General features: G+C 47.7%; 1 protein-coding gene across 6 annotated transcripts; it reads left to right on the top strand.

Annotated features, from left to right (window-relative positions):
* The first annotated feature begins 87,716 nt into the window (after window positions 1-87,716).
* On the top strand, window positions 87,717-855,917 carry RNF111 (ring finger protein 111). Of its 6 annotated transcripts, XM_069624376.1 has the most exons (16): window positions 87,718-87,895; window positions 115,448-115,533; window positions 127,658-127,805; window positions 269,931-270,822; window positions 308,329-308,455; window positions 372,608-372,771; window positions 404,522-404,707; window positions 448,657-448,973; window positions 548,962-549,208; window positions 622,479-622,836; window positions 649,489-649,614; window positions 666,498-666,624; window positions 725,936-726,028; window positions 806,164-806,259; window positions 842,609-842,745; window positions 854,815-855,917. In XM_069624376.1, exons 4-16 carry the CDS (start codon window positions 270,000-270,002, stop codon window positions 854,930-854,932), a joined length of 2,919 nt encoding a protein of 972 aa, XP_069480477.1. In that variant the 5' UTR covers window positions 87,718-87,895; window positions 115,448-115,533; window positions 127,658-127,805; window positions 269,931-269,999; the 3' UTR covers window positions 854,933-855,917. The 6 variants fall into 6 exon arrangements, with proteins under 6 accessions (XP_069480479.1, XP_069480481.1, XP_069480480.1 ...); XM_069624378.1 differs by lacking the exon at window positions 115,448-115,533 and having other exon boundaries at window positions 87,717-87,895; window positions 842,633-842,745; XM_069624375.1 differs by lacking the exon at window positions 115,448-115,533.
* Window positions 855,918-1,062,311: the final 206,394 nt, after the last annotated feature.

Here is a 1,062,311-nt window from a genome sequence, read left to right as displayed (position 1 = left end):
TTCGTGGGTCACATTTACATCCAACTCCCAAGTCGGTGAGACCTAGTGTTGTCTTTCTATTGAATTTTGGCATTTTTAATCATGAAGGTTTGGCCTAAGATTTCCTAATTCGGTACATATGTGTGCAATCACATCTAGAACATGGGTACATAATATCAGATTTGCAGCATTAATAGTTTCTGCGCAATTAGTCTTTTTGCATAACTTTTGTTCCTTACACAGTAAGAACTCCTACCAAGTCTTCAAATGTCTATCATAAATTCAGATTTCAATATATGTACTTTTCATTCATTTACTTATTTTTGCTGCCAAGTGAAATGTCATGAAGTTCTGTGGCAAAATAAGCAATTTAAACCCAAAATCACAGGTCAGTTTTTTTTCTTACTTCCCAAGTGTGAGCAAATGGCCAGTCCTTTGAAGTTCAATGAGTAGCCTCTCCCAGCATCCTGCCCCTCCCCTGGAAGGATGTGTGTCCAAGCCTTCTATTGTCTAATGAAGCGCATTGTCATCAGCATGTGAGGCCTCCCAGCAGCAATTAAACATTCCTGCCAACAGTGAAGTGTCAACCTTTCCCAGGCTGAGGACTGTCAATGCAGAATTGTAATTAACTCCAAGCTGGGTTACTTTAAGTTCCACCTACATCTTTCATTTAAACATATAAAATGAACACAGTTTATAGGTGGATTCTTACATTAGCAATCCTTTGACATTCCTTAAAGAATTAGGCCTTTCAACAAAAACATGCTTTCAAAATAGGCGATTTTGCATTTTCTTCATGGAAAAACACATTAACTGAGTTCCTTTAAATCTGTTTTTCCTATGCAGCACATACACATTTGATTCAGCATTATTTCTTCCCTTGAGTGCTGGGATTGTTTGCAGTCTGGATACATGTATCCAGCCTTTGTTTGGAGTTTCTATCTGCACAGCTGATTCTGTTACATGTTGCAATTTTAGCCACGTTTTTCCCATGGAAATTACAACAAAGGTTCCTGGGATGGTTTTTCCTTAGATACATTTCATAGAGCTGCCAGTCAATAAGGTCTGGTTCCCCTGAGCCACACTGGAGGATCCTGGCATTTCAGTACCCTTTTAATCTCAATGATTCAATGGAAATAAATGGATCTAGTGCCAAAAACAGCACTTTTGAAGGTTGCAAGGCTAACATTTTCTTAAAAAGGCATTTTTGGTTTTCAGCACAATTCTGCTGCTTTGCTCCGTGTTGAATGTGGCAAAGCCCACTGACATGCTCCTGTATTGAGCACTCTGTTTTTCACCCCCCTGACTGTGTGTGGCAGGATGTGCAGCCTTTTCCTGGTTGTGACCCAAACGCAGAAGATTTTGGCGGGCCCTGGAGTCAGCGCATCCATTTTGTGCTGTTTCTTTCATCATTTGTAAAGTGATTCCGTAGGGCACATTGGAATGGGTCAAAATATCCCACAGAAGCCCCCCGCCGACTTCGGCTTGACTTCCAGTCGTTGGGAAGTCAGGCACATGGGATTTTTCTTTCTGTTCGTGAAGAACACAGGTTTCTTTAGGTGTAAGTTCCTCTTTCCTCAGCGAATGATGTGACACGCGCTCCTCGCTGGCTCTTGTTGGAATAGGAACAATACCCCCGTCTTCTCTCATGCTTTTTTTCAGGGGTGGAACAACACTCCCGATCTCTTTGGTTTTTCCTCCCGGGTCCCCGAGAAGGTCCTCCTTGGTTGTTAGGTGCACTCAGTGTCAATACTAGAAAACAGAACACAGCCCAGTTATGAACATTTTCCTACTACTGCCCTCCAATAGGGATGACAGCCGTAGGATATACATATGCATTCAGTAACAATTTACAATATTCCCTGCATGTATTCAATGACAATTTAAATATTCCTATGTTTCCTCATTCTCTCCCTCTGGGTTTTCTGTAGGATCTTCTATTTGCCACAAAGCATGCCTGGGGTGGCAACTCTTAAGCTGGTTGATGTGGACCCACTTTTCTTCTTCTGTCAAGTCGCCCTTGGGGATGCAGATTCTGTAGGCGACTGGTGAAATTTTGTCCACAATTTCAAAAGGTCCCCGTCAGCTGGGCAAAAATGTGCGCTCCTTGGCTTGGTTCCTTTGGAAATTGTACAAGTAGACCCTGTCTCCTACTTGATATTCCTTTTTGGTTGTCTTGAGGTCATAGTGGGTCTTCATACTGTCTGCAGATCTTTCTAGATTCCGCTGAAGATACGCAAAAGCATGTTGAAGGTGTTTTTTCAGATTCTCAACATACTCATGAGTTGTGGAGGCATTTATAAATGTCTGCTCTTGGGTTCTATAGAGCAGATGCTGGGGTAGCACCATCCTTTGTCCAGTCATCAGCTCAAATGGAGACATTTTAGTTACAGAAGAAGGGTGAAAGGATACGCGGAAGCAGGTAAACGTAAGTTTTAGTTTTAATCAAAGCGGGCCCCCCTCTGCTAAGCTCTGCCAACCGTTACATATTGGAACCCAGCATTCCAGTTCCACGAGCCACGCATAGCAAGTCACGCAACTTGTGCAACTGGAATGCGGGGAGTTCCTCACATATCTTCCCCCTTATAAAAAATAATTGAAAACACAATAATGCAATACGAACCCCAAAAGTAGTAAATGGCAAGGGAGAGAACAACACATAAATGCATCTAAAATAAAAACTACACTAGGAAAAATTTAGATAAACAACAAAGGTAGAACAAAAGAAACTATATAGTAGAAAATTCAGAGATTTTCACTGAACAAAGTCCTTCAACCAGTTAGGTTTACGTGTAAGTCTCTTGTTGTCATAACAATCGTTGCCTGATTGGATAGGCATAGTTGCAGGATCATCACTTTCCCTTTGTTCTCTTGTCAAATGCTCCTCACTCTCATTCTGCATTTTCTCACCCACTCCATCTCCAAAATTCCCAGCTTTAGCCAAACTGCCCTGCGACCAGACCCCCCCCCTCCCTCCATGATGACAACACTCCCACACACTGAGGCAATTCTCTTAGGACCCAAAAATGTACTGTCCACACACTTTTGTGTAGCCTTGGGATTTTGTACCCACATCCAATCTCCAACATTCTACTCTCTACTCTTGGCACACTCCCTCCTGTCAAACGACTCCTTGTTCTTGGTTTGACTTCTGGCAATCAACCTCATAATGGCATCCCTGTCCACTGCCACTGTCCCTGCCAAACCTAACCAACCAGGACATAATTTGGTTCCAGGCTCTCTTCCCTTAAGTGAAACAAAAGCAGATACATTTGTAGTGGAGTGAGGGGTGGTCAGATAACTCTACATCATATGATTCAATACCTCCCTCCAAGGTTGTCCATTGCGCATCACAAGCTAAATCTCTCCTTTGATATATCTATTTACTCTTTCGACCAACCCATTCGCTCTTGGGTGATATAGAGCTGTCCTGACATGTTTGATGTCATAGTCCTCCAAAAATGTTCTCATAAAATGAGAGACAAATTGCAGACCATTGTCTGAAACTAATTTAGCAGGGCAACCTTCCCTAAGAAACACCCTTTCCAAAAAGGAAACTAATTCTATTGCCGTCACTTCTCTTACCACTTCTCACTCCACCCATTTAGAATGGAAATCCACTAGAACAAAAATGTACTTAAACTCATCCCCTAAACCAGTCACAGGTCCCAGAATATCTACTGCTAGCTTCTGCCATGGTTGACTTGGTACACAGTTGGGTATCAAAGGTACTTCCCGCACTACCTTGTTTTTGTCACTTAGTTGACAAGCATTGCACTGTTTTACAAGATCCTCTGCCATTCTGTCTATTCTGGGCCACCAGTAACAATGTCTCACTCTCCTTTTTGTAGCCCCTTCACCCAGATGACCTTGGTGTTCTAGCTTCTCCTCACTCCCTCAGGAGGTACTAGGCAACTCCCCCTCCTTAACCTGTCGCCCACTAGACTCAGCTCATCTCGTATTTCCCAACATATCTCACATTTGTTTTTCTCAAGCAACTCTTTATCAGGCCACCCTTCAATCGTCCACTACTTTATAAGACAGAGATCTTGATCCACCAGCTCTGCGTGTTCCCACTCCTCCCGGTCCACACTCACCAATTCAGCAACAACATACTCTTCCTCCTCATCCTGTACCTGGACTGTCTGACCTTGAACTACTGGTAGCCTCGATAGACAATCCGCCACTAAATTCTTTTTCCCAGGCTAATAGCAAACTTCAAAATTGTACAGTTGAAAGCCGAGACCCCATCTGCTTATTCTTGGTGATGCTGTAGCCCACCTGCCACTATTAAATAGCTGCACTAAAGGTTTGTGATCTGACCATACTGTGAACTTCCTTCCCCACAGAAAATATTTGAAATGGTTAACTGCCCAGAACATGGCCAACGCCTCCCGCTCTATTACAGAATACCTCCCTTCAGCCCCTCTGAGAGCTCTAGAGGCAAACACCATCACCCTATCTACTTTGTTAACATCATACTGCAGTAACGTAGCTCCCAGACCTAAAGTACTGGCATCAACCACCAGCACTGTATTGTCATTAGCATAACATTTCCCTATAGAGGGAGCTTGTACAATCTCCTGTTTAATTAATCCAAAAGCCTCTTCACACTGTGTGGACCACTGGAATCTTACTCCTTTCTTCAATAGAGCCTTTAATGGTGTCGAAATACAGGCAAAGTCTCTCACAAACTTGTGATAATATTCCGCCAACCCTAAGAAAGACCTGACTTGATCTTTATCGCTGGGACACGGTGCTTTCTGAATGGCATCCACTAGACTTGACTTGGGTTTAATACCTTGTTTGGACACCACGTGACCTAAATATTCAACACTATTCACAGATAATCTGCATTTACTCCTTTTCACCGTAAGACCAGCTTCCCCCAACTTTGTCAACACAACTCTCAACAGCCTGACATGCTCTTCACTCGACACTGCATAAACAAATATGTCATCCTAGAAAATTATCACATTCTGTAGACCCTCCATCACCATCTCCATCACCCTCTGAAAAACAGAAGCTGCTGAAGCCAATCCAAACGGCATCCTGCACTACTTGAATGTTCCTTCAGTGGTGATAAAACAAGTTAGGTGTTGACAATCCTCCGAAAGTGGAATTTGATGATATGCTTGTGATAAGTCAATTACTGAGAAACGTTTTGCTTTGCTCAAAGTGGGCAATTCCTCACTGATGATGGGTAGAAGGTGACGATCCACCAAAATATTCTTATTAAGGTCCCTTGAGCCAACACAAAGTCTTATGTCTCTGTTGGTCTTAGTAGCTACAGCGACTGGCGACAACCACTCTGATCCCTCTATTCTCTCTATAATGTCCTTTTGAAGTAATACTTCAATCTCCTCCTTCACCTTTTGTTTGAGATTTTGTGGGACTAGTCTAACCTTGTATACTTTAGGAACAGCTCCCTTCTTTAGTCTAATTCGATGTTCGTAACCTTCCAATCGTCCCATATCCTCAGTGAACACATTAGAAAACTCTCTTTCCCACTGGTCTCTCACTTCAGCAACAGGTACTGGGCTCTCGGCATTAGCCTGAATTCTTATGCCAAGTTTTTTCTGTTCAGACCAGCCTAACAATGAAGATCCTTCTTTGGTGACAAGCACATCAGTTTCACAGTTTCTTCCTTTAAATTTTATGGTGGCTGGAAACTTCCCTAGCAATTCTATTTTGACATTGCCATACGTGTAGGGTTCTATACCCGGAAGCTTCAATTGTTTAATGTCACCATTAGCGCACTTCTCAAAAGTTTGTCTAGACATTATTGTCAATGGAGAACAGCTGTCCACTTTCATGGTGACTACCCTACCATTGACCATGAAAACATCTTTCGGCCCCTTATCCTCATTGGACAATTCTCTAATTTCCAACACATGTTTAACCTGTTTATACTCTCCAACATTTTCTTCCTGTTCCGGACACCTAGCATTGACATTGGCTTCTCTATTCGTCACCGAAGAATTCTCCTTGCAAACTCTGGCAAAATGCCCTTTCTTTTTGCACTTGAGGCAACTTGCATTCTGTGCCGGACAAAATGGATTAGATGAAACATGTCTATTACTGCCACACTTAAAACATTTTACATTTCTTGTGTAGTTAGGCTTCTTGTTGTTCCGAATCGCTGCCACTTCATTTATCTGTTTGTCTGTCCTCATGCTAGCCATGTATTTGGACGTCTCCTCCATACCTCTAGCCACCTGTCATGATCTCTGCTTCCAAAAGGTCAGGGTTTTCCCAACTCCCTTGGAAGCAGATCCATAACCCAGGTTCCGAGTGCCAACCAGTCCCAATTGGGACCTTTTGGACCCAGTCCTGGCGCCAGTGGCACAGGCTCATAAATATGCCCAGTCCCAGCGCTGGAAGCGCCGGGCTCGTAATGCTTGGGTGGACTTACCTGCAGCAGACCATGCTGCTTACTTGCCTGCCAGTTGAGCCTCTGATCCTCTTCTGTTTGGAACTACTTTTCCTGTTGGGTGGGGCAGGAGCCACTCCCTAGATTCAGAACACTGGAACTCTTCTGGAAAGCAGGAACTCTTTTCTTACCTAGGCGTGGCTGTGGAAGGAGACACCTAAGCACTACAGGAGGCTATTTAAACCACACCCGATGGATGAATCTTACTTTGCGTTATTCTGCATCCTCTGCAGCAGAACGCTCATCGTGTCTTCTGCATCTGATCCTGGGCCTAAGGAAAAAGGCTTACCATCCTGAATCCAGTCTTCAGCAACACCTATAAAGACAAGAAAGAACAGGTTAGCATTACGGTCTTCAGTGACAGCTCTTCACTTACCTGGTCCATCGGCTGTCACCAATGCCTCGCGCTGCATTCCGGCATCTGAAAGACAAAGGCTTACCTACTCTTTGTGCGCTCCGGAGGTCTTCACACTGCATTCCGGCATCTGAAAGACAAAAGCTTACCAACTCTTCGCACGCTCCGGAGGCCTTCGGCGCTGCATCCCGCATCTGAAAGACAAAACAAGGTGCGTTTAAAGACATTGGGGAACTTTAATACTCACGTGCCATTACTCCTTTCCACATCTAACCCAGTGGGTATTCCGGCACCCTGCAGCCGCTCCGAACTTGTACCTGCAAAATAAAAAAGACAGTTAGAGCGCATCGTGAAGCAGGCAACAAGCGCTTACTTACGTGCTTCCAGGCGCTTCTATTCATCACACGGGCTCCATCTTCAACTCACTTCAGCCCGTCATCCGCCATCGCCGGAACCCTGCAAAACAAGAAACATCATTACTAAAGACTTTAAAGACATTAGAATTACTCGAAATTTACCGTTCGTGCAGTAAACGACGGACAGCAGTCCTCTGAAGTCAAGAGGCCTGCTCCCCTTATCCAGTGAAGAAACTGGTTACAGCACCCGGCCCCGAGGCAGATGGAGAGCACGGCGTTCACTTACCTAAGGTGAGAGCGTTAACCTTTGGGGTTCTACAGGAGAAGAGAAAGGGAAGAAGAAAGAGACATTCAATAACCCAGTTCCTTAATCCCATATTTTCTATCTGCAGACATCTTACCCTTCAAGTCAGACATACAGTGCACAGAGGTCCAGCCCAAAGAGCCAGCCGTGTGTTACACATCACCTTTGAAGATACGGTATACGCCCAGTCAAGACCGGCGCCTCTACGGGAATCAGGTGAGCGTTACAGAACGCAAAGCCTACCACAAAACTCCCGTCCAGGCGCTATGGAAACCTCGGATACCGACCAGCTAGCCCAGTTACTTGGGGAACTAAGGGCAGAAGTGCATGCAGCCCGTCAGGAAACGAACGCTCTAAGAAGGGAACTGATTATTTCCAAGGAGCGAACAGATGATCTCGCTAGACAATTGCTACAGTCACAAGCCGGACAGACCCCGTTACCCGCATCTGGGGGAAATCTTCCTTCTACATCCTCTATGAATCCAGTGCAGATCAACCTACCTGGGAATGTACCTCTGGCTCCGCCCGAACGATTTTCTGGTGACCCAAAGAGGTTTGCAGTATTTATCAATCAGTGCCGGTTGCATTTCTTATGCCGGCCAGCAGCCTTTCCAACTGATCAAGCTAAAGTAGCTTTTGTGCTTTCGTACCTTAGTGGCAATGCGGCAGACTGGTCGATCCCTCTAGTAAATCAAGATGATCCGGTCCTCCATGATTTTCAAGCTTTTCAGCTCAGTATGGAAAAACTGTTCGCGAGACATTCACAGGGGCAGGCCTTGGACAATGAGCTTCTTTCTTTGCGACAAGGTAATCAAGACCTTTTGGCTTATATTGCGTCTTTCAACAGACTGATAGTGGAAACTCAATGGCCTGAGGACAAAAGGATTACGCTGTTTTATAGAGGTCTATGTGGAGAGCTCAAAGATGTGTTAGCCCAAGTAGTGAATCCCCCACAAGATTGTTCGGACTATATAGACTTAGTCGTTCAAATAGATCACAGACTGCAGAACAGGAAGCCCGATCGTTCCAAATTTGATGCTCGAGTATTTTCCAAACCGCCAACTCCTTCCAAAGGAGTAGACTCCGGGGAACCCATGCAAATAGGGGGTCTGAAAGGTCCTCTAACACAAAAGGAGCGGGAAAGGAGAAAACAGTTGCAATTATGCCTCTATTGCGGAAACTCAGGGCACTTTCTTCGAGACTGTCCGGTGAAACCTGCCAAGAAGGCAGTAGGAGCTGCAGTTACCAAAGTTACAAACTCTGAGCAGGGAAACGACCTCGCCCGACAAGAATAGAGGTCCTCTTGCCGAGCGTGAAAACCAGTTCCGTGACCTCGCATTTCGTGATACCTATGGTCCTCATTAGCCCTGATAATCCGGATCGATTACATGCAATTGAAGCTTACGTCGACAGCGGTGCCATCGGCAATTATGTGGATCATGAAATGATTTTGAGGATGAATCTAACTCTTTGTCCCAAGGCTGTAAAGGACGTCATTACTACGGTGGATGGTACGGAGATAGCCTCTGGGCCAGTAACGCATACCACTCAAGAGGTGACGCTAGTAAGTCAAGATGGACACCATGAGAAGATCGTGTTCGATGTGATCAAGGCCCCTCAGTTTCAGATTATTCTAGGAATACCTTGGTTAGAGAAACACAATCCTCTGATCGATTGGCGAGCAAGAACGGTCCAGTTTCCAGAATGTGTCTCTACTTGTCACCCTCCACCTGGTGTTGCACTGGCAGCAATTTCTTCAGAGACTCCCCAGTTACCTCCCGAATACCTAGAATACCAAGATGTTTTCCGGAAGGATCAGGCTAACTCTCTACCTCCTCATAGGTCTTATGACTGCCAGATAGACCTGATACCTGGATCTACTCCTCCTTGTAGTAGAATTTATGCCCTCACCGAGCCTGAGAACCTTCACCTTCGACAATACCTGGATCAATACCTGGCAAATGGGTTTATTCGTCCTTCCAAGTCCCCTGCTTCTTCAGCTTTGTTCTTCGTTCCAAAAAAGGAAGGAGACCTTAGAACTTGTATAGATTATCGCTCCCTGAACCAGATCACCGTTAAGAATAGATATCCGTTACCTTTGATCCCTGAACTCCTGGACCAAGTCAGAAAAGCATGCATATATACAAAGCTGGATCTTAGAGGAGCTTACCACTTGGTACGAGTAAAAAAGGGCGATGAATGGAAGACGGCCTTCCGCACCAAGTATGGGCTATTTGAATATCAGGTCATGCCCTTCGGACTTTGCAATGCCCCGGCCGCCTTTCAATATTTTATGAACGATGTCCTCAGAGAGCTCATAGATGTGTGTGTTGTTGTTTACATTGACAACATCCTCGTTTATTCTTCATCGGAATCTGAACATCGGAAACACGTGAAAATGGTCCTCGAAAGATTGCGTCAACACAAACTTTTCGCTAAGTTGGAAAAATGTGTTTTCAACGTGACTGAAGTTGAATTCTTGGGATTCATATTATCACCTGGCGGAGTGCGTATGGATTCAAAGAAGGTCGATGCAGTTCTCAAATGGCCATCACCATCCTCCGTAAAAGGTGTGCAAAGCATGTTAGGCTTCGCTAATTTTTACCGCAGGTTTATCCCCGAATTCTCTCGAATAGTCCAGCCCATCACCGCCTTGTTAAAGAAAAACAAACGTTTTGAATGGTCTACCGAGGCGGAACAAGCTTTCCAGGATTTGAAGACTAAATTTATCTCTGCACCAATCTTAAAACACCCTCGCCCCGAACTCCCCTACATCGTGGAAACTGATGCTTCAAGCCTTGCCATGGGGGCAGTTCTATCACAAAAGGACCCGGTAACCAATCAGTTGCATCCCGTGGCATTTTGGTCCCGCAAATTCTCGCCTCCTGAAATCAATTACACGATTACTGACAAGGAACTTCTGGCTATCAAGTCTGCCTTTAAGGCTTGGCGGCATTATCTGCTGGGGGCCCGACACACCGTTACTGTGATTATGGATCACCGAAACCTGCAATATTTGAAAACCGCAAAAGCCCAATCCTCTAGACAACTCTGTTGGGCATTATTCTTTGCTGAGTTTGACTTCATAACTACCTATCGACCTGGTACAAAGAACGGTAAAGCTGATGCCCTTTCTCGGATGGGAGTGGAAGAACACTTGATCAACCCTAAACCTGTACAAATCATTCCCGAACAAAGAATTCTGGGTGTAATCGCCACAGAATCCATAGAGGAAGTTAAGGATAAAGCCAGGCAACTTGTAACTCCAGCAGACATACAGAATTGGCATCTGCAGGGAAAGGACTTTGCAGTAAAGGACAACTTATTGTATTTCCAAGAACGATTATACCTACCCAGCACAGATTTACAGAAAAAAGTAATCTCTTGTTATCACGATTCTTTAATGGAAGGACATCCCGGTATGGCCAAGACCTCAGAAAAGATCAAGCGCTACTTCTGGTGGCCGTCTTGGAAAAAAGATATCAGAGACTTTATAATGTCCTGTGGAGTATGCGCCCAAAACAAGAGTCAAAAGGAAAGACCAGCAGGCCTCTTACGCCCTATTGACATCCCACCTCGCCCTTGGCATACGCTTTCTATGGACTTCATCACCGATCTACCTCCATGCTCCGGATACAATACGATTCTAGTAATCGTGGACTTATTCTCCAAGATGGCGCATTTCATTCCGCTCAAAGGCTTGCCAACAGCAGCAACTCTGGCCCGAGAATTTCTCGAAAACATCGTCCGACTGCACGGTTTTCCTTCGGTTCTAATTTCGGATCGAGGTAGTCAATTTATTTCTAATTTTTGGCGAAGTTGCTGTCGGTCGGCTCAAATTGATGTGAGACTATCGACCAGTCACCACCCTCAGACCGACGGACAAACCGAGAGGACCAATCAAACTCTGGAACAGTATTTACGCTGCATGCTGCAACAAACTGAAAAAACTTGGAAAGACATCCTTTGGATAGCCGAATATGCCTACAATAACTCTGTCCATTCGGGAACTGGGAAAACCCCGTTTTTTCTTTTGTACGGCAGTCACCCTCGAACCTCGGAGTTGGATCCCCTCCAAAATCTTGAAACACCAGCAGTAGACTACCTGCATTCTACAATCACCCAAGCCTTTAAGGAAGCTGTTTCTCACCTTCAAAGGGCTAAAGAACAATACAAGAAAGGAGCAGATCAACATCGGAAGGAAGCCCCTCAATATCAAGTAGGAGAACAAGTCTGGTTATCCACCAAATATCTACCTCTAAAAGGGCCACGCACATTCAACCCAAGATACCTTGGTCCCTATTCCATCACTACCATAGTAAACCCAGTAGCGGTCAAGTTGGACTTGCCCCCGCACATGAAGATACATCCGGTCTTCCACGTCTCTATTAAAACCCGTGCAACCTCAAACCCGACTAACTAAATCTCCAAAACCTATCCTAGTTGATGGAGAACTCGAGTTTGAAGTCAAAAGCATTCTGGACTCCAAGATCTCCAAATCTAAACTATTTTACCTAATTGACTGGAAAGGCTACGGCCCCCAAGAGAGATCCTGGGAACCTGCTGAATATGTCCACGCTCGTCGCCTAATCAAAAGATTTCACCGAACATTTCCTGACAAGCCAAAACCCCCGGAGAAGCCCGGTTTGGGAGGGGCCTTGAGGGGGGGTACTGTCATGATCTCTGCTTCCAAAAGGTCAGGGTTTTCCCAACTCCCTTGGAAGCAGATCCATAACCCAGGTTCCGAGTGCCAACCAGTCCCAATTGGGACCTTTTGGACCCAGTCCTGGCGCCAGTGGCACCAGGCTCATAAATATGCCCAGTCCCAGCGCTGGAAGCGCCGGGCTCATAATGCTTGGGTGGACTTACCTGCAGCAGACCATGCTGCTTACTTGCCTGCCAGTTGAGCCTCTGATCCTCTTCTGTTTGGAACTACTTTTCCTGTTGGGTGGGGCAGGAGCCACTCCCTAGATTCAGAACACTGGAACTCTTCTGGAAAGCAGGAACTCTTTTCTTACCTAGGCGTGGCTGTGGAAGGAGACACCTAAGCACTACAGGAGGCTATTTAAACCACACCCGATGGATGAATCTTGCTTTGCGTTATTCTGCATCCTCTGCAGCAGAACGCTCATCGTGTCTTCTGCATCTGATCCTGGGCCTAAGGAAAAAGGCTTACCATCCTGAATCCAGTCTTCAGCAACACCTATAAAGACAAGAAAGAACAGGTTAGCATTACGGTCTTCAGTGACAGCTCTTCACTTACCTGGTCCATCGGCTGTCACCAATGCCTCGCGCTGCATTCCGGCATCTGAAAGACAAAGGCTTACCTACTCTTCGTGCGCTCCGGAGGTCTTCACACTGCATTCCGGCATCTGAAAGACAAAAGCTTACCAACTCTTCGCACGCTCCGGAGGCCTTCGGCGCTGCATCCCGCATCTGAAAGACAAAACAAGGTGCGTTTAAAGACATTGGGGAACTTTAATACTCACGTGCCATTACTCCTTTCCACATCTAACCCAGTGGGTATTCCGGCACCCTGCAGCCGCTCCGAACTTGTACCTGCAAAATAAAAAAGACAGTTAGAGCGCATCGTGAAGCAGGCAACAAGCGCTGACTTACGTGCTTCCAGGCGCTTCTATTCATCACACGGGCTCCATCTTCAACTCACTTCAGCCCGTCATCCGCCATCGCCGGAACCCTGCAAAACAAGAAACATCATTACTAAAGACTTTAAAGACATTAGAATTACTCGAAACTTACCGTTCGTGCAGTAAACGACGGACAGCAGTCCTCTGAAGTCAAGAGGCCTGCTCCCCTTATCCAGTGAAGAAACTGGTTACAGCACCCTGCCCCGAGGCAGATGGAGAGCACGGCGTTCACTTACCTAAGGTGAGAGCGTTAACCTTTGGGGTTCTACAGGAGAAGAGAAAGGGAAGAAGAGAGAGACATTCAATAACCCAGTTCCTTAATCCCATATTTTCTATCTGCAGACATCTTACCCTTCAAGTCAGACATACAGTGCACAGAGGTCCAGCCCAAAGAGCCAGCCGTGTGTTACACATCACCTTTGAAGATACGGTATACGCCCAGTCAAGACCGGCGCCTCTACGGGAATCAGGTGAGCGTTACACCACCTCCACCGCTTGCTCAAGGGGTAGGTCCTTTGACAGCAGCTTTTCTTGCACTCTGCTATTGTTAGTACAGTGCACCAATTGGTCGCGAATGAGTGACTCTGCCAAATGTCCAAATTCACACGAATGACTGAGAGTCCGAAGTGCTGCAATAAAGGTTTCTACAGGTTCATGAAGTTCTTGGCTCCTTGAAAAAAACGTGTGTCTCTCGAAAGTGACATTCTTCCTTGGTTCAAAATGCAACTGTAACTTCCTGATTGCAACAGAAAACTGATCCTCCTCCCCTTGACCCATCTCTGTGGGCTCTGCCAGACCGTCGAAGACACTGCATCCTTCTGTTCCCATATTGTGCAGCAAAACAACTTCCTTCCTGGCCGGAGCAAATTTATCTTCCCCAATGGCAACTAGGTAGGTTTCGAACAATTTCTTCCATCTGTCCCATCTGATGGGTGGAGTACCTGGTTCAGACAGGAAAGGTGGGGGAGGAGGCATACTGGCAGCTGCCATGTTCACTGCAAGAACTCAGATAGGAGCTAAAGTCTTTATCCTTTGTGCCAACTCAATTTACAATTTTGCACCTGTACTGTTCTTCCCTAGGCGGTACACTCACTGCTGCTACCTGTTTAATGTATGGGGAGACAATTAAACAGCTCCAGACACTGGGCCTCATCACGACCTCGGCGGTAACCCTTAAATCCGGCGATAGCGCTATTGCCGCTGGATTTAAGGGTCCGCCGTATCAGGGCCTCAGCGGATTTCAACCCAGCTCTGAGCTGGTGTGAAATCCGCCGAGAATTCGCGCTCATACCGCCGGCGGGAAATCCGCCGGCGGTATGAGCGTGACATTTCCCCATTGAGCCCAATGGGGAATGGGCTCAATGGGGAATGGGGACTTCCAAGTCCGCCCAACTCGTGATCCCACGCTATTAGCGCCGGGGGCTATGGCGGTCGCGCTAATAGCCCCCGCGCTAATACCGCCGGCGTTACCGCCGAGGTCGTGATGAGGCCCACTGTGTTGTAGGCTTATTTTCCAAATGTGCTTGCCACTCTTTTACAGTATGTACAGCACTTGGAGGTTGTATAGTGCTCGCAGCTTAGTTACATTCACTATAGTCTGAGCCAACTGCTGCACTATTACAGTTAATACTGTAATTGGTAAGATAACTTCCAAATAAATGGGCGGGGCAAGGCGAGGACACGTTACCATGTCACGTTGGCCGCATCAATGCTTGGGAAGAAGCAGAGCGGCTTGTATGGGGACAGCGCGCAGCTGTCCCAGGTCCGGCCTGTGGCAACCTCCATTGGCCGCTTCCGTTGGCCGCTTCTACACCCAGGGATAGGGTGGAGCGGCTTACACCGTTACGGTAGTCATGGCTGCTCCTGGTCTGGCTCCCTGATGAGTCCCGGGCTGATGGCGCAGGAACTCCTCCACACGCAGCAATGAGCTGCTCACCGGCACAGCCCAGCTCCCCCGGACCTCCCGTAGCAGTCAGCGTGTGGCGGGCCGGCTGTAATCCTCATCGCCACTAAAAGGATACGCAGAAGCAGGTAAACGTAAGTTTTAGTTTTAATCAAAGCAGGCCCACCTCCGCTAAGCTCCGACAACTGTTACATATTCGAACCCCGCATTCCAGTTCCACGAGCTACGCATAGCAAGTCACGCAGCTTGTGCAACTGGAGCGCGGGGAGTTCCTTACAAAGGGGTAGATCTGATGGCCATTAGGACAAAGGGTAATCGAATATCCCAACTTGGCCAAGAGTCTGCCAGAAACTTTTTTAATATGCTCACAATGGTTTTATTGTACCTCTCAACTCAACCACTAGAGGACAGCGGTATGCAATGTGTAGTTTCCTTTTTACCCCAAGTATCTCCCACATCTTTGTCATTACTTTGCTGGTGAAGTGACTACCTTGGTCTGACTCAATCCTTTGGGGTAGTCCAAAACGTGAGAAGATGTGATTGATCATCAGGCATCTGCTGTTTCTGCCTTGCAATTTGGGTCCGGGAGACATTCCACCCACTTAGTAAACAAGCATGTTACGGTTAACATGTACTTGTTCCCCCTAGAGGAGCGAATCACGGGCCCAATGAAATCTACTTGTAAATCTGACCAAGGCAGTGTCATCCCCCTCTTTTGGAGGGGAACACAGTTTGTGAGTGATGTTGGCTGAAATTGTGCACACACAAGACACCCCTCAAGTATTGGTTGAGGTCCTGTCCCATGTGTGGCCAGTATGCAACCTCTCGCAAGATTTCTAATGTAGTATGAAACCCCTGATGACCAGCTGTGGCCGCATCAGGGGCGTGACTTAGTATCAGGCTTCGGAAGGAGGTAGGGACCGTCCACTGGTCACAGCCAGATATGGATCTCCTCACCAACAAACCATCTTGGATTCGGAACATTTTTGGACATTTCATCAACCCTCTGAGGTCCACCTTCCCAATGCAATCTGTATCCGTCAGGGGAAAGTTCTCAGGGTCCTCAATGTGTTGATAAAACTTACCAATGATTGGATCCCCTTTTTGAGCCGTGATTAAATCAGCATCTGGTGTCTCCTTACTCCACTTGGCAGTTGAGAGTTCATTGTGAGCATTTGTCTGGGAGCTAGTGATAGCAGTGACCTGGATTTCCCCCAACAGGGACTCAATCTCAAGGAGATCCCCTTGGAAGGCTGTGGTTTTGGCCAGCTGCTCAGCTAGGTCATTTCCAGTTTTGTCTGGTCCCTCTACTTTGGAATTACCCTTGATCTTTTTCCAGTGACCAGATCATCAATATTTTGTATTAGCTTGCCATGTTTGAGTGGTTTGTTGTTAGCACATAGCATGACTCTGGTTTTTCCAATTTACCAGGTGCTCCACAAACCCGTTACAGACATAATCTGAATCAGTGATTATGACCAGTTCGTGGAGTTGGTGTTGGACAGCAGTGAGGATGGCTTGATGCACTGCTATCAGCTCTGCCACCTGACTATTACACGGACCAATTTTGTACCCAGCAGAGGGTTCCGTGGCATCATTCACCCAGGCATTCCCCACGCTGGCAACTAGTTCCTTTTCCCCGTTGTTGTCAACATGGTAGGAGCACCCATCCACATAGACAGTGGGCATTCCTTTGCATTTGTCTTCTTCATAGACTTTCTGCAGGGAATTCAGGTACGCCTCCATGTTGTCCTGGATTTTAAGACTTTCGTCCTCGAGACAGTTTTCTCTGGCACAATCGTGCAAGTCAGCCAGACCTTGCGCGAGGGGTCTCTTCTTGTTTTGGCCATATGTGACCTCCACAGGAAAGCCTTGCATTGACAGAATCCAGGAAGTAATTCTGGAATTACTCACATTTCCGGGCCGGATTCTGTCACTTTGAAGACATTGCAGAGACTGGTGTGGAGTCTCCACTATGATGTGTTCCACCTGAATGAACGGGCGGTAATTTTTCAATGCCCACACCGTTGCCAGGAGTGCCTTCTCAGAATCGTTGAACTTTTCCTCCACAGAGGAGAAAGTCTTGCTTGCATAGGAGATGACTTTATTGACCTTGTCATGCTTTTGGTATAATACTGTGGTCAAGCATGTATTTGAGAACCCTGTCTCCAAGAAGAACTCCTTGTTTTTGACAGGGTAAGCTAGACATGGTGCTTGTGAAAGTCTTCTTTTGAGTTGCTTTAATGCCTCAGCTTGTTCTGGATCCCACTCCAACTTGACCTCCCCTTCAACAGATGGATTAGGGGTCTTGTGATCTCTGCGTAATCCTCAATGAACATTCCACTGTAATTAGTCAGTCCAAGGAGGCTGCTTAGCTCATGCAGAGTTGTGGGGTCTTTTAGTTTCAGGAGTGCTTCCACTTTCTTTTCCTGGGGACAGAGACACTCAGGAGTTATCTCATGCCCCAAGAAATTGACACGGGTCCTGCACCACTGTGCCTTTTGGAAAGATAGTTTTGCTCCGGCAGCCCTCAACTGTGGCAGAACATAACGGATTTCCGCTGTATGTTCCCCCACAGTTGAGCTTTTCATCAGAACAGCATCTACATAGGCCAGGTTACCCCTTTCACCCAAGTCGGGCATGGCCTTGTGTAAGAAGATATTAAATTAATTGCCGGAGTTGATGTATCCAAAGGCAGTCTGGGTCCATGTGTACTGCTGCCCCCCGAAGGTAAAGGCTAGCTTGTATTGGTCCTCCCTACTGACAGGTACGGTCCAGTACCCATTGGTCAGGTCAATGGCACTATATACCTTTGACCCCTGGATCTGAGCCAGCCCCTGGTCAATGTAGGTGAGAGGCCATTGGGACATGTGGACCCATTTGTTTAGCTCCCTTAGGTCAGTACAGAGTCTCCACTGGCCGTTCGGTTTTAAAATCCCCAGCACCAGATTATTAAAGGTGCCGTGGACTGGACGAATTATCCCACGGGACTTGAGGTTTTTAATTATAACTGTGAGGGACTCCATGGATGCGAGAGGCAAGCGATATTGCTTCACAAACACTGGAGTCATACCAGGGTCTGTAGGAATTGTTGTTGTATGGATTTTGGTGCACAGTCATATGAGTCCACCGCAAAGGGATCCTGAAAATCAAAGAAAATTTGTTTCAACTTTTGTTTTTGCTCCAGAGTCTCACAGACATCAGCTAGGTTCACTCTCTCTTCAACCATCTGCCTGAAGCCCGGCAAGACTTCTGGTTTGGCTATCTCAGCGGCCTCCTCCAGCTGGGTGGAGAAGTCCCTGGTTAAAGTATTGACCTGGACTGAGGGTTTCAGGTAGGGAAGGCAGTCCTGGTGGACTTGGAAGATCACCTCATCCCTCCTGAAGTCACAGGTCACCTCTTCCTTACCATAAGGGCAGGAAGAGTACACCAGGAAATTCCCCCCATGCCGGGTGAAGATCCTGTCTGTTGTTGTGTCATTGTCGCTATCACTGTCAAAACAGTCATTGGAGATTGGGCCTATCAGTTCATTACCTAAATCCATGGAAAAATGTCGTTCATCAACCGCCATTCCAATAATGGTGCCTGCGCCCAGAGTGATACTCCTAAGGTCGAAGTTATCCACCAATATTGGAATGGTGTTGTGTTCTATATTGACTAATTGTGTTGGGTTTAACCCCAACCCTTGCTGTTGGAGATGGGCTTCGAGGTGAACATATGCGTCAGGATTTTGCAGTTTCTGTCCTCTTTTAATTTTTACTTGAAGTGGGACTAGTCGTGTCCATCCTGGGATGGTGACTTCCTTTCCAATTTGAACTTCTACTGCATACGGCACCAATTGAGCTGACCGAAATGCTTTCTCTGAATCATCAAAGACCATCGGATTACCCCCTAATTGGGACCAGCCTTTGAAGTTTTTCAGGTCCAAATTAATGGCAAAGCGATTGAGAATGTCACTGCCTAAATAGAATGCAGCAGGGACATCTCGCACAACACAACAGTTATGTACTATGCTTTTGTCGCCTATAGAAATTTTGATCATACACCTCAGGAGATGTTTGGAATTGGGAATTTCCAGGTCCATTTCCCATTTGTCTATCAAGCTAAATGTGGGAATGGCTGGATCTTTTGGGGGTTTTCAGAACATGGCTTCGCTGATGAAGCTCTTACCGTTGTCCACACACACTCTGGCGAGAACAGATTCCTTCCACTCATTTAACCGAATGGGGATATATAACTGTTCTCTAATCTTCTGAATGTCAGCTAAGCTTTGAGCTGGTTTCTTATCATTTTGAACTATTGAAGTGGGATTTTCTGATTGTGAATTAGTATAGAATTTCAGAGTATTTCTTCCAGTGTGGAATGCCACTTGAAACTGGAAGGAAGGTTGATTTTCAGAAACAGAGAGGAATTCCCATCACCAGTTTGTTGTCCTACTGCAATTACTGTCACGTCAGGGATTTGGTTGTTTTGAAAATGGAACTCAATATGATCCTGTTTTTGTTCAACCATCTGGCATGTGCCATTTAAACTAACATGGTTGATACTATGTTTTAATTTTATTGTCCGGTTAGTCTGGGTCCAGAGGACCTTGTTTACACAGTCTATTAGGGGAGACAATCTGCACAGGATGTCATTCCCCAGTAAACATGGTGTGCCCTCTGGAGTCACGACTATGACTCAGTGTTTCACCTTGTGTCACCCAATCTTAATTTCCAAATCTGCAGTCCCCTCGATAGGAATTTCATTCCCATCGAAGTTCTGAAGTTGTCCAGGAAAAGGGGTGAGAGGGATTTGTTATCTCTCCCCCCGTCCTGAATTCAGCTGATCAAATGCTCTCTTTGACAGAAGAGTGGCTCGGGATCCAGTGTCTCCCAGTGCCGAAAATGTACATTGCCCTTGTACTTGGACCGGGGCATAAAATCTTCCCTCCTTCTCCTCAAGGGGGCAAAGATAATGTGCATTTGGGCCAGTTGGTGGGTTAGATTCTTGATTCTTGATTCCAACACAGGGGTAGTTTGGGCAGGATTCTGTGTGGGAGCTTGGGGATCTGTAAGAAAAATGTGGCATTTGGATATTGGCGGAGTTTTGGGCTCTCCTGGTTCTGATTCTGGGCCGCCCCCCCCCCCCCCTCTTTTTGGAGGCAGTCCCCAGAATATGTTTGGGCAAGGTGGTTTTCTGGATTATTATTCTGGAGTTCAATGGTGGGCGATCCTAAATCAGTCCCCACATTCACCTAGTCTTCATTAGGATCTCTCAGGAATAATTTTTCTTTGAGAGGAGTTCCCCTATCCCTGAAGGAGAAGATCTTTTTCCCAGAGTCCTATGAGGACCCCTCTCCTTCAAATTGGAGGACACTAACCTCCTCCCCAAAATGGGTATTTTTAGGTCCTTTATTTCTCCTACCCGCCCGCTGTTCCTTGGGTTGCAGACTTTCAGGGGCAGGAGATTTTGGTTCTGGTTCCTGGGTTTCCAGGGGCTTTTCCCAAGTGGGGAAGGAAGCTTCCTCTAAGGCTTTACACCCCCTTTACCTCCGTGCCTCCTCCTTTGGATCCGGTGAGTTGTCGGGGTTCTCTCCCCGTCATTGTTCTGGAGAACCAGACCCTTGGTTTGTGGAGTTCTGAGCCGCCATGTTCATCTGAGGGTTCTGCTGAGCCCTCAACATGTGACCCAGATCCTGGGACAAGTTCTGGACCTGGCGCTCCAGTTGGGACACCCGCTCTGGCTTGTACCGGAATCTCGGGTCCATCCTAGGTGGATCACGGGAAGGGTAGCTATCCCGTCTCCCATAATACCCTGGGTGTGGATAGTTTGGGTAACCCTCCCCCCTTGGCCTCCCCTCTCCCAGATTGGGCTGTCTGTGCTCAGGATAGTGGGGAAAGAAAGGAGGGTTGTTTTGTGGGTTGAGGTTTTGCGGGTACTGGGGAAAGAAGCTCAACCCTGCATTTGGGGTATTACTGCCCTCCTGGGGAAAGTTAGGAGGGAAGTTTCCTGGGTTGGTACCTACCTGGTTGGATCACCCCCATGGCCTGGTGGAGTCCACACATACCCCAGGATGGGTTTGTTGCCCTTGTTTCGGGGGCTAATGTAATTAGGGGAGTTAGGGTTCCCATTTGTGGGATTACCTCCCTGACTACCTGTCTGGGATTGGCCCGAGGGCCTTCTGGTTCTTTGACTGATTGATTCTGCGCAGGTATCATTTTAGGCCCCCCATCTCCAGATCTAAAATGGGGGCAACCTTCACCTCCACCACCTTAGAAGCAGCAGGGGTGTTGGCTGGTTTGGGGTTTTTATTGGTGTTCCTGTTCTCAACAGGTTTCTGCACCTCATAAATGCGGGTTGCCGGTTCTATGACCCAGTCCAGTGATCTCTTCTCGTGAAAGTCCCTCACCAGCCGAGTCATGATGTATTTGGGGAGTGCATGGAAAAAGGTGTTAATGAACTCCCTACTATCTGTGCGCACCCTCCTGGTGGTCTACGCAAAGGCACGTTTGAGTTCCTGCACAAATTCTTGTGGGATCTGATCTTCCCCACATTGCAGATTGTAGGTCACCTTGCGGGCCTCTTGGGGGTTTCTATGACAGAGAAGTGTTTTAAGATGGCCGCCCTGTAGGTGGACCATCTTGAGTGGTTCTGATCCTCCAACCCCACAAAGAAGCTGTAGTACTCAGGGGCGAATGTCCATTTCACATATTGGATGCAATTCTGACTATCTTTCAGATGAAAAGTATCCATCATCTGTTTGTATAATTCAAGGTGTTTCCAGACTGAATACTTGCCATTTTTATGGTAGGGCGTTATAACACTCCTAATGGCCTTGATCTGTTTCAGATGATCTTTTTGCATAGCCCTCTTGATTTTGTTTGCCTTTTTGGTCTTAGTCACCCGAGTCCACTCATCCTCTGACTCAGAAGCACTACTACTGGAGGTGGCTATCTGATCCTCTAGGCACTCCCTGATTCTGCGAGCTTGAGAAGGGCTTACAGAATGTGGGGGCCCAGTTTCCTGATGCTTGTGGCACTCAGAAGAGTTTTCTGATTCTCCCCTGCTCCCAGGATTGGCGGAGTACCCCCCCCCCCCACTGCCCTACCTAGTAGGAAGAGGTCTTTAGGATACTCTTTTTGGGCTTTATTTCCTGGAGTTTCCCACCAAATTTAACAAACTGATCTCTTGGAAGGTGGTAGGTTGGTGGATCCAGTTCCCTGACTCTCCCCTCATAGGAGTCTTCCTGATCTGAGATGTTAGCCCTAACATTTGGGGATCTGTACAGAGATGCCCGTCCATCAATTTCTGGCAGGCGCTGATCTGTCAGTCCCATCTTACCAATTCTGTTGAAGTCTACCATCCCCATGGCCCTTGGTTCATATGAGCCAGTGGACATGAAGGTGGCAGAGTTCATTGCATTAAAGGGGTTAGAGTCCCTGAGTACAGGGCTCCTGATGTTAGGATCAGGGGTTTCTCTATCCCTCTCTACCATTTCTCTTTCAGCCCCCATTCCCTGGTGATATGCCAAAGTCTGAGCCTTTTTTTCCTCTATCAGGGCCTTACTGGTCTCAATAATTCGCTCTTGCATTGCTATCTGTTGGTGGAGCACATCATTCTTTTCACAGAGAGCCTCATTGTCTCTCTGTGCTTCCTGCCTGGTCTGAAAATACTGGGGCAATTTCTGCTGCAGGAGACTCACCTCCTGAGTTTTAGCATCATTGGTCTGGGTGTACTTTTCCAGAGCATCCACCACCCGCCTGCCTAGTGTGCTCTAGTAGCTTCTCATATTCTGTTTTTACTTCATTGAGCTGCTGGAGGGCCAGCTTTCTTTCTTCTAGCTTGGTTTTTAATTGGCTTACTTCCTGGCCTAAGGGGTCCCTCTCCTGACTTAGAGTGCCCCTCTGTTCAGCAAGGTTGTCCCTTTGTTTTTTAAATGCACTGGATTTCTGGCGCCCCTCATCAAATTCCATTTGAGAGTGGAGGTCTTTAATAATTAATTTATTATTTTTCTCTTTCAAGGATTCTATGTGGTTTTGTAAGGTGACTATCTGTTCTGTGCAGACTCTATTTCAATTTAATTGATGCGCCAGTTTCTGTTGACTCTGTTGTAAAGAGCCCACCCTTTCCTGACACTGTAATGGGTGTCTTGTTCTACATTCTTTTGCTGTAGGAGAGCCAGATCTTCTTTTAATGTTGTCCTGCAGAGTCTAGATCAGTCTGGATTCTTTCTAGTGTTTCCAATAGATTCTTTGCCAGAATTGTGTGATCAACATGCTTTTTCTCTATTACTCCAATGTGGAGGTATAGGTAGGCTTCTATAATGGCAATTTTACTCTGCTCCTCTTTCGCTTTTGGGGCCATGTACAGTTCACTAAGAGCTTGGGGTAATGGGCCCTTGTCTTGCCATGTATCCAGGTCCATGGCAGTGACCTGTTCTTTGATTTCCTGTAGCAAAACCTGTTCATTCTGTTCTGGCCACTCACCCCTGACAAACAGTTTGTGCATGAGGTATTCCATAGCCATATTGATTTCTACTGGGATCGCCATTTTGGAACTATCAATTTCTTTATGAATTATTTTAGGGTTAATTTACTTTTACTTTTACCAACAGGCCTGGTTTTGGAGTATTTATTTTGAGAAGTGCTTGTACAGTGTAGCACAGGTCACCAACCACACAAGGTGTCTGTACCCTGCAGGTTAGTCTGCTGTGTTAGACTGTCATGGGTGGTAACTCAAACTCAAAATCACGGCATGAGCCCCCAAATCTGTTAAGGATTTCAATCAAGCAATACACCCGGGTCTCAGCCTAGCATGCAATGCACAAATGAAATAATTTATTGTGTCTATAGGTTCAATATTGTGATTGATATACCACTCATATCACACCCCTTCTCAAAATACCCCCAGGTCACCATGGACCAGGAATCAGGCTGGTTGGTAAAGGTAATAGTTATTTATTTATTTAAAATTCAAATCAAATCCAAGTTTTAATATATGGGGCAGCAATCACCAATGTGGTGACAATACAAATCAGAAAGTAGGTAATGCAGTTGAATTCACTTATAGTAACACTGAATATTAAACACAGGGAAAAGAACAGTTTTTGCTTGTTGAAAAGATAGCGCTTAAGTTAAGATTTCCCTCTGCAAATTTCTCAACTCACAAAGAAACAATTCTACACAGATGCAAGTAAGCAGCAGGTATTCGGGAATAAAGAACAGTGTACAGTATTTGACTGCATTCTTCCCTCCCCAAAAAAGAGAGAAAAACGTTTGGAAATGTTACACTTTTTAAAATGACATTCGAAAAATGGCTTAGAAAAACAATGAACAATGTGCAAAAATCCTTAAATTGCTATAAATCTCTATGGGAGCAACACTGAAAAGATCCTAACAAACATAAGCTACAAGATGAGCAACAGTATACACTTTGAATCAGAATGGAAGTGTGGAAATACTCTGAATTGAAATTTACACGTGTAAAACGTTTGCAAAAATGTGAATTCCTGCCTAAATTCCACCATGCTATTTTTAAGAAAAACGGGTCAAATACACTGTTTCTTGATGCGGTTTTTAGGTGTGGCTAAAGGTCTTAGGTTTAAGTCAGAGTTGAAATTAAGTCTATAGCTATTAAATTGAGGAAGTTATGCAAGTTTGAATGAGAGGTGTTTTTAGAAAAATAGAACAGAGAAAGGCAGAAAAACCGTTTTTAAAATGACAGGTTGATTTTACTTAAACTATTTTAATGGCTAAGAAAAAGAGAATGCCACCCGTGAATCTCCACAGTTACACACGGCCGCTTGTAACCCTTCACGTGGTGGATACCCTGTTCTTTATGGGAATTATTTTAGTTACTCAAAATCACTAATGGCTTATGGTCTAGTAAAACAAAAACGAAATAAGGTCGGTGCTAACACTAGGAATTACAGACAGAGTTGCAAGAATGGTTGCGACAATATTATAGGTTCTTAAGTTAAAGATGGGATAGGTTATAGATTGGGATGTAACAATATAAAGCAAGATATGCTATGATTCTAATTGATACTTACAGTCCACTTTATTTTAAGATTTGGACCGTCAGGTTCTGGTCATCACGGATCGGGTCTAAAAACAGCAGGGCACTTCTGGCGGGATAGGTCAGCTGGGCCGTTCTCATCACCGGACTGCACACTGGACTGAATTGGATTAGATTGGCCCTTCTGGTTGCTGGACGCTGTAGATCAGTGGGATGGTGAGTTTCAGCCGGCAAGCCTTAATGGTAGCAAGCCAAACTGGATCAATTTACTTCCCTTTGGTTTTGGGATGGTTTCAGAATTTGGGCCTAGCTGAAAAAGAGTTCAGCAATGCTGAGGCCTTGGCTTTGTAAAGAAATCTGGAATCAGGAACAAGATGAAGAATTCAGGAACAGGGCACCACGCGGAAATCAGGATGGAGTCAGGAATCAGTGTGTGTCTATGTGTTGTGAGGTTCCCTTATTTATCCTGCCAAATGACATCACTAAGTTTATGGTAGGGGCAGACTTACAACCCATACCCACAAGGCTATGATTGGTCAAAGGCACAGTTTCTGCCTTGCTTTCTGCTGGTTGGATGACAGAAAGGGTTGTCAGGTTTTATGATGTGACTTGGGAACCTCCCATAGTTATTGGGTCCAAAATGTAACTTTCATACAACTACACATTTATATACTTATGCCCTCTAATAAAATCAGACACATAAATTACATATTTTGTGGGTCACATTTATATCCAACTCCCAAGTCGGTGAGACCTGGTGTTGTCTTTCTATTGAATTTTGGCAATTTCAATCATAAAGATTTGGCCTAACATTTCCTAATTCGGTACATATGTGTGCAATCACCTCTAGAACATGGGTACATAATATTAGATTTGCAGCATTAATAGTTTCTGTGCAATTAGTCTTTTTGCATAACTTTTGTTCCTTACACAGTATGAACTCCTACCAAGTCTTCAAAAGTCTATCATAAATTCATATTTCAATGTATGTATTTTTCATTCGTTTACTTATTTTTGCTGCCAAGTGAAATGTCATGAAGTTCTGTGGCAAAATAAGCAATTTAAACCCAAAATCACAGGTCAGTTTTTTTTCTTACTTCCCAAGTGTGAGCAAATGGCCATTCCTTTGAAGTTCAGTGAGAAGCCTCTCCCAGCATCCTGCCCTTCCCTGGATGGATGAGTGTCCTGAGGCAAAGACGAATGTCTAATGAAGCGCATTGTCATGAGTATGCGAGGCCTCCCAGCAGCAATTAAACCTTCCTGCCAGCAGTGAAGCGTCAACCTTTCCCAGGCTGAGGACTCCCAATGCAGAATTTTTTTTAAAATAGTTAATTAACTCCAAGCTGGGTTACTTTAAGTTCCACCTACATCTTTCATTTAAACATGTAAAATGAACATAGGTTATAGGTGGATTCTTACATTAGCAATCCTTTGACATTTCTTAAACAATTAGGTCTTTCAACAAAAACATGCTTTCAAAATAGGCGATTTTGCACTTTCTTCATGAAAAAACACATTAACTGAGTTCTTTTAAATATGATTTTTCCTATGCAGCACATACACTTTTGATTCAGCATTATTTCTTCCCTTGAGTGCCTGGATTTTTTGCAGTCTGATGTATCCAGCCTTTGTTAGGAGTTTCTGTCTGCAACGCTGATTCAGTTACATGTTGGGGGTAGATCTCTCTCCGCAGCAGGGGCCTCCCTCTGGAACAGCCTTCCTGCCTCCCTGAAACTTGAGGAGAACCATCTCCGGTTCTGGAAGCACCTCGAAACCTTCCTCTTTGCCTCTGCTTTCTCTCCCTCTCTCCCCTGCTAAAATCACTGAACCTGCACTGAATCTGCAACTGGGCCACTCACCGATCTCGGTCCTTGGCCCAGCCACTCTTCCCTGCACTGCCTACCTGCACTACGGGACTGTTTCTGTACCCTACAGCCCCTTCTCCCGGCACTTACCTTGAACTTGCCACCAGCTAGCCCTATTATTTATCTTGTATTCTACTAACCATGTACTGCACTTTCCCCTCTCCCCTTCCCCTTGCACTTTTCCCAGACCCCTACCCTTGCACTTGCGCGATCTGAATGACACCTGGCCTAGTAGGATCGTTGTCTGTCTCCCCTTGTTCCCCTCCGCCTCGTCGTGCCTTGAAACACTTGTGTATAGGCACGTTACAAATGCCATATCATTTCATGTTGCAATTTTAGCCATGTTTTTCCTGTGGAAATGACAACAAAGGTTCCTAGGCTGCTTTTTCCTTAGATACATTTCATAGAGCTGCCAGTCAATGAGGCTCGGTTCCTCTGAGCCACACTGGAGGATCCTGGCATTTCAGTACCCTTTTAATCTCAATGATTCAATGGAAATAAATGGACCTAGCGCCAAACACAGCACTTTTGAAGGTTGCAAAGCTAACATTTTGTTATAAGCAATTTTCGGTTTTCAGCACAATTCTGCTGCTTTGCTCCATGTTGAATGTGACAAAGCCCACCGGCATGCTCCTGCAGTGAGAACTATGTTTTTCACCCCCCCCCCGACTGTATGTGGCAGGGTGTGCAGCCTTTTCCTGGTTGTGACCCAAACACAGTTTTGAAGATTTTAATGCGCCCTGGAGTCAGCGCATCCATTTTGGACTTTTTCTTTCATCATTTGTAAAGTGATGCCGTGGGGCACATTGGAATGGGTCAAAATATCCCACATGTCAATTTATGAGCCGATTCAGCACAGCGGGATTGCCGTCGCTGACGATGTGTGGGCAGTTGTGTGGAGGCAGGAAGAGGCAGCCCTGTGGGAATCACCAGCCGCCCATGTAGGAGGAGTACACGCTGTGGAAATCACATGCATGGGAGGAGGACGCGTAGTGCGAATCACCCGCGGTATGGATGCTGGCTCGCAGGAGAAGACCTCGTCGCCGGATTGGGCCTACGTAATAAGGAGGACGCAGAGCCAGCGGAGCATTGAACATGTAACCTTACTTTATTGGAATACAACAGGAACTAGTGCCCCAGTGCCAACACACCTCCCCCAGCTCCTCATCACTAACCACACCCCCATATGTCCATATGTGGCAGGCAAGTGCCTTAATGGCACACTAACCAGTAAACGACAACTTACTGTTGTTTACTTGCACTACATTGGGTGCAGAGGATTCAGTGTCCAGTAGTCCAGACAGTGTGTCCACATGACAGCATGTGGTGAGTGGCGGCCTGGCCGCCCTGGTACTATACCATGCATGCATGATGTTTTTTACGAGTCGTTGCCAAGCTTGAGCAAGATGAGCAATTATTGATTTTGGGATGAGGACAGGGGGGGAGAGCATGAGGCACTTGAAAAGCGTTCTGTTTTGTAACAGTGCGCTTTGTGACTTGCTGCACAGATTTATAGAAATGTCAATGCATTTTTCAGCTATGAGAGACACACAGCATTTTTCATTAAATAAACTGTGAACAACACCAGTTTGCAGGAAGTAAAGAATGACCATACTTTAGAGTAGGACATGTTCAAGAAAGGTCACACAGGACACAAAAGAACCTTTTTTTTCAGTTAGCAAACACTTCGTTGGTATTTCTTCTTCTCAGTGCAGTGGCGCTTGCAGGCTGCACCCTTCAGACAATGCCAGCCATATTATGGCACAGCACACCTGCGTGATGTTCTCCTCCCCCCTCCAGGTCAGTATCAACTCTTGCCTGCATGGTTAATGATACCATTACCATCCTGTCTGTTTTGCAATTGCAATGCAAAAATGCAAAGGGAAGAAGGGAAGAGAGGGAGGGATTCGAGCGAGGCTGGCTGGCAGACAAGGCGGTAAGGGTAGGTACCGTATTGGAGTCAGCGACTCAGCCGAGCCGAGTGGAATGAACTGAACACTTCAAGGCTGCCGGCCCGGTCCCTTGGCGCCGGGCGCAGAGTCGCCGTTGAATGTTATTCTAGTCAGAGACAGTGTCATTGTGTGAGTGTGTGCAGCAGTCATTGGCACACATTTGGCCTTTCCAAGGTTTAGCTGCTGCCTGCTGCCCAAAACAGCAACGACGACCAGTCGGAGTCACCGGACCTCCCGCTCCAAAAGTATGCTGAAAAATTGATTGAAAACCTGGCATAACCTTAATAATGTGTACAGTGTGTAGGCTAAGGCCTGGCTGGCGCTAGTCCCGCTATGTCGATGGTGGACTTAATTGAAATATGTCAGACTTGTCAGTCAGACTTGACTGACATATTTTTTCAATTAAAAATGATGGCAGTCAGAGGGAGTAAGGGTGGGTGCACCCGGCACCATGGGTGTTCCAGGGCCAGCAATCGCCCCCCATTGCCCCGCTGGCTCGTCCACTGCCACTGCTGCTTTTCTTTATTACTTTAAAGGGTAAAATCCATTCTACTCTCTAGCTATGCTCTTATTTTCAGGAGGGGAAAGGGGAGCCAAAGGCGTTTAGCCTCCCCTTTATGCTGATGGAGCATCCACTCCCTCTCGGCTGGATCTTCTTTCTCACTGTGGTACATCTTCCATAATTCTAAAATGGCCAGCCTTTTCTGTTACTTTTTTCCCTTATATGTGGTATGCAAATAAGTTGTCATATGCTGCAATATGGTTTTTGACAGCAAACCCTCCTGAGGCCACTGCATGAGTGTCTTAATAGACGTGCCTCGGACCCATTCCGAATGATATTTGCTTATCTTTGCTGTGTATCTCAGCAATGTCCTACACAGGTGTAAAAGAGGAATGTCCCCCATGATGACGAGTCGATTTCAACCATCAATACTTACCCGTACTTTTATTTGATTCTTTATTTTATCAAATATACCACACCGATCAATTGGCACATGCACCATCAATCACTGTTTATAATCCCCCCAAAAATGTGTTTTAAGGCTTACTTTTTTATTTAAAAAATATATGCAATCATATTATGTTCACTCCTTCAGTTACACTTTTTATTAAGTTTCAGTATCTCGTTCTTTTATTTTTTAGTATTTTATGAGTCTCTTCTTTAGTTACATATTAATTTCCTTCAATTTATACCCTCCTGATTGATGTCAATCTCTTGGTCCAAATGCTCACCAATCGCCTTCATTTTTTTACTATAGTTTTATATTTATTAGTCCCAACAAAAGCTTTATATATTGACATTTTTATAACCCCACAAATGTGCTCTTTTTCAATTTTATTGAGTACGCCTTCCTTTACTATTTTAGTAAATGTATCCCTTCTCCATTTCACTCCATTTTGGAGTTTGATATGCAGTTTTCTGCTGGCCTTGCCTCAGAAATCCTTAACACCCCTTTTTGGAATCTTTACTTTCAGTGCATATCCTTGTGCCCCCCCTTGGAACCAGGAATCGAGGTATCTACTTCTTTTCTTTATAATCTCCCCAAAAAATTCCGTAACTTTCTATACGCATTATCTACAACACAATCCCTCCCCCTATTTTTGCCACCTTCATTGTTCTACTTACATCCGTGACTCTGCCTGGGCAGCCACCTCTGGGATTGGGCAGCCTCACAAGGAGCCTATCCTGATAGCCGGCAGGCGAAGGGCCCTCAGTAAGGCTCCTGTGTGGACCTGTCTGGGCCTGGTGGGCTCAGAGGGCCCCCTCCTCCTTCCTACTTTCAACCCGGCAGCACAACATGGAACAATCTCCTGGGCTCATGAAGGCAGACTCTGATCCCACGATCCTGGGACTGAAAATTTTGCACCTCCGCAAAACACTTGTGAGTCATGGCTGATCACCTAAATCGAATTTAGGTGACTTTACTTCTGTGCAGCAATTTTCATTTCATCTGCTTTAGCGTGCCTTTTGCAAAAAACACATTTAGGTGACTTTACATCTGTGCAGCCTTTTACGTTTTTGTGCTTTAGAGTGCCTTTAGAGGTGTGGCTTTTCTAGTCTGTGTAATCGTACCTATTTGACTCATATGCTGCTTGATGTAGTCTCCTGTAACATGAGGTGTGGCTTTGCCAGTCTGTGCAATCATACCTATTTTACTCATATGCTGCCTGATGTAGCCCCCTGTGACACAAGGTGAGGCTTTGCCAGTCTGTGTAAGTGTACCTATCTGACACATATGCTGTTTGATTTAGCCCCCTATAACATGAGGTGTGGATTTTCCAGTCTGTGTAATCGTGCCTATTTGACTCATATGCTGCCTGATGTAGCCCCCTGTAACATGACCTGAGGCTTTGCCAGTCCATGTAATTGTACCTATCTGACTCATATGCTGCCTGATGTAGACCCCTGTAACACAAGGTGAGGCTTTGCCAGTCTGTATACACACACCTTTTTATGTCTGTAACCATATGTTTACTCGTGCACTTCACCAATGTACCATGCACTTTTTGTAACTAGCACTTAGATGCCTTGGTGCTTTGTGCGCTGAAATAAATAAAAAAATAATAAATAAAAGACTCTGCTGGAGTCCCTCGGCATCGACTTTTCCTCAACTGACCAGTTCACCTTCCGTCCACGGGGCACCTGCGGCGACTGGACAGGAATTTCATCAAAGGGGCACCTGCCACCCGAATCTTCTTGCACGTGACTCTATGTGCAGATCTCCACAGGAAGCTCTGTTGTCTTCTGGCTAATGGTGGGAGCAGCCAAGCATCGGTGGGACTGGATCTGGCCTAGGTTGATTAGACCATAACCATCCGCACTGCTACCAAAATGTGCTCTAGCACCTTGAAGCGTCTTTTGTGCTAGATGAAATTACAAATAATGATCTCAGACCAAATAATCAGATAGACTACTCAAGGAACATGGCAAAATACTACTTTATTCTCATTTAATAAAGCAGGGAGAACTGACAGGCATCGGACTGATGCATGAACACTCACATAGTAGCTTGATTACATAGAGGTCTTATATCACAATATGCATCATCTATGATGTCATTCTACATGGCAAATTATAAAACCTATTGAGGGAAGGGATTGGTTAAGGGAACATATCTACACATAAAACATATACGATTAGTATATCATTGGCTACACCTTATCTGTAGGGCACGCCTTAAACTACCTCTAAATACGTATAGTATTGATTATAGCAGACAAAATGGCAGTGGATTGGTCTATGCAATATTGTATGTTAGGTTATCCCTTAGACCCACCGATTGGTTGGCATGCCATCCCAACTTTGGACTTTCGACTTTTTAGCAGCATGTATGTGAAACAAAGCTTAGGTGTATGAATCCCATCAGACTACTCCCCGTTTTCCCAATTCGTCAATCATCTCTCATCTGTTAGCCATAAGCCAAAGTCTTCCTTCTGTAGTTGATCTTGCAGCCTGCTCACTGTACAGTACTGTCATGGAACATTCAAGGGAGTGTGAGCACACCACCATCTTCGTCTGAGGCTCAACTGAATAGTCCTTGTCTTCGACTTCTGAGTCACATGTGAAGAGACCACAAATGTGTCCTTTTCAGCCTCTTATTTACTGTTTTTGATTCAATTATGCAGGATGCTTTCACTCCTCTTGGCCTCTAGAGACTTGCTCACTCTACCTTACATAGACTTCAAACACTCTAAATTATCCAATAGTTGGCTCTTACAGATGTTTACTTCTTTTTTAATCTATGAGAAATGTGCCCTTCAGTCATAGCTTATCTTGGTTAACTCTCCTTGTGCTTTGCAATTATTCCTTAAAATAGCATCCTTGATCCTGGGCCAACATAGCCTCCCTGTTGCTCTGCACACAGAGATGTCCAGCCTCTCCTGATTCTGCAACCTTGGTCTGTCGCTGAGGTAGCTTGGCTGCGAGTACCAGAGGCAATGGAGGCAGCTCATACCCTAAAGCAGCCCAAACGTCAACTGACACCTGAACACATAATGCCCGATGTAAGCAGCCCTACCATGTGAAGGAAGGTGTGTCCCAACCATGACACAACCATCTGCAAGTGCACTGTACCGAATCGGACCACATCGACCTCAACGAAATGCACCTACATGCAATGACTTCAGCCAATACACGGCACCAAACACCATCAACTGAAAGGCCAGTCCCCCATAACTGCGCACAAAGGAGGCACATGACGGACATAAACATCAATACACCACTACACAGACACCGAGGCCCCAAAAATATTGCCTAGCAACATTAGTAGTGCTCAGTGGGGTCATCATGAGGCTGACAGCAATGTTGCCATGATGAGAGCATTGATATCACTGGACACCTGCCAGGTCAACAAAACAAACGCCATGGACTAACACAGTGGATGGGCACTCACAAGGCACTGGACCCCCCTGCATACACTGGTTGATGGCATGCAAAACAGTCCATGAGAGGAATACACATATACCGGTCACATAGTGTGACTCCATTTGTGCATGTAAATGTGGTACTAAGTAAGAGATGAATGCATGCCATGGTGGCACGTCATGATTTGAGATTTGATGTCATGACTGACACATACATTGTTGCCCACATACATTTGAGAGTGGAGGTCTTTAATAATTAATTTATTATTTTTCTCTTTCAAGGATTCTATGTGGTTTTGTAAGGTGACTATCTGTTCTGTGCAGACTCTATTTCAATTTAATTGATGCGCCAGTTTCTGTTGACTCTGTTGTAAAGAGCCCACCCTTTCCTGACACTGTAATGGGTGTCTTGTTCTACATTCTTTTGCTGTAGGAGAGCCAGATCTTCTTTTAATGTTGTCCTGCAGAGTCTAGATCAGTCTGGATTCTTTCTAGTGTTTCCAATAGATTCTTTGCCAGAATTGTGTGATCAACATGCTTTTTCTCTATTACTCCAATGTGGAGGTATAGGTAGGCTTCTATAATGGCAATTTTACTCTGCTCCTCTTTCGCTTTTGGGGCCATGTACAGTTCACTAAGAGCTTGGGGTAATGGGCCCTTGTCTTGCCATGTATCCAGGTCCATGGCAGTGACCTGTTCTTTGATTTCCTGTAGCAAAACCTGTTTGATTTAGCCCCCTATAACATGAGGTGTGGATTTTCCAGTCTGTGTAATCGTGCCTATTTGACTCATATGCTGCCTGATGTAGCCCCCTGTAACATGACCTGAGGCTTTGCCAGTCCATGTAATTGTACCTATCTGACTCATATGCTGCCTGATGTAGACCCCTGTAACACAAGGTGAGGCTTTGCCAGTCTGTATACACACACCTTTTTATGTCTGTAACCATATGTTTACTCGTGCACTTCACCAATGTACCATGCACTTTTTGTAACTAGCACTTAGATGCCTTGGTGCTTTGTGCGCTGAAATAAATAAAAAAATAATAAATAAAAGACTCTGCTGGAGTCCCTCGGCATCGACTTTTCCTCAACTGACCAGTTCACCTTCCGTCCACGGGGCACCTGCGGCGACTGGACAGGAATTTCATCAAAGGGGCACCTGCCAACCGAATCTTCTTGCACGTGACTCTATGTGCAGATCTCCACAGGAAGCTCTGTTGTCTTCTGGCTAATGGTGGGAGCAGCCAAGCATCGGTGGGACTGGATCTGGCCTAGGTTGATTAGACCATAACCATCCGCACTGCTACCAAAATGTGCTCTAGCACCTTGAAGCGTCTTTTGTGCTAGATGAAATTACAAATAATGATCTCAGACCAAATAATCAGATAGACTACTCAAGGAACATGGCAAAATACTACTTTATTCTCATTTAATAAAGCAGGGAGAACTGACAGGCATCGGACTGATGCATGAACACTCACATAGTAGCTTGATTACATAGAGGTCTTATATCACAATATGCATCATCTATGATGTCATTCTACATGGCAAATTATAAAACCTATTGAGGGAAGGGATTGGTTAAGGGAACATATCTACACATAAAACATATACGATTAGTATATCATTGGCTACACCTTATCTGTAGGGCACGCCTTAAACTACCTCTAAATACGTATAGTATTGATTATAGCAGACAAAATGGCAGTGGATTGGTCTATGCAATATTGTATGTTAGGTTATCCCTTAGACCCACCGATTGGTTGGCATGCCATCCCAACTTTGGACTTTCGACTTTTTAGCAGCATGTATGTGAAACAAAGCTTAGGTGTATGAATCCCATCAGACTACTCCCCGTTTTCCCAATTCGTCAATCATCTCTCATCTGTTAGCCATAAGCCAAAGTCTTCCTTCTGTAGTTGATCTTGCAGCCTGCTCACTGTACAGTACTGTCATGGAACATTCAAGGGAGTGTGAGCACACCACCATCTTCGTCTGAGGCTCAACTGAATAGTCCTTGTCTTCGACTTCTGAGTCACATGTGAAGAGACCACAAATGTGTCCTTTTCAGCCTCTTATTTACTGTTTTTGATTCAATTATGCAGGATGCTTTCACTCCTCTTGGCCTCTAGAGACTTGCTCACTCTACCTTACATAGACTTCAAACACTCTAAATTATCCAATAGTTGGCTCTTACAGATGTTTACTTCTTTTTTAATCTATGAGAAATGTGCCCTTCAGTCATAGCTTATCTTGGTTAACTCTCCTTGTGCTTTGCAATTATTCCTTAAAATAGCATCCTTGATCCTGGGCCAACATAGCCTCCCTGTTGCTCTGCACACAGAGATGTCCAGCCTCTCCTGATTCTGCAACCTTGGTCTGTCGCTGAGGTAGCTTGGCTGCGAGTACCAGAGGCAATGGAGGCAGCTCATACCCTAAAGCAGCCCAAACGTCAACTGACACCTGAACACATAATGCCCGATGTAAGCAGCCCTACCATGTGAAGGAAGGTGTGTCCCAACCATGACACAACCATCTGCAAGTGCACTGTACCGAATCGGACCACATCGACCTCAACGAAATGCACCTACATGCAATGACTTCAGCCAATACACGGCACCAAACACCATCAACTGAAAGGCCAGTCCCCCATAACTGCGCACAAAGGAGGCACATGACGGACATAAACATCAATACACCACTACACAGACACCGAGGCCCCAAAAATATTGCCTAGCAACATTAGTAGTGCTCAGTGGGGTCATCATGAGGCTGACAGCAATGTTGCCATGATGAGAGCATTGATATCACTGGACACCTGCCAGGTCAACAAAACAAACGCCATGGACTAACACAGTGGATGGGCACTCACAAGGCACTGGACCCCCCTGCATACACTGGTTGATGGCATGCAAAACAGTCCATGAGAGGAATACACATATACCGGTCACATAGTGTGACTCCATTTGTGCATGTAAATGTGGTACTAAGTAAGAGATGAATGCATGCCATGGTGGCACGTCATGATTTGAGATTTGATGTCATGACTGACACATACATTGTTGCCCACATACATGTGATGCAGGCTACCCCCTGAAGAGGTGGCTCCTTACCCCAGTCCGGAACCCACAGACCCAGCACGATGAGGACTTCAATCGTGCACATACACGAACCCGTGTGGTGATTGAGCAGACATTTGGCCTATTGAAGGCACGGTTTCGCTGCCTCAGCAGGTCTGGTGGGGCACTCCTGTACCGCCATGAGAAGGTGGCAAAGATCGTCATGGCATGTGTCATGCTCCACAATATGTGCATCAGACGGAATGTGCCCCTGCCCCCTGACGCTGAACTGCAACCACCTGACGATGAGGAGGGTGGGGATGGGGCAGCACCTCAGGGAGGCAGCGATGCACAGGAGGGACGTGACATGCGTCGGACTCTGATCAACCAATGTTTCTAGCACACACGGATGGGGGTGTCACATGGAGATGGCAATTGGGGCACTGTGTGTGTCTGGGATATGCACACTGTGGACTGTTCACCAATAAAGCACACATACGCAATGAGCAATGTCCACACATGTGATTTGTGCTCAAGCAAAAATTGTATTTTAAATGGGAATTCAATTAACACACCCACTCCCCCCTCCCCCCTCAACCCCCCAACACACCCACACCCCCCTCAACCCCCCAACACACCCACTCCCCCCGCCCCCTCAACCCCCAACACACCCACTACCCCCTCAACTCCCCGCAAAAGTGCGTGGATGCCTGTGATGAAGTGCCTAATGTGGGATTGTTCACTGGGCGGCCTCTATTGGCAGCCCCCTCTACCGGCCCCTGGGGCACCCCTGCCTGTACTGTGCAGGTTCCTGGCCGAACTGCGGACGGGGCTGCTTGGGGCAGAACTGGCAGCGGAGGAGGTACTCGGCTGCTCACTAGGACGCATGTCCCTCATTGTCTGTACAAGCTCCGAGAGCACGTGCCGCACCGTGGCAAGTTCGGCACAGATATCCTTGGTGGAGGATTGTATGGCTACCTTCACAGTCTTGGCACATTTTTGCATTTCCGCACTTGCAACTCCACATTCGGCCACATGCTGAGTCAGGAGTGAGGACAGTTGGTGTTGGCGTGTTAAGATTTGGTCCAGCGACTCTTGGTTTTTTTGGGCATTGGACAATGCCAGTGGCGTGTTCATTGGGCTGCTCACCTCCTCCACACCTTTCACTGGGCATGGAGTGGCTGGCCAGGAGTCATCAGGGGATTGCCCCTGTGTGCCACCATCATGCAGGCTACATGGGGACAGGTAGGGGGAATGAAGGTGGGCAGTGGGGGGGACATTCTACGACATCATCATCATTCCCCACATCACTATCCGAGCAAGCTGCAATGGCAGCAGTCTCCCCAATCGTGCTGCTTCCTGCAGACACAGTCCCTTCAGTGGCCACCAGTTGTTGGATGTCTGTTGCTGGTGGTACCGTGCTGCTTGCCTTGGTGCTTATCGGTGCCCTGGCCTGTGTTGTGGCTGTCGATTTTGGTTGCTGTGAGGTTTTGTTTGGTCCAGCAGAGGTGGAGGGTTGGTGTGGTGTCACTTCGGGCCTGGCCTTCTTGGCAGGTGTGGTGCCAGTGTCTTCCTCACCAAGGTCCGAATGGGAGCCTGTGGTGGAGCAAAGGAGGGAAAGTGTTATTGATGGGTCTGCGGACAAGCAGGCATTGCGATGACTGCCATCATTTTGATAACTAGATGGTGCACATTGGAGGCAGTGACCTTCAGGTTGTCTCCCTTTTGGGTGGGAGAAGCATGCAGGAATGTGGGTGCCTACAGTGAGAGTGTGCATACTGCATGTGTACAGGGTGTAGGTCAATAATTCCTGTAGGCAGTCTTCCGCTGATGTGTCGCGTTAACCCTATTAGGCAACATTGTGCTTCCTATGAAACTGGACTTCAGAGAGTTTTGCATGGCTTGATTTGAGGCACCTATCCGCGTCACCTGATGAGGGGGCTCCTCTCTCCATTTCTCCGACCCCCTCGATGCTCTCGATGCCAATGGTTGTGGCACATATCTCCTCCCACGGCTGCAATTTTATCGGTGAGTCTGCTCCTCCACCAGTTGCCATGCCCAGGTTTCTGTTGGCAGACAGTATATTCCTTACACGGAGCCGGAGGTCATCCCACCTTTTCCGGCACTGTCTTGTGGTGCGGGGTGTTGTCCCAACTGCACTGACCCGCTGTGCGACTTGGTCCCATATGGCCTTCTTCCGTGCTATTGCCGGTCTGGTCATTTCACTTGAGAATACAACGTCCGCGTTTTCCTGTAGGGTTTCCGCCAACATGGTTTGCTCTTCCCTAGTGAAGCGCTCCTGCCGCAGCCGATCGCAACTTTTTTTTTACAACTTTCGGCATTCTGACGATGGGTGGATGTGGGTGAAGGTTTGTGGCGGGTCTTGGGGTCAGATGTGCAATGGTTGTGGAGTATGGCAATGGATTGTGTTTTTAAAGATGGCCGCTGTGCTCTTTCCCGTTCCGGTGCGATGGCACAACTTCCGGATGCGCTTCTTTACGGTCACCGCTAATAGCGGTCACCGCTATTTGCGGTGATCGCTAATATTGGTGGGTAGGGTGGCGGTAGTGCACCTTGCATGGCATACGATGCCGGTAGGTGCCGTTTTTGGGACGTTACCGGCATGGCACAGATTACATTACCGGCATGGCGCAATGCTCGTGCCCAAGAGGTCGTAATGTACCGCTTTTAACGGTTTCTGGACAGCACGGACATGTTAGTTGCGCCATGCCGGTAATGTCCATTATTTACCGCCTGGGTCGTAATGAGGCCCAAGTTGTCTTTTTGGGTTGAAGTCTAGTATAAAAGGAGCAACTGATGGAGAAAACTACTGATAACTAAATACCTGAATAAAAATAATGCAAAATAAATTCCATATTTCATCATTAGACATTACCCTTATGCTTTTTCTTTAGCTGACCTTCTAGATATTCCCCAATCCACTTAGCTTTTCCACTGCTTGTTTCTCTATGGACTTGCTTAAGCAGGTGCCCTGGGGAGAGAACTGGAAAACTCTGACGAGGCAGGTTAGTGAGCCAAGGGCGGAGGCACCCACATGGCGGATATAACCAGATTAAATTGGTAAAGAGAATGAGTCTGCTCGCAAGCGGCCGAAAGTCGTCGTGGACGTACAAGGCCCCTCGGCGGGAATAAGCACACCTGAAGTCGTCATATGATGTCATAATGGGAAAGGCAAACGAACAAAACACTATGTGAGGATGAAAGAGTTCATTGTTTTGGTGGGAAATGGGATAAGTGTGCCAGAAGGCCTATTAATATGTTCTCAAATGTTCTTAAGTTTTGATTCTGTCAGCTGACCAGTGACTTATATTGGTAAGGGTTCTTGTGGGTGGGTCATGTTCATGTGGTTAGTATCCGTTAGGCTTAGGTTGCTGTTTTCCTTGGCTTGCAAGACAACAAATATGTCGTGATGGGTAATAAGTCGGATCAAATATGGCAGGAATATAATGGGATGCAATGAAGCACAGAGACAATTGTGTAGCATGTAACTTCTTTTAATATCAGGTGCGAACTGGCGCAACGGGCGCAAACTCCACCCATAAGTAACACGTGGGTCGCAGCCCACAATGATGACAAAAGAAAGGAGACAGGGTCTCCTTTCCCTTAGAAATAATAGAAACAGAACATTACATCTCCCCTTGCTTAGCGCAAAGCATGGCATCTTAATTAGTTAATTTCTTCAATGTATTCGGAGTCCACGTCAGAGGAGTCCTCTCCTCCAGTGATTCCACTGCTTTCCTGACACCAATCACCTTCAAAAGTCTGAAAGAAGGACGAGTTCTGAGTAACTGTGCCCGTGAGGCTGGGCACGGTTATCTTGGACCCCTGTATGTGTGTCACAGTCATGGGTTAGGCTTAAAGGCTGGGATGTCTTTGGCTTCTTGAGTCTGTCTTACCAGCACCTGGTCTCCTATTTGGAAGTTGCTGGATTTCTCTTTTCTCTGCAGGTCGGCATAATCTCTTTCATTTAAGTTTTGCTCTCCTTGTCTTTTGTCCTTGCGGTGTCAGCATATGTGGTAGGGAGGGACGGGTTTGGATTGTGTGGTAGTGTGGTTTTTAATACTTGTCCAAACATCAGCGCCGAGGGACACATGCCTGTTGAGCTATGCAGAGTGTTTCTGAAGTCCTTCAAATAAGTGCAAATTGCCTGCATAAATGAGCCTTTGGTGATTGAGCAGACATTTTGTCAATGATCATGAGTACGTACTTGCCGCTGGCCAGCGGGCCGAACATGTCGATGGCAACCTCATCCCATACCTGCAACGGCATCGATGACATCTTGAGAGGCTCATGAAATGTGTGTGGGGCGACCGCCCTGCAGGCAATGCATTTGCCGAGCAGCTGTTCCACTCTTTCGTTCATGTGGGGGAACCATACCTTGCTTCTGAGCTGTCATTTTGTAGATACGATTCCCCTATTCCCAGAGTGTGCGAGTGCCAGCACTTGCTACTGCAGACTTGCAGGGATGATGATCCTGTTCTCTTTCAGTAAGAGTCCTTCTGGAGACGTGGACAACGTGTCTCATGAGTCTGAATGTGTGGAAGTGTCTTTCTTCAGATGAGGATAGAGGTTGCCCATGGTCGTTCTTTACGTGCCACTGGCCTGACCTCAGGCATTCCTGTATTTTCTGGAGTAGGTGGTCTTTCCTCAGGGCATCTATCAGTTGGCCACTCGTAATGAACTTGGGGAGGTCATTGCTTATCAGGTAGTGGTTTGCTTTAATGTACTGCCGCTCATGGTGAGCCCGAAGGGGATATCTGGATAAGAAGTTCACCAGGTAGTTGTCTTTCCCTTGGGTGGTTGTGAGGAGGAAACACCCAGGACTCAGGGGCCAGCTCAGTCTGACCTCACAGATACAACATTTTTGTCCTCTACCATGAGGATAGACTGCGTTGTACACCGGCAGTGCTGGCCATAACAAAAGGACGCCAGGCCCGCCAGGAAATGCTACTTGGAAACACGGAACCTTACACCTCCATACCCAAAACGTTTCAAACAAAGGATGTGGAGGCAGTGGAACCGCCGGACATAGGGACTACAGTTCCCAGCAGACACTGCGTGATTCCAGATAGAAAGCTTCCTAACCGAAAATGCGAATACATCCTTAGAACGCAGCGTACATTTAAAAACAGCTCACCTTATGTTCATAGAAATCCACGGTACCCCAAGTTAACAAGTTGGGGAAATTTACAGTCAGAGATGGAGACATGGCGGGTGAACCACTGTGGCCAGGTGCAGAGAAGAGGCCGGTCTGTGCAAATAGGACCCTAGTGACAGGGGAGAGCACTAATTGGATGGGCGGAGCAGAGGTGATGTTAAAAACCACATCCCCAGACTGCTAGGGGGCGCGGACCATGTCGGGTGCGTGAAGCTCACGCTCCATCTGCACCGCAAGGGCTAGAGAGCTTTCTGTCCACCCCCGGCCGGGAAAAAGCACAGGAGAATAATCGAGCCACCGCAGCCGGCCCCACCAGGCACAAAAGGTCGCCTGCACACTGCCTCAGGAGGAGACCCCACAACGGAGTGTCTCAAGGGGCACATGAATCAGAGGAGTGCTGCACAGACCCCCGACGCCAGAGGCAGTACGCCCCGTTGTGACATCGAGCACAGAGGGGACCCCAGAGGAGGCCGGAACGTTGACGGGACCCGCCCCGCACCCTAAGATTGGGCCCACAAGTGAGATGCTGTTGACTGGAGCCAGGAGCTGAAGTGCCGGCCCACACCCTCGACGAGAGACCAGTCGGGTGCCAATCCGGGTTCCCCAGCGGTGGCCACGAGCTGGAACTGGAGAGGCGCGGAGGCGCACACCCTGTGGGACACAGAGCTTGTGTCACCCGCGCGGCAGCAGGCACGTCCCAACATGTCCGAAAAAGCGAGAGGCCCGGACCGCCTAGGGAGACCGCACACTGTACACCACAGTGAAAAGGTGAGGAGGTCCGGGGGGCAGGTGGGACACAGAGGATACCACGCGAGGGCCTGCCCCCCCCACCGCCACCGGACACCCATAGACCCCAGAGGGGGCGCTGGCAGGGGGGAGACACTCCCCCACAGGACCACGCCAGAACAGGCCCCACACCAGAGACTTATCCGGGGCTGAAGAGGAATCGAATACACGTGCGCAGGGCATGGACGCTCTCCATGTGGCACGCAGTGGCGCCTGACCCCCAGCGAGTCCTAACTTACGGGGGCTCCCCCCAGACCACACACAGCAGATAAGGGTAACAATGAGTATAGATGCCCAGAAGGGAGGTCAAACACTAGAGGCCCTGCCTGAACCGCTGGCCCCTGACCCTAACGGAGGAACCTCCAAAGAGACCAGGGCTGGCACAAGTGCCCACACACAGAGAAGCCAGACCCCCTAGCTTCAGAGACCCTAGAGCCTACCAAGAGGACCAGAGAGGGACACAGAGACTTACTCAGCAGAGGCCTGGCAACCGGACCACTCCACAGTGATCCCAAGAAGCGAGACCCTGGAGCAGGGCCAGGGGGGTGCCCCGTGGAAATGTGCAACCACCCACGCAATCCTCTCTCTCCAACGTTTCTGCAGGCTGCAAACACCTCTGTGTGAAGTGCACAGAGCCATCATGCCCGCAGGAAGTGACCCTCCCCCCGCATTGCTCACAAAGGATGACTTCAAAGATATTCTTCAAGAAATTAAAGCAATCCGCACAGACATCCAGGCCTCAATAGTGGACCGTAGAGGCAGAGTGGACACTCTTGAAGAGAAAATGGAAGGGATGGAGAACAACCACCTCCAGGCAGACCTGCTGGACATGAAATATGAGGCGAGGCTTACAGACCTGGAAACTAGGGAGGAGGACATAATTCTGAAGATGGATGACCTCGAAAATAGGGAACGTCAAAATAACCTGCACATCCTGGGGGTGACCCAACAAAGGGGCTAAACAGCATGGAGGTTCTGGAGAAGGCAAAGAGGCTGGGAATCTTCATCTACGAGGGAGATACAATCAGGATATACCAAGACCTGTCAATCCTCACGCTCACCCGCAGAAGAGAGTGCTGTTCGCTTACCCAGTGGCTCACCAGTCAAGATATATGATACAGGTGGTCCTTCCCATTCGCCCTTTCCTTCGAAAGAGCAGGGGTGGACTCCCAAGTCACGTGCAGTAAGGAGGTGTCACAAGTACTGCAGGTACTTAAGGGGGCGCCCCCGGCGGAGGAAAGCGAGGGGGGCACACATGCATCACCAGAGCCCTGGAGAGAACCGGATGGTCCCTGGACCACAAAAAAGAAGACGAAGGGCAGGCGCAAATTCAAGAAACTAAACACCCCGACAACCAACAAAGAGGAGGACTAGAGGAACCAAGATGTTCCATAGGGGTGCGAGGGGACCTTAACTGAATAAACCCGGCCGGGGGTGCAGGGGTAATCTGGGGGAGTGGCAGGAGACAGACGGATCACTTCCCCTGGTGGCTTGCCCGTTGGCAGGCATCCCGGACCTGGGATGGTGGGGGGAGGAGGAGGGAGGGGAGGAGGAGGAAGGGGAGGAAGTGGAGGACATAGGTTCTTGGGCACAACACGGATCTGGTTACATAAGGGAACGGAGCAGCCCCTACACGACCAGGTGGATAATGAGTACAATGTCTGGACTCATTGACTGACGGTGAGAAGAAGGGCCGGGTTGAGACCCTTAGAATTGGCTCTCTCAACATGAAGGGCCTTAACTCCCCGGCAAAGCGCTCCCTTCTGGGGAGGGAAATGAAGAATGCGTGAGTGGATGTTCTCTTGGTGCAATAAACTAGAACAGTGAAGGGGGAAGAGAGTGCCATCCCAGGATCACATGTGGGTCAGACCTTCTGGGCATCTGGCCTCACCAAGAGGGGCGGAGTGGGGATTATAATCAGTAGGAGCCACAAGCTCACTGAATCAACGGTATGGGGCCGGGCGGACGGAAGGGCCATAGTGGTGTCTGGCAACCTTCACAACTCCAGAGTCACCATAGCAGCCATATATTGCCCCAATGTGGGACAGATGGAATTCATCCAGGAAGCAATGGGGAGATAATGGCTAAAGCAGAAGGACTCCTCTTCCTGGGTGGGGACTTTAACATGTGGGCGGACTGGGAGTATGACCACAGTGGGAGATCCATCCCATCAGGTAGCAGAGGGGGACGGCCACATGGGGGTGTCCAAGACACAATGTGGGACCATGGGCTGGTGGATGTATGGAGAGAAATGCACCCGGTCAGGAAAGTATATATACGTTCTACTCAGCGGTCCATGGCACTAGGACAAGGATAGACTACATCTTCCTGGAACACCAGTATATGAGTAGAATAGATACAAGCGACCTCCGCCCGGTCAGCTGGTCGGACCATGACCTCGTCTGGGCGGACATTAGTATATCAGGATTAAAACCTAGAGAATCCTTGTGGAAATGTAATGACTTCTTACTTAGGGGAGATCCTCCCCTTTCCAACAATACCCTTTGTGACAGCATTGCTGGACGCGGAGCGGGTGCAGGGCGCTCGATCCGCGCCTAGCAATGCCCACTAGACACCAGGGATGTATTTGAATGCGGGGGGGGTGGGGGCTGCTTACAGTAAGCAGCCCTCGCCCCCCCCAGCCCCCAAAGCATGGGGGCACATATGTGTACAACCCTGGGGGCAGATGGCTTATCATCTGCCCACAGGGAAGGGGGCAAAATAAAAAAAATAAAAAATAAGGGAATTTTGGGTGGGAGTGGGGGGGGGCACTAGCCACCAGGGATAGATTTTACTGAAATGGGGGGTGGCCCTCTCCCCCGCACCCCAGGGGAAATAGGGGCACCTCTTGTAGCCCTCCCTGGGGGCAGATATCTGCTCCTAGGAAGGGGCATCTGACCCCAGGGAGGGCTGCATGAGATGCCCCCCTCTTATCAGCCCCCAGGGAGGGCTAAATGAGATGCCCCCACTGCATTTGGTGTGGGGGGTAGAGGGTCACCCCCCATTATATTAGAAAATTACCTGGCGATTTAGGGTGCCCCTCAGTCCGCCCTAAAGTGTAGTGTACCATTTTCCATTTTTTTCTTTGTTACGAAACTTGCCTTGGCGCAGGGTAACCCACTGGTAACCCCAAGCCTTTCGCCACTGACCATTTTGTTCATGTGGGCAACCTACAGATTTGGGCCTAGGGTGTCGAAGCCAGCAAGGAAAATGGGGAACCCCATGCATTTCCCAAAAGAAGACACCCGTGGGAATGCACAGAGGTCTGACTTGCGCGAAGTGGCCCAGAATTTATTACCCAGAACCTCAGACAAAATGAACATTATGTTTTTTCCCCACCAAATATCACACTTTGTCAGGGATTGTGGCAAATAAAAACTGGGGCAATTTGCGCAAGGCAGACCTCTGTGGATTCCCACGGGTGTCCTCTTTTGGGAAATGCATGGGGTTCCCCGTTTTCCTTGCTGGCTTCGATACCCTAGGCCCAAATCTGTAGGTTGCCCACATGAACAAAATGGTCAGTGGCGAAAGGCTTGGGGTTACCAGTGGTTTACCCTTTTCCTTATGCGCCCCCGGTAGGTGCACCCACACATGTGAAGTGCCGTTTTCATCAGGATACGTGTGGGGACGCGAGAAGGTAGGCCATGTGTTGTTGGCGGTGTGTTTCGGTGGGTGGCCAGAGCGAAATGTCTGAGAATTGTCTTCATTTCCGGCCAATTTCAGAGACATTTCCCTGTGTCCACTCACCGAAACACGTCGTCAACAGCAGATGTCATACCTTCTCGTGTTCCCACAGGAGTCCCGACGAAAAAAGGTACCTTGCATGTGTGGGTGCACCTACCGGGGGTGCAAAAGGAAAAGGGTAACCTGCTGGTTACCCCAAGCCTTTCGCCAAAGCACAATTTGTTCATGTGGGCAACCTACAGATTTGGGCCAAGGGTGTCGAAGCCAGCAAGGAAAACAGTGAACCCCATGCATTTCCCAAAAGAGGACACCCGTGGGAATGCACAGAGGTCTGACTTGCGTGAAGCGACCCAGAATCTACTACCCAGAAACCCCGGCAATGTCCAAATTTGGGGGTAAAAAACACAATTTCCAGACATTTCACTCTGCTCAACCACCGAAACATGCCGCCAACAACAGATGTCATACCTTCCCGCATTCCCACAGGTGTCCCAACGAAAACGGTACCTCACATGTGTGGGTTCACCCATCTAGCCGCAAAGGGAAAAGGCTAACCCACTGGTAACCACAAAAGGGTTTGGGGGAGATAACCTACAGATTTGGGCATAGGGTGTCCAAGCCACCAAGGAAAACTGGGATCCCATGCATTTCTGAAAAGAGGGCACCAGTAGGAATGCACAGAGGTCCAACTTGCGCGAAGGGGACCAGAATGTTTTACCCAGAACCCCCGACAAAGTGAAAAATGGGGGTTTTTCCCCACATTTCAGACTTTGCGGGGGTGTCTGGGTAATAAATTCTGGGGCGATTTGGGCAAATCATACCTCTGCGGATTCCCACGGGTGTCCTCTTTTCAGAAATGCATGGAGTTCCCCGTTTTTCTTGGTGGCTTGGACACCCGCAGCCCATATCTGTATGTTGTGCCGGTCGGCAGAGCGTCTCAAATTCCGGTCTGAAAACAGACTTGGGGTTACTTGTGTTTTAGGCTTTCCCCTTGGCGGCCAGGTAGGTGCAACCACACATGTGAGGTACCATTTTCATTGGGACACCTGTGGGAACGCGGGACGGTAGGCCATGTGTTGTTGGGGGCGTGTTTCAATGGGTGAGCCGAGCGAAATGTGCGGAAAATGCTTTTTTTTTCTTACATTTCGGACTTTGCGGGGGTGTCTGGGTAATAAATTCTGGGGCGATTTGGGCATATCATACCTCTGCGGATTCCCACAGGTGTCCTCTTTTCGGAAATGCATGGGGTTCCCTGTTTTCCTTGGTGGCTTGGACACCCGAGGCCCATATCTGTATGTTGTGCCGGTCGGCAGAGTGTCTCAAATTCCGGTCTCAAAACAGACTTGGGGTTACTTTTGTTTTAGGCTTTCCCCTTGGCGGCCAGGTAGGTGAGGTACTGTTTTCATCGGGACACCTGTGGGAACGCAGGACGGTTGGCCATGTGTTGTGTTTGTGTGGTTTTCATAACGTTTTGACCCATTTGCTGGTGGCCTTTGTCACACCACCCTTTCATTTCCCAAATGTGAACTACATTTAGTCGCTGCTTTAAGCACCTTACACTTTTGTAACCTGCACAAGTCACCTACCTTTGAAAAGGTCTGCCTGTGCTCTTTCAGAAAATGTATGCTTGCCGTTCCTCAGCACATTGGTTTTCCCGATTTACACATGCTAAGTGCGTCTGTTCAGGCCGTGAGCGTAAAACTCCTGTGTACCATGGCTCAGTGTTTGGCTTGTGGTAATGCTTGTTTTGTAAAACACTACAAAAATGTGTGCTCTCCTAACTGCAAGAGTCGTGGGAATGTAGCAGAGCATTGCTTTTCTCCAAATTCATAGAAGCCATTGCCGTGCCAAGCCAACCATGTCCAACACATACCTTTTTTTCAGTCATTTTCCCGCTTTTCCCACAATCTATGGCAGTTTCCCCTACCTAGTTGTTGCCTGACCTACGCAAATCACCCCTTCTGAAACTTGGAATTTTGTCTACTTTTAAGAAATACTTACCTTTCTGCACTCCAATTCGGCTTTCCTACCCTTTTCTTCCATTCCGTCCATGCATGTCGAATTGGCAAAAATGGTCAAAATCGCCTACCTCTCACAAAACGGTTGATAACCACATCAAAATAATTGTTTTTCGTTTCCACTCAACCTGTTCTTGAAGGCCAGGAAATTGGGGAATTCAGCACAGCAAACCATTGGTTCCTAGCTCTTACAAGGAAAAAAACACAGCCTTCTTTGTACATCATTTTATTGGCAATTTTTGAAAAAACCCAAAGTTTTCGCCCTTTTTGCTTATTTTCTCTCACCCCCTTACAGCAACCTAGAATTCCTGGGTGGCGTTACGACCGCCTACATGTGGGAAAAAAGGAGCCACATTTGGCCGAGATATCTCATGTAACAAAAAAGTTACAAGCCATTGAATGGCCACATACCGAAATCACCAAAAAAGGCCCTGCAACTGGGGAGAAATACCCATGGCACTTTAGGGGTTAAGGAAGAGATGGTAACGGCGATCAGAGACTACTTTGAGCTGAATGATACGGGGAGGTCAACCGGGCGATAGTATGGGAGGCGGCAAAGGTGACCTGGAGGGGTAAACTGATTAGCGAGGGGGCTTCTAAAAAAAGGATCAGGACCCTCCTCGCTCACAGACTGAGATCAGAAATACGCATACTGGAGAGGTCTGAGGGGAATTGGGAAGGAGAGAGGGAGAGGGACCTGGGCATTGCAAGAGGTAAGAGACAAGAACTGAGAGAAGTGGAAATGGGGAAAATTGTAGCTGGCCTCCAACATCTAAGACAAAAATACTACGAAAAAGGGGACAAGGCCGACGCCATGCTTGCAGCCAAACTCCGGGGTCAGCGGGTGGATAGATGGGTGACAAAGATCAACAGTGGGGGTGAAGGGGAAAGATCAGACCCAGAGGGGATAGCGGGAGAATTTGCCAGTTTCTACGAGACCCTATACGGGAAAGAAGGGGAGGAAATAGGCAAATTGTTAGAGACCTACCTCAGTGGAGTGACCCTCCCCACCATCGGACCCGGAGAAGCTTCCACCTTAGAAGCTCTGATAACAGAGGAAGAGGTCCTCCGGGCAATCTCGGGATTGAAGCTGGGAAGGGCTCCGCGAGAAGACGGGTTCACAGCAGGCTTTTACCAGGCCTTTGCGGGCCAGCTTGCGGGATTCCTAGCAGGCCTATTCTCGAATATAATGACAACTGGAAGAGCCCCTCCATCTTTCGGTAAGGAATGAATCACTGTGATCCCGAAGGAGGGGAAGGATCCGGCTGATTGCTGGTCGTACAGGCCAATCTCCCTTTTGAATGTGGATGCAAAGCTATTCACCAGAATCCTTGCAATGAGACTAGACGGCCATATGCCGGGACTCATCCACTCTGAACCGGTTGGCCTTGATACAGTCGAAGCAGGGGGCAGACACTCTTCGTAAAACCTTGCACGTCATGAGGGAGGCAGCGCCTAGTGGGGACAGCCCGGTCTTAGTGGCCATCAATGCTGAAAAGGCGTTTGACCGGGTGGACTGGGGATTCCTGCATGGGGTGGTGAAAGAAATAGGCTTTGGCGGGGGGATTCGACGAGCTATTAAGTTTCTGTACACAGCTCCATCAGCTAGAGTCAGGGTAAATGGACGGCTGTCACGCACCTTTGTCCTCCAGAGAGGGACCAGACAGGGCTGCCTCCTCTCCCCGCTCCTGTTCGCAATGACCATGGAGATACCGGCAGAATACCTTAGAGGCTCTCCCGAGGTACTGGGCATCGACGTGGGAGGCCAAACCTTTAAACTTGGCCTCTATACCGATGACATTCTGTTACATCTGAGGTAGCCGACCAGATCGGTCCTAGCGGCCATACAGCTGATAGAAAAATTCAGACAGTTCTCAGGCTTCAGGGTAAATGTGGGTAAATCTGTGATCTTCCCCTTCGCACCAGACACAGATAGGAATTTGGCCAAACTGGCCCCCTTGGGCCTTCAAATTCAGGTAGAGGGGATAAAATACCAATGTTTACTCCCAGTCCATTTCTCATGGACTGGGAATAAACATTGTTAGACCCAACGAGGACTTGAGCCAGGCAAATTACCCCCCCGTTCAATAAATTATTCGCGGAAATGGAGGGATGGGGGAAGGGACAAATATCGTGGATGGGAAGGGTAAACGCGATAAAGATGAATCTTCTCCCTAGAGTGTTATACTTCTTTCAGATGCTCCCTCTAGAGGCACCAGAGACCTACATCAGGGAAGCCAAAAAGCACATAACGAGATCTCTATGGCAGGGCCGAAAACCCAGAATAGGATACGAGACCCTAATCCTCCCCAAAGAAAAGGGGGGGTCACCCTCCCAGACCTGCAGACCTACCACAGAGCCGCTCAATTAAGGGCTCTGGCCCCACACCTTAGAGAGGACCCAAACAAACAATGGGTTTACCTCGAGAACTTTTATCTGCGCCCAGTCACTGTAGGGGAATGGCTGTGGGTTCCACTGAAAAAGCTCCCAAAGAGGATCAGAGATCACCTGATACTTGGGACAATGTGGAAAGCTTCAGTGGGAAAGGGAAACAGAGGACAGGTAACCACATGGCCCTCACGCTGAGCCACCTTTGGTCACCGCCAGTGAGAGAAGAAATCCCAGGCCATGAATACTACCAGTCCTGGTTCGAGGATGGGCTCTGTAGGGTGGGTCAGCTGGTAAGGGAGGACACCTTTATAAGTATCCGGGAATTAGAGGAGTCATTGGGAATAGGCAGGCTCTCACCACTCCTATACCTAAGGCTTAAGGGGGTTTTAATGGCATTGAAACTAAAGCCGAGTATACAAAGTAAGCTCACCCCGTTGAAAAGATCCTAGACACCCATGTAAATATGAAAGGGCTCATCTCTCTCGTCTACGGGGTGCTCATAATCTCCAGCAAAGGAGCTACTGGGGGCCTTAGAAGGATATGGCAAAGGGACTTGGGCGGTGAAATTGGGGGCAATCTGTGGGGACAACTCTGCAGCAGGGCATTTAAGACCTCAATCTCATGCCAATATAAGATGCACGCCATAAAACTCCTTCACAGGTGGCAGTATGACCTGGTCACTCTCTCAAGGATGTTCCCATATGTCGTTCCCCTGTGCTGGCATGGATGCAGGGAGAGAGCCGACTACTGGGACATGTGGTGCTCATGCCACAAGGTCCAGGCATATTGGGCTGAGGTACTGAGTTGGCTTAAAGAGGAGGGCGAGAGTTCTTACCCACTGGACCCAATCCTGGTTCTGTTTAGGTTAGTGAAAAGGAACAAACACTGGGAAAAGCTCCTGGATTTGACACATTCCTAACTCCTAGCTGCCAGGGCTTGTCGGGCTAGAACTTGGGAGAGGGCTCCCCTCCCCACGAGGAGAGAATGGGTGGCGGTGGCCAAGGACATTTTTTTTGTAGAAAGAATCATGGCAGCACTACAGGGGTCCAGCGCACAGGTAGAAACTGAATGGCTACAATTCATGAACGCATTTGCCAACCCCGAAGACGCGGCATGAAGGCCACTGGGGCCCGCGACCCGGCCCTAAAATCGTCTCAGTAGAAGAACACTTGAACTCTGAGTCCTGGGAGTCGGTTTGTCACTGACGGCTCAGAGCCCAGTCGAAGCTGCCGATAGAGGACTACCAGGGGCATACAGATCCTGTAACCCGAGACAATGGGTTTGGGGGGCGGGTGGGAGGGTGTTTGAACGCATTGGGGAAATACTGTCTCTTATGGGATTGTCAGGGTCACATGCCCTATGTTGTGTACTGAAAAATGTTCACTGTTCTATAAAATCAATAAAATCCAATTTAAAAACAAAAATAAAAAACACATCCCAAGGCTCATGGGGGTTGTCTTCTTTTTTCAGCAAACCCTGCACGGAGACAGCGAGGAGCAGAGTGAAGATCCAGGAGGCTTCCATTGGGCGTATTAGGAAGCAGAAGAGAGATGATCGAGGGAGCCCATATTCAAGGTGCACGCCGGGCTGACACCTACAAGCTTGGCGCACCTGACACGGGAGTAGCGTCTTCTGAGAGAAAGAAGGATATTTCTCATGGACTAAAACAGCAAACGTTCTGGTGCATGAACACTGATAATCATGTGAACTGAACTGTGCTGCCCTCGGTGCCTGTGTTGCTGCTACAATTTTTTGTTGCTTCTCCTTTTTACCCGAAACATTTGAAAGCACAACCCTGAATAAATGGTACATTTGTTTCATACCAATATCTACCTCTCGCCTGCTGATTGACAGTGGTGGCAGTGGTGGGATAGCAACAACAAATATCATGGAGGCTATAGTGAAACACTGGCTGAGGGGCAGCAACAGCTGCAGCAACTCCTACAAGTCCAAGGACATCAGCCCCAGGCGGACTGCCAAGCCCTGCAACAGGCTATTTAGGTACAGAGCACAGCTCAAGAGCAAGGAAGAAAAGCTCTACGAATATTAGGGGAAGCAGTGGTGACCAATTGGGCTCAACCAGCAATACCCCCTACAATTCTGCAGAAGTAACAAGCCGGGGATGACCAGAGTTTTTTCTTTGTTAATTTTGAGAGAGCAAGAGCAGCAAAATAGCCACAGGAGAGATGGGCCTTCTTCTTAGCCCCACTGCTTACCAGGGTAATGCAAGGGGCATATCAAGCAGAAAATCCTACTGGGGACACCCGTACCTAGAAGTCAAGAAGACGATTCTAGAAAGATTAGGAATCGACGAGGAGTCATACCGGATAAAGTATCGAGAAACCTGTCTCAAACCAGGGGATAGCCCTAGACAATTGTTCTATGGCATACAGGACTTGGCAGAAAAATGGTTGCAACCAAGTACCGCCACCATAGGACAGATAAAGGACAAAATCCTGCTTGAACAATTCATTGAAGCCCTTCCCAGTCCTATCCAGAGGTAGGTTAGGCAACACCATCATGGTTACCAGTCAACTGGTCGAAAAAAAATGGTCGAATAACAAACTGATCGAATGAAAATGATCGAAAACCAAATGGTCGACAAGAAATAGAAATAATGTAAACAGGTCAATAGGTCGAAAACAAATGATCGAAAGTGAAATGGTCGACAGACGAGTGGCTAATGTGACACGCATAGCCGCAAGATATAGATGGCATTAACATAGAAAAGGGTCACAGGAAAAAAAATAAACACACGAGTAAAGAACCTCATATGACACCGGTGATCACAGATGACGGTTAAAAACAAACTGTCATTACTTCATGAACGTGACAGAGAGCACAGCTGATGAAAACATTCGCTGGTACAACGTATACGTACATAAAACAACGGTGAGTTACACACGTTAAATAAACAAATAGCATAGTGGTTCACACAATTTCATATTGCTAATGGGGGGGTACCCCCCCCAACCCCCTGGTTTTTTTACATTTTTTTTTATAGAAATACGAACATTCCGAACAATTGAATAAGTAATCACACATTTTTTTTCAGCACATATATACGTTCGATTTTGCATTTTTGACGTAACAAACCTATAAATACAGACTCATGTACCGAAAAACAAGTGAATTATTTAGAATCATTTTATTATTTTGCTATTTCAGATACTACTTGAGAGAGAAAAATGGAATTCATAAAATCACAAAGAGGCGCCGATCAGTTAACGCATGAAGGCTACATATACAATAAAGAAAGCACAAAGCAGGAAAGAAACTACTGGAAATGTAAAGAGTACACCAAAAATAAATGCAAAGGAAGGGCGATTACGGTTGGTGAAAACATACATTTAACGTGCGAGCATAACCACATGCCGGACAATACGGAGGTTTTCATAAAGAAAACACTGAACATATTAAAGGAAAATGTCGAGAAAAATACGAATGAAGCATCGACTTCTCAGGTTAACAAGGCGTATGAAAGTTTGCCACTACATATAACGGCACAGATGCCAAACACGACAACTGTAAAACGCAATATAAATCGCCAAAAGCAACAGAAAGAAAACTTACCCATGGCACCAGTAAATTACGAAAATATGGTTATACCAGAGGTATTACAGATAACTGAAAAGGGAGAGCATTTTCTATGGAAAACTTTGGAAATTAAAAAGGAAAAAATGTTAGTTTTTACTACTTTTCAAAACTTAACACATTTAGGCAATTCGAAGACTTGGCATGGGGACGCAACATTCAAAACCTGCCCAACTCCATTTCAACAATTTTATAGCGTTCACGGCACAGTAAATGAAACCGTAACACCTCTGATCTACGTTTTAATGCCAGGAAAAACCGAAGAAATGTACAGCTGTTTATCTAAAATAATACAAGAAGCAATGCCTGAAAAATACCCAGAGACTATGATCATGGACTATGAACAGGGACAAATGAACGCTTTTGCTAAAATATATCATGAGACACATATTCAAGGGTGCTTTTTTCATTTTAGTCAATCACTGTGGAAAAGAATTCAAAAATTAGGGTTAAGAACATTGTACATAAGTGATACCGAATTTCAGCACCAAATCAAACGATTGTACGCATTAGCATTTGTAAGAGAGGACATGGTTACTACGTATTATGACACTTTAATTGCTTCTAGTTACTATACTAATCATGACGAACATTTAAGCACATTACTAGACTACATGGAAAACACATGGATTGGACAACTTACGCGACATGGAACAAGACGAAAAGGAAAATATGAAATTAAAATTTGGAATTGCTACACATCAGTATTTAAAAAAAACCAAGAACTAACAACGTACAGGAGGGATGGCACAGCAGGATAAATAAAGAATTCAATTCACACAACCCAACATTATGGCACTTCCTTAAAAGTCTAAAAAAAGAACAAAATTTCCAAGAAATAAAAGTGTCCCAGACAATGTCACTGGAAAACCGACAAATGGCAAAAAGAAAATACAGAGACCATGAAGAGAGGATATCGAGCATAGTCCATAATTTTGAACAAACTGAGCCAATACAATATCTTGAAATAGTAGCATATAATCTAAAATGTTAAAGAAAAATAGAATAAACTCACCAAACGAAGAACTCCGGTTCAGTGCAGGAAAACGTGCATCCAGAAAGCAAAAAATCCATGAAAAATCCACCGAATCCACTGATGCATCGCTCCACCGAAAATAAATCCCTGAAAAAATGCAAGAGGAAAGCAAAAATCCAATGTAAAATCCACCAAGTCCATTTGAACATCCATCACGGAAACGAAACGAAAAGATCCATTCAGAAAGCAAAAAATCCATGTAAAGTCCACCAAATCCACTAATGCATCGGTCCACCAAAAAAAAAAAACATCCGTTGGTGAAAAAAGCAGATCCGTTAAAAAAACCCATCAAAAAGACGATCCGACGCAATAAAATCCAAACAGGAGAAAAAAAACCATTGAAAATCCATCTACAAAAAAAAACCATTGAAAAAATCCATCTAAAAAAAAACCAGGAAAAAAAAATAATAATATTCCATGAGCAGGTCCGGCGCGCGAGCAACAGGCATCCTACAGGAACGAAGGAACTTCTAAAATGGCGTCTACGTCGCATACGTACGACGTAATGCGTTACAAAGTTTGTTAAAGTTGGATTTACAATAGCATTGAATAATAGTGCAATAGCACCATCTAGCGGTAAAAGGTGAAAACACAATTATAACTTGTTCAGTTTAAAATTGCATTGCAAATATTTATTTATTTATCAAATATCACTAAAGAACTGTATTAAGAAATAAAAATAAATCAAAAAATTTACAAAGCAAAAGTATTAGTGTATAATGTTTTAATTACAAATACAAACTTTAATGCTGTATAATGTTTAAAGCAATTACAAAAGAACAATACATATTTATAATTACACATGTAGTTTAGTTTACTACATTTCGACCAAAAAAAATACTAACGACCAAAATGCATTTTGAGATAATTGTAATTCGACCATATTTATTCGACCAAATTAATTTCGACCAGTTTTTTTTCGACCAGTTGACTGGACACCCACCATCATCTCTCCTTACCAGAAGCAATAGACGTGGCAACTGCATACCAAAAAGCTGGAACACCCCGAACCTTTTCGGTGACACCAACAAGACAAAGCAATGAGGCTCCAACCGGGCGTAATGGAACCTTTAGGATAACCCCATCAGAACCACGTATGAGGGCGGAACCTCATCCGGCCAACGGCGGCAGTGTAACAAAAATTCAACCACCCCAATGTTTTGAGTGCAGCAAATGAGGTCACATAGCAAGGTTCTGTTCCAGGAAACAAAAAACAGAACCTGTGGAAATCGGAACCATCCAAACACAAGAATTTAGAAGAAAGCGGCTGCCACATGTTATCGAGGTGACAGTAGATGGACGACCGGCCCATGCTATGATGGACAGCGGCAGCAGACAGACGGCTATACAGCTGCACGTGGGGGATCAAGACTCTGACAAGCTGAGGAAAATAGCTGTGAAATGTGTGCATGGGGATATTAAAGAGTATCCCACCCAGGATATTACCTTAGGGGTTAATGGAGTGGTGGTTCCAGTAAAGGCAGCGGTTATATCCACACTTCCTACGCCTGTCCTGATAAGTACTGACCTCCAGGTGTTTGATAGATGGTTACAGGAAGCACCATTTGCCCAAGCAGAACTGGTGGGTGAGCCAGTTAGATCTCACTTATCCCGAACAGACTAGAAGACTACAGGAACATACACCTAATAGATTGGAGGGTGGGAGACCATTTACCTCCCTTCCGTACGGAAACAGGGTTGGATGACACTTTAAAAAGAGCAAGAGAACAAGCTCAAAATCAGACAAATCCAGCACCAACCACACCGTATTTCAAAGAAGGTCAAGGCCTACTCTACCGGGTAACCCATTGTTAAGATCACCTCGTCTCTGCTGAGGCGTTGGGGCACGGTTGCAGCCCTCACTGGAGTTAGATCTCCCCCTTTTGGTTTCATCCCCTGCGGATCAGCTATGGGCAGCGACAATTGGTGGCACTGCTCCTGCGTGGATATGGGAAAACGCGAATGCGCAGATAGGTGACTGTGGTATCTTCCAACCCCTTTGACACAAGGTGCGAGTTCTGTGGGCACGTACCGGCCCATAAGGCTCACCTGGTAAATGTGAATGATGAGCTCTCCGTCCTTCTACTTCTGGCAGGGGCGCTTGTTGATGGAATCTAGTTCCTTCACTGATTCCTGAGTAATAGTCCAGTCTGGCTGCGACTAAGTCCTCTTTCTGCTTTCTTTCAATGTCTCTTGTCTTTTTCTTCTTTCCTTTCCCTCTCAAAGTCTTGATGTTATTGCTCTCAATGTTGTTGTTTTGCACTGAATAACGTTCCTCTCTGTTTTCTCCCAAATAGGTGGAAATGCAGGCTAACAACGGCTGTGGAGGCGCGGAACGCAGCTGAGCGGAAGATGGAGGCGACCGTGATGTCCGGCAGCAGGTGAGTGATGGCTTTAGGAAAGGCACATGGTTTTAATGGCAGTGTGCTCTTAACGAAATGTCTGTTAAGTGTCTAACCTTGTCTTTTGCAGGTGCTGCAAGTTCGGATGGAGTGCGTCGTGTCGCAGTGCCTAGATGATGCTGTATGCGTTCCGAGGTGTTTGCCCGTGAGCCGAGTTGCCAGGAAGAATATGTCTGCACTCTGGGATGTTTGCAGGTGAGCCGCGGTGCCAGGAAGAAGATGTCTGCTCTCCGCGATTGGTTTCAGGTGAGCCGCGGTGCCTGGAGGAAGCCTACAGGTGAGAACAGGATTCTCCAATGGTAATTACGGATGAAGATGGCAGGATCTCTCCAGGTAAAATGAATCCCAGGTGACGGTGAGCGTTATGCTGCATGGTGCAGAATAACTCGAAGAGTGTGCCTGGGGGTTCTGCTGGCTTTTATAGCTGACACTCCTAGAAGTTGCATGTGCAGATACAGATGGAGACCACACCCGGACTAGTTACACACAAATGAGAGTTCTTGAGAGTATTCTTGCCCATAATAAAAGAGTTCCTGTTCCATTCTAAGCACTTCTGCCCATAATGGAAATGTCTTGTTTAAGTTCTTCCATGAGCCTGGCACCAAAGGCGCCAGGACTGTGTCCAACCAGGCCCCCCATGTATAAACGTCCCAAAGGGACGTGCATGACCCATGATACCCCCTGTTCCCTCCACTTGATGGTGCCACTCCTGTGATCCTGGGCAAGTGGCCATGACACCCGTGGCCCAGGTAATAATGAGAAAGAACAATTGTTGGTCCCTAAATCATATAGAAAAGATGTAATCATACTGGCACACAATCACAACACGGGAGGACACTTGGCTGAAAACATGACACTTAAGAGACTGTTACAAAACTTTGACACTTGGCTGAAAACATGACACTTAAGAGACTGTTACAAAACTTTTACTGCCCAGGAGTATACGCTGAGGTAACTAAACATTGCCAGGAATGTTCTATATGCCGAACGTCCAGCTCACACATACCCCCCGGACCACCTAAAGCGAATGCTGTTAATTAAAGAACCATTTCAAAGAATAGGTATAGACATTGTGGGGCCGCTGGAGCCAAGCAGCCGGGGTTATAAGTACTTACAGGGTGGTGGTGGACTATGCCACTCGGTATTCAGAAGCCTTCCCTTTAATAGGAACCTCAGCCAAAAGAGTGTGCAATGTCCTTCTCCCATACTTTTCCTGAGTAGGGATACCCCAGGACATAATTACGGACCAGGCAAGTAATTGTATGTCTGTTGTAATGAAGGAGGTTTGTAAAACCTTGGGTAGCAACATTCGAAAACATCAGTCTACCACCCACAAACAGATGGGCTTGTGGAACGGTATAACAAAACAATTAAACAAATGATACAACGAGGCACGAATCCAACAGCATTAGGATGGGACCGAGTCCTACATTGGGTTTTGATGGTGTTACAGGATACCCCATAATCCTCTACGGGTTACTCAGTGTTAGGGACAATTCTCATAAATGGTTAATTTCCCTTACCTGCTGAGTCCCTCAGCAGCTTTGCTGGATTTCTAGGATTTATTTTTTTCACCTGGTAAGAGTTTGAGCCTTTTTCCCACTCTTACATGTGTTTTGCTGTGTGTGTTCTCAGTTTTTCAGTTTTTGTGTGATCTTGAGCACTGGAGCCTCCCCTACTCCATGGTCTCATATTTTCATGTGTATTACACAACACCTTCAGTGCAGTAACACAGGGTTGTCTTTTAGACTTCCCACTGACTCCATTTTTGTCTGTGTCTCTTGGAGCCTTGTTTTGCTCCCTTTACATCAAGACTTGGCTGGTGGCAGTGGTATCTACCCTAACATTTCTACTGCGATTATCTTATATAAACGTGTTAATGTTTTAGGCTATTATATTAACCTCGAACATAAACCCGCTCGACCAAATACATTTTATTTTGGCTCCAGCTGGGTTTATTCGCCATTTCTTTTTGTTAAATTCTTTCTCATGTTTTTCTCTGCGCGCCAAACTGGGATTATTCCTTTGTTTGCTGTCTTTTCGCGGGCTTCTGCACAGAAGCCCTCCTTAAGGCGTCTGAAAGTCTAGGTAGGCAGGATGTGAGGGAGGGATCTTTGGACCCCTGCCATGGGTTCCCTTGGTAACCCAAGTTGCACTCTTGTCTGATTGGCTAAGGGGACTGGCCTTGCCAGGCCAGCCACCCTGCTGTGTGATTGACAGCCACGCTGTATGAATGGGGAAAAACTGCATAAAAAGCAGGTCTCTGGGACTGGAAAGACAGAGTCGCCACTGGAATGAAAGAACCAACGAGGAACTAGCTGAAGAGGACCCCTACAATGACTGAACCACCCGGTGAAGCCCTGCTGCAGGTCCGAATCTCCAGAATCCGACGACAGAGAAGATCCTCCAGGAAACTTCTTCCCTTGAGCTGGTGGGATAAACCAGTTCGCCCAAACTGCAAGCCAGGAACCCTCGTCTTGTCGAATTCGCTGTACAGAGCTACAGTGGGCCGGATAGCCAGGAAGGTCGGACCCTGCTTGGGTTTTAAGGAGCGCACCTTTTATTTGTTTTGCTCTGCTGCTGGTTTCTTCCCTGGGTGGCGGAAGCCCCCACCATGTTTCCTACTTTGTGTCTGAGTACTTACCTGTTGGTTTGCCTAATTACAGCAGCCTGCACGGCGTGAGGGTGGGGGAACAGTTGAGCCCAACCCAAATAACCCAACAGTTTGACAGCTTGGAAGAAGTTTCCACAGTATTTTCAGGACTGCCAGGCCGAACTAATATGGCCACTCATTCCATACCAACAGAAGCCGGAAAAATAATACGCCTCCGACCATACCGGATTCCTGAAGCCAAAAGGGATGACATTGCATGGGAAATAGCTGACATGTTGAAACTGGGTACTATTATTCCATCTCGAAGTGCCTGGTGTTCACCAGTGGTACTAGTACCAAAACTCGATCGTACCACGAGATTCTGCATGGATTTTAGACACCTCAATGCAATCTCACATTATGAAGCATACACCATGCCACGAATAGACAAGCTGCTTGAGAAACTAGGCTCTGCTACATATCTGAGTACCCTAGATCTAACCAAAGGATATTGGCAAATACCCTTGGATCCAAAGGATCAAGAAAAGACGGCCTTCGCTACCACACAAGGGCTATTCCAATTTACGGTGTTACCTTTTGGGTTACATGGCGCCCCGGCAATGTTTCAAGCTCTGATGGATAAGATATTGAAACCCCATGGCCAATATGCAGCAGCCTATCCGGATGTCATAATCATATTCAGTCCCACCTGGGATGAAAATTTGACACATCTAAAAGGGGTAATCAAAACTCTAAGGAATGCAGGTTTGCACATAAGCCCCCCAAAAAACAAAATTGGAAGTTACTACAACAAGGTATTTAGGGTATTCAGTAGGAGGTGGTAGGATAACACCCCTCCTAGACAAAGTGCAAGCCCTACAAAGACTCCACATGCTAACATCCAGGAAAGAGATTTGAGCCTTCCTAGGTTTTGTGGGATATTACAGGAGATTCTTGACACATTTTTCCACGATAGCTGCACCCTTGACAGATGCCCTAAAATCGAACCGACCGCTGGTCATCTCTACTTAAGCTAAGCAAGCCTTCCATTCTTTAATCAATATGATATCCAGCCAACCAGTCCTGCATTGCCCAGACTTCACCAAATACTTTTATTTGCAAGCGGATGCTTCAGGTTGTGGGTTAGGGCAGTATTGTCTCAGAGAAAGGAACAAGATCTCTGTCCCATTGCCTTTATCAGCCCAAAGCTACTGCCTCATGAACTCCAATACTCCACTCTGGAAAAAGAATCTCTAGCGATCAAATGGGCAGTGGAATTTCTCAGATACTACCTATTGGGAAGACGTTTACCATATTCACGGATCATGCCGCTCTGCGCTGGTTAGCAACTCAGAAGGACTCCAACCACCGAGTCCTTCGATAGTTCCTCACCTTGAAGGGGCACCTGAGGGACTCTCGGATGTGGAAACAAGGCACAATCACCACACACAAACTGATACGCCAGACACGAGGTTGTATTCCCAAAGAATCTAGGGTTTATTGCAAAACAAATAGTCCCAGTTGGCCAAATGGTCTCACGCCCCGCGTGTCTAACAGACCTCGGCGGATGCAAGCAATGAAAATTGTACATCAGTTACATATATACAAAATTAGCATCTTACAATCAGTAATGACACATTTGAGGCCGCCCCTTATTCATTCCCTGTGAATTGGAAGCGATGATTGACCATTTTGACGAATATGACACCTTAGACCACCATAATTAGTAACAGTTTGCAATCTCAAATTTACAGACACTATTGTTTATTTGAGAGAACACAGCGCTTCTGTTTTCATGGACAAGCTGCTTGTAGGGGACTGGCACATTCCAGGCCTCACTATCTCCTGGTTTCGATTCATGCTCTAGAGGTCAGCTTGCTCTCTGGGCCTCACAGTGCTCACAGAGAAGGGGGGCCGTAAAGAAGAACATAATTCAAACCCTTTAATATTCGTTTTGTACATTGCTATTCTTTCTAGGAGACTCGCTGGCATCCGTGTACTGATTAAAATGTCTTGCTCCCTGCCTTCAAGGACATGTGAGGGAGGGAATCTGGCATTTCTGTCTGGCTCTCCAGTGTAATGTTTCAACATGTCTTTTAGCCTTGGACCAGGACCATTGAAGCGAAATAATATCTACAGCAAAGCAGTTTTACATGAGGCAAAGTGGCAACGTTAGAGAGAGCAGAGAGAAAACAAAATGGCGATTCTGATCATCTTAAAATGGCCGCACTCTAGTTGAGCTAATAGCTACGTAATAACTAATGTGCATATATTCTTAACACTTTGAATGAGGCGGTTGGTCTTCGGCCAACCAATTATCATGCAAAACTTACCGCTCTAGGGGTGTTTAGGTTTTTTTTAGACTGACGAACCCTCCTCTTGGCCGTATGCCAAACGCCTCATCCATACTTTGCATCCTCCCCCGACTCAGTGTTTTGACTGGATTCGGAATCTGATTCAAACTCTGACTCATATACACTCTCAGATTCCGCCTTTTCATCATCAATATTGATCGTCATGAATTCTTTAATTATTTTGGATTCATTATTATTGTGGATATTTGGTGTAGTCATAGGTTTTTTCTCTACCATTTGGACACACTCCTCACTAATTTCTGTGTATACTATGGGGAGACAGTGTACGCAACAACAACATGTCATGGATATTCCCAGGATTGCCACTAAGATTGCGAATAGCTTCCATCCCCAAGACAGTAACATTTCCCAGAACCAGGAGCTTAAGTTTAATTCCCAACCACTCTCAGGAGGGTGAAAGTCAGAGCTTAATACATGCAATTTTCTTATCGCTTCGAAAAATCATAGGGAAGGAGTCACTTACAAATACGCAACACGCTGATCCCACGATTTTGCAAACACCGCCGCGATCAACTAAGATTATATCAAGGGCCATTCTGTTTTGCAGTGTCATCAATCTAATTCCTTTTTCCTCAAGGGTCATATTATATAATATGTCGGTGGTTCCATTTATTGTTTCTTCCAATATTCTAGACAGTCATCTTACGTTATAAGAGTTTATCGCCTGGCCCCAAAATGGTATGAATGATTTTGCTATGTCTTCTGCAATCAACCCTCCTTCAACATTCCGGCGAGGTCGTGACCTTGTTAATTTGGCTATGTCTGCAGTTTCCGAAAGAAACACCCCAAGAAACAGAAAGCCTAAATAACACGTGCCTCCCCAGTTCCTAGGTAACCAAGGATATGCTTTTTCTCCACATATAAAGTACACAGGATCTCCCACATATATTGGTTCCACTTCTTTATCAAGGAGTGCTATGTTCCTCCATCTAGTAAATGTTCCTACCTGGAAGGGACCCTTTTTCTTTAAACAAAATGGAACAGAATGAGGGTTATAATTCACTGTATATGAAGGGGGTTCTGCATCCTTATTCCCCTCTGGGCTCATGTGGAACGTGATCACAGAAGATTTATAAGGTACAGATAATCTATCCTGTGGCATTATTGCTGGTGTAATTAATCGTGTTCTATGGAATATAGAGCAACCCACCGGTTTCACAATCACTTCTTCAAACTCATTCATGTTTGTCTTGTCTAATTGACCGGTTTCACTTTCGTTCCATTTCCCATAATATAGGGCACTCAGAGAAGCATAACATGCAGAAGTCAATGGCAGGGGCTGTACATACCATCCTATTCCCTCACCACCATGCTGGGGCAAGTGGGCACAAACCCAACAGTTGTTCTTTCTTAGTATTGAGTGTGTCATGTTCATTATCAATAATAGTGTTGTTCCTGTATCCTTCCCTATGTCTCTCTTCCATTGGGGACAAGGTATAGGAAATCATATGAACCGAGGAGTTGCGTTTGTTGAGCTGTCTGGCTTGCACAACTCTCACGCCATTCTCCTCTAGGCCTCCGGTGCCTACTTCATCCGAGAACAGGAAACAGAAGCAATACAATCACAAAAAGATGAAGATGTGATCACTCCTTTTTTCTGCTCCGCAGGTTATACCGATTTGCTCCCGGTATCGTGTGGTCGACAAATAGTGTGGATGCACTTCCGGTCTCAAGTTTGGAGTCAGCCTGGGGCACAATGGCAGATGATGATGAGTGCCCAGGCGACGATGCAGGCTGCGGCGCAACAGAAGATGGTGGGCGCCACAGAGGTATACGCTTGATATCGGCCAGCAGTGATGCAGAATCTGCTGGACAACGTTGGGGCACTCTTTGCCCTTCCTCTTTTATGGCAATCTCATCAGGCTTTGTTTCAGGATCAGGCAGTTTCTGTGGCAAAGAACTGGCAATTGCATTTTTCGTTTCTGGAGCCGCTGCTATCTCTTTCTGGTCTTTGTCCCGATCAGTCGAAGTGTCAAATGGCGGTGGGACTTTCTTGGCGTGTGTGGCGTGGATCCACGCTTTCCGCGCATCCACTTGTATCGATGTCTGCTTGGTCAAAAGGATTTGGTAGGGCCCAGGCCACCTCGGTGCCAGCGATGTTTTCCGCTCATAATTTCTAATCAGCACCCAGGTTCCTGGCTCCAATGCATGTCCTGGGCCAGTGTACCGCACCGGTAATGCCTCCTGCACCTGCTGATGAATCAAACACAGTTTTTTAACTAACAGATTACAGTAAATGCTGAGTACAGGGTATTCTACCTCTCTCATTCTTTTCGGCTGGGGTGCACACCACACATTTGCCGGTCTCCCCATTATGATTTCGTATGGGGGAGAGCCCAGTTCTGGCTTGCACTGATGTTAACATACACAGTAACACTATTGGCAATGCATCTACCCAACTTAGCTTGCTGCCTGCACAAATCTTACTTATTTTGGATTTCAGGATGCCATTATGACGTTCAATAAGTCCGGCACTCATGGGATGCCTGGATTAATGGAATCGCTTATCGATTTGGAGACCTGCACAAATCTGCAATATTACTGCACCTACAAAATGCAGACCATTGTCCGACCATATGACACGGGGCAGACCGACGCAAGAGAAATACTCTTTTAGCATTACTTTCGCCATGCTCATGGCTGTGCAGTCTTTCAATGGATACGCTTCCACCCATTTGCTGAATGCACATATGATCACCAGAACATACTTCAGGTTTTGAAATCTCTCCATTTCTATGAAGTCAAAGCGGATCACTTCGAGTGGCATAGAGGGAGGTCCGAAACTTCCTGTTGGAGTCACCGTTCCCCTTCCCCACATTGTGCTGTAGTTATGCAATTCTGTACTAGCCTTTCGGCATTCTTTTTTATGAGAGGATTTTCCCAGACTGTGGCTAAATGTTGGACTATTTTCTTCGCACAGATGTGGGTGAGACTGTGAGCCATTGTTACCATCGCATTTACATAAGCATTCGGAAACATCCAATTCCCGCTCTTCTTGTCCACCCAACAACCCTCCAAGTCCAGTTCTGCAGAGCCCTTGGCCCATCCCTGTATTTCATCGGCGGTAGCTTCCGCCTGCATCTCTCTAACACAGAGGTCTTCAAACTGCGAGGCGCGCCCCCCTAGGGGGGCGCGGCCGCATCCCAGGGGGGGCGCAAGAGCCCAGCAGCATGAAATGTAAAATAAATAAATAAATAAAAAATAAAATAGAAAATCTTTTTTTTTTTAGTTTGGAGGAAATGGCCAGGGGCGGGCTCACATGGTCGGACTGGACCATAAAACTGACTCAGACACCAATGAAAAAGTGGGCCACAATTGCAAATGGATATTCTTTCCTTTTGTCACAGACCATTTGAATAGTACCTAAGGGGGTGTTTTGTGTCAAAATGTAAGCAAATGGTGATATTTAAAGAATATTTATTCAGTAACAATGGTCAAAACTACTAGCTGCATAGTGAAGTAACTCATCAAAATGGCCCAGATTGGCCAAATAAGTTGGCCATTTTGATTGGCCTACACTAGCATTTTGCATTTTTAGTACGGGCATTGTCCTATTGCCCTATAGGCCAGTCTGAGCCTAGCGGCTCATCCATAATGGCAGAGGGGGTATCCACCCAGTGGCCCCCTCACCCATTATGGAGGATCCGAGGAGCCAGCCCAGTGAAACACTGAGCACTCCCTCAGCTGCTTTTTCCAGCTGAGGGAGTGCTCCTGGGCTGGCTAAACTGTGTGTGTGTTTGTTACGGTCTGAAGAGCTGATTTTGAGGATTGGGGGTAGAGTGGGGAAGGAGGGTTGTACAACAAAGGCATTTTAAAAATGCCTTTGATGCACAATCCCCCTACCCACCTGCCAAAATCAGCTCGGTCGCTATGGCATTTGTATGGGAAATATTTATGGCCCTCCACTTAAAAAAAACCCAGATCCCACTGGCCCTCGGACTGTGTTGGGAATGTGGGGGGGGGGAAGAGCTGTGGTGGGAGCAGGATGGGCAGGAGCACTGGGATAGTGGTGGTAGGGTAGCAGGGTGGAAAGAGCCTAGGGACTTGGTAGGAGTGGGATGAGGGAGCCCATCGACCGTGATGGGAGCATTTGGGGGAGCCCAGGGACTATACTGGGAGTAGGGTGCAGTGACAGCACGCAATATTTCATAGCGATTTGTACATACTGTCCATTTGACATTTTGGGGGGGGGGGGCCCGGCCTGCCCAAACTTTGCACAGGGGGGGCCCAGGCCAAAAAAGTTTGAAGACCACTGCTCTAACAGTTACAATTCCATTTTCTATCATACAGGGTACTTCCTCCGATTGTACAGTTAACATTTTTGTATTCAAATCATTGGCAGTTTGTTTCGCAATTCTGTCTGCAAATGCGTTTCCTTCTCCCACTTTTCATGTCACCTTTTTATGCGCCTCGCATTTCACTATCGCCAGGTGCTTTGGACACGTAAGTTTAGACAGTAATCGTACAATCAAATGGCCATGTTGAATTCTAGCCCCATGTGATGTTAGGAAACCTCTCCCGGCCCATAGTCGGCCGAAGTTATGAACCACGCCAAAGGCGTACTGGCTATCAGTGTAGATATTTATGCTCAAGTTCTCTGAAATTTCACAAGCCCTTGTTAAGGCAATTATCTCTGCTGCTTGGGCAGAGTTCTATGGGATTATTTTACTCTCCACAATGCTTTTTAACGTGGTGATAGCGTATGCGGCGGTTGATGCGCAGTCAGGTAATTTAAAGCAAGAACCATCACAAAACAGTTCTCCATCTGGTTCTTTCAATGGCGTATCATGTAGATCAATTCTCCCTTTTGTTTCTTCCTCAGTAACCATTAAGCAATCATGGGGAGGTGATTCAGTCTCATCAATGTTTTCCCCGGGCATTGGCATTAATTCTGCTGGATTCAAAGCGCTACACCTCAGAATTTGGACGTGGGGGGCGAACAATACAATTTCATATCTAGTCAATCTAGCAGAGGCAAGGTGTTGCGTCTGCGTTCTATTGAGTAGAACATCTATGGCATGTGGCACCATTAAAATTAAAGTGTGCCCCAATACCATCCCTTCAGTTTGTTTCACTGATGCAGCAGCCGCTGCAACAGCTCGCAAACATTGTGGTAGTGCGCGCGCTACAGTGTCCAGCGCGGAAGAAAAATAACGGCACGGCCTATTTCTTCCACCTTGTTCCTGTGTTAGGACAGACAACGCACATCCTTCGCTCTCATGCACAAACAGCTTAAAAACCTTTTCATAATTCGGTGTGCCCAAAACTGGAGCAGAACTCAAAATGATTTTTAGCGAATCAAATGCTTTCTGACATTCTTCATTCCACTGCAAAGACATCACAGCATCCTTTTTTGTCAATTCCACCATTGGTTTTACAATTAAGGCGAAGTTCACAATCCATTGACGGCAATATGAAGCCATCCCAATTATAGCTCTCACTCCTTTCTGCGTCTTTGGAATAGGCATACCAGAAATGCTCTCTATCCTCTCTGGCGTTAATCTTCTCCCTTCCTTTGAAAGTAGATAACCCAAATAAGCTACTTCCTTCTGACAGTACTGGAATTTCTTTAAGCTTGCTTTATGGCCATGCACAGCTAGGTGAGTCAATAATAAAACAGTACCTTTTTTACAAATCTCTTCCGTGTCAGCAGCGATTTGTAAATCATCAATGTATTGTAGAAACACACAGTCTGCCGGTAATTCTAACATGTCTAGCTGTTCTTTCAATGCTCTGCTGTATATGCTCGGACTTTCAGTATAGCCTTGTGGAATGCGTGTGAATGTGAATGATCGTCCTCCTAAAGTGAAAACGAATAAATACCTGCTTTCTTTGTGTACTGGAATGCTGAAGAAAGCATTCTTCAGATCGATAACACTAAAGTATTCTGCCGAAGCAGGGATCATTGTCAAAATTGTAGTGAAATCTGGCACTAACGGGAATTGGGGATCTACTACTTTGTTTAGTGCACGGAGATCCATTATGTAACGGTACGGTACCTCATCACCCCCTTTCTTATACACTGGAAGAATGGGGCTGTTACATATACTTCCTGTAATCTCTTCAATCACTCCCAATTTCACCAAATCAGAAACAATACTTTTCAATCCTTTCTCCCCTTCTGCTGAAATTTTATACTGCGGAATACGCAGTAGCGTTACTCCTTTTCACTCGCTCTATTTTCAAGCATCCCACATCATTGTCATTCACGGCCCAAATACAAGTTGGCACCTCATTCAATTCCCTTATTAAAGATTTCGTCACAAATTCAGAAGTCGGCCCACTCTGAGGAGAAATAGTCAAAAATACCCCATCTGGTGTGCAGTGGATAACCGCGCTTAGCTTTTTCAATATATTCAATCCTAGGAGATTTTCCCCACAATTCTCTGTCAAAAGAAATGGACAATGTTCAGTAAAAGGCTCTATTGACACTGCTATTGGTTTGGACTCGGGATTTATTATTGGGGTACCTGCGAACCCTACTGAGATATTTTGTCGCCCTAACAGAGGTATACCTGGAACCAAGTGATGATCCATCGAGCACTTCTGTGCCCCCGTGTCTACGAGGAATCTATGCTCTTCATTCCCAACTTTCATTTCTACGTAGGGTACTTTCTGATTCATGGGAATGGATACTGGTTCCGACCCCTGTCCTGGGCTGTCCTATTGGGGTAACAACACATCATCCGAGGTGTAATCACTACTGTTACTATAGTATGCTCCTCTCTGAGTTTCAAAAATATTCCCACCTCTTCCTCTGTTTCCATTTTGTCCGGCCTGATGATTTTGGCGCCTGGCCCTGATTCTGTGCACCATTCCCTTGACTACTCTGGTGCTGCTGCATATGGTTTCTATTATGGCCATTTGTTCCTAGATGCCCTCTATGTTGTCTTCTCTGACCATATCCGCCTCTGTTTTGCAAGTGCGGACATTGTGCCCGCCAGTGTCCTTCGTCTCTACAATATGCACATTGATTTAACCCCAGAGGCCCTCCATGCATATTCAAATTGACCCTGCTCTGCACATTTCCCCTTCCCCTGTTATGTCCTGCTACCTGCTGAAGTAAGACCCCCACTATTGTTCGCAGGGCTTCTATTCTTATTTGCAAAGGGTACTCATTACATATCTCATTTATTTCACCCACAGAAATCCTTGGGCTTGACATCCATCTCATTGTTTCCCGCATACACACTCGCAGTCTTTGCCTATCACCTAACTGTCCCGGTGGTGGCAAGGATTTCTGCATATAAAACCCTGTCGCTTTCTTCCTACCTCTCTCAATAGCCTTTCTCCTATACCCCGGTGTGGCGAGTATCTCAGAATATTCTTCATCAAGTTCATTCTTCAATTCAAACAGTCGCTTCACATGCTCTTCTATTTCTTCATCTCTCCCTCTACAACGGGCCAATGCATTTAAATCTAACAATCGCTGAAGTGGTAACTTCCCAACTAACTTTTTCCATTGTGCCGACAAATATTCTCCCATGCCTACCAACAATACCTGTTTTTCATTGCTCCTCCTGAAGTCATGTATTGACGCTAATGTGGCCGTCCCATCGTTCACGTCTATATACATTTCCGCTTGCTCTTGCAGCTCACGCTTTCTCTCCTTACTGATCGCGCTGCGGGTCACTCTCACACACTCGCTTTGTTCTAATTCGCTTATGGGGGGCAGTCGGAACAGGATTACCCCCTTGAGCGGAAGGTGTGGAAGGGGCAGTGGGCACGGGAGAGATCTGCTGGGGTTGCAATGGTTGCGAAACACTCGGGGCTGGCTGACTAAAGGGCGGTGCTATCACTAACGCTGCCTGTGGCTGTATTGGAGTTGGGACAGGCTGAGCAATAGGAGGGGTTTGGGTGGCGACTACTGACGTGGTCTTCTTAGTTTCACTCCTCGGGCCTTGTTTTGTCTCGGTTAGTATTTTGTTTATTAATTCATCTGATGAATGTAACTCTTTCTGTGGATATATTTTTTCAATATTCAAGTGGTCGCGTCTATTTACCTTTCTCAAACTATTGCTCCACTCCTCCTCCTCCTTTTCCTCCACTCTCTCTGCTTTTGACTTATGCCTGCACGCATGTTTCTCTCTACTTCTAAATCGGAGCATTGCTTGCCTCCTCCAATCCCTAAGGATATCAAGTGCCGCAGGACGCGCTTTCTTACTTATCAAAACCTTTTCCAGGTTATCTATCCGGTCCATCTCAAAACTACCATTCCACGGCCATTGAAGGTCTTCCTGCTTTCTGGTTTGCTTATGCCAAATTTCAGAAAACATTACGGCTCCCACACCATACTTCACATACATATCATAAGCCATCGTTCCCCCCGGAGGCGCGACCTGGCCAGTTTCCAAAGATTGTTCGCCGCAGCGGAAAAATCCTGCTAAGGGGGACAATACCCCAGGCATGTTTTAACCTTACCCTTGGCTAATCAAACTTACTCTGGGTGTTTGATTTTGCAAAATCAACTCTCAACCAATATCAGGATTACTTACGAATCAGGGCACGACTCACCTGATTAGTCAATTTGTCTTTTCAAGACACAATTCGTCCGTATACTGACGCAACCAATGACGTTGTGTCGGTGTATCTCGGCTCTGCCTCGTTTCGGGACCCTCGCCCCCTTGTTCGCTGGCCAGGCACGTCAATCAGGGATCAGCTGTGTGCAGATCTGCAAAGGAGTCTTATCACTTTCGCAGGGCGCCCCGGACACCTCTTGATCCCGGTTCGATCGCTCCCGTCCTCGCCGTTCTTGCCGCCTTCATCAATTTGCAACGTACACGATGGAACAAGTGGGGGAGGGTCCCTGTTCGGGCGCCATCTTGAAGGGCCCCTGAGGCACCCTCGGATGTGGAAACAAGGCACAATCACCACGCACAAACTGATACGCCAGACACGAGGTTGTATTCCCAAAGAATCTAGGGTTTATTGCAAAACAAATAGTCCCAGTTGGCCAAATGGTCTCACGCCCCGCGACGTGTGTCTAACAGACTTCGGTGGACGCAAGCAACGAAAATTGTACATCAGTTACATATACACAAAATGAGCATCTTACAATCAGTAATGACACATTTGATGCCGCCCCTAATTCATTCCCTTTGAATTGGAAGAGATGATTGACCATTGTGACGAATATGACACCTTACACCACCATATTTAGTAACAGTCTGCAATCTCAAATTTACAGACACTATTCTTTATTTGAGAGAACACAGCGCTTCTGTTTTCATGGACAAGCTGCGCGTAGGGGACTGGCACATTCCAGGCCTCACAATCTCCTGGTTTCGATTCATGCTCTAGAGGTCAGCTTGCTCTCTGGGCCTCACAGTTCTCACAGAGAAGGGGGGCCATAAAGAAGAACATAATTCAAACCCTTTAATATTAGTTTTGTACATTGCTATTCTTTCTAGGAGACTCGCTGGCATCCGTGTACTGATTAAAATGTCTTGCTCCCTGCCTTCAAGAACATGTGAGGGAGGGAATCAGACATTTCTAACAAACAATTACCCTACAACACAGCAGCCTGCACGGCGTGAGGGTGGGGGAACAGTTGAGCCCAACCCAAATAACCCAACTGTTTGACAGCTTGGAAGAAGTCTCCACAGTATTTTCAGGACTGCCAGGCCGAACTAATATGGCCACTCATTCCATACCAACAGAAACCGGAAAAATAATACGCCTCCGACCATACCGGATTCCTGAAGCCAAAAGGATGACATTGCACGGGAAATAGCTGACATGTTGAAACTGAGTACTATTATTCCATCTCGAAGTGCCTGGTGTTTGCCAGTGGTCTAGTACCAAAGCTCGTTCGTACCACGAGATTCTGCATGGATTTTAGACAACTCAATGCAATCTCACATTATGAAGCATACCCCATGCCACGAATAGACAAGCTGCTTGAGAAACTAGGCTCCGTTACATATCTGAGTACCCTAGATCTAACCAAAGGATATTGGCAAATACCCTTGGATCCAAAGGATCAAGAAAAGGCAGCCTTCGCTACCACACAAGGGCTATTCCAATTCACGGTGTTACCTTTTGGGTTACATGGCGCCCCGACAACGTTTCAAGCTCTGATGGATAAGATATTGAAACCCCATGGCCAATATGCAGCAGCCTATCTGGATGTCATAATCATATTCAGTCCCACCTGGGCTGAACATTTGACACATCTAAAAGGGGTAATCAAAACTCTAAGGGATGCAGGTTTGCACATAAACCCCCCAAAAAACAAAATTGGAAGTTACTACAACAAGGTATTTAGGGTATTCAGTAGGAGGTGGTAGGACAACACCCCTCCTAGACAAAGTGCAAGCCCTACAAAGACTCCACATGCCAACATCCAGGAAAGAGATTCGAGCCTTCCTAGGTTTTATGGGATATTACAGGAGATTCTTGACACATTTTTCCACGATAGCTGCACCCTTGACAGATGCCCTAAAATCGAACCGACCACTGGTCACCTCTACTTAAGCTAAGCAAGCCTTCCATTCTTTAATCAATATGATATCCAGCCAACCAGTCCTGCATTGCCCAGACTTCACCAAATACTTTTTTTTTGCAAGCGGTGCTTCAGGTTGTGGGTTAGGGGCAGTATTGGTTCAGGGAATGGAACAAGATCTCTGTCCCATTGCCTTTATCAGCCCAAAGCTACTGCCTCATGAACTCCAATACTCCACTCTGGAAAAAGAATGTCTAGCGATCAAATGGGCAGTGGATACTACCTATTGGGAAGAAGTTTACCATATTAACGGATCATGCCCCTCTGCGCTGGTTAGCAACTCAGAAGGACTCCAACCACCGAGTTCTTCGACGGTTCCTCACCTTACAACCATACAACTTCATAACGATACACATACCGGGAAAATATCAGTTGGTGGCCGATTATCTGTCCAGAGCAATGGACCGGCCCGAATGGCCTGGTCCCTTGAGGGGCGTCTGTGAGGTCGAAATACCCGGGACTAAGGGGCCGGCTCAGACGGACCTCGCAAATACAACATTCTCGTCCTCTACCACCAAGGAGAGACGGCGTTGTACACCGACAGTGCTGGCAATAACAAAAGGATGCCAGGCACACCAGGAAATACTACCTGGAAACACGGAACCTTCCATTTTCATATCCACAATGTTTCAAACAAAGGACGTGGAGGCAGTGGAACCACCGGACATAGGGACTACAGTTCTCAGAGATTCCGCATGATGCCGGATAGAAAGCTTCCTAACCGAAAATGCAAATACATCCTTAGAACGCAGAGTACATTTAAATACAGCTCACCTTATGTCTGTAGAAATCTGCGGTACCCCAAGTTAACATTTTGGTGAAAGTTATAGTCAGAGCCGGAGACATGGCAGGTGGCGGAAGAACCACTGGGGCCAGGTGCAGGAAAGGGGGCAGTCCATGCAACTAGGACCCTAGTGAGAGGGGAGAGCACTAACTGGATGGACGGAGCAGAGGGGATGTTAAAAACCACATCCCAAGGCTCATGGGGGTTGTCTTCTTTTTTCAGCAAACTCCGCACACAGACAACGAGGAGCAGAGCGAAGATCCAGGAGGCTTCAATTGGGCGTATTAGGAAGCAGAAGCGAGCTGATCAAGGGAGCCCGTATTCAAGGTGCACGCCGGGCTGACACCTACACACTTGGCGCACCTGACACAGGAGTAGCGTCTTCTGAGAGAAAGAAGGATATTTCTCACGGACTAAAACAGAGAACTTTCCGGTGCATGAACGCTGATAATCATATGAACTGAACCAGCTGACGGTCTTGTGCCCGATCACAGGGTAACCATTTGAACTGCATTTTCAGACCAGATTGTGTAAGACGATGTGCTCTCTTCAGTGCCTGTGTTGCTTCTACAATTTTTAGTTGCTTCTCCTTTTTACCCAAAGAATTTGAAAGCACAATCCTGAATAAAAGGTACATTTGTTTTATACCAATGTCTGCCTTCCGCCTGATGACTAACAGTAGTGTACGATGTTGAATGAGTAATTTTTGCCGCCTGTGTCCCCACCTTGTAATTCATGGTGGCATCTTGGCTGTTGGTTTGCTGTATATGGTGGTGAGAGCCTGTTGATCAGTGATGATGGTAAAGGGGCAGCCACATAAGAACAGATGGTAGTGTTCACATGCCCACACAACCGCTAGGCTCTCCTTCTCCGGTTGGGAGTATGCACATTCTGTTGCTGAGAGGCTGTGGCTTGCATACGTCACTATGCATCTTGGTGAATCGGGCAGCGCTCCTGGTTTTGTTTGGGCTAATATCACCCCCAGACCGACCGGGCTGGCATCAACTGTCACCTCCGTATTGAGGTCCGGATAGTAATATGCCACGCAGGATGCAGAAGCAATGTGTTTCTTGATCTCCTGGAAGGCTTCTTTGCACGCGTTGGACCAGTAGATTGCTTGTCCCTTTCCTGCGAGTAGCCGGAGGGGCGTGCTCACTGACGGAAAGTCCTGAATGTATCTCGTACAGTAGCTCGCCATTCCTAGAAACGATCTGACTGCAGACACGGAGGTGAGTGTTGGGGCTTCTGCTAGTGCTTGCACTTTTTCCGGGTCCGGTTGTAAACCGTTGCTTGAGAATATGCGGCCAAAGAATTTTAGAGTCGATTTGCTGATCTCACACTTTTCGGCATTCAGTGTCAAATGCACGTCTTCTATTGCCATACACCCTCTCCTTAGTGTGTCAAATGCACCTCCTGCGTGGTGCCGAAAATCAGAATGTCATCGCTGTAATACAAGCAATTTGGGATGTACTTGATGACATGATGGATTTCGCTTTTAAATATTTCAGCAGCTGACAATACTCCAAAACTGAGTCTTTTGTCCATGAAAAGTCCCAGTTGTGTGGAAAAAGTTGTGATGTATATGGAGGACAGGTGCAATTTCAGTTAGTGATAACCCTTATTTATGTCCAGTTCCGAGAATATTTTTGTCCCGTGTAGTAGATGCATCATATCCGTCATCCTTGGTGCTAGGTGTCGTTCCCTTTCTATTGCTACATTTGGAGCCCTCATGTCTACACAGATGGGGGTGTTGTTCTCCTTTTTTGGCACGAGCACTTTGGGGGACACCCATGGTGTGGGTCCTGATGAAGGTTCAATTATGTCTTGTTCTAATAATGACTGTAGTTTGTCTTCTACATGTCTCTGAATGTTGAGAGGAATGCCCCTGTAGTGTTGAGGGTTCATAGTGATAATATCGAAAACCAAAATCTCGAAAACCAAAATCTCGAATACAAAAGGCCGAAAAATAAAATATCGAATTTTTTTTTCAATGTGTTTTTTTTTTAAATGGGGGGGTTCCCCCCCAACCCCCCTTTTTTTCATTTTTTTTTTATTTTACCCCTTTTTTTTACTTACCTGACCCCAAAAACATATATAAATAAATAAATAAAAAATTCGATATTTTTTTTTTCGATATTTTTTTTTTCGGTCTTTTTGTATTCGATATTTTGGTTTCGAGATTTTGACTGACTACCAGTGTTGAGTTGTGGGTTGTATCTGTGTGTTTATGTGTAGCAACATTTTCTTTACCATTTACTTCGGGCTAGTAGTATATGCAGACATGATCTGGTATATTATATGTATAAGACACATCTGAATTGCAGATCAAAAACTGAGGATGCTTCCCCCTGTTACTTCTCCTTTTATGACATAGATTTTAACTTTTAGGCTTTTGTCTTTGTATTGATACATGGCAGTGAACATGCCTTGGCAGTGAAGGGGTGTATTTGAGCCATATTGATGTATTTCAGTGTCTGCTTTGCATAGTTCTTTCTTTTCCGTCAATGACTCGTATGTGTTTTCGTTGATGACGTTTACTGTAGCTCTGGTGTCAATTAGGAATTCACAGCACTGCCCATTTATCTGTAGCAATAAAGTCGGACTTTATTCTGCAGCAGTGTTAGTCCCAATGGCATGAATGTATCCTCTCTTGCGATCTCCGCTGGACGAAGAGGAGTTCGACTCACGCCGGCGTCATGGGGACTTTTCGAGGTATCTAATTTTCTGTCACGGTGGCTGTCTTTGCCAGTCTTGTCTGCTCCTGTATCGACTGGAGTGATCTCTCCTGTCCTCAGGCTGTCTGCCTTTGCGTGATGATTCTTGTGATCCGCTGTGTGTCCTGCGTCTGCTGATGGAAGGAGAGCGCCACATGTTTGGTCGTGGACTTTCCCGCCTTGAGCGACGGCCATCTTGTTTCCTGGCGTCTCTGCTGACTGGAAGAATTTAATGTTCTTGAAGACTGATTGGAAGTGATTTTCACCCCCACATTTATCACAATGATGGCCTACAGCTGGGCAGGGGCCGGCATGTGGGAACTTGTATTTGCATCTAAAGCACTCCTTTTGCTCAACAGTACCCTCTGACGTGCGAATGGGGCATAAGGCAGCTGGTGATGCTGATTGTGTTATTTTAATGTTGCTGAGTGACTGTTTGCAAAGACAGACCGGAATCTGCTCTCGCTAGCTGTAGAATTTCATCCAGTGTTCTGATCTTTTCCAGCAATTTCTTTCGGAATTCAGGGGACTCACAGCACGCAATGGCTTGCGATTTAAGAGCTTTTTCCGTCGAATATCAGTCGAAATCACAGTACTTGGCTAGTTTTCGCAGTCGTATTACGAAATTGTCCATATTCTCACCTGTATCCTGCGTGGTTGTGTGGACAATATGTCTCTCGTAATCCACATTTCTTAGTTGTGCAAAATAATAATTCAGCGAGTAAATTACGCCTTGAAATGTGTGCGTATTGTTCTCTGGCATCTCAAATATGATGTCTCTTACTACTGGGCCTAGCGAATGGATTAGAATCCCTCTCAGACGGCGTTCTTCCCGGAAGCCTGTGGCATCGATATATATATATATATATATATATATATATATATATATATATATATATATATATATATATGTAGCTCCTTAAGCCACCTGGCCCATCTGGGTGCCAGACTACTGGTGTCTGAAATGTCAAAATGTGGCAAGGCCTGTAATTGCAATGAGACATGACTTCCTTCTTCCCTGAGCACAGGAGAGCGGGGAGTGGAGCTGGATTGAGGACTCTGTAAGCTGCTGTTAGCCTCATTGCCTGACATGGTGGCGGGGCCTCATTAAATTGTGACTTCTCACCTTAAATTGTGCAGTAATGCAGTAGTGGATAAATTCATAGAACGGATGAGTGTGTAGAACGGATGAGTGGGGGGAGCGGATGAATGTGTGGAGCAGATGTGTGTATGGAACAGACGAATACGTAGAGCGGTCGAGTAATATATCAAGGGGACGAGTAGTATGTTGTGCCGATGAGTGGATAGACCAGATGAGTGTGTGGACCGGATGAGCGTGCGGATTGGACGAGTGTATGGAGCAGACGAGTGTGTGGAACGGACGGGTGTGTGGAGCGGACGAGTGTGTGGAGCGGACGAGCGTATGTGGAACGGACGACTGCATGTAGCGGATGAATGTATGTAGAGCGGACGAGAATATGTGGTGCGGAAGGGGGTGTAGAGCAGACGAAGGTGTGGAGCAGACAAGTGTGTGGAGCGGAAGCTTGTGTGAGCGGATGCCTGTGCGGAGCGGATGCGTGTGTGGAGCGGATGAGTGTATGTTGAGCAGTTGAGTGTGTGGACCGGATGAGTATGTGGACCGGATGAGAGTGCGGACCCGATGAGAGTGCGGACCCGATGAGCGTACAGAGCAGATGAGCGAACAGAACGGATGAGTATACAGAGCAGAAGAGTATACAGAGCGGATGAGTGCATAGGCAGGCAGGAGTACATGCGCGGGGTAGACTGGGGTGCATGCGCGGGGAGGGCAGGAGTGCATGCGTATGGAATACATGAGAGCATGCGTGAAGCACACTGGAAAATGAGGGATAGACTAGAGCACGCAAGGTGAACTAGAATGCGTGAGTGTGTCGAGCAGGCAGGAGTGTGTAGGACAATCTTGAACGCCTGAAATGAATAAAATGCATAGAACGGACCTGATCGCATAAATTGCGTGACGTACATAATATGCATTGGTATGTGGGAACATTTGAAAGAACGTATATCATACCACACCCCACGCCTACTCTCTCCTTTACACCACCACTCAAATAGAACACAGGGATACTATGACACCATTCGGTATAACTGTTCTCATATCAACATCTCCCGCTCACTCCCCATCACCCTAAGTAAACACTGCTGGTTTAACACCCCCAGCCAGGTGTTTCTCCTCAGGCCTAACGCAGCCACACTCGAGCTGGATAAATTCTGCCAGAGCGAACCCATTCTCCTGACCTCTCAACCACCACACCTACCGCTAAGAAGCAGCTACCACATGAACTCTGCACCAGCTGCACACATACCAGGTGCGCACACGCACCTTTTGACTCTCTTCACTCTCTCTACTGACCCGAACTTCGGTTCCCAAGGGCGTTCAACCTACCAGGCCCTTCAGACCATACCAATGGTATATAAGGTGCTACATAAATGCAAAATAACAATAACAAGTAATATGTCTCTGAGGATTTTCTTATTGATGTTGTCTAGAAGGTGCAAGGTGAGTGACTGGTGGCAGTGTGTGCAACTTTTCTGGAGACTTGCTGCTTGATAACACAGAGTTTATGACCTCTGAACTGGGTGCTGGGCTTCTGGGGCGCCGTGGAACGTTGGGCTGTTAGAATGTCTTCTGAACAGCGCTCGTGGGCATTCGCACGTGTCATACGCGCTGGGTTTGAATGCCTATAATCATCCATTCACATCATCATTTCCTCCGTAGTGGTGGATCTGACTTTCCATCATGCGGCAGCTTCACCGTCTGTGAAGTGGGAAGCATTATGTCAATGCTGCATGGGCCGAAGCAGAGCGCGGGCGTGCTCAGCTACGCACGTGGTGGTTCTGGACAGCTGGAGGTTTCACTTTCCTCTGGTTGCTGCTTTCGAATGATTCCGCTCATTCGAAGAATTACCTTGTCGCCATTGTTATACGTCGGGATGGGTAATAAGTCAGATGAAATACGGCAGTAATATAACGGGCTGCAATGAAGCATGGAGACAATCACGTAGCATGTAACTTCTTTAAATATCAGGCGCGAACTGGCGCACGGACGGAAACTCCCATATGTAACACGTGGGTCGCAGCCCACAATGATAAAAATAGAAAGGAGACAAGGTCTCCTTTCCCTTAATAATGATAGTAACAGGACATTAAATGCTAGAGCCTGGTTTCTTCAACACCACATAAAGTGCTGTTGGTTTGGAGCTTGAAGGAACTGTGGATCTCTGCGCTATCTTGTGAATCTACGTTCATGCCTAAAGTTGATTGTACTTGTTATCTCCTGCTGCCTGCACTTTGGTTTCCAAAAGGACAGAGCTCCTGCAGTCCTAGTTTTGAGTCTATGTTTGTTGCTTGGATTGGAACCCTTTCATATGTTGGCGCTGAATAGGGTAATAACCTGTTGTCTTATGTCAGTGCAGTTTTTTCTTCTTCAATAATGTAGGACACTTTTAGTGTTTTGTACAGATGTTGGTTTTTAAAAGTGGTCACCAAATTAGTTTGAGGTCACCATGCAAACTTGGGAACCCATCGAGTGACAACAGTAAGGTAAAAAGGGTTACAACTGTGCAGGTTCTTATGTCTGTACAAAATTATAATGTGCGTAGAGATTGGCGGCGTGCAAGACATAGATACTTCTGTTCATCTCCACTCCCGCTCTTACAAGTTTTGCTTGAGGCGGCAATGCCCACACATTGCAATTTCTGTTTGCGGTGCACAGCTGCATCTCGAGCATGCCTAGATCTCTGCTGTTTTTTATTGTGAATTGATTTTTGAGAGTGGACATTTCTAATGTTACTATTGGAGTGCCTGGAGAACATGCAAATGGTAGCAGTACATGGTATAAATGAACATAACATAACATTGTAAAATGTTTGTTGAAAATTGTTTAGAAATCTGCAGCGGTTTTAGACAGGACTTTTTTTTAATTTATTTTTATTTTATTTAAAATATTTGTTTTTGGTGTAACACACCTTTACAAATAACTTCATTAAAAATACATTTTTTGATGACATAAAAAAGCATAAATAAAATCATTAGTGAACATCCGATAGAACATTCTTCGAAATCACATTTTCACTTCACAATTCATCACTTTTGTTTTTGATCTAAATCACAAAACAATCTTTTTCCATTTCAATTCTAATATGATTTATCACACGGACCGTTGCTATTATGGCCGTATTACTCGCTCCCCACATTCAATGCTTCCATATGCAGTTTCTTGCGAAAGTCGTATTAGCATTTGTAAATTCTTTCAGCATGATTACACGTATTTTTTCAAAGTAGGAACAATATAAAAATAAATGTTTTAAAGATTCTAATGCTTCTTTACAGAATCTACAAGACTGCTCGCCTAACGTATATTGATCTTTATTCCAATGTCTTGTTCTTACTTTGGTATGAATCAGATCCATTCGAAATAGCATGTATATTCTCTGAATCATTTTATCTGGACACAGCAGTAAATATTTCAATCGAGGACTTTGTCGATGAATAAATCCTGCATATTCGTCAAAAGATGCATACGATCGAACTTGTGTTGTGCATTCTACCCAGTCATGTTCAAACAGTTTTTTTTTTCATTTTATCTATGTTCACATTTAGCTCATCTGCTCGCATATTGATCTTCACTAGGAGTTTATCCATTCTTTCCTTAAATTTTATTACAGATACGGGATGATTCTGAGTTAACATTTTTGCAAATTCTGTATAGATCGAATTTCGCAGGGGGTCCAGCATCTTAAAATAAAGTGACAGTAGACGCCAATGATAATGTGCTGCTAAGGATGTTAGACCTAATTCATGTCTTAGAATAGCTTTTGGAAGACTCTGCGGCAAACTTAGGGCATTCTTCCATAAGATTCCTTGTATGCGGTTGAGACAGGGTCCCAAATCTTCTAGATGTAATTCGACCCATTATAATAAAATCGCTTCAAATTTCTTACCATAATATTCATACAATGGAATAAGGGAGAAAGTACAGAATTTATGGTATATCATTTTCATTTGCCCTTTAAGGAGTCGCATTTTCTCCATCAGTTGTTCCTTAGCTTTTTTTAGGGAGGTGTTGTTTGAAACCTTATAACCCAGGTAGAGCATTTCTGGTACCACGTTTATCTGTGTTGTCTCTATGTTCCATGTAAAGTGGCGTATTTTCTTTCGATTTGAAAAGATCATGATGTTAGATTTTTGAGGATTGACTTTGAGCTTGTTATTACTGCAGTAGAACAGGAAACTCTCCAGATTTGCCTGTAATCCAGCGTGGGTTCTGTCAAATAGGAGTATATCATCTGCATAGGCTAGCCACGATAACTTAAGGTTTCCTAATCGCACTGCAAATGATTCTTTTTCACTCCAAGTCATGTCCAAATCAGCCATATATAGATTAAAAAGAATAGCTGCCAAGTTGCATCCTTGCTTCCCCCCAATCCAACTAGGGATGGCTTCTGTTAGGGTTCCTTCCCGGGTTATTCTTACTCTAAAGTTTGTTTTATGGTGAAGCATGGAAATCAGTGTAACTAAGTCTGTTGGAAAATTAACACTTAACATTTTTTTCCATAGGATCTCTCTGATAACACAATCAAAGGCAGCTTTAAGGTCAAGAGAAGCAACAAAGATGGGACTTTTGTCGGGTGCTTTTTACAGGATGCAATCAAATCAGCAAGAATGCTCGGGTTTAATGTTGTCCCCATTGCTTTCCGAAAGCCTACTTGGGCTATACTTAAGCAATCAGTGTTACGTATCACCATCTCTATTTCTTGCAACTGTATGGGAAATACTTTGGCAGACACATCCATTAAGGCTATGGGCCTAGAGTTATTAGGGTTATCAATGGGTCCCTTTTTATGTATTGGTATAATGATTGATGTGCACCGTGATGATGGAATTTTTTTGATTCGAAATATCGATTTAAAGTTTTGTAATAAAACTTGAGCCCAGAATAGAGGATCATCTTTAATAACACATGGGGGTAAGCCATCAGGCCCCGCGCACCTAGACGCTTTTAGCTTGTTTATAGCATACAAAATATCTTTCATGTCCCAAGGACAGATGTCTGGAATGTTCTCACTTTTTGGAGCTCTTTCTAGATGAGAGAATTCAGCCGGAATTCTGTATTTAAGTAGGAAAAAGGAGGTCCATGTTGCTCCATCGATTGCTGAATCGAATTCTGAATGTAGATCTTTGCTACTGACTCTAAGATGTTTCCATATATCTCTGCTGTTACGTTTACATAACAATCTAACCATATTTTGGTTTTGTTTCAGTAACGTGTGTGCTTGAATTCGTGATAAGTCATTTTTGAATTGCATAATTATTTATTTTTTTGCAGTTGTTGAGCAAATTGCTTCGTGGAGCACAAGGGACTTCCTTATTTTCCTTAATTCCATGTTTTTTTTGCATTTAAGCTCCAAGATATCCATAGAGCCATGGGCACTTGCATATTTATTAGGCTCTTGTGATGTTTGCTTGCTGGCTATGGAACTTATATGAAATGCTGTCATCTTTAGATTCCATTGCATAATAGCTTCCATCTCCTTTGGTGACTGATTCTTACATGTCCATAGGTCTTGATTAACAAGGAAAGATATTTTTCTACAAGTGCTTAAATTCCAGTTAATTGAGAGCCTTGTTCTATTACTCTGAATCATTGATAGCGTGGGATTGCATGCATGTTTGCATGTTTAGCAATACTGCATCTCATTAAAGAGGTAATATATCGTGCTTGAGGGAGACATCCACCCAGACAAAATTTTGGAGCCTACCAAATAATCAATCCACAAAGAATATGGACCTCTTTTCCATGTGTATGCCTCATGACTAACATCAGGTTCAAAAGGATACAGGTCATAACTTTCAAAATGTTGAACCCACTTGTCACCTTTTTCATAAATACGTCTAGTGTACAATTTCAATTTGTGATTAGTGTTAAGTTCCAAGGCAGATAGAAACGTAGCGTTAAAATCTCCTCCAATCAGGATTTCTGCTTGGGGAGATTTTTCATATGCCTCCTGAAGTGCTACATCAAATTTTTCACAAGCTTGTAAAAGTGACATACAAGACGGATTCCAATAAAGTGTAATCAGGAAAACATTAGAGTTGTGGAGCGAGTCTATTGTCACATCTACCAAAAGAAACAGATCTGAATGGTAAATATGGTTCACCTTAAAAGAAAATACATTATTAATGAGGATAGCCAATCCCCCTGCTGGTCTGCCGCCACCATCACCATCTGCTTGGTGTACAATAGAAGTATAGCCATCAAAATGCAGTTCAAACATGGACATGGTTTCTTGAACCAGAAATATATGTGGCAACATATCAACCTGAGTATGTCGCAACCATTTCCTAAGGTTGTTCAAACTACAGAAGTTCCACATAATAATTTTTAACTCTTTCAATTATGAAGGTGCTTGCATTGAGCTTATTATAGATGCAGCTTTTATCAAAGGTTCCAACCAGGATAAGCCGTTGAGTATTGTAGTAAGCAAGGCTAATTGTTCCATCATTTGTTTTGACATATCTATGTTGGAAATAACTTGATTTGCGTTATTGCCAGGAGTTGGAATAATTGGTGGTTGAAAATCAAGAAAATCCATCGCCTCTTCCACTAAATAAAATGCATATAGTTCTAAACCCAACATCATTAAATCAGATTTGTGTTCCCAAAGTAATTTTGCAATGATGGGAGAAAGCAAGGTCGAGAGCATGCGGTCATTATTTATGTTTGTTAACCGGATGCTTTCAATATCATTGGAAACTAAATTTCTTAGTGAAGGAATTTTGTAAAGGGATTTCATTAGGAAGGAGCGGTTGATCCATTCCTTTCCATTGATCATTGGAACACTTTTACAACCAATGGTTGTTTTCATGTCGACCGGGATATTGTTGAATGCTAAAAGGGTTGAATCAATGATGGTCAAAGGTTGAGAGTTTACATCATTACCTGCAACCCCAGGTACTATATCAGTTGACAATGACCTAATTTCATGCATGTGACAATTATTTGAAGTGGTACGTGCATCTTGTAGGACTACTGGTATTGTGGAACTGTTTTTAATTTCAAGTTGAGTAGATGTAGATTTAATTTCCAAGTTATTAACATCACTGATTTGAGAAAAATGTATTACATTTGGTGGAGCTTGAGTATTTGACACTACTTCTGTTACGTTAAGTACTTGTTGTTCAGTCAGACTAACATGAATTTCAGCACATGATTGTACCAGAGTTAAAGCTGTCAAAGCTTATTTAAGCGCGATAGTTGGTGCTGCTTCAATGTTCAAAGTGTTCATATTATCATTTTTGGAAGGTGATTTTACACTTTCTACATGGCATTCTGTTTTTTTTGTGTTACATTTTTTTTTGTTTGTGTTTCAGGAAAGTATGCTTTCATTTTTGTTTGTATTGCTTGTAACACCTGGAGATCTTCGTGGGCAATAGATTGATCTTTTTTCTCCACCGTGAATTTCTCCTTATCATCTTGTGGGAGGTATTTGCAATACTATTTTGCTTTCTTTGTTTAATTGACTTAAATTCAGGGCATGATCATCAGAATTTAATGTCGGAAGTTGTTTCTGTATTTTGCCTTTCTTAGCAACTACCTGGAGTTTTTTCGCTCCTTGCTGAGTTCCAGTCACCTCAGCCTTTTTCTTATGCCTTCTTTTTAACACTCTTTGATAGTTTTTTTTTTTGCTCTTCTTGATATGTGATAAATCCCTTCAGCTGATGTAATTGTGTTCTCTACTTCCTCAGCAGTTTTCACCAACTCTCAATAATTTCTAATATAGCTGAGGGGTTATCAGGAGAAGGAATCTGTATTTCATGCTCTGATATTAATGGTATCTCCATTTGAGGCGTTTCTTCATGATGCAGTTGAGGATTAGTATGATACAAAAAATGTTCAATCTGCAACAGTCGCTCATGTTGTGATTTGGCAACTTCAATGAAATCTATCTGCTCTCCATTGCCATCCATGGTTGTGATTTTAGACTGCTTTGTTGGCATTTATGCGAAGGATTTAGGAGATCCATGGTGCAGTAAGGGATCATTACTCGTTTGTGTCACAATAGAGTTATGTGCAAATGTATTAGATGCAAAACCTTCTTGTTTAACTATCATGGCAGTTCTTGTAGAGCATTCTAAATGAAATTTATGGCAAGCTTCTTGCGCAAGGATGTATCCTTCTACTTTGCTAAATTTTTCAGAGTTCAACGAGATGTTATTTTGTATGTCCTTCAATAAAGTGTGTGTTAGTTTGTGTACCTTGTCTAACAGGTTAAGGATTCTGGTTATAATCGGTAAGTCATGCGTTTCTTTCTCAAATGCTTCTGAGAGCTTTCTTTCTACTTGCACCGGTACCTCTAATGAGGGACTGTTGCTGAAAATGGGGATCAAAGTTTGTATGTAACTTGGTGGGTACCTCTCTGATGAAGCTATGTGTTTATTTTCCAATGTTGTAGTTGGAGAGCTAGTAGATTGATATGGCACTTTAACAATAAATTCCTCTCCCTTTTGGAAGAAACAGTGTGAAAAGGTTACTATGTTCTTGCATATTTAATTTATGAAAGTGGACATGTTCTCGAAATTGTCCAAAAGTGGACACTGGCGTTGAAGGGCCTAATGAAAGGCGTACCCTTTTGTCTAAATCAGCCACGATAACTGGGGCTAGCATGGATATACCCGCAGCAGGAAAGAAACTATTATCTTGCGTGTCTACATTGTGTGTATTATTTTTTTTAATGGTTTCTTTTTCAGCAAATGGATCATGAGTGATATCTTCGTTTGCATCTTTCAGGGAGCATACTGCTATGTTTTCTTGGGTCTCGGCATTTTAATTCATTTCAGCCGAGTTATCAGCAAATTGAATTGACATTGAGAGAAATGAGCGTTTTTGTTTAGGAAGGATAGGCAAACTTTCAGTTTGTTTTTTTGTGTTTTTAATACTGTCAGGGGGTTTATGCCTAAAGACTCTTTTAAAAGAGAGTCCTTCATTTTTTTCCCATTGCGCAGTGTAATCTCCATCTACTGTTAACAAGTTGCTGTATTGCTAAGTATGGTTTTTGCGAGTTAAAGTATAGACCCTCTAAACCACGCCCCAATTTAGCAACACACAACCCTGCTCTTCTCGCTTTTACAAATCATAGCCAAGTATTCACTCAATGGGGGGGGGGGCTCACCGTAATTCCCGTTCTCAAACATAATTGCCCTTTAACATCAGTATGTAGTGGTGAGGCTGGGACAATAGACACTGCTTTAAAGAAGTAATTAGACAGCACCACGAACAGGTAACAGTACTTAGGGTGTAGACATTTAAAGTGGAGGGATGGGCGTCACTCAGCAGGAAAAGGCGGAGCTACCCTCCTTGTAATACACCTCAGGGTCAGGCAAGATGGGTGTTCTTATTAAAGACGTCCTCCAGGGTTGAAGCGATATCACGGCACTAGAGCTGATCCTGGCTTTGTAAGATTGCCGTGTACTGCCACAGTGCAGCGCTGGGCTAACGTTCAAGCGGCAGATGTTCTGGCAACAGCTAACAGTATTTATCCTTACTTCGTAGTGACTTTTTCTTTCACGATATTTTCTTAGGCTTAAAACCTAGGGCACTATAACCAATATAGATAAAGATTGCATATATGCTTTGATAAAACCACTAGGTATTTAATGTAAGTAGCCACTTGTGTTCCCTGACAAGCAAGCGCTTAGGTTTACATTCAATGGCAACTAGTGTTTCTCATATAGATAGGCAGGCAATAATTACCACTGCACGCTATCTTTTTGTTCAAATTTTAGTTGCACTACATTGAAATGTGATGAACTTTTTCTGTTTTATGTGTACTGCGTTGAAATATGAAACTGGTAGTAGCTGTGCTCGAGGAGGAGGGACGCTAAGAGGCGACAGCTTGAAAACTGACTGCCGTACGTTTCTTCTAAACCTCTGACATATGCTTGAAAAAACCATGGGCGCCCATTGCTTCATCTCCATCACGTGACATGTTTTCTCTTTGAATTGGGCTATACGCCTCAATGTTCCCCCAACCTAACGGCCATATTGAATTGAGAAAGTTTTCACTTAATCATGAAGAGCAAGTTAGGAACTTCAAACGTTTTTAGAATACAGTTTTCATTACCATAAAAATCAGTTTAAAATGAATACATTTTTAATAACCTTCGCGCGATTCACAAGTAATTACCAATTCGAAAATTATGTTGAGTCAGACATTTTAGTACAGTATGGAAAAAAGAATAAGTACATTTCTTCTAACAACCAGATTAAGTACAATTCGCCAAAGTGTGCCAAGGCGTTACTTTACTGAAAATACAAATAGAAGCAAAACGTATCCCTCAAACCAAGTACAGTCTCCCTGGCGTAATTGCAACATAGTCCTATGTCTCTGTCAATGAATACAGCCCTCCCCCGCTCCGCCGTACTTTCCCGCAGAAGCTGCTTGGCCCAGAGTGTCGTTCCGAAGGCAGGCCCTGGAGCCAGACTAGGGGCGGAGAGTAGGGGTCGGGGGGAGAGAGAGGCTTGGCGGCGTAATACACCACGGTGTACGAGACGGAAGTCGCGGTGGTCGCTGCAGGTAAGCACTGACTGTCCGCGGTTCGTTATCATTGTTGTAATAGGACAGCGGGGTGTTTTGTGTCTGAGGAAAACCGGGGTGACGATATGAGGGGCGTACAATTTGGGGAGGGGCCTTTCTGTACCTACCGGGCAGGTCACACTGCCTCTTTACTAGGGCAGGCGCCGCCCCACTGTTTCCTGTTGCTGCTTTTGTGTAATTGTCTACGGTATAAACAGTACCGTTTTAGTTCTGGTTAGACCGTGTGACAACAATGTTACACATAACCTGCGTGATGACGCCCCAGCCCCTTGGGTGAGATTCCCCTTTCAGTGAGATTTCCCCCTCATCCTGCTCCCTTGTTAAGTGATATTTACCCCTCATTCTGCTCTGTGCTGTTCTCCCCCATCCGCCTCTCCTCTCATTGAGATTCCCCTCGCCTTCTCCACCTGTGCTGTGTGACTCGGTCTATTAACCTGTGAGTGGGATTCTTCCCTCCATGTGATTTTGTAGAAGCTGACCTGCTCAGCTGTACTATTACTTCCTGCACTCCCCCAGTGATTGTGGGATTGCATTCTCCTTAACTGTTGTAGTGGTGTTTCACTGCTACTTTGATCGTGGGTTTCCACATTGCCTGTAATTGAGCCATCTTTTCAGTGTCGTTACAGATCCTTACCACAACAATGCATCCAAAATTACATTTTTTTGTAATACTATGGCTAGTCTGCAAACCTTCACAAGGAAGCAAGGCAATCCGAGGAAAATAACTGTAAAACTATTTTAATGGTTACAAAATGTTGCGGTAAAGTACATTTGAGCAAGGATCACTGCTGGGAGCGGTCGTATGCAGAAACTCTGCTTATTTTGCTTACCTCGCTGGGAAATTAGCATTGATGTGAGGCAGACACTCAGGATAGGATGCTGCTACCAGGAAGTTGCAAGGAGGTCCTTAAAATCTCTGCTCTGTGGTGAGGAGCAGTTGAGCTGATAACGCAGAGACGCATTCTTATTTGATTAAGGATTGCAGGTGTCAACCAAAATAACCCAATTCTTTGAATCAGTACTTACAGAGAAAGCGGTCAATGACAGTGATGTGTGGGGGTGACAACTGAGCCTATGAATGAGACTGTCTATACTAGATACTGACCTATTGGATATAAATACAAGCCAGATCACCGGTCAAGAGAGTGAATGTTATATAAACCCTCCCCCGCCCCCCACTCCAATATTTAAAGAAATGGACAGTGACTGTTCATCTGTCTCATCATCCAGGTCCCATCGTAGAGGGAGCTTAACATCTACGCTTAGGCAGTCCCAGTGCAGAGATCGTATTTCCTCCCCTAGACCACCTGGCACCAGCAAAACCATTCAAAACCACAGGGAAAAAATGGACAGCAAAATGGTTCACAGAAGAACTTGGGGGGGGGGGGAAGCAAAATGGAGAGAACATTACAACCGACAAAAAAAATATCAAAGACAGCTCAGACTATACAAATCGACAGCCCTCAAAGCAAAAAAATACTATTACGCCACAAGAATAGAATGGGCAAATGATCCACAGAAAGAACTCTTCAAAATCATTGGAGATAAAAATAAATGAATGAAACAAAATCTCACCCTGCAGCAAGAATTCCATCATCACGACACAAGCACTTTGTGACATCACCAACCACCTGAGATCAAAAATGGATGCAATCCATCTGAGCATCAACCCAACCCGGGCTAATCTAACCACAACCGCCAAACCAGACACTGGGTGAAACACAGACTACAACCACTACCCTACCCAGAACTAATTACAGAAGAACCCTTTGCCTCTCTGATCAATTACACCAACCTTGCAGAATCTCCAAGGGACCCCTGACACCTTCAAAGGAATCCTCAACCACAGAACCCCAGCAACATACTCCCGGATCCTATCACTCAACAGAGGAATCGTACAGTCCACCTTTAAATTAGAATACATCAAACCACTGATTTAAAAAAAAAAAAAAAAAAAAAAAAAAAAAAAAAGCAATCAAAGCACAGAAGATCCGAGCAACTACAGACCAATATCTAACCTGCCCTACCTAGCAATGTATTCTAATGACTTCAACGCACCTATATTTGATTTTAATAGACATTTGTGTGTCACTAAAAAGGCATTCAAGTTTCAAAAATAAACCCAGTTTATAATGGCAATAAATCCAGTCTTAAAGACATGATGTAGTAAAACTAACAGACTCTATCGCTGTAAGAATGTCTCTTGACATGGAATACACCATCTACCTCACCTAAAGCTCATACAATGCTTTCATACAGACACACCAGATTTTCTACACACAGTCCATAGAATCACCATAAGTGCAAATAATAATTGGAAAACCATGGCAATTGATTTATCCCAGATACCAAACAGCAATTTGAGGCTGATGTTAGATGAACAAGTGCCTTTTAAAATCATAAATCCAAAGTTTTTTTAATCTTGTCTGTCGAATCTAGTTTCGGCTTTAGACGGTGTCAAGAAAAATAGGGACCAGCCATCTTCAGGACAGTGCAGTTTGAGTCAAAGGGATATGTTTCATAGTGTGCAAATGGAACATACACATGAGTGTCATGCAAATGACCCTGTGATTTCCTCATGGCGAAAAACATATTAATTGGACACAAACACCTTGATTAAAGTGAATATAATCCTTCAATGGTGATGCGTTGTATCCCCCTAGAATCCCATACTCCGTATGTCTAAGACTGAACAATCAGTCTACCCCATTCACGCATTCAGAGGTGCCGAAACCTGGGCTGCAAAGGTTGCCATCTGCTCTGTTGATCACACACATCAGGAAGCCTGCCAAGAGGTGTGTGTACCATGTGACGAGCGCTTCAGAAAATATACACTGGCAGGGACTTCAAAAGAGTACTCTGCCACCACTGGTAACCTAAATATTTCCAAAATACCAAACCATACCCGATATGGATCTCACAATTGGTGAAGGGGACCAAGGTGATATGTCGCGATAACTAACATTACTCAAGTTGTTTTGGTAACGGTGCATACGTCTTCTGTCTAAAAGCTGAAGTTCGCAATCGTAACGCAGTGGAATGGTGCTGAGATGCATGAGCGCATTGAACTCCCAGCAACCATCTTGTGAGGCTCAATGCCCTTGCATAGAGATGTGATTCAGGGGCAGGAAGTTTTTGTATGGATCCCGGAAAGGAATTCCAGAGCCGTGCCCACACAAAAATACAATTCATGCAAAGTCATTGGAAAAATGGTCACAGGTGCCCTGTATGTGACACTATAATACAATGTTTATGTAAGCTGTGCAAACCACTGGAGATCATCATTTAGACCATGCAGATGGGTGCGCAACAAATGATCCGTTACTTACCTATTGGTTGTAGAGATATCCTCCTTGGTTTTTTAAGTTGATGTATAGCTGCCCACCTCAAATCATCTGCTGAGTGGTTCACTTCAAGGTAGTGCGGTACACACAGTGCTGTACACGTTTTGTTGCATATCTCTGAGCAATGTTCATTGATGCGTATCCCTACCTTGCTGGTGGTCATGCCAATGTAAAGAAGATCACAGGGACATTTGAGGGTGTAGATCACGTTTTTTTTTTTTATTTTTATAAAGTGCAAATTGGTTAATTAAAACATTATACACTAAAACATATCAAAATACAATTACAAATTCCAATTCTATTATAGAAATGCATTACAAAATTTCACAGATTAAGCCATCATTACCATAATAATAATAATAATAATAATAATTCAGTCTTCACAAATAAACTCATGATCATAAAATTCGTATGTACTATTCAGCTTACATGCAGGGGTTATGCATAGATTCTTTCTTATAGTTGGTTAATATATCAAAAGGAGTAATAGTAGCACCCAAATATATATGAAAATAGTCTCAATTTAAAATTACTCTCTTCCATGTATAAAAAGATGCCCCAGTATTTACCACAATTTCAGCTTTATAAATAATCGACCAAAACTGATCAGTTATCATATTAAAATCACTCACCAAATTACCATATCCCTTAGCAGACATTCATATCATTTTGTACACTTAGTATCTGTCTGGTGGTTTCTACTCGGTGTTACAATGTCGACACAGCCTTTCTCCATAAGGCATATTTGTCCAAATCACTATGTATTCTTTACATGGAAGGATACTAAAACAGTGTTGTATAATAAATCTCTCTATTTACCGTTTTTAGCAGGTAGCCTCTAGGTGTAGGTTTTAACCCCTGTAAGGCATATCTTTTCTTTGTGTAGAGATATGATACATTTTTACTCGAGTCCCAAATAATTTTTTACTTGAGAGATTTAAATATCGTAGTAACCTCATCTTCCGTGGTGGGAACATTCAGACCTAGTACATGACATTTTTAGATTTGCAGTTGGTTCATTGCCACACAAAGCTTCATATGTGAAGACTTGTTTTTTGGGTAAATTGACCCACACAGCAAGACACCACATGGAAAATGTCCCATGACAGGTGTAAACTCATGGGCCCATAAGGCATGCAACTGTTCTGAACTGGGTTGGTAGGTAATGCAGACATGCAGGAATGAACAAGATTATCCTTAATGTTTTTACCCCTTCTAAGTGCAAATAAGGCCCTTAGTGCAGCCAGTGCTGACAGCAAGATTCCAATGTTTGCGAATGATTGCTTAATGCGAGTGGTATATTTAGAGAAGGTGGTGACGCAGACAATGCATGTATCCCTATTTGTAGAACGTGCCCTTTTGGCAGACTTGATCAATTTCTGTGGGTAGCCCCTAGCCGATGGTGATGCCAGGGGTGGGCACATGATGTTCAGAGTCCATCACCAATGTACTATTTTGTCTAATGCTTAAAAATTGTGTGTAGGGCACATTATCTTGTAGAGATTTGGGATGTTAACTTGACTGTAGCAACAGAGTGTTACAATCTGTCTCTCCGATCTAGGGAGACATGTAAGCTCCGCCTTCCGATGACAAATCGGGATATCCGGAAAGGACAAACTATCGCAATGATTTGAAAAAGTTAAATTAGGATTACATATATTGAGCCAAACAAAAAATTCATCCAATTACCCTTATATGGAAAGCCTATCGATTATACCCAGTGAAGATCCTGGAGAATGGCTTGTAGATCCTACTTAAAAACGTCAAAACGCACCGTATACTCAACAGGTCACAAGTTGGCTTCAGACCAATGAGAGCCCCTGAATCAGCGCGCTCATATCGATCTGGGACCACCTGAAAATAACCTCTGATGCTGACACCAATTCGGCCCTCATACTATTGGACATATCAGCGGTCTTCGACACAATCAGCCAGGCAAAACTAATAAAAAAAGACTGGTTGAACTTGGCATACAGGAATCCACATTAAAGTGGCTTACCGAACCTACCTACCGCCGTTAAACACCAAAAATATGTCCTGCAAGTCCCATAGGGATCCAGCCTCTTTCCTCTACTTTTCAAAATCTACATTTGCCCACTGATGAAAATCATTCAAACCCACAGACTAACCGCCTACAGCTACACAGACGACGCACAACTGATTGTGAAAACCAACACAATCCAGGAACAAAACTGCCTCACACATCTACAATTGGATGACAACGAACAACCTTAAACTGCACCTGGCAAAAACAGAAATCATGCTCTCACCCACAGAAATCGATGCATGCAACATACAACTGAACTGGTTGGCCAGCATGGGAATGCAACCAGAGACTACCGACTTAGTGCATCTAGGAATACTCGTGGACAACCGACTCACTGCAACCGCAAGTCAATGCAATCACCATAAAATACTACTTGATCCTAAGACTACTCAGAGGATTACTCCTCTACCTCTTCTTCCCTCACAATTATATCCCTGATAGTCACAAGAATTGACTACGCAAACAGCCTCTACCTAGAAGTGCCAGAAAGACTCAACAAGAAACTCCAAGGGTGCTAAATGTAGTAGCCAGGAATAAGATTAAACTGAAGAGACCACATCACTCCAGCAATGAAAAGCCTACATTGGTTACTACCAGTAAAAAAAACAAATTAAATTCAAAGCACCCTGCATCGCCCACAAAGCCTTGCACAGACAAGGAGCTGAATTCCTCCAAGATAAGATCAGCCGGTACCGCGCAAGAAGGGACCTAAGATCCAGCAACGACCTACAAATGGAGACTAAACATTACGAAAAAAGGAAATTCAGGGGGAACCACATTCTCGTGTCTAATTGCAAACCTCTGGAACACTAGGCCCAAAGAAATTGGAACCACAGAAAAGCACATCACCTTCAGGAAACCTACTCCAAAGCCTGATTAATCAACAGACCATAACAACCGCAAATGAACATTGGCAGCAATAACCTCACAGACAAACTGGAGAGGAGGCGAGATGGGCCGATGAACTGCAACCTAGAATGTGGGTAGATGCCATTGAGCAGCAACCAGAGTCACACCAGGGGCTCCACCAAACCGACCGACTTACTAACTCACTTCCCCTTCCTGCTCCTCCACCATAACAAATGCCACCCCCCTAGACCTTCAGTTAGCCACACTACACACAGACACACCAATAATAATGTCCATGTTCACACCCACCATCTCTCTGATAGTCTGAAAGCACACCTAGAGTGAACCACCAGCCACAAAGTCCTTTAAAACCGCCAACGACACAAGTACACACCAAGACACCAGATAGTCACACAGCAACAGCCATCCGCGACTCTAGGTCCCTTATGGACACAATCTAACCAGTGCGCGTACCATAAGGTTACAACACATGGGGCCTCCCGCACCAACTCCCACATGCAAAACACTGGTGGGCTCCAGTTCCTCCTGGTTCTGAACCCATCCTCTCCTCACAACGTCCACAACCCCCTCCCCCTCTTAACATTTTAAAGAAGTAAAGCCCAATTGGGGCAGTCTTTGGAAAATTGGAGAGTGGGTCAAAGCAAGCATGACAGTGATACTAGTCAGGATTTTAACATGTGCCGATTAGTAGCGATTTGAATACAGGTACGTCTAAGCCTCAACCTGTTCTGTTAGGATGGATACTATTATTCACATAGCTGGAAATCAAACTTTCTCTAGGCCATCTATAATTGATTCTATAATTGATATTACGACCCCTCGGAAGGGAGGGGGGGAGGGAGAGGGATATATATATAGTTGCAATCTGAGCTCCCCCTGATGCTGCAGAGTCAATATGATCGACAAAAGTCACTTTTAACTCAATCACTGCAAAATGCGTGTATCTGTAAAAGTGATTCTGTGAAAAAGGGTGCGCCAGTCTCAGACTTAAGGATCTGTTACGTAATACGACAGCACCAATAGTAGTGAGTGATTCAGTCCCGGATAATTTAAATGAGAAAGGTGTGTCCTGAGTCTCCCTAATTTGTGTGTTCATGATGTTGAAGATTTTCTATTATTTAAGATGGGTAGACCATACAGCATATTACAGCGGTCTCTATCCTGTACTTCGAAAATATGTAAAGTGCCAGGAATTGGGTATTCCCCTTCAATTGTGCAGGGAAACAATCTTGTAAATAAACAGACTCAAGTGGCAGCATTACCAAAACGCCTGGATAGATTTTTATTGGATAATATATCACAGGATACTTGTCCAGTACCGCCTGACCCAAAATAATTTATTGTCCCTCTTCCCAAATCTAGATCTACTAGGTATATTGCAAGGTTCGAATTTATTGATGATGCATCAATTGTAACCATGGTTATAGCCTCTGGGATAGTGTATGGTGTGATCCTAAGGGAGTCAGGAGTCAATCCCATTAAGACAGTTGGGATATAATATTACCCCTATGTATTGCATGTGAATGGTCTTGTGGAATATTTTGCAAACCGTAGAAAGATGAATTGTTTTCAGGATGTGAAGACTTCAGTAAATGATCATGCTGATTCAGGGTGTGAAATCCAGTTGACCTCCTCATTCAAAACGAATACAATATGCCTTTGAAGATTGGTCCTGGATCTCTAGAACCTTGTATAGTATTGCTGTACATTCATCACCAAAGTAACCTCCTCTTTAGTGAAGGTTTAGATTTGATTTCATGTGGTAATTCACACTGGTTTTCTAATGTTGATTTGGTCCCCATGCTAATGAGTCATAATATGATATTACAGGAAACCTGGTTACTGAATCGTCCTATGTTGGATGGCTGTACTGAAGTGCTATACCTTGAGGTGGTGGTCCAACCCTGTAGGTAACTGTCGCCGCCAAAGTTAAGGGCCCAAGCGCAGTGAGGGTCTCTTAAGGAGGGTGGCGGTGCCATTACCGAAAGGGTCGGCATACCACCCTTCGCACCCATGTAATTCCCTACACGGGTGCTAATGGTGTCTTTAAAAAAAAAAAAAAAAAAAAAAAAAAAAATATATATATATTAGGTATTTTAAATAAACTTGCCTGTCTTGTGCTGCCTGGCGCTGCAGCAGTGCTACTGACAGGTAGTCCGTTTTCCATGTTGATGATAGTGATGTAATCGACATGGAAACAGACTACATGAGTGCTGAGGCGTGCAAGAAACGCATATTTTATTTTTGTTCTTTTTTATTTTTTTCCTTACAAAATAGTCCACATTAGCACCCGTGTAGTTTCCTACACGGGTGCTAGGTGGTGAAGAGGGAACAGGGAAGTTAAGGGCTGGGGCCCTGCCCAACAAGGCTACTTGGAACGCAGGCTTGTACTATAGAATACAACCCACGTTCCGGGCATCCTGATTGGACAGCGCCCCCTCCCAGGGTGCTAATGTCTTTTCCTAAGTGGCTCTACAAGGTATGGGGGGGCCAAGTGACCCTCTGAGTTTTGTGACCATGCTATAATCTCAATTTGTTGGGAAGGACAGCAGAGAATTAAACATCCAGAGATGTACTATGGGAGCACTTTTACAGCTTCCTGTTCATAATAAATACGTTGGACTCTTAATCATTTATATGTATTGGCAGTGGCACATGGGAATTTGCAATGTGTAGTAGTTTCTAGTTAGGCTAGAGGCTTTTTTTTTTACATAATTGGATTGACAATAATCCAAACAGTTTTACTATGATAGCTGTTGATTTTAATTCCACATGGCCTGACTTTGAAAATGTTTTAATTGACTAATGATTAATTTATTTTGAATGAGACCACACTAAAGGAAATGAATGGTAAACAGTGGTACTTAAAATGAACCTGCTATAGGTTTAATGTTAAACGGGAATGTAAGCAGTGATATTCCTGCACAGAGTACCTGGAAGTGTGGGGAATCTAAATCTATTTTGGACTAGGTTTTCGTGGGTCATGGCTTATTGTCCTGCTGCTTACAGTTTGACATTTTAAAATCAACTTTAAGTGATCATAATATGCTGACGGGAAAGTTTATGATTTAAGTGAAGTGTGTTTTTTTTTTTTTTTTTTTTTTTTTTTTTTACGGGAATGGTCCACTGATGGTCAATAATGGTAGACAAAGGGTTAAGCTATCGAATCGACTGGTTTTTAATGAAATGGTATGTCGATGTTGGAACACAAGTAAGTATGATTGGAAATTGCATACTTTTTAATGACAAATTTCATTCTTATGTTAGGGAGACTTTTAATCATTTGCTTCGAAGAAGCCTTTACCCCTGGTAAACTTTCACCGCAATTTGATCCTCTAGTGGTAGAGCGAGGGGGGGGGGGACACTGAGGTGTTCAAGAGATAGAGGTATCATGGATATCCAGGCGAAATTGGTGGGTGGAAATATTGAGCAATACAATTATAAAAGTTGGATAATTAGTCACTACTGCATTTTGTTGCAAAATGCTGGGGAACAAATGCTGGTAATTTTACGTGAAAGGAATTCTTACATTTCTAGCAACTTATTAATGCGTTAAGGAATTGCCAGGCTATGGTTCTGATAAATCCTGAATCGGATTGGATCCAACATTTTGAGTTAATTTATAAAAAGGGAATTCATCCTCAAATAATATAGCGCTACAAACCCTCGGGAATTTGAGCTCGGGTGTCTGGTGCTCATTTATAGACCTCCGAAGGATGAAAGGCTGAGTTTGGCTGTGCCGGGATTCGAACCTGCATTGGCAGGCTCTGCACAGATGTCAAAGCAAGCGCTCTACTATCTGACCGGCTTATGACTTGCCCATACCACACAGACTGTTTCGGTGGTGTTTAAGTATCACCCATGAAGTGGTAGATGATTTGATTTTTAGCAGCTAGTTCAACAAGAGTTGCTGTACCTAATAATAATTTCACAAATCCAATCTTTAGAGCACGGCCAGACCAATGGGCTGATATTTTAGTTTTTTTTTCTCAATTGCTTCCATCTAATGTACTACCTTTTTATCCTGGCAAACTTCTTTTGTACTCGCACATTTATAAACTAGGTGGCCGCACTTATCTGACCAATTACAGACAAGATTATGGACACTGATGGAAAGATTTTTGTCATTGCTGCCCCAACATCCAGAACTTTGGCCAACGGAAACTGGCAGATTATAGAAACAACCTGTGGGATTCAGGAAAAATCGAGGCACCACGATTAATGGTTTTATCTTAAGTTGCCTGCAGGATATTGCCTCGAAATTATAGGACCAATGTATACGTAGCTTCCATTGACTTATCAGCAGTGTTTGAGTAAATTGGCATAATGGAGAATCCCAGCTGGACGTTATCCTCCTGAATGATAACTCGAATATGCAGGTTTAGGCTGGACAATCGATGCTCATTATCTAAAAAAAAATATATACAGATCTAGATGTGAGACAGGATTTTGGTACCTTGTCTCTTTAACCCATATATGTCTGATGTTGAGTTATCTGCTGCATTTACATCCCCCAAGATATCTTTTAAATACTATTGGATTGCTTATGCAAATTATTTTATTTGAATGCACCTAGCGCTGTCTCCAAAATGTAATGTGTGCATTTGCACTTACTCTGGTAAAAACATTTTGAACATTCTGGGAAAACCAAGATAATGCATTTTACTTCTACGAGGCGCTTGATGAGTTACACCTGGATTTTAAATAATGATAAAGTTTCTGCAGAGAGCTTTTGCTGCCTGATGCCTGGATCGCTGCATTATAAACTTGAGACTGAAAATTCTGCAAAAGGTATGCTATCTTTGGATATTTACCTCAGACACTGGTAACGGCCCAAAACGAACGTGCATACTTTTACTCTTGCTGGGACGTAATGGTAATTGAATTTACTCTGTATTTCTTTGTAGAAAGTGAGGCCATGCACCCCTTCCCAAAAAGCAGCATAAATTGTGTGGATGTGCGCCTCTGCAGAGTGCTTCTGCAAAGTGCTGTTCGGTGGGGCTGCTGGTAAGACCTGGCCCTCTTTTTTTCATATTCATGACAGTTATGCGCATATATTTCTGCTGCATCACACACTCTTGTGTGGACACGCTATTTGCTCTATTTTATATTCGCTCTACTGATAACCGCGTGATAAAAATCCATCCTTTACGGGCTAGTACTGTGCCCATTAGTATTACTGTGGTCACTAACCCTTCATTTCGGAACAGCCGGCTTGCAAAATTCCCAGTTTTGCCAATTTACTTGCTACGGTGTGCCCCTCGCCCCCCTCTTCCTAACAGTACCTCTGTAGCCTCCTGCAGTCTCCCTCCTTGGGGAATTCCAACCCTTCCGCTGCACTCCCTTGTTCCAACTATGGGACCCAAGCTCCATTTGCAATTCAACAAAAGGAAGCTCTGTGATTGTTTTATCACACTCCTGGAATTACCCCCTCCTTCGGGAGCTCAAAAGAAAAGGAGGGGCTTGGGGTTTCGGAAACTGGATAACGCACAACCAAAAATGTCTAGTTTCATAACAGTGGGTGTCACCAGAACACGAGAGGAGCTGGGAATGAGCTCAAATGAGGGGGATAATTCAGGGGGTGCGGAGATTGTGGATCCATGTGAAGGCCTGAATTAAGGTATTCCGACCCTGCCAACTAATAGCTCCCTGATTGACAATTCCCTATTGAATTTGTGGCATGAATTTCGGCGACCATCTATGATGGTGAAAGATGTTTCCGCACAAGGATTATTGAACAGAAGTGCGGAACCAGCAGCAAATATGGATAACGTTACTGGAAGTAACCTCTCCGGGACTCCCCATCTAGAGCTGTTAGCACAAGAGGAGCCTGATATTGAGAATGAAAGTAACTGTTGGGACGTGAGTCTGGAAATCTGTGAAGGATCGATGAACACAGCCAGTAAGCTGGCGGTCATAGCGGCTACTTTGGGTGCAGTGTTTGCCTTATGCTCTAATATTATGAGATGGCAGTGGGGACTTGATGCCCTCGTGATAGGACTCACAGAGAATAATAATAATAAAGATGGCAGAAAAGAGGTGGAACAGATTGTAGGAGATGTGGGTAAACCGTGGGATCTGGAAAATGACCTGAGTGACCTATGCCAAGCAATAATTGAAGATGACTGTGGAAATATGATTACAATAGGTGAAAGTCGTGAACAATCTGCTGATAGTGTGAATGTGATCACCATTTCAGAGGGTGAACGAAGTATAACAGATGGAAGCAAAAAACGCACCATCACGGAAACGTAATTATAAAGCAGAGGTGTAAGATGGGTACAAATAGAAGGAAAGTTGTAAATGGAGTGAATGGTGTTTTGCTAGCAGAGACAGGCAAAAATGTTGTTATATGTGAGCTCAAGGGCGATAGATATAATTTAAGAGGTAAATAAGACCAAGAAAGTATCTAAGGTGCCTGTAAACAATGACCAAGGACTGTTGGATAACTAGTTGAATGTGGCAACGAGTGAGACCCATGTGAATGTAGCAGAAACTGAAATAGCACCAGAGGTAAGCTCGAAGGTTGAGACAGGGTGAAGGGTGTGTGTAAAAATGTGAATCTAACTAATTACGATGGTGGACACTCTCATCTAAGGATAGGGAGACCTATATGGGAGAGATGGAGAGACTAGCTATGCAGATTGTCAAAGATTATACAGTGAGATGTGGGCAGGAACGTGAGGATTACGGAAAGAACATGGGCAAATACCTGAAAATTATTGAAATTAATACTCATGAGGAAAGCCCCTATCTGAATCTGAAGTGGATACTGGTATAACTGCACAAGGATCCCCCAACTATGTGGAATTACATCTACTGACATAGTGAAGGTGATACTCCCTGAATGATTGTGGAACTTATTTGCATCCATGCTGCGCAACGGGTATAAAATAGTGATATGCAATAAAGTTGTGGAAAAATTCACCAAAAAGGTGGGATTTGCAAATATCGGGCGGAAGAGTTGGCTCGGGAGGTATGTGTAGCTGTGACATGTGGGTACCAGAGGCGGCACACTTGGAGAAGAATTGAGAATTTGGGTTGTCAGACAAACCAGTAATTATATCTTGGAACACCAGAGGCTTTTGCTCCTTCATGTATGGTGCTGGTAAATCTTTTCTGGCTAACTGTAATGTGTTTGCTTTTCAAGAGACTTGGATGAGTGGCACAATTTTGATCAGTGGGTTTAATGTCCTGGTTAAACCGCGGCTTGTAGTGAGGTGGGATGCCCGGTGGGGGAGGGTCTATGTATCAGTGTTAGGAGTCCGATCACCATTAGCGAGTATAACAAAATAGGCAATTCTCCCTTTGTTCTCTGTGGAATTGTTAAACATCTCGGTACTTTCAAGGAGATATTGGTGATCAATGTGTATTCCCATTCTGACGGGGGGATATGTGGATGTCATTACTAGTATGATCACGGACACCATTGAGAGATGGTTGATGGAGGCTCCTAATGCTGGTCTAATGGTTGTAGGAGATTTTAATTCCCATTGTGATAAAGCACAAACAGCCATGAACGAATGGGAAGATCTATGTGGTGAGTTCCATGTGATAATCCCTCCTATTTTGGGTAGGGATGTTAAACCTCACCTCACAGGCAAAAAGAGGCAATTGAATTGTATGGTTAGAATTGCTTAAACATTGGGGACGTTCCTATCCAAATATCAATAATTTATACATACATAAATCTACATGGACAAATGGTTTAGTTGGGTATTGCTGAGACTACATGTTTGTCTCTGTCTCTAAGGGATTAAGGGCACAATTGAACATATTCCTATGACCCAAAGCGATCATTCAGTACTTAGATGCACGTTTAAAGCGGTAAAGTGCCTTAAAACGCACACCACTGGTAAAGAGGTGAATATCCAAACTAGAGCGCGAGGGAATGGAATTAACTGGACAGGAAAAATCTCATAATTATGTTTAACTGCCTCCCCGATGATAGTGAGGATATAGCTGTGATCGGAATGACGGGGCTGAGTGCCGTGATTGATATGATCCTAATGACCACTAAAAGTGCTTGTATTACTCAGTTTTTGGGGAAGAAACCTGTACCATTAGACAATCCACAACAAAAAGAAGAAACTGAATGGGGAAATTGGGGGCATTAATTTGGCCAGGGACTTGAATGCTGAACGGAAAATGGAAGGCATCCTCCGTATGAGATACAAAAAAAACTATGAAAGCCTACTGACACCATACTACAAAATGCCAATTATGTAAAACGTCGGATTTTAAGAAGTTTGTTATCCCTGTAGACCACATCTGATGGAAAATGATGATCAAGACAAAATTAACATTCCTAAAAGAATAGGATGCTGGGAAAATGGAATGTCATTAAATGATATATGGGTAAACAAGGGGGGATACTACTTGGAGGGTTTCCTCAAACTCCATAAAAGTAGCATTGTTCCAGGCGTTCTTTATGCTCCAGTAACTTTAGAAGCTAAATACTTGTCTTGGTTCGATAGATTAGAAGGCAAAATATGGCGCCCAGTTCTTAGTCTGTAATCGAAGCAATAAGATGCAAATTAATCCTGGTCTCTCAGGGTACATTATGGAAAATGCAGTGTTGTAAATTGTATATAAGAATAACATGTCAGAACGGAACCAAGAGAGTGAGTATTATAGCTATGAATAGGGATGGGAATATCAATGTAAATGAGTTTATGGCAAATCTACAAAAGAATGTGATGACCTTTTTTATATGATGTTGGTATCCCTATGCCTGGGGATGATGTGGAGGTTACCACCTTTCAAAAGCTTCTCAAAAAGAGGGCCATGGAGTGGGATATGTGTAATAATGTATTAAAACTTTCCAGGAAGAAATGGTATATACAGTATACTCTGAAAGGGATATGAAATTGCGAAACCAAAAAGATATATTACAAAAGTTTGCAACCAGGGGTTATTGTGTTTCTTTATATCGCTCTGGTTTAATACATTACCCTGTTAAGACTATATGGGGATCTGGTCTGTTGTCCCGCACCAAGAGACTGTCGCTTGTGCAAGAATGAGGTGGAAACTAGCAGACACCTATTGGCAGATTGCACGAATTGCAAAGAAAATTATAATAAAGGTTATAGGGATCTGGTGAGCGATCCTAGAATGGTATTGACCAATTTTTGTCGGCTATATATACAGCAAATACTCTAGTGTGTGGGGGAGCGGCATATTGCATCTGGAATTAAATGGAAAAAAGTTAACCACAATAAGCCATTAATGCAATGCACTTTAGAATTTATCTTGGACACTATTTCTGTTATATAGTCGCATTGGTATTTTAGTGATGTGTATATACTGTATTTTAATAATGTAGGAAGCTGATGTTTATTACTTTCTTCTTAAACTTCTAATTTTAATGTTTAGGTTGATTTTTGTTTTGCTGCTAATTTTATGATTTGATTTGACACGCAAATGATCAATGGAGTGATATACCTGTATGGTTTGTAATGGATTTTATGTATGTTTTATGTGAAAAGTGTGTAACGTTTTAATTAACCAATTGCACTATAAATTAAATTAAAAAAGTAAGTACTTTTTTTATTTTATTTGGGGCTTACCATTTTTAGTAAGCCAGGTAAAAAGTGTATGTTAATTTTTAAAGTATAAAGCTGAATGCTGCGAGGGGTGGGGGTGCAGGATTTAAAATTGGCATTAAACAATATATTTGGCAAATGTTCAATTTTGCCTTCAATTCGTTTTTATAAGTGTAAAGTGGTGCCCACATTCTTATGGAGTAGATGTCAGGCAGTTTTGGGAGATTTTGAATATATGTAAGCTCTGATAAGGAGGCAAGCCCTGGGCTTACCTATTGCAGCAATTAGACATGAGCTGGGTTTAAGGTCTTTAGTGGCCAGGGCTACTTGGAAATACATGAAGCAGTTGATCTGAGATAAAGTGGAAAACAAGTGTGTTCCTGATATACTAAGTAATCTGGAATTTGCTTTGGCAGATTTCCCTGGGAACTTAATGAATATTAAGCGTGCACTTTGTTCAAGATCGGAGGTTAGCAATGGATGATTGTCATATTTAAATAAGAACCACAAGGAGATTGTCTGTTTACCTGCAAGTTTGAATTTATTTCCATGAGTGGCCGAGCTGATTTCATAATTTGAGGACCACTCGCAAAACCTTTGTCCAAAGAAATATTCGGTTCAGTGATGAAGCCAGCTGTAGGTTTTGCAAAGATACAATAATTTTGGAAACTTTAAAACATTTAATTATATACTGCCCTGTTTTTCAAGTAAAATATAAGCAATTATTCAAGTTGTATTCTTGCCCAACGCCTGCTGCCACCTAAGCGTACTTTTTATTTTGTTTAAAGGTTTATTACATTCATTTGATATAAGACAATTTTATTTTGAATCTAGGTGCATTTTAATACTGTGATCATGCCTAGCCAGAGGTGCTCTATGGTGCACCAGAACCCAGCCGTCCTCCACACCCCCACTACTCCTCCATCCCTTCAATCCCCTGCAACTCCTCCACTGCCCCACTACTCCCCATTACCCCTTCACTCTCCACCTCCTCCCAAGCTTCTCCCTCACCAAGCCTTCCCATTTCTAAGTGCAGCTTGCACAGCCCTAGCAAAGACTCCCCAATCAGCAGCCTGCCAACTCTCACACATGCACCCTCACACTACTCAAAACCCAGAAGCCACGCTCCCTGAAGCTCTCATCCCACCAATCGTCCCCTATATCCCTCAAAGATCTCATGCCGCTCTGATCTCCTATACCATGATGACCCCATTCCTTTTATCCATCCACTCTTCTCCCCTGCCAACTCCCCAACCCCTGCCTGTGCCCTCCTCTGAACTCCAAATCCCCTACCTTCTTGTGCACCCCTGTGCCAGTCCACCTCAGAATCTACCCCCCCACACTCCAAGAAACACTCATCCCCTTCTAGCCCTCTTCCTACCCCAAATCACCCCTCCACTTCCCCATGCACGCCCCTCGCCCAAATGTCCTCTCCCTTGAATCCACTCTTAGAAGCTCGCCTCCCCAGCATGCTGACCTACCACCCACCTCCGCCACCGCTCTCCCCACCCCCTCTCATGCATATTTGTCAATGCCAAAACCAAACGCATTATATCCTCTTCATTACTGAAACATGGTTCTCTGACGACTTGCTACCCAGCGCCAACAATGCCTTCCCCTCTGGATACTCCCTGGTTGTACACAATAGATCCAGCAGAGCAGAAGGGCTACCCATCCTCCACAAAATAGTCCTCGCAGTCCTACGCACTGGTAGTCAACCCTGCAACACAGACTGTGATTCTCAGCTAGTTAAATTCCTGCTACTCCTTTACAGACCCCCTGGCTATAATAGAAACTTCAGACTCCCTTTGTGACTTCGTAGTGGCCATCCCGATCTCTCACCCTTAGCTTACCCTGCTGGGAGACCTCAACATCTTATTTTTATTTATTGTGCATTTGTAAGGTTTGACACGCCCTCCAACCCCATGGCCTGTCTGCTCATTGACCACTTGGAAGCACTCAACATGAACCAACTTGTATCAGGACCCAGATGGCAGGGCACACCCATGACTCTGTATTGAGCTCCACCAACGATTTTGATCACTCTACCTGCCCCCTAGTATGGACCGATCACTCTGCCATCTTCTGACTTATAACCCTCCACCTCCTACCCTGCAGGTATCCCTTTTGAACAAAGTCACTGTTTCCCCAGGCCTGGCTAATTCCCTCATTCCTCCCTTCCCACTCTCCTTCCCCAAGGAGGAATACCATCCATCAACCTCTTCAACTGATGGCTCTCTGATGCCCTCACTCGGACCCATTTCAGATCTTCCTCTCACAGAGCAGGCCCTTCTCCAGTGGTTCACACCCTCCCTCAAAACTCTCAATCACCACCTTGAACATAAATGGTGGGCTGATCTGCCCCCACTCAGCCCCCTCCCCTAACAAAGCCAACCTTTTATTAGGCAGATCGGGCCTATGGAGCCAAAGTAAGAAAAGCCAAAAGATCTTTCTATGGTTCCCAAATCGCCAATGCCCTCAACCCCAAGCAGGTAACTTCACAAGATCATTGCGGAATTCAAGGGCCCCCTCTGCTATTCCCACTCCACCCCTCACTCACAAGCACTCTGCGATGCTCTGTCAGATCACTTTTATAACCTCGCCATTGAAAACAAGCTCATTAGCACTAGATTAGCAACAATCCCCTGGTCGCCACTCCCTCTCCCCCCCCCCCCATTGCTTCTCCTTCTCCGTCTCCCATGCTGAATGCCTGAAGCTACTCTTGTAGTTGCTCCTCTGGATCCCCCTGGAGATCCTTGCCCCCTAAACTCTAAATCCTCTCCTCCACTTGCCCAGATCAATAATGAACAGTTCTTGAACATCCAGTGTTTTCCCAACAGCCTTCAAAACCTCTCATGTCAAACCTTTACTTCTACTCCCTCCCACCCCCCACCCCTGCCTACCATCTAACTACTGCCCAATCTCCAATAACTGCTTCCTTGGCAAACTCTTAGATCGTACGGCATACTCCCAACTCTGCCTCTTCACAGAATCCCAAGGCCACCTCGACCCTGCCCAATCTGGCTTCAGACCGGGATTATATGAAAAGAACAGCAGAATCCGAAGCATGTGCTGCCCTCATCCTCCTTGAACTCTCGGCAGTATTTGACACAGTTGAACACCCTCACAGACGCACTCCGCTCCCTAGGCATCAGGGACTCTGCTTTTAAGTTGGATCTACTCTTTATCCTTTAACCACTCGCAAACCACCATCCCCCTCCCCACACGCCTCCTGCCCCAGTCTCTCAGGGGGTCCATCAAGGAGCTTCCCTCTTTCCCCTATTCTTCAACCTCTACTTAAGCGCTCTCCCGCTGCGCTCATCCGCTCCCACAACCTTGCCCGCTATAACTACGCCGACGACACTTGGATCATTTTCAAGATTCCCAATTCCCAGGCGTCTCTCCACCCTGACCTCGCCTCCAGTGTCACGGTTATTGACCACTGGATGACGGCCAACCACCTCCTCCATCTTGGTAAAACCAAAATTCTGATGTGCGTTAGGCGAATCTTCGCTTATTTCTCCCACCCTCACAGGTGCTCTGCAATCTTGGCCATCGTCCTCTTGGCTAGATTACACCAACTCCCGCCACCTAGGCGCCCCTGCTTTTCAGCACAGAAAGCCCCAATGGATTCAAAACTCTGCAGCGTCCGATTTGTCCCCTTTCTCTTAGTACTTCTGTTTGAGGTATCTCAACTTCCACATGGTTTTCCCCCATTCCTAGTGCTTTCAGTTACTCTCTTTTGGAGTGCATCAGCTCTGATTTCCTCTGTGTTCCCTTCCGTTGCGTGCAACCTCCCCTCTTCTTCCACAATCTCTCTCCTCAACTTCTCCATGAGGTTCCTCGCTCTTTTTCGTCTTGCCCCCCCCTTTCTGATAAGTCCCCTCCAAGTTGCCTTCTCTGCAGCCCAGAGCACCCCACTATTCACTTCCCATTATCATTTAGAGAAGAGGAGGTCATTCCAAAGGGTTTTGTTGCAACGCCAGGTGCTGTATGGCCTATAAAGCCCGGTGACCTTGAGGGTCATGAGGACCATATCGTGATCGGTGTAGCCCACTGGCCTGATTTCGCTATGGGTCATTCTTGTCCCTTGGTCTCTGTAAATGATGAGGTGGTCTATGTGTGGTGTGGGACCGAATAGAAGGTATATCCCTCATCCACTGGGTGTTGCTCCCTCCAAACATCAATTAGGCCACAGGCTGCTAGTGTGCGTCCTAGATGTCCGGGTTTGGCACCATTTCCCTCTGCGCTGTGGCTCCCACAGACTTTCTATTTTCAACTTCGTCTGCCCACGCGTTGAAGTCCCCCCACCCGCTATTATGTAGATTCTGCTTCCTGTTCCTGTATTGCATTAAGCGCGCTTGATGTGAACTGTGCCTGCCCCTGGTTAGGGGCGTATAGTGCTGCCAGGAGTACCCTTGCCCCATCTAAGATCCCCCTGAGTATCAATAATCTTCCATCCAGGAGGCGGGTAGTGGTGCAGTCTCGTAGTTGACATTGTTTGTGGATCATTATGCCGACTCCCCCTTTGACAGTCCCTGATGCCCAATAAATTTGACCAATACCTGCCCCTCTTATCGTTCGTTCCTCTCTATGTATCGTTCCTCTCCATGTATTAGGTGCGTATCTTGCAGGAAGAGTACTTCACAACGTGCTTTACGGAATTCCCTTGCGACTAATGATCTCTTGGTTGGGGAGTTGAGCCCTTTCACGTTCAGCATCCCCACCAACAGACCTCATGCAACCTCACCTCTTTTCATTGCCAGTGCCTATCGTTAACCTGTCCAGTGACTCCATTCTCTGGTTTTCCTCTTCCACATGGGAGTTGTCTCTTCTACCTTGTCCCTGTCCGAATAGCTGTAACGTTTGTGCAAACACCCCAACAACTTCAACTAAAAACAACTGTTGCTTGAGTTTGAGTTTGATCTTGGAGATACCCTCCTCCGCACAGAGGGTCACCTTGGAGCGGAGAATTCTGCCTCCCTCCGGCTGGTCCTTAGCTTTCTTGCGAGTGTTCGCCCGCTGTCTCTCAGTTCCTTTCCAATCTTCATGCAGTTCATTCTCTGGGTTCTTGTTCAGTCCTGTTGTCCTGCAGAGCTGGCTGCTTGCGTGGCGATAGTCCATTGAGTCTCATGTATTTTCTCCCTGTTTGTCCTCTTTTATTTATTTGGGCCTGGAGCTGGTCTCGACCCCTCGCTCCCCGGTTCAGCCCCTAGGTGTGCTGTCAGGTGACCCAGGGCCTGCTCAGCCTCCTCTGCTGAGGTTAGGCGGTATTCCAGTGTCTCCACTTCGAATTTCAATGAGAACGGGTAGCCCCATTGATATCTGATCCCTTTATCTCGCAGCCATGTCGTGAGGGGTCTACACGCTCTGCGCCTGGCCACGGTGAGATTTGAGAGGTCCTGGTATCAGCTGTTTGGCTCTATTTCAGAACTTCAGATCTGCCTGTATATCTGAGCAATTTGACTACTATCGAGCGGGGAACATTCCCATAGGGTCTGCCACCTCTATGCGCTCTTTCAATCTGTACGGTCTTTTCCCCCTTCTGCCTCGAAGAGCTGATTCACTAACGCCTGGACTTTTTCCTCTACCTACCTCAGGGTCTCACTGCGCCTCTCCCTGTTCTCCAAATCGTCCATTCTGAGCATAAACGCCTCTTCACGCAGCTCTATTTCTGACATTCTTGCATCCAATTTTATTTCAACCATGTCAGCATTTAGTTGGTTGTGCTCCAGATTCTCAACTTTATTTTCAACTGTGGTCATCCTCCCTGTCAAATCCTTTTAGTGATGCCTGTATGTAACACTCCCCCCCCCCCCCCCCCCACCCCCCTTCCCCCTGAGGGCTTTGATTTCTGCCAGTATGTGACCAATGTCGTCTTTAATGGAGAACTAGACATGTCCATGCAGCCTTTGTTTCCTTCACTGTCGCCAGCTTTTTTTCGCCATGGTCCCTTGCCCTCTTGCGGGGCTCTATCACCAGGTTGTAGTGTCATAGTGCGTATGTTCATCCCCCCCGCCCCCCGTGGTCACGCCTACTTCTAGGTTCTATTCCCCCTGGGTGGTGGTTCTCACACTTGTTGCCTCACCACTGTATCACTGCAGGCAGCAGGGCATGGCCTGGTTTATTCTTTGGTTGGCGCTCCAGTGAGGGCAGTCTGCCTCTATGATCCCTGTGGGTAGTTTTTCCCTCCACTTCGCCTTCCCTGCCCCTTCCCTCTCGGTGTGGTCGTAGCATCTGCCAGCAGTGCTCTTGAGAGGGCCCCTTGCTTTTCCTCACATGTCCGGTGTTGCAGGGGACTGTATCTCGCCCGTTGTGTCCTCCTGTTTGTGCAGTTCTGCCCTCAGAGTTGGGGTTGGGGGGGTTCAGCAGTCTATGTGGCCGTGTACCCCAGCTGCCCCTTTATGGTGCTTATCACTTCACCTTATTCAGATGGGTGGACCCTGGGGAGGTGTGGACGCACTCTGGTTGCTGTGGTGACTTTTGGGCTGGCCAAGTCAAACGGAACTCTTGAGTGTTCTGTTTCCCGGCCTCTTCCCTCTGTGGCCTTGCAAGCACTTGCGTGTTGAAGTTTGCTGCCTCTTCTGAACTGCAGGCTTGTCTTGTCCCTGCCGTCTGAGTCGCCACCCAATGTTTGGCAGAGGGCGGCTGAGGGGCTCTGCAGGCCCCCCCTGTGGCTATGCAGGATTTCCTCTGGCACTCTTTCCACACCCAGGTAGCGTGTTGTGCCCTGTGGCACCAACTTTCTGTCCCTGGCTCGGGTGTTCTCCTGATTCGGGCTTTCCGTGCTCCTTGGGCTTGCCGGCCCCCTTGGTGTGTGTATGACCACTCTCGGCTGCTCTGGGGAGCTTGCCTTCGGCCCCCGTACTCCCTCTCAGGCGCCTCTCCTCTCTGTCCTGTCTAGTGCTTCGGCTTGCTCTGTTCACATCTCTGAGCCAGGGGGGAGGGGTGGCAGAGAGCAGTCGTAGCTGTCTCTGCAGCCCCGGGCCGGATGTTCTTCTCTCTAGCCGGCCTCCTTACGCAGTGTGCTCCATTCACTCTCTGCCTTCAAGCGGCTCACTTCGCTTCCGGCCCGGGGTGTAATTCTCTGCACCTCCCGGGTTCTGCTGGTGGGCCACCCGTGTCCTCGCCGTCCTGGACTGGCTCCACCGCAACCTCACATGGTCTCTGCTCCTCTGGGCAGGTGTTCCGGGTTGGCTCTTCGCTTGAAGTCGGGCGGGGGATCCGGGCTCCGATAGTCCCAATGCAAACCTCCAGAGCTTCTGGTCAGCTCTCCTGCCAAGATTCGCTCAAGTCTCCACCTGAGTAGCTCCGGGGTACGGGCGGAGGGAGCGGGAACTGTGAAATTAAGCAGCCATTGTGTCCCGCTCCCATTGCTGGTCTCCCCCTGTAACTCCTTTTGTCCAGCATTGGTGTCTTCCCTAGATTCACGTGCAACTGTCTGCTTACCCTGCATAAGCCTCATCTTTGCATGATTACGTGCGCTATACAAAACTGAAGATGGCCTCCATGGGTGGCGCCACGGAAGGCACTGCCTATTTTCTAAAGGGAAAGGCACTCAAAAAACACTAAGCCCTAAGGTGAATGCAGTTTCTTGTATTTCTTTGAAACTACTTATTGTTACTGAGGATTCCCAACTTGATGGGGAGTATTCAACAGTTTGTGAATCTATGAAAGATATCAATGCTGGAGAACAGTAGTTATTGGTAAGTAACGTGTTACTTCCTGGTGTCACATTTTTGTTCTTGACTATTTAACTGGAACACCCCACATCTATTTTGTGTGTCCCACCCCAGGTGTCCTATTTGGATTTATCATAGCTGCTTCTGCCATGAATGTTCGCATGTATTTTACTTGGACCTGTTTGTGGGATGCTATGTCTGCCTGTGTTTGGAAGTATTGATTTATTAGGTTTACACTGTATCCCTTCCGTCTTAAGGTTACTGAGTGAAGAGGAGAGAACATTCATAGCGAAGAGTGGATTATTTTATGGGTAGATGTTGTTGAACTTGGCTATCCATCCCCATTAAGTGTGGTGGACCAGATTTCAAAGGGTGGCAAAAGTAAATGCCCTGTTTTATTTTTAAAATCTGAAAGTATTGTAAATGATTATTAAATCACGTTTAGTGGTTGCTTTACAGCCTGCCATACCAACGAGTTGTTTATGGCAACCACCTAGAGTGCAGTGTAGCATTAAAGTGATGGTGACAGTGTTTTTGTATTCTTTTTTTGTATTCCACATTTTGTATGCAGCATGTTTAGTTTAACACGATGCTAAGATTTGGCATGGGTATTTCATCTGTTTTAAAATCCTTCTGGCAAAGGTAAATCCTCTAAAAATCTAGGTGCGACTCCCAATTATCATGTAGAGGTGGCCAAAGATAGGCCTATACCTTCACATAGCACTGCTAGAGAAGCACATTTGATGTACCCAGGAGTTTGTGCTGTTTAGTGCAGAGATCATGTTCTTGTAGTGCCATCAGTTGAAAGCTGTACCTGCGAATGACCTGCTGGAATACTTGATGCAATGACCATTTATTTTTTAACAAAGTCTGGGTTCCTGGCTTTTGTCCTAGTTTCTTTTTTGGGGTGGTGGTACACATGCATATAATTTGGAATAGTAATTAGTGCTGTTCACATGGTATTCTGTCCCCTTTCCTGTACACTATTTCAGGATTAACTTTTTTTCTGGCTGCTTCCTCTTATAGTGTGTGGTCTGCAGATATCAAAGATTCCGGATCCTCTCGTCCTCTATTGGTAGAATTTCTATGAAATATGTTCTAATAATGCTCAACGCATTCATCCAGCTTTGTATCGTATAGTGGTCACTGGTTGATGCTTACAGAGCTGTAATTGCCCAGGAGAGTTTGTTGGCACTGTTTACAAGAGAAAAGTACGGAGTCTTTCCAGTTTCACATTGCCCCCTTTGACTGCAGGATCCTCATGGCCCATTCTGCTTCTGGGCCCAAGGTCAAGTTATTGAGTTCTTACATGTCTCGGGAGGATACCTTAGGCAAAATGTGCTTGCCTTGTAAGCAAGAGGGAACAGAGTAACACAGGTTTGATCCTCAAGCCCACGCTTAAAAACCTCTGGGTATTACGCACGTTATAAATAACCTATCATATCAGACATTGGGTTAACAAAGGCCATCAGGTAATGACTAGAAAGGTTGATAGTTCAGCTATGTGATTTTTGTATTTTGCCCGGTATCTCCTTCCTGTTTGTCACCTTCCATGTGATGATTCCCTTGGCCTGCTCCTCACAAGTCTTCAGCATCAACCATGAGGAAAATAGCATATCTGCCTTATGCTTTAACATTAATTGAAGTGGGTTGCACGATCACAGATTACAATGCACTTTAAACTAGAACCTATACAAAGTTATTCATCTAACTTTTCTTCTCCTATGCGTAGGTGCACCAAATTTGGCATGCAAGTGATCTTGCCAGTTGAAACCCTTGTACCAAATTTGTAAAGATGTATTGACCTTTTCATGCTCAAAACGATTGCTGAAAAACTTGTTTTTTCTTTGCACTTCCCAAGGAGGCTGAAAAACTTTAACCCACCATATCTCGAAATGTTCTCTTGTAACCGTTGACTCGTACATAACCCTTAACCTGAAGAGGTGTTTTAGTAGGCATAAACTCAAATATTCGTATTAGCTCGAGATATAATTTTTTTTTATTGTGGGCTTAAAAAGTGAATCTTTCTGTAAATATGCAGTAGGCGTAGAGGCTTGAAAGCAATGAAAAATGCAGATAAACACTGCAGCCCAAATCAAAAATATCCCGCTAAATGAACTAGGGGGTCAGCAGCTCTCGGCATGCGGTAGGCGCAGCGGTACAAAACAGAATGAATAATATACTACAAAATTAAAAATATTCAACTAACCACAAGATCTGCCCGAAGTGCAAATCTGTCAAAAGCAATTTGCAACGGTTTCTCAAATTATGTGGGGGTCAATTCTTTTTTTAAAAAAATGTATTTCGTTTTATTAAGTGTTTTTGAAAATGCTACACACATGAGAAAAACATTGCTTCAAATACAATATCAACTTTTTACCACCCTCACCCCAGCCAGAACCCTCATTTTCATTGTCACATCCCTCTTCCCCCTGTGGAACAGAGTCTTCTTTCAGGATTTATCGCTATCCATCAATCTCGTGGTCGTGGTGTGTGTGTACCGATTGTTCTTTTGATATCGATTGGTTGTTTAGGGCACTTAATTGGGGGGGGGGGAGTTTTAGATGTACTGTTGGCCTACGTGGGTGAAACTCATCTCGGGTGTGGGTTGGCATTCTCTTGGCGTGTTCAACAGGCTACTGAAGCCCGGGTCCTTGCTCATTATATCTTGCAATCTCCTATGTGTTAGTCATGTATTTATTCACAAGTTCTCCCCATAGCAGTTCGTACGGAGCAGAATTCCCATGAAGAGCTGTAGTTATCTTTTCCATTGTACAAATAATAGTGCCAACATTAATCCATTCCTTTTTTCCCAGTACCTTATCCCCTTTCCATTGCATCACAAGGCAAGCATGTGCAGCCACTAGGAGTGGTGCTGCCCCTCCCGTCAACCTGAGTTCCCCCTCAGCTTCTTCCATCCTGAATGGTAGGAGGAAAGGTTCATTAGAATGTGGAATCCCATCCAGTTCCCCAATCCATCCCAATACCTCATCCCAGAAAACCTTAATACGGGGGCACCCCCACCACATATGCCAGTAATCCACCCTCTCACCACATTGATGCCAACACAGGGGGCTAGTTGACTGGAATATCTTGGACAATCTATGTGGGTCATATTGCCACCTGTGTAGGAGCTTAATGGCATGCAATTTCTACTGACTCGCTATCAATATTTGTGAAGCTCCTTTGCATATTTTACCCCACATGACAAGATCTATTTCTGATCCGAGATCCTTTTCCCATCTGAGCCTCAGAGTTTCAGTTGACCCCCTTCCCTGCATCTATGAAAGCCCTGTACATAGCGGAGATTAGACCCTTTGAGTCTCCTTTTGTCCAGAAGCTCTTTGAAGGGGGTGTGGTCCCTCTGGATCTTCTCCTTCTATTATTTTATTTAAAAAAAAAAACATGTTTATTGAATATTTAAACAACCAATACAAACCACACCTGCACAGCAAGGTCCGTCGAGTCTGGCACAGACCCAAATAGTTCTGCTATCGGCAGTCTTCCCCTATTTGTCCCTCGTAAAGATCCCTTTAAGCTGAAGGAAGGAAGGGAAAGACCGGTTGGGGGCCTATCCCCAACGCCTCATCGAGTTCTGTGATCATAACAAGTGTCCGCCTTCGAGAGTTGACCCACTCTCTCCAGACCTGCCTCAAACCAAGATTGAAATCTTTCATGATTACGGATGTCTTCTCTGACCCTGGGTGCCCAGATATGACTAAGAAGTCCATGAAGTGATCCCCGCATGTTAACTCCTTCCCGCCAGATTTCTCATATGGTACTCGATATTGGATGGTCTCCAATTCTACGTATGAGCTTGCATCTTGGAAAACACAGCCATTCTGTGGCTGGGGACAAACTCGGGTTATCTAGGTCTAACCATTGAACTCCTTTCTGGCCACTAAGAAAGGGGGGGAAGGGATAAGAATCCTCAACTGTGCAGCCTCGTAATACGTCTGTAGATTTGGAAGTCCCACGCCTCCTTTGTCTTTGGGCAATGTTAGGACATCGTATGATACTCTTGCTTTTTTTCCATGCCACAGAAACTGCAAGATTGCCATCTTTACCTCATGAAAGAAGCGTTTCGGGAGGCGAATCGGGAGCATTTGGAATGGGTACAAAAATCTAGGTAAGCACACAATCTTCACCGCGTTAAGTCTCCCAAGCCAGGATATAGTGCGTATTTCCCATTTTTGTAGGTCAGCTCGGGAGTTCGAGAGAAGCGAAGGGAATTTGGCATTGTATAGTGTCTAGGCTTCTTGTTAGATTTATCTCCGAATAGTGAAGGGTGTCACCTCCAATCATTAGAACCAGTGGAGCAAGTCTACCAGTCTCCTCCCGGTCATGCTTCTGAAGCAGAAATAAAATTGACTTGGCCTTCTTGATCTTCAATCCAGCCAGTGCTCCGTACTGTTCAATCCTGCGGATTGCCCTAGGTATGGATGTCGGGGGGGGTTCTGTACGTGTAACAGCAGGTCGTCGGCGTACAGGGCTACTTTGTATTCCTGCCCATCTTAAATCCCTCCACCTGTTGGTCTTCTCTAAGTCTCTGAGCTTAGGGGCTCAAGGGAGAGAGCAAACAACATTGCTGAGGGGGCAACCTTTTTGTGTTTCTCTACTTGGGTCAAACCATCAGGAGTAGTTACCTTTAACTGCTACCGACGCCTTGGGGGAGGTATAGACTGCCTTCACTCCCTTTCTAAACCTAGCACCCAGTCCCACTTTGCCCAGGACCTCCTCGAGGAAACCCCATTCCACCCTATCGAACGCCTTTTCCACGTCCACCGAGAGGAGGACCGGGTCTCCTTCCATGTTTCGTGACTCGTGGATTAGGTGCAATGTCTTCCGCATTGTATCTGCGCCCTGTCGCCCCATTATAAACATGACCTGGTCTGAGTGTATTAGACGAAGGTATGTATATTTCAAGCCTTGCTGAGAGTACCCTTGTATATATCTTGGCGTCTACGTTTAATAACGATATGGGGCGGTAGGATCCACATTTTTTGGGGTCCCTGCCCTCCTTGGGGATCACTGTAATGAGCGCTCGCGAGCGAGTCGGGGCCCACACCCATCTCAAGAATTTCATTAAACCGCTCCACCATGAAGGGGAGGAGAGGAAAGACTTATAGAAACCCGCCGTGTAACCACCCTCTCCCGTGGCCTTCCCTTGCGGCAGCCTCTTCACTGCCCTCTTGATCTCCTCTGCAGTTATTGGGGCATCAAGTTTGTTGGTTTCTTCATGGAAGAGTTTTGGCATCTGCACATTCTATGTATTGATCTATTTTTGACTGCACTTGGCCAGCCACAGATTTATATAGGGTCTTGTAGAACAACGCTAATGCCTCCGGGATTTCCTCAGCCCCTGAGTTCTGAGTAACCTTTTTCCCCTCTATGGATGCCACCGATCTCTCGGCGGCATGTCCTTGGAGTCTGGCAGTCAACAGTGCATCCGCCTTAGCTCCCTTCTCGTAAAACCTCTGTTGAAGAAGCTGTAGTTTCCGGACTATCTGACCTTCTAGAGTTCCAAGCTCCTCTCTTACGTTTGGCCTCCTAGACCGTACTCTCCCTCTCCTGCATGGCGTTCTGTGCTGCTTTATCGAGGCGGGCTATCTTCTCCTTCAGTCTGCTTTCTATTTGCGCCCTCTTTTTACTGGCACCTTCCCTGATCAGGAACCCCTGCCATTTTGCCTTTCCCGCCTCACACAGTCGTCCTTGGTATCTCTCATGTATTAGTTTGAAGTATTCCCTTATTTCCTCCTCCATCTCAGTTCGGAAGACTGGATCCTTCCACAGTGACTCATTTCCACTTTGATCCCTTGTGTGGGAGACCTGCCCAGTCGAAGTCTATTGTGACCATATGATCGGACCACATGATCGGCAAGATCTCCGAGCGTGTTGCCACAGGCCACCCGTGATATACAAATAGTCGATCCTGGTGAAGGTTCCATGGGATGACAAATAGGTGTACCCTTTTTCGTGCAGGTGGATGCTCTGCCACGCATCTCTTAGCCCATAGACATCTAGCATCTCCATGACCCCGGCCCTCCCCCACCCCTCCCTGCTCTTCCCTCCTCATCTATTGAGTCTTGTGTTTCGGGATTACCCACCTGCCTGTTAAGTGTGTCTGCCCAGAGGTTGAAATCCCCACCCAAGATTACATGTCCAGAGTACTCTAACATTATTTTAGGGAGCGTTTTCTGCAGAAATCAGTATTGCCCCATATTAGGGGAGTATGCAGTCACCAGCTCTACCTTCCACATCTGCCCACACCTTGGTCACCTCCAAATTCAGACCCCTTCTGACCAGAATCCCCACTCCCGCCTTTCTCGGGGGGGGGGGGGGGGGGCTGAGCCCCATTGTTCCACACCCAACCTTGGACCCAGGATCCTGCGTTCCTCCCTATGTGCTTATTTAGTTTCTTGCAGAAACGTCACGTCAGGTCTCGCTCTTCGAAACTCCCTGGCCACTAGGGACCTTTTCGTGGGTGAGTTCAATCCCTTGACGTTTAGTGTTCCCACTCTGAGGAGGCATCCCTTTTTGAGGGCCTATGTCAACCGCCATTTCTTCCTTAGTGTATCTGCTGAGCCTGTATGGAGCCCAGTGGCCAAACCCCCTGATTCAGTGCACACGTCGCCTTTCGTAGTTTGCTCGAAGATCCCGCTCCCACCCCTACCCCCCCTTCCCTTACCTCTACCCTCACAGGTGCCCGAAACTGCCAGGTTAACATCACCAGGCTGAGTTTGGACCACCAACGGGAACCGGCAACCCCTTGGTCCTGTCTTCAAACAACCTTGTTAACATTGAGCACCCTCTGTCCCCTCATCCCCCACAACCCCCAACAAAAACCAATCACAGAGATCAACAAGTCCCCAACATTTCTCCCACTGGTCACGTCCCCTTTGCTGCTAGATCGCCCGGGTCACTAACGTCCGGGATTCTCACGATTCCCCATTTCTGACCATCTAGAATCTCAAACCTGTTTAGCCCAAAGTTACCGTAACAACTTTAGGTCCGGGCGTTAACATGGTGTATGTGCAGCCGCATTTCCTTGGAACCAATGAGTCTCTCCGGAGCGCCCTAAGGCCTGGGGTATACCCATGCACTCCGGCACATGCACGTCTCCCCTTGCCTTCTCTGTGTATCTCTTCCTTTTCAAATAGTTCAACCCTCCACGGTACGGTGAACCAGCCAGTGGACTGTGTTTTCTTGTATGCAGTGTTCGAACCACAGTCCCTGTGGCGGGCACATGCCCCTATATCGCAGGCCCACACAACAGGGGGCTGTCGGGGTAGGGGGGGTAGACAGTTTCTCCCTCCCTAGGGTGTATTTGCAGTCGCTTCAGTTGTTAACTGCACCAAAAGTCTGCAATGGGTCGCACGCCCCAAGACTGGGGGCCCAAACGTGGTTATTAGACTGTGCTCTCTTACCATACACCTTGTGTTGGCACCTATGCAATATCTTCTGCACTCCCCGTTCAATTCTACCACTGTGTGATTGACTTTGAAGCCCTCAGTGCAGCCAATCCTCCGGTGGTGCGATTCCTCCTTGGCCTCGGAGTCAGTTCTAGTACCACTTTCAGTTCAGATGCCCTGTATTGGGGGCCCACACCACAAGGAAGCAGCCACATTGAGGGGGGGGTGGGCAGGATTTCTCACTTCCGAACACTCCATCACGTCTTGGCCCGCTTGTCTCGTGAGCACCGGTATCAATACGGCTGGGCTCGTGGTGTGCGTACGTACTTGTGCTAGGAGCCCTCCCCACACGGGGGCGGCTGAGAAAATGGGCGGGTAGCCCGGCTCCAATATTCACCAGCAGGTTCTATCCCCTTGCGCACAGGACCTCCCACGGTTGAACTTCTCTTCGGAAACTTCTTCCTTGCAGCATAACTCTTGTGGCTCCTTTTGTTTCGTAGTTGGAGTTCTGTGCGCTTCAGGAATCCTTTGTCCATTGTCTGGAAGGAATCCTTTGCCCAATACTGGGGGCCCAACCCTTCCACTAATCTGCCCCGAGCGTGTCTGGATCACTGGGACTCCTTGTACTTCTTGGCAGGTTGTATAGGGGGCACTTTTCTGCTCAGGCCGGTTCGTGGTCAGTGGGGCCGCTGATCCTGTGCTCCCTCTAGAGTCCACTAGGGGCTGGTTATTTGTGAGTGAGTAGTTTCACAATGATTGTAATCTGTTTTTGGCCTGCTTTATGCACTCTTTGCTGTGTGGTGTGAGTGGTTATTTCAAATTATTTTTTCCCCTAATTTTATTATTTATTTACTTAATCATTTATGTATTTATATTTTTTTGGTGAGCACTGTGTGCTAATCTGGTGTCTGCCTAGTGTTTGTTTTGGCTTCTGAACCCGTTTTTCTGTGCTGGGCTGCATCCAAAAGGTGCAGTCTGTGGGGTGTAGTCCTTTGTTTGCGTCTGGCCTTTTCCCAGTCCCACCCTGCCCCCACCCCCACCCGCACACCTCCCCTGATTGGTACATTCACTTGGCCATAACTGACCTTCCCAGGGCAGCCCCTGCGCTAAGGACCCCAAGGCAAAGGGCGGCACCTACATTGGTGGCTCCAAGAGGTGTCAGCAGGTGTCAGCAGGTGTCAGCAGGTGTCAGCAGGTGAAGCCAATGAAGCCAGCAGTCAACAGACGCAACAAACTAAGTTTGGCATGGGTGGGGTATAGAGCAATTACTCTACTCCAGAAAGCCCCTGGCACTCTACCTTACCTTTTACCGTAGACTTACACCATGTATACTTGGAGATTTGTGACCACCAGCTTAAATCTATTCATGGCTGGACTGTAAATGTTGCATTGCATTACACACTAACTTACTTGCCAATGTTGGCTAGTCCCACACCCAGAGAGAACTGTGAAGATTGGCCTGCGTCGCATCTAGATAGAAATGTGAATGTTGGCATGCTCCACACTTAGATGGATTCGTGATCACTAGCCTGCCTCACATCTAGATAGGATATTGAAGATTAGCAAGTACCACACTCAGTTGGAATAGTGAATGATAGAAAGCATCACACCTAGACAGATTTGTAAGGACAGCAATGCCAATTAACCGATCCACTAACAATTTCACCCCTCTGCATACACCTCTCAAACTCTAACCAAACACAACAATCTGCACAAACTTCACTAAGCTGCAACAACAAAACAAACCACACATAGACTCGCACAACAACACACGACGACTACCGACCGTAAAATACCACAAGAGCCCAGTCAACGGACACACCGGGCTGAGGCTGCTAACAGCACATCACTGCTCTCTTGCACATCTCTTCGCTCTTGCACTTTTCCAGTTTATTCCCACTAACTCACCCCCCCCCCCCTTTTCAGAGCCTCCAGAGCGCCAGGGGACCACTCCAGTGGTGATAGTGCGCGCCGCAAATGTCCTTTAACATTAACATAACCTTAATCCAGAACTGTGAATGATAGCATCTCCCACACTTAGTCAGAATTGTAAATGGCTAACCTTTGCTGCAGTCCTGGTGGCACCATGTCTGGCTACTGATCTTGGGGAAAACCCTTGTTGGTGCTTTGCACAATGTAGTCGTTGAGTCGTTAGAACAACCATTCTCTGTGTCTTGGTGCCCTAACATGTGGAGTCTTCGGAAATGTTCTAGGACCATCCAGTGGAATGACCAACTCAAATTTGGGCTATTGCGATTGATGCGTTGCCATTCTGCGCTTTGACTCTGAACTTCAGGGGTCTTCAGCTTGTGCTGTATGTAGCCTTCCTGCAAAACTTCAGCATCCCAGCTTCCAAGGGTTCCGAGATGTAAGGCTTTCTTCGACTGCTGGAACGCCTGCTGTTGCTCTGCATCGGTGACCACGGAAACCGGCTTTCCTGCATCTGGTTGAGTGCCTAAAGGAGGCCTGAGTCAGTGTTTGATGCATTCACCCACAGGAACAGATTGCACCAGCTCCTGGACCCGACTAGAACTTCGAATGGATTGTGTCCTCCAACGTATTCCACATCTTTGACATGCAATGTCCACAGCTGTGTACTTCAGAAACCTTTTCGGCAGAGGGCGTCCTGCGTTGATGGCGTCGGGTCGTTGTCCCTCGAAGGCCTCCGTCGAGGGTGACGTGACTGGATGTTATAAATAGGGCGCCCGTGGCCTCAGTTCACGTTTGCGGAAAAAAGTTTGCTTCAGAGAATCGGCGCGCGTCTTTGTGAATATGTCTTCGTCAACCCCTCCGACTCCGCGGTCTGGCTTCAAGACTTGTCGGGACTGCAAGTCGAAAATGTCGTTTACCGACAGGATATCGATGTCTAAGCTTTGTCTTCGTTCTAGCCCTCGGCGGCGTTGTCAATGCTGAAGCAGTCGGCGTTCTCAATACTTTTGGGGCTTTTTTTGCCCGAAATTTACCGTTGGAGATCCCTGATACTGTGGAACCTCTTAGGAAGGCTACTTCTAAGTCTGTGAGGCCTGTGGTGGACTCCAGACCATCTTCTGTCATGAGGCAGAGCTTTTACATGCCTCTGGATGACATATATGAGGAGGAGAAAAGCTCAGACTTTGATATGGACCCTGTTGAGCCTGATGTGGCTACTGTCTTTTCTGGAGACAGTCAATTGGAAGAGTTGAGGCAAACTCTTCATGATGCCAGTGGGTTGGACACTTCTCCGGAAGTGGAATTTGGCAGGCCTGAGTCTGGGGCTCATGCAGAGTCGTCCTACAGGCGGCTCATGTCTAGGGTCACAGAGTATCTGGGCTGGTCCAGTCCTCCTGAAGTTTTTTTGCAAGATGATTTAACAGACATACATTTTATATCAAGGTCTGTCCTCTGACCCGGGGTTACCTTTTTATCTGACTTTACAAAAAAGGATGGCGGCTGCTTGGCAGTCACCAGAATCTCTTCCGGCTGTTAAATTGTTGACCAAAAAATACCACCCTTCCGGTAGCGACCCCAGTTACCTTTCGTCTCGCTCCACTCCTGAGAGTTTGGTGGTTCAGGCAGCTATAGGCACCTTGAGGCAGGTGGCGTACCCTACCATACCTCCTGATGGGGACGACAAACGCTTTGATGGTTGGGCACGCAAGGTGTTTTCTGTGGGGAATATGGCGTTTAAGTCTGCCAACTCCACTTGTGCCTTGGCAAGGTTTTCACACACTCTGTGGAACAGTTTCTCTTGCGGTTGAGCATATTCCCGAGGGGGAAGATGGGTTCCTTGCTCTCATACAAGATGGCAAGGATGCCATGTGTGAATCCCTTCAGTTGGGTTTGGACACGGCCGACGGTGTTAGTCAGACCCTGGCTGCTAGCACCGTTATACGTAGATTTGTGTGGTTGCGTCTGGTTTTGCTCCTGATGTGCAAGCCTGTCTTTTGAACATGCCCTTTGATGGTGCATATTTGTTTGGCAACGAGGCTGACGAGAGCCATGAGAGGTTGCAGACCTAAAAAGCTGCGGCAAAATCTTTAAGCACAGTCGTGCGCCAACCTCCGCCTTTTCGTCCTGGGGAACAGCAGTGGAGGGGAGGTTCTTTTCGTTACTATCCCTCTTTTGGTAGAACGAGAGGAGCTGCCAGTCAAACGGGTCAGCGTAAAAGTACCCGTGGTGGTCTGGGAAATGGAGGTGCCAAATCTGCTCAGGCAGCTGCTGCAACGGCTCAAACAGTCATGAGGCCATGGTTCGCCGTTTGGGGGCAGACTGTCTCAGCATCTCGAAGAGTGGCGAGCCATTACTTTGGATGCGTGGGTTCTGGATACAATTTCCCATGGCTACTGCCTTCCCTTCTTAAATCGGCCTCATGACAATCCACTGGGGAATCTCTTTGAAGCGTCCGGATCCACTCCTTGTGCAGGAGATCTTGTCCCTGCTAGAGAAAGGCGCTATAGAACTGGTGCCTGTAGCGGAGAGGAAAAGGAGATGGTATTACCCTTATTTTTTTGATCCCAAAGAAAGATTGGGGATTTAGACCCATCCTGGACTTGCGTTGGTTGAACAAACTTCTCAGGAAGGACAAGTTCAAGATGGTCACTCTTTCTCAAGTCCTCCAGGCCATTCAACTTCAGAATTGGTTGTTGTCTCTGGATCTACAGGATGCTTACTTTCATGTGCCGATTCATCCCATGCACAGAAAGTACCTGAGGTTTGCGGCTAGTGACTTGCCCTTTCAGTTTCGGGTCCTGCCATTCGGGTTGACCTCCGTCCGAGGGTCTTCACCAAGTTAATGGTGGTGGTGGCAGCGTATCTCAGGCGTGGGGGGGAGGGAGGGGGATCATGTCTGCCCCTACCTGGACGACTGGCTGATCGTGCGCGCTCTTCCGAGCAAGCATTGGCTCACCTCAGTCTCAGCTGCCGCTCCCTCCACAAGCTGGGCTTCTCTCTCAATTTCAAGAAGTCTCATCTGACACCTTCCCAACAGCTCCAGTATATCGGGGCTGTGTTGGAAATGTCCTTGGGAGTGTTCCGCCTCCCAAGGTGAGGGCTCATCACATTGTGCAAATGGTGGATGGCATACTGCATTTGTCTGGTGCCAGAGGCCAGGCTGAGGATGAGAGGCCTGCAATGGGTCCTTAGGATACAGTGCTCGCAGTTCAGATTCCACTCTCCGTCTCCAAGGATCCTATGTGGTGGGCCAACGAAGGGAACTTGATGAAGGGGAACCGTTTTGGTAACCATGGCCGGAGGTGACTGTAATGACGAATGCTTCCCTCACAGGATGGGGCGCTCATGCCGACGACTTGCCCGCCAGCGGTCGTTGGTCTCCGTCAGAGTCCAAACTCCACATCAACCTGTTAAAGCTGAGGGTCATCAGGCTAGCTGTGATGTCTTTTCTGCCGTCTGTGTGGGGAACGAGTGTCCTGATCAGTGACGGACAACACAGTGGCCATGCATTACCTCAACAAAAAAAGGGGGGGTAGAGGGGTCACTCCCGTTGTGCAGAGAGGTAGTGCAGCTCTGGTTCTGGGCCATCCAGCAGGGAATTTCGCTCTCGTCAGTTCATCTGGCCGGAGATGAAAATGCAGAGGCGGACGCTCTGAGCAGGCAGAGCACTCTGTCTCTCACGAGTGGGAGTTGGCTTAGGAAGTCCTTCTGGAGATCATCGCCCTTTGGGAAACCCCACAAGTGGATCTCTTCGCCACCAGTGCCAATCGGAAGTGCAACAGATTCTGCTCAAAGGAATTTCCTCAGAGAGGAGCCTTAGGATGCATTTGTAGTGGATTGGTCATTTCCACTTGTGTACGCGTTTCCTACAGTCCCTGTCATTCCTCCAGTGTTACGAAGGTTCAGATCCCACATGATCCTCAATGCTCCTGATTGTGCCAGGAGAGCGTGGTACCTGGACCTTCTAGCAATGTCCATCTCACCTCCACGCCGTCTTCTACCGAGAGGATCTGTTCTCCATCCAGAGGTCAGGACTCTCAACCTTCACGCTTGGTATCTAAAAGGTTGAGATATAAGGAGTGGAACCTCCCGGATGATGTGCTGGAGGTGTTGCTTTCGGCCAGAAGGCCAGCAACAAAAAATCCCTGTACTGTTGGCATAAGTTTTGCTTCGGGTGCAGAGGACAGAATGTTGATCCTTTTCAGTGTTCCATTTTTATGGTTTTGTCTTTCTTACTTTCTTTAGCCCACGGGGGCCTTCAAGTTGGTACCATTAAGGGTTACCTGGCGATGCTGTCTATATTTAAGCGCTCGTCTGAAGAATGTTCTTACTTTAAGATTCCTTTGATTTCTCAATTTCTTAAAGGACTGACTAATGTGTCACCACTGTCCCCTTTCCAGGTGCCGGTTTAGGATTTGAATTTGGTTTTGAAATTTCAGATGGCCGAGCTACTAATCTAAGCTAAGATCTAGAGGTTTGGCCACATTTTAGGGACATTGTCTACATTTCTGTGCTTTGATTGCTTGGGTTTCGAATTGGTCTGAAAACGTTGGTGTTTTTCTGGGCAAATGTAGGCGCTCCTTGGAGAAATGGGACTGCATGTTACATCATGGGCACGTTGCCCAGCAGAAGTCACTAAGCACGTTTTCTCACATTTTTTTCCTGTTTAAAAAAACCTCAGCAATATATATTTCAATTTCCCTCCCCCGAAGGACTTTCATGTTTAGAAGAATGAAAAAGTTGAAAATGCTGGGGAATATAGGTGCATGAGAGGGCCCTTGGATAAAAGACTGTAGAATTTTCAATGGGGACAACCAAGTGGAATCTGCCCGGCATGGCTTGACGACATTCTCCACTAAGGGGTCCACACACCTTGTGTACTGTAAGTCCCATGTAAATGACTTGATTGACATCGGAGGTGAAGAGTTCTGGTTAAGATGTGTTTTGTGGCAGAGTTTATCATTAACCGTGGCAGTACGAAAGTATGTAATGTGATGGAAGCTAAATGAATGTTCAATGGATAATGCACAGGTTGATGACCGTGATCGGTTATGTTAAATTGGTTGAGTGCTTGCTTGAATGTTTGCATTAATGTGTTTGAATGTTTACGTACTTAATGATTTTATGATTTAATGTTATGGGTTTAATAGATAGTATTAATCCTATTTTAGGGCCCGAATTTGATTTTGATTTGTACAAAACCTATTGTATATATGTGAAAATAATTGATTAGAATGGAATTGGAATTAAAGTATTGTGTATATTTTACTGATTTGTGTGTAAAGTTAAACTGTATAACTGGCACACTAAATATCTGACAATACAGGTGTGTAGGGAAGACGCACATTTCCTAGAGAACAACTTGGACCCAATAATCCATAACATAAAGGAAGATGCCAAACATTGGCCTACGCTACCAATAACGTTAGGGTCAACTTGCTGGCTCTCCCTAGATTGTTGCATGTTTTACAGAACACTACGGTGAAAATACCTAGGTCACGGTTCTCGGAGATTGAGGCTCTCATTAGGGGAATCCTATGGAGCAACAGGAACCCAATGAAAATGCTTATGAGATCAGTGTTTGGCTAGGGTGGTAGTACTACCTGACATTAATAAATCCTATCTGGCGGCCCAACTACTAGTTGCTGGCGAATGGTGGTTTGGAGATAGGAACCTCTCCTTCACCATATTGGAGCTGGCATATATGGCTGGGAAAGACCCCATCCTGGACTCCCATATATCTGCATCGGTTCACCTGCCTTCCCAGGGCAAAGTGTGATGAAGGGAAGAGGTCACAAGGAGCATGGAATGGAAAGGGACGATTACCAGTCAACGTCCAATATGGGATAACCCAGGTGTTAGAGAAGTAAGCAAATTAGGGAATCGACAGGGAAAGGAGTAGGAGATGTGATGGAGGACAGTAGGTTGCTAACGTATTAGGCTCTGAGACAAACGTGAACTGTCACAAGAAGACTTAGATGTGTATACGACTGGCTCATTTAATAGGGGCCCAATTTGATCCCTCCCCCGGCCCAATTGAAAGAGAAATGGGTGTATTGGAGAGCGAGGAATGGGTGGAGACAATGGTGGCAGCAGGGGAGGTGAACATTTTCTCCAGAATGAGATTGATACACTATAAAATCCTGCATATAGGGTCTGTTATGCGAGAGAAGGATTGCATATGATGGGGAGATCAGAAAATTATACATTTCTGAAGTGCAGAGTAGAGGCGGGTACCTACTTTCAACTGATCTGGGAGTGTCTGAAAGCTTTGGTACTGTGGGAAAGGGTTCTACGCAAACCTACGAGGACAGTGGGCCACACAGTTCCCAAGGATCCCAAAATGTTGGGTGGTTGAGGGAAGAGGAGAATGATTTTAGTTTGCGAAACATAATACATTATTTATTTTTTTTAAAGGCCATGCCTTTGCTTTCTATGCTCTCTCTCGACTAGCCAAGAGCTCTTTCTCTTCTGTTCATATGAGCACGGGTTACTACAACTGATTGCCATCTAGCAAAATTGCCCTAGAAACATTTTGTATTCCAATGTGTATCGTTCAGTAACTTTGGAAGTCTTGATAATTTATTCTAGGCAAGTAGGAAATGGTGAGCTGTGTGAATATGTAGATTTGAGGTGGAGTAGCTTAAATTTTGTTCCTATTTGCTGTATTACACCTTTTAAACTATTTTGAATATATGATCAGTATTGTGCACAAAGTTCTTTTTAGAATTAATTGACTTACAAACTACACAGGTTGTCAAACATTCAAGCCAACACTGAAGAGGTAAACCTCCACCCCCACCCCTTCACTTGCTTGGTGAATGGATGCATGCATCGCCAGTTCAGAGTTTACAATGGTAAATTATGATTTGATTGTCCACTGTTAAGGTAAACTGCTGCTGTTCCTTTCAGATGTAGAGATGAGTTTTAAAGCAGAATCCTCGTTTGTGCCAAGGAAGCTGTTCTGGAAGGTCATCAGTATGGGGAAGAAAGGATGAGCATATGCGTTTTATTGAAAGTTGAATTCTTTGGCGTAAGGACTTCCCCTGTGCTTGGATCTGTGAGTAGTTCTCCTTTCCCATTCTCTCATGTTTCTAGTTCTGTTTCTCTCCAGTTCTGGTTTAGTCAATCAAGGGGTATCTTATCTTTAACCAGTTTTTATGGTTGGATGAAAAAAGCTCTTCATATTCCCAATAAATTATAAAAGGTCATGACCAATAATAAACCTTTTCCTGCCTTTTGGTGTGAGCATGCCGAGCATCTTTCACTTCCATGTCTACCCACGCTGAGGCTATGCCTTACAGCACCTGGGAAGTCAAGGTAGAATATGGGAGACACAGTGACAGAGGGAGGTTTAAAGAAGTATGAATGTTACACAAACTGAAGGAAAAAACAACATATCGATTTGTCAGATTTCACTTGTATATAGTATCCTTGCAGGGACCCTCTTGTTCAGTAGTGGAATGTTAAGAGGTAGTTGTAAAGTGGTGGTTTCCATTTGCCTGCTTTTTTATAGAACCTATTCAAAATATATTCCCCACTTATTTCTTTTAAACTATTTATACTAATATGAGTATGCAAATAATCTGCAGTTGCATTAAAAAAATATATATATACAGGGATGGAAATTGGGTTTGTTGACCAGGAGCAATAAGCAGCTCCTGGGTATCGGGCATAACCAGTTGTCCAGGAACCTACTCTGCAAAACCAGGAGTTAGTACACAATGTGCAGCAAATCTAACTTTGTGCAAGATGCAAATTCTAACGTTTTGTCCATTTCATGTGATCCAATATGCTCTAAATGTCCCAGAAGTGTTCTTTATCATCCTGTATATACAACCCCAAACTTACATAGTTAATATGACATGGCTAGGTTTGTATGGCACCACTTGCCCCAGGTGTCCAAAGTAGCTCATGGTAGCTGTTTGTTTCAAAAATAATTCCTTTTAATTCATTCAAAAGTGTGCATCACATATAAGATAAAAAAAATACATCTTGATAAAATGCAGACCATATATTGCACAAAAACTCACCCAATCGGGTGGATGTCGCCACGCGTTCTGCACATCTCAATTAGATTCATATCTCAGTCTCAGACTATCAGCATGTGTTTCAATGTTGTGGAAGTTGATTGCTACTGTATCACTTAGCTTGTTTTCCTCCAGACCAATGTTTCATTCATTTTGGCTTACAAGAAACATTAACCATATAACATAACTTCCCCCTCCCCACCAGAGGTTTTATTTCGCTCCTCCCGTTCCTTGTTCAATAGGGTTCATAAAATATCCAGTATTCTTAACTTGTGTGGACACCATTGTGCCATGTAGATAGGACAGAACTGGGCCCCATTTCTTCTTGAATCTCCCTTGGTCTCCTTGAATTTTGTATGTTATCAAGCGCCACTAAGTTCCATGTTTTATACAACCAGTCCTGTTGTTTTTTTGGGGGGGGTGGGAGTTGTTTCCAATTTTGTGCAATCACTAGCCATGCTGCTATCAGCAGGGTAATCCTGCCCCACTTTTGCGACTTATTTGGTGACTTTGCTTTCAGGTCCCACATGCCGCACCACCAGAAATTGTCCCCCAGTTGGTCGAGGCCCTGGAATATTTCCCTCATTTGTTTCCTAACCTCTCCCCAGAATTCTTGTAGCCTTGGACAGTTTCTCCAGATATGCTGCCAATCCCCTAGAGTTTTGCATCCTCTCCAGCATTGATCGTACATCTTTTGGATTCTTTCCGGAGTATAGTGCCATTGCAACATTACTTTTATCCACATTTCCCTGAGTTGGACCGATCTTGTTAATTTGGGAATGATATCCCACAGGTGTTGCCATTGGTTTCCATGAATGGGCTCCCCTGTTACCTCCCATTTCCTCATGTAATTCCACTGAACGTGCCCTTCTTGGTCATTCAAGTGTTTGTATAGATTAGATACCAACTTTTTTGATCCCTTGTTAGTTGTGATACATCGTTCAAAGGGCATTGTCTTGTGGTTGCAGCTTTTATCGGTGGGGTGCTTAGCCATTGTTTCAGTTGGTTACATTTGAATGTCTTTCCCCTAGCCCAATGGCTTGGGCGCAGTGTTCTTAGACTTTGCCCTTGATACAAGTCCCTTAATAGGTTTGATATATTTAACACTAAAAAATGCTGTGCTACGTATTCCTCATATTTGATATCCAGCTTCAGCTGCTTTTGGAAACCTTTTTCGGCAGAGGGCGCTGTGCGTCGATGCAGTCGACTCGATGGCCCTCGAAGACCACTGTTTCGAGGGTGATGTCATTGAAGGTCTGTATAGCACGCGCAGTGCCTGTCTGCTTCAGTTCCGTTTTTCTGAGTAAGCTCACGCTTTGAGAGAACTAGGCGTGCTTCTATTGTTTATTTGCAAAAATGTCTTCATCTTCGACACTTACTACCCCGAAGACCGGGTTTAAGAAGTGTCAGGACTGCGGTTCTAAAATGTCGATACTCTACCCACATCGAGTATGCTTGTGGTCTCTCCGAATGGAACACAAGACCATGGCCTGCTCGAAATGCAGGTCGATGACCGGAAAAGCTCTGAAGGAGCGAAAGGGAAAATCGGCGGTAGGTAGAAACCCCAAGAAATCCCCATAGACTACCCCGTCGAAGAAACCTTTTTCTTCAAACGATGCAAGAGGTGACACTCCTCGATGGAAGAAGACGCAAAGGTCCAGGTCAGCTCCCACCACTCCGCATCAAGGAATCGAAGAAATGGCACCACAGGTCGAAATCGACTTCAGTAAAAATATGAACTACTCCTTGAGCGCAGTGTTCAACATTTTTGAAGCCTTCGATGCCCATCCTAGATAAGATTTAGACTCCTTTACCTAGAAAGGATTATTTAAAATCCCTAACCTCGATTTATGAGGAAAATAAACCATTGGATAACAATGTGCCATTTGGGCTACAATATGGTATAGTCCAGGCTAAAAATCTTTGACAACCTGCAAACAGCCAGTGGAGTGGACCCTTCACCAGAGCTAGAATTTGGTAAACTTGAATCTGGTGAACATGCAGCTGCATCATAGAGACAGTTGATGTCTAAGGTTGTAGATTACTTGGGATCGAGAAGACCTCCCCTACGAGCAGGATGATCTACAGACATCCTTGATAAGGGGCCGCAAATGGATCCTATTTTACTTTCTATATTGCACTTCAAAAAAAGGGTGTCTGCCAAATAGGAGACGCCACAGTCTAGTTCGGTAGTTATCAAAAACTTCACAAGAAATTGCTGCCCATCTAGTAGTGACCCTAACTACTTGTCAAAACACCCCACCCCAGAAAGTCTGGTGTTGCAGGCAGCTACGACAACCTCAAAGCAGGCAGCCTACCCAACTGTCCCTCCAGATGGGGATGACAAAGAGAGTAGATGCATGGGCAAGGAAAGTATTTTCTGCAGGGAGCATGGCTTTTTAAATTGGCCAACTCGACATGTGCCTAAGCTAAGTTTTCAGTCACTCTATGGGACTGTATTTCCATGGCGGCTGAGACCCGTTTTGTGGCTATTGTTAGAGACCGTAAAGAAGCCATGTGCGAGTCTCTTCAGCTGGGTCTGGATTCTGCTGACGGCATCAGCAGAGCCATGGCAACAAGCACCGCAATGAGCAGATCTGCGTGGTTGAAGTCTGGAATTGCGCAGTATGTGCAATCCAGACTCCTTAAAGTGCCTTTTGACGGGTCTCACCTTTTTGGCAGCAAGACCGACGAAAGCCTTGAAGTTGCAGACCTCGAAGGCGACAGCCAAATATTTAGGTGCTGCTATTAGGCAGCCTCTGCCCTTTCGCCCCAGTGGACAGCCTTGGAGGAGGGGTAGATCTTTTCGCTACTGCTCAGTTGGATGAGCGAGGAGGAGGGCTGGTCAAAGAGGCCAAAGAAGAGTCCCTCGGAATGGATGAGGGAGAGGTGCTAAGCCCACTCAAGCAGGGGCATCCTTACCAATCTCCACTGCTTCAGCTGCCTCAAAACCTCTGAGGTCTGGAGTCATGAAACACCAGTGGGAGGCAGACTGCCTCAGCATCTGAAGGAACAGCGAGACATTACTTCGGATGCTTGGCATTGGAAACCATAGCCCAAGGTTACTGCCTTCCCTTCAGAGACCTCAGAACCATCCACCGGGGAGCCATTCTTTGAGGGTTCCATCTGCTCCTTGTGCAGGAAATGTTGACCCTGTTAGAGAAGGTGCTATAGAACCAGTTCCTGTAGCGGAGAGGAACAAAGGATGGTACTCTCCCATATTTACTAATACCAATGAAGGACAGAGGACTGAGACCCATCTTGGACTTACTTGAACAAGTTCCTCAGGGAAGGACAAGTTGAAGATGGCCACACTTCTCAGTTCCTTCAGGCCCTCCAACTCCAGGATTTGATGGTGTCATTGGACCTTCACGATGCTTTATTTTCGTGTCAATCCATTTCAAGCACAAAGTATCTGAAGTCCGCCACTGGCGGTTCTCATCAGTTTCGAGTTCTGCCTTTCGGGCTGACCTCCGCCCCAAGGGTTTTCACCAAACTGATTGCGGTGGTGGCAACGAGTCTCGGGAGAGGGGGGATTCAAGTCTACCCCGACCTGGACGATTGGTTGATCAGGGCGCATTCTCCCGAACAAGCACTGGATCATCTCAACGCCACCTGCCACTCTCTTCAAAGACTGGGCTCCTCCCTCAATTGCAAGAAGTCGCACATGAAACCGTCTCAAAAGCACCAATTCCTCAGGCTGTACTGGATACATCTTTGGGGATGAGCTCGCCACCCAAGGTGAGGGCTCAAAACATTTTGCAGATGGTCTCCCAAGTTTCAGAGTGCCCTGCATCTTCCGGCCTTTGACTTTTTGAGGTTGCTCTGCCTATTGGCATCCTGCATTTTTCTGGTGCCAAAGGCTCACCTGAGTGTCAAATCCCTTCAGTGGTCTCTCGGAACTCAATGGTCTCAATTCTCAGGCAACATGTCGGACCTACTTCAGGTTCCAAGCAGTGTCGCACAGAATCTCCTGTGGTGGGCCTGCGAGGATAACATTCTGAAAGGAGAACCATTTTGGCAACCATGGCCGCAGGTAACAGTAGTTACAGACACCTCAAAGGGAGTGGAGCCCACACCAACAATCTGACAATCGTTGGTCTCCATTGGAGTCCAAACTACACATCAATCTTTTGGAGCAGAGGGCAGTCAGACTTGTACTGAAGGCTTTTTTACCATCTGTACGGGGAAAGAATGTCATGATAATGACTGACAACGCAGTGGCCATGTACTACCTCAACAAGAGAGGTGGTGTAGGGTCACTACCTCTGTGCAGAGAGGCAATGCAGCTTTGGTACTGGGCAATTCAAGAAGGAATTTCCCCATCACCAGTTCTTAGCCGGAAAGGAGAACACAGCGGCAGACGCTCTTGAGCAGGCAGAGCACAGTCTCCCACGAGTGGGGAACTAGCTCAGGAAGTCCTTCAAGAGATCTTCACCCTTTGGGGAAACACTCGTGGATCTGGTTGCGACCAGTGTCAACCGGAAGTGCGAAATGTATTGCTCCATGGAATTTCCTCCAAGAGAAGCTCTAGGAGACGTGCACGTGGTGAACTGGGAGTTTCCACTCCTGTATGCGTTTTCTCCAGTATCGGTATTCCTCATATGATCAGGGGGTTGAGAAAGTTTGAGAAACTCATTATTCTAGTTGCCCCGGATTGGGCCTGGAGGATGTGGTACCCAGACCTTCTAGACATGTCCATCTGCCCACCAATATGTCTTCCACAAAGAGAGGACATTCTCTCACAAGAGGAGAGTCAGGTTCTCCATACAGAGGTCAAGACTCTGAGCCTTCAGACATGGTTTCTGAGAGGCTGAGATAAAAGGATTGGGACCTCCCGGATAACTTAATGGAGATATTGCTTTCGGCCAGAAGGACAGCAACTAAGTCCTTGTGCCGTTGGAACAAATTCTGCAGCTGGTGCAAGGACAAGAATATAGACCCTTTACTATGCAAAATACCAGAGGTGTTTTTTACTGTACCTAGCCAATCTGGGGAGCCAGGTTGGGACAATTAAAGGCTATTTGGCAGCGCTATCCATCTTTAAGCGCTCGTCTGAGGAATCTTCATATTTTAAGATCCCACTGGTAACACAATTTCTGAAGGAACTCGCCAATGTGCGACTCCCCCCATCTCCTTTCCAGGTTCCAGTTTGGGATCTTAAAATGGTGTTAGAATGTCTTGTGTGCACCATTTGAACCTCTACCTGAGGGTTAAGCCTTCATTTATGCCTAGGATCATTTTAGATTTTTATGTAGGACAGAATATTGTTTTAACCACTTTTTACCCTCCACCTTATTTGGCAAGGAGGAAGAGAACTCTAAGCGTCTACATCTCTAGATTGTCTAAAATTTGTGTAGATGATCAGCATTTTATAGGCTATACAGTTCACACACTGGGACCGGCTGTGACAAAGCATACCTTATCCAAATGGATCATTCTGGCAACTTCAGAATGCTACAGGCTGGCGGGCAAAGATCCTCCAGAAGGCTTGAGTTCACATTCCACAAAGGGCATGGGCTCTGCAAACAGGTGTTCCTATCAAAAACATTTGTGAGGCAGCTAGGTTGTCTACTATACACACGTTCACAAAGCATTACTGCCTTGATTCTTCCCCCAGTCAGGATGGATGCTTTGGAAAAGCTGTCCTCCATTCAGTTCATGGTAACCATTGAGAACATTCTTACTCCCTCCACCAAAACAAACACTGCTTTGGGATTCTATCAAAGATGAGGATTACGTGGGAGGACACAATCCATGCGAAGAATAAGTTAGTTCCCCTGGTAACGTTCTTTCAACTGGCTGTTCCTCCCAGCCTACCCCACAGTTGAATTTCCCATGCTATGATAGCTTTCGCTCCTTCAAAGCCTAGTACGGGTAATGCGGGTAGTTCTACAAAAAGAAAAAAAACAGAAATTACGCCAACAGGTGCTGTGCGTGCTATAGGGAGGATGGCTGCGGCAGAATAAATGGGAAGTGATGAAGCCCTAGACAAACGGAAGGCTAACAACCCAAGTTGGCTTAATCTATATGTCTGCCACCTCCCTGGCATATGCTCCTGGCTTTACCCCCAATGGCCTGTCCATCCTATTCTCAATGGCCTGCAATGATCTTGTACCGGAGTTCACTTCCCCTGCAACTCTTGTTCTCTTCCTGGCGCCTGCTTTCTGCGCCCCCTCGATGCTCCACCCCAAGCTTGTACTTGCTTCCTTCCCTCCCAGGCTCACCATGTTTTGGTTTTTGGTTTACCTCCCTGTAGGATTGATAGAGGAGCAGACTCCAGGGTTATTCAAAAACCTAAACCAATTTTATTTTTTTTAAACTCTAGTGCAGGGTTACTTCACCCCCTTCAATTCAGAAGATCTGCTCTGGGTCAAGTAGAATCTGCAAGCCGCATTCTCTGTAGCTACTTAACGTAACTACATGCCCTGTAAACTGTGCCCATGTAACTACCCTGCGCACTGTCTATACACAATGCACTCGCCATGTTATCCTGGCGCTGTGACCATCAACACTACTCACGGTACCCGGCAGTACTGATAACTACCGATACGGCCGGCGACCTCACATTTATTGTGCATAGCTCCTTACGGACTAACCGCAAACGCCTCTAAATATTTCCAGCACGCCAGGTATGGCTAATCCCTTGCCATCATATGATTCATGTAAAAAGTATATTATATCCACTTGCTGCAAAACCACTTATACTTGTGACTAATGACTTCTACAGAGTCATCGCCAACCACCCTCTTCATCTATCAGCAGCTTTATAAACTCTTGATCTGGAAATGCTATTCCTCGACAAATTGCACCTTGCTTACACAGAGGCAATGAAATGAACCACCATACTACCAAACTGTATTTGCATACTTTGAAATAGCCTATTGCAAACTGTCTCGCTGCATATTGAATCCGTCTACTCATGCTTGAATTGCCTTCCCACATTCATCAACTAACCTTACTCACATTAGTGCTGTATCTCGAACCAGCCTACCTTGTTATAACTGTTGTTCTGCATTTTTGAATTGGCCCATTCCACCCTAGTGTCACAGATTCTCGAACTAGTCTACTCCATATAACTGCTTTTCTCTTGCTTTTTGTACTAGCCCACTCCGCTTCTGGGATGTAGCCTCTCTTCTATTAGCCTATTCTGTTTAAACTGCTTTCCTCGATTTTTGGATAAGCTTACCCCACCAGAGTATCACAGCACCTTAATCTGCTTTACTTACCACGTTAACTGTCCCCGGTACATTGAATCTGCTGATTCCACTGTAGTGCTTTCTCTGCCTGCTCTGGCACTCTGTACACCCATTAACGGTACTTTGGTACCTGTAGCCCTGAGCGTATTATCCAATCCGCTTACTGTTCCCTTGTTATTATACATACGCCGAGACTGCTTTTGTTCATGTGAGTCCCAGCTCCCTCAACTGACTTGCATGCACTGTTGGACTGTGTGCCCTACTAATTCATGCATGCCTCAATTGTATTTATTGCTCAAAGAGCTCTCAATATATGCCCTATGCTTTTGTGCGTTTAGATATATTCTATGACCAAGTGCTGCACCTACATGTCAATAGCTTACTAAAGTGCAATACCCTAGACGCATCGAGTATCTAACCCATGCGCCTTACTATTTACCGACAAATATGCAATCCTAGGTTAAAACACACACCGACACGAGATGACCTTACAATTAACCTTATTCCTAGGCTTCCTTAGTGCCCTTAACTACTCAACCCTATTTAATTTTACTTTTGGGATGTGTAGCTTCCACCCAAATAACATGCACTCCCATCCTCAACCAGGATTACCTAGCATTACATTCTAAAACTGTGTCTCACGTTCTAAAGATCGAAGCATATACTACAATACACCCAGATCTCACTACCACTTGGCACTTAGCACCTAGATGCTCCCCTGCAAATATCGCAACAGCACCATGCCCTACTCTATTGAGAAATTCTAGACTTGGCTCTAGATCGGTATGACTCCAGAGCTTAAGACCCACAATTAATAATACAACTACTACTGCAAAAAACCCTGCTATTGTAAAACCTATCAAATTTGTCAACAATTGTAAAACACAAATACCCTCACCTAGGATTACTACTAAAACTATTAAAGTAGGGCTCATCAATGCCAGATCCCTTCAAGCACACAACCTGAACATAGTGGACATCCTGACCCTCCAGGACCTCGATGTCATTGCTATCACTGAAACTTGGCTAAATCCCATCTCGGGTCCTTCCTTAGCATTAGCCTTACCAGACAGTTACACCATCCTATGTTCCGACAGAGAGGCCAACTGTGCCAAAGTCGGCGGAATCGTGTTCATCTATAAAAGTGTTACAGCTAAGAATGATCAACAAACATTATTTACCATTTGCTGAACTACTCTGTTAAACTATGTAGATCTGCCACATCCACTATTACTTTGGATCTGATTTACCGACCTCCCGGTAATACCACCACTTTCGAAGACGATATATCACAGCTTTTGTCCACCAATACGAAATGTAATTCTCAAGTTATAATCCTAGGAGATTTTAACTTGGGCCTCAACGACACTAAAGGGTCTGTCCTTAAGGACACCATCTCTGAGCTTTGGTTCACACATCGCATAACCAGCCCGACTCATAATAAAGGTTGTACGCTTGACTGGCTAGTGGACCTTAACTGCATTATCAAGGTATTGGCCAACACACCGTGTATGGACTGACATCACCTGATCACATTCACCATTGACCAGGTATCACCCATCACATCACTCACACAAGCCCCAGCCTTGATGACAAGAAGTAAACAAAACTTGCTACCACTACTACGCCCAATCGCTCATCCTACTACCTCCTATTCAGACCCTTCCAATCTACTGAATCTATACAATGCAACTATCCTCATATTAACAAATGGTTCACGCCACATCTAAGGACTCTTAGGAAAGAGAAACGTACAGCGGAAACTGTTTGTTTTGTTCTGATGGGGAATTTTTCCAAAGACATCTTCATTTCGGCCTCACTGAACTATAAAATGGCCGTTGTTCAGGCAAAGAAAAGATGATTTAAATGACCGTATAGTTAAAGCTAACTCCAGTACTATGCAATTGTTCAATATTCTGAAAGAACTTGAATCTCCTGCTCTCATACCTGATTCATGTACGAAGGACACCCTATGGTGCACTAACATACAGAACTCTCCACAAGATAAAATGACCTTGCTACTAAATAAAATATCCACCAAAAAAAACCTAATTGACAATGCTGTATCACAGGACTTGCCATCAGCCCCCACACCCAATATGCCACAATTCAATTTCAAACCTCCATCAACTAAAGAAGTAGAGATGATCATACTTGAACTCGAACCCGAACCCTCCAACCCAAGGGCGATGTCTGCCCGGCTACGCTTATTAAGTAAGCTGCCGCTGTACTCACTCCTTTCATCACCACATTCATTAATGCAACATTTGACACTAGTATTGGATCCACTAACTTGAAAGATGCATGGTTACTCCCATTATTTAAAAAACATACTCTGGACCCCAACAACCCATCTACAGACCCATTACCACCGTTCCTTTCCTGTTAAAAATTCTGGATCGTGCAGCATACCTCCAGATTCAGCAGTATCTAGAAACCAACAACCTGCTGGGACTAAGACAGTCGGGCTTTAGGCCTAGACATGGGACTGAAATGGCACTTATTGACCTAAAGACGCACATTCAGATACTAAAAGATGAAGGGAAATCTGCCCTACTCCTCGACTTATCAGCGGCATTTGACTTGGTGAACCATGAAATTCTATGTAAACATTTGTCATCTGCCGCTCACTTCTCTGACCAAGCTAACTCCTGGATTAAATCTTTCCTTGGCAACAGATCTATGAGGGTCTTTGCACCGTCCACATCAGCCGCACCTACGCCAGTTTCCTGTGGAGTCCCGCAAGGTTCCTGAGTCCTCCAACTCTCTACAACGTATTCACCAAGCCGTTATTTGATATACTCGGCTATCTGGGTGTCGCGTATACGAACTATGCAGACGACACCCAGATACTCATACCCAGTGACTACGTTGTAGACAGCATAAGACTGAATGAAATCTATAGCACCATTCAATTATGGATGACCAAGCATAGTTTGTCTAAATGATGACAAAACCGAACTACTCCTACTTGGCTCTCCAACTAAATTGAATAAATTGGGATCCTCATTCAAAGCCTCCAATATTGATGGCAATAGTATTAAAGTAGCTAATAATGTGAAAACATTAGGTATCTACATTGACTCTGCACGATCACTCACAAGACAAACCAATGCCCTAGCCTCAGCCAAAGCATATACTTGTAAGCTCATCACAGCTTGCCGTCCTTGCCTAACTACAACTAACTGCATATCAGTAGCAAGAACTCTAGTATTATCCAAGCTAGACTATTGTAATACGCTCTACTTAGGAACTTCCCAATACAATATCAATAAAATGCAAGTCATACAAAATAATGCAGTTAGATCAGCATGTAACATTCCAAGGAAACACCATATTACTGAAATAAGTCAGAATTTAAATTGGCTTAATATCAAGCCAAGCATAGAATAGACCTCAAATTGCTCTCACTAACCCAGAAGTGCCTCTATAACAAGGCGCCCATATAACTGACACTTTTTCACGACCTACATCATCGCGACCGAGTAGAGCAGCGCAATCGCACTGTCGTCATACCATGGTTTAACCAACAACGGATGGGCGGAGTCAGCTTCCCAGTCCTTGCAACGAAAAAATGGAATGCGCTTCCTATTCCCATAAGAGCAGAACCCCCCCCCCCCCACCCCTTCTCGCTCTTCTGCAACAAGGTTAAAGTTTGGCTCCTGGATCAGGACCATAACCTACCCACTTCATAAAATATGCTCTTTAACACGTAGGACCCCTTACTACTGCCATTACTGTATATATGCCATTAAATTGTATATTGTATGCCACTGTCTGTATATCTGACTTTCTTTCTGTATCACCATACCACTTACTGCTACGGTCATCATTTGTAGCGTTATCATTTGTACATACATGTCTGTAAACTGTAAGACTGTAAAATATGTAAGTTCAGCGCCCAGATGCCCCAGGGTTTTGGATGCACTATACAAATAAATAAATTCAAATACAAATATATATATACACCATTTATGACTTCACCCTCGAGACTCAGGTCCTCGAGGGACATGGAGTCGAATGCATCGACGCACATCGCTCTCTGCCAAAATCTTTTTCCAAAGCAGCTGAAACTGGATATCGGATGTAAAAGTTGAGGAATACGTGGGAGGAACATCCAGTCGAAAGAACGTTACCATGGTTAAGTAACTTGTTCTTATTCACATGAACATTTAGCTTAGTTGGGTACTGACAACTTGAAGGTGAAGCCCCCCCTTCACCCCTCATGAAATTACTTGAATTTTTGCTGTATTTTGTTAAAAGCGCACCAGCGCCTCGTATCCCTCTACCTCTCTTCTGTGTTCTCTCCCCGCCATGTGTCCTACCCTGTCCCTTGATTGGCTCATAGGATCAAATTAATAATGTAGCCCTAGGGCAGCCCTCTACCTGTAGCAGCCCTGTGGCAAAGGTCAACTCCATACTGTCTGCATGGGGAAGCAGTCACCCGCTAAAATCAAATGAGCCTATAGTAGCAACTAGCCCCAATGGATCAATGACACTTATAACCAAACTGACCCACTGTACCCCATCACCTAGCTCGTTCACCATACTGAGCTCAAGGGAAAGGACCAGCGGCACTCCCACCAGAGCCTGTGTACAGTATCAAACCCTACCGTTCCCTCCAACAGCGATCCCACCCCCACTGCAACCGCATTCAACGAGGTGGTTGCAATGGCATAATTCCACTTTCCAACTAGCAGCACCAACCGGCTGCAGTACCCAGACACATCAAACAAAGGACAGATTGCCATCATCCAGCACCAACGGATAAGGTAGGCCAATTTGTCACACAATCGTACTAGTACCAATTACCACTTTTGCATTCTCACCACCATACAACACTACCAGCAGATTGTGTGCACCAACCACTCACCCATCACCCACAACAGGGAATCCACTGTAAAGACAAATTATTTTAAAACCGATTGTATTGTGAAATTCAGGCCTCTCCCCCACAGGACTCTCTAATCTAGGTGCTATATTACTGCCTGCCTTTCTGTGAAAACTAGGCCCTTCTCCCATTATCTAGGTGTACTCCACCCATCCTCCATGGCTGACTTTCCAAACCTGACAGATACGACAACCAGGACCACGTATTGGCCCCAACTCCCCTGCCACCCCACCCAGCTCTAGTCTTCCGTACTAGCGCCTTCTTTCATTAACCCCCCCACCCCCCTACGTGCCACTTCTCCCCACCATCTCCAACCTCTGAACTCAACCACCCAAACACACTAACCTCCCTTGCTCTCACCACCCAACCCCCTCTAACGCTATGTTCAGAGGAGCACTGTGGCATGTTGAATACCTCCCGCCCACCCCGTCCCCACCTCTTATTCCCTGAGCTTCCACTGACATCAATATCCCCCCCCCCCCCTCCGACACCCTACGCAATTTCCAACTCACAAGCCAGCGGAGCTCTCAGGCACTCGAAACATTAGCCACCCACTTCTCCTACGCCCCCGGGCTTCCACTGAGATCAGTCACCTAACCCCATTCCTGCACCCGACACAATTTCCAACTCACAAGCCAGAGGAGCTTTCTGCCACTCCAAACCAAATGAGCCACCCACCACTATCCCCCTGCCGCAACTGCAGCATTGGTGGGGTCTGGCAAGAACACCCTCACCCCCCAGACATGTCCCCCTCCCATCCTCCCCACCCTGCCAAAGCTCAATCTACCCCAGAGCTACCATTCACCCACTCATCTAGAGCTCCACTTTGCACCATCCTCGCCACCCAACAGCCAATATGCATCCCATCATCCCCTCCTCCTCAATCCCACACATCCTCACCAGAAGCGCCACTCCTCCACTATCCCAAATTCTGACAACACAGCCCCTCTCAACCTATGCACCTCCCCGAACTCCACACAGCTCGCCCAATCCCTTGCCTCATCTGCAGAACACTCTAGCCCTTGCCTACTCCTCCTCTATTCCTCCACAGACCTCCCTCCCACCCCAACCCCTTTCCCGTCTCTCAAAGTAGCTTGTCTTGCCCTATCTGAAACCATTGCTTCATCCCTTTCCTCCTCTGGCCACCCTGACTCCCCTTGCAGCCGAACGCACAATACACCTGAAGGGTGACAGGCCCTCTCGCTCGAATCTCCATACCTCGCCACTACTTCATGAGTCCAACCTACCATTCTTTCCCAACCCTGCCGTAAGGACCACCCCACCTACCACTCCCTGTCTGCACCTCTTGATACACGACCTCTCCCCACTTCATCCAGACACAAGCCACTCTCAACAACTCACCTAACCCCACGCACCACACATGCACCACTCGCCCCCTCCCGATCCATCCCACAAGTGCCCACCATGACCCGCCTACTCTTCCTGCTCCCCATCAACCTAGACCCCCCACCCCCCACTTCAAAGAACACCTATGTCCCAAACCCCTGCTACCACCGCCCGGCCAGCCTCAGCCACCCTGACTGTTCTGACCACACCTTACATGCAACGAAGAACATCTTGCCTATCTGCCTCTCAATCCACTCGAGCCATCCCTGCCATGAGCGTTGGGCTATTTCACCAGGCGTGGCTGTTTTCCGGTCTCCTTTTCAATGCCTGCTCCGTGGCAAGAAACTGACGGAGCATGTTTGACCTCCTATCCTCTTGACAACCCTGATTTCATCTTAATCACTGAAACCTGGTTCTCAAACTATTTTGCACCAATCGCACACAAGGCCTTCCCTCTAATCTACTTGCTTATCTCCCACAACAGACCGTCCAGAGGTGGTGGAGTAGCGACCCTCTGTAAGTCTCACTTCTCAATCTCATTCACCGAATGCCAACTTTGCAATGCTAACTGTGATCCCTTCTAGTAAAATTCTCTCTACTGCCATCAGGCACTCACGGCTTCCTACTCGTATATAGAGCCCCAGGATATGACACACTTTTCCAGCAATCTGACTCACTAGTTACCATTCAGGTACTCCACCCAACACTCGCACTACTGGGCTTCAATATCTGGTTTGACATACCAAACAACTCCATGACCCAACCACTGGTCGACGGTCTAGAAGCACACGTCCTTCTCCCGACACCGCACAGGTCAACTCAATCTGGAGGTCATACCCTTGACCGACCCTGCCTACACACGCTATCACAACGGTTGGAACAGTCAGGGTACTCCCTGATCTAGCTGAAAGTTCTAGCTGAAAACCTGCTGCAGTCTCCCAGCACTGCTGACCTCAGATGGACCATTAACTACCGAATACTTTGACTTCTGGCTCAACAAATCGCTAATTTGCTCACCCCTTCAGCCTCACGCAAAGGACCCCCCCCCCCCCCCCCCACCCCCCACCAAAATGGTTCACGCCCTACCTGAAGACCTTCAAAAGCAAAAACAACTCACTAGAAAGCAAATGGAGAACATCTAAAACCCCTCCGAGCAGATCTATATTCGCTCACCACTGCAATTATAAATCCGAAATCCAAAAGGCCTACTATAATAAACAAATCATGAATTGTCGCAACAGTAGTAAAGGGGTTCACTGGATCATCTCTGAATTCGTGAAACCCTCCTGCACGTCTACCCCGACCACGCAAACGCTCGAACACCCTCTCCCTTCATTTCTACAACACAGCTCTGGACAGGATGGCAACCATTAATACCAAACTTTCCACCCTCACTCCCTGCCCAACACCACCTCCTCCCAACTCCACTGCTCCGACTGCCATAATACGATTCTTTGACTCTTTCAACCCCATCTCGAGTGACAAGTTCCTTGATCTACTATCGGCAGCAGACGGATCACTGCTTAACCCCTGTCCAGCCTCTTCTGAAAAAAATATTCTCCTCCACATGTGCGGGAGATCAAGCAGAGTCCATAATAAATGACTCCCTCACCTCTGATATCGTTCCTGAGGCCTTTAAAATAGTGCATGTGCAATCACTTCTGAAAAAGCTTGCCTCAGAGACATTGACCAATGGATGACAAGAAACCACCTCCTTCTGAACCTTGATAAAACTGAGATCATGGTGAGCGGCAACTCTGCCCTTCTCCTGCAACCACTCCCTGTGCCCCCGTCCCTTGGTACCCTGCCCCCTACTTCCGAAGTAGTCAAAAACCTTGGCTGCCCTATGGACTCGGGCCTAACCCTCTCCCATCAGATCAATAATGCATCAAAATCGTGTCACTACCACCTCAAGCTCCTAAGGCACATTTCGCTGTACTGCACCTACCCCAACAGCCTGGCTGCTATTATGTCCACTATTCTGTCGAGACTGGACTATGCCAACTCCTTATCTCGTTTAATAAACGCCAAAGAGCGCAGAAGGCTGCCACCAGACACCAGGGACACAAGGATCACATCTCCCCTGCTCTCTGCACCCTTTACTGGCTGCCTGTTGGACGAAGGGCACGTTCAAAATTCTATGCATTAACCACCGAGCAGTGGACAAAACCAGCCCAGAATACCTACAAGAGGAGAATATACCCTACCGTACATCACGCAGGGTCAAGCACTGCCCTTACAGTGATTTCAGCGTCCAATTCAACCACAATTGCAGGGTCCGCCTACTCCTCCCCAACTCTGTGGAACTCGCTCCCTCCTCAAATTCAACACACTCCAACCTGTGAATCTACCTTTACCAAGTAAAACATGAACGATCATAGCCAGCCCATCCTGACCCACAAAGTAACTAGGACCACTGGGCTCCAGAGTACACCATCCACTCCTGACACCACTTCTACCACTATGCTCACTCTCCACTTTACACCAACAAACAATAGAATGCAGCTATACCCCTCAATCAATTTCGGCCTAGCTGCACACACACCATTCTCCACGAACACCCCACAAAGAAATCGCCCTAGCTGCACATACAAACTTCCTACACAGGCCTAATGCCACCAGAATGCTGTCTGAGACCAAGTGCCTGATTGCACACATTCGACTGATCTCTCACTACCTCCACACCTAGTGTTAGGATGCCTCCACCATCACGCAAATCTCACCGCCTGCACGTATATGGAGTGCACCCAAGCACTGTATTCTACCCTACTCTCTCGACTGACCTGGACTGTGGTCCGCAAGGGCGTTCAACCTACAAGCGCTTTTAGATCATACCAATGCTATATTACGCGCCAAATAACAATAACAATACATCAGATTCATAGGCCTTAAAGGTGCACCCGCCACTTGCCTTTGGCATATGGTAACCGTTTTAGCGAGTAAGAAATGGTGTGCTCTTTGCATGTGGAGCACTTTGGGGAAATGAGTGACTTTATTGATATTTTTACCGCAGGCATAATTGCTCTTGGGTATGACTTGTACAACGCGTGTTTTGACTTACAACAGTCTATATATAATAATAATTTGCAGAGTGTATCAGGGAATTGCCTCCCTTGTCTCAATCGGTGGCCCAAGACTACTGCCCAAGTAGAGTGGAGTTTGTTTGTAAATTGGAGCAGATCCTTAACAAGTTTTCTATTGATCTTGTATTCTGTTGATAAACTATCAGCCAACATCATTAGAGAAGGAAATGAACAAGCTAACAGCAGAAATAAAAACCCTAACTAGCGCAGAAACATTTTCTGAAATATTAAGCTATTAACCCCTTAACTCCTTAACTGCCATGTGCCCCCCCCCCCCCCCCACCCGCCCAGTGGCAAGGAGTTTTTGTGGTATGTCGCCATTCAATGCCTTTTAACTTTTGTTACACGAGATTTCACACCCAAATTTGCCCCCTTCCATCCCCCCCTCCCCACACCCACATGTAGGTGGTTGTAACGCCACGAAGGGATCATAGTTTGCTGTAGGGGGTTGAGAGAAAATGACCTAAAAGGGGGAACATTTGTTTTTCTTTCCTTCAGAAAATGCCAATAAAATGATGTACAAAGAAGCCTGTGGTTTCTTTCCTTGGAAGTGCTAGGAACGAGTGGTTTGCTGTGCTGAATTCCTGATTTGCAAGGCTTTCAGGAACAGGTTGAGTGGAGGAAAACAAAAAAAACATTTTGATATGGTTACAAACCGTTTTGTGGGATTTAGGCGATTTTGGCCCCCCGACCACCCTATCCCAAATAGGACATGTGGACGGAATGGCAGAAAAGGGTAGGAAAGCTGAATGGGAGGACAGAAAGGCATACATTTCTGAAAAGTAGACAAAATTCCAAGATTAGGAAAAGGTGATTTGCGCAGATAATGCAGCAACTATGTAGGGAAAAGACTCTGGGCGACACCTGGTGCGGGGTGAAGGGTGCTCCGGGTGGCTGGCCATCAGAGGACACTGAGGGCGAGGTGCGTAGAGGCGCTGGGAGGATCACCCATGGCCCCCTGCCGTTATAACGAATACATGAGGTGTAGAGACCGAGGGCTGGACAGGCGATCCCAGGTGGTGACCCGCGGGACCTGAGAAAGACCACGAAGGAGCTGGCACAAGGAGAGTTTCGACCGCAACCCTGAACAAGAGGAAGTGAGAGCAGGTGGTCGCTGCAAGGACCGGAGCTGGGCCCCGAGTGTAGGTGGTTGGCCTACAACAGAGCGCAACCTTCCATGCTAGAGGCCGGCATGCACAGTGTGGACCACCTGGACAAAGGACACGCAAACAAGAGGACGGACCTGCATGTCCGTTGTACCGGACGGTGGCAGTGGCTAAGGTGCCCCGTCTTGGGAAATACAGAGTGGAATAAAAAATGAAGACAGAACCGTCGGGTCCTCAGGCAAAAGACAGGGAAAAGATCTTGAAATTTTCAAGAGAGGGTGGGGTCATAACAAGGAATGTGGCCAGAGTAACTATGTTTCTGATGCTTGTTAATCTGCTTAGAATCACATTCTGTGCATAGGTCCGACATCCAGTGGTCACTGCGGAGTATTGCATTTTGTTTTTCGTAGTCGAAAAGGGACGTCGACAGGGCGTGTCTGAAATACTATCCCTATAGTGACGTGTGTTGTACCCACAATCCCTCACGCGTCGAGGTCCCTCAGATTGTTTTTTTCGCCCAGCTACTGGTCGCCTTTACGCTGAGCTCCTCGAGAGACATTGCAGATTCCATCTCCTCGACCTTTGGTGGTTTTTTCCTGTTTAAAGATTTAATATATCGATCCCTCCCTCGACGCGGTTGTGAAGCTGTCTCCGCCGAGCAAGATCTTCGACGGAGGGGACGAGCGGAGGAGATCCTTCGGCGTTGCCGAACACGTGGCCTGGCCTCGCAGGCCAAATACAGTAGGGAGAGTGGGGTCGTGGGACATCTCTGATTCTTTTTCTGAGAATGCCTTTCCTTTTCCCCTTCCTTTCCCTTGGGGTAGTTATCACGGTTTATTTCCTCGGCTATGGAGAGGACACCCTTTAGGTTTTGCCCACTTTGTAAGGGCAAGTTTACTTGGAAGGACAAGCATTCACGGTGTAACTGCTGCTTGCCCCTCGATCACAAAGAGGAGGGTTGCTCAGCTCGTCGGCTTCTAAAGCCAAAGACTCTAAAAGACCGTAGGGTCAAGAGGTGGGCGGCCTACGCTATGTCGAAGGCCGGGTCTTCACCCGCCGCTGCTACCGCCGACAGTGACGAGGAACGTGATAACACGACCTCCGCTACGGAAGTCGTACACCCCTCTAAAGAGCGCTCGCGCTCTTCGTCGTCTGTCCCCAGCCCCGACGGGCTCGGCTCACGCCCTGCTTATGGGGATGAACACCCCGGCGACACTAACGCACACGATACAACACATAAACACACAACCCATAGCTCTTCTTCGTCGAAGACGAAGAAAGCATCAGCGCCCAAGGAGGCGCAGGTTACACCGGCGGCCTCCTCGGACCGTTCGGGTTCGAAGCCCCTCTCGCAGCCGCGAATAGCGACTGGGCTTTCGGCAAATAAGGGCGCTGCCCCCAAACCATCGGCCGGCGCGCACCAGCAGAGAGCGCACGCCGCCGTAGAACGTTCGACACCCGTAACGTCGAAACCACAGCCCTCCGCTGACAAACGAGTCACAGGCGAGGATCGTTGTAGCCGACGCCCAGAAGCGTACGCCGAAAGACACGTCGAGCGCTACACAAAGGTCGAAAGACACGCCGAAAAAGCCTGAAGAAAAACAGGGACTAGCCCCTTCAGTCGGGGGGGGGACCCCCAGCACACCGGAAGGATTTTCGGAAGGCGACGGGACACTTTCCTCGACGTTGTGGGAGAGGTCGAGCCGTTTTCAGCAAGATAACACTAATTTTCCCCCGCTAGACCGCTCAGGGGTACCCCATGAAACCATGGAAAGGCTCCATCTCCGCATGGAGAGAATGGAGAGGTTTATGAACACCCAGAACCCTCCCACTCCCAAGAGAAGGGCCTCAGGAGGACCCCAGGGCCAAATACCCGAGGCAGGACACAGCCTTAGACTTCCATAATGTGTATGACCTCACTGGTGAGGAACAATACTTAGAAGAGGAGGATGATTTTGTGGACAATGAAGAAGGACAGAACCAAGAGGAAGGTCTGGAAGACAGCCCAGACATGGTAGGAGAAGGCTTTGGAGAAAATCCAGAAGAAGGACCTTCTCATCCCTGGCAATCCCCATCAGTATATTCGGACACTGATGTCCTGAACCTAAATCCTCCTGACAATTCACCTGTTAGAAACACGTCTCCCATTGACGATCAGCCCACATTCAATGCCCTGTTGCGCAGAGCAGCAGCACATTTCGAACTGGACACTGGGGAGATCTCTCCGGAAATAGACTTTGTGGAAAGAGTAATTAAGGAGAAACCCCCAGTCAGCCAGACCATTCCCCTCCTCGCTTCAGTGAAGAGAAGAATCATCCCTTCGCTATCCACACCCGCACTAATCAGAGGAGTTAATCCAAGGATTGAAAAACTTTTCACTCCTTCACCCTCAGACCCGCTGTACATCAGGGGACATTCCATTCCGGATTCCCTGGTAGTAACTAATACAAGGAAGAGGGCAGGGGTGCCGCTGTCCACCAGGGAGGCACCACCTGACAAGGAGGGCAAGAGGTTATATGCCCTTGCTAAAAGAGTCACATACTCGGCTGCCTTTTCGGCAAGAATTACGAACAACAATTCTTTGCTAGCTAGCTACGCGGACGCGCAGTGGGCCAAACTGCGCAAGGACGCCGAAGAAGCCTCGGAACCACTACGTACACGCCTGCGATCAACTATTGGCGAAGGAACCCAGGTCAACCAGATTATTGTAAAGAACTCTCTGGATGCTGCTGAGACAGCGGGACGTTCCCTGGTTCAGGGAATACTCCTAAAACGCCATGTATGGCTGCGCAACTCAGGGTTCAAACCGGAGACACAGGCGTCTTTAATAAATAAACCTGTTGAAGACTCAAACCTCTTCGGGAAAGCGGTGGATGAGGCTCTGGAAATGGCTAAAAAAGAGTTTGATACTATCAAAACTCTTGACCAGATCTCTAAGCCCACTACCAGACGCGGCTATGGCAACAAACGCTTTTTTCGTGGCCAGCGCCAACAGCAGAATCAGCAGCAACAGTACCCTGCCACCAGTTACCAGACCAATACTGGGCAGTACAGCCAAAGAGGCCAGCGCAGGGGCAAAGGGAGAGGTCGGGGGTCCACCCCCAGAGGCTCCCAAGCCCCCAACAACACCAAGTGACGCGAAGATTTGCGTCCCCTCCCATGCAACACCGGTCGGGGGCCGGATAACATCCTTTCTTCCAGCATGGGAGGGAATAACGTCAGACCGCTGGGTACTTTCCACCGTAGCCCACGGATACTGCATCGAATTCAACAGTTCCCCAACATACAGACCCCCGAGGGGACGACGCATGACACCGGAACACCTTGCCATCCTTCTCCAAGAAGTACAACTACTGCTGGAAAAAGGAGCCATAGAGGTTGTGCCTCTATCCCAGGTAATGGAAGGTATTCATTCAGTGTACTTCCTTGTACCCAAAAAGGATCTAACCATGCGCCCTGTATTAGATCTGCGCCCAGCGAACAAGTTTATCAAACCCCAGACGTTTCGTATGGTGACCTTACAGGAAGTGATCCCACTGCTATCACAGGGAGAATACATGACAACATTGGACATGAAAGATGCATACTTTCATATTTTAATGTTGCCAGCGCACAGAAGATACCTCAGGTTTATGATAGAGGGCAAACACTACCAGTTCAAAATGCTACCCTTCGGCATAGCATCAGCACCAAGGGTATTCACGAAGGTACTGGCAGTGGCAGCGGCCCACCTGCGCAGGTTGTCCATCCCAGTTTACCCTTACCTCGACGACTGGCTCATAACAGGGGATTCTTACGAAACATGCTTCTCCAATACCCTAAAGACTGTAGACCTTTTGTTCCAGTTGGTCTTCTCCATCAACGAAAAGAAGTCCAGCCTAGACCCCAGCCAAATCAAACAATTCCTAGGGGCTCTAATTCAAACAAAGGACTGCCTCGTCTTCCCCTCCAACGAGAGGGTCCAAAACATGCTGTTTCAGATCCCTCAATATGGTACCGGTCGAGAGGTGACGATACGCAAAGCAATGCGCTTGCTAGGCATGATGGCGTCGTGTATTTATTTGGTACCTCACGCGCGCCTGCGCCCTAAGCAAGAGTGGCTCAACAGCCAGTGGTGTCAGGCCAGCAGATTATGGGACGATCCAGTGGTGGTCTTGCAGGCCTTGGCTCTCTCGCTACGATGGTGGACAAAGGAAAACCTGGAAAAAGGGAAACCCTTTGCCACACCCGCGGCGGAAGCCACTCTAACCACAGACGCATCCCTAACAGGATGGGGGGCTCAACTATCCCATCAGACTGCTCACGGAGTGTGGACTCCGAACGTAGCATCCAAACACATAAATCTACTGGAGCTACTAGCTGTGTTCAAGGCGCTAAAAGCCTTCCAGGAACACCTACAAGGCAAAACTGTGTTGGTCCTTACAGACAGCACCACAGCCATGTACTACATCAACAAGCAGGGGGGCACCCACTCTCCAGGACTGTCCAAACTGGCCCAAAATATATGGAAGTGGGCTCTCAAACAAAACCTGTTCCTACTGTCAGAACATGTACCAGGGGAACTCAATCTGCTGGCAGACAAACTCAGCAGAGATTTCCCCCTGCCCGAAGAGTACGAATGGCGACTGCACGAAGACATAGTCTTCGATGTCTTCACACAATGGGGATTCCCAGAAATAGACCTATTCGCAACCCTGGAGAAATCACAATGCCTAAGTTACGCCTCCAGGTACCCCCAGAACCAATCCAAGGGGAACGGTCTGTCGATGCAATGGTCAGGGAAATTTGTTTACGCTTTTCCCCCCCCGACTCCCCTTCTCAACAAGGTGGTGCACAAGATGCACCAGGAACAAGTAACCATGATACTGGTGGCCCCAATGTGGGCCCGACAGCCATGGTTCGCTCACTTGATGGAGATGTCTCTATCTCCCCCAGTGAAACTCCCCTGCCCGTACAACATGCTGTCACAAGACAAGGGCAGGACTCTGCATCCATGCCCCCAGAACATGAACTTAGCAGCTTGGCTCCTGAGATCATAGAATTCGGACATCTACTGCTCCCGCAGAGATGTATGGACATTCTCAGGGAAGCCAGAAAACCTACCACTCGCCACTGCTACTCTAGCAAGTGGAGGAGATTTGTCATCTGGTGCAGAGGGGAAGGCATCAACCCAATTGACTGCTCTCCCACACATATTGTTCTATACCTGACCCACTTGTTGGATTCAGGTCTAGTGTTCAATTCCATTAAAGTCCACCTAGCGGCACTTTCTGCATACACCACTTCCCAACTCAAGGTGTCGTGGTGGAAGATCCCTGTTATAAAGGCCTTCATGGAGGGAATAAAGAGAATACACCCCCCGATAGCTGACCCAGCTCCTGGATGGGACCTTAACGTGGTACTTACCAGACTCATGGGCTCACCTTTCGAACCCATGCACAAAGCATCTCTTAAAGACCTCACTCTTAAGACTGCTTTTTTAATAGCTATCACCTCCATCAGGAGGGTAAGTGAACTACAGGCTCTTTCTGTTCTAGACCCCTTCGTTACAGTTCACAGAGATAAGGTGGTTCTACGCACGCACCCAAGGTTTGCTCCGAAGTTCATATCGAAATTCCACGTAAACCAGTCTATAGAACTGCCAACGTTCTTTCAAAATCCTTCCAACTTCGGAGAAAAAACTCTGCACACACTAGATGTGCGCAGAGCGGTCATGTTCTACATGGAAAGAACCAGACCACTGAGGAAGACTAATCAGTTCTTCGTCTCGGTGGCAGCAGGAAGAGAAGGGGATGCAGTTTCAAAGTCCACTATTTCTAGATGGATTGTTCAAAGCATCACTCTCTGCTATACTCTTGCTAAGAGAGAACTGCCCTTTAAGCCTAGAGCACACTCTACTCGAGGCACGGGGGCGTCCATAGCAGTCATTGCAAATGTTCCCCTTGAGTCCATCTGCAAAGCGGCTACCTGGAGTTTTGTGCACACCTTTACAAAACACTACTGTCTAGATGCACACTCGAGATCTGACTCCCAGGTGGGTCAGGCAGTACTAAGACATCTTTTCTCTACTGTTCATTCTCATAACCCACCGCCAACTCCGGGGACTGCTCGCTAGTCTATGCACAGCATGTGATTCTAAGCAGATTAGCAAGCATCAGAAGACAATGCATTACTTACCGTCAAAGCATTTCTGATGATTGTATCTGCTTAGATTCACATGCGCCAACCCTTCCTCCCCGCTCGGATGGAAGGAACATAGACTTCCTTTCTCTTTTCTGTACTCACTCACGTCTAGAAGGCTCCCTCGGGGCAGAAAAATACAAACAGAGGGACCTCGACGCGTGAGGGATTGTGGGTACAACACACGTCACTATACGGATAGTATTTCAGACACGCCCTGTCGACGTCCCTTTTCGACTACGAAAAACAAAATGCAATACTCCGCAGTGACCACTGGATGTCGGACAAATGCACAGCATGTGAATCTAAGCAGATACAATCATCAGAAATGCTTTTACGGTAAGTAATGCATTGTCATCCAGATTACACGGTGCAAGTGCAACAGCGCAGAGCACAATTTTGGCAAACAACGTAAGGCCTCAGGGTCGCCAAGGTATGATTCATGCTGCTTTACCCGGTCAAATTGAAAGTGCTATACAATGGCAGGCCGTACCTCTTCGAGACCACGACAGAAGCCCAAGCATGGATGGACCAACAAGGGATCCCCCAACTGAGAGACGGGGATGAGCGGGACAACAGGAGTGCCCCTCGATGACCCACGAAGAAGCACATCGGACAGATGAGTGACAATTCGGAGACTTGAACCAGCAGTTTGTAAGACGCGGGAGCCCGCAGTCTCCGAGAACAGGCTGCCAAGATCCACAGATGCGACCCCGCAGAAGAATAGCATTTGTGATTCCAGTTTTAAGGCACCATGCCGCAATGAGTGCACCCACAGGAGGGAAGTGAGCACCTCGAAAGCGGCAGAGCCTGAGCGGGGAGGAGGCGGGGGGAGTCTGGGCGTTTGTTTATAGTTGTAGCAGTTGTAAGGTTAGTTTGGTTAGGCAAAGGCATGAGTGGAATAGAAACATACGACAACGACACGGACACGGCAGAGGGGGAAAAAAGAGTGCTATCAGAGCTAAGTCCACACACAGAACCAGAGGTACACACCGGGGATGTGGGCCCGTGCAGAACGGATGCAGCAGGAGACAACCAGGGCGGAAAAGGCCCAGCACCACCCCAAAGAGCTGGGGATAGTGAGGGCAGACCCGGAAGCAGCAAACATTAGGAAAACGGCATACAAGCCCATGGGAATGAGTGGACCCAGCGAACAGAAGGGCCCGGAAGTATTAAACGTAGTCACATGGAATGTGTCACATGGAATGTCAGGGGATTAAATGCCTATGTCAAGAGGCTAAGGATCTACGCCTGGGTGAATAGGGCGAAGGTCCACATTGCAATGCTGCAGGAGATGCACCTGACGGCCGAGAAGCAAGCAAGGGTAGCAAAGAAGTGGGAAGGCCAGATGTACGGTTCCACATACTCCATGCAAGGGGAGTGCTGACGCGGTTTGCTCCGGGGACCCAGTTCCAACTCAAAACAAGAAAGGGATGTGGAGGGCAGAGTACTGATTATACAAGGAATGCTAGGGAACCGGCAGGTGTGCCTGGTGAATACGTATGCTCCCAACCACAACGCAGCACAGTTCTTCAGGACACTCATGCCCCGGCTGGCCCCATATATACGGACGCAGCGATCTGGGCTGGTGACTTCAACTGTACACTAGACCCCCGACTGGCTAGGTCGGACACCAAGCATAAGAGGTCGAAAGGGTGGAAGTACGAGCTGGGGAGATGGGAGAAGAATGGGAGGGGTCTCACTATCCTGAGGGCAGCAGTGTATGGCAATCTAAGAGAGCATGGGGAAGCTGGATTACGGGAAGTATATACAGAGGCTACATGCAGAGGGAGACAAACCCTGCAGGCTCCTAGCCTGGCTAACGACACCGGAGGGTAGGCGGGAACTGCTAAATGTAATTCAAGACTAGCAGGGGGAGATGATTAGGACCCAGGAAGGCATTTATACAGTCTTCTCAAGATTCTACGAGAAACTATATTCCTGGGTACACAAAGTGGAGGCGGGAGATATCGCTGATGCTCTGGCGGAAATCAAACTTCCCCAGCTAACAGAGGAGCAAACTCAAATGTTAGACGTGCCCCTCACAGTGGAAGAACTGCCGGCGGTTATAGCCCAACTTCCGACAAAGTTCCGGGGCCCGATGGGTTACCAGGCAAATTCTACAAGAAATGCAGGGATAGCCTGGCTCGAGATTATTGGAGACACTGGAGGAGGCATACGAGAGGGTACCAATATTAAAGCCAGGGAAACGGCCTCTAGAGTGCAGTTCCTATAGACCAATTTCCCTGATAAATCAAGATTCCAAGATCCTCACAGCGGCACTGGCCAACCGGCTCAAAAGGGTCATACCAACGCTGGTGCACCCAGATCAAACTGGGTATGTGACAGCAAGGAATACGACGTGGAATCTCCGCAGACTCCACTACGTCATAGATACAGCTGCGCTTTCCCTCTCTTCCTGATTAGTGTCATCACTGAATGCTATAAAGGCATTTGACTCGGTGAACTGGGACTGGCTCTTGGGAATGCTCGCCCACTTTGGCATAGGTGAAGGGTTCATACGCTGGATCAAGTTCTTAAACAAGGATCCAAGGGCGAGGGTGAAGACTGGCAGGCACGTCTGGGAGGAGTGGAGCATAGCACGGGGTACAGAGCAGGGATGCCCATTGTCCCTGATGTTGTATACCCTGGCCCTAGAACCATTTGCAGCGTTTCGGAGGGCTGAGTACAGGGACACTGGAATAGTGATAGATGGGTAAGTACAACAGATATCAATCTACGCAGATGACATGCTGCTTTATGTCCGGAACCCACGGACCCACTTGCCGGATCTACTCGAAGCCCTGTGAGCATTCGGCAGGCTGTCAGGAATTATCATCAATAAGGAAAAATCCTTGCTGTTCCCCTTGGCGGGCCCGAGAAGCACGATCCCAGACCAGTTGCCGGATCTAGGCCTCACATGGACCCGACTCAGTTTCAGATATCTAGGAGTGGATGTATATCATGACACGAGACGCATAAGGCAAACACCCATGCAGTCTCGATAAAATAGGGAAGGCCATGCAGTTTTGGAGGACACTACCGTTGGGGATGATGGGGAGGACGGCCCTGTTGAAGTTGACTGTCCTACCTCGCCTCCTGTATTTCACCAACATTCCTTACAACATCCCTGGGTCATTGTTTAAACTACTACATGCCAAGGCAAGGGAGTTCATGTGGGGAGAAGGAAGAAACAGGGTAGCATTGAACACACTACAGAGGGACTACATATGGGGGGGCATCAGGCTCCCGGACTTCGAACAATATTACTTGGCAGCCCAACTTCAATTCGTGGTGCAGTGGCTGGGCGAGGATACATCCATAGATTCTTCTCCGACCGTCAGCGCAGGGATATTACCTGAGATCTCCTGTGGATACACTGCCTCAGCCAAAATGCTCCCCAATATGGTCCAGCTGGGCCGAGCCCTATGGAAAAGAGCATGGAAAATCCAAGGCATAAGGGACCCCTGCTCCAGGCAAAATTCCTCTGGCGGAATTAGTTGGTGCCCACATCGCAAACCTGGCAATGTTCAGAGCACAGTGTGAGGATAAGGGAGTGGCTCAAATAGATCTTTGGCAAGATGGGCTCTGGGTGGAATTCCGGACCCTGGTAGAAGAGCAGGGCATACACAGGGGCCAACTCATATTGTACAATAACCTGGTCCGAACGACAAGGAAGAGATGGGAGACCTTGCATAGGCGGAAGACGCAGCGGGAGGGCACTAGATGCATGGTATGATGTCTCGGAAGAGGGGGAGGGACACAGCCTCCAGGCTTTACGAACAACTTCTAGGTGTCAACAACACGAGGGAATTGCAAGCACGAGTCAAATGGGAGGAAGAGCTTCAGAAACCTCTCACGGACGAGGAATGGAACAGAGCCCTCCGATATACATAAGGTCTCCAGGAATGCAAGATTCAGACAGATGCAACTCTATCTCATACATAGGGCATATCTAACACCAAAAAGGATGTCGAGCATGGGGAGTAGACGGACCCAGAGCTGCCTGCGCTGCTTTGAGGAGCTGGCAGATATGTTGCACATGTTCTGGACATGCCTGAGAATAACGTACTTTTGGGACACTATCGAGGAAAGCGCGTCAAAGGGGGGTTATCCAAATGCAAGCGTGGACGCCAGAATCGTACCTGCTGGGCCTGTTGCCGCAAGGGGACAAGCAGAGAACGCACCTGGCAAAAATGAAAGACTTGATGACAATATTGGCGAAACGCTGCATAGCAATGACATGGAATAAAAGCACGGTACCCTCAATAGAGGGGTGGTGGGCTGACCTGCAAAAATGGACGATAGCAGTGTGGACAAGAGCTACGCAAAGGGGAGAAGGTGATAGTGGGGCTAAGGTGTTGGCATGGAACACCCTGGTACAAGACCTGTTCGGCAATGGTGAAAGAGACAGCACAAGTGAGCTAGGAGGCCTGGATGAGGACTAAGCAGATGACAGAGGAAGCTCGTAGAGCACGAGTCGAAATGAATCAAGGAGGGGATGGCCGGCCCATTGGCACCTGGTGACATACACAGCATAGTGTAAGAACATCATGGACAGAGGAAGGGGGGACCTTGCCGTGAAACGAGCAAATAAGAAGAATATGTACTCCAACTTGAAAGTGCCAGTAGAGATGTGATGTGTGTAGTTAAGGTGTTATTTTTTGTGTTGTAAATGCAAATAAAAGGTTTATTAAAAAAAAAAGAAGTAGGGAAAAATTCCATAGTTTGGGGAAAAATCCAGAACATGACAGAAAATAAATGTATGTGGTGGACATGGTGGACCCGGTAAGGCAATGGCTTCTGTGACTTTTGAGAAAAAACAATGCTCCACTACATTCCCCGACTCTTCCAGTTTGGAAATCACACATTTTTTGTAATGTTTCACAAAACAAGCCAAAAACAGAGCTATGGTACACAGGAGTTTTATGCTTACGGCCTAAACGGACCTACTTAGCATGTGTAAATTAAGGAAAACCAACGTGGTGAGGAAGGGCAAGCATACATTTTTTGAAGAGCACAGGCAGACCTTATGACTGGTAGGTGACTTGTGCAGGTTACAAAAGTGTACAGTGCCTAAAGCAGTGACTAAATGTAGGTCACATTTCGGAAATGAAAGGGTTGTGTGACAAAGGGCAGCAGCAAATGGGTTGAAACTTTATGAAAACCACGCAAACACAAAAAATGTCATACCTTCCCGCGTTCCCCCGGTGTCCGAGGAAAACAGTACCTCACATGTGTGGGTGCACCTACCTTGGCGCAAAGGGAAAAGGCTAAAACACGGGTAACCCCAAGTCTTTCGGCAGAGCAGATTTTCAGGAATTTTGCTCATGTGGACAACCTACAGATTTGGGCCTAAGGTGTCGAAGCCACCAAGGAAAACCGAGAACCCCATGCATTTCCGAAAAGAGACGCCCATGGGAATCCGGAGGTCTGACTTGCGTGAATTGCCACCGACTATATTATCCACACTCACTGACAAAGTGAATTTTGTTTTGCCCCTTTTCTTGGGCAGATGGGCACATTAGTGTGCCCATCTGGCCCTGGGGGTGGGCATGTACTGCCCCAGGCTTGGGGGGGGGGGGGGGCCTTTCCAATATTTCTGGTGGTCTCTCCCCGCCCCAAATGGATGGGGGAGGGTATCTCGTGTACCCCTTCCTAGGGAGGGCTACATGATTTCCCCCCATCCACTTAGGGTGGGGGGGGCCCTTTGAAGGCACAAAAACTCCTGATGGTCTAGTGGGCCCCCTGGGCACCCCCGCCCAAAAAAAAAATGTATATATTTCTGAGGCTTTTGGAATCTGCTTAGATCACATGCTGTGCATAGGCCGACGTTTAGTGGAAGCTGCAGAGCATTCGTTTGTTTTTTCGAAACTCGAAAATGGGCGTCGACCTAGGGCATGCCGGTAATATCCCTAGTGTGACATCCACTGTACCTATGATCCCTCGCGCGTGTAGGACCATCAGATTGTTTTTTTCCGACATACTTGTCAGAAGCATAGTTGTGGAGTTCCCTGGCTTTCAGCCATTTGTCATGAATTATTCAAAATGTCCCCGTTTCTCTTATCCCACGTCGAAACTCCGAAGATAGACGCTGGTACTGAAGAGCGAACAGCCGTCAAGACTACACAACAGACTTTGGACCCTGGAAGGCCTCTGTCCTCGACCAGGGCCTCGGAAGGCCTCTGGCTTCAGCCCTGCAAGGAGGGAGAGTTGGGGGTGGACATACTCGCTCGTTTATTTCCCACATACACTCACTCGCCCGCTACCATATATTAACATATGGAGAGAAATTCTGCCCAAGTGCAACCGTAAGTTCCCTTGGGTAGATGAGCATAACACCTGTAATCTGTTTGCCTAGGGACCACCCCGAAGCCAATTGCAGAGCGTGTACGCTCTTTAAAGCAAACAAAAATAAGGACCGCTCCACCAAATGTTGGGCTCATTACGCCAGGCAATTTGAGGCCATGGACGCTGTGGGTTCCTTCAGTGATGGCAGCAACGCTGCCGTTTCGGACGGCGAGGGCACTGGAGTGTCATTAGACACCCAAGCGTGAGCCCCCGACCTCGGAGGACTGTCCGGCGGGGCAGTTATGGGGACCACACCCGGCGGCATGAGCGCTACCCATACACCTACATCTAAATACACTAACCCCTCCCGAGACTCGACACGTGTGTCGAGCGATCGGCAGAAAAAGGCACAAAGGGAGTGGTCCGCAGAATCGGTGTCCTCTATGCGTTCCAGGTCTCGATTGCCTCATGACACACAGCAACCGTCTACGATTGCTAAGGGTGCCACGCTTCGTAAAGTCACAGAGGTATGGTCGTCGGAAGACGAATCCGACCTCCACCCCCAAGCAGCACGTTCAAAGTCGACTCCGGCAATTCGTTCCACGTCTGCCTCCGAGTCTCGATGTCCCCCCTCTAAATCCCTACACCCTATGGAATCCACCTCCCTGAATCTTTGGACGCCTGGCGTCGAGATTCGGAAGACCAAGGAGTCAGGGAAACATGCCTCCACACATGGTAAAAAACAATCTGAACACCAGGTTCAGAAGGACAAACATAGATGTTCTGAAAAAACCAAGACCCCTGACCCTGTCACTAGGCCTAAGGTTGTCCCTCCCACTCCAGAGGATATGGGAATGGAAGATGAACCTCAACAAGAGGTGGTCATTCCCAGTTCCAAGGAATGGAGCTCTGAAGACATCGACAGAGTGATGAGAAGAATGTCTTTTTTGGCTAACTTTTACGAGAAGAATCCTGATAACTTTTTTAGCTATCAGAATTCCCCTACTACCTCTACTCCCTCTGGATCCAAAGATCCTCAACCTCCTAGTAAGATACCTCGCACTGAGACTCCAGCTCGGGCCTGATTTCAGACCCATTCACTATTCAACCTTATCTTCAGTATAATGAAGATCCAGACATAGATGCTGGACGACCAGGCAGGGGTCGAAATATTATGGGGATGATGAGGACCAGGATGATGAGGATGAGGCCTATAGTCTCGACTCCCCTATTCCCAAGGACCCACCGGTGAATGACTCACCTGTGGATAATCGGCCATTATTGAATGAGGTCTTGGCTAAAGCTGCAGAGCGCTTTCAGAGATACTCAAGGGGCTCAAGAATAGAGGGACTTTGCAGAGGAAATGATGGGGGGATAGGAAATCGTTGCCCAAGCCATACCAATTCTGAAATCCATCCAACGCAGAATTGACCCCTCCCTCCTCGTCCCTAACCTTACCCGGGCAGTCAACCCAAGAATAGAGAAATTATTCAGGGCCGCCCCCTCCGACCCACTTTATATAAGGGGTCAATTTAAACCAGACTCATTGTTGGTCACAACCACCAGACAAAGGGCGGGTACACCTCTAGCATCCTCGGAAGCTCCCCCAGACAAGGAGAGAAAAAGGATATATGGGGTAGGAAGGAAAGTGGCTTCCGCTTACCAGGCAAGAATTGCTAATACCACAACTCTGTTGGCAAGTTACAATTGTCACCAATGGGAGCAGGTAGATGCCCTCATTGCCTCTGCACCTGAACCTCTAAAGGGCCAGCTGGCCCAGATTGCATCAGAAGGGAGATCAGTGTCTGGATACATTCTCAAGACGACTTTTGACGCGGCGGACAATGCAGGCCGGCTCATCGCAGAGAGCACAGTCCTCAAGAGACACGCTTGGCTAAGGCAGTCGGGGTTCAAATCAGAGACACAAGCCACTCTACTCGACTTGCAGGTGGAACCAAATGTCTTGTTTGGGAAAGCGGTGGAAGAGGCACTCAAAACAGCCAAAGACGAATGAGACCCTTAAGTCCCTTGTACAGCTAACCAATAAACCCACGAAACAACAAGGGAATAATAATTTTTGTCGCTCCCGCGGCCAGAATTCCCAGAGAGGGTCAAATTGCTCTCAAGGGCAAGGAACATCGTGGCGAGGTAACCAACAGGCTACCCAGAATTTCACCAGAGGTCAGAAAAGGGGCCGTGGTAGAGGGACAGGCAGCCCAGGTAGAGGCGATACGCCTCCCAACAAACGGTGACGCTCCGCTCAGGGTCCCTTCCCATACATCCCCCAGTAGGGGGGTGTATTTCCAGCTTCACCCACGCATGGGAAGGGTTACCATTGGACAGATCGGTGCTGTCCACAGTGTCCGCGGGATACTGCATCGAACTGTTGGAGTGCCCCCGCGACCGTCCGCCAAGACAGAAAATACACTTCTTGGAGCACCAAAGAATCCTCCTCGAGGAGATAGTCATTCTTCTAGCGAAGGATACGATAGAACTCTTCCTGGGCAACCAGGTAAACAAGGGTATTTATTCAACTTACTTCCTTGTGCCAAAAAAAAATCTAACAATGCGCCCAGTACTAGACTTACGCCTTGCAAACAAGTATGTCAAGCCTCAAAAATTTCACATGACTACCCTCCAAGAAGTAATTCCCCTACTAAGAAAAGGAGATTACATGGCAACATTGGACATGAAAGATGCCTGCTTTCATATTTCCATGTTCCAAGTGCACAGAAGATTCTTGCGCTTCAAGGTGGACAGTCGGCACTACCAGTTCAAGGTGCTGCCCTTCGGTATAGCCTCTGCTCCAAGGGTATTCACCAAGGTACTGGCGGTGGTGGCGACGTTCCTACGCAGGGAGGCAATCCCAGTATACCCTTACCTGGATGACTGGCTCATCACGGGGGAGACCCAGCAATTTGCAGATCCAACATCCAAAGAACGATCGTCGTCCTCTTCGAATTGGGCTTCTCAATCAATGGGAAGAAATCAAGCCTTGTTCCAAGCACCTCCAAACAGTTCTGAGGAGCTATCCTGAACACTCGAGAGCGGTTGACCTTTCCATCAGAGGAAAGAATTCGGAACCTATTACTGCAAATTCCTCAAGATCAGTCTGGTCGTCAGATAAGGGTTCGCAAAGCGATGTGTTTGCTAGACATGATGGCGTCATGTATTTACCTGGTTCCCCACGTGCCCCTGTGCATGTGTCCCATGCAGGAATGGTTGGCAAAATAGTGCTCTCAGGCACGTGGTCAGTGGGACGATCTAGTGGTCGTTTCCCCAACACTAGTACAGAGTCTTCGCTGGTGGACAAGAGAGAATCTTTCCATGGGGAAACCCTTTTATGATCCAGAAATACAGGCTGTAGTCCCTGCAGATGTGTCCCTGTCGGGATGGGGAGCACACCTCCTTCACCACACGGCTCCGGGCCTCTGGTCTCTTACAGTGGCCAAGAATCACATCAACCTGCTAGAGCTTCTGGCAGTCTTCTGAGCGCTTCGAGCGCTCAAACCCCACCTATCGAACCTGTCAGTTCAGATCCTAACGGACAGCACGACCGCAATGTTTTACATAAACAAACAGGGGGGCACTCGTTCACCAAATCTGTCCAGGCTTGCCCAGAAAATTTGGATATGGGCACTCAGACGGAACATTTACCTGTCATCTCAACATGTTCCAGGGGATCTCAATTCACTAGCGGACGCTTTGAGCAGAGACCCCCCTACCAGAAGAACACTAATGGCGTCTACACAAAGAAGTCGTAGGAGATCTCTTCTCACAGTGGGGTTTCTCCAGCATGGGGTCTGGCATGGATTCACATGCTCATGAATATTCCCCGTCGTCAGGCTGGGAATCCTCGGTAAAGAAAAAATCAGTATCCGTTTCGTTTCTGATCTCTTTCCTAGTAGTAACCAATCATTGGTCTCTGGGTCATACTGCCCTCTCCCTAAGCCCCGCCTCTGGCAGCCATCCTCAGATTTTTACCGCACGTTCAAGTGATGGGAGTCCTCATGCTATAGCTCTCAAGCATTTTCTGCGTTTCGCGCTTTTTCAAAGAGGTTTATCTATTTTTTCGGTTAAATAAAGCCTCAAGTTCCACCGCCTCTACTTCCGACAACGGGGGCCCCTTTCTGAATCTTCTACGCCCCTCAAGGGTGAAGTTTTCATCGAGCTACGCTTCTTGGAGGATTCCAGAAGTTTCTGAGGCCTACCTCGTGGACATGGCCCAGGAGAAAGGAAGCTCGACACCGGCAAGCTGTTCCGGAACTGCCCTGGATGCAGGGACAGAACCTGTTCTAGGAGTACGAGCACTCGAAGTGCCTCTACTGCCTTCATGAAGACAAATCGCACGTGGAGAAGGACTGCGTTTTGCATGAACATGTCGGAACGGACCATCGGACCAGTCTCGCCAACTGGTTGGAAAGCAAGAGCCCAGCAGGTGAGAAGAAGAAACCCGAGCGGTCTTCTAAGTCCTGTGAGGGCGCCCCAGCGACAGGGGCCCAACAGAAGGCAAAGCACCGCGAGTCCACGGGCACCAGGAGCGCCGAACGGTCGGGCTCCTCGGCTGCCAGGCAGGGCGCACTTTCACCGACGCCATCAACTGAGAGCCAACGCTCTGGCTCGTGGAAGAGAAAGTCCGAGAACCCGGCTAAGCTTCTGTAGAGGCCCCGGTCGATCTCAAGGAACGGGTCGAAGGGGTACGAGGCAGTGACCCTCCCCCTAAGGTGAAGGCCTCAAGCACGCTCAAGGTGGTGAAGGCCTTGATTCACCCGGCCAAGGCCTCTATTGAGGGTGTCGCTACAGCCCTGGGGAAGCCTGTGGAGGCTCCCCCAGTGGAGGCGACCTCGGGACCCAGTCTCCCTGCCCCCGCGGGGGAAAGCCTCTTTTAAGCCCATCGAGATGACCCCCCGTGAAGACCCTGGTGGAAAAAGGGGGGGGGGAGAGTCCGGGGCCTTAACGGACAGACACGACCTCCGAGGAGGAACTGGTCGAAGTCATAGAGGAGGCCCGTCCCCATAGGAGGGATGACGAGAGCGAGGTTGATGACGACGAGGCTCTGGTGGTGGAGGAGCAACCGTCGCGTCCGTCGCAGCCCGGGCCACAAGATAACTCGGCGGCCATTTTGACAGCAATCCAGGTCTTATGCACGAAGATAAGGACCAGGCTGCCCTTGTCTCTGACGGACGACCTGACGGAGCCGAGTCCGTCGGGAAGCCCCCCCTAACAAGAGAAGGATCCATCCAACCCCACCTTCTCGGCCTTTGTCCCCTTTCCCGACCCTGAGGGAGGACACTGGGATGGATACGGCCACGACGGGGACGGATGACGACGGCGGTGACGACAGGACTGATCTCCGGTCGCCGATTCCTCGGGCGTCTCCTCCTGATGAAATTGGCTCGTTTCACGTCATGATCGCTAGGCGAAGAGAAGAAGAAAAAAGGCTTCCTTTACAAATGGCGTGAGGCCAAAATGAAAACTATCCTCGCGGTGCCGTTTTTGGATGACATCTTGGACGAGGGACTTGCCCTCCTCAAGAACCCGTCCACGACTCCTGCTAAGAGGGACCGGTACGTGAAGAACGCCCCCGACGCCGCCCCTTTGTGCCTCAGAGCGCAACCGATCCCGGATTCGATCGTTTCAGCGGCAGCCAAGAAGAAAGCGGGGGGCGACCTCTACTTCCCCGCCGGACGGCAAGGGAAAGAAGCTGGATACCATTGGACGACGAGTCATCTCGGCGGCGACAACGATTAAGGCGGCCAACGCCCTAGCGATGTGGCCTGCTGCGACAGGTAGTTGTGGTACAAGATTGCCCCCCTGTTGGACTTCCTCCCGGACGATAAGAGGGCAGGGGCCCTGGCAATCCTGCAGGAGGGTGAGGTGGCCTCTGACCACGCCATAACGGTGCCCACCGACATTGCCGACACCGGTTTCCGCCAATTGGGCAACAGTGTTTGCCTTCGACGTCGGGGGTGGCTCAAGGTGACGGATTTCCGCCAGGATGTACAGGCCAAGGTTTTGGACATGTCCTTTGACGTGAACAACCTGTTTGGAATGATAGTGGATGAGTCCCTTCAGGCCATCAAGACCGACATGGAGACAGCTGTGGCCTTGGGACTTCTACAAGGACGACATCCGCCCTTTCGGAACTCCGAAGGCAAGCCAGTTGCCTCCAAGGGATTTAGCGGCTTCTCAACGTACCATCAAGCGGCCTGCTCCTCGTCGCAAGAAGCCTACAGGGGATGAGGCAAGTGAGGAGGACCTCGCCGTCGTCGCCAAGGAGGCAAGGCGGCGGCCAAGCAAGACTGAACCGGCCATGATGTCGGGGCCCCCACCGAAGCACCCCGGTGGGAGGCCGGCTGACGAGGTTCGTCAGCGTGTGGAAATCCATCTCCACCGACCGTTGGGTGCTTGATGCCGTGGCCCAGGGGCACACATTCGAATTCCTAACGACGTGTCCCTGCATTCCACCCGTGGCCAGGAAGGAAAACCACGTCCCTCAACTACTGTTGGAAGTAAAGGCGATGCTCAAAAAGGTGCCATCGAGCTCGTCCCAAAGAGACTTCGGGGCTCCGGAGTTTACTCAAGGTACTTCCTCGTCAGAAAAAAGACGGGCGGATGGCGCCCCATCCTGGACCTGCGTCAACTGAACAAGTACATCAAGGCACAGATGTTCCGGATGGCCGCCCTTCAGCACGTGCTGGGACAGCTGGAGAAAGTCGACTTCCTATCATCGTTGGATTTGGAGGATGCGTACTTTCATATCCCCATTCTAAAAAGGCACCGAAGTTCCTCAGGTTCGTGGTCCAAGGGTAGCACTACCAGTTCAAGGCCCTCCCCTTTGGACTGAAGTTGGCCCTCAGGGTGTTCACCAAGTGCCTAGCACCGGTGGCGGCGCGGCTGCGCCTGCAGGGGATCCACATTTACCCCTACCTCGACAATTGGCTCATCCGGGCAACAATAAGGGAGCTCACAGTCGAACACACGTTGAAGACCGTCCAGCTGCTCAGGGACCTGGGATTCTCCATCACTTTCCCCAAATCCCACCTGGTCCCGTCGCAGGTCGCACTGTTTCTGGGAGCCAAGCTCGATACAGTGGCGCGATTAGCCTCGCCGTCGGAAGAAAGAACGAAGGCCATCCTGGGCAAGGTACAGCGTCTACTGGCCACGGACGTGGCCCGAGTGCGGTCCATCAAATCCCTTCTCGGGTTGATGTCGTCCTGCATCTATCTGGTGCGCCTGTGCATGCTTCGGATGCGTCCTTTGCAGGAGTTTCTCGACGCCTGTTGGATGCGAGCGACGGCAGCTTCGAGGACAAGATCTCGCTCAACGAAGTATTCCGCCAAGCTGTTCGATGGTGGGGCACCCGCGCTCATCTTGTGGCAGACAGACTTTCAGACCCCAGCATATCGGGTGACAGTGATGACGGATGCCTCCCTGGAAGGATGGGGAGCGCACACCAGGGACCTTCACGCGAGAGGCCTATGGCTCCCGGAGGAGAGGCCGCTCCACATCAACATACTGGAGCTCCGGGCGGAGTTCTGGGCTCTCAAGTCTTTCCTCCCTTCCCTCAAGGGCAAAGTGGTGAGGATCTTCACCGACAACACCACCACAATGTTCTACATCAGGATGCAGGGAGGAACCAGATCCCCAGCCTTGTCCAAAGAAGCACAGGATCTGTGGCACTGGGCCGTTGCCCACGGGATGTTCCTGGTACCCTTTCATCTAGCAGAGATAAAAAAACACAATCGCCGACTCAGCAGGGAGCTGCGCTCGTGCCACGAGTGGGAAATACGCCAGGATCAAGTGGATCAACCCTTCCGGCAATGTGGCAAACCCCAAATAGACCTGTTCGCGACAGCGGCGAACTCAAGTGCCAGAGGTTTGCCAGCAGGTTCCCCCAGCCGAGGAGCATGGGCGATGCTTTCTCGTTCCCTTGGGACGGCCTGTTCCTTTATGCGTTCCCTCCGTTGCCGTTGCTGCTCAGGCTCATCAACCAACCTAAGAGGTCCCGGTGCAGGATGATCCTCGTTGCACCGAAGTAGCCGAGACAGATGTCCCCACCAGTCAAACTGCCGACGGACGCGGATCTTCTCTCCAGAGAACGAGGCGCCATTCTTCATCACGACCCGGAGTCGCTGAACTTGCAGGCCTGGCTCCTGCAGCACTAGAGTTTGGAGGATATGATATCCCTGCTGACTGCAGAGAGGTCCTTGCAAAGGCCAGGGCGTCCTCAACTCTCAAGTGCTACGGACACAAGTGGAAGAGGTTCTCTGTCTGGTGCCGTGCACATAAGATTAACCCTCTCAGGATTACAGCCCCTCAAGTGCTGGCATACCTACTGTCGCTAGCCAAAGCTGGACTATCTCATGCTTCAATCAAGATGCATCTGGCAGCAATTTCCCGATACACCAGAACTACAGGGCGGTCATCTCTGTGGTCTCATCGCCTGGTGAAGGAATTTATGAAAGGACTGTTTCGTTCATTCCCGCCGGTGAAGGCGCCAGCCCCGGCGTGGGAGCTCAACGTGGTCCTGACGAGGCTCATGGGTCCGCCATTCGAGCCGTTGCATTCAGCCACGTTGAAGTTTCTGTCGTGGAAGACAGCGTTCCTGTGGCCATCACCTCCGCCTGACGCGTGGGAGAGATTCAGGCCCTATCCTGCAAGCCTCAATACCTGACCTTTCACGATATTCATGCCCAAGGTGCCGTCTGACTTCCATCTCAACGAGCCCTTGGTGTTACCGCTTTTCTTCCCGTCGCCTTCGTCGCCGGCCAAGAGGACATAGCACTCGCTGGATGTAGCTAGAGCGGTGCAGTTCTACGTGGACCGAACGAAGAGTTTTCGGAAGACATCACAGCCGTTTGTGAACTTTGGACATGTGAACCAAGGGAAGGCTCTCTCGAAGGCTTCCATTTCCAGATGGCTCTCCGGCTGCATCATGCACTGTCATCGGTTGGCAAACCGACCGTTGCCTGGCCGTCCGAGAACCCATTCGACCAGAGCGATCGCTGCTACCATGGCGTTCTTGTCTGGTGTGCCCCTGCTGGACATCTGCACTGCTGCTACGTGGAGGTCGACACACACCTTCATGAGATTCTACTGCGTCGACTGGCATTCCATGGAGGAGTCCAGAGTCGGCCAAGCAGTGCTGCGCAACCTGTTCGCTTAAGGTGAGCCTGGTGAGGAGGTAAGAAATGCTTGATGTTGAGATTTGATGTAATGCTTAATGTTGAGCCTTTGCCACCTCCGGTGGTTGTGCATGTGTGTACTGCTTTGCATTCTTATATTCATGAGCATGTGAATCCATGCCAGACCCCATGCTGGAGAAGGAACAAGTTACTTACCTGTAATTGTTGTTCTCCAGCATGGGTCTGGCATGGATTAACATGCGAACCCTCCCTCCTGCCCCTCTGCGGCTCTTCACTTGGTCATACTGCCACTTTATGTGCTACCAAATCTGAGGATGGCTGCCAGAGGCGGGGCTTAGGGAGAGGGCAGTCATTGGCTGGGGGCAGTATGACCCAGAGACCAGTGATTGGTTACTACTAGGAAAGACAGATCAGAAATTAAACTGATGCTGATTTTTTTTCTTTACCGAGGATTCCCAGCCTGACGGGGGGGGGGGGAATATTCATGAGCATGTGAATCCATGCCAGACCCATGCTGGAGATCAACAGTTACAGGTTAGTAACTTGTTCATTTCCCCACTAAATACCTATTCGCCACAAGCGAAAACAGACCATGCCCAGGATTTGCATCCAGGTTCCCCCAGCCAGGCTCCATGGGGAACGCTGTATGGATGAACTGGTCGGGATGTTTGCCTGCGCTTTTCCACCAACCCCTCTGATGAGGAAGGTGGTCAACAAGATGCGCAGGGAATCGATGACACTCATCCTAGTTGCACCCATGTGGGCGAGACAACCGTGGTTCCCGCACCTGCGCAAACTGGCAGTGTGAAAACCCATCAGACTCCAGTGCTGGCACAACCTACTATCCCAGCACGAAAGACAAACCGTGCATCCTCAACCCAGCTCGATGAACTTGGCAGCATGGCTCCTGAAGTCATAGAGTTCGCCCATCTCGGTCTACCACAGAGATGCATGGCTATCCTAAAAGAATCAAGGAAACCAAACACAAGACACTGTTACTTTGATAAGTGGAAACGATTTGTTATTCGGTGCCAGAATAAACAAATCAACCCAGTTGTTTGCATTCCTTCCAATATTGTTACCTACATGCTCCAGCTGCTGGATGCAGGATTGGTATTTAATTCACTCAAAGTACACCTCGCGGCACTGTCAGCATACACCACCTCCCATAACAAGGTGTCATGGTGGAAGGTGCCAGTTGTCAAAGCCTTTATGGAAGGGGTGAAGAGACTCCACCTTCCAATTTCCAACCCACCACCAGGGTGGGACCTTAATGTGGCGCTTGCTAAACTCATGGGCCCCCCACTTTGAACCCATGCATGAAGCCAGTCTCAAACACCTGACCTATAAGACTGCCTTCTTAGCAGCCCTTACATCCATAAGAAGGGTCAGTGAAATTGAGGCCCCGTCAGTGCAGGATCCTTTCTTTGCTGTTCATAAGGATAAACTGGTTCTACGAACTCACTCTAGGTTCTCACCTAAGATCATTTAAAAATTCCATGTTAACCAGTCCATTGAGCTGCCCGCCTTCTTCCAAGAACCCAAAAGCTCTGCTGAGGTGAAACTACACACACTAGATGTGCGAAGAATGGTCCTCTACTACGCAGACAAGACCAGACCGCTAAGAAAGGCAGATACACTGTTTGTCTCTGTAGCTACAGGCAGAGAAGGAGATCGCGTCGCTAAAGGTGCCATCTCTAAATGGTTGGTCCAATGTATCCAGCTGTTATATTCCCTTTCAGAAATAACACTGCCTTTTTTACGCCAGGGGCCCACTCTGGCTTTCATTGCAAATGTACCCCTTGACACCATTTGCAAAGCAGCTACTTGGAGCTCTATTCACACTTTTACTCAGCATTACTGCATTGACACCCATTCCAAGGCAGATACACAAGTGGGACAAGCGGTTCTAGGACACTTATTTGCTCATGACCCTTCTCACATCCCACCTCCTTCTTTAGGTACTGCTTGCTAATCTATGCACAGCATGTGATCTAAGCAGATTCCACAAGCCTCAGAAGGGATTCATTACTCACCGTAATCGAATTTCTGATCCTTGTATCTGCATAGATTCACATGCGACCCACCCTTCCTCCCCTCTGAGAGAAGGCGCATGGTTGCTTGTAGTCTTACCTTTCTATCTATCTACTTGGATTATCTGTACTTGCGCTACTCCTCATGCTACCTCATGTCAGAAAAAATACAATGAGGATCCTAGACGCGTGAGGGATCTTGGGTACAGTGGACGTCACACTAGGGATAGCATTACTGGCACGCCCTGTGTCGAAGCCCATTTTCGAGTTTCGAAAAACAAACTGTAATAGTCCGCAGCTTCCACTAGATGTCGGCCTATGCACAGCATCTGAATCTAAGCAGATACAAGCATCAGAAATACGATTACAGTGAGTAATGTATCATATATAAATATTTTTGTGGAATCTGCTTAGATCACATGCTGTGCATAGGCCGACATTAATGGAAGCTGCAGAGTATTAGTTTGTTTTTCAAAACTCGAACAGGGCGTGCCAGTAATACTAACCCTAGTGTGACGTCCCTTGTACCATGATCCCTCACGCATGTAGGACCCTCAGATTGTTATTTTCCGCCCTATTAGTCGGACGCATGTTGCAGAGTTCCTTTTGGCTCTTAGCCGTTTATAGTCATCATTTACCGTTAAATACTTCCCCTTCTACCGTATGCCGAAGATCGAACCCGGTGAAGATTGAGTAAGCCAGCCGTCGAGAACTACCACAACGGACTTTGGGCATTGGAAGGCCTCTGGCCTCGGCCCTGTACTGTAGGGAGAGTGGGGGTGGTCATACAGGCTTCTTTACCAACTTTTCGTACATATACCCGCCCGCTGCCATTTTGTAACATATGGAGAGTACTCCATTCAAATTCTGCCCAAAGTGTGGACAAGCACAATACATGCAATCTATGTCTCTCACGAGACCATCCGAGGCTACCTGTCGAGCTTGCAAGCTCTTCAAGCCGAAAACCCTTAAGGACCGCTCAACTAAACCCTGGGCCCACTACGCCAGACAGCTAGAGGCCATGGAAGTGGAGGGGACATTCAGCGATGAAAGCAACGCTGCGTGAGGACAGAGGGGTGACTTTGGATACCCATGCGCAGGCCCCTGACCCTGAAGGACTGGCCAGCGGCCACGTTGTGGGGACAACACCCGGCGGCAAAAGCGCTACATTAACTACCGCCACTAAGCACATCAGCCCCGGCTGTGACTCAACACTTGTGTCGAGCAATCTGCAACGGAAGATGCCAAGAGAGCGGTCCAACAAATCTGTGTCCTCTGGTGGTCTACTGTTCCCTGGCCCATACGCCTGTTCCTGAGCCTTCTGCATTTCCTGCCAAAAAGGCCTGATTTTCGGACAGTTCCACCAAATATGTTGCGCTGTACCCTCAACCCACATCCCCTCCAGCAACTCCCCGAAATGTTAGGATGGATCTCCCGAAGGCGGGCTGGCGTACAGTGCCACCCGAACAAGATCTTGTATCACATTTCTTGTAGCTGGGATGCTTTAACCAATTTGGGAACTTTTCTCCATAACCTCTCCCACTCTTGCTCAATTGCCCTTCCTAGAATCTGATCCCACCTCCGCTTATATTGCCAGTGACCCCTGATGTTTGCCTCATCCAGGATTCTATATAAATTGGCTATTAACCCCCTGGACCCTTCATTAGACAGGAGGAATTTCTCGAACCGCGTCTTTTCTCTTGTTGCTGCCTGCTTGTTCACAGGGTTCAAGACCCAATGTCGTGATTGCTCATATCTGAGCTTTTCCCCCTCCTTTATCCCGTACTCCCTCTTGCAATCCTCGAATATGAGAATTCCCCCCCTGAAACAAATGACCCAGCCACTACAGCCTCCCTCCTGCCACTGCCTAAATGCCCCCGCTTCCAGCCCAGGAGTAAAGTCCCCGTTGCCGAACAAGGGTGTAAAGGGGGAAGGAAAAGTCGTAATACCCTTAGTTCCCACCAGTTTATCCCAGTTCTCCGCCATCAATTTCGTTATGGTGCTCTCTTATAGGTGCTTGGGTCTATGCTGTTATGGGAGCCACAATACCTCTGCCAAACTGCGGTGCACTACTGCTCTGTCCATTTTCACCCACTATTTGTCTTGTGTAACTTCCCCTTCCCAGAGCCTATCTGATTTCTCGTAGCTGCGTAGCTTCATAATACTGTTGAAAATTCAGTAGTGCTAGTCCCCCCCCCTCCTGTCTGGGTGCCATCAGCAGCTGTCTACCGACCCATGCCGCCTTCCCTTACCACAGAAATTCTCTGGTCAAGGTTCCCAATTCCTTGAAGCCCGCAGGTATTGCCTGAAAGAGAAGCAACAAGCGCGGAAGGGTCACCATTTTAACCGCTGCCACCCTGCCCAGCCACGATATGCGAAGGCCCCTCCACCTATGGTAGTCCCACTTAATGTCTTTTAGCAATGGCGGGTAATTAGCTAATTACCAATCTGCCAGGGTTGGTGTCATTTTCACTTCTAGGTACCTGATGCCTCACAGGCTCCATATAAATGGGGTGGCTGCCCTCAGACTCCCGATTCCCTGCCTTTAAGGTCAAATGCAGAAGTTCTGATTTGCCAACATTAATCTTCAGACCAGAAGCTTCCCCAAATTCCTCCAGCAGAGCTCTGCTTGCTTGGATAGACTCCCTCGGTGCCGTCTGAGTAAGTAACATGTCGTCGGCAAATGCCACCACCTTTTGTTCTCTTCCCCTGAATGGAATGCCCTGTATCTTCTCCGCCTCCCTAATTGCCTGCAAAAGAGGTTCCAGGTAGATTGCATAAAGCATCGGGGACAGGGGGCATCCCTGCTTGGTGCCCCTACTCAATCTGAAGCCCCCTTCACTGCTATCCTCATGGTTGGCGTCTGATAATTGGCCTGGACCATTCGTAAAAACTGCCCGCCGATGCCCATCTTCTGCATGGTCCTAAACAGGAAGGACCACTCCACGCGGTCAAATGCTTTTTCTGCGTCCAGAGATAAAACCACTGCGGGAGTGTCTGTCCTTTGAGCTTTTTCCACCAAAGGGGCCACCCTTCTGCCGTCTGTTGGCCTCTTATAAAGCCCGCCTGATCTGGGTGGATCAGATCCGGGAGAAAGCCCTCCAACCTGTTAGCCAGAATTTTTGAAAATATCTTGGCGTCAATATCTTGACGTCAATATTAATCAATGCTATGGGCCTATAGGATGTCCTATCTTCAGGGTCCTTATTTGGTTTCAGAATGAGGGTCAGCCTAGCCTCCTCCATCGACAGGGTTATTTTCCCTGTTGACCTAAAGGTGTTGAAGAGGTGCGTCAGGTGTGGGATTAGTTCAGTTGCGAAAGTTTTGTAAAAAGCTGCAGTATAGCCATCCGGACTTGGGGCTTTATTCAGTGGTAAGCTACCAATAGCCCTTCTCACTTCCCCCTATGTAATCTCCCTACTAAGTGATAAAAGTGCCTCCTTCCTGATCTCCACCCTTTCTAAAAACTCTACCTGTGTGCAGACCCGAGGCTCCTGTGACGCGTAAAGAGATTCATAGAATTCTATTAACGTTTCCTGTATCTCCCCTGTCCGTGTTGCCCGTTCCCCTGAACCTGTTTTCAGGGCCGTGATTGCATTCCTAGATTGGGCTCCCCTTAATAGGCGTGCAAGGACTAGTCAGGGTTGTCCCCGCCTTCTGTCTCGCTTTCTCAACTTCCTCCTCCAACTGCGTTTCCAACGCCTTCAATTGCTTCTCCCTCTGCGCCGCTGCCAATATTAGTTCCCCCCTCAACATAGCTTTGAAAGCGTCCCATCTCGTCTCCTCACTTGTGTCCCCCCTTTTATGGAGCGCAAAGAAGTCCTTGATCTTTTCTTCCATTTCTTGCCTGATTATTGCGTCTCTAATAAGATACCTTGGGTACTTCCAAGTCCACACCCCTCTTTCCCTATGACCTAGGTCCATCCTCATGGAGACCACTTTGTGGTCTGCTATACCGATGGGGGCTGTCACCATCTCTCGAATCTGGCCCACCAGGCTTGATGTGACCCAAATACAGTCAATCCTAGATTGAGATCTGTGGACCCGGATAGAAAAGTGTAACCTTCTTCGTCCCCTTTCAAGTTCCCGCCACACATCCCTCAGCCTTTCACCACCTATTCTTTAAGGTCTGCCGACATCACTGGCCCCCCCCCCCCCTCTTAAGGGATCCCCCGACTTGTCTCATCCCCTCCCACGCTATTTTAAAGTCACCCAGCAGAATTATTTGCCCTCAAGCCTTGTCTTCGAATATCCCCAGAACCCGCTTCAGAAACTGCTCCTTGCCTGAATTTGGAGCATATACCACCTCCACGGTACATGGGCTGTCCTGGCGCATCCCCTTGACTATAATATACCTAACCTCCTTTACTCCGACGTCCCGTCCCCTTTCCTCCATACTTATGGGACATCTCTCCGTCCTGTGGGACGGGACCGGGCCACTTTTGTAAAAAGCGCACATTTTTTTCAAAAATGTGTCCCTCCTCTATCCTGCGTGGGGCCCAGCACGCGGCCGTAACCCCGCCCACCTTGGCTCCGCATCGCCCATCAGTCCTTTTCTCTGCACTATCGGGGCCGGACGCACTTGCATCCTCGGAAGATTTCTTCCCGTTTTTCCCTCTCTGGCTCTCGCTAGCGTTCGTTTACTAGTCTGTCTGTGTCTTTTAAACTAGATTTTCCAGACTGTTCATCGTGTCACTGTTGCTTCGCGAGGGCGGATCCCCATCCTCTTTAGAGTGTTTGGGTCCGGAACACCGTTGGGACTCCTGTTTTTACTGTGACTCCCTTTCGGTCCGGGCTCTTCAACGTCGGTTGGAGCGGTGTGAGGAGGTGTAAGGACAGACTCCTCCTTCGCATTTACAGGCGTTCATCGACGAGAAGAAAAAACGCCCGGTAAATTCTTTGATTTTTAGAGCACCCCGGCCGGGGGATACCTTCCCGGGTTCCTCTCGAACCGGGAGCGGCGTTGATCGCTCTGTTACCGGGGTTCGCCTTGAGGTGCCTGTTGGGCCTAATAATTCTAACAGAGTTTTCTCCGAGGGTCTCCGTAAGGGGCCTGTGATCACCGGAGTACACTCCGAGGCCCCTCCTGTGGGGGCTTTGTGTCTACTGAGTCGTGGGGTACCGGAGCTTGCTCTGAGGCCGTTCTTTCGGCTTCCCTCAAAAACAAAACCGGGGTACGTCCAGAGGTCTTGGCTGGGCTTGAGGTTACCGATAAGGCTTCTACCGGGCCTAGGTCCGAGGTCCCTCGTGTAGAGGCTAAGGCTACCAACAGTTCTGAGGGGCCGGGCAAGGCCCCGTTGGTGACAGTGCACCGTTTCCGCTCTTGTGGTGACACCAGATCTGTTGAGGGGGCAAAGAAGAAAGTTTCTTCTTTCACCGGCAGTGTCGATGGTCTTCCTTCGAAAGCTCGGTTGGTATGTCGCAGAAACATTCCAGGCCTCATAGTACCGGCTCTGCCGAGGTGCCTTACGCTAAGGCTAAAATTAAGACCCCTGATCCATCAACGGGGACCCCTGCCTCACTTCCTCACGTGCCGCAGTTCCCCACAGATGAGGACAAAATGGCGCCTGTTCCCGCCACGACCATGGCGGCCATTTTAGGTACTACCCCTACAACTGCGCCATCGGCCCCTGGTGTAGGGTTCGGTCATTCGGGTGAACCTAAGGTCCCTTGTGCGCATCCTTACCGGCCGGTTTATGATTGGAACGCTCGGATGCCTCTTCCACACAATGTTTCATTGCCCGCGGGGGCGGCTCCCTTGATTTATGTGGATACGTCGGCGGAGGGGCCTGTGGGCACCCTTCCCCGTTGCGTCACTGGATTTGTCCACCTCATGAGAGGTCGCCTCAGGTTCCGAAACAATCTCCTGAGGACGCCTTTTTCGGTAAATTTCAAGTGCTTATGCGCACCGACCCCATGAGGGAATATTTCAAGGGGCTTTTCAAGGAGATATGTCCACCCGCGCCTCCGGCTCCACCCGTCCCGTCGGTGGTTCCACCGGCGCCTCCCTTGTCCGTGGTGCCTCCCCCTGCGCTTCCGCCTGTGCCACCATTGTCCCCAGTGGATAAGGCAGTGCCTGACTCGGCTCAGCAGGAGCCGGACCTGTTGGATGACCCTCAAGGCGATCAGGACAACGAAGACCTGCTCCGCTCTACCAGAGCTTTCCATGACCGGGTACTGGACATGATGAGCTTCTTAGATGTTCCGGTGCCCGAGGCACCTGCTCCGCAGGAGGGCATGCTTTCGGGGGCGTTCACCTTGTCTCCTTTGGAGCGTACTGGCCTGTTCTTGCAGAAGGACGTCCTGGCCGAGGTCCGAAGAGTGTGGGAAAAGCCACACTCGGGACTTTTTGTAAATAAAAGATTGACGCGAAGTACAGGCTACATTCCTCGGAAGTGGCCTTGTCTTCTTGTCCGCCTCACTCCTCCACAGTGGTGGCTGCGCCATGTTGCAATCCAGACCTGCAGCTTCCTCCTCCGCAACGGCGACTCAGGTCTTGGGAAAGGAGGACAAGCTCCTGGACTCCCTAGGGAGGAAAATCTTTGCCAATTCGGCCTTGCAGCTCAGGCAGGCCAATGCAGAATTGATTTTGGCGGGAGCTAACATGCGGATGTGGAGAGGTCTGTCGGAGTTTGAGGAGCACATTCCGGTTGAGAAGCTGGAGGATTTCAGAGGAGGCCTTTCCGATGCCAGGGCCCTGGGACAGGATCTCCTGGAGGCTGCGGCTCATCACGTAGACGCCTCAGCTTGGGGTCTGATGCTAGGGGTTGATACCTTGCGGCAAGCATGGCTACATGCCACTAAGTTCTCGAAGGAGGTGCAAGACAAGGTTCTGGACCTTCCATTTGATGGTAAGGAGCTTTTTCACTCTTCTACTGATGTAGAGCTCACCAAAACCAAAGACCGCACTCAGACGGCCAAATCTTTGTCTGTTCTGGTTAAACCTCCCTTCAAGACTCAAAGGCCGTTGTTGCAAGGTCGACCTTCCTCTGGTTTTAGGGGCTTCCTCGACCGAAAAAAATCGCAGAGTGGATACTCCTGTGGGGAATAACCACCGTAGACCACAGCGTACGCGGTATTTCTCCCGCTCCTCAGCCTCCTCATCCGGATCAGGTAGCACCGCCACCGATAAACCTGCCAAATGAGGGTTTTCCGTGCTCGCACGAGACCCCGGTGGGAGGACGCATTGCGTCTCATTGGGAGGCGTGGCAGACCATCACAGAAGACAGATGGGTCTTGTCAGTCGCTCGAGCGGGCTTCCGCTTACCTTTACCCCCTACCCCACCCTTCAACCCTCCTTTTCAGCTGTCGGGCTCACCCTCCCTCAAGGCCGAGGTTCAGAAACTTCTGCTCCTCAGAGCCGTGGAACCCGTTCCCCTTGGGGAAAGAGGGGAAGGCTTCTACTCCCGGCTGTTTACAGTGCCCAAACCCAACCGGGCTGGCCTGCGCACCATCCAAGACCTTTCCCAGTTCAATCTTTCCCTACCCCAAGAGAAATTCAAGATGATCACGCCCGGCCAGATTCGCTCCTCGTTGCAGGCGGGCGATTGGCTCAGCGTGGTGGATCTTCAGGATGCGTACATGCATATCCTGATTTGGAACCCACACAGGATATACCTCTGTTTCTCTTTGGGAGAGGAGCACTTCCAGTTTCGGGTGCTTCCTTTTGGCCTGAGTTCGGCGCCGCGTGTCTTCACGAAGATGTCGGTGATTGCGGCCCATCTTCGCCTCCAGGGTATCCATATGTATCCCTATTTGGACGACTGGCTCCTACGCAGCCTTTGCCCGTTGACAGCAGCGGGCAACCTCCAGTCTCTCCTTTAGCTCCTGTTCCATCTTGGGCTGTCGGTGAACTGGCGGAAATCCTCCATGACGGTCTCACAGGACCTCACTTTCCTGGTTTTTCGTTGGAACACGATAGACTGCCGGGTGTATCTGACCGGGGACAGAATGGTGGATCTGTTGGCCACGTTTCAGATGTTTACGCAGTCGGAGAGCATGTCGGCCTGGTGGTTCTAGAGGCTTCTGGGCATCATGGCCTCATGTGTGCTGGCTCCTCCTCTTGCTCGTCTCAAGATGAGACGGACCCAGATGGCTCTTCGGAGTTCCTGGCGTCGGGCTGTGGACCCGGATTCCAAACGGATAATGATTCCGGATTCCATGAGAGTGGACCTGGACTGGTGGTCGTCTCTCAGCAACCTGTCAGTGGGTGTCCGGTCACAGGACCCAAGCCCCATGGTGACGATCACGACAGACTCCTCCCTTTTCGGGTGGGGTGCGACGTTAGATCTTCTTCAGGTCTCGGACCTCTGGTCACCTCAGGACAAGCTCCTGCACATAAATCAATTGGAACTTCTGGCGATTGTTCTGGCGCTCAAGGCGTTCAGATCTCTCATTGTCAACAAGGTGGTCTGCATAAGAACCGACAATGCGGTGTCAATGTACTGCATAAATAAGCAAGGGGGAACAAAGTCTCCCCCTCTTGTGGATCTGTACATCCAGATTTGGGAGCGGGCCGTGCTTCATGGGGTCTGGCTGCTTGCAGTGCACATCCCGGGCCGGCTGAATGTCACTGCGGATGCCCTCAGCCGGCGGACAGTGCTCAGCTACGAGTGGGAGTTGAAGGCGGAGATCCTATCATGGATTTTCTCGCGTTGGGGCACACCAGAGGTGGACCTCTTCGCCACGGCGGTAAACAAGAAGCTTCCTCAGTACGCCTTCAGAGGGGGGCTGGGAGCCTCCTCTCTGGGGGACGCACTCGAGATCCCAAGGCACAACATGAGATCTTACGCCTTCCCGCCTCTTCTTCTGGTTCATCGAGCAATTTGGAAGTTGAAGAGTTCTGTCAACTGTTCTCTTCTACTGATAGCTCCGTGGTGGCTGGCCAGGTTTTGGTTCTCAGAACTTCAACACCTGTTGGTGTGTCCGCCAATCAGGTTACCAGTAACTCCCGATCTTCAAGTGGAACAGCAGATGTGGCACCCCTCCCCACAATCGCTCAACTTGGCGGCATGGTGCCTGAGTTCACGGCTCTAGAGCCTTTGGGTTTGTCTGCGGATAACATGCGCATTAGCCAGGCAGCCAGGAAACCCTCGACCAGATCCCAATACAAGAGTAAATGGCTCAGGTTCTGTCATTGGTGTTTGGAGAAAGAATTGGACCCGAGGGTGGCGACGATTGACACGGTGCTGTCCTTTGTCTCCTCCTTAGCAGAGTCAGGGGTTCATGTCTTGTCCTGCAGGACTTATCTCTCAGCGATTTCCGCCTACCTCTCTACAGACCGGTGTTCTTATTCGTTAACTAACCCGGTGGTGAAGAGACTTTTTGCTGGTCTGACACGACTCTACCCTCCGGTTCGTAGTCTGCACCCGCCTTGGGACCTAAATGTAGTCCCGACGGCGCTGTGCCATAAACCTTTTGAGCCAATGGCTACGGTTGACCTCAAGTACGTGTCCTGGAAAGTTTCCTTTCTGGTCGCCGTTACGTCAGCGAGGAGAGTGAGTGAGCATCCTTTCTTGGTCTTTCACAAGGCCAAGGTAGTCCTTCGGACGAACCCAGCTTTCCTACCAAAGGTAGTGACCGAATTCCATCTGAATCAGTCGATTTCCTTTCCGGTCTTTTTTCCGAACCCTGCCTCGGAGGCGGAAAGGGTTCTACGCTGCCCGGTTGTCCGAAGAGCTCTTAAGTTCTACCTGGACAGGACTGCCGAGCTTGGGGGTTCTTCCCAACTGTTTGTAACCTTCGGTAAACCCCAGGGCAGGCTGGCGTCTAAAGCATCCATTTCCAGGTGGATTGCTGCCTGTATCACAGAATCTTTCACCGTCCAAAAGCTGATACCTCCTAAGGATATCCATGCACATCAGGTGCGAGGCAAGGCAGCTGCGGTTGCTTTTCAGAAGTATGTTCCCTGGGAGTCCATCGCTAGAGCGGCTACTTGGGCCTCCCCATCGGCTTTCTGTAAGCATTACTGCCTCAATATGAGCTCTAGGGTTGACGCTCAGTTCGGCCAGGCTGTGCTAAAGAACCTGTTTCAGTAAGGGGTATTTCCATCCACCCATAGTTCCTGTAAGGAGTGCTTGGCAATCTCCCATAAGTATGGAGGAAAGGGGACGGGACGTAGGAGTATTACCAGGTTACTCACCGTAGTGACCACCTTACTCCTAGTCCATAGCCCCTTTCCTCCATACGCCCGCCCGCCGTCCCCTCTAATGAGGTTCCTCTGTTATTGCTAATGGGTCTTGGTCCCTGCGATAGAAAAGGACTGATGGGTGATGCGTGGGGCAGAGCCAAGGTGGGCGGGGTTACGGCCGCGTGCCGGGCCCCGCGCAGGAAAGAGGAGGGACACATTTTTGAAACAAATTTGGATGCTTTTTACAAAAGTGCTCCGTTCCCGTCCCACAGGACGGAGAGATGTCCAAGTATGGAGGAAAGGGGACTATGGACTAGGAGTAAGGTGGTCACTACGGTGAGTAATCTGGTAAATCCCTGATCGGTTCCGTGACTCTGAAATCTACTGTTTTTGATGGCTAGAGCTACCCCACCCTCCCCCGATTTACTCCTCCCCAACGCGTGTAGGATCTGGCCAAACCCCCTTAGCTTTAGACACCCCTGGTCTTTTTGCTTAAGATGCGTTTCCTGTAGTCTCAATGTCTGGGCCCTCTTTCCCTGTGAATTACCCTAAATTCTTTCTCTTAAGGGGGGTGTTCAGTCCCCTCACGTTATGTGTTAGCCACTTGAATGTGGATTAACCTGTCACTGCTCCCAAATTGCCTTTCACCCCCCCCCCCCCTGCCTTCTTCCTCTTGTAGAGGTATCCAACAGGCGGAAAACTCTGGGTGCCCCCCTTGGACCCTTCCTTCTCCCCCTCACATTGGGGTGTTTCTCTACTTCCCATGTCCTGGCCCCTCCGCTGCCCTCCCCACCCCCCATAAATGTGCCCCTCCTCCACAACCCCCATCTAGAAGGGCATGACCTTTCCCCTTCCCTCTCCCCCCACTCCACGCGCATACCCAACCTTTCCGATTCGTAGAAGGTTACTCCCCAACCCCCCCTGACATTTGCATCCTTTAGTGGACCACCACCCTTATATCAGTGTTTTGGCTTAGGTCTCCTCCTGTGCATTCCCTCCCGTTCCCCCAGAGCTATTCGTTTTCCTTTCCTTGTATGGTTTTCCGCTCAGTTTCGACCCCTCCTTCTCTTTTTTCCCACTGTTGTTCAGGCATATTTGGTAAACGCCGCCAGAACATCTCTAGGTCTCGACAGTGATCCTTTGCCCCCTGTGCCCAGTCTGTGTATGCGATCTAGCTCCACCTTATGCTTAGGGTGACACTCCTAGTATCTTGGCAAAAATAGTTTGGACCACTCCTTTTAATTCTTTGTCCTGGACAGTTCCGGCAAAATTTTGATCCTTATATTGATCCTACGAGACCTGTTTTCTATGTCCTCCATCTGGATCTCCAGGTTTTGCGTAACCACGTCGAGCCTATCAATTGCTTCACTGTTGGCGGTCACTTTTTTTTATCCATTTCCTGCATGCCTCTCTCCAAGAGATCCGTCCGCTCACCCTGCTGCCGCAATTCCTGCTTTATTTCCCCCAGGGCCAAATTGAGGTCCGCTCGCAGGAGTTGGAATTGTTCCTGGAATGTCTTAGTTAAACTGGTCTGCAGGGTGAGCATCTCTCTACCGATTTCCCCCCCCCCCCCCCCCCCCCCCCCCAAGTCCTGTCTCGAAATCATGGCTGAGTTCTCCCCTTCGGATGGTGTCAGCATCTTCATTACAGTTGCTCGTGCTTTTGGCCAGCTCCCTCATCTCCTGCATTGGCCAAATAGTGGGGAGAGTACCTGGGGCGTCCCCTGGGGTTTGCGGCGCTCTCCCGCCCTTTCATTTGTTTTTCGCCTCCATCTCAGCGTGGACCTTGCACGTGTGATATTGGCCCTTAGATACGTTTCCTCTCCTTGAGGCTCAAAGTGACTGCTCCGGAGGTCTTTTAGGATCTTTTCCCCTGTTGTGCCACTTCCAGCGCTTCCTTTCCCCGAGAACCTAATCCGGTGTCTCCCGCACCTTCCTCACTATCATGCGGTCCCTTGGGCAGTCCAGCTTGTTGACAGGTGTGCCTTTTGCCCGCTCCTCTTAAATAGGCACTCTCCCAGGGGAGCTGGAACTCCCTCGCACTTCGCCTCTCTTCCCCGTGCGCTGCTTGAGGCCCTGGTGGTCTAGGGGGGGCTCTCCCTGTGGAAGCTGTGGCTAAGCAGCTTGAAAATCATCCCCTCACAAGTTCCCTGGCTGCCTCCTTTCACAGTTGCCTCTCGGGCCTCTCCCCCACCTCCTGGTCCGGTGCTCCACCCGCCTCTTCACCGCTGTCACTCCCCACCCTGTGTCTTCAGGCTACAGGGTGTCTCCCACACCGGAGACCAAAGCTTCTCCAGCGCCACTGTCAGCCACGTCCAGTGACCTCCGACGAGGCCGTCCTCAGTCCTCTCCAGAGCCGGCCCCTCCAGACCTCTCCACAGCCAGCCCCCTGATTCACACACCAGATGGTGCTCTCTTCTGTGCTGCCCCTGGAAGGGCGCCCCTCCACCTCCTGCAGCAGGAGCCTCTTGGAGGCCGTAAGGCCTCATCGCGTGGGCGCCCGCCGCCGAAACGGCCCCTCGCAGCCCTGCCTCCTCCTCCTCCTCCTCCTCTTCCTCCTCTTCTGGGAGCGGACTCCCTCACCGCAGCCCCACAGTACCTCGAACGGCCGCCACACACCCCCCACTGGCCAGGTGCTGTGCCGTCCCTGCCACAGCTCCTCCTCCTCCGACACGGGCGAGTCGTGGGCCCACTCGCCAGGGCCGCGACAGCCCCCGCTCACTCCAACACCTGGGCAGCCACCACAGAACAGCCCTGCTAGGGCAGCCACAGGACAGAACGGCCGCCACACACTCCCCGCTGGCCAGGTGCTGTGCCGTCCCCGCCGCTGCTCCTCCTCCAACACGGTCGGGTCGTGGGTCTGCTCTCCAGGGCCGCAACGGCCCCCTCGCCCTCGGGCTCTGGCCCACTCCAACACCAGGGCGACCGCGAGAGGCGGCCCTCTGCCCTGTTCTTTGCCTCGCTGGGTGCACCAGCACCGATCCGCAATGCCTGCCGCCGCTAGTCCGAGCCCAGTTAACGGGTGGTGGGCAATTCCCAGATCCAGGAGGCGGGAGCTCTGTCGGCACGTCTACCCCCTGCATGTGGCCATCTTGGAATCCTCAAGTACCTCACTTTAAATGTATAAGCATGTCCAATCCACCGGGCTGCCCTATTGTGCCTGCCATAGGAGGTATCCTTCAACCATTGGGCACACATGTAGTTTACTTTCTTCAGCATTTAATCAAGAAGACATCTACATACATTAGACAGTACCCACTTTCTACAAATATTAGACAAAAATGCTCTCACTGTGGAAGATCTTTACACTAGTATTCCACACAGACTAGGGCAAGAAGCTGTAGTGGTTATTGCTACAGGAAGATTCAATTGGTGCAATAAAGGATTTCATTATGAGCCTAATTAACTTTAAATGTTAAACCGCACAATTGTACACTGAACCGCAAGTTTTGGGCGGCTGACAGGAAGTGGAGGGCACCAGGCGCACCCTGACAAACTGGCCTACCGCCTGCTCCAATGCAGTAGAGAGACTCTGTCCGGTTTATGAAGAGAGCCTACATGCAAACCTGCGTCTCTGCAGCATCTTAACAACTCGGCCGAACCATTCTAAATCTGCAAGGAGCTGGTCATTCCTGTGGCAGTTTCTACTTCTCCTGTTCCCTCCCAGGCCCTCTGTATGGCCTTGGCTTCCCATTCCACCACTAAAGTTCAGGGCATCCTGCCCACTCTCACTTACTCTACCTCCTCTTACTCTACGACCCTTGGCCCGTCTTTCCCCTGTTCACCCCCATCAATGTTTCTAGACAAGTCCGATCTATCAAAGTCTTGTCAAAGCAGGTTCTCCCTGCTCATCAAGGACCACATCGACACCCTTGCTCCAGCCTTGGCCAATTTCTGCAATCACTCCTTTGCCACTGGAACCTATCCGTCCCCCTTATGCACTCGATTGTGCATCCCCTTCTAAAGAAGGCCTCTGCTGATCCTTCCTCTCCGGCTATCACCCGATCTCCATCACTCCTTTCCTGGGCAAACTCCTGGAAAAGCTGGACATCTGTCAGCTTAATTTGCATACTAAATCTGTTGGTTGTCTCCACGACCACCAATCTGGCTTCAGAGCTCCCAGAAGCACAGAAACTGCTCTCCTGAACACCTGTGAAGACCTGCTTTCTAATCTTGACTCTAATGTTCCTTCTTTCCTCCTTCTTTTTCTATCCTCTGATTTTGACAGTCAACCATGCCATCGTGTTCAATCGCCTCTGTCACAACCTGGGTATGTAACCCCGGGGCTAGCCTTTCTCCCTGGCTTTTCAAATACTACCTGCCACCTGTGGCCCACTGCATCGCTACATTCTGCTCCAATTTTCAGTGTTTTGCGAATGACGCCAGCGCTCTTTCAGGCTCCCCTCAGCCACCTCTGCTCCTTCTCTGTCTGGCTGCAATTCAGGAATGGTGTGCCGTCAATGATCTCTGCCTTGATGCCAGTAAGACTGAGATCCTCCTCATTGGGACACCAGCTCCCTCCTTGTTCCCCTCTGGCTGCCCATCCTGGGCCCACTTCCTGCTCCTTCCTGTGAGGCTAAGAACATTGGTGCCATCTTCGACTCCATCCTCTCCTTCTCTCCTCACATCTGACGTCTCTAAGAAGTCACACTATCAGCTGCACCTACCTCCTCAGAGGTATTCTGGCTTGTCTCACTTTGCCCCAGAAGATCACTGTCTCCAGAGCTCTGGTCCTCTCTAGACTGGACTATTGCAAAAGCCTCCATCTAAATCTTCCTGCTTCTACTCTTAAACCTTTACAACATATCCTGAACAGGACTGCAAGACTTGTCCTTGGACTCAAGCCCATGGATTGTATCTTTCCAGCTCTGAAATCTGTCCACTGGCTCCCTGTGACTGCAAGGATCAAGTACAAGACCTTTTGCATCGTCCACAAGGCTTTCTGGAACTGCACTACCTCCAACTTTTTCTTCCTTAGCATCTTCCTGAGGGTCAGACTCTTCAAGCAAAGAGTGGGGGCGGGGGGAGGTCTCTCTCCTCGGCTGGGGCCTCTCTCTGGAACATCCTCCCTAAAACTTGAGCAGAACCACCCACGTTTCCGGAAGCAACTCAAGACCTTGCTTTTCGCTTCTGTGTTCCCTTGTGTACAAGCTAGTTATAAATGACTTATCATATATCACTCCAATTCCTATTTCAAACATAATAGGTTCTATTTTCAAACATCAGGGACAGCAATTGGAGACCCCATGGCCCTGACATATGCCAATAGTTTTAGTTTGATTTTCAAATTCAAGAGCACACATACTACAGCACCCAGTATCGCATTAATAAATACCTAAAAACATGGGTCTGCTACATTGACGATATATTTGCTGTTTGGCATGTCCCCTTGACTATACTGCATGATTTTCTAGTCTACACCTACTCGATCAACCCCAGAATCCAGTTTACCGCTGACATAGGCACCCCTAGTATCCATTTTCTTGGTGTACAGATCCTAGACCGAGACTTTGAGATCGACCACATTATATGTGAAGGAAACGGACAGAAATAATCTGCTCCACTGGTTAACTTTTCATCCCCAAACACCTTAAACTTACTTGTAAAGCGCATAGTAAGCGACCCACTAGATTGAGAGTCTGATTTAACATACAATGCACCAAATTCAGAGGCAGGGTGTAGAGATATGGCAACATCCCTAGTAAAAGACGTGCACATGTGACACATGCACTTGAAGCACCACCACTAGTATTTGTATCAGTTTTCTGCACAGTCACAACATTAAAAAAAATGCATTTCAAAACATTGGAATGATGAGCGCACCAACACGTTTAAAAAATAAATAAATAAATAAATGTTTAAGTCACCATGTGTTTGCCCATCAGAGAAGCGAAGCAGCGAGACTAAACCAAAGAAAGACAGAAACCAAGGAAGTTAACTGTGCTTAAGTTACGGGACTTGCAACATTGTTATTAAAGGGACATTTGTTTTTCACCCCAGGACAGGGGAAAAGATTGCTCTAAGAAACTTTGCTACCTGTGCAACTGAGCATGCTTTATACAGTATAAGGTGCACATGTGGCATCTATGTTGACTTAACAGCCCGCAAAATAAACGAATGAATGAACTAAATATTACATAAGGAACAAAAACTTCACCTCAGCAGTTACCAGATATTTTCAAGAAAAAGGACATCGCACAAATGAAGTTCCAGTTTCTGGAGCTGATCAGTCCCAGACTTCAGAGGAGATATGAAGAATAGAAGAGCCCAAAGCAAGGTCTTCTGGATCGACAGATGTGAAGCATTGACACCCAATGGGATGAACTAAGAATGGGACCAAAATTATTTATCATCCACCGTTCCATACTCGGACACATTAATTAAACTGTATCTTCACTTAACCACAAATCCTTTCCTTTCTTGTACAAAAAAATAGTATTTAGTGTGCGTCATAACCAAAATGGCCCGTGTGACTATGCACAAAGGAAACACTTAAAATAAAAATAGAAACATCTTTTCACCTTGAGCATGTTGTGTTGAAGATTGACTGTTCCTATAAAGTCAGCATTGCCCAATAGTTGAAGGTGGCCAGCATTAATGAAGACTCTTAAAGGAACGAAGCGGTCCATTTTTAAAACTTGCAATAAGACGTTTCAGATCTCCCCCCTCCCCCTCCCGCACCCCCTTTTGTCTTCAGGGATGCACTAGCACTCCAACCCTGGACGCACGCCTGCACTCAAACGTACATTGCTGTACCTGGTCACTGTCTATTCTACATCATAGTACTTGTAACCATAAGTTCTGTTATGGCCGCGAATTTCCTTATCCCCCAGGTGTGAAATTCACATCGTCTTGCTAGCAACTTCAATTTTGGCGAGACTGCATTTGACATCACAGGACTTTTGAGTAATACTACGTGTCCTCATTATGAACAGTAATCTCTGCATTCCCCAACCGGTCAAGTTGCGGTCGCTTGACTAGTTTCTAAATTCTTTAATTCCCCCTGCACAGGCGTTGCACAGTATGCTCATTACACTCCCTTTGATGTTCCATTCAACTCTCATGCACGCATTCCATTTTCATTGGCCTATATGCTCTGTGCATCAACGTATTCACCATGTGACCCATATCACATGATCGTTATTTCGACTGCGTGTTCACCTTTTGGTTCCTTGTGAGCCATCCATTTCTGATTTCTCGTCGGTGGCAAGAGACTGAATGTCGGGAAGTCTATCCAGATCACAAGACAAGTGTGAGCAGGGTCCAGACTGGACTCCATACCGGCCCAACTACTTAGCTTTTTTTTGTTGTTACTCTGTCCTTGCTTCTGTAAGGCTCCTGAATTCTATTTGTTATGGTGCTCCATGTACAGCAGCCTGACAACTCATATTGACATATCGGACGTCCTAGAACAGATGGGTTTTTTTTTCCTTCAATAGATCAGTCATTATTCAGACCGTTTAAACCAGTAGCTGACCTTATGTCTGTGTTTGCAGCTTTGTTAAATGCGCCAAACTAGTCGTCCGTGATAATTTAAGTGACAAGTTTGCTGTAGGTTAAGTCTTTTTAACTCAAATTTCTTCCGCAATCTGTACATCAACAATAACTAATTGGGACCAAGCCTATATGCACCTCTTCATTGACACTACAGATGTTCACGAACGTTTCCTTTTTCCATTACGTGCACAAGAAGCTCAAATGTGTAAGTTAATTGGCTGTACAAACGAGAGGCACTGCATGTCAATTGTCCACTGAAGAGCAACTCGGTAACACAAATTCATAATTACTACATATGCGTTGTTGCATCCTATCTTTTTATTTTGAATTAATTCTGTGTAACATACACATTTCGCCAGGGTTTGGAGACCAGTGAAAGACCTCTCTAATACCGCTTATTAACAATGTCCATATTTATATTCTGTTTTGTTTGTGTCTGTGACCCAACTATGTTTTTTCATTATGGTTTTTCATTATTGTGCCTTTTTACCTTCATGATCTTTTCAAAATTATGCTTTTTTTCAACATTATTTTGGTTTGTAGGCTCGCATGGTTTTAATACTATTTTGCTTTTCTTGATTTGTTTTGTCTTTACTTTCATTATAATGACCTGCTCCACCTTATATGTTGGTCTAAATGTACATGGTGTTAACCATGGTTTATACAAATTGCAACTTATGTGAACCTTTGACAATTCAACTGATTTGGTCTATCTGGTCGATTATTGACTGGATCAATGTTAAAAAAATGTTCCCCCTAATTGGAGGACCCAAAGGTTCCGAATGTTTTGGCCAAATTGCAGCTGCGAACTAAACAAACCGATCATGCAACATTCCTTGACCAAAGTACTTTGTATATTTTTAGATCTACACCAGAATGGTAACTAAACAATGTTCTAACCACTTGGCGGTCTTTAGGGTGTACAGCCCTCACTGACTGCTATCCAGCCTTGGTCCCTTTTTTCTTTTTCTAGTTCAATGCCCGGTGCAGAGACAATATTTAGAGGGTGTGCACCCCACTAACCTCCTTTAAAAGACTCCTAATAACAAATTAATCCTTTATATGCCGACCTGTGCCCACTCACCAATAACATAACAGGAGCCATCTCCATCTCCCTCATCAGTAATTCATCAAATATCACTGTTAAAACGTAAGTCCTCCTTCGTTGATGTGGCTTACAGGAATTGGAAAGCCTGAGGGCTTTGGGAAACAATTGTCTCATTACTATATAGAAACCAGTAGAGAGATACAAGAAAGAAACAGAAAACCCCGGAGAAGATGTCCATCATCCGAGTGTTAGAAAAACATAGCCTTTTGGCTTCCATCTATTTCCTGGAAGGTGTTAGACTAATCCAAGTTTTCTGCAAGAGTGCTTAAAGACCACTGTGCAGAAAAGGACCAGGAGTCGCCATTCCTCCTGGTCCCTTGTGAGGGGGACCTTGAAGGAGTTGCTTCTACTAGAAGACTGAAGCAGCCAAGAGGAGGGGGGGGGGGGTCCTACTCCTTGTGAAGGAAACGCAAAATACACTTTAGTTAAATAGTTATATTTATAGTGTTAGGGATAGGTTAGTTAGTTTCTGACAGATGTTTAATTTTGATGGACAGTCTGATGGCTCACTAAAGTGTTCCTAATCTGAGGCCGGGCAAATCCCCTTAGAATTAGGGAGAGAGATGTTTCTTTATTTAATAACTGTATAGCCCACAACATGAACCCTCTTTGTCAGTTTCCTTCTACACACTCACATAGGCCACTCAAATAAAAGTCGCTTAGTGTCTATTCTCCTGGTGGAAATATCTAGTCTTCCTTCTACAGTCTCGTTTACATGCACCTTGTTCAGACCTTTGCCTGGTCTCCTATTTGATCCCCACATCCTTTAAAACATATTTGTGAAGTATTGTAGAACTGTTGTGACAAACCTTTTTACTCCTACGTCCCATCCTCATTCCTCCATACTTATGATATATTTCGTCCATTGGGGGACGGGACGGGACTGGATAATTTTGTTTTTCTAACTTCAGCAATCCTTGTCCTTTAGTTTTCAACGAGGGCCAAATCATTTATGGCTTTAGCCCTGCATTCCTGTGCCCCTGCTCCTCGACACAAGTTAGCATAAGTGGGTGATGTTGCCCCTGCGCCAGTTGACTCCTTTCCATCATCCTCTAGATCAGATAGAGGTCGTATTGACTGTAGCACCACCAGCGTTTGCCCCAGTTATTCCTCATGGGATCTAAACTAGATATCGGAGGTCCCTCTTCCAGGGGCTAAACATAATGTGGACATTACCAATATTTGTACAAAAAGGGGCTAAGAAGATTACTGGCAAGGGCAAGTATCCCCCTCCCTGGGGCTAAAAGTACTGGATTAAAATTAGAGGAACCCAAAAAGGGGCTAAATGCACCGCCCATCCCGAGTGGGGCTAAGAGGTCAGAGGTTTGTCCAAAGACTGACGTCGTTGAGGATCCCTCAAAAGAAGGCTAAAGAAGCATCAAAGCATTATGCAAAAGCCTCCAGCCAAAATCTGTTGCTGCAGAACAATCTGTGACTATCTCCCCAGACATTCTCAAAATGGCAGCAGACCAAAATCGATGCCTGGTGCTTCTTTGTGGAGAGACCCTTTTGGGCCTACTGGTAAATGGACACCACACAAGAGAATGTGCTTACCATCAACCGTTTCCGCTCCCTCTTCTCCATTACAGTATGTTTACCTGTGGTTGGGAAGCCCTTCTTGACGACTTGTTTTGACAAAAACCATGGCGACAAAAATCCGTTCAGTTGGCCGAAACCAACTCCTCAACCGAGACAGTCCTCTGAAGAAGTGGTTTATTCACCTCTCTCTCTTTTTCTCTCTTTTTCTCTCTCTCTTTCTCTCTCTCTTTCTCTCTCTCTTTCTCTCTCTCTTTCTCTCTCTCTTTCTCTCTCTCTTTCTCTCTCGGAACCAATGAGAAACAACTTTAAGGACTTCCTTTAGGGACCTTTTTTCCATAGCCCCAAGAAAAACCAAGGGCGTTGGAAGCCCCTCCTCCCCTGCTTCTTAATCTGTTGGAATGGCTACAAGAACCAAAGGAGCCTGATAACGCCCCCCCCCACCTCAAATTGTGCTGCTGGTCCTAGTAGAGACTCCCTCTAAAAGTGATACCAACACACAGGAGGAAGGGTAGGACCCATTCTCCAATTTGGGCTTTTCATGACTGAGATTTGGTTTTAATGTGAAAACGCTCGGCTTTTACCTTGATGCCAACTCCAACCTCACCAAACAAACTAACATGATCGCCCCAGCCTCTGCCTACACCGGCAAGCTTATGAGGGCCAGTAGACCCTTCCTATCACCCAATCGCTGCCTCACCCTTGGCAGAGCCCTCATACAGTCCAAACTGGACTATTGCAATAGCCTGTACCTAGGTGCTAACCAATCTGTCATTAACAAATTACAGGTACTACTTCAAAACAATGCACTACGTGCAGCACTGAACATCCCCAGGCGAGAGCACATCTCCACTCTTAGGAAATCGTGCAAATGGCTTTCCATGCGTCAAAAATTGATCTGAAAACCATCTGCCTCACATACAAGGCATTAAAACATAGCAGTCCTGCTAAGAAATGTGGGCATGATGCAATCGGCCCTGTTGTGAATATTTATCATTGTGCAATGGATGACATGCGTAGGGTATAGCAGCTGTGTTGATAAATTAGGATACTGTGACAGAATATATAGCAATCCTGTTGAGGTACATGTATAATCTGTGCCACTGAAAATATATACAGCACTGCTTCTACCTGTATCCATTATACCTGCTTGTAGTGGGTGGTCAGAGTTCAGACCAGATGCCTAGCTATGCAATTGGTGTGCTGCTGTGGTTTAAAGAAAACTAAGCATGAAATGCCCATGCTGCTGCAACTGCCCTGCCTCTATTAAAGCCAATTAAGCAGAAATGTAGCCCTTGTTAAAGACCATTTTCATTTTTCACAATATTACGTGTGTCCTAAAGCAAAGTGAAAAGCATGTGCATGACTCAAGATGCTTTAATAACACTGTAACCTACAAAATGCAGGCAGTTGAACAAAGTGAACAAAACACAAATTCCCTTTTACATTACTCAGAGTATTATCTTGATGGAATCATTAACAGAGGAGTGTTTAAAAAAAAAAAATTACAGACCAGGACTCATCCCAGTTGCTGCTTTTTTTTTTCCTTGAAACAAGTCTTTTTATTAGCCTTTAACAACCATATTTGCTTCATACGGTTACCATGTCGTCATATAGAGGGTAGCAAACTTAAATTCAAACAACCTCAGTGGAGGTGCACTTGTCCAGGGGAGGGGGTGAGGGGGGGTGTTTCCAGTGGGTGCCCCGGGGAGGGGCCGCTGCAGACTTGGGTTACTGATATGGGGAACACATTTCTAGTGCTGGCTGTGGGTCGGATTGCTGCCGCTTAGGTCTGGCGGGGGTCTAGTCAAATTTTTCCAGCCAGCGTAGGGTTGGCGGCTGTCTGGCAATCCCGGTGAATTTTTGCACGTTGTTTAGGAATGGGGACCAAATGCTATAGTACTTGTCCTATTGCCAAAACGCAGGTCTGTGATCTTCTCCGCTGCTGCAATGTCCCACACTTTGCCCACCACATTGCGATCGCTGGGCCCTCCGGTAGCTTCCACAGCCTAGCAATTGAAGATTTTGGCTGCTGTAAGCAGGTGCGTGCAGCGGTCCGCTAGCCTCCCTGTCATCGGGGAATTGTCCCTCGCCAGTGTCCCCCAGTAAGACAATTCCCGGGTCCCATGGGATCGTTAGGCCAGTGATGAGTCGGATCTGCTCCAAGACTTCCTTCAAAAAATCTGACTTGGCACAGCCTCTCCAGCAGCCTGGTGGTATGCCGGGGTTGCTTTTGTGTAGAGTCTTCGGTGTTAAGAACCACCTGTAACAGACCTTTATTGCCCCCTCTTTATTTGTCACGCATTTGGAGGCTCTGTGGGTTCTCGTCCAGATACGGTTCTAGCTAGCCTTGTCCATTTATCTGCCTATATCGCGCACCATGTACGTTTCTTTAGAGTCAGCGGGTCCTCTGTCCAGCAGCTTGTATAGGGTTGAGATTTTCACTTTAGGCTGGGTTGTCGTTGGTGTGCGTTCTAGCGCTGTGAGCTCCCTAATACTGTTCGTCCTCGTTGAGTCATGTGACAGCCAATGTCGGAGCTGGGCGTAGTGGAACTTCTCGCTTTCCGGGATCTGGAATTTTCCTTTGCAGTCCTCAAAGGTTAGCAGGGAGCCTGCCATAAACATTTCAGTCTGCCAGCCATCCATTTGGAGAAGGCGTGCTGTCCCAGCCCTGGGGTGAATTCAGGGTTCTCCCAGATCGATGTGAGGGGGCCCACTGTGCTCCTGCAGTTCCATTTCTTGGCTGCACTCTTCCAACTGTCCACCGTGTATTCTGGTCGACATTAGGGGACCCACATTTGTGGGGTTCCCCGGACAGAAGATGTGTGGGAGGGATTCCAGAGGGTACCTACTCCAGTCCTCCTCCAGCTTCACCCATCAGGGTTTGTTTGCCCCAGGCTGCCACATAAAGGCTGCTGGAAGCTGGGCTTCTAGGCAGTACCTTTCAATTTCAGGGACACCCATGCCGCTGGATCAGGGCTTCTGAGCAGGACTCTTCGGGTGATGCAAGGTTGCTTACCCCATCCATATGAATTTCAGGATGTTTGCCTGTAGTTTCCGGCAGTCCTTCTTGGGGATTGTGACCGGGAGAGCCACGCAGTGGAAGAGTAGTCTGGGGATCGGGTTCATTTTTAGAGCTGCAATTCTCCCAAACCATATTTCCTGACTTTGCCAGCGGGACATGTCCGATTGCAGGTCTTTGAGCAGTGGTGGGAAGTTTAACTTGTAAGCGCGCTCTGCCAGCTTCGGGAGGCGGATGCCCATGTAGCTGAGGTGAGATCTGCCCCATGGGATGGGGAGGCTTGCCACCAGACTGTCCTCCGCTGCTCTGGGGATGTTGATGCCCTTCACCATGGATTTTGCTGGGTTGATCGAGAACCCTGAGGCCGCTTTGAAGCTGTTTAGCTCCTCCCATAGAGCAGCGAGAGACGTTTTCAGGTGGGATACTGTTAGCAGCACATCGTCCGCGTATAAGGCCACCTTATCGGTTTCGCTTTTGAGCTTGAAGCCCTGGATCAGCAGGTACTGGTGAATCCTGGCGGCAAAGGGTTCCATAGACAGTGCTAAAACGAGGGGGGCATGGGGGGGGGGCAGCCTTGGCGGGTGCCCCTGGTGATCGTGATTTTTGGGGATTTAATACCGTTTATTGTGAGATGTGGTGGGGTGCTGGTAGTTTGCCATTGTCCATTTTAGGAATCTCGGGCCCACGCCATAATGCTGCAGTGTCCCAATTGAGCATATCAAAGGCCTTATGCGCGTCCAGTGATAGCATTGCTAGTTTCGAAGGGATTGTGTCCTCCGACGTATTCCTCATCTTAGATATCTCCTTCCAGCTCTGCTGGCCTCGGAAATTTTTTTTCTCTAGAGGGCGCTGCGCGTCGATGTCCCTCGACAGCCGCCGTGTCGACGTCATCCTGCCTATAAAGGCCGCGCGCAGCGTTCGTTGCTCTGTTCCGTTTTTCCACGCTTACTCAGTGCCTCGGAATACCGTTGCTCAGTTTTGTCAGGTTAAACCCATTTACCTCGAGTTATTCGATCCGTACTCGATGGCTTCTTCGACGGAACCGACAACTCCTCGATCCGGCTTCTAAAAATGCCGAGATTGTGGGAAAAATGTCGCTGACTGACCCTCAGAGTTTCTGTGGTGTTTGGGAGCTGAACACCATTGTTCGGAGTGCGAGGACTGTATGTCCATGACAGCTAAGGCCCTGAAGGAGCGTAGGGGGAAGCTGGAGAAAGGTAAGACGTTTAAAGCTGCTTCTTCGTCGACGAAGTCGAGACATTCGTCTCCTCGTCACCATTCGCGCTCCAGGTCTCGGGGTGGGTCCCATCACTCCTCGAGATCGAAGCACTCGAATAGGAGACGTCGAAGATCCCCTTCTCCGTCTTCCTCTTCCTCTGTTTCGCCAAAGAGAATCCCTTGCCCCACGAAACATAGTTCCCGGGCTGACTGGGAGGAATTCCGCAAAAATATGATCGTCTTCGAGAAAGCGGCCTCGACCCCCTCGAAGACTGCCGAGAGCGATGCTCTGGTCGAAAGACCCGAAGGTAAAAAACGCTGCGAGTCGCAGTACCCGGCGAAGGAAACCTCTCAAGCGCGTCTCGAACCCTCGAGTAGGACTATGACCTCCAAACCTTCCTCGAAGGTTCCGTCGACGCTGTCGACGAAGGTTCCGTCGGTGTCGACGCCGTTGTCGAAGGGACCTTCGACACACGGGTCTGTCGACTCGACGCCAGCTTCGACACCGGCGTCGACGCCAAGAAAAGTCACGGTTACGACACCCCCAGTGACTATCCCTAGGTCCTCGATGACGATGGCTTCGAGATTGTCGAGCAGAATCACAATTCTGTCAAGGTCATCGAGGCCTCCGCCTTTGTTTTCGACGCCACGCTCGAAGCCTTCGGCGTCGACATCGACGTTTTCGAGGCCGATTATGACAAGTTCGGCACCCTCTGCCTTGGAAATGGGGTTTACACCCTTTGAGTTCAGAACAATTGAGAACTATGTCCTCAATTATGGAAGAGGGTGAATTGTCTGAACAGGAAGACACATTTGAGTTGCAGGGACCTGTAACCCCAATTAGAGAGGAATTTTCCTCTGAAGAACGCAGGTAAAAGGATCTTCATGTTTCGTTACATGAGGCAAGTGGGTTAGACACTTCCCCTGAGGTGGAGTTTGCTAGGCCAGACCCGGGGGAGCATGCTGAAACCCCCTATAGAGCCTTAATGGCCAGGATCAGAGTGTATGGGGTGGTCTGCACCTTCACAATCTTTCCAACAAGATGACCTCACGGATATTCTTGACAAAGGCCCACAGGAGGATCCTGTAGTTCCCTTTCATAAAGCTCTTCAGAGGAAGATTATGACGAACTGGGAAACCCCAGATGTCGTCCCGGCAGTAAATAAAAAACTGTCTACAAAATACAGGGTATCCTCTACAGACCCGGAGTTTTTGTCAAAACACCCATCCCCAGAAAGTCTGGTGGTACAGGCAGCATCTTCTACCGATGTCAAGACGGCTTATCCTACCGTCCCACAAGACAGGGACGATAAAAAATATGATGCTATGGCAAAGAAAGTTTTTTTCGGCATGTAGCATGGCGTTAAAATCTGTTAATGCTACTTGCACCCTTGCTAGATTCAGCCATACACTTTGGGAGTGTGCTTCTACAGCGGCTGACTGCATCACGGAGCGAGAAGAAAGGGATGGCAAGTACAACAACCAGGAGATTCGCGTGGTTGAGAAAGTCTGGTTTTGCCCCAGATGTGCAAGCCAGGCTCTTGAACATGCCATTCGATGGCTCTTCTTTGTTCGGGAAAAAGGCGGATGACAGTTTAGAGAAACTGCAAACTTCAAAAGCAGCAGCAAAATCCCTAGCTGCTGCAATCCGTCAGACACCTTTTCGTCCCACAGGAACCTCTGCGAGGGGCAAGTCTTTTCGCTTCTACACCGCATTCGGAAGAGGTAGAGGACGACCGGCTCAAAGGGGACAAAGAAGAACTACCCGAGGTGGACGGGGTAGATATTCAAAAGCCGCAGCAACAGGAGGTGCCTCTTTACCATCTGCATCAGCCGCCCCAAAACCACTCTGAGGACTTCCCTCACAGGATACCTGTAGGAGGCAGGTTGACTCAACATCTGGCGGTATGGCAGGCTATCACGTCAGATGCTTGGGCATTGGAAACAGTTGCCCAAGGTTACTGCCTGCCTTTCCTAAGCATACCTCAGTCATCCACCGGGGATCAGCTCTCAGAAAGCTCCAGATCCGCTCCTCTTGCAGGAAATTTTGGACCTGCTAGAGAAAGGTGCCATAGAACCTGTACCTGTAGCGGAGAGGAACAAGGGCTGGTACTCCCCTTACTTTCTCATTCCAAAGAAAGACAGAGGACTGAGACCCATCTTGGACTTGCGAGAATTGAACAAATTCCTCAGGAAAGACAAATTCAAGATGGTCACTCTTTCTCAGATCCTCCAGGCCCTTCAGTTCCAGGACTGGTTGGTATCTCTGGACCTTTAGGACGCTTATTTCCATGTGCCTATCCATCTCAAACACAGGAAATACCTGAGGTTCGCAATTGGCAACTCACTATCAATTTCGAGTGCTGCCATTTGGGCTGACCTCAGCCCCGATGGTCTTCACCAAGTTAATGTCGGTAGTGGCGGCAAGTCTAAGGAGGGAAGGGATTCACGTCTACCCCTACCTGGACGATTGGTTGATCAGGGCTGTCTCTTCGGAACAAGCTCAGATCCAGCTAAATCACGTGTGCCACTCCCTTCACAAACTGGGCTTCTCCCTCAATTTAAAGAAGTCACAAATGATACCATCGCAGAGACTCCAGTTCATAGGAGCGATCCTGGACACTTCCCTGGGAAAAGCCTCTCCACCAGAGGTGAGGGCTCAAGATATTCTGCAGATGGTTACCAAGTTCCAAGATGCCCAACGTCTCCCAACCTTCGACTTTTTGAGGTTGCTAGGCCTCATGGCATCCTGCATTTTCCTAGTGCCAGAGGCTCGCCTGAGAATGAGATCCCTCCAGTGGGCACTGAGGACTCAGTGGTCACAATTCTCAGGGAGAATGACAGATCTTCAGGTTCCCGACAGGGTGGCTCGAGACCTTCAGTGGTGGGCCTGTCAGGAGAACATTCTGAAAGGAGAACATTTTTGGCAACCCTGGCCGGAGATAACGGTAGTCACGGATGCCTCACTCACGGGGTGGGGAGCCCACGCCAACGACTTGACCATCAGCGGTCGTTGGTCTCCATTGGAGTCCAGACTACATATCAACCTGTTAGAGCTGAGAGCCATCAGACTTGCGCTGAAGGCGTTCCTGCCACCTGTACAAGGGAAAAACGTCCTGATAATGACAGACAACACGGTGGCCATGCATTACCTCAACAAAAGAGGAGGCGTAGGATCACTACCCCTGTGCAGAGAGGCGATGCAGCTCTGGTTTTGGGCAATCCAAGAAGGAATCTCTCTATTGGCAGTTCACCTAGCCGGAGAGAAGAACTTGACAGCGGACGCTCTGAGCAGGCAGAGCACAGTCTCCCACGAGTGGGAGCTATCTCAGGAAGTCCTTCAAGAGATCTTCGCCCTTTGGGGAACCCCTCAGGTGGATCTGTTCGCCACCAGCCTCAACAGGAAATGCGATCTGTTCTGCTCAAGGGAATTTCCCCCCGAGAGGAGCTCTGGGAGACGCGTTCATAGTGGACTGGGAGTGTCCGCTTCTGTACGCGTTCCCACCGGTCCCTGTCATTCCTCAAATGATCAGGAGGTTGAGAAGATTCCGGAGAACCATGATCCTAAATGCCCCGGATTGGGCCAGGAGAACGTGGTACCCGGACCTTCTAGACTTGTCCATCTGTCCTCCAATTCGACTTCCACTCAGAGAGAACCTACTCTCACAGAAGGGAGGTCAGGTTCTCCATCCAGACATCAAAACCCTCAATCTTCACGCTTGGCTTCTGAAAGGCTGAGGTACAAGGATTGGGACCTCCCTGATGATGTTATGGAGGTGTTGCTTTCGGCAAGGAGGCAGCAACAAAGTCTTTATACCGCTGCCGTTGGAACAGATTTTGCAGCTGGTGTAGAGAACAGAATATCAACCCTTTTTCATGTGGTACACCAATGGTTTTGTCCTTCCTACTATATTTGGCGAATTCAGGCCTTCAAGTTGGCACCATTAAGGGCTATCTCGCAGTGCTATCCATCTTTAAGCGCACTGCGGAAGAACCATCCTATTTCAAGTTACCCTTGGTAAATACAGTTTCTAAAGGGGTTAACCAATGTTTATCCCCCAAGACCATTCCAAGTTCCCCTATGGGATTTAAACTTAGTCCTACCTTTCCTGATGGGCACACCTTTCGAACCACTCCATTCTTGTTCATTAAGATTCCTTACCCTTAAAACTGTTTTATTAATAGCACTTACATCTGCTAGAAGGGTGAGCGAATTACAATCTTTCTTGTAAACCCCCTCACACAATCTTTCACAAAGACAAAGTTGTCCTGCAAGTGAAGCCTAATTTCCTTCCAAAGGTGGTTTCTGAATTCCATATCACTCAGAAGATTACCCTACCATCTTTCTATCCTCCTCCTCATCCGGGGAAAGAGGAAGAGAGGTTACACAGGCTAGACCCTAGAAGGGCTTTAAGTTTTTACATCAGTACACTAGCCAGGATAAGACAGGCAGACCAGCTGTTTGTAGGTTACACAGGTCACAAGCTGGGGTTACCAATAACTAAGCAGACCATTTCCAGATGGATCATTCTAGCCATTCTGGAATGTTATAAACTGGCAGGGAAAGAGCCCCCTCAAAACCTTAGGGCTCATTCGACCAGAGGTATTGCAGCTTCATCGGCCCTCAAAAGAGGTGTGCCGGTTAAAGACTTCTGTGCGGCCGCTACATGGTCGTCTGTCCATACCTTTACACGATTTTACAACTTGGATTCCTCCTCCAGTCAAGAGACTAGGTTTGGAAGAGCTGTACTGCATTCTATTCATCAATAGAAGACCGTGTGAAGTCAGTACTCCCTCCTCCAATAATAGAATACTGCTATGGGAGCCTATCTAAGATGAGGAATACGTCGGAGGACACAATCCCTTCGAAGAACAAGTTACTTCTTACCTTGTAACGTTCTTTCGACGGGATGTTCCTCCGACGTATTCCTCATCGATCCTCCCATCCATCCCCGCAGTTCTACTTCCCTTGTGGTTGCAGCTTACGCCCCTTTAGGGTAATTAGTCTAGTCCAGAAAGAATTATTGTGGGCTACAAAACGGAACTGAGCAACGGACGCTGCGCGCGGCCTTTATAGGCAGGATGACGTTGACGTCGATACGGCGGCTGTCGAGGGACATCGACTCGGAGGACGTCGACGCGCAGCGCCCTCTAGAGAAAAATGTTTCCGAGGCCAGCAGAGCTGGAAGGAGATATCTAAGATGAGGAACATCCCGTCGAAAGAACGTTACAAGGTAAGAAGTAACTTGTTCTTCTCTCTGGATCTGTTGGCCGATTCTATGATATCTAGAGTGCGTCTGGTGGTGTTTAGGGTATTGTGGCCTGGGATGAATCCCGTTTGGTCTGGGTGGATGAGATCCAGGAGGATTCCAGCCAGTCTGCACGCCAGAAGCTTCAAGAAGATTTTGGAGTCAACGTTCATCAGTGCTATGGGTTGATACGATGTGCAGAGTTCTGTTCTCTTCCCCCCCCCCCACCCCCCCCCCCCCCCCAGGCTTCGGTATCGGGATCGTGACCGAGTCCTCCACGCGGCCTGTTTGTAGGAAGGTGTTGAAGAGGGAGGCCAACTGGGCCGCCAGGATGTGGGCGTACTTCTTTAAAAGGGATTAGTCCGGCCATCAGGACCTGGGGCTGTGTTCTTCATTGTGTGAATGACTTCAGTTACCGTCCCGGCGGCGATGGGACCTTCCAGGGAGTCCAGTTGTGGGTGTTGAGGCAGCGCTGGGGTCGACTGCAGGTAGCGGATGTGTGCTTCCTCATCCATGGTGTTCCCCTACATCATACTCCTGTGGTGTTCGATCATAATGGCTAGCTTGTCTGTGTCTGCAACAAGGCTTTCCTTGTCGGTCCCGCGGGTCTAGGATATTGTTTCTCTTGTGTATTTTCTTGAGTTTATGCACCAGCAGACGATTGGCTTTGTTGTTGTTCAGGTAATAATACTGCTTTGTGTATGTCAGGGTTCGGGCCGCTCGGTCTGCAAGGTGCATCTCCAGCGCTGCTTTAGCTTTGCGGAAATCTCTCCACGTCTTTGCCGATTGGTGCCCTTTGTAGCTAGCCTCTTTGTCACCTCCGTTTCCAGCTCTGCCAGTTTGAGTTGGTGCCTTCGTCTTTGTGCTGCTGTGCAGGCCATGGCTACACCTCGGATCACCGGTTTCATGGCGTCCCACACTGTTGCCTCCGTGGTTCCCTTGCCTTTATTTTCTGCAAAGTAGTTGGTCAGGGCTTCTGATAGTTCTTGGTTAGCTGCTACGTCAAGCAGGATGTGGTCCTGCAGCTTCCAGGCCCTCTGTGGTGGTGTCGGTATGCTGACTGTAGCTCCATTATCCCCGGGGCGTGGTCCGAGATTACTCTCAGGTCAATGCGGATGCCCGAGATGCAGGGGGAACAGGGTGCTTGAGATAAGCAGGAGGTCTATCCTCGAGAAGCCTCTATTGGCGTGTGAGAAGGTGTAGTCCCGGGCTCTGTCGTTTGTTAGTCTCCATGCGTCAATTGTTTCTGTCCCTCTGAGGAATTCCGCAAACCCCAGAGCCTTGGGAAAGTTTGATTTGGTGGGTGGCAGAGGCTTGTCGATGTTAGTCTGGGGAGAGGTTGAAGTCTCCCCCCGATAACCACATTCGCCAAAGGCAAACTGCTTATTGTTATCAGTATCTTGCGCAGAAAGCTGCCCTGGGTGTCATTTGGGCAGTATATCACTGTTATGGTGATTGGGAGCTCCAACAGAAGGCTTTTAAGCAACAGGAACATGCTGCCTGGGTCTCGTTTGACTGTGATGTTCGATAGTCCTATCTATTGGCTGAGCAGGATTGCTACCCCTCCCTTCTGCCCCGATGATGCGAAGTATTTCCTTCGGTACCGACTGTACCTGATTCGTTTCTCATCCGGGGTTAGTAGGTGGGTCTCTTCAAGACATGCAATGTACACTTCGAGTTGGGCCAGGCGGTGCTCCACAGACTTGCATTTCCTGGGAGAGTTTAAACCTTAAACGTTCCAAGTGATCATGGTGATGTCCTTAGTAGGCGCTGTCATCCCGTTGAGTCAGGCTTACGAGTTGTGGGTGCTGCTCCCACCCGTTGAATGCCGCACCACCAGTGTGCTTGGTGCCTCAGCTGTTCCCTGGGCTCGTCCCATGTAGAAAAAAAACAAAACAAAACTTGGTCATCTGGGCCAGCGTACGACCAACGCTGCCAGCTGAAATGGAGACCTTCGGCCTCTGCTGTGGAGTGGTGAAGGTTGGGTGTCTTATCTGGAGAATTGATCCACTTTGCGGCACGCCCTGCGCGATCAGAGGCCATGGCTGTCTGGATTCCCAACTGGGGATTCTAGGGATTCCCAACTGGGGATTCTAGGTTCTGAGGGGCCGGTTCCACCGAGTGAGTGTCTTGGTCCTAGCTGACTTTGTTAGGCTGCTTACTCTTGAGTGCTGGGCCTCTGATTCTTCGACGCTGCCTCTCTACACGAGACCAGGACCGGTGGGAATCCTGCCGTTGCTCCCGCTCTGAAGGCTTGCCCCCATCGGAGGTCCCCCTCCACCCGCTGGGTGCAGTGGTTTCTCGGCTTCATGCACCGTGCGTACATGTCGGAGGCTGCCCTCCAAATGGAAGGTCAGAGATGTGGGGAACCCCCAGCGATATGTGATGCCTCTTTCCCTTAGCCATTCCGGGACTGGCCTCAAGTTCTTCCTCTTTAGGAGTGTGATGGCAGAACGGTCCTGGTATAAGGAGATGGATGCATCCCTGAAGAGTATGCAGGTGGAGCTTCTTGCTTCCTGCATGATTTCCTCCTTGACTTCAAAGTAATGCAATCTTGCAAGGACATCCAGTGGGGTGTTGGTGTTAGATCTTGTTCAGGTTCTGTGGACTCTGCCGAGCACCAGGGGAGAGTCATCCGGGAGGGTTAGGATGAAGCAAAAGAGGTCACTCGCATAAGGTTCTAAGTGCGCGTCCGGGATGGAGGTTGGGACTCCTCTCGAGCGTTTGTTGCATCGGGAGCTGTTCTGTGCCGCCTCCTGCTTGAGTTCTAGTGCTGGCTTCCAGTGCGGTCAGTCTTCTCAATCTCATAATTGTGCTCACATAGGGTATTCTCCACTTCTGCCGTCCTCATCTCCAGTTCCCCCACTCTCTCATCCAAGACTGTTATTTTGCTTTTCACATCTTTGGTGCCCTTCTGGAACCCTTTGGTGAGCGCTGACAGCAGATCCTGCAGGTCAGCTTTCATGACCGCCTGAGCTGTGGTCACTCGGGGTGGCTCTGTGCGGGTATCTTCAGTGTTTGCCTCTGCATTTTCTAGGCAGTCGCCTCTTCTGGTACTTTCTGGTGCCGGGGTTGACAGCAGGGCTGCAATGTCCGTTTGTTTGGACAGTTTCTTTGCCATTGTGTGGGCCAACTTGTACCTAGGCCGGAGCTCACAGCCCTCCTTGTACTCTCTCAAAGGCTGGGATTCAGGCTGGGATCCGGACACTGGTTGAGGTGTCTCCCCCGTTCCGGGCACATTGCTGGCTCCTTGGGGTTGATTGTTGGAGTCTTGCCTTGGCTCAAGGGAGCTGCTTCTGGGGGTGTCTGGCATGAGCGTTTGGTTGCCCGTGTGGTGGTGGGGGGGGGGGGGGGGGTTATTTGAGTGGTCTGTTGGCCGGTATGTTGTGCAGCTAGCTTGGCTGTTGCAGCAGTGGGGCTGGGTTGCTGTGGTTTGTCCCGCCGCTGGGGCCGGTGACCCCAGGCTATGTTTGGGTGAGTGGCCTTGTTCCCTTGGTTGTAGCTGCTCTGCTGCACAGGGGGGGGAATCGGAGGGGCCCCCGACACGGCTGAGAGTGCACCGCTGCTTGGAGTGGCCTGCCAGGAGGAGCCGTCGGTGTTATTTCACCTGTGCCGCTTCGCCTTGCCTCCCGGAACTGTGCTGCATGGTGCCCCTCAGTGGGTGTTGAGGCTACTTGTGGGGTCCAGGTGTTGGGTGGGGGGGGGGGGGTCTCCTGGTCCCCAGTAGCTGAAGGAGGGAGCAGGGATCTCCACCAGGGTGTTGGACTGTTCTGTGACTTCAAGTCATTTTGTGAGGTCTTGTCTGGGACTGGCCCTGGATGGCGCTCCCACTCCCCTCCGTGGGTTCGTTCGCGGCTGCTCCGGTCTGTTCCCTCCGGATGTTGGCCAGCTCCAGTCACGCTTGTGTGTCAGTGGTCTGCCGGTGTGCGATATGTCAGCCCCTTTGGCCTCCTTCAGCCTTGATGTAGGCTTGTAGCCCCCCCTCTCGGGGCTGGGTAGGCTGCCCTTGCTGTTGCGCTCCTCAGAGGTCCAGGGTTCCGTGGGCCTCCGCTCCACTCCGCATTCTCCCCCGGGGGGAGGTGGACCCTCCGTCTGCTTCTTCACGCCACTCCGATCCTGTTGCCACTACTGGGTCGGTCCGTGTCCCGCTCCAGCCCCCAGTTGCTGTGCCGCCCGGATGGTGTGGTGCACGGCAAAGCTTCTTGTGGGGCGGCCGGTCTGCTAGTGCTGCCGGTGCTAGGTCGTGCTGGGTGGGCCGGAGCCTACCTTTTGGGGGCGGTGTGGCCTGGGTGATTTGCCCTTGCTTCAGTGGCCTTCACACGTCCAGGGCTACCTGGGATGCAGCTGGCGTCTTCCCTCCGCGCTCTCCCCACTGGAGACGTTTGCTGTTCTGACCTCTGCGCCTTCCTCACTGCTGCTCAGCTACGGACTCCGGCGTTGCCGCTCATTGGGGATCGATTTGTCCCACCCTGATGCAGAGCCTCCGTTGCTTTTGCGCCGCCTTGTCGGTGTGTGGCGGAGCTCGTACGCCTTGGCTCCACGGACTCTGGTCCTGCAGGGTGTTGGGCTGCTCCGGTCATGTGTGGGGTGGGCATCCTGCTACGACTGACGGTGCTGAGTGCCATTTTGTCACCCCCTTCCTTGCTGCTCTGCCTCGCGGCACGGGTTTCACCCCGAACCCGACGATGGTGCCAGCTAGGAGTTGGCCCGTATGTGCAGCATGATATCCGGTATGGGCTGCGCCGGATGAGAGACTTCAGACGACGGTCTCACCCAAGCACTGTGATTTGGCGCGTGGCACCGGCCGAGAGTTCTCAGAAACTCTCCATCCGCCATGGCTCCAAGCCACGCCCCCTCAGTGCCCCCAGTTGCTTCTTTAAAGGAACTGTTGATTACTAAAGTAGAGTGGATTTGCAAGCTGCTTCTAGCCAGGCTGTCACCAGCGAGCTCCATGATTTGAGGGTGCTGCCATAAATAGCCTGTGTAAGTTGTACACAAGAATTAAAAGGGCCGTATTGACAAGATTTCTGTGTGTAAAAATGTCTGATGCGCACCTAATCTCGAGGGCTGCTCCCATCTTCCAAATTATTGGATGTTTTCAAGATGCCAGTGAACAGCCATCGGGTATTTAGCTTTATTTTTATTGACCGTAAGGGTTCATAAATCCTAATCCAGAATTGGTGTTCTGTGCTGCCAATATATATGTCGCCACATATGGATCGAATGGCATAAACTACAAAAGTTTAAAATCATTGACAGTATTGTTGTAGTTGTCGGAGAACATGCCACAGTTGTCTGCAAATTTAAAATAATTGCAATCCCCACATTTGAAAAAACCTTTTGGTTTAGATGTTAACCATTTTTTTTAAAAAAAAACTATTTTATTAACTTTTCTAACAACCAAGCATCAAAAACAAACCCAGCAGTACATGTCATATAGCGTCAAACATTATATGCAATTTCGAAAAGTATCTACTGCTTTCCCATTACCCTCCCTCTAACTCGAGCCTACCCCACTTCGTTCTCCACCGCTGTTACCTCCAGGGTTACAACCCCCCCCCGCTCCGCCATTACCCGCCCACCCCTATATTCCCAGACGTTTCATGTTCGCTTGGATCAGCCTGGGCAGACCCAGACAGGGTGGCTGCTAAGTGTCTCCAGGCTACCAGAGTCTCTGCCCCCCTCCCACCTCCCCCCCTCACCCCTCCTATTGGCTGCTTCATTCCAAACTGCCATTTCCGCCTCTGCCCATTTCTGGAGATCATACCACCATACCTCCACGTTTGGTCTGTTGTGTTCTTTCCAACCCATGGTAATCCTGCGCTTGGCAAGTATATAGGCCAAGTCCTGAAGTTTGCTCACGTGTTTCAGTTTACGCGGTCTAGGAAAACCCCCTACCATGCATGCCTATATGGATTCCACATCTAGCGTGTTCCCCCGTCTCGGTTAGTCGGTGGGCTACGTCTCCGCAGAATTTTCAGATTTCCCGGTATGCCCAGAACATGTGTACCATTTCTGCTTTCACTGCCCCACTTTTGGGACATGTTTGTATGTCTGCGTTTTTTTAATGGAGCAATCCTCTGGGGGGGTCATGTACGCTCTGTGGGTTACATATAGCTGGATTTGTTGCAGCCACACATTCCTAGACACTTTATTGTATGATACATTTGCACCCTCTCCCATAGCCCGTCATTCATGGGCTTCCTCTTCCCAATTCCGTCTCGACTCAGTCACCTCCCTTCCCACCCTAGACATCAGCAGTTAGTAGCTCTGGGAGACCTTGTGCCCCCCCCCCCTCCCCACAAAATGTCAGATTGTTTCTATAGCCGTGTCGGGCTAATCTTCCAGCACTATTTCAGACCATGTCCTCCTCACCCTCCATACCAATCTAGTATAAGTGATGTATTGCCCTGGGTGTAAGCCAGTATCTTCTACCAGTACGTTAAATTCCATTATTTTCCCATCTTGCCATACATCCCCTAGTGTTACAATGCCCATCGGTTCCCAGTGCTTGTAAATCGTCTTTCTTGCTCGTCCCCTCTTGTCAATGCCACTAGCGGCACCTGCGGCGAGCACGGGGTCGGGTTCTCCATGGCCTGACCAGCATTGCGCCACATTTCCCATCCCAGTTCTAACATCCTAGTGCGCCCTTTTAGCTCAGGTTTAGGCAGCCATATCCATTCTTTTAGGAAAAACTGGGACATTCGGGCCCAAACAATCTGGTCTCCGATGTCGAGTCCTCCTTTAACCACTTGGCCACATATTGTAGTTGGCTGGCCAAGTAATAGACCTCAAAGTTAGGCAGTTTAATGCCCCCTTTGTCATACATATTCTGTAGTTTCCACAGGGCTATTCTATTTCTGGTATTGTGCCAAATGAAACCTCTACATATGCTCTGAGTTTAACAAAGAATCACCTAGGTATCATGTGTGGTATATTCCCAGAAAAGTGCAACAACCTCAGCAATACAACCCCATCTTCAGCAGTGCCACCCTTCCCATCATGGCTAAGGGGAGTTTAGCCCAAAATCTCATGCTATTCTCAATGTTTGCCACCGCCTTCTCCGTGTTGTGTTTATGCTCCGTTTCCACTGTGTGGTAGATATCTATTCCCAGGTATCTGATGGTTCTAGTCTCCCAGGGTATTTGGAGTACTGGTAGGTTTTCTCGCGGGATCACTTTATATCTCCCCAGAGGGAAAATGCATGACTTCTTCGGGTTAACTGCAGTACCGGAGAGCAACGCGAATCGCTCCATTTCTTCTAAAATGTATTGCATGTTTTCTTCCGGATACCTCAAGTATAGCAGCATATCCTCGGCATACAACGATATGAAGTGTGGCCCTCCTTTTATGTCGATCCCCACCTCCTCATACTGTTGCTTCAAGTATATCGCTAAGGGTTCCAGTGCAAGGATGTACAGCATCGGAGGCCAGGGGCAACCCTGTCTGGTTCCCCTCTCTGAAGTAACTGTTCCTGTCTTTACCCTGGCTAGTGGCGAGCTGTATAGTAGTTTCACCCATTTCAAGGAACCGGGCCCTATTCCATATACTTTTAGGGCTGCCATCAGCCAGGGCCATTTGACAGTCAAAGGCCTTCACCGAATCTAATGAAACTATAGCAACTTTGTGCAAATCCCTTTCCGTTTGCTCTCTGACACGGTGGAGCCTCCGAAGATTGTCGGCTATACTTCGGAACATATCCGGTATCGTCAGGATGTATGAGTTTGCTTATGACCGGTCTTAATCTATTCGCCAGCACAGCCGTGAGTATTTTGCGGTCCTGGTTCAGCATGGATAACGGTCTATACGACCCGTAGTCCATGCTTGGCTTATTAGGATTTAGGAGTGGAATGATCGCCTTTCAGGGATTCTGGCAGTGTCCCTGTTTATAACGCTTCGTTTAACATTGCCAGTAGCGGGGAGTCCATCAGCTCCCGGGGCCTTACTAGTAGGTAATTGCTTAATCGCTGCTTCTAGCACCTCCAACATGGTTGGGGCATCCAGGCTCTTTCTTCTGTACTCAATTTCCAATATCTCTTTCCATTCTCCCCCCTCTACGTCCCCATACAATTGTTGATAGAACTTGAGGAACCCTTCGTTCACGCCCTCTTGGGTATCAAGTATTTGTCAATTTTCCCTCTATATTGCTCTGATCATTGACCTGGGGGTCATTTCTATACAGCCCTGCCAGCGTGCTGCCTCTCTATATGTATTTCTTGTAATTAAAGTTGCATAATCTTTCCCAGTGCCCTTCACATTCTTGTAATTGGCTTATGGGCTCGGCCTCCTCCAGAGTGTTGTCGCCTCTACGCATTACTGCTTCTAATTTCGCCTCTGCCTTTCGGAGTTCTTGCATTATGCCTCCTTGTATTTTTTTGGATTTAAATATAGCTGCTCCTCTCGCCACCACCTTAAATACCTCCTATAGAGTACCTGCCGATTCTACGCTTTCGGTATTATTTTCAAAGTATTCTATTATTTCTGCCCTCAAGTCCCCTCTGAACACTGTCTTTCAGTGCTTCGGCTCTGTGCCGCCAGATTGGGATCCTAGCTCTAGGAGGCAAGTATTGCCATGTTAAGATCAATGGCGAGTGATGTCTATCATATGGGGGATGTCGCCTCCATATATCTTCCAGCTGAAAGTCACCCAACAGGGTCTTAAAGGTCTTAGCTGCGGGGTTAGGTTTTGTCTAATTTCTTGTCTGACCTGGCCACCCTGGGATCTAGTGTGCAGTTAGTCGCCTCCCCATATGACTGCAGGCCCCAGGTATGGGCTAACTGTGCTATATAAGGTCTTAAAATACACTACAGTATCTTGGTTCGGGGCATAAGTGTTAATGATACACAGCTCTTTATTTTCTATCAAGCTCCGTATTGCCACCCTCCTCCCATCTGGCTCCAAAGTGGACTGTAGTAGCTGAAAGGGGACATGCAAGGCTATCCAGGTGATTACCCCTTTAGCATATGCCGAATATGTTGCCCCTATGGTGGTCCCCTTCCATTTCTTCTTTATTACCTCCTGCTTTTCTTTTGAGGTGGGTCTCCTGCAATAAAGCATTATCTATTTTCTGCCTTTTTATGTACATCATGATCTTATTCCTCTTCAGATAGCTGTTAAGCCCCCTAACATTCCAGGTTACTAACTTGAGGTCTCCCATTTCTCATCCATATCCAGTCCCACCCCTGTCCTCCCTTATCCTCTGCATCATGCGCAGCAGCACGTGGATGTAAGCTTGTTCCCTTACGAATACGACTACAAAACCCCCACCTCCCCTCCCGCCCTTTCCCTCCAACAACCCTTCAAACTTCCCCACCCTCTTCTGTCCCCCCCCATCCTGCCCCACCCCGAATGTTGCCCTCCTCCCCCGCCCTCCCCCTTCAACTCCCCAAAACTGTTGCCCAGCTCCTTCCCTGGATCCCCGGCTACCCTGCATCTAGCCCCTTTCTCAGTATGACTGGTACTCAGCAGGGGGATACCGTCCTAAAGGTATCCCAACTTAACTACCTCAGGGCGGTTGGTAGCGTATCCTTGGTACTGCCTCCTGCTCTGCATAAAGTTGTAATGTAGGTGATACGGTCTGATCCACCAGTCCCATATACACTTCACTATGGTATAGTCCCAATGTCATTATGTATGCTGTACTTATCACTTTTTGGATCGTATTCCTTCGTCTCGGCGCAGCGCTTGCAAGGTTCCCGCTCATTTCTGTCGCTCTCTCCTCCTGATCTGTGGTGCCCGTCAAACAGTTCCTAGAATCCAGCCATGTAGTCGCATCCTCTGGTGATTCGAAGAACAGAGCTTTATTCTTTAGGAGCACCTTCATTTTTGCCGGGTGTAGCAGCATATACCTATAGCCCGCCTCTCGTAACCTCTGCTTCACGGCACCATATCTCAGTCGTTGCCCTTGCACCATGAGTGTAGTCCGGGTATGCAGTGATAGTTGCTGACGCCATGCTGATTGTATCTTCCTTCCGGAAGTGCTCCAGGACCTTCTCTGTCTTTATAGTTCAGGATCTTTGCGATGATAGGCCGTGGTGGGACACCCGGCGGCATCTCCTTGTCAGGGCCCTGTGCGCTCGTTCCACTGTGAACCTTTGGCTCAATGCTCTGTCCGTTAACTCCTGCAGCAGCATATTTTCAACATGGTTCTTCAGGTCGGATCCCTCTTCCCCTTCCGGAAGCCCTACTATGCGCACGTTGTTTCTACGGGCCTGCCCTTCTGCTTCTTCAGCTCTATTTTCAAGATTGCGCACCTGTTGTAGCACATGGACGTCTGTTGCGTTAGTCTTGCATGAGCTTGTGTTGTCTTTCACTACCTTTTCCAGGGTCGCTATGCGTTCAGCCAGGGCTCGTACATCTTGCTGCAGTAAATTCACATCTAAACTAACAGCATCAATTTTGAATTCTGGCGCAGTCCTCCAGCCCGAGATGGCTGTGTCCATCCTGCTTCCCATTGATATTTTCAGTTCCGCTTTAGCATCCAGTATCTGCTGATTGTTGAGCACTATCTTTTAATTTTCTCTAGTGCTCTGTCCCCTTCCGCTGGCCCCCTCCACCTGCAGTGATTTGGTAAACCCCTCGATGGTGGATTGTTTCCCTTTGCTCTTGGGCAATTTGCTGGACATTTTCACTCGTATGTGGCCTATGAGCCCGAACCCGCCCTCGTCCTTGGCGTTCTGATGTATAGGGCCCTTCTTCTCTGGGCTCGGGATGTCTCTCGCAGCCCGTCCCCTTCTTGTTCTACCAGAGCCCCTCGAGTTTGTGTGCATTCTTAGTTCAGGCTGTTCGGGTCATGCCTTGAGTGATTCCCAACTGGCAGCTCTCACCCTACTCCCCTCCCCCCCTTTCCTGTTCATTTGTTTCAGCCTCGCTGCCAGTCAATGGTTGTGAGCATACATTCTGGACCACACTGTAGCGCTGTCTTATGGCCGTGCCGCACCTCTCAGTTAGATCAGTCCAGCCTCTGGGACTTTCAGGTCATGTCTCTCGTGCTGCCTTCTATGTTCGTTGGTATCGTGCGAACACGGCTAGACATGCGCTCGCCACATATGGGGCTCTGTTACTGTGCATTGCGTTCAGGCTCCCTGTTTCCTACTTCCAAACCCACTCATGTGCTCTCTGGGCCTCTCCCCAGCGTCCGCGGAGGCACAGTCGGGTCGTCTCCCACCACACTCTGGTACACATTGGTCGAGGTGCACTGCAGCTCCACGGCTGTTCCTCTCACTGTGCCTTGCTCCTGTGGGCCGGCCCTTCGCCCATGCGCCGCAACCCTCTGATTTTTATGGCTGTCTATAAATGTTTACCGTGGCCGTCCAGTGCTCACAGCTGACCGTTAACACTTATTCTGGACAATAAGCAACACTGTGTCACTTCAGGCTTTATCCGTGCACCCACGGCTCACTGCACCCTTCTTCCACTGCTCGATCGGGCAGATCTTTGGAGCTCTCAGGCTGGGTGTACTGTGCCCCTCATGAAGCCTCTCGTGTTCATGGATTAGTGCGCCCGCAGCATGGGGCGCACATCAGGGTCCCCTGCATCCAGGGCTTCCTTTCTCAGTTACTCGTGCCTGGTTTTGTTCCCAATGGGGGTTCCTCCACTGCGTTCCTGGTCCGCCGTGCACCGCACACCAACACACGGTAGTCGGAATGTTCCCAAGCCGCCTCGGCTCCTCCTCACGCCGCGCTTTGTTCCATCAGTCCGGTCCTTTGTCCTGGTGCCACGGCCATCTTACTTTTACACGGTAGCGCTCCGCTCTGTCACTTTGGCTCGCTTCTCACGTTCCGTTCATCTTTTCATTGCGATTTTGCTCCCCATCAGCTCCAGGTTAGTTCAGACGGCTATGGGTCAAAATAGAGCCTTGGTGGTCAGCATATACCGCCTTTACTCATCCAGATCATTAAGGATCTGCAGGAGCGTCCAAGACTTGCGTCCTACTCCATGGCTCCCTAGCCACGCCCCCCGATGTTAACCATTGTGTCCCTGACGGTTTGTCTCCTTTTTAAGAAGTTTGATGCCACTCTGTTACCAGTTGTCGGAAGCTTCCTATATATAATTTTCGGGGTAATGTCAATGAATTGACTTAGTTTTTATCCAGCATAAGAACATTCCACTGTCTTTATTTTACCATATTCTAGATTTGGTGGCTCTCAGTAGAATATTGAGTGAACCTGCACTTGTCCCAGGTTTCTCTCTTCTACCTTCGTGACTAGCAATGCCTGTCTAGGTCTGTTATTTTCTTTGGTATTAGCTTGAGAGAGAACTCCCTGGTTGTAACCTCTTTGCTTGATCTCAATTTCCCATTGTTGTTGAAAAGCTGGTTTAGAACCGAAATTTCTCTTAGCCCTAATGAATTCCCCATATCAGAGATTTTTGGTGATGGTTTTTAAGTGACAGCTGTCTGCACGTTCCCTTCTGTGGCGTTTGTTTGCTCCTCAATTGCATTATTGTGTATGGAGCAGGATAAAATAACCGAACAAGTTATTGTGAACCTGAATCGAGTTAAAGAACCAATGATTGGAATTCCCTGGGAGAAGGGCAAAGTATGTGGAGTGAATCTAGATTTGTACAACAAGAGTGAGCACATCAGTGAAAACTTGAACTGTAAAACTGAGGAGCAATGCGAATAATAGCCGGGTGGACTGCAGAAAAAGTGCAACAGATGTTATGTCGGAGAGACCGAAGTAACTTGTACAACAATAATCTAAGATGGGTAACTACCCCAAGCCACAGGGACTCCTTGAATACACTGAGAAATCCCCACAAGAGGGGATATGCAATAGGAAAGGTAATATTTGGAGAAAAGAATATCCAGAAGCTCTATTGAAGAATTACAGACCCTAAATAAAAGACACAAGGGGATATTTAAAAAGCCCATACTTAGTCATGGACAAGGGAGTCCTTCTGATTTAAATTCGTTCTCATTGTGAACATAGGTCGGTTAGATTTGGACAGTGGACTTTATTTGGACTTTCACGACTGATAAGTACATTAGTAAGATGGACAGGCACGACCCATAGTGATGGGGAAAGTTAGGCCATACACTTAACTGTCCTGAAAGATGTCGCATAGTAGCCTGTTTCTTCTGACCCGCCACACTGGGTTTGTAAAGATTCTGTACTGGTGGCAGCTTTGGTTAATAATTGGTTGTAGAGATTTTGTGGTTGCCCAGTTGATGGGTGGCAGTGCAGCTTCAGTGCGTGTGATGTGCTTGGGTAATGCCCAGAAGAAAGGCCTGTAAATGCCTCCTAGGCCACAATTGGACAGGTTCTGAAGGCAGGATGGCTGAGAAGGCAACTTTTTAATCTGTGGCTATGCTGTGAACAATGCTCGAGGCCTGGCTGCCTGGAATTTCTAAAGGCCTGCTAGGGCATTATGTGAATGGCAATAGTGCTGTGGGTGCTGGACGTCTCTTGCTGTATAATTCAGTTTTTTTCATTCTCCTTTACCTGGACCACAGTTACGTCTCCTAGTCGGAGACAGTGTCCCACAGGTGTGTCTAGTCTTTTCGACAGAAGAGATGAGCTTGGAGGAAGTTCTACTATATTTTGATGAAACTGTTAAAAAGGTGGACATGTACACATTCCCAATGAAGGTTCTTATGTATATAAGGCAGCAGTGATCAGGACATAATGGTGCATGGAGTAACAGTGATAACTGTGAGTGGTGGAGGTAAGAGCATAAACCATTGTTTGTAAGAAATTGTTTTTCGAGGTTAGATGGACAGTTATGTCCAAATGGAGGAGTGAAAAACCACAGTAGAAATGGTGAACTCTCAGCACCCATTTTATTTATGATGATCTGGTATGATATGATGGGCTATTTATAACTCGCTTATACCCAGAGGTTTCTAAGCGCGGGCCCGGGGATCAAACCTATGCTGCTCTGTGTCGTCTTGCTTCCAAGACGAGCACGTTGCGCCAGAGCTATCCTCCCTCCCTCCCTCCCTCCCTCCCTCCCTCCCTCCCAAGACAGATTCATTTTATTGTTTGCTTGTTAGGTGCTTATACAATAAGAAAATACAGTCTCAAAGTGCCCACAGGGCAGGGAGGGAGCAAGGGTCGGGAAATAAATTAAAAATTCAATATTTAAGAGCAGAGGGGGGAGGGGGAAAGGTAGAAAGTTCGAACCTACTACACCACACACCGTGGGTAATAATAAGCAGCGCTCAGATACCTGAGGGTTCGTAGCGCTATATAAATGCAAAATTATTATTATTACTATGCCTTGTGAGTATTCAGAACATGCAAGTGCAGAGAGAAATGGCAATCTGATGATTCCTGCACATTTGAACATGTAAGGCTATGTTACAACTGCTCACTGCATACATTAGCCACCTGTTAAGTGGAGCCTAGCGTTCCTCTTTGAAAGGACGACTTATAAGGAGCCAACCTATAGTTTCTAAAGCTGACGAAATTCATGTTCTGCCATGCAGATGTCCCCAGAATTAATTCTATCTTCATTGAATTTCTAAAGAGCAGCTGTTGTTGCACCAGACTGAAGGAATAACGCTGTGGCTTACACTGGGAAGATTTTATCCCTCTAAGACTAACATTTTGTTTCCCCTCGCTCCTTTATGATTAGTTTTGAAAGGAATTTAATGATCTTAATGGCCCCCTAGATTTGTCTGGTCCCCGTAGCTTTTCATTCCTGGTACAGTAATAATTACACTGGTCCTTTATGGACTCTTAATAGCCATCGAGATTTTCTTTGTGCATAGAAGCAATTCTTTTGTTCATAATCAAAGATTCCGAAGTGAAAGTTCATGAACTTCGTGGTATTGCTTTTCCTTATTATAATCTCTTCTTTACCCTTGATGTGCTTTTCCCCCCTCCCAAAGTCCGTTAGCTACTGCAGTCAAGAATTTGTTCCTCTTTTGAAAAAATAAATTGCAGTTTTTTGTGAAAATGTTTTTACTGTGGAATTTTTCACAAGCGATCGTTTAAACCAATGTATATTGTCAGTACCCACCAGAAGAGTCTTCCATAGATACGATGATGTTTGCCAAGCATTGCTACAAAACCTTAGCTTACTTTATCCATGAATACATTCAATTCCCATTCTGGGACTGACAATTATCTCAATGTTTAAACAGTAAAACAACTCTGAATTTCCTCTCTGCTCCCCCCCCTCTCTGCTCTCCCCCTCTGTCTCTCCCCATCTCAGTGAGTGGGTTGAAGCGATGTTTCGGGAAATAGGTAGGTGTCTACCAGTGCAGTCGTGTGAGTCAGACATCTTCTGTTTCAGGGCATTGGGGCATGATTTGAGGTCAAAGGGCCACTATTTGGCCCTCATTCTTCTTGTGTAGTCTGTAATAATCCAGGAAAGGTGTCCATGTTATGTTTGTGGGCATGTGATTCATGCAAATAGTCTGTGAGACTCTCCATGATCTATATTTTGTGTGCCCTGGATAGCCGCGCCTGACGCAGTGGGGTATTGCATGGAAAGCCACTCTGGGTATTTCATCTTTTCCAATAAAGGGTGACACGTGCTAATAGGAGATTTCTCTGGAGATGGGCATATATTCCCCCTTTTTTCCTCATATCCCAAATGGGACCAGAAGTGAGGTTGGCCCGCTGGCTGTTGCATCTATTTCCCCGATTCACCCCAGCACTTCCCCAGAACTGCAATATTATTTGGTATCCCCACCACATATGCCTGTCTGTGCTTATAACACAGCAGTTTCTCCAGCATTGGGTATTGACGTCTCAATTCATTTTGGAAACCCTTTATGGGGTTAGGTGACCTCTATGAAGGAGCCTGCTGTTGTGCTTTTTGTATTGCATTGTGATGGTGGAAGACCCTACCACTATGTAAATGGTGGGCCATATATCTGTCTTCTGGTAAGGACAGGTCGGTAGACTAGAGCTTTTGTGTGTTTGGGGTGGGCAGGTGGCCTCCGGTCAGTAGAACCCTATATATATTGCAAAGTGTAGGCCTCTTGTACTTGTAGACGAGTTAAGGGTTTGCTCAAATGGAGTCAGCGGGTGACTTAGGTTATTAGCCCAGTTCTGTTCTAGTAATGCCCCTTTTAACTTGATCAATATCAAGGGGGGGGATTGCAATCCCTGTGGCTTCTTCGAGTTCTATCTTAGGAAGGTTTTAGTCTTTCCATAACTGGCCTGCTCCTGCCTCGTAGTATGGCTGAAGCCTTAACGGTTCTACAATCTGATCTCTTATTGGGGGAGACCCATATGCAAATAAGTGGGGACTGCCAGGGCGTGACCCTTCTCATATCTTTGCTGGCTTTCCAGAGATACCAAAGGACCAAGAGGACTGGGTGTAACCAAATTCTTAATAATAGAGCATTTATATAGCGCTACGAACCTTCAGGCATCTGAGCGCAGCTTATTATTACCCACAGTGTGTGGTGCTCATTTATCGAACTAGGAACAGTGAAAGGTTGAGTTTGGCCCTGCCGGGGATTCGGACCTGCGTCACCAGGCTCTGCACAGATGTCAAAGCGAGCGCTCTACTCGCTGTTCTATCAGACTGGACCTTGTCAGCAATTTCCTATATTTCTTTGGTTTGTTAATTTTTTATATTGCGCACCCCGCTAATTTCCCTTTGTCCTTCAGGTCATCGATCTGGATCTTTAGATCGATCAGGGCAGTTTCTGTCCCATGTTGGGGCATGAATCCGGATTGTCGGAGTCCAAGTAGCTTATGGGTCTCGAGGTAAGTTTGAATTTGGTTATAGGTAGCCTTGTCAATGATTTTAAGGAGAAAAAGTACCATGGCGATAGGGCAGAAATTAGTGGGGATGCTAGGGTCGAGTGTAGGTTTTTTTTAGTAGCGGGAGTACCCATGATTTCTTCAGATTAGTTGGGATGGTGCCTGTGCGAAAGGAAGCATTGATGAGGGTAGTCATAAAGGGTGCCAATTCTTTGGCTGTGTCTCATGACCGAAGCTGGACATGTCACCTTAGCAATTCGAGGGTTTCAATGAGGCGGTTCCTATTGATTATTTCGAATGCCAAATTTTCGAATGGCAAAGTTTCTAAATAAAATGCAACGGAAAAATTGATTTAAAAAAAAAAATAATTAATAGAGGTGTGGGGGGGTTCCCCCTGAACCTGTTTTTTTACCCCTTCCATTTAAAAAAAAAAGAAAAAAAAACTTTACATACACATTTTTTTTTTTTTCCGATGCATTTCTTTTCGAAACTTTGGCATTTGAAACTATATATTCGAAACAATGCCTGGATACCAATGAGGCAATAATGTTAATTACTACTTGGGTGGATACTGAGGCAAATTAGAATCGTTTTGGTGGTTTCGGCAAGATGGGAGTAAGTTTGAGGGTTGTCTGCTGTGGAATCGGAGACTGTTTTTTTTTTATAGCTGCTATTTTCTTTTGAAGCAGAGTGATTTTATTAAAGGCTTCTTGAATTTTGGTGCACCAGGTCTCGTCCTTGATGCAGTTATCAGTTGGGGGGGATGGGAGATTCAAGCTCTCTTAAGATAGTAAATAATTCTCTGGAACTTGAGCTAGCCTTTTCAATCCTGTTATCATAGATTTCTCGTTTAGCTATCAGAATGTCTTCTTTATATCTGGCTGAGATTTTGAGCATGATGTCTTAGACTGTGGAAGAGTTATTTCTCCAGGAGGTTTCGCATTTTCTTTTTAGTTTCTTAGGGCTTTCAGTTGCGGGCTGACCCATAAATTGAGGTGTGCTTTAGGTTTGCTTTTGCACATTTTTAAAGGGGCAATGTTGTCTAGCGCCATATTAAAGGTCCGCCAAATCTGATGGGTCGGAGGAGGCAAAGGGAGACTCAAGTAGGGGTTGGCAGAGAGGCAAAAGTTTGTACAGTAATATTTTTTTGGTTCTGGTAGGCATGGGTGGGGCAATGAGGTGGTCAGGTCCGTATTAGGAAGGATGCAATCTTGAAGGTTAAATGAGGAGGGAGCGGTCCGTCCAAGGTTAAGGCTCAATGTTTGGTTATTTATAAAGCGCACCACACCCTGCGGTATCTTGGCGCATTTACAAGACAGCTTAGGGGGTGAAAGATGCATGAATACATCATAATGAGACCCAAATACATCATAATGCGAAGGCAGGCAGTGAATACAGTGTATACTTTTTTTGAGCATACAGAGACGCATGATTTACATCAATTCAAAGTTAGCAGCGGAGCAAATAATAAGTGCCAGTTAGTTGAGCGAGGAGTATCTAGGTTGAGGTACTCTAGCAATTAGACGGTGGTGTCATTCGTGAGGAGCCACTTTTTGCTGTTGGACCTGAAGCTATGGAAAGTTTGCGTAGTGCGTAGATTGAGCGGGAGCGCATTCCAGGCTAAGGCCGCTTGTACAGGGAAGCTGGTGCCCCCAGGTCTTTTCAGGTTAAAGCGTGGGGTAGTAATGCAAAAGGAATTTGCTGATCTTGTATGTCTTAGCACAGTTTTTGGGATGATTTTGTCTTTAAAGTACTTTGGAGCGGCATTGTTAAGACATTTGTGGGTAATGGAGACTAGTTTAAAGTAGATTCTGTCCTGAATTGAGAGCCATTGTTGGTTCCTTCTTGTTTCAGAAATGTAGTCTCTCCTTGGAATACTCGAGGCATTATTTTTTAAGGTTTGGAGTTTACTTATTTGCTCCTGTGTAGAGTGCGTTGCAATAATCAAGTTTAGACCGCATTAGTACTCTCGCTAGTATGATACAGCTGTTTGTGGAAAGGTAGGCTTTACAGGCATGAATGAGTTTGCATGTGTAGGCATTAGCTGATGCAGTTGCATTGACTTGTTTCCTAAGGTTCAAGGTAGAAGCCTAGGGTTTTTGTTTCCTTGGCAGTTTTGACAATGTTACCATCTATGTTGAAGGATATGTATTTTGGGTTCAGTTTATTAATGTTGGTGGGGGCACCTAGACAAATAATTTCGGTCTTCTTGTCGTTCAGACAAAGGCTATGGGTTGCCATCCAGGCCTGAATGATGAGGTAGATTGTGTTTACTACGGCATTGTCAGGGTCATAGTTACCAGATATCAGTATCTGGGTGTCATCTGCGTAGTTGGTGTAGATGACACAGAGGCGGTCCAATTTGTTAAATAGAGGTTTGGTAAATACATTATACAATGTTAGACACAAGAGCCTTGCAGCACTCAACATGTAATGGGTGTGGGGTCAGCAGCATCAGGAGGAGGAAAAAACTGATCTTTCTGTTGTGCAAAAAGGACTTTATCCAATTTGCAATCTCTTGTGAAAAGTTGGCTGCTAGAGTGAGATGTTCACAAAGTATACTGTGGTCCACCAGGTGGAAGGCGGCCGAAAGGTCTAACGTAAGGAAGTAGTGCGCATTGTCGATTATCGTTCATTTGGGTTTTCAAATCAATTGGGGCCGTTTCTGGTCCTTGAAGAGGCCTAACGCCTGATTGTATAAGCCCTAAGAGGTTATTAGTCTCGAGTTAAGTCTGGATTTGGATGTAGGCTGCCTTGTCGATGATTGAGGAAAAGGGGGACCTTTGTTATGGGTCTATAGTTTGTAGGGAGGGTGGGGTCAGGGTTGTTTTTTTTTAGGAAAGTAAGTCCCCAGGCGTCTTTAAGATTTGTAGGTACCCGGCATGATTTGAAGGAAGTGTGTATTCATTTAGTAATAAATGGGGCAAGGTCTCTGGCTGCGGCTTTAATTTGTGCAGGGCAGATATCGCCTTTGCACCGCTAAGGGTTCAGAGAGGCTGATTTTTTTTTAATTATCTCGGGTGCAGTAACTTGGGTGAATTTGAATTTTTGTAGAGTATTAAGAGCAAGGATTTTTTTCAGGTTTCTGCGATGTCTCAGTACTATTGATACAGTGTTTGGCGATTTTTGTTTTGTAGGGTGGCAATTTTGCTGGCCGGAGCATTTTGGATGCCTGTGCACCAAACTTTGTTTTTGGGGTGAGAGTCGTCCGGGGCTATAGGTGATTCTAATTCCCTCAGGATTCCAAATGGTTCCTTGATGCTAGAACCAGCCTTCTGAATCCTGTCGCAAGTTTCACGTTTGGTTCTAATGATATTGGCTTTGTATCGAGAGGAGATTTCAGTTACTTTATCTTTCTCATCGAAAAGGCAGATCCTTCCACATGGTTTCCCATTTCCTTTTTTCAAGCCTAAGCGCTTTCAGGTGTGGGGTGAACCAAGTGTTGAGATGAGCTTTGGGCTTGCTCTTGCGAAGTTTCAGTGGGGCGATAGTGTCTAAGGCCTTGGTCATGGAGTTATTGAATATGTTAAGTAAGTCTTCACAGCTAGTGGAATTAAGTATTGGGATGAGGATAGGAGTCAGCTTCTCAGCTGTGATGTTGCGCTTATTTCTAGTGAGTAGGGGAGGCACGATCATTTTAGTTTTAGTGGAAGGTCGATTAGTAGCAATGATAAAAAAGATAAGTGAGTGGTCGGTCCATGACTGAGGTTCAATGGCGGTTATTGCCGTGGCACAGTTGTGGTCAGCCAGCCAGTCTAGTGCTCTTCTTTCACATGAGTGGGTTGGTTAATTCTTTGCGTGAAGTAGGTGTCACTTAATGCTTCCGCCAGTGATTTAGCAGCCTGGTCTTTGGGGTCAGCGAAGCCTAGGTTAAGGTTGCCTAGTACTAGGATTTGTGACGATGATTTGGTGTTGTCTGAGAGTAGCGTAATGAGGTCTTCCTCAAAGTCCTCAATAGGGCCAGGGGGTCTATATATGAGGTGGATAGTAAGAGTGCTTGAATGAGAGGTCAACCCCTCTGCCTTTTTGAAGTTTCCCTATCCGCTCGAATGATAGTATAGGAGTCGGGAATGGCTAGCAGTAGCGATGGCCCTGCAGCAGCATGGAGCCACGTTTCTGATATTGCTAGAAAGTCAAGTTTGTTGTCATTGTCTGTCTGTTGCATGTGCAACGATGTATCTTGCATTTATTAATGCACCTTTCATGAGGGGGGGGGGTTCTTGGTCTGTGATGGGGAATGGGTAGGCTTAACCTGTGGGGATGGAGGTCAGTCTAGCTTTTGCTTGGGTTTTTTAGGTAGTGGACTGGTGGTGGTCAGGCACAGTAGACTGAGTAGAAAGATGCAGAGTATTCGGATAGGAGGTTGAAGATGTTTTCTCATGGTATAGTCTGATCATTTTTCTGGTTTAACATTAGTTTAGGTAAGAATGGGGTGGGATTGATGGTCGGCAAGTTAGGAATTTCTTTTAGTGGTGGGAGGAAACTCGTGGGTTTAACCTCCTGGAAGGGGAGCATTTTTTTTTCTTCAGGTTGGAGATCAATCGGTGCTGCCGACAGGCGTAAGCATGAGATTAGGAGAGAACAGAAATATGGAGCTTAGTACCTGCTATGTTAAGTGGGATGGTGGTTGAAGCTAATTCGTGCTACCACAGTGGCACACACAAGTGCAAGATGGTATATTAAGGCAATCGTTTAGTAGTGCTGGTCAGAGCAAAGCTACAGTTGTCTCGGTTAGGAATGAGGGTTCTCTACGGATGTGCTAAGCTGATCACACAAGGCATCAGGTATGGCTGATTTTGTAGGAGTACTGGATGCTACAAGTGAGCCGGCACAGGCCACTAAGGAGGGGTCACTAGGATAGGTAGCAGAAGCCTGGTAGGCCAATAGGGCAAGAGATAACTGGTGCAATCAATGGGCAAGTGGCAACACAGCGCTATTATAGATATGGCCTAGGATCTCGTAACATTGCAGTCTAGTAATCGGCAAGTATCAAGTGGGCCTCTAGATGAACGGAGAGCAGGTATCATGTGCAATATCATAGAAGGGACAGGAGCACAGCATTACGTCGCTCGATCACAATACAGATGCACAATCTTGGGGGAGGCAATCGATGCAATCAAACAATACAGCACAGTAAAAACTAGATTCTCAAATCAAATGCAGTATTTTAGCGAGGGCAGGAGCACAGCATTGCAACACAGACTAAATTCTCCAGAAAGATGCAAAATCTTAGGGAAGGCATGATCGCACCTATTCAATACAGGAGAGGCTAGATTTAAAGTACAGATGCAAGTCAGTTGTTGGGGCGGCAATTGCATAGAACGTTACATGTAAGGGTAACTGCTACAAAACTAGTTATAACAAAGGACTGGCAGTTACGGTCTGAAGTAACGCTCGGTTTTCGGCAGGCATCAGCAAGCTGAGCATGAATTGTAGGCATGAGATAGGGGCAGAAGCATAGGTGCAGAGATCAGAAGGCGAGGGTTGGGACATGTGAAGGGTCCGCAGTACAGACCGTTGACAATAAGTTGCAGGCCAGATGTGGCCGTCAAATGAACAGATAACACAGTTCAGGGCAAATCTGGCAAAATACTGTCGGGAGCAATGGGTCCCTGATTAGTGATTGCCAGGTTTCAAATAAATCACACCAATACAAGATGACATTATCAGCATTAAGCTTGCGCAGTGCAAGGCGTAAGTAACATGGCCGATACTAATGGTTACACAAATGTCCGAACGTAAATCGTCGGTATGCAAACCAAGTAATGCAGGAGCAAGCAAGTTAGTGCAGGCTAGTATTGGCAGGGTTGCATATAAATCATGACGCCATACCAGCGTGACTAACCAAGTACAGAACACGCCGTGCAAGGGCAAGACGGGCAAGATCGAGCCTAGAAGTTGCACATAATTTGTAGACAAAATATAAGCCAGGTACAAATCGGACAATGCAGCAGTAACTAGCACGTGAATCACACTGTTCAAGTATAGCAGGAATAGGTAGGGAATTACCATACAGTACTAGGTGGGACTAACAGCATGAGATTTGGTGGAATTAGTCGGTTTGAGTGGCGCAGAATGAGCTGCAATACTAGTGAATCAGATGATAATGTCAGTGCGGGTTCAGACAGTCTGCAGAGCTGGATACTGGCTGGAGGGTGCTCAATGGAATACTGCAAATTGTATTTCTATGCGTAACTGGGCCTTGGAAAGGCAAACGTTTGGCTCTTGTGCAAGGTAGTTTTCCTCGTAGCGTTGGCAAAGTACAAATTGGCATAGGCTTGTGTGAACATTAGGCAGGTAGGCGAGGATGCCGTAGAGGGGGTAATGTTTGTTGCAGCAATTACCAAAGGCCAAACATGCGTGTAAAGCCAAGTGGCGATGTTAGCTTACCTAATTTGGGGGGAGTAGTCTAAGTGTTTACCGACAGCGTGGTTGGCCCCTCTGCGCCGTAACGGCCCGGAAAGGTCCAGACAGGAGTTGCCCTTAAGTAGCAGCCCTTGGGATAGTGGGCCCGGCTAGCACCACCCAGTGACACGCTTCTGTGAAAGTAGGGAGTCGGAGCTTATCTGCGTCCGTGCATGTTGCATAGCAACATGTAAACAAAGCGGAGGCCGCTATTTTGGGACGATTCCCTCGTGCAAAACAAAGGTGAGCAAAGACTGGCCAGAACAAAGGGGTGCGCAGGAGGCACGTTAAGGCATCAGAGACCACCAGCTTGACTGGTTTCTTTCTGCTTACCCAAAGAAGTTAGGACAGATGCAATGGTGAAGCCGCGTGGTCGAGGTGCGCTTCTCCAGAAGCCGACGGTGAGGCAGCGGGGAGGGCTCCTGCCCTTCAGAGGCGGCTGCTGCTGCTGTGGTGGCTAGTGTGCAGGTCCAGATAGGAGTTGCCCTTAAGTAGCGGCCCTTAGGATAGTGGGCCCGGCTAGCGCCATCCGGGGACCTGCTTCTGTGAATGGAGGTGATGGTTGTGCTGCAGTTAATGTTTGCTATCCAATCGAGGAGTCTACCTTTGTTATGGGTGGGGAAAAGGACTCTTTGAGTGAGGCTCAGCTCCACTAAGGTGTTGGCAATGGATGTAGCCTGAATGTCCGTCGGGTCATTGAAACCTAGATTAAGCTCGCCTAGGGCGAGGATTTGTGTTGGTGCCCAAAGCCAATCCCCTAGTTACTGGCACAATTCGATTGTTCTCCATTGCAATCCACTGTTCGTCCCTATTTTCTTGCAGGTGGTCAACCGCCACCCGGAGCTTGGCTGCTGTATAGTACTCGTACATATCTGGAAAACCTGTCCCTCCTTTCTCCTTGGGTAGTACCAGGGTACTGTAGGCGATCTGAGGTTTTTCCCTGCCCACAAAAACGTCAGTTGCTTTTTGTATTTCTTCCAGGAATTGAGCTGGTACCACCGCTGGAAGCACTTCAAATTAAGTCTTGGCAGGGCATTAATTTCTATGGAGGAGTGACGTGCTTCCCAAAATAATATTTTTGACAATTTTCCCAGCTCTTGTTTTATCTTGTCCCAGCAGGGCTGTGGGGGTAGTGTACAGCCTATGTTGGATGTGATGTGGATCCCTAAATATTTTATACTGACGTCCAGGACTTTTATGTCCTGGTTCAGGAGGACGCTTGCTGCAAGGTGTCAGGGGATGCCAGAGGGAGTGCCAGTGTTTTGGTCATGTTGACCTTGAACCCTGACAGGTGGCTGTAGTCTGCCAGAATCTTAATTTCTAAACGGGTACTGATCCAGGGCGCGAAATGAACGCCGGTACATTGTCTGTGTACATGAACAGTTTATATTCCACCGACCCCAAGCAGATACTCGCACTTGGCCCTCTGCTCGAATCGCAACTGCCAAGGGCTCCAATGAGTGCGAAAATCAGTGGGGACAGTGGGCACCCCTGTTGTGCCCCACGTGTCAATCGAAATTCTGGAGAGGCTATTCCGTTTACCTCAACTTAAGCTTTGATATTATGATAAAGTGCCATTGATCCTGTGAGCAATCTATGGGCAATAGCCTTTTTCTGTAGGACTTGTTTCATGAAATGCCACTCTTATCCTGTCGAAAGTCTTCTATGCGCCAACTAGCAGAATGGGGTCCTCCATTACTTCTGCTATACCCACTATGATGTTCAGTGTTTTGCAAATGTCTGCCCCCACTGCCCCTTCTGCCCCTTATGAACCCTACCTGGTCAGAATGTATAGCTTCGCCGAGGACCGGGCTCAGCCTACCCACTAGTACACTGGCATCGTTTTTAGTGTACCCATTTATGAACGAAATGGGTCTATAAGAACCAAGTCCAGTTTGTCCCTCCCCTCTTAAGGGAATACAATATACGCGCTTGAGTGAAGGATTCAGGGGCCGGTCCAACTTCCATTATACTGTGTCAAGAATGGGGCCAAGAGGGTACTGTGGCATTTATAGAACGCTGGAGTATATCAGTGTTGTCCCGGGGCAGAACCTACTTTTAGTTTCGCAGTGGCGTTCAGCACTTCCTCATTGTTTATTGGAGATTCGAAAGCTGCTCTGTTCTCTGTGCTTGGCAGTGGCAGTTTGTCAAGATATTCCCCAGTATCACTCGCTGGCCCTGCCTTCTCGGTTGTATAGAGCTGGGTGTAGTATTCCCCAAACTGTTGAACAATGGCTACGGGATCTGTTTGCAGTTTACCCTTACCTTTAATCTTAGATGGCCCTCTCGGCTCTCTGCCCCCTTGGGTGCGCCACCAAGAGTGTGTGCACTGGTCTAATTTTTCATGGTACCTCTGATTTGCGTAACACAGTTGTATAATGGCCTTCTCCCTCCACACAGCCCCAGTTCTTTCATAAAACCCTTTATCAGTCACCCTCTCCTCCGTATCTCCGGTCTTCTCAGTCTCTTTCCCTTTTGATTTTTTTTTTTTTTCCTTCAGGTTCGTTTCAAGGAGTGTCCCTTTTTTTGCGGCACCTTCTGACATCAGGAGGCTGCTTCTCAGATTGCGTGTGGAGGCGTGTCTTTCTCAGTGTTAAATTGAAAACATTCTATGATCCCCTTACAAAGTGCTTCCCTGAAGACACCATCCTTGTATAGGTGTCATTACAGACCTAGCGTGAGTCGGGCTCAGTGCGGGGCCCAATATCTACTGCCAATCTACACATTGTCATCTGACCAGTCGACTATTTGTATACTAGCATCAATTATGGGATGTTCCTGAGAGGCCTCAATGAGTATGTAATCTATCCTGGTGTACGTCATGTTGGGGCTGGGGGGGTGTAAGTAAAATGTGAATGCTTGTGTTTGTGGGCAGTGTAACCACCAAGTGTCCATCAGGTGGTGTTTCTGCAGGAGGGCCTGAAGCTCGTCAACTTCATGTAGTGCAGGGGAGTTCGCATTGGGCCTCATGGACTTTCAGTGCAGGGAGAGTCCAAGATATGGTTCAGATTCCCGCCACATAAAAGGCGTACTGTTTTCCAGTTGCTCAAGGTCTCCAGTGCAGTTATACCAAATTGAATTTGTCGATAATTAGGGGCATAAAGGGAGGCCAACATGACCGCCACATGTTCTATGTTCCCGTTCAGAGCTAGTAATCTCACTTTCTTTATTTGATTTATTTCTACCCCAAGTGATTTTATGATCAACATTCCCACCCCTGCTTTTTTAACTGGTTCTGATGCTCAGAGTGCCTGTCCGGCCCCTTTCAGAGCATATTCCCCTTCCTCTTTTTAAACTTAGTTTCGAGGGGATTGGGTCCTCTGACATATTCCATATCTATGACAGTAATCACCACAGCTGTACTGCTTCAGAAAATCTTCCTGCGTCGATACGCTGTCCTTGAGGGCCTCCGATGTCACCGGATGTTAGAAGTAGGACGCACAACGCCCGTAGCCTCGGTTCCATTTTTTCCACGAACGTGTTCGCTTCGGAGATCTCGGCGTGCCTCGATTCTACTGAATACTGTTCTTTCGGTGCTTTGAACCTGTTTCTTCGTTGCTACTTGTAAGCATGATGTCCTCGGCTTTTTCCACCCCGTGGTCCGGGTTTAAGAAGTGTCGGGTGTGCGGGTCCAAGATGTCACTAACTGATACGCACAACGCTTGCCTCTGGTGCCTCGGGGAGGGCCATGATACGGATGACTGTGTCGACTGCCAATCGCTCACATCGAAGGCGTAAGAAGAAACTGTCGGTCGGTAAGGTGGCCAAGCCCCGGAAGTCGCGTTCCACTGGTCTTTCGACGATTCGAGGAGCGACTCTCCGCATCGTCGTGAGTCCGGGGGTTCTCGTTCTGGGAGTCGGTCCCGCCATTCCTCTGCCTCGTCGAGGCACTCCAAGAAACGCCGTCACAGGTCGCCTTCCCTGTCCTCTTCCGAGGACTCCGCCCATTGGCGGGTTGCTTGTCCCAATGAGCATTCCACTCCTGAGGAATGGGATTCCTTCCGAAAGGAGATGTTGGCGATTTTTCAATCGCAGGGCTTCGGTTTGTCTGAGGATGCCAGCCGTGCAAGAGACGCTGCTCGTCCGCCTTCGGGCTCGAGCAGTCGTTGCGACCAACGGGGGCCTTCGAGGTCCCGGTCAGACAAGGATGGTCGCTCTAGGCATGCCCGTTCCAGGTCCCAGTCCTCGACGCCCTCGAGACCGCGAGAACCTGTGTAGTCTTCGAGGAAGACTTCGACGCTGAGGTCGTTAACGGGCTCTCTCGAGGCCCCGCCTCCAAGGAAGTCGTCGGCGCCCAGGCTGTCGAGACACGCTCAGGGCTCCGCCCTCGAGGCTTGTGTCGACGGCGTCGAAGCTGTTGGCGCCGCGTTCGACACAGATTCCTTGCCCTCAACGCCTTTCGAGGCGGCTTTGTCATGGATGCCTCGTGGTACAGGGGAACCCCCCAGAAAGGCTCTGGCTAAGGCAAAACATGTCTTTGTTCCCTTTTCAGTTCCCTTTTTCCAGCCTGTGGACTATATTTCTGAGGTGGATGAGGGGGTCTGAGGAAGGTGAGGTTCCTGCAGAGGTTCCTGATGGCCTCCTTTCTGGTCATAGCCAGCTTGAGGACCTGCGCCAGTCATTGCATGACGCCAGTGGGCTCGACACCTCTCCGGAGGTGGAATTTGGTAGGCCTGAGCCTGGCCCGCATGCTGACTCCTCTTATCAGCGCCTGATGTCAAGGGTCACGGATTACCTGGGGTGGTCTGTCCCCCACGCCCCCACTGGGGATTTTCAGCAGGATGATCTGACTGATATCCTCGACCAAGGTCCCCCAACTGACCTGGTACTGCCATTCAATATGGCCTTGCAGAGAAGGTGGCTGCGGCTTGGACTTCTCCAGAGAGTCTCCCGGCAGTGAGCAAGTCCTTGGCGAAGAAATATCGCCCAGCAAGTGGCGACCCCTGCTACTTGACCTAGCACCCTACTCCGGAGAGTTTGGTGGTGCAGGCGGCTACGGCCCCAGCAAAGCAGGCGTCGTACCCTACCATCCCTCCTGATAAGGACGACAAATGTTTTGACGGCTGGGCGAAGAAGGTATTTTCTTCTGGGGGTATGGCGCTTCAGGCTGCCAACTCCGTTTGTGCCTTGTCTCGTTTCACGCTCACACTGTGGAACTGTATTTCCCTAGCGGCTGATCATATTCCCGAAGGGGAGGAACGGGATGGTTTCCTTGCTATTGTGCAGGATGGCAAGGATGCCATGTGCGAGTCTGTTCAGTCGGGTCTGGACATGGTTGATTGAGTCAGCCGGTCCATAGCGGTGAGCACCATAATACGCAGGTTTGCATGGTTGCGAAAGTCTGGGTGTGCTCCTGATGTGCAAGCCCGGCTCCTCAACATGCCCTTTGATGGTGACCATGTTTTTGGCAGCAAGGCTGACGAGAGCCTTGAGAGGTTGCAGACCTCCAAAGCTGCAGCAAAGTCGTTGGGTGCTGCAGTTCGCCAACCTCTGCCTTTTCCTCCCAGGGGACAGCAATGGAGGGGGATGTTCCTTTCGATGTTACTCCTTTAGTAAATTGAGAGGAGCTGCAAGTCAAAGGGGCAACCGTAGGAGTGGCAGAGGTGGAAAGCAAGGTACTCAAGGTGCCAAGGCCATGCGAGCAGTTGCCTCTTTTCCCTCAGGCACTGCCGCAGCCGCTTCAGCTCAGTCATGAGCCCATGCTTCTCCGGTTGTGGGAAGGCTGGCGCAGCATCTTGTGGAATGGTGTGCCATTACTTCAGATGTGTGGGTTCTGGAGATCATAGCCCACGGCTACTGTCTTCCTTTCCGGCAGAGGCCTCACGACAATCCACCAGGTAATCTCTCTTTGAAGAGTCTGAATCTGCTCCTTGCGCAGGAAATTCAATCCCTGCTGGAGAAAGGCGCCATATAACTGGTGCCTGTATTGGAGAGGAACAAGGGATGGTATTCCCCTTATTTTTTGATTTCGAAGAAAGACTGGGGTGATTGAGACCCATCATGGACTTGTGCGGTTTGAACAAGCTCCTCAGGAAGGACAAGTTCAAGATGGTTACTCTTTCTCAAGTCCTCCAGGCCCTTCAACTTCAGGTCTGGTTGGGTCTCTCAACCTCGAGGACGCTTATTTTCATGTGCCAATCCATCCAAAGCACAAGAAGTACCTGAGGTTCGTGGTTGGCGACTCACACTTTCAGTTTCGAGTCCTGTCGTTCGGATTGACATCCGCCCCGAGGGTCTTCACCAAGCTCATGGTGGTGGTGGCAGCGCATCTCAGGATAGTGGGGATTCACGTCTACCCCTACCTGGACGATTGGTTGATCAGGGCGCACTCTCCCGAGCAGTCCTGGATCATCTGTCCGTGACCTGCCACTCCCTCCACAAGCTGGGCTTCTCCCTCAACTTAAAGAAGTTCCACTTGACGCCAACACAGCAGCTCCAGTACATCGGAGTGGTGCTCGACACATCCCTGGGGCAGTGTTTCCCTCCCCAGGTAAGGGCTCTTCAGATTCAGCAGATGGTGCACAAGTTTCAACTTGCTCAGACGCTCCCGGCGTTCGAGTTCTTGAGGTTGCTCGGCCTCATGGCACCCTGCATTCTTCTGGTGCCAGAGGCCAGGTTGCAGATGAGATCTCTGCAAGGGCCCTCAAGCTTCAGTGGTCACAGTCCTCCGGCAGGTTGTCGGACCCCGTTCAGGTGCCGCCCTTGGTGACCCAGGACCTTCTGTGGTGGGGCGTCGAAGGAAATCTGATGGGGGGAGCGGGGGGCTCCATTTTGGCTGCTTTGGCCGGAGGTGACGATCGTGACGGACGCATCCCTCACTGGATGTGGAGCTCATGCCAACGAGTTGACAGTCAGCGGTTGTTGGTCTCCGTCTGAGTCCAGACTCCATATCAATCTGTTGGAGCTGAGGGCCGTCAGGCTTGCCCTGAAGGCTTTTCTGCCAACTGTGCGAGGAAAGAATGTCCTGATTCTGACGGACAACACAGTGGCCATGCACTACCTCAACAAAAAGGGGGGGGGCAGGGTCACTTCCTCTGGGCAGGGAGGCGATGCAGCTCTGGTTCTGGGCCATCCAGCAGGAAATTTCGATCTCGGCAGTTCATCTAGCCAGTGACTAAAACGAGACGGCGGACGCTCTGGGCAGGCAGAGCGCGATCTCTCACGAGTGGGAGTTGGCTCAGGAGATTCTCCTGGAAATCTTCGCCCTTTGGGGGACCCCTCAAGTGGATCTCTTCGCCTCCAGTGTCAACCGGAAGTGCAAAAGATTCTGCTCGTGGGAATTTCCTCCAAGAGGAGCCTTGGGAGATGCGTTCGTAGTGGATTGGTCCTTCCCACTGCTGTATGAGTTTCCTCCAGTCCCCGTCATCCCGCAAGTGCTACGGAGGTTCGGTTCCCGGATGATCCTCATTGCTCTGGCATGGGCCCAGAGTACGTGGTATCCGGACCTTCTCGACTTGTACATCTGCCCTCTACGCCGTCTTCCCTACCGAGACGATCTGCTCTCACGGGAGGGGGGGGGGTAAGGGGTGCCTGGTTCTCCATCCAGAGGTCAGATCCCTCAACCTTCACGCTTGGCTTCTGAAAGGTTGAGGTATAAGGATTGGGACCTCCCTGAAGACGTGATGGAGGCGTTGCTTTTGACCAGACGGCCGGCAACAAAGTCTCTGTACCGTAGCCGTTGGCGTAAGTTCTGCGACTGGTGCAGGGTTAAGAATGCGAATCCTTTCATGTGACATTCCTGTGGTTCTGTCTTTTTTGCTTTCTTTAGCCCACAGGGGCTTGCAAGTGGGTACATTCAAAGGTTACCTGGCGGCGCTGTCCATATTTAAGCGCTCGTCTGAGGAGTGTTCTTATTTTAAAATCCCTTTAATTTCTCAGTTTCTGAACGGGCTCACTAATGTGTTCCCTCCATCACTCTGAGCCTTTACATTCTTGTCCTTTGAGACTGTTGACCCTGAAAACTGTATTTTTAGTTGCGGTCACTTCCGCTCGCAGAGTGATTGAGTTACAGGCACTTTCAGTTAAGCCACCCTTCACTGTGTTTCATAAGGACAGGGTTGTCCTTCGAATTCGTCCTTCTTTTCTTCCGAAGGTGGTGTCGGAATTTCATTTAAGCCAGGCTATTCTTCCGGGATTTTATCCTCCTCTGCATCCTGGTAAGGAAGAGGAGAGGCTCCATAGGCTGGATCCTAGGAGAGCTTTGAGTTTCTACATTTCACGCATGTCCCGGGTCAGAGTGGACGATCAGCTCTTTATTGGTTACTCTGGAAGGCGTTTGGGACAAGCTGTGACTAAGCAGACTTTGTCTAGATGGATTATCTTGGCAATTTCTGAATGTTACTGTCTGGCGGGTAAGGACCCTCCAGTGGGCTTATGGGCCCATTCTACTAGGGGTATGGTTGCCTCTACCGCTCTGCAGAGGTGCGTTCCTATTCGTAACATCTGTGATGCAGCCACATGGGCTTCGGTCCATACTTTTGTACGTCACTGCTCCCTGGATACTATCCATGGGCAGCATCTGGCCTTTGGCAAGGGGGGGGCCTTTACTCTGCAATTTGGTACTGCTTTGGGAGTCTGTCATAGATATGGAATACGTCGGAGGGCCCAATCCCCTCGAAGAACAATTTACTCTTACCTGGTAACGTTCTTTCGATGGGATGGTCTGACATATTCCATATCGCTCCCTCCCTACCTGCCCCGCTACAGAATTTGTGATTGCAGCTTACGTTTCTACAAGGCTTTCTGTGGTCATACTGGCAATGGTTTGGTGCCACACGTTCTGGGGGAAAAAACTACAACTGAGGCTACGGGTGTCGTGCCTCTTACTTAGAACATCCTGTGACGTCGGCTCGACGGAGGCCCTCGAGGACAGCGTATCGACGTAGACGCCGAAAGATTTTCCGAAGCAGCACAGCTGTGTTGATTACTGTCATAGATATGGAATATGTCGTCGGACCATCCCATCGAAAGAACGTTACAGGGTAAGAGTAGTTTGTTTTTCTTGCAGAAAAAGTATGTCCAGGCGGCTGGAGCAGGAGGGGTGGCTGGAGCAGGAGGGGTGGCTGGAGCGTGGGAACAGATGGCGCAGAGGGAACAGATGGCGCAGAGGGAACAGATGGCGCAGAGGGAACAGATGGCGCAGAGGGAACGGGTACTTTATGTAGATGAAGGATCGAATGATGGAATGAATTGGAAAGACTAGTAAACTAAAAGATGAACGAGACATAACATGAACAGACGGAGCTGAATGAACGAACTGAGTGAACAAAACGGATACAGTAGATGGTACAGATGAGCACTCAATCTCAAGCGCCTTACTGAAAACCACCATGTCACACCACCACGCTTACTCTCTCCTATACACCACCGCTCCACTAGAACACAGCGATACTATGACACATTCGGTATAGCTGTTCTCATACTAACACCTGCCACATACTCATCATCCTGATTAAACACAGATAGCTGAGCACACACCGCTAGCCTAAGTGTCCCCTCAGGCCTAACATAGCCAAAAAACAGTCTGGGTATCAACCAACCAGAATTAACTAATATTCCTGACCTCCCAACCACCACACCTACCGCTAAGAAGCAGATATCATACAAGTGCCACACCAGCTGCACACACATCCGGTGCACCAATGCACCTTATGACTCTCTCTACTGACTTGAACTACGGTCCCGAGGGCGCTCAACCTACCAGCGCTTTGAGATCATACCAATGATACATAAGGCGCTATATAAATGCAAAGTAACATAACATATGGAGCGATGTTTTTGTGGCGAAGATGCTCTGAGAAAAAGAGGGCTAGTAAGTGTGGACCTTCCGCAGTTCAGTCTTATTAACAAAGCAATTTTAAACCATGTTTGGTACAATATCCATGCAATCCGGAGGCTTCTGCCAGGCTGTGCAACCAGTTGTCCCCCTGATTAGGGCTTTATACCTTTTTAGGTAAGGTATTGGTGACTTTTTGCACAGTACCTTTGCTTCTGTTGTGGGTTCGCAATCCTGGAGTGTTACGTTTTCGATAATTCCTTGAGCCAGGTTTCCAAAGTCTCCTTGAGCATGTGTCCCAGGGCCCTTGTTCCCTGGCCACGTCATTAGCCGAGCTTGCTTGTTCACTGCTGTTACCCTCTGACTTTTATAGGCTCAGGACCCCGCCTCCCTTGTGGTGACCCTGTAATCCCGTTGCTCAAACATCAAGGTGAACAGGAATCCCTAGCAATACCATACATGATTTTTCTTGCAGCTACTATGTCAGGGGCGACATTCACAACTCTTGGCTAGTGTCATTGATGACACATCTTGATCGATACAGACTCAGGACTGCCAAAGAGGTGCTCCCCCTTGTTTCTTGCTCACTGTAGGATCTCTACTTTTTGTTTGTAATCTTGACATTTTGCCCAGACTGACCTGGGGCCATTGGGAGGGGCCTCCTCCTCTGTGCACTCTTTCGAAGGAGATCTATGGGGATGCCAGAGTTTCAAAGAGTACATTGACCAGTAACTTAACGCGATGCTCCAGTGCTGTAGTGGATTCTCCTTGTAACTCCTTCCGGCCCAGGATTTTTATGTGTGACCTCAGAGCTCCTGCATGCAACCTTTTCTCATTTCTATCAGGTCTATTGACTGCTGGTAGTTTACAGTTGTTTCGATTTTTCTCTTCCACTTTTTCTATTCGCCCTTCCAGGTCTGTTATTGTGCCAGTGAGGCCTGTCTTAATTGAGCGGATCTCCACTAACAGTATGCAAATTGCCCCCCTTTCATGGGGGTCTCTGCGTTGTCTCCTGTCTTGGGTTGTCCCTCCATCATGACTTCGGGTGTTAATCTCCGAAAGCTGTTCAGGAGTGCACTTGTTCTTGGGCTCAGAGCATGTCAGCATCCCCCCCAAATCCCAAACCCCCAACACACCCCCCCCCCCACCCTGAACCCACCCACCCCCCCAGTATCCCAGCGTGTTTCCGGCCGACGACTCCACTTTTTCCAGTGTTGCTCACAACCCGCTCAAACACTCAGGGATTGGGGCAAGGTATGCAATGATTACCCCCCGTCTCTTTACAAGGCTGCTGACGCCTTCTTCAGTGAACCCAGTAGTCTTCCCTTCGCCGTTCACTTCTTGCAGTTCCCCGGTGGTGAGCAGCATTAGTGTGGGCCTGGTTGACCCCTCGTCGTTACTCTGTAATTTGCTGCTTCCCCATGGAGGGTCGTGTTGCCTATCCAACTTGCTGCTCTGTGAACTTTTTACTGTTTGCCATTTTCCCTATGCAGCATCTTTGTGCCTCTCCACTTGGCTACGTGATCTTCTGCCTCTTGTCCCTGCGTGGACTTTCCGCCTATGTTCCCATCCGTGCCTGGGCCTCACCGGTACCCGATTTCCTTGATCTGCTGCGGGGGGCCCTAGGCTTATTATTTTGGCCCGATTTCACCTGTATTCACTCACCACTTTATGTAATGCAGGGCGGGCTCTGGGGCCTTCATATTCACTTAACCCAGCGGCTTCTGGTGTGCAGAGAGCCACTGTTGGGTGCCGGCTTCTCCACCTGTCTTCCAGCGCCCCGGCTCCACTCAGGTTTCACCTTTCGGTTGTTTGGCTGGGGGCGTTTTACTCTCCGTTCCCGGGAGGTCTGGGCACCCTCGATCTGCAGGTCAGGGGCTGCCGTTGTTGCATCTCCTTTAACACCAGAGGTTCCGCGGTGCAGTCTCTCCGTCCCCTTGGGCCTCTGCGCTGCTGCTAAGCGTGGGGCTCCGTTGCTCTGATCTTCCGGGCTGCTGGGTCTGAACTCGTCCAGCTCAGTACACCATTTATACATGCCTTACAAGGGCCTCCGGTGCATTTGTTTCCCCAAATTACATTGCTTTATTCGCTTTTCTTTTTATCTGCCGTCAGATGACGAGACAGTATCCATCTTGTATGTGCCCCCCTTGCTGGTCTCCCAATTGCAGTTTTTCGAAAGGCAAACAATGCCTTCAGTAAATCGAAGCAACCCTATTCAGATGGTTTAAGAGCATTTAAGTTGAAACTCAATGGATTTCTCATGGTGTTGCTCTTCTAGACCTCCCTTCCAGACACTGCTGTAACCAATTTCAGATCTCTCGCCCATTGCTTGCAAATCATAAGACTTCTTGGGTTTAGGAAAATGATTGAAATCATAGTTGTATTATGATATGGCATTTATAACGCGCCTATACACAAGTGTTTCAAGGCGCGACGAGGCAAGGGAGGGGAAACGGGGAAGACCGATGGCGATCCCACTAGGCCAGGTGACATTAAGATCGTCCAAGTGCAGGTGCGGGGGGTGGGGGGGAGAAGGCAGGGGGGCAGTGCAGTATATAGAATAAAAGTAAAATAAAGACAATAAATTAAAGCGCGGCCAGCTGGTGGCAAGTGCAGGGGGTTAAGTGTAGACATCAGATGTCAAGTGCTAGTGGGGGCTGTAGGGATACAGAAATAGTCCTCGAGTGCAATGGTTGTCAGGGGGGCAGTGCAGGTGTGCAACTGGTGGGGGGGGGGGGAACCTGAGCCCGAGATCAGAGAGTAGCCAGGTAACCAGTGCAGTTTCAGATTCAGCCAGGAGATTAGCCGGGGAGAGGAGGTGAGAAAGCAGAAGCAAAGTGAAAGGTCTTGAGGTGCTTCTGGAACCGGAGATGGTTCTCCTCAAGGTTCAGGGAGGCTGTTCCAGAGGGGGTCCCCAGCAGAAGGAAGTGATCTACCACCAACTCGCTGCTTGGGGACGCGACTAACCCAGAGGGAGTTGGAGGCGAAGAGCTTGAGAAGGAAGATCATTAGGAAGAGAATTGAAGGTATTGAGGCCCCAAGCCCCAGAAGGCCTTGTGGACAATGGCAAGTGTTTTGAAGTTAATCCTAATCGCCACTGGGAACCAGTGCAGAGATTTTAGTCCTGGAGAGATACGATCCCTGGGCTTGAGGTCAAGGACAAGTCTTGCAGTCCTGTTTTGGATGAGTTGCAGAGGGCGGAGAGTAGAGGCAGGAAGATTTAGGAGGATGTTGCAGTAGTTCAGCCTAGAGAAACAGAGCTCTGGAGACGGTGAGCTTCTGGGGGAAGACGAGGAAAGGAAGAATACCTCCTGAGGTGCAGCTTGTAGTTTCTTCTTAGACGTCAGAGATATGAGAGAAGGAAAGGGTGGAGTCGAAGATGACCCTGAGGTTTTTAGCCACACAGGTGGGAGCAGGAAGAGGGCCAAGAGAGGCTGGCCAGAGTGACAGGAAAGGAGGGAGCAGGTGTGCTGAGGAGAATCTGTTTTACTGGCATCAAGGCAGAGCTCATTGGCAGCACACCACTCCTGGATGGCGGACAGATAGTCTGAGATGAGAGAAGAGCCTGAAAATGAGTTGTCATCTGCATAGCACTGAACGTTGGGGCAGATAGTGAAATGCAGTGTGCAGGAAGTGCCAGATATTGGTTGAACAACCAGGGAGAGAGGTTAGACCCCTGGGGAATACCACAGGTGGAGATGGAAATGGAGGAGAGGAAGGACCCTAGTTAGACCTGGGAGGGACGATCGGAGAGGAAGGTGGTCAGCCAAGTCTGGCCCTGATCAGTGATAGTAAGGTTATCATGGAGACGGTTGAGCAGGATGGCATGGTTGGCTGTGTCAAAGTGAGATCAAGTAAGATGAGGACACGGGGGGGGGGGGGGGGGTTGGAATCAAGGTTGGAGAGCAGGTCTTCACGGATGTTCAGGAGAGCAGTTGCCGTGCTTCTGGCAGCTCTGAAACCAGACTTATGGTCATGGAGCCAACTTACAGATTCAGAGTGAAGAATGAGCTGGAAGATGGCTAGCTTTTCCATGAGTTTGCCTAGGAAAGGAGTGAGAAGCCAGGGCCGTGCAGAGGTCCCGGGAGGGGACAGGAGAGGTAGAGACTGCAGCAGGATTGGCCTGCTCCTTGCAGATTTTAAAGAATTTGGCAGAGTTGTTAGATGCCACAGAGACACGGGCTTGCATGTGGGCTCTTTTTGGTGCGAACAAAGCCGGTTTTGTCTTTGGAGCAGGCGGCAGGCCAGTTTGTCAGGGGATTTTCCCAGAAGCACATCATTGCCTCTCAGCCACCCTGCACTTGCATTTAACGGTGACTAGATCTGAGTCGTACCAAGAGTTGCACTTGGCTTTGGGCTTCAAGCGGATTCTCATGAAGGGGGCAAGAACATAGAGCATATCAGATAGCAGAGTGGAGCAAGGAAAGGGCTGCGAGTCAGCCAAGTGGGGAGGAGGGGGTGAGGAGCTGGTGGCGAAAGCCTCCACTGACGCAAGCTTCATGGGTGGGATGACCGAGAAGGTAGGTGGCCGTGCTGGAGTTGGCTTGGCCTGAGGGGTAGAGGGGGTGAGATGGGAGGAAAGGAGAAATTGATAACTCCAGGAGAGAAGAGTGGTGAGAGGGATCAAAAGGGGAATTTCTGAAGGGATCAGAACATCCAGAGTGTGCTCTGCAGAGTGAGTCAGGCCGGAGGGGAGAATAGAGGGAGAGAGTCGCAGAGGTCACGAAAGAGTCCAAAGGAAGGACAGGAAGCATCCAGCGGATGTTGAAGTCTCCAAGGAGGAGGAGTTGAGTGGTTGTGCTCAGGAGGGAAGAGGAGAGGTCTGCCCACTCAGAGGAAGCAGGAGATCTGACCAGGTGACCGATAGATGGTAACCACACTGAAGGAATGCCCAGGAGAGGGAGAGCGATCCTGCAGACGAGGCATTCGAAAGAGAAGGCCTGCGTAGGAATGACAGAGGCAGGAATCCACTGGGGGAAGGTCAGGCTCCCCCTCTGGAACTGTTGGATCTAGGCGCAAAGAGGATCTTGTAGCCATCAGGGAGGAGAGTGTCAAAGCTCGTGACACAGCTGGCTGTGACCCATGTCTCGGTGAGACCGAGGACATTGAGGTCTTCCAGGAGGCAGCAGATGTCAGAGGAGTGTTTGACAGCTGAGCAAGAGTATAGAGTGGCAATATTGAGAAGGTTGCCATCCTTGAAAGAATTCCTGGGAGGGGTACAAACCGAAGGTACGCCCTGCGGAGGTGTAGAAGCAGCCAGGGGGAGGGGGGGCAGAAGAGTAAGGAGGAGAGGGCAAGGTAGCCAAGGGCGAGACAGCAGGGGTAGGGATTGGAGACAGGGGACAGCAGGAGAAGAAACAAACTTAATGAGGCGCGAGAAGGGTCTATGATATGGTATTTATAACGCACCTATACACAAGTGTTTCAAAGAGAAGGTTGGCTTGAGGGCCTTGGACCAAGATGGTACCATTCATGTAAACATTGATGACCTTAGAGTGGAAAGAGGCCAAGAGGGTCTCCCACCTGGTGCCAGCATTAATGGGAGAGGAGGAGAAGGGAGAGAGCACAGAGACCATATGTAGAGTGCATAGGTCCGGCTAGGTATAGGTGTCAGCGATGGGGAGGACTGGCTTGGAGACCAGGATGTCCTTTTTTAAACTTCTTACTACCAGATTAAGTGAGCAGAGCAGGATAGTCGACAGAGAAGCAGTTACAGTAGGTAGGGTAGAACACTATGGAAGGACACAGGGCAGGGAGCAAACAGACGAACTAGATGAGACAAGTTGACAATTGGACGACAGGTGCTTAGATAGTGGTAGAAAGGTTTGCTAGATGAGTGCTCTGCTAGAACGGCACTACTTTGACAATGCAAATTTATAAACGGGAGAAAAATGCACCTGCTAGATGGATAGGTGTGCAGGGTGGGGTGAGGTTCTATACTTAACCCTGGCCACTCTAACCTTACTTAGGTGCTGCTGGTTGACTGCTGGCAACTGGCTTCCCCTGCGGACACCTGCAGAAACGAGCTGGAGCCACCACTAGAAGAGCTGCCCTTTGCCTAGGGGCCCTTAGCCGCAGAGGGCTGCACTAGGAAAGTTAGTAATGACCATTGATCAAGCCAATCGTGGGAGGGCTATGAGGCGGGAGGAGGGTGGGGGAGGGAATTAAGGAGAGGGTCTGGGAAGAAACGGAACTGAATGCGGCCCTGGGGGGACCTCAAAGTTGAATTTAGGGCAAACTGAGGGCCCAAGAGGGTCACACAAACACAGCACTGACCTGGGTCGCGAAGGGTGAAAAGTCTAATGGTAACAGAGTGTTGTAGAGTTTATTGGTATATATTATACCTGTTGATGATTGATTTGTGTTTCATGTGCTGTGATTTCTATATGCCCACATTGACTGTTTTTACCACTGAATTCCTTGTCATGCTTTCATAAGCAATATTAAATACAAGGTAAAATGATGGTTACTCAAAGCACTGTTAAGGATGCATGTAACTTTAGATGTAGGTGATCCTGAAAAAGGCAAACCTAGTTCATTATCATTAGAATAGGGCATGCACCACGCATAGATGGTATAGACCAACCTGCACAGCAAGAACTGAGTGAGTTTAAGATGGAACTGAAACCTCATCACACTGAATAAGGAGTCCTCTCCAAATTAAGCAAGTTTTGATGAATGCAAGGTGACCAATTTACTCCTATGTCCCGTCCCCTTTCCTCCATACTTGTGGGACATTCAGTCCATCGGGAAGGGACCAGAGCACTTTTAAAGCATCAACAAATTAACCTTTTTTGTCCTATTTTTACACAGGGTCACAGCATGTGACCACAGCCCTGCCTTCCAGAGCACCGCACATCGCCCTTCAGTCCTTTTCTCCATGTGGTCGGATGCATTTGCTTCTTGGGGAATATTTTTCTATTTGTTCCTTTGTCCTTCAGTTTTATGCTCCGGTTCCACAGTCGTATTTCATCCGTCTATGCCGGAGCGTCTGGGATTCGTGTCCTGTCAGTTCTTGGTGCGAAAGTTGTTTCGTGAGGGCGGATCTCCACTCTGTATGCCTGGAGTGCTTGGTCCCGGAACACGGGTGGGAATTGTACTTCTACTGTGACTCCCTCTCCGCCCGGCACTTCAGCGCTGGCTTGTCAGATGGGAGAAGATGTTTCAGCTGATTCCTCCTACAACATTTACAGCAGTTCATTGAAGGAAAAAAAGGGAAGTGTCCGATAAATTGGTTACTTTTTAGGGCACCCCGGCCAGAGGACTCCTTCCTGGGGTCTTCTGGGTCTGGAAGGGGCGGTCTTCTGGGTCTGGAAGGGGCTCAAGTGCCTCTGGTACCAGGGATCTCCCCGAGTTGTCCCTGAAAGGGATCTAACCAGCACTCCGGAGTTTCCTCCAAGGTTCCCTGCAAAGGGGCTGCCAGGACCGGATCTTCATCTGAGGTTCCCCTTCTGGGGGCTTAAGTTAAGCCCCCAGAAGGTACTTCTGGGGCTGTTGTCACTGGGGTCACTTCCAAGGTTTCCATAAATGTACCGAGTCTCTTCTCGAGGTACCTGTTAAGGTGACTTACGAGGATCACCGTCTTGGGGCTTTATCTAAGACCAGCAAGATTAACGGGCCTCCTTTGAGGGCTCTGGCTTCAGGGGGTGACCATAAGCCTTCCCACACTCAGACCTGTGTTCGAACCGGTCTTGCTGAGGGGGCAAAGAAACTGGTTTAACACCTTAAGTCTTCGAGTACCGGTTCCACTGAGGTACCCTCACTGGGGGCTAATTCATCAGCAGTCTCTAAGGGGTTGCAAAAGCACTCTAGATCTGCTAGCAACGGCTCTGCCGAGGTTCCTTGTCACAAGGCTAAAATGGAACAGAAGTACCCTGATAACCATGTGGTGACCACGGCCTCACTTACACCTTTGACTCAGTTCACCTCAGGCGTTAACAAAATGGCGGTCCAACCGCCCGCGTTCTATGGCAGCCATTTAGACTACCTCTCACACCAACGTTCACAATGGCTGGTGCCGAGGGGCTGGTTTTCGGGGGGTGAGTCGTCTTTTCCACATTTTGTGGATAATTAGACCCTGTTCTGCCCTCCAATGGATTGGCGTGCTCGGTCTCCGCTGCCGCACACTCTCGTTCCCTCCTACATCCGCTCCCTTGATTTACGTGGATCCAGTTGGTGGAGGACCATCCTGCCAACCATCCCCTTTGCGATCCTGGATGTATACCCCTTCAGAGCTGCTTCTACCCACTCCAGCGCCTAGGCTTTCTTCTAAGGATGAGTTTTTATTTTTTTTTTTTTTTTGTTGGCAAGTTTCAGACGCATATGCACTCTGATCCAATGAAGGCATACTTTAAGGATTTGTTAAAGGAAATTTACCCTAAACCACCTGAACCGCACCCTGCTCTGACAACCTCTTCAAGTCCCGGTAGTGCCACCTCATCCACCACTTCCAGTGGGGCCTCCTCCACTGCCTCCTCTCCCTCCACTTTCACCTGTGCTATTGACTCCCGTAGTGAAGTCAATTCTGCCCTTGGGGCCGGAGGTGCCATGTGCTGTAGATAAGGATTCTGTTCCTGCTGCACTGATGATCAAACCGACCGGACTGCGACGTCTCGTCCCCGCTCTATTAGAGCCTACCACGATTGGGTTGTGGATATGATGGCGGTGCTAGACATCCCAGTACCCGAGCCCCTGTGTCCTCAGGCAGGTGTACTCTCTGGAGCATTTACTCTGTCGACACAGGAGCGCACTGGTCTCTTCCTTCAAATGGATGTTCTGGCCGAAGCTTGCACGGTCTGGGAAAAACCTCATTCCGGGCAACACCTAAACAAGAAAATGGACGCTCGCTCCAAGCTGCACAAGTCTGAAGACCTATCCTTAACTGAATGTCCACTCCCATCATCGGCTGTGGTGGCAGCAGCTACTCTCCAGTCTAAGTCCTCCTCTACATCCTCCACTGCAACGTCTCAAATCCTTTCCAAGGCGGACAAGCTTTTTGACGCCATTGGGGGAATAAGTATTTTCCAACTTGGCTCTTCATCTGTGTCAAGCTAATACCAAGCTTATTCTGGCGGCTGCTAATGTCAAGCTGTCGAAGTAGAGTGACGAGTCCTGACCAGCTCAAAGAGTTAAAGGGCAGCTTATCCAATGCCAGAGTTCTGCCTCAGGGCCTGCTGGAGCCCGCGGCTCATGTAGACCCTTCCTTCCACTCTGGGCCTTATTGTTGGAGTAGACCTCTCCTGCCAAGCTTGGCTGCATGCTATGAAGCTTTCGAAAGGAGGTTCAGGAAAAAGTGCTTGGTCTTCCCTTCGAAGGTAAGGAACTATTATACTCCTACACTGATGAACTCGCCAAAACCAAGGGAAGCACGCAAACTGCGAAGTCATGTTGGTCCTTGCCAAAACCCTAGCTAAGGCAGCTTATTCTTGGAGGTCGGGGTCTCAAACAAGATCTGTCTCTTGTTTCACAGGTTTTCAGGACTGCCGGACAGATGCTCCCCCTGGTGGCCGTCGCTGCAAGCAGCAAAGGCAAGGTGGCCGGTTTTTTCTCTGTCAACCGCCTCCTCTTAGCAACGGGTGGTCTCCCCGCTGATAAACCATCTAAATTATGTTTTTCATCAGTCGCACGAGACTCCGGTGGGAGGACGAATTTCGTCTCATCTGGAGGCGTGGCAAACCATCACAGAAGACTGATGTGTTTTGTCCATCGCCCGGGTGGGCTTTTGCTTGGCCCTCCTCTGCCCCCTCACGTTCCTCTTCAGCAAACTGGGTCGCCCTCCGTCAGAGCCGAGGTACAGAAATTTCTAGACCTCAGAGCAGTGTAGCTCGTTCCCTGGCAGTAGCAAGGGGAGGGCTATTACTGTAGTCTTTTTACAGTGCACAAACCCAATCAGGTTGGCCTGCGCAATGTCCTCAACCTCACCAATTTCAATTACCCCAAACGAAATTCGAGATGATTACAACCTGCCAGATAAAGTCCTCTCTCCAGAAGGACAATTTTGTGGCAATTTTCTATATCAACAAACCGGGGGGCACCAAGTCTACTCATCTGGTGGACCTAGCTATCCAAATTTGGAATTGGGCTATCCAACCCAATGTCTGGTTTCAAGCTGTGCACATTCCAGGTCACAATGTGGCCGCAGACTCCCTCAGTCGCCAATCTTCGATGAGTTACGAGTGGGAGATGAACACTGATGTTCTCACCAAGATCTTCCAGCAATGGGCTTCTCCAGCGGTGGACATCTTTGCAACCTCCACCAACCAGAAACTTCCTCTTTATGCTTCCAGGTACGGGCTCGGGGTGTCTTCCTTGGGGGACGCTCTCAAGATCCCTTGTTGCAACATGAAGGCTTATGCGTTTTCCTGCGTTTTCCTCCTTTTGCCCCTGATTCATCGGTTGCTCTGGAAACTCAGGAGTCCCAACTGTAACCTCCCTCCACGGCTTCCTTGCCTCCCCCTGCTGTCTCCTCGTTGGCTACCTTGCCCTCTCCTCCTTCCCTCCCTCAGGCTTCTCCTACACCTCCTCCTCCTTAGGGTGTACCTCTGATTTGTACCCCTCGCCGGAAGTCTTTCTTGGACAGCAACCTTCTCAATGTTGCCACTCTTAATTCTCGCTCAGCTGTCAAATACTCCTGACATCTGCCGCCTCCTTGACTAACTAGACCTCAATGTCCTCTGTCTCACGAGACCTGGTTCACTGCCAGCTGTTTTGCAAGCTTTGACACCCTCCTTCCTGGGGGATACAAGATCCTTTCCGCGCACAGGTCCAACTGTCCGAAGGGGTTGTAGCCCTGATCTTCCCTGAGTCGATTCCTGCCTCTGTCATTCCTACTCTTTCAAATGCCTCGTCTGCAGTCTCCCTCTCCCTTACTGTGGCTACTATCTATCTGGCACCTGGTAAGATCTCCTTCCTCTTGACTGGGTGGGCCTCTCCCCTTCCCTCCTGATCTTAACCACTCAACTCCTTCTCCTTGGAGACTTTAACATCCACCTGGATGCTTTCTGCCCTTCCTCTGGACTTTCGTGACCTCTGTGACTCTCTCGCTATCCTCCCCTCTGGCCCAACTCATTCTGCAGGGCACACTGGATGTTCTGATCTTTACAGACCTTCCCCTTTTTGTCCCTCTAACCACTCTCTCCTGGAGTGATCACTTTCTATCCCCCCCACCCCCCGCCTCCTCATCTCACTCTCTCCACCCTTCAGGCCAAGCCAACTCCAGCACTGCCACCTACCTTCTCGGTTATCCCACCCATGAAGCGTGTGTCAGTTGATGCTTTGGCTGCCACTTTCTCATCCCTCCTGTGTCAGGGTGCGTGTCAGCTGACAAGCACCCTGACACAGCCCTCTCCATGCTCCACTCTGCTATATCTGATGCACTTGATGTTCTTGCCCCTGTCATGAAGATCTGCTTGAAGCCCAAAGCCAAGTGCAACTTCTGGTACGACTCAGACCTCGCCACCCACCCTTAAACGCAAGTGTAGGGTGGCTGAGAGGAAATGGCGTGCTTCTGTTATATCCTCTGACAAACTGCCATGCCACGTGCTCCAAAGGCAATACCGGCTCTCTTCGTATCAAGAAGAGAGCCCACATCCAAGTCCACGTCTCTGCGGCATCGAACCACTCGGATGAACTCTTTAAAATCTGCAAGAAGCTGGCCAACCCTGCTGCAGTCTCTACCTCTTCTGTTCCCTCCCAGGCCCTCTGCACGGCCCTGGCTTCTCATTTAATCTACGCCATCCTGTCCTCTCTCTTCCTCTCCGCCTACGCCATCTACTCTCTGCTCTTCCTCTGGCTCTTCTTCGGCCACCTTTCCTCCCACCTTCTCTGCCTTTCCCCTTGTTCTCCCCAGACAAGGTTTCTAGACCAGTCTGATCTATGAAAGTATCGTGGAAACAGGTTCACCCCTGTTCCTCTCAAACCATCAAGGACCACATTGTCACCTTGGCCCTTGCTCTGGCTGACTTCTGCAACCACTCCTTCGCTCGTCATTGGAGTCACCCCCCTCTCCCCCAAACCCTCCCGCGAAGCACTCCATTGACATTGGTGTCTAGCTAAACCGCTTGATCTCAGACAAGCTTTTGACTGTCTTGTCTTTTGTATCTGACCTTGCAGCCTCTGGCATCCATGTCTTCTCATGCAGGACATACCTATCCACTATTGCGGCTTATCAGTCCACTCTTTTTCACTGGCAAACCCAGTCATCGAGACATTTTGCAGGTCTTCATCTTTTTCTGCTGGTTCCGAAACCCTCAATCCCAAATGGGATCTGAATGTGGTCCTCACCGCCTTATGTCTGATGCCTTTTGAACCTTTGGCTACTAGCAAGCTAAAGTACCTTTCTCGGAAGGAGGCCTTTTTGATTGCAGTAACATCTTCAAGACGAATAAGTGAGCTTCAAGCTTTCGGTCGAACATCCGTTCCTAACTTTCATCAAGGATAATGTTGTGCTTCACACTCACCCTTCTTTCCTTCCCAAAGTTGTTTCCGAATTCCATGTAAACCCAGTCAGTATCTTTACTGGTTTTCTTCCCGAATCCGGTCTCCGATGTCGAGAGGGTTTTACACAACCTAGACATCGGACATGCTCCAAACTTTTACCTCGACGGAATGAGCGAACTTGGAAGTTCTTCACAACTCTGTTATGTTTGTTGACCCAAAAGGGAAACCATCCTCGAAAGCGTCCCATCTCTTGTTGGATAGCTTCATGTATTTGCGATGCCTACCAAAACTCAAGGCCTTCTTCCCCCAAAGGGCATTCATGCACATCTGGTCCGTGGCAGAGCAACTGCTGTTAACTTCCAAAAATACGTCCCTTGGCTTTCCATAGCCAAGGCTGCTACGTGGGCTACCTTGTATTGACCTGAGCTCCCAGGCTAATGCCCAATTTGGCCAGGCAGTTCTTAAGAATGTGTTTCAATAAGGGACATTTCCATCCACACGTATTTCCTTTGGCCAGTGCTTGGGAATCTCCCATTAGTATGGAGCAAAGGGGATGGGGCGTGGGAGTATGACAAAGTTACTCACTGTAGTGATTACCTTACTCCTAGTCCATAGTCCCCTTTCCTCCATATGCCTGCCCGCTGTCCCCTCCAATTATCCTTTTGTTGCTAAATGGTCCTGGCGATAGAAAAAAACTGAAGGGTGATGTGCGGGGCAGAGCTCAGGAAGGCGTTTCTGCAGTCACATGCAGTGGCCCACGTAAAATAGCGTTTTGATGACAAGGCAGAGAAATTGAAATTTAAGTTGGGAGTGAAAAGGAAGCCTGCCAAGGTAGGAGAGAGAGGAAGAGATGGAATCACGGAAGGTAAGGAGACAGAGGGTGCGAACAGCAGAGTGGTAGATGGATTTAAGAGGGGCAAAGTGGGAAGTAGGAAGTCGAAAGAGTAAGGAAGAGCAGTAGAAGATGCGGGAGAAGATGAGGGAGGCGATTAAGAGTTTAGTAGCGTGGAAAGTGAGAGCGGGCGGATTTTGCGAATGTTGAAGAGGTGGAAGCGGCAGGAGCGAGAAGTGAGGGAGATGTGTTGGGAAAAGGAGAGAGGAGTCAAAGAGAAAGCCGGCATAGAAGTGGTGGGAGATGTCAAATGAGGAGATACCAGGAGCAATGAGGGAGGTGTATAGAGAGAAGAGGAAAGGGCCTAGCACAGAGCCTTGGGGTACACCATATTCAAGAGGATAGTTAGGAGAGGACCGGCCACCCCAGGAGACTGTAAGGGAGCGGTAAGAGGATAACCAGTTGAGTACAGAGCTCTTGAAGCCAAAGGAGGAGAGTGTGTGAAGGAGGAGGGGGTGATCGACAGTGTCAAAGGCTGCAGAGAGCTCAAGGAGAATAAGGATAGAGGATTGTTTGGCATGGCGGGCAGTAAGAAGGGAGTTCAGAATAGAGGTGAGAGCAGTTTCAGTGGAGTGTTTAGGACGAAAGCCTGATTGGAAGGGTGGTAGGAGAGAGGAATTGGTGACAAAGGATGAAAGTTGAGGAGGCAAGGCGTTTGAGAAGCCTGGAGAGGAAAGGGGGAAGAGAGATGGTCTGAAATTCGAGGTGAGACGTGGGTCAGCAGAAGGTTTCTTTAGTATGTGGATGATAGTGGCATGTTGAAAGGCAGAGGGAAAGGTAGCTGAGGAGAGACAGATGTTGAAGGAGGTGAGGTAGGGGACAAGAAAAGGGTAAATCTTAATGAGGCGAAGGGAAGGGAGAGGGTCAATGGGGGCAGATGTGGGGTGGGCTTTGGATAGGAGGGTGGAGACTTCCGAAGGGGAGACGGGCGAGAAGGACATGCAGGAGGGAGGAGGGGGGAGAAGGGAAATCAGAGGTGGGGGTGAATTTTTTGCCGAAGGGAAACAATCTTAGAAGAGAAGAAGTTAGCAAAGTCTGAAGGAGAGAGTGAAGAATTGTAGGAGGGATCAGGAGTGGGGGGAGAGAGGAGTCGAGAGAGAGTTTGGAAGATACGGCGGGTGAGTTGCTCGAGATTGGAATAGGTTAGAGAAGTAAGAGGATTTGGCTGAGGTCAGACAAGAGTTGTAGATGGAGTGATAAGAGAAGTAAGAGGTTTGGTTCGATGGCGAAGGAGTTTGAGCCATAGTCTCTCGAGACGTCTGAGAAGGCGTCTCATAGAGAGGAAATGAGTGAGCCAAGGTTGAGAGGATTTCCGGGTTGGGCGGAAGGAAGAAAGAGGGTAGAGATGATCAAGGGAGGATGAAATAGCAGAGGAAAGGGAGGAAAGAGCAATCATTTGCCAATGAGTAGTCCTGGAGATGGGAGAAGAGAAGTGCAAGTGTCAGTGAAGACGGAGGGATCAAAGTTGCGGAAGTCACGCCGCAAGTAGACTGGAGGGGAAGGGTAAGGAGAGGAGGAGGAGGAGGAGGAGTGAGTGAGGGAGAGAGAGGAGAAAGGGAAAGAGTAATGCATGGTCAGAGAGATAGACCGGAAGGGTAGAGACAGGTGAAGGGGGGGGGTAGGAAGAGTTGAAGATGAGGGCATCTCTTATTTACTTAGATTTAGCTCTTTCTCTGTTCAATATAATTGTAGGTAGGTCAAAGCTTGCTGGAGAGCAATGGTGGTATGATCAAACAAGACCATGTCGTCTGCGTTTGAGACAATATATTCTAAAATGACCTATTCTTGGAGGAAAATAACCAGTGGAAAAAGCTAGGTTCAGGTTTGAAAAATACAGGTCGAAAAGGCAGGGGGCAAGACCCTGCCTTAACCCTCCTGAAGCTAGGCATTCGCTGTCTGATCACCATTGGGATTCAATCTAATTTATTATTATTATTATTGGGGTATTACCATGTAGATTGTATAGCAGTCCACTAGCTAAGCCAGCTTGCTCCACAAGCGAACGTTTTACGTAATCGAACACAGCAGTTCAGTCAATAGTAGTTGCAAATGCAAAGATGTTTGGAGAATCCTTGGACCAGGCTTGGCTCTGGTGGCAGTCGAGTAGATGGCTGTTTAATTGGGTTACCACCTGCTACCTAAAGCCAGTCTGGAATTTGTGGAATCTACTTGATTCTTCCCAATTTTCCAGTTCTCTCAAAATGAGGAATGCGAAGATCCTACTATTGTCGTCCAGGAAGGCAATGGGCCGATAATTTGTAGGAGAAAGTCAGTTGAAAATGGGTCTGATCTTGGCCGCTGACCAAGAAGAGGAAAAGGTACAAGTAATAACTATTTGGTTAAAGGGCCTGTAGAGAATCTCAACCCAGACATTCAGCGCCAGGTACGTGCACTTTCTTGGGTTTCTTAGTTGTTAGATGTCTCCTCTTCATCAATAGGTAATATTGAAAGTGTTAACTTCTCAAATTTAACTAAGGATGGAAAGTTGTTCATAGAAAGCCATACAGTGAAGAACGCATGTAGAATCAGGGTGGGATTGAGCGTTAACCGCTGGTTGTGAGCTGCCAAAAGGTAGAAGAATTTTTGGACAGTATTGTTACCATAGTTTATCTGTCTTTTTTATGAAGCATTGTGGCTTTTGATGAAGGTTTTATATTGTTTCAAATGTATAATCTCAGCTGTATAGTTAGTTCTGTGCTGGAAGGTTTCCACGTTTAAGCATATTTATGCTAGAACAAAGCTTTCTTTTTCGTGCAACCTTCTCATTGCAACAGTGATTTCTTCTTTTTTTTTTTATTAAAAGGTCTGATACCTGCAGATAACATGACTTTTAATGAAGGTATGGAGTTCTGACACTGTTAAAAAGGTAAAAGTTAAACTGTGCAGTAATCTGTTTGTTCCAGTAAATTCCCCTTCGTGGAAACAATGTCTTTATTGCATTTATGTAACGCCCAGACCCTGGGGTATCTCAGCGTTTGAACAGAAGTAGGCCAACAAGTACAGCAGGCCAAGAATTAGTCATATTTGTGGAACAACGTTTTCACAAGTCTTTTGAAAGATAGGTAGCAGCGTTTGTTATATTGGCTGGTAGTGAGTTCCAGAGGGAGGGCTCTGTCGCACAAATGCACCCCTCCTGCTATGTTGCTTTTATAGCGTGGTGTGATCAGAGCGAGGCTGGCGGAAGCCCCCAAAGGGAGCATATATTGTTTCAAAGTATTACTTTTATTGTGATCGTGGAGGACCTCTAGATTCAACGGTGTGCAATAGTCTGTTTTGAATTTGAAGGCAGCTTTGATGGGCTACCAAATGGGCCTCTTGCATGGTTGCTGAGATGTCATCTAAGCGATGTAAACCCAATGCTGCACAAAGGGCTTTTTGAAGAAGTTGTTGGCAAGGTTTGTTGCAGAGGAGTCCATGAGGAGCACATTGCAGTTATCTAGTTTAGTTATGAGAGCTGTGCGAGTATGAGGAAATTGATCGGTCGGAGAAATTGTCTACTCAATGAGATGAGTTTAGCAGTGTGGGCTGATGAGGCCTGGGCCTTTGTGTTTTGGATCTGGACAGGTTTTCATCTAGATTAACACCCAGGGTTTTGACATGCTTTACAATGGGAATTTTCATGCCATCTATGGAAAAGGAAGAGTAGTAGGCTGCATTAAGGTTTCTGTGGCGTTAGGGAGAGCCAACAATGAGAAGCTCAGTTTTGTCATTAAGGCAGAGATTGTGGGTAGCCATCCAGTTTTGGATGATGCTGCACACCATGTTAATGGCTACTGTATCGCTGATATGATTTCCTGTAATGGGAATGATTTGGCAGTGAAATTTGATATAGATAATACCAAGGGAATCAGGAATGCCAAATAGTGGTTTAGTGTAAGTGTTGTAGAGGGTTGGTGAGCGGCAAGAGCCGTGGGGGCAGAGGAGTGGGGGTACCCCAAGGCGGACCACGATGGGTTCAGCTGCTGAGTCACCAATGAAGACTGTGTTTGCTTGGAAAGGATTTGACTGAGGTGGCAGCCTCGGAAGAGAAGTAGGCATGGGAGCAGAGATGTTGGCATAGTGTCGTGGACCAAAAGGTTGAATGCTGCTGAGAGGTCTTCAGGGAGAACAGCCAGGTTATCCAAGTCATTATCAAGTTGAATTTTGAGGTCTAGCGGGGCTGTTTCAGTGCTGTCTGGGGCGCAAGCCAGATTGTCTTTCTCCTAGTAGATGGTGCTTTTTCTAAGAATAGTTGTACTTGGGAGTACGCAATACGATCCAGTATTTTGATCAGGAAAGGGACAGTGGTGATTGGACAGTAGTTGGTGGGGAGGGTCTGGTCAAGCAATGGTTTCTTGTGGAGCAGGGTGAGCCAGGTGGCTTTGATGCTGACGGTGCCCACATTGGACGAAAAAGAGGCATTAACGCAATCTGTAATAATGGGAGACAGAGTTTAACTATGAGCGATGCGTGCGTCTCCTTTGGAGTTGGAGAGTTTCAGCAATTGGATGGTTTAGAGAGCCGTTATTTAGGATGCGCTAAATGGAGGTGGTTGGGGGGGGGGGTGATCGTGAGGTGATGGGATCACCTGCTCGATAGATGGTTATGGACGTTCGGAAAGTGTTGTATTTTTTCGCATTGCTTTTGTGGCTTAGGGTGTCAATTTTGTTGGTGAGCGGTTTGGATGGTGGCGCATCAGACTTTATCAGACAGGGTGCTGGAGGGGACTGGGCTTTCTAGCTCTTAACATCAAAGAGTTCTTTGGTGTTAGAGTTAGCATTGGAACTTCTGGAGTTGTCTTTGTAGGTAATTGCAGTTTTTTTGTAGTGGCGTTGGAAAGCTTTTTACAGTTGGAGGGGGTGGGATGTTTCTTAGTACATTTATTGGCATTTGTATGGCGCCTATACACAAGTTTTCCAAGGTGCCACAACACAAAGTGGGGTGGGACAGGGGAGAAACAGCAAACTGGTCCTACTAGGCCTCGTGACATTCGGACCATGCAAGTGTGGAGACAAGAAGTGCAGGGGGGAGGGTGCAGGACAGGGAGGAAGACTGGGGATAGGGGAGAAGTGAAGGAGGGATGTGGTTCCCAGGGGCAGGGGAAAAGTGCTGAATGGGAGCCCAAGAGACAAGTGCCAGGGGAAACCGGAAGGGGGGGGGGGTCAACTAGTGCAAAGACGGGGGGGGGGGTGCGAGGGATCAGATTTTGGCTAGTCGGGGCAGGGTGCTGAGGGGGAAGGGGAGTGCTGGATAGGGGGTTCTGAGTGAAGACTGGTAGGGGGTTGGGAGGAGGAGGAGGAGGAGGAGGTGTTGAAGTTTCCGGAATTTAAGGAGATCTGGCTCAAGCCTCCAGAGGGCATGAATGCCGTTCCAGAGAGAGGCTCATGCCGAAGAAAGATCCCCACCCCATTGTCTACTTGGGTAAACATCAGATCGCCAGAGAGTTGGAGCTAGAGGACTGAAGGACTCTAGCAGGGAGTTATTTAGGGAGAGTAAGTTGGATGTAGTGGGGTCCGGGCCACAGAAAGCCTTGTGGATGGTGCAGTGTCTTGAATTTGATCCTTGCAGCCCCCAGGAGCCAGTGTACAGACAGATTTTAGGGCTGGGGTTGCAGTCCCTGTGCTTTAGGTCATGGATAAATCTTGCAACCCTATTATGGATTAGTCAAAGATGGCGCAGGAAGGAGAGGGGCAGATTATGATACGATATGGCTGTTGTAGTAGTGGAGCATAGATAGAACCAGAGCTCTGGAGGCGTTGCGCTTCTGGGGAAAGGTGACAAAAAGAATGCTTCTGAGGTGGTGGAGCTGAAAGTTGGAATTCTTTGCGAGGTCTGTAATGTGAAGGGGGGGGGGGAGAGTGAGGAGTCGAAGATTACCCCACAGTTTTTTTTGCTTCACAAGAGGGTTAGGGGAGAAGACCCAAGGAGGGCAGCCAGAGAGTGGGAGGGAAGCTGGGAGCTGGCGTCCTAATGAGAAGGATCTGTCTTCCTGGCTTTGTTGGCAGAGCACCAGGTCTGTATAGCAGTCAGGCAGTCTGGTATGAGGGAGGGAGAGGATGTGATCGAGGATGTGATCGAGGAGGGAAGCTTAAAGGAGAGCTGTGTGTCACTGGAAATGAGGAGAGAAGGTGGCGATCAAGTGGGCTTGAGAGGGGCAAGGTAGATGGTGAGGAGCCACAGCAATAGGATAGAGCCCTGAGAGACATCCCAGGTAGAGAGTGAGGGGTTGCAGAGGAAAGGGCCCAATTGCACTTGGGAAGGTCGGTTTGACAGGGAGGTCAGCCAAGCCAGTGCCTGGTCCATGATGCCAAGGGTACCACAGACCATTTATGAGGATGGCATAATGATTGACTGTGTCAAAGGCAGAGGAAAGATCGAGAAAGATCAGACTGGAAGGAGAGTTGGGATCCAGATTAGAGAGCGGGTGTTCAGCAAAGCAGTTTTCGTGCTCTGGCTGCTCTGAATCAAGACTGTTGGTCGCAGAGACGGCCAGCAGATTCGGTGGGGGGGGGTCAGTTGGGGGATGACCAGCTTCTCCAGAAGTTTGCCCAGGAAAGGGGTGATTGAGATAGGGCAATAGTTAGAAAGGCAGATGGGTCTGCAGATATGGTGCACAAGGAGTGCTTGATTGCTTTTGGGAAAGAGCTAGTGGCGAAGGAATGGTTACAGAAATCAGCCGAGATAGGCTCGTGCAAGTAGATATTGCCCTTGATAGTTCTGGAAGAGCAGGGGAGCACCTGCTTGGAAGAGACCTTCATACAGCAAACTACTCTAGAGACCCCGTCCAGTGCACTGGGGAGAAGAGGAGAGAATGGGGTTGTGGGGGCAGGGGGCGAGGGAGGTATGAGCAGGGGGGGGGTAGGGGAGGGCAGAAAAGGAGAGTGAAGACAGGATATCCTGAGATTTGGTGGAGAAGTGGGTGGGAGGCCAGTGCAGAGCAGAGGCCTGGGAGGAAAGGGGTGTGGGGAAGAGGAGACTGCAGAAGGATTGGCCAGTTCCTTGCAGATTTTGAAAAGTTAAGCCGTGTTATTGGTGGCCCGAGAAATACAGGCTTGGACATGAGCCCTCTTCTTGGAGCGGATGGAGAGATGGCAGGCCAGTTTGTCAGAGGGTGGGCTTGAGGCCTGCTACTTGCACTCAGCAACTCTGCACTTGCGTTTCAGAGCAGCCAAGTGGGAGTCCTATCAAGAGTTGCACTTGGAAGCAGGCTTAATGCGTATCCTCCTGACCGGGGGCAAGGACGTCTTGAGTGTTGGAGTGATTTGTAGATTAGCAAGTTCTAATTCAGAATGAGTCAATAATAGGGGTGGGGGCGGAATGAAGGTGGCGCAAATGCAGCAACTGACGCACACTTAATCGGTTGAATGTCGAGTAGCCTTGTGCCACACCCCACGAGCAGTGCGCCCAGCACCTTTACCCATGCAACACTTCAGAAATATTTGACCCGTTGGTACAAATAGATGAGTGCCACAGGTAGTTCGACTGGGACTACTCTCTTTAATATGAGTTGTTTATTTGTATTTGTCTTGTATAGTTAACACAAGTCAACTTTTAATACATCCAGCGACAATTGTGAATGTAAAGACATAATAAAACAATAAGGTATAACCACGTAAAACATTGAATTAAAACAGAAATATCATGCCAAAACATCCAGAATCACTCTACCTTTCTCCAAAACGTGGTAAAATGTGTGCCTCGTGGCTTACATTCAAGAATGTAGACCAAAGTTCCTCCCGCAATATTGTGACTTCGATTCCCGCAGACCTTGAAGCGGTCCACCGGGGATTCATGAGTGAAAGACCTTCAGTCAGCAGATGCATTGCGGTTTCCAAAGATGCATTGCGGTTTCCAAAGATGCATCAGTTTCCAAAGATGCATCGCCACAGAGACAACAGTCTTGTTTTCTGTAGGTATGTTCAACCAAGCTCCAGTTACCTCAAGGGACTTTACAGCATTACATTTTATTTTGATGTAGTCCCATACCAGCGAGTTTCCCACAAAATTGTCAGTTTAGCTGGGTGGGAACCACCTAATCCAGAATGTCAACAAATGCTGCAGAGTTACTTAGTGGCCAGGTCAACAATAAACATTTTTTTTTTTTAAAATAGTCTTTGAATGGCAGGCTAATAACATGCTCCAGGCCAGTGCAAGCCATTTGTCAACTATTGACTTGATTTTCACAATGGATCTTGGGGCACAAAATCAATTTTGTACATGATCACAACATAGATCAACCCAAACAAGTTAATACCAGAACCATTTTTTTACTTCGAATACGTGTTTAGGCAAGAGGGGCAGAATTTAACATGCATCGGATAAATGGCATATTCTAGGTATACCAATTTGGAGGCTGTGCGGGGAGGAAGTTGCGTGAGTCTCTTTAGTATATGGCGCTCTAGATTAGTCCCCTCTAACAAGTTTTCAAAGGCCCAGATCTCGGCACCATACCATATTGTGGGGAGGATCCTAGCTTGATAAAGTTGAATCAAAACAACTCCCACAAAATAGCACCCCACCCTTATTTGCAAATGGCTGATGTCCCTAGAAATCTGGGCAGTTTAAATCTGCGTGCCCATTCAGAGTCTAGATGAATGCCTGGTTTGTTTTTTTTTTTTACTCCAAAACCACTTAAAGTGCCTCCCCGCCCATGTGCCAACTCGCCCTTCTCAAACCACAATGCTTTTTGTTATGTTCACTACCAGCGCATTTAATTCTGTGTATGCTTTCAAGCAGTCCAAAGAGGACTGCAAGCCTCCAGGTGTAAGGTCAAGCAAGGCAAGGTCGTCTGCGTAGCCCATCTATTGCAGAGTGGTGTCCCAATTTCGTGGGAATGAACTGTTGATAGCTTCACCTAGGTCTGAGAAATAGATAAAATAAAATCAGAGCAAAAATGCAGCCTTGTTTTAATCCAGCCTGTTGTCCTATGTTGGTCCAAACGGACCTTGACCCTAGTGTGCTCATGGAATTGCATGATCATCTTTAGTAGACCGGGGGATGTTACAATTCTTCTGCTTATTCCATAGCCTACCGCAGTCTACAGTATCAAATGCTGCACTAAGATAAACACTGCATATACCAAGTTTCTTTTGTGTAGGCCATGTTTGTTGGATAATAGTAACCAGGGCCAAGTCATTAACAGTTGTTTAAGCTTTTCCGAAACAGTTTGGTTAATGGGGATGACTGTCTGTGAATCAACCCATGCCCCAAGCACGTTCAGTAATACACAAGCAAAGCTCTTAGCTGGGGCATCTAACGTTGCCACTAGGTGATAGTTGCAGGGGTCGCCGTTGTGCCCCTTTTGTAAACACAGGGACGATTATGCTGTCCCTCCAAGAAAGAGGGATTGCCTGAGTCAGTTCGATCCAGTGAAAAAGCCAAAACCATCTTCGAGAACTGCACATTCCATTGGCTCTAGGGGCCCTGGATGACTTTCTAGTACATATTAAACTACGTACATCAAGGGGGCTATTCGTGAAGACCCAGCTCGCAGTAGGGTCTATAATTGATACAGACCCCCAAAATCCCACCCAAAAGTCCTCTCCACATGCGTGACCTGTGCCTGCTCTGTGACACCATTTGTAATGCTTGCTGGAGATTTGTTGTAATTATCTTCCAGAACCTAGCAGAATTGTTGTAATTGAAGTATGTACCTTTTGATGTAAACTCAGCCAAGTTGCTGTCACTTTTAGCCATGGCACGCAATTCTCTGTGTAGCTCCGTCTTTATCTTTAATATGGCCGTCAAATAGGTGCTGTAGGTTTTTTGTGCAAGAGCCAAACTTAACAAAGGTCAATCCTAATCCTTAACGTTGGTTGTTGGTTTCAAAGTACAGTTTACAAAACAATGTTTTAGAGTTAAAATATATTTTCATTCACCTAAAGAAATATTTTACCTTCGTTGTGACTGTTTACTCCCTATAAAAACATTGTCTGCTTAAAAAAAATACAGTATAAAAAGTTCCCACTCCCAAATCTTAACATGAGGCCCGAGTAGCCTTCTCGGACGCAGTAGGAGTGTTTAACAAGGCTTATGGTTCCATGACACTTGGTATTTCATTTAGTGATCATTAGGCGATTATACAACAAATAAATCGTGATTCCAAGCAACACAAGGCAAATTGGGAGCGAGCAAGGGGAGTACATGTAATGCAAAAGAACAAAGTATGAAACCATGGTCCTGTTAGGCCTTGTGGCATTCGGACGTGCAGTGCGAAGTGCAGGAGGTAGGGAGAGGAGGGGGTTGGGAGGTCAGGGGGGTGGAATTGGGGCCCGACAAGAGCTGGTTAGTCATTGGAGATAGTGTGGACCCAGGCCCCAGAAAGCCTTGTGGATGATGCGGAGGGTCTTAAATTTGATCCTTGCTGCCACTGGGAGCCAGTGGAGAGCTCTTAGGGCTGGACCGATATGGTCCCTGGGCTTGAGGCCAAGGATAAGTCAGCCCTATTCTGGATTAGCTGAAGGGTGCGTAGTGAGTAAAGGAGATTGAGGAAGAGGCTGTTGCAGTAGACCAGCCTAGAGAGGACTAGAGCTCTGGAGACATTGAGCTTTTTGGTAAAGGTGAGGAAAGAGAGAATGCCGCTAAGTAGGTAAAGCTAGAAATGGGCCGCCTTGGCAAGGTCCAAGATGTGAGGAGTTAAAACGAGAGAGAGGACTCAAAGATGACCCTGTGGTTTTTGGCCTCAAGGGATGGTGCATGTAGAGGGCCCAAGAAGAGCGCTGGAGTCCTGATAGGAAGGCTCTCCGTCTTACTGGCATTAAGACGGAGGTCATTAGCCACACACCATGCCTGGATAGCTGACAGACAATCTGGAATGAGCAGAGGAAGTGGTAGAGGGAAGTATGAAGGAAAGCTGCGTGTTGTCAGCATAACTCTGTAAATGAGGAGACCAGGTGAGCGAGATAGATCTTGAAGAGCCATGACGATAAGATAGAGCCATGGGTAGAGTGAAGTGATTTAGGAGTTGGATTTGGGAGGGATGGTTAGCAAGAAAAGAGGTCAGCAAATCCAGTGCCCGGTCTGTGATGCCTTGGGTATCTCGGAGCCGTTTTATGAGGATATAGTGGTGGACCTTGGTAAAGGCAGAGGTGAGATTGCGGGGAATCAGAACGACATGCAAATTAGTCAAGATTTGCAAGCACAGGTGTTCAGGAGAGCAGTTTTTGTGCCCCTGGAATCCTCAATTCCCCCACCCTCACCTGCCACCCCCTTCCATCCCTCATGCCCCCTCCCAGTGGTGCCACTCCACCTGTGTCCCACCTTGCAAATCATTTAAAGAGGGCAACCAGCTTCACTTAGCTACCCTCAAATCTCGCTCTATCAAACACTTCTGTGACTTCTGTCGCCTCCTTGAAGACGTTGATATCCTTGCTCTCAACGAGACATGGTTCAAGGCCAGCTTTGTCGCTGCTTTTGACACTCTTCTCCCTGAAGGCTGCAAGATCTTGTCCAATCCCAAGCCCTCCTGGCCTGGTGGTGAAGTGGCACTGATCTTCCCTGAGTGGGTTCTTGTCTTCATCATGACCACTCAAACCTATTCATCCTTTGAAAGCCTAGACTGCTGGCCATCTGTCTCGCCTAGCAGATGACTGAGGACAGATGTAGCAAGTTTTGGAGGAGAAGAAGGCGGCCAGTGCAGAGCAAAGGGCGTGGGAGGGAAGAGACTGCAGCAGGATTCAAACCTATTCATCCTTTGAAAGCCTAGACTGCTGGCCATCTCTCGCCTAGCAGATGGCCAGCAGCTCTACCTACCATCTGCAGGCCCCCTTGCAACAAATCTCCCCCTCCGCCCTTGCTCTCAGAATGGGTGGACCCGTCGTCCTCTCTTCTTGCCTCCTCCCTGAAACTTATCTTCCTTGGACTTTAACATCCATCTCGACTCTCCAGATGTGACTACTGCACTATTTTGCAACCTCTGCAACTCTTTCCCTCTGGCCAAACCCACTCTGCTGGACACACTTCAGATGCTCTCATCTCAACAGACCTCCCACTCCCCAACCCTCTTACTACCCCTCTTTCCTTGTCTGACCACTCTCCTCTCTTCCCACCTTCACCCCCCCTGTCCCCTGATGATGCCCCTGCCCGCACTGCCAGTCTGTCATTCAACCGATGAAGCATGTGTCAGTCGCTGCATTTACCTCTTCCTTCATCCCTCCTCCGCCCCTTCATTTGACTCTCCTGAGTATTCTAGCTAACCTCCATTTCTTTATCGCTAACACCCTGGACAGCCTTGCCCCTGTTATGAGGCTCCGCATGATGCCTGCCTCTCAATGCAACTTTGTATTACTCCGACCTGGCAGATTTCAAACGCAAGTGCAAAGCGGAAGCGGAAGTGGCAAGCATCTAGCTCATCCTCTGACAAACTGGCCTGCCACCTACTCCAAAGGCAATATCGTATCGCCATCTGCTCCAAGAAGAGTGCTCACGTACAAGCCTGCATCTGTCGAGCCACCAATAACACAGGTAAAATCTGCAAGGAACTTGCCAATCCTGCTGCAGTCGCCTCCCTCCCACGCCCTTTGCTCCGCACTGGCCGCCTACTTCTCCTCCAAAACCTGCTACATCTGTCCTCAGTCATCTGCTCCCACACTCCCCTACTCTGGTCTCTCTTGGCCCCTTCTCCTAAAAAAGCCATCTGCTGAGCCTTCCTGCCCGGTAAACTATCGCCCTGTCTCTATCACCCATTTTTTGTGCAAACTCATGGAGAAGCTGGTCATCCCCCCCTACTGACCCTCCACACCGAAATGGCTCGTTGTACATGACCACCAGTCCAGTTTCAGGGCACCCAGAGGCACTGAAACGGCTTTCCTGAACACTCGTGAAGACCTGCTTTCTAACTTGGACTCAAACGCACCCCCAGTTTTGATCCTCAAGGATCTTTCTCCTGCCTTTCACACAGTCAACCACTCATCCTCCTAAACAGTCTCCATGATAACCTAGTCATCGCAGACCCGGGCTCTTGCGTGGCTGACCTCCTTCCTTTTGAAACACTCTCCCAAGTGCAAATGGGTCATTCTCTCTAATCCACCTCACTCTCTACCTGTGGCATCCCTCAGGGCTCTATCCTGTCGCCATGGCTCTTCAAAATCTACCTGGCTGCTCTCAAATTCTCCCCTCATTTCCAATGTTATGCAGATGACACATAGCTCTCATTAAAGCTGCCATCCTCTACCTCCTTTCTCATACCCGACTGCTACTCGGGCGTGGTGCTCAGCCAATGATTTGTGCCTTAATGCCAGTAAGACGGGGGTCCTTCTCATTGGGACACCTGCTCCTTGCGCCACCCCCACAGCCCCAACCTACCCTACTCTCTGGCCATCCTCCTTGGGTCCACTCCCTTCACCCACTTGTGAGGCAAAACACCTTGGGATCATCTGACTCCTCTTTCTCTCCACACATCGCACTTGGCAAGAAGTCCAACTTTCAGCTCCTCCTCCTGGGGGGCATTCTACCTTTCCTCACCTTCCCCCGAGAAGCTAATTTCCAGAGCCTTGGTACCCTCTAGGTTGGACTACTGCAATAGCCTCTTCCTCAATCCTCCTCTTTCCTCCCTTCGTGCCCTTCAACTAATCCAGAATAGGACTGCAAGACTTGTCCTTGGCCTCAAGCCCAGGGACTGCATCTCTCCAGCCCTAAAATCTCTCCACCGTTTCAGGCTCAAATTCAAGACCCTTTGCATCATCCGCAAGGCTGTCTGGAGCCTTGGCACTCTCTGCCTCCTTAAATACCTCCCTACCAGAGTCCTCAGGTCCCCTAGCTCCAACACTCTGCAGGTCAAATGTTTCTCCAAACAGAGAGTGAGAGGTAGATACCTTTCTTTGGCTGGTTCCTCCTTATGGAATGGCCTCCCTGCCCCCCACCCCCCGCTTCAGACTTGAGCCGATTATTCTTACATTCCAGAAACTTCTCAAGACTTTGCTTTCCTCCCCGCTTCCCTTCCCGTGCCAATGTTCCCTGTGCCGCAGCCACTGCAGCCTGATCCCTTCCGAGTCATACAGGGGCTAGACCACCCCACCAGCATTTCTTGCCAGCACTTGCCCTTCGGCTCCCTGCCCTAACCTGGTCCACCCTGTCCACTGCACTCTCTCTCTCCCCTGGCACTTGCTCACCCCCCTGCACTTACCACAGTGCATGCACTTGCACGGTAGGATTGTCACAATGCCATTATAACCGTTTTTGTTCTACAATCTTTCCTGTGAAACCCCACCCCACCTCTGACCACCACCACAATTCATCTTGTGGCACCAGGTAACAGTTGTATATAGCTGCCATACAACTATCCGAAACTTTAAAAAAAATGGAGGCAACCAACAAGTTCGATATGGAGTGTCAGTTGGGTGGAGGGTCCAATTTCTTCAGAATTTTACCCAGGAAGGGGGTGTTGGAGCTGGGGCATAATTAGCCAGGTAAGAAGGGTCAGGAGACTGCTTTTTTTTTTTTTATTGTTTTTAGTTGAGATTAATCAACTTTACAATTTATTTATCAATACAAAAATGAAAAACATGATTATGACAATAAAAGATCATTTAAAAATGAGTTTAGACATCAAAAGGGGAGCCAGTTCATAACAATAAGGTCAAGTGTGTTCAATTAATCGCATTTGTGTAGCATTTACTTTACATAAAACATTTGCATAAAAGTTCACTTCATTATCTTTTTCAGCATCAGAAGCTATTTGATTTTTGTCTGGATTCGTTGTTTTATTCCTTATTTTTATCTTGTGTTCTCAGCTCTTCTAAGCTATTTAAAAAAATTAAGGCTCCCATTCTTAACCGAATAGAAAGTCCACCAACTATCATTTTCCATAGAGTGTTATGTGACAGGTTTATATGATCTTTTACCGCTGGTTTTAAGAATTTAACCCTTTGGTTACAAAGTTCACTGCAATCAACCAGTAGGTGGCGTAAGGTTTCCGTTTGTGATGTAATTTTGCAGAACCTGCAATCTTTTTCTGTTAAAATTTTTTTCCTTTTTGCTAGAACCTCTTGTGTTAGCCACAGATTGAATCTTAATCTCATAAACTCTTTTCTATGTTGCACAGATGGGCTTTTTAGTAAATATGGTTCAGCCAGTGTGTATTTCTTGTGTATGAACACCGTTCCATCGAAATCATTATATCTTAAGCACGTGTTTCTGTTTCTACCCCAGTCCCACTGGAATAGTTTGGTTTTGACTGCATTCGGGTTTTCAATTAATAGCTTCAGTGTAACATCGGCATAAGCCATTGCATTTATGACCTCCTTACGCCAGCGTTGCGCAAAGGTGTCATCTGAGCAGAGTATGTGCTGTGCCAAAACTCCTATAAGCATATTTGAGTCCTGCTTAAAGATATTAGGTACCACAAATAGCGAGCGTAAATAGAAATCCGTCCCAATTCATTTCTGATTAATGCTATCGGAGTGCAATTTGGTAAATTTTAAAACTCTTCCAGAATTTTGATTCGAATTTAGTCCATAAGCTTTCATGTAAGATTGGTAGAGTTTCAGCTCCATACAATAGTATCGGTGTTACCTTTTGTTTGAAATATTAGGATTGGTGAGATGGAAAACTTCCCATATTTTGCTTGAATTATTTTGGCCTGCGAAATCAGCATGTCAAGTTTATTGGACCATTTTGATATTTGTGCTTCATGAGTAGCTCCTGTGATTATCATCCCCAGGTACGTATATTGTTGAACTTTTTCCAATTTTTGTTTCTGTATTGTCCATATGTAGTTCCTATTTTTTTGCAGTGATGGCTTATATATCATGACCTTGGATTTCTCCAGATTGACCACTAATAAATTTTCTGTTACATATGTAGATAATGCGTCCAGCAGTTTCTGTAGTCCCACGGGTGTTTTTGACAAAAGTATCAAATCATCGGCATATAACAAGGCCGGAATGCATTTGTTGGCTATTTTAGGTGCATCCGCAAATTCAGCAGTAAATATTCTTCGTAAATCTGCTATAAAAAAGCTAAATAAAGCAGAAGCAAGAATACATCCCTGCCGAAGTCCTCTATATGTTTGAATAGGAGGGGACAAAAGACCCTCTTGGTTTATCCTTATTTGGATACTTGTGTCCGAATATAAAGCTTTTATTAAAGTAATTATGTGCAACGGGCAATTTTCTTGAATTAGCTTTTGAAGCAACATTTCTCGTGAAATTGAATCATAGGCAGCACGAAAATCTACAAATGTCATGTACAGGCGTTGTCTTGTTTGTTTATGATGTTGAATTATTGAAGTTAGGGTTAGTAGGTTGATTGAGGTGCCAAGGCCTGCTATAAAGCCTGTCTGGCATGGGTCTCTTTTGTCGTTGTTTGTTGCCCATTTGTTGAAGTCTCTCAAGATAAACCTAGCAAAGATTTTCCCTGGTACATCCAAAAGCGCAATCAGTCTGTAGTTGGAAGGACATGTCCGATTGCCCTTTTTGAAGATGGGTACTATTATTGACTTCCGCCATGATGCCGGGACTATACCTGTGGTTATAATCAAGGAGAAAATGTTGAAGAGAATTTTTGTCCACTGCTCAGGATGTTCTTTGAGCATATAGTTACTCAACCCATCAGGGCCCGGTGCTCGTGATCTACTAGATTTTTTTATAAAGCTTAAAATGTCTTCTTCTGAAATAAGTAAATCTTGAAAGTTGTCCTGATTTTTTAAACTTTCTGGGTTTATTAACTCTGTTCCAGCGTATAGCTCTTGATAGTGTCTAACCCAATCCGATTCTAATACACCATTTATTTGTACTGACAGTTGGGTAAATTGGTTTGCGTTATTTAACAATGTCCACATTTCTGAAATATTTTTAGATTCCAATGCAGTTAACATTTCTTCTCCTTGGTTTTGGTAGAGCCATGCTTTATGTGTTCTTAACCAGTTCTTATATTTGTTTTTTAAGGTTTTAATGATTCCACCTCTAGCTTCCGTTGATAAGGTCTTTGCCAATTTTATTTCCTTTCTCAAGTTATTTTTATGCTGTTGAATTTTTTCATCAAACTTAAATTTGGAAGCATAAGAATTTTGATTACCCCTACTTGGGGTTACTTTGTACACTTGTAAACACGAAATATAAGAATCTTTTATAGCTTCATTTTTCTTGGTTCCTAGTGTAATATCGTAATTTAGTTTTTCTAAATTACTTGGGTTCCACCTAAAACGAGTTCTTGAGTTGTTAATCGTTAACACTGGAATATATCCTTTATTTTTAGTCATTTCATTTAGTTGTGTATTCTTCCAAGTAGCAGACAACATTTCATGGTCGCTGTGTTTATGGTGCAGCACCTCAAAATTAGTTATTTGACTGAAAGTTTTAGTATCAACATACATATAGTCAATTATTGACTTAGACGTACCTCTTGTCCACGTGTTTTTGGGTGGTATATCATTTTTTTGAGACCCATTTAGCATGATGAAATTTCGGGTTTTCATCAAGCTTTCCCATCTAAGACACACTGCATTTCTCTTATGAGTTTCGGTGGATAGGCAGTGAAGATTTAGATCACCCGCAATCAGAGTATTTGTTATTTCTTTCGTCATTAGAATAATGTTTAGTAAATCTTCTATGTCTTTGAAGAATTTTGAGTCTGTGATTCCCATCGGATTTCTATATATGTTAAGTGCTGCTATTGTGCCATGTTTGTAGATAATTTTAACCAATTGTAGATATGGGTTAGGCGTACTCCAGGGTTCCAATGTGAAACCTCTTCCATTTTTTTAGTGCCACTAACATGCCCGAAGCTGGTCTACCGTTTGTTTTAATTGCAGGAGATAAAATTATCTCATAGCCATTCCATAATGGTGTTGTGAGCAACCAGGTTTCCTGTAACATTACTATTGTGTGTGGTAAAAGGCTTGAGCAGTCATTAAGTAAGTGTACATGACCACATGTGTTCCAACTAACTATGGAAAGGTGTCTTACATCGCCCTCCTTCAATAGTTATGATGAGTTTCTTTGTAGTTGAGATACAGATGTAGATGTTTGATATATTTCATTCATTTGGCTTTGTGGTTGATGTCGCTTATCCAATTTGTACACATTCAGCTCTTTGGTTCTGTTTCTAGTTGTGTTTATATCCCACTCAATTTCATCATCATAATTAGTCGGGTCAATAGCAAGTAAAAATCCCAGTGCAAACAGTTCAAGTCGAGATTGCCAGATCACATTTCGAACCACGTTTGAAGCGATCCACAATCTGACCACCGCCAAGTTGTCATCGTTTAAGAATTCAACTTGTGCTATGTCACCAGACGTAATATCACTCAGACTCGGTAGGTCACTAAAAATGGCCATTATGCTTGTTCGGCACATATCATATTGCGGGAATGGTTCTGCCCGGCATTTGAGGATAAATCTATGATGTATATTAGGATTAAGCTTGTGTTTAGAATCTCTTGGTGATTTTATTTTTGATTCTGCAAGCCTCCCTTTATTATTTGTTTTGCTCAAGTCTGACTTTTTCCACTTTTCCTCCTTGTGTTTCAATTTTGTTTTTTGGTTATCTTTTAGTTCCTCTTCTTTGTTCAGTCCCCGATAGTTCAATTGAAAGTATTCGTCCATTGCTTTATGAATTATGGTGTGGAAGTTTTTTTCCATACTACTATCTGCTAAGGATTGAGCTTTGCTATCAGATGTTAGCTTACTGGAGTTAGTTTCTGAAATCTTAACAGCAATTTTTTGTGCTTCATGAATTAATGGTGTTTCTGTACTATACTCCAGATTTTTCTCTGCAGATATCAAGGTTTTTTCATATCCAGAATTAGGGATTTCAATTTCTGTCGTCGTAATCTCTTTTAGATTAGAAAATCCCTCCTTAACTTTCATATAATCATCAAGAGATCTTTTTATTTCTGCTCTTATATCTTTTAAAATATCATCTGAGTAGAGAGTTTTGTTATCTATTTTTTTGGGATTTTCTTTCAGTAATGGTTGTGCAGAAAATGGACTTATATCAGTTTTCGGTGTTTCTTCTTGTGTTGTCTGTTCCATACTCACTAAAGATAATTTCTTTTTGTCTGGTTTTTCAAGCAGAGAAATTATGTCATTTAGGGGCGCATAATCCTTATTGTTGTCTGCTTTTTTTATAGAGGCTTCTTGTCTTAATTTTGTTAGATGATTATGTCGTAGTAATGCCCGACTGTCCGTTCTGGTTGCAAGTTTAAAGCTTTTCAACCGTTGAATGAAATTTTTAATATTTGGTTTTTTTTTCTGATTTTTGGTTCTGTTTTGTATCTTAGTCTTGAAATTTGATTTTTCTGAACTTGGGTTATTATTATTGCCCAAGTTCTCATTTGTTTGTCTTCCAAATATGTTATATGTTAGTCCTATTTTAGGTGTTACACTTGTTTGAGCTGGCGATTCATTACTTGGTCCATATACATCTTCTTTTTGATCTTCTGATGTGACTGGGCGAATGATATCTTTGAAGAAGGGGAGAGGTTTAATGGCCGGAGTAGGAGTTAGGTTTATTAGTGTGTCTACATCTTTTGGTATTTTATCGATGGTTTGTATTTCAGTAGATGTATCCATGGTCAAGAACGTCTTTTCTGCCTTCTGTTTTACCTCCCAATCTTTCATCCATCTTCTGATTGCGTCAATTTTTTTTTCTTGATTTCCTATTTTTGTTTCTAGTGTGTTAAATAGTTTGGACATAGTCATTATTGTTGTATTCATAGCCTGCAAAGTGATATCTAGTAAGGCAACCCTTTTTTCAGCAACTTTTCGAGGTGTAGAAGTAATAGAAGGGCTGCAAGGAGCAACAGACTTTCGCGGAGTTATTCGTGCAAAAGATCTAGATTGTTGCATTGATTCACTACTTAAATGTTCAAACAGGCTCGGTGACTGGTAAAGACTAATTTCAGCTTCCGCCATAGTTATTTTATTTACCGGCGTGGTTATTTTACTTTTATTTTGAGATTCTGATATGTTTATAGTAGAAATCTCATTACTTTGTGCGTCGGCCTCCACCTTGTCTAATTCCAATACTACATTTTCCATACTTTCTGGGTCACTTATCTGTTTCTGCAGATCTATCACTTCTTCAGCGATTTCGGATAGTTTTGTCACATCATTTTGTTTAGCTGCATTCGCCGTCATCTCTGTAATTTCAGACATGATTTGTGTATCAGATATTGTAATATTCGTTATTGGAATTAGATTCGTGTCGTCACACAGGTCAGGAAACTGACCATTACTAAGATTAGGGCTTTTGGAGGGTAGACCATATGTGTGTAAAGTACAGAACTCACGGATGTCACCTAGAACCATACGTTTGTCTGGTATTACAATTGGGCATCCGCTAATTTTCCTCTTCATCGCAATTGTTGGAGAAGGTTTTGCTGGGGATGGTTGTAGCGTGACTGATGCTCGTGTTACCATGACACTGAGAGGCATTCCAGTTTTCAATGTTAAAAGTTTACTTTTTCCCGTCATGCTTCTGTATCACTCAAGTTTATCTTTCGGTAAATATTTAGTCAGCTCCCAGTCACCGGATAAGGAACGCCCGACAGCTTAAGGAGCTGCCAGAGTCCGACTCTCCCCCCTTACCTCAGTGACGTATGGGAAATCAGGGCCAACGTTAATATGAAGAAACTTCAAATCTGTAATACTCACTGAACAGGCACAGGTCACAGCCAAACAGCTTAACAGCGTTTCTCTCCAGCCCTTACTGCCTCCAGGGCTTAACGCCGCAAGGGTGGATATACCGGCAATTTATGCTGGGCTGGAATCACGTGACCACTCACGTGTGCGCGATAGGCCCCGCCTCCTCCAGGAAGCAGGGGAAGCAGCAAGAGCTCGGCTCGCAGTGCTGCAGGGCACAAGTTAGACTTGCAAGCAATTCCAAAACGCTCCGTTCATGAAACGCACCTTCCAAATGTTCAGAAACACACCTGACTCCTTTTTTAAGACAGGGTGCACAAAGTAGTACTTGAGAGAAAGAGGGAAGGGGTCAGTGGTGAAAGTGATTACAGAAGTCGGCAAGGGCTGGGGCGTGAGAGACAATGTTGTGCTTAATGGCTCTAGAAGAGCAGGGGAGCACATGTTTGGATGAGACCTTCATAGCATGGTCAACTTTAGCGACCTTATTGGGAGTTATGGGCAGGAGGAAGGAGAGTGCAGGGGTGGACGGGAGGGAGGTGTGGGGGAAGGGGCAAGGGAGGCACGACTGCAGGAGTGGGAATGGAAGTGGACAGTGAAGACAGGATGTCCTGAGTTTTAGAGATGAAATGGGAGGCCAAGTGATGAAAGTGGAAGCAAAAGCAGCGACTGTCACTCGCTTCATCGGTTGAATGATTGCTCTTTGTAGTTCAGCCTCTGTTGTAAACTACGAATGTGATTCCTTTTCTCTCCATCTTGAAGGGTGCTGGCTCTGGAAAGACTGTTTCCTTCAATGCTGAGCCCCGGCACTTTCTGTAGCCTGGCTCGCCCAGGCCTGTTCTACTGGTCTTTCTAAGCAGTTTAAGTTGCCCTTCTATTATTGTACATAACTTTCTAATTGTGTTTAAAAAAAAAAAAACCTCTATTGGTTTTACAACATGAAAATGCAAAAAGAACAACCCCCCCCCCTCCTTTGGGGCATTCTCCTCTCCTTTTCTGTGCTGCTCTCACTCTTTCGTAGTTTGTGGGATTATTGCAAGTCCAGTAGCTTGAGTCGTTGGGGGCACCAGAATATCCTATAATCGTCTTTTAGGAAGGTCAATGTTTCTCCCCAGTCTTTTGCAAATTTAGGCACCTCCCCACTCATGGCATATGTTGCCCATTGCAGGGCCACTATGTCCCATATTTTCCGCAGCCAGTATTGGTATGACTGTATGTCCACACTCTTCCACCTTTGTGCAGTTAGTGTCATTGTCTCCAGGGTTAACACTACCCTTGCTTTCTCTCTGGTTCTGGGTTCCGCCTCAGCCCCCTCGGCCCTTAATCCCACTAGGATCTGTTCCAGTGGTCTACTCCCACCTTTCCCAAATGTCTGCTCCTGCGCCAGTTGCACCCCCTCCCAGAAGAGAGTTCTTTTCGGACACCTCCACCATGTGTGTTTGGCAGATCCCTCTTCCCCTCCAACATTCCCCTGATGCTGCTGGGTAGATTCTATGTAGTCGTGCTGACTTATAGTGCCACCCGTATAATATTTTATACCAGTCTTCCTGGAGCTGGGTTGCCTTGGCCAGTTTGGGATTTTCCTCCACAACTTTGCCCACACCTCCTTGTCCATTTCCCTCCCCATCTGTTCCCATCTCGTCATATATGGCCATTGCTGCTGGGGGATGGCATCTAGTATTCTATATAAGTTGATCAGGCCTCTGGAGCCATCATTCGATAGCAAGAATTTCTCAAATGGAGTGGCCTCCCTGGTGGCTGCTTTATTTGACGGGTGAAGCAGCCAATGGTGCAACTGGGGGTATCTGATCCGCTCCCCTTCCCCTATCCGAAATAGGCCTTGTCCGTAAAGGACAAAATCTCACCATTTTGGAACATGTCCTGCATTCTCTTGCATCCCGCCATTCACTGAATGCTCCCTTCTCAACCCCGGGTGTGAATTCCCCATTATTGAAGATGGGTGTAAATGGGGATGGGGATGGGAAGGATGTGATCCCCTTTTTCCTGACCAGCCTATCCCAGTGATCTGCCATTATACCCGTAATGGAGCTCTCATACGTTTGCTTGGGTCTATATTCTTTTCGTAGTCACAATACCTCTCCTAGACTGTTTCACTACTTTTCTAATTGTTTTGATAACCTGCTTGCTCACTTTGCCCCACCTGCTGCGGATCTGTGGTTTGAGATTAAGGCTCAGATGTTTTCACTCCAGGTTGAGACTCTGCCCCTTTCCATTGGGTCCACCCTGCCTTGCCTTCGCTGCAGCTCTGGGAGATTTTTGTTTGCTGGGTCTGTTGCTGTTGGGAAGGAATTGTGATTAGTTTGCAGAGTTGCCTGATGGAATACAAGACCCTGCAGCACTATCTCACTGTCCCCTCCCTCATAGTAGTCTTCTTGAACAATGTCTGCCTTTGAATATTAGGTAACTGAATCAAGCCCCCCTCTGACTCTCTGGTCTTTGTTTTTGGCTCTGTCCCGAAGATATGAGTGGTCAATTTTCCCTCGATGGTGTAACGATTGTATTTGCCTTACCCAAGGTGCATCTAAAAGTTAAGTATAGAACTTTGAAGAGGTGTCGGTTGTATGTCATGCATTCAACCATCCTAATGCAGGGGTGTGGCGTCTCCTAGATCAGGGTCGGGAATGGATTTTAATGTTAAGGGGTGTCTCTGCAGTTCCCACACTCTACCTCCTCGTGGTAGCTTATTACTTGCCGCACTGAATTTATATGGTGCCATGTCTTAAAAATCGTGGCAAAAATCACTGTGAATACAAAATATTGCGGCAAAAATGCAGTGGTTTTGCCGCCACAATCATGTAAAGGATGCGTGGGACACCCCCGCAACCCCGGACCCATTATACCATTTAAGGGGAGAGGGGGAGACCGCTCCCCATAAATGGTATAATGGGGGTACACCTTTGGCAGGCTGTGATTTTTTTTTTTTTTTTTTTTTTTCTGGAGATATTTTTGCCGTGATTTTATTACCCGATACCATTTATATTTACTCAGTGTTGTAAAATGTCAATACTAAATGTACTAATTGCGTTGAAAGAACCTGTATTGCACAGAAATTGATATAACTGATTCCAATTGTTTCAATTTGGCTGTATTTTCTTTTTTGCATTGTCTTTAGCCTCTTTAACATTTAGCTTTTTTAAAATAATTTGGGGCTTTTAAAAATCCCCCTCCCTCAACTTCCATCACCCCATCCCTGCCACTAGGGAAGGGGGGGATGGGGTGGGTCGGGCGAGTCGCGCAACAAGTTGATTTACATTTTCTTTTTTAAATGCTTGTTCTGTGCAATACAGAATCTGTCAATATTGAAAGGTTACCCATTTGTATTTTGCACTGACACATGTTAACATTTATTTTGTTTCAGGCCATGCTGGAAGTTTTCCATTGGTCTTTAGACTCTTAGATGCCCCAGTTTTAAACAAAAAAAGCGGATATGAAGAGTGAAGTTCGTTCTGATGCACCAGAGACACAGGAGAGCCTGAAGGGTGTCCTCTTGAACCCTGGACCTATTGGGGCAGTCAAAAGCTTCCCTGAAGAAGTGGAAATGATTGCCAGCAAGGGGACAAATGAATTTGCTCACCTGTGCAAGGACTCTCAAAAGCAGCCGAAGGAGACGAATGGCACCAGAGAAGAGAAAGAAAAAGGCATTGTGATGCGGAAGAAACGAAAGAGCCAGCAGGCTGGCCCTTCATATGCCCAAAATTGTGCTGTCAAAGAGAACCAGGGCATTTTAGAAATAAGACAGCACCTTGAGACTCCAAGTGATGACAATGACTCTTCATTCAGTGACTGTGTATCATCGCCATCATCTAGCTTGCACTTTGGGGACTCGGACACAGTAACGTCTGAGGGGGACAAGGAAGCTATACGGCATCCACAGGCAGTATTGAGTAGCACCAGTAGAACAAACGGCTCAAGATCACAAAAATGGCCTCGCACTGAAGCCGAACCTGTTCCTGGCTTGCTAATGAAGAGGGCCTGCTTTCACAATGGCGCTCTTAGGAAACCTTCGCATAGGAAGCGATTTGTGAAAAACCATTCCTCCCAGCGGACACAAAAGCAAAAAGACAGAATATTGCAGCAAAGGAAGAAGCGTGAGGTGGTAGCTCGCCGCAAGTATGCGCTGCTCCCCAGCTCTAGTAGCTCTAGTGACAATGACCTCAGTAGTGACACGTCCTCCAGTTCAACAGAGGGAGACGAAGATTTGTTTGTTTCTCCTAGTGAAAATCTCCCTGCAACTGTGACTGTTCCCTCGGGTAAGACAAGCTTTCACATTTTTTAACCATACCTGTTAATTTTTTTTTTCTTTTTTTGATGGGCGTTTCCTCACTACCTAAACTTGGCTATTTCATGGTGTACAGAAATGAATGTGATCACCCAATGGCTACTAACGTCTGTTACTTCCACGGTGTAATAAATGCTCTATTGCTTACCTAACTGAAATATTTGGTCATCTTGACACCTGCAATCATCCTATTGAATAGGGTCTGTGTTCAGTAGGTGGTCCTAATTTGTTCTCCCTGGTATTGCCTGTACTAAAAGCTCTACGGGGGTAACTGAGTATCTGCAAACAACCTGCAGAGTTTTTAAAAGGTAGTGCTGCTCCATACAAAAAAGGCAGCAACTTAAAACAATAACTGAGTCTGTACTGGTTATCCAACTGCCTTCTTGGATGAACAGCACTGTATACACATACCTTGCTTTCTTTTTGTAAAACCACAGCCTCATCACACATCACTGGCTTCCAGCAGTAATGATTAAAATCCCACTTTATCTTGTATTCAGCAGAATTTCGGAAAAAGCCCAGGTAAAGTGAACATGTGAACCTGGTTAGCAGCAGGTGTCTGTATTGCAATTTGTTTTCCAGGAGATTCAAGACCTGGATCAAACTGGCCTATAGCATATGCTTTTCGTGGAACATGTATTGCTGGAAAGAGATTAGTTGGATAATATCCTTTTCACTTTTCTGTGCAAGGCATTTTAGGGCCTAGTTGGTGCTTTTTGGAGGGATGTGGGCGTGCTTTACTTTGATTTACTATCTGTATTTTGGGCTGGTCTTCTAGAGTGTCCTCTCTTTGTGTTGCCTTTTGTTTCTGGCTTTCTCCCTTTCCCTACCCAACCCCTTAGTAATTGGCTAAGGTAGTCGGGTTTCCTTTTGTCCAGGCAGCCTTCTTCGTCTGTTTCCCTCTGCCTTCTCCCATCCACCTTCATCCTTTCCCTGACACACCCTCCCCACTGCTTCCCCATTCAGTTCTCATTGGTGCCTCCCCCACGACATGATGAACAGCTGCATTTCAAAGGCCCTCCCAGGGCAGCTTTGCCTGGGCCGCCTGCTGGTTTTGGGCTAGAGGCAAAGAACAGCTCCCATCCCCCGTTTGCCCTGGATGCCTGACGAAACACCCCACAGGTACAACCTGGTAAGGTGGCAAGGATTGGCAGCACAGCCATCACTGTGCCCTAAAAACCCTGCCACTTCTACATTACCAACTGCTCTTAATATTGTGTTGAATTCCATTGTATTCTAAAATTGCCATCACTGTTTAATTTAGGTGACCACTATAACATAGCTGCAGTTGTATCTAGGTGAACATTCAGATGTATGATGAATAATTGTTGACTAACCAATCTGATGCAACTGGGATTAGATCTTTCAATTTAGCCAGTGTGTCCGCCACTGCTTTAAAATTACTGCAATCTGCAGATAGCCACCGCGTTCAGCCTAGTCGTCTTTAAAATCTGTGAAACTTGCCACTGCCCAAAGTATCTAGGGAATCTTTCCAATATAGCTGCTGTTGAATCTAGTTGAATTATTAGAGTACAACCACCGTTTAACTCATGTGAATTTTACAATATAACCACTGTTAAAACTAGGTGAAGTCTACAATCTAGCCACTTTTGCATCTAGGGGAAATATTTTGCGTATAGCACTGTTGAACCTGGGAGAACTAATCGAGCACAACCACTGTGGAATTCAGATTAATTCACTATATAGCCACTGCTGATGTTAGAACTATTTTTGAAACAATGTGATTCTTGCACTATATTCACTGCAGTATCTAGCCTAACTACCAGAATATAGCCTCTATTGAATCATTCCTGGTTAAGTATTTCAGTATGTTCAATCTAGGTGAATACCACAGTACACACTGACCACAACAACCCTTATATCTGACTAATGTACAGCTGACACTAGTAGCGGGAGGCTACACCACATTGAAGTGCATTTCCTTCCACGATACAGTTCGGATGTAAGATTGGCAACCTCTGGTAACGATCAAGATTCTTGCCACCACAGGAAGGCCACTGCCTTTGTGAACCAGATGCAACTAAAAAGCTGCAGGAACCCATAAGGAGAGGCAGGCACACAGGACCTCACAAGGGAAGAACTAACAGGTCATTGCATGGAGGCTTTTCCCCCTGATTGAATCCGATAACTGTGTTTGGCAAGAATTGCTGTAGTAACACTGTGAGACTACACAACACTTGTTCTCTTGGTAACCCACCTTTTGGTATAGGCCTGTACTACACAAGTTGGTAGTGTGACTGAGCAGCCAGGCTTATCTCAAGAGGGGTAAATGTGAGCTGTAGCAATGAAATTCACAAATAACAGTAGCCAAGTTAAACTTGCACTATAGGTTTTAGTTATGCATAGTTATTTATTTAACATCAGTTTTAAATAAGCATTCTTTAAAACGGCAATATATGTAACAATCAAATATACTTTCAAATACTTTTCCAGATTCGGCTTAATTATACTCTTTTGACATGATTTTTACATACTTCCTACACCCAAAGGTGACTTCATTCACAAGGACAGTAATGGCATTTATATATCACTAGTACACTTTGCAGATTCTGAGGTTGCAGAAAGGAAAGGTTAAAGGAAGGAACAAGGTTAAACAGGTTCTCTGGCATGTGAGTATACTTGAATTTTCCAATGAAGGCTAGACAAAACCTTTACAAGCAATAACAGTCTAAAACCAAGTTATCACCTCTGAGGGACAAACGATATCTAAGTCAATGGGCTAGAAGAGTCTGCAGGGAGCCAGGGCAGCCAAAGTCAATTGGAGCACAGTCTATGGAGCTGATGCACTTTGTGGTTAATAAAAGTCTTGCACAAAGTTAGTTTTTGTACAAAATCACTGTAGGGTCACAAGCTGTTACACTTGTGGGGGGGTGTAGAGCTGAAATTGACTGTAACTAAAGTAGCTTCTGCAAGTCTCAACTGAGAAGAGCAAAGCAAAAGACAGTTTATTACCCCAAGTCTGAAATGTACCTCTGGTTTGAAGAAGTTTGGTCCGGCTGGCTTCCGTCCTGTTACAGCGTTGCAGATCCTGGGTTCCTGAGCCTCAGTTGTGGGGACAAGAGGGAGGACGTCTGGAGAACTCCTACCGCAGCAGTTTGGAGATCAGTGGCAGCTACAGGCTTTTTGGATCAGCGGCACTTTGTGGTTTTAGCTTGCGGTAAACGGCACCACTGCGGATCTTGGATACTGGTTGGCCTTCCTTCACTATTTTGGGTCCCGCACTCTGGTGAGGGTACTCGAGCTCTGGTTGTCCTGCTTCTGGAGGGTCCTTGGACTGCTGGAGCTTCTGGCCGGATTGTAGACTTTGCACTAGACTGTGGATTTCTCGACCCCTGGCACTCGGTTCCTGCAGCAGCAAAGAAGTACAGCCAGTCGGGGAAGATGGTCCAGTGGAGTTCATCTCAGGGTTGGTCCCAGTAACCCAAGGGAAGAAGTCCTTTCCGGAGCTTCTCTTGTCGATCAGATTTCAGCACAGCAGCAGGGCTTCACCGGGCAATTCAAAGGTCCAGGAGGATGTAGCAAGCTTTGTTCACGGTTTCTTCGTTGGGTGTTCTTCCCAGTGGTCAACTCTGCCTCTAGTCCCAAAGCCCTTGCCTTTTAAGCAGTTTCCCCCATTCATGCACAGCCTAGGCTGTCACTCCAACAGCAGGGGGGCTGTCCTGAAAGGACAGCCAGCCAATTATGACTGGGTGCATTCGGGCATCCCTAGAGACAAAGGACAGGGGTGTTTCGGGAACCTCCCTCATTACCTGCCCTTTTAGACACACTGTAGCTAGAGGCGGGTTTCAGAATTGAAGCCCGCCAAAGCTGAAACGAACAAAGGGCTCCAACCTGGCTTGGCGCCCAGAGTAAAACCCCAGAAAGACCTTCCAAACAAGAGATTGCCTAAAAAGACAGGGCCATTTTGATAAAAAGGTCACCAGTGGGGTGCTATACTGCAGAGGAGGATTCAGCCTGCGGTAGAAAAGCACAATGGTAGAAAAAAATTAAACCACTGCCACCAGCCATTTAAAGTAATGAGGGTACTATAAAGATTTTTTCGAGGGGATTGTGTCTTCTGGTGTATTCCACATATGACAGGTAATGTACACAGCTGTGCTGCTTCGGAAAATTTTCAACAGAGGGTGTCCTGTGTCGATCCGTTGTCCCTCGAGGGCTTACGTTGAGGGTCGACATCACAGAATGTTATAGGACGCACGGTGCCCGTAGCCTCAGTTCCTTTTTTTTCGCAAATGTGTTTACTTCGGAATCTCAGCGTGCTCGATTCTTTCTTCGTGTACGATGTCTTCATCTTCTACTACCCCAAAGTTGGGCTTTAAAAAATGTTGGGACTGCGGTTCGAAGATGCCCATCACGGACCCGCACGACATCTGCCTCTGGTGCCTCGGCAAAAGCCACGCCACTGACTACTGCGAGGATTGCCCGTCCTTGATGTCTAAGGCCTTGCAGGAACGTAAGGGGAAATTGAAGGTAGGTAGGGTGTCTAAGCCCCGTAAATTGAAGTCCGCTGGACTTTCGACCGATGACTCGAGGGGTGACTCTCCGCGTCGGCGTAAATCCAGGGGTTCTCGGTAAAGGAGTGGTTCCCGCCATGCCTCTGCCTCGTCGAGGCATTCTAGGAAGTGCCGTCACCGGTCGCCTTATCCATCCTTGTCGGAGCAGGACTCCGCTAGACGGTTGACTTGTCCCACAAAGTCTTCATCGCCGGCCGAATAGGATGCATTCTGCCAGCAGGTGATATCGATTTTGGAGTCGCAAGGCACAGTTCCAGCCGCGCCTTCGAAAGGATCCGGCGGGGAACAGGCTCGGTCCACCACTCGCACACCTTTGGGCTCCGGTGGTCAGCGCGATCATCGGTAGCCGCAGAGGTCCCACTCAGACAAGGGAGATCGCCATAGCCGTGCCAGATCCAGGTCCCGTCGGAACCTGTGAAGCTTTCCAAGAAGGCGGCAACACCATCGGCTCCGTGTCTGTCGAGGGATACTCTGGGCTCCGTCTTCAAAGAAGTCTTTGACGCCGTCGGTACCTCGGTCGACACACAGCCCTACAGATAAGGTGCGCATCTTGGCTTTATACGCATGTAATTAAAGCCGTTATGGAGCATTTAATTTTATTCTGCGTACCGTTTACGCTGTATTTATTTTCATTAAAAAGCATACTTTCCTCCACTAGATGGCAGTAGAGGGCAATAATCTCCATATCTGAGTATATTACACAACTTATTTTATTAAATCACTGAAAGTACAGTGGGGTTAACTAGATTTTTGGGACTTCTAGTTTACTATTCTGGCTTAACATGTTGATGTAAGGATTTACATGTTGCCATGTGGTGGTGTTATGCAATTTGTGTTTTTGGAAGTAAACGCCATCATTACTGTAGGCCTTGAAATCCAAACTATTTGTACTGAGTAACGCTTGGAAGGTATGTGGTCAAATTTGCAGAGCAGATTAAAATCCCTGCTTCACTGTTCAGCCAAGGTTTGTGATCCCCTGTCCCCATACTCCACCCTGCCTCCCACCCCATCTGTCCGGCCGTCCTACTCCCTCCTTTTTGGATGCAACCAGAGGACCACTATTTCCTTTTTTCCACTTTCATCACTGATGTGATTAGCGGTCATGGGCTGAATTTGCTGTGATGTGTTTTATGTCCGAGATGCAGATTCTTGGCTATCTCGGAGGAAACTTATCAGGCAATCAAGACTGCTCTCCTAGGATGGAAGTAAAAGATGGGGGAAGGAACAGACAAGTCTTTAATACGCAGAGTTCATGTCAAGTTATATTGAACAAGCAGCAAGGAGTAAGCCAAGAGACATAAACTTTGTCATGTGCATTATATACATGGTCACTACTATTAACGCTGCAGGTCGAACAGTGGAACAGAGGCCAGTCAGGCTTTTTTTAGTAGTAGTAACTAGTTGGAAATAAATCACTTGTAGTAGCAATTTCTATTTTTGTTAAAAAGGCACCATGGCAAAAGTATTTGTCCAGGATCACACACTTTAGTGTTGAAGTAGGGCTTTGGGACCAGTCTTCAATTTATGCACTTGCCTGCATTTCTTCTTAACTGTAATTGCCAGAATTATGGTTTTTGGCTTAGTACACAAACAATAAACCAGTAAAACTATAAATATGCCTACCATAATGCAATTCAGCTTGCATGCACTTTTTGGTTATTTGAAGTGATATTGCGAACTAATGTCTGGCAATCCACATTAATTTCCTGCAGCAGACAGTGGGAAAGGTAGATTAGCAGTTAGTGACTTTTGATAAGATTATGTGTGCAAGTTCCTGTAAGTAAATCATGTGCCAACAATTGCTCACTCACACTCCCTCTGCAGGCAATACATCAGTCTCAATCTATAGTAGTTCTTAACAGAGTTTCTAGGCACTAGAATTTTGAAAATGAAGCTGTGTAAGTACCAGGTACTTGTAAGTTATTTTATGGCAGAATATTTTCCAAAAGTGTAATAAAATGGTTAAAGCCAAGCCAGACAACTTTGATCTACAACTCTTTTGGGCTACGGGTCTGATTTTATGTATGCTTTGGGTGTATGTTGGAGAAAACTCATTTTTACTCTCTTGAAATTGCATCCCATCGAAAGAACATTACCAGATATGGTAAGTAACTTGTTCTACATGAGTAGGTAGCATAAGGGGCTACTAGGTAACCCCCCGCCCCCACTCCAAGCTGTCCACATAAGTTGTAATGTGCTGGACCTACAAATAGACAAGGTAAGTAAAGTCAATTTCACTTTACTAATCTTGGTAACAGTAGTACACACAAGAAAAGGTAATTAAACCTTATGAAAAATCTAAAGGATTTCTCTGTGACACTGCACTGAAAGTGCTGTCACCATATAAAAAGTAGATACATATCCAACTCAGCTCAAAACACGAGTGAGCAAAATGTCTCTCTGCAGTGTTAACATTAAAAAGTCCTAAAATCCTCAAAAGAGCTGGGGTTCTCCAGAAAGGAATTAGTATAAGAATTCGAAGAGATTGTGTCCTCCGACCTATTCCTTATCTTTGATAATACGTTTCCAGCTTGCTGGCCTTGGAAATTTTTACTGTAGTGGGTGCTGCGCGTCGATGTCCCTTGACGGCCACTGTATCGACGTCACCAGGCCCATAAATAGCCACGCGCTGCGTCCGTTGCTCAGTTCCGTCTTTCCGCGCTTCGTGGGGCCTCGGAACGTCATTGCTCAGTTCAGTCAGGATAACTATCTACTCGAATAATACCTACTCGTTCTCGATGGCTTCTTCATCGGAACCGACGACGCCGCGATCCGGCTTCAAGAGATGTCGAGACTGCGGTAAAAAAATGTCGATAACGGATCCACACAGGATCTGCTTGTGGTGCTTGGGAGCCAAGCACCATTATTCGGAGTGTGAGGACTGCATGTCCATGACGGCAAAAGCCTTGAAGGAGCGCAAGGGGAAGCTCGAGAGAGGTAACTCAGTCAAAACTTCCTCGAAGGTTTCTTCGGCTGAGTCGAGGCATTCGTCTCCTCGCCGTCGAAAACATTCCCATTCTAGATCTCGAAGTAGCTCCCACCATTCGTCGAGATCAAGACACTCAAAAAAGAGACGTTGAAGATCCCCTTCCTCGTAGTCTTCTCTTTCCCCAGAAAGGGTCTCCTGTCCCACAAAACAGCTCTCAGGCTGTGTGGGAGGAATTCAGAAAGAAAATGTTAAGCGTCTTCGAGAAAGCGGCCTCGACCCCCTCGGAGACAGCTGAGGGTGATACCCCGGGTGAAAACCCAAAAAACCAAAACGCCGCGAGTCGCAGCACCCGGCGAAACATTCCACCAGAGAGCGCCACAAGCCATCGGGTAAGAAGGCATCATCTTCGCAGTTGTCGAAGGGTTCCTCGACGCATCGGTCGATCGACTCGACGCCATCGTCAACGCCGATGAAAGAGAAGACCAAGGCTACTCCACAGCCAACGGTGAGTCCAAGGGGCTCCGGCACGACGCCGAGACCGTCATCGATGTCCTTGAGTAGGATCCCGATCCTCTCGAGTTCGAGACACCTTCCAGTTTTTTCGGCGCCTTCGAAGCCTGTCACATCAGCATCGACGTTTTCTCCCCCAATAATGACGAGTTTGGCTCCTTCTGCCTTAGAGATGGGTTTTACACCATTTCAGAGGTCAGTACCCTGGACTATCTTCAATTTATGAAGAGGGGGGAAGATTCTGACCAGGAAACATTTGGGTTACAGAGGACCACACTGCCTATAGAACTCTTATGGCAAGAATAATTGAATTTATGGGTTGGTCTGCACCTTCCCCTGTTTTTCAACAGGATGACCTAACAGACATATTAGACAAAGGTCCACAGGAGGACCCTGTGGCCCCCTTCCATGCAGCCTTACAAAGGAAAATTACATCTAATTGGGAAACTCCTGAAGTTATCCCTGCGGTCAATAAAAGATTGTCAGGCAAGTATAGGGTAGCGGCTGCTGACCCTGAATACTTACCAAAACACCCGACTCCAGAGAGCCTGGTGGTTCAAGCGGCAACTTCATCTAGCAGTAGGACCGCTTACCCTACTGTCCCACAGGATAGAGATGACAAGAGGTATGATTCTATGGCGAAGAAAGTCTTCTCTGCTTATAGTCTGTGTCATGATGCCCGCTCCCGGGGAGCCGGTTCAAGCCCGGCGTCCCCGAAAGCGGACATCCAGTCCCCAAGGAAGGACCCAGCAACCCCATATAGGGGCCCTTTGGACAGTGGCCTGGCGCCTATGGCGCCAGGCTCATAAAAGACATCAGTCCTGGCGCCATAGGCGCCAGGTGTCATGATCACTGCTTCCAAGGAGTCAGGACCAGCCCAACGTCCTTGGAAGCAGGCCCCTAACCCTGATCCTAGGCACCAGCCGGTCCCCACAGGGACCTTTTGGACCTTGTCCTGGCGCCGGTGGCACCAGGCTCATCAGAAGCATCGGTCCCGGCACTGGAAGCGCCGGGCTCATCATTGGTGTGAAGGTGCTTGGGTGGACATACCTGTGGCAGACCATGCTGCTTACGTACCAGACTCTTAGAAGTCCTCGGTGAACTGGGACTACTTTCTTACCTGGGTGGGGCAGCTCCACTCCCTGGATACCGCACTGGAACTCTTCTGGAAGCAGGAACTCTTTTCTTACCTAGGCGGGGCCGTGGAAGGAGATGCCTCATCACTCCTAGGCTATTTAAACCACACCCGATTGATGAAATGTGCTTCGCGTTATTCTGCATCTGCAGCAGAACGCTCACCGAGTCTGTTCCAGCCTTTCTTCTTTGGATCCTGAACCTGCAAGAATTATACTTACCATTCCTGTACCCGATCAACATCAGCACCTGCAAAAGACCAGAAACAACAGGTTAGCAGAACGAACTTTAACACGCAGTGTTTACTTACCTGATCCATCGGCAGCGGCCGTGTCTCACGCTGCATCTTCATCTGCAAAGATAAACAGCATTATTCTACTTACCGGCACGCTGTGCATTCCGGATTCTTCACGCTGCATCTTCATAGACCACAGCAGTGTTACACTTACCGGCACGCGGCGAATTCCGGATTTCTTCATTCTGCATCGTCGCCTGCAAAGACAAAGAAAGACAGTAAGAGCGCTTGCCATACTTACGTAATTCCAGGCGCTTCACCGCCACGCATAAAAAGACTATAAAGAGTAAAGGTGTCCAGAAACTTACCGGTCGTGCAGACAACGACGGTACCCATCCTCTGAAGTCAAGAGGCCAACGTTTCACCAGTGAAGTAACTGGCAACGGCACCCTGCACTAGACGCAGATGGAGAGCCCAGCATTCACCTATCTAAGGTGAGCACGTTGACCTGGGGGGGGGGGCTCAACAGTCAGGCTGAGAGGAGAGAGATGGGCACATTCACAACCCAGACCTTTAACCCCCATATTATTTCACCTGCAGAAACCTCACCCTTCGAGTCCGACACACAGTGCGGAGAGGTTCGACCCCAGAAGCCAACCGAATCCTGCACATCACGTTTCGTGTTAGACACCTTCCTGCCAAGACCCGCGCCTCCGTGGGAATCAGGTGAGCGTTACACCAGGCTCATTATGGGAATGCTTGGGTGCACTTAGCTGATGCAGACCATGCTGCAGGATCCCGGCCTCCTTGAGGCCTGAAAGGAACTACTTTACCTGTGGGACTAATTTACCATCCGGGCGTGGTCGGGGAAGGATACATACCTGATTGGAGGAAGGATACATACCTGGAACTTCTTCCAAGGCTATTTAAACCCCACCCGAACAGCCACACGTGCTTCGCGTTGTTCTGCATCTAGCAGCTGGACGCTCACCGTGTCTGCTCCTGCATCCTGACTTCTGCCACGCCTGCCAGCATCCTGGATCACCTGCAAAGGAAGAGAAGAAGAGAACAGAAGAAGGAAAAGTCCTTACCTGCTAAATCCGCATCCCGGAGACATCTCGCCGACAATCCTGAAAAGGAAGACTTTAATTTAAAAGCTCATTGCGTCGATCGCTGCAGCGCCGCAATCCACTCAACTTTACAGGGCGCCTCCATGTTCAGCAGCGATCATCCGGATTCGCAGTCACGCCCCAGCGACTAGGGAGAAAAACACCAGAACAAAAGGTGAGCGAGAGAAGGGAATAAGGAAAGCTAAATCTCCATGTTAAGACTTACCTGTTGATTCATTCCCTCTTCATTTCGGGTCCGCGCCGCATCCCGGCATTTCCGGACCCCGGCCCCTAAGGGGAAAAAGAGACAGCGTTAATGAGCGAATGAAAAGACATTACCAAAAAACGCTCATTAAAGACTTACCTGATTTCTACAAGGATTTCATTGCTCATCTCGGTACCTGTTCTCTGGCATTCCGTACCCCGGCCCCTATGGGGAAAAAGACACTAGCATTAGTACATTAATGCATGGACACAAGGGGAACCTCTTATCAAAAAACTTACCTGGAAGCCAAGCAAGTTTGGTTCTCACCAATCCGAAAATCCAGTGAAGTAACTGGATACCAATGCGCCCCTGCATCAGAAGCAGGATGGAGAGCTCGTCCTTCCAGACCCTAAGGTGAGACGCTACGAGAAATCACAGAAGGGTTTCAAGGAGGGTGAGAGGGGAAAGTGGGAGGTCAATTGCATTTCCCCGCAGACAGTTAATCCCCTATTTTCGCCTACAGAAGGATACTTCTGCGAGCCAGACAAGCCAGATTTGGGGGCCCGGTCCAGTCCATCTTCCGAACCCTGCGCATCACCTTAGAAGAGGTCACAGCAGCGCGAACCAGGCCAGCGCCTCCGTGGGAGTCAGGTGAGCGTAACAGTATGGCGTTGAAGTCCATCAACGCCACCTGTGCGCTCGCCAGGTTCAGTCGCACACTGTGGGAGTGTGCTTCATCAATGGCTGACTGCATACCCGAAGGAGAGGAAAAGGAAGCCTTCCTTAACATTATTAAAGATGGCAAAGATGCCATGTGCGAATCACTTCAAACTGGCATTGATTCCGCTGACAGTATCAGCAGGGCCATGGCGGCAAGTACAACAATCCGCAGGCATGCGTGGTTGCTGAAGTCTGGCTTTGCTCCAGATGTACAGGCCAGACTTTTGAATATGACCTTTGACGGCTCTTCACTATTCGGAAAAAAGGCCTATTCGGAAAAAAGGCTGATGACAGTCTGGAAAAGTTGCAGACTTCTAAAGCAGCAGCAAAATCTTTAGGCGCTGCTATCTGCCAAACTCCTTTTCACCCCTCAGGAACCTCTGGGAGAGGAAAGTCCTTACGCTATTATTCCGGATTCGGGAAAGGCAGAGGACAGGCTTCTCAAAGAGGCCAAAGGAGATCCACCCGAAGTGGACGGGTCAAAGGTACTAAGGCCGCAGCAGCAGCAGCTGCCTCTTAACCCTCGGCATCTGCATCAGCCGCCCCAAACCACTCTGAGGCCTTTCCACACAATACACCTGTAGGGGGCAGGTTAATTCACCATCTGACGGAATGGCAGGCTATAACGTCAGATGCTTGGGCATTGGAGACAGTTGCCCAGGGTTACTGCCTACCCTTTCTACACATCCCTCAGAGTCATCCACAGGGGAACAGCTCTCTAAAAGTTCCAGATCTGCTCCTCTTGCAGGAAATTATAGACCTGCTAGAGAAAGGTGCCATAGAACCGGTACCTGTAGCGGACAGGAACAAGGGCTGGTACTCCCCCCCCCCCCCCCCCCCCCCCCCTACTTTCTCATACCAAAGGTAGACGGAGGACTGAGACCCATCCTAGACTTACGTGAATTGAACAAGTTCCTCAGGAAGGACAAGTTCAAGATGGTAGCTCTCTCTCAGATCCTTCAGGCCCTCCAGCTCCAGGACTGGCTGTTATCTCTGGACCTTCAGGATGCTTATTCCCATGTGCCAATCCATCTCAAACACAGGAAATACCTGAGGTTCGCAATTGGCGACTCTCATTATCAATTTCGAGTTCTGCCATTTGGGCTGACCTCCACCCCGAGGGTCTTCACCAAGCTGATGTCGGTAGTGGCGGCGAGTCTAAGGAGGGAAGGGATCCACGTCTATCCCTACCTGGACGATTGGCTGATCAGGGCTGTATCTTCGAAACAAGCCCAGGACCAGCTAGATTATGTCTGCCACTTCCTTCACAAACTGGGCTTCTCCCTCAATTTAAAGAAGTCACAGATGATACCATCAGAGACTCCAGTTCATTGGAGCGGTCCTGGACACTTCCCTGGGAAAAGCCTCGCCACAAGAGGTGAGGGCTCAAGATATTCTACAGATGGTCACCAAGTTTCAAAATGCCCAACGTCTCCCAGCCTTCGACTTTTTGAGGTTGCTAGGCCTCATGGCATCCTGCATCTTCCTTGTGCCAGAGGCTCGCCTGAGAATGAGATCTCTTCAGTGGGCACTGAGAAGTCAGTGGTCGCAATTCTCAGGGAGAATGACAGATCTCCTACGGATTCCGGACAAGGTAGCCCGCGACCTTCAATGGTGGGCCTATCCAGAGAACATCTTGAAAGCAGAACTGTTTTGGCAACCATGGCCGGAGATAACAGTAGTCACAGACGCCTCACTCACGGGGTGGGGAGCCCATGCCAACAACTTGACCATCAGCGGTCGTTGGTCTCCATCGGAGTCCAGACTACACATCAACCTATTGGAGCTGAGAGCAATCCGACTAGCGCTGAAAGCTTTCCTGCCATCAATACAGGGGAGAAATGTCCTGATAATGACGGACAACACGGTGGCCATGCACTACCTCAACAAAAGAGGAGGCGTAGGGTCACTGCCACTGTGCAGAGAGGCAATGCAGCTCTGGTTTTGGGCAATTCAGGAAGGAATCTCTCTATCAGCAGTCCACTTAGCCAGAGAGAAGAACTTGACAGCGGACGCTCTGAGCAGGCAGAGCACAGTCTTCGAGTGGGAGCTAGCTCAGGAAGTCCTTCAAGAGATCTTCGCCCTTTAGGGAACCCCTCAGGTGGATCTGTTCGCCACAAGCACCAACAGGAAGTGCGATCTGTTCTGTACAAGGGAATTTCCCCCGAGAGGAGCTCTAGGAGACGCGTTCGTAGTGGACTGGGAGTTTCCACTCCTTTATGCATTCCCACCAGTCCCTGTTATTCCTCAAATGATCAGGAGGTTGAGAAGATTCCGGAAAACCATGATCCAAATGCCGCGGATTGGGCCAGGAGAACGTGGTACCCGGACTTTCTAGATATGTCCATCTGTCCTCCAATCCGTCTTCCATTCAAAGAAAATCTTCTCTCGCAGAAGGGAGGTCAGGTTCTCCATCCAGTCACCAGAACCCTCAACCTTCGTGCTTGGCTTCTGAAAGGGTGAGGTACAAGGATTGGGATCTCCCTGATGACGTCATGGAGGTGTTGCTTTCGGCCAGAAGGCCAGCAGCGACGTTTTTATACCGCTGCCGTTGGAACAAATTTTGCAGCTGGTGTAGAGCAGAGAATATCAACCCTTTTTCATGTGGTACACCAACAGTGTTATCGTTTCTACTCTACTTGGCAAACTCAGGCCTTCAAGTTGGCACTGTAAAAGGCTATCTCGCAGCGCTTTCTATCTTCAAGCGCAATGCAGAGGAACCATCGTGTTTCAAACTTCCTCTAGTGATACAATTTCTCAAGGGATTAACTGTTTATCCTCCAAAACCGTTCCAGGTTCCCTTATGGCAGTTAAATTTAGTCTTAAACTTCCTAATGGGCACTCCATTCGAACCACTTCACTCTTGTTCGCTGAGATTTCTCACGCTTAAAACTGTCCTATTGGTAGCACTAACATCTGCTAGGAGGGTGAGCGAGCTACAAGCTCTCTCCTGTAAACCCCCACATACAATTTTCCACAAGGACAAAGTTGTCCTACAGGTGAAGCCTAATATCCTCCCAAAGGTGGTTTCTGAATTTCATATTATTCAGAAAATTACCTTACCTTCGTTCTACCCTCCTCCCCATCCGGGGAAAGAGGAAGAAAGGCTACATAGGCTGGACCCAAGGCAAGCTCTCGGCTTTTACATCAGCAGAATGGCTAGGATCAGGCAAGCAGACCAACTGTTTGTAGGATACTCAGGTCACAAGTTGGGACTACCCATAACAAAACAAACCATCTCCAGGTGGATTATTTTGGCCATTCTGGAATGTTACAAACTGGCAGGGAAAGAGCCACCCCAAAATCTCAGGGCTCATTCAACCAGGGGTATTGCAGCCTCTTCGGCTCTCCAAAGAGGGGTACAGGTCCTAGACATATGTGCGGCTGCCACATGGTCGTCCGCACATACATTCACAAAATTTTACAATCTGGATTCCTCCACTAGTCAAGAGACCAGATTTGGCAAGGCTGTATTACATTCGGTCCATCCCTAAATGGATACATAACATTCTCACTCCCACCTCCAATTACATGCCACTGCTATGGGAGTCTATCAAAGATGAGGAATACCTCAGAGGACACAATCCCTTCGAAGAGCAAGTTACTTCTTGCCTTATAACGTTCTTTCGACGGGATGTTCCTCCGACATATTCCTTATCGCCCCTCCCATCCATTCCCGCAGTGATACTTCCCTTGTGGTTGCAGCTTACGCTCCTTCAAGGTCAATAACCAATTCATGCATGACTTTTCTTACGCTACAAAACAGAACTGAGCAACGGACGCAGCGCGTGGCTATTTATGGGCCTGGTGACGTCGGCGCCGATACGGTAACCGTCGAGGGACATCGACTTGGCGGACTTCGACGCGCAGCGCCCTCTACAGAAAAAATTTCCGAGGCCAACAAGCTGGAAACGTATTATCAAAGATCAGGAATACGTCGGAGGAACATCCGTAGAAAGAACGTTACAAGGTAAGAAGTAACTTGTTCTCCCTAACAAACTGCAAAACTCCAAGAACCCACTGAGGGAGACCACTTTACATGGAAGATCTAACCACAACCAACCACAGGAAGGCCACTACCTATGTGAACCGGATGCAACTAAAAATCTACGGGACTCCATGAGGAGAGACAGCCACACAGTGGAAGAAATAATCACAGCACACCACTGGTAGTACATTGCCACTGTTGAACCTGATACAACTATAAGAGCCCTTCAACTATAAGAGCCCACTAGGGGAGACAGCCATAAAGGACCCCACAAGGGAACAACTAACCACAGGCCACCAAAAGGAAGGCCCTTTCCAATTATCTTTTTAGCACACAGCAACACTTTTAGGAACAAGCATTTCTTCGAATAATATTTCTTTATACAATGAATGTGTAACCTATCGGAATCCCTAAGTGGAAGAACACCCTTTCCGTAAGTGTGGGGTGCCTGTCCCTAGGTAGGAGGTGAAGAACCGCCTAACAGGGAAAGAAAGTAGAGCTGTCCCTATATCTACAATGTACGCTCTGCAAGTATGTTTATAGACAAACGGGCTATAGTGAAATGCAAAAAATGGCTCAACCATGTCTATTTTTATTCCAAAAACATTTAGTGGAGGAACTGTTTCCTCAGGGAAAAGCCCAGTGTTTAATTTGACCTTCAAGGAAGTGGGTAAACGGTATTTCTATAGATCTAATGTTGGATATGATGGTGAGTCCAGCTTATCTAAAATCTGGTCTAAAACTAAATAAAATGGATTAGTTAGATTGTAAAAACTGGTTGTCTTGCAATCTTCTAGGCGATAGCTCAAATAATTATTTTCGACTGTCAAACGAATTTGGGGACAGGAGAGAGACTGTTATCCACTCCAGTAAAGTCAGTTCTTTATCCCATGGCTTCTCAGGGATATCGTTCATCTTGGTTGGTCGACCGGTTTCAATGTCTTTCTCTTGTTCGTCATCTTTATCAGGACCGTTAGTTTACAACGTCTGTTCAGATAGTCATTACCATGTGATGCAACGGTGGTCACCACATATACCTTTACCCCAGACATCCTTCGCTCATGTCTGGGTGTTTTATGTTTTGTGTACTGGTCTCCGTTGTTTATTGGAGATCCCGGATGCGTCGCTTAGTGGCTGCATCCCCGAAGGTGTAGAGTCAGCATTCTCAGGAGCCGCATTCGTAGTTGCGCTTACGAGCTGTCAATAAAAACCAATGATCACCACACAAACCTCTCCAAACAAATCATGACAGCGTCTTACACTGATAAGGATGAAAAATATAAAACTCTTCTCGTTTATGGAAGTAACTGAGTCCAAAGTAGTGGACGTTGTACGGAAAATCGGACCATCCAATTGCAAAGGCGATGCCTGCCCAGCCAAGCTGGTCTAAGAATGTGCAGAAATCTTAGCCCCTTCCTTTAAACATTCATCAATGCCTCATTCAACTCTAATACAGTCCCTGCTTCTTAAGAGACATGGGTCCGCCCGCTTCTGAAAAAACCTTCTCTCGACCCTGAGATGGCCATCAACTACAGACCCATCACCACCATCCCGTTCCTGCTCAAAATCCTGGACAAAGTTGCCTATACCCAAATTCTGCACTTTCTGGAAGATAACGGCATCCTAGGCAAGGGGCAATCAGGATTCCGCCCAGGCCATGGGACACTCCGCCCTACTTGATCTCAAGATACAACTCGACAACATTATGGACAAAGGCAAGCTGGCACTTCTCCTCCTGCTAGATCTATCGGCTGTCTTTGATCTCGTCAACCATGACACCCTCTGTAAGCAACTCAAAGAGGCTGCCCACTTCTCCCCTGAAGCTATAGCATGGATCGTGTCCTTGCTCAAAGGGAGACTCATGAGAATCTTCTCACTCTGCTTGTGCTGCACCCACTACCATACACTGTGGAGTCTCGCAGGGCTCATGCATTGCACCCACTCTATATAACATCTTCACCCTACCACTCTTCAATGACTTGGATCATCACGGCATAACGTATACAAACTATGCTGATGACACCCAAGTCTTGCAACATCACACATCCTACACTTATCGCTAGAGCCTCAAACAAACCTAACGTTTATAACAGCCTACAGGCCACCGACCTTCGTAGACACCAATTGTGGATGCCATCACACAACATGGCCATTAAACTTGATCACCACCATTTGTGAAGACTTCAACATCTGGTTCGAAGAAGAGAATGTCAACTCACCGAAAACACTAATGAACTAGCGACTATGCACCCTTGACAGCTGGTGAAAGGAGCGGCGCACACAGCAGGCCGCCCCCGAGATGCAATCTTTGGCAACATAAACCTGGTTATAACTGTACCTCCAACGCAAATCCTCTAGAGCCACCACCTCATGATCCAATTTCCAGCAAGGATACCTGGCAACCTCACTATAAACCCTCCCATAGTGAAAAGAAATTGGAGTGCAATTAAGTGGGCACCTAAATGCAAAACTGGAAGCCACAAAACCATCATTTAGCATCCTGGAAGCCACAAAACCATAATTCACCATCCTAGACTCAGCCAGCATAGAGTAAACAAATGACATCCTAACATGGGTTGCGAAAACACTAACAACATTGCACCAGAAAAACCTTTTATCCCCTCACTAAAGAGAACAATGGTAAGATGGTACATGCCCCATCTCAAAAGCACTGAAAGAAATAAACCGAAGCCTAGAGCAAGAAAGGAGGAAAAACTATAACCTATACAAAAAACAAATGCTTAAAACAGATTAGATTATACAAAGCCAAATTCTCAAAGCAAAAAACCTCCTAAAATGAATGTATCGCAAAATCGAGCAACACCCAGAAAGGAATATTCAACATTGTAAACAAGATGAGAAACCATCCATGTGCACCAACTCCTATGCAAATACATTGCGACAACCCTGCAGACCACTTCAATAACAAAATGACTAGCATCCAGCAAGTCATACAAAACCGTCAAAAAGCACATTCATTGATCACCTTGTAGGGTAACCCCAAAAACCAATTGAATAAAAAATCACTCCAAAGGGGGTCAATAATAAGTACATGGTTTGCAAGGATCATAGTTTTATTATACTTCAAAGTAATTGCAGCGGTCCTGCTTAGGGACAACTGCATCCCTCTAAATACACAGTGCACATCAACCATCTATTGTCTGTAAACTACCGATATGTCCACAAGGAAATTGGATGTATGAAAGAATCCACTGACATTGTGCACAATCCTGGCCTCCTCTGCACCCTTGTTCATGCCTGGCCCCTTACTAGGCTTATTGTAGCACAGCCAGCCCGCCTCACTGCCCATCTCGGCCTAAGCTCGCACTCATTCTAAACCTTAAGACTTCCTTCCCTTAGGTTGAACCCGGTATTAGGGAAACATTCGCCTTGTACTGAAACAATGCTCAAAACAAACATGTGTGGGGGTGTGGGGTTCAGCATTCTCCTGTATAGCAGTGAAACTATGGAACTCGCTCCCAAAGGAAATAAGAACAGAAGGTCACCTAAAATTCAGGAAACTGGTAAAGTATGGCTTTTTAATGCACCATGCTGAAGAAAACATTGGCGCGTCAAATCCTGCCACCTCAACGCAAGAGAACTCTACGAGACTATACAACCGAAAGAGAAATCAACCCTGAACCCAATAGGAATACGACTAAGCCAACGGGTGAACTGTAGCAGAATCCCAGACAGCCCTGACTAACTGTACTAAAATCTTAAAAACACTGCATACCCATCACCCAACCCAGAAGTAAAATGACACAGACCTTCGACACAAAACACCCAAACTACAGGCACTCTCCTAACTTTCCACAACACCAACACGCACATGGAACACCCACATGCTACCACCCACAAAACATCGCACAAACGCCAATCTACCAAAATCATACCAGAGTGTGACCCGGTTTTTCCGAACTGAAGCCACCAACAGCACATCAAAGCTCGCGCTCTTTTCCCCTCTTAACCCTAATTCACCATCAGAACCCCCCCTTCTTTTTGAAATCCGCTAGAGCTGCTGGAGACCATAGAAAATGGCAGTGGTGCACGGTACAAGTCATAATATATCGTAACATAATGCAACTCTAAAGGCATAGCAAAGTGTGTTTTTGCCATTACTGAATTGTTCATAGATTGACAGCTTTTCAATGCTTCTCATTCCTCATCTTGGGAATCATCCGTACCTGTAATGCAATAGCAAAAACCTTAAGTGCATAGTTTATCCACCTCATGGTGGCTCTTTCATGTCCTAAACATTGAGGGGATAAGAGGCATGCAGGCTCTGGCACCAATCTTGACGTTCATAACTTCTGGCATGTGTACGGGTGTACACTTAAGTTAGACTGATAATTTGAATTTCCTTCAAACTTCAACTTAATAATTTCAAACATTGCATATGAGTAAAAGGCACAGAGTACTGCCTTTCTCTTCTGTCTTGGTGAGAGCTAGCTGTTTTCATTAAGTGAACCCAGCCCTCACACCTTTGCTGTAATGTTAGCGATCCTCATTCAAAAAAATTAAGAACACGTGCCAGGGAATATGCATTCTTGAAAGACCCACACAGAAGAATTTAGTGTATTTATCTACCCTGTGTGTTTGTACTTGATAGCCATTGCTGTAGACACCCTCCACCAAATCTACCATACATGTGCCTACCATCAGTATGCTTACGAAAGATTGGTAGCCTTATTTCTGATGCTTGTTAATCTGCTTAGAATCACATGCTGTGCATATGGTCCGACATCCAGTGGTAACCGCAGAGTATTGCATCTTGTCTTTCGGGGACCGAAAGGGGACATCGGCATAGGCGTGTCTGAAACACTATCCCTATCATGACGTGTGTAGTACCCAAAATCCCTCACGCGCTGAGGTCCCTCAGATAGTTTTTTTCCACCCAGACAACTGGTCGCCCTATAGCAGAGCTCTTCATGAGACATTGTTTATCTTTCCGAATTGTCGTTTTAATCCCCGTTAAGTCACTTCGCCCATCAAGAACATCTTCGACGAAGACTACGGGGGAATCGTCTACGGCTGTGGGTTCCGGCGCCTAAGATACGGCGTTCGGACTTCCACGTGGTCGGGCCTTCTGGCCGGCCTACACAGTAGAGAGAGTGGGCTTGGGGTTTGCCATAACTGTTATGTCTTTCCTCTTTTCCACTGCTTTCCTTTTTGGTCTGGTCACCCTTCCCTTCTGCTATGGAAAGGACTCCATTTAGATTCTGCCCTGTGTGTAGGGTCAGATATCCGTGGAAAGACGAGCACACGTCGTGTAACGCTTGTTTCCCCCCCCCCCCAATAGCACGACGAAAAGCGGTGTTCGGCGTGTAAACTCCTTAAACCTAACACCCTTAAGGAGTGCCGATTGAAGCGGTGGGGCGCGTACGAAATGTCACGCGTGGAGCCTCCCTACCCTGCCGCGACACCAGCCGAAAGTGACGGGGGGGTACATCGGATGACCAAACGTCCAACGCAGACGTTATAGACCTTGAGGCGGACTATTCTAGAGCCGCCACGCCCGTCCCTGACCCTTCCAGGCTCGACTCCGGTCTTGCTACAGGGACCACACCCGGTGACAGGGGCGAACAATCGCACCGCACAAAGCACACAACCCAAGTGCTCTCAATGACGACTTCGTCGAAAAAGGCGAAAGCACCAACGGGTCCGCCGGAAAACTTCGGCGGCGCCCACTGATCGGTCTGATCCGAAGCCTTCCCCGCATCCGCAGCAGCGCATGACTGGGCATAACAAACATAACAAGGGCGCTACTCCCCAAACTACATGCACTGAAGTTTCAGAACAAGAAACTTCGACGGATTTCAAGGTTTCCAAGGCCCGTACAGGCCCGAAAACTACTACCCGAGAAGCCATCTGCTGGCCCTTCTGGAGCCGCGGAAGACATTTTCACTGCCGACACATCATCGGAGGCGTTGTCTCCCGAAGATTCAGTGACTATCCGTAAGAGCATCAATAGGATTGCTACGGCGGTGGGCCTAGTACCGGTTCCGCCCACAGTTATGCGCCAATCCGCTGAAAAGTTTTCCACGGATTTGGAAGACGATCCCGAAGACTCTTACGAAGAAAGCCAGGTACCCCTCTCAAGCACCCTAAGGAGATCCTCTTAATGCCTTATGGTGGAGAACACGCTTCCTACGCAGCTAGGTCCATTTGCGTCATCCAAGTGGACCACGGAGCAATTCGAGGGGTGTATGGATCGGCTGGAACAGTTTTTCAGGGCTTCTGATCAACCTCCGCCGAAAAAAGCTCGGGTAGACCCTAACCCTCAAACACAAGATGTCCAACACCAAGTTGACTATCAAGAAGATGTCCAGATGGAAACTTATAGAGACATCTATACAGAAGAAGAGTCGTCTTCTTTTCTGGACAACTATGGGGAAGATCAAGGGGCAACGGACAACTGGGAGGACACCCAGCAACACGATCACAACTCTGATATTGTTTGCCTCGACTCTCCCCCATCCGACAAGCTTCCCCGGTGGACGATCAAATGGCTTTCAACAACATGTTGAAAAAAGCAGCGGAATTCTTTAAAATTGCCACGCTTGAAGCCTTGCCCGAACAAGATTTCGCAGAGGACATTATTAATGAAAAGCCTCCTGCAAGTCAGTCTATCCCTCTCTTGAGCTCTGTAAAGAGACGGCTGGCCCCTTCCTTACTCACTCCTGCTCAGACTAGGGCTGTGAACCCAAGGGTCGAAAAACGTTTCCGACCCTCCCCCACCGACCCGCTTTATATCAAAGAACACGCAATCCCAGACTCGCTGGTGGTGACCAACACTCGCAAGAGAGCAGGGGTTCCCTTTGCCACGGGAGAGTCACCCCCGGACAAGGAGTCCAAAAGGTTGTATGCCTTAGGCAAACGGGTTACGTCGGCGTCAGCCTATACCGTCCGGATTGCCAATAACACGACGTTAATGGCAAGCTACGTCGACGCCCAATGGAACCTACTACAGGAAGGCCTTCAAGAGGTTCCGGAACCAACCAGAGCCAAGCTTCTCGCCATTGTCTCGGAGGGTAAACTTGCCAATCAGAATGTTGTAAAAAAAATACCCTGGACACAGCAGAAACAGCAGGCAGGTCTCTCACACAGGGTACTCTCCTAATGAGGTACGTGTGGCTGCGCACGTCGGGCTTCAGGCCTGAGACCCAGGCATCCATTATCAACAAACCCATCGAAGAGGCCAACCTCTTCGGGAAGGCGGTAGACTATGCGTTGGAGACAGCCAAGAAGGAGCACAAGACTATTAAGTCGCTGCACCAAATTTCCCAAAAACCCTCTTCACAGAGGGGCAGTAATACTCGGCGGTCCTTTCGAGGACAAGCCGCGCTGCTCAAAACAATTTCGGCACGGGCAATTTAACTCAAGTCAACCTGCTGCAAGCCCCACTTACTACCCCCAGAGGGGTCAGAAGTGCGGTAAGAATAGAGGCAGAGGCTCCAATTCCAGAAGGAGCGTCAACTTCGGGTCAGAAATGACCACCAAGTCCAGGTCCCCTCCCATGTCTCCCCGGTCGGGGGGCGATTAACATCTTTCCTCAAGGCATGGGAGGGGATAACTTCAGACAAGTGTGTCTTAAAGACGGACGCCCACCGTTACCGCGTGGAATTCGCCCGACCTCCACAGTTCAGACCGCCGAAACATCGACGCCTTTCACCGGAACATCTACAGATCCTGATCTAAGAGGTGGAAGCGCTGCTGGGAAAGGACGCCATAGAAGCCGTCCCGATTCTTCAGGTAAACGAGGGTATGTATTCAGTGTACTTCCTTGTACCCAAAAAGGATCTCACCATGCGTCCTGTTCTAGACCTGCGCCCAGCGAACAAGTTCACAAAGTCCCAGAAGTTTCGCATGGTAATACTGCAAGAGGTGATCCCATTGCTAAAACGGGGGGACTTCATGACAACGTTGGATATGAAAGATGCATACTTTCATATTTCAATGCTGCCAGCGCACAGAAAATTCCTAAGGTTCGTGATTCAGGACAAACACTACCAGTTCAAGGTACTCTCCTTCGGCATAGCCTCGGCACCAAGGGTGTTTACCAAGGTCCTGGCAGTGGCAGCGGCACACCTGCGCAGACCTTCAGTTCCAGTTTACTCTTACCTCGAGATTGGCTCATCACGGAGGACTCGTTCGTTTGTTTTTCGAACACCCAAAAAACAGTAGACCTACTGTTCAGCCTGGGAATGAAAAGAAATCCAGCTTAGTCCCCAGCCAAGTGAAACAGTTCCTAGGTGCTCTAATTCGTATGGAAGACGGTCTAGCCTTCCCTTCCAGCGAGAGGGTTCAGAACATGCTCTCTCAGGTTCCGCCAGTATGTAGCCAGTCGAGAGGTGACGGTACGCAAAGCTATGCGTTTGCTAGGGATGATGGTATCATGCATATACCTGGTTCCCCACGCGCGGCTGCGCATGTCCCATGCAAGAGTGGCTCAACAGCCAGTGGTGTCAGGCCAGCGGACAATGGGAAGATCTGTTAGTTGTCTCGCCAGCCCTCGTTCTCTCTCTGGAAGGGTGGTCGAGGGTGAACCTCTTGAAGGGGAAAACCTTCACCACCTCTGCAGTGGAAACCACTCTCGCGTCACTCATCTCTCACGGGGTGGGGGGGCTCACCTGCTTCAATAGACGGCGCACAGAGTGTGGTCCCCTCAGGTAGCGTCCAACCATATAAACCTACTGGAGCTACTAGCAGTGTTCAAAGCATTGAAAGCCTTTCAGGAGCAACTACAAGGGAAGACAGTGTTGGTCCTAACCGACAGCACAACAGCAATGTATTACCTGAACAAACAGGGGGGCACTCACTCTCCAGGGCTATCCAAGCTGTCCCAAAACATCTGATATCTGCTCTCAAACACAGGATGTTCCTGATATCCCAACATGTTCCAGGGGAACTCAATCTTCTGGCAGACGTACTCAGCAGAGATTTTCCTCTGCCAGAAGAGTACGAATGGTGACTGCACGAAGACCTTGTATCCAATGCCTACGCAGAATGGGGGTTTCCAGAGATCGACCTGTTCGCTACTCAGGAGAACGCCCAATGCCAAGATTACGCCTCCAGGTACCCCCAGAACCGATCCAAGGGGAACGGTCTCTGGATAACTTGGTCGGGGAAATTTGTCTACGCTTTTCCCCCGTCTCCCCTTCTGAACAAGATAGTATACAAGATGCACCAGGAACCAGTCACCATGATTCTGGTGGCTCCCATGTGGGCCCGCCAACCTTGGTTCGAGCACCTAATAGAAATGTCCCTCTCCCCACCAGTCAAGCTGCCCTGCCCGTACAACATGTTGTCTCAGGACGGGGGGGGAGACTCTGCACCCATGCCCACAAACTCTGAACTTAGCAGCCTGGCTCCTTAGGTCATAGAGTTTGGACATCTGCAACTCCCTCAAAGATGCATGGACATACTGAGGGAGGCAAGAAAGCCTAACACACGTTATTGCTATGCCAGCAAATGGAAACGGTTTGTCATCTGGTGCAGTTCCAAAGGCGTCAATCCCACCGATTGCTCGCCTTCACACATTGTGTTATATCTAACCCATCTGTTGGACACTGGGTTAGTCTTCAATTCCTTAAAGGTTCACCTAGCGGCGTTGTCAGCCTATACCACCTCACAGCAGGTGGTGTCGTGGTGGAAAATACCTGTGATTAAAGCCTTTATGGAAGGGGTTAAAAGAATGTATCCCCCCATCACTCACCCAGCCCTTTGGTGGGATCTAAATGTGGTTTTAACTAGGCTCATGGGACCCCCTTTTGAGCCTATGCATAAAGCTAGTCTGAAAGACCGGACTTACAAGACAGCCTTTCTGGTAGCTATCACTTCTATCAGAAGAGTTGGCGAACTACAGGCCCTCTCGGTTTTGGACCCCTTTGTTACAGTCCACAAAGATAAGGTAGTTCTGCGCACACATTCCAGATTTGCGCCGAAATTTATTTCCAAGTTCCATGTGAACCAGTCAATCGAACTACCCACGTTCTTCCAGAGACCTACCATCCTGGCCGAAAGAAGCCTTCACACACTAGATGTGCGCAGGGCAGTCCTGTTCTACATGGATAGAACTAAACCACTGAGGAAGACTAAACAATTCTTTGTTTCAGTGGCAGCTGGTAGTGAAGGGGATCCTGTCTCTAAATCGGCAATATCAAGGTGTATTGTCAAATGGATCACACTCTGTTTCTCTCTTGCAAAGAGAGAACTGCCCTTCAACCCTAGAGCACATTCTACTCGAGGCACTGGGGCATCCATAGCATTAATTGCAAATGTTCCCCTAGAGTCCATTTGCAAAGTGGCAACCTGGAATTCTGTACACACCTTTACAAAACACTATTGCCTAGACACTCATTCTAGGTCTGATTCTCATGTGGGATAAGCAGTACTAAGAGAGCTTTTTTCTACTGTTCCTTCTCACAACCCACCTCCAACTCCGGGTACTGCTCGCTAGTCTATGCACAGCATGTGATTCTAAGCAGATTAACAAGCATCAGAAGACATGCATTACTTACCGTAAAAGCATTTCTGATGATTGTATCTGCTTAGATTCACATGCGCCCTCCCTGCCTCCCCGCTCGGCGTGGAAGGAACATATACTTCTTACTACTTTCTCTCTTCATGTACTCACTATAGCCTTGGGCTCCCCCATGGCAGAAAAAATACAATCGGAGGGACCTCGGCGCGTGAGGGATTTTGGGTACTACACACGTCACGCTAGGCATAGTGTTCCAGACACGCCTATTCCGACGTCCCCTTTCGGTCCCCGAAAGACAAGATGCAATACTCTGCGGTTACCACAGGATGTCAGACCATATGCACAGCATGTGAATCTAGGCAGATACAATCATCAGAAATGCTTTTACGGTAAGTAATGCATGTCATATCCTGAGTCTTTTGTGTAGATCAGCGCATGGGTATCTTAGAGAAACCCCACGCCCCTGCTTGACTGCTCCTTGCCTCTGGTTAGAAACTGTAGATGTTGGTAAGGGAGCTCCCAGTGTCCTCACTGTCATGTTGGAAATGCAGGGTTTGCTGGCTTTCCAAGCGATGGCTGACTCAATGAAAAGGAGGGGTAAAAAAGTGAACTGCGACAGCAGTGATGCCGGAAGCAAAGGGCCACAATATTTGGGGATTCCTTTGCAAGCAGCAATCTTCAGTTTTGGAAAAATGTCACTGGATTTAAGTTGTATAATATTTGAAAACCCCTGATGCTGCCCAAGGTGTACTTTTAATATGAATACATTCTCAGTTGCCTGAAAAAAATACATGCATTTTTCATCTGTCAACCTTAGCCTTTGAGTTAGGGAAATCATTGCATGGGAAATGTTTTACTGTCGTTTTGAACAATTGAATGTATCCTTTTCGGTGATTCTTACCCAGACTTTCCGTGTCATGCCTGTTTATTAGCCGCAGGTATTTTTCATGAAAGCACCCAAGTTTATAGTTGTTTTGCAAACAAAATTGATTTCTTCAATTGCAGTGTCCATTTTGTCACAGCCTCATATGAAAGTCTATTTTGGAAATGGTTTGATGTCCTGCATTAGATCTTAACTGTCTATTGGAAAGATGGCTAGTAAAATGATGTGAGCAATGTTGGGTTTTGTCAGAAAACTGGTGTGCTGAACGAGGCACGTTGCCTTAAACAACACTGTTTTCTTGACTGGTGACCAGTGTAGGGAGGGCAGTCGAGAGGATACTTGGCCCTGTTACTTGATTAGGGCTCCACCACATTTTTTTACCCTCTGCATCCGACTTAGTTTCTCTAGTAGGACTGAAAATGTGCTAGATTTCCAGTTGTGACCAGCTGGGGAGTTAAAGCGCAGCAAGTGCCTCCTCTTCCTCAGCTGGAAGAAGCACAGTTTGACGGCTTGGCACCAGAGGCTCTATTGTAAGTGGGAATCCATAAGGATACATAGATTCTCACCACAAGGGAATGTTCAGAGCAGATACCAAAGAATGCGGGCCAAAATTGTTTACTCCATGTATTGATGGCTTCATTGACAGCCAGCAATTCGTTTTTGAGGCTTGCTCTTTAAATGGTTGGCATCCATCAAATGTATTTCTTGCTATTAAATAGTCCCTCAATATGAGTGAGACTAATCTCAATAGTTTCAGCAACATTTGTGTCTGCATAATTTATAAAGTGAAAGCTGCAGTGTCTTATGACTTTATCTGTTGTCCAATACTTGGCGTTTTACATAAGTGTAGTGGTGCCATCTGGGCAAGACTAATGGATTAGCTTTCAGGATTGGTGGCATTAATAACTTTCTTTTTGCGATTGGTTACATCAAGCCTTCATATAGCGAAAGACCAGATTACGGGAAGCAAAACCCTTTTCAAGCATAGTGACCTCCACTCTTTTCTGGTGACGAGCCTACAAGATCAGGACATCTTTAAGCCCTAATTGTAAATCAACATATCCCCTGGATTGTAACCTTTCTTTTGCTGGATATTTGCAACTTCTGTGAGGTGACCAAAAAGTCCCTAAAAAATAAAAATAATTTGGTCATCATCGCACATATATAATGGCTATGGCTAGTGGTCCTCATGGATTGAACCTCTTAATAAAATGCTGTTTCCCGAATGGAGGATACATCACCCTCTAGTCCTTTAGAAGGAATGATAATCAAATACTCTTATGCGAGTAGTTTAACCCCTTGCCATTAAAGGTTTCCTTTAGTGAATTTCACTATTGAGATACTTACAAGTTAAAAATGTTGGTAATGAGAATTGAAACTCAGAAGCCAAGCTAGAAGCTGAACGTCAATCATACCATGTCCCTTACTCTCTATAATCAGTGTGAATAATGATCGCCACATGTGACATTATTTGGCCAGATGAGTGCAAGACTTGTAAAAGCTTGTTTCACTATGGATCCTCACCACCTTCAGGAAAGAGAATGGATTTCATCTTTTAATCCACCCGCCACACCACGACTTCACATGGCTGCCCAAATTGGAGTATTTTTAGCAAATTTAATCTAACACTAGATGTCTATAACCGAGGGGATAATCCACCACCGGACAAACTGGAGGAACAGGATGTATTCTCTGCAATGGCCCTTTAGAGGCTGCTCCTGCTCAAGGTAAGTGTCAGAGAATACCTCAGGAAATGAAAGTGCAAAAGTGAAGAGGTGTCTCAAAAGACCACTAGGGCAGAGTATGATTCGGTTCAAGGTGGTAAAAACTACTCTGCGCCTACTTAAAATGTTCATATAGTTTTTGTTTTGAAAAGTTAATTTAAATAGTTATTTTGGATTGAATTTGCTTCGTGTGGCTTTGTAATGGATACCTTTTTTTATCTAGTACTCAGTTATGTAATAAACCATTTAAGAAAAGTGTTCCACGCAAAGTTGTAAATCTACACCAATCTTCATGAATTGTTATGACCTGTTATTGCACAATCACACTAGATGTTTTTGTCGGCAAACAATTAATAAAATGAACATTGTTACACAATCAAGTTTCTTTTATTTTTTCAGACTATTGTTTTATGTTTAAGTGATCAACACTTTTGCACATGCTGTGTTTTGCCTCAATGTTTTTTCAAGGCTGAACAATTTCTCAAAACAAATTAATATGCTTGCCATTCCTTGTTTGATAATTTCACTGAATATCATTGACAGATTTTACAGAATATATACTATAACAGTATTTTCAATTTATTTTTCCTTTAGTCCATAACTGGTGGTTGCACACATGTAGTTTGATAACTTCAATATGTATATGGAACGGTTGTATTCCATATACATATTGAAATTATCAAAATACATGTGGGCAACCACCACAGTTGTGGACGAAAGGAAATATACTGTAAAATCTGTTTTCATCTTACTATTTTTAAGAATATTTTCATCAAATGATAGGGAAATTATGTAAATGTACCATTCAACTTACTAGAATTGAGTTTACATAATAACTGTTTTAGAAGGTTTCTTATTGTATTGTGGGTACCAAATATATATGGTTTCATTTGGCTGAAACCGGTTGCTTTAGATTATATTGTCGAAGCCAGACATTTTTTGTGTTTTGTTGTTCTCATTCTTACACAATGCCCTTCATATAATTGATTCCGGAAAAGTCTTCTTACCTATTGTGAGTGGCTATATAGGATTTAGGTTACTTTCCATATTTTACTTTAAATTTAAAACCAGATTTAAACTTTTTTTTTTAGTTGTAAAGTTTAATTACTGAAATGTAGGTGGTTGCTTTCAAATAATACCATGGTTAATAGTTGTCTTTTGCCATACGCTTACGTCCAGTCCCCTTTCCTCTATACTGCATGGGCGTCCCTCGCTCGGGACGGGAGACTGAACCTTCTTCCCCTTTAAATTTAGACTCGTGTCCCTGGGAGCATGTGCTCCCTTGACTCGGCCCACCGGCACCACTCCTCAGTTTCCTTTTCCACGTCGATGGGAACAGGCTGATTTCACCAGCGCTCTTGGGTTTGGCTTTGGCCATGTAATAACACGCGCTCTTCTCTGGATTCTTCTGTCTTTTTTGTCTTTTAATCAATCAGGTACTCAGTCCTCTGGCGCCACGCTCCTCCCCGTTGCATGTGGACTTCAGCTGGCTTCAGCAGGTGTCCAGCCTGCGAGGGGCTCTTCCCCATGCCTGATCCCCATGCTCTTTGCCTCAGTTACCTTTGCCCTGACCTTGGCTGGGAGGGTTATACCGCGTGCAATGCTCTTACACCGCGTGCTCTGAATAACAGGCTAGCTAGGTGGAGGGAGCTCTTCGAGAAGTTGCCTGCAGAGCACTTGAAGGCCCAAGGTTGAGCCCTTATTTTCCAGAATACCCAGCAAGGGCGACTCCTTTCCAAGGAAATGCCCGAATGGGAGGAACCCCTCAGGTTCTCACACCAGCATGGGTACCGAGGCTAGTTTAGCTACCGTCCCCCAGTCCAAAGGGGGGGTGGGTGTAGATCCTTCTGGAGACGGTGCTCAGGGAGTGCAAGGTTCTTATACTGGGTGTACACCAAGGGGCTGCGCCCTAGTACCAGCCAACAGTCGGAGGGTGTGCCTGCACGCAGCACTACCTGCGATACTGCTGAGTTCAATACACCTACCAGGCCCAGTCCTGCGGTGCAGGGTATGTCTCATGCTCCACCGCAAAGGGTCCTGGAGGAGGCCAGGCCCAGTGAGCCAATTGCCAGGACTTTGGCACGCTGCTCGACAACATGGCTGCCGTGCCAGACAAGAAGGCCGCTCGTCCAATACTGCGCCTTGGAACGGAGCAGGTGGGAGAACGAGGTACAAGATGGGACTAGTGTCAACCAGGTATGTGGCCTACAGCTTATCCATCAGCACCGCAGCGCAGGTTTACCCTGAAGCCAACTAGAGTGTATGCACCGATCGCAGCAGCCTCCCGCTACCGTTTCAACATCACCTGCCACTCCACCGGCCTGTGAGGACAGGTTCTTTAAAAAGTTCCTCACGCTCATGAGATCTCCTCAGATGGGAGCCTTCCTCTGGGATGTGATCAGGGACATGCTCCCTCTGTTCCCTCTGCCAAGTCATTCCTCCTATGGCTCCAGCGTCATAGGTCCGGTGCAGCCCCATCTGCCCTTATCTGCTCCTTCGATTCTGGCTCCCCTGACTCCCACAGTTCAGGCGGTTCCACACCAGCCTCCGGCTCAGGTCCTCACATTGCAGCCCTTGGCGGCCAACACTCCACTCGCTCCGGACCAGCCTGATAACTTGGTGGATCTAGACGAGGAAGAACACCCTGACACGCCGCCGTTAGCCAAGGCCGTGCATGAACGGCTTGCAGGTTTGGCAGAGTACTTGGGGCTTCCTCAACTTGGGGTCAAATATACAGAGGCGGGGGTCCTAGCCGAGGTCCTCACTCTACGCCCCAGGACTAGAACGGGGATCCTGATGCAGAAAGATGTTGACTTGAACAAAAAAGGGTGGCTTAAGCCTCACTCGGCCCAGCCTGTCAGTTGGTGTCTCAACGCCAAGTATAGGCAAATGGAGGGGGATCCACTCTTGCTTTCGGCACACCCTTAACCGCACTCTTCAGTGATCGCTGCAGCGTTACTCTACTCAAAGCCTCATTTGTCCTCAGCCACCCCGTCCTTTGCGTTGTTGGGCAAGGGGAAGATCTTGGAGGCCTATGGAAAGAAGCTTTATTCAAACGCCTTGCTGCACCTTCGTAAATTCAACAAAGATGCCATGCTAGCAGCCGTTAACCAGAGGCTTTGGCAGGAAATAGCTGACGTCCTTCCGGCCAGAGCCAGGCACGTTTCAGGAGGGACTGGCAGAGGATAAACTGGTGGCACAGGACATCATGGAGTCCAATGTGGGCCACATTGACACCTCTGGCTGGACCATATGCATCGCCACTAACATGAGGACTGCCTGGCTTTGTGCTACTAAATTCAACCCAGACGTCCAGGAACGCATATTGGACCTTCCATTCAAGGGTGGTGACCTCTTTCACCCCACCACCAATGAGGAATTAGATTTGAAAAAAATGGTTCGCAAACTGCAAAGTCCTTATCCTTAAGAAGGCCACGCCCAAGGCGTACACCCAGTCGCATCAACGCTCCGACAAGGGGCCGGCTTTCGGCGAGTCCCAGGGTTTCCAAGAACAGAGGTCCTGACAGCCTGACCGTTCTGAGTCTGCACTGGCGCAAACAGGGGGAGAGTAGGGGCTTTTTTCAGTCCCTCTCTCTGCAACAGCCTCAGAGTGAAAGGCGTCATGACGTGCCCCTTTGGGTCCACGTGTCTCTGCTGAGGGGCATGCTTGCCCTTCACACAGTTTTGGTGTCAGGATCCAGTGGTCCGCAAACTTCTATCTGTAGTATCCACGGGGTACCGCCTACCGTTTCCTTCCTCTCCTTCCTCCCCTTCCTCCTCTGCTGAACTCCCACAGATTGAGACAGCAACTCTGTTGGCGGATATTCGGTTGCTCGTCGAGAGCCAGGCAGTGGAAGAAGTTCCAGCCTCCCAGTGGGTATTGGGCGTCTACTCTAGGATTTTTGCCATGCGAAAGAAGAACCAGGCTCGCCTGAGAGTTGTGTTGGACCTCGCCACTCTCACCCTCTCCCTTCAAAAAGTAAAGATGGTTACGCCAGCGCTCATTGCAGAGACTAGACTGGATATGCTCCCTGGATGTGAAGGACGCCTATCTACATGTCCCGATTTGGCAGCTGCATCGCTCCTTTCTGCGATTCAGGATCATGAGCTGCCATTTCCAATCCAGTTGCTACCCTTCGGCCTCAATTCAGCGCCCAGGCTCATGAATGCAGTGTCAGCCCTCCTCAGGGCCCAGGGCCACGACGTCTACCTGTACCTGGATGACTGGCTCGTTCGAGTGAGATATCTGGAGGCGGTTCATCACACTTCCTCCGCCCTTATGGTCACACTCGACGAGCTGGGATTTTCAATCAATCTCAAGAAGTCTCACCTGCTGCCTACGCATGTGTGTACTGCTATGTATTCTTTATTCATGAGCATTTGAATCCATGCCAGAACCCATGCTGGAGAAGGAACAAGTTACTTACCTGTAACTGTTGTTCTCCAGCATGGGTCTGGCATGGATTCACATGCGAACCCTCCTGCCTACCCCTCTGCGGCTCTTCACTTGGTCATACTGCCACTTCACGTGCTACCAAATCTGAAGATGGCTGCCAGAGGCGGGGCTTAGGTAGAGGGCAGTCATTGGCTGTGGTCAGTATGACGCAGAGATCAGTGATTGGTTACTACTACGAAAGACAGATCCGAAACGAAACTGATACTGGTTTTTTCTTTACCGAGGATTCCCAGCCTGACGACGGGGAATATTCATGAGCATGTGAATCCATGCCAGACCCATGCTGGAGAACAACAGTTACAGGTAAGTAACTTGTTCCTTTGGGCCCGGCCTTCGAAATCTTCATTCTTGGCATCTTTTGCCTTAAGTTGGCCTTCGAACGCAGTAACTCTGCTCACCAAGGACTCTGTAATATCCTTCACTCGGGACACATTTTCCACCACATCCAGGCGATCATTATGCTTGTCTAGGCGATGCTGCAACAGATCAACTTTTGTTGACTGACGTAGTCCATTTTAGCATCCAGACCCCCCTGTCCCGGACCTCCCAGTTGAAGAAGAATCTCTTAAATATTGCAGTCTGCCTCCTGCGCACCCTCCTGAGACACCTCCTCCACCACCTAACGCAAACATGAATTGTTTTGAGGATCGATTAGCAGAATTGTCTTTTGATGTTTGATAAAACTCCTCATTTCATTGTTAATACCTAATGGTATGCCAATGTTATACAACACTGCCGAGAGGCAAGCACTCCATGCTAAATTCAGTAGCTAATCTAATGGTCAAATGGTTATTTATATAGCACTTTTGGCAAAGCACCGTACATAGAACATATTTACTGCAATTATCACCAAACCAAAGTCGGTGCTCCTTTATCGATCTCGAAAGGCTGAGTTGGCCTTGCCGGGATTTGAACCTGCAACCCTCAGATCACGCACAGATTGCAGCAACGAGTGCTCAACCACCTGAGCTATCTTACTGGCTAACATCCTCCGGAGGTTGGTTAACTGAGTATCGACTGAAGTATAATGATCACAGTACCTAGATGTTGGACGAACCATTTATAAAGTTATATACCTATCTGGATTATCACAGGGACAGGTTTTGCCGAGTTTCTATTTCAATTACCAATGTAATTGTTTCTTTTTGAACAGTGCTTGCACTTCTGGAGAGTCAGGTTTTGGATGTTTTGATTGTAGCCTTGAAGGTATGAGATTCTAGAACACCTGTGATTGGTGAAATGACAATCACTTACCCCTGAGCAAAGACTCTGCTGCCACTGACCATTTATATTATATCCCATTGACTGCAAGGTTGAATTCATGTAAGATGCTGCATAGTCATCATTTTACACAGATTTTATAATTAGAGCGTAAATTAAATTATGTAAAAATGACAGAACCGGAACTCTGAAAAATACAATTGTGCAATACTGGTTTGCTTTCATTGGAAAAAAAGAATTTGTTACAAAATATTAGTTTTCAATTTCAACTTAGTTTTCCATCCTATTCATTGTACAATCCTAAAATTATAGGAAAATAAGTGCTTCTGTTTGCTCCATGAGCATCAACACAGCAGAGGTTGAATGGAAAGAAACCATTCCTTTTATCACAGCGTGCAGTTTTTTTTTAAAAGGCTTCAGAGAAATGTTCTGTTTCAGAGGTGCCTTGCTATTACATCCATGTAGATAAAAATCGAAAGAAGCCTTCTAGTTTCTGTTAAGTAACCTCACCTTTGCACTGCCCTCTGAACCTGTGTGTAAAATGTACACAGGAAAATAAAGCTGTCGTATATACAAGATTTTCATGCGTAAACAGGCCTGCTACGCACCTTATCTGGAAGCCTGGCCGGGAGAGCCTGTAGATGCCAAAGGTGGGGAAATCGTGAGTAGTGTTAGACTGTTGTATTTCCCCATAGTGGTACATAGGGATTTTCAGTGTAACAAGTGGAAATGCTGAGGCCTTGCTATCCGCTTCTTGCCCCTGCTTAAGGTGTCATCCTGTTACGATGTTGGGGGTTGAGGTTGCTTTTGGAGTGAGATTCCCTGGTAATTAACTGGAGGTTTAGTTTCTACCACAGACTAAGACAACCACATGTCTATCACTTTAAGAGAACATATGGAAGCTGAAAACAATAATGACATTTTAAAGGAGTTAAAGGTATGGTACCTGGGCTTATTGTATAATGTTTAGGCTGCCGCAAACATTTTCAAATAGTTGAAGAGCAGGGAGGAATTTGAGTGTCTGTAGCTTGGAAGGTAAATGGTCTGGTTGTGGGGCTGAGGACAGTGGCTGGAAAAGGAGCCCATCGGTTGGATGCCCTGGCGGACAGCTAGGAGAGCCTTGGCACAATAGTTCATGGCAAGCATTTCAGTGCACATCCTCTCACGACTTCAAGCTGTAATCTGATGAATAGCAGAATGGATCTGCAGAGCTCTGAACTGAAGCAAGAGTAGGAGGCAGCTTGTGTCGGAGGATTTAGTTTACTCTCCAGGTGCACCTGCTCACCCCCTGCTCAATTTCTGTGTCCATGGTCATCTCGTCTCTGCAGTGCGATTGTTCATACTTGACACTTGAATAGCATGTGATTGTCCAGCGCAGGTTTTCAGAGCTCAAAGCCTCATCCTAGGTTGCTTTTGTGGCTGTTCTGGGGATGCCCTACTGGCCTTGGCCTAGCACAGGCAGTACCAACTAGGGAGTAGGCCTTGTTGGTGAGCGGGACACATATGGACATCTCCAGTTTTGCTTATTCCCATTTATTTGGGTGGCAAGCCCATCATAGCAGCAGTTGGTTTTCATATAGATTGGGTTCAAGCCATATGCAAGTGGATGCAGGAACTGGAGAGTATTACCAAACCTCTATCTGGAGGGTTGGTGGTATAGTAGTAGGAAACATCAGAGTAACTGACTTTGAGATGCCATGCAGATAGTGACCCACCCGCGACTGCACACACAGGTAGCATGGCTAGAGAAATTCTCCCACCAGTTTGTGTTCTCAACCTCTGCACTCCTAATATTCCTGGACCTGGCATCAACTAAACATTTTCCTGTCTGCAAAGTGGCAGACAATTCCACGGGTTGCACTTGCAAACAAGTCATTCATAAGTTATGTGGTGGATAAACATATCAAACTCTTGGTTTAGTAACTCGTGATTGGAGTGAAGTGTTTCTATCAATCCTCTTTAGCCACAACTAAGCTTACTGTCTTTGTGGAACAGTAGACTGGCTGTATGGACACCAGTAGAGATTATTTAGCTATCGGGATACCTCAAAATACACTTGTTTTAAAAGGGCTAATGTTATTGGACTGACTAAAGTAGCACAAAAAAGTGACAAGACATGAGCTTTTGAGCCAACAAGTGTTCCTTTGTCGGATTGGTTACATTTGTACTAATGCTCATCCTACCAAAGACATCCTAGCCTAATGTGTACCAATCCAAAATGGGTCAGTGGGGACCCCCTTCTTTAGTGACTGACTTAATACACTTACATGCCTTCTTTAGATGCAGCGCAATTGCATATGTTGTAAGAATTGAGTCCTCTTCGTCTGAACTCTGCAGTCATTCCTGATCAGATTTTGAGAATTTGGCTTATGAGTGACTACCCAATAGGAGGAATACTTGAATGCATTAGTCGGTGTTATTTAAACCAGCAGAAATCACAGGACTGATTGGGTATTTTCCTGCTGTAGGCCTTAGCTGCAAATACTAACCTGCTTTATTTTGTTTGCGTTTGAACTGATTGTCCCTGCTGAAGGGAGTTGATTGGTACTATTGGAGCAAGACTCTGAGGAGGGATGGCTGTTTAGAATGTACTAGCCAATTTTGTAATGTTTTAGCCATCTATAAAGGTTCCACTCCAGAGTTCGAAATAGATTTGTCTAGCAGGAGCCGAAAGCAGCTCCTGGGTATTTGGCATGACTCAGTAAGTAGGAGCTACCTGTGGGGAACCAGGAGCAGATAGTGTTCCACAAATGTAACTTTCATATAAATTGTAATCGTATCAATTATATATGTTCAATTATATTTTAAATGCATTCTAGATATGCTTGAATGCCAGATGAAATATCACATAGATATGTTTACATAGCACCAGTTAGCGTCAGGAGCCAAAAGTAGCTCCTGGTAGCTGTTGCCAAGCCATCCAAGATATCCTACCTGGAGCTAAATGGAGCTGAGCTCCCTGCAATTTCAAACCCTGCACGCCCAGGCAGCAGTGATCTTTCGATTCTAAAATGTAACTTAATGGTAAGCACTGCTTCTTGTTATCATGGGTTAACCCAGTTAGTGTCTTACTCATAAGGAAGTTATAAGCATCTAAATATTGATTCCATTTGCTTTCCTAGTATTCTCCTCAGAAATTTGCCAAAAACCTTGCAGACTGAAAATAATGTTCAAAGTGTTTGGACTACAGTTCAACAGGAGGCAACATAATTATATATTTAAGGGCATACCTAAGTTGAGAACTAAAATTGGAGATTATGACCAATTTGTAACAATTGGTTTCTCCAGCAGTATATCTGTGACAGACTTTAATCTAGCGTAATGTTGCTCTTTTCCTTACAGTAAATATCGATGAAGATGTTGTGGTGATAGAAGCCTCCTCCACGCCTCAGGTAACAGCCAATGAAGAAATCAATGTTACCTCAACAGACAGCGAAGTGGAGATTGTGACGGTTGGGGATGCGTTCAGGTACGTTTTATTGGTCTCACACTAGGTAGTATGCTGCTACAGGCCCCATTTTCCGGGTGCTTTACTCCCTATATTATCTGGAGTCATGAAGTAAAGGGTCATCGGAAAACTCGCTGTGAATGAATCTTCATTTTCTTGTGGTGTGATTATGAAACCTTCCCTGACCATGGACAGACACCACGTGTGTGGGGTGGGAGGGGGGGCGGAGAAAATGTACATAGTCAGGAAGTGGACCTTGATGCCTGTAAGAGAGTGTACTGGGCAGGTTACACATTCTTTTAGAACCATCGTTTGTTGAAGCTTCTAGTTGGCGTGTACAAAAGTAAGATTACATATGCCCAGTACCTATTCCAAAGTAGTCTGCAACTGCAAGAGGTACTTGGGTTATTATTTACACAAGTACTAAATAAAAGCTGTATCTGGCTAAAGATTGATCAACATTAATTTTCACTTTTGCCCATTGTTGGTAGGCAACCATATTGTGTGTACCAGTGTCTTCAAGTTGAAGTAATATGGCCCTTTTGGCAATATCCCTTTTCTCCAGTTGCCAGTACTATTGGTATGGCTTTACTTGGAATGAAAAGCGCGACTGTTGGGGGGGGGGGGGTGGGGGGGGGAAGCGGGGGCGGGGTAGGATGTGTGGATGTTCACTCAAAGGAACATGGCCACAGGACAGAAGGCAGAAGGGCTGTCTCTGAAAAGCCCTGACCTAATTTTTCACCCCAATCTGACTTTGAGTAGGCATTGATTGGTGGTCGGCCGGGGGAGTGCATGATTGCTTCCCTGGATTTACCCCCCCCCCCCCCCGCCTAGATTCCACACAGTTCATTTTAATATTTGGACATGGAATGTGGGCTGAGAAAGGGGATTGTCAGTGGAACAACAGACTTGCGCGCTATCTTGTCCAGAAACCCCCTACCCCTGGATGTTGTTGGCAGGCCGACCGCACAGGCAACATACTTCTGCCCTGCTACCTAAGCAAACCGCCTTGCTTCCCCCTTCTCCCTCGGTCTATGCCAAAGGGACTGCTGAGGTGCACCTCCTAATGGGTACAGCAGGGAATGTGATCTATGACGGTCTTGGGCCTCTTGAACTGAGCAGCTTTCAGACTTGAAGTACAGCAGACTTGTACCACTCTTCTGAAAGCAACTGTGCTAGAACTGATTTTCTATTGGCCCAGTGGACAGATGTATAGAAGACCAACATAGCATTGTGGCAGGGATAACTCTAGGAGCTGTAGCCAAACCAGTTCAAGGTAGCAGGGCGAGTGGTCTAGGCTAAGCCTCAAGAGGTGGTGAGTTTGTAAGGGTTCCACAATGAACGCACACAGTGAAACGGTCAAGGAACACACTTGGACAATAAAACTACTTCGAAGGGATTGTGTCCTCTGACGTATTCCACTTCTTTGATAGTAATGACCACAGCAGTGCTGCTTCGGAAAACATTTTCGGCTTAGGCGTCCTGCGTCGATACGCTGTCCCTCGAGGGCCTCCGTCGATGGTCGACGTCACTGGATGTTGTATCTAGGACGCACAACGCCCGTAGCCTCAGTTCAGTTTTTTCAGCGAACGTGTTCGCTTCAGAATCTCGGCGAGCCTCGGTTCTTTTACTTTGAATCATGTCGTCTTCTTCTACCCCGAAGTCAGGCTTAAAAAGTGTCGGGTTCTGCGGTTCCAAAATGTCCAACACGAACCCGCACAACGTCTGCCTCTGATGCCTTGGCGAAAGTCACGCCACCAACTGCCATGACTGCCAGTCCCTGACATCAAAGGCCTTGCGGGAGTGGAAGAAGAAATTGTCGGTCGGTAGGTAGGGTTTCTAAAACCCATAAGACGAAATCTGCTGGTCTTTCGACCAACGACTCGGGGCGACTCTCCATGTCGGCGTAAGTCCAGGGGGGTCTTGGTCTCGGAGTGGGTCCCGCCATTCCTCTGCCTCTTCTATGAATTCACGGAAGCGCTGTCACCGGTCGCCTTCGGCGTCCTCGTCGGAGGACTCCGCCAGACGGCGGGTGACTTGTCCCACCAAGTATTCATCGCCGGCCAAATGGGATGCATTCTGCCAGCAGATGGCGATTTTCGAATCGCAGGGCACTTTTCTGTCCCTGCCTTCAAGAGAAGCAGACGAGGAACGAGCTAGAGCCACCACTCGCACGCCTTCGGGCTCAGGCGGTTGGCGCGATCATCGGGAGCCGTCAAGGTCCCGATCGGACAAGGTTGATCGCCGTGCCAGGTCCAGGTCCCGGTCCTCAACGCTGTTGAGACTGTCTGAGCCTGTGAGGCCTTCTAAGAAGGCATTGACGCAGTCGGCACTGTGTCCGTCGAGGGACTCTCTCGAGGCTCCGGCTTCGAAGAAGTCGTCGACGCCATTGGCGCCGAGGCGGTCAAAGGACACTCTCGGAGCTCCGGCCTCGAAGCAGTTGTCAGTCGTCTGCGCCTCGGTCGATGCAGATTCCATCGGCACCCTCAATCCCTTTTGAGGAGAATTTACCGGAGGTGCCCCAGAGGTCTGTGGAAGCTCTGAGAAAGGCTCTGAGTAAATCTGTGAGGCCTGTTTATGAGCCCTACTCTGTTCCTCCTCCCAGGGTGGATATGTTCCAACCCTTGGAGTATATTTCAGAGGTGGAGGAAGGGTTTGATGAGGAGAGGGTTGTGCCTCCTGAGGTTCCTGATGACCTGTTGTCTGGTCATAATCAAATGGAAGACCTCTGTCAATCTTTACATGACGCCAGTGCTCTTGACACCTCCCTTGAGGTTGAGTTTGGCAGGGGTGAGCCTGGTATGCATGCCGAATCCTCGTATAGGCGTCTCATGTCGAGGGTGACTGAGTACTTGGGGTGGTCTGCTCCATCTGTTTTTCTTCAGGATGATCGGACAGACATCCTGGACCAAGGTCCACCCACTGGCCCGTTGTTGCCATTTCATTTGGCGTTGCAAAGAAGGGTGGCGGCGGCTTGGAATGCTCCGGAGAGTCTCCCAGCAGTGAATAAGTCGCTTCTGAAAAAATACCGCCTGTCCAGTGGTGACCCCTGCTACTTGTCAACGCACCTTACTCCGGAGAATTTGGTGGTGCAGGTGGCTACGGCCCCAGCAAAGCAGGCTGCGTACCCTACCATCCCTCCTGATAGGGACGACCAGTGCTTTGATGATTGGGCGAAGAAGGAATTTTCTTCTAGGGGTATGGCTTTAAAGGCAGCCAACTCCATTAGTCCCTTGGCAAGACTCACTCACACTCTGTGGAATTGTGCATCTTTGGCGGCTGAGCATATTCCCGAAGGGGAGGAACCGGATTGTTTTCTAGCCCTCGTGCAAGACTGCAAGGATGCCATGTGTGAATCCGTTCGGGTCTGGACATGACAGACTGTGTCAGCCGGTCCACGGCGGCGAGCACCGTGATACGCAGGTTTGCGTGGTTGCGGAAGTCCGGGTTTGCTCCTGATGTACAATCCCAGCTTCTCAACAGGCCCTTTGATGCCGTCAGTCTTTTTGGCAGCTAGGCTGACGAGAGCCTTGAGAGGTTGCAGACCTCCAAAGCTGCAGCAAAGTCTTTGAGCGCTGCAGTACGTCAACCTCTGCCTTTTCGTCCTTGGACAGCGATGGAGGGGAGGTTCCTTTCGGTACTACTCTTCCTTTGGTAGATCGAGAGGAGCTGCCAGTCAAAGGGGCCACCGTAGGAGTACCAGAGGTGGAAAGCAACGTACTTGAGGTGCCAAAGCCGCTCTGCAGTTTCCTCTTTGCCCTCAGGCACTGCCGCAGCCGCTCAGTCATGAGGCCATGTCCCGTGGTTCGCCGGTTGGGGGCAGACTGGCACAGCATCTTGGATAATGGCGTGCCATTACTTCAGATGTGTGGGTTCTGGATATCATAACCCACGGCTACTTTCTCCCGTTTCGGCAGAGGCCTCACGACAATCCACCGGGGAAGCTCTTTGAAGCGTCCAGATCTGCAGGAAATCCTATCCCTGCTGGAGAAAGACTCCATAGAACTGGTGCCTGTAGCGGAGAGTAACAAGGGATGGTATTCCCCTTATTTTTCGACCCCGAAAAAGGACGAGGGATTGAGACCCATCATGGACTTGCGTGGGCTGAACAAGCTCCTTAGGAAGGACAAGTTCAAGATGGTTACTCTTTCTCAAGTCCTCCAGGCCATTTAACTGCGAGATTGGTTGGTGTCTCTAGACCTCAAGGATGCTTACTTTCATGTGCTGATTAAATCAAAGCACAGGAAGTACCTGAGGTTCGCATTTGGCGACTCACATTTTCAGTTTTGGGTCCTGTCGTTTGGATTTACCTCCGCCCCAAGGGTCTTCATCAAGCTGATGGTGGCGGTGCTGGTGGTGGTGGTAGCGTATCTCAGGAAAGGGGGGGATTCACATCTACCCCTACCTGGACGATTGGTTGATCAGGGCGCGTTCTCCCGAGCAAGCACTGGATCATCTGTCAGTCACCTGCTACTCCCTTCACAAGCTGGGTTTATCCCTCAATTTAAAGAAGTCCCATTTGACACCTACCCAGCAGCTCCAGTACATCTGAGCAGTGCTCGACACATCCCTGGGGCTCTGTTCGCCTCCCCAGGTGAGGGCTCATCACATTCTGCAGATGGTGGACAAGTTTCAACGTGCCCAGAGTCTCCCGGCGTTCGAGTTCTTGAGGTTGCTCGGCCTCATGGCATCCTGCATTTTTCTGGTGCCAGAGGCCAGGCTGCAGATGAGAGATCTGCAGTGTGCTCTCAAGATGCAGTGGTCACAGTTCTCCGGTAGGATGTCGGATCCCGTTCAAATTCTGCCCTCGGTCGCACAGGATCTTCTGTGGTGCGCAGTCGAAGGCAATCTGATGAAGGGGGCTCCATTTTGGTAACCGTGGCCGGAGGTGACTAGCATGACGGACGCATCCCTCACGGGTTGGGGAGCTCATGCCAACGAGTCGGTGGCCAGCGGTCGTTGGTCTCCGTCGGAGTCCAGACACTACATCAATCTGTTAGAGCTGCGGGATGTCAGGCTAGCCCTGAAGGCTTTTCTGCCGCCTGTGCGGGGCAAGAATGTCCCGATTATGACGGACAATACAGTGGCCATGTACTACCTCAACAAAAAAGGCGGGGGCAGGGTCACTCCCTTTGTGCAGGGGGCGAGGCAGCTCTGGTTCTGGGCCATTCAGCAGGAAATTTCGAACTCGGCAGTTCATCTGGCCGGAGACGAAAACGTGGTGGCGGAAGCTCTGAGCAGGTAGAGCACCGTCTCTCGAGAGTGGGAGTTGGCTCAGGAAGTTTTGTTGGAGATCTTCGCCCTTTGGGGAACCCCGCAAGTGGATCTCTTCGCCACCAATGTTAAGCGGAAGTGGGAAAGGTTCTGCTCGCGGGAATTTCCTCCAGGAGGGATCCTTAGGGGACTCGTTCGTAGTGGAGTGGTCCTTCCCACTGCTGTACGCGTTTCCTCCAGTCCCCGTCATTCGGCAGGTGTTACGGAGGTTCGGTTCCCAGATGATGATCATTGCTCCGGCATGGGCCAGGAAAGCGTGGTACCCAGACCTTCTCGACATGTCCATCTGCCCTCCACACCGTCTTCCCTACCGAGACGATCTGCTCTCAAGGGGGGGGGGGTCGGTTTCTCCATCCAGGGGTCAAGTCCCTCAGCCTTCACGCTTGGTATCTGAAAGGTTGAGGTATAAGGATTGGGACCTCCCCGAAGACGTGATGGAGGTGTTGCTTTCGGCCAGGAGGCCTGCAACGAAAACTCTGTATCGTTGCAGTGAGAGAAAGTTCTGCGACTGGTGCAGGGTACAGAACGTGGATCGTTTGAAATGTTCCAATCCTTTGGTTTTGTCTTTTTTGCTTTCCTTAGCCCACAAGGGCCTGCAAGTAGGTACCATTAAGTGTTACCTAGCGGCGCTGTCTATATTTAAGCGCTCATCCGAGGAATGTTCTTATTTTAAGATCCCTTTGATCTGTCAGTTTCTAAAAGGGCTAACTAATGTGTTTCAGCCGTCACCTTTCCAGGTGCTGGGATGGGATTTGAACATGATTTCAAAGTTCCTAATGGGAGCTCCGTTTGAGCCCTTACATTCTTGTCTGTTGCAACTTAAAACTGTGTTTTTAGTTGAGGTTACTTCCGCAGGCAGAGTGAGTGAGTGGCAGGCACTTTCCACCAAACCACCCTTCACTGTTTTCCATGAGGACCGGGTTGTCCTTAGGGTGCGGCCTTCTTTTCTTCTGAAGGTTGTGTCGGCATTCCATCTGAGCCAGAAGGTAATTCTTCCAGCGTTCTATCCTCCTCCACATCCCGGTAAGGAAGAGGAGAGGCTCCATAGGTTGGATCCTAGGAGAGCTTTGAGTTTCTTTCTCTCACTGATGTCCCGGGTCAGAGTGGACAATCAGCTCTTTATTGGTTATGCTGGAAGGCGTTTAGGTCGGGCTGCTTCCAAACAGACCTTATCCAGATGGATCATGTTGACGATCTGAGTGTTACCGTTTGGCGGGAAAGGACCCTCCATTAGGCTTACGGCCTCATTCTACTAGGGTATGGCTGCCTCCACTGCCCTACAGAGGGGTGTTCCAATTCGCAATATTTGCAAAGCAGCCCCATGAGCCTCTGTCCATACTTTTGTGAAACATTATTCCTAGGACTCTATCCATGGGCAGGATTTGGCCTTTGGTATGGCAGTCCTCTATTCTTCAATTTGATTGGGCCTTCTAAATTGATGCAATTGTAAATTCTTTTCCCACCTCCATACGTTGGTACTGCTTTGGGAGTCTGTCAAAGATGTGGAATACGTTGGAGGACACAATCCCTTCGAAGAACAAGTTACTTATCTTACCTGGTAACGTTCTTTCGATGGGTTGTTCCTCCGATGTATTCCACATTGTACCTTCCCTGCCTGCCACTTTACAGAATTTCTTATGTGATTGCAGCTTACGTTTCCGCAAGGCTTTCTGTAGTCCTACTGGCAGGAAATTGGTGCCACACGTTCTGGGGAAAAAACTACAACTGAGGCTATGGGCGTCGTGCGTCCTAGATATAACATCCGGTGACTTCGACCATCGCCGGAGGCCTTCGACACCCTCGGACAAACTGGCCTGCCGCCTACTTCAAAGTCAATACTGTCTCGCTGTCCGCTCTAAGAAGAGAGGCCACATTCAATCCGGCAATCTAACAACTCAGCCAAACTCTTTAAAATCTGCAAGGGGCTGGCCAAACCTGCGGCAATCTCCACTCCTCCTCCCACGTCCCAGGCTCTTTGCAACTTCCTTGCCTCTCTTTAATTCCAAAGCTCAGGACATCTTGTCCTATCTCACCCCCAGCCAACTGAACCTCACTCTGACCCCCCCCCCCCCTTTTCTTTCTCCTCCTTTCCTTTTTTTCTTCCTGGAAGAGGTTGCTAGACATGTCCGATCTATGAAAGCCACATCAAAACAGGTTCATCCCTGTTCCTCTAAAGCCATTAAGGACCACATCGATACACTCACTCTGGCCCTTGCCGATTTCTGTTAACATTCCTTTGCCTCTTGATCTTCCCCTCCTTTCTCAAACACTTGCTTGTGCATCCTCTCCTCAAACCTACAGCTAATCCTTCGTGTCCAGCTAACTACCACCCAATTTCCATTACTCCCTTTTTGGGGAAGCTCCTGTCAGCTCTCTCCACCACCACCAATCTGGGTTCAGAGCTGCCAGAAGCACAGAAACTGCTCTCCTGAACATCTGTGAAGACCTGCTCTCCAACCTTGCCTCTAACCTTCGCTCTGTCCTCATCCTACTTGATCTCTCCTCTGCTTTCGACACGCTCAACCATACCATCCTGCTCAATAGTCTGTGACAACCTGGGTATCACCGATCAGGCTCTGGCCTGGCTGACCTCTTTCCTTTCTGATCAAACCTCCCAGGTACAACTTGGGTCCTTCCGTTCCTCCATCTCCCTCTACCTGCGGTGTCCCTCTGGGGTCTAACCTCTCTCCCTGGCTTTTCAACCAATACCTAGCTACTCTTGCTTACTGCATTTCCATTTTCTGCTGAAACATCCAGTGCTATGCTGATGACATCCAACTCATTTTCAGGCTTCCCTCAGACACTTCCTCTCCTTCCCTCATCTCCGATTGCCTAACCGCCATTCAACACTGGTGTGCCGCCAACGATCTTTGTCTAAATGCCAACAAGACTGAGATCCTCCTCATCGGTACACCTTTACCATCCTTTCCCCTCACCCTCTAGCCGGCCTCCCTTGGCCCTCCTCCTACTCCAACCTGTGTGGCTAAGAATCTCGGGGTCATCTTTGATTCCACTCTTTCTCCGCACACATCTCCGACATCTCAGTCAAACTTCCTACTGCACCTCCTTAGAGGCACTCTTCCTTTCCTCTCCTTCCCTCAGAAGCTCACCGTCTCCCAAGCTCTGGTTCTCTCTAGTTCTCTCTAGGTTGGACTACTGTAACAGCCTCTTTCTAAATCTTCCGTCCTCCACTCTACGCCCTTTACAACTAATCTTAAACAGGACTGCAAGACTTGTCCTTGGCCTTAAGCTCTGTGATCAGCTCTGAAATCCCTTCATTGGCTACCAGTGGACGCAAGGATTACATTTAAAACCCTCTGCGTTATCCAGAAGGCTTTCTGGGGCCTGTGTCCAAAATACCTTCAGCTATCCCTCCGTAAATACCTCCCCTCTCGAGCCCTTCACTCCTCTACTTCTATCTCCTTCAAGGTCAGTCATTTTTCAAAGAAACCAGCTGGGGGCCGATCTTTCTTCGGTGGGGGCCTCCCTTTGGAACAGCCTCCTGGTGTCCTTGAAACTTGAGGACAACCATCTCCGGTTCCAGAAGCACCTCAATACCGTCTTCTTTGCTTCTGCCTTTGCCCCTCTTCTCCCCTGCTGATCTGTTCTATCTCACAGCACCATGCGCCTGGCCACCCTTTGTCTTTCTGGCTCAGGTACCTGCTCACCCTCCTGCACTGCCTCCAAGCCACCCTGCTAGGCCCTGAAGACCCTCACATATGGAAACAAGGCACAATCACTATATACTTAGTGATACGACGGACACAAGGTTCGATTTTCCAAGTACTATGGTTTATTACAAAGGGAATATGCTCAGTCAGCCGACTGGGTCTAACGTCTCGCAACGTGCGTCACCCAGACCTCGTGAGACGCAAGTGAGCAAGCATAATTCTGACAGTTACGTATATACAAACCAACAACCTTCAAAGCACCTCAGAACCGCCCATCATGCATCTTCTAGAGCTAGGGTTCGGTGATTGACAATTATGACATATGACAAGTTTCTTATATTTCGTAAAAGCTGCAGACATAGTTCTTTGTTATTAGGAACACAAAGCACTTGTTCATCTAGGATATCGTGTTCGCGAGGGAGACGCATTATAAAGCACGTTATGTACCAGTTTCTATTTGTGAACTAGGGGTCAGCCGGTTCCGCTAGAAAAGTATCATTCATGCTTTAACTGCCTACTGCTACATCTTTAGTGAGACAGGCTGGCACCTGGTCTGTTGATTAAATGCCGTTTCTGCTTGCTCTCAAGGACTTATTGAGGGAGGAAAACCATGTATTTCTGCGCTGCTTGGCATTCCTGTCTGGGTCGATCTATCAACAAGCAAGCTGTGGCCTCGTACCGTGCATGAGCTTTCAGAGCATTACACATTTTGCAAAAGCGTTTAGACAGAAAGAAAAAAGCAAGATGGCTAATGTTACACAAAATGGCCGCCTCATGGTTATACAGACAAATCTGTATTCGTGGTGTTGGTTAGGTGATGCGATTACTTTACGGCCCATACATTATACCTTCTATACTTCGTTAGGGTCATTTTCTAGATTTACAACCCCTTGCACTGGCATTCTGTATCTGTACCCATACAGTCCCCCATTCTTCTCTTGCACTTGTAAGATATACCCTACTTGACAAATCACGCACTTGCCTTTGTCTGAATTTATTGTTTATTGCATTTATTGATTTTTATTGCACTTATTATTTAGTCTGTTCTCTCCTTTGTGCCGCACTTTCCATTTCTACTGCTTCCTCGCTCTCCCCCCCCTTTTCTTTTCCATGCACTTGCACATTCTTAATGTCAATGGCCTAGTAAGATTTTGTTTTTATTATCCCTTGTTCCCCTCCCTTTGCTTGGTCGCGGTCTGAAACACTTGTGTATGGGCACGATTTAAATAAAATATCATCATAATTGATATATTAAAAATAAAAATCGATGTATAAATACTACATACTTTCCATCAACAAAAAAGTATAAAACAATACTCTTAGGATTTTGTTCCTCTTTACCCAGTCAGTATAGACAAATCTTGCGACAGCATAAACTGAGACATCTGTCATTTTACAGAAGGAAATGGTATCTGTTGTTGCTCTTCTACCATACAGTAAATACCTCTTCCAAATACAGCCTTTGATCAACATCATATAGTGGACAGGCTAAAAGAAAGTGTTCCAAATTGTCAAACTAGGGTTGAGTCATTGGTGTTGGGGAAAATTCTCAAAACTGCTAATTCCCCTCACCTTAGAGACGCCCAGCAACTTTGCTGGATTTTGAAGACTTTTTTTACCCGGAGAGTATGAGCCTTTTTTCCACTCATGTATTTTGATATGCTTTTTACCTCTGTGTTTTCTTTGGTTATGGAGTCTAAACAACTCCATAGGCATATTTTCATTTGTGTCACAAAGCACCCTCATTGCAGTGGCACAGGTAAGCCTTTCAGGCTTTCCGAAGGTTTAAATATCTTCTCTGGGATAAACTGTTTCCCAGAGCAAGTAAAGTGCAATTGACTTTACTAGTCTCTTAAATTCCTAGACCCAGCACACACTATCTTACCATAGCGTGCTGGAGGGTTACTTAGTATCCCCTGTGTCTAGTTATATAGCAGTCAGATGCTACCCTTTCCTCCCAGAATAGCTGGTAGCAGTGGTTTTACAACTAACTACCATGTTTCTTCCTGACTGCAAACTATTCATAGCTCTGGTAACTTTAAATCGCGGGAACCATGTTTTTCAAGATGGCGTCTGAACCCCCTTTGTTTAAACGGGTCCCGCTCTTCTTTTTTTCCTTTGTTCTTTTGCCTTTGGCGGGTTTCAGGAGTGAAGACTGCCACTGGCGCCCGAGTGTCTGGGGTGGACAGGAAGTGAGGGAGGTGCCCGAAACTCCCTGTGCTTAGTCTCCTAGGAGACCAAATGCACTCTATGGTGATTGGCTGGCTCACTGTCCGGGAGGGACAGCCACCCTGCTCAGTGAGTGACAGCTAGGCTGGAATGAATGGGAGAGAACTGAAAAAAAGGCGAGTCTATTGGCTTGGAAGGCAGAGTCGACCACTGGAACGAAAGAACCGAAGACGAGCTTGAAAAGGACAGCTGCTGCAACTCCTGGACTGTTGGTTTGCCCGGTGAAGCCCTGCTGCAGGTCCAAATCGCCAAGTTCACCCCGACAGAGAAGCCCTGCAAGGACGCCTTCTCCCTTTTGAGTTGGTGGGACCAATCCACTCGATAGTAAGCCACCTGGGTACCTATCTCGGAGCTGGTTGCATTTTCCTCAGTGCTGCAAGAAACCGTATAACCAGGGAGAGGGACACCAGCTTGTGTGCGTTACTTACAGCCACCGGAATTGAAGTATTACCAGTTGCCAGCTTTCAGACCAGTCCCAGTGCAGGAGTCCTCTGACGTCCTCCCTCTTGTCCCCACAACTGAGGCACAGGAACAACGAAATCTGCAGGAACTGCCAGGAACAGAAGTCATAAACTGCATCTTCTTCACTGTAAGGTACTGTGAAACGAGACAGAGCATTTACCTCTCGCATTGAAAGTGCTTGAAACTTTTGCAACTCGCAGGCCTAATCAGCTTGTGACCCAACATATGATTCTTCTTTTTACAAACGTCTTCTGAGAACTTGTGCAGAGACTTTTGCGTTGAACCACCAGAAACGCTTTGTCCTATCTAAGACTTTAGCCCATTGACTTTGGCCTAGCCTATTGAATGGACTCTTCTGGTGAACTCAAAATATCGAACTTAGAATAATTGTAACCTTTGCTTTTTACTCCTCTTGAAAAGAATTCTGAAATAGGATTGAAGTATGTTATATAATTGCCTCCTTATGAATTTTGTAGAACTGACAGATACATTAATAAGTATTTATCAAAGAAGCCTTGAGTGTAAGGGTTTAGACCTCTGTGTAACATCTTTACTGCTCACATTTCCCCTCTTGAGATAAGCCTGGCTGCTCAACACGCTACCAAAACTGTGCAGTACAGACTTACACCAAAGGTTGGTTTGCTTACAGCTGTAGTGAGTTGCTTGTAGTGTTCCCAGAGGGTACTGCATTCAAACTTTGCCTAACAATTGGAAGTTCAATAACTTGACCCTAGTTTGACAGGTCATTTGTTTGAAGTGCCATTTACAACTCAATGACTGGTAATGTCCCAAACCTTATTTTGATGTAAAGAGAACACAACAATTTCAATTTCATTTTGTCTAAGTACTTTTCATATCCTGGGTTCAGTTTGAGCCCAGTAGGTACACGGAGGCGGTGATTTTACCAATCGTGTCCATTTTACACTTGGCACATGAGTTTTAAATCTTATTAAGGCTCTATCCATATTGTTAAAATGGGTCCAAAGATCAGCACATCTTATGACAGACCTGTGTTTTGCATCTGAAAACCAGGGTAATCAACCACCTTCTTGATGAAGCACTTCAAGGGTTGAGTCGCTGAACATAGTCCGTTCTGGGGTACTTCACCAAGTACGCTACTGGTCCAAGTGCCGCAATATTTTACTGGAGGCCAAGTTCCTCATGAAGTGTCGGTTTGCTATCGGGTAAATCAAGTAATCTCTTTAAAAATGTTTTAATAACATACATCTGCGTAGATTTATTGTAACCCTATTTCTGATGCTTGTGAATCTGCTTAAAATCATATACTGTGCATGTATTCCGACATCTAGTGGTAACCGCAGAGTATTATATTTGTCTTTCAAGGTCAAAGTGGACGTTGACCTGGGCATGCCTGTAACACTATCTCTAACGTGACGTGTAGTGTACCCAAAATCCCTCACTCGGCGAGGTCCCTCAAATTGTTTTTCCGCCCAGCTAGCTGGTCACCTTATGCAGAGCTCTTACAAATTGTAAAATTATATTCTTTTCACGACCTCCGGTTGTGTGTGTGTATATGTGTGTATATATATATATATATATATATATATATATATATATAATTTATTAGAAAAAGGCCAGGCGCGCACTCTGGTTCCAAGTAATTTAATCCTGATGTAAGTAATAACAGGGTTGAATCCCAACACAGTTCAAAAAATAACAGGGCTGAATCCCAGATGCAAATAGTCCCAACAATGTTCAAAAATTACCAGGGTTAAATCCCAACTGCTACAGTTCCAAAGCACAATAGTTAGTTCTACTCCTCCAAGTACTTTCAAGTCTCAAACTCTCATCAGGGAGGCTGTGTTAGCTGTGTTCCTTTTCAGGTGTTGCTAATTACTTTTTTCAATTTCATTCAATTTCAGTCTCAAAGGATTCTGGTTATTGTAGTGATGGCACAAGTGTTTCATTCAGGAGACCAGGAACCAACTCCCCTCCAAACACAAATCTTACCCACAATTGGGGGAGGGGGGAAAACCATGAATATGGCTCTCCAAAGTGGGGGCATAATAGCCCCGGTGCTGCTGCCTCTGGAGCCCGGGTCTCCTGTAACATTAAGTAGAAAAAGAAGGTCAGGCGCGCACTCTGGTTCCAAGTCATTTAATCCTGATGTAAGTAATAACAGGGTTGAATCCCAACACAGTTAAAAAAATAACAGGGCTGAATCCCAGATGCAAATAGTCCCAACATCCACACTGTTGGTTTTCCACCCTCCCCCCCAACTGGGGTTTTACAATTTGTAATTGGAGGTTGAGTTGCTTCCTGGCTACTTGAATGACTACAGCAACCAGAATCCCCTGAGGCCATCACTGGTAGTAACCATCAACACCTGAATAAACACCTGAACAGACTGCCTCCCTGATGATTGCAAGAGGCAAGAAAGCGCGCTAGGAGGAGAACATCTACTGGACTGTGGAAAGGTACATCTAGCTGGGACCCAGAGTGTGCCCCTCGCACCCTTCTTTGTCAAATCTTTTAGGAGTCCCGGGCTCCAGAGGCGGCGGCACCGGGGTGACACATGCCCCTACTCAGGAGAGCCACACTGTTGGTTTTCCACCCTCCCCCAACTGGGGTTTTACACTTTGTAATTGGAGGTTGAGTTGCTTCCTGGCTACTTGAATGACTACAGTAACCAGAATCCCCTGAGACCATCACTGGTAGTAACCATCAACACCTGAATAAACACCTGAACAGACTGCCTCCCTGATGATTGCAAGAGGCAAGAAAGCGCGCTAGGAGGAGAACATCTACTGGACTGTGGAAAGGTACATCTAGCTGGGACCCAGAGTGCGCCCCTCGCACCCTTCTTTGTCAAATATATATATATATATATCCCCTCTTCGATTACTTCTTGACCACGTGGCTGGGCCTTCAGGCTGGCCTATACAGTAGGAAGAGTGGGGTCTGGGAGTCTTTCTTTTTCAAGACTGTCTTTTCTCCCCTTTCTTTGCCCCTTTAGTTTTGCTGTCACTTTAATACACCTGAGCTGTGGACAGGACACAATGACAGTGTTGGCCTTCCTGTAAATGCAAATACCCCTGGAAGGACACACACCAGTGGTGCAAAGTGTCTCCCTCGTGATCACCACAAGGAGTCTGTCGGTCTCGTCAGCGCTTGCGTCCTTAGATGATCAAGGAGCGTCGGGTTAAACGGTGGGCGGCCTACGCCATGATGCATGCCGAGGGTATCTCCCCCTGCCGCCACAGGCGCCGAGAGTGACTAGGAGTTGCGCGACGGCCGTGGCTCCGATACAGATGCCATTGACTTTCATTGGAACGGTCACGCTCCGAACCGTCTGTCCCCCGCCCCACCAGGCAGGATGTTCGTTCTGCTATGGGGAATGTACATCCTGGCAACAGGGACACACCTGCTACCCATAAGGCCAAGCACACAACCCCCCGGTACCGCCTCAACGGATTCGTCTAAACGGTCAAAGGCACCAATGGGTACGTCGAGCTCCTCGATGGCACCCGCCGATCTGCGCACTTGGCAGCCCTCCCCACAACCGTGTAAGCGGCATACGTCCAGGCACTCCACAGGCAAGGGTGCCAGCACCAAAAGTCGCAAGACTGTCGAGACGCCGCATAAGAGCGCACTGATGCAGAAGGTGTCGGCAATGACGAAATCATTGAAAAGCCTAACCGCCATCCCCCCCCCGCTCCCCGGGCACGCTGAACATCTGCGAGAGTCTTGCAAAGATTGTTTTGGTGGCCAGTGAGCCGAAAGACACGTCCACATGCCGGGAAGGGCAGGAAGACTATTCTGAGAGTCTTCAGGCCCTTCTCTAAAACTCTCTCAGATAATTCTCAGCATTTTAAGCAGGTAGATCCTGAGGAGGAGCCTCTCCCCCGCCCCCCTGGGCCACTCTGGCTCCTCTTTATGGACGAGGGTGTATGAGTAGGCTGTCAAAGTTTGTGGACTTCTCAGAAAAGTTCACCACAACCAAAAGGCCTAGTGAAGGAGACCTTTACCCCACAGTGACCAAATTCCAGAGAACCTCTTGCCCACTTCATGAGGAGGTCTTTGACCTGACGGATCAAGAGTCCCGCTGGGACTCGTGTTTCTTCTGCGACCCCCTTTTGGTCCCGGCACTTCAACGTAGTCTTCGTAGGTGGGAGGAAATCTTCCAGAAGTTTCCTCAATCGCATTTCCAACTCTTCATTGACGGAAAGAAGAGACACCAGTTAAGTTCTTTACTTTTCAGGGCACCCTGGCCGGGGAACTCCTTCCTGGGGTCCTCCAGGTTCGGGAGGGGCTTCATAAACTCTGCTACTGGGGTTATCCCTGAGGTGCCTTGCAGGCCTAATGTGCATACCAGGGTTTTCTCGGGGCTTCCGGAAGGGGTCTGCCTTTACCGGATCACTATCCAAGGTTCGCGGATCAGGTGCTAATAGCCAGCATAGTCGTGCTGAGACATTGGGTACCGGAGTTCGCTCCGAGCTCTCGTCGTTGGGAGCTTCCCGCGCAGACACCGGGGTGCACCCTGAGGCCTCTGTTGAGGTTTTCTGTACCGAACCACAGTTTGAGGCTCCCCTCTCAGGGGAGCTATTAAGACCGGACTCCGTTCTGAGATTCCTCTTAACCATGCTAAGGCTTGTACCAACAGAACTGAGAGGCCTGTAAAGGTCTTGTCTCTGAGGTGAATTCCTCAACTTTCCCGCGCTCACTGAGGTACCGGTTCTGTTGAGGGGGCAAAGGGAGAGGTCATCGACCGTAACTCCTGTGACCTGCGTTGCCGAGGTTCCTCCTTTGGAAGCTAATTCAAGGGACAGGATGTTCAGTAAACATCCAAGGCCCCATAGTACCGGCTCTGCCGAGGTTCCTTGTGTCAAGGCTAAAATTTCAGTCAAGTCCCCTGACCAGTCTGTGGAGTCAAATGCCTCATCACATGTGACGCAGTTCTATTCAGATGGTCACAAAATTGTGGGCGTTCCTGCGTGGTCTACGGCTGCCATTTTGGATTCTTCCCTCACACCCACGCTATCGTTGGGGGGTGCTGGGAACCTTTTTTTCGGTGGACAGCCTTTTTCACGCAATAGTGTGAATCCATTCCGCCCTTCTATGACTGGCATGCTCGGATGCCACTAACACATTCGGTCTCGCTTCCTCCTACATCTGCCCCTTTGGTCTATGTAGACCCGGTGGGTGGGGGCCTTCCTGGCAGCACTCTTCACTGTGTTTGTGGGGTTATGCCCCTCATTAGGCCTCTGCCAACTCCAGCACCTAAGGTTTCGGCAGAGGATGCCTTTTTTTGGGAAATTTCAGTGTCTAATTGACTGACCCCTTGAGGGAATACTTTAAGGGCCGCTTTAGAGAAATCAGCCTTCAGACTCCATTGCCTGCCCCGACAGTTCCCATCACGTCGCCTGACGGTAGCTCCTCCTCTACCCCCCATCCTTCCTCCGGCTCTTCCGCCTCTGCCTCCCTTTTCACTGGTGGACAAGTCCCCAGCAGAGTGTGATGTCAATCTGACGCCTGTTGCGTCGCAGTCAGGGGATCCGTATACTCCAGACGACCCCTTGGCAGATCAGGATAGTGAAGACCAGCCCCGCTCTGTTAGAGCATTTCATGACCGGGTACTGGACATGTCACTCCTGGACATACCAGTTACTGAGGCACCCGCTCCACAGGAAGGTGTGCTATCGGGGGCGTTAACCTCGTCTCCACAGGAGCGCACTAGCCTGTTCCTCCAGAGGGACGTCCTGGCCGAGGCCCGCAAGGTATGGGATAAGCCCCACACCGGGCTAGACATAAATGAAAGGGTTGATACCCGTTAGAGGCGTCCCACCTCCGAGGAAGTAGCCTTGGCGTCATGTCTGCTCCATCCTCGACGGCGGTAGCAGCCTCCACTCTGCAATCCAAGTCAGCTTCTGTGACTTCAGCAGCTGCGGCCCAGGTTCTGTCCAAGGAGGACAAATTACTTGATTCATTGGGGAAAAAGATCTTTGCCAACTCGGCGCTGCAGTTGCGTCAGGCTAACAGAGAGCTTATTTTAGTGGCAGCGAACATGAAACTGTGGAGGGATTTGGCTGACTTTCAAGAGTTCATTCCGGCTAAGAAGGGCAGTCTGTCAGACGCCAGGGTGTTGGCGCAGGATATGCTGGAGGCTGCTGCGCACCATGTTGAAACCTCGGCTCGAGGCCCCATGCTGGGGGTGGACACCTCTCGTCAAGCTTGGCTTCATGCAATGAAGTTTTCGAACGAGGTCCAAGATAAAGTTCTGGACCTGCCTTTTGATGGCAAAGAGCTGTTTCATTCTTCGACAGATGACAAGCTCACCAAGACTAAGGCCAGCACGCAAACTGCCAAGTCTGTCGGTGCTAGTGAAAGCCCCAGTCCACGCTCAGAGATCTGGAAACCAGTCTCAGCCTCCCTCAGGCTTCAGTGTTCCAGGACCGCAGGTCTCGTAGGACTGACCCTCCGAGAGGTAACTCCCATCGGAGACAGCAACAAAGATGTCAGTCATTGGGACTTTTTTCAGGCTAGACGGTATTCATGTGTATCCATATTTGGATGACTGGCTCTGCACAGTCCCTGTCGGGTGAAAGCCTCAAGCAATCTTCAGTCTCTCCTTCAGCTCCTGTTTAGTCTTGGGCTGTTGGTGAACTGGCGGAAAATCCTCCATGACAATCTCTCAGGATCTGATATTCCTGGGTTTCCGTTGGAACATGATCGACTGCAGCGTGAACTTGACGCTGGACAGGATGGCGGGTCTGTTAACCACGTGTAAAGTCTTCTTCATTCAGTCAGAGAGCATGTTTGTCTGGTGGTTCCAGAGGCTTTTGGGCCTCATGGCCTCGTGCGTGCTTGCTCTTCCCCTGGCGCGTCTCAAGATGCGACTTACGCAGTTGGCTCTTCGGAGCTCCTGGCTCCAGGCGGGGGGACCTGGACATCAAAATAATCCCAGTTCTACCCTACATGTCCGATCTCCTTTGGTGGTCTTCTTCCAGCAGTCTGTCGGTGGGTGCGCCCTTTCAGGATCCCTTCCCCCAGGTGACCATTATGACCGACTCCTCCCTTTTTGGATGGGACTCGACAATGGATCATCTTCGGGTTTTCGACCTGTGGTCGCCGCAGAACAGACAATTTCACATGAATTATCTGGAACTTCTGCTGATTTTTCTGGCGCTCAAAGCGTTTAAGCCAGGGATTGTGAACAAGGTGGTCCGCATCCGCACGGAAAATGCAGTATTCTTGTTTTAACCAAGCAGGGGGTTACCAGGGTCACCTCCCCTGTCAGATTTGGGAATGGGCCGTCCAGCACAGTGTTTGGCTGTTGGTGGTGCACATTCCGGGCCAGCTGAATGTAACAGCAGACTCTCAGCCGGCGAGCGGTGGTCGGCTACGAGTAGGAGCTAAACGCAGAGATCCTCTCTGAACTTTTTCGCCATTGGGGTACTCCAGAAGTGGACTTCTTTGTGACGTCATTGGACAGGAAACTTCCTCTTTATACTTCCAGGAACGGGCTTGGAGCCCCTTCCCTGGGGGATGCTCTTGAGATTCTGTGGCACAACATGAGGGCCTACGCCTTCCCGCCTCTTCCTCTGATTAACAGGGTGCTATGCAAGCTCAGGAACATGTGGAACTGCACTCTCCTGTTCATAGCCCTGTGGTGGCCGGCCAGATTCTGGTTTTCGGAGCTTCAGCATCTGTCAGTCTGCTCACCGGTCAGGCTTCTGCTGATTCCTGACCAGCTTCCCCAGAGTAATCAGCAGTTGTGGCACCCCTCCCCTCAATCATTCAGCTTGGCGGCCTGGTGCCTGAATTCAGATCTTTAGAGACTATTAATTTGTCCGCAGATAAAATGCGCATTATCCAAGCGGCGTGAAAACTTTCAACCAGGTCTCGGTATAGGAACAAATGGCTCTGTTTCTGTCACTGGTGTTTAGCAAAAAAAAATAAAGCTGGGCCCCAGAGAGGCTATCGACAGTGCTCTTTCATTTCTCATCTAGCAGCTTCAGGCATGCATTTTTGTCTTGTAGGACCTATTTGTCGGCTATTGCAGCCTATCTGTCCACGTACTCTTGCTCTTTTTCTTTGACAAACCCTTTCATTAAAAAGCATTTTGCAGGTCTATTGCATCTGTATCCACTGGTGCGCAGCCTGCATCCGAAGTGGGATCTGAATGTGGTCCTTACTGCTTTGTCGTAAACCCTTTGAACCAATGGCCCTTCTGATTGTGGTAACTTCGGCAAGGCATGTAAGCAAGCTTCAAACCTTGTCGGTAGAACATCCATTCCTCACCTTTCACAAGGATAAGGTTGTCCTCCGGACCAATCCTTTTTTGCTTCCAAAGGTGGTATCTGATTTTCATCTGAACCAGCCTTTTTCCTTGCTTGTCTTCCTCCCACTACCGGCTTCAGATGCCGAGAGGGTTCTACATAATTTGGATGTAAGGCGATCTCTTTAGTTTTTATTTGGACAGAACATCTAATCTTCAGAGCTCTTCCTAGCTCTTGGGGACCTTCGGAGACCCGAAAGGAAAGTCGGCCTCGAAAGTAACTATCTCCCAATGGATTTCTTCCTGTATCTCTGAAGCTTATACCGTGCAGGGCCTTCAGTTTTCGAAGGGAATTTATGCCCATCTTGTGCGGGGCAAGGCAGCTGCCATTGCCTTCCAAAATATGTTCCCTGGGAAACCATTGTCAAAGCAGCTACATGGGCTTCCCCATCAACCTTTGTGAAACATTACTGCTTAGATCTCGCTCCAGGGCTGATGCTCAGTTCGAGCAGGCTGTTCCTAAAAACCTCTTTAAATAAAGGAGTTCCATCCACCCATTATTGTGTAAGGAGTACTTGGTAATCTCCCAAAAGTATGGAGGAAAGGGGACGGAACGTAGGAGTATAATTAAGTTGCTCACCGTAGTGACTACCCTACTCCTTGTCCATAGCCCCCTTTCCTCCATACGCCCGCCACCTACTCTAAGTATCCTCTATTGCTTAAATGGTCTCAGACCTGGCGATAGGATTGAAGGGCGATGCGCGGGCGGAGCCGAGGAGGGCAGGGTTACGGCCGTGTGCGGTACCCTGTGTAAAAAGAGGACACATTTTCAATTTGATGCTTTTTCACAAAAGTGCTCCGGTCCCGTCCTACTGGATGGAATGTCCCAAAAGTATGGAGTTAAGGGCACTAATGGACTAGGTGTAAGGTAGTCACTATGGTGAGTAACTCAATTAGTTTACCGCACGATCAAGTGTTGGGAGTCCTCATGCTTAGCTCTTGAGCTTTTACTGCGTTTTTTTGTTTTTTGGAAGAGTTTTTACTCTATTTTCCAGTCAATCGAGCCTTGTGCTCCAATGATCATCCTTCCGATTAACGGGGACCCGATTTTCGGATTCTTCAGCACCCTTCAAGGGCGGTTTTCGTTGAGTTTCTTCGTGGAGGCTTCCAGAAGATGCTACAGGCCTACGCCGCGTGGACCATGTCGGAGGAAGATTCAGGCCCCCCCCCACCCTTTTCAAGCTTTGATCTGACTGCGGCTTACGGAATCCCTTCTCGGATGACCAGCATTCCAGTGTCTTTACTGCCTGTACCCGACGCACAAGGAGGAAGATTGTACTTTTTGCCAGGAGATGACGGCTTGCATGCTGAAGGATCGGCATAGGCGGCTGAAAAAGTGACTACAGGCCAAGGCCTCTGCTGTGGGTGGGTCCCAGGAGCATGCCTCTCCCAGATACAAGAAAGCTGAGTGGGCTTCTAAGACCTTTGAGGGCGCGCCTACCCCGGGGGTGCATGTTACGCTCACCTGGCTCCCACAGAGGCGTTGATCTGAACTGGACAGCTGCGGTCTCCACCAATGTGACGCGTAGGGCCGAGATGACGGACTGGACTGACCCACCTAGCTTCGTTTGCTTGGCCCGTAGAAATATTCTTCTGTAAATGGAGAAAGGGAATTAACCACCCGTGGGGTTGAACGTAAATCCCCCCACCCCCGCTGTTCTCCCCACAGATCACCTTTGATGTCCCCTCTTATTGTCTCACCTGATGGTTTGAAAAGATGAGCTCTCCATCCTGCATTGAGCGCAGGGGCGCGTTGATAACCAGTTGCTTCACTGGCTCGAAGGAATTGGTGAGTTCCAGAACAATATTGACTCTGAGATTCCCGGCAAGACGCCGCAAGTATGTAGTTCGTAAGAGTTCAAATGCCTGACTTTCACTCTTGTCCGATTCCTTGCAGGTTGCAGCTTGACCCTAGTGAAGAGTTCCTTGTGGCAACCGGTAATATTCTGATAAGGATTTGTATTTTCCAACACAGTTCGATAAAATAATGTCAATATGTAACCTGTTGCTTTCTCCCTTATTCAGACGCTGAGAGAAAGTATGAAGTCTCGGGGATTAATACCTCTGGCGGTAAAATCGGTTAAGTCTATTGTGGTGAGGAGGCTTCCCCTGGTTAGTCCCTTTGTTTCACCTTGCTGTCCTTTTGTTTCCCCTTAGGGGCCAGGGTTCGGCGAAGATGTAGTGGAAGCTGCGCCGACCCGTGAAGAGGAATAGTACCCCCAGTGGTAAAATCAGGTAAGTGTATGGGGGGTAACTTATATTCCTCTGTGTATTCCCTTGGCTCACCTTGCAGTTGTCTTCTCCTTAGGTGCCAGAGTGCGGCGGGAACATGCAGGAGGATGCGGTGGAATGTGAAGATGCTGCGAAGGCCGGTGAGCGCGGCGCTGCAGCAGGCGAGGCGATGCGCATAAAATAACTTCTTTCTTCCAGCTCGAAGGCGCGATGGATCGGGAATTCAGGTAAGGATCAAAGGTATTGCTCTTGTTAAAACCTTTTCTCCTTCTTTCTCCCTTTTTCTAGGAGCTCCAAACTCGAGGTGGGCGTGGCAGAAGACTGGATGCAGACTTGCAGACACGGTGAGCGTTACGGTGCTGGATGCGGAATAACGCGAAGCGTGTGCTGCTCTTCGGGCGTGGTTTAAATAGCCTCCAAAGTAGTCCCAGTTAAGTATTCCTCCCCAGCCCCACCCGAGTAAAAAAAAAAGTCCCTGGGTAAAGTAGTCCCTCCCAAGCCTCTTTTGGCTTGGAGCTCTTGCAGCATGGTCTGCCTCAGGTACGTTTGCAGCATGGTCTGCATCAGGTAAGTGTTAATCTATGAGCCTGGCGCCTATGGCGCCAGGACTGACTCTGCATATGAGCCTGGCGCCATAGACGCCAGGACTGCACCCAAATAGCCCCTAGCAGGGGTTGTTGGGCTTGCTTGGGATGACTTGATGCCTGCTTCCGGGGTTGCTGGACTTGGTATGGGTCCCCGGGGGTAGGCATCATGACAGTGCAACAAAAGGCTAAGCACCGCAAGTCCACTGCCACCGGGATCGCCTTTGCGGTGGGCTCCTCGGCTGCCAGGCTGTGTTCATCTCCAGCAACTTCAGTCAACGCTTATGATCTTCGTCCAAGAGGAAGTCGACCATCCGGGCAAACTCAAGGTGGCTCCGGAGGCTGCCAAGGAGAAGTCAAAGTCCAGCCTGCCCTTGCCGGACAAGCCAAAAGGGGACTGTGGCCTTCTCCATAGAGGGCTGGTCGGAGCCTAAAAGGACAAGCCGTCCGGATCGGCTACGAAGACCAAGCAGGACAAGGGACCGGTCCTGAGACTCGAGGCCCAGGTACACCCGACGAAGGCCCTGCCTTCCATTGAGGTAGTTGTGGTGTCCCTTTCGAAGGCTACGGAGGCAGAACCACAGGGCGCATTTCCGAAGGCTAGAGTATTGCTTCCTCCCAGGAGGGAGGCTATGTACCAGCCCATCCAGATGACCCCGGAGAAGATGCCTGTCATCTCCCCAAGACCGTCCCCTCTGGACGTGGAGGAACTGGGTTCGGGGGGGTAGACACAGATGTTCTCCAGGGCACTGATATCTCCTAAGATGAGCTCACCTACCTTCAGACCATCCAGGAGGTCAATGACATGGGAAAGGTCTGGGTCGCACCCTTCGAGGGCGCCGACAAGGGGGACGAAGGCGACGCCGAGGATACAGTCGAAGGCGACAGAGCCCTAGGACGATGGGGGCATTGGCCCTCTCCTTACGCCCCGGCCTCCTACATGCCCACTGCCTCAACTACCCCCCCCCCCTAGAGACCTCTTGGCAGACATTCTTTGTACTCTGCACACTCTAGTATCCGAGATTCAGAGGATGCTGGTTACCCCTCCTATGGCTCCACCCGCGGCTCTGGCTGGAGATGGGGGGGGGGGGGGGATCCACTGGCTAAGAAGAGTAAGAGGCACCCTTTGCCTCCTTGTCATCCTTCACCCTCTCCCCCTCTGAGAGATGAGACAGACTGATACAGCTACAACTACAGGCACGGACTACAGCGGGATGTGGGAACCTCCTGTCGCCTCCGCCCAGTTCATCCCCTCCCGACTAGATTGGATCTTTCCATGCCATGATCTTCAGGGAGTCATCTGGTCCAACTCACGCCAGAGGAGGAGGGATTCCTATACCAACCACGCAGAGCGGAAGACCATCCTTTAAGTCCCCATCTTGGATGACATTTGGGGCGAAGATTTGGCGCTCATGAAGAACCCTTCTACGGCCCCAGCGAAGAGGGACCGCCTGGAGAAAAAGTACAGGGTGCCAGACTATGCACCTAATTGCGGGCCCAACCGTCACCGGACTCGGTGGTCTCGGCTGCAGCCAGGAAGAAGTCTTCGGGCTCTACGTCTTCGGCTGCCTCCACCCCTCCTGACAACAAGGGTAAGAAGTTGGATGAGATGGGTAGGCGAGTGATCTACTCTGCTGCGACGACTATCAAGGCTGCCAATGCCCTCGCTATCGTGGCGCATTATGACCGGGAGCTGTGGTTCAAGCTCGCCCCTTTGGATATTTTCCCGGACGATAAGAGGGCAGAGGTGTTGGAGATTCTTCACGAAGGTGAAGTGTCGTCAGACCACGCCATCACGGCGGCCAGACATCGCAGATGCAGTATTCCGCAATATGGGCAACGGTGTTTGTCCTCGCTGCCGTGGTTGGTTAAGGCCACCAATTTTCGTCAGGTGGTCTAGACCAGGGTTTTGGACATGCCCTTTGTTGGCAACAACCTCTTCGGGAAAGCTGTGGATGAGTGCCTAAAGGCCATCAAGGCACACAGACAGCACGTGCCCTAGGCACGCTACAGCAACGACGGCCGTCCTTTTGGTCGTCATGAGGCAAGTTTACCCGCTCCTCAAACCACTTTGACAGAGGATCATCTGCTTACCGTCAACCTTCTCATTCCTCGGCCCAGTAGAAAAACAGGCGCTCGAAGAACTTCGAGGAGGGCGCGTCGTCCGGGACAGCAAGGCGGCCCATTGACCTCCAAGCAGGACTGAACCAGCTGTGACATTGGGTCCCCACCTTCCCCCCCTCTGGGAGGCCAGCTGTCAAACTTCGTCAGCGTGTGGAAGTGAATCTCCACCGACTGATGGGTGCTATATGCTCTCGCCCATGGACACACTCTAGAAATCCATTTGTGCACAGATCAACCCCCTACGAGTCACGGCTCCGCAGGTGCTGCCATATTTGCTATCGTTGGCCAAAGCAGGACTGGCCGATGCTTCCAAGGTTCATCTGGCGGCTATCTCTCGCTACACCAGATCTCTGGGACAGTGTTTGTTCTCGCCGGTGAAGGCTCCAGCCCCAGCATGGGAACTCATTGTGGTACGGACTAGGCTCATAGGTTCTCCATTCGAACCTATGCAGACTGTTCCACTGAGGTTTGTTGTGTAAAACAGCATTTCTTGTGGTAATCACCTCTCCAGGACTGGTGGGTGAGATACAGGCCCTGTCCTGTAACCCACCTTTCTGATGCTTCTTAATCTGCTTAGAATCACATGCTGTGCATATGGTCCGACATCCAATGGTAACCGCAGAGTATTGCATCTCATCTTTTGGGGACCGAAAGGGGATGTTGGCATAGGCGTGTCTGAAACACTATCCCTATCGTGACGTCTGTAGTACCCAAAATCCCTCACGCGCCGAGGTCCCTCAGATTGTTTTTTTTCAGCCCAGATCACTGGTCGCCCTATAGCAGAGCTCTTCATGAGACATTGTTTATCTTACCGAATTGTCGGTTTATCCCCGTTAAGTCACTTCGCCCATCAAGAAAATCATCGACGAAGACTACGGGGGGGAATCGTCTACGGCTGTGGGTTCCGGCGCCTAAGACTCGGCATTCAGACTACCACGTGGTCGGCCTTCCGGCCGACCTACACAGTAGGGAGAGTGGGCTCAGGGTTTGCCGTAACTGTTATGTCTTTTCTCTTTTCCACTGCTTTCCCTTTTGGTCTGGTCAACCTTCCCTTCTGCTATGGAAAGGACTCCATTTAGATTCTGCCATCTGTGCAGGGTTAGATATCCGTGGAAAGACGAGCACACCTCGTGTAACGCTTGTCTCCCCCTAGAGCACGACGAAAGGCGGTGTTCGGCGTGTAAACTCCTTAAACCTAAGACCCTTAGGGAGCACCGGTTAAAGTGGTGGGCCGCGTACGTCATGTCACGCGTGGAGCCTGTTTCCCCTGCCGCGATACCAGGCAAAAGTGACGGGGGCATGTCGGATGACCAAACGTCCAATGCGGACGTTATAGACCTTGAGGCGGACACTTCTAGGGCCGACACGCCCGTCCCTTACCCTTCCAGGCTCGACTCTGGTCTTGCTACAGGGAACACACCTGGCGACAGGGGCATACAATTGCACCGCACCAAGCACACAACCCAAACGCCGTCCTCGACATCGTCGAAGAAGGCGAAAGCACCAACGGGCCCGCCGGAAATTTCGGTGGTGCCCACGGATCGGTCCGGTCCGAAGCCTTCCCAGCATCCGCAGCAGCGCATGACTGGGCATAACAAACATAACAAGGGTGCTGCTCCCCAAACTACACGCGCCAAAGTTTCTGAACAAGAAACTTCGACGGATTCCAAGGTTTCCAAGGCCCGTACAGGCCTGAAAACTACAAGTAGGCCTCTGCCCGAGAAGCCATCCGCTGGCCCTTCTGGAGCCACGGAAGACATTTCCACTGCCGACACATCATCGGAGGCGTTGTCTCCCGCAGATTCAGTGACTATCCGTAAGAGCATCAATAGGATTGCTACGGCGGTGGGCCTGGTACCGGTTCCGCCCACAGTTATGGGCCAATCCGCCAAAAAGTTTTCCACGGATTTGGAAGACGATCCCGAAGACTCTTACGAAGAAAGCCAGGTACCCCTCTCAAGCACCCTGAGGAGATCCTCTCAACCCCTTAGGGTGGAGAACACTGTTCCTACTCAGCTAGGTCCATTTGGGTCATCCAAGTGGACCACAGAGCAATTCGAGGGGTGTATGGATCGGCTGGAGCAGTTTTTCAGGGCTTCTGATCCACTTCCGCCGAAAAAAGCTCGGGTAGACCCTAACCCTCAAACACAAGATGTCCAACACCAAGTTGACTATCAAGAAGATGTCCAGATGGAAACTTATAGAGACATCTATACAGAAGAAGAGTCCCCTTTTCTGGACAACTATGGGGAAGATCAAGGGGCAACGGACAACTGGGAGGACACCCAGCAGGACGATCACAACTCTGATATTGTTTGCCTCGACTCTCCCCCATCCACCCCGATTTGACAAGCTTCCCCGGTGGATGATCAAATGGCTTTCAACAACATGTTGAAAAAAGCAGCAGAATTCTTTAAAATTGCCACGCTTGAAGCCTTGCCCGAACAAGATTTTGCGGAGGACATTATTAATGAAAAGCCTCCGGCAAGCCAGTCTATCCCTCTCTTGAGCTCTGTAAAGAGACGACTGGCCCCTTCCTTACTCACACCCGCTCAGACTATGGTTGTGAACCCAAGGGTCAAAACTTTTCCGACCCTCCCCCATCGACCGGCTTTATATCAAAGGACACGCAATCCCAGACTCGCTGGTGGTGAACAACACTCGCAAGAGAGCAGGGGTTCCCCTTGCCATGGGAGAGCCACCCCCGGACAAGGAGTCCAAAAGGTTGTATGCCTTAGGCAAACGGGTTACGTCGGCAGCGGCCTATAACGTCCGGATTGCCAATAACACAACGTTACTAGCAAGCTACGTCGACGTCCAATGGAACCTACTCCAGGAAGCCCTTCAAGAGGTTCCGGAACCAACCAGAGCCAAGCTTCTCGCCATTGTCTCGGAGGGCAAACTTGCCAATCAGAATGTGGTAAATACCCTGGACACCTCAGACAGCAGGCAGGTTTCTCGCACAGGGTACTCTCCTAAAGAGGCACGCGTGGAATCCATTATCAACAAACCCATCGAAGAGGCCAAACTCTTTGGGAAGGCGGTAGATGATGTGTTGGAGACAGCCAAGAAAAAGCACGAGACTAAGTTGCTGCACCAAATCTCCCAGAAACCCTCTTCACAGAGGGGCAGTAATTCTCGGCGGTCCTTTTGATGACAAGCCCGCGCCGCTCAAAACAATTTCGGCATGGGCAACTTCAACGCAAGTCAACCTGCTGCAAGCCCCACTTACTTCCCCCAGAGGGGTCAGAAGCATAGAAAGAATAGAGGCAGAGGCTCCAATTCCAGAGGAGCGTCAACTTCGGGTCAGAAATGACCACCAAGTCCAGGTCCCCTCCCATGTCTCCCCGGTCGGGGGGCGATTAACATCTTTCCTCAAGGCGTGGGAGGGGATAACTTCAGACCAGTGGGTCTTAAAGACGGTTGCCCACGGTTACTGCGTGTAATTCACCCGACCTCCACAGTTCTGACTGCCGAAACATTGACGCCTTTCACCGGAACATCTGCAGATCCTGATCCAAGAGGTGGAAGCGCTGCTGGGAAAGGACTCCATAGAAGCTGTCCCGATTCTTCAGGTAGACAAGGGTATCTATTCAGTGTACTTCCTTGTACCCAAAAAGGATCGCACCACGCGTCCTGTTCTAGACCTGCGCCCAGTGAACAAGTTCATAAACCCCCAGAAGTTTTGCATGGTAACACTGCAAGAGGTGATACCATTGCTAAAACAGGGGGACTTCATGACAACATTGGATATGAAAGATGCATACTTTCATATTTCAATGCTGCCAGCGCACAGAAAATTCCTAAGGTTCGTGATTCAGGACAAACCCTACCACTTCAAGGTACTCCCCTTCGGCATAGCCTCGGCGCCAATGGTGTTTACCAAGGTCCTGGCAGTGGCAGCGGCACACCTGCGCAGACTTTCAGTTCCAGTTTACCCTTACCTCGACGATTGGCTCATCACGGGGGACTCGTTCGATGTTTTGTTTTTCGAACACCCAAAAAACAGTAGACCTACTGTTCAGCCTGGGATTTTCTATCAACGAAAAGAAATCCAGCTTAGTCCCCAGCCAAGTAAAACAGTTCCTGGGGGCTCTAATTCGTACGGAAGACGGTCTAGCCTTTCCTTCCAGCGAGAGGGTTCAGAACATGCTCTCTCAAGTTCCTCAGTATATAGCCAGTCGAGAGGTGACGGTACGCAAAGCTATACGTTTGCTAGGGATGATGGCGTTGTGCATATACTTGGTTCCCCACGCGCGGCTGCGCATGCGTCCCATGCAAGAGTGGCTCAACAGCCAGTGGTATTAGGCCAGCGGACCATGGGAAGATCTGTTAGTTGTCTCGCCACCCCTCGTTCTCTCTCTGCAGTGGTGGGCAAGGGAGAACCTCTTGAAGGGGAAAACCTTCACCACCCCTGCAGTGGAAGCCACTCACGACAGACGCATCTCACAGGGTGGGGGGCTCACCTGCTTCAACAGACAGCGCACGGTGTGTGGTCCCATCAGGTAGCGTCCAACCATATAAACCTACTGGAGCTACTAGCAGTGTTCAAAGCATTGAAAGCCTTTTAGGAGCAACTGCAAGGGAAGACAGTGCTGATCCTAACCGACAGCACAACAGCAATGTATTATCTGAACAAACAGGGGGACATTCACTCTCCAGGGCTATCCAAGCTGTCCCAAAACATCTGGATATCAGCTCTCAAACACAAGATGTTCCTTATATTCCAACATGTTCCGGGGGGGGGTACTCAATCTTCTGGCAGACATACTCAGCAGAGATTTTCCTCTGCCAGAAGAGTACGAATGGCGACTGCACAAAGACCTTGTATCCAACTTCTTCGCAGAATTGGGGTTTCCAGAGATCGACCTGTTTGCTACTCAGGAGAACGCCCAATGCCAAGATTACGCCTCCAGGTACCCCCAGAACCGATCCAAGGGGAACGGTCTCTGGATAACTTGGTCGGGGAAATTTGTCTACGCTCCCCCCGCCCCGCTCCCCCGACTCCCCTTCTCAACAAGATAGTACACAAGATGCACCAGGAACCAGTCACCATGATTCTGGTGGCTCCCATGTGGGCCCGCCAACCCTGGTTCACGCACCTGATGGAAATGTCCCTCTCCCCACCGGTCAAGCAGCCCTGCCCATACAACATGTTGTCTCAGGACAGGGGGGAGACTCTGCGCCCATGCCCACAAACTCTGAACTTGGCAGCCTGGCTCCTGAAGTCATAGAGTTTGGACATCTGCAACTCCCTCAAAGATGCATGGACATACTGAGGGAGGCAAAAAAACCTAAAACACGTTATTGCTATGCCAGCAAATGGAAACGTTTTGTCATCTGGTGCAGTTCCAAAGGCGTCAATCCCACCGATTGCTCGCCTTCACACATTGCGTTATATCTAACCCATCTGTTGGACTCTGGGTTAGTCTTCAGTTCCTTAAATGTTCACCTAGCGGCGTTGTTAGCCTACACCACGTCACAGCAGAAGGTGTTGTGGTGGAAAATACCTGTGATTAAAGCCTTTATGGAAGTGGTTAAAAGAATGTATTCCCCCCATCACTCACCCAGCCCCTGGGTGTGGGATCTAAATGTGGTTTTAACTAGGCTCATGGGACCCCCTTTTGAGCCTATGCATAAAGCTAGTCTGAAAGACCTGACTTACAAGACAGCCTTTCTGGTAGCTATCACTTCTATCAGAAGTGTTGGCGAACTACAGGCCATCTCGGTTTTGGACCCCTTTGTTACAGTCCACAAAGATAAGGTAGTTCTGCGCACACATCCCAGATTTGCGCCGAAATTTATTTCAAAGTTCCATGTGAACCAGTCAATTGAACTACCCACGTTCTTCCAGAGACCTACTAACATGGCCGAAAGAAGCCTTCACACACTAGATGTGCGCAGGGCAGTCATGTTCTACATGGATAGAACTAAACCACTGATGAAAACTAAACAATTCTTTGTTTCAGTGGCAGCTGGTAGAGAAGGGGATCCTGTCTCTAAAATCAGCAATATCAAGGTGGATTATCAAATGCATCACACTGTTAAACTCTTGCAAGGAGAGAACTGCCCTTCAGCCTAGAGCACATTCTACTCGAGGCACTGGGGCATCCATAGCATTCATTGCAAATGTTCCCCTAGAGTCCATTTGCAAAGCGGCAACCTGGAGTTCTGTACACACCTTTACAAAACGCTATTGCCTAGACAATCATTCTAGGTCTGATTCTCAGGTGGGACAAGCAGTACTAAGACATCTTTTTTCTACTGTTCCTTCTCACAACCCACCTCCAACTCCGGGTACTGCTCGCTAGTCTATGTACAGCATGTGATTCTAAGCAGATTAACAAGCATCAGAAGACATGCATTACATACCGTAAAAGCATTTCTGATGATTGTATCTGCTTAGATTCACATGCGCCCTCCCTGCCTCCCCGCTCGGGGAGAAAGGAACATGGACTTCTTACTACTTTCTCTCTTCATGTACTCACTCACTAGAGCCTCTGGCTCCCTCATGGCAGAAGAAATACAATCGGAGGGACCTCGGTGCGTGAGGGATTTTGGGTACTACACACATCACGATAGGGATAGTGTTTCAGACACGCCTATGCTGACGTCCCCTTTCGGTCCCCGAAAGACGAGATGCTAAACTCTGTGGTTACCACTGGATGTCGGACCATATGCATAGCATGTGAATCTAAGCTGATACAATCATCAGAAATGCTTTTACGGTAAGTAATGCATGTCTTCTAACTTTTCAAGACACAAGGGTGGTGCTGCAGATGCACCCCTCTTTCATGCCTAAGGTGCCATCAGACTTTCATCTAAACGAGTCCTTGATGTTATCTGTGTTTTTTCCGACGCCTTTGTCGCTGCCTGACAGGACTTGTCCTCGCTGGATGGGCTAGTGCGCTGAAGTTCTGTGTGGACTGCACAAAGTTTCTGCAACTTTGTGACGTTTGGCCCTGTGAATCATGGGAAGGCCTTGTCCAAGGCTTCCATTTCCAGGTGGCTCTCCGGCTGCATCACTCATTGTCACTGGTTGGCAAACTGACTGTTGCCTGGCCGTCCAAGAGCCCATTCAACTAGAGCGATAGCTGCTACTATGGCGTTTGTCTGGTTTACCCCTGCTTGACATCTGCAGGGCTACTACGTGGCGGTCGACGCACACCTCTTCAAATTGGACTGCGTCGACAGGGATTCCAGGGAGGAGTCAAGAGTCGGCCAAGCAGTGCTGCGCAACCTGTTCGCTTGAACTTGAGCCTGGTGAGGCGGTAAGAGATGCTTATGTTGAGCCTTGCCACCTCCTGTGGTTGTGCATGTGTATACTGCTATGTATTCTTTATTCATGAGCATGTGAATCCATGCCAGACCCCATGCTGTTGAAGGAACAAGTTACTTACCTGTAACTGTTATCCAGCATGGGTCTGGCATGGATTCACATGCGAACACTCCCGCCTACCCCTCTGCGGCTCTTCTCTTGGTCCTACTGCCACTTTATGCGCTACCAAATCTGAAGATGTCTGCCAGAGGAGGGGTGTAGGCAGAGGGCAGTCATTGGCTAGGGGCAGTATGACCCAGAGCTCATTGATTGGTTGTTAGGAAATACAGTTCAAAACTGAACTGAAACTGATTTTTTTCTGTTACCGAGGATTCCCAGCCTGACTAGGAATATTCATGAGCATATCAATCCATGGCAGACCCATGTTGGAGAACAGTTACAGGTAAGTAACTTGTTCCTTTCAACCCGAGCGATCCCCTTCATTGCATCAAATTATGAATATATGTCTGCATACTCTGAAACCAATGCCTCAACCTTTTCCACTTTCTTTTCCACTTTCTTGCCATCAAACGCTTTTCAGTATAGCCACACCAGACAATCCACCAATCACCACCACAATCCACCAATCACCACCACTTCTCAATTGAGAGTTCGACTCCTGCACAAACATCTTGCCTGACAACTCTGACATGTCTGTTTGATAGTCTGTGACTAGTGCAGTGGGTTGTTGCATCAAATCCTTATTCTTTGCTCCAGAATCGGCAAGCTCTGAACACCCAAGTCTTCTAATTTTCCATTCATGCCTTTTGGCCTCCACTCAGACTTTGTTGCAACCCATTGTTTAACCTTCTGAAAAAATAAAGGAAGATATGGTGGAATATGTTCAACCTTAGCCGGGAGGATAGCTTGGGGGCAACATGCTCTCCTTGGAAGCAAGACTACGCGGAGCAACACAGGTTTGATCACTGGGTCCGCGCTTAGGAGCCTCTGAGTATTAAGCGCAATATAAATAGCAAATTGCAAAATTAAAATTACAACCTTGTCATTTTCAAAAGGTCCACTTGACATGAAGATTTCTGATTTTGTGAACTGCTTCAACATAATCTAGACACATCCACACTCTGCTTCATACAGCCATTTGTTCAGGTTAAGTGCAGGATGTTAGGAAAGATTTATTGTAGGCAATTTGCCCTCCATATTCTGTGTCCCTAAATGTTTTGCTTTGGTTTTACAGCTTGTCCTGACTTTTTGGAGAGAAGTCACTTCCTCTGCTTTTTGCTAATTTGATATGGGGAAGCCGACCAGTCCTTCACACTCAGTACTGGGAAACTGTTTCATGATTTTGTAACTTTTTCATGTTGCACAAAGCAGCATCTGTCTATGCAGTAAAATGGGGATACTTTTGTATCATCCTAGAGACTCACCAGTGGGATGTTTGGTTACTTTTAAATGTGCATGAAGACAAGCTGGTGGCAGCAGTTAAATTATTAGAATGTTTGCAGTATTTTTAGCTGGCTCATTCGTGCTTACCGCGTTTGGCTTCTAACTGTGGCTAGTGTCCTAAAATGGCCATGTACAAGATTTTTCGCTTGCCCATTGGCCATTTTGTTGTTTGGACTTCTTGCTGCCTTCCCAAGTCAGGAATACCTTTTATGGTCATGCATTTGCCTGTGAAAGCTGCTATTTTTCCACAGGCTTTTGCATGCCATGTGTATATGGGCACAGGAAGTGGTGCTGTCTCTACCCAATCATCATACCTGCTCCAGTATGTCTACTGTCAATGCATGAGTCAGCCCCACAGTGGTCCTGATTGGACCACCACTGCTGGTGTGCATGTGTGGGGCAGATCTTCCTATTGGTGGGCTGAGTTTGGTCTCTCACCTGAATTTTGACTAAGAGGAGTCCTGCAGATAGAGGAGCCAAGTATCCTATGTAGCTGTGCAGACAAAGGAAGGCCTGAGGACGAATCCTGAATAGGCCTGGCAACCTTTCTTGCTGCTGTCCCGGTGAAGCCCTGCTGGACTACGGATTTCAAAAGGCCCTTGCTGGTGCTTTCACCATTTGGCTTGGTGCGACCAACCACTCTTGATGCCTTCCTGCAGCCTTCCGAAGGGTCCCTGGACCACCTGGGGGACTGACAAGCTCTGTTTTGTGCTACTGTGCTAGAAGCATTGCTGTTCTGCGTTTTGGCCCGGAACTTTGGGATCTCCTTCTACTCCTGCAAGTCTGCTTCCTGCCAAGTTTTTGTTCCAGCAAACACTGTTGCTGTTCTGGAGGGCTTACTTTGTTTGTGACTACTGAGATGCCTGCTGTCGCCCATGTGCAGTGACAGTCGCTGGTGCCTGCTGAATTTCTCCACTGGAAAGGGTTGCACTCAGCTCCTGGACACGACTGGAACCTTGCTTGCAAAAGCAGCCCCTGGGCATCTTCTACTCGATCCAAGAGTAGTAAAGCCTACCTCCATCGACCCCTGTACATCCCTTTGAGAGACTTCTGGATCAATCTTCACACCAACAGTAACATTTCTTAACTTTATCCCAACTTTTAAAGATACTTTGAACTTTTGGGCACAAGGCCCCATTCATTTTAGGATTGGACTTCTAAAATTAAGGCTCACTTTCCTGTGGACTGTTAATACAATTGCCTTACTACTTAACTTTCCTTTCTGGATTTGGGGGTGATTTTTATTGACTGTCACTGTATGTATGTTTTATATTTACAGTTATGTATGTTTTATATTTACAGTGTTGTGTGATAACATTACCCGTTTGATTCATTTTTGTTGTGTTTTTGGTCCTGTAATATAGTATTTTTGTATTTATTAAGTGTAATCATTGTGTATTTCACTGTGTGAAGGCCCCACTCACCTCCCCTAAAACGTAGCCTTGACTACTCTTCCATGCTTACCTTGATTGGTTTGGCTAAACTAACATAGTTCCCACAAATGCAACTACCATAGCCACCTTCCTGGCGGCCTTTGGATGCACCCAACTCATCACAGAACCCACGCATGTTCACGGACGCACTCTAGACTAGTTGCTAGACCACAACTGCAACATCACCATTTCATCTAACCTTCCATGTCCTTGGTCGGACCCCACACTATCACCTTTTCCATCCCAGCCATTGGCAAGCTCGCTAAACCTATCCCGGCCAATAAGATAAACATGGGCCACAGCTCACGCAACGTGAAGAGCTCCAACATTATTCCTCATCACACCTCAACCTGCCACACTAGGCCTCACAGCTCAGCTGTAGTTGACCACTAAAACACCCTGCTTCGAAACGCTGTCAACCTCCTTGTTCTTCTCAAAGCCAAGAAGACCACAAACCAGATTCCACACAACTCCTGGCTGTCAGAAAGGCCCTCAAAACATGGCTTTCCTTCCTCCCCTCAGTCTAGCTTATCTCCCTGTTTGCACCTGTTCACCCATGGATGCCGAAAGCAGCACCCTGCAGCGACCCAAGGTAGGATTGATCCGGGAGGCGAGCACAGCCATTACTGTGCTTAATTAAAACACTGCCACCACTTCCTATTGTAGCCACATCATATTATAATACTGAGTAAATTACCTGCTGCACCCTTTAGATCGTCTGATAGATTTATTGGGAGTTATATGCATTACACTCAGATGGATTGGGGGTAGGTAATGTATTCCACTTGAACTGTAAGGTGTTCTGTGATCTCAATATCGCAAACTCCAGTTTCGTCAGAGCTAGAGGATTTTAGTTTCACCCAACTGCAGCCTGAGGGATAAGATTTATTACTGCTCTCTCATGTGACTGCATATGCATCTGGAAACAGAGCAAGGGTGATTGAGATGATTAAGGAACAGCAGTCCGCAAGAAGACCTTGCTCGCTTGGATAAATATCTTGAAATTGCTGACGTGGTTAAAGATGCGGGAAGTAACCCTAGTGGGGGGTGGGGGGGTATTCATAAATGTAACGTTACAGGCAGTTTGCAAAAGGGACCCATACCGGCAGTCCATCTATTAACCCCCTGCCCCCTTGACTAGCCAGAAAAAAAAAATTCTTCCAGAGGATGCCATAGTGAAAGACTTGGAAAAATAGGATTTTTTTTAATGGCTACGGCTCGACCCTAATGAATGAAAGCCTGTTACTGCAGATTGAATTAAATCCCGGGACTATGACTCTTCAGGACAGTCAGTTCAGCAGATTCAAAAGGGTCAGAGAGCCCTTATAAAAACCAACCCCCCTTGAAGGCTGGCGATAAATTAACATTATTTGTACCTTTTTTAAAGGCCAGACCCATGGGACAAGAACACATATAAAAGGCTTCTGATAAAAACCATGTGTGAAATTTTAGAGGTTGACGACCTACTGCTGTTTTTTACTACTTGCCGAATGTGTTCCGACTGTTTTGTGGGGGGTGCAGTTTACACTTCGGTTTGGCTAATGCTTAATTGGGTAACGTGTGCTTAATTGTCAAGATGCTCTTGCCTTAAAGGGTATTGCGGTAATTACATATACACATTTTTATATTTGTCGTCTTTGTGATTCATGGATAAAAGATGGCATTGATTGCTTGGCATCTGGTGTTATGGGTGACTCATTTGCGTCTGAATTGTTTCCACCCAGAGCTAGGCATAGCAGTATTGTTGTGAAAGAAAGTATATCGATCTGCTGGCTACCCCCAATAAATGTTCAGCAGTAGGTTAGTGGGTAATATCTCACACATGTCATAGGGTCTCGGATGGTCCACTCTTATAGATTTTAAGCTGGAATATCACTGGCCTAAATAAGTGAATAGCTGCTGATCTGATGCAATGGCTCAATGCGCATGATTTGGTTTGGTTTGTTTGCAGGAGACATGGCTGCCTGATGAACCATGTCTGGAAAGTAACTTTCCTTCAACACTTTCATGGTAAAAGCGGTGTGCGTTCTGAGGTAGGCAGATGGCGCAGAGGTTTGGTAACCATAGGGAAGAAGCAATACTCCGCTCTGGCCGCCGGATGGTGTCCAGGCAACCCTAGCAGTGACTCCCCCCAAATACTCACCACTCTTGGTTCAAAATGTAACTGTTATCAAGATCTATGCCCCTCCCAAATGTATGTAAATTGGTACGTTTAAGGAAGAATTGTTTTATCCCCACGGGTCGCCTAAATGTTGAGGATGATCCATTACTGATTGTGGATTTTAGTCAGAACAAGGAAACCCCACAAGATAAACTAAGGGTGGATGAATTATGTGAAATTCCAAAGAGATATTACTGGGGGACAATCTGCGATGGGCCATTTAATGGACTCATTTATGGCTGAATACCTCTTTGTGGAATGGCATGGTAGATGTGTAGGGGATATTCCCTAATTTAAAGCTGACCAGCAGAGCGCTTTTTTGCTTGGTCAACTGTTTAAATTTCTACAAGGCAAAGGGGTTTGAAATTTTAGATCGCCCAGAAGATTATCACAACCCGCTTCTGTTGAAGTGGCAGTTGGGGCTGTCCCCTTCTCCTGAGTGCTCCATGTCAGAAAATCTGACCCAGCTTTATCCAATGTGAAGAATTGTTAACTTTGAGATTATAGCCCTGCTCCAAGAATGGGATCCCTCTCTCTGCTCAGCAATCGTTTAGGGTCCCAGTCTCATCTTGAAATGGTGAACCTTTTTACGCTTTTACAGTCCCATTCATAATCCTGCCCCTTGTGTCTCATACAATACCGGCATCGTTCCAGGCTCTAGCAGAGTGAATGCACCTTGGTTCGATTCTGATTGCAGGCAGGCTAAAATGGCTCTCCATTTGGCCTCTCTGCGAGCGTGCACTTCATCCGGTCGGCTCTGTCTGCTTAAAGGGTGAATGCTTTTGAAAACAAAAAAGAGCCAATTTATTGAAATGCAGTGGTATCTTTTGGATAGGACTTTTAATGAAAATCATCGGAAAATATTCTGGAAAAAGGTTTTGAGGGAGTTTGTGAGGGTGCTGGGGCAAATCTCTCCTGATTGCTGGATCTCACATTTTCAAGATATCCTTTGTAGCAAATGCACAAGTGCAAGCTAGCAGCACAAATAGAAGGGAGGTTTATGGTGAGGCATCTTTTAATGAGGAAGAAATTGAGATACAAGGAAGAAACCTAAAGCAGCTGTCCTGGATGGTTTGATACCGGGACGTTTTTAGTGCTGGTGGTTCCTGTCCTTTAGGTTTTCAATTCCATTGTTAACACTTGTGTTTTACCACATTTGTGGAAAAAAGTAATGGCCCCACTATTTAAAAAGGGTATTGCCTCAGACCCTCATTGTTATCGGCCTATTGCCCTTCTGAATGTTTCTAATAAGATCTTTGTTGGTTGCCTGGCATTGAGTTTGGAAGAGTGGGCTTTAGATAATGTTAACCTCCCGGATACGAAAGCAGGCTTCTGTAGGGGCTTCTCTACAATCGATCAAGGTTTTATACTAAATACGATGTTTGGAAAAATGTACTACCAGGAGGAAGAATCTACTTTTTGTGGCTTTCTTGGACCTCACGAAGGCTTTCGACTCAGTAAGTCATCTCTTGTGGGCAAAGCTCAGGCTAGGGGTCCTGCCCAGGCTCCTCCAATTAATTGCTCTGTGGGTGCTTGGATGCATTGTTGAACTGTGGTTTGCAGAGGATTACGTGTCTCTTCTCGAGTTCCGAGGGATGCTTTAAGACATGAGTTGGGGCTCGTTAAAATACCCCTGCATGGTCGGCAAAGGTTTTTAGCATTTTTCCTGAACATCCAATTGAATCCCTCTTTGAATACAAATGTTAAAATAGCTGTTATGCAAGATTGTATGCAGTAACCCTGTGGGAGACTGCACCAGTCTTGTCCTCTTGGTATTAGATAACCCCCCTATTGGTATAGGTCTGTACTACACAAGTTGGTAAAGTGACTGAGCAGCCAGACTTGAATCGAGGGGTAAATGTGTGCTGTCGATCTGTAGCATCGAAATCCACACATACGTATCCAAATAACACTTGCAGTCGAGGTTTTCTAGTAAAATAATTATTTAAGTCGGTTTTAAATAAGCCTTCTTTAGAAAGGGCAATATGCAACAATCAAAATATACTTCATAACATCTTCTCAATTTTTTAAAAAGCAAGTAGATACTTCTGTCAATACACATCCTATAACCTGGGGTGACTTCAATTGCTAGGACAGTATTGGCATTTATATATCACTTTTGTACTTGGTAAAATTCTGAGGTTGTGTAAAAAGAATAGGTTAGGGAAGGAAAAAGGTTAACTGGTTCTCGGATAATGTGAGCACTTTTCAATCTCCCAATTATGTCTAGGTTAGATCTTTCCCAACAATACAAGGTAAACTTATGCACCACCTATGAGGGACAGTTCGAATCAAAGTCAATGGGTCAGAAGAGTCTGCAGGGGGAGCGCGGGACAGCCAAAGTCGATTTAAACAATGTCTATGGAGCTGAGGCACTTTAGCACAAAAGTCTTGCACAAAGTTAGAGAGTTTGTAGAAAGTCACTGTTGGGCCACAAGCAGCTGTTAGGCTTATGGAAGGCAGAGCTGAGATCAACTCTGAAAAAAGCAGCTACTGCAAGTCTCAAGTGAGATGATGCAAGCTACAGACAATAGGTGAGTACCCCTTAATCAGCAAAGTACCTTAGGTTTGAAGAAGAGGATCCAGCTGGCTTCTCTTCTGGTTGCAGTCTTGTAGATCCTTGATTCCTGGGCCTCAGTTGTGGGGACAAGAGTGAGGCCGTCTGGAGGACTCATGCACTGCAGTTCGAAGGTCGGCAGCGGCTACGGGCTCTTTTCAGTTCAGCGGCACATCACGGTTTCAGCTACCAGCAAAGAGCACCATCGCGGATGTTGGACACTTGATGGGCTTCCCTTGCTTCTGGAGTCCAGCACTCTGGTGAGGTGACTCTGGCTCGGGTCGTCCCACATCAGGATGGTCCTCAGGATCTTCCTAGAGTTCTGGGCCGGCTTAAAGATGATGCACTCTACTATGGATTTCTCAACCACTGGCACTCTGTTCCAGCAGCAGCAAGGAAGTACAGCCAGTTGGTGAAGGGCCTCCAGCAAAGTTGGTTTTTGGGTTAGTTGGTTCCACTAACCCTAGGGAAGAAGTCCTCTGTGGAGCTTCTCCAGTCGATTCGGAAAAGCAGTTTCAGCAGAGCAGCAGGGCTTCAACGGGCAGTTCAACGGTCCAGGAGGATGCAGCAAGCTTCTCTTCACGATTCCTTCGTGTGATGTTTTGTCCAGTGGTCTACTCTGCCTTCAGTCCAAGAAACCTCGCCTTTTATGCAGGTTTCTCCCATTCATGCACAGTCTAGCTGTCACTCACAGCAGGGTGGCTGTCCTGCAAGGACATCCAGCCAGCCAGCCAGTCGGCACTGGGTGCATTCAGGTAACCAAGGAGACTTAAGGACTGAGTTTTCGGGCACCTCCCTCGCTTCCTGCCCTGCCAGATACACTGGAGCATGCCAAAGGCAAAACGAACAAAAGGGCTAAACCTGGTTTGGCATGCAGAGTAAAATCCAAGAAAGACTTCACTAATTACTGCAGCTGAGGGTCCAGCCAGTGGTAGAAACGCACAATGGTAGGAAAATTAAACCACTGCCACCAGCCATTTAAAGTTGTGAAGGTAACATAAAAAATGTTAAATGAGTAAGTATGAAAAGGGGCTACTAAGTAACCCCCAGCACTCAACATAAAATGGTGTGTGCTGGACCTACATAGAAAATAGGTAATTAAAGTCAATTTCACTTTACTACTTCATGGGAACAGTAGTTCACCCAAGAGAAGGTATTTAAACCTTATGAGAAACCCATATGACTGCTTTGTGACACTGCATTGAAGGTGTCGCAGTACAAAAAGTAGATGCCTATGGAGTTTGTCACTCCATAAACAAAGAGAATACACAGTCCAAATCAGATCAAAATACATGAGTGAGAAAAAAGTCTTGCTCACTCCAGGATAAAAATAAAGTCCTAAAGTCTAGCAAAAGAGCTGGGGGTCTCGAAGGTTGAATGGAATTGGCACAGAACTTGTAACTGTTGTTCTTTAGCGTGGGTCTGGCATGGATTTGCATCCCTTTATTAAGCAGGAGGTAGCTTACAGGTGCTCCGTTACTTGAATTTGGTAGCACTGCTTCAGGATATTCTACTCTGAGCAGCACACCCTTACATTCCCCACTTGGTGGCGAGCAGCATCCGCTACTCCCCATTTCAGCAACGGCTTTACCTTGAGCCGATGCCACTTTACTACTGTTCCCAGGTGTGCCTGATCAATGCACATCTTTCTACCACTATTGCCTGCCCCCCCCCCCCCCCTGCTCCCTGTTGGCCAGGTGGAAGTGCTCTAAACTTTCCCTTTACCCAACCCCTTCATACACCGACCCCCAGCTTCTAGGTCCCCATCTTATTCCCCGGCTTGTGTGAATCACCCATTGTTGTTTCCCCATTAGGTTTCTGTACTCCTTCATTCCCCGTTGCCCCCTTCCCTTACCCCTGTAGCCTGCTCCTCGTTTCCCTGGGGGTTGTCCCCCCACCCCTCTCTCCTCCTCTTTTTGCTCTCCCCTGGTACACAACCACTAGTTCTTTACCAACCTCCCAAGTAGCTGTGCCGCTTTCCGTACATATATCCCCTTCCCCGATTAACTGGCTTCCCCTGCGCCCGGTTACCTTGTGCCTGCCACTCTCTACCGCCAGTTGCTTAGTCCACCGCCTGCCTTGATCCTTGCACTTATCCACCTCCCACACGTATGCCCTCCCCCATGGCTTGCCGAGTTAAGTACTCCACTGCCGTCAAACTTGGACACTGCCAGTCCCTTGTGGATTCCAGCAGGCCTACCAGCCTGGAGCACCATGTACCTACACTGCGACAATCCAGCTGTAAAATTCAAACACAGATTAATACACGCTAGGAAAGATTTCTTAATTGTGGGTAATTTTCCTTCCATGTGGCAACCCCTAAACTTTTTGCTGTTGTTTTCACCAGGATCTAGACTTTGCCAGAGAAGTGCAGCCTTCTGCCGCACTCCTCTGGGCTTTCGCTCCATTCTTACGGGGAAACTGACATGCCCTTAAGACAGTCAGTACCGGGAAACGTTGTTTTCCGTAGTTTCTTTATCATGTTGCAGCTTTCGCGCAACATGGCACAAGAGGGCGCTGTAAGCTAAGTTACTGCTCTCTTGGGTTTCTAGTCTTCTACAGGCCCTAGATACTCTCTTTGGATTGTTAATGAACGGTGCAAGTGAATCACGGACGGGACTGGTGGCAGCGATCGGTTCTTTGTGTTTTTGAGCTCCTTTTGGCGTTTAAGCACGCTTCTTGCGCTTAGCCCAAAATGGTGGCCTGGCTCCCAAAATGGCCAGACCACGAGGCTCTTTGTCCTGTCCGCTGACCGTCTTGCCCCCTTCACCTTCCCCAGGTCGAGCCGACCCTGGGCCTTACTTATTTGGGCATGTACTTTCCCGCGAAACACAGATGCTTTCGCGGGCTTCTACAGGCCTTGTGTGTGCCTCCAGGATGTGGGCTGGGATGTCTGGTCCCAATACACATTCTGGGTGCCAGAGAGTCTAGGGTGGTGTGAATGCCTGGGACCTCCGTGGTCCGTGATAGGTTCACGTATGGTGTGAGTGTTTTGTGAGCAGATCTCCCATTGGGTCCCCTCCGTTTAGGCGCGAAGGGAACCGTGGATAAGAGGAGGCTGGAAACACCACTACCAGGTCGATCTCCTGAGTTCTCACGAACAAAGGAATACAGGAGCCAAGTATCCTGCAACTACGAGGCTAAACCGAGGAATTGCTGGTGACCCGCTGAAGGACTGCTCCTCTGCACTGCTGTTGCTTTGTGAAACCCTTTCTACCTCTGATCGAACGAGAAGGCCTGTACAGGTACTTTGACACCTTGGAATAGTGGGAACAACTATTCTCGGCATCTTCACCATCTCCTGCATGTAAGCCTTCGGAAGTGTCTCTGGGCCATCCAGCAGACTGACCAGCCTACCCAGGAGTCTTGCTCTGTAACCGCTGTAAGGTTGTGTTGTATTACGAGTCCTTGTCACTCACACGATTCGTACACTTGGTATTCCCAGGTCTGAAGTGAGCAGTGTAAATTGGGCTGAAATACACACGGCCGCTCTGTCGCCCTGCTGTGGTGACAAACTGTGCTTTTGGGACGTCCTCAACTCAACTTCTGCTGCTGCGGAATCTACACGTCGTGTCTGAACCTGCCAGCACCGAAACTGACGCGGAGAAGCCTGGGTCTGCCTGCATCGGGGACCGGTGAGTAGCATCGCTAGGAACTGGTCGCCCTCCTGCAGCAGCCCATAGCTTTTCCCCGCTGTGTCTAACAGCACGCCTTTCTGGACTCGCGCTCTGCTTCTGCCCACAGTGGAGGCTGCGCTTGAGTCGCGGAGCTCTGTTCATCTTCATTTGTTCATCGAACTAAACTGCCTGATTCCTTTGAAGAGACTCCCCTTTTGCCCGTTTGCACCAGCGTGTGCAGGTACCTTTGAGCACAAGGCTCTACTCTTCGTAGGGCTTGGACTTCCTTTTAGTTAGGTGCCTCTGAAGGCGGACTGGGTCTACTTATTATTCGCACTGCCTGTTTTCCTCCCCATCTAGGTGGTCTACACATTTCATGCGTCTAACTCGTTAGACTCGTTTGTATTTGTATATATATTGTATTAGATTTGTATGTGTTGGTTTACTTGAGCTTTATTGTGATTTCTCGCTACGGTCAATGTTACAAAGGCCTTTTAATAAATGTGTCTATATTTTTAATATAACACCTGCTTGGAGTAATTTGTAAGTGTCCTTGCTTTGTGTGCTCATTGCGGGCTTTCAGTCACCCTCACCCCTCTTGAGACCTAGTCTTGACCGCCGCGATCGCTACCCTGATTGGTCTGGCTTGTCCAGAGGTTACCCTGTTCCAAGAAACTAGGCTGGCCGCCTGAACCTCTGCCCCTCCAGGACAGAGTTCAGAAATCCATCTTAACAATACATTAAACAATTTCTAACAATTTGTGTTATTTATTTATTTACTTTGTTTGGGTGGTCGGGCGGTTGTTTCTTCCTTCTGAAGGGCAGGAACAAGAGGCTGCCTCCCCCTTTTCTCTGCTTATAAGCCCAACCAACAAGGATGGTCTATTTCGCCCCGCTCCCCCATACGCCCCTTTTTCGCGCCTTGTTGCCCTGTCCCTCCCTTTTCCCAGGGCCTTTGGCCAACTAGTCTGGAAGGGGTCCCCCTCCCCCACCTGCCCTATAGTTGTAGGGGATGGGATCCTTGGCCCCAGGGTTGGCTGGGGGGGGGGCGAGGGGGAGGGCGGCTACGTTCGCGTGTGCTTTTAAACCTCACTGCGTTTTGCGCATCCCCAGTTTAGCCGCCACACCCCACACTACCATCCCGGGTCCTGCATTGTGGTACCCGAGTCCTGAAACAACTTAGTGTCTTCTGCTGCCCTCCACACATTCCCCTCTCCCCTGCCCTCCACCAACCCATTCCCCCCCCCACCCCACCTGAAATAATACACTGACTCGTTTGTGGATGTATAGGCCGTGAATCCATGCCAGATCCATGCAAGAGAACAGTTAGAGGTGAGTAACTTGTTCCTTCTCCAGCATGAGGTCTCGCATGGATTCACATGCTCGTGAATAAAGAATACATAGCAGTACACACATGCACAACCACGGGAGGTGGCAAGGCTCACCATAAGCATCTCTTACCTCCTCACCAGGCTCAACTTCCAGCGAACACGTTGCGCAGCACTGCTTGGCTGGCTCTGGATTCCTCCCTGGAATCCCTGTTGACGCAGTAGAATTTCGTGAAGGTGTGCGTCAACCTCCACGTAAGCAGGGGCTCACCAAACAGGAACGCTGTGGTAGCAGCAATCGCTCTCTTCGAATGGGCTCTCGGTCGGCCAGGCAGCGGTCGATTTGCCAACCGCTGAAGAGTGATGCAGCCGGAGAGCCACCTGGAAATGGAAGCCTTGGACTGGGCCTTCCCATAGTTCACAGGGCCAAAGTTCACAAAAAGTTGCGACGTCTTCCAGAAACTTTGTGCGGTCCACATAGAACTTCAGCGCTCTAGCCACATCCAGCGAGTGCATAGTCCTTTCAGCTGGCAACGAAGGCGTGGGAAAAAACACAGGTAACACCAAGGGCTCGTTTAGATGACTCTAATGGCACCTTCAGCATGAAGGAGGGGTGCGTCCGCAGCACCACCCTTGTTGTGAAAAGTTAAGTAAGGTGGCTTACAGGACAGGGCCTGAATCCCACCCACCCGTTGTGCAGAAGTGATGGCCACGAGGAGCGCTGTCTTCCACGACAAGAACTTCAGTGGAACTGTCTGCATGGGTTTGAATGGAGGACCCATGAGCCTAGTCAGTACCACATTGAGTTCCCATGCCGGGGCTGGAGCCTTCACCGGCAGGAACGAACGGAACAGTCCTTTGAGGAACTCCTTAACCAGACTCTGTGACCATAACAACCACCATCCCGGAGATCTGGTATAGCAGGAGATGGCTGCCAGAAGAACCTTGATGGAGGCATGGGCCAGTGCCGCTTTGGCCAACGACAGCAAATCTGGTAGAACCTGCAGAGCCGTGACTCGTAGAGGGTTGATCTTATGTGCACGGCACTGCAAAGGACCAGAGCGGGGTGTCTGTACTCCTGCTCTCTATATGGTAGAGGAGAGGCACAAAGGACCCCATCCAAGGTTCTATTACGGTAGCTATGGTCGAGCAATCAAAGCCTAGCTTCTCAGGAGGTGATGAGGGCTTGTTCTTAAATACAGTGTAGTCCCCAAGCACCCACAAAGGAATGTCCACACTGTATAAGTTTAAACAGTCTTTATATAAATAAGGTTCAAGGTTATATACACAATCACAATACTACACTTTGTGTTCCGACAATTCAAAAAATGGTACATGTATACAGTTCTAGGTGGTACCACGATCACTCTGATTTTATTAAATTGCATTTTACTGTACTCCGTTCAAATAGCATACAAATCAACCAGCAAAACAATATCAACCATAGACCTAGGAGGAAGACAAGTTGTTTAGACAATTGGCAGACTACTGGCCCCTTTTACCTAGGCACAGTTCTGTATGAGGATCTCCGCCCTCCCCACCCCCCAACCTGGGCAACCTGTAAATGAAGATGCACTACACGCCCAGTCTCTATATTGTCTATCGAGTCTTATCTCATATAGTTCTGCAACCCAAATGTACTTTGTGTTGTAGAGTTCTTCAGGGAATTGACAGGCCCTTCTTGAATGCACTCCCTTTCAGGCAGGAGCCAGGGGTCGTCGAACTTCCAAGTTGAAGAAAAGGTGAACGTTGTCGTTGAGGCAGCAGCTTCGGTCCTTGTGGTGCTAGTTGACGATCGGTCAAACATCCTGCAACAGGGGAGGCATGTGGTGCACCTCGACGATGGGTTGTTGCCGCAAGGAGACGGTGAAGAACTTTGGCCCAGCAAGGGCGTTGAGTCGTCAGCGTCTGGTGTCGGCTAACGGGATGTGACCACAGCTGGCTGCAGTAGCTTTGTCGGCGTCTGAGGTCTTCAGGTGGCGGGAAACCCACCCATGTAGTCTCCTTGGTCGACAGCCTTGACTCTCAGGCAGGACGAAAGCAGTCGACTGATGAACAAAGGGAGTCCTTGGATCAAATGTTCTTGGGCAAAGGGAGCATTGCGGCTCCGGTCGGTGACGGCGGTGGGTGGCTGTCCGGTGCTTCTCTTCTTTCTCCTCGGCGGTCCCCTTCTCCGGTCGGCAGCCTTTCGTAGGTCTGTCTACCAGGGAGCTTTGGCAAAGATCAGCTGCTGCACGATGGTCCCTTGTAGCTCGGGAAGAGGTCCCCTAGCCGGGTCCTCTTGCATCAGTTCTTGAAGGCACAGCAGCTTTCAGATTGCAAGGAAGGCAACTTCTTTCGTCTCGGCTTTGAGAGTAAGCAGCAAGTATCAACTTCAGCTTCTGAAAGATTTCGAGCAGTGAGTCCCCCAGATATACTGTTGATCTCCCATTCACTCTGCTGGGTCACACTCGGGCAACCAGTCATTCAGAAGGGCATTCAGGCAGTCAGGCAGCCAATCCGGTGCACAGTGCATTCAGGCCATTCTTCTCCATCCAGACACTCGCAGCACGGAATGTGGATTCGGACAAGCACTCTGCCATTCAACACTGCAATCATACCAGTTTCGGGCAGGGCTGTCTCAGTCATTGTGTCAAACACCAGATACTAGACGGCCATAACACAGAATGCGTATTTGTCACACAGTGCATTCACCCAGGTCCCACCCCACGGGCGTACCCACAACATAGTCTTTGGGAAGGCTCCAGCCAGTCTGGCCTGGACTTCCCCACACACCATATATGGAACTTCCACCCAACAGCCAGTCAAGGGGAAGGGATGGAGTCTGGGCTTCCCAGGACTTCGGGAAAAGTAAGGTAACAGGCAATAGAAAGCAAGAGGCCACAGGGGCCATCTTGTTTCCTAATAGAAATCCACTGATTCCGATGACGGGGCATCCCAAAATGGAGGATGCACAGAGCACCTGCCAATTCAGCACAGAGCTGCCACCAGCCCGTTCCCTGCTCTGTGAGCCACACAGGTGCCCAAAAATATACACTAGGAGTACCATAAGGGTATCCCAAGGGTCTGTTCACCAAACCAAATACAGGAAGAGCCGCACCGCCAGGAGTCCCACTTAAACTCCTGCGCGGAAAACCAGTCGGAACACATGATAAAAAGCAATAAAGCACAAGGATTCCGAAGGCCCTGTCCCTCCGATGCATTTCCAGCATCACAGGCACCAAATGGCGAACATCTTCCATTTATGTCCGTAGCATTTTAGAGTAGACGATGCCCTGGCCTTGGCAAGCACCTCAGTCCGCTGGGAGATTGTAACCCCCAAACTCTAACGCTGCAGGAACCAGTTCTTCAGGGGCAACGATCCTGGGTCATGATGTAGAATTGCGCCTCCTTCACTGGCGAGAATATTTGCGACCACTGGGAGCTTGACTGGAGGGGATGCTGACTTGCTGAGAATGTCTGGGTACCAGATCTGCCTCAGCCATGGTGGTGCAACGAGGATCATCCTGCACCAGGACTGATTTGAGCCAAAGAAGCAACGGCAACGCATACAGAAACGGCCGTCCCAGGGGAATGAGAATGCGTCCCCCCATGCTCCCCGGCCGAGGAAACCTGCTGGCGAACCTCTGGCACTTGGTGTTTGTCGCAGTTTGATCAGAGGATTGCCCCATCGTTGGAACAGGTGGTTCACTTGGTCCTGCCGAAGCTCCCACTCGTGGCAAGAGCGTATTTCCCTGCTGAGGGTCGGCGACTGTGTTCTTTACTCCTGCCGGATGAAGCGGAATGAGGAACATCCCCTGGGCGACGGTCTAGTGCCATAGGTCATGCACCTCTTTGGAGAGCGCTGCTGATCTGGTGCCCCCCTGCTTCCTGATGTAAAACATTGTGGTGGTATTGTCCGTGAAGACCCACACCACCTTGCCCTTGAGGGACGGAAAGAAGGACTTGTGGGCCCAAAAAACTTCCCAAAGCTCCAGCACATTGATGTGCAACGTCTTTTCCTCAGGCAGCCACAGGCCTCTGGCGTGAAGATTTCTGGTGTGAGTTGCCCATCCTTCCAGGGAGGCATCTGTCTTGACCGTCTCCTGGTGTGGTGGGGTCTGGAAATCCACGCCTCTGGACAGATGAGAGCACACTCCCCACCACCTTATTGCTCGACAGAAGCTCTCGTCGGGCGTGATATTGTCCTGAAAGCTTCCTGACACTTGTATCCAACGGTCATCGAGGAACTCTGTAGTGGACGCATCTGTAGCCCGCAGAGCCGGATGAGATATGCATGACGGCGAACATGCCGAGCAGACACTTGATGGCCACACCTTGGCGATCTTCAGTGCTAACAGCCGTTGCACCTTGCCCAAGATGTCCGCTATCTTTTCCTCCGACGGTGACGTCAGGCACAACACTGTTTGAGTCTGGATCCTAGAAACATCGCTTCCTGCGATGGAGTCAAGCAGGACTTTGCACAGTTCACTGAGAACCCCAGATCCGTCAGCAGGCGAACGGTCCTCGCCGGGTGGTCGATGGCGACTTCTCTCAATCTGGCCCAGATGAGCCAGTCATCCAGGTAGGGGTAGATGTGAATTCCTTGCAGTCGTAGGTGGGCTGCCACCGGCACTAGGCACTGAAGTCTGAGTGGCCACTTCATCCAGAAGGGAAGGGCCTTTAACTGGTAATGTACCCCTTCAACGACGCAACGTAGGAAGTTGAGGTGACCCTTATGGATGGAGATGTGAAAGTACGCATCCTTGTGGTCCAGCGACGACAGAAAATCTTCCTCCAGTTGTCTGAGCACGTGTTGCAGAGTGACCATACGGAATTTCTGGGACTTTATGAATTTTGGTAGTCGCAGGTAGAGAAGGGGGCATCTAGCGCCTGGTCTTTATTTATACGAGAAAATACCTTGAGTAAACTCAGGAGCCGGTGTGGGACCAACTCTATCGCCCTCTTCTTTAACATGGCCCGGACCTCCAGCAGCTGCTGAGGTGTGTGGTTTTCCTGCCAGGCCACCAGTGGTATCCGCTGGAACTTACAAGGGAATTCTAGAGTGTCCATGGGCGAGAGCGTCCAGCACACATTGGTCGGTGGAGATAGAATTCCACGTGCTGATTAAGTTTGCCAGCTGGTCTCCCACTGGGGTGCACGGATGGGGGCCCGACGTCATGTCGGGTTCATTCCTGCTTGGAGGTCAACGGGCCGCCTTGCAGTCCCTGACGACAGCGTCCTCTTCCTAAATTCTTGGAGCGGCCCCTGTTCTCCTGGGCTGAGTAAAGGTGGAGGTTGACGGTTAGCAGAGGATCCTCCGCCAAAACTCTTTGAGGAGCGGGTTGACTTGCCCCCTGATGACCAAAAGGACGGCCGTCGTTGCTATAGCATGCCTAGGGCACTTGCCGTCTATGTCCGCTTTGATGGCCTCTAGGGACTCATACACAGCTTTCTTGACGAGGTTGCCTCCATCAAAGGGCTTGTCCAAAACCCTGGTCTGGACCTCCTGACGAAAGTTGGTAGCCTTGAGCCAACCACAGCGGCAAAGGCAAACTCTGTTGCCCATCTGGCGGAATCCAGCGCCCGCGGCCACCGTGATGGCGTGGTCAGACGCCACTTCACCCTCCTGAAGAATCTCCAATGCTTCTGCCCTCTTATCGTGGGGGATAAAATTCAGCAGAGGGGCGAGCTTGAACCACAGCTCCTGGTCGTAACCCGCCACGATAGCAAGAGCGTTGGAGGCCTTGATGGTCATCGCAGCAGAGTAGGTCACTTGCCTACCCATCGCATCCAACTTCTTCCCCCTTGTTGTCAGGAGGGGTGGACGCAGCCAAAGACATAGAGCCCAAAGACTTCTTCCTGACCGTTGCAGAGATCACTGAGTCCGGTTTCAATTGGGCCCGCAAGCACTTGGGCCTAGAGTCCGGCACCCTGTACTTTTTCTCCAGGCTGTCCCTCTTCGCTGGGGCTGTAAAAGGGTTCTTCATGATCGCCAATCCTCCGTCCGAAATGTCATCCAAGAGGGGGACTGAAAGGATGGTCTTCCTCTTCGCTTTACGTTGTTGGTGTAAGAATCCCTACTTTTCTGCCGTGAGATGGAACAGCTCTGACACCCTGGAGATCATAGCATGGAAAGATTCAATCTCATCCGGAGGGGACGTCCCACATCCCGCTGTCATGCATGCCCGTAGTTATCGCCGTGTTAGGCTGTGTCTCAGCGCTCGGAGGGGGAGAGGGTGGTGAAGGATGACTGAGGCAAAGGGTGCCTCTTCCTCTTCTTAGCCGGTGGTGCCCCCGTCTCCAGCGGTTCGGCTGGCACTGGAGCTGTGGGGGAGGGGCTGTGGGGGGTGGCGGGTAACCAGCATCCTCCTCTGAATCTCGGATCCCAGAGTGTGCACAATACAGAGAATGACTGCTGAGAGGTCTCTCGGGGGTAGTGGGGGCGGAGGGCATGTAGGAGGCCGGGGCGTAGGTAGGGGACCAAGGCCGTCACCTTTCTCAATGGTGGTATCGCCTTCGTTGCCCCCTCGTCGGCACCCTCGTCATAGGGCGCAACTCAGACATTTCCCTCGTCATTGACCTCCTGGGATGGTCTGAAGGTAGGTGAGCTCCTGTGAGGAGATATCCGTGCCCTGGAGAACCTCTGTCCCCCCCTCACCCCACTTTCTTCATGTCCAGAGGGGACGGTCTCTGGGAGATGACTGGCATCATCTTCTCTGGGGACTTCTGGATGGGCTGGAGCGTAGCCTCCCTCCTGGGAGGAAGGGATACCCTAGCCTTCGGGAGTGCACCCTGCGGGTCTGCCTCTGCAGCCATCGAAAGGGATGCCACCACTCCCTCAATGGAAGGCGGGGCCTTTGTCGGCTGTACCTGGGCTTTGACGGTCAGGACCGGTCCCTTGTCCTGCTTGGCCTTTGCAGCCGATCCAGACTTTTCCTGTTTGAAGCTCCGACCAGCTGTCTAAGGAGAAAGCCAATCACCTTTTGCCTTCTCCGGCAAGGGCGGGCTGGACTTAAACTTCTCCTTTCCAGCCTCCGAAGTCACCTTGAGTTTGCCCGGATGGTCCGACTTCCTCTTGGACGAAGATCCTGAGCGTTGACTGGTGACTGAAGTGGCTGGAGACGTCATACGAGCCCTGGCTGCAGAGGAGCCTGCTGCAGTGGCGTTCCCGGTGGCAGTGGACTCACAATGCTTAGCCTTCTGTTGGACCCCCACTGGAGGGGCATCCTCAAACGTCTTAGAAGCCTGCTCAGCTTTCTTGGATTCGGGAGAGGCATGCTCCTGGCACCCACCCAGAGCAGAGGCCTTTGCCTGTAGCCACTCATTCAGCCGCCTATGCCAATCCTTCAGCGTGCAAGCCATAATCTCCTGGCAAAAAACACAACCTTGTGTGTCGGGTACAGGCAGTAAAGGCACTGGGAATGCTTGTCCGAGAAGACATTCCGTAATCCGCAGTCGGAGTAAATCTTGAAAAGGGGCGGCTGAATCCTTCTCCGACATGTCCACGTGGCGTAGGTCTGAAGAATCTTCTGGAAACCTCCACGAAGAAACTCGACGAAATCCGCCCTTGAGGGGCACTGAAGAATCCGAAAAACAGGTCCCCGTTAATCGGAAGGATGATAGATGGAGCACAAGGTGCGATTGAACGTAAAAAATAGGAAAACTATTCCAAAAACCAAAAAACGCAGTAAAAACTCGAGAGCTAAGCACGAGGACTTCAAACACGTGCAGTAAAAATCTGAAGATGGCTGCCAGAGGAGGGGCTTAGGTAGAGGGCAGTCATTGGCCAGGGGCAATATGATCCAGAACTAAGTGATTGGTTGCTAGGAAATACAGTTCAGAAACTAAACAGATTTTTTTCTGTTACTGAGGATTTCCAACATGACGACAGGGGAATATTCATGAGCATGCCAGACCACATGCTAGAGAAATGAGAATTCTCCCTAAAGATGAGCATTGAGAGATTTTATGCCTAATGTCGGTAAAGATCTTAGATGTCTGTATAACGGAGGAATCGGCCTACTGAAATGGAGGTTTGAGGATGGAACAAGGTTGGGTGACTTAACATGTAGCCAAAAAAGATATCTCCTTAAGGAGAGCTGCAGAACTGGAATTTGGTGCTCTCAAGGTGAGAAGTAGATGAGAAGTATGAAATTACCCTCACTGAAATGTTGTCCCAATACCCAGGCAGTCTTGTCCTGTTTCTGTTACAACTAAGAGTAAGGCTGCCGGTTGCAGCAGATCTGTCCTAATGGCTGGGTTACATGTGCTCTCACTTAGAAAAAGGGCACCATGTTTGGTTTTGGAAAAGGTTTGCCCTCGTTGTTTGGGATCTGGAGAGGATCTATCATTTTTAATGGACTGCACATTCTTGATCAAACTAAGAAAAAAGTGGCTAAGGCCCTCACCTCATCAAGAACCGATTATGGACATGTGGGAACGCTGTTTTTTTAATGCACAGTGAACATTTTTAAACTGATGCAGCTAATTTTAATTAAGGAGGCTTTAGATGTTTTTTGTAGAAATAGGTTGCTGGTTAAATAAGACATCGGTCTACTATTTTGATGCTTTTACTTGTGTTTTATGGTTGTATCTGCCCTCCTGTTGTGAATAGGTGTGGTTGGACTTTTTAAAGTTGTTTTTAATTGTTAATGGATGCTAAATCCGTATACATTCTCTGTAGCTGTATTTTTCGGGGTAGATAATGTGTCGCACTTAGATGAATTCTGGGGTAGAAGTTATTGGGTAGTGTAACAGGTGTGCTTAGAAGAAATTGTGTAGATTAGCAGATGTTACTGCATATGGAGAACTGGGAAGGCTAGTACATGTATTGCTGGTAGAATGAAATTGAGTAGGTTAGCTTAGAAGAAACTGATAAAACAAATTGGTCCTCATTACAAGGTTGCCAGTCCAGTAACAACGGATACAATAGTGCTGACACCTTTAATGGTGCCGGCGCTACCGGCCTTCCCATTGAGTCCTATGGGAATGGGGAGTCATTTTTACCGGCACACGGTGCAGGGAATTACCGGGTCGGGCGGGGCCGGAATTCCTCAGTACATTCCCATTGCCAGGAAAAAATTCACTCGGACGGCAGCCGGTTACCGCCACCCTTATAATGAGGCCCATTGTGTAGGTTAGTATATGTATTATGTGGAGAACTGTGAAGGCTAGCACATGTACTGATCTAGAAGAAATTGGGAAGGTAGCACATACATCTCACTCAGATCTGTGAAAGTTAGATGATTTGAGGGTGGGCTGTGTGCTGCACTGTGGATTTGCCACTTGTGGGGCACTTTATAATTTTAGCCTGGCCATTGCACTCCGATATGACAACCTATCCATTGAACATGCCTAAAGGTAGCCCATTATAGAACCTAGAAGATATATAGCAAGACTATAAGGGTAGCCTGTCTATTGTGTTTTACAGAATCCTGTGATGCCAATATCTTATGGTAGCCCGTCTGTCACGTCTAGAAGATGTACTTACGTAGCTGGTCTAATGTTCTTGGAGGGCTGAGGGTAGCCTGTCCATAGTGCCTAGAAGAGCACCTTCTCTTGTGTCACAGGCTATTGGGAAGAGAAAGACGATGACAAAGTTCCACTACATTTGAGACGAAGGTGCCTATAATACACCACTTCGGTGGACATTTGCCGCAGGCACGGCTATCCATCCGAACACAAATGCAGCTCCGACTTGCAAATTCGATCTAGCTAGACACATACCAAGTCTCTTACACTAGCGCTCTGTCGTGACCTCCCTCAGCACCCATCCACATGCCTGACCTCTTGGGTTGCTTATTGGAGCCAAGCAGGTCCACCCGATTCCTAATCTTGGCAAAATGCACACTCCCATCTCTCCCCTTGTCCCCCTAATGGTTACATATCTTGACCTTTTTAAAGAACGCTTCTTTACAGCTCACATTTACCCCTCTTGAGATAGGACTGGTTGCTCAGTCACACTACCAACTTGTGTAGTACAACCCTATACCAAATGGTGGGTTACCTAATACCAAGTATACAAGTATACAAGTGTTGTGTAGTTAACTACATCAATTCCTGCCCAACACTCCCACTCTGACTATGCATTGAAATGAAATCTGATATAACACCTTTCATGCAAATCTGTGATCTCTCATCACACTACCAATGGTGTAATTTACCATAATGAAGCTTAGGTCTGCATCTGCATGCCACAACACGCGTTGCTTAGCTGGCTGCACTAGCACTCTTTGGAATAAAATAAAAACTGAAGACTCGTGCCAGGGGGAGGGTGCGCACATGGACAGACATTTGTCACTGTTATGTTGAAGTGTCAAGTCAAAAAGCATCATTCAGCTCAGTTTGCCCACAGCCCACTCCAACCTCATACCTTCTGTGTTTGAGGCCAGTGCCCCACTCAAGTCCAGTTCGTTTGGTGTCAACAGTCAGCACTCTGGGGCAACGGATGGACTCAACTGGCTTTTTTCCAGGCCAGAGCTAAGCAGCCCAAGCAGATAAGGCCAAGACCCTTGCGTCACATCTAGAACTGCAAAGTTTAGCCATGTCACATCTAGATAGAATTGTGCAGATTAGCATGCACCACTTGTGCAGATTAGCATGCGTCACATCTAGATAGAATTGTGAAGATTAACCTTGTGCCATATGAAGAGAATTGGGATGATTGGGATTTTCACATCTAGATAAGGACGCCAGTAACCAACCCTACTAAAAAAGAAAAGCTCACCCTTCTGCAAACACCTCTCAAACTCTGAACCAAACCACACATAGCCTCACACAACAGCACATCGTGGCTACTAACGAAAACACACCTAAGCTCAGCGAAAAGTGTAAACCGAACTGAAGCTGCCCACGGCACAGCTCAGCTCTTGCTCTTTTCTCCTGATCGGTCCTTATTACACCCCCTCTCGCCCTCTTTCCTTTCAGATCCGCCAGAGAACCAAGGGATCCCGCAGGTGGTGGCAGTGCGCGATTGGTGGCAGTGCGCGGTACAAAAAACTTTAACATAGCCTAACCAAGTATGTGGAATTGGACTAGAGAGCCCACACAAGGCATTACTAGTCCACAAAAGCAGCTGCTTTCCTGGGCAAGTGAATGACCTGGTAAGGGATTTCCTGACCTGGTAATGCACGAAAAAGCCCAAATAACAATATAGCCATTTTTACTAGCCATATGCGGTAAACGCGAATGTGCACACTAAAAATCAAGCAAAAATGGTAAAAATGGCTGCCACCAGCATGTCTTTAGAGACATATAAAAGTAACCAAACATCCCAAGTGCCAAAAGCTAGGATGATACAAAGTTTCCCCATTGCACTGCACAGTAAGGTGCTATGTGTAATGTTAAAAGTACAAGAATTCAAAAGGGAAACAAACTTTGCCAGTACTGATGGTCTGAAAAAACGGAACAAAAAAGAATGGGGGTCCATGGACACTATGGAGGGAACGTTGAAAAAAGAGAAATCATTCCACACTGTTTATTTGTAGCCTGTACTCTCTTGGAGTTCTATTTACCAAAACATGGCTATTCAATACATTCTAACCAGTTTCATTGTTTCCTAAATGCTTGGCCAGTTCCGTAACTACCTTGTCTCAGAACTGTGCCCTATGTATGGTAACTAATTATGCATCGAACCCTGCCTGTATTGTAACTTCCTCTGTAACCAGGTAAGCACTCCTATGTAATTTACGCCGTGATACCTCCGGGTTTGGGTGTGTTATTGTTATTTTGCATTTGTATAGCGCCTTATATACCATTGGTATGGTCTGAAGGCGCTGGTAGGTTGAACGTCCTTGGGAACTGAAAGTTTGGGTCAGTGGAAAGATTAGAGAGAGTCCAAAGGTGCGTGTGCGCACCGGTATGTGTGCAGCTGGTGCGGAATTCATGTGGTAGCTGCTTCTTAGCGGTAGGTGTGGTGGTTGAGAGATCAGGGATATGTGTTCGGTCTGGCTGGAATTATCCAGACCGAGTGTGGCGGCATTAGGCCTGAGGAGAAACGCCTGGCTGGGGGTGTGAGACCAGAGTGATGGGGGGTGAGCGGCAGATGTTGATATGAGAACAGTTATACCGAATGGTGTCATAGTATCTCTGTGTTCTAGTTGAATGGTGGTGTAAGGAGAGAGTAAGCGTGGGGTGTGATATGCAGTATGCTCTTTCAAAGATTCCTTGCATTCCAAAACAAAATATGCACGTCGCGCAATTCTGAGCGGTCAGGTCCGTTCTATGGGTTTTGGTTCACATCCGCTCTATGCACTATTCACCCATACACTCATTTGTTCCATGCGTTCGTCCGCTCCACAACGTTCGTTCGTTCCATACACTCGTTCGCTCTCCGCACCCTCGGCCGCTCTCCGCACCCTCGGCCGCTCTCCGCACCCTCGGCCGCTCTCCGCACCCTCGGCCGCTCTCCGCACCCTCGGCCGCTCTCCGCACCCTCGGCCGCTCTCCGCACCCTCCTACACATCTATATTCATTCGGTCTCCTATTCACCTCTCATCCTCCGCACTCATCCGCTCTCGACACTCATCCGCTCCCCCCACCGCGTCGCTCTCATGCTTCTCTGCTCTCCACGCGCCTCCGCTATCTACGCCCCTTCACTCTGCACGTTCCTCCGCTCAGCACGCTCTTCCGTTCTCCACGTGCCTCCGCTCTCTGCACATAGCCGCTCTCCACACTCGACAGGCTCTCCACACTCGACAGGCTCTCCACACTCGACAGGCTCTCCACACTCGACAGGCTCTCCACACTCGACAGGCTCTCCACACTCGACAGGCTCTCCACACTCGACAGGCTCTCCACACTCGACAGGCTCTCCACACTCGACAGGCTCTCCACAGTCAACCGCTTTCCACGCTTATCGGGTCTCCACACTCGACGGCTCTCCACAGTCAACCGCTTTCCACGCTTATCGGGTCTCCACAGTCAACCGCTTTCCACGCTTATCGGGTCTCCACACTCGACGGCTCTCCACAGTCAACCGCTTTCCACGCTCCTCGGGTCTCCACGCTCCTCGGGTCTCTACACTCAACCGCTCTGTACATTCATGAGCTCTCCACATTCATCCGTCTTCCACATTCATTTGCTCTTCATATTCGTCCGCTCTTTACACCCAACAGTCCTACACACTCAACTGCCCTCCACACTCATCCGCCAACAGCATTCATCCTCCACACTCATCCACACTCATCTATACTCATCAGTCATTCGTACTCCCCACTCGTCCGATCACGCCATCCACACTCTTCTGCTCTCCACGCTCGTCCGGTCCCCACGTTCATCCGCGCTCTGCACTTTCTACATTCCAAGTGATTTATTCCTATTGTCCACTTCACTGTTTTAGATCTACATTACTCGTTTTAGTTCTGTTTGTCATTGTAGGTAACAGTCTGGTTAGTTTAGCTGTACTTTATTTATTTTGTGGTTTGCTGGGTCGGTGTTATTGTGATGATTGATGTTGCTGGTTTGGAACCGGTTGGTTTTAGGGAAAGAGCCAGGTTTTTAGTAGTTTGCGGAATGCCGTTAAGTCCTTAGTTAGGCGGATGTGGGGAGGGAGCGAGTTCCATAGGGTTGGGGCCAGGGCTGAGAATGATGCTCCGCCTAACCTGACTGAGTTTGTCTTGGGAATTACTAGGAGGCCGGCTGAGCTTGATCTAAGGGTGCGAGTGAGGTGATAAGGTATTAACTTTTCTTGAAGATATTGCGGTCCAGTTTTATGTAGTGCTCGATGGGTGAGGCATAAGGTTTTGAAGGCCACTCTACGGGCTACTGGAAGCCAATGCAGTGTCTTGAGGGCTGGGGATACGTGGTCTCTTGGACCGAGCGCGAGTAGCACTTTGGCCGCCGCGTTTTGTGCTCTTTGGAGTTTATTCAGTTGGTAGGCAAGAATTCTGAGGTATAGGGGGTTTCCGTAGTCCAGTCTTGATATGACGATTGATTGGACCGCGGAAACTCTGTTGGGAAATGAGAGATATGGAAAGATGCGCCTAAGGTTTTTGAGGTGGCAGTGGCAGGACTTCGAGACATTGTTGACTTGGCGCGAGAGTGTTAGGTCGGAGTCAAGGGTGCATCCAAGATTTTTCACTGTGTTGGAGGGTGTCGGTGAGTTGCCCATGGCGGGTGGCCAGGGTAGTGGGTGCGGTAGAAGATCAGAGTTGCCGCAAACCATGATTTCTGTTTTGGATGGGTTTAACAAGAGGTGGCTTTGGGTCATCCAGCGTTCTATGTTCAGGAGGCAGGATGCAATATCAGGTCGGGAGTTGGGTTTTGCGTTCAGGATTTTTAGAATTAGTTGAGTGTCGTCGGCGTAATTGTAACACAGGATGTTGTGTGAACGAATTATTGGTGGGAGGGTGATCAGGTAGAGATTGAACAGGAGGGCGGATAGACATGCTCCTTGTGGGACTCCTGTGTCGACTGGTCGGGCTTGGGAGGTAAAGTCGTAGAGTGTCGTTATTTGGTGCCTGTCTTTGAGGAACGAAGCTATCCATTTAAGGGCGGTTCCACGTATCCCTAGGGAGTGGAGGCGGTCCAGGAGGATTGAGTGGTTGATCGTGTCAAAGGCGGCCGATAGTTCGAGAAGGATTAGTGCGGCGCATCCCGCGGAGTCAGCTGTCATTTTAAGGTCATCCCAGATCAAGGTTAGGGTGGTTTCAGTTCCATGACGGGTTCTGAATCTTGATTGGGCGGGGTCCAGGAGATTGTTGGCTTCAACAAAGGCATTTAGTTGGGAGTAGGCGGTTCGGTCAATGAGTTTGGCAAGGAATTTGGTGTTTGAGATGGGGCGGTAGTTTTTGGGCTCGAGAGGGTCGAGCGAAGGTTTTTTAATTAGAGGTTTAACGTGCACCAATTTGAATGCATCTGGAAAGATACCGGCGGAAAGGGAGGCATTTATGATAGATCTTGCGTGTTCTCCTGCTCAGGTGGAGGCAAAGATTTCTTTTAAGGTTGTGGCTGGGCAGGGGTCCAATGGTGATCCAGATGGTTTGCGGGCGGATAGGAGTTTGAGAAATTGTTCTGGTGATATTGGACTGAAGGATTCGAACGTTGGTTGCGTAGAGGTCGCAGCTGATGGGCTGGCCGGTACGGGCGGAGGATTGCCAGGTGGCTGTAAGAGAGCCAGTTTGGTGGTTAGAGTTTTTGTCCTTTCGATAGCCGTGGAGTAAAAGTGGAGGGAGAGAGTCACACAGTGATTGTGACGCGGTCGGGATGGTTGTGTTACAAGCCGGATTGGTGAATTCGGAGATAATTTTGTGAAGTTCTTTGCTTTGGTTTTTGCAGTTTAGGATTCGGGAGTTGTAGTGGGCCTTTTTTGCTTTCCAGATTTCGGCTTTGTACCGATACAGGTGTCGGGCTAAGGAGGTCATGCTCTCATGGGTTTTCTCTTTCTGCCATTTGCGTTCTAGGTATTTGTATTGTCGTTTAGTGGTCTTCAGCTCAGGGGTGAACCATCTGGGGAAAAGGCCACGGCGGGTTGATGGTTTGCACGAGGGGGTGAGTCGCATCAGAGATGCGTTGAGCCATGAATCAAAGGGCCTCAGGGATTAGTTGGTTGTTGAGATAGCAGGTAGGTGGTGGAGACTGGAGGAGTGCCTCGGCTAGGTCCGGGATGATTATTAGTTTCTTCCAGCATTTGCGTATGTTTGGAGGTTCAGATGTGAGTACGGGAAGGGGTTCGGGTGAGTGGATGGCAAGCGAGAGAATGAAGTGATCGGACCAGATGACAGGGGTGGGCGGCATTAGATGAGTCAGGGAGTTGGAGCTAAAGATGGCATCAAGGGTGTGTCCTTTATAGTGAGTCGGGCCGTTTATGTGGGGTTGGAGATTAATTGCATCTAAACCGTCAACCAGGGAGTATGTCCTAGGGTTGGTGGGGATGTCGAGCCATATGTTGAAGTCTCCAAGAAGGATGAGGTTGGGATGGTTTAGTTGGAGGGTGGCAATAGAATCGCAAAGATTGTTTGCGAAGTGTCTATCGTAGCCAGGGGGCCTGTAGATTATTAGGAAGCTGTGTGAGAGCGACGGGGAGAGGGATAGTTTAACGAGGAGAGATTCGCAGAATGGAATGGAGGGTTGGTTGTCGATGATTGAGGCGCGGAAGAGAGATTTGAAGACGAATGCTATCCCCCCTCCCCTGGACGGACGGTTCAGTGGGATGAGGGAGTAGTCAGGCGGAAATGCTTCATTAGCGATTGGGCCGAAGTCGTCAGAGAACCAGGTTTCAGTGATGAAAACTAGGTCTGGTTTGACTGAGGCGAGGAGATCAAAGATGCAATGTCTGTTTTTTGCCACAGATCGGGCGTTAAATAGGATGCAGCTCACATCGGCAGCCAAGGATGGTCTTGGTGCTGGAGCGGGATGGGGCGGTGGAGGAGCGGGTGGACGGAGGGGGGTAGGGTGGGTGATGATAGATGGGAATAGTGGGAGAGCAGAGAGATTGGCAGGCTTCGGGTGGGGTTGGAAGGCTGCGTGTGATAGGATGATCGGGTTTGGGTTGGGGGATTTGAAGGAGGGGTGTTGGCGGTTAGGAGTTTCAGTTGCAGGTGATGTGAAGTCGAGGGAGAGGGGTTTCTGGCAGGGAGAAGCCATGGGGGAAGGAGGAGATTGCGGGATAGAGGTGATGGGTCGAGACAAGGGAGGTGAGGTGTGCTGAGAGATTGAAAGGGACAAGGAACGTTTCCTCTTTAGTTTCTTTGCTGCGACTGGTGTGTGGGAGAGAGTAGGGGAGTCGGAGGGGGAGAGGGATGCAGCTTCGGTTCTTGCTAGGGCTAGGCGTGCAGTTTTTAGGGAGGGGAAAGGGTGTGGTCGGGGGGGGGAGGGTGGCAGGGGTATGAGGGGAGGGTGGGAGGTGGGAGAATGCAGGGTGGGGTGTGCCAGGAATTGTAGTAAGGGGAGCGGGTATGGGTAATGCTGGTGGGGTGGGGGTGGGGTTCAGGGGATGAGTGGTCTTGGGGTGAGTGGCTCGCCATCGTGCCCCCCTGGCTTGGTGTTTGGAGAGGGGAAAGGCAGGGAGTGCGAAGGAGGTTGGAGAGATTTGGGAGGGGGGGGCGGGAGGGAGGGAAGGCAGATCGGAGAGTGGGGGTGGTCCACGGGGTTCGTTTCTGACTGACTCTTGAGGAGTGGGTGCACTCATGATTGGTGCGAGCTTTTAGGTTGATTTAGGAGGGCTTTCTGATTGTAGTACTGAGGCGCGGTGGTGGTGACACGCTTTAAGGCACACCTCAAGGTTCAATTGCTTGAAGATGATACTAGACTATTGGTGGTTTTCTAGATAGAATTGTAAACAGAGGTGATTTTAGTTTATTGGGTACACTTCTAAGTTCACCTGTACACAGAGAAGATATTCGGTCAGCCTCTAGATTCAATTTGCTTAGAGGGGGTATTAGATTATTAGTCACAGTTTTAGATTCTATATTACACAGATATACTGTTAGTTATACTGTTGGGATTTAATAGGGCACGGTAGTGGTGGACTTCTTTCAATTCACCTTTATACAAGGAGGGTATTGGGCATGGATCTAAATCAACTTTGTAGTTAGATTATTAGTCACTGTTTTAGATTCTACATTACATAGCTATGCTTTTAGTTATTTCTAAATCAGAGTTTCACCGAAAGATTGTTGGGCACAGATTTAGATTCTATATTACACAACTATGTTTTTAGTTATACTAATAGGATTGAATAGGGCACGGTAGTGGTGGACTTCTTTCAATTCATCTTTATGCAGGGAAGATATTAGGCATGGATATAAATCAACTTTGTAGATTATTAGTCACCGATTTAGATTCTACATTACACAGCTATACTGTTGGTTATTTCTAAATCTGAGTTTCACAGGTTGTTGAGCACACTTCTAAATTCAACTATCACCGATAGTCAATTGGGTCCACTTATAAATGTATAGACACGCTATTGGGCACACTTCTAAATGTAACTTTCGGGGTAGGGTAACTTTCTAAATTCAACTTTCACAGAGAGGCAAGTTGGGCACACATCTAAACGGACTTCTCGCGTTCTGTTCACTTCTAAATGCCATAAATAAATGCCCACCCTACCTCTCTGCAAGAGCGAAGTGAAACAGTGGGTACAAAAAAAACCCTTACTTGGTTGCAGTACAAATCACAAACTCTGGCCAGAAATAAAAATCGGAGTACATTGCGCGAAGTATTGAGGGTGAGTCCCTGCATATTTAGAATAGGGATAGTGTTACAGGAATACCCATGTCAACGCTCTGTTTTTCGAATTTCAAAAAGAGGCAAGACTCCGAACCAACCACTAGATGGCAAACTATGCCTGTCGTGTGATTCTAAGCAGATACAAGCTACAGAAAGAATGTTACAGGGTAGGTAGTATTACTTGTAGTGGTGGGAAATGCCTAACTCTGGTTTGTGTTGGGTCTTTACATTAATACCCTTGCAGATCCAGTAGATTGACTTATGCTATTCACTCTGTGTAACTGGAATTGTTTGATTTCTAATAACATGCTGGTGTAGGATTCTGAGTTTTGACTTTTCAAGATCATGTTAAAAAAAAACATTTCAAGTTGCTTGCATTTTAATTTCAGGAGAACCATATCCTCTTTGAGCAATGAACGGTAAGAGGGCTGCAAGCGCACACTGTTTGACCTATGGTGGAAATTTACATGACCGCAATCCATCCAAGATCTTAGTTTTCCAATAGATTTAAACATACATTTTACATTCACAAATCAGTTGAACACTCAAGCATGTGTCAAAAGGCTTAGATTTCTCCTTGCAGAGGTAAAAAATTTCAATTTGCAAGCAGCCAGCCATAAAGTCACTTGCCACCTGAATTCTATACATAAGCACAGCGCACCATTTCTTAAGAGTAAACTATAACTAGCCAATGGCCAGTTTCAAGTTCATGTTTTGCCCCCTACCTGAAGATCTGTAAGTAGGCTGCATGGCCGGTCTCAAATCCAGTCTGGTCATTTTGATCTAGTGTTTAAGTAGTTCCCCACCCCACTTCCCCCCTGATCCCCCCCCCCATCCCCCCCCACGTCCCCCCCAATCGTCCCCGCTCCCAAGTGTTTATTTTCTATTTCGTTGCATGGAGTTGGGAAAGCAGGAATGCTGGTCAAAAGTAAGGAAATGTTAAGTCAACTAAAGTATTAACTCTGCCCCTTCTCTCGTTCATATCAGTCTTATCCGTTCCCACCCATTTTGCAGACTCTGCTTTGCTACACTGTTACTGGATTGACAGTTTTGATTGTGTGGGGGTACAGAGAACTGAAGGATGACAGTTGTGGTTACCTGAGAGGGGTTGTCAATGCACTCTTTTAATCACAACTGTTTAGACTGTTGCTAGTCCTGCTGCCCAGTGGCAGAGTTGCCGTTAATTGATGAAAAAAGTGGGCCTAATGAAATGAACAAAGTACCAGAGGTGGAACTACAGTTGCAGGTTTCCTAAATGCATTGAGTCTAAAAGGCTCGCTCAAATGAAAATTGAAAGATATTTATAGACCGCATGTTTGTTTTCCAGATCTCGTTCCGCACTTGGACACTCAAGATCCCACTGGGGACATGGCTCAAATTCACAATCTACCCGGCCACCAGAGCAACGCAGTCGAAGTAGGATCTCCACAGTCATCCATCCTCTAAGGCAGAATGCAGCAGAAGTTGTGGACCTGACTGTGGATGAAGATGGTAAGCTGCAATCATGCCACCTGTGCAATGTGATCAGGATCAATCACCATTGTGAATAAACCCATTTCTTCAAAACAAGCTGCAAGTCATAACCATAGGATCCTGGCTCACTTTGAAAAGGAACCAAAGTCACTTAATCAAATCTCCTGTCCACCGGCCTGGATCCTTCAGCGAGAGGAGTCTTCTCAAATATTCCAAAATAAAAAAGCAATACTTAACCACTGGGCTAACCGAGTACTATCAAACAAGAGCCTCTTGAAAATGCCTAATTTTGGTGTCCCTCAAGAGTGTTAACTTAGTCTTGCCTATAATACATATAATCATTGCACAGGAATAGTAATTGTTTTGTGCCCCTGCCCACATGAGCTTTAACAGTTTGTAAAAGGTCTATCCCCGTTCCCTATTTAAGCGCTCGGCAGTGAAACAAGCTGAAAATTGTAGTACAAAGTGCACATTTCTCAGACCCTCTTGTATTCAAGATATGGCTCCTGGCCCTCCAAGCACTTTGACTCAAAGTTCCAGCCTAGCTTTTGCCTCAGCAGACTCATGTTGAACTCCAACAATCATTTCCTTGTAAGTGGCTGAAATTAACTTGTAAACTAGCAGTGAAATGGATTTACCGGAGTCTAAATAGATGAGATGCAGGTTACCTGAACGTTTTTTTTGGGGGGGGGGGGTGGAGGGGCTGCCCTTGCAGGGATGCTGTACCACTTGGGGACAAAAGTTCTTGAAGATGGCCTTTATAAACCATACCATCCTCTATTGTCCACAGGAGAGCTGGTCTGAAGGCTGCCTCCTTATTGATGTCCCCTGACCCGGCTCTTCTGGGACCATAATGTTGAAGAATTGGTAGGGGAGGGACCCCATTAGTGATTCATACAATATGTTCTCCTGTACCTTGTTTACTTTTTTTCATAACCCTAGAGCTTCACTGCATGCAGGCCATCAAGGTGGACTTAGCTTGTGGCCTTGAAAAGGAACTAAAACAGAGTAGCTCACAGCCTTACAGTTATACCACAGAATATTTTTTTAATTTATTTATTGGTCATTTATGTAGTGCCTACAAACTTTAACAAGTGTTTCAAAGCACTCCAACACAAGGAGGATAGGACGCTAGTCTAGGATTAACTTTCTTAAGCATTGGGATATTCAGAATGGGCAAGTGCAATACGTTAAGAGGTACAAAATAGAGGAGGAATACAAAACTGATGAAACATATGACAGGGAATATTGCACGTGTCTGATGGTCGTTACAAAATGCGAGTGCTATACATGAAGAAAGTAGAGGGGCGGGGGGTGCACAAAAACAAGTAGGTGCAAGAGACATAAAGGAGCGGTGGCACACTCTACACAACCAGCCCAAGAGGCAGCAGATGTAAAAACGACTAACTTCGATGATCAGGCAGGGCACACTAAAACACATGGATCAACAGTGGTAGCAGATATGAAGGCACAGTGAATCGTGAAAAGCCAGACTACTCGTAGGAGGGACTGCATGTGTGCTTTGAAGCCTGGCCAAGTGAGAGAGGTCACCAACAGCCACCCAGTCTAGATTTCCGCAGGATGTGGAAATGGAAGAAAGGGACAGTACCAGAAAGGGCTTGACTCTTTGATAGGGCCGGCAATCGCCATCCGGCTCTGTGGAAGCAGAACAGGATGTCGTCCTGCACAGCCAATTGTGGCGGCAGGCGCGGGACACATGGGCTGTGCACAAAAAAAGCACATCTTCGATGCTGCACGGTCAGCCATCTTTGAAGTCCTCCAAGTCTGCATGCAGGCGACCATCAGGCGGGTGGAAAGCGAGAGGAAAGCGGGAGGTGGGTAGGGATCCTGGCTGAAGGGTTACCAGCACCCACCACTGTTCTCTGATTGGAGCCCCCAGATACCTGAATTTGGAAAGTGAATTCCAAGATAGTTGTACTGCTGCACAACTTCTAGTAGGGCATTCCTACTTTTGTGTGCTTTAGTAGACTGTAAGAGCAAAGACAATCAATTTGGTTTTAGACCCAATCATCTCCAACATTTTTTATGCACCGAATTTCTCGCTACTCAGTAATTTTTATCAACCTGTTTTCTGTTCGAGAAGGTAAAACTGCATTGTCTGCAAAAAGAGCCACCAGGACCTTTTTACATTTCCCATCATTGGTGGATCAACATTTGCCCTTTGTAATTGGGCATCATGATTGTGTATAAATTGGATTTGTGGCTAGGATGCATCCCTGCCTTAACTTTTTCTCAATGGGAAATTCCCTGTGGTGTCTCTCACTCCTGGTATTCTTGTGAAAGGCCACAATCCCTATTAATACAGCGCTCTTCTTTCTACCCTCCTATTTTGCCCTCAGCCTCAACAGCCGAAGTCCTTGTTCTAACCGTTCTTCCCCCTCCAGTGCAGGGGAGACAACCAAAGCTTTGTACATCCTGCTCTGCATTCTGAAAGGGACACTTTTCCCAAAACCTTAATAATGGTATCATGGAGTGACATGGGTCGATAGTTAGCTCGATTGTTCCTTTCCCCCTCTTCAAAAATGGAAACAGTTTCTTCCGAAACTAAGACTTGGGCCTTAACCCTGTAGCTAGAATAACATTTAAAATATTGAGTGCATTGGCCCAGAAGGTGTCTCCTGCCTTACGCAAGTCTGTCTGCAATCTGATCTGCTCCTTGTGCTTTGCTCGAGTTCAGCAGGATCGATCCTCATACCAAATTCTTCTAGGGTAAAAGAAGGGATGTGAGGCCGATCTTGCGCCCCTTTCCCAAGGGCTCCGTTGTAGGAAATATTTCTCTTTACAGCATCTATCCTTCCATTTCTATGGACCCTCAAAAATGTAGCTTTTACTTTTGATTCTGACCAGCTCTTTTTTTAGAGCAATGAAGCCTTAAACTTCACTACACTGGCTATTGCTCACTTGTCATGGGGAAACTGACATGTCCTTCAGGCTGTCAGTACTGGGAAACATTGTTTCCCCTTAGTCTTTTTACTTTACTACGTTTGGTAACTTATCACTTTGGTAACTTTTATCATTGCATCATGCTTCTTATAATGCAGTACAATAGGGTGCACTTTTTGTTTTGCCCTAGACTAGCACTGAGGAATTTTGGTTACTCTAGATGTGCTAAAGGGACAAGCTGGTGACAGCAGTAACTGTTTCCTATTTTTTGGTGTAATTTACTTTAGCCTTACCTAGTTCACTGTGTTTGGCTGCCATCTGTGGCGTGGAGGGAACATCTTTTCTCGACGTCTGCTTGGAGTCCTAGGAACAAGAGCATTTGGAAGTGCTCCTGGACCGACCAGTGGCTGACTATCTCAGAGTTTGGGCTACCGTGCTGCAGACGTCACCGTTCCAAGTTGAGGCCTGTAACTTGGGTGATCCTTGTGGTCCTAGCATCCAGGGGACCACAGACAGGACGCACAGTCTGACAGCAGCAAGTTAATACTTTTACGTGGCCGTGTATCGGTGGCCGTCATCTGAAACTCCTTACCCGCTTCCGGTACTGTCCTGTTAAGGGCCCTACATCAAGTTCATTGATCTTACCACCAGCATTAGTTGCAGACCGGAGAAGTGCTTGAACCTTCAACCCCTGGGAATCAAGAGCTGAGGAAATTTGACTTTTTTTAGAGACCTCAGAGGTGGGCAGAGAAGGAAAGGGTGGAGTCAAAGATGACCCTGAGGTTCTTAGCCTCGCAGGTGGGGGTAGGAGTAGGGCCCTGGGAAGCCGGCCGGAGAGTGAGGGGAAAGGATGGTGAAGGTTTGCCGATGAGGAGGATCTGTCTTGCTGGCATTCAGACAAAGATCATTGGCGGCACACTAATCTTGAATGGCAGTTAGGCAATCGGAGATGAGAGAGGGAGAGGAGGTGGCAGAGGGCAGCCTGAAAATGAGTTGTGTTGTCAGCGTAGCACTGGAAATTCAAGCAGAAAAGGGCAATGTAGTGGGCGAGAGTTGCCAGGTATGGGTTGAAAAGACAGGGCGAGAGGTTAGTCCCCTGGGGAACACCACAGGTAGAGGGGAAGATGGTTGATGGGAAGGACCCAAGTTGGACCTGGGAGGGTCGATCTGAAAGGAAAGAGGTCAGCCAGGCCAGAGCCTGATCAGTGATACCCAGGTTTTCACGGAGACTGTTGAGCAGGATGGTATGGTTGACCTTGTCGACGGCAGAAGAGAGATCGAGGAGGATGAGGACAGAGGGAATGTTAGCCACGGTTGGAGAGCAGATCTTCACAGATGTTCAGGAGAGCAGTTTCCGTGCTTCTGGCAGCTCTGAAGCCAGACTGGTGGTCATGGCGACAGCCAACAGAATTGGAATGAAGGTTAAGCTGAGAGATGGCCAACTTTTCCAGGAGTTTGCCCAGAAAGGGAGTAATGGAAATCGGGCGATAGTTAGCTGAACAAGAAGGATCAACTGTGGGTTTCTTGAGAAGAGGATGCACAAGGGAGTGCTTCAGAGGGGAGGGGAGGGATCCTGAGGCAAAGGAGTGGTTGCAAAAATCAGCGAGGGCCGGAGCGAGGGTGTCTCTGTGGTCCTTGATGGTTTTAGAGGAACAGGGATGAACCTGTTTTAACAAGGCTTTCATAGATCGGACTTGTCTAGCGACCTCATCAGGGGAGAAAAGAGGAAAGGACGAGAAGGATGGTGGGGGGGTGGCTAAAGGAGGGTCCGCAAGCACAAATGGAGAGGGGAGAGGAGGGGGAGGTTGAGAGGGTGAACAGGATGTCCTGGGTTTTTTAAATGAAGTGAGCAGCAAAGGCATTGCAAAGAGCCTGGGGGGGCAACAGGAGGGGTAGAGACTGCAGCAGGGTTGGCCAGCTCCTTGCAGATTTTAAAGAGTTCGGCTGAGTTGTTAGATGCCGCTGGGACATGAGCTTGAATGTGGACTCTCTTCTTGGTGAGGACAGTCAGTATTGCCTTTGTAGGAGGCGACAGGCCAGTTTGTCAGAGGATGAACAGGAAGCCCTCCTTTTCCTCTCAGCTGTCCTATACTTGCGTTTAAAGTGTAGCTAGGTCAGAGTCGTACCAGGAATTGCAATTGGCTTTGGACTTCAAATGGATCCTCATGACAGGGGCAAGAGCATCAAGAGTATCAGAAATTGAAGAGTAGAGCAGAGACAGGGCTGTGTCAGGATGTGAGACAGCCAAAGGTGGAGGGCAGGGAGAGAAAGTGGTGGCAAAAGCCTCAACTGACACATGCTTCATGGGCCGGATGTCCGAAAAGGTAGGTGGCAGTGTCGGGATAGGCTTGGCTTGGGGGGGAAAAGAGGGAGGGAGGGAGGGAGAGATGGAGAGATGAGATGAGTAGGGAGTGATCGCTCCAGGAGAGAGGAGTGGTCAGAGGGATGGAGAGGGGAGGTCAGAGGAGATCAAGACATAGAGTGTGTGCCCTGCAGAGTCAGTCGGGCCAGAGGGGAGGATCGAGAGGAAGAGGGAGTCGCAGAGGTCACGGAAGAGTACAGAGGAGGAACAAGGAGAGTCTAAATGTATATTGAGGTCACAGAGGAGCAGGAATTGAGTGGTAGAGGCCAGGAGGGAGGAGAGGTCCGCCTATTCTGAGAGAAATGAGGTGATTTGACCAGGATGCCGGTAGATGGTAGCCACAGTAAGAGAATGGGTAGGCGAGAGAGAGAGACTACAGACAAGGCATTCAAGAGGAGTAGGTCTGAGTGGGAATGATAAAGGCAGGAATCCACTCAGGAAAGATCACAGCTACCCCCCCCCCCCCCCCCCCCTCCTCCTCCCAACCGGACCAGGAGGATCTGGGTGCGGAGAGGATCTTGTAGACATCAGGGAGGAGAGTGTCAAAGCTTGTGACAGAGCTGGCCATGAACCATGTCTCAGTGAGACCAAGGACATCGAGGTCTAGTTCTTCAAGGAGGTGGCAGATGTCAGAGGAGTGTTTGACAGCAGAGCAAGAGTTGAGAGAGGAGGAGGAATGGAGGAGGAGTTTGAAAAGATGGGAGTAACAAAGCGCCATGGGGTTGGAAGTGAGGAGAGGATGGAGAAACTGGGGGTTGAGGGGGGCTAAGGCAGGTAGGTGTGGGACAAGAGTGGTGGGGTCACTGGGCTGGCAAGTTACAAAGAAGCATCATTATACAAGCAAAATGCAGAGAATTTCGCAATGGGCGGCAAGATTTGACTTTTTAGAACAAAGCAAAAACAGCAAGATTTCACTTTTCAATCTTGGAATCGGATGTTAGCAAAGGGTTTTAGTAAGCACTGCGCATCGGGACGACATGGGAGTAACAAGCAGAAAGAACAGTGATAGACAAAGGTGGTAGGAGTGAGTCTATAAGGAGGGAACTAACCCATAGTTCTGGAGGAGGCAAAGTCAAGGCAGTCCGGATTTCTTAGGAGTGAGGTGGCAGCATCATTGTCAAGATGCAGGGAGAGGCCCAATTAGCGTTCCGGAAGCAGACAGGGAGCAGACGGGGGGCCTTTGCTGAGAGGGCTGGCTAAAGCCTGTCAGTCCCCGATTGGATGGAAGAAAAGACTCAGCAACCAATGGGAGTGCTGCACAAGGAGAGGTGGTTCAGCACAGCCTGCCTACATAACAAAGAAAACCACGGCGGCCATCTTGGAAGGGCCAAAGAAAGTCAAAAAAGCGGGCAATAGTGGGAAAAACGTATGTTTTCAAAATAGCACGGCAGCTCCAGGTGTTAAAAAGCTCAAAAAATGGCAGCACGATGAAAATGCCAAATAATAATTCCTTTCTAACAATTTATGCAAATTTCATTTTTTTTTCTTTCTCCAAATTTCGATTTTTCAGGTTCAGTAATTTCCCTGGAGGTGCAGTAATGCACAGAAAGTGCACTTACCTAATGAAATGGTCAGCAGCCAGGCACAAACTCCACATGTGCAGGAAAACAGATGGCCAGGAGGGTGGAAACAGGACCTCACTCTCAGTGAAAAGCAGATGAGGCATGAAGAGTGCCAAGGAGACTTCCACAAAAGGTGTTGACGTTAGGTGAAGGCGGCATCAACAGCATAAACAGGAAAGCGATCTCATCGCGGCAGCCAGGAGTACGCAAACGAAGCCTGGAAAGTTCAAAGTCGGAACGCTGCAACCGGAGCAATCTCATCTCTCTGGGAGCGAGAGAGGAAAGGCAGGAAGTTGCTGGTGCATCCTAAGAGCTGGTAGGGGAGCCCACTCACTTGTGACTGCTGAACGGTAGACGGCTTGGTCCAGAAATGACACGGGACGCAAGCCTGCCAGGAAGCCGCACAAGAAGCGAGGAGGAGGAAAGACACCCGGGAATAACCAGAGCCGTGTCCCCAAGGCATGACCGGTAACTAACAGTGGAAATACTGGGTAGTTTCCGGGAAGAGACCCAGCTCACTTAGTGCATCAGGCCACATCTCCCTCGTCACAGTGGCCAAACCATACCACTGCTCCAGCAGAGTGCAACGGTAGTCCACTTGCCCCATCGCAGTGTCCAAGCCACTACCACTGCTCTGGCAGAAGGCATCAGGAGTTCTCTACCTTGTTGCACTGTTCCAACCGTTACCATTGCTCAAGTATACTTGCAAAAGATTTACAAGGACAAAGAGGAACCTGGAAGATATAATCCTAATCCAGACGTTAAAGGAATGCCAGATAATGCTGTGAGCTTTTTTACTTCCTGGAAAAAGTTGAAGGGACTGATCAGCTTTCTGTAGAATTGCAGAAAGGATCGCTGTGGAGAACTTTGATAAAGGTACTAGGGGAAGGCAATCATTCTGCTGGCCCTGTTTTGAAGGGACACTGAAATAATTACTATTCTGATGCTTGTGGATTTGCTTAGACTCGCATTCTGTGCATATAGTCTGACACCTAGTGGTAGTCGCAGATTATTGCATCGTTTTTTCGTAGATCGAAAAAAAGGGACTTCAACATGGGCGTAACTGTAATACTATCCGTGACCTGTGTACCCAAAATCCTTCACGCGTCGAGGTCCCACACATTAATTTTTACTGCCAACCTAGTTGGTTGCTTATGCGGAGCTCGTAGAGTTTTATATTGCGTCATTGTCGATAATCCCACTGCTTGCGGTGGTTTGTTTACCCTCGACAAGGACACCCACGCAACGCACGCTTCGAAGCACACAAGCCATCTTTGGCAATTTCGTTGAAGGCTTCAACTCCTACAGGCCTGCCAATCTTCTGAGCCTTCCTTCAGAACCTCCCGGTTCGGCGCCCTCCACGAGAGGACCGCTGCTCTGGCATGGGCTTAAGACTCAACTCTAAACTTCCACTCCCAACGTTTTACCATCGAAAGGCTCTGGGACGCCAAAAGACTCTGTAGCACCATCGACCACAACAGCGCCTACAGACATGCCTTAACATTATCGGCCGGCGATGACATTTGCAAAGCTTCACAAGAAGTTTTCAGTGTTTCGACCACCCTAGACCCCAGGGGCGCCTCATCTTCCCATGGAAAGTATTCCTCCCAGCTTTTATCTGGAGCCCTACATCTTGGTTATCCACCTCCCGTGCAACCCTATCCTTCTCCCTGACCCTTCAGCTTCCTCAGAATGGACCAGGGAGAAATTTGAGGCCTGTATGTCCCAGGTGCCGAGTTTATTAACTTCTCAGGCCAATATGATAGCATTGTTAAGAGACACAGGGATGTAGGCTCCTCTCCCTTGGTCCCCAGTTTCCCTCTGTAGGGGAACCTCTCGAAGTACCCCCCTATTGAAGTCTTTGGGGATGACCCAGAGGATCTTCTGGCCAAGGCTCCTCTGAAAATTTCCAGTCCCAACAAAGAGGCTTCCGTCGGGGTAAAGATGGAGGCAGAAACTCCACTTCCAGATGCTCACCGGCCTCCTGCAGGTGACTTGTCGGTACAGGTCCCCTCCCACGCTTCCCCGGTCAGGGGACGCCTGACATTTATCCACGCATGGGAGGGGGATCACGTCAGATCATTGGGTACTCAAGACTGTTGCCCATGTTTATTGTATGGAGTTCCTCCCACCAACCCGCTACCCTCCACCCAAATGCAGACGCCCATCATCAGACCATTTGCGCACCCTGTTGGAAGAAGTCCAGGTCCTGCTCTAAAAGGGCGCCATAGAAGTTGTCCCCCTTCTCCAGGTAAATCAGGGTATTTATTCAGTGTACTGCCTTGTACCCAAAAGGATCTCACCATATGACCTGGTATAGACCTGCGTCCTGCAAACAAGTATGTCAAACCACAAAGATTCAGGAGGACTAACTCTCCAGGAAGTAATCCCGCTGCTGCAACAGGGGATTACATGACCACTTTGGACATGAAAGAGGCATAATTTCATATTTCAATGTTGCCAGCGCACACAAAGTACCTCATTCATAATAGGACACCCACTATCAGTTCAAGGTTCTCCCCTTCGGCATTGCCTGAGCTCCAATCATAATCGTAATTACAAAGGTACTGGCGGTAGCAGCGTCCCACTGGCGCAGGCAGTCCATCCCAGTTTATCCGTACCTCGACGACTGGCTCATAACCGGCAAATAGTACGGGACATGCCTAACTAATACCCAGAAAACAGTGGATCTCCTCTTCAACCTGGGATTCTCGATCGAGAAGAAATCCTGCCTGGCCCCCAGCCAAGCCAAAAGGTTTCTGGGGGCCCTGATTCAGCTAGAAGACGGGCTCTTCTTTCCCTCTGAGGGTTCAAAACATGCTGTCCAGATCACTCGCTATATAGGCAGTCGCTGGTTAACCATTTGCAAGGCCATGCAACTGCTGGGGATGACGGCTTCCCTCGTCTTCCTAGTGCCTCAAGCTTGTCTGTGCATGCCTCCTATGCAGGAGTGGCTCTCGAGCTAATAGTGTCAGGCCAGGAAGATGATATAGTGGTTGTCTCGAAAGCCCTCGTTCAGTCGCTGCAGTGGTGGGCAAGGAAAACCTTCTACAGGGGAAAACCTTCACCACCCCTGCAGTAGAAGTCACTCTCACTACAGATGCATCTGTTGGGTGGGGGGCGCTCACCTCCTTCAACAGCAACGCACAGCGTGTGTTCTCATCTGCATTCAATCTCATCATCCTATTGTAACTGCTAGCAGTGTTCAAGGCCCTGAAGGCCTTCCAGACACACCTACAGCAGAAGACTGTTCTGATCCTCAGACAGTACCACGGCCATGTACTACCTGAACAAACACAGTGGGGGGGGGGCTCAAGGGCCACCCAGACTGTCTAAGAACATCTGGAAGTTGGCACTTTCAAATATATGTTCCTCCTCTCCATGTTCCCGGGGAACTGTGTTCTGGCAGATGTGCTCAGCAAAGATTTCCCCTTACCTGTAGAGCACAAGTGGCGATTGCAAGAGCACATCCTACTTAACGTATTTACGGAGATTAAGGAACATGGGCATCTTACACATTCCTTCTTCTGTACTCGATCACACATTCTATCAGGCTCCCTCACGGGTGAACTAAAGCAACCATAGGTACCTCGACGCATGAAGGATTGTGGGTGCGCTAAACGTCATGTTAAGGATAGTGTTGGTCAAACCCATGTTGACATCCCTTTTCCATCTTTGAAAAGTTTAAATACTCTGTGAATACTACTTCATGCACAGCATGTGAATCTAATCAGATACAAGCACCATAAATACAATTATGGTGAGTAATGCATGTCTTATCGTCCAAAACACACATAAGAAATTAAATAAGTAGGTAGTAATAATCACAAAACACTGTTCTAAGAACCTAAAACTTATATGTAGGTTTTATAAGTGTGTTCAGTGACATAGACAACTAAAAGTACATAACTAGTGATGCAATAGAAGGAAACCAAAGCACATGAATATCCTAATTTTATAATTCCACTCCCTATGATGTATGTTGCCTTTTGCTCAAAGACAGCTTGTTCTTTTGAGAGGGACTGCCGTAGGAAGAGTACTTGTGGTAGTAAAATGTTCCAAAAGATATTCAACGGCGTTGCAGGTCAGTAACATTTATATTCCTATCTTTGAGATACAAGCTTTTAGATCTGACTATCAAAAAGTGGCGCAATGGAATAACTACAGTTTATTTTAAGGACAACAGGGGGAGGTGAATGCCTTATTACTTACCCATCTCACTCAGATTTTTCCAGGTGCCTTGATCTATCGACTGGCGGTCGCTTGAGGTAGGTTTTCCTGCCGTTTTGTTCTGGTGCAGGTTGTCTACGGGCTGCCGGTCCAAGGATTTCGCCTGTTGACTGCTGGTGTAGAATGCAACCCTTTGCAAAGAAGGGAAGGCGGATTCCCTGATGCAGTACTCTTCTGGACACCTCACAGGACACAGGGAAGAGTCTTCCACTGACTCACTGCACAGCGACGATGGCAGGCGTCTCTCCATTTGCGGTCAAAGAAGACCTTCCAAAGCAGGATCCCTTCAAGCTGAAACTCTGCATGAAGGCGACTTGCGGCACCAGCTGGCGACCACCGGAGTTCCAGCGATGATTCTACTGAGGTAGCCCACTAGAAAGCTAGTCTGTTCCACCCACACCAAGCCAGCAATTTCCCGCAAAAGCAGCAGCTTTCCCGGGTGGATTCATGACCATATAAAGCAGAAAGAAGGCCAAACAACAATTTGGCCAAAGAACAATCCAAACATCTCATAGCATGCCTGTTTTAGGGCACTAGCTACGTTTAGTAGCCATGCACGGTAAACGCAAATGTGCACACAAAAAATAATGCATAATTGGTAAAAATGTATCTACTCCCACTCGCTTGTATTTATACATATATAATAGTAAGCAAAAATCCTGAATGTATAAGACTAAGTTGATTCAAAAGTACTCCCACTGCACTGTGTTGTAAAATGCTGTGTGCTGCAAAGAAGTTGGGACATGGTCAGAAACGGTGGTATGTTAAAGAACTTGTGAAAATGCCACCATCTGGTTTGTCAGGGTTGAACTAAAAGGAAAAAGGCCCATCTATCACTACGCAAAAGGTTTTAGCCTACCTAACACACAACTAAATAAGTTGCTTGTCATCAGTAGTGTAGTCCAAATCAATTGTCCGTCCCCCGTCCAAGCACTATTCTATGCTGACCCTACTACTAATCAAAACATCAAAAGAAGAGGTCCAGGCAGGAATCCCAAAAGTGGGAGACATTCTTGAGAATGGCGATATTGCCTCATTCGATGTCCTACAACAAAAGTTTCAATTTCCGAACACTGAGCAATACCATCACACACAATTGACTCATGCCCTGAGGAAACATATCCCGACAGACACCATTGTGCCAGAGTGTACTCCCATAGAACTCAACATACTTCCCGCCTAAATCCCCACCAAGCTCACTTCCACTCTAAACCAACCTTCGCTACTCCTGAATTGGACATTCTTAAAGTTAAATGGGAGGCTGATGTATCTGCCACAGACCCAGAAGACCGGATACTGGTGTTAATGGACCCACCAGAGATTGCTATCTCTTCCAGCATCCGCCTGGTTCAGCTCAAAATATTGCACAGGGTGTATTATCCCAGGACCGCGCTGAAAAGTTGGAAACGAGCTGAGAGCCCGAATTGCCTCTGCTGCCATCAAGGGGAAGGTACCTTCATACATATCAATGTTTAATGTGTTCATGTTAACTGTAATTGGAATAAGGCGCCATATAAAACAATAAATACAAATACATATCCTGTGGGAATGCCCTTGCATTCAAACTTTCTGGAGCAGATGCTGCAATAAATTGACTAAGGTTCTCGCCCGCACCATACCGCTGGATCTGATATCACTTCTACTGGGTATACCCGATGAGAAAACTACTAACAAATGGGAGAAACTATTCTTATCCACGGCAATGGGATTGTTGAAACGTAATATTGCGCAAAAGTGGGTTTCCCCGGGCTCTCCAACCCTGGCCCAATGGGCAGCTGACATGGATATATGTGCAACGATAGAACACAGAATGCCCTACCAAGGCCAACAAAATATGGGGTAAATGAGAGGAAGAAGAGACCTAAACATCCTTTATATACAGAATAAAGATGGTTGCCTGGTGCTGCATGGAACTTAAATCACCTAATGAAGTGTTTGTGCAGATTACTTTTATGTTTATGGCCATGGTCACGACATATGGTTGTAGATGGATTAATGTAAGTCTTTGTCTTGTTGCTTCTTTTGATTGTAAAATCAATAAAACATGTTTTATCAAAAAAGAGGTCCACGTGAATGACTCCCTTCTCCTGGACAATCTTTTCTAGCTTTAATATTCTATTTTAAAATAGCTTTGTGATTACTAGAACCTTTATTTTTTGGGGCTCTTCCACCTCCTGGGAAGTTCTTTAAACACATTTACTTATTTTATTAAGATAGGGTCTTCACCCTTATTCCTTTGGGAATCTTGCAGTGTCTTTATTACTTTCTATTCTTGGTGTGATCTGCAACCACTTTCTGGGGTGAATCAATTACATCTCCTAGGATTCTTCATTAGTTTTACAATATTCACACTCACTGGGATGGGTGTGCGGAGATCCTTGGTAATCATCACATTCTTTAAATGTTCACAACCACTGGTACGAATATTAGTCCTGTTGTATTCTTCCTAACCTCTTCACCTCCCCGGTCTCCCGCTGCTCCTGTTACCTTTGTTGCGTCGCGTTGGCGTCACTAATTCTTCCTGTACTGGTGGGCCTTCATAGGTTGAACGCTTCTAACATCTCCTCTTTCTTCCTGTTTCCATGTGCGTGTTGGGTACGTTTATAGCCTTAGTGCTAAATCTACCTCACTTGTGGGAACCCCAGAACTTGAGGTACTGGTAGTTTATTTTTCCCTATTTCTCTGTGAGTCTGAACCTTTTTCCACACACTGATCCTTTTACTCTTTTTATGGGTGTCCGTGTCCTTTTAATTTTATCCTGACAACTTTTGGTATATACCTTTTTTTATTGTTAGAGGGTTCCCCACTGGGTCCACCTTCACTTTCTCTGGCTAACCTTGTGAGAACTACAGATCACAAGGGTAGCAGGGAGATTTCTATCCCTTCTACATTTTGTTAGGTGAAACCAGCACACACACCACACCTTAAGTGGAGTGCTGAGGAGATGTAATGTATCCCCTTTCTCACTAGCACTGTAACAATTCTGTTACAGGGCAAGCTTACCTTAAAAGGCTGGTGGCAGTGAGCATTTTTAAAAATTCGGTGCACCTTTACCGCAGGCTGTTTTCAAACCTGCACCCAAGGGTGCCCATTTTCCCAAAATGGCCCCCCTTTTTTTTGGCCATTTTTGCACTTGTTTGCTTTTTGTCCCTTGGATCTCCCCCTGCCCTGCAGGGCGGAAAAGTCATTTGTGTGATTTTTAACTTTGGCAAGAGACCTTGGTCAATCCTGCCCAGGCTCCAGAGTGTCTGTGAAGGCAGGAAACGAGGGAGGAGTCCCAACTGTGCAGCCCTCATTTTTCTAGCATGCCTGCGAGAATCCAGTTTGAACTTGGAGGCTGGTTGTCCTGAAAGGACTGCCAACCCCACAAGCTTGAATGTTGCACGTCTGTTTGTGTTTGATTGGCTTGGTTCCTGCATAAAAGTCAGATCCTGGAAGCTGAAGATGTAGCCAACCACTGGAACCAAATCTGAAGAGGAAGATAATACGGCTGAGATCATTTCCAGGGACTGCAGAGCTGGCTGTGTAACCAGAGTCTATTACCCTTCCTTCCAAGCGACCTGGGTACTCCCAAAACAGGGACTTCGATATAGAGCCTGATGAGAACCACTAGACTCAAGAAGTCGTGCATTTTGAGCCATCCCACATCATGCTGCGACCTTGCGGTGCTGCAATACCCCAATATCCTGGGAACTCGAGCCATTTGTTACGCTCACCTTATATCCCCGGGGGCGTCTGGAAGGCTCTGAGATCTGGAACTCTGGATGCGTAGTTGCCCAGTGCTGAATAATGAATCTGCAATTAAAGAAGGGAGATTTGTGATAACTGTCTCTAATGGGTGAATCTCCCACCTCGCTCTGACCGATTCCCTTCCCACTGGGTTCTTTTCTCACCTTAGTTATTTGTAGGGTGAGCTATCCGTCCTGCGTTTCTTGTGCAGGGGTGCTTGATGGTTGTTGGCGAGCTGCCGGAGTTGCTTCACTGGTGCAGTTCGCCTTCCTTGGGCCCAGGCCTGCTGTGACCCCCAAATCCGCTGGTAGGTTTGTTAATTGTAAGTCTTTGTTCTGTTTATGGTGGGAATTCGTTAATGTCTTTATCTCCTTCTTTTCAGGTGCGAAGGTCTTGATGCTGCCGTGCCGGATGGGGAGGCACGTTTTCTAGGTAAGAGAAAGTGCGCAGCGCCTTTCTTTTAAAGCCTAACCTGTGTTTTCTTCTCCTCAGAGGCCGCTGTGGTGCTGCGAGTGGATGAGAGTGCGATGAAAAACAGGCCCCCGGAATCAGTTAAGGTAAGAACAGCGCTGTGCGGTTGTTTAATATTGAAAGCGAACCTGAATGTCTCTTTTCCTTTGCAGATGTTGCTGTGGTGCTCCGGATCGAAGCGTGGCATAGCGCGATGGAATTCCGGTAAGACTGATGGAATTCGATGTTTTGGAAGTGCGCGTTCTAATATTATTTTTCCCTTTCTCGTTATTGCAGTTCGCAATGTTCGAACAGCAGCTGTGGTAGCGGTTTGCAGGAAGTCCTTAGTCTAGTACTCACAGGTGAGTGATGTTTCTTCTTCTCTCGGTTTCCACAGATTGCAGCCCAGTTGAGATGCGGAGTGCTGGATGGTGTTTTCTCCGGTAAAACAGAATAATCTTGTTCTTGCAGGATTACAGGCAGATGCTGAAGACCAGGAGCTGGACACGGTGAGCGTCACGCTGCGGGTTGCAGAATAACACGAAGCGTGTTCTGCAGCCAGGGTGTGGTTTATATAACCCAGGTAAAGTAGTACCAGTGAAAGTGGTTCCAGGCCTGCCACTCCCAAAACACTAGACCGCATGACTTGGTTCTTAGAACTAGACTGTGTGGGTGCTTCCATGTTGGATTTAAAGGCCCATGTACATTAATGGGACCTAGTTTGAACAGCCCTTCCTTCTAGATATGAGCCTTGTGCCAGGCGCCAGGACTGGCTCCAGAAGCCCTTTTGCAGTGGCTTTAAGGCCCTCAGGGTTCTGGTGGGAGCATGCTTGTGGCACAACTTGTGCCCCCTCACAGTGGTCATGACACCATTGTGCGGTGCACAGTCTTCCTAATTCCAAATCGAGCTGTAACTTAGGTGGCATCCCGCTGGACCTCGAGGTAAGAATAAGAGTCCAAAAAGTCCCCTCACCAGAGTGCTGGACCTTGCAAGTGACGAGAATCCACTCTGCAATATTCAGTCTTCAGGCTCCTGAAAAGGGTGCCAACAGAGCTGCATCCATCTGCAAAGAAACTCTTGCCAGGAGCCTTCCCCCTTGATCCTTGCTTCAAAATCCCTTCCAAAGTCTTCCGTCTTCAAGAAAAAGGAATCCAACGACCAGGTTTTCGGCTGCAGATCCTTAAGTCTCTCCCGCTGCAACTCTTCTTTCGTGCTGAGGTACTGTTGGCTGGGGTATTTACTTACCTCAAGCCTGTGTGATTTATGTAAAGCCTTAGGGTGTTTCTTGTGATTGGGAGTTCTCTCCAGGCCTGTTAGGCAAATTTTGCATGCAGTACCCTCTCAGAATTCTATAAACAACTCTGACAGGTATAGGAAACCCAACCTTTGGTATAAGCTTGTACTACACAATTTTGGTAGCGTGTTGAGCAGCCAGGCTTCTCAAGAGGCGACAATGTGAACTGTAGGGAGTTAGAGATTCAGTGACAAGTATCGGAATAAACTCTTATACTCAAGGTTTCTTAAATAAACAATTATTAATTTATCAGTCAGAGTAAGCCTTCTTCAGAAGGGAGCATTATAACAAACAAATACACCTCAATACTGTACACACTTAGTTTCTAAATCAGGAACAACCCTTTTGGGATGGCCCACAGACACAACCTACACCCTCGGGTGACTCCAATAGCTAGGGTGCTGGGGACATTCATATCCTACTGTTTGCATTTAGAGTACTGTTATAAGTTGATAAAAGGAACAGATTAGAACAAGAGACCACAAATATTCTTAAGCAGGCAAATACTTTTGGATCCCCTAAGCGGAGCCATTCAGTATAATAGGCTAAGCCAAAGTCAATGGGCAAAAGTCTTGTCTAGGATGAAGCACTTCTGATAGGTACGAAGAAGAATCCAATGTAGGGCCACAAGCCATTCAACTTGTGAGTAGTAGAAGATGCAAGCAACTTTACAGCAAGAGCTAAGTTCTCTCAGACTTTGTACAGTACCTTTTTGAATTGATGAAAAAGTGCAGCAGATTACTTCTGTTCCTGTGCAGCGCTACAGTTCTCACCTGTTCCTGCGCCTCAGTTGTGGGGACTAGAGGGAGGACTTCTGGGGACTCCTCCACTGCAGTTGGATGGTCATCGTTCGTAACCGCCAATCTTCAAATCAGTGGCTGTTCGTTGTTTCAGCTCCTTGCGTCTACCGCAAATAGCAACACTGCGGTTCCTGGCTGTCGAGATGGGCTTTCCTTGCTTCTGGGATCCCGCACTCTGAGGGGGCTCAGGCTCGGTCAGTCCTGCTTTCTGGGAGTCCAGAGGATCTTCCTGGAGCTCTAGGCCAACTTAATAGCAACACACACAATCTGGTGTTCCTCTCTCTGGCTATACGGTTTCCAGCAGCAACTCTGTGGAAATTAAACCAGCTCTGAGAAGGATGGCCAGGTGGCTTACTCTGGAGTTGATTTGGTCCCACCAACTCAAGGGGTGAAGTCCTTGCAGGGGCTTCTGTCGATACAAATTTGGAGTTTCAACACAGCAGCAGGGCTTCACCGGGCAAACCACCGGTCCAGGAGTTGCAGCAGGCATCCTCTTCAAGTTCTTCTTTGGTTCCTTCGTCCAGTGGTAGATTCTGCCTGCCAAGCCAAAAGTCTCACCTGATATTCAGTTCTCTCCCATTAATTCCAGCCTAGCTGTCAGTCACCCAGCAGGGTGGCTGTTCCTTGCTGGACAGTCAGCCGGCCAATCACTACACTACAGAGTGTATTTGGGTCTCCTAGGAGACCAAGCACAAACAGTTTCGGGCACCTCCCTCACTTCCTGCCTACCCCAGACACCCTGGAGCCAGAGGCAGGCTTGACTCGTGAATCCCGCCAAAGGCAAAGTGAACAATGGGACCAAACCTAGTTTGGCGCGCAGAGTAAATCTCAAGAAGGACCTTTCCACAAAGAAATGGCAAAAAAGACGACCGGGGCCATTTAGACAAAAATGCCTCCCTTGGGTGCTTTACTGCAGCTGTGAATGCCGCCGGCAGTAAATGCACACCACAGTAGTTAAAACGGAACCACTGCTACCAGCCATTCAGTGAGAAAAGGGTAACATAAAATTGTTACATGAGAAGCTAGACAAAGGGGATACTAGGTAACCCCCCAGCACCCTATTGTAATAGTGTGTGCTGGGTTTAGAAAGTTAGAATTGCAAGTAACAATTGGAAGCAGTAGTTTTCCCAAAGGTTTAAATACCTTCTCTTGGATAATCTAAAACTTCCCTGTACCACTGCACTGAAGGTGCTGTGTCACAATGCAAAGATGATGCCTATGGAGTTTGTCAGACTCCAAAACCAAAAAGAAACTGTGTTAAATCAGACTATTCCATGAGAGAGAGTGGGGAAAAAGTCTTGCCCTCTCCAGGTTGAAAATTAAAAAGTTGTAGAGTCCAGCAATAGTGCTAGGTGTTGCTAAGGTAGACAGGAATTAGCACATTTTTGAGAATACTCCCTAACTCTCCTCCCCCAAACTATGGGACAGGAGGATTTAATCTCCCCCCTGGATGAATCTCCTTACTGCAGTCGGAAGGCTGATAGACCATCTTAACAATTTAGGATTCTCCCCCTTCATCTGTATTAACCATCTCAAGGGTTGGTGGTCTGTTCTAATTACTAAAGTAGATCCATACGAGTAGGGTCTAAACTTCTTCCAAGACCCACAATGGCAAAAAATTAACGTTCTATTGTTGCCCACCTTGTATCAGGGTCCTTCAGTTTCCTACTCATAAATCGGATTGGGTGTTTCCTGCCTTTCTCATCTAGCGACCCAGAACTGCACCTATTCCTGTATTTAAAGCATCAGTTTGTACAAAAAACGATTGGTTGTAGCCATGAGCTCTCAAGACTGGAGCTTGACAAAGTGCTTTCTTAAGTCCTTCGAATGCCTTGGATCACATTCAAGGGAGAAGCTATGGTCCTATAGTTCTCATTGAAGTTCCTATAGTAGCCTGTGAGACCTAAAGTGGCTTTCACTTGGTTTTAAGTAGTAGAGGTGGCCCAGTCTTGTACAGCTTGTACTTTGCTAGCCAATGCCCTTACTACACCTCCTCCTACCTCATTTCCAAGGTAGACCACGTAGGTCAAAAAGGCATAACCTTAAACTGGTAGAGGCCTCCTGGGGTTGAATATGCAGTTTTCTCCTTGATGTGGTCTGTCAGAGCGACATTAGCTTGAGGTTAGGTCAAATGTACTGAGGACCTTGGCTGAACCAAGCTTGTCCACCAGCTCATCTGTCCTAGGTAAATGATGGGCATCAGTGGTGGTGTCTACATTAAGTGCTCTATAGTCCACACAGAATCACAACTCCTTGGATCTTGCCTTTGGCACTTGTACAAATGGACTAGCCCATGGACTTGTAGATGGCCCTGTTACCCCAAGATCAAGCATCTTCTTGACCTCTTCCTTTATGTGGGTTCTTACATGGTCTGACATTCTTTAACCCGTACTCTCAACAGGGAGACAGTCACCAGTGAGTATATCATGCTGGCCCCAAGTGGGTCAAGCCTGGTGTCATTGAAAACAGGGAGGCAAACAGAGCATTGCACTCCTCCTGTTGTTGCAGTCAGATCAGAAGAGAGATTAACTCTTATCTTTCCATCTAAAGGTTGTCCTCTGAGGAGGTCAGGTAGAGGCTCACTCTCCTCTTGATCAGAGGCTAGAAGCTAAGTTCCCAGTTCTGGTCTAGAGACCTATGCCTTTTAGGCAGTTGGTGTGCAGGACCCTGGGGGCCTCCTTGGGATTGACCAAGTCCACCAAATAATTGACCTACAATTTTGTTCACAACCTTGAAGGGTCCAATCCATTTGTCCTGTAAGGCCCTCTGCCTTGTAGGTACCATAACTAGAACTAGCTGGTCCTGAGTAAACTCAACCATGTTGGCCTGCAGGTCATGCCAATGTTTAACCAGAGCCTGACTTGCTTTCAAGTTATCTGAAGCTTCTGTCATGTGTGTCATTCTCCTTCGGAGACCCAACCCATAGCGACTCTCACTGGCTTGTGGGAAGAAGCACTCTCCAACCCTTCCCTTATTAGGGCCAATGGACCTCTAACTGGATGAACATGGAGAAGCTCAAAGGGGCTGAATCCAGCCCCTTCCTGAGGGACTCCTCTATAAGCAATGAGGGGGCATGGCAGTTGGTGGTCCTACTTTCTTCTAAGGGGTTCTTCTTCTAAAGCACCTATCGTGCTCTTCCTAGTTCTATTAAACCTCTCCAGCAACCCATTGGTTTCGGGATGGTAGGCTGTTGAGAACTTGTAGGTTACTCCAGTTTTTCCACATGGTCTGCATGTAGTGGGACATAAAATTGGTCTCCCTGTCTGAGGTAACCTCCTTGGGAAAACCAACCCTGGTAAAATACCAAGGAGGGCCTCAGCCACTGCATGAGCAGTAACAGTCCTCATAGGTATGGCTCCAGGATACCTGGTAGCATGGTCTACCACAACCAATATAAATCGGTTGCCTGAAAATGTGGGAGGGTATAAGGGATCAACGGCAATCCCTACCCTCTCAAAAGGTACTCCCACCACTGGGAGGGACACTAAGGGGGCCACGTTCTTGGCTCCACTCTTGCCAGAAGTCTGACAAGTGTGACAGCTTCTACAGAATGTATCTACATCAGACCCCATCCTAGGCCCGTAGAAATGCAGAGAAATCCTTTCATTGGTCTTCTTAAAACTTATGTGACCAGCTAAAGGAATCTCATGAGCTAACTGTAGAAACTGAGGTCAAACCTCCGGAGGCACTACAAGTCTTCTGCAGTCCCCTGGGGTGGACTCATTAGGCTCAATGTAAAGGAGGCCATCCTCCCAGTACAGCCTGTGTTTCCCTGGCTCTTGCCCTTCCAGCTGGAAAGCTGACTGTTGGCGAAGTTTTTCAAGAATAGGGCACTCTTTGACTTCTGTTCAAGTCTACCTTACAGGGTCCACCTTCTGCAAGCAACGTCTGCAGCTCAGGATGGTCTTTGGGATCCCGATCTCCAACAGGGGGAGGGCTTCTTCCAGCTCTGTTTCACCAGTAGCTGTTTCTCCATCCTCTGTTTGGTCCTCCCACTCAGTCTCAGCTGGTGAAGGGTTCACTTGTATGACCTTGGACTGTCCTCTGGGATGTCCTGGTTTTGTGCACAGGGGTGATACTTTTTTCTTCCTGAGACCTTGGGTTTCAACTTTCTTTCTTCCTGGAATCAGAAGGTTGTTCTTCCTGTTGACTGGGAGTTATAAGTACTTCTGTAACTTCCCATTGAGAGTCATTAATGTTTGCTCTCTGGCCAGTCTAGTATGCTCCTGCTTCCTTTTACTGTGAGGCCTTTGGGTGCTTGATGTAACTCCAAGAGCCTTTAAGTCATTCCCCAACAGGACTCTCCCAGGCACCTCATTTTGTACTGTGACCGGTATTCTTAGTCATATGTTGCACAGTATGAGAGATGGTAGTATTGGAACCATCTGGACAGGGCCTCCAGCAAGCGTAACAGGGCCTTTGGGTGCCTTTACATCCTCAGGTTTGAAAAAAGTTTCATCCACCACTGTAATACTGGCCCCAGTGTCTCGAATGGCAGGGGGTCTCCTGACCATTCACAAGTACACTGTAATGTTCTTTGGTATTATCTGAAATAGTTATACACCGCTACATTCAGCTGTTCCCACAGACCTACGGATACTAAAACACTGTCTGGGACTCCAATGGGATCTTCAGCCAATAGATGAAAATTTCCACTTGCCATATGTATGTCTCCCTCAGGGATGAAGGCTAAGGAGGCAGTGTGGTACCCTGAAGGTTTACCCTTGCATCTGGGATCCCCTTTCACATCGTCTGTTGACCCACAAGCATAACTCTTTCCAAATGTTTTGACAAATGGGGGCTTCTGCTGACCTTCTTCTGGTTTAGCACCGGAGGTTTCACTAGACTGATTCGGTTTCCCATGTGGCTTACCCTTCTCATGTGTGTGGCCCTCTTTTGGATGGGAGGATTTAGAATTCTTTGTCATCGTTCTTGTGCTGCTTCCCCCCTCATCCATTTTGTGAGTGGCCCCAGTCATTGTGAGTAGCTCTGTTGGCAACCCACAAGTCAGTAGCCTTTGCTAGCTTCTTAGGATCAATCTCTTTTGAGTCAGCCAATTGCTGTCTTGGCTCAGGAAAGCAGGCATCAAAAATAGATTGCAACAAAAACAGATTTCTTATTCCTTGAATGGAGTTCTCTGTAACCCTTAATCCAACCATCTAAGTTTTTCAAACATTCACGCACCCAGGTAGCCCAAGGGGTACCATCAGTCTTTTTGAGGGACGTAAACCTCTTAAGGTACTGGGAAGGAGTTTTCCCAAATCTAACTATCAAAGCTAGCTTCACATACTCCTACTCCAATCAAGTTCCCCCACCTCCATTACAGCACCAGTTGCAACCTGGGGGAGCCTAGACAAAAGCCAAGGAATCCACAGATTCCCTGTGAGACCTTGAATCCCATGATTGTATTCAAAAGCACCCAACCAATCCAAAATATCAAGTTTCACTTCATACATACTCACTGCTTCTTTGGGCAGGCGAGGCCTCTTTGGACTGGAAGACCTAGAGGACTCTGAGAGGGAAACATTTTCAAGAGCATGTTGCATTTCCAATTCCCTGAGTTTGATGTCCTGATGTTTGGCTTCAGCTTGGGCTTGTAACCTTTTTTAAATTACAATTCAAGTCTCATTTTCTCAAGACACATTCTGGACTCAGTGATGGACTTTGTGGGGGTCCCAGTGGTTAAAGGTTGAGGCAAAAGAGCATGCTGAGGCATAGAGGGGTACCTATCCTGAGACTCCTCTCCCTCACCTGGCTCTTATAACATTAGTGTTAGACTCTGAATTAACATCCTCCTCATCAGTCCACATTTCCTGGGTTAGGTGTGACAGGCCTACTACCCAGACTCTGATGATTCAACAATCTTGCAGTCCATTCATTTTTCTTTCCTTTAACAGGGAGATTCCTGACTTTACACATTTCTTTCAATTGTTCTAGTGTTAAAATGATCAGGGCTTGCTGGGCCGTGAAGACCCCCCGCACCTGGAAACTAAGGCACAATCACCATATACTAGTGATACTTACAGACACGAGGGTAGATTTTTCCAAGTAATATGGTTTATTTCAAAGTATGCTCAGTCGGCCAACTGGGTCTAACATCTTGCAACGTGTGTCACCCAGACCTCGTGAGACGCAAGAGAGCGAGCATCGCTCAAGCGGCAACATATATACAAACATGTAATCTTTGAAGGCAAATCAAAACCGCCCATAATGTATCTTCTAGGGCTAGGGTTCGTTGATTGACAAACATGACAAATATGACACATTTATAACGAGCACGCCTGTTGGCTTTAGTTCTGTTTTTCCATTAGCTTTGCTTCGGATTGAGATGAACAGCGCTTCAGTTATAGCGAATTAGGTCGTCTTCTTCGAACCCGACCACTCTGAAAACGGGTTTTAAGAAATACCAAAGGTGTGGAAGAAAAATGTTGCTCACCGACCCTCATCATAACTGCCTCTGGTGCCTCGGTTCTGAACATCGAATCCACCACTGCGGTTCTTGCCAGTCAATGACCCGTAAGGCCTTGAAAGAAAGACTAGGTAAACTGGCAGTGGGGGAGGAATCCTTGAAGTTTTCTTCGAGAGGGAAGAAAGACTCGGCTGAGTCTTCGGTGAAACGCCATAAAAAATCCAGATCGAGGAAGTCCCCTTCTTTGTCCAAAAAAACGAAGAAAAGACGGCACCGATCTCACTCTTCCTCTTCCTCGATTACATCGGAGGAAGTTATTACATTTCCAACAAAGCATGACTCCCCTAAAAAGTGGGAAGCATTTAGAGCATCAATGATGAACATTTTTGAGAATGCGGCCCAGACCCCCTTAAAAATGTTTGTTGAAGATAATGCCCCTACGCACAAAAAAAAGTGACGGGGGAAGGTCTAAAACTAGGAAATCTGACAAATTGTCGAGAGTGCCTTCTAGGGATGCTTCCCAAACAACTAAAAAGAAAAGCCTTCCAGTGCATAAACAGGAGGCAGTCCTTAAGAAAAAGACTTTAGACGTTGATACATCATTAAGAACCTTGACGAAAACATCTTTGAAACCTCCATCAAGGGCTGTCAAGTATAAGGGGTCGACGACCCAGCCGAAAAGCTATGTCGAGTTCACTATCGACAACCTCGAAGGCTCCTTCCGTCGATTGTCTCGAAGATACCTTCGACATTCGTAGCGCCTTCGAAAACATCGAAGAATGCCTCGACAACATTGAACGTAATGGCCACGACGTCGACGCCATCGATGCTTCTGTCGACGTTGACACCAATTACAGGAGTGAAACCTATTCCTGAGAAAGTATTTCACCCAGAAAGCAGGCATGATTTTTCCAAACTATGTCATCCATATATGGAGAAATGTCTTCAGGAAATGAGGAGGATGAAGAAGATGAACCTGAAGTTTCATCAGCAGGGGTAAAACATGATGCAAGGGAGGTCCCTCAGGAATTAATTGATCCTCACTCAAAAATGCAAGACCTGTATGAATGTTTACAATCTGCTAGTGGACTAGATGCGTCCCCTGAATACGAGTTTGAAAAACCAGATCCAGCAGAACATGCTGATTGGGTTATAGAAAACCTATGAACAAAGTAACAGTTTATGGGATGGGGTAGGAACTCACCTGTATACCAGAATGCTATGACAGATATTTTGTCAGGAGGTCCTCAACCAGATCCCATACTTCCCTTTCATATTGCCTTGCAAAGGAGAGTAAATGCTGCTTGGGAAAAACCTGAATCCATTCCAGCAGTGAATAAAAAATATAGGCAAAATACAGAATTTGTAACTCTGATCCAGAGTACTTGAGTAAGCATCGATCTCCTGAGAGCCTGGCAGTTCAGGCAGCCACATCAACAAAAAATGCTACATACCCTATAATTCCCCCTGATAGGGATGACAAAAAGATTGATGCATGGTCTAAAAAGGTTTTTACATCAGGGAGTATTGCTCTAAAATCCACAAATGTATCTTGCACTCTGGCGAGATTCACTTATACTCTGTGGGACTGCATGTCAGCGGCAGCTCAATATATCCCGGAAGGAGAGGAACGTGATGGTTTCCTGTCCATAATAAAGGATGGCAATGAGGCTTAGGGGGAATGCCTTCAAGCAGGTTTGGACACAGCTGACAGTATCAGCAGGTCCATGGTGTCTAGCACAGTGCTACGCAGATTTGCGTGGCTAAGAAAGACAGATTTCGCACCAGATGTTCAATCTAGGCTACTTAATGTGCCATTTGACGGCTCGAGGTTGTTTGGCAGCAAGGCAGATGAAAGTTTGGAGAAGCTGCAGACCTCCAAGGCAGCAGCAAAGTCACTCAGTGCCGCTATAAGACAAACCTCAACACCCCTACACAGGCTCATCTTCCTGGAGGGGTCGTCCCTTTCACTCATTTGGGAGAGGAAGGGAACAGGCCAGTCAGCAGTGGCATCTATCCCTTCAGCCGCTGCTGGAGCTGCCGCAAAACCACTCTGAGGTTTTGACTCAGAAGACCCCAGTGGGAGGCAGGATCTTGCAGCATTTGAGAGAATGGCGGGGCATTACTTAAGATGCTCTGGCGCTGGAAACAGTATCCCAAGGTTACTGCCTTCCCTTTCTAAAGAAACCTCATAATCACCCACCGGAATACAACTCTACCAAAAATCCAGACCCGCTCCTGTTGTAGGAAGTTTTAACCCTGCTACAGAAAGGTGCAATAGAACATGTACCTGTAGCGGAGAGGAACAAGGGTTGGTATTCCCCATATTTACTCATTCCAAAGAAGGACGAAGGACGGAGGACTGAGACCCATCTTGGACTTGAGAAACTTGAACAAATTCCTCAGGAAGGACAAGTTCAAGATTGTCACTCTTTCTCAGATCCTTCAGACTCTCAAAATTCAAGACTGGTTGGTATCATTGGACCTTCAGGATGCTTACTTTCATGTGCCAATCCATCTCAAGCACAAAGTATCTGAGGTTCGCGATTGGCAAGTCTCACTATCAGTTTCGGGTTCTGTCATTCGGGTTAACCTCCGCCCCAAGAGTTTTCACCAAGATGATGGCGGTAGTGGCAGTGAGTCTCAGAAGAGGGGGGTGGGGTTCATGTCTACCCCTATTTGGACGACTGGATGATCAGGGCATGTTCCCCAGAACAAGCCCGGGACCATCTATCCAAGACTTGTCACTTCCATCACAAACTAGGGTTTTCTCTGAATTAAAGAAAAGTCAAACATGATACCATCACAGAAACTCCAGTTTATAGGAGCAGTCTTGGATACTTGTTCGGGCAAAGCCTCGCCTCCCGAAGAGAGCTCAAAACATTCTGCAGATGGTAACAAAATTCCAGAATGCCCATTATCTACCAGCCTTCGACTTTCTCAGGTTGCTCGGTCTCATGGCATCCTGCATTTTTCTGGTGCCAGAGGCCAGATTGAGAATGAGATCTCTTCAATGGGCTCTCTGGACTCAATGGTCTCAATTCTCAGGGGAAATGTCAGATCTTTTACAAGTTCCAACCAGGGTGGCACAGGATCTACAATGGTGGACTTGGCAGACAGCACATCCTCGGAGGGGAATCTTTTTGGCAACCATGGCCGGAGAGAACGGTAGTGACGGACGCCTCACTTACGGGATGGGGGGCTCACACCGAGTTGACGATCAGCGGTCATTCGTCTCTGTCGGAGTCCAAACTACATATCGGCCTATTGGAGCTGAGGGCAATCAGACTAGCACTGAAGGCCTTCCTGCCAGCTTTACGGGGAAAGAATGTCTTGATAATGATGGACATCACAGTGGCCATGTACTACCTCAACAAGAGAGGTGGTGTAGTGTCACTACCACTGTGCAAAGAGGCAATGCAGCTCTGGTTCAGGGCAATACAAGAAGGGATCTCTCTATCTGCCATTCACCTAGCAGGAGAGCAAAACATAGCGGCGGATGCTCTGAGCAGGCAGAGCAGTCTCCCACGAGTGGGCTTTGGCTCAGGAAGTCCTTCTGGAGATCTTCGCCCTTTGGGGAACCCCTCAAGTGGATCTGTTCATGACCAGTGTCAACGGGAAATGCAAACTATATTGCTCAAGGGAATTTCCCCCAAGAGGAGCTCTAGGAGACGCATTCGTAGTGGACTGGGAGTTTCCACTGCTATACGCGTTTCCTCCAGTCCCTGTGATCCCCCAAGTAATCAGGAGGTTGAGTAAGTTCGGGTAAACCATGATCCTAATTGCCCCAGATTGGGCCAGGAGAACGTGGTACCCGGACCTTCTCGACATGTCCATCTGCCCTCCAATAAGTCTTCCAAAAAGAGAGGATCTTCTCTCGCAAGATGGAGGTCACGTTCTCCATCCATCAGGTCAACATACTCAACCTTCACGCATGGCTTCTGAGAGGTTGAGATACAAGGATTGGGACCTTCCGGATGATGATATGGAGATTTTGCTTTCGGCCGAAGGCCAGCAATGAAATCTCTGTACCGGTGTCGTTGGAACAAGTTCAGTAACTGGTGCAGGGATAAGAATGTGGACCCTTTTCAATGTGATATTCCAATGGTATTATCTTTTCTGTTACATTTGGCTAATCTGGGGCTCCAGGTTAGTACGATAAAAGGATACGTAGCAGTGCTATCTATCTTCAAGCGCTCGTCAGAAGAAAAAATCTTATTTTAAGATACCTTTTAATAATACACTTTTTAAAGGTTTAAACAATGTTTTTCCACCAATACCTTTTCAAGTTCCTGTGTGGGACTTAAATTTGGTACTGACATTTTTGACATGTGCACCCTTTGAGCCTTTACATTCTTGCCCATTAAGGCTTCTTACTCTGAAAACTATACTTCTAATTGCATTGACATCAGCCCGCAGAGTAAATGAGTTGCAGGCACTTTCTAGTGGTCCTCCTCACACCATCTTTCATGAAGATAAATTTGTCCGTAGAGTCAAGCCTTCTTTTTTGCCAAAAATAGTTTCAGACTTTCACCTGTCATAGAAAATAATTCTACCTACTTTCTACCCTCCTCCTCACACATGTAAGGAAGAGGAAAGACTACATAGGCTAGATCCTAGAAGGGCTTTTAGCTTTTATATCTAAAGATAGTCAAAAATACGTCAGTGTGACCAACTGTTTGTGGGATACACTGGTCGTAAGTTAGGACTACCTGTAACTAAACAAACATTATCAAGATGGATAATCTTAGCCATAACAGAGTGTTATAGGCTAGCTGGAAAAGATCCCCCTGAGGGTTTGAGAGCTCATTCAAATAGGTTCATGGCAACTTCAACAGCACTTAAAAAGGGGTGTTCCTGTACAAGATATTTGTGCAGCAGCCACATGGTCATCCATGCATACTTTCATAAAACATTATGCTTTGGACTCAACTACCTCTCAAGGAGGTCTATTTGCCAAATCTGTGCTACATTCAGTACATGACTAAAAAGATAGCTGTACTCCCGCCTCCAATAGAAAACTGCTTTGGGAGTCTTAAGATGAGGAATACGTCGGAGGACACAATCCATTCGAAGAACAAGTTACTTACAAACTGTAACCTTATTTCGATTGGACGTTCCTCCCATGTATTCCTCATCGACCCTCCCAACCTACCCCACAGTACAGTTTGTGGTTTACACTCTGATTTCTTTTGAGGCTGGGGTCAAAAGAGGCAGGCCTTTAACCATAGTCATGGGCTCTGATGGATGAAAAAACAGAACTGAAGCCAACGGGTGCGCTAAAGGCCTTTATAGAACTGATGATGTCGGTGCTCGACAGAGGCCGCGAGGGACATCGACGACGTCGCCTCGAGTGGAGCGCCCTCTGATGGATATGGGAAAGTTTCCGAGGCGAAACTGAAGGTAACGATATTTTTCTAAGATGAGGAATACGTGGGAGGAACATCAGTTGGTAAGTAACTTGTTCTTCTATTCGTGAACTAGGGGCCAGCCTGTTCTGAGGCAGATCCGGGAAGGACCGCTGGAAGAATATAATTCATGCTTTAACTGCCTATTGCTACAACTTTGGTGACACAGGCCGGCACTTAGGCCGCTGAATAAATGCTGTTCCTGTTTGCCTCCAAGGACTTTGTGAGGGAGGAAAACAATGTATTTCTGTACATTTTGGCATTCCTGTCTGGTTTGATTTTTCACCATGCAAGTTGTGGCCTCACACCGTGTATGAGCTTTCAGAATAAAATACATTTTGCAAAGCACTTGACAGAAAAGCAAAAAATGCAAATGGCGGATATTACACAAAATGGATGCCCTCTGGTTATACTGACGATTCTGTGTTTGCGATGTTTGTCACATGATGTGATTGGTTTCTGGCCAACATAATATACATACTATACATGATTAGGGTCGTTTCTGGACTAACAGGCTTCCCGACTGAAGTTATCCATATTTGGCATGTTACAATTGCTGTTCTAGTGGAGCTTAGCCTTGTGAAGGTTTTTAGTTGAACAAAAGCAACGCAAATACTTAGTGTAACTCTACAATAGATTCCACTGCCTGCCACCAGTGTTAGGCAAGATTTGGCGCATTTCCCTTTCACCTTCCTGACAGTAGGGACCCAAGTCTGAACTACACAGGTTGATAGTGTGGCTGAGCAGCGAGGCTATCTCAAGAGTGGTCAATGTGAGTAGTAGGGAAGTTGGACAGAAATTCAGTGACATGTATCCAAATAAACTCTTACACACAAGGTTTCTTTATTAAACAATTATTAATTTAACAGTCAGTTTTAATCAGCCTTCTCCAGAATGGGCAATATAATAGTAACACACAAATACACTCCAAAATACACACTTAGTGCATCAAAATCAGCAAGTACCCGTTTGGGTTGGCACACACTTCCTACACCCTCAGGTGACTTAAATAACTAGGGCACTGTGGATGTTAACTTATCACTTGTACATTTAGAACAATACTCAGATGAGTGTTAAAAGTAAAGAGATTTCAGACTAAAACAAGGGAACACACAAGTATTCTGAACCAGGTAAGTTCTTTCGAACCCCTCAATGCAAAGTAAGTTAACCCTTTCCTGGAAGGAAAGCAAAAACACACAATCGGAGGAGAGGAGAGAAGAGTCATTCATGGAGCCAGGCCAGCCAATGTCAATTGGGCAAAAGTCTAGGTGAGCTGAAGCACTTCTTGCGGGTAAGTAAAAGTCTTGCACAATGTTTTAGAAGTCTTTGTAGAAAAAGTAGAATCAAAGTAGGGCCACATCTGGGAGGCTTGTGAGTTGTAGAAGATGCAAGCAATTCTACAGAAGTAACCAAGACAAGTCTCAACTGAGATAAAGTAAGGCTACAAGACAAGAGTTAAGTTCTTCGACTGTACAGTACCTTTGGTTAGAAGAAATGGTTCCAGCTGGCTTCTGTCCCAGTGTGGCTCTGTAGATCCTGTTGTTCAGAAGGTTTAGGGGTCCATAGAATATGTAGGGAACATTGCCAAAAGAGAGATTTTTCCTAACAGTAAGTGGGATGTATGTTCTGTTATATTTAAAAGTTGTGACAACAGTTGCTTGTCCCTGTTGCAAGGGGGTTGTTACGGCAAAGGTCTGCAGTTTGGATTGCTGTTAAAACACTTACACATTATAACCCATTGCTCTGGGCAATTCTGGGAATTGGCTACCCCGAGCTTGATTTGAAAAAGTGCAGGAGAAGCATGGGTTTAAGGAGGTATGTCAGTACATAATCCCCAGCATTGTTCAGTTCCTCAGCTTTTAGCATCCATGGGCTTTGCAGATTTTTGGGCAGACTGTTGGTGTCAAACAAGCCATCTAATAAACATGAAATTGACCTGTGTCGCATTGCTGTGGACCCGAGGCCGGTGCATTGTGGGAGCAGGAAAGGGGGTCGGAGGGTTATGCCTGTGCTAAGAGCGGGGGGTATGTCTGGGCTCTGCCGTGTGAGAGAAGATGTGATTGAGGTGTGATTGAGGAGCAGCAAGCTCTTCCCAGCGGTTCAGAGGCAACATGTCACTGTGGGAAGGGCCCAGGACACGAGGGAGAGACTGGTAAGCGGCAGCGGGGTGGGGGGGGGGGTCAGAACACCTGGGAGAGCAGCAAGGAACACTGAGGCTGAAATTATTTCAGGCAATGATCCGATAATTGTCCCTGGAATTACTAATGTTCTAAAAATGTGGTAATTTCACTTAGGTTTTTGGGGGATTTGTGATTTATGCAGTTGCTAGACTAGTAAAACATCAGGCTTCTTTCATTCTCATGTCCTTTGCTGGTGACAATATTCCTTTTGTATTTGTTAGAACATCGTACTTGGTCTTCAGTTCAGTCAATCCTGTTGTCATTTGGAGCATGTTTCTTCTGCAGTTCCTCGCATGTTTTACCAGACTTGAACATTATATCAGTTGTATTGTTATTTAGTTTAAAATGTTGCCTTTATGAATTTTTACCCTTTATCCTCTCAAAATATATGCTGAACAGGTATCAGGGCATGTGAAAGTTAGTGTGCTTCTGTCAACAGATCCCAGAGTGGTACCTGCAACATCTGGAGTGGACTTCCAGTCTGTTACTTCTACTTCCAGCCATACTTCCACCTCAGAGCAGGCCTCTGACGTTGCTTCGGGAACCTCCCATGTTCAGATTTCAACCATGCCTGAACCTTCTGCTGTTCCTCTTAGTTTCAACAATGCTGGCCATTCAACGGGAGGTACCTTTTTGTTTCTAAAATACATTTTCCGGATTTGTATGTCAGCTGCCTGAAAATGTTTTGCATGGAAACAGTGTGACTGATATATTGATATAGTTAAAGTATCTTTTTGCGAAACGTTGAGGATATTGTAGAATGTGTAGTATCAAAACCTGCAAGTGTGTGTGTGGATGTGCTCCTCTTTTTACCTTTGTAAATTATAAAATAAGAATGAATGCAAACAATGCACACTTAAATCGCCAAAAGAAATTCTCAGAGGTAAAACGTGCCCCTCTAATGCTATAGAAAGCAATGCAAATAAAAATTGTAAAGAATTAGAGCTTTTACCATTAACTGCCGTGTAGCTAAAATCGAAGATAGTTTCAAAAATTCAGTTGAAATTGCACTGTAAAATGTTCCCGGAATAAAACAGTTTAGTTAAAAAAAAATGTCTTGCCTACTCTAGGTTTATTTGTTGCAAGGTTTAACTGAACGTTCTGTCTTTCTGTACAGTTTTTCAGTGTGCTTGGTAAGCAGCCTAGAATGATATTTCGAGGGGATTGGGTCCTCCGACGTATTCCATATCTGACAGTAATCACCACAGCTGTGCTGCTTCGGAAAATGGCTCCTCCGACGGCGGGCGTCACTGAATGTTATAAGTAGGACGCACAACGCCCGTAGCCTCAGTACCGTTTTTTCCGCGAACGTGTTCGCTTCTGGAATCTCGGCACGCCTCGACTCTTTGGAGTTTCTGTTTCTTGGTAATTCGAACCTGTTCGTTTTGTGAAGTTTCTTCTTCGTGAAGGATGTCTACCTCGTCTTCCACCCCGCATCCAGGATTTAAGAAGTGCAGGGACTGTGGGTCCAAGATGTCAGTTATGGACTCGCGCACACACACCGCCTGCCTCTGGTGCCTCGGGGAGGCCCATGACACGGATGACTGTCGACTGCCAATCGCTCACGTCTAAAGCCTTGCAGGAGCACAAGAAGTGGTTATCGGTAGGTAAGGTGTCTAAGTCACGGAAGTCGAGGTCTGTGGGGCTTTCGACGAACGATTCGAGAGGCGACTCTCCACGTTGTCGTCAGAAGTCCAGTGGGTCTCGGTCCCGGAGTCGGTCCCGCCACTCCTCTGCCTCTTCGAGGCACTCCTGGAAGTGCAGTCATCGGTCGCCTTCCCCGTCCTCTTTCGAGGACTCCGTCGGCGGGTCGCTTACCCTACCAAGCAGGCGACGCCGGAGGAATAGGCTTCCTTCGGGAAGAAAATGTTAGCGATTCTCGAATCGCAGGGCACCGGTCCGTCCGCGCCTCCGAGTGGGGTCGGTCATGATCGGTCGAGAGACACTGCTTGCACGCCTTCGGGCTCGGGTGGTAGGCATGATTCGCGGGAGAGGTCCCGCTCGGACAAGGGGAATCTTTCTCGTCATGACCGGTCCAGGTCCCGTTCCTCGATGCGCTTGAGACCGTGTGAACCTGTGATGCCTTTGAGGAAGACGCCGGTGGCAGTCAACAGACTCTTTCGAGGCCCCGCCTCCGAAGAAGTCATCGGTGCCATCGGCGCCCAGGCTGTCGAAGGACACACTCGGGGCTCCGGCCTCGAGGCCTGTGTCGACGCCATTGATGCTGTCGGCGCCGTGTTCGGTGTTGACGCCGATTCACTCGATGCCCTCGACGCCTTTCGAGGCTGTGTCGACGGGGGTACCCCGAGGCTCGGTGGAACCCACTAGAAAGGCTCTGGCCAAGGTCAAGCATGGCTTTAGTTCACATTCTGTGCCTTCTTACCACCATCTTGAGTTTATTTCAGAGGTGGATGATGGCTCTGATGATGGCATGGTTCCTAATGCAGTGCCAGACGAGATTCTCTCAGGCCATAGCCAATTTGAGTACCTGAGGCAGTCCCTGCACGATGCTAGTGGGCTGGACACCTCCTCGGAGGTGGAGTTTTGTAGGCCTGAGCCTGGCACTCATGCCGACTTATCGTACCAGCGCCTTATGTCGAGGGTCACAAGTACTTGGGATGGTCTGCTCCCCTGGGGGAGTTTCTTCAGGATGACCTTACGGATATCCTCGACCTTGGACCACCAACTGACCCAGTACTGCCGTTTCATATGGCTCTACAGAGGAGGGCGGCGGCGGCTGGACTGCTCCGGAGAGTCTCCCGGCAGTGGGCAAGTCTTTGCCACGAAAATACCACCCAGCCAGTAGCGACCCCCGCTACTTGTCCAAGCACCCCACTCGGGAGAGTTTGATGGTGCAGGCGGCTACGGCCCCGCCAAAGCAGGTGTCGTATCCTACCATCCCTCCTGATAGGGACGACAAGCGTTTTGACGGCTGGACGAAGCGTTTTCTTCAGGGGGTATGGCGCTTCAGGTGGCCAACTCCGTATGTGCCTTGTCATGTTTCATGCACACTCTGTGGAACTGTTTCCTTAGCGGCTGAACATATTCCCGAAGGGGACGAACGGGATGTTTTCCTTGCCATGGTTCAGGATGCCAAGGATGCCATGTGTGAGGCCGTTCAGTCGGGTTTGGACATGGCAGATTGCGTCAGCTGGTCCATGGCGGCGAGCACCGTGATACGCAGGTTTGCGTGGTTGCGGAAGTCTGGGTTTGCTCCTGATGTGCAGGCCCGGCTCCTCAACATGCCCTTTGACGGGGAACATCTTTTTGGCAGCAAGGCTGAAGAGAGCCTTGAGAGGTTGCAGACCTCAAAAGCTGCAGCGAAGTCGTTGGGCACTGCAGTTCGCCAACCTCTGCCTTTTCGTCCTAGGGGACAGCAATGGAGGGGAAGTTCCTTTTGTTATTGCTCATACTTTGGTAAAGCGAGAGGAGCTTCCAGTCAAAGGAGCCACCGTAGGAGTGCCAGAGGTGGTAAACAAGGTACTCGAGGTGCCAAGGCCGCTCGGGCTGTTGCCTCCTTGCCCTCAGGCAACGCCGCAGCCGCTTCAGCTCAGTCATGAGGCAATGTCACATGGTTCGTCGGTTGGGTGAAGGCTGGCGCAGCATCTTGCAGAGTGGCGCACCATTACTTCAGATGTGTGGGTTCTGGAGATCATAACCCACGGCTGCTTTCTTCCTTTCCGGCAGAGGCCTCAAGACAATCCACCGGGGAATCTCTCTTTGAAGAGTCCGGATCCGCTTCTTGCGCAGGAAATTCAATCCCTGCTGGAGAAAGGCGCCATAGAACTGGTGCCTGTAGCGGAGAGGAACAAGGGATGGTATTCTCCTTATATTTTTGATTTCCAAGGAAGACGGGGGATTGAGACCCATCATGGACTTGCGCGGTTTGAACAAACTCCTCAGGAAGGACAAGTTCAAGATGGTTACTCTCTCTCAAGTCCTCCAGACCCTTCAACTTCAGGACTGGTTGGTGTCTCTCGACCTCAAGGACGCTTATTTTCATGTGCCACGACTCGCACTTTCAGTTTCGGGTCCTGCCGTTTGGATTGACCTCCGCCCCGAGGGTCTTTCCCAAGCTCATGGTAGTGGTGGCAGCGCACCTCAGGAAAGGGGGATTCACGTCTACCCCTACCTGGACGATTGGTTGATCAGGACGCGCTCTCCCGAGCAAGTCCTGGATCATCTGTCAGTCACCTGCCACTCCCTCCACAAGCTGGGCTTCTCCCTCAACTAAAGTCCCATTTGACACAAACTCGAGGCTCCAGTAGATCGGAGCAGTGCTCGACACGTCCCTGGGGCAGTGTGTTCCTCCCCAGGTGAGGGCTCATCACATTCAGCAGATGGTGCACAAGTTGCAGCTTGCCCATAGTCTCCCAGCGTTCGAGTTCTTGAGATTGCTCGGCCTCATGACATCCTGCATTCTTCTGGTGCCAGAGGCTAGGTTGCGGATGAGATGTTAGCAATGGGCACTCAATCTCCAGTGATCTCAGTCCTCCGGCAGGATGTCGGACCCTGTTCAGGTGCTGTCCTCGGTCGCCCACGACCTCCTGTGGTGGGCCATCGAAGACAATCTGATGAAGGGGACTCCATTTTGGCTACCCTGGCTGGAGTTGACGATTGTGACTGACACATCCCTCACGGGATGGGGAGCTCATGCCAACGAGTTGAGTCAGCGGTCGTCGGAGTCCAGACTCTATATCAATCTGTTGGAGCTGAGGGCCGTCAGGCTAGCCCTGAAGGCTTTTCTGCCGACTGTGCGAGGGAAGAATGTCCTGAGCCTACGGTGGCCATGCACTACCTCAACAAAAGGGGGGGGGGCAGGGTCACTTCCACTGTGCAGGGAGGCGATGCAGCTCTGGTTCTGGGCTATCCAGCAGGGAGGCAATGCAGCTCTGGTTCTGGGCTATCCAGCAGGAAGTTTCGATCTCGGCAGTTCATCTGGCCGGAGACGGAAACGTGACGGCGGAGGCTCTGAGCAGGCAGAGCGCAATCTCTCACGAGTGGGAGTTGGCTCAGATTCTCCTGGAGATCTTCGGCCTTTGGGGGACCCCTCAAGTAGATCTCTTTGCCTCCAGTGTCAACCGCAAGTGCGAGAGGTTCTGCTTGCGGGAATTTCCTCCGAAAGGAGCCTTAGGAGACACGTTTGTTGTGGAGTGGTCATTCCCACTGCTGTACGCGTTTCCTCCAGTCCCCGTCCTCCCGCAAGTAGTGCGGAGGTTACGGAGGTTCGGTTCCCGGATGATCCTCATTGCTCCAGCGTGGGCCCGGAGGACGTGGTACCCGGACCATCTCGACTTGTCCATCTGCCCTCCACGTAGTCTTCCCTACCAAGACAATCTGCTCTCACGGGAGGGGGGTTCGGGTTCGCCATCCAGAGGTCAGATCCCTCAACCGTCACGCTTGGTTTCTGAAAGGTTGAGGTATAAGGATTGGGACCTCCCTGAAGACGTGATGGAGTTGTTGCTCTCGGCCAGACGGCCAGCAACAAAGTCCCTGTGCCGTTGGCGTAAGTTCTGCGACTGGTGCAGGGTTAAGACTCTGGATCATTTTTCATGTGACATTCCTGTAGTTCTGTCTTTTTTGCTTTCTTTGGCCCACAGGGGCCTGCAAGTGGGTACCGTTTAAGGTTACCTGGCGGCGCTGTCCATATTTAAGCGCTCGTCTGAAGAGTGGTCCTATTTTAAAATTCCTTTAAGTTCTCTGTTTCTGAAAGGACTCACTGTGTTCCCTCCGTCACCTTTCCAGGTGCCCGGTTGGGATTTGAACCTTGCTCTCAAGTTTCTGATGGGTGCTACGTTTGAACCTTTGCATTCATGCCCTTTGAGACTGTTAACTCTTAAAACTGTTTTTAGTTGCGGTCACTTCCGCTCGCAGAGTGAGTTGCAGGCACTTTCAGATAAGCCACCCTTCACTGTGTTTCATAAGGACAGGGTTGTCCTTAGAGTTTGTTCGTCCGTCCTTCCTTTCTTCCGAAGGTGGTGTCGGAATTTCATTTAGGCCAGAAGGTTGCTCTTCCAGCGTTTTATCCTCCTCCACATCCTGGTAAGGAAGATGAGAGGCTCCATAGGCTTGATTCTAGGAGAGCGTTAAGATTTTATATTTCACGCATGTCCCGGGTCAGAGTGGACGATCAACTCTTCATTGGTTACGCTGGAAAGCGTTTGCGACAAGCTGTGACGAAACAGACTGTCTCGCTGGATTATTTTGGCTATCTGAGTGTTACTGCTTGGCGGGTAAGGACCCACCGGTCGGCTTACGGGCCCATTCTACCAGAGGTATGGCTGCCTCTACTGCCCTACAGAGGGGTGTGCCTATTCGTAACATCTGTGATGCAGCCACCTGGGCTTCGGTACTTACTTTTGTACGTCACTACTCCCTTGATTCCATCCGGGGGCAGGATCTGGCCTTTGGCAAGGCGGTCCTTTACTGCGCAATTTGATTGGGCAGTCTAAATTTGTTTTCTAAATTCTTTTCCCACCTCCTTGCATTGGTACTGCTTTGGCAGTCTGTCATAATGGAATACGTCGGAGGACCCAATCCCCTCGAAGAACAAGTTACTCTCTTACCTGGTAACGTACTTTCGATGGGATGGTCCGACGTATTCCATATCGCTCCATCCCTGCCTTCCCCGCTACAGAATTTCTTATGCGATTGCAGCTTACGTTTCCTCAGGGCTTTGTGTGGTCAGACTGGCAAAAGACTGGTGCCACACGTTCTGGGAAAAAACTACAACTGAGGCTACGGGCGTCGTGCGTCCTACTTATAACATCCCGTGACGTCGGCTGTCGGAGGAGGTCCTCGAGGGCGGCATATCGACATCATCGACGCAGGACGCAGATGCCGAAAGATTTTCCGAAGCAGCACAGCTGTGGTGATTACTGTCATAGGTATGGAATACGTCAGACCATCCCATCGAAAGAACGTTACCAGGTAAGAGAGTAACTTGTTCTTTTACATACTCTTACTTCCCATCCCCTTTCCTGCATATTGCATGGGTGTCCCTTCCAAGGAACGGGAGACGGAACCTTTTTCACCAGAAAAAAACCTTCCCCTTTAAATTGAAAAGCGTTGCGGGGGTGCGGCCCTGGATGGATGCATGCGCTGCCCTGACGCCACCCTCCATCGCCACACCTCGGTCCCCTTTTCCGTGTCGACGGAAAACAGGCCGAATTCACCAGCTCTCCTGGGTTTGGCTTCGGCCATGTAATTCCACGCACGGATACTTCTTCTGTCTTTTATCATACAGGTACTCAGTCCTCAGGCGTCACGCTCCTCCCAGGCGCATGTCGACTTCCACAGGGTTCAGCAGGTGTCCATGCTGCGACGGGCTCTTCCCAACTTCAGACCTCCACGCCCTCTGCATACGTTGCCTTGGCCTAGAACACGGTTGGCAAGCTTGTACAGCGTGCAACGCCCTGTCATCGAGGTCTCTGAAGAACAGGCTAGCCAGGTGGAGTTGCCTCCAGAGGACCTCAAGGACTTCGTCAAACATCGATCCAGGCTCAAGGTAGGGCCTTTATTCTCCATCGTACCCAGCAAGGGAGACTCCTTCCCAAGGACTCGCCCGCGCCAGAGGGACCGCTCAGGTTCTTTGTACTGGGACGTGCACCGAGGCTGCTCCAGCTACTGGCCTACGGGCACAGTGACACCCGGATCCTCCTGATGAGTTTTGAGGGACTTGAAGGTTCTTCTACCGGGTCTTCACCCGAGGGGCTACACCCTTGTACCGGCATTGTGCCTGAGAAGTCATGCTCGAATACAGGCAATACGTCAGAGGGGGTGCCTAAACACAGCTCTACCGGGCCGAGGGTGTCGCACCTACAGGGTCTAGGCCCAAGGAGCAGGGTAGGCATCGCGATCCACACTCAAGAGTCCTGGAGTAGGCTGGGCCCAGCGAGCCGAGCAACATGACACAGGCATGTGGCAAGCAGCTCGACAAAATGGTCCCCATGCCAGACATCAGCACCCGTCGTCCTTTCCAGGAATTCGGCGAGGAACGAGTGTCGAGGTGGGACTAGCCTCAACCAAGTACGTGGCCTACAGCCTATCCCTCATTTGCCAGGGCAGGTTCCTGCTGCATCTGTATGCGAAGGGCATGCAGTGGCTCCAGCAGCCTCCCGCTTCCCTGTCTATATCCTACTACTCCTTTAGCCTGTGAAGACAGATTCTTTGAGCTGTTCCTCAGGCTTATGATGTCCCCCTTGGATGGGGTTTATCCTCAGGGATGCCATCAGGGACGTGCTCCCTCCAATTCTTCCGGCGCAGCCTTTGCCTCTGGCCCCATTGCCAATTCCTCAGGCGGTTCCGTACCAGCCTCCTCCACAGCATCTGGTCCTTGTACTGCAACCCCAGCTCCCGCTACTCCTCGACAGACGCAGACCCTGACGCGCCCTTGTCAGCCAAGGCCTTCCACGAACGTCTTGCAGGGCTGGTGGAGTGCTTGGACATGCCTCAACCAGAGGTCGAGCAACCAGCAGACGGGAATTCCACTGCAGACCGATGTAGTCTCCTTAGCCAAAAAGGGTTGGCTCAAGCCCCACTCTGCCCAGCCGGTCATTCGACACATGGAGGGGGATACATTCTTGCTATCGGCCCATCATCGCTCCTCTGTGATCACTGCAGCATCACTATGCTCCAAGCCTCAGTCGTCCTCAGCGTCCTCTGTGGCGCTGATAGGCAAGGAGAAAATCTTGAAGGTGTACGGGAAGAAGCTGTATTCCAATGCTTCCTTGCATCTTTGCCAGGCCAACACAGATGCCATGCTGACAGCCGCTAACCAAAGGTTATGGCAGAGAATCGCAGAATTCCTCCTGGAACTCCCTCTGCAGAGCCAATCGCGTTTCAAAGCTGGACTGGCTAAGGCCAAGCTTGTGGCGTAGGATCTCATGGAGTCCACCGTGGCCCACATTGACACCGCTGGCTGTGCCATCTGTATCGCCACGGACATTCTCCCTCTTCCCCTCCACTCCCTCAAGTTGGGACAGCAACTCATCTGGCGGAAGTCCGCTCGCTCGTAGAGAGCCAGGCAGTGAAGGATGTCCCAGCCTCCCAGCCAGGCTTGGGCTTTTACTCCAGGATTTTCGATATTCAGAAAAAGAACCAGGCGGGCCTGAGAGTTGTACTGGGCCTTTCTTACCTCAACCTCTCCTTAACTCTACAAAAAAGCAAGATGGTTATGCCAGCTCTTACAGCAGAGACACATGGTGCAAGGGAGACTGGATGAGCTCCCTGGATCTGAAGGATGCGTACCTGCCCGTCCTGATTCGGCAGCCCCATCTTTCTTTCCTACGGTTCTGGATCATGGGCTACCATTTCTAATACAAGCTCCTTGCTTTTGGTCTCAACTCTGCTCCCATGGTCTTTACCAGACTCCTGAATTTGTGGCTGCCCTCGTTTGAGCTCGGGGCCTCCACATCTACCCATATTTCAGTGGAATGGCATGAAGCTCAACTTCATTCTAATAGCTCCCTGGTGGCCGGCCAGGCCATGGTTGTTGGAGCTGCTCAGCCTCTCGGAGATGCCTCCTATTCACCTTCCGACGGGCCCAGCACATCTTCTGGCGCAGCAGCGGTGCAGGGTCATCCACCCTGCGCCACAGAAACTACCCCTCAGTGTGGTTCTTGAGCAGGTAACACTGGGGCACCTCAACCTCTCCCAGGGCAATCTGGAGATCATACAGGGCACCAGGAGCAAGGCTACCAGGGCCCAGTATAAAAGTAAATGGCCCAGGTTCTGCCACTGGGCTGACTCCAAGGAAACCGACCCCTCGGCATGTACTCTGGACGAGGTGCTCTCCTTCTCTGTGCTACTCGCCCACTCGGCCGTGCAGGTGGACACCTGCCGCACTTACCTCGCAGCCATCTGGGCTTTCAGGAACTCGGGGGAGGGAGACCTTCTTCTCCACCTCCAATCCGATTGTGAAACATTTGGCAGGGCTTGCAAGGCTCGCAAGGCTTTACCTGCCCACCAAGAGGCTACATCCCGTGTAGGACTTGAACATAGTCTGGGGCGCTCTGCTGCTCAAACCGTTAAAACCAATGGCATCCGCTGACATCGGTCTGGTCACCATCAAGACGGCCTTACTGGTAGGCCTCACCACGGTGCGAAGAGTCGGTGACATCCAGGCGCTGGTTGCCTCAACACCATATACTACCTTTCACAGGGACAAAGTAGTCCTGCGGCTGCACCCAGCATTTCTGCCAAAGGTGCCATCTGCTTTCCACTGGGATGAGTAAATAGTCCTTCCTACATTCTTTGCCGATCCTAAGGACAACATACAGAGTTCTGAACTGCCTGGATGTCAGGCGTGCCCTAAAATTCTACCTTGACAGGACCAAGGGTTTCTGCAAGTCAGAGGGCCCTGTTTGTCACTTTCGGAGGTGCAAGACCAGGCTATCGGGCCTCCATAGCATGCTGGATGGTCTCGGCCATCAAAGAAGCATACGAGTGGCAGCAGCAGCCGCTTCCGCCGAACATGCATGCCCACGCAGTCGGGGCCGAGGCAACGGCCATCGCATTCCAGCGCCATGTCCCTTGGCAAGTCATAAGCAGGGTAGCCACTTGGCCCACTCCCTTGGCTTTCTGCAAGCATTACTGTTTTGGATGCCCTCCCTAGATCTGATGCAGCTTTTGGGCAGGCAGTTCTCAGGAACCTATTTGCTTAAGGAGGGTTTCCTCTCCACCCTGGGGCTACATTCAGTTGTAATCGCCCATGCCGTATGCAGGAAAGGGGATGGGACGTAAGAGTAATTATAAGTTACTCACCTTAGTGATTAACATACTCTTAGTCCATAGTCCTCTTTCTTCCATACGTCCCACCATCCTCCACCACCTCTGCCCCCCAAAATACTGGTGTCATTAGGCAAGGTTAAGTCTATTGTTGAGTGTCGATGGGGACTGAGTGGTGCTGGAGGGCGGAGCGAGGGAAGCGCATGCTCCCACAGCCGCACCCCCGCGGCTCTTTTTTTCTGGTGAAAAAGATTCCGTCTCCCATCCCTTGGAAGGGATGCCCATGCAGTATGGAGGAAAGGGAACTATGGACTAAGAGTATGTTAGTCACTGCTGTGAGTAATTTATAATTTATGCTGCCTGGCTAACACCAAGCTAGATTATTGTTGCAATCTTCTTCAGGGCATATTGGTAAGGATGATATTTCCAAATTGTAAGTCATCCAAAACCACAGTTCTTTCTGTGGAAGGGTTAGAGAGGCAAGAATGTGTTTCATAAGCCAGGAGGGTATTGCATGTCATTCCGGATCTTGACTGTATTCCACAAATGTCTATTTGGCATTAGCCCTGCTTCTGTTGGAAAGGCGATCATTGCTGCCTAACCGGAGAACCCTGAGATTAAATAATACTATTATTGTTGCCTAGGACAAAAAACTATCTTCTGTTAGCCAGGGTGCCTTCCACTGCGCGGCTCCTATGCTCTGCCATACATTTCCCCCGGATCTCATGGGCTGTGCATCGCTGGATATTTTCAAGTGCACTCTGAAAACACATTTATTTGCCTGAGGTTGATTGCTGTCTTGATCTACTTTAGTATCCCTGGATTTGCTGTTCTATGTTACTGTTTGGTAATGTTGTTTTCGGTTTTATTTATGTATGTTTGAGTGCCCGGATGCCCCTGGGCTTGCTAGTCTGCTTGATGCTACATAACTATTAAATAAAGGCTACTTGCCCAAATGTACTACTGTCTTTTAAAAACAAATTTATTTAATGTGGTTATTTAATGTCCTTTCTGGTTATAAATTAACCTTCAACGGTACACACATTGTTAAAACGCATGCAAAATACATTTATTTCAAAGTTCTAAGAGCATATATGTAATTACTCACAGCCAATAGAATCCATACATCTATTTATTCAATCTGACTGTTTCTCTTCCTACTCAAAATTATATTAATCATTCAACATATTTCCTACAATATTCATGTGTTCTTTCTGTTTGATCTTCAATATGCATTTCCAAAATGTTATCAGCCTGGGTGGTGTAGGACTTAGCTGATTGCCATTCATAAGACAACTCCAAAACTGTTCCTTATCGACAGTTTGTGGCTTATGTATGTTGTTTAATACCTTTTATTCGGCTTAAGGCATATCGGTAGAGATACAGTATAATTACATTTCACTAAACAGTACAGAAATTAAAAGATGACTTATGTTAAAACTGTGTTTAAAAGGCAGTTAATGTTAATAAAGTAAAAACCACAGGGAACAATGATAAAAAGAAAACGTATCAATAAAACCTGCTGTCGGGATGAGCAATGCCAGGATCATCCATTAAAATAACCTTATCCTGGTGATCTAATTAATTTTCACAGGTTCAGGGGATTTGCCTAGGGCCTTCTTCCTCCTCAGCAAGCATCTGTGAATGTATTTGGCGACAAAATGAGCCGCTGTAAGGTCCCTAGAGTTCTTACAAAGGTAGATGGCTCCATTGACGGTAGAGACCCCGTGCAATCTAAAAAAGGGTTTCAAATAAGTGATACTAAAATCTTTCAATTTGTCACAAAATAGTAAAAAAATGCCCATGCTTATGTATTTACTAAGAAACGAGGTACAATGCAGTACATCAAATGTTTTACGTTTTCCTTCTTTGCTACTTTGACAGAATATGCAAGTCCATTTTGTTTTAAGAATGTCCAGGCATGGCCCAGTTATTTCTAAAGTTTGCAATGCATTTAGTCAAAACTTAAATATATTCCCATATTTTTCATTTGGAAAATGCATTATATTTTTGTCTTGGTGAACAGCTGTGGAATAATCAATGACCACGTATTTATCCACTCCCATTGGTTTGCTTTGCCTTATTAAATTCTTTAGACAAAGGAAGGGGTTGCATCCACTCTGCGCTCATAAACACAAATTAATAATGATGCATGTTGTATGTATTTAATTAGGTTGATCCAGCGGCCTGACAATCCAAATGGGCACAAATGCGGGGTACGTAAAAATCAAATGGTGGCCAATTGGCCTAAAAATAAGATGTCTATCTATCTATCTTTTATGCCTGACCTTCAATCAAGCTGGACATGGCTACATACACTCCAGAGTAATGGTTTTCATAAATGTGGTGGGTGCACAATGTGTGGTCACATTCTTGAAACTAATCAAGTAGACTTTGGGAAGCTAAGTATTCATCATGTGAACTCTTTCATTAATTGTAACCCCAAATGTTGTGTCTACTGCATTATATGCATATGTGGTAGACACTACATAGGCAGTACAATTCAACCTCTCAAAATTAGGATGCGTGAACATTTGTCAACCATCTCAAATCAAGATGTGAGATTTCCCCTGGCCACACATTGGCAAACATGTCACCAAATGGATAACAAAAAATCTATCAAGTTTTGTAGGTATGGCAAAAGTGTCTCTACCACCAAGAGGTGGTAACCTTATAACCACGCTGTGACAATTGGAAGCTAGATTGATCTGCCAATATCGTACTGTTTTGTATGGTTTGAACACAGACCAAGAGCTATCTGTGTTTCTTTGAAGTCCTTGCGCTGAGAACTTTGTTGCCTACAATATGGTAGCAAAGAAATTGGAATTCAATATTGCTGTTTGATTGTATATCCCTGCAGGAATGGGGATACATGTTGTGCTCTTCAACAATGTGTGAAAGCTAGAGTCATACATGCTATGTAACTCAATTGAGTTATTAATTATTAAATTGGTTAACTATACGTGTATATAAGCAGCATGAGACAGTGCATGGAAATTATGCCCACAGTGATCAATTAAGCGCATTGTAATTTGCCTTCACTCCGATCTATTTGCGCACCACACTAACCAGTTATCTAAAGTGTACTGCATATGTGTGCTAATTGCCGTACTTCAGGATGTTGGGACCGATGTAGTGATATAATTTTGACTTTGAGATCTTGCTAAATAGTTTTTAGTTCAGTACCGGAGTTGTAGGCTCGTATAGCAAGAGCCGTTCAGCCAGGAGTAATTGCTATGAGTTTCAGCCCTCACCCAACATGGCCGCCCCTGTAGCAAGGTCGATACGCAGACAAGTTTTTTACCTTTAGCTATAAAGTGAGCCATGACGCGGCTGGCTCTTTGATCACGCTTTGCGGAAAGGCGTGGTGAGTCTTTCTGCACAATCCCTAAGTGTGTACGTAGCGTGATTACACGCATCTGAAGTTACTTTACTTATCAGCAATTGAAATAATTGCACGCGTTTGTCTTTGTCTCTGCTCTTCTTCACGCTCTGAGTTGTGATTTTGTTAACCGACTAACGTGCCGAACAAATGGATTTCTTTTGGACTATACACACAGCCAGTAATATATGCAAGCTAATTTTCTCCCGCAAAAGAGGTTCATATGGGTACGTGCTGAACTATTGAATATCAGTCACTCATTGATGGAGTTGTAGTTTGTCTAAAGATGGTGTAATGTATTGTATGCTAATGCAGACACTACTTCATTTACAGTGGTGAATTCTAACTAATTTGAGGATTGTAATCTCTACCAGGTCAGTGGCATATCATTTTTGAATTATTGTGTAATCGTGTCCAATGTGTATGGACCCAAGTATATCAATTGAATATATTAAATTTCATTTTTTGCATTCCCAAGTGCCAGTGACGCCCATTAAGGACTTGTGAGGTACATGAAAAGTTTTGGGTACTATCAATTTTATTGGATATAGCTTCCTTGCATTTGTTGTGTACACACCATGTTGAACTATCTCAGGACCAAACCTAATGTGATGTCTTTTTGTCTCTCCCCCCACTCCCCTTTCCTTTTCGTATGTTCTTTTTGCATTTTATTTATTATTATTAATTTCCTTCTGGTCTTGCCTAATGCACTCTATACCTTATTGGTTGGCATCTAATCTGTAAATTGGGGCATTTTATTTATGCATGTAACCTAATGTGGTTGTCTTGATGCTCAATACGGTGTTGCCTTAACAATTGTATATACAATCGATGGACAGCTTTTATTTTTATGCCAATTGGCATTATTTGATTTTTATGTAAGCCCCCCCTCTCCCCCCCGCTTTGTGCCTGTTTGATTTGGATGGTATCATTTATTGTATGCACTTTATTAATTGTATATATTCACTTCATCCTCAGAGGAAGAGCCTTACAGCTCAAAACACGTGTCAGGCTGCTGGATCAACCTAATTAAATACATGCAACATGCATCATGATTAACTTGTGTCTATGAGCGCAGAGTGGATGCAACCCCTTTCCTTGTCTACTTCATTACTACGGTGGAGAAGCTGGGCAGGCAATCCACACCTTTGCCCTCACCTGCTGCTGGAATAACACTGTGTTTGCAATCTCACTAGTCTCCCTCTGCCACCCCTTTTTGAGTATGATTAACTTCTTTGTTTTTACTTCCAAAGTGCGTTCTTTTCCATGCATGAAGTCGATCTCAAAATGTTTCTTTTTTTCCCTTATAGAGGACTATCTTTTGAGGGCGGTTTAGTCAAAATTAACAATGTTCTACTGTCCTGTATGATTGCTGCGCAGATTGCATTATAGTTTTGTGATTGAGAAATGTACATTTGAATGCAAAATTAACACACTTCTTCTCTACCATGAAAACTGCTAGGAATTGGTAATTCCAGGGAAGCAGAGCTGGGAACAAAACATTAAAAAAAGGTTTAAGCGAAATGGCGGTGCCCATAGTCTGTTGTCTTCTTAGCATCCCCCCAAACCTACATTCTGCTGTCAACAGTTACCTTCAATAATTTTGAGCATTTCTATTCCCTGCCGATCGTCAAAGGCTACAAATGTATTTTTTGAGCTTCCATCCTTTATGCATCAGCATCTTAGTTGGAAGCACTGTCCCCAATAACTTGATTTTTCATGTTGGTTTGTCCTAATGACGGCAAATATAAAAATTGTTGCTACCAGATAATGTGTACAATGACAGTGGTGCACCCTATGGTCCTGTAGTTTATACAATTCAAAAGTGGAAACCCTATAGACTAAGACATGCCATATATCAGTAGCATGATCGTTACCCTCTGCTTGGTAGCAGCAAAACACAATCTGTTTTTGTATCACAAATGGTGGCCCTCTTTTGTAAATGCATCCATGTTAAAAGAACAAACTTGACTGGGGGCTTTTTCTTTGTTTTTTTTTTTTTGGTAACTTGTTTTCTTCTCTGGTTTACAAGCTGTAAACCATGGCCTTATTTCATCGGACTCTTAGGCAGAATCCTGTGCAGTTCCCTTGGGGAACACTGCAAAAAGATTAAGACTACAGGAGTAAGCAGTAAACCCAATTGGTAGCAGTCTGTATCACCCAGATTTACCTGGTAGCTATGACTGAGCAGTCAGACTTCTCTCACGAAGAGTAAGGCAGTATATAGAGTATACAGAATAGGGCCAAAAACACAGTGGAACAAGCAAACACTGACCAGAGCTTTGTATCAAAAGTATATCATTTATTTAAAACACACTTTAGGTAATACATTAGCACTCTAAATCAAAAGCAAGTTAAAGAGCCAGATAAAGTAAAATAAAGTATAAACACCTCCCTTGATAACTATTAGAAAAGTCGGAGTTAAAATCTCACTATTGGTTAAAACAGGTCAGTGTGTAACCTAGATGGCACTCCAATAGTTAAGCTAAAGGGAGAGAAAAAGGCAGAGCATAAAAATAAAACCATTCCCAACACTTTTCTAAGTCCAAAGCAAGTCAGTATACACTGTAGAGCCAAAGTTCATAGGCCAGGCCCACTTTAAATGGTGCAAAGCGAAATGTGCCCAGGATCACATGGTTTAAAATGCACTAAAAGTATTCGCAGAGTGTTCAAAAGAGGTTGGGGTGATTCGAGAAGTAAAGGTAGAAGGTCTGGAGCCAACCCAGTTGGAAAGCCAAGGATTTAAGGGTCACCTTTAGCAATCCGAAGAAAGGGAGGCGAGGTGGAACACAGTATCTTAAAGAGAGAGGAAGCTCCAGCGGCGGCAGTTGTTCCTGGCAGTGGATGCAAGTCGTGGTTTCGACCAGGGGAAGAGAAGATCTCGTCGAGGAGGAAACTTGTAGTCGTTGCACTGCCCAGGGAAGAGACCAGCCGCAGAGTTCATCGGTAAAAGGTGCGTTCCTTTTGTTCGCGGTCAAAGTGGTAAAGCTTGGCTATCTGGCCGCCGGGGTGCTTGGCACGGGCGAGTCGACCAAGAGACGTCTTTGGAAGGCGAAGTTGCAAACTGGTTGATCCCACCAGCTCAGAGGGAGAAAACTCTTCCAGCAGAAGGTCTCCTCTTGTCATCGGGAAAGTGGTGAGGTCGTTCCAGCAGGGCTCCACCGGTGGTGTCGTTGTTGCAGATGGCTCCACCGATGGTGTCGTTGTTGCAGATGGCTCAGCTTCTTCCCTCTTCGGATTTCTTAGGTCCTGTGGCGACTTCTGAAGTTCCAGTCCCAAAGGCCCTACTTGTATGCAGAAAAACACCCATTCAACAGCCTAGCGGTCACTCAAACATGCGAAGTGGTGAGCCGGACAGCTCACCACTGGGCCAATCAGAATAGAGTGCGACTTGTTGCTAAGGCAACGCAGTCCAGGGTGCCAATTCCCCTCCCCACTCATCCTGTGGAACCCAGACAGAGTGGCACCATTTGAAGGGCTTCTGTGGAGAAGCCCGCCAAAAAGTGGAACAAAGGGCTCGACCTTAGTTGGAGTTAGAGACGGACACAAATGCCATTTTAGAAAAGAGTTCTGGCAAAAAGACCCAACTGTTGATTTAATAAATAAATAAACCGGCGGTATCTTTAACATTGCACCAAAAAGTGGTGCTTTTAAAATCAATGGGAAAATCCCATAGGAAATATTCTGGTGGAATATTTTGCGTGGTAACCACTGCCACCAGCCAGAAACTCAAAGGGGGCACTGGACAGTGCCCCCTTGAAAACAGACCCAGGGGCAATATAATTAACCCCTTCCAGTACTTCCACAATATGATGGTTTGTACTGATTCTGTTCACAATTTAGGACTAGTAAAGTCAATGGTGACTTTACATGCCCTGGGAGACAGCAGAAAGTCCCAGGGTATGGAGTCTGTTTGGGGGTCACTATGACACCCCTGTGTTACTGCACTGAGGGTGCTGTGTAACACATACACACAAAATCGATGATACCCTATGGAGTAAAGGACCCCAAAGCCCACACGCACACAAATAGTCAGAGACCTACCTCAAATCATGCCTAAGAGTGGGCGTAAAAGAGTCTCACTCTTAGCAGGAGAAAAAATCAAACCCCAAAAATCCAGCAAAGCTGTTGGGGGACTCACTAGGTTTGGGAAATTAGCCTTATAATAGAATTCTCCCAAACAGACTCAAACGTCGACATTAAAAAATAAAGTTTCAATAAAAGTTGTATTATAACATTCACACGCAATGGCAGCAAGCAATTCATGTTTCCTCCTCTTTCTCTCGATAAGCCTTAGATTACTTTCTCACTACTGCTAAGTGCATGGAGAAGAATGTCTCAGTTTCAACCATCACTTTTCCAGTTTTGAGAAGGCATGACATTTTGGTAGTTTGTTTTCACAATTCTCTACTTACTTTTAATTATTTTTTTTTAACTTCTTTTTATTAGTTTTACAACAAAGAAATGCATTGCCAAACCTCCCCCCGCCCCCTCTTGAAGGCATCATCCCTGTGACCTAGATCCAGTTCCTCCATGAACCACTCACCGACGACTTTAGCCGTATAACGGAGAGAGAATATTCCCCAAGCCCCCCCCCCAGCACCCCCACCCCGAAGGCAGTTTGACTTTGTCCTTGACCCATCATATACATGGACCTGTCACTATGGTTTACTGCAAGTCCAGTAATCTCAGCCGCAGTGGGCGCCACCCAATCCGAAAGTCATCTCGTTAGAATATCGGGATTTCTTCCAAGTCTCTTGCAAAGGAGTGCACACAATTATTCATAGCATACGTTGCCCACTCCGATGCCACGATGTCCCAAAGTTTCCGCAGCAAGTCCTGCAGTAGGGGCACCTCCACGCTCCTCCATCTCTGTGCTATTACCGTCACAGCTGCTATTATGAGGATCGCCCTTGCTTTCTCCCGGGCCTGGGCTCCCCCAGTGTGGCGCCTCCCCCTATTCCCAGGAGAACCTCCTCTGGCAGTCTATTTCCTGGCCCAAATGCCTGTCCTGAGCTTCCCGCACTCCCTGCCAAAACAGCTTGATTTTGGGGCATTCCCACCAGACATGCTGTGCCGTGCCCTCCATCCCACATCCTCTCCAGCAATTCCCCGAGGTGGCGGGGTAGATCTCCCGCAGGCGTGCTGGCGTATAATGCCATCCAAGCAAGATCTTATACCACATTTCCTGTAGCTGGGATGCCTTAGCCAATTTGGGGATTTTCCTCCATAACCTCTCCCATTCCTCTTGCTCAATTGCCCTCCCCAAGATCTGCTCCCACCTCTGCATATGCCATTGGCCTCTGGTGTTTGCCTCATCCAGGATTCTGTACAGATTCGAATTTAACCCCTTAGATCCATCATTGGATGAGAAAAACTTCTCAAATCGAGTCTTCTCCCTTATTGCTGCCTGCTTAATCCCGGCATTTAAGACCCAGTGCCGTAACTGCGCATATCTAAGCCCCCCCCCCCCTCCTCTATCCCGTACTCGCTCTTGCAATCTTCGAACGAGGGAATGCTCCCACCCCGAAACATATCCCCCAACAGTCTGCAGCCTCACTCTTGCTACTGCCTAAAAGCCCCCACCTCCAACCCCGGGGTAAAGTCACCATTGCCAAATAGAGGTGTGAAGGGGGAAGGAAGAGTCGTGATCCCCTTATTTCTCACAAGTTTGTCCTAATTCTCTCCCATCAGGTTTGTTATGGTGCTCTCGTAAAGATGCTTGGGTCCAAGCTCTTTTGGAAGCCACAGCACTTCTGCTAGATTGCGATGCACTATTGCTCTATCCATTTTCAGCCACAGTTTATCCTGCGCTGCCTCCCTCTCCCAAAGTCAGTCCCTAATTCTCTGCAATTGCGCAGCTTCATAATACTGCCGCAAATTCGCCATTGCTAGTCCCCCCTCTTGTCTGGGCACCATCAGCAATTGCCAGCTGACCGCACCTTTTTCCCCTACCACAGAAATTGTCTGGTCAGTGGCCCCAGTTCTTTAAAGAAGCCCGCAGGGATCGCTTGCGGTATTGCCTGGAAGGAATACAGGAGGCGCGGCAGGGTAACCATTCTGCCTGCCACCACCCTACCCAGCCACGATATTCGAAGGCTCCTCCACCTACGGTAGTCTCGCCTAATGGCCTGTAGTAATGGGGGGTAGTTGGCCAGGTACCAACCCGCCAGGTTTGGCTTAATTTTCACTCCTAGGTACCTAACGTCCCCTGGGCTCCAAACAAATGGGGTGGCCGCCCTCAACGCTTCCCGACCTCCCGCTTTCAAAGTCAGATTCAGCAACTCTGATTTACCTACGTTAATCTTAAGGCCAGAGGCTCCCCCAAATTGCTCCAACAGGGCTCGGCTTGCTCGAATGGACTCTATTGGCGCCGTCAATTTAAGTAGCATGTCATCGGCAAAGGCCGCCACCTTTGGTTCCACCCCCCGAATGGAATGCCCTGTATCCTCTCCTTCCCCCTAATGGCCTGCAAGAGGGGCTCCAGGTATATTGCATTAAGCATTGGGGACAGTGAGCAGCCCTGCTTGGTGCCCCTGGTCAATTTAAAGGCCCTAGACATAGTCCCGTTCACCGATATCCTCATGACTGGTGTCTGGTAATTGGCCTGGACCATTCGTAGGAAATCCCCGCTGATGCCCATCTTCTGCATGACCCTAAACAGGAAGGACCACGCCACGCGGTCGAACGCCTTTTCAGCGTCCAAGGCTAAGAGAACCACGGGAGTGTTTGTCCTGTGAGCCTTCTCCACCAAGTGGGCCACCCTCCTGATGTCTGCCGACCCTTTATTAAAACCCGCCTGGTCCGTGTGAATTAGGTCCGGGAGGAGGCTTTCCAGCCTGTTTGCCAAGATTTTTGTGAAAATGTTGGCATCGATATTAATCAGCGCTATGGGACTTTAAGACGCCCTCTCTTCGGGGTCCTTGTTTGGTTTTAGGATGAGGGTCAGCCTCGCCTACTCCATGGATGGAGCTATTTTCCCTGTTTACCTAAAGGTATTGAAGAGATGGGTCAGGTGCGTGATTAGTTCAACTGCGAAAGATTTGTAAAAAGCAGAGGTAAAGCCATCGGGGCCTGGTTCCTTATTCGGTGGCAGGCTACTGACCACCCTCCTCACTTCCTCCTCTGTAATCTCTCTACTCAGCGATTCCAATACCTCCATCCCGATCTTTCCCAACTCCACCCTTTCCAAAAACTCTACTTGTGCGCAGACCCGAGGCTTCTGTGACGCGGACAGGGATTCATAGAATTCCACAAGTGTTTCCCGTATCTTCTCAGCCCGTGTCACCCGTTTACAGGGCCGTAATCGCGTTGCTAGCTTCAGGTCCCCTTAGAAGGCCTGCGAGAAGCGTGCCTGATTTGTTCCCCTTAGCGTAGAATTTATGGCGCCCCCTAAGTAGTGCACCCTCAGCATTTTTAGTTCGGAGGACCTCTAGCTGCCCCAATGCTCTGCGATACTCGCTCATAGCGGCCCTAGTCAGGGTTAACCCCGCCTTCTGTCTCTGACTCAACTTCCTCTTCCAGCTGCGATTCCAGCACCCTCAGCTGCTTCTCCCTCTTTGCGGCTGCTGCTATGAACCCCCCCACACCCCCCTCAGTGTAGCTTTGAAAGCGTCCCATCTTGTCTCCTCCCTCGTATCCCCCCTTCTGTTGAGCACAAAAAAGTTCCTAATCGTGTCTTCCATTTCTTGCCTTATTATTGGATCTCTAACAAGAGTTAGGCTACTTCCAGGTCCACACCCCTCTCTCCTTATTCCCTAGATCCGTCTTCATGGAGAACACTCTGTGGTCCGCTATACCGATGGGGGCCTGTCACTACCCCTTTTATCTGACCCACCAAGCACGAAGTGACCCAAATGTAAAAAATCCTAGATTGAGATCCGTGGACCCCGGATAGAAAGGTGTACCCTTCTTCATCCCCCTTCAATTCCCGCCACACATCCCTCAACCCTGCACCGCCTATTCTTTCTTTAAGATCAGCCAACATTACTGCTCCACCCCCTCTTGCGGGGTCCCCTGACCTGTCCCGTCTCCTCTCACATGCTTTATTAAGGTCTCCCAGCAGGATTATTTGCCCCCAGGCCTTATCTTCCAATAGCCCCAGGACCCGCTTCAGGAACTGTTCCTGGCCTGAATTTGGGGCGTATACCACCGCCAACGTATATGGGTTACCCTGGTGCGTCCCTTTTACAACAATGTATCTTCTCTCCTTTTCCTTTATAGTTTCCGTAACTCTAAAGTCCACTGTGTTTTTGATTGCTAGGGCAACCCCCCTCCCCCACGCCCCTGACTTGCCCTCCCCAGAGGCTTGCAGAATCTGACCAAACGCCCTTAGTTTTAGCCGGCCCTGGTCTTTTTTCCTGAGGTGTGTCTCCTGTAATCCCAGGATGTCTGGACCTTCTTTCCTCGTGAACTGCTCCAATTTCTTCCTCTTTAGGGGAGTGTTCAATCCCCTCACATTATGTGTTACCCACTTGAATGTGGACTAGCTTGTTCCTGCTCCCACTGTAGCGTTAGTTCCCCTCTGCCCTCCACTCGTAGGTGCCCCCCGCTGACCGAGCCCTCTAAGTCCCCCCTTTGGTCCAGCCTGCGCCCCTCCCCACTGGATTGTGACCCTACTTCCCCAGTCCCGGCCCTTGTGCAAGCCTTCCGCTCCCCTCCTCACCCCTCCTCCCCATTCCCCCTCTAAGCTCACCCACCCTGCCCGCCCTGCCCTCCCTTCCCTTCCCCCCCTACTAGAAGGGCTTGCCCTGAACCGCCCCCCCCCCCTTCCTCCTGCTCCTTGGGCTTACCCACCCTTACCGATTCATAGATGGATACACCCCCCCCCCCCCCTGCCAATTTCACCCTTTGGTGGCCCACCACCCTTGTATCTCAGTTTGACTCAGCTCTCCTCCCCCTCCCCCTTTGCCCTCCCTCCCTCTCCCCTAGGGCTATTCTTGTTCCTTTCCTTAGGAGGTTTTCCACTCGACTTCGCCCCCCTACTCTTTTCTCCCACTGTTGTCCAGGCCCAGGGCTTTGACCCCGGCCTGGAGGCTGCGGGTTGCCTCCTGGACCCATCGGGGGGGTCATCCAAATTCAAGCAAAGAATGTCCGCTCCCTCCTGCAGGGAGGTTATCCGCCTTTGGGAGCCCTCCCACTCGAATAGCAGACCGAATGGGAAGGTCAACTTGTATTTAACCTCCCTGTCTTTGAGGGCTTTAAGAACCGGGCCCATTTGACGCCTCTTTATCAGGTGCTGCCCGCCAAGTCTTGGAATAGCGCGATGTGTTGCCCATTATACATAATTACTTGCCTCCTGGAGGACTGCCTCCTTTTGGGCGTACATGGCAAATGCCGCCAGCACGTCCCTAGGTCTGAACAGTGATCCCCTGCCCACTCTGTGTATACGACCAAGCTCCACTTTGTCCGGGGGAGACACTCCCAATATCTTGGCGATAATAGCCTGGACCACGCCTTTTAATTCTTTATCTTGGACTGTCTCCGGCAGCATTTTGACCCTTATGTTAATTCTACGGGACCTATTTTCCATGCCCTCCATCTGGATCTCCAGGTTTTGCGTGGCTACTTCAAGCCTATCAATTGCCTCACTGTTGGCCATCGCTTCTTTGTCCGTTTCCTGCATCCCTCTTTCCAAAAGATTCGTCCGTTCGCCCAGTTCCTGCAGTTCCTCCTTAATTTCCCCCAGGGGCGAATTAAGATCCGCTCGTAGAAGTTGGAAATGTTTCTGGAATGTCTTAGTCAGACTGGTCTGGAGAGTGAGCATCTCCCCCTTAAAGTCCTGCTTTGACATCATGGCTGTTTGCTCCTTCGGATGATGTGTTGCCACATTCCGCCCAATCTCTTGCGTTTTTGGCTGGCTCCCTCATCTCCTGCTGCGGCCAGATGGTAGGGAGAGTGCCCGGGATGTCTCCCGGGGCCTGTGGGACTCTCCCGCTCTTCCCTTTGTTTTTTGCGGTCATGGCAACGTCCACTGGCCTTTGGGCGCTTATAACTTCCTCGGCGGGTCGCGGCGTCCACTCCAGGGGTCTTCTCAGATCTTTCCCCCTGCTGTTCTTCTTGCCGCAGTTACTCTTCTGAGATGCTTAGTCCAGTGCCCTCCACATCGTCTTCACTGACAGACGCACCTTTAGGTGGTCCCGCCGGTGGGAGAGGTGCCCCTCCCCCGTTCTCCCTGGGTAGGCGCTCTCCTGAGTGGGGTGGAGTTCTCTTGCGTTCTAGTCTAATGCCCGGTATGTCACTCGGGGCCCCAGTACTCTAGGGTCCTCTCCCAGTGGATGTGGTCGCTGGGCGGTCTGAAGGCACTCACTCCACCAGGCCCCCGACCACCACCTTGCGCAGTTGCTTCCTGGTTCGCCTCCCCCGCCTCCTCAGTGCCGCCACTCACCTTCCCAGGGCTCCAAAACACAGGGCCTCAAGGCACAAATCACGAGTGTGACACTGTTCAAAGGCGCCCTAGGAGCATGGCACTGGTTATGGTGAATGGGGTGGTGGCAAAGCGTCTTGCGAATCCTCTGACTGCATGTAGGGAATCGTCCTCCACTTTTGCTGAGTATCTTGAAGTCCAGATATTATTTTCATGATTTCCCAATTATTATTTTCCCTAATTAGAGGGCCGGAGCGGTGAGTGGCAGGCCGCGTGCATGGACTGCAGCGGTTGCACACACAAGGTCCCTGCGCCGCAGCCGCCCGCCGCTGGATCGGCTCTCCCTGGGCACCGGTGTGCCTTCCGCGCCCCTCCCCCTTTTCGGAGCGCGGTCTCTCCCTTCGCGATTCCACAGCTCTGCTCCCGCAGCCGCAGCTCCCTCCTCTTCAGGCGGCTGGGCATCGCATTTTCCCCGGGGCCCCTCCTTCTTCCAAACCAGGCGAGCCGTGGGCCAGCACGCCTGGGCGACCCGAAAGCTCCTCACTACTTCGGGCTCCTGCCTGCCTCACTTGCAGGGCAGCCGCAGTGAACCCGGAAAGCAAGCCGCAGCCCTGTCCTCCAGTCGCCGCTCGCGTGCACAGGTGCACTGTTTCCAAGTCTGGGACACGGGAGCTCCGCCGGCACTTCTACTCCCTGCAGGCGGCCATATTGAATCCACTTTTAATTATTTTAACAGTTAAAAATTGCAAGTTGGAAACTACTGGCCAGCTATAATCTCACTTGTTCCATCAGTTTGCCACATGGACTCAGCGCATCACTTATTTGCCAAAAGCCAATTATCACTTTCCAATCGCTGCACGCTGTGTAGAATCCTGTGAATCCACCACTGAAACCCTGCCTAGAGTCTCGTTCCCAGAGGACCAGTAGAGGGCAGACTTTCTGATCCCAATCCTGGGGTTGATGTTCTGCGAGAGGATCACCTGGGTGGAGTCCAGACCCAGGGAGGTTGTGGGATTTCACAGGATGAGACGCTGTACTCTTCAAGGGTGAGGAATTAGTTTATACCAAACTTAGATGGTGAATTGGATTGCCTTTTTAAAATAAACTCCTACTAAAGGTAAAATCTAGAGAAGCTCTTCCACTTAATGTTGAACCTACAGAATCTATCTTTTGTATCCTTAAAAATTCATATCCTCCAGAATGTCAACATTATGCAAACCAGGACGGCAAACCTGTAACGTTTTCTGCCCCATCCGTTTCTAAAAAGTTAAACATGTTATCTCCTATTATAATTCAGGGAGAGACATCTTTATTTAATTCTTCTGAAGATGTAGAAACTTTCTACAAGGGACTGCATGTCCCAGAATCGCTTAGGTACTGTGATGAAGAGGCCTAAAGAGACTGCAGGAGCTTGGGATCAGGCAGGCAAGCCTAATAACTTTTGGCAGGGTCTGGCAATTAATTCTAGGGGCCTGTACCTGAAACCAGTTAACTCACTGGAGGGACATGACCGGCTGCTGCAGGGGGAAGAGCAGTAGTAAGAAGCTTGGAGTGGCAGCCCGTCAGCAGTAGTAGAAATAGGAGCCGAGCACAAGGCTGGCAGTGAACACAAAGGACACTGCAGTAGAGGAAGGGCAGATTTCACCTTCAGACTCTTAAGATGGCCCTTTGCCCAAAAACCCTGTTTGGCTGTGGCAGAATTGGAAGAGGCTGGAGGAATCCGGCAGTCTTTCCAGGTGCGCCTAATTGCTATGAATGCAGAGCTGAAGTCGTGCATACACCCAAGACCCGTGTGCAGAAGCAAGCAGAGGGAAACTGGAGAGTAGAAGTCTCTCCTTTGCGGCCGGATTGGACACACCATTGCAGCAGAGGGGTATGGGGTCCCAAGAGTGCCTGCAGCAGTAGTAGCTGAAGAAACCGAGCCGGGAAACAGAAGCAGCCCACAGTACAGCGATTGTGGAGTCAGGAAAGAGAAGCTCTGTACTTCAAATCAGCTAAAATACCTTGCTGGTAACAGTAGCTAGCTTTCTCAACACTCTTGTGCATAATTACGTGTGATAAACTTGTTTGTAGATGTTGGAAGTCTTATTAACAATGGAAATGACACGCGATGGAAATATCAAAGCTGAAACACCATCTTTCTTTTCCCATTGTTAAATACAACTTGATCCCAAGCAGTTGCATGCCTCTTGTTAATACTGAAAGCTGGTGGTAAACCCAGAACTTTTTAATTGACTCTCCCGAAGCGTTACAACTCAGTTTTCTTATCTTAAGACGACGCGCCTGCAGCATTATGTCCAGAGTACCTAAACGTGTAACTTTGAAGTGGCAGTTCAAAGGTAAAATGAAATTGCTTGTGCTTAATTTTGTTTTTTATTAGAAAACTGATATCTTGTAACATCACAAACAATAAAGCAGAAGTTCTAAAAGCAGTAGAAGCTGAGCAGAGAACAAGTACTGCCAAAGCCAATAGCCCAAACCCTATTACAGCATATCCAGCTCATCTAAGAACTAAACACAAAGTGCGGTGTGCTGCAATAATGAAATGTAGATGCCCAAAAAGTTATAGTAAAGTATAGATTCAAAAATAAATTATGTAGAGTCACAAAAATGACACCCATAAAGAGTAAAAAAGAGTGTGTGGGGAAAAAGGTTCCCACTCACTAAGGAACATAGAAAAATAATCTACAAATCCAGCAAAAAGTGCTGGGGGAGTCTAGCATGTGAAAATGATCTGGCATATAAATGACAATCTAACCGACCCACATTTGTCAAAGACTAGGATGGACAAAAGACGATTCAAAACTAGCACTGTGTACTCTGCATCTATGCCAAAATCCAAAATGGAGGAAAGTCCCTCCAAGTCCAGCACAGAGCACTTGGCGTCCACACACCAAACCTTGGAGGGTGCACGCATACATTGTCTGCCTCAACAGACCTAGTTAAATATCATACATAATCAAATATAATTTCATCATAGACACACACTAAAGCGAAAACACTTAAGGAGGTTCAAACTTCAAAAGACGTTGACGCCTTCCGCAGACATGTCTGAGGGGGGAGGGCTCTTTCCTCTTAGTTGCTGAAAAAATGACTATTTGGTTCCTCTGAGTCGGGGAAGAGATGGAAGAGGGAGAAGCCACTTCATGATCCCTGGGCGAAAAAACTAAAAAGGAAGTGATCCATAGAACAGAGTAATGCTACTATGGCAACGATTACTTGGCCCATGGAATACCATTAGGCAAAGATTGTATGCAGTACCCTCTGGGAACACTACAAGCATCTCTGACTACAGGTATAGGAAACACAACATTTGGTATAAGCTTGTACTACACAGTTTTGGTAGTGTGTTGAGCAGCCAGGCTTATCTCAAGAGGAGTCAATGTGAGCTGTAGGGGAGTTACACAGAGATTCACAGTGACAATTATTCAAATAAATCACTCAAGGTTTCTTAAATAAACAATTATTTACAGTCAGTTAGAATGAGCCTTATTCAGAAGGGAGCAATATAATAACACACAAATGCACTTCAATACTGTACACTCTTAGTTTCTAAATCAGTAAAGACCCTGTTGGGATGACCCACAGGCACACCCTACACCCTCGGGTGACTTCAATAGCTAGGTTGCTGGAAACATTAATATATTACTGTTTGTATTTAGAATACTGGTATAAATTGGTAAAAGGAAAAGGTTATTAGAACAAGAGACCACAAATATTCTTAAGCAGGCAAATACTTTTGGATCCCCATAGCAGAGTCATTCAGTATAACCGGCTAGGCCAAAGTCAGTGGGCAAAAAATCTTATATAGGATGAAGCACTTCTGGTAGGTAAGTTGAAAGTTCTTTGCACAATGTTTTAGAAGTCTTTGAATAAAAGAAGAATCAAATGTAGGACCACAAGCCGTTCAGCGTGTGAGTAGAAGATTCAAGCAACTCTACAGCAAGAGGTAAGTTCGCTCAGACTTTGTACAGAACCTTTGAATTGAAGAAAAGGTGTAGCAGTTGACTGCTGTTTCTGTGCAGCTCTGCAGATCTCACTGTTCCTGGACCTCACTTGTGGGGACAAGAGGGACTTATGGGGACACCTGCACTGCAATGGGACAGTCACTGCTCGCAACCAGCAATCTTCAAATCAGTGGCTGTTCAGTGTTTCAGCTCCTCGTGTCTACTGCAAATGGCAACACAGCGTTTCCTGGCTGTCGGGATGGGCTTTCCTTGCTTCCTTGCTTCTGGTGTCCCGCAATCTGAGCGGACTCAGGCTTGGTTTTGTTACCTGGGAGTCCGGAGGACCTTTCTGAAGCTCTAGGCCAGCTTAAAAGCAACGCACACAATCTGGTGGTTTTCTCCCTGGCTATACGGTTTCCGGCAGCAAGACTGTGGAAATTCAACCAGATCTGAGATGGATGTCCAGGTGGCTTACTTTGGAGTTGATTGGTCCCACCAACTCAAAGGGAGAAGTCGTCCTTGCAGGGGCTTCTCTGTCGAGGTGAACTTGGCGATTCGGACCTGCAGCAAGGCTACACCAGGCAAACCAATGGTCCAGTAGTTGCAGCAGCCCCCCTCTTCAAGCTCGTCTTCGGTTCTTTGGTTCCAGTGGTCGACTGTCCCTTCCAAGCCAAGAGACTCTCCTTTTTTTCAGTTCTCTCCCATTCATTCCAGCCTAGCTGTCACTCACCCAGCAGGGTGGCTGTCCTTGCCTGACAGTCAGCCGGCCAATCACCACAGAGTGCATTCGGGTCTCCTAGGAGACTAAGCACAGGGAGTTTCGGGCTCCTCCCTCACTTCATGCCCACCCCAAACACTCGGGCGCCAGAGGAAGTCTTCACTCCTGAAGCCCACCAAAGGCGAAGGAACAAAGGTACCAAACCTGGTTTGGCACGTAGAGACAAACTCTAGAAGGACCTTTCCAAAAAGAAATGGAGAAAAAAGACTGGGACCTGTTTAAACAAAGGGAGCTCAGACACCATCTTGAAAAGCATGGCTCCCGCGATTTAATATTACCGGAGCTGCGAATAGTTGGCGGTCGGGAAAAATCATGGTAGTTTGTTGTAAAACCACTGCCACCAGCCATTCTGAGAGGAAAGAGTAGCATTTGACTGCTACATGAGTATCTAGACATAGGGGATACTAAGTAACCCCTCCAGCACTCTATTGTAAGATAGGGTGTGCTGGGTCTAGGAATTTAAGCGACTAGTAAAGTCATTTTCACTTTACTTACTCTGGGAAACAGTAGTTTATCCCAGAGAAGGTATTTAAACCTTGGGAAAGCCTGAACAGGTTTCCCTGTGCCACTGCACTGAGGGTGCTGTGTGACACAAATGAAAAGATGATGCCTATGGAGTTGTTTAGACTCCATAACCAAAGAAAACGGAGGTAAAATACATTAGAGTGGGGAAAAAGGCTCACTGTCTCCAGGTAAAAATAAAAAAAAAAGAAATTGAGTCCTCAACATCCAGCAAAGTTGCTGGGGGTCTCTAAGGTGAATGGAATTAGCAAACTTTGAGAATTCTCACGAACCACCACCTAAGAGGTTGAAGATATAATATCAAAACTTAAACCATCCAGATGCCAAGGAGGTATCTGCCCTGCTCCAGTCATTAAAGGAAGCAGCTAAGCGATTATCCCTCTTTATCACTACCTTAATGCGTCATTTGAATTAGTTCCAACTAACCTAAAAGACTCGTGAGTACTTCCCCTTCTGAAGAAACCCACTTTAGACAGACATACCAACAAACTACAGGCCCATCGCTACAGTTAAATTTCTCTTAACAATCTTGGACAGAGCAGTTTACGTGCAGCTCCAGAAACACCTGGAAAACCATAACCTTCTGCAATTCAGGCAATCCGGTTTCCGCTCTAAACACGGTACGGAAACTGCCGTGATCGAGCTCAAGACACAAATGGACTCTCTGAAAGACCATGGTAAACTTGCCCTCCTACTGTTAGACCTCTCGGCTGCCTTCGACTTGGTAAACCACCAAGTACCATGTAAACATCTATCATCACCAGCTTACTTTTCCAACGAAGCCAACTCATGGATCAAATCCTTTCTAAACAATAGATATGAGAGTCTTTGCACCAACAGCCACAGCCAAACCAGCGTCAGTCACGTGCGGAGTTCCACAGGGCTCCTGTGTCACCAACTCTATACAATGTGTTTACCAAACCTCTGTTTAACCACCTTGATCATTTGGGCATCTACACAAATTATGCAGATGATACCCAAATACTCATACCACTAACAGGAGACTATATTGAAGACTCCACTGTACTTAATGACATATATTCCTTCATCCAAGCCTGGATGGCCAAGCATGGACTATGCCTCAACGACAACAAGACTGAGTTACTGTTACTAGGATCCCAATCCAGACTCAACAAACTTGACAGACAATACTCAGCATTCAACACTGACGGGAATAACATAATGGTATCTAAGGATGCCAAAACATTAGGTATTTACCTTGGCTCCTCCCACATTGACCAGACAAATCAACGCTCTCTTCCTACACCTGCAAGTTTTATTGACGCATGCCGGCCATTTCACTCTACAACAAACTGCACCTCCATAACCAGAGTGCTAGTACTCTCCAAAATTGTCTACTGCAACACTACCTACTTGGGCACGAGTCAAGGCAATATTAACAAGTTGCAAGTAATTCAAAATAATGTGCTCAGAGCAGCACTAAAAGTCCCTAGATCCCATCATATCTCGGATTTTAGAAAAAACATCCAATGGCTCTCTGGCCAATAAAGGATAGAGTACAAAATGTATCACTCACTCGCAAGTGCCTTGACAACTTGGCACCAAGGTACCTGGCCACAACTTCACTCGAAACACTACAGCACATCCCACTAGATCTGCTCAAACCCACTCCCACTCCCGGATAGTGCCAAGGTTCAAGCTGCAGAAAGCTGGAGGTAGCAGCTTCCCGGTGTTGGCTGCTAGGCTGTGGAACACACTTCCTTCCAAACCAAATCTTCCTACCTCCAATTCAGAAACATGAAAACGTGGCTTCTCTCGTAGGAAGCAGATTCCCTAGACACTTCAAGGCCTATTGACACTAAAAACGCTGCACACACATCCAATGTACATCATGTAATTGTAAATAATTTGTATTATATACCTGTTTCTGTAACTATATGCATCTGTAAATATTTTGTGGGTACTTAGTTACCAGCATATGCAAATTCAAATAACCCCCTTGTTCCCTACTGTAGCTGTCTTATTGTATTTGTAAGCAATGCGCCCAGATGCCCCAGGGCTTGGTGCGCTATATAAATAACAAATAAAGTGCACTCAAACAGGTTTTTGCAATCTGCGGCGAACCAACAGTGGACCGGTTTGCAAAAGAAAATGCAAAATACCCAAGCTTTGCATCAAACTACCCAGAACAGGCATCCATAGGCAACGCAGTAGGGATGAACTGGTCTGGGAAATTTGCAAATGCCTTTCCGCTGGTGCTTCTGTGTGTTACGATGGATTTCTAAACTCTGGCCTGGTGGACAGAGTTTAGGAGGCCACCCTAGTTAAAGGGATGGTCTATTAAACATTTTTATTTAAAAAATAGATAGGCGACATTAAAATAAAATACTAGCATTCTCCGTTTTAAAACTTCCTATGTAAAATTTTGAGCTATTCAAGCTCAAAATTCGTAAAAGCAAGCACGGGGCGCAGCCATTTTGTGAAATGGAGGCCCTCCTGTGCTGGCTTTTGCTTTTGCGGCACTAATGAAGGAAAAGCCAGCCAGCTGTAGTAAACAAAGGCTACCTCTGGGTGGCTTTCCCTTCATTAGTGCTGTAGGCGGAGGACGGGCTCACACTTGGAGCGGACACCGGCACCTATACATTAGAAGTTCTCTGTCCGCACATTTCATCTACGTCTGAACAGAGTGAAAACCAGGTAAAATGGGGAATGCGATCTCAGTTTACCATGTATACTTCGGAAATCCACTCATAGTGGACAAGGAAAATAGAAATGGGAGTGGTACACGCCTAGAATCTGGGGTACGCGGATGGGGGGGGGGCCTGAAACAATTTCCTTGTACGCATTCAACAAATTACCTAATTTAAATAGCGCATGTGAAATAGCATATGTCCCGACCTCATCTGGTTCATGAGAAGTCACTCTTGACTTTTTCACTTATGTCCTACATAGTACGCTCTGCCATATCTGATGGGCGAACTAATAGATTGTCACAAGCTTAAGAAATCGGTCCTGATGAAGATTACGTATGAAAAAAGATGTTGTTGAAACTGGTCGACCAGACTTTTTAGATGCCTTGGAACCCAGGGAGACATGGAGAGAAATCAAATATATCGACTACTACCTATTTACGATATTTTGTCTTGTTTGCATCTACCAAATATCTACGAAATGAGTCTGAGAACGTGCAAAAAATAGATTTGCATAACATCTAAGCAGAGAGACCACTTGCATTAGCTGTTCTCTTTATCTTGTTTTTATAAAACATATCGTCTGGGGGGCCTGGCTAGGCAGCACACGATGAAGACTTATCTTCTGTGAGCTCTGCCAGCAGGCCCCTTTAATAATGTAATTTTAACATTTTTGCATCCACGCTAGGAGTCCAAATCTGCAAAAGCGACGACTGAACCCGGCAAGATTTGGCGAGTCACGGTCCCGATAGAGATCGAAGTACAGCTGCTGGAGAAATCGCCAGATTAAGCTGAAGCCCCTTGCGACCGTTGAGACCCACATGGCGGTACGCACCATTTCGCCTAGCGAATATTGGAGACCTCATTGCCCAAACGAGGGTCCCCGGCTTCACTCTGACGAGAAGAACTAGGAGCGGAGGACTGCCCCAGCCTCTCGGTAAAGCGAGCTGCTGTGACGAGCTGTCGAAGAGCGCTGTAGATGCAGAGGAGCTAATACTCCGGGAGCCTGGGGAGCGCCGCCGCCTACCTGCATGTCTCCGGGTGGAAGGAGGAGATCTCCCCGTTTGCCGGGCATGTTGGAGAGGTAATCGGCGGTGAGACGGCGAGAGATTGTTTGGCGCAGAGGACTGGCAGCTTGAGCCCCGGGCCTGAACCACCTGCCGATTTGAGGAGTCGAGCTGCGGCTGCCACGCGCCGACGTGTCATAGCTGGAGCTCCTCGAGACCACGGAGGTTAACATGGAGGTGCACGCCATTGCATCTGGCGGACAGTGGAGGTCCCTCTAGTCCGGGTAGTAATACCGGCTCCGCATTGAAAGGAGGCAAGGCCAGGAGCGGAAGATTCCCCCCCCTGCCCCGCTGAGGAGTGAGAGTGAGTACCTGCGGCACGCTGACGGCAACCACTGCGGGTGCTGGGGGGCCGGTGCCCCGGGGACTCGGGGAGTGCCGCTCTCCTGCCTGGGCGCCTCTGGGTGAGTAGGGCTCCCCTTGCTCCCCGACAGTTGCGGGGAAGGAGGGTGTGAGTGGATTTGTGACCGGGGCAGAGGTGCGGGTAGCTTGGGGACCCAGGGGTGAGCCGCCGGCCTCGTTGGAGCCTGGAGGTGGGGCTGGGGCTCGCGGAGATGCAGAGCTGCCGGTGCCCATTCATGTCTACTGCGGTCCCGCCCCCCTGCTTAGCTATGGCAGGTGCTAAAATTGGATCCTTCTCTGGTTGGGCTTAAGGAGGTGCTTGGTGCCCGTCACGGTCTCCTGCCTACGTTTGCTGACGGTTGTGGTCCGTCTCTACCTTGCCGGCAACGCTCGGGGGAGTCGCCGGGCCGTTGACTTTGATTTCCGCTCTCAGCACTATACAAGCTTTACGATACTTCAGGTACAGTATAACTTGGAGGCTCCTTTTCCCTGGCAATGCCCAAAACAGGAGCTAAAAAGAAAGAACAAGCACAGGGTATAAGGGCGTTCCTGGCGTCCCAGGCGGCATCCGCTCCCCAAAACCATACAGTGTCGGTGGACATTCACCCGGCCCCTGCCACAGACCCCATTGCAGATATGGCATTTTCCAGATCTGACTTTGAGGATCTGCTGAAAGCCTTCAAACAAGAGATCACTCATGAAATCAAGGCGGAAATAAAAACCTCAAGACTCCCTGGCCAGATCTCTGGCAGAGCTAACCTCCCATCTTAGTGGTCTTGAAGATAGTGAACGATCTGGAGAATGTAACCTGCGAGCAAACTCATGATCCGGAGGTGCTCTCAGAGCGGGTGCGAGTGATTGAAGACCATCTAGAAGAGATTTGGGCTAAGCAGGCGGACCTTGAAAATGGGTCTACACGCAACAATGTGCGCCTTCGGGGTATTCCTCGGCATATCTCGGATCAAGAGCTACCCAGCTTTGTCAGCGAACTGTTTCGAAGCCTTCTGAGCCTCTCTCCCTCTGAAACCTTGACTCTGGATAGAACGCACCAGGTATACTCCGCTGCCCAGCAGAGGAGAAAACTACTCCCGGATGTCCTTAGCAGAGTTCATCATTTCCATCAGAAAGAGGAAATTATTTTGGCGGCCAGGAAATCAGAAGCTGTGGAATTCCGGGGAGCGTCTGTTCGGCTATTACAAGATCTCTCCCCATATACTCTAGCACGCCAGCGCTGTCTACAGAAGGTGTCTGCATGGCTTCAAACCCAGAGGATCTGCTACCGCCGGGGGTTCCCCTGCAAATTGATTTTTGATTTCTGCAAGAAACACTATGGGATCTCTTCAGAAGCAGAGGCGAGGGAGTTAATGGCCGAGGATACTACTGTCCCTATGCCGCACCGAGATTCTCAGTCAGAAGCGGATCACAGTTCACAATCTACTCCGATAGAAGAAGAAGAAAGCCCAGAGGTTGGCGGTGAGTAGGAGGTCCCACCCAACAAGAGGAGCAAACTACAGATGGAGGTCACGCTCGCCTTTCGCCAGACAGCCCAAATGGCCACTATCAGTCAGCTAGTACCCCACTATCCCACAACACGCCTACCTAACATTAAAAGAAGAAAATGGAAGAGACGTTAATAAGAAGCACATCCTCAAACTCCTTCCATGGAGAGTGTGAGGGCAAAACTTCGACCTGCACAGTTAAAACCTTTCATGGGATTGGAACTCTGTCAAAGGTTTCTTAAAAACCGGGTATGGAAAGAAGTATTGAGGTGCTCACCTTTTGGTGGGGGAGGTTACCGTCTACTTTGACTTAAGCAAGCTGACTGGTTGGTCCGGTGGCCTTAAGTGGTCAGAGAATAGATCCCCTGGGTGAAGTTTATATAGAATGCAAAAATTACACAAGATTTCAAAGTGGGGCGCCCGCGTCAGATTGCGCCCATTTTTGTTGAAAGTTTGTTGATGTTAGAATGGAAGTTGAAGCTCACAAAAGCTTTTCACAACTTTTCTCATCACTCTGCAAGTTATTTTATCTCCTTGCTCGACAGTGCAAATTGTTTTCTCCTTTTTTAGTTTCGTTGATGTTTTATATTATTTTCATTATTTTCCTTTACTATGGAATATTAACATTGGGTCTGATTTGAGAAGAAACTACTACCAACAAAGCAACTCGCATAATGCTAATGTAGTTGAAATAGTATCAATGCGCCTTAGGGTTTTGGTCATCTGGAAGGAGTGAAGTGCTTCACTGAAGGTTAATTTCTGAATCCTTAGTACCTGAGGTGAGATGGGGTTGAATGGTGAGTGTAATGTAATAACAATAGCCTGTATACTTTGCTAACTATGTCAGCTGGGGGTGGAACACAAATGGATGCTGAAATAACAACTTCAAATATATACTGTCTCACTCTCAATGTCCAAGGTCTTAATTCCCCAATAAAACAGAGCTCTTTTTCAACGCATGGCGACATACAACCCCACAATATTATTTTTTTTACAGGAAACTCACCTTTTGTCGGCCGATGAATTCCTATTGAATGATGAGCTTTATCCAACCAAGTTTTGTGCCTCCTCGGGGTCGAAGCGGTGTGGTGTGGCTATTCTTGTCCGGAAAGGGACACTGTTGAAGGTTCACAGGACCTTGTTAGATGCGGGAGGGAGATATGCTCTGGTGGTGGCTATGTTATACGGGAAGAAGGTGACCTTGTTGTCGATATGTGCCCAATATTAATCAAAACCTATTTTTTGCCACTATATCTAAACTATTAAGTGAGCATGCTGAGGGTGACCCCATAATTGGTGGGGATTTTAATGCTGTGATCAATCTGTTGGAGGGATAAATCCCTCCCCCCAACCCCAGCTGACAGGAAAAAATGTTATGGCTCTCACTTCTCTTCTCTGGGAACATTCACTGATGGAGGTGTGGCGCTTTTTTCACCAAGCGGAGCGGGATTACACTTTTTACTCTGCTGTACACAGGGGGTTTTCTAGGTTAGATATGTTCCTCCTTTCGGACACGCTTATCCCCCATACTATAGAGATGGAGATCCTCCCGAAGGCTTTGTCTGATCATGCCCCTGTGTTGGTGTCCATGTCCCCATTTAGCGATACCCCGGAGCTCCCTCGAGTCTGGCTCCTGAACAAACTCATTTTACTGGGTCCTCGGGCCCGCTCCTGCATCGCATACTGCATAAACCAATATTTTGCAGACAATGCTACGGGGGAGTTGGAATATGCAGTGGTATAGGATGCAGCGAAGGCTGTTATTAGAGGTCAAGTTATAACTCAAACAATTGAGCAGAGAAAAGTCTACAGGCAGGCTCAGACTCAATTGGAATTGAGGCATCGGGAGGCGGAAGAGGTGCATAAGAAACCCTCTAGACGTGCCCTTAGGGAGGATCGTATAACACAAAAAGCACTTGAAGCTCACCATATGGGCCGGGCAGCCTATGGAATAATGCGCACCAAACAATACTATTACTATGAAGGGAAAAAGGCGAATCGCTTGTTGGCGGCTAAACTTAAACAGCAGGTGAAGCGTAACCGCATAGATTCTTTAAAAGACGTAGATGGGAGGCACATTTTTACTGAATCTGGGAAACTCCAGATTGTGGAAGGTTTTTTTTTTTTGGAGCCACTCATCCCCTCACATATCAGACCCACAGCTAATCAGAGACTTTATCAAGAGGGCAGATCTTCCACAGATATCTCCTGAATTCTGTGAACGTTTGAAGGCCCTGATAACTACGGCGGAGACAAACGGCAATTTGCTCCCTCCCGCTGGGTAAGGCCCCGGGTCCAGACGGCTTTACTAACAAATTTTAAAAAGACTTTCCAGGCGGAATTAACCCCATATCTAACAAAACTTTTTAATTCAGTGTGGAAGACTGGATACTGACTAAATCAATGGCGGAGTCAGCCACAACACTGGTGTTGAAGCCTGGGAAGGATCCAATGGATTGTGCCTCTTACAGGCCAATTGCATTGTTAAATACGGAAGCTAAACTGCTGGGGAAAATAGCAAGCCACCTGGGTCCAGCCCTTCCATCCCTGATTAATAATGACCAGACAGGATTCATACATAACCGTTCCACCTATGATGACGTGCGCCGCACTATTAACTTAATTGCTCTTGCCCCGAAGATTCCAGGTAAACTATCCCTACTATCCCTAGACGCCCATAGGGCGTTTTATAGTATGTCTTGGGGATATCTAAAAATGGTACTGGAGGGGTTTGGATTTGGCCAGGAGTTTTCTAGATTAATACTCTCAAATTTTCAAACTCCCTCGACCAAAGTCAAGGTAAATAAAAATCGGACTCCGCTAATCAAGTTAGCTAAAGGCACTAGACAGGGTTGTCCTTTGTCGCCTTTCATTTTTGCTTTGTCAATGGAGCCCTTTGCCCAGCACGTTAGACTACATCCAGATATCCTGGGTTCTGAGGTGGAGGGACACCACCATAAAATAGGGTTATATGCAGATGACTTAATTTGTTTCTTGAGGGACGCCCCTCGCTCAATTCCCCCTTTCTCAGATGTTTTGGATAGGTTCGCTATGATATCCAGCTTCAAGGTGAACCCAGCTAAATCAGTGGGAATGACCCTGTCTGAAGACCCCGATAGCCTAGAGGAAATACGAGCGATAACAGTTTCCTTGGTCTTTAACAGAGATTCCATACTTGGGGTATAAAACTGACTCCAACATACGCAGGTCTATAGGGTGAATATCCTCCCTTTATTCAAAGAAGTGCGGGAATGGCTACAGCGGTGAGATTCCCAAGAAATCTTGTTGTTAGGCCGTATTAATGCGGTTAAGATGACACTCCTCCCGAGGTTACTATATGCATTTCATTCCTTGCCAATTGCCATCCCTGAATTTGAACTTATAAATATCCAAAAAAAGGTATATATCGGTTCAAACCGCAAATCTCTGGTAAGATTTTAACCAGGGGGAGGATGCTAGGAGGGCTAGGTCTTCCCTCAATACAGAGCTATTATAGAGCAGCTTAAGTGGCTATAATGCTTTCTTGGAGGGATTCCCTGGATCCCCCTAAATGGCTAGAGATTGAACAAGCGGTTGCCTCACTCCCGTTGATCACCTCCCGTTTCTTCAGAAAGAGACACGTAGTTATAGGGGCGGGATACTTCCAACCACCTTGTCTACACTACAGAGTTGGGATGAAGCACGCTCGCAGAGAGGCATACCATTGGGGCTGGGACCGTTATCCCCCATTACTCAGAACCCAGCTTTCACCCCAGGGCTTTCACCTGCACATTACCGAGTTTGGAGCCAGGACGAACCCTTATGCCTGAGGGATTTGTATGTTAACCAGGAACCCCTGACCTTCCAAGAATGTAAAGAAAGATTTGGCCTTCCAGAGATGGAACGTTTTCGATATATACAGTTACGCCACTGGCTTACTAACGGGGACATCCGTCGAGCGGGTGGTAGGGTTCCATTGGGAATAGAACTCAAAATTCTTGCGGGTCAACAATCTCATAAGATGGCGCTATGTTACAGACTGTTAGAGAGGGCCTCAATAGAAGAGAAACTTCCATATATGAGAGCTTGGGAGAGAGAATTGGGCCTAGAAATCTTGGATGAATCTTGGCAGCGGATCTGGCATAGAACTCAGACCAGTTCCCGTTGTGCACTCGTAAAAGAAAACACCAAAGTCTGCTTTAGGTGGTATTTCCCCCCCCAGTAGATTCCACTCAATTAACCCAGAATACCTGGACACGTGTTGGCATGGGTGTGGTCAGCGGGGAGATATTCAATCGTATTGGTTGCAGGTGCGATCAAGAATTAAGGAAATCACGGGCTCCCTATGGACCCGAGAGTACTCTTACTGGGATATGTATCGGACAATGGAACCTTCCCTATGTCTGGACATAAAGCAACTTTGATTTCACATTTACTTGTTGCAGCTCACATCACCAGGGCTCGTTTCTGGAAAATGGTAGAAGGCCCACAAATAGCCTATTGGTGGATAAAAACATGGGAGCTGTTTGGTTTGGAAAAACATACGGCCATATTGGAAGGAAAGCTCTCGAGGTTTCAGAAAATCTGGCGCCCCTTCTTAGTCTTGGTATCTCACAGAAAGCATGTGTTCTTCCAACCGCAGCTCCTGAAGCACTTCATGAACTCTTAATCTGATTATGGATTTGTTAAACTCATACTTAGGCATTTTAATTAGGAGATGCAGGTCTATGAAAGTCCTGCTTATGTGCTTCTGATACGAAACTATGACTTAATGAATTCGTATTTATGAACTGTTAAGCGAGATGTAACTGACACAATGAATTTAACTTTGTAAACCCCCCCCTTTTTTTTCTTCTCTTTTCTCTTCCTTCTTTTCTTTCTTCCTCTCCTTTTCTTCCTTCTCTTGTTCTCCCGGTTAATCAACTGAGGTTATATAATGAATTATATGCTCTGAGTCAAGTATTGTTTATAGCTAAATGTGTGAAATACTGAAGTTTATTGGGGATGAGGGGGGATCTGGATTTGAATATAAGGCAAATTAACTGTATGATTGTTTGCAATGCATTCACATGTTGAAAATCAATAAAAATATATTTTTTAAAAACTTATCGGCTTGACCAAGCATACTTCACAGAGGGCAAATAAATAATTCTCTAGAAACATAGTCCTGCGTGAACAGCTTGATCACCCGATGAACACGGCATGGGAATAATCATCCCAAACCGCTTTTTACCAGCATTTGTATAGCCAATAATCTTAAATTGTAATTAACTTGTTAAGGGAAAGTTAGTCCAGCAAGGGCGATAGTTAGGGAACACAAATAGTGTGAATAAGAATGATTGGCATAATGAAAGCCTTACTTGTCCTTTCTTTGGTGTGATACTCGAATTGTAGATAACAAGAGGATTAATATACCCTATTTTGAGGTGTAACTATAGGAAACATTAATATCCCTGTTTTGTTGGCAGATTTTGTCCACTGCCACCAGCCATAATAGTAAGCTGTTACTGTAACAGTGTTACAGGAACAGTAAGCGCGGCTACCATTTATCTCCCCAGCACTCCACATAAGGTGGGGTGTGCAAGGGATGAAAAACCCTCTCTACCCTTGAACAGTGTTCTTCAAGGGAAATCGAGAGAAAATAAAAAGGAAAGCCCAAGGGACAAACCAGCAACACTGCACGAAGTGCTGTGTGCTGCAGTAATAAAATGAAGATTCCCCAAAAGTTATAGGAAATGATAGATGAAAAAATAAATCATGCAGTCAGGAAATGACACCCAAGAAAGGGTGAGTGGGTTCCCACTCACTCAGCATGGAATACGAATCCACAAGTCCAGCAAAAAGTGTACATTGGAGGGAGATTTAGCATAGAAATAAAAATCTAACCTTACAATGAATTCATGGAGGCTGTACTAAGAGCTGACGTGAGAAACTATCTCTAGAGCTGGAGTCTGCAACCTTAGGCTCTCAAAATATGTTAGACTAATTCCCAGTGTGATACTGGAAATGCATCGGAGGGACAGGGCCTCCTATCTTTGTCCTTTACTGCTTTTTATCGTGTGCTCTGTTGTTTTCCGTGCAGGAGTTCATGTGGGACTCCTGGCAGTGCAGCTCTCTCCTTTGGTTTTGGTGAACAGACCCATGGGATATCCTTATGGCACCCATGGGTAGGGGTGCAACCCTGTGCCCCTAGTGTATGTTTTTGGGCACCTGTGTGTGACCTATAGAACAGGGTTCGGGCTGGTGGCAGCTCCGTGCTGAATTGACTGGTGCCCTGAGCGTCCTTCATTTTGGGATGCCCAGGCCCTGTCATTGGAATCGGTAGATTCCTGATGGAGACAAGATGGCCACCGGGGCCTCTTGCCTTCCATCGCCTGTTACCTTGATCTTTCTGAAGTCCCGGGAAGCCCTGACTCTGTCCCTTCCCCCTGACTGGCTGTTGGGTGGAAGTTCCGTAAATGGTAATGTGGGGAAGTGCTGACCAGACTGGCTGGAGCCATCCCAACGACCGTATGTTGTGGGTATGCCTGTGGGTGGGACCTGGGTGAATGGAGTGGGTGACGAATACGCATTCTATGTTGTGGGTGTCTAGTATCTGGTGTTTGACACAATGACTGAGACAGCTCTGCCCGAAACAGATATGAATGCAGTGTGGAGTGTTGAATGGCTGGGTACTTGTCCCAATACACATAACTTGTTGTGACTGTCTGGAGAGAAGTGAATGGCCTGAATGCACTGTGTGCCTGATTGGCCGCTTCCCCGTCAATGAGCACCGCTAGGAACGAAGCTGCCACTTCGTCGTAGCCCACCCTGTTCTCTGTCGGACGTTCGACCCATGACTCCTGCCTTTAAGGGGAGGACACTCAAGAAGGGCCGTAGATTCTCGGATGAGGAACGCTACAACGCCAGGTACTTTGGGGTTGCAGAACTATTGGGAAGTCTATTGTGAACAATATATGGACTGGGCTTGTGTCTTTATTCTAGGCCACCCCCACTTTGCGTCCGGAAGACGGCGCCGTACGGAACGAGGACTGAAATCTCTGTTTCCAACACGCGACAGACTAAGCATTCATGATTGCTTCCCGAGTAGCAAGACGAGGAGCAGCTTTACATAGATACGGCTCCTCGCCATCAAACAAATGGTAACACGTGGACTGACAAAGTTCTCTTTTTTTTTTTATGGATGTAGCTGTAACAGGAATTATTAGTAGCAAATTCATTTCACGCTACTACTTGTATTTCTTTGTAGATAGTATTGAATTTTAAAGCACCCATGGGTTGGCCTCTTCATCTATCTTGGCTCACAGCGCTTTAGGCGCCACAGTGTGTGTAAATTGTTGACATAGACCGGACACCTCCCTGACGAATTTCCCTTCACTTGGTTTATACCCTCTTTTTTTGTTTGTTGGAAAGAAACATGTTGAATGATTGTGTGTTGAGAAGGGTGTGTATAACATTTTGAATGAGAGAATGAAGCGTTGTTTGAAAAAACCTACACCCAAAAGACAGACTATCTGTTCTATGTTGTGCACTGATGCCTTTTTATTGTTGAAGCTGAAGAACAGGAGAGGCAAAGTTGAGTGGAAGTAAACCACACTGCTCCTTTCTCCAGAATTATTCGGTCAGTACAATATTTAGTGTGTACTGTTTTGTTCTTCTTTGTGTGTTTTTTTTATATGATCGACTTTTGTACATTAATAAAAATCATATATTTTTCTGGTCTGTTGACACTGCCTGTTAATTTAATGCAATAGAGGCAGACTATCATCCAATTACATTGTTGGTCCAGAGGTTACCTGTGTGAAATGGAATCAAGATGCCCGTTTGACCCTAATGATGTTGCCTAAAGGTTGTTGACCTTTTGAGGGTTGTTTGAATACGGGCTTTCTCCCCCTTCTACCTCCTTTGTGTTATTGGCTTGTGTATTTATTCTACAGGTTGCCCAGGTTGGTGGGGGGGAATCTCCACACAGAGCTATGTTTAATGGTAGTGACCAGTATTTCCCACAATTGTTATCAACTGCTTTCCTTTTTCCTCTACTGTTGGTTTCCTTTACAACTCGATTTGTGTGCCATTTAACCGTACAGTTGATGCACTTTATAGAGATCTAATAGTAATTGTGGCACCACGTAGAATTGTATATATTTGCCATTGTAGCTAACCGAGTACAAAGTGCGTTATTGTGATATTGTATATAACCTTGAATATTAATTATATAAAGACTGTTTTTAACAGATACAGTGTGCGGACATTCCTTTGTGGGTGCTTGGGGACTACACTGTACTTAAAAACCAGCCCACATCACCTTCCTGAGAAGCTAGGCCTTGATTGCTCGACCATAGCTACCGAATACAGAATCTTGGCTGGGGTCCTCTGTGCCTCGCCTCTACAATATAGAGAGCAGAAGTACAGACACCCAGCATCTCATGCTAGTATAATAAACAGCGAGGAGTCATTGGAGTACTAGTTGGAAATGTCTGCAGAGCTGCAAGCTGCTGACCCCCTGCTGTAGAGCAATTGAATGTAGTCGATATAGCTTTGAAACTCTACATACTTACTACATGCCATTTGGTTAACAGAACCTGCATGCTACATGTATAGTTTGTGAACATTACATATTTAAACTGTACAGTACTGAAGTCTGAACATACATGATGAACAGGAGTGGGACATTGCATGATAATGTACATTTACTGATCGTTTCTAATTACCATTTCTGGCACACCCAATTAGCACAGCAACAGTACATCCAACAGTCTTGTGCTTAGCGCTGCTGTGTTAGTCGCATCAGTGTTGCAAGTATGGACCGAATTAGGGTAATTGGACGTGACCATCTATGAAAGTATGAAAGTTGAAAAATTAGCTGAAACATCAGTGGTGCAGTTTGGCAACATTCAGATCATGTATCTAGTCTCCAAAAACTAAAGGATTACACTTATGCAGGCAGTAGTCCTTTTTCATGGATACAGTTTTACCCCATTGTATACATGTTGGGTACTAACAGTGCATTTACTTTTGCAGAATGTTATTCAGAATGTGAGAGCAAACGCTTATGGCAAGATTGCATTGACATCTGTAATGCCCCCAGAAAATTGCATTAGAAAGGACCCTCCTGCTCAAGCATTTGTTGTACTATATTTCTTTCTGTATGGATAATGTTGCAGGATCAAGATCGATACTTGAGCTAAAGTGTTTAAACAAATGTATATGCAGTGAGCGTGCATTAAGTAATTTCTATCATTGGTTCAATATCCGAGCAATTTTATTTGGGATATTTCTTTTTAACCTTTGTTTCCTTTCATCTTTCTTTAAGATGACATTCACAGGATTGGCTCTACCACTACACTGGAAAATGGCCCACCAGCAATGCCAAGGTTGCCATCTTGCTGTCCACAACATTCTCCATGCAGCAGTTCATCACAGAATCCCCACGTATTAGGACATCCTCATGCCAGCTGTTTTCAGCACCACTTTCAGCATCAACACCTTCACCATCATCACCACACTTCTCACCCTGCTGTCCCGTTGTCCCCACAATTCAGTGACTCGAACTGCCCTGTAGAAAGGCCGCCACCTGTATCTGCACCTTGTGGAGCCAGCAGCACTACTGGTACCGGCTATCTTGATCAGGTATGGGGAATAGTCTCTCAGTTAAGCTCTTTCCCATATGTTGAACCGGCCTGTTCCTGACATTGCATCTTGCTGCTATATTTGTTTTTAATCTGTGTTTCTGATGTTTGTTAATCTGCTTAGAATCACATGCTGTGCATAGTCCGACATCCAGTGGTCACTGCAGAGTATTGCATCTTGTTTTTCGAAAGTCGAAAAGGGGACGTCGACATAGGCGTGTCTGTAATACTATCCCTATAGTGACGTGCAGTGTACCCAAAATCCCTCGTGCGTCGAGGTCCTTCAGATTGTTTTTTTCCCCCCAGAATACTGGTCGCCTTATGTGGAGCTCGTAAGAGACATTGCCATTTACCATTTATTCGACCCTTGGTTGATTTGTCAGTTATTAATTTATACCACCTCCAGCCCTCTTTCGACGGCCGTTCAACTTCCCTGCCGAGTCAAGATCTTCGAAGGCAGTTGTTTTGATGGAGGTGATCCTATCGGCGCTGCCGAACATGTGGCCCGGCCTCACCGGCCTACAAAAGTAGGGAGAGTGGGGGATGGTGTGGACATTTGTTTCTTCTAGAATACCTTTCCTTTTCTCCCCCCTTTCCTTCCGGGTCGTTATCACTGGTTATGTCCTCAGCTATGGAGAGGACTCCTTTTAGATTTTGCGCACGTAACAGCAAATTTCCTTGGAAGGACAAGCATAAGCAATGTAACCGCTGCTTACCCCTCGACCTCAACGAGGCCGAGTGTGCGGCCTGTAAACTCCTTCATCCAAAAACTTTGAAGGAATGCAGGGTCAAAAGGTCGGCAGCCTACGGCATGCCGAAGGCTGATTACACACCCGCGGCCGCCACCACCGAGTGTGACGTGGGGGATAGTGATAACGCTACCTCTGGAACAGAGGTTGTTGACCTCTCATTGAAGAACTCCCGCTCCATCGCGTCTGTCCGGCCCTACTTATGGGGATGTACATCCCGGCGACACTGGCGCACACGAAAGTCACTAAACGCACAACCCATTGCCATTCGTCGAGTAAATCGAGGAAGGCCTCAGCGCCAACTGAGACGCTGAATCAACGGCGGCCTCGCGACTCGGCCGTCTTCAACTAAGGGCGCTACCACCAAAACATCCGTCCAAACGCCTCGGAAGAGGGCGTCTATCGACGGTAAGGTTCCGGCACAGCCAAAAACTATTCACGACCAGCCCTCGACAGAGAAGCTAGTCGTCGAAAGCATAGCTAGAATAGTCTCCAAAGACTCGCAGTATCAGGTGGTGAAGGAGTCACCGAAGCCTGCTCAGAGGGTCAGGGAGACGTCTAAATCTACGGAGGGTACGCCGAAGGGAAAACCCAGGGATACGTCCCCATCGCTGGGCCCAAGAGACGGTTTCTCAGAGGGCGACGGGGGTATGTCCTCCACGCTATGGGAGAGAGCTCGATGCCTAGAGGCGGAGGAGCAACCCTTTCCGCCACTAGACCGTTCAGGGTTTTCCCAGTGGACTAGGGAGAGATTTGAATCATGTATGGACTGGCTAGATAGGTTTGTGTCCACTTCTGAACACATTTCACCTAAACCGGCTCTAATTCGAACAAAGGACGGCCTTGTCTTCCCCTCGAGCAAGAGGGTCCAAAACATGCTGTTTCAAATCCCTCAATATGTAGCCGGTCGAGAGGTGACGGTACGCAAAGCCATGTGATTTCTAGGAATGATGGCGTCATGTATTTATTTGGGCCCTCATACGCGCCTGCGCATACGCCCAATGCAAGAGTGGCTCAACAGCCAGTGGTGTCAGGCCAGTGGACAATGGGACGATCTAGTGGTTGTCTCGCAAGCCTTGGTTCTCTCGCTGCGGTGGTCGAGGGAAAACCTTGTGTTGGGGAAATCCTTCGCCACCCACGCAGTGGACGCACCACAGACGCATCCCTCACAGGATGGGGGGCTCATCTAGCCCATCACACTGCACACGGAGTCTGGACGGCGTCCAAACACATAAACCTGCTGGAATTGTTGGCAGTCTTAAAAGCACTGAAGGCCTTCCAGACACACCTACAAGGGAAAACAGTGCTGATCCTCAGACAGTACCACGGCCATGTACTACCTGAACAAGCAAGGGGGCACTCCATCTCCAGGACTGTCCAAGCTGTCCCAGAACATCTGGAAGTGGGCTCTCAAACACATGTTCCTGTTATCTCAACATGTACCAGGGGAACTCAATCTTCTGGCAGACGGACTCAGCAGAGACTTCCCTCTGCCCGCAGAGTACGAATGGTGATTGCAACGTTTTTGCAGAATGGGGCTGCCCAGAGATTGACCTGTTTGCAACTCTGGAGAACACCCAATGCCAAGATTGCGCCTCTAGGCACCCCCAGAACCGCTCCAAGGGGAACGGTCTCTGGATAACATGGTCGGGTAAATTTGTCTACGCTCCCACCCCTCCCCCCCCGACCCCGACTCCCCAATTAGTGCACAAGATGCACCAGGAACCAGTTACCATGATACTGGTGGCCCCCATGTAGGCCCGCCAACCCTGGTTCGCTCATCTGATGGAGATGTCACTGTCTCCTCCAGTGAAACTACCCTGCCCGTACAACATGTTGTCTCAGGACAGGGGCCAAATGCTGCATCCATGCCCACAGACCCTGAACTTGGCAGCTTGGCTCATAAGGTCATAGAATTTGGACATTTCCAGCTCCCTCAGAGATGCATGGACATTCTCAGAGAGGCAAGGAAACTGGACACTCGTTACTGCTACTCTAGTAAGTGGAAACGGTTCGTCATCTAGTGTAACTCAAAGAGCATCAACCCCGTTGACTGCTCTTCCACACATATTATTCTATACCTGACTCACTTGCTGGACTTGGGGTTAGTCTTTAATTCTATTAAAGTTCACCTGGCTGCACTCTCCGCCTACACTACGTCTCAGCATAAAGTGTCATGGTGGAAAGTTTCAGTTATTAAAGCCTTCATGGAGGGAGTGAAAAGAATTCACCCTTCTATATCTAACCCAGCTCCTGGATGGGACTTGAACGTTGTTTTAACCAGGCTAATGGGGCCCCTCCCTTCGAGCCCATGCATAAAGCGAACGTCAAGGATCTCACTCTTAAGACTGCTTTCTTCATAGCTATCACCTCCATTAGGAGAGTGAGTGAATAACAAGCGCTCTCTATCTTAGATCCCTTTGTTCACAAAGATAAGGTGGTTCTACGCACACACCTTAGGTTTGCACCGAAATTCATTTCAAAGTTTCATGTCAACCAGTCTATAGAACTAGCAATGTTCTTTCAAAACAGGAGCCTGCACACACTGGATGTGCGCAGGGCGATCATGTTTTATATGGCAAGAACTTGACCACTAAGGAAGACTAATCAGTTCTTTGCCTCAGTGGCGGCAGGAAGAGGAGATGCAGTTTCCAAATCCACTATATCTAGATGGATTGTCCAGTGCATCACTCTGTTTCTCTCTTGCTAAAAGAGAACTGCCCTTCAAGCCTAGAGCACATTCTACTCGAGTCACTGGGGCATCCATAGCATTCATTGCAAATGTTCCCCTTGAGTCCATTTGCAAGGCGGAGTTCTGTACACACCTTTACAAAACACTATTGTTTAGACCCTCATTCTAGGTCTGATTCTCAGGTGGGACAAGCAGTACTAAGACCTCTTTTCTCTACTGTTCCTTCTCACAACCCACCTCCAACTCCGGGTACTGCTCGCTAGTCTATGCACAGCATGTGATTCTAAGCAGATTAACAAACATCAGAAGACATGCATTACTTACCGTAAAAGCATTTCTGATGGTTGTATCTGCTTAGATTCACATGCGCCCACCCTTCCTCCCCGTTCGGATGGAAGGAACATAGACTTCTTACTTTCTCTCTCTTCTGTACTCAATCACGTTCGTCATAAGGTTCCCTCATGGCAGAAAAATACAGAGGGACCATGACGCACAAGTGATTTTGGGTACACTGCACGTCACTATAGGGATAGTATTACAGACACGCCTATGATGACGTCCCCTTTTTGACTTTCGAAAAACAAGATGCAATACTCTGCAGTGACCACTGGATGTCGGACTATGCACAGCATGAGAATCTAAGCAGATACAACCATCAGAAATGCTTTTATGGTAAGTAATGCATGTCATATCAGTTATTGCTATTTGATGCAAATTTCATTTTTTCTCATTTTGTCAATTTTCCCACATGCATATCAACCAATACCACTGTATTGACATATAAAATGAAGCAGTACATCTCCAGTTCAAAAATGTCTGCAGAATGACTACATTTTGTATTGCTGCTGTTTTTTTTAATATCCTAACTCCCATAAATGTTTAAATGGGTTGGAGAAATACAAGGGAATAACTATGTAACTGATTTTGATATCCATCTAGCCGTTATTCTTGTACCATAGCAAACACTGCTTAAAGGGTTGTTTTGTTGAGTGGGTAGAATGTCTTGCAACTTGCTATGTGAATTTCTGTGCTGTATGCTTAGGGTGCAAAGTGTTCTACTTTTCATGAAATATTATGGGCAGTCTGACTCAACCTACATTGGCTACTGCTGCCAGAGCTCTGGCACTGCTTCTCTCACAGTGCACTGGATTCTGATGCAGTTACAAAACTAGTCCAAGTCAAGGTAATGCATGCCCCGAGTATTGGAGCCTCTCCTCTTTCCCTGTGTAAGCACTTGAATTACTCTGTGTTTTTTTTCGAACCAATTTATTCACATTTCAAAAACAATACATTAATTGTCCATATAACGTCACGAAAGCGAACACCAATGAAAGCAAAAACAGTAAATATCCTCACCCTTCATTTGATGTGGGTTTCTCCTTGGGTTTGACTCATTTCAGTAATTGCTGAGGATCCGAAGTACTTCATTTTGATGCACAAGGCAACTTCTTAAAAGATAAGCGCTTAAACCTTCCAGCATTATTAAAAATAAAATGCAGAAATAAAAAAATGTCATTTCTTAACAATTATTCAATGTCGGTCCAAATAGTTGAGCAATTAATTAGACCTTAAAATATAGAAAAACTGCTTTGTTCATAATCGACCAGTCATCAGGAAAAGAAACCAATCCACATAAAGTTGTACATTTTCCCCCTCCAGGCACACATTCATTAAATTGTTACACAAAAAGTATGGTGTAACTATTGGGGAAAGGTAATTGATGGAATTGTTAGTACCTTAGTCTGTCTGATAGCAGAAAATCTTAAAATTGGAACAAAATACTTTTATCTCAGTAATTCATAAAATGGGCAAAACGGTTCGATTATTCTTCTTAAACATCGAACAAGCTGATTTTGTCACTTTGTTATTGTAAGAGTGATCCAAACTCAAGTAGCAACATATCCTTTTTGCCATTTCTTTTTTTTTTTCCAATAAGTTTTTATTAACCGTTTTTCATTAAAACACATATACGTAAGAAACCAGTAACAGAAAAAACAAACAACCCCTTACATCCCTCATCCCCGTCCCTCCCACCACCCTCCATTCCCCCCCATCCCCACCAAGATTCTACAGGTTCGCGGACCGATCAAATTCAACAAATAGGAAAAAATAAAATGGCAACGGCTCCTTAAATTAACAGGTCCGATTCGTCCTGAGGGCGAACTATGCCCAATGGTTCCATCGCCTTGTGGTAGCAGGCACGGTGGGCTCCCACCTTTAAGGAGGACAGCAAGCAGCAAGCCGGCCCATTCCGAATAGAACCGCATGTGCGCTCCCAGGATCACAAAGGGAAGCCGCTCCATTGCCACCAGTGCCCACAATTTCGCAACCCACTCCATGTTCCCGTGGAGAGTCCCTTGAATTCCACTTTCTGGCCAGGACCACTGCAGCCGACCTCATCGGTATCGCATAAAGTTTGCGGTCCGCTTTGGTGGGCAGGGTGGCAAGCATCACATTGAGGCCCAGTAAGGCCAGCCCCCTACCTCCAGCCTGCAAGGGACCCAACACCTGGGCTATCGCCCGCTGGACTTCAGACCAAAATACATCAGGTTTCGGGCATTCTCACCAGATGTGAGCCCAGGATCCCACTCCGCCACACTCCCTCCAACAATACACTGAAAACATGGGGTACATCTTATTTAACTTAACCGGGGTACGGTGCCATCTCAGCAAAAGCTTCAGCCAAATCTCCCGGATTTGAATAGACCTGGTAAGTTTTGGGATTTGGGACCACAGCATGCGCCATTCCTGTTCCTCTGACAGACCCTAGATCTTTCTCCCACTTAGTCATGCAAGTCCTGGAGTGTAATGCCTCTTCCCGTTTTATGAGTTTGTAAATGGACGAGACCACCCCCTGTCCCCCGAGTCTGTGTCTAGATATCTTTCAAATTGGGTAAGGGAGCACGAGCCTGCCTGCCTCACGGACGGAAGGGAAATCCGGTGCCTGAACTGAAGATACGAAAATCTCTGCTTCTCCCCCACTCCAAATTCTTTCTTGCATTGCTCAAAGCTTTTCACCTCCCTCTCCACTAACCTATTGCGCAACATCCTGCATCCACCAGAAAACCACGGGTCAAAACTCGGGGCGAAAGTGACCGCAGGAGTGAATTGCAGGTTACCATCCAGGGGTGAATAAGGGGGAAGGGAAGTTGGTGATCCGGGCTCTACGAACAGCTTGATCCCATGCATCGCCAGTCGCCGATGTTATTGCACTACAGTACATTCTGTATGGCCTATCTTGCCTCGGCAACCACAAAGCGCCTTCCAGGTCTGTACCCACTACCGCTCTGTCCATCGGTCTCCACACCTTGCCCCTGTCATTCCTCTGCCAGTCCCTAATGACCCTGAGGTGGGCTGCTAAATAGTACACTCAAAAATCTGTCTCTATTCCCCCCCCACCCCCCTCTCTCCCTGTCAGGCAAAGCTTTCATAATGGAAGCCGCCACCCTCGGCCGCTTTCCATTCCAAACGAATCGGTTGGTTATTTTTTGCAGAGCCCTGAAAAAGGATGCAGGAACTTGGATCGGTAAGACTACGAAATGATACATGTACAGAGGCAGGATTGACATCTTTAATGTGTTAATTCTACCCAACCACAAGATCTCCATTCGGCCCCAGTCCAGCAGCTTAGATTTCATCTTCTGAAGGAGCGGGGGGTAGTTTGCTACATACAGTTGTTCCACATTCTTGGTCAGATATATCCCCAGGTACTTCAGCGAAGAGTCTACCCATCTGTATTTGTACGCCTTCATGGGTTGCAGAAGGCAACAGGGTCAGGGGGAGGACTTCAGACTTGTGGGCATTGACTTTTAGGCCAGCCACCTGACCGAATCTGTGCAGCTCTCTTCCCACTGCGTGCAAAGATATGATCGGGCAAGTTAATGAGGGGATCATATCCTATATCAACGAAGGGCGCGATTTTATGGATCTCGCCGCCGAAAGGGATACCTTTGTCATTGGCCACTCGTACCGTTTCCAAAAACGGTACCAAGTGGAGGGCATAGAGGAGCGGCGACATCGGACAGCCCTGCTTGGTACCGCTTCCCACTCGTATTGTTACGGAGACCTGGCCATTTACCGCCAGGCATATAACGGGGTTTTGATAATTTGCCTTAATCCGCGCAATAAAGCCCGGTCCAAAACCCATTCGACCCAAGACCGTAAACAGGAACTCCCACTCAACCCGATCGAAAGCCTTCTCGCCGTCGATTGCCAAAAGAAGGGCCGGGATATTCTTTTTCTGGGACTTTTCAATCGGGTGCGCCAGATGTCTGACATTATCTGAGGTTTTTCTACCCCTTATGAAACCCGACTGATCGCTATGGATTAGTTTGGGCAGGATGGATTCTAGACTGTTGGCCAAGACTTTAGCATGGATTTTGGCGTCGACGTTCATCAATGCTATGGGACGGTAGGACGCGCAGTCAGTCGGATCCTTACCCTGCTTGTGAATCAAGATCACTTTAGCTTCGTTCATGGAGCTGGGGAGTTGCCCGGAGGATCCTATACAATTAAATAATTTAGTGAGGATGGGAATCAGCACCTCCTTGTGGGTCTTATAGAATTCAGAAAGATACCTGTCAGGGCCTGCGGCTTTACCTGACGGGAGGTTGTTAATGACCCTCTTCACTTCATCTGGCGTTATCTCGACTTCCAGCGCGTCTCTATCGAATTGCGATAACCGTCGAACGCCAATATCCCGAAGATATGCCTCCTGATTCGCGGTCTCGGGGTAACTTGAATTATAAAGGGTGGCGTAGAATTTAGTAAATGCGCCCTCTATATCTGAATGCGATGTAAGCCAGACCCCTTCCTCGCCCTTTATTTTTAATATGGTTTTTTCCCTGGCCTCCTTTCGCAGCTTTCTGGCCACTAAGTGGTCCGCTTTGTTGCCCTTGACATAGAACCCCTGCCGCTGGCGGAGAAGATTTTGTTCGACAGCTCTGGTTTGTAAGAGGTTCAACTGACCGCGGAGCTCCCTCTACTATTTTTTTTGGTGGCAGCCAATATTCTAAGGCTCATACGAGACATAACCTCCTTAAGCCTTGCTTCCAGTTGTAGTTCCTCCAGCCTTAGCTCCCTTTTCCTCCTGGCCTTGATAGCGATGATCCTGCCCCTGATTGTGGCCTTAAAGGCGTCCCAACAAATCTGAGGGGTTGAACCCTCCCATTTATTGTGAATAGAGTACTCCCCCACCTCCTCCTCTATCTCCCTAACCAAGAGAGGGTCCCTAAACGGCAGAGCCGGTTATCTCCATTTCCAAATGGCCGGAGGACCCCTAGGCACCACCAACAGCAGGGTGAGTGGGGCTAGGTCCCCCAAGGTAATCGCACCCACCACCAGTGCCAACGTCCTTCCCAACAGTGGTTTCGAGATCCACCCATAATCTATCCGCGAATGCGACCTATGAGCATGCGAATAGAAAGTGTACCCCTCAGCCAGCCCATAGAATTCGCACCACATATCTACTAGGGCCAGATCGCGCATCTTCCTCAAGTCCACTGACTGCCCCCCCCTGTTTGTCCCACGACGAAGAGCTCCTATTTTTAGCAGGGTCCTAAGCTAAATTAAAGTCACCCATTGGGAGGATGTTCCCCCTCCCCGATCCCCCCCCCCCCCAGCAACTTTCCCCAGACATGTGAGGGATTTTTGTATGAAGGCATCTTGTGCCTGATTGGGCGCATATAGGGTTGCCACCGTATAGGACTCCCCCTTCCTCTCTAGTAACACTGCAAGATACCGACCCTGATTATCCTTCTGCATGTCCTTAATAGTCAGACCTGACCCATCCTGTATAGCTATTAACCCCCCCCCCCCCTTCTTACATGTCTGTGTAGCCTGAACCAGCTGAGAGTAACCCCAGAATCTAATCCTGTAAGAATCTTTTGACTACACATGTGTCTCTTGTAACGTCACTACCTGGGGCTGTTCCCGCTTAAGAAAGCGCTCGACCTTTCTCCTCTTAACTTGGGAATTAAGCCCATTCACATTTAGGGAAAGAAACTTTAGAACGTTAACATTGGCCATCCGCCCGTTTCTTGTGAGATTTGAGTCTCAGCGGACCTTTTAGCCCGTGTCCCATTTGTTGCATGCACCATAAACTCCCGCCATGAGCCCTTATTCGGGCCACCCAACTCTGAACGGTGAATCTTGAACTTCTCCCACCCCCTGTCATGATCTCTGCTTCCAAAAGATCAGGACTTGCCCGACTCCCTTGGAAGCAGACCCATAACCCCGGTTCCGAGTGCCAGCCAGTCCCAATTGGGACCTTTTGGACCCTGTCCTGGCGCCAGTGGCACCAGGCTCATAAAGATGCCCAGTCCCAGCGCTGGAAGCGCCGGGCTCATAATGCTTGGATGGACTTACCTGCAGCAGACCATGCTGCTTACTTACCTGCCAGTTGAACCCCTGATACTCTTCTGTTTGGGACTACTTTTCCTGTTGGGTGGGGCAGGAGCCACTCCCTAGGTTCAGAACACTGGAACTCTTCTGGAAAGCAGGAACTCTTTTCTTACCGAGGCGTGGCTGTGGAAGGAGACACCTAAGCACTACAGGAGGCTATTTAAACCACACCCAATGGATGAATCTTGCTTTGTGTTATTCTGCATTCTCTGCAGCAGAACGCTCATCGTGTCTTCTGCTTCTGATCCTGGGCCTAAGGGAACAAAGGCTTACCATCCTGGAATCCAGTCTTCAGCAGCACCTGTAAAGACAAAGAAAGAACAGGTTAGCACTACGGTCTTCAGTGGCAGCACATCTCTTACCTGGTCCATCGGCTGTCACCAAACGCCTCGCGCTGCATTCTGGCATCTGAAAGACAAAGGCTTACCTACTCTTCGCATGCTCCGGAGGTCTTCGCACTGCATTCCGGCATCTGAAAGACAAAAGCTTACCAGCTCTTCGCACGCTCCGGAGGCCTTCGGCGCTGCATCCCGCATCTGAAAGACAAAAGAAGGTGCGTTTAAAGACATTGGGCAACTTTATTACTCACGTGCCATTACTCCTTCCCACGCCGAATCCAGTGGGTATTCCAGCACCCTTCAGCTTCTCTAAAGCTCCGAACTTGTACCTGGAAGATAAAAGGGACAGTTAGTGCGCATCGTGAAGCAGGCTACAAGCGCTTACTTACGTGCTTCCAGGCGCTTCTATTCCTCACGCGGGTTCGATCCTCAACTCTCATCAGCCCGCCATCCGCCATCGCCGGAACCCTGCAAAACAAGAGATATCATTACAAAAGACTTTTAAGACATTTGAAGTGCCCAGAACTTACCGTTCGTGCAGTTAACGACGGACAGCAGTCCTCTGAGGTCAAGAGGCCTGCACCCTTATCCAGTGAAGAAACTGGTTACGGCACCCTGCCCCGAGGCAGATGGAGAGCTCGGCGTTCACTTACCTAAGACATCTTACTCTTCGAGTCAGACATACAGTGCACAGAGGTCCAGCCCAAAGAGCCAATCGTGTGTTACACATCACCTTTGAAGATACGGCATTCACCCAGTCAAGACCGGCGCCTCTGCGGGAATCAGGTGAGCGTTACACCCCCCCCCCTTCTAGGTGGGATTGGCTGGCCCTCAGCCCCCCTCGTACAGTGACCACGAGAGCCGACCCCAATAACAAACCCAGAAACAACCAACGTGGGATATCCCATTCCAAGACTCCCAATCTCTCCCCTCCCCAAACCTGCAGCCCAATACAACATAAACAAACAGCCCATCCAGAGCCCTTGAACAGCTTCCGTTAGTGCCCTCCCCGGACTCTACTCTAAACTTGAGACAACCAAAGGACAGCTATATTGCAGCTTGAGGGGCTATTCCCCCCTGACGAATCTCCCTGAGCTCCATTATTAGCGGGGTGCCTGGGAACTGAGTCCGAAGCTTGCTTCCGTCCTCTCTGGCACCTAGTCGTGGACCACTCCCATGGCTTGCGTGGAGACTGTTGCACCGTCTCTCCCCACAAAGGGGGTGAGGACTGCTCTTCCAGACCCAGTAAGGCCAAGCCCTGGTCGTAATCTTGTGTTGGGAGCCCTGCCAGGCGAAAGACAAACCAAATGGATGGGCCCATATATAGCAAATCTGTTGCGATCTAAGGAAGGGAAGGACAGGACCCATCCGTCTCCTCTTTAGAAGTGTAATCCTCGGCAGGTCCTGATAGTGAGATTTCCTGGCCGTTGTATGTGATTCGAGCGGCCTTCCTCGCTTTCTCCGTAACTCTCTCCTTAGCTCCATAGCTGTGGAAGGCTACCAGCACATCACACGGTCTGGATCCAGGATCCAACCTTCGCGGACCCACCCTGTGAACCATATCAAACTGCATGTCGAAGTCCGAGGCAGCATCCAACAGGTCCACAAATATTCCTTTCAGCACTGCCGGCAGATCCTGGTCCTGAATATCCTCCGACAGTGATTTAACTCTGATGTTCGCCCTTCTTGACCTGTTCTCCAGGTCTTCTGCTTGCAACTCAAGGTTTTGTGTGGCCCACCGCCAAGGTGTCCAACAGGGTGTCCACTTTTCTTGCGTCCTCTGTCAGTTCTTGAATGGCCCGCTCATTAGTGTCAACTCCCTCCTCAACCTTACTCACATCTCTTTTAAGGTCCCTTAGGCTTTCAGCCAGATCCTCGCGCAACTTGTCCATTTGTTGTTGCCCCGCCACCATGATCTTCTCCATCAATTCACCCATGAAGTGCGAGAGCATCTCTTGGGTTATTGGTTTATCCTGGGCTTCTTGGGGAGGCCCGGAGACTGCCCCGACCGAGCCCCGGACCGATCTTCGAGCCTCCGCGAGTTCCATATCTTTGGGCCAGAATTTCGTGAGGGGGCCCCGAGTAATCCTTCTGGACGATTTTCCTTGGGAGGGGCAGTCATTTCCCTTGCTCCTGGACATAGCTGACCGGAGCGACCGCCCTCACCCGCTGGCAGAAAACGGAGTCGGCACAACGTCAAAGAGGAACCCTACAGGCAAAGGCGATGTGGAGGCAGTGAAGGGGGGGGGGGGGCACTGGACTCGCACCTTTCCCTAGAACAACTGAGTCAGGCTCCTCTTGCCCCACCGGCAAGTGCCCAAACTCCCCCTCCACTGATGCAGCAAAATTGTGGCGAGACCCCCCTGGGCCCGAATGTATCACTGTGCGGCTGAGTCCTCCCTGACTTGCCGGCAAAGCTCAATTAGTCCAGTGCCCCTCAATGGCCTCCGACGCCTGTTGATCCCGCGGTCCTCGGATAACCGCCTCTGGCCCAGCAGCCAGCCCGGTACACCTGCGCTCCGCCCCTGGTGAGGCGCCGCCAGTCTCAGGTCGCCGGGGTCTCCACGCACCTGCCGGTCAGGAATGCCCCCGGGGAGCACCACCACTCAATTACCGTCCAGCCGCCTCACAGCTCTTTACCCCACCTACTACCCAGGCAAATCTCCGGCGGGGAACATATTTTCTGCTCAGCGCCCCACCAGCCTCAGAAGAGGGCGGCTGCAACACTGCATGTCTGTGGAGTGAGGTCCCATGAAGTGGACCATTGTCTGGTCCGCCCGTTACATTGTCTGGTCCGCCCGTTTGCTCCGCACAACAAGTCTAGCCCCGATCGTCCAGCGGTGCTTGAAAAACAGCTCACCCAGCCAAGTCCTCAGGCCACCGTGCGGGGACGGTCCGCTGCACCTCCGCCCGGCCCCCGGCGACGAACCCCCAGGCCTGCCCCGCACACTGCAGGCGGACTCTCTCCCTCTCCTCCGAGCTCCGATGGTCGGGGTCAGCGGAGGCCAGCGATATCCCGGGGGCTGAGGGGCCAGCAGCAATCCCCCGGCGGGACTCTTGCCGAGGGCATCCCGGGCCCCCCCACGGGCCTCAGGCTCTCCCTCCTCGTTCAATAAGTGCCCGGGACGCGCTGCTCCAGCCCCGGGCCCCCAAACATGCCCCGGCACCGGCGCCGCCCGCTGCGTCCTCTCCAGGGGCTCGGCTCCCGCCGCAACCCACACCTCCCGTAGCTCGGGCCAGCAATGTCTCGGGGGCTGAGGGGCCAGCAGTAATCCTCCAGCGGGCTGCCGGCCGGGGGCACCCCTGATCACCCGCGGGTTGCAGGCTCCCCCCTCCTCCTCGCTCAACAAGTGCCCGACCAGCGCCGCACTAGACCCGGGCCCTCAAGCTGCCACGGCTCCGGCGGCCGCCTCTCCTCCAGGGGCTCGGCTCCTGCCGCAACCCACACCTCCTGTGGCTCGGAGCCCACACCAGCCCGTTCAAGTGCCGGGGAGGGCGATTGATGAAACCGGTGGGCTATGTAGCTGTGTACAGGTCGGGAGAGCAGGGCACAGCATCTTCCCCACTTGCGGCCATCTTGGAATCCTCCCTTTTTGCCATTTCTTAATGTTAATTATCTTCTCGGCAGCAAGGCTTCTTACCTCTGTATTAGGGTTCCTAAAAGGGCAACAACAATTTCTCTCAGGGTCAGGAATATGCACAAAAGTAACTTTATTCGGTTTATAGTTCACCAGGGTGTGATCAGTTCCTATGGTCAATTCACCGGCTCTTCAAAAAGGTCCAAAGCCATCTTTTCTAGTTCTTGTTGAAATAACCAATACAGATGCAGGTCCCAAACACAGAATACAAATTCCCAGAAAATCTCATTTTTTTTTTGTCTCCTATTATGGTCCATAAGCAAATCCTCAGCCCCTGATATGCATAGTTCCATTGTTGATGATCTAATGCAGCTAGTGTACCTTGGGGAGCAGTCCTCCCACTTCTGAAGTCGAAACTGGTCTACTGGCTGGATCTGTAGTCACTGGAATATTGGGGCTGGCCTAAAACCAAGGCCTGGAGTCATAGGAAAACTATGCGGCTTCACTGCACTGTAAAAGGAGTTCTTAAATAGGCCTCTCACTGCTCTAATACGTCGGGAGGATAGCTGAGCAGCAACGTGCTTGCCTTTGAAGCAAGACAGAGAAACACAGGTTCGATCCCTGGTGTTGGGGAGAATTCTGAGAAATGTGCTAATTCCCCCCACCTTAGAGACCCGCAGCAACTTTGCTGGATTTGGAGGAGTTGATTTTTTTTTTTTCCCCGGAGTGTGTGGCCCTTTTTACCACTCAAGTATTTTAATGTGATTTTGTAAACTGTTTCTTTTGGTTGTGGTGTCTGACAAACTCCATAGGCATCATATTTTACATTGGGTCGCACAGCACCTTCAGTGCAGTGGCCCAAGGAAGTCTTTCAGATTTCCCAAAGGTTTAAATACCTTCTCTTGGATAAACTACTGTTTCCAAGAGCAGTAAAGTGAAATTGACTTTACTACAATTGTAACCTTCTAGACCCAGCACACACTATTTTACCATAGGGTGCTGGAGGGGATACCTACTATCCCCTTTGTCTAGCTTCTCTTGTAACATTTTTTGTAACCCTTTCCTCACTGAATGGCTGGCAGTGGTTTCGTTGTAACTACCATGGTGTGCATTTACCGCGGGCTGCGTTCGCAGCTGCAGTAAAGCACCCAAGGGTGCCATTTTTGTCCAAATGGCCCTGGTCGTGTTTTGCCATTTCTTTGTGGAAAGGTCCTTCTTGAGATTTACTCTGTGCGCCAAACCAGGTTTGGTCCCGTTTTTCGCTTTGCCTTTTTGCCAGATTCACGAGTGAAGCCTGCCTCTGGCTCCAGGGTGTCTGGGGTAGGCAGGAAGTGAGAGAGGTGCCCGAAACTCCATGTGCTTGGTCTCATAGGAGACCCAAATGCACTCTGTGGTGATTGGCCGGCTGACTGTCCGGCAAGGAAAGCCACCCTGCTGGGTGAGTGACAGCTAGGCTGGAATGAATTGAAGAGAACTGAATAAAAGGTGAGGCTTTAGGCTTGGAAGGCAGTCGACCACTGGACGAAGGAACTGAAGAAGAACTTGGAAGACACCTGCTGCAACTCCTGGACTGTTGGGTTTGCACGGTGAAGCCCTGCTGCAGTGCTGAAATGCCAAGTTTGCATCGACAGAGAAGCCCCTGCAAGGACGACTTCTCCCCTTGAGTTGGTGGGACCAATCAACTCCAAAGTAAGCCACCTGGACATCCATCTCGCAGCTGGTTGAATTTCCAGAGTTGCTGCTGGAAACTGTATAGCCAGGGAGAGGAACACCAGATTTTGAGAGCCAAGAGCTCCAGGAAGATCCTCCGGACTCCCAGGAAGCAGGACTGACCGAGTCTGAGCCCCCTCAATAGAGTGCGGGACCTCAGCAGCAAGGAAAGTCCATCTCGACAGTCAGGAACTGCAGTTGTTGTTATTTGCAGTAGACGCGAGGAGCTGAAACACTGAACAGCCACTGAAAGTGAAGTTTGCTGGTTACGAACTTTCACCGTCCCAGTGCTTTGCAGGAGTCCCCCGACGTCCTCCCTCTTGTCCCCACGACTGAGGCCCAGGAACAGCGAGATCTGCAGACCTGCACAGGAACAGGAGTCATCTGCTGCATCTTTTCTTCACCTTTAAAGGTACTCTACAAAGTCTGAGAGAACTTACCTCTTGCTGTAGAGTTGCTTGCATCTCCTACTACTCAAGTCTAATCCGCTTGTGGCCCTACATTTGATTCTTCTTTTCTCCAAAGACTTCTCAAACCTTGTGCAAAGACTTTCCATTTACTTACCAGAAGTGCGTCATCCTATATAAGACTTTTGCCCATTGACTTTGGCTTAGCCTATTGTGCTGAATGACATTCTGGAGGGATCCAAAAATATTTGCCTGCTTAAGATGATGTGTGGTCTCTTTTATTTTCTAGATAATCTTTTCCTTTGACTTACTATATGATTCTAAATGCAACCGTGATATATTAATGCCCCAGCACCCTAGCAAATGAAGTCACCTGAGGGTGTAGGCAGTGTCTGTGGGCCATCCCAAAACGGTATCTACTGATTTAGAGCTATTAAGAGTGTGTATTGCATGAAGAGTATTTGAGTGTTACTATTATATTGCTCCCTTCTGAAGAAGGCTTATTCTAACTAACTGATAAATTAATTGTTTAGCTGTAAATCTGTGTAACTCCACTGCAGCTTATTATGATCCCTCTTGACATAAGCCTGGCTGCTCAACACGCTACCAAAACTGTGTAGTACAAGATATACCAATGGTTGGGTTTCCTATACCTGTAGTCAGTTGTTTGTAGTGTTCCCAGAGGGAACTGTGTACAAATTTTGCCCAACACCCAGGTCCGCGCTTAGAAACCTCTGGGTATTAAGCACGTTATAAATAACCTATCATATACCCACAGCTGCAAAACTCAGTCTTTTTTTTCTCCTAGATGCCTCACCTTGAGCTGGTTTCTAATCCTCCTTCCTCCATGTCTGTCTTGATGCTTCACCTGCACATCCTCTTAGCCATGTGCTTGTTCGAACATCCTCACGAGGCTCTCTCCTTTGTAGAATTAGGTTTGTCCTCTCTCCAAACTGTTTTAACGCTAGTAGGGTCTAACGAAACCATCTCATCTGTGCTCTTTTCAGTCATTCTCTCATCTAGTCCGACAACTCCTATATTCACCTTCTTACATTTTCCCCTCTCACTCCTAAATCCTGGTACCTTTACTCCGTACTGGTGGGAGCTCGTGGACTTTTTGCGCTATATAACCATTTAAATTTTAAATTTGAAGCACACAAGAGCCTGCTGAACATGGACTGCAATGCAAACTCAGCAGCTTAGCCTGTCGGTACTTTTATTTGTATAGCGCAACCAAAAAACCCAGTGGTGTGAGGGCGTGACAAATAATCAGGAAGATCCTATATGATTAACAGAGAGTAGCCACTGTGAACTTTTTATTTGAATAGCAGCGTCTTGATTCCTTTTCTAAAAGCTGGTATAGCGATATCGATTCTAAGTTCCGGTGGGATATCATTCCATGCTTTGGGAGCTGCCATAAAAAAAAAACACTTTTCATGACTTGGGTAAGGCTGCCTTTGGGAGTTTGTTGATTTGTGTTATTTGACCTAAGCGTTCTAATATTGCATTTTTTTGTCAGTGTTTCTGTTGGGTAGTGTTGGGGAGAATTCTCAGAAATGTTCTAATTTCCTTCTACCTTGGAGACCCCCAGCTCTTTTTGCAGGTCTTTAGGACTTTTAATTTCTAACATAGAGTGATTTTCTTTTTTTTCCCAGTCATGTATTTTTCTGTGATTTGGACTCTTTCTTTTGACTTTGGAGTCTGACAAACTCCATAGGCATCATCTTTACATTGTGACGCACACCACCTTGACTGCAGTGGCACAAGGAAGTGTCTCAGATTTCCCAAAGGTTTAAATACCTTCTCTTGGTGAACCTACCGTTTCCAAGAGCAGTGAAGTGAAATTGACTTTACTTACATTTTGTAACTTTCTAAACCCAGCACACACTATCTTACAATAGGGTGCTGGAGGGGTTACTTAGTATCCCCTTTGTCTAGTTTCTTATGTTTCATTTTTGTTACCCTTTATACAATTAAAGGCTGGTGGCAGTGGTTTACCTTTTCCTACCAGTGTGTTTCTACCACGGGCTGCAATTGCAGCTGCAGTAAGACAGATGGGTGCCCATTTTGTCAAAATGGTCCCGGTCTTTGTTTTTCGCCATTTCTTGTTGAAAAAAGGTCCTTGAGATTTACTCTGCGCGCCAAACCAGGTTTGGTCTCTTTGTTTGTTTTGTCTTTGGCGGGACTCACTGGTTAAGCCCGCCTCTGGCTCCAGTGTGTCTGGCAGGGGCAGTAATTGAGGGAGGTGCCCGAAACTCCCTGTGCTTAATCCTCTTGGTTACTGCAATGCACCCAAAGGTGATTGGCCGGCTGGCTGTCCTTTGAGGATGGCTGGCTGTCCTTGGAGGACAGCCACCCTGCTGTGTGAGTGACAGCTAGGCTCAGAGTGAATGGGAGAAACTCGGATAAAAGGCAAGGCTTTTGGCTTGGAAGGCAGTCGACCACTGGACAAAGGGTTTTGAAGAATAACTTGGAAGAGACGCTTGCTGCAACTCCTGGATCATTGGTTTGCCTGGTGAAGCCCTGCTGCATTGCTGAAGCTCTGAATTCGCCTCGACTAGAGAAGCCCTGCAACAGACTTCTCCCCTTGGGTTTGTGGGATGAATCAACCCCAAACCGAACTCGTCTGAACATCCTCTCGGAGCTGGCTGTACTTCCATTGCTGCTGCAGGAACCAATTGCCAGGGAGAGGAACACCAGATTGAGAGCATCGTTTTTAAGTTAGACCCGAGCTCCAGGAAGATCCTCCGGGATCCCATGAAGCAGGACTGACCAAGCCTGAGCCACCTCAGCATAGTGCTGGACCCCAGATGCGAGGAAAGTCCATAAAGGTATCCGAGAACTGCAGTGGTGCTGTTGGCGAGAGCCGCGAGGAGCTGAAACCGTGAAGTGCCGCTGATCTGAAGCTTGCCCATTGCTGCTGCCAACCTTCCATTCGTAGTGAAGGAATCCCGAGACGTCCTCCCTCTTGTCCCCATGACTGAGGCCCAGGAACACAGGATCTGCAGACCTACACAGCAACAGACGCCAGCTGGAACCAGTTTTCTTCAAATCAAAGGTACTGTAAACCTAAGGGGACTTGCCTCTTGTTGTGTAGCCTTACTAGCTCTCAGTTGAGACTTGGTCTTGGTTGCTTGCAGTTTTGCCCCTCACAAGCCTCCCAGCCTGTGGCCCTACAGTGATCTCATTTTCTGCAAAGAATTCGAAAACATTGTGCAAGACTAGTTTACCTACCTGCAAGAAGTGCTTCAGCTCACCTAGACTTTTGGTCAACTAACATTGGCTGTCCTGGCTCCCTGAAAGACTCTTTATACCTCTGACTTTGTGCTTTAACTATTCCCCAGAAAAGGGTTAATTTACTTTTCATTGGAGGGTTCAAAAAGTACTTAAATGCTTAAGAATGTTAGTTAATCATTGTTTTTGTTCCCCTCCCTTTTCCTTTTGACACTAAAATCAGTATTGCTCTAAATGTACCAGTGATATATCAATGTCCTGTGTCCTAGTTATTTGTCACCTCAGGGTGTAGGAAGTGTCTGTGTGCCATCCCAAATGTCTCAACTGATTTATTGAAACAGTGTGTGTAGTTTTTAAGTAGATTATTGTGTTACATATATTTGCTCCCTTCTAAAGAAGGCTTATTCAACTGACTGTTAACTTAATAAATAATTGTTTAATCAAGAAACCTTGGGAGTAAGTGGTTGGATACTTGTCACGGTGAATCTGTGTGATAACACTACAGCTCACATTGACCCCTCTTGAGATAAGCCTGGCTGCTCAGTCACTACCAACTAGTGGAGTACATGCTTATAGCAAAGGTTGGGTTAACTATTGCAAGGAGGACAAGGCTGGTGCAGTCTCCCACAGGGTACTGCCTTACAGTCTTGACTAACAGGTAGCATAGGCCAGAACCCTTTAGACATTTGTGTGTGATGGTGAGCAGCCGAAACTGGATCCTGGCAGCGACCGGATGCCAGTGCAGACCCCATCTGACCTCCGAAACATGATCCGTCTTTTAGACCTTCAATGTGTTTTGGAGTGTCTGTAATCTGGCGATATCGGACTTTGCTGCTCCCACCAGTAGAGTACTACAGTAATCGATATTGGACCCCACGATGGCCCTTTCAATAGTCTCATGTTAGTGTTGAAAATAAAAGGTCTAAGTTGGGCCAGCAGTTTGAGAGAACATCAGGCTGCCTACGTGTGTCCTCATATTTAAGTTTGGTCCAGGACCACCCCCAGAGTTTTCACTTACTTTTTTGTTTCTAAGATACACCCAGCTATTTCAAAGTATTTGTAGTTCTCTTTCAGCTTGTTTAATTTATGACTTGTACTAATTACCATCACCTCGGTTTTCTCTTTATTTATTGCTAGCCCGTTTTCTCTGCTTCACCCTTAAATGATGTCATAGGTCTTATTTTACTTTTTTTTATCCTCCTTGCAATGGCCTGACATGGGAATGACAGTGTCTCTTCGGCAAAGTTGTTGAAACCTATGTTCTTTTTTCCCAGCAAATTGAAAAATGGCACAGTGAATGTTAAAAAATGACGGCGAGAGGCACGCACCCTGTGGCACCCCACAATTAAGAATCGTGGTGGTGGCCCTGCATCCCCACCCCATACTCTGCAGCTTCTATTGCTCAAAAATGACTCCACGCAAAGGGCTGCAATTTCTGAAAATCTCCATGCCTCCCTCAATCTGGTGACCAGTTTCCTGTGGTCCACCAGATCGAAGGCGGCAGACAGATTCTGTAAGATTAGTGTCACCACCTGTCCTTTGTCCATATGTTTTTGTAGACCAGATTTTGTCTAGTAAGGCCGACTCTGTACTATATCCCTGTCTAAAGCCTGATTGCCATTTCTTCAGAATATTATTCTCATTCAAAAATTGTGGATAGTTGTAAATACGCCACACGGACTATGATCTTTTAACAAAAACAGTCTGTTAGTAATTGGACGGTAATTTAACACCGTCGGTCAACAAATACCAGGCTTTTTAATCAGTGGCATAATCCAGGTATTTTTTAAATTCTTAGAAACCTGGTTCTCTGCAAATGAGGGGTTTACAAAACTGCAGAGGACGCCTATCAGCAGTGGGGTGCATTCCTTAATTACCATGGCTGGTCATGGACTGAACGCTTAGCACCTGCTAAAACAAACTTTTGTATCCATGCCTTTTGCTTCCCAAACACTCACTGTCTTGCTGTTGTCTGTTGTTGATGGCTTCTTTCCCTGTACATCCTGCACCAGGAGTGTTCTAGTGTCACTCAAGGTTTTCCTGAGGTGTTTGGGGCCCTAGCACTGCAGGAATACTTGACTTTCCCTGCATAGCTTTCTATGAAACACTGTTCTTTTTGATCCTGACCTGAATTTCTGAAGGAAAGTAAAGCCCTCAGCTGCACTTCCCTTTTGCTCATTTGTTATGGGGAAACTGACCAGCACTTCCCGACTGTCAATACTGAGAACTGTTTATCTTATATTTTTACATTGCATACTGCAACCTGCAGTGCAGTGGGGATACATTTGTATATCCATAATTTTTTACGTTTGAGATTCTGGGTTTCTTTATGTCCCAAAAGACAAGCTAGTAGCAGTAGTTAGTTATTACTGTTTTTGCACTATTTTCCATGTACACATTCATCTTTACATCGTGTCACACAGCACCTTCATTGCAGTGTCACAGGGAGTCTCTTAGATTACCCAAAGGTTTAGCTACTTTCTCTTGGTGAAACTACTGTTTCCAAGAGCAGTAAAGTGAAATTGACTTTACTTACATTTTGTAACTTTCTAGACCCAGTCGTTTAGTCAAAATGACCCCAGTTTTCTTTTTTTGCCATTTCTTGTCAGGAAGGTCCTTAAGATTTACGCTGCATGCTAAACCCTGTTTAGTCCCTTTTGTTCGTTTTGTCTTTGGCAGGATTCACGAATGAAGCCCGCCTCTGGCTCCAGTATGTCTGGCAGGGGCAGGAAGTGAGGGAGGTGCCCAAAACTCCCTGTGCTTAATCACCTTGGTTACAGGAATGCACCCAAAGGTGATTGGCCGACTGTCCCAACATTAGCTTGAAGGCTACCAACGTCGGTGACAAGGTTTGGAAAAGGGAGGAACGACTTTGCCCTGAAAAACATCACAAATCAACTAAATCCTTTAAAAAGAAAAATGATTTGTCTTTTTGCTAGAGGAAACAGTAAACCTTGAGACAGGTGGTTTTTACATCTGAGTTCAGAGGGGACACTGGTTGACCTTCAATTGGCTACCATATTAAGTGTTGTGTACTTTAGTATTCCAGTCCCCTTTCCTTCATTTAACCAAATCACCTCTACATCTCCACACACGCCTGCATGCCAACTAATACCACATTAATTTGACAAAGCAATGCCAAAGCTCACATTTTCATTACCACCCCCCTTGCCTCCTCCCTCACACCAGCAGCCAAAGCCACTATCATTAAAAAGATCTTGGATTCCTCTTTTGAATAACATACAGACCCAAGTGTCAAAGCCACAAACCACAATGCCATACCTGCACTCCGGTCTGATACTTCAGGTCTGCACACATTCACACTTCAGATTCCCATCTTCCTACACAGTTGTCCCATTTACAGCATGTTAAGTGAGAATAACAAAGTTACTCACCGTAGTGACTACCTTACTCCTATTCTATGGTCCCCTTTCATTCATATTTGTGGGACATTCCGTCCTTCGGGACGGGAGCACTTTTTTCAAAAAGCATGAAAATGTCCTTTTTACGCAGAGGGTACCGCACGCGGCCGTAACCCCGCCCTCCTGAGCTCCGCCCTGCACATTGCTCTTCAGTCCTTTTCTATCGCCAGGTCTGAGACCATTTAAGCAATAATAGAGGATGCTTGGAGGGGACGGCGGGTGGGCATATGGAGGATAGGGGACTATGGACTCCTATCCATAGTGCTTTATCCTATACAAGACTTTAGCCCATTGACTTTGGCCTAATCTATTGAATTGAAGAGGCTCCTCTGGTGAACTCAAACTATTTGCATTGTCTAAGAGTAACTAATATTCTTCTTATTAACCTATGCCTTTTTGCTCCTACTTCAAAGTACACTGAATGCATTTTGCTCTTCTTTCAAAGTAGTTTAAATGCCTCAGACCTGTACCGTGTAAAGTACTGAAGTATATTTTTGTGTGATATAGATTGCCTCCTAGTGAATGTTTTATAACTGACTGAAATAAATTAATGTGTTTTACCAAGTAACCTTGAGTGTAAGAGTCTATTTGAATACTTGTTATTGTAGACCTCTATAACATCATTACAGCTGACAATCCCCTCTTGAGATAAGCCTGGCTGCTCAGCATTGCTACCAAAACTGTAGTACAGACTCATACCAAAGGTCGGTTTTGCTTACACCTGTAGTCCTAGTTGTGTGTAGTGGTCCCAAAGGGTACTGCATACAAACTTTGCCTAACACTTGCATATAGGTAGAAAAAGATGTAATACACCTGTGAAATGCCTTTTAATGACTGGGTTAGTCAAAGAAAAGGAAAAGCCGTCAGTGGACAAGTAGGCGGCAATAGCCGACAAGTAAGTCCTACATGACAAGACATGAATGCCTGACGCTGATAGGTGAGATATGAACGAAAGAACAGCGTCAATCGTAGCGTGCCTGGGATGCAGCTGCGTAGCTAAACGCCAGTGGCAAAACCAGAGCCACTTGCTCCTGTACTGAGACCTTGTAGGTGGTTTCCTGGCAGTTTGAATAATGCGCATATTGTCCTCCGTCAAGTCAAACTGCGCTAATGTTTTGAATTCAGGCCGCCAAGCTGAATGATTGTGGGGAGGGGTGCCACATCTGCTGATCACATTGGTGAAGCAGGTCGGGAATCAACCATGAGGGTTGAGCCGCCATTTTGTCGATGCCTGAAGAGAACTGCGTCACATGTGCAGATTAGATAACTGTCTCCTCAGGCTGGTCAGGGGACTTAAGTAACACCTTAGCCTTGACACAAGGATCTTCGGCAGAGCCAGTACTGGGGGGGGGGGGTCTCGGATGTTTACTGGACATAATGGAGGTGGCCCCAAAATTAGCCTCTAGAGAAGGAACCTCAGCACAGCCGGTAACTGAGGAGTTACGGTCTATAACCACCCTCTTTGACCCCTCGACAGAACCGGTATAACCGAGTCCTTGAGCGTGGGAATGCTGAGGGATCCACCTCACAGACAAGATCTTCAGAGCAGGCCTCTCGGATTTGTCAGTACAGACCTTCGCCTCAAAAAGAGGAACCTCAGGTTTCCTCCCGGTATGTGTAGCCCCTCTCGTGAGGGGCCTCAAGCCGTGGCTTGGTACAGAAAGCTCCAGAAGAGGAGGCCTCAGGGTGTACCCCGGTGTCCCAATCCGCAGATGAACTGGGCTGAAAATTAGCACCTTACAGGTGAACTTTGGAACTTGGTCCGGTTTTGGCAGGTTCGACGTGGGATGAGTCGGAGACAATTCCGGTACGCCTACGAGGCCTACGAGGCCTGCGAGGCACCTCGGGGGAACCCCTGGTGGTAGAGCTGCTCAAGCCCCTCCCGGACCTAGAAGACCCTGGGAAGGAGTCCCCCAGCTGAGGCGCCGTAAAAAGTAAAGAACTCACCGGGCGTCTCTTCTTTTCATTGATGAAAAGCTGAAGATGAGGAACATGCTGAAAGACTTCTTCCCACCGAAGAAGACGCTGCAGTGCCCGGAGAGGGAGGGAAACGCAGTAGAAACACAACCCCCAGCGATGGTCCGGACCGAGGCACTCCAAGCAGAGAGAGCGGGGATCCGCCCTAGCGAAGAGATGTTCGCATGAAGAACAGTACACAAATCCCAGACGCTCCGGCATAGACGGAGGATTAAGCTACCGCAGAACCAGAGCAGAAGAGGACAGCAGGAACAAAACATCTTTCCCAGTGATTCAAGTGCGTCCCGCCCCAACCGCGCGGAGAAAAAGGACTGAAGGGTGATGCGCGGGGCAGAGCTCTGGAGGGCATGGTTACGGCCACGTCCGGTACCCTGCGTAAAAAGAGGACGACAAAAATGTTTGATGGTTTCTGACAAAAGTGCTCCGGTCCCATCCCGAAGGATGGAATGTCCCACAAGTATGGATGAAAGGGGACAGGATGTATGAGTATTAAAGTTATGGGACCCTTAAACTTTGTTTTTCTCATGTTTTAAAAAGAAAAATTGGCTTTTGCAGTTAAAGGGACTTTTAGTGCCAATGCAACCATTTTTACTACATACTATGGGAGCCCATTTGGCTCCTAGGACAACATTGCTTTTTAAGCAACCCATTTTGGCCCTACTGGGAGTATAGCAACTGTTAGGCAAGACTGTATGCAGTACCCTTTGTGTGCACTACAATAACCTTAGGGACCCAACCTTTGGTATAAGTCTGAACAGAGGTTGGTAGTGTGGCTGAGCAGCCAGGCTTATCTCAAGAGGGGTCAATGTGAGCAGTAATGTTGTGACACAAAGTTTCACAGTACAGTTATTCAAATAAACACTTACACTCAAGGTTTCTTGATAAAACAATTTATTTCGGAGCAATATATATTACAATTACACTTCGAAACACACTTTCTCTAAATCAGTTGATACCCATTGGGGATGGCACACAGACACTTCCTACACCCTCAGGTGACTTAAATAGCTAGGACACTGTGGACATTGATTTATCACTGGCACCTTTAGAGTAATATTGAGTTGGTGTAAAAGATATAATAGAGGAGAGGAATAAAACAAAGGTTAACAACTAATTCATAAACGGGTAAGTACTTTCGAAACCTTCCAATGTTCAGTAAATTAACCCTTTCCTGGGGAAAAGATAAAGCACAGAGTCCTAGGTAAGAAGAGTCAACCAGGACAGCCAATGTTAATTGCACGATGTCAAGGGGAGCTGAAGATCTTCTTTGTAGGTAGGTAAAAAGTCTTGCACAATGTTTTTAGAAATGTTTGTTGAAAACCGATCATTTGAAGGGCCACAAGCTTGGAGGCTTGTGAGGGGCAAATCTTTAGCCACTCTGCAAGGTAACCAAAGACAGGTTTCAACTGAGAGCAAGTAAGGCTACACACTACTTAGACTTAACAGTACCTCTGGTTAGAAGAACTGGTTCCAGCTGGCTTCTGTTCCTTTGCAGCTCTGCAGATCCTGTTGTTCCTGAGCCTCAGTCGTGGGGACAAGAGGGAGTACGTCTGGGGACTCCTGCTCTGCAATGGGAAGGTCAGCGGCAGCAATGGGCAAACTTTGATTCACCGGTTCTTCAGTGTTTCAGCTCCTTGCTTGACAGCAAATAGCAATAATGTGGTTCTCGGATACCACTTCAGACTTTCCTCGCATCTGGGGTGAACACAGTGTTGAGGTGGCTCAGGCTTGGTCAGTCCTACATCAGGGAAGTCGAGGAGATCTTCCTAGCGCTCTGGTCCGACTTAAAAGCAACTCACTCAATCTAGTGTTCCTCTGCCTGGCACTTCAGTTCCAGCAGCAACAGCAGCGGAAGCACAGCAGCTCCGAGAGGCTGTCCAGACGAGCTTACTTTGGAGTTGATTTGTCCCACCAACTCAAAGGGAGAAGTCGTCCTTGCAGGGCTTTTCTTGTCAAGGCGAATCCGGATGTTTCAGCACAGTAGCAGGGCTTTACTGGGCGAACAAATGGTCCAGAGTTGCAGCAGGCGTCTCTTCCAAGTCCTCCTTCAGATTCCTTCGTCCAGTGGTGGACTGCCTTCCAAGCCAAAAAGCCTCACCATTTATGCAGCTTGCTCCCATTAATTCCAGCCGAGCTGTCAATCACACAGGTGTGTGTGTGTGGGTGGGTGGGTGGGTGGTGTGGTTTGTGTATTGGTGCTAGGAGATGGAGAGGTGATTTGGTTAATTGAAGGAAAGGGGATTGGAATACTAAAGTACACAACACTTAATATGGTAGCCAATTGAAGGTCAACCAGTGTCCCTCTGAACTCAGATGTAAAAACCACCTTTCGAGGGGATTGGGTCCTCCGACGTATTCCATATCTATGACATGTAATCACCACACCTGTGCTGCTTTGGAAACTTTTTTCGGTGTCTGCGTCGATGACGGCCTCCTCCGACATCATCCGATGTGATAAGTAGGATGCACGGCGCCCGTAGCCTCAGTTCTGTTTTTTCCGCGAACGTGTTGCTTCGTGAATCTCGGTTAACGCCTTGACTCTTTGGAGTTCTGTTCTTCTCGGTTCTTCGAACCTGTTCGTTTTGTGAAAATCCTTTTGCATGTGACATCCCCATGGTTCTGTCCTTTTTACTTTCTTTGGCCCACAGGGGCTTGCAAGTGGGTACCATTAAAGGTTACCTGGCGGCGCTGTCCATCTTTAAGCGCTCGTCTGAAGAGTGTTCTTACTTTAAAATCCCTTTAATTTCACAGTTTCTGAAAGGGCTCACTAATGTGTTCCCTCCGTGTCCTTTCCTGGTGCCCGGTTGGGATTTAAACCTTGTTCTTAAGTTTCTTATGGGTGCTCCGTTTGAGCCTTTACATTCTTGCCCTTTGAGGCTGTTAACTCTGAAAACTGTGTTTTTAGTTGGGGTTACTTCCGCTCGCAGAGTGAGTTACAGGCACTTTCAGTTAAGCCACCCTTCACTGTATTTCACAAGGACAGGGTTGTCCTTAGAGTTCGTCCTTTTCTTCCGAAGGTAGTGACGGAATTTCATTTGGCCCAGAAGGTTGTTCCGGCATTCTATCTTCCTCCGCATCCTGGTAAGGAAGAGGAGAGGCTCCATAGGCTTGATCCTAGGAGAGCTTTAAGCTTTTGTGTTTCACGCATGTCCCGGGTCAGAGTGGACGATCAACTCTTTATTGGTTACGCTGGAAAGCGTTTGGGGCAAGCTGTGACGAAACAGACTTTGTCTCGCTGGATTATTTTGGCCATCTCGGAGTGCTACCGCTTGGCGGGTAAGGACCCACCGGCTGGCTTGCGGGCCCATTCTACCAGGGGTATGGCTGCGTCTACTGCCCTGCAGAGGGGTGTTCCTATTCGCAACATCTGTGATGCAGCCACCTGGGCTTCAGTACATACATTTGTACGTCACTATTCCCTCGATTCCATCCGAGCACAGTATCTGGCCTTTGGCAAGGCGGTCCTTTGCTCTGCTATTTGATTGGCTATTCTAAATTTTGATTCTAAATTCTTTCCCTCCTCCTTGCTCTGGTACTGCTTTGGGAGTCTGTCATAGATATGGAATACGTCGGAGGACCCAATCCCCTCGAAGAACAAGTTACTTTCTTACCTAGTAACGTTCTTTCGATGGGATGGTCCGAAGACGTATTCCATATCGCTCCCGCCCTGCCTTCCCCGCTGCAGAATTTCTTTTGCGATTGCAGCTTACGCTCCGCAAGGCTTTGTGTCTGACTGGCAGTTGACTAGTGTCACACGTTCTGGGGGAAAAAACTACAACTGAGGCTACGGGCGTCGTGCGTCCTACTTATCACATCGTATGACGTCGGAGGAGGCCCTCGACGACGGCGCATCCACGTCATCGACGCAGACGCCGAAAAAAGTTTCCGAAGCAGCACAGCTGTGGTGATTACATGTCATAGATATGGAATACGTCGTCGGACCATCCCATCGAAAGAACGTTACCAGGTAAGAAAGTAACTTGTTCATCTCAATGTTTACTGTTTCCTCTAGCAAAAAGACAAATCATTTTTTCTTTTAAAAAGGTTTAGTTGATTTGTAATTCTGTTTTTCAGGGCAAAGTCGCAATGCTTTGCATTGCCAGATCGTTCCTCCCTTTTCCAAACCTTGTCACTGACGTTGGTAGCCTTCATGCTAATGTTGGGTCAGTCCTCTGACCGGAGAACTCTTCCTCTGCGACTATTGAGGAAACAGATGTCCAAACGTTGGAATAAGCACACGTTCTAGAATCGCAGTTGGATGTGAAAATTCCTCGTTCCTGTTCAGGATTTTCCATTTCAAATTGTCTACCCTTACACTTCACGAAGTGCTTAGGTTTGCTGTGATATAATTGAAATATTCAAGTGCAGCTCTATCAAAATGATTATTTGACAACAGCAGAATCCCAAAAGATTATTCTTTCATACGTAATGATTGCATGGTTTCTAATTCTAGCCATGGCAATGCCTTGCTAGTTCCTCTTGATAGCCCTGATTTGATCCTAGATGTGTAACGCTCACCTGGCTCCCACGGAGGCGCTGACCTGGTCTGGATTGCTGTGACCTCTTCAAGCGTGATGCACAGGATTTGAAACACCGACTGAACTGAACCCCCAAATCTGGCTTGTCTGGCCCGTAGAAAAATCTTTCTGTAGGTGGAGAAAGGGGATTAACTGTCTGCAGAGTATTGTGATTGCTTCCCATCTCCCCTTTGCTCTTCTCTGACCACCTCCGAAATCCCCAATCAAGGCTCACCTTAATGTTTGAATGGATGAGCTCTCCATCCTGCTTCTGGTGCAGGGGCGCGTATTTGACCAGTTACTTCACTGGTTTCAGAAGGCGAAATGACGTAAGTATGCAGTTTAAAAGGTTCCAGAGTAGAGTCTTCTCTTTGTTTGCTTTTCTTAACCTGCGATCTGTCCTTATTTTCAGGTGCAGAGTGGAAGTGATGCTTCGAGGTATATTGCCGGAGATAAACTCAGGTGAGTTTGTGATAAAATGATCCCTTTAAATGTCTTTGAATCCCTCTAGTAATGTCTTTCTTTTTTCCCCTTAGGGGCCGGGGTGCGGTACCAGGCCAAGAAGTGGCGCCGACCCGAAATGAGGAGTGGTTCCGTCAAATATGGCCAGGTAAGTCTTGTGACGGAAAATCAGGCTTTCCTCATTTGTTCCTCCTGCTCACCTTTTGTCTCTTCTTCTCCCCTGCAGGTGCAGAGATGTGGCGGAATACCCAGAAGGTCGTGGTGGATAGTGAAGAGCCCACGAGGCAGGTGAGTGATGCGCGGCGCTGCAACAAGTAGCGCGATGCTTTTAAAGAATGTCTATCTTCAGGATCGCTGGCGTGATGGTTCCGGACACAGGTAGGAAGTTAGATTAAGTTCTTGGTTTTCACCTTTTCTCTTCCCTTCCTTCCCTTCAGGTATCCCAAGATTGAGGCGGGCGTGGCTGGAGGCAAGATGCAGGAGCAGGCACGGTGAGCGTTCAGCTGCTAGATGCAGAGCAACGTGAAGCACGTGTGGGAGTCCGGGCGTGGTTTAAATAGCCTTGGAAGAAGTTCCAGGTAAGTATTCTTCCACGGTCCCCACCCAAGTAAAATAGTTCCTTTGATAAAATAGTCCCTCCTAAGCCTCATTTGGCTTGAGGCTTCATGCAGCATGGTCTGCGTCAGGTAAGTGCACCAAACACCCTCTTTTATGAGCCTGGCGCCTATGGCGCCAGGACTGATGTCCAACATGAGCTTGGCGCCAAAGGTGCCAGGACAAAGTCCAAATAGCCCCTATTAGGGGCCGCTGGGCTTTTACCCGAGGGCATGATGCCTGCTCCCGGGGGCTGCTGGGCCTGTCCTGGTGCTCCGGGGGTAGGCATCATGACAAGATGCTGTAACGACTGTTGGCATCAAGTGTTCCCTAGGTCAAAAAAGTACGATGATTTCACACCTGTAACTCCAGTTTCCAGTGTATGCCTTTTGTCTATAGTCTTGTCGGAGAATGCTAATTTCTGATGTTTGTTAATCTGCTTAGAATCACATGCTGTGCATATGGTCCGATATCCAGTGGTAACCGCACAGTATTGCATCTTCCCTTTTGGGGACCCAAAGGGGACGTCGGCAATGGCGGGTCTGTAACACTATCCCTATCATGACGTGTAGGGTACCCAAAATCTCTCACGCGCCGAGGTCCCTTGGATTGTTTTTTTCTACCCAGATAACTGGTCGCCCCAATGCAGAGCTCTTCATAAGAGACATTGTTTATCCTTGTTTACCGACTTTGTCGGTTATTTCCCCTAAAGTCACTTCGATGGTGCTTCATATACTACCAGGAAGACTGCGGGAAATTTCGACGGCAGTGGACCTCGACACCCAAGATCCAGCAGCAGTCATCCACATGGCCGGGCCCTCTGGCCGGCATACACAGTAGGGAGAGTGGGGTCAAGGTGGTCATATCTTTCGCTATGTCTCTCCTCTTTCCCCCTCTTTACCCTCTAGGTCTGGTCACCATTTTCATTACCTTTCGCTATGGAAAGGACACATTTAGGTTTTGCCCCTCTTGCAGGGTCAGATACCCGTGGAAGGACTAGCACGATCTAACTGTCTGCCCCTTGAAAATGAAGCGTGGTGCGCGGCTTGTAGACTCCTTCGACCTAAAACACTTAAGGAGCGCTGCGTTAAGCGGTGGGGCACCTACGGCATGTCACGGGCTGGAACTTCTTCCCCCAACGCCACACCCGGCGAAAGTGGCAGGGGCACTACTGATGACCAAACATCTGTATCGGATGCCATCAACCTTACGACGGACACTTCTAAGTCCGCCACGCCTGTCCCAGACCCCTCCAGGCCTGACGCAAGTTACGCTACGGGGACAACACCTGGCGACAGGGGGGCGTACAAAAGACACACACTAAACACACAACCCCTTCCCCGGTTTTGACGAAACTGGTGAAAGCGCCAACAGGACTGCTGAAAATTGCAACAGAATCCTTTGATCTTGAAGATCAACAGCCTTCCCCGCAGCAGCTCAACTGACGCTCCGACGCCATCCAAGACCCCGGTAGGACAAAAATCCACCGCTAGGCCTCCTAGTCAATCGGCACGCCCCGATTCGCAGATCATCGCCGAAAACATTGCAAGGATTACTTCGGCAGTGGGGTTGATGCCTAAGGAGTCGACGAAATTCAAGGAGCGTGCCGCGGTCACGTCTAAAGATGCGCTACAGCACCCCGATGCTTGCGAAGATTATGAAAACAGTCAGGAGCCTTTGTCTAGCACCATTAGTAATGCATTTTGGCGCCAAAGGCAGGAAAATAAAGATTTTGCACCTTCTGGTTCATCTAAATGGGCCAGGGAAAGTTTTGAAGGGTGCATAGACCACTTGGAAAAGATTGTCGTTTTCAGAGCACCCTACTCCCAAGAGACCTCAGGAGGATCCTCTTTCTGTGTCAACCTTACAGTTTCCTGGAAATTTAGAATCTTCTGAGGACCAGTTCACTTCTATCCACCCTGAAGATGAAATTCAAATGGACACGCATCAAGACATTTATGATGAGGAGGAAGAAGATACTACATTCCAACAGGACTACACTGTAGAGGACCAGGCGGATGCCACGGACAACTGTCATCAAGTTGAGACGGAGCCATGGGCACTCTACTCACAATCAGGACACAGATGCCCTGTGTGGGGACTCCCCGCCTTCCACCCCGGCCCGCCAGGTTTCACCAATAGACGATCAGATGGCCTTTAATGCCATCTTAAGGAAGGAAGCCGATTACTTTCAGATCGCCACCCAAGAAGCCATACCTGAGCAAGATTTTGTGGAGGACATTGTTAAAGAAAGAACTCCCTCCAGTCAAGCCATTCCTCTCCTAAACTCCATTAAAAGGAAATTGGCTCCTTCTCTTGTCACACCTGCCCAGACCAGGGCAGTAAATCCAATTTCGGCCATCGCCTACTGACCCTCAATATGTTAAAAGCCACGCCACACCCGATTTCCTAGTGGTTACCACCACCTGGAGACAGGCGGAAGTACCCCTTGCTACGGGAGAGGCACCTCCCAATAAGGAGTCCAAAAGATTATATGCCTTGGATAAACGTATTACCACTGCAGATACCTTTACCACGCGCATAGCAAACACCACGTTGCTTGTCGGTTTTGCCGATGCACAATCGAACCTTATAAAAGGTCTCCAGGAAGTACCTGAACCGGCAAGAACTAAATTATTCGCTATTGTGGCCGAGGGCAGGCAGGTCAACACACATGTAATAAACACCCTGGGTACTGCAGAGACGGCAGGAATGTCCCTAGCTCAGGGCACACTGTTAAAACGGCACGATTGGCTCCAAAACTCGGGCTTCAAGTCGGAGACCTAAGCAGCCCTTATCAGTAAACCTATCGAGGAATCAAACCTTCGGTAAAGCAATCGATGAGGCTCTAGAGACTGCCAAAAAAGAGCATGAGACTCTTAAGTCTCCAACAAATCACTCAGAAGCTCCACCCCCCCCCCCCCCACTCTCCCGAGGGGAAGCAGTTCCCATCTGTCCTTTCAAGGCCAATTCCGTTCCTCACAGAACATGTACAATACGGGGAACAACTGGAACTCAGGGCAGGCATCCAGCACCCCCGCCAACTATACACCTTGGGGTCAGCTGCGCAGAAAGGGTAGAGGCAGAGGCCCCAACTCCAGGGGACCCACAGCCTCTGGTCAGAAACGACCTATGGATTCAGGTCCCCTCCCATGCCTCACCGGTCGGGTGGCGCATAACAACTTTCCTTTCGGCAACTGAGGGAGTTACATAACACCAGTGGGTTTTAAAGACGGTCACCCATGGGTACTGTGTGGAATTCGCCCCCCACCCCCGCCCCCTGCAATTCAGACCGCCCAAGACGCCTGACATCAGACCATCTATGAATCCTGAAACAAGAGGTGGAAGCGCTGCTGGAAAAGGACGCCGGAGAAGCCTTCCCTATTCTTCAGGTAAACAAGGGTATTTATTCAGTGTACTTCCTTGTACCTAAAAAGGACTTCTCCATGCGCCCTGTACTAGACATGCACCCAGCGAACAAATTTGTCAAACCTCAAAAGTTTAGTATGGTAACTCTGCAGGAAGTAATCCCACTGTTGAAGCAGGTGGATTACATGGCAACACTGGACATGAAAGATGCATACTTTCATATTTTAATATTGCCAGCGCACAGAAAATATCGAAGGTTCGTGATGGAGGACAAGCACTATGAATTCAAAGTCCTCTCCTTCGGTATTGCTTCGGTGCGAGGGTGTTTACAAAGGTACTAGCAGTAGCAGCAGCACACCTGCACAGACTATCCGTCCCGGTTTACCCTTACCTCGACGACTGGCTCATAACAGGGGACTCTTACGAAACATGCATATTGAATACTCAGAAGACAATAGACAACCTGTTCAATCTGGGATTCTCCATCAACGAGAAGAAATCCAGCTTAGACCCCAGTCAAGTCAAACAATTTCTAGGGGCTCTAATCTGGACAAAAGAAGGCCTCGTATTCCTCAGGACAAACTTTATCAGATCCCTCAATATGTAGCCCGTCAGGAAGTGACAGTATGCAAGGCCATGCACTTGCTAGGTATGATGGCGTCATGCATTTACTTAGTTCCCCACTTGCGGCTGCACATGCGTCCCATGCAAGAGTGTCTCAACAGCCAGTGGTGCCAGGCCAGCGGACAATGGGACGATCTGGTAGTTGTCTCGCCAGCCCTCGTTATCTCTCTGCAGTGGTGGTCGAGGGAAAACCTCTTGAGGGGGAAAACCTTCACCACCCCCGCAGTAGAAGCCGCTCTCACGACAGATGCATTTCTCACAGGGTGGGAGGCTCACCTGCTTCAGCAGACGGCACATGGAGTGTGGTCCCCACAAGTAGCATCCAACCATATAAATCTGTTGGAGCTGCTAGCGGTGTTCAAAGCACTGAAAGCCTTTCAAACACAGCTACAGGGGAAGACAGTCCTAGTCCTGACAGACGGCACCACAGCCATGTATTAACTAAACAAACTGGGCACGCACTCTCCAGGGCTATCCACGCTGTCCCAGAACATTTTGATGTGGGCTCTCAAACACAAGATGTTCCTATTGCCCCAACACGATCCATGAGAACTCATCTATCGGACGTGCTCAGCAGAGATTTCCCACTGCCCATAGAATACGAATGGAGTCTACACAAAGCATTGTCTCCAACGTCTACGCAGAATGGGGCTTCCCAGAGATCGACATGTTCACAACTCAGGAGAACGCCCAATGCCAAGACTATGCCTCCAGGTACCGCCAGAACCCACTCCAAGGGGAACGGACTCTGGATAACATGGTCAGGGAAATTTGTCTACACTCCCCTCCAACCCGCCCCCCCCCCCCCCCCCCCCCCCCCGACTCCCCTACTCAATAAGGAACCAGTCACACTATTGGTGGCTCTCATGTGTGCCCGCCAATCCTGGTTCGCTCATCTAATGGAAAAGTCACTCTCCCCCCAAACACCCCTCCCCCCCTCCCCAACCACCTGTGAGACTACCCTGCCCGTACAACATGTCTCAGGACGAAGGGAAGACACTACACCCATGCCCGCAAACTCTGAACTTAGCGGCCTGGCTCCTGAGGTCAGAGTTTGGACACCTTCAACTCCCTGAGCGATGCATGGACCTACTCGGGGAGGCTAGAAAACCTAACACACGTTATTGCTATTCCAGTAAGTGGAAACGCTTTTTCATCTGTCATCTGGTGTAAAACCAAGGGCGTTAATCCCATTGACTACTCGCCTACACACATTGTGTTGTTCCTAACTCATTTGTTAGACACAGGTTTGTTATTTTAATTCCCTAAAGGTTCATCTAGCTGCTCTATCAGCCTACGCTACGTCACAACAGAAAGTTTTGTGGTGGAAAATAACTCGTATTAAGGCTTTTATGGCAGGGGTTAAGAGAATTCACCCCACCCCCACCCATTTCTTACCCAGCTCCCAGATGGGATCTAAATGTAGTTTTGATCAGACTCATGGGGGTCTCACTTTGAACCAATGCATAAAGCAAGTCTAAAAGACCTTACTTATAAGACGGCCTTCCTAGTGGCTATCACTTCTATTAGAATGGTTAGCGAACTACAGGCCCTTTCAGTTCTAGACCCTTTTGTTACAGTCCACAGGAATAAGGTGGTTCTGCACACTCGTCCCAGATTTGCACCCAAATTCATCTCGAAGTTCCATGTGAACCAATTAATCAAACTGCCCACTTTCTTACAGAATCCCACTAACATGGCCGAAAGAAGCCTACACACTGCGCCGGGCCGTCATGTTTTACCTGGAAAGAACAAAACCACTGAGAAAGCCTAACCAATTTTTTGTTTCAGTGGCAGCTGGTAGAGAAGGGAGTCCTGGCTCTAAATCAGCTATCTCTAGGTAGATTGTCAAATGCAGCACACTGTTTCTCTCTTGCTAAGCGAGAACTGCCCTTCAAGCCTAGACCACACTCTACTCAGTGCACTGGGGCTTCCATAGCATTCATTGCAAATGTTCCCCTTGAGTCTATTTGCAAAGCGGCAACCTGGAGTTCGAGGGGATTGGGTCCTCCGACGTATATGTGCTGCTTCGGAAACGTTTTTCGGCGTCTGCGTCGATGACGTCGATGCACTGTCGTCGAGGACCTCCTCCGACGTCATCCGATGTGATAAGTAGGACGCACGGCGCCCGTAGCCTCAGTTCCGTTTTTTCCGTGAACGTGTTGCTTCATGAATCTCGGTTAACCCCTCGACTCTTTGGAGTTCTGTTCTTCTTGGTTCTTCGAACCTGTTTGTTTTGTGAAAATCCTTCGTGTGAAGATGTCTTCTACTTCGTCTTCGACCCCGCGTCCGGGCTTCAAGAAGTGCGGGGAGTGTGGGTCCAAGATGTCGGTGACGGACTCGCACGACGCCTGCCTCTGGTGCCTCGGGGAGGCCCACGACACAGATGACTGTATCGACTGCCAGTCGCTCACGTCCAAAGCCTTACGCGAACGTTAGAAGTTGTCGGTAGGTCGGGTGTCCAAGCCCCGGAAGTCGAAGTCTGCGGGGCTTTCGACGGATGATTCGAGAGGTGACTCATCGTCGGAAGTCTCGTGGGTCTCCTTCTGGGAGTCGGTCTCGCCACTCCTCAGCCTCTTCGAGGCATTCTCGGAAGTGCCGACACCGGTCGTCTTCCAGGTCCTCTTCGGAGGACTCTGCCCGGCACGTCGCTTACCCCACCAGCCGTGCGACGCCGGAGGAATGGGCTTCCTTCGGGAAGAAAATGCTGGCGATTCTCGAGTCGCAGGGTACTAAGCCGTCCGTGCCCCCGAGTGGGGTCGGTCGTGAGAGGTCGAGAGAGACCGCTCGCAAGAGTGGTCGGCACGAGTCACGGGAGAGGTCCCGTTCGGACAAGGAGACTCGTTTTCGACGTACCCGTTCCAGGTCCCGGTCCTCGACGCATTTGAGACTGTGTGCACCTGTGAGGTCTTCGAGGAAGACATCGACGTCTGAGGCGTCGAGGGCGTTGACGGGCTTTCTCGTGGCTCCGGCTCCGAGGAAGTCGTCGAAGCCGTCGATGCTCAGGTCGTCGAAGGACACGCTCGGGGCTTCGGCTTCGAGGGCTGTGTCGACGCCGCCGATACTGGCGGCGCTGCATCTGACGTCGATGCCGATTTCCTCGACGCCGATCCTCTCGGCGCCGATGCCTGTTCTCTCGACGCCGGCGCCGATTCGCTCGACGCCTTTCGTGTCGGAGGTACCCCGTGGCACAGAGGAACCCCCTAGGAAGGCTCTGGTTAAGAGCAAGCACTCTCGGGTGCCTTCTTTTCGCCACCTGGAATATATTTCAGAGGCAGATGAGGATTCTGATGGCCTGGTTCCTAGTCAGGTTCCAGATGTAATTGTCTAGGGCCATAGTCAGTTTGACGATTTGAGGCAGTCACTGCATGATGCCAGTGGACTGGACACCTCTCCGGAGGTGTTTTGTAGGCCTGAGCCTGGCTCTCATGCCGATTCCTCGTACCGGCGCCTTATGGCTAGGGTTTCTGAGTACTTGGGATGGTGTGCTCCCCCGGGGGAGTTTGTGCAGGATGATCTAACGGACATCCTTGATGTTGGTCCCCCAACTGACCCGGTATTGCCGTTCCATATGGCCTTACAGAGAAGGGTGGCGGCGGCTTGGACTGCTCCGGTGAGTCTCCCGGCGGTGGGCAGGTCCTTGTTGCGAAAATACCGTCCAGCCAGTAGCGACCCCTGCTACTTGACCAGGCACCCCACTCCGGAGAGTTTGGTGGTGCAGGCGGCCCCGGCAAAGCGGGCGTCGTACCCTACCATCCCTCCTGATAGGGACGACAAACGTTTTGATGGCTGGGCGAAGAAAGTGTTTTCTTCTGGTGGTATGGCGCTTCAGGCGGCCAGCTCCGTTTGTGCCTTGTCTCGTTTCACACACACACACTGTGGAACTGTGTTGCGTTAGCGGCTGAACATATTCCCGAAGGGGACGAACGGGATGGTTTCCTTGCTATGGTCCAGGATGGTAAGGATGCCATGTGAGAGTCCGTTCAGTCGGGTTTGGACTTATCTGAATGCATCAGTAGGTCCATGGCGGCGAGCACCGTGATACGCAGGTTTGCGTGGTTGCGGAAGTCGGGGTTTGCTCCTGATGTGCAGTCCCAGCTCCTCAACATGCCCTTTGACGGTGAACACCTTTTTGGCAGCAAGGCTGACGAGAGCCTTGAGAGGTTGCAGACCTCAAAAGCTGCAGCGAAGTCGTTGGGCGCTGCAGTTCGCCAACCTCCGCCTTTTCGTCCTAGGGGACAGCAGTGGAGGGGCGGTTCCTTTCGCTATTACTCGTCCTTCAGTAAAGCGAGAGGAGCTGGCAGTCAAAGAGGCTAACGCAGGGGTACCAGAGGTGGACGACAGGATACCCGTGGTGCCAAGGCCGCTCGGGCAGTTGCCTCTTTGCCCTCAGGTACCGCCGCAGCCGCTCCCACTCCGTCATGAGGCCATGTCCCATGGTTCGCCGGTTGGGGGAAGGCTGGCGCAGCATCTTATATAGTGGCAAGCCATTACTTCAGATGTGTGGGTTCTGGAGATCATAACCCACGGCTACTGTCTTCCCTTTCGGCACAGGCCTCGCGAAAATCCACCGGGGAACCTCTCTTTGCAGAGTCCGGATCCGCTCCTTGCGCAGGAAATTCAAGCCCTGCTGGAGAAAGGCGCCATAGAACTAGTGCCTGTAGCGGAGAGGAACAAGGGATGGTATTCCCCTTATTTTTTGATTTCGAAGAAAGACGGGGGATTGAGACCCATCATGGACTTGCGTGGTTTGAACAAACTCCTCAGGAAGGACAAGTTCAAGATGGTTACTCTCTCTCGTCCTCCAGGCCCTTCAGCTTCAGGACCGATTGGTGTCATTCGACCTCAAGGATGCTTACTTCCATGTGCCGATCCATCCCAAGCACAAGAAGTAGCTGAGGTTCGCGGTTGGCGACTCGCACTTTCAGTTTCGGGTCCTGCCGTTCGGATTGACCTCCGCCCCGAGGGTTTTTCACCAAGCTCATGGTGGTGGTGGCAGTGCATCTCAGGCAAGGGGGGATTCACGTCTACCCCTACCTGGACGATTGGTTGATCAGGGGGAGCTCTCCCGAGCAAGTCCTGGATCATCTGTCCGTCACCTGCCACTCCCTTCACAGGCTGGGCTTCTCCCTCAATTTAAAGAAGTCCCATTTGACGCCAACACAGCGGCTCCAGTACATCGGAGCAGTGCTCGACACTTCCCTGGGGCAGTGTTTTCCTCCCCAGGTGAGGGCTCTTCACATTCAGCAGATGGTGCATAAGTTTCAGCATGCCCAGACGCTCCTAGCGTTCGAGTTCTTGAGGTTGCTCGGCCTCATGGCATCCTGCATTCTTTTGGTGCCAGAGGTTCGCCTGCGGATGAGATCTTTGCAGTGGGCACTTAAGACGCAATGGTCGCAGTCCTCCGGCAGGATGTCGGACCCGGTTCAGGTGCCGCCCTCGGTCGCCCGGGACCTTCTGTGACTTGATGAAGGGGGCTCCATTTTGGCTTCCCTGGCCGGAGGTGACGATCGTGACGGATGCATCCCTCACGGGATGGGGAGCTCATGCCAACGGGCTGACAGTCAGCGGTCGTTGGTCTCCGTCGGAGTCCAGACTCCATATCAATCTGTTGGAGCTGAGGGCCGTCGGGCTAGCCCTGAAGGCTTTTCTGCCAACTGTGCGAGGAAAGAGTGTCCTGATCCTGACGGACAACACAGTGGCCATGCACTACCTCAACAAAAAGGGGGAGGGCAGGGTCACTTCCTCTGTTCAGGGAGGCGATGCAGCTCGAGTTCTGGGCCATCCAGCAGGAAGTTTCGATCTCGGCAGTTCATCTGGCCGGAGACGAAAACGTGATGGCGGACGCTCTGAGCAGGCAGAGCGCGATCTCTCACGAGTGGGAGTTGGCTCAGGAGATTCTCCTGGAGATCTTCGCCCTTTGGGGGACTCCTCAAGTGGATCTCTTCGCCTCCAGTGTCAACCGGAAGTGCGAAAGGTTTTGCTCGCAGGAATTTCCTCCAAAAGGAGCCTTAGGCGATGCGTTGGTGGTGGAGTGGTCATTCCCGCTGCTGTACGCGTTTCCTCCAGTCCCCGTCATCCCACAAGTGCTGCGGAGGTTATGGAAGTTCGGTTCCCGGATGATCCTCATTGCTCCGGCGTGGGCTCGGAGGACGTGGTACCCGGACCTTATCGACTTGTCCATCTGCCCTCCACGTCGTCTTCCCTACCGAGACGATCTGCTCTCACGGGAGGGGGGGTCAGGTTCTCCATCCAGAGGTCAGATCCCTCAACCTTCACGCTTGGCTTCTGAAAGGTTGAGGTATAAGGATTGGGACCTCCCTGAAGACGTGATGGAGGTGTTGCTTTCGGCCTGAAGGCCAGCAACAAAGTCTCTGCACCGTTGCCGTTGGCGTAAGTTCTGCGACTGCAGAGTTCAGAATGTGGATCCTTTTGCATGTGACATCCCCATGGTTCTGTCCTTTTTACTTTCTTTGGCCCACAGGGGCTTGCAAGTGGGTATCATTAAAGGTTACCTGGCGGCGCTGTCCATCTTTAAGCGCTCGTCTGAAGAGTAGTGTTACTTTAAAATCCCTTTAATTTCACAGTTTCTGAAAAGGCTCACTAATGTATTCCCTCCGTCACCTTTCCTGGTGCCCGGTTGGGATTTAAACCTTGTTCTTAAGTTTCTTATGGGTGCTCCGTTTGAGCCTTTATATTCTTGCCCTTTGAGGCTGTTAACTCTGAAAACTGTGTTTTTAGTTGCGGTTACTTCCGCTCGCAGAGTGAGTGAGTTACAGGCACTTTCAGTTAAGCCACTCTTCACTGTATTTCACAAGGACAGGGTTGTCCTTAGAGTTTGTCCTTCTTTTCTTCCGAAGGTAGTGACGGAATTTCATTTGGCCCAGAAGGTTGTTCTTCCGGCATTCTATCCTCCTCCGCATCCTGGTAAGGAAGAGGAGAGGCTCCATAGGCTTGATCCTAGGAGAGCTTTAAACTTTTATGTTTCACGCATGTCCCGGGTCAGAGTGGACGATCAACTCTTTATTGGTTACGCTGGAAAGCGTTTGGGGCAAGCTGTGACGAAACAGACTTTGTCTCGCTGGATTATTTTGGCCATCTCGGAGTGTTACCGCTTGGCGGGTAAGGACCCACCGGCTGGCTTGCGGGCCCATTCTACCAGGGGTATGGCTGCATCTACTGCCCTGCAGAGGGGTGTTCCTATTCGCAACATCTGTGATTCAGGCACCTGGGCTTCAGTACATACATTTGTACGTCACTATTCCCTCGATTCCATCCGAGGACAGGATCTGGCCTTTGGCAAGGCGGTCCTTTGCTCTGCTATTTGATTGGCTATTCTAAATTTTGATTCTAAATTCTTTCCCTCCTCCTTGCTCTGGTACTGCTTTGGGAGTCTGTCATAGATATGGAATACGTCGGAGGACCCAATCCCCTCGAAGAACAAGTTACTTTCTTACCTGGTAACGTTCTTTTGATGGGGTGGTCCGACGACGTATTCCATAACGCTCCCGCCCTGCCTTCCCCGCTGCAGAATTTCTTTTGCGATTGCAGCTTACGTTCCGCAAGGCTTTGTGTCTGACTGGCAGTTGACTAATGTCACACGTTCTGGGGGAAAAAACTACAACTGAGGCTACGGGCGTCGTGCGTCCTACTTATCACATCGGTTGACGTCGGAGGAGGTCCTCGACGACGGCGCATCGACGTCATCGATGCAGGACGCAGACGCCGAAAAAAGTTTCCGGAGCAGCACAGCTGTGGTGATTACATGTCATAGATATGGAATACGTCGTCGGACCATCCCATCGAAAGAACGTTACCAGGTAAGAAAGTAACTTGTTCTTCTGTACACACCTTTACAAAACACTATTGCCTAGACACACATTCTAGATCTGATTCTCAGGTGGGACAAGCAGTATTAAGACATATATATTGACTAGTGTTCCTTCTCACAACCCACCTCCAACTCAGGGTACTGCTTGCTAGTCTATGCACAGCATGTGATTCTAAGCAGATTAAAAAGCATCAGAAGACATGAATTACTTGCCATAATAGCATTTCTGATGATTGTATCTGCTTAGATTCACATGTTCCCAACCTTCCTCCCCGCTCGTTTGGAAGGAACATAGCCCTCTTATTACTTTCTACCTTTATACACTACCTCACAATAACCGTGGGCTCCCTCATGGCAGGAAAAAATACAATTGGAGGGACCTGGCTGCGTGAGGGATTTAGGGTACACTACACATCATGATAAGGATAGTGTTACCGACACGCCTATGCCGACGTCCCCTTTAAGTCCCCGAAAGACCAGATGAAATACTCTGCGGTTACCACTCGATGTCGGACCACATGCACAGCATGTGAATCTAAGCAGATACAATCATCAGAAATGATATTATGATGAGTAATGCATGTCTTTTGAGTGACTCTAGTTCTAAATCTGTGCAGAAAGATCAGCTTTTTATATTTTCATGCTGATGCCTTCTGTTTGTAAATGCTGTAATAGCAGTTCACCAAATGTAATGCTACTCGTTTTGAAGTTGATACATTAATGGAGGGCTGAGTTGGCCCTGCTAGGATTCAAACGTGCAAGTTGCTAATGTAAGAGACAAGTAGCACAGCTGTGAACTTCTTTTCACATCCTGATTCATTTTCCTTCTGATAAACTGTGGCAGGGTTGGTCACTCATTTCAAGGGCTTTGTTTTTATTCTAGGTTATTTAAGTACATGGCTGTCGAGCACCGGCTAAAAATATGCATACATCAAGGGAGAAGTTTTTTTCTTTTAAGCTCTCTAAAATGTAATTAAGGATTAGACAAAGTACTGGAACTAGTGTTAATGTTAAGGGAATTATTGTACATGCGTCTGGATCTACTCATTTAGCAACAGGAAGTCCAGGGTGTGTTGGGGCGATGCTACCTCGGGACCAGAGCAAATGTACTGTGGGGTCCCGCAGGGTGTTTGTGTCCCCAGCCTTGCTTAACATGTACATCAGGCCTTTCTGAGACACATTTATTAACATAGGGATGCAGTTTACAAACTACGTTGACGACTTTCAATCCTGATGTAGTTATGCAGCAACTTTATCAGACTCCGATAGGCTACCCTACATATACAACTCTGGTAAGAACTGGATATCCAAAAACTGGATGTTTTTAAACTGTGCCAAAACCAAGCCTATTATTTTCAGAACCAAGCATACCAGGGCTAAATTAGATACTGAAGTTTGAATATTGAAGGAAGTTGTATCCCTGTTAGACAAGGTTGAAGGATCTTGGCCTCGGCTTGGAGGCCTCCCTCGGAGCAGAGGCGCATGTGGGTGGGGTTGTTAAAAGCTCCCAGTACCACTCGAGGGTTCTGAGAAATCAAACCAATTATGTGATCTATGAACTGTGAAATTCTGGTTATGGCCATTATTATGTCTAGACTCTCTTATTGCAGTGTCCTCCTGATCGGTGTGAATAAACACTGCATAAACATGCTCCAAGTGATTCAAAATGAGGCAGGCTGAATGGTCTGTGGTTATCCGAGAAGAGAACCCATCTTGAGCACCATGAAATAATTAAACTGGCTGCGAAAGTACGCGTCAAATTAATGTTTGACCATAAGTGCATTTATGGCAATGCACCTTCCTACCGCAGACAGTAGAAAATTATATGAACCATCAAGACTGTTGCGCTCAAGCAACACCCTGTGCTTAGTTACCCCAAGAACTAAGAGTGATCGTTAACAGGCTTAATCCTACGTCCCGTCCCCTTTCCTCCATACTTGTGAGGCATTCTGTCTTTCGGGACGGGACCGGGGCACTTTTAAAGCATAAAAAAATTTGCCAGGACTGGATATTCATCCGAGTTTCCCCTTTTGGGGGCTAAAGTTAGGCCCAGTACTTCTGGGGGCTGTTGTCACTGCGGTCAGTCCTGAGGTTTCCACATCTGGAACAAAGTGTACCGAGTCTCAGCTAGAGGTTCCGGTTAACGTGACTTAACGTACTGGGGTTACCACCGAGGTTCCTCAGGCTTTATCTAAAACCATCAACATTGAGGGGCCCCCTTCAAGGGCTCTGGCTTCAGGGGTGACTCTAAGCTTTGCCAGTCTCTCGTGTGTGGTTGACCCGATCCTGCTGAGAAGGCAAAGCAGCTGGTTAAACACCTTAAGTCTTCGAGTACCGAGTCCGCTGAGGTTCCCTCATTGGGAGCTAATTTATCAGCAGTCCCTAAGGGGTAGCAGAGACTCTAAATCTGCAAGCACCGGCTCTGCCGAGGTTCCTTGTCTCAAGGCTAAAATGGAACATAAGTCCCCCAATTCCCCTGTGGTGACCAGGGCCTCACCGCGCTGCAGTTCACCTTGGGCGTTAACTAAATGGCGTTCCAAACCCCCCCCCCACACCTCCACTGCGGTCCACAGTGGCCATTTCGTCTACCTCTCAAACCAGCGCTCACAACGGCTGGTACTGAGGGGCCTGTTTTTGGGGGTGAGCAGCCCTTGCCACTTTTTGTGGGTGACAAGAACCTGTTCTGCCCTCCAATGGATCGGCGTGCTCTGGCTCTGCTGCCGCACAGTCTTGCTCCAATATCCGCTCCTTTGGTTTACTTGGATCCAGTTGGTGGAGGACCATCCTGGCAACCATCCTCTTGCAATCCTGGGGGTATGCCACTTCCGAGCGGCCTCTACCCACTCCAGCTCCTAGACCACCTTCTGAGGATGTGTTTTTGGCAAGTTTCAGACGCTTATGCATTCTGATCCCATGAAGGTTATTTAAGGATTTATTTAAGGAAATGTTTCTAATCCACCTGAACCTCCCCCCTGCTCCAGCAATCCCTCTGCAGGTCCTGATAGTGCCAACTCCTCCACCACTTCCTGTGGTGCCTCTGCCTCCACTTTCTCCTGTGGAAAAGACTCCTATTTTGCAGTCAACCCTGCCCTCAGGTTTCTTCTCCTGCCTCGCTGGATGAGGATCAAGCGGACCAGGACAATGACCCGCCCTGTTCTATTAGAGCCTTTCACAACCAGGTTGTGGATATGATGGTGTTGCTAAACATCCCAATACTTGAGCCCCCGCCTCCACAAGAAGGGGTACTTTCTGTAGCCTTTACTCTGTTGACACAGGAGCACACTGGCCTGTTCCTTCAAAAGGATGTCCTGGCCGAAGCCTGCCATGTCTGGGGGTAAAAAAATTAATTCCGGGCAACACCTAAACAAGAAAATTGACGCTAGTTACAAGCTACACGCGTCTGAAGACATATCCTTGTCTGCATGTCCACTCCCCTCATCGGTGTTGGCAGCAGCTACGCTGCAGTCGGAAGCCGACCTCTATATCCTCCACTGCAGCATCTCTGATCCTTTCTAAGCAGGTCAAGCTTCTTGACGCCATTGGGGGGGGAAAAAGTATTTTCCAATTCGTCTCTTCAGCTGCGTCAGGCTAATACCGAGCGTTTCCTGGTGGCTGCTAATGTCAAGCTATGGAAGGAGCTTGCCATGTTTCAGGAATGTATTCCTCCTGCTGGGCTCAAATTTATTTAACAGCAGCTTATCTGATGCCAGAGTTCTGGCCCAGGATCTACTGGAGGCCGCGACCCATCATATACTCCCTTCCGCTAGAGGGCTTATGGTTGGATTAGACCTCTCCCGCCAATCGTGGCTGCATGCTACAAAGTTTTCAAAGGAAGTTCAGGACAAAGGTGCTTTATCTTCTCCTTCAAGGGTAAGGAACTGTTCCACTACTCTATTGATGAGGAACTCACAAAAACCAAGGCAAGCGCGCAAACTGCCAAGTTATTGTCTGTCCTTGCCAAAACCCCAACAAAGAGACCTTATACCCGGAGGTCGGGGTCTCAAACGAGGTCCTTCTCTGGTTTGAGGTTTTCAGGACCGCTGTGCGTGCCAGGCATAGGCTTTCCTGGTAGCCCATGCCGTAAAAGGCAAATACGGCAGGGTGGCAGGTTTTTTTCTTGGTCAATAGCCTCCTCTTCAGCAACGGGTAGTCTCCCATCTGATAAAGCAATTAAATTATGTTTTTCATCGGTAATACGAGACTCCGGAGGATGGACGACTTCAGTCTCATCTGGAGGCATGGCAGACCATGACAGAAGACCGTTGGGTTTTGTCCGTCACCCAGGTGGGCTTCGCCTGCCCCTACCCCGCCCTCTCACCCTCCTCTCCAGCAGGCTGGGTCACCCTACCTCAGAGTAGAGGTACAGAAACTTGTAGACCTCAGAGCAGTGGAACCTATTCACTTGCGGGAGCAAGGGGAGGGCTATTTCTTCAGCATGGGGTCTGGCATGGATTCACATGCTCATGAATATTCCCGTCGTCAGGCTGGGAATCCTCGGTAAAGAAAAAATCAGTTTCAGTTTCACTTCTGAACTGTCTTTCTCCTAACAACCAATCACTGGTCTCTTGGTCATACTGCCCCCAGCCAATGACTGCCCTCTACCTAAACCCCTCCTCTGGCAGCCATCTTCAGATCTTTACCGCACGTTCAAGTGTTGGGAGGCTTCGTGCTATAGCTTTCAAGCTTTTACTGCGTTTTTTCTAAGAGTTTTACTCTATTTTTCTGGTCAATCGAGCCTCAAGCTCCATCGATCCATCTTCTGATTAATGGGAACCCGTTTTCGGATTTTTCAGAGCCCCTCAAGGGCGAATTCTTGTAGAGTTTCTTCTTGGAGGATTCCAGAAGCTTCTTCTAGGCCTACCCCGTGTGGACATGGCAGAGAAGGAAGACTCAACGCCTCTGTTCAGGATTTGTCCAGGATGTGGCCTGCGGAACATCTACTTGGAGGACGGGCTTTCTGTGTGCCTCTACTGCCTGCATTCCGACCAGTCACACGTGGAGGATGGCTGTGCGTTTTGCCAGAAGATGGTCCCCTGCACCTTGAAGGATCGGCGCAGCCGTCTCTCGAAGTGGCTGCAGGCCAAGGCTCCTGCTACAGGTGAGTCCCGGCAGCATGCCTCCCCCAGCCACAAGAAGAAATCTGAGTGGTCTTCTAAGACCTTTGAGGGTGCCTCAGCGACGGGGGTCCTGCCAGAAGGCCAAGCAGCGCAAGTCCGGGAGCACTGTTGCGACGGGCTCCCTGACAGCCAGGGTGGGCACAGGGTCCATGGCATCTTCACCACGAGCCAATGCACTGGTTCGGCGAAGAAGAGCAAGTCGGACCACCTGGGTAAGATGCTGGAGAAGCCCCAGACGGACTAGATAGCGAAGGCCAAGGGGGAGCAGGGCTCTGACCCTCCCCCCAAGCTGAAGGCCCCTAGCTTGACCAAGGTCGTGCAGGCCCTGATTCACCTGGCAAGGCCATCCATTGAGGCATGGTGGCATCCCTAGCGAAGGCCATGGGTACGCAGGGCACGGCCCCCAAGACGAGTTTCCCTGACTGCCAGGAGGGAATCTTCGTTCCAGCCCATAGATAAGACGCAGGAGAAGGTGATGCCTGTCCTCTCCCCAAAAACTTCTCCTCTGGTCAAACAGAAAGGGGGGGGGCACGGCAGTCCTGCAGGGCATGGACATCTCCTCTGAGGAGCTTTCTACTCCCTAGATCATTTTGGAGAAGAAATTCTCATTGGGTCAAGGCCTACAGGAGGGACCACAACGAAGAAGACGTAGAGATTGGCGACGAGACCGATGAGGAGCAGGCCGTGGAGGAGTTGGATAACCCTACACCGCTGCCACCGTTGCTCCCGCCACCACCTCAGCCCCAGCGGACGTTTCAGTGGACCTTCTCCAGGCGTGCCACACCTTGTGTTCGGAGATTTGGGTGAGGATGACCCTTCTGCTGACGGAAGATCCTGCAGCACCAGGGCCATCAGGTGCGCCCCCTACCAAGAAGAGGAGTGCACCCTACACTGCCTTTTCACCCGTTGCCCTCCCCGCCCATCCTGTCCGCTGCCCTCCCCTCCACCGAGAGAGGATACAGACCCGGACACGGGGACGACCGGGATGGGCATGGACGACAACGGCAGGTTAGACCTCTTGTCTCCACCGCCCAGATCCTCCCCGCCCAACGAGATAGGCTTGTTCCATGCCATGATCTCTCGGACCAGTTTCAGCTGACCCCCGAGGAAAAGAGGGGTTCCTGTACCAATGCCACGAGGCAAAGAGGAAGACTGTGTTGTCCATTCCTCTGCTAGACGACAGACGGACCGGTACGAAAACAAGTACAGGGTGCCTGAACTCTGCACCCACATTTTTAAGATCCCAGCCTACCCCGGATTCAGTAGTCTCAGCGGTGGCGAGGAAGATATCCTCTGGCTCGGCGGCGTCAATGAACTCCTCTCCCCCTGACAGCGAGGGGAAGAGGTTGGACGCCATGGGACGACGAGTCAACACATCGTCAGCAACGACCATCAAGGCGTGCCTCGCCATCGTTGCGTGATACAACAAGGAGCTCTGATTTAAGATCGCTCCCCTCCTGGACTTCCTTCCGGAGGACAAGAGTGAAAGCTGTAGAGCCAATGAACCAGGCTAAAATAGTTAGGCAAAAGGTTCGTTTGTTGGGAAGACTGGATAGCAGAGACCCCCAACCATCTTCACCACTTAGCATCAACTGAAGATCTCAAGTAATAACATTCTAAGATAGTGTTCCATAGTTACAGGTCATGACATCACTGACACCGTTCCACTCAGCACAACAATGGCTGAGATATTAAGAGATCACCATAACACACCCCCCTCCCTTATCCAAATAACAAAAACTATATACACGAAACTAAAATATAATGCAGAAATATCAGCTTGAACAAATGTAATGACTTTTCGCCTCCTCAGGCATCTCGCCTCCTCATCCTCGCAACTCTTGACAAGTTCCACACTTGTCCACTCTCCAACTTCACAGCACCCTCAAATACTTGTGCAACCTTATCGGGATCCGAATATAAAGGATCTCCTTTCTTTGCAATAACAGCTTTCCTTATCCTCACCAGATCACCCACTTCAACAACCGTCCTTTTCCTTGGAAACTTTTCATTGACCTTCTTGACCCACTTCCTCTTTCGCTCATCCATTCTTCTTTTCACTTAGTCTACCACCTCATCCGTTTCTCTCGCCCGACCTAGCCAAGCTGGAGACACTAAAGTGCAACTCCTCTGTCCTCTCAACTCAAAAGGGCTGACTCCTGTCTCTGTATTGGGAGCCATCCTCAAAGCATACATTTGTTCCTTCACTGCAGCCTTCCTGTCCAAACCACACGAACTTGCAGTCCTAATGCCCTCCATAATACAGCGGTTGACCCTCTCGATCATACCATTGGCTTGAGGATAATATAGTTTGTTTGATGCTGCATCTGTACATGTACTCCTGAAAGAAACCCCCAGTAAACTGTGGGCCATTATCTGTCAACACACTCCTTGGCAATCCTTCCCTCTCAAATATTTCCTCCAGAAATGTCACAGCAGACTGCCCTGTGACATCCCTCATTATTTTGAACTCCGTCCAGGGCGAGAACATATCAACCAAAGCTACTAAAAATCTGCCTCTACCCATATCTACTGGTCCTAAGACATCCCTGGCAAGATCCTGCCAGACACCCTTCGGACTTTGAACTTCTTTTACTGCCTGCACTACAGCAGATATACTCTTCCCCAACTTTATGCAATCTACACATGCTCCCACTGTCCTCAACCTCACGATCCAAACCTGGCCACCAATAATCCGCTTTAATCACTTCTTTGGTCTTATATGTGCCAATATGGCCTTGATGCGCAATAGCTATAAGTCTTCTTCTCAGGCACACAGGAACAACAAGTTTGTCCCATCAATATATTAGACCTTCCTTCACAGAGAGCTCAAACCTCACCTCCCACAAAGCTCTTTCTTCACCAGACAATAGTTTCTTCTCTGGCCAACCATCTTTAATGAAATTTGTTATCCGCCTCCACATTTCATCTGATGACAATGCCTCAACCCATTCTTCTTTGCGTAGCACACCATCTACTGTGGCAAATACCATATTTTCGGATTCTGCAAATCCCTTCTCACCATCCTCATCTTCAACTCTTACCCTAGACGCATGATCAGCCTGCACATTGGTCTTACCAGCCACAACCTCAATATTAAACTTGTGACACTGCAATCTCGTCACCCAGCAGGCAACCCTTCTCAAAACTTTATCCAAACCTTTGCTTTCAAATATGGATTTCAACGGTTTGTGGTCCGTTCTTAACACACATTCCTGACTGCACACAACGTTATTTAGCTTTTCTATGCCCCAATTGCATGCCAAAGCCTCTTTTTCCAAGACTGAATATTTCAGTTTGGGACCTCTCAACATACGTGAAGCATGCAACACCACTGACTCTGCTCCATCAAACCCCACCTGTGACATAACCACTCCAATACCGGTTTCACTCGCATCTACCGACAATATTGTCTTTTTCTTAGTGTCATACATGGCTAGGGGTCTAGGCATATCAATTCTGGACTTAATCTCAACAAATTCTTTTTCACACTCTCTATCCCAAATAAATTCCACATCTTTCCTCAATAAAGCTCTCAATGCAGTGACGCCGTCAGCATAGTTTTCTTTGAACCGGTGGTAAAACTCTATTGTTCCCAAGAATTATCGTACTTCTGCCTTATTCTTTGGGGACTGCATTTTCATTATTCCATTTACTAGCTATCTCTTAGGCCTTAGTCCTTCCTCAGATATTTCATGTCCTAAATACTGCACCACCTGAGTAGAAAAGACACATTTCTAACTTCGTAAAGTAATCCCGTGCACTCTGAATATCTCAAACTATCTCCAGATTCCTTCTCAATTCCTCTTCAGTTCTTCCACAGATCAACACATCATCTTGGAAACACCAGACATTGGTAATCCCCTTTAATAATCTATCCATGACTTTTTGGAAAACCGATGAGGCTGATATCCGAATGGCATGCGCCGAAACTGGTAGATGCCTTTGTACGTAATAAAAGCTGTTAGCTTTCGCGACTCAACATCAAGATTAATCTGATGATAGGCACTGGCCATATCTAATTTGGCAAAGTATTTAGCGTTCCCTATTCTGGTCAACAATTCTCCCATATTGGGAAGCGGATGCCGGTCAGCTACCACACAGCGGTTCAACTCTCTCAAATCCACACATACCCTCAAATCTTCCCCAGACTTAACAACAACGGGGGGAAATCCATTCAACAGCTTTGGCTGGTTCGATAATGCCAGCTTTCTCCAGTTCCACTCACAGCATTTCGCATTGACACTGGCACCGGTCTGAGTTTTGCCACCACGGGGTTGCAACCATCCTTCAAGACTATCTTATGAATCATCCCTTTTAGGCAACCAACACTTTTGTTAAAAACATCAGGATATTTCATAATCAAATTCTTGGAACCGTCGTCCAAACTACGGTCCACAGCTACTTTTTCTACATTCAATACCTGTTCTTTGCTATTAGGGTCTAGTTTAATACATAGTCCTCTTTGCTCCTTCCATCCCAACAATGTCTCACCCTTCTTGGTAATATATAATCTACCATACGTAACTCTATCTTTAAATTTGAAAGTTGCTAAACAGCATCCTAACACATCAATCCTACTGCCATTATACCCCCCAGAAGTCTTGTCTGACGGGCTCCTATCTTCCATCCTACCACCAACCACATTTTCATACACCGCCCTTGACATCAAAGTAATTTTAGAACAAGAATCTGCCAGCATTTTGACTTGACAACCATTCACTTCAACCCAAGCGGAAGGATGTTCACATTCATCAAGTTTCACACATTGAACCATGTTTACTGTAACAATATCATTTTCTGAGCCTTCACATTAATCTGAGGAAGGTCCTTCAGCCTCCTCAACAAACATGATACTCCTCCCAGCACCGACTTTATAATTGGTACAGCAATTTTCAAAATGCCCCCATCTTTTACAAATGTTGCAATTGGCTCTTCTCCCAGGAGAGATCGGAGAGGACAATAGTTGACGAGCGCTCCCACACCTGAAACACAAATGCTTCTCTCTCATTTTTCCCTTTTGTACATTTTCTCTCTGGGTAAACTTATTAGCTGTCTGGGTACTATTGCCACCCTTCCCTTGATACATGTCACTACGTTTGGACGTTTTGCCCTTCCTTTTCTTTTGGTCCTTGACCATCTCTTTTTGTCACCAATTTTTAGAACTTCAACCTGTTGAACAGCCTTGGACTCTTTCGTGGCACGTTTTGCCACACATTGCAAAGTATGCTCAATTCTCTCTGCAATACCGACCACTTCATCTAAACAAGGATCGTCTTTTAGCCATACTTCTTCCCTAATCTTGTCATTGGCACAGTGCAACATGAACTGATCTCTAATATGTTCATCCAATTTTTCACCAAATTTGCAGTTCAATGACAAATGTCTCAGGGCGGTAATGTATTCTTCCACAGTCTCACCCTCATGCTGAGATCGCATGCCAAAATGATAACTTTCTAACACAGTGCTATCTTCAATTCGAAATGTTTGTCAAGTTTTGCCAATGCTGCATCAAAATCATTCATTCCTTCCTCCACTCTAATTCACTCAAATCGGGCAATGTTTCAAAGATTTGCTGCCCCTCATACCCAAGCAGATGCATGAGCATGGATACCTTCCTTTCTACTGACCTACCTGCTCCACATGTGGCTTTTACATAATGCAGAAAACCTCTCTTCCAAGGCCCCCATTTAATCCTTGGTGGGCCAAGAGTACGCAGAAACATTTGTGGACCTGGAATTCCAGACAAAGCCATGGCCGCTAATTAGATATCAAGTGCACTTCTGTGTACCCAGAGACCTCACGTCAGTCTGCCGAGATAAAAGCTGTTAAAGTGCTGACACCTCTGGTAATTCCTTTAACAAATCCAACTATCTTCACAGCAGAGTGCTCTCACCTCTGGTAATTTCTTTAACGAATCCAAACTATCTTCACAGCGCTATTGCCAGACACTGAATTCTCCCTCGTTGCCACCTTCCACAAGTGGCCCTAGGCAGATACAGCGTTGAGATGCGATCCCCACCGCCGCTCCTTTACATATCAGCGATCCAGCGGGCAACGCGTTTGTATCCTTCCCGATGCAACGGGAATGTTGCTGAGGCTGGACTTACTTCCTCACACGTGACACGTCACGTGCTGCCAACCGGGGTGCATTACTCGAGCGCACACCGCTCTCGAGCTCCCCTCGCGCTCTCCGGCTACACTTGCACCCCTCACGCTCTCCGGCAGCGCTTGCACCTCCTCCGGCCCCAAACATAGGTTTGCCAGGTTAATACCGCAACTCGCCCTCCTCACATGCGGATAGCGTGTGGGGCTGCCGCAACACAGACCCCTCAAGTGATCCGATGGGTCTCGCCGGCACACCACCCAGGGAGAAGATCCACTGGGGCAGGATGCGACAGCTGCTCCTTGCACGTCCCGGCTGCTCAGCACCAGGTAGGCACAGATGAGTGTGAGGGGTCCGGGTGGCCCGGGCGGTGCTGGCGAGGGATAGGCGCAGCTCCTTGTAACCAAGCCTCAGGGTCGGGGGTCTCAACTGACTTCTACTCCAGTCGCTGCTCCACTGCAGCGGTACATCCCACCTTCGTCGCCAAATGTAGAGGCCATGAACCAGGCTAAAATAGTTAGGCACAAGGTTTGTTTGTTGGGAAGACTGGATAGCAGAGACCCCCAACCATCTTCACCACTTAGCATCAACTGAAGATCTCAAGTAATAACATTCTAAGATAGTGTCACTATTACTGACACCGTTCCACTCAGCACAACAATGGCTGAGATGTTAAGACGTCACCATAACAAAAGCTTTGGAGATCCTGCAGGAGGGAGAGGTGGCATTGGACCATGCCATCACAGTGGCCACGGACATTGCTGATACATTATTCCACCAAATGAGCAACGTTTGCCTTCGTCGGCGGGGATGGTTGAAGGCCACAAACTTTCACCACAAGGTGCAGTCAAGGGTATTGGACATGCCTTTCGACAGGGATAATTTTTTCTGAAAGACTGTGGACGAGTCCCTCCAGGCCATCAAGGAGGATACCGAGTCGGCGTGTGCCTTGGGCACAGTAACAGCGACTGCCGTTCTTTTGGACCTCCGTAGGAAAGTCCCATGGTTCCTTCAAGGGCTTCAGCGGAAGCTCTTCGTTGTACCGTCAACCATGATATGATATGGCATTTATAACGCGCCTATACACAAGTGTTTCAACCATCCCACTCTTCGGCCCAGGAGGCCTACAGGGGCCGCAGCAAGTCTGGAAGAGGCCGCCATCATGATCAAGGTCCCCAAGGCGGCACCTCCACGGCGAAGCAAGATTGAACCGGCCATGACGTGGGAGACCAGCTGGTGAACTTCCTTACCAACTTCCTGTGGGAGTCCATCTCCACTGACAGTTGGGTGGTGGCCGCTCTGACCCACGGACACACTCAGGAATTCCAACGAAAGTGTCCTTGCATACCACCCGTGGCCAGGCAGGAAAACCATGGCCCTCAGCTTTTGCTGAAGGTGCGGGCCATGCTGAAGAAGGGCGTGATAGAGCTCGTCCCAAAGAGGCTCCGGGGCTCTGGAGTGTACTCTCAGTACTTCCTTGTCAAGAAGACTGGCGGCCCATCCTGGACCTCTGCCGTCTGAACAAGTATATCAGATCGCAGAAGTTTTATATGGTGTGCTGGGACAGCTGGAAGAAGAGGATTTCCTGTCGTCGCTGGACTTGGAGGATGCCTACTTTCACATCCCCGTTCACAAGGGACACCAAGTTTCTGCGCTTCTTGGTTCAAGAGCAACACCATCAGTTCAAGACCCTTCCCTTCGGATTGAAGTCGGCACCAAGGGTTTTCACCAAGTGCCTGGCGACAGTGGCGGCGCAGCTGCGTCTACGAGGATTCGCGTTTACGCCTACCTGGACGACTGGCTCATCTGAGCGAAATCGAGTGAGACCGCCGTCACACACAGCGGAAACCGTCCAGCTGGGGTTCTCAGTGATCTATGCAAAGTCTTGCTTGTTGCCATCGCAAGACGCATTGTTTCTGCGTTGTCGACTCAACAGTGTCCTATCTGGCATCTGTCGGAGGAGAGGATAGCGGACATCCTGGGCAAGGTACAACGGCTGTTGACCCTGAAGATCGCAAGAGTGAGGTCCATCGAGTTCCTTCTCGGAATGAGGTCATCATGCATCTTACTCATTCAGCTGTACAGGCTCTGGATGCGGCTACTGCAAGAGTTCCTCGACGCCCGTTGGATCCAGGTATCGGAAAGCTTCAGGACAGAGGATTTCCACTGAGTGATACAGTGCTGGGTAGTCTGGGCATATCTGTTGGCAAGCGCAGACTTCCAGACCCCACCTCATCAGGAGACGGTCACGACTGATGCCTTCCTGGAGGGATAGGGCGCGCACACGAAGTCTCCACGCAAGAGGCCTGTGGCTACCGGAGGAGGAGTCTTTGCATATCAACGTACTGGTGCTACGGGCAGTGTTTGGGGTTCGTCTTTCCTTCTGTCCCTCAAGGGCAATGTGATCCGGGTCTTCATGGACAACACCACCCTGATCTTCTACATCCGGAAGCAGGGTGGCACCAGATCCCCAGCACTCTCCAGAGGCGTGCAGGACCTATGGCACTGGGCCGTTGCCCAGGGGATGTTCCTTGTCCCGTTGCATCTGGCAGGAGTGAAGAACATCATGGCTGATTCCCTCAGCAGGGAGCTGCGCTCGTGCCACGAGTGGGAGCTTCGACAGGACCAAGTGGATCTTCGGTTCCGACGATGGGGCAATCCCCACATCGATCTGTTTGCGAGGGCAACGAACACCAAGTGCCGGGGGTTCGCCAGCAGTCTTCTCCAGCCGGGGAGCATGGGAGGGACGCGTTCTCATTTCCCTGGCACGGCCTGTTTCTCTATGCATTCCCCCCGTTGCCGTTGCTTCTGCGACTCATCAATTAACTCAGATGGTCCCGGTGCAGGATGATCCTCATCGCACCAGCATGGCCGAGGCAGATCTGGAACTTCGGGACTTGTTAGCGTCCCATCAAGTCAAGCTTCCAGTGTCGGCGTCCCCTCCAGTCAGGCTTCCAGTGGTCGCAGATCTTCTCGCCAGAGAAGGAGGCGCGATCCTGCATCACGACCCAGGGTCGCTGAACTTGCAGGCCTGGCTCCTGCAGCGCTATAGTTTGGAGGAATACGAGATCCTGGCGGACTGCAAGGAGGTACTTGCCAAGGCCAGGGCTTCGTCTACACTGAAATGCTACGGACATAAGTGGAAGAGTTTCACCGTCTGCTGGCACATGCTTCCATCAATATTCATCTGGCGGCCATCTCCCGCTGCACCAGAACTCCGGGCGGTCGTCACTGTGGTCACACCGCCTGGTCAAGGAGTTCATCAAAGGACTCTTCTGTTCGTGCCCTCCGGTGAAGACCCCGGCGTGGGAGCTCAATGTGGTAGTGACTAGGCTTATAGGTCCACCGTTCGAGCCTATGCATTTGGTGCCACTGAAATTCTTATCGTGGAAGACCACGTTTCTTGGGGCCATCACACCTGCACGAGTGGGAGAGATCCAGGCCCTCTTGTAAACCTCCGTACTTAACATTTCACGAGACGAGGGTAGTTTTTCAGACTCATCCCTCCTTCATGCCCAAGGTGCGTCAGACTTTAATCTCAACAAGCCCTTGATGTTACCCGTTTTCTTCCTGTCGCCTTCGTTGCCGGCTGAGAGGACTTTGCAATCGCTGGATGTGGCTAGAGTGCTGAAGTCCTACGTGGACCGCACAAAGATTTCGGAAGAAGTCACAGCTGTTTTTGAACTTTGGCCACGTGAACCAAGGGAAGGCCCTCTCTGGCTGCATCACCCATTGTCACTGGTTGTCAAACCGACCATTGCTTGGATGTTCGAGAGACCACTCGCCAGAGGGATCACTGCAACTACAGCGTTCCTGTCTGGTGTGCCCCTGCTCGATATCTGCAGGGCTGCTACGTGGAGGTCGACCCACACCTTCACGAGATTCTACTGTGTCGACCGGGATTCCAGGGAGGAGGATTCCAGGGAGGAGTCCAGAGTCGACCAAGCAGTGCTGCGCAACCTGTTCACTTGAAGGTGAGCCTTGTGAGGAGGTAAGAGATGCTTAATGTTGAGGTGTTGAAATGCTTAATGTTGAGCCTTGCAACCTCCTATGGTTGTGTATGTGTACTGCTATGTATTCTTTATTCATGAGCATGTGAATCCATGCCAGACCCCATGCTGGAGAAGGAATACATTACTTACCTGTAACTGTTGTTCTCCAGCATGGGTCTGGCATGGATTCACATGTGAACCCTTCCGCCTAACCCTCTACGGCTCTTCTCTTGGTCCTACTGCCACTTTACGTGCTACCAAATCTGAAGATGGCTGCCAGAGGAGGGGCTTAGGTAGAGGGCAGTCATGGGCTGGGGGGCAGTATGACCCAGAGACCAGTGATTGGTTGTTAGGAGAAATACAGTTTAGAAATGAAACAAACTGATTTTTTTCTTTACCGAGGATTCCCAGCCTGATGGGGAATATTCATGAGCATGTGAATCCATGCCAGACCCATGCTGGAGAACAGTTACAGGTAAGCAACTTGTTCCTACTCCTGTCTGGTTACACTGCCCAAACCCAACCAGGCTGGCCTGTGCACTATCCTTCACCTCTCCTTGTTCAATTTCTTTCTACCCCAAGAGAAATTAAAGACGATTACACCCTGCCAGATAAAGTCCTCTCTCCTGAAAGGCAATTGACTCAGCGTAGTAGACCTTCAGGATGCCTACATGCAGATTCTGATCTGGAACCAGTATCGAAAATATTTGCGGGTCTCTGTGCGAACAGAACACTTCCAGTATTGTGTGCTTCCGTTTGGTCTTAGCTCGGCACATGTATCTTTACGAAGATGACAGTCACTGCAACATTCCTCAGACTGCAGGGAGTTCATGTATATCCATACTTTGACGTTGGCTCCTGCACTGTCCTTGCCCACAGGCCGATGTGTGCTCCATCTTGGGCTGTCAGTGAACAGGAGGAAATGATTTGACGGTCGCTCAAGACGTGATCTTTCTCGGCTTCAATTGGGATACAGTCAGTATCAGACTGTTCCTGAAGGAGTACAGGATTGCGGACCTTTCAGCCACATGCCAGCTCTTCCTGCAGTCCTCCCACGTCTCTGTGGTGGTTCTAGATACTCCTGGCCTCGGGCCCCTTGCGTGTTTGCTCTATCTCTTGCATGACTGAAAATGAGGCTCACTCAGCCTGCTCGTCAGAGCTGCTGGTCCCAGGCTATGGATCCGGACTCCAAGATGATTCCTGTCCCATCCTGCATGATGGCAGATCTTCAATGGTGGTTGTCCGTGAAGGCAAGCGTCCCCAGCCAGCACGATCCTCCCCACAATGAGAGACAATGAAGGACTCTCCCAAATCGGGAATAAGGCCAAGACAGAGTGCGGGTGAGCTTAAATGGGACTTTATCAATGAGAATATGGCATGCAAAGAACTCTGCAAACTCCGAGAGCGCTTTGTCTGACAATAGCAAAGACAGGCGTATATATTTACAAAAAACGTCATAAGAACCTACACACTATAGGGGGCACAAGTTCAATGGGATTGGGTGGCGACGACTAACTATAGGTGCTGCTGCGATGCGGTTGGCCGTGGCTGGAGAACGTCACTGGTCAGCCTCGTGGGTTGGGCTGGGCCTGGCAGGTTGGCAGAGTTCATCCGGGCGGTGGTGTTGTGCCATCGCGGCCAGTGTCAGAGATGAATGTCTTTTCCTGACTTATTTGCCCTAGGCCATGCACGCCGCAGTCATTCAGTCATTTCAATGTTATCTTCTTTAGTAAATCTTCCAATAGGTTATTCTACAGGTTAATGCAACACAGGAGGAATGTACCTTGTGAGGGGTCTGGCGGTAATACGTCAGGACATGGTTACCAGTGTCCTGTTGACCGGGGCAATAGGTCGAGATGCTAAGCTTCAGGGCCTGGGACGGGTGGTACAGGTCTTTCTGTTTTGTTAGAAGTTGTTATGGATGTGCCGCTGTGTATTGTCAAAGTGTTGGGTGTCCTGATTGCATAGGGCCATAGGTCTAGGATGATCCGGTGGGTTATGGGGTTACGAGGGGGCGCCTTTTGAAGCGTGTGTTCAGGCAGAGGTTTACTGCTGTGCTGTAAATAATGCAGGTGGCGGGCCGCGGCCTTGGGTGCTGCAGAGGGGGCTACAAATCTTTGAAGCGGCTCCAGTCTGGTTGGGGTAGGCAGAGTAGCGCAGCACGGGCCTCTGCTCTCATGTCTTGGCAGCCTTTGCAGGGTGGGAGGGGGAATGGCCTTGCACGTATTTCACAAAGGTATCTCCCTCGTGTGTTGCCGATTTTAGGTAAAAACATCGCAAACATTTGAACACTCTATAATACTTATTCAAATCATTTTGAAACATGCATTTAAACTTTGCTGGATGTGTCTCGATTATACCCAGTCTAAGCACCGTATTCATACACTATGTTTTAACAACTACAGTATTTAGTTATATGCATATACATTTGCAGTACGTGAGGTAGTATTAGGGTTGGTGGAGTACATAGAAAGTAGCCCGCCACTGTACGTGGCAGAGGTGGCACATGAGGGGCTTAGACATACACGTGTGACGAGTGCATTCTCGCACACTCTTCACATGTGCCCTTGGTATGGTTACATTCGTTTTCTTGTGTACCCTAGCAGCATCAGTTCAGTTGTGGCGCGGGACCGCGGGGCGTGGGGCTCTCAATGATACTTATGAAGAATAATCCCCCGGAAATGCTTTTATCATTTGCACACCCCTGCAGGGGTGTGGGTCCTTCACGGCTGGTGTCACGTACGATAATTACACAATTTCACAGATTTCTTTAGTAAGAGTGGTTGTATGGAGAGGATACATGTGTTAAAAGGGGTTTCTTACATTCATATTTGGGTACCTGTCTGCTCTCAGCAGATGACCATTCTACAGATCTTCCCATCGCCCAGGCCTTGCTGACCGGGTCATTGCGGGAGCAGTGATACACTGCGGAAGGTGAACTGTTACAATGTTAATGTATTACGCTAGATCATGCCCGTCTTGTTCGTGGGAACGGGCTTGCAGCGGATCTACCATGGTGCTGCGGAGACAGGGAGGACTGAAACTTTCCGAAGGTGGGGGCCACGCTACAGTGCGCTGAGCTCACACCATCTTTAGCAGACAAAAAATGTTTTCTGAGGCCTAGCTAAATTTAATACGTGCGGGCAATGTCTTCAGCAGGTGAGCCATCCACCACCTGGGCCCTGGTGGTAGGGAGGGGACGCCCGATGAGCCATGGCCCTCACCTGGGGTGGAGATGCAGGCCAGGGGGGGTCCCTTGGACCACCCCTCCCCTACATTTCCCCCCTTTCGTTACTTAAGTAACGAATACTTTAAGTCCTCCAACCTCCTACATTCTTCTTCGTCCATCACTGCCTCATCCCATGCAGGTGTGCCTTTTATGGACATCCATGCTCTGCACACCCCTCGTAAGCTTTCCCCTCTTCTGGCATATTCATCTGGGGTGCAAGTCAGGTAGATACATCCGCCATCTCCCGCCAAATCTACCCACACCTCCTGGTACCATTCTAATACACGGGGCTCTCTAATGGTGGTGTGCCATGCTTTATCTATGATATCTTTGTCGTGATAGATAGGCACTAGCTGATATCTTGGTGTGTCATCTGCTCCTGTTTGCACCTGGACTTCCTGCATGTTTTTTATTGTCCCACGAGTGTTGCCCATTGTCACCATCATCATTGCACCATTAGGTACTGCGTTAGCACAACATCGAAGGCCCACCTGGCACAGGCAAAATATTAAAAGGAGGAACACCACAGCTGGCATCAAAAACTTCACAGTTGTTCCGAGCCATGAGGGGACCCAGGAGAAGAAGTTATCGAACCATGTACTGTCTTCTGCTCCACCTTCCATTTTCATTTTTTCTCCTAGGTTGTGGACTGCCTCGATCACATGGGACAGGGAGCCATTTTCTGCGTCTTCAGAAGGTACGAAAGTGCAGCAGGCACTTCCTATTTTTCGGCAAACACCTCCATCCATTGCCGTCAACAGGTCCAGGACATACCTGTTTTGCATGGTCATCAGTCGTAAAGCCCTTAGTTCCACTTTTATTATGTTGAACCCTTCTTCAGTGTCGTTCGCCAGCTGAATCAGTTCCCAGCGTGTTATCTGGAGCCATTTTGCATTTGCTCTTGCTTGGACACTTGAGACCAGTGAGGCAAAGAATGTTTCTGCTGAGCTGAATAATCGATATTTATCTGGGATCTGAGCCAATAGTTCTGATGATTCCTTTGATATGTAGTTTGATACACGTCTGTTACGGGTCAGCACTTCTCCCTTGCTTCCGGAAGATAGGACGTACATTTGTGACTCCGCAGTTGGCTGGGCTGCACTCTGTTGCAGGCGTTCCTGTGTCTTTTTGCTCCCGTCGATGTGGCTCTCCGGTATTACCATTAGGGCTGAATGCAGAGTGGCCATTGAGCAGCTGCCACTCCATGACGGGGGGAGGTGTAGGTATGCCTGGTTGCCGCATACCCAGTACGTATCCATAAGGGCCGCTGTCCCTTTTCTCAGATCTGGGATGGTGAGGGTCTTGTTACAGTTCTAGTTTGTTCCCATGGAGGTCTTCCCCTCTCCTTTAAAACATAGTTCATAGTCTATTTCGCTCTGTAGTTTGAAAGGTTTTTCAATGGCGGTTACCCAAGTTAGTTTTGAAATGTGTTATTTCCATACTGGTGTGCATGTTTCTTCTATCCACTGCAATTTCTCTGGTGCCACACCTCTAAGTGCTTCCGCCTTGCACATTACTTCTTCATCCTTCCGCTTGTTATCAGAAAAAAGTGTCCCTTGTATTACAAAAAACGGTTCTTTCAAACATACCACCCCTTCTGTCTTTGGGTAGCACGTTTTCTCGTTCTGCAGCATTTGAAAAGTAACTTCGTGTGCCTGGAAGGTGTTCTTAATCCTGCATAACGTGAGATGAAGGCGACATTGGGCATCTATAATTGGCAACTCTTTGGGTAGCAATACTTTGGGTGTACCTGAAGCGTGAGGGATGAGGGAGCAGACATAGCAGCTCTCATTTGTTGTTTGTTTAGCTGTGGCACTCATATCCGCATACCATTTATTTGTTTGGTGGGGGTGTCGTGGGTCTTCCATCTTATCTAGACCTAGCCCATAGTACTCATCATACTTTCTCCTCCCTGCTTCCCTCTTCCGTCTGTTGTTCTTGTTCCTCATGTACTTCCCAACTTCGTGGGCGAGGGATAGAATAGACCCCCCTTTCCCATTCCCGCCCACCGTGGCCCATGCATCATATAATATTTCGTGTATTGCTAGCAGCTTTTGTTTTTCGTCCCTGACGTTATCTTGCAGGTCATTTATTAGGGTGGTGGCAGGTTGGCTGATGGGGGTGTTATATAACCATGATATGGCAGACGGGCTTCGGTCATTTAAACTGCGAGCATTATACTTATACATCACTGGTGGAAATACTGTGTTGTTTTGCGTTCCACCCTGTGGCTCTTTCTTTTCTGATGTGACAACATTGGATGGTGTGGTGCGATATCCCCATACAAGTTTAGCTCCGTTCCATACCAGAAAATCACCTTCCTTTACAGTGACACTTGCGGTCACATTGGTCCCAGTGGTGCTGTTAATTCCAGTGCTGTTAATCCCTCCCCCCTCGTTCATCTCGATAGAGATGAACGCTATAAACCAATATGTAACCAGACCAAACATTAGCATAAAAAACATCGTAATGCATACAGATAATCCGCACTCATACGAATATCTACATCTCTCATTTAGTAATTCTCTCATTCTACTAATTCTATCCGTTGCAGGCTGCCTGTTAGATGCCATGGTAGTTCCTGTTTGAGATATAAAAGTGCATTAAGTGCATGCATGTAAACATTTTTGTTGGCACCATTAGTGCCAATATATATATTGACGGGGAATGGAAGCGGGTAGGGTTGCGGGGAAGGGTATTCACAGACAAGGGTGTAAACATGTCATAATTCAATCACTTTATTAATTACATATAAGTCCAAAAAAACATTTTTTTTTTCCAGTGATTTATAAGAAGAGAATGCAGCAATACTTCATCAGTCACCTTCCCATTCACATGCATTGCTGACGCACAAACACAAGTTAACATTCAGACATTCTGTTCAGTTCAATCGGTTGCTGTTGTCTGTGCCTCCCCATCTGCCTCCTCTTGCACATTATTATAAGCTCGTTGGACGTCTGTCAAGTGTATCCAATATCTCAAGCCCTTCACTTTTACAGCTGTGGGCGTGCAGAACACTACCTCGTATGGGCCGTGGAACCGTGGTGCATTCCATCGACGCACAAAACTCCTGACATAAATTAGTTCGCCCGGCATTAGCTGTAGCTGTTGCTCTGGCTCTGTGACAGACCCTGTTATGTTTCCCTCCTCTCTAGTGAAGGGTGGGGAAAGCTGCTTTGATATTGCGCGTGCTGCCCTTGTTAATTTTTTTCAAATAGTCCGTGAATTCTTCTCCCAATATTGCGGCGCTTCTGTGGGCATCTGAGTGTTCGCGCAGTGGGGAGTGTGCTGTGTGCATTCGTCTCCCAGTCACGATTTCGTGCGGGGACAAATAGTGATCTTTACTTGGCTGATTTCTCAGTTCAAATAGCGCAAGGGGCAGACAGTATATCCAATTTTTCTTCAATGAAAAGCATAGTTTTGATAACCTGCCCTTTAACAGTCCGTTCATCTTTTCCACTACGCCATTGCTTTGAGGGTGATAAATTGAACACAATTTATGTTTTATTCCCAATAATGTAGTGACTTCCTTGAAAAGTTCATTCACAAAATGAGTGCCGTTGTATGAGCCAATCACGTCACAAATTCCCCAGCGCGGGAACACTTCCCTCACTAGGAACTTGGCGGCGCTTTTAGCATCAGGTCACGCACATGGTCCAGCTTCCACCCACCTTGAGAATGGGCACACAACCACGATCATGTACCGTGCGCCATTACACCTTTCCCCCATGTCTGCTTAATCAATATGCAGTTCTCTGAATGGGCCAGTGGGTTTAGGAATTGTTCCCCGGAGTGTGCGTAGTGTCATTCCTGAATTGTAGATCTGACATGTTGTGCATTCCATTGCTAATCGAGATACGTGCTCCTGGAGACAGGGCACAAACCATTCTTCCTGTATTTCTGCTGCAATGTGCTGTTTGGTGTTATGTGCGGGGAAGTGTAGTTGTTGAAACGCAATTGCTAGTAACTGGATGGGCATCACCACTTTCCCTGAGTTATTTTGCCGCCACAGCAAGTCTGTTCCCGACCTGCTGCACCCTCGTTTTGTCCACATCAATTTTTCGTCTGCACTAGCTCCTTCCTGTAATTCTAGTATTTGTGATATGGGCATCATGTTGTACCCTTCTGGGGGCTCTTCGTTTGTCTTGTGCTGCAGCATGTACTCACCTGCTTCATATTTCTGAAAATAGGAAGCCTCCTTGGCGGCAGCGTCCGCTGCCGCGTTCCCCAAAGACACAACGTCTGTGTTGGATGCATGCGCTTGGCACTTAACTATTGCTACTGCAGTAGGGTTTTGTAGGGCCTCAATTAATTCTTTCAACAACTCTGCATGCTGTACTGGTGTTCCGTCTGCCCGTCGAAACCCCCTACGCCCCCATCTTGCTAGTCCTCCATGTACTGTCGTCGTCATGTAAGCTGAGTCTGTGTATATTGTCACTGCACAACCTTTTGCTGCATGTAGTGCTTCTATGAGCGCAATCAGTTCTGCTGCCTGTGCGGAGTAGTGTGATGGGAGGCGGTACTGCACTAGTGTTTCATACTCACTGTCTTCTAGCCTCACTACTGCCATGCCGACATGTTTTTCTCCCGTGTCCACGTCAATTGATGCAGACCCATCCACGAAGTACACTTCCCCCTCGCTCAGAGCATTCTCACACACCACTGTGTCCTCCCCTCTTTCTCCTGTGTAGGTCGCGCAATAGTGGTCCTACATGTCCTCTAGTGTGCATGCTTCTGTAATGAATGTGGCGGGGTTCACTGTCTTGCATCTCACCACATGGATATTGGCGCTAGACAATATAATCTCGTAGGCTGTCGCCCGCTGTGTTGTCAGTGTACTTTTTGACCTCTCAAGTATTGCAAATAATGAATGTTCCACAAACAATGTCACAGGGCAACCCATTACTATTGTGGCACTTTTCTCAATCGCAAACGCGGCTGCAGCGAGTGATTGCTCGCACGCGAAATGACCTTGCATCATGGCATCTAAAGTACCACTATAGTAAGCCAATGGCTTGTGTCCTAGGGACGTCTTTTGTGTCAGTACAGCTGTCATAAGTGTTCCCTTACAGTGTGAGAATAGGTAAAATTCGCGTCCATAATCGGGGTTTGCTAGCACTGGAGCGCTTGGAATTAGCTCTTTTAATGATTGAAATGATGTGCTTATTTCTTCTGACCATTCTATTTTTTTGTTCTCCTGTTGTGCTTCCTTGAGTGCTTGTAGGAGAGGTCTCGTGTATGCTGCATAATCTAATATCCATGCGCGGCAATAATTGCACATCCCCAAGAATTTCTGCATGTCTTTCACTGTTGCGGGTTCTCCTACTGATCTTATTGCTTCTACCCTGTCAGGAATTATTCTTTTTGCATCTTTTGATATGAGCTGTCCCAGGTATAAGACCTCAGTCAGGCAGTACTGTAGCTTCTCCTTGTCTACCTTGTACCCCTTGTTGGCCAGTAGAGTCAGGAGCGTTGTTGAATCCTTTCTACATGTTGCTTCGTCTTGTTCACACACTAATAAATCGTCTACATACTAAATAATCGTACTCTCAACTGATAGGTTTCCCAAGTCTTCATGCAATATGCGGTTGAATATGCTCGGGCTCTCACAGTATCCCTGTGGTAGTCTGCAGTGTTCATATCTTTTACCCCCCAGTGTGAATGCTGTAAGGTATCTACTCTCTTCAGCCAGGGGTATTGAGAAAAATGCGTTTTTCAAGTCTACTACTGTGAAATGTGATGCCACTTTCGGGATGCTGCATAGTATTGATGCAGGGTTCGGGACTAGAGGGAACTCCTTCTGAATTACATCATTTAGGGGGCGTAAGTCCTGTATCATCCTCCAAGACCCTCCTTTCGCTTTTTTGATTGGATAGATACATGTGTTACATGGGGAGTTTGAAGGCACTATTATCCCTTGTGCTAGAAGTGCATTTATTGTCTCTTTTATCCCTTCTTCAGGTTCACGGGACAACGGATACTGTTTAACTCAGGGGAAAATTGCTCCTTGCTTTAGTTTTATTACCACAGGTTGTACTCCGTGCACCAGCCCGACATCATGGGGGCCTGTTGTCCACAAATTATTTGGTACGAGCCTCATGTCGTCATCAAAAAATGACGGTGGTGCTCCCACCACTGCCATCAATTGGACGGGTGTTTCCCTGGCCTGAATCAAAATGTCACAGGGAATCGCTATTTCCATTACTATCTCACCATCCCCTTCTGTATCTGAAAAGAGATCCTCATCTGTTATCTCTCGTAGGGCGATGTTGGCATTTGTACACAGCACTGTACGCCACTCGCATCCCTCCCTATCCATTCCAATTGCAGCGATCCTTTTCGCTGACACCTGTACAGCATGCAAGTCTAACGATACCACTGATCCTGGTGCTGTGTCGGGACACACTATGGGGCGGAAGAGGAACTCCGCTGGGATCCTCCAGTCCATTCTTCTTAGTTCTGGAATTATGTGGGCCAAAGTCTTTAGCCCTTCAATAAACATTTCCTCATTTTCCGGCAGCCCTCGTACCTCCTGTGTGGTTGTGTAAGCTTGCACTACCAACATCGCACGCAAGGGGCATATCCCGGGTGTAGAACACACTATTCCTCTCTCGGTAAATGATATGGTCATGTTAAGTTTACTCAGGAGATCCCTCCCTAATAAATTTATTGGTGAGTGTTCATAATACAGTAAGGGTGTCTTTACAGTTTTACCCCCCACTGTTACATCCAATGCTTCTGTGTAAGGAACTTCAATTACAGCCCCAGCGAACCCCTGCGTCTCTAACTTCCGGTTAGATAACGGGAACCGGCCCTCTCTGATATATGATTTTTCCGCTCCCGAATCAACCATAAATATGAACTGCTTGTCTCCTATCTGCGCCCCTACCAATGGTTCCTCTGCTGCATTGTAGGTTGTAGACAGAACTGGACACGCAAGTGTTCTCTGTGGGCTGTCCTATGCGGGGTGTCTCATTGCTCCCCCCTGATTAAAGACGCTTCCTGAAACCACTTACATGCCGTTGTAAGGTGCTGGTACGGGGGCCCCGTTTGCTGTTGTCGCGAAGGGGTTGCCTGGCGTATACTGCATATTGTCATTGTTTTGGGGGTGGCTTTGTGTTCTATACTGGTGCCCCTGTTGCTGCTCCGCATCACCTCGGCCTGGGTTTCTCAGCTGTTGTTGTCCCATTGGAAGACCATATGGGCTCCCCGGGTGGGGGTGGCCATACTGTTCTACCTCTTGGAACCCATTGTTGGGTCTAGCTCTGCACTCCCTAGAGTAATGCCCCCACCTTCCGCAGTTCCAGCAACTCCCTTGTGCACCTCTAGGGCCCTGCCATCCATTTCCTCCCATTCCCCCATACCCCTGTCCGCCTCCTCTTCGGCCCCTGTACCCACCTCGTCCCCCTCGAGGGGTCCACTCTTGCCACTTCGGACCTCCGCCTTGCTCCTGTTCATTCCACTGCCGCTGTCCTGCTCCAACCCAATTAGTTGCCACCCTTCCTTGTATTGCTATCAGCCCCTCCTCCTCATCATCTCCCTCCCTGCTGTGTGGGAGCGCGGCTACTGCTGCTGCAACCTTCACCAACTTTGTCTGTACTAACTTTGCCTCGTCTGCCAATCTTTTCTGCGCCACCTCCTTCTCCCTTTCCTTTATTCGCTTACAATGGTGTACTATTATGCTCTGAATCTCAGGCCATCCCTTCGCTTCAATGCCTGCTATTTTGTCGAGCGCCTTTTGCACTTCTTTGGGGAGCCCTCTTTTTATAATGAAGTAAAATAAAGATGTCGATTGATACCAGGGCGTGCCCGTTTCTGCTCTCCACATCTCTTGGACCCGGAAAATGTAATCCATAGCCTCCTCCCCGTCATTCATTGTACACTGCATCACTGACTGTAAGTCTGGCGTATCTGGGAATGTTTCACGTAAGGCATCCCACACCCTGGCACGCACTGTGTTAAAGGAGGCCCCATCATGGCGGTCGCAGTCTAATGTTACTCCCGGGAAACCGGCCTTGACCCATACTCTCTCAGCCTGATCGCCCACTGCTGATACGAGCAAGCTCTTTACATCTCCTATTGCTAGGGGTACCCCAGCAGTGTGTTTCTCAAAGGCGTATATCCACTTACTTGCCCCTCCTGATAACGGGGGCAATAGCTTTAATAAATTGGCTTTATCCATCTGAGCCCATGGGATATAGTTAGGCCTCCCTCCTCCCCTGTGTATCAACGGGAGCTGTAGCCTTCCTTTTGTCGTTGCATCCGGACCCGTTTTGGCTGCTGAGGTCCCCAGTGATGCCATTTTCCCCACTCTGTTCCTTAATCGCCCCGTCCACTCATCCAGGGTTCTCATTGAACATGTACCATCCCCCCCCTTCGCTTCCCCCTCCCATTGCCATGCTCAACCTGTCGCTTTCTTCTAACTCGTCTCTTATATCACATAATTCCTCTCTGTCCCCCATAGGCCTTTCTTCATTGTCAGCATCTCCCGCTCATGTCCCTATTTCGATTATTCGTGTCGATTCTTCTTCAATTCTGAACAGTATCTCACCTTTTTTCCACCCCTCTTCAGGTTTTCTATTTTCACCTGTCGCTCTAGACGTGCGCCCTGATCTAGCCTCATTAAGTGCTGTTTGTCCACACATGTCTTTTATCCTCGAGAGCTCATCTTTTGCTATTGAGAGTCTTGACTGTAAATCATCTGTAAGTTTCTCTATGTCCACCCTTTGTGTACTTGCCTGGCCTCCCTCTCTCGTACTTTCATATGGTGGGGGTGCCGTGGGCCGGCGGGGTGTAGTGGTTGTCGGGGGAGGCACATATGTGGGGTCACTGTATCCTTCTGCGGGCACAGGCTTGTTTAATATCGGGTACAAACTTATTACCTCTACTGGTGGCGCTACATTTGACAATTCTTTATCATCTTTCTGTATCATTAGTGGATTGTCTGTGGTGGACGGGAGATCAGGATTTAATGCTGGTGTTTTAGGCGGTGGTATCTCTTCAAATAACCTCCAGAGATCTAATACTTCTCTCCTATTTTGCAACTGCTTCCCCTTGTGCTTCAAAGAAATGCATGTGGCCACCATATCCAGAACACTTTTATCAAAGGACCCTCCCTCGGGCCATATCTGGGGTAACCCCTCTCCCTTCAACTCGGTTATCCATTGGTCGTGATATTTCTTAATCCGCTCCGCGTACCCTGGTAGATTCTTACAAATATGTGATAAGGGTGTTTTGGCCCCCATCCCTGTGCCCTTCTAGTACTTGTGTGTTTCTGTGTGTCTGCAGCTACAATGTAGGTGTATTATCAATACTATTTTTCGTTTTCTACTTCACAATCAAAAACGGGCTCCTTTGTGCTCTTCCCCTTGTCTGCACATTACAAAACTGGCTGTACACAGTTTCTATTCTATTCTCTTTGGGGGGCACATACAAGAGCAAACCATCATTTATTTTGACAATATCAACCCGGAAATCAAAAAGGTACCCACTCACTTCACCGTGTCATTTTTGTCTTCAAAAGTTCTGTCCGGTCACACTTACCATGACCATTTAACTACTATACATTCATAGCCATTTTACACATTCACAACATCACTTGTCGTCTGACACATACGAGGTGCACACACCTTTTGGTAACACTCTATTCACAATTCACGCCGTCCTCCCTTTCCTCCCTAGCCGGCCGTCCCTGTCCGTCTTACTTGGATATATGGATGCGTATATATATATATATATATATATATATCTGCTCTTCCCTCTTCTAGTAGGACTCTTACTTTATCCTTAAGTTTGTGTTAATCTCACTTTTTATTTTCCCCCTAACCCTAAAGAAAAGAAAGAAGTAATAGCGGTCACTAATATATTCTCAGTGCCGCCTTTTGCTGAACACTTTTATCTTATAATCCACTTCTTCATATATCCCAGTACTAGTCAAGATAGCACTATGCGGCGCCGCCTTCCACCCCCTTTCGGAGCTAGGTTCCCGTCACTTTTATCTCTAATTCACCTCTTAATCCTAATGGCCATATGCAAAGAAAAAGCAAGGAAAATTTTAGGATGATCCTTAGTAGATCTGCGTACCCCCTCTTCGTTCCCTGTCCTACACTTCTTCCCCCACTCCCTTTACAATCGCTCGCACTCAGTACTCACGTGCCCGTCTTGAAACTGGGTCCGTCCAGACAGTGTCGCCGTCAGCTCAACAGTCAGCCCCGGCGAGCGGTACTCAAAGGGGATTTTTCAACCGGGATCCCGTACCCTCTCTCTATTGAGTGCGCACTTCTTAGTGAACCGGTCGCCGTTGGCGGGCAGCCTCCCGGAGCCGGCTCACCGTGCGTATCCCTTTTCGACCGGAGATTCTCGTGCTAAAAGGGGACGGTAATGTTAGGTCGGGAAAGAATAATAATAATAATCACGCTTTCGGGGTCACCACTGAAGGCAAGCGTCCCCAGCCAGCACGATCCTCCCCACAATGAGAGACAATGAAGGACTCTCCCAAATCGGGAATAAGGCCAAGACAGAGTGCGGGTGAGCTTAAATGGGAGTTTATCAATGAGAATATGGCATGCAAAGAACTCTACAAACTCCGAGAGCGCTCTGTCTGACAATAGCAAAGACAGGCGTATATATTTACAAAAAACGTCATAAGAACCTACACACTATAGGGGGCACAAGTTCAATGGGATTGGGTGGCGACGACTAACTATAGGTGCTGCTGCGGTGTTGTTGTGCCATCGCGGCCAGTGTCAGAGATGAATGTCTTTTCCTGACTTATTTGCCCTAGGCCATGCACGCCGCAGTCATTCAGTCATTTCAATATTATCTTCTTTAGTAAATCTTCCAATAGGTTATTCTACAGGTTAATGCAACACAGGAGGAATGTACCTTGTGAGGGGTCTGGCGGTAATACGTCAGGACATGGTTACCAGTGTCCTGTTGACCGGGGCCATAGGTCGAGGTGCTAAGCTTCAGGGCCTGGGACGGGCGGTACAGGTCTTTCTGTTTTGTTAGAAGTTGTTATGGATGTGCCGCTGTGTATTGTCAAAGTGTTGGGTGTCCTGATTGCACAGGGCCATAGGTCTAGGATGATCCGGTGGGTTATGGGGTTACGAGGGGGCGCCTTTTGAAGCGTGTGTTCAGGCAGAGGTTTACTGCTGTGCTGTAAATAATGCAGGTGGCGGGCCGCGGCCTTGGGTGCTGCAGAGGGGGCTACAAATCTTTGAAGCGGCTCCAATCTGGTTGGGGGAGGCGGAGTAGCGCAGCGCGGGCCTCTGCTCTCATGTCTTGGCAGCCTTTGCAGGGTGGGAGGGGGAATGGCCTTGCACATATTTCACAAAGGTATCTCCCTTGTGTGTTGCCGATTTTAGGTAAAAACATCGCAAACATTTGAACACTCTATAATACTTATTCAAATAATTTTGAAACATGCATTTAAACTTTGCTGGATGTGTCTCGATTATACCCAGTCTGAGCACCGTATTCATACACTATGTTTTAACAACTACAGTATTTAGTTATATGCATATGCAGTACGTGAGGTAGTATTAGGGTTGGTGGAGTACATAGAAAGTAGCCCGCCACTGTACGTGGCGGAGGTGGCACATGAGGAGCTTAGACATGCACGTGTGACGAGTGCATTCTCGCACACTCTTCACATGTGCCCTTGGTATGGTTACATTCGTTTTCTTGTGTACCCTAGCAGCATCAGTTCAGTTGTGGCGCGGGACCGCGGGGCGTGGGGCTCTCAATGATACTTATGAAGAATAATCCCCCGGAAATGCTTTTATCATTTGCACACCCCTGCAGGGGTGTGGGTCCTTCACGGCTGGTGTCACGTACGATAATTACAAAATTTTCAGATTTCTTTAGTAAGAGTGGTTGTATGGAGAGGATACATGTGTTAAAAGGGGTTTCTTACATTCATATTTGGGTACCTGTCTGCTCTCAGCAGATGACCATTCTACAGATCTTCCCATCGCCCAGGCCTTGCTGACCGGGTCATTGCGGGAGCAGTGATACACTGCGGAAGGTGAACTGTTACAATGTTAATGTATTACGCTAGATCATGCCCGTCTTGTTCGTGGGAACGGGCTTGCAGCGGATCTACCATGGTGCTGCGGAGACAGGGAGGACTGAAACTTTCCGAAGGTGGGGGCCGCGCTACAGCGTGCTGAGCTCACACCATCTTTAGCAGACACAAAATGTTTTCTGAGGCCTAGCTAAATTTAATACGTGCGGGCAATGTCTTCAGCAGGTGAGCCATCCACCACCTGGGCCCTGGTGGTAGGGAGGGGACGCCCGATGAGCCATGGCCCTCACCTGGGGTGGAGATGCAGGCCAGGGGGGTTCCCTTGGACCACCCCTCCCCTACATCCGCCAGCAACCTTTCAGTGGGGTACCTCCTTCCAGGAGCCCTCCCCACAAACGGTTACTACAGACTCCTCCCTTCTGGGGAGGGGAGCGCCACTGCGCCACCTCGAGGTGTGCAATTTGTGGACGCCTCAGGAAAGGCGGTTCCATATCAGTTAGCTAGAGCTCCTGGCAGTTTTTCTTTCGCTCAAGGCTTTTCAACCCTCCATCACGAACAGTGTGGTTTGAATTTGCACTGAGAGTTCCGTAGCGATGTTCTACATCAACAAGCAGGAGGGCACCTAGTCTCCGCCTCTTTTGGACCTTGCTATCCAAATGTGGAATTGGGCTATCAAACACAATGTCTGGCTTAAAGCTGTACACATTCCAGGTCACATCAATGTGGCTGCAGACGCCCTCAGCCGCCAATCTGTGGCGAGTTACGAGTGGGAGATTAACACTGATGTTCTCACCAAGATCTTCCAGCAATGGGGTTCTCCAGTGGTGGACCTCCTTTGCAACCTCATCAAACCGGAAACTTCCTCTTTATGCTTCCAGGGACAGGCTCAGAGTTTCTTCCTTGAGGGACGCCCTCGAGATCCCATGAGACAAGAAAGCTCATGCTTTTCCTCCTTTGCCACTGATTCATCTGTCGCTCTGGAAACTCGGGAGTGTCTCCAACTGCACTCTACTCTTCATAGCTCCCTGATCAGGTTGCTGCAGCCCAACCTCCTTCACCAGAGCAATCACCAGTTGTGGCACCCCTCCTCACAATCCTTCAGCTTGGCGGCCTTGTGCTTGAGTTCCGATTAGAAGTGCTGTTTAACCTCTCGGAAGATAATGTGTATAATTCAAGCAGTATGTAAGCCCTCTACGAGAGCTCAATACAGGAGCAAGTGGCTCTGATTTTGTCATTGGTGTCCAGCCAAAGAGCTTGATCCCAGACGGGCTTCTTTTGACTGTCTTGTCTTTTGTATCTGGCCTTGCAGCCTCCGGCATCCATGTCTTGTCATGCAGGACATATTTATCCTCCATTGCGGCTTATCTGTCTACAGACAGTTGCTCTTTTCCACTGGCGAACCCAGTCATCGAGAGACATTTTGCAGGTCTTCATCTCTTTCTGCCGGTTCGGGCCCTTCATCCCAAATGGGATCTGAATGTGGTCCTCACCGCTTTTTCATAAGCCTTTTGAACTTATAGCCACTACAGAGCTCAAGTACTTTTCTTGGAGGGTGGCTTTTTGATTGTGTTAACATCTGCAAGACGAGTAAGTGAGCTTCAAGCTCTCTCGAACATCCGTTCTAACTTTCCACAAGGATAAGGTTGTGCTTAGCACGCATCCTTTCCTTCCCAAAGTGGTTTCTCAATTCCACTTAAACCAGTCAATATCTTTACCGGTCTTCTTCCCGAACCTGGTCTCAAATGCCGAGAGGGTTTTACACAATCTAGACGTCAGATGTGCTCTGAAATTTTACCTTGATTGAACAAGCAAACTTAGAAGTTCTTAACAACTGTTACATTTGGTGACGCAAAAGGCAAACTAACCTCGAAAGCGCCCATCTCTCATTGGCTAGCTTCACGTATTGCTGAGGCCTACGAAATTCGAGGCCTTCAGCCGCCAAAGGGTATTCATGCACATTTTGTCCATGACAAAGCGGCTACTGTTGTCTTCCAAAAATCTATCCCTTGGGAGTCCATAGCCAAGGCTGCCACATGGGCTGCACCTTTTGGCTTTTTGCAGACATTATGGTCTTGACCGGAGCTCCCGGGCTGATGCCCAATTTGGCCAGGCAGTTATTGGGGAGAATTCTAATTTGTGTTAATTCCCTTCAACCTTAGAGACCCCCTGCTCTTTTGTTGTTCTTTAGGAATTTTAATTATCCTGGAGTGAGTGCAACCTTTTTCTCACTCATATTTTTATCTGATTTGGACTCAGTTTGCTTTGTTTTTGGAGTCTGACACACTCCGTAGGCATCTACTTTTGTATGGTGACACACAGCACCCTCAGTGCAGTGTCACAGAGAAGTCCTTTAGATTTCTCTTAAGGTGTAAATACCTTCTCTTGGGTAAACTACTGTTCCCAAGAGTAGTAAAGTGAAATTGACTTTACTTACCTTTTCTCTCTGTAGATCCAGCACACACCATCTTATGTGGAGTGCTGGGGGAGTTACTTAGTATCTACTTTTTCTACTTATTCATGTACCATTTTTAGTTCCCTTCACAACTTTAAATGGCTGTTGGCAGTGGTTTTATTTTCCCACCATTGTGCTTTTCTACCACAGGGTTCTGAACCCTCAGCTGCAGTATAGCACTCATGGGTGACCATTGTCAAAATGGCCCCAGTCTTCTTTTTTCGCCATTTCTTGTTAGTGAAGTCTTTCCTGGGTTTTACTCTGTGCACCAGACCAGGTTTAACCCTTTTGTTAGTTTTGGCCTTTGTGGGCTTTGGTGCTGAAATCAGCCTCTGGCTCCAGTGTGTTTGGCAGAGCAGGAAGCGAGGGAGGTATCCAAAACTGCCTGTCCATCTTCTGCTTGGTAACCTGAATGCACCCAGTGCTGTCTGGCTGGCTGTCCTTGCAGGACAGACACCCTGCTGTGTGAGTGACAGCCAGGCTGTGCATGAATGGGAGAAACCTGCATGAAAGGCGAGGCTTCTTGAATGAAGACAGTCTACTGCTGGATGGAACATCCGACTAAGGAATTGGGAAAAGAAGCTTGCTGCATCCTCATGCACCGTTGAACTGCCCGGTGAAGCCCTGCTGCAGTGCTGAATCTGCTTTTCCTAATCGACTAGAGAAGATCCAGAGAGGAGGACCTCTTCCCTTGGGCTAGTGGGACCAACTAACCCCAAGACAAACTTTGCTGGAAACCTTCCCCCAACTGGCTGGACCTCTTTGCTGCTGCTGGAACAGAGTGCCTGGGGTCAAGAAATCCATAGTAAAGTGCATCGTCTGTAAACCGGACCAGAGCTCTGGGAAGATCCTGAGGCCCCTCCTGAAGCAGGACAACCCAAGCTAGTCACCTCACCAGAGTGCTGGACTCGAGGAGCAAAGAAAGTCCAAGAGGCCAAGATCCGTAGTGGTGCTGTTTGCTGGTAGCTGAAACTGTGAAGTGCAGCTGAATTGAAAAGAGCCTGTAACTGCTGCTGACCTTCGAACTGTAGTGCAGGAGTCCTCCACACGTCCTCCCTCTTGTCCCCACGACGGAGGCACAGGAACACAGGATCTGCAAGACTGTAACCAGATCAGAATCCAGCTGGATCCTCTTCTTCTAACCAAAGGTATTGTGCTAAGGGGTACTTACCTCTAGTCTGTAGCTTGCATCATCTCACTTGAGACTTGCAGTAGCTGCTTTTTTGCAGAGTTGATCTCGGCTCTGCCTTCCATAAGCCTAACAGCTTGTGGCCCAACTGTGACTTTCTGCAAACTCTAAATGTGTGCAAGACTTTTGTGCTATCTTAAGAAGTGCCTCTGCTCCATAGACATTGTTTAAATTGTCTTTGGCTGTCCTGGCTCCCCTTGCAGACTCTTCTGACCCATTGACTTTGATTCTAACTGTCCCTCATAGGTGGTGCATATGTTTACCTTGTATTGCTGGGAGAGATCTAATCTAGACTTCATTGGGAGATTGAAAAGTGCTCACATGCTCTGAGATCCGGTTGCCTCTTTCTTCCCTAACTTATTCCTTTTCCACAACCTTAGAATTTTACCAAGTACAAAAGTGATATATATAAATGCTAATACTGTCCTAGCAATTGAAGTCACACCAGGGTGTTGGAAGTGTATTGACTGCATCTATAATGAGTATCTACTTGTTAATTCTAAATCTGAGAAGGTTTTATGAAGTATGTTTTGATTGTTGAACATTGCTCTTTTTAAAGAATGCTTATTTAAAATGAACTTTTAAATAATTATATTACTAGAAAACCTTGAGTGCAAGTGTTATTTGGATACTTGCATGCGTGGATTTCGATTCTACAGCTCACATTTACCCGTCTTGAGATAAGGCCTGCTGCTGAGTCACTGTACCAACTTGTGAAGTACAGACCTATACCAATAGGTGGGTTACCTAATACCAAGAGGACAAAACTGGTGTAGTCTCCCTGAGGGTTACTGCATACAATCTTGCTTAACAGCAGTTCTTAAGAATTAGTTCCAATAAGGGACATTTCAATCCACCCGTTTTTCCTCTGGTCAGTGTTTGGGGATCCCCCACAAGTATGGAGGAAAGGGGACAGGGCGTAAGAGTATGACAGTTACTCACCGTAGTGACTACCTTACTCCTTGTCCAAATTCCCCTTTCCTCCATAGGGCTGCTGCCGTCACCTCTAAGTATCCTCGATTGTTGCTAAATGGTCCTGGACCTGGAGATAGAAAAGGACTGAAGGGCTTTGCGTGGGGCGGAGCTCAGGAAGGCAGGGCTGCAGTCACATGGGGGTGGCCCCATGTAAAAATAAAAGGAGAAAGTTATTTTATTTATACTTAAAGTGCTCCAGTCCCATTCCAATGGACAGAATGTCCCATAAGTATGGAGGAAAGGGGAATATGGACTAGTAGTGAGGTAGTCACTACAGTGAATAAATTTGTCAGATCTGGACATTGGAAGGCAGAGTCTGATCACTTACCTGACATTAGATAAGAGGAGCCCTGCAGACACTCCAGGAGGTGTGACGAGCCAAGTGTCCCGAGTAGCCATGCCTGAAGGAGGAAGATCCGTAGAACCATCCTGAAGACGTCTGGCAACCAACTTTTGCTGCATTCCTGGTGGAGCCCTGCCTGGCTACTGCTCTCGGAAGACCTTAGTCTGTGCTTCAACCTTGTGGACCGGTGGGAACAGCTTGTCCCAACTTCTTCTCGTAGCTCAGCAAGTGAGACTTTGGAAGCATCCCTTGTCATTCCAGTGGGCTGACCAACTCCAGTTTGGGCAATCGCTGTAAAAGTCGTTCCTGCTCCGAACTCAAAGGAGGTCTTTAGCTTGTCCAGCAACTATCCCTGCTGCAAAAGTTCTGCGCCCCACCAGCCATGTGTCGCGAGATAGGGGGCTTTCTTAGACTGCGACATCTGTGTCCCCTGCTGTCACGGTGCATAAGTGACGGTCTCTTTACCGCTTCTGGTCAAGTGCCTAGAGGCCTGCATCAGTGTGTGTTGCATTCATCCACGAGAACAGGTTGCACCAGCTCCTGGATCCAACCGGAACTCTTATTGCACCGGCAGCTCCTGGGCTTCTACGACTGGGACCACTGGTGGGAAAGCAGATCTCTGATGACTCCATCGACCTGCCAGGTCAGGAGAAATATCTGAGTAAGGGGGTGAGTTACAGTGCTACTTACCTGCTCCCCTAGCTCTACCCTTTTAAGAGTCTGAAACTTAGTTTTACAGCTGTTCGGCTTTGGCAATACGTTTTGCCGAAAGCCCTCCAAAAGCTAGAAACAGTCTTACTCACCAGTATACATCTTCATCAGACTTTTGGACGCATCTTCACGTCCCCACAGTACACCCCCTCCCCCCCAACTTTTTCCGAGCTCTCATAAATCTTAATAACTTTGAACATTTTGAGCACAAGACCCCATTCAACTTGGCGCTGAACTTGATAAGTTAGAGTTGTAATTCCTGTGTACAGTTGGTGCTATCACTCATTATTTGCCTCTTCCTGTCGTGGGGTGGGGGGTGGTGAGGGGCTAGTTTGATCTGCACCAGCTACAGTGACTGTTATATAGTGTTTGGTATTGTGTGATATTACCTTTTAGTAATTGTTCATAGTGTTTTTTCTGGGCCTAAAATATAGTACTTTTGACACTGTCTTGCGTGTAATCCTTGTTTCACTGTGGGGACTCACTGTGGACCCCTGACCACTCTCGGATCTACTGAGACTTAGCCTTGTCTACTCACCATGCTTCCTTGATTGGTTTGTCTAAACTGCCAGAGTGTTCCTTATAAACTACAATAAGGGTGGCCTCCTAAACACCTGTCCACAAGACGGAGTTTAGAAATCCATTGTAACTAACACTCAGTAGATGAGTTGCTGGAAACGCTTTTTGTATTTTCAGCCATGTTCACATGCCAAAGCTATGCTGAGGTGCAGGACCATTTGAGGAACACTTAGTCCCACAGCTCAATCTTGGAAAAAGGAGATGTGATGAGAGCTAGTTCCTCACCACTCTGATGTAATCTTCGAGCATTTTAACTGTACTGAAACTGTCTCCATATCCCTTGATGGCTTCCATCTCGGCTGACGTCATTGTCGAGTACATATACTGCGTTCAGTCCCGTTTTTCCACGAATGGGATTGCCCCCGAGAATTACGGCGCGCTTCCGTTTTCTGTTTTTTTTTTTTAATACTTATCAAATTGTCTCGTTTCCAGCTCGGAATACTCCGAAGGCTGGCTCTAAAAAGTACCTAAAATGCGGCGCCAAAATGTCCATCACGGACCCGTAAAAAATATGTATCTGGTTCCTTGGTGTCGAGCATGTAACATACGACTGTCGCTCCCGTCAGTCGAGGACGGGTCAGGCGGTGAAAGAGCGCTAAGCTAAACTGTCGTCGTGCAGGGTTGTCCCAAAATCCCCGTCCACTCCTTTTGAGTCATCCCATGAGTCGAGAAATTGCTCTCCTCACAAAAAATGGTACCACTCGAGGAGCAGCCACTCCTCATTGAAAAAAATCTAACCAAAGGCATAGATCACCTTCCTCAGAAAGGAGCGTAGTCTGCCCGACTAAAATCTCCAAAGAGGAGTGGGAACTCTTTAGGAAGAACATGTGCAAAATCTTCGAGGATCGTACCCCGTCCTTCAAGCATAAGCTAACTGGCCTTGCAACGGTCGGTGACCGACATGAGGTCAAGTGCGCCTTCGAGCCTGTCCTAAGCCTAAGACTACTCAAATATTCGAGTTCTCGACAAGAAATAGTCGAAGAAACTGAGTCGAGGGTCAAGTCTCTCAAAGCACAAGACCAAAGTCATGCCGTCGACGCCATCGACGCATACTATACATTCTTCGGCGCCTTTACCATAAAAAAGCCTGGAAAAGGTTTTTAAACCTTTACCTTTAAAAGGATTTCTTTAGATCCTTAACATTTATATACGAGAGGGCTATGAAACCTCAGATGATACCCTTCCATGTGGTCTCCAATTCGACGCCTTTACCATAAAAAAGCCTGGAAAAGGTTTTTAAACCTTTACCTTTAAAAGGATTTCTTTAGATCCTTAACATTTATATACGAGAGGGCTATGAAACCTCAGATGATACCCTTCCATGTGGTCTCCTATTGGACACTCCTAGTATTAAAAAAAAATAATAATAATAATAAACTAACATACCTGAAGGTTGTATTTCAGAAGAGACCAGCGTTTGGGAACTAAATGATACACTACAGACGGCTAGTGTGTAGATGCCTCCCCAGAACTAGATTTTGGGAAACCGGACCCGGCTGATCTTGCAGATGCATCTTACAGAAGCCTAATGTCCCGAGGGTTAGATTTCCTGGGATGGAGTAGACTAGCTCCTGCATTTGAGCAGGACGACCTGACTGACATATTGGACAAAGGTCCTCAATATGACCCTATATTAACATTCAATTTGGCCCTGCAATAAAGGGTTGCAGCAAACTGGGAAGCTCCAGAGTCCAGCCCTACAGTAAACAAAAATCGGACAAAATACAAGCCATACAGTAGCGACGCAGACTACCTGTCCGTACATCCAACTCCGGAAAGCCTAGTAGTACAAGCAGCTACATCTACCGCCCCAACCATACCCCCTGGTAGGGACAGCAAACACATTGACTCCTGGGCACAAAGTCTTTTCTGCTAGCAGCATGGCTTTAACGTCTGCTAATTCTACATGTCCCCTAGCAAAGTTTACATTCACCCTGTGGGACTGCATAGCGATGTCGGTTGATCACATCCTTGAGGGTGAGGAAAGAGACTGCTTCATGAACCTGATAAGGGATGGCCAGGAGGCCATGTGCGAGTCTCTGCAATCAGACCTGGACATTGCTGGCAGCGTCAGCAGGACCATGGCGGCAAGCACCATCATACGCAGATTTGCTTGGTAGAGGAAGTCAGAATTTGCACGATGTACAATCCAGACTCCTTTTAACATTCCCTTTGGCGGCTCCCATTTATTTGGAAATGAGGCTGACAAAAGCTTTGAAAGCAACTCAGTAAGTACCCTTTTGGGCTGGCCCACAGACACAACTTACACCCTCAGGTGAGTTCCATAGTTAGGGTGCTGGGGACATTAATGTATCACTGTTGCATTTTAGAAGCGCTTAGGAACAGGTTAAAGAAAAAGGTTATTAGACAAGATACAAGAGATCACAAATATTCTCAACCAGGCAATTAACTTTGGCATCCCCCAACAAGAGTCATTCAGTGGAACAGGCTAAGCCAAAGTCAATGGGCAAAAGTCTATATGAGCTGAAGCACTCATTTTGCAGGTAAGTGAGATAAGTCTTTGCACAATGTTTTTAGAAGTCTTTAAAGAAAAAGAATCAATCTAGGGCCACAAGCTGTTAGACTTGTGAGTAGTAGAAGATGCAAGCAACTCTACAATAAGATGTAAGTTTTCTCAGACTTTACGGTACCTTTGGATTGAAGAAAAAGTGCAACAGTGGACTTCTGTTCCTGTGCAGCTCTGCAGATCTCACTGTTACTGGGCCTCAGTTGTGGGGACAAGAGGGAGGACTTCTGGGGACTCCTGCACTGCAATGGTACGGTCACCGCTTGCAACCTGCAAACTTCAAACAAGTGGCACTTTGGTGTTTGAGCTCCTCCCAACTACCGCAAATAGCAATACTGCGGTTTCTGGCTGTCGAGATGGACTTTCCTTGCTACTGGGGTCCAGCACTCTGTTGAGGGGGCTCAGGCTCGGTCAGTCCTGCTTTCTGGAAGCCTGGTGGATCTTCCTGGATTTCCTGGCCAGCTTAAAAGCAACACACACAATCCTCTCACTGGCTATTTGTTTTCAGCAGCAACCCTGTGGCAATTCAACCAGCTCCGAGAGGATGTCCAGGTGGCTTACTTTGGAGTTGATTGGTCTGACCAACTCAAAGGGAGAAGTCGTCCTTGCAGGAGCTTCTCCGTCGATACGAAAGGAGTTTCAGCATGGTTTCGGATTCCTTTGCACAGTGGTCGACCCTGCCTATTCAGTCAAAAAAGCCTTGCCTTTTATGCAGGTTACTCCCATTCATTCCAGTCTAGCTGTAAGTCATCCAGCAGGGTGGCTGTCCTTGCCGGCAGTCACCCAGCCAATCACCACAGAGTGCATTTGGGTCTTCTAGGAGACTAAGTACATGGAGTTTCGGGCTCCTCCCTCACTTCCTGCCCCCGCCAGAAACCCTGGAGCCAGAGGCGGGTTTCACTCATGAAGCCCCCCAAAGACAAAACAAACAAGGGGACCAAACATGGTTTGGCAGGCAGAGTAAATCTCAAAAAGGACCCTTCCACAAAGAAATGGCAAAAAAAAAAGACCAGGGCCATTTTGACAGAAATGGCACCCATGCTTTACCGTGGCTGTGAACGCAGCCGGCAGTAAAATCCCATAATGGTAGTAAAAATGTAAACCACTGCCATCAGCCATTTAGTGAGGAAAGGGTGACCTAACAATGTTACATGAGAAGCTAGACAAAGGGGATACTAAGTAACCCCTCCAGCAGCCTATTCTGAGATGTGTGCTGGGTCTAGAAAGTTACAAATGTAAGTAAAGTCAATTTCACTTTACTGCTCTGGGAAACAGTTTATCCCTGAGAAGGTATTTAAATCTTTGGGGAAATCTGAAAGACTTCACTGTGCCACTGCACTGAAAGTGCTGTGTGACACAATGTAACAGATGTCTATGGTGTTTGCCAGACTTGACAACCACAAGAAACACGGAGTACAAAATCACATTAAAATACATAAGAGAGTGGGGAAAACTCTCTCTCCAGGTTAAAAAATATCAAGACCTCAAAATGCAGCAAAGTGGCCGGGGGTCTTTAAGGTAGAGGGAATTGTCACATTTCTGAGAATTCTCCCTAACAAAGAGCGCGAGGACACGCGAGTCAAAGGGGACCGAGACGATTCCCTCTTGATGGACGAGGGAGAGACGCAAAGCCCGGCGAAGCAGTGTCTTTACCATCAGCCTCAAAACCACTCTGAGGTCTTGACTCCTGACATCCCGGTGGGAGGCTGACTATCACAGCACCTGAATGAATGGTGAGGTATTACTTTGGATGCATGGGCATTGGAAAAAGTAGCCCAGGGTTACCCCTTCCCCCTAATGCAAATACCTTGGGATCATCCACTGGGAAACTATTTGCTTAATGTTCCGGATCCATTCCTGGTGCAGGACAGTTTGACCCTGCTAGAGAAAGGAGCTATAGAACCAGTACCTGTGATGGAGAGGAACAGAAGATGGTATTTTACTGATTTTCTAATCCCCAACAAGGACGGAGGACTGAGACTGATCTTGGACTTGAGATACTTGAAAAATTTCCTCAGGAAGGACAAGTTCAAGATGGTCACACTTTCTCAGATCCGTCAGGCCCTCCAGCTCCTGGATTGGATGGTATCGTTGGACCTTCAGGATGCTTACTTTCATGTGCCAATCCATCACAAGCACAGGAAGTACCTGAAGTTCGCCATTGGCGGTTCTCATTATCAGTTTCGAGTTCTGCCATTCAGGCTGACGTCCACCTGAGCTTTCCACCAAGTTAATGGCAGTGTTGGCAGCAAGTTTCAAGAGGGCGGATTCACCCCTACCTGGACGATTGGCTGATCATGGCGCGTTGACCCGAACAGGCCTAGGAGCATCGCAGTATCACCTGCCACTCCCTCCACAGAATGGGCTTCTCCCTCAATTACAAGAAGTCCCATATGATATCATCTCAAACTCCAGTTCATTGGAGCAGTCCTGGATGCTTCCTTGGGAAAAGCCTCGCCACCCGTGGTGAGGGCTGAAGACATTCCTCAGATGGTCACCAGATGGTTTCAGAGTGCCCAGTGTCTTCTGGCCTTTGACTTTTTGAGGTTGCGTGCCAGAGGCTTGCCTGAGAATGAAATCCCTTCATTGGGCACTCGGAACACAGTGGTCCCAATTCTCAGGCAGGATGTCACACTTCCGATTCTGAGCAAAGTATTATAGGAACTTCTGTGGTGGGTCTGCAGAGACAGCATTCTGAAAGAAGAACCTTTTTGGCAACCACGGCAGGAGATGACCGTAGTGACGGACAACCCACTCACGGGTGGGGATCCCACGCCAATGACCTATCACCGTTTGTTGGTCTCCATCAACTACACCAACTTTTTTGGAGCTGAGGGCCTTCAGACTAGCGCTGAAGGCCTTTCTGCCCTCTGTATGGGGAAAGAATGTCCTGATAATGACGACAACACAGTGGCCATGTAGTACCTCAACAATAGGAGGCGTAGGGTCACTACCACTGTGTAGAGAAGCAATGCAGCTCTGAATGTGGGCAATTTAAGAAGGAATCTCTGTTGGCAGTTCACCCTGCTTGAGAGAACACAGTGGCGGACTCTCGGAGCAGACAGAGCACAGTCTCCCACGAGTGGGAACTAGTTCAGGAAGTCATTCAAGAGATCTTCATCCTTTGGGGAACCCCTCAAGTGGATCTGTTCGCAACCAGTGTCGACCCAAAGTGCGAAATGTACTGCTGCAGGGAATTACCCCCTCCAAGAAGAGCTCTAGGAGACGCGTTCGTAGTGGATTGGGAGCTTCCACTCCTGTACGTGTTTCCTCCAGTCCCCGTCATTTCTCACTTGATCAGGAGGTTGAGAAAGTTCGGTAAACCCATCATCCTAATTGCTTTGGATTGGGCCAGGAGGCTGTGGTACCCGGACCTTCTGGACATGTGCATCTGCCATCCCATAAGTGTTCCACAAAAAAACTATCTTCTCTGAGCGGCGGGTCGGGTTCTCCATCCAGATGTCAAAACACTGCACCTTCACGCATGGTTTCAGAGGCTGAGGTACAAGGATTGGGACCTCCCGGGTACCTAATGGAGATTTAACTTTCGGCCAGAAGGCCAGCAACAAAATCCTTATACTGCTTGCGTTGAACAAGTTCTGCAGCTGGTGTAGGGAAAACGATGTGGACCCTTTTCAATGCGATATACCTACGGAGTTATCTTTTCACTACATTTGGCAAATATGGGGCTCCAGATTGGAACAATCAAGGGTTATCTTGCAGCGTTTTCCATATTTAAGCGCACCTCACAAGAGTCATTCTACTTCAAAATACCCTTAATTCACTTTCTTAACTCTCAAAATGTGTTTCCTCCTACAACATTTCAAATACCAATGTGGGACCTTAACTTGGAATTAAAGTTCTTGACGTGCGCTCCTTTCGAGCCACCCCATTCCTGCCCTTTGGGGGCTGCTATCTTACAAAACCATTTAGTTAGTAGCAATAACATCAGCCCATAGGGTCAGTGAGCTGCGGGCATTATCCTGTAAACCTCAGTTTACCACTTTTTACAAGGATAAGTTTGTCATGAGGATCAAACCCTCTTTTCTACCTAGGATTGTGTTGGATTACCACTTAGCACAGAAAATTATGCTTCCAGCTTTCTATCCTCGCCTCATCCTAGCAAGGAAGGGGATAGATTCCATAGACTCGATCCGATGAGAGCTCTAAGCTTTTATATTTCTAGGATGGCAAAGTTGCAAAGGCACAACCAACATTTCATTGGTTATACAGGGCACAAACTAGGTCTGTCAGTTACCAAACACACTATCCATATGGATCATACTGGCTATTTTGGGGTGGTACAGTTTAGCTGGGAAAGATCTCCCAGAACGTTTAAGGGCTCAGTCCACTAGAGGCATGACCACTTCCTCTGCCCTTCAGAGGGGAGTTCCGATAAAGGACATCTACGAAGCAGCTACCTGGTCCACCGTTCGCAAAACATTGTTAGACCGCGAACAAATGAAGGAAGATTTGGGAAGCCAGTTCTATGCTCCATTCTGGACAAACAACTCTCAATTCTTAATCCCTCATCCAAAAGAATCTAATACTGATTTGGGAGTCTATCATAAGATGAGAAATCCATTGGAGGACACAATTCATTCGAAGAAGTAGTTACTTACCCCTGGTAACATTCTTTAGACTGGATGTTCCTCCCACGTATTCCTAGTCGCCCTCCCAACCTATCCCACTGTAGATTTTCTGAGCTTTGAACCTCTTGCTCTTTTAAGGTCTGATCAAGGCCGGTAATTCTGCATGTGGGTGCCGCAAAAAACAGAACTGAAGCCAATGGGCGCTGCTAAGTGTGTGTGTGTGTGTGTGTGTGTGTGTGTGTGTATGTATATAGGACAATGACGTCAGCCGAGGTGGAAGCACTCGAGGGACATTGAGTCGACTGTCTGAACGCACAGCACCCGCCCTCTGGCGAGAGATTTCTTTTTTCCGATGCAGCTGAAGCTGGAAACGCAAATACTGTAAGATGAATATGTGGGAGGAACATCCAGTCGAAAGAAGATTACCAGGGGTAAGTAACTTGCTCTTCTTACTTGCCAAGACAAGAGTAAACTCTTGCTCACAAAAAGTTAGTGGCAAGTGCAATTTCTTTTTCAAAATATATTTTGATTGTGAATTATGAATACAAAACGTAGTTCTTAAAATAACTTTAACATGTCTATGAAGTTGCTGTCACAATCCTCTCCAGATTGCCATTTTGCATATGTTGGAGGCCCCCCAACCCCTCCACCCTACAAACGCAATAGATATAACTGTTCCTCTACCTGTCCTCCCTCACCCTCTCTCCGGTCCCCTGATGGTCCAGATCAGAAATGCTCAGATAGATGTGTACTGTCAAGTTGAGCAAACATTGAAAATAAGCATCCTTCCCTTGTTTCACTGTTGGTCACTTCTAGCTAACTGTCTTTAGGCCAAAAGAGGAACCTCTCATCTCTGATATTCCTGGCCGACTCCTGGAATCAACTGGTGTTAGTTTCCGTTTGATATCGTTTAATTCCTATGTTAGAAGATCTTCGCTTTTCCACGCTGGAGCTCAAGAACTGGCTGCAATCAATTAATGGTGCACCATATGCGGGAGGCGTTGACCCTCTTCAACTAAAATCAATAGGCAGAGTTAGGTAAGATTTTCACAGAACTGGTAAATGTTCCTGACCTTGGTCAACCCCAGAACTTTTTTGCTTTACTAGTGGGATATTTTTCCTTAATACCTCAGTGAGTGGGAACCTTTTTCACACTTGCACAGTCTTTAACTCTTTCCATGGGTGTCATTTTTTGGACTCTCCATAGTGTCTTTAAAGTTATCCTCTTTAACAACTTATTGGCAAGAAGTGCCTGTTGCCGGGTTGCCCTAGGGGTTCCCCTTTTAACTTGCTTGTGCTAACCTTGAGAGAACTACAGTTCCCAAGGGTAGAAAGGATTTTTGGATCCCTTTTTGTATTTTATTCTGTGAATCCAGCACCCCCCACCTTATGTGGAGTGCTGGGGAGATGCAATGTTATCCCCTTTCACACTAAAACTATAACAATTCTGTTACAGGGACAAGCTTACCTTCAGTGGCTGGTGGCAGTGATACCTTGTATAAATTTGGTGCACCTTTACCGTGGGCTGTGTTCACAGCTGCAGTAAAGGCACCCAAGGATGCTCATTTGACCAAAATGGCCCTTGTCGTTTTTTTTTCGCCATTTTAGTGTTTCTTGTCCTTTCTTGTTCCTTTCCATGACATCCAGGGCGGGAAATTCCTTTGTGATTTTTTATCTCTGGCAGGAGTCCCCTGGACTCCCTGACCAGGCTCCAGTCTGTCTAGGAAGCGAGGGAGGAGACCAAACCTCCACAGCCCTTTGTCTTCCTCCTTGCCTGAATGGGGACAAATCCCATCGGGGGGGGGGGGGGCTGGCTGTCCTTATTGGACAACCAGAACGCCCCTTGTAAAATACGGGGAGATAATGCAGAGGTTGTGTTGTAGTTCCTGATGAATACTGCGAATTCGGAAGCTGAAGAAAAGTCAACCATTGGAACCAAGAGGATGATGAAGGAAAAGCGGCAGAAGCAATTTCCAGTTACTGGAGAGCCTACTGTGTAACCGGAGCATGCTGGAGCCCTTCTTTTCAATCGACCAAGGACTCTGAAAAACGACGACCCGACCCAGAGCCTGGTGAGACCCGACTAGACTCAAGAAGGTCTGCATTTCGAGCCATCCCACGCATTGCTCCGAATCTCGCTGAAACTTCGTGGGCATCCTGGTGGAGTTCCAGATACATGACTAGAGTCCAAAAAGTCCCCCCAACAGAGTGCGGGACCTTTATTAACGAAGAGAATTCAACCACTATTTTCTGTCTTATGTGCTCCTTGAAATGGCGCAACCCCAGCTGCAAATGCAGCTGGCATTCTAAGTTTCACAAAATTGGAAGAAGTATCTGTTAGGGAGAATTATCATTTCGAGGGGATTGGGTCCTCCTACATATTCCATATCTGACAGTAATCACCACAGCTGTGCTGCTTTGGAATATTTTTGGCGTCTGCCTTCTGCATCAATGACGTCGATACGCTGTCCTCGAGGGTCTCCGTCGAGCCGATGTCGCCGGATATTATAAGTAGGACGCACAACGCCTATAGCCTCAGTTCTGTTTTTTCCGCGAACGTGATCGCTCCGAGATCTCGGCACGCCTCGGTTCTACTGAATCCTGTTCTTTCGGTTCTTCGAAACTGTTTGTGTATTAACATGTCATCTTCGGCTTCTTCCACCCCGCGGTCGGTTTTTAAGAAGTGTTGGGTTTGCGGGTCCAAGATGTCTTTGACGGACACGCACGACGCTTGCCTCTGGTGCATCGGGGAGGACCACGATACGGATGACTGTCGACTGCCAGTCGCTTACATCGAAGGCCTTGCGGGAGCATAAGAAGCTGCTGTCGGTGGGTAAGGTGGCCAAGCGCCGGAAGTCGGGATCCACTGGACTTTCGACGAACGATTCGAGGGGCGACTCTCCGCATAGTCGTTGTGAGTCCGTGGGGTCTCGGTCCAGGAGTCTCTCGCAATTCCTCTGCCTCTTCGAGGCACTCACAGAAGTGCCGTCACAGGTCGCCTTCCCCGTCCTCATCTGAGGACTCCGCCCGTCGGCGGGTTGCTTGTCCCAACAAGCATTCAACTCCTGTGGAATGGGATTCGTTCCGGCAGGAGATGATGGTGATTTTTCAGTCACAGGGTTCCGTTCTATCCGCGCCGTCGAAAGATGCCGGCCATGAGTGTGCTAGAGATGCCACTCGTGCCCCTTTGGGCTCGAGCGGTCGTCGCGACCACCAGGCGCCTTCGAGGTCCCGGTCGGACAAGGCTGGTCGCTCTAGGAATGCCAGTTCCAGGTCCCGGTCCCCAACGCCCTCGTGACCGCCGGAGCCTGTGATGTCTTCGAGGAAGACATCAACGCCTTTGGCGCCGAGGTCGTCTAGGGGCTCTCTCGAGGCTCCGCCTACGAGGAAGCCGTCGACGCCATCGGCGCCCGGGCTGTCGAAGGACACGCTCGGGGCTCTGCTCTCAAGGACTGTGACGCCGTCGAAGTTGTCGGCACCACGCTCGACATCAACGCTGATTCCGTCGACTCCTTTCGAGGCTGCTTTGTCAGAGGTACCCCGTGGCACAGTGGAACCCCCCAGAAAGGCTCTGGCCAAGGCTAAAAATGTCTTTGTCCCTTTTTCTGTGCCCACCTTCCAACCTCTGGATTATATTTCTGAAGGAGATGAGGGGTCTGAGGAAGGTAGGGTGCCTGAGGAGGTGCCTGATGAGATTTTGTCTGGTCATAGCCAGATGGAAGACCTGCGTCAGTCGCTGCACGACGCCAGTGGTCTGGACACCTCTCCGGTACCCATGCCGAGTCCTCATACCGGCGTCTTATGTCGAGGGTCACGGAATACTCGGGGTGGTCTGCGCCACCTGTGGATTTTCTGCAGGATGACCTGACGGATATCCTCGACCAAGGTCCTCCAACTGACCCGGTACTGCCTTTCCATATGGCTTTGCAAAGAAGGGTGGCAGCGGCTTGGACTGCCCCAGAGAGTCTCCCGGGAGTGAGCAAATCTATTCCGCAAAAATACCGCCCAGCCAGTAGCGACTGCTGTTACTTGACCATGCACCCCACTCCGGAGAGTTTGGAGGTGCAGGCGGCTACGGCCCCAGCAAAGCGGGCGTTGTACCCTACCATCCCTCCTGATAGGGACAACAAGCGTTTTGATGGCTGGGCGAAGAAATTGTTTTCTTCAGGGGGTATGGCTTTACAGGCAGTCAACTCCATGTGTGCCTTGTCACGTTTCACGCACACTTTGTGGAACTGTATTTCATTGGCTGCTGAACATATTCCTGAAGGGGAGGAATGGGATGGTTTTCTTGCTATTGTACAGGATGGCAAGGATGCTATGTGTGAGTCCGTTCAGTCGGGTCTGGACATGGCGGATGGTGTCAGCCGGTCCATGGCGGATTGTGTCAGCCGGTCCATGGCGGTGAGCACCATAATACGCAGGTTTGCGTGGTTGCAGAAGTCAGGGTTTGCTCCTGATGTGCAAACCCGTATCCTCAACATGCCCTTTGATGGTGAACATCTTTTTGGCAGCAGGGCTGACGAGAGCCTTGAGAGGTTGGAGACCGCAAAAGCTGCAGCGAAGTCATTGAGCGCTGCAGTTGGGCAACCTCTGCCTTTTCATCCTAGGGGACAGCAATGGAGGGGAGGTCCCTTCTGATATTACTCATCCTTTAGTAAATCGAGAGGAGCTGCAAGTCAAAGGGGCCACCGTAGGAGTGCCAGAGGTGGAAAACAGGGTACTCGAGGTGCCAACGCTGCTCGAACAGTTGCCTCTTTGCCCTCAGGCACTGTCGCAGCCGCTTCAGCTCAGTCATGAGACCATGTCCCATGGTTCACCGGTTGGGGGAAGGCTGGCGCAGCATCTTGTAGAGTGGCGTGCCATTACTTCAGATGTGTGGGTTCTGGAGATCATAGCCCACGGCTACTGTCTTCCTTTCTGGCAGAGGCCTCACTACAATCCACCATGGAATCTCTTTGAAGTGTCCGGATCTGCTCCTTGCGCAGGAAATTCAGTCCCTGCTGGTGAAAGGCACCATAGAACTGGTTCCTGTAGCGGAGAGGAACAAGGGATGGTATTCCTTTTATTTCAAATAAAGACTGGGGATTGAGACCCATCATGGACTTGCGCGGTTTGAACAAGCTCCTCAGGAAGGACAAGTTCAAGATGGTTACTCTTTCTCAAGTCCTCCAGGCCCTTCAACTTCAGGACTGGTTGTTGTCTCTCGACCTCAAGGGTGCTTACTTTCATGTGCCGATCCACCCCAAGCACAAGAAGTACCTGAGGTTTGCGGTTGGAGACTCGCACTTTCAGTTTCGGGTCCTGCTGTTCAGATTGACCTCCGCCCCGAGGGTCTTCACCAAGCTCATGGTGGTTGTGGCAGCGTATCTCAGGAAAGTGGGGATTCACGTCAACCACTACCTGGACGATTGGTTGATCACGGCGCGCTCTCCATTGCAAGGCCTGGATCATCTGTCCGTCACCTGCCACTCCCTTCACTAGCTGGGCTTCTCCCTCAACTTAAAGAAGTCCATTTTGACGCCATCCCGGCGGTTCCAGTACATCGGAGCAGTGCTCGACCGATCCTGGGGCAGTGTTTTCCTCCCCAGGTGAGGGCTCATCACATTCAACAGATGGTGCATAAGTTTCAACATGCCTAGAGTCTCCCAGCGTTCGAGTTCTTGAGGTTGCTCGGCCTCATGGCATCCTGCATTCTTCTGGTGCCAGAGGCCAGGTTGTGGATGAGATCTCTGCAATGGGCCCTCAAGATGCAGTGGTCACAGTCCTCCGGCAGGATGTTGCACATGTTCAGGTGCCGCCCTCGGTCGCCCAGGACCTTCTGTGGTGGGCCGTCGAAGGCAATCTGATGAAGGGGGGGGGCGCCATTTTGGCTACCCTGGCCAGAGGTAACGATTGTGACAGACGCATCCCTCACAGGATGGGGAGAGCATGCCAAGGAGTTGACAGTCAGCGGTCGTTGGTCTCCGTCGGAGTCCAGACTCCATATCATTCTGTTGGAGCTGAGGGCCGTCAGGCTTGCCCTGAAGGCTTTTCTGCCGACTGTGCGAGGGAAGAATGTCCTGATTCTGACGGACAACAGTCGCCATGCACTACCTCAACAAAAAGAGTGGGGCAAGGGCACTTCATCTGTGCAGGGAGGCGATGCAGCTCTGCTTCTGGGCCATCCAGCAGGAAGTTTCGATCTGAGCGGTTCATTTGGCCGGAGACGAAAATGAGACGGCGGATGTTCTGAGCAGGCAGAGCGCGATCTCTCACGAGTGGGAGCTGGCTCAGGAGATTCTCCTGGAGATCTTCGCCCTTTGGGGGACCCCTCAAGTGGATCTCTTTGCCTCCAGTGTCAACCGGAAGTGCGAAAGGTTCTGCTCGCGGGAATTTCCTCCAAAAGGAGCCTTAGGAGACGTGTTCGTGGTGGAGTGGTCCTTCCCACTGCTGTACGCGTTTCCTCCAGTCCCCGTCATCCTGCAAGTGCTGCAGAGGTTACAGATGTTCGGTTTCCGGATGATCCTCATTGCTCCGGCTTGGAGGATGTGGTACCCGGATCTTCTCAACTTGTCCATCTGCCCTCCACGTCTTCCCTACCGAGACGATCTGCTGTCGCGGGAGGGGGGGGGGTCAGGTTCTCCATCCAGAGGTCAGATCCCTCAACCTTCACGCTTGGCTTCTGAAAGGCTGAGGTATAAAGATTGGGACCTCCCTGAAGATGTGATGGTGTTGCCTTTGGCCAGACGGCCGGCAACAAAGTCCCTGTACCGTTGGAGAAAGTTCTGCGACTGGTGCAGGGTTAAGAATGTGGATCCTTTTTCATGTGACATTCCTATGGTTCTGTCTCCTTTGCTTTCGTTGACCCACAGGGACCAGCAAGTGGGTACTGTTAAAGGTTACCAAGCGGCGCTGTCTATATTTAAGCGCTCGTCTGAGGAGTGTTCCTATTTCAAAATTCCTTTAATTTCTCCGTTTCTCAAAGGACTCGCTAATGTGTTTCCGCCATCACCTTTCCAGGTGCCTGGTTGGGATTTGAACCTTGTTCTGAAATTCTTTATGGGTGCTCCGTTTGAGCCTTTACATTCTTGTCCTTTGAGGCTGTTAACCCTTAAAACTGTGTTTTTAGTTGCGGTCACTTCTGCTGGCAGAGTGAGTGAGTTGCAGGCACTTTCAGTTAAGCCACCCTTCACTGTGTTGTCTAAGGACAGGGTTGTCCTTAGAGTTCGTCCTTCCTTTCTTCCGAAGGTGGTGTCAGAATTTCATTTAAACCAGAAGGTTATTCTTCCAGCATTTTATCCTCCTCCACATCCTGGTAAGGAAGAGGAGAGGCTCCATAGGTTGGATCCTAGGAGAGCTTTAAGTTTCTACATTTCACGCATGTCCCGGGTCAGAGTGGACAATCGGCTCTTTATTGGTTATGCTGGAAGGCGTTTGGGACAAGCTGTTACTAAGCAGACTTTGTCTAGATGGATTATCTTGGCAATTTCTGAATGTTACCGCTAGCGGGTAAGGACCCTCTTGTAGGCTTACATGCCCATTCTACTAGGGGTATGGCTACCTCTACTGCCCTGCAGAGGGGTGTTCCTATTCGTAACAATCTGTGAAGCAGCCACATGGGCTTCGGTCCATATTTTTTAAGACACTACTCCCTAGATTCTATCCAGGGGCAGGATCTGGCCTTTGGCAAGGTGGTCCTTTACTCTGCAATTTGAATGGGCATTCTAAAATTCTATATTCTAAATCCTTTTTCCCTCCTCCATACTTTGGTACTGCTTTGGGAGTCTGTCATTGATATGGAATATGTCGGAGGACCCAATCCCCTGGAAGAACAAGTTACTTTCTTACCTGGTAACATTGTTTCGATGGGATGGTCTGACGACGTATTCCATATTGCTCCCTCCCTACCTGTCCCGCTACAGAATTTCTTATGCGATTGCAGCTTACGTTTCCGCAAGGCTTTCTGTGGTCATACTGGCAGTGGTTTGATGCCACATGTTCTGGGGGAAAAAAACTACACCTGAGGCTATGGGCGTCGTGCGTCCTACTTATAACATCCGGTGACGTCGGCTCGGAAGGAGGCCCTCGAGGACAGCGTATCGACATTATCGACGCTGGACTCAGATACCGAAAATTTTCCGAAGCAGCACAGCTGTGGTGATTACTGTCATAGATATGGAATACGTCGTCAGACCATCCCATCGAAAGAACGTTACCAGGTAAGAAAGTAACTTGTTCTTCTGTGCTAATTCCCTTCAACCTTGGAGACCCCCAGCTCTTTAGCACGTTTCCATTTATTTTAACCCTGGAGAGAGTGAGCCCTTTTTCTCATTCTCTCGTGTATTTTTATCTGATTAGATTGATTTCCTTTGTTTTTGTAGTCTGACACTTTTTATATGGTGACACACCCCCATCTACAGTGCAGTGAATAGTAAAGTGAAATTGACTTTCCTTACCTTTTCTCTCTGTAGATCCATCACACCATCTTATGTGGAGTGCTGGGAGGTTACTTAGTAACCCCTTTTTCTACTTACTCATGTAACATTTTTTGTGTTACCCTCACTACTTTAAATGGCTGGTAGCAGTGGTTTAATTTTCCTACCATTGTGCGTTTCTACCGCAGGCTGAATCCTCAACTGCAGTACAGCACCCATGGGTGACCATTGTGTTAAAATGGCCCCGGTATTCTTTTTTCGCCATTTGTCTGTGAGGTTGGTCTTGGGTTTTACTCCGTGTGCCAAACGAGGTTTAACCCTTTTGTTAGTTTTCCCTTTGGTGGCCTTCAGTATTGAAACCCACCTCTGGCTCCAGTGCATTTGGCAGGGCAGGAAGTGAGGGAGGCGCCCGAAATTCACATCCTTTGTCTCCTTGTTTACCTGAATGCACCCAGTCCCGATTGGCTGGCTAGCTGGCTCTCTTGTAGGACAGCCACCCTGCTCTGTCATGAACAGCTAGGCTGTTCATGAATGCGAGAAACCTGCATAAAAGGCGAGGCTTCGTGGACTGAAGGCAGTTGACCACTGGAAGAAACATCTGACTAAGGATTCGTGAAGAGAAGCTTGCTGCATCCTCCTGGACCTGCTGCTTTGCTGAAACTGCTTTTCCTAATCAACATGGGAAGCTCCGGAGAGGACGACTTCTTTCCTTTGGTTAGTGGGACCAACTAACCTCAAGACAAACTTGGCTGGAAGACCATCCCCCAACTGGCTGTACTTCTTTGCTGGTGCTAGAACCGAGTGCCAGGGGCTGAGAAATCCTTAGTAGAATGCAACGTCTTTAAGCCCGACTGAAGCACCAGGAAGGTCCTGAGGACACTCCCGAAGCAGGACAACCCAAGCTCGAGTCACCTCACCATAGTGCTGGATTCAAGGAGTGAAGGAAGCCCATCCAGCTATTTGCCGGTAGCTGAAAATGCAAAGGGCTGCTTAACTGAAAAGAGCCCGTAGCTGCCGCCGTCCACCGAACTGCTGTGCAGGAGTCCTCCAGACATCTGCCCCTTCTGTCCCTACGACAAGAGTCCCAGAAATACATGATCTGCAACACTGCAACCAGGACAGAAGCCAGCTGGATCTTCTGACCTAAGGTACTGTTCTGACTCAGGGGTACTTACCTCTTTGTCTGTAGCTTGCGTGGCTCTGTTGCGATTTGCAGTAGCTGCCTTTCTAGAGTTATTCTAACATTTCACAAGTGTAACAGCTTGTGGCCAAACAGTGATTTTCTACAGCAAACTATCTGACTTTTTGCAAGACTTGTTGCTATCTACGAAGTGCCTCCGCTCCATAGACTTTGCTACAATTGACTTTGGCTGTCCTGGTTCCCTGCGGACTCTTCTAGTCCATTGACATTGATTCTAACTGTCCCTCATAGGCGATAAACTGGTTTTTAACTAATATTGCCGGGAAAGGTTTTTATCTAGACTTCATTGGGAGATTTGAAAAGTGCTTGCATGCTCTGAGAACCCGTTAACCTTGATCCTTCCTTAACCAACCCTTTTGACCAACCTCAGAATTTACAAAGTGCAAAAGTGGTATATAAATGCCATTACTGTCCTAGTTGGTGAAGTCACCTCAGGGTGTAGGAAGTGTGTATGAAACATTTCTATAGAGAATCTCATTGCTGTGCATTGATTCTGAGAACGTATTAAGTGTTTTTTTTATTGCACATTGCCCTTTTTAAAGAGTGCTTATTTAAAACTGACGGTAAATATTTTACTAGAAACTCTTGCGTAGAAGTGTTATTTGGATACTTGTATTTGTGTCGTTCTGATGCTACAGCTCACATTTACCCCTCTTGAGATCAGTCTGGCTGCTGTCACACTACCAACTTGTGTGGTACAGACCTATAACAATAGTGGGTTACCTACTACGAAGAGGATAAGGGTAGTGTAGTCTCCCACAGGGTTACTCCTTGTTAGGGAGAATTCTCTGTATAGGCTAATTTCCCAAACCTAGTGAGTCCCCCGGCAGCTTTGCTGGATTTTTGGGGTTTAATTATTTCTCCTGCTAAGAGTGAGACTTTTTCTCCCACTCTTAGGCATGATTTGAGAATGTCCTTTCACTTTGTAATGTGTTTAATGGGCTATGGGGTCTTTTACTCATATGGCTTCATGTGTTTTTGGTAAGTGTGTTACCCAGCACCCTCAGTGCAGTAACACAGGGGTGTCCTAGTGGCCCCCAAACAATAGACTCCATATCCTGGGACTGACTACTGTCTCCCAGGGCATGTAAAGTCACCATTGATTTTACTAGTCTTAAATTGTGAACAGAACCAGTACAAACCATCATATTGTGGAAGAGCGGTAGGGGTAATTCGATTGCCCCTGGGTCTGTTTTTCAAGGGGGCACTGTCCAGTCCCCCCTTGTCGAGTTTCTGGCTGGTGGCAGTGGTTACCACGCGAAATATTCCACCAGAATATTTCCTATGGGATTTTCCCATTCATTTTAAACGCACCACTTTTTTGGTGCAATGTTAAAGATACCGCCCGGTTATTTAATATTTATTCCCCGGTTGGGTCTTTTTGCCAGGACTCGGTTTTAAAATGGTGTTTGTGTTCGCCTCTATAACTCCAACCCAAGTCGAGCCCTTTGTTCCACTTTTGGCGGGCTTCTGCACAGAAGCCTCTAAAAGTGGTGCCACTCTGTCTGGGTCTACAGGATGTGTGGGAGGGGGGGGGGAAATAGGCACCCTGGACTGAGATGCCTCAGCAACTCAAGTCGCACTCTTGTGTGATTGGCCCAGTGGTGAGCCGCCCGGCTCACCACTTAGCATGTTTGAGTGACAGCTAGGACTGATAAATGGGGGTTTTCTGCATAAAAGCAGGGCTTTGGAGACTGGAACTTCAGAAGTCGCCACAGGACCTAAAGAATCCGAAGAGGGAGAAGCTGAGCCCACCTGCAACGACGATGACACTGGTGGAGCCCTGCTGAACCGAACTCGCCACTTCCCAACGACAGAGAAGATCTTCTTCCAGGAGAGTCTTCTTCCTTTGAGCTGGTGGGGTTAACCAGTTCGCCTTTTTTCGCCTTCCTGGATCGTCTTGTGGTCGAAACGCCCGTGCCTAGCACCCCGGTGGCCGGATAACCACGCTTCACTACCGCAAATAAAAGGGTAGTACCTTTTAACCGGGAAACTCTGCGGCTGGTTTCTTCCTTGGCAGTGCAACGACATCCAGCTTTCCTCCACGTCGAGATCTTCTGTTCCCCAGGACGAAGCACGGACTTGCACCCGCTGGCAGGAACAATTGCCCCCGCTGGAGCTTTCTCACCATTTCAGGTATTGTGTCCTGCCTGGTCTCCCTTGCAACAGACTGTCCGAGGTGTTCCGTAACTCCTTGACTCTCTATCCTGGGGTGACTATCTGCAAAGACTTTTAAAGTGTACTTCAACTGTGTGATCTTGGGCACATTCCGCCTTGCTCTCTCCAAGAGTGGGCTTGGCCAATGACGTTTTGCTCTACAGTAGACCCTGCCTTTCTTGACTTGCTGTGTTTCTTCATAAGTGTTGGTATTGTGCGTTTTCCTATTTCTGCCTTTTCTCTCCCTTTTTAAATCATTATTGGAGTGCCATCTATGGTTACGCGCTCACCTCTGTTTTGCTAAATAAGTGGTGTACTAACCTAGACTTGTCAAATAATTAATTAGGGAGGTGTATATATTTCTAGTGACTGTGTTTGAACTTGCTTGACATATTAGTGCCAGTGTATTTTTACAAGTGTGTTTTTAAATAAATAATTATATACTTTGGTCAGTGTTTGCTTGTGCTACTGTCTGTCTGTACCTAATGGTGTACACTCTACATACTGCCTAACTCTTCTTGAGAGAAGTCTGACTTCTCAGCCACAGCTACGAGGTAAATCTGGGTGGCACAGACTCCTACCAATTGGGTTTACTGCTAGCACCTGTAGTCTTAAACTTTTTGCAGTGGTCCCCAAGGGAACTGCACAGGTTTCTGCCTAACACTCCTCCAATTCTTGCCTAACAGTATCCTCTGCCACCAGCCACTCTGGTGGAATTGTTAGTGCCGAAATGTTACAGGAGAATGGAAAAAGGCAGTGAACAGCAATTCTCACGAAGGCAATGAAATAAAACCTGAGGGAAGCTAAAGGTGCTTCCAGTAACACTGCACGTAAGGTGCTGCATGCTACAATGGGAAATTAGATCCCATGGAAAATGAAGGAAAGTGCCTCAATCAAAATAGACCTAAAAGGGGGTGCCCAGAGTACAACATAAGAATGGTTGAGTGAGGAAAAAGATTCCTACTCGCTCATGAACCAGAAAAACCCAATGGTCCAGTAGAAAGTGCAGGTGCACTCACCAGGTGAGAATATCACACAAGAATGAAATCATACATAAGTCAACCCATAGCTCCTCACGTGGGTTCTATAGCTTTTGTTTGTTCCGGCTGTACCTTTCGGGATTTGTCCCCTTTAATTCTCGATGTGGCCCAGGAGCTCTCTTGTCGGCTTATTGTATCCACCAAATTTTGACCTTGTGTTTTTATTAGATTGGGCTCGGGGGTGAGCAGACCTGCACCATTCCCTTTTCCCCGCCTCCTCAGATTATTTCTCCCTCTTTACAAGCCTTTGATCACTTCCTATTTCCAGTGGATGAATTAGGTAGTGGTGCTGCAGTGTGCGAGTGTGATGAGTAACGTTAAACACGGTCTAGTCGCCTTTCTTGCTCCTGCGTATTTTCGTGACATGTAACTGCCAATTGCTGCTGAGCTATTCAATATTACTTTCCTACCCTAGAGTACCTGCTCCTGATTTGCCTCACTTCCCTAGGGAGAAAGCAGCACTTTGAGCGGCTGAGCTGAACTTGCCGCTTTCGTAGTCCTGGAAGGAGAGGGACCATTTTTCAATTTTAAGTATTACATCTGTGGGAGGAAATGAAGACCTAGAGCACTCTTATATGGCTGCCATGTGTCTGCACCTCATGGTTGTCCCTGCCAAGTGCAGATTTTTTAAATGGGTTATTTTGCAAAAATGTTTTTCTAATGTTAATTTCAGAACATCGGTTGATGTTTCCCCAAGTCAGAGGATGGCTCGGAGTTTTTCACAGGAAAGGTGAAGGTATGTTGAGCAAGACCTCTCGATCAGCAGTAACCTACTTTCTTTCCCCTGGAGGTGCCTTGGGGATCATGAACTGCCACATTGCGTTCTCTTTCCCCCTTCTAAAAGAGGTCATCACATTGGATACGTTCCCAGCTTTGTTTTCCAAGGGTATGGCGATACTGTTGCCCCTTCCCAATTTCATCACTAACCTGACTTGCTCGCATTTTTCCAATGTATGCAGTGCATTCTCTAACAGTATTTGACTCCCACGGCCACCCCCCCCCCCCTCCACCATAAACAATTGTCATTGGGGCCGGCTGGTGTGGTGTTGTTCGCATCTTTTACCTTTTCGGATTGGGACTTGTGCAAGTTCAACATTAAGCAACCTCTAGCTAACTGTTAGATTCTGCTACTTAATCATTTTTATCCTAGCTCATCACAAATAGTTGCCTCTTTATCATGCAAGTTAGGTACGCCGAAAAACCAAAATTATTGAATTCGATCTTATTTTGGTCCTTTCACCAGCCTCAAAATGGCAAGAGTTTTATCAATTTGGTGAAGAAACTGAAGGACACTTTGTAGTATTTGAAATATTTTACGTTTATTTTCATTGAATTATTAAACATTAATTCTGTGTGCAGTGTATGCTGTTTGATATTTATCTTCATAATTATATTTTTCCTAAAGTTTGGTTGTTTCGTTCCCTACAGCAGGCATTGCCAGTCGATTTAAGTAACAACGGTGTACGAAGCAGTGGTTATCATGGAGCTTCTGCATTTGACCCTTGTTGTCCTGGTTCTACCTCCCGAGCTACAGTTTATGGGCATCAGGGTGGTGTAGTTCCTACTCAGCCAATAGCAATAGATGGATATGGATCTAGTATGGTAGCACAACCACAGCCGCAACCCCCTCCTCAAGCTGCACTTTCATCATGTCGACATTATATGCACTCCCCCTGTAAGTATGGCCATTTTAGAATGCAAATATTTTTACAATACAAATTCATTTTTCCGGTTATGTATTAATCTAAGAACTGTTTCTTGATGTTTGTTTGACTGTTTACTGTTAAGTTGTTCCTTATTCTTTGGCATGTTGAGATCTCTGTAGAATCTAGAGACTTCCTGCACTCATACTTGCTCGGAGCTCTGCCTAATGTTGACCAATGATCTTTTAGTTCATTTTTCCACTCTTAGTGGGTCCTTGGGATATTTTACTTGCAATTACCAAGCATTTTTAACTGATTTATTTTTTTTGATTTCTTTTTAGGGCCAAGTACCAACGTATTTATTGTGGTCCTGGTTTTGTGTCGTTTTAGCAGAATTTGTTGCACATGTCTGTTTTCTCCTATATTGTGGAATTCAAATTAAGGTTTTGATGGGATGAAGGACCACCCTTTCAATTTAATACCCAAATAAGTTCATGAACACGGATCACATATGTGACTTGGCTTGCAATGGGTCAGGGTTTTGAGTTTAAAGAAGAACATTGGTGATCTACAGGTTTCAAGACTGATGTATCTGCTGTGCACAAAAAATGCACCCCACACGAAATACAGGAGCAACGCTTGCTTTCATTGCAAATGTTCCATTGGAGGTGATTTGCAAATTAGCAACATGGAGTTCCGTTTCTCCAGCATGGGGTCTGGCATGGATTCACATGCTCATGAATATTCCCCGTCGTAAGGCCGGGAATCCTCGGTATAGAAAAAATCAGTATCAGTATCAGTTTCGTTTCTGATCTGTCTTTCTTAGTAGTAACCAATCACTGGTCTCTGGGTCATACTGCCCCCAGCCAATGACTGCCCTCTCCCTAAGCCCCGCCTCTGGTAGCCATCCTCAGATTTTTACTGCACGTTCAAGTGTTGGGAGTCCTCGTGCTTTAGCTCTCGAGCTTTTGCTGCATTTTCGCACTTTTTCAGGAGATTTTTCTCATTTTTCGGTTAAAGAGAGCCTCAAGCTCCACCGTTTCTACATCTGATCAACGGGGATCCGTTTCAGAGTTTTCTATGCCCCTCAAGGGTGAAGATTTCATAGAGTTACGCTTTTGGAGGATTCCAGAAGTTCCGAGGCCTACCCCGGACATGGCCCGGGAGAAAGGAAGCTCGACGCCCGAGAAGCTGTTCAGGACCTGCCCTGGATGCCAGCTTCAGAATGTGTTCAAGGAGGACGAGCATTCGTTATGCCTCTGTCTCCATGAGGACAAGACGCACGTGGAGAAGGACTGTGCGTTTTGTGGGAACATGTCGGAGGGACCATGAAGGATCGCCACCTCCATCTCACCAACTGGCTGGAAGGTAAGAGCCAGTCAGGCGAGAAGTCCGAGCGGTCTTCTAAGTCCTGTGAGGGCGCCCCGGTGATGGGGGCCCAACAAAAGGCCAAGCAGAGCGAGTCCGCGGGCACCGGGAGCGCCGAACGGTCGGGCTCCTTGGCTGCCAGGCAGGGCGCATCCTCCCCGGTGCCATCGACCACGAGCCAACGCTCTGGCTCGGGTAAGAGGAAGTCCGAGAACCCGGCAAAGCTTCTGGAGAGGCCCCGGTCGATCTCGAAGATTCCGGCAGAGCGGGAGCGAGGCTTGGACCCTCCCCCCAAGGTGAAGGCCCCAGGCTTGCAGAAGGTGACGATGGCCTTAATTCACCCTGCTAAAACATCGATTGAGGATGTTACAGCGGCCCTGGCTCAGCCTGTGGAGGCTACGCCAGTGGTGGTGACCTCAGGATCCAGAGTCTCCCTGCCACCGCGGAGGGAGTCGTCTTTCAGGCCCATCGAGAAAACCCCCACGAAGTCCCTGTTGGAAAAGGAGGGGGAGGGGCAGGTTGCCATCATGGATACGGACACGACCTCTGAAGGAGAGCGCATCGAAGTCATGGAGGAGGCCCAGCCCATCGGGAGGGATCCCGACGAGGGCGACGACGAGAGCGACGGTGTCGCCGACAAGGTTCCTCAAGAGCCCACGCGCCCGTTGTTTCCGGTGCCGCAGGACAATTCGGTGGCCATTTTGTCAGCGATTCAGTCCTTATGCTCGGAGATAAGGACAAGGTTGTCCCTCCCCCCCGACGGAGTTACCTGAGCCAGACCCGACGGGGGAACCGGAGCCGGCACCTTCGGAAAGTCCACCACATAAGAGGACACATCCTCCGCCACCTCTCCCGCCAGCTCTGGCTTCCCCCCTGTCAACTACCCACGGGGATGATACAGGTACGGACACGGCTACGACAGGTACAGATGACAGAGGCGACGACGGGACGTGTCCACCGTCGCCCCCTGCTCGAGCGTCCCCGCCCGACGAGATTGGATCCTTCCATGCCATGATTTCCAGGGCATCCAAGCTCTTCCAGCTCTGCCCCGAAGAGAAGAAAAGAAGGGTTCCTTTACCAACGGCGCGAGGCTAAAAGGAAGACGGTCCTCGCCGTATCACTTCTGGATGATATCTGGGATGAGGGGCTCTCCCTCCTCAAGAACCCTGCCACGGTGCCCGCAAAGATGGACCGGTACGAGAAGAAGTACCGGGTCCCCGACGCTGCCCCCTTGTGCCTTCGGGCACAACCTACCCCGGATTTGGTCGTCTCGGCGGCGGCAAAGAAGAAAGCTGGGGGGGTGCATCGGCCTCGACATCAACTTCCCCGCTGGACGGCGAGGGCAGGAAGCTGTACACGATGGGACGACGGGTCATCTCATCCGCAGCAACGACTATCAAGGCAGCCAATGCCCTGGCTATCGTAGCCCGCTACGACAGGGAGCTGCGGCCCTTGAAATCTTACAGGAAGGTGAGATTGCTTCGGACCACGCCATCACGGTGGCTACGGACATCGCCGACACCGGTTTCCGTCAGTTGGGCAACGGCGTTTGCCTGAGACGACGAGGATGGCTCAAGGCGACGGATTTACGCCAGGACGTACAAACCAAGGTTTTGGACATGCCCTTCAGCGGGAACAACCTGTTTGGAAAGGCGGTTGATGAGTCCAATCAGGCTATCAAGACAGACTCGGAGCGCCCGAGGCAGACAAGGTGCCTCCAAGGGATCTGGCAGTGGCTCCTCAACGTACCGCCAAGCGGCAAGATCTTCGTCTCAGGAGGCCTACAGGGGACGCGGCAAGTCAGGTGGTGCCCGTCGTCGTCGACAGGGATATCAAGGAGGCAAGGCGGCCTCCAAACAAGATTGAACCGACCGTGGGGTCGGGCTCCCGCCGAAGCACCCCGTTGTGAGGCCGGCTGACGAGGTTCGTCCGCGTGTGGGAGTCCATCTCCACCGACCGTTGGGTGCTGGACGCCCTGGCCCAAGGGCACGCACTCGAGTTCCAGAAGAAGTGCCCTCGCATTCCACCCGTGGCCAGAAAGGAAAATCACGTCTCTCAACTACTGTTGGAAGTAAGGGCGATGCTCAAGAAAGGTGCCATCGAGCTCGTCCCAAAGAGGCTTCGGGGCTCCGGAGTTTACTCAAGGTACTTCCTCGTAAAGAAGACAGGAGGATGGCGTCCCATCCTGGACCTGCGACGACTGAACAAGTACATCAAGACACATAAGTTGCGGTTGGTCACCCTCCAGCACGTGCTGGGACAGCTGGAGGAGGGCGATTTCCTGTCGTCGTTGGACTTGGAGGATGCGTACTTCCACATCCCCATCCCCATCCTAAAAAGACACCAAAAGTTCCTCAGGTTCGTGGTCCAAGGGCGGCACTACCAGTTCAAGGCCCTTCCGTTCGGATTGAAGTCGGCACCCAGGGTGTTCACCAAGTGCCTCGCACCGGTGGCTGCGCCTGCAGGGGATCCACGTCTACCCCTACCTGGACGACTGGCTCAAAGTTCTCAGAAGTAGTTTGTAAAAGAAAGATTAATATGTTGGGTCCAAGCTGACTAGGGCTGCAAGTTGCCAAAGTTTCAAGCACTTTCGCAGTGAGAGGTAAGTTCTCTCGGTCAGGTTTTCACAGTACCTTACAATGCAGAAAAAGATGCAGCTGAAGCCTTCTGTTCTTGGCAGTTCCTGCAGATTTCGCTATTCCTGAGCCTCAGTCGTGGGGACAAGAGGGAGGACGTCGGGGGACTCCTGCACTGGGACTGGTCAGAAAGCTGGAAAAGGCAAATCTTCAATTCTGGTAGCTGTAGTAGAGTACACAAAGTGGTGTCCCTCTCCCTGGTTATTTGGTTTCTTGCAGCACTCTAAGGAAAATACAACCTGCTCCGAGAATGGTATACAGGTGGCTTACGAGTTGATTGATCCCATCAACTCAAAGTAAGAAGTCATCCTTGAAGGGCTTCTCTGTCGAGATGAACTTGGTGATTCGGACCTGCAACAGGGCTTCACCGGGCAAACCAACGGTCCAGGAGTTGTAGCAGCCGTCCTCTTCCAGCTAGTCTTCGGTTCTTTAGTTCCAGTGGTCAACTCTGCCTTCCAAGCCAAGAGACTCGCCTTTTTAAACAGTTTTCTCACATTAATTCCAGCTTAGCTGCCACTCACCCAGCAGGGTGGCTGTCCTTGCCGGACAGTCAGCCAATCGTGCCAGAGTGCATTTGGGTCTCCTAGGAGACTAAGTACAGGGATCTTTGGGCACCTCCCTCACATCCTGCCCACTCCAGACATTCAGGCGCCAGAGGCGTTCTTCAGTCCTGAAGCCTGCCAAAGGCATAGGAACAAAGGGACCAAACCTGGTTTGGCGCGCAAAGACAAACTCTAGAAGGACCTTTCCAAAAAGAAATGGCGAAAAAAGACCATGACCCGTTTAAACAAAGGAGGCTCAGACGCCATCTTAAACATGGCTCCCGCGTTTTAACGCTACCGGTGTTCGTGGTCAGGAAAAATCATGGTAGTTCGTTGTAAAACCACTACCACCAGCCATCTCGAGAGGGAAGGGTAGCATTTGACTGCTACATGAGTTTCTAGACATTGGGGATACGAAGTAACCCCTCCAGCATGCTATGGTAAGATAGTGTGTGCTGGGTCTGGGAATTTGGAAAGACTAGTAAAGTCAATTTCACTTTACTTTCTCTGGGAAACAGTAGTTTATCCCAGAGAAGGTATGTAAACCTTGGGACAGCTTGAAAGGCTTCCCTGTGTCACTGCACTGAGGGTGCTGTGACGCACATGAAAAGATGCCTATGGAGTTGTCAAACTCCACAATCAAAGAACCCAAGAGTAAAATACACATCAAAATACATGAGTGGGGAAAAAAGGCCCCCATTTTCGCCAGGTAAAAAAGAAGTCCTCAAAATCCAGCAAAGTTGCTGGGGGTCTCAAGGCATGACTGCGGCACCAGGATGGCCCTTGCGGATCCTCAACGAGTGTCCGTGGTGCCTTGGCATGTAACATATGTCGGCGGACTGCGAGTCCTGTCAATCCATTACCAATGAGGCTCAAAGAGCTTAAAGGAAAACTAGTGGAGGGTAGGCTCCCTACTAAATCCCCCCCCTCGATGACTCCATTGAAGAAACGCTCATCCAATGAGTCGACTCATTGAAGGAAGAGATTGCAAAAGCATTCATGCTCCAGGAGCGGTTTTCACCATTCCATGTCCTCATCGAAGGCCAAGAAAAGACACTATAAATCGCCCACTTCTTCATCCATATCCTCTCCAGAGAGGATAGCCTGTCCACTGCTCAGTGAGAGGAATTCAAGCAGGAAATGCTGAAAATGTTCGAGAAGGAGGCCCTGACGTCCTCGAAAGAAAAATGCCATGCTCCGTTTGTGCCATCGAAAGCAGACCAGAAAAGGTCTAAGGCTAAATCTTGCGCGCCCTCCAGCCCGGGACGCAGGCCCTAGACACCTCGAGATCCATCGGTTTCGACATGATGAACATTTTTCCAAGACTCCATTAAGTTGAGGGTCGAGTCCTTCGATGGTTCCGTCGACGCATAAATCATCGAAGACATTGGTGTTGATGCGGTTGACACCACGGGTGCTAAAGCTGTCCAAGTTACTGTCAAGGCCATCATCTGTGCCTTGATCCACAAAACCTCCAGTAATTGCGAAAGAAATAGAAAAATCCTATAAGCCTTGGCCAAGGATGGATTTTTTTCAAATCTTTATCCCCCATTTATGAGGAGCACGAGCCATCGGACACGGACACTCCGCCTTTTGGCCAGGTTTGGTCCTTTTGTCCGTTTTTTCTTTGGCAGGATTCACGAGTGAAGCCTGCCTCTGGCTCAAGTATGTCTGGCAGGGGCAGGAAGCGAGGGAGGTGCCCAAAACTCCCTGTGCGTAATCCCCTTGGTTACAGGAATGCACCCAAAGCTGATTGGTCGGCTGGCTGTCCTTGGAGGACAGCCAACCTGCTGTGCGATTGACAGGCTGGAATGAATGGGAGGAACCTCATAAAAGGCAAGACTTTTTGGCTTGGAAGGCAGAGTCGACGACTGGACGAAGGAATCCGAAAAAAAACTTGGAAGAGACGCCTGCTGCAACCCCTGGACCATTGGGTTGCCTGATGAAGCCCTGCTGCTGTGCTGAAGCTACGAATTCGTTTAGACTAGAGAAGCTTTGCCAGGACGACTTTTCCCCTTGGGTTGGTGGGACCAATCCACCCAAAAGTGAACTTGTCTGGACATCCTCTTGAAGCTGGCTTTACTTCTGCTGCTGTTTGAACCGAAATACCAGGGAGAGGAACACCAGATCAAGGGCATCGCTTTTAAGTTGGACCCGAGCGCCAGGAAGATTCTCCGGACTTCCCTGAAGTAGGACTGACCAAGCCTGAGCCACCTCAACAGAGTGCTGGACCCCAGATGTGAGGAACGTCTGAAGTGGTATACGAGAACCACAGTGTTACTATTTGCTGTATACGTGAGTAGCTGAAACAGCAAAGTGCGGCTGAATGGAAGTTTGCCCTTTGCTGCCGCTGTCCTTCCCATTGTGTTGCAGGAGTCCCCAGACGTCTTCACCCTTGTCCCCACGACTGAAGCCCAGGAACAGTGGGATATGCAGAGCCACACAGTAACAGAAGCCAACTGGAACCATTTCTTCTAACCAAAGGTACTGTAAACCTAATATTACTTACCTCTTGTTGTGTAGCCTTACTTGCTCTCAGTTGGGACTTGTCTTGGTTGCTATTGCAGAGTTGCTTGCAGCTTTGCCCCTCACAAGCCTCACAGCTTGTGGCCCTTCAAGTGAATCTTATTTCTACAAACCTTTCTAAAAACATTGTGCAAGACTTTTACTAACCTGCAAAGAAGATCTTCAGCTCCCCTAGAATTTGTTCAACTAACATTGACTGTACTGGCTCCCTGAGATACTCTTCTCCCTCTGACTTTTAGCTTTTGCCTTTCCCCCAGGAGAGGGCCAACTTTGCTTTGGAAGGTTGAAAAAGTATTTACCTGTTCATGAATTATTTGTTAACCTTTGTTTTCTTCCCATATCTAATCCTTTGCACTAAACTCAGTATTAGTTTAAATGTACCAGTGATGAATGAATGTCCACAGTGTCCTAGCTGTTTAAGTCACCTGAGGGTGTAGGAAGTGTCTGTGTGCCATCCCCAATGGGGATCATCTGATTTAGAGAAAGTGTGTTTTGAAGTATATTATAATTGTTACATGTTTTGCTCTCTTCCGAAGAAGGCTTATATAACTGACTGTTAAATTAATAATTGTTTAATCAAGAAACCTTGAGTGCAAGTGTTTATTTGAATAACTGTCACTGTGAAACTGTTACAAACCTACTGCTCACATTGATGCCTCTTGCGAGAAGCCTGGCTGCTCAGCCACACTGCCAACTTGTGTAGTACAGACTTATACCAAAGGTTGGGTTCCTATTGCCAGGTGGTCAAGGTTGCTGTAGTCTTCCAAAGGATACTGCACACAATCTTGCCTAACAGCACGCCATTCCTATGAGTAGGGTAGCGTGCTAGTCTTTTTACGGCATATCTAGACACAACTTGAATTTAAGCCTGATCATGCGATCGTTCACTTGACACTCTGCGAGTCTGCAGTTGCTCTCGTATCGGTGCGCCGGAACTCCATGGCAGAAGCTGATCGGGAGAACCCTGTTAGCAGATATTAATAAACTGAGGTAAACATTTTTGTTCGTGCAGACCTTGAGTACGGGTTTAACGGCTGCTACAGAAGCGCTGTTACTTTGCCTATACGCACAATTGTAACTCCAGCCTTTCTACTTATGCGATGTGGACACTATAATTGGATACGATCGCTGACGCACCATTGTGCTGACAGGTGAAATTTAAAATCATTGAAAAGCTTCCCTGAAGGAAGCGTTGATGCAGAAGAGCCTCTGCAGCATTTGCACTTTTGCCTGTTGCTGCAGGTAGGCTTATACTTTACATTTTGGTATACTCTTGAGGCAACCTTTTCTTGTTTTAGGAATTAGGGACTTCTCCAGCATGGGGTCTGGCATGGATTCACATGCTCATGAATATTCCCCGTCGTCAGGCTGGGAATCCTCGGTAAAGAAAAAACCAGTATCAGTTTCGTTTCTGATCTGTCTTTCGTAGCAATAACCAATCACTGGTCTCTACGTCATACTGACCACAGCCAATGACTGCCCTCTACCTAAGCACCGCCTCTGGCAGCCATCTTCAGATTTTTACCGCACGTTCATGTGTTGGGATCCTCGTGCTATTGCTCTCGAGCGTTGGTGCTATTTTTTCACTTTTTTTCTCAAAAACTTTGTTTTTTTCGGTCAAAAGAGCCTCAAGCTCCACCGACTCTCCATCCGATCAACGGGGACCCGTGTCGGATTCGTCTGCGCCCCTCAAGGGTGAAGATTTCGTCGAGCTACGCTTTTGGAGGATTCCAGAAGTTTCTCAGGCCCGGACATGGCCCAGGAGAAGGGAAGCTCGACGCCCGGAAAGCTGTTCAGGATCTGCCCTGGATGCCAGCTGCAGAACGTCTTTGAGGGCGAACACTCCTTTTGTCTCTACTGCTTACATGAGGACAAGACGCACGTGGAGAAGGACTGTGCGTTTTGCGGCAACATGTCGGAGCGGACCATGAAGGACCGCCATCAACGTCTCGCCAACTGGCTGGAAGGGAAGAGCCCGTCAGGCGAGAAGAAGAGGAAGAAATCCGAGCGGTCTTCTAAGACCTTTGAGGACGCCCGGCGACGGGGGTCCAACACAAGGCCAAGCACCGCGAGTCCGCTGGCACCGGGAGCGCCGAACGGTCGGGCTCTACGGGCGCCAGGCAGGGCGCACCCTCCCCGGCACCTTCAGCCACGAGCCAACGCTCTGGGTCGGGTAAGAGGAAGGGCGAGCACCCGGCGAAGCTCCTGGAGAGGCCCCGGTCGAGCTCGAAGGCCCCATCGGAGGGGGAGCGAGGCAGTGTCCCCCCCCACCCCCACCAAGGATAAGGCGGTGAGCGCACCTAAGGTGGTGAAGGCCTTAATCCATCCGGCCAAGCCCTCTATCGATACTGTCGCGGCGGCCCTGGCTCAGCCTGTGGAGGCTACACCAGTGGTGGCGACCTCGGGGCTCAGTCTCCCTGCCACCTCGGAGGGAGTCCTCTTTTGTGCCCATCGATAGGACCCCCGTGAAACCCCCGGCGGGGAAGAAAAAGGGGGGGGCAGGGCGTCGTCGTAGATTCGGCCTCAACCTCAGAGGAAGAGCTGATCGAGGTCTTAAACCACGGCCTTGGCGTGGAAGAAGACCGGCCCGTCGGATTCCCCTCTGCCAGCGCCGCAAGACAACTCGGCGGCCATTTTGTTGGCTATACAGTCCTTATGTTCAGAGATAAGGACGAGACTACCGTTGCCGACGGAGGAACCTCTCCCGTCGGGGGATCCTGAACCGGGACCTTCTGGCGCTCCCCCGCCCAAGAAAAGAAGGATTCACCCTCCACCTCCTTTTCAGCCGTCGCGCCCCGTCCAGCCCTCCTCCCCGTCCACCCGAGGGGATGATACGGGGACTGACACGGCAGCGACGGGTACGGACGACGAGGTATACGACGAGGATCTACCGTCGTCACCTCCCACCAGGGCTTCTCCGCCCGACGAGGTTGGGTCGTTCCACTCCATGATCGCCAGGGCATCCGAGCTTTTCCAACTCTGCCCTGAGGAGAAGAAAAAGGAAGGATTCCTTTATCAACGGCGCGAGGCCAAGAGGAAGACGGTCCTCGCGGTGCCTCTACTGGACGACATTTGGGATGAGGGCCTCGCCCTCCTCAAGAACCCTTCCACGACGCCAGCTAGAAGAGACCAGTACGAGAAGAAGTAGGGCGCAGCCTACCCCGGACTCTCCGCGGCGGCCAGGAAGAAAGCGGGGGGGGGGTGCGGCCTCCACATCGACTTCCCCACCGGACGGCGAGGGAAAGAAATTGGACGCTATGGGACGCAGGGTCATCTCGTCGGCAGCGACGACGATTAAAGCGGCCAACGCCTTGGCGATCATGGCCCGCTACGACAGGGAGCTATGGTACAAACTGGCTCCCCTGCTGGACTTCCTACCGGACGACAAGAGGGCGGATGCCCTGGAGATCCTACAGGAAGGCGAGGTGGCGTCGGACCACACCATCAATATTGCGACGGACATCGCCGACACTGGGTTTCGCCAGTTGGGCAACGGCGTGTGCCTTAGGCGGCATGGATGGCTCAAGGCTACGGACTTCCGTCAAGACGTACAGACCAGAGTCCTGGACATGCCGTTCGATGGGAACAGCCTGTTTGGGAAAACAGTGGACGATTCCCTCCAGGCCATTAAAGCGGACACTGAGACGGCCCGGGCCCTTGGGGTTCTGCAGCAACGACGGACGCCCTTTCGGAGCAGCGGAGGCAAGGGTGCCTCCAAAGGTTCCGGCGGCGGTTTCTCCACCTACCGTCAAGCGGCCCGCTCGTCGTCTCAGGAGGCCTACAGAGGACGAGGCAAGTCCGGCGGACCCCGCCGTCGTCGCCAAGGAGGTCAAGGCGGCAAAGCCTCGTCGAAACAGGATTGAACCGGCCGTGGGGTCGGGCCCCCACCGAAGCACCCCGGTGGGAGGCCGGCTGGCGAGCTTCGTCAGCGTGTGGGAGTCCATCTCCACCGGCCGTTGGGTGCTGGACGCCTTAGCCCGGGGCCACACGCTCGAGTTTCAAAGAAGGTGCCCGCGCGTCCCCCCCGTGGCCAGGAAAGAGCTTCACGTCCCTCAGCTTCTCCTGGAGGTAAAGGCGATGCTCAGGAAGGGCGTCATCGAACTTGTCCCAAAGAGGCTTCAGGGCTCCGGAGTTTACTCGAGATACTTCCTTGTGAAGAAGAAGACGGGAGGATGGCGCCCCATCCTAGACCTGCGACGTCTGAACAAATTCATCAAGGCGCAGAAGTTCCGGATGGTCACCCTCCAGCACGTCCTGGGTCAGCTGGAGGAAGGAGACTTCCTGTCGTCGTTGGATTTGGAGGATGCCTACTTCCATATTCCCATCCTAAAGGGGCACCGAAAATTCCTCAGGTTTGTGGTCCAAGGGCGTCACTACCAGTTCAAAGCCCTCCCCTTCGGACTACGGTCGGCACCCAGGGTATTTACCAAGTGCCTTGCACCGTTGGCGGCGCAGCTGCGCCGCGAGGGGATCCACGTCTACCCCTACCTGGACGACTGGCTCATCCGAGCCAAGACGAGGGAGCTCGCCGTGGAGCACACGGCAAGGACCGTCCAACTTCTCACGGACCTGGGATTCTCACCTGGTACCCGCTCAAAAAGCACTGTTTCTGGAAGCGAAGCTCGACACAGTGTCCCTTCTGGCCTCCCCGTCGGAGGAAAGGACCAGGTCCATCCTGGGCAAGGTACAGCGGATGTTGGTTTCCGACGCGGCCAAGGTGAGGTCCATCAAGTCCCTCCTCGGAATGATGTCTTCTTGCATCTACCTCATTCCCATGTGCAGGCTCCGGATGCGCCCGTTGCAGGAGTTCCTGGACGCGCGCTGGATCCAAACGACGGGCGGCTTCGAGGAGAGGATCACACTCGACGAGAGTTTCCGCCGAGCGGTCCGGTGGTGGGGCACCCGCGCGCATCTGACGGCGGGCATGGACTTCCAGACCACCAGGAGACAGTGACCACGGATGCCTCCCTGGAAGGGTGGGGAGCGCACACCGAAAATCTGCACGCGAGAGGCCTTTGGCTCCCGACGGAGAAGTCCCTCCATATCAACGTCCTGGAGCTCCGTGCAGTGTTCTGGGCCCTCAGGTCCTTCCTTCCGTCCCTCAAGGGCAAGGTGGTGAGGATCTTCACCGACAACACCACCACCATGTTTTACATCAGGAAACAGGGCGGAACCAGGTCCCCAGCACTGTCCAAGGAGGCGCAGGACCTGTGGCATTGGGCCGTCGCCCAAAGGATGTTTCTGGCGCCGTTTCATCTGGCAGGGATAAAAAACACCATCGCCGACTCACTCAGCAGGGAGCTGCGCTCGTTCCACGAGTGGGAACTACGGCAGGATCTAGTGGATCGCCTCTTCTGACGGTGGGGCACACCCCAGATCGACCTGTTCGCGACGGCGACGAACTCCAAGTGCCGGAGGTTCGCCAGCAGGTTTCCCCAGGCGAGGAGCATGGGCGATGCTTTCTCGTTCCCCTGGGAGGGCCTGTTCCTCTACGCGTTCCCTCCTTTGCCACTGCTAATCCGGCTTGTCAACCAGCTCAAGAGGTCACGGTGCAGGATGATCCTCGTCGCACCTGTGTGGCCGAGGCAGATATGGTTCCCGGACCTTCTGGACTTATCAGCGTCCCCGCCAATCAAGCTGCCGGTGGACGCGGATCTACTCTCCAGGGAAGGAGGCGCCATCCTCCACCACGACCCGAAATCGCTGAACTTGCAGGCCTGGCTCCTGCAGCGCTAGAGTTTGGAGGATACGACATACCGGCCGACTGCAGAGAGGTTCTTGCAAAGGCCAGGGCGTCCTCGACTCTTAAATGCTACGGACACAAATGGAAGAGGTTCTCTGTCTGGTGCCACGCACAGAAGATTAACCCTCTACGGATTACGGCTCCCCAGGTACTGCCGTACCTGCTGACGCTGGCCAAAGCTGGTCTGGCACACGCGTCCATCAAGATTCATCTTGCTGCGATCTCCCGATACACCAGAACCACGGGCCGGACGTCCTTGTGGTCTCATAGTCTGGTGAAAGAGTTCATGAAGGGACTGTTCAGATCGTTCCCGCCGGTGAAGGCTCCGGCCCCGGCGTGGGAGCTCAACGTGGTGCTGACCAAGCTCATGGGACCTCCGTTCGAGCCTCTGCACTCGGCCCCGTTGAAGTTTCTGTCGTGGAAAACAGCGTTTCTTGTGGCCATCACCTCCGCACGACGGGTGGGAGAGATCCAGGCACTTTCCTGCAAGGCCCCGTACTTGACTTTTCACGACACGAGGGTAGTGCTCAGGACGCACCCCTCCTTCATGCCCAAGGTACCGTCGGACTTCCATCTCAACGAACCCTTGGTGTTGCCTGTGTTCTTCCCGTCGCCTTTGTCGCCGGCTGAGAGAACTTTGCACTCGCTGGATGTGGCTAGAGCGCTGAAGTTCTACGTGGACCGCACAAAGTGTTTTCGGAAGACGTCACAACTCTTTGTGAATTTTGGACCTGTCAATCAGGGGAAGGCTCTCTCGAAGTCTTCCATTTCCAGATGGCTCTCCGGCTGTATCATGTACTGTCATCGGTTCGCAAACCGACCGCTGCCTGGCCGTCCGAGAGCCCATTCCACCAGAGCGATCGCAGCCACCACGGCGTTCCTTTCTGGTGTGCCCCTGCTGGACATCTGCAGGGCTGCTACGTGGAGGTCGACGCACACCTTCACGAAATTCTACTGCGTCGATCGGGATTCCAGGGAGGAGTCCAGGGTCGACCAAGCAGTGCTGCGCAACCTGTTCGCCTGAGGTGAGCATGGTGAGGAGGCAAGGTGCTTAATGTTGGGTTTGATGTAATGCTTAATGTTGAGCCTTTGCCACCTCCCGTGGTGGTGCATGTGTGTACTGCTATGTATTCTTTATTCATGAGCATGTGAATCCATGCCAGACCCCATGCTGGAGAAGGAACAAGTTACTTACCTGTAACTGTTGTTCTCCAGCATGGGTCTGGCATGGATTCACATGCGAACCCTCCCGCCTACCCCTCTGCGGCTCTTCACTTGGTCATGCTGCCACTTCACGTGCTTCCAAATCTGAAGATGGCTGCCAGAGGCGGTGCTTAGGTAGAGGGCAGTCATTGGCTGTGGTCAGTATGACGCAGAGACCAGTGATTGGTTATTGCTACGAAAGACAGATCAGAAACGAAACTGATACTGGTTTTTTCTTTACCGAGGATTCCCAGCCTGACAGGGAATATTCATGAGCATGTGAATCCATGCCAGACCCATGCTGGAGAACAACAGTTACAGGTAAGTAACTTGTTCCTTTCCTACTCTATTCTTACATATAGGTACACCGGATACTGGTATTTGTTGGCACCAGATTTGAGGAATGAATTAAAATAGGTTGATACTATTATTTCTTTAACATAGGTGGTGTGATGCTTAGTAACTTGGCACTTGATCTTGGGTATCACTGGTGAGAATTACAAGAAAGATGTTGGTATGGATTGCCAACCCTTGGATGCATGCTTGCATGAATCCGAAGGTTGCACACATTGGAAAGAGATGGTGATGATTTCTTTATTGGGGATAGACACACAAATGTGGTCATGGGATCTCTGAGCTGCATGACATCTTTTAAGTACATATGCAGATTGAAAATATATAAAAATTGGGACTTGAAATGGTTCTATCATGCATGTATTTTCAGACATGTTGCTCCAGAAGAAGGGGTTCACCCCCCCCCAAAAAAACTGGTTGGGCTTGACTTATTTCAAATGAATGAATTCTCTTATTTTATTTAAAAAAGTATTGTGATTTTATGAACAGGTGTTCAATTATTAGGCGCAAGATATACTTGAAAATCATTTAATTTGTAACTTTTGCTTTGATTTTCATGTGAAGTTAAATCCTTTGAATTTCTATGAACTATTGACTGTATGTTCAGTAATATTGGTGTGCCGGGGACGGGAATGTCTCAAGTGGCACACTTATGTTGTAAAGTTTTTGTGCCACGGCCTGTATTCCTCCCCTGCACCCAAAGCTTTTTATTGAAATTTATCTAAGATTTCCACATAATTATATCTATCTGTAGGTGTCCGCCAATGTATCATTGGGTACCCTTAAGGGGTCTGCCTTGAAAAGTAAAACCAGTGTTGAAAAAGTTTACTTACTTTTGTGAGTTCTTTGGTCGAGTGCCGCAGGAATGACATGCAACGCCGGCTGTAATACCTACAACTTATTGTGGACCTCGCATTGCAACATTTTAACATTAGAGTCCACTGGCTTACCCCATCCCCTGCCCCCGCCCCCGCAAAGTCCTGCCTCCTACAAGAGCAACCGGCCACGCTCATTTGTGAGTACTTTGGCCGAGTGCAGTTGCGCAGGAACGACTTGCAACGCCGGCTGGTATGTCGCATTGAATGTTTGCTTTCTGCAACCTTTGCAACACCCGAATCTTTTGGATTGACTGCTCATTCTTTTTTTTGTTCTCTTTCTATATTACTATAATAATACCTACAACCTACTGTGGACTATTGATGACTTGTGTGGATCTTGTATTGCAACATTTTAATATTAGAACCCACTGGCGCCGTCCCCCAACTTCCTGCCTCCTACAAGAGCAACCCAGGCATGTATTTGTGTGTGTGTGTTTTGGTCTAGTGCAGTTGGGCAGTTTGGCTGGGAGATGCAGAGGCAGCGAGTACGGTTCCAATTCAGACTAGAGCTGTTTGTGCGTTATCCGATTCATTTTATTTAGATAAATTAATCCTGGAACGGTACGTGGATTATAACACGGTTTTACGAGAGGACGGGAAGCTCGCAGAATGACCTATTCATATACTTTAAAATCAGCCATGTCAAACTCGTTTACCAAAGCACCTAAGGCGAAAGTAAGGGCTCCTAGAAGTCCAAAACATGTTGTGCTTAAATCTGCTACTAAACCACTGCCAAGGCGATTGCTGAGACAACTGCTGTTAACTACTTCAGACATACAGGAGTTTTGTACACCTAAATCAACTTTCGGTGCCTGAAGAGATACTAAAAGTAGATGAGGTACGGAGTTCGACTGGTGTGATTGTTGATATCCCCGACAAAGTGTTGATTGACTTTGGTGACTATGTTGTTGTAGAATCTAGTATGGTCACCAATCATCCTCCCTTGACTTCTTTACCAGTAGTACAGCTTGTTCATGGGCCAACAGCTAACTCTAATGTGAACTTTATAATCCATACTGAACAATATGACCATTTGTCTCCACTTCACTCCCAGTTAGACACTTCGGTCCAACACTTACACCTACTCATTACTACTATGGGAATGTTACTAATAAGGACCCCGTCTGTAATTCACAAGCGTCCATTCTACAATATGCCACTACGTCTGTGGATGCGCTAATATTACCACAAATTTCAACCGCTGCTATTGTCAATGTGGCTGCCGATGGGAGGTTAAAAGCCCAGATGCACATGGATGGCGCCACCCACATGCCTGCCACATCTTTCCCCTACATTTTCGCACTCACCAATTATGTTTTCTAATTCGTCCTCTTCGTCGTCGTCCTCTTTCTGTTTCATTTGCCAAACCAGTGCCACATAGAATTTCTTTACCAAGCCAAGGCCGTGCTCGAGATTACTGTAGGGGCCATGAATACAGCACTGACGTCGTTAACTAAACGGAGACTTTCGATGAGAAGATAAATAAAAATAACGTGCTACTGACCAAACTACCTGCGCAATATGAAGCAAAATCGCATTCTACTATAAAAACAATAAGCTCTGATAGCCAAATGGAAAATATTATTCCTAATCGGGCCTATATCCATTGACCTAGCAACTCCTGTAGCCCAGAGAGTGCATAGAAAAAACAGATTTGTTAAGTGACAATACACTCCAATTAACAGCCTGATCACCTCGGCTAACCCTGACCCACTGAATTTGCAAACAATTCCAGCCGTTCCTGCCACTAGTGAGCAGGAAACGAGCCAAGACATCTGCATAACAGTGTAGGATGAAGCACAGCACGTGGACTATGTTGAGAAGTGCAACAGTGCATTTGTCCGCAACTTGCAGAGCGGTACAAGATCTGTTTGACCAAGATGCTGAAGCATCAGAAAATTAGTCTTTTTTGCCCTTTAAGAAATTTACTAACAGTAAATGGTCACTCCCGAACCCTTAAATGGTGAAAAAACCTAAAAATCAGAAAGCCCTTTCTAAATCGTCCCTGATTGGATCTCGTAATTTTATTCAGTTTTTAACATACCCATTTACCCATACACAGACAACTAGTAACCAAATAGTGAAAAAGCGTATGTCGAGATGGTCAAAGCAAGAAAATCGGTGACGCCGGCAAGGTTAAGCAGCGCCAAAACCATTGACCTCTAAGCCGCTAGACGACCTAGTACAGGACGTCGAAGTTCAGGATAATAAAAATACTCTTCATGAGCAATCTTCTAATACTGAGACATGTGCTGTAGACAAAGGTAGTGACAAACTTGCATGCTAATCTATTAAAGTACTTTGAGACACCTAATCATCCATATCTCATACTAGAGCTGCACAGAATAAAAACTTACATTTCTTACAACCAGTAAGCCCTTAGAAAACTTACACGCCACTGCCTACCTGGCCTAATAGGTTGTATGAGACATCCCAGCATGGGGTGACGAGAAGTGTTGCACACAATCATGCCAAATTAGAAATGCTTCCCGAAAGGTTGTATGCTCAGTCAGGAAGCCCGTCTGAGACAACATAAAAAACACCATTCTCTGCTACTGATCTGTAGAGGAGGTGATTTTCAAACGTACACTCTAAACAGAACAAGTATATTATCGATCCTCAGCGATATACAAACACTTGAAGATCTGTGCTCATCAGATATATCACAGGTTGCGTTTGTATTTGAGGACTTAAAACAAGGTAGACTGTGGATTATGTCCAGTGTAGTATTAAATAATATATGGAAAGCAAAAGCAGATCGTTTCTATGGGTTTCATTTTAAAACTAGATGAAATGAACAAATTACGAGTAGTAGAGGACCAATTTGAAATACGAACAGACACCTCAGGCATATGCTAAGAGCCGATTTTATGAATTACCTGTACCAGAGATGTATTCGATCATAGTCGATAAATGATCCTAGGCTCAGCACCTACTCACACTATTCCATGGCGTAACAGAACCCTCTACTCAAGCGAGGATGTAGCTGATGTATAACAAACATTGTGAAGTTGTCAAACTGCAAGGCTTTAAGCACTAATTACGCCCAGTACATAACCCTCAACAGCTTCGGCATTATCTTATTACAAGAAACAGTTTAACCCGCCCACCCCCCGCTATGGTATGTATACAATATATCCTTACTCCCAGTGAAAACGCTGACCCGAGGTCTACCGTCTGCTGGTCTGATGGTAGCATTCAAAGCGGATGTCAATTACATTCTGGAGCCATGGGCCAGTCCAAATATTTATAGGCAACTGGTTAAAATAAGGGCTCCAGCTGGCACTCTTGCAATATTGAATCTTTAATGGAACCATGTTGGCATTTCTGAGAATCCTTTCTTCCAAGATTTGGAACAGATGTTTGAACTTGTTTAAGATCCCACCATTTCCTTTACAATTCTAGCAGCTATTTTGAATATTCATTGCTTTTCAGGTCATTCAGGTAGATGGGACATGTTAGGGAGAATTCTCATTTCCGTGCTAATCCCCTTCAACCATAGAGACCTCCAGCTCTTCTGCTGGAATTAGGACTTTTTAATTTTAACCCTGCAGTGAGTGAGACCTTTACATTTCTCATAAGGTTTAACTACCTTTTCTTGTGTGAACTACAGTTCCTAAGAGTAGTAAAGTGAAATGGACTTTACTAACCTTTTCTCTTTGTAGGTCCAGCATACCCCATTTTATATGGAGTGCTGGGGGGAGTGACCTAGTAGCCCCTTAGCCCACTCTCTCATGTAACATTTTTATGATACCCTCACTACTTTAAATGGCTGGTGGCAGTGGTTTACTTTTTCTTGCCATTGTGCTTTTCTGCCGTAGGCTGAACCCTCGGCTGCAGTACAGCACTGATGGGTGACCATTTTTGTCAAAATGGCCCTGTTTGTCTTTTTTCACCATTTTCTTTTTGTGAGGTCTTTCTTGGGTTTACTCTGTGCGTTGAGACAAGTTTGAGCCCTTTGTTTGACTTGCCTTTGGCGGGCTTCAGCCTTGAAGCCCGCCCCTTGCTCCAGTGTGTCTGGAAAGACAGGATGTGAGGTAGGGTCCCGAAACTTCCCTGTCCTTTGTCTCGAGGAACGCCTGAATGGAACCAGTCAATTGGCTGGCTGTCCTTTCAGGACAGCAACTCTGTGTGAACTACAGCCTAGGCTGTGCATGAATGGAAGAAACCTGCTTAAAAGGCGAGGGTTTTGGGACTTCAGGCAGAGTCGACCACTGGGAGAAACACCAGACAAAGAAACGGTGAATGAAGCTTGCTGCAACCTCCTGGACCTTGGAATTGCCCGGTGAATCCCTGCTGCTGTGCTGAAACTCCTTCTCACCTTGACAGAGAAGCTCCGGACGGAAGGACTTCTCCCCTTGGGTTAGTGGGACAACTAATCCTGAGAAGAACTCCACTGGACCACAATCCCCGACTTATTGGGCCTCTCCGTCGCTTCGGAAGCCCAATGCAAGGAGTTGAGTGTCTGTAGTAAAGTGCAAAGTCTGAAGCAGAACAAATCCAGCTAGTAGCTCCAAGAGACTCCTAAGCAGGACCGAGGGAGCAAAGAGTTCAACTGATGTTAAAGATCCGGAACAGTGCTGGTTGCTAAGCGCTGAAACCGCAAGTGCAGTTAAACCGAAAAGAGCCCGTAGCTGCTGACGACCTCACAAGTACTGCAGCAGGAGCCCTTCAGACATCCTCCCTCTTGTCCCCATGTCTGAGGCTCAGGAATAAGGCTCTGCACCGCTGTCGCAAGACATAATTCAACTGGACCACTCTTCTTCAAACCAGAGGTAGTTTAGGCTTGGGGTACTTACCTCATTGCCTTTTAGCCGCGCTCTTCTCAATTCTACTGGCTTACCTTTTATAGTTGATTTCAACTCTCTTCTCACAGTCTTAACAACTTGTGACCCTACAAGTGATTTTTCTAAAGGCTCTCTAACTTTGTGCAAGACTTGGATCTAAGCATTGCATCGGATCCATTGACTTTGGCTGTCCTGGCCCCCTGAATCCTCTTTTAGTCCATTGACTCTAATACTGTTTGTCCCTCATAGGTGGTAGCTTGTTGTATACTGTTACTGTGGAAGATTTAGTTGTCCTCACATATACGGATAAACTAACTTTTTTCCTTCCCTAACCTTTCCTTTCTGGAACCTCAGAATCTGCAAAGTTTACTAGTGTGATATATAAATGCCATTACTGTCCTTTTTTTTTTGATTCTAGAAAGTAATTTTAAAGTATGTTTACCTTGTTACAACACATTGCCTTTTAAAAGTTGCCCTTTTAAAGAATGCTTTTTTAAATCTGAGGCATGTGGAATCTGCCTAGATCACATGCTATGCATAGGCCGACATCTAGTGGAAGCTGCAGAGTATTACAGTTGTTGTTTTCCAAACTTGGAAAGGGACGTGCCAGTAATACTATCCATAGTGTGACGTCCACTGTACCCATAGTCTGTCGCGCGTCAAGGTACCTCATTGTTTTTTACTGCCATCGTGAGAATACGCTTCTTGCAGAGTTCAATTTCGGCATAATGCCATTTGCTTATGACCAGTTTTGAAAATAGTTTATTTTTGTCCTTTCCTTCTGACTTCGACCAATTCATTGACGTGGTGGAAAAGACAGTGCCGTCAGACAAATTCAAGATTCGACTGACCCTTTCAGCCTTGGAAGGCCCGCCGGGCCTAGGCCCTTACAGTAGGGAGAGTGTGGGGCGGTCATTGTACAATGCATTTTGCCACCCTTTCCCTTTCTCGCTTGGCTGCCTTTCTCAAACATGGATGGAACACCTTTTAAATTCTGCCCCACGTGTAATAAAAAATGTCTGGATCGACAAGTGTGTGCAACCTGTCTAAACTGTGACCACGACAAAGGGCACTGTCGAGCCTGCAAGCTCTTTAAACCTAAGACCCTTAAAAGATCGTAAAACCAATGCTGGGCCCATCACACAATGCAGGCCGAGGCTGCCATTGACGTGGAGGGAGCTTCCAGTGATGGCAGCGTCACTGTCTTTTTGGATGGCGAGGGCGACGGAGAGCAGCTAAATTCTCAAGTGCAGGCCCCCCAACCCCAAGACAGACCGATGGCTCTGGTATGGGGACGACACCCGGCGGCAAGAGCACTACCCTTTCACACGCCATTAAACGCACATCCTGGAGTGATGAGTCGGCATAGTTGACCAAACGCCCAGATACAGCATCTAGAGGAGATATGAAGATTCCCTGTCCCTTGGGCATTCGAGATCCTGATCGCCCCATGACGGGCCCTGCAAACCAAAAGACGCCGGCTGTAAAACGACTGAATGCGATCGTCTGCAGACAAGGCGGAGGTCCATCCCACTACCGAGAGTCAACATCTTTGTCGAAATCAGTAAAAACACTGGGTTGTCACCTGGTTAAAAAACATGTCCCCGAGAGCCTGTTAAAGGCTACTTGTACCAAAAAGTCTGCCTGCAAAAGCTCTAATCACAAAGACAAGTCTCAAAGACCAGTCTACCCCTTCCAAGTCTCATAAAGAAATGTCTACCCCTTCTAAGAAAGCTTTACCTGTCCGACAAGAAGTTTCTTTGGCTGAGGCCTTACAAAATAAAGGCCTATCCACACCTACACCCTTAGTACAAGTCCCTACCCCACCCTACCCTGGGGTCATCCCCATTTCAGCCCAATGGACTGAGGACATAGGGTGATGTCAAGAATGACCTTTTTTGCAAATGTTTTTAAAAAAAAAAACCTCAGCTGTCAAAATTTTAAATTACACCTCCTATTACTCTGGCTTCCAGCTCTCAGCCCCGGACTTCCTCTTCTCATCCCCTGGTTTCATTCCAGCCACCAGCAAAAAGGTCTCGTACAACAGCTGAACTTTATGCCATTAATACAGACACTGAAGGGGATAATTGGGACTACCAACACTCTGATCATTACTATGATGGTGATGAACAGGCAGAGGTGTATACCATGGCCTCACCAATTCAACAAGATTCCCCAGTGCCTGATTCTCCGGTAGATAATCAGCCCCTCTTCAACGACCTATTACTCAAAGCACAGGAGATGCAGCAAGACAAATACTGTGTCGAGAATATCTTGGGAGACCAGAAGTCTGCCACCCAATTCATCCCAATTTAGAAATCTGTCCAGAGAAGAATCCAACCTTCACTAGAGACACCTAACCAAACCCGCTTAGTAAACCCTTGGGTAGAGAAACCTTTCCGCCTAGCGTCATCTGACCCGCTCCATCATAGGCCTGCTTAAGCAGGATTTGCTCGTGGTCACTACCACCCGTAAAAGGGCAGCGACACAGCTAGCCTCTTCGGAGGCTCCCCCAGACAAAGACAGCAAAAAAGCTCTATACCATGGGAAGGAAAGTAGCAACCTCAGCAGCATTTCAAGCTAGAATCGCCAACAATTCGACACTGTTGGTAAGTTGATTGTCATAAATGGGACTAAATATCATCCATCGTAATAGCTCCTGCTCCCCAGCCTTTAAAGTCTGAACTTGCATTAGTAGCAGCTAAAGGCAAAGCTACGGCCAGGACTGACCAAGCCTGACCCCCCGACCCCTCAGTTGAGTGTGGGACCTCCGATGTGAGGAAAGTCCACCTTGACAGCCAGGTATCGCGCTTGCTATTTGCTGCACCGCAAGGAGCTGAAATGCGAAACAGCCACTAAAAGTAAAGTTTGCCGGTGCCAATACAGTGCACGAGTCCCCCGACGTCCTCCCTCTTGTCCCCACAACTGACGGCCAGGAACAGTAAGATCTGCAGAGCTGTACAGGAACAGAAGTGTTCAGCTGCATCTTTTTATTCATTACTAAGGTACTGTAAAACTAGCCTAAGAACTTAACTTTTACTGTGGAAGTGCCTGTAACTTCTGCAACTCACAAGTCTAATCAGCTTGTGGCCCTACATTTGATTCTTCTTTTTATCAGACTCCTAAGAACTTGTGCAAAGACTTTTCCATTTGCTTACCTGAAGTGCTGCATCCTATACATGTGTTGTATAAAGCTAAACCTTTGTATGCTTTGTTGTATAAAGCTAAACCTTTGTTTGCTTTCTTGTTGCTATGGTTTTCAGCTGTGTTTATGCCAAGCACATCATCTGTAATTCCAGAATGGATTTATGCCTACTGTGCCATTCTGGAATGATGTGTGCTTGGAGATGTTTACTCTGGAGTGAAGTCAGTTATACCATGGATGCTGCCTGTGTTGGGGGTCTTAAGTGAGTTACTGAAGCTGTTCCAAATAAACTGGCTTTCACTTACCAAGTTTGTGGCTTCTTTACAATGGCGACGAGGATGGGACGTCTGTAGTGATCCCTGCAGAAACCAAGACCCCCAACAGTGACTGGAAGTGGTGTTTGGCAGGAGCTGTCAGCAGGAGCAGCCACCATCCAGGAGGAATTGGCAGGAGCTATCAGCAGGAGCAACCACCATCCAGGAGCTGTCAGCAGGAGCAGCCACCATCCAGGAGGAATTGGCAGGAGCTATCAGCAGGAAGCTGCCTGAAAGTGGATGTGGCGCTGAATCAAGCCCAGCTGAATACGGATGTGGCGCTGAATTGAGAAAGGATACTGAAACCTCACCCAGGGCCCCCTGTGGGAAGGCGAATTAGGGGTGTATGACAAATGGCACCACAGTTTAGAGAAGGCGCTTTCTCTGGCCCCCCCAAAGGAGGAGATATTTTTGTGGTGGTGACTGGACAAGCATAGCCAAAATAGAGTGGCTGTGTATGGCAACATTTGCCAATATTCTAAGAATTACCATTTGACATCTTGAAAGCAAAAATTGTTTTTGTTGTGTCATATACTTTGAACGCATATTAACCTGTTATTTTACGCATTGTGTTACGTAGCATTTAGAGGTTATAAATATTGCCCTGTCTGGAGTCCCCGGTCCGCAAGTATTTATGCTCACACCAGGTCCGCCAAAAATTAAGTGGGCCCCTTGGAAGAAGGGATTCCTACATTATGTTAAAGCTACGTGTGGGAATGGAATGTCTGTAGAACGTAAAGTAGCGATGTTAATGCATTTTCTGGGGTATGAAGGTCAGAGGATATGACACACTTCCTGATATTTCCGAATTAGATTCAGAAGAGGGAACAAATGATTTTGACCTGGCATTGACCAAACTTGATAGGCATTTTGAGTCAAAAACTAGCACGGTATTGGGGCGATATCATTTTGGCATGAGATGTCAACATGAAGGAGAAACTGTTGAAGACTATATAACTGCTTTGAGACATTTATCCCTCAATTGTAAGTTTGGTGGTGGATTAGAGGAACACATAAGAGATCAATTTATGATTCACTGCTCTAATGATAAAATACGGGAGGAAATTTGGTCAAAGGACGATCCAAACTTAGAGGAGGTCATTAGTATAGGGAAGAGAATTGAGCACACATTACAGTGTGTAGCGAAGCTGTCCCTCAAGGAAAATAAATCGGCACCAAGTGTTGAGGTACTAAGAGTTGGAGATAAGGGGGGGTGCCCAAAGTAAAAGAAAAAACATAGAACCAAGCCCAATAAACATTGAGAATACCCAAGCCAAAGGTGGGGGTGGTGAGCAGAATAGGCGGTTTCAAAAGGACGCCGCTCAATTTAATGTGAAAAAGGAAGATAGGTTATGTTTTCGCTGTGAGAGCTCACGACATTTGTCTACATCTCCCATTTGCCCTGGGAGGCGAGTGAATTGTGGTTTATGTAAGAAGTGGGGGCACTTCGAGAATTGTTGGAAAAACTATCGAATTGGAGGTGGAAGGGGAACCTTCCTGATTGAAGAATATGACGGTGTATCTTCTGAAGAAGCTGACGTAATGAAATATTTACCGTTCATATGGTAAAGTGTTCAGGTTCTGATGAGTGCGAGCATCCATCAGCATGGATAGAGGTAAATGGTCATATGGTTAAAATGCTTGCTGACTCCTGCTCCAAAATCACATTAATGTCTAAAACTGTTTTTGAGAATGTAATTGGAGGTGACGTCATTTGTTTGATTCCTTCAGATAAAATGCCTGGCGGATATAACGGAGACAAAATAGAAATTCTGGGGTGCTATGAGACAGAATTCAAATTCAAAGGGAGGTTCACACGTGGGAAAATGTTACCAAAAGAAGTGAAACCTTGTTGGGTTGGAAGGAACAAAGGGGTTTGGGAATCCAGTTGGATCCTAATAGTGAAGAGCAAGTTCTCAATGTGGTTAATTCTTCTGAGGTTAATAGTGACAAAACAAAATGTGAAATGGTGACTAGATATCCTGAGGTATTTTGTAACAGAGTGGGGTGTCTGAAAGGAATGGTGCACAAGATTGAGGTGAAAGAAGGAAGCAATCCTGTTGCGTCCAAGCTCAGACCGCTGCCCCTGTCTATGCGGAATGCTGTGCGTGAGGAATTAATGAAATTGGAAAGAGAAGGAATTATTGAGCCAGCTAGGGCTGTGGAGTGGATATCTCCTGTGGTGGTGGTAAAGAAAAGCAATGAGGATTTGATGGTATGCATTGATTTGAGGGAGCTTCATCGGTGTGTGCTAGCAGATCGCCATCCTCTTCCCAATATGGGGGAGTTATTAAGTAGGATAGGGAGTGCAAAATATTTTGCAAAGCTTGACATGGCGAGTGCGTATCATCAGATAAGTTTAGATGATGAGTCACGCAAATTGACTGCTTTCATCACTTATGAGGGAATATATCAATTCAAGCGCATGCCATTTGGGCTGATGTCGGCGTCTTCCGTATTCCAAAAGGTTATGGACAAATTGTTGAAGGATGTCGGCGGTGTATGGTGCTTTCAGGACGATGGCCTGATATGTGGGAAGGACGAGAGTGAGTTAAAAACAAGACTGGATTTAGTTCTCAAGATCTTTAAAGCAAGAGGAATAACTTTGCGTGGCGAAAAATGTGTATGTCTGACTCAAGCGGTTGATTATCTAGGTCATGAAATTTCTGAGCGGGGACTCAAACCAAAAATTTAGTTGAGTCCATTTTGAAAACGCAGCCACCAAAGAATAAGGCTGAGTTGAGATCATTTCTAGGTACTATTGAGTTCTATCATAGGTTTTTTGAGAACTATGCCGATTCCATAACTAAATTGAGGGCATTATTAAGGAAGGGTACTGAGTTTGAATGGAGCAAGGAATGTGAAAAAGAATTTGAAGCAATGAAAAGAAAAATTGATATGGCAAAACCCCTATCGATGTTTGATACTAGGAAGAAAACCATTCTGGCCGTGGATGCCAGTGAGACAGGTATAGGTGTGGTGATGTTGCAGCCAGATATTGATGGTACGAGATGATTGTAATGCATGCATCCCGCATGTTAAGAGGTGCAGAATTGAACTATTCCGTGTTGGAAAAGGAAGCCCTGGCGTGCCATTGGGGATTTCAAAAGATGAAAAATGTTGTCTGGGGTCAAGAGTTTACCTTGAGAACAGATCACAAACCCCTTAAGGCGATTTTTGAAAGTAAAGGCCTCGACAAGGTTTCAAGGAGAGTGGCAGGCTGGGTAACCACTGGCTACAGTGTCATAAATTTGAAATAGAAGTAGTTGCTGGTAAAGAGAATGTGCAAGCTGATCACGCTTAGAGAGTGAAGTTGGAGAATGATGCTGGTGAAAAAGGAAGTAATGTATATGGTGAACATGAAATGGTTTTTGCAACTGTGGAGGGTATAATTCAGAAACAAGAGTGGATTCAAGTGTTAAGGGCCAATGAAATATGGAAGCGGATTATGGTATTTGTGGCGGATGGGTGGCCAGAGAAAAGGCTACTATCAGGTGAAGAGAGGGCTATGTGGGAAGTAAGGAATTAACTATCCGTAAAAGGAGAGCTGTTGTACAGATGGGACAAGTTGGTGGTTCCAGGCGGTCTGCGGAGGAAGTTGATTGATTGTGCCCATCAGGGACATATTGGCATTTGTAAAACGAAAAGTAATAAAAGCAGATTACTGGTGGCCAGGAATTGATCGCGAAATCGAGAAAGTGGTTGGTGCGTGCAGTGACTGTACCAAATCAGGGAAGAACGTGATATCTGTGTCCCAACCAATGGGTAAAACTACCATTCCTGATGGTGTGTGGCAAGATTTGTCCATGGATGTTCTAGGTCCCGTAAACATGGGTGCAAGTAGAGGTAAGTTCATTTTGGTGATGGTTGATACCTTTTCGAGATGGACAGAGTTTAAGATCCTGAGGGAAGTCACGTGTCAACGCATAATTGAATTCATGGAGGATGTGTTTGAAAGGGAGGGTTTGCCCAGGAGCATTCTCACGGATAATGGTCCACAATTCATGGGAAAACTATTTTTGGAGTATCTGTACAAATGTGGAATCAAACACAAAAAGACTCCTTTGTATTGTCCCCAAGCAAACGGTATGGTTGAGAGAGTAAATCAAAGTATTATGGATGCTATTTGTGGAGCTAATGCATGTGGTCTTGACAAAAAGGTTGCAGTAAGAGACAGGCTGTATGCTTTGAGGATGGCTCCGCGAGTAGAAACAGGGATTAGCTCATTCGAAATTATGAGAGGGCGAAAGGCAAATACCTGTGTTGCGCCAGCTTGGTTGGGCAGGGCGAGAGCGTCAGATGCGGTTGTGGATGATGTAAAGAAAGGGATGGAAGCCCGAAAAAACAAGTGGGTGGAAAGAGTCAATAAGAAGCACCCAAGGAGAATAACCGTGGTCAAAGCTGGAGATTGGGTACGGATAAGGAAGGCTGTTAGAAAGGGGAATCGTTATACACAGAGCCTGTTAGGGTTACACGAGTCTTCAAAAACGCTGTGTATGTAGAAAGTGGTCAAGTCTGGTCTTTGTCCAGAATCGCGAAAGTAAAATGATGTAAGTATATATCTGTTCAGTGGGTACATATCCCACAATAAAGAAATGTATTTCATAAGGGAGGGGGATGTGTTGTATAAAGCTAAACCTTTGTATGCTTTGTTGTATAAAGCTAAACCTTTGTATGCTTTCTTGTTGCTATGGTTTTCAGCTGTGTTTATGCCAATCACATCATCTGTAATTCCAGAATGGATTTATGCTTACTGTGCCATTCTGGAATGATGTGTGCTTGGAGATGTTTACTCTGGAGTGAAGTCTTAAGTGAGTTACTGAAGCTGTTCCAAATAAACTGGCTTTCACTTACCAAGTTTGTGGCTTCTTTACAATATTCTTTTGCCCATTGACATTGGCTTAGCCTTTTGAATTGAATGACTCTCCTCTTGCTATCTGAAAATATTTGCCCTGCTTAAGAATATTTTTATTTCTTGTGTTCTAATAACCTTTGCCTTTTACAAACTATTGAGTATTCTGTATGCCAACAGTAAGGTATTAATGTCTCCAGCACCCTTGTTACTGAAGTCACCTGTAAGTGTAGGTTGTCTGTGGGTCATCCCAAAAGGGCCTTGTCTGATCCAGAAACTCGGTGTACAGTATTGATGTATATTTGTGTTCGTATTCTATTGCTCCCTTCTGAAGAAGGCTTTATTTCGAGGGCGATTGGGTCCTCCGACGTATTCCATATCTATGACCGGTAATCACCACAGCTGTGCTGCTTTGGAACATTTTCGGCGTCTGCGTCGATGACGTCGATACGCTGTCCTCGAGGGCCTCCGTCGAGCCAACGTCACCGGATGTTATAAGTAGGACGCACGACACCCGTAGCCTCAGTTCAGTTTTTTCCGCGAACGTGTTTGCGCGCCTCGGTTCTTCTGAGTTGTTCTATCGGTTCTTCGAACCAGTTTGTTTGTGAAGATTTCCATGTCGTCTTCGTCTTCTACCGCGCGTCTGGGTTTCGAGAAGTGTCAGGACTGCGGTTCCAAGATGTCACTGAGGGACCCGCACGAGGCCTGCCTCTGGTGCCTCGGTGAGGACCACGCCACGGACGATTGTGACGATTGCCAGGCGTTAACTTCGAAGGCCTTGCGGGAGCGCAAGAAGAAGCTTTTTGTCAGTAAGGTGTCCAAGCCCCAGAAGTCGAAATCCACTGGGCTTTTGACTGACTATTCGAGGGGCGACTCTCCGCATCGTCAGCCCAGGGGGGTCTCGGTCCCGCAGCAGGTCCCGCCATTCCTCTGCCTCTTTGACGCACTCATGGAAGCGCCGTCATCGGTCGCCTTCTCTGACCTCGTCCGAAGACTCCACCCGGCGGCAGGTTGCTTGTCCCACCAAGCAATCCACTTCCGTGGAATGGGATTCATTCTGTAAGGAGATGATGGCGATTTTTCATTCGCAGGGCTCTGTTCCTTCTGCGCCGTCGAAAAGACGCCTGCAGGGAACGTGCTAGAGACACTGTTCGCACGCCTTCGGGCTCGAGCGGTCGTCGCAATCACCGGAACCTTAGAGGTCCTGGTCGGACAAGGTGGATCGCTCTAGCCATACCTGCTCCAGGTCCCGGTCCTCGACGCCACCGAGACCGTCAGAGCCTGTGGGGTCTTCGAAGAAGACGTTGACGCCTTCGGCACCGAGACCATCGAAGGACTCGCTCAATGCTCCGCCTCCGAGGAAGCCATCGGCGCCGAGGCTGTCGAAGGACACGCTCGGGGCTCTGCCACGACTTCGACGCCTTTCGAGGAGGATTTTTCAGAGGTGCCCCGGAGACCGGTGGAAACCCTGGGGAAGGCTCTGGCCAAGTCCAAACACGTGCCCTCATCCAGGGATTTATTCCAGCCTCTTGACTATATTTCTGAGGTGGATGAAGGGTCTGATGATGGTATGGTTCCTGAGGAGGTTCCTGATGACCTATTATCTGGTCATAGCCAGTTAGAAGACCTGCGTCAGTAGTTGCATGACGCCAGTGGCTGGACACCTCCCCGGGGGTTGAGTTTGGCAGGCGGGTGCACATGCTGAATCCTCGTACCAGCGCCTCATGCCGAGGGTTACGGAATACTTGGGGTGGTCTGCGCCACCAGGAGGTTTTCTGCAGGATGACCTGACAGTCATCTTGGACCAAGGTTCACCAACTGACCCAGTACTGCCATTCCATATGGCCTTGCAAAGAAGGGTGGCTGCGGGTTGGACTGCTCCGGATAGTCTCCCGGCAGTGGGCAAGTCTTTGCTGAAAAAATACTGTCCTGCCAGTTGCGACCCCAGCTACTTGACTACACACCCCAATCTGGAGAGTTTGGTGGTGCAGGCGGCTACGGCCCTGGCAAAACAGGTGGTGTACCCTACCATCCCCCCTGATAAGGACGACAAACGTTTTGATGGCTGGGCGAAGAAAGTGTTTTCTTCAGGGGGTATGGCTTTACAGGCAGCCAACTCTGTGTGTGCCTTAGCACGTTTCACTCATACTCTGTGGAATTTTCCCTTTGGCGGCTGAACATCTTCCCGAAGGGGAAGAACGGGATGGTTTTCTTGCTCTTGTTCAGGATGGCAAGGATGCCATGTGTGAATTGTGTCAGCCGGTCCATGGCGACTAGCACTGTAATGCGCAGATTTGCGTGGTTGCGGAAGTCGGGGTTTGCTCCTGATGTGCAAGCCCGGCTTCTCAACATGCCCTTTGATGGACATCTTTTTGGCAGCAAGGCTGATGAGAGCCTTGAGAGGTTGCAGACCTCCAAAACTGCAGCGAAGTTGTTGAGCGCTCCAGTACGCCAACCTCCGCCTTTTCGTCCTAGGGGACAGCAATGGAGGGGAGGTTCCTTTCGGTACTACTCTTCCTTTGCTAGATAGAGAGGGGCTGCAAGTCAAAGGGGCCACCGTAGGAGTGCCAGAGGTGGAAAACAAGGTACTCGAGGTGCCAGAGCCGCTCGGGCAGTTGCCTCTTTACCCTCAGGCACTGCCGCAGCTACTTCAGCTCAGTCATGAGGCCATGTCCCATGGTTAGCCGGTTGGGGGAAGGCTGGCGCAACATCTTTAGAATGGCGTGCCATTACTTCAGATGTGTGGGTTCTGGAGATCATAGCCCACGGCTACTGTCTTCCTTTCCGGCAGAGGCCTCACGACAATCCACCAGGGAATCTCTCTTTGAAGAGTCCGGATCCGCTCCTTGTGCAGGAAATCAAATCCCTGCTGGAGAAAGGCGCCATAGAACTGGTTCCTGTAGAGGAGAGGAACAAGTGATGGTATTCCCCTTATTTTTTGATTTCGAAGAAAGACGGGGGATTGAGACCCATCATGGACTTGCGTGGTTTGAACAAGCTACTCAGGAAGGACAAGTTCAAGAGGATTACTCTTACTCAAGTCCTCCAGGCCCTTCAGCTTCAGGACCGGTTGGTGTCTCTCGACCTCAAGGACGCTTACTTTCATGTGCCGATCCATCCCAAGCACAAGAAGTACCTGAGGTTCGCGGTTGGCGACTTGCACTTTCAGTTTCGGATCCTGCCATTCAGATTGACCTCTGCCCCGAGAGTTTTCACCAAGCTCATGGTGGTGGTAGCGTATCTCAGGAAAGGGGGATTCACGTCTCTACCCCTACCTGGACGATGGGTTGATCAGGGCGCGCTCTCCCGAGCAAGTCCTGGATCATCTGTCAGTTACCTGCCACCCTCTTCACAAGCTGGGCTTCTCCCTCAACTTGAAGTTCCACTTGACGTCAAGTCAGCGGCTCCAGTACATCGGAGCAGTGCTCGACACGTCCCGGAGGCAGTGTTTCCCTCCCCAGGTGAGGGCTCATCACATTCTGCAGATGGTGCATAAGTTTCAACATGCCCAGAGTCTCCCGGCGTTCAAGTTCTTGAGGTTGCTCGGCCTCATGACATCCTGCATTCTTCTGGTGCCAGAGGCCAGGTTGTGGATGAGATCTCTGCAATGGGCCCTCAAGATGCAGAGGTCACACTCCTCCAGCAGGATGTCGGACCCCGTTCAGGTGCCGCCCTCGGTCGCCCAGGACCTTCTGTGGTGGGCCGTTGAAGGCAATCTGATGAAGGGGGTTCCTTTTTGGCTACCCTGGCCGGAGGTGATGATCGTGGGGAGCTCATGCAAGTCCGCGGTCTTTGGTCTCCGTCGGAGTCCAGACTCCATATCAATCTGTTGGAGCTGAGGGCCGTCAGGCTTGCCATGAAGGCTTTTCTGCTGACTATGTGAAGGAAGAATGTCCCGATTCTGACGGACAACACAGTGGCCATGCACTTCAACAAAACGGGGGGAGGGAGGGGCAGGGTCACTTCCTCTGTGCAGGGAGGCGATGCAGCTTTCGTTCTGGGCCATCCAGCAGGAAATGTTGTTCTCGGCAGTTCATCGGGCCGAAGACAAAAACGAGACGGCGGACGCTCTGCCTGCTCAATCTCTCACGAGTGGCAGCTGGCCCAGGAGATTCTCCTGGAGATCTTCGCCCTTTGGGGGAACCCCACAAGTGGATCTCTTCGCCTCCAGTGTCAACCGGAAGTGCGACAGGTTTTGCTCACGGGAATTAGGGGACGTGTTCGTGGTAGAGTGGTCCTTCCCACTGCTGTACCAGTTTCCTCCAGTCCCTGTCATCCCGCTAGTGCTGCGGAGGTTAAGGAGGTTCAGTTCAAATTTTCCGAAGCAGCACAGCTGTGGTGATTACCTGTCATAGATATGGAATACGTCATTGGACCATTCCATCGAAAGAACGTTACCAGGTAAGAGAGTAACTTGTTCAGCTGACTGATAAATTATTATTGATTGTTTATGCAAGAAACCTTGAGTGTAAGGTTATTTGAATAGCTGTAACTGTGAATCGTTAACTCCACTACAGCACTCATTTCCCCTCTTGAGATAAACTTGGCTGCTCAACACGCTACCAAAATTGTGTAGTACAAGCTTATACCAAAGGTTGGGTTGCCTATACCTGTAGTCCTAGTTGTTTGTTCCCAGAGGGTACTGCATACAAACTTTGCCTAACATGGACGTCACACTAGGGATAGTATTACTGGCACGCCCTGTCGATGTCCGTTTTCGAGTTTCGAAAACAACTGTAATACTCTGCAGCTTCCACTTGATGATGGCCTATGCATAGCATGTGAATCTAAGCAGATAAAAGCATCAAATACGATTACAATGATTAATGCATCCCTTATATAAACTATGTAAAACTGAAACCTTGCGTTTAAGTGTTACTCGGCTACTTGTATTAACGGATTTCATTTTTACAGCTCAAAATGAACCCTCTTGAGATAGGCCAACATGTGTAGTACAGACCTATACCAAAAGGTGGGTTACATAATACCAAGCAGATAAGTGTTGTGTAGTCCCTCAGTGTGACTGCACCAATGCTTACCTAACAGAATGATACACAAGTGGCCGGCTGTCATCGGATAGACAGCTAGTAATGTTAAATGGTGCTTTGAAATGGGATATTCCTCCAAAAATCCACCTGGAGTAAGGGTAAACAAACCGCCATGATTGATTATCGATTTGTTGGTCGAAGCATATTTAATATTACTGAAGATTTTCAAATACTTGCACAATTGCACAGCAATCACGATTTACTAGCAATGACATGGTCATGGGCAACTTCGCCAGCTGGCTGTGAACGTATGCCTGAATTAGACATTTCGAGTGGTGGTAATAGATTTCGGTGGTCTCTGGCTCAACCGCTGCATTTGAGCAGTCATTCTGAGTGGACCGCTAAGATCTTATTTGGAATTGATCTTGTCTGATAGTCACTGTGGCAGTTATGCCCATGTTTAAGCTGTGCCCCTCATTTAACCGAACACCTAAGTATAGACACAAGCATGCATTTAATGAGGAAATGGTCATGAAGAAAACTGAACTGCGTAGTTCCATTAAACGAGCGAGGCTCCTTCCACTACCTGAAAGGTTGTAAATTATCCAAGTCCTCAAAATGAAATAAAAGAATTTGCTGAAAGCTTATCGAGCAAGCATCTATCAAAGAGACTGAGTTGATGTTAACTACCATTGCATCCTAGCATAGTGCAGACATCTGGAGGCTTTTAAATGCTGCAAATCCTCTAACTCATTACCAAATAAATTATGTTCCTAAAGAGACGTAGATTCTACAGGACCTGTATGCCTCTCATATAATGTCTAACTCTTGTGATCGATCCCTTTGGACAAATGACAGCAATTATTTGCTTGAAAAGGAAGATCTACATTCTCAAATAACAAATTTAAGCGCCTGGCACTGATGACCTAATAAAGGATCCTTGCTTTCAAAATTAGCCGTTTATTATAAATCGGCAACAGTGAAAAAACTGGCTCTGTGGAAGAACCATATTTCACCCATCATGCTAGCGGCAGGTATTTAATTAAAATTGATGATAAATCCTGACCGAGCAAAATGAAAGCTATGGCTTTATCATTGGATTCTAACCGACGACACTGTATGCAATATGTTGGCGTTAAAAATTGTAGATTCTGAATCAAGAGTATGAATAATCCGGAGCAATACTTTTTTACATTTTTTACATTTCCAGATCCTAAACTAAGAACCATGTTTCTACATTTCATGCTTAATTTATGGCCGACTTGTAAGGTTTTAGGATGAAGAAGAAAAGCTCTGCATCTACTAAGGGTGTGTAGTTTTTGCAAAAATCCCATGGAATCCGAGACACTTCTTGGTATACTGCACTGCTTCAATATTATCTTGAACGACAATACCATAGGCACTCCTTTGTTACACATGAACTACTATGGGGTTACACTTTCAATGGCTATTGTAATTCAATAATTATCGCTGCAATGACATTTTTGAATTCTTTGCGACTTGACCATACTGCTAACTGATATTTTTGAAATAATTGTTAAAGATCAAAGTTTAGTTTTATGATTGAAATATTATGTGCAATCTCTATACTCTTGCCTTACTTGGTTGCATGCTAACTATTTGAGGGTTCGAATAACCTTTTTTTGTACTATCTTGTATTTTAGATTATAGTCTGAGACAAGAATTTTAGCAAGTTTTTTTAAGTGCATTATGTGCTAATATGTAACTTTTATAAATACTAATTTTAGAAGCTTTTTTTATAATTTGTAATTAAAAGTATATGTTGAAAGGTGCAAGTTAACTATATAAATACAACTGTGTGTTGGTAATTAACTCTGAGTGTAGTTACAAAAGTTCTTACTTGGCTTGAAAGTGTTTTGACACTTGTAAAAGTATATGTAAAGATTTTACTTACCTTAGATATGTTTGGCCATTCTGAAGTGTTTACATGGAATAGCTGTGTGCCATTCTGAATAAGTGTAGTCAGTCTTAGTTTCCAAAGTTTCTCACCATTCTAAAAAAGTAGATGGGTTAACTTACTCCCCTGTGAATTGGTTCCCCCTCTTCCCAAATGTAATGCTGTTAGTTACACTTTACTATTCCTGTTAAGATATAAATGTGAGTGTCCCCAATTGGGTCTTCCTTCCCCTGGCTTGCTGTTAGCCTGTCCAGAATAAGTCTGCCTTCTGTTATACTTATGCTTAAGTTGCTGATAGCTCCTTTTAAAAGTATATAGGGTTTACCTTCGACTGGGACTTTTTTTTCTATCCTGGAGTGAATCCTTTTTCTCACTCGCTTATATATTTGATTTGATCTGGGCTTCTTATTTCTTTTGGTTTTAGAGTCTGACAAACTCCATAGGTATCACTTTTTGTATTGACACACAGCACCCTCAATGCAGTGTCATAGAGAAGTCATTTGGATTTCTCTTAATGTTTAAATGCCTTCCCTTGGATAAACTTTTTCCAAGAGTAATAAAGTGAAATTGACTTTACTTACCTTTTTTTTCTTTGTAGACCCAGCACACACCATTTTATGTAGAGTGCTGGGGGAATACTTGGTATCCCCTTTTTCATGAAACATGATTTATGTTCCCCTCACTACAATTAATGGCTGGTGGCCATGGTTTGTTTCCTACCATTGTGCGTTTTGACCGCAGGCTGAATCCTCAGCTGCAGTATTGCCCCCATGGGGGCCCATTTTGTCAAAATGTCGCCTGGCCTTTTTTTGCAATTTCTTGCTTGTGAGGTCTGTCTTGGGTTGTACTCTGTGCGCAATACCAGGTTTGGTCCCTTAGTTTGTTTTGTCTTTGGCGGGATGCTCTGGTGAAGCCCGCCTCTGACTCCAGCGTGTCTGGCAGGGCAGGAAGCGAGGGAGGTGCCCGATTCGTTACCTGAATGCACCCAAAGGTGACTGGCTGGCTGGCTGGCTATCCTTTGAGGATTGCCACCCTGCTCTGAGTGACAGCTAGGTTGCGAATGAATGGGAGAAACCTGCATAAAAGGAAAGGCTTTTGGCTTGGAAGGCAGAGTCGACCACTGGACAAAGGAATCTGAAGAAGAACTTGGAAGAGACGCCTCCTGCAAATCCTGGACCGTTGGTTTGCCCGGTGAAGCCCAGCTGCTGTGCTGAAGCTGCAACTTCGTTTTGACTAGAGAAGCCCTGCAAGGACGATTTCTCCCCTTAGTTGGTGGGGACCAATCCACTCCAAATGAACTTGTTTGGACATCTTCTCGAAGCTGGCTGTACTTCCACTACTGGAGCTGCTGGACCCGAAGTGCCAGGGAGAGTAACACCAAACCGAGTGGATTGCTTTGAAGTCCAGCCAGAGCGTCCGGAATATCCTCTGGACTTCCCTGAAGCAGGACTGACCAAGCCTGTGCCTCCTCAACAGAGTCCTGAACCCCAGATGTGCAGAAAGTCTGAAGTGGTATCCTAGAACTGCGTTGTTGCTATTTGCTGTCAGACACAAGGAGCTGAAGCGCCGAAGTGCCACTGAATTGAAGTTGGCCTATTGCTGCCGTTGAACTTCCCATTGCAGTGCAGGAAATCCCCAGACGTCCTCCCTCTTGTCCCCACGACTGAGGCCCAGGAACACGAGGATCTGCAGGACTGTACAGGAATAGAAGCCAGCTGGAACCATTTCTTCTAACCAAAGGTACTGTAAAGTCTAAGAACTTGCCTCTGGTGGTGTAGCCTTACTTTCTCTCATTTGAGACTTGTCTTGGTTAACCTTGCAGAGTTGCTTGCATATTTGCCCCTGTTAGGCAGAATCCTGTGCAGTTCCCTTGGGGAACACTGCAAAAAGATTAAGACTACAGGAGTAAGCAGTAAACCCAATTGGTAGCAGTCTGTACCACCCAGATTTACCTGGTAGCTGTGGCTGAGCAGTCATATTTCTCTCAAGAAGAGTTAGGCAGTATACAGAGGATACACAATAGGGCTAAAAACACAGTAGAACAAGCAAACACTGACCAGAGCTTTGTATCAAAAGTATATAATTATTTATTTACCACACACTTCTAGCACTATTAATCAAAGCACGTTCAAAACACAATCAGAAAAGTATACACACCTCCTTAAGAATTATTAGACAAGTCTAATCAAAACACCACTTTTTGTCAAAGAGGGGAGCGCGTAACCACGTGGCACTCCACTAATTAAATAAAAGGGAGAGAAAAAGGCAGGTCATAAAAATAAAACCGTTCCCAACACTTTTAAAAGACCAAAACAAGTTATTGAAGGCAGAGTCTACTGTAGAGCCAAAGTTCATAGGCCAGGCCCACTTTAAATGGTGGAGCAAGGTGAAATGTGCCCAAGATCACACAGTTGAGAAATGCATTCAAGTCTTCGTAGAAATGTTCAAAAGAGGTTGGGGTGGTTCAAAAGATAAAGTTCGATGATCTGGTGCCAACCCAGTTAGAAAGCTAAGGATTTAAGGGTCACCTTGAGCAAACCAAAGAAAGGGAGGCCAGGTGGAACACAGTATCTTTAAAGTTGAGGAAGCTCCAGCGGTGGCAGCTCCTGGCAGCAGGTGCAGTTCGTGGTTTCGACCAGGGTGTGAGAGAACGGGCCTCAACGACCGGTGGGGGGTGTCTGTACTCCCACTCCCTATATGATGGAGGAGAGGCACAGGAGACCCCAGCCAAGATTCTCTATTCGGTAGCAATGGTCGAGCAATCAAGGCCTAGCTTCTCCGGAGGTGATGCAGGCTGGTTCTTAAGTACAGTGTATCCCCAAGCCCCCACAAAGGAATATCCACACTCTGTATTGGTTAGAACACAGTCTTTATATAATCAATAGTTAAGGTTATGTACATTTATCATAGTAACTCACTTTGTACTCTGGCAAAATCTACAATGGCAAATATTTACAATCCTAAAGTGGTACCACCCTAGATCTCATTGAAGTGCATGAACAATACTGTACAATGTCACACAGACCAATAGAGGGAAACCAGCAATAGAGAGAGGAGAGAAAATAAGAGGGTTGAGCAATAGGCAGAATACTGACCCCTACCACTAGGCACAGTTCTGTGTGGAGATCCCCCCACCTGGGCAACTTGTAAAGAAAGATATAACACCAGCCCAGTCCATATAATGCTCTGCAAGTCTTATTCTCTCCTATAATGTTTTTACCCCCCCAATGTACCTGGTGGAGTAAAGTTCCTCGAAAAGGCGTCGACAAGCGTCGAGGGACTCTCTGTTGGGCGACGGGGAATCGACGGCCCTTCTTGAATGCCTTCCCTTTCAAGCGGGAGGCACGGGGCGTCGAACATCCGTCGACAAACGAGGTAGAACGATGTCGAAGAGGCGGCAGCTTCGTCCGAGCGGTGCTCGTCGGCGTCGGGGCGTCGGCGTCCTGCAAGGCGGAGGTGTGCGGGGCACCTCGATGACAATAGTTCTGGACCGCAAAGATTGTAGAGACGGGAGCCCAGCAAGGGCGTCGAGTCGGCCGAGTCTTTGAGGTCGTCGGGTGGCGGGAAACCCACCGGCAGGTTTCTCCTCGGCGCGTTGGTCGTCCTCGACTTTCTCCGGCAGGATAAGCGGTCGACGATGCGGTCGAGAGAGTCCTTCGATTGAATGTTCTTAGGCAAAGGAGCGGACGGCTCCAGTCGTCGGCGGCACGGCGTCAAGTGGTTCCCACGGCTGGGCAACACAACTTAGACGGGCCTCCAGCGGTTACACAAACCTGCGAACCCTGGTCGACGGCAATGGACTTCGACGGCTTCGATGTCCGGGTGCTTTACTTCGATCTCCTCGGCGGTCCCGTCTCGGGTCGGCAGCCTTTCGAGGGTCTGACTTCCAGGGCGCTTCGGCGAAGATTCAGCGGTGCTCGATGGTCCCTCGGAGCACGGGAAGAGGGCGCCTTACCAGGTCCTCTCTCGGATCAGTCCTCGACGAATTCGGCAACCTTCAGATCGGTCGAAGCAAATGCCACAGCAAGTCTTCCTCTTCCAGCTGGACGTCGAGGATCAGCAGTTCCAGTTACTCTTGAGTGGAGACTCAGCTTCTGGACGCTTCTGAACACAATGGTCGCTTCTCAACCAATGGTTCCTTCTGAACAATTTCCAGTGGTGAGAGGTCCCCAGATATACTATCCTCTCTCTCATCCACACTGCTGGCACACACACAGCAGCCAATCATACTGCAGGGCATTCATGCAGTCAGTCAGCCAATCAGGCACACAGTGCATTCAGGCCACACTCCTCCCTTTCAGACACTCACAACAAGGAATGTGGATTGGGACAAGTACCCAGCCATTCAACACTACACACTGCATTCAGGCCAGTTTCGGGCAGGGCTGTCTCAGTCTTTGTCTCACATGCCAGAAACCAGACAACCACAACAAGGAGTGTATATTGGTCACACACTCCATTCACCCAGGTCCCACCCACAGGAGGTACCCACAACATACAGTCAAGGGGAAGGCTCCAGTCAGTCTAGCTGGGCCTTCACAACAACACCATATATGGAACTTCCACCCAACAGCCAGTCAGGGGGAAGGGACAGAGTCAGGGCTTCCCAGGACTTTGGGAAAAACAAGACAACAGGCAATAGAAAGCAAGAGGCCACAGGGGCCATCTTGTTTCTATCAGGAATCAACTGATCCCAATGGCAGGGCCTGGGTATCCCAAAATGGAGGACACCCAGAGCACCTGTCCAGTTCAGCATGGAGCTGCCACCAGCCCATACCCTGCTCTGTGGGCCACCCACAGGTGCCCAAAAACATACACTAGGGGCACAGGGTTGTACACCTACCCATGGGTGCCATAAGGATATCCCATGGGTCTGTTCACCAAACCAAAAGAGAGCTGCACTGCCAGGAGTCCCACATGGACTCCTGGGCAGAAAACATGACAGAACACACGATAAAAACAGTAATAGGACAAGGATTCAGAGGCCCTGTCCCTCAGATGCATTTCCAGCATCACACAGGGGAAGAGAGGATCTCGTCGAGGAGGAAACTAGTCGTTGCACTGCCCAGGGAAGAAACCAGCCGCAGAGTTCGTCGGTTTAAATGTGCGTTCCTGGTATTCGCAGTCAGTGGTGAAGCTTGGCTATCCGGCCACCGGGGTGCTTGGCACGGGCGATTCGACTAAGAGACGTCCTGGAAGACGAAATGACGAACTGCTTGATCCCACCAGCTCAGAGGAAAGAGAAACTCAACAAGGGGGGAACTAGACAGTGCCCCCTTGGAAACAGACCCAGGGGCAATCGAATTAACCCCTCCCAGTACTTCCACAATATGATGGTTTGTACTGGTTCTGTTCACAATTTTGGACTAGTAAAGTCAATGGTGACTTTACATGCCCTGGGAGACAGTAGTCAGTCCCAGGGTATGGAGTCTGTTTGGGGGTCACTGTGACACCCCTGTGTTACTGCACTGACGGTGCTGTGTAACACATACACAAAAAACAGATGATACCCTATGGAGTAAAAGACCCCATAGCCCATAAGCACACAAAAAGCCAAAGACATACCTCAAATCATGCCTAAGAGTGGGAGGAAAAGAGTCTCACTCCAGCAAAGCTGCTGGGGGACTCACTAGGTTTGGGAAATTAGCCTTATAAGAGAATTCTCCCTAACAGCCCCTCACAAGCCTCCCAGCTTGTGGCCCTTCAAGTGAATCTTATTTCTACAAACATTTCTAAAAACATTGTGCAAGACTTTTACTTACCTGCAAAGATGATCTTCAGCTCCCCTAGACATTGTTCATCTAACATTGGCTGTCCTGGCTCCCTGAGAGACTCTTCTTACCTTTGACTCCGTGCCTTTACCCTTTCCACCAGGAAAGGGTTACATTTACTTGCCATTGGAAGGTTCAAAAAGTATGTACCTGTTTGAGTTACTTCTTAACCTTTGTTTTATTACTATATCTAATCTTTACACCAAAGTCAGTATTGCTCTAAATGTACCAGTGACGCATCTGTGTCCAGTGTCAAACAGCGTGTTTCGAAGTATATTATAATTGCTACATGTTTTGCTCCCTTCTGAAGAAGGCTTATATAACTGACTGTTAAAAATGAACAATTGTTTTATCAAGAAACCTTGAGTGTAAGTGTTTATTTGCATAACTTTTGCTGTGAAACTGTTACAACCCTACTGCTCAGATTGACCACTCTTGAGATGAGCCTGGCTGCTCAGCCACACTATCAACCTGTGTAATACAGACTTATACCAAAGGTTGGGTTCCTATTGTCAGGGGTCAAGGTTGCTGTAGTGCACCCAAATGGTACTGCACACAATCTTGCCTCACAAGGAGTACATACATTTTTGGTCTGTAGTTTGTCTCACTGGAGACACACAGCAGCTGCTTTTTCTGCAGAGTTAATTGCAGCTTTGCTTTCACAAGCCTTACAGCGTGTAGCCCGACAGTGATTATTTTCTACCAACTCTCTATATAACATTGTGGAAGACTTTTGAGCTGTCTACAAGAAGTGCCTCAGCTCCCCTACACTTTGTTCAGTTGTCAATGGCTGTCCTGGCTGCCTGCAGGCTCTTCTGACCCATTGACTTTGTGTTCAACTGTCCCTCATAGCTGGTACATAAGTTACTTGTATTGCTGGGAAAGGGTTAACCTATACTTCCCGAGGGGATTGTAAAGTACTTAAATGTTTAGAGAACTTGTTATCCTTTGTTTCCTTCCCTAACCTTTTCCTTTTCCACAACCTCTGTATTGCATTTAAGTGTTAAAAGGTGATGCATCATTGTGCACCGTGTCCTAGCAATTTGTCATCTCGGGGTGTAGGAAGTGTGTGCGTCACATCCCAAAAGTTATCTACTTAACTCAAGTCTGAGGAAGTGTTTTTGAAGTGTATTTTATATTCTTGCATGTTGCCCTTTCTAAAGAAGGCTTACTTAAAAGTGACTTAAATAATTATTTTACTAGGATACCTTGAGTATAAGTGTTATTTGAATACTTGTCACTTGAATCTGTTACATCTCTACAGCTCACAAATACCCTTCTTGAGAAGTCTGGCTGCTCAGTCACTCTACCAACATAACCTATTGTATCATTACAGAAAGTAATCTAAAAGTAGCTAATGTTTTTGGCTCCCCAAGCATAGGTGACCTATACTGAATGTGTGTGAAAAGGTTTGACTTCCGTAGAAATACCGTCAGTTTTCTAAATAAGGTCTATGCTTTTGTCTGTGTACTTTAAAGCATAGTGTTTTTATAATGTGTTTATATGATCTGCGATGGCACTTATTTCCCCTGAGATTTATCTGGGCCTACTTGTATTTAAATGAACCATTTATTTTTTACTATACATAGTGTTTCAGTGTTTCTTTGGCCCACATGTGTATTGCAATATCTTTCTACCGATTCTACAGCCTGTTGGGGCAAATGTTAATTTCTGTGCCAATTCCCTTTAACCTTAGAGACCCCCAGCTCTCTTGCTGGACTCTGAGCTTTTTAATTTTTACTCCTGAGTCAGTGGGACCTTTTTCTCACTCAATCATGTGTTTTCCTGACGATCATTTTCTATGTTCCCTTACTGTTTCATGGAGTCTGGTAAACTCCATAGGCACCTGCTATTGCATTGTGACACATCGCACCTTTTTTGCAGTGCCACTAAGCAGTCCCTTGGACTTCTTACTGTTAAACTACATTTTCTTGGGTGAACTACTGTTTACAAGAATAGTAAGATGACCCCTATCTTTCTTAGATTTACTTTATGGGTCCAGCACACACCACCCTATGTGGAGTGCTGGGTGGTGAAAGTGGGTGGGGGGGTGGTTAAATAGTAACTTTTTTCACCCATTCCTCATGTGACATTTTGTTACACTAACTCACTTGAACGGCTGGTGGCAGTGCTTTCTTTTTTACTACCAAGTAACATATACCTCAGCTGTAGTGCTGCTCCCAAGGGGACCATTTGTTGTTAGTTTCTGCTGGGCTTTTACTCTGTTGTTTGCATCTGCATCAGGTCTCAGTCCTTTTTTTGTTTTGCATTTGGCAAGCTTCAACCCTGAAGCCCGCCCAGACTCCAGTGTGTCTGGAAAGGCAGGAAGTGAGGCAGGGTCCCAAAACCTCCCTGTCCTTTGTCTCTAGGTGGGCCTGACTGAAACCAGTTCCAATTCCTGCTGTGTGATTGACAGCCTAGGGCTGTGAATGAATGGGAACTTGCATCAAAGTGATGTTTTTGGGACTAAGAGCAGAGTCAACCACTGGGGGACAACATCCGAAGCAGAAGACGCCAACTGCACCCTCCAGGACTGCAAAGTGCCCGATGAAGCCCTGCAGCTGTGCTGACCCCATTTTCGAATCGACAGGTAAGACTCCTAAAGAACGGCCTCCTCCCTTAGGCTAATGGGACCACTAGCCTCGAGACGAACACTATTTTGGCACAACCCCCGACTTGCTACGACTATCCAAGGCTGCAGAAGCCCAATTCCGGGATACCTTGACTACCTGTGAGTGCATTGTCTCCCGAAGTTTGAATCCGGGCAAATCTTCGTGGGCATCCAGAGGACTCTACAGAAGCAAGAAATCTGCACCCAGAGTCCCCTCAATAGAGTCTAGGACCAAGGTATCAAGGAACTTCTAACTGGAGCTTTTTGTTGTTCTTTGGCACTGAGAGAAAGGCGCCAAAACCACAGAGCCGCTGTATTGACTGAAATCCATTGCTGCCAAGTCCCTCCCTCTCGTGCTGCCGCTGGAGCCCGCCAGACGTCCTCCCTTTCGTCGCCAAGAACCAGGAACAAGGGTCTGCTGCATTGCATCCAGCTGGAACAACTTCATTTCAAAGGTACTGTGGGGTTTGGGGTACATTATCCTTTTGCCATTTGGGGTGCTTCCTATCTTTGGTAGTGTGAATTATCCATACACTTAAGTTGACCTCAACTTACCTGCATTGGCCTTACAGCTTGTGCTTTCTAATGGTGACTCCTTGAGTTGCTGTGATTTCTCTTTTGAGCACAGACTATTTAAGAACATTTTTCTAAAAAGAGGAGCATCAAAACATTGACTTTCCCATGACTTTGGCTGTCCTGGCTCCCTAAAAGCCTTCTGAACCTATTGGCTTTGGCAGTTCTTGTTACCTTGCAGTTCCTAAATGTTGAACACTTTAATGCTGTGATAATAGACCGCCTGCATCCCTTTGGGAGAATCTAATTGTTCTTATAACCTGTCAGTCTGTTCTGATCTAACCCCAAACTTTCCTTTGTTAAATAACTCAATATTGCAAAGGTGATACCAATAGAAATATTATTCTGACCTCAAATGATGTCACCTCTGTGTGCTGAAACATGTGTAACATTTGAATGAATTGCTCGTCTGCTTTATTGTTCCCTTTTTTAATTGAATCCTAACTTGGGATTAATGTTATAGCTAATTACTGCTTTTTAAAGAATGTTTATCTTTTTGTATAAATAAATCATTCATTATATACCTTTGTGTGTAAGTGTTTACTTGGAGACCTGTATTTACTGATTTCATTGTACAGCTCACATTACCCCTCTTAAGATAAGCCTGGCTGCTCAGTCACGCTACCAACTTGTGTAGTACAGGCCTATTTTAAAGGTGGGTTACCGAATACCAAGAGAAGTCTTATACAGTCCTACACCAGTTGGACTGCATTCATTCTTACCTAACGCAGCCCTCTCTTCCTCCTAAAATAAGCCTGGCTGCTCTGTCTATGCTACCATGCACTCATGTATTACAGCCTTATACTAAGAGTGGAGTCCTTTACTGTATCAGTTGAATGGTTTTACTAAGTCCTTGGACTTCAGAAAACTGCCTCAACGCGCAATATGCCACGACACAGAACGAGCCAATGCTAGAGAAAACGAGAAAAAAATTAATCCAATGGAACCACACCAAGGCACCACGCCAACAAACACACAGCAACAGAACACAAACCCATAAGCATAACCGAAAATAGATCGAACTCAAAAAGAAGGAAAAAATCTTTAAACCCAATATCATACCTCGCGACGGACTACCCACCAGAAAAATTCACGACCACCAACGATGCTAAACACTCCAGCAAGAAACCAGGACTGCACAGGAAAAGACCAAACATCCGTAAGGAACGAGAGGGAAAACACCCTCATTCCATAGATCACGCAAACTCGAGGGCATCAACGGCAATGAGATGCAGAAGAGGAGCCAGAAGAGGTCAGGAACCCAACACAAAACCTAGCCGATTTGCTCCATGATGAAACGGACCATAATGAACTCGCCTCCCATCCCGAGAGTGTAGAGACTCGCCAACAAGACCACCAGAAGACGAAATCAAGGACAAAACAAAGCACTGTTAAAAAAAATACACTGCAATCTAATGAACCATGTCCCAACATGCTACAGAGCTATGTGATCTATTCTAAAATGGGGGGAATAGACATCTTGTCACAGATGCCTGCTGAGGTGGCCACTACAAAGTCACATTACAGAGCTGCCTACCAGACAACTTCACATGCACACAGGTAAACGGATAAAGAGGACAACTTGCAATAACCTACAAAGAACACCTGAAAATATAAAAACGGATAACCCACTGAACATCGTACTGTGAATCCTTTGTCCTACACCGAACTCAAAAACAAACCTCAGTCATACGCATCTATAGACCACCGACCTAAGACGCAACCTTCGTAGACACCTTCATAGGAACCTGGGCATCAAACCCGACCACCTGATGATCCTCTGGGACTTCACACATTTGGTTTGAGAGAACGCAAACTCACAAATAAAAAAAATAAAAACCAGCAGCTCGAGACAAATAAACTACGCCCGATGGTTAAAGGAGCGACGCACACAGGACATTCTTGAGGCAATCTTCGTGAACAAAACTGATCTCCACTGCGCCACTAATACACATGCTATGGAGCGACCACCTCATCATACCGTTCGTGATCCAACTACCAGCTAAAGCAACCAAACGGCCCAAAAAAAAGCTCCCTGCGATCTGGCAAATAAACTGGAATACCATCAAAAGCAATAACTTAAAAGAACTGGAATCCTTGAAACCATCAACCGCAGCCCTGGAAGGAACGGACCTAGATGAAAAAGCAGACTTTATCCAGAAATGAATCATTAAAACAATTGACAGCATCGCCCCGGAAAAACCCTTCATCCCATCACAATATAAAGCAAGATGGTTTACACTCCACCTCAATATAAGGAAAAAGACAAACCGCAAACTTGAACTAGAATGGCGGAAAACTTCGACCAGGCAAAAATAAAATATCAAAAGCAAATCCAGGCATACAAAAAGGAAATTCTCAAAGCCAAAAAGAAATACTATGACCACCAAATCGCAAAAGCCACCAATACCCAGAAATAACTATTCAACATCCTAAATAAGAGAAATTCACCTGGATGTAATAAGACACTGGTTCCTTCACAAAAACTATGCGACGATCTTGCAGACCACTTTAAAAATAAAATCGCTGCTGGCCACCAGGGGGCGCACGGATGAGTATATCTCCTGTGTGAGCTCCGTCCCTGCGGTCCCGATAAGCGGAATGAGCCCCCGCTGAAGGATCCCCCCCCCACGAAAGTTTGAAATTTTGTGATCTGAACGGACCCCCCCCCCTGCAGCTAAGAAAAAACCTGACAAAAATCGGACCCGTTTTGACCGAGAACTCAGCAGTTTCAGAAGGGTCGAACCGCTGCGCCACGGAGGGCGCGAAGCCTGGCGTAGTGTGGCCCGTGCGATAGGCGTTACCCGCGGTGCGCATCTGTGCCCTAAGCTTTTGGTGGTGATCCCTCGCCCGCGTGAGACAGCGACCCCAAAGACACTCAAGGATACCGGGTGACTGCACGGGGTGAGTGAGAGACTTTTACGTAAAACTCTGCAGTACCAGAGCCCGCGCCTGGCGGTGCCGCGTAACACGTGTGACCCTCCAACCCTGCCGCTCCCTGCACAACATACTACGCCAGAGGGAGAAGAGCGGCCGGTTGGACTTCCTCCAATCGCGCACCCCTGAATCACACATACCCCCCGTTTGGGGCCCGCGTTGCAGACACCCATGACTCCCCCCGGAGCTGAACCAAGGAGCTGTCCCACATCATACGAAGTGCCGGAGACCGAAGACAATACGGATCCCACAACCCGAGCATCCTCATAGAGGGTAGGGGCGTGTGCCTCCTCTAATTTTGTCGCATGGACCTACGCCACAAACTGGCCAGATTTGCCTACGAACCGTACGTCTCGCCTTGCGGATCCACAGGTGCAATGACCACGGACCCATCGGAAGCGGGTGCCGCCGCCACCAAAGGAGACATCGCCACACTATTGAACGAAATAAAAAACATGGGAGCTAACCTCGGCGGCAAGATCGACAAAATCACTCAGAGGATGGACAGGTTCGAAGAACGATTGGAAAGTGTGGAAAATAACCAGGCCTCGATCGACACCCTTGAAGTTCAGATGGACGTACAGATCCGAAACATCGAAAAAAGAGAAGGCGAGGCTCAAGATGGATGATTTAGAAAACAGAGAAAGGAGAAATAACCTCTGCTTTTTCGGCATTCCGGAACGCGAAGGTGAAACTGAAAAAGATCTCAAGACACCATCCACGACATCATTGGAATATTGACCGCCGATGAAGACATCGATGAGCCCAAAACCGAACGCATACATAGAGCGGTGGGCCATCCGGCAGTCTGCGGTCTGTTCTGGCCAGGTTTCATCGATACCAAGACAAAGCTAGAATTCTTGAGAAGGCCAGGTCTGGAGGCCCACTCACAATGTAAGGCGCTCAAATCACCATCTTCCAAGATCTATCCTCGTTAACTTTGCAGCCCCCTCACAAAATGGCTCAAGGACCAGGGCACAAGGTATAGATGGGGATACCCCTTCTCGCTTACATTTGTGCACGGCAGCAGGAAAATAGTCCTACGCTCTGAAGACGAAATCAAAGACTGCATCGTCACTCTCCTCGGTGCAGACCCGCGGAGCAAAGAAGGCGGTGACGACGGACGACCGGGATCGCAGTGGGAGCTCCAGGGCCCGAGGCGCAAGAGGGTAAAGGGATCGAGAAAATTTAGACGCCCCAACAACACCCCCGATCATGATTAACCAAGAGAAGCCGCGCTGGAATTGTGCTAGCTACAGTCATATCTAGGACACGTGGCACTGTCTCCCGCAGGGGATGCAACATAGCGGAATCACACGCTCCGGACAGGGCACCCCCCAGGAATGGGAGATGACGTGGACTCCTGCGGAAAGTCCTGAAAGCCACACGTAACGTTGAAACTTTCACATGTTTATTGTTGAAATTGCATAATGTTTGGGGGAGGGGGAGAAGAGATGGGGGCTCACCCTTAAGTTACGATTGTAAATTTGCTCGGGACCATAGGTCAACGGTCCCTACTGATGGTCCGCCGACGGACTGCATACTCTCATCCAGTCTGTCCCGGACGCCGTCAACAGCTGCCGATGCAGCACCCCCTGTTTGCACGCTCAAGCGAGCACCACCAATTATGGTGGTATACGGGAAAAGGGGAGAGAGGTAACGAACACTTGGGACATGTACAGATAACAATATGTTTGCTCCGAAGTATCACAGCCAAGATGACACAGGGCACCCACTTGCCTTTCTGTTCGCTTATGGTGAGAGATCCTAGTCTCCAAACCGCTGATGGCATTACATGAGAAGTCTAAGGGCAAGGGTCTCCTCAGAATTGGGACTATCAATGTGAAGGGACTGAACTCCCCTACTAAGAGATCCCTAGTGCACAGAGAATTCCGAAGATCCGACATTGACATTCTCCTCATACAAGAGATGAAATTTGCCAGAGGAGAGGAGCGAACGGTCCTGGGGAATCGGGGGGGTTTGGAATTCTGGGGCTCTGGCCCACTCAGGAAGGGAGGGGTTTGGATCCTCATCAGGAAGGGAGTAGGCTTTGAGCTAGAGAAGACCTGGTCGGATGTGAGTGGACGAGCCCTCCTGATAGTGGGGAAAATCGCAAGAGTTCAGGTCACGATTGCTACCATATACTCGCCTAATAGCGGGCAAGCTGCATTCCTTCGGAGAACGATTCCCAAAATAGTACTAGAGACTGCAGGCCACCTCATTATAGGAGGCGACTTTAATCAGTGTGCGAACCCATCTGTTGACTGGAAGCCAGGCAACCCCGACATGCGGGCCCAGCATAGAGGGGATCGCACTGAATTTGCTGCCATGATGGAACTTTACGATCTACGAGATGTGTGGAGAATACAACATCCTGACGAAGGGGGTTTCACCTTCTATTCGAACCCCCATCGCACATTCTCACGCATAGACTATATATTCCTCGCACCTGACCTTGCAAGGTCAACAAGTCATACCAACATTGTCCCGACAACATGGACAGACCAGGACATGGCCCTAGCAGATGTCGACTGGGCCGACCTGCCTGCCGCTGGGGGATCCTGGCAATGCAACAAGTCCCTCTGGACCGACACGGCGTTCAGGAATGAAATGGAAACTGAGATCGAAGAATATTTCAAGACAAATGACAACGGGGAGGCCTCCAAACAGGTGATCTGGGAAGCGGGGAAGGCGACGTGGAGACGTATATTAATACGTGAGGGCTCCTCTAAAAAGAGAGCGTAAAATTGTAGAAAACAAACTCCGCAAAGAAATATACCAGCTGGAAGCAGGAATAAGAGACAAAACGACGGTGTACTCCTCCAAACTAGACATGGCCCAACGTAAAAGAGTGGAACTACGGCTGTTAGAACATGGCCAGGTGGTGCGGAAGTTGCAATTCCTGAAACAGACATATTATGAGAAGGGGGACAAGGCTGATGCACTCTTAGCCGCCAGGCTCAGGGAAAGGAGGGAAGAACGCAAGGTGAAAGAGATAAAAGAGCCCACCAACCTCGCAATGCATCCACCCCACTCGATACCCGAGAGCTTCGCCACTTTTTACGAAAACCTATATACCTCTGAGCTGCTTGCGACTCACCCTGATATATACTCTTACCTGTCCCCAATTACTATGCCCACAATATCACACAGAGTCCGAACTCCTCGATAGCCCAATAACCGGACACGAGACACGAGAGGCGATCAAACGGCTTACACTGGGGAAGTCACCGGGCGAGGATGGTTATACGGCTGGTTTCTATAAGACCTTTGCTGAGCAACTATCACCCTTTCCCACGCAGCTCTTTAATGAGATAATGAGCTCTGAGGTCGCACCAGATTCCTTTAAGAAAGCCCTCATAACTGTCATCCCTAAAGAGGGTAGAGATCCCAAATTATGCGGATCATACCGCCCCATTTCCCTCCTCAACCTCGATGCGAAGATTTACGCACGAGTATTGGCAGCCAGACTGGAAACTTTAATGCCCAATCTAGTCCACCCTGACCAGGTGGGATTCATCCTTGGGAGGCAGGGCGCCGACACCATGCGTAAAACTCTACACCTTGTCCATGTGGGGCACAGTATATCAGATGACCCGGCCCTCCTATCGATTGACGCAGAAAAAGCCTTTGATAGGGTTGAATGGGATTTCCTGGGTGCAGTACTCCAGAAAGTAGAGAGAGGCTCTAAATTCCGTGATGGAGTACGAGCAATATACACCTCTCCCAAAGCATCAATATTTGTGAACGGGGAATATTCCAGATGGTTTGAATTGCAACGGGGGACCAGACAAGGATGCCCACTCTCCGCGATCCGGTTTGCACTTTCCCTGGAGCCCCTAGCCCAAAAAATAAGGAACGACCCCCGAATAGAGGGAATACGGCTGGGAGGGACGGAATATAAGGCAGGGCTGTACGCTGATGATATCCTTCTACACCTAACTAAACCTATGACCTCCATTCCCCATGCCCTAAATCTAATAGAAGAATATGGCCGGTTCTCTGGGTTTAAAGTAAACATGTCCAAATCCATACTCTTTCCACTCCAAGGTACCCCAGATGATAATGACACCAAGTTCCTCCCCTTAGGGCTCAAGGTAGAACACACGACATTACGATACTTGGGCATACAGATCACCAAAACCCTAGACGACCTTTGAGGCCAACTTCCCCCCGCTCCTTCAAAGCTTTGAGAGAGACCTTGAGAAATGGAGCAAACTGACGATCTCTTGGCTGGGGCGCATCAATGCCGTCAAGATGGTGTGCCTCCCCCGTTTCCTCTACCCCTTTCAGATGTTACCGATAGAGATACCCCAAAAATTCTTCGTGGATGCCCGAAAGATCATGCTGCGGTTCCTCTGGCAGGGAAAAAGACCGAGGATCTCTTATGACACACTTATTCTCCCCAAGGATAGGGGTGGATTAGGTCTTCCTGATCTGAGAAAATACTACAATGCCACTCAGTTGCGCGTCCTAATCCCACACTTCAGAGACCACAAACACCTGCAATGGGTCCAGATGGACAACCACTACTTGTCCCCCGCCACAGTGGCAGAGTGGCTGTGGTCACTATACCAACGGGACCAGAAGAGAATTAAGCACCACCCCATACTATCCACCATATGGACTATATGGCGCACTGGGAAAGAGATGCGCGAAGTTACCACCTGGCCATCCCCGCTCAGTCACTTGTGGTCTCCTGGCATAAATGACCAAATCCCGAACCTAGACCGATTTCAGTCATGGTACGAGGCAGGCCTGGAGAGGATGGGACACCTCCAGAAAAAGGATGAGTTTATCACACTACCTGACCTGACAACGGCACTGGGGATAGGTACTCTATCGGCATTCCACTTCATCCAGCTAAAAGGGGTGTTAACGAGAACTGAATGGAGAGAAAAACTGAGAAGAGATCTTACCGCTTTTGAGAAACTCCTAGACTCTAGAACGGAAATGAAAGGCCTTATCTCAATAATGTATCAAACGCTATTGGGTGCAGGCGGCGGGACTACGGAACCCCTTAGGGCCAGATGGGAAAAAGACCTCGGCGAAGAGATACTTCCCGAACAATGGGACTTAATGTGCAGAGCTGCGCCTAAATCCTCCATATCCAACCAGTACAAGCTGCATGCAATAAAACTCCTACACCGATGGCAATACGATCCGCTTCGACTCTCCAAAATGTCCCAGTCCATGAGCCCAAAATGCTGGAGAAACTGCGGAGAAACTGCCAACTACTAGCACATGTGGTGGAGCTGTCCGCACATCAAAGTGTTTTGGACTGAAGTCCTGGGATGGATCAAAGAAGTGGATGACATCCATAGAGAACTTGACCCACACCTTGTTCTGTTTGGCCTTGAGAGAGTCGAGGAGGATTGGTTTCGGGTCAAAGGCCTGGCTCCCCAGCTATTACTGGCTGCGAGGGCCCTAATAGCGACCAAGTGGAAATCCCCTCAGGTTCCAGGTAAGACCGAATGGATTAAATTGGCCACGAACATTTATGTAATGGAAACAATCACTGCCTTCCTGCACAATAAATTAGTGAAATGCGAAACTCTATGGATGGACTTTAAGAATATATATATCACACCTACTTACGACTCCCACCCAGAGGAACCCCCAAAAAACCTGACCGAATGATGCTACACCTAAGGAACACTACAAAGGATGAGACTCTTACTTCCAGCGACCATGGTACTATCGGATGTGACACTGTGTCAATCATATGATACTAATACTTTTGTCAAACTATTGTACTCGTGAAATACACTAACCCAAGCGGGGGGTCGGGGGGGTTTGGCGAACATTCAATGAGACACTTCCAGACAATCGGGACTGTCGCACTACCAAGAGATTCTAGTATTCTGTTTTACTATGCACTGTTTGTTCGACTTGTACCTCTGGCAGATGTATGATCTTGTTTTAATACTGTTTGCTTCCTTTTGTTTCTCGCAAAACCAATAAAGCTAAATTTAAAAAAATAAATAAAATCGCTGACCTACATCGGATCATACAAAGTGGACCAATCAACCAGACTGTGCACTATCACCCACCTACCCTGGAACCACAGAACAAGCTACAAAGCTTCACCCAAATATCAGAAAATGCCTCAAACTGATGAATCTTAGCAACAAAGCAGACTCCCCCAATGGACCCCTGCCCACCACACCTATGTAAATCAATCCTTACACAGGGCACACCATTGGAATGCCACAGAAACCTCTTCAACCAATTGCTCTCAACAGGGAGAGTACCAAGGGTCTCCATATTGCCATACATCAAACCACTCCTCAAGGATACAACAGGTGGTGTGGAAGAACTCTTGAACTACAGACCTATAACAAACATTCCCTATCTGGCAAAACTACTAGAGACTTATGTCTATGAACAAATACTGCAACACGTAAAAAACCAGACTAGTGGACCAGGCACAAGTCTGCTTCAGACGCATGAGAGGAACAGAGACGGAACTTCTATCTTGGATGACCTAAAGACCAACGCAGATTCCAACACAAACTCGGCACTGATACTACTCAACCTCTCTGCAGCGTTCGACAGTCAGCCACAACATACTCATCAAGAGACAGGAAGAAATCTAAATTGGCACTGCTCCGGAAGAGATATTAACCGTTTGGATAAAACCATTGAAATCCACGCCACAAGACACACCTGTGGAGTACCTCAAGGATCCTCCCTATCCCCACTCCCCTTCAACATCTACATGACTCCACTAAATATCAGCAAAAGGCACAGCCTCACCTGCTACAACTATGCAGATGGCACCCAAATCTACAAAATCAAAGATGTACAAGAGAAGAACACAACGCTAATAGGCTGTGTCAAAGAACTCTACGAATGGTTGAACACAAATGGCCAAAGTCAATTCGGCTATACGGAAATCATGATAATTCCCAAACAGCTTGGAAGCAACCTATAAATCCCATGACCCATAGAACTAGGAACCGCAACGCCATCCAAAATAGTAAACCTTGTAATCCTAATGGACAACGAAGTAACCCTAGAACCACAAGTAAACCCAATAATCAGGAAATGCTTCTCCCACTTGTAAATGATCAAAAAGATTCTACCATTACTCGATTTAGCACACAAAACACTGGCCATCTCCCTCATGCCCCGGATACACTAAGCCAACAAAGCTATACCTTGGAATGCCGGATTATCTACTGAAGAAACTGCAATGTATACCGTCAGACTTCTCCAACTCTCACGAAGGGACCACATCACTCCAGCACTAAAGATGCTACATTGACTACCAGTCAAAAACAAAAATTAAATTCAAAACAATGTACATAAAACATAAAGCAATCCAGTCAAGGAGCAGAAGTCAAGGAGCAGAATTCTTACAAAAGAAAATCACCATTTACCACCAGAGCACTAAGATCCAGCAACATCTGCCTGGAACCTAAACCATACACAAGAAAAAAACTGAGCAGCATTCTCGTGCTTAACCGTTACAATCTGGAACTCCCGAGATAAATACGAAAGATAAAGGACCATCTAAAATTCAGAAAACTCCTAAAAACCTTGCTCTTCAAAGGAATGAACACACAAATTCCACGACTGGGGACCACGAAGTGCAGGGAAGTGGAGGGTCCCCCGAATGGATGGGAGACCCAGGTGCCCAGAGAGGTCTCTACTGGAAACTAAGGAGAGAGAGGAATGTCTCAATTTGAACCACAGACAAAGGGCATTTGAATTGAAGGGTAAAGAGTTGCAAACGAACAGATAAACCACAGGGCCCGGGGCGCTCAAGGGCACAGGAAAGAGTGTTGGGTAAGAATTGGAGTAGTCACACTGTGCAAGACTATTCAACACTTATATGCTTGGTATTACGTAATCCCACCTTTTGATATAGGTCTGTACTACACAACTTGGTAATGTGACTGAGCAGCCAGGCCATCTCAAGAGGGGTAAATGTGAGCTGTAGCAATGAAATTTGTATTTACAAGTAACCGAGTAACACTTACACTCAAGGTTTCTGTTATAAATAGTTATTTATTCAACATCAATTTTTAAATAAGGATTCTTTAAAATGACAATTTATGTAGCAATAAAATATATTTTAAATTACTTTTCAGGATCCGCACAAGTTAATGGATACTCTTTGGATATGCTTGTTACACAATTCCTACACCGGAGGTGACTTCATCCACAAGGACAGTAATGGCATTTATATATCACTAGTTATGCTTTGCAGGTTCGGATGTTGCAGAAAGGAAAGGTTAAAGGAAGGAAAAAGGTTAAACAGGTTCTCGGGGCATGCAAGTATACTTAAATCTTCCAATTAAGTCTAGACAAGCCTTTCCCAGCAATAAGTCTAAAACAATTTACCCCCTACGAGGGACAGTAATATCAAAGTCGATGAACTAGAAGAGCCTGCAGGGAGCCAGGAAAGCCAAAGTCATTTGGAGCATATTATCTTGCACAAAGTTGGAGAGTTTGTAGAAATCACTTGTAGGGTCACAAGCTGTGAAGCCTGTGAAAAGCAGAATTTGAACCAACTCTAAACAGTAAGCCAATGCAAGTCTCAACTGAGAAGAGCACAGCTAAAGAGACAGAGGTAAGTACCCCAAGCCTCAACAGTACCTTTGGTTTGAAGAAGTGGTCCAGCTGGATTATGTCCTGTTGCAGCGGTGCAGACCCTGGGTTCCTGCGCCTCATTCGTGGGGACAAGAGGGAGGACGTCGGCAGGGCTTCTGCGGCAGCAATTTGGAGGTAGTCTGCAGCTACAGGCTCTTTTCGGTTCAGTGGCACTTTGCGGTTTCAGCGCTCTGTAAACAGCACCACCACAAATCTTGAATTCCGGTTGGGCTTCCTTCACTCGTTGGGTCCTCCATCCTGATGAGGGGACTCTAGCTCGGTTAATCCTGTTTCTAGAGGGTCCTTAGACTCCTGGAGCTTCTGGCTGGATTTCAGACGTTGCACTCGACTACGGATTTCTCGACCCGTATCACTTGGTTCCTGCAGCAGCAAAGAAGTACAGCCAGTCGGGGAAAATGGTCCAGTGAAGTTAGTCTTGGTTAGTTGGTCCCACTAACCCAAGGGAAGAAGTGCTTCCTTCTGGAGCTTCTCTTGTCCATTAGAAAAATGGGGGTTTCAGCACAGCAGCAGGGCTTCGCCAGGCAATTCAAAGGTCCAGGAGAATGCAGCAAGCTTTGTTCACGGTTTCCTCGTTGGGTATTTCTCCCAGTGGTCGACGCTGCCTCTAATCCCAAAACCCTTGCCTTTTAAGTGGGTTTCTCCCATTCATGCATAGCCTAGGCTGTCAATCACACAGCAGGGTGGCTGTCCTGAAAGGACAGCCAGCCAGTCAATCAGGACTGCTTGTATTCAGGCATTCCTAGACACAAAGGACAGGGGAGTTTTGGGAACCTCCCTCACATCCTGCCTTTCCAGACAGACTGGAGCCAGAGGCAGGCTTCAGAGCTGAAACCTGCAAAGGCAAAATGAACAAAGGGCCCACATCTGGCTCAACACGCAGAGTAAAACCCAAGAAAGACCTCAAACAGAAAAGGGTTAAAAAAAGACTGGGGCCATTTTGACAAAATGGTCACGCATGAGTGCTATACTGCAGCTGAGGATTCAGCCTGCGGTAGAAAAGCACAATGGTAGGTATATTAAACCACTGCCACCAGCCATTTTAAGTAGTGGCGTAACATAAAAATGTGTACATGAGAGAGTAGGATAAAAGGTTACTAAGTAACCCCACCGCCCCCCAGCACTTCACATAAGATGGTGTGTGCTGAACCTACTAAGAGAAAAGGTCAGTAAAGATAATTTCACTTTACTATTCTTGGGAACAGTAGTTCACACAAAAGTTATTTAAACCTTATGAGAAACATAAGGATTTCTCTGTGACACTGCACTGAAGGTGCTGTGTGTCACCATACAAAAAGTAGATGCCTATGGAGTTTGTCAGACTTCAAAAACAGAGGAAGCATATAATCCAAATCGGGTCAAAACACATGAAAGAGTGAGAGAAAGGTCTCCCTCAGGTTAATAATTTAAAAAGTCCAGCTAAAGACCTGGTGGTCTCTAAGGTTGAAGTGAATTCGCACAGAAATGAGAGTTCTCCCTAACACGCGCCCCCCGCACCTCCAGATTAAGGGACAGGAGGATTTAATCCACTGCTGGATGAATCTCTTATTCCAGTTGGTCATACTTTCTGGAGAGACCATCAACATTTTGGTGATTACACCCTGACCTGTCTTCTATGGGAAAATCAAACCCTTGGAGGCTGATTGACCACCTTTACAATTTTGGATTCTTCCCTTTAATCTGCATTAACCATCTCAAGGATTGGTGGTCTGTCTGAATAATGAAAGTAGAACCATACAAGTATGGCCTAATCCTCTTCAGAGACCACGCACTGGCAAAACATTCACGTTCTGTAGTTGCCCACCTTTTCTCACAGTCCTTCAGTTTCCTACTGATGAAGCAGATAGGGTGTTCCCTGCCTTTTGCATCCGGTTGACTCAAAACTGCACCGATCCCTTTGTTAGAAGCATCGGTTTGTACAACGAAGGATTGGTTGTAGTCAGGAGCTCCCAAGACTGGAGCTTGACAAAGGTCTTTCTTCAGGTCTTCAAAAGCCTTGGTGCACTCCTTATTCCACCTGACCTTGTTGGGGTGGATGGGCATCCGTTGTGGTGACTGCATTAAGAGCTCTATAGTCTACACAGAATCTCAACTCTTTGGTTCCTACTTTTGGCACTAGTACAACTGGACTAGCCCAGGGACTTGTAGATGGCCCAACCCCAAGATTCAGCATCTTCCTGACACCTTCCTTTATGTGGGTTCTGACATTCTGTAACCCATGATTCTGACAGTGAGACTGTCACCAGTGAGAATATCATGCTGGCCCCAAGGGGTCAAGCCTGGTGTTCGTGAAAACACTGAGGCAAACTGATTCAACAGAGCCTTGCACGCCTCCTGTTGCAGAGTTGAATCTTAAGAGTTTCACTCCTTCAATTGTCTCATCTGAGGGTTGTCCCCTGAAGAGATCAGGGAGGGGCTCCCACTCAATCTCTTGATCAGAGGCTAAGAGCAAAGCTCCAAGTTCTGCTCTGGAAACATTAGCCTTCAGACGGTTAATGTGAGACCCTAGAGTGGCCTCCTTGGGGTTGTCCAAGCCCACTAAATAAATGACCGCCAAGTTTACTCACAATCTTGAAGGGTCCAATCCATTTGTCCTGTAAGGCCCTCTGCCTTGTACATACCATAACCAAGACAAGCTGGCCTGGAGTGAACTCCGCCATGTTTCCCCTGCTGATCATGCCAATGCTTGACCAGAGCCTTACCTCCTTTCAGGTTTTCTGAAGCTTCCATTATCAGTGCCATCCTCTTCCTGAGGCCTAGCACATAGTCAGTGACTCTCACTGGCTTTAGGGACGGAGCACTCTCCAGCCCTTCTTGATCAGAGCCAAAGGGCCTTTAACTGGATGAACCCAACCGCTGCTTGATGGACTTCTCTTTAAGGAAATGGAAGGCATGGCAGGAGAAGGTCCCATTTTCTTCTAAGGGGTTCCTCTAAAGCACCTTTCATGCTCTTCATAGTAGGGTTAAACCTCTCCATCCCATTGGTTTGCGGTTGGTAGGCTGTTGAGAACCTGTAAGTTACTCCACAGTTCGTCCACATGGTCTGCATGTAGTGGGACATAAAATGTGATCCCCTTTCAGAGATGACTTCCTTAGGAAAATCTACCCTGGTAAAGATACCAAGGAGTGCCTTAGCCACTTCCTGAGCAGTAACAGTTCTCATGGGTATGGCCTCAGGATACCTGATATCATGGTCTACCACAACCAATATAAATTGGTTGCCTGAGGATTTTGGTGGGTCTAGGGGACCAACCATGTCAATCCCTACCCTCTCAAAAGGGACTTCCACCACAGGGAGGGGCACTAAAGGTGCCGGATTCTTGGACCCATTCTTGTCAGAGGTCTGACAAGTGTGGCAGCTCCTACAGAATTTATCTACATCAGCTCCCATCTTGGTCCAGTAGAAGAACAGAGATGGTCTTTTTGGTCCTCTTGAAACTAAGTGACCAGCCAAAGGGATCTCATGAGCCAATTGTAGGAACTGTCGTCTCACCGCCTGGTGCACTACCAGTCTCCTGTAGTCCGCTGGTGTAGACTCTGTAGGTTCACTGTAGAGGAGGCCATCCTCCCAGTAAAGTCTATCCTTCCCTGGCTCTTGCCCTTCCAGCTTGGGCAGACTTTCTAGAGAGGGTCACTTTCTCCTCTGCTGAAGTTTGCCCCAGAGGGGCAAACATCTGCAAGTAAAGTCTGCAGCTCAGGATGGTCTCTAAGTTCCAGTCAGATCTCCAACGTAGGGAAGGGTTTTTGCAACTGTGTTGCTAGTAGCTATTTCCACAAAATTTGTATGGTCCTCCCACTCAGCCGGGCAGGGGGTCACTGGGATGACCTGGGATAGTCCTCTCAGGGATGCACTTGTCCTTTGAACAAAATTGCATTTCAAACCTTTCTTCCTCCCAGGGATCTTGGCTTTCTCCGTTTGTCTTTCTTTCTCTTGGAAATAGAAGGGTGGCCTTCCTGTGCACTGTAGGAAATCTCCTCAAACTGTGAGAGTCTCTTAAGGTTGCCTCTCTGGCAAATCTTGTTTGCAGCTGCTTCTTTTTGCTGGGATGCCTGAGGGTACTAGATACAGCTCCAAGAGATTTCAAATTATTTCCCAACAGGACTCTCCCTGGCACTTCATTCTGTACACTAACAGGAATTCTAACAGTCATATTATTGCATCTTCTGTACTGTCTTCGAAGGGAGTGCGCTGTCTTTTAACACTAGAATAGAGTTTAGGCAACCACGTCTCCTGCAGTTTGTCAAGGAACAGGAACACGGCGGTTTCACCTGGATGTACTAAACGGATGCTTCCAGAGACGGCAAAGTAATATTCGGTTTCTGATACAGAACAACTTTGTCTGCTGTTCCGAATTTTGGGATTTACACAATTTTGGGATTTACACAATGTTGTTCTACCTAACGTTTTTCCGAGTCTCTGAGTAGCGTGGATAGAGCCTACTTTTGGAGGAGCTGCACTTTCTGAGACGGGAGCAGTTTTGGAGTCGGCTGCCTTGCTGTCAGTAGCCCGAGGCGCGGAGCCTTCTGCTGAACTGGGACCTGGTGCCACAGAGTGACCCCTGGACTCACAGCGCACACAGTCCCTCACAGCTGGAATCTCTGGAGACTCATCTCAGGAGCAGGGACTCCCGGCATCAGTCAACAGCATAGTTTGGCAATGTGACTCTCAATGCATTCTGGGAGCTGTAGTCTTTTGTTTCAACTGGATTGACAAACCACAAAAAGTATATTTTTAAAACCGCAGAGTTGCTGCAGAGTTTCTGCAGTCGGAGCAGGAGAGTCTGTCCTTTGTGCCCTCTAAATGTAGGTGGAGCCTTTAAAACCTCCTATGAGGCTGCGCAGTTGTTGCAAAGTTTCTGCAGTCGGAGCAGTCAGAGCAGCAATGGCAGCGAGGGCCGCTAACACCCACGCTGACCTGCAACTACAGCGACAGCAACAATCTGAGGACGACTCACAAAGCAGACTAAGGAGTGGTCTCCTCAGACAAGAACTCATGTTACAAGCAGCTATGAATTCGAATCCACAAAGTATACAGCACAAGCAAGCACAGGCACGCAGCTACGACCAGATTTCCGTTTGAAGCGGACACTGATCTAAAGCCAGGGCCGGCTTCGGCATCAGCCCCGCCTACCTTGTCTTACCAGCCCTCCGCTCTTCCGCCGTCAAGTGGAGACGCGGCCCCAGCGCCTGCACGCGCAAGTACACCACCGGCTGCCTCGCTGGGCGACGAACGAGAAGTCCTGCCCATGCAGGGCCCCGGGGCGGAACCGGCCACGGGAGGGAAAGTAGCAGAGAAGGAAAAAGACGACATACTCCCGATGGCAAGTGAAGGCAGTGACACGGGATCACCCGTTGGAAAAACGCCACCTCAACCCCTCTATCCGGGGAAAGATGGAGGACGGGAAACGCAGTCCACAACAACGACCTTGCCCAAAACCACACACGCGAGTATAAGCCCGCACTATCCGAAAGAAGAGCTCAACAGCCCCTCCTCAGCCTCTCTGAAGAACGCACAAAAGAGGGGAGTGCAAAGGCTAGCGGTAGCCCCACCAGCAGAACAGCAGGATGGTGGGCTCGACATCCACCCGATACAATGGCTGACCTAAACATCTTACCCAAAGAGTCCGTTTGGTCGGACTCCTCATCTAGAGACATGAGTACTTCATATACCTCAGAAGATGAGACCGACAGCCCACCCATACAAAATGTGGCTCACACCACAGCCCCCAAACACGAAAACACAGTGAAAACGGGGACACTGACCCAAAAAGGCCGGAAAGACGGAAGAGAAAAAGGAAAGATAACTCAAAATTGCCAAAACTCATACGACAACGGGCAAAATTAAGCAAAGACATGGTGCAGAATAGACCAATCGCCAACATCATTAAGAGCATGAACACTGGAACAGAGCCACCAACAACCATTAAAGCAGTAGGGTCCAAGGGGAAGAAACCTACTGGCTTTACATTTGGCCCATTAGACAACTTCTTTCCAAAACAATTGAAAAACACATCCATACCAACTGAAATGTCGGATGCAGAACTCCTAGGAGCCGACCTACCTACTTGGAAACTATCCTGGACGACACAGGCAGTGGACGGAGCCAAATTAAAAGAAAATGTACACCATAAGGAAAGAGACACCTCACTCAGCCACCCAAACTAGATGTCATTTCAGAAAAAGAAATGACCTAACTACTGTTAACATCAGTGAAGTGACAAAATGGAGACACAAAAAAAGCCTCCAATGATATGCAAACACAAGAACAAGGGAGCACACCCAGTAACCAACGAAAAGACCTCATATTCATAGAGATTAACAATCAAGAGACTGAGCCCCCCAAAACAACATCAGAGGAGACAGATGAACTAAACAAGAGAGAGACACAACTAAAAATGTCAAGACAACAAAACCGTACTGTCCGACAAGAGGCTGCAACACAGAACCTGCTTCAACAGATACAAAAAGGTCTGAGAAGCAACGTGAAGCAAAGGGGCAGCGAGACAAACTAACATCAGCTAACACAGGAGAACTCTATTCTACACCGCTAAAAACAAGACTCGGTGCGGTACAACAATCTCCTAGCCAAGACTCACCGGGCAAAAGAGTGGATCTGCTCTCAATAATGTCTACCGTATCCATTGCATTGGCCCCCTTCAGTAAATTATACGAGTCGATACACAACCCACTCAAGAACCACACAACAATGGTGGCCTATATGCAAACGAAAATTACCTACATAGAAGGCTACATTATGTCACTAGAAGCGTACAAACAAAACGCCAGAGACTGGGGAATCCAAACAGAAGAAAACGAGAAAAGAACTGGGGCAAAGACAACAAGCAGAGGGACCCAAACCAAAAATGAGAAGGTGGCAGAGCAACAGGAAACTCAATAAACATCCCTACCATAGACCTGACCAATGAAGGCAAAAAGGACGCAAAGGCGAAACTCAGACAATCACAAAAAGAAGCACCAAATCAAAAGAACTCAAAGAAACCCACCTTGAAAGAAACTCCAAGGCTTAAACTAGCCAAGGGTACCACTCAACGGCAAATGAAGGAGAGCCTCAAGGTACAACAAGAGAAGAAACAACAAAATACTAAAATGGACTGTAGCACAAGTAGCAAATCCGGAACACCTACACCTAACAGAACTCCGACCTCGCAACAAATCTAACCACAAAGAGAGGGGCCCGGCATCTCGCGAGAGAAAACCCATGAGAAAGCGGAACCAGAAGACAGAGCTGAAGAGGAAAAGGACGCATCGATCACAGACCTACTGAATGTCAGCCAATACTCGATTGAAGAGTCAGAACCAGCACCCAATATAGCCCCGAGGGGGGAAAAAAAACGCCAGCAGTGACATTTGAATCGCCAACTTTTCTAACGTTAGAACAGAAAAGAAACAAACTAAAGCTCCAAGAGAAGAGACAAAATCAAACCCAGCCCAAATACCCAGCAGATCAAAGCAGGAGCTCTGAAAGAAACACCGACAAAAGGGTACACGAAACCGGACCCCACCCATTGCAACCTGCAAACGGGAAGTCACCTACAACAACATTAGGAGGGGAAGAGCACTGGAAACATTCCCAAGAGACCAGAGAAGGTCACATTCCCACAGTAACAACAAAAGAGAAGTAGCACACCACAGAAGATCGACATCAAACAAAGACTGACATCAAGACAGGTTTCAAGATAACCCAAGACAAGAGACGGTCATCTCACCAAGCGTCGATTGGAACAACAAAGAAGCAAGAAACGAAGCGAGCAGAAATACAATACACCTCGAGAGAAGATAAAAGATCACAAATGACACGAAGCAAGAGGTCTACAAATACAAGATCTTTTAAGCTGGAAAAGCTACTCAAAGGAGAAGTGATCCTAATCGGGAAAACCATGTTAAAGCTTCTAAACCACACCAAAAAGCTGAAAAACAAAAACCGACGACATAGATATCGAATTCGTAGACAACAACTGCACGGACAAAGTTTACCTACACATATCATCTCAGTGGGCGAGAAAAAGACTCGCAGCATCCACAGATCAATTACGTGCCATGGGCTATGACCTAAGCCCAACACTGCCCACAAGAAGTAGAGAAGATGGATCACAGTACAGAAACGAAAGAAGAAGGTACAAAGACTCGAGTAGTCTACAAGAGCGAGGAAGTGATCATATAGACGTCCTCAACACTCATACAAACGACGACGGACACGCTGACCTAAGGACACACAGAACGAGGAAACGCTCAGACAGCAGGGCCCATGATAACACCGGATCAAGTCACGGACTCGAGAGAAAGTAAGACAGAAGAAGAAAACAAAATTCAATTTTGTGCTCCACCAAGAAAAACAGGATCTAAGGGAAAATACACTTCGAGAACGGAATCTCAAAGAAGGCAAGATCACAGAAATGGAAACTACAGAGTACGAAAACCAAAACGGCAAAGATGAGCACCTGCCAAAAGGACCGCTCGAAAACTGGAACATCACAATCAGCAGAGAACCTCACAGGAGAACGCCACATGCCAAAACCAATCGGAACGAAGCGACCGATGGGAAGAGAGACCTAAATAGCTGGAACTGGCTCCCAAAAGTGCTTGCAGAGTCTAGAAGATCCTAGCAACGAAAAAAGCTCCCTGAATCAAGACGAATTCACGAGGATCAACTATTTACAGAAAAAGGTCTGACCGGAACAACTCTAGGATCATGGAACACACGTGGCTTTTCCCACCTCACGGAGCCTGGAGAAGTAAATCTGGGAAGCTATGACCTATGTCTTCAGGAGACCTGGTTGCTAGACCAGCCCACTCTGGACGGCTACAAAATAATAGCATCGCCAGCCACCAAAGGCACAAAAGGAAGACCAGCAGCAGGCCTACTAATGGGAATAAGATCAGACAGCGGATACAAGCTAGAAACCGTTGAAAGGAAAGACGCATTCTTCTTGGCGGTAACGATCTCCGGAAACCAAACGCACACAGCAGAGAGGGAAAGGACCAACAACCTCCTACTGTTAATAACTACTTACTGGATTCCAAAAGCCCAACCGGACAAAAGCTACCTAAGAGAACTGGAACGCACAATCGACTAAGCCGGTACTAAAAACCTCTTTGGTCAAACAGTAATATGCGGGGACATGAACGCATCCAGCGTAGGCTCGCTTAATGACCTGACCATAAACGAGAGCAGGACCAAAGCCGCCACCGAGAGGGGAACCAAGTTAGACCGCCTCCTATTCTCACGAGACCTCCATAACCTTCAAACCATAAGATCAAAAGAGAACCAGGAAATCTCAACCTGGGAAAAAGACGAGATGAAAGCAAACATAGATCACATCTACTTCTCAAGATCCATATTGTCTTTAGTCAAAAACCTAGAGGTCAGAAGAACTCTGAAAAGCGACCACAACATACTACAAACCAGTTGGGGGATACCATCAATACCAGCCCCGCATTTTATGAATGAATCAACTCGAACCAACCCACCAGGGCAGAACCCTGAAACTGACCATCCCAGCCATAGAAAACATTGCCGCCAATGATCACAGACTAAAAGAAAAGTTACCATCAAACTCGGCGCTGGGTAAACTAGACTACAGACCCCTACTGCTTCCATACATGCGAGTAAAAAAGAACATACAACCCATAAACTGTGCACATCTCAGAAACGAGAACCTGGAGAAGACGAGAAAAATCATGAGATATGCAATAAGGACAGCAAAGAAAAGACTGAACAAAAAAAACATAACAGCAGCAACCATGGCAAAAATAAATCTATAAATCCTGGTTGAAACATAATAAACGCTGTACCAAGCGGACGCAGAAAAAATGTTAAACTTCTCAGCGGCAAAAGATCCAAGACTTCTGGTCTCTGATCGACTGCACAAACCATCGCATACAAGACACACTGCTGAATAGCGTAGGAGAACAAAATTGGATTGATCACTTCACCAAGCTATTCTCCAAGCCAGAAACGGAGACCCAGTACAAACAGCCACAGACCACTACACCGTGGCACTTAGATTACGACAGAGACTCCATCGAGGAAAAACACAAAAAAACTGAAACCATCACGTGTGCTGGGCCCGGACGGAATCACGAATCAAGATTTGAAAAAGAATGGAGAGACTTGAATCCCACTGATAATTAACATCTTCGACACATGTATCAGATCAAAAAGCTTACCACCTTCCTGGACAACAGCCAACCTAGTCCCCATTTACAAGAAAAACGACAAAAAGAACCCTGAGAACTATCGACCGATAGCTTACCCAGCACGTCTAGAAGTGCTATTTGGATCCTTTCTTCTAGACAACTTCCAACTCTGGGCAACAGCTTCGGAATGGCGAGACCCCTTTCAGTCAGGGTTCGTTAAAAACTCAGGAACACTGGCTAACATCTTCGCTCTGAGTGTAATGAAGGCCAAAATCTTGGAGGGGAGCCTGAGAATATTCTTGGCGTTTGTGGACCTAAGTCAAGCTTTTGACAGAGTCAATAGAGACATACTCTGGCACAAACTCGCTACATGGAACTGCCCTAACACTATCCTTGCCCCAATCAAAAGCCTGTACCTTGCGAGTGCGACTCAGTGGTACGGCTCAGCTCTCAAAAGAAATCAGCACTGCAAGAGAAGTAAAGCAGGGCTGCCCACTCGCACCAGCACTGTACAACGCTTACACGGGAGACATAGGGCAGCACGAGCAGAACTTAAGGATCTTCTCCCCCCCCCCTTCGACTAGGAAACAAGAAAAACAGTCGCCTACTGTATGCAGACGACATAATACTGCTTGATCAAACTGCAAAAGGTCTACAACGAAGACTAGATGGGCTACTGGCATACACTGAGGAAAATGACCTGGAAATCAACACCCAAAAAACAAAAGTGCTAATCCTGGAAAAACATCACAAACCAAAGGAGAGCCTAAAGTGGTCAATCGCCGGCCAGAGGGTGGAAAAAGTCAGCTCCTTTACATACTTAGGAGTGAACTTCAACTGCACCAGAAAAGAAACCCAAATGCAAGAAACACTGTGGGGAAAAAACAAAATCGGTGACGGCACAAACGAAGAAAGTAAACCGAAAATATGGCAAGTTCACCCTATAAGCTACAATCACCTTTTACAAGTCGAAAGCAATCCCAACCATCTTGTATGGCACAGAAGTGATGGCTGAGATACCAGACACGATTTGGTCGAAACTGGAAGGTTTCCTCTGGAAAAAGACATTGAACCTACCGCAATCAACCTCTATCGTGGCCCTGAGAAGAGAACCCATGCTGGTCTCGCTGAAAGCTACAGTCGCATTAAACAGCCTGATGTTGTACCGGAAAATCAAAACCTCCAACTTCAAAACCTTTGAATTGATCGGAAAAGAAATGGAGAAGAACAAAAACAAGATGTTAACATCCTGGGCTAAAAAAAATTACGATCTCACAGAAATAGGAAGCTCAGAAAAAGAACTAGAAGAAAACCCAAACAAAACAAAAGCAAGGCTAAAAACTTGGTATTGGATTAACACCTTAGAAGGAGCAGCGAAAAACAAACTCATCACGCACCTCCCACAGAACTCACAAAAAATCAGACGATTGATTATTTGAAAAAATTTCCGGACAAAAAAAATGCGAACTACTTTCCTAAGAATTCGCTTAAACCTTTTGAAAACGAACGAAATACTGGCAATCCCAGGCAAAGCAGCCAACAACTACTGCCGCTTCTGCAAAACCGAAGAAACGGTGGAAACCCTAAGACATTTACTCCTAACATGCAAAGGAACAACAGAGAATCCCACATCGGCCACCTATTTCAAGACACGCGAATATTAGAAGAGCAATATTGGTGGAACCGCCTGATGAGTGGCAAGATGACAAAAGGAGTGATTGCAGTAGTCCAATTTTTTGACAGTCTACAGCTGGACACACTAACAACAAACTTACAGGAACAAGAATAAAAACCAAATCTCAAAACTCAGAAAGGAACTTCAAAAAACAAACGCCAAAGATTAAAGAAAACACTTCAAACACTCAAGGACAACTCAAAACTTGTAAAAACTGCAATGTTCAGTTAAACCAAGAATTAAAAAAAATATTGCACTGGATGAGAGCTGGCAGAATAGGAACCATTTAGATAGGGCCTCCTGCAAGTTTAGTGGGACCTTTGGGTGCCTTGGCTACATCCTCCGGTTTGAAAAAGCTTTCAACTACCACTGTAATGCCTCCTCCAGTGTCTCTGATGGCAGTGGTTTCCTGTCAGTTTACAAGAACACTGTCCTTACAATATTCTTTGGTGTTGTCTGGAATGGACTTGTACACATCACATTATGTTGCTCCAACAGACCCAGGGACGCTAAAGATACACTGACTTGAGCTCAAATGGGGTCTTCAGCCAGTAATTGAGTGTGCACTTGCCATTTGTGCTTCTCCCTCGGAGGTGAAGGATAAGGAGGCAGGGTGGACCCAAGAAGGTTTACCCTTACATCTGGGATTCCCTTTCACATGATCTACAGACCTACATACAAAACATTTCCCAAATGTTCTCTGGAATGTGGGTTTCTTTTGACCACCTTCTGGTTTGGCACCAGAGGGTTCACTAGACATACCAGGCTTCCCCATGGAATTTACCCTAGCTGTGTTTGTGGCCCTCTTTTGGATTGTTGGAATTAGAAGTCTCTTTACCCTCTTTCTTGTGCTGCTTCCCCTCTGCCTTCTTGTGGGTTGCCAGAGAGTCCTTGTGAGTTATGAGTGGCCCTGTTGGCTACCACGTCAGCACCTTGTGCTAGCTTTTTAGGATCAATTTCTTTTGAGTCAGCCAAGTGCTGTCTCAGCTCAAGAGAGCAGCCTTAAAAAATAGATTCTAGCAAAAAGATGTCTCATTCCTTCAAAGCTGTACCCCTTAGACCAACCATCTAAGTTTTTCAAAAATTCACATACCCAGGTAGCTCAAGGGATACCATAATGAGGGTCCTAAACCACTTAAGGTACTGGGAAGTTGTTTTCCCAAACCTGGCTATTAATGCCAGTTTCACTGATTCATAATCCTTTCTCTCACTGGTACCCAATTCCATCACAGCCATTCAGGGGGAGCCTAGATGGGCCATGGAATTAAATCATCCTTGAGGACCATAGGTGTATTCAAACGTACCCAGCCAATCCAATACATCAAGTTTGGGTTCATACATACTCACTGCTTCTTTGGGCAGGTGAAGCCGCTTGGGACTAGCAAACCTAGAAGGCAGTGAAAGCGAAGCAGAATCAAGGGACATCTTTCGCGTTTCCATTTTATGCTGCATCTCTTTCTTAGTTTCACCTCGGTCATTTAGTTTCTTCAACTCCAATCTGTTTCTCAAGAGACATATATTCTGGGTTTCGATTTGGACCTTGTGGGGTCCCAATGGAAAGTGGCTGAGGTACAGAGGCAGGCTGTGGAAGAGGGGGTCTCCCCTTTGCCTCTTCTGACTCCTCTTGCAGATTAGAGTTTGACTCTAAACTAGCATCCTCGTCATTATCTTCCCCCTTATTTGTGCGAGTAGGTGTTACAGGCTTACTCCCCAAGCGTTGGTGATTTAACACATTTACAATCAATTCACATTGTTTTCCTTTGAGTCAGACCCCTGGTTTTACACCTTTCTGTTTTGTTGTCAGGATAATCAGGCCTGCCTCATTAAAGTTATCCATATTTGGCATGTTACAATTGCTTAACATTTGAAGGAGCTTAACCTTGTGGCTGGTTTAGTTGCGCACATGTATAACAAATAGTCAATGTAACCACTCTACACCAATCCCACCGCTTGCCACCGGTGTTAGGTAAGAATTGGAGTAATCACACTGTGTGAGAGTACCCAACACTTATCTGCTTGACATTAGGTAACCCACCTTTTGGTATAGGTCTGTACTACACAAGTTGTTAGTGTGACTGATCAGTCAGGCTTATCTCAAGAGGGGTAAATGTGAGCTGTAGCAATGAAATATGTATTTACAAGTAACACTTACACTCAAGGTTTCTGTTTTATAAATAGTTATTTAACAATTTTTAAGTAAGCATTCTTTAAAAGGGCAATTTAAGTAGCAATCAAATATACTTTAACATACTTTTCAGGATCAGTACACGTTAGTGGATACTCTTTGGATATGCTTTTTACACAATTCCTACAGCTGGAGGCGACTTCATCCACAAGGACAGTAATGGCATGTATATATCACTGGTTATACTATGCAGATTGCATAAAGGAAAGGTTAAAGGAAGAAAAAAGGTTAAACAGGTTTCAGGGCATCTGAGTATACTTAAATCTTCCCGTGAATTCTAGACCAGCCTTTCCCAGCAATAACAGTCTAAAATAAGTTACCATCTATGAGGGGCATACAATATCAGTGAATGGACTAGAATAGTCTGCAGGGAGCCAGGACAGCCAAAGTCAATTGGCGCACAGGCTATGAAGCTGAGGCACTTCTTCGATAACACAGGTCTTGCACGACGTTGGATAGTTTGGACAAATCACTTTTAGGGTCACAAGCTGTGAAGCCTGTGAAAAGCAGAGTTAGAACCAACTCTTAAGAAGTAAGCCAATGCAAGTCTCAACTGAGAAGAACACAGCTAAAGAGACAATGTGTTAAGTACCCCAAGCATCAACAGAACCTTTTGGTTTGAAGAAGGGTGGTCCAGCTAGATTCTGTCCTGTTGCTGTAGCGCAGACTCTGGGTTCCTGAGCCTCCGTCATGGGGACAAGAGGGAGGACGTCTGGAGGGCTCCTGCGGCAGCAATTTGGAGGTGGTCTGCAGCTATGGGCTCTTTTCGAGTCAGCGGCACTTTGCGGTTTCAGCGCTTGGTAAACCGCACCACCTTGGATCTCGGATACCAGTTCGGCTTCCTTCACTCCTTGGGTCCTGCACTCTGGTGAGGGGACTCGAGCTCGGTTCGTCCTGCTTCTGAAGGGTCCTTGGGAGAATCCTTGAGCTTCTGGCCAGATTTCAGACATTCTACTCTACTACGGATTTCTCGACCCCTCGTACTCTGTTCCTGCAGCAGCAAAGAAGTACAGCCAGTCAGGGAAGATGGTCCAGTGGAGTTTGTCTCGGGGTTAGTTGGTCCCACTAACCCAAGGGAAGTAGTAGTCCCTTCTGGAGTCTCTTGCCCATTAGAAAAAGGAGTTTCAGCACAGCAGCAGGGCTTCACGGGGCAATTCAAAGGTCCAGGAGGATGCAGCAAGCGTTGTTCATGGTTTCTTCATCGGGTATTTCTCCCAGTGATCGACTCTGCTTGGGCCCAAAACCCTCGCCTTTTAAGCAGGTTTCTCCCATTCATGCACAGCCTAGGCTGTCTATCACATAGCAGGGTGCAGCCAATCAGGATTGGTTGCTTTCAGGCATTCCTAGAGACAAAGGACAGGGGAGTTTAGGGAAGGCTTCAGGGCTGAAGACGGCCAAAGGCTGAATGAAGAAAGGGCTCAAACCTGGGTCAATATGCAGAGTAAAACCCAAGAAAGACCTCACAATCAGAAAATGGTGAAAAAATAAAACCGGGCCATTTTGACAGAAATGGTCACCCGTGGGTGCAATACTGAAGCTGAGAAGTTAGCCTGCGGTAGAAAGGCACAATGGTAGGATAATTAAACCACAGCCACCAGCCATTTAAAATAGTGAGGGTAACATAACATGTTTTAGATGATAGAATAGGATAAGAGGCTACTAAGACACCCCCACACCCCCCAGAACTCCACATAAGATTGTGTGCTGAACCTACTAAGAAAAGGTAAGTAAAGACAATTTCACTTTACTATTCTTGGGAACAGTAGCTCACACAAGAAAAGATATCTAAACCTTAGGAGAAACCTAAAAGGATTTCTCTGTGAATTGGCACTGAAGGTCACCATACAAAAAGTAGATGCCTATGGAGTTCGTCAGACTCATATAAAAAAGAGGAAATGTATAATCGAAATCTGATCAAAACATGAGTGAGAAAAAGGTCTCACACCAGATTAAAAATTAAAACGTCCTAAAGTCCAGCAAACTAGATGGGGGGGAGGGGGTGGTGTCTCGAAGGTTGAGGGGAATTAGCACAGAAATGAGAATTCCCCCCAACAAAGAGGCTCCCCGCCCTTCAAGGGGCCCATGGTGGGGATGGTGGCCACACCCCAGGATATCCCAGGTGACATCTGTGTAGACATCCATTAATCTGAAACAGGGGTGGAGGATGTTTCACCACTAAATAGCCTGCAAACCCACAGCTCTCCACAGAATATAGGAGGGAACCCCCCTCCCCCCCTGCACACCACAGTGCACAACACTGGCCAGGACATGTGCCAGAGGTGACCAAAACTGAGGGGGGTACTATAAGGTATCACCACTAACCAACCCACTAAAAACTCATCCCTCTGCTTTCTCCTCTCAAACTCTAAACTGAACACAACTGTACCTCTGCACCAGAGCAAACCGCACGCACTTCACTACACAGCAACAACAAAACAAACCACACATAGCCCCGCACAACAGCACATGACTATGAACCGAAAATTCACACTTAAGCTCAGCAAATGGTGTAAACTGAACTGAAGCTGTGATCAGCACATCACAGCTCTTGAGCTTTTTTTCCCGCTCAGTCCCACTAACTTAACTTGCCCTCTTGCTTTTCAGATCCGCCAGGGGACAGCTCGGATGTTGATAGTGCGTGTTATAAATATCCAAAGTTCTGCTTTTTAGCAAGGGCTTGTAGAGCTCATTGACACTGTTGGTAATATGTGCAGTATAATTGTCATCACACGGCATGCTTTGAAGTTTAGTGTTAACCTTTGAAGCGTTACAAATGTGTAATTTTATTAGAGTGTGGGAGTACTCTGTACATGTTACAGAATAGTAGTTTGCTTGGAATGTATTGGAGGACACGAAGTCATGCATTCGTGCCCCGAACCATGCAGAGAAATGAAATAAAAAGCCCAACATTCGGTATAGGAGTATCGAATGACCTCATTTCCTATGGTTTTCATTTACCAAATCCTTTGCCAAGTTTTCACAGCTTTGTGAATGTTCTTATGGGCCAACAAGAGAAATGCACTGAGGAGTATCGTTTGAATGCAAGACAAGGAAATGTTAATTGTCGTCTTGAGTGCTTGCTTTTTCGATGTTTGCAATGCCACATACGATTTCCCAATTTCTTTCTGCTAGTACACAATTAATAGTATCCACAGAACATTATATGGCTGCCCTTACCACCTGCATGCTTCCTTGCCAATTTCAGGAACCTGTAGTTTACCATAAAGAACACCCCTTCTGGGTTCCTTCATTCGGCTACGTCTGGTGTTCTGTTATTTTCAGAACACTTTCAGGCAGCAGGCCCTAGTTGTAATGGAAAGTCCTACAATTATATGTAACCTTGTGCACAGTGAGCATTTTCATTTCTTTTGGTTTGGTCATCTATGGTCTTACTTTTAAAATATCTTGTACATTAATTATGCAGGATGGGTAGATGGAAAGAACACGGTCAGTTTCTGAAACATTGTTGCTGCCTGATCTGTCAATTCTCTAGCTTAACCCAGTGTTTTCTATTTTCAGATGCTTCTTTAACGAGACCGCTCCACCATCAATCTTCAGCATGCCCACACTCACATGGAAACCCGCCACCCCAGTCACAGCCTCAGACACAAGTGGATTACGTCATTGCTCACCCAGTGCACACTTTCCTCCCTTCGATCACCACCCATGCCTCCACCCACCCTGTGCAGCCTCCACCATCCTCACAAACTCATAATTTAGCTAATGCTGCTGCTCCCATTCCACAGCACCTTCCCCCTACCCATCAATCTATTTCTCACCATATACCCACTGCTGCACCCACAGCACAGAGACTTCACCCACATGAAGTGATCCAGAGGATGGAGGTCCAGCGAAGGCGGCTGATGCAACACCCAACGTAGGTTCTAATTGACAAATAATGCTGTCTTTTTATAAATTTGAGTGAATGTTCTTCAAAGTATTCCGTTAAAATGGAGCGATCTGCAACACAGTTGTGCTGAGAAACTTTTGATTGAAGAATGATTATTGGTTTCTCTTAAGCTTTTCTAGTTCCTTGCTGAGAGTGTTTAGGTTAGAATTCAATGTTCAGAGTTCACTTATGCCTTTCTTGGGGTCCATATGTTTTGCTTGGTCCTTGGTGGTTTTTCTAGATCTTTAACTTTTTTGCTTAAATCCCCTTGACACTGCAACCTTTCTCAGGATGGTATGTTATGGTAGCCCATGTGTCTCCTAGGCAGCACCCTATTTTGGTCTGCAGCAAATGCTATCACCCAACAAGTGTTTTGTGGACTAGACTGGTAGCAACTCTAATTTAATTTTTGCTTCACAAGGAAAGCTATTATTTTGATCGTATTAGTCGCCCCATGTACCAGTATGGTAGCCATTTAGAGTACTAACGTGTTTTCTTAAGCCCTACACTGGTTAGTTTGTTTTGGGGCCATCTGTTTGTGGTTAGAGGCAGACCTAAAATGTACTTATGTAGGGTAACTCAGAGCCCAATCCTGTACCTTTATAGGGGGGCTTTAAACTGACCTATCCTAGTTTTCTGCCCCAGATGATGTAATGGGCATGTGTGTAGCGCCTTTCACCATTGGTATGGTCTCGAAGCGCTGTAGGTTGAACCACCCTTGGGGGAAGCAGAGTCCAAGTATGTGAAATTCATCAAAGTGTTATATAATGTGTGTGTGCATTTTAACCAGCTAGAAGGTAGGTGGGTATCAATCTAATAGGCTAACTAGATTTTGAAACCTCCTCAATCGACATGTTATGAGCAGATGGCAGCAGTGGCCGGGTTTTACCGGAGCAATACTGCCCAGGGGAAGTCCAGCTATGGATATGTTTCAGTTCATAATGCTGAGGGGAATAGCAATGTCTTGAGGGACCTTCGAAAGGTCCTGTGGTATTGTGTCGAATGTGGGGTGGCAAGAGTTACACATTATGGGGGCCTGGACTGAGAAAGTGGAGCCTCCGTTTCTGAATGGTTTGGAGGCAGGGGATCACTAAAAGCAGTGCTTGATCGCAGGTTTCTAGTGGTGTGATAGAGGGTGATTTTCTGTTGTAGGCATTTAGGGTCTGTCTTGTGCAGTGCTTGTTGGGTGAAGCACATGACTTTGAAAGTAGCCCGATGTCCCACAAGGAGCCAATTGAGGGTGCAGAGGGTGGGGGAGATGTGTTCACTTCGGCCGAGGGCAAGGAGGAACCTGGCTGCAGAGTTTCGGACTGTGGAGATTTTTAAGCTGGTGGGCAGGGGACACTCCGTATTCGGACTGATTTTCTATACTCTGGCCTGGTGGACGCTTTGAAACACATTGTGTATAGGCGCTATATAAATAAACTATATCGTATCGAAGGGCAGCCTACTTTAGGGACAGGGACAACTCTGGGAGCTGTAGTCAAACACAAGTTCAGGGCAGGTGGACAAGGGTCTTGGATAAGTCTCAAGAGGTGGTGAGCTTGTAAGGGGTCCTCAATGAGCGCACACAGTGAAAAGTCAGGGAACACACTTAGACAATCAATTATACAAATACTTTATGGCAATATAACAATTACTACTAGCATGTAATATCAGACCACACTAAATAAAAGATACATGTATACAATCACTTGAGTATGCAAAATACATTTAAAATCCCTCTTTATGGAAGGTAGGTATTTGTATGCAGCACTACATGTCCACAGAGATACAACACTAAATTTAAAAGTCCATCCTTAAGATGTATGGGGCCTACTGCCTAAAAGTTCGCCAAGGTTTCTCTGTTTTGTGAGATGGTGGTGGGTGGGGCAGTGGGAAATGATTGCAGAGTTCCTGAGAGCCAATAGAGTTCCAAGTGGTAGAGGACAAGTTATTGTAACTAACAAAAGTGTCCCCAACTTGTGTCGTGCTTGTGCGAGCAAGCAATGGCAAAGCCAAACTGTTGTAAAAGTTTATAAGTGTTACCAAACTTTTAATAAGGAGTTGGGGGTTCAGGTAAGTAGCGTTAAAACTCTCCTCCTGTATTCAGATTCTCCTTAGGACTTACAGGTCTTCGAAGATGGTTCAAGGTCTCTTTCCTGCCTTCAGGTTTGGACCTGGGTGCCCAGGTATTGCAGGTTTGAGCACTTCACCGGTCAGCGACAAATGCTGGTGCAAGGTATTCAGGTTGGAGAATGCAGAAGAACACAATGCAGGGCCCCTCTCCGCACAGGATTGGATGCAGGAAAGCTGTTTCGGACCACTGCCACCGATGCGCAGTGGCACAGGGGGGACAACCTTGTCGCGGTCAGACTTCGCCTCTGGTTTCTGATCCCCCTTGAACCACGAAATTGGGCAGAGGAGAGTATTGTAGCACAAGCTAGCAATCCCCCAAGTTCCAGTCATCAACGCGGAACTGCGACTTCTGTAGCACAGTAGCCCAAACTTTGAGCTGGTCAGTCACTGGGTGGTCCAGGGGCAATTTCGAAGGTGGTTCTTCGAAGGACTCAGAGCTGATGTTGAAAATAGAAGTTCCCTCCACAGGTAGCAACTCCGTTGCAGGACTGCAGAAGATATTGAACAAGACAGTGCTCTTCCAGGACAACAGCAGAAGTTGGTTGCCAGTCCTTCCAACAGGCCCACATCTCCTTGCAAGTCTTGCAGCTGCACAGGATACTTGGCTCCTTCAGTTGTTTCTTCCAGGACCTCTCAAGAATGGGTGCAGGGGTTCTCTCATCCAAAATACAAGGTAAGAGACGAAACTTCCACTAGCCAATCAAAGATCTGACCCACACGCACCCAGCAGTGCTGCAATCAGGACCACTGGCGACACAACTCATGAATACCATTCAGACACTGAAACCAGTTTGTGGATTGGGACCAGACCGTCCCAAACTACTTCCTGGCAGCAAACAGATGCCCCTGCAGCAGCCTGAGAAAAGGCTCTGTTTTCCCAGGCACTGGAAGTCCATATAAGGACTGTCCTGGCTTCGCAGGCCAGGAAAAAGTGTTAGTGATAAGATGGCCAAAGGACAAACGAAAAACCTCATGGCATGACCATGTTTGGACATTAGCCACAGTAGGTAGCCAAACGCTAAAGAGCAAAAAGTAACTGCTAGCACCAGCTTGTCCCTTAGGCACACCTAAAGTAACCAAAACGCCTGCAATTTAGTCTAGGGTAAAACAAAAAGTGTACCCCATTTTACTGCATTGTAAGATGCACTGTACAGTGATAAAAAGTTACCAGAAGTGATAACAATGTAACAAGCTGGTACTGACAGCCTGAAGGACATGTCAGTTTCTCCATGACAAATGAGCAGAAGCCAGTGTAGTGAAGCTGAAGGCTTCCCTGCACTGCAAAAAGAGCAGGTCAGATTAAAAAATAAAAGCAACAAGTTTGCAGGTCCAAAAAAAAAAGGTGCTTTTAGAGAAATCTTTCCTAACATCCAAGTAGAGCGAGTTTGCGTAATCGAAAGAGGACAATGGACATAATTGCCATCAATTTGTGGGATTAGGCGAGCTAAATTCTTTTAAGTATGCTGACTGTTGGGGAGAATTCTCAAAATGTGCCAATTGCTCCCACTTTAGAGCCCTCCAGCTCTTTTGCTAAACTTTGGGACTTTGAACTTTTTAATTCTGTTTGTTATCGGCGTTTATTTTATTTTGTTATGGAGGTTTAGACAACTCCATAGGCATCATCTTTTCATGTGTCACACAGCACCCTCAGTGCATTGACACGGGGGAACCGTTCTAGGCTTTCCCAAGGTTTAAATACCCCCTCTGGGATAAACTACTGTTTCCCATAGAAAGTAAAGTGAAATTGACTTTACTAGTCTTTTCAAATTCTCAGACCCAGCACAACCAGGCCTCCTCTACAGCCACCCTCTGTCCACAAAGACACTGCCCCCCCTCCTCCACAGATCCTCTGTGCCTTCCAGCCCTCCTCAACAACAGGATCTCTGGTCCACAGTGTCTCTGCCCGCCCTCCTCCTCGGACCGGGGCATCCATTGACCCGTCCGCCATCCGGGTCCCGGAACCTTGGTACTACCAGGCCTCCTCTACAGCCAGCTCTCTGGACTACAAAGACACTGCCCGCCCTCCTCCACAGGCCGGGGTGACTGACCTGTCCGCCATCCTGGTCTCGGGTCGGAACCGCTGCTGGGCCTCTACCTGCTTCCTGTTGGTGCTCTACCTTCACAGGTCGGGGTCCATCGACCAGTTCCTCCATCCCGGTTCCGGGTTGGATCTGCAGCCGGGCCTCCACCTGCTTCCCTACCAGCGCGGATTCCACCAGGAACACGTTCACAGCACCTGATTGTGCCCTCCCTGGCTCCCAGCTCACCACCATTTGCACAATCCCTGCTGCTGAGCCTCCTCCCGGTTCCTCATCAGTGCAGTGTCAGCCAGGAATACGCTCACGGCTCCTGATTGTGCCCATCTGGCTCCTTGCCTACCACCTTTTGTCTGCTCCTGTTTGTACTCGGCCCAGTCACAAAAGCCACTTCCAAACAAAAGACAGTGTTCCGCTGATCGCGCATACCTGGCTTCTTCGCTACCACCTGTAGACCACTCCTGATCGTACCTGGCCCGGACAATAAAGCCACTACTAACTTATTAGCTGTTACGGCCCCCGACCTGGCTGGCTCCCTGCCCCTGCTTGCCAACCCAGACCCCTCTGCGGACTATCTCCAGCCTCCTCCACTGCCTGTCTACCTGATACCACCAGCTTCTCCAACTGCACGGACGCAGTGGTCCTCCACGACTACTCTCTCTCTTCGCCAATCTACCCTCTCTGAGCACTCTACCACCTTCAACTCCTCTTGCCCTGCTACTCCCTCCAGCGCTATTCCTAGTCTTTCGCCCCTTCCTATTTGACTTCCCTTTACACCGTCTCCCTCTCCCCCTTTCCCTTCTCCCTCTACTCCCACCTTCCCTCTCCTACCACTTTATTCAATCACAATACCCCTCCCTTTCCCTCTGTTATATGTTCTGCCTTAACCATTTCCGCACCGCCCTAATCACCCCTCCCCTCACCTCCTTCCCTCACCCTGTCTTCCTCTTACTTTCCTACTCACCTTCTCCTTCCTCACGTCCATTTGCCTCATTAATCCCCTCCCCGCTCTTCCCGTCCTTCACATACCCTCTCTCACCACCCTAATCTTCTCTACCCCCCACTGTTCAACCCTACAGCCTCATGAACATTGCTCTCTGGAATGCCAGATCCCTCTGCAATAAGACCTCAGCAGTTTTAGACGTGTTCTTTCGTTTCAACCTTCATTTCCTATGTCTAACTGAAACCTGGATTCCTCCACACAACACTACAGTCCCTGCTTCCCTTACCACCTCTTCTTCCTTCTCCTTCTCTCATATCTCTCACGCTACTGGCAGTGGGGAGGTATTGGCCTCCTCTTCCATCCCAAATACCTTTGCTCTACCTCCCCTCCATCTCTTCCTTTTTTCCCTTTCTTCGAATTTCTTTACAAATACTTTTCCTCTCCCCACCCCATCTCCTTTCTAATCATATATCGACCCCCTGGCCCTCTTTCTTCCTTCTATGATGACCTCGATCATCTCCTTTCTCTCCCTCTCCTCTAACTGTACTTGGCGACTTTAATCTTTACCTCCCTTCTCCCCCTCACTCCTCTCCCCTTTTATCCATCCTCGACTCCTACCTCCTTTCCCCTCTTCCTTCCTCTCCTATTTACTCCTGGCTCTACTCTTGGCCTTATCTTCAACTCTTCCTACCGCTCTTCCACTGTCTCCACACTTCCTATATATCTCTCCAATCATGCTTTACTCTCCTTCTCCCTTGCTACCCTTCCCCACCCTTCTCCTAAGCCTTCCCCTTCCATCTTTTCACGACGTGACCTTCACAACTTAGATCCCTCCCTTTTTCTCGACACTTGCTGCTCTTCTCTCCCCTCTCTCCAAGATTTCACTTCACTGTCGGCCAATGATGCACTTCCTTCTCCCTCCTCTTCTATCTCCTCCTCCCTAGATCTACTTCACCCCCTTTCCTTCTTCCATCCAACCCGGAAACCCTCTCAACCGTGGCTCTCTCCTCAACTTATGTCCATGCGGCGTCTCCTCCGATGTCTTGATAGACTCTGGCTCAAATCTCCTTCGCTTTCCAACCAAACCTCATATTTCTCTCTTTATGACTCTTGCCTCTCCTCAGCAAAACGCTCCTACTACTCCAACTTTCTCCCATCCCAAGCTTCCCACCCATGCCGCATCTTCCAAACTCTCTCTCGTCTTCTCTCTCCTCTTACCCCTGATCCCTCAATCTCTTCCACCCTTTCTCCCTCCGACTTTGCTAACTTCTTCTCTTCCAAGATCCTTGCCCTTCGGCAAAAAATCAATTGCTCCTCTCACTCCCCCCTCTTTCCCATTCCCCTTCTCCCCCTCTACCTACATGACTGACTTCTCCCCTTCTGATGTTTTCATCCTCCTCTCCAAAGCCCACCCCTCGTCTGCTCCAACTGACCCTTTCCCCTCCCTCCTTATACCTAAGATCTACCCTATTCTTATTCCCTACCTAACTTCCTTCAACACCTGCCTTTCCTCGGCTATCTTCCCCTCTGCTTTCAAACATGCCACTATCATTCCTATTCTAAAGAAACCTTCTGCTGATCTCCTACTCACCTCCAACTTCCATCGTATCTCACTTCTCCCATTCCTCTCTAAGCTTCTCGAGCGCCTTGCCTACTCGCAGCTCTCAACCTTTGTCACTAATCTCTCCTTCCTCCCTCTCAATCTGGCTTCCGTCCTAAACACTCTTCTGAAACTGCCCTCACTTACATCCTTAACTCCCTCCTCTCGACACTCTAAGCAATCCTCTGTCCTTATTCTTCTAGACCTCTCTGCTGTCTTCGACACTGTTGATCATCCCCTTCTTCTCAACACTCTTTCTTCCTTTGGATTCAAAGGCTCTCTTCTTAACTGGCTTTCCTCTTAACTCTCCTCCTGCTCTTTACTGTTTGCTGGGGAGGCTGCACCTCTCCTACCCAGCCTCTGGTATACGGAGTACCCCAAGGTTCGGTGCTTGGCCCTTTCTTTTCTCACTCTACACCTCCCTCCTTGCCCCTGTTATCTCCTTTTGGCATTTCTCACCATTTCTATGCCGATGATACTCCGCTCTTCCTTTCCTTCTCTTCCTTCTCTACCGACCTTCACCTTAAACTCTCTTCCTGTCTTGGTGCAATTAAAAACTGGATGTCTTCTCGCTTCCTTTCCCTTAACACTGATAAAACGGAAGTAGTTTTCTTCCCCTCCAACTCTTCCCCCTCCCTCTCCACCTCCTTTCATTTTCCTCCTTCTAATCTCCCCATCTCTGACCACGCTCGCAACTTAGGCATTCACTTTGACTCCTCTCTCACCTTTTCCCATAATATCTCTCACCTCTTGTACCTGTCGCTGCCACCTCTTTAATATTTGCAAAGTCCGCCCCTCTCTCTTTCCACGCTACTAAACTTTTAATCTCCTCCCTTATCTTCTCTTGCCTCTTCTACTGCTCCCCCTTACTCTTTGGACTTCCTACTTCTCATCTCGCCCCCCCTTAAATCTATCTACCACTCTGCCATCCCTACCCTCTGTCTCCTCTCCTCCCGTGACTCCATCTCTGCTTCCCTTTCCTCCCTTGGCTGGCTTCCCTTTCACTCCAAACTTAATTTTCATTTTCTCTGCCTTTTCTTTAAATCTCTCCACAGTCTTGCTCCCCCTTATCTCTCCTCCCTTCTTTTTCTACACTCCCTCCCGCTCCCTTCGCTCTGCTGACCACTTCCTTCTCACTGTTCCTCCATCCCCTTGTGCCACATCCCGTTCCGCTCCTTCCAACTCCTAGCCTCCCTGCACTGGAACTCCTTACTTCTCTCACTCCACTCTATTTCTACATTTTCATCATTCTGCACATCCCTTAAATCTCTCCTTCTCCATTCCCCGCCATGAAACCCCTCCCCGTTCTTGCCCCCTCTCACCTCTTGCCTCATCACCTTGATCTCCCTCCACTCCTCCCTCCTCCCAATTCTCACCCTTTATCCCATCCGTTTCCCTCCTCCTCTTCCGCACCCCTCCCTCTCAGTTCTACTGCACTACTCTTCTTCTCTTCAGTTTAATTGCTCTGCTTACTATTTTGTTGGTCTGATTCACAATTGTAATATGCTTCTACTGTTACGGTTATGTTAATTGTTTTATGTATCCTGTTAAAATATGCAGCACTTTGGAGTAAAGCGCTATATAAACTAAATAAATACAAATACAACTTAACTTACTATAGTGCTGGAGGGGTTACCTTGTATCCCCTGTGGCTAGAAACTAATGTAGCAGTCAAATGCTACCCTTGCCTATCGAAATGGCTGGTCGCAGTGGTTTTACAACGAACTACCATGATTTTTCCTGACTGTGAACACCGGTAGCGTTAAATCGAGGGCGCCATGTTTTTCAAGATGCCGTCTGAGCCCCCTTTCTTTAAACAGGTCCTGGTCTTCTTTTTTCGCCATTTATTTTGGAAAGGTCCTTCTATAGTTTCTCTGCGCGCCAAACCAGATTTGGTCACTTTGTTTGTTCGCATTTGGCGGGCTTCACGACTGAAGACCGCCTCTGGCGCCCGAGTATCTGGGGGGGAGGGGGCAGGAAGTGAGTAAGGTGCCTGAAACTCCCTGTGCTTAGTCTCCTAGGAGACCCAAATGCACTCTGGCGTGATTGGCTGGCTGACTGTCCGGTAAGGACAGCCACCCTGCTGGGTGAGTGGCAGCTAGGCTGAATGGGAGGAAACTGGATAAATGTCAAGTCTCTTGGCTTGGAAGACTGAGTCGACCACTGGAACGAAAGAACCGAAGACCAGCTTAAAGAACACAGCTGCTGCAACTCCTGGACCGCTGGTTTGCCCGGTGAAGCCCTGCTGCAGGTCCGAATCGCCAAGTTCATCTCGGCAGAAAAGCCTTGCAAGGACGACTTCTCACTTTGAGTTGGTGGGACCAATCAACTTGAACCGTAAGCCACCGCGATACCATTCTTGGAGATGGTTGTATTTTCCTCAGAGTGCTGCAGGAAAGCGAATAACCAGGGAGAGGGACTCCAGTTTGTGTGCTTGACTACAGCTTTGCCAGTTGCCCACTTTGCGACCAGTTCCAGTGCAGTGCTGGAGTCCCCCGACGTCCTCCCTCTTGTCCCCACGACTGAGGCCAAGGAACAGCGAGATGTGCAGGAACAGAAGTCTTCAGCTGCATCTTTTTCTTCATTGTTGGGTACTGTGAAAACCCGACAGAGAACTGCGAAAGTGCTTGGAAGTTTTGCAACTTGCAGGCCTAGTCGGCTTGTGACCCAACATATGAATCTTTCTTTTACAAACTACTTCTGAGAACTTTGGCAGAGACTTTTCCGTTTAACTACCAGAACTGCTTTATCCTATACAAGACTTTGGCCCATTGACTTTGGCCTAACCTATTGCATTGACTTGGCTCCTCTGGTGAACTCAAACTATTTGCACTGTCTAAGAGTAACTGTAATATTCTTTTTATTAACCTATGCCTTTTTGCTCCTACTTCAAAGTACTCTGCCATTTTCTCAGGTGTGGTTGTGAGAGCGGGTGAGTGCGGGCAGAGACTCATGTAGAGATTAAAGAGTGGGCCTCCGTTTCTAACGTGTCGGGCAGATGTGAAAGGGTGAAGGTAGGTAATTTACGGTCCTGTTTGCAAGGAATTAGGAGATCCAGTTGGGGAGATGTATTATGTTTATGCTTCATCCCCTCTCCTAGTGAGATCCCCAGCACTTTCTGCTGGACTTCTGGACCTTTTTCTTTCATTCCTGAATGAGTGGAGCCTTGTTCCTCCTCCTCCTTTCTTGTGGGCTCTGTCTTTTGCATTGTATCTGTACTATGGAGTCTGTCTGCTCCATAGCTCTTAAAGGCATCTGTGTTTTTACTACGGCAGCACGCAGCTCCTTATGGGCATTGTTGCTGGGGACCCTTCGGGTATTCCTTTAAGATTATTTTTCTGTATCCTCAAGTAACTATAGTTTACAAACATGAAACAACCCTGCGAGTCTATCGGCACACTGAGCACCTTCAATACCAATCGACTCGAAAGAAGTATAGCTACCCCTCCCCCTTCCCACTTCCCCCTTTTTGGTAGGGGCCGATGCCGCATAGATGTCCCACATTACTTTTGCCCTAAGAGTTGGTTCCTCCCTCCCCTCTCTTCCTCAGCCAGTGTTTCCTGTAGCAGGAGGACGTCCAGTTTAGATCTCTGAAATTCTCGTAGCGTCTGCAATCTCTTGTTCTGAGAGTCGACACCACTTGCATTAAGAGAGCCCATCATTTCAAAACTTGAAACCATGAAGAGAATCATTCATGTGCCCCCACCTCCACAAAGAGTGGAGATCCCTGTTGTGAGGGTGCTTTCCTAAGCTTGCCTTTCCTTTACAATGCAAACAGAATCAAACTAACTTCCCCTTTCAATGTAAAACACTCTGAACACCACCACCCCCAGGTGTCCAATCCTGAAGCCAGCATAAATCATTCAAGACTGGACCACCAATGGTCCCCGGAAGGAACAATCGACCCAAAATACTGAAATGCAACCAGTTCTGAACCCCTCTTCGCCCCCAAACCCCCCCCTCCCCCGACCCGCCTCCTACTACTTCAATCCTGGAAAGCCGCATGATATCCGTATCCCCACCTTCCACCCCCGCATACCAGAGAGCCAACCTGGGACCTGCTGTGCGGATACCATAATGCAAAAATAGCGGTGCTAGAGTACTACCCCACTCTGCATTGTGGGTGATCAACTAAGTCACTTCTGCCCCATGGTTGGAGTATTGATTTTTTTTTTTTTTTTTTAACTTTCGTTACACAGGGGTCCGTGTTCTTTCACCGTTTTTTCCCCCCTCTGCTTGGCCCTGTTGCCATCATCGGAATCTCAACCAGGTTTCTCCTGGTTTCCCAATAGTTTGCTTTTCACCCTTTGTATATCATCTTCTGATGCCAGTTTATACTTGTGACCGCCATATTCATAAGAAATTGAGAATGGGAACCCCCATGCCCTTTTTCTTTGAGCCACAAAGTGAGTGGAGCACACAACTTTCTTCTGGCGAACATAAAGGTAGCGAGGTCCTGAAAATAGTGATCTGAGCATCGCTATGTCCAAAGGGACCTTCTCTCCTTGCCTTGTCGAGGTTCTTGGCCTTCTCAGCACAGTAATGGAATTGGACCAGGATTGATCTGGGGCCCCTGGATCTCGCTCCCAGCCACCTGGGGGGGGCCCTGTCTATCTTTGGAGTCTGTGCCAAACAAGGTTTTAAAAACTATGACAATGGCCCTCTTAATATCGCTCTCTCACCCTCGTTCAGGAAAGCCAAACAGTGTTTTTTCTGCAGTCTGTTCTCAAAATCGTCCATTTTGAGGATAATTTCGCCTTCTCTCCATTCAAGTTCTGATTGCCTCATATCGATCTGGGTTTCCATGGTGTCTAGATCCCTTGGATCCTGTCATCAGTTGCATCACCCCTGCAACTAAGTTTGTCCAGCCGTTGTCCAATATCAGCCCTTATGCCCCTGATCTCCTTGAGCTCTCGAAAGTGATATTTTTGCAAAGAAGCTCTCCAGGTCAGCGCAGGAATGCAATGCACATCTTCTCCCTCACCGCCCGTCGTCTTTCCCCACCTCACCTCCGCAGCAGCTTCAGGATTCTAGTTCTCACCAGACTGCGCTAGCCCCTCAAGGGACAACCAATCCTAGGCCCAAAATCTCCAGAGCCCATGCTCAAAACCAGCTAGTGTGCCTCTCCGGGCCCCTGTGGAGGGCGAGACACAGTGAGGGCATAAGAGAAAGGGTGGGCTTGGGTGCCCCTACTTATAAGTCTTGGGGCAGTCAGGGGAGCATGGCTGACCGGAGGAAGGCCATCACCCAATTCTTGAAGTACCACTCTGCGCCTCCATACCTACACCCCCTTGATGAAAGTTTATCTTTATTAGTCACTTATTCTCACGCACCTTTAGTTTTTAAACCAAATTGTCAATGATATTCATGAAACTCAATTCATTTGTCATGAAATACTTAATCATTTCAAAATGTTCATGTTGCCCTCTACACATGTTTCACCAATTCAGTGGTTCATCAGGAGGGTATCAAACAGTTAATTATAATGTATTCAGTTGATCAATTCAGTTAGTTCAATGCAGTTTTATATACCCCATTGTCTTATTTAGGATGCGTGTTGCAAAGTCTTTAGGGACTAGGAATGCGATTTAATTGTGCCCCAAAGTTTGTTCAAGACAGATTAGATTTTAACTTTTTAGAAGTTCCTCATTTTTTTCTCTCCCTCTTGTCAATGTGGCAGCTATACGTTAGTATCTGCAGAGGAGTCTTACGATTCAGACTGTTGTGGTTTGTACGGTTGTCCGGCTTTCCCGAGTGTGAATGGGGCCCCCTTGATGTAAGAAGGCCCTCAGACCAAGGGAGGTCGCAGTGTCTATGCTACCCCCCCACCAGTCAGGCGGACCCCAGCTGCTCTCATAGTGACCCAGTGCCAGAGCAGTGAGGGTGAACTGCTGTGCCTCCAGCCAAATCAAGCTTTCACCAGTGCCCAGTCCACAGCAGCTCAGGTTTCTTCGACGCTGCCATTGTTATCCCTGTGCAGGTGCGGGTATCACCGTGCTGACGTCCTGCTTCATAGTCTTCACCTCCAGTCTGTGCTCCCCTCTGCTGCAGCAGAACTCTGAATGTGCTTGCCCCAATTTGACTTCCGCGCTCGCTGCCACCTCTCCGCGTGAGTAGAACAGATGAGCCCACACAACTTCACATGTTTGGGGCAAGTCCAGAGCCCACTGCCACCTCCCACAGCACCCTGGATTACTGGGAGGGGGAGTAGGAAGCCCTCTCTGCTTCGCGATCCTGGAGAAATCCTGCGAGCAGCCAAGTATACTACCCAGCTGTGAAGACATCGGAAGACCCTTCAATTCGTCCTAAGAAGGTCTGTTGACCAACCTTTCCTGTAATCCCGCTGGAGCCCTGTCTGGTTGGTTTTCTTTAGGTCTTCTGTGGTACTTCGACTCTTGGAGTGCTGGGACCAACCATTATCGGTGTCTGCGCGGGGCCCAGCCATCTCGAGTCTTTCTGAAGCGTTCCTGGAACCATCCTGTGGACTAACCAACTCCAGCTTGGGCTACTGTGGTACTGACATCGCGGTGCCATGTTTTGGCTCAACTTTAGGGAGCCTCAGCTTGTTCTGCAAGAGTCCCTCCTGTGAAATGTCGGCATTCCAGCATTAACGGGACTCTTGAGAGCAGGCCATCTGACCGTGACAGCTGTGTCCCCTCCTGTCGCCCGATATTGGTGACTTTTGTCAAACTGCTTTCTCACCTCTGCTCCTGTGCATAGAGGAGTACTGCAACAGTGTGAGTTGCATTCATCAACAGTAACAGGTTGCACCATCTGTATCCAACCGGGACATCTCTTGCACCCACGCCTCTTGGGCTCTGGGGACCGTAACCAACGTCAGGAAAACCAACCTCCTGAAGACCTGCGAAGTCTGAAGAGAAACCGTAGTATGGGCGGTGAGTTACAGCAATACTTACCTGCACCCCTATCTCCACCTGTAAAAAGTTTTGAAAAGATTTAAATTTGTTTGGCAAAACGTGCTTCCGAAAGCTGAGAACCATTATATTCACTAGAGTTCGTCCTCCACTAACTTTTGGACCCAGTTTCCCGATCCTCAAGACCCCCCCCTAACTTTTTTCCAGCTCCCAAATCTGCTGGAAACTTTGAACTTTTTGGGCTCAATTTACGGTTGGACATCCTAAAGTTAGGGTTGGATTATTGTGACTGCCGTAGAGAATAACCACTGCCTTCCCTTTCAGTATTGTGGGGTGGGTGGATTGTGATTGTATTGCACTGGCTACAGGGGCTGTATATATGTATTTTATTATGAGTGGTGTGTGATGATATAACTTGACTATAGTAATTGTTCTAGTGTGTGCTTGGCCATAAATAAATATAGTTTTTGCATAACTACTTGTCTAAGTGTGATCCTTCATTACTTACCCTGTGGACTCATTGTGGACCCTTTACCTGGCTCACCCCTTCTTGAGTTTTGACCTTGCCCACTCTCTCTATGCTACCTTTATTGGTTTCACTACAGCTCAGTGTTCCCTGTTCACAAACTACGTTGGCCTCCTACACATTTGTCCACCTGGCCAAAGTGTAGAAATCCAGTCTTAACATTGACCAACTCTGAATTGGGCTTCTGCGTCAGAAGTGTTGCTGTACTGCCTTTTCATCTGGAATGTCGGTGGTCACCAGCTCGTGTCTCAAGTCTCCTTCCTGCCAAGTTTCAGCTTATCGGCATCAAGGGCTCCTGCACAGGAAGGACTTCTTTGGCCGCGACTGGAAGATACTCCTGCTGTCAACTGTGTGCGCTGACTATCGCTGGAACCAGCTTTCTTCCATTTGGTAGTGTCCTGAAGAGGCCTGCATTGGTGCCTGCTGCATTTCTTTATTGGAAAGGGTTGCACTCCACTCCTCGACCGGAATATTCTTTGCACCCGCACCTCCTGAGCATCTTCTACTGGATCAAAAGGTGGGAAAACCTACCTACAGCTACTCCCAGTTGACCAGCCTGGTCACTAGGGAAAATTGGAGTCAGGGTGGTGAGTAATTGCAATACTTACAGCCATCCGTGTCTCTCCTATAATAAACCTTAGAATAAATGTTTATTCCTGTCCTTCGCTTTTTAAACATTTGTTCTAAAAGCTGTTATCAAAGATGGAAAAAGCATTTGACTTGCCTGTAGTAGTCTTGGTATCTTCTGGACCATTTTCTACCACCAAAAGAACCTTTCCTACCTTTGTCCCCTCTTCCAACTTCCTTTTTAAGGTGTGGTGTTCATGTGTATGCATTTCTACAAACCGAAGGTGATGGTATATTTGTTTGATAACTGAGTGTTGTATAATATTACATGCTTGATTCATTTTCCTCTTGTGTTTTGGGCCAATAATAGAGTATGTTGGTACTTGACTGTCTATGCAGAATTGTTTTGTGCTTCACTGTGTGGCTTCATTGTGGACCCTTGTCCACACTCGCTCATTCCTGAGACTGTACCTTGACCACTCTCCATGCTTAACTTGATTGGGTTTGGCTAACCTCAGAGTTCTCCAGTTCACAACTACTAATGTGGCCTCGTGAAATCTGCCCATTAGGCCACACTTTGGAAATCCATCACCAACAAATGGAACCAGCACAGCTCACTTTATTGTGCTTTTCAATATTGCAGTACCCTTGTTCTCTTCATGCTACTCATCCTTTCATTTCCTTGTTGCCTTTGCCTTCCTGCTCCCGGGCTAAAGGACATTTGTACCGTGCACTATCACCACCGGAGTCGTCCCCTGGCGCTCTGGCGGCTCTGAAAGACGGGAAAAGGGAAGGTTGCGTTAGTGGGAGGAATCTGGAAAAGCACAAGAGGGCAGTGATGTGCTGTTGGCTGCCTCAACCCGGTGGGTCAGTTGGCTGGGACTGGGGTGTTTGTGGCCAGTAGTCGTCGTGTACTGTTGTGAGTCTGTTTTTGTTTTGTTGTTGCAGTGTAGTGAAGTTTGTGCAGTTTTTGTGCTGTAGTTTGTGGTTGTTTGGTTTGGAGTTTGAGAGGTGTATGCAGAGGGGGAAATTGTTAGTGGATTGGTTAGTTGGCATTTCTATCTTGAAGTGAGTCGCTGGGTTTGCGTAATCTCCCCAGATGGGGTGTGGGAGCATTTCTGCGCCTCTGTACTGATCTGGGCTTGTCCGATACTGGCAGTCCCTTTCACATCTGGCCTCTACTTCCATCTACTTCCTTCATAACCTTACCTGCCTTCAGTTTCCGTTCATAAGGCCAGTGTACCTGCTAATGTCCACAACTCATTTTGAGTGTGGTGATTGCTAACATTTAGACAACTCTAACAGTGTGGTACCTGGTAGCAAATATGGGGCGAGTGAGGATGTTGGCTGGGGTTTTTGATTCTCTCTTAATGGGTGTCGATTGTGTGCTATTTGACTTGGCGTTACCTGTCTAGTTGGGGTTTGGAGTTTCTTAATCGGTTCTGGGTGTTGTCAGTGTCCTCTTAAGTTTAGTCATCCTTTTTCCTTCTGTTTCGGTTTTCACTTTGTCTGTGGTGTTGAAGAGCCAGGTTTTTAGTAATTTCCTGAATTTTAGGTGATCTTTGGTGTTTCTTATTTCTTTTGGGATGTTCCAGGTTTTTGTGGCTAAGTGGTAGAAGGAGGTACCTCCAGGTTTTTTCTTAAGGTAAGGTTTTTGTTCCAGGCGGACTTCGTTGCTTGACCTGAGGAGTCTCGTTGGCTTGTAGATTTTTTTTTTCTCTTGTAGGAATTCTGCTCCTTATCCACTGATTGTCATGTGCGTTATGTGCATTGTTTTGAAGGTGATGCAATGTTTTCCTGGGAGCCAGTGTAGTGTTTTTAGGGCAGGAGTAATATGGTCTCTTCTGGATAGTTTGAGGAGTAGTCTGTCTGTTGAATTTTGGATCTGTTGTAGTTTCTTCAGGAGGTATTCTGGTATTCCGAGGTAGAGGCTGTTTGCATAGTCGATTCTTGACATGAGGGTGACGATTATGAGTGTTTTGTGCGTGAAGGAGAAGAAAGGTAGGATTCTTCCTGCCGTGTGGAGGAGGAAGAAGCATTTCTTGACTGAATTTATTTGTGGTTCTAAGGTTAGGGTGTTAGGGGTTAGGTTGTTACTACCTTAGATGGTGCGGTTTACTGTATCCTGACTAGTTATATCCCTTATGTTCCACCAGGGCCTTTTTTGTGCATAATCTGGATTTTGCACTACTCTTGTGCCCACCGGCCAGTTCCTTATTCGTACAAGGCTGGCAGTGTTGCTACCGAGGAGGGCAGGCCTTAACTGCACTGTAGCAAAAGAGGAGAAAAGCATACCGGTCTACCCTGCCATTGAACGATTTGCTTCGCAAAGTTTGATTTCTGTAAACTAGAATGGGCAGGTGGTTTTGCAAGGTTAAATTGCATCTGTGGACCTCTTGCCATCACTTGATGTTTAAATGGTTCTTATTGGCCTTAACACTTTCAGCTGTGGATTTTTGATAGGCCTTCATCGATCAGTCTCTAGTTGCTCTGCTACAATTGCAAGATATGTAATTGTATTTATAAACTTAAAATATATGTTCCTTACTAGACCATAGGTAACGGTTGCACACAGTGTATTTTATTGTTTGCTTGTTAGGCGCTTATACAATAACAATATACTGTCTCAAACCGCCCACTGGGCAGCGAGGGAGAGTGGGAAATATATTACAACACAATATTTAAGAGCAGAGAGAAGAGGGAGGGTGACAAACCTACCATGCCTTGCAAGTTTTCAGAACGTGCAAGTGCAGAAAGGAAGAGGGGGTGGGGACGGGGGAGGGCTGTTGAGGGGGGGGGGGGGAGTGCTGGGGTTTCAGAGCACCTAGCTGAGCCATGGATGAAGTGCTAGGAATGTTGAGTGCTAAACGGCCTGGGCCGCGGGAGGTGCAAGTGTGAGTCTTCAGAGTGGAAGGTGTGCAGATGCAAGGGGCTGTGGAAAGACAGGAGCTGGGAAGAATTGGTGTGGGAGGTTAAGGCCCGAAGATGCATAAGGGCCAAGGACACTGATTCAGCAGCTGTGGTATTAGCAGAGGAGGAGAAACAGAGTAAAGTCTTAAGGAGCTTCCTGAATTTGAGAAGATCCTTCACAAGTGTGGGGGGGTCTATTCCAAAGGAGGGAGCCTGCAGAGGAAAGTGAGCAAACCCCTGCCCTCTGTTTAGCAGAACTCTTTACACACAAGAGTTGGTGCCAGAGGAGCAAAATGGTCTAGAGGGAGTGTGTTTAGTGAGATAGAGTTGAAGATAGTGTGTTCCCCGGGCCCAGACAGCGTTGTGGATGATGCAGAGGGATTTGAATTTAATCCATGCAGTAACTGCAAGCCAGTGAAGACTTTTTAGTTCAGGGGAGATGAGGTCCCTGGGCTTAAGGCCAAGGATAAGTCTTGCTGACCTACTCTGGATAAGCTGCAGGTGTCACAGAGGAACAAGGAATATTCAGGAGAAGGCTGTTACAGTAGTCGAGTCAAGAGGGAACCGCGGCTTGAGTCACATTGAGCCTTTGAGGGGAAAGTAAAAGGTAGAATTCCTTTGAGAAGGAAGAGCTGTTGGACTTTGTGGCACGAGTGTGAGGGAGGAAGGAAAGGGAGGAGTCAAAGAGGACGCCAAGGGGGGGGGGTGAGCCCAAGGAGGAAGGCCAGCGTTAAGGGAAGGCAGAGGGAGCAGGTGTCCCAATTGGAAAGATCTCGGTTTTACAGGCGTTGAGGCAGAGATCATTGGAGGTGCACCAGGACTGGATGGCAGATAAGCGGTCAGGGATGATGGGGGTGCAAGAGGGTCAGCAGGGAGTCTGAAGAGCTGTGTCGTCTGCGTTACACGAAGTTGGAAGAGAAAAAGGAGATGAGGCATGCAAAGAGAGCAAGGTAGATATTAAAGAGCTGGGGGTGAGTATAGAGCCCTGAGGAACACCACTGGTGGAGAATGAAGTAAGAGAGGAGGGGCCCAGGATTACTTGGGAAGAATGGTTAGTGAGGAAAGAGGACAGCCAATCCAGTGCCCGATCCGAGATGCCAAGTGTATCATGTAGCCTTTATATCTGGTTGGAATCGTTACCTGTGTCAAATGCAGAGGAGAGATCGCGAAGGATAAGGCCAGCTAGGGAGTTGGAGTCTAGAGATGCGAACAGTTCACAGGTGTTCAGAAGAGCAGTTTCTGTGCCTTTGGATGCTTGGAATCCAGATTGATGGTCATGGAGGCCACCACAGTGGGTAGGGAATTGACCTTTGTGGCCATCTGGAGGCGTAGCACTGTGTTCCTGAGAGCCGACTGTATAGTCTGTCCAACTAAAACCTAATTTTGGCACTTTGGTAACCTGATCTCTTGTTCAGCAGTGATCTTTAGTATCAAAGTGCATTGTTCTCCAGCATATGTTCTGGCATGGATTCACATGCTCATGAATATTCTGTCATCTGGCTGGGAATCCTCAGTAAAAGAAAGTTTCACTTTAAAACTGTATTTCTCCTCTAAACCAATCACTGTCCTCTGGGTCCTGCTGCCCCATCCAATGACGGTCCTTTCCCTAATCCCTGCCTCTGGCAGCCATCTTCAGATTCTTACCACAGGCTTCAGTGTTGGGAGTCCTAGAGTTGCTTTCTGAGCTATTTGTACGTTTTTTCCAAAGTTTTTTAGCTGAAAGTTTCACCAGAGCCTGTGTGCTCTTTCCTCATCAACCAGCGACAGGGCTAGGTTGTCTTTGAAGTTTTGAGCCCCTCAAGGTCAAAGATTCATCGACGTTTCTGGAAGGCTGTCTTGGGCTGATTTCGCACCCTCCACCCATGACGGGGGAGAAAAAGGAGGGAAGGACCCTCTTCGGACCCTGCACCAAATTGGGCTACGATACATCTTCGTAGAGGACAAGCATCTACAATGTCTTTACTGCATGCAACCAAACCAAAGGAGGTAGAGTGCGAGATATGTCTGGGCTTCTCAAAGAAGACCACGAACAGGCATAGCAGGCTGGCTGCATTGGCTCAATTTGGTCAAGGCCCATGCTCCAAGCAGGGTCGTGCCTCACCCAGGACTGGCCAGCCCAAATTGCGGTCTGCCTCTGGGAAGAGATCCAAGTCCTTTGGGGTCACCCCATCCGTGGGGGTCCAAGATAAGGCCAAGAACTGCGTCTCTTTCCACCAGGTTCGCCGCTGATGCGGGTCCCAGGTTGGATAGGCTGCCATTAGTATCGCCTTCAGCCTATGTAGCCAGCCTGCCCTCAAGCTCCTCCTCAAAGAGGAAGTCATCCACCCTGGCCAAGTTACGGGAAAAATTAGATAAGACTAGGCCGGAGGAAGAGAAGAAGGCTGCACCGACCAAGCAGGTTCAACCAGCACAGCCAAAGTCTTCGACCACTACTGTGATGGTAGGAGCCGATCGTGCAAGGGTGGCCCCTACCTGCCTCCGAGGCACAACACTGCTGCCAAGGCAGCAGCAAAGACTGCAGGTGCCCCTGGGGTTTAGGGGGGAGGCACCCGGGATCCATTGTGCCCTTCACAACCAAGGTAGATATCCATGGACATCCTGTTGACTCTCCACACCCTGGTGACGGAGATCCAGCAGAGGTTGCCCACAGCAATGGCACCGGTGATGCCACAGGTCCCTGACTAGCCTCAGCGGAAGAATAGAAAGCGTCATCCGACGCCTCCATCAGCCTCCTCCACAGCGTCTGGCACCAACTCCACCAGCGGACACACACTGGTATAGTACGGTCACAGCCGCGACAGCCACGGGAACCGACGAAGATGAGAACTTCGTCACGACAGACTAATCACCACACCTGGACGCCCCTACTAGAGTCTCTCCACCTTACAAGGTGGGATAATTCCACTCTGATTTACAGGGCCTCCGAGCTGTTCCAGCTGGTGCCCGAGGTAGCCAGGGAAGAGGGCTTCTTCCATCGGCGACAAGAGTTCAAGAGGAAGACTATTCTGGTGATGCGCTTTCTGGACGACATTTGGCCTAGTCCTCATGAGCAACCTACGCACAGCTTCAACCAAGCCCGGACAGGTTGGAGAAGAAATCTAGGGTGCCGGATTCGGTCGTGTTGACTGCTGCAAGGAAACTCGGCTAACCCGGCTTTGTCGTCATCAATTTACACTGCGGCATCCACAATCAAAGAGGCTAATGCTCTTGCCATCTTGGCCCGATACAACCGGGAGCTTTGGTAAAAGCTGGCCCCGATCCTGGAATTCCTCCCTGACAAGAAGATTGAAGCCCATACCCTCTTTCAGGAAGGGGAGGTGGTGTCGGACCATGCCATTACGGTGGCAGTGGACATTGCCGACACAGGTTTCCGGCAGACGGGAAACTGAGTCTGCCTTCGTCGGCGGGGATGGATGAAGGCCACAAACCTTCGGCAGGACTGTCAGGTGAAGGTGCTGGACATGCCCTTCGACTGAGAATCTGTTCGGGAAGGCGGTGGATGAATCCCTTCAAGCCATATAGACTGATTCAACAGCATTGCTCGTCTTTTCGTTCCTCCACTGGTAAACCGGAGCTCCAGAGTCTGTTCCAGAAACTTTCTGGTAAGAAAAGACTAGGGTTGGACGCCCATCCCAGACCTGATGTCCCAGAAATTCAGGATGGCCACATTGCAGCACATGCTCGTTTTACTGGAGGAAGAGCACTTCTTGACGTTGTTGGGCCTAGAGGACGTGTACTTCCACGTCCTTATCCTCAGGAAATTCCCTACGGTTCATGGTGCAAGACCAGCACTACCAGTTCAAGGCCCTACCAGTTGGCTTGCAATCGGGCCCAAGAATTTTACGAAATGCCTGTCTCTGTGGTGGCCCATCTGCGTGTGCAGGGCATACATATATGGCCATACCTTTAGGTTTGCTGATACGTGCCCACTCGTGGAAGCTTGCCGACGAGCACACTGAGACCGTCCGACTACTGACAAAGCTGGGATTCTCTGTAAACTATCCAAAGTCCTGCTTGACGCCATCGCAAAACGCGCTGTTCCTCGACTCCAGACTCCACACACCGACTTTCCTGGCTTTGCCCTAGGAGAAGAGACTAGCAGCCATTCAAGGGAAGGTGCAATGTCTGTCTTCTGCGACGACGGCCACGGCGCAGGCCATCAAGTCATTGCTGGGCATGATGTTGTCATGCATCTACCTCGTCCATCTCTGAAGGTTGGAGATGCATGTTGGAATTCTTGGATGCATGTTGGATACAAGTGTCCGGGAGTTTTGCAGACAATATCCCCCTCGACAAGGGGTTCAGAGGGGCGATAGCATGGAGGGGGGTGCGCTCCCACATGGCTCAGGGGATGGGATATGATACACTGCCATACCAGGAGACTGTCACCATGGACACATCTCTGGAAGGTTGGGGGGGAGGGGCTCACACCGGATGACTACACGCACGAGGTCTGTCTCCTCCGGATAAAGAGGGTCTGCACATCAATGTCCTTGAGATACGGGCAGAGTTCCAGGCCCTTAAGTCTTTCCTCCCATCACTGATGGTGATGAGGATTTTCATTGATAACACTACCACAATGTTCTACTTCAGGAAGCAGGGCGGAACTCGTTGACCATCGCTCTCCAGGGAAGCTCGGGACTTGTGGCACTTGGCCATCGGCCAGAGGAGGTTCCTCGTCTCTCCACTTGGCAGGCATCGAGAACACCATTGCAGACTCCGTCAGCAGGGAACTGCACTCCTGCCACGAGTGGGAACTTCATCAGTGTTGGGCAAAGTTTGCATGCAGTACCCTCTGGGACTACTACACACAACTATGACTGTGTAAGCAAAACCAACCTTTGGTATATGTACCACACAGTTTTTGGTAGCGAGCTGAGCAGCCAGGTTTATCTCAAGAGGGAATGTGAGCTTGTCATGAGGTTACACAGAAGTCTTACAATTACAAGTATTCAAATAGACACTTATAGTCAAGGTTTCTTGGTAAAACACATATATTTTATTACAGTCAGAAAACTTTCACTAAAAGGAGGCAATCAATATCACACAACAATATCCTACAATACTTCACACTAACTGGTTCTGAAACATTTGAACTACTTTGAATGAGCAAAATGACATTCGGAGCATTTGAAGTAGAAGCAAAAAGGCATACGTTAATAAAACTAATAGTAGAGTTACTTTTAAACAGTGCAAATAGTTTGAGTTCACCAGAGGAGTTGGTCCAATGCAATAGGTAGGCCAAAGTCCATGGGCTAGAGTCTTGTATAGGTAAAAATGGTTCTGGTAAATAAACAGAAAAATCTTTGCCACGGTTCTCGGAAGTAGTTCTCAGAAGAAAGTTATGTCGGGTCACAAGCCGACTAGGCCTGCAAGATGCCAAAGTTTCATGCACTTTCGCAGTGAGAGGTAAGTTCTCTCTGTCAGGTTTTCACTGTACCTTATATTGAAGAAAAAGACGCAGCTGAAGACTTCTTTTCCTGGCAGTTCCTGCAGATCTCACTGTTCCTGAGCCTCAGTCATGGGGACAAGAGGGATGACATCGGGGGACTCCTGCACTGCACGGGGACTGGTCACAAAGCTGGCAATTCTTCGATTCCGGTAGCTGTCTTCAAGCACAAAAACTGGTGTCCTTCTTCCTGGCTATTGCGTTTCCTGCAGCACTCTGAGGAAAATACAACCAGCTCTGAGAATGGTTTCCAGATGGCTTATGAGTTAATTGGTCACACCAACTCATAAGAAGTCGTCCTTGAAGGGCTTCTCTGTTGAGATGAACTTGGCGATTCAGACCTGCAGCAGGGCTTCACCGGGCAAACCAACAGTCCAGGAGTTGCAGCAGCCGTCCTCTTCCAGCTCGTCTTCGGTTCTTTCGTTCCAGTGGTTGACTCTGCCTTCCAAGCCAAGAGACTCTCCTTTTAAAGTTTCCTCCCATTCATTCCAGTCATGCTGTCACTCACCCAGCAGGGTGGCTGTCCTTGCCGGACAGTCAGCCAGCCAATCACGCCAGAGTGCATTTGGGTATCCTAGTAGACTAAGTACAGGGGGTTTTGGGAACCTCCCTCACTTCCTGCCCACCCCAAACACTCTGGCGCCAGAGGCGATCTTCAGTCCTGAAGCCCATCAAAGGCGTAGGAACATAAGGACCGAACCTAGTTTGGCGCGCAGAGACAAACTCTAGAAGGACCTTTCTAAAAAGAAATGGCAAAAAAAGACCGGGACCCGTTTAAACAAAGGAGGCTCAGACGCCATGTTGAAAAACATGACTACTGCGATTTAACGCTACCGTTGTTCGCTGTCGGGGAAAAATCATGGTAGTTCGCTGTAAAACCACTGTCACCAGCCATTTCGATAGGAAAGTGTAGCATTTGACTGCTACATCAGTATCTAGACACAGGGGATACTAGGTAACCCCTCCAGCACTCTTTTGTAAGATAGTGTGTGCTGGGTCTGGGAATTTAAAAAGACTAGTAAAGTCAATTTAACTTTACTTTCTCTGGGAAACAGTAGTTTATCCCAGAGAAGGTATTTAAACCTTGGGACAGCCTGAAAAGGATTCCCTGTGTCATTGCACTGAGGCTGCTGTGTGACACAAATGAAAAGAGAATGCCTATGGAGTTGTCTAAAGCTCCATAACCAATGAAAACACGAGTAAAACACACAGATTTGAAAGTTTAAAGTCCCAAAGTTTAGCAAAAGTGCTGGCAGGCTCTAAGGTGGGAGGAATTGGCACATATATGAAAATGATCCCGAACAATCAGGATCGGGTGGACCGCCTGTTCAAATGGGGCAGACCCCCGATCGATCTCTTTGCCACAGCAGCAAACTCCAAATGCCAGAAGTTTGCCAGTAGATTCCACCAACCGAGGGGATGTTTTATCCTTCCTGTGGGAAGGTCTGTTTCTGTACGCCAAACCCCCTTCCCCCCTTTTGCTCACCTGCTACGTGTCATCAACACACTGTGTAGATGCAAGATGATACTTGTCGCCCTGGCGTGGCTGAGATGGATTCGGTATCTGGACTCACTCATCCAATCAGCGTCACCTCCAGTCAAGTTGCCCATACTTCCAGATTGCCAGTGAGGGAGTTGCAATCCTTCATCATGACCCAGGATCGCTTAACCTGAAGGCCTGGCTCTTGCAGCTTTTGTCTGTGGAGCCTGAGAGTTGCCAGCAGACTGCAAGGAAGTCCTCACCAAAGCCAGTGCATCATCATCTAAAGTGCTACGGCCATAAGTGGCAGCGTCTTGCTACGTGGTGCGGGTCACAGAAGATTACCCCTCTGAGGGTCACAGATCCTTACATACTTGCTGTCTTTGGCAAAAGCTGGACTGGCTCACGCATCCATCAAGGTACACCTGGTGACCATCTCACGCTACACCAGATCCCCCGGAAGATCCTCGCTGTGTTCTGACTAGTCAAGGAGTGCCTCAAGGGGCTTTTCCCTTCTTTCCCTCCGGTGAAGGCTCCTGCCCCGGCATGGGAACTAAACGTGGTTCTGATGAGGCTCATGGGGGCACCTTTCGCACCTATTCATCAAGCCCCAATCCAGTTTCTCTCGTGGAAAACTGCTTTCCTCATGGCCATCCCCTCTGCCAGACGTGTGGGTGAGATCCAGGCTCTGCTGCGGACTCGCCCCTTGTTCAAGCTGAAGGTTTAGTCGGAATTCCACTTTAACAAGCCTTTGGTGTTTGTTACTTGTTTTCTTCCCAAAACCTTTGTTGTGGGCGGAGAGGACCTTGCATTCGCTGGATGTTTCTCGTGCCTTGAAGTTTTACATGGCACACAGAGTTTTCGGAAAACTTTGCAATTGTGTTTGAGCTTTGGACCTGTGAATTATGGGAATGCTTTATCCAAGGCTTCATCTCAAGATGGCTTTCCGGCAAAATAATGCACTGTCATCGGCTGGCTAACCAGCCTCTGCCAGACTGCGTGACAGCCCACAACAATGGCGTTCCTTTCTGGTGTGCCCCGGCTCACCATCTGCAGGGCTGCGACGTGGAGGTCCACGCATATCTTCACAAGGGTCTACTGCATCGACAGAGATTCCAGGGAGGAGTCCACTCTCGGCCAGGCAGTGCTACGCAACCTGTTCGCCTGAGAGGAGTCTGTTCCAGGGTTATGTGTTAATTACCTCTGTTGAGCCTTGCCACCTCCCATGGTTGTGTAATGTGTACTGCTTTGTATTGGTGATTCATGAGCATGTGAATCCATGCCAGACACCATGTTGGAGAAAGAAAGTTACTTTTTATTATTCTCCAGCATGGGTCTAGCATGGATTCACATGCAAACCCTCCCTCTGGGCCCCTCTGTGGCTCTTCGAGGTCCTTCTACTACGTGCTTACCAAATCTGAAGATGGCTGCCATAGGCGGGGCTGAGGCAGAGCACTGTCATTGGATGGGGCAGTATGACCCAGAGAATGGTGATTGGTTTAGGGCAGAAATACAGCTTTCAAGCTAAAGTGACTGAGAATATTAATGAGCATGTGAATCCATGCCAGACCCATGCTGGAGAACAATAGTTACAGGTAAGTAACTTGTTGCATATATTTAATAAAGGAAACATGGCCTTTGAAAAAGTAAACACATTTTAGTGCCCATGAAGGCTGTAAAGAGAAATTACTCGCCCTGCAGTAGCTCTCTAGCCTTAAACCCTCTTCTGATGTCCTTCCTTGCCATCTCCTGCTTTGCTACAACCATAGTTTTGTTTCTTGGAGAATATTCAGAATTGTCTGACCTGTGTGGGGTATGTGAAAGTGGAAACCTGTGGACCAGGCCAGTTCACTGCTATGAACTTAGTGCACGTTTGATCCAATCTTTTTGATGGAAGACAGTTGTAAAGTTTGGTAGAAGACAGCCTAGTTGGCTAACATAACTAGAATTACATCCAAGCATGTAACTTTGCCTGTTTTGCATGCACTGTCCCAGTCAAGGCACAACCTCAAAGTTCTAGAATAAAGTATTGTTCTTTTCTTAACTAGAATTTGTACTGAGTGAAGTTTATTCTTAGCTTGATCAAATAAAAATGTTCTTCTGCCTACTCTATTACTAATAATGTTTTCTTTACAGTCGTGCTCATGAACGCCCACCACCTCATCCTCATAGAATGCATCCCAACTACGGGCATGGGCACCATATTCAGGTTCCTCAAACAATGTCCTCACACGCTCGACAAGCCGCAGAGAGAGCTGCATGGTGAGTAACCTCCTTTAGTTTAGTTGCCGAGAAGTTGAATGTACCATGCAATATAGAATGTGTCCTTATGCAGATGGAAAACTGCTCATTATTCCCAGGAGCAATGTGAACATTTCATTACATGGCCTGGACTATTCAACAGATCTAAGGTGCCGTATTGTGGATGAACTACTCTATTTTCTTTGAGATCTTACCCTCAACAAGCCTTCAATGTATACGCCTCCTCGTTTGTGTCCTATCCCTGGTGAATTTGCTCATTGCCATGTTCCAGGCAGATTTGAGCTATCAATATGTTCATTGCTAGCATACATATGATGGTTTACACGGTAGATCTCTCCTTATCCCCTCACAATGGCTTAGTGATGCTGGTGCAACAAGACTGGTACAATTGGGTCACTTGACAGCAAAGGACATGCTTAAAATCAAATTAAGGACCTTTTAACACTTCCATTGGTCCCTGGAAGTAGTAGCTGCTCATCTAAGAAGCTGTTGAACAGTCTACCCCTGGCCATGCTGTTGACCTTTACAGGACCCTTCTGACTATCTAGAGTTTATATTGAGCTTATGTTAGTGTTCATGTTCTTTCCATGATGCCATCGCAGTAGTTCCCACTTAAAGGTTATATTTTGTAATGCACTGATTGGTACCAGAGAGAGAAAATATGTCCTGCCTTTACCGTAGAATATTGCCTATGACATTGGTAGTGTCCTTGGACAGTGGATTACTGCAGTAGTCATTATGCCACCCTTGTACAATTGTAAAGCTGCACGTTATAACAAACCACGTAAACCAAGCTAGTCACTGTTGTCCAATGCAGAATCCCATCACAACATGTCTCAAAGCTCAGTTGGCTCGTCATGAGAAACAAAAGCCTATTTAACACTTCTTTGCCCTTGAACCTGCCTACAAAACTCCATCAGATGCTTCACTGACAAATAGTCTCCTTCCAGCCTGCACCAGAATTTAAGGTTTGCACCTCTCCATTTCATCCATATCCCTTGCTACTTCTGCTTTACCCCCCTTCTCCCTGTGTTAGGTAAGCATTGATGCACTGTGAGACTACACAACACTTATCTGCTTGGTATTGGGTAACCCACCTTTTGATATGATATAGGTCTGTACTACACTTGTTGGTAGTGTGACTGAGCAGCCAGGCCTATGTCAAGAGGGGTTAATGTGAACTGTCCAGCTGCACAAATCCCTAAATACAAGTAACACTTTCACTCAAGGTTTCCGTTATAGTTATTTATTTTAACATCCATTTTTAAATGTGTTCTTTAAAAAGCAATTCATGTAACAATGTGTAAATATACTTAAAATTACTTTTCAGAATCAAGACAAGTTAGTGGATACTCTTTGGATCTGCTTCTTACCTAATTCCTAAAACCTGAGGTAACTTCAGTCACAAGAAGAATAATGGCCTTTATATATCACACTAGTTATACTTTGCAGATCCTGAGGATGCAGAAAGGAAAGGTTTTAGGAAAGAAAAGTTTTAATCAGGTGCCCGGTAATTGTGAGGACAAATACATCTTCCAATGAAGTCTAAACCAGCCTTTCCCAGCAGTAACAGTTCACAAGCTACCATCTATGAGGGACAAACAATATCAAAGCAATGGACTAGAGTCTCAGGGAGCCAGGACAGCCAGAGTCAATTGAAACAGTCTGTGGGGCGGAGGCACTTTTTGGATCAGAAAGTCTTGCACAAAGTTAGAGAGTTTGTAGAAAATCATGTGTGGGGTCACAAGCTGTTAAGCCTGTGAAGAGAGTTGGAATCGACTCTAAAAGATAAGGCACTACAATTCCCAACTGAGGAAAGCACAGCTAAAAGAGAGTGACGTAAGTACCCAAAGGCTAAACAGTACCTCTGGTTTGAAGAAGAGTGGTCCAGCTGGATTCTGTCTTGCTACAGCGCTGCAGACCCCGTGTTCCTGAGCCTGTTGTTTGGACAAGAGGGAGGACGCTTGGAGGGTGTACTTGGGAGGTCATCGGCAGCTACAGGCTCTTTTCGTTTCAGCGGCACTTCGCGGTTTCAGCGCTTCGTAAACGGCACCGTCGTAGATTTCGGCTACAAGTTGGGCTTCCTAGTGAGGGTAACATAAAGAATGTAGGATAAGGGTCTACTAGGTAATCCCCCAGCACATAAGATGGTGTGTGCTGGACTTACTAAGCTATGGTCCAACTTAAAAACGATGCACTTGATCTGGTGTTCCTCTCCCTGGCAGTCTGTTCGTGCAGCAGCAATGTAAGTCCAGCCAGCTCTGAGAGGATGACCAGACGAGCTCAGTTTGGGGTTGATTTTCCCATCAACCCAAGGGGAGAAGTCGTCCAATCCAGGGCTTCTTTAGTTGAGGCGAATTCAGAGCTTCAGCAGTGCAGCAGGGCTTCACTGGGCAAACCAATGGTCCAGGAATTGCCAAGAGTCTCCTTGCATTGGGAAGGATGGGGGGGTTGAGGGGGTGGGGGGGTTAAAAGTGCTTATGTTGGGGGGAATTTTCAGTTTAGTGCTAAATTGCTCCCACCTTGAGACCCCCAGCTCTTTTGCAGGACTTTGCGATTTTTACCTTTTTAATTTCTATGTGTTTTCTGTGTTCTTTTCTTTTGGTCGTGGAGTCTGACAAACTCCATAGGCATCATCTTTTACATTGTCACACAGCACCTTCAGTTCAGTGCCACAGGGAAGTCTTTCAGATTTCCCAAAGGTTTGAATACCTTCTCTTGGATAAACTACTGTTTCCCAGAGCAGCAAAGTGAAATTGACTTGACTTACATTTGTAACTTTCTAGACCCAGTGCACACCATCTTACGATATGGTGCTGGAGGGGTTACTTAGTATCCCCTTTGTCTAGCTTCTCATGTAAGATTTTTACGTTAGCCTTTCCTCACTGAATGGCTGGTGGCAGTGGTTTACGTTTTACTACCATTATGGGATTTTACTGCGGGCTGCGTTCGCAGCAACGGTAAAGCACCCATGGGTGCCATTTTTTTCTCAAAATGGCCCCGGTTTCTTTTTTCACCATTTCTTTGTGGAAAGGTCCTTCTTGAGATTTAATCTGCACGCCAAACTAGGTTTGGTCCCTTTGTTCATTTTGCCTTTGGCTGGATTCGCGAGTGAAGCACGCCTCTGGATCCAGGGTGTCTGGCAGGGGCAGGAAGCAAGGGAGGTCCCCGAAACTCTGTGTGCTTTGTCTCCTAGGAGACAAGAATGCACTCTTAGGTGATTGGCCGGCTGCCTGTCCGGCAAGGACAGCCACCCTGCTGGGTGACAGACAGCTGGGCTGGAATTAATGGGAGCAAGCTGCATAAAAGGTGAGGCTTTTTGGCTTGGAAGTGAGTCAACCACTGGACGAAGGAATCCGAAGAACTTGAAGAGGACGCCTGCTGCAACTCCTGGACCGTTGGTTTGCCCGGTGAAGCACTGCTGCTTTGCTGAAACTCCAAATTCGAATCGACAGAGAAGCCCCTGCAAGGACGACTTCTCCCTTTGAGTTGGTGGGACCAATCAATTTGACACTAAGCCACCCGGATACCATTCTCAGAGCTGGTTGTATTTTCCTCAGAGTGCTGCAGGAAACCGAATAACCAGGGAGAGGGACACCAGCTTGGATGCTTGACTACAGCTACTGTAATTGTAGATTTGCCAGTTGCCAGCTCTTTGACCAGTCCCATTTCAGGAGTCCCCGGGTGCCCTCCCTCTTGTCCCCACAACTGAGGCCCAGAAACAGCGAGATCTGCAGGGAGTGCCAGGAACAGAGGTCACCAGCAGCATCTTTTTCTTCATTTGTAAAGGTACTGTAAAACCAGACAAAGTACCTGCCTCTCGCTGTGAAGGTGCTTGAAACTTTCCCAACTCACACTCCCAATCAGCTTGTGACCCAACCTATGATTCTTTCTACTACAAACTATTCCTAAGAACTTTTGCAGAGGCTTTTCCGTTTGTCTACCAGAACTGCTTTATCCTATCCAACACTTTAGCTCATTGACTTTGGCCTAGCCAATTGAATTGAGACTTCTGGTGAACTCTAAATATCTGCACTGCCTAAGAAATAACTGTATTCTTTCTATGTTCTGATAACCTATGCCTTTTTGCTCCTCCTTCACAGTATTCTGAATGCCAAAGGAACTTGGAGTGTGCAGTACTGAAGTATATTTGTGTGTGATTATATTGCCGCCGCCTTATGAATGTTTTATAACTGACAGTTAAATAAATGAATAAGTATTTAACAAAGAAACATTGAGTGTAAGAGTTTATTTGAACACCTGTGATTGTAGACCTCTGTGTAACCTCATTACAGCTCACATTCCCTCTTGAGATAAGCCTGGTTGCTTAGCTCCGCTACCAAAAACTGTGCAGTACAGACTTTGGTATAAGGTTGGTTTTGCTTACACCTGTAGTCATAGTTGTGTAGTGGTCCCAAAGGGTACTGCATAAAAACTTGAACTAACACATGCTTATACCAAAGGTTGGGTAAACTATTGCCAGGAGGCTGGTGCAGTCTCCCACAGGGTACTGCATACAATATTGCCCAAGACCTATAAAACAAAATATGTGTTTTAAAAGTGACTTACTTGTAAAAGAGTTGGTTGATAACTGTAACTCTAAGAGTGAATAGTTGCAAAAGTTGTTACCTTGGATGTGTGATGCGCTATTCTTAAGTATGGTTAACATCTTTCTTTCCTTTGAAACCGTTTTGCTATTCTAATAGAAAGTAGATGTGAAGGTATAATACTCACCTGTGATTAGGTTGTGCCTCTTCCCAAAAGTAATGTGTTGGTTTCACCGGTTCATGCCTGTTAGGATAATTGTGTGAGTGTCCCTAAAATGGGTCTTTTTTCCCCTGACTTGCTGCTAGCCTGTCCAGAATAAGTCTGTATTAGGTTGTTGCCTACATAGAATAACTGAGTCATTCAGTAAAATGTAACATTGGGGTTTGCTTTCCCTGTGCTGTTTAGACAGAGTCTTTGGTTCTAACTGTCCCTCATAAGTCATACTAAGTGTGAGGACATTTTTGTGTCGATGGGATCCAGTCAGTGGCGCTGTGAGGCTTGAGGAGAGTAGATTGGGTCTCTGGCGTGATCTAGTGCCTAGGTGGGTATTTCTTGTAAGGGTGGATGCAGGCCGGGAGTGGGGAATAGGGCTTGCGAGACACCTGCTAAGTCTTTTGTTCCTTTAAGTGGTAGCATGCGGCGAAGTGGTGGGGAGCAGGTCAACGCTATTAAGCATGGCAGACTGAAGTTTGTGCATATCGGGTGTTTGCAGCTGGCTGCTGACTTTTCGGCATCTTGGCGTGTTTAGTGAGGTTGGCTTGGGAGGTTGGGCTGGTTTGGGGTGGGTGGACGGGTAGCTCTTGGTTTGTGCCATGGTGCATTTTAGGCAGGACCATGTGCCAGTGTGGCATTGCTGGTGTATACCCAGGTGTATATTTTTATTAGTAGCAGGGTGTCGTTGGAAGTGCAAGGCTTGGAGTTTGTGGCTGTTATGAGGCGCGATGGCTTGTTGAGGCTGTGGTTGGGTGGTTTTTGGGTCCCTGAGTGGATCTTGGTGCTTGTACAGATCTCCTACTGGCCAATCAGCACCATGGTGTGCTACTGGTGTGTTTGGCATGGCGATGCTGCATTCCGTGTTGGCCATCTTAAAAGGGAAAATCTCTTTACGTGGAGTGTTGTCGGGTACTTTGAGCTGACTGCTGAGGTCCTTTTCTGGACATCCAGTGCAGCAGAGCTGCAGAGAGGTTAGTCTGCAGCCTTGTGTCGTGGCCTTTGGTCGAGGCCAGCTGCACCATCCGGCTATGGGTGGGTGGCTCGCCTTGAGCTCAGACTTGCCAATCGGCACCATGGTGTGCTACTGGAGTGTATGCTAATGTTAGTTATATGTTTTGTGTATGTCTGTGTAGTTTGGCTAGCCCTAGCCTATAGGGTTTGAAGCACCACACAAAGCCATCACAGATCAGCTAGTCCAACAGGGCTTTACGGGGCCATGTGCAGAAAGGGATGCTGTGCCTCTTTGGGGGGAGTCTTTGGATCTTCGGTCGTCTAGTCTTCTAGCCATGATACTTTGCTCCAACAGTGATCTCCAGAATGGATGCAGGAGTAGTCTTATCCAAGATTCTGGCTGGAAGCAAGTTGAAGCCCACCAATGGTAAGGATCTGCACCATTCAAACAGCCAGCAGTGGTCCAAACTGGGACCACTGTGCAGTTTCACTCGGGTTCCACACCCCAGACTCTTGTGTGTCACGGATGTGATGTGGTACCAGACAGTTCCACCCCCCTCCCAGGAAGAGGCCAAACAATATGCCCAAAGAACGAGCAAAAATCGTGGCATGGCCATTTCAGGGCACTAGGAAAACTGCAAAAGGCGAGGTCTCATGGAACTGGACTAGTATTCAATATTTCATATTCAAGACTCATAAAAGAATAGTGCGATGGGTCAGTCGTATTGTAAAAAGTATTTCTTTATTATAATACATTAAAGTTTATTTAAAAATGTCATTGAATTATTACATATATACCAGTGATACTAAAAACCATAAATGTTTCTCACATGTACCTGAAGACATCTGACAATATATACACTGCAAAAAATTCCAATTATATTGTGTACAACAGTGACTAAAGGCAAAAGTTCCATTCACCTTGATCTAAAACAGTTCTTTGTAGCATCTAATTTCACTGCAGTGTTTAATTTCAAGTTTGGGTCAACTAGAGGTATTCTAGAGAAGTAGAACCAATACTAATCTAATAATTAATAACTGAATATCCCTGTATGCTTAGTTTTGACAAGGCCATCTAGTTCTAAATAAAAACTGATGTTCGTCTTCTCAGCCAGTCGATGAGTTACAACAGGAATCGTCCGTCCAGGTATCCTTGCATCTGTCATCTCCCAGCAACTGTGCAAACAAAGCACCGATGTATAACTCAAATTTCAAACTGACCCGAGTTCATACAACATTATGGACTAATTTTCTTAATGTAAGGCAACACAATTGGCACAGCAATCTCCCTGTGTCCATTAACCCTTTTGTGTTGTCGAGCTCCCTGGGTTTCTAGATGGCACCGTTAAGTCACTTTTTTTCTTTTGTACGTTTACCTAAACATTATGTTGTAGTTGTCAATATATTGTAGATACAGTGAGGGATGTTGGCTACGGGTTAAACATCTGCTTCCTGTCACATAGGCTATAAATGTGTCCACATCTCGCGGAGTATAGGAAGTAGTGGCATCGGCTGAATATCGCAAGTTTACTCAGTATATATATATGCATGTGTCGCTGCAGCTTGTTAGACAAAGTAATTGACGGCAATGCCCGAAAACAATGGTGCAGTCGTTTCTTCCCACGTGCATGCCAGCGTTCGTCACCCAGTGCGGCTAACACTGATTCGCTACGATACTCTCATTAAAAAAAATTAAAGGGCCATGATGCACAGGAGGGACACACTATCTACCTAGCATACTCTGATGTATCATAGCCACTGAAAAAGGACTATGAAGTGTATGCATGTCAATAGAAAGAGGACTGGTTGTACTGGCTTTGAAACTGGGAAATCGAAATGCCAAAGCACGGCCTAAGAACAAACCAAGATCTTCACAAGAACAACAAACAAAATTCCAACATTTGTTTTTTTTTTTTTATATATAAACATGCAAACTCCTTATAAACCAAATGGTCACACTTCCAATGAGCAAGACTAGAAAAGGGAGGGGGCAGGACGTTCCTAGCACCACACATCACACTCGTGCCTATTCATTTGCCTGAACTATTCTAGTGGTGATGTGCAGGGGGCAGAAACAACACTGAGTGAGCCCAAGACTGGTCTGTGCCAATTGAAAGGCAAAGATAACATACTTTCATTAGCAAATTGGCAATGTTATACGCAATGTAGCCATTCTTCTTGTTGGTTCAAGCCGTTATGGTATCTTTGGCTATGGTACATCCACCACTGTTCTCTTTAAGACAGTCTGGTCAATGTACCCAGTGCAACCCTCGCCCAAATGCATCCAATGGCCCACCACTTTAGTTCTTCAAGTATGGTTATGTTCCAAGAGATTGGCTACCAAGAGTGATGTCATATTCCTTGTGGCAGTCTTGGACTTGTGTTCTGTTCTGTTAGACAGCCCTCAATAATGATCCTTTGTATTCATACAAGGGCATGTGATTGTGTATGTAACATTTTTGCTATTGCAGGTAGGGTGATGTCTTAAGAGTCCATGATTTTTGATTGATCAGTACCGAAGTACACGCTATAGTGGATTCATAGTGCTACCACATGGAAAATTGCCAATTACTCGTTTTAAACCCCTAATGGATGTCATCGTAGGCGGTTTTCTTTCTATTAGTCTATCTGCTCATGAAAAACAATTTTTCAAATGTCTTCCCTTTTTTAAAAGCATATATGGAACGTTCAAGCTGTGGATTGTTCAGTTGTAACAACTGCCAGTGTCTGGATATCACCTTTTGAATCTCATTGTGATGAGTGTTAAATGTCATTGCACATACTAGTCTGGAATTATTAATGTTATCTTTACTTTTTTTTGGACAATACATTTTCCCATGTTGGTTTCTGGCTCTTTTTTTCGATTGTCTAAGCAAATTGTGGGGAATTCCTCTATTCAACAGTCTGGCATGTATTATGTTAAATTGAGTAACGAAATCCTCAATTTTTGTGCAATTGAGCCTCGCCCTCCAAAATTGACCACAAAGTAAAGCTTAGGAGTGAAAACTGTCATATCTTAAGATGGTGTTTGTCCGTTTCCTTACAAAACAAGTTGACTAGATGTTCATTCTGTTTATATGAACAAATCTAAGAATGCTATTTATCTGCTTGCATGGTAAATGTTAAGTTGGAATTCAAAGCATGTATCCATTATAGGAATTGGTCATAATTAACTTTTTCATTGTCCCAAACTATAATAATGTTGTCAATGTAGCGTTTATAAAACTTAGGGGCAGATTTGTATGGGTTCATTTAGTTAGATGTTCAGCTGTTCGAACTTCCCTTGATTTGCATATAATAGGTTGCCTTGAAAAGGAAGACCTTTTTTGTCAATGCCACTTCTGATCTAGGAAGTCACGTTAGTAGCCAGTAAACAAAAAAGTGCACAATAGAAATAAAACCAATTGAAAAAATATAATTGCTGCCACTGGCTTGTTTTTAGGCATTGATGATTCACGGGAACTAATCACTTCCACTTCTTCCCAGGGGGAGCCCTTCCCTGTGAGACTAGAGAGGTGAGGCCGCTCTCCAGTAGACCCCCTAAGGGTGGCGAAAAGACGGACCTCACTGGGAGATCTTATCCCCACAAGGGCAGGGACTTTGTTGCGTGAAGGAACTCCCTAACCCCTTTTCCCTTGAGACCAAGTCCTCATTAAAAATCCCTGATAACACTCTGGTGTGTTAGGGTAATGTCTCTTCCGCATTTGATCCACAAATTAATGACTGAAACGAAAAGCCAAATAAACGTAGAAAAGAAGAGTAATAGGTTGCCTTACCATAGTACATTTCAAGAAGTTGCTCTAGAGCATTGGAGTGCACATAGAGGTGTCTAGGGCAACCCCCTCTTAGCACAGACACAAAACATTGCTTGCGTCCCTTTCTCAAGTCCGTTATAAGGTCTCACTTGTCAGTTGTTAATCTGCTGCTTCAATAACACTAGTTACTGCAAGAAATCCACACAAACTCTTCACAATTCGCTGCTTGTTACAACTTCAAGCCCTCTCCAAACTGCCTTTAGCTGGGGTTGCGTTATTGGACTTAAAGTACTTACTAGGCGAAGTAACAGTCTCTAGAACCTTGAACTAAGCTCATGTTAGCCTAACTAATAATTTTCATCCTTTTAAGTGACTTATTATGTGTTTGCAGAGTAAATGCATTGCTGTTTAAAGCGTTGAAAACTGCATAAGTGCGCATCAACCGATAATGCAATAGCATTGTCTTTTCCTGTTAGGGGAAATTCTCAAAAATGTGCCAATTCCCTCCACCTAAGAGACCCCCAGCAACTTTGCTGGATTTTGAGGTCTTGATTTATTTAACCTGGAGAGAGAGACCCTTTTTCCCACACTTTCATGTATTTTAATATGATTTCTGAGCTTTGTTTGTTTTGGTTATGGAGCCTGATAAACTCCATAGGCATCATCTTTTCATTGTCACACAGCACCTTCAGTGCAGTGGCACAGGGAAGTCTGTTCGATTTTCCAAAGGTTTAAATACCTTCTCTGGGATAAACTGTTTCCCAGAGCAGTGAAGTGAAATTGACTTTACTTACATTTGTAACTTTATAGACCCAGCGCACACATTATCTTACAATGGGGTGCTGGAGGGGTTACCTAGTATCCCCTTTGTCTAGCTTCTCATGTAACATTTTTGTTACCCTTTCCTCATTGAATGGCTGGTGGCAGTGATTTCGTTTTAACATAGTGTGCGTTTACCACGGGCTGCGTTCGCAGCTGCAGTAAAGCACCCACAACTGCCATTTTTGTCAATATGGCCCCAGTCTTTTTTTGTGATTTCTTTGTGGAAAGGACCTTCTTGAGACAGGTTTGGTCCCATTGTTTGCTCTGCCTTTGGCGGGGTTCACGAGTGAAGCCTGCCTCTGGCTCCAGGTTGTCTGGGATAGGCAGGAAGTGAGGGAGGGAGGTGCCCGAAACTCCCTGTGCTTAGTCTCCTAGGGGACCCAAATGCACTCTGTAGTGATTGGCTGGCCGACTGTCCGGCAAGGACAGCCACCCTGCTGGGTAACTGACAGCTAGGCCGGAATGAAACAGAGAGAACTGAATAAAAGGCGAGGCTTTTGGCTTTGAAGGGAGAGTCGACCACTGGACAAAGGAACAGAAGAAGAACTTGAAGAGGACGCCTGCTGCAACTCCTGGACCATTGGTTTGCCCGGTGAAGCCCTGCTGCTGTGCTGAAACTCCAAATTCGTATCGACGGAGAAGCCCCTGCAAGGACGACTTCTCCCCTTGAGTTGGTGGGACCAATCAACTCCAAAGTAAGCCACCTGGACATCCATCTCGGAGCTGGTTGAATTTCCACAGAGTTGCTGCTGGATTCCGTATAGCCAGGGAGAGGAACACCAGATTGTGTGCGTTGCTTATAAGCTGGCCTAGAGCTCAAGGAAGATCCTCCAGACTACCAGAAAGCAGGACTAATCGAGCCTGAGCCCCCTCAACAGAGTGGGGGACCCCAGAAGCAAGGCAAGTCCCTCTCGACAGCCAGGAACCGTTGTGTTGCTATTTGCGGTAGACTCGAGGAGCTGAAACACTGAACAGCCACTGATTTGAAGATTGCCGGTTGCGAGCGGTGACCGTCCCATTAGAGTGCAGGAGTCCCCAGAAGTCCTCCCTCTTGTCCCCACGACTGAGGCCCAGGAGCAGTGAGATCTGTTCCTGTGCAGCTCTGCAGACGTCATCATCTGCACTTTTTCTTCCATTCAAAGCTACTATAACAAAGTCTGAGAGAACTTACCTCTTGCTGTAGAGTTGCTTGCATCTTCTACTACTCACGTCTAATGGCTTATGGCACTACATTTGATTCTTCTTTTCTTCGAAGACTTCTAAAACATTGTGCAAAAACGTTTCTACTTACCTATCAGAAGTGCTTCATCCTATTTAAGACTTTTGCCCATTGACTTTGGCCTAGCCTGTCCTACTGAATTGCATCCCCACAGCAGAGTCAAAGTGCTTGCCTGCTTAAGAATATTTGTGGTCTCTTGTTCTAATAATCTTTTCCTTTTACCAACTTATAACCGTATTCTAAATGCACAGAGTAAGATATTAATGTCCCCAGCACCCTAGCTATTGAAGTCAACCGAGGGTGTAGGTTGTGTCTGTGGTCCATCCCAAAAGTTTTTTTACTGATTTAGAAACTGAGTGTACAGTATTGAAGTGTATTTGTGTTACTATTATATTGCTCCCTTCTGAAGTAGGCTTATTCTATCTGACAAATTAATAATTGTTTATTCAAGAAACCTTGAGTGTAAGTTTATTTGAATACTTGTCACAATCTTTGTGCAACTCCCTTACAGCTCACATTGACCCCTCTTGAGATGAGCCTGGCTGCTCAACACTGTACCAAAACTGTGTAGTACAAGCTTATACCAAAGGATGGCTTTCCTAGACATGTAGTCAGAGTTGTTTGTAGTGTTCCCAGAGGGTATGCATACAAACTTTGCCAAACATTTCGAACAAACACTAAAGTGCCCTTTGAAGTGTATTATGAAGTATTCCGAAGTGTTATAGTATAAACGTCTAAAGTATTTAAAGTGATTCTGGTGTGAATATAATATATACTTTTAAATAACTTGGAAGTGTAAGTGCTTATTTTCTGTGTCTAACTAGATTCAGTGTAGTTACGTAAAGCTCACCTCTTCTGCTTAAGATAAACTTGACTGATCTGCCACTCATCCAAGGTCCTGAGCTAGTACAGACTGATAGTAAGAGTAGGGGATCTACCAACCACTGGGATAGCTTACTTAAAGTCTTACTGCCTGTAGGACTTTAGGAAAACTCCCCTAATGAGTTAGTCAGATTGCATTTTGGTTCCTTCTTCCTCAATCCTATTTCTCCTTGTGATGCCCTTCTTCACTCTGACCCCACATTAACATCTATTACTGCTCTTGGTGGGGTGGACATACCAGGGGTCTATCCATGTAAATGTAATTTAGTTTTGTTTGAATTAGCGTCCATGAAGGGGGCTACTATTGTTGTACCAACATAGTGTTGGGTAAGAATTAGTGCAGTCGATATTGTGTGGAACTACACAAGACTGATCTCTTGGTAGTAAGTAACCCACCTTTTAATATAGGCTTATACTACACAAGTTGGTAGCGTGACAGAGCAGCCAGGCTCATCTTAATAAGTAATGTGAGCTGTAGAGCTCTGCAATGAAACCATTAACTACAAGTATCCAATCAAACACTTACACACTTAGTTATATAATAAATATTTATTTATACACAGATATTTAAAGCATTCTTTTAAAAGCAGTAATTAGCTGTAACAGTAATTCTCGTTAGGAGGCAATTCCAAAAGTGAACAATAAAGCAGGTAAGTAATTCATTCATGTGTTACACATGTTCCAGCACCCGAAGTTGATGTCATTTGAGGGCTGTATAGCATTTATATAGTATCAACTTTGCAATATTCAGTTTGTCAAGGAAGGTGAGGTTACGGTTAGATCAGAATGGACTGATAAGTGATCAGAACAGTTAGATTCTCCCAAACGGAAGTAGGCAGTCAATTAACCCAGCATTATAGTGTTCAACATTTTAAACCTGTAAGGGAACAAGCACTGCCAAAGTCAATGGGTTCAGAAGGAGGCCTTTAAGGAGCCAGGACAACCAAAGTCAAGTTCTGACGCTCTTCTTAGAAAAATGTTTTCAAATGGTGAGTGTTCAAAAGAGAAAGCACAAAAGCACAGCCATTCAAGATGAGTCGCCTTTAGAAAGCACAAGCTGTAGGGCCAATGCATGTAAGATGAGGTCAACTTAATGTAGCATTAAATCGCACTCCCACAGATAGGAAGCACCCCAAATGGCAAAAGGATAAAATGCCCCAAGACGTGCCGTACCTTGAAATTGAAGGTGGTGTTCCAGCTGTTTGCCTTCACGATGCAATGCAGCAGACCTTTGTTCCTGGTCTGGTGTGCTCCTGTGGCAGCCCTCAAGAGAGGGACTCGGCAGCAGTGGCTTTCTGTTGATTTCTCCGGCTTTGTGGTTTTAGCGCCTTTTTCTCAATGGCAATGACGAACCGCTCATTTTAGGATTTCCTTAATCCCTCGGTCCTCGACTCTGGTGATGAGACTCTGGACATGGATTTCTTGCTTCTGTGGGGTCCTATGGATGCCCACGAGGGAAACTGGCCCGATTCAGACTTCGGAAAACAAAGCACTAAAAAGTGGTCAAGGTACCCTGGGTATTGTGCTTCCGCAGCCTTGGAAAGACGCAGCAAGTCGGGGGTTGTGCCAAAATAGTGTCTCTAGGCTAGTTGGTCCCCCCAGCCTATGGGAGGAAGTCTTCGATTTAAAAACGGGATCAGCACTGCTGCAGGGCTTAACCGGCACTTTGCGGTCCCGCATGGTGCTGCTGGCATCTTTCCTAGTCTTCTGCTTCATATGTTGTTCTCAAGTGGTCGACTCTGCTTCTAGTCCCAAAAACCTCACTTTCTATGCAAGATACCATTCATTCACAGCCCTAGGCTGTCAATTAGAAAGCAAGGTGGATGTCCTCCAGAACAGCCAGCCGGCCAATTGGAACTGGTTTCACTCAGGCACACCTAGAGACAAAGGACGGGAAGGTTTCGGGAACCTCCCGCACTTCCTGCCTTTCAAGACACATTGGAGCCTGGGTGGGCTTCAGGGCTGAAGCCTGCCAAAGGCAAACTACACAAAGGACTCAAACCTGTTGCAAACGGAGTAAAAGCCCAGAAGAAACTATCAAGAGACGAAAAAGAAGACTGGGGTTCGGGTGGGCGGGGGGGGCATTTTGGGGAAAATGGTCACCCTTGGGTGCAGCACTGCAGCTGAGATATCAGCATGCAGATGCATGTCACTTGGTAGTAAAAAAAAAAAAAGGATTGTAAGAAAATGTTACATGGGGAATGGGTTAAAGGGGTTACTATGTAACCCCTCAGCACTCCACGTAGGGTGATGTGGGCTGGACCCATAAAGTAAAGGTAAGACAGGGGTCATCTTATTGTTGGGAACAGTAGTTCACCCAATAAAATGTAGTTCAACATTAAGAGATGTCCAAGGGACATCTCTGGCACTGCACAAACGTTGCTGTGTGTCACAATGCAAAAGCAGATGCCTATGGAGTTTACCAGACTCCATGAAACAGTAAGGAACATAGAAAATCATAGTCGGAAAAACACAAGGGTGAGTGAGAAAAAGGTCTCACTCACTCGGGAGTAAACATTGAAAAGCCCTGAATCCAGCAAAAGAGCTTGGGGTCTCTAAAGTTAAAGGGAATTGGCACATAAATAAAAGTTCTCCCTAACGCATAGGAAAGGAAATGTTGAGGGTGAGAAGACTACCTTTCAGGACCACGCAAAAAGGGTCCCTAATACTCTGCCCCCTGTTTCAGCACTCAACACTGTTACCCGACATAATAAAGCAACTTACCTTGCTAGGTTAGGGTAGATTGGCGGCTGTTGCGAGAGCCAGTCAACTGAAAGACCTCTGATTGATATTGTTTGTCCCTTAGAGTTGTAATGGGGCCTGACCATACTACTGGCACACACAGCATATCCTCTCACTTGTGCAGCTTCATGCTGCCAGGCAAGATGGTGCTTTGGGGCTTAATTCCTTAAAGGTTAAGCCATATTGCGGAGTAGTCTGTGCCCCAATGAATCGCACTGCCACCTGCAGTAAGATCATACTGCCTGGTAGAGGAGGGTCAATTTGTCCACACAGGGTTCCAAAGCTGCCGCCAAATTCCAATGAATCGAGGCAGGCCCTAGTGAATAAGTGCACTCACTGGATCTGGAATATAAGGGGCTGTTTATCCGTCGCACTGGAACAAATACTGAGGTGTACTGGGTTGCACCACCAGGAGAAAGCGCCCATGACTATGTTCAAATTGATTTTGGGAGCCAGGTGTGGGAATAAGCATATCAGGCTTTGTCAAGAGATGTCGCCCCCTTGCTAATGCAACAATTGAAGTTGGAGAACATCCTGGGGGACCTTTTGTTCATGTAGCAACAAGCCCGTCTTGCCCTTTGCCAAGGAATGCAAATGCAGTCCCCTTGGAAAAGATTGGGCAAATTTCCTTGGGTAAAACCAGAATGTTAAGTGAGGCGTTAGTTAACTTGCCTTGGCGAAAGAGGTGAAGGGACATGGGTTCCCAGGTGGACATTGATGGACCAGAGGGGTTTGAGATATGAATTGTTTATACCAAGGAAGGAATTCTTAATTTGCTGCTGTTATTGATTTGTATGTGGCTTGATGTACTTTTATGGCCTCATGGCGAAATAAAGTTATGAAGAAGAATGTCCTTCAGCTGTACTTCAATGAAAACCCTTGTAACTTCCTGGCGAGTCCTTTAATTATTAGGGGTATCTGTGACGGGTTATACGAAAAATGTGGAGACTGTGAAAGTTTCAATTTTTTCATCAAGTTGTTAAAAAAAAAAAAAAGCAGAGGCTCGATGGGGCGAACTTGGTTCGTTGATGAACTCTGTAGCAGTTGACTCCCGATTGCAAATTTGAGGATTTCTCCGATAGCTTGGTCCGACAAACATGAAAATTAATTGATACCAAACTACCTAATTAACCTTTTCCTAGTGTGCCATTTGAGAATGTACGTTCCCACCTCCGATTGTCTCTTAATATTTACCCTACTTTGCGAAATTAAAACCCTGTGTGAACTAGTGCTTTTTGGCAAGGTGAGACTTCATGGTTTTGATAGCTAATTGTTTGAAATGGTTTACTTTTCCCTGATAATTTTATTTATTGGTTTTGAATCTGTTTTCTAAATGGTGTGATTTTGTTTTTAGAAATACAATTGTATTTAACCAAAAGCATGTTATAAAACCACAGTGGCAGTGAAATTTCTACTATAGCAGTATTTTGAAATGCTACTAGTAAATATTGTCACACCTATCAAACACTTGAAGAACAAAACCAAAGAAATCAGTGGTAAAGTAATCAACCTACATTTGTGTGCGGACCACGTAGAGGCAATCTTGTCAAGGGGATGGTGGGAGTAGTTGCAGCATAACAAGATATTTCCTGTCTTACTCTGGTGGCAGTTAATAACTTCTGACATCCACAGACAAGATTCCTGATATGGTTTAACCCTACTTAATAAACATTTGGTGATGTTGGCATAAGTTCAAATGTACGCATTTCATCTTCAATGGGTCAGTATTACATGTTTTCTTTAAATTGCAGGGAAATGGGACTTGAAACTGGAGTGACCACAGCTTCTTATCCGCCACCCTTACACCCTCACCTGGCCCACTACCATCATCCAGCTCCTCGACTTCATCACCTGCAAATAGGGGCGCTTCCTTTAATGGTAAGAAGTTAATTCAGAAATTTTACTGAGATTAGTGCTCTAATAAGGTTCACTTTTCGGAAGGATTTCATTTTTATCTACAAACAATCTGTCTGAATAATGTATACAGTTTCAGGGCTAGACATTGCTGGGAGTAGGGCGCTATTTAGCTAATGGGTGTTTGGGAGATTTGTAATTTTTGTGCTTGATCCCCTCTCCTAGTTGAGACCCCCTGCAGTTTTTGCTGGACTTCTGGGCCTTTTTCTTTCAATCCTGAATGAGTGGAGCCTTTTCTCCACTCATTAATTCTTGTGGGCGCTGTCTTTTGGAACTCTATTCTGTCTATTCTACCTGCACTTTGGAGTCTGTCTGCTCCATAGCTTTTAAAGGCAGTTTTTTACTACTGCAGCACACAGCTCCTTATGGGCAGTGTTGCTGGGGACCCCTAAGGCCCCCTTATGATTCTTTTTCTATATACTTTAGTAACTACAGTTCTTAAGGATAGATAGATACTAAGTATCTCTCCCAAAATTATCTAGCCTGAAATTGGCACACACCAAATTGAGTGGAGTACCAAAGGAATACCTAGTATCCCCCTTATCTCTACTCTTGTGACTCACAATCTCCTAGTTCTAACTGGTGCAGTGGACGTGTTCTACCAACTATTATGTAATATTTATACCACAGGCTATACCCGTAGCCTCCCTAGTACACGTTAGGGCCACCCAAGTGCCATCTTGGGGCCTCCATTCTTTTTCGACATTACTACTGTGGTGATTCTTTGTTAGCCCTTATTCTAACATTCTGGGAGGGGAAGGTCAGTGTGTGTGTGTATTTTGCCTCTGGCGGGAACCCTTTGGTATGCCCACCTAGGCTCCAGAGTGTCTGAGCAGGCAGGAAGTGGGGGAGGAGTCTTCCACCCCCCCTGTCCTTTGTCTGGCTGAGTGCCTGAATAGGACCAACTCCCTGAGAGGGTCTATCTGTCCTGATTGGACAGCCAAATGCCTGTTAGGCAAAGTTTGCATGCAGTACCCTCTGGGACCACTACACACCACTATGACCACAGGTGTAGGCAAAACCAACCTTTGGTATATGTCTGTACCACACAGTTTTTGGTAGCAAGCTGAGCAGCCGGGCTTATCTCAAGAGGGAATGTGAGCTTGTAATGAGGTTAGACGGTTGTCTTACAAGTATTCAAATACACTTCTACTCAAGGTTTCTTGGTAAAACACTTAATGTATTACACAGTCAGTTGGAAAACATTCACTAGAAGGAGGCAATCAATATCACACAACAATATCCCACAATACTTCACACTAACCGGTTCTGAAACAGTTAAACTACTTTGAAGGAGGAGCAAAATGGCATTCAGAGCATTTTAAGTAGGAGCAAAAAGGCATTAGTTAATAAGACAAATACTAGAGTTATTCTTAAACAGTGCAAATAGTTTGAGTTCACCAGAGGAGTTGGTCCAATGCAATAGGTAGGCCAAAGTCAATGGGCTAGAGTCTTGTATAGGTAAAAACGGTTCTGGTAAATAAACAGAAAAGTCTTTGCCACGGTTCTTGGAAGTAGTTCTCAGAAGAAAGTTATGTCAGGTCACAAGCTGTATTATTTTTCTTTATACCTCTGCAAGTGGGAACCTTTTCCCACAAAGACCTTTACTCTTTTATTTGGGTGTCATTTTAAGACTCTCCATAGTGTCTTTTAAAAGTTATCCTCTTTGACAAGATTTTGGCAATACGTGCCTATTGTTGCATGGTTGCCCTAGGGGCTCCCCTCTCAACTTTCTCTGGCTAACCTTGTGAGAACTACAGTTCCCAAGGGTAGAAGGGATCTTTGGTTCCCTTTTTACATTTTTATTTGGTGAAATCAGCACACCCCACCTTTTGTGGAATGCTGGGGAGATGCAGTTTGTGTGAAAGGGAATACATTGTGTTACGGGATAATTGGCGCAGTCACACTGAGACTACACAGCACTTATTGGCTTGCTATTAGAACCCACCCTTTGGTATAGGTCTGTACTACACAAGTTGGTAGTGTCACTGAGCAGTTAGGCCTATCTCAAGAGGGGTAAATGTGGGCTGTACAAATGAAATCCGTAAATACAAGTAGCCAAGTAACACTTACACTCAAGGTTTCTGTCATAAATAATTATTTAACATCGGTTTTAACTGAGCATTCGTTAAAACATCTATTTGCTGTAACAATTCAAGTAGGCTTTTGGAAATACTTTACAGAATCAATAAAGCTGTAGAATATTCTTTGGATATGCACAATACACTTCCCCTATACCCTGAAGTGACTTCAATTGCAAGGATAGCATTTGCATGTATACATCACACCCATATACTGTGTAGACTCTGGGTTGTAGAAAGAAAGTGTTAGGGGAAAATAAAAAGGTTAGAGTTTCGTCAAAAGTTGAGGACAACTGAATACTCCAATGAAGTCTTGGTAAGCCTTTCCCAGCAGTAAACCTATTAAACAAGCTACAGCCTATGGATGGGCAAGCAATGCCAAAAGTCAATGGATTTTGAAGAGAGCCTCTAGGGAACCAACACAGCCAAATTTATTCGGACAAAGTCAATAGTTCTGATGCACTTCTTGGATCAGTCTTTCACAAAATCAGATTGTTCAAAAGGAAATCCCTGAAGACACACAAGCTGTTAGGGCTGTGCAAAGGGAGTTGAAATCAACTCGGAAAGTTAAGCAAATACAATTCTAAAGCAAGACAGCACGACTTAAGTCAAGAAGCTAAGTACCCCCATGCCCAAAAAGTACCTCTGGTTAGAAGAGTCGTCCGGATGGATTCCGTTTGGTACAGCTATGCAGACCCTGGTTCCTGAGCCTTCGACGTGGGGACAAAAGGGACGACCTCTGGAGAGCTCCTTTTGCAGTACTCTGGAATGTCCTGCTACGGGCTCTTTTCAATTCAGTGGCACTTTGCGGTTTCAGTGCTTCGCAAACAGCACTGATGCAGAACAAATCTCTGGTTGGACTTTCCTTGCTCACTCGGTCCTGGACTCTGGTGAGTGGACTCTGGTGAGGGTACTCTGGATCGGAAATTCCTGCTTCTGGTGTTTCCTTAGGAGGCTCCTGGAGCTTTTGGCCGGATTCGTTCCGCGGCAGACTTTGAACTAGACTATGGACACCCGACCCCTGGCATTGGGCTTCTGAAGCAACAGATGCACAGCAAGTCTGGGATTGCGCCAAAGTGGAGTTCATCTCGGGGTTAGTTGGTCCCCCTCACCGAGGGGAGAAGTCGTTCCGTCTGAGCTTCTCTGTCAAGGTGAAAACTGAGGACTGCACAGCAGCAGCGCTTCACCGGGCAATTCATGGTCCATGAGGATGCAGCAGGCTTCTCGTCACGGTTTCTACAGATGTTTCTTCCAGTGGTCGAATCTGCCTGTAATCCCAACACCCTCGCCTTTGAAGCAGGTTTTCCCCATACATGCACAGCCTAAGCTGTCAATCACACCGGGTGGCTGTCATGTCATGTCAGGACAGCCAGCCAGCCAATCGGGACTGGTTTTGTGCAGGCACACCTAGAGACAAAGGACAGGGGAGTTTTGGGATCCTCCCTCACTTCTTGCCCTTTCAGACACACAGGAGCCAGGGGCGGGCTTCAAGCCTGAAGCCCGCCAAAGGCAAAACACACAAAGGGCTCCAGTCTGTCTCAACGCGCAGGGGTAATGACCTCACAAAGAGAAAATGGCGAAGCGAGAAGACGGTCATTTTGACAAAATGGACACCCATGGGTGCTGTACTGCAGCTGAGGGTTCAGCCTGCGGTAGAAAAGCACAATGGTAGTCAAAATTAAACCACTGCCACATTTAAAGTAGTGAGGGTAACAAGAAATGTTACATGAGAAAGTAGGATAAGGGGCTGCTAGGTAACTCCCCCCCCCCCCCCCAGCACTCCACAGAAGATGGTGTGTTGCACCTACAAAGAGAAAAAGTAAGTAAGCTTAATTTCATTTTAATATTCTTGGGAACTGTAGTTCAACGAAGAAAAGGTATCTAAACCTTAAGAGAAATCTAAAGGATTTCTCGGAGACACTGCACTGAAGGTGCTGTCACCATACAAAAAGCAGATGCCTATGGAGTTTGTCAGACTCCAAAAACAGTGAGAGCACAAAATACAAATCGGGTAAAAACACATGAGGGAGTGAGAAAAAGGTTGCACTCAGGAGTTATAATTAAAAAGTCCCAAGTCAAGCATTAGAGCTGGGGGTCTCTAAGGTGGGTGAAATTTAGCACTAAAATGAAAATTCTACCTAACACACAGCACCCTATGTGCAGTGTTGCTGGGGACCCCTCGGGCCAGTACTTACTAAGTAGCGTAAGTGCCAGACATGGAATGAAAGGGAGGGGGGGGCAGAACAAGTGTGCCCATTCTAAGGTCCTGGGTTAAGTGCCGAGAGGTTACCATTCTCGAGGAATGAGTAAGGAAGTGCAGAAAGTGGTGGCTGGAGTGCACAGTCCTGGGGGCAAGTGTGAGGACTAGAGGGGGAGCCTGAGACCTGTGTGGCTCTGGAGGTGTAGCAGGCGACCAGTCAGCAAACAAAGCTGAGTTGGGTAGAGAGGAGGGCAGTAGGCGGGAATAGGGGCGTGAGGGGGGGGTTAGCAAGGGAAAGGTGGAGAAAAGGAGGAAGAGAAGAGGAAGGTCTTGAGGTGTTTCCAGAACGTATGGTGATCAGGCTCAAGACGTAGAGGGGCAGTAAGGCTGTTCTAGAGGGAAGCCCCTGCAGAGGAAAGAGATCTATAGGGTCACCTATGTTCCAACATAGTGCCCCCTTTCTTTTTCTGCCAGTTCATGTGTGGTGGTCCTTTGTTAGCCCTTCCAGCATCGTACTGGGAGGGGGAGGTCTGTGTGTGGTTTGCCTTGGGGCGGGGGTGTGGCCTAATTGGACAGCCACCCGGCCCTTTCTATAAACTGCAGGGAGAGTTTACAGAGGAGTGAATGTAAAAACAGTATAAAAGGTGTGGTTCCTGTGGATAAAAGCAAGTCTACCACTGGAACAGAAGATCTGAAGCGGACGACCAGAGACGCCTGCAAGACCCTTCCATGAACCGTGAAGCGACCACTGCTGTCCTGATCCTGTTTTTTTAAAGACCGAGTAGCTCCGAAGGGTACTCCTTCCCTTTGGCTGGTGGGATCAACCAGTTGTCACGGCCACCTGGTCTCCACGGGGGCGTAGCACGTAGTCGTATGACTGATATCTGTACTGGCGTAGTTTTGAAGGTATGATGGTGTCCTCTCCCCTGTTATCTCCCCAGGAGGCATTAGCCTGCAATGTTGAAACAAGATGTTAGCTAATGAGTGGGTTGGATTGGTCCCACTTCCTGCAACCTCCTGATGCCCGACTCCTCTCCTGCTCACCTTTGAGTTTGGTGGGGTTGGCTCTCTGTCCTGCTTGACCTTCAGCAGGGGCGCAATAGGCTCAGTCTTTCTCTGGGCACAGTTACTTCACTGTTCCTGAGTGTCTGTTGCTGTGTTTCGGGAATGCTTGGATTAATCAGGTAAGTCTCTATCCCAATGACAGCTTGGTATAGATGCTCAGTCTTATTGTTCCAAGGTTTAAACGTGTTTTGTCTTTCTTGCAGACGCGGTTTCGTTAGGAAGGTTAGAGGAATTATTGACTCTCCTAGGATGCTGAACTGGTTGCCTCCAGATGAGTATTGGCACGGATGAGTGGCACTGGATGGCTGAACAATTGTTTGTTTGGTATTGTGCGCGACTAACCTGCTGTTTTTTGTTCCCTTTTTGCAGGCGCGGCCCCAAGATGAAGGATGGAAGAACCACTCCGAAGTAACCCGGAAGAATGCAGAATCCCTGGTGAGTATTGGATGCCTGCGCAGAAGTCCTTTCCCAACAGGGGCGGCGGTCGGAAGACCAGCTGGAGACGAGACCGATGGACGGAATTGCAGGTAAGGCCTTTGTCACTGTAGTAACACCTGTTGTTCTCATTTTCTTCTTCCAGGCACCGATGAATGGAAATCTCAGACAGGCGTGGCTGTAGAAACTCGAGGACAGAGCAGACCTGGTGAGCGTTACGCTGCAGGAGTGCAGAATAACGCAAAGTGTGTTCTGCCTGCAGGATGTGGCTTAAATAGCCTTGCAAGTAGTTCCAGGTAAAGTAGTCCCTTTACCACACCCTGTCTCTCAGGAAAAGTAGTCCCTCTGCCACACCCTGGATTTACAGAAGGCTCAGCCTCACTAGGCAGATTAAGTAGTTCCAGAAGTTCAGCCCATTTCATGAGCCTAGCGCCAACGTCCATGAGGCTCTGAGGCACTTCCTTGGGGCCTGATAAGTCCTTCTGGGTGACAGGGACTGGGGTGGGCCCAACAGTTCCAGGGGTTTCGGAGCATGCACCATGACACCAGTCCCCAGACGAACTACAAATCGAGCCATCTCCTGAGGTGCTATGACCTTGCAGGGCTTCAAACTGGGAATACCAGGAGACCTCCAATCCATTTGCAGTGCATAGTCTTGGCGTGGACAAATCTGCCCTGAACTTTGGTGTGCTCCAGTTGGACCTCCAGAGGCATGATCCCACTCATCAAAGTCCCCTCACCAGAGTACAAGACTGAAGAACGTAGGAAGACTGACTGGGCGATAACTGTCCTTTGTTGGAGCTGATAAAAAGGTGCCAAAATCTCAGACTGACTTGAGACCGAAGAAATCCAAGCTCCGGGTCCTATCTCGTGACTGCTGCTGTGACATCCCATTCAGAGTCCTCCCTTTCGTCACCAGACCGAGGCATCGGGAGACCGGGTCTGTTGCTGCTGCACAGGCTAGAATCCAGCTGCGTTCACTTCTTCTAAAGATATACTTTGGGGCAAAAGGTAGGAAGAGTCGTTCCAGTGTGACTGGAGTGTGTTCCGAGGTGTTTGGTTGTCCACCAATACCTCTGGCCTAGGCTCGATAGCTTGAGCCTCCTAAGGAGTCCTTTACAGGGTCCCTATAACCTGTGTTATCTTGCTAGGCATGTTTATTCTAGTGACTAAAGTATCCTGCCTTTCCTGCAGCTACACAAGGCTTTTTGTTCTACTCCTACACTGACTTTTTGCTAGTTAGTGATTCGACTTAAAAAGCAGCAGAAGCCCTGAAAAGTGTTACTAGAAAGCATATTGCTCAAGTGTGAATAACTATCTTTTTTCTTTTTACAGACTGTCTGATGTGACTTTACCACATGAATGCAATTACCGTTTTCCAGCATGGGGTCTGGCATGGATTCACATGCTCATGAATATTCCCCGTCAGGCCGGGAATCCTCTGTAAAAGAAAAAAAGTTTCACTTTCACTTTAAAACTGTATTACTCCTCTAAACCAATCGCAGTCCTCTGGGGTCATAATGCTGCCATCCAATGACGGCTGTCTCACTAAGCTCCACCCCCATTGGCCATCTTGATATTTTTACCGCATGCTTCAGTGTTGGAGTCCTCCTATTGCTCAGTGCTAATTTCGTGTTTCTTCGTAACATATTTGCAAACATTTTGACAGATTTTACATAGGATAGAGATCGGCAGCGGGGGCTCCTCTACCGGCAAAGATCTTCATCCGCCGTCGGATCATCGAAGATTCGAGAAGACCCAGCCTTGGTACCTGCTTCTCACCTGTTAAGCATGGCTAAGGAGAAGGAAGGCCACAGCCTCTTCAAACTCCTCTTAGAAGATCGTCACCATAAATGCTTGTACTGCCTGCATCCGGACCTCGATGAGGAGGGGGAGCGAGGTGTTATGGTTTTCTGAAAAAACTCGAAGGACAGATTCAGCAGTGTGTCAATTAGGCTCAAGTCGAGCAAGGCCTCTGATGCAGCCGCGGGGCAGGGTCTAGCCTCATCCAGGACCGGCTGGTCTGAGGAGCGTTCTCCCTCCGGGAGGAGGTAGAGATCCTTTGAGGATGCCACGCGTGCGGAGGTCCAAGAGAAGGCCAAGCTCCGATGCTAGGTCTGCTGGGTTTCGCCGCTGATGTGGGCCAGAATCTGGCAAGAGGCATTCGCTATCACCATTCTCCTCCCCAGTGAGCCTGCCGACAGGAGCATCTTCGCAGAGAAAGTAGCTAACCCTGTCCAAACTGTGTCTGCGGACAGTCCGACGAGGAAAAAGTCTGTGGAGGACTCTTCAAAGCCAGCTAAGGCTTCAAGCGAGGCCAATTCTATGGAATCGATGACCGCACAGTTGCCGAAGGCAGCCACAAACACTTTGTCATCTAAATCAACAAAGTCCACTGCAGCTCTGAAAGAGTGCGTCCAGGAAAGATGTAGCAGCCGCCAAGCAGGTGTCCTTGCCCCCCAAGGCGAGATACAGCTGCGGAAGCAGCAGCGCCAGGTAGAGGCCAGGCAGCCACTCCAGTCCAACAACCTCCTGAGAGGGAGAGCCAATTGATCCCACTTTTGGAGCCTCCCAAGTATGCAGACCGGCAGGCTGCTGAGGATAGCCCGCCGCAGATCTACTCCAGTACCGACAAGGACGACGATCCTCACGAGGCATGCTGCTTGTACCACAGAGGGGGACAACCTGAGGAAGGACCTCAGTCCCCGGTGCAGAAGACAAGACTCATTAGCCTGGATCTGACTCTGTTGGCTCAGTTTACCCCTAGACCTAGGGACGTGTCTGTGGACATTTTATCCACCCTGCGCAGTCCTCACCGAAATCCAAGTGAGGATGCCGCCTCTGGGCAGGCACCTCCAAAGGTAATCTCTCTCCCACAGAAGAGTAAGTCCAAGCGTGGGTCTGGGGGAGTGGGGAGGGGTCCTGTGCATCATCCGACCCTGCCACCATCACCTCGTCAGGACAAGACTCCTCTGGATCCAAACACGGACAAAGCTACCACGGCTACTGGTACCGACTAGGACAACTTTTTAATTGTGGTGGACGGGGAGACTCTGCACACGGCCAGCCTCATAGGGCCTCCCCTCTGGACAAAGTCAGTTCCTTTTATTCAGTCATCTCGAGGGCCTCAGAGCTGTTTCAGTTTGCCCCTGAGAAGACTAAGAAGGAAGACTCTCTGTACCACGACGCGAGTCGAGGAGGAAGACCATCAGGCCCGTCCCCTTCATGGGAAGAGGGCCTAGCCCTTATGAAGAACCCAAGTACAGCTCTGATGAAACCGGACAAATTGGAGAAGAAATGCAGGGTACCAGACTCAGCGACCAGGTGCCTAAGATGTCGACCCTCTTCAGATCCAGAGGTCACAGCCGCAGCTCGGAAACGCTCAGTGAGCCACTTATCGGCAGGTATGGTACTTCCAGACCAAGAGGGGAAGAAGCTGGATGCAACGGACAAGAGGATAATTTACACTGCAGCCCTCTACCATCAAGGCAGCAAACGCACTAGCAATTTTGTTGCGTTATGACCGGGTACTCTGGTACACGCTGGTGCCTATCCTGGATTGTCTACCTGAGGATAAGGTCGAGGCACAAACTTTTTCAGGAAGGAGAGGTGGCCTTGGATCAAGTCATCACGGTGGCTGTTGACCTCGCAGACAAAGGATTTTGCCAGATGGGTAACATGGTGTCTCTGCGCCATCAAGGTTGGTTGAAGGCTACGAATTTCAGACTGGATGTGTTTGGGAGAATTCTCAGAAATGTGTTCATTCCCTTCTACCTTAGAGGTCCCCACCAATCGGAAGGGGCCCTGTCTATCTGTCTGCTGATTGGATCTTGAGGCTTTGACCCGCCTCCCTCAAAGGCTGCCGTCTTTACCCATGTTCCTGGGCGAGTCTAGAGGAGTACGCGCAACAGCGCGCCCGAGGCGCTGCCGCCGCACTGTGCAGGGCTGAATCCGGGCATCTGGCCTCCTTCCCCAGCTGCGGCCCATCCAGTCAACGTGGGGAAACGGTCCGCGCCACTGGCCACGTCCTCCAATCACCCCGCCACGGCCCCCTGAGAGAAGCACTCGTCTCGGCGTGGCCATGCGGTAAGTTGTTATAGCCGCGGCTGTACCAGGCCATGCTTGCAGGCAAGGGTGGGCAACCGTACACGGGATTCTTATCAACATTCAAAAGAGATGACTGTGTGTATTGTTGTACTGTGTTTTGCTTTGCTTTACCATCGCCATACCCTTCTAGGATCCTCTTCCGTTGTGTGACCACTGTACCCCGTGGCTCCTTCCTTGCCGCTCCCTTAAACAGTGGTTTACTTTTTACTACCATTGTGTGTATTTACCGTGGGCTGCGTTCGCAGCCACGGCAAGCCACCCATTTCGTCAAAAAGGCCCGGTTGTCTTTTTTCGCTATTTTTTTGTCTGTAAGATCCTTTTTGAGATTTACTCTGCGCGCCAAACCAGGTTTGGTCCCTCTGTTCGTTTTTGTCTTTGGCGGGCTTCACAAGTGAAACTTGCCTCTGTCTCCAGTATGACTGGCAGGGGCAGGAAGTGAGGGAGGTGCCCAAAACTCCCTGTGCTTAATCCCCTTGGTTACAGGAATGCATCCAAAGGTGATTGGCCGACTGGCTGTCCGGCAAGGACAGCCACCCTGCTGTGTGATGGGCAGCTAGGCTGGAGTGAATGGGAGAACCCTGCATAAAAGGCAAGGATTTTGGCTTGGAAGGCAACCACTGGACTGAGGTACTGTGCCAACTCGATTGAGAGAACTTACCTCTCGCGGTGAAAGTTCATGGAACTTTGCCAACTTTCACACCTAATCAGCTTGTGACCCAACATATGATTCTTTTTCGTACAAACTACTTTTGAGAACTTTGGCAAAGACTTTACCATTTACTACAAGAACTGCTCTTTCATATCCAAGACACTAGTCCATTGACTTTGGCCTAGGCCTATTGAACTGAATCGAGTCCTCTAGTGAACTGAAATTATTTTCACTGCCTAAGAAAGTATTTGTGATCTATTCTCCTAACTTCTGCCTTTTTCCTCCCATTGAAAGTAACTGAAATACCATTTTCCTCCTATTTCAGGGAGCCTAATTTGTTCAGATTCTTATTGGTTTGGTATTGAAGTGTGTTTGTGTATAATAAGTTGCCTCCGAGTGAATGTTTTCTAAATGATTGTGTAATAAATTAATAATTGTTTTACCAAGAAACAACCTTGAGTGCAAGTGTCTATTTGAACCGCTGTGATTGTAAGACCTCTGTGTAACCTCTTGTACTGCTCACATTCCCTTTTGAGATAGGCCTGGCTGCTCAGCTCGCTACCACAAACTGTGTAGTACAGACTTATACCAAAGGTTGGTTTTTGCTTGCACCTGTAGCCCGAATTGTATGTGGTGGTCCCAGAGGGTACTGATGCAATTCTGTCTAACACAGCTAGGACAGCCAATGTTAGTTGAACAATCACTAGGGGCGCTGAGGATCTTATTTGCTGCTAAGGAAAAGTCTTGCACAATCTTTTAGAAAAGTTTGTATAAATGAGATTCACTTGAAGTGCCACAAGCTGGGAGGCTTGTGAGGGCAAAGATGCAGGCAACTCTGCAAGGTGTTCCCCAAGAAAAGTGTCAACTGAGAGCAAGTAAAGCTACACCACAAAAGGTAAGTTCTCTTAGACGTAACAGTACCTCTGGTTAGAAGAAATGGTTCCACCTGGCTTCTGTTCCTGGACAGCTCTGCAGATCCTGGTGTTCCTGGGCCTGGGGACAAGGGGGAGGACGTCTGGGGACTACTGCATTTCAATGGGAAGGTCAGCGGCAGCAATGGGCTAACTTCAATTCAGTGGCACTTTGGCATTTCAACTCCTCGCGTCTGATAGAAAATAGCAACACTGCTGTTTTCGGATACCAGCTCAGACTTTCCTTGCATCTGGGGTCCAGCACTCAGTTGTAGCTCAGGCTTGGTCAGTCCTCCTTCAGGGAAGTCCGGAATATCCTCCTGGCACTTGGGTCTGACTTAAAAACGATCCACTCAATTTGGTGTTCCTCTCCCTGGCACTTCGGTTCCAGCAGCAGTGAAAGTACAGCCAGCTTCTAGAGGATGTCCAAACGAGTTCTTTTTGGAGTTGATTGGTCCCACCAGCTCAAGGGGAGAGGATGTCCTTGAAGGGCTTCTCTAGTCGAAACGAATTTGGAGCTTCAGCACAGCAGCAGGGCTTCACCGGGCAAACCAATGGTTCAGGAGTTGCAGCAGGCGTCTCTTCCAAGTTCTTCTTTGGATTCCTTTGTCCAGTGGTCGACTCATCCTTCCAAACCAAAAAGCCTTTATGTGCATTTATGTAACCAAGGGGATTAAGCACAGGGAGTTTCGGGCTCCTCCCTCACTTGCTGCCCCTGCCAGAAAAACTGGAGCCAGAGGGACGCTTCACTTGTGAATCCCACCAAAGACAAAATATTAGTAAAAATAGGCTCATGAAAGCAAGTGTGTTAAGACAGTGTTTCTGAAGTCCAACTAAGGGCGTAGTAAAACCATTCTTTGAAGGGATTGTGTCCTCCGACGTATTCCTTACCTTAGATATCTCTTTCCAGCTATGCTGGCCTCGGAACCTTTTTCTCTAGAGGGCGCTGCGCGTCGACGTCCGCCGATTCGATGTCCCTCGACAGCCGCCGTATCGACGTCGACGTCCTCCTGCCTTTAAAGGCCGCGCGCAGCGTCCGTTGCTCAGTTCCGTTTTTCTGCGCTTACTCAGTGCCTCGGAATATCGTTGCTCAGTTTCGTAGAGAATTAATCCAATTTCCTTGAGATAGTCGATTCATACACAATGGCTTCCTCGTCGGAACAGACGACCCCTCGGTCCGGCTTTAAAAAATGCAGAGGAAATTTGTGGAAAAAAGATGTCACTGACTGACCCTCACAGAGTGTCTGTGGTGTTTGGGAGCTGAACACCATTGTTCAGAGTGCGAGGACTGTATGTCCATGACAGCGAAGGCCCTGAAGGAGCGTAGGGGGAAGCTGGAAAAAGGTAAGACTTCTAAAGCTTCTTCCTCGACGAAGTCGAGACATTCGTCTCCTCGTCACCATTCGCGCTCCAGGTCTCAAAGCGGCTCCCATCACTCCTCGAGATCGAAGCACTCGCAGAGGAGACGTCGAAGATCCCCTTCTTCGTCCTCCTCTTCCTCTCTTTCACCTAAGAGAATCCCTTGCCCCACGAAACATAGTTCCCGGGCTGAATGGGAGGAATTCCGAAAAAATATGATGAGCGTCTTCGAGAAAGCGGCCTCGACCCCCCTCGAAGACTGCCGAGAGCGATGCTCTGGTCGAAAGATCCGAAGGTCCAAAACGCCGCGAGTCGCAGTACCCGGTGAAGGAAGCTTCTCGAGCGCGTCACGAACCCTCGAGTAAAGCTAAGACCTCGAATCCTTCTTCGAAGGTTCCGCCGACGCCGAAGTCTGTGTCTTCGATGCCGTTGTCGAAGGGACCTTCGACACACGTGTCTGTTGACTCAACGCCATCCTCAACACCGGCGTCGACGCCAAGGAAAGTCACGGTTGCGGCGCACCCAGTGGCTATTCCCAGGTCTTCGATGACGATGTCGAGATTGTCGACATCCTCAAGCAGAATTCCAATTCTATCGAGGACCTCAAGGCCTCCGCCTTTGTTTTCGACGCCACTTTCGAAGCCTTCGGCGTCAACGACATCAACGTTTTCGAGGCCGATTAGAAGAAGTTTGGCACCCTCTGCCTTGAAGATGGGTTTCACACCCTTTGTGAGTTCAGACCAATTGAGAACAATGTCCTCAATTATGTTAATGTTAAAGGTCATTTGTACCGCACACTATCACCACCGGAGTGGTCCCCTGGCGCTCTGGGGGCTCTGAAAGAGGGAGGGAGGGAGGGGTGGAGGCTGGAAAAGTCCAAGAGAACAGTAATGTGCTGTTGGCAGCCTCAGCCCGGTGGTTCCGTCGGCTGGGCCTCGGGTGTATGCAGCCGGTAGTCGTGTGCTGATGTGCGAGTCTGTGTGGGTTTTGTTTTGTTGTTGCAGTGTAGTGAAGTTCTTGCGGTTTGCTGCGCTAGAGGTTTGTGGTTGTGTTTGATTTGGATTTTGAGAGGTGTATGCAGAGAAGGAAATTGTTAGTGGTATTGGTTAGTTGGTATCTCTATCCTGGATTGAGCCAGTTGGGCTTGTGTAATCTTACACAACGGAATGCTTGTACGCCCTGTGCCTCGGGAGGTATGTGCCCGTTTTTGCATTCGAGGCCGTTTGAGGGTTTAGCTGTCCCCTCCGCCCGCTCCCTTAATAACTTTGCATGCTCCTCACCCCCCCACATGATTAGCGCAGCTGCTAGTGTCCATACTTCCGATTGTGGGGTGATTGGTGGTATCTCGTCCGTTCCACAGTCCTGTGGTACCTAGTTGTGGCTGTACGGGCGGTGGGGGATGGTAAGGGTTGGCTGGAGTTGTTGCCTCCGTCTCCCTGGGTCTCGCGGGTGGACCCTTGTGTCCAGCGTCAGCCCTACTGGTGCTTGGAGTACTTCTGTCGTTCTATGGGTTTGTCAGTATCCTTTTTTGACTCGTTTTTTTTATTGTTTCGGTTTTAGTCTCTGGTGTTGAAGAGGTAGGTTTTTAGTAGTTTTCTGAATTTAAGGTGATCTTTGGTGTTCCTTATTACTTTTGGGGGGGTGTTCCAGTTTTTCGCGGCTAAGTGGTAGAAAGCGGTGCCTCCGAGTTTCTTCTTGATGTAAGGTTTTTGTTCCAGTCGGATTTCGTTGGTTGATCTGAGCGGTCTCGTTGGCTTGTAGATTATTTTTTGTTTGTAGGAATTCTGCTCCTTGTCCGCTGATTGCCCTGTGCGTTATGCACATTGTTTTGAAGATGATATGCTGTTTTACTGGGAGCCAGTGTAGTGTTTTTAGGGCCGGGGTGATGTGGTCTCTTCTGGATAGTTTAAGGAGTAGTCTGGCTGCTGTGTTTTGGATCTGTTGTAATTTCTTCAGTAGGTATTCCGGTATACCGAGGTAGAGGCCGTTTGCATAGTCGATACTTGACATGATGAGGCCGACGATGGTGTGTGTTTTGTGTGTGAAGGAGAGGAAAGGTAGTATTTTTCTTGCCGTGTGGAGGAGGAAGAAGCATTTCTTGACTGTTGCGTTTATTTGCGGTTCTAAGGTTAGGGTGTTGTCCATCAGGACTCCCAGATTTTTTACTACCTTTGATGGTGCAGATCCCATTTCTGTTGGCCACGGGATGGCGGTTTCCTTCTCTTGGTCTTTGGATATGATCATGATTTCGGTTTTTCCTGGGTTGATTTTCAGGTTGTTGGTATTCATCCAGTTGAAGACTTCTTTTAGACAGTCGGTTAAGTTTGAATGATCGGCTTGGGTGTCTTCGATCTTGTAGATGATTTGTGTCGTCTGCGTAGTTGTAGCATTTGATGTTGTGTTTCTTGAAGATTCTGATTACTGGGGTTTGGTAGATGTTGAAGTACAGTGGTGATAGTGAGGATCCTTATGGTACTCCACAGTCGTTGACTCGTGGGGTGGATTTGAAGGGTTTGATCCAGACGGTTTCAGTTCTGTCTGCTAGGAATGATTTAGTCCAGCGTAGCGCTGTGTCTGTTATACCTATGTCTTCTAGTCTTTTGGTTAGGGTGTCATGGCTAACTGTGTCGAAGGCTGCGGAGAGGTCGAGCAGGATAAGGGCAGATGTTGTGTTGGAGTCTGCGTTTGTTTTTAGGTCATCCCAGATGGATAGTAGAGCTGTTTCTGTACCTTTTGTGTGTCTGAAGCCGACTTGAGCTTGGTCTAGCAGGTGGTGTTCTTCAACGTATTCTTGGGTTAGTTTGTATACGTAGGTTTCGAGGAGTTTGGCCGGGTAGGGGATGTTGGAGATTGGTCTGTAGTTGGAGAGGTCATCTACGTCCCCGCTTGTGTTTTTCAGAAATGGTTTGATGTAAGCCGATTTGAAGATCCTTGGTACTGTTCCTGTTGCCAGTGATAGATTTAGAAGGTTTCTGAAGTATTCTGCTGGTGTTCCTTGTCCGAGGATTGATTTGTAGATGTCCGGGGGGCAGGGATCCATCGGTGAGCCCGCTTTCTTGCTGTGTTTTATCAGCATTGCGAATGCCTCGCTGATATTTCTGGGTAGTTATTGAGTTTGTGCAGCGGTTCTGATTTAGGTTTGTTTGGTTGTAAGTCGCTGCTGATTGGTCTCTGTTGGATGGTTTGTCGGATGTCATTGATTTTCTTTTTGAAGTGGTCTGCAAGGTTGTTGCATAGTTTCTCCGAGGGGGTTTGGGGTGTTGTCACAGCCTGGTGGGTTTCTCATTTCTTTAATGATACGGAACATTTCTTTTTGTGTGTTGGTGGCATTTGTGATTCTGTCATCATAATGCCTTCTCTTTGCCTTTTGAATTTCCTTTTTGTATGCGCGAATTTGCTTCTGGAACATTGTTTTTATGTTGGGGTTGTAATCTTTCCTCCATTCCATTTCCATCTTTTTGTTTTCTTTTTTCATGGTGCTTAGTAGTGGGGTAAACCATTTTGCCATTGCTCTTTTTTGATGGTGTGAATGGTTTTCTGGGGCCATCTTGTCAATTGTATCTGCAACCCATTTGTGTAGTATCTCAGCTTTCCCGTCTAGGTCAGATAGGTCTAGTTCTGTTGTTGAGGGTTTGGTTAACTCCAGTTGTTCGGATAGGTTGCCTTTTTTGACATCTTTCCAGTTTCTTTTTGTGGTGGCTCTGAGTTTGGGAGGTTGGATGTAGGCTTGAGTAGGCACAGAGTGATTACGAATGGGATGATGAGATGGTCGCTCCACAGTATTTGTATCGGCGGTGCCGTGGTGATGAGTTTTTCTTCTGCGAATATTGCATCCAGGGTGTGTCCTGCCGAATGAGTTGCCCCTTTTACTAGTCGTAGTTTCATGGTGGCGAGTTGTTCAATCAGCGAGTTTTGTGAGTTGGCATGACTGTCTTCGAACCAGATGTTGAAGTCCCCCAGTATCATTAGGTGTTCGTGGTTGATGGCTATGTTGGTTATGGCTTCTATGAAGTTGTCGACGAAGGATGCATCATAAGTTGGGGGTCTGTACACCAGGATGAATGCGACGTTGGTTTTTGGGTTAGCTGTAAGGTGTATGATCATAGACTCGCAGTTGGGGATGTTGAGTGGTTCGTCTGTTCTTATTTTCAGCTGTTCTTTAAATGCTATTGCGATGCCTCCTCCTTTTTTGTTTTTCCTGTTTGTTTGAAGGCATTTAAAGTTTTCTGGAAGGCAGCTTTGGAGTGTGATTTTGTAGTTGTCGTCCAGCCAAGTTTCTGTGATGAAGAGGATGTCGATGCCGTTGTCGAGTAGATCGAAGATCTCTGTGTAGTGTTTTGACATGGATCTTGCATTTATTAGATTGCAGTGGAGTTTAGAGGTGTAACTTGGTTTGCCTTGTTTTGTTAGGGTCGTTTTCTGATCTTGTTCAGGAGCAGTTTTCAGGTTGTCGGCGTTCTCGAGTAGTTCTTCTAGGTTTAGTCTAGGGCTTTTGTTTTCATCTGGTTCATCTTCTAGGGGACACGGTTGTGGGTTGGGGGTTCTTCTTGCTTTGGTGATTTATGGTGTTATTGCTTCGGTTGTGTGCTTGTTGTATCTGGTGGGGTTTGTCCTTCTTCGTGATGTTGGTAGGTTGTTCAGTGTAGTTGGTTTCGGCGTCACGTTGGTTCGATCTGGTGAGTAGGTCTCGGCGAGGTATGGAGTTAGGTAAAGGGATTTGTCTCTTCTTTCCGCGTTGGTCCGATCTTTGAACCTGTCTGTGGGGGTGTGTTCTGTTGTTGCGGTTCTTAGTTGAAGTTTCGGGGTGTTTGTTCTTTCTTCTCTTCTTTCCCTCTGGGTGGGTCGTTTGCGCGGCATTGTACGATTCCGAGTTGTTTTTAGTCTAGTTGTTGTCTTGGTCGGGGTGGAGTTGGGGGTTGTATAGTTATATAGTTGGGTTCTAGCAGTGGCTCTCTTTAGTGTCCGTCTCCCTTAGCGACCGTGCAGTTTGGGCACGGTGGCCCTATCATCAATGGAGTTTGGGGAACAGACAATGCAATATGGTCACGGCGGCCCTTCTAAGTTTGAGACACCTGTATAGTGGGAGAGAGGCCTATCAGTGCAGTTTGGAGAACAGACAATGCAGTTTGGGCACGGCGGCCCTGCTAAGTTTGAGACACCTGTATAGTGGGAGAGAGGCCTATTAGTGCAGTTTGGACAACAGACAATGCAGTTTGGGCACGGCGGCTCTGCTAAGTTTGAGACACCTGTATAGTGGGAGAGAGGCCTATCGGTGCAGTTTGGACAACAGACAATGCAATTTGGGTACGGTGGCCCTGCTATCAATGGAGTTTGGGGAACAGACAATGCAATTTGGGCACAGCGGCCCTGCTATCAATGGAGTTTGGGGAACAGACAACGCAATTTGGGTACGGTGGCCCTGTTATCAATGGAGTTTGGGGAACAGACAATGCAATTTGGGCACGGCGGCCCTGCTAGGTTTGAGACACCTGTATAGTGGGAGAGAGGCCTATCAGTGCAGTTTGGACAACAGACAATGCAATTTGGGCACGGCGGCCCTTCTATCAATGCACGAGGTTAGGTATCTAGTGTAAAGCTGTACAACTCCCAACCCCGGCCCTCCTACCTTGCTGGTCCTTGTAGTCCCTGGTTGACGGCTGGCCACTGGCTTGGCTTCCCCTGCGGACACCTGCTGACACTTCCTGGAGTCGCCTCCGTTGGAGTCACCCTTGGCCTCGGGGCCCTTAGCCGCTGGGGGCTGCCGGGCAGAGGGCTGCCCTTGGAGGACCGGTGATAAAGAAGAGACATTTGAGTTGCAGGGATCTGCAACCCCAGTTCAAGAGGAATTATCCTCAGAGGAACGCAGATTAAAGGAACTCCATGATTCCTTACATGAGGCAAGTGGTTTAGACACTTCCCCTGAGGTGGAGTTTGCTAGGCCAGACCCGGGGGAGCATGCTGAAACCCCTTATCGAGCCTTAATGGCCAGGATCACAGAATTTATGGGGTGGTCAACACCTTCACAGGCTTTCCAACAGGATGACCTCACGGATATTCTTGATAAAGGTCCACAGGAGGATCCTGTAGTACCTTTTCATAAAGCTCTACAAAGGAAAATCATGACTAACTGGGAAACCCCAGATGTCGTCCCGGCAGTAAATAAAAAACTGTCTTCTAAATACAGGGTATCTTCTGCAGACCCGGAGTTTTGTCCAAACACCCATCCCCAGAAAGTCTGGTGGTACAGGCAGCATCTTCTACTGACATCAAGACTGCTTACCCTACCGTCCCACAGGACAGGGACGATAAAAAATATGATGCTATGGCTAAGAAAGTCTTTTCGGCATGTAGCATGGCGTTAAAATCTATTAATGCACTTGCACCCTTGCTAGATTTAGCCATACACTTTGGGAGTGTGCTTCTACAGCGGCTGACTGCATCCCGGAGGGAGAAGAAAGGGAGGCGTTCCTAAATATCATACAGGACGGTAAAGACGCTATGTGCGAATCCCTCCAGACGGGCATTGATTCGCTTGACAGTATCAGCAGAGCAATGGCGGCAAGTACAACAACCAGGAGATTTGCTTGGTTGAGAAAGTCTGGTTTTGCCCCAGATGTGCAAGCCAGGCTTTTGAACATGCCATTTGATGGCTCTTCTGTGTTTGGGAAAAAGGCGGATGACAGTTTAGAAAAACTGCAAACATCAAAGGCAGCAGCAAAATCCCTAGGCACTGCAATCCTTCAAACACCTTTTCGTCCCACAGGAACCTCTGCGAGAGGCAAGTCCTTTCGCTTCTACTCCGCATTCGGAAGAGGTAGAGGATGACCGGCTCAAAGGGGACAAAGAACTACTACCCGAGGTGGACGGGGTAGATATTCAAAAGCTGCAGCAACAGCAGGTGCCTCTTTACCATCGGCATCTGCATCAGCCGCCCCAAAACCACTCTGAGGACTTCCCTCACAAGACACCTGTAGGAGGCAGGTTAACTCAACATCTGGCGGAATGGCAGGCTATCACGTCAGATGCTAGGGCATTGGAGACAGTTGCACAAGGTTACTGCCTGCCTCTCCTATGCATACCTCAGAGTCATCCACCGGGGATCAGCTCTCAAAAAGCTCCAGATCCGCTCCTCTTGCAGGAAATTTTAGACCTGCTAGAGAAAGGTGCCATAGAACCAGTACCTGTAGCGGAGAGGAACAGGGGCTGGTACTCCCCTTACTTTCTCATTCCAAAGAAAGACTGAGGACTAAGACCCATCTTGGATTTGCGAGAATTGAACAAATTCCTCAGGAAAGACAAATTCAAGATGGTAACTCTTTCTCTTTCAGGCCCTTCAGTTCCAGGACTGGTTAGTATCTCTGGACCTTCAGGATGCTTATTTCCATGTGCCAATCCATCTCAAACACAGGAAATACCTGAGGTTCACAATTGGCAACTCTCATTATCAATTTCGAGTGCTGCCATTTGGGCTGATCTCCGCCCGAGGGTCTTCAAGTTAATGTCGGTAGTGGCTGCAAGTCTGAGGGAAGGGATTCACGTCTACCCCTACCTGGACGATTGGTTGATCAGAGTTGTATCTTCGGAACAAGCTCAGATCCAGCTAGATCATGTTTGCCACTCCCTTCACAGATTGGGCTTCTCCCTCAATTTAAAGAAGTCACAAATGATACCATCGCAGAGACTCCAGTTCATCGGAGCGATCCTGGACACTTCCCTGGGAAAAGCCTCGCCACCAGAGGTGAGGGCTCAAGATATTCTACAGATGGTTACCAAGTTTCAAAATGCCCAACGTCTCCCAGCCTTCGACTTTTTGAGGTTGCTAGGCCTCTTGGCATCCTGCATTTTCCTAGTGCCAGAGGCTCGCCTGAGAATGAGATCCCTCCAGTGGGCACTGAGAACTCAGTGGTCACCATTCTCAGGGAGAATGACAGATCTTCTTCAGGTTCCCGACAGGGTGGCTCGAGACCTTCAGTGGTGGGCCTGTCAGGAGAACATTCTGAAAGGAGAGCAGTTTTGGCAACCCTGGCCGGAGATAACAGTAGTCATGGATGCCTCACTCACGGGGTGGGGAGCCCACGCCAACGACATGACCATCAGCGGTCGTTGGTCTCCATCGGAGTCCAGACTACATATCAACCTGTTGGAGCTGAGGGCCATCAGACTTGCGCTGTCCTGATAATGACGGACAACACAGTGGCCATGCATTACCTCAACAAAAGAGGAGGCGTAGGATCACTACCTCTGTGCAGAGAGGCGATGCAGCTCTGGTTTTGGGCAATCCAAGAAGGAATCTCTCTATCGGCAGTTCACCTAGCCGGAGAGAAGAACTTTACAGCGGACGCTCTGAGCAGGCAGAGCACAGTCTCCCACGAGTGGGAACTAGCTCAGGAAGTCCTTCAAGAGATCTTCGCCCTTTGGGGAACCCCTCAGGTGGATCTGTTCGCCACCAGTGTCAACAGGATGTGCGATCTGTTCTGTTCAAGGGAATTTCCCCCGAGTGGAGCTCTGGGAGACGCGTTCATAGTGGACTGGGAATTTCCGCTTCTGTACGCGTTTCCACCGGTCCCTGTCATTCCTCAAATGATCAGGAGGTTGAGAAGATTACGGAGAACCATGATCCTAATTGCCCCGGATTGGGCCAGGAGAACGTGGTACCCGGACCTTCTAGACTTGTCCATCTGCCCTCCAATTCGACTCAGAGAGAATCTGCTCTCACGGAAGGGAGGTCAGGTTCTCCATCCAGACATCAAAACCCTCAACCTTCACGCTTGGCTTCTGAAAGGCTGAGGTACAAGGATTGGGACCTCCCTGATGACGTTATGGAGGTGTTGCTTTCGGCAAGAAGGCCAGCAACAAAATCTTTATACCACTGCCGTTGGAACAGATTTTGCAGCTGGTGCAGAGAAAAGAATATCGATCCCTTTTCATGTGGTACACCAATGGTTTTGTCCTTCCTACTTTATTTAGTGAATTCAGGCCTTCAAGTTGGCACCATCAAGGGCTATCTCGCAGCGCTATCCATCTTTAAGTGCACTGCGGAAGAACCATCCTATTTCAAGTTACCTTTGGTAATACAGTTTCTAAAGGGGTTAACTAACGTTTATCCCCCAAGACCATTCCAGGTTCCCCTATGGGATTTAAACTTAGTCCTAACTTTCCTGATGGGCACACCTTTCGAGCCACTCCACTCTTGTTCGTTAAGATTTCTTACCCTTAAGACTGTTTTATTAATAGCACTTACATCTGCTAGAAGGGTGAGCGAGTTACAAGCTCTTTCTTGTAAACCCCTCATACAATCTTTCATAAAGACAAAGTTGTTCTGCAAGTGAAGCCTAATTTCCTCCCAAGGGTGGTTTCTGAATTTCATATCACTCACAAGATTACCCTTCCATCTTTCTATCCTCCTCCTCATCTGGGGAAAGAGGAAGAGAGGTTACACAGGCTGGACCCAAGAAGGGCTTTAAGTTTTTACATTAGTAGACTGGCTAGGATAAGACGAGCAGACCAGCTGTTTGTAGGCTACGCAGGTCACAAGCTGGGGTTACCGATAACTAAGCAGACCATTTCCAGCCATTTTGGAATGTTATAAACTGGCAGGAAAAGAGCCCCCTCAAAATCTTAGGGCTCATTCGACCAGAGGTATTGCAGCTTCATCGGCCCTCAAAAGAGGAGTGCCGGTTATGGACATATGTGCGGCTGCCACATGGTCGTCCGTCCATACCTTTACACGGTTTTACAACTTGGATTCCTCCTCCAGTCAAGAGATCAGGTTTGGAAGGGCAGTATTGCACTCTATTCATCAATAAGAGGAAGCATGAAGTCAGTACTCCCACCTCCAATAACAGAATACTGCTATGGGAGCCTAGCTAAGATAAGGAATACGTCAGAGGACACAATCCCTTCGAAGAAAAAGTTACTTCTTAACTTGTAACGTTCTTTTGATGGGATGTTCCTCCGACGTATTCCTTATCGACCCTCCCATCCATCCCCGCAGTACTACTTCCCTTGTTGTTGCAGCTTACGCTCCTTCAGGGTGATTAGTCTAGTCCAGAAAGAATTATTGTGGGCTACAAAACAGAACTGAGCAACGGACGCTGCGCGCGGCCTTTATAGGCAGGATAACGTCGATACGGCGGCTGTCGAGGGACATCGACTCGGCGGACGTCGACGCGCAGCGCCCTCTAGAGAAAAAATTTCCGAGGCCAGCAAAGCTGGAAAGAGATATCTAAGATAAGGAATACATCGGAGGAACATCCCATCGAAAGAACGTTACAAGGTAAGAAGTAACTTGTTCAACTGAGGCAGTTCAAGACTCCACTCTTAGTATAAGGCTGTACCACCTGAGTTTGTTGGTAGCATAGACAGAGCAGCCAGGCTTAACTTAGGAGGGAGAGAGGGCTGTAGAATCAGTACAAATGAAATGTTAAAGGTATTTGTACTGCGCACAGTCACCCACGGAATTGGTCCCCAGGCGCTCTGGCGGATCTGTAAACAAGAAGGCAGGGTGGGTTAGTAAGGTGTAGAGGGGGGTAGGGTAGTGAGAGAAGTAGTGTCCTGTTGGCAGTTTCAGTTCGGTTTACACTGTGCGTTGAACTTTGGTGCAAGTATCGGATCGATGTCAGTCCTCGTGTGCTGTTGATGCGGCTTATTGTTAGGGAGAATTCTCAGAAATGTGCTAATTCCCTCCACCGTAAAGACCCCCAGCAACTTTGCCGGATTTTGAGGACTTGATTTTTCTTTTTTTACCTGGAGAGGGTACGTTTTTCCCACGCTCTCATGTATTTTAATGTGCTTTTTTAACACTGTTTCTTTTGGTTATGGAGCCTAACAAACTCCATAGGCATCATCTTTTACTTCAGTGCAGTGACACAAGGAAGTCTTCCAGATTTCCCAAAGGTTTAAATACCTTCTCTGGGATAAACTGTTTCCCAGAGCAGTAAAGTGAAATTGACTTTACTTGCATATGTAACGTTCTAGTCCCAGCACGCACTCTTACAATAGGGTGCTGGAGGGGTTATCTAGTATGCCCTTTGTCTAGCTTCTCATGTAACAATTCTGTTACCCTTTCCTCACTGAATGCCTGATGGCAGTGGTTTACTTTTAACTACCATGGTGTCTTTACCGCAGGCTGCGTTCGCAGCTGCAGTAAGGCACCCATGGGTGCCCATTTTTGTCAAAATGGCCCAGTCTTTTTTCGCCATTTCTTTGTGAAAAGGTCTTTTATATTTAGAGAAGAATGGGTTGGCTCTCAAACTGCGCTCACACATAAAGTAACAAGCATATTGCAGATTAATTAAATATTTTTAATCAGTGCCCTTGCAGCCTGACACGTGTTTCGAGCTTCCAGCTCTTCTACTGAGGCTTAATCTTGGCTTATGTTAAATCTAGTTACAGAGGTGAGGCTAAATGTTTGGGTTAATTAATCGTGGGCTCCCATTACTTTGCAGTTGCATGAAAAACGTATCTGTAAATTATTATATTGCAGCGCGTTCACTGCTATGCTCCAGTTCCCCGCATAGCAGCTTCTCTCATTTTCCATTTCCAGTGGGTAATTGGCAGGTTCCCACTCTTGCTCTCAGCCGCAGCCCGTTCAGTCATTAAAGTTGCCATCTATGCGCTGTACCCTGCTGGCCCTTTTCTGCCACTTTCCCCGTCTTTTATATTTACTCTGCGCGCCAAACCAGGTTTGATCCCTTTGTTCGATTTGTCTTTGTCAGGATTCATGAGTGAAGCCCGCCTCTGGCTCCAGGGTGTCTGGAGTAGGCAGGAAGTGAGGGAGGTGGCTGAAAACTCCCTGTGCTTAGTCTCCTAGGATACCCAAATTCACTCTAGTGATTGACCAGCTGACTGTCCGGCAAGGACAGCCACCCTGCTGGGTGAGAGACAGCTAGGCTAGAATGAATGGGAGAGAACTGGATAAAAGGCAAGGCGTTTGGCTTGGAAGACAGTCAACCACTGGACGAAGGAACCAAAAAAGAACTTGGAGAGCGCCTGCTGCAACTCCTGGACTGTTGGTTTGCCCGGTGAAGCCCTGCTGCAGTGCTGAAACTCCAAATTCGTATCGGCAGAGAAGCCCACCAACTCCAAAGTAAGCCACCTGGACATTCTCTCGGAGCTGGTTGACGTTCCACAGAGTTGCTACTGGAAACCGTAAGCCAGAGAGAGGAACACCAAATTGGGTGCGTTACTTTTAAGCTGACCAAGAGCTCCAGGGAGGACTCCCCAACCCCCTCACGACCTCCCACCTCTCTCCCCTTCCTGGCCTCCCAGGTAGATGCGAGGAGCTGAAACACCGAAAAAGCACTTGTTTGAAGATTGCTGGTTGCGAGCGGAGATCATCCCATTGCAGGAGTCCCCAGAAGTCCGCCCTCTTGTCCCCACGACTGAGGCCCTGGAACAGTGAGATCTGCAGAGCTGCTCAGGAACAGATATTATCTGATGCACATTTTCTTTAATACAAAGGTACTGTAAAAGGCTGAGAGAACTTACCTCTTGCTGTAGAGGTGTTTGCATCTTCTACTACTAGCAAGTCTAATGGCTTGTGGCCCTACATTGATTCTTCTTCTTTTCAGACTTCTAAAACATTGTGCAAATACTTTTCTTTCTTCTGGGTCTGGCATGGATTCACATGCTCGTGAATATTCCCCGTCAGGCTGGGAATCCTTGGCAAAGTAAAAATCAGTTTCAGTTTCGTTTCTGAACGGTCTTTCTACTAATAACCAATCACTGGTCTCTGGGTCATACTGCCCCCAGCCAATGACTGCCCTCTACCTAAGCACCTCCTCTGGCAGCCATATTCAGATTTTTACCGCACGTTCAAGTATTGGACGCCCTCGTGGATGAGAAAGAAGGGGGGGCACGGTAGCCATAACTGACACAGATACCACCTCCGAGGATGAGCTGGCTGGCATCAAAAAGATCCTGGACAAGAAGTTCGAGGAAGTCAGGTCCTACGGGAGGGATCCCGACGATGTGGACGTAGAGAGCAACGGTGGGGCCAATGAGGAGCCGCGGAGGAAACGAAGGACCCCGCGTCCCAGCCGTCTCTCCCGCCACAACCGATGCCTATGCCACAGGACAACTCGGGAGCAATCTTGATGGCTTTGTAGACCCTGTTGCCCTTACCCCCAGCGGATGATCCAGTGGCGCCTGGACTGTCGGGGGAACCCACCGAACAAGCAGAGGCAAATCCATCCTCCCCCCTCCTTTCCCTCGTTCACCTCCATCCCATCGTTCACCTCCATCCCCTCCACCGAGGGATGAGACCAGGACGGATGACGACGATGGTGATGATGGGACAGATCTCCCATCATCCCCTGCCCGGGCCTCCCCACTACCCCCCCTTGACAAAATTGGCTCCTTTCACGCCATGATCGCCAGGGCGTCAGAGCTTTTCCAGCTATGCCCCGAAAAGCAGAAGGAGGGTTTCCTCTACCAACGACAGGAGGCCAAGAGGAAGACTGTCCATTCAGTCCCGTTACTGGATGACATCTGGGACGAAGGACTGTCACTGCTAAAGAACCTGTCCATGGCTCCTGCGAAGGAGGACCGGGACAAGAAGTAGTACCGGGTCCCGGACTCTGCGCCTATGTGCCTCAGAGCACAGCCGTCCCCGGATTCAGTGGTCTCCACGGCAGCCAAGAAGAAAGCGGCAGGGGCGACGGCATCAACTCCCACTTCCCCTTCCCCACGGGACGGCGAGGAGGAAGAAGCTGGACGCCATGGGACGACTGGTCATTTCGGCGGCAACGACCATCAAAGTGGCCAACGCCCTCGCGGTCGTGACACGTTACGACGGAGTTGTGGTTCAAGATTGCTTCCCTCCTGGACTTCCTCCCAGACAAGAGGGCGGAAGCCCTTGAAATCCTGCAGGAAATCGAGGTGGCTTCGGACCATGCCATCACAGTGGCCACGGACTTCGCCGACACCGGCTTTTGCCAGATGGGCAACAGCGTTTGCCTTCGCTGGCGAGGTTGGCTTAAGGCCAACCATTTCCGTCAGGATGTGCAGACCAGGGTACTGGACATGCCCTTCGACGGGAACAACCTGCTCGGCAAGGCAGTGGACGAGTCGCTGCAGGCCATCAAGGCGGACACCGAGACTGCCCGGGCCTTGGGTTCTCCATCGACAGCTGTCCTTTCGGACCTCTGGAGGCAAGTCTCAAGGTGCCTCCAAAAGATTTGGCAGCAGTTCCGCGTCGTACCGCCAGGCAGCCCGCTCCTCGTCGCAGGAAACCTACAGAGGCCGCAGCAAGGCCGGAGGACACCGTCGTCGCCAAGGAGGCAAGGTGGCAAGGCCTAGGCGAAACAAGACTGAACCAGCCATGACATCAGGCCCCCACCCGAGCACCCCGGTGGGAGGACGGCTGGCGAAATTAGTCAGCGTGTGGGAGTCAATCTCCACCGACCGCTGGGTGCTAGATGCCCTGCCCCAAGGGCACACTCTGGAGTTCAAAAGAAAGTGTCCCCATCTACCACCCGTGGCCAGGAAGGAAAACCACGTCCCCCAGCTGCTTCCGGAGGTACAAGCAATGCTAAAAAAGGCTCAATAGAACTCGTCCCAAAGAGGCTCCGGAGTATACTCGCCCGAAAGAAGACCGGCGGCTGGCGGCCCATCCCAGACCTTAGTCGCCTAGACAAATGCATCAAGTCCCAGAAGTTCCGGATGGTCACCCTTCAGCATGTACTGGGACAGCTGGAGGAGGGTGACTTCCTGTCGTCGCTGGACTTGGAGGATGCCTACTTCCACATCCCCATACACAAAGGACATTGCAAGTTCCTATGATTCGTGGTCCAAGGGCGGCACTACCAGTTCAAGGCCCTGCCTTTTCGGGTTGAAGTCGGCAGCAAAGGTCTTCACCAAGTGCCTGGCACCAGTGGTGGCGCGGCTGCACCTGCAGGGGATCCCTGTATACCCCTATCTGGACGATTGGCTCATCCGAGAAAAGTCAAGAGAACTCGCCGTCGATCACACAGCAAAGACCGTCTGCCTACTCACGGATCTGGGATTCTCGATCAACTTTGCGAAGTCCCACTTGGTACCGTTGCAGGACGCCCTGTTCCTGGGAGCCAGACTCGACAGTGGTGCGGTTGGCTTCACCATCAGAGGAAAGGACGAAGGCCATCCTGGGAAAGGTACAACATAGAGGGGGTGAGTGCGTAGAGGGGGTGAATGCATAGTACATGTGAGGGCATAAAGCGGATGAATGCCTGGAGCGAACGAGTGCCCAGAGTGAACGGACGTGATGCGTAGAGCGGACGAGTACGTAGAACAAACGAACACAGATTTCATCCAATACTGATGAGTGCGTAGAATCGATGAATACATAGAGCTGCCGAATGCATGGGGCAGGCAGGAGTGCATGTGTAGTGCTGACTGGAGTATGCATGGCGGACTGGAGCGCGCAGAGCGGACTCGAGCGCGCGGGGCGTGCAGGAGTGCATGAACTCATGGAGTGGATAGGAGTGCACAGAACAAACTGGAGCGCATAGAATTACCTGACATATATAGTATGGTTTGGAATGCAGAGAACGTTTGAAAGAGCATATAACCCATCATATCTCACCACCACGCTTACTCTCTCGTTTACATCACCGCTTGACTAGAACACAGAGATACTATGACACCATTCAGTATAACTGTTCTCATTTCAAAGAAGGTAGCAGGCGCTCCTATCCAGAAAGAGCATGGCATGATAACCAGTTCTGAGATTAGTTTGCAGCGCACGCTTTTTGCTCACTGTACCTATCACAGATGGGAAATATCCATTTGCATGTCAGTCTTTGTCCCGCCCACATGGGCAGTCCAGCACCGAAATGCTACAGCAATTCCTCTCTGTGAAATAACTGTTCTCATACCAACATCCGCTGCTCACTCGACATCATTGCTGGTTACACACCCCCCAGCCAGTCGTTCTCCTCAGGCCTAACGCAGCCACACCCGGCCTGGATAAATCCTGCCAGAACGAACACAAACTCCTGATCTCTCAACCACCACACCTACCGCTAAGAAGCAGCTATTACACGGATACCACACGAGCTGCACACATAACCGGTGCTCACACGCATCTTTTGACTCTCTCTACTCTCTCTACTGATCTGAACTTCGGTTCCCAAGGGCGTTCTACCTACCAGCGCCTTCAGACATACCAATGGTATATAAGGCTCTATATAAATGCAAAATAACAATAACGACGGCTGTTGACCATGGAGGTGCTCAGGGTGAGGTCCATCACGTCCCTTCTCAGCATGATGTCATCGTGCATCTACCTCGTGCGTCTTTGCAGGTTTCGGAGGTGGCCACTGCAAGAGTTCCTCGACGCCCGTTGGATGCTAGGGGCGGGCAGCTTCGAAGACAAAATCTCCCTCAACGAGACATTCGCAAGCGATGCGGGCGGGAGCCCCACCACCGGACCTCTCGGCGGGCACGGACTTCCAGACCCCAGCACATCAGGAGACGGTGATGACAGACACCTCTCTGGAGGGATGGGGAGCGCACACCGGAGATCTCCACGCAAGAGGCCTTTGGCTCCCGGGGGAGAGGTCCCTGCACACCAACATCCTGGAGCTCCAGGCCATGTTCTGGGCCCTCTGGTCTTTCCTTCCGTCCCTCAAGGGCAAGGTGGTAAGGGTCTTCACCGACACCACCACGATGTTCTACATCCGGAAGCAAGGGGGGCACCAGATCCCCAGCCCTATCAAAGGAAACGCAGGATCTGTGGTACTGGGCCGTTGCATAAGGGATTGTCCTTAGTACCTTTCCATCTGGCAGGAATAAAGAACACCATTGCCAACTCTCTCAGCAGGGAGCTGCGCTCTTGCCACGAGTGGGAGCTTCGGCAGGATCAAGTGGGTCTCCTATTCCGACAATGGGGCAATCCCCAGATTGAGCTATTCGCGGTGGCGACTAACACCAAGTGCCGGAGGTTCGCCAGCAGATTTCTCCAGCCGGGGAGCATGAGTGATGCATTCTCATTCCCCTGGGATGGCCCGTTCGTGTATGCATTCCCCTCATTGCAGTTGTGACTCATCGGTCAACTCAGACGGTCCCGTTGCAGGATGATCCTCGTCGCACCCGTGTGGCTGAGGCAGATTTGGTTTCCGGACCTTCTGGACATGTCAGCGAGCCTTGCCACCTCCCGTGGTTGTGCATGTGTGTACTGCTATGTATTCTTGTATTCATGAGCATGTGAATCCATGCCAGACCCCATGCTGGAGAAGGAACAAGTTACTTATCTAACTGTTCTCCAGCATGGTCTGGCCGCGATTCAAATGCGAACCTTCCCTCCAACCCCTCTGCGGCTCTTCTCTTGGTCCTACTGCCATTTTGCGTGCTACCAAATCTGAAGGTGCCTGCCAGAGGAGGGGCTTAGGTAGAGAGCAGTCATTGGCTGGGGGCAGTATGACCCGGAGACCAGTGATTGGTTATTAGTAGAAACACAGTTCAGAAACGAAACTGAAACGGATTTTTTTCTTTACCGAGGATTCCCAGCCTGACAACGGGGAATATTCATGAGCATGTGAATCCATGCTGGAGAACAGTTACAGGTAAGTAACTTTTTCCTTACCTGCAAAGAAGTGCTTCAGCTCATATAGACTTTTGGCCATTGACTTTGGCTTTGTTCCACTGAATGACTCTTATTGGGGGATCTGAAATGATTTGCCTGCTTAAGAATATTTGTGGTCTCTTGTATGTTCTAATAACCTTTTTCTTTGACTTACTCCTAAATGATTCTAAATACAACAGTGATATATTAATGTCTCCAGCACCCTAGCTATTGAAGTCATCTGAGGGTGTAGGTTGTCTGTGGGCCATCCCAAAAGGGTACTCACTGATTTAGAGATATTAAGTGTGTGTATTTTGTGAGGTATATTTGAGTGTTACTGTTATATTGCTTACTGTAACTGACTGATACATTAATAATTGTTTGTTCAAGAAACCTTCTGTGTAAGTTTATTTGAATACTTGTCACTGTGACTCTCTGTGTAACTCCCCTACAGCTCACATTGACCCCTCTTGAGATAAGCCTGGCTGCTCAACATGCTACCAACCTGTGTAATACAGACTTATACCAAAGGTTATGGGTGGTCAGGGTTGTTGTAGTGCTCCCAAGGGTACTGCATACAATCGTGCCTAACACTTGTGTTCTTTGTTGTGGTGTGGTAAAGTGCGTGCAGTTTGCTGTGCGAGAGGTGGTTGTGTGGGTTTTTGTATGAGTTAAGTATGCAGATATTTTGAGCTTTTTTGGTTAATGAGTGATAGGTCTCGCTGCTGACCTTTGCAGTTTGGCTAAGGGCCTAGATTTGGGAATCCTGTATGGTGGGGGAGAGGCCCAGGTCTCACAATACACTAAGTTTCACCATACAATAGACCAATATGTAGGTCACACCTAGATTTGAGAGTCCTGCACGGTGGGAGAAAGTCCTAGGTTTCACAATACATTTCACCATACAGTAGATAAAGGTGGAGGCTATACCTAGATTTCAGAGTCCTCTATAGTGGGAGAAAGTCATAGGTTTCATAATGCAGCAGGTTTCAGAATATAATACAGTAGGTTTAGTTTAAACCAGACACAGATGGATTGATATACCTATACTTGGGAGTAAATTTATAATGGGCGATTGCTAGTGTTGAGTATTTCCTAAGAGTGATGCAGGTGACATTTGCCTGGCAAGCTATGTTCTGAGGTAAGGTAATGTAGAGTGGCAGGGCTTTCTGGAGTAGAGTGATTGCTCCACTCCCCACCCATGCCACACTGACTTGGGTAGTTGCTGCTGGTTGATGGCTGGCTTTCCCTGCTGACACCTGCAGACACTTCCTGGAGCTGCCTCACTAAGAGCCGCCCTTTGCCTCAGGCCCCTTCGCCGCAGGGGCTGCTTGGCAGAGGGCTGGACAGGGCCAGGTTAAGGAACGGTGGACCAATAAGGGCCAGGGGGAGGGCGCAGGAGGTGGGACAACAGAGGGAAGCTGCAACGCAGCGACGGAGCCCGCAAGGGTCCCGCTGGGTAATCCAGCGCCATGATGGTACAGAGGGGGTCAGGGGGACCACAAACCTACTCACCACCTCGCCAGCACATACGGGAGGATTGGCTAATCGGAGCAATGGGGCGCTAGCAGGAAAACGAAGGGGGATGCTGCAACGCAGCTATGGAGCCAGCAAGGGGCCTGCTGGATAATCCAGCGCCATGATGGTACAGAGGGGGGCAAGGGGACCACAAACATACTCAACTCAATGCCAGTTTGGGAAAATGTAATACAAATGGTCCAAATAAACACTATGTAAAAATAAATGATTTATTTAAATACAGGTAGTCCTAGATAAATCTAGGGGTAAATAAGTACCATCACACATTATATGTAATCACAATTATCAAAACGCAACACTATGCTTGAAGGTGCACAGACCAAAGCATATAACCTTATTTGGAACACCTAACAGTAGTTCTAGGGAAGTCAAACCTTTTCATTCACATTCAGTATTTGTCGCACCTATACCTGGGGAGTAAAACCCAATGGTTACTTTCACAATTACATTCAGTAATGCCAGGACAGTAGACCCTACCAGTTGTACAATGACTCTCAGTAACACATCACATAATCAGTCAACTGAACAGTATACGTTTTTATGAATAGTGGAACACTTTTTCCAGGTACAGTAAACACCCATAACTACTTTTGTTATAACAGTTCTACTAGGTGAGTAAAACATACGGATGCAATATTCAATTACATGTACTTTTGAGATAAGTGAAACACAGATTGATATAAGTAGGAACTCTCGTAACTTATTTTTGAGATGGCACACAGCTAACTCAAGGTAAGTAAAATCCATATACTTTTTTAACCTCACAATGAAATCCAGGTTAGATCTTTCCCAGCTATACAAGTACCTTATGTATGACTTATGAGGGACAGTTGGAACCAAAGAGAGACTGCAAGTCTGTCTTCAACCGCACAGGGAAAGCAAAACCCAATGTTACACTTTACTGAATGACTCAGTTATTCTAGGTAGGTAACAACCTAATACAGACTTATTCTGGACAGGCTAACGGCAAGTCAAGGGACGCAAGACCCAGTTGGGGGGATACTCATACAGTTCTCGTAACAGGAGCAATCTGATTATACCAACAGTTGGGGGACACTCATACTATTATTCTAACGGGCATAATATGGTGAAACCCAACACATTACTTTTGGGAAGATGCACAATCTAATCACAGGTGAGTAATATACCTTCACATCTACTTTCTATTAAAATAGCAAATATGGGAAGAAAGATGTTAACCATACTTTTAAGAATAGTGCATCACACATCCAAGGTAAGTAAGAAATGTTGTAACTGTTCACTCTTAGAGTAAGTTACCAAACAACTCTTTTACAAGTAAGTAACGTTTAAACACTTATTTTCTTTTCTAGGCAAAAGGGCAAATCCCTTAAGTCTTTCCCTTATTTTTGGAGCAGGAGTGTTCTCTGTGGCACGGGGGGGGGGGGGGTTTTGGGGGCAGTGGGTCACTAGAATCTAGTGACCCAACAGGCAAAAGGTTCTTTGGTTGACACCGGTCAGGAAGATTTACCATTTCTATGAAATTCTTAGCTAACAAAATGGTTGAGAGAAACCAGAGCAAAACTTGCGCGGTCAGCTAGTATGGTTCTTTATCTGTCCAAGAAAGAATATCCTGTGTTTGAAGATTTGGACAGAATGAAATTGAAATCAATGAAAGCACTGTATATGAAATTACGCATTGGCACTCTTCCCTTAGCCAAGGTCAAGCACCATTGGAACAGGAGTATCTCCGTTGCTTGTCCTTTTTGCCCATATGAGATTGAATGTATATTGCATTTTATTTTGTTTTGTCCCGTGTATTCTTGGATTAGGAAAAGGTTTTTGATACCTCCTTTTTAAACCGTTTTGAATTAGAAAAATTCATGATGCGCTTGACCTTTGCATGGCAGGGGACTGTGAATTGGCAACTTATTGTGTAATTACTTGCTCCAATCTTGGAGGAAAAGATGAACCCGTTTCTACTTAATGGTGTAACATTTGCTGCATTTTATAAAGTTTTATCAACAATTCCATTATTTATTGTGTGATTTGTAATGTGGTTCATTTTGTGTATGACTTTTATGATCTATGTATTGGATCCAAATAAAGTAAAATACTACCTGTTGGGTAAGATTTTCATAGAAATGGCAAATCTTCCTGCCCGGGTCAACCCCAGACCTTTTTGCTTTACTAGTGGGATATTTGTTACTTTTCCTTAATACCCCTGAGTGGGAACCTTTTTACACACTCAGTGAATCCTTTACACTTTTTATGGGTGTCATTTTTTTTAGTGTCTTTATCCTCTACAACAACTTTTTGGCAATAAGTGCTTTTTATTGCTGGGTTGCCCTAGGGGCTCCCCTTTTAAATTTTTCTCTGGCTAACCTTGAGAGAACTACACTTCCCAAGATTGGAAAGGATCTTTGGATCCCTTTTTTTAATATTGTTTTAAGGTGAAACCAGTACACCACACATTATGTGGAGTGCTGGGGAGAAAAAATGTATCCCCCCTCACACTAAAACTGTAACAATTTGGTTAAAGGGACAAGCTTACCTTCAATGGCTGATGGCAGTGATACCTTGTAATAATTTGGTGCACCTTTACTGCGGGCTGTGTTCACAGCTATAGTAAAGGCATCCAAGGGTGCTCATTTTACCAAAAAGGCCCCAGTCGTCTTTCTGCGCCATTTTAGTGTTTCTTGTCCTTTTGTGTTCCTTCCCCTGACATCCAAGGCGAATAATTCCTTTGTGTGAGTGTTATCTTGAGCTTGAGTTCCCTAGAATAAACTCTTATACTCAAGGTTTCTTGCATAAACAATTATTAATATATCAGTGAGTTATAAAGCTTACTTTAGAAGGGAGCAATATACTAGTAGCACACAAATCCACTTCAATACTGTACACCGAGTTTCTCAACCAGACACGACCCTTTGGGGATGGCCCATAGATGCAACCTACACCCACAGGTGACTTCAGTAGCAAAGGTGCTGGGGACATTAATATCTTACTGTTGGCATTCAGAACACACTTAAAAGTTTGAAGTTGGTAAAAGGCAAAGGTAATTAGAACACAAATCATAAATATTCTTAAGCAGGCCAAAACACTTTTAGATCCTCACAGAAGAGTCATACAATTCAATAGGCTAAGCCAAAATCAATGGGCAAAAGTCTTTGTATAGGGTGCAGCATGTCTGCTAAGTAAATGGAAAAGTCTTTGCACAAGTTCTTAGAAGTCTTTGAAGAAAATAATCAAATGTAGGGCCACAAACCGATTAGACTTGTGTGTTGTGGAAGTTACAAGCACTTCTACAGTAAGAGGTAAGTGCTCTTAGACTTGTTTTACAGTACCTTAGCAATGAAGAAAAGATGCAGCTGATGACTTCAGTTCCTGTGTAGCTCTGCATATCTCCCTGTTCCTGGGCCTCAGTCGTGGGGACAAGAGGGAGGACGTTGGGACTCCTGCAATGCATTTGGACGGTCAAAGCTTGCGACCAGCAAACTTCACTTGCAGTGGTTGTTTCGCGTTTCAGCTCCTTGCGGCTACCACAAATAGCAGCAACACGGTTCCTGATATGATATGGCATTTGTAACGCGCCTATACACAAGTGTTTCAAGGCGCGACGCGGGGGTGGGGGAAGAGGGAGACAGACAACGATCCTACTAGGCCAGGTGTCATACAGATCGCGCAAGTGCAAGGGTAGGGGGACTGGGAAAAAAGTGCAGGGGAAGGGGAGAGGGGAAGTGCAGTACATGGTTAGTAGAATACAAGATAAATAGGGCCAGCTAGTGGCAAGTGCAAAGGTAAGTGCCAGGAGAAGGGGCTGTAGGATACAGAGACAGTCCCTTAGTGTATTTAGGCAGTGCAAGGAAGAGTGGCTGGGCCAGGACATGAGATCGGTGAGTGGCCCAGTTGAAGATTTAGTGCAGGTTCAGTGATTTTAGCAGGGGAGAGAGGGAGAGAAAGCGGAGGCAAAGAGGAAGGTTTTGAAGTGCTTCCGGAACCGGAGATGGTTCTCCTCAAGTTTCAGGGAGGCAGGAAGGCTGTTCCAGAGGGAGGCCCCTGCTGCGGCGAGAGATCTACCACCAGCTCGTTGCTTGGAGAAGCGGCTGACCCTGAGGTCGTTGGAGGTGGATGAGCAAAGGGCTCGAGAAGGAAGATATTTAGGAAGAGGGAGTTGAAGGTATTTCGGTCCAAGGCCCCAGAAGGCCTTGTGGACAATGCAGAGGGTTTTGAACTTAATCCTTGCAGCCACTGGGAGCCAGTGTAGTGATTTCAGTCCTGGAGAGATACGGTCCCTGGGCTTGAGGCCAAGGAGAAGTCTCGCAGTCCTGTTCTGGATGAGTTGCAAAGGGCGGAGAGTAGAGGCAGGAAGATTTAGATAGAGGCTGTTACAGTAGTCCAGCCTAGAGAGAACCAGATCTCTGGAGACAGTGAGCTTCTGGGGGAAGGAGAGAAAAGGAAGGATACCTCTGAGGAGGTGTAGCTGGTAGTGTGACTTCTTAGAGACGTCAGAGATGTGAGGAGAGAAGGAGAGTGTGGAGTCGAGGATGACCCCGAGGTTTTTTGCTGTGCAGGAAGAGGGCCAAGGGAGGCCGGCCAGAGAGCTGCAGGGAAGGAGGGAGTGGGTGTGCCGAGAAGTAGAATCTCAGTCTTACTGGCATTAAGGCAGAGGTTGTTGGCGGCACACCATTCCTGGATAGCAGAAAGACAGTCAGAGATGAGGGAAGTGGAAGAGAAGGCCGAGGGCAGCCTGAAAATGAGCTGGGTATCATCTGCGTAGCACTGAAAGTTGGGACAGAGAGCGGCTATGCGGTGAGCAAGAAGTGCAAGATACTGGTTGAACAGCCAGGGGGAGAGGTTAGATCCCTGGGGGACACCACAGGTAGAGAAAAAGATGTCAGAGAGGAAGGAACCCAGTTGGACCTGGGAGGGTCGATTGGAGAGGAAGGAGGACAGCCACGCCAGAGCTTGACCAGTGATACCCAGGTTATCACGGAGACGGTTGAGCAGGATGGTGTGGTTAACAGTGTCAAAGGCAGAGGAGAGGTCGAGCAAGATGAAAACACAAGGGGTATTAGAGTCAAGGTTTGAGAGCAGGTCCCAGGAGAGCAGTTTCCGTGCTTCTGGCAGCTCTGAAGCCAGACTGGTGGTCATGAAGACTACCAACAGATTCAGCATGGAGATTAAGCTGGGAGATGGCCAGTTTCTCCAGGAGTTTGCCCAGGAAGGGAGTGATAGATATTGGGCGATAGTTAGCTGGGCAGGAGGGGTCGGAGGAGGGTTTCTTAAGAAGGGGGTGCACAAGGGAGTGCTTGAGGGGGGATGGGAAGACTCCAGAGGCAAAGGAGTGATTGCAGACGTCAGCCAAGGCAGGCGCCAGGGAGTTGATGTGGTCCTTGATAGTGTTGGAGGAACAGAGGTGGACCTGTTTTGACGAGACTTTCATAGATCGGACTTGTCTCGAAACCTCGTCAGCAGAAAAAAGGGGAAAGGCAGAGAAGGAGGGAGGAGGGGTGGCTGCCGAGAGGCCAGAGGGAGAGCAGGGAATAGGGGAGGGGAGGGGAGGTGATAGGAGGAGAGTGAGGACAGGATGTCTTGAGTTTTTGAAATGAAGTGAGAGGCCAGTGCTGTGCAGAGGGCCTGGGAGGGGACAGGAGAGGTGGAGACTGCAGCAGGGTTGGCCAGCTCCTTGCAGATTTTAAAGAGTTTGGCCGAATTGTTAGATGCCGCAGAGATGCGGGCTTGGATAAGGGCTCTCTTCTTAGTGAGAACGGAGAGCCGGTTTTGCCTTTGGAGCAGGCGGCAGGCCAGTTTGTCAGAGGATGAACATGAAGCACGCCATTTCCTCTCTGCCACCCTGCACTTGGGTTTAAGGGTGACCAGATCTGAGTCCTACCAGGAGTTACATTTGGCTTTGGGCTTCAGGCGGATTCTCATGACAGGGGCAAGGATATCAACGGTATCAGATATAGCGGAGTGGAGAGGGCTGTGTCAGGGTGGGAGTCAGCCGAAGGGGGTGTTGGGGAGAGAAAGTGGTAGCGAAAGCCTCAACTGACACGCGCTTCATGGGTCGGATGACCGCAAAGGTGGGTGGCAGTGATGTGGGTGGCTTTGCCTGTGGGGTAGGGAGGGTGAGGTGGGAGGAAAGGAGAGTGTCCACTCCAGGAGAGAGGAGTGGAGAGAGGGACAGAGAGGGGAATGTCAGAAGAGATCAGAGCATCAAGAGTGTGCCCTGCAGAATGGGTCGGCCCAGACGGGAGAACACAGCGAGAGAGAGAGAGAGTCGCAGAGGTCGCGAAAGAGTCTAGAGGGAGGACTCTGTTGGCTGTTGAGGTGGGCTTTCCTTGCTTCTGGGGTACCGCACTCTGTTGAGGGGGCTCGGGCTTTGTCAGTCCTGCTTCTTGGGAGTCCGGAGGGTCTTCCAAAAGCTCTAGTCCAGCTTAAAAGCAACGCGCACAATCTGGTGTTCCTCTCCCTGGTTATACGGTTTCCAGCAGCAACTCTGTGGAAATTCAACCAGCTCCGAGATGGATGTCCAGGTGGCTTACTTTGGTGTTGATTGGTCCCACCAACTCAAAGGGAGTAGTCGTCCTTGCAGGGGCTTCTCTGTCGATGCGAACTTGGCGTTTCGGCACTGCAGCAGGGCTTCACCGGGCAAACCAACGGTCCAGGAGTTGCAGCAGGTGTCCTCTTCACTGGACGAAGGAACTGAAGAAGAGCTTGGTCGACTCTGACTTTCACACCAAAAGACTCACCTTTTATTCAGTTCTCTCCCATTCATTCCAGCCTAGCTGTCACTCACCCAGCAGGGTGGCTGTCCTTTCAAGAGCAGTGAAGTGAAATTGACTTTACTTACATTTTGTACCTTTCTAGACCCAGCACACATTATCTTACCATAGGGTGCTGGAGGGGTTACTTAGTATCCCCTTTGTCAAGTTTCTCATCTAACATTTTTATGCTACCCTTTCTACAATTGATGGCTGGTGGCAGTGGTTTACTTTTTACTACCATTGTGTGTTTTCACCGCGGTTTGTGATCACAGCTGCAGTAAAGCACCCATGGGTGCCCATTTTGTCAAAATGGCCTAGTCTTTTTTCGCCATTTGTTGTTGAAAAAGTGCTTCTTGAGCTTTACTCTGCGCGCCAAACCAGATTTGGTCCCTTTGTTCGTTCTGTCTTTGGCGGGATTCACGAGAGAAGACCGTCTCTGGCAGGGGCAGCAAGTGAGGAAGGTGCCCGAAATACTCTGTGCCTAATCTCCTTGGTTACAGGAATGCACCCAAAGGTGATTGGCCGGCTGGCTGCCCAGCAAGGACAGCCGCCCTGCTGTGTGATTGACAGCTAGGCTGGAATGAATGGTATAAACCTGCATAAAAGGCAAGACTTTTTGGCTTGGAAGGCAGAGTCGACCACTGGACGAAGGAATCCGAAAAAGAACTTGGAAGAGACGCCTGCTGCAACCCCTGGACCATTGGGTTGCCTGATAAGCCCTGCTGCTGTACTGAAGCTCCGAATTTGCCTTGATTAGAGAAGCCCTGCAAGGAAGACTTCTCCCATTGTGTTGGTGGGACCAGTCAACTCCAAAGTAAGCCTGTATGGACATCCTCTCGGAGCTGGTTGTATTTCCACTGCTGCTACTTGAACCGTGTGCCAGGGAGAGGAACACCAGATGCAGGACTGACCATGCGTGAGCCACCTCAACAGAGTGCTGGACCCCAGAAGCAAGGAAAGTCTGAAGTGGTATCCGAGAACCACGGTGTTTCTATTTGCTGTCAGGCGCGAAGAGCTGAAACACAGAAGAACCACTGAATTGAATTTCACCCATTGCTGCCGCTGACCTTCCCATTGCAGAACAGGAGTCCCCGGACGTCCTCCCTCTTGTCCCCAAAGCTGAAGCTCAGGAACAGGATCTGCAGTGCTGTACAGGTACAGAAGCCAGCTGGAACCATTTCTTCTAACCTGAGGTACTGTAAAGTCTAAGAACTTACCTCTTGTTTTGTAGCCTTAGTTGAGACCGGACTTGGTTACCTTGCCAAGTTGCTATAGCTTTGCCCCTCACAAGCCTCCCAGCTTGTGGCCCTTCAAGTGTTCTGTTTTCTACAAACATACCTAAAAACAGTGCAAGACTTTATACCTACCTGCGAAGATCTTCAGCTCCCCTAGACATTTTGCAATAAACATTGGCTGTCCTGGCACCCTGAGTGACTCTTCTTACCTTTGACTCAGTGCTTTATTTTTTCCCCAGGAAAGGGTTAATTTACTGAACATTGGAAGGTTTCAAAAGCACTTACCTGTTTGTGAATTATTTGTTAACCTTTTGTTAGGGAGAATTCTCATAAATGTGCTAATTACCTTCACCTTAGAGACCCCCAGCAACTTGGCTAGATTTTGGGGACTTGATTTATTTACCTTTAGTGTGTGTGAGCCTTTTTTCCCCACTCATGTATTTTGATGTGTGTTTTACTCTTGTGTTCTTTTATTATGGCGTTTTAGACAACTCATAGGCATCATCTTTTCATGTGTTTTACACTGCACCCTCAGTGCAGTGACACAGGGAAGCCTTTACAGGCTGTCCCAAGGTTTAAATACCTTCTCAGAGATAATCTACTGTTTCCCAGAGAATGTAAAGTTAAATTGACTTTACTAGTCTTTTTAAACTCCTAGACCCAGCACACACTATCTTACAATACAGTTCTGGAGGGGGTTATCTAGTATCCCTTGTGTCTAGAAACTCATGTAGCAGTCAAATGCTACCCTTTCCTATCGAAATGGCTGGTGGAAGTGGTTTTACAACAAACTACCTCACCGCGAACACCGGTAGCGTTCAATCGTGGGAGCCATGCTTTTCAAAATGGCGTCTGAGCCTCCTTTGTTTAAACTGTTCCCGGTCTTTTATCGCCATTTCTTTTTGGAAAGGTCCTTCTAGAGTTTCTCTCTGCGCACCAAAACAGGTTTGGTCCCTTTGTTCCAACTACTTTGGCTGGCTAAAGGACTGAAGTCCGCCCTTGGTGTCTGAGTGTCTGGGTTGGGCAGGAAGTGAGGGAGGGAGGTGCCCGAAACTCCCTGTGCTTGGAGACCCAAATGCACTCTGGCGTGATTGGCTGTCTGTCCGGCAAGGACAGCTACCCTGCTGGGTGAGTGGCAGCTAGGCTGGAATGAATGGGGGAAAACTGTTTAAAAGGCGAGTCTCTTGGCTTGGAAGGCAGTGGACAACTGGAACGAAAGAACTGAAGATGAGCTGGAAGAGGACGGCTGCTGCAACTCCTGGACAGTTGGTTTGCCCGGTGATGCCCTGCTGCAGGTCTGAATCGCCAAGTTGATCTTGACAACGTCTTCCTTTGAGTTGGTAGGACCAATCAACTCGTATGCCACCTGGATACCATTCTTGGAGCTGGTTGTATTTTCCTCAGAGTGCTGCAGGAAACCGAATAGCCAGGGATAAAGACACCAGTTTGTGTGCTTGGAGACAACTACCGGAATCAAAGAATTGCAAGTTAGTCAGCTTTGTGACCAGTCACTGTGCAATGAAGGAGTCCCCCGACATCCTCCCTCTTGTCCCCACGACTGAGGCTCAGGAACATCGAGATCTGCAGGAACTGCCAGGAACACAAGTCTTCAGCTGCATCTTTTTCTTCAATATAAGGTACTGTGAAAACCCGACAGAACTTACCTCTCACTGTGAAAGTGCATGAAACCTTGGCAACTTGCAGGCTTAGTCGGCTTGTGACCTGACATATAACTCTTTCTTCAAAGAACTACTTTCGAGAACCATGGCAAAGACTTTTCCGTTTATCAACCAGAACCGTTTTTTTACCTATACAAGACTCTAGCCCATTGACTTTGGCCTACCTATTGTATTGGACTAACTCCTCTGAACTCCAACTATTTTCACTGTTTAAAAGGGTTCAATGTAATAATATCCCTGGCATAATATCTCCATTACAAAATATCACTGTGATTTGGCCGTGCTAATGCTGTTCTGTGTGAATAAAATAAGAAGCTTTTAACTAACTGTTGTACATCTGTCTGTGTAAGAATAAAGTGTTTGAAGGCAGATAATGTGCAATAGGAATCAAGTGAAAGCAGCTTCTCAATTACATGTGAAATGTAAACACGATGCAGGTCTCCAGTAGAAAGAAACCTGTCAGAGCGAGCAGCTAAGTGTGAAAGGAAGCGGGTTGCTGTGTCAGTTAATTACCTGAATGAGCAATGATGGGAAGAAACCGACAAGGAGCAGGCTTGGCACAGAACAAGAGATGCAGTACTTGCAAAGACTGGCTTTCAACATAGCAATATAAATCGAATGGGAAAACCACAAAGTAATAAATGAATGAACTCACCAAAAACACGGATTGCAAATTGCGATGTGCTTCTAAATCCCACAATGAACGTTCCACAGAGATCCTTCCTTTTCCCAAAAGCTCCGGGATCATTGTAAAATATGGTTGTTGTTGGTGAAAATCCAAAGAACATTTCTGCTTAAAAAAACGTACTTACCAGGAATTTTAAAAAAACAACGCTGTTAGCAGTGAAGTTCTCCATGTGGCCTGACAAAACCCAGTGGTTCTGTCAGCAGCGAGCATGTTATAAAAATGTTTTTGTCCACGCATGGTTCCTTTTTAAGAAATATTTCTGTAGTACAGCAAACGAAATGCTGTAGATTTCAATAACGTTTCTCTCCGTGTTGCAGTTGTTTAGTGGCCGGAAATGCAGAAACAGCATAATGAAACATGGAAAAAAAGACTAACGATATTCGTGGTGGTATGAATCAAATAAATTGGTGTTTGTGAGAGACGCTTTAATATATACATATTCACATGAAAAGAAAGGTTTGTGGGGTGCTTTTGTAATTGTAAATCGAATATGTGTGACTCTTAAAATAAACATGTACACTTAGAACGCAATATTTGTGAGGCACATTTGAAATGGTGAAAGATGTCACGCTTTATTTACGGCGATATTTTGTAGGACAATATTTTTAATGGGATATTATTACAGGATACCTTTAAAACTACTTTGCTTCTAATGCTCTGAATGCAATTTTGCTCCTCCTTCAAAGTAGTTTTAATTGTTTCAGAACTGGTTAGCGTGAAGGATATTTCTGTGATATTGGTTGCCACCTTTTAGTGAATGGTTTGTAACTATGTAATGAATTAAGGTTTTTACCAAGAAACCTTGAGTGCATGTCTATTTGAATACTTGTAATTGTAGACCTCTGTGTAACCTTATTAGAAGCTCACATTCCCTCTTGAGATGAGCCTGGCAGCTCAGCTCGCTACCAAAAACTGTGTAGTACAGACTTATACCATAGGTTGGTTTTGCTTACACCTGTAATCGTAGTTGTGTGTAGTGATCCCAGAGGGTACTGCATGCAAACTTTGCCTAACACCTTTGTTTTATTCCCATATCTATCTTTTACACCAAACTCAGTATTGGTTTAAATGTACCAGTGATAAATCAATGTCCACAGTGTCCTAGCTATTTGTCACCTGAGGGTGTATGACGTGTCTGTGTGCCATCCCCAATAGGTATCATCTGATTTAGAGAAAGTGTGTTTTGAAATTTATTATAAGTGTTACATATATTGCTCCTTTCTGAAGGCTTATACAACTGACAGTGAAATAAATTAATAAATGTTTTATCAAGAGACATTGAGTGTAAGAGTTTGTGAATAACTTTTACTGTGAAACTCTCACAACATTACTGCTCAGACTGACCTCTCTTGAGATAAGCCTGGCTGCTCAGCCATGCTACCAACCTATGTAGTTCAGACTTGAAACCCTTCAGGAAGTCTGAGGCCTTGTTCCTGAGTTTTGGGTGATCCTCCTCCGGCTCTCGGGCATCCAAGCCTTCCATCGCCCGTTGGATGGTTCAGGCCATTTCTAAAGCGTACACGGTCCATGGGCAGGCATGTTCCTGAGGCGGATTTATGCCCATGCGGTCAGAGCCAAGGCCACGGCCATCAGGTTTCAGAGACATGCTTCTTTGGATGTCATCAGCAAGGCCACTCCGTCGGCCTTCTGTAAGCATTACTCATAGGACACCAGTTCCAGACGCGAGGCAGAGTTTGTTCAGGCTGTCCTGAAGAACCTTTGTGTGCTGTCCCAGATATGAGGCAGGTTATCACAGCTCCACCCTATGTTCTTGTTCGGTGGAATCACCCACAAGGATGGAGGAAAGGGGATGGTACGTATGAGTAATTAAAGTTACTCACTGTATTGACTAGATTAATCATAGTCCATAGTCTCCTTTCTGCCACACGTCCCACCAGCCTTCCCCCGTTGGTATGCCAATGGCTAATATGTAATGAGCGTAGCTAGGTATCTGAGCATCCTATGTGTGCAAAGGCGACTGAGGTGAGGCACCGGAGGGTGGGAACTTGCCGCAACGTTCCCACGCCCCTGCGCGCTATACTAAATTTAAAGGGTAAACTCCATTTTTCATTGCTAAAGGTTCCGGTACCTTCTCCATGTTGGGGGACGCCCCCAAGGATGGAGGAAAGCGGACTATGGACTGAGTACTCCTAGTCACTACTCTGAGTATAATTAGTTTGAGCCTACTGGTAGACCTTAGGAAACTCCCCTAACACTTACTTGCTAAATGTTAGTGCTGTAACTGATTAGGTCTGAAATAGAATGAGTTACAAAGTGTTGCAAAGTTCTTACCTGTGAATTGCTTACTGCCATTCTGAAAAGTATAAAAAGTTATTGACTTGCATTTCAATTTTGTTCCAGTATTCTAGAAAGTAAGAGTTTGTATTACTGTATGATCCCTGAAACTGAAGTGTATTACCAGCAGGGTTTTACTCTCCTTGAATAGCATACTGCCATTCTAAATGTAATGCTGAGTTCTTATCTTTGAAGTGCATACTGCTATTGTGAAAAGTAATTTTTAAGTGATTGCTTACCTTGATTGCTCACCTTTGTATTGTGTTCCACTATTCTAAAAAGTAATCTCGGTATAACTAAATCGTTCCTGAAAGAAGTTACATCTGTTGTAAGGTACTTACTCGTAAAATTGTTGGTATAGCTATATTATTCCTGCAACTGAATAAGTAACATAGTTTACTACCAAAAAGGTCTGCTTACCTCCAATAACATGCTGTCATTCTAAAGGTTTACTAATTTGGTGGTACTCCCCTTGAATAAGCATACTGTCATTCTAAATGTGTAACACTAGGTTTTACTCACCTTGACCTGCATACTTATTCTAAATAAGGTTTTTAGAATTGTTTGACTTGCATAACTTTCTAAATAATTCTGTTTATGTATATATAAAAAACAAACCATTATTTGTGCAATACAGTAGGGTATCATAGTTTCTTTGGGCCATGTGTATGCTACAAGTCCTCTCTCCCTCCTAAGATAAGGCATTGTGGATGAAGAAGATTACTGCTCGGCCTAAACTATATTGCTGCATCTTGTTCGCCTGACCTGCATCATCTTTGCAATACTCCATTTGTGAATCAGGAGATTGCAGTGCCACCATCGGATAACACGAGGCCAACCACCTACAAAGATGACCGCCCGATCACTGTATGATATCTGAAACAACTTCCTTGTTTGTGTTGCTTCCAGCCATAGGATTGGCCACTCACTTCCTTATTTGGCCCAATCCCGCGCCGGCAGGCCAATGCCGGCCCTCCCCACAAAGGCACTCATACAAAGGCTCTTTGTTCCTGTCTAGAGTCTGTCATGAGCCAGAAAGAGCCCTTAGCTCAGAACTCTGCATCTACGTTACCAGCACAATTGTGCCATTCTCATGATCCATTACTTACAACCAGTAAGCTACTAAACGCCTGCTTGATACAGGCGCATATCCTTCATCCAAGACATTTTAATGACCATACGCATGAAGCCAACCACCCTCGCTTCAGCGCTCCCATTATCATCAGAGTTCGCCCGCCTCACCTTTTTTCCCTTGCACCGATCGGCCTCTTTTGAGTCTGCTGAAGTTCATTTAGCTTAGTCTGTCACTGCTAAGCGATACTCATCATGCATACACGACCTCCCTACCTTGCCATGCCGAAATCTGCCCATATGCTCGTCGCTCCAATTCCATGAGAATTACCTATCATGGGAACAATTCTACTTTGGCTATATGCTTGTCAACACCTAGTACTTGAACTGCTGATTCTCCTGCCCACTGTTTGACTTTCAAATCAACCTACCACTGAGCTCTTGCCAATTAAAACTTCCGATATTGTGCCCATTAACTGCCAATTGAACTCCTGTTATCTAGGCCACTATTTGATTATCGAATTAGCCTATCGTGAGTTCCTGCCAACTGTAGTCAATGATACTGTGCTTATTGACTGTTGCTTCATCTTCTGATTTCCTACCCATTACCCGACCTGTAAATCAGCCTATTGCTGAGCCCTTACCAATTGTAATCGATGATATTGTGCTCATTAAGCCTGCTACTCGCCATGCTAATGCAGGTCTAGCCCTTTCCTATTTGTTTCTAGCTACTCAAATATATGCCTAGCCCATTCTTACCTGCTCTGAGTTATGCACATGTCTGTCACGCATATCTTCACATGTTCCCAGCCCTTACAAATGCAGGTCTAGCCCATCTTCACTTGTTCCTACCTATGAAAATGTATGTCTAGCCCATCCTCTCCTGCTCCTTCCCACACAAGTGCAAGTCTAGCCTAAACTCTCTTGATCCTAGCCCATTTAATGCGGGATTAGCCCACATCACCAGATCTTAACATTAAATTTGATATGCCTAATCCTGATCTGCTACCTCTGCATTAGCGAGAACTTAGACCACCTTGCCCTACCTGCCACTCATATAAGAGATCAACCTACTTGTCACACATCTGACAAACCTTCTGTTTTCTACCACCTCCCCAACACGGCCCAGACTCTTGCCTAACCACACCTACCTTCCAAATTTACCTCACTCCCGCTAAATACCAAAGATCACAGCATAAGAGAACTATGTTCACTAGCAAGCCCCAGCTGGCAAACACACGACTGCCCTTACTCTGTACCCTCACAATAATGGCCGGTCTCCATTTTCTACCCTGCGCCCTACAGGATAGAAACCACAGGCTACGACCTAGACTAGACAAGCCTAAAATGAGCCTACATAACCTTCACCCTAGATACACCACGGCCCTAGATCAAGAATCTCCTGTACCTGATTCAGCAGCAGCACGGCTAGAAAAACAGAACTGTACCACCTCCCCCTCTCCTCACACCTTTACTAGAACAAACTACCCTAAACGCAGACCTTCGCCCTGCCCAAGAGCAAAACAAAATGACAACCTTCAAGTGGATTGTGTCCTCCAACGTATTCCTCATCTTTGATGTTTTCCATCAGCTTCAGCTGCTTCGGAAAAGAATTTCCGCAGAGGGCGCCGTGCGTCGATGTCAAGTCGATGGTCCCTCGAAGGCCTCCGTCGAGGGTGACGTCATTGGGTATATAAGTGGCACGCGCAGCGCCCGTTGGCCTCAGTTCCGTTTTTCTGCAGTGTATGTTGCTTCGGAGCACCTCGAGTTCTGTGAAGAAAGAATAAATAACAAAATATGTCTTAGGCATCGACGCCGACCACGACCCCGAAATCGGGTTTCAAAAAATGTAAATCGTGCGGCTCAAAAATGTCGATTACCGATCCGCACCGAGAGTGCTTATGGTGCCTTGGAGAAGGCCACGAAATGGAGGCCTGTACGAAGTGTCAAGTGATGACGGGGAAAGCCTTGGGAGAGAGGAGGGGAAAACTGCAGGTAGGTCGTAAATCCGACCGAAAAGCTTCTAGCGTTGAGTCGAAGTCCTGTGAGGAGAAATCTCCTCGACGCAAAAGGCATCGGTCTAGGTCCCGAAGCAGTTCCCATCCCTCATCGTCTTCGACGAAACAATCGAAGAAACAACGCCACAGATTCCCCTCCACTTCGTCTTCGGACGAATCCCCAAAAAGGATGAAATGTCCCACAAAACATTCATCCGAGGAATGGGAAGCATTTGGAGAAAAAACGATGGAGGTGTTTGAGAAAGCGAAGCCTCTGTCCGCGCCTTCCTCGGAAGCCGGCCGGGGGCATTATCGCTCCGACACTCGCGCGCCCTCGAGCCCGGGTGATTGAAGGAGGAAGGATAGAGAACCTTCTAGGACTTCGAGTGAAAAAGATTGCTTGGGTCGAGTCGACTGCTCGAGGTCACCGATGCCGTCCGAGACCGAACATACCTCGAAGGGCAGGTCTTCGAAGGGTGCCTCGACGCCCTCAAAGCCGATGCCGTCGAAGTCGGGTACTACGTTGACATTATCGAAGCCTTTGTAGACGCCGAAGCCCTCGACGCCAAAACTTCCAGCTAGACAAGATCAGCTAGGAAGAGAAAGAAAAGGCTAAAACAGCTGGGTTGCATTCAGGACCCATTAGCACTCCTCTACCTCCTCCAGACAAGGTTTTCAAGCCTCTGCCTAGTAAGGAGTTTTTCAAAGCTTTGACCTCAATTTTTGAGGAACAAGAAAGAGCCGATGAGGAAAATTTACCTTTTTGGCTTGAATTTGGTACTCCAAATGTTCCTGAATGTCTGATTTCAGAGGAAAGCAGGATGAAGGATTTGGTTGAATCATTACACAATGCAAGTGGTATTGATACGTCCCCAGAAAATGAATTTGGTAGACCAGAGCCAGGTGAACATGCAAACCCATCATACCGTCAGTTAATGACTAAAGTAGTAGATTATTTGGGCTGGGCCAGGCCTACAGTCCAATTTGTCCAAGATGATCTTAGACATACTGGACCATGATCCTACTGAAGACCCAATTCTGCCTTTCCATGTGGCCTTACAAAATAGGGTGGCCAAAAATTGGGAGACGCCGGATTCTACTCCTCCAGTGAATAAATCCCTTACTTCAAAATACCGCCCTGCCAGTAGCGACCCCGGCTATCTGTCTAAACATCCCACTCCCGAAGGTTTGGTCATACAGGCAGCCACAGCTTCTAACAAACTTGCGTACCCGTCTATCCCTCCAGACAGGGATAAGCGTGTGAATGGCTGGGCGCGGAAGGTATTTTCAGATGGGAGCATGGCATTAAAATCAGCCAACTCCACTTGTGCCTTGGCAAAGTTTTCGTACACTCTTTGGGAGTGCATTGCAATGGCGGCGGAGCACATACCAGAAGGGAAAGAAAGGGAAGGATTCCTAGCCATGGTTAGAGATGGAAAGGAAGCTATGCAGGAATCCCTTGAATCTGGTTTGGACACTGTTGATAGTGTGAGCAGGTCCATTGCTGCTAGCACAGTAATGCGTAGATTTGCATGGTTACGGAAGTATGGTTTTGCACCAGAAGTACAGCACCGTCTTCTGAACATGTCCTTTGACGGGTCTCACCTTTATGGCAGCAAGGCTGACGAGATCCTTGAGAGGTTGCAGACCTCAAAGGCAGCTGCCAAGTCGTTGGGAGCTGCTATCAGGCAACCTCAGCCCTTTCGTGCGACAAATCAATCTTGGAGGGGACAATCCTATCGTTACTACTCCTCATATGGAAGAACGAGGGGAACGGCCAGTCAAAGGGGCCAAAGAAAGGCCACTTGCAGTGGACGACCAAAACGTGCAAAGCCAGCTACAGCCTCTTTGCCATTAGCGGCTGCAGCAACCGCCACAAAACCACTTTGAGGATTTGCATCAGAAAACCCTGTAGGAGGCAGGCTGTCGCAGCATCTGCAAGAATGGCGAGGCCATTACTTCAGATGTTTGTGCTCTAGAAATATTAGCCCAAGGTTTCTGTCTTCCTTTTCTAACGCAACCTCAAAGCAATCCACCAGGGAGACACCCTTTGAGGTTTCCGGACCCGCTCCTACAGCAGGAAGTTCTAAGCCTGCTGGAGAAAGGTGCTATAGAACCGGTACCTGCAGCGGAGAAGAACATGGGATGGTACTCCCCATATTTATTTGATCCCCAAAAAAGACGGAGGACTGAGACCCATCCTGGACTTGAGAAACTTGAACAAGTTCCTCAGGAAGGACAAGTTCAGGATGGTCACTCTTTCTCAGATCCTTCAAGCCCTTCATCTTCAGGACTGGTTGGTGTCATTGGACCTACAGGATGCTTATTTTCATGTGCCGATTCATCTCAAGCACAGAAAATACCTGAGGTTCGTGGTTGGCAGCTCACATTATCAGTTTCAAGTCCTTCCATTCGGATTGACCTCCGCCCCGAGGGTCTTCACCAAATTTATGGTAGTAGTGGCAGCACACCTCAGGAGAGGGGGGATTCATGTCTACCCCTATCTGGACGATTGGTTGATCAGAGCACAATCTGCCGAATAGGCACTGGATCACCTGAAAGTCACCTGCCACTTCCTCCACACTCTGGGTTTCTCCCTCAATTTCAAGAAGTCACAAATGACACCTCAACGGCTCCAATATATAGGAGCTGTGTTAACACATCCCTGGGAAAGAGCTTGCCTACCAGTTCGAGGGCTCAAGACATATTCTTCAGATGGTGTCCAAATTCCAAAACGCCCACAATCATCAGGGTTACGACTTCTTAAGGTTGCTTGGCCTCATGGCATCCTGCATTTTTCTGGTGCCAGAGGCACGCCTGAGAATGAGATCCTTTCAGTGGGCTCTAAAGACTCAATGGTCCCAGTTCTCAGGTCAAATGACGGATCTTCTCCAGATTCCAAACAAGGTTTGTCAGGATCTTCTATGGTGGACCTGTTCAGAGAATATTTTGAAAGGAGAACCCTTTTAACAACCATGGCCGGAGATTACAGTAGTGACGGACGCCTCACTCAAGGGGTGGGGAGCTCATGCCAACGATCTGACAATCAGCGGTCGTTGGTCTCCATCGGAGTCCAGACTACATATCAATCTTTTGGAGCTGAGAGCAATCAGACTAGCGCTGAAGGCTTTCCTGCCATCTGTCAGAGGGAAGAATGTCCTGATAATGACGGACAACACAGTGGCCATGCATTATCTAAACAAAAGAGGTGTAGGGTCACTACCTCTGTGCAGAGAGACAATGCAGCTCTGGTATTGGGCAACTCGAGAAGGAATCTCTTTAACGGCAGTTCACCTAGCCGGGCAAGAGAATATGACAGCAGATGCTCTGAGAAGGCAGAGCAGTGTCCCGCGAATGGGAACTGGCTCAGGAAGTCATCCTAGAGATCTTCACCCTTTGGGGAACCCCTCAGGTAGACCTATTTGCGACCGGTAACAACCGAAAGTGCGAAAGGTATTGCTCAAGGGAATTTCCCCCGAGAGGAGCACTGGGGGACGCGTTTGTGGTGGAGTGGAATTTCCCACTATTGTATGCGTTCCCTCTGATTCCCGTCATTCCTCAGGTCATCAGGAGACTGAGACGGTTAGAGAGCCGCATGATCCTAATTGCCCAGGATTGAGCCAGGAGAACGTGGTACCCGGACCTTCTAGACATGTCCATCTATCCTCCAGTACGTCCTCCTCAATGAGAGAACCTTCTCTCCCAAATGGAGGGTTAGGTTCTCCACCCAGAGATCAAAACGCTCAACCTTCATGCTTGGTATCTGAAAGGCTGAGATACAGGAATTGGAACCTTCCAGATGACGTTATGGAGGTGTTGCTTTCGGGAAGAAGACCAGCAACAAAGTCTCTATGCCGTTGGAAAAAGTTTTGCAACTGGTGCAGAGAAATGAATGTTGATCCTTTTCTATGTTCTATTCCGGAAGTACTATCTTTTCTTCTGACCCTAACACATAGAGGTCTGAATGTTGGAACCATTAAAGGTTATCTTGCGGCGCTTTCCATCTTCAAGCGCTCGTCAGAAGAATGCCCCTATTTCAAAATTCCTTTGATTGTACAATTTTTAAAAGGACTCACTAATGTGTTACCTCCTCACCCATTTGAAGTACCGATTTGGGATCTCAATTTGGTCCTAATATTCTTAATGCGTGCCCCTTTTGAGCCTTTGCACACGTGTCCATTAAGATTATTAACATGGAAAACTACTTTCCTAGTTGGGTCATTGTCAAGGCGTGAGTCCAGTTGTGCAATGAGCAATTGCTCTTAGTGGTTATTGAATGGGCAGGATAGATACCAGCAATGGTAAATCATTGAAAATGTCTGCAAGAAGAGTGAGCGAATTGCAGGCACTGTCTTCTGCGCCACCCTATAATGTGTTCTATAAGGACAGGGTTGTGTTAAAGGTTAAACCCTCATTTTTACCAAAAGTAAAAGTTTCACTTAAATCAAAAACATGTATTACATGCATTCTATCCTCCACCCCATCCTAATAAGGAGGAGGAAAGATTACACAGGTTGGATCCAAGAAGAGCTTTAAGCTTGTGTATCTCTAGGCTTAGATTGGACAACCAACTGTTTATTGGCTACACAGGAAAAAGATAGGGTCAATCAGTAACAAAACAGACAATATCATGCTGGATTGTGCTTTGCATTTCGGAATGCTACAGACTGGCGGGGAAAGACCCACCAGAAGGTTTAAGGGCTCATTCCTCCAGGGGCATCGCTTCGTCAACAGCCCTACAAAGAGGTGTTCCTATAAGGTCCATTTGTGAAACAGCGACAAGGTCATCGCTGCATACTTTTTCAAAATTCTACAACCTAGATGCTTCCCAATCTAAGGAGTTAAATTTTGGTAGTGCAGTCCTATACTCAGCCATCTGAAAATGTAAAAAAAAAAAAAAATTCAATCCCTCCATAAGAATTACCCTTACTGCTTTGGGAGTCTATCAAAGATGAGGAATACGTTGGCGGACACAATCCACTCGAAGAACAAGTTACTTACCAACTGGCACTGTTCTTTCGATTGGATGTTCCTCCAACGTATTCCTCATCGCCCTCCCAACCTACCCCTCTGTAGATTTATCCCACGCTGTTGCCACTCCAACTCTTGCAAGGCAAAATACCGGTCTACCGGCACAGTGGACAATCGATAATGAAAGGGGGAAAACAGAACTGAGGCCAACAGGTGCCGCGCGTGCTACTTATACACCAGATGACGTCACCCTCGACGGAGGCCTTCAAGGGACCATCGACTCGACATCGGCGCCCCCTGCCGAAACTTTTTGCTGAAGCTGATGGAAAACATCAAATATGAGGAATATGTTGGAGGAACATCCAATCGAAAGAATGTTACCAGTTGGTAAGTAACTTGTTCATCTCATGGGCACACATTAACGCCAGATCCCTCACAATACACTCCTCTGAAATTGCTGACATTATCAAATGACTTTGACCTCATGGCAGTCGCTGAATCCTGGCTTCACGATGCATCAGGTCCTGCCCTCATGTTGGCCATTCCAGATAATTACCAAATTCTGAGACAAGACAGACCCAATGCCAGAGGGGGCGGCCTAGCTATCATAGCAAAAACTAACTTGGAAGTTGGATTAACAACTCCTCCCCAAATCAAATCTAAATACCTATCGCCAACAACAGTACATTAACTATCCTATTGCTATATAGACCCCCTGGACCTATAGGTACCTTTTTGAGAAGGACTTATCCAGTCTCCTTACTAATACTCAGCTCCTACTCTTAGGCGACTTCAACTTGGGTTTCAGTGACCCTGAGGACAAACATGCCTAATCGGTCGAAGCTATCCTGAATGAACATGGCCTTATCCAAAAAGTTCTTACTCCTACTCATATTAGAGGAAGAACATTAGATTGGGTTGCCCACCTAAACTGCACCATTACCATCTCTGAAATAACACATCAACCATGGGCGGACCATTACCTAATAAGCTTCGCCTCCACAATAGAGCCCCCTAAGCAGAAACATAAAGATATGGCTTCCCCCCTCCCAACCAGAAGTAAGAAAGATATTACAGCTGAAAAATTAGTTCCCCCACCTCCTACCTGCCCTCACCCCCCTCACCAGCAACAAGGACCAGAACGTGCTAGTAGAGACATTCAACAAAACTATGACGAATTGTCAGGACTTGATTGACCCTCCCTTAACTCCTCACCTGTATCGTCAAATGAGCTTTCAGGTTTTAAAGAGTCCTTCTTCCTTGGTCGTCTTAGTTCTTTACTCTTGTCTTTTTTCTGGTGTAAATTGGAGCAAGCTCCCAATTTAAGGAAAAAAGGCAGAGAAGCCAAACAAAAACCTGTGTAGTGTAGATGAGTCTTTTGCTTGCAGGTGAAGATAACTGTGTAAATCCAAAAAGAATCCTTTCAATAAATGTTCAATTGGAGTAAGTTCAGAACTTTTAAAACGGAACAGGCTGGATAGCAAATTCCTCCGAACTGGATCGTGGATGGAAAGAGGTAAATGAAAAGCAACTGGAAGACTTGCACTCTTCTACAGACTCCTCCTCAACTCCGGTAGACCGAAATGAAAATGAAATGGTACTAGAGGAATCGCGAACAAAGGAGGGAGGAGTAAGACACTGGATACAGCTGTAATAAGGTAAGAAAGGAAATGGGGGAGAACAGCAAGAGAAGGCCAATTACACTAAAAAGGATACAGGAGAGGGTAAACGGAATAACTTGCAGAACAACTGATAAAGAAAAGGTAGATGGAGCGAAGGAACGAAAAACCCAGAATTAGACCATTTAAAGAAAGTAAACGGACTACGGTGTAGAAGGAAACGAAGGAATAACTGTGAATGTTTTACCTTACAAGAAGTAATAGATACGAAGCGTGCTGAAAGGTGACTGGAAGAAAAGCGAATACGCGGTACTATGAAGCAAAACAAGCGAGTCACGGGTAAATGGGGGGCTAGCAGCGCCTAGGTCAAAGGACAATACAACGCCTCGGATTGCTGATAATGCGGATGTAAATACGTACTGCTGGCCATCTTGGAAGTGGCGTAGACCGTCAGTGCGGAACCAAGGCGTCCACATTAGGTGTAGTTCCACCTATGCCAGCATTTCCAGGGCTGATGCATGATGCGAAGGCTCTTGACATTATTGCACCTGTCAAACTACGCAAAAGTAAACAGATGACCCACATTAACACCTGGTTCACCCCCCAGCTAAAAGAATTAAGACTACAAAAAAGAAAGCTCTAAGCCATATGGCAACACTCCCCTACAGACGGGAATAAAGTAAAATTAACTTTGCCAACTCGTACAAAAAAGGAATTATCTTGACCAAAAGGAACACCTTTAATGACCGAATCACTAAGGCTAACTCCAACACCAAGGAGCTACTCACCATCCTCCGTGAAATGGAAACCCCCATTCCACTCCTAGATAATGTCCCTAAAGACAAGCAATGGTGCACTAGCATCCAGAATGCTCTTACGAACAAAATAGCTACTGTTCAAACTAAAATAGCTAACAAAAAAGCATCCCTACCCTCCACTGGGACACAACCTACCCTTCCCCCGGTAACACCTAGCACTGACACAACCTTCAAATTTTCCAGTACCTCCATACTAGAAACAGAAAAAGTCATCAAGCCTCAAGGCTTCAAATTGTCAGGGTGACAGTTGCCCGGCACAAATAATGAAGGACGCAACTAGGGACCTAGCGCCGTTCATTACTAAATTAATTAATGCATCCTTCAAGACAAGCATTGTACCCAACAACCTCAAAGAATCTTCAGTACTACCGCCATTTGAAGACAGATACTTGACACAGCTATCCCAACAAACTATAGACCAATCTAAAATCGACAGTAGCTCATCTCCAAATTCAACATCACCTTGAAGCTAACCACATACTAGGCGTCCGCCAATCCGGATTCAGACCACAACACAGAACAGAAACGGCACTAATTGACCTTAAGACTCAAATTGAAGAGCTAAAGGATAAAGGTAAGACGGCTATGCTGCTCCTCCTTGATCTATCGGCAGCCTTCGACCTGGTGGATCATGCAGTACTTCGCAAACACCTGGCGTCAGCTGCCCATTTCTCAAGTGATGCTATAACCTGGGTCCAATCCTTTTTAGCCAACCGTATGAGTGTTTTCCCCCTTAGCATCTGCAAACCCAATCCAAATCACCTGTGGCGTCCCACAGGGTTCATGCGTCTCACCTACTATGTATAACATCTTTACCAAGCAACTCTTTGAAATTGGATAAACTGGGTGTCACCTAGCCAAACTATGCAGATGACACTCAGATCCTCATAGCCCTTTCGGGCAATTTTGCTAAAGACACAGCCTTGGTGAACAAGCTATACCTCCTCATTCAGGCATGGATGGCATCCCACGGCCTCTGCCTGAATGACGACAAAACCGAGATCCTGATATTGGGTTCTGACGCCAACCTAAAAAAACTTAGCCCCAGTTACATTGCCGTCAATATTGAAATCAAAGCAGTAACTGGTAAAAACACTACGATTTTACCTAGACTCTACCCTGTCATTAAAAAAACAAGTTAGCGCCATGGCCTCATCAACGGCATACACATGCAAACTCATCAGGGCATGCAAACCATTCCTCTCCAACGCTAGTCGTATCACACTTGCCAATGCGGTGATAATGTCTGACTATTGTAACGCCTTATACATAGGAGCCAACAAATGCATCTTAAACAAAATGCAAACCCTACAAAACAATGCCCTCAGAGCAGCTTTGAGCATACCCAGTAGAGAGCACATCTCCAATATTCGAAGAGACCAACAGTGGCTAATTAGTGACAGAATCCTTCTGAAAACAGTATCCCTTACTTTCAAGTGCCTGAATAATGCAGCACCCCCATACCTCTCAGACCGTATGATCAGAAGAACCCCGACCCATCTCACCAGATCATCCAACTCCCTCTGCTTAGAAGTCCCAAGATTCAAACTTTCCAAATCTGGAGGTACCAGCTTCCCGGTACAAGCACCCTTAGCTTGGAATGCTCTCCCCCTGGCCCTTCGAACTGAACAACCATACCACAGATTTAGACACATGATAAACAGACCTTGATCTAATGAGAACTAAGATCGGCCTTCTGCACGGTTGCCCTAGGTGCATTCGCTGACTCTACCACCCTTATCAGAACTTTTATTTCTATATTTTATCACTTGTCACTTTGCACGTGCCTTGTACTTTACTTCTACCTATTGTAATTAATCTGTATTCACTGCATCTATTCATATGCTGTAACTAAGCTTCAATTATACTTGCTGTGTTCCGCCCAGCTACCCAAGGATTCAGTGCGCATTACCAAATAAACATAAGCCTGCTTGCTCTGTCATTATCAGGTGGTACAGCCTTATACTAAGAGTTGGAGTTTCTTTATTGCCCAATGTTTAGTCCCTTTGGGTGGACTTTAGAAAAACTGTCCTAACACTCTGCACTAATTCTTCCTTCATGCCGAAAGTTCCCTCAGAGGTCCACCTGAACAAACCTGTGCTTCTGCCAGTTTTCTTTGGCTTTGGTGCTCCCACTTTGCCGTACACTCGCTGGATGTTGTGTGTTCTTGAAAGTTTTATATTGCATGTGCAAAGGAGTTCCAAAAAACACTCCCACCCCCAACTGTTTTTTTTTTTTTTGGTCATGTGGGAAAAGGCAACACCCTGGCTAAGTCTTCCATTTCCAGGTGGCTTCCTAGATGTATCTTACATTGCCACCAACTTGCAAGAAGGCCCCTGCCAGGAAGACCACAGGCATTTTCCACCAGAACATAGCTTCTACCGTGGCATTCATGATGGGAGTTCCCCCTGCTCGACATGTGCAGGGCTGCTACCTGGAGGTCTGTCCACCCCTTCATGAGATTCTACTGCATTGACGGGGATTCCAGGGTCAGCCAGGCAGTGCTCCGCAACCTATGCATGAGTTGAGCATTCCAGGAGTGAGTTCCATTGCTCCTGTAGTTATCCTGCCTCCCATTGGTTGTATGTACTGCCGTAGAATCATATTCACAAGCATGTGAATCCATGAAAAATCCAATGCTAGAGGGGAAACCAGTTACTTACCTGTAACTCCTGTTATCCAGCTTTGGTATCTTTCATGGATTCACATGCCACCCTCCCTCTTGCCCCTCTATGGCTCTTCTTGGTTCCTACTGCTACATTACTTGAGCTTCCGAATCTGAAGATGACCACCAGAGGTGGAGCTAAGGAAGACCTGTCATTGGCTTGGGTAGTATGACCCAAAGTGACAGCAATAGGCTAAATAAGGGACCAGCAGTTTTAAGCTTTGAAACCAAACTGCTTTAATATTGCCAAAGATTCCCAGCTTGATTGCAGGGAATATTCATGAACTTGTGAATCCATGAAAGATACCAATGTTGAAGAAAGGTGTTACAGGTAAGCAGCTTGTTTTTTACGCTGGTTCTGTTCTTTTTGTAAATGCCCAAAAGTATCCCCCAATCTTGTGTTTTTCCTTATAACACAATTGAACAAAAAACGTTTTGGACGGGAATATAAATTCTGCATTTAGCACTGACGCCTTTTAGGACCAGATCAAATATCCTTGTGTTCTCCAGAAAGTGCATCTGACTCATAATTTAATATACAGCAAACCAATGTTTTATTCTGATCTTGTCGGGTTTCCAAATTTGATTTCTACCCAATGCTGGATAGTAATAAAAGGCTTTCCTTATTGCCAAAGTAAACCTTACTAAAGTCACTCTTTCCAACCCCTGAAGATGAGTCAATTCTTTTAGTCTTGACATCCGTGGAACTGATTGTTAGCTAGAATTGTAGGCTTCCAGTCTGTGTTTTGCATGTGGTGTAAAACAAAGAGTTGATTCCAAAAAGTGTGTCCAGAAAAGAGTGGGCAGAATTTGAAAATGTTGATTAACAAAAATAGCACATGTATTAAAAAGTGTTAACCTTAGTTGTTTGCCAGTTACTTTTAACAAGAAACCACCTGAGTCTAAGCTGCAAAAATGTATGTATAGGAGTGTTTGTAGAGAAAATGTACAGTGAAGTCTCTGTACAGTGTAGTAGCACATTACCCCTCCCCACCTTCAGCCCATATTAATCTTCCTTGATGTCGAAGCATGACTCCATGACATTAATATTTCCTTGAACTGCCATAAAGACAATCTCTCTGATACATAGCTGGCTGTATGCGCATCCTCTTTTTCCAAGCTCTTACATTGATGAGTAGAAAGGCATCAAAGTGTTTTGGGGAGTTCAGGTATTCTACCATGGATCTTTAGAATTCGATCTTTTGGGATAACTTTACCATTCATATGGCTATGTGACCAAGATATCCAGAGGAACAGGCCCAAATTGTGTATTAAGATCACGGAGAGTTGTATACAAATTGATTTCCCTGACAACCAGTTTGTTAGAATTGTAACTACTGTTTGCATTCACCTTTATGCATCATAGCTCCAGTCTAAAATGAAGGCGTGTGGGATTTTGCAGTAAACTGGTTACCTTTTTCTTCATTTGTAAATTGAGTAGACTGAACAGTGTTTGCAAAGGTATTTGAACCATTTCATCAACACTGTGCGTAAGTAGTTTTGCGTTCTGATCACATTAATTTGATCGCAATCTGCTAAATCTATTAATTTATTGTCTTATTCCATGAATTTGTGACGATATCTGACCCGGTTTAATTTGCGTCTGCTGTTTAAATAGGTTCCAGACATGGCGGGCTACCCACACATCCGTTACATTTCATCGGGATTGGATGGAAGGTCATTCAGAGGCCCTTTCAGGGGCAATTTTGAGGTTTGTAATAGCATTGGTGGGGTGAGGGTGGGTTGTGGGAAAAGAATGCCTGTGCAATGGCCTCTGCTCATAAATTCTCAGATTTTCAGAGTTGGAGTGAGCTGGGTTGTACATTTTTAAGTATTTAAAACACCTGATACGAAGTAGAAATCTTCGCTGCTGTAAAATGTCTAGTAATGTCCAATTCATAGTAACAATCTATCCTTTTTTTTTAAATCATGAAACTTCACAAAAGTCTTGGTGAATGAATAACCATTTTTTTTAATCCAATACTGCAGACTCTTTATTGGTGGTGTTCCGCTATTTATGGCTAGTTTTAATGTCACACAGAGCCCAAACTCCAATAAATGTAGATCAACTTCTTATGTAACACATGTGCTTAATGTATAATAGAAGATGCTCACATATTGTATCCCCATTAAATGAACATACCTGTGAGTAACTAGCGTTCTGATGCTTGTTAATCTGCTTAGAATCACATGCTGTGCATATGGTCCGACATCCAGTGGTAACCGCAGAGTATTGCATCTTGTCTTTCGGGGACTGAAGGGGGACGTCGGCATAGGCGTGTCTAACACTATCCCTATCGTGACATGTAGTGTACCCAAAATCCCTCATGTGCCGAGGTCCCTCAGATCATTTTTTTCCGCCCAGATAACTGGTCGCCCTATAGCGTAGCTCTTCATAAGAGACCTTGTTTATCTTTATACTAACTTTGTCGGTTATTTCCCCTTAAATCACTTCGGCGATTCAAGCAACTTCGGGGAAGACTGCAGGAAGTTTCGACAGCGGTGGATTTCGACACCCAAGATCCGACAGCTGAGCCATCCACGTGGCCGTGCCCTCTGGCTGGCCTTCACAGTAGGGAGAGTGGGGTCGGGTGGCCATATCTTTCGTTATGTCTTTCCTTTTTCCCCCTCTTTGCCCTCTAGGTCTGGTCATCTTTGTCTACACCTTTCGCTATGAAAAGGACAGCCTTTAGGTTCTGCCCTAAGTGTAGGGTCAGGTACCCGTGGAAAGACTAGCACAGAACGTGTAATTCTGGTCTACCCCTTGATCACGACGAGAAGCTGTGTGCCGCTGGTAAGCTCATTCGGCCTAAGACCCTTAAGGAGCACTGTGTAAAGGGGTGGGCCGCGTACAGTATGTCGCGGGCTGAACCCTCTCGCAACCATCCTCTCCCTCCACCCACCGCCACACCCGCCGAAAGTGACGGGGGCACTGATGACTTTAGGTGGACGCTTCTAGGTCTGCCACGCCCGACCCTCCCCCCACCCCCCACTCACCCCCCCCCCCCTCTCTAGGCTTGATGTAAGTCTTGCATCGACAAGGGCGTACAGAAACCACAAAACACTAAGCACACAACCCCACCACCGATTTTGACGGTTTCCGGCGAAAAAGGTGAAGGCGCCAACAGGACCGCCGAAAATTTTGACTGAATCCTCTGATCTGGTCGATCAGCAGTCTTCCCCGCAGCAGAATCTTGCGACTCGGCACTCCAAAAATAAGGGTGCTACCTCTAAATCGGCTTTACACGCAAAAGCGTGATCATCTGACGCTCTGGCGCTCGTTAAGGCCCCGGTAGGCCCGAAACCTACTCCTAGGCCTCCTAGCCTTTCCATAGGTGAAAAATCTTCTGATAGGCCCTCTGCCGCGGTAGGCGGTAAATCTACCGCTGACCTGTTGCCTCGCGCCGGTTCGGCAGATATTGAGGATAGTATCGCAAGGATTACTTCAGCGATTGGGCTGATGCCTAGGACACTGTCGAAACGCATGGAGCATGCCGAGGACAGGTTTAAAGACACGCCATGGCGCCCCAGTACTCGCGAAACCTACGAGGACAGTCATTAGCCTCTGTCCAACACCCTTCGATGCCAAAGAGAGGAAGACGACGTTTTTTCACCTTTTGGGCCCTTTTGGTTCATCTAAGTGGACGAGGGAAAGGTTTGAAGGATACATGAACCGTCTTAAAGGATTGTCTCACTTTCTGAGCATCCTTCCCCCTAAGAGATCTCGTGAAGACCCTTTTTTAGGGTCAACTTCACGTTTCCAGGAAAATCTTGACTCTCAGCCTTCGGCTTCTGTCCACCATGTAGATGTGGCCCAGATGGACACTTACCAAGACATCCACGACGAGGAAGAAGACCCTTCCTTCCTGCAAGACTACCCTGATGACCAGGCAGATGCCATGGACAACTGGGAGGAAACACAGCAAGTGGAGACAGAGCCATTGACGCTCCCCACGGAAGATCCAGGACACTGTCTTATGCCTGGATTCTGCATACACCACACGCATAGCAAATAACACTTCGCTGCTTGCCAGTTATGCGGACGTACAATGGAACCTTGTACAAGGTGGTCTCCAGGAGGTTCCTAAACCCGCTAGGTCCAGACTTCTCACCATCATGGCCGAGGGAAGGCAGGTAAATCAGAATATAATCAAGAAAACTCTGGACACTGCTGAGACGGCAGGCAGGTCCCTGGCCCTGGGCACACTACTCAAGTGGCACGCTTGGCTCCGCAACTCTGGGTTCAAGCCTGAAACACAGGCCGCTCTTAAACCTATAGAAGAGACCAATCTCTTCGGGAAAGCGGTCGACGATGCTCTGGAGATGGCCAAGAAAGAGCATGAGACTCTTAAATCATTACAACCAACGACTCAGAAGCCTTCCCCCCGCCCCCCAAAGGGGAGGCAGTTCCCGATGGTCCTTTTGAGGGCAATCCCGTGCAGGTCAAAACTACAATACGGGAAACTGGAACTCTGAACAAACATCCGGAAGCCCCAGCAACTACCCACCTAGGGGTCAACAACGCGGCAGTGGCCCCCAACCCCAGGGGAGCCACAGCCTCTAGTCAGAAATGACCAACAGATCCAGGTCCCCTCCCATGTCGCTCCGGTCGGGGGGGCATTTAACAACTTTTCTCATGGTGTGGGAGGGGATAACTTCAGACCAGTGGGTCATAAAGACGGTCACCCACGAGTTCTGCATGGAATTCGCCCGACCACCACAGTTCAGACCGCAACGTCCACAACGCCTCTAGCCGGACCATCTGCTGATCCTGAATCAAGAGGTGGAAGCGCTTCTGGGAAAGGACGCCATAGAAGCCGTCCCTATTCTTCAGGTAAACAAGGGTATTTATTCAGTGTACTTCCTTACACACAAAAAGGACCTCACCATGCACCCTGTTTTAGACCAGCGCCCAGCGAACAAATGTATAAAACCTCAAAAGTTTTATATGGTAACGCTACATGAAGTGATCCCACTGTTGAAACAGGGGGACCACATGACAACATTGGACATGAAAGATGCTTTCTTTCATATTTCAATGTTGCCAGCGCACAGGAAATATCTAAGGTTCATGATAGAGGACAGGCATTACCAATTCACGGTGCTCCCCTTCGGCATTGCCTTGGCGCCAAGGGCGTTTACAAAGGTCCTAGCAGTAGTGGCAGCACACCTGCGCAGACTATCCGTCCCGGTTTACCCTTACCTCAACGACTGGCTGATAACAGGGACTCTTACGACACATGCTTTTTGAACACCCATAAGACCGAAGACCTTCAAGTAAAACAATTTCTGCGGGCACTAATTCGGACGAAGGAAGGCCTAGTCTTACTCTCCAACGAGAGGGTTTAGAACATGCTTTTTCAGATCCCTCAATATGTAGCCAGTCGGGAGGTCACGGTACACCAGGCCATGCGGCTGCTAGGTATGATGGCGTCATGCATATACTTGGTTCCCCACGCGCGCATGTGTCCCATGCAAGAGTGGCTCAAAAGCCAGTTGTTTCAGGCCGGCAGACAATGGGAAGATCTGGTAGTTGTCTCGCCAGCCCTTGTTCTCTCTCTGCAGTGGTGGTTGAGGGAAAACCTCTCGAAGCGGGAAGTCCTTCCCCGCAGTGGAAGCCACTCTCACGACAGACTCAGCTCTCACAGGGCTTCAACAGACAGCGCATTGGAGTGTGGTCCCCACAAGTAGCATCCAACCATATAAATAAGCTAGAGCTATTGGCAGTGTTCAAAGCACTGAAAGCCTTTCAGACTCGACAAGGGAAGACAGTTCTGGTTCTGATAGACGGCACCACAGCCACACCACATTACCTAAACAAACAAGGGGGCACATACTCTGTTGCTATCCAAGCTGTCCCAAAACATTTGGATGTGGGCTCTCGAACACAAGATGTTTCTGTTGTCCCAACACGTTCCAGGGGAGCTCGATCTTCTGGCATGTGTGCTCAGCAGAGTTTTTCCACTGCCCGTGGAATACGAATGGCATCTGCACAAAGACATCGTCTCCAACGTCTTCGCAGAATGGGCTTTCCCAGAGATTGACGTGTACGCAACTCAGGAGAACGCCCAATGCCAAGACTACGCCTTCAGGTACCCCCTGAACCGCTCCAGGGGGAACAGACTCTGGATAAAATGGTCAGGGAAATTTGTTTACGCTCCTCCCCCAAACCCCCTCCCACACCGACTCCCCTACTCATCAAGATAGTGCACAAGATGCTGCAGGAACCAATCACAATGATATTGTTAGCCCCCATGTGGGCCCGCCAACCCTGGTTCGCTCATCTAAGGGAAATGTCCCTCTCCCCACCAGTAAAACTACCCTGCTGCAACAACATTTTGTCTCGGGACAGGGGGAAGACCCTACACCCATGCCCACAAACTCTGAATTTAGCTGCCTGGCTCCTGAGGTCATAGTTAGGACACCTTCCGCTCCCTCAGATGCATGGACATTCTCAGGGAAGCTAGGAAACCTAACACCCGCTATTGCTATTCCAGTAAATGGAAACGCTTTGTCATCTGGTGTAATACCAAGGGCGTCAATCCCATCGATCGATTGCTCACCCACACACATTGTGCTGTACCTAACACATTTGTTAGACACAGCACTGGTCTTGAATTCCCTAAAGGTTCATCTTGCTGCTCTCTCAGCCTACACCAAGTCACAACAGAAAGTGTCATGGTGGAAAATAACGGTTATTAAGGCCTTTATGGAAGGGGTTAAGAGAATACATCCCCCCATTTCTCACCCAGATCCTGGATGGGGATCTAAATGTGGTTTTAACTAGACTCATGGGATCTCCCTTTGAGCCAATGCATAAAGCAAGTCTAAAAGACCTTACTTAAAAGACAGCCTTCTTAGTGGCTGTCACTTCTATTAGAAGGGTTAGCGAACTTCAGGCCCTTTCTGTTCTAGACCCTTTTTGTAATAGTCCACAGGGGTAAGGTAGTTCTGCACAGTCATCCCAGATTTGCGCCTAAATTCATCTCGAAGTTCCATGTGAACCAATCGATCGAACTACCCACTTTCTTCCAGAATCCCACTAGCAGGGCTGAAAGAAGCCTACGCACATTAGATGTGCGCAGGGCAGCCATGTTCTACCTGGAAAGAATGAAACCACTGACGAAGAGTCCAATTTTTCGTTTCGGTGGCAGCTTGCGGAGAAGGGGATCCTGTCTCTAAATACGGATATCGAAAGGTGGATTGTCAAATGCATCACACTTGCTAAGAGAGAACTGCCCTTCAAGCCTAGAGCACACTCTACTAGCGGTACGGGGCCTTCCATAGCATTCATTGCAAATGTTCCCCTAAAGTCCATTTGCAAAGCGGCAACCTGGAGTTCTGTACACACCTTTACAAAACACTATTGCTTAAACACTCGATCTGACACTCAGGTGGGACAAGCAGTATTAAGACATCTTTTCTCTACTGTTCCTTCTCATAACCCACCTCCAACTCCGGGTACTGCTCACTAGTTTATGCATGGGATGTGATTCTACGCAGATTAACGAGCATTAGAAGACATGTATTACTCACCGTAATAGCATTTCTGATGATTGTATCTGCTTGGATTCACATGCATCCTCCCTGCCTCCCCGCTCAGAACAGAAGTAACATAGACTTCTTACTACTTTCTCTCTTCATGTACTCGCTCACAATAGCCTTGGGCTCCCTCATGGCAGAAAAAATAAAATCGGAGGGACCTCGGCACGTGAGGGATTTTGGGTACACTACACATCACGATAGGGATAGTGTTACAGACACGCCTATGCCGGTGTCCCCTTTTGGTCCCTGAAAGACAAGCTGCAATGCTCTGCGGTTACCACTAGATGTCGGAACATATGCACAGCATGTGAATCTAAGCAGATACAATCAGAAATGCTATTGCGGTGAGTAATGCATGTCTTTTGCTCGCTAGAGACAAAGGGCTAAAGGAGCACCAAGGTACAAACTATGAAACCAGTCTTTACAGTCACAATTTAGCCCTCCGTATCCTAAATGAGTAATTATGGAAACTAGCTATATAATGCGATAAATAGAATTACATATTCTTCAACTAATCTATAATAGGTAAAATCTCTTAGAAAATGTACAGTTAAACTGATTTGAGTTTGTTGTTAGTGTATGTTAGGGAGAATTCTCAAACATTTGCTAATTCCCTTCACCTTCGAGACCCCCAGCAACTGTGCTGGATTTTGAGGACTTTATTTTTTGTTAACTGGAAAGTGTGAGCCTCTTTTCCCACTCATTCATGTATTTTGATGTGTTTTACACTTGTATTCTTTGATTATGGAGTTTTAAATAACTCCATAGGCATCATCTGTTCATGTGTTACACAACGCCCTCAGTGCAGTGACACAGCAATGTCTTTTAGACTCCCCAAAGATTTAAATACCTTCTCTGGGATAAACTACTGTTTCCCAGGGAATGTAAAGTGAAATTGACTTTACTACTAGTCGTTTCAAATTCCTGGAAACAGCACACTCCATCTTACAATGGAGTGCTGGAGGGGTTACATAGTATCCCATGTGTCTAAATACTCATGTAGCAGTCAAATGCTACCCTTTCCTATTTGAAAAGGCTGGTGGTGGTTTTACAATGAACTACCATGATTTTTCCTGACCGCGAACTAGGTTTGGTCTCTTTGTTCATTCGCCTTTGGCGGGCTTCAGGAGTGAAGACCGCCTCTGGCTCCAGAGTGTGTGGGGTAGGCAGGAAGTGAGGGAGGTGGCCGAAACTCCCTGTGCTCAGTCTCCTAGGAGATCCAAATGCACTCTGATTGGCTGGCTGACTGTCCTGCAAGGACAGCCAGCATGCTGGGTGAGTGGCAGCAAGGCTGGAATAGATAGGAGAGAACTGAATAAAAGGCACGTCTCTTGGCTTGGAAGGCAGAGTTGACCACTGGGTGAAGGAACCCAAGAAGAGCTGGAAGAGGACTGCTGCAACTCCTGGACCATTGGTTTGCCCGGTGAAGCCCTGGTGCAGGTCTGAATCACCAAGTTCACATCAACAGAGATGCCCTGCAAAGGCCGACTTCTCCCTTTCAGTTGGTGGGACCAATCCACTCCAAAGTAAGCCACCTGGATACCCATCTCAGAGCTGGTTGAATTTCCGCAGTTGTTGAAGGAAACCGTAGGCGTTACTTGCAGCCATGGGAATTGAAGTTTGCCAGTTGCAAGTTTTTTTGACCAGTCTGAGTGCAGTGCAGGAGTCCCCTGACGTCCTCCCTCTTGTCCCCATTACTGAGGCACAGTAACAGCAAGATCTGCAGGAACTGCCAGGAACAGAAGTCATCAGCTGCATAGTTTTCTTCATTGTAAGGTACTGTGAAACGAGACTGAGAGTATTTACCTCTCGCGGTGAAAGTGCTTGAAACTTTTGTAACTTGCAGGCCTAATCATCTTGTGACCCAACATATGATTCTTCTTTTTACAAACTACTTTTGAGAACTTGTGCAGAGACTTTACCATTTACTTACCAGAAACGCTTTATCCTATCCAAGACTCCAGCCCATTGACTTTGGCCTAGCCTATTGAATTACCTCTTCTGTTGAACTCCAGTATTTACACTAAGAATAATTGCAACCTTTCATGTTCTAATAACCTTTACCTTTTACTCCTTAAAGTATTCCGAAATGGTATTGAAGTATATTTGTGTTTATATTATAGCCTCCTACTTAAGAATGTTTTATAACTGACTGACAGATAAATAAATTAAGTATTTATCAAAGAAACCTTGAGTGTAAGTTTATTTGAACACCTGTGATTGTAGACCGCTGTGTAACATCATTAATGCTCGCATTCCCCTCTTGAGATAAGCCTGGCTGCTCAGCCCCGCTACCAAAACTGTGTAGTACAGACTTCTACCAAAGGTTGGTTTGCTTACACCTGTAGTCATAGTTGTGTGTAGTGTTCCCAGAGGGTACTGCCTACAAACCTTGCCTAACCCTCTTTGCCAACACTTCAGAGAGTAATTGGGAGTCAAATTCAGCACCCAGAGCCCCAACTAGGAAATAATTTTGTAAACGTGATGGTGAGCAAATATGCTGGTCTCCGTCCAGCCTACAGAGTCCACATATTGGCTCTAGGCAGTCATTTGCTCCCATTATGTTACCCTCCTCAAAATACAAAAGTTTTCGGATCATCCTGTTTTCTTTGCTCCGAATGTCAGCGGTTTAATACTTTTTTCAGATATTCCTAGAATTATTGTACATTTGTTGTACAATGGGTAAATTAAGGGCTAAACTGTTTAAAAAATGTAGTTACTGTTTTGATTCCTTTATCGTATGGCTTCATGAGATGTGTGCAAACAAAGACTGATTTAGACCCTAGCAGGATCTCTTCAGTCCTTTTCTATATCTTGAATTGACATAAGGCAACGTTTCTGTTGTAAAACGTTTGTTCGTCCTGCCCTCTTATTATCCATACATGTGATTTCTGCTCCCCATAGTTGTGTGATCTCTGCTTCAATAAGACTGATAACTGAGCTTGTTGCACAGTAAAAAAAAAAGTTAAATCAAAAGCACACAGCTGGATCCCACACATCTTGCTCAACTCAGTCATCATCCTCTGCCTTAGCCAGTGTTTGTTTTTGTGCTGACGGAACCAGGCACTGAGAGCAATGCTAGCCTACAGCTTGATAAATGTGTTCGCTTTTTGGTTTTTACTTCAATGTGTTCTAGTTCACTAGGAACTTTTCACATATACAAACAAAGGTAAAAGCAAGAAAAATAAACTACAGGCAAGATTAAACATGCTTTTGCACTTTGACAATTTGATGAAATCACGTTAAGTTACTTACAAACTTAAGAGCGAACACATTTCAGCATGTTGCCCAAATTGAACCCTTTGAGAACATTTTCAAATTTATCTTTGCAAATGGAACCTAATAATAAAACCCCACATGTATGAGTATGTTAATAATTAATTAAAAAGAAATGAATACTAAAAAACTTCTGCTGTATTGACCAAAATGACATCTTAAACACCATTCTCCAACATGGATTTCTTAATTAAGCACCAAAACCTCTTTCATAAAACGTTTAGCTGCCAGTGATCATTTAAATTATTTTTCCATGAGGATACGTTGCCAAACCCAACCTGATTGGGTGACTTTGTATTCCTTTAAAAGGTGTGAAAAATTAATCTGCCGTGTCCCGGACAATTCACAGCAATTTAACAAGACCTGAAGAGTTTCTGTTTAGTTCTTCTGTTCCACAGAATCTGCAGCATCTTAGATTGTGTACTGTTAGGCAAAGTTAGTATGTAGTACCCTTTGGGACCACTGCACACAACTAGGACTACAGGTGTAAGCAAAACCAACCTTTGGTACAAGTCTGTACTACAGTTTTGTGGTAGTGTTGCTGAGCAGACAGGCTTATCTCAAGAGGGAATGTGAGCTGTAAGGAAGTTAGAGGTCTATAATTGCAAGTATTCAAATAGACTTATACTCAAGGTTTCTTGGTAAAACACTTATTAATTTATTTCACAATCAGTTACAAAACATTCACTAGAAGGAGGCAATCTATATCACACAAATATACTTCAGTACTTCACAATATCAGGTTCTGAGGCATTTAGACTACTTTGCAAAATGGCATTCAGAGCATTTGAAGTAGGAGCAAAAAGGCATAAGTTAATAAAAACAAATATTACAGTTACTCTAAAACAGTGCAAATAGTTTTGAGTTCCCCAGAGGAGTTGATTCAATGCAATAGGTTAGGCCAAAGTCAATGGGCTAAAGTCTTGCATAGGATAAAGCAGTTCTGGAAGTTAAGCGGAAAACTCTTTGCCAAAGTTCTCAGAAGTAGTTCATAAAAAGATTCATATCCTGGTTCACAAGCCGACTAGGCCTGTGAGTTGCCAAAGTTTCAAGCACTTTCGCAGTGAGAGGTAAGTTCTCTTGGTCAGGTTTTCACAGTACCTTGCACAGTAGCACATGCTACAGAAATAGCCTTTCTTCAACAGCTAGAAAACATTGACTTCCTAGCCATCACAGAATTTTGGCTCCACCCAGCATCAGGTCCCGAACTCATGTTAGCGATCCCAGAGGAATACACGCTCCTTAGAGCAGATAGAGCAGACAGAATCAAATCACAAGGTGGAGGCCTCGCCATAATTGTTAAAACTAGCCTAGCCCTGAGACTCACCCCGTCTGACTCCTGCAAATCCCGCACAGCCAAATTACCTCTCACTGACACCCAAACCCTGACTATCCACCTCATACACAGACCCCCAGGCCTCTTAGGGTCTTTCAAAGAGGACCTAACCACAATCCTCTCCGACAACTTAAACACCTCCCAATGTCTTCTCCTAGGTGATCTCAACTTAGGGTTCAACAACCCTTCAGACCACCATGCCAAATCACTGACTCCCTTGCAGAACTAGGGTTCACACAAAAAGTGACCCAACCCACTCAAAATAAAGGAAGGGCTCTCGACTGGGTTGCGGACTACAACTGCCAGACCGCCATCACTTCCAGATCACCCCAACCTTGGTCCGACCACTACCTGATAATCACCTCTCTAGAGGCCACTCTCCCCACACTTTCTAACAATTCTCTAGCCCCTGCCATTCCCACCAGGAATAAAAGAAATATTACAGCTGAAAAATGTACCCCCCTCATCCTACATACCCTGAACTCACTTCCTGACTCTACTGACCCCTTCACCTTTGTAGATGAGTACAACAAAATAATGACCTCATCCCTAGACTCTATAGCACCACTACAACTCGGAAAGAGTAAACCTAAAACGCACCTGAACTCATGGTTCTCTCCACACCTGAAATCTCTTAGACTTGAAAAACGGAAAAGTGAACACATATGGAGACGAGACCCCACTGAAATGAACAAATATAACCTCGGTAAACTAACTTCCATCTACAAGAAAGAAATTGTACTTGCTAAACAAATCTCCTACGATTAAAGAATCTCCCAAGCAAACTTCAGTATAAAAGAATTGTTCACCATTCTCAAAGAGCTGGAAACCCCCATCCAGGCCCCTGACACCTGTGTGAAAGACAAAACATGCTGCACTAGCATCCACAGCGCCTTATCCAACAAAGTAACATCCCTCAAAGCTAAGATCGCTAACAAAAAAGAAACCCTTCACCTTCCCGCCCCTAATAATACCAAATCCACTCCATCACCATCCAAACCATCTCCTCCCTGCTTCAGCTTCTCCAAAGTAACCATCTTAGAGGTCAAAAGTCATACTTACCCTCAAACTGCCAAGGCGACCCTTGCCCAGCCCAAATTATAAAGGATGCAGCCAGAGACCTCTCACCATTTATCTCCAAACTCAATGCCTCCTTCTCGTCTGGTATCATTCCCAGTATCCTCAAAGAGTCATGGGTTCTCCCACTATTCAAAAGAAAACTCTGGACCCTTCTATACCCACCAACCACAGACCCATCACCAGTCACCTTCTCAAAATCCTAGACAAGGTAGCATACCTCCAAATACAACAATACTTGGAACTAAACCATCTCCTAGGAGTTCACCAGTCCGGTTTCAGACCCCAACACGGGACTGAAACAGCACTAATTGACTTAAAGGCACAAATTGATTTGCTCAGACAGTGGTAAAGCAGTCCTACTGCTTCTATTCGACCTCTCAGCGTCGTTCGATTTAGTGGACCACAGAATCCTCTGCAACCACCTTGATTCTGCTGCCCATTTTCTCGCAAGAAGCAATAGGTTGGATATAATTATTCCCAGACAACAGGACTGTGCGCGTTTTCTCATCCTCAGCTGACTCTATACCCATCACCTGCGGAGTGCCCCAGGGATTCTGCATGTCCCCGACCCTGTAAAACATATTCACAAAGCCCCTTTTTGATGATCTGGATGGTCTAGGTATCACCTATACAAACTATCCTGATGATACCCAGATCCTCATTCCGTTGACCGGAGATTACAACAAGGATTTGGCCTTGGTGGATATGGTGTACCTAATCATCCAGGCATGGATGGCCTCTCCTGGCCTATGCCTGAATGACAACAAGACGGAACGTCTAATCCTCTGCACCCCCGCCAACATCAATAAACTGGGCCACAACTACACTAACTTTATAATAGATGGCAATAATATTAAAGTAGCCAATGAAGTCAAAACCCTTGGTTTCTACCTAGACGCCACCCTCACCTTCAACAAACGGGTCAACTCCATGACCTCTGCCACTGCCTATACCTGTAAGCTAATCAGAGCTGCTAAGCCCTTCCTCTCTACCAACAGCTGCACTACTCTAGCAAGAGCCCTTAGTTTGTCAAAACTGGACTATTGTAGCACCCTATATCTAGGGAGCAACAAATACATCACCAACAAAATCCAGATTTTACAAAATGATGCTCTCGGAGCAGCTTTGAATATCCCCAAAAAAGCCCACATCTCTGACATCAGAAGAACTAATAACTGGCTTACCACATAAGACAAAATCTCACTAAAAGCAGCTTCTCTGACTCACGAATGTCTCCACAGCGCTGCGCCACAATACCTCACAGCCAGATTCACTAGAAAGTCTTCCAACCGCCCCACCAGAACTGCAAATGCCAACCTCCTAACAGTGCCCAGATTCAAACGCATCAAAACTGGAGGAAGCAGCTTTCTGGTTAAAGCCGCCCAACAATGGATTCCACCCCCCCCCCCCCCCCCCCCCCAGCCTTGAGGGAAGATCAATCATACCTTCACTTCAGGTCCAACCTCATCCACTGGATCAAGGAAAACGACCACTAACCTGCTACCACATACCACTACTCCTCACCTCCCTACCCTACCCATCTCCCTTGCCTTACTTCCTTAACATTCTGTATTTCTTGTATATGGCTTAACTCTTTTTATATACGATCTATTGCTTGTACATATCCTGTATATACTGAATGCACTTGCGACTGCACAGCAATGTAACTAAAGCTGAAAACCTGCTTGATGCCTATTGCGCCCTTATACCCTTTGGTCTGGTGCGCATTATAAATATTAAAACAAACAAACCTTACAATGAAGAAAGATGCAGATGAAGATGTCTGTTCCTGCAGATCTCGCTGTTCCTGAGCCTCAGTCGTGGGGACAAGTCGGGGGACTCCTGCACTCGGACTGGTCAAAAAGCTGGCAAAGGCAAATCTTCAATTCTGGTACCTGTACTCAAGCACACAAACTGGTGTCCTTCTCCCTGGCTATTCGGTTTCCTGCAGCACTCTGAGGAAAATGCAACCAGCTCTAGCTCTGAGATTGGTATCCAGGTGGCTTACAAGTTGATTGGTCACACCAACGCAAAGGGAGAAGTAGTCCTTGAAGGGCTGCTCTGTCGAGATGAACTTGGTGATTCGAAACTGCAGCAGGGCTTCACCGGGCAAACCAACGGTCCATGAGTTACAGCAGCTGTCCTCTTCCAGCTCGTCTTCGGTGCTTTTATTCAAGTGGTCGACTCTGCCTTCCAAGCCAAGAGACTCGCCTTTTATCCAGTTTCCTCCCATTCATTCTAGCCTAGCTGCCACTCACCCAGCAGGGTGGCTGTCCTTGCTGGACAGTCAGCCAGCCAATCACGCCCGAGTGCATTTGGGTCTCCTAGGAGACTGAGCACAGGGAGTTTCGGGCACCTCCCTCACTTCCTGCCCACCCCAGACACTCTGGTGCAGAGGCGGTCTTCAGTCCTGAAGCCCGCCAAAGGCGTAGGAACAAAGGGACTAAACCTGGTTTGGCGCACAGAGAAACTCTAGAAGGACCTTTCCAAAAAGAAATGGCGAAAAAAGACGACCGGGACCCGTTTAAACAAAGGAGGCCCAGACGGCATCTTGAAAAACATGGTTCCCACGATTTAACGCTACCGGTGTTCGCGGTCGGAAAAAATCATGGTAGTCCGTTCTAAAACAACTGCCACCAGCCATTTCGAGAGGAAAGGGTAGCATTTGACTGCTACATGAGTTTCTAGACATTGGGGATGCTAAGTAATCACTCCAGCACTGTATGGTTAGTTAGTGTGTTCTGGGTCTAGGAATTTGGAAAGACTAGTAAAGTCACTTTCACTTTACTTTCTCTGAGAAACAGTAGTTTATCCCAGAGAAGGTTCCTTGTGTCACTGCACTGCGGGTGCTGTGTGACACACATGAAAAGATGATGCCTATGGAGTTGTCTAAAACTCCACAATCAAAGAACACAAGAGTAAAACACATCAAAATACACGCAAGTGGGGGGAAAAAGGCTTGCACTCTCTCCAGGTAAAAAAATCAAGTCCTCAAAATCCAGCATAGTTGCTGGGGGGTCTCTAAGGTGAAGGGATATAGCACATTTATGAGAATTCTCCCTAACACTCATCCCCCCAGACTAAGGCACAGGAGGATTTAATCCATCCCTGGATGAATCTCCTTACTCCAGTCGGTCATACATTCTGGAGAGACCATCAGCATTTTGGCGATTGCACCCTGGCCGGTTTTCAATGGTAAAATCAAACCCCTGTAGACTGATTGACCATCTTAACAATTTTTAGGATTTTCCCCTTTCATCTGCATTAACCATCTCAAGGGTTGGTGGTCTGTCTGAATTACAAAAGTAGATCCATACAAGTATGGTCTAAACTTCTTCAGAGACCACACAATGGTAAAACACTCATTCTATGGTTGCCCACCTTGTCTCAGGTTCCTTCAGCTTCCTGCTGATGAAGCAGATTGGGTGTTGCCTACCTTTCTCATCCAGCTGACTCAGAACTGCACCTATACCTGTATTGGAAGCATCGGTTTGCACAATGAAGGTTTGGCTGTGGTCAGGAGCTCTTAAGACTGGAGTTTGACAAAGGGCTTTCTTATATTCACCAAATGCCTTAGTGCACTCCTCATTCCACCTGACCACCTTGGGGAATTTGGGCGAGTAGACCACATTCAAGGGAGAAGCTATGGATCCATAGTTCTCAATGAAGTTCCTATAATAACCAGTGAGACCTAAGAATGCTCTCACGTGGGTTAGAGTGGTAGGTGTGGCTCATTCTTGTACAGCTTGTACCTTACTAGGCATTGGCTTTATTTCACCTCCTCCTACCTCATGTCCAAGGTAGACCACTTTGCTCTGACCAATTTCACATGTACTTGCCTTTATGGTCAAATGGGCCTGCTCAAGAGCCTGCAAAACATATCCTAGGTGGTCAACATGTTCTTTCCAAGTAGGGCTGAACACTGCAATGTCATCCAAGTATGCCATGCAGAAGTCCTCCATCCCATTCAGAACTTGATTAACCATCCTTTGGAATGTAGCAGGTGCATTTTTTAATCCGAAAGGCATAACCTTAAATTGGTAGAGGCCTGCTGGGGCCGAAAATGCAGTTTTCTCCCTGGCATGGTCTGTCAGGACTATTTGAAATAGCCTGACGTTTGGTCAAACGTACTGAGATACTTGACTGAACCAAGTTTATCCACCAGCTCATCTGTCCTAGGTAAAAGTTGGGCATCAGTCGTGATGACTGCAGTAAGAGCTCTATAGTCCACACAGATCTCAACTCCTTAGATCATCCCTTTGGCACTAGTACAACAGGACTAGCCCATGGACTGTTAGATGGCTCTATTACCCCAAGATCAAGCATCTTGTTGACCTCTTCCTTTATGGGGGTTCTTACATGGTCTGACATCCTGTAACCTCTTCTTTTATCCGGTAAACGGTCACCAGTGAGAATATCATGCTGGCCCCAAGGGGTCAAGCCTGGTGATAGTGAAAACAGGGAGGCAAACTGATTTAACTCAAACTTGCACTCCCCCGGTTTTTCCAGTTTCAGATTAGAAGAGAGATTAACTCCCATCTTCTCATCTAAAGGTTGTCCCCTGAGGAGATCAGGTAGAAGTTCGCTCTCTTCCTCCTCTTGAGCTGAAGCTAGAAGCAAAGCTCCCACTTCTGGTCTTGAGACATAGGCTTTTAGACGGTTGGTGTGAAAGACCCTGGGGGCCTCCTTAGGATTGCCCAAGTCAACCAAATAATTGACCTCTCCAAGTTTTCCCACAACCTTGAAGGGTCCAATCCATTTGTCCTGTAAGGCCCTCTGCCTTGTAGGTACCATAACTAGAACTTGCTGGTCTTGAGTAAACTCGACCATGTTGGCCTTCTGCTCATGCCAATGCTTCACCAGAGCCTAACCTGCTTTCAAGTTATCAGATGCTTCTGTCGTCATGTGTCATTCTCCTCTGCAGACCAAGCACAGTCGGTGACTCACTGGCTTCGGAAAAAAAGGAGCACTCTCCAACCCCTCCTTAATTAAGGCCAATGGACCTCTAACTGGATGACCATAGAGATGCTCAAAGGGACTTAATTCAATTCCCTCCTAAGGGACATCTCTATAAGCCAAGAGAAGGCGTGGCAGTAGAAGGTCCCACTTTCTTCTAAAGCACCTGTCATGCTCTTCATAGTTCTATTAAATCTCTCCACCAACCCATTCGTCTGGGGATGGTGGGCAGTTGAGAACTTGTAAGTCACTCCACGGTTTCTCCACATATCCTGCATGTAGTGGGACATAGTTTGATCCCCTGTCAGAGATGACTTCCTTAGGAAAACCTACCCTGGTAAAAAAAATACCAATAGGGCCTTAGCAACAGCCTGAGCTGTAACAGTCCTCGTAGGTATGGCTTCAGGATACCTAGTAGCATTGTCTACTACAACCAATATAAATCGATTGCCTGAAGAGGTTTGAGGGTCTAAGGGACCAACAATGTTGATTCCTTCCCTCTCAAAAGGGACTCCCACCACTGTGGAGCCACATTCTTGGCTCCACTCTTGCCAGATGTCTGACAAGTGTGACAGCTCCTACAGAATGTATCTACATTCTCCAGCATGGGGTCTGGCATGGATTCACATGCTCATGAATATTCCCCGTCGTCAGGCTGGGAATCCTCGGTAAAGAAAAAACCAGTATCAGTTTCGTTTCTGATCTGTCTTTCGTAGTAATAACCAATCACTGGTCTCTGCGTCATACTGACCACAGCCAATGACTGCCCTCTACCTAAGCACCGCCTCTGGCAGCCATCTTCAGATTTTTACCGCACGTTCATGTGTTGGGATCCTCGTGCTATTGCTCTCGAGCGTTAGTGCTATTTTTTCGCGCTTTTTCACAAAAACTTCGATTCTTTCGGTCAAAAGAGCCTCAAGCTCCACCGATCCTACATCCGATCAACGGGGACCCGTGTCGGATTCATCTGTGCCCCTCAAGGGTGAAGATTTCGTCGAGCTACACTTCGGAGGACTCCAGAAGCTTCTCAGGCCCGGTCTCGGAGATGGCCCAGGAGAAGGGAAGCTCGACGCCCGGAAAGCTGTTCAGGGCCTGCCCCGGATGCCAGCTGCAGAACGTCTTCAAGGAGGACGAACACTCTTTCTGCCTTTACTGCCTTCATGGGGACAAGACGCACGTGGAGAAGGACTGTGCGTTTTGCGGCAACATGTCGGAACGGACCATGAAGGACCGCCATCAACGTCTCGCCAGCTGGCTGGAGGGTAAGAGCCCGTCTGGCGAGAAGAAGAAGAAATCTGAGCGGTCTTCTAAGACCTTTGAGGGCGCCCCGGCGACGGGGGCCCAACATAAGGCCAAGCACCGCGAGTCCGCTGGCACCGGGAGCGCCGAACGGTCGGGCTCTACGGGCGCCAGGCAGGGCGCACCCTCCCCGGCACCATCAACCACGAGCCAACGCTCTGGGTTGGGTAAGAGGAAGGCCGAGCACCCGGCGAAGCTCCTGGAGAGACCCCGGTCGAGCTCTAAGGCAGAGGAGGAGCGTGGCAGTGCCCCCTCCCTCAAGGATAAGGCGGTGAGCGCACCTAAGGTGGCGAAGGCCTTGATCCATTCGACCAAGCCCTCTATCGAAACGGTCGCGGCGGCCCTGGCCCAGCCTGTGGAGGCTGCACCAGTGGTGGCGGCCTCGGGGCCCAGAATCTCCCTGCCTCCTCGGAGGGAGTCTTCTTTCGTGCCCATCGATAGGACCCCCGTGAAACCCTCCGTGGGGAAGAAGGGGGGGCAGGGCGTCGTCGTAGATTCGGCCTCAACCTCAGAAGAGGAACTGATCGAGGTCTTAAGCCACGGCCTAGGCGTGGAACAAGACCAGCCCGTCGGAATGGGCCCCGACGCAGGTGACGACGACGACATCGTCGAGGATACCGACGGGGCCCCTGCTCGCCCGTCGGATTCCCCTCTGCCAGCGCCGCAAGACAACTCAGCGGCCATTTTGTTGGCTATACAGTCCTTATGCTCCGAGATAAGGACGAGACTACCGTTACCGACGGAGGAACCTCTCCCGTCGGGGGATCCAGAACCGGGACCTTCTGGTGTTCCCCCTACCAAGAAAAGAAGGATCCATCCACCGCCTCCTTTTCAACCGTCGCGCCCCGTCCAGCCCTCCTCCCCGTCCACCCGAGGGGATGATACGGGGACTGACACGGCAGCGACGGGTACGGACGACGAGGCATACGACGAGGATTTTCCGTCGTCGCCTCCCACCAGGGCTTCTCCGCCCGACGAGATTGGATCGTTCCACTCAATGATCGCCAGGGCATCCGAGCTTTTCCAACTCTGTCCTGAGGAGAAGAAAAAGGAAGGCTTCCTTTACCAACGGCGCGAGACCAAGAGGAAGACGGTCCTCGCAGTGCCTCTGTTGGACGACATTTGGGATGAGGGCCTTTCCCTCCTCAAGAACCCTTCCACGACGCCAGCGAAAAGAGACCGGTACGAGAAAAAGTACCGGGTCCCGGACTCGGCCCCCCTATGCCTCCGGGCGCAGCCTACCCCGGACTCCGTCGTCTCCGCGGCAGCCAGGAAGAAAGCGGGGGGGGGTGCGGCCTCCACGTCGACTTCCCCGCCGGACGGCGAGGGAAAGAAATTGGATGCCATGGGACGCAGAGTCATCTCGTCGGCGGCGACGACTATTAAAGCGGCCAACGCCTTGGCTATCGTGACCCGCTACGACAGGGAACTCTGGTACAAGATAGCTCCCCTGCTGGATTTTCTGCCGGACGACAAGAGGGCGGAGGCCCTTGAGATCCTGCAGGAAGGTGAGGTGGCCTCGGACCACGCCATCACCGTGGCGACGGACATCGCCGACACTGGGTTCCGCCAGATGGGCAACGGCGTTTGCCTTCGACGTCGCGGATGGCTCAAGGCTACGGACTTTCGGCAGGACGTCCAGACCAGGGTCCTGGACATGCCCTTCGACGGGAACAACCTGTTTGGGAAGACAGTGACGATTCCCTTCAGGCCATCAAGGAGGATACTGAGACGGCCCGGGCCCTTGGAGTACTGCAGCAACGGCGGACGCCCTTTCGGAGCGGCGGAGGCAAGGGCGCCTCCAAAGGTTCCGGCGGCGGTTTCGCTTCCTACCGTCAAGCGGCCCGCTCGTCGTCGCAAGAGGCCTACAGAGGACGAGGCAAGTCTGGCGGACCCCGCCGTCGTCGCCAAGGAGGCCAAGGCGGCAAGGCCGCGTCCAAGCAGGATTGAACCGGCCGTGGGGTCGGGCCCCCACCGAAGCACCCCGGTGGGAGGCCGGCTGGCGGGCTTCGTCAGCGTGTGGGAGTCCATCTCCACCGACCGTTGGGTGCTGGACGCCCTGGCCCGGGGCCACGCGCTCGAGTTTCAAAGAAGGTGCCCGCGCGTCCCCCCCGTGGCCAGGAAAGAACTTCACGTCCCTCAACTTCTCCTGGAGGTAAAGGCGATGCTCAGAAAGGGCACCATCGAACTCGTCCCAAAGAGGCTTCGGGGCTCCGGAGTCTACTCGCGTTACTTCCTCGTGAAGAAGAAGACGGGAGGATGGCGCCCCATCCTGGACCTGCGACGCCTGAACAAGTTCATCAAGGCGCAGAAGTTCCGGATGGTCACCCTCCAGCACGTCCTGGGTCAGCTGGAGGAAGGAGACTTCCTATCGTCGTTGGATTTGGAGGATGCCTACTTCCACATTCCCATCCTAAAGGGGCACCGAAAATTCCTCAGATTCGTGGTCCAAGGGCGTCATTACCAGTTCAAAGCCCTTCCCTTCGGACTGCGGTCGGCACCCAGGGTTTTCACCAAGTGCCTCGCACCGGTGGCGGCGCAGCTGCGCCGCGAGGGGATTCACGTCTACCCCTACCTGGACGACTGGCTCATCCGCGCCAAGACGAGGGAGCTCGCCGTGGTCCACACGGCAAGGACCGTCCAACTCCTCACGGACCTGGGATTCTCCGTGAACTACGCCAAATCCCACCTGGTGCCCGCGCAAGTCGCACTGTTTCTGGGAGCGAGGCTCGACACAGTGTCCCTTCTGGCCTCCCCGTCGGAGGAGAGGACCAGGACCATCTTGGGCAAGGTGCAACGGATGTTGGTGGCCGACGCGGCCAAGGTGAGGTCCATCAAGTCCCTCCTCGGGATGATGTCTTCCTGCATCTACCTCATTCCCATGTGCAGGCTCCGGATGCGCCCGTTGCAAGAGTTCCTGGATGCGCGCTGGATCCAGACGACGGGCAGCTTCGAGGAAAGGATCAAGCTCGACGAGAGTTTCCGACGAGCGATACGGTGGTGGGGCACCCGCGCGCATCTGACGGCGGGCATGGACTTCCAGACCCCAGCCCACCAGGTGACTGTGACCACGGATGCCTCCCTAGAAGGGTGGGGAGCGCACACCGAAATTCTGCACGCAAGGGGACTCTGGCTCCCGACGGAGAAGTCCCTGCATATCAACGTCCTGGAGCTCCGTGCAGTGTTTTGGGCCCTCAGGTCCTTCCTTCCGTCCCTCAAGGGCAAGGTGGTGAGGATCTTCACCGACAACACCACCACCATGTTTTACATCAGGAAACAGGGCGGAACCAGGTCCCCAGCGCTGTCCAAGGAGGCGCAGGACCTGTGGCATTGGGCCGTCGCCCAAGGGATTCTTCTGGTGCCGTTTCATCTGGCAGGGATAAAAAACACCATCGCCGACTCACTCAGCAGGGAGCTGCGCTCGTGCCACGAGTGGGAACTACGGCAGGATCTGGTGGATCGCCTCTTCCGACGGTGGGGCACACCCCAGATCGACCTGTTCGCGACGGCGACGAACACCAAGTGCCGGAGGTTCGCCAGCAGGTTTCCCCAGACGAGGAGCATGGGCGATGCTTTCTCGTTCCCCTGGGAGGGCCTGTTCCTCTACGCGTTCCCTCCCTTGCCTCTGCTAATCCGGCTCGTCAACCAGCTCAAGAGGTCACGGTGCAGGATGATCCTCGTCGCACCTGCGTGGCCGAGGCAGATATGGTTCCCGGACCTTCTGGACTTGTCGGCGTCCCCGCCAATCAAGCTGCCGGCGGACGCGGATCTACTCTCCAGGGAAGGAGGCGCCATCCTCCACCACGACCCGAAGTCGCTGAACTTGCAGGCCTGGCTCCTGCAGCGCTAGAGTTTGGAGGATACGACATACCGGCCGATTGCAGAGAGGTTCTTGCAAAGGCCAGGGCGTCCTCGACTCTTAAATGCTACGGACACAAATGGAAGAGGTTCTCTGTCTGGTGCCACGCACAGAAGATTAACCCTCTACGGATTACGGCTCCCCAAGTGCTGCCGTACCTGCTGACGCTGGCCAAAGCTGGTCTGGCACACGCGTCCATCAAGATTCATCTTGCTGCGATCTCCCGATACACCAGAACCACGGGCCGGACGTCCTTGTGGTCTCATCGTCTGGTGAAAGAGTTCATGAAGGGACTGTTCAGATCGTTCCCGCCGGTGAAGGCTCCGGCCCCGGCGTGGGAGCTCAACGTGGTGCTGACCAAACTCATGGGACCTCCGTTCGAGCCTCTGCACTCGGCCCCGTTGAAGTTTCTATCGTGGAAAACAGCTTTTCTCGTGGCCATCACCTCCGCACGACGAGTGGGAGAGATCCAGGCCCTTTCCTGCAAGGCCCCGTACTTGACTTTCCACGACACGAGGGTAGTGCTCAGGACGCACCCCTCCTTCATGCCCAAGGTACCGTCGGACTTTCATCTCAACGAACCCTTGGTGTTACCTGTGTTCTTCCCGTCGCCTTCGTCGCCGGCTGAGAGGACTTTGCACTCGCTGGATGTAGCTAGAGCGCTGAAGTTCTACGTGGACCGCACGAAAGGTTTTCGGAAGACGTCACAACTCTTTGTGAACTTTGGACCTGTCAATCAGGGGAAGGCTCTCTCGAAGGCTTCCATCTCCAGATGGCTCTCCGGCTGTATCATGTACTGTCACCGGTTGGCAAACCGACCGCTGCCTGGCCGTCCGAGAGCCCATTCCACCAGAGCGATCGCAGCTACCACGGCGTTCCTATCTGGTGTGCCCCTGCTGGACATATGCAGGGCTGCTACGTGGAGGTCGACGCACACCTTCACGAAATTCTACTGCGTCGACCGGGATTCCAGGGAGGAGTCCAGGGTCGGCCAAGCAGTGCTGCGCAACCTGTTCGCCTGAGGTGAGCCTGGTGAGGAGGTAAGATGCTTAATGTTGAGTTGATGTGATGCTTAATGTTGAGCCTTTGCCACCTCCCGTGGTTGTGCATGTGTGTACTGCTATGTATTCTTTATTCATGAGCATGTGAATCCATGCCAGACCCCATGCTGGAGAAGGAACAAGTTACTTACCTGTAACTGTTGTTCTCCAGCATGGGTCTGGCATGGATTCACATGCGAACCCTCCCGCCTACCCCTCTGCGGCTCTTCACTTGGTCATACTGCCACTTCACGTGCTTCCAAATCTGAAGATGGCTGCCAGAGGCGGTGCTTAGGTAGAGGGCAGTCATTGGCTGTGGTCAGTATGACGCAGAGACCAGTGATTGGTTATTACTACGAAAGACAGATCAGAAACGAAACTGATACTGGTTTTTTCTTTACCGAGGATTCCCAGCCTGACGACGGGGAATATTCATGAGCATGTGAATCCATGCCAGACCCATGCTGGAGAACAACAGTTACAGGTAAGTAACTTGTTCCTTAGACCCAAACATAGGCTAGTAGAAATGGAGAGAAAGCCTTTCCTTGGTCTTGAAGCTTTAGTGACCAGCCAAAGGAATCTCATGGGCTAACTGTAGGAAATGTTCTTTTATCTCTAGAGGCACTACTAGTCTTCTGTAGTCCCCTGGGATATACTCAGTTGGTTCACTGTGGAAGAGGCCATCTTCCCAGTACAACCTGTGCTTCCCTGGCTCTTGCCCGTCCACCTGGGAAGCTGCCTGTTGGCAAAGTCCTTCAAGAGTAGGACACTCTTTTTGACCACTGCTGAAGTCTGCCCTACAGGGGCCACCTTCTGCCAGTAAAGACTGCAGCTCAGGATGGTCTTTAGGATGCAGATCTCCAACAGGAGGGAGGTCTTCTTCCTGTTCTGAATCCTCAGCATCTGATTTTACCTTTCCTGGTTGTTCCTCACACTCGGCCTCAGCTGGTGGAGCAGTCACAGGTGTAACTTTGGACAGTCCTCTCAGGGAAATCCTTGTTGGAAGCACAGAGTGCTCTCTTTTTTCTTTGTGACCTTGGGATTCCCCTTTGCCGCCTCCTTCTTTCAAATAGCATTTAGTAGTTCCTGTGGCCTGGGTGTTAGTTTCTTCTGTAACATCATCTGGAGTGTCAGTTAAGGTACTCTCTCTGGCCTTCCTTGTCTGTTCCCGTTTCCTCTTTCTGGGAGGCCTGGGGGTGCTTTATACAACTCCAAGAGTTTTTAAGTCCTTCCCCAACAGGACTCTCCCAGGCACCTCACTCTGCACACTAACCGGTATCTTGACAGTCATGTTGTTGCACTGGATGAGAGCTGGTAATCTTGGAAGCAATTAAACAGGGCCTCCAGCAGGCTTAGTGAGACCTTTGGGTGCCTTACCAACATCCTCGGGTTTGAAAATAAGAATCATCTGCCGCTGTAATGCTGGCCCCAGCGTCTTTAATGGCAGGGGTCTCCTGACTATTTACAAGTACACTGTCCTTCTAATATTCTTTTGTGTTATCTGGAATTGAATTATAGACATCTAAATTCTGCTGTTCCCACAGACCCAGGGACACACTAAAGAAACACTGGCAGACTCTCTAATGGGGTCTTCAGACAGTAGTTGAAAGTTTCCACTTGCCATTTGTACTTCTCCCTCTAGGGAAAAGGCTAAGGAGGCAGTGTGGACCCCTGAAGGTTACCCTTGCACCTGGGATCCCCTTTCTCATGGTCAGTAGAACCACAAGCATAACATTTTCCAAATGTTTTGACAAATGAGTTTCTGCTGACCTCCCTCTGGTTTAGCACTAGAGGTTTCACTAGCCTGATTCCGTTTCTCTTGTGGGTTACCCTTTTTCTGTTTAGGGCCCTCTTTTGTATTGGAGATATTAGAATTAGCTTTGCCATCTTTCTTTTGCTGCTTCCCATCATCCTTCGGAGTTGCCCCAGAATCCTTGAGTGGCCCTGTTGGCAACCCACAAGTCAGCAGCCTTTGCTAACTTATTGGGATCAATTTCCTTAGTCAGCCAAGTGCTGTCTAAGTTCAGGAGAGGAGGCATCAAAAATAGATTCCAACAAAAATAGATTTCTCATTCCTTCAAAAGGGTTAACTCTATAACCCTTTACCCAACCATCCAACTTCTTCAAACATTCACACACCCAGGTAGCTCAAGGGGTACCATCACGCTTTTTTGAGGGTCCTAAACCTCTTAAGGTACTGGGAAGGAGTTTTCCCAAATCTAGCTATTAAAGCTAGCTTCACATTTTTATACTCAAATCATTCAAGTCCCCCCACCTCCATTACAGCATCAGTTGCAACCTGGGGGAGCCTAGACACAAGCCAATGAATCCAATGATTCCCTGAATCCCATAGTTATATTCAAAAGTAGCCAAAAAATCCAAAATATCAAGTTTCACCTCATACATACTCACAGCTTCCTTAAGCTTGCAAGGTCTCTTAGGACTGGAAGACCTAGAAGACTCTGTGAGAGACAATTTGCTTCATTACAAGAGCATGATGCATTTCAATTTCTCGGAGTTTGATTTCTTGATGTTTACTTTCAGTTTGCATTTGAAGCTTTTTGAACTCTAACTCAAGTCTAATTCTTTCAAGAGAGACACATTCTGGACTTGTTAAGGTTCCTGTGGCTAAAGATTGAGGCCTAAGAGCAGGTAGAAGTGCAGTGGGGCTCGCATCCTGAGACTCCTCTGACTCCAACATTAGAGCTAGGCTCTACATCCTCCTCCTCAATTAGCCACATTTTCTGAGATGTTAGGGGTGACAGCCCACTTTCTCATACTTTGATGTTCCAACAATCTTTCAATTAATCAATTTTTCTTTCCTTTAACATGGAGGTTCCTGACCTTACACATTTCTTTCAGTTGATCTACTGTTAAAATGATCTGGTCTTCCTTTGTGTACTTATCCATATTAGGCATGAATAAAGATTTTCCATAATAATTTACTAGAAAGTCTTAATTCTATTAAAGACACAGAGGTAAACATTATGCTTCCCTGTCTTTATTTATATATTTTAAAGAAAGCGCTCAGCAGCAAGATATTTTCATCACAACAGAAAATATAAACATAAGTATAACAGTGAAATAGTTCAAAGTCTTTAAAACAACAATCTACATTTCCCAGATGCCAGAGGGAAAGCTCAGTCCAGTCAGTAAACATGTGACTAGTATCCTCCAATAAGGTAACAGGTCCTCCCATAAACAATCTTGAATATGATGCACTTCCTCTTTCGAAGCTGCAAACTTGGCCAACGAAGATTAGGAACCGTAGTCAACTCGTAGTAAAAGAACAAGGAGCTCCAGATTAGGCGGATTTGTCGGGGGGAGCTATCAAGAAAAAGGACATAACTGGAGTTAGATCGTGAATATTACAACCCTAGTTCCCAGTAAAGGGAGCGAGAGAAATGTCATGTTATTTCAAGAAAAACAGTCATGCATCTGAAACAAAAAAACAATTATTAGCGCAGATAATGTTCTTCAGACTCAGTGTACCCGATTTCTCGCCGGGTGGGATAATGTTCGCCTCTGTGTCTTCAATAGAATTAAGACTTTCTATTAAGTTATTATGGAAAATCTGTATTCTATATCAAGACCGGAGGCTCCCATTATGCTGGTTTAAAGCTTACTTGCCACAATAGATGCTGGTTGTTCTACCAGTTGTATGTAGAATTGCTTAAAAACCGATTTGCTTGACCAATCCGCCATTCGCATGATATCTTCTAGTCGGATTCTGACCTGAAAAGCTTTAGAAGCCATAGCTCCTCATGGAATGGGCCCCGAAGTGAGAGGTGTCTATCCCAGCTTGAGTCAAGGTCCACCGTACCCAGCGTACTAGGGTCGGAGCGAAAACTGCTCTATGGGGTTTACGCAAGGCTGTTAAGAGCTGCCCATCAGGAGAAGTCCTGATTGGAGCCGTGGCCTCCTCGTAAGCCTTAAGGCATCGGACTAGGCAGAGTTTGGGCTGATCCCTGAAGGCAGGGTAGGTAATCACTCTGGAGTTACACTTCGTCCTTCTATGTATATGAAAAACTATGCGGTCGGGAGAGAAGGTCCTGCCTGCCAGATCGAGAGCCCTGACGTCAGAAACTCTCCTGCAAGAGACGAGGCAGAGAAGTGTAGTGAGCTTACCAGATATAGCAGTACGAGATAATTCTTGATTATCTGGCCAGGATAGAAAGAGATTCAACACTTTGTCAACGTCCCAAAGTTTACCGTAATGAGACGGAGGTGGAGCAGTCAGCCTGATACCTTTTGAGTAGCCTGCAGACCAAATGGTGTTCACTGGCTGGAACTCCTTTTATGGGGTTGTGTCCTGCTGAAATGGCGGAACGATATGCGTTAACCATTCTGTAGGCTAGACCCTTTTCCACCAAAGATGCTAAGAAATTGAGAATTTCTTCTACAGGTGCCGAAACTGGATGTAAGCCTTTGTCTTGACACCAGCTTCCCCAGGTGTTCCATGAGTTAGAGTATCTTTTGAGAGTGGCTGGAGCCCAACTCACCTCGATGAGGGTAACTGCCAAGTGGGACATGCCAGGAACTTTCCACCTAGACCTGAAATCCTCCAGGCTGATAGGACCAGAGACCCTTGGAGGAGAAGAGGGTGACGTTCTCCAGCATGGGGTCTGGCATGGATTCACATGCTCATGAATATTCCCCGTCGTCAGGCTGGGAATCCTCGGTAAAGAAAAAACCAGTATCAGTTTCGTTTCTGATCTGTCTTTCGTAGTAATAACCAATCACTGGTCTCTGCGTCATACTGACCACAGCCAATGACTGCCCTCTACCTAAGCACCGCCTCTGGCAGCCATCTTCAGATTTTTACCGCACGTTCATGTGTTGGGATCCTCGTGCTATTGCTCTCGAGCGTTAGTGCTATTTTTCGCGCTTTTTCACAAAAAACTTCGATTCTTTCGGTCAAAAGAGCCTCAAGCTCCACCGATCCTACATCCGATCAACGGGGACCCGTGTCGGATTCATCTGTGCCCCTCAAGGGTGAAGATTTCGTCGAGCTACACTTCGGAGGACTCCAGAAGCTTCTCAGGCCCGGTCTCGGAGATGGCCCAGGAGAAGGGAAGCTCGACGCCCGGAAAGCTGTTCAGGGTCTGCCCTGGATGCCAGCTGCAGAACGTCTTTAAGGAGGACGAACACTCTTTCTGCCTTTACTGCCTTCATGAGGACAAGACGCACGTGGAGAAGGACTGTGCGTTTTGCGGCAACATGTCGGAACGGACCATGAAGGACCGCCATCAACGTCTCGCCAACTGGCTGGAGGCTAAGAGCCCGTCTGGCGAGAAGAAGAAGAAATCCGAGCGGTCTTCTAAGACCTTTGAGGGCGCCCCGGCGACGGGGGCCCAACATAAGGCCAAGCACCGCGAGTCCGCTGGCACCGGGAGCGCCGAACGGTCGGGCTCTACGGGCGCCAGGCAGGGCGCACCCTCCCCGGCACCATCAACCACGAGCCAACACTCTGGGTCGGGTAAGAGGAAGGCCGAGCACCCGGCGAAGCTCCTGGAGAGGCCCCGGTCGAGCTCTAAGGCAGAGGAGGAGCGTGGCAGTGCCCCCTCCCTCAAGGATAAGGCGGTGAGCGCACCTAAGGTGGTGAAGGCCTTGATCCATCCGACCAAGCCCTCTATCGAAACGGTCGCGGCGGCCCTGGCTCAGCCTGTGGAGGCTGCACCAGTGGTGGCAACCTCAGGGCCCAGAATCTCCCTGCCTCCTCGGAGGGAGTCTTCTTTTGTGCCCATCGATAGGACCCCCGTGAAACCCTCCGTGGGGAAGAAGGGGGGGCAGGGCGTCGTCGTAGATTCGGCCTCAACCTCAGAAGAGGAGCTGATCGAGGTCTTAAGCCACGGCCTATGCGTGGAAGAAGGCCAGCCCGTCGGAATGGACCCCGACGCAGGTGACGACGACATCGTCGAGGATACCGACGGGGCCCCTGGTCGCCCGTCGGATTCCCCTCTGCCAGCGCCGCAAGACAACTCGGCGGCCATTTTGTTGGCCATACAGTCCTTATGCTGCGAGATAAGGACGAGGCTACCGTTACCGACGGAGGAACCTCTCCCGTCGGGGGATCCAGAACCGGGACCTTCTGGTGTTCCCCCTACCAAGAAAAGAAGGATCCATCCACCACCTCCTTTTCAACCGTCGCGCCCCGTCCAGCCCTCCTCCCCGTCCACCCGAGGGGATGATACGGGGACTGACACGGCAGCGACGGGTACGGACGACGAGGCATACGACGAGGATTTTCCGTCGTCGCCTCCCACCAGGGCTTCTCCGCCCGACGAGATCGGATCTTTCCACGCCATGATCTCCAGGGCTTCCGAGCTTTTCCAACTCTGCCCTGAGGAGAAGAAAAAGGAAGGCTTCCTTTATCAGCGGCGCGAGGCCAAGAGGAAGACGGTCCTCGCAGTGCCTCTGTTGGACGACATTTGGGATGAGGGCCTTTCCCTCCTCAAGAACCCTTCCACGACGCCAGCTAGAAGAGACCGGTACGAGAAAAAGTACCGGGTCCCGGACACGGCCCCCCTATGCCTCCGGGCGCAGCCTACCCCGGATTCCGTCGTCTCCGCGGCAGCCAGGAAGAAAGCAGGGGGGGGTGCGGCCTCCACATCGACTTCCCCGCCGGACGGCGAGGGAAAGAAATTGGATGCTATGGGACGTAGAGTCATCTCGTCGGCAGCGCGACGATTAAAGCGGCCAACGCCTTGGCTATCGTGGCCCGCTACGACAGGGAGCTCTGGTACAAGATAGCTCCCCTGCTGGATTTTCTGCCGGACGACAAGAGGGCGGAGGCCCTGGAGATCCTGCAGGAAGGTGAGGTGGCCTCGGACCACGCCATCACCGTGGCGACGGACATCGCCGACACTGGGTTCCGCCAGCTGGGCAACGGCGTTTGCCTTCGACGTCGTGGATGGCTCAAAGCTACGGACTTCCGGCAGGACGTCCAGACCAGAGTCCTGGACATGCCCTTTGACGGGAACAACCTGTTTGGGAAGACAGTGGACGATTCCCTTCAGGCCATCAAGGCGGATACTGAGACGGCCCGGGCCCTTGGAGTCCTGCAGCAACGACGGACGCCCTTTCGGAGCGGCGGAGGCAAGGGCGCCTCCAAAGGTTCCGGCGGCGGTTTCGCTTCCTACCGTCAAGCGGCCCGCTCGTCGTCGCAAGAGGCCTACAGAGGACGAGGCAAGTCTAGCGGACCCCGCCGTCGTCGGTGGGAGGCCGGCTGGCGGGCTTCGTCAGCGTGTGGGAGTCCATCTCCACCGACCGTTGGGTGCTGGACGCCCTGGCCCGGGGCCACGCGCTCGAGTTTCAAAGAAGGTGCCCGCGCGTCCCCCCCGTGGCCAGGAAAGAACTTCACGTCCCTCAACTTCTCCTGGAGGTAAAGGCGATGCTCAGAAAGGGCGCCATCGAACTCGTCCCAAAGAGGCTTCGGGGCTCCGGAGTCTACTCGAGATACTTCCTCGTGAAGAAGAAGACGGGAGGATGGCGCCCCATCCTAGACCTGCGACGTCTGAACAAGTTCATCAAGGCGCAGAAGTTCCGGATGGTCACCCTCCAGCACGTCCTGGGTCAGCTGGAGGAAGGAGACTTCCTATCGTCGTTGGATTTGGAGGATGCCTACTTCCACATTCCCATCCTAAAGGGGCACCGAAAATTCCTCAGATTCGTGGTCCAAGGGCGTCATTACCAGTTCAAAGCCCTTCCCTTCGGACTACGGTCGGCACCCAGGGTATTCACCAAGTGCCTCGCACCGGTGGCGGCGCAGCTGCGCCGCGAGGGGATTCACGTCTACCCCTACCTGGACGACTGGCTCATCCGCGCCAAGACGAGGGAGCTCGCCGTGGTCCACACGGCAAGGACCGTCCAACTCCTCACGGACCTGGGATTCTCCGTGAACTACGCCAAATCCCACCTGGTGCCCGCGCAAGTCGCACTGTTTCTGGGAGCTAGGCTCGACACAGTGTCCCTTCTGGCCTCCCCGTCGGAGGAGAGGACCAGGACCATCTTGGGCAAGGTGCAACGGATGTTGGTGGCCGACGCGGCCAAAGTGAGGTCCATCAAGTCCCTCCTCGGGATGATGTCTTCCTGCATCTACCTCATTCCCATGTGCAGGCTCCGGATGCGCCCGTTGCAAGAATTCCTGGATGCGCGCTGGATCCAGACGACGGGCAGCTTCGAGGAAAGGATCAAGCTCGACGAGAGTTTCCGACGAGCGATACGGTGGTGGGGCACCCGCGCGCATCTGACGGCGGGCATGGACTTCCAGACCCCAGCCCACCAGGAGACTGTGACCACGGATGCCTCCCTGGAAGGGTGGGGAGCGCACACCGAAAATCTGCACGCAAGGGGACTCTGGCTCCCGACGGAGAAGTCCCTGCATATCAACGTCCTGGAGCTCCGTGCAGTGTTTTGGGCCCTCAGGTCCTTCCTTCCGTCCCTCAAGGGCAAGGTGGTGAGGATCTTCACCGACAACACCACCACCATGTTTTACATCAGGAAACAGGGCGGAACCAGGTCCCCAGCGCTGTCCAAGGAGGCGCAGGACCTGTGGCATTGGGCCGTCGCCCAAGGGATTTTTCTGGTGCCGTTTCATCTGGCAGGGATAAAAAACACCATCGCCGACTCACTCAGCAGGGAGCTGCGCTCGTGCCACGAGTGGGAACTACGGCAGGATCTGGTGGATCGCCTCTTCCGACGGTGGGGCACACCACAGATCGACCTGTTTGCGACGGCGACGAACACCAAGTGCCGGAGGTTCGCCAGCAGGTTTCCCCAGACGAGGAGCATGGGCGATGCTTTCTCGTTCCCCTGGGAGGGCCTGTTCCTCTACGCGTTCCCTCCCTTGCCTCTGCTAATCCGGCTCGTCAACCAGCTCAAGAGGTCACGGTGCAGGATGATCCTCGTCGCACCTGCGTGGCCGAGGCAGATATGGTTCCCGGACCTTCTGGACTTGTCAGCGTCCCCGCCGATCAAGCTGCCGGCGGACGCGGATCTACTCTCCAGGGAAGGAGGCGCCATCCTCCACCACGACCCGAAGTCGCTGAACTTGCAGGCCTGGCTCCTGCAGCGCTAGAGTTTGGAGGATACGACATACCCGCCGATTGCAGAGAGGTTCTTGCAAAGGCCAGGGCGTCCTCGACTCTTAAATGCTACGGACACAAATGGAAGAGGTTCTCTGTCTGGTGCCACGCACAGAAGATTAACCCTCTACGGATTACGGCTCCCCAAGTACTGCCGTACCTGCTGACGCTGGCCAAAGCTGGTCTGGCACACGCGTCCAACAAGATTCATCTTGCTGCGATCTTCCGATACACCAGAACCACGGGGCGGGCGTCCTTGTGGTCTCATCGTCTGGTGAAAGAGTTCATGAAGGGACTGTTCAGATCGTTCCCGCCGGTGAAGGCTCCGGCCCCGGCGTGGGAGCTCAACGTGGTGCTGACCAAGCTCATGGGACCTCCGTTCGAGCCTCTGCACTCGGCCCCGTTGAAGTTTCTATCGTGGAAAACAGCTTTTCTTGTGGCCATCACCTCCGCACGACGAGTGGGAGAGATCCAGGCCCTTTCCTGCAAGGCCCCGTACTTGATTTTCCACGACACAAGGGTAGTGCTCAGGACGCACCCCTCCTTCATGCCCAAGGTACTGTCGGACTTCCATCTCAACGAACCCTTGGTGTTACCTGTGTTCTTCCCGCCGCCTTCGTCGCCGGCTGAGAGGACTTTGCACTCGCTGGATGTAGCTAGAGCGCTGAAGTTCTACGTGGACCGCACGAAGGGTTTTCGGAAGACGTCACAACTCTTTGTGAACTTTGGACCTGTCAATCAGGGGAAGGCTCTCTCGAAGGCTTCCATCTCCAGATGGCTCTCCGGCTGTATCATGTGCTGTCACCGGTTGGCAAACCGACCGCTGCCTGGCCGTCCGAGAGCCCATTCCACCAGAGCGATCGCAGCTACCACGGCGTTCCTATCTGGTGTGCCCCTGCTGGACATATGCAGGGCTGCTACGTGGAGGTCGACGCACACCTTCACGAAATTCTACTGCGTCGACCGGGATTCCAGGGAGGAGTCCAGGGTCGGCCAAGCAGTGCTGCGCAACCTGTTCGCCTGAGGTGAGCCTGGTGAGGAGGTAAGATGCTTAATGTTGAGTTGATGTGATGCTTAATGTTGAGCATTTGCCACCTCCCGTGGTTGTGCATGTGTGTGCTGCTATGTATTCTTTATTCATGAGCATGTGAATCCATGCCAGACCCCATGCTGGAGAAGGAACAAGTTACTTACCTGTAACTGTTGTTCTCCAGCATGGGTCTGGCATGGATTCACATGCGAACCCTCCCGCCTACCCCTCTGCGGCTCTTCACTTGGTCATACTGCCACTTCACGTGCTTCCAAATCTGAAGATGGCTGCCAGAGGCGGTGCTTAGGTAGAGGGCAGTCATTGGCTGTGGTCAGTATGACGCAGAGACCAGTGATTGGTTATTACTACGAAAGACAGATCAGAAACGAAACTGATACTGGTTTTTTCTTTACCGAGGATTCCCAGCCTGACGACGGGGAATATTCATGAGCATGTGAATCCATGCCAGACCCATGCTGGAGAACAACAGTTACAGGTAAGTAACTTGTTCCATACCAAGTTCCTGGGGTGACCATGTCCCTCCTGTGGCCACTGGACCCCATCTTGCGCCCCATCCGGAACGACTGGCATCTGATTCTATCACTATGTCTGGAGCGGATCCGAAGACGGTTTATCTGAAAGGGTTGTGTAAAGAATTCTAGTTGCATGCTGCGCATTGTGTCTCTGACCCAAGCGTCCCCTGATAATGAATCCCATGCATGCGCAAAAAGAGCTAGCCTCCCTCCTATAGGCACTAATGGCGCGGGCGCTGATATAGGTAGACTGACCTGAGATCTGTTGTGCAGGGTACCGGGTGGCTCTCCTCCAACCGCGACCTCTTGCTCAGCCTCTCAATGGAAAGGTGTCCGAGCGATCCTGCCAGGCCTGATGTTCTCTGGGTTGCTGAGGTCTGCGGTCAAAGAAATATCCGCCCAACGAGCGACCTCTGCCTCGACAGGCCCTGGCAAAAATCTTTGACGAGAAGACTCTTTTGGTAGAGGACTGCGCCTTGTCTAGCGCAGTAAATGTGCCTACGAATTTTGCCATTTCCTTGACGAATGAATCGCCGAAGAGCAGACCCTGGGCAGTAGCTCCGGACTCGGTGTCTGCCAACTCAGCCAATTTCCCGTCTGTTATGGAGAATGCCTTTACAGCGCTCGGCTGAAATGGCGCAGCTGGCGTTGCCTAATAGACAGATGGCTCGTTGGGCCCATCCTGAAAGAATGGCTGGATCTATGCAGTCCCCTGTGGCTATGGCTGCTTCGGCCAGATCCATCATTTTCGCCAGTAGACCCAAGATGTCCAACACTCCGTCCTGGCAAGATCTCCAGGCTTGATCTATGCCTTTTATTGGATCTTTGGCATTCTTGTCGAGGAAGGTTATCATTTTTGAGTCCAATTCTGGTGTTAGAGCGATCTTGTCCGGGATTACCGGGCGTGGACACTCTGCTTTAAGTCTCGCTCTGACTTTCTTGTCTGGAGGCTTACAAAGCCTGTCCTTGATGTATTCTAATGTTCTTGGTGATGGCTCCCAATCAGAAGATCTGGGATGTACCAGATCCTCCGGGGAGAACATCCCTTTCGAGGAGTCCTGTTCCTTACGTGACTTCTTAGGGACGGGGTCTGCCACTATCCCTGAGGTAGAGGGTCTCGACCCTATTGATTGAACATCCTCATTAACAGAGAGGGGAGACAAACTGTTGTCATCATAATCTTCTTGTTCCAGGCTCTGATTATATCCCTCTGGGCTCGAGGGTCTGGTGCCCCTGTTTTCCTCCTCGGGGCCAGAGGGTCCATCGGCTGAAGGGGTCTCCTTCCTTTCCAAGAAGACCTTTTTCAGCCTTGAGAAGGTGTCAGAAATGGCAGTAGTGGCTAACTCTAGCTGGCTCAGGGGGGCTGGTGGGGGGGGGGGGTCGGAGAGTCTTTACTCAGGCGAGCAGGAATACAGCCCCCTTCTGAGAGGTGCTTTCTTTTGTGTTTTTTTTTCCTTTGGTAGGGAGTTATCATGCAGCTGCTCCTCCACATAGTCCAGTCTTTGCTGTATAGGCAAGAGCATGTCTGAAATAGCCTTCTTGATGCTAGTCTCCACTGAGGAACTTTCTTAGCTGCTCGTCATTGCCACTTCATCAATTTCATATGCCTCTTCTTCATACTCGGGCCAATCCTGGTCCTCTTGAGTGAAGTATTGGGCTGCCATGCTGTAATCTGCACCTCTCTACTCTTTTTTTTTTTTTTTATTTTATTTATTGATTTTTTTTTTTTTAGTGATTATCGACTGCCTTCTCTCCAAGCCCACAGAGTGGGCATTCAATATATATATATTTCTGAGGCTTGTGGAATGTGCTTAGATCACATGTTGTGCATAGGCGGACATCTAGTGGAAGCTGCGGAGTATTAGAGTTTGTTTTTCGAAACTCGAAAATGGGAGTCGACACAGGGCGTGCCAGTAATACTATCCCTAGTGTGACGTCCACTGTACCCAAGATCCCTCACGCGTCTAGGATCCTCAGATTTTTTTTTTCCGCCATACTGGTCAGAAGCATTTTGCGGAGTCCGGAGTCCCCTGGCCTTAGCCAAACTTTAGCTAGAATTTAAAATAATAATCTATTGACATCCTTTCCCACCCCAACGTCGAACTTCGACACTCGACGCCGGCTGGAGAAGAAATCGACCGTCTGCTGCTGCACGACGGATTTGGGCCTCGGAAGGCTGCTGGCCTCGGCCCTGCAAGTAGGGAGAGTGGGGGGTGGTACATACTCTACACTCTTGGTATATAGGTACACCTTATACATTTCCTACACTTTAACAGCCCACTGCCTCAAGGTGCGTATGGAGGGTACCCCTTTTCAATTCTGCCCCAAGTGCAATCGCAAATACCCTTGGGTCGACAGGCACGCCACGTGCAATCTCTGCTTGCCGAGGGACCACCCCGAAGCGAACTGCAGAGCGTGTAGTAGGTTTAAATCTAAGACACTTAAGGACCGTTCGAAGCGTTGGGCCCACCACGCCAGGCAGGCGGCCATGGCAGCGGAGGGCGCCTTCAGCGATGGCAGCGATGCCGTACTTTCGGACGGCGAGAGCATTACGGCGTCAAAAGACAGCCGAGCGCAGGTCCCCGACCTCGGAAGGTCGTCCGGCAGAGCGGCTATGGGGAATACCCCCGGCGACACAAGCGCTTCACATACTACACACACTAAGTCCAACCGAGACTCGACGACGTCGAGTTCTCGGAAATAGGCACAGACAGAACGGTCCGATTCGGTGTCCTCTGGGCGCTCTCTATCAAGATCGCTGCATGACTCCAGGCAATCATCCACTCTTGGCAAGAGTGCCTCGCTCCCTAGGCTAACAGAAGTTCGATCGTCGGAAGACGAAGACGACTTCCACCCCCAGGCCGCGCTCCAGGAGTCGGAGCCCGCAATTAAACCCAGCGAGGCCCCACGCTCGAAGGACAGGGACACCTCCCGATCCTCGACGCCAGGCGTCGAAAAACTCCAGAGCCACTAAGGGACAGGGAAAACATTTTTCTACGCATGGGGAGGGGGGAAAACAGCAGAAGAAACTACCTGTACATTCTTCCACACCTGTGAAACACTCCACCCCCCCTAAACAGACAGACAAGCCCAGGTCTGCTGATAGGTCCACAACCAGCAAAGCTACTCAAGATAAATCCCATAGACTTGCTGAGAGAGTCTTTCCCAGTTCCAAAAAATGGTCCAGTGAAGACATAGATAGGGTCATGTCAAGAATGTCTTCTTTGGCTGATTTTTATGATAAAAATCCATAACATTTCCTCTCATATGATCCACAAAGGCCCACACCCTCAGGCTCTACTGATTCTATCTCCCCGAGTAAGAAGGCCCGGTTTGAAACTCCAATGAGGTCCGAACCCTTCGAGGTACAACCTTACGCAAGACCATACTCACGGTATCAAGGAGAGGCTTCCTTTTGTGAAGACCAAGAATTTGGGTTGATAGAAGAGCAAACCGGGACGGGCTACTATGGGGATGATGAGGACCAGGAGGAAGAAGAGGATGACCCGGAAACATACAGAGTAGATTCCCCGGTAGAGAACGAAGCCCCGGTTACCAACTCCCCGGTCGATAACCAACCCCTCCTAAATGAGGTTCTCGCTCGTGCAGCAGAACATTTCCACATTGACACCCACGGTGTACAGGAGGAAAGGGACTTCGCAGGAGAGTTAGTGGGAGAAAGGAGGCCTGTTGCCCAGACCATCCCTATCCTTAAATCCATTCAGCTGAGAATAGATCCGTCCCTAGTGAACCCAAACCTCACCAGAGCAGTCAATCCCAGGGTTGAAAAACTTTTCAGGGCAGCACAGTCTGACCCTCTCTCTTCGTCAGAAGCTCCTCCCGACAAGGAGAGCAAAAAACTATACAGTTTCGGCAGGAAGGTAGCCTCAACGTCCACCTATCAAGCAAGGATTGCTAACTCCACCACCCTGTTGGCCAGCTACAACTGCCATCAGTGGGAAGAAGTCGCGGCTCTCATAGCCTCTGCTCCTGAACCGTTAAAAAGCCAATTAGCTCGGATTTCCGCAGAGGGTAGAGCCGTGTCTGGTTGCATTTTGAAAGCAACCTTCGACGCTGCGGACAACGCAGGCAGATTGATAGCAGAAGGTACTGTTATCAAGAGACAAACCGGTGGAAGCCGATCTGTTGTTTGGTAAGGCGGTCGAAGACGCACTAAAAAATGCCAAGGACGAATATGAGACACTCAAATCCCTTGGCCGGTTAACCAATAAACCCCCTAACCAGAGAGGGAATAGTAATTTTCATCGCCCACACGGCCAAAATTCCCAGAGAGGATCTAACTATTCCCAGGGGCAGGGTACACAGTGGAACAACAACCAACAGGCTACCCAGGGTTACGGCAGAGGTAATAGGAGAGGTCGTGGTAAAGGCAGAGGCAGCCCCAGCAAGGGAGGCGGCACGGCTCCACCAAAGCAGTGACGCTCAGTTCAGGGTCCCTTCTCACGCAACCCCAGTAGGGGGACGCATTTCAAACTTCACCCAGGCTTGGGAAGGGATAACATCAGACAGATGGGTGCTGTCAACAGTATCCATGGGATATTGTATAGAGCTACTGCAGCGTCCCCGGAACCATCCTCCACGACAAAGAGTACACTCCTTAGAACATCAGAAGATTCTCCTCGAGGAGATCACCATTCTTCTACAAAAGGACGCGATAGAACTTGTCCCGGGACACCAGGTAAACAAGGGTATTTATTCAACTTACTTCCTTGTGCCAAAGAAAGACTTGACAATGCGCCCAGTATTGGACTTACGCGCCTGCCAACAAGTATGTCAAGCCCCAAAAATTTCGTATGACCACGCGACAAGAGGTAATCCTCCTCCTAAAAAAGGGGATTACATGGCGACCTTGGATATGAAAGATGCTTATTTTCATATTTCCATGTTCCCAGCGCACAGAAAGTACTTGCGCTTCAAGGTGGACAGTCGCCACTACCAATTCAAGGTACTGCCCTTCGGGATAGCTTCAGCACCAAGGGTATTCACCAAGGTACTGGCGGTGGCGGCTGCACACCTACGTAGGGAGGCAATCCCAGTGTACCCTTATCTGGACGACTGGCTCATAACGGGGGAAACCCCAGGAATTTGCAGGACAAACATTCTAAGGACTATCGACCTCCTCCAGGAGTTGGGCTTCTCAATCAACGAGAAGAAGTCGAGCCTGGTGCCAAGCACCTCAAAACAATTCATAGGAGCAATCCTGGATACCCAGGAGGGGTTGACCTTTCCTTCAGAAGAAAGAATTCGGAATATACTACTGCAAATTCCGCATTATCAGTCCGATCAACAAATAACGGTACGCAAAGCAATGCCTTTACTGGGCATGATGGCGTCATGCATTTACCTGATCCCCCCCCCAGTCGCGCCTGCGCATGCGTCCTATGCAGCAATGGTTGGCGAAACAGTGGTCTCAGGCAAGTGGTCAGTGGGACGATCTAGTGGTCGTTTCGCCAACACTGGTACAAAGCCTTCACTGGTGGACAAGAGAAAATCTCGCACAGGGGAAACCCTTTTACGATCCCGAAGTACAGGCAGTAGTCACTACAGATGCATGTCTGACGGGGTGGGGAGCTCACCATCTCCACCACACAGCTCAGGGTCTCTGGTCGCACTCAGTGGCCAAGAACCACATCAACCTGCTAGAGCTTCTGGCAGTATTCAGAGCGCTTCAGGCGTTCGAGCCCCACCTACTAAACCTGTCAGTGCAAATCCGGACAGACAGCACTACAGCCATGTTCTACCTAAACAAGCAAGGAGGGACTCGCTCGCCAAATCTGTCCAAGCTTGCCCAGAAAATCTGGATATGGGCACTCAGACGGAACATCTTCCTGTCATCACAACATGTTCCAGGGGAGCTCAATTCCCTAGCGGATGCTCTGAGCGGAGACTCCCTCCCAGAGGAACACGAATGGGTTCTTCACAGAGAGGTCGTAGAAGATCTCTTCTCTCAGTGGGGTTTCCCCACTATAGACTTATTCGCAACAAGTGAAAACAGACAATGCCCAGGATTTGCATCCAGGTTCCCCCAACCAGACTCCCAGGGGAACGCCCTGTGGATGAACTGGTCAGGGATGTTTGCGTACGCTTTTCCACCAACTCCTCTCATCAGGAAAGTGGTGAACAAGATGAACAGGGAGTCGATGACGCTCGTCCTAGTTGCTCCCATGTGGGCAAGACAACCGTGGTTCCCACACCTACGCAGGATGGCGGTGTGCGAGCCCATCAAACGTCCAGCCTGGTACAACCTACTGTCCCAGCACCAAGGTCAAACAGTGCACCAGCAACCCAACTCAATGAACCTGGCAGCATGGCTCCTGAGGTCATAGAGTTTGGACACCTCAATTTATCACAGAGGTGTATGGACATCCTAAAGGAATCTAGGAAACCAAACACAAGGCACTGTTACTTTGACAAGTGGAAGAGGTTTGTTATCTGGTGCCAGAGTAGACAAATCAACCCAGTTGATTGCACTCCTTCCACTATTGTTACATACATGATCCACCTGCTAGATGCAGGATTGGTTTTTAACTCACTGAAAGTACACCTGGCAGCCCTCTCGGCTTACACCACTTCCCATAGCAAGGTTTCCAGTAGTTACAGCCTTCATGGAAGGAGTAAAGAGACTTTGCCCTCCTATTTCAAACCCACCACCAGGGTGGGACCTTAATGTGGTGCTAGCCAAGCTCATGGGCCCCCCTTTCGAACCCATGCATAAAAGCAGTCTCAAACACCTGACTTATAAAACGGCCTTCTTAGTAGCCATTACTTCTATAAGAAGGGTCAGTGAAAATCAGGCTCTGTCAGTGCAGCATCCCTTCTTTACTATCCATAAAGACAAACTGGTTTTACGCACACACCCTAGGTTCTCACCTAAATTTATATCAAAATTCCATGTAAACCAGTCCATCGAGCTTCCGGCTTTCTTCCAGAACCCGCAAAGTTCGGCTGAGGTGAAACTACACACCCTAGATGTGCGTAGGGCGGTCCTCTACTATGTAAATAAAACCAGACCGCTAAGGAAAACAGATCAACTGTTTGTCTCCGTAGCTACAGGCAGAGAGGGGGATCGCGTCTCTAAAGGTGCCATCTCGAAGTGGATTATTAACTGTATCCAGCTGTGTTACTCACTCTCTGAAAAGACTCTGCCTTTTACACCAAGGGCCCACTCTACTAGAGGCATTGGGGCCACTCTGGCTTTCATTGCAAATGTACCCCTTGACACCATTTGCAAAGCAGCTACTTGGAGCTCTATTCACACTTTTACTCAGCATTACTACATTGACACCCATTCCAAGGCAGATACACAAGTGGGACAAGCGGTTCTAAGACACTTATTTGCTCATGACCCTTCTCACATCCCACCTCCTTCTTCTGGTACTGCTAGCTAATCTATGCACAGCATGTGATCTAAGCAGATTCCACAAGCCTCAGAAGGGATACATTACTCACCTTAATCGTATTTCTGATGCTTGTATCTGCTTAGATTCACATGCGACCCACCCTTCCTTCCCTCCGAGAGAAGGCGCATGATTGCTTGTAGTCTTACCTTTCTGTCTATCTGCTTGGATTATCTGTACTCACGCTACTCCTCATGCTACCTCATGTCAGAAAAAATACAATCTGAGGATCCTAGACGCGTGAGGGATCTTGGGTACAGTGGACGTCACACTAGGGATAGTATTACTGGCACGCCCTGTGTTGACGCCCATTTTTGAGTTTCGAAAAACAAGCTGTAATACTCCGCAGCTTCCACTAGATGTCGGCCTATGCACAGCATGTGAATCTAAGCAGATACAAGCATCAGAAATACGATTACGGTGAGTAATGTATCATATATATATATATATATATATATATATATATATATATATATATATATATATATATATATATATATATATATATATATATATATATATTCATATTCTGTTTTCCCCTTTTTTTGGATGAGATTGCTGACAAACGATGAGGAAAGGGCAAAATGCTTCTGGCGCTCACGATCGTAAGTTCGTTATGACATGAAACGAAAAAATGAATCGTGGGCGCCAGAAAACAGAGTAAGGCACCTGTGAGTGCAGAAGCGCCCCCGGGTGACCGCTGGAGACACCGCAGTCACTCGAATGTTAGATTCGCCGCTTCCCCGGCTCGCTGATGTAAAAGCGGGTCGGGGAAGCAGGCGGAGAAAGCGAACGAGGCTCGCAAAGGCGGGTCCTCGACTGCGCGTCTGCTCGGCTCGAGAAAGCCGGATTAAATAGAAAAAAGCTGTGTGCCGTATTATTCCGACGCCAGCAGGAAGTAGCTGGCATCGGATGTAGATGCTCTGAGGTGGCGGCGGCATGCAGCGCGTCGATATAAACAGATTAACCCTTCAGGGAAAACGATATGACGCGCGTAGCAGAAAATTAAAACATTAAAATATTAACCTCCATAAAATATCATGAAGCAACATGCAGTGCAATATCTACGAAGAAATAATGAAACAGATTTAATATGATGTAATTATCTCTTGCTGTGAGCAGCAAAGAAAGAGGAAGTGCATCACATTCAAGATTGTTAATGGGAGGACCTGTTAGCTTATTGGAGGATACTAGTCACATGTTTACTGACTGTGGACTGAGCTTTCCCTCTGGCATCTGGGAAATGTAGTTTGTTGTTTTAAAGACTATGAACTATTTCACTGTTAGACTTATGTTTATATTTTCTGTTGTGATGAAAATATCTTGCTGCTGAGCGATTTCTTTAAAATATATAAATCAAGAAAGGGAAGCATAATGGGAGCCTCCGGTCTTGACATAGAATTGCTTTTCTAGTTGTGCTTAGCCTTGTGAAGGTTGCTATTTGAACAAAAGTAAAGCAAAACTCTCAATGTAACAACTGTACAATTTATCCTCACCGCCTGCCAACAGTGTTAGGCAAAGTTTGCATGCAGTACACTATGGGACCACTTCACACAACTGACTACTGGTGTAAGCAAAACCAACCTTTGGTATAAGTCTGTACCACACAGTTTTTGGTAGCCAGGCTTATCTCAACAGGGAATGTGAGCTTGTAATGAGGTTACACAGAGGTCTACAATTACAAGTATTCAAATAGACACTTACACTCAAGGTTTCTTGGTAAAACACTTCTTAATTTATTACACAGTAAGTTAGAAAACATTCACTAAAAGGAGGCAATCAATATCACACTAAAATATATTGCAATACTTCACACTAACCGGTTCTGAAACATTTACACTACTTTGAAGGAGCAGCAAAATGGCATTCAGAGCAATTGACGTATGGGCAAAAAGGCGTAAGTTAATAAAACGAATGGTAGAGGTACTTTCAAACAGTGCAAATAGTTTGAGTTCACCAGAGGAGTAGGTCCAATGCAAAAGGTAAGCCAAAGTCAATGGGCTAGTGTCTTGTATAGGTAAAACGGTTCTGGTAGATAAACGGAAAAGTCTTTGCCACGGTTCTCTGTAGTAGTTCTCAGAAGAAAGTTATATGTCGGGTCACAAGCTGACTAGGCCTGCAAGTTGCCAAAGTTTCACGCACTTTCGCAGTGAGAGGTAAGTTCTCTTGGTCGGGTTTTCACAGTACCTTATATTGATGAAAAAGATGCAGCTGAAGACTTCTGTTCCTGGCAGTTCCTGCAGATCTTGCTGTTCCTGAGCCTCAGTCGTGGGGACAAGAGGGAGACATCGGGGGACTCCTGCACTGCACGGGGACTGGTCACAAAGCTGGCAAATTTTCGATTCAGGTAGCTATCTTCAAGCACACAAACTGGTGTCCTTCTCCCTGGCTATTCAGTTTCCTGCAGCACTCTGAGGAAATTACAACCAGCTCCGAGAATGGTATCCGGGTGGCTTACAAGTTGATTGGTCCTACCAACTCAAAGGAAGAATTCGTCCTTGAAAGGCTTCTCTGTCGAGATGAACTTGGCGATTTGGACCTGCAGCAGGGCTTCACCGGGCAAACCAACGTTCCAGGAGTTGCAGCAGCCGTCCTCTTCCAGCTCGTCTTCGGTTCTTTCTTTCCAGTGGTGGACTCTGAAAGACAAGTCTCTTGGCTTGGAATGCAAACTGTTTATTCTCATTAATTTCAGCCTAGCTGCCACTCGCCCAGCAGGGTGGCTGTCCATGCCGGACAGTCAGCCAGCCAATCATGCCAGAGTGCATTTGGGTCCCCTAAGAAACTAAGCACAGGGTGTTTCGGTCACCTCCCTCCCTCACTTACTGCCCACCCCAGACACTCGGGTGCCAGAGGCAGTCTTCAGTCCTGAAGGCTGCCAAAGATGTAGGAACAAAGGGACCAAACCTAGTTTGGCGCGCAGAGACAAACTCTAGAAGGACCTTTCCAAAAAGAAATGGTGAAAAAAGAAGACTGGGACCCGTTTAAACAAAGGAGGCTCAGACGCCATCTTGAAAAACATGGCTCCCGCGATTTACTGTTACCGGTGTTCACGGTCGGGCGCAATCATGGTAGTTCGTTGTAAAACCCCTGCCACCAGCCATTTCGATAGGAAAGATTAGCATTTGACTGCTACATGAGTTTCTAGAGACAGGGGATACTAGGTAACCCCTCCAGCACGCTATTGTAAAATAGTGTGCTGGTCTAGGAGTTTAAAAAGACTAGTAAAGTCAATTTAACTTTACATTCTCTGGGAAACAGTAGTTTAACTCAGAGAAGTTATTTAAACCTTTGGACATCCTAAAAGGCTTCCCTGTGTCACTGCACTGAGGGTGCTGTGTAACGCACATGAAAAGATGATGCCTATGCAGTCGTCTACAACTCCATAATCAAAGAACACGAGTAAAACACACCTCAAAATACATGTGTGGGGAAAAAAGGCTCACACTCTCTCCAGGTAAAAAAATAAAGTCCTCAAAATCCAGCAAAGTTACCGAGGGTCTCTAAGGTGAAGGGAATTGGCGCATTTTATGAGAATTCTCCCTAACACGAGATTCACGAGTGAAGCCCACCTCTGGCTCCAGGGTGTCTGGTGGGGGCAGGAAGCAAGCGAGGTGCCCGAAACTCCCAGTGCGTAGTCTCCTAGTAGACAGGAATGCACTCTTGGGTGATTGGCCAGCTGGCTCTCCGGCAAGAACAGCCTCCCTGCTGGGTGACTGACAGCTAGGCTGGAAGGAATGGGAGCAAGCTACATAAAAGGCAAGGCTTTGTGGCTTGGAAGGCAGTCAACCACTGGATGAAGGAATCGGAAGAAAAACTTGAAGAGGACGCCTGCTGCAACTCATGGACCATTGGTTTGCCCGGTGAAGCCCTGCTGCTGTGCTGAAACTCCAAATTCGTATCAACAGAGAAGCCCCTGCAAGGACGACTTCTCCCTTTTGAGTTGGTGCGACCAATCAACTCCAAAGTAAGCCACCTGGACATCCTCTCGAAGCTGGTTGTTTCCACTGCAGTCACTGCTGGAACCGGATAGCCAGGGAGAGGAACACCAGTTAGTGGGCGTTGCTTTTAAGCTAGCCAAGAGCTCCAGGAAGATATTCCCGACTCTCAGGAAGCAGGACTGACCGAGCCTGAGCCCCCTCAACTGAGTGCGGGACCCCAGATGCAAGGAAAGCCCATCTCGACAGCCAGGAACCACAGTGTTGCTATTTGCGGTAGACACTCTGAGCTGAAAAACACAGAAGACCCACTTGTTTGAAGATTGCCGGTTGCAATCAGTGGCTGTCCCATTGCAGTGCAAGAGTCCCTAGAAGTCCTTCCTCTTGTCCCCACGACTGAGGCCCAGGAACAGTGAGATCTGCAGAGCTACACAGGAACAGAAGTCATCTGCTGCACGTTCTTCAACCTACAGGTACTGTAAAGTCTAAGAACTTGCATCGTGTTGTTTAGCCACTTGTCCTCGTTGGAGACTTGCTTGGTTGCATGTGTAGAGTGCTATCAGCTTCTTTACTTCACAAGGCCCTACTTTGATTTCTTCTATTCTACCAAGACTTTTTAAACATTGGAAAAGACTTCTACTTACCTACAAGAAGTGCTTCAGTCACCTTGACTTTTTCTAACTTAACATTGGCTCGCCTGGCTCCCTGAATGACTCTTCTCTCTTCTGCTTATGTGTTTTGCCTTCCTTCCAGGAAAGGGTTAACTGACTTAGCATTGAGAGGTTGTTTTGAAAGTATTTACCTACTTAAGAATAACTGTGAATACTTGTTTTATTCTAAACTCTCTTCTCTTTAACACTACTCCCAAGAATATTCTAAATGCAACAGTGAAATATTAATGCCAACAGCACCCTAGCTATTGAAGTCACCTGAGGGTGAACGTAGTGCCTTTGTGTCATCTCAAATGGGTATTTGCTGATTTAAACAACTAAGAGTGTGTATTTTTTAAGCGTATGTGTGTTGCATTATATTGCTGCCTTCTGAAGGCTTACCTTAACTGACTGATGAATTAATTTTTTAATCAAGAAACCTTGTGTGTAAGTTTATTTGAATACTTGCCACTGTGAATCTCTGTGTAACTCCCCTCCAGCTCACATTGACCCCTCTTGAGATAAGTCTGGCTGCTCAACACGCTACAAACCTGTGTAGTACCAAAGGTTGCATTCCTATTGCCAGGAGGCCATGGTTGTTGTAGTGCACCCAAAGGGTACTGCATACAATATTGCCTAACATGCCCCATTCCTTACAAACTGCAGAAATTACCCATATGTGCACAGGGACACCAGGAGGCTATCTTCGGTGGCCCAGAGGACCCAACACTGGAGGATACCTATGAGGACATGAATCCCTTTGCACAAGACACCACTGACCAGGACCCAGAATGGGATCAGGCCCCTTGGCTATCACCAACACATACCCCTGACCCAGACATCATTTGTCTAGATCCCCCTTCTTCCCCTCAACAGAGGGATTAGTCACCTGTTGACGACCAGATGTTTAATGCTAGTTTTAAAAGAGCAGCAGATCATTTCCAGATTGCAACACATAAGGCAGCTCCAGACTTAGACAATGTTGGGGATATCCTCAAGGGGAAGCCTCAGACTAGTCAAGTCACGCCCTTACTGAACTCTGTAGAGAGGTGCCTGGCCCCTTCCTTGCTGTCGCCGTCTAACATGGCCGGCCAACCCCGGGTTGAAAAATGTTTATGACCATCACCTTCAACTCACTCTACATAAGGGGTCATGCTACACCGGACTCCTTGGTGGTTACTGCCATTTGGAAAAGGGCGGGGGGGATTCCACTGTCCTCGGCGGAAGCCCCTCCGGACAAAGACTGTAAAAAGCGTTATGCCCTGGGTAAACAGGTCACCGCCTCTACAGCCTACTTTACTTGGATCGCAAACAATACCACTCTCCTGGCGAGTTACAGCGATGTCCAATGGGGCCTAGTCCAAGAGGGCCTTCAAGATGTCCCAGAGCCCACTCGATCACGCCTGCTGGCGGTTGTGGCTGAGGGTAGACCGGTTACCCATAACACATTGAACACTCTGTACTCTGGCAAGACCTCTGGACGCACCCTAGCCCAGGGGACCTTACTTAAGACACACCTGGTTCAAGAACTTCGGCTTTGAACCCGAGACTCTGGCCTCTTTTCAACACACCATTGAGGACTCCAACCTTTTTGGGAAGGCTGTTAATGACCCCCTGCAGACTGCGAAAAAAGAACATGAAACGGTAAAGTTGCTCAGCCAGATCACGGCTAAGCCCTTCCACCAGCGTGGAGACTCTAACTCATGCTGGTCCTTTCGTGGGGCATCTTTCTCCCGCTCTCCCCATGGACCATGTAGCTCAGGGCATACCCCCTGGTCCATCAGCCAAGGCTCTTCTAGTAACAACCAATGCCAACGAAGAGGCCCTCGTAGGGGCAGGAACTCTACTCCTAGAAACTCCCCGGCCTCCACCTCGGTGACTCAACGTTTCAGGTCCCCTCCCATGCTTCCCCGGTCGGAGGTAGTTTTTCATCATTCATCCACGCCTGGGAGGGGGGGGGGATCACTTCAGACCAGTGGGTACTGAAGACCGTCGCCCACGAGTACTGTATCGAGTTTCACCAACCACCTCGTAACCACCCACCAAGAAACAAATGCCTGTCCCCAGAACACCTGCGTATCCTACTGGAAGAGGTTCAGGTCCTGCTGGAAAAGGGCACCATAGAAGTCGTCCCCATTCTCCAGGTAAACAAGGGTGTTTATTCAGTGTACTTCCTTGTACCCAAAAAGGATCTCACCATGTGCCCTGTTTTAGACCTGCGCCTGGCGAACAAGTATGTCAAATCTCAAAAATTCAGGATGACCATGCAGGAAGTAATCCCACTGCTGCAGCAGGGGAATTACATGGCCACATGGGACATGAAAGATAGGTACTTTTAGATTTCAATGGTGCCAGCACACAAAGTACTAAAGTTCATGATTAGAGGATACCCACTATCAGTTCAAGGTTCTCCCCTTCGGCATTGCCTCAGCACCATGGTATTCACGAAGCTACTGGCGGTAGTAGCTGCTCACCTCTGCAGGCAGTCCATCCCATTCTATCCTTACCTCGACGACTTGCTCATAACAGGGGATTTGTACGGAACATGCCAAGCAAATATCCAGAAGACGGTAGATCTCCACTTCAACCTAGGTTTCTTTATCAACGAGAAAAAATCCAGTCTAGACCCCAATCAAGTCACAGTTTCTGGGGACTCTAATTTGGACCAAAGACTGCCTAGTCTTTCCCTCCGAGAGGGTTCAAAACATGCTGTTCCAGATCCCTCACTAAGTAGCCAGTCACCAGGTGACTGTGCGCAAAGCCATGTGACTGTTGGCGATGATGGCTTCCTGCGTCTACCTGGTTCCTCGCGCTCATCTGCGCATGAGCCCCATGAAAGAGTGGATCAAGCCAATGGTGTCAGGCCAGTGGGACAATCTAGTGGTTGTCTCGGCAGCCCTCATTCAGTCTCTGCAGTGGTGGTCAAGGGAAATACTTCTGCAGGGGAAGACCTTCACCACCCCCGCAGTAGAAGCCAATCTCACCACAGATGCATCTCTGACAGGGTGGGGAGGTCACCTCCTTCAACAGACGGTGCACGGCCTGTGGTCCCCAGCTGTAGCATCCATTCACATCAACCTGTTGGAACTGCTAGCAGTGTTCAAGGCCCTGAAGGCCTTCAAGACACACCTCGAGGGGAAGACAGTTGTATTCCTCACGGACTGTTCTACGGCCATGTATTACTTAAACAAGGGGCCACTCACTCTCTAGGGCTGTCCAAACTGTCCTAGAACATATGGAAGTGAGCTCTCAAACAATGTATCTCCTTTCACAACATGTTCCAGGGGAACTGAATGTTCTGGCTGACATACTCGGCAGAGACTTCCCTTACCAGTAGAGCATGAGTGGCAGCTACAGGAGGACATTGTACTCAACGCCTTTGCAGAATGAGGCTTCCCAGAGATCAACCTATTCGCCACTCTTCGCAGATTATGCCTCCAGGTACCGTCAGAACCGCTCCAAGAGGAACGAACATGGTCTGGGAAATTAGTCTACGCTTCCCCCCCAACTGACCCCTCCCCCCCCCGCCCCTCCCACCAACCACAGATTCCCCTGCTCAACAGAATAGTGCATAAGAGCCAGTCAGGATGATTCTGGTGGCCCCTATGTTGGCCCGCCGGCTGTGGTTCTCCCATCTCATAGCCCTGTCAGTGTCGCCTCCCAGGAAGCTGCCGTGCCCGTACAAAATGCTGTCTCAAGGCCAGGGGGAAATGCTACATCCATGCCCTCAAACTCTCAACTTAGCAGCCTGGCTCCTGAGGTCAGAGTTTGGGCATCACCAGCTCCCTCAAAGATGCATGGACATACTCTGAGAAGCACGGAAACCTAACACCAAGCATTGCTACTCCAGCAAATGGAAGCGCTTTGTCATATAGTGTAATGGCAAGTGCATCAATCCTATTGAATGCTTACCTAAAGAGATCGTCCTGTACCTAACTCACTTGTTAGATTCAGGACTGGTTTTCATTTCTCTAAAGGTCCACTTAGCCGCGCTTTTGGCATACACCACGTCCCAGAGCAAGGTTTCATGGTGGAAAATTCCTGTAATTAAAGCCGTTATGGAAGGGGTTAAGAGACTTCATCCCCCTATTTTCCAGCTCAGCTCCCGGGTGGGATCTGAATGTTGTTCTTACCAGACTCACGCCGTTGATTGTTCTCCATCTAACCTGATCTCCCAGGGTAAGCGTGTGCACTGTCCCTGGATGCACCCCCTGGTCGAATCTGCCGCATAATCTAGCCCTGCTCTCATCCTTTAGTGCATTCATAGCACGATTTGCGGCCTCGCTACACGAGGAGACCCGCAAAATGGCGGCCGTAACTTTGTTTATGCTCGTTGCTTAGCAACGTACCCTGAAGCCTATTGGCCGCCCTCCAGCTCTTCCGTGACGCTGGGTCACCGGAAGGCGAAAGCCGGCCTGCCCAACAAGGGTATCTACAGAGCACCACCTACCCACACTCGCCAGCGAGCCCCAGGAGGCAGGAGCCCCTCTGCATCAGCTGCCTGGATGCTGGAGCCCGTGTGCTCACGCCGTCGATCGTTCTCCACCTAACCTGATCTCCCAGGGTAAGCGTGTGCACTGTCCCTGGATGCACCCCCTGGTCGAATCTGCCGCATAATCTAGCCCTGCTCTCATCCTTTAGTGCATTCATAGCATGATTCGCGGCCTCGCTACACGAGGAGACCTGCAAAATGGCGGCCGTAACTTTGTTTATGCTCGTTGCCTAGCAACGTACCCTGAGGCCTATTGGCCGCCCTCCAGCTCTTCCGTGACGCTGGGTCACCGGAAGGCGAGAGCCGGCCTGCCCACTAAGGGCCGACAACAAGGGCACCTCCTGTCTGTGCCTGTCCGTGCGTGACCGCCGGACTGCCATCACCAGGCATCGTTTGTCTTGCCGCTACTCTCCATACTGAGAGGGCAGGAGCCCCTCTCACCCTGCATCAGCCAAGGCCAGGGGAAAAAAGGCCTTGTTCGCCGCTGGCCGCCCGATCCCACTACTAAGGTACATGACTCTTTAACTGTCCTGGACAACCTCTGCAATACTTTTTCTACGCCACTTATCTGCTTGCAAACGTATTATGCTGTTGTATGTACGAGAAGCCTATTGTCCATACGATGATACTCAGTAGACCCTGACCACGACCCAGAAATTGTCTACACTGAGCCCTGTGTTGTGCCCTATGGTCGCCATTAGACCACATCTGACCTATGCTGAGCCCTGTGTTGTGCCCTATGGTCGCCAATAGACCACATTAGACCTATGCTGAGCCCTGTGTTGTGCCCTAAGGTCGCCATTAGACCACATCTGACCTATGCTGAGCCCTGTGTTGTGCCCTATGGTCGCCATTAGACCACATCTGACCTATGCTGAGCCCTGTGTTGCGCCCTATGGTCACCATCAGACCACATCTAACCCATGTTGACCCATGCTGAGCCCTGTGTTGTGCCCTATGGTCGCCATTAGACCACATTCTCCTGCCACTGGAACTGGAAGGATGCTATACCTAGCATTAGTCCTCTGTATCATGGCTACAGTCACACAGGTTGTCCCTAGCAGTCAAGATCACATTGATCAGTCACCAACACCTACCTCAAACCCTTGCCAACTCACTACTAACGCTATGCAACCTAACCGCTCCACATTCTGTAAGGGCCAAGAAACAATACTCTATGCCTCCCTACCTTGCACCACACCCAATAGAAACAAGAGACTCCGCGCAAGACTAGCTAAACTACACGAACCACTGAGAAGAGCCCTTCCGGCCTCCAACCTCAAAACCAACTACAAACCTAGCCCACGATTGCCCAGCCAATCCAAATGGCCTACTCAAACATCTACCTTGAATGTAAACACCCTCCAGCTTAATAACCTCCAACCTAAAGCTTGCCCCACTGTAGACAAACCTATCCGAGCTAACAAAACTCTTGAAGCCCCCCCCTCTCAAGGGAGCGCTCCTTAATGCTAGATCACTAGTCGCTCACGCTACGGATATCGCCGACTTAATTACGGAAGGGAACCTGGATTATCTTGCAATTACGGAAACTTGGCTCCATAATGCAGCAGGACCTGCCCTCATGCTAGCTGTCCCTGATGGCTACACCATAATCAGACAAGACCGTGATAATGCACGAGGTGGCGGCATTGCTATTATTTCTAAAACGGCTCTTGGTCTCAGACTAGCCCCTACCCAGCGTGTAAGCTGTTTTTCAACTGCTAGTGGCTTATCAAATCCTACCAGCGCCTCACTAGTCCAGTGTTTGCCAAAATCCCACATACTTATATTAGGTGACTTCAATTTAGGATTTAATGACCAAACGGACAAACATGCCACAGAAATAGCTAACACGATCAAAGCACTAGGCCTTACCCAAAAAGTCACCACACCTACCCACCTTAAAGGGAGGATATTGGACTGGGTAGCGGACCTTAATTGCTCTGCCACTATCACCTCCATCCTGCCCTTAGCATGGACAGACCATTCTCTGATCTCCTTTCACGTATCTACTATCAGACCCACTACACTGGCTCGACCACGAGCACCACCATGTCCAACCAGAAGTAATAGAAGTATTAAGGGAGAAAAAATTATCCCCGCCATACTGCCTACTCTCAACGCACTGCCTGATAATCTCGACCCCAGCAGCCTAGTTCAGGAATTTAACAATATCCTGCTCACCAAATTGGATAAAATTGCTCCTATCAAACTCCGACCGAGCAAACCCATAGCCCACCTAAACAAATGGTTCACCCCACAACTCAAAGACCCTCTAGTGAGAATAAAACTAAATTAACTGCACTTTCCTCACATTACAAAAAAGAAATCTGCCAAGCAAAACGCGACTCCTACGACAAACGTATTGCTAACTCAAACTCAAGCATGAAAGAACTCTTCTGCATACTCAAAGAACTAGAGTCTCCTATTGCTATCCCCGACGTCTGCACCAAGGACAAATCCTGGTGTACAGATATACAACAAGCCTTGGCGCATAAAATTGACACACTTCAGAATAAAATTCAACTAAAAAAGAAGGCTCTAAACTTACTGCATTCGCCTAACACTCTCCTGCCCAACGAGCCTCCACCGGCACATAATACCACATTCCACTTCTCTAAAATGTCCATCCTAGAGGTAGAAAAAATTATCCTATCTTTGAAGCCCTCAAACTGCAAAGGCGATATCTGCCCTGCACAGCTAATAAAAGATGCTGCTAGAGAACTCTCCCCATTTATAACCAAACTGATAAATGCCTCATTTGCTACAGGTACTATACCTGCCAACCTCAAGCAATCCTGGGTGCTACTACTCCTCAAGAAACAGACACTTGATCCCCTCATTCCTACATACTACCGGCCTATTACCACGGTCCCATTTTTATTAAAAATATTGGATAAGGCCGCCTACACTCAAATCCAGAAGCACTTAGAATTGCACAAATTCCTGGGCAACAGACAATCTAGCTTCCGTCCACTGCACGGAACTGAGACTGCCCTAATCGACCTCAAGTCCCAAATAGACAAGTTGAGAGACAAAGGAAGGACAGTACTCCTGCTCCTACTCGACCTCTCCGCTGCATTCGACCTGGTCAACCACAAGGTCTTATGTCGGCACCTTGACTCTACAGCTCACTTCTCCACGGACGCTATCAAGTGGATCGAGTCTTTCCTGAGTGAGAGGACCATGAGCGTCTTCTCCCCCTCAGCATCAGCCGATCCTACACCTATCCTATGTGGTGTTCCCCAAGGATCCTGCGTCTCACCTACCCTCTACAACATCTTCACTAAGCCACTGTTCGACGATCTGGACCAGCTGGGTATCACCTACACTAACTATGCAGATGATACTCAGATTCTCTTACCACTTTCTGGGGATTACGGTACGGACATGGGCCTAGTGAACAAGGTTTACCTTATCATCCAAGCATGGATGGCCACTCACGGTCTATGCTTGAACGATGATAAGACTAAACTAATAATATTGGGTTCGCAGGCCAATATCAAAAAATTAGGTCAAGAATATTCATCCTTCAATATTGACGGCAATACTATTAAAGTCTCCAAGGAAATAAAAACCTTGGGATTTTACTTGGACTCCACACTATCCTTTGACAAGCAGGTGAAATTCCTTACCTCGGCTACGGCTTACACATGCAAACTTCTTAGAGCTGGTAAACCGTTCCTCTCCGACAATAGTTGTCTGATCCTGGCTAGAGCTCTTATACTCTCTAGAATAGACTATTGCAATGCCCTCTACATTGGGGCTAACAAATCTACTATTCAAAAACTCCAAACACTACAGAATAACGCCTTAAGAGCAGCCCTTGGCATAAACAAGAAAACCCACATTTCTGCCTTGAGACATCAACACAAATGGCTCTCCACATCCAATAAAATACTTCTAAAACACTCTCCTTGACACACAAAGCCTTGAACAATGCGGCCCCTAGCTACCTTATAGACAAACTCCAGAGAAGAACTTCTCTCAGACCAACTAGAAGTGGGAACACCAATTGCCTAAATATCTCCAAATACAAACCTACTACCATCGGGGGGTAATGGCTTCACTGTTAAGGCTGCCAAAAGCTGGAATTCACTGCCCCAGGAGTTGAGAGCTGACCAAACTTAATAAAACACATCACTGCCACCAATCCTTAGCCTCCCATCACCTTCTCCCCTGAGAACACTAGCCTGCAATTAAGAAAACTGTATATCTTGCTATATTCTTTCTTTATGTATATATTGTAGCCTGTGTATATGTAATCATATAAGTTTTATATCCTTAGTGCATGTACCTTTGCTTCAGTCCTTTTGTTCATATTGTATATATCCTGTAGTCCTGCAAAAATTGTTCATCTTGCTATATGTAAGTTCTGTAACCTGTGTATCCGTAACTATGTAAGCCTTGCATTTCCTTGTCATAGCGCCCTTTTACTTACGAGTCTGGTGCGCTTAACAAATGAATAAACAAACAAACTAATGCAGCCCCCCTTTGAACCAATGCACAGGCTAGCCTTAACGCACTCGCCTACAAGACTGCCTTGCTGGTGGTGATCACCTCTATAAGGAGAGTTAGTGAACTGAAGGCCCTTTCAGTTCAGTACCCATTTGTCACAATTCATAAAGATCGGGTTGTTTTGCGCACACACCCTCGCCTTGCGTCTACATTTGTCTCGAAGTTCCATGTAAACCAGTCTGTAGAACTACCCACCTTTTTCCAAAACCCCACTAATGTGGCGGGAAAAAAGCCTCCACACACTGGATGTAAGGAGAGGGGTTATCTACTACCTGGGAAAAACAAAGCCACTAAGAAAAACAAATCAGTTCTTCCTTTTAGTGGCTGCTGGTAGAGAAGGGGACCCTGTCTCTAAATCCGATATCTCCAAGTGGATCGTAAACAACATCACACTGGTAATCTCTTTCCGATGGAGGTTTACCCTTCAGGCCTAGAGCACACTTCTCGGGGCACAGGGGCTACCATAGCATGAATTACAAATGATCTTCTTAATTCCATTTGCAAAGCAGCACTCGGAGTTCTGTACACACCTTTACACAACACTACTGCCTAGATGCACTCTAGGGCTGATTCTCAGGTGGGCCAAGCAGTGCTAAGACATCTTTGCTACTGTTCCTTCACACATCTCACCATCATCTCTAGGTACTGCTCGCTAGTCTGCACAGCATGTGATTCTAAGCAGATTCAAAATCATCAGAAGACATGCATTACTCACCATAATAGCATTTGTGATGATAGTATCTGCTTAGGTTCACATGCTCCAAACCTTCTTCACCTTGTGGAGTAGAAGGAACATGGACCTCTTACACCGTCTCTTCTGTACACGCTGACTATAAGGCTCCCTCACGGCAGAAAAAAAACACAACCAGAGGGACGTCGACACGTGAGGGATTTTGGTTACACTACAGGACACATTAGGGATAGTGTTACAGTCACGCCCATGTCAGTGTCCCCTTTCAATCTTCGAAAGAAAAATGCAATACTTCTTATTTCCACTAGATGTCGGACTATATGCACAGCATGTGAATCTAAGCAGATAGTCATCAGAACTGCTATTACAGTGAGTAATGCATGTCATATTCCAAAGGTTGTCAAGGAGGATAACATTAAAAGGGCACGATCAAGAGTCTAATCAATGACACCCATAAAGAGTAAAAGGATCTGAGAGTGTGGAAAAAAAGGTCCCTACTCAGTGAGGTATAGGGAAGAATGATCAGTCCAGCCAAATTTTCTGAGGTTCTCACAAGTGAGGTAGATTTAGCACTAAAGTTAAAATCTTACCGAACAGCTACAGCGGCTGTTTAGGTATTATGAGTGTTGTGTGATCGTATTATTTGCCATTAGTTATGTTTATCGTGTTTGTGTGGCCATAAATATAGTATTTGTATAACTAAGTTTAATCCTTGATTGCTTGCTTTGTGGACTCATTGTGGACCCTTTACCAGGCTCACTCACTCCTGAGACTTGGCCTCCATGCTACCTTGATTGGTTTAGCTACAGCTCCAAGAGTTGTCCCTGTTAAATAACTAGATTGGCCTCCTACACATCTGTCTACCAGGCCAGAATGTAGAAATCCAGTCTGATAGTCTCCATATGTGGAGGGTATTTAATCATCCTGGCTCTTCTAGGATTGTCAGAGAAATCTTTAGTCACTTCAAACTATTGCATAATGAATAAGTTGTGGAGCTTGTTTGGAAATCAGAAGCCATTTCCTAACTCACCAGTTAATCTTGTTCTGTGTCCTTTCCGTTGGACAAGACTCCATGAAATGTTTCAGGTAGTTAAACAGGTTTCATGTCTACAATTCACTAAGTGGTGTGGAACATACATTTCTGTACATTCTAATTTCAGTATAAAGATACTTTCCTTCCTCCTATATGTAATAATACATTTTCTGTTCATTTCAATGAGATTTCTGCTGTGTACCAAGTGTATCCAATTGTCCTTTTTGTCCAATTGTAGTCATGTTTTGTTATTGCATTTATTTTAGCCATATTTACTGTACATTTAGATTCTTGAAAAGTAAGCAACACTTGGGATGTTAGTGTAAAAGGGCAAATGTCGGGGGTGGGTGGGTTAAAAGAAAAGTTAATGTCTGGGATGGGACAGGACTTGGGAAAGCCCACCAAGGGTGAACAGGATTGCACCTCATTGTATCAGCCTGAACTACCCATGGGTATGGTAGAGTTGCGAACATCCAGGCGTGGTTTGGGGGAGGAGGGCTGTAGGTAGATACAAAGACCTCACAGCACGCCTTGGTTCAAGAAAACGCTTAGACACTGAGGAGTTAGATAAAAATAGACATTTGTTATATTCTCAGACACACTGTTGCAACGTATTAGGGAGAATTCTCATAAATGTGCTAAATCCCTTCACCTTAGAGACCCCCAGCAACTTTACAGGAGTTTGAGGACTTGATTTTTTTTTTTTAACCTGGAGAGAGTGTGCGCCTTTTTTTCCCACTCATGTATTTTGATGGATGTTTTATACTTGTGTTATCTGATTATGGAGTTTTAAGATAACTCCATAGGCATCATCTTTTCATGTGTTACACAGCACCCTCAGTGCAGTGACACAGGGATGTCTTTTAGACTTCCCAAAGGTTTAAATACCTTATCTGGGATAAACCACTGTTTCCCAGAGAATGTAAAGTGAAATTGACTTTACTGTCCAAATTCCTAGACCCAGCACACACCATCTTACAATGGAGTTCAGGAGGGGTTACATAGTAGCCCCTTGTCTGAATACTCATGTAGCAGTCAAATGCTAACCTTTCCTATTGAAAAGGCTAATGGCAGTGGTTTTACAACAAAGTACCATGATTTTTCCCGACTGCGAACACCGGTAGCTAAAAATCACGGGAGCCATGTTGTTCAAGATGGCGCCTTAAGCCCCTTTGTTTAAATGGCTGCCAGTCTTTTTTTTGCCATTTTTTTTTTTGAAAGGTCCTTCTAGTGTTTGTCTCTGCGCACCAAACCAGGTTTGGTCACTTTGTTCGTATGCCTTTGGCGGGCTTCAGGACTGAAGACCGCCTCTGGCGTCTGAGTGTCTGGGGTGGGCAGGAAGTGAGGGAGGTGCCCGAAACTCCCTGTGCTTAGTGTCCTAGGAGACCCAAATGCACTCTGGCGTGATTGGCTGGCTGACTGTCCGGCAAGGACAGCCACCCTGCTGGGTGAGTGATAGCCTGGCTGGAATGAAAGGGAGAGAACGGAGTCGACCACTGGAACGAAAGACCGGAAGAAGAGCTGGAAGAGGACGGCTGCTGCAACTCCTGGACTGTTGTTGCCCGGTGAAGCCATGCTGCAGGTCCAAATTGCCAAGCTCATCTCGACAGAGAAGCCCCTTCAAACTTCTTCCTTTGAGTTGGTGGGACCAATCAACTCTTAAACCACTTGGATACCATTCTCAAGGCTGGTTAGGATGAACCAGGGAGAGGGAGACCAGCTTGTGCGCTTGAATCTACAGCTACTGGAACTGAAGTGGCTCCATCTCTGCTTTTTCGACGATCCCGTGCAGTGCAGGAGTCCCCTGACGTCCTCCCTCTTGTCCCACGACTGAGGCTCAGGAACAGTGAGATCTGCAGGAATTACCAGGAACCAATGACTTCAGCCGCATTTGTTTCTTCATACTAAGCTACTGTGCCAACCCGATTGAGAGAACGCCACTCTAGTTGTGAAAGTTCGTGAAACTTTCCCAACTTTCAGGCCTAATCAGCTTGTGACCCAACAAATGATTCTTTTTCGCCTAAACCACTTCTGAGAACGTTTGCAAAGACTTTACCGTTTGATACTAGAACTGCTCTTTCCTATGCAGAAAACTAGCCCATTGACTTTGGCCTGGCCTATTGCCTTGAATTGGACTCTTCTGGTGAACTGAAACTATTTGCACTGTCTAACAAGTATGCGTGATCCATTCTACTTGCCTTGTCCCTTTTGCTCAGTTCTAAGTAACTGAACTGCCATTTGGCTCCTATTTCAGGGGAGCGGAAACGGTCTCAAAATCTTAGTTTTGTATTGAATTTTATTAGTACATAATAGTAAGTTGCCACTTTCTAGTGAAATGATTTCTAAATGATTGTGTAATAAATTAAGAAGTGTTTTAACAAGAAACCTTGAGTGTAAGTGTCTACTTGAACCACTGTGATTGAAAGTCCTCTGTGTAATTACTTGTACTGCTCACATTCACTCTTGAGATAAGCCTGGCTGCTCGGCTTGCTACCAAAAACTGTGTGGTACAGACTTATTTATACCAAAGGTTGGTTTTGCTAACACCTGTAGTCCTAATTGTGTGTAGTGTTCCCAGAGGGTACTGCATGCAAATCTGCCTAACACAATACTAAATTCAGGTAAGTACTAACAATGAAACATATATACTTACAGTATAGGATCACTTGAAAGACTCATCTGTAGCGTTTACACTAACAAATCACATAGTATACCAACCCGAAACATATATGCAAACTTAACTCTTAATAACTTTTTATAACTTTAACACATTCCTGTCTTAATAGTCCAGCACTATCTAGTATGAGTCTCTCAAAGTTCAGATGGGCCACCAGTGGCTGAAGGTTGGCCAGGAAAAGTCAGGAAAAAGAAAGTGTTCATAGTACTAGGGTCCAGGAGGGATCCCCCAGAGTTGCAGGTAAGTAAATCGGTGGTTACAAATAGGCTCAGGGAGGTTAAGGTGACCCCCTTAATGGATGCTCCTAGGGCTGGTGATGTTACCGCTAAGAGTACAAAGGGTTGTTCCCTCCCCCCCTCCAATGTTACTCTATGGTGACCTGAGGAGTAGAACGATGCAAGCTATCTGCAGCCCCCAGAGTGTCAGGTTCACACAAGCAGGCCCCAGTTAGGTTGTACCAGGGGTGAACCGTACTTTTGGATGAAGTAGTTGCTTTAGGACGTTTCCAGCAGAGAGGCGACAGCAGACCCAGTCTACTGTTAATCGGCCATGGTGACTGGGGAGAAGGTGACTTTGTATCTGGCGACAGAATTTGTACAGGGTAACGTCCAGCAGCAGATCTTCGAGGTGAAAGCTTGGGAGTGCCTTTTGCAGTCTCGGTGGACAGACGGTTTGTAAAACCAAAAGCTGGTAACTGCAAACGAGATAAGAGACCAACAGACACGGATATGAGTATAAACAATAAAAGTTTATTCACTTCAAGCAGACTCCGGTTCTACACAGCAACAGCTGTGCAAAAGTGAGCAATTTACAGAAAGAAAATTACATCCTTTTTTGTGCTCCAGTTTACATGAGTTCTGCTGCAAGTGATATCATAGATGACGGACAGTTTACTGCTACATTCTACGTGTAGGGTTTACTGTGAAAGCATACATTACTGTGCTCTGAACATGGTAACTTTGCAAGATAACAAACTGTACGTAATGAAAGAAAAATATTCCTACCAACATTCTTTGTTTTTATAACCGAGGGTTACTTGCGCAGCAGCATTTTTTTACCGTTTGTTTAGGGTAACCCTTTACTGCACAAGCAGAACAGACAACATTGTGATTGTGCTTTGGCCAGCCTGTGCAAGGTCCTAGGCTGTAATAACACTGAGCTCATTTCTATGCTACAGCAAATTCAGCACTCTTGCGTGGTGATTTTTTTGCAGCTCAAAATAAGAGACTTTGCAAGATGGCGTGAGAGCATGAAAAAGTGGGGGGAAATCTTATGGCTAACCTGAATTAAATGCATTTTCACAGATTATGACTGTCAAAACTCGACTCCGTTTCTCAGTCCTCACTTCTAGTGAAGGGACTCTGTGAAGCTAATTAGTTGTTGCAGAATTGGAAGGATACCCTCGAAGTTGCAGGTGAAACTGCGCTTCCGGTTGCAGCACAGGACGACCGGTATTGGAGGTTTGCAGTGTCTGGGGGTCGCAGCTCTTCTGAGGAAGGTGCAAATTGTAGGTCGTCTCAAGACTGATTAGGCCCACTAGTCTATGGGAGGAAGTCATCTGTTTCAGAACTTCACTGTCGGTTGGAGTGACGGCTCTGGCGGTTGTTGGCAGTGCTGGAAATGTCATTTTCTGTTCTCCTCTTTGCAATTTTCTTGTTCCATTGCTCGACTCTGGGTTTCTGCTCCAGGACTTAGCAATTTATCCAGAACACCAGTTGAGACCACCAGTTGTCCCATGCACCATTCAAACTTGGTGGGTGGCTTTTAGTGCTTTGAGGGATTTGAGGAGGAGAGTGAAACATTTAACTGGAAGGGCCTGGTCTGCAGCAGGAGCATCTGGTGCTCATGAGGAGAGTTCTGAGAGAGGAGGGTGCGCTAAGGGTGTTGAAGCAGAATGCTGGCACAAAGGTGGCATGTTGGTTGATAAAACTTTTATTAATCAAGAAAAGAAACCCTCCCCATCTTCTAAGAGGGGTTTGCCTGCCTCAGACTAATACTAAAGGATCTGTCAGTCGAAATCAAACCCCCGCTGTCTTGTGTCACAACCTACATCTATCGCTTACATTACAACCAAAGATTAAGACAACCGAAAGTACCTTCTCCAAGAGAATGACTTCCTCCTCCTGATATTTGGGTGGTATTACCTGCAATGTTCTTTGGCAAAAGGATGCCAGGGGGAATGACTCTTCCCCTTGCTTGGGGTTCCAACAAACCTTTGCACCAGTCAACTTTCAGAACCTTGAGAATGACTCTCCTGGCATTGGTTCTCACACTCCAATATAGTTCACGCCAAAGCCAGGGGGAATGACTCCTTTCCCCTGGTGGCTCTTGGTCAAAAGGACTTTCAGTTTTTTCCACTTTCAAGACCAGTAGAATGACTCCCTTCTCCTGGTATTAGCAAAGTCCCAAGCTCTCCTCGGGGCCTCAGTAGACTTTTCTCTGGCCCTGCAACGAGGAAGTTCTCCTGATGTATAGTTCACTTGTGTTTGGGTCTCGGACCCTTCTCTTGTGGTCAGTGGGCTTATAGCTGCCACTGCGAAGAGCTACCCTTCCCAATCGTTTGGTTGTTACTACTAGGCCGGCGAAGAGCCTCTTGAGCCTGCCTCTTCCACACCTGTGGCCACTCAGGTCTCTTAACTACTGTTACCTTCTTTGGGACTTTGTTATGCATTCGGGGCTCCCTGGGACTGTGGCACGGCTCTTTGTGCTTCTCTCCTCTGCTTCCGCAGCATCTCCGCGTCTCTGCGCTCTACTGGTCTGCTTGGTTCTTCCTTCCTGCTTCTTGTTTGGATCCGCTGGACCCACGCAGCACTCCCTCAGCGATTTGCTGGAGTCCTCTGCTCTTCGGCACCCCTGGTCAGCCAACCGGATTTGAAACTCCAGCTCTGGATGGTTTCCACACCTGCTGCCTCTCCCAGTTGGGCTTGACCAAATCCTCATTCCATCTCTTCTTATACATTGCTTATCCCGCCCTGGCGGATCATCAAAGTCCTTTTTTGTGTTTTCGATAACTTTGATCTTCATCCTCTGGGCCACCTCGTGCCAGTACTAGCACATCCAGTCATGTTCATGTCTTCTCTGCTCTTCTTAGTCCTTGTACTTTCTGTTGTGGTTGTTTCTCCTAAAATGCTTCTACTCTCAAGGAAGTGGTTTGACATTCAGGGGTTGGGGGTGTGACCAACGGGGTGTACCCTAGGTGAGCGTCATTATCCCCAGAGGTGAAGTCCCTCCCTATGAGCTCCTCCCGCATTAAACTGCCCCTAGGGGTACTATTGGGTAGGGGCCACACCTCCCTAGCCTTATGAGAAAGGACTCCCCCTTGGGGACAAGTGACGATACCTGGCGAGTCCAGGCTTAATTTAGGAGTGAGAGAGGGCTGTAGAGTCTGTACAAAGAAATTGTAATACAAATGGTCCGAAGAAACACTATGTATTGTAAAAAAAAAATGGTTTATTTAAATACAAGTAGGCCCAGATAAGTCTTGGGGCATATAAGTACCATCACATTATATATAACCACACTTATAAAAACACAACACTATGCTTGAAGGTGCACAGACCAAAGCATATAACCTTATTTGGAACACCTAACGGTAATTCTAGGGAAGTCAAAACCAATAGATACCCTTGGATTACTGTAAGCAATCCAAGGGTAGTAGACCCTAACGGTTGTACCGTGACGCTCAGCAAGAAATCACATAGTAAGTCAACTGGACAAAATACTTTTCAGAATAGTGGGACCCCTATTCTAGGGACAGTAAAAACCTATAACTCTGAATCAAGGTAAGTTATTGTAGGGCAGTTGAACCTTGGTGTGTTGGGGAGAATTTTAATTTTGGTGTTTAATTCCTCCCACCTTAGAGACCCCCCAGCTATTTTGCTGGATTTTAGGACTTTTTAATTTTTAACTCTGCAGTGAGTGAGACCTTTTTCTCACTTTCATGTGTTTTGACAAGATTTGGATTATGCGTTTACTGTGGTTGGAGTCTGACAAACTCCATAGGCATCTACTTTTTGCATGGTAACACGCAGCACCTTCAGTGCAGTGTTGCTGAGAAATTATTTAGATTACTCATAAGGTTTAAATCCTTTTCTTGTGCGAACTGCTGTTCCCAAGAATAGTAAAGTGAAATTGACATTGACTTTACTGTGGGTCCAGCAAAGACCATCTTAAGTGGAGTGCTCTGAGGGTTACCTAGTAGCCCCTTATCCTACCTACTCATGTAATAAAAATGTATTTTACCCTCACTACTTTAAATGGCTGGTGGCAGTGGTTTAAATTTCCTACCGCATGCTGAATCCTCTGCTGCAGTATAGCACCAATGGGGTGACCATTTTGTCAAAATGGCTCTGTCTTCTTTTCTTGCCATTTTCTGTTTGTGAGGTCTTTTTTGGGTTTTACTCTGCGTGCCAAGTCAGGTTTGAGCCCTTTGTTTTGCCTTTGGCAGGCTTCAGTCCTGAAACCAGTCTCTGGATCCAGTGTGCCTGGAACGGCAGGAAGAGAGGGGGAGGTTCCCGAAACTCCCCTGTCCTTTGTCTTTAGGAATGCCTGAATGCACCCAGTCCTGATTGGCTGGCTGTCATTTCAGGACAGCCACCCTGGTGTTTGAGTGAGCGCGTAGGTGGTGCATGAATTGGAGAAACCTGCTTAAAAGACAAGGGTTTTGGGACTAGAGGCAGTGTCGACCACTGGGAAGAACACCTGATGAAGAAATCATGAACTAAGCTTGCTGCATCCGCTTGTACCTTTGAATTGCCCGGTGAAGCCCTGCTGCTGTGCTGAAACTCCTTTTTCTGATCGAGAGAGTCTCCAAAAGGGACGACTTCGTCCCTTGGGTTAGTGGGACCAACTAACCCAGAGACAAACTCCATTGGACCATCTTCCCCGACTGGTTGTACTTCTTTGCTGCTGCAGGAACAGAGTGCTAGGGGTCGAGAAATCGGAAGCCAAGTACAACGTCTGCAATCCGCCCAAAAGCTCCAGGAGTCTCCTAAGGACCCTCCAGAAGCAGGACGGCCAGAGCTCGAGTCCCCTCACCAGAGTGCAGGACTTGAGTGAAGGAAGCCCAGCCGCTATCCAAGATCTGCAGTGGTGCTGTTTACCGTGTGCTGAAACCGCGAGGTGCTGCTGATCCGAAAAGACCCTATAGCTGCCGCTGACCTCCAAATTGCTGCTGCAGGCATCTTCCAGACGTCCTCCCTCTTGTCACCACGACTGAGGCTCAGGAACCCGGGACGTGCCTCGCTACAACAAGACTGAAGCCAGCTGGACCACTCTTCTTAGAACCAGAGGTACTGTTCAGCCTTGGGGTACTTTCCGCATTGTCTTTAGCTTTGCTATTCTCAGTTTAGACTTGCAGTGGCGACTTTTGTTAGTTGATTTCAGCTCTGCTCTCCACAAGTGTAACGGCTTGTGACCCTAAAGTGATTTTCTATAAAAACTCTCTAACGTTATGCAAGACTTATAGTCACTAGGAAGTGCTTCAGCTCCATAAGACTGTGCTCCAATTGACTTTGGCTGTCTTGGCTCCTTGCAGGCTCTTCTAGTCCGTTGACTTTGATATTTTCTGTCCCTCAGAGGTGATAACTTAATTTTAGACTGTTATTGCTGGGACAGGTTTTGTCTAGACTTCATTGGAAGATTTAAGTATACCTGTTTCTGATGCGTGTTAATCTGCTTAGAATCACATGCTGTGCATATGGTCCGACATCCAGTGGTAACCACAGAGTATTGCATCTTGTCTTTCGGGGACCGAAAGGGGACGTCGGCATAGGCGTGTCTGAAACACTGTGACGTGTGTAGTACCCAAAATCCCTCACGCGCCGAGGTCCCTCAGATTGTTTTTTTCCGCCCAGATAACTGGTCGCCCTATAGCAGAGCTCTTCATGAGACATTGTTTATCTTACCGAATTGTCAGTTTAATCCCCGTTAAATGCCCATCAAGAACATCTTCGACGAAGACTATGGGGGAATCATCTACGGCTGTGGGTTCCGGCACCTAAGATCCGGCGTTCGGACTTCTACGTGGTCGGGCCTTCTGGCCGGCCTACACAGTAAGGGTGAGTGGGCTCGGGGTTTGCCATACTGTGATGTCTTTCCTCTTTTCCACTGCTTTCCTTTTTGGTCTGGTCACCCTTCCCTTCTGCTATGGAAAGGACTCCATTTAGATTCTGCCCTGTGTAGGGTCAGATATCCGTGGAAAGACGAGCACACGTCGTGTAACGCTTGTCTCCCCCTAGAGCACGACGAAAAACGGTGTTCGGCGTGTAAACTCCTTAAACCCTTAAGGAGCGCCGGTTGAAGCGGTGGGCCGCGTACGGAATGTCACGCGTGGAGCCTCCCTCCCCTGCCGCGACACCAGCCGAAAGTGACGGGGGTACATCGGATGACCAAACGTCCAACGCGGACGTTACAGACCTTGAGGCGCACTATTCTAGAGACGCCACGCCCGTCCCTTCCAGGTTCGACTCCGGTCTTGCTACAGGAACCACACCCGGTGACAGGGGCGTACAAACGCACCGCACAAAGCACACAACCCAAGCGCCCTCCTCGACTTCGTCGAAGAAGGCAAAAGCGCCAACGGGTCCGCTGGAAACTTCGGCGGCGCCCACGCATCGGTCTGATCCGAAGCCTTCCCCGCATCCGCAGCAGCGCATGAGGACTGGGCATAACAAACATAACAAAGGCACCACTTCCCAAACTACACGTGCCGAAGTTTCAGAACAAGAAACTTCGACGGATTCCTAGGTTTCCAAGGCCCGTACAGGCCGAAAACTACAAGTAGGCCACTACCCGAGAAGCCATCCGCTGGCCCTTCTGAAGCCGCGGAAGACATTTTCACTGCCGACACATCATCGAAGGCGTTGTCTCCCGAAGATTCAGTGACTATCCGTAAAAGCATCAATAGGATTGCTACGGCGGTGGGCCTAGTACCGGTTCCGCCCACAGTTATGGGCCAATCCGCCGATTAAGTTTTCCACGGATTTGGAAGACGATCCCGAAGACTCTTACGAAGAAAGCCAGGTACCCCTCTCAAGCACCCTGAGAAGATCCTCTCAACGCCTTAGGGCGAACAACACGGTTCCTACTCAGCTAGGTCCATTAGGGTCATCCAAGTGGACCACGGAGCAATTCGAGGGGTGTATGGATCGGTTGGAGCAGTTTTTCAGGGCTTCTGATCAACCTCTGCCGAAAAAAGCTCAGGTAGGCCCTAACCCTCAACACACAAGATGTCCAACACCAAGTTGACTATCAAGATGTCCAGATGGACACATATAGAGACATCTATACAGAAGAAGAGTTGTCTTCTTTTCTGGACAACTATGGGGAAGATCAAGGGGCAACGGACAACTGGAAGGACACCCAGCAGGACGATCACAACTCTGATATCGTTTGCCTCGACTCTCCCCCATCCACCCCGATTCGACAAGCTTCCCCGGTTGATGATCAAATGGCTTTCAACAACATGTTGAAAAAAGCAGTTGGGATTCTTTAAAATTGCCACGCTTGAAGCCTTGCCCGAACAAGATTTCGCAGAGGACATTATTAATGAAAAGCCTCCGATAAGCCAGTCTATCCCTCTCTTGAGCTCTGTAAAGACCAACACTCGCAAGAGAGCAGGGGTTCCCCTTGCTACGGGAGAGTCACCCCCGGACAAGGAGTCCAAAAGGTTGTATGCCTTAGGCAAACGGGTTACGTCGGCGGCGGCCTATACCATCCGGATTGCCAATAACACGACGTTACTGGCAAGCTACGTCGACGCCCAATGGAACCTAGTCCAGGAAGGCCTTCAAGAGGTTCCGGAACCAACCAGAGCCAAGCTTCTCGCCATTGTCTCGGAGGGCAAACTTGCCAATCAGAAAGTTGTAAAGAATACCCTGGACACCGCAGAGACAGCAGGCAGGTCTCTCGCACAGGGTACTCTTCTAAAGAGGCACGCGTGGCTGTGCATGTCGGGCTTCAGGCCTGAGGCTCAGGCATCAATTATCAACAAACCCATCGAAGAGGCCAACCTCTTCGGGAAGGCGTTAGACGATGCGTTGGAGACAGCCAAGAAGGAGCAGGAGACTATTAAGTCGCTTCACCAAATTTCCCAAAAACCCTCTTCACAGAGGGGCAGTAATTCTCAGCGGTCCTTTCGAGGACAAGCCCGCGCCGCTCAAAACAATTTTGGCATGGGCAACTTCAACTCAAGTCAACCTGCTGCAAGCCCCACTTACTACCCCCAGAGGGGTCAGAAGCGCGGAAAGAATGGAGGCAGAGGCTCCAATTACAGAGGAGCGTCAACTTAGGGTCAGAAATAACCACCAAGTACAGGTCCCCTCCCAGCTCTCCCTGGTAGGGGGGCAATTAACATCTTTCCGCAAGGCATGGGAGGAGATAACTTCAGACCAGTGGGTCTTAAAGACGGTCGCCCACGGTTACTGCGTGGAATTCGCCCGACCTCCACAGTTCAGACCGCCGAAACATCGACGCCTTTCACCGGAACATCTGCAGATCCTGATCCAAGAGGTGGAAGTGCTGCTGGGAAGGACGCCCTAGAAGCCGTCCCGATTCTTCAGGTAAACGAGGGTATCTATTCTGTGTACTTCCTCGTACCCAAAAAGGATCTCACCATGCGTCCTGTTCTAGACCTGCGCCCAGCGAACAAGTTCATAAAGCCCCAGAAGTTTTACATGGTAACACTGCAAGAGGTGATCCCATTGCTAAAACAGGGGGACTTCATGACATTAGATATGAAAGATGCAAACTTTCATATTTCAATGCTGCCAGCGCACAGAAAATTCCTAAGGTTTGTGATTCAGGACAAACACTACCAGTTCAAGGTACTCTCCTTCGGCATAGCTTCGGCGCCAAGGATGTTTACCAAGGTCCTGGCAGTGGCAGCGGCACACCTGCGCAGACTTTATGTTCCAGTTTACCCTTACCTCGACGATTGGCTCATCACGGAGGACTCGTTCGAGGTTTGTTTTTCGAACAACCAAAAAACAGTAGACCTACTGTTCAGCCTCTGATTTTCGATCAACGAAAAGAAATCTAGCTTAGTCCTCAGCCAAGTAAAACAGTTCCTAGTGGCTCTAATTCGTAAGGAAGACGGTCTAGTCTTCTATTCCAGCGAGAGGTTTCAGAACATGCTCTCTCAGGTTCTTCAGTATGTAGCCAGTCGAGAGGTGACGGTACGCAAAGCTATAAGTTTGCTAGGGATGATGGCGTCATGCATATACTTGGTTCCCCACACGCGGCTGCGCATGCGTCCCATGCAAGAGTGGCTCAACAGCCAGTGGTGTCAGGCCAGCGGACAATGGGAAGATCTGTTAGTTGTCTCGCCAGCCCTCCTTCTCTGTCTGCAGTGGTGGTCAAGGGAGAACCTCTTGAAGGGGAAAATCTTCACCACCCCTGCAGTGGAAGCCTCTCACGACAGACTCATCTCTCACGGGGTTGGGGGCCTCACCTGCTTCAACAGACAGCGCACAGAGTGTGGTCCCCTCAGGTAGCGTCCAACCATATAAACCTACTGGAGCTACTAGTAGTGTTCAAAGCATTGAAAGCCTTTCAGGAGCAACTGTAAGGGAAGACAGTGCTGGTCCTAACCGACAGCACAACAGCAATGTATTACCTGAACAAACAGGGGGGCACTCGCTCTCCAGGGCTATCCAAGCTGTCCTAAAACATCTGGATATGGGCTCTCAAACACAAGATGTTCCTTATATCCGAACATGTTCCAGGGGAACTCAATCTTTTTGCAGACGTACTCAGCAGAGATTTTACTCTGCCAGAAGAGTACGAATGGCGACTGCCCGAAGACCTTGTATCCAACGTCTTCGCAGAATGGGGGTTTCCGGAGATCGACCTGTTCGCTACTCAGGAGAACGCCCAATGCCAAGATTACACCTCCAGGTACCCCCAGAACCGATCCAAGGGGGGGGGGGGGGAAACTGTCTCTGGATAACTTGGTCGGGGAAATTTGTCTACGCTTTCCCGCCCCCCCCGACTCCCCTTCTGAACAAGATAGTAGACAAGATGCACCAGGAACCAGTCAACATGATTCTGGTGGCTCCCATGTGGGCCCGCCAACCTTGGTTCACGCACCTGATGGAAATGTCCCTCTCCCCACCAGTCAAGCTGCCCTGCCCGTACAACATGTTGTCTCAGGACAGGGGGGAGACTCTGCACCCATGCCCACAAACTCTGAACTTAGCAGCCTGGCTCCTGAGGTCATAGAGTTTGGTCATCTGCAACTCCCTCAAAGATGCATGGACATACTGAGGGAGGCAAGAAAGTCTAACACACGTTATTGCCAGCAAATGGAAACGTTTTGTCATCTGGTGCAATTCCAAAGGCGTCAATCTCACCGATTGCTCGCCTTCACACATTGTGTTATATATAACCCATCTGTTGGACTCTGGGTTAGTCTTCAATTCCTTAAAGGTTCACCTAGCAGCGTGTCAGCCTACACCACGTCACAGCGGAAGGTGTTGTGGTGGAAAATACCTGCGATTAAAGCCTTTATGGAAGGGGTTAAAAGAATGTGTCCCACGCATCACTCACCCAGCCCCTGGGTGGGATCTAAATGTGGTTTTAACCAGGCTCATGGGACCCCCTTTTGAGCCTATGCATAAAGCTAGTCTGAAAGACCTGACTTACAAGACAGCCTTTCTAGTAGCTATCACTTCTATCAGAAGAGTTGGAGAACTACAGGCCCTCTCAGTTTTGGACCCCTTTGTTACAGTCCACAAAGATAAGGTAGTTCTGCGCACACATCCCAGATTTGCGCCGAAATTTATTTTGAAGTTCCATGTGAACCAGTCAAGCGAAGTACCCACGTTCTTCCAGAGACCTACTAACATGGCCGAAAGAAGCCTTCACACACTAGATGTGCGCAGGGCAGTCATGTTCTACATGGATAGAACTAAACCACTGAGGAAAACTAAACAATTCTTTGTTTCAGTGGCAGCTGGTAGAGAAGGGGATCGAGTGACTCTTCTTACCTCTGACTCTGTGCTTTATCTTTGTCACAGGAAAGGGTTAATTTACTGAACATTGGAAGGTTTCAAAAGCACTTACCTATTTATGATTTATTTATTAACCTTTGTTTTATTCTTCTATTCAATCTTTTACACCAAACTCCGTATTGCTCTAAATGTCAATATCAGTGATAAATCAATGTCCAGTGTCCTAGCTGTTTAAGTCCCCTGAGAGTGTAGGAAGTATCTGTATTCCATCCCCAATGGGTACCATCTGATTTAGAGAAAGTGTGTTTTGGCGTGTATTTTAATTGTTACATATATATTGCTCCCTTCTGAAGAAGGCTTATACAACTGACTGTGAAATAAATTGTTTTATCAAGTACCTTGAGTGTAATTCTTCATTTGAATAACTGTACTGTGAAACTCTGTCACATTACTGCTCACATTGAGACCTCTTGAGATAAGCCTGGCTGCTCAGCCACACTACCAACCTGTTTCAACTTATACCAAAGGTTGGGTCCCTATTGCCAGGAGGTCAAGGTTATTGTAGTGCAACCAAAGGGTACTGTATACAATCCTGCCTAACAACGCCCTTGCGTGACTTCAATGAGATTCTTTTTTTGCAATTCTTTTTTATTGGCACCTGTGCATGTCATCTCCAGGAGATTATGATCACTGGTTACCATCTTCTTTATACAGAATTGCAATACAGATTTTAGGAGGTTTCCTGACATGAACACATATACCAGGTAACCTTTTGTTTGGGAGTTCGACAATGTGAAATGCCCAGGTATGTCACCTTTGGTTTGCCCATTGAGTAGATGTAAGTCTCCGGTTTCAACACTTTCTGTCCATTCATATGCAATTTTCTCCAAGTAATTTTTATCCAAGATGTCTCCTGTGCCAAGCATCTTCATATTCAAGTATCCACATATAATTACTGATTTCTGATGTTGAGTAACTATATAGTCAAGGTCTTTCATGACCATGGATAGAAATGTTTTAAAGTTGCTCTCTTCAGGACTCGGATGGAGATTAAGGATAATTAGTGTTTGCAGTTCAGGGCACGTCTCCATCGAGTTGTTGACTGGAAGGATTTCGCAAAAAAGGTTTAAGTTCCTAACCTCTTGTACGACAACGCCAGATCCAGTTTTAGAGTTTGAGGAGACCAGAAAAGCGTCGACCAAATGAGCCTTTTTTGCAGGATTTAAATAACATGAATACCCATCACAGGCAGGGGTTTGTCATTTTTATTCAGAGTCTGGAGAGATTATACTTCTACTTATTGCCCATTTTCAGTCTCTGTGTACTGATCTTTCATTCGTTTTTTCGAGTTGTTACTGGGTAAGACTCCATGCCTCCATTGAGCATTACCATCGGTTGGATCATTTTGTTCATCAGGTTTGCGCATTTGTTGATTTATCAGACTTGTTGGCTCTTGAGCCAAGGCATTGGGATGTGAATTAGCTGTGATTTTGTTAGTTGACGCATCCATTTACAATTTTCTAGAACTGCTGTCATAAGCGTAACTTTGTCCGACTTCCCTTCTAGCTAAATCACAAAGCCTATTTTGCCACATTAGGGACTTCTCGGCTTCTTGATTCAGCCTCACATCAACCTTATTTACTAGACATTGCATATATATTAATTTGGTGTGCGACATGGCTATCCGCGTCGCCTGATCTTTAAGGGTATCATGAATTGACTCCTAAAGCTTAATGAAAGGGGTCATGGAATTGCATAGAATTGGCAAAATACTGTTTTGTAGTTGAGTTAGTTTCTGCTTTTATATTCACATAACCACCATCATGTTGAGTAGCAGTTATTTCCTGATGATTTGACCACAAGAATGTAATAAGTCTGGTCGAAACGCTCTACCGTCATCACCCACTCCATCATTATGCTGTGACACAAGGGATTCTCAATTAGTTTGCAATCCATTGTAGTTTGGATGTACTTGTTGATTATTTGATGCTCAATAGCTGCTTTAGTATTGGATAGGCCTTCCCATCCCTCTCATTTCAGATGCTAAAATATTTTATTGGCATTTTTTTGCCTCTTCAGTGGTCTTGGAATACAAAGTCAGCCGTGTTTTACTTTAGCTATGTCACGTGTACGTCTTATTGCTAGAGCAGACTGAGCCACCTTGAAGATGGTGCATTTCAGATGTGTGAGTGATGAAGGTGATCTATTTTTTGTTCCTTTAGCTTTTATTTGAGGGGTGAACTAGGATCTGCAAACACCTGCTCCATCGAACAGCTTTCTTCAGAGTAATCCGTGTTAGTACTTCTCCCTTCCGCGTAAAGCGTGCATGCGCAGTTTGGATGTGCTCGTGATCTGTTATATTTTGTTCTAGTTTCCGTGGAGTTTGTAAGATTCCACTGCCACCTTCAATGCACGTCTAGATCTGAAACGAGTCCGCCTATCCCAACCCCTCCAGACATGCACTCCGAGTCACCAGCCACAAAATCCACGCCCTCTGCTCCCATGCCTCCCACGCAGCCTGAGTCAAATCCTTCACCACTCAAGGTACGTTTACTCAGTTTGTTAGCGAGTTCTCTCGCATATTCGCCCGATGTTACTAAGGGCAATTGTCCAACGCTGGGTTGAACTAGATCAAGGGTATGTCCACTGCCAAGGGGCTAGATGTATGGTTTATCTCAAAGGAGCCCTTGCATTGGATTTTTTTTTTAAAATGTTCAAAGGACTCCATCTCTGTCTCCATGTATAATGTTCCATCCAGTGTAAGAACCACTTTCAACTGAGTGTCTATATAATCATTTTTACTTGTGGCAGTATGTTCATCAATAGTATACCTCGGGCATACAGATCTGCCAGAGTGCCTGGGGACCAATTCCGTTGGTGACGGTGCGCTATATAAGTACCTATAACATAATCAAAGTGTCAATGTTTGAAATGTTACAATTGGCGGAAGTGTGCTGTCTTTTTACAATTAAAATGGGGGTGAAAAGGCATGTCCCTTACCTAGTCAGGACCAGATAACCAGGTATCCACACTTAGCTGTGGTAGCTTCTGCATAGTAATAGGGCCGTCGGACGGCATTCCCACGGCGCCAGGAGCCGGGTCCTGCTGTTAACTGCTGAGACTGCACAACCTCAGCACCACCTCTGCGCCCGCTCAATGTTAAAATAGGGTTTAAGAAGGGAATGATGCAGCTCCTCCTCTCGCCACAATAGAACAGGTAAACCGACTGTACTGCTGAGACTGCACTACCTCAGCACCAGCTCAGCGAGATTCGGAAATCCTTGCACAATGGCTCGAGGTCCTAGGGTTTTGGGGTAGTGCAGCCCTGCAAGGTTGCAGCACAGTGTGGGATGGCTCAAAATGCAGATCTTGAGTCAGTGGGTCTCGCCAGGCTCTGGGTAGTTTTCAGAGTCCATGTTAGGCAGAATTGCATGCAGTACCATCTGGAATCACCACATACAATTAGGACTAAAGGTGTAAGCAAAACCAACCTTTGGTATAAGTCTGTACTACAGTTTGTGGTAGCAAGCTGAGCAGCCAGGCTTATCTCAAGAGGGAATGTGAGCCGTAAAAGAGGTTACACAGAGGTCTTACAATTACAAGTATTCAAGTAAACACTTGCACTCAAGCTTTCTTGGTAACATTTATTACACAATCATTTAGAAAACATTCACTAGAAGGAGGCAACTTAATATCATACACAAATACACTTTAATATCAAACTAATGCGTTTGAGTAAATTAGGCTCCCCTGAAATAGGAGCAAAATAGCATTTCAGTCACTTTACATAGGACGGCAAAGGCACAAGTTAACAGAGATCACAAATACTTTCTTAGGCAGTGCAAATCGTTTCAGTTCACTAGAGGACTCGATTCAGTTCAATAGGCATAGGCCAAAGTCAATGGTCTAGTGCCTTGGATAGGAAAGAGCAGTTCTTATAGTAAACGGTAAAGTCTTGGCAAAAGTTCTCAGAAGTAGTTTGTACGAAAAAGGATCATATGTAGGGTCACAAGCCGATTAGGTCTGCAAGTTGGGAAAGCTCCATGAACTTTCACCGCTAGAGTTAAGTTCTCTCAATCGGGTTGGCACAGTACCTTAATATGAAAAACAAGATGCAGCAGAAGACGTTGGTTTCTGGCAATTCCTGCAGATCTCACTTTTCCTGAGCCTCAGTCGTGGGGACAAGAGGGCGGACGTCGGGGGACTCCTGCACTGCACGCGATCATCGAAAAACGCTGACAAAATGGAGTCGCTTCAGTCCAGTAGCTGTAATTCAAGCACACAAGCCGGTGTCCTTTACCTCTGGTTAATCCTAACCAGCTCTGAGAATGGTATCTAGGTGGCTTACGAGTTGATTGGTCCCACCAACGCAAAGGAAGAAGTCGTCCTTGAAGGGGCTTCTCTATCAAGATGAACTTGATGTTAGGGAGAATTCTCATAAATGTGTCAATTCCCTTCACCTTAGCAACTTTGCTGGATTTTGAGGACTTGATTTTTTACCTGGAAAGAGTGAGCGCCTTTTTTTTTGTCCACTCAACTCTTTCAGGTGTTTTGATGTGTGTTTTACACTTGTGTTCTTTAATTATGGAGTTTTAGAGAACTCCCTAGGCATCATCTTTTCATGTGTTACACAGCACCCTCAGTGCATTTACACAGGGATGTCTTTTAGACTTCCCAAAGGTTTAAATACCTTCTCTGGGATAAACTGTTTCCCAGAGAATGTAAAGTGAAATTGACTTTACGAGTCTTTTCCCAATTCCTAGACCCAGCACACATCTTACAATGGATACAAATGCTACCCTTTCCTTTTGAAAAGGCTGGTGGAAGTGGTTTTACAACGAACTACCATGATTTTTCCCGACCGCGAACACTGGTAGCTAAAAATCACAGGAGCCTTGTTTTTCAAGATGGCATCTTAAGTCCCTTTGTTTAAACAGGTCCTGGTCTTCTTTTTTCGCCGTTTCTTTCTGGAAAGGCCCTTCTAGTGGTTGACTCTGCACGCCAAACCAGGTTTGGTCCCTTTGTTCGTGTGCCTTTGGCGGACTTCAGGACTGAAGACCGCCTCTGGCGTGAGTGTCTGGGGTGGGCAGGAAGTGAGGGAGGTGCCCGAAACTCCCTGTGCTTAGTCTCCTACGAGACCCAAATGCACTCTGGCATAATTGGCTGGCTGGCTGACTGGCAAGGACAGCTAGGCTGGAATGAAAGGGAGAGAACTGAGTCAACCACTGGAACGAAAGACCGGAAGAGCTGGAAGAGGACGGCTGCTGCAACTCCTCGACTGTTGGTTTGCCCAGTGAAGCCATGCTGCAGGTCCGAATTGCCAAGTTCATCTCGACAGAGAAGCCCCTTCAAACTTCTTCCTTTGAGTTGGTGGGACCAACCAACTCGTAAGCCACCTGGATAACATTCTCAAGGCTAGTTAGGATGAACCAGGGAAAGGGAGACTAGATTGTGCGCTTGAATCTACAGCTAGTGGAACTGAAGTGACTCCATCTTTGCTTTTTCGACGATCCCGTGCAGTGCAGGAGTCCCCCGACGTCCTCCCACTTGTCCCACGACTGAGGCTCAGGAACAGTGAGATCTGCAGGAATTGCCAGGAACTGTCTTCAGCCGCATTTGTTTCTTCATACTAAGGTACTAGTGTCTGGGGTGGGCAGGAAGTGAGGGAGGTGTCAAACTCCCTGTGCTTAATCTCTTAGGAGACCCAAATGCACTCTGGCCTGATTGACTGGCTGTCTGTCACTCACCCAGCAGGGTGGCTGTCCTTTCCGGACAGCTAGGCTGGAATGAAAGGGAGTGAACTGTTTAAAAGGCGGGTCTCTTGGACTTGAAAGCAGAGTCGACCACTGAAACGAAAGAACCAAAGAAAAGCTGGAAGAGGACGGCTGCTGCAACTCCTGGACTGTTGGTTTGCCCGGTGAAGCCCTGCTGCAGGTCCGAATTGCCAAGTTCCTCTCGACAGAGAAGCCCCTTCAAGGACCACTTCTTCCTTTTGAGTTGGTGGGACCAATCAACTCGTAACTCACCTGGATACCATTCCTGGAGCTGGTTCGAATTAACCAGTGGGAAGGACACCAGCTTGTGTGCTTGGATTACAGCTACTGGAACTGAAGTGACTCCATTTTGTCAGCGTTGTACGATGATCCCGTGCAGTGCAGGAGTCCTCCCCACGACTGAGGCACAGCAACAGCGAGATCTGCAGGAACTGGCAGGAAGCAACGTCTTCTGCTGCATCTTGTTCTTCATATTAAGGTACTGTGCCAACCCGATTGAGAGAACGTACCTCTCACGGTGAAAGTTTGCAGAACTTTCCCAAATTGCAGACATAATCAGCTTGTGACCCAACATATGATTCTTTTTTTGTCCAAACTACTGTTGAGAACTTTGGCAAAGACTTTACCGTTTACTACAAGAACTGCTCTTTCTTATCCAAGACACTAGTCCATTGACTTTGGCCTTGGCCTATTAAACTGAATAGAGTCCTCTAGTGAACTAAAACTATTTGCACTGCCTAAGAAAATATTTGTGATCTATTCTTCTAACTTGTGCCTTTTTACTTCTATTGAAAGTAACTGAAATGCAATTTTGCTCTTATTTCAGGGGAACCTAATTTGTTCAGAAACGTATTGGTTTGGTATTGAATTGTGTTTGTGTATAATAAGTTGCCTCCTTCTAGTGAAATGGTTTCTAAATGATTGTGTAATAAATTAAGTGCTTTACCAAGAAATCTTGCGTATAAGTGTCTACTTGAACCACTGGGATTGTAAGACCTCTGTGTAACCTCTTTTACTGCTCACATTCCCTCTTGAGATAAGCCTGGCTGCTTAGCCCACTACCACAAACTGTGTAGTACAGACTTATACCAATGGTTGGTTTGTGCTTACACCTGTAGTCCTAATTGTATGTGGTGGTCCCAGAGTGCACTGCATGCAATTCTGCCTAACACTTGGCAATTCGGACCTGCAGCAGGGCTTCACCGGGCAAACCAACGGCCCAGGAGTTGCAGCAGCCGTCCTCTTCCAGCTCGTCTTCGGTTCTTTCGTTCCAGTGGTCGACTGCTTTCCAGTCTAAGAGACTCGCCTTTTAAACAGTTTTCTCCCTTTAATTCCAGCCTAGATGCCACTCACCCAACAGGGTGGCTGCCCTTGCCGGACAGTCAGCCAGCCAATCACGCCAGAGTGCATTTGGGTCTCCTAAGAGACTAAGCACAGGGAGTTTCTGGCACCGCCCACACTTCCTGCCCACCCCAGACACTGACGCCAGAGGCGGTCTTCAGTAATGCAGCCCACCAAAGGCATAGAAACAAGGGGACCAAACCTAGTTTGGCACGCAGAGACAAACACTAGAAGGACCTTTCCAAAAAGAAATGGCGAAAAAAGACTGGGACACCTTTAAACAAAGCGGCTTAAGGTGCCATCTTGAAAAACATGGCTCCCGCGATTTTTAGCGAACAGTGTTCGCGGTCGGAAAAATCATGGTACTTTGTTGTAAAACCACTGCCACCAACCATTTCGATTAGAAAAGGGTAGCATTTCATTGCTAGATGAGTTTCTAGACATAGGGGATACTAGGTAACCCCTCCAGCAGTCTATAGGAAGACAGTGTGTGCTGGGTCTAGGAATTTAAAAAGAATAGTAAAGTCCATTTAACTTTACATTCTCTGGGAAACAGTAGTTTATCCCAGAGAAGGTATTTAAACCTTTGGGAAGTCTAAAAGGACATCCCTGTGTCACTGCACTGAGGGTGCTGTGCAACACACATGAAAAGATGCCTATGGAGTTATCTTAACTCCACACTCAAAGAACACAAGAGTAAAACACACATCAAAATACATGAGTGGGGGTGGGCTCACACTCTTTCCATGAAAAAAAAAAAAATCAAGTCTTCAAAATCCAGAAAAGTTGCTGGGTGGTCTCTACGGTGAAGGGAATTAGCACATTTATGAGAATTCTCCCCAACATTCCCCAGGTTGTTTGGAAGGAAGGGCTACAGCAGGATACGGTCGCTGGAGATCGTCTCAGCTGCAAATTCTACATCTTCCTCTTCGGATTTTGGTTCCATTAGTCGACTATTTCTTCAGCTTCCAAGATCCGACTTTTATGCAGGAACCCAGCCAATCAAACATCCTTGAAACATTCAAAGTTTGGGGGGTAGAGGGGTGGCAATCCTTTCAGGACAGCCAGCCTCCCAGTTTGAACTGGATTCTCACACTCTGGAAGACAAAGTACAGCAGAGTTTTGGACTGCTCCCTCTCATCCTGCCTTCACAGACACATTGGAGCCTAGGCATGGAGTCCACAGGAATGCCACTGAAGATAAAGTTAACACAAAGGAATTTTCCGCTCTGGATATCTGGGGAAGGAACACGAAAGAATGAACTCTAAAATGACAAAAAAAGACTGGGGCCATTTTGGTAAAATGAGCACCCATGGATGCTTTTACCGGGGCTGTGGAAACAGTCAGCGGTAAAGGTGCACCAAATTAATAAAAAGGTACACTGCCACCAGCCATTAAAGGCAAGTTTGTCCTTGTAACATAAATGTTATATTTAAAATGAGAAGGGGATACTCGGCATCTCCCCAGCACTCCATATAACGTGGAGTGTTGGTCTCACCTAACAACATCATTTAAAAGGGAATCCAAGATCCTTTCTACCCTTGGAAACTGTCGTTCTCACAAGGTTAGCCAGAGAAAGTTAAAAGGGGAGCCACTAGCGCAACCCAGCAACAAAAAGCATGTATTGCCAAAAAGTTGTCTTTAGAGGATAACTTTTCAAAGGCACTATGACGAGTCTTACTCTTTATGGGTGTCATTTTTAAAAGATTCCCACTCCGAGGTATAAGGAAAAATAATTCACCAGTAAAAGCAAAAAGGTCTGTGGTTGACACAGATCAGGAAGATTTATCATTACTGTGAAAATCATATGTAACAGAGTGGGGTGGGAGGTATTCAGGGGGGTTCTAGGTGGCAGAAAAGAAGGCTTGATGGGATTTTGAGTACAGTGGAGGTGGCTTCTGTGCTTGAAGTGGTGTGCAGTTGCCATGGGGTTATGTGCGAGGGTTGGAGGGGGCTGCTGACTGTGGAGTCTTAGCCAATGTGGCTCAGGCTGCACATCGAAATGGGAAGTGCTGGATGAGGGAGGCACGATAAGGAGAGTCTGGGAGGGGTTCTGAATGGAAGGTATTGGGGAGCTGGATAAGAGGTGGTGTGTGCTGTGGGGGCAGTGGGTGATGACAGGAATGATGGGGGTGTGCCTAACTGACCCTGCCTGAGAAGGGGGAGGGAGGAGGACAGACAGGAGGTGGGGCAGTGGTCCGGTTTCCCCTGAGGCCTTGGAGCTGTTGGGCATGGTGGGGGTATAGTCTGAATTAAGAGAGGATGGCGTCAGCTAGGGGGTAGTGGGTACTCAGTGTTTATTCAGTCCTTGCAAAGGGAGGCATGTGATTGAGGGGTGAGATTGTGAGGGACAGGTGTAAGTGGGCAGGTGCTGAAATTACAAGTGTGCTGCTGGATGCAAGACAACTGCTGTGCTCCGATGGTAGCTAGGTTTTGGAACATGAGCTATCTTAAATCTGTAGGTTATTTCACGACATTCACTATACCCAAGACCCAGTAAGGATCAGACCTTTCGTAGCATTAAAGTTGCAACTAAGAATGAAACATTAGCTGTGCCAAGAAGCTCCTAGATTCAGATTATTCGCAGTATCGACAAATGCCCCAGATTCAAATCATTCTCGGTATTAAAATGCATCTAGATTCAAATTATTCCCAAAATTCACCTAGATTCAAAACATTCTCAGTATTAGAGTGCACCTAGTTACATTTTTCACGGTATTAAAATCAACTAAAATTCACAACATTCCCAGTGTTACTGCGCCTACAATTAAAACGTTGGTAGTGTTAAGAATGCATCTAGATTCAAATTAAGCATTGCCCTTAAGAGGTAACTGAATTGGCGATAGCCAGTGTGTCTAATTGGTTACTAGGTCAATGTATGGTCAATGCTTTCTTCTAGAAGTCTAAACTGTGACTCCAAATTCTAGTGGTATGCTTTTACTGGCTTCTCTTAATTTGATTTGGAGAGTCGGTGTTTGTGCTTAATGATCCTTGAAAGTGTACATTTTAATAGGCATCACAACCGCTAACTAAGCAGACTACGACCGGCAATTGTGACATTGAATTAAAATGGGACTATTGAAAACACAATACTTTTCAGATGCTCGCATGTTTTTCCAGACACAAATTATTTGATAGTCCATTTCAAGCACTGTTACTGCACATAGTGGTACCCATTTGTTTTAAAGAAATTACCCACTTTGTAAAAAAAACATTTGTGCACCTTGAAAATCCTGCTGCTTAGTATGGTTGTGGTATTATCCGCCCTGTTAATCTCTTGTTTTTGGCCTGTGCCAGTCTAATACTGCTTGTTTCTCTTTCATAGGAACTCATTCATTTGGAAGAGCGGTTAGGAAATGTTAACCGTGGAGCCTCCCAGGGAACGATTGAAAGGTGTACATACCCACATAAATATAAGAAGGTGAGTGTTGACAAAGCCTTAATGTTTATATGTTCATGTATTCAGTGAAGAAAAACATTGTTTCACACGTATTGTGGTGGAAGTTGCGGAGTATTACAGTTTGTTTTTCGAAAATGGGCGTCGACGCAGGGCGTGCCAGTAATACTATACCTAGTGTGACGTCCACTGTACCCATGATCCCTCACACCTCTAGGACCATCAGATTGTTTTTTTCCGCCATACTGGTCGGAAGCATTCCACGGAGTTCCCTGGCATTAACCATACTTTGTAAAAATATTGTTATATTTCCCCATTTCTCCAACCGAACGTCGAGTCACCGAAATTCAACACTCGACGCCGAACCGGAGAAGAAATCGACTGTCGAGAGCTTCACGACGGAGTGGGCCTAGGAAGGCCTCTGGCCTCGGCCCGGGCCTCGAAAGGCCTCTGATCTCGGCCCTACAAGTAGGGAGAGTGGGGCTTGGACATACTGTACACTCTTATACATTCATATATATTCCTACACTTACCAGCCCGCTGCCTCAAGGTGCATATGGAGGGTACCCCTTTCCAATTTTGCCAAAGTGCAACCGCAAGTATCCTTGGGTTCACAGACACGCCACGTGCAATTTCTGCTTGCCAAGGGATCACCCTGAGGCAAATTGCAGAGCGTTTAGTAGGTTTAAACCTAAAACACTAAAAGACTGTTCCACCAAGTCATCCGGCAGGGCGGCTATGGGGAAGACCCCCGGCGACGTAAGCGCAACCCACAGCACTTCCAAACACATGAAGTCCCACCGAGACTCGACGCACGCGTCGAGCTCTCGGAAAGAGGCACATAGGGAACAGTCCGAATCGGTGTCCTCTGGGCATTCTCAATCTAGATCGCCGCATGACTCCAGGCAATCATCCACTATTGCCAAGAGTGCCTCGCTCCCCAAGGTAACCGAGGTTCGATCGTCGGAAGACAAAGCTGACCTCTATCCCCAGACCGCACTCCAGGAGTCGGCGCCAGCAGCCCAAGTAACGCCTATTCCCAGATCCCAACCTACACGGTCGAAGGATAGTGACACCACTACCGAAGCTCGAAGCCAGGCGTCGAAAAGCTCAGAAGGTCCAAAAAAGCAGGGTAAACACTCTTCCAGCCATGGGGAGGGGGGGGGGAAACAACAGAGGAAGCAGTCTCAGCCTACTTCCACACCTCAAAAACATTCCACTCCACTCAAGACAGACGGGTCTCAGACCTCTATTATAGATGAGACAGGGAAACTCCCCCCAGGAAGTCATTCCCAGTTCAAGAAAGTGGTCTAGTGAGGACATAGATAGGGTCATGTCAAGAATGTCATCATTGGTAGCTTTCTATGTCAAAAGTCCTGAACATTTTCTCACTTATAACCCCGACGGGTCAGCACCCTCAGGCTCCAAAGATCCAATCCCCCCAAGTAAAAAGTCCCGGTTCGAAACAACACGGTCTTCAGATCCCTTCCACATGCAACCTTATTCTCCGGAACAAGAAGATCCTTCCCTTTGTGAGGATACAGATTTGGGCATGTTGGAAGAACAGACTACTATGGGGGACGATGAGGAACTAGAGGAGGAAGAGGACGACCCGGAAATATACAGGGTATATTCCGTGGCATATAAGGAACCACCGGTTACAGACTCCCCTGTCGACAACCAACCCCTCCTAAATAAGGTCCTATCTAGAGCAGCAAACCACTTCCACATTGACACCCAGGGTGCTCAAGAGGAAAGAGATTTTGCCGAACAGTTGGTGGGAGAAAGGAGACCTGTTGCGCAGGCCATCCCTATCCTTAAGTCGATCCAAAGAAGAATAGACCCTTCACTGGTAAACCTCAACCTCACCAGGGCTGTCAACCCCAGGATTGAGAAGCTTTTCAGGGCAGCCCAATCAGACCCACTGTATATAAGAGGGCATCTGAAACCGGACTCCCTAGTCGTTACAAAAACCCGCAAGAGGGCAGGAACACCCTTATCAGAAGTTCCTCCCGACAAGGAGAGCAAGAAAATGTATGGCTTCGGCAGAAAGGTTGCCTCCACTTCCGCCTACCAAGCAAGAATCGCCAACTCCACCACCATGCTGGCGAGTTATAACTGCCACCAATGGGAGTAAGTCGCGGCACTCATAGATTCCGCCCCAGAACCCCTAAAGAGCCAATTGGCACGAGTATCAACGGAAGGAAGAGCTGTATCTGGTTGCATTTTAAAGGCAACCTTTGATGCCGCCGATAACGCCGGCAGATTGATAGTAGAGGGTACGGTTATCAAGAGACATGCTTGGCTACGGCAGTCTGGATTCAAGGCCAAAACCCAAGCATCATTGTTAGACAAACCGGTGGTGCCAGATCTATTGTTCGGTAAGGCGGTCGAGGACGCGCTGAAAAATGCCAAGGACTAGTATGAAACACTCAAGTCCCTATGTCAACTAACCACTAAGCCCCCAAATCAAAGGGGTAATGGCAATTTTCGCTGCGCACGTGGACAAAATTCCCAAAGAGGGTCAAACTATTCCCAGGGCCAGGGTACGCCGTGGAACAATAACCAACAGTCTACTCAAAGTTATAGCAGGGGGAATAAGAGGACAGGGTAAAGGTAGAGGCAGCCCCAGTAGAGGCGGCGGCACGCCTCCACCAAAACTGACGCTCCGCTCAGGGTCCCTACTCGCGCATCCCCAGTAGGAGGACGCATTTCCAACTTCACCCAAGCTTGTGAAGGGATCACATCAGACAGATGGGTGCTGTCCACAGTGTCCGCAGGATACTGCACCGAACTGCTGGAGCGCCCCCGCAACCACCCTCCACGACAAAAGAATACATTCCCTGGACCACCAAAAGATCCTCCGCGAGGAAATCGTCAATCTTCTCGCAAAGGACGAGATAGAACTCGACCCGGGACACCAGGTAAACAAGGGTATTTATTCAACTTACTTCCTTGTACCAAAGAAAGATTTAACAATGCGCCCAGTATTAGATTTACGGCCTGCAAACAAATATGTCAAGCCCCAAATATTTTGCATGACAACTCTCCAAGAGGTAATACCCCCCCCCTCCTAAAAAAGGGAAACTACATGGCAACATTGGACATGAAAGATGCCTATTTTCATATTTCCATGTTCCCAGCGCACAGAAAGTACTTGCGTTTGAAGGTGGACAGTCGGCACTACCAGTTCAAAGTACTGCCCTTCGGGATAGCTTCAGCTCCAAGGGTATTCACCATGGTACTGGCGGTGGCGGAAGCACACCTACGCAGGGAGGCAATCCCAGTGTACCCTTACATGGACGACTGGCTCATCACGGGGAAACCCCGGTAATTTGCAGATTCAACATCCAAAGAACTATCAACCTCCCCTTCAAATTGGGTTTCTCTATCAACGAGAAAAAAATCAAGCCTGGTGCCAAGCACCTCCAAACAGTTCCTAGGAGCTGTCCTAAACACTCAAGAGAGGTTGGGCTTTCCATCAGAGGAAAGAATTCGGAATATACTACTGCAAATTCCTCTATCAGCCCGGTTGTCAGATAAGGGTGCGCAAAGCGATGCGTTTGCTAAGCATGATGGCGTCCTGCATTTACCTGGTTCCCCATGCGCGCCTGCGCATGCGACCCATGCAGGAATGGTTGGCTTCACTGGTGGACGAGAGAGAACCTGTCAAAGGGGAAACCCTTTTTTGATCCAGAGATACAGGCTGTAGTCACTACAGACCCGTCCCTATCGGGGGACGGGTCTTCACCACACAGCGCAGGGTTTCTGGTCTCACACACTGGGCAAGAATCACATCAATCTGCTAGAGCTTCTGGCAGTCTTCAGAGCGCTTCGAGCGTTCGAACCCCACCTGATGAACCTGTCAGTGTAGATCTTAACAGACAGCACGGCAGCAATGTTTTACATAAATAAACAGGGAGGGACTTGTTCTCCAAATCTGTCCAGGCTTGCCCAGAGAATTTGGACATGGGCACTCAGACATTTACCTGTCATTTCAACATGTTCCAGGGGATCTCAATTCACTAGCAGGCGCTTTAAGCAGAGATCCCCTCCCAGAAGAACAAGAATGGTGTCTACACAGAGAAGCCGTAGAGGACATTTTCTCACAGTGGGGTTTCCCCACTATAGACCTATTTGCCACAAGCGAAAAACAGACAATGCCCAGGATTCGCATCCAGGTTCCACCAGCCATACTCCAAGGGGAACGCCCTATGGATGAACTGGTCAGGGATGTTTGCCTACACTTTTCCACTAACCCCTCTCATGAGGAAGGTGGTCAACAAGATGCGCAGGGAATCCATGACGCTCATCCTAGTTGCTCCCATGTGGGCAAGGCAACCATGGTTACCACACCTACACAGACTAGCAGTGTACAAACCCATCAGACTCCCGTGCTGGCACAACCTACTATCCCAGTACCAAGGTCAAACAGTGCATCCTCAACCCAGCTCAATGAACTTAGCAGCATGGCTCCTGAAGTCATAGAGCTTGGACATCTAAACCTACCGCAGAGATGCATGGACATCCTAAAGGAATCTAGGAAACCAAACACGAGGCACTGTTACTTCGATATATGGAAAAGATTTGTTATCTGGTCCCAGAATAAGCAAATCAACCCGGTTGATTGGACTCCTTCCAATATTGTCACCTACATGCTCCACCTGCTGGATGCAGGGTTGGTATTTAATTCACTCAAGGTACACCTAGCGGCACTGTCAGCCTACACCACCTCCCAGAAGGTTTTGTGGTGGAAAGTACCAGTGGTTAAAGCCTTTATGGAAGGGGTAAAGAGACTCCACCCTCCAATTTCTAACCCACCACCAGGATGGGACCTTAATGTGGTGCTTGCTAAGCTCATGGGCCCACCATTTGAACCCATGAATAAAGCCAGTCTCAAACACCTGACCTATAAAACTGCCTTCTGAGTGGCCATTACATCCATAAGAAGGGTCAGTGAAATTCAGGCTCTGTCAGTGCAGGATCCTTTCTTTACTGTTCATAAGGATGAATTGGTTCTACGAACACACCCTAGGTTCTCACCTAAGTTAATTTCAAAATTCCAGTCCATTGAGTTTCCTGCCTTCTTCCAAAAACCCCAAAGCACTGCTGAGGTGTAACTACACACTCTGGATGGGCGAAAGCGGTCCACTGCTATGTAGACCAGACCAGGCCGCTAAGAAAAACAGACCAACTGTTTGTCTCCGTAGCTACAGGCAGAGAAGGAGATCGCGTCTCTGAAGGTGCCATCTCGAAGTGGATAGTCAATTATATCCAGCTATGTTACTCCCGTTCTGAAAAAACTCTGCCTTTTACGCCAAGAGCCCACTCTACAAGAGGCACTGGGGCCACTCTGGTTTTCATTGCAAATGTACCCCTTGACACCATTTGCAAAGCAGCTACATGGAGCTCTATTCACACTTTTACTCAGCACTACTGCATTGACACTCATTCCAAGACAGATACTCCAGTGGGACAAGCGGTTCTAAGACACCTGTTTGCTCATGACCCTTCTCACATCCCACCTCCTCCTCCTTCTTCTAAAACTGCTCCCTAATCTATGCACTGCATGTGATCTAAGCAGATTCCACAAGCCTCAGAAGGGATACATTACTCATCGTAATCGTATTTCTGATGCTTTTATCTGCTTAGATTCACATGCGCCCGCCCTTCCTCCCCTCTGAGAGAAGGCGCATGGATGCTTGTAGTCTTTATCTATTTGCTTGGATAATCTGTACTCGCGCTACTCCTCATTCTACCTCATGTCAGACAAAATACAATCTGAGGGTCCTACACGCGTGAGGGATCATGGCTACAGTGGACGTCACACTAGGGATAGTATTACTGGCACGCCCTATGTCGACGCCCATTTTCGAGTTTCGAAAAACAAACTGTAATACTCTGCAACTTCTACTAGATGTCGGCCTATGCACAGCATGTGAATCTAAGCAGATACAAGCATCAGAAATATGATTATGGTGAGTAATGTATCCCATATAGCAGCCCCATACTCCCACCCAAATTTATGAACTTTACCCACACCCTCTCTTCCCCAAATATGTATGTATATGCAGCGCAATGGGGGTGTTGAAATTCGTGCATGTACAGTAATGGTTTGTGCAGTTATATGATACCGGAAGGCTTATTTATTAAACTCCACGTTCAGTTAACATAGGAGCATCCTTGATCCCAGAGGTTGGTCACAAGGCATATAAAGCATGAGACAGGCTGCAGTGTGATATGTGATGAATCCAATTGAGTCATTACGGATTCCCCGGTGGTGGCCTCTTCCCATGTGGCCAGGGGGAGGGCAGCCGCTACCTGATCCTGATCCTAGAGCGGCTTCATGAGGGAGGTTCACATGGGAGGGAATAGCCGCCTATGTGTTGTCATGCCTCTATTTGATAAGACGCAGTATTCCCCATTTTCCCATGAGGAAAACTGTTACCTTAGACCCTGATGGCATTTTGCCATATGTTTCCCCCTATAGGAAAGGTCAGGAAACCTTTTTTTCCAGTGCCCTTTAGGCCGAACCTACATCCCTGAGCTAAAGAATAAACTCTCAAACTCCCTTTCAATTATGGTGTTCCTTCAGGTAAAACTGATCGTCCATGTGATGCATCAGAAACCATCATTGGACTTTTATTCACACAATCACCTAAATCCTCTATCAGTGGACTTCAATTTCTATAACCACTCAAGTACTAATAAGAGGAAGGAATTGATACTGAACAGCAAGCGTGGTGAACATGTTAGTCATTGGATGGAAACACCAGTGTGCAGGGACCTTTTAGAAATGGTCACTGCTCTGAGAGGAGGAGCTCAGGATAAAACGTGATATCTCCAGGGAAGGCAGACGGAGGCTGGAGGCGCTGGTGGGGGGCACAGAATCTGGAGGTGCGAGTCGGTATGGTGAAGTGAAGAGGCTCGCCAGCAGAGAAGGAAAGAAGTGGGGTTCAAGTGAGGCGGGCTGTGGAGACGCCGGGAAACATGAGGGTCCCTGGACATCTGGCAACCAAGAAGAGAAGCAGTTTTAGGGAAAACATCTCTAAAAGCAACTTTCCCTCTAGATTTGTGAACCCACCAAACGTTTTGCTTGCTTCAGCATCCTGACTTTACTTTTGCCAGTGGAGCGCAGCCCTCAGCTGCACACACCCCTGGGCTTTCGCTCATTGTTACAGGGAAACTGACACATCCTTCAGGCTCAGTACTGCAAAATGTTGTTTCTCTTAGTCTTTCGACATTGTTATCACTTTTGTTAACATTATATCATTGCGCAAAGTACATTACTGTACCACGCATAGGGGGTTCTTTTCTGGCCCTGGCCATCCACTAAGGATATTTTGGAGACTGGACAATGTTCCTAGGAATGGACTAGTGGCAGCAGAAGCTTTTTTGTGTATTTTTATAAATTTTTACCGAGGCATACCACGCTTACCGTGTTTGGCTCATGACTTTGGCTAGTGTCCATCATGAACGTGCTACGAATTCTTTTTGTCTATTCATTTGGCCGTTTTGACCTTTGGCTTCCCCCAGGTCTTCGTGACCCGTGGCGACTTTATTTGGGCATGCAGTTGTCAGTGAAAGCTGCTTCTTTCGCAGGCTACTGCAGGTCACGTGTGGGTACCCAGGAGTAGGTTGGGACTGTCTGGTCCCAATCAACACTACTGTTGCCAGGATGTCTGGTGTGCACGAGAACATGAGAGCAGCAGTGGTCCCTGATTGGAGCACTGCTGGCGAGCATGGGTAGGGCAGAACTTCTCATTGGCCGGCTGGCTGCAAGCACTCACCGGAATTGAGGATATGAGGAGGGGTCCTGAATGCAGTCCTGGAGATCAGCAGCATGTCTGAATAAACCTGTCGACTGAGCCAACTATCCTGAAGAGCCGGGCAGATCCAAAGACTGTCCGGAATCGCGCTGAAGGTGGTTTGGCACCCTGAGCCTGCTGTTATTCCAGTAGAGCCCTGCTTTGCGCTCTATCTCAGAAGAACTTCGAAGGTGCTTCAAACCTTGGAGTGGTGGGAATTATCACTCTGACTCCTGGTTGCCCTGCAAAAAAGCTTGTTTGAAAGTGTTCCTGCCCCATCCAGTGGACTGTCAAGCTCGAATCTTGGCAGCCAGGCATGAGTTGTCTCATAGTTTTACCTCGAAACTTTAGGGAATCCTAGCTTGCACTGCCAAGCACCTTTTCACCGAATGTAGTTGTTGCAGCTGCTTTGGGCAGTTAGAAAGTTGCGTCAGATCGTGAGAGTTGGGTGCCACTGTGTCACTGTTCTACAGTGACTGTCGCTGAAGGCAGTTTTCCCACGTTCCTCCTTGTGCCCCAAAACCAGCTAGATCAGTGTTTTCATTCCTCTTCAACCAAGAGATCTCCTGTTAAAAACCAGACCTGCATCTGCACCCTCAGCCTGTGCACTTTGAAGCCGAACCATATATATATGGTGTGGGTGTTCGGGGATATATAAAAAATTAAAGGGGATGTGGGGATTCGAATGGGGTACCCCCAAAAATAAAGAAATAAAAAATGAGTTTTCGTGTAAAAATCTGAAGTTAAAAAAAAAACCATGAAAAAACACCCTCTGAGATAACCTGGAACCCCTCCAGACCTGCTAAGTTTGGACCAAAACCGAGCTAAGGGCGGTTGTTAGGCAAGATTGCAAGCAGTACCCTTTGGTTGCACTACAACAACCCTGGCCTCCTGACAATAGGAACCCAACCTTTGGTACAAGTCTGTACTACATATGTTTGTAGCGTATTGAGCAGCCAGGATTATCTCAAGAGGGGTCAATGTGAGCTGTAGAGGAGTTGCAGAGATTCACAGTGGCGAGTATTCAAATAAACTCTTAAACACAAGGTTTCTTGATTAAACAGTTAATTTATTTAACAGTCAGAGTAAGCCTTCTTCAGAAGGGGGCAATATAATAGTAACACTCAGATACACTTCAAAAACACTCTTAATATTTCTAAATCAGTAAGTACCCTTTTGGGATGGCCCACAGACACTACATACACCCTCAGGTGACTTCAATAGGTAGGGTGCTGGGGACATTAATATATCATGTTTGCATTTAGAAAATTCTACAGAGGCGTGTCAAAGAAAAGAGGTTTTAGAATAAGGCAAGTATTCACACAATTCTGCTTAAGCAGGTAAGTACTTTCACGATAACCCCCCAATGCAAAGTCAGTTAACCCCTTCCTGGAAGGAAGACACAACACCTAAGCAGAGGAGACGAGAGTCAGTCAGGGAGCCAGGCTAGCCAATGTTAAATTAGAAAAACTCCAGGTGAGCTGAAGCACTTCTTGCAGGTAAGTAAGTCTTGCACAAGGTTTTAGAAGTCTTTGTAGAATAAGAAGAAATCAAAGTAAGGACACAAGCTGATTAGGCTTGTGAGGTAAAGAAGCTGCCAGCAACTCTACTGATGCAACCAAAACAAGTCTCCAACAAGGACAAGTGTGGTCACAAGATGTAAGTTCTCTTAGACTGTACAGTACCTTTAGGTTGAGGAAAAGTGCAGCAGATGACTTCTGTTCCTGTGCAGATCTGCAGATCCTGGTGTTCCAGGACCTCGGTCGTGGGGACAAGAGGGAGGAATTCTGGGGACTCGTGCACTGCAATGGGACGGTCACCACTCGCAACTGGCATACTTCAAACAAGTGGTATTTTCGGTGTTTCAGCTCCTCACGTCTACCACAAATGGCAACACAGCGGTGCCTGGCTGTCGCAATGGGCTTTCCTTGCATCTGGGGTCCAGCGCTCTGTTGAGGTGGCTCAGGCTCGGTCAGTACTGCTTCCTGGGAGTTCGGAGGATCTTCCTGGAGCTCTTGGCCAGCTTAAAAGCAACGCTCGCAATCTGGTGTTCCTCGCCCTGGCTATTCAGTTCCAGCAGCAACTGCAGTGGAATTTTAACCAGCTCTGAGAGGCTGTCCGGGTGGCTTACTTTGGAGTTGATTGGTTCCACCAACTCAGAGAGAATTCGTCCTTGCAGAGCCTTCTTTGTCGATACCAACTTGGAGTTTCAGGACAGCAGAAGAGCTTCACCGGGCAAACAAACGGTCCAGGAGTTGCAGCAGGCGTCCTCTTCAAGTTCTTCTTCAGATTCCTTCGTCCAGTGGTCGACTCTGCCTTCCAAACCAAAAAAGCCTTGCCTTTTATGCAGGTTTCTCCCATTCATTCCAGCCTAGCTGTCAGTCACCCAGCAGGGTGGCTGACTTTGCCGGACTGCCAGCCAGCCAATCACCTAAGAGTACATTCCTGTCTCCTAGGAGACTAAGCACAGGGAGTTTTCGGGCACCTCCCTCACTTCCTGCCCCCGCCAGACACCCTGGAGCCAGAAGTGGGCTTCACTCGTGAATCCCGCCAAAGGCAAAACCGACAAAGGGACCAAACCTGGTTTTGCGCGCAGAGTAAATCTCAAGAAGGACCTTTCCACAAAAAAACAGTGAAAAAAGACGTCTGGCCCAGTTTAAAAAAAAATAGCACCCTTGGGTGCTTTACTACAGCTGCAAATGCAGCTCGCCGTAAATGCACACCACGCTAGTTAAAAGTAAACCACTGCCACCAACCATTCATCCAGGAAAGGGTAACATTAAAATGTTACATTAGAAGCTAGACAAAGGGGATACTAAGTAACCCCTCCAACACCCTATTGTAAGATGGTGAGTGCTGGGTCTAGAAGGTTACAAGTGTAAGCAAAGTAAATTTAACTTCACTGCTCTTGAAAACATTAGTTTATCCAAGAGAAGGTATTTGAACATGGGGACATCTGAAAGACTTCCCTGTGCCACTTCACTGAAGGCGCTGTGTGACACAATGTAAAAGATGATGCCTATGGAGTTAGACTCCACAACCAAAAGAAACAGAGTTCAAATCACATTAAAAATACATGAGTGGGGAAAAAGGGTCTCAATCCCTAAGTAAAAAATCAAAGTCATAGAGTCCAGCAAAAGAGCTGGGGGTCTCTAAGGTAGAGAGGAATTAGCACATTTCTGAGTGACTGCGAGGAAAAGGTTGTTGAACCCTTTATCATTGTCCTCCGTCCCTCTGGATAGTGAGGGGAAGTTGTATGCCATGGGAAGGAAGGTTATCTTCACCGCACTGTCAACCATCAAGGCGGCGGACGCACTGGTGATCGTGCCCAGGTACCACAGGGAGCTGTGTTACAAGCTGGGCCCGGATTCTGGAGTACATCCCCGACGATAACAGGGTCGAGGCCATAGCCTCCTTCCAGGAGGGAGAGGTGACTTCGGACCATGCATCACAGTGCACTGGATATCGCCGACACAGGTTTCCGGCAGATGGGGAACACTGTCTGCCTCCGTCGTCAAGGCTGGCTGAAGGCCACAAATTTCCACCAGGAGGTCCAGGCGAGGGTACTGGACATGCCGTTTGACAGAGATAACCTTTTTGGGAAGGTTGTTGCTGAATCCCTGAAGGTCAAGGCGGAGACGGCCCGTGCCCTGGGCACGCTGCAACACTACTCTTCCTTTCGCTCCTCGGGAGGAAAGACAAACCGATCGATGAAGGGTTTCTCCTTGTACCGCCAGCCTTCCAGGTCCATTAATCAGGAGGCCTTCAGAGGTCATTACAAGGCCTACGTGGAGGTGGTCAGTGCCCCTGTTGCCCTCACAGCAAAGTGCCAAAGCAGTACTGAATTGGCCCGGATGTCTGGCACCCACCCATACAACCCGGTGGGAAGCCGGCTGACTGGATTTGTGAGCGAGTGGAAGAGCATCTCCACTGACAGATGGCTGATGGATGCTCTCGCCCACGGACATACCCTGGAGTTTCAGCACGGGTATCCTGGATCCCTCTGCTGCCCCTGCAAGAGCAGCACATCCCTCAACTCTTGGACGAGGTACGGTCCAGTCTGCAGAAAGGTGCAATAGAGCTAGTTCCAGGGGGCTCAGGGCTCTACTCCAGATATTTCTTAGTGAAATGGAAAACTGGTGATTGTCTCAACAAGTACCTAAAGCCCCAAAAATTCAGGATGGTCACATTGCAGCACGTGCTCGGCCATCTGGATGAAACACTACTTGATGTCGCTGGACCTGGAGGACGCCTACTTCCACGTTGTCATTCACAAGAGGCACTGAAAGTTCCTACGCTTCGTGGTGCAGGGACAGCACTACCGGTTGAAGGCCCTTCCCTCTGGCCTGAAGTCAGCCCCCAGGGTGTTCACAAAGTGCTTGGCACTGGTGGCAGCCCATCTTCGTCTACGGGGGATACATGTGTACCCGTACCTGCTCGACTGGCTCCTTTGGGCCAATTCGCGAGTTGGCCGTCGGACACACAGACGACCGTCCAGCTGTTGGCGGATCTGGGATTCTCAATCAATTATCCAAAGTCTTGCTTGATGCCATCGTAGAACGCGCTGTTCCTAGGAGCCATACTCAATACAGTCTCCTACCTAGCATCGCCCTCAGAGGAGAGGGTAGCGGGCATTCTCGGGAAAGTGCAACGACTGTTGTCACTGAAGACCTCCACAGTGCGGACCATCAAGTCACTTCTCGGCATGATGTCATCTTGCATCTACATTATCCGGCTCTGCAGGTTTCGGATGCGGCCTTCAGAAGTTCCTGGATGCTCGCTGGGTTCAGAGCGAGCCAGATGGCCATCAACTCGAGCCAGTTGATGTGGGCCGCCTGCTCCTGACGGGACCAAATCCCATGGACACTGGCTGTCCAGGGTAGCTCCCCAGCCTTCTGGGGATGTGTCCGTGGTGGTGACAACCTGCGGTGCTGGTTGCCGGAAGGGCCTGCCTTTCCGCAAGTTGTAGTCGTGCTCCATCAGACGATGAAGAGGGATGCTGACCAGCTACGCTTGGGAACCATTCTCCTGACTCTAGGAGACTGCGAAATGTAGCTGCAAGCACCTAATTTTGAACCTCATGTAGGACTCTCCCAGGAGACATCCTGCCATGATTCCCGGGAGGTGTTGGTACCACCATGCTGAGGTCACTGCTCTGCTGAGAAAATGTCCTGTGGCCCTACTCATGGCTGTGATCTTGTCCTCCAAGTGAAAAACTCTCTCGGAGCTCGAATCCTAGATGAGGCCCAGGAACGTTAGATTCTGTGTAGGCTCCAGTTGTGACTTTTTGAGATTGATAGAAATCAACTTGTGCAGAGTATTCATGGGGGCGGAGGTGGGGTGGTGGACTGCCTCCGGAGACCCAGCCCTGACCAGCCAGTCGTCTTCGTATGGATCGACGTGGTGGCCTTGGGCCCCGAGGAGGGCTGCCACTGCATTCATTAGTCTTGTAAATACCTGGGTGGCTGAATTGAGGCGAAAGGGTAGAACCTTGTATTGGAAATGAAAGCCCATGATCCTGAACTTTAGAAAGGACCAGTGGGGCTGCCAGATCCAGACATGTAGGTACACATCCTTCAGATCCAGGGAGCACATCCATTCTCCCATGCAGTGTGTCTCCGCTATAAGCGCTGGGGTAACCTTCTTGAACTTTTGAAGAGGAAGGGAAAGGTTCAAGGAGGAAAGGTCAAACACAACTCTGAGGCCCGCCTGACTCTTCTTGTGTGTGGCTGAAATCCAGGAGTAGAAGCCCAGACCCCGCTGGGAGGCTGGGACTTCTTCCACTGCCTGACTCTGAGCGATTGAATTTCCGCCAAGAGTTGCTGTCACAATCTGTGGGAGCAGAGGGGAGGAGAGGGGGGAAGGAGGGATAGGTAGACGGTAGCCTGTGGACACTACTGAGAGTATCCAGGGGTCTGCAAACTTTGTGCACCAGCGTTGGAGTGAAGGGCAAGTCTGACCCCTAGCAGAGACACGTGGACCTGGGTGGGCGTGTCATGCCTTTTTTCCCATCTGAGGATTAGGAGGGGGACTAAAACCCTTGTGCGCAGCCTTGCGTTTGCGCTGGTGTTGGCTCGTCTGTCTGTATGTTCTAGGGGTGGTCTTAGTGAGGATGGACAAAGATTTGGCAGTCTGAACTGTTTTGCTTCTTAGCCAGTTCCTCATCCGTAGTGGAATGGAACAGGTCGCCCCGTCAAAAGGAAGATCAAATAGCACAGCCTGAAGTGTCTATGATCGGCGGGGAGTTCTGTATCGCGATACAGTGGTGGGGTGTTCACTCCGTCGCCCAAGGCACAGGGTTCCAAAGCCCCCCATACCAGGAGACTGTCACCACAGATGCTTCCTTGGGGAGCCCACAAAGGACATTGCACGCCAGAGGCCTGTAGCAGGCGGAGAAGGATCTTCACATCAATAGCCTGGAGCTGCGACCATGTTCTGGGCCTTCAAGTCATTCCTTCCGTCTCTGAAGGGCAAAGTGGTGAGGATCTTCACAGACAACACCACCACGATGTTCTACATCGAGAAGCGGGGGGGGGGGCACTCAATCCCCGGCGCTCTCCAAAGAGGCTCAGGACTTGTGCCACTGGATGTTGACAAGAGATGTTCCTCGTTCCCTTTCACCTGGCGGGAGTCAAACACCATCGATTGATCTGTTTACAGCGACGACAAACTCCAAATGCCAGAAGTTTGCCAGCAGAGTCCACCAACCGGAGAACATGGGGGCTGCGTTCTTCCTGTGGGAAGACCAGTTTCTGTATGTTCCCCTCTGTTGCCTCCCCTGCTGTGAGTCATCAATCAACTCAAACGATGATACTCATCGCCCCAGCGTGGCCGAGGCAGATTTGGTACCCGGACCTTCTCAGCCTGTCAACGTCTCCTCCGCTCAAGCTGCCGGTGGTCTCAGATCTGCTCACCAGAGGAGGAAGCGCAATCCTGCATCATAACCCAGGATCGCTGAACCTGAGGGCTTGACTCCTGAAGCCCTAGAGTTTGGAGGATACAAGTTACCAGCGGATTGCATGGAGGTCCTTGCCAAGGCCAGAGCATCGTCGACTTTGAAGTGCTTTGGTCACAAGTGGAAGCATTTCGCTACATGGTGTCAGTCTCAGAAGATTACCCCTCTGGAGGGGGGGGGGGGCAGGGTAACAGCCCTGCAGATTCTTCCATTCTTGTCCTTGGCCAAGGTGGGTCTGGCGTGCGCCTCTATCAAGGTGCATCTGGCGGCTATCTCCCGCTCTCAAGAATGGAGCTTGACAAAGGGCTTTCCTAATGCCTTAGTGCGCACTCACTCCACCTGACCCTCTTGGGGAATTTGGGTGAGGAGATCACAATTAAGGGAGAAGCTGTAAGACCTAGAAAGGCTTTCACCTTAGTTTCAGTAGTAGGGGTGGCCCAGTTCTGTACAGCTTCTAATTTTCTAGTAATGGCCTGATTTGACCTCCTCCTACCTCGTGTCCAAGGTAGACGACTTAACTCCGACCAATTTTAACATTTGCTTGCCTTTATGGTCAGATGGGCCTATTCCAGAGCCTTCAATACATATCCTAAGTGGTCAATATGCTCTTCCCAAGTGAGGCTGAACACTGCAATGTCTTCCAAGTATGCCATGCAGTAGTCCTCCATCCCATTCAGAACATGATTTACCATCCTTTGGAATGTAGCTGGTGCATTTCTTAGCCCAAAAGGCATTACCTTAAAGTGGTTTAGGCCTAATGGGGTGGAAAATGCAGTTTTTGCCTCTGTGTGGTCTGTCAGTTATTTTCCAAGAGCCTGCGTTTAGGTCAAATGTACTGAGGTACTTGGCTGAGCCAAGTTTATCCACCAACTCATCTATCCTAGGTAAAGGATGGGCATCGGTCGTGATGACTGCAGTAAGAGCTATATAGTCCACACAGATCTCAACTCCTTGGATCCTGCCTTTGGTACTAGTACAACAGGACTAGCCCATGGACTTGTAGATGGCTCTATTACCCAGAGATCAAGCATCTTCTTGACCTCTTCCTTTTGAGGGTTCTTACATGGTCTGACATTCTGTAACCCCTGCTTTTGACAGGTAGACCGTCACCATTGAGGATATCATGCTGCCTCCAAGGGGCCAAGCGTGGTATCGGTGAAAACAGGGAGGCAAACTGATTTAACAGAACTTTGCACTCCTCCTGTTTCAGAGTCCGATCAGACGAGAGATTAACTCCTATTTTTCCATATAACGGCTGTCCCTTGAGAAGGTCAGGAAGAGGCTCACTCTCCTCCTCTTGATCAGATGCTAACAGCAAAGCTCTTAGTTCTGGTCTGGATACATATGTCGTTAGGCAGTTGGCGTGAAAGACCCTGGGATGCCCAAGTCCACCAAATAATTGACATCTTCAAGTTTGCCCACAACATTGAAGGGTCCAATCCAGTAGTCCTGTAAGGTCCTCTGCCTTGTAGGTACCATAACTAGAACTAGCTGGTTTTGAGTAAACTCAACCATCTTGGCCTTCTGGTCATGCCAATGTTTAACCAGAGCCTGACCTGCTTTCAAGTTATCTGAAGCTTCTGTCATGTGTGTATTTATTTTTCGGAGACCTAACACATAGTCAGTGACTCTTACTGGCTTGTGGGAAGGAACACTCTTCAACCCTTCCTTGATTAGGGCCAATGGACCTCTAACCGGATGACCATAGAGAAGCTCAAAGGGGCTGAAGCCAACCCCTTCCTGAGGGACTTCTCTATAAGCAAAGAGAAGGCATGGCAGTAGAAGGTCCCACTTTCTTCTAAGGGGTTCTTCTAAAGCACCTATCATGATCTTTATAGTTCTATTAAACCTCTCCACCAATCCATTGGTTTAAGGATGGTAGGCTGTTGAGAACTTGTAGGTCACTCCACACTTTTTCCACATGGCTTGCTTGTAGTGGGACATAACATTGGTCCCCCCTATCCGAGATAACCTCCTTAGGAAAACCTACCGTGCCTGGGCAGCAACAGTTCTCGTAGGATACCTGGTAGCATGGTCTACCACAACCAATATAAATCTATTGCCTGAAGATGTGGGACAGTCTAGGGGACCAGCAATGTCAATCCCTACCATCTCAAAAGGAACTCCCACCACTGGGAGGGGCACCATGGGTGCCACGTTCTTGGCTCCACTTGTGCCAGAGGTCTGACAGGTGTGATGGCTTCTACAGAATATATCTACATCAGACCCCATCTTAGGCCAGTAGAAATGTAGAGAATTATTTTGCTTGGTCTTCTTAAAGCTTAAGTGACTAGCTAAAGGAATCTCATGTAGAAACTGGGGTCTCACCTCCTGAGGCACTATGAGGCTTCTGTAGTCCCCTGGGGTAGACTTTATTGGCTCACTGTAAAGTAGGACATCCTCCCAGTACACCCTGTGCTTCCCTGGCTCTTGCCCATTCAGCTGGGAAGCTGTCTGTTGGTGAGGTCCTTCAAGAGTATGACACTCTCTTTGACCTCTGCTGAAGTCCGCCCTACAGGGGACACCTTCTGCAAGCAAAGTCTGCAGCTCATAATGGTCTTTAGGATCCAGATCTCCAACAGGGGGAAGGGCTTCTTCCAGCTCTGTTTCACCAGTAACTGGTTCACCATCCTCTGGTGGGTCCTCCCACTCAGCCTCAGCTGGTGGGGGGGGGGGGGGGGGTCGCATGTGACCTTGGACTGTCCTCTCAGGGATGTCCTTGTTTTATGCACAGGAGCGATACCTTTCTTTCGATGGGATGTGTCCTCCAACATATTCCACATCTATGACAGGTAATGACCGCAGCTGTGCTGCGGTCATTACTTGTCATAGATGTGGAATACGTCGGAGGAACATCCCATCGAAAGAATGTTACCAGATAAGTTAAGTAACTTGTTCTTCCTGAGACCTGGGGTTTCCCCTTACTCTTTCCGTGTCCTGGGATTAGAAGGGTGTCCTTCCTGTGGACTGGGAGTTATAGGTATGTCTGTAACTAACCATTGAGAGGTATCCAAAGTTGCCTCTCTGGCTAGTCTAGTCTGCTTCCTTTTACTGGGAGGCCTGGGGGTGCTTGATACAACTCCAAGAGCTTTTAAGTTATTCCCCAACAGGACTCCCCCAGGCACCTCGTTTTGTACACTGACGGGTATTCTTAGTCATATTGTTGCACTGGATGAGAGCTGGTAGTATTGGAACCATCTGGACAGGGCCCCCAGCAAGCTTAGTGGGGCATTTGGGAGCTTTAGCAACATCCTCAGGTTTGAAAACTGTTTCATCCACCATTGTAATGCTGTCCCCAGTGTCTCTAATGGCAGGGGTTTCCTGGCCATTCACAAGTATGCTGCCCTTGTAATATTCTTTTGTGTTTTCTGGAATAGTTAGCAACATCTATATGTTGCCGTTTCCACAGACCCAGGGACACTGAAACGCTGGCTGAGACTCCAATGGGGTCTTCAGCCAATAGATGAGTTTCCACTTGCCATATGAACTTCTCCCTTAGGGATGAAGGCTAAGGAGGCAGTGTGGATCCCTGACGGTTTGCCCTTGCATCTGGGATCCCCTTTCATTTGGTCAGTTGCCCCACAAGCATAACATTTACCAAATGTTTTCTGGAATGGGGGCTTCTGTTGACCTCCCTCTGGTTTACCACCAGAGGTTTCACTCGACTGACCTGGTTTCCCAAATGGCTTACCCTTTTTATGTTTGTGTTCCTCTTTTGGGTGGTTGGATTTAAAATTCCTTGTCATCTTTCTTGTGCTGCTTCCCCTTATCCTTTTTGTGAGTGGCCCCAGAATCTGTGTGAGTGGCCCTGTTGGCAACCCACAAGTCGGCAGCCTTTGCTAGCTTCTTGGGATCAATCTCTTTTGAGTCAGCCAAGTGCTGTCTGCGCTCATGAGAGCAGGCATCAAAAATAGACTCCAACAAAAACAGATTCATCGTTCCTCCAAAGGTAGTTCCTCTGTAACCCTTAACCCATCTGTCTAAGTTTTTCAAACATTCCCACACCCAGGTAGCCCAAGGGGTACGATCAGTCTTTTTGAGGGTCCTAAACCTCTTAAGGTACCGGGAAGGATTTTTCCCAAATCTGGCTATCAAAGGGAGCTTCACGTTCTCATACTCCAATCTTTCAAGGTCCCCCATCTCCATTACAGCATCAGTTACAACCTGGGGGAGCCTAGACAAAAGCCAAGGAATCAACTGATTCCCTGTGAGACCCTGAATCCCATGATTGTATTCAAAAGAACCCAACCATTCAAAAATATCAAGTTTCACATCATACATCCTCACTGCTTCTTTGGGCAGACGAGGCCTCATGGGGCTGGAAGACCAAGAGGACTCTGGAAGGGAAACATTTTCAAGAGACAATCTTCATTTCAAGAGCATGTTGCATTTGCAAGTCCCTGAGTTTGATGTCCTGATTTTTGGCTTAAGCTTGAACTTGATACCTTTTTTAAATTAATTTAGGTTGAGGCAAAAGGGCTTGCTGAGGCAAAGAGGGGCTCTTTTCCTGGGACTTCACTCTCTCCTCTAAATCTTAAGACTTCAGAGTTTGACTCTGAATTATCCTCCTCATCAATTTCCAAATTTTCTGGATTAGTAGGAGTTACAGGCCCACTATCCAACCTTTGGTGATCTAACAACTTTGTAATCAATTCATTTTTCTTTAACAGATATTCGTGATCCTACACATTTCTTTCCTTTCTACTGTTAAAATGCTCAGAGCTTCCTGTTTGAATTCATCTATACTAGGCTTGTTACAATTACTGTGCTAGTGGAGCTTAGTCTTGTGAAGGTGTTTAGTTGAACAAAGGTAAAGCAAACACTCATTGCAACAACTCTACAATAGACCCTCACTGCCTGCCACCAGTGTTAGGCAAGATTGTGTGCAGTATCCTTTGGAAGACTACAGCAACCTTGACCTCCTGATAATAGGAATCCAGCCTTCGGTATAAGTCTTTACTACATAGGTTGGTAGTGTGGCAGAGCAGCCAGTCTCATCTCAAGAGGGGTCAATGGGAGCAGTAGGGCTGTAACACAGTTTCAGTGAGTTATTCAAATAAACACTTCTACTCCAGGTTTCTTGATTAAACCATTATTAATTTAACAATCAGTTATATAAGCCTTTTTCAGAAGGGAGCAAAACATGTAACAATTATAATATACTTCAAAACGCACTGTTTCTCTAAATCAGATGATACCCATTGGGGATGGCACACAAACACTTCCTACACCCCTGGGTGTCTTAAATAGCTAGGACACTGTCGACATTGATTTATCACTGGTACATTTTAGAGCAATACTGAGTTTGAGTTTAGTGTAAAGAATTAGATATGGGAACGAAACAAAGGTTAACAAATAATTCATAAACGGGTAAGTACTTTTTAAACCTTCCAATGCAAAGTAAGTTAGCCCTTTCCTGGGGGGAAGAAGAAAAGCACAGAGGGAGAAGAGTCTCTCAGGGAACCAGGACAGTCAATGTTAGTTGAACAAAGTCTAGGGGAGCTGAATATCTTCTTTGCAGGTAAAAGTCTTGCACAATATTTTTAGAAAGGTTTGTAGAACTAAGTTTCACTTGAAGGGCCACAAGCTGGGAGGCTTATGAGGGGCAAAGCTGCAAACAACTCTGCAATTGCAACCAAGGCAAGTCTCACCTGAGAACTAAGGCTACACATCAAGAGGCAAGTCCTCTTAGGTTTACAGTACCTTTGGTTAGATGAAATGGATCCAGCTGGCTTCTGTTCCTGTGTGGCTCTGCAGATCCCATTCTTCCTGGGCCTCATTCGTGGGGACAAGAGGGAGAACCGCTGGGGACTCTTGCAACGCAATGGGAAGGTTGTCGGCAGCAAAGGGCAAACTTCAATTCAGCTGCACTTCGCGGTTTCAGGTCCTCGTGTCTACAGCAAATAGCAACACTTTGGTTCTCGATACCACTTCAGACTTTCCTCGCATCTCGGTTCCAGCACTCTGTTGAGGTGGTTCAGGCTTGGTCAGTCCTGCTTCAGGGAAGTCGGGAGGATCTTCCTGGCACTCTGGTCCGACTTAAAAGCGATGCACTCGATCTGGTGTTCCTCTCCCTCGCACTTGGGTTCCAGCAGCAGTGGAAGTACTGCCAGTTTTGATAGGATGTCCAGACGAGTTCACTTTGGGGTTGATTGGTCCCACCAACCCAAGGGGAGAAGTCGTCCTTGCAGGTCTTCTCTAGTCGAGGCGAATTCGGAGCTTCAGCATAGAAGCAGGGCTTCACCGGGCAAACCAACGGTCCAGGAGTTGCAGCAGGTGTCTCTTCCAACTTCTTCTTTCAATTCCTTCGTCCAGTGGTCAACTCTGCCTTCCAAGCCAAAAAGCCTAGCCTTTTTATGCAGGTTTCTCCCATTCGTTCCAGCCTAGCTTTCACACAGCAAGGTGCCTGTCCTCTAAGGACAGCTAGCCGGCCAATCACCTTTTGTGTGCATTCCTGTAAAAAAGGGGATTAAGCACACAGATGTTAGGAGAAATTCTCATAAATGTACTAATTCCCTTCACCTTAGAGACCACCAGCAACTTTGCTGGATTTTGAGGACTTGATTTTTTTTACCTGGAAAGAGTGTGAGCCTTTTTTTCCCCACTCTTTCATATATTTTGATGTGGGTTTTACTCTTGTGCTCTTTGATTATGGGGTTTTTGATGACTCCATAGGCATCAACTTTTCATGTGTATTACACAGCACCCTCAGTGCAGTGACACAGGGATGTCGTTTAGACTTCCAAAAGGTTTAAATACCTTCTCTGGGATCAACTGTTTCCCATAGAATGTAAAGTGCAATTGACTTTACTAGTCTTTTTAAAGTCCTAGACCCAGCACACACTATCTTCCTATAGAGTGCTGACGGGGTTACCTAGTACCCCTGTGTCTAGAAACTCATGTAGCAGTCAAATGCTACCCTTTTCTATCAAAATGGCTCGTGGCAGTGGTTTTACAACTAACTACCATGATTTTTCCCAACCGCGAACACAGGTACCTAAAAATCGCGGGAGCCATGTTTTTCGAGATGGCGCCTTTAGCCCCTTTGTTTAAACAGTTCCAGGTCTTTTGGTATAAGTGTGTACTACACAGTTTGTGGTAACGAGCTGAGCAGGCGTGCGTACCGAGGCAAGGACCACTTTGCCACAGAAGACAATCTGCAGTCCTCCCGAGCGTTTTGAATTGGCTTACATAAAGCCTTTGGAAAAGGTGATGGACACTAAATGGGCTATTAGCAGTGTGCTTATTGTATGCTAGACAAGGATAAGTGTACTATTCACTTATATTCACTTATTTGTTGTTTTTTCACTTTTAGGTATTTGTTGCCTCAATTGTATAGGCCACGCCCCCTTTTCTGGCCTTTGTGATAAAATCAGGAATGTGCGCGCGCACCGAGCAAAGGACCACTTTCCACTTCGCCGTGGCGTTGTGTGCTCCTTTATCCTTTTTTTCCTTTTTTTTTTTTTTTCTTTTCGGTCCGCCTCAGCTCCGCATAGACCCACTAATTCATAAACTAACAAGTTCCATGGTAATGTCCTAAATGTACATTTTTTCTCTCTTGTACGTCCTTGTATTTGATTTCTCATTGTCTTCCATTGTACTTACGATTTGCGATTCATTTAATATAACAAACGCATAGTATTCATTTGAGAGTTGGAGGTTATGCTTCAACGTCTGTACTCTTTAAAATCAGACATGCCAGCGAATTTAATAACCCTGCAGAATAAGGGAAGGGGAGCAGTAAAGGGAGGCAGTGCTACGAGAATCTCGCGTAAAGCCATCATTCTGACGCCAGTAACACGCCCCTAACTACCCCTATAACTGATATTCGAAACTTCTTTCCTAATAACTTTCAGCCTGTATTTGAAGCTGAAACGAAGTCTGCAAACAAGCTACAATTCAATGACGAGCGTTGTAAATGTTCATCGCCGCCACATAGGCTTCCTATTGCATTAATTAACAACAAGGGCCCTGTCTCGGACGACACCTTGTTAGGCTCAACTTGAGCCCCTCCCCACCTACCACCAGCAGACATGCCTACCCCTGGGGTGGTGGATGAAAGCCCGGACACTAGTCATGTCATACCGGACATATCGATTCATGCCGGCAATTATGATCTTTATAACATCTCCAAAGCTATGAATACCTCTAGACCCAATGCAAACAGTACTATAGCTTTAGGGGCATCGGCAATATCTTATGTACATCCAACTCATGTCGAAATATAGCCCCTGAGTGGAGCCCCTTCCATCTTGGTCCCCGGACCAAACTTCAATGCTAGAAATTACCCTTGCGGCCATCAACATGACAATCACAAGTCTATTTAAGTCATTTGAAACATTAGACACTAAGAAAATGCTACATTCGGAATCAATCGAATGCATTGTAGAATGGATTGCGGTAGATCAGGCATCTAAACATGAACGTTGATACATGATGAGAAGCATCATTCTAACAACTTAACTTTCAATACAGCAGTCACTAGTGCACGAGAAGCTGAGGATTCCTCGCCAGCAGTCCATTCATCAAAAAAGTGATTGTGGCAGTTGATGCAGAAAGAGGCACAACAAATTCTTGTAAAGCTACAGAAGTGTGTATATATAAAAACAATTCTTGGTTTAGCATTGATCCGGGCGCTCTCGATAACACACTGGAGGCCACACAATTACCAACAAATAATGTGCATTTCGACATATTTTCCAAAAGCAATCAAACAGCAACTGGCATAGCCGAAGCAAACTGTAAAAACAGAGCATTAGGAAAGAAGTAGAGGCATTTCTCAGTAGGAAGAATACAAACAAAGGTACGGCTCAGAATTTACCACTGAACAGCTACCAGTGTTCCTCTGCTGCCAGATTGCTTGGTAGAAGATATACCATGCAACGGTGGCTTGGCTCTGTCCAGTAGCTTACCACCTCCAAAGCTGAGCGCACAGCTACAAGTAGTGAAACCCATACCAACGAAATTGAATGCCTCTTTAGTCCCTGCACTAGACCCTTCACCTGCTCATAGGAGACTAGAGATTAGACAGGCTCTTGATGCCTACATGAATGCTCAGCATACAAATGTGATTACTAATACATATTCACCTTCGAAGTCCGACACAGGGGTTGCCCTCGTAGATCGACAAGAAGTGGGGGAAAAGCAACTCATTCCCGATGCTTGTAATCAAGAGACTCAAAACTTAAAGGCCATTTACTCTGCACAGCATTGTCAACAGTCCCACTCAAATAAAGATGTGAGGCAGGTACATTTTACCACCTCACCAGCAAGAAAACTTAACCAACAGATTGTTATAAAGTCCACTACGGACTCATCTGAAGAACGTACACGGATTGAATTATAAATCGTTATGTCTGGATGCATATTTCAAACAATACAACTTGAAGAACATAGCAGATAAAATGAAAGACAATTAACAATCACAAATAACATACCCCAAGGAATCAAAAGTGGTCAGGACGACAGAATTGAGTTAAGATCTTGTAAAGAAAATTACACACAGACATTGAATTCCAGACAACTATGCAACATGGAACCTCCATTACATAATTCAAATGTATTGAGCAATAAAGAACTTAAGAACAAAACTACAGAACAAAGATTTTCACTTATAATGAAATGTCGTGCAGCTCCATATCTGAAATTTGATCTGTCGGACGAGCGTATTAAAAATCCGTGGTGAAATCCCTGAATTAGAAGATATATCAACGACTGACATTGATCAGATTGAATTTCTGTCTGATGAAGATCTCTCAATAGTACGCTTATGGATTACATCAAGGGTGGTGCTCAATGCGTTGTGGAAAGCTAAGTTGGACATATTCAAGTTAGGATTCATTATAGCACAGGATCCTCATGCCAAAGTACAATTACTTGAACAGATAAGTTCAAGGAACAAGTATGTCACTCAAATATACCAACAGAAACAAATTCCAGCCTGCAACGATGAAACCAAAGCATAACAAACACCACCTTGTGTACAGAACATCAGTCTAGCCTCATGGAACACCCGTGGGCACTGCCACCTACAAATGGAAAAAGGCATTTGCCTTGAGGATTATGACATAGTGGCACTTCAGGAAACATGGCTGAAAACTGAGCCCATCTGCAACAATCACGATGTAGTTTTGCTGCCAGCAGTCAAGGGATCTAGAGGTAGACCTAGGGTCAGGATCAAATTACAGAACCGGTCTATGTACTAATTGATATGTACCGAAATCCAGTGGCCATCAGATGATGCATTTTATGGAGAATTAACACAACTTGTTGATTTGATATCGTCTTCAAAAGATGTTTCGGCTACCATACTGGTAGACGACATTAATTTGAATTGCATCTTTGATCGGAATAAATCCGGATCTATCCAAGTTGAGGTGGGTCACGTTTATGGCAGATAGAAATTTTAGATTAGGAAATGGATCCCTTTCAGGGGATGTACCACCTCAAAATACCTGGCATCGTGGACCTATAGGCAACATCATTGACTACATATACATGGATGACTTCTTGTTTAATCTGGTCAATATGTTTAAGATCGTGCAACAAACAAATAGTGACCACCATCTGCTCTCCATGACATGGCAATTACAACAGCCAATTTATGTCCCTAAAAATATGAAGCAGAAGGTAATCATCAACAATGCGATGACGCGATTCAGATGGTCAGAGAAGAACTTACTCGCTGGAACTTGACTTAAAAACACAAGATAAGATCAGCAGCCCGTCATGTTATCGTCATGAACAAATACAGAACTGTATTTAGAAGAAATTATCAAAATGCCTTTCGCCGCAAACATCAATTTGACCCTGTAGTAAAACTCAGTAAAATCGAATTGATACGGGGAAATAAGAGCGATTCGACTATTTCCGATCAAAGACCTTTGAATGTATGTTGCAAACCTTACAAAATAAAAGTACTGCGGAAATTTGGGCCTTACAAAATAATGCAGATCATGACAAACAAACTCACTGTCAGATCAATGGTGTCATGGAGTGGCAATGGATACACCATTTTTCTGAACTTTACAGTGATAAAGGTCTGGCGAATTCATTCTACGCATTCCCAGAAGCCAGCTCATGGGACTTGGAATTCTCCCCTACAATTATAGAAAAACGAATTATGCGCTCAAGTAAATCCAGAGCAGCAGGCCCTGATGGCTTGAGCAATTTTATGTTCAAAGCAAATCCAACTCTTTGGGCCAACATTTTGGATAGAATATTCAGATCCTATGTAATTAACAGAAGCCTACCGGACTCTTAGCACACTTCAATAGTGGTGCTCATATTCAAAAAGGGCAATAGGTCTAAACCAAGTAATTATAGGCCTAGCGCCCTGTTGGATGCACCAGGCAAGATATTCACAAGGATAGTTCTGAAGGAGTTTAATTCCTGGACAAAAACCTGGGGGAAACGTGACCCTAATCAAACGGGGTTCGTGCCGGGCGTGGGAAACTCTATTAACTTGATATGCATAAATGATATCAAAAGCCAAGCTAGAGTCTGCAAACAGCCATTATATTTGGCATTTGTTGATTTTAACGCTGCATTGGACTCGGTCTCCAGATCTCTATTAATGCGTAAAGTGTCATCAGCAAAATGTCCATCTACATTGAAAGAAATCATCTTTGCGCTACATTCTGACACTTCAATACAGATTAGACTCAATGTAGAAGGACTCCTTTCATCTGCGATCAGAACTGCTAAAGGCTTAAAAAAGGGGTGCATAAAGGCCCCAGCTTTGTTTAGCTTTTTTATTCACGATATCCAAGAGATTTTCTCAAATGTGATAACTGATGCGCCAAAATTGGGTGGTAGGTCCATGGCAGCCTTGTTGTATGCAGATGACCTTGTGCTTTGTTCTAGAAGCCTGATAGGTCTTCAAAACGTATTAAATGTTTTATCTCAATACATTCAAAATAATAACCTAAGTATTAACTTGGAAAAAACAAAAATCCTCATATATGCCCCGAAAAAGACAACTTGCAATACAATGAATTGGTCTGTCCATGAGGTAAAAATTAATGTGGTGAGTCAATACATTTACTTGGGCATAACTATTGACATTAGTCATTGTAACCAAAGTTACATATTAAGACTACAACAAAAGGTTGTGACAGCGATCTCTCAAACGAAAAACATAATGAGAAATTAAGGAAAGTTTACAATAATGCCTGCCTGGACCTACTACAACCAAAAATGCTGTATGGCATGGAGACATTGGGTCTAATTGAAGATCATATATTTGATCAACTTGAAGCCACTTATTGGAGACAGGTTTTAAATCTACCTCGGGGAGTACCAGTAGCTTGGATTCGCTATGAACTCGGCCTGATTTCTTTAGCTGCCCAGTATCATTGGCGGTTGTGTGCTCTGTTCGGAAAGTGCCTTATGTGTAATGATCCATCTACTCTTTTGAATACGTTATCATCTTACCTGTTGTCATAAAATCACACATTTCCCACAAAATGGTTACAAAGAATTTACGAGACACTAGTAATTGCAAATATTACTATTGATCTTATTAGTAATCCGACAAAAGCCAATTTGCAAATGTTTACCACAAATTGGATCCAGACAAGAGCTCTCGGTTTAACCTATAAACATTTTGATGGTAACTATATGATCCATAAAATATTTCGCACAATTACACCCTATTTAGTAAGAAGTCAATTTTTGGTGATTCGCTCTGCAATTATGCGTTTGTGATTCAATTTATGGCCAACGAAGGATGTCCTAGCCAATAGACGTCTAATTAAAGAATCAGAAAATATTTGCTGGTACTGTTTGTCAAGTAATGAGAAAGAAACTCTGTACCATCTAATTATTGAATGTCCGAAATTAGACTGCCTGAGGAAAACACAATATGCAAATTAATCTTTCTTGGTAGAAGTAAATCCAGATTTGCAATGGAAAATCATTGTCTCTGCTCAGTTAGTATGCATCAGAATAGCCACTGCCAACTACTTGAATGCTTTAAAACGTAAATCAGCTAAATAAGAATATTTCAAGTCCATATGACGGATTCCATATGACTGACTGACTAGGAGACATAGAGAGAATTGTTTGACCGTTTGATCTCTTGAATCATTGAACAGCCATATGACAGTTAATTTGGTGGAATCAAATGATCTATAGTGAAATTGTTATTCACTCTTCTCCTCCTTTCTTTTCCTGTTCACTTTCTTTCTTACAAAATTGTATCTAAAATTGAAGTGGTTTGACAATGAAAACGGGAATGGAAATAAAATGTTTAGCCGATTGGCCGTCTGGCTGTCCATGGAGGACAGCTACCCTGCTGTGTGAGTAACCGCTAGGCTGCGAATGAATGGGAGAAACCTGCATAAAAGGCGAGGCTTTTTGCTTTGAAGGTAGTCGACCACTGGACGAAACAAACCAAAGAAGAACTTGGGAGAGACGCCTGCTGCAACTCCTGGACCGTTAGTTGCCTGATGAAGCCCTACTGCTGTGCTGAAGCTCCGAATTCACCTCGACTAGAGAAGCCCTGCAACGGACGACTTCTCCCCTTGGGTTGGTGGGACCAATCAACCCCAAAATTAACTTGACTGCTCATCCTCTCGGAGCTGGCTGTACGTCCATTGCTGCTGCAGGAACTGAAGTGCCAGAGAGAAGACCAGATCAAGTGCGTCGTTTTTAAGTCAGACCTGAGCTCCAGGAAGATCCCCTGGACTCCCATGAAGCAGGACTGACCAAGCCTGAGCCTCCAAGTGAGTGCTGGACCCATGATCCAAGGAAAGTCCATAGTGGTGTCCAAGAACCGCAGTGGTGCTGTTTGTGGGAGACGTGAGGCGCTGAAACCGCTAAGTGCCACTGATCTCAAATTTGCCCAGTGCTACCGCCAACCTTCCATTCGTACTGCAGGAGTCCCCAGACGTTTTCCCTCTTGTCCCCACGACTGAGGCCCAGGAACACAGGATCTGCAGACCTACACGGGAATAGAAGCCAGCTGGAAGCAGTTTTTCTTCTAACCAAAGGGACTGTAAAACTAAGAGGACTTGCCTCTTGTCGTGTAGCCTTTCTAGCTCTCAATTGAGACTTGTTTCGGTTGCCTTTTGCAGAGTTGCTTGCAGCTTTGCCTCTCAAGCCTCCCAGCTTGTGGCCCTTCAATCATTTCATTTTTACAAACTTTTCTAAAAAAAACTTTGCAAGACTTTCTTACCTGCAAGATGATTTTCAGCTCCCCTAGACTTTACTCAACTAACATTGGCTGTCCTGGCTCCCTGAGAGACCCTTCTTACCTCAGACTTTGTGCTTTTGCCTTCCCTCCAGGACAGGGTTTATTAACTTTGCATTGGAGGGTTCAAAAAGTACTTACCAGTTTATGAATTCATTGTTAACCTGTTTTATTTCCATATCTAACCCCTTGCACCAAACTCAGTATTGCTCTAAATGTACCAGTGATAAATCAATGTCAAGAGTGTCCTAGCTATTTAAGACACCTGAGGGTGTAGGAAGTGCCTGTGCCATCCCAATCGGTATCATCTGATTAGAGAAACTAAGTGTGTTTAGAAGTATATTTCGAATGGATTGTGTCCTCCCACGTATTCCTCATCTTATGATAACTCATTGTCCCTAGCTTCGCTGCTTCGGAAAAAATAATTCTCTCGGCAGAGGGCGCTGTGCTAGAGGTCATGGCGTCGATTGTCCCTCGACGGACTCCGTCGACATCACCGATGGTATAAATAGCTCGAGCTGTGCCCGTTGCTTCAGTTCTGTTTTTCCGATCACTTCGCTATCGAGAGCGGCGCGCTTCAGATTTTCTGTGAAGAAAATGTCATCTTCGACTCCTTCGACACCCAACACCGGGTTCAAGAAGTGTGTAGATTGTGGATTAAAAATGTTGATCACGGATCCCCACCGGGTTTGTCTCTGGTGTCTCGGTTCCAGTCACCGAACCGACGACTGCGGTTCCTGCCAATCCATGACCGAGAAAGCTCTTCGGGAGAGGAGAGGTAAACTGTCGGTGGGGAGGGAAGCCTCTAAGAAGGCTACATCTAAAAAACATAAAGCGACTGATTCGAAGGAATCGGATCTCCATAGGCACTCCAAGAGATCTCGATCTAGGAGTGGATCGAGACACTCTTCGTCAGAGTCTAAAAAAATGAAGAAGAGACATAGATCTCACTCTTCTTCTTCAGAGTCGACCGAAGAAATTTGATGTCTGACAAAATCGGATTCTCCCAGTAAATGGAAAGAATTCCGTAAAAAGATGATGGAGGTTTTCAAGAACGCGGCCCCGACCCCCTCGAAAGAACCTCGAAAAAGCCATACCCCTAAGGTCGCTCCATTGGACGACAAAGGGAAGTCCAAGACTACCATGGTAAAAACCAGTAGTGTCGAGGATACTAAAAAAACTCGAGTCGACGCCAAGCCGTTGAAGACTCTTCGAGAGTCGAGCACTTCTCCGGTGCCATACAAAAAACACAAGGCGTCGGCCATTTCGGCACCAAAAACATCCTCGACGCCCGTGTCGAAGTCATCTTCGAAGTCATCGAAGACTCCTTTGACAACTTCGAAGGATTTATCAAACCCTTCGACGCATATGGTAGAAGAAGAAAGGAGATTCACTCCTTTGCCCAGGTCAGACTTTAAGTCCATGTCCTCAATTTATGAGAAATCTGGCTCAGAAGAAGACGAAGTTACTCCTTTTGGAGTTTATGGCACAAAGCAAGTTCCTGAGGAACTTGTTGACCAGGAATCTAGAATGAGAGACCTGTGTGATACTCTACATTCTGCCAGTGGAATTGACACCTCCCCAGAATTGGAGTTTGCCAGACCTGATCCTGCAGAGCATGCAGATGCTGAGTACAGGGGTCCTTATGACCAGAGTAATAGAATATATGGGTTGGGGTAACACTTCACCTGTTTTTGAACAGGATGACATGACGGATATAATTGTCGGAGGGCCTCAAAAAGATCCAGTTCTCCCCTTTCACAGGGCTCTTCAGAGGACGGTGGAGAAAAACTGGGATAGACCTGAGAGTATTGCTGCTGCAGATAGCACTTTTCCAAAAAAATATAGACCGGCTGGAACGGATCCTGAATACTTAAATAAGCATCCGACTCCAGAAAGTCTAGTCATTCAGGCAGCATCTACATCAAAACAAACTACATATCCCACTATTCCTCCAGATAGAGGGTATAAAAAAGTTGACGCATGGGCACGTAAAGATTTCACGTCCGGCAGTATGGCCCTTAAATCGACAAACGTCACCTGTACCCTGGCCAGGTTTACCCATACCCTGTGGGACTGTATTTCGGCGGCGGCTGATCATATTCCGGAAGGCGAGGAAAGGGAAGGCTTCCTGAATATAGTCAAAGACGGGAAGGAGGCAATGGGGGAATGTCTCCAGTCTGGACTGGATACTGCTGATAGTATCAGCAGGTCCATGGCTGCAAGCGTTGTGCTACGCAGATTTGCATGGTTGAGGAAGTCGATGGCTCAAAGCTGTTTGGCAGCAAGGCTGATGAAAGCCTAGAAAAACTTCAGACCTCGAAAGCGGCAGCTAAATCGCTTAGCGCCTCTATGCGCCAGCCTCTAAAACCCTATTCCGGCTCATCTTCCTGGCGGGGTCTTTCTTTTTGATGCTACTCCTCTTTTGGTAGAGAAAGAGGACCTGCTTCTCAAAGGGACAAAAGAAACTTTCCTCGTGGAGCAGGTGCAAAATCAGCCTCAGGAGCGGCATCTGTACCCTCAGCCACTCCTGCAGCCGCCTCCCAATCCCTCTGAGACCTTCTTGCACAAAACACCAGTGGGAGGCAGGATCTCTCAGCATCTGAAGGAATGGCGGGGCATTACCTCAGATGCTTGGGCACTGGAAGCAGTAGCCCAAGGTTACTGTCTCCCCTTTCTAAAAAGGCCTCAGAATCATCCACCCGGAGCCAACTCCGTCAAAATTCCAGATCTGCTCCTGTTGCAGGAAATTTTTAACCCTGCTAGAGAAAAGTGCCATAGAACTGGTACCTGTAGCGGAGAGTAACAGGGGTTGGTACTCCCAATATTTTCTCATTCCAAAAAAGGACGGAGGACTGAGACCCATCTTGGACTTGAGAAACTTGAACAAGTTCCTCAGGAAGGACAAGTTCAAGATGGTGACTTTCTCAGATCCTTCAGGCTCTCCAACTTGGTTGGTATCCTTGGACCTTCAGGATGCTTACTTTCATGTGCCAATCCATCCAAAGCACAGAAAGTACCTGAGGTTTGCGATTGGCAATTCTCATCATCAGTTTCAAGTTCTGCCATACGGGTTGACCTCCGCCCCGAGGGTTTTCACCAAACTGTTGTGGTTGTGGCAGCAAGTCTCAGGAGAGGAAGTATTCACCTATATCCCTACCTGGACGACTGGTTGATCAAAGCAAGATCTCCAGAACAAGCTCATGAACATCTTTCGATCACCTGCCACTTCCTCCACAAATTGGGCTTCTCCCTCAATTTCAAGAAGTCCCACATGATACCATCCCAGAAGCTCCAGTTTATCGGAGCAGTCTTGGACACTTCCTCGGCAAAAGCCTCGCCTCCCGAAGTGAGAGCTCTCCACATCCAGCAGATGGTAATAAAATTTCAGAATGCCCAACGTCTACCGGCCTTTGATTTTCTCAGGTTGCTCGGCCTCATGGCGTCCTGCATTTTCCTAGTACCAGAGGCCAGGTTGAGAATGAGATCCCTTCAATGGGCACTCAGAACTCAGTGGTCCCAGTTCTCAGGGAATATGTAGGATCTTCTGCAAGTCCCGAGCGCAGTTGCTCAGGATCTTCTATGGTAGGCTTGCAACAACAACATTCTCAAGGGAGAGTCTTTTTGGCAACCATGGCCGTAGATAACAGTAGTGACGGACGCCTCACTCACAGGGTGGGGAGCACACACCAACAACGATCTGACAATCAGCAGTCGTTGGTCTCCATCAGAGTCCAAACTACACATCAACCTTTTGGAGCTGAGGGCAATCAGACTAGCGCTGAAGGCCTTTCTGCCCTCTGTACAGGAAAAGAATGTCCTGATAATGATGGACAACACGGTGGCCATGTACTACCTCAACAAAAGAGGAGGAGTAGGGTCACTACCACTGTGCAGAGAGGCAATGCAGCTATGGTTCTGGGCAATATGAGAAGGAATCTCTCTATCGGCAATTCACCTAGCCGGAGAGAAGAACACGGCGGCAGATGCTCTGAGCGGGCAGAGCACGGTCTCTCACAAGTCGGAGCTAGCTCAGGAAGTCCTTCTGGAGATCTTCGCCCTTTTGGGAACCCCTCAAGTGGATCTGTTCGCCACCGCGATCAGCCGGAAGTGCGATCAGTACTGCTCAAGGGAATTTCCTCAAAGAGGAGCTCTGGAGATGCATTTGTAGTGGAGTGGAAGTTTCCACTGCTGTACGCGTTTCAACCAGTCCCCGTGATTCCTCAAGTAATCGGGAGGTTGAGAAAGTTCAGGAAAACCATGATCCTAATTGCCCTGGATTGGGCCAGGAGGATGTGGTACCCGGACCTCCTAGACATTTCCATCTGCCCTCAAATACGTCTTCCGCAAAGAGACGATCTTCTCTCGCAAGAGGAAGATTGGTGTTCTCCATCCAGAGGTCAAGACACTCTACCTTCACGCATGGTTTCTGAGAGGTTGAGATACAAGGATTGGGATCTTCCGGATGACCTAATGGAAGTATTGCTTTCAGCCAAAAGGCCAGCAACAAAATCTTTGTATTGATGTCGCTGGAACAGGTTTAGTAACTGGTGCAAAGATAAGTATGTGGACCCTTTTCAAGGTGGCACTCCAGTAGTGCTCTTTTCTATTACATCTAGCCAATCTGGGGCTCCAGATAGGAACAATCAAAGGATACCTTGCTGCGCTGTCCATTTTCAAGCACACCTCGGAAGAGGTTTCATATTTCAAAATACCACTAATAATTAAATTCTTAAAAGGACTTACTAACGTATACCCTCCAATACCTTTTCATGTCCCAACTTGGGACTTAAATTTAGTATTAAAATTCTTGACTTGCATACCTTTTGAGCCTTTGCACTCATGTCCATTGAGGCTTTTAACACTAAAAACTGTCCTTGTGGCCCTATCATCAGCCCGCAGGGTTAGTGAACTTCAGGCTCTCTCATGCAGACCACCATGTACTATTTTCTATAAGGAGAAGGTAGTCCTTAAAGTTAAACCTTCATTCTTAGCAAAGGTAGTTTCGGACTTCCATTTGTCACAAAAAATAGTACTACCAACTTTTTGTCCTCCTCCTCATTTGGGCAAGAAAGAGGAGAGACTGCACAGACTAGATCCCAAGAGGGCTCTTAGTTTTTACATCTCAAGGATGTCTAAATTGAGACAAGATGATCAACTATTTGTGGGTTATACTGGTCATAAACTAGGCTTATCTGTAACAAAACAGACCATATCCCGCTGGATCATCTTAGCCATAATTGAATGCTACAGATTAGCGGGAAAAGACCCACCAGATGGGCTTCGTGCCCATTCTACAAGGGGAATGGCTACTTCTGCGGCTCTAAAGAGGGGAGTCCCGGCAGCAGATATTTGTGCAGCTGCAACTTGGAAAACAATGCATACTTTTGTCAAGCATTACTGCTTGGATACTGCCTCCTCCAATGAGGGATTATTTTCCAAGGCAGTTCTGCATTCTGTGTCAAGGAGTCCCCCCTCCCCCCCTTCTGACCTGGGTCTGATGTTTACCGGTGTCTTCGATCGTTGCCTTCTTGCGAACGCTCCTGGTCTTGAACAGTGCTGCTCGAGTCTCGTCTGGTTCCAGGTTGCGTTTAGTTACGGGAACGCGGAGTCCAGGAATCCGGGAGTCTTGGGAGAGCTAGTAATGCTCGGAATCAGGAAGGGGGAAGGGCCAGGAGCGGGTAATAGTACTGGGACAAAGGAAACAACACCGCAAGCTACGAACACACGTCTGAGGCTACTCTGCAAAAGCATTGAGATGCGCGGAGCCGCGGAAGGCGTGGTCTATAAATAGATCACGCCGTGTTCAGCGCATGGAGCGAGCAAGGGCTTCAGCTCTTGACGGCAATGTTGGAAGTAGTACGGAATGTAAGCCCCGTTGAGACAAGGACCAGGAGGTCCAAAAGGGGCGTGATCTGAAGTTCATGACATTCTGTTCACGAAAACTAAAACTAGTACTCCCGCCTCCAAAATTGTCACTGCTATGGGAGTCTATCATAAGATGAGGAATACGTGGGAGGGCACAATCCATTTGAAGAACAAGTTACTTACCAACTGTAACGTTCTTTCGACTGGATGTTCCTCCCACGTATTCCTCATCGACCCTCCCATCCTACCCCACAGTACAGTTTACGTTTTCTTACACTTTCCTCTCACGATGAGTGCATCAGTTATGGGGCACGCCTGGGTGTTCCTCCTATATGTTTCATCTAACAAACCGACTGAAGCAACGGGCGCGGCTCGAGCAATTTATACCATCGGTGACGTCGACTCAGTACGGAGTCCGTCGAGGGACAAGCGACGCCACGACCTCGAGCACAGCGCCCTCTGCCGAGAGAAAATCTTTTTCCGAAGCAGCGAAGCTGGAGACGAGTTATCATAAGATGAGGAATACGTGGGAGGAACATCCAGTCGAAAGAACGTTACAGTTGGTAAGTAACTTGTGCTTTAAAGTTACATGTTTTCACCCCTTCTAAAGAAGGCTTATTCAACTGACTGTTAAATAAATTAATAATTGTTTAATCGAGAAACCTTGTGTATAACTGTTTATTTGAATAACTGTCATTGTAAAACTGTTACAACCTTACAGCTCACATTGATCCCTCTTGAGATGAGCCTGACTGCTCACTCACTCTACCAACTTGTGTAGTACATGCTTATACCAAAGATTATGTTAACTATGGCCAAGAGGACAAGGCTGGTGCAGTTTCCCACAGGTTACTGCATATAATCTTGCCTAACAAGAACCTGAAACACCATGAAGGTATTTTTTCATTTTTACAGCATTGGTATCTTTCTTACATTCACTTGCGACCCGCCCACCAACCCCCCATGGGGGTCTATATCAGACACTGTCCCTTTGTCACAAGAATTAAAAAATTGCCTACAGGGCTGGAGGTGAGGAATTGCTGATTGGCTGGCTGAGGTGCACACGGCCAAAAATGAGTAATAGTTTTCTTATTTTCACAATAGGAACTGCTTTAATATGCAGAAGGATCCCAGCCTGACAGTTGGGAATACTCAAAACATGTGACTCTATGAAATATACCAATGCTTGAGAGCCATTTTTACAGGTAAGTAACTTTCTTTGCACTCGTCTGAGCTCTGGGTTACATTATTGCAAGTAGGTATGATCTGTTTTTTTATCAGATGTCTGACTAAATGTATATTTGTAATAAGGGGAATGGATGAAAACGTAATTGTGGTGTCATTTAAAAGACACTCTGCAGGGGCATTAACTGGTTTGAATTGTGAAGGAGTCCATATAGTTTAATGTGGATTATCAGCCTGTACAGTCATTTCGCACCAGGATTGTAGTGTTTCGGGCAATACAATTTGAATGTAAAAATGACAAGGTTTACTTTTGCATGAACCCCCTTTTTGACCAAGTTTGTTAATGTCATCCCTACTAATAAGGTATCAACTGATTGGTTCTCACAGAGGAAATTGCACTGCAAACAAGAGGAGGAAGAAGAAGAATTAGAATTAGAAGAAGACACAGAGGAAAAATGTACTATTTGCCTCTCTATATTAGAGGAAGGCGAAGATGTCAGGTAACATTATTTTAGTTGTAATACAGATAACAAATATAGCCAAAATAAAATTTGCTATCCACAGTTTGGCCTCGCTAAGAGATTTATATTAGGAGAAACTGGTCTTAAATATTGTCAAAAATGGCGCAAACACAAATCACTACCTCATACCTAAAACACTTATTTCACAGAATCTCTGTGCACATCATTTTGCTCTAGCATGTTTGTGTAATTTGTATTTCCATCACTACTATGTTGCTTATTCTTTGTGCCAATGGGGTTGTACATTTCACACCCAGCAATAGTTTGCTTTGGATCCTCATAAATCCAGTGAATATTTCTTGTTTTAAAGCTTGCTTTTTTTTTTTTTTTTTTTTTTTTTTTTACTCCAATGGATAGTTAAAGGTTGTGCATTCGTTTTCTCACCACCTACATTTCAGAATATTCACATTTCCAAGGGGGCATTTCAGTCATTGGCATAAGTAAAGACCAGTTCTGACTCAGCCACTTCTTGTTTTCAGCCAAACAAAATTACATTTTAGAGTTTCTTAAAAATCATAAAGGTTCCTAAAACCAACATTTCTGTACCTTTCAATTTATAAGGAGGAATATTTTGTGCAAACAGCACCACCATTGCATAAAAGCAGCCAATAGAGAAACATTTAATGTGTTGCTGACTAAAAGCCACTCTTCATATGGGCTGGGGGGTAGGGAGGAGGGGGTCTTTTTAGCAATTATCTGGAGATTAAGAACCTGTTTACTAGAGATGCTTACAGCCCTTTTGGTAACAGCTGCTTCCATTCATGAGTAAAGTTTAGACATCCATATTCCGTCTTCAGCATCACCGCAACTCACCTTCGCAATCTATTGAACTATTCCCAGTCCCTTTTACTCAGTTGCATATGTAATTTGTCTGGTGCCTTTGCCATATTGCCCTAGAACTGTTCAGTACTTGAACATGCTTGTTAGCAGGGTTGTCCAACACCAGGCTTCAATGGGCAGAAACCAGACTGGTTTTCATGATATCCCTCAATATTCATGAGAACAAATTTGCATGAATTTAGAATCGTAGTATGCAGATTTATCTCAAGGATATTTTTGTGGGCTACTTTGCAAATCTGGCATGGATCTGGCCCTCAAGGCCTAAAATTGGACAAACCTTCTTGGTAGAGCTTGTTGTGCTTTATTTCAATATAATTTGTTATGGATAGGGACTCCTTTTTCTCTTCTTTCTTGGAGCGCTGTCTTCAACCACATAATCTGAATATACTGCATTACCCCACGCCACCATCCCGCATACTTTGAATTACTGTCCAAAAACTCCACCAAAACTGCACTGAGCCACATCACTGACTTACTACTGCCCACCACTCTCACTTTCTTTCACCATTCCAGGCCTCTCCGCCTTTGACACTGCAGATCATGTCCCCCTCCATCAAACTCTTTCCCTCCTTGTCTTCATGGACAGCAGTCGGCTATGTCCTACTGTCTCTGACTGCTACTTTGCCATCTCATGTGACTTCAGCACACCGTCCCCAACACCCATCCCATAGATGTTCATGGATCAGTGCTAAACTCACTGTTTAGTTTATTATAGAGCACGCCTAACCCTGAGGTATTTGGGCGCTTGAGCATAAGAAATTGTTAGTTACAAAAGCAGCGTATTAAATAGTTCTTAGGACCAGGTTACATGTGGTCCGGGTGATATTGGCAACAATCAGCAAAGCAAGGGATGTAACATTTAAGTTACAGTTCGAAGTACATAGTGATCGGAGCGATTAGAGCCTGAAACGGAGTAGCCAGTACGGGCAGGTCAAGAATATACATTAGACACAAATAGTAAAAGGAGTAATAAATAACGCAGTGGACAACAAAAGAGAATGGACAAGGTCACTACACTGTCGGCACAATATCCTTGGTTCAGGTGAGGCCTGAGGAGCCATTCATTTACTTTAGATCTGAACACCCAAAAAGAGGGTTCGGCTCTAGTAGCTGTTGGGAGGGAGTTGCACTGTTCTTCACCTCCTTCCTCTGCAAATCAATTTCTGCTGTTGGCTTTAACTATCACCTTCGTGATGATACTAATTTCTACTTCTCCTCTGAACTCTGAACTCATAACCAAATGCTTAAGCTCCATCTGCCACTGGATTGCTCTGTGCTGCCTATTATGACTGTTTTTCTGAAGTCCAATTAAGGGCTTAGTAAAACCATACAACTGAGGCAGTACAAAACTCCACTCTTACTATAAGGCTGTACGACCTGAGTAAATGGCAGTGTACACCGAGCCGCCAGGCGTATCTTACGAGGTAGAGAGGGCTGTTGCTTGGTACAAAGAAATTGTACCAGGCTACCAGTCATTTGGTCGACAACCAAATGGTCGAAATCCAAATGGTCGAATTTCTTTTTTTTTTTTTACATTTTATTTTTTTTGGGGGGGGGGGTGCCCCCAACCCTCCTTTTTATATATTACATTTTTTTTTAACAAAACAAAATATATAAATAAATTTAAAAAAAAATCGACCATTTTTCTTCGACCATTTGGTTTCGACCAAATGGTCATTCGATCTTTTTTTTCAACCAAATGAGCGGACACCATTGTTGTACCATACATATGGTCCAAAGAGACACAAACATTATGTATTGTAAAAATAAAGGGTTTATTTAAATACAAGTAGGCCAAGAGGAATCTTGGGAAAATAAGTACTATCACATTATATATAACCACAATCATAAAAACACAACACAGTCCTTTAAAGTACACAGACCAAAGCATAGACAATGTTCAGAAAACTAGCAGGATTTCTAGGGAAGTCGGACCTTAACAAACACATTTAGCATACGACACACCTATTCATGTGGAGTAAAACCATCCGTTACTTTACAGTAAGTCGAGGGTAGTAGACCCTGTCAGTCATGCAGTGACATTGCCGTTTAGAAATCACATAGTAAACCAACCCTGTTACTAGGATACTTTTCTGAATAGTGGAATACAAATTAATTTAATAGTATAAACCTATATTGAGGATAACGGTTATAACAGGTGAGTAAGACCTTATGGTGTAATATACAATTAGTTGCTTTTCAGATCAGTGGATGACAGACTAAGGTAAGCAATAACTCTCTAACTTAGTTTAGGATTGCACTAGGCAAACCAAGGTCAGCTTAACCTACAGGACACTTTTCACGAATGGCACAAAGCTATTCTGGGCAGGTCAAACCTAAGGGTGTATCATACTATTACAGTTCAGTTCAGCGGAACCCAGACTAAGGTAAGCAATATCGCTCTAACTTAGTTTAGGATGGCATAAGGCAGACCAAGGTAAGCAAAATTTACAGTAGACTTATAGCACACAGCTATTCAAGGTAAGTAAAACCCAAGGGGAGACTTATTCTAGACAGGCTATACAGCAGGTCGGAGGAAGCAAGACCCAGTTGGTAAACAAAGCCAACAGAAAAGAGGCATAACCAATTCACAGGCGAATAAAATAACCTTACATGTACTTTTCAGAATGGCAGAACACATTCAAGGTAAGAAAGAACTTTTGTAACTGCTCACTCTGAGGGGCAGTTACCAACCAACTCTTTCACAAGTAACTTTTAAACACTTGTTATACTTTTCAAGGTAGAATAATTTTCTTATCCAGTCCTTCCCTAGTCTATTGCATGAGTTCTCTGAGGCAGTAGAGGGACCATAGTGATCTAGGTGCCAGCTGTAGGCAGGGTGAAATGGGAGTTCAGTTGCAGAAAGTCAGAGATCCTATGGAAGACGGTTCAAACAAGTAAGTAGTTCACTTTAGTGTTAGGATCCAGGGACCCCAGAAGCTTGCAATGAAATTTAGGAATTTTCAACAAAATTTGTGATTCTGATCGTAAGCTTCTAGCGGGATAATACTTTGCCAGTTTTTTTCTTAAATAGTGAGGCCCCACATTATGGCGAGCTCGATGCGTGAACTCCATTTTTCTCCCCCACCGGAAGCCATTGGAGGACAAGTAGAGCAGGGGAAGAAGTTAATCGTGGCCTTGATGACCAAGCTTGGGCTGTCCTAAATAGTTGCAGTAATCTAAAAAAAAACCATTATCGAAGAGGTTACCAGGATAGTGCAATTCTATGCATTACCGATGCTGAATTAGCCTGCGACTAAAAATTACTAAGTCATAAGGGTAAAACCACTGCAACCAGCCATTCATGTAAACTTGCAATTGTAACAAACGATACAAGTAAGTAAGAAGGGGAATACATTGTATACCCCCAGCACTCCACATAATGTGGGGGTGGCTGGCTCACTTATACAAAATGTAAAGGGGATGAGCATCCCTCTTTACTATTTGGGAACAGTAATTCACTCAAGTACATCAAAGAGAAATTAACAGGGGAGCCCAAAGAGGCAACCCAGCCTAAACCCAAAGGTTATAGGAAACTATAACGCCAATTATACACTATGGAGAGACATAAAAAGGTCCCCCAATAAAGAGTAAAAGACTAGGTGATGGGGGGGAAAAAGATTCCCCCATCACCTAGGTACACAGTAGAATAGTCAAAGCAAAAAGTGTCTGGGTTGACACAGATCAGAAAGATTTATCATGGATATGAAAATCTTACCCAACACTGCCTCGTGCTAAACGTTTTGAAGATAGAAGTTATCTTTCTCCCTGCCTCTAACTGCAATCTCCTCCTTTTCCCCACGCACACCTCACCTGTTCCACGAACACCTCACCTGCTCGTGCATGGCTCACAACCATTGGTTTCTTTTTGCCTGCAATTTGAAACTACCAGTTCATTATGGCCACTGCAGACAAACTAAGCATTAGAAAAATCCACCCACATCGCCAAACTAAAACTCTTCTCTCCACTCAGCAAACTGGACTATTGCGTGGCCCGCCTTCCGGCTCTAACCCTCTGTTTTGCTCTCTTCAATGTCTTTAGCTTTGGGACATGCACCGTTTTTAACCTACCCAGAACCTCTCCCCATCGCTACCGATCACAACCATTCTGATGTATTTTATTTATATCGCGCTCATACACAAGTGTTTCAGAGCGCGACCAAGCGAGGGGAAGCGGGGAGAACAAAAAAATAGATCTTACTAGGCCCAGTGACATTAAGAAACCGGAGGGGGAGAAGTGGAAAGTGCGGAATAGAGGGGAGAACCGAATAAATAATGGGAATAAAATAAATGCAGTGAGAATGGTAGTGCAGCCAGGCAAGTGTATGAGTAGTCAGATAGGGTATATCTGACAAGTGCAGAGGAAGAGTGAGGGACAGTATGGGTACAGATCCCAGTGCTGAGGGTGGGCCAGAGGCAGTGCAGGAAGGAGGCAGGGTGAGCATGTTCTGGGCCCGAAGGACAGAGGGTGGCCAGGTGCATGTTGCAGAGAGAGAGAGAAACATATCAGCAGGGGAGAAGAGGGGCAAAGGCAGAAGTGAAGAGGAGGGTCTTGAAATGCATCCGGAACCGGAGATGGTTCTCCTCGTTTCAGGGTGATTGGAAGGCGGTTCCAAAGGGAGGCCGAAGACTGAGATCTGCCCCCAGCTCGTTTCTTTGAAAAAAGACAGACCTTGAGGGAATTGGAAGTAGAGGAGCGAAGGGCTTGAGAATGCAGGTATTTACTGAGGGATAGTTGAAGGTATTTCGGAACCAAGCCCCAGAAATCCTAGTGGACATGCAATGCAGAGGGTTTTTATTTTAATCCTTGCATCCACTTAGATAGAAAAGGTCCCCTTTTCAGAGCCGCCAGGGGACCACTTCGATGATGATAGTACGCGGTATAAATGTCCTTTAACATTAACATATGCCACACTTAGAAGGAATCTCAGAAATGTGATTGTTAGCATATGCCACACTTGGAAGGAATCTCAGAAATGTGATTTTTTAGCATATGCCCTTTTAGATGGAATCTCTCAAGTTTTTCTGCACCGAATCTAGGCAGAAATGTGATTGTTAGCATATGCCACACTTAGAAGGAATCTCAGAAATGTGATTGTTAGCATGTGCCACACTTAGATGGAATTTCTCAAGTTTAGCCTGCGCCGAATCTAGGCAGAAATGTGATTGTTAGCATGTGGCCCAATTAGATGGAATCTCTAATAGCCTCCTGTGAAAATTGTATTTAGAAGTGTGCCCAATAGCCGCTCATGGAAAGTTGTATTTAGAAGCGTACCCAATAGCCGCTCATGGAAAGTTGTATTTAGAAGTGTGCCCAATACCCCCCTCTGTGAAAAGTTGAATCTAGAAGTGCCCAATAGCTTCTAGGTGGAAGCTGAATTCTGAAGTGCATTTAGAAGTCGAATTTAGAAGTATGCCAAATTGCCTCTCAGTTGAATTCTGAAGTGCATTTATAAGTTGAATTTAAAAGTATGCCCAATAGCTTCTCTGTGTGAAGTGCATTTAGAAGTGTGCCCAATAGCCTCTCTGTGAAAGTTGAATTTAGAAGTGCATTTGAGTGCACTCACTCTTGGCCCCCTTCCGCTCCTCTAAGGCCATCATTAATGTCTACGCTAATGGGACTGTGTTGGTCCAAGGCCCTCAGGCCAACCTTCACCTCTTTGATAGACGCTTCCCTCGCCTCATTAACTTCCTTTCCCCCCCCCTGCCGTCCCCCCGTGTCTTCGGCTACCTTGCCTCTACCCTCCCTCCCTGCCCCCTCTCGCACTCCCTCTTCACCTCCTTCTTCTACACCTCCGCAGGGCGTACCTCTGATCTGTACCCCTCCCCGGAAGTCCTTCAAGGATGGCAACCTTCTCCACTTTGCCACTCTTAACTCTCGCTCTGCCATCAAGCATTCCTCCGATATCGGTCGCCTTCTTGAGGAACTGGACCTTGACGTCCTCGGTCTCACTGAGACATGGTTCACAGCCAGCTCTGTCACGAGCTTTGACACACTCCTACCCAAAGGTTACAAGATCCTCTCTGTGCCCAGGCCCAACCGTGCAGGGGGGGTGATGCCCTTATCTTCCCTGAGTGGATTCCTGCCACTGTCACTCCTACGCAGACCTACTCCTCTTTTCAATGTCTTGTCTGCCGACTCTCTCTCTCTCCTAGCCATTCCCTTACCGTGGCTACTGTATCGGCCACCTGGTCAAATTTCCTCCTTCCTCTCTGAGTGGGCTGACCTCTCCTCCTCACTCCTGTCCTCTACCACTCAACTCCTCTTTCTTGGGGACTTCAACATCCACCTAGATGCCTCCTGTCCCCCCACTGGACTCTTTCGTGACCTCTGCGACTCTCTCTCTCTCTCTCTATTCTCCCGCCTGGGCCTACTCATTCTGCAGGGCACACTCTTGATGCTCTGATCTCTTCTGACCTTCCCCTCTCTGTCCCTCTCTCCACTCCTCTCTCCTGGAGTGATCACTTTCTCCTATTCTCCCACCTCACCCTCCCTACCCCACAGGCAAAGCCACCCTCATCATTGCCACCCACCTTCTCGGTCATCCGACCCATGAAGCGCGTGTCAGTTACGGCTTTCGCTGCCACCTTCTCGCCCCCCCCCTCCCCCTTCGGCTGACTCCCACCCTGACACAGCCCTCTCCTTGCTCCACTCTGCTATATCTGATACTCTTGATATCCTTGCCCCTGTCATGAAAATCCGCCTGAAGCCCAAAGCCAAATGTAACTCCTGGTATGATTTGGATCTCGTCACCCTAAAACGCAAGTGCAGGGTGGCAGAGAGGAAATGGCGTGCTTCATGTTCATCCTCTGACAAACTGGCCTGCCGCCTGCTCCAAAGGCAATACCGTCTCTCTGTTCTCACCAAGAAGAGAGCCCTTATCTAAGCCCGCATCTCTGCGGCATCTAACAACTCAGCTGAACTCTTTAAAATCTGCAAGGAGCTTGCCAACCCTGCTGCAGTCTCTACCTCTCCTGTCCCCTCCCAGGCCCTCTGCACTGCACTGGCCTCCCACTTCATCTCCAAAACTCAGGACATCCTGTCCTCACTCTCCTCCTATCACCTCCCCCCCCCCCCTCTCTTCCCTGCTCTTCCTCTGGCCCTTCTGTAGCCACCCCTCCTCCCTCCTTCTCTGCCTTTCCCCTTTTTTCTGCTGACGAGGTTTCCAGACAAGTCCGATCTATGAAAGTCTCGTCTAAACAGATTCACCCCTGTTCCTCAAACTATCAAGGACCACATCGACTCCCTGGCTCCTGCCCTGGCTGACTTTTGCAACCACTCCTTCGCCTCTGGAGTCTTCCCATCCCCCCTCAAGCACTCCCTTGTGCACCCTCTCCTTAAGAAACCCTCTGCCGACCCCTCCTGTCCGGCTAACTATCGCCCAATCTCCATCACTCCCTTCCTGGGCAAGCTCCTGGAGAAACTGGCCATCTCCCAGCTTAACCTCCATGCTGAAGCTGTTGATAGTCTCCATGACCATCAATCTGGCTTCAGAGCGGCCAGAAGCACGGAAACTCCTCTCCTGAACATCCGTGAGGACCTGCTCTTGAACCTAGACTCCAACACTCTGTGTTCTCTCATTCTGCTCGATCTCTCTTCTGCCTTTGACACTGTCAACCATGCCATCCTGCTCAACCGTCTCCGTGATAACCTGGGTATCGCTGGTCAGGCTCTGGCGTGGCTGACCTCTTTCCTTTCCAATCGACCCTCCCAGGTCCAACTTGGGTCCTTCCTCTCTGACATCTTTTTCTCCACCTGTGGCGTTCCCCAGGGATCTAATCTCTCTCCCTGGCTGTTCAACCAGTATCTGGCACTCCTTGCCCACCGCATCGCCGCCCTCTGCCCCAACTTTCAGTGCTATGCGGACGATACCCAGCTCATTTTCAGGCTACCCTCGGCCTCCTCCTCTCCCTCCCTCATCTCTGACTGTCTGTCTGCTATCCAGGAATGGTGTGCTGCCAATGACCTCTGCCTTAATGCTAGTAAGACTGAGATCCTACTCATCGGCACACCCACTCCCTCCTTCCCTGCAGCTCTCTGGCCGGCCTCTCTTGGCCCTCTTCCTGCTCCTACCTGCAAGGCAAAAAACCTCGGGGTCATCTTCGACTCCACACTCTCCTTCTCTCCTCATATATCTGACGTCTCTAAGAAGTCACATTACCAGCTACACCTCCTCAGAGGTATTCTTCCCTTCCTCTCCTTCCCCCAGAAGCTCACTGTCTCCCGAGCCCTGGTTCTCTCAAAGCTGGACTACTGTAACAGCCTCTATCATAATCTGCCTGCCTCCACTCTCCGCCCTCTGCAACTCATCCAGAACAGAACTGCGAGACTTGTCCTTGGCCTCAAGCCCAGGGACCGTATCTCTCCAGGACTGAAATCTCTACACTGGCTCCCAGTGGCTGCGAGGATTAAGTTCAAAACCCTCTGCATTGTCCACAAGGCCTTCTGGGGCCTGAGGCCTAAATACCTTCAACTCTCTCTTCCTAAATATCTTCCTTCCCGAGCCCTACGCTCATCCGTCTCCAACTCCCTCAGGGTCAGCCGCTTCTCGAAGCAACGAGCTGGGGGTAGATCTCTCTCCGCGGCAGGGGCCTCCCTCTGGAACAGCCTTCCTGCCTCCCTGAAACTTGAGGAGAACCATCTCCGGTTCCGGAAGCACCTCAAAACCTTACTCTTCACTTCTGCTTTCTCTCCCCCTCTCCCCTGCTAAATTCTTCACCTAAACTGCACTGATTCTGCAACTGGGCCACTCTCACCGACCTTGGTCCTGGGCCCAGTCACTCTTAACTTGCACTGCCTCCCTGGCAACCCCTGCACTGCGGGACTGTCTCTGTATCCCTACAGCCACCCCCCCAGCACTTGTCTGCACTTACCTTGCACTTGCCACCAGCTGGCCCTATTTATTTATTATTTTATTTCTATTCTACTTATTTGTACTGCACTCTCCCCCCCTCCCCCTTGCACTTTTTCCCTCCCCCTACCCCTGCACTTGCGCGGTCTGAATGACACCTGGCCTAGTAGGATCGTTGTCTGTCTTCCCCTTGTTCCCCCCTCCCTGCCTCGGCGCGCCTTGAAACACTTGTGTATAGGCCATATCATATCATATCATATATCATTTAAAAGTCGAATTTAGAAGTGTGCCCAATAGCCTCTGTGGAAAGTGCAGTAAGAAGTGTTCCCAATAGCCTCTCTGTGAAAAGTGCTTTTAGAAGTATGCCCAATAGCCTCTCAGTGTGGAGGGGATGAGTGCGTAGAGGCGGTGAATGCATAGTGCGTGTGAGGACATAAAACGGACGAGTGCGTAGAGCGTGTAAGTGAGCAAAACAAATGAATGCATGGTGCGTGACGTACATAGTATGGTTTGGAATGCAGGGAATGTTTGAAAGAGCATATAACCCATCATATCTCACCACCACGCTTATTCTCTTCTTTACACCACCACTCAACTAGAACACAGAGATACTATGACACCATTCGGTATAACTGTTCTCATACCAGCATCCGCCGCTCACGCCACATCATTCTAAGTAAACACTGCTGGTTACACACCCCCAGCCAGGCGTTCTCCTCAGGCCTAACGCAGCCACATTCGGTCTGGATAAACCCTGCCAGAACTATCACATACTACTGATCTCTCAACCACCACACCTACCGCTAAAAAGCAGCTATTACATGAATACCGCACCAGCTACACACATACCCGGTGCTCACATGCACCTTGACTCTCTACTCTCTCTACTGACCTGAACTTCGGTTCCCAAGGGCGTTCAAGCTACCAGCGCCTTCAGACCATACCAATGGTATATAAGGCGCTATATAAATGCAAAATAACATAACATAACTGGGAGAAAATGAAGGGATTTCAGAGCTGGAGAGATACGATCCTAGGGCTTGAGGCCAAGGACAAGTCTTGCAGTCCTGTTCTGGATTAGTTGTAAAGGGCGAAGAGTGGAGGCAGGTAGTTTTTAGAAAGAGGCTGTTATAGTAGTCCAACCTGGAGAGAACCACATCTTGGGAGACATTGAGCTTCTGGGGGAAGGAGAGGAAAGGAAGATTACCTCTAAGGAGGTTTAGTAAGAAGTTTGACTTTTTAGAGATGTCAGAGATGTGTGTGGAGAAGGAAAGTGTGGAGTCAAAGATGACCCGAGATTCTTAGCCCCGCAGGTAGCGGTAGGAGGGCGGCCAAGGGAGGCCGGCCAGAGAGTGCGTGGAAAGGATGGTGAGGGTATACCAATGAGTAGGATCTCAGTTTTGTTGGCATTAAGACCAAGCTCGTTGGCAGCACACCAATTTTGAATTGTGGTTAGGCAATCCGAGATGAGGGAAGGTGAGGAGGTGGCTGAAGGAAGCCTGAAAATGAGTTGGGTGTCATCAGCATAGCACTGGACGTTTGAGCAGATAATGGAAATGCTTCAGGCGAGAGTTGCCAGGTATTGGTTGAAAAGCCAGGGCGAGAGGTTAGACCCCTGGGGAACACCACAGGTAGAGAGCGGATAGAAAGGACCCAAGTGTTATCTGGGAGGGTCGATCAGGAAGGAAAGAGGTCAGCCAGGCGATAGCCTGGCTGACCTGGATGGCAGTATGCAAAATCGCAATCTTAAAATTCCTGCTACACAACTCTAAATAAGTCCATGGTATTAACAACCTATCTCGCTGAATGCATCTAGTTGTTATGAATACTGTAATGTCTTCCTTCCACGTCCCTGGATTTTGCTCCTGCTCTTACACATTCACCACCCAGTATGTCATGCAGTCTAACAAAGTTCTCCGTTTAAATGCCACTTTACCCTATAGCTTCCTATGCTCTTTGTTACTGATTACTTTGTATGTAATCTCTGCTTAAAATGACACAAGGTTCTTAGATCAATACAAATGATTAGACTATTCACAAATTCCGCCTTTGGGGTTGTCTGTGGGGAAATATTCAGAGTTCATGAATCTATGGTGGATACCTAAACTTAAAAATGCATTGATAATGGGTCAGCCTGTTTGCCTTGTAAATCAAGATAAACCTCCTTCCTAACCTTAATAACTTCCAAACACAGCATCGAAGTGCAGTGAATTGAGCTTCCCGTTTCATTACGATCACTATGTGATGGAAACAATCCTGTCTTTGTTTTGTATTGTAATGAGACGCCTTATCTAGCCTGTTTCCAGAGAAAGTGAATTTCAATGCTGACTTGTTTTTGTTTATTTTGTAATGACAGGCGTCTGCCATGTATGCACCTATTTCACCAAGTGTGCGTCGATCAGTGGTTGATTACAAATAAGAAGTGCCCCATTTGCAGAGTGGACATTGAGGCTCAGCTAGCCACGGAAAGTTGACATCATTTTTCAGAACTCTTACATCCCTCAAGCCCCACCCGCTCCTCCTGGTACTGCAGTCAACCAAAGATGGCATGACTTACCTGCGCAGATTTGGAAGCATTGAATTTTGAGTGCTGGCTCTGCTGCATAGCACATCTAATGCTATAGACCTACCGTTTGTATACAGTCAAGTTTTAATGTATTTATAAAGCTTTTTTTATTTTAGATTTTTCATTTTTCTTCAGTTTTGCTGTAATTGTGTTTTTGGCATGCTTACGTGTATGCGTTTCTTTGCACATATTATGGGCTTTGTGCCCCTTAAACTTGCAGGCAAGACTAGCTTTTCTAATAGTAAGTAGACATTCTTTTCATAGTATCAGGCTTCTTGGGAATATGATTTCATCCGTTACTAACCATGAATTGTTTAATTTAATCTCATTCATGTATTCTAGTTTTTAATGTACAAAGATCACCTAGAAATTAAGATATTGTGTATCAAGACATTCCTTGCACAGGAAAAGACTGGCTGCTGTATAATTGAAATATCAATTTTAAATCCAACAGTTGTTTTAATACAGGGAACAGATGTACATGTTTGTAGTTCTGTAACAGAATGCATACTGCTCTCCTGAGCTTTCAGATCCGATCAAGTCTCAAAAGCGTTTACAATTTATTTTAGCACAATGCACATATATTTGAATGTCAACATTAAAGGTGAAGACTGCTGTTCACTACTTGTATTATCATTTTCTTACATTATAGATCAATTCAACTTTTGCTACTGTGAAACGGCTCTAACAAACACTAATTGTTTATCAACTAGCTGGGTCGCAGATAAATGAGCAATCTGCTTACATCGAAAACAGAAAATATAAGATTACAGGTTAGAAATGCAGTTCTGATGGCAGGTATCCATGCATTCATGGAATGTATAAAGGACCCGCAGTCTCTTTCCAAAGGGATTTTTATTAGTTTTTAATTTAATAAACCTAGCTAAAATCCACATGTGTCTTGTTTTATTTCCAGTAATAAACTGACGAGCTAGAAATATCTGCATTTTAAGCTATAATCATCTGTTGGACAAAGTCCAGTTAAAGTTGCTGATGTACAACTGTGTATGTCTTTAAACAGAAAGGCATGAAGCTTGTTTGCACAGAATAGGACAACTGCCAGTTTGATTGTTTGCAAGCTGCTTATTACAATCTGATAGGTAGTTTTCCTTATGGTGGACACACCATCAACTTTATTTGCGCAGATTAACTCCACCAGCACAGCATTTGGTGCAATTTTAAAAGGTAGCTTGCGTAAGACATTTTTTAATCAAACCTTGTTAGGCAAAGTTTGAATGCAGTACCCTCTGTGAAAACTACAAGCAACTATGACTACAGGTATAGGCAACCGTGCCTTTGGTATAAACTTGTACTACACAGGTTTGGTAGCGTGTTGAGCAGCCAGGCTTATCTCAAGAGGGGAAATGTGAGCTGTAGTGGAGTTACACAAAGATTCACAGTTACAGGTATTCAAATAAACTCTTACACTCATGGTTTCTTGCATAAACAATTTATCAGTCAGTTACAAAGCCTTCTTCAGAAGGGAAGAATAGAATAGTAACACACATACTTCAATACTGTACACTCTGAGTTTCTGAATCGGACAAGACCCTTTTGGGATGGCCAACAGACACAACCTACATCCACAGGTGACTTCAGTAACAATGGTCCTGGGGACATTAATATCTTACTGTTGGCATTCAGAACACTCTTAAAAAGTTGGTAAAAGGCAAAGGTTATTAGAACAGAAGAAATTACAAATAGTCATAAGCAGGGCAAATACTTTGAGTCCACTAGAAGAGTCATTCAATTCAATAGGCTAGCCAAAGGCAATGGGCAAAAGTCTTGGATAGGATAAAGCACTTCTGGTAGGCAATGCAAAAGTCTTTGCACAAGTTCTTTTGAGTCTTTGAAGAAAAGAAGAATCAAATGTAGGGCCACAAGCTAATTAGACATGTGATTTGTGGAAGTTGCAAGCACTTCTACAGTAAGAGGTAAGTTCTCTTAGACTTGTTTACAGTACCTTGGTAAAGAAGAAAAGATGCAGCTGAAGACTTCTATTCCTGTGCAGCTCTGTAGGTCTCACTGTTCCTGGGCCTCAGTCATGGGGACAAAAGGGAGGATGTCGGGGGACTACACTGGCACTGTCAAAACTGGAAACCGGCAAACTTTACTTTCAGTGGCTGTTTCGCGTTTCAGCTCCTTGCGGTACAGCAAATAGCAATAAACAGTTTCTGGCTGTCAAGGTCGACTTTCTCACATTTGAGGTCCCGAACTCGACTGAGGGGGGGGTCAGGCTTGGTCAGTCCTGCTTTGTGGCCGTCCGGAGGATCTTCCAAAAGCTTTAGGCCAGCTTCCAAGCAACGCACACAATCTGGTGTCCCTCTCCCTGGCTCTAAGGTTTCCTGCAGCAACTCTGAGGAAATTCAACCAGCTCTGAGATTGGTGTCCAGGCGGCTTACCTGGGAGTTGATTGGTCCCACCAACTCAAAGGGAGAAGTCGTCCTTGCAGGGCCCGTCGATGCGAACTTGGCAAGTAGTCGCTGCAGCTGGGTTTCACCGGGCAAACCAACGGTCCAGGAGTTGCAGCAGGCCTCCTCTTCAAGCTGTTTTTCGGTACCTTCGTCCAGTGGTCAACTCTGCCTTCCAAGCCAAAACACTCACCTTTTATTCAGTTTCCTCCCATTCATTCCAGCCTAGCTGTCAATCACCCAGCAGGGTGGCTGTCCTTGCCCGATAGTCAGCCAGCCATTCACCACAGTGCATTTGGGTCTCCTAGGAGACTAAGCACATGGAGTTTCAGGCACCTCTCTCACTTCCTGCCTACCTCAGACACTGGAGCCATAAGCAGGTTTCACTCCTGAAGCCCGCCAAAGGACGAATGAACAAAGATACCAAACCTGGTTTGGCGCGCAGAGAAAAACTCGAAGGACCTTTCCACAAAGAAATGTTAATGTTAAAGGACATTTGTACCGTGCAATATCACCACCGTAGTGGTCCCTTGGCGCTCTGGCGGCTCTGAAAGAGGAGGGGAGGATGGGTTAGTGGGAGAAAGCGGGAAAAGTGCAAGGGAGCAGTGATGTGCTGTTGGCGGCCTCAGCCCGGTGGGTCCGTTGGCTGGGCCTGGGGCGTTTGCGGCCGGTAGTCATCGTGTACTGTTGTGCAAGGCTATGTGTGTTTATGTTTTGTTGTTGCCATGTAGTGAAGTTTGTGCGGTTTGTTGTGCTATAGGTTTTGGTTGTGTTTGGTTTGGAGTTTGAGAGGTGTATGCAGAAAAGGGAAATTGTTAGTAGGGTTGGTTAGTTTGCGTCCCTATCCTGAATTGGAGTGCTCGGCTTGCGTAGTCTCCCCTGTTGCAGCTCTGTCCTGATCTGGGTCTGACTGGCATGCAGGTTCCATACTCCTCTAGCCCCCGCCTCTAAAATGCTCTCTGATAGTTCCTCTTATCCTCCATTTATACTCTAGTGGGCTTGCCAATGACAACCTCTCAGGTAGTGGGGGAGATTGCCAGTGTCTCGGTAATTCCACACCAATGTGGTACCTGGTGGTAATTAAATTAAGGGTGGGCGAAGGTGTTGGTGGGTTGTCTCTGTTAGTTGACTCAGTCTCTGTGTGTGCCGCCTGTGTTCCTGTCTGTGGGTGCGATTTCTCGCCGTCACCATAATCAGTACAAAAGGGACCCTATAAAAACTCAAACAGAATAGAGTTGAGTAATCATTGCTTTATTAACACACAAGCATTCGCGAATGGGCCACAAGTTCAACCATCTCGCAAAGCAAGTCGTCAAAGTGCCGCCCTTTGCCCTGCACATCGTGGTCCTTTTATACCTATCTGTTTTACATTGTCATACATTGCTGCACATAGATTATGTCCACCACAAGGCGGTTCCTCCCAGTCATGACTTTGCATCAACGGTCAACAGTTCAACATCTGCTATTGTGGTTTCCTGTTATCTGTTATTCACTCTCTCTCGTGCCCCTCTGTGTCCTTATCTCTGTACACGAGGCTGTGCTTACTCATTCCTTCCCCACCCGTAATCTGCAGATAGTTTTAGCAGGCTCAGCATGCTTCGACGTACAGTGACCAAACACAATTCTTCTGTTAAAAACAAGTTCTTGCCAGGTCAGCAGGTCTTAAATGCCGCTGTATAAAGAGAAGGCCTCTTCTTTTAACAAAGGGTACATTCTTTTAACACATATGGTGATTAGTACAAACTCCAAGTGTGAGCACAACATTACATATGTATGCGTACCTTCAATCCACCCTTTGCTCACACTTGAGCATCAATTTAGGCATTTCTTTCCTCTTACCTTCTGTGTTTGAGGAGCATACACTTATCCGTTCAGGGACTAAACCAGCATACACGGGTGTAGACATAGTTCAGTATATGGCTCAGTATACAGCGTATATCAGTTGCAACCTAGCGATATAGCAATATCCCCTATTTAAAGCACCAGTGTCCTTATTACTCTAATAGTGGTAGGTCTCACTGAAAACCTTCCTCCGATCTGTCCCACGTCTCGTAGTGCCTGTCCCAGGAGGGGAACGCTGAAGGCCCTTCAGGCTACAAGCCCGTCGTCTTCAGTAAGGCACAATTCTGCTAAAACCAACAAGAGAGTCCAAATGTTCATCTCCCTAATGATCAAAGTTCAAAACAGTGTCCTTACACGTTGCTTGGCACATACACGTCACGGGATCGGAGACGATGGGCACACCTACTAATGGCGTCTGGCAGTACTGTTGCAACCTGGGGTTGGTTGGTTCCCTTTTCCGGAGGAATCAGTAATGGAAGCGTCTTCTTGACGTGATTCACGTGGTACCAGTGCGGTTTGCCATCAACTTTTACCGCAGTTTGTGTTGCGAGGAGCACCTGAAACGGGCCCCTCCATCTGGGTTGCAGTCCGCTGGTGCGATCGAAGGCTTTTATAACAACCCAGTCACCGGGCTGCACGTCGTGACCTTCTCCTATCAGAGGAGATGGAGCTACTGCGTTCACCTGTGCATTAATAGAAATCAGTCTATTAGTTAACCCAATACAGTACTGTTGTAATGCAGGCCATGCTTGCTCAGACAATCTCTTAGGTGATATGGGGGTCCCAATACTTGGTGGGCGCCCCATAACAATTTCGAAAGGAGATAAACCATGTGTACGCTTAGGCATAGTACGCATACTCAATAATGCAATAGGCAATGCATCCGGCCATTTCAGTCCCGTTTCAGCACAAGCCTTTGCCAGTTTGTTCTTCAGTACCTTATTTGTGCCCTCTATAATCCCAGCTGATTGAGGATGAAAAACTGCGTGGAAACGTTGATCAATACCAAGGGCCTTGCAAACTTTGCGTACTACTTCACCAGTAAAATGAGTCCCATTGTCAGACCATAGATATCTGGGGACCGTATACAAGGGCACCCAGTGTTTCAATATGCATTGTGCTGTGGAGGTGGCACTATTGTCCCGCAGGGGATATGCTTCCACCCATCCTGAGAACCCACATTTCATCACCAAACAGTAGGAATGTTTATTTACAGGCTCCAGCTGTATAAAGTCCATATACACCACCTCAAAAGGGCAGGTGGGTAACTTACTGTGGCCCGCCGGGGCGGTACACCTTTCCCCACATTATATAAAACACATATTTCACATTGTTTTGCCCATTGGCGACAATACATTCCCAATCTTTTGTTGTACCACACAGTACTTAAAACTTCTTCCATAGTTCTTGCGTTAACGTGGGTTGGACCATGAGCCACGCTCACTATCACAGGTAAGTATGCGTCAGGTAGTACCCAGGTGTTCGTTTTGGTATGTGCCCATAGCCCATCTACCGTCTCCTCATATTGATCATCCTTGTGCCAAGATAGTCTTTCTTCAATGGTTGCATCTGCTTGGATTTCCTTTACGCGCTCCTTCGTCCCTTCCATAGTCACATCCCTCCCCACTATGAGCTGTCGGGCTTCCCACCGAGTGTCCCTTGTGGCAGCTAGTTTAGCCATCTGGTCAGCCAAAGAATTTCCCTGCGTGACATAATCCAGTGTTTTTTTATGCGCTGAGCACTTCACTACGGCCACCATTTTGGGCAGCGTAAGGGCTTGCAATAATTCAGCAATCAATCAGGCATGTTTAATAGTATCACCTTGGGAGGTTAAAAACCCACGCTCTCCCCAGAGTTTACCAAAACTGGAAACCACCCCATGAGCGTAGGCTGAATCAGTATAAATTGTCACTTTCATACCGCTGCTTAACACTAATGCTCTCGTTAGCGCAATTAATTCTGCTGCCTGGGCCGATTTTTCACACACTTTCCCACTCTCAATCAACCGTTCCCCTGTAGTTACTGCATACCCTGCTGTTGTCTCCCCATTTGGCAATTTGAAACAGGAACCATCACAGAATAATATACCCTCATTATCAACCAGCGGGGTGTCTTGCAGGTCTGCTCTACCCTTAGTGTGTTCTTCCATTTGGATCACACAATCATGCCTAATGTCATCAGGTGAGATGGGCAAAGGAAGCAGTGTCGCTGGATTCAAAGTGTTACACCGTTCAATTTTTACATTACTGGCAAACAGGATCATCTCATACTGTGTGAGTCTAGCTGTAGTCAAATGCTGTGTATGCACTCTATTCAGAAGAACATCTACCGTATGTGGAACCTTTACTGTTACTTCACTCCCTAGGATGATACCTGCACTTTGTTTTAGGGCTGTCGCTGCTGCAGCTACTGCTCTCATGCATGGGGGTAGGCCTCGAGCTACTGAGTCCAGAGTGCTAGAAAAATATGCACATGGTCTCTGTTTACCCCCTTGTTCCTGTGTCAAGACTGACACAGCGCAACCTTCCTGTTCATCAACAAAAAGGCAAAATCTCTTAGTATAATCAGGTGTGCCTAAGGCCGGTGCGTGGCATAGAACATCTTTCATAGCTGTCAGGGCTTTTTCCATCTCAGGTGTCCATTCTAATGGGCCGTTTTCTTGTACTTCTTTTAAGGCTTTTAGCATGGGCTGGATCAATACAGAGAATTCAGGAATCCAGTGCCTACAGTAGGATAAAACACCAATTACCCTTCGGAGACCCTTTGCCGTGTCTGGACCTTTTATGGACTGTATCAAAGCAATGCGATCAGTAGACAGGGTTCGCCCCTCTTCGGACAGCTCAAAGCCTAAATAATGGACCTTTTGTTTTACATACTGCATTTTGGCTAGGGCTACCTTGTGCTTATTCTCTGCTAAGTGCATTAGCACCAATCTGGTCACATAATGGCATTCCTCTTCGGTGGCTGCACATAATAGCAAATCATCAACATATTGTATCAGAGCAGTGTTAGCGGGTAGGGCTAGGTTATCCATCTGTGTTTTTAGTGCTTGGCTGAATATGGCGGGACTTTCTGTATATCCCTGCGGGGCTCTAGTAAATCGATACTGTCTATCTCGAAGAGTGAAACTAAACAGGTACCTGCTTTCTTCGGCAATAGGAATGCTGAAGAAGGCATTTTTCAAATCAATTACCGTAAACCATTTCGCTGTTTTGGGAATTAAAGTGAGTACACTTGAAATATTAGGGACAACTGGATATCTGGGTTCTACTATTTTGTTTATCTCCCTCAAATCAATAATGAAACGATAGGGTACCGCTTCATCACCTTTCTTGTGTACTGGAAGGATCGGAGAGTTACAAGGGCTATCATTTGTTGGCTCTACCACCCCTAATCGTATCATGTCCTGTACTATTTGATATAGTGCCTGCTCTCCCTCGTGTGATATGCGATATTGTTTTATCCTGGGCAACCTGGCACCAGGCTTTAGTTTGATTACTACTGGGGAAACATCCAACACTCCTACATCATTCCCATGAGTGGCCCATAGTTCATTCGGGATGTCTTGGAGTTCCGGGGGCAGGGTTTGCATTACTCCTATCATACTCATAGGTTTGCTTATGGTCATTCTCACTCCCTGGGGGGAGCAATATATTGTGGCCCCTAGCGTTTTTAATGCATCAATACCTAACAAGTTTTCTGGGCAGTGATTGGTCAATAGCCACCCATTCTCCCATTTTACCCCATGAAGTTCCGCTTCTACTATTTCACTTACAGGAGTCTTTATTGGATTTCTCCCAAATCCAACTGATACCTTGCTTTTATCCGATAATGGGACAGCGGGGACGGCTCTGATATTCACGGAACTGTTTCCAGCTCCCGTGTCTACCAGACATCTCAAGTTTCGGTGGGGGCCGATCCTAATAGAGGCATAAGGCCCCCTTTGGTCTATAGGAACCTGCACCACTCCCGCTATCTCATTCCGGCATCCTCAGGACATATCGCTTGTGTTATCCTGAAAATCATCGTTATAGTATACCCCTTCTCCACATTCTTCACCCTGGCATACACCTTGCACTTGTGTCGTTTGTCGTGGCTGATACAGTAGATTGGGGGGAGGCGGGGCCGGCCAGGGAACATCCCCTCTTGCTTGTCTGTCAAAGGCATTGGGTTGAGGGGGTTTAAACATTCTATTGTCTTGGTTGCCGTACCCACCAGTCCTATTTCCTGGGGCAAATGTTGTCTGTGAAGGGGGCCGTACGCCCCTTCCTCTCCCACCACTCTGGGGACACTGGGATTTCCAGTGTCCAGGTCTCTTGTAGAAGGCACATACATCTTGGGGTAGCCCATCCCTCCTCCCATATAGCGCACCTCCTTGCACTGTACCTCTTACTGTCCCTTGGCCCCCTATCATGTTGCTACTATAGCCCTGTGACGGGCCGTTATAATTGTAGTTATACCTGCCTTGGGGCCCTTGATGCAACTGTTGCATCAACACTTTGGTTTTTAAATCCTTCTCTTGTCGTGCCTTTTGTTGTCCCTTCACTCTTTCCCCTCTTTCGTAATACCTAGCCATTTCGAGGAGATCCCGGGGGTTCCTAGTCATCCATGTACTTTCTGCCCTCCTAATGTTCTCCTGAATTGGCCCGTGGAGCCCCTCTACAAAGTTTGTGGCAAAGTACCGTTGGCCCGTTTCAGACCCTATCTCTAGCCCACTGTGCGCTTTGAATGCTGCTTCATAACGCAGAAAGTACTGTGCTACCTCCTCACTTGCACCCTGTATCACAGCGGACAGTTTCTCCACATTCACATCAAATGGGGGTAACACCTTTTCTAGAGCCCTCAGGACTGCCATGCCATGCCCCCTTAGGGGTTCAGGATATTCCTCATGCAGTTTTCTATTTTTGCTCGCATCCATTACATCTTTCCATTTTGTTTCATTGTCTTTGGCACGAAAGGGGGTCCATATTTCTTCTGGGACAATGGCTAACAATATGTTATCTACATCCTCTACGGTAAATAACCCTGGTCTGAATAACTTTCCTACTTCCTTGTAGAATCCTGCCGGGTCTATACGGGGGTCGGGGATGGACTTGGTGATATGCATTAATTCAATTCGGGATAAAGGGACATACACATAGGTGCGCATCATGTTACCAGTGGCTGCCTCTATGGTGGGTTGGCACTCTCTCATTGGCATTAATAGTAACTTGTCCATGTCTGTTTGTTCACTTACAAGGGCCTGCGCTGGTGGCGAAACAGAGGATTGATGACTAAGAGCTTTCTCTTTTATTTTTTTATAATCTTTTAATAGTTTCTCCACCTTAGCCATCCTCCATTCTTCTGCCCCTGAATCATCCACTCTTATATTAGATAGCAGTTTCTTATCCAATTCAGTCCTAATCCTATTCCACTGGGACATATACCTAGGCTCCTTTTCCTCTTCTATATCATCCACCCTAATAAGAAGATATTTAATTACGTTTACTTGTATAGGCCAGCCAAGGCCCTCCATCAGACTCACCAGGGTGGACATGGACTGCGAGTGTATGGATGCTATCATACGATTAGCTACGTTTTGGCCCGCCTGGTCTGCATCTTTGAGTTTAGCTTCTCTTTCCTTCACCTCTCTTTCCCATGCCCTCTTTTCCTTCTCCCCTTCAACACCGCCCCTTATGACTTCCGCTATTATGTCGGACATACATCCCCATAACTGAACACTGGACGCAGTCACTGGTAGTAACGCGACAGCGTCCTGATATGCTGAGGGCAGATCCGCAGTACTCTGTCCTCTCAATTTACAGTTACCCTCATAAAAGGTATATAGTTTAGTGGCCACTGTCCTAAATTCCAAAGGTGTCAAACGCCCCAATTGGTCCCGTAGGCTGTCATTGAGGGGTGTGCCATACAGCCCGGTCATAAGGATTTGCAAGTCTCCATCTCTATCCTTTTCTACAGTAGTCGTTCTCCTATGGTCTATCAACCTATCTGGGTCTCCATACTTCATTGGGAATTCCACCCTTTCACCCTCACTGTCTGCCGGTGGAGCTGTAGCTCCTGGAAACAATAATTCAGTCGTTGTTTGTTCTGCTTCTAGCCCTATCACATCTTCATATCGAGGCACCGGCACGGCAGGATACATACCCCCACTGTTCTTAATCATCATATGTCTATCCAACTGATCTAGCCTCTCACCCTTCTCTTTTATCTCTAGATCATGTAATTTTTGATTTACCGTTCTCTTCTGCTCCTTTGCTTTTTGTTTATTCTGAGCATTGCGCCTGCGCATTGCTTCTACCCTCCATAGTCGTATAGCCTCAAACTGTGCGGGTCTGACCCGTCTTTTTACTAATTCTATTTCTACTTTGGATATGCGGTCCACATCAAAGGACCCGTTGTCTGGCCATTTATGCTCAATCAAATCTTTTGTGTATTCGGACCATTCTTTTAAGAACAATGTTGAATTCAATCCATGTTTAATCAACATATCAAATGCAGGGGTTCCTTCAAGGGGGGCATAGTGTCTCTTGCCTATACCTCCCTTGTGGGAAGCCGTTTGACCCATCTTGGCGGTATACCGCAATTGCCTAAAACACTCACCTTTCCCAAATATGCACCTATTGGCTAACAATAATAATACATCCTCCTGGCGTATCTAACATATCATATCATCATTTCAACATTACTTCTTCATAGACGGACTTACCACCGTCCTCTTCACAAACCCTGAATCATTATTTCCTTATTCCATCATGCATCCGTCCATACCACTTATCTTAAGGGTCCCGCCAGAGTGTTCCGGACCCGAAGGGCGACAGCCTGCTGTTCCACCGCCAACGGAGCCGGAAAAACAAGGATGACGCGTTGGTTGCAATCAAAGGTGCGGATTCAGTTGTTGGGGCCCCGTGATCAATTCCTTCTCCGGTTCCGCCGCGGCGTTCCTCACCCAGTGACGGACTGTCGCTCCTTCGCGTCCCACTTCTGACACCAAAATTGTGGGTGCGATTTCTCGCCGTCACCATAATCAGTACAAAAGGGACCCTATAAAAACTCAAACAGAATAGAGTTGAGTAATCATTGCTTTATTAACACACAAGCATTCGCGAATGGGCCACAAGTTCAACCGTCTCGCAAAGCAAGTCGTCAAAGTGCCGCCCTTTGCCCTGCACATCGTGGTCCTTTTATACCCATCTGTTTTACATTGTCATACATTGCTGCACATAGATTATGTCCACCACAAGGCGGTTCCTCCCAGTCATGACTTTGCATCAACGGTCAACAGTTCAACATCTGCTATTGTGGTTTCCTGTTATCTGTTATTCGCTCTCTCTCGTGCCCCTCTGTGTCCTTATCTCTGTACACGAGGCTGTGCTTACTCATTCCTTCCCCTCCCGTAATCTGCAGATAGTTTTAGCAGGCTCAGCATGCTTCGACGTACAGTGACCAAACACAATTCTTCTGTTAAAAACAAGTTCTTGCCAGGTCAGCAGGTCTTAAATGCCGCTGTATAAAGAGAAGGCCTCTTCTTTTAACAAAGGGTACATTCTTTTAACACATATGGTGATTAGTACAAACTCCAAGTGTGAGCACAACATTACATATGTATGCGTACCTTCATGTCTATCCGATGTCACCCGTCCAGCTACCGTGGGCTTTGCTCTCCCCGGTCAGGGGTGTCCATGTCTTTTCGGTTTAGTTGTCCTTTTTGCCAGTTTAGTTTCCAGATTTAGTCTGTCGTCGTAGAGCCATGTTTTTAGTGATTTCCTGAATTTTAGGTGATCTTCAGTGTTTATTTCCTTTGGGATGCTGTTCCAGGTTTTTGCGGCTAAGTGGTAGAAGGATGTGCCTCCAAGTTTTTTCTTGAGGTATGGTTTGAGTTGCAGGCGGATTTCGTTGCTCGATCGGAGGGGTCTCGTTGGTTTGTAGACTGTTATTTTCTTTTGTAGGAATTCTGCTCCTTGTCCGCTGATTGCCCTGTGCGTTATGCATATTGTTTTGAAGGTGATGCGATGTTTGATTGGGAGCAAGTGTAGGGTTTTTAGGGCTGGAGTACTTTAGACATGATTAGGGCGGCGATAGTGAGTGTTTGGCAAAAAAGAAATGGCAAAAAAAGAAGACCCAGGACCATTTTAACAAGGGAGGCTCAGTACCATTTTGAAAAAGATGGCTCCTGCGATTTAATGTTACTGGAGCTGCAAACAGTTTGTGGTCAGGGTAAATCATGGTAGTTCATGCAAAAACCTTTGCCACCAGCCATTCTGAGAGGAAATGGTAACACATAAATGCTACAAGAATAACTAGACAGAAGTAACTCCTCCAGCACTCTATTGTAATATCGGGTGTGCTGGGTCTAAAATGTTATGGGACTAAGTGAAGTCAATTTCACTCCACTGCTCTGGGAAACAGTTGATCCCAGAGAAGGTATTTAAATGTTGGGAAATCTGGAAGACCTCTCTGTGGCACTGCACTGAAGGTGCTTTGTGGCACAATTGTAAAATATGATGCCTATGGAGTTGGTTAGACTCCACAGCCAAAAAGAAACCATGTATAAAATCACATTAAAATACATGAGGGTGGGGAAAAGGGTGTCAATCTCTCCAGGCAAAAAAATCAAGTCATCAAAATCCAGCAAAATTGCTGAGAAGTCTCTAAGGTGGAGAGAATTAACTCATTTTTGAGATTTCTCCCTAACAAACCTTCATCCAATATCTTCAGTGTAATTAATCAAAGATGTTTCTATAGCTTATTCAATTAGTAAAAGTGATCCAACCAGCATGTCTACAGATTGTATAGTCTAGGTAGCTATAATTACTGTTGTCCTTAAAATCCAGGACATGCACCAGGAGTGGTGATAACATGCCAAATGGTAGGCACCTTAATACTCAGGTTTACGTCACTTAAATTGCAGATCTTGGGTATGCACATACCTTTTATGAGGTAATACTTAAAGGTTTTATAGGTCCTTCCTTACCAAACTAGTTCAGTAACCAGAGGTAACGTAGGACCATTTGAAATGTACCTGGAAAGAGGGTAAAAGCAATCCTAAGTCGCCCAACAGGAGACTTGGCCCAAGCCAATAGGTAAGTTCTTTAGACAGTGACACACCAAAGTAAGTTTAAGGGTTTTGTTACAAGAAGATGGTGCAACTCCCAATTCATGTGTACCGCGGGGTCTCCAGGAAGTAATCCTTGACCAGAACTCCTCCACCCACGGTCAGGTAAGAATAGAAGACCAACTTGCCCCATGTAAGTAAGTGCTATTGGGGAAATACTGTCTCATGCCTTTGGTCTGTTTACAGGAGATCCAGGGGTTGCAACCACAGTGGTGTTTCACTGGTATTTGATTTGGGTCTCTCACAGGATGATTAATTGCAGTGACCCTCTATTGGGTAGATTGTTAATTTCTATGCCAAATCTTTCGCCTCTTGATACCCACAACACTTTTTGCTGGACTCATGTATTTTTTGGTCTGTCTCGGGAGTGGGATCCTTTTTACCCACTCAGTCATTCTTTAACTCTGTCTATGGGAGCCCTTGTTCATTACTTTTGTACTTTCTTTTATGGAGTCTTGTTTAACTCCATATTTTCTAAGGTGTCAGTTATTTACTTTTGTAGCGCACGTCTTTTGTGCCGTGATGCTGGGAGCCCTTTGGGCTACCCTTTGTATTTTCTTTTATTTTCCTTGTGGGAACATATGTTCCCAAGGGTAAAGGGATACATTTTATCTTTTCTACATTGTATATTGTGAGATCAGCACACCCCACCTTATGTGGAGTGCTGAGGGATTATTGTATCCCCTTTCTCACTGCTCCTGTAACATTTCTGTTAGTGGCAAGCATGCCTGAATGGCTGCTGGCAGTAGTCCTGTTCTACCCATGTTTGCGTGATTTTTACCTGCAGGCTGTGTTCACAGCCCCTGTAGTACACTGAAGGGTATTGATCCACAATGTATGTATTAGACCTATACATATTACACATATACATATGTATTACACATTGATCCACAATGGTGGCTGTATTCTTCATTTCTTTTTTTTTTTTTTGGTGGTGCCATTTGTTGTGTGCTTGTCCTTTCTTGGTCCTTCTGCTGTCCTGGATGGCGGAGGTACTGGTTTGGCTTGTCTTTGGCAGGAGTCCCTCTGGAGTCTGAAACTCTGAAGTCCTTTGTCTTCTGGCATGCGTGCCTAGAAGCAGTTCCTCCCCCAACCCCCGGAGTTTGAATGTAGCTTAAGTGCTGATTGGATGGGTTCCTGGATAAATGGTCTGTATCCTGAAGCTGAGGACAAGTCGACCACTAGAACAGAAGAACTGAATATGAAAACTAGAGACGCCTGTATCCCCTTCCAGTAACAGGTGATGACTGCTGAAGTGACCGCTGCTGTCCTGAACCCGTTTTCGAATCGACAGGGAAGTTCCGAAAAGGACTTCTTCCTCCCATGGACTGGTGGGCATAATCAGTCCCAAGACAACCAGCAATTTGAGACATCCCACAGTATGCTGTGATCTTCCTGGGCTACAAACGGCGAATACCCTGGGACCATCCTGCAGTGTGTCGTCTTAGTGGACTCCTGCTGGACCTCCAGAAGCAAGAGTCCACTCCTCAAAGTCCCCTCAGCAGAATGTAGAGCTGAGCAAGCGAGGCAAATCAACCAGACGGAAACGGTTCTTCCCTGGTGTCTCCTGAAAAGGCTCTAAAAACTGCAGCTCTGCATTGGAGCATGAAGAATCATTTGCTGAGTCCCCTCTCTCGACTGCTGATGCGAAATCTCATCCAGAGTCCCTTCTTTTGTCATCACAACCAAGGAACAGAATATTGGGTCTGAAGCTGCTACATCGTGAAGACATCCAGCTTCTTCGCTCCTAAGGTACTGTGGGACTAGTGGTAATACTTACCTAAAGTCCTTCTGTTACTCCTATGTTGCTGAGGTGATAATTCGTGCATTTGCACAAACACGTGCAGCCAGGTCTAACACTGGAACGCATTCAGGGAGCCTTCTTCGAAGTTCCTGACCCCTTGTACCCACAAGAACTGTAACTGTTATAGAAGATTTCCAGGCCTTTTCTACAACTTGTCTGCCTTTTAGAACTCCAAACTGACCCTGAAATAGACTAGCGAAGGACTCTTAAAGCCTAGGCTCTGTGAAAAGATTGCTAACTAAATTGTGTTACTCACCGGAGTGACTAACGTACTCCGAGTCCATTGTCCCCTTTCCTCCATACTGTATGGGCGTTCCTCACGAGGGACGGGAATGGAACCCCTTTACACCAGAAAAAAAGTTCCTTTTAAATTTACAGGTGTGCGGGGCGCAGCCCCAGGAGTCCGGGCTCACTTAACCCCGCCCACCAGCTTTATCCCTAACCTTACATTTGTCTATTTTTTCAGAATTGGGAACACCAACCACCAGTGCTTTAGTCTGTCCCTGGCGCATGTCAGCTGTGACCGGCTTCAGCAGGTGCCCATCATGCGCGACTGTTAATGCCCCACGTCAGATCTGCACGCGCTCTGCCTCTGGTGCCTTGGCGAAGACCATGGATGGGAAGTGCTCCGCGTGCAACCATTTTACACCCCTGTCCTTCAAAAACCGTCTCGCAAGGTGGCGATTACGCAAGGAAAAAAGACCAAGAAAGTAAGCTCTGTCTTCTCTAAAGCACCCTGCAAAGGCGACTCCTTCCTGCGGAAGCCTGCTCGCGGGACGGGGTCAGTCGTACCCTCTCACTGGCATACATGACACAGAGGCCCTTGCAGCTACCGGCTTAACGGCAGAGGGGTCTACAGGGCCTACGGGTTCCACCGCTGAGGAGTCCACAGGCTCTGGTACAGGCTTACATCCCCGATGGGCCTAGCTCTACCACTGAGCACTGGCCCGATGGTGTGACTACACGCAGCGCACATAGCACTACCGGCCCCATGGCCAAGTGCCAACAGCCTATAAGGCACGCACCGGAGGTTCAGGGTGGGGCAGGCATCCAGGCCAGCGTTAACCACTAGAAGATGTCGGCCAGGCCAGACCCCCAAAAGCGGGAAAGTATTCCAGCCATAACAGAAGCCCACCAACTGAGTGAAACGAGGCGCAAGCTCACAGTCGGGGCAGACTGTGTTCAATGACTCGGATCATCTGGTCCACATCTGTACAATGAGGGCGTGTACTCTCTGGGCCGGGGCGGCGGGCAACTGGTGTATTCACCTCTGGCGGCCTTGCAGGCCCAGCCTTCCTGTGAGGACCACTTCTTTGACAGGATTTTGTCCCTCGTGAGATCCCTGTGAATGTGTAACATCTTGAAGGGCCTAATACCCGACATGCTGCCTCCCGCGCCACCTCTTCAGCTGGCGCCTACGCAACCTACTGCACCCCCATCACCTGTGCCTGTGGTAACACAGGTTTCAGTACCGGTACCAATGCTCTCAGCACCGACAGATGCCCCCCTACGGATCCAGGGATGCCGGCTAATGCGGGAGATCAGTAGAACACTGATGAAGAAGAGCAAGACACGCCTCTAGCGAGGGCCTTCTATAACAGAATGGCAGGCCTAGCTGAATACCTGGGTATCCCTCAGCCGCAGAAGGAGCAGCCGAAATCAGGGGTTTTGGGGGAAGTGCTCAACATTAAAGCGGAGGCCTGGTCCAGCATCCCGCTACAGAAAAATGTCGAAGCACTGGCTAAAGGGACGGCTCAAACCACGCTCCACTCATCCAGTCAACAAAAGGCTGGATACAAATTTCAGGCAGGTGAAGGGCGACACTATATTATCCTGATGGTACACATACAGCCATTATCCTCAGTTATAGCAGCAGAATCTATGAATGCCAAGCCTCAGGCTTCCTCTTCTGGTGCTTCAAGTTATTCTAATGCAGTCCTGCATCTCAGACAGGTCAGCGCTGATGCCATCCTGGCCGCAGCCAATCGAGGGCTGTGGAGAGAGATTGCAGACTTTATTCTGGGCATTCTGTGGAGGTAAAATGACAGCGACAGAGATGGAGAGGCCATGCTAGGCCCCATTGTGAGAGTGAAGCTGGCTAAGTGTGGGGTTCCATTGAAATTTCAAAGCCAGTACAAAACAGTGATTTTAACATAAGGCCTAGTGAATGGGCCTCCCTCCATTTTATTAGAATGTACAGGCACTTTCTGTCGAAGGAAAGTGAGACTTGGAACTGGAATATTGTTAACTGCGTCCAATGAATTCCAAGGACATGTGGTATTGCTGATGCAGACTTTGTGTGAAGTGAACATGGAATGAAATGTATACATTTGAATTACTGTGCATTTGGAAGCTAAAAAGGAGGAATGCGTTACATTTGAAAAATAGTCTGACAAATTGCCTTCATGTGGAATAAAGACTTAATTTCAGCACATAAAATGACAATATTTCTGATGCTTGTTAATCTGCTTAGAATCACATGCTGTGCATATGGTCCGACATCCAGTGGTAACCGCGGAGTATTGCATCTTGTCTTTCGGGGACCGAAAGGGGACGTCGGCATAGGCATGTCCGTAACACTATCTCTAGCGAGACGTGTAGTGTTCCCAAAATGTGCCGAGGTCCCTCAGATTGTTTTTTTCTGCCCAGATAATTGGTCACCCTATAGCAGAGCTCTTACAAGAGACATTGTTTATCTTACCGACTTGTCGGTTATTCCCCGTTAAGTCACTTCGCTCACCAAGAACATCTTCGACAAAGACTACAGGGATTCGCTACGGCTGTGGATTTCGGTGCCTAAAATCCAGCGGTCGGATTTTCCACGTGGTCAGGCTCTCTGGCTGACCTATACAGTAAGGAGAGTGGGGTGCCCATATTGTCGGTATGTCTTTCCTCCTTTCCCCTCTTTTCCATTTCGGTCTGGTCATCCTTCCCTTTAGCTATGGAAAGGACTCCTTTTAGATTCTGCCCTAAGTGTAGGGTCAGATATACTTGGAAGGACGAACACAGGACGTGTAATGCCTGTCTCCCCCTAGAGCATGACGAGAAGCGGTGTGCGGCCTGCAAACTTCTTCGGCCTAAGACCCTTAAGGAGCGCTGTGTAAAGCGGTGGGCCACGGACGGTATGTTGCGGGTGGAACTCCCTTCCCCCACCACCACACCCACTGAAAATGACAGGGGTACTTCGGATGACCAAACATCCGTTGCGGATGTTATAGACCTCGAGGCGGACATTTCTAGGTCTGCCAAGCCTGTCCCCGACGCTTTAAGACCTGACTCTGGTCTCGCTACAGGGACAACACCCGGCGACAGGGGCGTACAAGCACATCACATTAAGCAAACCACCCCTACACTGTTTTTGATGTCGTCGAAAAAGGTGAAAGCGCCAACAGGGCCGCCAAAAACTTTGCTGGTTCCCTCGGATCGTTCAGATCCAAAGCCTTCCCCGCATCCGCAGCAGCGTCTTGCGACTGGGCAATCTAAATCAAGTAAGGGCGCTGCTCCAAAAAGTTTACATGTCGAAGCGCGGAAATCCTACGCTTCAATGGTCCCAAAGGCCGCTATAGGCCTCAAATCTATGGCTAGTCCTCTACCCCGAAAAACCAACCGCTAGGCCCTCTAGCACCGCGGAAGGTACTACACCTACCAATAAACCATCGGAGCCTCGGTCTCACGCCGATTCAGAGACTATCGAAAGAATTACTGCGGCGGTAGGTCTCATCACGGTTCCCCCTAAAGTTATGGGACAAGCCGCTGAAAAAGTTTCAACGGATTGGGATCCCGATTCTTACAATGAGTACGCAGATAGTCAAGAGCCTCTTTCCGACACCCTAAGACTCTTTTCGACACCGTAGGGTGGAGAACACCGATCTTCCACCCATAGGCCCGTTTGGGTCCACTAAATGTACTACAGAGAAGTTCGAAGGATGTATGGATTATCAGTTTTTTCTTATCCTCCCCCGAAAAGGGCTCGGGTAGACCCTAACCTCCAAATTCAAGATCAGTCTTCTACCTTTCAGCAAGAAGACATTATCCACATGGACTCATATAGGGACATTTATAATGAAGAGGAGGAAGCTTCATTCCTACAAAGTTAAGGATGAACAGGATACTACAGACAACTGGGAAGAAACCCAGCAGGAAGGTGAAGACCCACAGACACTGCAAGATCAGGACACTGAGGTTTTGTGCCTGGATTCTCCTCCGTCCACCCGAGCTTGCAGGCCTCTCCTGTAGATGACCAAATGGCATTCAACGGCATGTTGAAAAAAGCTGCTGAATACTTTAAAATTTCCACTCAAGAAGCTGTACCTGAGCAGGATATTGTAGAGGATATCCTTAAGGAGAAACCTCCATCTAGCCAGGCCATCCCCCTCCTTAATTCCATCAAGAGAAGGGTCACCAGCTCAAACTTGGGCGGTGAACCCAAGAGTCAAAAAATTATTCCGCCCTCCCCTTCCGACCCTTTATACATCAGAGGACACGCTGTCCCAGATTCATTGGTAGTGACTACCACTCGGAAAAGGGCTGGGGTACCCCTTGCCACAGGCCAGTGCCACTTCGGTTCCCTCTCTGCTCTGGGAAAAATAAAGAATAATTCTTCCAAAAGAACATGAGTAATTTGTTCGCTCCGGTTCCCCCAGAGCTAACCCGTTTGCCCAGGTACTAGGCACTTGATGTTTTGTGGCATAGTGCCAGGTACTAGGCACTTGATGTTTTGTGGCTATCACTACCGGACAAGGAATCCAAGCGACTGTATGCCCTTGGCAAACGTGTCATGACGGCGGCTGCATATACTACGCAGATTGCTAATAATACACTAGTATTGGCAAGCTATGCCGACGCCCAATGGAACTTGCTCCAGGAAGGCCTCCTAGAGGTTCCTGAACCCGCAAAGTCAAAACTTCCCTCCATTGTAATGGAGGGAAGACAAGCTAACCAGCATATCAAGAACACTCTGGACACTGCGGAAACTGCGGGCAGGTCCCTGGCCCAAGAGACCTTACTGAAAAGACACGCTTGGCTGCGTACATCAGGGTTTAAACATGAAGCTCAGGCCTCCCTCATTAATAAACCCATTGAGGAGTCTAACCTCTTCGGGGAAAGCAGTGGATGAGGCTTTGGAAACAGCCAAGAAAGAGCATGAGACTCTAAAGTCTCTGCAACAAATTACGCAGAAACCCTCCTCCCAGAGGGGTAATAACTCTCGGCGGTCCTTTCGAGGGCAAGCCTGTGCTGGTCAAAACAACTACGGCACGGGTAGCTTCAACACCAGACAAACATCTGGAAGCTTTGCATACTACCATTCAAGGGGCCAGAAACGCGGCGGAGGTAGAGGCCCCAATCCCATAGGAGCCACAGCCTCTGGTCAGAAATGACCACCACGTCCAGGTCACCACCCATGTCACCCCAGTCGGGGGACAATTAACATCTTTCCTCATGGCATCTGAGGGGATAACTTCAGACCAATGGGTCTTAAAGACGATAGCCCACGGTTACTGCGTGGAATTTGCCCGACCTCCACAATTCAGACCGCCGCGCTCACAGCGTCCTTCACCTGACCATCTGGAGATCCTGAATGAAGAGGTGAAAGCACTGCTGGGAAAGGACGCCATAGAAGCCGTCCCTATTCTTCAGGTAAACGAGGGTATTTATTCAGTGTACTTCCTTGTACCCAAAAAGGATCTCACCATGCGCCCTGTTCTAGACCTGCGCCCAGCTAACAAGTTTATAAAACCGCAGAGGTTTTGCATGGTAACATTGCAAGAGGTGATCCCATTGCTGAAACAGGGGGACTACATGGCAACATTGGACATGAAAGATGCATACTTTCATAGTTCAATGTTGCCAGCGCACAGGAAATATCTAAGGTTCATGATCCAGGCCAGGCATTACCAATTCAAGGTACTCCCCTTCGGCATCGCCTCGGCCCCAAGGGTGTTTACCAAAGTCCTGGCAGTGGCAGCAGCACACCTGCGCAGACTATCAGCCTTGGTTCCCCACGCGTGCCTGCACATGCGTCCCATGCAAGAGTGGCTCAACAGCCAGTGGTGTCAGGCCAGCAGACAACGGGAAGATCTAATAGTTGTCTTGCCAGCCATCGTTCTCTCTTTGCAGTGGTGGTCAAGAGAAACCTCTTGAAGGGGATGACCTTCACCACCCCTGCAGTGGAAGCCACTCTCACTACAGACTCATCTCTCACAGGGTGGGGAGCTCCTCTGCTTCAGCAGACAGCACACAGTTTGGTCCCCTCAAGAAGCGTCCAACCATATAAACCTACTGGAGCTATTAGCGGTGTTCAAGACATTGAAAGCCTTTCAAGTGCAACTGCAAGGGAAGACAGTGCTGATTCTAATGGACAGCACTACAGCTATGTATTACCTGAACAAACAGGGGGGCACTCACTCTCCAGGGCTTTCCAAGCTGTCCCAGAACATTTGGATATGGGCTCTCAAACACAAGATGTTTCTGTTGTCCCATCATGTTCCAGTGGAACTCAATCTTCTGGCAGACGTACTCGGCAGAGATTTTCCTCTGCCCGAAGAATACGAATGGCGGCTGCACAAAGACATTGTGTCCAACGTCTTTGCAGAATGGGGCTTCCCAGAGATTGACCTGTCCGCAACTCGGAACGCCCAATGCCAAGACTACGCCTCCAGGTACCCCCAGAACCACATGTTATTGCTGTGCCAGCAAATGGAAACGTATTGTTATCTGGTGCAATTCCAAGGGCGTCAATCCCATTGATTGCTCACCCACACAAATTGTGCTGTACCTAACCCAAATGTTGGACACTGGGTTAGTCTTCAATTCCCTAAAGGTTCATCTGGCTGCTGTCAGCCTACACCACATCAGAACAAAGTGTTGTAGTGGGAAATACCGGTGATCAAAGCCTTTATGGAAGGGGTTAAGAGGATTTATCCTCCTATTTCTCACCCAGCCCCTGGATGGGATCTAAATGTGGTTTTAACCAGGCTCATGGGAGCTCCCTTTGAGCCTATGCATAAAGCAAGTCCAAAGGACCTGACCTATAAAACAGCCTTCCAGGTGGCTATCACTTCTATCAGAAGGGTTAGCAAACTACAGGCACTCTGTTCTAGACCCTTTGTTGCAGTCCACAAAGATAAGGTAGTTCTGCGCACACATCCTAGTTTTGCGCCTAAATTCATCTCAAAGTTCCATGTGAACCAATCAATAAAACTACCCACTTTCTTCCAGAACCCTACTAGCATGACTGAAAGAAGCCTACACACACTAGATGTGCGCAGGGCAGTCATGTTCCACCTGGAAAGAACTAAAATACGGAGGAAAACTAAACAATTCTTTGTTTCAGTGGCAGCTGGTAGAGAAGGAGATCCTGTCTCTAGATCAGCTAGCTCAAGGTGGATTGTCAAATGCATCACACTGTTTCTCTCTTGCTAAGAGAGAACTGCCTTTCAAGCCTAGAGCACATTCTACTCGGGGCACTGGGGCATCCATAGCATTTATTGCAAATGTTCCCCTGGAGTCCATTTGCAAAGCGGCAACCTGGAGTTCTGTACACACCTTTACAAAACACTATTGCCTAGACACTCATTCTAGGTCTGATTCTCGGGTCGGACAAGCAGTACGAAGACCTCTTCTCTACTGTTCCTTCTCACAACCCACCTCCAACTCCGGGTACTGCTCGCTAGTCTATGCACAGCATGTGATTCTAAGCAGATTAACAAGCATCAGAAGGCATGCATTACTCACCGTAGTAGCATTTCTGATGATTGTATCTGCTTAGATTCACGTGCACCCTCCCTACCTCCCCGCTCGGGGCGGAAGGAACATAGACGTCTTACTACTTTCTCTCTTTATGTACTCACTATACCCTGGTCTCCCTCTAGCAGTAAAAAATACAATCGGAGGTACCTCGGCGCGTGAGGGATTTTGGGTACACTACACGTCACGATAGGGATAGTGTTACGGACACGCCTATGCCGACTGCCCCTTTCGGTCCCCGAAAGACCAGATGCAATACTCCGCGGTTACCACTGGATGTCGGACCATATGCACAGCATGTGAATCTAAGCAGATACAGTAATAAGAAATGCTATTACGGTGAGTAATGCATGTTTTATAGGGAAAGGCCTATTTCGTTTTTGCGTAAATGAACACTGTCTCTAATTTAACTGTAGCCTATCTGTGTGCACTAGAGTAATAGTGAATTTACCTCTGTTCTAATGTAGTAGAAAAAGATTGTATTTATGAACAGCAGACCTAGTTATAATGCTAAAATGTTACATTTAAGCACATCTTGTCAATTTAAAGCCGTATTTTCTGAAGGCTGGGCGTAGCTGGGGTTTTTCCCCACTAAACTGAAAGGGTTGTGCCTTTGAGAATTTGAACTCAAGACCTTTGACTAAGGACCCCAGGAGAAGATCTGGTTGTCAATTTAAATTCTAAGATATACAAAGGAGTAGATTGAAATTATGGGATTTACAGATGAGACAACCAACAGAAATGACCTTTACAGTCAGGTTCCCCATTAATGGTGCATTAGCTATGAACAAAGAGGCTTTGAAGCTCAGGAGGAGAGGGTAGAATAAACATTGGCCTGAGCAGTGACTGGTCACATGCTTAAGGAGAAATAGAAACCTAAGAATTGGAGGGGGCCATCTGAAACTGGGAGCACCTATTATGCAGTGCCATTGATTAAGCATTGAATACATTTGCTCAAATAAAAAGTGCATTGTGTCCCATCGAGTTCAGCCTGGGTTCCTTTTAAAGGAGATAGAAAGCCAGTTTGGGAACCATGTAAAAAACATTTTTGTGATGTGCATAACTTAAATTATGATCATAATTATGATTCTTGCATTTTCATAAATCTGAGGAATTGGAAATATTGATAGACTAATAGACGGTGAAATACATTTTGTAAGTATGTAGTGTCAGTTTTAACTATTTCGGCACAGCAGCAAACAGTGAAAAGTGGTGGCTCCGCCCAGGAAGGGTATGCTGAAATAAAATGAGTATTTTCCAACTCGCCATAAAATGTAGAATTCAAAACTATATAGATTTATGTAGTTATCAGAAAAATTAGAATGGCTGCCATGTTAGATTTTCAGAACCAAAAAAAGGTAAATCCCAAATGTCATTTTGAGATGACAAATCTTTCTCCTCCCGCAGCCTACATCATACAAATCTCCCAACTTCTGGTCCTATCAGCAGCCAGTGGGCATCTTGGTGGGATTGTATTTGGTTATTTATATAGCTCTCTTTCCCCACTTGAGTGGCCTCAATGCGCTTTTGTGGTAGGAATGCCCTCGGTGACTGTAGTCCATGTGGTGAAAAATTTGAAGAGTTTAAGTTTAGGAGATGTGTGTGTGTGTGCATTTTGCCAGTCTAGGAATTAGGTGGCTGGCTAGGCTCGACTAAGCAGCCCAAAGAGAAGCCAGGCACGTGGGTGGGTGCTGTTAGTGGAATAGCGATAGATTGCTATTGTATAGAGTCGATGTGGGGCCAACTATACGGAGTTCCTTTCAGGTGGTAGTCGATGTATACTAGTGGCAGAGGTGTTGAGGTAAGTTAGGTGTTTGTCTGGACGGCTATGTGTGTTGCTAGACCGGATGTGCTTAGCCATAACAGTATTCTACGGCGCATGGTTGCGTGGCTGTGCCTGCAGCCTGTGTCCACACTAGTGTTGTCTATACATACCATAGGCTTGGAAGTTGTTCGGCTGGAGGTTTAACCTAAATTTGGGTTTCCTGTATAGTTGGAGAGAGGTCCAGTTTCCACGCGCAATAGGTTTCATAATGTAATAGGCTGAGGTGGGGGCTATAACCAGACTCGAGAGGCCCAAGTCTCACTTTGGCATTTAAGTTTAGCAATGCAGTTTGAGTACAAGATTACCAAAGATAACACACCTAGATTTCAGAATCCTGTATAGTGGGAGAGCAGTTGGAGTACAAGATTACAATGAACAGTACACCTAGATTCGAGAATATTGTATAGTCGGCGAGGCCTAACTTTCACAAAGCAGTTTACATATGGGAGATAACAGCTAGAGAATGCAGTAGTCCTGTCTAGGTGTGGCACAAGACAATATTCATCATTAGAGCTACCTGTGGCAGTGCTTTACATTTAGAATCCTCTCTGGTTATGGTTATTAAGCTGGTTAGCTTTGGGATCCTGGCCTGTAGGAATTTGTGAGTAAGTGGAGTGGCAAGGCTTCCAGAGTAAAGTGTTTGCTGTATTCCCCACCTGTGCCCCACCTACCTCGATAGTCGCTGCTGGTTGACGGCTGGCCACTGGCTTCCCGTGCTGACACCTGCAGAAACATCTTGAAGCCGCCGTTGTAAGAGCTGCCCTTTGACTTAGAGCCCTTAACCGCAGGGGCTGCCGGGCAGCGGGCTTCGCTGGGAAGACAGTTGAGAGCAGTGATCCAACCAATCACGGGTGGAGGGAGGGCTGGGAGGCAGGAGGAGGGTGGGGAAAAGAAATGGAGAGAGCACAGACGGGAACCATAACAACCATGCTGCACGCAGGGCCGGGGGGGCTCAATATTACGAAATAGCCCCAGATAAGGGCCCAGAAGGGCAAAAGGCCAACAACCACTCACATGAGCAGGCCCGGTAGGTATGGCCATTCCAACATACTACCCGCTAGCTCCATCAAAGTAATATTAAACATTTGTGCTATATGGGCCTGGCAGTGGTATTTTTAAGAAGTCTTCACATTAATAGCTGAATTATAGTATTAAGTAAGATCCAGGTGTAATAGAAATGTCTTGGTGTGCCCTCACCTATTTAATTTATAAGCAATGTGTGTTTCCTTGTATCAGTTCCTTGCTCTGAAGTCCTACTAAAACAAAAATTGACAACCCCAACCGTTTCAACTTGTGTATAGGTATTCTAGTCATTCATCAGGCACCGACATATGCCCAGGCACTCGTGCCTTTTTCCTGGCTATGTGGAAAATGACCTTAACATGACAACCGCTTTTTTGCACGGCAGGCAATGACTGCCAGATGCCAAACCTGCCTTATCAGGGGTGGTTCGAGGCTTATTTCTTCTGTTTTTATTTGCTAAAAAATCTCTGGCCATTTCTCAAGCAAGAAACACAGATGCACTCCCCTGCCATCCACGGGCACTTTTTCCCAGACTCACCTATGTGCTCGGCGTTCAGTGTTGCTACGGTGAGGCACATCTGCATGGTGGGAGTTGAAGGGAGAGTGCTAGCCAATCCTTATTGTGTGAATTATGATGATGTAAGTGTGTCAAATTAATTCCACTATAGAAAATCACCCTTTCCATTTAAGTTGAATTGTTTTGGGCCTGCCTTAATCCTTTCCATTATATTGTGTGGAGGGGGAAGCTATGTAGATCCTAGTGCATTGAATGGAAGTTAAATCAATTCCAATATATAAATGAGTGTTAAAATTCAAAACTAACAAATTTCATGCCCAGTTTGTTAGAGCCGGTATAGATAATAAAAGCATGTGACTCTCCTTCTGTATCCCTAACTTCGGTCCAGAAGGAGTCCTGAATCACAAAAGAAGTAATCCTAAACACTACCTTTCAAGTGAATGTAGAGGGTACAAAACAAAACTTCCCATTTATTCCCAGTGATTCCAAAGTCCGAATTACAAAGCCTTACATCTTTTTTTGTATGTGTGGTGCAAAACAAAATTTCCCATTGATTCCCTTGCCTCACAAACCAGTATCCCAAAGCACTGCCTGTCCTTTGAATGTGTGTTGCAAAACAATTATTCCATTGTATTGTGAATGTTTTCTATTGGTTAATTTGCCATTAAATCTGATGTAAGTTGTGACTGTATGTTTCAAAATGTTACCTATTTTTATAACGGAAAGTAATTTGGAGTTGTGATAATGGGTGTTGCCACAGCATTCGTTGATGTTGGTTGATATTCCATTTTGTCAAACCTTAAATATATTCTTACTATACAATGACCTGGTTCCTAGTCCATTGGTGACGCAGGTCATTTGTTGGGGGGGGTGTGAGACCGGCTGGAGGCCTCTCTATAGGTCAACCTGCATAAGCGCTTTGTGTATGCGCCACCTTGCTTTGGGGGTTGGGGGGACTCCCTGAGTTCAGTGTGACCGCCTAATAAACTGCGACAATGCCAGCAAACGAGCAACCCTCTTTCAAGGCTGGGTTTGCTGAGGCAAAAATAATGGTGCAAGATATCAAGGAGGCTACTGTGGCCCACATATATACCGCTAGTAGGGCGATCCGTGTGGTAACAGACATGAGGAGAGCCTAGTTTAAGGACACCAGGTTCAATGCGGACGTCCAGGATAGAATGCTAGACTTGCCCGTCAAGAGTGGCGATCTCTCCCTTCTCTACTACGAAGAACTCGACAAAAAGAAAAGCAGCTCGTAGAAGGCCAAATCCCTGGCCATTCTGACCAAGCCGGCAGCAAAAGCCTTCCTTCAGAGCCAATCCCGCTCAGACAAGGGGGGTGGATTCCAGGGGTTTCTGGACCGCAGAGCCAGGCAACCAGACAGGTCCCCAAGCCAGCATAGGCAGAAACATCACAAGTCTGCTTACAAGGGGGTCTTCCAGTCCTCTGCCTAAGACCCAAAGAAATGATGACTGCTCTTTTCAGGTCCAGAGCACCCCAGTCTGGGGGAAGGCTTGCCCTACAGTCAAGCTTGGCGCCTCCACTTTTCGGACTTGTGGGTGATCTCTGTAGTCTCCACAGGCTTCCGGCTTCCCCCTCCCCTCCTAATGGCTCCTCCTTGCCCGCGCCCCCACAGAGATCAGAACACTAACTCTTAGCAGAAATTCATTCCCTCATGGATAGCGTGGTGGTGGAAGAGGTCCCTCAACAGGGCCAGGGATTTTACTCCTTCATCTTCGCCATTCAAAAGAAGAACCAGGCAGGCCAGCGAGTAGTGCTAGATCTTTCCTTCCTGCATCTGTACCTACCTTTGCAGAAGTTTAAATTGGTGACGCCGCAGCTATCATAGCTGAGACGCTGTGTCATGGGGGCCGACGTGGGCGGGGGGGTGGATGTGCTCCCTGGATCTGAAAGACACATTTCGAATGGATTGTGTCCTCCCACACATTCCTCATGTTATGTTGTTTCTATATCCAGTTTCAGCTAGTTGAGACATTTTTTCCAGCAGATGGCGCTGCACGTCCATGCCTGTCGACTCGATGTCCCTCAAAGGCCTCTGTCTCAATGTCTACGTCATTGATGGTATAAAGTGCGCGCAGCAACCGTTGGCTTCAGTTCTGTTTTTCCGCAAAATGTATCCCTTCAGGATACGGTACACTTCGGTTCCATATCAAGAATTTTCAAATTTATTGTTGAAAACGGCATCATCACCGGTGTCTTCGACTCAGAGATCGGGGTTTAAGAAGTGCCAAGATTGTGGGGTGAAGATGTCCCTTACAGCCCCCTTCGGTTGTGTCTGTGGTGCCTCTGTTCCTCTCATGCTACCTTTGACTGTAAGGCCTGCCTATCGATGACGGTGAAAGCCCTGAAAGAGCAAAGAGGAAAATTAGCAGCAGGTAGGTCAAAAGCCCTTTGACCCAGTAAAAAAAAATGTCCTCAGACGAGTCGAGAAATGTTTCTCCTCGTAAAAAGACAGGTCGAGATCACAAAGTGGTTCTCACCACTCATCTTCACAGCGGTTGAGGAAAAGGCACCATACATCGCCGTCAAGTTCCTCCCAAGAACGGGTTTAATGCCGAACGAAATCGGCTTCTCCAGCCGAGTGGGAGAAGTTCAGAGTTAAAATGATCCACGTTTTTGAGAATGTGGCCTTGACCTCCACCCTCAAACTCATGAGCCATGGCCAGGTCGAAAAACTCGACAAGAAAAAGATTAAGGCAAAAACCGTGTGCCTTCGGGCCTGGAATGCAAAGAAAAGTCTCCTTAAGAGCAGTCAAAGGATCCCTCGAGTCGAGACCAATCTTCCTTGAGGAAGAAGTCATAGACGCCATCACGCCAAAAGACTCATCGGACGTTGACAAATCCTTGACGCTGGAAGCATCGGACAAATCCTCGACGCTGACTGCATCAAAGCCTCAACGTCAATTGCTTCGAAGATTTCAGCGCCTCCATGGAGGGTCACAGAAAAGATATAAACACTTTTACCAAGAAAGGTCTTTGAGTCACTTTCTGCAATTTATGAGAAAGCAGAACATTCTTCAGATGGTTCACAACCTTTTGGTCTCCAATATGGAACACCTGGGGTCCCTGAACCTTTGATCTCAGAAGAATCCAGGTTAAAGACCAGGAGTCCCTGCAGAATGCAAGTAATTAGATGCGTCCCCAGAATTAGTTTGGGAGACCAGACCCTACTGACCATGCTGAAGGGTCTTATAGACAATGTCCAGGGTGGTAGAGTATATGGGGTGGAAAATGACTGACACCAATATAAGAACAGGATGATCTAACTGACATCCTAGATAAGGGACCCCAGGAGGACGCTATTCTTCCTTTTCATGTGGCATTGCAAAGGAGAGTGAGTACTAATTGGGAGGCACGAACATTGATTCTGACAGTAAATAAAAAATGTACCTCAAAATACTGGGTGTTCAGTAGTGACCACAGTTACTTGACAAAACATCCCACTCCTGAAAGTTTAGTGGTACAAACTGCCAAATTAACCTCAAAACAGAACGCATACCCAACTATTCCCCCAGACAGAGATGACATGCTTTACGACACTTGGGCTAAGGTGGTTTTCTTTGTGGGAAGTATGGCCCTAAAGTCAGCAAATGCTACGTAAATGTTGTCCAGATTCACTCACTATTTGGCAATGTGTAGCAATGGCGGCTGATCATATTCCCGAAGGGGAGTAAAGGGACAGATTTTTAAATCTAATCAAGGATGGGAAAGATGCAATGTGTGAATCCCTCCAGACAGGTGACAACACTGCTGACAGCATCATGGCTGCTAGTACAGTTATACACAGATTTGCCTGCCCATTGCAGCCCCCTCGCTAAGTGCCCTGAGGCAAAGGGCAGCTCCCGAAGAAGCAGCTCTAGACTGTGTTGGTCTGTGAGACCTGCAGTGGTAAACCAGCAGCTAGTGACAAGGTAAGTGCGGTTCGGTTAGGGGTTGCAGCCATCTCACATTTAGCCTGATTGTATTAGTTAGCTATATCTCACACCTGTTAACTATATCTTCCATCTAACCTGACTGCTTTGGTAAAGCATTTTTTTAAGTGCTACTGCATTTATTGTGGTACCCTGCTTTTGGGCCACTCTCCCTCTATGCAGGTGTCGCTGCATTTAGCCTTGTACAGTTACTGTTGTGCCCCCATTTTAGGCCTTTCTCCCCTATCCAGCTGTGCCAAATCCAGGTGTTACTGCATTTACTGTTGTGCTGCCTGGATGGTGGAGCATGTTCTGCTGTACCCCATTTTAGGCCTTGCTCCATATACACAGGCACCCCAAATCTAGGTGTTACTACATCTGCTACTCTGACCCACTTCATTTCTGGGTATCCCAGATCTGAGGGTTACTGCTGGACGTTGCACACCCATTCTAGGCCCTTCCCCTTTCTATCCAGGTGTCACAAATTCCTGTTCTTACTAAATCCAAGATAATCACATTGCAGTCAGCCATATCTGGCATCTAGGCAGACTGTATTGGTAAGCTTTACCTGGCATTGCTGCAGTGTCCTCAATCTAAGCTTCTCTTCCACTTGCGAGGCACCTAAAATCCAGGTAATACTACATTCTCTGCTGCGTCCTAAATCGGGGACTCTTCTCCCCCCGCCTCCCCCAAAATGCCAAGTTATCCCAAAGCTAGGGAACAACGCCTTTACGATTCCTTGGCCACAATACTAGGCCCCACACACTTACCAGGCATTTCCAACTAGGTACTGCTGCTGTGCCCCAGCTTGGGCAACCCGAAACCCCTGGTAGGGATTAGTCGAGAGGCACACATTGGCTGTCTCCAACCCAGACACCTGCAGCAACCACGGTTTTCGCAAAACCCAGCTCTCCCACCTAGCACAACGCCCCATAATCCAGGTTGTTGCCACACCAGTAACAGTGCCCCGATCCCAGATGCCCTCGCCTGCTGCAAGCAAACCACCAGATCTTTATCAACTCCACGGCTAGCTAGCTGCACAACCCGCCTCCTGCAACATCAACCAAAGGACACACAAGATAAACACAAAGGTGGGGGGGGACACATCGGAGATGGAAAGGAAATACCTCAATCAAACTGCAAGGGTATACTAACCCCTGGTTGAACAACCACTACCAAAAGGACCCCAAGATGAACACCAAAAACCAAACCAGAAACTCAAAGGAAATAATAGTAAACTACCAAATTGCGACGACCTACAACCCCTGGTTCAACAACCATAATAATGCAAACTCACTAAGCTAATAGATTCCAAAGGGCCGCAATATGCCACGACACAGAGCGGGATGATGCAAGAGAGCACTAGAAGAAAGAATGGTGTCCAGTCATAATATCGAAAAAAAAATTTCGAATGTCAAAAAAGTCGAAACAAAAATGTCGAAAAAAAAAATGTCGAATTATTTTTTTTTTCGATATTTTTGTTTGGGCTCTAGTTTATATTTAAAAAAAAGGTAAAAACAAAAAAAAAAAAAAAACGGGGGTTGTGGGGGGAACCCCCCCATTTCGAAAAAAAAACGTCATAAAAAATAAATTCGACATTATTTTTTCCGACATTTTTTTTTCGAATTTTTGACTTTCGAAATTTTTGATTTCGAAATTATGTCTATAAACCGAAAGAATAAATCCAATGGCAGAGACAACATGGCACCTCACCAATAAACAGACATGACAATGGAACCCACACCCATAAGCATGACAGAAAATAGAACCAACTCCAAGAGAAGTCAACAATCTTTATACTAACACCGTACCTCACGACGGACCTCCAACCAGAACAATCCACAACCACCAATGATACTAGACGCTTCAGCAAGATACCAGGACCGCACTGGAAAAAACTAGAAACGCCCAAAAGGAACAAGAGGGATAACTACACAAATCTAGGACACCTACAGCACCTGCAATGAGATACAGAAGAGGAATCGGAAGAAGTCAGGAACATAATACAGATATACTCAAGAAACAGACCCTACTGAGCACACCGCATCTTGTGAGAGCAACAAGGAAATCTGCCAGCAAGACCACCGTATGAAGAAACCTGGAACAAAACAAAAGTTATAAAAGTACACTGCAATCTAATCACCACAAGATCAAGGTCCAAACATGCTACAGAGATCTATCTACTCTACGAAGGTGGAATACACATCTTATTTGTCACAGAAACCTGGTTAGACGACAACTCTACAATCTCACTACACAGCTGTCTACCTGACAACTTCAAATGCACACAGGTAAACCGAAACTGCAAATTCCTCGTCCTTCACCTGATTGCTAACTCAAAAACAAACCTCACATTTATACTCCTATATAGACCACCGACCTACGATGCAACCTTTGTAGACCCCTTCATAGAAGCCATCACAAACGTAGCCATCAAACACAACCACCCAATAGTCCTGGGGAACTTCCACTTATGGTTTGAAGAAGGAAACACCAACTCTCAAAATTCACTAATAAAGCAACTCGAGGCAATGAAACCCCAGATGGTAAAAGGAGCAACAGGACACACTCTTGACGCAATCTTTGCAACAAAAATCTGTTTGAGGGGATTGGGTCCTCTGACGTATTCCAGATCGGATAGTAATCACCACAGCTGTGCTGTTTCGGAAAACCTTTTCTGCGTCGATGCGCTGTCCTCGAGGGCCTCCGTCACAGGATGTTATAATTAGGACGCACGACGTCCGTCCTCAGTTCCGTTTTTTCTGCGAGCGTGTTCGCTTCGGAGATCTCGGCGCGCCTCGGTTCTACTGAATCCTGTTCTTACGGTTCTTCAAACCTGTTTCTTCCTTGCGATATTATATGATGTCTTCGGTTTCTTCCAACCCGCGGTCCGGTTTTAAGAAGTGTTGGGTGTGCGGGTCCAAGATGTCGCTGACGGACACGCACAACGCTTGCCTCTGGTGCCTCGGCGAGGACCACGATACGGATGACTGTGTCGACTGCCAATCGCTCACATCGAAGGCCTTGCGGAGGCGTAAGAAGAAGCTGTCGGTCGGTAAGGTGGCCAAGCCCCGGAAGTCGCGTTCCACTGGTCTTTCGACGGATGATTCGAGGGGCAACTCTCCGCATCATTGTCGTGAGTCCGGGGGTTCTCGGTCTGGGTCGGTCCCGCCATTCCTCTGCCTCTTCGAGGCACTCCAGGAAGCGCCGTCACAGGTCGCCGTCCTCGTCCGAGGACTCCGCCCGTCGGGTTGCTTGTCCCAACAAGCATTCCACTCCCGAGGAATGAGATTCCTTCCGAAAGGAGATGTTGGCGATTTTCCAATCGCAGGGCTCTGGTCCATCTGCGCCGTCGAAGGACGCCGACCGTGACCATTCTAGAGACGCTGCTCGTACGCCTTCGGGCTCGAGCGGTCGTCGTGACCACCGGGCGCCTTCGAGGGCCCGGTTGGACAAGAATGGTTGCTCTAGACCTGCCCATTCCAGGTCCCGGTCCTCGATGCCCTTGAGACCGCGAGAACCTCTGAAGTCTTCGAAGAAGACATCGACGCCTGCGGTGCCGAGGTCGTCGACGGACTCTCTCGATGCTCAGCCTCTGAGGAAGTCGTCAACGCCATCAGCGCCCAGGCTGTCGAGAGACATGCTCGGGGCTCCGCCCTCGAGGCCTCTGTCGATGCCGTCGAAGCTGTCGGTGCCGCGCTCGACATCGACGCCGATTCCATCGACGCCTTTCGAGACGGCTTTGTCAGAGGTATCCCATGGCACGGTGGAACCCCTCCCACCCCCCACCAGAAAGGCTCTGGCCAAGGGTAAACATGTCTTTGTTCATTTTTCTGTACCCTCCTTCCAGCCTCTGGATTATATTTCTGAGGTGGATGAGGGGTCTGAGGAAGGTGAGGTTCCTGCAGAGGTTCCTGATGGCCTCCTTTCTGGTCATAGCCAAGTTGCGGACCTGCGTCAGTCGTTGCACGACGCCAGTGGTCTAGACACCTCTCTGGAGGTTGAGTTTGGTAGGCCTGAGCCTGGCACGCATGCTGAGTTCTCATATCGGCGCCTGATGTTGAGGGTCACTGATTACCTGGGGTGGTCTGCCCCCCCAGGGGATTTTCAGCAGGATGACCGGACTGATATCCTCGACCAAGGTCCAACTGACCCGGTGCTGCCATTCCATATGGCCTTGCAGAGAAGGGTGGCTGCGGCTTGGACTTCTCCGGAGAGTGTCCCAGCAGTGAGCAAGTCGTTGCCGAAGAAATATCGCCCAGCCAGTGGCGACCCCTGCTACTTGACCACGCACCCTACTCCGGAGAGTTTGGTGGTGCAGGCGGCTATGGCCCCCGCAAAGCAGGCGTCATACCCTACCATCCCTCTTGATAGGGACGACAAACGTTTTGACGGTTGGGCGAAGGTGTTTTCTTCTGGTGGTATGGCGCTTCAGACTGCCAACTCCGTTTGTGCCTTGTCTCGTTTCACGCACACTCTGTGGAACTGTATCTCCTTAGCGGCTGATCATAGTCCCAAAGGGGAGGAACGGGATGGTTTTCTTGCTATCGTGCAGGATGGCAAGGATGCCATCTGTGAATCCGTTCAGTTGGGTCTGGACATGGTTGATTGCGTCAGCCGGTCCATGGCGGCGAGCACCGTAATACGCAGGTTTGCATGGATGAGGAAGTCGGGGGTTTGCTCCTGACGTGCAAGCCCGGCTCCTCAACATGCCCTTTAATGGTGAACATCTTTTTGGCAGTATTAGGGAGAATTCTGTGTAAAGGCTAATTTCCCAAACCTAGTGAGTCCCCCAGCAGCTTTGCTGGATTTTTGGGGTTTATTGTTTTCTCCTGCTAAGAGTCAGACTCTTTTTACTCCCACTCTTAGACATGATTTGAGATGTTGCTTTGTCTTTCCATGTGTTTTATGGACTATGGAGTCTTTTACTCCATAGGGTCTCATGTGTTTTTGATGTGGGTTACACAGCACCCTCTGTGCCGTAACCCAGCGGTGTCGTAGCGACCCCCCAACATAGACTCCATACCCTGGGACTGACTACTGTCTCCCAGGGCATGTAAAGTCACCATTGGCTTTACTAGTCCCAAATTATGAACAGAAACCAGTATAAACCATCATATTGTGGACGTACTGGTCGGGGCAATTTGATTGCCCCGGGGTCTGTTGTTCAAGGGGGCACGTCTCCGTCCCCCCTGATCAAGTTTTGGCTGGTGGTAGTGGATACTACTTTTTATATTCGACCGCAAATATATCTCTATGGGATTTTCCCATTGTTCGAGGCTACCAACTTTAATTATTTAATTCTTATAGCCTCGAACATACCGCCGGTTTGTTTATTTAATATTAATTCGCCGGTTGTTTTTTTTTGCCAGAACTCAATTCTAAAATGGCGTTTGTGTTCTCTTCTGTGACTCCAACCCAAGTTGAGCCCTTTGTTCCACTTTTTGGCGAGCATCTCCACAGAAGCCTCCAAAAGTGGTGCCACTCTGTCTGGGTACCACAGGAGGTGTGGGGGGGGGGGGTTTAGGCACCCTGGACTGAGTTACCTTGGTAACTCAAGTGATATTCTTTTGTGATTGGCCCAAGTGGTGGCCGGGCGGCTCAACACTTAGCATGTTTGATTGACAGCTAGGCTGAGTGCATGGGGGTGTGCTGCATAAAAGCAGGGCTTTGGGGACTGGAACTTCAGAAGTCGCCACAGGACCTAAGAATCCGAGGAGGGAGAAGCTGAGCCGACCTGCAACGACACCACCGGTGGAGCCCTGCTGAACCGTCTCACCACTTTTCCCGACGACAGAGGATCTCCAGTCTGGAGAGTCTTCTTCCTGGGGATAACCAGTTTCGCCTTCTTTTCACCTTCCTGGAGCATCTCGTGGCCGCCTTGCCCGTGCCAAGCACCCCTGCATCCGGAATACCACGGGTTACCACTACCGTGAAGAGAAGTGTAGTGCCTTTTAACCGGAGATCTCCGCGGCTGGTTTCTTCCCTGGCAGTGCAACGACCTTCATCCTTCCTCCACGGCGAGACCTCTTCTTCCTCTGGACGAAACACTGACTTGCACCTGCTGCCAGGAACAACTGGCCACGCTGGAGCTTCCTTCACACTTAAGGTACTGTGTCCCGCCTGGCTTCCCTTGCGACAGATCGTTCGGGGTGACAGTAAAGCCTCGACTTTCTAACCTGGGCTAGCCTGGGACAACCTAGCTAACGTTTCCTGACTTTAATTTCATCCTTTTTGTGCAAACTATCTACAAGACTCTTTGGGCATTACCCCTCTGTGTGAACCTGGACCCCTTCTGCTTGCTCTCTCCAAGAGTGGGCCCTGCAATTGACTTCCTTGCTCTCCAGTAGAACTCTGCCTATACTGCCTTACTGTGGTTCTTTGGGAAAGTATTGAAACTTGTGTGCTTCTTTAACTTTGCCTTTTTCCCCTCCCTTTCTTTACAACTTATTAGAGTGTCATCTTATGTTAAGCGCTCACCTCTGTCTGAAAATAATTGGTGTTTCTCACGAAGACTTGTCTAATAAGTGAATAGGGTTGTATATATATGATAGTGACTGTGTGCTGAATTTACTTACCTTGTTTTTTCCTAGTGTAAATAACAAGTGTCGTTTTAAATAAATAATTATATACTTTTACACCAAAGCTCTGGTCAGTGTTTGTTTGTACTACTGTGTCTCTGTACCTATTGTGTATACTCTGCATACTGCCTAACTCTTCTTGAGGGAAGTCTGACTGCTCAGCCACAGTTACTAAGTGAATCTGTGTGGTACAGACTGCTACCAAGTGGGTTTACTGCCAAATACCTGTAGTCTTAAATCTTTTGCAGTGGTCCCTAAGGGAACTGCACAGGTTTCTGCCTAACAGGCAGCAAGGCTGACGAGAGCCTTGTGAGGTTGCAGACCTCCAAAGCTGCAGCGAAGTCATTGAGTGCTGCAGTTCACCAACCGCCGCCTTTTCGTCCTAGGGGTCAGCAATGGAGGGGAGGTTCCCTTCGATATTACTCATCCTTTAGTAAATCGAGAGGAGCTGCAAGTCAAAGGGGCCATCGTAGGAGTGCCAGAGGTGGAAAACTGGGTACACGAGGTGCCAAGGCCGCTCGGGCAGTTGCCTCTTTGCCCTCAGGCACTGCCGCAGCCACTTCAGCTCAGTCATGAGGCCATGTCACATGGTCCGCCGGTTGGGGGGGGAAGTCTGGCACAGCATCTTGTAGAGTGGCGTGCCATTACTTCAGATGTGTGGGTTCTGGAGAGCATAACGCACGGCTACTGTCTTCCTTTTCGGCAGCGGCCTCACAACCATCCACCAGGGAATCTCTCTTTGAAGAGTCCAGATCCGCTCCTTGTGCAGGAAATTCAATCCCTGCTGGAGAAAGGCACCATAGAAGTGGTGCCTGTAGCGGAGAGGAACAAGGGATGGTATTCCCCTTATTTTTTGATTTCGTAGAAAGACGGGGGTTTAAGACTCATCAAGACTTGCGCGGTTTGAACAAACTCCTCAGGAAGGACAAGTTCAAGATGGTTACTCTTTCTCAAGTCCTCCAGGCCCTTCAACTTCAGGACTGGTTGGTGTCTCTCGACCTCAAGGATGCTTATTTTCATGTGCCGATCCATAAAGCACAAGAAGTACCTGAGGTTCGCGGTTGGCGACTTGCACTTTCAGTTTCAGGTCCTGCCGTTCGGATTGACTCCGCCCCAAGGGTCTTCACCAAGCTCCTGGTGGTGGTGGCAGCGTATCTCAGGAAAGGGGGGGATTCACGTCTACCCCTACCTGGACGATTGGTTGATCAGGGCACGCTCTCCCGAGCAAGTCCTGGATCATCTGTCCGTCACCTGCCACTCCCTTCACAAGCTGGGCTTCTCCCTCAACTTAAAGAAGTCCCATTTGACGCCAACACAGCAGCTCCAGTACATCGGAGCAGTGCTCGACACATCCCTGGGGCAGTGTTTTCCTCCCCAGGTGAGGGCTCATCACATTCACCAGATGGTGCACAAGTTTCAACACGCCTAGAGTCTCCCAGCGTTCGAGTTCTGGAGGTTGCTCAGCCTCATGGCATCCTGCATTCTTTTGATACCGGAGGCCAGGTTGCCGATGAGATCTCTGCAATGGGCCCTCAAGGTGCAGTGGTCGCAGTCCTCCGGCAGGATGTCGGACCCCGTTCAGGTGCCGCCCCCGGTCGCCCAGGACCTTCTGTGGTGGGCCGTCGAAGGCAATCTGATGAAGGGGGCTCCATTTTGGCTACCCTGGCCAGAGGTAACGATCGTGACCGACGCATCCCTCATCCGATGGGGAGCTCATGCAAACGTATTGACAGTCGGCGGTCGTTGGTTTCCATCGGAGTCCAGACGCCATATCAATCTGTTGGAGCTGAGGGCCGTCAGGCTTGCCCTGAAGGCTTTTCTGCCGACTGTGCGAGGGGAAGAATGTCCTGATCCTGACAGACAACACAATGCCATGCACTACCTCAGCAAAAGGGGGGGCAGGGTCACTTCCTCTGTGCAGGGAGGCGATGCAGCTCTGGTTCTGCGCCATCCAGCAGGAAGTTTCGATCTCAGCAGTTCATCTGGCCGGAGACGTAAACAAGACTGCGGACGCTCTGCGCAAGCAGAGCGTGATCTCTCACGAGTGGGAGCAGGCTCAGGAGATTCTCCTGGAGATCTTCGCCCTTTGGGGGACCCCTCAAGTGGATCTCTTCGCCTCCAGTGTCAACCCGAAGTGCGAAAGGTTCTGCTCGCAGGAATTTCCTCCAAAAGGAGCCTTAGAAGATTCGTTCGTGGTGGAGTGGTCCTTCCCACTGCTGTGCGCGTTTCCTCCAGTCCCCGTCATCCCGCAAGTGCTGTGGAGGTTCGGTTCTCGGATGATCCTGATTGCTCCAGCATGGGCCCGGAGGACGTGGTAACCAGACCTTCTCGACTTGTCCATCTGCCCTCCACGTCGTCTTCCCTACCGAGACAATCTGCTCTCACGGGAGGGGGGGTCAGTTTCTCCATCCAGAGGTCAGGTCCCTCAATCTTTGCGCTTGGCTTCTGAAAGGTTGAAGTACAAGGATTGGGACCGCCCTGAAGACGTGATGGAGGTGTTGCTTTCGGCCAGACGGCCGGCACCAAAGTCCCTGTGCCGTTGGAGAAAGTTCTGCGACTGGTGCAGGGTTAAGAATGTGGATCCTTTTTCATGTGACATCCCTGTAGTTCTGTCTTTTTTGCTTTTGTTGGCCCACAGGGGCCTGTAAGTGGATACTGTTAAAGGTTACCTGGCGGCGCTGTCTATTTAAGCGCTCATTTGAGGAGTGTTCTTATTTTAAAATTCCTTTAATTTCTCTGTTTCTCAAAGGACTCACCAATGTGTTTTCGCCGGCACCTTTCCAGGTGCCTGGTTGGGATTTGAACCTTGTTCTGAAATTCCTTATGGGTGCTCCGTTTAAGCCTTTACATTCTTGTCCTTTGAGGCTGTTAACCCTTAAAACTGTTTTTAGTTGCGGTCACTTCCGCTCGCAGAGTGAGTTGCAGGCACTTTCAGATAAGCCACCCTTCACTGTGTTTCATAAGGACAGGGTTGTCCTTAAAGTTCGTCCTTCCTTTCTTCCGAAGGTGGTGTCGGAATTTCATTTAAGCCAGGTTATTTTTCCGACATTTTATCCTCCTCCACATCCTGGTAAGGAAGAGGAGAGGCTCCATAGGTTGGATCCTAGGAGAGCTTCAAGTTTCTACATTTCTCGCATGTCCCGGGTCAGCGTGGACGATCAGCTCTTTATTGGTTACGCTGGAAGGCGTTTGGGACAAGCTGTGACTAAGCAGACTTTGTCTAGATGGATTATCTTGGCAATTTCTGAATGTTACCGTTTGGCGTGTAAGGACCCTCTGGTAGGCTTATGGGCCCATTCTACTAGGGGTATGGCTGCCTCTACTGCCCTGCAGAGGGTTGTTATTCATAACATCTGTGATGCAGCCACTTGGACTTCGGTCCATACTTTTGTACGTCACTACTCCCTCGATTCTATCCATGGGCAGAATCTGGCCTTTGGCAAGGCGGTCCTTTACTCTGCAATTTGATTGGGCATTCTAATTTCTATATTCTAAATTCTTTTCCCTCCTCCATACGTTGGTACTGCTTTGGGAGTATTTCATAGATCTGGAATACATCGGAGGACCCAATCCCCTCGAAGAACAAGTTACTCTTACCTGGTAACGTTCTTTCGATGGGATGGTCTGACGACGTATTCCATATCGCTCCCTCCCAACCTGCCCCGCTACAGAATTTCTTATGTGATTGCATCTTACGTTTCCGCAAGGCTTTCTGTGGTCCTATTGGCAGTGGTTTGGTGCCACACGTTCTGGTGGAAAAAACTACAACTGAGGCTATGGGCGTCGTGCGTCCTACTTATAACATCCAGTGACGTCGGCTCGACGGAGGCCCTCGAGGACAGCTTATCGACGTCATCGATACAGGACACAGACGCCGAAAGGTTTTCCAAAGCAGCACAGCTGTGGTGATTACTGTCATAGATATGGAATACGTCGTCGGACCATCCCATCGAAAGAACGTTACCAGGTAAGAGTAACTTGTTCATTTGTACTACGCCACCAATACACCTCATCACACTGTGATCCAACTGCCAGCTAAAGAACGCAAACGACCCCAAAAGCTCCCCACCATCTGGAAAAGTAACAAATACCATCAAAAGTAGTAACTTAAAAGAACTGGAATCCTCAACCATCAACCGCAAGCCTTGACAGAACCGACCCAGACGAAAGAGCAGACATAATCCAGAAATGGGTCGCCAAGACAGCATCTACCCGGAAAAACCCTTCATCCCTTCACAAAAGAAAGCAGTGGCAAGATGGTTCAAACCCCACCTCAGCACCATGAAAAAATAAAAAAACAAACGGGAACTAGAATTGAGGAAAACTATGACCAGGCAAAAAGAATAAACTATCAAAAACAAATAAGAGCATACAAAAAGGAAATACTCAATGCCAAAAATAAATACAACTGATTCACAGTAGCCACAAACACCCAAAATAACTAATAAACATCATAAATGAGATGAGAAACCAGCCTGGATGCAACACAATCGTACCTTCACAAAAACTATGCAACTACCTTGCAGACCACTTCAAAAATAAAATCAACGACATACATTGGTTCATACAAAACAGACCAATCAACCAAACTGTGCTCTGTTAGGAAACATTTCTCTTTACTGCAGATTTTCTTCCATTTTTATGAACCACCAACTTTTTGCTTATATTTTTGATCCTGACCTGCACTTTTGTACAGTGCAGTGAAGCTTTAAGCTTCACTACACTGTATTTTGCTAATCTGTTATGGGGAAACTGACATGTCCTTCAGGCTATTAGTACTGGGAAACATTGTTTCCCTTAGTCTTGTTACTTAGTTATTACTTTTAGTAACTTGTTATCTCGTGTGGTAACTTACTCTTACGTCCCGTACCCTTTCCTCCATACTGTATGGGCGTCCCTTCCAAGGTACGGGAGACGGAACCCTTTTCACCAGAAAAAAACACTTTCTCCTTTAAATTTAGAGGCGCGCAGGGGCGTGGCCCAGGGAGCATGCGCAGCCCTGACTCCGCTGTCCGGTGCCACACCTCAGTCCCCTTTTCCGCATCGACGGGAACGGGCCGAATTCACCAGCCCTCCTGGGTTTGGCTTCGGCCATGTAATTCCACACGTGGATACTACTTCTCTTTGTCTTTTTTTTGTCTAATCTATCATTCAGGTCACTCGGTCCTCAGGCGTCATGCTCTTCCCCGGCGCATGTCGACTTCCACAGGGTTCAGCAGGTGTCCATCCTGCAACAGGCTCTTCCAAACTTCAGACCCCCATGCCCTTTGCCTATGTTGCCTTGGCTCAGACCACGGTTGGCAATCCTGTTTGGTGTGTGACTCGCTGTCCTCAAAGGCGCTGAAGAACAGACTAGCCAGGTGGAGGGAGCCCTTCCAGAGGTCGCCTCCAGAGGATCTTAAGAACTTCGTGAACCATCGAACTGGGCCCAAGGTAGGGCCAATATTTTCTAGCGCACCCTGCAAGGGAGACTCCTTCCCATGGACTCTACCGCACCAGAGGGACCGGCCAGGTCCTTCTACTGGCACGTGCCCCGAGGCTGCTACAGCTACCGGCCTTCGGGTCGAAGGGGCCTCTGATCCTCCCGGACGCAGTGTCAAGGGACAACGCATCACAGGTACATGGCAAGCAGCTTGACAAAATGGCCGTCGTGCCAGAAAGGGGCACCCGTCTGATGCCATTCCATGAATTCGGTGAACGAGTGTCGAGGTGGGACTAGCCTCAACCAGGTGCGTGGCCTACAGTCTACCCTTCATTTGCACAGGGCAACTTTCTTTTGCGTCCATACAGACTGGGTACGCAGCGGCTCCAGCAGACCCCCGGTACCCTGTCGGTACCCCCTGCCACCTCTTTGGCCAGTGAGTAAGTGCTCTTCGAGAAGATTCTTGGCCTCATGAGGTCTCCTCAGATGGGGGTTATCAAAGACGCAGTCAGGCAAGTCCTCCCCGCCATGCTAGAGGCACCACAGACTCCTTCATCGGGCCCCAGGCCCCAGTGCAGCCGCCTCCTCTGGCTCCACAGCCAACTCTGCCGCCTCCGGTCCGTGTACCCCAGCCTCCGGCGCTATCTACCCCTCTTCATCCACAAGATCCTCTAGATCCGCAGGATATGGACGTGGAGGAGGATCCTGACACACCATCCTCAGCCAGGGCCTTCCATGAATGTCTTGCTGGCCTAGCGGAGTACCTGGGCCTCGCCCCAACCCGAGGTCAAACAGCCAGCAGAGGGGGTTCTGGCTGAAGTCCTCACAATACGCCCCTCTGCCAACACGGGGATTCCACTGCAAACCGATGAAGTCTCCCTGGCCAAGAAGTGTTGGCTCAAGCCCCACTCAGTTCAGCCGGTCAACTGACACCTGGATGCCAAGTACAGGCAGATGGAGGGGGATACACTCTTGCTCTCGACCCATCCTCAGCCACACTCCTCGGTGATCTCTGCGGCATCACTATACTCCAAGCCTCAGTTGTCCTCAGCCGCCTCCTCTGCGGCACTGCTAGACAAGGAGAAGATCTTGGAGGCGTATGGCAAGAAGATCTACTCCAACGCCTCCTTGAACCTGTGTCAAGCCAACGCAGATGCCATGCTGGCGACCGCCAACCAACTCCCCACCCAATGCCAATCTCGCTTTAAGGCGGGTCTAGCGGAAGCCAATCTTGTGGCGCATGACCTCATGGAATCCACAGTGGCGCATAGCCATACCTCAGGCCATTCCATCTGCATTGCCACAGACATGAGAACAGCCTGGCTCCGGGGAACGAAGTTCAACCCGGATGTCCAGGAGCGCATTCTAGATCTACCGTTCGAGAGGGGGCTCTTACACTCCTTTACGGATGAAAAGCTGAACAAGAACAGCTCACAAACGGCAAAGTCGTTATCCATTCTAAGACCATGCCCAAATCGTACACCCAATCTCAGCAGCGCTCGGAGAAGGGTCGTACATATGGAGGGTTCCGCAGCTTCCAGGAACACAGATCCAGGCAGCCGGACCGCTCGCCATCTCAGAACCGGCGCAAACAACAAACGGGGTTGGAGGGGGGAGTAAGGGCTTTTTCCAGGCCTCGGCCTCGGAGAGAAAGAAGGCATCACACGCCCCTTCGAGTCCATGTGTCTCCGGAGGGGGGCAGGCTTGCTCTGCATGCACAATTCTGGCACCAGAATTTCGCTGACCCCTGGAACCTCTCCGTAGTATCCACAGGGTACCGCCTTTCTATCACAGCCTCTCCTCCGCTCCCTCCCCTTTACTACCACAGGTTGGGACAGCAACTCTTTTGGCGGAGATCCAGTCGCTCGTAGAGAGCCAGGCAGTGGAGGAAGTTCCAGCCTCCCAGCAAGGCTTCGGCTTTTACTCCAGGATTTTCGCCATTCAGAAGAACCAGACAGGCCCGAGAGTGGTGCTGGACCTTTCCACCCTCAACCGCTCCTTACCCCTGGAAAAATTCAAGATGGTTATGCCAGCTTTTATAGCGGAGACATTGGACAAGGGAGACTGGATGTGCTCTGTGGACCTGAAGGACGTGTACCTACACGTCCCAATTTGGCACCCTACGGCTCTGAAAGAGAAAGGGAGGGGGGTTAGTGGGAGGAAGCTGGAAAAGTGCAAGAAAGCAGTGATGTGCTGTTGGTGGTCTCAGCCGGTAGGTCCGTTGGCTGGGCCTGGGGTGTTTGCGGCCGGTAGTCGTCGTGTACTGTTGTGCAAGTCTGTGTGTTTGTGTTTTTGTTGTTGCAGTGTAGTGAAGTTTGTGCAGTTTGTTGTGCTGTAGGTTTGTTTGGTTTGGAGTTTGAGAGGTACATGCAGAGGGGGAAATTGTTAGTGCAATTGGTTAGTTGGCATCTCTTATGCTGAATTGAGGTGCTGGACTTGTGTTATGTCCCCAGTTGGGGTTCGGGAGCACCCCTGCGCCTCTGTCCTGATCTCGGTCCGTCTGGCCTTCAAGGACCCTTTCACATCTGGGCCCCTCCTCCACCAGCCTCCCTCACAGCCCTACCTGTCTTCCCCTCTCACTCATATGGCCAGTGCACCTGCCAATGTCCACAGCTCAGCTAGTGTGGTGATTGCCAGTATCCCGACAATTCCACTACACTGTGGTACCTGGTGGCAACTAAGGGGCGAGAGCGGGTAATGGGTGGGGTTGTTGATTCCATCTCCATGGGTGTCGCCTGTGTTCCATTCTGCCCGGCGTCACCCGTCCAGGTGCCGTGGGAGCTTCCCAGTCGGTTCTGGGAGCTGTCCGTGTTTACTCCAGTTTAGTCATCCCTTTCCTTTCTGTTTCGGTTTTCAGTTTGAGTCTGTGATGTTGAAGAGCCAGATTTAAGTAATTTCCTAAATTTTAGGAACTAAAACTTTATGGAGGAAAGGGGACTATTGGCTAAGAGTACATTAGTCCCTACGGTGAGTAACTTTTAATTTGTATCCTTGTACAATGCATCTTACAATGCAGTACAATGGGGTACACAATTGTTTTTGCCCTAGACTTGCACTGAGAGGATGTTTGCTTTCTATAGGTGTTAGATGGACAAGCTGGTGGCAGCAGTGACTTTTTACCATTTTTCTGGTGCTTTTCATTTTAGCTCTACAGTGTTTACTGCATTTGGCTACGAACTGTGGCTAGTGACCAAACACGGCCATGCCTCTAGGTTTTTCGCTTTTCCCTTGGCCATCTGGTCTTTTAGCCTTCTTCCTGGCCTGTGAGGTCAGGAAATCCTTATATGGACTTCCAGCACCTGGGAAAGTAGAGGCTTTTAGGGAGCTACTGGAGGGCTATGTGTTTGATGGCATGATGTGGGCTGGGACTGCCTGGTCCCAATCCACAAACTGGTTTGTCTGTCTGAGTGTTAGGCATGAGTGTTCCTGCCAGTGGTCCTGATTGGACCACTGCTGGGGTGTATGTGTGTGTGTGTGTGGCTTTTTCTACTATTGGCTAGTGGGAGTTTTTGCTCTTACCTGTCTTTTGGGAGAAGAAGAGGACCCCTGCTCCCACACTACAGAGTTACTGGAGAAACGTGAAGGAGCCAAGACTCATGTCCATCTGTGAGACTCATGAGACCACCGGTGAACCGTCTGAAGGAGGCCTGGTGGCCAACTTCTGCTGCTGTCCTGAAAGAGGCCTGTCTTGCTGTCGATCTTTAGCAGTCCTGCAAGGGAGCAGCGACCAGTGGAGTGGAGAGAACATTTATTCCTGACATCTGCTCGGTACCCTGCGAAGAAGTCTTCAGAACTGCCCCAGGACTGTCCTGTGGCTGACAAGCTGAGTTTGGGCTACCATGCTGCCGATGCCGCCGTTCTGAGTTGAAGCCTGGAACTTGGGGGGATCCTCTGCTTGTCCTACCAGACTTGCCTCAGTGAAATTTAGGAATGCTAGCATCAAGGGGACCCGCGATAGGAGGGAAAGTCCGACCGTGACAAGTGAGTCCCTTTGCCATGCTGGGGTGACTGCTGTCCGAAACAGATCACCTGAGTAGAGTCTAGTTCTGAGAAGGGGTCCTGCATCGTGTTTTGCTGCATTCTGCCACTAAGAGTCCTTGCACCAGCTAAAGACACTGACTGGAGATCTGCTCAAACCTGCAACCTTTCCTGTGAATCAAGTGCTGAAGCCGACGGCGGGATAATCCACCTCAGACCTTCCATCGACCTGCCAAGTCCTGTGAAGAATCTGAATATAGGGGGTGAGTTACAATGGTTCTTACCTGCCCCTAAACTCCGTTTAAAGGTTTTTCTAACTTTTATAAACTTTTAGAACACTGTGGCTTTGCCATTGCTTGCTCAAGTCTTCCAAAAGTTGTGGACGCTTTAGTTAACTAGTATAATTTGTCCTCTAACCCTTGTAATCATTCACTGGGCCTCAGAGACCCGAATTTCATTTTTTCAAGCATTACAAACTGTTGGAACTTTTCCTGAACTTTCAGGCATAAAACCCCAGACAACTTGGGGAAGGACTTTTGAAGCTAGGGCTAATTATCTGTGGACCTGTAGTGCATAAACTCATTTTTCATAGTGTTTGGCCATAAAGAAATAACTATTTTTATACATATTGTCTAAGTGTAATTTGTGTCTCCCATTGTGTACTCATTGTGGACTGTAAGGCAGGCATGGTATCAAAGTAAGGCACACAGGTGACCATAGGTCAAGAGTGTTTATTGAACTTTAACCAGGGGGTGATAAATGCCTATCTAATACTAAATCTAAAGATGGGAGCATGCTACGACCCTCAAGTAATAATTTAGTCCTAGTGGAGTCTCGTCAAAGTAAAAGGGCCTATACTAAAAAACATATTGCCAATCCTTACTGCTAAGTTCCAAATGGTGTGGGCTAATGTTCATGAAAAAGAAAAGTGTTCACACAATGTTAAGTCGGGATGTTCAGGCCGTTGGCCTCCCTTCCCCGTGTTTTCAGCACAGGACAAGGCGTTTCACTCGAGCATAGCACACTCTTGGGCTTCTTCAGCACAAGGACACAGTTCCATTACAAACATCAGGGCCATCTATGCCCAAGTCTCTTAAGTTATCAAGTCTTTTGATTCAGAGGGCCTGATGTATCAAACACACAAGTTCCTTTCCAAGTATTAAAGTTGGGTGATTCACTCTTCACCCTGGATCCCCCTCACCAAGGCTCGGATCCCTTTTCTACCACAATCTTCACCTTGGATCCCCCTCTTCCGGTTTCAGATCCTCCTCTCCAATGCTTATAGAATATCTTTTCTCTGGTGACTCACGGTTTACCCCGGATCCCCCTAAACAGTCTCAGATCCCTTTTCACAATTAGTCTCCCTCAGTCGGGCTCAGACCAATTGCACTCTTACTCGCTGTCAAAGACTTTCGAATGTGCACAGGGTTTTGCTTGACACGTTGCAGTACCACTTCATTTTCACAGTTGACAATTTTAGACTCTCAGTTGGATACCTGACAGAGACCTTCGAATGAGCACCCACATGGTACCAGACCACTCTGTATATGGTATCCATCTAGGCCTCTGAAAGTTCAGTCACTCCGACTTACCTGCTGAGCTGTCTTGACTGGTGCTGCTTTTTTCGGCAAAGTTTTCGGTCAGGCGTGGCACACTCCTTTCAAATATTCAAGCTTCACAATGAAGGTTTCCCTAAGCCAGGCTCGAGCCTTCTCTCATGCAGCACAGTTCACATTGAAGGCTTCCTTCAGTCTGGTTACAGCCTCCCTTCACGATTCACAGCTCGCCAAGAAGGCTTGCCTCAGCTGAGCTCGAGCCTCCTTTCAAAGTTCTCAATTCACAAAAAAAGGTCTTGGGTCTCCTAGTCACAGAATGCACTGGGCTTATTTCCCTCCCACTTCACAGCTCCCCAAAATGCCATTTTCTGGCATTGGGAGCTGCAGGAGCTAACAGGATGTTGATCTGAGGACAGGGTCTCTCCACCTTACACTCCGAGACCTGGGTTCACCTGCATGGCCCAGAGGAGGAGTCTTGTTGTGGGCACCGCCAGGCAACCCCAGCTGTCCCTGGTCTTGCCTTCTGGAGGTACAGCTACCTCTCCACAGTGCAGTCTCCTCTGAACTCACAGGGCCAGTGTCAGGCGGTTTTCTTCTCCTCCATGTCTCCCAGGGTCTTTGCAGCTCTTGTGGTCTTCTAAGGCTTCTTGCACCTTCCAACAACCCCAACTTTGTGATTTCCTGCTCTGCCTTTTATGCTACCCGGTAGTCAAGTGAAGTCAACTGTGAGTTATTACAATTAAGTGCCTGACCTCATTAGCGGGACAACTTGATGATAGTCTTTCCTGTGTCTTAAGGTGTTTTATAATGGCAATCTTTACTACTACCACTAGTCTCTTCTTCACAGTACTATGTGAAGATGAGGTATTTGTGTTTGGAAATGTCCAAAAATGGTAAAGGGGTTGTGTGATTTTGGGTAACCAAGACTGGGATGGCACGTCTCGCCATCAGGTGTCTTTGCCCCACTCCCCAAGGACCTCTCAGTCAGGTGATCCTCTTGCACTTCTCCATACACAGGGTCTGGATCCAAAGGCGATGGCCATTCCCTGGCCACCTGAGCAAAGGATCCGCAGGGTTTGGGCAGTGCAACACCTTATGTTTTTTCATAGGACCCTTTACAAGCTCACCACCTCTTGAGACAGCCCTAGACTACTTGTCACTGCTACCTTGAACTGGTTTCACTACAGCTCCCGGATTTGTCCCTGTCACAATGTAGTTGGCCTTTTATACATCTGTCACCCAGGTCAGAGTATAGAAAATCGGTCCTAACATGCTCCAAACCTGCAAAGCTTCACACAAATATCAGTAGAGAAATTCATGAAAGCTGGTGAAACTTGGCAATAAAGCAGGATCACCAATAGATGCTTGCCCACCAGACATCTATAAATCAATCACAGAAGGCATGCCAATGGAATGCCACAGAAACCTGTTCAAGCGCTCTCAACGGGGAGAGTACCGTGGTCTTACAAATCTGCATATATCAAATTGCTCCTCAAGGATACTACAGACGATGTGCAAGACCTCTTTAACTACACACTGATATGAAACGTTACTTGTCCTGGAAAGGTGCTAGAAACCTAGGTCTATGAACAAACACTGGAACATGTATAAATACACCAACTGTTGTACCAGGCCCAAGTCTGCTTCAGACCTATGAGAAGGACGAAGACAGCACTTCTCTACCAATTCAGACTCCAACACAAACTCTGCACTGATACTACTTGACCTCTCTGCATTCTTCGACAGTCGACCACAACATCCTAATTGGGAGACTGGAAGAAATAGGGATCACTGATGCAGCGCTGTTCTGGATTAAATTGTTCCTATCTGAAAGAACAAACAGTATGGAGACAACCATTCAAATCAGTGCTGCGGGACACCACCTGTGGAGTACTGCAAGGATCCTCCCTATCCCCACTCCTTTTCAACAGCTACTTCACCCCACTAATCAACCTCATCAAAAGGCACAGCCTTACCTGCTACAACTACGCAAATGACACCCAAATCATCAACAAAATCGAAGATGTACAAGAGAAGAACACAATGCTAGTAGAATGTCTGAAAGAGCTCTACGATTGGATGAACACAAACGGCCTCAAACGCGACCTGGACAAGACAGAAATCATGATCCTATCATAAAACTGGGAAAGCAAACAATACATCACATGGCCAACAAAACTAGGAACAGCTCCCATACCATCAAAAATAGTCTCCTGGACTCCTAATGGGTAAGGAGTTAACACTAGAACTGCAAGTAAACGCAATCAACGAGAAATGCTTTTTCCACCTACACGCCATCAAAAATATCCTTCCATTCCTCTCCTTGACGCACAAAACATTAGCCATCATTTCCCTCATGTCCAGGATAGACTACTCCAATGGAATGCCAGATTATCTACTGAAGAAACTGCAAGGTATACAGAATGAAGCGGCCAGACTCCTCGAACTCTTGCGAAGAGACCACATCACTCCTGCGCTATAGATGCTACATTGGCTGCCAATCAAATGAATTACATTGAAAACAATGTGCATAAAGCAGAGAGCAATCCACGTGCAAGGAGCAGAATTCCTGCAAAAGAAAATCACTATTTACCAGTCGACCGGCAAACACACTGCTCCAGCGATGACATCTGCCTGGAACCTGGACTGTACATAAGGAAATAACATGCTGGCTCAGCATTTTCTTGCTTAGCCGAAACATTTTGAACTCCTTCCCGAGAGAGATACGAAACATGAAGGGCCATCTAAAATTCAGAAAACATCTAAAAACATGGCTGTTCAACTCAGAACCAGACGAAAGCAAATGAGCAACCACCACACCCCTCAGAATTAACACACATGTCGCAAGTCCAAGGACTAAAGTGTACCAGGACAAGTGCAGGGAGGTGGAGAGACTTACGAGTGGGAAGGAGACCCGGGTCCCCTGAGAGGGTGTTAACGGAGGCTAACGAGAGAGATGGGAATGTCCAAGGTTGAACCACAGACTGGGGATAAGAGTTGAAGGGGAAAGCGTGGAGTGGCTACCAACAGTTAGCTGGCGGGCACAGGGAAGAGGTCCCCCATCCCCCTCAAGAGGCCCAGGAAGGAGATGGCTGCACACCGGGATATGCCACACTCCAAAGCGGTGTAGAGACCCATTATCCAGAACAGAGGGGGCGGAGGGGTGTTGAAGGAGGCATTGCCACTAAACCCTGCAGACAACCCTATACGGAATATGAGGGAGAACTACATTCCCCCCCCCTCCCCCCAAAGCTCACCAAAATCCACGACACCAGCAGGGACGCATTTTACAGGTGGCCAAATCGGAGAAGGTATGATGAAGCGCCACCACTAAAAATTCTCATCCCTCTGCTTACACCTCAAATTCCAAATCCTACCACAACTATACCCATATCTCAAAACAAACGGCACACACTTCACTACAACAACAAAACAGTCCAAACACATAGCCCCGCACAACAGCACATGACAACTAACGACCAAATAATCGCACCCACGCTCAGCGAATGGTGTAAACCGAACTGAAGCTGCCAACAGCACATCACAGCTCTCTTGCGCTTTTTCCAGCTGAGTCCTACTAACCTACCATCTTGCTTTTCAGATCCACCAGAGCGCCAGGGGACCACTCCGGTGGTGATAGTGCGCCATATAAATATCCTTTAACATATTGTTAGTATAACTATAATATTCCTGAAGCAGAATAAGTTACATAGTTTACTACAAAGATATTACTTACTGTGAGAAACCTGAAGGTGCTCTCACGTCTAGTGTTCGGGAGAATTCTCAGAAATGTACTAATTCCCTCCACCTTAGATACCCACAGCAACTTTGCTGTATTTTGAGGATTTGATTTTTTTAACCTGGAGAGAGTGTGACCCTTTTTCCCACTCTCTCAAGTATTTTAATGTGATTTTGTACACTGTTTCTTTTGGTTGTGGAGTCTGACAAACTCCATAGGCATCATCTTTTACATTGGGTCAAACAGCACCTTCAGTGCAGTGGCCCAGGGAAGTCTTTCAGATTTCCCAAAGGTTTAAATACCTTCTCTTGGATAAACTACTGTTTCCAAAAGCAGTAAAGTGAAATTGACTTTACTTACAATTGTAACTTTCTAGACCCAGCACGCCCTATCTTACCATAAGGTGCTGGAGGGATTACCTAGTACCCCCTTTGTCTAGCTTCTCATGTAACATTTTTTGTGTTACCCTTTCCTCACTCAATGGTTGGTGGCAGTGGTTTCGTTTTAACTACCATGGTGTGCATTTACCGCGGGCTACGTTCGCAGCCGCAGTAAAGCACCAAGGGTGCCATTTTTGTCAAAATGGCCCTGGTCGTCTTTTTTCGCCATTTTTTTGTGGATATAGGTTGTTCTTGAGATTTACTCTGCGCGCCAAACTAGGTTTGGTCCCATTGGTCTATTTGCTTTTGGCGGGATTCACGAGTGAAGCCCACCTCTGGCTCCAGGGTGTCTGGGGTAGGCAGGAAGTGAGGAAGGTGCCCGAAACTCCGTGCTTAGTCTCCTAGGAGACCCGAATGCACTCTGTCGTGATTGGCCGGCTGACTGTCCGGCAGGCCAGCCACCCTGCTGGGTGACTGACGGCTACACTGGAATGAATGGAAGAGAACTGAATAAAAGGCGAGGCTTTTGACTTGGAAGGCAGAGTCAACCACTGGACGAAGGAACCAAAGAAGAACTTGAAGAGGCTGCCTGCTGCAACTTCTGGACCGTTCGTTTGCATGGTGAAGCCCTGCTGCAGTGCCGAAATGCCAAGTTCGCATCGACAGAGAAGCCCCTGCAAGGACAACTTCTCCCCTTGAGTTGGTGTGACCAATCAACTCCAAAGTAAGCCACCTAGACATCCGTCTCGGAGCTGGTTGAATTTCCAGAGTTGCTGCTGTAAACCATATAACCAGGGAGAGGAACACCAGATTGTGTGCATTGCTTTTAAGCTGGCCAAGAGCTCCAGGAAGATCCTCCGGACTCCCAGGAAGCAGGACTGACTGAGCCTGAGCCCCCTCAACAGAGTGCGGGACCCCAGAAGCATCTCGACAGCCAGGAACCGCAGTGTTGCTATTTGCAGTATACGCGAGGAGATGAAACAATGAGCAGCCACTGAAAGTGAAGGTTGCCAGTTGCGTGTTTTGACCGTCCCAGTGCATTGCAGGAGTCCCCCCGACGTCCTCCCTCTTGTCCCCTCTTGTCCCCACGACTGAGGCCCAGGAACAGTGAGACCTACAGAGCTGCACAGGAACAGGACTCATCTGCTGTATCTTTTCTTCATCTTTAAAGGTACTGTACGAAGTCTGAGAGAACTTACCTCTTGCTGTAAAGTTGGTTGCATCTTCTTCTACTCACAAGTCTAATCAGCTTGTGGCCCTACATTTGATTCTTCTTTTCTCCAAAGACATCTCAAACATTGTGCAAAGACTTTCATTTACCTACCAGAAGTGCTTCATCCTATATAAGACTTTTGCCCATTGAGTTTGGCTTAGCCTATTGTACTGAATGACTCTTTCTGGAGGGATCCAAAAGTATTTGCCTGCTTAATAATATTTATGGTCTCTTGTATGTTCTAGATAATCTTTGCATTTGACTTATATCATAAAGGAACAGGCCGTCCCAAGGGAATGAGAAAGCATCGCCCATGCTCCTCGGCTGGGGGAACCTGCTGGCGAACCTCTGGCACTTGGAGCTCGTCGCCGTTGCAAACAGGTCTATTTGGGGTTTGCCCCATTGCCGGAAGAGTTGATCCACTTGATCCTGGCGTAGTTCCCACTCGTGGCACGAGCGCAACATTAATATATCACTGTTGCATTTAGAATCATATAGTAATATGATTCTAAATGCAACAGTGATATATTAATGTCCCCAGCACCCTAGCAATTGAAGTCACCTGAGGGTGTAGGTAGTGTCTGTGGGCCATCCCAAAAGGGTATCTACTGATTTAGAGATATTAAGAGTGTGTATTTCATGAAGTTTATTTGAGTGTTACTATTATATTGCTTCTTTCTGAAGCAGGCCTATTCTAACTGACTGATACATTAATAATTGTTTATGCAAGAAACCTTGAGTGTAAGAGTTTATTTGAATACTTGTAACTGTAAATCTCTTTGTAACTACACTACAGCTCACATTGGCCCCTCTTGAGATAAGCCTGGCTGCTTAACATGCTACCAAAACTGTGTAGTACAAGCTTATACCAAAGGTTGGGTTTCCTATACCTGTAGTCAGAGTTGTTTGTAGTGTTCCCAGAGGGTACTGCATACACACTTTCCCTAACACTGGTGGGAGGCAATGAGGATATATTGTAGAGTTGTTACACTAAGAATTTGCTTTACTTTTCTTCAACTAACAACTTTCACAAGGCTAAGCTCCACAAGAAAAGCAATTGTAACATGCCAGATATGGATAACTTCATGCGGGAAGCCCTGATCATTCTAACAGTAGATCAACTGAAAGAAATGTGTAAAGTCAGGAATCTCCCTGTTAAAAGAAAGAAAAATTAAATGATTGCAAAATTGTTGAATAATCAAAGTCTGGATAGTAGGCCTGTCACACCTACTATCACAGGAAATGTGGAAAATGATAATGAGGATGATAATTCAGCATCTAACTCTAATATTGTTGAAGAGTCTCAGGAAGAGAACCTCTCTTTACCTCAACAGGCCCTTTTGCCTCAACCTTTAGCCACAGGGACCCCACAAGGTCCATCACTGCTTCCAGAATGTGTCTTTTTGAGAAAATGAGACTGGAGTTAAAGTTCAAAAGATTACAAATCCAAACATCAGGACATCAAATTAAGGGAAATGGAAATGCAAAATGGTCTTGAAATTAAGAAAGTGTCTCTCAAATGTTTCTATCCCAGTCTTCTAGGTCTTCCAGTCCAAAATGTCCTTGCATGCCTAAAGAAGCAGTGAGTATGTATGATGTGAAACTTGATATTTTGGATTGGTTGGGTGCTTTTGAATAGAACTATGGGATTCAGGGTTTCACAGGGAATCAGCTGATGCCTTGGCTTTTGTCTAGGCTCCCCCAGGTTGCAACTGTGCTGTAGAGGAGGTGGGGGAACTTGAAAGATTGGAGTATGAAAATGTAAAGCTAGCTTTGATGGCTAGATTTGGGAAAACTCCTTCGCAGTACCTTAAGATGTTTAGAGCCTCAAAGGCTGATGGTACCCCTTGGGCTACCTGGGTGTGTCAATGTTTGAAAAACTTAGATGGTTGGGTTAAGGGTTACAGAGTGAACTCTTTTGAAGGAACGAGAAATCTGTTTTTGTTGGAATCTATTTTTGATGCCTGCTCTCCTGAGCTGAGACAGCACTTGGCTGACTTAAGACATTGATCCCAAGAAGCTAGCAAAAGCTGCTGAATTGTGGGTTGCCAACAGAGCTACTCACAAGGATTCTGGGGCCACATAAAAAGCATGAGGGGAAGCAGCACAAGAAAGAGGACAAAGAGAATTTTAAAACCTCCCATCCAAAAGAGGGCCACAAACATAAGAAGGTTAAGCCACATGGGAAACCAGGTCAGTCTAGTGAAACCTCTGGTGCCAAACCAGAGGGAGGTCCGCAGAAGCCCTCATTTGTCAAAACATTTGGAAAATGTTATGTTTGTGGGTCAACTGACCATGTGAAAGGGGATCCCAGATGCAAGGGTAAACCTTCAGGGGTCCACACTGCTGCCTTAGCCTTCATTCCTGAAGGAGAAGTACATATGGCAAGTGGAAACTTTCAACTATTGGCTGAAGATGCAATCGGAGTCTCTGCCAGTGTTTCTTGAGTGTCCCTGGGTCTATGGGAACAGCAGAATGCAGATGCTTATAACTCTATACCAGATGACACACAAGAGTTGTACAAGGACAGTATACTTGTAAATGGTCAGGAGACCCCTGCCATTATAGACACTGGGGCCAGCATCACAGTGGTGGATGAAACCTTTTTCAAACCTGAGGATGTTGCTAAGGCACCCAAAGGCCCCACGAAGCTTGCTGGAGGCCCTATCCACATGGTTCAAATAATACCAGCTCTCATCCAGTGCAACAATACGCTTGTAAGAATACCCGTCAGTGTACAAGTGAGGTGCCTGGGAGAGACCTGCTGGGGAATGACTTAACAACTCTTGTATCAAGCACCCCCAGGCCTCCCAGTAAAAGGAAGCAGGAGCAGACTAGGAAGGCCAGAGAGCTCACTTTAAATGACTCAGTGGATTGTTAGAGAAGAACCTAGAACACCCAGTCCACAGGACAAGCCAACTTCTCCAGCATGGGGTCTGGCATGGATTCACATGCGCATGAATATTCCCTGTCGTCAGGCTGGGAATCCTCGGTAAAGAAAAAATCAGTATCAGTTTTGTTTCTGATCTGTCTTTTTTAGTAGTAACCAATCACTGGTCTCTGCGTCATACTGCCCCCAGCCAATGACTGCCCTCTCCCTAAGCCCTGCCTCTGGCAGCCATCTTCAGATTTTTACCTCACGTTCAAGTGTTGGGAGTCTTCGTGCTATAGCTCTCGAGCTTTTTCTGCGTTTTGCGCTTTTTCGAAGAGATTTATCTCATTTTTTGGTTAAATAGAGCCTCAAGCTCCACTGCTTCTACTTCCGATCAACGGGAACCCATTTCGGAATCTTCTACACCCCTCAAGGGTGAAGTTTTCGTCGAGCTACGCTTCTTGGAGGATTCCAGGAGTTTCTGAGGCCTACATCGTGGACATGGCCCAGGAGAAGGGAAGCTCGACACCGGGCAAGCTGTTCAGGAACTGCCCTGGATGCAAGCTACAGAACCTGTTCAAGGAGGACGAGCACTCGAAGTGCCTCTACTGCCTTCATGAAGACAAATCGCACGTGGAGAAGGACTGTGCGTTTTGCATGAACATGTCGGAACGGGCCATGAGGGACCGTCAGACCCGTCTCGCCAACTGGTTGGAAAGCAAGAGCCCAGCAGGTGAGAAGAAACCAGAGCGGTCTTCTAAGTCCTGTGAGGGCGCCCTGGCGACGGGGGCCCAACAGAAGGCAAAGCACCGCGGGCGCCGAGCGGTCGGCCTCCTCAGCTGCCAGGCCGGGCGCTCCTTCACCAACACCATCAACCGCGAGCCAACGTTCTGGCTCGGGGAAGAGAAAGTCTGAGAACCCGGCTAAGCTTCTGGAGAGGCCCCGATCGATCTCGAAGGAACCGGCCGAAGGGGTACGAGGCGGTGACCCTCTCCCTAAGGTGAAGGCCTCAAGCGCGCCCAAGGTGGTGAAGGCCTTGATTCACCCGGCCAAGGCCTCTATTGAGAGTATTGCTACAGCCCTGAGGAAGCCTGTGGAGGCTCCCCCAGTGCAGGCGACCTTCGGGGCCCAGAGTTTCCCTGCCCCTGCGGACAGAAGCCTCTTTTTATCCCATCGAGAAGACCCCCATGAAGACCCCGGAGGAAAGAGGGGGGGGCTGGTGGCCTTAACGGACACGACCTCCGAGGAGCAACTGGTCGAAGTCATAGAGGAGGCTCGTCCCCACGGGAGGGATCCCGACGAGGGGGGGCGACGAGAGCGAGGGTGACGACGAGGCTCCGGTGGAGGAGGAGCAACTGTCACGTCCGTCGCAGCCCGGGCCACAAGACAACTCTGCGGCCATTTTGACAGCAATCCAGGCCTTATGCACAGAGATAAGGACCAGGTTGCCCTTGCCTCCGACGGACGACCCGACAGAGCCGAGTCCGTCGGGAAGCCCCCCTAACAAGAGAAGGATCCATCCAACTCTGCCTTCTCAGCCCTCACGGCCCTCTCAGCCTTTGTCTCCTTCCCTGACCCCGAGGGAGGACATGGGGATGGATACGGCCACGACGGGGACGGATGACGACGGTGGTGACGAAAGGACTGATCTCTCGTCGCCGATTCCTGGGGCGTCTCCTCCCGACGAAATTGGCGTGTTTCACCCCATATCGCCAGGGCATCCAAGCTTTTTCAGCTCTACCCTGAAGAGAAGAAGGAAGGCTTCCTTTACCAACGGCGTGAGGCGAAGAGGAAAACTGTCCTCGCTGTGCCATTGTTGGATGACAATTTGGGACGAGGGACTTGCCCTCCTCAAGAACCCGTCCACGACACCTGCTAAGAGGGACCAGTACGAGAAGTAGTACCGGGTCCCCGACGCTGCCCCTTTGTGCCTTACAGCGCAACCGACCCCGGATTGGGTCGTTTCAGCAGCGGCCAAGAAGAAAGCGGGGGGGGCATCGGCCTCGACCTCTACTTGCCCGCCGGACGGCGAGGGAAAGAAGCTGGATGCCATGGGACGAGTCATCTCCGCGACGACGATTAAGGCGGCCAATGCCCTAGCGATCGTGGCCCGCTACGACAGGGAGTTGTGGTACAAGATTACCCCCCCTGTTGGACTTCCTCCGGGACAATAAGAGGGCAGAGGCCCTGGCAATCCTACAGGAGGGTGAGGTGACCTCTGACCACGCCATAACGGTGGCCACGGACATTGCCGACACCAGTTTCCGCCAATTGGGCAACGGTGTTTGCCTTCGACGGCAGGGGTGGCTCAAGGCGACGGATTTCCGCCAGGATGTACAGGCCAAGGTTTTGGACATGCCCTTTGACGGGAACAACCTGTTTGGGAAGACAGTGGATGAGTCCCTTCAGGCCATCAAGACCAACACGGAGACGGCTCGGGCCTTGGGAGTTCTATGATGACGACGTCCGCCCTTTCGGAACTCCGGAGGCAAGCAAGGTGCCTCCAAGGGATTCGGCGGCGGCTCCTCAAAGTACCGTCAAGCGGCCCGCTCCTCATCGCAAGAAGCCTACAGGGGACGAGGCAAGTCAGGAGGACCTCGCCGTCGTTGCCAAGGAGGACAAGGTGGCAAGGCAGCGGCTAAGCAAGACTGAACCGGCATTGGTGTCGGTCCCCCACCTAAGCACCCTGGTGGGAGGCCGGCGGACGAGGTTCATTAGCGTGAGGAAATCCATCTGGATGCTCGATGCCCTGGCCCAGGGGCACACACTCGAATTCCTAAAGAAGTATCCACGCATTCCACCCGTGGCCAGGAAGGAAAACCACGTCCCTCAACTACTGTTGGAAGTAAAGGCGATGCTCAAAAAAGGTGCCATCGAGCTCGGGGCTCGGGAATTTACTCAAGATACTTCCTCGTCAGAAAGAAGACGGGCGGATGGCGCCCCATCCTTGACCTGCGTCGACTGAACAAGTGCATCAAGGCACAGAAGTTCCGGATGGTCACCCTCGAGCACGTGCTGGGACAGCTGGAGGAAGGTGACTTCCTATCGTCGTTGGATTTGGAGGATGCTTACTTTCATATCCCCATTCTAAAAAGGCACCGAAAGTTCCCCAGGTTCGTGGTCCAAGGGCGGCACTACCAGTTCAAGGCCCTCCCATTCGGACTGAAGTCGTCTCCCAGGGTGTTCACCAAGTGCCTAGCACCGGTAGCGGCGCGGCTGCGCCTGCAGGGGATCCACGTTTACCCCTACCTGGACGATTGGCTCATCCGGACAACAACAAGGGAGCTCGCCATCGAACACACGGCGAAGACCGTCCAGCTGCTCACAGACCTGGGATTCTCCATCAACTTCCCCAAATCCCACCTGGTCCTGTCGCAGGTCGCACTGTTTCTGGGAGCCAAGCTCGATACAGTGGCGCGATTGGCCTCGCCGTCGGAGGAAAGAACGAAGGCCATCCTGGGCAAGATACAGCATCTGCTGGCCACGGACGTGGCCAGAGTGAGGTCCATCAAATCCCTTCTCGGGATGATGTCCTCCTGCATCTATCTGGTGCGCCTGTGCAGGCTTCGGATGCGTCCTTTGCAGTTTCTCGATGCCCGTTGGATGCAAGCGACGGGCAGCTTCGAGGACAAGATCACGCTCAACGAAGTATTCCACCAAGCTGTTCGATGGTGGGGTACCCGCGCGCATCTCGCGGCGGGCACAGACTTTCAGACCCCAGCATATCAGGTGACGGTGACGACGGATGCCTCCCTAGAAGGATGGGGAGCACACACCAGGGATCTTCACGCGAGAGGCCTATGGCCCCCAGAGGAGAGGCCGCTCCACATCAACATACTGGAGCTCCGGGCAGTGTTCTGGGCTCTCAAGTCTCTCCTCCCGTCCCTCAAGGGCAAAGTGGTGAGGATCTTCACCGACAACACCACCACGATGTTCTACATCAGGAAGCAGGGAGGAACCAGATCACCAGCCCTGTCCAAAGAAGCACAGGACCTGTGGCACTGGGCCGTTGCCCACGGGATGTTCCTGGTACCCTTTCATCTAGCAGGGATAAAAAACACCATCGCCGACTCACTCAGCAGGGAGTTGCGCTCGTGCCACGAGTGGGAACTACGCCAGGATCAAGTGGATCAACTCTTCCGGCAATGGGGCAAACCCCAAATAGACCTGTTTGCAACGGCGACGAGCTCCAAGTGCCAGAGGTTCGCCAGCAGGTTCCCCCAGCCGAGGAGCATGGGCGATGCTTTCTCATTCCCTTGGGACGGCCTGTTCCTTTATGCATTCCCTCCGTTGCCATTGCTGTTCAGGCTCATCAACCAACTCAAGAAGTCCCGGTGCAGGATGATCCTCGCACCGAAGTGGCCGAGACAGATATGGTTCCCGGACCTTCTGGACTTGTCAGCGTCTCCACCAGTCAAACTGCCGATGGACGTGGATCTTCTCTCCAGAGAAGGAGGCACCATTCTTCATCACGACCCGGAGTCACTGAACTTGCAGGCCTGGCTCCTGCAGCACTAGAGTTGGGAGGATACGTTATCCCGGCTGACTGCAGAGAGGTCCTTGCAAAGGCCAGCGCGTCCTCAACTCTCAAGCGCTACGGACACAAGTGGAAGAGGTTCTCTGTCTGGTGCCGTGCATAGAAGATTAACCCTCTCAGGATTACAGCCCCTCAAGTGCTACCATACCTACTGTCGCTAGCTGGACCATCTCATGCTTCAATCAAGATACATCTGGCAGCAATTTCCCGATACACCAGAACTACAGGGTGGTCATCCCTGTGGTCTCATCGCCTGGTGAAGGAATTTATGAAAGGACTGTTTCGATCATTCCCGCCGGTGAAGGCGCCAGCCCCGGCGTGGGAGCTCAACTTAGTGCTGACCAGGCTCATGGGTCCGCCATTCGAGCCGTTGCATTCGGCCCTGTTGAAGTTTGTGTCGTGGAAGACAGCGTTCCTTGTGGCCATCACCTCCGCACGACGTGTGGGAGAGATTCAGGCCCTATCCTGCAAGCCTCCATACTTGACTTACGAGGGTAGTGCTGAGGACGCACCCCTCCTTCATGCCCAAGGTGCCGTCGGACTTCCATCTCAACGAGCCCTTGGTGTTACCGGTTTTCTTCCCGTTGCCTTCGTCGCCGGCTGAGAGGACTTTGCACTCGCTGGATGTAGCTAGAGCGCTGAAGTTCTACGTGGACCGAACAGAGTTTTCAGAAGACATCACAGTTGTTTGTGAACTTTGGACCTGTGAACCAAGGGAAGGCTCTCTCGAAGGCTTCCATTTCCAGATTGCTCTCCGGCTGCATCATGCACTGTCATTGGTTGGCAAACCGACCGTTGCCCGGCCATCCGAGAGCCCATTCAACCAGAGTGATCGCTGCTACCACAGCGTTCTTGTCTGGTGTGCCCCTGCTGGACATCTGCAGGGCTGCTACGTGGAGGTCGACGCAAACCTTTACGAGATTCTACTGCATTGACCGGGATTCCAGGGAGGAGTCAAGAGTCGGCCAAGCAGTGCTGCGCAACCTTTTCGCTTAAGGTGAGCCTGGTGAGGAGGAGTAAGAAATGCTTAATGTTGAGTTTTGATGTAATGCTTAATGTTGAGCCTTTGCCACCTCCCGTGGTTGTGCATGTGTGTACTTCTATGTATTCTTATATTCATGAGCATGTGAATCCATTCCAGACCCCATGCTGGAGAAGGAACAAGTTACTTACCTGTAACTGTTGTTCTCCAGTATGGGTCTGGCATGGATTCACATGCGAACCCTCTCCCCTACCACTCTGCGGCTCTTCACTTGGTCATACTGCCACTTTACGTGCTACCAAATCTGAAGATGGCTGCCAGAGGCGGGGCTTAGGGCGAGGGCAGTCATTGACTGGGGGCAGTATGACCCAGAGACCAGTGATTGGTTACTACTAAGAAAGACGGATCAGAAACGAAACTGATACTGATTTTTTCTTTACCGAGGATTCCCAGCCTGACGACGGGGAATATTCATGAGCATGTGAATCCTGTCCAGACCCAAGCTGTAGAACAACAGCTACAGGTAAGTAACTTGTTTCTTCTATTTCCAAGAAGAAAGAGACAAAGGGAAAACCCAGGATCTCAGGAAATGAAAAAGACGGCACTCCTGTGCATCAAACTTGGACATCCCCGAGAGGACAATCCAAAGTCACACCTGTGATTACTCCACCAGCTGAGGCTGAGTGTGAGATCCAACCAGAAGCAGTTGTCAGCTACTGATGACACAAAGCTGGACGAAGACCTTCTCCCTGTTGGAGATCTGGATCCTAAAGACCATCCTGAGCTGCAGTCTTTACTGGCAGAAGGTGGCCCCTGTAGGGCAGACTTCAGCAGAGGTCAAAGAGTGTCCTACTCTTGAAGGACTTCGCCAACAGGCAGCTTCCCAGCTGGAAGGGCAAGAGCCAGGGAAGCACAGGTTGTACTGGGAGGATGGCCTCCTCTACAGTGAACCTATTGAGTGTACCCCAGGAGACTACAGGAGACTTGTAGTGCCCGAGGAGGTGTGACCTCAGTTTCTACAGTTAGCCCATGAGATTATTTTAGCTGGTCACTTAAGCTTTAAGAAGACCAAAGAAAAGATTTCTCTTTATTTCTACTGGCCTAAGATGGGGTCTGATATAGATAAATTCTGTAGGAGCTGTCACATTTGTCAGACATCTGGCAAGAGTGGAGCCAAGAATGTGGCACCTTTTTGGTGCCTCTCCCAGTGGTGGGAGTCCCTTTTGAGAGGGTGGGAATTGACATTGTTGGTCCCTTAGACCCTCAACCTCTTCAGGCAATCTATTTATATTGGTTGTGGTAGACCATGCTACCAGGTATCCTGAAGCTACCTATGAGGACCGTCACAGCTCAGGCCATGGCTATGGCCCTACTTGGTACCTTTACCAGAGTAGGTTTGCCTAAGGAGGTTATCTCTGACAGGGGATCTAACTTTGTCCCACTACATGCAGGCTATGTGGAAAAACTGTAGTGACCTACAAGTTCTCAACAGCCTACCATCCCCAGACCAATAGGTTGGTGGAGAGGTTTACTAGAACTATGAAGAGCATGATAGAGGCTTTAGATGAACCCCTTAGAAGAAAGTGGGACCTTCTATTGCCATGCCTTCTCTTTGCTTATAGAGAAGACCCTCAGGAAGCGGTTGGATTCAGTCCCTTTGAGCTTCTCTATGGTTATCTGGTTAGAGGTCCTTTGGCCTTAATCAAGGAGCGGTTGGAGAGTGCTCCTTCCCCCAAGCCAGTAAGAGTCACTGACTATGTGTTAGGTCTCCGAAGGAGAATGACGCACATGATGACAGTAGCTTCAGATAACTTGAAAGCAAGTCAGGCCCTGGTGAAGCATTGGAATGACCAGAAGGCCAACATGGTTGAGTTTACTCAAGTCCAGCTAGTTCTAGTTATGGTACTTCTAAGGCAGAGGGCCTTGCAGGACAAATGTATTGGACCCTTCAAGGTTGTGGGAAGACTTGGAGAGGTCAATTATTTGGTGGACTTGGGCAATCCTAAGGAGGCCCCCATGGTCTTTCACACCAACCACCTAAAGGCCTATGTCTCTAGACCAGAACGGGGAGCTTTGCTTCTAGCTTCTGCTCAAGAGGAGGAGGAGGAGGAGGAGAGTGAGCCTGTACCTGACCTCCTCAGGGCACAGCCTTTAGATGGGAAGATGGGAGTTAATCTCTCTTCTGATCTGATACTGGAACAACAGGAGTGCAAAGCTCTGTTAAATCAGTTTTCCCCTGTTTTCACTCTCACCAGGCTTGACCCCATGTGGCCAGCATGAGATTCTCACTGGTGACTGTTTACCTGTTAAAAGCAGATGCTACAGGATGTCAAACCATGTAAGAATCTACATAAAGGAACAGGTCAACAAGATGCTTGATCTTGGGGTAATGGAGCCATCTACAAATCCATGGTCTAGTTCAGTTATGCTAGTTCCAAAGGCAGGATCCAAAGAGTTGAGATTCTGTGAGGACTATAGAGCCCTTAATGCATTCTCCACGACTGATGCCCATCCTTTACCTAGGACAGATGAGCTGGTGGACAAACTTGGTTCAGCCAAGTACCTCAGTACGTTTGACCTAACCTCAGGTTATTGGCAAATCGCTCTGACAGACCATGCCAAAGACAAAACTGCATTTTCATCCCCAGGAGGCCTCTATCCGTTTAAGGTCATGCCTTTTGGACTAAAGAATGCACCTGCCACATTCCAAAGGATGGTCAATCATGTTCTGAATGGGATGGAGGACTTCCGCATGGCATACTTGGATGACATTGCAGTGTTCAGCCCTACTTGGAAAGAGCATATTGATCACTTAGAATATGTAGTGCAGGCTCTTGAGCAGGCCAATCTGACCATAAAGGCAAGTAAATGTCAAATTGGTCAGAGTGAAGTGGTCTTCCTTGGACATGAGGTAGGAGGAGGTGAAATGAGGCCATTGCCTAGCAAAGTACAGGCTGTAAAAGACTGGGCAACCCCTACTACTCAAACCCAAGTGAGAGCCTTTCTAGGTCTCTAAGGTTACTATAGGAACTTCATTTTCATGGGTCCATAGCTTCTCCCTTCAATGTCATCTCCTCACCCAAATTCCCCAAGAAGGTCTGGTGGAATGAGGAGTGCACTAAGGTATTTGAAGGACTTAAACAAGCCCTTTGTCAAGCTCCAGTCTTAAGGTCTTAAGAGCTCTCCTGACCTCAACCAATCCTATACAGGTATAGGTGCGGTTCTGAGTCAGCTGGATGAGAAAGGCATGGAACACCCAATCTGCTTCATCAGTTGGAAGCAGAAGGAACCTGAAACAAGATGGGCAACCATAGAACGTAAATGTTTTGCCATTGTATGGTCTTTGAAGAAGTTTAGACCTTACTTGTGTGGATCTACTTTTGTGATTCAAACAGACCACCAACCCTTGCGATGGTTAATGCAGATGAAAGGGGAAAAATCCTAAATTGTTAAGATGGTTGATCAGCCTACAGGGTTTTTATTTTACCATTGAACACAGCTCCGGGTGTAATCACCAAAATGCTGATGGTCTCTCCAGAAAGAATGACCGACTGGAGTAAGGAGATTAATCCAGGGGTGGATTGGATCCTCCTGTCCTTTAGCCTAGGGGGGGGACGAGTGTTAAGGAGAATTTTCATAAATGGGCTAATTCTCTCCACCTTAGAGACCCGCAGCAACTTTGCTGGATTTTGAGGACTTGATTTGTTTTTTAACCTGGAGAGTGTGTGGCCTTTTTTCCCCACTCAAGTATTTGAATGTGATTGTGTACACTGTGTTTCTTTTGTTTATGGAGTCTGACAAACTCCTTAGGGATCATCTTTTACATTGGGTCACACAACACCTTCATTGCAGTGGCCCAGTGAAGTCTTTCAGATTTCCCAAAGGTTTAAATACCTTCTCTTGGATAAACTACTGTTTCCAAGAGCAGTAAAGTGAAATTGACTTTACTTACAATTGTAACTTTCTAGACCCAGCACTCACTATTTTACCATAGGGTGCTGGAGGGGTTACCTAGTATCCCTTTTGTCTAACTTCTCATGTAACATTTTTTGTTACCCTTTCCTCACTGAATGGCTGCTGGCAGTGGTTTCGTTTTAACTACCATGGTGTGCATTTACCGCGGGCTACGTTCGCAGCCGCAGTAAAGCACCAAGGGTACCATTTTTGTCAAAATGGCCCCAGTCTTCTTTTTTTGCCATTTCTTTGTGGAAGGGTCATTCTTGAGATTTACTCTGCGCGCCAAACCAGGTTCGGTCCCATTGTTTGCTTTGCCTTTGGCTGGATTCACGAGTGAAGCCTCCCTCTGACACCAGGGTGTGGAAGTGGGGGAGGAAGTGGGGGAGGTGCCCGAAACACCCTGTGTTTAGACTTCTAGGAGACCCAAAAGCACTCTGTGGTGATTGGCTGGCTGACCTGTCCGACAAGGACAGCCACCCTGCTCGGTGACTGAGGGCTAGGCTTGAATGAATGGGAGAAAACTGAATAAAAAGCGAGCCACTGGCCGAAGGAACCGAAGAATAACTTGAAGAGAATGCCTGCTGCAACTCCTGGACCAGTGGTATGCCCGGTGAAGCCCTGCTGCAGTGCCGAAACACCAAGTTTGCATCGACAGAGAAGCCCCTGCAAGGATGACATTTCCCCTTGAGTTGGTCGGACCAATGAACCCCAAAGTAAGCCACCTGGACATCCATCTCTGAGCTGGTTGATTTTCCACAGAGTTGCTACTGGAAACTGTATAACCAGGGAGAGGAACACCTGATTGTTTGTGTTGCTTTTAAGCTGGCCAAGAGCTCCAGGAAGATCCTCCGGACTCCCAGGAAGCAGGACTGACTGAGCCCCCTCAACAGAGTGTGGGACACCAGAAGCAAGGAAAGTTCATCCCGACAGCCAGGAACCATGGTGTTGCTATTTGCAGTAGACGCGAGGAGCTGAAACATAAAACAGCCACTGAAAGTGAAGTTTGCTGGTTTTGAGTTTTGACCATCCCAGTGCATTGCAGGAGTCCCCCAACATCCTCCCTCTTGTCCCCACGACTCAGACACACGAACAGCGAGACCTGCAGAGCTGCATAGAAACAGGAGTCATCTGCTGTATCTTTTCTTCATAATTAAAGGTACTGTACAAAGTCTGAGAGAACTTACCTCTTGCTGTAGAGTTGTTTGCATCTTGTACTATTCACAAGTCTAATCCGCTTGTGGCCCTACATTTGATTCTTCTTTTCTACAAAGACTTCTCAAACATTGTGCAAAGACTTTTCCATTTACCTACCAGAAGCGCTTAATTATATATATATATATATATATATATATATATATATATATATATATATATATATATATATCTTTTGCCCATTGACTTTGGCTTAGCCTATTGTACTGAATGACTCTTTCTGGAGGGATCCCAAAGTATTTACATGCTTAAGAATATTTGTGGTCTCTTGTATGTTCTAGAAAATCTTTTCCTTTGACTTATTACTATATGATTCTAAATGCAACAGTGATATATTAATGTCCCCTGCACCTTAGCAATTGAAGTCACCTGAGGGTGTAGGTAGTGTCTGTGGGTCATCCCAAAAGGGTATCTGCTGATTTAGAGATATTAAGAGTGTGTATTTGAATGTTACTATTATATTGCTCCTTTCTGAAGAAGGCTTATTCTAACTGACTGATAAATTAATAATTGTTTATGCAAGAAACCTTGAGTGTAAGAGTTTTACCCTCCCGCTCCCTTCTCCATGTCCTCTTTTACTCCTATCACTCAGTCTGAAGTTACACTCCTTTCTAAAACCCATCCCACTGCATCCCCCACTGACCCCATTCCTACCGCCCTCATCCCTAAGATCTACCCCCTCTTAATACCCTATCTCACCTCCTTTTTCAACATCTGTCTCTCCACTTCCACCTTCCCCACTCCTTTTGAGCTTGCTACTATCACCCCCATTCTCAAAAAACCTTCTACTAATCCCCTTCTTGCTTCCAATTATCGCCCCATCTCTCTTCTCCCCGTCCTTTCTAAACTGTTAGAACGCATTTTCTATTCTCAAATCTCTACCTTCATCTCCAACCATTCTCTCCTCAACCCCCCTGCCCCCCAAAATCTGGATTCCGCCCTCTCCACGGAAACTGCTCTAACCTCTGTTCTCAACTCTCTCCTTTCTGCTCGCCACTCTAAGCATTCCTCTATTCTTATCCTACTTGACCTCTCTGCTGCCTTTTGATACTGTTGACCACCCTCTACGCCTTAGCTCTATATCTTCATTTGGCCTTAAAGACTCCGTTCTTAATTGTTTCTCCTCCCATCTTTCTAACTGCACCGTTTCAGTCTCATGGGGTGGCTGTTCCTCCCCTATCTTCCCTCTCAACCATGGCATTCCGCAAGGGTCTGTCCACTGCCCCTTTCTCTTCTCACTCTATACTTCCTTACTAGCTCCCATTATCTCCTCATTTGGAGTCTCACACCATTTCTATGCTGATGATACCCAACTCTTCCTTTCTTTCTCCTTCTTCTCGCCTGAAATCCACTTTAAGCTTACTTCTTGCCTCTCTGCTATTAAATCTTGGATGTCCTCTCACTTCCTTACTCTTAACACTGATAAAACTGAGCTCCTATTTTTTCCTGCTAACTCTCCCTCCTCCCTCCCCTCCTCCTTTCATTCTCTTTCCCCCTCCCAACTCCCCTTCTCTCCTCACACCCGTAACCATGGTCTCCACATTGACCCCCACCTCTCTCCTAACCACATTTCTCTCACTGCCAGATCTTGCCGCTTCTACCTCTATAACATCCGTAAAATTTGCCCTTTCCTAACCTTTCATGCCACTAAACTCCTAATCTCCTACCTCATCTTTCCAGACTCTTTTACTGCTCCACTCTTTTCCTCAGACTCCCCTCCTCTCACCTCTCCCCCCTCAAATCCATCCACCACTCTGCCATCCGCTCCCTCTGCCTTCTCTCACATCACGACTCCATCTCCTCTTCTCTTAACTCATTAGGATGGCTCCCATTTCACTCCCAGCTCAAAATCAACTTCCTCTGCCTAGTTTTCAAAGCCCTCTATTGTCTTGCCCCTCCCTACCTAGCCTCCCTTCTTAATTTCTATACTCCTTCTCGTTCTCTCCGTTCTGCAGATCACTTCCTTCTCTTCTCCTCCTTCCCCTGTGCCCCATCCCGCTTCCGCCCCTTCCAATTTCTCGCTCCTTTCCATTGGAACCGCCTTACTCTCCCCATCCGCTCTATTACCTCCTACCCTTCATTTTGCACTTCTCTAAAATCCTATCTCTTCCACTCACCCCCTTAGCTTCTTTTTTTCCTTTTCTCCATTGAAGCCACTTCCACCTTCACCTCCTACCCCCTCTCTCACTCTACTCCCGCTCAATTTAACCTCATAAATAATGTAAATTGTTCCTTGTACTGTTTTCTGGTTTAGATTTAATGTCATGCATTGCTTGTTGTATTTTCTTCCTCATGTAAAGCGCCTTGGATTAAAGCGCTATATAAATTAAAATAAATACAAATACAAATTTGAATACTTGTAACTGTAAATCTCTAACTCCACTACAGCGCACATTGACTGACCCCTCTTGAGATAGGCCAGGCTGCTCAACATGCTACCAAAACTGTGTAGTACAAGCTTATACCAAAGGTTGGGTTTCCTATACCTGTAGTCGGAGTTCTTTGTAGTGTTCCCAGAGGGTACTGCATACAAACTTTGCATAACACTCACGTCTACTTCCCAGCGATGTTCTGTTCAGGTGGCCAGGGAATGTCGATTGCTTTTGGATCCTGGCCGTGGGGGGTGGACATATGAGGGAGAGTCTTTGGGGACTGGAGAGAGAGGGTACCTGAAGGTGAGACATGATATCCCCATTTCCTAGTACTGACCTACCCCCCCCTCCCTTAGCCTTTATGGGCTATTGTCAGTCTCAGTCCATTATCCCCTATGACTTTCCTTTAAGTATTAAGAAGAAGAGGCAACTAGGAATGATGTAGTGATCCTTTTGTAAGTGCCACTCTGGTACTGTGATGAGGAAAGGTCAGGCATGTCACACTAATAGGCCTGAACAAGGTTGGGCAATTGGAAATACTGTTTCACCTGCAGCCCATTGCGAATGGACAAAAGTATGAAAGCTGGAAGTCCGAAGTGTCAAAAGAGGTACAAGAAGTACGAGCTGTACAGGTGGAGCCGAGCGAGGTGAAGACCAGGAAGTGGCTGGGCCAAGAGGGAAGAAGCCGAGACGCTGCTGAGAATCCCAGGAGTCCTGCTGAGTTTAACAAACCAAACAACCCTGTGTGAGGGAAAGCATAAAGCAGGCATCGTGGAGCACCAGAGCCAGAGGCAGATGTCCCTGTAAATAAGCAGTCTCAGAACCAGCGAGGTGCTTTTCCCAGGCAGAAGGGAAGCTACAGAGTGGAGCACAGTAACCCAGTAAGGCTCTGGACGGGCTTTGGGACTCCGGGCACCCGAAGGACTGTTAAGCCTGTACAAAGTGCAACCTACCATTATTGAATACCGAATTCTGTGAAAGGGGTTGGTGAGCCTGTATGAAGTGAAACACATTTTTTTAATAACTAACTTTGTGCAAGGGGGCGTGGCTTGGACGGCCATGTAAGGGGTCGCACTCTAGAGGAGCTCCGCTGATCCTGTTTTGATCCTGATGGAGGGGTACGTCCACGGGGGCTGGCCGACGCTGGAAATCGATGTCCAGGTGTGGGAATGCCACCACTACACCCGGTGAAAGTTTGGGATGTCTGGGAGGCCCAGAAGCCGAAATAAATGCGATTGACTGGGACAAGCCCTGAGCAGGCGGACAAGACAAAATGGCGGCGACACGCTGCGAACACCGAGGTCGCGATCCCATGGGTCCCTTTGCTTGAGGACTCCTACACGTGAGCGCCGCCTAGGACGCACGGTGGCCCAGCGAGTTGGAGAGCCGAACGGATGTAGCTGTGACGACGGGACCGTGGGCCCGGTGGTTGGGGTGCTCTGGGCGTGTTGGATGCCCCATGGTGTGGTGGGCCAGGCTTTGAGCATTGAGTGGCGTGACTCCCCTTCGGTGCCTGGCGGGACGGGCCCCCGCCCGACTCATACAACAACATGACTGCGAGAGGTGTGAAACCCAAGGCCAAACAGCCCACGATGGAGGCTTACGCCAAGTCCCCCTCAGGGACGGAAGGAGGCAAGAACAAAGAGACCCCCGTGACGGCCGCGGAGTCACCGGGCACGATACAGGAGGTGCTAGCGGCGATTGCGGACTTAAAAATGTCATGATAGACCAAGTTAGGCCTCGCCATGAAAGAGCTACAGGAAGGCTTAAACCTTAAGATCGGTGCCGTCCAGGAGGAGGTGAATCTGCTTAGACTGGATGTGAGGGCGATCTCGGAGCGCGCGGGGACCATCGAGAAGGAGACGGCCACGAACACGGCAGACTGCGCTGCTCATAAAAAGGAACTGCACGCCCTCGTGCAACGGGTGGGCAACCTGGAGGACAGAGCGGAGCAGGCGGAGGGACGTGCCAGGCGCAACAATATTCGCATCGTGGGCCTACCTGAAGGAACGGAAGGGCCAGACCCCACGGAATTTGTGGAATCCATGTTTTTGCAGGAGATTACCGGCGGGGTACTGACCCAGGGGTTTGCAGTCGAGAGGGCGCATAGGGCCCTAACCAGGAGGCCACCTCCTGGGGCCCCCCCCCGCGGCCGGTGATCGCGAAAATTCTGAACTACCGAGATCGTGAAAAGACTCTTGAATTCTTTCGAAAAGGGGGAACGATTGATAGAGGATCGGCCAAGATCACGGCCTACCCTGACTACACGCTACAAGTACAGCGGAGTCGGATGCACTTCGGGGCGGTGAAAAGGAGACTTCGTGAAGCTGGCCATCGCTACATGCTACTCTACCCGGCCAAATTGAAAGTTTTCTACAGAAACAGATCCCTGTTCTTTGAAACACCGACTGAAGCGATGGACTGGATAGACGCGCTGGGCAGTCCTCAAGAATCGGGCATCCAGGCAGAGACTACGGAAGATAAGTAGCTTACGGCTGGGTCGCCTAGGGCAATGGGGCCAAGACATTGGGACTTGAATATAGTCATTTATACGGTATATGATGCGTATGATGTGGTGTTGACTGGCCCATTGGGCGGGCCTACCCGTGGTTACTTGGTTGGGAGCTCCAAGAGGCTTCCTTTGTCCCCAATAGTAACATATCTAGTTAGTTAGGTCGCTGTTAGATCGGCGACGCCCCGTGGGGTCCTACTCCTTGAATACGGGATAAGACCAGACGCGGGTGGGCCTGAGATCCAGGGATGGAGCTGGGCTTTTGTTGGGATGGGAGGGGTTGTTTGCTGTGGTGTGTAGTTGGGAAACAGGGAGGGAGGACGGGGATCAAGGGCGGAAGAGCCGGCGGAGCGTTAGACCAAAGGGGTATTGTGGGGAGGGCGGGGCTGAATACAGACCAAATCGATGGCATCGGATAGTCTTCGCATAGCTACCTGGAATGTCCGAGGCCTCAATAGTTACCTCAAGCGGAACAAGGTAATGCTATACCTGAAGAGGATGCAGATAGACATAGCCCTGCTACAAGAGACCCACCTCACCAGGGAGAAATTGGATATGGTCAAGAGGAAGTGGAAGGGCAAGGTAGTGGGTGCCACGTACTCGGCATATGCTAGAGGGGTCATCACCTGGGTGGCGCCGCACGTACCGTTCCGGGTGCTTGACTCGATAGCGGACCCGGAGGGTAGAATGGTGGCGATAACAGGACTCCTGGAGAACAGGTAAGTACACATCCTCAACCTGTATGCCCCCAATCATGATACTGCAGCCTACTTTAGATCCCTCTATGGCAAACTTGGCCCCTTGGTAGGGGGTGCGATGGTGTGGGGTGGGGACTTCAATTGCGTCTTAGATCCCAAAATCGACCGGTCCGCTGATACCAAAGGGAAAATGTCGCCGGCGGCCAAGGCGCTCGGGACATTGCTGGGAGACCTGGGACTTGTAGATGTGTGGAGGAAACTCCACCCCACAGAGAGGCAGTATTCGCGCTATGCGGCGCCATACGATTCATATACGAGATTGGATTATGTGTTTGGAACTGCCGAGATAGCGGGCGAAATAGTGGGGGCGGAATACAAGGCTCGAGTATTGTCGGACCATTCGCCCCTGGTGGTAGAGTGGCGACACCAACCCCCTAGGCCTCGGGTCCCCACATGGAGGCTCCGGTCGGAGTCACTGCAGGATGAGGGATTCTGGGAAGACCTGAGGGTTGCCATCGGGGAATATTTTGAGATAAACACGGGTAGCGTGCGCTCTGCGGGAACTCTGGGAGGCCTTTAAGGTAGTGGTGCGCGGAGTGGCCATCTCTAAATCCAAGGGACTTTAAGGGGGTATCGGGAGGGAGCTTCAGGACACCGAAAGGGAACTGGAGAGCCTAGCTCGTCTCGAGAACGCCACTCAGGAAGACAAGACTAGGATGAGGGACCTTCAGGTGGCGTGCAGCGCTCTTTGGGATCGACTATGTAGATTGAACCATAGGAAATACACCGAGAGGCTGCACGCGGGAGGCGACAAGCCAGGCAGACTGCTGGCCTGGCTGTACAAGAGCGAGCCCCCCCGAGTGGTTATTCATGAGATCCGTGGTGAAGACGGTTGTCTTCGCAGCACTCAGGATGGGGTGAACGAGGAATTCCTCAGGTTCTACAAACGTTTGTATGAGGACACTGGGGAGGACAGGAGCCAGGACATCCTGAACACACTGGAAGACATTGGCCTGCCCACCCTAGACGACCAGGAGCGGGAGGAACTGGACGCCCCTATCACTTCTGATGAGCTGGAGGTGGTGATCCGGGGCCTCCCCACATGTAAGGCACCTGGAGCGGATGGACTGCCTAGTGAGTTTTACAAGGTGTACGTGCAGGAGCTGCTCCAGCCACTGCTGGCCTTGTTTAACGAGGCATACGAACGGGGAGAACTCCCGCTGTCCCTCCGTGAGGCCATGATTGTCCCATTACTGAAACCAGGCAAGCCGGCTGTTGAGTGTGGATCTTATAGACCTCTGTCCATGCTAAACCAGGACAGCAAAATACTCACGGCGGTGCTGGCCAATAGGTTGAAGAAGGTAATTGGCAAGCTGATCCACCCGGATCAAACGGGATATGTCCCAGGCAGGAATATCAGCGATAACCATAGGAGGCTGCACCATGTTATCAACCACACTAAGGATGACACGGGCGAGATGGCGGTAGTGTCGCTGGATGCGGTCAAGGCCTTTGATTCAGTGAGATGGTCTTGGCTGAAAGCGGCCCTACGGGGATACGGCGTGGGCCCTGGGTATATCAGATGGGTCCAGTTGTTATATAGCAGCCCGGTGGCAAGGGTCAAGACTGGGGCCACAGTCTCGGATGCCTGGCAACTCAGCAGGGGGACCAGGCAGGGATGCCCTTGGTCACCCATGTTATATATACTCGCGCTGGAGCCGCTGGCGATATGCCTGCGGCAACAATACGGAGAGGTGGGCATTAATACCGCCTGCGGCAGCCACTTAATATCTCTCTATGCGGACGATATGCTGCTTTACTTACGCTACCCGGAGGAGAACCTGCAGTACGTACTGGAAGTACTGGATCATTATGCTGTCCTCTCGGGCATATCGGTGAATCCCAGGAAATCTAGCCTGTTCCCTCTGGGCGGGTACAGGGACGTCCCGCTGGAGAGGCTGCCTGTGTTGCCAATACCATGGCGGACCGACACGTTTAGGTACCTGGGGGTAAATATTTACCACCGGATTGAAGCGGTACACAAGCATAACACAGAGAGAGCCATAGAGTGGGTCAGGAGTAGCGTGACATTCTGGTCCAGATTGCCCCTGTCCATGATGGGGAGGGCGGCTTTGCTGAAAATGGTGGTCCTTCCCAGACTCCTGCATTTCTTCGTGAACGTCCCACATTTGATCCCCAGGAGCCTATTTGTACGACTTCATAGTATGTGTAGGGGCTTCGTGTGGGGTAACTCCAGAAATAGGGTGGCCCTGTGGAAGCTCCAGAACTCGTACGAGAAGGGGGGTATAGGCTTGCCCAACTTCGAATTATATTATCTGGCGGGGCAGCTGTTGTATGTGGCCAGGTGGTTGTCTGATGATGATTCGGCGGAATCTAGATTGCTGCGGGAGGATGCGGCCCCATACTTCCTGAGAGAGGTGGTGTGGCTACAAAGGAATAAACTGACGGGAAGAGGGCGGCTATTGAGGTTGGGATGGGAGGTCTGGCACAGAACGTGGAAACTGATGGGGGAGCCAGAGCCGCTATCTTGGCAGGTCCCGCTGGTGGCCCTGTGCGAAGACGACTCCCAACTGTTTCAGTCTGTCCGTAGGCACTGGGAGCCGGTGGGCCTGGCCACGCTCGGGGACATATGGCGGGAGGGGGAGGCGTTGGACTTCCAAAAGTTGCAGGATGAGACGGGGGTGCACAGAGGCCAGTACATCACCTATGCCAGGCTAGTGCAACGAGTAAGAGAGAGATGGCCGGTGACGGCACTGGCAGATGATCCCGATGCCACCCTTGAAACTATGTATGATGTCTCAGAAGGCGGGCATGAAATATCACGGATATACGAACTCCTCAGAACGAAGGCTGGGAAAGAGTTGCCCCAACTGAGGCATGAATGGGAGGAGGAGATGGGTGGACTCATGACGGAGGGTCAGTGGAAAAGGGTCCTGGGGTATCATAAAAAGGTGTCCCGAAATGCACGGCTCCAACAACTCCAGTTCTACATTACTCACAGGGCCTACCTGACTCCCCAGAAGATCGCACGGTTCGGAGGCTCGATCACTCAAAAATGCCCCAGGTGTGGGGAGGTGGACGCTGGGTTGCTGCACATGTTTTGGGCCTGCCCGGAAGTGTATAGATTTTGGGAGGAGGTTAAGATGAAGCTCGCAGGTGGGGGAGTGGTGTTGGACGTGGGATCTGCCTGGTCGTGTATGCTTGGGATCTTCCCCAGGCCCAGACACTTTAGGCACCTGAGCAAGCTGAGGGACCTGGCATATGTTCTGGCCAAACGCAGGATTGCCATGAACTGGAAATCGGCTAGCAGGCCGAGAGTGGAATTATGGTGGGCGGACCTTATGAGGTGGGCGGAGGCTGAATCCGTGGTATGGTTTGAAGCGGTCACTAGAGGGGGCGAGGAGGAGATAGGGCTCTTGCTGGCCTGGCGACAATTGGTGGCCTCTATGACCAACCCACAACAGGGTTTGGACGAATCTGAGAATTCGGAAGATGAGCCTACGGACAATGTTCCACCTGACAGTGCCCCGACTGAGGATACAAGGGAGCCGGCTCTGGCTTGATGGGGGGTGGGGGGAGTTTTTTCGTATTTTCTTTTGTTTCTGTAAATAATTAATAGTTGTTGTGTGTTGTTTGTTTTTCTAAAATATAAAATCAATAAAATATTAAAAAAAAAAAAAAAAAACTTTGTGCAAGGGACTGTTGAGCCTGTGCCAAGTGAAATTAAGCTCACATAAAGGCTGCATGTATATTGAATGTTGTACCACAGGAAAAGTGTGATGTAACTGAAAAAAGTGAATGGCAAGAAACCAGGTACTCGAGAAAATAGCTGTGAAGCAGAGGCGTTGCTAAGGGGGGGGCTGAGGGGGCTATAGCCCTGGGTCTTCTGATTGTAGCCCCGGATAAAAGCTCAGGGGCTACAACCAAAAGGCTATAGCTAGCCCTGAGTCCTGCCAGTCCCGACATTAGCTTAGCCGCTGATCTTTTCCAGGCCTAACACACCTGCTGTGAAGTAATAACAGCCACGAGGGCATCTTGAGGAAAACAAGTGCCCCATTATCAGCAAGTACTTAGAAAGTTATATGAAACTCCTGCAGTGAAATAAAAATATGTTCTGATGAACTATTGACCAATGACATTGGGGGAAACGTATGGTTCGTGACCTGTAATGTGTGAACTGTATTACGCTTTGGAACTTGGGGAAAGGAGACGACCCGAGACCAACAAATGATGTGAACTGTGATCTTGATGAATCTAAGGAAGACTTTGATCGATCTGTACCGGATCAAGATTATGTTGGAACTATATTGAACTTGCATCAGAGAACTCTATTCACCAAATTTGGAACATTTACTTTGGAACACTTTTTCCACCCACTAGTTCTGTTGTAGTTGTGAGGACAGCATAGGTTTTTGACAGAAAGATTCTTGTTTTGGACTTCTAAGACATGGACTTTCCTTAGATTTCTTGAGGCAGGGAAATTCTGTCTTAGCATAAGGTTGGGCGTTAGACCATCCTGAACATTAATAAAGCTTGGATTAAATATACTTTTATTGTCTGTGTCCTCTATCTTGATACCATGGCCGTCTCATATTACCCTTGAATTACAGTCATTCGGAAAAGTAATTGTCAAGTTCGTATTGAATTGTTTCTCCTATTCTAAAAAGTATCTGTAAAGTGTACTATAACAATGGTTTTGCTTACCTTGAATTGCATACTGCCATTCTATACGTATTTTATACTGTGGTTTGCTTACAAGAAGTATTTAATTCGTTTTATAGTGTTTGCTTTTTGTGATTGTATTATAAATCTTCAGAATGGTAAGTACCGTTATGTAAAAATAACGGGTTAAGTGTTTCTTTGGACCATATGTATGCTAAAGGTTTTTTACCTTCCTTCAACCGACACTCCCTCCTATGATAAGCCTTGCTGCTCTGCTACACTACCATCCTTTACCTTGAGTGGTACAGATTCATACTAAGTCTGAGCTCGGTATTGCCTAATAGATAGTTCATAAAGTCTTTAGGGTGGACTTTTGTAAAACTGTCCTAACACCCACCAAACGACTAGGTCTGGCTATGAAAAATGACTACTTCCACTAAAATGGTTGAGGACCCCCGGGACAATTCAGGCACTTATAGTTGCTTTGGTCACCCCGCGCAGAATCAAGCAGTTTGCATGCCACTGGACTTCGTTGAATAGAAAGCCCACTTTCTAACCTCATCTGGTAGTCCCCTGTATGTTTTGCTGGCTTTACCAGGTTTGGGACTGTTATTTTCCCAGCCGCCAGGCATAATTAAAGCCTGACTGAATATAGCTCTGTGTTTTATGTCCTCTACCTTAAGAGCCCTTCAGACTCCTGTTAAGGTAGTTCATGTAAATACTCTGTTCCTCCACTAACCCTTGGTGGGTGTTAGGGAGAATTCTCATAAATGTGGCAATTCCTCCCACCTTAGAGCCCTCCAGCTCTTTTGCTAAACTTTGGGACTTTGAACTTTCGAATTCTGTTTGTTTTCTGTGTTTTTTTTCTTCTTTTTGGTTATGGAGTCTAACCAACTCCATAGGATTCATCTTTTTCATTTGTACCACACAGCACCTTCAGTGCAGTGACACAGGGAAATCTTTCAGGCGCTCCAAAGGTTTAAATACCTTCTCTGGGATAAACTACTGTTTCCCAGAATAAGTAAAGTGATATTGACTTTACTAGTCGTTTACATTTCTAGACCCAGCACACCCTATATTACAATAGAGTGATGGAGAGGTTACTTAGTATCCCCTATGTATAGTTACTCATGTAGCAGTCAAATGCTACCCTTTCCTCTCAGAATGGCTGGTGGCAGTGGTTTTACAATGAGCTACCATGACTTTTTCCGACCGCGAACTATTCGTAGCCTCGGTAACGTTAAATCGCGGGAGCCATATTTTTCAAGATGACGTCTGAGCCAAAAACAAGTCCCGGTCTTTTTTTTGCCATTTCTTTGTGGAAAGGTCCTTCTAGAGTTTTTCTCTGCCCGCCAAACCAGGTTTGGTCTTTGTTCATTCGCCTTTCGTGGGCATCAGGCATGAAGACTGCCTCTGGCACTTGAGTGTCTGAGGGAAGGCAGGAAATGAGGGAGGTGCCCAAAACTCCCTGTGCTTAGTCTCCTAGGAGACCCAAATGCACTCTGTGCTGATTGGCTGGCTGACTTTCCGGCAAGGACAACCCCCCTGCTGGGTAAGTGGCAGCTAGACTGGAATGAATGCTTCAAGAGGGCGGCTGCTGCAACTCCTGGACCGTTGGTTTGCCCGGTGAAGCCCTGCTGCAGGTCCGAATCGCCAAGTTCACATCGACTGAGAAGCCCTGCTAAGGACGACTTCTCCCTTTGAGTTGGTAGGACCAATCAACTCCCAAGTAAGCCACCTGGACACCTTTCTCAGAGCTGGTTGTTTTTCCTCAGAGTGCTGCAGGAAAACGTATAGCCAGGGAGAGGGGCACCAGATTGTGTGTTACTTGTAAGCTGGCCAAAAGTGTTTGGAAGATCCTCCGGACTCCCATGATGTTGGACCGACTGACCCCGAACATCGTGAGCTGAGGGCAGGACCTCAGAAGCCAGGAGAGTCAACCTTAAAAGCCCAAACCAGCGTTGTTACCAGTGCGGTAGCTGAAACGTGAATTAATTACCCTCGCACTTGCGCGATCTGAATGGCACCTGGCCTAGGAGGATCGTTGTCTGTCTTCCACTGTTTTCCCCTCCCTTGCCTCGTCGCGCCTTGAAACACTTGTGTATAGGCACGTTATAAATGCCATATCATATCAATTCACACCCTTTCCCATAGAAACATCCAGTACACTAATGTGCAGAAAAATATATACATTTATGATGTTATGTAGATCTCTATTAGTTCAAATAACTACTTGAACACATCATACCCTATATTAAAATGCACCGTATATTATAGAAATATTCATGTCTTTTCAGACTCCCCTTAGCCCCCATAATGTAATGTTGATCAACTATAACAGGCACACAAAATATAGCGACCAACGGGAAGGGAACAAACATTATAAAAACAATGTTAAAATCCCTAGTGCTAACACCACCGCATAGTGTCCAAACGAGACAACCCACTCTTGCTATATTGTGTTGGCTCTAGATCTGGTGGTAAGCACACCTCAAATGTATACATGGGGGATAGGAAAGCAAGGGAACCTGCTGTTCTACCTCTTGGGAAGAAATAGGCATTAAACCCTGTTCGGCCAACCCTAATTAATTCTAGCCCTTTAAGGCTAATTTGAATAATGCAAATATAATCATAAGTCTATGCTAGTGGGTGTAAAATAACTCAGACTCAGCGAAAGGTTTCAACAAATCTGATACATTTTAGAAGCATTTAACAGTGCTATTCACTGCCAGTAATACGAATCTCTGCCATCAAAATCAAATACAATATGCAAGTATTCACTCTTACAGGAGAGATGAGCAGAACTTTAAAATGACATCAAAATTCCTGATAAGTCCTAAAAAGGATGTTCTTGGACTAGAACTCACACTCTCCCTTGTGGATACAAGGAACATTTTCAGGGGCCGGTAAGTACCCCCAAAGTCACTTTACAATTTTAACAGTGACTTGTATGTTCAATAAGTCAATGGGCCAAAGTCAATATGCCACTGGCTTATATGGGGAAAATTAATTAGCCTGTTCTAACCCATGGGAACGGATCCTATAGCAAACCTGCAGGAGGACCAGAGGAGACACCAATCAAGAGATCCATAGGTTGGTTTGAGAACCCAGAGCCCTGTAAGAGGATGCAGCAAAGCAGGGACACTCCCAGTCTTCTCGCGTGAGAAATGCATTAGATGATTGCTTCTGAATATTCTCTACCTTGAAAAGAGGAACCCTTGAGGGTAAGAATAAGTGCCAAACCCTGAACCCAGAGGTATGTAATGTTAGGGGTCAGAAATGAGAGGCAGGCACAAAGTTGTAATGTTTTCAACATTAGCCATTTTATTTAAGTAAAAAGGGTTTGGCTAAAGACCTATCTGTCTCTATCCTAAAGAGTTTCCCTGCCTAGAAAACTAAAATAATCTGACCTTGTGTCAAAAAGGTATCTGACCCTCACACTAAAATACACAATCAAAAGGTGCAAGGCAAATGTCTCTGCTTTAAATTCAGCAAAATCCAAATATGTAAATCTAACAAAAAATCCTTGTATCCAGGGGTTGATTTCTTTATCCTGAACTTTCTCAAATAGAATGTGGAAAGTGTTTGGTTCAAACAATGTTCCTTTAAGATTAGTGGAAATGTCTTTCATATGAAACTTTCGAAGGGATTGGTTCCTCCGACGTATTCCACATCTATGACAGGTAATCACCACAGCTGTGCTGCTTCGGAAAATGTTCTGTGTCCTGCGTCGATGACGTCAATACGCTGTCTTCGAGGGCCTCCATCGAGCCGACGTCACCAGATATAAGAAGGATGCACGACATCCGTAGCCTCAGTTTTTTCTGTGAACGTGTTCACTTCAGAGATCTCGGCGCACCTCGGTTCTTCTGATTCTATCGGTTCTTCGAACTTGGTTTGTGAAATTATCATGTCGTCTTCTTCTACCCCGCGGTCGGGATTTAAGACGTGTCGGGACTGCGGTTCCATGATGTCACTTACGGACCCGCACAACGTCTGACTCTGGTGCCTCTGCAAGGACCACGCCACCGATGACTGTGACGAATGCCAGTCTTTGACGTCAAAGGCCTTGCGGCAGCAAAAGAAGAAGCTGTCGGTAGGTAGGGTTTCCAAGCCCCGAAAGTCGAAATCCGCTGGGCTTTCGACCGACGATTCGAGGGGCGACTCTCCGCATCGTCGCCGTAAATTCAGGGGGTCTTGGTTCTGGAGTGGTTCCCGCCATTCCTCTGCCTCTTCAAGGCACTCGCGGAAGCGCGTTCACCGGTCGCCTTCCTCGTCTGAGGACTCCGCCAGACGGCGGGTAGCTTGTCCTACCAAGCATTCCTCTCCTGCGGGATGGGACGCATTTCGTAAGGAAATGATTGTGATTTTCGAGTCGCAGGGCTCCGTTCTGTCCACACCTTCGAGAGAAGTCGGCAAGGAATGCGCTACGGCCTCCATTCGCATGCCTTCGGACTCGGGCGTTGGCGCCATCACCGGGAACCTTCGAGGTCCCGGTCGGACAAGGTGGGTCACTCTAGCCATGCCCGCTCCAGGTCCCGGTCCTCGATGCCCCCGAGGCCGGTAGAGCCTGTGAGGTCTTCTAACAAGATGTCGACGCCATCGGCGCCATGTCCGTTGAGGGACTCTCGAGGCTCCCCATCCGAGGAAGTCATCAATGCCATCAGCGCCAAGACCGTCGAAGGACACGCTCGGGGCACCGCCCTCGAGGTCTGTGTCAAAGCTATCGGCGCCACGCTTGACGCCGATTTTGTCGACGCCTTTTGTGGAGGCTTTACCATAGGTACCCCGTGCATCGGTGGAATCTCTGAGGAAGGCCCTGAAGAAGTCAGTGAGGCCTGTATTTGAGCCTTTTTCTGTGCCCTCATCCAGGGATTTATTCCAGACTCTGGATTACATCTCTGAGTTGGATGAAGGGTCTGAGGAAGGTTTGGTTCCTGATGAGGTCCCTGATGACCTGTTATCTGGTCATAGCCAGTTGGAAAACCTGCGTCAGTCTTTGCACGACGCCAGTGGTCTTGATACCTCCCCAGAGGTTGAGTTTGGCGGGCCTGAGCCTGGTACGCATGTTGAATCTGCGTACAGGTGACTCATGTCGAGGGTGACTGAGTACTTGGGGTGGTTTGCGCCACCAGTGGATTTTCTGCAGGATGACCTGACAGATATCCTTGACCAAGGTCCACCCACTGACGCGGTGCTGCCATTTCATATGGCTTTACAGAGAAAGGTGGCGGCGGCTTGGACTGCTCCGGAGAGTCTCCTGGCTGTAAGCAAGTCGTTTCTGAAAAAAATACCACCCAGCCAGTGTCAACTCCTGCTACTTGACTACGCACCCCACTCCGGAGAGTTTGGTGGTGCATGCGGCTATGACCCCAGCAAAGCAGGTGTCGTACCCAACCATCCCTCCTGATAGCGACGACAAACATTTTGATGGCTGTGCGAAGAAAGTGTTTTCTTCAGGGGGTATGGCTTTACAGGCAGCCAACTCCGTATGTGCCTTAGCACGTTTCACACACACTCTGTGAAATTGTGTCTCTTTGACGGCGGAACATAATCCCGAAGGGGATGAACGGGATGGTTTTCTTGCCCTCGTTCAGGATGGCAAGGATGCCATGTGTGAATCCGTTCAGTCGGGTCGGACATGGCAGAATGTGTCAGCCGGTCCATGGCGGCGAGCACTGTGGTGCACAGATTTGCATGGTTGCAGAAGTCGGGGTTTGCTCCTGACGTACATGCCCGGCTTCTCAACATGCCCGTTGATGGTGAACATCTTTTTGGCAGTAAGGCTAACAAGAGCCTTGAGAGGTTGCAGACCTCCAAAGCTGCAGCGAAGTCATTGAGCGCTGCAGTTCGCCAACCTCCGCCTTTTCATCCTAGGGGACAGCAATGGAGGGGAGTTTCCTTTCAATACTACTCTTCCTTTGGTAGTTCGAGGGGAGCTGCAAGTCAAAGGGGCCACCGTAGGAGTACCAGAGGTGGAAAACAGGGTACTCGAGGTGCCAAGGCTGCCTAGGCAGTTGCCTCTTTGCCCTCAGGCACTTCCGCAGCCGCTTCAGCTCAGTCATGAGGCCATGTCCCATGGTTCGCCGTTTGGGGGAAGGCTGGTGCAGCATCTTGTAGAATGGCATGTCTGTCTTCCTTTCCGGTAGAGGCCTCACGACAATCCACCAGGGAATCTCTCTTGGAAGAGTCTGGATCCGCTCCTTCCGCAGGAAATCAAATCCCTGTTGGAGAAAGGCGCCATAGAACTGGTGCCTGTAGCGGAGAGGAACAAGGGATGGTATTCCCCATATTTTTTGATCCTGAAAAAAGACGGGGGATGTAGACCCATCAAGACTTGCGTGGTTTGAACAAGCTCCTCGGGAAGGACAAGTTCAAGATGGTGACTGTCTCTCAAGTCCTCCAGGCCCTTCAACTTCAGGACTGGTTGGTGTCACTAGACCTCAAGGATGCTTACTTTCATGTGCCGATTCATCCCAAGCACAAGAAGTACCTGAGGTTCGCGGTTGGCGACTCGCATTTTCAGTTTTCGGGTCCTGCCATTCGGATTGACATCCGCCCGGAGGGTCTTCACCAAGCTCATGGTGGTGGTGGCAGCGTATCTCAGGAAAGGGGGGATTCACATCTACCCCTACCTGGACGATTGGTTGATCAGGGCGCACTCTCCCGAGCAAGTCCTGGATCATCTGTCAGTCACCTGTCACTCCCTTCACAAGCTGGGCTTCTCGCTCAACTTAAAGAAGTCCCACTTGACACCTACCCAGTGGCTCCAGTCCATCGGAGCAGTGCTCGACACATCACTGGGGCTATGTTCGCCTCCCCAGGTGAGGGCACATCACATTCTGCAGATGATGCACAAGTTTCGACATGCCCAGAGTCTCCTGGCGTTCGAGTTCTTGAGGTTGCTCGGCCTCATGGCATCCTGCATTCTTCTGGCCAGGTTGCGGATGAGATCTCTACAATGGGCTCTCAAGCTGCAGTGGTCGCAGTCCTCCGGCAGGATGTTGGACCCCGTTCAGGTGCTGCACTTGTTCACCCAGGATCTTCTGTGGTGGGCTGTCAAAGGCAATCTTCTGAAGGGGGCTCCATATTGGCTACCCTGGCCGGAGGTGACGATCGTAACGGACATATCCCTCATAGGATGGGGAGCTCATGCCAACGAGTTGACAGTCAGCGGTCGTTGGTATCCGTCGGAGTCCAGACTCCATATCAATCTGTTGGAGTGGAGGGCCATCAGGCTAGCCCTGAAGGCTTTTCTGCCGTCTGTGCGAGGGAAGGATGTCCTGATTCTGACGGACAATACAGTGGCCATGCACTACCTCAACAAAAAGGGGGGAGGGGGCAGGGACTCTCCTTCTGTGCAGAGAGGCAATGCAGCACTGGTTCTGGGCTATCCAGCAGGAAATTTCGATCTCGGCAGTTCATCTGGCCGGAGACAAAAACGTGGCGGCGGATGCTCTGAGCAGGCAGAGCATGGTCTCACGATTGGGAGCTGGCTCAGGAGATTCTCCTGGAGATCTTCCCCCTTTGGGGGACCCCACAAGTGGATCTCTTCGCCACCAGTGTCAACCGGAAGTGCAAAAGATTCTGCTCATGGGAATTTCCTCCAAGAGGAGCCTTAGGGGATGCGTTCGTAGTGGAGTGGTCCTTCCCACTGCTGTATGCGTTTCCTCCAGTCCCCGTCATTCCGCAAGTGCTGCGGACGTTACGGAAGTTCGGTTCCCGAGTGATCCTCATTGCTCTGGCATGGGCCAGGAGAATGTGGTACCCGGACCATCTCGACATGTCCATCTGCCCTCCACGCTGTCTTCCCTACCGAGACGATCTGCTCTCATGGGAGGGGGGGGTCAGGTTCTCCATCCAGAGGTCAAGTCCCTCAACCTTCATGCTTGGCTTCTGAAAGGTTGAGGTATAAGGATTGGGATCGCCCTGAAGACGTGATGGAGGTGTTGCTTTCGGCCAGAAGGCCCGCAACAAAGTCCCTGTACTGTTGGAGAAAGTTCTGCGACTGGTGCAGGGTTAAGAATGTGGATCCTTTTTCATGTGCCATTCCTGTGGTTCTGTCTTTTTTTGCTTTCGTTAGAGCAGAAGGGCCTGCAAGTGGGTACCATTAAAGGTTACCTGGCAGCGCTGTCCATATTTAAGCGCTCGTCAGAGGAGTGTTCTTATTTTAAGATTCCTTTTGATTTCCCAGTTTCTCAAAGGGCTCCCTAATGTGTTCCCACCGTCACCTTTCCAGGTGCCCGGTTGGGATTTGAACCTGGTTCTAAAATTCCTCATGGGAGCTCTGTTTGAGCCTTTACATTCTTGCCCTTTGAGACTGTTGACCTTTAAAACTGTATTTTTAGTTGTGGTTACTTCCGCTCGCAGAGTGAGTGAGTTGCAGGCACTATCCGCTAAGCCACCCTTCACGGTGTTCCATAAGGACATGGTTGTCCTTAGGCTTCATCCTTCTTTTCTTCCGAAGGTTGTCAGAATTTCATTTAAGCCAGAAGGTTATTCTTCTGGTGTTCTATCCTCCGCCGCATCCTGGTAAGGAAGAGGAGAGGCTTCATAGGTTGGATCCTAGGAGAGCTTCTACATCTCACGCATGTCCCGGGTCAGAGTGGATGATCATCTCTTTGTAGGATACGCTGGAAGGCCTTTGGGTCAAGCTGTTACTAAGCAGACCTTGTCCAGATGGATTATCTTGACCATCTCGGAATGCTACCGTCTGGCGGGTAAGAACCCTCCGGTAGGCTTGAGGACACATTCTACTAGGGGTCTAGCTGCCTCCACAGCTCTACAGAGGGGTGTTCCCATTTGTGAAGCAGCGACATGGGCCTCAGTCCATACTTTTGTCAAACACTACTCCCTGGATACTGTCCATGGGCAAGATTTGGCCTTTGGCAAGGCAGTCCTCAATTCTGCAATTTGATTGGGCATTCTAAATTATTTTCCCACCTCCATACGTTGGTACTGCTTTGGGAGTCTGTCATAGATGTGGAATACGTCGGAGGAACCAATCCCTTTGAAGAACAGGTTACTTTCTTACCTGGTAACATTCTTTCGATGGGATGTTCCAACAACGTATTCCACATCGCTCCCTCCCTACCTGCCCCTCTACAGAATTTCTTATGCGATTGCAGCTTTCATTTCCACAAGGCTTTCTGTAGTCATTCTGGCAGAAGATTGGTGCCACACGTTCTGGGGAAAAAACTACAACTGAGGCTATGGGCGTTGTGCGTCCTACTTATAATATCCGGTGACGTCAGCTTGACGGAGGCCCTCGAGGACAGCGTATCGATGTCATCGACGCAGACGGCGAAAATTTTCCGAAGCAGCACAGCTGTGGTGATTACCAGTCATAAATGTGGAATACGTTGTCGGAACATCCCATCGATAGAACGTTACCAGGTAAGAAAGTAACTTGTTCTTCTTAAGGATGATAAAGTATTCTCCAAGCAATGTTATTGTAAAGAATTGCAAGTGTCTTTTCTATATTGCAACCTCTTAAAGATCTCCTGGTATACTCTACTGCCAGGAATCTTTTCACAATGTCTTTTCTTTTCACATACTCTACATGGAATACCTGGTATACTCGCCTGCTTGGAATCCTCCTCTGGGCTTTGCAGACCCCCTGGTGTATTCTCCTGCCAGGTATCCTTCTCCCAAAGGCTCACTGCCCGATGTATCTCTTTCACCAAGTCTTCTTACATTGTTCTTTTTAATCTTGTTCTCTCTAAGTAGAACACAGTTGTACTACTTCACTTTTTATGCTATATTGGCTCCAGCTATTACTTGTTTCAACTTCCCCCATATAGGCATCTCATATATGGAGACTTGTTCAAGCTTTGTTTGTTAACTTCATTCATTTTTATTGACTTGTTGCAATACTTGATCCAACCTTCCCCAGATTGACTTTGCATATGAAGATTCACACAGATATTGCCTTTAATTTGCTCATTCCAACACTTACTCCAAATTTCCACATATTGACATCTCGTATATGGAGACTTGGGTAAATCCAGTCTTTTTTGATATGCCCCAGGCATCCCAGTACTCTTGGGCATACTCATCAGTGTTTGCTGGCGTTGGTGACCTGTGGCTTCTAGCGGCGGCAAAGTCTATGATGCAGGAAAGCGTTCCCCACTCTGCAGACCCTATTGTGGTTCTTCTGCCGGCTTCTTCACTTGCCGGTGGAATTACTGCTCTTCAGCTTGCCTTCTCCATTGCTGCCGGCTCCTCATCGGTCTCCCGTCGGCATCCATTATGCTGTTCTCGGTCTTTCCTTTCTGGTAGGAAGCGCCTGCCTCCTTCAGCATAGCTCGCTTGTGTATGCCTGGCTTTCGGTTTTGCATTCCGCTATGCCTGCTCTGCATCTCTCGTTCCCATGTGAAAAGGCATATCATTTTTAAATGTCCTGTGCAGTTGATTGATATTACAACCACTAGTCTGCACATTTAGCTTGGTGTGTTTTCTGACCCACATTAACTCCTTTCTCCTCATCCCAGTACTATAGGTTTTATGGGAGTTGGAGTCCATAGGAGGTTTAGACTTTGTAAAGCTGTATTGCTTTGGTTTTTTGTTAGTATTAAGCTTGTCAGAAACATAGACTAAATTAGTATTATGTATATTTGAATTATGAATGATATCCTGCCTAGGGTGTCTGGCAAGAGGAGGTATTAGGGTTTTACCACTGGAAGGATTGGTATGACAATATGCCATCAGGAATCTAGGAATAATAGGGTGGTCTTCACATGGAAGAGAAGAATACTGCGTTCCTCCTGATAGGGTCACCGGATCTCCCCGACAACCATCTCCTCACATGTGATACTCTTAATACCACCCCCATGGTCAGGATTAGATAGCGGCTGCCTTCTCCTGGCCACGTGGGAGGAGATTTTAGGCTGGGGATCAGTGATGACTTCACAGGATTCATCACAGTACATACATAGTGGTAGTTTCGAGGAAAACCTGTCTGGTAAGTACAGGTCTTCTTCCTAGCTGCGGTTTTCAGAGCATCTGTGCCCGGGGACTTGAACCCTCAGCCACTGACAACTCAGATGACCAAAAGGAAGATCAAAGGACCTGTCCATGATGGAGCCCTTCACGCAATCAGTTAATATATCCACATGGTCTCTTCTGAACTGGTTTACTACAGCCTTGACCGACATTAACAAGAAAGACGGGCAAAGCAGACCTGGATAAAAAAATTCAGACTATAAATAAAACAGCTTGGAAATTGCTGGTAAATGCCTATAAGCAAAGTAATCTATGGAACAGTTTCTATAACGAACGCATTGAAAATGCAGAGAACAATACAAAACACCTCTTTGACATATTTAAAAAACTGAAAAAAAACAATATGCAGTCACAACTGTTGCACTGTCTAAAAAGGACTGTTGGGTCCAGCACGCCTTCTCAGATGAGGTTTGATCTGCATTATGCCCTACTCTAGTTACTGTATATATGTATTCTATTATTTAAAAATTCAAAAAATAGTCCATAGGCGTCCCTCTGTGAGAACAAACATGGCCCATTGACCTGTTCTTTGGGATGGTACCCACTCGAGAGTCTGCAGCCACACTTTAGCTCACTGTACCTTCCACAGATGTGAAATACCCATTTGCATATCAGTCTTTGTCCCGCCCACATGGGCATTATAGCACTGAAATGCCATGGCAATTCCCTTCTGAACAAGAGTACCAACAGCAACCCCATACATGTGTTTCAGCCTTGTTGGGCCTCATCAGTGAGGTGGAGCTGTGACTCTCTGAGCACAGTGAGCAAGGGGTTCACGCCTGGATGACCCTTGGAAACTTAGGGTGACTTATCCGAAGTCCCTTAAATAATCAAAAAATAGTCCATAGGCACCCCTCTGCGAGAACGAACATTGCCCATTGACATGTTCTTTCGGAAGGTACCCACTCGAGAGTCTGCAGCCCCACTTCAGCTCACTGTACCTTTATTATTGTCTCTGCAGGATAGCTCATGAGCAACGTGCTCGCCTTGGAAGCAAGCCGACGCGGAGCAACACATGTTCGATCCCTGGGTCCGCGCTTAGAAACCTCTGGGTATTAAGTGCGTTCTAAATAACATATATCATACCTTTCACAGATGGGAAATATACATTTGCATATCAGTTTTTGTCCCACCCACATGGGCAGTCCTGAACCGAAATGCTCAGAGAGGCACAGCTCCACCTCACTGATGATGCCCAACAAGGCCGAAGAACGTGTATGGGCTTGCTGTTGGTGCTCTTGTTCAGAAGGGAATTGCCATGGCATTTCGGTGCTGGACTACCCATATGGACAGGGCAAAGACTGATATACAAATGGATATTTGCCATCTGTGAAAGATACAGTGAGCTAAAATGTGGCTGCAGACTCTAGAGTGGGTACCATCCCATAGAACAGGCCATTTTTGCCATGTTCATTCTTATAGAGGGGCGCCCATGACTCATTTCTTTATGTATTGCATTATTAATGTCGTGTGATACTTCTACCTGTTAGTCATTTTTCGTAGTGTTTGGCCATAAATAAATAACTGTATTTCTGAGGCTTGTGGAATCTGCTTAGATCACATGCTGTGCATAGGCCGACATCTAGTGGAAGTTGCGGAGTATTATAGTTTGTTTTTTGAAACTCAAATGGGCGTCGACACAGGGCGTGCCAGTAATACTATCCCTAGTGTGACGTCCACTGTACCCATGATCCCTCACGCGTGTAGGTCCCTCAGATTGTTTTTTTCCGCCATACTGGTCGGAAGCATTCAGCAGAGTTCCCTGGCATTAGCCATTCTTTATAAAAATATTGTTATATTTACCCCTTTTTTCTCCATCCTAACGTCGAGCCTGCGAGATTCGACGCTGAACCATAGAAGAAGGCGACCATCGAGAGCTTCACGACGGAGTGGGCCTAGGAAGGCCTCTGGCCTCGGCCCGGGCCTCGGAAGGCTTCTGGCTTCGGCCCTACAAGTAGGGAGAGTGGGGGGGTGGACATACTCTACACTCTTATATATTCTCTTATATATATATTCCTACACTTACCAGCCCGCTGCCTCAAGGTGCGTATGGAGGGTACCCCTTTCCAATTTTGCCCAAAGTGCAACCGCAAGTATCCTTGGGTTGACGGACACGCCACGTGCAATCTCTGCTTGCCAAGGGATCACCCCGAGGCTAATTGCAGAGCGTATAGTAGGTTCAAGCCTAAAACACTAAAAGACCGTTCCACCAAGTGTTGGGCCCACCACGCCAGGTGTCAAGAGGCCATGGCCACGGAGGGTGCCGGCAGCGACGCCGTACTTTCGGATGGCGAGGGCAACACGGCGTCGAAAGACAGCCAGGCGCAGGTCCCCGACCTCGGAAGGTCGTCCGGCAGAGCGGCTATGGGGAAGACCCCCGGCGACGTAAGCGCAACCCACAGCACTTCTAAACACACAAAGTCCCACCGAGACTCGACGCGCACATCGAGCTCTCGGAAAGAGGCACATAGGGAAAGGTCCGAATCGGCGTCCTCTGGACGTTCGCCATCTAAATCGCCGCATGACGCCAGGCAATCATCCACTATTGCCAAAAGTGCCTCGCTCCCCAGGTTAACCGAGGTTCGATCGTCGGAAGACGAAACCACCTCTACCCCCAGACTGCACTCCGGGAGTCGGCTTCAGTACAAGTAACGCCCATTCCCGAATCCCAACCTACACGGTCGAAGGATAGTACCACCACTACCGAAGCTCGACGCCAGGCGTCGAAAAGCTCCGAAGGCCCAAAGAAGCAGGGCAAACACTCTTCCAGCCATGGGGAGGGGGGAAAACAACAGAGGAAGCAGTCTCAGCCTACTTCCACACCACAGAAACATTCCACTCCACTCAAACAGACAGATAAGTCGCACTCCTCTATATTAGATGAGTCAGGGAAACTTCCCCCAGGCAAAGTCATTCCCAGTTCAAGAGAGTGGTCCAGTGAGGACATAGTCATGTCAAGAATGTCATCTTTGGCAGATTTGTATTCTAAAAATCTCGAACATTTTCTCACTTATAACCCCGACGGGTCAGCTCCCTCAGGCTCCAAGGATCCTATCCCCCCCAATTAAAAAGTCCCGGTTCAAAACAACACGGTCTTCAGATCCCTTCCACATGCAACCTTATTCTCCGGAAGATCCTTCCCTTTGTGAGGATACAGATTTGGGCATGTTGGAAGAACAGACTACTATGGGGGACGATGAGGAACTAGAGGAGGAAGAGGACGACCCGGAAATATACAGGGTATATTCCCCGGTAGATAAGGAACCACCGGTTACAGACTCCCCTGTCGACAACCAACCCCTCCTAAATAAGGTCCTATCTAGAGCAGCAAACCACTTCCACATTGACACCCAGGGTGCTCAAGAGGAAAGAGATTTTGCTGAACAGTTGGTGGGAGCAAGGAGACCTGTTGCGCAGGCCATCCTTATCCTTAAGTCCATCCAAAGAAGAATAGACCCTTCATTGGTAAACCCCAATCTCACGAGGGCAGTCAATCCCAGGGTTGAGAAGCTATTCAGGGCAGCCCAATCAGACCCACTGTATATAAGAGGGCATCTGAAACCGGCCTCCCTAGTCATTACAAACACCTGCAAGAGGGCAGGAACACCCTTGTCATCGTCGGAAGCGCCTCCCGACAAGGAGAGCAAAAAGATCTATGGGTTTGGCAAAAAGGTTGCCTCCACTTCCGCCTACCAAGCAAGAATCGCCAACTCCACCACCCTACTGGCGAGTTATAACTGCTACCAGTGGGAGGAGGTCGCGGCACTCATAGATTCCGCCCCAGAGTCCCTAAAGAGCCAATTGGAACAAGTGTCAGCGGAAGGGAGAGCCGTATCCTGTTGCATTTTAAAGGCAACCTTTGATGCCGCAGATAATGCCAGTACATTGATAGCAGAGGGTACTGTTATCAAGAGACACGCTTGGTTACGGCAGTCTGGATTCAAGGCCGAAACACAAGCATCATTGTTAGACAAACCGGTGGAGCAAGATCTATTGTTCGGTAAGGCGGTCGAGGATGCGCTTAAAAATGCCAAGGACGAGTATGAAACACTCAAGTCCCTAGGTCAACTAACCCCAAACCCCCTAATCAAAGGGGTAATGGCAATTTTCGCCGCACACATGGACAAAGTTCCCAAAGAGGGTCGAACTATTCCCAGGGCCAGGGTACGCAGTGGAACAATAACCAACAGTCTACCCAAGGTTATAGTAGAGGGAATAAGAGAGGATGGGTTAAAGGTAGAGGCAGCCCCAGTATAGGCGGCGGCACGCCTCCACCAAAACAGTGACGCTCCGTTCTGGGTCCCTTCTCACGCATCCCCACTAGGAGGATGCATTTCCAACTTCACCCGAGCTTGGGAAGGGATCACATCAGACAGATGGGTGCTGTCAACAGTGTCCGCAGGATACTGCATAGAACTTTTAGAGGGTCCCCGGAACCACCCTCCACAACAAAGAACACATTCTCTAGACCACCAAAGAATCCTCCTCGAGGAGATCATCAATCTGCTAGCAAAGGACGCAATCAAACTCATCCCGGGACACCAGGTAAACAAGGATATTTATTCAACTTACTTCCTTGTACCAAAGAAAGATTTAACAATGCACCCAGTATTAGACTTAAGGCCTGCAAACAAATATGTCAAGCCCCAAAAGTTTTGCATGACTACTCTCCAAGAGGTAATCCCCCTCCTAAAAAAGGGGGACTACATGGCAACATTGGACATGAAAGATGCCTATTTTCATATTTCCATGTTCCCAGTGCACAGAAAGTACTTGCGCTTCAAGGTGGACAGTCGGCACTACCAGTTCAAAGTACTGCCCTTCGGTATAGCCTCGGCTCCAAGGGTATTTACCAAGGTACTGGCAGTGGCGGCAGCACACCTACGCAGGGAGGCAATCCCGGTGTACCCCTACCTGGATGACTGGCTCATCACGGGGGAATCCCCAGCGATTTGCAGAACGAACATTCAAAGAACAATCGACCTCCTCTTCGAATTGGGTTTCTCAATAAACGAGAAAAAGTCAAGTCTGGTGCCAAGCACCTCCAAACAGTTCCTAGGAGCTATCCTAGAGACACAAGAGGGGTTGACCTTTCCATTAGAGGAAAGAATTCGGAATATACTGCTGCAAATTCCACAATATCAGGCCGGTCGTCAGATAACGGTACACAAATCAATGCATTTGCTAGGCATGATGGCGTCATGTATTTACCTGGTCCCCCACGCGCGCCTGCGTATGCGTCCCATGCAGGAATGGTTGGCGAAACAGTGGTCTCAGGCAAGTGGTCAGTGGGATGATCTAGTGGTTGTTTCGCCAACACTGGTACAAAGCCTTCACTGGTGGACAAGAGAAAATCTGTCTAAGGGGAAACCCTTTTACAATCCCGAGATACAGGCGGTAGTCACAACCGATGCATGCCTAACAGGGTGGGGAGCTCACCTCCTCCACCACACAGCTCAGGGGCTCTGGTCTCACTCAGTGGCCCAGAATCACATCAACCTGCTAGAGCTTCTGGCAGTATTCATAGCGCTTCAGGCATTCAAACCCTACCTGCTGAATCTGTCAGTGCAGATCCGAACGGACAGCACTACAGCCATGTTTTACATAAACAAGCAGGGAGGGACTCGTTCGCCAAATCTGTCCAAGCTTGCCCAGAAAATGTGGACATGGGCACTCAAACGGAACATCTTCCTGTCATTGTAACATGTTCCAGGGGATCTCAATTCTCTAGCAGATGCACTAAGCAGAGATCCCCTCACAAAGGAGTACGAATGGCGTCTTCACAGAGAAATCGTAGAAGATCTCTTCTCTCAGTGGGGTTCCCCCACCATAGACCTATTGGCCACAAGCGAAAACAGACAATGCCCAAGATTTGCGTCCAGATTCCCACAACCAGGATCCCAGGGGAACACCCTGTGGATGAACTGGTCAGGAATGTTTGCATACGCTTTTCCACCAACTCCTCATCAGGAAGGTGGTAAACAAGATGAACAGGGAATCGATGACGCTCGTCCTAGTTGCTCCCATGTGGGCGAGACAACCGTGGTTCCCACACTTATGCAGATTAGCGATGTGCGACCCCATCAAGCTCCCGGGCTGGTACAACCTACTGTCCCAGCATCAGGGACAAACAGTACATCCTCTGCCCAGCTCAATGAACCTAGCAGCATGGCTCATGAGGTCATAGAGTTTGGACATCTAAATTTGCCTCAACGATGTATGGACATCCTAAAAGAATCTAGGAAGCCTAACACGAGGCACTGCTACTTTGACAAGTGGAAGAGATTCGTTATCTGGTGCCAAAATGTCAAATCAACCCAGTTGATTGCACTCCTTCTACTATTGTTACATACATGCTCCACCTGCTGGATGCAGGACTGGTTTTGAACTCACTGAAGGTGCATCTGGCAACTCTGTCAGCATATAACACCACCCATAACAAGGTTTTGTGGTGGAAAGTTCCAGTGGTTAAAGCATTCATGGAAGGAGTAAAGAGACTTCACCCTCCTATTTCAAACCCACCACCAGGGTGGGACCTTAATGTGGTGCTAGCCAAACTCATGGGCCCCCCCATTCAAACCCATGCATAAAAGCAGTCTCAAACACCTGACTTATAAGACAGCCTTCTTAGTAGCTATTACATCCATAAGAAGGGTTAGTGAAATTCCGGCTCTGTCAGTGCAAGATCCTTTCTTTACAGTTCACAAGGATAAACTGGTTTTGCGTACACACCCTAGGTTCTCACCTAAGTTTATTTCCAAATTCCACGTGAACCAGTCCATCAAGCTTCCGGCTTTCTTCCAAAACCCACAAAGCTCGGCTGAGGTGAAACTACACACCCTAGATGTGCGTAGGGCGGTCCTCTAATTTGTAAACGAGACCAGACCGCTAAGGAAAAGAGACCAACTGTTTGTATCCGTAGCTACAGGTAGAGAGGGGGATCGCGTCTCTGAAGGTGCCATCTTTAAGTGGATTATTAACTGTATCCAGCTGTGTTACTCCCTTTCTGAAAAAACTCTGCCTTTCACCCCAAGAGCCCACTCAACAAGAGGCATTGGCTTTCATTGCAAATGTACCCCTTGATACCATTTGCAAAGCAGCTACTTGGAGCTCTATTCACACTTTTACTCAGCACTACTGCATTGACACACATTCCAAGACAGATACACAAGTGGGACAAGCGGTTCTAAGACATTTATTTGCTCATGACCCTTCTCACATCCCACCTCCTTCTTCAGGTACTGCTCGCTAATCTATGCACAGCATGTGATCTAAGCAGATTCCACAAGCCTCAGAAGGGATACATTACTCACCGTAATCGTATTCCTGATGCTTGTATCTGCTTAGATTCACATGCGACCCACCCTTCCTCCCCTCTGAGAGAAGGCGCAAGATGCTTGTAGTCTTACCTTTCTTTCTATCTGCTTGGATTATCTGTACTCTCGCTACTCCTCATGTCAGAAAAAATACAATCTGAGGGTCCTACACGTGAGGGATCATGGGTACAGTGGACGTCACACTAGGGATAGTATTACTGGCACGCCCTGTGTTGACGCCCATTTTCGAGTTTCGAAAAACAAACTAATACTCCGCAACTTCCACTAGATGTTGGCCTATGCACAGCATGTGAATCTAAGCAGATACAAGCATCAGAAATACGATTACGGTGAGTAATGTATCCCTTATATACATATTGTCTAAGTGTAATTTGTGTCTCCCAACGTGTGCACTCATTGTATACTGCAAGGAAGGCATGGTATCAAAGTAAGACACCCCGAGTGGGACGGGTATGCCTAGACGGGAGTCCTGTGCCTGCTGGGCCTAGAGACCCAAGCTACTCCTTACTGATGTCGCCCAACAAGGCTGAAACATGTCTGGGGATGCTTGTGGTCTCGTGCAGAAGGGATGTGACCTAGCGGTTCGGGCTGGACTACCCCTTTGTGGGTGGGACCAAGCCTGATTTGCATATGGTCTTTCCCCTTTTGTAATGGCTTGGCAGACGAAGAACGATGGTCTGGAGGGTTACCCACAGCAATGCCAGAGGTTAAGATTTATTCTAAACCTTCCAGCCATCACTACTTTTGTTTATCAAAGTAAGACTCAAAAGTGACCACAGTTCAAGTGTTTATTATAGTTGTCAATTCACAAAAAAAGGTCTTGGCACTCCTAGTCACAGAATGCACTGGACTAATTTCCCTCCCACTTCACAGCTCCCCAAAATGCAATTTTCTGGCATTGGGAGCTGCAGGAGCTAACAGGATGTTGATTTGAGGACAGGGTCTCTCCACCTCACGCTCCAAGACCTGGGTTCACCTGCCTGGCCCAGGGGAGGAGTCTTGCTGTGGGCACTGCCAGGCAACCCCAGCTGCACCTTGTCTTGCCTTCTGGAGGTATAGCTCTCTCTCCACAGTGCAGTCTCCTCTGAACTCACAGGGCCAGTGTCAGGCAGTTTTCTTCTCCTTCAGGTCTCCCAGCGTCTCTGCATCCATTGTTGTCTTCCTCTGGCTTCTTGCACCTTCCAGCAACACCAGCTCGCCCAAAGTGTGCTTTTCTGCTCTGCCTTTTATGCTGCCTGGGAGAGTCAAGTGAAATCAGCTGAGAGTAATTACAATTAAGTGCCTGACCCTGCCTGATCTCATTAGCGGGACAACATAAGGGTGGTTGGTGGTAGTCTTTCCTGTGTCGTAAGGGGTTTTATACGGGTAATCTTTACTACTACCCTCGTCTCTTCTTCCCAGTACTATGTGAAGATGAGGGATTTGTGTTTGGAAATGTCCAAAAATGGTAGAGGGGTTGTGCGATTTTGGGTAACTGCAAGATGGGGGAATTCCTCATCTCACCGTCAGGTGTCTTTGCCCCACTCCCCAAGGACCTCTCGCTCAGGTGATCTTCCTGCACTTGTCCATCCCGATGGTGTGGATCCAAAATCGATGGCTGTACCCTGGCCAACTGAGCAAAGGATCCCCAGGGTTTGGGCAGTGAAACACCTTATGGTTTTTCATAGGACCCTTTACAAGCTCACCACCTCTTGAGACTTAGCCCTAGACTACTTGTTACTGCTGCCTTGAACTGGTTTGGCTACAGCTCCCATAGTTGTCACTGTGACAATATATGTTGGCTTTCTCTACATCTGTCACCCAGGTCAGAGTATAGAAAATCAGTCCTAGCATGCTCCATGCCCCACCGACCCTGGAACCACAGAAACCTGCAAAGCTTCACACAAATATCAGCAGAGGGATTAATCAAGCTGGTGAAACAGGGCAATAAAGCAGGATCACCAATGGACATGTGCCCACCAGACATCTATTCAATCATCACACAAGGCATGTCAATGGAATGCCACATAAACCTCTTCAACCACCAGCTCTCAACAGGGAGAGTGCCGTGGTCTTACAAATCTACTTGTATCAAACCACTTCTCAATGATACTACGGATTATGTGCAAGACCTCTTTAACTACACACCGATATCAAACATATACTTGTGGGGCAAAGGTCTTAGAAATTTATGTCTATGAACAAACACTGGAACACTTAGAAATACACCAACTGTTGGACCAGACGCAAGTCTGCTTCAGACCTATGAGAGGGACGAAGACCACACTTCTCTACCAACGCAGACTCCAACACATACTCGGCACTGATACTAATTGACCTCTCTGCCGCCTTTGACACAGTCAACCACAACATCCTAATCAGGAGACTGGAAGAAAAAGGGATCACTGATACAGCGCTGTTCTGGATTAAATCGTTGCTATCTGAAAGAACAGAAATGGTACGGATAAAACCACTCAAATCAGTGCTGCGGGACACCACCTGTTGAGTACCGCAAGGATCCTCCCTATCCCCGCTTCTTTTCAACAGCTACTTGACCCCACTAATCAACCTCATCAAAAGGCACAGCCTTGTCTGCTACAACTACGCAAATGACGCCTAGATCATCTACAAAATTGAACATGTACAAGAATAGAAAACAACGCTAGTAGAATGTCTGAAAGAACTCTACGATTGGATGAACACAAATGGCCTCAAACTCGACCTGGACAAGACAGAAATCATGATCCTATCCAAAAACAGGGAAAGCAACCAATACATCCCATGGCCAACAGAACTAGGAACATCTCCCATACCATTAAAAATAGTCAGAAACCTTGGAATCCTAATGGGCAAAGAGTTAACACTAGAACTGCAAGTAAACACAATAATCGAGAAATGCTTCTTCCACCTACACACAAAAAAAAATATCCTACCATTGCTCTCCTTTATGCACAAAACATTAGCCATCATGTCCCTCATGTCTAGGACAGACTATGCCAATGGAGTGCCGGATTATCTACTGAAGAAACTGCAATGTATATAGAACAAAGCGGCCAGACTCCTCGATCTCTTGGAAAGAGACCACATAACTCTTGTGCTAAAGATGCTACATTGGCTGGCTGCCAATCAAACAAATTACATTGAAAACAATGTGCATAGCGCAGAGAGCAATCCACGGCCAAGGGAGCAGAACTCCTACAAAAGAAAATCACCATTTACCAGCCGACCAGAACACTCTGCTCCAGCAACATCCGCCTGGAACCTAGACTGTACATAAGGAAACAACTTGGTGGCTCAGCATTTTCTTGCTTAGCCGTAAACATTTTGAACTCCCTCCTGAGAGGAATATGAAACATGAAGGCCCATCTAAAATTCAGAAAACCCCTAAAAACATGGCTGTTCAACTCAGAAAAAGACGAAAACGAATGATCAACACCCAAGCCGCTCGGAATGAACACACGTCGCAAGTCCAAGGTTTAAAGTGTACCATGACAAGTGCAGGGAGGCGGAGAGACTTCCTATTGGGAGGTAGACCCGGGTCCCCACAGAGGGTGTTAACGGAGACTAACGAGAGAGGTGGCGTGTCCAAGGTTGAACCACAGGCAGGGGATAAGAGATGAAGGGGAAAGCATGGAGTGGCGACCAACAGGTAGCTGGAGGGCACAGGGAAGCGCCCCCCCCCCATCCCCCTTAAGAGGCCCAGGAAGGAGATGGCTGCTGCACACTGGGATATGCCAGACTCCAATGCGGTGTAGAGACTCATTATCCAGAACAGATGGGGCGGAGGGGGGTTGAAGGAGGCATTTCCACTAAATCCTGCAGACAATCCTATACAGAATATAAGAGGGAGAACTCCACCCCCTGCCTCCAGATCACCAAAATGCACGACACCAGCCGGGACGCATTTCACAGGTGGCCAAATCGGAGAAGGTTCGATGAAACGTCACCACACAAAAATTCTCATCCCTCTGCTTACACCTCTCAAATTCCAAATCCTAACACAACTATATCTATATAGCAAAACAAACTGCACGCACTTCACTACACCACAACAACGAAACTGTCCAAACACATAGCCCCGCACAACAGCACATGACAACGAACGACCAAATAATTGCACGCACGCTCAGCGAATGGTGTAAACCAAACTGAAGCTGCCAACAGCACATCGCAGCTCTCTTACACCTTTTCCAGCTCAGTCCTACTAACCTACAATCTTGCTTTTCAGATCCACCAGAGCGCCAGGGGACCACTCCGGTGGTAATAGTGCGCTGTATAAATATCCTTTAACATAACATATTGTTAGTAGAACTATAATATTCCTGAAGCAGAATAAGTTACATAGTTTAATACACAGTTATAACTTACTGTGAGAAACTTGAAGGTGCTTTCATGTCTATTCCCCAGGGATCTTCTGTTCAGGTGGCCAAGGAAGGGCTATCGGTTTTGGGTCCCGGCCTTGGGGGGCATGGGGTGGTGTGGACATACGAGGGAGGATCACCTGGGTAGAAAGGGTCCTTGGGGACTGGAGAGAGGGTACCTGAAGGTGAGACATGATATCCCCCTTTCCTAGTACTGACCTACCCTCCGATCCCTTATCCTTTATGGGCTATTGTCAGTCTCAGTCTATTATCCCCTATGACTTTCCTTTAAGTATTAAGAAGAAGAGGCAACTAGGAATGATGTAGAGATCCTTGTGTAAGTGCCACTCTGGTACTATGACAAAGAGAGGTCAGACATGCCACACTAATAGGCCTGAACAAGGTCTGGCAATTGGAAATACTGTTTCACCTGCAGCCCATTGAGAATGGACAAAAGTAAAAAAGCTGGAAGTCTGAAGTGTCAAGAGAGGTACAAGAAGTACGAGCTGTACAGGTAGTGCTGAGCGAGGTGAGGACCAGGATGTGGCAAGGCCAAGAGGGAAGAAGCTGAGATGCTGCGGAGAGTCCTGCCGAGTGGAACAAACAGGACAGAGAGCCCTGTGTGAGGGAAAGCATAATGTAGGCATCGTGGAGAAGTGGAGGACAGAGCCAGACGTCCCTGGAAATAAGCAGTCTGCAAACCAGCAAGTTGCTTTTCCCTAGCTACAGAGTGGAGCACAGTAATCCGGTAAGGCTCTGGACGGGCTTTGGGACTCCGGGCACCCGAAGGGCTGTTAAGCCTGTACAAAGTTAAAACCTACCATTATTGAATACCAAACTCTCTGAAAGGAGCCGATAAGCCTGTACAAAGTGCAACCTACCATTATTGAATACCGAACTCCATGAAAGAAGCTGGTAAACCCATCCAAAGTGAAACCTACCATTATTGAATGCCGAATTGTGTGAAAGACATTTTGTTAATAACTAACTTTGTGCAGGGGACTGTTGAGCCCGTACCAAGTGAACTTAAGCTCACATAAAGGCTGCATGTATATTGAATGTTGAACCACAGGTACTTGAGGAAAAAGCTGTGAAGTAATAACAGCCACAAGGGCATCTTGAGGAAAACAAGTGCCCCATTATAAGCAAGTACTTGGAAAGTTATATGAAACTCCTGCAGTAAAATAAAAGTATGTTCTGATGAACTATTGACCAATGACATTGGGGGAAACGTATGGTTCTGTGACCTGTAATGTGTGAACTGTACTTTGGAATTTGGGGAAAGGAGACGACCCGAGACCAACAAATGATGTAAACTGTGATCTTGATGAATCTAAGGAAGACTTTGATCGATCTGTAGCGGATCAAGATTATGTTGGAACTATATTGAACTTGCATCAGAGAACTCTATTCACCAAATTTGGAACATTTACTTTGGAACACTTTTTCCCCCCACTAGTTCTGTTGTAGTTGTGAGGACAGCATATGTTTTTGACAGACAGATTCTTGTTTTGGGCTTCTAAGAAATGGACTTTGCTTAAATTTCTTGAGGCAGGGAAATTCTGCCTCAGCATAGGGTTGGGCGTTAGACCATCATCAATATTAATAAAGCTTGGTTTAAATATACTTTTGTTGCCTGTGTCATCCATCTTGATACCATGGTTGTCTCATATTACCCTTGAATTACACAGTCATTCGGAAAAGTAATTGCCAAGTTCTTACTGAATTGTTTCTCCTATTTTAAAAAGTGTCTGCAAAGTGTACTATAACTGTGGCTTTGTTTACCTTGAATTGCATACTGCCATTCTATAAGTATTTTATACTGTGGTTTGCATACTAGAAGTATTGTATTGGTTTTATAGTGTTTGCTTATTGTGATTGTATTATAAATCTTCAGAATGGTAAGTACTGTTATGTAAAAATAATGGTTTAAGGGGGCGTGGCCAGCCGAGGACGCCGTCGGATACCTCCTTGGTGAGCTCCTTGCCTTCTACCCCTTCCTAGACCCCCCAAACCCCATAAAATATGCACCCGAGCCAGTGAAACACTTCAACGGGTGTCGGAAGTTCTGGAGCACAAAGGAGACTTGGGTGAATATTTGAATTTATAAGATGAAGTTACACAAACTTCTTTGAATCGGTCCCCCTGCATTCAAAATGGCAGACGGAACCGAGTGCCTTCCCTAGGGGACCTGCGACCCGACTGCAACCATGAAGACAGTGCCCTGCGATGTAGCGAACCAAGCTGGGAGTCCCCGAGTACATGCCAGGAAAATTTTTAATGGTCCCGCTTTATCCGAAGAACATGACTACGACGCACCTCTGAAATCGGAGGCGCTGCACCGTGACAGCCTACCCCGCCCCCTCCCCACACCTCTGTCATCCGTTTGGGCGCAGCTTGAACATCAACAGACCCGACGTGAAGCCCCCATTCCGTGGGGCGGGGAGGGAGCTGTAGGGGTACCAAGACCCAGTTGTGTCGCTACAGTGGCTGCAGCTCCATTCTGGAGCGAACAAAATAAGCGGGTCTGCCTACGCCTGGGAGCGGAAACGAAGGAGGAGCCTCGCTGAGACAACCAACCCCTTCCCTCCACATCGCTGGGACCCGCTCGAGCGCCGCTCGAGTATCAACACATCGGAGGGAGAGCCCTCGACTCGGGAAGTGGTAAGGCTGTTGAGACATCAAAACCCAGCGGAGTCGCTGTTGTGGCTGCGGCACCGCTCCTAGGCAGATATAAAAGAGTCTGCCAGCAGCTGAGAGCCCGAAAGTTGGAGGAGCCGCACTGGGACAGCTAATCTCCTCCCCTCACATCTTTGTGACCCGCTCGAGCGCTGCTCGAATACCAGCGTATCTGAGGGAGAACCCCCGGCCTGGGATGCAGTAAAGAGGCTGTGGGGGCACCGTAACCCTGTGGGGTCGCTGTTGTGGCTGCGGCGCCACTCCTGGGCAAATTCAACAGCGGGCCTGCCTACAACTGGAGCCGAAAAGGCGGAGTAGCTGCGCCGAGGCGGCCTGGCCCTCCCACCCCTCAACACCTTTGAAAGAAAGCTCCCGTCCTGGGAAGAGGTAAGGAGACTGAGGGGGTGGTGAAATCCAGTGGGTTGTGGTTACGACGCTGCCCCTAAGCGAGTTTGGCAGCGAGTTCGCCCGCGATCATGAGTGGGGAAAACGACACAAACATCAGAGAGACACATAGCAGCCTGAGTGGCTAGGTGATGCAGAGGAAGCTGATACGGCGGCGGTTGCCGGCTCTGGCTGAACCACCCATAGACACTTGAAGCGCCCATCAAGCACAATATAGGGGGTCAAGTGAAGAATGATTCCCTAACAGCTCACCAGAACACTTTAAAGCAATATTAAGGATCAATGACACCAACAATAGCCAAAATGCTGAGCTCAGGTGCATGTTGAGTGGTCCCAAAACAAGTGGTTATGACCGCGCTGAGACAGAAAGTACAGGCACTCCCATAATACAACAAATTGAGGCATACAATCCAGAAAGAGCTGAAAGAAGAAGGGCGGACCCCTAGAGGCTAAATCCGGAAGAACAGAATAAACCACAGCCCAAAGCACAAACGCATTGTAGTTAAATAGCTACACCCGGCCTTACAAAGACATCCCAAAGCGGCGGATGTGGGTAAGCCTACCTGGGGGTCAGCAGTGGCGAACAACGCCGACTCTAACTCATCAAACCTGATCTAAAGCGACAAGACTATTGCATATCGACCAAGATGTCCAAACAAACAATGAAAGCCAAAGGCCAAGGCTCTGGCGACATTAAAGCCCTGTTGCAAACAACAGACACTCAGAAACGCAACCAGATACAAGCGCTAGCCCAGGTACATACTCCCCCTCCAGAGGGGGCAGGAAACCACGAAGACGCGCCTATCCGAAAGTCAGACCTGTTGGAAATGCTACAGGAGCTTAAGAAGGACATCAAAGAAAGTGCAAATGACCTCGCCAAATCCATCTCTGATCTCAATAAGGGAGTCTTGGCAGTAGAAAAAAGTATTGATGAGGTCGAAATGGTAGTAACGGAACAGAGCCACGAGCACGACATCCTGGCAAACAGAGCCTATGAACTGGAACAGCAATTGGAACGAGTGCAAAATAAACAAGGAGATGCTGAAAATAGGTCCAGGCTTAATAATAATCAAATTTGTGGAATCCCGAAATCAGTAATGGATCCTGACTTGCAGCAATACGTGATGGACCTGTTTCGACACATCCTGAATTCAGAAGAGAACAAAGAAATCATGTTAGACCGGACGCACAGAGCATACTCCACATATCAAATTAACAAGAACATGACCCCAGATGTGCTAACCCGGATTCACCTGTATCAACTGAAAGAGGACATCATGTGAGCCGCTCGTAAAAAGGAACCTATCAGATTCCGCTTCACACCAATTCAGCTGTTCCAAGATCTAGCCTAAGCTACACTTGCCAGGAGGAAAAACCTGAGGGTGGTCACAGACTGGTTGAGAACTAGAAAGGTGCGGTATTGATGGGGACACCCAACATGCCTCTGCTTCCAGTGGAAGGGCCAGAGGTATTTGGTTGCCAAAGAAGAGGAAATGGCAGAACTTATGCAGGAAGACGAAGGAGGCAACCTCACTGATGGAGAAGGATACTCGTCCCGGGGCAAGGAGATAGAGGGTGGTCCCGGAAGAGGCCAAGGGAGGCCAGGACGACCATGACCACGGGGCCGTAACAAGGAATCTCAACCCACAGATCCCACCGGAAAGATCACTGAGTATCTGGAAACTTGGGTCAACCTCTGCAAAGCAAGAAAAAATCGTCGACAATAGGGGGGAGAAAAAGGGAAAAAGGGGGAAACATGCATCTGGAACGTAATACCAAGTTAAGTTGAAGCACAAGAAGCAATCATACAAGCCGTCATGCAGCAAAGAAAATGGGAAAAGGGCGGGGGAGGGAGGAGGGAGAAGACCGGATCCCAAATTTCCCGGGTGAGTAAAGTACCCGGTGACATACTGTGAACATATCTTGCTGAAAATGCTATTTGGAAGTTTTAATCCAAAAGTTGGGGGGGGTGGGAAAAAGTTGTGTTTTTCCTGTTTTGTGTGGATAAGTACAAAACATAAATATAATACCTAAGTTGGAACGCAATGAGGACGACAAATAGTTAAAAGTACAAGAATGACTGAACTAACATTTGTTTCATTAAATGTTCAGGGACTTAACTCCCAAGTTAAGTGGAAATCCATGTTAAACAGATTGAGGGATATGCATGCCTCGGTGGTATGGCTACAAGAGACACTTACTCCCAGAAGACGAACAGATGCTGAGACACAGGGCCTTCCCAATACAATACCTGGCCTCTAGTGGGACTAAAAAATAGGAAGTGGGCATCCTACTAGCAAAGGGTATCAACTTTGAGAAACGTTTTGTTAAAAAAGACCCGGAAGGTTGTTACCTGATGCTGGGGGGGAAACTGATGGGCCAATTGGTCACGTTGATTTCAATTTATGAGCCTAATGCGAAACAAGACCACTTCCTATTAAGCCTATTACCCATATTGCACATTCGGGAATAGGGGAAATTCTAATTGGGGACGATTTTAATGGGGTGATGGACGCAGTCATGGATGAAACCCTCCCAGCCACCTCCCATGACCACACCTTCAGACAAGCCTTGGCCACATTTCTGAGGGATCTACACCTGCTGGAAACATGGCGATTCTTTGACCCACAAGACAGGACATACACCCATTACTCAGCAGTACACAAGGGCTACTCCCGTATTGTTATGGTACTTATCTCAGAAACAATGGTCCCACAGGTTAAGGGCTTAGAAATTGGAGTGCGATGTCTATCAGATCACGCCCAGGTACTTCTAAAAATAGAACCAAACCACCCGCAACAGCAATCTCACAAACCTTGGCGCCTAAACGAGGTAACACTGAAAGATCTAACGGTTTGAATAGGCATAGAACAAATCTTACAGAACTACTTCTGGAAAAATATAACACCCGGGGTTGATTGGTCGACTATTTGGGAATCAAGCAAAGCGGTAGTACGGGGGAGTTTATCGCGCAAACATCAAACTACCTCAAGAGTCGGAAGAGGGTGAGACATAATATGGTGGCCAACATACACAGAGTGGAGGTGGAATACAAAACGGGCTCACAAAAGGCATGGCAGGAATTTAAAAAGGCCAGAGCGATTTTAGAAACCCACCTAACAGATGACACAGCACGCCTTCTGGTGCAAACAAAACAGTTTTACCATATACACGGGGGTAAAGCCAACCGATTCCTTGCTGCTAAACGGAGACACCAGAAACTCCGGGATCGTATAACTCAACTTCGTAATGGGAATGGAGATATAATGAAGGGGGAAAAGGAAATGGAAGAGGCAATGTTCTCATACCACACCAACAATCTAGGAAAAGAAAATTTAGATGGGGAAGCACAGGTTGCCTTCTTAAATCAAATGGAGTTACCGCAAATTAAGGAGGCAGACAGGCAAAAGCTGGAAGCTCCATAACAGATGAAGAAGTGGGGAAGGCAATAGGAGCATTAAAAGGACAAAACAACCCAGGCCCAGATGGGTTAAGCAACGCATATTACAAAACATTCAGAACCATCTTAACAGGCCCCCTAACATACTTATTTAACTTCATCAGGGATAAAGGGCGAGTTTCCCGGGACATGTGCCCAGCAACTACGGTATTACTGCTGAAACCAGATAGGGACCCAACAGAGTGTGCAAGCTACCGCCCGATCTTCTTATTAAATGGAGATGCAAAGATTTATTCCATGGTACTGGCGAGAAGACTGGGCAGTGATACTCCCGGAGATAATCCATTCAGATCAAGCAGGCTTTGTAAAGGGGCGGCATACAAACGATAATCTTCACAGAACCATAGACATGATAGACTGGGGACGGAGGACGGGTCAAAAAGTTTCAGTGGCGGCGCTGGACGCTTCCAGAGCCTTCGATAGCCTACACTGGGGTTTTCTACGGCTAACTCTAGAAAGATTTGGATGCGGGCCAATATTCACTTGCATTGTAATGTCCAACTTTACATACCCATCCACAAGGTTAATGGTTAATGGGAAACTCACAAGGGACATCCCCATTCGGAAAAGCACAAGACAGGGATGCCCACTATCGCCTTGATTTTCGCCATGGCTATGGAGCCATTTGCATGTAGGGTCCGTAGCCATCCAGAGGTCCAGGGGGGGCTGAGGTGGGCACTGCAGGACCGCAAAAAGTAGCACTATATGCGGATGATATTCTCATGTTTTTGAGGGACACTGCGAACTCCCTACCAGTGGCCATACAACTATTAGAGGAATTCGCGCAGGTCTCAGGCGTCCATATCAATTACCCCAAATCCAAAGCCCTTAACATTACTGAAGAGGCAGCCCGAATCCCAGAATGGGAGAAGAACCAATACCCCTTAAAATGGGAACGTAAGGCAGTAAAATACCTTGGGGTACAATTAACTCCCAGATATGACAGACTATATGGGGCTAACATCCCTGATCTCCTCAAAACTCTAACAAGCAATCTAAAATGTTGGGAACTGCAGGAACTATCCTGGCTAACATGCATTATAGCGGTTAAAATGACCCTACTCCCTAAATTTCTATATGTGGTAGGCGCCCTCCCAATAAAAATCCCAGGTCCAGCTATCCAAACATTGCAGAAAGAAGTGATGACCTTTATCTGGGGAGAAAACGAGAATCCCAAAAAAGGTACTATTCAGACCACAAACCTTGTGGGGCAGGGGGTCCCAGAATTTCGTAGGTACCTTGGGCAGCACAAGCAGCCCCGATGCTACAATGGTTATCTGGAGAAGACCGAAACCAATGGCTAACGCTAGAAAGAACAGCGACAAAGACACCCTTGGGGAACCTTCGCTTCTTCGCCACACGTCATAGGGGAAAAAAGAGATATGCCACTGGAATCAACTAAGACTACCCTGTGGTATTGGGATAAGGTATTGAGAGATAAGAAGATTAAAGTGGGGGGGGGGTCCGCTCACTCCGATCGCCTATAACCCATATTTTACCCCAGGAATGCAGCCAACTTCTGGACACATTGGGGGGGCAGGGAAAATAATATAGTTCTAAAAGACCTCTACACAGATGAGTCACCCTTGACATTTGACAACTATAAGGCCAGGTTCAACATACCGGAGCAGGAACAATATCATTTTGTTCAGCTTAGGCATTGGGTCTCAAATGCAAAGGTGAAAGAAAGGGCAGCTAGAAACCCAACGGGAGTGGAGCTAACAATACAAAAAGGTCAACCAGACAAAGGAATAACTAGATTATACCGTCTAATGGGGGGGGGGGGGGGGTGGACCCTGAAGAAAACCTCACATATATGCAAAAGTGGGAGACAGATCTAGGGAAACCAATCTCTGGGGAAACTTGGGCCGCATGTTAGGCAGAATCCTGTGCAGTTCCCTTGGGGAACACTGCAAAAAGATTAAGACTTCAGGAGTAAGCAGTAAACCCAGTTGGTAGCAGTCTGCTCCACCCAGATTTACCCGGTAGCTGTGGCTGAGCAGTCAGACTTCTCTCAAGAAGAGTAGGGCAGTATATAGAGTATACAGAATAGGGCTAAAAACACAGTAGAGCAAACAAACACTGACCAGAGCTTTGTATAAAAAGTATATAATTATTTATTTAAAACACACTTTAGGCAATATACTAGCACTCTAAATCAAAAGCAAGTTAAAACACAGTCAGGGAAAAGTATACACACCTCCCTCGATAACTATCAGACAAGTCAGAGTTAAAACACCACGAACTGTTAAACCGATGTGAGCGCATAGCTGATGGCACTCCAATAGTTCAGTTAAAGGGAGAGAAAAAGGCAGAGCATAGCAATAAAACCAGTCCCAACACTTTTAGGAGTTCTCAGCAAGGGAATAAGAGGCAGTATATACTGTAGAGCCAAAGTTCATAGGTCAGGCCCACTTTGAATGGAGCAAAGCGAAATGTGCCCAGGATCACACGGTTTAAAATGCATTAAAAGTCTTTGCTGAATGTTCAAAAGAGGTTTCAAGAAGGTAAAGTTAGAAGATCTGGGGCCAACCCAGTTGGAAAGCCAAGGATTTAAGGGTCACCTTGGGCAAACCGAAGAAAGGGAGGCCAGGCAGGACACACTACCTTAAAGAAAGAGGAAACTCCAGCGGTGGCAGTTGTTCCTGGCAGTGGTTGTAGTTCATTGTTTCGACCAGGGGAAGGGAGGATCTCGTCGAGGAGGAAACGTGGAGTCGTTGCACTGCACAGGGATGAAACCAGCCACGGAGTTCGTCGATAAAAGGTGCATTCCTTTTATTCGCGGTCAAAGTGGTGAAGCTTGGCTATCCGGCCGCCGGGGTGCTTGGCACGGCCGATTCGACCAAGAGACGTATTTGGAAGGCGAAAAGGGCGAACTGGTTGGTCCCATCAGCTCAGAGGAAGAAGACTCGTCCAGCAGAAGATCTTCTCTTGTCGTTGGGAAAGTGGTGAGTTTGTTGCAGCAGGGCTCCACCGGTGCTGTCATCGTTGCAGATGGCTCAGCTTCTTCCCTCTTTGGATTCTTAGGTCCTGTGGTGACTTCTGAAGTTCCAGTCCCAAAGGCCCTGCTTTTATGCAGAAAACCCCCATTCAATAGCCTAGCTGTCACTCAAACATGCTAAGTGGTGAGCCGGGCAGCTCACCACTGGCCCAATCAGAACAGAGTGTGACTTGAGTTGCCAAGGCAGTGCAGTCCAGGGTGCCAATTCCCCTCCCCACCCATCCTGTGGAACCCAGACAGAGTGGCACCATTTGGAGGGCTTCTGTGGAGAAGCCTGCCAAAAAGTGGAACAAAGGGCTCGACCTTGGTCAGAGTTACAGAGACGGACACGAACGACCCAACCGTGAATTTAATATTAAATAAATAAACCGGCAGTATCTTTAACATTGCACCAAAAAGTGGTGCGTTTAAAATCAATGGGAAAATCCCATAGAGAATATTCTGGTGGAATATTTCGCGTGGTAACCACTGCCACCAGCCAGAACCTCGACAAGGGGGGACTGGACAGTGCCCCCTTGAAAACAGACCCAGCGGCAATATAATTAACCCCTTGCAGTACTTCCACAATATGATTGTTTGCACTGGTTCTGTTCATAATTTAAGACTAGTAAAGTCAATGGTGACTTTACATGCCCTGGGAGACAGTAGTCAGTCCCAGGGTATGGAGTCTATGTTTGGGGGTCACTATGACACCCCTGTGTTACTGCACTGAGGGTGCTGTGTAACACATACACAAGAAACAGATGATACCCTATGGAGTACAAGACCCCATAGTCCAAAATCACACAAATAGTCAGAGACATACCTTAAATCATGCCTAAGAGTGGGAGTAAAAGAGTCTCACTCTTAGCAGGAGAAAAAACAAACCCCAAAAATCCAGCAAAGCTGCTGGGGGACTCACTAGGTTTGGGAAATTAGCCTCATCAGAGAATTCTCCCTGACACCGCCTCTGGCATATAACTGAACTGCTAAAGGTTCATATGCACCTCAATCAAGGAAGCAGCATACAAACTCTGCATCCGATGGTATATGACACCCGTACGCATGCACTCTATCAACCGAGAATACCCTGCAGCCTGTTGGAGGAATTGTAGACAGCCCGGGGATGTTATCCACGTGTGGTGGACCTGCCCACAAGCAGAGACTTATTGGAAAGAGATTTTAAGCCATATCAAAGAAATAACTGGTATGGCAATACCCTTTGACCCGCTTGTGGTACTCCTGGGAGAGGCAGTTGAAGGATGCTATGCGAACTCAGGGCCTACAGCCACGCTCAAGACCAACATGTGGAGTGCAGCCAAGATTACGCTAGCACAAGCATGGAAGACTAAGGAAGGACCAATAATAGCCATGTGGTGGGTAAGACTGTGGGGAGTGATGACCAAGGAAAAGGTGACTGCAATAGCCCACGGCTCTTACTCCAGGTATTTGAACACTTGGCTACCACTACACGAATTTATGGACAATAAGGAACAGATGTTCTTTAAGCCAAGATTGCTCCATGCAATATCGACCATTTGATAAACTCGAACTTTAAGCTGGGAAGGCGATCCAACCTGTTGAATGGAACAGATGCTCTTTAAGCCAAGATTACTCCAAACTATACTTATCATTTGATAAACTCGAATTTCACATTGAAAGCGATCCAACCTGTTGAACTCATAAAATAGAACAGAACACTTTTTCACCCATAAATATGGGTTATGTTTGGGGAGGAGCGGGGTTAATTTGAAGGTTATTACATATGACTTCTTTTCTTTCTTTTGCTTCTTCTTTTTATATGAGCAAAGAAACTGAATTGTATTGAAACCCCAAATTGGGGTAAGAATGAGTTGACATGAACAGAACACTGTATGTTTGGCATTAACTGTTTATCGATATACACATGTCTATGATGATCTAAAAATTAAATAAAGTTGTTAAAAAAATAATGGTTTAAGTGTTTCTTTGAACCATATGTATGCTACAAGTTCTTTTTACATTCCTACAAGGGATCCTCCTATGATAAGCCTTGCTGCTCTGCTACACTACCATCCTTTACCTTGAGTGGTACAGATTTATACTAAGAGTCTGAGCTCTGTATTGCCTAATATAGTTCATAAAGTCTTTTGGGTAGACTTTCGAAAAACTGTCCTAACACCCAACAACCGAATAGGTCTGGCTATGAAAAATGACTACTTCCACTAAAATGGTTGAGGACCCCCAGGACACTTCTGGCACTTTTAGTAGTTTTGCTCACCATGCACAGGATCAAGTAGGTTGCATGCCACTGAACTTCATTGGATAGAAAGCCCACTTTTTAACCCCATGTGATAGTCCCCTGTACGTTTTGCTGGCTTTACCAGGTTTTGGACTGTTCTTCTCCCAGCCTCCAAGCATATTTCAAGCCTGACTGAGTATGGCTCTGTGTTTTATGTGCTGTACTTTAAGCGCCCTCCAGACTCCTGTTTAGGTAGTTCATGTAAATCCCCTGTTCCTCCACTAGCCCTTGGTGGGGGCGAACACACTATAATCATAAAGGAAAGGGATTCCAAACCCAACTTAAAAGCATGACAGAGCAACACGTCTCCACTCTCAGGAAGGGTTGGCAGGCGGACACATAGGTACAATTAATCCACACCCTTTCCCATAGAAACATCCAGTACACGGATGTGCTGAAAAATACATACATTTATGATGTTACTCCTATAGATCTCTATTCAAATAAATACTTGAACACATCATACTATTCATGTCTTTTCAGACTCCCCTCCCCCTCCTATAATGTAATGTGGATCAACTATAACAGGCACACAAAATATAGCGACCAAGGGGAAGGGAACAAACATTATAAAAACAATGTTAAAATCCCTAGTGCTAACAACACTGTTTAGTGTCCAAACGAGACAACCCAATCTTGCTATATTGTGTTGGCTCTAGATCTGGTGGTAAGCACACACCAAATCTATATATGGGGGATAGGAAAGCAAGGGAACCTGCTGTTCTACCTCTTGGCGAAAAAATAGTTAGGAAGGCGTTAAACCCTGTTCGGCAAACACCAACAACCCTAATGAATTCTGGCCCTTTAAGACCAATTTGAATAATACTAATATAATCATAAGGCTATGCTAGTGGTTGAAAAAAAATGCACAGACTCAGCCAAAGGTTTCAACAAATCTGATACATTTTAGAAGCAACTAACAGTGCAATTCACTGCCAGGAATATGAACCTGTGCCATTAAAATGAAATACACAGTATGCAAGTATTCACTCTTACAGGAGAGACGAGCAAAACTTTAAAAATACATCAAAATTCCTGATAAGTCCTAAAAATGAAGTTCTTGGACTAGAACTCCCTGTCCCCCTTGTAGATACAAGGAACAGTTTCAGGGGCCGGTAAGTACCCCCCGAAGTCACTTTGCAACATGACTTTAATGTTCAATAAATTGATGGGCAAAAGTCAATTTGCCACTGGCTTATATGGGGGACATTAATTAGCCTGTTATAGCCCATGGGAACGGATCCTATAGCAAACCCCCAGGAGGACCAGAGGAGACACCAATCAAGAGATCCAGAGGTTGGTTTGAGAACCCGTAGCCCTGTAAGAGGATGCAGCAAAGCAGGGACACCCCCAGTCTTCTCGAGTGAGAAAATGCATTAGATGATTGCTTCTAAATATTCTCTACTTTGGAAACGAAGAACCCTTGAGGGTAAGAATAAGTGCCAACCCCTGAACCCAGAGGTATCTAATGTTAGGGGTCAGAAATGAGAGGCGGACACAAAGTTGTAATGTTTTCAACATTAGCCATTTTATTTAAGTAAAAAGGGTTTGGCTAAAGGCCTATCTGTCCCTATCTTAAATAGTTTCTTGCCTAGAAAACTAAAACAATTTGACCTTGTGTCCAAAATGTATCTGACTCTCACACTAAAACACACAATCAAAAGGTGCAAGGTAAATGTCTGCTTTAAATTCAGCAAAACGTGTGCAAAAACCAAATATGTAAATGCAACAAAACAATTCTTGCATCCAGGAGTTGATTTCCTTACCCAGAACTGACTCGGATAGAATGTGGAAAGTGTCGGTTCAAACAATGCTCCTTTAAGATTAGTGGAAATGTCTTACATATGAAACTTTCTTAAGTATTTTCCAAGCAATGGTATTGGAAAGAATGACAAGTGTCTTTTCTATATTACAACCTCTTAAAGATCTCCTGGTATACTCTACTACCAGGAATCGTTTCACAGTGACTTTCCTTTTCACATACTCTACATGGATTACCTGGTATACTCCCCTGCCAGGAATCCCCCTCTGGGCTTTGCAGACCCCCTGGTGTAATCTCCTGCCAGGTATCTTTCCCCCAAAGGGGGGAATCATTGCCTGATGTACCTCTTTCACCAAGTCTTCTTACAATGTTCTTTTTAATCTTGTTATGTTTAAGTATAATACAGTTGTACTTCTTCACTGTTTATGCTCTATTGGCTCCAGGTATTACTTGTTTCAACTTCCCCTATATGGCCTTCCAATATATGGAGACATGCTCAAGCTTTGTTTGTCAACTTCATTAATGTTCATTTGCTTGTTGCAATACTTGATCCAACCTTCCCCAAATTGACTTCGCGTATGCAGATTCATACACATATTGCCTTTAATTTGCTTCATTTGCTCATGCCAACACTTATTCCAACTTTACCCATATTGACATCTCGTATATGAAGACTTGGGTAAATTCAGTCTTTAATAATATGCCCCAGGCATCCCAATACTCTTGGGCATACTCACCAGTGTTTGCTGATGTTTCCGATCTGTGGCTTCTAGCTGCGGCAAAGTCCATCATGCAGGAAAGTGGTCCCCACTCTGCAGACTCTCTTGTGGTTCTTCTGCCGGCTTCTTCACTTGCTGGTGAAATTGCTGCTCCTTAGCTTGACCTCTCCATTGCTGCCGGCTACTCATCGGTGTCCCGTCGGCATCTGTTATGCTGTTCCCGGTCTCTTTCCTTTCTGGTAGGAAGCGCCTGCCTCCTTCAGCATAGCTCGCTTGTGTGCGTCTGGCTTCGGTTCTGCTTTCCACTGTGCCTGCTCTGCATCTCTGATTCTGCTTCTCTCATTCCCATGCAAAAAGGCATATCATTTTTAAATGTACTGCGCAGTTGATTGGTATTACAACTAGTCTGCACATTTAGCTTGGTGCGTTTTCAGATCCACATGAACTCCTTTCTCCTCGTTCTAGTACTATAGGTTTTATGGGGGTTGGAGTCCATAGGAGGTTTAGACTTTGTAAAGCTGTATTGCTTTGGATTTTTGTTCGTATTAAGATTGTCAGAAATAGATGCTAAATGAGTATTATGTATATTTGAAGTATGAATGGTATCCTGCCTAGGGTGTCTGGCAAGAGGAGGTCTTAGGGTTTTACCAGTGGAAGGATTGGTATAATGACAACATGCCATCAGGAATCTAGGAATTATAGGGTGCTCTTCACATGGAAGAGAAGAATACCGTGTCCCTCCTGTTGGGGTCACTGCATCTCCCCGACAGCCATCTCCACCCATTTGATACTCCTAATACCACCCCCATGGTCAGGATTAGATGGCGGCTCCCTTCTCCTGGCCATGTGGGAGGAGATTTTAGGCTGGGGATCAGTGATGACTCCACAGGATTCATCACAGTACGCACATAGTGGTAGTTTCAAGGAAAACTTGTCTGGTAAGTCGAAACAACCTGGTAAGTACAGATCTTCCTAGCTGCAGTTTGCAGGTCTCCTGTGCCCGGGGACTTGAACCCTCAGCCACTGACAACCCAGATGATCAAATGGAAGAACAAAGGACCTGCCCATGATGGAGCCCTTCACACCATCAATGTATATACCCACACAGACTCATCTGAACTGGTTTACTACAACCTTGACCAACGTTAAAAAGAAAGACTGGCAAAGGGGACCTGGATACAAAATTCTTCTGACTATAAATAAAACATCTTGGAATTTGCTAGTAAATGCATCTAAGCAAAGTAATCTATGAAACTAAGAGTTTCTATAACTAACAAAATGAAAATTCACAGAACAATACAAAAAACCTCTTCGATGTATTTAGAAAACTGAAAAAACCCAATGGCGGTCACAACTGTTGCACCGTCTAAAGAGGACTGTGTTTGGTCCAGCAATCCTTTCCTGATAAGGTCAACCTGACTCCTACCAAGGTCCCTAACCATTTAATTTGGGAGGCACAACCTGAATGGCTGTAGGTTAAGGAAAGTAAAGATCAGTCAGAGTTCCAGTTCAAACCCATCACTGTGGCAGAGATGGAGCAAACTCTTAAGAATATGCACCCCCACCTCTTTCCCGGGCGACGTCCTGCCGTCCAAACTTATTTTGGGAACTACACCATCTTTTATGGGCCAATTGGCAGGCTTTGCCTGCCCGAGCTGGTTGCTAAATATCGTGAGGAGTCTGCATGATGGCACGACAGGACAAGTAAGAATGACTGATGCAGGACTGACAACTGCCCCGGTTTGGCTCAACAGGGGAGTCAAACAAGGGTGTATTTTGGTTCCCCTGTTGGACAACCTTTGTATGGAGGACCTACTTGCTGCTCTTGCTGAGGCTACTGGCTTTGCCCGAGAATAAGTGTGTGTGTCTATCCCCGGCCTGATTTATGCAGACAACCTGGTCATATTTAACCACATGTTTAGTGGAATAAAGAACTTGTTCGAAACCTTGGTTGAATAAGCAGTAAAAAACAAATTGACCATCAATATGTCTAAAACTAAGATAATGCTAGGCTCTGCTAAGAAGATAAATCGCCCTAGGATTGCTACAAGTTGGGGTAAATGGACGTAGGTTAGCAAATACCCTTACTTGGGCCTTGATATGCTCCAGAGCTTGACCTATAAACATATTATAGAGGCCAAAACAACCAAGAGCCACAAGCTGGAAAATATGATAGTGAAGTTTGCTTGTCAAACTGCTTGTTATTCATTAGAAGGGAATCCTTATTCTATATCATCAAAGCTTCTGTCCAATGATGCTATACGGCCGGGAGGCTTTAGTAATGACAGACCCAAGTTGGCTTGACAGAGTAGAGGGTTACTTCTGGAAATGAGTATTGAGATTGGCTAAGAAGGTCTTGTGGAATACTTAAGACTCTACAGCTGGGACTTGTATCACTGAGGGGTCAGTTGCTTGCACTGCAAGATGGACGCCATCTCTAGGCTAATTCAAAACCCAGGTGTAAACTGCTGGCAATCGTGGGAGCAGGTAGGGGGAAAAATTGGAGGAGGGCGATGGAGAGTTCTCTAATGTCTAAGTAGCTGTATGACAACTTAGGATGGTATCCTAATTTTGAGCAGGGGACCAAATATGACATTTTGAGGAACCTGCTCAGAAAGAGACTGGGCCAATGGGATTGGACTAACAACTATGTCCCACTGTCAACACTGAAGTCATACACATTTGTGTTGAGAGTCGGACATAGCAATCTAAGGTTACAGCCCTATCTTTGCCAAAAATCTTCCCCTGTGTTGCGCAGTCTCATCCTCAAACTCCGTACCAACCAACTCCCACTCCTGGTTTGGTTTTTGTGGTGGCACAAATGAAGATCCCCCTGGCTCAAAGAGTATGCCGACTATGTAAGAGCCATAGAGACACCTAAACACGTATCAATTGTGAACTACTGGTCAATATACACATGACCATACTTGGTGGTTAGGTACATAACTATGACACTATTAAAAGTGACTCATTTTGAACAAACTGCCTCAATTCAGATCTGGAAAGCCTCCACATCAGCCTCTACTGGCTTTGGCACAGAATTGCCAATCGACTACCTAAAGATAAAAGCTATTTTAACTAAACAGGGCCCGGGAGAAACCAGCCGAGAATTAATTTACTGAATTGGCCACTGATTTTAGTATAATTAATAAGTTGAGAACTATTGTTTTGACCAGTTTTAGCAAAAACATAAGTTAATGTATCTTAAATGCCTGTCGTTTACATATTGGATTTGCAGATACAAGAGATAAAATATGAAATGCTGTAGTATGCAAAGGTATATAAATCGATGGGCTTTGACCCAGCAGTCGCCAAGAGCTAACTCGGTTATTAGGCTGTCCTTAACTATTGTATTATATCAAGTGTTAACTAAGTGTTTGATTAAATATTTTAAGTGATTATCATGTTATGTAAATACCTCTTTTAAATGTATTATAATGAAATTGTTTTTCTTTTGTAAAGATTCTTTAAGAATCCTAGACAAATAATAATCTTTTATTCCTTTCCCCGTACGATTTGTTAACGCATCCTTTGTTCACAAATTGGTTCCTGACAATATCATGGAAGTCCTGGTAACCCTTTTGATAAAATAAGGAAAACCTAGCCTAAATCCTAAACATGTATCTAACATGAGGCCAATTACTAACACTCCTTTTCGAGGGGATTGGGTCCTCTGACGTATTCCATATCTATGACATGTAATCACCACAGCTGTGCTGCTTCGGAAACTTTTTTCGGCCCCTGCGTCGATGACGTCGATGCGCTGTCGTCGAGGACCTCCTCCGACGTCATCCGATGTGATAAGTAGGACGCACGACGCCCGTAGCCTCAGTTCCGTTTTTTCCGCGAACGTGTTGCTTCGTGAATCTCGGTTAACGCCTCGACTCTTTGGAGTTCTGTTCTTCTCGGTTCTTTGAACCTGTTCGTTTTTGTGAAAATCCTTCGTGTGAAGATGTCTTCTACTTCGTCTTCGACCCCGCGTCCGGGCTTCAAGAAGTGCGGGGAGTGTGGGTCCAAGATGTCGGTGACGGACTCGCACGACGCCTGCCTCTGGTGCCTCGGGGAGGCCCACGACACGGATGACTGTATCGACTGCCAGTCGCTCACGTCCAAAGCCTTACGTGAACGTAAGAAGTTGTTGTCGGTAGGTCGGGTGTCCAAGCCCCGGAAGTCGAAGTCTGCGGGGCTTTCGACGGATGATTCGAGAGGTGACTCTCCGCGTCATCGTCGGAAGTCTCGTGGGTCTCCTTCTAGGAGTCGGTCTTGCCACTCCTCAGCCTCTTCGAGGCATTCTCGGAAGCGCCGACACCGGTCGTCTTCCAGGTCCTCTTCGGAGGACTCTGCCCGGCACGTCGCTTACCCCACCAGCCGTGCGACGCCTGAGAAATGGGCTTCCTTTGGGAAGAAAATGCTGGCGATTCTCGAGTCGCAGGGTACTAAGCCGTCCACGCCCCCGAGTGCGGTCGGTCGTGAGAGGTCGAGAGACACCGCTCGCAAGAGTGGTCGGCACGAGTCACGGGAGAGGTCCCGTTCAGACAAGGAGACTCGTTCTCGACGTACCCGTTCCAGGTCCCGGTCCTCGACGCGTTCGAGACCGTGTGCACCTGTGAGGTCTTCGAGGAAGACATCGACGTCTGAGGCGTCGAGGGCGTCGACAGGCTTTCTCGAGGCTCCGGCTCCAAGGAAGTCATCGAAGCTGTCGACGCTCAGGTCGTCGAAGGACACGCTCGGGGCTCCGGCTTCGAGGGTTGTGTCGACGCCGCCGATGTTGGCGGCGCTGCATCTGACGTCGACGCCGATCCTCTCGACGCCGGCGGCGATTCGCTCGATGCCATCTACGCCTTTCGTGTCGGAGGTACCCCGTGGCACCGTGGAACCCCCTAGGAAGGCTCTGGTTAAGAGCAAGCACTCTTGGATGCCTTCTTTTTGCCACCTGGAATATATTTCAGAGGCGGATGAGGATTCTGATGGCCTGGTTCCTAGTCAGGTTCCAGATGAAATTGTCTCAGGCCATAGTCAGTTTGACGATTTGAGGCAGTCACTGCATGATGCCAGTGGACTAGACACCTCTCCGGAGGTGGAGTTTTGTAGGCCTGAGCCTGCCGATTCCTCGTACCGGCGCCTTATGGCTAGGGTTTCTGAGTACTTGGGATGGTCTGCTCCCCCCGGGGAGTTTGTGCAGGATAATCTAACGGACATCCTTGATGTTAGTCCCCCAACTGACCCGGTACTGCCGTTCCATATGGCTTTACAGAGAAGGGTGGCGGCGGCTTGGACTGCTCCGGATAGTCTCTCGGCGGTGGGCAGATCCTTGTCGCGAAAATACCGTCCAGCCAGTAGCGACTCCTGCTACTTGACCAGGCACCCCACTCCGGAGAGTTTGGTGGTGCAGGCGGCCCCGGCAAAGCAGGCGTCGTACCCTACCATCCCTCCTGATAGGGACGACAAACGTTTTGGTGGCTGGGCGAAGAAAGTGTTTTCTTCTGGTGGTATGGCGCTTCAGGCGGCCAACTCCATTTGTGCCTTGTCTCGTTTCACACACCCTGTGGAACTGTGTTGCGTTAGCAGCTGAACATATTCCCGAAGGGGACGAACGGGATGGTTTCCTTGCTATGGTCCAGGATGGTAAGGATGCCATGTGTGAGTCAGTTCAGTCGGGTTTGGACTTAGCTGAATGCGTCAGTAGGTCCATGGCGGCGAGCATCGTGATACACAGGTTTGCGTGGTTGCGGAAGTTGGGGTTTGCTCCTGATGTGCAGTCCCGGCTCCTCAACATGCCCTTTGACGGTGAACACCTTTTTGGCAGCAAGGCTGACGAGAGCCTTGAGAGGTTGCAGACCTCAAAAGCTGCAGCAAAGTCGTTGGGCGCTGCAGTTCGCCAACCTCCGCCTTTTCGTCCTAGGGGACAGCAGTGGAGGGGTGGTTCCTTTCGCTATTACTCGTCCTTCAGTAAAGCGAGAGGAGCTGGCAGTCAAAGAGGCCAACGCAGGGGTACCAGAGGTGGACGACAGGGTACCCGTGGTGCCAAGGCCGCTCGGGCAGTTGCCTCTTTGCCCTCAGGTAACGCCGCAGCCGCTCCCACTCAGTCATGAGGCCATGTCCCATGGTTTGCCGGTTGGGGGAAGGCTGGCGCAGCATCTTGTAGAGTGGCAAGCCATTACTTCAGATGTGTGGGTTCTGGAGATCATAACCCACGGCTACTGTCTTCCCTTTCGGCACAGGCCTAGCGACAATCCACCGGGGAACCTCTCTTTGCAGAGTCCGGATCCGCTCCTTGCGCAGGAAATTCAAGCCCTGCTGGAGAAAGGCACCATAGAAGTGGTGCCTGTAGCGGAGAGGAACAAGGGATGGTATTCCCCTTATTTTTTGATTTCGAAGAAAGACGGGGGATTGAGACCCATCATGGACTTGCGCGGTTTGAACAAACTCCTCAGGAAGGACAAGTTCAAGATGGTTACTCTCTCTCAAGTCCTCCAGGCCCTTCAGCTTCAGGACTGGTTGGTGTCACTCGACCTCAAGGATGCTTACTTCCATTTGCCGATCCATCCCAAGCACAAGAAGTACCTGAGGTTCGCGGTTGGCGACTCGCACTTTCAGTTTCGGGTCCTGCCGTTCGGATTGACCTCCGCCCGAGGGTTTTCACCAAGCTCATGGTGGTGGTGGCAGCGCATCTCAGGCAAGGGTGGATTCACGTCTACCCCTACCTGGACAAATGGTTGATCAAGGGGAGCTCTCCCGAGCAACTCCTGGATCATCTGTCCGTCACCTGCCACTCCCTTCACAGGCTGGGCTTCTCCCTCAATTTAAAGAAGTCCCATTTGACGCCAACACAGCGGCTCCAGTACATCGGAGCAGTGCTCGACACTTCCCTGGGGCAGTGTTTTCCTCCCCAGGTGAGGGCTCTTCACATTCAGCAGATGGTGCACAAGTTGCAGCATGCCCAGACGCTCCCAGCGTTCGAGTTCTTGAGGTTGCTCGGCCTCATGGCATACTGCATTCTTCTGGTGCCAGAGGCTAGCCTGCGGATGAGATCTTTGCAGTGGGCACTCAAGACGCAATGGTCGCAGTCCTCCGGCAGGATGTCGGACCCGGTTCAGGTGCCGCCCTCGGTCGCCCGGGACCTTCTGTGGTGGGCCGACGAAGGCAACTTGATGAAGGGGGCTCCATTTTGGCTTCCCTGGCCGGAGGTGACGATCGTGACGGATGCATCCCTCACGGGATGGGGAGCTCATGCCAACGGGCTGACAGTCAGCGGTCGTTGGTCTCCGTCGGAGTCCAGACTCCATATCAATCTGTTGGAGCTGAGGGCCGTCAGGCTAGCCCTGAAGGCTTTTCTGCTGACTGTGCGAGGAAAGAATGTCCTGATCCTGACGGACAACACAGTAGCCATGCACTACCTCAACAAAAAGGGGGGGCAGGGTCACTTCCTCTGTGCAGGGAGGCGATGCAGCTCGAGTTCTGGGCCATCCAGCAGGAAGTTTCAATCTCGGCAGTTAATCGGGCCGGAGACGAAAACGTGACGGCGGACGCTCTGAGCAGGCAGAGCGCGATCTCTCACGAGTGGGAGTTGGCTCAGGAGATTCTCCTGGAGATCTTCGCCCTTTGGGGGACCCCTCAAGTGGATCTCTTCGTCTCCAGTGTCAACCGGAAGTGCGAAAGGTTTTGCCCGCGGGAATCTCCTCGAAAAGGAGCCTTAGGAGACGCGTTCGTGGTGGAGTGGTCATTCCCGCTGCTGTACGCGTTTCCTCCAGTCCCCGTCATCCCGCAAGTGCTGCGGAGGTTATGGAAGTTCGGTTCCTGAATGATCCTCATTGCTCCGGCGTGGGCTCGGAGGACGTGGTACCCGGACCTTCTCGACTTGTCCATTTGCCCTCCACGTCGTCTTCCCTACCGAGACGATCTGCTCTCACGGGAGGGGGGTCAGGTTCTCCATCCAGAGGTCAGATCCCTCAACCTTCACGCTTGGCTTCTGAAAGGTTGAGGTATAGGGATTGGGACCTCCCTGAAGACGTGATGGAGGTGTTGCTTTCGGCCTGAAGGCCAGCAACAAAGTCTCTGTACTGTTGCCGTTGGCGTAAGTTCTGCGACTGGTGCAGAGTTCAGAATGTGGATCCTTTTGCATGTGACATCCCCATGGTTCGGTCCTTTTTACTTTCTTTGGCCCACAGGGGCTTGCAAGTGGGTACCATTAAAGGTTACCTGGTGGCGCTGTCCATCTTTAAGCGCTCGTCTGAAGTGTGTTCTTACTTTAAAATCCCTTTAATTTCACAGTTTCTGAAAGGGCTCACTAATGTGTTACCTCCGTCACTTTTCCTGGTGCCCGGTTGGGATTTAAACCTTGTTCTTAAGTTTCTTATGGGTGCTCCGTTTGAGCCTTTACATTGTTGCCCTTTGAGGCTGTTAACTCTGAAAACTGTGTTTTTAGTTGCGGTTACTTCCGCCCGCAGAGTGAGTGAGTTACAGGCACTTTCAGTTAAGCCACCCTTCACTGTATTTCACAAGGACAGGGTTGTCCTTAGAGTTCGTCGTCCTTTTCTTCCAAAGGTAGTGACGGAATTTCATTTGTCCCAGAAGGTTGTTCTTCCGGCATTCTATCCTCCTCCGCATCCTGGTAAGGAAGAGGAGAGGCTCCATAGGCTTGACCCTAGGAGAGCTTTAAGCTTTTATGTTTCACGCATGTCCCGGGTCAGAGTGGATGATCAACTCTTTATTGGTTACGCTGGAAAGCGTTTGGGACAAGCTGTGACGAAACAGACTTTGTCTCGCTGGATTATTTTGGCCATCTCGGAGTGTTACCGCTTGGCGGGTAAGGACCCACCGGATGGCTTGCGGGCCCATTCTACCAGGGGTGGTATGGCTGCATCTACTGCCCTGCAGAGGGGTGTTCCTATTCGCAACATCTGTGATGCAGCCACCTGGGCTTCAGTACATACATTTGTACGTCACTATTCCCTCGATTCCATCCGAGGACAGGATCTGGCCTTTGGCAAGGCGGTCCTTTGCTCTGCTATTTGATTGGCAATTCTAAATTTTGATTCTAAATTCTTTCCCTCCTCCTTGCTCTGGTACTGCTTTGGGAGTCTGTCATAGATATGGAATACGTCGGAGGACCCAATCCCCTCGAAGAACAAGTTACTTTCTTACCTGGTAACGTTCTTTCGATGGGATGGTCCGACGACGTATTCCATATCGCTCCCGCCCTGCCTTCCCCGCTGCAGAATTTCTTTTGCGATTGCAGCTTACGTTCCGCAAGGCTTTGTGTCTGACTGGCAGTTGACTAATGTCACATGTTCTGGGGGAAAAAACTACAACTGAGGCTACGGGCGTCGTACGTCCCACTTATCACATCGGATGACGTCGGACGACGGGGGAGGTCCCCGACGACGGCGCATCGACGTCATCGACGCAGGATGTAGGCGCCGAAAAAAGTTTCCGAAGCAGCACAGCTGTGGTGATTACATGTCATAGATATGGAATACGTCGTCGGACCATCCCATCGAAAGAACGTTACCAGGTAAGAAAGTAACTTGTTCTTCTCTTGAAGATTGTGGATAACCGCTACAAGAACACCTAGAACACTCTGGTATCCTTCACCTAAGATAATCTGCCTTCTTGGAAAAGTGCCCTGTTGGATCTCCAAACACATATGCTAGGCACCCTGGACAGAAGCAAGACTGGGCTGCTGATAATGTTGGACCTGTGAGCAGCATTCGACTTGTTCGATCACAAACGCCTGTTGAAAACTCTGACAATCGCAGGCAGCTTTTCAAGGGACATTACTGATTGGATCAGCTGATTTTTCTGAAAAAGAATGTCTGGAGTTTGTTGCGGAAATGCCACCTCGGAAACCGGCACAAATTTACTGTGGAGTCCCGCAGGGTGCATGTTTGTGCCCAGGCCTGTTCAATGTTTACATCTGTCCCTTTTGTGACCAGCATGATTTGATTTTGGGTATTTATATCGTGCTTGTTACAGACTGAACCGTATAGCAGCACAGCTGGAACAGCATTCAAACAAAGGGGATGAACTAGAAACAATAGCAACAGGAACAGCAATTATGATGTAGTATTGCATATCATCTAAACATGGGGATACAGTTTACCAACTATGCGGATTACATTCAACTGCTGATGGAGTTAAATGGTAATTGTTAGGTGAGTTTTCATAAAGTCCACTTGGAGGTAAGAGACTATAAAACTATACCTTGGTATGCAGGTCCCAACTCTTAGTATAAGTCTGTACTACAAAGGATCTTGGTAGAATGGTAGAGCAGCCAGGCTTATTTTAGGAGGAGGATGTGAGCTTTAGTTAAGTACACTGAACCCAGTAAATACAATAGTCTATGGTGCTAAGTATTTAAAAGTGATTTTTGTATAAATACAATAAATCTATATTATAATATACATTTATGTGCAAGTGTTTTTGTGCATTACTAGCTAGCTTCTGTGTAGTTACCTACAGCTCACATCTTCCTCTTATGATGAGCATGACTGCTCTGCCACTCTACCAAGGTTCTATGAGTAGTACACACTAATACTAAGAGTTGGGAACATGTATACCATTGGGATAGTTTTGTGAAGTCCTACCTTCTAGAGGACTTTGGGACAACTCCCCTAACATCCCCTCATTTAGGATAGAAAGAAAAAAGTCCAGGAGTCCAGCAAAAAGTGCTGGGGGTCTCCCTAGGAGAGGGGATTAAGCATAAAACTGATAGATCTCCCCAACATTAACTATATCAAGGACTTGGAAAGGCTGACCAATATGTATGGGTCCATTAAGAGCTGGATGACAACAACCTCGATGTGCTTTAACAGTGGCAAAACAGAACTTATGATTTATAGATCCAAGCAAACCAGGGCAAAACTGGGTCCTAAATACTCATGCTTTGATTTTGAAGGCAGTTGCATACCTGTGTCAGACAAGGTGAAGACCTTCAGCGCCGTCTTAGAGGCCTCCCTTGGAGCAGATGCACATGTAGGTGGAGCTGTTAAAAACATATCATTATAATTTGAGTGTATTGAGACTAATGAAACCCCATGGCGACACACATGAATTTGCGAAACCCTGGTCAGGGCTATTATTATTCCAAGAATAGATTGTAACCATCTACTAGCAGTGCCAACAAAATACTGCATTCAAAAGCTCCCAGTGATCTAAAATGAGGTGGTCAGGATTTTCAGTAACATCCCAAGAAGAGAGCATATAACCAGCATGAGGAAAAGACTTCTGGTTGTCAGTGGCTGCTAGAGTATGTTTTAAGATCATCACATTGACCCACAAGTGCCTTTATGGGAAAGCACTCTTGTACATCAGAGTCTTGTACAATACGAACCGGGCATACCTCTACGCTCTAGTACCACCCAACGCCTAGTTAACGCCAGAGTCAAACAAACAAGGGGGAATGGTCGGTCCTTCAAGTGCAAGTATCTCGGACCTGGAACACCTAGCCCATGAACCTGTGCCAGGAAAAGAAATCTACTGATCTTCTGGAAATACCTAAAAACTCTACTGTTCGAGTAATAGGCTCTGACTGGAATTGATCTATGTTATGTCATGCTCACTGAAATGTCCTTATGTTGATGTGCGCCCTGATGCCCATGGGCTTTGGCACTTAACAAATTAAGACAAAGGAGCCAGTGAAGATATTCCAGCGGCTCATGGGCAAAGGATGGGGGTATCTCAGCAGAAAGCGATGCCAGCATGGGGATAATGGATGGAGGTGACCAATGATAGTCCAAGGAGCAAACAAGGTGGGGTAGGGGTGTCTCAACCACCCATTCCAGTGACTGCAGCTAGTTGTGGCAAAGTGGGAGATCCTGGTGTAAAACCGTAGCATGGAAGGCTAAATTCAACACTGAAGACGAGTCTGCAGAAAACCAGACCACTTATGGCAACAGAATACTGCAGCCAGCCAGTATAACCAGATGAAAGCCCAAAAATGCACAAACTGTTATAAACTCCTCCAGCAGGTCAGAAGACCTGCATCTTCTGAAAATCAAGCAACGAGAGGGAGCATTGAAGACCATTAAGTACCACCATACATAGGGGCTTGCTAAAGCCAGCCCATTAATCACAAATGGGGGAGGCAATGACAAAAGGGGTCAGGCATCCAGCCAGCCATCCTGGATGGCCTGTAGAACTAGCACAGAACACACCCACATGGCATAAGATGGAGATCTGATGGACCTATATATGGAGGCTGCCAGGTGGGCACAGAAAGAGCCCAGGTTATCAGACGGGACAATTTACACCTTTGCTATGGTTGCAAAAAACAAAGGAAGTCCTAAAATACTGAATTTCCAACAGCAGTACTTATAAAAAAAATAAAATGTTGGTACCCCAATGGCATTCCAAAAAGGTATATTGGGCTATCAATGTGGTCAAATGGCTTGTAACCCTGGTGAAGCCAAAACTAAAGTGCAGCTGCTACCAGTTTACCTAAAATCAAGGATACAGTGGTGGAATCCCCATAAAGCTAAAACGGACTGCTTGAGAGGCACCCCTCGGTTTGGGAGACTGATGTGTGAGCCAGGACTATATAGCGAAGGAAGAAGGGCTGTAATGGCAGACGGGCTTGAGAAGTTCCTCGGGCCACCAAAAATGATCCTAAAAAAAGGTGGGGGGCCTTAGAAAGTGGCCCTAGAAATCCACAAAATAGGAGCTGTCTGAACAACCTATCCTTAGACTTTGGCCATGGTAAATTCATGTCTTTATTTTTATTTATTGTGCATTTGTAAGGTGCTTATATATCAAGAGATTGTGTCTCAAAGTGCCTGCAGGGTAAAGGGAGGGAACATGGGACCAAAAGTAAATTGAATAAACTGATGCACTGGAAAGGGCCGGTCCTACTAAGCCTAAGTGCTAAGAGGTCCACAGTGGGAAGTGCCAGGGAGTCTGTTGTGTGCAACTGTAAGGGCCTGGCAGAGATTGTTTTGTACAGAGTGATCACCTGCCAATGATAAGTGCAGGCCTGTGAGAACGCAAGCCAGTGGGTGCACGAAGGCAAGTACTGGGATGGGGTGGAAGAGCAGGAACCAAAAGTACACATAAGGTCCCAGGCCACCAATCTCTGAATGTCTGGTATTAGGACAGGAGTGAGAGGGGGAAAGAGGCGGTGAAGAGGAAAGTCTTGAGCAGCTTCTGGAATCTGAGCAGATCTGGCTCAAGACTCAAAGGAAGGGGGGGGCTGTTCCAGAGGAGGGAGCCAGCCAAGGAGAGAGATCTGCCACCAGCTCGCTGCTTAGAAAAGCACCTGACTCAAAGAGTTGGAGCCGGAGGAGCCTAAACATCTGGAAGGAAAGTGATGAGTGCAAGTTGTAGGTAGATTGGTCCTCTTCAGACAGCCTTATGGATGATGCAGAGGGATTTGAATTTGATCTTTGCAGGAGCCAGTGGAGGGATTTTAGGGCTGGAGAGATACAGTACCTGGGCTTGAGGCAAAGGATAAGTCTTGCAGCCCTATTCTGGAAAAGCTGGAGGGGGTGGGGAGATGAAGAGGCTGCTGCAGTAGTCCAGCCTAGAGAGTACCAGAGCTCTAGAGACATTGAGCATCTGGGGAAAAGTGAGGGAAGGATGGATACCTCTGAGGAGGTGGAGTTGAAAATGGGCCTTCTTGGCAAGGTCCAAGATGTGAGGGAGGAAGGCGAGAGAGGAGCTGAAAAGGACTGCAAGATTTCTGGCTTCAGGTGCAGGAGAAAGGGGAGAGCCCATAGAGGGTGGCCAGGGTGAACAGAGGAAAGAGGGAGTGGTAGTCCCAATAGAAAGTCTTGCTGGCATTGATGCAGAGATCATTGGAGGCACACCAGGACTGGATAGCAGATAGGCAGTTGGGAATGGTAGAGGAAGTAGGGAGAGCATCAGAGGTAAGTTTGAAGAAGAGTTGGGTGTCATCTGCATAACACTGGAAGTGAGTGGAGAAAGTGGAGATAAGGTGTTATTGCTATGTGGGAAGCAGCTATTCTTCTGTTATCCAAATGGTGCGGCTTGATGCTTTAAGGTTCAGTCCTCCAAATCTGGCTTTGTTCAGTGATAGGATGATGTGCTGAGTGGTGCTTGCAGCAACGGCATATCTGTGCCAAAAACTCAGAGCTGAGTCGCCATAGCAGGCAGCTTGGAGCCACTGCTTAAGGATGGCATGGAGCTGCTGAGCTGAGGCTATGCCTTGGGGAGCTGCTACTGCCGTGACGGAATGGTTTGATGTAGCTTGTCAGTCGGTGTTGTTTTCCCACCACAGGCTTGTGGTTGATTTAATATATGCTGTGCTTCACTGCCTAGATGGATGCATCCATTGTAGCTGACTCACTGACCCCTTCTTACCTGTCTCTTTCTTAGCTTTTAAACTCATTTAATATTTTAAATGTTTTTGGAGTGTTGGCCGAGTTGAATACGACACTGCTTAGTTCCAAAAGCAAGGACGTGAGAATTGTCTGTATTATGTAGTAATTCCAGAAGTTAGTCGTACTACTGCGCAGCCCATAGCATTGGCTGATTGCTAGAAAACACTGCTTTGCTGTGATAGCACGCTAATTATGGGCTCTAATGAGGAGCGACCTCAGAACACATACCACTGCCGAATGTTACTTTTTTTTTTCCTTGGCTTAAGTGTGCATGTCCGGGTCAAGCTTTATTTGTGATGCCTTACAACTTGGGCAGTACCAAAGATCTTCCAGAAAAGACACTGTCCGCCTCGGGACCTAATATTTTAACAGAGGCCTCGGAACTTGCAGCAGGTTGTAGCAATCGGGTGCAGGAGAAAAGCTGAGGCACGATCAGGGCATATTTTGATCCTTTAGTCACTACTTGCATGCCAGTATGCAACAAACTGGCAACAGAAACCATCATGTCTAATGATCAGAGCTTGACACGGGGATCCCCAACCTTTTGTGGGAAATGAGCAACATTTGCTTATCAAATTAAATGAGCAACAGTTGAACCTCAACGGAACATAGCCTTTCAGGTGGTATCAAAATGATATGCAACCCAAATTATAATGGTAGTGAATTGAATTTTACAAGTAGAACCTGTTCATATGCAGCAATTGAAGAGTAAATCAAGGTGAGAATCTAGGCAAAGAGAATTTGCAATAGTTTTGAACTGAATTTGAAATTAAGTTTGTTTTTTACAATGAATGTAAGTGGTAAACGGGGCATTTATAACCGCACAAGTTAATTAAAACCCATCAAAACATTTAAGGCCTGATTTACAAAGTGTTTTGAAATGGGATAGCGCCATTGTAAAATGTTTTTGTAAATCCGGTCCATAGGATTTAAAAATCACTTTAGTGGGGCTTTAGTGTCTAAGGAATATTTGGCAAACAGTTGCAAATTATGAATTTGTAAGCAATTTGGGCCAGTTATATTGGTCACATAGTGAAGCATTCATAGACCAATGTACTGAGTGGATTGGTGATTCTATTTTTGATTTTTGGAGGAATGTATTGGCATTTTAATTGGAGATTAACAAGAACTTAATCTACATATGCAGTTTATTCAATCATGGACTATTTGATAAGCAAGTGATCAGATGCACTGCAATTAGTAGTGTCGGCTGGTGTATTTTAAATTGAAGGGCCATAAATATTTGCCTCAAATGTGGGAGCAACAGGGCGAGGGAGCCCAAATCAACCAAGGGAGTTGGGTGTGTGAGGCTTTCCCATCCAAAAAATGTTTAAAATAATGTGATAAAATGGTGCATTTTACAGCACACTTTCCTGTGAAAAATTGGGTAAAGTGCCACACAGTTTGCAATTGATTTTTTTTTATAGTAGCACATTAAAAATAATCAATAGATGCAAGTCATCAAAAGTGCACAGGAGCATTTTCCAATGCAGTTTCATGATGCCTTTACCCACAATGTATGCCACTATTAAAAAAAAAAATGTTCATGTTGGCAGTACCATACATGGTCGTGTATACTGCACCAATATAAGACAGTATTACCATATAAGAACTTCCAGGCAGTAAAAGAAATGGCACTACCAGTGTAGGTCAAGGCACATAGTAACGTAAGTGTGCTTTACTCTTGATACACAGTAAACACTGCCCTACCACAGGGGGAACATATAGCCAACTGGCACCACCAATGAAGGGCAGTCTAAACAATTAATAACACATCATATTTGATGCGCATTTAAATATGCCATACCACAGTAAGGAAATATATGCAGACTGCCACCAAAGTAAGCCAGTGAAGCCACGTAATAACTTATGTTTGTTTTACCCTTGATGTGGTGACCCCTGTCCATAGTGAAGAGCTGGCAATGACAATGGAGCATTTTTTATAAATATAAGTGATTCAGCAAACGCACTTCTCCAGCATTGAATCTTTCATGGATTCACATGCTGTGAATATTCCTTGTCGTCAGGCTGGGAAACCACAGTAACTTTAACTTAGCATTTTCCTATGGAAAACTTTGACACTTTAGTGTCCTATCAACGTTCTTTTTTGGGTGCTTTAGGCTACACCAATAGGCTGTCGGATATAAATAACCCCGCCCTCACGGCTTCCCTTCAGATATTAACCTCCAGAGTAGAGGGAACCCGGACCAAGGTTTGCCTGCAGGGGTGGCCAGCGGGCGCATGTGAATCCATGAAAGATACCAATGCTGGAGAAATGGAGTTACAGGTAAGAAACTACTCACTTCTCCAGCATTGGATTTTTCTCGGATTCACATGCTGTGAATAGATAACATAGCAGTATGACCAATGTGTGGCGGTGTATCATAGGCAATCCAACCAATAACGCCCTTTAACATGCATGAGAATAAAAAACCAGCAAGTGACAGAGTAACATAAAAAGTCCCCGCAGCTGCGGGGCCAACATTACTGAAACAGGCATTGGAGAACCGCCCGTCCTACCTGCACATCTTCCACATGTTGCTGCCCCAGACAGTAGTGACTGGTGAAAGTATGCAGCACCACCCAGGAAGCCGCCTGGCAAATGTCCACAAGCAGTATACCAGACCACAGCACCGCCGATGAGGCTGTGGACCGTGTAGAATGAGCCTTCAGAGGCCCCTTAAAAGCTTGCCTGCTTTTGCATGACAAAATGAAATTGTAGACGAGACCCAACGGGAAAGTCCTTGTTTGGGAATAGACTGCCCCTTGTTGGAGGGACCAAATGCCACAAGCTGCTGCTTTGAGTTCTGGAAGTCTTGGGTACGGTTCAGATAAAATGTCAGCACCTTAACTTCCAGTGAAACGCCAATGGCACATTTAGGATAAAGTGTGGGTTAGTAGCCAGGACAACCTTGTCCCTCAGACATCTTAGATAAGGCGGGTCAATGACCAGTGCTTGCAATTCCGACACTGGTCTGGCTGAGGTAATTGCCACTAGAAATGCAACCTTCCACAAGAGGAACTTCAAAGAAGCCGTCGGCATGGGTTCAAACAGAGGTTTCATCAGAACAGCGAGAACCACATTGAGGCTCCACACTGGTGCAAACCGCTTCTCCGGGGGAACTGTCTGAAACGGTACTTTCAGAAAATGTTTAACCAAGCGATCACTAAAAAGAGGAGCAGCATGACCCCTTCTTGTGAACCTAGAAATCGCTGCCAAATGCACCTTGATGGATATTAACGCCAGGCCCCTTGCACAAGATGTAACAGGTATGGGAGACCCTGGGCCGGAGAGACGTCCAACGGCTGTACCCCTGGGTGTCCCTCACACCAGGCACAGAATCTTGCCCATTTCCGACCATACGATACATTGGTAGAAGGGGCCCTTGCCGCCTTCAAGATCCAGAGATCTTCCCAGGAGATACCTAGATGACTGAACTTGGAGTGGTCAGGAGCCATGCCGCCAGGCTGAGGGATGCCAGATCGTGATGCCACACTGTGCTGTCGTCCTGAGACAGGAGATCTTGGTCCACACCGAGACAAAACGGCTCTTCCACTGCTAGGTGAAGGAGATCTGAAAACCATGTTTGCCTGGGCCAGAATGGGGCTACCAAGATCACCCTGCACCAGTACTTCCGTACCCACTGGATGGCCCTCTGAATCAGTGGAAATGGGGGAAACACATACGGAAAGAGGTTTGTCCACAGGAATGAGAATGCGTCCCCCATTGACTCCGGATGAGCCCCTCTGCTGGCAAACTCCGGACACTGTTTTCCATCGTGGCAAACAAGTCTATTGGGTGAAACCCCCACTGTCAGAAGATTCTTGCCACCTGCTGCATCTTCAGCCGCCACTCGGGCAGCTGACTGGCGTCTCTGCTGAGTATGTCTGCCTGAACATTCAGAACCCCCGGCAGATGGAGAGCTACAATATGGATCCCCTGAGCCAGAGACTAATGCAAGGCTCCTGCGTCTCCTTTTACAGGACTCACATCCTGTACAAAACCAAAATAAACTGAAAGAGAAAGCAAGATATGAAAAGCAGCCTAATAGAAATAGGCAATTGAACCACATAAACTCAAACAAAGCTCAGTAAAAGGAGCCTAAAGAAAATAGGCAATTGAACCACATAAGCTCCAACAAAATTCAGTAAAAGGGTTTGCTGAGCATCATAGACTAGCATCATAGACCAGAAAGGAAAACTAATAAGAGAATTCTAAGAGGGAAAAACCAAGAGAAGGGAAAGCCAAATAACCCAGTTAAGGAATTGAAGAGTTTGATAGAAGTAGTTACAAGAGATTATTTGCAAATCATATATTGAAAGACTGGTACTAGAAGTGTCCTCAGAAGAGTGAAGTCCTTCTCAAGAGACTATTTTCGAATCCTGTATTGAAAGACTGGTACTAGGAGTATCCTTAGAAGAAGGGAGTCATTCTCCATGCCCGAGTTAGTTTTCATATTTGGTGAGGTCAGAAAAATGTAGTTTTGAACAGCAGACTTATTACTTTGTTGAACATTCACGAAGGACTGATGAGCAACTTGTTAATAACATAGGCAGGGACCACCCATAGAGAGAGGGTGAGTTAGGCTTTATCCTTTTACTTCAATAAATAATATATACCAGGACCTCAACGAGTCAGTGGGCCTCATTACGAGGTTGGAGGTAGCAATGCCGCTATTTGCGGCATGGCTGCCTCCAAACTCGTTCCAACTCTGGCCTGGTGAATGGAGCAATTACCGGTCCATTCCGAGGTTGGAGGGACCAGTAATTCCCCATTCACCAGGGCCATTCCCCATTCCCATTTGAGCCCCATAGGGCTCAATGGGAAGGGGAAAGGCTGCAATAACGGTACCGCAAATTGCGGTACAGTTATTGACCCTGGTGTCCCTTTGCGGGTCCCGTCCTTAATGCCTGCAAAAACCAGGCGTTAAGGAAGGACCCGCAAAGGGAACTCGTGGTAGGGCGGTAAGGGATTACCGGCACCGTTGCCCTTACCGGTGCCGGTAATCCCTTACCACCCACCTCGTAATGAGGCCCAGCATCTTGCTCCTGACTCACCACAGCACAAAATTGGACATGTGGGCTAATTATTTTGCCCAACCAGAGCTTTTTATTCAGCAGCAGGTTTGCTGTCTATACCAAAAGCCAGATACGTAAAATGGGATGGCCGCTCCTTTTCGGTACAAGTATCCAAAATATGGAAGCATCTACCCATTTGCATCTGCCATATCTCTAACCGAATTTCATCGTAATATCAAAACATTTCTATTTACATACGATTTATGTGCATCAAAATTTCCCACGTCGGAAATGTCCACATTTAAAAGTTCTGTCTTTTTTTTTTTTCGGGTCAGCGGCTGGGGGGGGGGGCACCACCCCCACTCACTACACTGTAAAGTATGGTGAGCGGGGTGTTGCGGGGGACACCCCTGCAGCCTTTTTCTTTTTTTTTTATACCGACCCCACCAAATAATTTATACCACCAAAGGTTTGAACTTTTGGTGGTATGCGTTTTAGGTCTTTTGGTGGGGTCGGTAATTTGAACTCAGTAATTTTGTCCTATACCAATTAGATGTCTATATGTATCTAGTTTGAGGGTTTTTTACAGCACCAGGATGCCTTGGCAAAGTGTACACTGCACGGTATAAAAACAATTATCATACAACTAAATGATCATACCATTGGATTGTGTAGTCTTCCTAACAAATTATGTGAATGGTGGGTACAAACAAATCTTGCATGTTCCATAATACCAACTGGAACTTGTGTAATTGAGGACCGTTGGACATTCACGTCACTCATTTGTCCATTTTGTACCTGCCAAGCTTCTGCTAGCATCCCTAATTCAGACTACCAGGTTACAGAAAGGGAAGGTCCAGTTGGTTACAGTGCTTGCTGCACAAATGAAGTACCTGCTCAAGCAAGTGCGCTGCTGCAAGTGGTGTGCCAAATGTGGAGTGTTGCTAAGGTAGGCTGGTTTTGTAAATGTGGGTCCAAAGGACTGTTTTATTGGTGATTACAGCAGCAGTAATATTGTTATTCCCTGTGCTTGCCAGGTTGGTCTACTTTTTGTTTTTGGGCCCGAGGTCCTCTTGAATGGCCACCTCATTAGGTTAATGTGCAATGCACTCCTACATGGTCCAGGCAGTGTGGGTGAAGCAGTGTGTGGTTACCTCTGATTTAATAGTTGGATCTTCATGAGGCCTCCCTTATCTGCAGCCTCGATATTCAAATTGTGGGCTTCCTACCAGGCTTCCCCTGCTGTGCAGACCCATATGAAAACCAAAACTCCAGCCCTCCGGCCTACCGCAATGATGCGTCCACAACAAGTAATATGTCATGTCTATCTGCCAGAGCAGATTGTTAGCTAGCTTTTCCTCACTTTCTTGGCTCATCCTGCACAGCCATTCATCTTGAATCTCTTCAGCAGCACCTTCTTCTTGGCCTCTATACACAGGCCCAGAGCAAATAAAAAAAAATAATAGGTGGCATGCATAGGCAACATTCTCTCTTTGAAATATTTGCCTGTACCTAATTTGTACAGGTAAGATTTGTCTTTGCTGAAATCACGTATATTTATCAAAAATGCTCCATTGTCATTGGCAGCTCTTCACTATTGACAGGGGTTGCTGCATCAAAGGGAAAGCAAACATAAATGTTCTTACGTGGCTTGACTGGCTTACTTTAGTGCCAGTCTGCATATACTTTCTTACTGTGGCATGGCATTTATAACTGGCAATCAAGGGTAAAACAAATATATTAAGTAGTGTTAATTGGCTGGCTGCCCTTCATTGGTGGTGTCAATCTGGTAATATGTCGCTACTGTGGTATGGCATGGTTTACTGTGCATCAAGAGTAAAGCTAACATAAGTGGCTTGACCTACATTGGTGGTGCCAGTCTACATATACCTTTTCAGTGTGGCATGGCATTTTTATACTGGGCATCAATGGTAGCACAACAATTTTATTTAAATAGGAAGGTTTTTAATCTCTTCCTGACAAGTTCCAAAGATGGACAAACTTGGATGTCCCAGGGTAACTGATTCCAGGGTAACTGATTCCAGATATTTGGACCGAACACCGCAAACCTCCTATCTCCCTTATATACCTATTTTGTCCGAGGCATACACATCAAGAGTTTATCTTCTGATCGTACATTTTTTGTTGGTTGGTAGGTGCTCACTTTGGTTGCAAGATATCCCGATGCAAGACCATTAATGCACCTGAACATCAAGCATGCCACCTTGAATTTAATGCGGTCTTCGACCTTCAAACAGTGTAATGATCTACTTAGGGCAGAGACATGATCCCGCTTACCTAGATGTCCAATGAGCCTAATTGCTGCATTTTGGGCTCTCTGTAGTTGGTTAATCTGATTGCATGGCAGCCCTACTAGGAGACCATTACAATAGTCTAAATGTGAGATAATCAAAGCACCCACGACTATCCTGATCTGCCTTAGGAATATATGGGAGTACATCTCTCAGTACCCGTAGTGGTAAACTGCCTTCACTTTGGCTCCCACTTGAGCTTCCCCACCCAAATTATCTTGCCAAAGGCACCCAAGAATTTGAACTTTCTTAGGGTAGCACAGCTCTTCCCCTAATATCCAAAGGGGGGGGAGTTGTCTCTCCAGAGTCCGAGTCCTTTTCCCCTCAGTTCCGAACAATATAAGTTCGGTTTTTGATGCATTCAGCTGCAATTGGTTACTTGCCATCCACCTCTTGATTTCTCTGACATTGATCAATTTTTTCAAATGCATCTGCAAAATTATCATTCGAGGGGATTGGGTCCTCCGACGTATTCCATATCTATCTATGACAGTAATCACCACAGCTGTGCTGCTTCGGAAAATGTTCTGCGTCCTGCGTCGATGACTTCGATACGCTGTCCTCGAGTGCCTCCGTCGAGTTGACATCACCGGATGTTATAAGTAGGACGCACGACGCCCGTAGCCTCAGTTCCGTTTTTTCCACGAACGTGTTCGCTTCAGAGATTTCGGCGCGCCTCGGTTCTACTGAATCCTGTTCTTTCGGTTCTTCGAACCTGTTCGTTTGTGTATTGTAATGATGTCTTCGGCTTCTTCCACCCTGCGGTCGGGTTTTAAGAAGTGTCGGGTGTGCAGGTCCAAGCTGTCGTTGACGAACATGCACAACGCTTGCCTCTGCTGCCTCAGGGAGGACCACAATACGGATGACTGTGTCGACTGCCAGTCCCTTACATCGAAGGCCTTGCGGGAGCATAAGAAGCTGTCGGTGGGTAAGGTGGCCAAGCCCCGGAAGTCGCGATCCACTGGTCTTTCGACGGACGATTCGAGGGGCGACTCTCCACATTGTCGTCGTGAGTCCGGGGGATCTTCGTCCAGGAATCGGTCTCGCCATTCCTCTGCCTCTTCGAGGCACTCACAGAAGCGCCGTCACAGGTTGCCTTCCCCGTCCTTAGCCGAGGACTCCGCCCATCGGCGGGTTGCTTGTCCCAACAAGCATTCCACTTCTGAGGAATGGGATTCCTTCTGAAAGGAGATGATTGCGATTTTTCAATCGCAGGGTGTCGAAGGACGCCGGCCGTGACCGTGCTAAAGGCACTGCTCGTCTGCCCTCTTTCCGCCCTCTAGATTTGATTTCTGAGGGGGATAAGGGATCTGAGGAAGGTTTGGTGCCTAAGGAGGTGCCTGACGAGATTTTGTCTGTTCACAGCCAGATTGAAGACCTGTGTCAGTCACTGCACGATGCCAGTGGTCTGGACACCTCTCTGGAGGTGGAGTTCTGTCGGCCTGAGTCTGGCACCCATGCCGAGTCCTCATACCGGCGCCTTATGTCGAGGGTCACGGACTACTTGGAGTGGTCTGCGCCACCTGTGGATTTTCTGCAGGATGACCTGACGGACATCCTCTACCAAGGTCCTCCAACTGACCCGGTACTGCCATTCCATATGGCTTTGCAAAGAAGGGTGGCTGCGGCTTGGACTGCTCCGGAGAGTCTCCCAGCAGTGAGCAAGTCTTTGCTGCGAAAATACCGTCCAGCCAGTAGTGACCCCTGCTACTTGACCATGCACCCCACTCCAGAGAGTTTGGTGGTGGAGGCAGCCACGGCCCCAGCAAAGCAGGCGTCATACCCTACCATCCCTCCTGATAGGGACGACAAGCGTTTTGATGGCTGGGCGAAGTAAGTGTTTTCTTCAGGGGGTATGGCTTTACAGGCAGCCAACTCCGTGTGTGCCTTGTAACGTTTCACGCACACTCTGTGGAACTGTATTTCCTTGGCGGCTGAACATTTTCCCGAAGGGGAAGAACGAGATGGTTTTCTTGCTATTGTACAGGATGGCAAGGATGTCATGTGTGAGGCTGTTCAGTCTGGTTTGGACTTGGCAGATTGTGTCGGCCGGTCCATGGCGGTGAGCACCGTAATATGCAGGTTTGCGTGGTTGTGTAAGTCGGGGTTTGCTCCTGATGTTCAGGCCTGGCTCCTCAACATGCCCTTTGATGGTGAAAATCTTTTTGGCAGCAAGGCTGACGAGAGCCTTGAGAGGTTGCAGACCGCCAAAGCTGCAGCGAAGTCGTTGAGCGCTGCAGTTCGCCAACCTCCGCCTTTTCGTCCTAGAGGACAGCAATGGAGGGGGAAGTTCCTTTCGATATTACTCATCCTTTAGTAAATCGAGAGGAGCTGCAAGTCAAAGGGGCCACCGTAGGAGTGCCAGAGGTGGAAAACCTGGTGCTCGAGGTGCCAAGACCGCTTGGGCAGTTGCCTCTTTGCCCTCGGGCACTGCCGCAGCCGCTTCAGCTAAGTCATGAGGCCATGTCCCATGGTTCGCCAGTTGGGGGAAGGCTGGGGCGAAGCATATTGTAGAGTGGCGTGCCATTACGTCAGATGTGTGGGTTCTGGCGATCATAGCCCATGGCTACTGTCTTTTCCGGCAGAGGCCTCACGACAATCCACCAGGGAATCTCTCTTTGAAGAGTCCGGATCCGCTCCTTGCGCAGGAAATTCAATCCCTGCTGGAGAAAGGCGCCATAGAACTGGTACCTGTAGCGGAGAGGAACAAGGGATGGTATTCCCCTTATTTTTTGATTTCAAAGAAAGACGGAGGATTGAGACCCATTCTGGACTTTCGCGGTTTGAACAAGCTCCTCAGGAAGGACAAGTTCAAGATGGTTACTCTTACTCAAGTCCTCCAGGCCCTTCAGCTTCAGGACTGGTTGGTGTCACTCGACCTCAAGGATGCTTACTTCCATGTGCCGATCCATCCCAAGCACAAGAAGTACCTGAGGTTCGCGGTTGGCGACTCGCACTTTCTGTTTCCGGTCCTGATTGACCTCCGCCCTGAGGGTTTTCACCAAGCTCATGGTGGTGGTGGCAGCGCATCTCAGGCAAGGGGGGATTCACGTCTACCCCTACCTGGACGATTGGTTGATCAGGGGGAGCTCTCCCGAGCAACTCATGGATCATCTGTCCGTCACCTGCCACTCCCTTCACAGGCTGGGCTTCTCCCTCAATTTAAAGAAGTCCCATTTGACGCCAGCCCAGCGGCTCCAGTACATCGGAGCAGTGCTCGACACTTCCCTGGGACAGTGTTTTCCTCCCCAGGTGAGGGCTCATCACATTCTGCAGATGGTGCACAAGTTTCAACACGCCCAGAGTCTCCCGGCGTTCGAGTTCTTGAGGTTGCTCGGCCTCATGGCATCCTGCATTCTTCTGGTGCAGGAGGCCAGGTTGCGGAGGAGATCTCTGCAGTGGGCCCTCAAGATGCAGTGGTCGGGGTCCTCCGGCAGGATGTCGGACCCCGTTCAGGTGCCGCCCTCGGTCGCCCAGGACCTTCTGTGGTGGGCCGTCGAAGGCAATCTGATGAAGGGGGCTTCGTTTTGGCTACCCTGGCCGGAGGTGACGATCATGACGGACGCATCCCTCACGGGATGGGGAGCTCATGCCAACGAGTTGACAATCAGCAGTCGCTGGTCTCCGTCGGAGTCCAGACTCCATATCATCAACCTGTTGAAGCTGTGGGCCGTCAGGCTTGCCCTGAAGGCTTTTCTGCCGACTGTGCGAGGAAGGAATGTCCTGATTCTGACGGACAACACAGTGGCTATGCACTACCTCAACAAAAAGGGGGGGCAGGGTCACTTCCTCTGTGCAGGGAGGCGATGCAGCTCTGGTTCTGGGCCATCCAGCAGGAAGTTTCGATCTCGGCAGTTCATCTGGCCGGAGACGAAAACGAAACGGCGGATGCTCTGAGCAGGCAGAGCACAATCTCTCACGAGTGGGAGCTGGCTCAGGAGATTCTCCTGCAGATCTTCGCCCTTTGGGGGTTTGGGGGACCCCTTAGGTGGATCTCTTCGCCTCCAGTGCGAAAGGTTCTGCTCGCGGGAATTTCCTCCAAATGGAGCCTTATGAGACGCGTTCATGGTGGAGTGGTCCTTCCCACTGCTATACGCATTTCCTCCAGTCCTCGTCATCCCGCAAGTGCTGCAGAGGTTACGGAGGTTCAGTTCCTGGATGACCCTCATTGCTCTGGCTTGGGCTCGGAGGACATGGTACCCAGACCTTCTCGACTTGTCCATCTGCCCTCCACGTCGTCTTCCCTACCGAGACGACCTGCTCTCACGGGAGGGGGGTCAGGTTCTCCATCCAGAGGTCAGATCCCTCAACCTTCACGCTTGGCTTCTGAAAGGTTGAGGTATAAGGATTGGGACCTCCCTGAAAACGTGATGGAGGTGTTGCTTTCGGCCAGACGGCCGGCAACGAAGTCCCTTTACCGTTGCCGTTGGAGAAAGTTCTGCGACTACTGCAGGATTAAAAATGTGGATCCTTTTTCATGTGCCATTCCTGAAGTTCCTGCAAGTGGGTACTGTTAAAGGTTACCTGGCGGTGCTGTCTATATTTAAGCGCTCGTCTGAGGAGTGTTCTTATTTTAAAATTCCTTTAATTTCTCAGTGTCTCAAAGGATTCACTAATGTGTTTCTGCCGGCACCTTTCCAGGTGCCTGGTTGGAATTTGAACCTTGTTCTGAAATTCCTTATGGGTGCTCTGTTTGAGCCTTTACATTCTTGTCCTTTGAGGCTGTTAACCTTTAAGACTGTGTTTTTAGTTGTAGTCACTTCCACTCGCAGAGTGAATGAGTTGCAAGCACTTTAAGTTAAGTCACCCTTCACTGTGTTTTATAAGGACCGGGTTGTCCTTAGAGTTCGTCCTTCCTTTCTTCCGAAGGTGGTGTCGGAATTTCATTTGAGCCAGAAGGTTATTCTTCCGGCATTTTATCCTCCTCCACATCCTGGTAAGGAAGAGGAGAGGCTCCATAGGTTGAATCCTAGGAGAGCTTTAAGTATCTACATTTCTCGCATGTCCCGGGTCAGAGTGGACGATCAACTCTTTATTGGTTACGCTGGAAGGCGTTTGGAACAGGCTGTGACTAAGCAGACTTTGTCTAGATGGATTATCTTGGCAATTTCTGAATGTTACCGCTTGGTAAGTAAGGACCCTCCGGTAGGCTTACAGGCCCATTCTACTAGGGGTATGACTGCCTCTACTGCCCTGCACAGGGGTGTTCCTATTCGCAACATCTGTGATGCAGCCACTTGGGCTTCAGTCCATACTTTTGTACGTCACTACTCCCTCGATTCTATCCATGGGCAGGATCTGGCCTTTGGCAAGGCGGTCCTTTACTCTGCAATTTGATTGGGCATTCTAAATTTCTATATTCTAAATTCTTTTCCCTCCTCCATACGTTGGTACTGCTTTGGGAGTCTGTCATAGATATGGAATACGTCGGAGAACCCAATCCCCTTGAAGAACAAGTTACTCTCTTACCTGGTATTTTCTTTCGATGGGATGGTCCGACGACGTATTCCATATCGCTCCCTCCCTACGTGCCCCGCTACAGAATTTCTTATGCGATTGCAGCTTACGTTTCCGCAAGGCTTTCTGTGGTCATACTGGCAGTGGTTTGGCACCACACGTTCTGGGGAAAAAACTACAACTGAGGCTACGGGCATTGTGCGTCCTAGTTATAACATCCGGTGGTGTTGGTTCGACAGAGACCCTCGAGGACAGCGTATTGACGTCATCGACGCAGGACACAGACGCCAAAAATTTTCCGAAGCAGCACAGCTGTGGTGATTACTGTCATAGATGGATATGGAATACATCGTCGGATCATCCCATCGAAAGAACGTTACCAGGCAAGAGAGTAACTTGTTCATCTCGATGTAAATTTGGGTATCATCTGCGTAAGAGTCGAATCGCAGCCCATGTCTTCTCAAGATGTTAAATTCTGGGTGAAAGTATAGATAAAGAAATCAGAGGAGAGAGTGATGATCCCTGTAGAACCACAATTCAGCCAAATTGTCTCGGAGAAAAAACCTCCAAGGGTGACTTGTTTGCGTTCTGTCCTAGAAAAGACCTGAACCACTGTGTTTCCCGTTTGGATGCTCTCCCAACTTTGCTTATGCGTTGGAGTGCAATCCGGTGGTCCACCGTATGGAAGGCTGCAGACAGGTCCAGCATTAATAATGCGGTGGACTTGCCTCTGTCCGCAGCCTCCAACAGATCATCCTGGATGGTCAATAGTGCCATCTCCATCCCAAACTTGGGTCTGAAGCCGGACTGGAGCCCATTCAATCTCTATTGTCAGCAAATGCCTGAAATTGACCACAAACCACCTTTTCCAGTATTTTAGTGGGCCAGCATAAATTGACGGTAGTATTGTGGGGTCCAGATTCGGTTTTATCAGAAGGGGCTTCACTTGTGTATAGGCGCGTTACAAATGCCATATCATATCATATCATATGGGCCCTCTTTAAAGACAGTGGCACTTCAGCCTCCTGTAATGATTTATTGACAAATGCAGTTAATTAAGGCGTAATGTAATCTGCCAAGTCTTTGGCCAATCTGGCCGGTATTACAAATGTCCGGCCACTGGTTGGCTTGAGTTGAAGAATTAGGGCATATACTACGTTTTCATTTACCGACTGGAAATGGAAGCCCTCATTTTCCATCTCTATTTCCACCACATCACTTTCTGCTATGGGCGCCACTTCAAGTGCCCTTTCATTAGAGATAGTTTTGAAATTCAGACTCAACGAATGGGAAACTAGAGAGATGTTGTACCAAAGAGGAGGGAGGCCGCATGAGGAGCCAATATGCTGTCTCTGTAACTCTGAAGGAGAAACGATAAAACACCTGGTACTTTTATGCCCCGGCTTGCAAGATGAGAGAACAAGACATTTGGGGAAGTTATTAAATGAATGTTCCACATATACTGTAGATGAATGGTGGAGTACCATGCACCTAGGAGAAAGGAACAAACTAATCTTTTCCTTGACAACATTCTTAGAGGAGATAGCAAGACTTTTAGAGAAAAAAAGGATGGAAAGAATGCAAGAATAAGAGGAATAACAAAGGGTGTACGTTATCAGGATAAATTGATAAATATATGAAAAATATGGTAATAGTCTTGCTAAGTATGCTGTTTCTGCAATGATTCTTTTTTACTGTGTATGTTTTTTAAGTTTGTAATAAACTAATAAAAACAATTAAAAAAAAGAGATAGTTACTTGAATATCTACCATCTTTTTTTTTTCAAAAAAGAGATTGCATTTATAGGCTTCTGCCTGCATATGCACAATGGGCACTGTTATACATGTAGGATTTCTGAATCTGGCCACTACATCGAACAGCGCCCTGACCTGAGTCCCCGCCTGTTCAATTTCTTTGTGGAGAAATTATTTTTTTGCCTTAAAAGTGCTATTTTATATAGTTGATTGCTTCATTATCTGATTTGGAAACCCTCCATAGTTTATTTGCCTCTCGAACCTGTTTCCACATCAGGTTCACTACTAGCCCAAACCATGATTTGGATTTTTTTGTGGTCTTTAATTTGAGGGGAGCATATTTGTCACAAATTTCCTCCAAAATGGCTGACCCTTTTTTGAAGAACTCCCACGGGAGTGTGACATCTAAATCGGCCAGTCTTCCCTGGATTTCTTCACCTGGGATTTTAGATGGGTCTGCTGCCTTTCTTGTCCAGATCGGCATACTTTCTCGGCCACCATGTGTTGGTATTGCAGTTCCTAGTAATCCAAATAACTGGATCCTGTGGTCTGACCAAAGGAGGGAGATTGTATTAAAAAAACAAACACCCCTACCTCTAGCTGCTATCAGATCTAGACAGTGCCCTTCATTATGTGAAGTTGCTTTTGTCATTATTTCCAAGCCATGATTATCTGGCATTTGAATAATGTTCAAATTAGCAAGATGCTTAACAAATTGTTCATGATTGAATAAATTGCATATGCAAATGAATTTTTTTTTAATCTCTGATAGTTGGAGGAATGTATTGCTATTTTAATTAACGGTAGAACTACCAAGCCACTCTGTGCAGTGGTCTTTGAATGCTCCATTATGTGACCAATATAATGGGCCCAGCGTGCTTGTAAATGGACAAAGGACGCTATATAAATGACAAATGCAATACAAAACAAATGCCTTGAATACAAAATCTGTAAGAGAATCCGGTGTAAATCTCCAGCCCCTGAAGCTGCCTTTGAATGCAACATCTGTCAGAGAATCCGGTTTAAATCTCCAGCCCCTGAAGCGGCCCCGATTCTTGCTAAATCTATAGCGGTGCACGACAGGGGAGACAGTTCTTGAGAGGATGTAACACTGAATGATAATGCCTAATGAGGAGTGATCTATTAGCCATTAATCAGTGCGGGAGTAGGAATCATACAGAGGAATAAAAGGTAAACTCTTTGTTACTCCCCTTGCACGCACCCTCTGATGTCCACCAAGTCATATTTCTCTCGCAGTGTCACAAGCTCCCTAGCGACTGTTTCCCAAATATTCCTTGGACAATAAAGCCCCACTAAAGTGCACTTTAAATCCTATGGACCTGGTTTACAAAAGTGTTATACAATGGCGCTATCCCATTGGAAAAAGCTTTGTAAATCAGGCCCTATGTGTTATGATGGGTGTAAATGGACTTGTGTGATTACAAATGCCCCATTTACCACTTACATTTCTTGTAAACATCAACTTAATCTCAAATTCAGTTCAAACTATTGCAAATTTGCTTTGCCTAGATTTTCACCTTGGCTTACTCTTCAATTGCTGCATACATGTTCTGTTGTAAGATTCAATTTACTACCATTGTAATTTGGGTTGCATATCATTTTGCCACCACCTGAAAGACAATGTTCCGTTGAGGTTTGGCTACTGGTAACCATTTCCTGTTTCTCCCTGTCCACAAAAGATTGGATCCCTGACATAATGGATGAAGTGTGGAAGATGGGGATGTGAGCCCTGTCTTCCTGGTTCAACAGTTAATCTTCTCCTATTCCATCTTCAGTATTGGAAACAAAAAAATGCTTCCTGCAAAGTTGTTATTCAAGGGCTAATCTAGACTACTGTTCAATAAATCTGTTTTTTAAAGTGCCAATTGATCACCCCTAATCAATATGACCAGTTTTTCCATAGGAGAAAGAATCGATACGTTCAGAGATGTTATTCATAATTATATCTGTGAATTGCCTACCCAGGGGCTCGTATGGTCCCTGCTTTTCTCTCTCTGTTTTGGGACGTCTGTTACCTCTCGTCTCTCGCATCTGCAAGATGCTGCGCGTCTTGCCTCTGCTCCACGTTGAACTCTGCATTCCTCCTCTTTTGAAACTTGCATGCTCTTCTTGCGTTTCCCCAGACTCCTCCCCTTTTTGGATTAACTTAGCCATCGGGCTTCCCCAGTGCAAAACCGGTTTCCTTTTTCTTTTTCTCTTGTGGGTTTGCCTCTCCTCCATACGTCCGCTTCTTCATTCCAGTGGAATGGCAATTTAAAAGGAGGTTTTCCATTTTGTGTTGGCAATAACACATATTGACTTTTTCTTCACAGATCTTCTCCTCAAAGTTTTGATGGTGTTATTTTGCAAGGTCCTGTAGGGAGTTGCTCCTGGGAAGGGGAGTCCTTGTCCCCAAAGGGTGAGTTTCTCCCGGTGAGGTCCCACTTGCCTCTACATCTAGGGAGGGTATTGCGTAGTGGGCTCACCTCCCTATCCAGAAAAGGGGGTGGGGGCTCTCACTTGGGGAGAAGGGACAAATTCCCATAATTCATCAGTGTCCTCATCAGACCTAGCCTTGATAGCATTGTTTTTTAGTCTGCTCATTGCTAATTTAGAGGATTTACTTATATTGTGTTACTTATTGGTTACCCTGTGAAACTAACCTTTCCCCTGGGTACATGCTGCAGAGAGTCAATTCTGACTTATGTAACATATTTCATCTTTTTTTGATCTAACAATGTTCTCAAATACTTGGCGCAGGTTTTCTATTCTCCACCCAACACACATCTATGATGTCTTCCTCTCGCCACCTTACCCATATAATGCATAAAAGGGCCAGACTTCACCCTTTTGTGCATAACGAAAATCAACAGTAGTGATAGAAGCCACTACTGTATATGACACATTTCTCCTTTCACATTGATGCTGCAAAGGGCTGATGAAAAATGTTGAAAAAAGCTTTTCACATTACCGCCATCAGAGGTGGTATTTCGGAAATAGCACTGGGGGTAATCCAGAAATACCACCTCTGCTGGTTTAAGTAGGGCGGATTTCCATAAATGCAGTTGGAGCTGGTAACTATGGTACAGACAGGAACATTTTTCTCCACAACAGTATAGAAATTACAGCAATATGTACTGGAAATATGTTCTGGAAAGGAATGTGGTTGGCTTTCTGCAGAGCTAACTACGTAGCCTCATAAGCGACAATAGCCAACCATGCTTAAACTTGGAAATACCAGGAGTAATACACACTTTATGAACAGACCAGAAGGCCATAATATTTCTCATCGCTATAGCACTGTATTGTTTCAGGAGAATAGGTTATGTAATCAGATTAATTGATGGTCATAATAATATTGCAAAATTGTCTTGAAAGGGCCCCTGGGCAAGACCTTCTGGGGCCCTTATTATTGCTGCAAAAAATAATTCAACCTTAATTATAATTGTTCTTTTAAATTGGGATTTGAACCTGTGTTGCGCTGCGTTGTCTTGCTTCCAAGACAAACGTGATGCCACTGAGCTAGCCTTCCTCACCAGGTGAATAAAGTGAATCTATCCAATAGGACTCCTGCTTGTATGTTCTTGCAGATACTCTTTAACTTCAAAACAAGATGGAAATGGTAAAAGGTCCTGGTCCTAAATCTATACGAGCCCCTGGGTAGGCAATTCACAGATATAATTATGAATAACATCACTGAACGTATTGATTCTCTCTCCTATAGAAAAACTGGTCATATTGATTGGTGGTGATTTTAATACAGTATGTGCAACATCAGAGATTGATTTCTCATTTGAATATCTATTCAAGATACCTGCACCTAGCATGTCTAAATGCGAAGAACATCAGCTCTACCCAAGACAAAAAATGTGCACAATTCATGGAGGTTCATGGCCTCATAATGCTTAATTGTAGTATACGAGGGCATATCCCTGGGAAATTCTCCTGGGAAATGCAGAAGACAACCAATACTATAGATGTTCTATATATTAATGGTCCCAATTACAAATTAGCCAATACTCTGTATATTAGTCACACAGAGGACTGCCATCATGCTAAACTGTCATTAACTCTTCATATCAAAACACCATTACATAAGTGCCACAATCCGGGCATAAATGTTACTTGTGTCTGAATCAAATATATACATAAGCGCAATAAATATGTTGAAAGGATAAATCCTAGTGCATGGGATAATATTCAAGCTTTATCCCTTGCTGAACATCATATTGAATGGGCACATTAGCCGCTTTGCATGGCAGAAGGTCTGACAAAATATTTAATACATGCACTGCCACTACCTATTGCATATATGGTGCCGTTATAACTGAGGAAAAGCGAGAAATGCGACGCTCTATACGATTGGCTTTCAAAGAGCCACATTTTGACCCTCTGAAATGTAAAAGTATCATTTGGCTAATCAAAACACAATATAAAGATTTGACTGTGTGTCCATATATATACCATGAAGACTGCCCAGTGGCAACTATTGATACAAATCCTTCAAAGCAAGGACCTCCAAGAAGTTTTGGCAATTTGTTAGGAATTTCGGTAACAGAAATGCCACAGATGAGATGAACACTATATCTATCAAGAAAGAAAAACCTTGGCTAATCAGCCAGTGGTGTGGGCTGCACACCCAAATGTCCACTTAGTGGTTTCCAATGTTTTTGTAATTGAAAGGAACGGTAGCACAACTTTAAAAAGCACCAGTCTTGAACTATTAACTAATAAATATCACCTTAGCCAATAGATTGCTCACGATGTAGAGGCAGATTCACTGTGACGATTCACAGTGGTCAGTGTAACGATATGAAATTATCACATTTACCTAGATGATTGTATAGGCCCTGACGAAGGACGGGTCTGTCTGAAATGCATAGACCCAATTGTGAATCTTCCTCTACATTATGAGCAATTTATTGACTAAAATTATATCTATTAGTTAATAAACCAAGACTGGTGCTTTTTAAAGTTGTGCTACCATCTTTTCAAAAAGATCTGAAATGTAATTTACTTCTTTTACATAATAACAATGACCACCACTCCATAGTATTGTAAAAACATCTAAAGCAGTCCTACTAAAAGGACTTTGATGTTTCAGTGAGACACTGATTCAATGCAAAGGGCCCTGAGAGTGAGCCATGATAAGAGCTTCCGGCACCTAGTTAACAACATAGTTGGCCCAGGTCTATTTCCAGATTAACACAATTGCTGACACCACATAGAAAACCCATTTTGCTAAATTGTATGCTATGCCTGAAGCAACTAATTGCTCCACTTCTTTCTCAATATATGCATTTTGGCATCTCAACTTTGAGCCCTATGATATCTACTACATGATCATTAAAGCCAATCCATCTTGAGCCCCTGGCTGCAACGGCGTATTTATGGCTACTTTGAAAGGGGATCCAGCCCTGTGGACAACTATTTTGTGGACATTCTTTAAGTACATTCTACAGATTCTGTCTTCTCCCAATCCTTGGAGGGCTTCTATTTAGTCCCATTTTTTTTTAATGGAGAGAGGGAGGACCCCTTGAATCATAGGGCAATCAATCTCCTTGACGCATCGAGCAAAATCTTTGCTGCTCTAATTTTGGAGAACGTGGAGGATTGGCGCAACTCTTCTGTAACTAGAGATCTAAAGCAGTCTGACTTTCAAAACTGCTTGATTTAAACTGCTTTATTTTATCTATTCATTACATAAACAGGCCTTACCCAGTCGATCCCCTAAATACTCACATTTATCGATCTAAGCCAAGCATTTGACTGGGTCAATCGGGTTAAACTGTGGGAAAAAACTGAGTGCCATTGGCTGTCCCAGACCTTTAATAAACATCATTAGGTAGATTTCCTTTGAACACTCCGGTTTGAAAACATCTTGATGTCAAGAGCTTCGTGTCCAGCTCAGAACTCCATTTTTGTAGGCTACATCAAGTCTGCTTACTGGCACTGGCCTTATTCAACATATACATTTTGGATTTAGGTAAAGTGCTCACAAAATGCTCTGCATTTCCTCCCTGACTAGGTTGTTTCGTAATCCACTTTCTGGTCTATGCAGATTACATGTTTCTAGTCGATCCCTTGTGGGCTTTCAGCGATGACTAAATTCTTTATTTTCTTGCAGGACTTAGACAAAAATCTTTATTTGATTTTCTGAAAAAGAACTGTAAAAAAATCATTTTGGCAAGTGAGCAACAGAAAATTTAAATTAGTCGGCATCGACAAATATCTGGGTTCTTTGATTAGGCATCCCTATCCTACAAAGATTTTTAAAACCTTCAACCCTCATTTTTTTGGTTATGATAACTTCTAAAGGCTCTTACTTAAATTTTTATAAAGGCAAAATAGTCCTTGTTCAAATTTTGGAGCAGAGATGAATTGTGTCTATATTGATTAGTCAAAAATCGAGGAAAAGATCTGGAAACTAACTCTTAAAGGCATGGTCTAGTAAAAAATGTTATTGTCCCTACGGGTCGGCCATGTTTTTTTAAGCCTAAGTGGCTCGATTTTAGAAAACTTTCCTATGGACCTTACCCAAGTTTTCGTCCATCAAAAAACGCACGCGAAAACAAGCACCAGGGAGCCGCCTTTTTCTGATAATCCTATCTTTTCCCCCATCGCCCTGGCTGATCTGCTTTTGCGGCACTAAATCAATTCCCCCGCCCCTGAGCCTGACATTATCAAAACTTTCATATTCCCCGCCTCTCTCCGTGACGTTACTGTGCTGCGTAGGCAAACGCGCCTAGTCGTCTTCTACGCGACTCCACACAGAACCCGGAAACCAACACAGACCATCTCACAACACAGCGCGCCACAATTCGGAATATGAAACTTTACTTTAAAATCAAACAGCAACACGGTACATTTGGTAAAGTACATTTATTTTACATTAAATGTTTAGAGAATATTCAGCAATTGCCATATGAAATCCGAAAGCCATTTATTTTATTTTATCTGTATCCGCCATGGTACACAGGGTGTTGCTTTTCGTTAAAAGAAGCACTTTGGAAGCACGGTGAACCGCAAGGCTGTTCCATCAACTAGGCACTAGTCCATCGTAAAGGTTGATATGTTGCTTCTAGCCACTAGTACAGCGTAAGGACATGTGGGCCGTCCCATAAAATTGTCAGTGTGCTCCAGTTGTTCACACGAAGCTGCAGGTGTCTACTGTAAAAGCCATCTGCTGGTGTCTCAAACCGATGGCAGTAGCAGAAGGGGAGCAAATACCTGATATGAAAACAAAAAAATTATAATTAGTCTCGCCAGCCGATCTTCATTAATATTACTTATTTTATTTATTACAGCCGATCAGAAACTATTTTCTTGCAAGGATAGTTCAATGGAGTATGTTCGGCTCTAAAATCAATAACAAAATAAATCGAGGCCACACACAATGATAAACGACAGTTAGTCTACATGCGTGAGGAATGATGTGATATATGATATGGCATTTGTAACGCGCCTATACTGAAGTGTTTCTAGGTGTGATGAGGCAGGTGGGGAACAAGGGCAGACAGACAACGATCCTACTAGGCCAGGTGTCTTTCTGATCGGGCATGGGGAAGGGCTCTACATGGTTAGTTGAATACAAATTAAATAATAGGGCCAGCTGGTGGCAAGTGCAAGGTAAATGCCGGGAGAAGGGGCTGAAGGATACAGAGACAGTCCCGTAGTGCAGGTAGGCAGTGCAGGGAAAAGTGGCTGGGCCAAGGACCGAGATCGGTGAGACCAGTGGACCTGCATGCCCATGTGCCCACTACAAACACTTTTTACTTGCTTTTCCTAGCTCTTCATTCACTCATTTATTCATGCATCCATTCATTAAATCTTCATTCCGGTATAAAAGCGTGTAAAGATTTACTTACATTATATTTGAAATTTCCATTGTGTCTCTTCGTAATGCAGTCTGTAAAACGGACCGTGCTCTTGACAACGATTTTTCGTATACTGAACTAAAATGAAACTCGGTCTAGTTTCTGAATTTTCTGCCTTATCGTCTCTTACGTTATTGCGCACACCCTTCAAATGTAGTTCTTTCGGCATGGTCCCTGTCTCAAGGTCAAAAAACAATAGACCCTTATACTTCCAGTGCGACCTCTGGGCCTCATCTGGGCCCTGTCCTTCGCATTCTTTATTTGCAACATGACGTAGTATAGGCATCTGTGAGAACTTGAAGTTTAGAATCCGTCTATGTAGTGTGCCTCAATGTGCAAATGCGAACTGGCTTCTCTCCCAAATGCCACGGCCCGCTTGGCTGGCTCGTTCTAAGTGCCCCAATTTTGTCCCCATTGTCTGCGAGCTTTGCAGCCCAAATTGAGACATTTAATTTTTGGCAGAAGGTCATGGAAAGTATAAAGTACCACAGGAGTTGAGTTAAAAGGGAGATTTATTGTTTGTTTGTTTGTTTTATTATTTGCAATACGCAAGCCTCCTCTCCGTTAACAGTGCGCAGCATTTACATGAGATGAGACATGAGAAAAATATATACATACACATATGTGAGGTGAATAGAGAGAATTCAAAGATGACACCCAGCTTGTTCGCCACCCATGATGGTGAAGGTAGGGGTTAGGTTTACAGGTACACTGTACAATAACATTTATTTACAAAACGACAATCGTATTGCAATTATTTAAACCGGGATTTGTACTTCACAATCAGCTGTGCTTCGGGTGGGCATGGCACAGTCGCAATGTTCGGTGGCAATGGATCACTGCTCTGCACAGAAACGTCCAAAATTCCATATCTGTGCTTCTCTAACACAGCAACAATAAGGCCTTTCACAAAGTCGAACTACATTTCATCATAGACTGGTTTGATCACCCATTGCTTACTTCGTTTTGAAAACACCTTAGTGTAGCGAGGCATCCTTACTTTACCCCTAGTCCTAGATTGTTCACGTCCGACATTGCTGTTATGGGCCAAGACCGCTAGTAGAGTGCGATGTTTCATGCCCCGAAAGCTAAAATGCAAGCGCTTTGGCCTGTACTTTAGGCACATATTGTGGAAGACCGCCAAATCTCCTGTGTGACAGAATTCTGTCAGTCCTCTCAAATCTCTTGATAGAGTTATGTCGAAAACAATCTTCTCAATGGCTTTGTGTGTCAGTGAAGATGGAATCAACCACTTCTTCTTCCGTGCCTCCTCTGGGGACAAAGGCCATGTTCACATTGGTGGAAATGTTCATTTGCTGTCCAGCGGTGAACGTTGGTACAGTGGTGCACCAGTAACCGCCATTTTTCAAGTAGTATTTCCACTGACCCCTCACAAGTTTTTGAGCTCCACCAAAGATGGTTGATGATGGAATGTGACCACTGCAAAATACTTTCAAAACCTTTTTTTTTTTCCCTGCAGCCGAGATTTTCTTATTGATTGATTTAGCAAGATGCCATACATCAAATTGATGTTTAATATGTGGGAACTGCTCTCTCATTGTCTTGGCAATTGAAACGTGTCTATCCGTGGCTATGAGGTCGATGTGCATTCCCCTTGATTGTAGATATTCCACTGATTTTATAAACCTAGTTTCTCCATGGCCACTGACGATGTACATTGTGTTACCTGCACGACCACCAAACTCACAATTTTCTTACTATCCATGTCCTGAAAGTGGTAGGTGCAGTACTTGGCAGAAAATCCAGGGTTGTCGCACTGTCCATCGCCGGCTAGCCTGAATCGTTTGCCTTCGAATGTACTTGCTAGAGACAATTGTTCAATTTTCCAAGCATCACTAATGGCCGGAAACAGATAATCACGTTGGTATATGTAGTACAGCGCTTTCGAAATGAAATGGAGTCCCACAAACTGAAAGAAAGCCTCTAACTTTCTAAAACTGGAGCCACTAAAAAGTGATGCAGCTGCACACAGTAGATTGCCTGCTGACAGTTTCCCCAGCATCGGTTGTGCAGACCATGAGAACCTATGATTTAATCTACAGGCGGCATTTATTTTGACGTTACTGCCTTTTATTTGACGAGTCACATTAATCAATGGCTTCCCACATACTTTCCCTCTAATGGAATGCACACATTTCAGCATACTTATAATTTCCATCAAACAACTGTCGAATACAATGTATTTGCTCTCTTTCATTAGACTGTCATCCTCCGTCAACGTTGTTTCGGCCTGTGACGACGTGGAGATTTGAACACATTGGAAAGTAATATCGCTGATATCAAGTTCTGATGCGTCTATGGATGCTGCGGCTGGTTCATTCTCTGTCATTCCGACATCTATTACTTCAACATTGATGGGAGAACACAACAATGTCGACAGGTTTTTTGGCGGCAAATTTTTGGCGGGTGTAGATTGTGTAAATTGATCTGCAACTACTTCAGAGCTATCTTCAATATATTCAATAACATCTTCTTGTGGTGGTGCGGTCGCACTGTAGCTATGGTCCAATGCAACTTTGCTGTAGTCTCCAAACACAGTTAATTCATGTTCTGGCCATTGGACATGAGCATCTCGAGCCTGAACACGCCTCGCCTCAATTAATACTTCCTCGATAGTGTACACGGTCTGGCAAGCCACATATCTCATTCGCTTTACTGTCTGTGTGTGTATAGTTCTGACACCCACGGGTAACTGGAGGAGAGATTGGAAAAGGGATGTTCAGTTTAAACACAAGATTGAGTGTAGTAGAATTGACTGGAAAAAAACATAAAATAGCCCCCAGCACAAACATTTTTTTAAAGTTATGAACTGTTTGTAACTAACCTTTTTTTGTTTTTTTTCTTTGCAACTTTTTTGACTCGACCTTCAACATCTGCACGCTGTAGCTCCGATTCGTTTCCGCATGTCCTCCCTTCTTCTTGCGCTGCAACGACTATATTTTCTGTATCCGCATAGACAGCACGGAATGAGGCTCCATCGTCTCCCTGAAACATAGTACTTTCATTACTATGTATCAAAATATTGTTAGCATAAAACACACATGAGGACGAACACACAGGTACATCTCAATAGCCAAACACGATTTAAACATTGTGTGCAACAATCAAACGACAAGTATTCGACCAGTGATGATCTATTTCGATGGAACTGTCAGTATCCATACCTCTGGCTCTGCATCGACTGCCATGAATGGTTGTATTGGAGAGGAGGCATCCGCATCTCCCTGAAACACAGTACTTGCATTAGTATGCTTTTCAATATTGGAAACACAACACACACTTGGGGTCGACGGCACAGGTACATATAAAGAGATAACCACAAATGATGCATTGTCCAAAAGAATCAAGGAAAATCCAAATATGATCACATTTCATCGACTTATTTCAACGATTCTTTTACATCTGCATCATCTAAATGAGATGTTGTGATTGTGGTGGAAGCTCTGTCGTCTCCCTGAAGCACAGTACTTGGATTAGTATGGTTTTCAATATTGGAAACATAACACACACTTGGGGTCGAACGCACAGGTACATATAAAGAGATAACCGCAAATGATGCATTGTCCAAAAGAATCAAGGAAAATCTAAATATGATCACATTTCATCGACTTATTTCTCCGATTTATTTACATCTGCATCACCTAAATTGGATGTTGTGATTGTAGTGGAAGCTTCGTCGTCTCCCTGAAACACAGCACTTGCGTTAATAGGGAAGAAAGTATAGCAAATGGAATCACGTTATATGATCACGCATGATGGAGCTGTCATTATACATACCTCGTGCTGCTGAAGAATATCTATGGATGTTGCAAATGTAGTGCGCACTTCCGAAAGCTGTTGCGCCGATTTGTATACGCATGGTCCCGCTTCCACTGGATTTACTTGAAAGTCAGGCTCTGCATCAAGTGCAGGGGTTGACGCTCCATCAACTGCCTGAAACATAGTACTTGCATTAGTGAGGATTACAATAGTGAAAACATAACACACACCTGGGGTCGACAGCACAGGTACATATCAACGGCTAACCACGAATGAAACATTGTGTAGAACAATCAAATGACAAGAATTCCAGCTCTGATGATGACGCTCGATGGAGCTGTCAGTATCCATACCTCCTGCTGTTGAAGAACATCTAGAAATGTTGTAGATGTGGCGGACGCTTCAGCATCTCCCTGAAAGACAGTACTTGCATTAGTATGGATAACACTAATTATAACTGAAAACAAACACCAGTGGACGATAACTAAGGTGTATATCAATTGGAAAGCACTAACCAAACATTCGGTAAAATGATTACACGATAAAATAAAAATATTACTTGACATGCATAAAACAAGTCTGTAGCGGATTAGCCTAGTAAGATTACCTGATACGCACTAGAAGTGGTTGATAACTGCAACCAGGTCAAAGATGTAGAATGTTCTTGCTTCAGATTCAAGGGATAGTCAAGAAGTTGTAAAGGTAAATTAATGATTGATAATGAAATGCCAATATTAAAAATAGCTATGTAAGGCGACAGAATACTTGTAAAATGCTCAATACAGCACAGTTCCCTGTTCCCATATATATACATTGCGTTTGTGGGTTATGAAATCGAAAAAGAATATATTGGTAAATGTCATTATTCAAAAAACTATACACTCATATCAATATCGAAATTATTACAAGGGATAGAATACCTACAATATCAATTAATCCGTTCGTATACCTACACACTACCGCAAGGCCTAAAGCTAAATCCGGACACTTGACTCACCGGTGGCGGAATGTGGACGAATAGAGTGGAAATAGCGTTTTCGAGCAATTTCCGTGTCGTTCGCCGTTTATTCTTCTTTGTTACCCAAGATGTTGTGTACATGTCCAAGGAAAAGTGCCGGCTGCAGATGCGGTATCGATCACCCCTCTTGTCCTGCAAGACTTGTTGGACTCTACTTTCCAGCTCATCCAGTGGATATCCACAATGTCTGACCCATTCTCTTATTCGATCAACAGTTTTCGGGAATACATGCATTGTAGTGCCTTCAGATTTAGCATGGGTCTTTGAAGGGCAACCGCTAATCGAACAGGCAGGCATTGTTGATAAATCTGAAAAGGAAATATCGACATTATTATACAATCTTCAAGAATAAAGAATTGATACAAAAGTAAATGAATCATACAATGATCAATGCAAGGTTTGTTCTGGTCGCAGGAACTATACCAGTTCATTATGTGCTGCTTAGTATTTGCATAAGTTGCAGAAATGTATAAATGTGTGACTAAAAACGGAACATGTGACTCATCCCTTGGATGTTCTGTATTGCACGAGAAGGAAACATGCTTACATTATAGACTGGACCCCCGAAGGGTGCAATTCGATGACAATATACACAGATTAAAATAAATAGATCTATTGATAGCATAGCAATGGAAACTCAAGTCAATAGCAATGAGACCAATGAACCTAGCACTATTGTGTACTCAACTCGCAAATAGATAGAAATTTAAAAATCTGCGAAATATGACTAGGATACATGGCCTTACCTTGACCAACAAACAGTTGGATTCAGTAAGCAGAGCAGTATGTTGCAGGAGAATAGGTGGGTGGCCACAGGTAGCACACTGATGGGTTTGCTCTAAGCGGTCACAGAAGTTCACGGATAGCACGACGAAGAGCAGATTAGCGTAGATCTCAGTGGTTGCCAGGTAACACGTTCAGGAGTTGACTTGCAAAGCACAAAGATGTTCTCATGAGACATATCAAGTGGTTTATAAAGTATTAGAAACAGGAGTGTGTTTGTGAATGAATGACGTATGTATGTCGTGGTCTTAGGGGGGCGGCCTGCTTGAAGGGGAGGCCTGGCTGGAGACACGGAGTCTGAGGAGGCCATGTGAGCGATGGCCCCTTGGTGTGGGACACCTTTTGAAGTGTACATGTAGTTTGGCACCTTGGCCTTTTGCGCCCCTGACAGCCCCCCATGCCAGCTTGCATCCACCGGCGCGAACCGCCTTTGATACAGGGGGGTGGGATGGATGGGCCTGGGGCGTGCAGATAAGGCACAGGAAGACTGCTGAATGGAGACACACTTATGTGGATTGTAGGGGGGCGGCCTGCTTCAAGGGGAGGCCTGGCAGGAGACACGGGGTCTGAGGAGGCCATGTGAGCGATGGCCCCTTGGCGTGGGACACCTTTTGAAGTGTACATGTAGTTTGGCACCTTGGCCTTTCGCGCCCCTGACAGCCCCCCATGCCAGCGCGCATCCACCGGCGCGAACCTCCTTTTATACAGGCTCGTGGGATGGATGGGCCTGCGGCATGCAGATAAGGCACAGGAAGACTGCTGAATGGAGACACACTTATGTGGATTGCAGGGGGGCGGCCTGCTTCAAGGGGAGGCCTGGCTGGAGACACGGGGTCTGAGGAGGCCATGTGAGCGATGGCCCCTTGGTGTGGGACACCTTTTGAAGTGTACATGTAGTTTGGCACCTTGGCCTTTTGCGCCCCTGACAGCCCCCCATGCCAGCGCGCATCCACCGGCGCGAACCGCCTTTGATACAGGGGGGTGGGATGGATGGGCCTGGGGCGTGCAGATAAGGCACAGGAAGACTGCTGAATGGAGACACACTTATGTGGATTGCAGGGGGGCGGCCTGCTTCAAGGGGAGGCCTGGCTGGAGACACAGGGTCTGAGGAGGCCATGTGAGCGATGGCCCCTTGGCGTGGGACACCTTTTGAAGTGTACATGTAGTTTGGCACCTTGGCCTTTCGCGCCCCTGACAGCCCCCCATGCCAGCGCGCATCCACCGGCGCGAATCGCCTTTGATACAGGGGGGTGGGATGGATGGGCCTGGGGCATGCAGATAAGGCACAGGAAGACTGCTGAATGGAGACACATTGATGTGGATGGCAGGGGGGCGTCCTGCTTCAAGGGGAGGCCTGGCAGGAGACACAGGGTCTGAGGAGGCCATGTGAGCGATGGCCCCTTGGCGTGGGACACCTTTTGAAGTGTACATGTAGTTTGGCATCTTGGCCTTTCACGCCCCTGACAGCCCCCCATGCCAGCGTGCATCCACCGGTGCGAACCGCCTTTGATACAGGGGGGTGGGATGGATGGGCCTGGGGCGTGCAGATAAGGCACAGGAAGACTGCTGAATGGAGACACACTTATGTGGATTGCAGGGGGGCGGCCTGCTTCAAGGGGAGGCCTGGCTGGAGACACGGGGTCTGAGGAGGCCATGTGAGCGATGGCCCCTTGGCGTGGGACACCTTTTGAAGTGTACATGTAGTTTGGCATCTTGGCCTTTCGCGCCCCTGACAGCCCCCCATGCCAGCGCGCATCCACCGGCGCGAACCACCTTTATATCAATATATAGTATATTGTCTTTAAATCAATGATAGTATATCGTTGCTTATCAATAACAAATGCCACATACCGGAGATTCTTGTGAGCACAGACCCACCGGTGTATTATAGTGGTCAAGACCCAAGGCCTGTATAATCCAATGGTAATTGTTAGTATAGACATATGTGTGACTTTTATAGAGACATAACCCACTGAAAGACTTTGAACAAGTGTTATTTAGTGCATGCATTATCGAGAATATGTTATGTTAGCTTAGATAGATAGTGACCACCCTGCTTCACAGCGACCAGACCTTAACCCATTCGGAGTACAGATGTCTGACGTCCATCCTTGAATGGAGACACACTTGATTCATTTAAAAAATCGAAACAACCGTTGTTAAAATATATGTGGTGTTTTATTTTGTATCTTATTTTGATGACACAAAAATACAAGACTTTAAACATTGTACAGTTCAGGTTGCAGCACAGCGAGAGAAAATCCCCTGTACTGACCGCTGTCACTCGGGAACGTTTCTCTAATGGCACGAACGGCACAGGCGGGTATCACTCTTCAAACGCGGTGCCCAAGCCTCCCGTGGAGCCACCATGTTAAGGAACGATAGGCCACCAGCCTGTACCACCTGTGAAAAGGAATGAAACAAACTGTTTTTAAATGACCAAGATAAGTTTAATAAAAGTTTGTTGTCAATGACTATTCTTGTAACTAATGCCATTCTGCACGGACAAATGCTATCTAGACAATGCACACTATTGAACGACTTACATGCGTTACAATGATATGTAGATGTAATTTTGGATATAGTAGAAGAACATGAAATAGGAGTGGCATGACAAGCAGAGTATACTTACTCGTTACTCGGATTACGAGGATGAACAGTTGCTCGAAGTTCGTGCATAAGCACCATCATTATTCTCAACACGGCCCGTGTGAGGCAGGCTGCCCTGAAGTCTGGCAGCTCGGTGATGCATTGCGGTCGTGGCTCGCCTTCCGAAATGTAGGCCAGGCATCCCGTGTTTTCTCGGCAGCAGCAGTTCTCGTCCTCAGTTGGCATTAGCTTGCACCGATTGCATGTGCACCAGGTGGAGACGCTTTCCATTCGACTAGGCCCAGGCTGTTTATCTGTTGATTCGTCCTGCCAACTGCTGTCCAAATCCCAATCGTTTTCGCGTGCTTCCCTTTCCAGTAGTTCCTCCTCGGTATACTCGGGCTCGTACATGTAGGGCATTATTGTAGCCATTGTGTGTTAAACAAACTAAAATAATTTATAGCGGTGGTACTGGTATCTGTTCACACGGGCTACAAGCGGCGAAAGTAGCTGACCAGAGCACTGAAACAAGTCACAGAATACTCAAAGTAACACAGAGAGAGGAATGGAATCGAAAATCTGCTGCTGTGTGTTGTGAAATGGTCTGTTTATACTTATTGAGGAAAGAGGCGTCCTGCCATTTCCATGGCGACACGTCATTAGCTGAAGCGCAGCGAATGTTGACACGAGACGTGCTTTGGCGTTGAGAAATGGGCGGTACGAGTCTGCTGATGACAGGCTCAGGGGCGGGGGAATTGATTTAGTGCCGCAAAAGCAGGTCAGCCAGGGCGATGGGGGAAAAGATAGGATTATCAGAAAATGGCGGCTCCCTGGTGCTTGTTTTCGTGTGCGTTTAATGGACGAAAACTCGGGTAAGGTCCATATGAAAGTTTTCTAAAATCGAGCCACTTAGGCTTAAAAAAACATGGCCGACCCGTAGGGACAATAAACATTTTTACTAGACCATGCCTTTAATCTTCCCCTCGCAGTTCCCATGGCTATAATTTGCTTGGAATTGGGTTTACGTTCCCTGCAGGCTCTCCTAGATTGGAAAACACTGTTGCTGTTTGCACAAATAGTAATCCCTCCTCCATTTTCACTGTCTGGTAAGCTTAAAGAGCCTATGTTAAAAGAATCTTGCACGATCTTAAATAAGTGGACTGCCAAATGTATCAACGTTTTTGAGAAACTAGACCGGTCAGTACAACATCTTCCCAACTCGATGATTGTTAAGAAAAGACTATGGTCTCAGGACTGGATTGAAACAATAGAGCGGTCAAGGTTCTGCAAATTATCGGATATTGTACCCTCATTGAAAAAACCCTTGATGAAGACCCTTTTTATTTAAAGAACAGAAGGTGGAGATTACATTTCTTGAGATTACGATTTAATCTGCTCCCTACTTTGGAGGTAATTGGCGCCTGTCAGAAGATCCTCAGAAACCTCTGGGTGTGCAGATTTTGTAAAGACGTCTTACAGACCTTAGAACATCTACTTATCGACTGTCCTATCCACGTACTATATTTTTCTCTGTTTGTTCATAGCGTCTAATCACTTTCTTGCCATAGTTTTTGGTTGTGTATTTTAAGTGGCAAACAGACTTCTTTGACCATTGTGACCTTAAACTTTGTGTCTTGAATGTAGGCAGTAGTTAGATAAGTTTAAGTGTATAGTGTTCTATTGTGTTTTATATCTGTTTTGGTACAATTTCGTCTTTTTTGATATGCTTGTGAAAGTTTAGTTTTAAACCATACCGCAATAAAAAAACGTACATTTTTTTAAAACATCTTTTTATTGGGTTTTTAACACAGTACACGTGATAGAAACTTTGCATTCATCATGTTAATTTAGTATAGCCGAGACAATATTTATAGTTATGCATTCTGAGAGCGTCTTACCCTTTCCCCAACAATTCCCCCCTCCCTAGCCCCGGCTCCTTAGCACCCTTCCTACCATCCCTCCCCCCAACCAAAACTGTGTGTGTGCTCCTCTGGTGTCTAACTCTCTACGGTTTGGTGCGTGCTGCTGTAGTCCGTGTCTCATTTGTATGTCCTTTTGCCTTAGGTTTTGAGGTGGGCAATCCCTGGAGATTGGGTGTGTCCCCGCCCACCCCCCTCAGTGCTCTATATGTATGGGTCGATTATTTCCCGGAATCTGATCGATCTGGCCGGGTTGTTTGTCTGTTGCTTCATATATGTGCCGCTCCTTCTAATAGGCATGTTTTTGATAGGAGTGTGGCCCGCTCATTGTTTGAGGGTGGGGTTTTAGCTTTCCAGTGAATGATTGAGTTTCCTTGCCGTGAATAGGATGAGGCTAATGAGTTTGCGGATTAAGGTGTCTGTGTGCCATTCATGCAAGTCGGTTCCTAGTAGCATGACCTCGGGTGTGAAGGTGACATCTGCTCCATTAATGTAAATGATTTGTCTATGTTCCTCCAATAGGGTGTGATATCAGGGCACTGCCACAATATATGAGGAAAACTGCGTCCCCTGCACACTTTCTAAAAGGCCGGTAATAGGCCTAATTGGTATTAACAAGAAATGTCCAATATGTAGTAAATCACTCATGTGGTCAAAATGTACATAATGCAATCCGTAAATATATGTCAAGAAATCCAGTGACTCCTTTTCTTTTAGAGAACCTTCTTCTCCTTTTTATTAATAGTTTTTTAGGTGGACCCAATGCGTTTCGATTTGAAAAAACTCTTCTTCAGGGGCATCACATTTCAAATTCATAATCCATTCTAGAAAATCAAAAAGTATGATACCTGCTGGCTCTAGTCCCACCTTCCTGAATGCAGCCTGGAATTGCAAGTGTCCCCTCTTTGCTAATATCCATCAGCCTTATGTCTGCCCATTCCAGCTCTTGTTTGCGGTGCACTTTCTGTGGCTCCCCGTAGGAAAGGATTGCCCGTAGGCCGGACCATAGTGGTGCGCTCTGGGTTGGTATCCCCTGTGCAGCGCTAGGTTTGTGCCATTGAGTGATCATGGGCCCTAAAATCAGCTGTCTTTTGACTTTTTCAGGGAGTCTCTTCGGGGGTATGGCCATGACTTCAGCTGGGGTTAGCGGTTTCAGTAGGGCAATTTCCATTGCCCTCCAACTTGAGTCATTGTTTGCGTCTAGCCAGAACTTCATCCAGCAGATCTGTGCTGCCTGGTAGTAGGCTCTCAGGGATGGCGCCGCAAGTCCGCCATTTGGCTTGGCTGCCTGCAATACAGGGAGGCGCACCTGCGCCTTCTTTCCTTTCCAGATGAATTTGCTGATTGACTTGTCTAGGTCTTTCATTGCCTTGGGTGCCGGGCTGACTGGAATCATCATTGCAATATTAATACGTTTGGGGAACTAGTTCATTTTCAGTGAGTTTATCCTCCCTGCCAGGGAGGGAGCAAGAGTGTCCTATCTACATAGATCTTGGCAGATGTTTTTGATAGTCTGTGGATAGTTTAGGTCTCAGAGATTGTCTAGTGTGGCGCTTACATTTATACCCAGGTATTTAATATGCTGCAATTGAAGTGCGAATGGCCTCCCCCTTTAGGGTCCCACACGATGTCTTGTCGGAGGGGCATGACCTCAGGTTTACTCCAGCTGATCAGGTAGCCAGCCATCAGGCCAATCTAGCAATATCGCTCGGATATGTGGGAGAGAGGTGCGGCCATTTCTTATGTATAGCAGCATGTCGTCTGCGTAGAGGGAGATGTGGTGCTCCTGTCCATCTTGTTGTATGCCGGCCCTGCCGTCATCCACTCGTAGCTTTATTGCTATTGGCTTTACAGATAGGCCGTACAGCAAGGGCAACAGTGGGCACCTTTGTCGTGTGACACCGTTTGTGACTACGGAGGCAGTTGGGCCTGTGTATACCAGTTTGACCATTCCGACAAGGTGAGGGGACAAGCCGTATCAGGCAGGATCCCGAATATATAAATATAAATTCCCACTGCACCTTGTCGAATGCCCTTTCCGAGTCAACTGCCAACATTATATCCTCTGGGTCTCTGTCTTCGGCTATCAAATGCAGTAGCCGTCTAATGTTATTGCTCGAGTGTCAGTTGCGGATGAACCCTGTCTCGTCTTTGTGTATAATAAATACGAGGCTGTTTTCGAAGCATTGTGCCAGGCACTTCGCCAGTATCTTGGCGTTCACATTTATCAGAGATATGGGCCTGTAGGAGCCGGAGAGTTCTGGATCCCTCCCGCCCTTGTAAAATACAATTATGTTATCCATGAGTAGTGATTGCGGGAGACTGCTTCGTTAAATACCTCTTCTAGTCTGGGCACCAACTCTTCTCCTATACTTTTATATAGATCAATGGGGATCCTGTTGGGACCAGATGCTTTCCCTGCCATGAGTGATGCTATGGCTCTTGTAATTTCTGTTCCCGTGATACAGGCTTCAAGTGCAGCCATGTGGTCTGGTGGGATCGTTGGTATCAGTATGGAGTCTAGGAAAGTCTCAATGTCCGGGGCTGTGCATGCTTCTGATGCTGTATATACGTCTTGATAGAATTCAGCAAATCGAGCGTACATTTTGTCGTTGCCGACCAGGAGGTTGCCTGCCTTGTCCAGATTGAGGCTATGGCTTGTGCAGTCTGTCTCTGCCTTAGAGCGAGGGCCATCAGCTGCATCGGTTGTCGCTCTGTAGGTAGTATGCAACCAGCTGGTAAATGATTTCTGGGCCCTTTCAGTGGTTATTTGTCTGATCTTGTCCCTCAGTTTGATCATCTCTGGCTTTAGCTGCATACTCCTCCTCTCTTTCTGGCATTTTTCAACCCTCTCAAGTTCTGTTATTAGTTGGGTCTTGGCGTCACCCCACGCTTTGTGTTTGTGCGCCCAGCGTGAATTGCACTGGCCTCGTAGGAACGCCTTAAAAGGGTCAGAGTACTGATATGCTGTATAGTCTTCCACTAGGTTGTGTTCCCAAAACCCTTCAGTGTTTTCTGTTAGTTGCTCTATGAGGTCCGGATACTGTAGAATTCGCAGGTTTAATCTCCATGGGGGGGCGCTGCTTACCGTGCCTGGGAGGTTATGCGCAGTAGGACCGAGGCGTGGTCAGAGAGGGTGGATAGGAGGATCATGCACTCTGTGACTAGGTAGAGTGTGTTGGCTGGGGTCATCCAGTAGTCGAGCCGTGAGTAAAACAAAAATCTTGACTCTGTCCATGTGTACTTCACCAGATATCTTTTAGGTGGTGGTCTGTCATTAATGTTTGGAGGGTTGTACATTGGCAGCCGAGGAGAGGGTCAAGGGCTATATTGAGGTCACCTCCTATTAGTGTAATGTTGCCCGTATATTTGGCGCATGCTGCTAAAGTGCAAGTGAAGAATAAAGGAGTGTCCGTAGTGGGGGCATACATATTGAGCAGAGTAATGGGGCGATGATGGAGAGTACCCTGGTCCAGTATATACACCTACCCTCCTTGTCTGTGCAGGTACTTTTGATCTGGAATGGAACCCGCTTACTAATGAGAATGGAGACGTCCTGCTTCCCGCTACCACGATGCAGTGAGTGTATTGCATTCTCACCCATCCCCGCCGTAGTTTTCGGGATTCTTCTTCCCCCAGGCGAGTTTCCTGGAGGAATATCATATCCCCTTGGGGGTCTCGCATCTTGTTGAGCATTCTCCTCCGCTTGATCGGGTGTCCCAGGCCTTGTATATTAAGTGTCACTAATGTAAAAATGGCCATTTTGTGGTTGTTTGGGTTGTTCTGGTGGGTACCTATGTAGGGGCTAGTAGTAGTGGAATGCTGACCATGTCTACCTTTTGGAGCACACTTCCCATATGGGCTTGAACGTGAGCCCTGATTTAACCTTAAAACGGAACCATAACTCGAACGTTGGGTTGGCCTGTTTAACCACCAATTCCCAACACTTGGCATCTGTACCCACACAGGGTTGCTAGGAGAGTCCGTGTGTGGACTGGGCCCCTGCCCCTCCTGCCGCACCCCACTCGGGATGCCTTTCGCAGCCATGTGCTCCCCTCGAGGCACCGGGCTGCATCGGGTGTTTAGGAGCTGCTGTCCAATGTCCAGTCTTTCGCTCTTCAATTGTCATATGGAGGAAGGTACGTTGCGGCAGGTGCATGGATCTAAATTGTCTGAGCGTTTCTGGGTTCTGACGCACGTAGGAGTGTTTGCTGATGGGGAGTTCAATGTGATTTGGCGCAATTCGATCTCTGTTTTCTGCATTTCGGGCCCCCATCCCTTGGGCCTCCTGCCTCCCTGCGTTCCATTTTCAGCTCGATTCTTGCCTCTCTAGGCTGGTCGGGGGGTTATAGTTCAGGCGTTGGGTCTCTGATGGTGTTTTTTCAAAGTCGGATGTGACCAGGTCGTGCTGCTGGAAGAAGCACCATGCCGTTTCCGGGTCCTCAAATGAATGCCATTGTTTATTGAGCTGTATGCACCAGGTTGCTGGACATTTTCGTTTTGATGATCCGATGTCTTTAGTGCTTCGAAGATCGGGTTGAAATTCTTGTGTCGTCTGGAGACTTCCATAAAATAGTCATTAAAGATCTTTGTCTGCCTCAGCCACTCTGATTGGGCCCCCCGCCCTATATGCTTTTAGGATCACCATCTTGTGTTGAAAGTTGAGGAGGCACATGGTTATGATCCTCGGGCGTTCATTTGGCAGTGTTTTCAGGAATGGTGCCCGGTGCCCTCTTTCGATTGTGAAATCACTTGTATTTTCTATCTTTAAGGTGTCTCGGAGGAAGCTGTAGATATATGTTTACAAATTCAGCAAATTTTACAAATTTTCGCCTAGGAGTTGCACCTCCCTGATGACCCCATCAAGGTCTGTTGACACCGTCATCTGGTTGTCCTCGATGGTGCTGATTCACTGCTCATTACCCGTGATTCTCTCTGCTTGGGCGGCCATGCGGTCTGCAGTTCTTGCAGGTCTCTCTTAATGTCCAGCATAGTGGTGTTCGTCCCCTGGGTCTGATGCCCTATTATACGTATTTCTGCCAGAAGGACCTGAAGTTGTTTCTGGACTTCCATATCTGCTTTGTTGCGGTTGGATCTCCTTCACAGGCTTTGTTGTGCGGGTTGGGGTGGGTCCTCCAGATCTGTGTTCTGGTCTCCTTGGTGCATGCTCTTCCAATCTGTTTTACTCTGCCGCCCTTGGTGCACCTTGTCTGCCTTTGTGTGCAGATCTGTTGCCAGTTGTGTTTTGGAGACCAGAGACACTTGCCCAGATGTGGTTATCTCCCCGGGTTCGTCGTGTGGCATATACTCCTGTGGGCAATGTTATTGGTTCTGCTAGCTCCGGGGCGATTGTGTTCCGTGTGTCGACTGTTCCGGATGGGTGGTTCGGTGGTCCCGAGTTATGCCCCTAATTCGCATGGGTCACTCACTGGTGCTCTATGTCCCTCTGTCCGTCTCTGGTCGGCGAGCCTCGGCTTCCACAGGGGCAAGGCAGGCGAGGGTGCAGGTCCTCCGTGTTGTCCTGAAAGGATATGGTGCCTTGCTGGGTTTTGGGCCCTCTTTAGCGCTTTGTAGAGTGGTTGTGTGCCCAACGTGCTCTTACATTTGTGGAGCTGCCTGCCGTGCTACAGCGGCAGTTATGGGACAGTCGTGTCCGGCCACATTTGCTACGCCACAGAGAGTGCTCACTTCTGGGCAGCACAGGCTCTCTGTCTTTGGGGATTGATTTTCATCCTGTATGGTGGGTGGGGAGGGTTAGCCCCTCTTTGGGTGTTGGGGCACCTCGCTGTCCTTCCCGGTGGCTGTTCGGATCGTTCCGGTAGGGCTTCTGTGTTGCCCTGTGTCGGTGTGGCTCTATTATTGATTGTTAACTGCAGGAGTAGCGAGCGCTGGCTCTCCTTTAGGAACTACTTGCCTTGGTGTTTGCGTCTGGCATGGGCCAGTGCCATCTGTCTGGAGGTCTGCCCCACTGTGTGTTGGTGCGTTTCCTGTGGGTTACAGATGCCACTTGAATTCAGTGCTAGCCGTGCCTTGCCTGCACATGTTGTAGGAGAAGGACTGTGCCCTGCCGTCCAATGGTGGGTATGGGGCACCGCTCTGTGTTCAACAGTTGCACTGGGTACTTCTGGGGAGGGAGCTTGACTGTGCCGGGCACCTCTCTGCGCTGCAAGTCTTCTGCCCCTGTTTGTAGTGTTTGCTCTTGGAAGGGGGGGGGCATGTTGCGGGTTGCCTCCATAGGGCCATCTTGCTCTGTCTGTGTCGAGGATAGAGGGCAGGGCACCTGATATTGGTTAGGGGTCTCTGTAAACTCTATGCACATGCCTTTTGCTGTCTGCAGAACCCAGGCGTCACTGGAAAGCGAACGCCAATTCTCACAGAATACCCCTATCCTCCCCCTACTGGTGGGTACGTAGAAACTCTCACCTGTGGGGAACTTCTGTCCTCTTCGCTGTCCTCTACTTCGCCTTCCCCTAGGGAAATGGCCTCTCGGTGGGAAGGAGGAGTCTGGCTGTCTGTTCTCCCAGTATTGGGTTCTATTGCCTTGAGGCCTTCTGAATGCCTGGTAGCGACCGGTCGCTCGACCTCTGTACCGACCGGTCCTGCCAAAAATGCTTCCGGGGAAGATTTTCTTCATGGAGGCTTGTGCCTTCTCTGCGGATGTGTAGGTTCCTACGAATCTCCCCATTTCTTTGCCGAAAGTTTCTCCAAACAATAGCCCATTAGCTGCCTCGCCTGCTTCATTTGATGATAGATCTCCCAGTTTGTGATCGATCTTGAGCAGGAGCCCTCTCCTGTGTTTGGACGATATTGCACAATTGGCATTGCCTAAGAAGCATACGGCTCTCTGAGCCCAGTTCGCTAGCACTCCTGGGTCCACTTCCTCTCCTGTGTCCTTAGCTCACTGGGCTAAGTACATAATTTTTGCCAAAGGCCTAAGGAGTGTAATAAGGCCAAAGACTCTTCTGACCCCCCGGGCCAAACGGAAGGGGCAGGTGCAATGGTCCCGGAGGCTTCTGACACTTTCAATAGATTGAGAGAAGCGTTCATGAAAGAATCGAAGGTGCCGAGCCGCGAGACCCCACGTGCATGCGCCTCGATTGGTGAAAAGATTCCACCGGAATTTCCCAGACAAACCAAAACTACGGGGAAGAACGACTTTAGGAGGGGCTTTGGGGGGAGTGCTGTCATGATGCCTACCCCCGGGACCAGATCAGGTCCAGCAACCCCGGAAGCAGGCATCAAGTTATTTTGAGCAAGCCCAAAAACCCCTGCTAGGGGCTGTTTGGGTGCGGTCCTGGCTGATATGGAGAGTCAGTCCTGGCGTCATAGGCGCCAGGCTCATTTTGTAGAACTTACCTGATGCAGACCATGCTGCAAGCTTACCTGATGCAGACCATGCTGCAGAGCTCCAAGCCAAATGCGGCTTGGAAGGGACTATTTTACCTAGGGACTATTTTTTACTCGGGTGGGGCTAGGGAGGAATACTTACCTGGGACTACTTTGGAGGCTATTTAAACCACGCCCGAAGAGTAGCACACGCTTCGCGTTATTCTGCATCCAGCAGCGTAACGCTCACCGTGTCTGCAAGCCTGCATCCAGTCTTCTGCCACGCCCGCCTCGAGTCTGCAGTTCCTAGAAAAAGGGAGGAACAGAAGGAGAAGAGGTTAGAATAAGAGCAAAACCTTCAATCCTTACCTGAATTCCGGATCCACCGTGCCTTCGAGCTGGAAGAAAGAAGCATTTTACGCGTGCCGCCTCGCCTGCTGCAGTGCCGCACTGAACTCACCGGCCTTCGCAGCATCCTCACGATCGACCGCATCCTTCTGCACGTTCCCACCGCACTCTGGCACCTAAGTGGAACACAAGAACAGCAAAGTTGAGCCAAGGGAATAAACAGAGGCAATAGTAACTACCCCCATAGACTTACCTGATTACCGCCGGGGGTACTATTCCTCTTCACAGGTCGGCGCAGTCTCCATTCCATCCTCGCCGTACCCCGGCCCCTAAGGGGAACAAAAGGACAAGGTGAGACGAAGGGACAAACAAGGGGAACTCTTCTCACCACAATAGACTTACCTAATTTTACCGCCGGAGGCATTATTCCCCGAACTTCATATTTTCTCTCCACACCTGAATAAGGGAGCAAGCCACAGGTTACGTTCTGGACTTATTTTATTGAACTGTGTAGGATAAGCCAAATCCTTACCTGAACTTCGTCGGCTACCACGAGGAACTCTTCGCTGGGGTCAAGCTGCAAACTGCAAGGAATCGGACAAAAGTGAATGTCAGACATGTGAACTCTTACGAACTACATACTTTTCGGAGTCAATATTGTTCTGGAACTCACCAATTCCTTCGAGCCAGTGAAGCAACTGGTTATCAACGCGCCCCTGCGCTCAATGCAGGATGGAGAGCTCATCTTTTCAAACCATCAGGTGAGACTATAAGAGGGGACATCAAAGGTGATCTGTGGGAAGAACAGCGGGGGTGAGGGTTTTACGCTCAACCCCACGGGTGGTTAATTCCCTTTCTCCATTTGCAGAAGAATATTCCTACGGGCCAAGCAAACGAAGCTAGGTGGGCCAATCCAGCCCGTCATCTCGGCCCTACGCGTCACATTGGTGGAGACCGCAGCTGTCCAGTTCAAACCGATGCCTCTGTGGGAGCCAGGTGAGCGTAACAAGAGCCTAGCGGAAAAGCAGGTGATCGAACTGTGCAGAGAGCACCCAAAATCCGTGAGAAATATGTTTCTGGTCCACCGAAAGGACAAAGTAAGGCCAGTGATAAATCTGAAAAACATGAACAGCTGGGTGGTCTACAACCATATCAAGATGGAAGGGACCCATCAGCTCAGAGACACACTCAGAGTGACTGGTTAGCAAGGATATATCTGAAAGATGCCTATCTGATGATACCAGTGCAAACAAGATTTTCGTCCCTTTCTAGCATTCGATTGGGATGGGCAATTATGGCAATTCGAGACAATGCCATTTGGACTAGCATTAGCGCCATGGGCATTCACGAAGATCATGAAGCCAGTGGCAGCAGCGATCAGGGAGAAAGGAATACGAATGATTATATATCTGGACGACATCCTGCTGATGGCCAACAGCAGAGAGACACTCCTCTACCAGACCGACTGGGTGGTGAAGCTATTGACCTCCCTTGGCTTTCTAGTGAATCGGGAGAAGTCAGAGATGAAACCGACGAGGAGGATAGAATTCCTAGGCTTTATTATACACACCAGGACAGCAACCTTAGAACTTACATGCAGAAAGATAAGAGACATAAAAAGGGAAATAAGAACATGCCTCAGCAAAACAGTTATCTCGCTTCGCACAATAGCGCAAGTGGTCGGCTACTAGCAGCATCGATGCAGGCGATATTTCTAGGGCCATTACACTACCATGCCCTGCAAAGGCTGAAGATAAGTGTTACGCTCACCTGGCTCCCACGGGGGCGTCGATCTGAACTGGCCAGCTGTTGTTTCCACCAGTGAGACGCGTAGTGCCGATATGATGGACTGGACTGGCCCACCCAGCTTCGTTTGTTTGACTCATAGGAATATCCTTCTGTAATGGAGAAAAGGAATTAACCACCTGTGGAGTTCGAACGCTAACCCCACCTTCCCCTCTCCCGTAGTTTTTCCGACAGGTCACTTTTGGGTTCCCTCTATGCTCTCACCTGATGGTTTGGAAAGATGAGCACTCCATCTAGGTCCAACTTGACGGCCACCGGGTTGATGATAGCCTTGATAGAGTAAGGTCCCAAATACCTAGGGTTAAAGGTCTGTGTTCCCTTGAGTGGTATGTGCTTAGTGGCCAACCATACTTGGTCCGCTATCTGGTATTGCGGTGCTTCACTTCTGTGCTGATCAGCATCTTTCTTGTATTTTTCCTTAGCTTTTCGTAAATGTGCAGTTGTTTCTTTAAAGGCTTGTGTAATAACCGCGTGTAGATGGTCCACCGCGGGCATCTCTAAGTGTTGGGGCGAATCAAGGTCCGAGGTTCGAGGATGGTGTCCATATATGGTATAAAAAGGACTTTGTCCAGTTCCAGAGTGTACAGAATTATTGTACGCATACTCGGCGATCCAAAGAATGTCTTTCCAATTACCCTCAGACTGATATAGCATACAACGCACGTATTGTTCAAGAGTCTGGTTGGTCCTCTCTGTTTGACCATCGGTCTGAGGGTGGTGACTGGTCGAAAGCCTAACATCTACCTGCGCCAGTTGGCAACATTTTCTCCAAAAATGTGAAATAAATTGACTGCCCGGTCCGAAATCAACACGGATGGAAAGCCGTGTAGGCGAACTATGTTTTCAAGGAACTCTTTGGCCAGGGCTGAAGCTGAAGGTATTCCCTTTAAAGGAATAAAGTGGGCCATTTTGGAAAAAAGATCCACAATAACTAAAATGGTATTAAAACCATTGTACGGGGGTAGATCCGTGATAAAGTCTAATGACAAGGTGTGCCAAGGAGTAGGTGGGATGTCCAAAGGTTGTAATAGTCCATCTGGTTTTTTCTTTTGACTTTTGTTTTGGGCGCAAATGCCACAAGACATGACAAATAGCTTAATGTCTTTTCGCCAGGTGGGCCACCAGAATTGTTTCTTGATTTTAGCTTCAGTTTTTGCAATACCAGGGTCTCCCTCCATTAAGGTATCATGGTAACGGGAAATGACCAGCTCTTGTAGTTCCTTTTGTGGCAGAAATAGCCGCCCTTGGTAATAAGGCTAATTATTGGTGACAGAGTATTCCGGGCCTTTCCTTGCCCAGTCCTGTAAGGCAATAGGATCAAACAGTTGTTGGATCTTCCCCTGAATGTCCTCCAGTGTCTGTACAGTTGTCATGCCAAGAATCCTCTGTTCGGGAATTATGGGTACGGGTTCTAGGGTCATTTATGCTTCTCCCATCTCAATTCGGGACAAGGCGTCTGCTTTACCATTCTTACAACCTGATCGATAAGTTATCACGAAATCAAACTCGGCGAAGAACAATGCCCAACGGAGTTGGCACAAAGATTGGGCCTTGGCTGTCTTTAGATATTGCAAGTTTCGGTGATCGGTGATGACCGTAATGGTATGCCTGGCACCAAGTAGATAGTGCCGCCAAGCCTTGAAGGCGGACTTGATGGCTAACAGCTCCTTGTCGGTAATGGCATAGTTTTATTCGGGAGCTGAAAACTTTCTAGACCAAAACGCCACTGGGTGAAGCTGGTTAGTTTCGGGGTCCTTTTGAGATAGGACAGCTCCCATGGATAGACTGGATGCATCAGTTTCCACTATGTATGGGAGCTCAGGACGCGGGTGCCTTAATACAGGGGCAGATGTGAATTTCGCTTTTAATTCTTGGAAGGCGTTTTCGGCTTCTTCTGTCCACACAAAGCGTTTATTTTTTCGCAAGAGTGCTTTAATGGGATGTACAATGTGTGAAAAGTCTAGGATAAACCTGAGGTAGAAATTGGCAAAGCCAAGCATGCTTGGTACTCGTTTGACTGAACTTGGCGAAGGCCACTTAAGAATTGCGTCCACCTTACGCGTATCCATCCTGATTCCTCTCGGGGTCAGAATAAACCCAAGGAATTCCACTTCTGTGGCGTGAAAGATGCACCTTTCCGGTTTAGCATATAGTTTGTGCTGGCGTAACTTCTCTAGGACTGCTCGGACGTGTTTCACATGATCAGATTCTGATAAGGAGTATACTAGGATATCATCAATATAAACGACAACACAAACGTCGATAAGTTCTCGAAGGACATCATTCATGAAGAATTGGAAGGCTGCTGGTGCATTGCATAGTCCGAAAGGCATCACTTGGTACTCAAATAACCCGTACTTGGTGCGAAAAGCAGTTTTCCATTCATCGCCCTCTTTGACACGTACCAGATCATATGCCCCCTGAAGGTCTAGTTTAGTGTATATGCAAGCGTCCTTCACCTGGTCTAGTAGTTCAGGAAATCAAAGGCAATGGGTATCGATTCTTAATGGTTATCTGGTTCAGTGCGCGGTAGTCTATGCACGTTCTGAGGTCACCTTCCTTTTTGGGCACGAAGAACAAAGCTGAAGATGCAGGGGACTTGGACGGGCGAATGAAGCCATTAGCAAGGTACTGCTCTAAGTATTGGCGCAGGTGAAGGTTTTCAGGCTCCGTAAGGGCATAGATCCTGCTGCAAGGGGGTTGTGCGCCGGGTATGAGATCTATTTGACAATCATACGATCTGTGAGGTGGTAAGGTGTTTGCCTGTTCTTTTTGGAAGACGTCCCGAAAGTCTTGGTATTCTGCAGGTAATTGCACGGCGGCTGGGGTTACTGGGGCCAGGACTGCCTTTAGTGTTTTCTTTGGGTAACAGGTGCGCGCACATTCTGGGAAGGTTATTCTCTTCTCTCGCCAATCGATACAGGGATTATGTTTTTCCAACCAAGGTATCCCCAGTATTACTTGGAACTGTGGGGCCTTGATTAAATCAAACACCATAGCCTCTCGATGCCCATCCTGACCCAGCAATGTCATCTCTGCGGTGGAATGAGTTACGGGCCCAGAGGCAATTTCCGTTCCATCTACTGTGGTGATGACATCTGAGGTGGTCTTTCGGGTGAGAGGTAGATTCATCCTGGAAGCCAATTCATAGTCCACATAGTTTCCTATGGCTCAGCTATCAACGTATGCTTTTACCGCGTGCATACGTGATGGCTGCTCTGGATCTACAAGGACCATTGGTATGATGAAATGCGAGGTCTGAGTGTCCTTCTTCAAGCTCGGCAAGCGGACCTCTACGCTTGTCGGGCGTGGTCGTTTCCCGAGTCAGGTTCCAAATGGTTTTTATCTGCTGCTCCTACAATCTTCTTGGGTGGTTTTACAGGGCAGTTCCGTAGAAAATGACCAGTAGTCCCGCAATATAGACACAATTGCATTTGCCGTCTTCTTTCTCTTTCTTTCTGGGTTAAGGGTCCTCTAACCCCTCCGATTTGCATGGGTTCCGAGGCATCTGCTCCCTTGGGACTAACGTGGGTTTTGACCAACACCCTATTCTCAAACTTGGCTCGATCAGCCTTTCTGTTTTGAAGTCTGTGATCTAACTGGACCACTAAGTCTATGTATTCTGTACAGTCTTGAGGCGGGTTCACGATTTGGGCCAAGACATCTTTGAGTTCTCCCCGAAGCCCTCGATGGAATAATGTGATTCGCTTTACTTCAGGCCATCCGGTTTCCACTATTAATCTGTTAAAGGTTGCAATGTAAGATTGAAGAGCCTGATTACCCTGCCGCAAGGACAAAAGTTCGTTATCCAGGGCCTGTAATGGAGAAAGGGAATTAACCACCTGTGGAGTTCGAGCGCTAACCCCACCTTCCCTTCTCCCGTAGTTCTTCCCACAGGTCACTTTTGGGTTCCCTCTATGCTCTCCCCTGATGGTTTGGAAAGATGAGCTCTCCATCCTGCTTCGAGCGCAGGGACGCGTAGATGACCAGTTTCTTCACTGGCGTGGAGGAGTTGGTGAGTTCCAGAACGGTATTGACTCAAAGAATGCCAGCGAGACGCCGTAAGTCTGTAGTTCGTAAGAGTTCAAAAAACGTCTGACCTTCACTCTGTCCAATTCCTTTTAGGTTGCTGATTTGCCCTTATGTAGAGTTCCACGTGGCAACCGGTAAGATGCAGGTAAGGGTTTATATTATCCGGCTCAGTTCGATAAAATGGTGTCAATGTATTACATGTGGCTTTTCCCCCATTCAGGCGCTGATGTGGTATGAGGTCTTGGGGATTGATGCCTCCAGCGGTAAAACCAGGTAAGTCTATTGGGAAAAAATCGGTTTCCCCTTATTGCGCCTTGCTGTTCTGTTGTTTCCCCATAGGGGCCGGGGCACGGCGGAGATGCAGCGGAGGCTGCGCCGACCCGAAATGAGGTAAGTACCCCCTGTGCTAAATCAGGTGAGTCTTGGGGGATAGCTTGTACAGTCTTAGAGTATCCCCTTGGCTCACCTTGCTGTTTTTGTCTCCTTAGGTGTCGGAGAGCGGCCGCGAGATGGGGAAGAGCGTGATGGAATGCTGAAGTGCTGCAAGGCAGGTGAGTACACCGCGGCGCTGCAGGATGCGAAGTAAGGCGTTTTTAAAGACAGCTCCGTGGCGTGATGGATCAGGATTCAGGTAAGGATTAAAGGTAAAACTCCTGTTCTAACCTTTCCTCCTTCTTTCTTCTTGTTTCCAGGAGCTCCGGACTCGAGGCAGGCGTGGCTGAAGACTGGAAGCTGCTGAAGGCACGGTGAGCGTTACGCTGCTGGATGCAGAATAACGCGAAGCGTGTGCTGCTATCTGGGCGTGGTTTAAATAGCCTTGGAAGTAGTCCCAGGTAAGTATTCTTCCACAGCCCGACCCGAGTAAAAAGTAGTCCCTTAGGTAAAATAGTCCCTCCTAAGCCTCATTTGGCTTGTGGCTTCTCGCAGCATGGTCTGCATCAGGTAAGTTTGCAGCATGGTCTGCATCAGGTAGGTTTTCTATTATGAGCCTGGCGCCCATGGTGCCAGGACTGACTCTATTCTTATTCTTATGAGCCTGGCGCCATAGGCGTCAGGACTGCACCCAAACAGCCCCTAGCTGGGGTTTTTGGGCTTGCTCCAAATGGCATGATGCCTGCTTCCGGGGTTGCTGGGCCTGATCTGGTTTCCCGGGGGCAGGCATTATGACAATAAGACATCTTTAGCAAGGTCTACATTACCACCAACTAGTCCACATAGATCAGGAATCCAGAATGGAGCTGGAGTGGTGGATGGCAAACATGGAAGCATGGAACGGGAGAGCCATCTTTGGCGACCGTCCAGACTTAATAATAGAATCGGACACCAGCAGAGCAGGCTGGGGAGCTCGATGCGTAGACCTTCAGACAGGAGGAAGGTGGAGCGCGGAAGAACTCCAGTTACACATCAACTGTCTGGAACTGTTAGCCGGATCCTTTGTGATCAAGGCTTTTACAAAAGGAAAAGTGAATTCTTGTATTCTGTTGAAAATGGACAACATTTCAGCAGTCAAGTACATCAATCACTTAGGAGGAACAAGATCCAAATCAGGGATCTCAGTAGTAGCCGCATACCTGCCAGGTTCGATGAATGTAATAGCGGACTGGAACTCCAGGCACCTCTCAGACTCCAGCGACTGGATGCTGGACAGAGAGATATTCCAGCAGCTGGAAGAACGTTGGGGCCCAGTACACACAGATCTGTTTGCGTCCAGACTGAACGCACAGAAGGAGAGGTTCTTCAGCTGGAGATTGGACCCAGCAGCAGCTGGAGTGGATGCTTTCTTGCAGGACTGGAAAGGGCAGATACTCTACGCCTTCTCTCTGTTCATAATGATGAGCAGGGTGCTGGCAAAAGTACACAGGGAAGCGGTGAATTTGATAGTGGTAGTTCCGGTATGGAAATCCCAAGTATGGTTTCCAGCGCTCATGGAACTAATAGCAGACTACCCGAGAGTACTACCTCAAGGAGAGAACCTTCTCACGGACCCAGTTGGGTCATATCACCCTCTGAGAGTGAAGGGGATCCTGCCGTTAATGGTGTGCAGGATAGCAGGAGACGCTGGAATCTCCCAGGAATTTCGGCACAGGCTGCAAAGCTCATCGCTGAGTCATGGGCTCCTTCGACTAGAAGGAGCTACGACGCAGCTTGGAACAGGTGGTCGACATGGTGCAAAAGGAGAAGTATTCATCCGTTTCTGCCCCTCTAGTCAAAATACTGAATGTTTTAGCGTAGCTCCTGCAAGATTGAAAAGCATATAGAACAATAGGAGTGTATAGATCCACAATTTCAGCAGGCCCCCTGCCCACCCATAGAAGGAGTACCGGTAGGAGAGAACATAGCAGTGATACGGCTTCTAAAAGGAATAAGATTTAGGAAGCCACCACAGCTGATGTACAAAGGTTTATGGGACGTATCAGTAGTGCTGAAACTACTATCAGATTGGCCCAGTAACAGATACCTGTTAGGAATGCTTTCGGGGAAACTAGCTATGCTATTATACATGGTGTCATGCAGGGGAGTGGCGGACGTCAAAGCACTAGAAATAAATAGAAAGACATATGGTCCAGAAGGAGTAACGTTTAACCTGGCCAGAAGAATGAAAACAGATTCTTCCACGATCACGTTACGCCCCCATGCAAGAGCATCCGAAGTGGTGCATAGCCAAGTGCTTAAAAGAGTAAATAGCGCACAGGAAACCACACAAAGGAGTAGCAACAGCCACTATAGCACGATGGGTCCGAGATATCATGGGTTTAGCGGGCATAGACATGACAAAATTTGGAGTGCATTCTGTTAGAGGAGCAATGGCCTCGAAAGCACTAGGGCAAGGCGTAGCTTTGCAAGATATTATGAAAGCAGCAGATTGGGCTAGCGATACAACGTTTAGAACGTTTTATTTTCGACCAATTAACACGATAGCAGAAGCGATAGTAAGAAGCTTTGAACAAGCTTAATGCTCCCCTCCGTCTTGACATAGAATGAAGATTCCCCCTGCTAATAGCGCAGGGAGCTCTTGATTCTATTAAAGACAAGGAGGCGAGCATTAAATTCCCGACCCAGATACACAGAAGATGTGGAGAAATAATAAGTTGAATAAAGTGATGTATTGCATATGACTGACATGATAATTTCCTCCAGAGTAGGGTGTGTATTTCCCGCCCTAACATGTTGCTGTTGTTATTTCTGACACTAGGAGATGAGCAAAAGAACGGCTGAATTGTTAGAGAGAACAAGTCACTCGGAATGAGTCCGCAAGTTGAAATGTTTGTTTGTTAATTGAATTTATATAGCGCTTTAAGCCAAATCGCTTTACAATATAACAGGTACAAAAGTGAGAGAAGCATATTTACAAACATGAACAGGTCATTAGAACAATAAGTAGAACTATTTACAAGGGGGGGAGGGTGTGGGGAGGGTAGAGGAGGGGGTAGGTGAAGGGAGTTACGGTGTAGGATTTGAGGTAGGGGGAGGGAGGGGAGAGGGAATGGGAGGGGGTGATCTGGTGTCCTCATTGCCCTTAAGTAGCATTTGTTACTAAATTAAGGTCAGAGGGGAAGGAGAGAGGGTGGAGGGAAAGGAGGAGGGCAAGGGTAGGAGGGGAGGGGTAGGGAATGGAAGTCGGGCGGGCAATGAAGAAGATGGGCTTTCAGGGAGTGGCAGAAAGATTAGTAGGTAGGGGTGGAGCAGATGGAGAGCGGGAGGGAGTTTGTGTAGGGGGGCCCGATCCGGCATAAAGCAGGAAGTTCTGAATCTAAGTTGGCCCGGTTGGCTATTCAGTTTGGAGAAGATTGCAGTTCGAAGCAGTCAAAGAAGAGGAGGAACAGAGGAAGAGGAAGGACTAGGTCACATGGTTAAGAGACTGGGACTACAAGGAATGATGGGACTTGAAGTTTTGTAAAAAAAAGTTTTTTTTTAAAAGAAGAAATTTAAAATTTACATTATTTGTTGAAACTGCTGGAGAGTAGAATAAAGAGAAGATGAAGCTTAATGCTCGCCTCTTTGTCTTTAATGGAATCAAGAGCTCCATGAGCTATTAGCAGGGGGAATCTTCATTGTTGCACCCTTACAATCCAGCTTATATTGAGCGATTAGTTTGTCCATTCTCATAGCTTAATGTCATTCGGATGTTTTTTTAATTGCAGCTTTGTTCCATCTATAGCAGGAGCACCGTCAGCCCACCGTCATCTTGCTTGGTCTCTCAAGCGTCCCCCAATACATAGGTTTTTAATGCTCTTAAGATTTAACATTCTTTCTTCCTAACTCATAACAGGGGCATGGAATCGTATCATAAAAAAGAGAGAATGTGTAGTGGGTATGGAAGTAAAGTTGCATTGGATACCATGCAGCATTTGCTCACCCAAGGCCCTTATTTTTTTTTTAATCAATCTTTTTATTTGTTTTTAATATCTCATAATGCCCTTATTTTGTGACATTGCATTTGAAAGAATTAAACAAATGTATCTATAATTTAGACTCAATAACTACAGCTACTTTTGGGAATATTGTCTTTCTGGGAGGTCTTTCTCTTTAGCATATATGTGTGTTACACAATATAGGATAACATTGTTAAATTAGATAAGGACTGATCTTCAATAATGTCATGAATCACATATAATGTATGAGCAAGATACTATTTTAATTGTAATTGTGTTTTAGGTGATGCATAAGTGCGATTTTTTTATTTTTTATTATTATTTTCTTAGACTATTGTCTTTTATATTTTTGTATATTTGTGGTAATTTGATCTAAAGTGTATTTTGAAATAATACACAATAACACTATCTTACAGCAGAAGTCCCTGGGTTATTAGTTTGTTAAAATCCCCCGTAAGATCAGAAGAACATTTGGAATTCCTTGACAATCTTGTTGTGGGACAGTCTTTCCAGACTGCAGGTCCTACAACTACTCTTAGAAATTGTATTTCTCTTTGGAGAAAGAGTCTGTTCCAAATAGCCCTCGTAGGACGTTTGATCCACTGAACCTGCATAAATACCCCTCTGTTTCTCCTGTAGATGCAGATGGAATAAAAGGCTTAACCACTAAGTACTTGGGGGGAGGGGACTGGGGGAGGTGGGAAGGGAGCAAGTTTTCTCTTTTGGACCTGGGAAACTTTTCACGCTTAGAGCAGTTCCAGTTAGTAAGTAGTCCCTTGGCAGGAATGGAATTTATTCTCCCAACTTATGGAATGAGTGGTGTCTCTGAAAATACTGCTCTTTCAAATCATTCCGTGCAAATCCCTGCCAGGGATCTTTTTCAAGACGCTAACAGGGAGAATTAACTTCCTATTAGCTATTTGAATTAAAATGGTTACAATAGAGAATGTCTTAAGGGGAAACGAGACAACTTAGTGGTCTACAGAAAACTATTTTCTAGAACCCCCGGCCCAAAGAAAATACTGTCAACAACAATCAAACTGACAGCAGTGTCACTAATTGATATGGTATGTCATTTATAACGCGGCTGTACACAAGTGTTTCTTGGCGCGACAAGGCAAGCAAGGGAAGACAGAAGTAGGACAAAACAATGATCTTAGAAAGAAAGAGGCTGCCTAGAGAGAACCTGAACTCTGGAGACAGTGAGCTTTTTGGGGAAAGTGAGAAAAGGAAGAATACCTCTGAGGAAGTGCATCTCATAGTGCGACTTCTTAGAGACGTCAGAGATGTGAGGAGAGAAGGAGAGGGTGGAGTCGAAGATGACACTGAGGTTCTTCACCTCACAGGAAGGTGCAGGTAGAGGGCCCAGGGTCGGTGGCCAGAGTAAGAGAGGGAAGGCGGGAGCAGGTGTCCCAGTGAGGAGGATCTCACTCTTAATGGCATTAAGGTAGAGATTGTTGGAGGCACATCATTCCTGAATTACGGACAGGCAGTCAGGTATGAGAGAAGGAGCAGAAGAGGCTGAGGGGAGCCTGAAGGAGAGCTGGGAGTCATCCGCATAAAACGGAAAGTTAGAACAGAATGTAGAGATGTGGTGGGCCAGAGGTGCCAGGTAGTGGTTAAAGGCCAGGGAGAGAAGTTAGACACCTGGGGAACACCACAAGTAGAGAGAGATATAGAAGAGAGGAAAGACCCAAGTTGGACCTGGGAGGGTCGATCTGTGAGAAAGGTGGTCAACCAGGTTAGGGCCTGACCACAGATACCCAGGTTGTCACAGAGATGATTGAGCAGGATGGCGTGGCTGACAGTGTCGAAAGCAGAGGGAAGATCAAGGAGAATGAGGACAGAATGAAGGTTAGAATCTACATTAGAGAGGAAGTCTTCAGAGGTGTTTAGGAGAGCAGTTTGCATGCTTCTAGCTGTTCTGAAGCCAGACTGGTGGACATGTAGACAACCAACAGATTCAGTATGTAGATTAAGCTGGGAGATAGCCAGCTTTTCCAGGAGTTTGCCTAGGAACGGAGTGATGGAGATCGGGTGATAGTTTGCCAGAGAGGAAGGATCGGCAGAGGGCTTCTTAAGGAGGGGGTGCACAATAGGCGACCCCCTATTGTAGAAAGTATACAGAACTCACGCGGGGACATAGTTCATACTGAAGAAGACATCGTAGAGGTATTCCACTTCTTCTACCAAGATCTCTGGGTGGAGGGGGACATGAGAGAATCTCTCAACAAGCCAATCACCACCGAGGAAATATTAGTAGCAATCAAGGAACTCCCAGCTTCCAAATCACCCGGTCCCGAAGGACTGACTGGGGAATTTTACAAAGCGTTAGCCATATCCTGGGGCTTCTTCTCCTTCTAGTGTATGATTAGGCATTGAAGAATGGAACGCTACGCCCCACAATGTGCAAAGCTAATGTGATACTGCTCCATAAACCAGGGAACCCCCCGAAGACTGCGCCTCCTATAGGCCGATCTCATTAATAAACGTTGCTAACAAAATCTTTGCTAAAATCCTAGCAGGTAGGCTACTTCCACTGATGCCTGGACGGGTACTGGCAGACCAGGCGGGATTCATACCCGGGCGAAACACAACATTTGGCACCCAAGCCTCTTCGGCGTCATGGAAGCCCTGAGCTTCTCAACTCAGGCGGTGGCAGTCCTTCTAGACGCTGAAAAGGCCTTCAGTCTCTTACCAGTCCTGCGGAAACTGCAAAAAAGGTAGCAAGCGCACCAACACGTTGCAATGTTTCATAGAGCCCCTAGAAAAGTCTGGGTGCCAACCTATGAGATCGAAAAGGTCATTGACCAAACATTCAAAACTATCTTTTCCATGTCCAGGGGCAGCCAATAATCCAAGTAACTCACATTTAGGACCTGCATGGGCTATCATACATAGTAAGCCCCATTTTCTCAAAAGCTCACCTCTAAGGGATATCAAGCCCACTTCTAATGTAATGTATGGTATTGAGGCCCTGACTTTGAATCGCAACATCCGTTTCCAAAAGCCATCTTCAATCTTATCTAGCCAGGCTAAATCTCACATAGCAAGGGCTTCCAGTCCATGAAGCACGATAGGGCAGAAGCATTGTTCATATAAAATTATTATACCCTCTAGGGAATAACCCGCTGTATCTCTTGCAAATTTCAATATCTGCTGGGACAGCCTTGAGGCTTTTGTCTTCTTTGCTTCTACAATTTGCATATATGATTTGGTGCTACTTATATCCAATCCCAAATATGGATAGGATTCAACATTGTCCAAACTTCCTAAAGATGTGTTAAAGGTAGGGCGCTTTGCTTTTTTCGCAGACACCACTAGTACTTTGGTCTTCTCCATATTAATAGTTAGATTATCATTGTCGCATATCTACATAATGTCTCGAACATGGCTTTTGCTCCAGAGTAAGTGTGGTTTAAAAGAATGAGGTTGTCCGCATAAAAGACAAGGTAGGAGGCAACCCCCTACTCTCGGACAACACCATACCTCTCGATTTAACCATTCTGGCAGGTCCGACATGTATAGATTATACAGAGTCGGGTCCAGGGTACAACTCTGTTTCACTCCTCTCTGCAATTCTACCATGGCCGTTACCATACCTTCATCCATGAGCCTAACATCAGCCCTAGTGTGCTGGTGGAGACCCTTCAGAATGTTAATCAACCAGGACGGGCACCCACCTTTGTTTAGCTTCTCCCAGAGTCGTGACTGATCTACGCTGTCAAAGGTGGCCTTAAAATCCACAAATATTAGATACAGTGTCTGCCTCCGAGTCCAGAGTGCCTCTAATTATGTATCAAGTACTCAAGCCAACTCAAAACCCAGTTTGAGTGAACTGTAATATCTTCGATTCTTCCACCCATAACTGCAGCGCTTCCAACACAAAAATAGAAAATATCTTTCCCGTTACATTTAACATAGAAAGCAATCTATCATTTTCTGGGAGGTTCCTATCCCCCTTTTTGTAAACCGGTAATAGTACCGCCTGCTTCCATGATAAAGGGATAAGCTGCGTATAGCAGACCTTCTTGAAGAAAACCCTTAATATAAAGGCCCACTAGTCTGGGTTTTTCTTTAGCACAATGTTTGCCAGACCATTTGGGCATGGAGATCTTGAGTTTTTCAGGTTTACAATTACTTTCTTAACTAACTCCCTAGTAAATGTGAGTGGCCAACCCCCAATCACGTAATCTGGGCATGAGTCCAATGTTTGCTTGAGTGTCCCATCCTCCAAGTAGACTTTCCAAACCTTTTCCTGTATAGGGGTTACTGTCATTTTCTTAACTCGCCTTTTGCTTTTGACAGTTTTGCCCACATTTTTCAGGGGCAGTTTCTCCGTAGAGCTTTAATCATAAACTGCCATTCTACATTTGGATAGAAGCTCTCCGGCGTCTAAGACATAGGGCCTCATTACGAGTCGGCCGTGCCGGAATCCGGTGATTCCGTGACCACGGTTACTCCACAATGTTGCGGAAAGAAGGACCGATTACGGCATTTGGGTCGCGCGCAACACACCGAGGCGGATACGGAGTCACCGCCGTCATGCAAACACCCAGGCACATGGACTTTACGCCACAGAAAACAGTGCTAAACCCGTGTCCGCCCCCGCCGACACGGAAACACCGGAAGCGGAAACACCAACACCGGAAGCGGAAACAGCATGACCGCGGGAAAAAAAGGGAAATAGAGAGGCAGCCATTATATAAAGCACAATCCACTGCCATCCTCAGACACCACAGGTCAGATTACCTCCCTGAGACTGACAACTCATCGAATGGCATCCAGGATACCAGCACGCAGACAGCGAAAGCCGCGCTTTAGTGAGGCTGAGCTCACAGTTCTGGTGGACCACATTGTTGAGCATGCGGAAATGCTCTTTAGTGCAGATCAGCGGCACGCTACTCAGCAACAGCGCAAGGAGGTGTGGGCGGAGGCAGCGCACAAGTGCACAGCGGTCGGTGTGACCACACGCTCTGTGAAGGACTGCCATAAGAGGTGGGATGACCTCAGGCTCTGGGTGCGCAACCTCATGACTGCACACCGCCAACACAGCACTGGCACTGGTGGAGGCCCTGCATCCCCTCTCAAGTTTCAACCGTGGGATGAGTGCTGCAGCAGTGTCATGCACCTCAAAGGCATCTACGGCATAGGAGAGGTAGAGGCAGGAGTGAGCCCACCTGCACATGCTGGTAAGTGCACATAGTACAAAGCCATAAATGTGAATGGGAGTGAACCAATGGACCCACTCACAATGCCCCCCCAACAGGGCAGGAGTGACACAATGGACCCACTCACAATGCCCCCCCCAACAGGGCAGGAGTGACCCAATGGACCCACTCACTGGCCAGATGACAAGTAACACATCCCCAAAGCATGAACCCTGGAAATGCACACAGTGCGTGCCTGACTGGAAGCAGATACACACACACCTGAGTGCATCAATAGTCACAAGTGTGTACATGCAAGTGGTAATGGATTATCATGTCGGATGCATGTGATGGACACATCTAGTAACATCACACAACTAACAGCATGCCCTCTGTATCCCCACAGTCGAGACAAGTGACAGCGACGGCCAAGAGGCAACGCAGCGGCCACCTGCACGCGCCCAACTCAGCACTTCTGCCAAGGAGGATGATGCTAGCTGCTCCAGCACACAAGCACCGGCTGCATCAGGAACACCGGCTACATCAGGCACACCAGCTCCATCAAGCACACCGGCTACATCAGGCACACCAGCATACACCACCATACCCATGCAGGCACCCACCCTAGCCCCGGATGATGATTCGCAGCCCATCTGCACAGCTGAGGAGGCTGCATCAAGTGATGGAAGTGCCCCGGCCATGCAGGCCGAAGCAGTACAACAAGGTGAGGGGGACAACATGGATGAGGTGTCACCCATCCATGGCCTACAGTTCAGCCCACAAGAACTGCACAGCCCCATGCGCTCCCCAACTCCCTCCATGGCTGAGCTCAGTACACGCTTGCAGCACTTTGAGCAACAACAGACCACCCTGACGCAGCTGGTGGAAAGTCAGCTGGAGGAGGCCAGGCTGCAGCGTGAGGAGGCCGTGCATCAGCGGGAGGAGGCCAGGCTGCAGCGTGAGAGCAATGCTACGTCGGTGCGGCGGCTCTCCAGGTCGATTGGACGATTTGCGGCCACCATTGTCACCCTGGCACGCCATGTCAGGGAAGGGAACAGTGTGCAATCCAGCATTGCACAGTCAATGTTGGTAGCCCAGCAGGCGTTTCAAGGGCGCTTGCCCACAGTCACACCGACAGTCACCTCAGCCAGCACCACCCCATCCAGATCTGCCACTGCCAGGACACAGAGGTGTTCTAGTTGGGTTACTGGAGCCGCCAGCAAGGACACGGCACCGCATAAGCGCCCCCGCAAATAGTGGCATGTGGGGATGCCAGTCAACATGACATTTGGGGACTCCATGGGTGTAGGGGGTGGGTACGTTTGGGTGGTGGGGGAGGTCCATTAGGGGGTTAGTTGTTTGGGGCCTGGTTGGGGGTGTGTACGTTTGGGTGGTGGGTGAGCACGGGTGTACATCTTACCTACCCAATGCACTTTCTTACCTGGTTTATCTAAAATACAACACCTTTGAAAAGTACCATAATGAGTGGACATCTCTCATTTCATATGCAGTACAATGAAATGGTATTTCCGGTCCTAAATTTTTTTTGTCCCTACGGGTCGGCCATGTGTTTTTAAACATTAATCGGTAAAATTTGCTATGGACCCTCCCCGACCTTTCGTCCACTAAACATACGATAAATCTCACTTTTACATAACTAGACAATTATCTCCATATTTATGGTTCTCTTGGGCTGCAAAGCACGCGGACAATATACAAAGATGGAGTGTAAAATTCAAGTTCTCAGGGATGGCTTTACACAGAATGTTGCAAAGTAAGAATGTATGCACATTCACAGTGAAGGTCAGCTGCTTCGATTTATTGCTCACGGGCCGGAGTGGCCCACGACTCGCAGTATAAGGTTCTATTGTTTTTTGACCTTGGCAGACAGGCACCGTGCCTAAAGTCTTCTTTTGAAGGAGGGGTGCAATTCCGTAAGAGATGATAAAGATGAAATTTCAGAAACGAGACCGATTTTCATGTTTGTTCACTAAAAGAAAGATTGTTGGCACAGACAGAGTGGTATTTAGGGACTGCATTACGCCGAGACAATGGAAAATGCAAATCTAATGTAAGTAACTCTTTAGAAGATTTTATACCGGAATATATTAACAATAGCGTAGCCTTAAAGGCCGCTTAAGTTGTACTTGTTCGTTCAATGTGGCATTTTGTACCGCGCACTATCAACCCCGAAGTGCTCCCCTGGCGCCCAGGCGGCTCTGAGAAAGGCGGAGGAGAGGGGGTGGGTTAGTGGGAATAACGTAACATACTCCGTTGCACTCTCCTCGCTAGCAAATAGTTTCAGGCCCAATAAATAAAATGAATAATTTTAATGAAGATCGGCTGGAGAGACTAATTTATGTTTTTAATACAGGTACATCCTTCCATTCTGCCAATGCCATAATTTCCAGAACCCGGCCGACGGGTTCTTCAGCTGCCAGGTGCAGCTCCATGTCAACAACTTCACCACCCTGACCATTTTATGGGACGATCGGCAAGGACCAATATGCCCTTACGCGGTACTAGCAGCTAGAAGCAACATCCCAACCGTTACGGTGGTGTAGTGCCTCGTTGTTGGAACAGCCTTGCGTTTATCAGTGCGACCATAGTGCTTCTTTTATCGTAAAACAACACCTGCGTACCGCAAAGGAACAGCGCGTGACTCAAGATGAACTTTTGCGGATCGAGAGCAAAGACAAATGCGAATCGCTGAATAGTCTCTAAACATTTGACGTCAAATAAATGTACTTTACCAATTGTACAATCTTGCTGTTTGCTTTTAAACCACAGTTTCATATTCCAAATCGTGGCACGCTGTGTTGTGAGATGATCTGTGTTGTTTTACGGGTTCTGTGTGAAGTCGCGTAGAAGTCGACTGGGCGCGTTTGGCTACGCAGCCCAGTAACGTCATGGAGAGAGGCGGGGAATATGAATGCTTTGTTGATGTCAGGCTCAGGGGCGGGGAATAGGATTTAGTGCCGCAAAAGCAGGTCAGCCAGGGCGATGGGGCAAGTGATAGGATTATCACCTAATGTCGGCGCACAGCAGCCTGATTTATCATTTGTTTAGTGGACGAAAAGTCGGGTAAAGTCCATATGAACATTTTCTACGAACGACAGATCCATGCCTGAAAACACATGGCCGACCCGTAGGGCCAATTACAATTTGGTCACGGAAATACCCTTTATTCATTTAGTGGCATCACCATATCCCTGAAATACTGTGGATGTGCTGTCTCTCAAAAGTAAATGCGAATCAGTGCATCCCGTGCTCGTTGTCCATCTAGTGGACCCCCAGGAGGTGGTTGTGCCATCCCATCCCCATCCCCGTTTCCGTCTCCGTCACCATCCCGATCTTCATCATCTCCGTTTGGGGGCATTGGAATGTTCCTGCACTGGCACATATTGTGCAGCATGGCACAAACGAGCGTAATTTTACCTGTCTTCACTGGGCTGTACAGCAGTGATCCGCCAGATCTGCTTATACAGCGGAACTGGGCCTTCAGTAGTCCAAATGTCCTCTCAATCATGCCACGTGTGCGAACATGTGCCCTGTTGTACGCATCCTCATGCCTGTTCCTTGGCCTCTGTACAGGCGTCATCAGCCACAGCGTGAGTGCATATCCGGACTCTCCTACATGGGATGTCGATGTGGGAGACATGTCAGTGTTGGTAGTATCATGTCTTCATCATATGCAGTGCAATCTTGTGCCATTGGTCATTCATGCGTATGTGTCATGCAGTGTTTTCACAGATGGGTGTTAATCTTCTATGGCCATCATAGTGGAGGTTGGCAGCTGGACATTAACCAATGCATTGGTGTGCATGTGGCTTGTGAGTATGGCATTGTGCAGTGATGTGCACACATGGCAGGGTCACTCCACAGTTATGATAAAGTAGATGCAGGACGTCTCTGTACAGCCATCATGTGCATTGTGAGTGCTGTGTTGCATATTATGCGGGGGTGAGGGGCTTTGCTGTGGCTCCAAGTGTGTGTGTCAGCGGGAATTCAGGCTGTGTATGTCAGGTGGCAGGCAGGGTGTGTACAGCCACACTGTGGCTACCTGTCATGTGTTGCTTTGTGAAGTTTGGGTTCTGCTGTCTATTCAGTGGATGGGCGGGGGGGATGGATGTGCAGTCGCAGCAGCCCACTCACGTAGCTCATTGCCCTGGTCACACACACACACACCCCACTTACACAGGTCCGGAGCATTGGCAGCTGTACTCACCCAATAGCCATGTGCTTTGTCCAGCATAGCGTTCCATGTACCGTGGCAATGTTGATTCCGCAGTACCATTGAGTCATGGGTTGAACCCGGGAAACGTGCGCAGCAATGTGTAATCACTTGCGTCGCATCACATACCATCTGTACATTCAGTGAGTGGTACTGTTTCCTATTGCGGAACACCATTTCAATTGCACGTGGTACTGTCAGCTCAATGTGGGTGCAGTCGACTGCACCTATGCAATTTGGCATGCCTGCTATGGCATGGAAGGTCAGCTTGGTGGCAATCACCTGGGGGAGGGTACTGGGTAGGGCAATCTGTTCAGACACATGGCGCAGCAGGGCATCCAGTACCTGAACCAGGATTATTGAGAAACAGGGTTGTGATAGGCCGTGCAGCTCACCGTGCCGTGCAACAACGACTGTGTGTTGATAGGTACCGGTGCCAAGAAAGTGCAGTACAGACACAACCTTCAGGAGGGGGGGGTGGCGGTGGATGTGTCTATGTAGCTGCTGATGTCGTCCTCTATCAGGCCAGTGATGTACAGGATTGTTGGACGGTCCAGCCGGTATAATGTGTGGATCTGTCCAGGGGTGAGGTTCCAGGGTGAGGCCCTGATGCGTGGTATTGCAGAATGCCTGCGGGGTGCTGCCGGCTGGACAATGGGGCTTGCCAAGGGTACAGGGTTAGCTGGTTGCTGCCTGTGCCGCCTCCTCCTCCTCCTCCTCCTCCTCCTCCTCTTCCTCTTCCTCTGCAACATTACTGCCATCATGTGCAGTGCTGCCTGTTGGTTGAGTAGGCCCAGTCCCAATGCTACTAGAGATGCTGCCTGCATGGTTCTGTTTTGAGTTGGGCTGGGTGTGGCCCTTTTGTACACACCCAGTGGCCTGCTGGGTCCAGCTGGGCTGATTTGGTGCACCTGTGGCCTGATTTAGGACACCAGGCACAGTGTAACGTCATGTTCGCTGTGGCGGCGGTACCACCACCGTGATCACGGTTTTACCGCCATTTTGTTGTCAGTGTTTCCTTGTCCGCGCTAGTTGTGATGCTCGCGGTGTTTCGTATTGGCGGCAACAGAGGAGTTTCCGTGCAGGCGGAGTTTACGGGAGCTTTAACTCCGCGGTGGCGGTTGGAGGTGGTGCTATTTCCGGGTTCGCAGGTCATGATTAGGCGGACGCGGAAACGGTGCCGGTATGGTTATACCGGCTGCATTAATTCCAGACTGGAGCACTTGTAATGAGGCCCATAGTTGATATTTATTTCTAATCTCTTTACTTCGGGTGGCCAACTCCAAACAGTTTACTCCATCTCTACGGAGATTAAGTCATTCCCTGCACATAATCTGTTTTACATCCTGTATAGTCTTATCATAGCCATAAATGGTTTTGTTACATATAGCGGGTACTATATTCTTTATACTCCCCGCCTTTTTAGTTAACTGTTGGATCCACCTTTCAATCTCATCAGCACTAATTCTTTCGATATTGCTTGAACAGGACCCATGAAAATCCCCCAATAAAACAACAATCATTGTGAGGTTATTTTCTGTCCAACGTACAGCATTACCAGCATGAGTTACTGTAATGTTCTTACACCCACACAGCCTCCCCTCATGGGTATGAATGTTAATTTCCAGTGTCAATTAATCATGATCACTATGGTCTGTGTGCAATATGGCGAGATTTTTCACCAACTGTAGACACATGTTATTGCTGAATAGATAATCCAGCGTGCAACACCTTTGAAACCCCTCCACGTGTATGCTCCTGGGATGTCACCCAACTTTCTGCCATTCAACAGCCACAGATCCCACTCACTTAGAAAGGAAATCTATTTGACTCCTTTATTATTTCCTCTCTCCTGTCACATCACACTCCTTGGCAACATATTATTATAGGTTGCTCTAAGTTTAGTGTCGACACAACAAGAATTTAGGTCACCACGCACTATTATCAGTTGTCTCACCAGCCCCCTCTGATGTTGATAATATGTCTTCAATACTATTTTGGATATCTTCCGGGCCCTTCAAGCTGGGGCGGTGGGGGGCATACACATTTATGAGAAGCAACTCCCAGTCAGTGGACCCCTCTTGGTCCACAACTACCACCATGAGGCTACCGTTAGCAGAGTCCGCTGACACACGTCGTGAACGATATTTCTGTCCATCTGCCATTACAAGACCACCATGGGCTAGGGATAATGCTATCCAGAAATCGCGAAGAATTGTTTTGTGATAATTATGGGAGAACCATCTAACTGCTTTGTAAATTGCAAGGTGGTGCCACCTCCCACTCATACTCCTGGGCCGTGTGTCCCTCGTTAAAATGATTATACTACCCAAACTCCTGTATCTGTTCGTAAACGTCCCATTATTATTGTCGGGAGGCTTCTTCTGACGCCTACGTGGCCTAATTGTAGACCTATTATGGGGCTGGAAACTAGCAAGAGTAACCCACACAAGTCTCACACGCCCGATAGCGAAAGGAGGGTTAGCCTTACCAGACCTGGAACGCTACCACTGGGCTGCAGAGGCACAATTCCTGGGGCACTGCTACGCCACTCACTTTGTTTGCCCACACGTTCAAATAGAACAAGCCCTCATGACCCCCAACCTGTTACGTGCAGTGATCATTGGGGAGCCCCGGGTCCCACCAAATACACTGAATGTCGTCCTAATCACATATATGATATGGAAAAAGATTACAGCCAGGGGCAATGTTATCAGTAGATACTCACCACTTCACCCGGCAAAACACATTTCACGAGTGCCCATAACGAATGAGCAGGTATACCTACAATGGACGGACAAACAAAATATTGCGGCATTGGGCGACTTGTTCATAGATGGGACGTTCATCACAGCCCAACAAGCAAGAGAGCTGGGAGCCGACTCAGCTTTGGATATATTTGTGTATTTTTGGCTTCGCCACACACTTAGGTCCTTGTTCCCCTAATTTCCGGCACAACCAATGACTTGGCGGTTACACCACGGGGTGATCCACACACAAAGGGAGGGCGGATTAACCTCACAGATATAGAGGGACCTAGTGGGAGCCGAGAGGAACGTGTTGGAAGTCCCGAGTATTGATAGTGATATTTTATTTCTATTGCGCTCGTACACAAGTGTTTCAGAGGGCGGCAAGGGAGGGAAACAGGGGAGAACAAAACAACGATCTTACTAGGCCCAAGGACATTGAGAACACGCAAGTGCATGGGGGAGAGGAAAAGTGCATAGAAGGGGGGAGAAGTTGAAAGTGCGAAGCAAAGGAGAAACAGATAAATAATAAATAAATAAATAAATAAATAATAAAGTCAATAAAACAGTGGTAGTGCAGCCAGCAAATTGCAAGTGCTAGGTTTAAGGCAGTAGACAGGGTAGGTCTGATAAGTGCAGGAAGAAAAAGGGGGGCTGTCTGGGTACAGATACAGACCCCAGTGCAAAGGGTGGCCCAGAGGCAGTGCAGGAGGGTGGCAGGGTGAGCAGGTACATGGGCCCAGAGGACAGAGGGTGGCCAAGTGCACAGTGCCAAAAGAGAACAGATCAGCAGGGGAGAGAAGGAGCGAAGGCAGAAGAAAAGAGGAAGGGTCTTGGGGTGCTTCCGGAACCAGAGATGGTTCTCGTCAAGTTTTAGAGTGGCAGGTAGGCTGTTCCAGAGGGAAGCCCCAGCCGAATACAGAGATCTACCCCTAGCTTGTTTCTTTGAAAAATGACTGACCCTGAGGGAGTTGGAGGAGTGAAGAGCACGAGAGGGGAGGTATTTGCGGCGGGCGGGGTGCCTGGGTACCCCCATTGAGGAGGAGGACTGAAACTACATACTGGGGCAGACCCAAAAGGTTTCTCTTAACTCTAGAAACAAACTGATTCATTTTAACTATGTTCACCAGGTGTATCATACTCCAGCTGGACTCCACAGACATTGTCGATCCATCTCAGACGCATGCCATTGATGCAACTTTGCCCCAGCGAGCTGCCTCCACCTTGCACGGGAGTGTCCGCGGGTGAGCCGATATTGGACTGAGGTGTTGGCTAAAGTGTCACTTATTGTGGGAGAACCACTAGAACTGAATCAGCTCATTGCCGTGTTGGGATGTACCAATGTCCTACAACCCGCTGTGAAAAATCTGGCAGGGTTGCTGCTGGTGCTGGCATGCAGGAGGTGGCAGTGACCTGGGGGAAATGCTTTCCGCCCACCACAAGACTGGCTCCAGGATGTAGCGTAGTGTCACGATATGGAGACAGCATTCATCAGAACCCTATCCCTTCACGCACGTCCCCTAGATATCTGGGACCCCTACATTAACTATTTGCTGATGACTGCAGACTGACGAAAAGGTCGAAAAACTGAGCAAGTCGGCCAATTTCTGTATGGACTAATAAATGTACTGCAAATGTGATGCTTGTAAATGATGTTAATCTGGGACCATAGCGGGTGGGTGAGAGAACCGGATGCCTCGTTGTAATAATTGTTGAATTTGAAAAGTCAAAATTAAAGTATAAAAAAAAGGAGGGGGAGCTCAAGGGAGTGCTTAAGGGGGAGGGGAGGGTTCCAGTGGCAAAAGAGTGATTGCAGAAATTGGCCAGGACATGAGCAAGGGTGTCAATGTGGTCCTTAATGGTTCTGGAGGATCATGGCAGCACCTGCTTTGACAAGACTTTCATAGATCGGACTTGTCTAGAAGCATTATCGGGAGTGAACAGGTAGAAGGAGAGTGGAAGAGGAGAAACAGCCAGAGGGGGGCCTGGAATGTTAGAGGGAGAGGTAGGGAAGGGAGAGGCAGAGGAGAGAGTGGACAGGATGTCCTGAGTTTTAGTGGTGAAATGAGATGCCAGGGCCGTGCAAAGAGCCTGGGAGGCAACAGGAGAGGTGGAGATTGCAGCAGGACTGGCAAGCTTCTTGAAGATTTTGAAAGGTTCAGGCAAGTTGTTAGAGGCTGCCGAGACGTGGGCTTGGATGTAGGCTCTCTTCTTAGAAAGGACGGAGTCTGTATTGCCTTTGGAGCAGTCAGCAGGTCAGTTTGTGAGAGGGTGAGCCTGATACCCTCCACTTCCTCTCAGCCACCCCACACTTGCTCTTAAGGGTGGCGAGGTCAGAATCATACCAAGAGTTGCACTTGGATGCAGACTTCAAACTGATCCTCATGACAGGGGCAAGGACATCCAGAGTGTTAGAGATTGAGAGATGAAGGTTGGAAAGGGCTGTGTCAGAGTGTGAGTCAGCCAAAGGTGTAGGAGGAGGAGGAGAGAAAGTAGCGGCAAAGCCCTCTACTGACACACGCTTCATAGGCCGGATGACCGAGAAGGTGGGTGGCAGTGCTGAGGTCGTCTTAACCTGAGGGGCAGAGAGTGAGAGGAGAGAAGAAACTGGTTAGTCCAAGAGAGAGGAGTGGTGAGAGGGTTGGAAAGGGGGAGATCTGACAAGATCAGAACATCCAGGGTGTGCCCTGCAGAGTGAGTCGGGCCAGAGGGACGAATATAGAGAGTTGCAGAGGTTGCGAAAGAGCCCCAAGGAGGGGCTAGAAGCATCCAAGTGGATGTTGAGGTCTCCAAGGAGGAGAGGTCATCCCACTTGGAGTTGAAGAGGGTGACCTGGCCAGGTGGCCTGTAGATGGTGGTCACAGTGAGAGAGGGGCCAGGAGAGATAGAGAGCCTGCAGACCAGGCATTCAAAGGAGTAGGCCTGTATAGGAATGACAGAAGCAGGGATCCACTCCGGAAAGATCAGGGCTACTCCACCATCCAGAATGGTTGGTACTGGGTTCAGAAAGGATCTTGTAGCCAACAGGGACGAGTGTGTCAAAACTCGTGACAGCTGGCTGTGAATCAAGTCTTGTGAGACCAAGTGCATCCAAATCAAGCTCTTCGAGGAGACAGCATATGTATGAGTAGTGTTTGACAGCAGGGCAAGAGTTAAGAGTAGCAACATGGAGCAGATTGCCACTTTTGAAAGACTTCTGTGGAGGGGTACAGCATGAGATACGCCCTGCGGAAGTGTTAGAGGTGAACGAGAATGGATAGAGGAGTAAGGAGGAGATGGCAGGGTAACCAGAGTGGAAGAGGAGGGTACTAGAGAGGTGGCAGAGAAGCAGCAGAGAGTGACAGAGAGGTAACTGAGGCGGCAGAGTCGCCAAAGAAGCAGAGGAGGGTGCCAGAGAGGTGGCAGAGGTAGGAGGTGCCAGAGAGGGGTAGGTAGGAATATCAGGAGAAGGAAGTAAGTTCATAAGACGTGGGAAGCCTTTATCGAAAAATAGGAGATTGGCCTGAGGGCCCTGGAACAAGACAGTGCCATTTAAGTAGACAATAATGATGTCTTGGAGGAGTGGAAGGAGGCCACCGGGCGCCACCATTAATGGGAGAGGAGGAAAAAGGAGAGAGAACAGAGTCCATATGGGGGGTTCATTGGCCTGGAGAGGGAACGGCAAAGAGGATGTCAGTGAGGATCTGTTTGGAGGAAGCAATGGTGTAGGTATCAGCGATAGGGAGGCCTTGGTTGGAGACCAGGATATCCCATTGGAGCTTCTCCCTACTAGACACTTAGTGAGAGGGATGGGATAGTCGAGGTGCTGGGTGGAGAGTAAGGGGGGGTCACATGGTAGGGGCAAACAGGAGGGAGGCACACAGGGGGTCGGCACACAGGGGGTCACACACAATAGAGGGGGCAACGCGTAAGTACACCACAGAACAAGAACAAAGGAGCCTTGCGGGGCCCTAGCGTGAATGGACAAAACAGTGCAAGCAACAATGTACCCTACAATGGTACTCGGTGGTAGGTTACCTCCCACTATAATGGAATGGACGTACTGCTGAGTATGCCCCCCTGACCCCACGTTTAGTGAATCTGAAGAAATGTTTGGGATGTCAAGGTCAAGTCTGGCAGTGACCAGAGACAATGCTTAAGGCATTCACTTCTGCATCCTTCCTAGGACAGCCTTTCCATCACAGTCCCAGAATGTGCCTGTGCAAAGGAAACCCCCACTTACATTTGGGTTAGTGGTGGCATCCATCTTTTGGCATCCACGTACGGGTTTACACCCCTCTACTTGAGGACCTCTTAAGGGGGAACATGTTGACCTGCCTTACCTGTTTGCCTTTCTCTCTGAGAAACCCGCAAGTTGGCCATCTATGCTTCTTTCATTTGATCAATGTCCTTGTTATCAGCGAAGTAGTAATGCACCTCATGGGAGAAAGCATTCATGATGTTCTTCAATGTAACTAAACTAGTTATACCTATAAATGAACGCTCCTTATTGGCATTCACCCATCTATTTGTTTTCAGGGATTCATTCACACATGACAACCACTGCACATCTTCCTCCTTGTGCTCCCTAAAGTGCCACAGATTTATGGGAAAGTCAGTAGACGGACCTTGTCAAGAGCGGATGGGGGATCCCTCTCAGCCTGGGATGGGAGGCTTACAAAGGTGCAAGTCCGGCAAGTAATTTGGTTTTCTTGCAGAAAATAATATGTGGGGCGTGGCCAGCCAAGGACCTGAACAGATGGCTCCTCTGCAAGCTCTGTGATTCCGTTCAGCCCTGCGGCCCTTATCCCCTAAAAGACGCACTGATAAAGCGGCAGAAATAAGCAGCATAACCATGAACATCACGGGCATCTGAAGGAGTTGGAATCCGGCGGCATTAAACAACACATGAGAAGTTACGGGCACATTTCGGACGAGTGCCGTGCCAGACCTCGTATCAAATGGCAGCCGCCGCAAACTTCATATGAGAGAAGAAGGCGCGCAACATCATATAAAGTAAAGGGGCACCCAGCAATGCGGGACAGGAGTGGAGGGGCACACCTAACGCCCGGAGGACTCTCTGCACGCCTGGGGCACCGTGGCGGACCGGTGCTGTGGTGGAACACAGGGGGTCCGTGGCTCTTTCCCCCGACGTGCATCGGGAGGCGCTGACCACAGCGGGCAGAGGCGGCATGTCCGGGGGGCCGAGGCACCGGATCCTGGGAGGAGCCGCCGGATCCTGGGAGGAGCCGCCGGATCCTGGGAGGAGCCGCCGGATCCTGGGAGGAGCCGCGGAGGTGGAGGTGGCGGGTGAGCAGAGACCGCATTGAAACGCCTGCAGCCTAGCGGATATGCAGCGGACTGAGAGCTGAGCAGAACAAACGAGCGTGAGTGCAGCGGCTGCAGCCGGAGGGTATCCGCGTGGGAAACATAACCACATGGAGCGCAATGAGCATGGGTCCCCCGGAGCATACATATCTGCAGCCACGACACCCGATCGCCTGGTTGGCAGGCAGATAAAGCTAAAACAATGACACTGCCTGATTGGAGATACGGAACGTAACCTTGATCCATGCTGTGATGAGGCACTTCTCCAAGCCCCGAGTTCCACTTCCATGCGCCCTGAAGTGCTGTTTTATCTTGAAAGCGTAAAATATGTATGGAGGTGCCCCCTCAAAACGCCATCTCTGTCCGGAAGAGTCCAAGAGTTGGAGAAACAATTAAGCCGCATCCAAGACAAACAAGAAGATGCCGAAAATAGATCAAGGCGTAACAGCATACGCATTCGTGGCTTGCCCAAATCATTCCCAGACGACGGGAGAGACATAATCCTAGACAGAGCCCATAGAGTGTACTCTACCAACCAAATCAATAGAAACCTGACCCCAGATGTGCTAACCAGAGTACACCTGTCCCATCTAAGAGATGACATCATGAAGGCAGCTCGCAAGGCAGAGTCCAACCGATTCCGGACAACAACCATTCAGCTTTACCAAGACCCCTCGCAAGCCACACTGCAGAAGAGGAAACTGTTGCGAGTGGTGACGGACTGGTTAAGAAACAAGTCAACCCAATATCAATGGATCTTCCTGTCTGGACTCAGATTTAACTGGAAGGGACAGCAATACACAGTCACAAAAGAAGAGCAATGGGAAGAAATCCTGAAGAACATGGATGGGAAAGATCACACTACCAAAAGAGGGTCCTTGTTGGACCACCCCGGGGATAGCAAAGCTTGGGAAAAGGAACATTGGAAACCAGCGCGACCTCGCTTACGAGGGTACACAAATTAACACAAAGGGGTGCACTTGGAGGAATGAAAACACTGCCAACAAACTGCACAACCCGTTCGCCTATTAACACTTTGAATGAAGACGCCAAAGAACACCCTACTAAGGTAATACCCGAGAAGAGGGCAAAATAGCTTTTATTGACTGATCACCCTGGATAAGAGTACGACGGTGGGCGTCAAGATAAAGATGACTAAATCAAATAGGAAAAGGGAGGGGGGAATGCAGGGGAAAATCACAGAAACCTCTATACCTGGGAAAGTTAGCTCCAGGTGAATTGGTTGAATGTGTGATAACCAATGTTATTTGTTGATGTTCTTAAGTTTTTGAAAGTTGGGACATGGGAAGGGGGAAAGGTTTTACACAAAACACAAAAGGCGGTTGAGAACAAAGCTGCATGCATGCGGTTCCCAAGAGATCTAGTGGAAAAGGGGCATACAAAACAAATGACACCCGATTTTGAAAATATCTGACCTAAAGATCATCACGCTCAATGTGCAAGGGCTAAATTCCCCTATCAAAAGAAGATCTATCATGAGACGGCTTCAAGAGCTACAAGCCTGAGTGGTGTGCGTGTAGGAAACTCACCTGCTCCAGGAAGACGAACACAGATTGAGGCATAGAGCCTTTCCAAAACAATTCTTGGCCACTAGTGGGACAAAGAAGAGAGGGGTGGGAATTCTCATAGCTAAGGGATCCAATTTGAAAAACAGCTTGTTAAGAGACCCAGAAGGGAGATACTTAATCTTGAGGGGAATACTAATGAAACAAGTGACGATGGTAGCGATCTGTGCCCCCAACGAAAAGCAGGATCGTTTCCTGGTGGAGCACATTCCAAAACTAGCAGAATGGGGGAGGGGTCAAATCCTCATAGGAGGAGATTTTAACTGCGTTATGGATGCCTCAATGGACATGACTCTCGCAGCAACACCCAGCGATAACCTGAACAGACGTGCCTTGGCCCAATTTCTTAGAGATTTACAACTAATAGAAAACTGGCGTTTTTTTCGTCCAAATAAAAAAAATTACACCTTTTACTCAGCAGTACATAAAGGATTCTCCCGGATCGACATGATCTTAGTCTCCGATACAATCATCCTGCAGATCACAGGCTTAGAGATTGGAATGCGATGTATATCCGACCACGCACCAGTCTCAATAACTATGGAAATGCCACACCCGAAATCAGATGTCCGCAAAACATGGCGACTAAACGAATTATTACTGAAAGACCTGTCCATTATCAGTGACATCGAGCAAGTGCTAAGAAATTACTTCGCTGAAAACACCACACCGGGAATCGACTGGTGTGTACTGTGGGATGCCAGCAAGGCAGTAGTCCGAGGAGAATTCATCGCGCACACAGTAAACCTATAAAGGAGAAAAGAAAGAGAGAGGCAAGAATTGGAGACCAAAGTGAAAGCTGCAGAGGGGCACTATAAAGATAAACGATCCCAAAAAGATTGGCGAGAACTCAAACAAGCCAAGGATGCATTAGAAGCTCACTATGCAGATGAATCCGCACAACTCCTCTTACGAACAAAGCAAACATACTATATAAAAGGGGATGAAGCCAATCGGCTTCTAGCAGCCAAACTAGAAAAGCATAAAAAACGTAATTGCATTACCCAATTAGCATATCCCGAGGGAGAGTTGGCCAAAGACGAAGAAAAGATTGCAGAGTTCATGCATGCCTTTTATATCAAACACTTATCAGGGGATAATCTAACAAGGGAATCGCAAACGGAATTCCTGGCACAATTGGAACTGCCACAGATTACAGAGAGTGACAGGCTGGAGGTGGAGGCACCAATATCAGAAGAAGAGGTGTGAGGCATCATTAATGCCCTGAAAGGGAACAAATCCCCTCGCCCAGATGGCCTAAGTAATGCGTATTATAAAACTTTCCAAAATATACTAGTTGGCCCATTAACACACCTATTTAATCACATATGAGACACCGGCCAGGTTACGGAGGATATGAGTCCAGCCACCACAGTCGTCCTCCTAAAACCAAATAGAGACCCGACAGACTGTGCTAGTTACCCTTCCATCTCCATGTTAAACAACGATGCAAAAATCTACTCGACTATCTTAGCACAAAAGTTAGCCCAAGTCCTCCCTAAAATAATTAACTCAGACCAAGCGGGCTTTGTAAAGGGACGCCATACATATGATAATATTCGCAGAGCAATTAATATCATAGAGTGGGCACGAAGAACTAACCAGCCCATGTCAATAATAGCACTGGACGCTTCTAGGGCTTTTGATAGTTTAGATTGGGGCTTCCTCCAGCTTGTCCTGCGGATGTTTGGATGTGGCCCGATTTTTCTCACGCATGGTAATGGCTAACTTCAGCCATCCATCGACAAGTTTGATGGTTAATGGTCAGCTGACCAAGAACATCCCAATTCGTAAAGGTACCAGGCAGGGGTGCCCCCTCTCACCGTTAATCTTTGCCATGGCTATGGAGCCGCTAGCACAGGGCATACGAGTAGAACAGGACATCCTGGGAATAGACACTGGGTCTGGGGGGGTATACAGAAAATTGCATTATATGTAGACGATATCCTTCTCTTTTTGAAGGACACAGATCACGCTCTCCCTAATGCAATTACAATGCTAAAGCGATGTGCGGAAGTCTCAGGATTCCATATTAACTATCCCAAATCCAGTGCACTTAATATCACAGAGAAACCTGAGAGGGTGACAAGGTGGGAGGGAATATACCCACTAAAATGGAGTAGAGGACCCATAACTTATTTAGGCATCAACCTAACATCTACTTACAGGAAGCCCTATGGGGCAAACATCCCGGGACTGATGACAACATTGATAGAAGACCCGAAAAGGTGGAATATGCAAGAGCTATCCTGGTCAGCGCGGATAGCTGCGGTTAAAATGTCTTTACTTCCTAGATTTATATATGTAACCGGTGCGCTCCCGGTGAAAATCCCTCCCCCAGCAATTCAAAACTTACAAAAGAAAGTTATGGTCTTCATTTGGAAAGGGAAAAAAACAAGAATCCCCAAAAAAGTTCTCTTCCGCACACAAATCATGGGAGGATTGGGGGTGCCAGAGCTTCAGAGATACCTTTGGCCCGCACAGATCGCACCAATGTTACAATCGTCTCTGAGGGATAACCAGAACCGGTGGGTACATTTAGAAAGAGAAATAACGAAAACCCCATTTGAAACTCTGGGATTCCTTCACCCGAAGCATCGGGGAAACGAGGTACGCTTCTAGACACAACGAAAACTTCCCTATGGTACTGGGATAAGGCCCTGCGGAGCCAAAAGCTAAAATTAGGGGGAGGTCCACTCACACCAATGGCCAGCAACCCCGACTTCTCTCCAGGCGTACAACCACAATTCTGGTCCCACTGGGAAGGAAGGGAGAAACTTGTTTTAAAAGACGTTTATATAGATGGGGTGCCCCTGATATGATATTTGAAGGTTGTAAAAGAAAGTTCTTGGTCATTGAAACTGAACAATTTCATTATATTCAGATAAAACAGTGGATCACAAACACTAAGGTGAAGGAAGACGCATCCCGACAGCCTACAGGGCTGGAACTTACCATACACGAGGGAAAGCCCAAAAAAGGCATATCGCGAATGTACCGTCTGCTCTGCAAGGAAGATTCAGAAGAGACTCTCACATACATGAAGAAATGGGAAGACGAGATGGGCAAACAAATCCATATGGAAACGTGGGGACAAATATGGCACCGGGCAGCTAAGAGTTCCAAGTGTGCCTCAGTCAAACAGGCAGCATTGAAATTGTGCCTTAGGTGGTATATGACTCCACAGCGAATACACTCCATCAAGAATAGTTATTCCCCATTGTGCTGGCGGGGCTGTAGAGAAGTAGGAGACATGATCCATATGTGGGGGTCTTGTCCTTGAGCACAGACTTACTGGAAAGAAATCTTGAGTCATATCAAAGAAATAACGAAGGTACAGCTCCCTGTGGACCTGGAGTGATATTGCTGGGGGCGGTGGTCGAGAACATTTATGCAAACACCGGGAACAAAGCCATGCTCATCACCCATATGTTAAGCACAGCAAGGATTAACCTGGCACATATGTGGAAAGACAAACAAGGCCAAATAGAAGCTATGTGGTGGGTTAAACTGTGGGGAATCATGGCCCTAGAAAAAATAACAGCCCTGGCATATGGCTCATACACGAAATATTTGGACATATGGATGCCCCTCCACGAACTCACCAGAGACAGAGAACACATGTACTTTAAACCTAGAATACTACGAAAAGTTTCTATAATATGACCAACGAGGCCAGGATGAACTTATTCAAGGATGGGAACCGCAAGGACACATGGATGGACGCGTTTCATAATAAACTCAACTGCACTTTATTACCATAATTATAAAATAGGTCTTGAAAAGGGGGTGGGGGGATTGTTCATTATTTGATTGTTCATTGTTAACTAATTAATTAACTATCAAGCTCAAGAACTCAATGGTATAAGCGATTGTACGGAAACCGTAAGAACCCTAGACACAGACTGAATCATCTCATGTTTTTTATTGACCTTTTCTTAACATGTTTGTAATCAGAATTCTTGATATAAAATATTGAATAAAGTTTGTAAAAAAAAAAAAGAAAAGAATGTGCACAAGTAATTAGGTTTTTCTAGATATTTGTGAGTGTAAATCTTTCCTAAGTACAATGGATTCTCACCACTGATCACCAGTCTTTCAGGGCATAACCATGTGTTGAGGTGGATTTTCAGTAACGGCCCTGTGGACACATTCAGAGAGGCCACACTATTCTGTTGAACAGGGAAATATATTAATGCCTAGCAATACTCTTTAAAGGTACTGTGACTTAGCATTAAGTCTTAAACATGGTGTGTGAGAGTGGAGAAAGGTTCAGTTAAGCACACACAGACCCGTCTGAATACAAGTTAGAGTGAGACAATGTATAACAATAGTTCTATTTCAGGCCTTGGACAACTTTTATGAATCAAAAATCACTGATGAGTACATCACTAAACATACACTACTAATAAATGTTCACTCACTTTGGGGGTGCTCTGCTAAGGGAGCATGAACACTATAGACACTGTAAAATCAAGGTGTGGTTTACTGTAGTTGAAAGTAAAAGGTGAGAGTAAATAATAAACCAGTTTGCGGATGAATAGGTAAAAATAAAGTTAAAACATAATACACAGCCTTATAAATAGAAGGCCCTACACTTTAAAAGTCTGTCCCATGCTAAGAGAGATGAGGGCCTAGTACCCTTAAAGTCACACGTCCCAATCAAACCATTTGCAGGAGGCTAGGCATCTTTAAAATAGCCTAAACAAGTGTCACAAAGCCAACAGGCAGTTTGTAAGTGTCTTAAAAATTCAGAACAAAGTAAATTTAAGTTCTTAGGAGATCCTTTCCCAATCTCACTTCCTTAGAAGCCTTGAGGGATGGGCGGATCCTTAACAAGAACTTCACTGATCATGGTCAAGCAAGGATTCGACACCATTAACCCTATGGAGGGGGTAGAAACCAGTATGTTAACTTGCCCTCTATACTCAAGGGACCACTTTAGGGGTTCCTGACTTTGTTAGGCCCCCTTGCTTCGTTGAATGGGTGTTTTGGATAAAGGTCACATTCAGCATCTACATTTACATCCAGCTAGTTGGTAGTTTCAAGCTCCGGAAAACGTTCCTGACACTGGACAGCTGGATGACTCTGGTATAATGAAGAAATGACCACCATAATACTACATACTGCAGAGGAGCCACAGGAAAGAGATGAAGGTGGAAAACAGCAATGGCCACCACGATGGAAGTCAACCACTCTGGTGGAAACAAAGATGAAGGATGCCTCTTATTTCACAAGACGGGGGTCTTTGGTGACCCAAGTCTGAATTCGGTCCATTAACCGATTCAGCGAGGTAGTCCATGAGGAAGCTGGTCTGCCCACAGGAGGGTGCCGGGAGGCTTCCGGATGCTTGCAAGGGCAGGGGTGTTGAGCACGGGTTGAGACTGGTTGTTTCCACCAGTCTAGGTGTTGAAGCACAGATGAAGGCCTTCTGGAGATCAACCGTCACAGTGAAGCCCTTCTCCTTTGATGTATAGCATGCTAGATGGCTGCAATGATTAGTTCCGGTTCTTCAGCAGAATGCTCCTCTTTGAAGGGGTCTTGGTTTCAACTACAGACTGCAGAATGGCTGCACAAGTCCTCCTTTATCCTAAATGTGAGCTAGAGTTACCCCCATACCCACCAATAGTAAGGCTCTACACCATTCAAACTGGCAGGGGCTGTCAAAACATGGACCCCCTCTGGCCACCACATCCACCCAGCACTAGACTATTTGTTCCGGCTGAAGGCCAAAAGACAAGATAGAAAAAGCACTGGGTGAAATCTCATAGCACAGCCATTCTGGAGTATATGGTACTCTAAAAGGCATTTGCAGTAAAATGCACAAGTGTGTACAAATAAAAAAGGTAGAAAGATATACGCTACCACCAGCCCATTTTGGATACAGACCATCCAGGTTCCTGGCCTATGCTCAAAAGTAAAGTGAAAGCATTGAAGGCTTGCGGACTGCCTGGGCAATTTAGTATTCTTAGCCTTTCATGTTAATCAGCCAATTTAAGGGCTTGAATGGTGTAGTGAGTGCCTAAGAGGTAGGGTTACATTGTCTGAGGGGCCCCCATAATGGCAAAATACTCCTTTGGAGGCTGTATGTTGACTCACCCGTTATACTCAAGGGATCACTTTAGGGGCTCCTGACTTTGCTGGGCCCTTTCTTCGTTCGAGGGGTGTCTTGTGCAGGGGTCACTTTTAGAATCTACAGTTACATCCAGCTCTACGGTGGTTCCAAGCTCTGGTAAACATTTCTGACACTGAACAGTTGGATGACTCCGGCGCAATGAAGAAATAACCACCATGATACTGAATACCTCAGAGGACTCAAAGGTCAAGATGAAGATGAAAAACAGTGATGACCACTATGACAGAAGTCGATCCCCACCTGGCAGAAACAAAGAAGAAGACTGCCTTTTGTTTCAAAAGACAGAGTTCGTTGGTGTCCCAAGTCTGAACTAAGTCCAGCAACTGATACAGAGAGGTAGCCCATGAGGTAACTGATCAGCGCACAGGACGGTGCTCGGATGCTTCTGAAGCCTTTAAGCCATGAAAGGCCTTCTCGTAGTGCTCACAAGACTTTATTTTTTTAGGGATCTTTGGAGTGGTGAGAACAGTCATAGGGGAGGCTATGGTGCCATAATCTGTCATACATTTCCTGTAACATCCAGTGAGGCTTAAAAAGGCTCTCACCCCGGTTTTGATTGTAGAGGCCTCCCAGTCTTGTACCACCTGTAATTTGATGGGTAGAGCCTGTATCTTGCCCCCCAACCTTTTGTCCAAGGTAGGCCACTAATTCATGAATCAATCTTTTATGGGGCTTCTTTTATGATCAAGTGGGCCAGTTGAAGGGTCTACATTACTATCTCGAGGTATCTCACATACTCTGCCCATGTGGGATTGAAAACTGCAATACCACCTAGATATGCCATGCAGAATGAATCAACCCTATTCAAGGCATGATTGACCAACCTCTGGAATGTAGCTGGTGCATTTATTAACCCAGAGGGTATTACCCTGAACTAGTAAAGATCCTCAGATGTGGAAACTGTAGTCTTCAATGTGCCACTGTCACTTCAGAAAAATTGTCAATACCCTAAAGTAAGGTTAAAGGTGCCTAAGACCTCTGCAGCACCAAGTCATCTGTTTGTAGTAAAGGATGGGCATCTGTTTTGATGACAGCATTTATAGCTCTGTAGTCCAAACAAAGATGCAAATCAAAGGTATCTGCCTTTGGTACCAGAACCACTGGGCTGGATCATGGATGGCACTATCACCTCAAGTTCCAACATCTTGCGAACATCCGACTTAATGTGGAATCTCACCTTGTTTGACATCCTGTAACTCCTATACCTGATAGACATACCACCAATATCATGCTGACATCAAGGTGTCAGGTCTGGAGTGAAGGAAAACAAGAAGGCAAACTGCTTAAGAAAAGTTTGGACCATTTTTTGCTGTTGCATGGACACTTTGGCACCCTCAATGGAGCCACCAGAAAGACTACATTGGAGCAGGACAAGGAGTGGCTGAGACTACTTCCCTCTCTGTTGCCAAAAGCAATACTGCCAGTTCCACCCTAGAGATGAGTGCCTTCTGTCCATTTATGTACAACACTTTAGGATCTTCTGTGAGGCCATTATCGGTCTACAACTTTGTAAGTTGCTGACCATTTATCATAGAACGCTGTAGGAATTATAGGGTCCATAATTAGTACTTCCTTGCCAATGTACAAGTGAGGCCTTCTGGTCATACCAGTATTTTACTAATGCTTAATCAGCCTGTAGCTTGTCATTCGCTTCAGCCATCGGGAGAGCCAACCTCTTCCTCAGACTCAACACATAGTCCACCACGTTTAAGGTGGGATAACTATAGGGGGTTTCCCACCCTTCAGTCTCCAGAGCCAAGGGGTCCCTCAATGTTTGTCAGAAAAGACGTTTAAAGGGGCTAAAACAACCTTTTCCTTTGGCACCTCTGCGTAGGCAAACAAGAATTCTCAGAAGCTCTTTAAAGTTTCAATGCCCTGTTCAATCTCTCCATCAGTGCATTGGTTTGTGGATGGTATGCAGAAACCTGAAATAAACCCCACATTTCTTGCAAACTGTGGCCTTCCAGATGTTTTAGACTGACTCCTATGATCCACCACCATTAACTATGCTGGCTATGGCTAATGGGATTTGTAGTCCAAAACATCTGGAGAGACAAAGCTTGCAAACACTGGCTGTAAAGTAACCAATCTTCCCCAAAAATGATCTGTTTCCTAGGGGGTTCACCCTCCAACTGGGGAACAGGCCTGTGTCATGAGGCCTTCTAATGATGGGCATTTTCTCTGACCCTTTCTGAGCTTGTCCCTGGATGGACCCCCTTCCGAAATTCAGTTTCCCAATTGAGGGTGATCACTAGGGTAGTGTCTCTGGCAGCACTGCTTCCTCATCCAATTCAGGTGCTCAGTTGGGTACCCAAACAGCATTTGTGGGACCTTAGGGTTAGAGGTTTTCTTCCCCTACGTTGGTGTTTCAACTCCATTGCCTTGCAGTTCTTTTTTGGCTTAGGGATGGCCTTTGGCCTGGCAGAGGTAGCCTTGTTTGTTTGAATCCTTGTACTGTCTTTCTGCCATAAAAAATACAAAACATAATTCTGCAAGGTCATTTACAGTTCAAATGCAGACCACGATATTCTTTTCATCATATACACTAAGGAGATCCTATGGGAATATAGGATGAGCGGAAGATCCAGAACCATTCCCAGTCCCTCTGGAGGAGTGGCAACACCCAGTAAGTGCTGCTAGTTCTAGCTCCAAATCTCTGGCCTTCTCTTTTTCTATTTTGTCTGACTACATCTTAGCCAACTTATACTTGATTTCCATTTCCTACAGCCTAAGCTTGTCTTTTCATGATCAAATAGAGCTTCAGCAGTATATGTAGTAGCCTCAGAAGGATCATCCTCAACAGAACTTTCAGCTTTACCATTTTCAGCAGGAAATCATGTGCATGCCCACTACCACAAGGGCTTGCACCAGCATTAGTTTGGTGATCTATGATTCTCAGCACCAATTGAGCTTTTGTACAAGAGGTCTGTAAAACCCAGGGGGCGTGGCTAACCGCCATGTAGCAAGACGCCTTTCAGTGTGCTCCGTACAATGTGACCAGAATCCTGCTGAATCTCCACATTTCCCGTGCGACTAAGCAGCTATGAGCCTCCACTGTCGCAGCTGATCACGTTTGGCAGAGCCTATCAAAGATTCAGACCGCTGCGACCCTTCCCTGCGTTGGGGCACTGAGGAGAGCGAGGATGGCCGTGGCATGAAAATGGCGCCGGCCGCTCGTTAAGTTGACGCCGTGAAGTAGGCAGAGCCCAGACCCTGCGAGCCACGACTGCAGCAGCCCGCTGACTCCACGAGCATTTGGGCAACTCGTAGGAGGAATGGGAGCGCAAGCTAGGTGGACCGCGCCGCAACCCAGCAGCTGTGGGTGCGGAGCCAGAAGATGCTGGAGGACTGAGTGGCTGTTCTCCCCCAATCCTCCACACGAAGACTGATCCCAGGGAGGCCGGGCCAGGAACGCTGACGAGCCCTGCGAGCACGGCCCGCACTGCCAGCAGCGACGCGCGACTGCGGTGAGAAGCGTCCCGTCATCTGCATTCGTGAAGCGGCGCTGAGAGGTCCAGGCAGGAC

Source organism: Ambystoma mexicanum, chromosome 11, assembly GCF_040938575.1.
Source record: "Ambystoma mexicanum isolate Mex_15411 chromosome 11, UKY_AmexF1_1, whole genome shotgun sequence".
Taxonomy (NCBI): Eukaryota; Metazoa; Chordata; class Amphibia; order Caudata; family Ambystomatidae; genus Ambystoma; species Ambystoma mexicanum.
Note: the sequence above shows the minus strand (reverse complement) of the source record. Positions and strands in the feature narration are given on the sequence as shown.

Coding starts and splice junctions, on each gene's coding strand:
- RNF111 (XM_069624377.1), top strand. CDS start 270,000: ATGAAGAGTGAAGTTCGTTCTGATGCACCAGAGACACAGGAGAGCCTG. Junction 270,823..308,328: donor AACTGTGACTGTTCCCTCGG/GTAAGACAAGCT, acceptor TTTTCCTTACAG/TAAATATCGATGAAGATGTT. Junction 448,974..548,961: donor GTACCGGCTATCTTGATCAG/GTATGGGGAATA, acceptor CGTTCCCTACAG/CAGGCATTGCCAGTCGATTT.